Here is an 882,455-nt window from a genome sequence, read left to right as displayed (position 1 = left end):
TTTCTTATTTCTCTCTCAATTCCAAGATGAGAGAGAACATCTGACTCTTGACTTTCTGCGTCTGGCTTCTTTCACTCAGCATGATGTTCTAAAGTCCCATTTACCACCAAGCGACATAATTTCATTTTTTTTTTGGCTCAGTAAAACTCCATCAGACCTAGATACATTGTTATACCCCTTCTCACTCATTGCTTCCATCCCATTATGTTCCTATTGGATTGTTTCAAGAAATGTAACTTATCCTTCCATCAATAGAGAGGGGAAAAAAAACCCTAGAGCTTATTATGTCTCTTAGAAACATGCTCTATGGGGCTGGGATTGTGGCTCAGCAGTAGAGCGCTCACCTAGCACGGGCCGGACCCGGATTCGATCCTCAGCACCACATGAAAATAAAGGCATTGTGTTGTGTCCATCTACACACACACACACACACACACACACACACACACACACATATATATATATATATAATTTTTTTTTAAAAAAAAGAAACATACTCTATGCTTATTTTGGTCCAGAAGATCACACTGTGTAGAGCTACATTATTTCCCAATTCACATGTCATTTGGACCTTTTGTTTTGGGTGGTGGTGCCAGATGGGACCAAGGCCTGGTTACATGTGAGGTAAGTACCCTACCACTGAGCTACCATAGTCCTTGAAGGGCTGAGAGAGACACTTAATTATCTTAAAATTAAGGAACAAAGACTGTGAGAAAGGTTTCTTAAACTGATATTATTTAGTAGAAACAGTCCACCTGTAGACACAATTTCATATTTAGATAACTTCATCTTATACATGAGCTATTCATAACACATTTTCATATATAAGCTTTTCATTAACAGAAATCAATCTAACTCATAGGAAAACCCAGGAGAAGCAGCAAGTGAACACCTGCCTGCTTTTGAAGGTGAGTTTTTTTCTTTTTTGAGTGTCAGGAACTCTGCTCCTAAGATGCCCATCTGATTTTTAAACCTTTATCTTGCTATAATTCTTCATTTAGACATACATTGGATATTCTGTCACTATGTGATAAAGAGCTCACTTTTTCTAATTCAAGATGTATGATAACTAGTACTGCAATTATAATATAATGGCTTCAGAGATAAATCCTCTATTCTTATTATTTTTAATTTTTTTGTGGGGGAGAGGGACTGGGGATTGAACTCAGAAGTGCTGAGCCACAGCCCTCTTTTGTATTTTATTTAGAGACAGAGTCTCACTGAGTTGCTTAGGGCCTCACTAAATTGCTGAGGGTGACGTTGAACTCATGTTTTCCTGCCTCAGCCTCCTGAGTTGCTGGGATTACAGGGTGTGCGCCACCATGCTCAGCTATTTTAATTTTTTTAATACTTCCTTTTACTTATACATAATATTAGGGTTCATTTTAATATAACCTTATAAGCATCTTTAATAGCTAATATACTGGGTCTTCTTATTTGAGTAATATGCATAATTCATTTCTGTGGAGCTGTAAGCCACAAATCAGGAAGATTCTTTGGATAACTTAGGTTTAGGCATATGTCTAATATCTAATTTCCAATTTGGGTTCATATTTTTCTTTTGCATATCAAACTCATGGTGGTCCTTTTTCAACTGTAACTACTTTGGGGATCCTTATTTTCAGTTTTATATATTAAAAAAATGCTCAGTCATGTTGACTTCCTGGGTTGTTATTATTTCCATAGTCGTTTTCATTTAAATAAGCCAAGATGACTTGCAAGCATATTCCAGGGGCCCAGAGCATGAAAGAGATCTTTTTAAGAATAGAATCTGTTTGTTCAGGAAATGTCTGCAGAACTACAGACAGACCCTCCAGATGCATTTTACCCTCACTACCAAGTGTATTCTTTGTCAAATTACAGGGTATTCAAGTTTTTTCCTCCTTTAGTTATCATGAAGTGGCTCTTCCTCAGGACCAACAGTCATGTTGATTTTTTCCCCCACAAACCCACCAAACTGATTTGTGAGGAGTTGTACATTATTTTCCCACTCTGTTTTGCCTTACAGGATGAACAGTCCCTTTTGCTCTTGCACATAAAGATGTTCTGAACGGACAGATCTGTGTTCTCCACCCTAATCCTCATTCATTTCTGGTTCTTGAGACATTCTTTGCAGAGGTGAAAGTGGAAGACTAGTTTGCATGGTTTGACTCTCAAATGTCCTCTCTATGCTGGCGCATGGCTCTAAAGCAACTTTATCCTTAAGTAATCAAAGGGCAGGGGTAAAAAAAAATCAGACAATAGTTAAAATTAACTGTGAACTCTTCTTCATATACATTTAGCTACTCCCGAATCACTGGACTATAACTAAGAAGTGAAAAAAAAATTTACCTCAACCTGAAATAGGATAAAAACATGAACTAGTAAACTTAAACTCTGTCACTGTTTGTTTTAACTAATCTTAATTCATCATGTGTTAAACCCACCAAAAATGAATTAGAATATTCTTGACATTATAATGACTTTGTCACATAAAGAGATTTTACCTCCTTATACCTTAAATTGTGAGTTGTTAGAGTGCATTTAAATCTTTTTGCTAAAGATCAGTAACTGGAGAATAGGCAAACTTCAAATTAGTAAGAACCAAAGCCCATAAAAACCAATCAACAACAACAACAAATTTCTAAACTTTAATTCAAATTATATGACATTGGCAACATATAACATGAGATGATGATAGTGTTAGGCACCTATATGGACTATGTCCATTAAGTCCAGTTCTAATATATTCTAATATCCACTACAGACAGTGGATAAAACAATTTTATTGTCATTTACCAATTTCCTACATGAAATGAAGTGAGAAACATCGTTCATGACCTAACATGAAAGGCGTCATTCTGGAAGACATGATTCTTTAATAGGTGGTTGGGCTGATTTTTTATGACCCAGTTTTCTCAGAGAATCTGAAGTCAACTGAAGACCACAAGGCACAGTTAAATGTGTGTGTGTGTGTGTGTGTGTGTGTGTGTGTGTGTATGTGAAATTCTGAAAAATCACTTTGAGAATTGAGTTCTCAAAGCACTGGCATTAGGGCCTCATTTCTATGAATTGGTTGATAAGGCTTTGAAATCTACCTTTTGCAGAAACGTGTGCATGCACAAACAAACACATTACAATAACAAACACATAACAATTGAGGTATAATAATAGAATAATCAGAAAGCGTTACTGAAAGTGGTACTATCTTCACATAAAATAACATACATTCAAAATATCCACAGAGAAACTTGGAAAAACAACAATTAAGGTTTAATTGTAAAACCAGATACTCACTATGCGTTTTTACAGTTCAGATGTATGTTAGACAGATGTATACATAATTAAGCCTACAAGATAAGCTTAATTTATTTGAATGTATTTCTTTTTGCTAGTTTTGTACCTATCCATAGATAGGAGTAATAGTAGCATATTTTACTGACACAGAAGTGTAAGTGTGTGTGTGTGTGTATGTGTGTGTGTGTGTGTCTGTGTGCGTATTCTCCCATGTAAGAAGTGAATTAATGTGTATATCTATTTCAATTTAGTAGTTCATCTAAAGCAAGCTAGTATCTGTGTTTCTGGAAATCGTTATGTGAATACCACATGTAAACCTTGAAATCCCTTACAGGTTTTTTAAAAAAATTACATAAACATCACAAGTTATTCAAACAAGGTAAAAATAACATGGATAACCCAAGCCTTTTCCTTAAAATATAGCTATTTCTCTTTGTCCCTAGAAGACTTTCTGCCCTAATACAATTACAATTGCTTTATTTTATTCAGAATGTCATTTTTATCTTCTTGTTTCAATCTTTGCTATACTAGTTCAAGTTTTAACAATTGCTATAGTTTTGATCTGTCCAAAGTCCTATGTGTACGAGGCTTAGCCACCAGCTAATGACACCATCGGGAGGCGATAGAAACTTTAGTTGATGGGGCCTATTTGAAAGAGGTGGGTTATTGGGCTAATGCTTTGAAGGCTCAGTCTTGATCTTGGTTCCTTCCTTCCTCCCTCCCTGCCTCTCCTACCTGGGCACTGTAAGGTGAGTAGCTTTGATCTGCCACATTCTTCCACTGTGATGTACCAATTCACTAAAGGCATGGAAACAATGCATCTAGCAGGATGGACTCAAACCCATGAGGCAATGGGCAAAAATATATAGATTTTCTCAGGTTCACTGTCACAGTGACCAAAAGCTGACTTGAGAAAATTGGTGCTGAGTAGTGGGATTATTGCTGTGATCGTATCTGACCATGTGGCTCAGAAGCCTTTGGAATTGGTCTGTGGGAGGAGTTTGGAGGGGTCTGGACATATAGGCTAGTGGAGCCCTAGAATGTTGTACATGGAGTTTAAAATGGAGGATTCTAGTGTGAGCTTAGAAAACCACAATGCTGATATAAATGTAGACCATAGAGACTGTGTTCATGAGGATTCAGATGGGAATGAGAACTCTTGGAAGTTGGAACAAAGACCATCTCTTTATATTCTGGCAAAGAACTTGGCTAAATTTTGACCAAGTTGTTAAGCCTTTCTGTGAATCTGAGTTTAAAGGTGATGGAATAAATAATCTTGTAGAGGAAATGTCAAAGCACCACAGCATTCACGTGGTGGTGGCATAGATAGAACAAAGAGCAGAGTGGAAAGATCTAAATAACTTGCAGTTGGGTCACAAAGAGTTTAAAGTTGTGGCCAAGAAGGGTACAGATGCTGCAGATATTGGTGCCATTAAGAATAAACCAAGCACTTTGCTCTGGGACAAGAGGAAAAATGCCTTGTGTACATGTCAGGAATTGGCTAGATCCCATCCATCCATCCCAGGCCCAAATGAGTAAAAAGTGTAAACTCCTTAGTCTGCTTTGAGAAGAGAGCACTGGAGTGTCTTGCTTGTGAAGGGATACTTGGGGAATTATTTCCCTGAGATTTTTCCCCCCATGTTCACCTGTCCAGGAACACACAGGCTGCTACAGCCATAGTTCAAGGGGCCCTGGGTACTTACCCTGGCAGCAAACTTTAGCATCATCCACATGGTGCTCATTTTGTAGGTATGCAGAATATAACCTTCTGTAGGTATGCAGAATATAAGAGTTGTGGAGTCACAGAACCTTCCTTCTAGATTTCAAGGAAATTCTGAGGGACTTGGCAATGTGTGGCAGAGTCAGGATCCCTGTCAGCAACCCCCACAAGGGTGACATGTACATGTTTTGCATGTTTTTTCCTTACCCTCTCATGGAAAAACAGTTTTATAAATACAACAACAGTAGATGAACTATGAAGTTTGACATTATCTTTAATGGAAATCTGTACCTTTCCATACTCTTTGGCCATCCAGGACATTCCAGTTTCATGTCCACCACATGGTGACTTCCCATTCTTGAGAGCAAGGAGCCGCTTAAAGTGGTGAGGCAACAGGACATTGCCTGCAGTGTCTCCATCTTGCTTTATTCCTGTCCCCTTTCTTATTCTCAGGCTGTGGATTTCACTTTGCATTTCTTGATCTATCTCGTTTGAGCTGATTCCAGGAACTGACCTCTGACCAAAAGAATGGACTTGAAATGGGAGTATCCTCCTGCAGGAGCATCGAGTGTTCCCATTTCTGGTCAGTGTCAGCAAGAGAGGTAGGAAGGGGCCCCAGGGAAGATGTCTGATTCAAAGTCTTGTAAAATGTTGATTCTTAAGCAAACTTATCCTTTAGACCTAATAAAGAAAGACATATATTTGCAGATGAATAAATACAATGAATTAAAAAGTGTGTCCCCAGCCTGGTGCAGAAGCACGTGCCTGTAACCCCAGCTAGATGGGAGGCTGAGGCAGAAGGATGGGATTGCTTGAATCTGGGAGTTGGAGACAGCCCAGTGTGGGCCACTGGTTTAATCTGCTTTTGTTTTGCTGGGACCAAAATATCTGACAAGAACAACTTAGAGGAACAGAAAGTTTACTTGGGGCTCACGGTTTCAGAGGTTTCATTCCATTTCATTCCATAGACAGCCAACTCCATTTCTCTGGACCCAAGGTGAGGCAGGACATCATGGTGGAAGAGCCCAGTGTAAAGAAAGCTGCTCAGGTCATGGCATGGTCAGGAAGCTGAGAGAGAGGTGGGAAGGGACCATGGGAAGATGAGCCTTTCCAGGGTATGCCCTCAGTGATCCACCTCCTCCTCCAGCCACACCACACCCTCCTACAGTTACAGCCCCGTCAATCCATTCAAACAGGATGGACTGATCTGGTTATAGCTCTCATAATCTAATCATCTTACCTCTGAATAGTCCTGACTTAACAGGAGCTTTTGAGGAACACCTCATATCCAAACCCTGATAGCAACATAGTAAAACCCCCATGTCAAAAAAAAAAAAAAGAAGAAGAAAAAAGTTCACGGCCATTTATAAATACAAGCGTGTGTTAAAATGAATGGTAATGTCAAGGACAGAGTATGAATGCCACTGCAGTGTACACAGACACAATGTCTGGGAGTGCCACATATTACTGCATTCACATATCACTGGATTTTACCAACTACAAGAACATCTTATGGGTCATGCTTTGGGATTTGACAAAAGGGCCAAAGCTCAAGTTCTTTAAAAGTCCTGGATAAATGAACAATGTTGTCCAAAGTTTGCATTTAATAGGAACCAATTCCAAAGGAAGGCAAAGAAGTATGCATGCACCAAAACATGCTCTCTTAAGATTTAAATCATTTCATACTTTTTCTCATGATAAATTCCTGAGGTAGATGGAGGTGATGCATCTAGATCTGTACTTTTTGACCAGCAATGGTGATTAATTTCCAGTTAAAAAGGAAAAAAATAATACCAATTGCAGGGAATCTGCATGTTTATATGCTTTTATTGCAATAACATCCCTTTAGTACTGAGTAGGTGTTGCTTTGTGACAGGCCAAGTCTTTCTCTGGGATATATATATTATTTTCATTACTGGGATATATATTATTTTCATTACAGTACTCCCCTCTTATCCATGAGTGATACATTTAAAGACCCCCACTGGATGCCTGAAACCATGATTACAACAAAACCCTACATACTATATTTTTTTCCTATACATACAGTCATGTATCACTGAATGATAGAGATAATTCTTAAAAAGAATTTTGTGTAATTATTTTGTTATGTGAACATCCTTGAATGTACTTACACAAACCTAGATGGTATAGCCTACTCTGTGTGTGTGTGTGTGTGTGTGTGTGTGTGTGTGTGTGTGTATGCTATATTGTGGAGCAACCATCACCTATGTGGTCCATCATTGACTGAAACATTTTGTGGTTTGCGACTGTGCATACCTATAGTAAAGTTGAATTTATAAACTATGCTCCAAGCAGAGGGCAGCAGTTCAATTCACATTATGCATAGTTCTCAGTGGAGACAAGAGAAGCAGCTCCCTCCAATGCCTGTGCCCTGCACAGCCCACACACCTCCACCCCAGTAACCACTGAACCAAGACACTACTCCTTGACAGCACCAGACAGCCTTCCCCTTCAGCAGTTGCTTTTTTAAACTTCTTACTATTAATAAATACTTTCTGATTGGTGAAACCATAAAAACAAAAATAAACTAAAAGCACAAAATTTATCTTAAACTTTCAACTTCCTTGGGGTGGGGGGAAGCCCAAATTGATAGAGCTCTAAGTTCATTAGAGTGAATTCTTTGCAGTGTACAGGAATTTGCTAGGTCTGATATAACAAAGTACCATGAACATGAGCCTTGATTGGCCTGAAAGGCAGTGTAACAGGGCTGAGATTTGTTTCCCTCTTTACAAGATCCCCAGGGTCAAAGCTTCCTGTCCCAGCATTCAGCCTTCTCAGAACTGCTGATCAGGGTGCTGACACATGGGTTCACAGTGCCAGCATCCTAATCCAACATCAGCGTCCCCCCACACAAGGTTGGACCTAACTTGGCTGGGAATCTTTGTCCTGTTTGGCTTGACCTCTAAATTACCTTTTCTGTGCTATCTTGGGCCCAGATCTGAGGAGCTCCAGGGAGTTTCACCCACTCAGAAGCAATGAATGATGTCGGGTTCCCATTTGCTGCAGGGAGAGGGCATGAAGCACCTGCCTAATAAGCTGCTTACCTGGTATTAGGGGCAGAGCTTCCCAAACACTATCTTATTCACTCCTCATAGCCACAGCGGGGGTGGGGGTGGGGGGCGGGGGGGCTCTCAGTCCCAAAAAAAACTGAGGCTCAAACTATAAGTGAAACAATTTAAACTCAGGTCTGATCACCTTGAAGCAGAAACTTGTATCAGAACCTCTAGGGAACTTTATAAATTGGGTTTTTACATTGGGTGGCAGGGGTCTGGGAAGCTGAGTAGTTACAAAAGCTTTCCTGGTGATTCTAAGGGGATCTGTAGGTAGGGGTGGGGAGTACCAATCGTACTATGATATGCTCTCCTCCAGTTCCCAGAGAGCCTGTGTCCCTCCATAGGGTGGTGGGGCCAGAATGCCAGAGGCAAGTCCCTGGGGAACCTGAGCCAGACAGTGGCTGTGAAGTACCAAAAACTTCCCATAGGCTGGCGCTGGGTTCCATTCTCACATGTCCCTCTGAGTCAGTGTTCTGTCTCTATAATGAAATACCAAGATCACTTATAAAGAAAAAAGGGCCTTTTTTTGTTTTGGGCCTGTGGCAAGGTGGCACATTGTGACTGGAGGTTACAGATGCAGCACTCCCCACATGGCCAAGAAGGAAAAAAAAAAAAACAGACACAATGATGGGCTTGGGGTCCTACAATCCCCTTTCCAGGGCATGCTTCCGATGACCTAAAGTAGGCTCCATCTCTTAGGGATTCAATCACCTCCCAACAGTGCCATCCTAGTGACCAGGCCTGTGATGGGGTGTGGGGGGGTGTCAACCAAGATCCAAACTATAGCATAATCCCTCTTTTTATCTTCACCCCCTCCTGCTTCTGAGAGGATATGTATCTAGTTGGGGAAAGTGAGGCCTCTGAGAGAGATGACTAAGGTGAGTCATGAAAGGGAGCCAGAGCCTCCTCAGATCCTCCCCCTCCCAGAAGAGAAGCAATAGGAAGGCCCCCCTGGGGAATGGCAGGCTGGCACCTTTAGATTTTACCTCCACTCAGCCTTGGATCTCCTGTTGATTTCCCAGTGTGGTGGTGTCCACGTTTTCTCTTCCACTTAAGCAACTACCCTTGTGGTATTCCAAGCTTTGGGTCCTGAAACAATGCCCTGGGATCAGGCAGGGCTGAGTCACTCCCAGCCCCCTGCACTTTCCAAGGCCAACAGGCCTAGAGGTCCCCTTCTGCTGTCTGTTGGATGCTGTTGGTCAAGTCCCCTCATGTGCATATGAGGGAAGGCATGTACCTGAGTGCATGTATGTCCACGTATGGGAACACAGATATATGTAGGTACTGCAGGGGTAAACATGAGAGGCCATCTAAACCCTGTTCCAAAGAGAGGGCAGTGTCCACACCATAGCATCACGAGTCCTCTCAGGATCCCTAAGGGTGGGGGTGGGTAGAGGCTGGACCTGAGGGAGGCTAGGGGAAGCAAAGTCTCAGATGGGACCAGGAGATGGGTAAACAGAGAGCAGTGGACATCTAAACTACTCAGTGTCAGCAATGCCTGGATGGTGTGGTGGCTGGAAGATATGGGTGGGAAGGTATGTCAGAAGAGTGGGCCAAAAGGCAGCTGGAGGTGGAGAACAGTGGGCTTTATTGGAACTCACCTAAGACCCAATCCCACCAGCACAGAGGCGTCTCCTTTATAGGGTGAATGTGTTTTGAAAGATATGCGGAGTTACCCATTCCCATCAATGGTCCAATCCGTAGGGAGGGGGAATCACAAACTCCCTACAGAACCCCCACCATCTACTCGTGCGCCGCCAAGAATACTGTGAGCGCCAATCCTGCTCACCACTGGAGAGGGCAGAAGGCTCCTCTGCCCGCCTCTCCTAATGGGGCTCTTTCTCTCCTTTGTCCTCCAGTCTCTGAACAGGCCATGCTCTCACCGCGCAGCTCAGTACCTGTGAACTTGAAGAGGACGAGCCCCACTCCAGAGCCTGTAGGGGGCTCCCCAAGTCTGTTGGTCAGATCTCCCAGGCGCACAAGGAGTACCGGAGGCCAGAAAGAGAAATGCAGCGACGACTAAATGCCCGCAGGGTGAGGAAAAAATAGGAGGCTTGCAGAGGTGCTCTGTGCGCTTCTGGCAGAACCGCCACTGGTCCAGGCTAAGCGCAGAGCACAGCCTGGGTGGTACCCCTAGCCCCGCCCATCCCGTCCCTCCTTCTTCCGCCTCGCTCCTGCGGGTTTGCTGAAGTCCAGACCAAGTCACTGGAGAGGGGCCGCAGTCCAGTGCGCCCATCCCGTCCCATCCCGTTCCCCCTTTCTTTGGCCGCGGTCCAGTGCGCGCACAGCGTCTCCGGCACCCTGAGCGGCCTGCGACAGGTCTCCCGGGAGCGGAACTCCACGGTCGAGGCTCCTGTCCGCCTGCGAGGGAGGGCGGTCTCCAGCACCGTGGGGCTGCTGCTGCTGTTCTGCTATGGTGAGCCTCGGTGGCAGCAGGTACCCAGGATGATGAAGGCGCTCAGCAAGGCTTTTTTTCTGTTCCCAGGCGAGGGTGGTCCCTGCGGCCGCAGGGCTGAGCGGCTTTCAGGTAGAGCGGGACACACGTGCTGGGTGGCCTGTCGGGTGGCCATGTGGGTGCCCAGAGCCCAAGCAGCCCCCTGGAGCAGTGGATCTGGTTTCCACTTTGGCACAAGGTAGAGGAACTAGGTAGCCCCAGAAAGCGCGGGGCTTGCGAGGATGGGGCACGAAAGGGAAACTTCAGGATTCTGGTTTGCTTTTCGTGCCCCATGTTTGTCTGCAACCTGCTACCCTGACCTCTGAGGGGTGCGGAGGTTTTATTATTATTATTATTATTATTATTTTTATTACAGGTGGTGGCCTTTTTCTTGTGCCATGTTTGTGTATGTAAAAGTATGTAAAAGCCCTGATCGTGGGACCCAGGTCCAGAGCCCTCCTAAGGCTAACACCAGGTTCGAGCCCCACCTTTGTGGGACTGCCCACTGAGTTTTCAAAGTCATTCAATTGAAATTATATCCTATACACTCTTAATTTAATTGAAGAATACATGCTGTGCCCCAAATAGTAAATGGTTCTAGAAGCAGAGACTCTCAATAACCATATGGTAAAATTTTAATTTCAGAAGTATTTTGCATTGTAGTTTGAGCTACATCCGCAGCCTTTTTGTGTGTGTTATTTTGAGACAGGGTCTAAACTGCCCAGGCTGCCCTTGAGCTTTGTTCCGGATGCCTCAGCTTGTCTTCGCAGGCATTTCATTTCAGCCTGGGCAGCTGAGCCCAGCTGCACCATAAATCTTTGAAAAATGTTCAAAGTCCTTGTATCACATCCTAATATTTCACATTATTAAAAGTTATTTTTTGTGTGAGTTTAGTTTTTTAAATGTTCGTTTTTAAAGCTCCTGCAACACTATGAGCTATTGGACATTAGGAAATGTATTTGTGTGTTTCCTAGACAACTAGAATCATGTTTTATATGAAAGAATATTTTTCAAACGTGTATGAATATATTCTAAACTACACAGGGGTAAGTTTTTGTTTTAGGTTATTTGGGGCAAGAAAGTAGTCTGATGGATATCCTGGTATTTGTATAATAACCAATTAGAGGTCAGAGGAGTGATTTTTGGGGGTATCTCTACCATCTCTTCACCACAGAGAAGGTATAGGTTAGTAAAGGGCAGAATTGGGATTTGGATCTACTTCTGAAGGATACTAAAACCTCTATTCTTTGTTTGATCAAGTGGATATGGTGAATATCTTCATTATTTTATCAAATTTGATACTTGTTATCCCTAAAACTATTATTCATTTTCCAGAATGGCCCCAAATTATTATCCATTTTCCAGAATTCCCTAAAAGTAAATTAAGAGAGCTATGGAAAGCTGTTGAATAAACCAGGAAGAATGGTAAGCTCTTTGAAGTTACTCTTGTTGCTATTCATCTGAAATTACACATATTTTCATGTACTCTTTACTTTGTTTTCATTGTTGCAGATGCAAAATATGACATTGGAAAACCAGGAAATAGAACCTTTGCTTTGGTTTAAAAATGAGGTGTCCCCCAAAAGCTCATATGTGAGACAACTCAAGAATGTTCAGAGCTGTGACATATTCAGTGAATCAATTCACTGATGTGGAGTAACTCCATGATAAATGTAGACAAGTCAGATGTGGCTCTTTCACCATGATGCTCTGCCTCACATTTAGCCTAGAGCTATGGAGTCAGAAGTCTACGAATTAAACCTCTGAAACTATGAGCCAAAATAAACTTTTGCTCCTCTGTATTGGTCTCACTAGGTCTTTTGGTCACAGTGACGCAAAGCTGACTAAAACAACCTTGTATATGGTGTTCGTAATTCTGATAATCAGTAAAGGTGTGGTTGAAAATCTTCCTAAAACATCAAAGCCCAGGACTCTTCTCTTTATCCTTTCCATCACCCGATCCAAGGTAGGTGTCTTTTTTAAAAATTCTTTTTTTTTTTCACAAACTATTTCCTATTCCACATAATGATGACAAACATTCTAGAAATAAAGAGAGTTACAAAACCCTTATTTATGTAACAGAAATTTTAACTAATGAAAGAGGTTAAATAAAATGCTTATTTACTTATTTTCTTTGTCTTCTCAAAAAAGATCTAAAATAATATCAAAGAGTAAGATAAATTAGCTAAGAATATATATATATATATATATATATGATATATTATATATTATATAAGAGTATATAACAGGCGTATATAACAGGAGCAAGATATATACACGACTGAGATGTGTAAAAGTTGGTGGGAGTACATGATTCTTAGGAATGGTGTTGTGGAAGGAAAAATTTAGAAAGCAACCAAAAAGAACAGGTAGATAAATAGGAATCTGAGGAGGAGATGAATGGGAGAATTCATTTAACCCTTTAAGTCCCATGGTCCTAGATGTGGGACACCCTTAAAAAATTAAGCAACAAATATGCCACTTACGGTAACTTCAAAGTAAAGATTTTTTTAAAAAATAGCGTTTTACATTTTTGAGAAAATAAGTGAATGATTAGAGCATTTGAAAAAAATATATATTTCATATGTATATGAAGATATATATAAAGGATATATAAGCTCTTGAATATGATTTCCAAATTATTTGAATGCAGCTGTGTCAGTTTTGTTGACATATTCACAGAATGGAAAAGTTGGGACTTACTAGATTAAGAAGCTCAAGGTAAATATTAAGATTGAATAAGAGTCAAGATGAAAGACATAAAGACACAATAGAAATAATGACAATAGGAATTCTATTATAATGTATAATAGAAGTTAAGCAGGCTTGGCGGCTTACATCTATAATACCAGTTACTTGGGAGGCTGAGGCAGGAGGATCTCAAGTTCCAGGCTGGCTTGAGCAACTTAGTGAGTTCCTGTCTAAAAATATAATTTTAAAAAAGGGCTGGGTGATGTAGTTCAGTGGTAGAGTACTTACCTAAAATGTGGGAGATTCTGGGTTAATCCCTAGTACTGTAAAAAAGGAAAAAAAGAAGAGAGAGAGAGAGAGAGAGAGAGAGAGAGAGAGAGAGAGAGAGAGAGAGAGAGAGAGAGAGGATAGAAATTAAACAAAATATAATGCTTACTTTTAAATTTAGTTTTGATGTCTTATATTTAATCTAGAAAAAACAGTGTTCATAGATAATACAAAATGAAATCTGTTGGGCCTTCTCAGATTATTGTGAATTATTCATTTTTGACTCTTGTTTCTTATGGTTTCTAACTTAGTGCTTAGCATATTCTTAACTTACTTAACTAATTTATCTTACTGCTTGATATTTTAGATCTTTTTTGAGAAGACAGAGAAAATAAGTAAATAAGCATTTTATTTAATTTCTTTCATTAATTAAAATTTCTGTTACATAAATAAGGTTCATTTCTTTCTTTTTTTTTTTTTTTTTTTTTGGTCCCTTTATGGTGCTGGGAATCCAACCTAGGGACTCATGCATGCTAGGCAAGAAGTACTTTACCACTATTCTACACCTCCATCCCTAAACAAGATTCTTTGTTTTTTTTTTTTTTTTATCTTTTGGTGGTAGGGGTGGAATTCAGGGGTACTCTACTACTAAGCCATGTCCCCAAACTTTTTATTTTGAGACAGAGTCTCTTTAAGTTGCTGAGGCTGGCCTCCAACTTGCCATCCTTGTGCCTCAGCTTTCCAGAAAGCTTGGATTACATACCTGGCTAAGGTTCTTGATCTGCATCCATTAAATGAGAAAATGATTTTAACCTGCAGCAGTGTGTGTGTGTGTGTGTGTGTGTGTGTGTGTGTGTGTGTGGTGTTGGGGATTCAACCCAGGGTCTTGTGCATGCAAGGTAAACACTCTGCCAACTGCAGCATTCTTCGTTTTATTGGGGGGGAGGGTACCAGAGATTGAACTCAGGACACGACCACTGAGCTACATACCCAGCCCTATTTTGTATTTTTTTATTTAGAGACAGGTCTCAGTGAGTTGCTTAGTGCTTCTCTTTTGCTGAGGCTGGCTTTGAACTTTCAGTCCTCCTGCTTCAGTTTCCTGAGCTGCTGGGATTACAGGCATGAGCTACCATGCCTGGCTCCTGCACAATTTTTTTTTTTTTAGCTGTTGATGGAGCAGTGCTGAGAATGGAACCCAAGGCCTCACACATGCTAGGCAAGCACTCTACCACTGAGCCACAACTCCAGCCCCCTGCACATTTCTTAAATGGAAGAAATGTAGAAATTATTTTCACCTATAGCGATTCTGATTTACTTTTGACTAATACTGTCTTCATATAATGGACGTGTGCATGTACACATCAAATGAATGAGATCATAGTTTGTGATTTTTTTTCTTTAAAGTAAACTTATTATCATAGGATCATAAAGGAGGAAAGGATACAAAATTATCGGTGGAAGCTGACCTTTTTTTTTTTTTTTTTTTTTTTGGTGCCGGGAACCCCAGCCCATTTTATATTTTGTTTTGAGACAGGGTCTGACTGAGTTGCTTAGGGCCTCACTAAGTTGCTGAAGCTGGCTTTGAACTCACGATCCTGCTGCCTTGGCCTTACCAGCTGCTGGGATTATAGGTGTGCACCACTGTGCCTGGCGATTTTTTACTTTTGAAACTATCTCCAGCAATGGGGGCATTTCAGACTGCTCTCAGGAAACCTGTAAGTTTTCATAGCTGTTTTTGTTATTTATTTATTTATTTATTTATTTATTTATTTATTTATTTATTTATTTATTTATTTTTTTGTAGCACTAGGGGTTGAGCCCAGGGTCCAGTATGTGCTAGGCAAATGATTCACATCCCAAGGTCCAGTCTGTATAATTACAATAAACCTCATACATAAATTCTTTCATCTTGAAAACTCAGTCCTGTTGATTAGATTTGTTCATCCCTTTCTTCTCGTGTGAATATGGGCCCTGATTGATGCAATAATTTGAACAGCATTTAGAAGACTTTAAATTTTCAACTTGAATAATGGTAGTTTTATATTTTATGCTAGATCCTTTCTCTGATTTTTTTTTAAAGAGAGAGAGAGTTTTTAATATTTATTTTGTTTTAGTTTTCGGTGGACACAACATCTTTATTTTTTTTTCTATGTGGTGCTGAAGATCGAACCCAGCGCCCCTCGCAAGCCAGGTGAGCGTACTACTGCTTGAGCCACATCCCCATCCCCTCTCTGATTTTTTACTATCATCCCATAGAGTATAAATAGGAAAATAACTATTCCTATGCTGTTTATAGGGGAATAGGAAAACCATGTGGATTTTAAAAGTATTTTTTATGTCATACTTGTATTTAAAAATAACTAAATCTATAATCACGTAAGCATTTCTCTTCCACAATTGTTTTATTCTTTTCTTTCTTTTGGTTCTTGAGATTTAACCCAGAGGTATTTTGCCACTGGGCCACACACACCCCAAACCTTTCTTGTTTTTCATTTTGAGACAGGACCTCATTAAATTGCTGAAGCTGGTCTTGAACTTGTGATCCTATCTCAGCCTCACCAGTTTCTGGGATTATAGGTGTGTGCCATGTGCTTGGCTTTTTTTTTTTTTTAACTTTTAAGGTGGGATCTCACTGTGTAATACCCCGGGTAACACACTGGGTAATACCCAGGCTGGCCTAAAACTCATGGCCTTAAGTGATCTTTCAGCCTTAGTCTCCCAAGTACATGGCACCACATGTCTGGCTTAGAATTTAGAACTTTCCAGATTTATTTTTTCAAAAGGAGTCTTCTTATAAGCTTCCTGAATTGGTATTTTAGAATTAAATCTTTTCATTAAATTCAAATGACTATAATTCGACCAAAATAAATATTGGTATACATTAATCAAAGATTATGTATTTAGTATATTTGAAACAAATGTTGACATTGTTTTCATTTTCAGAGCTTTACAATTCTGTGTAGGTTAGTATTATTTCATTATACCAGTTTAGGATGTCTTAGCAATATTTGTCTTCTTAAACCAAGATGCTTTTCCTCAGTGGGATCATCACTCCTACTCCTAATGTGTTTATCCAGATCTGTCATCTTCTCTGGGTACCTCAAATTCGATATGTCCCAAATCAAAGACATTGACCTTGACCCCTTCCTTTTTGCCAACTGTTTTAATCTACTCTGTCACCCCATTTTCCCCATCTTTGTAAACAGAATTAAAACACTGAAGCTGGGGAAGCCCTAAGACTCCCACCGTCCCTTGGATCACCAATCTAGGCACTCCCCAGAGCCTGTATGTTCCACCTGTTTTATAAACCTTCATCTTAATGCAGAGATTCACTTTTGCATCCATCGTTTTGAAATACTCATTTTTCAGTCCCTCCCTCCTCCTGTTGGGTTCACCTGCTGCCAGAGCTGACGTTCTTCCAAAGTGTATTGGTGATACTGGAACTCAGCTGCTTACCCAGTGGACCTGCACTACATGAAGGGGAAATTTCACCCTCCAGCAGAATACATGTTCTGATCTTCCTGCTGCTTCATCTCTTCCCAGTGACTCTATCCCATGTGGCTTTGGGACTCGTTTGTTAGGATGTCATACCTCCTCCTTTGCTTGTACTGCCCTGGCTAGGACACCCTTCTCACCCTCCGTGGCCCTTTCTTTTAAGATCTGACCCTTCTGTTTGCAGCATTTCCTGAGCGTCCCAGGTGAATGGACTTCTTTCCTTGATGCTTTTTCCTGTGTCCATTTCAGTTGTAGAACTAGTGAATTGTACTTTTTTTTTTGTTCTTACTCATTTTCCTCTCTCTGTGTCTTGAGTACAGAACAGAGCATCTCTTCTATTTTCAGTTTCTCCCATGATAATGCCTGTGATTTGATAGACATGATAAAAATTTGTTGTTGTACTGAGTGAGTATTATGATTTGGATATGAGGTGTCCCCCCAAAAGTTCACATGTGAGACAATGCAAGAGGTTCAGGGGAGAAGCAACTGGGTTTTGAGAGACCTAACCCAATCACCGAATTAATTCCCTGGCAGGGTTAACTTTTGAGTGGTAAATGACGTGGTAGGCTGTGGCTGGAGGAGGAGTGTGTATTTCTCTCTGGCAAGTGGAAACCTCTCTGCTCTCCAATCATGATGTGAGCTGCTTTTCTCTGCCACACTCTTGCACCATGATGTTCAGCCTCACCCCATCCCTGAAAAACGGAGCTGACCTTCTATGGACGTAAGACCTCTTAAACCCTGAGCCCCAGCATAAACTTTTTCTCCTCTACAATTGTTCTGGGTCAGATCTTTTAGTCACAGCAGTGAAAAAGCTGACTTAAACAGAAATTGGTACCAAGAAGTAGGGTTGTTGTTGTGACTGAGCTGACCATGTGGTTCAGAAGCATTTGAAGCTGTTTGGAATGAGTATGAGGAATTTTGAGATGTGTAGCGAGAAAGCTGGAAATGCTTTATTTAGATTGTTTTTTTTTAAAGAGAGAGTGAGAGAGGAGAGAGTGACAATTTTTAATATTTATTTTTTAGTTCTCGGCGGACACAACATCTTTGTTGGTATGTGGTGCTGAGGATCGAACCCGGGCCGCACGCATGCCAGGTGAGCGCGCTACCACTTGAGCCACATCCCCAGCCCTATTTAGATTGTTGTAAGCAGAGATTAATGGCTGATTCTGGTGGGAGCTCAGAGGATCAGTGTGGCAATAGGACTATGGTCAGTGAAGACCGGGCTCAAGAGGGTTCAGAAAAGGAGGGCTATTGGAATTTGGAGTAGAATTAGTAGTCGTGTTACGTTCTGGCTGAGAAGTTGACTGCATTTCTGCCTGTGTCCTGGGACTTTCTGTGAGGCTGATTTTAAAAGTGATGGACTTTTTAAATCTGGTGGAAGAAAAGTCCTGGCACCATAGCATTCAGGGGGTGGCATGGATATTGCTGGTGGCTTTTAGCCAAATTTATTGTGATAATCAGGAGCAGAAAGATTTGCAGACTTGAAAGTCTGAAGTCAAACGAGGGCTAAGGAAGTTGCAGTTGTTGAAGACCTTATCACCACCACTGGGGAAATGCTAAAGACTCTGACTGGAGACAATAAGGAAGATGGCTTGAGGACATCTCAGGAGCTGGCAAGACCACACCCATCTCTAGCTCAAGAGAGTAAAGGTGAAAATTCTCTTGAGAAGAGACCAGTGGGTCACCCTTCTTGCCCAAGGGAGCAGGAGTCTAGGACATTTTTTTTCAACATGCTCAGCCACCTAGATACTCAGAGGCTGCTGCAGCCAGGGTCTCTGGAGGCTTGGCTACTGCTGGAGATGGCAGAAGACCTTGGAGTCAACCCTGTGGTGCTGGTTCTGCAGGGATGTATTATGCTGCACTTAGGGTTTCTGGGAGGCTTCCACCAAGATTTCAAAGGAAGGCCTGGGAGGCCAGGCAAAGTGCAGCACGGTCAGAGTCCCTGCAGGCACCCCCCGAGAAGGTAAAGTGTGGGGATGTGCGAAGGAAGCTGAAGCTTTCAGGGAAGACCCACAAGAGTAAGAAATGCCAGGAACATGGAACATCGTCCTAGGAAAGATGCAGGAATTTGAAGAGTCAAGCCAACAGGCCACAGGGGTGGATCTGCACAAGCCGTCTAGACAGAACATTATCGTGCCATGTGCTCCAGATGCCTGGCACAGAACTAACTGCAGGACCTGTTTGCCCAGCTGGATTTTGGTCTTGCTTTGGGGTCCTATTTCTCCTTTCTATGAGGCTGGCTTTGAACTCAAGATCCTCCTGCCTCAGTCTCCTGAGCTGCTGGGATTATAGGCGAGTGTCACCATGACTGGCTTGATTTCATTTCTTACCAGCTTGATAGACCTAAGATGCTGGACATTTAAAATTTAAAACAAACCACCTAAATGAGTCCCGTTCAAAATAGGAAGATGTGAAATGGGAAAACTATAAAGTAAATCCAAGCAATTTAAACAGTTTGTGTACATGAACATTTCACAAATCATTTGATACCTTTTTGTCAAGTAAGAATTCAATCTAACTCTTAAGGGACCCGGCTTTGTGCATTTACTTAGCTAATAAGGACTCTTTCTATATTGAGCACTGGTAAGTTGATAGCCTCGATATTTCTGGACATCTTTGTGTCCATCTTTATTTTATGTTGTCTTTATTTTGCACTGTTGCCTCCTACTGACTTATCTCTCTCCATTTCTTCACATCCACCCACCCTGCCTTCATCCTCCCTGCAGAATTTAGAGGGCTGTGTCTCCAATGCAAATATTTGACCACGAGCCACTTTTGCAAACATTGATTTCCAAGCACCTTCAAGTTGAGTAGGAGGCTTTTTATTTAAATAATAGTAACTCTGATTTCTTCCAGGAAGGAAGGGGGCCATAGCTGGTATCCTGGTATTCCCAAGAAGTGGAAGGAAGCATCCTGCCCCTTTTATACATTTTATATTTTCTTTGTTCTCCATCCCTATCCCCCACTTTATCTCTCCCCATCCTGGGAGTGGCCAAAAGGTGAGAAGCAGTTGGGCCTGTAGGCATTAATCAACACCTTTTCCAACTCCCTGCAGGGAGGAAAAACTCACTCCTGGGACAGGTTACCTTAGCCACTGGTTGGAGCTGGAGCAGGGTAAAGGGCTTGGAAAGGGGGAAAGGGCAGCATTTGGTTTTCTTTCCAACTAGCCCTCAACTTTCCAATTGACTTATTATTGATATTGACTGTCATTAATTCTTGCTTCGCTTTTGTAATCTGACTTCAGCCTAACTAATTCTCCATCTTCAGCTTTTCCCTCTGTATGCCTTTTTATTTTTTTTTTAATTTTTAATTTTTTTAGTTATACATGACAGTAGAACGTACTTGGACGTACCATACATACATGGTATATAGCATCACATCCTTGTGGCTGTACATTATTTGGATGGAGTTTCACTGGTCGCGTATTCATATATGAACATAGGAAAGTTATGTTTGATTGATTTACTCAGCTTTCATTCCCATTCCCCCCCCTCAGTTGCCCCCATTTTCCCCTGTCCAGGCTGGTAAACTCTGCCCCCCTGGCCCTCACCTATGGGGAATCAGCATCGGAGAGAAGATTTGGCCTTTGGTTTTGTGGGATTGGCTTATTTCACTTAGCGTGATAGCCTCCATTTCCATCTATTTACCATAATTTCATTTTTATTCAAATTTTTTTTAGTTATAGATGGACACAATATTTTTATTTTGTTTGTTTATCTTTATGTGGTGCTGAAGATCAAACACAGTGCCTCACATGTGAGAGGCAAGTGTTCTGCCACTGAGCCACAACCTCAGCCCCTTCTTTATTTCTTTATGGCCAACTAATATTCCATTGTGTATATACACCACATTTTCTTTATCCATTCATCTATTTCAGGGCACCTATGTTGGTGCCATAGCTTAGCTATTGTGAATTGTGCTGCTATGAACATTGATGTGGCTGTGTCACTGTAGTATGCTGATTTTAAGTCCTTTGGATATATACGAGGAGTGGGCTAATTGGTCAAAGAGTTGTGGTCCTTTTCCTCTGGTATTACCAAACTGCTCTGCTGCCCTCGCCAACCCCAATACTGTTAGACAAGTGCCTAGCCCTGTGTAATACTGCTTGTCCTCTCTGGCTACCACCTTTCCTGCTCTCTCACTCTATCCTGCCCTCTCTTTGAATAACCTCATCTTGGGGTCTCAGCTCAGACACTGCATCTAGAAAAGCCAGTCATGACACATCTTTTTTTTTATCCTCTTTAAACCCAGGTCATTAACACTTAGCAGGAGCTCAATAAGTATGGAAAGAAAAAATAAATAAATACTTTTTATACAAATTTGGCTTAAAAGAGTGTCCCTTCTGACACAGAAGCAAAAGAGGAAGAGACATGTAAAGGAATATTTTACAATTAAAGTGGTCAAGATACAGTGAAAAAAAATCAATTAAGTCCTAAGACAGCCACAAGGAAAGGGACAACAGTTTATGTAGGGAGACAAAGCCATCTTCCATGAGGACTTTGCATAGCCAACTGAGGCTCACAGGACTTGTGTCAGAACAGTGGGTGAAAAGGTAGCATACCTGATTGGATATTGTTGGAAGCTCTTGGCCAAAATTTATTGTGATAATCAGGAGCAGAATGCAGAGCAGAAAGATCAGAAAAATGTGGACTTGAAAGATCAAAGTCAAACCAGGGCTGAGGAAAATTGCAGTTGTTCAAGATATTACCATCAGTAAAAGAAATGCTAAAGATACCCAGAGATAATAAGAAAGATGGCTTGCAGGCATCTCAGGAATTGGCAAGACCATATCCATCTCAGACTCAAGGAAGTAAAAGTAAAAAAAATCTCTTGAGAAGAGACCAATGGGCACCCTTCTTGTTCAAGGGGGCCTAGGAAGTTTTTTCAACATGCTCAGCTACCCAAGCACTCGGAGGCTGCTGCAGCCGCGGCCTCTGGAACTTGGGCTACTGCTGGAGATGGTGTGAGACCTTGGTGTCATCCATATGGTGCTGGTTCTGCAAGAATGTAGGAAACTAGAGTTAGGGGGTCACGGAGGCTTCCACCAAGATTTCAAAGGAAGACTTGGGAGGCTAGAAAACAGCAGCAGGGTCAGAGTCCCTGCAGGGCACATCCTGAGAAGTTAAAGCGTGGAGAGGTGAAGAGGAAGCCAAAGCTGCGGTGGAGACCCCCCAAGAGTTAAGAAATGCCAGTAACATGGGACATCATCCTAGGAAAGCTGCAGGAATCGAGCAGAGACAACCTGTATAAAATGGGGTTATGTAAATATAAAATTTTGTCTAGAGATAAGATTGCTTCTACTCTAAATAATAGCAGTTCTGGAAATCTTTCTCATAATCCTTGTTCCTTAATCATCCCAAAGTCTTCCCAGTCTTCCAAGTAAGGGAGGTCAGGTGTGGAGCTCTAGCTTAGTGGTAGTATGCTTACCTAGCATGGACCAGACCCCAGTTTCCATCCAAGCATCACACACACAAAAATTATATATATGTATATATGTGTGTTTCTGTGTGTGTGTGTGTGTGTGTGTGTGTGTGTATGTGTGTGTGTGTGTGTGTGTCTAGGCTAGATAGAGTTTTACTCAGCCATCAAGAAGAACAAAATTATGTCACTTGGGGATAAATGGAACTCAAGGTCATCATGCTGAGTGAAAGAAGCCAGACTAGAAATTTAAGAGTCTGACGTTGGTGAGCTGCTTCCCTCCACCACACTCTTCCTCCATGATGTCCTGCCTCCCCTGGATCCCTGAGGAATGGAGCCTGCTGTCTATGGACTGAGACTTCTGAAACCGATTGAAGCCAAGGGCACTGAACCCCTGAGCCCCATCCCCAGCCCTTTTAAAAAATGTATTTAGGTGCTGCGTGCTTCTCACCAGAGACCTCGGGGTCTGGGGCTTGACCCAGAGGTGCAGCGAGCCCCTCAGAGCGGAAGTGCTGGGGATTTAATCCAAGGCCTCATGCATGCTAGGCAAGTGCTCTGCCACTGAACTACATTCCCAGTTCAGACAAACAGCTGTGACTCAGCATTAATCCATCCGGCTGAAACAACTGGTCAGCCTTTCTCATCCTAAGGAGGTAAATGCCTACCGAGCCTTCATAAGTAGTGGCCACAGGTTTGAAACGGGGCTTGGGAGAGACAGTAAGAACCCACCCGTTGCATTGGTTGCCCGGCAAAGGGAAACGAACTGTCGCCATTTGCAAGAGACACCACTATGGCAGAGAACTGACGTCATCAGACTGCGGCGGAGGAGATAACTTCATTGAAACCTGCGGCTACAGTGACTTCTTCCCTTCCCTCCTAATACCTTTCCTCCCAAGCATCTAATAAATTTATAGGAGTAAACAGTAACTCAGCAGTCAAACAGAACAAGAAGTAACATGAGCAGCTTCAAAAAGCAAGGAAGAAAAGGAGTACAAACAATGCCGGACAGCCTAAATATTCAGGAGGACCTAGAGTCATCAGAAAAATGGTCATATAAAGAACTCAAGGAACACCTTAGACAGATGGAATGGAACCTTAAAGAGGATACAAGACAGCAAATTCAAGCAGCGAAAGAACACATTGAGAATGAATTACATAAACAGATAAAAGAAGAAGTTAAGCATCTTTATCAGGAGATAGAGATTATAAAAAATAATCAAACAATAATTCTAGAAATGAAGGAAATGATAAACCAAATTAAAAACTCAATTGAGAGTATCACTAACAGAGTGGAGCAAGTAGAAGCCAGAACGTCAGATAATGAAGACAAAATATATCATCATGAAAAGAGTCTAGCCAACTCAGAAAGGCTGGTAAAAAATCACGAGAAAAACATCCAAGAGTTATGGGATAACATAAAAAAACCAAACTTACGAGTCATCGGGATAGAAGAAGGTACAGAGATTCAAACCAAGGGAATGAGTAACCTGCTGAATGAAATAATTACAGAAAACCCTCCAGAAATAAAAAAGGAAACAGATATACAAATTGAAGATGCATACAGGACACCGAGCACACAAAATCACAGTAGACCAACGCCAAGACACATTGTTATGAAGCTATCCAATATACAGAACAAAGAGAAAATATTAAAAGCTACAAGAGAAAGGAGACAGATTACATTCAGGGTTAAACCAATAAGGTTAACAATGGATTTTTCATAACAGACACTGAAAGCAAGAAGGTCATGGAACAATGTATTTCAAACACTGAAAGACAATGGATGCCAACCAAGAATTCTGTATCCAGCAGATGACAACGAAATAAAAATCTTTCATGATAAACAAAAGTTAAAAGAATTTGCAGCCAGAAAACCAGCATTGCAAAGCATTTTGAGCAAAACACTACACGAGGAAGAGATGAAAAACAATAACCAAAACGTTCAGTGGGAAGTGCCTCAGTAAAGACAGAGGGCGAGGGAAAAGATAATCATGGAGAAACAAACTAAATTTTTTTTTAAAAAGGATAAATAATCAAACATGGATGGAAGTACAAACCATATATCAATAGTAACTCTGAATGTTAACGGCCTAAACTCTCCAATAAAGCGACATAGGCTGGTATCATGGATTAAAAAAACAAATCCAACAATATGCTGCCTCCAGGAGACACATCTGGTTGGAAAAGACATACACAGGCTGAAGGTGAAAGGATGGGAAAAAATATACCACGCACACGGTCCTCGTAAGCAAGCAGGGTTGGCCATCCTCATATCGAATAAAATCGACTTCAAGACTAAGTTAATCAAAAGGGATAAAGAAGGTCATTATATACTGTTAAAAGGAACCATTCACCAACAAGACATAACAATTATCAATATTTATGCACCAAATAATGGTGCTGCGACATTCATAAAACAAATTCTCCTCAAGTTCAAGAATCAAATAGACCACAACACAATAATTATGGGTGACTTCAACACACCTCTCTCACCATTGGACAGATCCTCCAAACAAAAGTTGAATAAAGAAACTATAGAACTCAATATCACAATCAATAACCTAGACTGAACTGACATATATAGAATATATAAACCATCATCAAATGGATATACTTTTTTCTCAGCAGCACATGGATCCTTCTCAAAAATAGACCATATATTATGCCATAGGGCAACCCTCAGTAAATATAAAGGGGTGGAGATAATACCATGCATTATATCTGATCATAATGGAATGAAACTGGAAAGCAATGATAAAAGAAGGAAGGAAAAATCCTACATCACATGGAAAATGAACAATATGTTACTGAATGATCAATGGGTTACAGAAGACATAAAGGAGGAAATCAAAAAATTCTAAGAGATAAATGAAAATACAGACACAACATATCGGAATCTATGGGACACAATGAAAGCAGTTTTAAGAGGAAAATTCATCGCCTGGTGGTCATTCCTCAAAAAAAGAAAAAAACCAACAAATAAATGAGCTCACACTTCATCTCAAAGCCCTAGAAAAGGAAGAGCAAAACAACAGCAAATGTAGCGGAAGGCTAGAAATAATTAAAATCAGAGTGGAAATCAATGAAATTGAAACAAAAGAAACTATTGAAAAAATTAACAAAACTAAAAGTTGGTTCTTCGAAAAAATAAATAAGATCGACAGACCTTTAGCCATGCTAACGAAGAGAAGAAGAGAGAGAACTCAAATTACTAACATACGGGATGAAAAAGGCAATATCACAACAGATGCTACAGAAATACAGAAGACAATTAGAAATTATTTTGAAAACCTATATTCCAATAAAACAGAAGATAGTGAAGACATCGATAAATTTCTTAAGTCATATGATTTGCCCAGACTGAGTCAGGAGGATACACACAATTTGAACAGACCAATATCAATGGATGAAATAGAAGAAGCAATCAAAAGACTACCAACCAAGAAAAGCCCAGGACCGCATGGATATAGAGCGGAGTTTTACAAAACCTTTAAAGAAGAGTTAATACCAATACTTTTCAAGTTATTTCAGGAAATAGAAAAAGATAGAGCTCTTCCAAATTCATTCTATGAGGCCAACATCACCCTGATTCCGAAACCAAATACACTTCAAAGAAAGAAAACGACAGACCAATATCTCTAATGAACCTAGATGCAAAAATCCTCAATAAAATTCTGGCGAATCGAATACAAAAACACATCAAAAAATTGTGCACCATGATCAAGTAGGATTCATCCCTGGGATGCAAGGATGGTTCAATATACAGAAATCAATAAATGTTATTCACCACATCAATAGACTTAAAGATACGAACCATATGATCATCTCGATAGATGCAGAGAAAGCATTCGACAAAGTACAGCATCCCTTTATGTTCAAAACATTACAAAAACTAGGGATAACAGAAACTTACCTTGACATTGTAAAAGCTATCTATGCTAAGCCTCAGGCTAGCATCATTCTGAATGGACAAAAGTTAAAGGCATTTCCTCTAAAATATGGAACAAGACAGGGATGCCCTCTATCACCACTTCTATTCAATATAGTTCTCAAAACACTGGCCAGAGCAATTAGACAGATGAAAGAAATTAAAGGTATAAAAATAGGAAAAGAAGAACTTAAATTATCACTATTTGCAGATGACATGATTCTATACCTAGAAGACCCAAAAGGGTCTACAAAGAAACTACTAGAACTAATAAATGAATTCAGCAAAGTGGCAGGATATAAAATCAACACGCATAAATCAAAAGCATTTCTGTATATCAGTGACAAAACTTCTGAAACAGAAATGAGGAAAAACACTCCATTCACAATATCCTCAAAAAAAAAAATAAAATAAAATACTTGGGAATCAACCTAACAAAAGAGGTGAAAGATTTATACAATGAAAACTACAAAACCCTAAAGAGAGAAGTAGAAGATCTTAGAAGATGGAAAAATATACCCTGTTCATGGATAGGCAGAACTAACATCATCAAAATGGCGACATTAGCAAAAGTTCTCTATAGGTTTAATGCAATGCCAATCAAAATCCCAACGGCATTTCTTGTAGAAATAGATAAAGCAATCATGAAATTCATATGGAAAAATAAAAGACCCAGAATAGCAAAAGCAATTCTAAACAGGAAGTGTGAATCAGGCGGTATAGCGATACCAGATTTCAAACTATATTACAGAGCAATAGTGACAAAAACAGCATGGTACTGGTACCAAAACAGGCGGGTGGACCAAGGGTATAGAATAGAGGACACAGAGACTAATACACAAAGTTACAACTATCTTATATTTGATAAAGGGGCTAAAAGCATGCAATGGAGGAAGGATACCATCTTCAACAAATGGTGTTGGGAAAACTGGAAATCCATATGCAACAAAATGAAACTGAATCCCTTTCTATCGCCATGCACAAAAGTTAACTCAAAATGGATCAAGGAGCTTGATATCAAATCAGAGACTCTGCGTCTGATAGAAGAAAAAGTTGGCTCCGGTCTACATATTGTGGGGTCGGGCTCCAAATTCCTTAATAGGACACCCATAGCACAAGAGTTAATAACAAGAATCAACAAATGGGACTTCCTTAAACTGAAAAGTTTTTTCTCAGCAAGAGAAACAATAAGAGAGGTAAATAGGGAACCTACATCCTGGGAACAAATTTTTACTCCTCACACTTCAGATAGAGCCCTAATATCCAGAGTATACAAAGAACTCAAAAAATTAGACAATAAGATAACAAATAACCCAATCAACAAATGGGCCAAGGACCTGAACAGACACTTCTCAGGGGAGGATATACAATCAATCAACAAGTACATGAAAAAATGCTCACCATCTCTAGCAGTCAGAGAAATGCAAATCAAAACCACCCTAAGATACCATCTCACTCCAGTAAGATTGGCAGCCACTATGAAGTCAAACAACAAGTGCTGGCGAGGATGTGGAGAAAAGGGTACACTTGTACATTGCTGGTGGGACTGCAAATTGGTGCGGCCAATTTGGAAAGCAGTTTGGAGATTCCTGGGAAAGATGGGAATGGAACCACCATTTGACCCTGCTATTGCCCTTCTCGGACTATTCCCTGAAGACCTTAAAAGAGCATGCTACAGGGATACTGCCACATCGATGTTCATAGCAGCACAATTCACAATAGCTAGACTGTGGAACCAACCCAGATGCCCTTCAATAGATGAATGGATTAAAAAATGTGGCATCTATACACAATGGAGTACTATGCAGCAATAAAAAATGACAAAATCATAGAATTTGCAGGGAAATGGATGGCAGTAGAGCAGATTATGCTTAGTGAAGCTAGCCAATCCCTAAAAAACAAATACCAAATGTCTTCTTTGATATAATGAGAGCAACTATGAACAGAGCAGGGAGGAAGAGCAAGAAGAAAAGATTAACATTAAACAGAGACATGAGATGGGAGGGAAAGGGAGAGAAAAGGGAAATTGCATGGAAATGAAGGGAGACCCTCATTGCTATACAAAATTACATATAAGAGCTTGTGAGGGGAATGGGAAAATAAACAAGGAGAGAAATGAATTACAGTAGATGGGGTAGAGAGAGAAGATGGGAGGGGAGGGGAGGGGGGATAGTAGGGCATAGGAAAGGTAGCAGAATACAACAATTACTAATAGGGCATTATGTAAAATTGTGGATGTGTAACCGACGTGATTCTGCAATCTGCATTTGGGGTAAAATTGGGGGTTCATAACCCACTTCAATCTAATGTATGAAATATGATATGTCAAGAGCTTTGTAATGTTGTGAACAACCAATAAAAAAAAGGAAAAAAAATAAAAATAAAACAAGGTCATAGTTTTTAAGTAATCTAGGTATATTGTAAGAATTAAATTAGGTGAATATAAATGTTTACAAGTTACATAATTAACCTACCCTTGTGTTACAACAAGTAATTGAAACTTATATAAGTTATTTCTGAGTTAAAATACTGAGTTTTATTTGTTAAAAATGAGGATAAAATCACCTAATATTGAATTTTTAAAAATTTTATAAAAATATATTTTATTTTATTATTACAATACAGAATGAAATGGCACCTTATAAATTTCTGCTCTTTGTAGGATTGTAGCTGTGTCACTTAATTGCTAGTGTGAGTATAGGTTAATATGTCACTTCACTGCTGTTTGAACTATAACTTTTTAAGCATGGCTTTGTTTGAAATATAGCTTCTAGGAATGTAAGCTTGCAGATGTCTCGAGAAATTGCTCCATGTGGTAATGACTACTTCCAGATATCACTTGCAGATTTTTCTCTGCCTTTGTTCTGCTGCTGTAAACTGTTTATTGCAAGAACTTCCACTCATGGTTTTGGTCATGAATTCAAACCCACCAATGTTGTAATGGTTAAGAAAGGATGTCAATTTTTTCTATAAAAGCCCTGTGTAACCTCAGCTTGGGACCCAGAATTTCAGAGCTCATCTGGGTCTTCTGATGTAATAAACCTGAGTTTTCCTACCATCTCAGTTGTGCTTGTGCTCTTGCTGAATGTGATTTCCCCAGCATACATGTTCTCCTTAACGTTAAAAAAAATTGACCTAGGGAAGCATATATTTCTCTGATTCATATAATATGTATTCAATTGTTGGTATAAGTCAAATACTTTAAATATTGCCAATTTTATACGTTTTCATCATAGAGTTGATAAATCAAAATTTCTTAAGGCATATATAATTTCACATACTAATTATATAAAAATTACAGGTGTTATGGTAAAACATTTATTAAAGAGATTAACTCATGACTTATGGACAAAAATAATAAACAGTTTAGCTTTTCATAATGTGGATGAAAAAAAAAATATTAAACAGCCAGGCATGGTGGTCTCAGCAGTTGGCAAGGCACTAAGCAACTCAGTGAAACCCTGCCTATGAATAAAATAGAAAGTACAAAAATAAAATAATAAGGCTGGGGATGTGAGTTCAATCCCTGGTACAAAAAATAAATAAATAGAAATAATAATAAGAAAAGAGAAACAATGAGTAGGAGGGAAATTTAAGTGTATCTCTAAGTGTAAGGATGTTTCTGTAAGGAAAGTTTACAATTATAAAGTTGACTTTTGTATGAGAATGTAGAGATCAAAGTAGATGGAAGGAAACTTGCAATTTGAAAAGACAATGAATCACAGATGTCTCAGAAAGTTTTCATTGCATCCTACCCCATCTTATGACCAGAAATGTATCAGGGAAGAATTCTTTTCATGGTAAGTTCCAGAGGGACCTTCCATAAACCCCTTCACTTGGAATCACCTCTGGATGGATTTTTCTGCTCACTGATATAGCTGAAACTAGGGTTGAAGTAGATCCAGATGCATCATGTGCAAGTGTTGGATCATGCTGCTCAGGTAGAGTTGGGTTTGGAGGTGCACAGAATTCAAGAGTTACAAGGCATGGCAGCTTCTGTTTGAATTACAAAGGAAAGCATGGGAGTAAAGAACAAACACCTGTATCAGTGTCTGAACTCCTTCAGGAACCCCCACATGGGAAAATTCCTAAAGAGAATGTAGTGAAGTTACCAGAAAAACATTGCCTGGGTATCAATTTTCTGCACCATGTTTGAAAATCACTGATATTAGCATAAGGCCCTAGATTTCAGCCACTGAAACTAGCAAAGTTCCAGGACTTGAGTTCTCCAAGGCCTTGGGAGAGTACACCTCACCAGAATATACACCCGATGGTGGTCATGGGGATTTGGGATTTAATCTCTACCACTCTGAATTTCTTTCTTACTTGAGACTGGCTTCTTTCTTTCACTTCTTTATTTCTTCATTTTGGGATAGGAATGCTTGTCCTATATCATCATATTTTAGAAGTATGGAACTTTTTTTTTTATAAAATAGGCCCAAACATGAAAGAGTATATTCTTTAAATCTCAAAAGAGACTTTGAACTTATAATTTTGAGTGATATTGTAACCAGCTAAATTTTGAAACTTGAGAGAATAAGAGAATTCATTTAGAATTGTGAGAAAGACATGATCTCAGGGAATGAGAGGCATAATATACTGGATTGGATATGCTTTAAGTCTATCCCCCAAAATTTATTCATTGAGAGTTTGATCACCAGTTCAACAATGTAAATGTTGTTGGGAATTTTCAAGAGTCTTTTCTTATATTTTTATTTTTATTTCAATGAAAAAAATTAGAGTGAATTTTTGAATTTGTTCTTTCTTGATATACATGACAAGAGGGTATTTTGACATATTATACATACATGGATTATAACCTATTCTAATTAGGATCCCATTCTTCTATTGTACATGATGTGGAGTTTCACTGATGAAGGGTTCACATATGAACATAAGGAAGTTATGTCCAATACATTCTACTGTTTTTCCTATTTCTATTTCCCCATCCCCCCACCTGATGTGTGTTAGCATTCTCATATAGAAAGAAAAATTCAACCTTTGGCTTTGGGGGGATTTCTTTATTTCACTTAGCATGATGATCTCCAGATCCATCAATTTACTGGCAAATTTATAAATGTGTAGCCAGTAATTCACTGGAGATAAATTACAGGCCACTAATTAGGATATAATTTCATATTCTAATTATTTTAAACTTTTTTTGTACAGTCTCACATGAGCTTCTGAGAGAAACCACAGATCCAAAAAAGGACATTCTTCTCCTTACAAAAGCCCATTTCATTTTTAAGAGTCCCCATCACCTTAACAGTTTCAGCATTGCCCAAAAGTACAAGTACAAAGTCTGCTCTGAGACTAAAGGCAAATTTAACCTGAACCTTGTGTAATTCAAAAGAAAGTCATCCAGATCCAATATATAATGGCATAGAATAAAGATTTTCATTCCACCAGGGAGAAATAGGGTGTAAGATAAAACCAAGACTCAAATTCAGCTTGGCATACAAGACCTGTAGCTCTGCATCCAGGATGTGGTGAATATGCTATGCTGATATTCTCTTCAAAGAGATTCTGTAGCTCCATCCCTATATCTTTGCTGATTGCAGACCACATAGCATCTCTTTATTTGTTTCTTCTCAAAAATTTTCAATTTTCCTCAGCAGATGTCCCACAGTACTGGTATCTCTTAATCTCAGGTATATTCATTTCAGCTTCCTTTCCACATCTTCATGCCTCACCCTCTCAGGGCAATCCACAAGGATTCTGTCCCTGAAACTCTTTTCTCATCTACAGGCCTTCCTTTGAAATTTCTGCAGAAGCCTCCTTGACCCCCTAAATTCAGCATTATGCATTCCTGAGGAACTGAAGGACACGATTAACACCATGGTCTCCCATGATCTGAAGCAATAGACAAGCTTTCTTGTGCCCTGTTTGTAGCAGCATCTTAGTTTCTGCTTTACTCAGCATAGTGAAGCCACTTCCTAGACTCCACAATGCAAGAAAGGTATTACCATGGTCTTTTTTCAAAGTAATTTTTATTTTCATACTCCTGAGCCTAGAATGGATGTGGTATGCCCATTTATGAGCTACCTTCAAGCCATATTTTCTATTTTCTAATGTACCTAGGACTTTTTTAGTGACTTTAATGCTTTTTAAAAAATAAATATTCAATAGATCTAGATTTACGAGCAATTTTCTGGACAAACACCCAAGTTTTTCTAATAAAAAAAACTTCTTTTTTTTAATTAGAAAAATAAAAAAAAGTTCTTCTCTGTTTTCTGCTTGTAATAGTTACAGAAAACTAAAAGCCTTCAGGAATATTAATATCACTGCCTGGATTTTGTGCTGCCTTGAAATTTTCTCTGCCCGATTAGTCCATCATCTTTAAAGTCAACCTCACAGAAAGTCTCAGGGAATGGGCAAAAGGTAGAAAACTTATTTGACATAACCAATGGGAATGAACTCTAATTATAAATTTCTAATAGTCTGCCTATACAACTCTTGAGCCCATTCTTGTCTTTGCAGACTCCTATCAGCATTCTGAACTTCAGAATCCCCACAAGAATTACACACTAAACTCCACTTACAACATTCTAAAATGTTTATTTTCCAGTTTGGATCTTTAAACTAAGCCAATTCCCAAAAACCAAAGGCCAAAGCTTTGCTCTGATATGCAGATGCTAAATCACAATAAGGGGTGTGAAGGTAAGAGTAAAAATGTTTTGGGATTAGACAAAGAGGAATAAAGGGAAGGGAGGGAAAATGGGAATAGAAAAGATAGTAGAATAAATAAGACATTATTTTCCTATGTGCATATATGACTACAGGATCAATGTAATTTTTTCATCATGTAAGAATGGAAGAATGAGAAGTTATACTCCATGTATATATAATTTAACAAAATACATCTTACCATCATGTATGACTAAAAAGAACATATAAAAAAAGACAAATTTTCCCACTAACTGAAAAAATTCAAAAAGTATCACAGCTACTTAAGTTAATTAAACAAATGACTCCACTTCTCAGCAAAAAAAAAAAAAAAAATCTGTTCTAGTCAGTTTTTTTCATTGCTGTGACCAACACATGTAGCAAGAACAATAGAGAGGAGAAAAGGTTCGCTTGGCACTCATGGTTTCAGAGGTGTCAGTTCATAGAAAGTTGTCTATTGCTATGGGCCCAATATAAGGAAGAACACTAGGGTGGAAGAGTTTGGAGGAGGAAAGCTGTTCAGGACATGGCAATCAGAAAGCAGAGACAGAATTCTGCTAACTAAAGACAGACTACATACCTGAAGGCATTCTCCCAGTAACCTACCTTCTCTTACCATACCCCATCTGTGCATAGGTAGCGCTGGTATTCTTTTTTTTTTTTTTTAAGTCTTCCAATGGTTTATTAGAAAGAATGTAGACATTTTAAAAAATCCCCACTGTCATGAACATAAATTGAGGTTTTCAGCCAGATATAAGCTGAATCCCTGCCCCAAAAAAAAGAAATAAAAAAAATCCAATAGTGTATTAAATTTTTTTCACTCAGTTGCAATACTGACAGTGCAAACACAAATCGGGGGTCTAAATGTAAGACTCTCAAGCAACAATGTACAGCTTTCTTGGCCCTCCATGCTAAGACATGTAAAAGCTTAAGGGGCAAATAATGCCAAATGTATAGGCTTCAAAAACCATCTAAGTTAAGGGCATTCACTAGTTTTAGCTAAGATACATCTAGAACACTGACAAATAATCACTTACATACAATAATATGCAGTAATTTTTTTTGAAAAATAAACTTTAGTGTAACAATACTGTAAGGTACTCCAGAGGAAAGGCAGGTTATCAGTTTAAGGTGTCAGCCAATTTGTTTCAGCCACTCTTGAGTCCATATCCTAAAACCTAAAATTTAGTTATCTTTCCCTAAGCTTCTTATCATTCAGTAATTATGTTATGAAGTAAAGGAGACAGGTGAAATGTTCTTACTTATCACAACTGCTGTTATCAATTGCCTAGGACCTCCACAGCTTCATGGCAGTCTTAAAAATGCTCATGCATATGGATAGTGCCTTAGCTGACTTAAATTTGCCCCATACAATGGTACATTATCAACCCTTAGTGAAGCCTTTAAAAAGGCGGGGGGAACAGGTTGAAAAATGGGTTAAAGGAGGCAAATACAGCAGCTGCCTTTAGAGCTATAACTCAGGAATTTTCTCAATCATGAAATCTTGTGGAGAAATAATTTTCTTTCTCAAAATCCAGGCGACGACAATATTCCTTACTCCAGATCTGGCATTTTTTCATCATCACTGTCTTGTGAATCATCATCTGCTCCTTCTACTTCTGGTAAATCTACATCCTCATCACCACCCATGTTGTTCATCATCTCAGAGAAACAATCCAAATTAGACATGTCTTCATCTGAATCCTCTTCCCAATCTTTCCAATTACTGAAGTTCACACTAAAGCCAATGAAGCTTTGCCCTTTCTTTGGTTAACCTAGGCCATGGTTGGCCAGACTCTCCTTTTCGTGAACAACATAAAATTGATCTGTCCGTTCTTTTATGCTTGGAATCATTTAGAGCAACACAGTAAAAAAAAAAAAAAAAAAAAAAAAAAAAAAAAAAAAAAAGATCAATTTCATTTAAATGCTTAACATTATCACTTCCTCCAAGACAACTGAAAGTCAGTTTGGATTTTTCAAAATTTACGTTAACATCTTTACTGTCTTCAACACAAAATTCAATGAAGACCTAGTCCACTTTGCAGAAGCTGTATTGTGAGCAGGGCAGGGGGACAGGCGAACCGGTGGGCTGGCCTCTCTGGCGGTGGCTGCTCCGGTAGGCTCCTCTCTGATGGGGACTCCGGGGTTTTCTCCCCAATCGCAGCCTCTAGTAGCTCTCCATAGGTCACTTTGGCAGCAGGCTCCGGCTAGATCCCCTGAATTCACCACTTGGAGAGAGCGGCTCCTCCTCTCCTCTGAGGAGAGTGTAAGAAAAGGGGCCATGAAGACCAAGAAAGACCGTGTGCATGCCTGCGGTAGTGAGGCCGGTTGCCGGCTGGCGCACTGCTATTCTTTATCAGTGAATTAAGCTGTTGATTAGATGAGACCTCTCATAATCTACTCATTTTACCTTGAAAATTTTTTACTTGTCTCACACGGGAGCTTTTTGTGAAAATCAGTATCAAAAGTATTTTTTGACTAAGATCTTCATCTTTGGAAACTCTCACTTTAAAGAATCGAATGATGTCATTTTACAAATGAGCACAATGAGACTCAACTATCCCTTTCCCCCCAAAACAGTCTAGGATATCTGTGTCACAACTAAGTTATGCCCTAAAATAACAAATATAATTTATTTAAAAAAATTGCCATTTAATATTTTGTAATTAGATAAAACTAGTCCATATAAAAAAAACTATAAAACTTTGTGTTACTCTCTATACTGAGAAATACACTTATAAACAATTTCAAGAGAATAAAGAGAGTCTAGTTCATTTAAAGGTGGACAATATGCAATATAAAAACATTTAACCACTTTCCCACAAAAGAGAGTTAAAATCTCTCCTAACCTGTTTGATTCATGTTTTAGAAGTAATGTTATGTCAACTAATTAAAAAATGATATATAAAAACTTTATAAAATAGTATTTAAAAAAGAGAAGGATTAGTTTCAAAAATAAAACCCTTATGTAACACTTGTCAAGAAGTCACCTCACCTGAGTTATGACTAATTTCATGTTAAGATAACTATTCAAGTTCATTTAGAATTAAGGTCAGGATGTGCTTTTTTGTTGTAAGGATTACTGTAATCTTAAGCAAAAATACTATACATAATTAAGTAAAGGTTTGGAATTATAAAAAAATAAGTTCCTTGGTTTACAGCTATCTGAAAAACTAAATGTTTTTTTCTCTTGTTAATTTCATTTTGTATTTTCCTTTTAAACTTTACAACTATTCCCTGTTAATGTCTTACACAATTATAATTTCTAATATAACAACCTAAGTTAAGATAATAAGGCCATCAAGGACAAACAAGATATAAAACTGACTTTCAGTATTCATACAGACCCAATTTCATAATTTCATTGTTTAGCTTATTACTAAAGACAAAAGTTAAGTCATACAATTGATGGGAGCTTAGCCTTCTTTCACTGCTCTTTTCAGCTTAACAACAACCTTGATTATATCGATAAACACATTCCTAAAGGTGATTTTTGCTCATCTTCCTGGCCAAGGGAAAATACTCACTAAGTAGTTTCTTATTGTTTAAATATATTATACCGTGCTGGGGGCTGTTTTCTAAATTTTAAAACTAACAATACTCCAGCTAATGGCAGCTCTTCTTTTCAACAACTTTACAAAAACAAAAAAGGGTAGATAGAACCCCACAAAATCATTTAAATCATGCTCTGTTTTAATTTTTATTTATAAATCATGTTGTCAAAGTTCTCACTCCTTCTCAGCAACACATGGCTTCTACTAGAGTAGGCCCATCGGGCTTAGTCTGGTGGAGAAACTTACAAACACGACAATGGATCTATTTCCAGAACCACTTTTAGTACATCCAACTATGTGGGCTGCAGAATTCATTCCAGTATTTACTAATGATATTCATAAGATGGGATGTTTTTCAAATACCTGTACATTCAATTGGATTTAAGTATACTGCATATGGTGGGAATTTACCTACATATTGGTCCCACAATGAACATGCTTGTGGTTTAAAAGTAGCCTTAGGGGAAAAGACATCATATGTGGGATTCAGGGCACTTAAACACACTGGCCCTGAACTTAAGATCATATGTCTGGGCAGTTAATAAAATGGGACTCCCCTCCAGTGTTTCCCATGGAGCATCCACAAATACCTAACTGCCCTAATTGTTCTGAAATAGTACTTAGTACTTTTCCTGAATGGATGGAATGTGCAAATGTCTTTCCAGTACACCATAAAGTTCCTGGTAATAATGGATATATTTGGGATTGGTCTCCCAGAATTGATAAAAACAGCTCTGTCAAAATTCCATGACTCCTGGAGGATTTGTTGGTAATGTCCTGACTTTCACTGGTGGTAGCAGGCAAAAAGATTTTTGGCATTTAATAGCTGCCTCAGACTTTATCAATTACAAATGGTCCCATGCCTGATTTTATTGATAGGAGCTGTAAAGCAACCCCCTGCTATGGTCTGCAGACCTGTGTCCATCCTATTTATGTTTTAATTTTTGGAAAAGGAAAAAAGAAGAAAGATATCATGCAATGTGTAAAAGATGTAATGTGATGAAATGCATCCCTAGGTATAATATAAGAAAGGGAGAACTTGTATTATACCAACACTCTTTTGTTTTACCCGCAGCTAATATTTCAGATCCATGGTATTCTGATGCTGGAGTTCAACTCCTAAAACGGATGCCCAACTCCTAACCCTAACCCTAATCCTAACCCTAGATAACTAGACCCTGGTGTTCAGTAGGTTTTATTGTACCTCAAGTAGTTACTTTGATATCTATTTTGGTTTCTATTTTGACATCTGCTACAGCCTTGTCCAAAGACTTTCAAAAGGCTCATTTTCTTTATTTCTCAAAATACTTCCAAAGCCTACATATTGGTCCCACGATAAACATGCTTGTGGTTTAAAAGCAGACCTGTGTTCATCCTATTTATCCTATTTACAGTCAGGTAAACATTGATTATAAGATTGAGACTAAATTAAATGCTTTGGAAGCTACTGTCATAAGAAATGAGCTTGCTGCTCTCAAATTTAAGCAAACATTTTGATGCCATGTCAGCTACAAATTTGTTTGTGTTATACCAGTCAAATATAATGCTTTCCAATGGGGTTGGTAAAAGGTTAGAAATCATTTAATTGGCATTTGGCACAGAATAATGATGGTCTATTGCTGTGGAGGGACTTCATAGCATCCAGTATACTCAGGAAAGCAGGAATGATCTCATGGTGCAACCATGTAAAATATGAAAGAGCCTCATGGGAGGAATGGATATAGATGTAAGAACATATCTGTACTAGATAAGAATTAAGGCTGTAAATAAATAAAAAAAGGTGGCCTGGAGTAGGGGGTGGGGGGACCCAGTTGTTTATCACTAGACAATTAGATTCAGTTCCTCTCTCTCAGATCTTATACTTCCCTCACCCTGAAAATAAACAAATTTATTCAACAACATCAGTTTTTGCGTATGTGATTGGCAAATATAAACAGTGTTCATTATTGGTGAAGGCAGAGTGAAATGTACTTGCTCCTTGGAATACAATTTGGCAATATCTATCAGGTTTAAATACATACATGCTTAACCCAGAATATCAGTTTAACAGAAACATGCTGGTGGACATGGCCTCTCACCTTACTTGGCATTCCCTAAATATCTGAAGTCCACCCTAGGCCATCCATGAAGAACTCAAAACGATGTCTGGCACATGGGCTTCCAACCTGGGCAGCCTTCAATTCCTCATTTTTCCTTCATAAGTGATCTCTTTCTTGTTGAAAATGACACTTTAACCCTAAATGGGCAAATAATCTTGCTTCCTGCTTTCTGAAAATAGATGAGGAGAGGTGAATTCTGCATTATTCTCACTCATTCACAAGCATTTGTGGTATCTCAATAAAATACTGAATTTCAAAATTTATAAACAGAACACACAAGACTTCTGTTACAATGTGCCATATGTGCAATGCAGAATTTTTTTAAAATAACATTCTTAAATTTTATGTAAAAGTTATGACACTACAAAAGGTTAACAAGGCAGAGACAATTGTATAAAACTCATTATAAGTTGCCATTATGAGTCTTCAGTAATTCTCATCAGCATCGACCTGTGTAGCTTCTAATCCAGAAACTGGTGAGGGTGACATAGACTTAAGAAAAACAAACATTTAGAGAGAAAAGAAAGATAGGGTGGGAAACTGAACTCTGATTAAGAACAGTGACACAGCACTGTCACTATGTTTATCATATAGGTTTTAAAATAAAAAGTTCTTTTGTGAGAAAGTTTTTGCTAGCAGACATGTTTGAAGGTCAAAGTGCTGAAGAAGCATTATGGTTATCTTACTATGCCCAAAATTCTCTTGAATCTAGGAGTCAATGTTTCCATCTCAAGGTTAAAACTGATGTCTTGGGGACCTTTGCCCAGAGAGACCAAGTTGCCTTAGCAAATGGGAAATGTTAGCCCTGTACTTTTACACAGAGGAAATCTCAGCACAAGCATAACACAAACATGAGGTAATCAGACACCCTGATTCACATCTCCGCTCCCCACACTCATCATTTTCCTTTTATTTTGTGCTCTACAATTATCTTTATAGTATTTCAAAGTAAACAAAAGATACTTCATTAAGTGTATAAAAATTGCAGTACCTCTATCTCCCTGATGAATTAAAAAGAACAATGAAAATATCATAAGCCAAAAAAAGCACAAATAATATTCAAGTGTGACTATTTATATACCTTCCAGATATCTTTTTATCTATGTGATAGTATGACCTGGGCTCTAAAATTTCCTTCAATTTTGCATGAGATGACTTAATACTTTAATATTTAACCTAAAGTTCCAAAATTACCATAGATAAATCTGTTTGATCAGTACAGTGGAAAAGTGTTTTATGTATTCTTGGTTTATGTTTGAATTAAACTGTGTTCTGAGGTATGTATTTTGTTTATTCACATAGCTCATGGAGAAATAAAAATTGGACTTATTTTATATTTTCCAGTATACATGTGTTTTATTCAATCTAGGAGTCATGGAGCATTTGTGAATCAAAAAATGTTTCACATAAAAATTTAAGGAAAGAGGGAAAAGAGAAGAATATAAAAAATTGAGGTATTTATGTGTTAGAAGGGGGAGAAAGTAACAATAAAGCTAAATGACCTTGAGTAACCTTTGCAACAACTAATAAGTGAACATAAATTAAATATTTTCACTTTTTTATATATGCTTATAGTTTTACACATTGTTTGGAATCATACTGTAGGAGAATAAAAGAATCTCAGGTAGGAGAGGGGAGGGGAGGGGGGATAGTAGAGAATAGGATAGACAGCAGAATACATCAGACACTAGAATGGCAATATGTAAATCAATGGAAGTGTAACTGATGTGATACAGCAATCTGTATACGGGGTAAAAATGGGAGTTCATAACCCACTTGAATCAAAGTGTGAAATATGATATATTAAGAACTATGTAATGTTTTGAATGACCAACAATAAAAAAAAAGAAACCAAAAAAAAAAAAGAATCTCAGGAAAACAAAACTTTACAAGTGTGTCTTTTGAAGCCTTTTGCAGGTACTCTTGGCAGAGTGGGGCTTAAACTTTTAATTTCTTTCTGTTTAATCCCTTCTAGAATTGTTACTTGTATAAATCGCTGAATTGTAATCAAGCAGACATTTAAGTTCTCTTCTAGTCCATTTAGAGATGGACTAGAGACTCCTTCTTATTTAATAAGTCTTTTTAGGAGATCTCATTTGATTATAGTCTGTAATTGACCTGCTAAAATCAGCACGTGAAATTTTATTTTCTGTGAGGCTGAGCTGCTCTGCCTTCCCATGCTGGGATGTACAATTGCCAAAATGGCAATAAGTGCCTGCCCCAAATCGCAGAATAATGAGGTAAAAAAACAGAGTCACTACAGCAGTTGGTGCTAATTTGTAAGTGTACCAACAGTGCTGAAAGAATTTTACTTCATCATTCCCCAAGTCATTTAGTATGGGACACTTGCATCAATGTTCATGTGTGTATCAAAGAGAAACTGTCACATCAGGTTCTGGACACTATTTTCCTGAATTTTGCAAGACAGGAAGAAGAAATTTTGACATATTTGTGCCTTCAATTCACAATAGAATGAGCTCTGGTTGTGCCAGGTGCCCACATATAGGTGAGGCCTTGCTGCCTAAACATCTATAGATGGGGATGGAAGTGTCATTCCTGTAGGCATGAGCAGTTTTGATGTTTCCCCAGTTAATGAGACATAGCCCCTTAATGTTTTGCTGGTATTGGAGAATCACATTTTATTGTTAGGGGAAAAAATTCCAAGCAGACAATTATGAACTTGGCTGGATGATTTTGTTACCAATCTCAATGACCTACTTTCTTTGCAGAATTAAAATTGAATCTTTATCACTAGACTGAGGGTGTAGCTCAGTAATAGAGCACTTGCAAAGCATGTGTTATGCCATGAGTATGAACCCCAAAACAAAGCAAAAACAAAATAGTTTTTACATAAAACAAAGTTTATTTACAGTAAATAAATACACAATGAAAATCTCTTTGAAATAAGTGACCCCATAATTTGGGCATAATATGTAACTTTATTACATTGAGATAAACATTTTCAGGAAGGAAATATCTACATGTAGAGGTTCAGGTAAGTTAGTCCAGGATCACTAAAAATACATACTTTTTTATTGAGTATTTGGTTGGAGGCTTAATTTTGTGATGGGGGAGATTTATAGCATTGTCCTTGTTGACAAAATCAGTGGCTCCATTGGTTCCTCTTTGTCCCCAGGAAATGACACCTAGCCCCTCAGGTTATGCTGGCCATGGGGTTACCTTGTGTTGCTGAATGAACTGGGATCAATCCAGGAAATCATGAACTTAAATGTCTGCTTGATTACAATTCAGCGATTTATACAAGTAACAACTGGCATACAACATGTAGCTATGGAAATAAGTCTCCACTTTCTTCCTGGTTGGATATGTTGGCATTACACTGAAGTAGATTTCATTTTCTAGTAACTGGTACATTCTCTTCAGATTATGTGATATAGGCCAGTCACAGTTGTGTGTCACTAATAACATCTCAAATTATCGGATAAGGTTCTCAGGGGAAATCATGGTTTCAGATAGTAAAGGGTCAAGATCTTTCTTGCATTCTCAGGCTCCCAAGTTGCTAACAAGGCAACAAAATAAAACATGAAAGTTTTATCTCAGCACAAGTACACCAATACCATGACAATCAATGTTATAACAAAGATTGTGATGGTGTCTAATACGAAGGAACTTTTATAAACAATATATAAGGCATGAAAATGCTGGAGAAAGCAGTGACTCACAACCCAGGTGGGAGGAGGTGAGATAGTGTGACATTTCAATTATTATACTCAGAACACGGTGCAATTTAAAACTCATGAATTGTGGTTTCTGGAATGTCTATGGTTAATTTACAAAAAAAAAAGTGAAGAGAGAAACAACTTGGGAGTGGAAGTGCTGTCTTATATACAAGAGAACATCAAAAATTAGCTGAGATCTCTACAGAAACCATGGACATTGGAAGGCAGTGGGAGGACATGATTAAACTTTTTAAACAAAATCTATCAACCAATAATTTTATACTTGGAAAAATCTGCTTCATATTTCTATGTTGAGAAGTTTAGTGTAAGTAAAAAAAAAAAAACTCCTTAAGAAATGCTAATAGAGCCATCAAGCTTAAAGAAAACGATTAAACAGAGTATCTTAACCCATATACAGCTAGGCAGGTAAATATACAGTCTAATCTTACAGATATGTACAAAACAATTCTTATAATGTTGAATGACACTGTAAACGTCCATTTTCTATTGCTATAAGAAAATACCCAAGAGTGCTTACTTTATAATTTTAAAAAAGTAACTAAGAATTTTGGAGGCTGAAAGTCCAAAATCAATGGGTGCCATCAGTCTGATGTGACTACAAACTTTGTTATATATCATATCATAGTGTATAGAATCATGTTGGTAACATGGAAAGGAGAAAAAAAGCATATGGAAAGACATAAAACCAGAGGTCAGAGAGGGGCAAATATATAGTAGGGTACCTATAGCTATTGATAATGCATTATGCATTCAAAGGAAAGAAAGCATTCTCAATTTTCTCCTCATCAAATAAAAAATATTTGAGGTGACAGACATGCTAAAAATACTGCTTTAATTGTATAATACAAGCATGTGTATGTAAGTACATACATGTGGACATACTCAATTTGGAAGATCAGATGCAAGAGAAACTTAATGACACTACCTTAACATGAGATACAATTTAATTTAGTGATAATATGGAATCAAGAAAAAAAAGGTGAAATTGATAGGCATACAAGAGAAGAAAATACACTTACAAATCAGGGAAACATCATCACCTGAAGCCAACTAGCTGGTAACTGTCAAGGTAGATTTTCAGAGCCCTAACTGGGAAGTGCCAGCCACATCATCCTCTCGATGGTCGTGACTTTAAAATCTTCCCCAGTAAGGATACTTAAAAGTTAGAACTCAGAAAACTCTATTCTAAAAACCTGTGTAATCTAGTGATCCCCTCAAGTACACTTCACAGCATGATTAAAATGTTTCATCAAGGAAGTGCAAAGGTCATGGCAGGCACATGGACTGTGAAAATCTTTCATGTTTTCTTTTCTCTATTTTTATTTTTTTCTTGGAAACTATGGTTTTTAAAAAAATTTTAAAATAAGATGTTCATTAACTAAATAGAATGGGATACTTTTTAAACCAATAATGATAAAGATGATTTTTGCTTTTTCTTCACTCCTGGGAAAATGCCTCTAATAAATCAAGGCAATATAAAGCAATGTTCCTTCAAACTAAACATCTTATTATGGTTTCCGGAAGTTAAATACTAACTCTCTCTGAAATCACACACTCATCATATTTAGAATACATCTGTTTTGATTCTTTATTTGTTCTAATTAGTTACACATCATAGCAGAATCTGTTTCAATTCATTGTACACAAATAGAGCACAAATTTTCATTTCTTTGTTACATGATGTAGAGTCAAACCACATATGCAGTCATACATATACCTAGGGTAATGATGATCATCTCATTCCACCATCGTTCCTGCCTCCATACCCCTCCCCATTTCTCCCTCCCCTTTACCCAAAGTTCTCTCATTCTCACCAGCCCACCCTCAATACAGACCAGCATCCACTTATCACAGAGAACATTTGAGATTTGGTTTAATGGGATTGGCTTCTTTAATGCTTGGCTTCTTAAATGTAAATTATTTTTTAAAGTTTCCTGTGCAGGATGACAAGGGGTAGAGATTAACAAAAAAAGGTAGAACCATATCCTTTGGAGAGAAGCATAGCTGTGACAATTATGTAGCTGAAAATAATAATCAAGAACCACAACGATTTTTTCTGTTTCAAAGATTCTCAATATTTTTTGCATTACTTTTATTTCTCAATCAATTTACATTTAATTAATATTCCTGAGGGTTTTATTGACCAAAGGATTAACACATGGAGAAAATATAGGATAAATTTTAGTTATTTTACTTTTCAAACAAGACTCATACATAGTCTAGTGGATTATTTGAATAAGAATTTTGTTTTTGTGTGGTAGCATGTGTTCCTGTGCCTGTAAGACCTGAAAGTAACAACAACAATAATAATCCAGACCTATTAGAATTAAATTGTATAGAAGCTTTGTGAGCTCATGCCATGCCATGTATCTTATACTCTAAAAACATAATAAGCATTACAAATTATAAGTAGAATAAAAGATATCTAAATATTAAAAAATCCAGTGAAACAAATTATGTAGGAGTTTCAATTATTCTATGCATATCTATCTCTTGTGTTACAACCATTATTTCACATATTATTGGTTAGAGTTCCTTCCCTTGTGCCTGTCTAAGACCAAACAGGTAGTATCATATTGGGCTCTCTTTCTAAAGTTAATCCAGTCAATCTTCTGAGTTTGTTCTTATAGACTTCATGAAGAATTGCACGCTTTATTCAGTATTTTTGGTTACCAGACATTCCAATTGCCAAAATGAGCTAGTGCACTACAGGGTACATGGATACCAGTGAAAGCATCAGTGACCCTCCTTTCCACAGAATACGAATTAGTGACTCCTAGTTTCTGGGGTATTCATAATCCCTCTTATTAGGAGGATGTGTGACTCTCCAGACATGCAGTGGCCTCTATATCCTTCATTTTTCCATAATGACAAGCAGTAGAAATGCATAACAATCTGACTTATATAAATTGTATTCCCCAAATAAGTGAGTTTAAGTTTTCTAGAATAATTGGTGGAGATGTTCTGTCACTATTTAGTATGTTTTATGGTTATATAGAATCTTTGGTAAAATGGAATGCCAAGACAGTAACATGATTCAATACATGACACAGATTAGCAAGCTAACATTCACTTTTATTTAGTAACAAATTCCACAATAACATAATTATACTAAAAATTTATAAATACCAGGGTATGATGGCAGACGCCTATTACTGCAGTGATCAAGGAAGCTTCAGGAAAGATAGTCGAGGTTTCAAGAGCAGCCCCAGCAACTTACCAAGGCCCTAAGGAAATGTGCCTCAAAAAATTTTTTTTAAAAAATTGAAGACTGGGGACATCACTTAATGGCTAAGCTACCCTGAGTTCTGTCCACATTACAAAAAAAAAGAAAAAAATTAACATTATAAAATCTCAAAAAAATATACAGATTAAAAATTATTGGGATAGGTCTTCCTCTGATTTAATAGAGCATAAAAAAAGTTTACTCAAATTTCCAGAAATGAAGACACTTAATCATCTTTAATTTATGATTAAATTTTCTCAATCAGAAATGAATATCCATAGTATGAAAACTATGAGGATTTAATTATTTCTACCACATTAGCCAATGCTATGTAAATTTTAAACAAAACTTAAATGCAATTTCCCACTTTCTATACTTAAATGCTTTCTCGTACAAATTCTTAAGTCAATCAAAATATAAGGACTTGATAAGACTTTACTTTTAATATTTTTCAAGGTTTTGTATTTGTGGTAAATATTTTGGTGTTATCTATATATAGGCATATATTTTGGGAAAAATGTCTTTGAAATATAATACAGAATGAGGTTTTAGATGAAGAAAGTTTCAATTTGAATATAGGCTTATTTTTTTAATGTTTTTTAGAGTTTCTATGCACTATGAATTCCCTTGTGTTTGGTAAAGTTTTGGAAATGGAGAAAAATTTGTTTCATTCTTTCCACTTGTACCAACTCTCACCAGTATGAATTCACAGGGGCTGAGTAAGATGTGAACAACTGCTGGAGATTTTTCTCTTTATTATTTTTATTTATTTTTAATTAGTAAAGGTAAAATTTCTCTGCTGATTCTTCTGATATGGTATACAGTTGAATCATCCAAAATGTATTTGAACAATATTCTCATTTATAGAGCTTATCTCCCCTACAAATTCTCTGATATTTAATAAGCGATCTTTGAACTTTTGCTACATGTGTAGTGCTTCTCTGTAGTATGAAATTTCAGGAGTTTGATGTTTGAACAACTTCTAAAAGCTTTGCCATGTTCTTTAAATTTGTAGGGCTTTTCTCCAGTATGAATTCTCCAGAGATTAATAAAAACTGATTTTTTTTTTGCATTACACTCCTTATGACACATATATAGCACAATTTTTGTATCTCTATACAAAGTATGTTCTCAACAATTTATGCCAATATACATGTTCTTTTAACTGGCATTACAATTCTTAATACACATATATACCAAAATTTTCATATCTCCATTTGTATAAAAGGTGCGTTGACATCCAATTCAAGTCTTCATACATGTACTTTGTATAATGATGACAATTACATTCCACCATCCTTGCTAATCCCTTCCACCCCTCTTCCCTATCTAGAATTAATGTAATCCTCCCATGCTCTCCCTCACTACTGCACTATGAGCCACACCCCTTATATCAGAGAAAACATTCAGCATTTGGTTTTTCGGGGAGGGGGGAACTGGCTGACTTCACTAACATTATCTTCTCCAATACCATCCATTTACCTGAAAATTCCATGATTTTTTAAATGCTGAGTAATATTCCATTGTGTATCAATGCCACATCTTTTTATCCATTCATCCACTGAAGGACATCTAGGTTGGCTCCACAGTTTAGCTACTGTGAATTGTGCTGCTATAAACATTGAAGTGGCTGTGTCCCTTTAGTATGCTATTTTTAAGTCCTTTGGGTATAGTCCAAGAAGAGGAATAGCTAGATCAAATGGTGGTTACATTCCCACATCTCCAAGGAATCTCCATAGGGCTTTCCAAATTGGCTGCACCAATTTGCAGTCCCACCAGCAGGGTATGAGTGTACCTTTTTCTCTAAATTCTCACCAACACTTGTTGTTGTTTGTTTTCATGATAGGTGCAATTCTAACTGGAGTGAGATGATATCTTAGAATAGTTTTGATTTGCATTTCTCTGATTGCTAGAGATGATGAGCATATTTTCATAGATTTGTTGATTGATTGTATATCCTCTTCTGAGAAGTGTCTGTTTAGGTCCTTGGCCAACTTATTGATGGGTTTTTTCCTTGTTTTTGTTTTGGTGCTTAGCTTCTTGAATTCTTTATTATATCCTAGAGATTAGTGCTCTATCTGATGTGTGAGGGGTAAAAATTTGTTCCCAGAATGTAGGCTCTCTGTTCACCTCAGATTGTTTCTTTTGCTGAGAAAAACCTTATTAGTTTGAATCCATCCTATTCATTGATTCTTGGTTTTCATTCTTGTGCTATAGGAGTCTCATTAAAGAAGTTGGGGCCTAATCCCACGTGATGAAGATTAGGATCTACTTTTATTCTATTAGATGCAGAGTCTCTGGTTTAATTCCTAGGTCCTTGATCCATTTTGAGTTAAGTTCTGTGCATAGTGAGAGACAGGGGTTCAGTTTCATTTTGTTGCATATGGATTTCCAGTTTTCCCAGCACCATTTGTTAAAGATACTATCTTTTCTACAGTGCATTTTTTGGCACCTTTGTCTAATATAAGATAATTGTAATTTTGTGAGATATTCTCTATGTCCTCTATTCTGTACCATTGCTCTACCGGCCTGTTTTGGAGCCAGTACTATGCTATTTGTTACTATTGCTCAGTAGTATAATTTAAGGTCTGGTATAGCAATACCAACTGCTTCACTCTTCTTGCTTAGGATTGCTTTAGCTATTCTGGGTCTCTTATTTTTCCAGATGAATTTCAGGATTGCATTTTCTATTTCTACGAGGAATGCCATTGGGATTTTGATCAGAATTGTATTGAACCTGTATAGTGCTTTTGGTAGAATGGTCATTTTGATAATATTAATTCCGCCTATCCATGAGCAAGGTAGATCTTTCCATCTAAGGTCTTCTTCTATTTCTCTCTTTAGGGTTCTGTAGTTTCCATTGTATAGATCTTTCACCTCTTTTGTTGATTCCCAAGTATCTTATTTTATTTGAGGCTATTGTCAATGGGGTAGTTTTCCTCATGTCCTTCTCAGAGGATTTGTTTCTGATATACAGGAATGCCTTTGATTTATGGGTGTTGGTTTTATATCCTGCTATTTTTCTGAATTCATTTACTAGTTCTAGAAGTTTTCTGGTGGAGTTCTTTGGGTCTTCAAGGTATAAAATCGTATCATCAGTAAATAGTGCAAGTTTAAGTTATTCTTGTCCTTTAGTTATTCCTTTAATTTCTCTCGTCTAATTGCTCTGGTCAGTGTTTCAAGAACTATGTTGAATAGAAGTGGTGAGAGAGGGCATCCCTGTCTTGTTCCAGATTTTAGAGGGAATGCCTTCAATTTTTCTACATTTAGAATGATGTTGGCCTGAGGCTTAGCGTAGATAGCCTTTACAAATGTGTTTGAACCTAAAGAGGTGTTGTATTTTGTCAAATGTTTTTTTCCTGCATCTATAGAGATGATAATATGATTCTTATCCTTAAATCTATTGATGCGATGAATTACATTTCTTGATTCCCATATGTTGAACTAACCTTGCATCCCTGGAATGAATCCCACTTGATCATAGTGCACAATCTTTTTGATATGTTTTTGTATTCGATTTGACAGAATTTTATTGAGGATTTTTGCATCTATGTTCATTAGAGATATTGAAAGACTGAACTTTTGCTAATAGTTCATCCACATTGTTTTCATTCATAGATCTTCTGTCTAGTATAAACTCTCCTATGGTCAGTAAGCAAGAACCTTTCATTTAAAATGTTGCCATTTCAAACAATTTTTAAACATATTTTGTCTCTCTAGTATGAATTCTCTGGTGTTGAACAAGGCCTGATTTTTGATTAAAAGCTTTGTCACATTCTTTACATATGTAGGGCTTCTCTCCAGTATGAATCCTCCGGTGTTTGATAAAGCTTGAACGATGCCTAAAGGATTTACCACATTCTTTACATTTATAGGGATTATGTCCAGTATGAATTCTGTGGTGTTCCACAAGCACTGACCTTTCACTGAAAGATTTGTCACATTCTTTACATTTGTACGGCTTCTCTCCAGTATGAATTCTCTGGTGTCGAACAAGGTTTGATTTCTGATGAAATGTTTTGCCACACTGTTCACATTTGTAGGGTGTCTCTCCAGTATGCATTCTCTGGTGTTTGATAATGCTTGAGTGATGCCTAAAAGATTTGCCACATTCTCTACATTTGTAGGGTTTCTCTCCAGTATGAATTCTCCGATGTTTGATAATGCTTGAATGATGCCTAAAAGCTTTGCCACATTCTTTACATTTGTAGGGCTTCTCTCCAGTGTGGATTCTCTGGTGATTAGTAAATGCTGAAATATGCTTAAAAGCTTTGCCACATTCTTTACATTTGTAGGGCTTCTCTGCAGTATGAATTCTGTGATGTCTAGTAAGTGCTGATCTTTGGGCAAAAGCCATGCCACATTCTTTACATTTGTAGGGCTTCTCTCCAGTGTGGATTCTCTGGTGATTAGTAAATGCTGAATTTTGCTTAAAAGCTTTGCCACATTCTTTACATTTGTAGGGCTTCTCTCCAGTATGAATTTTCTGGTGTTGGAAAATGCATGAATATTGCCTAAAAGCCTTGCCACAGTCTTTACATTTGTAGGGATTTTCTCCAGTATGAATTCTACGGTGATCATTAAGTAGTGATTTTTGACTAAAAACTTTGGCACATTCTTCACATTTGTATGGTTTCTCACCATTATGAATTCTCTGGTGTTGAACCAGATTTGATTTCTGACTAAAACATTTGCCACATTGTTCACATTTGTAGGGCTTCTTTCCACTATGACTTCTCAGGTGTTTGATAATGCTGGAATGACGCCTAAAAGCTTTGCCACATTCTTTACATTTGTAGGGATTCTCTCCAGTATGAATTCTATGGTGTTCAACAAGCACTGATCTATAATTAAAACCTTTGCCACATTCTTTACATTTATATGGTTTCTCTCCAGTATGGATTATCTGGTGTTGAACAAGATTATATTTTTGATTAAATGATTTGCCACATTGTTCACATTTGTAGGGCTTCTCCCCAGTATGAATTCTCAGGTGTTTGAAAATGCTTGAATAGTGCCTGAAAGATTTGCCACATTCTTTACATGTGTAGGGCTTCTCTCCAGTATGAACTCTCAGGTGATATGTAAGTATTGATCTTTGAATAAAACATTTGCCACATTCTTTACATTTGTAGGGCTTCTCTCCAGTATGAACTTTCTGGTGTTTATTAAGATCTGATTTTCGATTAAAATCTTTGCTACATTCTTTACATTTGTAGGGCTTCTTTTCAGTATGAATTTTCTGGTGTTTAGTAAGGTCTGATTTTCGATTAAAAGCATTGTTACATTCTTTACATTTGTAGGGCTTCCCTCCAGTATGTTTTCTGTGATGTTCAGTCAGCAGTAATCTTTCATTAAAAACTTTGTCAATTTCTTTACATTTGTATGGTTTCTCTCCAGTATGAATTTTCTGGTGTTGAATAACAAGAGATCTTCGATTAAAAGCTTTGCCACATACTTCACATTTGTAAGTCTTCTCTCCAGAATGATCCCTTTGGTTTGGAGTAAGGGTTGAATTTTGTCGTAAGGCTTTGGAACTTTCTTTACATTTCTCAGAGCTCTCATTAACATCAATTTTCTGGGATACAACAACTGAGCTTTGATTAAAAGCTTGGCCACATTCTTTACATTTGCAGAATTTGTCACTGTTATGACATCTCAAGGATAGATAAATGGTTGAGAAATTGTTAAACTTGAGACTTGCTTTACAATTACAGGGCTTCTCTTGGGCATGGATGCTCTGATGCTTGACAGGGAGTGATTTCTGATTAAAAGTTTTGTCATATTCTTTAAACATGCAGGGTTTATCACTGCCGTAGTATATGTGGTATTTACTAAGAGTTGAGCAATCAGATACTTTGATACAACTTTTAAAGTTTTGGGGTTCTTTCCCAGTACAAATTTTCTTGTATTGAATGAGGACTGCAAGTGGATTAAGAGCTGTTTCATATGTCTCGTATTTGTAAGATTTGTCTTGCTTATGAATATTTGGATGGGTAACAAGTTTTAAGCACTGAAGAGAAAAACTACCATGCTTTTTATCTTTGCAAAATATCTTTGGAAAATGAGTATACAGATGTTTTCTGGCATTGTGACCAATGATAAACTTTCTATGAGGCTCTTCATATTCATAATTTTTATCAGCAATATACATATGCTGGTAATAACCTGGGGTAGAGACCTGGCTAAAGATGTTACTTGTTTCAATACATATGTAGAAAGTTTTCCAGAAATCTGTATCTGAATTTTCATTAAACAATAGTGGGTAAGTAGGGACAATCCCACAAGTGTTAAAATTGTATGCTTCAGCACATGAAGTAATTATCTGTTTATTGTCAACTAACGGACACTTTGTAAAGAAACTCTCAAAATAATCACGTTTAGAAGATAGTCCTTTAGTTTTAAATCTCTTGTCTATAGAAATGTTCCAAAGGAAGTTTAACTCAAAGCTACATTTGAAATTGGTCAAGTTAAAAATTGAAGCATGGACTAGATGTCTTCTCAGATTTTCCATATTTTCTTTCAGAGAAAATATATGCTTCCAAAATTGCTGTGGATTTATTCTTAAGGACATACAGAGTTCTTGAAAAGTAACAAGCATAAATAGCAGTATTTTCTGAGATATTAATTGTTCTTGATATCTGTTACCAGTAAAATTTTCATTATGAACAGTCACTGATAGTTGGTTTTGTCCCTTATAATATGATTTTTGAACTTCACTCTCACTTATAGTTTCCCATAATTTTCTTGGTGGTAAATAGTCAAGGTTGCAATTCCCATATCTTCCCTTTATTACTTTTTGTAATAAATATGTTATGCCCTGCTCTGGTGAAAATTCTTCAGTATGATGAGAAGTCATGGCTGAAATAAATATAAGTAAAATTGGTATTACTTAATAGACTGAGGTGAATATATTTTGCAAATGTACCATATGAAATTATAGCACTGTCGGGACATCAGCAGGAGAACAGTTTAATAAATACAATGCCATCATTAATCTAGAAATACATAAACTAAGTAAAAGTGTACAGACAAAATTACATTGTGAGAACTACCAAAACCATATTAGAGTACATGTTCTTGCTCACATCCCACATGGGTGTTTCTGTTGGAGAGATGGGTGGGCTGAGAAATAAAACCTATGAAACTAAAACCATAATATACACACAAAAGAGAAAAAATGTTTTACAAAGTTGGTGCAATGATGGGTTAAGCCAATCATAAGGGGGTGGCACCCAACAAAGATAGAGCCAGCACTTGCTGTATTTATAGCAGTATAGATCAAAGGGAATTCATAGGTATTAAGATTTCAGTGTGGGAGGATTCTTGTCTTTGTACTTTCTTTTTCACACAATATTAGGATATGGGTGAGGGTAGGCAGTTTGTTTCGCTCTTAATGGGTCATGCCCATCACTGATGCTGTTCTGAACTGTAACGGAGCTATGTAGGAAGCCACATAAGCCACACATTCTCAAAACAGCAGGATTTCTCCTGAGATTTCCAGACACAAGACTTTCCTACCTAATGGCTTCAATGTTGTTTTAGTTCCCACACAGCTCACAGGGGGTTTTCTGCATATCCCCCTTATTTATTTTTTAAATGCAAATGATGGGCAGTTATTTAAGGATCCTGGATCCTTGTTCTGAGGGCCCACCAACCTATTATCATGACACAAAAAAGAACTAGTAGCAAACATATGATTCCAATAATACATGATGCATAATATGTTGAAACATATTTCAAGGTTTAAAGCATAAGGAGATTGAATACAGTCTCACAGGCCATAGCATAAAACCTATTTGCAATTCTAGCCTACAAAGTCAGGCAGAGGGCCATTTATATAATGTAGAAAATCTCAGGCTGCAATTAAACACCAGAGATCTTTTAAAATACCAACTCCACTGGAAGTTAGAACATTACCAATAAAACTGCCAGGAGTCATGGCATCTTTACAGGGATGTCCTTTGCCAATTCTTGGAGACCAATCCAAAAATATAATCACTATTTCTAGAAACTTTATGTTGTACTGGCATGACATTTGCACATTTCATTCATTTAGGAAAGGTACAAAATTCTATTGCAGAACAATTGGAGCAGTAAGGTATTGGTAAATGTTCCATGGAAATGACTGGCTTGTTATGAGAACATACTATTTTAATAAGTGTCCTGACATATAATCTTAAGTCCCATGGGCCAGCATGATTGGCTGGTCTAGGTCCCCCATATACTCTTTCCCTCAAAAGATAGTTTTAAACAGCCAGCATGTTTATCATGAAACCCGCATATAGGTAACTGCTCATTGTAGCCAATATAATGAAATCCAGTTACATGGATGGGTGTAATGTGAATATCTGTAAAACATCCCATCATATCAGTATCATTAGTAAATATTGGGATGGATTCTCCAGTCCACACCACCATGTGTACTACAGGTGGATATGGAAAATAGGTCCAATGAGTTTCTACATGGACCCCACATCCCTTGACAGTTCAATAGAGTTATCATGACCACAAACATTGTGGTTGGAGATTTAATATCTCCTTTTTGTTGAACCATTTGCTCAGTCTTTTGGATAAGATTCTTCAGTTGCTTACACACTGGCAGTTTGAGTGTTTGCATGGCAGGGCCATCCATGCTCATCCTTTTCCTCCATATTACCTTCCTATTCCTGCTGGGGTGAGGATTGACATCTCTGGTTTAAATTTTAGTCATTTGAATGTTGGTTCTAGGTCCATGTTTGATGGCACGTTTCAGTACCCGAATAGGACAAAATGAACCTTCTGGGAAAACACAAACATGATCTCCACCCCCTATTATCACTGAATCTGGTCCTTTGCACTATCCTGTTTGTAATCTTTCCACCAAACGTGGATCAACAGACCTGTTACAGTGGAAGACTTGTCTCAGCAGCACTATGGCCTTCAGAATCACAATTTTAAAAATTTAGAACCAAAAAAAAAATCATGATTAAGGTTATTTAGTGGGGTCTTATCCCCCCTTTTTTGTGTAATTGTAGCTTAATAAATAAGTGAGCCCACTCTACAATGGCTTGATCTTGAGGATTATAAGGAATGCCTGTTTTATAATTAACATGAAATTGGTGACAAAACTTGAAGAAGAACTAGTTGAAGCTAAAGCATTATCAGTTTTAATCTGTGAATGACAGTGTAATGCTGCAAAAGCCCATAGGCAATGAGAAATAATATGCTGAATTTATCTTTGCAGAGGCAAAGATGAATTAAGAACAAGTATTCACAATAATATGAACATAATAATTTTTGCCAAACTGAAGCATGTGAGTTACATACATTTGACATAGCTGATTTGGCAATAAAGAATGGGGATTATCCCCTGTTGGTGAAGACAGAATATGTATAACACATTATGAATACTGGCAAACAACTTGATAAGCTTCTTCCCTACAGATTTTTTTAATGTAAACTAGAAGCATTCTGATGATGTAAAATGTGTGAGGCTTCTACAAAATCAAATAAAGATATTTGTTTACAAGCAGCAATAAGCATTTCAATATTATCATTAACTGATGCCAAAGGATCTGGAAGCTTCTATAGAATGTGCTCTGATATGGCCAATGAAGATTTTTGATGCATTTGAATTGTCTTTTGTAAAGTATGGAACAAATGAAATGATGCTTTTGGTGGTATATTTACAATACTAGCTGTTTCAAAATGTTTAGGAACTCCCACAATATATACACTATCACTATAAAACACTAACTGGCTCATTAGTAAAATGAAGTAAAGCATATGAGGGTTTGAAGTTCTGCTCACTGTTGAGTAGTTTATGTTGTCTGTATTATCTCAGTATGAGCACGGCTACAGAAATCTGCTTTTCCTGAACTTGAGCAATCAGTAAAAACTGCCATTGCTGTGGCTACTGGATGAGCACATACAATTTCTTCAAAAAATAGATGAAGTTACAAGACCAAACTGAACAACATTATCATGAGAATGATGACTTCCTACTTGACTAGGAAAATAAGCAAAAGCTATTTTAAAAATATTGGAAGATTGCCAGAGCCAACTATGCTATTGGATAGAAAAGGAGTTTACAATAATAGAAGGCTCAGATCCAACCAAATGTAAGACTCATGTTCTACCTTAATGAGTAATTGAAAATCACAAAACCATGTAATGCAGTCAAGGACTTTGAGGAGAGTGAGATAGCCAGATCTGGCTAAAATCCAATTTTTTTCCCATGTCTTAGTAGGTAATTACCTTCGTTCCCTTATTGCACATACACTTATCTGATTATTCTAAAGTGATATATACTCTATGCATTCTGTTTATCTCTGCCTGCTCAGAACAAAATTCCATCCAATTAGATTTCCACAACAAATATTCACATCTTAAAAGGAAAGCTTTCACCAGGGTAACCCAATCAGTAGAGGACAGGGCCTCAGTACAAACTGATTCTACCAACCTTTGAACAAAAGGTGAGTTTAGGCCATGCATGAAGCAAGCGGATTTTAACCCTTTTAATGTTTAAAAAGAACAGAAATATGAATTCTTATATTTTGGTTTGGATTACGTGGATCTAACTGCCCCCAAAATAGGGTATAATTTGAATCCCATTAAATTTCCCCCGCTGCTTTGGTGGCTCTAAGACCCTGTTGAAACAAGAAAAATTTTACACCATACCACACCCCACCCCCAGACTTCATTGCCTAATGGCTTCAACAATGTTTTAGTTCTAGCACAGTCCATGGATAGCTTCCCAAAAATGGTAAACAAGATGAGTCCATTACTAAGGAGTATAATATAATTTCCCTCTCTAGGGAGGGATACTGTGTTACTTGTCAAACATAGTCTTTCCTTATTTGTAATATAGCACTGTACAATTAGGAAAAAATCTACCTACTCTCTTCTCTCAGTGAAAAAAGGGAAATGTAAAATAAATGCAAACATATGTGACTTTCTTGGGGACTCTCTAAAAACTGGTTTCTATCTTTCACAATAAGGGTCCTGGAGAAAATAGATATTTAGATGACAAAATATATTCAACAGAGCTCTATGGACTCTTTAAAACTATATATGGACAAAATTTTTAATTGGAAAAATACATGTCTTGAGAAAATTCACAATAAAAACAAGTTTGAGAGACAATTAAAAACATGGCATAGCCTATATCTGTATTACACAGATGACACTCAACACATGACGATTAAGGTAAATGAGTTGCTTTGGATTTTTTAAATTTTTGTTATTTACTGACTTATTTCATTGACAAATTAAACTTTATGTATTGCTAGTTATACCATGGGATTTTTGAGTATATATATATCCAGTGAATGAAAACCTGTATTATTTCTTATAATAATCATTTTGTGCTTAGAAAACACTTGTTCATTCTATTAGCATTTATCAGGAATACAGCACAATACATTTGCTACACTCATGTGGTCCAACACAACTCTCAACCTTCTTATGCCCATTAAAATAAAATAGTGCAGATGTAGAACAACGCTACACCAAACACAGTGCCTGGGAATATCAATTTACTCATCTGAGTTGGTTCCAAACTCAGATGTCCTGCAACTGGATTTTTTTGATCTGCTTTATTTCACAATAAATGACAAGATTTTTTACAACTAATAAGAACAATTCCATATTTTTCTCAATCAATCATCAATGGGCACATAGGGTGAGTTCATAACTTTACTATTGTAAATGATGCTTGCAATAAACAGTGGAGATATCGCTTGAACATGTTGATTAAATCTCCTGCGGACACATAATTAAGATTTGCATTTCGAGTTCACATAAACGTCTACTTTTAACTTTTATTATATATGGTTTTTGAGATTAAGCCCAAGGATACTGTACCACTAAGTTATGAAACAAGCCCTTTTAAACTTGTTAGTCACTAAATTGTTGTAACTTGTCCCAAACTTGAAACACTTGTATGGCTTCTAAATTACCGGGGATTGACAGTATGCATCACTCTTGTCTATTTTTTGATAACATTCAAACTATTTACCAAAATGACTATAAAATCCATCGTTGGCTGATTTTCAAATGGACAAACCAATTAAAAATAATACACCACACACACACACACACACACACACACACACACAAATGAAAACAAGGCTTAACCAATGTAACAAACTAAAGCAGCAGGAATTAAACATTAGAAAACTGAGAGTTATGAATTACCTGAAGTATAGAAAATAAAAATTTAAAATAAGTTTAGTGAGCTAAACCAGAATACAAAAAAACTGAACAAAAATAAGAGAAAAATTATTGATACAAGCAGAAATTTTATATTTGAAAAATATAAAATTTTATATTTGAAGAATTTTATATTTTAAGATCAAGGGTTAATGTGCACAGCTATAATCCCAGCAACTTGGGAGACTGAGCCAGGAGCTTCATAAGATTGAGGTAAGCCCCAAGTTCATGAAATCATGTCAAAAAAAAGTTTTTTTATAAACATGAGGTATAAACCCAAAATCAAAATCTAAGAAGCCCAATTACCTCCAACTGGCGGGGGGGTGGGGAGGGGGGAACATGAAAAGACTCAAAGCAGGTTTTCATCAAAGACTAAAAACTCACAAAGAGCTGGGCAGGGTGGTAATAGATACATGCCTATGCAAAACCAATGATTTGGTAGATTGATGCAGGAGAATCACAAGTTCAAAGCCAGCCTCAGCAACTGATCAAGAACAACGAAGTGAGAACCTGACTAAACAATTTAAAAAAAAAAGGTTTGGATATGTTGCTCAGTGGTTAAGTACCCCAGGGTTCAATCGCTAGTACCTCCATAAAATTCAAAAAGACAAATACTTAAGGTCACAAAAAAAGATGGAAAGCCTAGAAACGTATTTCTATATGATTATTATGCAATTCCTTAGGAAGATTTACAATACAGAACGGATTTCTGGATCTATGTTCTTGGTTGGCATTTTTTTTTTCTTTTACCCTTTTGACAATATTTGATCTGTAAATAGCGAAGAGAAATAAACACTTTTAACATATATAAATGCCTCCAAAGAGCATCACCACTAGATCTGTCCTCTAAAATTACTAAAATAATCCATTATAATGAAAAATAAATCTGTACAGCAACACAAATTACATGAAATTTTAAAGTTCTCTTGGGGAAAAAACATCACTTTCAAAGACAAAACACTTAATCTGGCCATACACTTTGAAAGACAAAAGCATAAAAATTAATATAAACTTGTTAATGTATATGCAATATTAAAATAATTGTAAAATTATCAAAATTGTGAAAGTATATATGAAAAAAACAGAATTTTATAATAAATCAAATTTAATTTATTACTAGCTCAAAATACAGTGTAAATTTAATGAAATTTTTTAAAAATTATTTTTTAATGTTAACAGACCTTTATTTTATTCATTTATTTATATGCAGTGCTGAGAATTGAACCCAGTGCCTCACACATGTGAGGCAAGCACTCTACCATTGAGCCACAACCCCAGCCCCATAATGTAATCTTTATAAAATCTCATGTGAGTTACAAAATAAACAGCCATACAATATGCAAAGGGATATGGGAAAGAAATCAAAGCATGTCAGTCTGAAAATCAATGAACCACAAATTAACTGATTAAGAAAAGTGGAATAATCAATTATAAGAAATGTAGAAAACTCTGTCAGGTGTAATAAGTTCTTCACTTTTAGAAAATTGTTTGATTGTACCTGCAGCATTATAAAACACCAATCAAATCACAAAGCTTGACTAATAGAATTTAATCTAAAAAATACTATTGTATATAGTGTATACAATGCTTCAAGGGTAAAAACACAAATAAAATGCAAAAAAAATGAGAATACTGCATACAACATTAACCAAAAGAAAAGAGGAATAACAAAATTATAATATGAAAAACATAGTTTGAAATAACAGTTACATGGGATAAAACAGTTTTTAATATAGAAAACTGTGACAGGTGAACTAGAAAATTAAATTAAGATGAAAGTAGCTAGGTGCTATGGCACACACTTGTAAACCCAGCGGCTAAGGAAGCTGACACAGGATTGAAAGTTCAAACCAGTCTCACCAACTGAGAAAAGCCCCAAGCAAGTTAGGGAAATTATGTCTCAAAATAAAATATAAAAAGGACCAGAGATGTGGAGCAGTGGTTCAGCACCCTTGGCCTCAATCCCCATTACCAAAACACATTAATTAAACTTAAAAATGGAAACTTTTTCCCCCCTACATTACTACAATAACAATATGAACACTTGTAACTCACATCATACTTCCCTAATATAGAAAGCAAACATTGAAAAAATTAGACAAAAAAATAGGAAATAAATTGTAGTACAAAATAACATTGTAGCTTCTTATAAAGTCAAACAAATTGGGAATCACCAAACAGAAAAAAAAGAAAGACTCAGAAAAACTATTTTAAACAAATTACATTTACAAAAGTAATGTTTTCAATAGCAAATGAAATATTATACTGGATAGAATAACTCCAGTTATAAAAAGTTTAAAAATATGAAAATATTAACATTTCCTATATATTATGGAATAAAATTAAAATCAAAATTGAAAGTGAGTCTGGGATTGTAGCTCAGTGGTAGAGCACCCACCTTGCACCTGTGAGGCACTGGGTTCAATCCTCAGCACCACATAGAAATAAATAAAGATATTATGTCCAACTACAACTAAAAAGTATTTTTTAAAAAAGTGAAAGTGATGTTAGAAAATGCATAAATATTTCACAATTAGTTCATTTGGTCTTTTTCATGAATTGGAGGGCAAAATTAAAAGATTTCTACTCCTCAAAGTTATCTGAGAGTTCATGCAATATCTATTAAACTCCAAATGTTATTTTTCCCAAAAAGATAAAAAAGATATTCTACAAATTGTTATGAATAACTCAAAAATATTCAAAACACAAACAAATCCGAACAATGCTCTTTTCTCACTTACAAAGCTACAATATTCAATAGTTAATACTGGCAACAAGTTAGACCACTAGGCATATAGAATCCTAAGTGAGTATGGTAGTAAACCCAAAAGTTTATGGCAAATTAAGACATTTGCAATTGTTAAAATATTATTCAAAAGAGACATCATGTCAAAGCAAACCAAATACTCCTTGAAATGAGTAAATAAGAAAATTTAGAATATATAAACTACAGAATATTTTTCAAGTCCAAAAAGGGAGAAAATTTTGTAAAATCTATAATAAGGAAAAACATAAAGCAGATTTTCTAAAAAGAAATAAGTCACTAGAAGCTACTGAAGTGGGTCTGGGGTTGTGGCTCAGTAAAACAGTGTTCACCAAGCATGCGTGAGGCACAGGGTCCAATATTCAGCACCATATAAAAATAAAATAAAGATATTGTGTCAACTTAAAACTAAAAATAAATAAATAATTTCTAAAAAGAAAAATACTGAACTGTTCTACTAATATAAATAAGATAGCTAAACTTAAAAAAAATTCTTAAGAAAATGGTGAATGGTGTTTGAGATGAGGGAATATAAATAAACCTTGTTTTTATGAGATTTCATTTTTTTGAGATGTAAAATTTCTAAAGACATTATATAACAATTTGAACTAAGTATATTTGAGATGTTGAAAACAGCAAGTTTTATTTGTGGTTTTGATCACAATTAAAATTTCAAACACTATACAAAAGATAAAACATTTTCTTTTCTGTACAAAAAAAATGCCATTTTTTCCTAAAAAGTAAGAATTGAAAGCTAAGTTATTAAGGATAGTCTTTAATTTGCAATCCTCCTGCATCAGAATTCCTAGTAGATGGAATTACATGAATGTTTATTATCTATATATTTATGAATTTATTCTAATGTGTAGTGTAGCATAAAGCATTTTCAAGGTAGCTTTCAAAATTTTGCAGTTTTGTTCCAATTTCTTTTGCACATTGGTGCAACCACTCTAGAAAGTAGCATAGAGATTCTGAAAAAAAAAAAAAAAACTTGGAATGGAATTTAACCTGGTTATATCACTATGTGGTATATATACAAAGGAGTTAAAAATCAGCTATCACATTGACACAGACACACCAATATTTATAGCAACACAATTCAAAATAGCTAAGCTAAAGAGCCAACCTAGATGTCCAATGAAAGATGAATAGATGAAGAAACTGTAATATATATATAAACAATGAAATATAACTTGACCATAAAGAAGAATAACTTTGTGACATTTGCTTGTAAGTGGATGCATCTGGAGATCATCATCTAAATTAAAGAGCCAATTAAAAAAATAAAGATTGAATGTTGTCTGATATGTGAATGCTAACCCATAACAAGGGAGGGTGGGGAGGGGAAAAATAGAAGTTTATTGGATTAGACAAAGAATGAAGAAAGGAAGACAGAGGGCTGGGGATACAGCTAAGTTGGTAGAGTGCTTTTCTTGCATACACAAGGCCCTGGGTTCAATCCCCAACCCGCATGCGCGCACGCGCACACACACACACACACACAAGTAGGATAGAAATAAAGGAGAATGAATTTGATTACATTCCTATGTACATATATGGATACAACATGGTGAATTTCAACATTGTGTACATCCACAAGATTGGTTTCCCAATTAGAATAAGATGTATTCCATGCTTGTATAAAGGATCAAATAGTTTTACTTTTATGCATAACTAAAAATAACAAATAAAAAGAATTATTGTGGGGGAGGTTTCCAAGATGGCAGAATAGAGAGGTTGCCTTCCTGGTTGCTCTGTGGTGGGAAAACAAAAAAGCAGACACGCAGCTTTTCCAAGATAGGTTCAAAAAAAAAAAACAGTGAGGAGTGACTTGGAGAGTCAGGGGGTTGGACATTTTAAAAAATTTAAAAAAAAATCCCAGGCAACATAGCCTGTATGGGTTCTTGGGAGACCCAAAGCATATCTGGAAACAGCATTTAGATATCAACAACATTGTCCAACAAACCTGAAAGATGTAGTATCCAGTATCCTGCTGAGGAAGAGTAGCTACCATCCCTCCAAGAAGTGTGCAGAGGACATCATAAGGAAACATTCTGCAGCCACAGCAAAGAGGCTAGCAGCAGACAGAACCAATGCCTAGTAAATCCAAGTTTGGCCTGAAATACAGGCCCAATAAATAAACGCACACTGAATGACATATAGTGTTCTTACATGACCAGGAGAAAATCAAACATGGAGAGAGGTAGTCTCTTAACAGACTACTGGTCATGTTCAGCCTCCAGACACCTCTCTCTCCAATCTGGCTCCTTACAATACTAGTGAGAGAGCTGCTTCTGGTAAGGAATTTGGAAGAACAAGGGGGAAGAAATTGGAGACTGAATCCAAGACCAGGTACTATAGGGTCTGCATGTGAGGTATGGGACTAACAATTGGATCCCCACCACAAAAAGGGAATCCAAGTGAAATCCTTGGGGTATAGTCTTTCAGCCTGAACCAGTAAGTCTTGGACCCTGGAAGTGTGCTGATTTAAATTCTCCAAATCAATAGGGTTCAGTGAAGAGTCTGGAGCCTACTTCAACCTAAACACTGCCTCCAGGAATTCTGCCAATTACATTACCTCTTTCACTCCAGCAATCTAGAGATTGGAGCATTATGCTCAAGACAACCCTCCAGATCACTTCAAAAGGCAGAGATTCTGAAATAAAAATAATAATGAATAAAACAACAGTAGAAATCCTCAAAGTGAAGAAATCAATAAATAAAATAAAAACTCAATAGAAGAATCAGCAAAAGACTAGACCACTTGGAAGACAAAACCTCAGGCAATGAGACAAAATACATAATCTTGAAAATGAAGCTAACTATGCAGAGAAGGTATTAAGAAACCATGACCAGAACATCCAAAACATATGAGATGACATGAAAAGCGGAAGTTTTGAGATTAATTGAAATGAATGAAAGAGCAGAGATATAAACCAAAAGAATGCACAATTTTTTCAATAAAATAATATCAGGAAATTTCCCAACCCGGAAGAATGAAATGGAAAATCATATAGAAGAGGTTTACAGGACACTAAATGCATATAATTAGAATAGGCCCACACCAAGACATTATAATGAAAATTACTTACAGAATAAGGATAGAATTTTAAGGGCTGGGAGAAAAAATATCAGATTACATATGGAGTGGGGGGAAATTGGGATCTCAGCTGACTTCAAGCCAGACATTCAAAGATAGGAGGTCCTAGGATATTAATACCACATTCTTAGTGGAAAAAAATGGATTTCAATGAAGAATACTATATCCAGAAAAATTGAGCTTCAGATGATAAAATAAAAAACTTCCATGATAAACAAAAGTTAAAAAAAAATTCACAACTCAAAAGCCTGCACTACACAACATTCTCAACAAAATATTCCATGAAGATAAACTGAAAAACAAAGCAAAAATCAGCAATGGGAGGAATTATGCTACAGGAGTAATCAATCAAAGGAGAAATTATTTCAACTTAAAAAACAGAAATAAACCCAAGTGGCTGAGAATACATATCATATCTAAATCATAACCTTGAATGTAAGTGGACTAAAGTCATCAATTAAAAGACATACACTGGCAGAATGGATTAAAAATGAAGACCAAACAATATGCTATCTCCAAGAGATTCCCCTCATAAGCAAAGACATCCACAGAATAAAGACAAAGGGATGAAAAAGAATATATCACTCACATGGATTTCCTACACAGGCAGGAGTTTCTGTCTTCATAACAGATAAAGTTAACTTCAAGCCAAAATTAATCAGGAGAGACTAAGAAATACATCCCATACTGTATAAACAAATAATACATCAACAAGACATAACACTTGTTAATATTTATGGAGCATCTACACACACCAGACAAACCCTTCTCAATTTCAAGAATCAAATAGACCATAGCATAATAATACTGGGTAATTTTAGCAGACCTCTCTCACCAGAGGACATATCCTCCAAAGAATAATACACAAAACTAAAAAGTACAATCAACAATTTAGATTTAAAAGAAATATATTGAGTATTTCATTCATTAACAAGTGATTACACTTTCTTCTTAGCAGCACATGGTTGCATCTCTAAAATAGACTGTGTAGATTCTTTTTTTTAATTTTTAGATTATCCATTTTAATTATAAGTGGTGCTTAACATTTTAAGCCAGTGCTTCACGCATGCTAAGCAAGCAATCTACCACTGAACAACAACACCAACACCAAATAGAACATATATTAGGCCACAAAAGAATTCTACAAAATTTTTTTAAAAATAGAGAACATACCCGCATTCTAACAGATCATAATGGAAAAACAATTAGAAATCAATGATAAAGTAAAAGAAACAAACAAACAACAACAGCAATAACAAAAAGAAAAAAACAGAAGCTAATCTAACATTGAACAACCAATGCATAGCAGAAGAAATCAAGGGCAAAAAACAAGTTGATGACGATGTGGGGAAAATCGCACACTCATGCATTGCTGGTGGGACTGCAAATTGGTGCAGCCAATGTGGAATGCAGTATGGAGACTCCTTGGAAAACTGGGAATACAACCAACATTTGACCAATGTTTCCCACTCCTTGGTCTATAACTAAAGGACTTAAAAACAGCATACTACAGGGACACATCCATATCAATGTTTATAGCAGCAAGATTCACAATAGCTAAAGTGTGAAAATAACCTAGATGCCTCTCGGTTGATGAATGGATAAAGAAAATGTAGTATATGTACCCAATAAAATATTACTCAGCAATAAGAGAGAATAAAATCACAGCATTTGCAGGTAAATGAATGGAGTTGGAGAATATAATGCTAAGTGAAGTTAGCCAATCCTAAAAAACAAATGCCAAATGTTTGCTCTAATTTAAGGATGCTAATTCATAATGTTGTGGTGGAGGAGAGGATTAGATGAAGTCTAGATAGGGCAAAGAGGAGGGAAGGAAAGACAGGGGAGTAGGGGTAGGAAAAACAGTGAAATGAGATAGACATTATTACCCTGAGTACATGCACGAACACATGAATGATGTGACTCTCCTTTGTGTACAACCAGAGATATGAAATTTTGAGCTCTATACATGTTATAGAATTGTAATGCATTCTCCTGTCATATAATACATTAAAACAAAAAAATAACTTTCTTGACAGAAAGTTGTTTTGAAAAAATAAATAAAATAGATAAACATAGACACACTAATTAAGAGAAAGAGAACAAGTCAAATTACTAAAATTTGTGATGAAAAAGGAAATATCATGATGGACACTACTGAAACACAGATGATAATCAGAAACTAATTCAAAAATTTATATTACAATAAAATAGAAAATCTTGAAGAGGTCGGCAAATTTTTGGAGACATATGACAGAACCAAATTGAATCAGGAGGACACACACAATTTAAACACATCAATTTCAACTAAAAAGATAGAAGGAGCTATCAAAAAAAAAAAAAAAGCCAAGGACCAAATGGATTATCAGCCAAGTTCTACAAACCAAGTGGATTCTAAGCCAAATTCTAGCAGAAATTCAAAGAATTAACACCAACAGTCCTCAAATCATTACATGAAAACAAAACAAGAGAACCGTCCAAACTCATCTCAGGAAGCTCATCCTGATAACAAACAGCAGACAAAGACACATAAAGGAAAGAAAACTGCAGACCAATATTTTTGATGAACATAGATGAAAAACTTCTCAATAAAATCATGGCAAATCACAAACAAAAACATATTTAAAATAAGTGGAGTTCACTCCAGGGATGCAAGGCTGGTTCAACATAAGAAATCAATAAGCATAATTCATCACAACAATAGAATTAAAGACGAGAATAATAATTATCTCAATTGATGCATAAAAAGCATTTCACAAAATATAGCATCAACATATGTTCAAAAAAAAGCTATGAATAGTAGTTATATACTTCAACATTATAAATGCTACATATGCTATACCCAAGGACAACATCATTCTAAATGGTGAAAAAAAATGAATGAATTCTCTTAAGAACTGGAACAAGACAAGGATGCCCTCTTTCACCACTTTTATTTAACATCATCCTTGAAAACCCTTCCAGAGAACAAAGACAAAAGAAATAAATTAAATGGAAACTAACAGAAAAATAACTCAAACTATCACAATTTTCTAACACTACATTTCTATTTTCAGAGGACCCAAATATTATCACTGGAAAATTTAGAACTAATAAATGAATTCAGCAAAGCAGCAGGATATAGAATTAACACCCACAAATCAAACATGTTCTTGTACATCACTGATGAATCACATGAAAGAGAAACTAGAAAAACTACCACATTCACAAGAACCCTCAAATTAAAAAAAAAAGTTTGTGTATATATATATATATTTGGGAATCAATCTAACAAAAGAGGTGAAAGACCCCTACAATTAAAACTACACAATACTAAAGAAAGAAATTGAAGAAGACCATGAAAGATGGAAAGATCTCCCATTCTCCCATGCTCTTGGAAAGGCAGAATTCACACTGTCAAAATGGCCATACCATTAAAAGCATTATAAAGATTTAACAAAATTCCTATTAAAATGCCAATTACAGTTTTCATAGAAACAGAAAAAGCAATCATAAAATTTATTTGGAAAATTAAGAGGCTCAGAATAGCCAAAGCAGCCTTTAGAAAGATAAGTGAAGCAGGAGGCATCACAATACCAGAACTTAAATGATATTACAGAGATATAGTAACAAAAACAGAATGCTATTGCACCAAAACAAACATGTAGAAAAATGGTATAGAATAAAAGACACATAAACTCACAGAATTACAATTATCTTATATTAGAAAGAAAGCACTGAAAGCATTCATTGGAGAAAAGATAGCCTCTTCAACAACTCTGCTGGAAAAACTGGAAATCCATATGTAGCAAAATGAGATTAAACCCCTATCTCTCATCCTGCACAAAAATCAACTCAAAGTGGATCAAAGACTTAGGCAATAGAATTGAGATCCATCGCCTAATAGAAGAAAAAATAGCACCAAATCTTCACCATGTCAGTTTAGGAACTGATTTCCTTAACAAGACTCCTAAACTTCAAGAAGTAAAATCAAGAATCAATAAATAGGATGGCACCAAACTAATAAGCTTCTTTACAGAAAAAAAACAATGAGAACATGAATAGACAGACTACAAATTGGGAGCAATCTTTGCCACGTGTACTTCAGAATGAGCATTGTCTTCAGGAAATATAAAGAATCAAACACTTAACACCAAAAGAACAAATAACCCAATCAATAAATGGAACTAAGAAATTTCACAGAAGAATTGCAATTGATCAACAAATATTTGAAAAAAATGTTCAACATCTCTAGCAATTAGAGAAATGCAAATCAAAACTACACTTAGATTTCCTCTCACTTGTCAGAATAAAAACTACTAAGAGTACAAGCAACATGAATGTGGCAAACATGTGGGGAGTAGGACTGCAAATTGGTGCAACCATTCTGGAATGCTGTGTGGAGATTCCTTAAAATAAAACTTGTAATGAAAACACAATTTGACCCAGTTATCCCACTCCTCAGTTTATACCCAAAGAACTTAAAATCGGCATTCTATAGTGACATAGCCACATCGATGTATATAGGAGCTCAATTGACAACAGCTCAATTATGGAACCAACCTAGGTGCTCTTCAACAGATGAATGGATAAAAAAAAATGGTACATTTACACAGTGAAATATTACTCAGCCAAAAACAAGAGTGATATATGGCTTTGCTGGTAAAAGGATACAACTGGGAAACATTATGCTAAGTGAAATAAGCCAATCCCAAAGAACCAAAGGCCAAATATTTTATCTAGAATGCAAATGCTAATTAATTCACATTAAGGGGTTAGCTAGGTAAAAACAGAGATACTTTAGATTAGATGGAGGAGATTGAAGAAAGAGGAGAGGGTAAAGGTGTAGAAAGGATAGTAGAATGAATCAGTTTTATCCTAGGTGAATATATGATGACATGACTGCTGTAATTCTACATCAGGTACAAACAGAAGAATGAGAAGTTATACTCCATTTATGTATGATGTGTCAAAATGTGTTTTACTCTCATATAAAACTAATTAGAAAAAAATTTAAGTTTATAAAAGAACAAATAAATAAAACTAGGTTTTAGATGTAAAAAAATGTTCTTCAAGTAAAGAAAATTAAATATCAATACTTATTTAGAAATCCTGAAGAAAGTTATCCTCACCCAGGAAGACCAGGTTTCTATAGTTCTCTAACATCACATCTCTGTATAAATTCTTCTGAGCAGGTTCCAGGCATTCCCATTCCTCTTCAGAGAAATCAATGTTCACATCCCTGAATGTCACTAGTTCCTGAAATAAGATAAATAATAAATACGGAGACTAATTAATAAATAAGGAAAGTAAAGAACACACTGACCATGTTTTTGTTAATTGACCTATTCAGTTTTATTTCTATTTTATCAACTAGTGTGCATTACCTTTGGCCTTATGAAAATTTCCACAAATCTGCAATCCTAAACAACAAGCCCAATAAAAACACTCAAGGCCAATTCATACACAAAGCGCTTTCTTTAGATATTTTTTTATAAAGTCCGATAAACTAGCCAATGAAGGTTCAGAAAGGATTACAAAAGACTATATCTATAAAAAATATGATTTTTTAAAAAATCAGTAAGCAAACACAAAATGCCATTAGCTATTAGTTATTTATATGTATATGTGGCTTAAATTTAGCTTCTACCAAAGTGGAAACTATCGTGTCTACACACCCTGGGCTGTGCCTAAATTTTTCATATTATTTGCCTTGATCACAAATAGTACCTTCCCGTTTAAGAATTTATTGGCTTTTTAATAAATTGAATGGCTGAAGCCAAAATTAAAAGTATATTAGCCATCAGTAAATTCAATCTCTCTCTTTTTTAAAATTTTTTACAAAGTGTTAGCCTTTCAGAAAAACATAAGAACATAGGGTAAAATGATTTCTTAGGGTATTTTTCATCCAATTAAGCTGAAAATAGTCACTTCGAATTTTAATGCAGTAACAATCATACTGGAAAAAAAATGCCTAGGCCTTTAATTAATAAATACCATTTTCAGTGCAAACGATTTGCGGATGTGTTTGTATTTCTTTCAAATTTTTTAAAAATCTCATTTCAGAACCAACACATAAGGTACAAAATAATTTTTATAGAACCTCATTTCCATGATCAACTTTATTCTTGTTTTCTGAAACACTTAAAATATTATCTGACTATTCTTTTAGTTTAGAATTATAGTTTTTGTTTAGCTTACACACTGAAAATATGAGAAGGGTCTAAAAATATCGACAATTGGTGCACAAAAAGGAGGCAGTATATTAAGTTATTCATTCACACTATAAATAGAACTAAGGTTAGTAAACACCAAATTTTATGTAGATAAGTAACCTTCTTTCTGAAAGATGACAGATATCAATCTAGTTTTACAACAGTTTAATGAGGGGCATAGCACATGTATTATAAGCTTGATTTTTTCTACAAAAACGTTTTGGGGGCTGGGGATGTGGCTCAAGCGGTAGTGGGCTCGCCTGGCATGCATGCGGCCCAGGTTCCATCCTCAGCACCACATACAAAGATGTTGTGTCCACCGAAAACTAAAAATAAATAAATAAATAAATATTTAAAAATTCTCTCTCTCTCTTCTCTCTCTCTCTCTCTCTCTCAAAAAAAAACCGTTCTGGAAGCATTTGGGGGAAAATATAAATTTACTGAGAATATAATAACATATTTCTAAAGGGGGCAAGAATACTGATTATTTTCCTTAGAAGTGAAATATTTGTCATACAATGTATGACAGTCACTTTGTAGGATTGCATACATTTTAAAAATACTGATTAATCTACAGGGAATTCCACATAGGCACATTTAACAAAATTTTCTCCACCTGGTAAGGTTTTCATATAGGTGACTCCTACCATTTCAATCATTTTTTTTTTCTTTTTGCTTCTTTATTTTCTACTTCCTCTTCTATTCATCCTTCTCAATTCCCATACTTGCATTTGCTGCTCCCTTTTCTCTCAAAGAAGAATCAGTTATCTGATAGTCCTCAAGGAGTTTTTTCCCCCCATTTCTTTTGCAGTTTTCTTTACCACTGTTTTCATACCAATGTTGTCAGTATTATAGGCAGTTATACCAACATTGATGACAGAATCCATTGCATGGTGTGTAACCTCTCCTGCATTGTGCTCATATTTGTATCTGACAGTTTGTTTCAATAACACTGATATAAGAAACTTTTAGGTAGACCTAAGGGGAACATTCATTGAAGAGTGTGAGTTTAAAATATATTATGGGATTCATCAATGTTATTAAAATAACAAGCAGAAATGACAATCCTTTTTTACCATTTCACATTTACACATATTACTCTTAAGAGTTTTTCACATATTGATTCATAACAACCAAAATAATCTGATAGTAATAACAGTATTTATCTTTTATGACATTTTCTGAAATATACACTAAATGGTACAACCTGATATTTACCAAAATTTATTTGTCCTGTAATTCTGGGGGGTGGGGAGGATAAACATTAAGTTCAAAATAAATTAAAACAATTTTGAGAGCAAGAGTTATTATAAATAAGAAGAGTCATAGACACATGTTAAGAAGACATAATCAAGTCAATGAAATGATATTTTATGGGCACATACATAAAATTTTAACTTTCTATACATAAAAATGGATAAACTTTCATGTAAAATAATAAATTTGGTTTTTAAAAAGTTATAAATCTATGGGGATTGAGCCTTTTTTAAAAGACACTATAGAGATAATCACATTTAAACATAAAAAATAAACAAGAATTACATTTGTGAGTCTTGAACATTCTTCAATTTCCCTTGTTATTTATAATTTGTTTTGAGATCTATTTCATAATTTTCAGACATTTCAATCATATGATTGTTGTTTCCTTAACTGAAAATGCATGGAACTTTTGTGGTTTGTGTCTGGGAACTGGAAGCAAAATAAAAAGAAAGCCTACAGGTTGTGGTGGGCTTCATGACCTCCAATAACAAAGCAAACACCTCTGGTAAACAACAGGCAGAACATTCATTGTCCAGAGAGAAGCACAAAAAAAAAGTTATAAAGAAGAGATTCTGTATCAAATATGATGGTTTCCAAAGGTTATTTAGAAAACTCTTGACAATGTTCTTAATGAAAACAAGAAAATGTTTATCTTTAAAGAGAAAATCTGAGAGGATTTGGGCCAAGCAAATAAGGCTAAATCTGTGCAAGAGCAGATTGGTATGAAGTCTCAATTGACATAGAAGGACACATCACTGCCATGATACCAGTGGACAAGTCAAAATATAATAAAATGTAAAGCCCAATGTCAGTCTACTCATAAAAATACATTAATTTTATGCAATTTTTTAGCTTTACACATCTCTTATGCTCTAAAGTATATGTCAGTAGGCTTTCTTTAGCATTCTACAGAATGAATCTGTCCTAATTACTGCATCCTTTCAGGACTAGCTAAATTGTTAGGGACAATGGATGTGCATTTCTCAAGTACTTAAAGACAATGGAACATCTAAACATAAAGTAAACAAAGCATGTTTCATTTCTTCAGCAATGTTCAGTGAGCCCAAAACATCCCCAACACAAGTCTAGAATACCAAGATTTTTTATGTGCCTTTTTCAAAAAGAACACTTTTTCAAGCTTGCAGGTCATGCAGTCATGGCATGAATTTACAAAAGTGTAAGAATGGAAGGAAGGCTCTCAATATAGGGGATATATGTGGGTATATAGAATGTAGAGTTAAATTTGACTATTGTGAGAAGCAAAGGAAGTAAAGTAGGTAAATATGCTAAACACAGATGTGAAAGATAGAAAAGGAAGACTGCAAGTTCTAAACATGAAGTACTTTAGGAGGTAAATTTAATGCAGCCCCTGACCTGGGCCACACAACTGGAGACCAAGCATGTCTTCTTCCCTTGTCCTTCCCGAGGCTTCTTTCTCAGGAGTGACTGCCCACAATTCAAACCCACATCTTGAAAATAGGCCTCTAAAGAAACAAAACATGTGGGTCTTCAAAGACCTTATCTGTAGGTTCAAGATTAATTTAACTAGAAGTCATTTAGCTCACACCTCCCTGATTCCAAATTTTATTCATATACTTTTAAAGGAGAAAAGACCCCTTTAAATGAGTAAATACATAAAAATATTCACATTTAGTGAGTTTTGTTTTGTTTTCTATTAGGGGTTGAAATTACTGTCAATTTACAGATTTACCACCGAAAAATATCCACTGAAATATTATTTATTTTTCATTTGTTTGTTTGTTTAAAACAGGGACTCCATAACTTGTCAGGGCTGATTTTATATTTCAAAACATCAACAAACAAAAGCACCCATTTTCCCAGAAAATATATAATTTTTGTGCTATCTCCACAACAACAAATCATTAATATAAATCATATGTGAATAATTCTAGGATTTGCCAAACCATATCTCACATGATTTAATGTTAGCTTAAAATGTCCAGGTAATGATATATATGCTTGACTCTTACAAGGGTTCAAAGAAAAGGAACAGATTATTTAATATATCTGGAATTCACTGATTTAATTACAACACAATTTCAAAGAATTGAGTTTGTTTTTCTTCAGCCAAAATGGAAGAGAGATTTTTTTCTACTTACAGATAAACCATGGAATTTTATCTAAAATAAGCTACCAAATAGAGCACACATGAGAAACCACTAAAAACACTTTTGGGTAGAAGAAGGCCAAATAATATTCTTATATAATGTAAGGGCAACTTATTTTCTAAAACTCAAGTTATATCCAGTTGTTTTGGTTATATCGTTTACATTTGAAGCTATAGAAACAAAATATACTTTACAGTCAGAGAAAAGTTAAACATGAAACAAGTTTTTTTGTTGTTGTTTTTTTGGTCCTTTGTTTGTTTCTGTCTCTTTGTCTTTGTCTTCCTTTGTATTTCATTTTGTCTTAAGGTGACAAGCCAAGGGAAACAGTGCTGAATATAACACACATGCAGGACCCAAGGGTATAGTCAAGAAAATCCTGGCATCTAAGATATTCTCCCATCCCTTTTTTTACTCACTGAAATACATTGTGGAACTTTCATATGCACAACTGTGTGTGGGTTTTGTTGGAACTTTGGGATAATCTTCTTGCATTCACAACTCAGAGAAAATTAAGACAGGAGAATACATTCTATCTGCACTGAATTGAGGCTAAGGAAAGAATACATACGGAGCAGTTACATAAGTAGATTAATTGAATAATGGGAGATGCTTCTAAGCCACAGGACAACTAATTTTTCCTGTGTCTCCACTGCAACCCTCAGGATGTCTTCTAGGAAGAGTTTATAAGGAGGCTGATAGTCTATTGACAATCCAAGTGAATGGCCCCTCTGGGTACCAAGGCTATTCAGCAAACAGTTCTCAAATCCATGACCAGGTACAGTGGATCAGGGCATTCCACTTAGTAAAGTTTCTCTTTCAGTAAGCTTTTCAGTTCCTATGACCTAAACAACTAAAACTAATAACTTAGAGGTGAAAACATTTATTTTACGTCATAGTTTTAGAGAATGCAGTTCGTGGTAGGCTCATTCATACCAGGGCATAAACATCATGGAAGAAGTACATGGAGAAAAGGTGTTCAGCTTTAGGGAACCAGGCAGCAAAGAAAGACCAAATTACTGAGAGAAGGTAATCAGATTCAGGGCTACACTTGTGACCTACTTCCTCCAACCAGTTCTGTCTTTCCACAAGTCCAGTAAGGCTAATATACTGAAGATATAGAGCACTCGTGAAACAATGTAAAGTCTATCTTTTAACCTTCCTGCAACTGGGGACCATGATTACAACATGTGTGATTTGGGAGACATCCTAGATAAATGCATAACGGTTGTCAAAGATATTCTGATAAAGTGACCATGCGCAAGAAAGTCAAAAGTGGGAAAGGCAGAATCCAGTGAATGTTCTCTCCTTTCTTACAATGAGAAACATTATCCCCTTTAAAACAATTATTTTTGAAAGGATCATCCATTATTCGTGGGGAAATAACAATTAAAACACTATGCCAGTTTCAAATAGAGCAGGGAAAGGAAAAAAGATATTTGAGGACTTGTGGAAAGAGTTCAAAATTGAAGGCTTCAATATACAAGTGTACCCTTTTCCCCACATCCTCGCCAGCACTTATTGTTACTTGACTTCATAATGGCTGCCAATCTTACTGGAGTGAGATGGTATCTTAGGGTGGTTTTGATTTGCATTTCTCTGACTGCGAGAGATGGTGAGCATTTTTTCATATACTTATTGATTGACTGTAAGTCCTCCTCTGAGAAGTGTCTGTTCAGGTCCTTGGCCCATTTGTTGATAGGGTTGTTTGTTATCTTATTGTTTAATTTTTTGAGTTCTTTGTATATTCTGGATATTAGGGCTCTATCTGAAGTGTGAGGAGTAAAAATTTGTTCCCAGGATGTAGGTTCCCTGTTTACCTCTCTTATTGTTTCTCTTGCTGAGAAAAAACTTTTTAGTTTAAGTAAGTCCCATTTGTTTATTCTTGTATATAACTCTTGGGCTATGGGCGTCCTATTAAGGAATTTGGAGCCCGACCCCACAATATGTAGATCGGAGCCAACTTTTTCTTCTATCAGGTGCAGAGTCTCTGATTTGATATCTAGCTCCTTGATCCATTTTGAATTAACTTTTGTGCATGGCGAGAGAAAGGGGTTCAGCTTCATTTTGTTGCATATGGATTTCCAGTTTTCCCAGCACCATTTGTTGAAGATGCTATCCTTTCTCCATTGCATGCTTTTAGCGCCTTTATCAAATGTAAGAAAGTTGTAATTTTGTGGATTGGTCTCTGTGTCCTCTATTCTGTACCATTGGTCCACCTGCCTGTTTTGGTACCAGTACCATGCTGTTTTTGTTACTATTGCTCTGTAATATAGTTTGAAATCTGGTATCGCTATACCTCCAGATTCACACTTCCTGCTTAGAATTGCTTTTGCTATTCTGGGTCTTTTGTTTTTCCATATGAATTTCATGATAGCTTTGTCTATTTCTACAGAAATGCTGTTGGGATTTTGATTGGCATTGCGTTGAACCTGTAGAGAATTTTGGGTAATATTGCCATTTTGATGATGTTGGTTCTGCCTATCCATGAACAGGGTACATTTTTCCATCTTCTAAGATCTTCTTCTATCTCTCTCTTTAGGGTTCTGTAGTTTTCATTGTATAAATCTTTCACCTCTTTTGTTAGGTTGATTCCCAAGTTTTTTTTTTTTTTTTGAGGATATTGTGAATGGGGTGGTTTTCCTCATTTCCATTTCAGAAGTTCTGTTGCTAATATACAGGAATGCCTTTGATTTATGCGTGTTGATTTTATATCCTGCCACTTTGCTGAATTCATTTATTAGTTCTAGTAGTTTCTTTGTAGACCCTTTTGGGTCTTCTAGGTGTAGGATCATATCGTCCGCAAATAGTGATATTTTAAGTTCTTCCTTTCCTATTTTTATGCCTTTAATTTCTTTTGTCTGTCTAATTGCTCTGGCTAGTATTTCAAGGACTAAATTAAATAGAAGTGGTGAGAGAGGGCATCCCTGTCTTGTTCCAGATTTTAGCAGGAATGCCTTCAGTTTTTCTCCATTTAGAATGATGCTAGCCTGAGGCTTAGCATATATAGCTTTTACAATGGTGAGGTAAGTTCCTGTTATCCCCAGTTTTTCTAGTGTTTTGAACATAAAAGGATGCTGTACTTTGCCGAATGCTTTTTCTGCATCTATCGAGACGATCATATGGTTCTTATCTTTAAGTCTATTGATGTGGTGAATAACATTTATTGATTTCCATATATTGAACCAACCTTGCATCCCAGGGATGAATCCTACTTGATCATGGTGCACAAAAGTGCGGCCAATATGGAAAGCAATATGGAAATTCCTAGGAAAGCTGGGAATGGAACCACCATTTGACCCAGCTATCGCCCTTCTCGGTCTATTCCCTGAGGACCTTAAAAGAGCATACTATAGGGATACTGCCCCATCAATGATCATAGCAGCACAATTCACAATAGCTAGACTTTGGAATCAACCTAGATGCCCTTCAATAGATGAATGGATTAAAAAACTGTGGCATTTATACACAATGGAGTATTATGCAGCACTAAAAATGACAAAATCATGGATTTTGCAGGGAAATGGATGGCATTAGAGCAGATAATGCTAAGTGAAGCCAGCCAATACTTAAGAAACAAATGCCAAATGTCTTCTTTGATATAAAGAGAGCAACTAAGATCAGAACAGGGAAGAAGAGCATGAGGAAAAGATTAACATTAAACAGAGACGAGTTGGGTGGGAGAAAGGGAGAGAGAAGGGAAGCTGTATGGAAATGGAAGGAGACCCCCATTGTTACACAAAACTACATATAAGAGTTTGTGAGGGGAAAGGGGAAAAAAAACAAGTGAGAGAATTAAACAACAGCAGATGGGGTAGAGAGGGAAAATGAGAGGGAAGGGGAGGGGGGATAGTAGGGGATAGGAAAGGTAGCAGAATACAACAGTCATTAATATGGTATTATGTAAAAATGTGGATGTGTAACTGATGTGATTCTGCAACTTGTATTTGGGGTAAAAAATGGGAGTTCATAACCCACGTGAATCAAATGTATGGAAGATGATATATCATGAGCTTTGTAATGTTTTGAACAACCAATAAAAAAAACTGAAGGCTTCAATGTCAGCTCAGTGAGCAGTTAGAATGAGGGAATGGGGGTCTTCAAATTGAAATCCTGCTTCTCATATTGTGAAAGAATCAGAGAAAATGAATGAATCCTGAGGAGAAAGGAAGAACTAATGTCCTCAGTCAACAAAGCTACTCTTTGACTTTTTGTGTACTTAACACAAACTGTGGAGACACAGAAATATCCAGTAATAGCTCCTGGCAGACACTGTCCAGAAGTTTTAGCTGCTGGCTCATCTGCCACAGCATGTCCCAGAAGGGTCATAGGGTCATGAGGTCAAAGCAGTGGTCCTTGATCAGATGAATGTAAAAATAATTTTAGGCAGGACACAGTCTCTCCATGGCTGATTCACCCTTTCTTCAATGAGCTACCCTCATCATTTCAGTATTCCCAGCTAAACAGATTCTTAACTATCTGGCATTCTAGGTATTTCAGCATGCTTTCTAGAGTTCTGCATGACCTGCACTTCAGAAGAGGCCTCTACAGAGTTACATGGACCTCACAAGCAGAGAAGACTCCAGAGTTCCAGAGGCATGATAGACAAAGCGCTGTGAGGCTTTAGAAGGACGACCCCTCATTTATGACTCCTGACCCAGTTTAACAGTTCACACCAAGAATTCATTACTAGACAGAGTTCCAGGCCCCACACAGACATAGAATAACCGTAGATGCAATTCAAACCCTGCCTGAATGATGGCAGAATAATACATCCTTAGCTGAAGCTCTTTTAAACCTGTTTCTTCTTTTCAAGGGACCTTTGCGTTTTATCAGAGCTTTACCTTGGCTTTCAAGAACTGGGAGTTTTCTTACCATTCCTTTAGTGGGCTACTCCTTTATTTTCCTTTCGGACATGGAATCACCATTGTCTCTACGTCATATTACAGAGATAATATTCAAACAAGAAAAATCTGGACTCTGGACAGAACTGCACAAGAAAGAACTGGCTACCATACAAAGGAAGGAGGTAGTAGATGCTGGTGGCTGTACAATCAAGGCTTCTAACAATTGTTCTCTCAGTCTATTTTCATCAAAGAAAACCAAACATTTCACAAAAGGAAAACAATTATTAAACACATAAAAATGGGAGTTGCACAGAAGCACTATTGTTAAATTAAATAAAATAACTTATTAGCTCACTTAGATAAGGAGTCTGTTTGAAACACATTTCAAAAACAAAACCGAGGGGGCTGGGGATGTGGCTCAAGTGGTAGTGCGCTCTCCTGGCATGCCTGCGGCCCGGGTTTGATCCTCAGCACCACATACAGACAAAGATGTTGTGTCCGCCAAATACTAAAAAATAAATATTAAAAAAAAAAACCTACTCGCAGAAGAATATACATTTACACATTCCAGATTCTAATTGATGAAGAGTAGCTCCAGAAAAAGCCATTCTCTGGAGATGAGGCATGGGAATAATATGCTTTAATTTTTGGAGCTTAATATCCCCTCTGGTCCCTTAAGATTTTTTATTTTTTTGAGAAAATTAAGCAAGCCCAAAGAAGAAACTGATAAATTAAACTCCACTAAAATTTAAAAGTCCATGAAAATGTAAGAGGAGGTGAAAAGAGATAATGCTACCTGAGAGAAAATATGTACGTGAAAAGAGTATCAATAGAAATCAATTATTAGTGAAATATGTAAAAAAGGATAAAAGTTATAAACATACAAAATGATTAAGTAGAATAAGATCACATAGGAAAGTGCTCAATGCTGTAGGTTTACTCAATGCTGTAGGTTATCAATAAAAAGTAATATATATTCACATGAAAAGTAAGGGTAAATGTTCCTAAGGAATAAACACACATGCATGCATGGCACCGTGGCTGATATGTTTCACTAATATTTACCAGTCAATTTGTGTCAATCTATTTTATACAATACACTGTTTCATGTAAAGTGTAAAATATTTATGAAACACTATTTGGAGACAAATAAAAATAACACTGTCCATATAATCAAAAGAAAAAACATCAAACAATTCAAACTCCATAAGCAGTGCAATGGGTGAATAAGCTCTACAGAAGTTTACTGCAAAGAGTAACCCCCTATTATCACATATATGGTGCTCCCAATTTTATCTGTAACAACCAAGGCACTGATTTTGCATATTCCCAATTATTCTTTCATAAATAGTTTACTGGACAGCGTTTTACCCAGTGGCAAGAACAAGATAATTTTAACAAAATATGGCTTTAATTTCCCTCCCTCCTTCTCTCCCATTAAAATTGACCTGCTTCAGCCTAAGCCAAAATGTACTCTTTTTATGCCCTGTCTTAAGTATGTAGCTTTTCTTGAACTTGTGACTTTCTTGCCCTACTTCAAGTACTCAGTATTAATGGCATGTGCCACTATGCCTAGCTCAATCTAAATTCTCCAATTTTCATCAATGCCTCCAATTCTGAACTTCCTTGTGTTTTATTTGCTCCTTCCTTTGGGGCGGGGGGAAATAAGTCCACTTCATGCTTTGATCATAACCCCTGCTGTTCTATCACTGTGGCTTATTTTAAAACTAACTTTTTTCCCTTTTTCTCTATTTCCACTATGTCTTTATAGCCATAAAGAAAATGAGATTGACCTTCCTGTCACTAAACAAGCTCTCCATCCTTCAGAGCCTGTACCACAGAAATGAAGAAATCCATGTACTCCAAATTGGTATAAATGTCAAAAATCACTGTCATGTATAACCAAGTAACAAATAGAACGAAAAAATAAAGATCTAAGAAATGACACCCACTCTCTCAGGACTACAAGTAAATTATGTATTCTGAAAGGGCCACCTGGAGTGTACCCATTGAAATCGCCTGGTCCCCTTTTCCCCTAAAAGTTAAAAACACACATTCTAAAACAGAAATCCCCTGAATTTCTCCTTTGGTAGCAAACCAATAAAACCTCGATTTTCCTTTTTCTCTAAACTTTGTACTCATTACTGATGTATCCAAACAAGGACCAAAACATCTGTATCAAATTTGGTGTTTAGCAGGGGACCTGAGAGTGCACCTGCTTCAATCTTCATAAGCAGGCCTGGAACTCTGTGTAATTTTGCTTCCATTATAGAGGATGAAAAGTGGTTGGTTGATAAGCCTGTTGAAGCCTAGCCACTGGAAAATTAGGAGATGGGGTAAGATTGCCTCAAGTTGAACTGGAGGTGCTTTTCCTCTAAGTAAAGGGGAAAAAGTAAGATACCTTCCCAGAAACTACCAAGGCTCCTTTTGCTTCAGGGAATTTCTGTCTTCTCTACCTTTATGGTATGAATTGCTCCACCATTGGTTTACTTTGGGGAAAAGGAAAACGAATGCAGTAAAGTCATGACAACTAGCCACTTGATAATCTCCTTCACTTTGCGTAAGACCCTTGACTGCACACATCTGCTTTCCTTCAGATGTGCATCTTGTTCCTATTTGTGTAAACACCTTTGGCACCATTGGTGGAGAAGTCATGGTTAAGTTTAAGTATGAAACATAATTCCTGCCCCTCCTTGAGGGGAGTGTTAAGCTTTTTGAATTCTTTGTATATCCTAGAAATTAACAACATGTCCAGGTGGCAAATATTTTCTCCCATTCTGTAGATTATGTCTTCATGCTCTTTTTTTTTTTTTGGAACTCAGTATAAAACCCAGGACTTGACAAATGCAAGACAGATGCTTTGCCACTGAGCTAATCTCAGTGTTATCGTTTCTTTTGCTGTGAAGAAGATATTTAGTTTGATGCCACCTCATTTATTCATTTTTTAATATTTTTTAGTTATACATGGACACAATATCTTTATTTTGTTTGTTTATTTTTATGTGGTGCTGAGGATCGAACCCAGTGCCTCACATGTGTCAGGCAGGTGCTCTGAGTCACAACCCCAGCCCCTATTTATTCATATTTTTATTTTAGAGTCTTGTTCAGGAAGTCAGTTCCTGTGCCAAGGTGTTGAAGCACTGGACCTACTTTTTCTTCTAGTAGGTGCAAGTCTTCTAGTATAATTTCTAAGTCTTTGATCCACTAAGAGTTGATTTTTGTGCTGGGTGAGAAACAGGAATTAACTTGAATTCTATTACATATAGATTCCCACTTTTCCCAAGACCATTTGCTGAAGAGGCTATCTTTTCTCCAGTGTGCATTTTCAATACCTTTGTCTAATATGAGGTAACTTGTATGTATGTATGTATGCATGTATTTGTTTGTTTTTAGTTGTAGTTGGACACAATACCTTTTATTTATTTATTTGTATGTGGTGCTGAGGATCAAACCCAGGGCCTTGCATATGAGAGGCAAGTGTTCTACTGCTAAGCCACAACCCCAGTCCCAAGGTAACTTTTTATGTGAGTTTTTCTGTTTTCTATTCTGTTCCATTGGCATTTTTGCCTATTTTGGTGCCAATATCATGTTGTTTTGTTACTAGAGCTCAGTAGTATAATTTAGGGCCTAGTATTTTAATACATCCTGCTTCATACTTCTCCCTAAGAATTGTTAGCTATTCTAAGCCTCTTACTTTTCCAAATGAATTTTGCTGGCTGCTTTCCCTATTTATAAATGTCTTGTTTAACAGAAGTGGTAAAATGGGATATCCTTGTCAAGCCCCTCTTTTTAATGGCAATTATTTCAGTTTCTCCAGTTAGAATGATGCTGGCCTTTAATTTGTCATATATACCTTTTACAATGTTGAGGAAATTTCCTTCTATTCCTAGTTTTCCAGTATTCTATACAGGAGTGGAGGCTGTATTTTGGCAAATACATTCTCTGCAACTTGAGATAATTATGTGTTTTTTGTCTTTAAAACTATTTATGTGATGTGTCACATTTATTGATTTCCATATGTTGAACCAACCTTGCATCTCTGGGATAAAACCCACTTCGCCATTGTAAACTATTTTTGTAATTTGTTTTTATATGCAATTTGCCAGTATTTTATTAAGAACATTTTACATCTATGTGCATTGAGGATATTAGTGTGAAGTTTTCATTCTTTCATGTGTCTTTGTCCGGTTTTCATGTCCTTTTCTATTTTATGAAATAGTTCAAGGAGGATTGATGTTAGTCTTTAAAATGGAGAATCCATAGAGTCCTATACTTTTCATTTTTGGTAGGTTTTTGATGACTTATTAAATTTTATTATTAGAAATTTATGCTTAAATTTTCTATATCCCTCTGGTTCAATTTGATCAGATCATATATCACTAGGAATGTGTCAATATCGCCAAGATTTTTTGGTTCACGAAGCATAAATTTTCAAAGTACTCATTTATATTTCTGTAGTGTTTCTGGTGATATTTTCATTGTCTTTATGGGTTGTACAATTTGCATTTTTATTTAGCTGGACTAAAAATTTATGAATTTCATATTCTATCAAAGAACCAACTTTTTGATTCATTGATTTTTTTTACTTATTTTTGTTGCTGTTGTTGTTAATGTCAATTTCAATGTGTTGGGCACTGATTTTATTTCCCATCTAGTATTGGCACTCATAGTGATTTGCTCTTCTTTATCTAGAGTCTTGAAATGTAATGTTAGATTATTTGTTTGGTGTCTTTCTGTTCATTAAATGAGCTCAATACTATGAACTTACCTCCTAGAGCCACCTTCATAGTGTCCCAGAGGTTCTGATATGTTGTAATGCTGTTCTCATTTACTGCTAAGTGTTTTGTATTTCACTCCTTATTTCTTCTCCTTTCATTTCATCAGTATGAAATGGCCTTCTTTGTCTTTTCTGATTAACTTTGGTTTGAAGTCCATATTATCTTATATGAGGATAGGAATCCCCTGCTTGTTTATGAGGACCATGTGAATGATTTTTTTCCCAAAAATTTTTACCTTGATACTGCAGATGTCTTTCTTTTTGAGTAAGTCATTTGGAGACAACTAATTGTTGGGTCTTAATTTTTTATTCAAACTGTCTTTTTTTAATTATTATTTTTATCAGAGTTTAGACCATTTATATTCAGTGGTTTTGTTATTTTTTTTAAGTCATGCAGACTGTTTGTGCATTATTTATTGTATTAGAAATCATTCACCTACTCTCACAGATCAAATACTTCAAAATTAAATGGAACACTTATAAATATATAAGAGGTCAAGAAAGAAAGGACAAGATAAGTAAATTAAAAGGGCTTTGAACTAAGTACTAAAAACAGCTTAAAATATCAAAATATCTCGAATGTAAACGTACTGAGAAGAATAATTATAACTTAAATTATTAGTATCACAAAGAAGCTAGAAAAACAAATTATTTTTTAAATATGTAGTAGGAGAAAAAAATAAGAGTAGGTGCCAAGATATATAAAATTAAGAAAAAGAATACAGCTAAAATTTGACTAAAATAAACAAGTCTAATCAGGAAGAAAGAACAGAAAAACAGAACTTTACAGATGCAAAAATATGTTACAGTAATATTACAATTGTATGCCAACATATGTGACAGCTTACATAACGACTCTATATTAGAAGAATTCATGTGCTGCTAAGAAAGTATATTCAGTCACTGATGGATGAAATATGTATACATACATACATATATGTCTTAAATATAAATTATCAATTGTATGTTTTACTTCTATATCTTTTTTATTTAGTTATTGTTTGAAGATCTATCCAGTGGTGACATAGGCACATTAAAAGTGCCAAGTATTATTGAATTGTGGTTTATTTCTTTTTATTTCTTCTTAAGTTAGCATAAACTTATTTTATTTTTTAATTTGTTGTAATTAGTTATACATGACAGTAGAATGAATTTATACACTTTGATATATCTTACACAGATGGAATATAATTTCTCATTTTTCTGAGTGTACATGTTGCAGAATCCTATTGATCATGTAGTCACATATATACATGTAGTAATAATGCCTGTTTCATCCTACTATCTTTCCTATCCCCACATCCCCTCCCCTCCTTCCCCATCACTTCCTCTACCTAATCTAAGGTAACACTACTCTGCCCTAGTGCCCCCCACACACACACCCACACACCTTATTGTGAATTATCATCCACATATTAGAGAAAACATTTGGTGTTTGGTTTTGTGGGATTGGCTTATTTCACTTAGCATGACATTCTCCAACTCTCATCATTTACTGGCAAATGCCATAACTTCTCTCTTCTTTAAAGCTGAGTAATATTCCATTGAGTATCTATTTTATATTTTCTTTATCCACTCATCTATTGAGGGACACCTAGGTTGGTTCCATTGAGAAGGATTTGCTGGATGTACATAGATGCTCCATTGTTTGGGTATAAATATTTGATTGTTTTGTTGATGTTTGATCCCCTTAATACATATGAAATGGCTTTCCTTGTCCCTTCTCATTAATTTTGCACCTTCTCATATCCGATAAAGTTCACTTTATCTGATGAGGATAGAGACCTTTGTCCCTTCTCATTAATTTTGTCCCTTCTCAGATAAAGTGGACTTTATCTGATATGAGGATAGAAACCCCAGCTTATTTACATGATCCATGTGAATGAAATGATTTTTTCCATTTTTTTTTACCGTCAGTCTTCAGATGTCTTTGCCTATGAGTTCAGTCTCTTGGAGATAGCACATTGTTCAGTTTTCTATTTTAGTTCAATCACCCAGTCTGTCTTTCGATTGATGACTTTAGTCCACTTACATTCAAGGTTATTACTGAGATGTGCTTTGTATTCCCAGACATTTGGGTTTATTTCTAGTTTTTAAATTGAATTAGTTTCTCTTTTTTTCTAATTCATTTTATATGACAGCAGAATTCATTACAATTTATATTACATATATAAAGCACATTTTTTCCTATCTCTGGTTGTACAAAAAGTACAGTAGCACGATTCGTGTCTTCCTACATGTACTTAGGATAATAATGTCCATCTCATTCCACCGTCTTTCTTACCCCCATACCCCTCCCTTTCTCTCCCTCCCCTTTGCCCTATCTAGAGTTCATCTATTCCTCCCATGATCCCTTAGTTTCTCCTTTGATTTCCTATATTCTTTTTTGTAGTTCCTACCGTTGTTGGGTTTGATTTTTTTTCGTTTCATCTTCATAGAATATTTTGTTGGCAGTGTTCTGCAGTGCAGGCTTTCTAGTTGCAAATTTTTTAACTTTTGTTTATCATAGAAGGTTTTTATTTTATCTTCAAATCTGAAGCTTAAGTTTACTGGGTATAGGATTCTTGGTTGACACCCATTTTCATGATCTCCATCTCATTATTGAGGTAATATTTTATTTGCTGTATTAGCTTTCTAATGTTGTTTTATATGTGCTCTCTTAACTCATAGATAAGCTTAACCAAGAACTTTCTGAATTCCATCTCTGACATTTCCTCCACTGTGGTGTCCATAGGGTCTGTTGAGGTATTCTCTATTGTTGGGGATTTTTCCCCCCTTGATTTTTTTTAATATACTTGTGTGTCTATCCATATATCTGGATAGATCTGAAGCTGTAATTTCTATCTTATAAGTTTATTGTGCCTCTGTATTACTAGCACGTCACAAATTAGGGGAGAGGCCAATGATAACAACAATCTTTGCAAACAGTACATAACAGCAGACAGGTACTTGGTTTCTATTTTGATATCTACAGCATCAATTGATACAATAGGCAGAAAGAGAAGGATCAACAATTTCCATCACTGAACAATAAATAATCATAAGTTATGTCTGGCATAATATTTAAAAAATAGGTGTTTCTATTACTTTTTCCTTGTTAATTATTGCTCTGGCATTAGTGGTAGGGGCAGACATCATATACATCAAATAGTGTTGAGGTGTTAAAGATAGAATTCAGTATGAGGAAAGAAAAAAGGTAGGAGGATAGAAAACATTTTCAGTTTCAAAGGATAAATATGGCAGATGCAGTGGAAATATAGGTTATGTTGTTAGTGAGGAAGGGGAGAGAAAAACAATTATGAATATAAAGAAAAAGAAAATAGAATTGGACTTTGAAAGAAAAATAAAGTAGTACAAAAGGCCATACCAAAAAAAAAATCAAAATATGCTAATCAAAATCCCTAACCCTCACGGGCTGGGATCAAAACACAATGGTAGATTGCTTGCTTTGCACATATGAAACACTAGGTTTGATTCTTAGCACCACATAAAAATAAATAAAAATAAAAATTCATTGACACATAAACAAAATTAAAAAAGGGGGGGGAACCTAACCCTCCAAAAACAGAATGAGAAAAAAAAAACAAGCTTCAACAAAATGACTAAAAATGAGGAGAAGAAAACAAATATATATATTCCCCTCCCCACCCCCATCTCAGGGACACACACACACACAAAAAATTATATATAAGTATATATTTGTGGGAACAATAATCCCAGGGAAAAAAGGAGAACAATGATTCCCAGGAAGAGAAGGAAACAACAGGGTCTGGACTTTCACAAATTCTCATCCTATAATTGTTTTCCCTGACTACCCAGCCATTCTACTATGATTAATTCTAACTAAACCCTATAAAACTCAGACCCATACTGTATGTAACCTGATGCCATTTTCTTTCTTGAAACTGTGCCCCTCTGCTTTTTAATAAAGCATCACTGATCCATCAAGGTCTGTCACCATTTTACTTACTTTTGCTTTCAGTAATAGTATTCACAATTTAGGACATTTTATGAAGCATCCAGGAAATGGTAGAGCTCAAGTTTTACATGACTTTATTCGAGCTGTAATTCAGAATAAAAGGTACACTTAAAGTTAAAAGGAATTGTGAATGTTAAAACAATTAGTGAGAAGAGTAAGGGAAACATTTTTAAGAACAAAACAATATCAAATGGATCAAATGCATTACAACAAAATGTCAAATTTTTTTAAACTCATAAATCAATTTGGGTCAGATGTTTTTCAAAAAAAGACACCAGTGAGCCAGGCATAGTGGCACATTCCTGTAATCCCATCAGCTTGAAAGCCTTAGGCAGGAAGACTGCACAGTCAATGCCAACCTCAGCTATGTAATGAGGTCCTGTGCAACTTAGTGAAACCCTGTTTCAAAATGAAAAACAGAAAGTACTGGGGATGTGAATTAGTGCTAAGACCCACCTGGGTACAATCCCTGAGGATGAACAGTGCATCTTTCCTTTATATTACTTTGATACTGAAAAGGAGATGTCTTTTGCATCTTTTCGGGTGCTATGCACAAACACACTGCAGACAGTGAATTTTCTAATGAGCAAAAATTTTTAAAAGTACATGTGGACTATCATGAGCTAAAAGTATGTCATCCATAAGGTGAATACTATATGCATCAGGGAATTTTTCTCTTACAGGTATAACAGCTTGTGCCAAAAATTTTAACAAAGACTATTACACATAACACCTTCCAGTAATATCTCTTAAAATTTATTGCTGAAACACTAAGAGCAATTTTTGTTGTTGTTTCTTTGTTTGTTTACAATCATCTGGATGCAAGGGTATATCGAAAAAGTAATCTTTTAGATCTATCATCATTAGGTGATAATCAAAAGGAATGGTTGTAAGAGAAAAAAGTTCTGTTTGCAAGGCACCCATGGGGCTGATAATATGATTAACTGTCCTAAGATCTTAAAACAATCTCCACTTACTGGATTTCTTCTTAATCACAGAAGTTGGTGCATTCCAGAGACTAAAGGTTTGGTCTATATCGCTAGCCTGAAGTTGTTCCTGTACCAAAATATTAGCTATTTTTAGTTTCTCCACTGTTAAGGGCCACTGACAAACGCAAATTGGCTCTTCTATAAGCCAGTTAATATTTTCTGCTATGATTTGAGCCAGGAAAGGAAGTCAGTGCCCCTGCCAAGAATTTTGACTGGGTGAATTACCTTGTCTTTCCTGACAAGATTGGGCTATAGGTAAATATCCTTCTTGTTGATTCCTTTCAAATTCTCTAGGAGAAATAAATTTTTGCTTAACTTCCTGATGTGACACAATAGAGTTTGGAGTTATTAATAACAACACAGGATGATTAGAATATCTTAAGCCCATGAATTTATTGTCAAAGTGTCTAAGATATATGGTTTTAAAATTCCAGAATTAATCTCTTTATCCTCCCATTGAATGTATTGAGCTATCTGGGCAGGTTGTACAATTTGATCAATCCCTTCTAAGCTAGCAGGTGCAATGTGTAAAGGCCACGTTTTGTTCATTACCTTCTAGAAGTAACTAAGTTGTCTGCTCCCGTATCAAGTACAGTTCTGAAAATTTTAAGGTTGATTTTAAGATCTAATAGAGTGTACTCCTGTCTAACCAAAAGAGCCCAATACACCCCAGTATGGGGACCCAGAAGTCTGGATTTCACCCAGACCATTCACAGAGTAACAAGGCGAGAATATTACTTGTGCTATCCTATCCCATGGAGAAAGCTGAATAACACATTTTGTTTGAACTGTAATCATAATCTTTCCTTCAAAACTGGCATCAATAACATCTGACAATGTGGGGACAGGTTCAAAGAGTACTACATACATGGTGTATGTTAAAGGCATCTCAGTGGCAGGCCACTAACCTTATGCTAGGTGCGTGAGCAGCAGAAAACTTACCCTACAGGCACAGTCGTGGGCATAAGGCCATGTGTTACAGTCCCTGCACTTGTTCCACGCCACACTCCCCAACTGGTTGCTGCAAGGACAGTTAGCATTGGTGGCTGCCTGTAATCTGCTTACCTACTGCCTGAATACATATACATGGTAACTGTGTGAAAACAATTAGACCTGCTTCCTGCTTGGTCTCTGGAGGTCTTGATTTGAGACTGCTGCCACACTCTCCTCTACTCTGCTCTGTGGATCTCCTCACCAGATGAGAGAGAGCCCATGCACGTGAGGCCCAAGCAGGGACCTGAGGTAAGCCTATAAGACAGGATGTGGCCCCTCACAGAGGGGTGAGGAATGAGAAACGGGGAACTTACAGAGTTCCACCAAAGACTCCCAGCTGCAAGTGCTGCACATTCTCTTAGATACTAGAGGTTTAACCCTGAATAAGAGAGAAGCCCAGAAGTTCTGGGATATAAAAACCAACCCATGGATCAATGTTGCTGATGATTTTGATCCTACGATATGGGACAAGATAATGGCAAATGTGTGGCAAGCTGAAGTGAGACAGGGGTATACTTTACCTATTTTTTCCTATTATGACAGTCATTCAGCAAGGTTTAGGGGGCTCTGCAATAGACCCTTGTCATGTAATGATGGCCATGAGAGGAGATGAGACTATGAAAAAAGACAAGGGGGAAAAAGTGGGGGTTTGCTAGCTCAAAGCAAGCAACCACAGCAGGTGCAGGAGGGAAAGAGGCAGTGGTACCTCTAGCCTTCATGGTGCAGGAAGAGGTGACCACAAATGCTGCAAGTGCGCCTTCTACTGACAGGCAAAGAATACATCCTTCCCTGAGTCAAGGGCAACCGCCTCCTTATAAGGCAAGGCCAAAGCCAGCAATGGACTATGACAGTTTAGAAATGACCAGGCCATCAGACAGACTCAAGCCATGGTCTCCCAGAAACCCTTTCCAGGAGGCCAGAGATCCTACTGAAGATCTATGTAAGATAAAACAAGAAAAGTGGGGTAAGGGAACACAAGCTTTCCCAGTCAGCATGGCTCCCACACTACAGCACGCTGCCACTTAGTATCCCACACACATTGGGTTCTCTAAAAAAGCTAAAGAAGGCAGTGAAAGAGGATGAGCTCTGGGGACCGTTTGCAAAGCAGATGCTCAAATCACTCAATCTTGAACTTAATTGTCCTCAAGACTGGAAAGACCCACACAGAGCCTCTCTTGAGCCCACAACATTTTGGAAGTGGAAGAGATTTTTTTTCTATGATGAATGTGAAAAGGCCTACCAAATTATTTCAATCAGGTCCAACTCTGTGCCTTAAGGGCCTGGAGGAAGTTACCAGCTGGGGGAGGTACAGTTTCTATACAGGGCTTAAGGCAGAAAGCCACTGAGGGCTTGCCACAGTTTATTGACAGAGTAAAGAAGGTGGTAGAAGGAAAGGGGTCTCATAAAGGACCTAGGGAGGCCTTAGCCAAGGAACTGATCTGAGATTAAATAAGGAACATAGAGCAGCAGTGGTGCCAGTACAACACTGCACACTAGATGACTGGACTGTAGCCACCCAGGATACAGGGACACAAGAAGCTCAAGCCTCTCTGCTTGCCTCAGCCATGGCAGTTGCATAAAGGCAGGACTAAAGAGGCTTGCAGACAGCTAGTCAGAGACTTCAAAAAGTGTGCACCCTTTTCTCCCATTGGGCCTTTACACCCTGCTGGAGTGAATCCCCAAGAGTTAAAATCTAATGCTTTATGGCAAATGGATGTCACTCATTATGGTCCTTTTGGAAATTTCAAATATAATCATGTGGGGCTGGAGTTGTGGCTCAGTGGTAGAGCACTTGCCTAGCATGTGTGAGGTGCTGGGTTCGTTTCTCAGCACCACATACAAATATATGAATAAAAGAGAAGTCCATCAATGTCTAAAAAATTACATATTCATGTAATCATCAATACCTATTTAGGCTGTGTAATGGCCACAGCCTCCACAGGAGAAACCATAAAAAAGGTCATCTCCCATCTACTTAAATGTTTTGGAATTATGGATGTTCCCATGTCTATTAAAACTAACAATGGGCCAGCCTATACTAGCAAGACATTCCAAGGGGTTTGCTATCATTGGCATTTACAGCACTTAATTGGGATTCCCATAACCCTCAGGCTCAAGGCATACTACAAAAAGCACCTAAGGAATTAAAGACTATGCTACAAAACAGAGAGGCGAAACTATACCAAGTCCCCTCTCAATGCCTTGAACAAAACCTTATTTGCTTTAATTTTTCTTTCAATGTCACAATCTTCTATAGAAACAACAGCCCATAAATATCAGAGCCCCCTCTCAGGGCCCTCCCATCTACCTTTGGTCTCATGAAAGGATCCCACAAAAAATGCATGGGATGCTCTGGGGACCCTTCTAACCATGAGTTGAGGGTTTGCATATATTAAGAGGAGCCTCACAACACCTGGGTGCCTGCCAGAAAGTCAAGCCCTGGACCTGAAGAACCACCACCCAAAAAGATCAAGGACCTAACTCTGGAGAAGAAAACCCACACACCAGGGACTCAACAATGCAAATGGACCTCACAAAACCTGGGGTGATATTAAAGATCTTGTTGAACAAGCCACCAGATTGGCCCCTTTGACGGATGGCAATACCATCCCTGGGCCTGTGATGATTATCCTATTGTGTTCAACACTCACTGCTTACAGTGAAATCTCCCATCAGTTCCGTCATTAGGCCACCACTTTAACAGTTGCTAATTGTGAAGGGACATTACCCAAGCTCTTCTCAAATAATTCCAAACTTATTGATCTTGGGTTATAAATATCCATTCAGGAGGTAATCATACCCTGGAATACTATCATTTCCATACCAACTCTGCCTACGTTTCTACTTAGTGGATAAGAATACCTATAATCTAGGCAGTCCCCTCTGTTTTGCTCTTGCCGGTGAAACTATTGTAGATAACTATAATAAGCCATACATTGGGCTGTCTCTCACTGACCTTAGAATTATACTTAATGCTACCTATAGCCATACACTCCCCCATGGCAAATGCAAGAAACCCTTGCTTCCAACAGGCCCACAAACACTTTTTGGAAAGCCCCCCTCAGATTATAAGAGCATCCAATGGAATCAATGGGACTCTACCATACCTTATCTCCTTGATAAGCAGAATTTCTTTGGGAAAAAACAATATCTATGGTCCTGGGTGCACACAGCACCCTGGAACATAACTGATGTGCCCAATGACCATGGATTTGGCTTTGTGCCAAATTATACCCATAACTACCATACACACGCTTGTGTTATGCTAGCTTTGCCATACTAATAATCAATAATACTGATGGCATAAATATCACTCCTACAGAGATCCCTTGTGCAGTCAATACATCCTGCTGGCTCACAAATTGCCTAACCCCTGCTATGAAAGCTAAACGTATATTTATCTTCAGAGTGCCCCCAGCAATCTGGTGTCCAGTGAACCTGTCCAGAGAGTGGAGGAGTCCACAGGATACGAAGATGAAGAATGAATGAGATCCTATGCCAGACAAGGTATGCAATTGGCCTGATCATTGCTGGAATTATTGCCCTGGTAGCCACCAATGCCACCATAGCCACTGGGACTGCTTTGCTCATTCAGAGTATCCAGATGGTTCAGACTATAAACAATTTGTTTACTGCCATGGCAGAAGCCTTTGCTGTTCCAAATGACACCACTATTTTAGTCATCCAGAAAAAATAGACCTCCACCAGGAATAACTTGATATTCTGTTTATGTTGCAAAGGCTCACTTGTGACCCTATGTTGCAACTTGTGAATTTCATAGTATTTGTGTCACCCAATTTGCTGTACCTGAAAATCTAATCTTTCACTTCTCCAATTTTTGTCAATATATTAAGGGTGCTTGGGATGCTAACTATGTTATAACTAACCTTACCAAGGCAATTGTCAAAATCAATGAGACTAAGGTATCAATCTTGACAACCTCTTTCTTCTTCCAGGGATTGACTGAACATTGGAAAAACCTGATATCCAAGTTAACTAATCCTTATACTGCTATTATTCTGGCCCTACTATTTAAAATAGTGATATTTTTTTTTCTTCTATTGTGAGACACTTATGTAACCATGTAAACTCCACCGAACAAAAAACAGCGATGCTGGCTGAAGTCCTTGCAACACAGTCAGAGGAGAGAGATGTGGGGATAAGTGCATAGAGTACTGCATACACAACATGGGTTAAGGGCATCTGAGTGGCAAACTACTCCCCTCGTGCTAGGCGCACGACTGGCAGGCCACTTAACCCATAGGCACAGCCCTGGGCATGAGGCCATGTGTTAAAGCCCCTGTGCTTGCTCCATGGCCCACTCCTTGATGATTGCTGCAAGGAAAGTTAGCAGAAATTGCATTGGTGTCTGCCTGTAACCCACTTAGCTACTGCCTGAGTATATATACATGGTAACTGCGCAATAAAATCAGACCTGCTTTCTGCTTGGCCTCTGGAGGTCTTGATTAGTGACTCCACAGCCACACTCTCCTCTACCCTGTTCCATGGGCCTCCGCACTGTATGAGAGAGAGTCCACACATGGCAAGACTTGAATTCCTCTCTAAGTAAATTTGCTTCATCCCAATACTAATCCTATGTTATCTGGTGGCAGTGGCCCATGAATCCCTATAGGGACAAGTGGTGGGCCCATCTCAGGAGTTAAAATTAGTCCCATGGCTGGTCAGAGTCCTAAGTTTTCAGCCCCTGGGTGGAAACATCCTGAAAGAATAGTAGTGTTGGACCAGCTGGGCTAACCTTGATTGCCGCAGCAGCAAAATAACGGGGGGGGGGGGGGGGGGGTTGACGAGCAATTTGTGAAGACTGACAGCAGGAGTGAGAGCCGTTTATTGTAGGACAACAGAGGTATTTATACATGCCACACAGCTTATCTTAATTAACATAAACTAGATACAGCAGTCAACCAATAAGGAATCTCCACACTTAATGGCTCGCTGGCCTTACTTCACAAACCACTCCCTCTGGCAAAATGCCAGGCGCCATCCAGACTTGTTTACAGACTCTAACATTTGTTAGGTGCCATCCTGACTTGTTTACAGACTCTAACACTTGATGATGTCTGTCGGTGAGCCCTTGGCTCCTCTTCCTGTATAAACTGTAACGCCCCTACTGTTTGGCAAGGCGAGGCAAGCCCTACTTCCAGTTTCATGGAGGCAGTGAAGACATATGTGGAGTGGCAAATTGTTGTTTGTTATTTCCACCATGCCTGCTGGGGCCTCCCTGAACCAGGTGTTCACCTCTCCAATGGCATAGGTGTAAACCAGATGGATCTCCCCAGCTTCATGGCAATCCATAGTCCCTAGCCATGTGCCCAGTCTTACCACAGTTAAAACATTGCCTCTGAGAATAGCATCTCCTAGACTGAGGCTATAAAGCCTGTTTTAAAGCTGCAGCCATGGTCAAACCTTGCAAATGCATCAAACCCACAGCAGAAAAAAAGGCGAATAAATTCAAAACAGTTTCTTTTTACCGATGTGGTCAGATAATTTCTTGATAGACTTTATTGGCATTTTCAAAGGTTAACTGTTTGACCAGAACCTCAAAAGTATTTGAATCATCAATCATCCTATTTGCTGCCTGATAAAGGCATGTTACAAATTCAAATTCTGGGAATTTTTCCTCTGGTTCCTACCAGATCTGACTGAAATCTACATTATTTTTCATCTTTGGTAATTCTCTCCAGCCTCTTCTGGCATATGTACTTATTTGATCATAAACTGGGAAATCATAATTTAACTGTTGCTCTAAATCAGCAAATGGCCCTATTATGCCTAACATCTCTACTGGAACATCAATGCCATGCATGCAATTTCTTTCAGCTTGTTCAGTACAAAAACCCATCCAATTTGATCGCCACAATAAAAAATAAATAAATCATCTCCAGACAGACACACTTTTGCTAGTGTGACCCAGTCATGGGTAGTAATGCCTCACTACAAATTGGTTCAATTAGGCTCTGAACAGAAGGTGAATTTGAGACATGCCTGAAGCAAAAATATTTAAGCTCTATCTTAGTTTTAAAAGGAACCACAGCATGAACTCAAACACACTTGTTTTGTTTGTCTATCATCTCAAAAATTGGAAAAAGCTGGAAACCTGTAATGTCTTTTCCTTCCCCCAATGCAGTCCTAAGACCATGTTGAAGTGAGGAGAGTTTGGCTACAGCCATGTCCAGAAAGCTAAACCTCCTTCTCCTGGAGGGAAGCGACCATATCCGAATGGCAGAAGCAGGACAACCCCATGGCAGATTACTAAAACCCATTTCCAGCTCACATTCTCCACTGGACTGGAAACATTCCGAATCCCATAGCTCAGCCTCTCTAGAATTCCCCCATGTGGCTCCTTCCCTTCCATCTGGGATTTCACTTCCTGAATTTCCACTTGGGTTACCATCCTTTCTAGCACACACTCCATCAATGAGTTTCCCTAATGCACTTGTGGCTCACTCTCTAACCTTATCTGCTGTAATTGGAATAGCTTTAGGTCTTGCCCTGAGGCTCTCTGTCTGACATTTATCATCTATAGACCGGGTATGACTTGACTCCACCCTTAGTCCAGCCACACACAGAGAATTTCTCCTTGGAGCAGAGCAAGGCTGCTTGTCATGCTCAAGGCTCCTAATTGCATTCTGCAGCCCTTCCAGTAAGTCCACAGATGACCAGTGGTCATCCTTTCAGTCTGAGGAAGAACACATCTCTAAAGCAGTCCAAACTTTCTGAATATTATCCATTGTATTCTAGGTAATTTAGCTGAAAGGCAACCTCTCCCAAGTATGCAAATTAAGTGATTCTTCCTAAACAAACCATGGACAGACATTACTGACTATTTTTAGAAATTCTGTGAGCTGGGTTCTTTTGATCTGTTTTCCCCTATGACGGATTAATGTCTACAAGATCTTGAAATAATCTGTCTCTCTGAACACAATGAATTCCCCATGTTACTAATTAGTAACCCTTACTCTTCATTTACAATCTGTTCTCTTTTACAAACCAATTCATGGTAATCTGAATTTCTAAGTGTGCTTAACCAAGGCCAAACCCACTGAATTCACAATGAGTATCCCATCTTGGGCTCCAATCTGTAGCCCCCATCCATTGCAGGCTACTAAACCAAAGTCACTCGGGTGAGTATGGGGTGACAAAAAATGATGACGCAGACACAGAATACCTTTCTCTGGACTTCAGGAAGGCTTCCCCAGGTCCCAGCCTCAAGCTGCCACAAAGGGGGGGGGTAATAAATAAGAGGCTGACAAGGTATCTGGCATGTTCAGAGGCTTGGCTTTCATTTCTGGGAGAGTTATTCCATGAAACACTCTACACAAAAACAGGCAAAGGGTAGGGATAAAACAGAGGTAGGTGTGACCCAACCCCACTGGGTAACACATACTTCTGGAGCTACACCTTGATTATCCAAAGTGAGGAAAAGCCCAAATGTATTTCAGGATGCAATAGCTGTTCAGTACACCTTTACTCAGGATTAAAGGTGTGTACATAGCTTCTGTGCAGAGTGGCTCCCCCACCAAAAAAGGTATCCACAGAACAAGGATTAAATTGAGCCCACAAAGAAATAGTGTATCTGAGGCATTCCTTGTGCCATGGAGGGAGAGAGGAAAATATGGCATTAAAATATTTTTTTAAAAAAATCCCAGGTAAAAACAAAAATCAGTCAAACATTAACTACTGTACAACAGTCTGCTTCTTCCAGGTCACCAATAAGGCTGGAATTGTCTCTCCATCCCTTCTAGTAAAAATCCAAGAGGAAAATAAATAAATAGATAGATACATAGATAAAAATTCAACAGGTAAAACCCTCCCATTCTAGAAAACACCAAGTTTAAGTACAAATCAGCTTAGAAATGTAATCACTGATTTTTCCACAAAAATTGACAGTGGGGAAAATGGAACAGGGGTCCACTTCATGTTTTGAACATAACTCTTGCTGCTCTGTCACTGTGATTTATTTTTAAAATGACTTGGTTTTGTTCTGTCTTTTCTCCCACTCCCCTTTTATAACCATGGGAAGATTAACCTTCTTCTGCCCTTGCCTAATTACATCTCTCCTTCGGCCCCTGCACCATGGCAATAAAAAAATCAAGACTTCAGGGCTGGAGAGAAGGGAGGGGGAATAGGGAAAGGAAATAAATCCAAAACAATTTTTACTATGTACTTATATGAATACACCATTGTGAATCCCACCATCATGTACATCCATAAGAATGGGTTCCTACAAGAATAAGATATATTTCATGCTTGTACAATTATATCAAAATAAATTCCACCATCATTTATAACTGAAATGAAACAATTAAAATAATAACTTCAGGGCTGGTACCAGGAGATCTATGAAATCTCTGCCTCTCTATGCTACAAGTAAACAAAAACTCCTGAAAGGGCACAGCTAAAGCATAGTCTTAAAATTACTTCATTAAAGGCACATTATTCCCCAGAGCAGTTAGAAATCACAGACTCTGGGAGAGAAGACCCCTTTGTTTTTCCCTTGCTAAGAAAGAAGTAAAACTTTCTCCATTTTCTCAAAACCTTCTCTTTATATTTAGAATAGCATTGGGAACAAGGGCAGAAAGAAAGTCCTTCTCTGCTTAACGTTGGATGTGTACACTTTCCCAAGATTTCAATCCATCTTTGAAGATATTTGTAACCCAAATCTGAATTTCTCACATGACATTATAGAAATGGCCACACAATACTAAGAATTTATACCCTCAGAAAAGTCATCAAACTCCTCATTTCATCAAAATTAGAAACAAAAATTTTGGATCCTTTGGATCCCAAATTTGCCAGTGCTCAATATCTTTTCTCTCTCCCTACACACACACACACACACACACACACACACACACACACACATATTGGCCTTAGTTTATGACTTTTTTGGGTAAAATCCACCTGTATCTTGCCACTTAGGAAACACTTTTATATCTTTCAAATACTACTGATACAATATATTTCATGAAAAATTGGAGCTGAAATTAGTGAACATCTGCTGTTTAAGTTGAAAAGCCCAGAGAGGGACACCACTGATTGCAACAAAAACATATCTAACTCAGGTTATCCTATCAAAAGGGAAATTCTCTCAAAACATTTGGCTCATTTAAGGACTGGATGGCCTTCTCCACCAAGAATCACTGTGTTGTACCCTTGTATCTGCATGAAGTGAGTTTTGCCTTGGAATACCTGTAAGAATTAACTGAGATAATCTTTCTAGTTCTTTGGAATAGTTTCATCTTCTTTCACAACTCTGAACCCCCAGGTTACAAGGATGATCTTTGTCTTTTCCTTCAATACTAGAGTCAAAGTGACTGACCAACAATGGGTCTGCAAGGAATAGAAAAAAAAGTTGTGAGAAGATAATTTTAATGTCTAATCTAAGATCAATTTAGATGAAACCTATAATAGGACATTCCTGTGTTACTCAGTGCTAGCAAAAGAGGCTCCATTCCCCAACCTCAACATGCTCTGCAAGAGGAGATGGCTACACAGGGGCTGATATCCTCTAAGAACTCTAAGAAACATGGCAACTGTGGTTACCATGCAGGTGTTAAATGCAGGACCAGGTAAAAATATGGCAGTGACTGAGGACATATCACCCTATCATGTTTCCAAAAGGAAAACTCAACAAAAAGACATTGTGATATGATATCTGTACCTTAGGAGGATAAATGAAGAGGTACAAAGGTGTTTTACATTTAAGTGTTCAATAACTATTCTCTGCTTTTCTGATATGTGAATGATTATAAACAGCAACAAAAGATATTTTTCAAAATGCCATGAATAACCAAGTGAAAAATGAATTAAAATATTTTGTTAGTTGAAATGTAGCATGGGTAAGCATTAATAACATAGTGAAATAGATGCAGGAAGAAAGCATTTAGAAAGACTACATTTTCCATAAATATGGCAAACACAGTACAAAACAGGTGGGTGATCTCTAGGTAGAAAAGAGTGACAAGCCATGATACAAACCACAGCTACTCCAAATATGAATCCCTTACATAAATCAGGATTCTCCTGTAATGACCCTCCCTGTTTTCATGACCCGTTCTGAGTCAGTGTAAGGTACAGGCAAGGGACTACACAAAGAGGACTGCAAATCACACAATTGTAGCCAATCAGGCACAGGACAATACAAGCAAGGCCCTGGTTGCTAGTCCACTCTCACCATGTGGGCCAGAAAAGACAAAATATTGAGCTATATCTGTGTTGAAATGAAATTCAGTTGAGTACCTGACCTTAGAAAAGCCCAGGTCCCCACAGCTTGTTCTAGCTGTTTCCAACCGACCCTTGTCCCTTGTTGCAGAATACCTAAGCCCACAGAATTACCATTTTCTGGCTTCTACAACCTCTCTACAAATCAGCCATCACATGAACAGCAGATTGACAGAGACTATGACAAAACCACCCAGATATCAAGGAACCTGAAGATGAATTCAGAGCTTTGCTTAAGCCATAGACAAAAATATTTTAGATCATGAAGTCTATCTACCCTCTATTATCTATCTGTGCCTCTCATTGGAAAGTTCTCATCCTATAAAACTGGAGTGGAAAGGCTCCAGGCTCAGATTCTTCTAGTCCTGAGTGGCAAGAGAAGAAATTCAAAGTCTGGTTGCAGAGCAAAAGATTGAAAGGTTCTTAGCTACAACTCTTTTCACAAAGAGTGTTCCACCTTGAATAGCTGACTTTGTAAAGGATGTATTTGAATTTTACCTGGAATATAAATTTATATCAATTTACCAATAATAATATCAATAATGCATATTTACAAATAGTGAGAATTACTTTAAAATATAATAAATAATAATAGTGAGTATTATTTTAAATTTTCAGGTTTTATAACTTTCATGTTCTGGTTGTATGTATGTGTGTGTGTGGGTGTGTGTGTGTGTGTGTGTGTGAGAGAGAGAGAGAGAGAGAGAGAGAGACAGAGAGACAGAGAGACAGAGAGAGACTGATTATAGGCATGAACAACAACACTGAGAGAGACAGAGACAGAGAGAGAGAGAGAGAGAGAGAGAGAGAGAGAGAGAGAGAGAGAGATTAATTGATTGATTGATTATAGGCATGAACAACCACACCCAGATCATCCTCTTATAATTTGAAGAGGCAGCTTGATCTCTCCAAAGGAGAAAGGTCAGTACAACATCACTGTCCATCAAAACCAAATATGAGCTATGTATGTAACCTTGAAATTTTAGTGGTCACATAGTCCCTGAAAAACCTTGTAATAATTTATTTAACCCAACAAATCTGAAACATTTTCATTTTAATACATGACCAATTTAAAATTATTCATTAATTGTACATATTTTCAGCAAAAGCCCTTCACAACTCCCTCTGTGTTAAATTTCAACAACATTTCAATACTGGCAGGCACATTCAGGTGTGCCACACCTTCAGTGGCAAGATGCTGCCATATTGCAAATGCAGATCTGAGGTCTCTCATGCCCCTGAGTCCAGAATAGTGAATAACCTGATTTTTTTTTTCTTTTGATCAGAGGTGAGGAAACATGACTTTTCCTCCCAAGATCTCTTTTGGCCCAAGTGGGGAAGACATGGTGCCCTAAAAAAAGTAAGTCACCAAAGGTAGAATGCTGTTTCCCAACTGCTGTTCATCAGTGGCACCTCCCCTTGCAGACATCAAACAGTGAATAATGGGTGATGTGGTCTAAGAAGGAATGAATCCCATGTGGACTTCAGATCTGTCCTCACCTTAGACACCATTTTTTTTATATGAAAGGAATAGACTAAAGAAAAACTTCTTATTTTGCATTTTACCCTTAACCCTAGTCTTAGGCTTTGGTTGTTTCATCCTTTGGTGTGGAGTCCTATGAGAGTTTAAGCACTGTTAACATGTTTTCAAGTCTCTATGCATTTTTATGTACTCAAATAATCTAACAAGAGAGTAAATATTAAATCAGAAGAACAGGAACATGGTACCCATTACATGTCTGCTGCTTGTCGGTTAATTTGAAATTGGCATGCCATTATTACTGGCATCCTGATTGCAATGTGTGTTTCTTGCACAGCTACTAAGCATAACAAGCCACCACCACATTTTTAGACTATAATTAAGACAAGTTAGGCTCAGTTTACCTAGGCTATTCCTCTACTGTCTGCCAGGCTCCATCAGGAATATATTCTATTGCTTGATTTGTATTTTTGGGAGAGAGTTGGCGTCCCCTAGAGCACTATTTTACTCCACCCAATGGGATCTTATTGTTCATGGAGTTGTTGGAAGTTTGAAAGGAAAAACCAGAAGCTTTCAAAACATTTTAGACCTAAGCATAGAACTGGTACACAGTTCCCACCGGTAGATTACCACAGGAGGTCAAGTCCTGGTGGCCCAGATCCAACCACACTAGCTTGTGTGGGACCCGGGCTCACAGTACACCCGGGTCTACCCCTCCACCCAAAGGGCAGACAACCATAGGAGCCAGCCTCTGGCACAGGACCACCTCTTCTGACCAGCAGACAACCGTGGGAGCCCAGGCACAGCCCAGATCTGTCCACACCAACTTGCGAAGGACCCAGGTCCACGGTAAATCTGAGTCTGCCTGCCCTCTACCTGAGAGCCTAAGCCTAACCCACTTCCATCTTGGGACACTGCAGTCATCGCCATAGCCTTCACACCCAGTAGTCCCTAACTTTCTGATGGCAGACAGGGCCTAGAATCTAATGCATCTCAGAGCAGGCATCCCAAAGGGAATGTGAGGCCACTCTTTCAGCCCCATCTCTGAAAGACACTGCTTCCATCTTAGGGCACCTTAACTATTATCTCAAGTTAACTCAGCTATTGTAGCCACCACCTTTAGATGCAGTAGCATACATTGAGGGACACCAGCAGGGTCTGGAAGCCCAACATCAAGGTGAGGTACAGACAATCTGCATGGGTACTACAAGAATATAGGGAAGAAACTGAAATATCGCAGATCCACAATGAAAAAAAGGAAGACACATAGACACCATGAGAAAAACAAGGGAGGAAAGTGCCCCAAACAAACCAGGACTCTATTTTAACAGAACCCATGGACAGTGAAGTTGATGAAATATCAGAGAAGTAGTTCAGAAGGTTCATAATTAAAATGATCAGTGAATTAAAGAATGACCTACATGAGCAAATACAGGCAAAAATTGATCACTCCAACAAGGAGATAAGAGAGCAAAAGATTACTTCAAGAGAGAGATAGAGACTCTGGGGGAAAAAAAAAAACTACTCAGAAATCCCTGAAATGAAGGATACAATAAATCCAATTAAAAAAAACTCAAAAGAAAACATAACCAATAGACTAGATCACTTGGAAGAAAAAAATGTCAGATAATGAAGACAAAGTATACAATCTTGAAAATAAAGTTGACCACACAGTGAATATGGTAGGAAACAATGAACAGAACATCCAAGAATTATGGGACAGCATCAAAAGAACAAATCTAAGAGTTATTGGGATAGAGGAAGGCACAGTTTCAAACCAAAGGAATGCACAATCTCTTCAATGAGATAATATCAGAAAATTTCCCAAGCATGAAGAATGAATTGGAAAACCAAATACAAGAGGGTTACAGGACACCAAATGTACAAAATTACAACAGACTGAGGCACATGATAATGACAATGCCTAGCATACAGAATAAGGATAGAATCTTAAAAGCCGGAAAAGACAGGAATCAGATCACATATAGGGGGAGATCAATTTGTATCTCAGCAGACCCTCCAAGCCAAGAGATTGTGGAATAACATATACAAAGCTCTGAAAGAAAATAGATGCCAACCAAGAATCTAATCCAGCAAAACTAAGCTTTAGATTTGATGATGAAATAAAAACCTTCCTTGATAAACAAAAGTTTAAAGAATCTACAACAAGAAAGCCTGCACTACAGAACATCCTCAGCAAAATATTCCAAGAAGAGGAAATGAAAAACAACAAAGAAAATCAGCAAAGGGAGGTATTACAGTAAAGGAAAATGTAATCAGAGGAGAAACAAAGTGAAGTTAAATGCCAAAAATGTCTGGGAATACAAATCATGTCTCAATAATAATAAATAATAAATCAAAGGTATTTTTGTATATCGGTGACCCTCAGAAAGGAAAATGAGAAAAACTACCCCATTCTCAATAGCCTCAAAAAATAAATAGATAGATAGATAAAATACTTGGGAATCAATTTAATGAAAGAGATTAAAGATCTATATAATGTAACTTACAGAGACCTAAAGAAAGAAGTCAAAAAAGACCTTTGAAGATGGAAAGATCTACCTTGCTCTTGGACAGGCAGAATTAATATTATCAAAATGACCATACTGCCAAAAGCATTATACAGATTTAATGCAATTCCAATCAAAATCCCAATGACATTCCTCATAGAAACAAACAAAAAAAAAGCAGTCATGAAATTCATCTGGAAAAAATAAGAGACCCACAATAACTAAAGCAATCCTTAGAATAAAGAGTGAAGCAGATGGCATCACTATACCAGACCTTAAACTATACTACAGAGCAACAGTAACATGGTATTGGTACCAAAACAGACGGGCAGACCAATGGTACAGAATAGAGGAGACAAAACCCACAAAATTACAATGATCTTATCTTAGACAAAGGTGCCAAAAACATGCATTTGTTGAAGATAGCCTCTCAACAAATGTTGCTGGGGAAACTGGAAATTTATATGCAACAAAATAAAATTAAATCCCTACCTCCCACCATGTACAAAAACTCAACTCAAAATGGATCAGGGACCTAGGAATAAAACCAGAGACTCTGTGTCTAATAGAGGAAAAAGTACGCCCAATCTCCACCATGTGGGATTAGGCCTCAACTTCCTTCATAAGACTCCTTTTTTTTTTTTTAAAGAGGAGAGAGAGAGAGAGAGAGAGAGAGAGAGAGAATTTTTTTTAATATTTATTATTTTTTTAGTTCTCGGCGGACACAACATCTTTGTTGGTATGTGGTGCTGAGGATCGAACCCGGGCCGCACGCATGCCAGGCGAGCGCGCCACCGCTTGAGCCACATCCCCAGCCCCCATAAGACTCCTTTGGCACAAGAATTAAAATCAAGAATAAATAAATGGGATGGAAAAACAAACAAAAAATAAAAGTTTCTTTGCAGCAAAAGAAACAATCTGTGAGGTGAATAGAGAGCCTACATCTTGGGAGCAAAAATTTACCCCTCACACATCTGACAGAGCTCTAATCTCTAGGGTATATAAAGAGCTCAAAAAACTACATATCAAAAAATAAAATAAAATAAAATAACCCAATCAATAAATGGACCAAGGACTTGAACAGACGCATAACAGAAGATGATATACAATCAATCAACAAATATATAAAAAAATGTTCATCATCATTAGCAATTAGAGAAATGCAAATCAGCACTACTCATAGGAATGAGACAGAATGGCAGCTATTAGGAAGATGAACAACAGTAAGTGTTGGTGAGGATGTGGGGAAAAGGGTACACTCATATATTGCTGGTGGGACTGCAAGTTGGTGCAGCCAATATAGAAAGCAGTATGGAGATTTCTTGGAAAATTGGGAATGGAACCACCATTTGACTCGGCTATCCCTCCCCACAGTCTATGTCCAAAGGACTTAAAAATGCATACTACAGGGATACAGCCACATCAATGTTTATAGCAGCACAATTCACAATAGATAAACTGTGGAACCAACCTAGATGCCCTTCAATAGATGAATGGATTAAAAAAGTGTCATATATACACAATAGAATATTACTCAGCAATAAAAGAAAATAAAATCATGGAATTTGCAGGTAAATGGATGGAGCTAGAGAAGATAATGCTAAGTGAAGTTAGCCAATCCAAAAAAAAAAAAAAAAACACCCAAATGCCGAATGTTTTCTCTGATATATAGAGGCCGATTCATACAGGGGTAGGGAGAGGGAGCACGGGAGGAATAGACAAACTCTAGATAGGGCAGAAGGATGAAAAAGGAAGGGAGGGGGTATGGGGTTAGAAATGATGGTGGAATGTGATGGACATTATTATCCAAAGTACATATATGAAGACACAAATTGGTCAACATACTTTATATACAAACAGAGATATGAAAAATTGTGATCTATATGTGTAATGAGAATTGTAATGCATTCTGCTGTCACATACAAATAAAATAATAATAATAATAATAATAATAATAAATCCAAGGGAAAAAAAACTGGTACACTATCATGCTCACTGCATTCTATTGGCAAAGTATATAGACCATCCTACATCCAATGCATGGCAAGAACATTCTGTGTGCAAATGGAACTGAAAAAAAAAAAAAAAACACAGTGCCAAGGGCTGGGGAGAATGAAGAACTGGGGCTGTTTTTGCAGTCTTTTATTCTGCTTCCCCCCAACCCCAACACAGATAAAGTTTTTGTGACTTTTCAAATTAGGGAAATTTTCCAAGCACTTCATCTACTAAAAGTCTAGTCTGGGATGAAACTTATACTCACTACTGCCAGACTCTAAAACTCAAAGTGTTCTATACCAAACTAATCCTGCAGATGCTCTAGAAAAACAAGGAAATAAAGCAAAATGTCTGCAATAAAAGCAGGATTCCTTTTAGAATTATATATCCTGTGTACTTATTTTTAGAATGTTCATAAGAGAACACATTACCTGTTTTGGAAACCCTGGAATAATGTGAATAAATAGCTAAAGAAATAAAATTTAAACATTTTTTAAATTTCTTATCATGGGTTAAACTGGAAAGTGTTTACTGCACTTCATACATATGCAATGTTTTAATTCCTTTTTGGTAATTGTAAGCTATTTATCATTTTCAACCTAGACTAATGGAAAACACTGTACCTGAAACAACCTCTTACTGTGAAAGCAAGTACCCAAAACAGATCTGCTGGGGAAACATTTCCTCCAGCTACATTTTAACCCAATACCTGAGTATTGTGGAAGTCATCATTTCATTGTAACAGTGACGAGTACACTGGGAACCAAGCTTTTAATGTGTTAACCATTGTGGAAGACCTACACAAACCACAGCACTTGCATTACCTAATTTCTATCCTTTGCACACAGTCATCTTTGAGAGACTTTTTTTTTTTTTAGTCTTTGAACTCAATTCACACTTTCACACTTTCTGAGATTACAATATTGACATGGCACTGCGGTTTGTACTCTGCCTGTATGAGCATCAGTGTGGGAAAGGTTTTACTGGGAAATATTTCAATCCAAAAGAAAGTCAAACTGGGTATGATGCTGCATGTTGTAATCCCAGCAACTCAGGAGGCTGAGGCAGAAGGAATGTAGATTAGACATCAGTGTCAACAACTTAGTAAAGATCTTTCTCACAAAACAAAAACTAAAAGGGCTGAAGATGCAACTCAGTGGTAAAGAACATTTGGGCTCATACCTGTATTGAAAAATAAATAAATTTTTAAAAGGCCACTTACCAAATTGGGGCCAAAATGAAATGAAAAGATAACTTTTCTTCCCCCACCAGGGTTAGCACATATATAAATGCCTTAGAATATTAAAATCCATAAGAAGAGTAAACATGTCCTACTTTAAAGCAAAAAGCAAATTGTTGCTGTTATTCTAAGATACTTTACTTTGAGCAAATCAATCACATTTGCCATTTGCATTGATATATGATGTTCACACAAAACATACACACAGACTAAGTATTCATGTGAAGTTTCATAAATGTTCACACAGTAGATACTTTTGTATCACAAAGTAAAATCAGTCTTGATCAGAATACAACAAAAATCAGTTCCTTCTATAATAATCCAATAAGCAACCAAGATTTTAACAACTAGTATACATCAAATAATTACATTAATACAAATGTTTCATTACATAAAATTTTAAAAATATGTAAAATAAACTGAATAGTACAATATACTTGTCAACTAGATTCAACATCTGCTAATTATCTGCTATTTCTACTTTTTCTATGTCCCTACCTGCTTCCCATCCAAATCCCACTTTATTAAGTTTCGGGTGTGTTCAGATGGACACATATTGAATCTAACAAATATTAACTGTGCAGTTTTGAAAAGTACACCAATAAAATTTTATTGCTGTTAAGCATAGAATATTTACAATATTCCAAGAAAATTTTCTGTGGATCTTCTCAGTCAATATTTTCCTCCCCAGATGAAAGTTACAATCATGATTTTTTAAAAAAAGGGATTGATTTCGCCTAAAATCATTCAAAATACATGAGTTTTAGTACATCTGTTTCAGGACACAATATTTGGGACATTCAGCAACAAATCAATCCATTTGTGAGCCCCATGGAAAACTTCTTCACTGAAAAGAGTATGCATAATTTTCTTTGTCATTGCCAATTCACATGGTAAGTGTGATTGCATTGATAATTGTATTAGAAATAGTGTATATAGAGAGGAAGCCCTCTTCATTGTTGTTAATGAAGTAGAATTACTTTCTAATCATAACATTTTGCTTTAGGGATCATACCAATTGTTAGTTATTGAAAGACATGTACTTATCTGTTTCTCCATGGTTCCATGGTGAAAGAAAATTTTTAAACAATTCCAAACTGCTGAAGAACAACACTCATACAAGATACAATGAAAATGCATATGTAGAAAAATGAGATGAAAACATCTAAGATACTCAAAATGCAAATCATATGTTGGTTTGTGTGTCAGTATTAGATGGTACATGTTTCTAAAGGTTGAGTCTGGATTCCTATGCTGATCTTTTTACGATGGAGGCATGGTCAGTACCAGCTACATCTGCAGCCCACATATGGAGAAACATCCCTCTAGAATGTGGTGACTCTTCCTCAGGATGGTATGCTATGCCTTAGCAGTGCAGTTTTCCCTCTCAAGGGGCCTGCCTGAGAACTCATTGATGTTCACTTCTCCAACAGTGAAAAATCTAAAGAGCTTTTATTTATGTTTATTTTACCTACCAATATTCACCCTGTTGGGAATTAAAACTGAGAATTTTTTAAAAAACTGCATTCAGTTAAACATATTACATATTAACACACATAGTATTATTAGTAATGTGTGTGTGTGTTTATTTTACATGTAGGTGGACAAAATATTTTATTTTTATGTGGGGCTGAGGATAAATAAAACCTGGTGCCTGCCTCATGCATGCTAGGCAAGCCCTCCACCTCTGAGCCACAACCCCAGCACCAGTAAAATATATTTTGATCACAAAAAATATCAAGGGAAAGAGTGGCGTTGTTGGAAAGTTTTAAAAATCGTGCTGTTTGGCTAATTAAAATACAGCCAGATTCCCCTCTTTCTACATTTTATGTTCAACCTGTGTCATGTAACCTGTGGAAAAAATCAACATTATACTTTTGAGAGAATTAGAATTAAAAAGACAAATAGCATTTTTCTATTACAATAAAATAGCTTTGAACTTGTGGTCCCTTAGAAGCAACTCTTATTTTCCCACAACTTGGCTTGATAATGCTGCTATATATCATTGCTTTTACCATGTTCTACTGCTCACAGTGGCTTGTTTATATATACATGTTCTACTACTTAGAAATATTTTTTTGTTCTTATGTTTACCTTTCCCTACTCAAGCCTTTAGTTCCTTGGACCCTTTTTTAATTTAAGCTTATACTACATGACTTGGCAGGGTTTTTTCCTTACACTTTGTTGAGGTATAATTGATTTATAATAATTCAGACAGGTTTAGGTTGTGCCCTGAAGAACCTTCAGCACATCCATCGTAATAAATATATCCATTCCGCCCAGAATTTTTCTGCTTCCCCTTTATTACCCTCTTACTTGCATGAAACTGCTGCTGTGCCTTTTCTCACTGTAATCTTTTTTTGTTTGTATGTGTGTTGTCAATGGACCTTTATTTTATTATTAATTTACTTATATCCAATGCTGGGAATTGAACCCAGTGCCTCACACATGATAGGCAAGCACTATACCACTGAGCTATGACCCCAACCTTTTAATATGTTATATAATCATACATTCTATGTGTTCTTGTCCATCTTCTAGCAAGTTTTTGAGTTTCACATGTTGTGTGTATCTATGCCTACCATTTCAGTACTGAAAATTTCTTTTGTATATATTAAAATTTGTTTATCCATTCACTTATTCACCCTTGATATACATGGAAATTTACCTCTCATTAACACACTTAGTACAGACATTTCTCTGTGGTATTTGTGTAGAACCAAGTTTGTGTTTCCCTTGGTTGATGCCCAGGAGTGGAATATGTTGACCATGAGATTGGTGTACACTTTAAGAATATGCCAAGCACTTTCTTTGCAACTGTTGCACATTGTCAAAATTTTTAAATTTTATTTATTTATTGGTATGTGGTGCTGACAATGAAACCCAGTGCCTCACACATGCTAGACAAGCACTCTACCACTGAGCCAAACCACAGCACTCTCCAACATTTTTCTTTTCTGCTGTTTTAACTTTTATATTTAAATCTCTTTTAACTCTTCTATTCTTTTTTTTTCTTTTCTGCTGTTTTAACACATTTAAATCTGTTTTAACTCTTTTGTATTCTTTGCTCTTTTACTGCATTTTAGATTCAACTTTTCAGTGTCCAGAAAAAAAGGCGTACTGTGGGGGCTGTGGTTGTACCTCAGTGGTAGAGTGCTTGCCTAGCAAGTGTGAGGCGCTGGGTTAGAACCTCAGCACCACATAAAAATGAGTGAATAGAATAAAGGCATTGTGTCCATCTACAACAAAAAATATTTTTATTAAAAAACCTTGCAAGGCCTATGTTTGGAGTTACAATAAATTTATAAGGAAAAATATAAGAAAAAATTTAAATTTATAAAAATACTGAATCTTTTCATATATGACCATGATATATATATATATATATCTCAATTTATTTGCGTCTTTTCTTAATTTCTTTTAAGTATTGTGCATACTTTTCAGGATGTAAGCATTAAATACTATCTTAATAAATTCATTTTATTTTTTAGGTGGTGCTTAGGATTGAACTCAGTGACTCATACATACTAGGCAAGTGCTCTACCACTTAGCCACAGCCCTAGCTCTTAAATATTTCATATCAAAAGTTTTGTTATGGGCTGGGGATGTGGCTCAAGCGGTAGCGCGCTCGTCTGGCATGCGTGTGGCCCGAGTTCGATCCTCAGCACCACATACAAACAAAGATGTTGTGTCCGCCAATAACTAATAAATAAATAAATATTTTTTAAAAAAAGTTTTGTTTTTTTTTTTTTTGTTTTGATACCAGGGATTGAACTCAGGGGCACTTGACTGCTGAGCCACATTCCCAGCTCTCTTTTGTATTTAATTTAGAGACAGGGCCTCACTGAGTTGCTTAGTGCCTCCTCATTGCTGAGGCTGGCTTTAAACTCTCAATCCTCCTGTCTCAGTCTCCCAAGCTGTTGGGATTAGGGGCGTATGCCACCGCTCCCGACATCAAAAATCTTTTTTGATTTTTATTTTATTCTATTTATTTTTATTCTATTTATTTTTTAAATTCTATTTATTTATTTATTTATCTATTTATTTATTTATTTTTACCATTGAGTTAGTTTCCTAACTCAGCAAAGAATTGAACAGGACAGAAAGATAGTAAGAAAGCAGCAGGATTTTTGCAAGAGCAAAGGTAGATAAGTAACAGACTTCTCTGAAGAAAAGGTACCCTGGAACCACAACCTGGAATCCTAAAGGACAGTACTGACTGGTTCTTTTCATAGGTTTTGGGCCTTCCTCCTTTTTCAAACTTTTCTCCCTCTACTCTCTCCTTACTTTTGCTCATTGGAATCACGTGTGTACAGATCTATTTTAGTCTTTCTGCTGATTCCCCATTTGTGTCCATGGGCACATTTGTCAGCTAGGAATTTGGCCTTATTAGGGGACCCTCATTGTGCTCTTACTGTCTGGATCTGCCTCTGGCTTCCTTCTTTGCCATCCTGGCCTTACTGCCCACACTGTTCTGAATCTACCTCGGGTTGTTATCTGAAGGTTTCTTTGATGGGTTGTGAAACTTATTTATAAGTACTGAACCTTTTTTATGTCTATCATAAATGGTGCTATTTCAAAAGTTCAATTACTGCTGAAGGCAAATAGCCATGTCTGTAATTCCACCCACTCAAGAGGAAGAAGGCACAAGTGAAAGCCAGCCTGGAGAATTTAGTTGGACACATTCTCTAAGTAAATGAATAAATAAATGAATAATACTAACAGTAAAATAATTGAAGGGGGCTGGGGTTGTGATTGGCCCTGGAAGTGATCCTTAGAACTACACGCCCCCCCAAAAAATCACTGTCTGATATTTGTTGCTATGATATAGAGGAACTATTGATTTAAAATAATTTTTACAATGACTTTAATATTTTTGTGTAACTTTATTTGCAGAATTTATCCTTTTAAGTTTTAATCTTTCATCAGTAAAATAAATTTCTTCTTATTAGAATTTTAGGAAGTACAGATAAAATGAAAGACAAAAATCATCATGTTATAGTGTTTTTTTTAATGTTTGAAATGTGTTTTATGTGGACTTAAAGTTCCAATATTTCCAAGCATTCGATAATGACATTATTGGATTTGAACTGTAAAAAAAAAAAAAAAAAAAAAAAAAAAAAAAAGATGGTAAAGCCTAGGAGAAATACATAGAACAGAAAGCCATACAGTGATGATTTTCTTCTCTCCCAAGATGACTCCTAAACACTGGCCACAAATGGAGAGAAAGTGTCTCATCCAAACTGGGAGTGACAGTCTCTAGAAACACTAATCTCTTTTAAGACAACTTCTCCTGAGGTACTGACCGGTACTGGCCACTAATACTGCCAGCTCAAGGACTCAAATTCCTGAGTGCCCAGACTTGAACACACACTAAATCACCAACAACTTACATAAGCCCAGTCCCCTCCATTGTTTGGGGGCTCATTTTATTTATTTATTTTTAGAGACAGAGTCTTACTGAGTTTCTTCATGCCTCGCTTTTGCTGAGGCGAGCTTTGAACCCGTGAATCCTCCTGCTTCAGACTCCTAAACTGCTGGGATTACAAGGTTGTGCCACCACATTTGGCCAGAAATACATATTTCACTCAATTTCTCTTAATGGTATAACATCTTGCATAACTATAGGATGCTGGCACAAGCAGAAAGTTGGTCTCAGGTAGTGCAGCTTAAGCTTGCTCAGATTCACCAGTGTTACATATACTGGTATGTGTGAATGCTTCTGCAGCTTTATCATGTGTTCAGATTCATGTGCAGATTACCAGTCAAGATAGAGGGTTATATCATAAGCATTCCTCATTCTGTCCTTTCTAGATTTCTATAAAACTTTGTGTAAACTAGTATTATTTCCTCCTTAAATTGTTTCTAAAAGCTGTACACAGTGTTGCATGCCTGGAATTCCAGGTACTCAGGAAGAAGGGGGGCACCCATAATATTCTCGTTTGAACAACGTTGTGTTCACCAACTACACATTGTGAAAATTTTGTAGATCAGCTCTGTTCATCCAGCATCAATCTCCATGCAAGTTGCTGTGTCTGTCAGTACGTTTGTCCATGTTATTGCTCCGTGGTGTTCCATGGCGTGGACATGGAGCCCTTCATTGGACACCCCTGAAAGTACATTGGGGGTGTCTTTAGTTTTGTGGGTGCTTTTGAATCAAGCTGTGACATATGTGATTAGGGATATTTGTGGAACTGTTTCCATTTTTCCAGCATACATGCCAAGGAGAGCCACTTTTGGGACTATGTGTAATTGTTTAAGAAAGTGCCAAATCTATTTTTAAAGTTGCTCTATAACTTTACATTTCCACCAACAATATGTAATGTGACCCAGTTTCTCTGCCTTTTTGCCAAAATTTGTGTTTATTTTAGTGTCTTTATTTCAGTCACTCTGGTGGATGTGGATTGATTTCTCACTGAGGTTTTCATTTCTATGTTCAAAATGGCTAATGAATGTTTTCCATGTCTTTACTTTCCCTCCTTCTGTTTTCTTGAATGAATACAGTTGATCTTCCTGTAGATCTCGTATCCCATGATCAGATTACAGCAATTTGTATGTTGTAGGAGCTTTTTGATAGAATGTTTCTATATAGACAGTTGTGCTGGACACAGCTTTATATTTTCCTTCAGAGTCTGGTTTTATTTACTTTGCTTTATTGCAGTTTCTAAAACTTCTGGAATTTTCCTTTTATTTAAAGTGTGATGAGTTTTCATCGTGAGTGGTATCGAATTACATCCAGTGCTTTGTTTTGCATCTATTAAGATGATTATCCATTATTGTGATTATGTATCAACAAGCTAAACAAGAAATATTGAATTTCAAAGGCTGATACATCCTTACATTTTCAGGATAATTCTCACTTGGTCATGATGTAATGTCCATAGTTTATATGGCCATGATCAATTTATCAAAAATTTTAGAGGTTTTGCATGTCTTCTTGAGATATATTGGTCTATACTTTAATTTTGTGATACCTTTTTTCCCTTCAAAAAATTCAAATACCAGTGGTCTCATAGGATGAAGCCAGAAATGTTGCTGCATCTTCAAGTTTTTGCAACATTTTGTGTAAACTTATCATTATTTCTTTTTTAAATGTTTGGTAAAAATTAGCACATGGGTGCATGTCTATAATCTCAGGTACTCGGGAGGCTGAGGACAGGAGGATTGCAAATTCAAGTCCAAACTCAGCAATCCAGTCAGAACTTTTCTAAAAATGAAAACAGCTAGGGCTGAAATCCCAGCAGTTTGGGAGGCTGAGGCATGAGGAATGGGAGTTCAAAGCCAGGCTCCACAACTTAGCGACACTTTGTCTCTTAAAAAAAATACATAGAGAAAAAAAGGGCTGGGGATGTGGAACAGTGGTTATGTGCCACTGGGTTCAACCCCTGGTACTGGAGGGAAAATTTTTTAAAAAAGAAAAGAACAGCTAGTGGTGAAGCCCTTGCCCCCTACCATGTGTCATGCTCTGGGTTTAATTCTCAGCCCAATTAAAACAATAATTTTTTAGCTGTCACCAGTGAACCCTCTTGAGCCTAGGTTTAATGGGAATGTTTCAGCCAATTCCAATTATTTTAATAGCTGTAGGGCTCTTTGGGTTCTCTCTTTCTCATGAAAGCTTTAATAATTCTCGTTTTTTTTTAAGAAATGTAGACACATTTCTCTTTTATCAAAGTTGTTGAATTTGTAGGCCTAAAACTGTTCGTGATCTTTCCTTATTTCTGTATACTTAAAGTTCATAGGCTCTCCAGTGATATCCTGATTTTTACTTTCTAAATGTATTATATTGTGGTCAGAGAACATAGTTTGTATAATTAAAATCCTTTTGGTTTTTTTTTTGGTACTTGTTTTGTGGCTCAGACTAAGGTTGTGTCTTAAAAGTATTCTTTACAAGCCGGGCCTGATGGCACACACCTGTAATCCCAATGGCATGGGAGGCTGAGGCAAGAGGATCGAGAGTTCAAAGCAAGTATTCTTCCTGGTACCCTGGAAACCAATGAAAATTGGAAAATTGTCCTGCTGTTTGGGTGGAATGTTCTGAAAATTGAGAGGAATGTTGAAATCTCTAACAATAATTGTGTATTTTTCCTGTTTGTTTATACTGGCTTTTTCCTTCATATATTTGGCACTCTTTAGGAGCCTAATGTTGAGGATCACTATGTGCTCTTATGAATTGACACCTTTCTCCCTAAAGGACCTTTTTTTATTCCTGATATGATGGTATCTGCCTAGGAGTCTACTTTGCCTCATAAACAAGAAATTGAGAGTAGCATCCCTACTAATAGGACTGAGTGACATCATCATATACCTCCTGCCATGATACATGGGATAGGTACTTGACACCTAATCACTTAGTGACAAGGAGTGCTTTGTTCTTGAGCACCTTCTATATATTAGGGATGGATCCAGCACCCTCATATCTTCATGTCCCATCCTCCAGACCACTCTGCCAGTGGTGGAGGTGATGAAATTGATGATGAGATCCTCAAGTGGGGCATTCCTTGCCCAGTGGAGAACCCCAGATGGAGATCCCAGAGTCTGACTTCAAAGCTCTGTTGGTTCTGTTGGCCTGTTCACAGTGCTCTGCCTAAGGTGGTGAGCTGTGGGCTCATGGTGCCATTTCCTTGGGTGAAATAAATATTTTCTTCAGAAGGGGAAGTCTCACAACCGTGTCTTATGCTCACTTCTCAGCTGAATTTAATCTGTGTAAATATCATGGGGGCTCATCTTGGTCAGCAGTGCAGAGCAGAGGTCAATTAATTGCCTCAAATGGTGTCTGGCTGATCTTTGCCTTCAAGAGCCAGACAGTTGTGCCTTCCCCCACAAACATCATCTGCAGTGTCCTTGGAGTTTTCCCATGTTCCCTAGAAAAGCTGCTGTTTTCCCAGTTTCACTGTTTCTAAGGAGTGGCTGAATTGTATTTCTTCTAATCAAGCCAACTACACTCCTTGTCAATGCTTGAATCATAGCTTCTCCGTCACAGTAGGCTTACACAGGAGTTTATGTTACTGACAGCACCTATAACACCAGTGTTTGTGGTACACAGCACATTTCAAATACGTGGACTAGGTGGAATGTCCCCATGCATAGATGAGGAACTGTGGTTCAGTGGGATGTGTCACCAGTCTGGCATCACTCAGCTAGGAAGAGTAAGATCAGGATAGGGCCCAGGCCTTCTGACTACAAATCCATTACTTGGATCATGCTCAATCCTGCTTTACTTGGGATCCTGGAATAGTCATCCCTCCGATAATGTTCTGGACCAATCCTTCTGTAGAAACTGCTGCCTCCTGAGCTGCCTCTGGGTTTATTGTTTTATTTTTTATCACGAAAACTTTCAAACATACATGAAAGCATGGTGAGATATGTTTCCATGTACCTGCCCCTGCACACACTTCAGTAGTTATCACTACCTCTGGATTGTATGTTGACAGTTTCAACATGTAGCACTAAAAGATAAAGCTGTTTCATTATTTGCACTTTACTTACTCTTTTACCTTTCTGTTTAAGAGTTTGCTTGAATCAAATACAGATAAATGCCACACATTGTAGTTTTTGAGCAGTGTCTTTGTTTATTCCTCTTTTTTCCTTCTTATTTATTTATTTTGGTACCAGGAATTGAGCCTGGGGTGCTTAACCACTGAGCCATATTCACAGCATATTTTTGGTTTTTGAGACAGGGTCTTCCTAAGTTTTTCAGGGCTGTACTAAGTTGCTGAGGCTGGCTTTAAACTTGAAATCTTCCTGCCTCAGCCTCCCAGGTGCAGCTCCTGGGATTATAGGTGTGCTCATTTTTATTGTTATTATTTATTTATTTGGGGGATGGTGCTGGGGATTGAACCCAGCCAGGGCCTTGTGAATGCTAGGCAAGCACTCTACCAACTGAGCTGTATCCCCAGCCCCTTTATCAGTTATGATATATATATATATATATATATATATATATATATATATATATATACACACATACATACACACACACATATATAAAATATGCAAATACTTGGGGGGGTGTGTGTGTATGTATATGTATATATATATATATATATATATATATATATATACACATACATATATAGTATGTAGTTGTAGGACGTAATACCTTTATTTTATTTTTATTTGTTTTAATTTTATTTGGTGCCAGGGATCAAACCCAGTGCCTCACACATGCCAGGTGAGCACTCTACCACTGACCCACAGCCCCAGCCTTCATTTATTTTTAAATAAATAATTCAAATACAAATATTGTGTGTGTGTCTGTAATTTTCTGCTTACATGTGGTATTGAGGTGTATATGCATACATATATACACATATATATATATAATCTTGTCTTGTGATTTTTTCTGGAAATATCCCTGTTCTCTGATGGCAGAACGTGAACTAACAGTTCCACTGAGAAACTCTTTTCCACCCACAACCGTGCCTTGACCTCATGTCTTTTAGGAAATTTGTGGGGAGTCTGTATTGTTCTCTGATCTTGCAGACTTGGTTCTGAGAACCCAAGGACTTGTACCTGTCTGACCTGTAGTTTGATTGGCAGCTGGAGCGTGATGGTTAACACTGGAAATGGGACTTTGTCAAATGTACTTCATGGAAGCCTGAAGATACATTAGGCTTTCAATGGTAGGTTGTAAGTATATTTGTGTGTGTCTGAGGGAGAGAGAGAGGCAGACCAACCTTTCATTACACTGAAATATCAAGACATGAGACTTAAATAATGTGGATTTCAATTAAGCATTTTGCAGAATCAGATTACGAATGCCACAAAAGTCTTCCATGGTGAAGATGAGTTGCTTAACACTAACTCATGCGTTCAGTAGACCTCCTTGGGCATTGAGCTTTGGTGATTTCAGGTGTAATGAAGAGCTCATCCTTGGGTTCGGTGCACAGTCATAGACAGTACATAGGGCAGAATTTTTTTTTAAACAAAATTCACATTTTATTTAGATTGAAATAAACTATACAAAATTGATTTTCTTCACCAAAAATAACAGCAATATTTTCTGTATTATTTCTAGATAAACCACGAAACATTTATTTTGTAGGTTTTCCAGGTTTTGCTTATAAATCAAGACGAGGCAGTAGATATAGTCATGGAAAAAGAAAACAGACAAGTTGCCCATATCCACAGCCTCTGATTCTGTCTTGACCGTGAAGCAGAAGTGTTCACCATTTACCTGCTAAAATGAAGGTGTAGGCTTATGAAGACGTAGACTCAACAAGGGAATGTAAACAGCAACAACCAGATGTGGAACAACTACGGCAAGCTCTTCCACTCAAATTTTAACTGTCACTTGTTCTTTAAGTTCTTTTGATAAAGACAAAATCTATACTGAAATCTGTTTGGTGAGCTCACAACTCTGGTTAATTCCCTTAATTGTCCATTACAGGTTTTAACACACTTAAAACTCCTAATAGTCAAAGGTCAACAGTAGGCTTCATTGTAACATTTCATAAGATGTATTCTTTTCTTATACCTCCTCAAAATTTATTTCTTCAAAATTGATAATAATACCTGACAACTGGATCCATAGTAATAATACATTTTATAACCTAAAAGACTTTAACTAAAACAATTTCAGAGTGCTACTAGCAGAGGTCACGCAGAGGTGAAATGTAGTACTTCCAATGCAGTCTTCTGGAAGAACAGACAATTTTTCAAAGCACGAGAGCTCAAACAGGTGCCATGTACATAGGCAGATTACCAATGGCTAATGTATTCATGAGGCCTGTAGGCAAAGATATTCAGTGATAAGTGACCTACATATACCTGGTGTTAACTCTTGCGCTAAGGGTGTCCTATTGAGGAATTTGGAGCCTGACCCCACAAAGCCACAAAAAAGTAATTTTAGCTTTAGTATAAATTACTGCAAATTCTGAACCTGCTTGGAATGCCTGCCTGTGCCTTGAACTCACCCATGCCTAGCTCTCTGACCAGATAGCAGCCCTCTCTGAAACTTTAGTGACACCTCATAAATATTGGCCTTCCCTGACCAGATAATGACCCTCTCTGGCTCTAATAATCCTCATGAATTCTGATGTTGGGGCCAGCAAAAAATGTAAACTACCGTTTTTGTGATGTTTGTCAGAGTTCTGTTATCTGTAACCTCCCTTTGTGTAACTTTCCGGACTGTGAAGCTGGGCTGCAGGAAAGCTGCTGTTGGTGTCTTGTTTCCTGAGGTTTTGGGTGGGAGAAGCAGCCTGGCTGGTCAAAATAATAAGCTTGCTTTACTTTGATTTTAATTGGAGTCAGTGGTCTTTTCTTGCATCCTGGTCTAACACATTGTTAATGTGAATAATAGAAATATTTAAATTTCCCTTGTGCCTTACATCTGTTTTCATTGGACATTGTCGCTTTAAGAGGTTGCTTCCCAGTTCAATCTGCCTCCTAACAAGAGCAGAAAAGTTAAATGAAATTTCATAGTAATTGTCACTATATCATTTTCAACCATGAATAATATACAGGCATATGTAATCCATAAACGGAAATTACATTATATGCAAGGTTAAATGAAAATGTTATGCTGGTTGGAAGCTCTGGGGTGCAATTCCCAGACCTCGGGGGGAAAAAAAACCCCAAAAATCCAAGAAAAAAAAATAAAACAACAACAAACCAGGATGCAACCAAGAACCTGCCATTCTGGCCTTATTCATGCAAGGATTGGACATAATTCCCTGTCACTCAAAAAGAAGGCTTACTGGGCTCATACTGGGGGTGGGTGGGCAGGCACCCAAGCCCTGTCCAATCAGGAGCACTTCCTGACAACTGTCCAATCCTGTGTGCAGCCAGCGAGAAGGGGGCGGGCTTCCTCGATCTCGTGGGGTCCTTTTCTCCCGAGTCCGCCATTCCTACTGTTCAGCTGCAGGATCGTCTGTCACGTTTGGAGTCCCCGGTTGCGGTGCTGTGCGGGTTCTGAAGATTCCTGGGTCGTAGGCTTGGCTTCTGAGCACGAGGAAATGGTGAGTGTGGCGTGGCATCCGGATCCTGAGAGGGAGGCGGGCGGCGGGCGGCAGGGGGAGGGGAAGCAGAGACTGTTGGAACCGTGGATGTGGCGGAGCGGGAGCCGGCGGACGCGACTCCAGGGAATCTCGCTCTACTCTGCAGGCTTGAGCTTCCTCGGGGCGTACCTCCCCTCAGTCCCAGTACCCCCCCCCCCCCTCAGTCCCACTGGCCCTCCAGATGGCGAGCGTGCCCGTGGCAGAACCGCGAACAGCCTTCCCCACCCCCCAAGGGCACCCTCAGCCCCCGGTTCTAACCCTATCTGGCCGCCATGTGGCTGCAGCCAGTGTCTTCCCAGATGGTGGTGGCTGACTGGGGGCAGGATTATCTTCATCCAGTCTCCACCTGCGGGTTTCCCGCGGGAGAGGAGGTGTAGGATATAGGGAACTCGCTTCTTCCTGAGCTAGCTCGTTTGCATTTTTACTTCATTTTTTTTTCTTTACTTTAGTTTGTTACTGGACCATTGAGGAGAGGGATACTTTAAGAACTGATCTGGGTTTCTGGTACTTTTTTTTTAAATTTATTTTTTATTAGTAGTCGGAAACAATACCCTTATTTTGTTTGTTTATTTTTATGTGGTGCTGAGGGTCGAACCCAGGGCCTTGCACTTGCTGGAGGAGCACTCTACCGCTGAGTCACAATCTCCCCCCCCCCCTCTTTATTATTATTTGAGACAGAGTCTAGCTAAGTTTCTGAGACTGGCCTTGTTATGGATTGATTTCTCTAGACTTCTCTATCGCTATTTAATATATAGTTCTAACATACCTGCAAATGGATTCCTGTGTGGAGTTTGTTTATATTGTTATTCCTTGATGATTAACATAATAGTATAGTTTCATAATATGCATGGATGTCAAGTAAGGACTTCTCTCCAAAGCATATTTGGAGATCTTTATCATTAATTAGATGGTGAAACATTTCTAGGTCTCTGTAGCTCCAGTTTTGTTTAATGGTGTCTGTTTTTGTTCCAGAAACACTGTTTTCGGGTTTACAGTTTACAGAATTGCTTGCTATTCCATAAGACGCTGAGGGTTTTTTTTTTCCTTCTAGTTATGAGAATAATAATATTGTTATTTTGATCAAGATTATATCCCATCTGTAGGTGGCTTTAAGTAATCTGATGGCTTTTTTTCAGTGTATAGATGGCTTTAGTTTATTTAGTTTATTTAATGTAGATGGCTTTAGTTTATCTGTAGATGACTTTAATGTTCTCAGTGTTTTGTAATTTTTCTCATGGAAATTTTTACTTTCTTTTGTTAGACTTATTGCTAAGCATTTTTAAGTTATTTGCAATAAAACAAGTTTTTTGATTTATTTCTCAACAGATTCATTATTGTGGGCAAAAGTTATTGATTTTCATACTGATTTATTTATTCTGTAAGTTTGATGCATTTATCACCAGTAGGAATCTTCTGGTGGAAACATTAGTATTTTCTAAGTTTAACCTTATTTCATCTGTAGACATATAATTTGACTTCTTCCTTTCCTATTTGTATCCCTTTAATTTTTGCCTCTTGCTAAAAGCTTCAGCTAAATTTAAGTATTTACTGTATAGGAGTGGTGGGGGTGGGTGTCCTCTCTATTTTTCATCATTTAAAGGCACCGCATTCAGCTCTTCCCTATTAAGTAGGAAGCTGGCATTAGATGTGTTATGTAGCCTTTGATGTTGAAGCAATTTCCTTCTATTCACAGGTTCTTCAGATTATATATCTGGATGTGATATTGAATTTTGTCAAAGGCTTTTTTTTTTGCATTTATTGAGATGATCATGTGAATTTTATATTTGTATTTATGTGGTGTATTATATGTATATTGATTTGTGCTTGTTGCAGTCCTGCAATAAAAACAACTTTATCATGCTGTATGATTTTTGTAATGTGCTATTAAATATGATTTGGTTTGCTATCACATTGAGGGGGTATTCATCTAAGTTCATTAGTTATATTGGTTTGTCATTTTCTTCCCTCAAGAAGTGTTCTTATCTTGCTTTGGTTTTTGTTTGGTAGTACTGGGGATTAAACCCAGTACCATTCAATTCATACAATCCCAGTTCTTTTAATTTTATTTTGAGATTGTTAAGTTTTGGATGTGAGGTGTACCCCAAATGCTCACATGAGAGACAATGCAAGAAGATTCAGAGAGGAATTGGTTGGATTGTGAAAGCCTAACCCTATCAGTGAATTAATTCTTGCATGGGATTAACTGAGTTGTCACTGGAGGGAATAGTGCATTGGGATCAGGGCTTTGGGGTATATATTTATGTCTGGTAAGTGCTTTCTCATCACCATGTGAGCTGTTTTCCTCTGTCACACTCTTTCTTTCCATCATGATGCTCTGCTTCACTTTGAGCCCTGAGGAATGAAACTGGCCTTCTATGGACTAAAACCTCTAAGACTCCAGGCCCTGAAATAAACTCTTCATCCTGTATAAATGTGCTCATTCTTTTAGTCACAGTGGTTAAATAGCTACTAACTAAAACACAAGGTCTTTCTAAATTACTGAGGCTGGCTTTGAACTTGTGATCTTTCTGGCTCAGCCTCCCAAATTTTTCGGATTATAGGTATGCAACACAGTTTTATATTATAGGCATGCAACACAGCTGGTCTCCTGCCTGGTTTTTAAAATCATGATGATACTGGCTTCATAGAATGAATTGGGGAGTGTTCCTTATTTTTCTAGTTCGAGGAATAACTTGAGGAGCATTGTGTTAATTCCTCCTAATGTTCTGGTAAAAGTTAGTATTGAAGTCATCTTGTCCAGGAGATTCTGTGTTGAAAAGCTTGGTATTATTGCTTTATTTGCATTCCTTTTTTTTTTTTTTTTATTTGCAGGGTGGGGATGTACTGGGGATTGAACTCAGGGGCACTCTGCCACTGAGCCATATCCCTAGCCCTCTTTTGTATTTTATTAGAGACAGGGTCTCACTGAGTTTCTTAGCGCCTTGCTAAATTGCTGAGGCTGCCTTTGGACTCATGATCCTTCTGCCTCTGCCCCCCCTAGCTGCTGGGATTACAGGCATGTGCCATTGTGCCCAGCTGCATTGAATTTTATTGTTATTTTATGTTTTCAATATGCAGTTTGTTAAATTTTGGTAGGTCATGTATGCCTTGAAATTTAACCATTTCTTCCAGATTTTCCAATGTATTAGAATATGAGTTTTCTAAATAGTCCTTGATAATCCTTTCAATTGCATTGGCCTCTGTAGTGATATTGCTTCTTTCATCTCTAATTTTATGAATTTCTCTTTCCTATGATTTGTTTGTCTAAGGGTTTATTCATTTCATTAATGTTTTTTTTAAAGAACCAACTAGTTTCTTCATCAATCCTTTGTACTCTTTTTATTCTCTATTTCATCTCTTATCTTTATTCTTTCCTTATACTCAGTTGGAGAATAATTTGATTTTGTCTTTATAAGACTGACACATGTATTACTAGGTTATTTTGTTTGTGTCTTTCTGGTATTTTATGTAGGAACTCATAACTGCATTTTCTTTTTTTAGAACTTCCTTCATGGTGTCCCAGAAATTCTGATATATAGTATTTCTGTTGTTTGAATCTAAGATTTTAAAAATTTCTCTCCTTATTTATATTATGACATACACTCAAAAGTATTTTATTCAATTGCCATCTGATTGTATAGTATCTTTAATTTTTCTTGCTACTGATTTCAGGCAAAAATGACCTGACAAGATACAAAGCATTGGTTGCACATTTTTCTCTGTTAGGATTTCCTTTGTGGCCTTCAATATGACCTATTTTGGAGAGAGTTCCATGAGCAGGTTAAAATAAAGTGTGGTCACCTACTGTAAATCGAAATATTTTATAAGTACTTGTTAAGTCAATTTTGTATGTAGTATGCTTTAGCTGCAGGCCATATTTTTTCCTCAAAAATTAGGTCTGATTTTGTAATTGAAAGGTAAATTTTGTCATGTTTAATCAGTTTCATATGATCGTAGTGAACTTGGAATAAAAGCTGTGGCAAACCTGTGAGAGTTGGACTTTGAAAAAGTGGAGTTGGTAATAAAATTATAGACAGAAAGATGGCTATCTAAATTGGATTTTGTCATGAGCATATATCTGCATATTTGTAAGGACAATCTAAAAATAAGTTGTCAAATATTTTCTTTGTTCTCTACTTATTTGTCAGGGTTGTGTTTTCCTATTATTGCTTGTCAGTGTGGCTTATTCCTCATAGAGGTGACTTGTATAATTGCTTCTGTATGAATATGGGAATGTCAGATGACAGCATTTTTTGTTTGTTTATCCTGGCACAAGGTTTTGTGTAGTGTGTGGTAGATACAAATGAAGGCCTATGTTCCAGTGTAGATTAGAGTATTATCAACCCTAAGCTGGAGCCAATGCAAGAATGAGGAGACTGTAAAGTCCAGAGGACTGAATATTTGGTGAGATTGATGACATTGATCATTATAGAAACAAGGTTTGATTTTGGATTAGATATGCAAGTGATTATACAAGACATAAATGCAAAATAGTACAAAGTTGTGGCTGCACAATGGAATTCTTAACATGTGTCAAGAAAATAATGATAATGATGATAATAATAGAATATTACTTGAGATATGAGAAGATTATTTTAATAATAATAAATGGCTTAAGACAATAAAACAATAAATATGAGAAAGAGTGACAAGAGATGATCTTCCAAAAATAAAGATTAGAAACATACATTTGTGTCAGATTTATGACTCTGGGGTATAGAAATTTCCTTGCTTATGAGGTAACGTTAGTGTAATTCTTACCAATTCCAAAATAACAACAAATAAAAAAAGAATTTTTCTAATTACAACATTGTTATACATATTGTGTTTATTTTGCCAAAATTATACATGGTTCAATTTGATTTTCTCCCTTTTAATCCTTATTACCTTCTTTTCTCTTCCATCTTTCCTCTTAATATTCTCCTTAGTCTAATCTATTAATGTTTCTTTCTCTCATTTATTTCTTTTTCATTGGTACTTTATATATACAAAAATATGTAATTGACAGTGTTATATTCATATATGCAAATAACATTTTGTTCAATTCTGTCCACATTTTTCTCCATTCCTGTCCCTTCTTTTCTCAATCTCTAATCTCCCCTGTATGTTTATGATATCCAATCACATTTTCCTAGTTTTGCTCTAGCTGACACATATGAGATAAAACATTTTACCTTTGATTTTTTAAATCTGTTTTACTTAGCATAATATTCTCCATTTCCATCCATTTACTGGCAAATGCTAATATTTAAAATTTCTTTATGATCGTGTAAAACTGTGTGTGTGTGTGTGTGTGTGTGTGAGAGAGAGAGAGAGATGGATGAGAGAGAGAGATTTCTTGATGCATTCTTCTGTTGATGGGCATCTGAACTGCTTCAACAATTTGGCCATTGTGAATTGTGCTATTATGTATATAAATGTGAATATATGAAAATATAGTTTAAGTTACATTTAGTTATGTATATAGGGAAAATTGACAGATATCCAATATTCATGACTATTCAGACATGTTTTTCTCATACAAATGTAAATGAGTCATAAGAAGAAAATAACAACACTTCACTAATGATCATATATATAGCCATGGCATAGTAATGTAAATGTTTTTTTATTATGAAAAATAATTTTTATTCAGAAACTATCACTTGCATTTTTGAGTGTCTCTTCACAATACATGACTGTAGAATTCATTTTAGAATTGACACATTGTACAAAAACGGAGCACAAGTTTTCATTCCTCTGGCTATACATGGTGCAGAGTCACAAAAGTAGGGTAATCATACATGTGTATAGGGTAATAATGTTTGTCTAATTTTATCATCCTTCCCATACCCACACCATTTTTCCTCCCCTAACTCCCCTCTGCACAATCCAAAATTTATTCATCACCCCCCACCTCCCTTGATGGATAGTCATTGGCTTATCAGAGAAAACATTTGGCTTTTGTTTTTTGGGGGGTTTGGCTTATTTCACTTAAATCATATTATCTGTAAATGCCATAATTTCATTCTTCTTTAAGGCTGCGTAATATTCCAGTGTGTATGTGCACTGATTTTTTTTTTTTTTAACCATTCATCTATTGAGGGGCATCTAGGTTGTTTCCATAGTTTAGCTATTGTGAATTGAGTTTCTCTAAACATTGATGTGGCTGTTTCACTGTAGTATGGTGATTTAAAGTCCTTTGGGTGCAAGCCAAGGAGTGGGATAGCTAGGTCAAATGGTGGTTCCATTCCAAGTTTTTTTGAGAAATCTCCATACTGCTTTCCATAGTGGTTGACCAATTTGCAGTCCCACCTGCAATGTGTGAGTATGCCCTTTCCTCCCCATTCTCACCAACACTTAATGTTGCTTGTATTCTTCATAATTGCCATTCTGACTGGAGTAAGAGGAGATCTTAGAATAGTTTTATTTGCATTTCTCTAATTGCTACAGATGTTGAGCCTTTTTTTCTATGTTTGTTGATTGATAGTATTTCTTCTTCCATGAAGTGTCTATTTAGTTCCTTAGCCCATTTATTGATTGGATTATTATTATTATTATTTTTTTTTTTTGGTGTTAAGTTTTTTGAGTTCTTTATATATCCTGGAGATTAATGCCTGTGGTAAAGATTTTCTCCCATTCTGTATTCTCTCTTCACATTATTTATTGCTTCTTTTGCTGAAAAGCAGTTTTTAGTTTGAATGTATTCCATTTATTGATTGTTGGTTTTACTTTTTGCACTTTAGGGGTCTTGTTAAGGAAGTCAATTCCTAAGCTGACCTGGTGAAGATTTGAGCCGCATTTTTCTTCTATTAGGTGCATGCATGGTCTCTGTTCTAGTGTCTAGGTCTTTGATACACTTTGAATTGATCTTTGTGCAGAGTGGGACATAGAGGTAGAATTTCATTTTGCTACATATGGATTTCCAGTTTTCCTATCACCATTTGTTGAATAATATGAGATAAGGTGTTTATGTGCATTTCTCTCTGTGTCTTCTATTCTGTACCGTTGGTCTACATGTCTTATTTTGGTGCCAATACCATGTCATTTTTGTTACTACTGCCATGTAGTATAGTTAAGGTCTGGTATTGTGATGCCTTCTTCTTCACTCTTTTTGCTAAGTATTGTTGTAACTACTCTGGGCCTGTTAATTTTCAAAATGAATTTCGTGATTGCTTTTTCTTGTTCTATGAAGAATGTCACTGGGATTTTAATAGGAAACAATTTTGGTAGTATTGTTTGCCCTTTTTTATTGGCAGTGGATTTGACTGTTCTCTGCCTCCTGTACAAACTTGTGTCTTCTACTTTCTGGTAAAATATGCATAAAATTAAATTTACCTTTATAACTCTTTTTAAGGGTAAAATTCAGTACCATTTATTGTATTCACAGTGTTGGAAAACATCAGAACTATCTAGTTCCTGATATATATACACACACGCACACACACACGTGCGCACACACACGCGCACACACACGCACATACAACAACCAGTGCCTTCCAACACTCATTTCCATTTTCTTCTTCCCTCATGTCCTGGAATGACTAAGATACATTTTTTTTTTTCCAATGCATTTGCTTTGTCATAAAATTTAAAATAATTTGACCTATGCAGTATGTGGCCAGTTCCTCTAATTTATTTCCCTTAACATAATGCTTTCAAGGCTATTTTTGCTATATATTTTAGCATATTCTAATTAAAGTATTGATGAGTAAAATACTTTGTGGACATACCAAATTTTAGTTATCAGTTGTGGTTTTTATTGTGTTATTTGCAGTATTTTGGATAAATCCAGGTGCACTCTACTACTGTGCTGAACAACATTTCCAGACCTTTTTTTTTTCCCCCCATTTTGAGGCAGGGATTCCATAAACTTACTCAAACTTGTGATTTCCACTTTCTACCCTCTAGAGTTCCTGGGATTCTAGGTTGCACCACCATAAGTGACAGTTATCAGTGAATCTGTTATTAGGTATTTGGGTTGTTTTCACCTTTGGTTATTAATATCAATTTTTCTGTGTGTGTGTGTGTGTGTGTGTGTGTGTGTGTGTGTGTGTATGTGCATGCACACATGCACAGTGCCAGGGGATTGAATACAGGTCTTTGTGCATGTGAGGTAAGTACTCTACCACCTGAACTATGGCCCCAGCCCAGTACTTTTGGATATTTTGAATAATTCAACTATAAATGTTCATATACAAATTATTTTCTAACTATGTTTTGAGTTATTTTTGTACATGTCTGGGGTGAATTTTGATTTATTTTGTAATTTATTATTTATTGTAATTATTTATATATTTATTGCTTATAATACATGAAGGTGCTTTCCACACTACTTGTACCATTTTGCATCCTCCCAAAGGTGTATGGAATTTTCAATTTTCCATAGCTTTGATTTCCTTTTGTTTTGCTTATTCCCAGTTTTAGGCTTTGGTAAATTTTAATATTTTTTGTTTACAGCACAAAACAACGACATTTAGGCAGATAAAAATTCAAACAATTTTGTTACATATGGCTCTGAAGAGAAAAATGTATTGATACAAAGGAACATAGAGAGCATATGCAGTCCATGGTTATCACAGTCTAGATCCCTAAGACACAGTTTGTACGTTTCAGTTTATATCAGATCAACAAACGTTTATGGAACCACATTGATTTAATAGGTGAAAAAATTTGGGTGACTCTGGAATGTGCAAGTTGTCCCTAACAGTATGGTCTCTGGCATTTGTGTTTACATGGAGGATGCATATGGGCACTGCAGTGTGAAAACCTGAAACAGAAGTGTTGTGTCCATGGCTCTAATCATATTTTCAAACGGGGAAATAACTGGCCTTCAGCTCAGGTTAAGAATTTGTTGACACAACTTTTCAAAAACAAGAAAACTCTGTTAAAATTGTCTTTTTACTTCCATGATAATATAATACTATGCACAGGACTTTTATTTTAGTAGAGATTAAACATTTTTGTTGAATTTATTTTTGCAGCCAAAGGCTCCATTGCCAAATCTAAATTCATGAATATTTAATTTGGCTTTTGTGTAAATTTTTATAGTTTTGGCATTAAAATTAGTTCTGTGGTTTACTTTGAGATAATCATCGTACAACAATCTCATTTTTTGCCTGTAAATAAGCATTCATCTTAACCTTATTTGTAGAAGAGACTATTCTTTATTAAATTATCTTGACAACCCTGTCAGAAATAAATTGTCGTCAGGTATGTGGTTAATTTCTTTTTTATTTTATTTTTGTTTTTAAAGAGAGAATTTTTTTAATATTTCTTTTTCCTTTCCTTTCCTTTTTTTTTTTTTTATAGTTTTCGGCGGACACAACATCTTTGTTTGTATGTGGTGCTGAGGATTGAACCTGAGCCGCAGGCATGCCAGGCGAGCGCGCTACAGCTTGAGCCACATCCCCAGCCCCATGTGGTTAATTTCTAGACTTCAAAATTGTTGAGAGCCACAGCCAAGTTGGGATGGTGCCTAGCATTCTGCCAGAAGGAGTGGTTGAGAGGTGTCCATCGAGAGCCATTAAGATGATAATTAAGTTAAGCTGTGTATAATTGCTGTGACTGGATGATCCTGGATTGAAACAGGCTGTGTATTCAGTTGTCTATAGACCCCTGCTGTCCGGCAATAGGGCAGCTCCATTGGGCTGCTCTGGCAATAGGGCAGCAATAGGGTGGCTCCTGCTGCCTTAGGCACCCGCTACTTTTTGAGTTCTCCCTACTTTTGAGTTCTCGCCGAGTTCCAGTTCCCGTGGATTTCGCACAGAGCCTGGTGGAGAGGGAGAGAGTTCCTGGGAAGTGCTTGTGAGTGCGGGTGAGAGTTCGGGCATAAAGGAGTTCCTGTTTGAACTTACAAGTGGCTCATGACCTCCCGATTTGGTGCCCAGCCTGACTGCGGCATTTGGTGGCCTGTGCGGGGGACGCCTGAAGCTTGGGTTTAAGTGAAATTGCTCACCCCTGAGGGAGGGTGAGAGAATGGGTGTGTGTTTCAAAAAACAATGTGTCCTTGTTTTGATTTGTTTTGTTTTTGTTTCAAGCTGCCTGTCCCTAGAACTTTCTCAGGCAAACTGGGGAAAATGGTTGGCTCAGAGTTTGAAGTTGTCCGGCCCTGAGGAAGAGATAGAGAAAAACCATGGATACACATATCAAGAAAATAGAAAAACTGATACAACGAATTTTTGTTCCATTTTTGTTTCATTATGTTTCGGTTTTGTTTTATGTTATCTTGTTGGGTTGCGTTACCAATGTAGCAGAAGTATGGGGTCAGAAATTAGCAAAAAACAAACCGAAAGAATGTTAAGTAAATTGTTAGAGGAAGGAGGCACCCCAGTAAAACCAAGAACAGTCAGGGCTTACGTTGATACAATACAAAAATGTAGCCCATGGCTTTTTAAGGAGGAGTTGTTGAATATATCACAATGGGACCGTCATGGTGAAGACTTAAGAAAGAGGGAAAAGAAAAACCCAGGAACTCTGCCAGTTGGTACATTGGCATTGTGGATGATGATACGATTTTGTTTGCCTAGTCCAAAGCTTTCAGTTCAGATTATGGTAGAAGACATTTTAGATCAGGAAAAAGAGGAGGCCTCTCGAGATAATCAGAAAGGGGAAGAAAGTTTAGAGCAGAAAAAGCCATCAGGGGAAAAGATACAACAGGAGGCTGCTACTAACACCTTTCTATTACCAGAGGGCATAAGTATCCAACCAACAGCTCCACCTATGGAGACAAGATATGCTGGGGGACCCCAAACCCCCGTAGTTGATAGATGGGATCCTGAGACGGGACCTCAAAGATTACGATGCCCTGTATTTGAGACAACAGAAGGGCAGCGAATTCACCATGCTCTAGATTTCAACACAGTGAAGCAGCTGAAAGAGGCTGTAACAATCTATGGTCCTCAAACACCCTTCACTGTAAGTATGGTCGAATCCATTACCAACTTCGACATGACGCCAGCAGATTGGGCTAGTATGTGCAAAGCTGTGCTAAATGGAGGACAATATCTGTTATGGAAGGTTGCCAATCAGGAATTTTGCATGGAGACGGCTAAGCGAAATGCGGCAGCTGGTTATCCTCAGAGAAATCTAGATATGTTGTTAGGAAAGGGACCTTATGAGAGTCAGTTGCAACAAATTAGATATGATCCTGCCATATACTCACAAATCGCTTCAGCTGCAGTTAGGGCATGGAAAACTTTACAGGGGCATGGAGATTTACAATTATCTAAGATAATACAAGGAACTAATGAACCTTATGCTGAATTTGTAGATAGGCTTATACAAACAGCTACGAGAATCTTTGGGGATGTAGAACAAGTGATGCCATTAATAAAACAACTAGCTTACGAGCAAGCAAATAAATGGTGCAGGGAGGTCATTAGACCATGGAAACATGGAGATTTAAACACATATATTAAATTATGTAGAGACATTAATGAACAGGAGCAAGTCTTGGCAGCTGCAATACAACAGGCTTTAGGTGCCAGGCCAAAAACATGCTACAATTGTGGACAAACAGGACATTTTAGAAGGAGTTGCTCCATAGGAGGAGGGTTTTACAAAACTGGATATGATCAAAGGGGTAGAATACCAGGTATTTGCCCATGATGCCATAGAGGGAGACATTGAGCTAATGAATGCTGTTCTCAAACCACCATAGAGGGTATTTCTTTATCAAAAAACTGACAAGGACCAGGTGTTGACCCACGATATATCATGGAGAAAAGCATCGGGCTACATTGCCAAAAAACGGACAGGGGGGCCCAATGCTCTGGGGCCTACGACCACAAATATATGGGGCACTGGAGGAACCCAGCAACACCATCAGGGTAGTGCCCAGGACACATTATCCATTAGAGCGCTCATGAAAAAATCGATCCAAATATTTTTATTATTCACGTGATTTAAATGGTTTAATTTAAATTAAAGAGCTGTTGAGGATTGTTTTAATATGTGAACAAAAAAGGAGATTAACAGATCTGTTTACTTTCACCTTTCCTTTTCATTATATCTAATTCTATTCAGAATACTAAATTGTTTAGAAAATTGCTTTTTTTTTAGTGCCTGCTGGAATGTTACATAATTTTTTTTAGCCATGATTGCCAGAATTCCTATCTTCATCCCAGTGCTGGAGAAGACAAAGATAAAACCAAACTAGAGCTTCTGTAATAGCTATCACAACAAACTGTATAAACTGATGCATCAATGAATAATAACTCAACAAGTGATGCTCAATCAAGGAGTCGATTTACTTTGGGAGGAAATGGACATATTGATGGATTCCTCTGCTTTGAACTGCTTGCAGTACTTGCCTGGACTATGTATCACTTGTATGCATTGTGAACTATCTGTTGGTGCAGTGAATTGTGGTAGTGCTGCGGTATCTTTGCTGATGGTGTCATCGTTGGTACAATTTTCCCAAAAGGAACCATCATTTGGCTTGGTGTCGTGGCATTTTGCATCCTCCTCCCTTTTGCTTGTGATGGTCTAAAATTTGGGGGCCAACAGTGGTGAGGCAAAGAACCTCACCCTCCCCCCCACTGGCACCAAGGCCAAATTTGGGGGCCAACAGAGGTGAGGCAAAGAACCTCACCCCCCATTGGGGCAAAGGCCAAACTTGGGGGCCAACAGAGGTGAGGCAAAGAACCTCACCCCCTCACTGGTCCAAAGGCCGATCCACAAGTATGGCTGTATGCTGGACTAGTAGTCAATGACTGGTAAGATCCAATTGCAATGGTACCAACCTAAGACAGGAGGCTGACGCCTTGAGGTCAGCTCATCCTATGACGAGTAAGGACCATATGTAGTATTGGACAACCTAAGACAGGCATGGTCCCTAAGCCACATTGCGTGTTGTTTAATTAAACAGAATAGAGGAGATGTTGAGGGCCACAGCCAAGTCACTATGATGCACAGCATTTTGCTAGAAGGGAGTGGTTGAGAGGTGACACCAGTGAGCCATTGAGATGATGATGGTTATGTTAATCTGTGTATTCAATTGTATATATGACCTTTGCTGCCTCAGGCGCCCCCTACTTTGGAGTTCCCTTTGAGTTCTCCCTGTGGTTCCCAGAGTGAGAGCTCATGCAGCCCAGGGGAGTGAGGGAGAGTTCCCAGGGAGTGTGCCTGGAGTGCTGGTGGAGTTCAGGCAATAAAGTTTCCTGTTTGAACATACAAGTGCTTTGTGGCGGCTCGGTTATTTGTGCCCAGCCAGACTTTGGCACTGTGAAGCTGAGTAATGAGGTTTTTAATCTGTCTGTCTGTCTGTCTATCTATTTTTTTAAATTTATTTTGGTGGTGGGAATTGAACCCAGAGAGCACTGTACATGCTAGGAAAGCACTCTACCAACTTAGCTATATACTCAACCCCAGACAGAGTTTTTTTAATCATTTAAAAATTTTATTATGCATCTTTGAACACTTACAGAATTTGGGGAAAAAATAATGATTTGTTTTAAAGCAGGGAGAAAATTATCTACAATGTCACTGCATAAAATTTATAGTGAATTATTTGACCAACTTCTTTCCTTTTTTGCCCACAAAGATTTTGCAATTTCTCAGTTCATATCTTCTACATGTATCCCAATCTGTTGCAGAATAATTTTTTAAAATTATTTTTAGTTTTTTTTCTTCTTAAAAATATTATTTTAAATAATCATTTATATTTTTTTGGTTGTAATTGACACAAAACCTTTTATTTTATTTATTTATTTTTATGTGGTTCTGAGAATTAAACCCAGGGCTTCTCATGTGCTAGCCAGGTTCTCTACAATTGAGCCACTACCCCAGCCCTTACTTTGTTTTATTTAGTTATACATGACAGTAGAATGCATTTATGCACTTTGATATATCGTTCATAGATGGGATATTATTATATTTTTCTGAGTGCACATGTTGCAGAATAATATTGGTCGTGTAGTCACATATATACATAGAGTAATAATGTCTGATTCATTCTACTATCTTTCCTATTCCCACGTCCCCTCCACTCTCCTCCCACCACTTCCCACTACCTAATTTAAGGTAACAATACTCTTCCCTCATGCCCCCTGCCTTGTTGTGAATTAGCATTCATATATTACAGAAAACATTCAGCCTGTGGCTTTGTGGGATTGATTTTATTTCGCTTAGCATGATATTGTACAACTCCTACCATTTATTGGCAAAGCCATAATTTCACTTTTCCTTGAAGCTGAGTAGTAATCCACTGAATATACATACCACATTTTCTTTCTCAATTCTGCTATTGAGGGGCATCTAGATTGGTTTCATAGTCTAGCTATTGTGACTTGACCTGCTATAAATATTGATATGGCTGTGTCACTATTGTATGCTGATTTTAAATATTTTGGAGTGGGTCAGATGGTGGTTTCATTTCCAGTTTTCTGAGGAATCTCCATACTGCTTTTTATAGTAGTTTCACCAATTTGCAATTTCACCAGTAATGGGTGAGTGTACTTTGCTCACCCCATCCTCACCAACATTTATTGTTGCCTGTATTCTTGATGATTGCCATTCTGACAGTAATGATTTAGAATAGTTTTAATTTGCATTTCTCTGATTGCTAGAGATATTGAACACTTTTTCATATGTTTGTTGATCAGTTGTATTTCTTCGTCTGTGAAGTGTCAATCTTTACCACAGCAGCTCCAGTAAAGCATTAATCTCTAAGATATATATTAAGAACTCAAAAAACATAACACCAAAAATAAACAAATAAATAATCCAATCAATAAATGGGCTGAGGAACTGATCAGAATAAATCTTTATTGATGCCTAAACCAATCACTATAGCCAGGAAGGTGCACTGCTTTCTTCTTGCTAAGTCTAGATTACAAATGGCACTCCTGGGATACAATAGTACCCTATCTTCCAGTTGGATCAGTTGAAGACAATGGAAAGGGAATACCCAAAAGGAAATTGTCTATGAGCATGGTGGAACTCACCTCTAGTCCCAGAGGCTAATTAGAAAATCTGAATTCAAAATTTGAGGTCCTAAAAAGGGGAAGGATGAAATGAATCAACTGTGGTTCATGGTGTTGTTTTGTTTTGTGTGTTTGTTTTTGGTATTGATCTTTCCTTTGTCTGTTATTTGTTTGCTTGTTTGCTGCTGTTGTTGTAGGTCCCAAGGAATCCAACCCAGGACCTGTAGCATGCTAAGCAGTAAGTACAAGCTCTATCATGGTTGAACTGTTCCCCATCCCCTGGCCATCACCTTTTTTTTCCTATGGACCTCTAGTTCTGGCTGAGGAAGAAGGAATGGAGCAGTTTTGGAAGAGGGGGGAGAAGAAGGAGTGACAGAACTTGTTTGTGGTTTGTTGTTGTTGTTACTAGGACTCAACAAAGGGACACTTTGCCACAGAGCCACTTCCCCAGCTCTTTTTTATTATTTATTTATATATTTATTATTTACTTTGAAACAAGTTCTCACTGAGTTATGTGGAGCCTTACTCAATTGCTGAAGATGGCCTTGAACTTTCAGATCTTCCCATCTTTCTCAGCCATCAGTGTCCCTAGGATGATAGAAGAAATGGGCCACCATGCCTGATCTTTTGTTATCTTACACTCCATGCTAGAAGCAATGAATGGAGAGACACTATTTTCACCACTGGTTGAGATGTTTCAGTGTTGTGAAGACAGGAAAATAATCAAAGATGTGGATGTCAGTGATAGTGGTAATATATGGTGAGTGATTTTGTTGTCATTTGTTGTTGTTGTTGTTCTTGGCAATGTAGGGTAAGGGCCAGCAAACCAAGGGCCTTTCAGTTTGCTGGGCCAATGCTCTACCACTTAGCTACACCCCCAGCCTTTTTGACATGTGTTTTTTCACCATCAAAAAGTTCAGGAGGGGGACTGGGTTGTGGCATGTGTGAGGCACTGGATTTGATTTTCAGTATCACATTAAAAAATAAATAAAAGAAATTTATTGTGTTCACCTACAACTAAAAAAAAGTTAAGGAGGCATGAGGTTGTAGCTCAGTGGTAGAGATCTTGACTAGCATGTGTGACACACTGGGTTTGATCCTCAGTACCACATAAAAATAAAAATAAAAAATAAAGATATAAAGAATATAACATTAAATTTGTTTAAAAAAACTTAAGGAAATGAAGACAATTGGTATGGAAGGGAGGAAAGCTATAAACTGAAATGCTTTCTGCAGCTCACAAAGTCATAGGGCATGGGCTGGGGTTTGGGCTCAGAGGTAGAGTGTGCATCTAGCTTGTGTGAGGCATTGGGTTTGATCCTCAGCACCACACAAAGTAAAATAGACATTGTGTTCATCTTTATTTGGTATTCCCAGAAATTCACACGAGCGAACTTAAATTCAGCTGCCTACACAGGTTGGGGGCAGCAGAAGGGCTCTGCTACTGAGCGATATCCCTAGACCCGTGGACTGTTTTTTGGAAAAAGATTTATATTTTAGTTATAATTGGACACAATACCTTTATTTTATTTATTTACTTTTATGTGATGCTGAGGATCAAACCCAGGGCCTCGCACATGATAGGCAAGCATTCTACCACTGAGCCACAACCCCAGCCCAACCCATGGCCCTTTTAAAATTTAAAATTGCTCCAGTGATTGCAGCTTCAGAAAATCCATAGCCTGTTTGGGCATATTTTGAGAAAGCCTGCCATATGACTTTTTAAAAATATATTTATTTTTTAGTTGTAGTTGGGCACAATACCTGTATTTTATTTATTTTCATGTGGTTTTGAGGATTGAACTCAGGGCCTCACATATGCTAGGCAAGCACTCTACCCCTGAGCCACAACCCCAGCCACAAGGTGTAATGCATTTAATCCATTTTAACATTTTATGTGGAGTGTCCCTGTGATTATGGTGAAAGCATGGAAGTTTGTTTCATGAATATTTAGTATTAACTTTTTTGCCCTGGGACGGCTGGGAAGTACCCATGTGGAGGGGCTTATGGGGCACTCGCTCTCCCTCTTTTCTCACAGATGGGTCCAACTCCCCCCTTCCCCAGTGTTGTAGATCTCCGGAAGCAGTGCATGCCAAATTGGTTCTAAGGGCTGCACAGGTGGGGCTGGGACAAAGCCCAGCTGGGTAAGCACTGAGGTTGTGGGTGGTGCTGCCCCCACCCACAATGCCTCCAAAACGGCAGCATGCCTTCCAGGCCAGACAGCACCAAAGGCTTGCTCTCCTGCCCCCACAGTACCTCCCCCATTACCAAGCGGCTCCCCTTGTCCTATTTTCACCTCTCTGCCACTGAGGTTTATTATAAAATGGACATGTTTTCCCCCCTTTCTCCCGTGGTGAAGGTAGTCCAGAGAGTACTGGGAGCTGTGGTGGATGAGGGTGGTCTCCTGGGGGCTTGGGGAGTCCTCAGTTGCAGAGGGCTGGGTAGTGACCTTACACATGAGCTAGGCTCTTCCCGTGGACCGCCCCAGCTGCGGTGGCACTGCAGCTGTCCTTGGGGATCCTGAAGAGAATACTGAAGAGTGCCCTGTGGCTCTGGAGGCAGGGGTGTGGCAGCTGCCAGGAGTGACCCTAGATGGGGAACCCCAGGTGGGCGAAGGGACAGTATGGAGGAGGAGCTCCATCCCTGCCTTGCCCCCCCCAGCCCCCCCCCCCCCCCGCAGGATATCCTCCTCCCTGCTTCCCCCATCCCTCCACCCCAGGAGAATCCAGAAGTTGGGTTGAATTGCAGGGCCAGTCTATTTTGCAGGGTCCAATCTGAGCTGCAGTTTCCATCTGGGTCCTACATCCCCAGGTGCTGGCAGCTTAGAACTGGTGAAGACTCTTTAAAACAAAGCTTCGCCCTAGCAGTTGTGTTGAGGGGCGGGAGGGGGGGGTAAGGCAGGAGGAGTTCAAAGTTAGCCTCAGCTAAAATCGAGGGCCCTAAGCAACTCAGTAAGATTCTGTTTTTAAATAACATACAAAACAGGGCTGGGGATGTGACTCAGTGGTAGAGTGCCCCTAAATTCAATCCCTGGTACCCTCTGTCAGGTCGGTCGTGGTTACTTAGGAACAAAGAACCAAGCAGCCTGAGCATGGGAAACAAACACCTGTCAATCAGCAGAGTCTTCTGGCCAATCCTGGATTTCATCCAGTTCCAACAACCAACTTTACCGGGATAAGGAACTCTAAAAATACCTTTTCCTGTCCGAAGCCCTTCCCTTCCTGCCATAAGCCCCATAAACTTCCAGTCCCATGGAGCTTCCACGGGTTTTCTCCTGTGACCCTTCTCCTGTTCACTCTGTCTGTCTGATCAGGTTGTGCTCTGGAGCAACATCTCAAATAAAGCCTCATTCAGCGGCCTTTTAAAATCTGTCTCCTTTGCTCAACATCCATTGCTGGACCTCACACCCTCCCCTACCAAACAAAATAAAATAAAAACACAAAGCATTGAGAGGGCCTGCTGGGCATGTTAACTCCATGTGATTTCTGCCCAGTCCTCTGAACCTTAAAGTGAAGAAATTCAGTGAAGCGTGGTTAATCGGAGGGAGTAACTATGATTCTCTTAAGGCCCTCAAATGCCTCCTCTTCTAATTAGTGATGAATGAATAGATGAAAAAGATTCCCACTTTCTCTCTGTACTATCCAGCAAAACCACAGCCAAAGGAATGGGTTCTGCAGACTCAGTGAGGAAAGAACTGTAGAAACAAAGAACCAGAAAGAAGTCGAGCTTGTCCCCCCCATGCCCCCCAAAGGGCTCCATTTTTTTCTTCCTCAGCCAAAGCTGGAAGTCCAAAGAACAACAACAATAACAAAACAAACAAACAAAAATAACAACAACAAAAACATGACAGCCAGCAGTGGAAGAAACAGCACAGTCATGATAGAGTTTAAAGGAGCTTAGCATGCCAGATCCCCTGGGTTGGTTTCTTTGGGACCTACAACAAAGAAACTAAAGAAACACCAATCCACCCTGCCCCCAAGGAAAAGAAACTGAAGCACAGTAGATGCATTCCATTCTCCCCCCTTAATGGACTATCTAGTACCACAGATTTTGAACTTAGAGCTCTTCTGCTGAAAGGAAATGATAAAGCTTGGTTTAGTGGCAGAAGCCTGTCACTGGAGGAAAGATCACTTGAGAGGAATTTGTGACCCAACCACATAGAGACCCCAGTTTACAAACAAGGCAGCATGACAGCTTAAAGTTCAAAGGAAGATCAGATTGTTTTTAATGACTTGAAGGCTTATTCTGTCATCTATTACTCTTCATCTCTGATCAGTTCTTGGGAGACCCAAAGTATCAGGAGGTGGGGGTGTGGTTGTCACTTAATGGTAGAGTACTTGCCTAGCACGTGTGAGGCACTGGGTTTGATTCTCATCACCATGTAAAAATAAATAAGACAAAATTATTGTGTCCATGTGATAGTAGGAGCAAATGTGTGACTCCATTTTGTTTTACGACCTCATCCTGTAAAACAACCATGCCAAGTAGAAGAGACAAGACTGGGGCAAAATGTTCTTTTCCTTTTGCTATAGAAATCTTTAAGAACACCAAACTACCTAATGGGGTATTGTTTCTGTAACCAGGGTAATGGGGCTCTGTTTCTGTAACTGGGGTGACTAGGCTAACTGTGATTGGTTAGGCTTCCCTCCACTTGACTGGACTCTCCCACTTCTGCAACCTGGCTTGCTTGCATTGGCTAGACCCTCTGAGCATCCCTTTTTCGGTTTTCAGGCTTATAAGGAGTGCCCTTGCAATTGTTTGGTGCTGATCAGGGGAACGGCTTTATGTTCTGGTCAGCCGCCAGCAGTGTGCTTCAATAAAGGCTTGATTTGATTATATGTGAGTGATCTGGAAGTCAGTTTATGAAACCCTGGGAGGAAGCTTTAACTATAACATCCATCTCTAACTAAAAATAAATAAATGAATAAATAAATAATTTAAGGTTTGAGTAGGTGGGAGATGGACCCTTAGATTTGCATAAGAGGGGATGGGAAGGTAGCTCAGTGGTACAGCCTCCTAAAATAGACTAGACTTGCATGTCTGGTGGGTTCTGGTTTCAATTCATTCCATTACCAGGATGGATTTAAAAAAAAAGTTTTTTGTTTTTTTAAGCCTCCTAAGATTTTCAGTGTGGCTTGTGAGGACCACATAGCCCAGTTAGAGCTTTCTTTTTTTACTAGAGGAGTTGAAGATAAAAATTAAGTAAGGAAGAATAAGCCTAAACTCTCAGTAAAATAGAGAGGGAGAAAAAGGGTGAGAAGTGAGTGGAAGAAAAAGAGAAAGTGAGAAACCAGCCTCTACCTCAGAGCAAAGCCTGTCCAAGGAAGGGGGCATGACCCTTGTCCTTGGAAAGACCCACAGAGCACTCCTAGGCACATACCCACCCTGCTGAGTTGTTTATCTACAAATAACAGGAGAGATCTGCAGCACCAGGTGTCCCTGACTCAGTCAGGCTAGGTGAGGACCCATAGCAACCCCTAGCAACCACCAATCAGCATGAGACAGGGAAAATACCTGAGATGTCAAATGACCCCCCAGTTGTTTATGGTGGTTGATGACATTTTAGGAAACCATGTATTTCAGCACATACTCCCCTTGTGGCTTAAACCAATCAGTTCAAATGAATCCCCTCTTATACTCACCAATCACCCTTACCCAACTTTTCCCTGCCACTGAATGTGATAATCAATGTTAAGTGTTGTTCTTTGATTTTCCTGCAGTGTGTGATGATTTGCTAAGAGATGCTATGATATATGTGACATCCCTGCCTTCCCCAAAGAGTGTACAAAACTGCTGCAAACCCTGCTTCGGGGTCTCTCAGTATCACCAGTCGCTGTGTATGCATGGAGGACCAAGCTAGCTCGCAATAAACACCTCTTTGCTGCTTACATCGATCTTGGTCTCTGGTGGTCTCTTGGGGGTCCTGAATTCGAGCATAACAAGAGAAATTTCACAAACCACAAAAACCAGTCCACATCTTAGACTGCCTCCTCAAAGTTAAAAGTATAATGCAGCTGGATGCTAGTCATCTCAGCAGCTCAGAAGTGTTGGTAGGAGGAATGGAACCCAGGGACACTCAATCACTGACCCATATTTCCTGCCCTACTTTTTATTTTTTTTGGGGGGTGGGTGGTGTGGGGGAGTGGCTTACCAAGGATTGAACTCAGGGGCCTTGACCATGGAGCCACCTCCCCAGCCCTATTTTTGCATTTTATTAAGACAGGGAGCTGGGCACCTGTAACCCCAGCGACTCTGGAAGCTGAGACGGGAGGATCGCAATTTCAAAGCCAGCCTCAGCAAAAAACGAGGTGCTAAGCATCTCAGTGACACCCTGTCTCTAAGTAAAACACAGAATAGGGCCCACTGGGCCTGAGTTCAATCCTTGGTTAAATCATTCCCCAAAAGAAAGAAAACAGAAAAAGAAAATAAAGTAGAAACTCACATTCTTGTTAGATTGCTTTCCACCACTCTGCTATGTCCCTGCTATGATGCTGTATTTATAAACAGTGTGTATTGAAATTGTAAACACCGCCCATTTCTGCACTTTGCCCCTTCTCCACCTGAACATCCACTTTTTCCCTCTCTTCCTCCCTCTACCAATTTTCTGAAGGAATTACTCTGGGTTTCCTGGTTCAGGACACTGCTGTTCCCTTCTACATCCACCCCACCCTATCCTATCCCACCCCACATTCCAGCTGGATTGGATAGATCTGCCTGTCACCAATACAAAGAAAAACCAAGAAAAAAATCTCTCTGGGCCTGTTCCCCTGGGACCCAACCCACCCCAACCTGGAAAAATGTGACAGGATATGTGCCATATGTCCCAGTCCAGGCGGGGTTGAACAGGGCAGGTTAGGTGTCCAGGAGTAGTGGACTGGGAAGACCTTAGAGGGAGGGGCTTTGGTCTGGTGTGGGCATGAATACAGGGCATTGAGTACCTGCAGATGTTCTGGGATCCATTAAAGGATTGACCCAATTTTATCTGCAGACTTACTTGGCACCTAGAGAATCCAGTCTGTGTTTCAAATATCTGTTTATTTATTTAAACCTGGATTTTCATTTCCCCGAAGAAAAGAGTGGAAGAAAGAGAGGGATCTCATGGGAAGAATCTCTAGGATTCACTTCTATTTTGTGTTTTCCTTGAAGGTCCTCTAGAGATCCTCCAATGTGGGAGGTACAGATGTGTCCTACTGCATGTTTGGCAGCTGTGGAGGAAAAAAAAAATCCCGATCCCTCCAACCTGGTCACATATCGTGTGGTGCCACATTTTTTTTTTTTTGAAGAAGAAAGGAGAGCCGAATATTCTGGAACAGAACAATAAGAGCAGTTAAAAATCAGATAGGTGGAACAGTGTATTGAGTCTAGCACCCATGGCCCCAGATACTCACGAGAATGGCTGAGGCACGGGAAACACTTGGGCAACCTAGACAGACCTCACTTTTGAATAGGCAAGCAAAAAGAGAGTTTCCCATGGCAAAGAAAGAAAGGAGAGGAAAGCAAGAAATGTGCCCCATCCCATTAAGAAAGAAATAAAGATCCCAAATAGAAGGGAAGAGAATGGAGAAGAGAGGAACCACAGTTAGTTTAAGATGTGTATGGGTTCCATCAGGAAAGTACAAATGGAGCTACCTGGGCAGGTGTTGTGGCATACTTCTACAATTCTACCTGTAATCCCAGGATGAGGTAGGAGGATGGCAAGTTTAATGCCAGCATCAGCGATTTAGGGATTCCCTCTCAAAATAAATAAAAATGCAGAGGACTGGGGATGTGACCCAGTGGTCAGGCAACCCTGGAAACGAAATGAAAAAGAAAAGAAGGAAGGAAGGAAGGAAGGAAGGAAGGAAGGAAGAGGGAGAGAGGGAGGGACAGACAGGAAGGAAAAACAGGAAAGAGAGAGAAGGCCATATAAACACATAATCAGTCCCATACTACATAGTTCCCCACCATAAGTGAGGGTGTGGGGTGGGAGATAAGAGTACATTAAAAAAAAAAAAAAACACCTAAGCAAAAGTGAAGGGAGGAAGAGAGAAAGAGAAAGAGGAGAGACAGGCAAGGAGACAGAGGAGTTGAGTCCAGGGGAGAAGGGTAAGGAAATATCTCCATAAGATATAAGAAAGGGAGGAAGGAAGGAAGGGGATACAGAAGTAGTTCAAAAAGGAAAAACCAACAAACACACAAAAGAAATACCCAAGAGCGCCCCGTGTGGCTTTGAGGTTCCATCCCAAGTACTGCCCACCCTAAAAAGAAAGGTCCAGAGGCAGGAAAGTAATGATTTAATGTATCTGATTATAAATGAATAAAAGGAAAGACAGTGGAAAGGATCCGAAATAATTATCCTCTATGTAAAAATAAGAATGGGAAATACTTGTACGATCATTCTAAATCAAGTATAACTAAAAAGAACCTTTAAAAAATGAGTATAAAAAGACCTGGGAGAGGAGGGAGGGAAGAGAGAAAGAAAAAAAGACAGGAGGAGGAGAAGAAGACAGACAGATGGAAAAGGAGAAGAAAAAGGAAGTTCAAGCTGGGACAATTGGACAATTTTCCCGGGAGGAAAAATGTGCCCCAGAGCACGGAGGGAAGAGGGGCACCTGCTCTGGCCAGGGCCCCTCTCTTCTTCCAGCCTCATTGGCAGAGAAGGCGAGGGCCAAGACATGGAGAGCCCAGCTGCTCTCCTTCCCTCCCCAGACTTGGTCCCAGCCTGGGAATATGCCAGGCCCCTCCTGGTGGGGACAGGGGTGCACCCCTCAAACACCAGCCTGGGGGACCAAGGGCAGTGTTTAAAAACAATTGGAAGCTTTGGCAATGAGCACAGGCGGCAAAAGAGAGACAAAGTCAGACAGACAGACACACACCCTTGTGTGGAGGGATGACTTTCAATAGATACCAGTGTGGGAGGTGCTCTGCTACCTACTAAATCCTTACACAGAAACAAGTTTAGAGCCAGGTTCCCCACAAGCTTGCAAAGAATGACGCTCCAGAGAGCAGCCACATCGTGTTTCCAAGGAGGAAGGGCTCTCTGCAGCACCCTACACAGGTCCCCTATCATCAAGCATTCCCGGGTGCCTCCTTCCAGGCTACCAGCCCCACTCTGACAGGGCAGGCAGGCCATGGTGGCCACAGGAGCCGCAGGGGTGGGGGCGCACAAGTCAGTGGCCTGCAGGCAGCAGGAGCAGGGAAAAGGGACCAATGGTGACTAGGACACAGACTGGTGCTTTCTCTAACATGCACTTCTCCCAGCAAGTGGCGCCTGAGGCTGGCCCTGGAGAAAAGCCTCAGAGGAATGACCTTCTGGGAGGGTGCAACTCCAAGGCGATTGTGTTCTGCAAGTCAAGTCAATTCTTGCTAGCTGCATGTTTTGTGGATGCAGGAGCCAAGTGATCCACCTCAGAATCGTTCTTTGTGTGTGGGGAGAGGCTGAAGGTCCCCACCACATCCCTTCCTGGCATGGCACTGGATCTTCCTCCTCTTGAGCGGGGAGGGAGAGCTTGTTTCCTGGATGGCCAGCAGACAAGGCATACAGAACAGAACCCAGTGGTGATGGGAAGGTTTCACGAGGGTGCACGCCCGGCACCACAATCAGGCGGCCTGGAATGGCTCCACAGGCTCCCGGGTGTTCCCACCTCCCCATGGCGCGAATCCGAACAAGCGACTTGAACTGAAGGGATGGTCGGGAATCTAGTGGAGTTGAGGTCAGCCTGGGCCCTTCCCCTGCAGTACTACCCGTTCACTACAGGAAGACCCAGGCACAGTGGGCAGTGCTTCGGGCGGCCAGCGAGGTTCCACGTGGAACACCCGACAACCCTAACTGTGCCACGGGAATGGGGGCCTGTACCACCACCACCGAGTCACACCACACCCCCATCTCCCACTGACCCCCTCACGTATGCCACTGGACCGGGGTTTGCACCCAGACTCTATGGCACGGGGAGGGCACCATAGCGGGGACAGCAAAGCCAGAGACAGCAGGAATGGATTGCCCCACACTAGGAGACAAGCTGGAACTGCCTGGCGGCTGTGGCTGGAACAGGCAGCAAGCCACTCACGGTGGGCGAGGGGCAATGGATAAGCTACCTTGGCATGTGATGGAGCTGCACACACATGAGGTACTGGGCCCTTGCTCAGAGGCCTGGCCAGGCCCAGCTGGTCCCTCTAGGAAGGTGCAGGCGCAGGCTACAGTAGGTTAAAGAGCATGCTTAGGGCCCCAACCCCCGAGGGGGGGGGAGGCAGCGAACCCCTTCCAGGAAGTCTTGCCTATGTACAACACCATCTCAAAATTAAAAATAACAATGACTGGGGATGTCACGCAGTGGAATAATACCAAGTATATTTATTTATTTTTTGGGGCAGAGGGGGGGGGTACCAGGGATTGAACCCAGGGGTACTTAACCACTGAACCCCATACATCCCCAGGCTTTTCAATATTTTATTTAGCGACAGTGTCTTGTTAAGTTTCATAGGGCCTCCTTAAGTCTCTGAGGCTGGGTTTGAACTCCTGATCCTCCTGCCTCAGCCTCCCAAGCCGTTGGGATAATAGGCTGCATGACCAGGCCCAGTCCAGGTTTAATGTTCATTACAAACAAAAACAAAATTAAGAAAACCAAGTGCTTCTTAAAACCAGAATGACTTATCAAACAGTCTCCAGGGATGAGCTAGATAAATGAACTGAGGCACCATTGCTTCAGGCTTAAAGTAAGCTCACACTTTCACTTGTTACTCAAAATTTTATACTAGCAGAAGGAATCTAACTGTTCCCAGGCTCCAAGCTGACTGCCAGATCACCAAAGCCTTAAATGTTAGCACAGGGAAAGGAAACACCTTTTGAAACTATGCCCCAAACCAATGAAAACCCTAGACTCTAGGTGCCCGGCCCTCTCCCCACCCCCACCCCTGCCCCACAGCAAATACACATAAATAAACCAGTTCCCTTTATTCAAGGTCAGCCTGGCACGCTTTCAGTCGGAAATGCATCTTCTTGCTTATTGGGCAAAATTTCCAATAAAGCCTTCCCTGTGTTTGAATTTCTTTTGGTGTATTTCTCTCTCTCTCTCTCTCTCTCTCTCTCTCTCTCTCTCTCTCTCTCTCTCTCTCTCTCTCTCTTAATATATATGGACACAATACCTTTATTTTGTTTATTTATTTTTATGTGGAGCTGAGAATTGAACCCATAGCCTCACATGTGCGAGGCAAGTGTTTTTCCACTGAGCCCCAGCCCCAGCCCTGGATCTCGTATTTTTTCCACCATTTCTGTACCCAAAGACCTGGCACAGTTAAGGGAGGAGAATCCCATCCCTCACTCAAGGCAAAAGAGGACTTCTCATAGATAAAGATTCTCAATCCACCATAGATTCTCTCCTCTAGGAGAAAGGCAAGTGTGCTGACTTCCAGAGAGCCAGTCATGCTCATTGACCATGCCAGAACAGAATGGAAGGTGGAAGCATATATGCCACAATTGGAAAACTGATTAGTACACAGGACTGTGGTTAGAAATTCATGCTGAACCATCCATTTGGGATGGACATTCTGGCATTTTCAAAATGGAGTTCCCAAGCTGAAAGACATGGAATTTATCTTTATCTGAAAAATTTTCCCCAGACCCACAGATACACAGTTCATTCATTCAGGATTTTGTAGGACAGGACAGAAGCAAATTTGTCTTTGGGGAGCTCATGCTTTGCTTAGTGAGACAAAGTATAGACACAATAATATAATATTGTGGTCAGGACTTGAGAGTAAATAAATGGCAGAGTGATAGACATGGAGATTGGAGGGAATAGATAACAATATTTTTATTGAAGACTATGTCAACCTTTCCTAAGGTAACATTTAATAGAAGTTTATGAGAAAGAACTAAATAGAGAAAAAAAAATAAGCTAGATAGAAAAACACTTCCTTGGGGCAGATAGCATTAATAGCCCCAATTCTTAATTACAGTATATCCACACCAATACACAGAAATGGCAGCACCCTCCTAACTTGGTCAGGACAAGCCTCCCTTTTTCTGCTTCTAATGCTAGGTTTGGCCAACGGAATATAGCCAATGCAAATTAATTAAAATCATTTTCTGTTCAAAAAAATTAAACAAGAGCCAGGTGTGGTGGCGCAGGCCTATAATCCCAGCGGCTCGGGAGGCTGAGGCAGGAGGATAGTGAGTTTAAAGCCAGCCTCAACCCCTGAGTTCAATCCCTGGTACACAAACCAACTAAACAAACATTAGTGTTTAAAGTCAATGAGAACAGAAGACTTAATTGTGCTTATATGGTATGTCGTGCCCTGTTAATTGCCTGTGATGTGCAATAAGAACCTGCCCCAGGATGGTAAAGAAGACTCTTGGGCTGCACTGAGGCCAACCCCAGCCTGAACAGCTTGTCCTGGGAAGCCCAACAACACTGCAGGAGTGGTGTTCTGAGGCATCTGTCAGAAGGACTACTGTGTCATGGGAAGACTTGCAGTCTTGCTGTAATTCACATCAGTCCTACTGGAGAACAAAGGGAAGGTCAATGTGAATATGACACCAGAGAGGAGAGGCACAGTGGGTGCTGTTGGAACCTGAGGAAGACAATGGCTTATGACATATTTTCTACTTTGCATAAGCATGCCAAATCCTGGCAATTTTACACTGGAGAAAAAGAGGCTTAGGACGAAGGCTTTCATGGTTCAAGGGTAGCCAGGCCAGGTATGAGCATGCTCACTCTGCTGATTGTTCTTTCCACTACTGCCGCCGCACCCAGAGAGTCTACTGGGGAAATATATTAGAATCACCATCTCTCTGGCCCCGGGGTTGAATTTAAAGCTTGTATAAATGGCAGGTAGGACCAGGCCCTTCTGCCAGAGTCTACTGCATGTGGGTAAGAATCTGCCTTTTTCTATTGACCTTGGCCATTGGCCCACTCCTGTGGGGTCCCTGAAAATGCCAGTGGACACTGCCCACCAGATTTCAGTGCAGAATAAGCACTTGCATAGGTAATCACTGGCCACGAGGCTCCGTCCTTCCACCTTTCTCTTGCTCACATGGCACACTCTTCGTTAGCCCAAGGCTTCTGATCTGTTCTCATCCATGTTGGCATTTTTGGTTCTCAATAAGTAATAGTGGTCTTAGCTGTCACGTTCATGGAAGCAATTCCTGCTGTCACACTTCCACATGCACTGAGCATCCCCATACTGTATGCTGCCTCCTCACATCACCTCCACAAGGCAGGTTTCATCAGCACCTATTTCCTCTCACTGATAAAAAATGCAGCAAGTGTTGGGGCTCAGGGTAGAGCTTAGGAACCCCTGAACTCTCAGCCCAAGCCCTATAGCCATTTTCATCCTAAATACAAGGTTCTCAAAGATGAAAGTGATTAGCAGTGACAAGCTGGAACACAGTCACCCCCAGGACTTATAGTCTTGAGACCAGAACTGACAGACCCATGAGAGAAATAATATAGGACCCCATGACAGCACTGGAGAGGGAAAGTCATCTTAGAAAAAAGTAGGCTGAATGAGCTGCCTGTTCACCAGTGATGGCAGGTTGGATGGATGGGCAGAAAGGTATCAAAAGAAAAAGGATTTTAGGAAGAAAGGCAGGGTGGTCTGTCATTGGATGGTTACCCAGAACATCAAAAATTTTCTGCCCTGCTTCCATCCACCATTTATGAAGCCCTTCATTTGCCTGATATCAAGTTTTTTCCTAATGTATATGCTTTGCTGAAGGTCCTGTGTATTCTTCCTGTAATGAAGGTTGAGAATGAGCGCTATGAAAATGGACGAAAGCGTCTTAAAGCATACTTGAGGAACACTTTGACAGACCAAAGGTCAAGTAACTTGGCTTTGCTTAACATAAATTTTGATATAAAGTATGATCTGGATTTAATGGTAGACACATATATCAAACTATATACAACTAAGTCAGAGCTTCCTACAGATAATTCAGAAACTGTTGAAAATACCTAAAAGACTTTTAAAATGGGCTTTCACTTATATTTGATATTTGGAAGAAAAGCCTTAAGGTATATGTAGGTCACTTATCACTGAATATCTTTGCCTACAGGCCTCATGAATACATTAGCCATTGGTAATCTGCCTATGTACATGGCACCTGTTTGAGCTCTCGTGCTTTGAAAAATTGTCTGTTCTTCCAGAAGACTGCATTGGAAGTACTACATTTCACCTCTGCGTGACCTCTGCTAGTAGCACTCTGAAATTGTTTTAGTTAAAGTCTTTTAGGTTATAAAATGTATTATTACTATGGATCCAGTTGTCAGGTATTATTATCAATTTTGAAGAAATAAATTTTGAGGAGGTATAAGAAAAGAATACATCTTATGAAATGTTACAATGAAGCCTACTGTTGACCTTTGACTATTAGGAGTTTTAAGTGTGTTAAAACCTGTAATGGACAATTAAGGGAATTAACCAGAGTTGTGAGCTCACCAAACAGATTTCAGTATAGATTTTGTCTTTATCAAAAGAACTTAAAGAACAAGTGACAGTTAAAATTTGAGTGGAAGAGCTTGCCGTAGTTGTTCCACATCTGGTTGTTGCTGTTTACATTCCCTTGTTGAGTCTACGTCTTCATAAGCCTACACCTTCATTTTAGCAGGTAAATGGTGAACACTTCTGCTTCACGGTCAAGACAGAATCAGAGGCTGTGGATATGGGCAACTTGTCTGTTTTCTTTTTCCATGACTATATCTACTGCCTCGTCTTGATTTATAAGCAAAACCTGGAAAACCTACAAAATAAATGTTTCGTGGTTTATCTAGAAATAATACAGAAAATATTGCTGTTATTTTTGGTGAAGAAAATCAATTTTGTATAGTTTATTTCAATCTAAATAAAATGTGAATTTTGTTTAAAAAAAAATTCTGCCCTATGTACTGTCTATGACTGTGCACCGAACCCAAGGATGAGCTCTTCATTACACCTGAAATCACCAAAGCTCAATGCCCAAGGAGGTCTACTGAACGCATGAGTTAGTGTTAAGCAACTCATCTTCACCATGGAAGACTTTTGTGGCATTCGTAATCTGATTCTGCAAAATGCTTAATTGAAATCCACATTATTTAAGTCTCATGTCTTGATATTTCAGTGTAATGAAAGGTTGGTCTGCCTCTCTCTCTCCCTCAGACACACACAAATATACTTACAACCTACCATTGAAAGCCTAATGTATCTTCAGGCTTCCATGAAGTACATTTGACAAAGTCCCATTTCCAGTGTTAACCATCACGCTCCAGCTGCCAATCAAACTACAGGTCAGACAGGTACAAGTCCTTGGGTTCTCAGAACCAAGTCTGCAAGATCAGAGAACAATACAGACTCCCCACAAATTTCCTAAAAGACATGAGGTCAAGGCACGGTTGTGGGTGGAAAAGAGTTTCTCAGTGGAACTGTTAGTTCACGTTCTGCCATCAGAGAACAGGGATATTTCCAGAAAAAATCACAAGACAAGATTATATATATATGTGTATATATGTATGCATATACACCTCAATACCACATGTAAGCAGAAAATTACAGACACACACACACACAATATTTGTATTTGAATTATTTATTTAAAAATAAATGAAGGCTGGGGCTGTGGGTCAGTGGTAGAGTGCTCACCTGGCATGTGTGAGGCACTGGGTTTGATCCCTGGCACCAAATAAAATTAAAACAAATAAAAATAAAATAAAGGTATTACGTCCTACAACTACATACTATATATGTATGTGTATATATATATATATATATATATATATATATATATATACATATACATACACACACACACCCCCCAAGTATTTGCATATTTTATATATGTGTGTGTGTATGTATGTGTGTATATATATATATATATATATATATATATATATATATATATCATAACTGATAAAGGGGCTGGGGATACAGCTCAGTTGGTAGAGTGCTTGCCTAGCATTCACAAGGCCCTGGCTGGGTTCAATCCCCAGCACCATCCCCCAAATAAATAAATAATAACAATAAAAATGAGCACACCTATAATCCCAGGAGCTGCACCTGGGAGGCTGAGGCAGGAAGATTTCAAGTTTAAAGCCAGCCTCAGCAACTTAGTACAGCCCTGAAAAACTTAGGAAGACCCTGTCTCAAAAACCAAAAATATGCTGTGAATATGGCTCAGTGGTTAAGCACCCCAGGCTCAATTCCTGGTACCAAAATAAATAAATAAGAAGGAAAAAAGAGGAATAAACAAAGACACTGCTCAAAAACTACAATGTGTGGCATTTATCTGTATTTGATTCAAGCAAACTCTTAAACAGAAAGGTAAAAGAGTAAGTAAAGTGCAAATAATGAAACAGCTTTATCTTTTAGTGCTACATGTTGAAACTGTCAACATACAATCCAGAGGTAGTGATAACTACTGAAGTGTGTGCAGGGGCAGGTACATGGAAACATATCTCACCATGCTTTCATGTATGTTTGAAAGTTTTCGTGATAAAAAATAAAACAATAAACCCAGAGGCAGCTCAGGAGGCAGCAGTTTCTACAGAAGGATTGGTCCAGAACATTATCGGAGGGATGACTATTCCAGGATCCCAAGTAAAGCAGGATTGAGCATGATCCAAGTAATGGATTTGTAGTCAGAAGGCCTGGGCCCTATCCTGATCTTACTCTTCCTAGCTGAGTGATGCCAGACTGGTGACACATCCCACTGAACCACAGTTCCTCATCTATGCATGGGGACATTCCACCTAGTCCACGTATTTGAAATGTGCTGTGTACCACAAACACTGGTGTTATAGGTGCTGTCAGTAACATAAACTCCTGTGTAAGCCTACTGTGACGGAGAAGCTATGATTCAAGCATTGACAAGGAGTGTAGTTGGCTTGATTAGAAGAAATACAATTCAGCCACTCCTTAGAAACAGTGAAACTGGGAAAACAGCAGCTTTTCTAGGGAACATGGGAAAACTCCAAGGACACTGCAGATGATGTTTGTGGGGGAAGGCACAACTGTCTGGCTCTTGAAGGCAAAGATCAGCCAGACACCATTTGAGGCAATTAATTGACCTCTGCTCTGCACTGCTGACCAAGATGAGCCCCCATGATATTTACACAGATTAAATTCAGCTGAGAAGTGAGCATAAGACACGGTTGTGAGACTTCCCCTTCTGAAGAAAATATTTATTTCACCCAAGGAAATGGCACCATGAGCCCACAGCTCACCACCTTAGGCAGAGCACTGTGAACAGGCCAACAGAACCAACAGAGCTTTGAAGTCAGACTCTGGGATCTCCATCTGGGGTTCTCCACTGGGCAAGGAATGCCCCACTTGAGGATCTCATCATCAATTTCATCACCTCCACCACTGGCAGAGTGGTCTGGAGGATGGGACATGAAGATATGAGGGTGCTGGATCCATCCCTAATATATAGAAGGTGCTCAAGAACAAAGCACTCCTTGTCACTAAGTGATTAGGTGTCAAGTACCTATCCCATGTATCATGGCAGGAGGTATATGATGATGTCACTCAGTCCTATTAGTAGGGATGCTACTCTCAATTTCTTGTTTATGAGGCAAAGTAGACTCCTAGGCAGATACCATCATATCAGGAATAAAAAAAGGTCCTTTAGGGAGAAAGGTGTCAATTCATAAGAGCACATAGTGATCCTCAACATTAGGCTCCTAAAGAGTGCCAAATATATGAAGGAAAAAGCCAGTATAAACAAACAGGAAAAATACACAATTATTGTTAGAGATTTCAACATTCCTCTCAATTTTCAGAACATTCCACCCAAACAGCAGGACAATTTTCCAATTTTCATTGGTTTCCAGGGTACCAGGAAGAATACTTGCTTTGAACTCTCGATCCTCTTGCCTCAGCCTCCCATGCCATTGGGATTACAGGTGTGTGCCATCAGGCCCGGCTTGTAAAGAATACTTTTAAGACACAACCTTAGTCTGAGCCACAAAACAAGTACCAAAAAAAAAACCAAAAGGATTTTAATTATACAAACTATGTTCTCTGACCACAATATAATACATTTAGAAAGTAAAAATCAGGATATCACTGGAGAGCCTATGAACTTTAAGTATACAGAAATAAGGAAAGATCACGAACAGTTTTAGGCCTACAAATTCAACAACTTTGATAAAAGAGAAATGTGTCTACATTTCTTAAAAAAAAACGAGAATTATTAAAGCTTTCATGAGAAAGAGAGAACCCAAAGAGCCCTACAGCTATTAAAATAATTGGAATTGGCTGAAACATTCCCATTAAACCTAGGCTCAAGAGGGTTCACTGGTGACAGCTAAAAAATTATTGTTTTAATTGGGCTGAGAATTAAACCCAGAGCATGACACATGGTAGGGGGCAAGGGCTTCACCACTAGCTGTTCTTTTCTTTTTTAAAAAATTTTCCCTCCAGTACCAGGGGTTGAACCCAGTGGCACATAACCACTGTTCCACATCCCCAGCCCTTTTTTTCTCTATGTATTTTTTTTAAGAGACAAAGTGTCGCTAAGTTGTGGAGCCTGGCTTTGAACTCCCATTCCTCATGCCTCAGCCTCCCAAACTGCTGGGATTTCAGCCCTAGCTGTTTTCATTTTTAGAAAAGTTCTGACTGGATTGCTGAGTTTGGACTTGAATTTGCAATCCTCCTGTCCTCAGCCTCCCGAGTACCTGAGATTATAGACATGCACCCATGTGCTAATTTTTACCAAACATTTAAAAAAGAAATAATGATAAGTTTACACAAAATGTTGCAAAAACTTGAAGATGCAGCAACATTTCTGGCTTCATCCTATGAGACCACTGGTATTTGAATTTTTTGAAGGGAAAAAAGGTATCACAAAATTATAGACCAATATATCTCAAGAAGACATGCAAAACCTCTAAAATTTTTGATAAATTGATCATGGCCATATAAACTATGGACATTACATCATGACCAAGTGAGAATTATCCTGAAAATGTAAGGATGTATCAGCCTTTGAAATTCAATATTTCTTGTTTAGCTTGTTGATACATAATCACAATAATGGATAATCATCTTAATAGATGCAAAACAAAGCACTGGATGTAATTCGATACCACTCACGATGAAAACTCATCACACTTTAAATAAAAGGAAAATTCCAGAAGTTTTAGAAACTGCAATAAAGCAAAGTAAATAAAACCAGACTCTGAAGGAAAATATAAAGCTGTGTCCAGCACAACTGTCTATATAGAAACATTCTATCAAAAAGCTCCTACAACATACAAATTGCTGTAATCTGATCATGGGATACGAGATCTACAGGAAGATCAACTGTATTCATTCAAGAAAACAGAAGGAGGGAAAGTAAAGACATGGAAAACATTCATTAGCCATTTTGAACATAGAAATGAAAACCTCAGTGAGAAATCAATCCACATCCACCAGAGTGACTGAAATAAAGACACTAAAATAAACACAAATTTTGGCAAAAAGGCAGAGAAACTGGGTCACATTACATATTGTTGGTGGAAATGTAAAGTTATAGAGCAACTTTAAAAATAGATTTGGCACTTTCTTAAACAATTACACATAGTCCCAAAAGTGGCTCTCCTTGGCATGTATGCTGGAAAAATGGAAACAGTTCCACAAATATCCCTAATCACATATGTCACAGCTTGATTCAAAAGCACCCACAAAACTAAAGACACCCCCAATGTACTTTCAGGGGTGTCCAATGAAGGGCTCCATGTCCACGCCATGGAACACCACGGAGCAATAACATGGACAAACGTACTGACAGACACAGCAACTTGCATGGAGATTGATGCTGGATGAACAGAGCTGATCTACAAAATTTTCACAATGTGTAGTTGGTGAACACAACGTTGTTCAAACGAGAATATTATGGGTGCCCCCCTTCTTCCTGAGTACCTGGAATTCCAGGCATGCAACACTGTGTACAGCTTTTAGAAACAATTTAAGGAGGAAATAATACTAGTTTACACAAAGTTTTATAGAAATCTAGAAAGGACAGAATGAGGAATGCTTATGATATAACCCTCTATCTTGACTGGTAATCTGCACATGAATCTGAACACATGATAAAGCTGCAGAAGCATTCACACATACCAGTATATGTAACACTGGTGAATCTGAGCAAGCTTAAGCTGCACTACCTGAGACCAACTTTCTGCTTGTGCCAGCATCCTATAGTTATGCAAGATGTTATACCATTAAGAGAAATTGAGTGAAATATGTATTTCTGGCCAAATGTGGTGGCACAACCTTGTAATCCCAGCAGTTTAGGAGTCTGAAGCAGGAGGATTCACGGGTTCAAAGCTCGCCTCAGCAAAAGCGAGGCATGAAGAAACTCAGTAAGACTCTGTCTCTAAAAATAAATAAATAAAATGAGCCCCCAAACAATGGAGGGGACTGGGCTTATGTAAGTTGTTGGTGATTTAGTGTGTGTTCAAGTCTGGGCACTCAGGAATTTGAGTCCTTGAGCTGGCAGTATTAGTGGCCAGTACCGGTCAGTACCTCAGGAGAAGTTGTCTTAAAAGAGATTAGTGTTTCTAGAGACTGTCACTCCCAGTTTGGATGAGACACTTTCTCTCCATTTGTGGCCAGTGTTTAGGAGTCATCTTGGGAGAGAAGAAAATCATCACTGTATGGCTTTCTGTTCTATGTATTTCTCCTAGGCTTTACCATCTTTTTTTTTTTTTTTTTTTTTTTTTTTTTTTTACAGTTCAAATCCAATAATGTCATTATCGAATGCTTGGAAATATTGGAACTTTAAGTCCACATAAAACACATTTCAAACATTAAAAAAAAACACTATAACATGATGATTTTTGTCTTTCATTTTATCTGTACTTCCTAAAATTCTAATAAGAAGAAATTTATTTTACTGATGAAAGATTAAAACTTAAAAGGATAAATTCTGCAAATAAAGTTACACAAAAATATTAAAGTCATTGTAAAAATTATTTTAAATCAATAGTTCCTCTATATCATAGCAACAAATATCAGACAGTGATTTTTTGGGGGGGCGTGTAGTTCTAAGGATCACTTCCAGGGCCAATCACAACCCCAGCCCCCTTCAATTATTTTACTGTTAGTATTATTCATTTATTTATTCATTTACTTAGAGAATGTGTCCAACTAAATTCTCCAGGCTGGCTTTCACTTGTGCCTTCTTCCTCTTGAGTGGGTGGAATTACAGACATGGCTATTTGCCTTCAGCAGTAATTGAACTTTTGAAATAGCACCATTTATGATAGACATAAAAAAGGTTCAGTACTTATAAATAAGTTTCACAACCCATCAAAGAAACCTTCAGATAACAACCCGAGGTAGATTCAGAACAGTGTGGGCAGTAAGGCCAGGATGGCAAAGAAGGAAGCCAGAGGCAGATCCAGACAGTAAGAGCACAATGAGGGTCCCCTAATAAGGCCAAATTCCTAGCTGACAAATGTGCCCATGGACACAAATGGGGAATCAGCAGAAAGACTAAAATAGATCTGTACACACGTGATTCCAATGAGCAAAAGTAAGGAGAGAGTAGAGGGAGAAAAGTTTGAAAAAGGAGGAAGGCCCAAAACCTATGAAAAGAACCAGTCAGTACTGTCCTTTAGGATTCCAGGTTGTGGTTCCAGGGTACCTTTTCTTCAGAGAAGTCTGTTACTTATCTACCTTTGCTCTTGCAAAAATCCTGCTGCTTTCTTACTATCTTTCTGTCCTGTTCAATTCTTTGCTGAGTTAAGAAACTAACTCAATGGTAAAAATAAATAAATAAATAGATAAATAAATAAATAAATAGAATTTAAAAAATAAATAGAATAAAAATAAATAGAATAAAATAAAAATCAAAAAAGATTTTTGATGTCGGGAGCGGTGGCATACGCCCCTAATCCCAACAGCTTGGGAGACTGAGACAGGAGGATTGAGAGTTTAAAGCCAGCCTCAGCAATGAGGAGGCACTAAGCAACTCAGTGAGGCCCTGTCTCTAAATTAAATACAAAAGAGAGCTGGGAATGTGGCTCAGCAGTCAAGTGCCCCTGAGTTCAATCCCTGGTATCAAAACAAAAAAAAAAAAAACAAAACTTTTTTTAAAAAATATTTATTTATTTATTAGTTATTGGCGGACACAACATCTTTGTTTGTATGTGGTGCTGAGGATCGAACTCGGGCCACACGCATGCCAGACGAGCGCGCTACCGCTTGAGCCACATCCCCAGCCCATAACAAAACTTTTGATATGAAATATTTAAGAGCTAGGGCTGTGGCTAAGTGGTAGAGCACTTGCCTAGTTTGTATGAGTCACTGAGTTCAATCCTAAGCACCTCATAAAAAATAAAATGAAGTTATTAAGATAGTATTTAAGGCTTACATCCTGAAAACTATGCACAATACTTAAAAGAAATTAAGAGAAGACCCAAATAAATTGAGATATATATATATATATATATATATATCATGGTCATATATGAAAAGATTCACTATTTTTATAAATTTAAATTCTTCCTTATACTGAGTTATAAATTTATTGTAACTCCAAACATAGGCTTAGCAAGCATTTTTTTAAAAAAATATTTTTTGTTGTAGATGGACACAATGCCTTTATTCTATTCACTTATTTTTACGTGGTGCTGAGGTTCGAACCCAGCGCCTCACACTTGCTAGGCAAGCACTCTACCACTGAGGTACAACCGCAGCCCCCACAGTACGCCTTTTTTTCTGGACACTGAAAAGTTGAATCTAAAATGCAGTAAAAGAGCAAAGAATACAAAAGAGTTAAAACAGATTTAAATGTGTTAAAACAGCAGAAAAGAAAAAAAGAATAGAAGAGTTAAACAGATTTAAATATAAGAGTTAAAACAGCAGAAAAGAAAAAAGTTGGAGAGGGCTGTGGTTTGGCTCAGTGGTAGAGTGCTTGTCTAGCATGTGTGAGGCACTGGGTTTCATTGTCAGCACCACATACCAATAAATAAATAAAATTTAAAAATTTTGACAATGTGGAACAGTTGCAAAGAAAAGGCTTGGCAGATTATTAAAGTGTACACCAATCTCATGGTCAACATATTCCACTCCTGGGCATCAACCAAGGGAAACACAAACATGGTTCTACACAAATACCACAGAGAAATGTCTGCAGCAAGTGTGTTAATGAGAGCTAAATCTCCATGTATATCAAGGGTGAATAAGTGAATGGATAAACAAATTTTAATATATACAAAAGAAATTTTCAGTACTGAAATGGAAGGCATAGATACACACAACATGTGAAACTCAAGAATATGCTAGAAGGTGGACAAAAACACATAGAATGTATGATTATATAACATATTAAAAGTTTGGGGTCATAGCTCAGTGCTATAGTGCTTACCTATCAAGTGTGAGGCACTGGGTTCAATTCTCAGCATTGTATATAAGTAAATTAATGATAAAGGTCCATTGACAACACACACACATACACACACACAAAAAAAGATTATAGTGAGAAAAGGCACAGCAGCAGTTTCATGCAAATAAGAGGGTAATAAAGGGGGAGCAGAAAATTTCTGGGCGGAATGGATATATTTATTATGATGGATGTGCTGAAGTTTCTTCAGGGCACAACCTAAACCTGTCTGATTTATTATAAATCAATTATACCTCAACAAAGTGTAAGCAAAAAACCCTGCCAAGTCATGTAGTATAAGCTTAAATTAAAAAAGGTCCAAGGAACTAAAGGCTTGAGTAGGAAAAGGTAAACACAAGAACAAAATAAATATTTCTAAATAGTAAAACATATTTATATACAAACAAGCCACTGTGAGCAATAGAACATGGTAAAAAGCAATGATATACAGCAGCATTATCAAGCCAAGTTGTGGGAAAACAAGATTTGCTTCTAAGGGACCACAGGTTCAAAGCTATTTTATTGTAATAGAAAAGTGCTATTTGCCTTTTAAATTCTAATTCTCTCAAAAGTATAGTGTTGATTTTTCCACAGGTTACATGACACAGGTTGAACATAAAATGTAGAAAGAGGGGAATCTGGCTGTATTTTAATTAGCCAAACAGGAAGATTTTTAAAACTTTCCAACAACACCACTTCTTCCCTTGATATTTTTTGTGATCAAAATATATTTTACTGGTGCTGGGGTTGTGGCTCAGAGGTGGAGCGCTCGCCTAGCTTGCATGAGGCAGGCACCAGGTTTTATTTATCCTCAGCCCCACATAAAAATAAAATATTTTGTCCACCTACATGTAAAATAAACACACACACATATTACTAATAATTCTATGTGTGTTAATATGTAATATGTTTAACTGAATGCAGTGTTTTTTTTTTAATTCTCAGTTTTAATTCTCAACAGGGTAAATATTGGTAGATAAAATAAACATAAATAAAAGCTCTTTAGGTTTTTCACTGTTGGAGAAGGGCTATTAATCTACCACCAATTAGTTCTCAGGCAGGCCCCTTGAGAGGGACAACTGCACTGTTAAGGCATGGCCTACCATCCTGAGGGAGAGTCACCACATTCTAGAAGGATGTTTCTCCATATGTGGGCTGCAGATATAGCTGGTACTGACCATGCCTCCATCGTAAAAAGATCAGCATAGGAATCCAGACTCAACCTTTAGAAACATGTACCATCTAACACTGACACACAAACCAACATATGATTTGCATTGTGAGTATCTCAGATGTTTTCATCTCATTTTTCTACATATGCATTTTCATTGTACGTTGTATGAGTGTTGTTCTTCAGCAGTTTGGAATTGTTTAAAATTTTTCTTTCACCATGGAACCATGGAGAAACAGACAAGTACATGTCTTTCAATAACTAACAATTGGTATGATCCCTAAAGCAAAATGTTATGATTAGAAAGTAATTCTACTTCATTAACAACAATGAAGAGGGCTTCCTCTCTATATACACTATTTCTAAATCAATTATCAATGCAATTACACTTACAATGTGAATTGGCAATGACAAAGAAAATTATGCATACTCTTTTCAGTGAAGAACTTTTCCATGGGTCTCACAAATGGATTGATTTCATGAAGTTCACCTTTGCTATGTTCGGGAAATAAGGAAAAAACAGAGAGAGAAACACTTTATTAAAAATTACATGTTAACCAAAACGTCTATCATGATACAAAGGGGAAGAAAAAGACCCACTGAAGGACGGGGAAAGCAAACCTCTCAGGGTACTTTAGATATAGGAATTAGGTGAAAGACTCCACCTCCTTTCTCAAACAGGTTTATTCCTGATTTGGATCAGCTTCCTGTAATCAAAAATAACCAACATGGTTTCAGCACCCTATGAAAACACAAATAAGATCAGCAAATTTTTCTCTATTCTGCAGTAGAGACAATCAGGCATTGTAAGGGCTCATTTTCTGGGTAGAAAAATGGTTGTCAGTTACAGAAGGAGTCCGAGTTTTAGTTTACAATGAGGTGAATTAATCAATGAACACTGAGGCAAATGGGTCAGTTTAGGCAGTCAGGAAAAAAGCTGTAAAAAGTCTGAAACTCATTGTAGCTGAGAACAGCTCACAACTCTGTGTTCACTTCTTATCTTGTTCATCTGGGACTCACTGTTACCTATAGCTTCACTATTTGTTTTTCTCTTTCCAGGACTCATCAGTAATGGGGGAGAGTCAAAGTCCAGAGCTCAGTATTTCAGTATTTGCCTCCTCCCTTCAGCACCTATTGTGGTTGGGAAGAGATGAAAAGTTTCCTTTTTCCCTTAGGGCCCACTGTTAACTGGGAAAGGATGTGTTGGGAGAGGTCTAATTGTTTGGCTAGTTTCCCTCCCTCCCCTGAACCTAGGGGCTATCTTGTAGAAATGTTATTTTCCATAGCCCTACACTTCTTATTAGGCATTGTAAGGTTCATTTTCTTATCAGGCATTGTAAGGGCTAATTTTTAAAAAATGAGGACTGTCCCTTAAAAGGGCTCATACTAACAGAAACACTGAGCTTAGCCTTTGATATGTTGCTTACTAGTTGCAAATCCATTGGCAAATCACTTAATTTCCCAGTACTTCAATTTTTTCACCCATGATATGTAGGTAGCATTTTCTTCATCCCTTGTGAGAAGTATGAAAGAAAATGAACATGAAACTCTTTATTAAAATGGAAAACTCTACATCACTTATTTTGTGAGGTCAAAATGCTGCCACTGAAAGAGTATCCCATGGGAACCAGGATGACTCCTTGAGCTGCTGCCCCTATTGTTGCTGACATATTCCCTGTTCTGAGTGAGGAAAGGAGCTGAGGGTCATCCACTGTAGCCAGATCAACCTGAATTCAACCTGGGCTTTGCCACTCTTTAGATATGGCTGGGACAACCCACATAGCCTTTCTCAGTGTTTCACTTCTATTATGTTTCTTCAACTGTGACATTAAAAAATGGCCACAAGTCCTGGAAAATGAATTAATTACATGTATTAGATTCTGACTCTGCTCTTGTTCACACTGTGGTGTGGAGAATGACTTAGCTTCCAGTCTCTACTTCAAAGTAAACAGCAAAAACCAAAACATACAAACAAACAACAACAACAACAACAACAAAAACACCAGGATTCCATGCTGGACCCTAAAATCATTCTGCCATGGCATAAGCCACTCTGGTCTACTGGAGTCCACTCCCTCCTTCTGGTGCCTGCATATTAAAGGGTAATGGAAAATAATATTACTATAAGACAGCTCCCCCAAGAAAAACAGAGGGACAGTGTGGCTCAGGAGGAGGGAGGGGGAATTAGACAAATACTATCAATGGGCCCTGAGGGAAAAAGCAAACTTTCATCCCTTCCTGGGTTCATCCCTAGCATCTCCACCAAAAGCAAACATTTACCCATTCCCAACCACAATGGGTCCTTAAGAAAGAAGGAAAATTCTGAAACGCTGGGCCCTGGACCATTGCAGATGAGTCCTGGTAAAAGGTTAAGCATAGTGAAGCTCTAGGTAATAATGGGTCCCAGAGGAAAGAAGATAAGCAGTGATTACCGATTTGTGAGGTTTTTCCAGTGACAAGGAGTTTCAAACTTTTTACAACTGCCTGAATTAAAATTTTAACCTGCACAACTAGGTCCCTGACTGTGCAAACTGCATGTCCACAGTCTCCAATGATTAATTTGCCCTCATTGTAAAACTATAAAACCCAGACTCCTTCCGGAACCTGGGGGCAATTTCATATACAAATAAGCCCTCCATGCCTGATTGACTTCCCCACAGAATAAACGGAAACTTGCTGACACGAGGTTTGTTTCCCTTCTCCTGCCTCTGTTCATTTGTGGGCCATGCACTTACACATATGATGATATGAACTTGGATGTGCATTTGCTGATCAGTGATGGCTCACAATCTGCCAGGCCAGGAGCTCTGCCTCTTCTCCTGGCACCTCTTACCAAGTATCTAAAGAAGTTTCTAGAGAAGTCATTAGCCTTTCTCCCAGGCTTTGTACATACAATCAATCACCTGGTTCCTCTTCTCTAGCAATGGGCTCCCAAATGTATTAGTTCCTCTTTGGTCACAGTGAATAGGAGAATAGATAAGAAAAAGATCAGGCAACCAAGATAATAGGCCCCAACTCAGGTTTTGTTTTTTATTTTTTTTATTTTTTAGCTTTATTTTATTTATTTATTTCTAGGTGGTGCTTGTTATTCTCGAATTCGGGATCCCCAAAAGACCACCAGAGACCAAGATCGATGTAAGCAGCAAAGAGGTGTTTATTGCAAGCTAGCTCGGTCCTCGTCGCACACACAGCAACTGGTGACTCTGAGAGGCCCTAAGCCTAGGGTTTGCAGCAGTTTTATACACTCTTTGGGGAAGGCAGGGACTTCACATACATCATAGCATCTCTTAGCAAATCATCATACACTGCGGAAAAATCATAAAACAACTCTAAAACATGATTAGCACATTCACTGCTAGGAATAAGTTGGGTAAGGGTGATTGGTTAGTTCAAGAGGGGGATTTGTTTGAACTGATTGGTTTAAGCCATGAGGGGAGTACGTGCTGAACTACATGGTTTCCCAACATGTTATCAACCACCATAAACTACTGGGAGGATCATCTGGCATCCCAGGTATTTTCCCTGTCTCATGCTGATTGGTGGGTTGCTATGGGTCCCCTCCTAGCCTAACTGAGTCAAGGACACCTGGCTCTGCAGATCTCCTCAGTTATTTGTAGATAAACAACTCAGGTGGGTAGGTGCCTAGGAGTGCTCTGTGGGTCTTTCCAAGGACAAGGGTCATGCCCTCTTCCTTGGACAGGCTTTGCTCTGAGGTAGAGGCTGGTTTTCAGTGTGAGGATCAAACCCAGGGCCTCACATGTGCTAGGCGAGTGCTTTATGCAAAGGCTGCTCCAGAAGGTTAGCCTGTAGAAACATTCCAAATAAGTCTTTGTCCCAGAATGGTAGGGAAAATGGAAGTGATGGTGGACCCAAATGGAAGTTATAGGAATGTTTAAACTCAAGGGCTAAAAAGGACACAGCCAATTAGAAGGTTATGGGCTGAACCTATACCTTTGGTACTTTTCCAATATTTGTTTGCCATAGACTGTAACCAGCAGTCTTGGTGCTAGGCTAGTATATCTAAGTGGAAACCTGCTATCAAGTTCCCTTTAACCTTTTCAGAGTTGCCTTTCCTTCTCACTCAAATATATCTTACTGCTTTCACTCCCTCCTGCCATGGTTATCCATGGATTTCATTGTTCAAATTTATGAGACAAAAACTCGGAAAGACATTGGTGGTGAGCTGCTGGGGTCTGCCAATAAGAGCTGCAATGCTATTCACTTAAAGGAATCCCTGTATCTATCACAACCCTGTTCTCAAACTAGTCTATAAAGAGGGAAAAAAAAAAAAAAAGGTAGATGAGCCCATCACTCAGCCTCTCAGAACAAATATTTCTCCTTCACAGAATACACAGAAGCTCAGCCTATCCCTGCCACAATTACCTTCACAGCCTTGTGCCATGGGCAGGAACTTTGGAACCAGACTTCTGAAGAACCCCAGTGGCAAGGTGGTGCTTCATGGCTCACAGGAAGCTGGGGGTGGGGAAGTGGCTGGGGGAGGGGGGGGCGGCGAGTGTCATTGGAGAAGCAGAGATGGAGCACAACCCAACTGATGGTGGCTTAGTGACCACCACCCCTTATGCTTTCCCCAAATCGCCTGATAGGAAAATAGCTGCAACACTGTACCAACACTGTATAAACCACGTTTCCCAGCGGTCCTTGCTGTGGGAAGTTGTAGCTTTCACTCCTCAGGCTCCAGTGGGTCTCGGGAACATAGTTTCAGCATGCCCTACCCAACACAGGGGTGCTTGTCCAAAGGGTCTGGGGACAGTGACAAAGCTCAACCCCAATATGGCCTACAGGCAAAGGGTCACAGACAGCAAGGGTGGCCTGGAGTTTAACGTACTTTCTCGCTTCTGTCCAGAAAGAACTCTTTGGCACAAACTCGGCTACCACACAGCACGACTCTCGCTTTGGAGTCCAGCACAACCTCTCTGTCAACGTTGGAGTAAGAGCGCCTACGACTGCTCAAGCAGCTCACCTGTGCTGGCTACAGAAGGCGGCATCACTAAGCGCCAGGCAACGAAATGACCAGCGCTAGCCGCGCCCCCTGATGACGCCACCTGCGCGTGCTGAGGTCCCAGCTCACCGCGCCTGCGTCCGCACATCCTGGCTTCCCTCACTGCGCCTGGGTCCGTGCTTCTTGGCCTCCCGAGAGGTAGTGGGTACTCTCCACTCCTCCGGGAGCAAGGCGTAGGTGAGCCTGCTTGGTCAAGTGCAGCAGAAACGTGTTTTTGTCTTGTACCAGGAGCGTCGGGGTAAAAACCCAGCTGATCTCTGGATATCCAAGAATCGGAGGGTGGCCCGGAGGCCTCCACTGTCCTTTTCTCTGTCCCTGGTGGCTACTAGGTTTTGTAAAATAGAGGAAGCATGAGTGGGTGGAGGAAATTAGCCACCCTGGTGGAGGAAGCTCACAGTAAAAGGAATGTACTATTTTTTAGTGGCTAATGTAATAATGGGAATCGCTTGGTTTTGCTTCCTAGCTGGCAGTCATCACAGTCTTTGTTTAGGGTAAGTTCCATTGACATGAAAATGCCCGCCACTGAGGACTTATTGCCCTGTCAAACTCCCTCCTGAAGGTTTGGCATTCTAAAATGACCAATGAGGATGAAGTGGTCAATATTCTAATTTGACTTTGTAAAGTAACCAATGGGGGAAATTGGATACTGTTTTTATCATGTGTTATAAAGATAATCAGTGGGAACAAATGGTGTAAGGTCTTCAATCAGGTCCATATAGGTAAGCGAATGCCTCAGAGCCCAGCTTGTAAGATTCATTTGCAGACATGGGGGTTTTGAGCTTCTCTCTCTTGCTCGGCCCATTCCAGTCTACCCTACAGAACGTTTTTTTCACCTTCACCTCCAATAATTCTATACTTTGGGGCTGGGGCTGTAGCTCAGTAGAGCACTTGCCTAGCACCTGTGACGCACTGGGTTCGATTTCTCAACACTGCATATAAATAAATATCCATTGACATATTTAAAAAGCAATTCCATACTTTGCCTGTTATTTCTGTGTTTTTTGCTCAGTTTTTCCTTTAGGGGATCGAGGACTTGGACCCCAAGTCGCGCCCCAACTATAACGGTACCTGAGCACTGTGTTGGGAATATGCATCTTGTTGTAAACTGTGGGCCAAAAGGCGGAGGCAAGAACCAAAATTTAAAGGCAAAAATAATGAGGATTACATCTGCTATTTTAAAATAGTAAACCTTGGCCACCATGGTTAAAAACAAGAGTGACATCAATCTGAGGTTGCCATACATTGTTGGTCAGATCCTCATAGAAGCACTTTTTGTATAAAGTTGTGATGGTCTCTGTGCAAGTTGGATTATGGCAGTGTATTTTTTGATGGTCACTAACAAGTAACTATTGCCCCCTCTTCATCAGTATTCAGTTATAGCCAGTCTGAACTACAAGTCAGGGATGAGGAGGCAGGAATTAGGGGCTATGGTCCTCCCTCAGATTCATGGCCATCTTAACAGACTGCAGATGTAGGAGGAGAGGTATACCACTGAGGCTGGTTTAAAAATACTTTTGTTTTTGTTGTATTAAAAATCCCACCAACTGGCCACTGCACTGTTGCCAGCCCTGGTACTGAGCCCTGCTTTCCACCCCTTCACCTGGCATGCACAGGCAGTTGGGCTTGACACTGGCACCTGCCCAAGGTGGCAGCTGCAGCAGCACTGGACAGGTAGGAAGCACCTGAACCTGGTATCTGTGACTAAGCTCTAGTGTTGTGTATTCTGGGAAGGAATATAAGAACAATACCAATAAGCAGAATCAGTAGAAAGCCATGGGAAACTAAGTTGAAAGCATTTCTGCCAAGCTGGCTGCCATATGTCAGCTTGCCCAATTCCTGACATTTACCCATTGTCTTCTTGTTTTTGCTATTCCTCCTCTCCTTCAGAGAGACATGGGTGCAAACCTCCCCAACCCTACCTGTCTCAGACCCCAGGTGTTCCAGCTTCTCAGTGCTTTAAAGTATTTATGCCTCTCAGTATCTATTTTATTCAGCAAAGGGCAGTGGTTCTGCATTTTATGCTTTTCTTTACAACTGGCGCCTGTCCCCTGAGGTTCCTAAATGTGGTTAACCATCCCTGGCTTTCTAAACCCTCTGGGTGGAGGGGAGGGGTCGCAGCTCTGGCTATCACTGGTCTTTGGCAGGAAGGTTCTAGAATCCACACTTAACCCTGTGCTCTCTCTGTTGGATGTTTGCTCAACTCTTAGCATCCAGGCTCTGCCATCCCCATCAGTTTTCTGTGGAGTTTGGATGGCTGTCTGCAGTCAGGATGGCATGAGACTGCTTAGTTAGCTTGTGGGAGGAAGAACACCAGGAAAGACAGGAGAGCTAGTGGGTTTCAAGAGATGTCGTTTGTCCTCCAGCCTTCTCTCCAGTATTTTCTACATCTTAACCTCAAATTTCAGGTCTTCCTCTGGGTACTTTTTCTTGCCCTCAGCTCAGTGGAGAGGTACCAAGGAGTGTTTAGGTCAAGATTTCTGCAGTAACTTGAATCCCTTCACAGGTACATCCCTCCTCCTCCATCCCTGTCTACACACAGCTCAAGGAAACTTTCACCCAGTCACTGTGACCTCAGACCTCAGGCATGCTGCAGGGAAAAAAAATGCTTATTAGTATTAGAGTAGATATGTCACATGTGCTGAAGCTGCTGCACAGAAATGAGGTCACCTTTTTCCTGATGTCACTCCTACTTTTTGTGAGGGTCCAGCTCCCCCAGCTGTCTTGCACAGTAGCATGAGAAAAGGTAGAGAGCCTGAGTCCTGACTACCCTGCTCCAACTCTTCCACCAGCGAGTTGAGGTAAAGATTGGTAGTCGGTAAAATTTTACATTCAAAAATACTTTTCATGTATATGCTTCAAAATTTTTCTTAGTTTTTATTGTTCAGTCATGGGGATTGAACTCAGGGTCACATAACCACTGAGTTGTACACCTCAAGACTTTTTTTTTTTTTTTTTTGAGATTGGTATAACTAAGTTATCCAAGCTGACCTCAAAGTTGAGATCCTCCTCAGCCTCCCAAGTCACTGGTACTACAGGCATGCACACCATACCCGGATAGTGTTTTTAAAATCTTTTAATTTTGATTTCTATGAATTTTATTTGGGAGAATCCATCATTACCAGTTTTTGTATGTGATAGAAAGCTAAATTAACAGAGGAATATCCCTATCACTCTAAACCATGTCTAATTCATCCTTCTTCCTACACTCCTTATTTGGAGAAGGTGTTCAAAGGACCCTGCCTAGGCCCACTGCCCTTGGCCCTAGTCACATCTCACTTACATTTGCCAGTCCTCTAGTACTAATAACACTCTTCCTGGCCATTATCTGGGGCCTACAGATAATGGGTTCATGGGCTGGCTTCATGGGCACCACATCCAGTACATCCACCTGTGTCAGAATCTCCTTTCCTCACCATGCCAGCACATTCAGTATGCCCATCAGCATTATTCTGATTTTCACTATGGGGAACCCACCTATTGAGATATATGTGGACGGCAAGGAACCATTGCCTTCAGACACCAACCTCCACCCAATCCATGTGGGACAATATTGCACCATCACCAGCAGTCCATATGCCAGCACGGACCAGCAGCAAACCCAGGGCACCTTTGTTTCCATTTCTCCATCACACAGCACAGTCAGGATGGAGCCCCATAAATCCACAGGGCTCATTTTTTTTGAGTGGGGGGCATGGGTTGAACCTACCCAGTGAGCCATATCTCCAGTCTTATTTTGTATTTTATTTAGAGACAGGGTCTCACTGAGTGGCTTAGCACCTCAGTTTTGCTGAGGCTGGCTTTGAACTTGCAGTCCTCCAGCCTCAGCCTCCCAAGCCTCTGGGCTTACAGGTGTGTGTCATTGCACCTGGTCACAGGGCTCATCTTTTATGGAAGAGCACTCCTGATTTAATTTTGCCTGGGTGCCCTGGGCTCCATTCACCTAGATCTTGTGGGGTGATCTTTAGCTACCGTAAACCTTGAAATAGGTCCAAGTAGATGTTGAACTGCCTTCCACCTGACTGCTTTTAGCTTTCTTCTTAATTTTACACACATATGAAAGACCAATCTAGAAACAGAAAACATCCCCCACTCCCCCCAATAAATCCACAAACACAAAGAAAACCAAAATAATCCCAAATCTTACTTTATTTTTACTCTTTTATTGAAAAAAGGCAAACATTTAAGCATACCTGATGTGGTTAATGAAAATATATTTTTTACTCAAAATGCACTATTGGTTAAAGGTACGAGAAGCCATTTTATGTACATTCAAGTATATTATTTAATTAAAGTAACAGCATAATTTAGAATTGATATTTGTTTTTTTTTCTTTAAAATCAGTCGTTATACTAGGTATTCCAAGATTTTTCTTTAAATCAATATCCTATTTTTATGCATATAACAGTTTCACAATTAGAAATCTAAGTGCTAAATTTGAACAACAAAAAAATTCCTCGCTATACATTATAAAATATAGACATAGGCTATAAAAATATTGACATTAGTTATATTCTCATAATGCAATTTAGCTCTTTTAGTAATGACTATGCAAATAATCATCCCATAGGAAAACAATTTTACATCTACTACAATTACCTACTATCACAGAAGTAATTATTATTTTCTGCTTATTGAACTTCAATAATAACTCTTTTTTTAAAGAGAGAGAGAATTTTTAAAGAATATTTATTTATTTATTTATTTTAGTTTTCGGTGGACACAACATCTTTATTTTTTATGTGGTGCTGAGGATAAAACCCAGCGCCCCACGCATGCCAGGTGAGCACGCTACCGCTTGAGCCACATTCCCCAGCCCTTCAATAATAACTCTTGAGGTGCTAAAATAGTTCAAAGCCATTGGCAATACTCATCTGGCAACTATAATTACCAACATTAAGGAGGGCAGTTTCAGATGAACATGAAGCAAGAAATTATCCCCAGAAGTTTTGTAAGTTCCAAACTTTAAATGGGGAAGAACTGATGTCTGGTGATAGGTCCTCTTAAAGCCTCCACCATGCAACTTTTCACCTGGGCAAGGTCAGCAGCTCTAACATGCTCAGCAACAATAGAAAGAAAAAACACCATGATCCCAACAAGATTAGTTTTGCCTCTGAACAACGTCTCCTTTTAACCAAGGTCATGGGGGATGGGGGTGGGGTGGTTGTACTCCAGGAAGTTCAAAATTTCTATTTCACTGTGATTCAATTTGAGTTTTTGAAAATGGCTCTGCCATCTTGAAAGAGACTCAAGAGCTCTAGTGGTCCATTGGTCATCTCTGCCAAAGTTCTTCACCAAGTTTCCATCCAACTTCATCTTTTCTACCAGTACATGGATAAGGAAGGCCACAGGGCAGACAAGAGGGCAACTTACATCATTCAATAAGTGCTAAGGCCACCCATCACTGCATATGGGTTAGTGGTCCATGACTGGGCCTCACCAAGCCCTGGTTACATGGGAGGCCAAGATGCTAACTTGCCTATTTTCTATTTTTCTCTCACACCAGACAGCAAATCCATCTGAGAAAGTTTTAGCTGCCTATGAGACTCAGAAGTAAAAGCTCACTGTGGGTGAATCAGACCTGTGGTCTCCTGGCCAGAAAGAGAATCCACCCCCCCCCCTAGGTTTTTGTCTCAATTAACCCCAAAATCTTGAAATTCAGAACTGATGTTAGCTGACTTATGTTCAGGGGAATCCCCATCCAGGGTGACCCTAGAGATGGCTTCTTGAAGGATCAGCAGGCCTTCTGGTTGAAGAGGGCCCATCTATTGACTTCTTTATCCAGAACCTCCTCTTGGGAGCCAACTCCACTCTGGCTCAAAGGGAGTGCTGGTTGTTTCTTGTTTCATTCAGTTATCCATGTCCAGAACTGGTACTTGTGTAGTCCAGGGTTGGCTAAGCCCTAGCTCTATAGAGGTCATGGGTATCAGGGGTATTTCTACCTTGTTTGAAGATACCAGAGTACTCTTTGCCTTCATCCCTCTGGAACGATTTCAAAATACCTAGTGCTGGCTATCACCTGCTTGGACCTGGAGTGCGGTATCCGCTGATAGTGGCAGTGGGTGGCAGGGGCATGGCTCCCATCCTTGTCCTCTCATTGATGAAAATATTTAAGTACACTTTATTTACACTTTATCTATCTCTCCCTCTCTCTCTCTCTCTCTCTCTCTCTCTCTCTCTCTCTCTCTCTCTCTCACACACACACACACACACACACACACACACACAAAGTGTGGTATATGTAGAATATGCATCTTAAGGAAAGAAAATTTCCAGTCCCTAAATTTTAAAAATGTGGACTTTATGAGAAACTCCATTTATGAAAGAATGAAAAGAAACATCAAATTAAAATGTTGGGGGGAAAAAGCAGTAAAGTAAATGTGGTAGAAAAAGTGAAAAAGAAAAAGGAAAAAAAACAGTTATAAAGATTTTAAAGCTATAAAGCTTATTTTATACAACAAGAGAAATAATGAAAAAGTATCTGAGGAAATTATTAAAACACTGAGAAAAAATTTGGAGTTGAATAAAGAATGGTACACTTCCCATATTGAGTAGTATTATTTGCCAAGAAGGTGTGAATTTTTCCCAGTTTAAAACCTTTGGAGCGGGGCTGGGGATGTGGCTCAAGCGGTACCGCACTCACCTGGCATGCCCAGGGCGCTGGGTTTGATCCTCAGCACCACATAAAAATAAAATAAAGATGTTGTATCCACTGAAAACTAAAAAATAAATATTAAAAACTCTCTCTCTCTCTCTCTCTCTCTCTCTCTCTCTCTCTCTTTCTCTCTCTCTCTCTCTTTTCTCTCTTTAAAAAAAAAACCTTTGGAGCAAAGTTGAGTCATATTTTACAGCCAGAAAAAGGCCTAATTTCATGAAAATCTAAGAGTAGTAAGGCATTGCAAACATTTCTGGAAAGCAATGATTTTAAATGGTGGTGTTTCAGTTAGACTTTACTGCATAAGAAAATACTCCAAAGTTGACTGGCTTAACCCACAGTAACAATGTGTTACCTCTCATCAAACTGAAGCTTCCCTTGGGAAGCTCTTATGGTTCCAAGAAGCATCTTTCTTGCAGAAGTAGTATGTTTAGTCATGGGTGGTGAAGAAATTGATGGGCTACACCAGGCCATATTTGGCCCACTATTTGGGGGTAAGGATCCCCATCTTGGAATTGTGATGTGGGAGTGGTGATAAGAAAGAGTGTGTGAGATGTCAGCACACAGGGAACTGCAGTTGGAACTCACTGTTGGGGTACAGGCAGAGGCAGCCACAGATGGAAAAAAGTCAGATGGGCAGTGCACAATGGATTTGAAGCTGAGAGACAAAATGTCATTAACTACCACAATCCTCCTCCTTTGGCTACTCAACATCCATGTTCTTCTCTTGCTCATGTTTGAAATTCTGTACAACAAAGCAACTCTTCCTTGTAGCAAGATACAGCTACAGTTCAGACATGTGAAGAAGTCCCCACAGTGAGATGCACAATCCCAGGGGTCACTGCTATGCATTATGGGCTATTTGAATGACTCATCAAATTCAGTTACAGTTCCGTCAATGGTACAAAGGACTAAGTTGTAAGTTTCACTTTAAAACACCCTACAAGGAAATAGAAAGTGAGAAGAAGGAAGGAGCATACACAGACACATAATATTTATCAAAGAAAGGGAAAATAAGAAATGCTAGTATTTTCTTTTGCAAACTAAAGAAAAACTGCACTTACATATCCCCAGTCTTCCTGCACAAATGACAGCTTACTGAGAACACTGTTCTGCATCATCTTGTTTATCCATTAACAACCATTCCACTATATACTTGATGACTATGAGATCCAAATCCACCCTCTTCCTCTTGTTCTAAGATGATGCAGTTGACATGCCTCACGTCCAACTGGTGTGAAGTAAAGTTGGTTACTAGGTGGCATTGGTGGGTTAATAGCCAAGGAAGAGTTTCTTTTTCACTGTACAAGTGTCTCAGCTAGCTCATACCTGGGTATTATGGATTTTTCTTCTGCCAGTCCCAGTCAGATATTTCCTGCCCAGGATATCTGGCCCACTGCATCCTAGCTGGGGTTTTTCTGCTGGCCAGGAACAGCCCATGACTCCCTACCTGCCAGCTGCCACTTGTAGATACAGACCAGCTCTGGCCTAGGCAACTGAGCCAATGTGCCATCCAAGGAGCAGCAAGCGCACCTTCTCCAATGAGGCACGGGGGACCGTGGTGGATAGGACTTCCCTCTGTTCCTATGTCTACCTCTTTCTTCAACTTGTTCACCACCCTAGGGTAATCTGCTCTATCTCTTCTTAACATTTACACATCTAAATAGTTAAAGCCTCACATACTAAAGGTGCCTTTCCCATTACAGCATGCTTTGCATCTCCTGGACTCTTGACAGACACAGAACTGGTGCCATGAGTCGCCCCAGAAGATATATCTAGAGTGGTGAAATGGGTAGAATGGTTAAATGGAGTGCTCTGACTCCAGGCAGTACTGTGTTCCTTGCTGATGGGACACGGGCTGTTGGCAATCCATGGCATGCAGTGGCGTCACAGTGAATCAACTTGTCTTCTGTAGTTGATTGTGATAAAGTATCAGTGACAGCAAAGGAGTTTGGAACCAAGAAGTCCCTGAATTAGAAGGCTATGGCAGTCCTGAGGATCATAGGACTAGGTGTGCCATGGATTCTCTTGAGATCATTCGAATTTCACAAGACAACAGGACATGCTTCAACTCCCAGCCCTGTCTCTGCAAGGTAGACAGAACTGGGAGTTGAAGTTTGGCAGTCCTAGGCAAGGCTTTAAGTTTTTAACATACAGGACTGATATTGCTAAAATCAAGATTAAAAAAATTAATGTTCTAGATATCTGGATTTATAACAACAAATTTATTTTTTATTTTATCATTATGTTTTTAATACCAGGGATTTTCTTTTTACAAACTCAAGAAAAAACTGCACATATGTATCCCCAGCCCCTCTGGGGGCACTCAACCTCTGACCTATCTCCCCAGCCCTATTTTCTATTTTATTTAGAGACAAGTTCTCACCAATTAGTGAGAACTTAGTGCCTCACTTTTGCTGAAGCTGGCTTTGAACTTGCAATTCTCTTGCCTCAGCCTCCCAAGCCATTGAGATTAAAGGTGTGGCCACCATGCTTGGCTCAGTCAAATTTTTTTCTAGGAGCTATAATTTTACACATCATTCTTAGCACAGGCTCAGGTTTATGACTATAATATGATTGATTGCAAATCTCATGGTCAATGGACATTGTCAATCACACCTTGACTTGGGTGGCCTAGAAGTCTCACCAATGAAAGCCAGGGGGTTCCAGGAATCAGCATCTACCCAGAAGCACCTGATGTCTAAAATCTTATAATTGAGGCATGGGACCCAATATTTAGGGTCTAAAAACTGCTACAACTGGCCAAAGAATGTCTCATTTACCTGGAACTGGGACACCCCTGAAGCAAGGTGGAATACCCACGTTTGGGCTGGTGAAGGCTCACAAACAGGGAGCATCTTCTGGGGATCAGGGAGGCCAAAACAGGCCAAGGCCTTCCATAAATACAAGGCTTGGTGACAAAGCTCTTCTCTACTGCATGTGTGAGAGTCAGCCCTAAGTTGACTAGGGTCTGACCCCTCTCACTGGGAGGTAGAGTTTGTGGCCTGATTCAGGTCAAAGTCATGTGAAGAGTATTGAGAATGGAGCCAGAGCCTGGGCTCCAACCCCAGTTCCCACACCAGTCTGTTGAGCAACCTTGAGCAAGTTGCTCAACGTCTTTGAGCTTTGCCTTCTTTAAGATGATAAGAGCAATGTTGTTTACTTTACAGGGTCATGTAGACTCCAAAAAGTGCCTAGACCCATGGCTGGAACACCTTGAGTGCAGTGGAACGTGTCTTTGCTTCTCTTCATTGCTGTGACCATGGAGTGATGTTAAGAAATCAGGAGATGATTGTCCTGGGAGGTCCCAGTACCCCTCACATGGCCACATGGGGAAGGTATAGTGTTGGTCAGAAGCAGACGGATGGGAAGAGTGGTAAGAGCATTTATGGTGGTTTCTTCAGGAAAAAAAAAACTAGTGAGGCAGAGTAAGCAGGCCTAGGATGGGCCAGTTGAATGGCTTCAGACCCTGGGGTACATGGTCATCCCTGGTTGAGTAATCTTATCCCTGGGGTGCTTAAGGCAGGGAATTTGGCTCCAATTTGGGAATACAGTAAAAGTATTGGCATGTGGACAATGGAATGGCTGAATCACATTTAAAGAGCACACCCCAGGGGAAAGAATTCTGATGGCAGAAGGGAGGGTGGGTGACAAGAGTGGAGTTGGGCCAAGGCCTGATGACTGAGGCATGTTACCAGGCTGTCTAATCAAGGAACATCTGGCACATGTATGTAAGTGGGTGTTCGATCAGTCAAGTCCATGTTAGCCAGAAACATGGTCAGTATGAGGACACAGCTCAAGTGTCACCATTTCTGCCTATGCCTTCTTCAGTGACAGCCTCCTCAACCGATGTCTTCCTCACTACTGTCCTCTTCATTCCCTCCATGGCATTCCACTCCTATCCACCTATGCTCAGCAGCTCTTGTGGCTCCTGACCACCTTGATTCACCTCATTATGGTGGACACAAGCTTGTGTGACCTGGGCCTCATGACCTCCCTTGTCTCCTTTCCTGTCAGTAACCAGCCCTCTCAACCACTCCAGCTCCACCCCTGCAGTCCTGATTTCCTTCCACCCTAAGAGATCTTCAAAGCAGTTGTTTCTCTTTCCACCTATGCCATGTTGCTGTGTGTCTGTTCTCCACACTGCTAGTTCCAAGAAACAGAAAGTCTATTTTATTTTATTTATTCCTTTCTGGATGCTGCAGTTTTGGCCATTGCCAGGCATACAGTCATGGCTCAATGAACAGCAAATGAAAACAAAACAAAACAAAACTGTCACCCTTTGAGAAATCTGTGGCCTATGATATTCACCTACCCAGTGGATCAGGCAGTGGTGTCCACTGTCATGGATGGGCAGCCTAATTGGGGTGACCTAAAAAAATTAGGTAAAATGTAGGAGCTGGGGCTGTAGCTCAATGGTAAAGTGCTTGCCTCGCATGTGAGAGGCACTGGGTTCATTCCTCAGTACCACATGAAAATAAATAAAGATACTGTGTGCTCATCTACAAATAAATAAATATTTTAAAAAATAGGTAAAATGTAAATTAAGTCAGGTGATGATATGTGCCATGGAGAAAGGCAAGGTTAAAAAATGACTTTCAGGAGGCTTTTGGAGGTGTTTAGAGAACGAGCTACATATGTTGTTTATGTGTTAAGCTGAGACAACAGGGAATTGAAAGGTTCTGAAGCTGTGGTGGGCTGAAGGTTTGGCAAGAGGAGTTTTCAGTCTGGATTCTTAGCTTCCCCTAAGTGTGGATTTTGTTTCTTTGCTTTTAATGGTTTATCTCACCTAGCAAATTCACCTGAGACCAAGTCGTCAATATGTTCAATTCATCATATCCTACTTGAGATTAGAAATGGAAACAGAGGTGCATTAAACTCCTATACAGTCCTATAAGACTGTATAGTGTCCTATACAGTCCTAGAAGAAGGATCCGATTACACATGGCACAGAGGCCACACAAGCAGGTCTCTAGGGATAAATATGATCTGTGTCGCAGCTAAGGACAGAAGAGGGATTCCCCATTATTGCCTGTATTGAGGGTAAATGGGCATGAGGGTGTGAGACAGGAACCCTGCCATGACCTGTCCCATCCCACTACTCCCCAACTTGCACTATGCTTCCAGCAGTGGGCTGGTGAACTCCCTCACACAGAGCCTGGGCACTGAGTGCTCATTACTCATGCTGTCTTCATTCACTCACACATGCTTTACTCATGCATTTGGTTCCTGAGCAGTGTCAGATACTGGCCATATGTTGTCTGGAACCTGGATGGCCAGCTATCAAAAGTCATCTCCTCCGTGAGGTCCTCTAGACACTTGCACTATCCCCAAGACCACTCTGGCCCTCATCAGGAACCCTCCAGTGTGGGTTCACAATATGATGACCTCCGTACCCTGTGAGCTGTGTGAGGGCCCTGAGCCAGACACCAAAAGGATCTTAGAAAATGTGAATGTGGACAAATATCTGAATAAAAAGAAACCCCAAGCTCCTTTTGTGTGAATTTCTCCAAAGTCAGATTTCTTTCCTCTTGCTCTCTTTCACTGCTGATTTCCCTCCAGAACCCAGGTTTCTCAACACCATTACCAGAGCCTTAGCAGCTTGTGGACAACCTGATGTCATTCATACTACAGTTGGTATTTATGTTTCATTTTAAAATTTGATTTAACTTTTCAGACATCTCACAGCTGTACCCTCCTTAGTGATACTCTGTCACCTCACGGACAAGAATACTTTTGTGCTGCCTTAGTAAAAATAGGACAGTATAGAAGCACCTTTGGTAGGGCAGGGTGTGGGTATGCGGAGCAAGAGGAGTCTCAGAGATATTCAGGCCGAGCTCCCAGGGTCTGGCTCAGGCAGAAGCAGATCTAAGTGCTGGCAACTCTGACACATCCTGCTTCCCCTGCTTCCATGCAGGAGCAGATAACCCAGGCTGAAGACCACCTCTCTGCCTAAGCTGGGCCTTCCTCACTGATGCTGTTTCACTCCAGCTGATAGCCCCTCTTACCCTTCAGACTCTGTCCTTCTGGAGAAATTGTTTCTGCCCCTGACTGTTCCACTGTCTCTGTCCCACCCAACACAGTCATCCATCTGTATACTCAATTTGGTGTCAGACAATACTGAGTTCATAAGGGCCATGTTTAATATTTTAGTGTGTGAATTTTTTTAATCATAAAGGAAAAAAATCATTGGGCAATAGGAATTTACTGACTTGACTTTAAGCAAGATGACTTTGGTGCCACATGGTAAACAGAATGGAATACCTTGTGTGGGAGCCAGTGATCAAATCAAAGGCTCTAGGCAGGGTGAGGCAGAGAAGAGCTTGAGGATGTGGAGAGAAATAGATGGTTCCTGGAATCTGTGGAGGGTGAAATTCATAAGAGCTTGCAGAGAGAATGGGTTGGGTAGCCAAGGATATGGGACAAAAATCCTAAATTCCAGGTTGCCAAACGAATGGTGACAACATCTTTCAACACAGGGGACAAAGGAGAAGACGTGGATTCTTGTGTGTGTTGCTGTGCCTATGATCATGAATCTGGTCATCCTGGATGTAGTTTATATCCAGGCAGATGTGGCCTAGTAACCTGTTTCTCTTTGAGATTGGCACCATGCGCCAAAGCGGGCCATAGGATGCCTATCTGTTTCTTGGGTCTCTGCTGGAACGGGGAGTGTGAGTCGTCCAGTGAGCAAAGTAAAGCCCAGGGTAGTGGGCCCAGGGTGGAGATTGGAGAACAACAAGACTCTGAGAATGGCCTAGCCATCAATCACGATTTACTCAAAATAGGGAAGGATAATTTCTGGGAAAGAGAGGATGTGATGGATATTTGGACAAAAGAGGGAGGAAGGAACCAGAGTGAGGCTGGAGAGGCTAGTCTGCTTTATTATCCGAAGCAGTCACTTTCCAGGCTTGGGTACAGAGGGGAGGCAAAGGCTTGCCTGTATTCGAAGTGAGTATGGGTCCCCCAGACCTTTCTTCAGAGGGAGCCAGATGTCAGACCTTCATATGCATTCAGGGAGTTTAGTCTCTGTTGTCATGTCATCTGTGTCCTGGGCTCAATTTGCAGAATAATCAAATAATATTTAAGACTGGACTACAAAGGGATTAGCTTGAGAATTTGAAATTCTTTGTCCAAATGGTGGCTAGAGAATTAGGAAAGTCTTTCCCCAGGGCCTCTGATGGGCTCCAAGAGGTAGAGCAAAGCTTGAGTCCCAAGACCTAGATCTCATCAGTTGCAGTTTCTAGACAAAGGATTCTTCACCATTTCTCAGCACCCTCACTCTGCTTCCTTCAGGGACCTGGGCTTGCAAGCTTCCCTACCACAAGGCAATGGGGTAGGCCAGAAAAGACCTGGGGTATCTTATCGGTGTGGGATTAAGAGGGTACCCACATTGCCACCAGAGAGGTATGAAAACACCTAAGTTCAGCAGCATCTGAGTGACCCAGGAACTTCTTGGCTCTTGATATCTGGAATTTACTCTCTATATTTCTACTGCTTCTCCATTTTGTTCATGTCCACATTGGACTTTTATGGGTCATTGGTGGATTTCTTCCAGTCCTGAGAATTGAGAGCACCAAAGTTTGTTAATTTTGGATGTCTGCTCTGGAGGCAGTGGGTGAGAGCCAGATGCCATGTGGTTGTCTACAAAGTGGGAGGAGAGGGGAAGATCTTTGAATTCTTTGCAATCTTCTCTCTTGTCTTCTCTCTGCATTGGAGGTGAGTATGGATCCCCCCCCCCCAAAAGGCCCACACAAGGGGGGAAAGGAAATCCATCCAAACAGATGCATAAACAAAGAACAGGCTGAATTGTGAGTGGGCCAAGGGAAGTGCTTCAAGTCTTGTCACTGGGCATCAGCATGTGGGTAGAGGAAAACAGGCTCATCACTGTCCTGGGTTCTTGTCAAGAAAGGATGAGGCCAACCTGAGGGCAAAGCCTTCAGGGCTTTCATTCCCCACAATCTGAAGGTCAAAAGATGGCTCTTGAGTTTTAGGCCCTTGGTCATTCTGCCAGATATCAGAGGAGGAGAGAAGGGGCCTCTTGAGCATCGAGGGAGTGTCCTATACAGTCACCTCAAATAATTTGGGGCAGCAGACTGGACTTTTTCCTCTTCTGAATGGCCTCCAGACTCTGGATAACTTGAAGCTAGCTGTGGGTGTACCAAACCCAAGACCTATGTCCAGACCTTCCTGTTTCTACTTCTGAGCTCCTGAGGTCTCACACAGGGACATCTGCTGGTACAGCAAAACCAGAGAGAATTGGCACAAATTTATGGACATCACATGTTTAAGGTGTCTCAGTTTAAATCATTCCTGTACCCCTTTAGAATAACAGAGTTGTTAATTATAGAAGAACAATCACAGTATTTACTGCACATATCCTGCTGTATAAACACAATCATCTGATCCACAAGAAGGACCCCACCCTTGTAAGAACTACAGAGAAATTGGGATCCTCAAGCTCTGATACAATACAAAATGTATAAAAATACACTAATCACCATCAAAGAACTAGCAGAGAAATTATACTCCAAAATCCATTTGGAAATACATTGAAAAATTCACAAAAACCTGGTATCACAGAACATTTTTCCAAGGGAAGACTGTGCCCTCAAAAGGCCCACAGAAGGGGGAAAAGGAAATCCATCCAAACAGATACACAAAACCCAATACAGAACATTATGAAAAAAATAAGATAACATGTCACCTCCTAAAGCTCATAACTTTATAACAACTGACTCCAGCGATATGTAGGTGGATGAAATGTCAGATACATAAATAAACAAAATGCATGAATCTCTTAAGAAAGAATTCAAAATAATGATTAGAAAAGTGAGCAATGAATTCTAAGAGAGCACAGAAAAAACAACAAAATGAATTAAGGAAGTCCGTATAGGACGTGAATGACAGATTTAATGAAGACATAGAGATACTGAAAAAGAACAAAACAGAGGTCTTGGAATGACAGGCACAATAAATCCAATAAAATGTTCATATGAATGTCTCTCTAACAGGGTAGTCCATGATAAGAAGAAGACAGAACCTCAGAGGTGGAAGACAAAATTACTTGTCTTGAAATTTAGACAGTGTTAATAAAGAGAAAATAAGTGACCATGACCAGAATGTCCAAGAACTTTGGAACAACATGAGGAGGTCAAATTTAAGAATCACTGGAATTAGAAAGAGTTGTGAGAGGCAGAATAAAAGCATTGATAACCTGTAGAGCAGGGCCCAGTGTTGCATGCCTTAATCCTAGAAGCTTGGGAAGATGAGGCCAGAGGATCACAACTTCAAACCCAGCCTCAACAATTTAGGAGGACCCTGTCTCTAAATAAAATATAACAAAGGGGCGGGATTGTGACTCAGTGGTTAAGTGCCCCTGGGTTTAATCTCTGGTATCAAAAACAAAAGTGAAAACAAAAATGAATGCTATCAGAACTCTCAGTATGCAAGAGTAAAAAAAAAAAAAAAAAAAAACAAAAAAAAAAAAAAAAACCTATGTTCAGAATACAGAAAAAAAGGAGGTTTGGGGATATGTCTTAGTTGATAGAGTATTTTCCTTGCATGCACAATGCCCTGCATTTGATCCCCAAAACCACACACACACACACACACACACACACACACACACACACTACAGGATAAAATAAAAATTTAAAAGCCTGAAGAAAAAAATTACCAGGTCACATTTTGAGACAAGTTAATCAGAGTTACTGATGGTAACTCTGATGAAATCCTCATACCTTGAAAGAATATAGCCCCAAACATTGGTGAACCTTATCTCCTGAAAGGTGCTACTTGATTAAAGACTCAGATAGACTCCAGTACAATAATACTCAGTGATTTGAACATGTCTCTCTCACCAATGAGTAGGCCACTCTATCATAAACTTAGTAAAAAACTCTTCAGACCTAAAAGCTTATAATTCAAGTGAACTGAACATACTTCCAGCAGTTTCAGTTTCAGAACATCAGCTCAAGTTGTCAGCTTGGAGTGGGCCATGTGTGATCACCAGAGGAAGCAGAAGTCATACTCTGCTGAAGCTCAATGTGGACAGGAAGTTAGAGGTTTGTCACTGTGGTGATTTTCCCAGGCAGGGCTCATGATGTATTTACCAGGTGAGAGGGGTTAGAGATGTGTTGTGTTTATTCTCAATGGGGTCCTCCTTTTATGGTCCTGGATTGAGGAGGAGATTGCATCTGCTGAGATCAATAAGCTCCTGCTTCTGGTCTTCCTGATATAGTTTGGAATGTTCCCATGACCAGGTGCACCTTGATTTATTTAGATAAATTGACACATATAAGTGAGTTACTTATCAATTTGTGCTTTATGGTTGTACTGGGCAGGTGGTGGTTGTTTTCTTTTACAAACATGTTATGAAGCTATTCCACTTTGGATGTTGTACTCAAAATGTAGTGGCTCAAGGCCAATTACTGCTTTACAAAATATAGAAACTCAAGTTTAGGTGTAGCCTACTATTTACATCATAGTGTAACCCAGAGCAGGGCACAGCTTGCCCTCCACATGGCGCTAGCTGCTGCCCCACCTCAAGTCCCCAATAACAGGCACCTGAAACATGGTGCCAACGAGTGGCTGATGAGGACAGGGAGCTCAGATATCACTGGCCCTGTGGTCCATTCCTCTACTGCCTTCACCCAGCCCTCCCTCATTTCTTCCTCAATATAGGAACAACCCCCACACCCCAGAGAGAATTTCTGCAGCATCCTGGGCTCTATCTCCCATCAGTAGCCCTTTTCCTGTTCCTTGTATTACCCTTCCCCTTTGCAGAAATCTCCCAGGCTTCTCAATCCTTTGGCCTTTCAGAATTTTTATGAGGAATGCATTAGATCATACACACAGAGGTGTCCAAATACATTATTTTTATATAATTATTTTATTATCAATTAAAATGCATGACTATCTTTCTATTAATTTCATTTTATATTCCATTCATTTTTTTCTTATAACAGCTGATACAAAGTTTCATCCTTCCCTTTGAATTTGTTCAAACTAAAATATGTGGAATATGTAAAAAACATTTCAAGACCTGGTCAATATGTTATTTTTGAGAAGTAACTGTAACTTGAGTTTATTCCACCTTTACACAGTACTATTCTTTTCTATGTTATTTCCAACATCTCTCTCGAGTCTACTCCAAGGACAAACATTTTTCTGTAATGGGTTAGAAACTCTTTTAGTTTTTGGGAGCCAAGGGGAAATAGCATTCTTATATGGGCATTTATATAATGAGAGAAAAAAAATTTCAAGATTTTTTTTAATTGACTTCATTTTGTTTATTTATTTATTTTTACATGGTGCTTAGGATCGAATCCAGTGACACATAGATGCTAGGTAAGCACTCTACCACTGAGCCACAACCCCAGCCATTCTAAGAGATTTTAACTGATGGAATTAAAAATATAGTAACAATACTTGCACAAAGTAATTTTGTTTTATTCATTTTTTTTCTTGTGACCATCCTGGATATGGAGCCAAGGGCCTTTCATGCACTAGGCATGGGCTCCTCCTCTGAGTTACACCCTCAGCCACAGAGTGTAACATTTTTATGGGATATTGCTTAATTTGGTGCTCACAGCTAATGTTTCCTATTATCAAGTTGGTTGCACATGTGCATCTAAAAAACACAGTCTTAGCTGGTACACAGACATCGTTTGGGCCTTAATTTGCTGACTCCTGATCTTGACACCAGCTTCTCTCACTTTGACTTGTCTCTTCAGGGTAATGCAGGACAGAGTTATTTTAATTTTTATGAAAGATGATTTGATGAAGAAAAAAAGAGATCTTCAGGACTTTTCATGTAACTGAGAAACTACCAGGGACAGAGGGTAGGGATTCCTGTCATTCATCAGCTCTTTATGCACCAGTGCCCCACTGACATATGTCAAATCTGAGGCATATGTCAAACCTTGGGGAGCATCCAAGACTTGCCTGATTGACTTTTATCCATTTTCAGTGATGTTTATTGCACAATTATTTCAAATTGCAAAAAATAAGACATCAATAAGAAAAAGTCCTGAAAACAACACAAATATCCCTTCACTGGGGGAGAGCAGAAGAAACCACAATTTGAGTATGGCCTGGAACTCCACAGCACTCTCCCAACCCAGACCCATAGTTTCTTTTAAGTTGACATGTAATTTAATACACCATCATGTTTACCATTTTAAAGTATACAATTCAAAGCCAGGCACAGTGGTGCCTTTGTGTAATTCCAGCCACTCAGGAGGCTGGGGAAGGAGGACTACAAGCAAAGCCCTGGGTTCAATTCCCAGAAAAGCATTTTAAATTAAATTAAATTTAATACAAATAATGCAATTTATTATATTTTAGTATATTCATAAAATGGTACAACCATTACAACTGTAAAATTTTCAAATATTTTTATCACTCTCTACAAAGCTTCATAGCTTTAGTGATCACTTCTTAATTCCCCACATGCTCCAGTCCTGGAAGCATGAATATAAACCCTTTTTCTATAGCCTGTCCTACTCTGGAACCATATGTTGTAATTGGCTTTTTCAGTTCTCATGTTTTCAAGTTTTATTCATACTGCAGCATGTAGCAATTTTTGTTCTTTTTATTGGATATATATATATGTATATATATATATATATATGGAAATAAATGTGTATATATAAATATACACTTATATATAAAATATTAAACATATCCTTTTAATCATTTTCTTTTTTGCAATAACTAGGGATTTAACATGGGGTTACAATGACTGTGGTACATCCCCAGTTATTTTTAATTAATATTTTTATTTTGTGCCTGCTATTTTTTATTTAGCATATTTTTTAAAAAATCAAACCTGTTTTAGCATATATCAGAACTTATTTCTTATTATGGTCAAAAGGTATTCCATAGCATGGTTAGACCATGAAAATGGCATCTTGATATTAGGCTAACTACCAGGAAAGATAGCCAGGGTATAAGCACCAAAGGGCAGTGTCCTCAGAGACCAGCAATTGTGGTGTGGATAAGAAGTAAACTCAGATGTGTCATCATGCAAAGGTCAGGAAGATGAGGATACCACACAGGGGAAATTGGCATAAATGTGAAAATGTATCTACCTTATGTGAGGATCCAGAATATGAGCCATCCGAGAGGAGCTGGTCTGCAGGGACTTGTGCTCAGTAGTGTCTCACTACACACTAAGATTCAGTCCCTCTCTGAGGACTGATTTTTGTCTCCCCCAAAAAGGGACAATTTAGTCATCAATATAATTTCTCACCTATTAAATTGGCAAAGAGAAATGATATTTATAACTGGTTAAGAAAAAGTGAAATGGACTCCCCTAGTAGAATACAATTTGGCAATAGATATCAGGATTAAAAACATAGCCACTTAACCGAGGACATCAGTTCCAGTTATGTATCTCTCATAAAAGTTTGCTGGTGCACCTAGGATTTAGGCAAAAGACTACTGTAAGAAACAAAGTTTGCTACCAATTTTGCCTCTCCACTACTCTCACCTCACTTGGCAGTCTTACAGAGCTGAATATCAGCCTGGGCCAGCCATAGAGACCCACACCACAACACAAGAGGCCTGGCACATGGGCATCTCACTTGGGCAGATCTCAACCCTGCATTTATCCTTCACAAGAAACATCTGTTACTTAAAATGATGTCACATTACCCACCTAGCCAAAGTCTCTTTGCTTCTTTTCCTGGCAAAGGGACTTTCTGCCTATTTCATGGTGACCAGCCAGTGAAGGTGATCTGTAGTTCTCTCACCCATTCACAAGCCACTGTGGCATCTCCTATGGCCAATGCTGAATTTTTATTCCATTGTTACAACATGCAAGGTTTGCCTTTTTTTGGTTATGCAAAGTGGCATATGTGCTTATTTAAGGATTTAAATTTTTTAATTTCATAAAAAAGTTGTGAAACTATAAAATGTTAACATGGCAGCAAAAGTTACATATAACTCATCACAAGCTACCATTGCAAGTCTGTAAACTCATCATTTTGGCTGCCATTTTCAGCTGTGAACTACAATTATCACTGTGGTATTTCAAAGTAAATTCAAGATACAGATTCATTAAGTTTATTGGAATCGGAATACCTCTGTCTGATGAAAGAAAAAGAAAAACAAATGAAATAGCAAATTTAATATAAAGCACAGATAATATTCAAATATATACAAACCTTCCAGATTCTGTTAAATTTTTGTGTGTGGCGGGGGGATGTATGGGGCACTACAACACCCATTGGCTTTGCATTAAAAATCTTGAATATTTTATCTACTATTTAACCTAGCATCCCAAAATGACATTAGATATATATGTACTGGTCAGTGTGTCATGATAGAAGAAATGTCTCTGAAGAAGTGTCTAAGAAGTTCCAAGAGAGAAGGGGGAATTCAACTCAGGACCAGTGGGGTTCTTGGTATATATGATGGTAAAGAATTTCAGCATTAGTCAAAGACATAGACAGAGGCTTATTTAGGAAGTATATACACATTCAGGAGAAAATGGGATCTATCTTGAGAGTGAGATGTCCCTCCTTGGGTTTGGGAATCAATATTTATAGAAGGGCTGTTTTGGGGGGCTGGTGATGTGGCTCAAGCGGTAGCGCGCTCGCCTGGCATGCGTGCGGCCTGGGTTAGATCCTCAGAACCACATACAAACAAAGATGTTGTGTCCGCGGAGAACTAAGAAAAAATAAATAAATATTAAAATTCTCTCTCTCTCTCTCTGTCCCCCTCTCTCTCACTCTCTCTTTGAAAAAAAAAAAAAAAGGGCTGTTTTAGGTGGCAAAATGGATTTGGAGCCAGAGTGGAGCTGGCCTTTTGACAAATCTTAGCTCAAGTGTTTTACTTTTAAAGCTGATCTTTGCTTCTTTTTAAAATGTGACTTTACCAAGTTCTAATATGTTCTTTTCTGTGTCTATCTGAACATCAGTTGTTATAACATGACATTGCATAACATTACATGTGAATATATAAATCAAGCAGATAGGCTAGGGGAGCTCTGAACTTCCATTTCTGTGTGGAAAAATGTTTTCAAGGTTCACATTGTCAATCTTTAAACAAATTAGTCTCTCATTACCTTTATAAAAATACTTTAAACTCCTCTCCCAGTTACACAACATTAAAAGTCATAAGTAGATCTTCAATTATTTTTTTAACTTTTATACAAATTTGGAAGAAACTATTGTTTCAAATAACTTTAATTTGGAGAGCACTGTTTTGCTAAGTGTTTTCCTAAGCTTTGCATTTTAAAAAAACTTGTATACTTGGAGAACATGAATAAATCTAATATACAAAGGAGCCAGTGATAATTACCATCACAATTATACAGATGTCCTGTATATGTTAACTTAGATTTTACTTCTAAAATGAAATTTAGAATCTGTTAATGTAGGTGTTAATTTAACCAGATTTTTATAGTGCTCATTAAAAATACTTCAAAACAAGACTTGTATAAACCCTAATTATTTTAAGATTCTGTTTCTGTAAGTAAAGAACAAACAAAAAAACACCTTGTATACACAACAAATTATCTTAAGAAATAAGCAGATCAATATGTTAAGAAACCCTTTAACACATACAGGATTGGATTCTGGTTTGTATCAGTATATTATATGGTGACTTTAGAAAAACCCTTAAGTAACTAACATAATGTGATAATTATAGCTGACATAATCACACACATTTTTTTAAGATTTACCTTCCAAAAAAGCAAAACAACAACAACAACAAACCAGGATGCAACCAAGAACCTGCCATTCTGGCCTTATTCATGCAAGGATTGGACATAATGCCCTGTCACTCAAAAAGAAGGCTGTCCAATCCTGTGTGCAGCCAGCGAGAAGGGGGCGGGCTTCCTCGATCTCGTGGGGTCCTTTTCTCCCGTGTCCGCCATTCCTACTGTTCAGCTGCAGGATCGTCTGTCACGTTTGGAGTCCCCGGTTGCGGTGCTGTGCGGGTTCTGAAGATTCCTGGGTCGTAGGCTTGGCTTCTGAGCACGAGGAAATGGTGAGTGTGGCGTGGCATCCGGATCCTGAGAGGGAGGCGGGCGGCGGGCGGCAGGGGGAGGGGAAGCAGAGACTGTTGGAACCGTGGATGTGGCGGAACCGGAGCCGATGGACGCGACTCCAGGCAATCTTGCTCTGCTAGGCAGGCTTGAGCTTCGTCGGGGCCGTACCTCCCCTCAGTCCCAGTACCCCCCCCCCCCTCAGTCCCACTGGCCCTCCAGATGGCGAGCGTGCCCGTGGCAGAACCGCGAACAGCCTTCCCCACCCGCCAAGGGCACCCTCAGCCCCCGGTTCTAACCCTATCTGGCCGCCATGTGGCTGCAGCCAGTGTCTTCCCAGATGGTGGTGGCTGACTGGGGGCAGGATTATCTTCATCCAGTCTCCACCTGCGTGTTTCCCGCGGGAGAGGAGGTGTAGGATATAGGGAACTCGCTTCTTCCTGAGCTAGTTCGTTTGCATTTTTACTTAATTTTTTTTCTTTACTTTCCTTTTGTAAGTATAGGTATAGTTTCATAATATGCATGGATGTCAAGTAAGGCGAAGTACTTCTTTTGCTCTAATCATTGTTTCTTGGCTAAATTCATATTTATTTTAAGTTTGTGGATGAATGTCAGAACTTTATGCATCTTTATTTATTTAAAGTTTATTTATTTTTGCATTATGATTTTTTAAAAATTTGTTTTGATTAGTTACACATGACAGTACAATGATTTTGACATATCATACATTTGAATCAGATGGGGTATAAATCTTCGTAATGATTTTCCTAACATAATTGTACAAGCATTATGTTTGGATTTGCGTTTATTTCCCTGTTTGCTAAAGATGTTGAAAGTTTTTCACATAATTGTTGGCCATTTGGACTTTTTTTTGAGAGGTTTCTGTTTCCTTTATTTGCAAAAATAATGAATGGATAATTTGGTTTTCTTTTTATGTTGAGATTATTAAAATTCATCATATATTTAATATTAAACATTTGCCAGATTAAAAAATGACAAAGAATTTCTCTCATTCAGTGTGTTGTCTCTTAATGCTGTTAATTTTTTTTCTTTGCCAAGCAGAAGCATTTTTATTTTGATGCCATGTGTGTGTTCTTGATATTATTTCTTGAGATATAGGAGTAGTTTTGAGGAGGTTGCTCCTACTGCTAAATGTTTTGAGGTTATCCTTAGGTTTGTTTGTTTGTTTTTTTTTTTTTTAAGAGAGAAGGAGAATTTTTAAATATTTATTTATTTATTTATTTTTAGTTTTCTGTGGACACAACATCTTTATTTATATGTGGTGCTGAGGATCAAACCCAGGCCACAAGCATGCTAGGCAAGCTTGCTACCACTTGAACCACATCCCCAGCCCCACCCTTAGGTTTTCTTATAGAAGTTTTTAAATAGTTGGGCTCATTTTCAAGCCTTAAATACATTTTGGGTTGATATTTACATATTGTGTAAAAAAAGGACTTCTCTCCAAAGCATATTTGGGGGTCTTTATTATTAATTAGATGGTGAAACATTTCTAGGTCTCTGTAGCTCCTGTTTTGCTTAATTGTCTCTGTTTTTGTTCCAGAAACACACTGCTTTTGCTATTATGGCTCTGTGGCATAAATTGAAGTCAGATGTTTTGAGGTTTTCGGGTTTACAGTTTACAAATTGCTTGCTATTCTGGGTGTTTCATTATTCCATATGAGACTGAGGGTTTTGTTTTTTTCTTCTAGTTATGAGAATAATATCATTGTTATTTTGATCAAGATTATATCGAATCTGTTGGTGACTTTAAGTAATCTGATGGCTTTATTCAGTCTATAGATCACTTTATTTAGTTTATTTAATGTAGATGGCTTTAGTTTATATGTAGATGGTTTTAATGTTTTCAGTGTTTTGTAATTTTTCTCATGGAAATTTCTCCTTTCTTTTGTTAGACTTATTGATAAGCATTTTTAAGTTATTTGCAATAAAACAAGTTTTTTGACTTATTTCTCAACAGATTCATTATTGTAGGAAAAGTTATTGATTTTCATACATTTCTTTATTCTGTAACTTTGGTGCATTTTTTTATCACCAGTAGGAATCTTCTGGTGGAAACATTAGGATTTTCTAAGTTTAACCTTATGTCATCTGTAGACATATAATTTGAGTTCTTTCTTTCCTATTTGTAACCCTTTAATTTTTGCCTCTTTCCAAAAGCTCCAGCTAAATTTGAGTATTGTACAGGAGTGGTGGGGGTGGGTGTCCTTTCTATTTTTCATCATTTAAAGGCACTGCATTCAGCTCTTCCCTATTAAGTAGGAAGCTGGCATTAGATGTGTTATGTAGCCTTTGATGTTGAAACAAATTCCTTCTCTTCACAGTTTCTTCAGGTTGTATATCCGGATGTGATATTGAATTTATGTCAAAGGCTTTTTTTTTTTTTTTTTTTGCATCTATTGAGATGATCATGTGAATTTTATATTTGGTTGTATTTACGTGGTGTATTATATGTATATTGATTTGAGTTTGTTGCAGTTCTGCAATAAAAACAACTTTATCATGCGGTATGATCTTTGTAATGTGTATTAAATATGGTTTGGTTTGCTATCACATTGAGGGGGTTTTCATCTAAGTTCATTAGTTATATTGGTTTGACATTTTCTTCCCTCAAGAAGTGTTCTTATTTTGCTTTGGTTTTTGTTTAGTAGTACTGGGGATTAAACCCAGGACCATTCAACTCCGAGATACAATCCCAGTTCTTTTAATTTTATTTTGAGACTTGGTATTAAGGTTTTGATGTGAGGTGTTCCCCAAATGCTCATATGTGAGACAATGCAAGAAGGTTTAGAGAGGAACTGATTGGATTGTGAAAGCCTTAACCTTATCAGTGAATTAATTCTTGCATGGGATTAACTGAGTTGTCACTGGAGGGAATAGTGCATTGGGGTCAAGGATTGGGGTATATATTTGTGTCTGGTAAGTGGAGTTTTTCTCTCTGCTTTCTCATCACCATGTGAGCTGTTTTCCTCTGCCACACTCTTTCTTTCACCATGATGCTCTGCTTCACTTTGAGCCCTGAGGAATGAAACTGGCCTTCTTTGGACGAAAAACCTCTAAGACTCTTAACCCTCAAATAAACTCTTCATCCTGTATAAATGTGCTCATTCTTTTAGTCACAGTGGTTAAATAGCTACTAACTAAAACACAAGGTCTTTCTAAATTACTGAGGCTGGCTTTGAAATTGTGATCTTCCTGGCTCAGCCTCCCAAGTTTTTGGGATTATAGGTATGCAACACAGTTTGGGATTATAGGTATGCAACACAGCTGGTCTTCTGCCTGGTTTTTAAAATCATGATGATACTGGCTTCATAGAATGAATTGGGGAGTGTTCCTTATTTTTCTAGTTCAAGGAATAACTTGAGGAGCATTGTGTTAATTCCTCCTAATATTCTGGTAAAAGTTAGTATTGAAGTCATCTTGTCCAGGAGATTCTGTGTTGAAAGGCTTGGTATTATTGCTTTATCTGCATTACTTTTTTTTTTCAGGGTGGGGATGTACTGTTTGGACTCGGGGGCACTTGACCACTGAGCCATATCCCTAGCCCTATTTTGTATTTTATTAGAGACAGGGTCTCACTGAGTTGCTTAGTACCTTGCTAAATTGCTGAGGCTGGCTTTGAACTCATGATCCTCCTGCTTCTGCCTCCCTAGCTGCTGGGATTACAGGCATGTGCCATTGTGCCCAGCTGCATTGAATTTTATTGTTATTTTATGTTTTCAATATGCAGTTTGTTAAATTTTGGTAGGTCATGTATGCCTTGAAATTTAACCATTTCTTCCAGATTTTCCAAAAAAAAAATCGAAATATTTTATAAGTACTTGTTAAGTCAATTTTGTATGTAGTATGCTTTAGCTGCAGGCCATATTTTTTCCTCAAAAATTAGGTCTGATTTTGTAATTGAAAGGTAAATTTTGTCATGTTTAATCAGTTTCATATGATCGTAGTGAACTTGGAATAAAAGCTGTGGCAAACCTGTGAGAGTTGGACTTTGAAAAAGTGGAGTTGGTAATAAAATTATAGACAGAAAGATGGCTATCTAAATTGGATTTTGTCATGAGCATATATCTGCATATTTGTAAGGACAATCTAAAAATAAGTTGTCAGATATTTTCTTTGTTCTCTACTTATTTGTCAGGGTTGTGTTTTCCTATTATTGCTTGTCAGTGTGGCTTATTCCTCATAGAGGTGACTTGTATAATTGCTTCTGTATGAATATGGGAATGTCAGATGACAGCATTTTTTGTTTGTTTATCCTGGCACAAGGTTTTGTGTAGTGTGTGGTAGATACAAATGAAGGGCTTATGCTCTAGCTAGATTAGAGGTATTATCAACCCTAAGCTGGAGCCAGTGCAAGAGCGAGGAGACTGTAAAGTCCAGAGGACTGAATATTTGGTGAGATTGATGACATTGATCATTAGAGAAATAAGGTTTAATTTTGGATTAGATACGCAAGTGATTGTACAAGACATAAATGCAAAATAGTACAAAGTTTTGGCTGGACACATGGAATTCTTAACATGTTTCAAGAAAATAATGATGATAATGATGATAATAATAGAATATTAAGATATGAGAAAAGATTATTTTAATAATAAATGGCTTAAAACAATGAAACAATAAATATGAGAGTGACAAGAGATGATCTTCCAAAAATAAATAAAGATTAGAAGCATACATTTATGTCGCGATTATGACTCAGTGGTATAGAGGTTTCCTTCCTTGTGAGGTAACCTTGGTGTAATTCCTACCACTACCAAAATAACAACAACAGCAACAACTAAAAAAAGGAATTTTTCTAATTACAACATTATAGCTATACATATTAATTGTGTTTACTTTGCCAAAATCATACATGATACAATTTGATTTTCTCCCTTTTAATCCTCGTTATCTTCTTTTCCTTTCCATCTTTCCTCTTAATATTCTTAGTCTAATTTACTAATCTTCCTTTCCTTCATTTATTTTTTATTGGTATTTTATATATACATAAAATAAGTAATTTACATATATAACTTTTTATATGTAATTCATATATGCACATACCATTTTGTTCAATTCTGTCCACATTTTTCTCCATTCCTGTCCCTCCTTTTCTCAATCTCTTTCTAATCTCCCCTGTATATTTATGATATCCAGTCCCATTTTCCTAGTTTTGCTCTTGCTGACACATATGAGATAAAAAATTTGACCCTTGATTTTTTTTTAAATCTAATTTGTTTTACTTAGCATAATATTCTCCATTTCCATCCATTTACTGGCAAATGCCATAATTTAAAATTTCTTTATGGCCGTGTAAAACTGTGTGTGTGTGTGTGTGTGTGTGTGTGTGTGTGTGTGTGTGTGTGAGAGAGAGAGAGAGAGAGAGAGAGAGATAGAGAGAGATAGATAGAGAGATTTCCTAATGCATTCATCTGTTGATGGGCATCTGAACTGTTTCAATAATTTGGCTTTTGTGAATTGTGCTACTATGTATATAAATGTGAAAATATGAAAATATAGTTTAAGTTACATTTAGTTATGTATTTAGGGAACGATTGACAGATATCCAATATTCATGACTATTCAGACATGTTTTTCTGATACAAATATAAATGAGTCATAAGAAGAAACACTAATGATCAAATATATCTAGCCATGGCATATTAATATAAATTTTTTTTTAGTATGAAAAAGAATTTTCATTTAGAAAATATCACTTGCATTTTTGTGTGTCTCTTTTCACAATTTCTTCTTATTAGTTATACATGAAAGTAGAATTCATTTTAGAATTGACACATTGTACAAAAATGGAGCACAGGTTTTCATTCCTCTTGCTGTACATTGTGCAGAGTCACAAAAGTAGGGTAATCATACATGTGTATAGGGTAATATGTCTGTCTAATTCCATCATCCTTCCCATACCCACACCATTTTTCCTCCCCTAACTCCTCTCTGCAAAATTCAAAATTTCTTCATCTCCCCCTCCCCACCCTTGATGGATCATCATTGGCTTATCAGAGAAAACATTTGGCTTTTGTTTTTTTGGGGTTTGGCTTATTTCACTTAACATGATTTCTCCAACTTCATTCATATATCTGTAAATGCCATAATTTCATTCTTCTTTAAGGCTGAATAATATTCCAGTGTGTATGTGCACCTTTTTTCTTTTTCTTTTTACTATTCATCTGTTGAGGGTCATCTAGGTTGTTTCCATAGTTTACCTATTGTGAATTGAGTTTCTCTAAACATTGATGTGGCTGTTTCACTGTAGTATCGTGATTTAAAGTCCTTTGGGTAGCTGGGTCAAATGGTGGTTCCATTCCAAGTTTTCTGAGAAATCTCCATTCTGCTTTCCATAGTGGTTGGCCAATTTGCAGTCCCACCAGCAATGTATAAGTGTACCCTTTCCTCCCCATCCTTATTATTGCTTGTATTCTTCATAATTGCCATTCTGACTGGAGTACGAGGAGATGTTAAATAGTTTTTATTTGCATTTCTCTAATTGCTACAGATGTTGAACCTTTTCCCCTATGTTTGTTGATTGATGATATTTCTTCTATGAAGTGTCTGTTCAGTTCCTTAGCCCATTTATTGATTTTTTTTTTTTTTTTGGTGTTAAGTTTTTTGAGTTCTTTATATATCCTGGAGATTAATTTCTTTTGCTGGGAAGCAGTTTTTAGTTTGAATGTATTCCATTTATTGATTGTTGGTTTTAACTTCTTGCACTTTAGGGGTCTTGTTAAGGAAGTCAATTCCTAAGCTAACCTGGTGAAGAGTTGAACCTTGTTTTTCTTCTATTAGGTGCATGCATGGTCTCTGTTCTAGTGCCTAGGTCTTGGATACACTCTGAGTTGATCTTTGTGCAGAGTAGGACATAAAGGTAGAATTTCATTTTGCTACATATGGATTTCCAGTTTTCCTTTCACCATTTGTTGAGTAGCTGTGTTTGTCTAGTATGAGATAAGGTGTTTATGTGGGATTCTCTCTGTGTCTTCTATTCTGTACCATTGGTCTACATGTCTTATTTTGGTGCCAATACCATGTCATTTTTGTTACTATTGCTATGTAGTATAGTTAAGGTCTGGTATTGTGATGCCTTCTTCTTCACTCTTTTTGCTAAGTATTGTTGTAACTACTCTGGGCCTCTTAATTTTCAAAATGAATTTCATGATTGCTTTTTCTTGTTCTATGAAGAATGCCACTGGGATTTTAATAGGAAACAATTTTGGTAGTATTGTTTGCCCTTTTTTATTGGCAGTGGATTTGACTGTTCTCTGCCTCCTGTACAAACTTATGTCTTCTACTTTCTGGTAAAATATGCATAAAATTAAATTTACCTTTATAACTCTTTTTAAGGGTAAAATTCAGTACCATTTAGTGTATTCACAGTGTTGGAATACAATCAGAACTATCTAGTTCCTGACATACACACACGCACACACACACACACACACACAACAACAACAACAACCAGTGCCTTCCAACACCCATTTCCATTTTCTTCTTCCCTCATGGCCTGAAATGACTGACACACATTTTTTTTTCAATGCATTTGCTTTGTCATAAAATTTAAAATAATTTGACCTATGCAGTATGTGGCAAGTTCCTCTAATTTATTTCCCTTAACATGATACTTTCAAGGCTATTTTTGCTATATATTTTAGCATATTCTAAGTATTGATGAATAAAATTGTTTGTGGACATACTAAATTTTAGTTATTAGTTGTGGTTTTTATTGTGTCATTTGCAGTACTTTGGATAAATCCAGGTGCACTCTACTACTGTACTGAACAACATTTCCAGACCTTTTTTTTTTTTTTTTTTCTTTCTTTCCCATTTTGAGGCAGGGATTCCATAAACTTGCTCAAACTTGTGATTTCCACTTTCTACCCTCTAGAGTTCCTGGGATTCTAGGTTGCACCACCATAAGTGACAGTTATCAGTGAATTTGCTATTAGATATTTGGGTTGTTTGCACCTTTGGTTATTATTATTATATTTTGTGTGTGTGTGTGTGTGTGTGTGTGTGTGTGTGTGTTCGACTGCGTGTGGTGCTAGGGATTGAACACAGGCCCTTGTGCATGTGAATTAAGCACTCTAGCACCTGAACATGGCCCCAGCCCAGCACCTTTGGTTATTTTGAATAATTGAACTATAAATATTCATATACAAATTGTTTTCTAACTATGTTTTGAGTTATTTTTGCACATATCTGAGGTGAATTCTGATTTATTTTGCAATTCATTATTTATTATTTTATAATTATTTATATATTTATTACTTATAATACATGAAGGTGCTTTCCACACTACTTGTACCATTTTGCATCCTCCCAAAGGTGTATGGAATTTTCAATTTTCCATAGCTTTGATTTTGTTTTGTTTTGTTTTGCTTATTCCCAGTTTTAGGTTTTGGTAAATTTTAATATTTTTTGTTTATAGCACAAAACAACAACATTTAGGCAGATAAAAGATCAAACAATCTGTTACATATGGCTCTGAAGAGAAATGTTGTGATACAAAGGAACACAGAGGGCTTATGCAGTCCATGGTTATCAAAGACTAGTTCCCTAAGACACAGTTTGTACATTTCAGTTTATATGAGATCAAGAAAAGTTTATGGAACCACATTGATTGAATAAGTGAAAAAATTTGGGTGACTCTGGAATGTGCAAGTTGTCCCTAACAGTATGGTCTCTGGCATTTGTGTTTATATGGAGGATGCATATGGGCACTGCAGTGTGAAAGCCTGAAACAGAAGTGTTGTGTGCGTGGCTCTAATCATATTTTCAAAAAGGGGAAGTAACTGGCCTTCAGCTCAGGCTACAAATTTGTTGACACAACTTTTCAAAAACAAGAAAACAGTGTTAAAATTGTCTTTTTACTCCCCTGGTAATATAATATTATGCACAGGACTTTTATTTTAGTAGAGATTAAACATTTTTGTTGAATTTATTTTTGCAGCCAAAGGCTCCATTGCCAAATCTAAATTCATGAATATTTAATTTGGCTTTTGTATAAATTTTTATAGTTTTGGCATTAAAATTAGGTCTGTGGTTCACTTTGCGATAATTATTGTACAACAGTCTCACTTTTTGCTTGTAAATAAGCATCCATCTTAACCTTATTTGTGGAAGAAACTGTTCTTTATTAAATTATCTTGACAACCCTGTCAAAAATAAATTGTCCTCAGCTGGATGGCTAATTTCTAGACTTCAAGATTTTTCTCTTGCTCTATTTTTTAATTGTATTCTGTTAATCTCTTAACAAAGCTTCAAATAAATATCATGCTTAAGGTTATCAGATTCACTGTGATCACTAAGGGATATGATAAGTCCTGTTTTAAATGAATGATATTAGAAATTAATAAGAATTTTTAATGAGAATAATGCCAATAGAACCTTCACATTTTAAAGAACATAGTTTCTGCTACACGTGGCAAAAAGAAAAACTCATTGAATTTTTGTTTTTTCCATAAAGATGATATAGATTAAATTCCCCAGATATCGTTTAGAATGTCAGTACATTATCATGGTCTCACTGCAAACTGTTGCATTTATTTTTGTGTTTTTGGTAATCAAACAGGGTCTTTCACATACCAAACAAGTGCTGCACTATTTACCTACAACCATAGCCCCACAAATGTTCTTTTTTAAACTTTTTTTATAAGTGAAAAGCTTATAGAATATTCTATATTAATGCACATATTATTCATATTATAAATAATTATACTCATAATTATTGTAGCCTGTATTCACTGAGTATAAAAGTTGTGGGTGAAATAAATGAAAATAGTACATTGCCTAGCTCAATTTGAGTTTTTTTAAATATCCATTATATATTTTCTTTTTGTTTTTTTGAAAACCTATAATTATTTAAAGTAAAGATGATAACACTGTATTGTGAAAATTATAATGCACAAATACAAAACATTTCTTGAAAAAAATAAAAACAGTCCAAATTGTTCATATATTTCCCTTATTTTGATAGTGTAGTAGTTATGCAAATTGTAATATGTTAAGATGCATATTGTAATCCTTAGAACATCTAGTAAAAATCAAAATCTACCACATTTAAATCCTGAGTAAAGAAATTAAAAAGTTTACAACAGGTATTTGTTTGAGAATGTACGTAGGCCATGTAATCCTAATAGTGCAAAATGGGAAATAACTCAGATGTTTTTCAATACTGGTGTAGATGAATAAATTGCCATGCATTTACCCAATAAAACACTGCTGAGAAATACAAAGGAGGATATTACTGAAGCACACACTCTTGCTTAATGTCTCAAATATTGTGTCCTGAAACAGATGTACCAAAACTCATGTATTTTGAATGATTTTCTTGTAATATTGTAAATATTTTATGCTTAACAGCAATAAAATTTTTTTGGTGTACTTGTCAAAACTGCACAGTTAATATTTGTTAGATTAAATATGTGTCCATCTGAATATACCCAAAACTTAATAAAGTGGGGTTTGGATGGGAAGCAGGTAGGGACATAGAAAAAGTAAAAATACCAGATAATTAGCAGATGTTGAATCTAGATGCATATTGTACTATTCACTTTATTTTACATATTTTAAAAATTTTATATAATAAAACATTTGTATCAATGTAATTAGTTGATGTATACTAGTTCTAAAAATCTTGGTTGCTTATTGGATTATTATAGAAGGAACTGATTATTGGTGTATTCTGATCAAGACTGATTTTATTCCTTTGTTATGCAAAAGTGTTTACTGTGAACATTTATGAATCTTCACATGAATACTTAAGTCTGTGTGTATTTTTTGTGTGCACATCATATATCAATGCAAATGACAAATGTGATTGATTTGCCCAAAGTAAAGTATCTTAGAATGACAGCAACAATTTGTTTTTTTCTTTAAAGTAGGACTTGTTTACTCTTCTTATGGATTTTAATATTCTAAGGCATTTATATATGGCCTAACCCTGGTGGAGGAAGAAATGTAATCTATTCATTTCATTTTGGCCTCGATTTGGTAAGTGGCCTTGTTTTTATTTATTTAGTTTTCAATACAGGTATGAGCCCAAATATGCTTTTCCACTGAGTTGTATATTTAGCGCTTTTAGTTTTTGTTTTAATTGTGAGACAGATTTTCACTAAGTTGTTGACACTGGTGTCTAACCTGCATTTCTCCTGCCTCAGCCTCTTGAGTTCTGGGATTACAACATGCACCATCATACCTAGTTTTACTTTCTTTTGGATTGAAATATTTCCCAGTAAAACCTTTCCCACACTGATGCTCATCATGAGCAGAGTACAAACTGCAGTGCCATGTGAATATTGTAATCTCAGAAAGTGTGAACTGAGTTCAATGAAAAAAATAATGTCTCTCAAAGATGACTGTGTGCAAAGGATAGAAATTAGGTAAAGCAAGTGCTGTGGTTTGTATAGGTCTTCCACAAAGGTTAACACATTAAAAGCTTGGTTCCCAGTGTACTTGTCACTGTTAAAATCAAATGATGACTTCCACAATACTCAGGTGTTGGGTTATATTGTAGCTGGAGGAAATGTTTCCCCAGCAGATCTGTTTTGGGTACTTGCTTTCACTTTAAGAGGTTGTGTCAGGTACAGTGTTTTCTGTTAGTCTAGGTTAAAAATGATAAATAGCTTACAAATACCAAAAAGGAATTAAAATATTGCATATATATGAAGTGCAGTAAACACACTTTCCAGTTTAACCCATGAAAAGAAATTTTAAAAAAACTTTAAATTTTATTTCTTAAGCTTTTATTTATTCACATTATTCCAGGGTTTAATGCTGCAGTCTGGCTGGGAACAATTCATGAGCCACTTATCAAGCAGAAACGAACTTTATTTTTAGAACACACAATGTACCACACAAGCTCAGAGCCCAACTGCCACCACCCGCTTCCCACAAGCCTCTCAAACCCCCCCCCCTCCTCCTGCTCTTGAGGCTGATTGGCTGGGTCACGTGGGCGGAACCAAAAGAAGTCCCCCAATGAGCAGCTCCATGGTCTGAAAGGGCTGGAAACAGCCCAGTGAGCATCACCGAGGAGCCAATCAGCTGGCAGCTGGAAGTTTGCTGGCAGCTGGAAGTTTGTTGAGGCCCCTCGGCTGTGTCTCTCAACAGTGTCCAAAACAGATAATATGTTCTCTTGTAACATTCTAAAAATAAGTACACAGGATATATAATTCTAAAAGGAATCCTGGCTTTATTGCAGATATTTTGCTTCATTTCCTTGTTGTTCTAGAGCATCTGCAGGATTAGTGTGGTATAGAACAGGTCTTTGAATTTTAGAGTCTGGCAGTAGTGAGTATAAGTTTCATCCCAGACTAGACTTTTAGTAGATACAGTGTTTGGAAAATTTTCCTAATTTGAAAAGTCACAACAACTTTATCTGTGTTGGGATTGGGGGGAAGCAGAATGAAAGACTGCAAAAACAGCCCCAGTTCTTCATTCTCCCCAGCCCTTGGCACTGTGTTTTTTTTTTTTTTTTTTTCCCAGTTCCATTTGTAACCAGAATGTTCTTGCCAAGCATTGGATGTAGGATGGTCTATATACTTTGCCAATAGAATGCAGTGAGCATGACAGTGTACCAGTCCCCCTCCCACCAGATTTTTGATGATGATGATGATGATGATGATATTTGTATGTGACAGCAGAATGCATTACAATTCTCATTACACATATAGATCACAATTTTTTCATGTCTCTGTTTGTATATAAAGTATGTTGACACCAATTCATGTCTTCATACATATATGGAATATATATATATATATGTGTATTCAACATATATATATGTGGCTTGTTAGGCTTAGTAGCTGTGCAAGAAACACACATTGCAACCAGGATGCCAGTAATAATGGCATGCCGATTTCAAATTAACCGACAGGCAGCAGACATGTAATAGGTACCATGTTCCTGTTCTTCTGATTTAATATTTACTCTCTTGTTAGATCATTTGAGTACATAGAAATGCATAGAGACATGAAAACATGTTAACAGTGCTTAAAGTCTCCAGGACTCCACATCAAAGGATGAAACAACCATAGCCTAAGGTTAGAGTTAAGGGTAAAATGCAAAATAAGAAGTTTGTCTTTAGTCTATTCCCTTCATATAAAAAAAATGGTGTCTAAGGTGAGGACAGATCTGAAGTCCACATGGGATTCATTCTTTCTTAGACCACATCACCCATTGTTCACTGTCTGATGTCTGCAAGGGGAGGTGCCATTGATGAACAGCAGTTGGGAAACAGCATTCTACCTTTGGTGACTTACTTTTTTCAGGGCACCATCTCTTCCCCACTTGGGCCAAAAGAGATCTTGGAAGGAAAGTCATGTTTCCTCACCTCTGATCAAAAGAAAAAAAAAATTAGGTTATTCACTATTCTGGTCTCTGGCATGAGAGATCTCAGATCTGCATATGCAGTATGGCAGCATCTTGTCACTGAGGGTGTGGCACACCTGAACGTGGCTGGCCAGTTTTGAAATGTTGAAATTTAACACACACAGGGACTTGTGAAGGGTTAGTGCTGAAAAAAATGTACAATTAATTAATAATTTTAAATTGGCCGTGTATTAAAATGAAAATGTTTCAGATTTGTTGGATTAAATAAATTATTATAAGTTTTTTCAGGGACTATGTGACCACTAAAATTTCAAGGTTACATACATAGCTCATATTTGGTTTTCATGGACAGTGATGTTGTAGTGACCTTTCTCCTTTGGAGAGATCAAGCTGCCTCTTCAAATTATAAGAGGATGATCTGGGTGTAGTTGTTCATGCCTGTAATCAATGTCTCTGTCTGTCTCTTTCTCTCTCTCTCTCTCTCTCTCTCTCTCTCTCTCCCCCCCACACACACACACACACAAATATTCAACCAGAACATGAAAGTTATAAAACCTAAAAATTTAAAATTATACTCACTATTATTATTTATTATATGTTAAAGTAATTCTCACTATTTGTGAATATGCATTATTGATAAATTGATATAAATTTACATTCCAGGTAAAATTCAAATATACCCTTTTCAAAGTCAGCTATTCAAGGTAAAAAATTCTTTGTGAAAAAAGTTGTAGCTAAGAACCTTTCAATCTTTTGCTCTGCAACCAGACTTTGAATTTCTTCTCTTGCCACTCAGGGCTAGAGGAATCTGAGCCTGGAGCCTTTCCACTCCAGTTTTATAGGATGAGAACTTTCCAATGAGAGGCACAGATAGATAATAGAGGGTAGATAGACTTCATGATCTAAAATATTTTTGTCTATGGCTTAAGCAAAGCTCTGAATTCATCTTCAGGTTCCTTGATATCTGGGTGGTTTTGTCATAGTCTCTGTCAATCTGCTGTTCATGTGATGGCTGATTTGTAGAGAGGTTGCAGAAGCCAGAAAATGGTAAGTCTGTGGGCTTAGGTATTCTGCAACAAGGGACAAGGGTCGGTTGGAAACAGCTAGAACAAGCTGTGGGGACCTGGGCTTTTCTAAGGTCAGGTACTCAACTGAATTTCATTTCAACACAGATATAGCTCAATATTTTGTCTTTTCTGGCCCACATGGTGAGAGTGGACTAGCAACCAGGGCCCTGCTTGTATTGTCCTGTGCCTGATTGGTTCCGATTGTGTGATTTGCAGTCCTCTTTGTGTAGCCCTTTGCCTGTACCTTACACTGACTCAGAATGGGTCATGAAAATAGGGAGGGTCATTACAGGAGAATCCTGATTCATGTAAGGGATTCATATTTGTAGTAGCTATGGTTTGAAGCATGGCTTGTCACTCTTTTCTACCTAGAGATCACCCACCTGTTTTGTACTGTGTTTGCCGTATTATGGAAAATGTAGTCTTTCTAAATGCTTTCTTCCTGCATCTATTTCACTATGTTATTAATGCTTACCCATGCTACATTTCAACTAACAGAATATTTTAATTCAGTTTTCACTTGGTTATTCATGGCATTTTGAAAAAGATCTTTTGTTGCTGTTTATGATCATTCTCATAACAGGAAAGCAGAGAATAGTTATTGAACACTTATATGTAAAACACCTTTGTACCTCTTCATTTATCCTCCTGAGGCACAGATATCATATCACAATGTCTTTTTGTTGAGTTTTCCTTTTGGAAACATGATAGGGTGATATGTCCTCAGTCACTGCCATATTTTTACCTGGTCCTGCCTTTAAGACCTGCATGGTACCCACAGTGCCATGTTTCTTAGAGTTCTTAGAGGATATCTGCCCCTGTGTAGCCAACTCCCCATGCAGAGCATCTTGAGGTTGGGGAATGGAGCCTCTTGTGCTAGCAACTGGTTACCCTGGGTATCACAGGAATGTTATATTATAGGTTTCATCTAAGTTGATCCTAGATTAGACATTAAAATTATCTTTTCACAACTTTTTTTTTCTTTTCTATTCCTTGCAGACCCATTGTTGGTCAGTCACTTTGATTCTAGTATTGAAGGAAAAGACAAAGATCATCCTTGTAACCGGGTGTTCAGAATTGTGAAAGAAGATGAAACTATTCCAAAGAACTAGAAAGATTATCCCAGTTAATTCTTACAGGTGTTCCAAGGCAAAACTCACTTCATGCAGACACAAGGGCACAACTCAGAGCCTCTTAGTGGAGAAGGTCATCGAGTCCTTAAATGAGCCAAATGTCTTGAGAGAATTTCCCTTTTGATAGGATAACCTGATTTAGACATGTTTTTGTTGCAATCAGTGGTGTCCCTCTCTGCGCTTGTCAACTTAAACAGCAGATGTTTACTAATTTCAGCCTAGGTTTTTCATGAAATATATTGTATCAATAGTATTTGAAAGATATAAAAGTGTTTCTTAAGTGGCAAGATATAGCTGGATTTTATCTAAAAAAGTTATAAACTAAGGCCAATGTGTGTGTGTGTGTGTGTGTGTGTGTGTGTGTGTGTGGATGGGGGGGGAGGGGATATTGAGCACTGGAAAATTTTGGATCCAAAGGATCCAAAATTAGTGCTTCTAATTTTGATGAAATGAGGAATTTGATGACTTTCCTGAAGGTATAATTTCTTAGTGTTGTTGGCCATTTCTATAATGTCATGTGAGAAATTCAGATTTGGCTTACAAATATCTTCAAAGGTGGATTGAAATCTTGGGACAGTGTACACATCCAAGGTTAAGCAGAGAAGGACTTTCTTTCTGCCCTTGTCCCCAATGCTAATCTAAATATGAAGAGAAGGTTTTGAGAAAATGGAGAAAGTTTTACTTCTTTACTAGCAAGGGAAAAACAAAGGGGACTCCTGTCCCAGAGTCTGTGATTTCTAACTGCTCTGGGGAATAATGGGCCATTAATGAAGTAATTCTAAGACTATGCTCTAGCTGTGCCCTTTCAGGAATTTTTGTTTACTTGTATCATTGAGAGGCAGATATTTCATAGATCTTCTTGTACCAGCCCTGCAGTTATTATTTTAATTGTTTCATTTCAGTTATAAATGGTGGTGGGATTTATTTTGATATAATTGTACAAGCATGAAATATATCTTATTCTTGTAGGACCCCATACTTATGGATGTACATGATGGTGGGATTCACAATGGTGTATTCATATAAGTACATAGTAAAAATTGTTTTGGATTCATTCCTTTCCCTATCTCCCCTCCCTTCTCTCCAGCCCTGAAGTCTTGGTTTTTTTATTGCCATGGTGCAGGGGCTGAAGAGGAGATATAATTAGGCAAGTGCTGGAAGAAGGTTAATCTTCCCATGGTTATGAAAGGGGAGTGGGAGAAAAGACAGAACAAACCAAGTCATTTTAAAAATAGAGCACAGTGACAGAGCAGCAAGGGTTATGTTCAAAACATGAAGTGGACCCCTGTTCCATTTTTCCCACTGTCAATTTTTGTGAAAAAACGGGTGACTACATTTCTAAGCTGGTTTGTACTTAAACTTGGTGATGAAGTGTTTTCTAGAATAGAAGGGTTTTACCTGTTGAATTTTTATCTATCTGTCTATCTATCTATCTATCTATCATCTATCTATCTATCTATTTTCCTTTTGGATTTTTACTAGAAGGGATGGAGAGACAATTCCAGTTTTGTTGGTGACCTGGAAGAAGCAGACTGTTATACAGTAGTTAATGTTTGACTGATTTTTGTTTTTATTGGTTTTACCTGGGATTTAAAAAAAAATATTTTTAATGCTATATTTTCCTATCTCCCTCCATGGCACAAGGAATGCCTCTGATGTACTATTTCTTTGTGGGCTCAAATTTAATCCTTGTTCTGTGGATACCTTTTTTCATGGGGGAGCCACTCTGCACAGAAGCTATGTACACACCTTTAATCCTGAGTAAAGGTGTACTGAACAGCTATTGCATCCTGAAATACATTTGGGCTTTATCTCACTTTGGATAATCAAGGTGTAGCTCCAGAAGTATGTGTCACCCAGTGGGGTTGGGTCACGCCTACCTATGTTTTAACCCTACCCTTTGCCTTTTTTTGGATAGAGTGTTTCATGGAATAGCTCTCCCAGAAATGAAAGCCAATCCCCTGAACATTCCCTTCCCCTTGTCAGCCTCTTATATCCCTCCCCCCCTGCTTTGTGGGAGCTTGACGCTGGGAGCTGGGGAAGCCTTCCTGGAGTCCAGAGAAAGGTATTCTGTGTCTGTGGGTCTTTTCGTGTCACCCTAAATTCACCCGAGTGACGTTGGTTTAGTAGCCCACACTGGATGGGGGCTACAGATTGGAGCCTAACATGGGGTACTCATTGTGAATTCCATGGATTTGGCCTTGGTTAAGCACACTTAGAAATTCAGAGTAACATGAATTGGTTTGTGAAAGAGAACAGATTGTAAATGAAGAGTAATCAGTAATCAGTAACATGGGGAATTCATTGTCTTCAGAGAGACAGATTTATTTCATGATCTTGTAGACATTAATAAGTCATAGGGGAAAACAGATCAAAAGAACCCAGCTCACACAATTTCTAAAAATAGTGATGTCTTTCCATGGTTTGGTGAGGAAGAATTGCCTAATTTACATATTTGGGAGAGCCTTGGTAGAAAACTATTTAAAGATTGCCTTTCAGCTAAATTATCTATAGTGCAATTGATAATATTCAGAAAGTTTGGACTGCTTTAGAGATATGTCATTCCTCAGATTGAAAGGATGACCACTGGTCATCTGAGGACTTACTGGAAGGGCTGCAGAATGTAATTTCAGAGACTTGAACATGACAAGCAGCCTTGCTCTGCTCCAAGGAGAATTTCTCTGTGTGTGGCTGCACTAAGGGTGGAGTCAAGTCAAGCTGGTCTGGGTCTGTAGATCAAAACCTCAGGCAGAGCCTCAGGGAAGACCTAAGGCTTCCATTTACAGCAGATCTGGGGAGAGAGTGAGCTACTAGTGCATTACTGAAACTCTTTGATGTGGTGTGTGCTGGAGAGGATGGTAGTAACCCAAGTGGAGATTCAGGAAGGGAAATCCGAGATGGAAGGGATCGAACCGCATGGGGGAATTCTAGAGGCTGAGCTATGGGATTTGGAAGTTTCCCAGTCAAGTGGAGAATGTGAGCTGGAAATGGGTTTTGTAATCTGCCATGGGGTTGTCCTGCTTCTGCCATTCGGATATGGCCGCTTCCCTCCAGGAGAAAACTTAGGACTCTGACCAGCCATGGGACTAATTTTAACTCCTGAGATGGGCCCACCACTTGTCCCTATAGGGATTCATGGGCCACTGCCACCAGATAACATAGGATTAGTATTGGGACGAAGCGAATTTACTTAGAGAGGAATTCAAGTCTTGCCATGTGTGGACTCTCTCTCATACAGTGCGGAGGCCCATGGAACAGGGTAGAGGAGAGTGTGGCTGTGGAGTCACTAATCAAGAAGACCTCCAGAGGCCAAGCAGAAAGCAGGTCTGATTTTATTGCACAGTTACCATGTATATATACTCAGGCAGTAGCTAAGTGGGTTACAGGCAGACACCAATGCAATTTCTGCTAACTTTCCTTGCAGCAATCATCAAGGAGTGGGCCATGGAGCAAGCGCAGGGGCTTTAACACATGGCCTCATGCCCAGGGCTGTGCCTATGGGTTAAGTGGCCTGCCAGTCGTGCGCCTAGCACGAGGGGAGTAGTTTGCCACTCAGATGCCCTTAACCCATGTTGTGTATGCAGTACTCTATGCACTTATCCCCACATCTCTCTCCTCTGACTGTGCTGCAAGGACTTCAGCCAGCATCGCTGTTTTTTGTTCGGTGGAGTTTACATGGTTACATAAGTGTCTCACAATAGAAGAAAAAAAATTATCACTATTTTAAATAGTAGGGCCAGAATAATAGCAGTATAAGGATTAGTTAACTTGGATATCAGGTTTTTCCAATGTTCAGTCAATCCCTGGAAGAAGAAAGAGGTTGTCAAGATTGATACCTTAGTCTCATTGATTTTGACAATTGCCTTGGTAAGGTTAGTTATAACATAGTTAGCATCCCAAGCACCCTTAATATATTGACAAAAATTGGAGAAGTGAAAGATTAGATTTTCAGGTACAGCAAATTGGGTGACACAAATACTATGAAATTCACAAGTTGCAACATAGGGTCACAAGTGAGCCTTTGCAACATAAACAGAATATCAAGTTATTCCTGGTGGAGGTCTATTTTTTCTGGATGACTAAAATAGTGGTGTCATTTGGAACAGCAAAGGCTTCTGCCATGGCAGTAAACAAATTGTTTATAGTCTGAACCATCTGGATACTCTGAATGAGCAAAACAGTCCCAGTGGCTATGGTGGCATTGGTGGCTACCAGGGCAATAATTCCAGCAATGATCAGGCCAATTGCATACCTTGTCTGGCATAGGATCTCATTCATTCTTCATCTTCGTATCCCGTGGACTCCTCCACTCTCTGGACAGGTTCACTGGACACCAGATTGCTGGGGGCACTCTGAAGATAAATATACGTTTAGCTTTCATAGCAGGGGTTAGGCAATTTGTGAGCCAGCAGGATGTATTGACTGCACAAGGGATCTCTGTAGGAGTGATATTTATGCCATCAGTATCATTGATTATTAGCATGGCAAAGCTAGCATAACACAAGCGTGTGTATGGTAGTTATGGGTATAATTTGGCACAAAGCCAAATCCATGGTCATTGGGCACATCAGTTATGTTCCAGGGTGCTGTGTGCACCCAGGACCATAGATACTGTTTTTTCCCAAAGAAATTCTGCTTATCAAGGAGATAAGGTATGGTAGAGTCCCATTGATTCCATTGGATGCTCTTATAATCTGAGGGGGGCTTTCCAAAAAGTGTTTGTGGGCCTGTTGGAAGCAAGGGTTTCTTGCATTTGCCATGGGGGAGTGTATGGCTATAGGTAGCATTAAGTATAATTCTAAGGTCAGTGAGAGACAGCCCAATGTATGGCTTATTATAGTTATCTACAATAGTTTCACTGGCAAGAGCAAAACAGAGGGGACTGCCTGGATTATAGGTATTCTTATCCACTAAGTAGAAACGTAGGCAGAGTTGGTATGGAAATGATAGTATTCCAGGGTATGATTACCTCCTGAATGGATATTTATAACCCAAGATCAATAAGTTTGGAATTATTTGAGAAGAGCTTGGGTAATGTCCCTTCCCAATTAGCAACTGTTAAAGTGGTGGCCTAATGACGGAACTGATGGGAGATTTCACTGTAAGCAGTGAGTGTTGAACACAATAGGATAATCATCACAGGCCCAGGGATGGTATTGCCATCCGTCAAAGGGGCCAATCTGGTGGCTTGTTCAACAAGATCTTTAATATCACCCCAGGTTTTGTGAGGTCCATTTGCATTGTTGAGTCCCTGGTGTGTGGGTTTTCTTCTCCAGAGTTAGGTCCTTGATCTTTTTGGGTGGTGGTTCTTCAGGTCCAGGGCTTGACTTTCTGGCAGGCACCCAGGTGTTGTGAGGCTCCTCTTAATATATGCAAACCCTCAACCCATGGTTAGAAGGGTCCCCAGAGCATCCCATGCATTTTTTGTGGGATCCTTTCATGAGACCAAAGGTAGATGGGAGGGCCCTGAGAGGGGGCTCTGATATTTATGGGCTGTTGTTTCTATAGAAGATTGTGACATTGAAAGAAAAATTAAAGCAAATAAGGTTTTGTTCAAGGCATTGAGAGGGGACTTGGTATAGTTTCGCCTCTCTGTTTTGTAGCATAGTCTTTAATTCCTTAGGTGCTTTTTGTAGTATGCCTTGAGCCTGAGGGTTATGGGAATCCCAATTAAGTGCTGTAAATGCCAATGATAGCAAACCCCTTGGAATGTCTTGCTAGTATAGGCTGGCCCATTGTTAGTTTTAATAGACATGGGAACATCCATAATTCCAAAACATTTAAGTAGATGGGAGATGACCTTTTTTATGGTTTCTCCTGTGGAGGCTGTGGCCATTACACAGCCTAAATAGGTATTGATGATTACATGAATATGTAATTTTTTAGACATTGATGGACTTCTCTTTTATTCATATATTTGTATGTGGTGCTGATAAACGAACCCAGCACCTCACACATGCTAGGCAAGTGCTCTACCACTGAGCCACAACTCCAGCCCCACATGATTATATTTGAAATTTCCAAAAGGACCATAATGAGTGACATCCATTTGCCATAAAGCATTAGATTTTTACTCTTGGGGATTCATTCCAGCAGGGTGTAAAGGCCCAATGGGAGAAAAGGGTGCACACTTTTTGAAGTCTCTGACTAGCTGTCTGCAAGCCTCTTTAGTCCTGCCTTTATGCAACTGCCATGGCTGAGGCAAGCAGAGAGGCTTGAGCTTCTTGTGTCCCTGTATCCTGGGTGGCTACAGTCCAGTCATCTAGTGTGCAGTGTTGTACTGGCACCACTGCTGCTCTATGTTCCTTATTTAATCTCAGATCAGTTCCTTGGCTAAGGCCTCCCTAGGTCCTTTATGAGACCCCTTTCCTTCTACCACCTTCTTTACTCTGTCAATAAACTGTGGCAAGCCCTCAGTGGCTTTCTGCCTTAAGCCCTGTATAGAAACTGTACCTCCCCCAGCTGGTAACTTCCTCCAGGCCCTTAAGGCACAGAGTTGGACCTGATTGAAATAATTTGGTAGGCCTTTTCACATTCATCATAGAAAAAAAATCTCTTCCACTTCCAAAATGTTGTGGGCTCAAGAGAGGCTCTGTGTGGGTTTTTCCAGTCTTGAGGACAATTAAGTTCAAGATTGAGTGATTTGAGCATCTGCTTTGCAAACGGTCCCCAGAGCTCATCCTCTTTCACTGCCTTCTTTAGCTTTTTTAGAGAACCCAATGTGTGTGGGATACTAAGTGGCAGCGTGCTGTAGTGTGGGAGCCATGCTGACTGGGAAAGCTTGTGTTCCCTTACCCCACTTTTCTTGTTTTATCTTACATAGATCTTCAGTAGGATCTCTGGCCTCCTGGAAAGGGTTTCTGGGAGACCATGGCTTGAGTCTGTCTGATGGCCTGGTCATTTCTAAACTGTCATAGTCCATTGCTGGCTTTGGCCTTGCCTTATAAGGAGGCGGTTGCCCTTGACTCAGGGAAGGATGTATTCTTTGCCTGTCAGTAGAAGGCGCACTTGCAGCATTTGTGGTCACCTCTTCCTGCACCATGAAGGCTAGAGGTACCACTGCCTCTTTCCCTCCTGCACCTGCTGTGGTTGCTTGCTTTGAGCTAGCAAACCCCTACTTTTTCCCCCTTGTCTTTTTTCATAGTCTCATCTCCTCTCATGGCCATCATTACATGACAAGGGTCTATTGCAGAGCCCCCTAAACCTTGCTGAATGACTGTCATAATAGGAAAAAATAGGTAAAGTATACCCCTGTCTCACTTCAGCTTGCCACACATTTGCCATTATCTTGTCCCATATCGTAGGATCAAAATCACCAGCAACATTGATCCATGGGTTGGTTTTTATATCCCAGAACTTCTGGGCTTCTCTCTTATTCAGGGTTAAACCTCTAGTATCTAAGAGAATGTGCAGCACTTGCAGCTGGGAGTCTTTGGTGGAACTCTGTAAGTTCCCCGTTTCTCATTCCTCACCCCTCTGTGAGGGGCCACATCCTGTCTTATAGGCTTACCTCAGGTCCCTGCTTGGGCCTCACGTGCATGGGCTGTCTCTCATCTGGTGAGGAGATCCACAGAGCAGAGTAGAGGAGAGTGTGGCAGCAGTCTCAAATCAAGACCTCCAGAGACCAAGCAGGAAGCAGGTCTAATTGTTTTCACACAGTTACCATGTATATGTATTCAGGCAGTAGGTAAGCAGATTACAGGCAGCCACCAATGCTAACTGTCCTTGCAGCAACCAGTTGGGGAGTGTGGCGTGGAACAAGCGCAGGGACAATAACACATGGCCTTATGCCCACGACTGTGCCTGTAGGGTAAGTTTTCTGCTGCTCACACACCTAGCATAAGGTTAGTGGCCTGCCACTGAGATGCCTTTAACATACACCATGTATGTAGTACTCTTTGAACCTGTCCCCACATTGTCAGATGTTATTGATGCCAGTTTTGAAGGAAAGATTATGATTACAGTTCAAACAAAATGTGTTATTCAGCTTTCTCCATGGGATAGGATAGCACAAGTAATATTCTCGCCTTGTTACTCTGTGAATGGTCTGGGTGAAATCCGGACTTCTGGGTCCCCATACTGGGGTGTATTGGGCTCTTTTGGTTAGACAGGAGTACACTCTATTAGATCTTAAAATCAACCTTAAAATTTTCAGAACTGTACTTGATACGGGAGCAGACAAATTAGTTACTTCTAGAAGGTAATGAACAAAAAGTGGCCTTTACACATTGCACCTGCTAGCTTAGAAGGGATTGATCAAATTGTACAACCTGCCCAGATAGCTCAATACATTCAATGGGAGGATAAAGAGATTAATTCTGGAATTTTAAAACCATATATCTTAGACACTTTGACAGTAAATTCATGGGCTTAAGATATTCTAATCATCCTGTGTTGTTATTAATAACTCCAAACTCTATTGTGTCACATCAGGAAGTTAAGCAAAAATTTATTTCTCCTAGAGAATTTGAAAGGAATCAACAAGAAGGATATTTACCTATAGCCCAATCTTGTCAGGAAAGACAAGTTAATTCACCCAGTCAAAATTCTTGGCAGGGGCACTGACTTCCTTTCCTGGCCCAAATCATAGCAGAAAATATTAACTGGCTTATAGAAGAGCCAATTTGGGTTTGTCAGTGGCCCTTAACAGTGGAGAAACTAAAAATAGCTAATATTTTGGTCCAGGAACAACTTCAGGCTAGCGATATAGACCAAACCTTTAGTCTCTGGAATGCACCAACTTCTGTGATTAAGAAGAAATCCAGTAAGTGGAGATTGTTTTAAGATCTTAGGACAGTTAATCACATTATCAGCCCCATGGGTGCCTTGCAAACAGAACTTCTTTCTCTTACAACCATTCCTTTTGATTATCACCTAATGATGATAGATCTAAAAGATTACTTTTTCGATATACCCTTGCATCCAGATGATTGTAAACAAACAAAGAAACAACAACAAAAATTGCTCTTAGTGTTTCAGCAATAAATTTTAAGAGATATTACTGGAAGGTGTTATGTGTAATAGTCTTTGTTAAAATTTTTGGCACAAGCTGTTATACCTGTAAGAGAAAAATTCCCTGATGCATATAGTATTCACCTTATGGATGACATACTTTTAGCTCATGATAGTCCACATGTACTTTTAAAAATTTTTGCTCATTAGAAAATTCACTGTCTGCAGTGTGTTTGTGCATAGCACCCGAAAAGATGCAAAAGACATCTCCTTTTCAGTATCAAAGTAATATAAAAGAAAGATGCACTGTTCATCCTCAGGGATTGTACCCAGGTGGGTCTTAGCACTAATTCACATCCCCAGTACTTTCTGTTTTTCATTTTGAAACAGGGTTTCACTAAGTTGCACAGGACCTCATTACATAGCTGAGGTTGGCCTTGACTGTGCAGTCTTCCTGCCTAAGGCTTTCAAGCTGATGGGATTACAGGAATGTGCCACTATGCCTGGCTCACTGGTGTCTGTTTTTGAAAAACATCTGACCCAAATTGATGTATGAGTTTAAAAAAATTTGATATTTTGTTGTAATGCATTTGATCCATTTGATATTGTTTTGTTCTTAAAAATGTTTCCCTTACTCTTCTCACTAATTGTTTTAACATTCACAATTCCTTTTAACTTTAAGTGTACCTTTTATTCTGAATTACAGCTCGAATAAAGTCATGTAAAACTTGAGCTCTACCATTTCCTGGATGCTTCATAAAATGTCCTAAATTGTGAATACTATTACTGAAAGCAAAAGTAAGTAAAATGGTGACAGACCTTGATGGATCAGTGATGCTTTATTAAAAAGAAGAGGGGCACATTCAAGAAAGAAAATGGCATCAGGTTACATACAGTATGGGTCTGAGTTTTATAGGGTTTAGTTAGAATTAATCATAGTAGAATGGCTGGGTAGTCAGGGAAAACAATTATAGGATGAGAATTTGTGAAAGTCCAGACCCTGTTGTTTCCTTCTCTTCCTGGGAATCATTGTTCTCCTTTTTTCCCTGGGATTATTGTTCCCACAAATATATACTTATATATAATTTTTTTTTGTGTGTGTGTGTGTCCCTGAGATGGGGGTGGGGAGGGGAATATATATATTTGTTTTCTTCTCCTCATTTTTAGTCATTTTGTTGAAGCTTGTTTTTTTTTTCTTCTCGTTCTGTTTTTGGAGGGTTAGGTTCCCCCCCCCCCTTTTTAATTTTGTTTATGTGTCAATGAATTTTTATTTTTATTTATTTTCATGTGGTGCTAAGAATCAAACCTAGTGTTTCATATGTGCAAAGCAAGCAATCTACCATTGTGTTTTGATCCCAGCCCTTGAGGGTTAGGGATTTTGATTAGCATATTTTGATTTTTTTTTGGTATGGCCTTTTGTACTACTTTATTTTTCTTTCAAAGTCCAATTCTATTTTCTTTTTCTTTATATTCATAATTGTTTTTCTCTCCCCTTCCTCACTAACAACATAACCTATATTTCCACTGCATCTGCCATATTTATCCTTTGAAACTGAAAATGTTTTCTATCCTCCTACCTTTTTTCTTTCCTCATACTGAATTCTATCTTTAACACCTCAACACTATTTGATGTATATGATGTCTGCCCCTACCACTAATGCCAGAGCAATATTTAACAAGGAAGAAGTAATAGAAACACCTATTTTTTAAATATTATGCCAGACATAACTTATGATTATTTATTGTTCAGTGATGGAAATTGTTGATCCTTCTCTTTCTGCCTATTGTATCAATTGATGCTGTAGATATCAAAATAGAAACCAAGTACCTGTCTGCTGTTATGTACTGTTTGCAAAGATTGTTGTTATCATTGGCCTCTCCCCTAATTTGTGACGTGCTAGTAATACAGAGGCACAATAAACTTATAAGATAGAAATTACAGCTTCAGATCTATCCAGATATATGGATAGACACACAAGTATATTAAAAAAAATCAAGGGGGGAAAAATCCCCAACAATAGAGAATACCTCAACAGACCCTATGGACACCACAGTGGAGGAAATGTCAGAGATGGAATTCAGAAAGTTCTTGGTTAAGCTTATCTATGAGTTAAGAGAGCACATATAAAACAACATTAGAAAGCTAATACAGCAAATAAAATATTACCTCAATAATGAGATGGAGATCATGAAAATGGGTGTCAACCAAGAATCCTATACCCAGTAAACTTAAGCTTCAGATTTGAAGATAAAATAAAAACCTTCTATGATAAACAAAAGTTAAAAAATTTGCAACTAGAAAGCCTGCACTGCAGAACACTGCCAACAAAATATTCTATGAAGATGAAACGAAAAAAAATCAAACCCAACAACGGTAGGAACTACAAAAAAGAATATAGGAAATCAAAGGAGAAACTAAGGGATCATGGGAGGAATAGATGAACTCTAGATAGGGCAAAGGGGAGGGAGAGAAAGGGAGGGGTATGGGGGTAAGAAAGACGGTGGAATGAGATGGACATTATTATCCTAAGTACATGTAGGAAGACACGAATCGTGCTACTGTACTTTTTGTACAACCAGAGATAGGAAAAAATGTGCTTTATATATGTAATATAAATTGTAATGAATTCTGCTGTCATATAAAATGAATTAGAAAAAAAGAGAAACTAATTCAATTTAAAAACTAGAAATAAACCCAAATGTCTGGGAATACAAAGCACATCTCAGTAATAACCTTGAATGTAAGTGGACTAAAGTCATCAATCGAAAGACAGACTGGGTGATTGAACTAAAATAGAAAACTGAACAATGTGCTATCTCCAAGAGACTGAACTCATAGGCAAAGACATCTGAAGACTGACGGTAAAAAAAAAATGGAAAAAATCATTTCATTCACATGGATCATGTAAATAAGCTGGAGTTTCTATCCTCATATCAGATAAAGTCCACTTTATCTGAGAAGGGACAAAATTAATGAGAAGGGACAAAGGTCTCTATCCTCATCAGATAAAGTGAACTTTATCGGATATGAGAAGGTGCAAAATTAATGAGAAGGGACAAGGAAAGCCATTTCATATGTATTAAGGGGATCAAACATCAACAAAACAATCAAATATTTATACCCAAACAATGGAGCATCTATGTACATCCAGCAAATCCTTCTCAATGGAACCAACCTAGGTGTCCCTCAATAGATGAGTGGATAAAGAAAATATAAAATAGATACTCAATGGAATATTACTCAGCTTTAAAGAAGAGAGAAGTTATGGCATTTGCCAGTAAATGATGAGAGTTGGAGAATGTCATGCTAAGTGAAATAAGCCAATCCCACAAAACCAAACACCAAATGTTTTCTCTAATATGTGGATGATAATTCACAATAAGGTGTGTGGGTGTGTGTGTGGGGGGCACTAGGGCAGAGTAGTGTTACCTTAGATTAGGTAGAGGAAGTGATGGGGAAGGAGGGGAGGGGATGTGGGGATAGGAAAGATAGTAGGATGAAACAGGCATTATTACTACATGTATATATGTGACTACATGATCAATAGGATTCTGCAACATGTACACTCAGAAAAATGAGAAATTATATTCCATCTGTGTAAGATATATCAAAGTGTATAAATTCATTCTACTGTCATGTATAACTAATTACAACAAATTAAAAAATAAAATAAGTTTATGCTAACTTAAGAAGAAATAAAAAGAAATAAACCACAATTCAATAATACTTGGCACTTTTAATGTGCCTATGTCACCACTGGATAGATCTTCAAACAATAACTAAATAAAAAAGATATAGAAGTAAAACATACAATTGATAATTTATATTTAAGACATATATGTATGTATGTATACATATTTCATCCATCAGTGACTGAATATACTTTCTTAGCAGCACATGAATTCTTCTAATATAGAGTCGTTATGTAAGCTGTCACATATGTTGGCATACAGTTGTAATATTACTGTAACATATTTTTGCATCTGTAAAGTTCTGTTTTTCTGTTCTTTCTTCCTGATTAGACTTGTTTATTTTAGTCAAATTTTAGCTGTATTCTTTTTCTTAATTTTATATATCTTGGCACCTACTCTTATTTTTTTCTCCTACTACATATTTAAAAAATAATTTGTTTTTCTAGCTTCTTTGTGATACTAATAATTTAATTTATAATTATTCTTCTCAGTACCGTTACTTTCGAGATATTTTGATATTTTAAGCTGTTTTTAGTACTTAGTTCAAAGCCCTTTTAATTTACTTATCTTGTCCTTTCTTTCTTGACCTCTTATATATTTATAAGTGTTCCATTTAATTTTGAAGTATTTGATCTGTGAGAGTAGGTGAATGATTTCTAATACAATAAATAATGCACAAACAGTCTGCATGACTTAAAAAAATAACAAAACCACTGAATGTAAATGGTCTAAACTCTGATAAAAATAATAATTAAAAAAAGACAGTTTGAATAAAAAATTAAGACCCAACAATTAGTTGTCTCCAAATGACTTACTCAAAAAGAAAGACATCTGCAGTATCAAGGTAAAAATTTTGGGGAAAAAAATCATTCACATGGTCCTCATAAACAAGCAGGGGATTCCTATCCTCATATAAGATAACATGGACTTCAAACCAAAGTTAATCAGAAAAGACAAAGAAGGCCATTTCATACTGATGAAATGAAAGGAGAAGAAATAAGGAGTGAAATACAAAACACTTAGCAGTAAATGAGAACAGCATTACAACATATCAGAACCTCTGGGACACTATGAAGGTGGCTCTAGGAGGTAAGTTCATAGTATTGAGCTCATTTAATGAACAGAAAGACACCAAACAAATAATCTAACATTACATTTCAAGACTCTAGATAAAGAAGAGCAAATCACTATGAGTGCCAATACTAGATGGGAAATAAAATCAGAGCCCAACACATTGAAATTGACATTAACAACAACAGCAACAAAAATAAGTAAAAAAAATCAATGAATCAAAAAGTTGGTTCTTTGATAGAATATGAAATTCATAAATTTTTAGTCCAGCTAAATAAAAATGCAAATTGTACAACCCATAAAGACAATGAAAATATCACCAGAAACACTACAGAAATATAAATGAGTACTTTGAAAATTTATGCTTCGTGAACCAAAAAATCTTGGTGATATTGACACATTCCTAGTGATATATGATCTGATCAAATTGAACCAGAGGGATATAGAAAATTTAAGCATAAATTTCTAATAATAAAATTTAATAAGTCATCAAAAACCTACCAAAAATGAAAAGTATAGGACTCTATGGATTCTCCATTTTAAAGACTAACATCAATCCTCCTTGAACTATTTCATAAAATAGAAAAGGATATGAAAACCGGACAAAGACACATGAAAGAATGAAAACTTCACACTAATATCCTCAATGCACATAGATGTAAAATGTTCTTAATAAAATACTGGCAAATTGCATATAAAAACAAATTACAAAAATAGTTTACAATGGCGAAGTGGGTTTTATCCCAGAGATGCAAGGTTGGTTCAACATATGGAAATCAATAAATGTGACACATCACATAAATAGTTTTAAAGACAAAAAACACATAATTATCTCAAGTTGCAGAGAATGTATTTGCCAAAATACAGCCTCCACTCCTGTATAGAATACTGGAAAACTAGGAATAGAAGGAAATTTCCTCAACATTGTAAAAGGTATATATGACAAATTAAAGGCCCGCATCATTCTAACTGGAGAAACTGAAATAATTGCCATTAAAAAGAGGGGCTTGACAAGGATATCCCATTTTACCACTTCTGTTAAACAAGGCATTTATAAATAGGGAAAGCAGCCAGCAAAATTCATTTGGAAACGTAAGAGGCTTAGAATAGCTAACAATTCTTAGGGAGAAGTATGAAGCAGGATGTATTAAAATACTAGGCCCTAAATTATACTACTGAGCTCTAGTAACAAAACAACATGATGTTGGCACCAAAATAGGCAAAAATGCCAATGGAACAGAATAGAAAACAGAAAAACTCACATAAAAAGTTACCTCGGGACTGGGGTTGTGGCTTAGCAGTAGAACACTTGCCTCTCATATGCAAGGCCCTGGGTTTGATCCTCAGCACCACATACAAATAAATAAATAAAAGGTATTGTGTCCAACTACAACTAAAAACAAACAAATACATGCATACATACATACATACAAGTTACCTCATATTAGACAAAGGTATTGAAAATGCACACTGGAGAAAAGATAGCCTCTTCAGCAAATGGTCTTGGGAAAAGTGGGAATCTATATGTAATAGAATTCAAGTTAATTCCTGTTTCTCACCCAGCACAAAAATCAACTCTTAGTGGATCAAAGACTTAGAAATTATACTAGAAGACTTGCACCTACTAGAAGAAAAAGTAGGTCCAGTGCTTCAACACCTTGGCACAGGAACTGACTTCCTGAACAAGACTCTAAAATAAAAATATGAATAAATAGGGGCTGTGGTTGTGACTCAGAGCACCTGCCTGACACATGTGAGGCACTGGGTTCGATCCTCAGCACCACATAAAAATAAACAAACAAAATAAAGATATTGTGTCCATGTATAACTAAAAAATATTAAAAAATGAATAAATGAGGTGGCATCAAACTAAATATCTTCTTCACAGCAAAAGAAACGATAACACTGAGATTAGCTCAGTGGCAAAGCATCTGTCTTGCATTTGTCAAGTCCTGGGTTTTATACTGAGTTCCAAAAAAAAAAAAAAATAGAGCATGAAGACATAATCTACAGAATGGGAGAAAATATTTGCCACCTGGACATGTTGTTAATTTCTAGGATATACAAAGAATTCAAAAAGCTTAACACTCCCCTCAAGGAGGGGCAGGAATTATGTTTCATACTTAAACTTAACCATGACTTCTCCACCAATGGTGCCAAAGGTGTTTACACAAATAGGAACAAGATGCACATCTGAAGGAAAGCAGATGTGTGCAGTCAAGGGTCTTACGCAAAGTGAAGGAGATTATCAAGTGGCTAGTTGTCATGACTTTACTGCATTCGTTTTCCTTTTCCCCAAAGTAAACCAATGGTGGAGCAATTCATACCATAAAGGTAGAGAAGACAGAAATTCCCTGAAGCAAAAGGAGCCTTGGTAGTTTCTGGGAAGGTATCTTTCTTTTTCCCCTTTACTTAGAGGAAAAGCACCTCCAGTTCAACTTGAGGCAATCTTACCCCATCTCCTAATTTTCCAGTGGCTAGGCTTCAACAGGCTTATCAACCAACCACTTTTCATCCTCTATAATGGAAGCAAAATTACACAGAGTTCCAGGCCTGCTTATGAAGATTGAAGCAGGTGCACTCTCAGGTCCCCTGCTAAACACCAAATTTGATACAGATGTTTTGGTCCTTGTTTGGATACATCAGTAATGAGTACAAAGTTTAGAGAAAAAGGAAAATCGAGGTTTTATTGGTTTGCTACCAAAGGAGAAATTCAGGGGATTTCTGTTTTAGAATCTGTGTTTTTAACTTTTAGGGGAAAAGGGGACCAGGCGATTTCAATGGGTACACTCCAGGTGGCCCTTTCAGAATACATAATTTACTTGTAGTCCTGAGAGAGTGGGTGTCATTTCTTAGATCTTTATTTTTTCGTTCTATTTGTTACTTGGTTATACATGACAGTGATTTTTGACATTTATACCAATTTGGAGTACATGGATTTCTTCATTTCTGTGGTACAGGCTCTGAAGGATGGAGAGCTTGTTTAGTGACAGGAAGGTCAATCTCATTTTCTTTATGGCTATAAAGACATAGTGGAAATAGAGAAAAAGGGAAAAAAGTTAGTTTTAAAATAAGCCACAGTGATAGAACAGCAGGGGTTATGATCAAAGCATGAAGTGGACTTATTTCCCCCCGCCCCAAAGGAAGGAGCAAATAAAACACAAGGAAGTTCAGAATTGGAGGCATTGATGAAAATTGGAGAATTTAGATTGAGCTAGGCATAGTGGCACATGCCATTAATACTGAGTACTTGAAGTAGGGCAAGAAAGTCACAAGTTCAAGAAAAGCTACATACTTAAGACAGGGCATAAAAAGAGTACATTTTGGCTTAGGCTGAAGCAGGTCAATTTTAATGGGATAGAAGGAGGGAGGGAAATTAAAGCCATATTTTGTTAAAATTATCTTGTTCTTGCCACTGGGTAAAACGCTGTCCAGTAAACTATTTATGAAAGAATAATTGGGAATATGCAAAATCAGTGCCTTGGTTGTTACAGATAAAATTGGGAGCACCATATATGTGATAATAGGGGGTTACTCTTTGCAGTAAACTTCTGTAGAGCTTATTCACCCATTGCACTGCTTATGGAGTTTGAATTGTTTGATGTTTTTTCTTTTGATTATATGGACAGTGTTATTTTTATTTGTCTCCAAATAGTGTTTCATAAATATTTTACACTTTACATGAAACAGTGTATTGTATAAAATAGATTGACACAAATTGACTGGTAAATATTAGTGAAACATATCAGCCACGGTGCCATGCATACATGTGTGTTTATTCCTTAGGAACATTTACCCTTACTTTTCATGTGAATATATATTACTTTTCATTGATAACCTACAGCATTGAGTAAACCTACAGCATTGAGCACTTTCCTATGTGATCTTATTCTACTTAATCATTTTGTATGTTTATAACTTTTATCCTTTTTTACATATTTCACTAATAATTGATTTCTATTGATACTCTTTTCACGTACATATTTTCTCTCAGGTAGCATTATCTCTTTTCACCTCCTCTTACATTTTCATGGACTTTTAAATTTTAGTGGAGTTTAATTTATCAGTTTCTTCTTTGGGCTTGCTTAATTTTCTCAAAAAAATAAAAAATCTTAAGGGACCAGAGGGGATATTAAGCTCCAAAAATTAAAGCATATTATTCCCATGCCTCATCTCCAGAGAATGGCTTTTTCTGGAGCTACTCTTCATCAATTAGAATCTGGAATGTGTAAATGTATATTCTTCTGCGAGTAGGTTTTTTTTTTAATATTTGTTTTTTAGTATTTGGCGGACACAACATCTTTGTCTGTATGTGGTGCTGAGGATCGAACCCGGGCCGCAGGCATGCCAGGAGAGCGCACTACCACTTGAGCCACATCCCCAGCCCCCTAGGTTTTGTTTTTGAAATGTGTTTCAAACAGACTCCTTATCTAAGTGAGCTAATAAGTTATTTTATTTAATTTAACAATAGTGCTTCTGTGCAACTCCCATTTTTATGTGTTTAATAATTGTTTTCCTTTTGTGAAATCTTTGGTTTTCTTTGATGAAAATAGACTGAGAGAACAATTGTTAGAAGCCTTGATTGTACAGCCACCAGCCTCTACTACCTCCTTCCTTTGTATGGTAGCCAGTTCTTTCTTGTGCAGTTCTGTCCAGAGTCCAGATTTTTCTTGTTTGAATATTATCTCTGTAATATGACATAGAGACAATGGTGATTCCATGTCCGAAAGGAAAATAAAGGAGTAGCCCACTAAAGGAATGGTAAGAAAACTCCCAGTTCTTGAAAGCCAAGATATCATAAAGCTTTTTTATCATAAAGCTCTGATAAAACGCAAAGGTCCCTTGAAAAGAAGAAACAGGTTTAAAAGAGCTTCAGCTAAGGATGTATTATTCTGCCATCATTCAGGCAGGGTTTGAATTGCATCTACGGTTATTCTATGTCTGTGTGGGGCCTGGAACTCTGTCTAGTAATAAATTCTTGGTGTGAACTGTTAAACTGGGTCCGGAGTCATAAATGAGGGGTCGTCCTTCTAAAGACTCACAGCGCTTTGTCTATCATGCCTCTGGAACTCTGGAGTCTTCTCTGCTTGTGAGGTCCATGTAACTCTGCAGAGGCCTCTTCTGAAGAGCAGGTCATGCAGAACTCTAGAAAGCATGCTGAAATACCTAGAATGCCAGATAGTTAAGAATCTGTTTAGCTGGGAATACTGAAATGATGAGGGTAGCTCATTGAAGAAAGGGTGAATCAGCCATGGAGAGACTGTGTCCTGCCTAAAATTATTTTTACATTCATCTGATCAAGGACCACTGCTTTGACCTCATGACCCTATGACCCTTCTGGGACATGCTGTGGCAGATGAGCCAGCAGCTAAAACTTCTAGACAGTGTCTGCCAGGAGATATTACTGGATATTTCTATGTCTCCACAGTTTGTGTTAAGTACACAAAAAGTCAAAGAGTAGCTTTGTTGACTGAGGACATTAGTTCTTCCTTTCTCCTCAGGATTCATTCATTTTCTCTGATTCTTTCACAATATGAGAAGCAGGATTTCAATTTGAAGACCCCCATTCCCTCATTCTAACTGCTCACTGAGCTGACATTGAAGCCTTCAGTTTTTTTTATTGGTTGTTCAAAACATTACAAAGCTCATGACATATCATCTTCCATACATTTGATTCACGTGGGTTATGAACTCCCATTTTTTACCCCAAATACAAGTTGCAGAATCACATCAGTTACACATCCACATTTTTACATAATACCATATTAATGACTGTTGTATTCTGCTACCTTTCGTATCCCCTACTATCCCCCCTCCCCTTCCCTCTCATTTTCCCTCTCTACCCCATCTGCTGTTGTTTAATTCTCTCACTTGTTTTTTTTCCCCTTTCCCCTCACAAACTCTTATATGTAGTTTTGTGTAACAATGAGGGTCTCCTTCCATTTCCATACAGCTTCCCTTCTCTCTCCCTTTCTCCCACCCAACTCGTCTCTGTTTAATGTTAATCTTTTCCTCATGCTCTTCTTCCCTGTTCTGATCTTAGTTGCTCTCTTTATATCAAAGAAGACATTTGGCATTTGTTTCTTAAGTATTGGCTGGCTTCACTTAGCATTATCTGCTCTAATGCCATCCATTTCCCTGCAAAATCCATGATTTTGTCATTTTTAGTGCTGCGTAATACTCCATTGTGTATAAATGCCACAGTTTTTTAATCCATTCATCTATTGAAGGGCATCTAGGTTGATTCCAAAGTCTAGCTATTGTGAATTGTGCTGCTATGATCATTGATGGGGCAGTATCCCTATAGTATGCTCTTTTAAGGTCCTCAGGGAATAGACCGAGAAGGGCGATAGCTGGGTCAAATGGTGGTTCCATTCCCAGCTTTCCTAGGAATTTCCATATTGCTTTCCATATTGGCCGCACTTTTGTGCACCATGATCAAGTAGGATTCATCCCTGGGATGCAAGGTTGGTTCAATATATGGAAATCAATAAATGTTATTCACCACATCAATAGACTTAAAGATAAGAACCATATGATCGTCTCGATAGATGCAGAAAAAGCATTCGGCAAAGTACAGCATCCTTTTATGTTCAAAACACTAGAAAAACTGGGGATAACAGGAACTTACCTCACCATTGTAAAAGCTATATATGCTAAGCCTCAGGCTAGCATCATTCTAAATGGAGAAAAACTGAAGGCATTCCTGCTAAAATCTGGAACAAGACAGGGATGCCCTCTCTCACCACTTCTATTTAATTTAGTCCTTGAAATACTAGCCAGAGCAATTAGACAAAAGAAATTAAAGGCATAAAAATAGGAAAGGAAGAACTTAAAATATCACTATTTGCGGACGATATGATCCTACACCTAGAAGACCCAAAAGGGTCTACAAAGAAACTACTAGAACTAATAAATGAATTCAGCAAAGCGGCAGGATATAAAATGAACACGCATAAATCAAAGGCATTCCTGTATATTAGCAACAGAACTTCTGAAATGGAAATGAGGAAAACCACCCATTCACAATATCCTCAAAAAAAAAAAAAAAAAAAACTTGGGAATCAACCTAACAAAAGAGGTGAAAGATTTATACAATGAAAACTACAGAACCCTAAAGAGAGAGATAGAAGAAGATCTTAGAAGATGGAAAAATGTACCCTGTTCATGGATAAGCAGAACCAACATCATCAAAATGGCAATATTACCCAAAATTCTCTACAGGTTCAACGCAATGCCAATCAAAATCCCAACAGCATTTCTGTAGAAATAGACAAAGCTATCATGAAATTCATATGGAAAAACAAAAGACCCAGAATAGCAAAAGCAATTCTAAGCAGGAAGTGTGAATCTGGAGGTATAGCGATACCAGATTTCAAACTATATTACAGAGCAATAGTAACAAAAACAGCATGGTACTGGTACCAAAACAGGCAGGTGGACCAATGGTACAGAATAGAGGACACAGAGACCAATCCACAAAATTACAACTTTCTTACATTTGATAAAGGCGCTAAAAGCATGCAATGGAGAAAGGATAGCATCTTCAACAAATGGTGCTGGGAAAACTGGAAATCCATATGCAACAAAATGAAGCTGAACCCCTTTCTCTCGCCATGCACAAAAGTTAATTCAAAATGGATCAAGGAGCTAGATATCAAATCAGAGACTCTGCACCTGATAGAAGAAAAAGTTGGCTCCGATCTACATATTGTGGGGTCGGGCTCCAAATTCCTTAATAGGACGCCCATAGCCCAAGAGTTATATACAAGAATAAACAAATGGGACTTACTTAAACTAAAAAGTTTTTTCTCAGCAAGAGAAACAATAAGAGAGGTAAACAGGGAACCTACATCCTGGGAACAAATTTTTACTCCTCACACTTCAGATAGAGCCCTAATATCCAGAATATACAAAGAACTCAAAAAATTAAACAATAAGATAACAAACAACCCTATCAACAAATGGGCCAAGGACCTGAACAGACACTTCTCAGAGGAGGACTTACAGTCAATCAATAAGTATATGAAAAAATGCTCACCATCTCTCGCAGTCAGAGAAATGGAAATCAAAACCACCCATGGTCACTTTATCAGAATATCTTTGACAACCGTTATGCATTTATCTAGGATGTCTCCCAAATCACACATGTTGTAATCATGGTCCCCAGTTGCAGGAAGGTTAAAAGATAGACTTTACATTGTTTCACGAGTGCTCTATATCTTCAGTATATTAGCCTTACTGGACTTGTGGAAAGACAGAACTGGTTGGAGGAAGTAGGTCACAAGTGTAGCCCTGAATCTGATTACCTTCTCTCAGTAATTTGGTCTTTCCTTGCTGCCTGGTTCCCTAAAGCTGAACACCTTTTCTCCATGTACTTCTTCCATGATGTTTATGCCCTGGTAGGAATGAGCCTACCACGAACTGCATTCTCTAAAACTATGACGTAAAATAAATGTTTTCACCTCTAAGTTATTAGTTTTAGTTGTTTAGGTCATAGGAACTGAAAAGCTTACTGAAAGAGAAACTTTACTAAGTGGAATGCCCTGATCCACTGTACCTGGTCATGGATTTGAGAACTGTTTGCTGAATAGCCTTGGTACCCAGAGGGGCCATTCACTTGGATTGTCAATAGACTATCAGCCTCCTTATAAACTCTTCCTAGAAGACATCCTGAGGGTTGCAGTGGAGACACAGGAAAAATTAGTTGTCCTGTGGCTTAGAAGCATCTCCCATTATTCAATTAATCTACTTATGTAACTGCTCCGTATGTATTCTTTCCTTAGCCTCAATTCAGTGCAGATAGAATGTATTCTCCTGTCTTAATTTTCTCTGAGTTGTGAATGCAAGAAGATTATCCCAAAGTTCCAACAAAACCCACACACAGTTGTGCATATGAAAGTTCCACAATGTATTTCAGTGAGTAAAAAAAGGGATGGGAGAATATCTTAGATGCCAGGATTTTCTTGACTATACCCTTGGGTCCTGCATGTGTGTTATATTCAGCACTGTTTCCCTTGGCTTGTCACCTTAAGACAAAATGAAATACAAAGGAAGACAAAGACAAAGAGACAGAAACAAACAAAGGACCAAAAAAACAACAACAAAAAAACTTGTTTCATGTTTAACTTTTCTCTGACTGTAAAGTATATTTTGTTTCTATAGCTTCAAATGTAAACGATATAACCAAAACAACTGGATATAACTTGAGTTTTAGAAAATAAGTTGCCCTTACATTATATAAGAATATTATTTGGTCTTCTTCTACCCAAAAGTGTTTTTAGTGGGTTCTCATGTGTGCTCTATTTGGTAGCTTATTTTAGATAAAATTCCATGGTTTATCTGTAAGTAGAAAAAAATCTCTCTTCCATTTTGGCTGAAGAAAAACAAACTCAATTCTTTGAAATTGTGTTGTAATTAAATCAGTGAATTCCAGATATATTAAATAATCTGTTCCTTTTCTTTGAACCCTTGTAAGAGTCAAGCATATATATCATTACCTGGACATTTTAAGCTAACATTAAATCATGTGAGATATGGTTTGGCAAATCCTAGAATTATTCACATATGATTTATATTAATGATTTGTTGTTGTGGAGATAGCACAAAAATTATATATTTTCTGGGAAAACGGGTGCTTTTGTTTGTTGATGTTTTGAAATATAAAATCAGCCCTGACAAGTTATGGAGTCCCTGTTTTAAACAAACAAACAAATGAAAAATAAATAATATTTCAGTGGATATTTTTCGGTGGTAAATCTGTAAATTGACAGTAATTTCAACCCCTAATAGAAAACAAAACAAAACTCACTAAATGTGAATATTTTTATGTATTTACTCATTTAAAGGGGTCTTTTCTCCTTTAAAAGTATATGAATAAAATTTGGAATCAGGGAGGTGTGAGCTAAATGACTTCTAGTTAAATTAATCTTGAACCTACAGATAAGGTCTTTGAAGACCCACATGTTTTGTTTCTTTAGAGGCCTATTTTCAAGATGTGGGTTTGAATTGTGGGCAGTCACTCCTGAGAAAGAAGCCTCGGGAAGGACAAGGGAAGAAGACATGCTTGGTCTCCAGTTGTGTGGCCCAGGTCAGGGGCTGCATTAAATTTACCTCCTAAAGTACTTCATGTTTAGAACTTGCAGTCTTCCTTTTCTATCTTTCACATCTGTGTTTAGCATATTTACCTACTTTACTTCCTTTGCTTCTCACAATAGTCAAATTTAACTCTACATTCTATATACCCACATATATCCCCTATATTGAGAGCCTTCCTTCCATTCTTACACTTTTGTAAATTCATGCCATGACTGCATGACCTGCAAGCTTGAAAAAGTGTTCTTTTTGAAAAAGGCACATAAAAAATCTTGGTATTCTAGACTTGTGTTGGGGATGTTTTGGGCTCACTGAACATTGCTGAAGAAATGAAACATGCTTTGTTTACTTTATGTTTAGATGTTCCATTGTCTTTAAGTACTTGAGAAATGCACATCCATTGTCCCTAACAATTTAGCTAGTCCTGAAAGGATGCAGTAATTAGGACAGATTCATTCTGTAGAATGCTAAAGAAAGCCTACTGACATATACTTTAGAGCATAAGAGATGTGTAAAGCTAAAAAATTGCATAAAATTAATGTATTTTTATGAGTAGACTGACATTGGGCTTTACATTTTATTATATTTTGACTTGTCCACTGGTATCATGGCAGTGATGTGTCCTTCTATGTCAATTGAGACTTCATACCAATCTGCTCTTGCACAGATTTAGCCTTATTTGCTTGGCCCAAATCCTCTCAGATTTTCTCTTTAAAGATAAACATTTTCTTGTTTTCATTAAGAACATTGTCAAGAGTTTTCTAAATAACCTTTGGAAACCATCATATTTGATACAGAATCTCTTCTTTATAACTTTTTTTTTGTGCTTCTCTCTGGACAATGAATGTTCTGCCTGTTGTTTACCAGAGGTGTTTGCTTTGTTATTGGAGGTCATGAAGCCCACCACAACCTGTAGGCTTTCTTTTTATTTTGCTTCCAGTTCCCAGACACAAACCACAAAAGTTCCATGCATTTTCAGTTAAGGAAACAACAATCATATGATTGAAATGTCTGAAAATTATGAAATAGATCTCAAAACAAATTATAAATAACAAGGGAAATTGAAGAATGTTCAAGACTCACAAATGTAATTCTTGTTTATTTTTTATGTTTAAATGTGATTATCTCTATAGTGTCTTTTAAAAAAGGCTCAATCCCCATAGATTTATAACTTTTTAAAAACCAAATTTATTATTTTACATGAAAGTTTATCCATTTTTATGTATAGAAAGTTAAAATTTTATGTATGTGCCCATAAAATATCATTTCATTGACTTGATTATGTCTTCTTAACATGTGTCTATGACTCTTCTTATTTATAATAACTCTTGCTCTCAAAATTGTTTTAATTTATTTTGAACTTAATGTTTATCCTCCCCACCCCCCAGAATTACAGGACAAATAAATTTTGGTAAATATCAGGTTGTACCATTTAGTGTATATTTCAGAAAATGTCATAAAAGATAAATACTGTTATTACTATCAGATTATTTTGGTTGTTATGAATCAATATGTGAAAAACTCTTAAGAGTAATATGTGTAAATGTGAAATGGTAAAAAAGGATTGTCATTTCTGCTTGTTATTTTAATAACATTGATGAATCCCATAATATATTTTAAACTCACACTCTTCAATGAATGTTCCCCTTAGGTCTACCTAAAAGTTTCTTATATCAGTGTTATTGAAACAAACTGTCAGATACAAATATGAGCACAATGCAGGAGAGGTTACACACCATGCAATGGATTCTGTCATCAATGTTGGTATAACTGCCTATAATACTGACAACATTGGTATGAAAACAGTGGTAAAGAAAACTGCAAAAGAAATGGGGGGAAAAAACTCCTTGAGGACTATCAGATAACTGATTCTTCTTTGAGAGAAAAGGGAGCAGCAAATGCAAGTATGGGAATTGAGAAGGATGAATAGAAGAGGAAGTAGAAAATAAAGAAGCAAAAAGAAAAAAAAAATGATTGAAATGGTAGGAGTCACCTATATGAAAACCTTACCAGGTGGAGAAAATTTTGTTAAATGTGCCTATGTGGAATTCCCTGTAGATTAATCAGTATTTTTAAAATGTATGCAATCCTACAAAGTGACTGTCATACATTGTATGACAAATATTTCACTTCTAAGGAAAATAATCAGTATTCTTGCCCCCTTTAGAAATATGTTATTATATTCTCAGTAAATTTATATTTTCCCCCAAATGCTTCCAGAACGGTTTTTTTTTTGAGAGAGAGAGAGAGAGAGAGAAGAGAGAGAGAGAATTTTTAAATATTTATTTATTTATTTATTTTTAGTTTTCGGTGGACACAACATCTTTGTATGTGGTGCTGAGGATGGAACCTGGGCCGCATGCATGCCAGGCGAGCCCACTACCGCTTGAGCCACATCCCCAGCCCCCAAAACGTTTTTGTAGAAAAAATCAAGCTTATAATACATGTGCTATGCCCCTCATTAAACTGTTGTAAAACTAGATTGATATCTGTCATCTTTCAGAAAGAAGGTTACTTATCTACATAAAATTTGGTGTTTACTAACCTTAGTTCTATTTATAGTGTGAATGAATAACTTAATATACTGCCTCCTTTTTGTGCACCAATTGTCGATATTTTTAGACCCTTCTCATATTTTCAGTGTGTAAGCTAAACAAAAACTATAATTCTAAACTAAAAGAATAGTCAGATAATATTTTAAGTGTTTCAGAAAACAAGAATAAAGTTGATCATGGAAATGAGGTTCTATAAAAATTATTTTGTACCTTATGTGTTGGTTCTGAAATGAGATTTTTAAAAAATTTGAAAGAAATACAAACACATCCGCAAATCGTTTGCACTGAAAATGGTATTTATTAATTAAAGGCCTAGGCATTTTTTTTCCAGTATGATTGTTACTGCATTAAAATTCGAAGTGACTATTTTCAGCTTAATTGGATGAAAAATACCCTAAGAAATCATTTTACCCTATGTTCTTATGTTTTTCTGAAAGGCTAACACTTTGTAAAAAATTTTAAAAAAGAGAGAGATTGAATTTACTGATGGCTAATATACTTTTAATTTTGGCTTCAGCCATTCAATTTATTAAAAAGCCAATAAATTCTTAAACGGGAAGGTACTATTTGTGATCAAGGCAAATAATATGAAAAATTTAGGCACAGCCCAGGGTGTGTAGACACGATAGTTTCCACTTTGGTAGAAGCTAAATTTAAGCCACATATACATATAAATAACTAATAGCTAATGGCATTTTGTGTTTGCTTACTGATTTTTTAAAAAATCATATTTTTTATAGATATAGTCTTTTGTAATCCTTTCTGAACCTTCATTGGCTAGTTTATCGGACTTTATAAAAAAATATCTAAAGAAAGCGCTTTGTGTATGAATTGGCCTTGAGTGTTTTTATTGGGCTTGTTGTTTAGGATTGCAGATTTGTGGAAATTTTCATAAGGCCAAAGGTAATGCACACTAGTTGATAAAATAGAAATAAAACTGAATAGGTCAATTAACAAAAACATGGTCAGTGTGTTCTTTACTTTCCTTATTTATTAATTAGTCTCCGTATTTATTATTTATCTTATTTCAGGAACTAGTGACATTCAGGGATGTGAACATTGATTTCTCTGAAGAGGAATGGGAATGCCTGGAACCTGCTCAGAAGAATTTATACAGAGATGTGATGTTAGAGAACTATAGAAACCTGGTCTTCCTGGGTGAGGATAACTTTCTTCAGGATTTCTAAATAAGTATTGATATTTAATTTTCTTTACTTGAAGAACATTTTTTTACATCTAAAACCTAGTTTTATTTATTTGTTCTTTTATAAACTTAAATTTTTTTCTAATTAGTTTTATATGAGAGTAAAACACATTTTGACACATCATACATAAATGGAGTATAACTTCTCATTCTTCTGTTTGTACCTGATGTAGAATTACAGCAGTCATGTCATCATATATTCACCTAGGATAAAACTGATTCATTCTACTATCCTTTCTACACCTTTACCTCCTCTTTCTTCAATCTCCTCCATCTAATCTAAAGTATCTCTGTTTTTACCTAGCTAACCCCTTAATGTGAATTAATTAGCATTTGTATTCTAGATAAAATATTTGGCCTTTGGTTCTTTGGGATTGGCTTATTTCACTTAGCATAATGTTTCCCAGTTGTATCCTTTTACCAGCAAAGCCATATATCACTCTTGTTTTTGGCTGAGTAATATTTCACTGTGTAAATGTACCATTTTTTTTTATCCATTCATCTGTTGAAGAGCACCTAGGTTGGTTCCATAATTGAGCTGTTGTCAATTGAGCTCCTATATACATCGATGTGGCTATGTCACTATAGAATGCCGATTTTAAGTTCTTTGGGTATAAACTGAGGAGTGGGATAACTGGGTCAAATTGTGTTTTCATTACAAGTTTTATTTTAAGGAATCTCCACACAGCATTCCAGAATGGTTGCACCAATTTGCAGTCCTACTCCCCACATGTTTGCCACATTCATGTTGCTTGTACTCTTAGTAGTTTTTATTCTGACAAGTGAGAGGAAATCTAAGTGTAGTTTTGATTTGCATTTCTCTAATTGCTAGAGATGTTGAACATTTTTTTCAAATATTTGTTGATCAATTGCAATTCTTCTGTGAAATTTCTTAGTTCCATTTATTGATTGGGTTATTTGTTCTTTTGGTGTTAAGTGTTTGATTCTTTATATTTCCTGAAGACAATGCTCATTCTGAAGTACACGTGGCAAAGATTGCTCCCAATTTGTAGTCTGTCTATTCATGTTCTCATTGTTTTTTTTCTGTAAAGAAGCTTATTAGTTTGGTGCCATCCTATTTATTGATTCTTGATTTTACTTCTTGAAGTTTAGGAGTCTTGTTAAGGAAATCAGTTCCTAAACTGACATGGTGAAGATTTGGTGCTATTTTTTCTTCTATTAGGCGATGGATCTCAATTCTATTGCCTAAGTCTTTGATCCACTTTGAGTTGATTTTTGTGCAGGATGAGAGATAGGGGTTTAATCTCATTTTGCTACATATGGATTTCCAGTTTTTCCAGCAGAGTTGTTGAAGAGGCTATCTTTTCTCCAATGAATGCTTTCAGTGCTTTCTTTCTAATATAAGATAATTGTAATTCTGTGAGTTTATGTGTCTTTTATTCTATACCATTTTTCTACATGTTTGTTTTGGTGCAATAGCATTCTGTTTTTGTTACTATATCTCTGTAATATCATTTAAGTTCTGGTATTGTGATGCCTCCTGCTTCACTTATCTTTCTAAAGGCTGCTTTGGCTATTCTGAGCCTCTTAATTTTCCAAATAAATTTTATGATTGCTTTTTCTGTTTCTATGAAAACTGTAATTGGCATTTTAATAGGAATTTTGTTAAATCTTTATAATGCTTTTAATGGTATGGCCATTTTGACAGTGTGAATTCTGCCTTTCCAAGAGCATGGGAGAATGGGAGATCTTTCCATCTTTCATGGTCTTCTTCAATTTCTTTCTTTAGTATTGTGTAGTTTTAATTGTAGGGGTCTTTCACCTCTTTTGTTAGATTGATTCCCAAATATATATATATACACAAACTTTTTTTTTTAATTTGAGGGTTCTTGTGAATGTGGTAGTTTTTCTAGTTTCTCTTTCATGTGATTCATCAGTGATGTACAAGAACATGTTTGATTTGTGGGTGTTAATTCTATATCCTGCTGCTTTGCTGAATTCATTTATTAGTTCTAAATTTTCCAGTGATAATATTTGGGTCCTCTGAAAATAGAAATGTAGTGTTAGAAAATTGTGATAGTTTGAGTTATTTTTCTGTTAGTTTCCATTTAATTTATTTCTTTTGTCTTTGTTCTCTGGAAGGGTTTTCAAGGATGATGTTAAATAAAAGTGGTGAAAGAGGGCATCCTTGTCTTGTTCCAGTTCTTAAGAGAATTCATTCATTTTTTTTCACCATTTAGAATGATGTTGTCTTTGGGTATAGCATATGTAGCATTTATAATGTTGAAGTATATAACTACTATTCATAGCTTTTTTTTGAACATATGTTGATGCTATATTTTGTGAAATGCTTTTTATGCATCAATTGAGATAATTATTATTCTCGTCTTTAATTCTATTGTTGTGATGAATTATGCTTATTGATTTCTTATGTTGAACCAGCCTTGCATCCCTGGAGTGAACTCCATTTATTTTAAATATGTTTTTGTTTGTGATTTGCCATGATTTTATTGAGAAGTTTTTCATCTATGTTCATCAAAAATATTGGTCTGCAGTTTTCTTTCCTTTATGTGTCTTTGTCTGCTGTTTGTTATCAGGATGAGCTTCCTGAGATGAGTTTGGACGGTTCTCTTGTTTTGTTTTCATGTAATGATTTGAGGACTGTTGGTGTTAATTCTTTGAATTTCTGCTAGAATTTGGCTTAGAATCCACTTGGTTTGTAGAACTTGGCTGATAATCCATTTGGTCCTTGGCTTTTTTTTTTTTTTTTTTGATAGCTCCTTCTATCTTTTTAGTTGAAATTGATGTGTTTAAATTGTGTGTGTCCTCCTGATTCAATTTGGTTCTGTCATATGTCTCCAAAAATTTGCCGACCTCTTCAAGATTTTCTATTTTATTGTAATATAAATTTTTGAATTAGTTTCTGATTATCATCTGTGTTTCAGTAGTGTCCATCATGATATTTCCTTTTTCATCACAAATTTTAGTAATTTGACTTGTTCTCTTTCTCTTAATTAGTGTGTCTATGTTTATCTATTTTATTTATTTTTTCAAAACAACTTTCTGTCAAGAAAGTTATTTTTTTGTTTTAATGTATTATATGACAGGAGAATGCATTACAATTCTATAACATGTATAGAGCTCAAAATTTCATATCTCTGGTTGTACACAAAGGAGAGTCACATCATTCATGTGTTCGTGCATGTACTCAGGGTAATAATGTCTATCTCATTTCACTGTTTTTCCTACCCCTACTCCCCTGTCTTTCCTTCCCTCCTCTTTGCCCTATCTAGACTTCATCTAATCCTCGCCTCCACCACAACATTATGAATTAGCATCCTTAAATTAGAGCAAACATTTGGCATTTGTTTTTTAGGATTGGCTAACTTCACTTAGCATTATATTCTCCAACTCCATTCATTTACCTGCAAATGCTGTGATTTTATTCTCTCTTATTGCTGAGTAATATTTTATTGGGTACATATACTACATTTTCTTTATCCATTCATCAACCGAGAGGCATCTAGGTTATTTTCACACTTTAGCTATTGTGAATCTTGCTGCTATAAACATTGATATGGATGTGTCCCTGTAGTATGCTGTTTTTAAGTCCTTTAGTTATAGACCAAGGAGTGGGAAACATTGGTCAAATGTTGGTTGTATTCCCAGTTTTCCAAGGAGTCTCCATACTGCATTCCACATTGGCTGCACCAATTTGCAGTCCCACCAGCAATGCATGAGTGTGCGATTTTCCCCACATCGTCATCAACTTGTTTTTTGCCCTTGATTTCTTCTGCTATGCATTGGTTGTTCAATGTTAGATTAGCTTCTGTTTTTTTCTTTTTGTTATTGCTGTTGTTGTTTGTTTGTTTCTTTTACTTTATCATTGATTTCTAATTGTTTTTCCATTATGATCTGTTAGAATGCGGGTATGTTCTCTATTTTTAAAAAAATTTTGTAGAATTCTTTTGTGGCCTAATATATGTTCTATTTGGTGTTGGTGTTGTTGTTCAGTGGTAGATTGCTTGCTTAGCATGCGTGAAGCACTGGCTTAAAATGTTAAGCACCACTTATAATTAAAATGGATAATCTAAAAATTAAAAAAAAAGAATCTACACAGTCTATTTTAGAGATGCAACCATGTGCTGCTAAGAAGAAAGTGTAATCACTTGTTAATGAATGAAATACTCAATATATTTCTTTTAAATCTAAATTGTTGATTGTACTTTTTAGTTTTGTGTATTATTCTTTGGAGGATATGTCCTCTGGTGAGAGAGGTCTGCTAAAATTACCCAGTGTTATTATGCTATGGTCTATTTGATTCTTGAAATTGAGAAGGGTTTGTCTGGTGTGTGTAGATGCTCCATAAATATTAACAAGTGTTATGTCTTGTTGATGTATTATTTGTTTATACAGTATGGGATGTATTTCTTAGTCTCTCCTGATTAATTTTGGCTTGAAGTTAACTTTATCTGTTATGAAGACAGAAACTCCTGCCTGTGTAGGAAATCCATGTGAGTGATATATTCTTTTTCATCCCTTTGTCTTTATTCTGTGGATGTCTTTGCTTATGAGGGGAATCTCTTGGAGATAGCATATTGTTTGGTCTTCATTTTTAATCCATTCTGCCAGTGTATGTCTTTTAATTGATGACTTTAGTCCACTTACATTCAAGGTTATGATTTAGATATGATATGTATTCTCAGCCACTTGGGTTTATTTCTGTTTTTTAAGTTGAAATAATTTCTCCTTTGATTGATTACTCCTGTAGCATAATTCCTCCCATTGCTGATTTTTGCTTTGTTTTTCAGTTTATCTTCATGGAATATTTTGTTGAGAATGTTGTGTAGTGCAGGCTTTTGAGTTGTGAATTTTTTTTTAACTTTTGTTTATCATGGAAGTTTTTTATTTTATCATCTGAAGCTCAATTTTTCTGGATATAGTATTCTTCATTGAAATCCATTTTTTTCCACTAAGAATGTGGTATTAATATCCTAGGACCTCCTATCTTTGAATGTCTGGCTTGAAGTCAGCTGAGATCCCAATTTCTCCCCACTCCATATGTAATCTGATATTTTTTCTCCCAGCCCTTAAAATTCTATCCTTATTCTGTAAGTAATTTTCATTATAATGTCTTGGTGTGGGCCTATTCTAATTATATGCATTTAGTGTCCTGTAAACCTCTTCTATATGATTTTCCATTTCATTCTTCCGGGTTGGGAAATTTCCTGATATTATTTTATTGAAAAAATTGTGCATTCTTTTGGTTTATATCTCTGCTCTTTCATTCATTTCAATTAATCTCAAAACTTCCGCTTTTCATGTCATCTCATATGTTTTGGATGTTCTGGTCATGGTTTCTTAATACCTTCTCTGCATAGTTAGCTTCATTTTCAAGATTATGTATTTTGTCTCATTGCCTGAGGTTTTGTCTTCCAAGTGGTCTAGTCTTTTGCTGATTCTTCTATTGAGTTTTTATTTTATTTATTGATTTCTTCACTTTGAGGATTTCTACTGTTGTTTTATTCATTATTATTTTTATTTCAGAATCTCTGCCTTTTGAAGTGATCTGGAGGGTTGTCTTGAGCATAATGCTCCAATCTCTAGATTGCTGGAGTGAAAGAGGTAATGTAATTGGCAGAATTCCTGGAGGCAGTGTTTAGGTTGAAGTAGGCTCCAGACTCTTCACTGAACCCTATTGATTTGGAGATTTTAAATCAGCACACTTCCAGGGTCCAAGACTTACTGGTTCAGGCTGAAAGACTATACCCCAAGGATTTCACTTGGATTCCCTTTTTGTGGTGGGGATCCAATTGTTAGTCCCATACCTCACATGCAGACCCTATAGTACCTGGTCTTGGATTCAGTCTCCAATTTCTTCCCCCTTGTTCTTCCAAATTCCTTACCAGAAGCAGCTCTCTCACTAGTATTGTAAGGAGCCAGATTGGAGAGAGAGGTGTCTGGAGGCTGAACATGACCAGTAGTCTGTTAAGAGACTACCTCTCTCCATGTTTGATTTTCTCCTGGTCATGTAAGAACACTATATGTCATTCAGTGTGCGTTTATTTATTGGGCCTGTATTTCAGGCCAAACTTGGATTTACTAGGCATTGGTTCTGTCTGCTGCTAGCCTCTTTGCTGTGGCTGCAGAATGTTTCCTTATGATGTCCTCTGCACACTTCTTGGAGGGATGGTAGCTACTCTTCCTCAGCAGGATACTGGATACTACATCTTTCAGGTTTGTTGGACAATGTTGTTGATATCTAAATGCTGTTTCCAGATATGCTTTGGGTCTCCCAAGAACCCATACAGGCTATGTTGCCTGGGATTTTTTTTAAAATTTTTTAAAATGTCCAACCCCCTGACTCTCCAAGTCACTCCTCACTGTTTTTTTTTTGAACCTATCTTGGAAAAGCTGCGTGTCTGCTTTTTTGTTTTCCCACCACAGAGCAACCAGGAAGGCAACCTCTCTATTCTGCCATCTTGGAAACCTCCCCCACAATAATTCTTTTTATTTGTTATTTTTAGTTATGCATAAAAGTAAAACTATTTGATCCTTTATACAAGCATGGAATACATCTTATTCTAATTGGGAAACCAATCTTGTGGATGTACACAATGTTGAAATTCACCATGTTGTATCCATATATGTACATAGGAATGTAATCAAATTCATTCTCCTTTATTTCTATCCTACTTGTGTGTGTGTGTGTGTGTGCGCGTGCGCGCATGCTGGTTGGGGATTGAACCCAGGGCCTTGTGTATGCAAGAAAAGCACTCTACCAACTTAGCTGTATCCCCAGCCCTCTGTCTTCCTTTCTTCATTCTTTGTCTAATCCAATAAACTTCTATTTTTCCCCTCCCCACCCTCCCTTGTTATGGGTTAGCATTCACATATCAGACAACATTCAATCTTTATTTTTTTAATTGGCTCTTTAATTTAGATGATGATCTCCAGATGCATCCACTTACAAGCAAATGTCACAAAGTTATTCTTCTTTATGGTCAAGTTATATTTCATTGTTTATATATATATTACAGTTTCTTCATCTATTCATCTTTCATTGGACATCTAGGTTGGCTCTTTAGCTTAGCTATTTTGAATTGTGTTGCTATAAATATTGGTGTGTCTGTGTCAATGTGATAGCTGATTTTTAACTCCTTTGTATATATACCACATAGTGATATAACCAGGTTAAATTCCATTCCAAGTTTTTTTTTTTTTTCAGAATCTCTATGCTACTTTCTAGAGTGGTTGCACCAATGTGCAAAAGAAATTGGAACAAAACTGCAAAATTTTGAAAGCTACCTTGAAAATGCTTTATGCTACACTACACATTAGAATAAATTCATAAATATATAGATAATAAACATTCATGTAATTCCATCTACTAGGAATTCTGATGCAGGAGGATTGCAAATTAAAGACTATCCTTAATAACTTAGCTTTCAATTCTTACTTTTTAGGAAAAAATGGCATTTTTTTTTGTACAGAAAAGAAAATGTTTTATCTTTTGTATAGTGTTTGAAATTTTAATTGTGATCAAAACCACAAATAAAACTTGCTGTTTTCAACATCTCAAATATACTTAGTTCAAATTGTTATATAATGTCTTTAGAAATTTTACATCTCAAAAAAATGAAATCTCATAAAAACAAGGTTTATTTATATTCCCTCATCTCAAACACCATTCACCATTTTCTTAAGAATTTTTTTTAAGTTTAGCTATCTTATTTATATTAGTAGAACAGTTCAGTATTTTTCTTTTTAAAAATTATTTATTTATTTTTAGTTTTAAGTTGACACAATATCTTTATTTTATTTTTATATGGTGCTGAATATTGGACCCTGTGCCTCACGCATGCTTGGTGAACACTGTTTTACTGAGCCACAACCCCAGACCCACTTCAGTAGCTTCTAGTGACTTATTTCTTTTTAGAAAATCTGCTTTATGTTTTTCCTTATTATAGATTTTACAAAATTTTCTCCCTTTTTGGACTTGAAAAATATTCTGTAGTTTATATATTCTAAATTTTCTTATTTACTCATTTCAAGGAGTATTTGGTTTGCTTTGACATGATGTCTCTTTTGAATAATATTTTAACAATTGCAAATGTCTTAATTTGCCATAAACTTTTGGGTTTACTACCATACTCACTTAGGATTCTATATGCCTAGTGGTCTAACTTGTTGCCAGTATTAACTATTGAATATTGTAGCTTTGTAAGTGAGAAAAGAGCATTGTTCGGATTTGTTTGTGTTTTGAATATTTTTGAGTTATTCATAACAATTTGTAGAATATCTTTTTTATCTTTTTGGGAAAAATAACATTTGGAGTTTAATAGATATTGCATGAACTCTCAGATAACTTTGAGGAGTAGAAATCTTTTAATTTTGCCCTCCAATTCATGAAAAAGACCAAATGAACTAATTGTGAAATATTTATGCATTTTCTAACATCACTTTCACTTTTTTAAAAAATACTTTTTAGTTGTAGTTGGACATAATATCTTTATTTATTTCTATGTGGTGCTGAGGATTGAACCCAGTGCCTCACAGGTGCAAGGTGGGTGCTCTATCACTGAGCTACAATCCCAGACTCACTTTCAATTTTGATTTTAATTTTATTCCATAATATATAGGAAATGTTAATATTTTCATATTTTTAAACTTTTTATAACTGGAGTTATTCTATCCAGTATAATATTTCATTTGCTATTGAAAACATTACTTTTGTAAATGTAATTTGTTTAAAATAATTTTTCTGAGTCTTTCTTTTTTTTCTGTTTGGTGATTCCCAATTTGTTTGACTTTATAAGAAGCTACAGTGTTATTTTGTACTACAATTTATTTCCTATTTTTTTGTCTAATTTTTTCAATGTTTGCTTTCTATATTAGGGAAGTATGATGTGAGTTACAAGTGTTCATATTGTTATTGTAGTAATGTAGGGGGGAAAAAGTTTCCATTTTTAAGTTTAATTAATGTGTTTTGGTAATGGGGATTGAGGCCAAGGGTGCTGAACCACTGCTCCACATCTCTGGTCCTTTTTATATTTTATTTTGAGACATAATTTCCCTAACTTGCTTGGGGCTTTTCTCAGTTGGTGAGACTGGTTTGAACTTTCAATCCTGTGTCAGCTTCCTTAGCCGCTGGGTTTACAGGTGTGTGCCATAGCACCTAGCTACTTTCATCTTAATTTAATTTTCTAGTTCACCTGTCACAGTTTTCTATATTAAAAACTGTTTTATCCCATGTAACTGTTATTTCAAACTATGTTTTTCATATTATAATTTTGTTATTCCTCTTTTCTTTTGGTTAATGTTGTATGCAGTATTCTCATTTTTTTTGCATTTTATTTGTGTCTTTACCCTTGAAGCATTGTATACACTATATACAATAGTATTTTTTAGATTAAATTGTATTAGTCAAGCTTTGTGATTTGATTGGTGTTTTATAATGCTGCAGGTACAATCAAACAATTTTCTAAAAGTGAAGAACTTATTACACCTGACAGAGTTTTCTACATTTCTTATAATTGATTATTCCACTTTTCTTAATCAGTTAATTTGTGGTTCATTGATTTTCAGACTGACATGCTTTGATTTCTTTCCCATATCCCTTTGCATATTGTATGGCTGTTTATTTTGTAACTCACATGAGATTTTATAAAGATTACATTATGGGGCTGGGGTTGTGGCTCAGTGGTAGAGTACTTGCCTCACATGTTTGAGGCACTGGGTTCAATTCTCAGCACTGCATATAAATAAATGAATAAAATATAGTCTGTTAACACTAAAAAATGTTTAAAAAAAGATTACATTAAATACTTTAAATTTACACTGTATTTTGAGCTAGTAATAAATTTATTTTGATTTATTATAAAATTTTGTTTTATTCTAGTATACTTTCACAATTTTGATAATTTTACAGTTATTTTAATATTGCGTATACATTAACAAGTTCATATTCATTTTTATGCTTTTATCTTTCAAATTCTATTGCCAGATTAAGTGTTTTGTCTTTGGAAGTGATGTTTTTTCCCCAAGAGAACTTTAAAATTTCATGTAATTTGTGTTGCTGTGCAGATTTATTTTTCATTATAGTGGATTATTTTAGTATTTTTGGAGGCCAGAACTAGTGGTGATGCTCTTTGTAGGCATTTATATATGTTAAAAGTGTTTATTTTTCATTGCTTTTTACAGATCAAACATTGTCAAAGGGGTAAAAGAGAAAAAAATGCCAACCAAGAAAATATATCCAGAAATCCGTTCTGTATTGTAAATCTTCCTAAGGAATTGCATAATAATTATATAGAAATACCTTTCTAGGACTTACATGTTTTTTGTTTGTTTGTTTGTTTGTTTTTCTGACCTCAAGTATTTCTCTTTTTGAAGTTTATGGAGGTACTAGAGATTGAACCCTGGAGTACTTAACCACTGAACAACATATATAAACCTTTTTGTGCCCCCCCACCCCCCCACTAATTGGAGATAATTGGACTTCTTAGGTTTTGATTTTGGTTTTATACCTCATATTTATAAATTCTGATTTTTTAAAATGGTATTGTGGATGGAATTTTTTGGGTATTTTACAACTAAATTGTGTTCTCGGCTCCTGTCATTAAAGAAACAAAAGAAAACAAAAAAACAACTTTTTGGTTTTTTTTGTCGTGATGTCGTGAACTTGGGGTTGCCTCAAACTTAAGAAGCTCCTGGCTCAGTCTCCCACATTGCTGGGATTATAGCTGTGCACATTAATCCTTGATCTTGAAATATAAAATTGTTCAAATATAAAATTTTATATTTTTCAAATATAAAACTTCTGCTTGTATCAACATTTTTCTGTGATTTTTGTTCACTTTTCTGTATTCTGTTTTAGCTCATTAAACTTATTTTAAATTTTTATTTTGTATACTTCAGGTAATCCATAACTCTCAGTTTTTTTTTTTTTTTGTTCAATTCCTGCTGCTTTAGTTTGTTACATTGGTTAAGCCTTGTTTTCATTTTTTTTTGTGTGTGTATTGTGCATTATTTTTAATTGGTTTTTCCATTTGAAAATCAGCCAGTAATGGATTTTGTAGTCATTTTGGTAAATAGTTTGGATGTTATTAAAAAATAGACAAAGTGATGCATATTGTCAATCCCAGCTAATTTAGAAGCCATACTAGTGTTTCAAGTTTGGGACAAGTCACAACAATGTAGTGACAACATGTTTAAAAATAAACAACTTTAAAAGGACTTGTGTGATAACTCAGTGGTACAGTATCTTTGGGCTTAATCTCACGAATCATATATAATTAAATTTAAAAGTAGACGTTTTTGTGAACTCAAAATTCAAATCTTAATTATGTGTCCACAGGAGATTTGATCAAGATGTTCAAGTGATATCTCCACTGTTTATTGCATTCATCATTTACAATAGTAAAGTTATGTACTCAACCTATATGCGCATTAATGACTGAATGAGAAAGTATGGAATTGTTCTTATTAGTTGTAAAAAATCTTGTCATTTATTGTGAAATAAAGCAGATCTAGAAAATTCAGTTGCAGGAGCATCTGAGTTTGGAACCAACTCAGATGAGTAAATTGATGTTCCCAGGCACTGTGTTTGGTGTAGTGTTGTTCTACATCTGCAATATTTTATTTTAATGGGCATAAGAAGGGTGAGAGTTGTGTTGGACCACATGAGTGTAGGGAGTGTATTGTGCTGTATTCCTAATAAATGCTAATAGAATGAACAAGTGTTTTCTAAGTACAAAACTGATTATTATAAGAAATAATACAGGTTTTCATTCCCTTGGTGTATATATATATAAAATTTCATATTTATATATATTCAAAAATACCATGATATATCTAGTAATATATAAAGTTTAATTTGTCAATGAAATAAATCAGTACATAACAAAATTTTAAAAATCCAAAGCAAGTCATTTACCATTATCATCATGTGTTGGGTGTCATCTGTGTATAGAGACATAGGCTATGCCATGTTTTTAATTGTCTCTCAAACTTGTTTTTAGTGTGAATCTTCTCAAGACATGTATTTTTCCAGTGAAAAATTTTGTCCATATATAGTTTTAAACAATCCATAGAGCTCTGTTGAATGTTTTATTGTCATCTAAATATCTAGTTTCTCCAGGACCCTTGTCATGAAAGATAGAAACCAGGTTTTAGAGAGTCTTCAAAAAAGTCACATATGTTTGCATATATTTTGCATTTCTCTTTTTTTCACTGAGAGAAGAGAGTAGGTAGATTTTTTTCGTAGTTGTACAGTGGAAGGAAAGATCATGCTTGTGTTTTCCCAGAAGGTTCATTTTGTCCTATTTGGGTACTGAAACGTGCCATCAAACATGGACCTAGAGCCAACATTCAAATGACTAAAATTTAAACCAGAGATGTCAATCCTCACCCCGGCAGGAATAGGAAGCTAATATAGAGGAAAAGGATGAGTATGGTTGGCCCTGCCATGCAAACACTCAAACTGCCAGTGTGTAAGCAACTGAAGAATCTTATCCAAAAGACTGAGCAGATGGTTCAACAAAAAGGAGATATTAAATCTCCAACCACAATGTTTGTGGTCATGATAACTCTATTGAACTGTGAAGGTGTGTGGGGTCCATGTAGAAATTCATTGGACCTATTTTGCATATCCACTTATAGTACACATGGTGGTGTGGACTGAAGAATCCATTCCAATATTTACTATTGATCCTGATATGATGGGATGTTTTACAGATATTCACATTACACCCATCCATGTAACTGGATTTCATTATATTGGCTACAATGAGCAGTTACCTATATGCAGGTTCCATGATAAACATGCTGGCTGTTTAAAAGTATCTTTTGAGGGAAAGAGAGTATATGGGGGACCTAGACCAGCCAATCATGCTGGCCCATGGTACTTAAGATTATGTGTCGGGACAGTTATTAAAATAGTACATTCTCATAACAAGCCAGTCATTTCCAAGGAACATTTACCAATACCTTACTGCTCCAATTGTTCTACAATAGAACTTTGTACCTTTCTTAAATGAATGAAATGTGGAAATGTCATGCCAGTACAATATAAAGTTTCTAGAAATAGTGGTTATATTTTGGATTGGTCTCCAAGAATTGGTAAAGGAGAAACCTCTAAGGATGCCATGACTCCTGGGACTTTTATTGGTAATGATCTAACTTCCAGTGGAGTTGGTATTTTAAAAGATCTCTGGTGTTTAATTGCAGCCTGATGTTTTCTACATTATATAAATGGCCCTCTGCCTGACTTTGTAGGCTAGAACTGCAAATATGTTTTCTGCTATGGCCGCTGTATTCAATCTCCTTATGCTTTAAATCTCAAAATATGTTGAAACATTATGCATGGTATATTATTGGAATGATGTGTTTGCTACTAGTTCTTTTTTGTATCATGATAATAGGTTGTTGTGCCCTGAGAACAAGGATATAGGAACCTGAGATAACTGCCCATTGTTTGCATTTAAAAAATATATAAGGGGGATACACACAAAACCACCTGTGAGCTGTGTGTGAACTAAAACAATATTGAAGCCATTAGGTAGGAAAGTCTGGTGTCTGGAAATCCCAGCAGAAATCCTGCTGGTTTGAGAATGTGTGGCTTATGTGGCTTCTTACCTATCTCCATTACAGTTCAGAACAGCATCAGTGATGGGCATGACCCATTAAGAGCGAAACAAACTGCCTACCCTCACCCATAACCTATTATTTTGTGAAGAAGAAAGTACAGAGACAAGAATCCTCCCACACTGAAATCTTATACCTATGGATTCCCCTTGATCTATACTGCTATAACTACAGCAAATGCAGGCTCTATCTTTGTTGGATGCCACACCCTTCTGATTGGCTTAACATGTCATTGCACCAAGTTTGTAAAACATTTCTTCTCTTTTGTGTGTATTTCATGCTTTTAGTTTCATAGGTTTTATTTCGCAGCCCACCCATCCTTCCAACAGAAATGCCCATGTGGGATGTTTGCAAGAACATATACTCTAATATGGTTTTGGTGTTTCTCACAATGTAATATTGTCTGTACATTTTTATTTAGTTTATGTATTTTTGGAGTAATGATGTCATTGCATTTATTAAACTGTTCTCCTGCTGATGTCCTGACAGTGCTATAATTTCATATCGTACATTTGCAAAATTTTCTCAACCGTTTCTCAATCCCTGAGATGTCATAGCAGTGACAAATTTGGCAAATGTAAAGAATGTGGCCAAGCTTTTAATCAAAGCTCAGTTGTTCTATCCCAGAGAATTGATGTTAATGAGAGCTCCGAGAAATGTAAAGAAAGTTCCAAAGCCTTACGACAAAATTCAACCCTTACACAAAACTAAAGGTATCATTCTGGAGAGAAGACTTACAAATGTGAAGTATGTGGCAAAGCTTTTAATCGAAGAACTCTTGTTATTCAACACCAGAAAATTCATACTGGAGAGAAACCATACAAATGTAAAGAAATTGACAAAGTTTTTAATGAAAGATTACTGCTAACTGAACATCACAAAATACATACTGGAGGGAAGCCCTATAAATGTAAAGCATGTAACAGTGCTTTTAATCCAAAATCAGACCTTACTAAACACCAGAAAATTCATACTGAAAAGAATCCCTACAAATGTAAAGAATGTAGCAAAGGTTTTAATCGAAAATCAGACCTTAATAAACACCAGAAAGTTCATACTGGAGAGAAGCCCTACAAATGTAAAGAATGTGGCAAAGGTTTTATTCAAAGATCAATACTTACTTATCACCTGAGAGTTCATACTGGAGAGAAGCCCTACACATGTAAAGAATGTAGGTAGCAAAACTTTCAGCCACTCTTCAAGCTTTATCAAACACCGGAGGATTCCTACTGGAGAGAAGCCCTACAAATGTGAACAGTGTGGCAAAACATTTAATCTAAAACATAATCTTGTTCAACACCAGATAATCCATACTGGAGAGAAACCATACGAATGTAAATAATGTGGCAAAGGTTTTAATTATAGATCACTGCTTGTTGAACACTATAGAATTCATACTGGACAGAATCCCTACAAATGTAAAGAATGTTGCAAAGCTTTTAGCCATCATGCTGGCATTATCAAATACCTGAGAACTCATAGTGGAAAGAAGCCCTACAAATGTGAACAATGTGGCAAATGTTTTAGTCAGAAATCAAATCTGGTCCAACACCAGAGAATTCATATTGGCCAGAAACCCTACAAATGTGAAGAATGTTCCAAAGTTTTTAGTCAAAGATCACTACTTACCGATCACCATAGAATTCATACTGGAGAAAATCCCTACAAATGTAAAGACTGTGGCAAGGCTTTTAGGCAATATTCATGCATTTTCCAACACCAGAAAATTCATACTGGAGAGAAGCCCTAGAAATGTAAAGAATGTGGCAAAGCTTTTAAGCAAAATTCAGCATTAACTAAGCACCAGAGAATCCACACTGGAGAGAAGCCCTACAAATGTAAGGAATGTGCCAAGGCTTTTGTCCAAAGATTAGTACTTACTGGACACCATAGGGTTCATACTGCACAGCAGTCCTACAAATGGACAGAATGTGGCAAAGCTTTTAAGCATATTTTATCAATTACTATTCACCAGAGAATCCACACTGGAGAGAAGCCCTACAATTGTAAAGAATGTGGCAAGACTTTTACCCAAAGATCAGCATTTACTGGACACCACAGAGTTCATACTGCAGAGAAGCCCTACAAATGTACAGAATGTGGCAAAGCTTTTAGGTATCATGCAAGCATTTTCAAACACCAGAGAATGCATGCTGGAGAGACGCCCTACAAATGTGAACAATGTGGCAAAACATTTCATGAGAAATCAAACCTTGTTCAACACCAGAAAATTCATACTGGAGAGAAGCCATACAAATGTAAAGAATGTGGCAAATCTTTCAAAGATCAGTGCTTGTGGAACATCATAGAATTCATAATGGAGAGAATCCCTACAAATGTAAAGAATGTGGTAAAGCTTTTAGGCATTGTTCAAGCTTTATCATATATCAGAGAATTCATACTGGAGAGGAGCTGCACAAATGGCAACTTTTTAAATGAAAGGTTCTTGCTTACTGACCATAGGAGAGTTTATACTGGACAGAAGATGTATGAATGAAAAAAATTTGGATGAACTTTTAACAAAATATTAGACTTTAAATATCTCTAATGAACATAGATGCAAAAATTTTCAATAAAATTCTTTGAAATCGAATACAAAAACATCAAAAAGATTGTGCACCATGATCAAGTGGGATTCATTCCGGGAATGCAAGGTTGATTCAACATACGGGAATCAATAAGTGTAATTCATCACATCAATAGACTTAAAGATAAGAATCATATGAACATCTCTATAGATGCAGAAAAATATTTGACAAAATACAACACCCCTTTAGGTTCAAACACGTTTGTAAAGGCTATCTACGCTAAGCCTCAGGCCAACGTCATTCCAACGGAGAATATTTGAATGCATTCCCTCTAAAATCTGGAAGAAGACAGGGTTGCCCTCTCTCACTACTTCCATTCAACATAGTTCTTGAAACACTGATGATAGCAATTAGACAAAAGAAATTAAAGGAATAACTAAAGGAAATGAACTTAAACCAGCACTATTTGCTGATGACATGATTATATACATTGAAGACCCCAAAAACTCCACCAGAAAACTTCTAGAACTAGTAAGTGAATTCAGAAAAGTATCAGGATGTAAAATCAACACCCATAAATCAAAGGCATTCCTGTATATCAGAGACAAATCCTTTGAGAAGGACATGAGGGAAACTACCCCATTCACAATAGCCTCAAATAAAATGAGATACTTGGGAATAAAAAAAAAAAAGAGGTGTAAGATCTATACAATGAAAACTACAGAACCCTAAACAGAGAAATAGAAGAAGACCTTAGATCGAAAGTTCTTCCTTGCTCATGGATAGGCAGAATTAATGCTATCAAAATGACCATTCTAACAAAAGCACTATACAGGTTCAATACAATCTGATCAAAATCCTAATGGCATTCCTCATAGAAATAGAAAACACAATCCTGAAATTCAGAATAAGCAGGTGGTATTGCTATACCAGACCTTAAATTAAACTTCCGAGCAATAGTAACAAAAATAGCTTAGTACTGACTCCAAAACAGGCAGGTAGACCAATGGTACAGAATAGAGGACACAGAGACTAACCCACAAAATTACAATTACCTTATATTAGACAAAGGTGCCAAAAATGCACTGTACAAAAGATAGCATCTTGAACAAATGGTTCTGGGAAAACTTGAAATCCATATGCAACAAAATGAAATTGAATCCCTGTCTCTCACTTGCACAAAACTTAACTCATAATGGAACAAGGACCTAGGAATTAAACCAGAGAGTCTGCATCTAATAGAAGAAAAAGTAGATCCTAATCTTCATCACATGGGATTAGGCCCCATCTTTCTTAATGAGACTCCTATAGCAAAAGAATGAAAATTAAGAATCAATAAATGGGATGGATTCAAACTAAAAAGGTTTTTCTCAGCAAAGGAAACAATCTGTGAGGTGCCTACATTCTGGGAAAAAAATTTTACCCCTCACTTCAGATAGAGCATTAATCTCTAGGGTATAATAAAGAATTCAGAAAGATAAGCAACAAAACAAAACAAAAACAACAAAAACCCATCGATAAATTGGACAAGGACCTGAACAGACACTTCTCAGAAGAGGATATGCAATCAGTCAACAAATGTATGAAAAGATGCTCATCATCTCTAGCAATCAGAGAAATACAAATCAAACTAAAAAAAAAAAGTGAAATGTCATCTCACCTCAGTCAGAATCGCACCTATCATGAAGACAACAAAAAGTGTTGGTGAGGTTTAGGGGAAACGGTACACTCATACACTGTTGGTGGGACTGCAAATTGATGCAACCAATTTGGAAAGCAGTATGGAGATTCTTTGGAAATCTGGGAATGGAACCACCATTTGATCCAGCTATTCCTCTTCTTGGACTATACCCAAATGACTTAAAAATTGCGTACTACAGTGACACAGCCACTTCAATGTTTATAGCAGCAGAATTCACAACAGCTAAACTGTGGACCCAACCTAGATGTCCTTCAGTGGATGAATGGTTAAAAAAATGTGGCATTTATTTACAATGGAATATTACTCAGCATTAAAAAAGAATAAAATCATGGCATTTGCAGGTAAATGGATGGCATTGGAGAAGATTATGCTAAGTGAAGTCAGGCAGTCCCCTCCCCAGGAAAAACAAATGCGGAATGTTTTCTCTGATATAAGGGGGGTGGCTCATAGTGGAGTACTGAGGGAGAAAATGTGAGGATTAGATTAATTCTAGACAGGGAAGAGGGGTGGATGGGATTAGCAAGGATGGTGGGATGTGATTGTCATCATTATACAAAGTACATGTATGAAGACTTGAATTGGGTATCAACATACCTTTTTATACAAATGGAGATATGAAAAATTTTGGTATATGTATGTGTATTAAGAATTGTAATGCAAGTTAAAAGTACATGTATATTGGCGTAAATTGGCGAGAACATACGTTGTATAGAGATACGAAAAATTGTGCTATATATGTCATAAGGAGTATAATGCAAAAAAATCAGTTTTTATTAATCTCTGGAGAATTCATACTGGAGAAAAGCCCTACAAATGTAAAGAACATGGCAAAGCTTTTAGAAGTTGTTCAAACATTATCAAACTCCTGAAATGTCATACTGCAGAGAAGCACTACACATGTAGCAAAAATTGGAAGATCAATTATTAAACATCAAAAATTTGTAGGGGAGATAAGCTCTATAAATGAGAACATTGTTCAAATACATTTTGAATGGTTCAACCATATACCACATCAGAGGAATCAGCAGAGAAATTTTACCTTTACTAATTAAAAAATAAATAAAAATAATAAAGACAAAAATCTTTAACAGTTGTTCATATCTTACTCAGACCCTGAGAATTCATACTGGTGAGAGTTGGTGCAACTGGAAAGAATGAAAACAAATTTTTCTCCATTTCCAAAACTTTACTAAACACGAGGGACTTCATAGTGCATAGAAACTCTAAAAAAAAAAAAAAAAAATTTTTAAAAATATCCAACCCCATATTTAAATTGAAACTTTCTTCATCTAAAACCTCATTCTTTATCAAATTTGGAAGACTTTTTTTCCAAAATATATGCCTATATATAGATAACAGTAAAATATTCACCATAAATACTAAAACCTTGAAAAATGTTAAAAGTAAAGTCTTATCAAGGTCTTATATTTTGATTTCCTTAAGAATCCATAAGAGAAAGCATTTTAGCATAGAAAATGGGAAATTGCATTTAAGTTTTGCTGAAAATTTATAAATAGCATTAGCTAATGTGGTAAAAATAATGAGATCTTCACAGATTTCATACTATACTGCAGATATTTCATTTCTGATTGAGAATAAATTAATTATAAATTAAAGATGATTAAGTGACTTCACTTCTGGAAATTGGAGTAAACCTATTTTTTTATGCTCTATTACATCAGAGGAAGACCTATCCTTATAATTTTTAACCTGTAATTTTTTTTTGAGATTTTATAATGTCAATTTTTTTTTCTTTTTTGTAATGTGGACAGAACTCAGGGTAGCTTAGCCATTAAGTGATGTCCCCAGTCTTTAATTTTTTTTTTTTTTTGAGACACATTTCCTTATGGCCTTGGTAAGTTGCTGAGGCTGCTCTTGAAACCTCGACTATCTTTCCTGAAACCTCCTTGATCACTGCGTAATAGGCCTCTGCCATCATACCTTGCTAATTATAAATTTTTCGTATATCCATGTTATTGTGAAATTTGTTACTAAATAAAAGTGAATGTTAGCTTGCTTATCCCTGTCATGTATTGAATCATGTTACTATCAAGGCATTGCATTTTACCAAAGATTCTACATAGCAGTAAAGCATACTAAATAGTGATATATCATCTCTACTAATTATTCTCGAAAACTTAAACTCACTTATTTGGGGAGTACAATTTGTATAAGTCAGATTGTTATGCATTTCTACTCCTTGTAGTTATGGAGAAATTAAGGATATAGAGGCCACTGCATGTCTGGAGAGTCAAAATTCTCCTGGGATTATGAAAACCCCAGAAACTAGGAGTCACCAATTCGTATTCTGTGGAAAGGAAGGGTCCCTGATGCTTTCACTGGTATCCATATACTCTGTAGTGCACTAGCCCATTCTGGCAATACGAATGTCTGGTAACCAAAAATACTGAATAAAGTGTGCAGTTTTTCATGAAGTCTATAAGAATAAACTCAGAAGATTGACTAGATTGACTTTAGAACTAGAGCCCAATATGATACTATCTGTTTGGTCTTAGACAGGCACAAGGGAAGGAACTCTAACCAATAACATGCAAAATAATGGTTGTAACACAAGAGTCTCATATGCATAGAGTAATTGAAACTCCTACATAATTCATTTCACTAGATATTTTTTATATTTAGATACCTTTTATTCTACTTATAATTTGCAATGCTTATTTTGTTTTTTAGAGTGTAAGATACATGGCATGACATGAGCTCACAAAGCTATACAATTTAATCCTAATAGGTCTGGATTATTATTGTTGTTACTTTCAGGTCTTAGAGGCAAAGGAAAACATGCTACCACACAAAAACAAAATTCTTATTCAAATAATCCACTAGACTATGTATGAGTCATGTTCAAAAAGTAAAAACACTAAAATTTATCCTGTATTTTCTCCATGTGTTAATCCTTTGGTCAATAAAACCCTCAGGAATATTAATTAAATTTAAATTGATTGAGAAATAAAAATAATGCAAAAAATATTGAGAACCTTTGAAATAGAAATAGTGTTTATGGTTCTTGATTATTATTTTCAGCTACATAATTGTCACAGCTATGCTTCTCTACCTTTTTTGTTAATCTCTACTCCTTGTCATCCTGGACAGGAAACTTTAAAAACAAATTAATTTACATGTAAGAAGCCAAGCATTAAAGAAGCCAATCCCAAGAAACCAAAGGCTAAATATTCTCTGTGATAAGTGGATGCTGATCTGTATTGAGGGTTGGCTGGTGAGAATGAGAGAACTTTGGGTAAAGGGGAGGGAGAAATGCAGAGGAGTATGGAGACAGGAACGATGGTGGAATGAGATGATCATCATTACCCTAGGTATATGTATGAATGCATATTTGGTTTGACTCTACATTCTGTAACAGAGAAATGAAAATTTGTGCTCTATGTACAATGAATTGAAACAGATTTTGCTACGATGTGTAACTAATTAGAACAAATAAAGAATCAAAACAGATGTATTCTAAATATGATAAGTATGTGATTTCAGAGAGAGTTAGTATAACTTCCAGAAACCATAATAAGATGTTTAGTTTGAAGGAACATTGCTTTATATTGCATTGATTTATTAGAGGCATTTTCCCAGGAGTGAAGAAAAAGCAAAAAACATCTTTATCATTTTCAGTTTAAATATATCCCATTCTATTTAGTTAATGACCACCTTAATTTAAAAAAATTATAAATAGTTTCCAACAAAAAATAAAAATAGAGAAAAGAAAACATGAAAGATTTTCGTAGTCCATGTGCCTGCCATGACCTTTGCACATCCTTGATGAAACATCTTAATAATGCTGTGAAGTGTACTTGAGGGGATCACTAGATTACACAGGTTTTTAGAATAGATTTCTCTGAATTCTATCTTTTATTTAAGTATTCTTATTGGGAAGATTTCAAAGTCACGGCCATCGAGAGGATGATGTGGCTGGCACTTCCCAGTTAGGGCTCTGAAAATCTACCTTGACAGTTACAAGCTAGTTGACTTCAGGTGTTGATGTTTCCCTGATTTATAAGTGTATTTTCTTCTCTTGTATGCCTATCTATTTCACCCTTTTGTTTGATTCCATATTATCACTAAATTAAATTGTATCTCATGTTAAGGTTGTGTCTTTAAGTTTCTCTTGCATCTGATCTTCCAAATTGAGCATGTCCACATGTATGTACTTACATACACATGCTTGTATTATACAATTAAAGCAGTATTTTTAGCATGTTTGTCACCTCAAATATTTTGTATTTGTATGAGGAGAAAATTGAGAATGCTTTCTTTCCTTTGAATGCGTAATACATTATCAATAGCTATAGACACCCTACTATATATTTGCCCCTGTCTCACCTCTGGTTTCATGTCTTTCCATATGATTTTGTCTCCTTTCCATGTTACCAACATGATTTCATACAGTATGATATGATATGTAGCAAAGATTGCAGTCACATCAGACTGATGGCACCCATTGATTTTGGAGTTTCAGCCTCCAAAATTCTGAGTAAATTAACTTTTTTTTCATTATAAATTATGCACTCTTGGGTATTTCTTATAGCAATAGAAAATGGATATTTACAGTGTCATTCAACATCATAAGAATTGTTTTATACTTATTTGTAAGATTAGACTGTATATTTACCTGCCTGGCTGTATATGGGTTAAGATACTCTATTTAACCATTTTATTTAAGCTTGATGGCTCTATTAGCATTTCATAAGGAGTTTTTTTTACGTACCCTAAACTTGTCAATGTAGAAATATGAAGCAAATTTTTCCAAGTAAAAAATTATTGGTTGATAGATTTTGTTTAAAAAGTTTAATAATGTCTCTTTTGAGATTTAAGGAATACTCTTTCATGTTTGGGCCTATTTATAAAAAAAAGTTCCATACTTCTAAAATATGATGATACAGGACACACATTCCTATTTCAAAATGAAGAAATAAAGAAGTGAAACAAAGGAGCTAGTCTCAAGTAAGAAAGAAATTCAGAGTGGTAGAGATTAAATCCCAAATCCCCATGACCACTGTCGAGTGTATATTCTGGTGAGGTTTACTCTCCCAAGTCCTTGGAGAACTCAAGACTTGGAACTTTGCTAGTTTCAGTGGCTGAAATCTAGGGCCTTATGCTAATATCAGTGATTTTCAAACATGGTGCAGAAAATTGATACCCAGGCAATGTTTTTCTGGTAACTTCACTACATTCTCTTTAGGAATTTTCCCATGTGGGGTTGCTGAAGGAGTTCATACACTGGTACAAGTGTTTGTTCTCTACTCCCATGCTTTCCTTTGTAATTCAAACAGAAGCTGCCATGCCTTGTAACTCTTGAATTCTGTGCACCTCCAAACCCAACTCTACCTGAGCAGCATGATCCAGCACTTGCACATCATGCATCTGCAAGTGATATCTGGAAGTGGTCATTACCACATGGAGCAATTTCTCGAGATATCTGCAAGCTTACATTCCTAGAAGCCATATTTCAAACAAAGCCATGCTTAAAAAGTTATAGATCAAACAGCAGTGAAGTGACATATTAACCTATACTCACACTAGCAATTAAGTGATACAGCTACAATCCTACAAAGATCAGAAATTTATAAGGTGTCATTTCATTGTGTATTGTAATAATAAAATAAAATATATTTTCATAAAAAATTTAAAAAGTCAATATTAGGTGATTTTATCCTCATTTTTAACAATTAAAACTCAGTGTTTTAACTCACAAATAACTTATATAAGTTCCAATTACTTGTTGTAACACAAGGGTAATTAATTATGTAACTTGTAAACATTTATATTTACCTAATTTAATTCTTACAATATACCTAGATTACTTAAAAACTATGACCTTGTTTTAGTTAGATTTTTCACTACTGTGACTAAAGGACCCATCCAGTCCAATCATGGAAGAGGCAAGTTTATTTCAGGGTTCATGGTTTCAGTGGTCTTAGTCCATTGAAGGCTGGTTCAATTCCATGAGGCTTGAGGTGAGGCTAAACATCATGGTGGGAGAGTGTGGTAGCGCAAAGCAGCTTACATCATGATGATCAAAAAGCAGATAGATAGCCAAAGACATTCCCCAATTTCTACCTCTTCCAGTTGTACCATACCACTTCAGGTACCACTCAGTTAATCCTTATCAGAGGATTAAATCACTGGGCTAAGATTCTTAAAACCAAATCATTTCATTTCTAAACTTTCTTGTATTGTCTCACATGTGAACTTTTGGGGGACACATCACATCCAAACGAAAGCATTCCACTCCTGGCCCCCAAGAGCTCAAAACCATGTCATAATGCAAAATACATTTTATCCCTTTCCACAAGTCTCCACAATCTCAACAGTTCCATGATTGCTCAGAGTTCAAATCCAAAGTCTTCTCTGAGGCTCAAGAAAATCTTACATTGAGAGCTCCTACAAAAGTAATAGCAATCTACAAGTATCTAATATATAATGGTATAAACATTTTCATTCACAAAATTAGGGGCCGAGAAAGAAGGGATAAGACCAAAGCAAGACCAAAATCCAGTAGGGCAAGCAAGTCCTATAACTCCACATCCAGAACCTTGGGCTCATGACTTGTTAATGTCTCTTCAAAGGGCATATGCACCTCCAATCCTGTGGCCTTGTTAGTTGCAGCCCAAGTGGCCTTTTTGTTGGCTTGTGTCTGCTTAATTCTTGTAGCTTTCCTAGAACAATGTCTCACATTCCTGACATTTCTTAATCTCCTGGTTTTTTTTTTTTAAGAGAGAGTGAGAGAGGAGAGAGAGAGAGAGAGAGAGAGAGACACAGAATTTTTAATATTTATTTTTTAGTTCTCGGCGGACACAACATCTTTGTTGGTATGTGGCGCTGAGGATCGAACCCGGGCCGCACGCATGCCAGGCAAGCGCGCTACCGCTTGAGCCACATCCCCAGCCTCTCCTGGTTCTTGACTGCAACTTTACCATCCTCTTTATGTCTTTAATCTTTGACCTCTCAAGGGGATGCCCACAGTGACTCTGTACCCTGCTGCACTTTGTCTGGCCTTCTAGGTCTTCTTTTAAAATATTGGGTGAAGCATCCATGATCCCTAACTCCAGCATTCTGCATATCTGAAGAACAAGCACCATCTGGTTAAGGCCAAGGTTTGCCACCATCTTGAGCATTAGCAAAGGCTTCAGAGTCCCTGGCTGCAGCAGTCTCTGAGCATCTGGGTGGCTGAGCATATTGAAAAAACTTCCTAGGCTTAGTTTCACACAGGGCTTTCTAATTCAATTTTTCCAAATATTTCTTCTCTGCTTTCTGCTCTGATTATCACAATAAATTTGGCTAAAGATAACTAGCAATGTCCATGCCACCTCGTAATTGCTATGCTGCCTAGACATTTCTTGCACCAGAATAAGAAGTTCATTGCTTCTAAAATAAGCCTCAGAAAGTCTCTGGACATGGGGGGGGGAAAAAAAAAGAATGAACTTCTCACAAGGAACATAACACAAATGGCCTCTACTCCAAATTCTAGTGCAGCCCTCCTTTCCTGAACCCTCTTGAGCCCTCTCTTCACTGACTGTCGTCTTGTTGGCATTCTGGTCTTATGAGCTCCCACCAGAATTTGCCTTTAAGCTCCACTTACAAGAACCTAAAGCATTTCCAGCATGCATTGCTAAGCTTCTCAAAATTCCTCCCACCAATTCCACGAGCTCAAAAATCTTCTGAACCACATAGTCAGGTTAATCACAGCAATGACCCCACCTCTCAGTGCCAATTTCTTTTTTAGTCAGCTTTTCCCCTACTGTGCTAAAAGGCCCCACCAGAACAATTGTAGAGGAGAAACATTTATTTGAGAGCTCATAGTTTAAAAGGTCTTAGTCCATAAAAGGTCGGCTTTATTCCACAGGGCTTGAGGTGAGGCTGAACATTATGGCAGAAGAGTATGGCAGAGGGAATCAGCTCACATCATGGTGATCAGGAAGTAGGCAGATCCCATTAGCCAGATAAGATATATACCTAAAGCCATGCCCCAATTCCCACCTCCTCTAGCCACACCATACCACTTCAGTTACTGTTCATTTAATCCCTATCAGAGAATTAAATCACTAATCCTTAACCCAAGAATAAATCACTGGGTTAAGACTCTTAAAACCCAATCATTTTGCTCCTGAACCTTCTTTCATTGTTTCACATATGGCTTCTGTGGGACTCATCACATTCAAACCACCATAACAGACCTTAAAATAAGAAAGTCATCATTTCAAGTTACTTCCTTATTGAGTATTTTCATAGCATATGAGTGTTAAGACTTTGTCTTTGGAGCCCATTTTAATAATGCTATCATAATATGCCAGACATATATAATAACACATTGCTTTTAGTGGTGCTATAGAGTGCTTTCATGATAAGTTGTTATAAGTGCTTCATGTACCTTAATTCTCAAAGGAATCCTGTAGGATTGGTGCAACATTATCCACATTTCACAGAACTTTAAACTCTTACCCAGGCTCACATTGAGGCAAGTGATAGATTCAAAATTCCAACATAGTCTGTCTGGAAGTTCAGTGTTTTTCAAGATCCAGAGATCATTTTAAAATGAATTTGCTTTTTATTATATTCACACTTATACTCTTGATGCTTTACAGTTTTATGTTTCCATTGTTTGACTGAGGTGGCTACTTTTCAACTAACAATATTACCCTTTTCTTTTATTCTTTTTAAATTACTGAATAAAAATTTGTTATTTGAAGAAACACCTCATTTTAATCTTGTTGAACCTGTTCTTGACTTAAGGGCATTGAATTTTCAAATCTGAGACTTATTAGTTGACCAATTTCTTATGTCAATGCAATTACTATTATTTCAGTAATTAGTAACCTATAAAAGTAGATACACTTTTGTGATCAAGCAGCAGTATGAAGGAAAGCCCACAAACATTCTAGTCTTTTTTCATGGGAAGAACCTGTTGAGTTAGATTTTTCTCATGCATTATGATAGGTTGATGCCAAATGCTCCTTCCCTCTACACTCATCAGTGCCAGCACCATAGATTGAAACCTCATCAGAAGGTAAACATAGGGCTGCAGAGGAAGCCGCACACAGGAGACAGACAAATACACCATCTTGCCTGCACAATAGCCCTTGTTAGACAACTGAATCTAACTAGGGGATTCCTTTAATTCTCCCCAAGTTATGTGTCTACTTGCTTTCTGCAACTTTTCAAGAAAGTATGCCTGGTCATCTCCCAGGATTGTACAATGGTTCTATGTACATGGTGACCAATACAAATAATAATGGTGACCAGAGTAAATGCAGTTACCATAAAGCTACAGCCTGACTCTTAGTAATCAGGTCTCAATGCTGAATGGTTAAGGTACTCTGTTTTTACGACCTTAATGGTGGATGAGTGCCATGCATGGCACAGTTTATAAACCATTTCTCTCTATGTAATGAGAATGTTTATGTGTGGGAAGAGATGACAACATATGGTATAACTCATAAGTTTGTGATGACATGAGCCAAAGGCCATCAAAAACTGTTGGTTCTGAAAATATGACTCATACTTCTCCTTTTGTTATAAATGGATTTAATAATTTCTCACTGACCCCACTGATTATAGAAAATAATACCCTAGGTTACTGATCAAGCACATGACAACCATCACATAACAGATGGGCTAGACAGCAATTTGTCACATGTATTCACTGTCGAGCATAGGCGAGCACTGTAAGTTCTCCAGAGCCACTAAGGGTAGCTGAGAGAACAAACTGTTAGCAAGGGGGTAAGGCTATATAGTATCATTAAAGCAAGTTTCTAAAAATTGGTTTGGGATAATTAATTGTGCTTACTGTAAGAAAGATGAATCATTTTATACTACAGATTGATAAGTTTTAAAAACTACACTATGAAACTATTTAATACAAAATACTATAACATCAATTGCATACAGTTTAAGTACATTTGCATACATTATCATATAAACTAGTTATTTACAATGTAGTTTCATACAAACTACTATGTGTCCTATGTACTTTACACATGTTGTGTGCACATATATACACTATGTGTAGTAGCTAATAATGTATGATATATTATACCAATATATACAAAATTTTTGACTATCAAGACAAAAAGCATCAAAATATTAGAAAATTGAATATAAAAGCCTCTTTTTCCATGGTAAGAGATTTGGTCAGGAAAAACAATGTTTTCACATGTTAAAATCAATATAACACACATGTTCAGTTCCAGCATTTATTATTCACTTCTGAATAGATACAGTAAAAATAAAGGAATCCCCACTTTCCATACCTTAGTAGTGTTTTTCTCAAGACTGAATTATTTTTTTTTGTTTTAAAATGAATATGGTAAAACATTACCACACTCTTGACATTTGCATGACTTTTCTCACATTTGAATAATTCCATGTATTTTAAAAAAGTAAAATGGAAAATTGAAAGCATGATCAGATTTATTAAGGTTATCAGGTTTTTCTCTAATAAAAATCATTTAGTATTTTTGAATAAAATTGGAGAAGTTGAATTCTATTCCACACTGTTTACACAGAAACTTCTTGCATTAGATTTTTTTAATGTAAATAAACAGGTATAGGTTGAATAAAAAGTGTCCCCCAAAGGCTCAGGTTCTGGAAATTTGACCCACAGCCAGTGGTTCTGTTCAAGGAGACAGCAACTTCAGGAGGAAAAGTCAAAATTGATGAAATTTACAGATTCCTGTTTGAATTTAGATGAACTTTTTTCTGGTGTGAGAAAAAAATCTAAAGGGCTACAATCTTCCAACTGATAGGTAACACAAAGGATAATAGTGGAAATCACCCACTCCTCAGGTGTCTGTACATATGAACGTTTCTTTTGTTTTATTTGACTTTGTTGACCCTGCCTTCTCTACTAAGCAGAAAAGGTGGGTATTTGAGATATAACCTTGGAAGGTGTATTTTTAAATACACTGCTTACACTCATAATGCTTTCCTCTAGGATAAATTTATAGATTTGTTGTTGTTCTTGTTTTGTTGTTGGTACCCGAGTTTGAACCCAGGGGTGCTGAACCACTGATCCACATCTCCAACCCTATTTTCCCTATTTTATTTAGGGACAGGGTCTCACTAAATTGCTTAAGCTGTCTTTGAAATTGTGATCCTCCTTTCTGAGCCTCACAAACATCTGGGATTATAGGCATGCATCACTGCACTTGGCTTGGTTATGGTTTTGAGTGGAATTTTAATAAGCCACAGGTTTACCACATTCTTTCCATTCATAGTGGTTCTTTCAAATAAGAATTTTTTCATGTTTTGTAATGGAGCTAGAATAACTAAAAGCGTTTCCATATTGTTTACTTTATAGGGATTGTCTTTAGTATAAGATTTTTATGAATAGAAATAAAACTGTAATAAGTGAAGGCTTTACCGCATTGATTATATCCATAAAGATTATCTCCAGTGAGACCAAGAGATCATGTTTTTGAAAGTCCTTGAAAAGTTGAACTCTTCCCTATGTAGCATTCATTTTTAAATGAATTACCATTGTGCCTTACCTTGTCTATGATCATGTGAGAGAAGTTCTTGTGACTTCTATCCACATTCTTATCTTTCATATGGCTTCTTGCCAGAGTAAGTTACAATGTGCCTATTGAGTAATAGATGGCAAGAAGAGTTTTCCATAAATACTGTATTCACATGTATTTTTCTTTTTAAGTTTCAGGTTTAAACACTATATATATAGTGTGTGTGTGTGTGTGTGTGTGTGTGTGTGTGTGTGTGCTGGAGACTGAACCTAATGCCTTGTTAATGTGAGTTAAGCACTCTACCAACTGAGCTATATCCCCAGTCCAACACATTATCATTTTTATTTTAACAGTGCCTCAATCATGATTTCTGAGAAAATGACAGTTTTATTGTTTTGTTTTAAATGTTTTTGTATTAATAGAATTTTACTTACGTAATTACCAATATAAGGGGAAGTGTGTATCCCATTTCTAAATTGTTTGAAAGGAAATGCACTGATTAGTTGACTGCCTGCTTCCCAATAGTTACAAAAAAAGTGGTATCCATTAATACACTTTCTTAGTAGTGTGTGCGAATCTACTGTATTTATAACACTAAACATCTGTATTATATTGAAGCATATCTTTCTGATTATATATTAAAAAAACTTCTAGGAATAAATATTTCAAATTGTGCTTATTTGGTTTGTTTGCTCGTTTCCAATATTACCTTGTGTGCTTAGATTTTCTCAAGGAAAACTGCCTCTTGCAAGTACAAATTACTTTAGACTTTTCACAAGATATTGTTCAGATCATTAATGTTTGGATCCTCTGATTTCCTAAACTGAAAAACCAAGAGAATTATTATGAATTATTAAAAATTATAAAAAATATGGGATTTGATGCGCTAGACAATGACATCAAGCTGGATATATTTCCTAAAGTATTTGATTTTGTAAATAAATGTTATTCTAGACTGGGGATACAGATCAATTTGTCGAATGTTTGCCTCACATGCCCAAGGCCCTGGGTTCAATCCCTAGTGCTCACACACGCGTGCGTAAATGCATGCACTAACACACACACACACACATAAATGCTAATCTTACCTAGGTTTCTGAAGAATTCCTGCATCACATCCTGCATCACATCTCTGCATGGATTTCACTGGGCAGGATCCAGCAAAGTCTAATCCTCCAGAATGAAGTTAATAGACATTTCCTTTTTGGTCTCTGAATTTTAAAACATTACACAAATGTGTAGTAGACGCTGTGTGAGTTTGATATAAGTAGAATATATACTCAAAATGTCGAAGATATATATATATATATAAAATCTCTAAGTTTCTCTCTCTCTCTCTCATCTATATATATATACATATACATATATGTATGTGTGTGTGTATTCTATAATTTTGTCATCAAAACTTATAAGTAGAATATATACTCAAAATGTCCAAGATATATTATATATATATATATATATATACATATATAAATACATATATATATGTATATATATATAATCTCTAAGTCTCTCTCTCTCTCTTTCTCTGTCATATACATGTGTGTGTGTGTGTGTGTGTATATGTGTGTGTGTGTGTGTGTGTGTGTATTCTATAATTTGGTCATCAAAACTTATACTGTGTGCAGTTTTTCATACTCCAGCATCCCAATACTAGAACTAAACTACTCAGAAAAGCAACAGCAGAGCACACCATTCTTATTGGTAAGTACAGGGAGTAAGATGTACTCCTTGGTCATCCCTAACTTTTTTTTTTTGCTCAGAATTTTAGAACAGTCTCAACAACCAAAGCAATAAGAGACTCATGGTGCCTAAGTAGTTTTATGCATTTTCTGAACGGCTTTTCTTATGAACATCTATATTTTGTTCAACTCTTATGGCAGAACATAGAGCTGTCTTCCTTCCTCAGAAAGAAACCTTTGCACATGTATTTAATAAACACCCCTCACACAAAATTTTTTACTTAGATTGTCACAATATGTTAGTTGGAGGTTGAGCTCATGCTACATGAGTAGATCAAGAGAACAATTGGAAGTTTGCTAGTGGTTTACTCCAGACCAGATTAAACCAAATGGTAAGCAAGAATAATAATTAATAAACATATGATTTGATAATGCATATTATTTAATGTCAAACCAGAAGTTTGAATGGTATTCTTATCAAATTTCAAAAATCTACAAGACTTTATAGTAGTCAGCAGAAACTACTTTCCCAAGGCTAATGTTGAATGTATAAAAATTTTCTTAACAACAGACTATTAGATTATCTGATATGTATTTATGTGCCACACAATAATGCTTCACTTAAGGATATTTTGTTCAATAACAGGATACACATACATTAGCTCATCTGCTCTAAACAGATGGGTAAACTGTTATATATTCATGTATATGTCAGGTTATATAGTATCCTGAACTGAGTTCTCTGCATTCTTGCCAATCCACAATATTAAAGATGTTCCTTACATGTCTGTTATTTGTTATATTAACTTCCCTAAATGTACTGAGGGACAGAAAACTTCTAGCTGAAGTGTGGCAGAGAATAGATATATCAGATTGATTCTGTGTGTTTTTAAGAAATTGACAGAAATTATGAGCAAGGAATATTCCACTCACCAAGGAACTTAATTGTCTAACATGAAACTATTTTGGTGAGTATACACTAGCAAAAGTAGCTATGTATGTTGAATACACCCCCAGGAAAATGATACATTTCGATAGGAACAAGACCATCAAGGGTTCTGAGGCAAGAGAAGGACTTTGACATTGACAGTCATAAGTATGTCCTTTGGAATACTCTGTAATTATTTTTCTTACTCCATTTCAGGAACTTCACATGGAAGAAATACATCTGTGCATTTTCCATTTATCTAAGTCTGATTATAATTTATACCATATGTTTCTGGCCTTGCAGCTCAAGTTTTTCTAGTATAAGAATATTTTTTAAAATTTTATTGATTTTCTTTTTTTTAATACATGACAGCAGAATGCATTAGAATTCTTATTACACTTATAGAGCATAATTTTTCATCTTTGTATGTAAAGTATGTTCATACCAATTCATGCCTCTATACACGTACTTTTTTGCATTATAATTCTTATTTCACATATAAACCACAAATATTCATATATTTGTTTTTATATAAAGTATGTTGACACCCAATTCAAGTCTTCATACATGTACATTGGATAATGATGTCCATCACATTTTACCATCCTTGCTAATCTCCTGCCCCCTCCTTTTCCCTCCCACCCGTCTTCCCTATCTAGAATTCATCTAATAACAATAATTCTTGATGTCACAATGATTTAGCTAAAGGTGGAAACCCTGAATTTGGGGAGTGGTCAAATCATCCAGGGCACGAATATAATTTAATGGTTTTGTGTGTGTATTGAATCTCACAATTTTTTTTATCTATTCATCTGTTGAAGAACACCTCAATTAGGTGAGCTGTTGTATACATTGATGTGGTTCTGTCATTGTTAATGCTGATTTTAAGTTCTTTGAGTACATACCAAGAAGGGCAATAATTGGGTATAATGATGGTTCCATTCCAAGTATTTTTGACGAATCTCCATATAACTTTCCAAAGTTTGCATTGCACCAGCAATGTATGAGTGTAGCTTTTACCACACATCCTTGCCAAAATTTATTGTTGCTTGTATTCCTAAAAATTGCCATTCTGACTGGGGTGAGATGAAATCTCAGTGTATTTTTGATTTATATTTCTTTAATTGCTAAAGATATTGTACATATACTTATTTATTTGTTGATTAGTTGTATTTCTTCTTCTGTCAAGTGTCTTGTTCAGCTCCTTAGTCCTTTTAATGACTGGATTATATAGTTTCTTGGTGTTAAGTTTTTTGAGTTCTTTATATATCCTGGAGATTAGTGCTTTACCAGAGTTTCAGGTGGATATATTTTCTCCCATTCTGTCATCGTTCTGTTCATGTTCTTTTCTCCTTTGCTATGAAAAAAAATATTTTTAGTTTGATTCCATCTCATTTACTGATTCTTGATAATATTTCTTGTGCTTTAGGAGTCTTGATAAGAAGTTAGTTCCTAAGCTGACATGATGTAGATCTGGGACTACTTTTTTTTTCTTATTAGGCACTGTGTTCTAGTGCCTATGTCTTTGATCCACTTTGAGTTGATTTTTGTGCAGGGTGAGAGATAGAGGTTAAATTCATTTTGCTACATATGGATTTTCAGTTTTCCCAGTCCCATTTGTTGAAGAGGTTATCTTTTTTCGATTGTATGTTTCTGACACCTTTGTCCAGTATAAGGTAACTGTATTTATGTGGATTTTTTTCTGTGTCTTCTATTCTTAGTATGTATCTGTTTTGCTGCCAGTGCCATTCTGGTGTTTGTTACTATGGCCCTGTAGTATAATTTTAAGGAATGGTTTTGTGATGCCTTCTGCTTCACTTTTCTTTTAAAAAAAAATACTTATTTTTTTTAGGCTTTTAAGTGGTCACAATATCTTTATTTTATTTTTTTTATGTGGTGCTGAGGATAGAACCCAGTGCCTCATACATGCCAAGTGAGCACCACTTGAGCCACATCTCCAGCCCTTGCTTCACTTTTCTTGCTAAAGATTGTTTTCACTATTCTAGGTCTCTTATTTTCCAAATAAAAAAAAAAATTAATGAAGTAACTTTTATATAGCTTTATTTTATTCGTTTATTTTTAATGTGGTACTGTGGATTGAACAGAGGGCCTCACATGCACTAGGCAAGCACTCTACCATTAAGCCACATCTCCAGGCCCCAAATGAATTTTATAGTTGCTGTTTCTATGAAGAATGTCATTAAGATTTTAATAGGAAATTCATCAATTATGTTATAATGTTTTTAGTAGTATGGCCATTTTGACAAAGCCAATTCTGCCTATGCAAAAGCATGGGAAGTCTTCCCATCTTTGAAGTTCTTCTTCAATTTCTTTCTTTAGTTGTGTAGTTTCATTGTAAAGATATTTCACTTCTTTTGTTTAATTGTGCATCTTGGTTCTTACCTGAGGGCTAAGTTGTACTACACAGACCTAATAAGCTCTCATGAATGTCTCCATATAAATATTCATGATTCTTTCAAGACCCATGGTAACCCAAGATGAATCCTCTAAATTTATGCCAGTGCACAATTTAAAATAGATTTATTGCATGATGATTATCTGCAGACTGTGTTTCTTAAATATACTGATGGGGAAAAAAATGTTCTTCATGAAGAGCTGCCAAGCAGCACATAAATTCAACCAGGTAATTTTGTGTACTTTTTGGAAAATGAGAGTAATTCTGGGTAAGATACATTCAATCAGCCAGGAACTGGATGATTATAATAATATAAATCTCCTTAGGAGAATAAAAAAGTCAGAGTAGATAGTTACAATTAAAAATCCACATAGAAGCATGTATGTTGTGACACACAGAAACTCACTGTGTATAATGAGGCAGAAAGAATACCTTGACAAAAACAGTGTTATGATTTAGATGTGAGGTGTTCCCCCAAAATTCATGCATGACAAAATGCAAGAAAGTTTATATGTGAAATGATTGGGATATGAGATTCTTAACATAATCAGTGCATTAATATTCTAATAGGGATTAGCTGGGTAGTAATTGTAGGCATTTAAGATGTGGCTAGAGAAGGGGGTCATTGAGGGCATGATTTTGGAATTTATATTCTGTCTCTGGTAAGAAATGCTCTCTCCTCCCCTCTTCCTTGTGGTTATGTCCTGAGGCAATTTCTTGTACCACATCTGTTTATTATGATCTTCTGGCATACTGTGGGCAAAGGGTAATAAAACGAGCTGTCTATGGACTGAGGCTTAATCCCAAGCACCACACATAAAAAAAAAAAAAAAAAAAATTTAAGTTGGATGACCTAAAGATCCAGAAATGCCAGCACTAAATATGTATCCATGAACAATTAAATCAGCCAATTGAAGAGATACCTCTGCTTTTGTGTTTAGTGCAAACATTGTTCTTAGTATTTAAGACAGGGACTCAATATATGTGCCTATCAATGATTAAATGAGTATAAATATTGTACTTATATACTCTTATTATTTAGTTATATAAAATATTTTGTCTGTTAAAGTGTTATAAGATATATATGCAGGATTTTGCATTAAGTAAAATATGGCAGGCAGAGAGTCAGTTGCAGGAGCTTTTGATTCACATGTGGAAGTCAAAAATTTAATGAGTAAAATTTTACTCACCAGGTACTGTGTTTTGTGTAGGGCTGACAAAGTCTCCATATTTTTTGTTTTAGTGGGCATAAGAGGGTCAAGAGCTTTGTTTACCACATGGTGAGTGTAGTGTGTATTATGTTCTTCCTAAATACTAATAGAAGGAATGCAATACCTTTTAAGTGCAAAACTGATAATTATATAAAATAATGCATGTGTTGAATCATTTTAGTCATTTTACCTTGTATAAATAGTATAAGATAACATAATATATGTAGTAAATACATAAAGTTGTATTTTCATTAAAAGAAATCATCATATCACACAAATTTAAAACTATAAAAATCAATTTATTATTGTTGATTGCCATTTTTTGATTTCATTCAAGTATTATGGCTATAAGCTATGCAAGGTTTTTATAGTCTTTTAAATATGTTTTTAGGGAAAATTTTATAGACATATATGTGTATATTTCTTAATAAAATTTTTGTTCATATTTCTTTTTAAGAGTCCATAACCACTCTACCCTTGTTGAATATTTATGGTATTATTACCCAAAATCTATCAGTTATTTTTATGTCTCTATGTCATGGTAGATAAAAACCAGTTTTCAGACACTTTTTTAAAAAGCCACAGATGTTTATATAAGTTTTACATTTTCCTTATTATACTGGGAGTGAACATAACTGGTAGATATTTACTAAATACAGAATGCTACCTTATGGAGGACAAAAGTCTGTGGATGATAAAAGTAACATTCTTTCCCCCTCTCTATTGTATTACTCTACTTAGTGATGTACTACTCTTCGATACTGTGGTCTCTTCAAAAATTTGGGTAATATTCCCAAGGTAATTTTGTCTATACATTTTCATTGAACTGATATATTTCTGGATTAATGATAACTTTGGATTTACTAATCTGCTACACTCCTGATGTACTTATTTTACCTTAACTTCATGTTGTGTATATTTATCCCAGTCTAGTATGTAATTTTTAAAAATTTTTTTGTTTACTTCAGCCATGACTCGTCATCACACCGAAGAATATTCACCAGAAAAGGGCATAAAACATATATTTCACAAAGTGATAAGTGAGAAATACAGAAATTTTTATCTTTACTATTTACAAGAAAAGAAAATATGGAAAACTATAAGTGAGAGTAAACATCAGCAATTGTATGAAAAATCAGGCCTTGTTCACCTCCAAAGAATTTATACTGGAGAGAAGCATTATAAACATAAACAATGTGGCAAAGGTTTTAGTACAAAAAAAAGTCTTATTTACCACAGAAGAACCCATGCTGGAGAGATGTCCTACCAATGGGCAGAATGTGATGAAGTTTTTAAAGAAAAATCAATCTTTATTAAGCAAAGCAGAATTCATACTGAAAAGAAGACCTACAAATGTAAAGTATGTGGTAAAGCTTTTACTAAAATATCAACCCTTATTTGCCATAACAGAACTCACACTGGAGAGAAGCCCTACAAATGTAAAGAATGTGGAAAAGCTTTTAGTCAAAAAACACACCTTATTTGCCATAATAGAACTCACACTGGAGAGAAGCCCTACAAATGTAAAGAATGTGGAAAAGCTTTTAGTCAAAAAACACACCTTATTTGCCACAACAGAACTCACACTGGAGAGAAGCCCTACAAATGTAAAGAATGTGGAAAAGCTTTTAATAAAAAAGCAGGGCTTATTTGCCACAACAGAACTCATACTGGAGTGAAGCCCTACAAATGTAAAGAATGTGGAAAAGCTTTTAGTGAAAAAGCCAGCCTTATTTGTCACAACGGAACTCACACTGGAGAGAAGGCCTACAAATGTAAAGACTGTGGCAAAGCTTTTAGTCACAAAACAAGCCTTATTTGTCACAAAAGAACGCACACTGAAGAGAAGGCCTACAAATGCAAAGTATGTGACAAAGTTTTTACTCAAATATCAAATCTTATTTGCCACAGACGAACTCACACAGGAGAGAAGCCCTACAAATGCAATGAATGTGGCAAAGCTTTTACTCAAAAAACACACCTTATTCACCACAACAGAACTCACACTGGAGAGAAGCCCTACAAATGTAAAGAATGTGGAAAAGCTTTTAGTCAAAAAACTGGCCTTATTCGCCATTGGAGAACTCACACTGGAGAGAAGCCCTACAAATGTAAGGAATGTGGAAAATCTTTTAGTCAAAAAACAGGCCTCATTTACCACAATAGATCTCACACTGGAGAGAAGCTCTACAAATGTAAAGAGTGTGGCAAAGCTTTTAATAAAAAATCTGGCCTTATTTGCCACAATGGAAATCACACTAGAGAGAAGGCCTACAAATGTAAAGAATGTGGCAAAACTTTTAGTAAAAAAACAAGCCTTATTTGTCACAACAGAACTCACACTGAAGAGAAGGCCTACAAATGCAAAGTATGTGACAAAGTTTTTACTCAAATATCAAATCTTATTTGTCACAGCAGAACTCACACTGGAGAGAAGCCCTACAAATGTAATGAATGTGGCAAAGCTTTTACTCAAAAAATTCACCTTGTTTACCACAGCAGAACTCACACTGGAGAGAAGCCCTATAAATGTAAAGAATGTGGAAAAGCTTTTAGTCAAAAAACACACCTTATTCGCCACAGAAGAACTCACACTGAAGAGAAGCCCTACAAATGTAAAGAATGTGGAAAAAGCTTTTAGTCAAAAAGCAGGCCTTATTTGCCACAGTAGAGGTCACACTGGAGAGAAGCCGTACAAATGTAAAAAGTGTGGCAAAGCTTTTAATCAAAAATCTGGCCTTATTTGCCACAACAGAACTCAAACTAGAGAGAAGGCGTACAAATGTAAAGAATGTGGCAAAGCTTTTAGTCAAAAATAAGCCTTCCTTGCCACAGGAGAACTCATACTGGAGAGTAGCCCTTCAAATGTAAATAATGTGGCTATGCTTTTAATCAAAAATAAAACTTTATTTACCACAGCAGAAGACACTCTGGTGAGAAACCTTAAAAATATGAAGAAAGTGATAATGCTTTTAAAGAAAAATCAAACCTTATTAACCACAAAATTTATACAGAAAGAACCCCTACAAATGGAAACAATGTAGCAAAGCTTTTAATAAGAAATCAAAACTTTTTCACCGCTACTAGGCTATTTGTTCTGTCAAGAAGACTACAAATGTAGAGAATGTAGAAACATTTTTAATTATATATCACACATTGCTAGACATTCAAGAAAACACACTGGAGAGAAGCTCTACAAATAAGACCTTTGTACCATTTCTTTAAGGATGGGTCAACATTTAATCCTCTCCATAATCATCACAGCAGAGAGAAATTTTTGAAATGTGAAAATTGACAATGTGACAATGCCTCCATAATTGATTCACCAATACTCAGCATCTGAGGAAACATACTGGTTAGAGAGAATACAAATGGGAAAAAAAATGTTTCAAAGCCACATTTTTCTTAAACACTACAGATTTTTGGAGAATTCATTGTGTCCAGAAATCCTAAATAGTTAAATAATATTTCCAAAACTTATTCAAATTTTCAATTCATTGAACATTTTAAAACACACACCAGAGTGAACATTGAACATATTTTGTCCAAATGAATGCCTTATATAACAACAAAACATTTACAATAAACACCTTGACAAATGTGAGAGTATAGTAAAGCCATTACCTATACATTACACCTTGATGTATATGAGGATCAGTGAAAGAACTAATTTAAATATAGAAAATGAGTAGTTATCTTTAACTTTTTCTTAAATTTATTAAATATTATCCAGTTATTTGGTAGAAATAACAATCATAATTATTATACATGCATAGTACAGAAACCTCATCTTTGAAAGTTTATAAATTTTTTTCTAAATCAAAGATTCCTAACTATTCTCACTTTTGAATATTGGAGAAAACAATTATAAGAAATCTAGAAATAACAATCTAAAAAAATATTAAAAAATTCTCTCTCTCTCTCTCTCTCTCTCTCTCTCTCTCTCTCTCTCCCCCCTCCCTCCCTCCCTCCCTAAAAAAGTAAATCTTTTTTTTTAAAAAAAGCTATTTTTGATGTTTTATACTGAGTTTTAAAGTTTTAAACTTTACTTTTTTGTACTGAAGTTTAAATTTAGGGAGTTTTAAATACTGGGCCACATTCCTAAGCCCTCTCCTCACTTTTTCAAATTTTGAGACTGGTCTTGCTAAGTTGCTTGAAACAACACTCAGTTGGTGAGGCTGAATTTAACCTTCTGAAACTTCTCAGCTTCCCAATTTACTTGTATGCAAGCATGGACCATCATGTCAGTTTACAGTGCATTTTTCACGTATAGTTACCTTATGTATGGAGTATGTTATTATAACTGAATAGTTCCTTATATGTTAACAATCATATATTGAATCCTGTCATTAAATGACAGACATCTCAGTGTTCCACTTGACTAAATGTTCTATGTAAGAGTAAAACATACTATTGAGTAAATAATACTCTAGCATCTCTTAATACTTTTACACATTTTAATCAAACTTAATGGAGAATATAATTTGCTTAAATCAGATAATTATAAGTTTTTTTCTTTTAGTATTTATGGTGAAATTATAAGACTTATAAGAAGGTCATAGAGATATAAAAATAAGCCCTAGATTTTCATATATTGAATTAGAAATTTTAATATTTTAACTTCCACTGAAGATTAACTTTATACTTTAATTATCTCTCATCCCACTTTACAGTGAGAACCTGGGTTGTAAATGTTATTTATATATATATTGTAGTTAGACACAAGAACTTTTATTTTATTTATTTTTATGTGGTGCTGAGGATCAAACCCAGAGCCTTGCACATGCAAGGGGAGTGCTCTACCACTGAGCCATAACCCCAGTCCCTCTGAAGTTCAACTTTATTAGATTACCTCATGCCTGATCCTAGCAAGAAATAGATTCATCAAGATAAGTTTGTTCATAATTTTCGTGACATAATATTTATTTGGTCCAGACATGAAGACTTTATTTGATTAAACAAGCATTCTCTTTGATAAGATACCTATTTTCTATGAGAAATCCTGTGATATTTATTTAGCTAAAGAGCTTTTGTTAAACTAACAAATGTACCTTGAATGGCCTGCCAATTCTGATTAAAGTGGATATAGTTCCAATAAGGAGCAATGAACAACCTTTCTTAGGTGTTTACCAGTGTTAATTTCATTTTAAAATAGATCAAAATGAATAAGAATTGACCTTAAGTTCAAACATTGGTATTGTTATAAGAAGAGGAGGTGACATACTTAAAGTTTCAGAGAAGGCCAGAGAAAGCAAAGACAAAAATTGGAATGGTGCAACAACAAGCCAGGAAACATGAATAACTGCTGGAAGTAACCAGAAGGTAGGAGAGAGGCATGGGACAGATACACCCTCAGGAAATCCAGAAAAACTACTCTGGCCTAACACCTTTCTTCTCTACTTTTGTTCAATTGAAATGTGAAAAAATAAACTTCTGTTGTTTTGAGCCATCTTGTTTGTGGTCTTCTGTTATGTCAGTTCTAGGAAAACAATACAACATATATTACCCTATTGCTATGATTCAGTTTATAATTTGGTGCTTTTATGAATCAATGTGACTATGTTAAAAAATGTCCTAATATATTGCAAGGTATTATTTTAGAATGTGTCTGTGAGGGTGTTTGCAGAAGCGATTAACAATTGAATGTGTCGTCTTAATAAAATCCATGTGCTTAAATAAAAATGGAAACAGAGAAGTCAGTTAAAAGATAATGTACATTGTCAGAAAAGTGATGATGGGAAAGATTCATTTGTTTGTTAAGGGAGGGGAGAGAGTATGAGGATTGAAAGGATAGTAGAATCAATAAGACATTATTACCCTGTGTGTACATATGATTACATGACCAGTGCAATTCTTCATCATGTACGACTTAAAAAATGAGAAGTTATACTCCACTTGTGTATGATGTGTCAGAGAGCTTTCTACTGACATGTATATCTAATTTGAACAAATAGAAAACTAAATAAAATGATTAAATTGTTTGAACTCCTATTAAAGTCTGTCTGAAAATTTCATCTGAATCAGGTAGTATTGTTAAGGGAGCAATATCAAACCACAAGATAAAAGAATAGTTTCCCTGTTTTTACAACATGGCAGACCTATCTTAGGTGTAATAAATCATATTTTCCTCAATAACTGAAGAAAAGTGGTAGACGAAAACAGAAAAAGCCTTAAAGTCTCCTGAGAAAGCCTTAAGCCCTCCTGTGTCTGACTACTCTAATTGGCCTGGGCAAGCTTTAGGTGGATGGTTCCAAATATAATGGATCTATTTGGTGTTTGGCAATAGCTCATTTCATGTTTTCTAGATTTGGAAAAGTAATTCCTGAAGTGTTTGGCTAAAATAAAAATGGTAACAATGAAGAAGACTGTAATAGTTTTTGAAAGAAAAATCTAAACCTTTTAACGTTTGCTGCCCTTTTATTTTGAAAATCAGAACATGTACCCCAAATGAGTAAGAGATGTAAATAAGGTGGCTTTAAAATGATTTGCTGCATAAGCAGGAACTTAGATGTAGTGCGAGAATGAGGAAATCAATGTCTGTAGGACAATCCAAATCATGGACATATTGTAAGTGATATCACCATTTTGGCTTTTCAGTTGTAACTTATTGCTGCTAGACATCAACCTCAGGGATATGTATGTGCAGTCATGGTAGGCAATCACTCTACCATGACTCTAATAATAATTTGAAATATGTTCACACTCATTGTTTATAACAGATTTTGGACTATAGCCACCAAAATTCATTGCTCCCCAATCCCTAATATGAATAAAGTTATTGTTCTCCACATTTAACTTTTATTGATATCTCATTGCAATTTTAAGATATTGATGTTTTTTTTCCCCAATATCTCTGGTTTTCTAAGTGAGTAATTTCAAAATTGATAATAAAGTACTTTTCATCATTTCTAGTAAATATGTAATTTATCTTTTCCTTTCTTAAATATTTCTGTATTCTATTTAAGTAGAGTTGAATAGTGAATTTTAATTTAATTACATTTGAATATAAACAGGAGTAGCTGGCATGCTTCAGGTTTATGATTTTAATTGAAAAATAAGTGTTGTGCCATCTAAAAACAGTTCTGTCTCCTGTTTTGCAGAAGTGGTACTCATTCTTTCAACTTTCATTGCTGTTTTAATTAGAAATACTTACTAAAGTGTTCCTTCATCTATATTACTCTTTAAACTATTTATTAGACATGAATTCTCTGAAAGGGATATCTTTAACTTCTGGATTTGTACATCTAGAATGTATTTTTTCTTATTTGTTGATTCTTTTTACAAATGTTCTAATAGATTTTTTTTCACTTCCATTCATTTTTGCTATTTTCGTGCCATTTTTGAGATTTTAGTATTCATTTTTTATAATTAATAGAATGAAACCCTAAGACATTCATGTTAGGTTCCTGTAGTCCAGAATATTTTTAAAATCTTAGAATGTAATTATCTGGTTCGTAAAGTTAGCTAGGACCCAGCTATTAACCTATGTAATATGCTTGTATTTCTAATAGTAGCTGATAGTACACTTGCTGATATGATAATCCATTCATTCATATTTGTCACCTACTGAGTTACTTTTAGCAGTATGAAATTTATTTAAAGAATAGTCCTTCTTCTTGGTTCTCAAATGAAGTGCTATTATTCACTGATGTCATCTTTTCTGATTTTTTTTTATTAATTTACTTATTAGTATAGGACATTGAACTGAGGGGTACTTTTCTGCCAAACTCCATCCTGATGTTTTTTCATATTTCAATGTGACACAGAATCTCATTAGGTTGCTTAGGGTCCTCTTACCTTACTGCAATTGGCCCTGAATTTGCGATCCTTCTGATTCAGTCTTCCAAGTGAAGTCTCTTGGAGAAAATGCACATGTCAATTCTCTGGCCTTTTTGTTTGATAATTTTTTTTAACTGGGCTATGGTTATTATTCTTTCTTATTACTAGTATTATAGTTTCACTTGCCTTCTATTTTTCCCTTGATTTGATATTGAGAAGCTGGGCAAAATGGCTCTTGCTCATAATTCCAGCACTTTGGAAGTGGAAGGCAGCAGGAGTATCCCACATTTGAAGACAGCCTGGGTACTTTAGCTTCTCAAAATTAAAACTTTTCATTTAAAAAAGACTGTATGTACAGCTCGGTGGTGGAAAATCCCTAGATTATATTCCCAGTACTGTGAGTAAGGGTGATTGACATCCACAAATTTAATAATCACTTGTATTTTCAATTATATGTTTGATAGATTTATCCCCAATAATTAGGTTTACTAAGTCATTTTTCTTTCATTATTATTAGTATTTCAGAATACTTTTAAAACTGCAGTATTTTTGTTGTAAGAAAAATAAAGGGAGACACTGAGACAAGATGCAGAGGCAGGAAAAGAAAGAAAGAATGGCTGGCTCTTCAAGCAGCCTCATTTATTTATCCCAATAAATTACATTGGATCATTGGTTCAATGATTACATTGTTTTACTTTAATCCCAGGTGCTCAGAGTTCTGGGTGATAAAACACAGAACCTCTTCTTGAAGGGCATTACCATAGTAAATAGATATTGAACATGTTTTAGTTATCTTACTAGCTTCACAGAGAAACTGCTGAGCATTCCAAGCATGGGAAACAGAGTGTCAGTTACCCCCCATGAGTTTGACCTTTCTGTGGATTTATTTTCTCTGGACACTTAGCTTTCCAGGCAGAGAGCTGTGTGTTTCTCTCAGAAGTTTATAACTTCTTCCTCCACCTGGTATTCAATGGTTCTTCCTCTTTCTCAGTGTGCCTAATTATCCAAAGTAAAATCCAGAATGTTGGAGTTGCAATCTCCTCTTTTTTCTGACCCCCCCACTCCAAAAAAAAAAACAAAACAAAAAAAAACCAAAATTGGGCAGTTTCTTCTGATCATACAGTAGTGTTTCAACTTTGGGGAAAAGCTCATCTGCAGGAAAGACAACAGCTTTTCTTCCCCATTCAGTGAGGCTGTTCTTTGTTTTGCTCTCTATTCCCAGTTTTCATTAGTTTTACTACAACTAATTAGATAAATCTGGGGGCTGTGTGTATATTTAAGTGAGGTTGTGGAAAAGAGAGCCATTTTGTATAATTGTTTGTGCAGAGTCTAAACTCTTCAGCAGGTTGGACCTTCTTGTTTTTAAAGTGGAAATATTTCATTGCTCAATGAGTAATTGTAAAATTCAGTGCATGAAATTACATTTAGATGTGCTAATTTGAAAATTAGTGGTAATTTTGGGAATAACAGTTCTTTAAGGTGTGTAGGAAGAAAATCATGAGTGATTTTCAGGAATAAGTGTAGGGCCTGGGACATGACTTAATGATAGAGCATTACCTGTGTTAGATCCATATCACCAAAAAGAAAAGGAGAATGTATTTTTAAGGGAGAACAGACCATGCTTTGAAGGACATGATATCTAAGTGACATTATGGAGAATGTTGTGCCTTTGTTCTTTTTTAGTTCATTTTTCAATTTTTACAAAATGATCATAGGTTTAGAGCATTTTGAAATTGCATATATAAAACAAAAAAACTAAAAAAATATAAAGTAATAAATTTTAAAAAAATGAATCTAAAGTAAAACAAGGCTCCTTGAACATTTCTTCTTGATTTATCAGATAAGTTAATTATCAGTTTCCTCATACTTAAAAATAACACCAAGAATAAGTTTCAAGAGCTGTTACTTCATGCTGCATAAAAATCCTCTAATTTTTGGATATTGTTTTCTATTAAATATATGCAAAGTAATTTTTCATATTGAAATGGTGACTTAAGTAACAATAATAAAACAAATAAAGGTAAATTCAGAAAATAAAATTATTTCCTAAACATAATTGTATACAAAGTCTTTGTAGACAAGTGGTGTGATGCATAATAAAGTGTATTGTATAAAGAAAAATTGCATGCATGCAAGAAACCACTGAAGATTCCCCACACTAGTAGACATTGGGTTTAACATGGAGACTGTTAAATAAGGGGTTATGGGTCAAAGATAGCATCATAGCCTGTTTTTCAAATGAAGTGTTTGCGTTATTGTTGTTGTTGTTTTGAAGTGCTGAGATTGTATCCCAGGCTTCATAAATGCTAGACAAGTACTCTGCTGCTGAGTTACACCTCTATCTCCTGAAAACATAGTTTTACTGGAATGTCAACTGGCATACAGTTATTATGTATTGTAGATTTCAGGCTATGATCATAGAGAATTTCTGGTTGACAAAGCCTAAAGTATTTATGATCTGACCTTCTGAAGAAAAATTTTGCAAATTCCATTGATATAATCTTAATGCCACCAAATATATTGAGGTTAGTGGAATATGAATCCCTATGCACAATCTACCAGCAGCATTCAGGTTAATTTAAGAGTCAAATGTCACAGCATTTACCCACTAGGAATTAAAATGAAAATTTAATCATTAGTAATTTCCTTGTAACCAGGTAGAGTACCAATGTGGAAGGCTGTGTTCTTCTGCAATTTAGCAGTGGCTAGAAGTATTAAAACATAATGAAGTTAAGATATATTTTCAAACTAAATGCTTTAAATGTACTTTATGTGTGAAATAGTAAGTACAATAAAGATCTCACCTCATTCTCAAAAATTATTGCATACTACTTTTCAGATATAGAAATACAATTTTGGGGGGGGCTACTGCATATTGAACTTAGGGGCACTTGACCCCTGACACACATCCTCAGTCCTGTTTCATATTTTATTTACAGACAGAGTGTCCATGAGTTGCTTAGTGCCTCACTTTTGCTGAGGCTAGTTTTGAACTATCAATACTCTTGCCTTAGCCTCCTGAGTTGCTGGGATTACAGGCTTGTATTACGGCACTTTCTGGAAGATAGAATTATTAATAAGGAGTATTTAGAATATTTCTACTTTATAAGACAATTTTATAATAAATATTCTTAAAGTACATATGTGTATATATCAGTGTGTGTGTGTATATGTATATATATATATATATATACATATATATATATATATACACATATATACACACACACACACACATACACTATCCTATACACACACCAAAAAAAAAAAAAACAGTTTATACAAACTATTTTTAAATATGCATCGTGTGTGTGTATGTGTGTGTGTGTGTGGCCTGAACAGACCCCTGTGAATCCATTAAAAAAGTAATTCATTAGAAAGTAATCCAGAGCCTAATTCCATATTTTTTTATTTTTTAAATTATTTTATTTGTAAATAATTTTAGTTGTAGATGGACACGATACCTTTATTTTATTTGTTTATTTTTATGTGGTTCCAGGGATCGACCTCGGTGCCAGGGATCGACTTTGCCATGCTAGGCAAGTGCTCTGCCACTGAGCCACAACTCTGGCCCCAAATGTCTTTTTCTCAGTAGAGAATTCAGCTGTTTCTTTTAAACAAATAATAAAAATGCTTTTTTATAGATGTGTTTTCAGAAAAAAAAAGTTATTTAATAGAAGAACTGGAATGGGCAGAGCTCTTAGCACTGTGAAGAATGAATTACAATTCCATGGCTTGCTGTCAAACTGAGAATCAAACCCAGTGCTTCTAACATGATAGAGAAGTGCTCCACCACAGAGCTAGAACTTCAGCCCCAAATGTTCCCTTTTATATGTGAACGCTATCTGACTCACTTAGCTGAAGTTCTCCCGAGAAATGAAATTGACTTGTCATTAGGGTCTTCAACTGATAAAATGAGGCTCACCCACATGGTGGGTAATCCGCTTTAAAGTGTACTGACTTGAAGTTTGAGACCAGACTCGGCAATATAGTGAGGTCCTAAGGAATTTATCAAGACACTGTCTCAAAATAAAATGTAAAAATTGCTTGCAATGTAGCTAAGTGGCTAAGTGCCTGTGGGTTGAATCCCCGGTTAAAAAACAAACAAACAAAAAATGAAATTTATCAGTGGAAGAAAATAGTTAGTGTAGTGTAAAAATTAGCTACATACCTCTGGTAATTTTTTTTTTTGTGTGTGTGTGTGTGTGCCAGGAATTGGACCCAGGGGCACTTAACCACTGAGCCACATCCCCAGCCTTTTTCTTAAATTTCATTTAGAGACAAGGTCTAACTAAGTTCCTTAGAGCCTCACTAAGTTGCTGAGCCTGGCTTTGAACACATGATCCTCTTGCTTCAACCTCCCAAGCCACTGGGATTACAGGAGTGCATCACCAGGCCCATCTCTGGGAAATTTATTTTTGACAAGGTTCTCAGGTTAATTCAAGAGACAATAGTCTTTACCATATATAAGATAGAGATAAAATTGCATATTTTCATGCAAAAGAGTGATATTGGATTTTACATGAGATTATGTAAATAATTAACTCAGAATGATTCTGTACCTAAATATAACAGTTAAAAGTATAAAAATTAAAAATAAAAAAAATCCATAATCTAATGTTCTTGAATTTAGAAAGAGTAGTGGACACTTAGATATTCTTCAAAAGTACACACACACACACACACACACACACACACACACACACAGAGAGAGAGAGAAATAAATTTTACTTTAAACATTCTGTGCAGAAAAAAAAAGGAAAGTGAAAACAATTATAGCAGGTTTTGGTTTGTATGTTTTTGAAAGATAAATTTTACCTTAAAAATTCTTTGCAGAAAAAAAAGTGAAAACAATTATAGCAGGTTTTTGTTTGTATGTTTTTGAAAGATCTGTTTGAAACCACTTTTTATCACTCAATGAGGATTGTCAATTTTCTTAAGAGGCCTGTTGAGTCCACAGCCTAGCCTCCTCTCTTCTCTGGCTCTTAGAGTTTAGTGCCACTCTGTCCCCTCCAGAATCACCTCAGATCAAGGAACCCATCTACAGGGAAACTGTATACATCCCGAAACTGTATACATCCCAGAGCATGGAAAATTATTCAGACTGCTAAGTCAGCAATGAGCCCTACTCTCCAGCTAATCTCCTATAACTTACATTTCCCCTACAGATTTTATTTGTTTTGTCCTACCCCAGACTAAAGTCTTCTGCCACAAATCTTATGTGTTCCGTGTCATAAATTATAAAGGGAGTGACCTTTGTCTCTCCAAAGGTCATTATTTTGGGTCCTAAGAACAAATAATTGTCAAGTTTTGTTTTTCATAAAACCCTTAAATAAAGGAAAAAGAAAAAAAAATGTCAAGATTGTGGAAAGTTGGAAGCTCCAGACCTCTTGGACAACAATAGAAAATGATGCAATCACTGTGCAAATCCCTTAGTGGTTTCTAGAGAAAATAATGAATTACTAAATACACCACACACTCTCTCCTAAAGGTGTGCCATAAATAAATGAAGAACATGTGCTCAGATGAGTTCTCATTTGCACATTAGTATTTATAACAGAATGATTTATAAGAGTCAAAGGATAAAATGACATAAGATAAATGGAGAATAGAAAATTAGAATATCTGTAATGAAATATTATTTAGCAATATTATTTTGCAGTGTGGGAACTGAACTCAGGGCCTCAGGCCTGCTAGGAAACCACTTTACATCTGAGATACACCCTGGTCACACCCTGTAATTATGGAGTGGAGAAGTAGCTGGGAAACAGTACACTAAGGGAAAACAATCAGAGAAAAAAATGCCAGATATTTTACCTGTGAATTTGTATGCTATTTCCAGAACAAGCAAATAAATGAAAGAAAACTGAATTAGTCATCACCAGGGGCCAAGTGAAGAAGAAACAGGGAATAACTGCTGGTGGACACTGGTCAGAGGGACCTGTGCCCTGCATGTTCTGCATGTCAAATGTCTCACATAAGAGGTTTATTTTGGGTTCCAATAATTGAACCAAGAGGCACCTAACCATTGAGAAATATCCCCAGTTCTTTTCAATTTATTTATCTATCTATTTATTTATTTATTTAGAGACAGGATCTTGCTTAGTTATAGACACTTGTTGAGTTGATTGGGAATCTGGTGTTGCTTGATCTCTCTTAAGCCTTCTCAATGGGAATATTTTTATGGTGTCAAAGATTTCCAAAAGATGACATTGCTTCTCACAGATTTCCAAAGGATGGCGTTGCTTGTTGTAGCAAAAGCTGACCAATCAGGAAGCATTTTCTGAGCCTTCTCTTAGAATGTTTTTTATCTCAGACTTGGCCACATTGCCTCAGCCTGTTTATGCAATCAGGTTGGTTAACAAAATTTCATCTTTTTGTGTAGAGTGTGAGCTGCAGCTGCAGAGCCAGCCAGAATGCTGACAGCATCCCAGATGTCTGTTCTTCAGGGATGATGCTCCCTCCTCAGCTCAAATATCCTCCTCCAATTTTTCTGCCAACCCAAGCTTGCAGCAACCCTTCTGAGAACCTGTTGGCTCCAGAGAATCATTTGCTGGCACTCTGGGTCACAACAGCAGATATAACAGGACAGAGAATGGCAGCTGGATTCAACACCCACAATTCAACACCCACAATGAAGCAGAAAGGGTTAACTTGTTTACTCACTGATTTCCTGCTGAGCATGTGTGTAATTCAAATGTACTTTTTGCAAAGTTTATTGAGCTCTGGAGCAACTTGTAAGCATACTGGTCACTTGGTCTATTATGCTTCTAATGATTTAAAGAATTTCCTTTCACAGAAAATCACCAAGTAGCATTACCAAATGCCCAGAGCTGCAGGAAAGCTTGTTTCTCATTTGGAAAACTTCATTGAGGAGCTCAAAGAGAAAAGAGCAGCTCCCTCACTATAGATAGCAAATTGGGTTTTCTGGAAACAAACAAACAAAAAAAAAAAAGGAGTTTTTTTTTCCCCCCCCTGTTTGGAGAAGAGCACAGAGAGAGCCCCATGAAGCTAATTACTAAAGTGCAGCATTTTGAATTCTGGAAAATGAAGCCATTGAGTGTCCCTGCTGAGAGTGCATTTCTACTGAAAAACCTGCTTTTCTACATAGTAACTCCCAATGTAGGAGTAATTAAGAATATCATAAAGTTTAGAAAGACCTGCTGGAATTCCCCAGCTACACGCTTGAAATTGGATTAAGGTGAAGATCAACTTAAACATTAAAATCTGTTGAGAAAATCAAGAATTGTGTAGCGATGCACATATTTTGGGCTATTTGAGTGGGCCAAGCTGATGCCCTGAAGCTAGTCTTGCTCTATATATTTGGGAACAGTGGCCCACTTCACTTGTTGAATATAGGCCCAGTTGCTTAAAGGGATTTTTTTTTTGTTGTTGTTATTTAATATCTATTTTCTAGTTGTAGTTGGACACAATACCTTTATTTTATTTATTTATTTTCATATGGTGCTAAGGGTCAACCCAGGGCTTTGCACCATATATTTTTGTATGGTGCTAAGGGTCAACCCAGGGCCAAGCACTCAACTATTGAGCCAAAACCCCAGCCTCCCCACAATATGTTTTTTCTTTTCCACTTTTTCCTATCTCCCTCCCTAACCTGGGGGCAAAAACCAAGATTACTTTGATTTATCTGTCCAAGAGAAGAGTCTGTCACCAGAAAGAAATTGGAGGTGACTATCTCCCAAATTAATAAGTGAATATTAATACTCCAAATGGCCTCACCAGGGATCCCCTTTGAGTCACCACTTTAAAAGCCCTCTTTTCCTGTAGCTGGACAGAATCACAGCTTTTGAGACAGAAGTCACCTATGTTTCTCCTTTGCTAGCAAAGCAATAAACCTTTTTTTCTTTTTTCTCAAAAACCATGTCCTTGTTATTGGTGTATCTGGCAGGGTGATGAAACCAGTCTAATTCTCTCTTAAGATTGGGAGGCATCTCATCACAAAGGCATGAAAAGTTAATTTCTGCTTTACTAAAAATTACTGTGATTTCTAAACTTGCTTGGAATGCCTGACCATGCCTTGAACTCACTTATGCCTGGTTTTCCCTGACCAGATAACAACCCTCTCTGAATCCTTAGTGGTGCCTCATAAATTCTGATGTTGGAATCTAAATTTACTCCCTAAGTGCTGAACAATTTAGACAATTAACCTACTACCTGCCTTTGTATTATGCTTGTCAAAGTCCTGTTATCTGTAAGTTCTAAAGACAACCCCTTTTGCACAATTTTTGTGCTGTAAAACTGCGCTTCTAGAGAGCTGGGGTGCTGTCTTCTATTCCCAGGGGTTTCGGGAGAGACAGCCCCAGCCAGTCAGAATTTCCAAGCTTGCTTTTATTTGGATTTAAATTGGAGTCAGTGGTTATTTCTTTATGTCATGTTTTAACACAAGGGACAACTGGAATGTAGTCTTTAAATAGCTTCTTTAAAAGCCCTCTGTTTTCTTTTTTAAAAATTATTTGTATTTGTAGATGAACAAAATGCCTTTATTTTTATTTGTTTATTTCTGTGTGATACTGAGGATCAAATCCAGTTCCCATGAACGCTAGGCAAGCACTCTGCCTCTGAGCTACAGCCCCAGTCAGCCATCTGTTTTCTATGTCAAAGTACATTCAACTATTATTACTGCTGTTTACAGTGATGAATCCTTGCTTCCCTGAATGCTGAAGTATAACACCTGAGAAGCACTCTGAGGAAAGTTTAGAGTGGAAAGTGGAAGGCTTTATTAAAGAATAGCAGAAAAGACTTCCTCCCCTAGGAAGAAGGCGACCTGAAATACAGAATCCATGAAAAGAGGAGGTCTTCCTTATTTTATATCTAAGGTCTTCTTTTGTCCTCCCACATTTCTGTTCTTTATTTCCCTCTATCTTCCCCCCACCCCATGTGATGGGGGATGCAGGTGAGAAGGCCAAGAACTGAGAAATAGGTGAACTCATGGTGTGGGGTGAGTGATTTGGGTTGGAAGTGCCTAGGGTGGTTTGATTAACATCTCCCTGTTTTGCTGGGAACTACTACATTAACAGTTCTTTTGGACAGGCTGGGGCCTTGAGGACATTAAATTTTAATTCCCCAGGTGTAGTTCTGTTTTCTCTGGCTCAGATCTAACTCCATTTTCTTTATGGACTCCATTTTTTATATGGTCTCCATTTTCTTTATTGGACCCATATTAGACCTGATTTACCGAACCACACTATCTATCTATCTTTAAATTTAGGTTCACAATCAAAAAAACTAAGAAGAACAATTACAACATTATAAAAAAAAAGGAAAGAAAAAAAGCTTTCTGTATTCCCTCTTTGGCAGACTCACAGCCTCTGGGATAGGAGTCCCTTGTGATTCTCCTTTGCTAACAAAGCAATAAAATTTCTTTTTTTCTTATTTCTCAAAACCTTATTGTTGAATAGGTATTGAGTACAAGGACCACGCTCTTGGTAACACAATGACTAAACTTTCAATAACATTTGGTTAAGCTAAGCTGTTAGAAAAGGTTGCTAAATGGCATCAAATATATCTTAACCCTACTCCAGATTTATTTATTTATATTTCCTAAATGAAGTTCTGTCATCCATTTATGCACATGCTGTGACCATCTCTGTGAGATGCTTACCTAATATTTATTTCTCCTTTTTCACTAAACGCATTTATTTTAAGGGAGACAATATACAGACCAAATAACATCTAGACATATATTGGTATCTGAGGGGGAATGTTTACAGTGTTAAAGAACTGGGGCTGTTGCTGGGTCATTTTCCCTAACACCAATCCAATAACAAGAACATAGTTTTTAGGAAAAAGGGAAAGGGTTTATTGTTTTGGTAGCAAAGGAGAAACACAGGAGACTCCTGTCTCAAAAGCTGTGATTCTGCCTGTTTTCAGAAAGAGGGGATTTTAAAGTGGTTACTCAAAGTCTACCTTACCTATGTTCTCTGTCTGGAGTTTTAATTCACTTGCCAATTTGGGAGATAATCATTTCTGAGATTTTCTGGTGTCATGCCCATAGTCTGGATTACTTCATTCCTATGGGGGGTGTGTATTCAGGGACAAGTGACTCTGCCTAGGATGGGGAGGAAAGTAACCCTATTTCTCCTGAAATCAGGGAGGAGCAGAGAGAGAGGAAGAAAAATATGTCCATTAAAAACAACAACAAAGCAAGTTGCAGCAGCAGAGCCGGAAGGACTATATTCAAAGCATAAAGTGCAAGGTAGAATATGGTGAGGGAGTTGCAAAGAGAGAGTATGAGGCTGAATGAAGAAGCTAGAAAGCACCAGGGAGAAAAGCAAATTAAGAAATGTGGAATCTCAGTCTCCAGAGAGGTGAAGGTTTCTGCGTTACCTGCAAAAATAGCATTCTATAATTATATTTGAAGAAGGAAAGAGGAGAGATCTCAGGCAGAGAGAGAGAGGAGAGGATGTATTACTTGAAGGAATAGCATACAGCAACTGTGGTGCTTGGACAAGAAGAAAGGTAACAGGTGGCAAAAGGAGCCCAGGGACAAGCACTTCAGGAAGGAGGCCTAGGGATGTGGGTGTCTTGAGCATGGGGACAGGGGCCTATAGCAGGCAGGACAGAGGGAGAATGTGGATGAAGAAGAAAGAGGGAGAAATATATGGAGTTTGGGAACAATCAGGAGAATGGGGAGAAAGACTGACAAGAGGTGAATAAAGTTGCAAGGATGGGTAAGATCAGGTGGAGAGAAGGAATAGAGGGAAGAAAGGGAGAAAAGCAGGAGAGAAGAGGGAAGCAAAATGAGCAGGAACCCAGCTGGGATAAAGAAAGAGAATAGAGATAAGGAAGGAAATTGCAAAACTGCTGTCTATGAGCCTTATACATGTTTATATTATTGGTCTAACAATATAGCTCTCTTATCCAGAAGTGGATACACTCCTTTTGTCAAGGACTGAACTCATTGTGTTGAGTGTCACCCTCCTTCGTTTTCTTGAGTTGTGGTGGGGTTTTTTTTTGGTTTGTTTTGTTTTGTTTGCTTTACACTGAATGCACCAATGGCTACTTAGCAATGAGTAGTACTACTTCACCCCCTGCCACCTAAATATGCATGAATTTTTCCCCATCAGCAAAAGGTTTCTGTGTTACCTGCAAAAATAACATTCTATATTTATATTTGAAAAGCGAGTGACTCACCTGAGATGGAGATTTGACCAAGAGATTTTATTGAGGGGCTGCCCAAAGGAGAGGCAGAGAACAGAGAGGAGAGGAGGAGAGGAAGGAGAGGAGCGGAAGAGGGAAGAAAGCAGAGGGAGGAGAGAATGAAGAGGAAGAGGGCAGAGAGCAGAGAGAGAGCTTCCAAGCTTGTGCTTAAGAAGAGTTACCTAGGCAACTTAGGGGGTGGTAATTGGCAGGGTGCCTCAGGAACTGCAAGCGGACACTGTCCTGTGGGGATTGGTTGAGGAAACCTTTGAATTTGGTACATTTCTGCTTGGAACCCTTTGGAAAGGAGGAGGAGGGGTAAGGGATTCCATGATGTTCTCGGAAGAAGGGGGAGTCTCCCACACACCCAACAATATTAATATCTGGCAGTCATGAACTAGAGATAGCATCAGATGCCACAGGCAGAGAGTGTTCTACAATGCTGTCCCCCACTAGGTATGCAAATCTTATGAAGATCTTGGAACCCCCTAATAGGTCCTGTTAATTTGCCAGAGGGGTTCACAACCATCAGGGTAATATTGTACTTTTGTTTCTGGGGTTATTATGAAGAAAGTGGTACAGGTTACAGAGAAACAGGTGGATGGAAGAGCCATCCTAAAGATTATTTGAACCCAAGAAGGGGGTTTTTGGAGAGGATTCTGTCAGAGAACTGGTCATTACTGGTAAAACCCCACATGCATTTTGGTGAAGGGAGAGAAGGTATTGTGTGTTGAATGGCAGAGCAGTTAAAAGAGGGTGGCTTGTTCTTGAAATAGTAAAGGAAAGAAATCCTGTCCAACCCACCTTCCTCTCTCTCAGGGCCTGTGTTCTCACTCACTGCTGCCTGAATTAGATGTGCCTTTGCCCCTGGCTGTAGCAGGACCTGTGGTCAAGCCCCTGCCAACCCCTCTTCCACTCAGTGTGAATGAAGATAGTGTGGCATCCTTCCTCTCTGTACCGTGAGTATTCCCACAACAGAATTACTTTGGTCATTATCAAAAGATACTGGTATTTATCATTTATACACATGCAAAATAAAGCCTTCTTTTGCTTTCTATTCTTCTGTCTGTGAAAAATAAAATACTCTATTAATTATATTTCTCCCTATAATAGATATGTCCATTGAAAACAACAAAACAAGTTGCAGCAGCAGAGCAGCAAGGACATATTCAAAGCATAAAGTGCAAGGTAGAATATGGTGAGGGAGTTGCAAAGAGAGACTATGAGGGTGAAAGAAAAAGCTAGAAAGCACCAGGGAGAACAGCAAATTAAGAAATGTGGAATCTCAGTCTCCAGAGAGGTGAAACCCAGCTACGTAGGGAAGGAGTAGTTAAAAGAGGGTGGATTGGGCTGGGGATGTGGCTCAAGCGGTAGCGCACTCGCCTGGCATGCGTGCGGCCCGGGTTCGATCCTCAGCACCACATACAAAGATGTTGTGTCTGCCGAGAACTAAAAAATAAATATTAAAAAATCTCTCTCTCTCCCTCCCCCCCTCTGTCTCTTTCTCTCTCTCTTTCCCCCCACACACACTCTCTCTCTTTGAAAAAAAAAAAAGAGGGTGGGTTGTTCTTGTATTAGTAAACGAAAGAGATCCTGTCCAACCTGCCTTCCTCTCTCTCAAGGCCCACCCTGTTAGTCTGTTTACCTGCTGAAAACTTGTTTATACACTATCTTCTAATTCTGGAGTAATCTCTTCCAATCAAGCTTTTTCCCAAAGCCTAAGCTGATGGTTTAATTTTCATTGTCTTTGTGATCTCAGCATTTCTAAATCCATTTTAATATGTCTTGTCTTCATATCTCTTTTTCTGTCCATAGCATATTACCCAGTTGATGACTCCTTCTTTTTTCTTAGCTCTGAGGACATCCTACCTATCTAAAAAATCTCCTTGCTTTCATTTTGTCTCCTTCCTGATTAACTTGGCAATGTAGAACAGCCTTCCATTTGAGCCTTGTAACTCTTCTCACCCTGTCTATGCTCTCTGTCTCTCCCTATTATTTCTCTCTTGACTTTGACATCATTTAAGTCTCCATTTTTAAGAGACCTCTCCAATAAACCTTAGAGTCCCATGTCTAGTTATATTCTCAATACTATGCTGAGTGGCTGAGGATATAGCTCAGCTGGTAAAGTGCTTGCCTCAAATACACAAGACACCAGGTTTAATCCCAAGCCCCCCCCCCCCACACACACACACAAAGCCCACCATGCTTGGATGTTTAAGAGGCCTTTTTACACCCATGGTCCATGACCTCCTCAGCTTCCCAGACAAATTTTCCTGTGGTCTTCAGCATCTCAAGTAGGGTAATCCTGTACTTGGGGGCTTAGGTGAACACCTTCACACATCTTGAAAGTGTATAATAAATTATGACATTGGTAAGTTTTATATTTTAAAGAATAAAGAAGTAAAATCACATAATAATATTATATAAATTCTTATATAATTTACTAAATGTTATATAAATAGTATATAAATTACTAGATGGTCAAGGAAATTAGTCTACACCGATCGTTTTTTCAAATGTATTTTTTATTTATAGGTGGACATAATATGTTTTTTAAATTTTTTCAATTGGTTTTATTTTTAAAATTCATGACAGTGGAATGCATCATAATTCTTATTACACATATAGAAGAATTTTTCATACCTGTTTGTATATAAAGTATGTTCATGTCTTCATACATGTACTTTGGATAATGATGTCCATCACATTCCTCCATTATTGCTAACCCCCTCCCGCCTCCCTTGTTTATTTAATTTTTATGTGGTGCTAGGTATCAAACCCACTGCCTCACGCATGCTAGGTGAGCACTCTACCTTTGAGCCACAACCCCTGCTCAGTCTACACTGCTCTTTAGGCTTGGGAGTAAGGTGTGGAAAGACTTGGGTCCTGATAAATTTTCTACCCCAGGGTCTCTGCTCTCATCTCCTGTGACTTCTCTACTCACCTCTAGCCACACAGGCCTCTCTCCTTTTCCCAGTACAGCTTTGCTCCAGCCTCAGGACCTTCACTGGGTCTTGTTCCTCTTCACAGCCATCTGTGGCACCTGGGCTTCAGGTGGCCCATACATCAGGCTTTTGTTCTGTCATCATCTGCTCCATGGAGACTCCTGTGATCTCCCTAGCTCCTGTGAAAATTCCCACTACACCCTGCCCCACCTCTGCAACAACTCTTCACCACCCACTGTCTGGATTCTGTGAAAACAAGGTCCCAAGATGGGGGCAGAGCAAGGTGGGATGGCCCTGGCTCTCTGGGAGGTGCCCAACTGTGGCTTTCCATTAGCATTCTGAGGCTTTTTCAGTAAGTCTGTTTCTCCTTACTGGACATTACATTCATGGGGTGATGTACTCCACCTTAATATTATTTAAGGTCTCTGTGTAGCTTGAGTACCCTGCTCTGTATCATCCATCCTGAGGCTTGAGAATAGCGTCAGATCCCAGGGGAGGTGATGAGGGCTGTTCTTGTAGTTCATTCTGGTAAGAGCAAGGCTGTGCCCTGAAGGGGAGTCCATCACACCCAGCTTCCCACTGCTGCAACCTGTGTGTGGGCTTCATAAGGGGCCCCAGCAAACTTCCAGCTTCCAGCAAACTTCTAGCTGCCAGCTGATTGGCTCCTCTGCAGTGATGTTCATTGGGCTATTTCCCCGCCCTTTCAGACCACAGAGCTGCTCATTGGGGGACTTTTTTTGGCTCCACCCATGCGACCCAGCCAATCGGCCTCAAGTGCAGGAGGAGAGGGGGGGTTGACAGGCTTGTGGGAAGCCGGAGGTGGCAGTTGTGCTCTGAGGGAATTCCTGAAGAGCTTGTGTGGTGTGGTGTGTGTGTTCTAAAAATAAAGTTCATTTCTGCTTGGTAAGTGGCTCCTGAATTGTGCCCAGCCAGACTGCAGCATTTGGTGTCCTGCACGGGGAATGACTTAGGGTAAGTGATAAGGTAAACTGCTCGCTCCTGAGGGCAGGGTGAGAGGATGGGTAGCCATTTTAAGATTCTTCTTTTGTTTTGTTTCGTTTTTGTTTTAAGTTGCCTGTCCCTGGAGATGTGTAAGAAGGAAGAAAAATCGCTCACATCTGAGGAAAAACTATTTGCGTCTGAGGAACAGATAGGGAGAAAGGACAGATGGACTTTTCAGGAGGATAGAAAGGCTATTATAATGATTTTTTGTTGTTTCACTTTTGTTTCATTCTGTTTCAGTTTTGCTTGGCGTTATCTTGTTGGGTTGTATTATAGTTATAGTAGAAATATGGCATCAGAAATTAGTAAAAAACAAACCAAAAGAGTGTTAAGTAAATTGTTAGAGGAAGGAGGCATCCTAGGAAGAGCAGGCAGGGCGTATGTTGATACAATACAAAAATGTAGCCCATGGCTTTTAAAGGAGGTGTTGTTAAATATATCACAATGGAACCATCAAGGTGAAAATTTAAAAAGAATAGAAAAGAAAAGCCCAGGGACTTTGCCAGTTGGCACATTGCCATTGTGAACATTTGTATCTTGTTTGCTTAGTCCAAAGCCTTCAGTTCAGACAATGGTAGAGGAAGGAGAAGACATATCGATTCATGTAAAAGAGAAGGTCTCTTGAGCTAGTCAGACAGAGGAAAAAATTCAAGAGAAGGTCTCTTGAGCTAGTCAGACAGAGGAAGAAAATTTAGAGCAGAAAAAGCCATCAGGGGAAAAGGTACAATAGGAGACTGCTACTGACACCTTTCTATACCCAGAGGGTGTAAGTGTCCAACCAACAGCGCCACCTCCATATGCTGGGAGGCCCCCAACCCCCATAGTTGATAGATGGGATCCTGAGACAGGATCTCAAATATTAACATGCCCTGTATTTGAGCAGGCAGGAGGGCAGCAAATTCACCATGCTTTAGAATAGCCTCAGATCCCAGGAGAGGTAAGGAGGGCTGTGCTTTTTGTTCAAAACAGTGAATCAGCTAAAAGAGGCTGTAACAACCTATGGTCCTCAAGCACCCTTCATTGTAAGCATGGTCGAATCCATTACCAACTTGAACATGACGCCAGCAGATTGGGCTAGTATGTGTAAAGCTGTGCTAAATGGAGGACAATACCTGTTATGGAAGGTTGCCAATGAGGAATTTTGCAAGGAGACGGCTAGGCGAAATGCAGCAGCTGGTTATCCTCAGAGAAATCTAGATATGTTGTTAGGAAAGGGAGCTTATGAGGATCAGCAGCAACAAATTGCATATGATCCTGCCATATACTCACAAATTGCTGCAGATGCAGTTAGGGCATGGGAGACTTTACAAGGTCAATTATCTAAGGTAATACAAGGAGCTAATGAACCCTACGCTGAATTTGTAGTTAGGCTTATTCAAATAGCTACCAGAGTTTTTGGGAATACAGAACAAGCGATGCCATTAATAAACCAACTGGCTTATGAGCAAGTGAATCGTTGGTGCAGAGAAGTCATTAGACCATGGAAACATGAAGATTTAAACACATATATTAAATTATGTAGAGAGATTAATGAACAGGGCAAGTCTTGGCAGCTGCAGTTCAACAGATTTTAGATGCCAGGCCAAAAACATGTTATAATTGTGAACAAACAGATCATTTTAAAAGGAATTGCCCCATAGGAGGAGGGTTTAACAAAACTAGGTATCAAAGGAGTAGAATACCCACAGTGCCATAGAGGGAGACATTGGGCTAATGAATGCCATTCTCAAACCACCATAGAGGGTACTCCTTTATCAAAAAGTGAACAAGGACCAGGTGTCTATCCACAGTATCGTGGAGAAAGGCATCAGGCTCCATTTCCAAACAAATGGACAGGGGGGCCCAATGCTCCGGTGCCCAAGACCACAAATATACAGGGCACTGGAGGAACCCAGCAACCCCATCAGGGTAGTGCCTAGGTCACATTGTCCATTAGATCCCTCACTAGACAAACCAGAGGAAGCGCAGGATTGGACATTGGTGCCTCAGCCAGAACAGTACTAACTCCAGAGTTAGGAGTTCAAATCATTCCCACAGGGGTAAAAGGACCTCTTCCCAAAGGAACAGTAGGCTTATTATTGGGACGCAGTTCTTCTACTCTAAAAGGACTTATGATATGTCCTGGGGTAATTGATCCCATTTTTAAAGGTGAAATAAAAATTATAGCCAGTTCTCCAAAGGGTACATCAGTAATTTCACCAGGAGATAGCATAGCATAGTTACTAATAATACCCAGCCTACATGATAAATTTTCCAATCGTACTGTAGAAATATGTTCCAGGGGATTAGGCTCCACAGGTGTAGATTGGGCTATGCTTTCTTTAAATTTAGATTCTTGCCCTATGCTAAAACTAAATACTCAAGGATACAGGTGCAGACCTTAGCATCATCTCTCGTCAACAATGGGCAAAACATTGGCCATTACAACAAGCCATTCAAACGCTTTGAGGCCTAGGAGTGGGAACTCATCCCCATAGAAGTGCAATGGTATTAGATTGGAAGGATCCTGAAGGATGTGAAGGAATTATACAGCCATATGTATTGGATCATCTTCTCATAAATTTATGGGGCCGAGATGTCCAAATCAATTAGGACTAACATTAACAAATAACATCAATCCAAATGTGCCCACTATTATGGCTAGACAAGGTTTTAGGATAGTAAAAAGATTAGAAGAACAAGAACAAGGTATAGCAGCACCAATACAAATAGATCAAGGAACAGACCGACATGGATTGGATTTTCAGGAGGGGTCACTGAGACAATAAAAATTACTTGGAAATCAGAAAAACCAGTATGGGTTCCTCAGTGGCCCCTGACTAAAGAAAAGATACAAGCAGCCCATGACCTGGTCAAACAACAATTAGCAGAAGGACATATACAACCTTCTGTATCTCCCCATAATATTCCCACTTTTGTCATCAAAAAGAAATCTGGTAAATGGAGATTATTGCAAGATTTAAGAGCCATTAATAATGAGATGGTTATTATGGGACCTGCTCAATCAGGGATTCCTCAATTGTCTGCTTTGCCAAAAACCTGGTATGTTTTAGTTGTAGATATTAAAGATTGTTTTTTTCCAATTCTATTTCATCCTGAGGATAGTCCATGTTTTGCATTTACTATCCCTGCATTGAATCATGAAGGTCCTGATCAGAGATATGAATGGAAAGTACTCCTTCAAGGGATGGCTAACAGCCCAACTATGTGTCAAATTTACGTTAACAAAGTAATCCAGCCACTTAGAAATCAAAATCCTGAAGTACAAATAATTCACTATATGGATGATGTATTATTAGCCCACAAAGATAAAAACACATTGCTAGAATGTTATGCCACACTTACAAATTTATTAAAAAATTATTATCTAGAGATAGCAATAGGTAAACTACAATTAAATTTTCCAATTAATTATTTAGGAGTTCTATTATCCTCAACCATGGTCCGTCCACCAAAAATTCAAATAGGAGTAGATGAACTCAAATCACTTAACGACTTTCAAAAGTTATTAGGAGACATAAATTGGATAAGCCCTTATCTAGGTATACCAACAGGAGAGTGGGGACCTTTATTTGATATCCTTATAAGTCCATCAGATCCAAATTTACCACAAATGTTAATACCTGAAGCAAGAAAGACACTAAAAATCATTGAAACATATATGGAAAATATGCATTTGGATTGAATTGATATAAGTTTGCCTTTATTATTTATTGTACTACCAACAAAAATATTCCTACAGGGGTATTTTGGCAAGAAGGTCCATTATTATGGATACATTTATCTTATTCTCCTAACACTATTCTTACTAGATATCCTGAGGCTGTAGGACAATTAATACTCAAAGGAATAAAAGCAGCAAAGGGAGTGTTTGGAATTTCTCCCAATAAAATTATTACTCCATATACTATGGATCAAATTGCTGAGTTAGCTAATGAGCTAAATACTTGGGCAATAATCACGTGCAAATCTAATGTTTCATTTGATAACTACTTACCATCAAATCCTTTATTGTCTTTCTGGTCATCGAATCCTGTAATTTTTCCAAAAAATGGCAAGAAAAGCACCTATCATGAATGCTCCAAATATATTCACTGATGGGTCGAATAATGGTACAGCAGCAATAGTTACACCTGATCAAACTTTTACATTTTTAGTACCAAACAATCAGCTCAAAAGGTAGAGCTTAATGCAGTATTACAAGCTTTTGTGATGGTTAAAGATTCTATATTTAATTTATTTTCTGATAGTCAGTATATTGTTAATACTATAATATCCCTTGAAGATGCTGGTAGGATTTCCCCTTCCTCTACTGTTTTCTCTTTGCTTTCCACTATACAAAGTCTAATCTGGGACTGAAAAGATCCATTCTTTATAGGACATATCAGGGCACACACAGGATTGCCTGGAGCTCTTAATTTGGGCAATGATTTAGCAGATAAAACTACACATGACACATATATTTTCTCTACACTGGAAGAAGATACAAATTTTCATAAAAAGTTTCATGTCAATGCTAATAACTTACAAAAGCATTTTAAAATAACTAATGAACAAGCTAGACAAATAATAAAACAATGTCAAAATTGTGTGACCTTTTTACCACAAGTTAATCTTGGAGTCAATCCTAGAGGACTGATACCTAACCATATTTGGCAGATGGACATCACACACTTGCCAGAATTTGGGAAATTAAAATATTTGCATGTTACAGTTGATACTTCTTCCAGATATTTGATGGGCTCCCTTCATGCTGGGGAAAAAACTAAAGATATTACAGCTCATTGCTTACAAAATTTTGCCACTGTGGGCATTCCAAAACAGTTAAAAACAGATAATGCCCCTGGTTATACTTCTATCTCTTTTTAACAATTTTGCTCATCATTTGGCATTACTCATATAACAGGAATCCCATACAATCCACAGGGACAAGGCATAGTTGAAAGAGTTCATCAAACTATTAAAATGTACTTATTAAAGTAAAAACAGGGAATTGGGAAGAGGTATATACTATCCAAAGATAAACTTAAAATAACCCTTTTTACTGTAAACTTTTTAAATTTAAATTCATCAGGGCTTAGTGCTGTGGAAAGGCATATATGTCCAAAAAATGTACATAAGCCCAAGGTACTTTGGAAGGATATTCTAACAGGACAATAGAAAGGTCCTGACCCAGTAATTGTCTGGAGTTGGGGGTCTGTTTGTGTGTTTCCACAGGGAGAACAGCAGCTGATTTGGATTCCAGAGAGATTAACTAAGGTCCTGACCCAGTGATTGTCTGGAGTCGGGGGTCTGTTTGTGTGTTTCCACAGGGAGAACAGTAGCTGATTTGGATTCCAGAGAGATTAACTAAAGGGATTTCTACAGACCAAAAATAAGATGATTTTGCTCAAATCCATAATAACTGATATCCAGAGCTCCAGTTTGGCTATCCTTACATGTGCGACAGAACCAGGATGCTTTTTTCAATATCTATTTTATTATTGCCCTTTCACATATCATGAAGTTCTATTTTGTTTTTTGAGCTCATACAGACCTACGTTAATGTTTTCCTGATCAGTTCTATTTTTTGACTATAGAGTTTTTAAACATTGCCAAGGAGATTTCACCTGTATGTATTATATTATGTGTGCACACTTATGTTTTGTGTTGTATGTTTGTATGTACTTATGTCCATATATCATATATGATGAGCGCTCATGAAAAAATGGATCCAAATATTTTTTTTAATTTTAGTTATTTTATTGTTGGTTGTTCAAAACATTACATAGTTCTTGACATATCATATTTCACATTTTGATTCAAGTGGGTTATGAACTCCCATTTTTACCCCGCTCTTTCAGACCACGGAGCTGCTCATTAGGGGACTTTTTTGGCTCCGCCCACGCGACCCAGCCAATCGGCCTCAAGAGCAGGAGGAGTGGGGGGGTTGAGAGGTTTTGGGAAGCCGGGGTTGGCAGTTGGGGTCTGAGGGAATTCCTGAAGAGCTAGTGTGGTGTGGTGTGTGTGTTCTAAAAATAAAGTTCATTTCTGCTTGATAAGTGGCTCCTGAATTGTGCCCAGCCAGACTGCAGCAGTGGGCCTTCCTGCAGGAGTTTACTCTCCCTTTCTTACCTTGGTGCAGTGGGTTGGTGAGGACCATCTTACCATATGCTGAGGTCCCTGTTGTGGCAAGTTGTGGCTGTGGTACATGAAGGGGGTATGTTTTCACCATCCAGGAATAATTTTAATGACTCCTGTGACCTAAGGAAGCAGTCCTGAATAGGAAGTGGAAAAAATGTGGTTAGGAATGGCTATCACTGTGTCAAAGTGGTGTTCTCAGGTGATCCTGAGTCTACTTCATTTTGCAGTGCTGGGTGTGGGAGTGCCTGGCCTCCTGTGGCGAACCCTGAAGACTTTCTCCTGACAGATGTACCTGCACTCCCCTTGTAACTAAAAAAAAATAAAAACTCAAAACTCAAAAACCTTAACACCAAATAAATAAATAAATAAATAAAAATAACCAATCAATAAATGGGCTAAGGAACTGAAGAGACACTTCTTATTCTTAAAACACTTCTTATTCTTAAAACACTTCTTATACTTAAAACTAATACACAGGCTCAACAAATATATGAAAAAAATGTTCAACATCTCTATGATTTTCATCTTACTTCATTCAGAATGTCAGATATTAAGTATACAAGCAACAATAAGTGTGGTGACAATGTGGGGAAGATGGCACACTATTTGGAAAGCAGTATGGAAATTTCTTAGAAAACATGAAATGGAATCACCATTTGGCTCAGCTATCCCACACCTTGGTTCATACCCAAAGCATTTAAAATCTGCATTCTACAGTGAAGCAGCCACATGGATGTTTATAGCAGCACAATTCACATTAGCTAACTGTGGAACCAAACTAGATGCCCTTTATTAGATGAATGGATAAAGAAACTGTTATATAAACACAATGGAATATACTCAGAAGAGAAAAAAATCATGGCATTTACTGGCAAATGGATGAAGGATGAAGTTGGAGAACATTTTGCTAAGTGAAGTAAGCCAATCTCCAAAAGCCAAAGGCTGAATATTTTCTCTGCTAAGTGAGTGCTGATCCATAATGGGTGTAGGATGAAGGAGCATGGGAGAAACGGAGAAACTTTGGATAGGGCAAAGGGAAGAGAAGGGAACGAAGAGTGTATGGGGGTGAAAGATGGTGGAACAAGATGTATATGATTACCTAAGTACAGGTATGAAGACACTAGTGGTGTGACTCTACTTTGTGTACAATGATAGAAAATAAGAATTGTGCTCTGAGTACTATGAATTGAAATGCATTCTGCTATCATGTTTAACAAATTAGAATACATATTAATTTAAAAAAATGCAGACTATACTATGTACTATATAGTCAATATATAACCAAGCACATATATAATATATATAATACATAAACAAAACTTTTTCATACACCTGATTGGTTATGAGGCTCCCTTTCAAGGACCCAGCAAACTTCTTGTTCAGTTTCTATCAAGGAGAGATATCAGTCAAAAATATTCTCAACCCTTCTTTACAAATCAGCAAATAATACATTTCTATGTCATTTTCTAAATATAGCTAAACAAGAGCAACAGAGGCATAAAGCAGAGAATTATTTTATTGGGAACACAGTGTAAAATGAAGACAAAAACATAAGTATTTGCACCACCTTGAATTTCAAGAGAACTAGAATCTGGAATTCAGAAAAGGAAGATTCAACATTTTACATTTGCAAATGTGAGTAATGTGGATGCCTACAGTGAAAAGATTATTACAAGCTTTTAGGAGAAAATTCATTAGAGTGACAGATAATGGCTAAACAATTAGTATCAGCACAGTGTCTTCCAGGTGCTTTGTCAGCTGTGTAATACAGCACTACAGGTATTAATTGCCTCCATGAAGAGCATTAGTCATCTGTGTCCTCTAAAATTATTCTCATTGTAGAGATGAGAAAACATGGGTTTCTAGACACTAAATGGCAATTAAGCAGCACCCAGAGAACCACCCAGAGACAGAACTGAATAAAATCCCTTGAGAGCCCCTCAAAGGCTGATTTACTCCTGATACAGGGATGTCAGTCTGGAGAAATATTATTTTCTCTCCATTTTGAAGAGAGAGCATAGAGAAGACATTCCACGAAAAAAACCAAATGTGTTTTAATTCTTTCATGTTAAGGAACCCTTCAGGAAAAGAGCTCTCAAACCAGATTCCATAGAAGGCTACATGCTTGAAGATAATAGGGTGCCAAAAACACATCAGAGGTCTTGAGTGACTCAGTAAAGAAATTAATCTAAAGGGGTTATCAGAATTTGAAAACAAATTATGTAACTATTTCTAAAAATTAATGTCTTTTCGTTGCTATCTTCACAACATATCATTAAGCAATAAATTATGTATGAGTACTTCTAGAATTTGCCAAAATATATAAACATAAATATATATAAACATAAAATATACATATAAAACACACACACACACACACACACACACACACACACACACACATATATATATATAATAACTAAGTAAAAGATTTTTTTTGCTTGAAGTCAAACTCTGTCTGCGTATTTGGATCTATTTTCTTCTCCTTGTAGTCAGAAACCACACACAGAAACACACACATACACACACAAATGCAGGCAAGAGCCTTGAACTGCCCATTTATGATGGAAATATCTAAGTGTTTATCATAAAAAATCAACATCATTAGAAATTAGAGAAATATAACATAAGCCACCATCATCGACAAAATTAAGTAGTACTGATGAAGATACAAAACAAATGAATACTCATAAACTCAAGAGGAGTTTAAGTTATCTATTTGTGGAAACTATTTTTCTATTGAAGATACATGATACTAGCCATCACAGACTTACTAAAATTACAGCATGTGTGACCATGATAATATGTAAGAACACAACAGTATTCATCTAAACAATTAAAATCCAGGGGAATAATTCAAAAGAATGTACATCTTAGAATAGACAAATCATAATCTTTTTCTGGTCACTAGGTCAAATCACATTTCTAATCATACAATATCCAGATAAAAATTAGTTTAAACACTATGTATAATTTTTATATATGTGCCATTTTCATGTGGTATTTTACATGTGTACATGTTTAGAAAAAATATGTAGAACTTATGAAATAATATAAATAATCAGAAGCAAATAAAAGACTCAATTACAATCCCATGTGTAGATGATAAAACTCATCATTACAAAGATGACAATTTCTCCCAAATTAACCTAAAATATATTCCACCAAAATTTCCATGTACATATACGAATATATACAGTGAAGTCTTCATTTATGTGTATTCTATAAAGAAGTAATTTTAAAAATCTATAAATAAATGGCAGAGAAGTGAAGGTAGAAACTTGGGTACTGAAGTGGAGCAAATTATATTTCATATTTGTATGGTTAAAATAAACCTGGATATTAAGTATAACTATAATGCAATAATAAAAAAATCAACATGCTTTACTTTAAATGAAATAAGGAACCAAATGTTCTAATAAATCCACACAACATACACACACACACACACACACACACACAAACTATATATAACTTTAGCTAAAATACTTTTCAATTATAAGGGCAAAAGAAGTAACTATACTTACCTGGCATTTGTGTATATTGCAAAATTATACTATTACAATAATGATGAAAGCATCACAATATAAACAAAATCCACATATAAATCCATATGTATGTAAACATTATATATTTAATTGCAATAGAAAATTCTAGATAAATCAAACATAACAAGTTCAATCTCAGCAAGTTAGCTAGAACTATTCCTAAAATAAAAATATAAATACCAGGGATATAGCTCAGTAAAGTATCCCTTCGTTCAGCTTCCATTAACATAAATAAATAATAAACAAAAATAAAAATATAAAAAATTAAAATAAAAATAAAAGTAAGGAAACAAGATAGAAAAATGAAAATTAGCTAGCTCAGGAAAATGTGAAGTCCCTCTAAACCACAGCTCCTCCCCTTTCAGGAAATGAAGCCTGTGGATATTTGATTATGATAATATCCCACCTGTTAATCACCAGCATCTGGGAATACACTCTGCTCCAGGTACACACCTGCCAGATAGTATTTTAGGCAGGGGCTGAGGATGTTTTCTGAGGATAAGGCAGTGAGGAGTCTCTTCCACTGACATGCTCCCCACTTGGATGGCCAATAGAACTGGAGGCATACTGTCCCATTGGATGGCTTAGGTATGCAGTCTCCAGAGACTCTTCAAAGTCCCCATGTGCTATCTTCTGTTCCCACCAGAGCCACTTTTGCAGTTCCAAAAGTATTCCTCCCACAGTCTCCTTTCCCAGGACACTGCACACTCACCATTTCCTGGTGCTAAGGAACCAATCCTGCTCCCAAGGAAGGTTCAGCAACTGCACAGCAAAGCAATCCTGGACTCCCAAGAATGAGAGTGAAGTCCAGAGCTGAATGGCAGAAATGGTAGAGTCAGTAGAAAAACAGTGATTGAGGAAGCCTGCCTCTTTCTCTCTGGCATTACACAAGATTGGACTGTTCTCACTAAGTGTTGCTAATTTGACATTGCCCCTCAAATGTGAGACCAGTGAGCCTTCCTTTTAAATGACAGGGAATAGTATCCAATGCAGGCATGAATAAGGTTATGACAGGTTGTTTTTTGCATTTTTTTTTTCTTTTGAGGTCTGGGAATTGCACCCCAGAGCCTCAGGCTGTTCCTATTTTAAGCAAGATTTTCTTCCAGAAATAAGATCTAGTCCAAATAGCAGAGCATTTGCATTTAACCTTTCATACAAGGTAATTTCAATTTATAGATTATATATGCCTGCATGTTATTCAGGAATAAACATAACATAATGACAATTATTATAAAATTTCATTTAACATTTTTCTGCTCTCTGTTCCTGTTTATTTGTTTGTTTATTTATTTAGGTATCAGCGATTGAACTCAGAGGAACTTTGCACTGAGCCACATCCCTAGCACCCTCCCTTTTTTATTTTTTGTATTTTAGTTAAAGACAAGGTGTCACTGTGTTTCTTAGCACCTCGCTTTTGCTGAGGCTGGGTTTGAACTTGTGATACTTCTGTGTCAGCCTCCTGAGCTGCTGGAATTACAGGCATGTACAAACATGACTGGATGCTCTCTGTTCTTGTTAGGGGACAGATTGATCTTTGAACTAGGAAGAAATCCCCTAAAGCAAAAATTGGCACTGAAAACAACACATAATGTACAAGGGTAATTTAAATATTTCTAATAGTCACATTAACAACATAAAAAGAAACTTATATTAACAGCATAACCCAGCCTATCTAGAATAATTTTCTTGTGTTACTAATAAAATACTACACACTCAAGTTTGACTGTCTTCATTACAGTACCCACATTCTCTTAGTTCACAATACCCACATTTCAGTTTTGAGAGCTATGATAACCTGATGTTAGGGCCTTAAAGGGCTTGGTCTCTCTCTTTATATGCTAGAGTTGACAGATAATGCTTTTTTGTCAATATTTCTTTTCAAGCCCCAAAAGTATGAGAAACAATGCCCTGAGTGAGAGGAGGAAGCTCTAAATAGGAAGTGCCCCAAAACAGATTATTCTTTCCAACTTCATACTGGTTATATATTTTGTTTGTTTGCTTGCTTTTCTCCATTGCAAATAGCAGATAGGAAAAAAACGAAGAAAGAAAGAAAGATGAGGTCCCAGTAGATTAGGGACACATAGCCTGTAATCTCCCCCAGCCTTGACTCTATTGTTTAAATATACAAAATACAAACTTATTTGGCAATTTGGGCTTAGCCATAACACCCAGGCTGTAGTATCTCTTTCCTCCTATGAACAAACTCCCACAACTAATAAGCAAGTGGACTGGTATTAGGATTAGCTATGTCTTGATTCCAAAGCAAAAACACCTCTACCAGATCTCAGAACTCTTGCAACATTTCTTATTCACCTCAGACTTGGAAAGTAAAAATTATTCATGAAAGCATAATTTGTGGTATATGTATATAAATACAGTCCTATAAATTACGTAGTAAGACACATATAGAACATTCTCATTTATCTGTGTGATCTTGGGGCTCCAATTCCACTATAGAGGAAATCCTGGTCCAATTGTTAGAACAAATGAAACACACATGAAAAAGGCACATGAGCGGAAGAAAATCTGGGATCAGCAAGTTTTACTTTAGTCAGTATTTAGCAGTGGAGTCAATGGGTGGAGCACTGGTGAGGCTACTTTTTTTGGGCTGAGGCAAGGGTCTGCGTTCCTTTTTTATTTTTTGGAACATTCATCTATAAGCTTTTAAGTATTTTTTTATTTATTTTATTTTTTAAATATATGACAGTGGAATTCATTCCAATTCTTTTTCTTAAGAGAGAGAGAGAGAGAGAGAGAGAGAGAGAAATTTTTTAATATTTATTTCTTTAATTTTTGGCGGACATAACATCTTTGTTTGTATGTGGTGTTGAGGATTGAACCCGGGCCGCATGCATGCCAGGTGAGCACGCTACTGCTTGAGCCACATCCCCAGCCCCCAATTCTTATTAGACATATTACATATAGAATACAATTTTTTATATTTTTGTATATAGAGTATGTTCATGCCAATTAATGCCTTTATACATGTACCTTTTTTTCATTTCAATTCTTATTACACATATATACTACGATTTTTCATCTCTCTGTTTATATATAAAGTAAGTTGACACCCAAAGTCTTCATACGTTGGATAATGATGTTTATCACACTTCACAACCCTTTCTAATTTGTTGCCTCCTCTCTTTCCCTCCCATCCCTCTTTCCTATCTAGAATTCATCTAATCCTCTCATGCTCCCCTTCCCTACCCCCCTATGAGTCAGCCTCCTTAAATTTGAAAAAAAAAAAAAAACATTCAGCATTTGATTTTTTTTTTTTTATTTTGGATTGGCTAATTTCACTTAGCATTATCTTTTCCAACACCATCCATTTACCTGCCAATATCATGATTTTATTGTCTTTTAAGATGATTACAATTCCCTTGTGTATATATGCCAATTTTTTTTTATCCATTCATCCACTGAAGGGCATCTAGGTTGACTCCATACTTTAGCTATTGTGAATTGTGCTGCTATAAACATTGAAGTGGCTGTGTCCCTGTAGTATGCTATTTTTAATTCCTTTGGGTATAGGTTGAGGAGAGGCATAGCTGGGTCAAATAGTGGTTCCATTCCCACATCTCCAAGGAATCTCCATACTCCTTTCCATAGTGGCTGTACTAATTTGCAGTCCCACCAGTAATGTATGAGTGTGCCTTTTCCCCACATCCTCTCCAACAGTTATTGTTGTTTGTCTTCATAATAGCTTCCATTCTGACTGGAGTAAGATGATATCTTAGAGTAGTTTTGATTTGAATTTCTCTGATTGCTAGAGATGATGAGCATTTTTTTCATATGTTTGTTGATTGATTGTATATCCTCTTCTGAGAAGTGCCTGTTCAGGTCCTTGGCCCATTTGTTGATTGGGTTATTTGTTTTTTTTGGTGCTTAGCTTTTTGAGTTCTTTATATACTCTAGAGATTAGTGCTCTATCTGATATGTGAGGGGTAAAAGTTTGCTCCCAGGATGTAGGCTCTCTGTTCACCTCACAGATATTGTTTCTTTTGCTGAGAAGAAACTATTAGAGTCTCTGGTTTAATTCCTAGGTCCTTGATCCATTTTGAGTTAAGTTTTGTGCATGGTGAGAGATAGGGGTTTGATTTCATTTTGTTGCATATGGATTTCCAGTTTTCCCAGCACCATTTGCTGAAGATGCTATCTTTTCTCCAGTGCATGTTTTTGGCACCTTTACCTAATAGAGTTTTAATTTGGTGGGTTAGTCTCTGTGTCCTCTCTTCTGTACCACTGGTCTACCAGTGTGTTTTGGTGCCAATACTATGCTGTTTTTGTTACTACTTCTCTGTAGTATAATTTAAGGTCTGATATTGTGGTGCCACCTGGCTCACTCTTCTTGCTAAGGATTGCTTTAGCTATTCTGGGTCTGTTATTTTTCCAGATGAATTTCATGATTGCTTTTTCTATTTCTATAAGAAATGCCATTGAGATTTTGATCAGAATTGCATTAAATCTGTATGGTGCTTTTGGTAGTATGGTCATTTTGATAATATTAATTCTGCGTATCCAAGAGCAAGGTAGACCTTTCCATCTTCTAAGGTCTTCTTTGATTTCTCTCTTTAGGTTTCTGTAGTTTTCATTGTATAGATCTTTCACATCTTTTATTAAGTTGATTCCCATGTATCTTTTTTTTTTTTTTTTTGAGATTATTGTTGTGTCTATGTTCTCTGTGAATGGGGTAGTTTTCCTCATTTCCTTCTCAAAGACTTTGTCACTGATATACAAAAAAAGCCCTTGATTTATGAGTGTTGATTTTAAATGCTGCTACTTTGATGAATTTATTTAGTAGTTCTAAAAGTTTTCTGGTGGAGTTTTTTGGATCTTCTAGGTATAGAATCATATCATCGTCAAATAGTGCTAATTTAAGTTCTTTTTTTTTTTCCTATACATATTCCTTTTATTTTTTTCGACTGTCTAATTGCTCTGGCCAGTGTTTCAAGAACTATGTTGAATAGAAGTGGTGAAAGTGGGCAACCCTGTCTTGTTCCAGTTTTGAGGGAATGCCTTCAATTTTGCTCCATTTTGAATGGTGTTGACCTGAGGCTTATCATAGATAGCCTTTACGATGTTGAGATATGTTTTTGTTACCCTAGTTTTTCTAGAGTTTTGAACATAAACTATATGTTCAAAATATGTAGCTGTATTTTGTCAAATTTTTTTTTGCATCTATTGAGATAATCATATGATTCTTATCTTTAAGTCTATTGGTGTGATGAATTACATTTATTAATTTCCTTATGTTGAACCAACTTTACATCTCTGGTATGAATCCCTCTTGATCATGGTGCACAATCTTTTATATATGATTTTGTACTCAATTTGCCAAAACTTTATTAAGATTTTTTGAGTTTATGTTCCTTAGAAATATTGGTCTGAAGTTTTCTTTCTTTGATGTGTCTTTGCCTCGTTTTGGAATCAGGGTGATATTGGCCTCATAGAATGAGTTTGGAATTACTGTCTCTTTTTCCTGAAATAAATTGAAGAATATTGGTATTAGTTCTTCTTTAAAGGTCTTGTAGAACTCAGTTGTGTATTCATCCAGTCCTGGGCTTTTCTTGGTTGGTGAATGGGGTAGTTTTGATGGCTTTTTCTATTTCCTCATTTGATGTTGGTCTGTTTAAATTGTGTATATCTTCCTGACTCAATCTGGGTAAGTTGTATGACTTAAGAAATTCGTCTATGATTTGAATGTCTTCTATTTTATTGGAGTATAAGATTTCAAAATAATTTCTAATTATCCTCTGTATTTATGCAGTGTCTTTTGTAATATTACATTTTTCATCATGTATGCTGGTAATTTGAGTTCTCTCTCTCCTTCTCTTTTTTAGCATGGCTAAGAGTCTGTCAATTTTATTTATTTTTTCAAAGAACCAACTTTTTGCTTTGTCAATTTTTGCATTTTCTTGTTTCAATTTTATAAATTTCAGCTCTAATTTTAATTATTTCTTGCCTTCTACTGCTTTTGATGCTGATTCTCCCACACAGACCCCTAGGGCTTTGAGATGTAGTGTGAGGTCATTTATTTGCTGACTTTTTCTTCTTTTAAGGAATGAAATCCATGCAATGAATTTTCCTCTTAGTAGTGATTTAATAGTGTCCCGGAGATTTTGATATGTTGTGCCTATGTTCTCATTTACCTCTAAGAATTTTTTAATCTCCTCCTGGATGTCTTCTGTGACCCATTGTTCACTCAGTAGCATATGGTTTAGCCTCCAGGTGATGGAGAAAATTTTATTTTTTATTTTGTCATTGATTTCCAATTTCAGTTCATTATGATCTAATAAAATGCACGGTAGTATCTCTACTTCTTTGTATTTGCTAAGAGTTGCTTTGTGGCATTATATACAGGGTCTGGATTTTGTAGGCTTTCTTTTTTATTTTATTTATTTATTTATTTTAGTTTTAGGTGGACACAAGACCTTTATGTTATTTTTATGGTACTGAAGATCTAACCCAGTGCCTCACACATGCCAGGTGAGCATGCTACAACTTGAGCCACATCTCCAACCCCTCTGTAGGTTTTCTTTAGGTTGTGAAGGCAATTTCTGGGGTTTATTGTATTGGGGTCTTGCTGAGTCATTAGCATGGGACAGGAATGTGAAAAGGGTATTCCCTGGGGCTTATCATATTGGGGTCAACAGACTGATTAATGTGGGGGGTCAGGGATCAGTCAGGTAATTGTTCCTTTTGTGTTCCTTTGCTCTGGCTGAGTCCTGTAATTTTAAATGACAAAAACTTAGGGAAAATGTGCTTCAACTTATTTTTCCATATCTTTCACAGTTTTTTCAAAGGCAAATACCAGCTAGAGTTTGTCTCAACACCACTTTACATATCAAAATATTGGTTAATATTGAATATGTGAGAAATTTAATTAAGGTTTATTAATTAGAGAACAGGCTGATCTAAAGAGATTTAAAGTACCACCACATTGTCTATAGAGGCATGCAGCAGATTTTTTTTTTTTAAAAGAGAGAGGGTGTAGAGAAAAAGGAAATTAAGGTGGGACATATAAAATTACTGGCAGTACCATGAAAATTCAGAGAATTGGAATCTGGATTTCAGATGAGAAAGAGTTGACATATTGTATTTGGGCATGTGGTGACATGAGTGCCCATGATAAGGTCATAGGCTTCTGAGAGAAAATTATTTGATAAATGAAGCCTAAGTAACCCAGACTCTTGCTTTAGCCAACCACCATTTTCTGCCTCCCAAATAAGTCTTTCCAGGTTGTGATAGTAAAAGCAAATGTGACTCCATTTTCTTTTGTGACTCCATTCTGTAAAACAACCATGCCAAGTAGAAGGGTCATGACTGGGGCAATATGTTCTTTTCCTTTTGCTATAGAAACCTTTAAGAACATGGAACTCCCTAATGTGGCATTGTTTCTGTAACTAGAGTAATGGGGCTCTGTTTCTGTAATGGGGTTACTGGGCTAACTGTGATTGGTTAGGCTTCCCACCACTTGACTGCACACTTTCTCTTCTGTAACCTGGCTTGCTTGACTTGGCTAGACCCCAAACATCCCTTTTGTGGTTTTCAGGCTTATAAGCAGCACCTTGCAATTGTTCAGGGCTGATCAGGGGAACAGCTTTTTGTTCTGGTCAGTCACCACTGGTGTGCTTCAATAAAGGCTTGATTCAATTATATTTGAGTCATCTGGAAGGCAGTTTATGAAACCCCAGGATGAAGCTTTAACTATAACAAGGTGTTCCACTGATGGACTCTGATGCTGAATATTGAAGAAAGGAAAGCTTTTCAATGAGAGGTTTTCTTCCCATCTCTCATCTTTATCATGTTTGTGTCACTTGTGTTAATGCTAATCAATCCAAACACAGGAATGATGTTTCAGCCTCTTGAAAATTTGTCATTAAATTCCTGCACACTTTGTTGGAGGCTTACAGCAGGCCTGGCAGATGCCTGGAGAAGACTTGGACCTGAGTGGCAGCATTAGAACCTTATTTTTTTTTTCAACTGAGGTTAATCAACATCTTAAACCTACATTCTAGCTAGAGGCAGAAAATGGCAATCATTACAGAAGATATGAATCAAAGAGTTTAGACAGTGTAAAACCCAACTGGACATCTGGGATCCATAGCTCACTGGTGAGAAATATATGCAGTGGCCACATGATGACAGACTTGCACAAACCAAAGTCAACTTGGATGGTTGCCCTGATTTCAGGCCAGTCACCTGGGTCCCATGCACTAGGCACTCACCTGACTTCCTACAAAACCTGCAAAGGCAGTGTCCAGGTGTTCATTTTTAATTATAGCTGAATACTCTGTGTTTTTCAAGAGAAAAATAATTAAGTAAATGAATAAAACAGCATATTGAAGTGCTCACTCTGCAAACAGAGCTTATCTGTTTCAAAAGGGAGCTAAGTGTGCTGTCTTGCTCCCCAGGTTTCAATGATGAAAAAAGTCACATAATACAGAGAAGACTTATTGTTAAGATGGGCTCAAGTGTCTCTCTCTTTTCTTTTTTTTTTTTTAAGAGAGAGAGAAGGGAGAGAGAGAGAGAATTTTAATATTTATTTATTTTTTAGTTTTCGGCGGACACAACATGTTTGTTTGTATGTGGTGCTGAGGATCGAACCTGGGCCGCATGCATGCCAGGCGAGCATGCTACTGCTTAAGCCACATCCCCAGCCCTAAATTTTTTTTTTTTTTTTTTTTTGTGGTGGTGCTGGGGATCAAACCCAGGGCCTAGGCAAGTACTCTAACAACTGAGCTATATGTCTCTCTCTTTTCAAGAAAAAAATATTTGTCTTTCATTTTGAGTCCAGGAAAGCTGATTCTAGATTTTCCTTATTTTGCAAATAACTCTATAGACTTGACCATAAAGAAATCCATTAGGAGTCTCACTAATCCACTAAAATGTATCCTGCTTCTCTTTGACCTAGTTAAACATGGGAGGCCTTGAGACTTTCTTCTCCCTGGGATCCCTTCTTGGATGAATGGAGATGGGATGTGGAGTTCTTTCTTCTCCTCTGTGCAGCATCCTGAACCTCTACCTTTCTCTCAGTTTCTGACATCTTTTGCAGCCTTCACTGGGGTAGAGATTCAGATATATTGGAATGTACTTAAAGTCATTTCATCATCAGGCTACAATGACATCAATTTGGTTGCATGCCTCTTTTAAATAAATTTGACTTTTGTTTCTCGGTAACAGCATCCAAGTTATTTTGGGGATGAGTTTTTCTCCATTCATAAAATGGAAACAATCTTTTTTTTTGAACGATTACCTGGGAATCTTAAGGCACATATTCAGATTCCCATAACATAGTTATCTAAAATGAATGTTAGATGAGAAGAGGGAAGGGATCTAGGGGAAGGACAAAAATTGCGACCTGTTGGGGCAAGGAACTCCACTTTCCCCATGACATGTAGGCTAACAGAATTCAGGCCTGCCCCACAGGTTTTGGTGAGAGGGATAGGCCATTTTTCTAGCTAAGACAAGTTCTAGAAAGGCCATTTCTCTAGTGAAGCCAAGCTTAGATTAGTAACAAAGTGCCAAATATCCTCCCAGCCATAACATGCCATACATTTTTGGGAGTCACAACTTGATGTCAGTACAGTTTTGTCTTATTTTGGTTCAATTAATGCAGCCATCCCTTTCAGTCATATTGGGCCAGATGCTGTGCTGAAGGCTGTCAGACTGTAGCACGCATGGTCTGGTCTATCTTAGAATCTTCTGGACAGTACAAGTAACATCCCAACAAGAAGCAACAACAGCAAGAGGATTAGAACTCTAGTTTTACCCTAGTCTTAATAAGCAGTATGTCAACATATGGTCTTAAACTGTGCTAATGAAGGAAATCCCTGGTGGGGTCTTAGTGATGGTGGTGGCCAGCAGGGAGAGAGACAAAGGAAGAGATACAGAGAATTGTGGCAGTGGCTGGCAGCATGGTCTGGTGACTTTGAGTTCCAGTTCTAGAATCAAATGGTTCACTTGTGAATATTCACCCTGGATTGTAAACTGGCTGAGGTTAGGGTCAGGGCTCAATGCCCAAGCAAACACTGACACATTCATTCCCATATGCATTGAACATAAATGTTCAAGCCTAAACATTTAAGAAAAAATAACCTCAAGATGACGTGGATTCTGCAAAATTCAATGTCATTCTTCCATTATAGCCCCTTCAATGAGGCAGGGCAGTCTAGGCACACCTGGAAGAGCTTCCTAGGTTGAACTTTCAGTGATTGTTGTGTAGGGCATGCAGGGAAGAGTTGGCTGTCTGTAAAGAACATCCACCATATACATTCTGGGACATGCTGGGACTCACTATGTTGCTAGTTATAAGGAATAGTAGCCATAGGCATACTTAATCATGTCTGCTTGCAATTGATAGGGAGATATAAGGGGAATTGGCCACAGGCATGTTTAGCAATGACTGGTTGCAATTGATAAGGAGTATATCTCCATGGAAATGCACAAAGAACATATATTGTTGCAATTTCACAACCTCACTTGACATTTCCAATTGACATAGACTCTAACTGGGTGTACCAATCACCAACAAACATCACAAACTTGGAACTATATTTAAACCACTTGTCCCGGCACATCAATGAGTCTGCTACAAGGACATCAGTGAGACTGGCCACACTGCTGTCCATCCCCACATGGACTCCACCATTTTCTGACATGCAACCATTGGCCAAAAAATTCACAGGGCAATAACAATGTCTGCTCTTTGGCTAAGAGAACTTGCATGGCAACAGAGGTCTTTTGGGACTTGTGGATGCCCTAGGATTGTTTAATTTGCTTGTAGTGGTCAATTACTGTGCATTAAATGCTAGATCCAGCACACCCAACACATTTTTGCATTAATTCTTTATGTTTGATAATTTGTGTGGTACAATATACACTTGAATTTAAAGACAATCTACTTATGAGTAATTATTAATAGCATCAGCCCCTACAGTGTCCCAGGCAGCTCTGAGGCTCTGAGTGTGTACAAGGACTATTTCTGTGGCACAAGCTCTGCCCTTGAATTGTTTGGATCCCTGTATCCTTAGCCTCCTTGTGTCTCTCATGCCTACTAAGCTCTCCTCCTGGTGTAGTTGTGCTTGATCTGGGCAGGTGGAAATCAGCATGTTCTCCTAGCCATCCCCCACTAGCACTAAGAGAGGAGCCAGAAGTGTCCAGGCTGAAGCTCATTTGAGAAACAGGGCTGAGCAGCAGGAAGTAGAGTGGCCACCTGAGAGAGACAAAGGCTTATGCCACAGCCTGCCTCCTCTAAGACACAGTTATTCTATATTGCTTCCTGAGAAAGATAAATTTGAATCTATATGCAGTAACAGGTTTGAGCTTCATCTTCCACAAGATGGGAAGCACTGGAGTCTTTAGTATGGCTGCAGGTGGAAAAGGTAGGCTGTTTATATTTTCTTAGGTAACCCAAGCCTCTGATTTCTAACTCCATAGAATCACTAGAATCTATCAGGTCATGTGGTTCTTTTGCCAGGGATAGAATGTCATTGTGACAAATGACCATAGCACAGAGACTAGACAATTCTAGTCTTTTCATTCTCTATCCCTGGGTCTATGAGCTCAATGTAATTTAGGTTAGAAATATTCTGAGTTGAATAAATGATAAACTTTTACCAGGAGTCAGGGGACTTTGGTCCAATATCTCTCTGTCCAAGATGGCTGTGCAAGACAGAAAGACAAGAGCACTCAGCACTGGCTTTCTTCTCTGTGAACGGCTTTTCTCTCATGCTACCAAAGGTCCTTCTTGTTTAGGAATTGGTGACTCCTCTTTCTTCCCATGGTGATTGTACTCTGGCAGACATTTGAGCAGATGCTGGACAGAAGGACAGAGGGCAAATGTGTGACTCTGCTCAACTTAATACTGCCTGGCTTCCTGGAGACAATGTGCAAACCTAGTTTCTTCTTCCCAGAGCACATAACTGGTAATTATCACAGAAGAGGTAAATTCGGAATTTTGATATGACTAAATTGTCAGGCCAAAGAGTACTGGAAGGCACCATAGCCCCTGAATATCATATGTCTGCAAGGGTATGTGGTCAGAAACTAAGGATACAGTGGCCAAAACTAGGAGCCTGGTGATGAGGCCACATTTGGAGTACAACCTCCTGGACTCATCATTGGAAGGAGTTGAGACTTCCCTTATCTTGCTCAGAGTTTAAGGGAGAATGCAGGCATGACTGGAAAATTGCTTGTGTAAGATGAGATCAGAGTTTATTTGTGTTGTGGCGTGACCTGCTAGCTCTAATTCTCCAAGCTGAGCCTGAGAATGGTTCACAGATGGCCAGTATTTGGTTTATTATTTCTATGGGATTTGAAAAAAACTGGGGGGAGAGGGTACCAGGGATTGAACTCAGGGGCACTCAACTACTGAGCCACATCCCCAGAACTTTTTTGTATTTTTATATAGAAACAGGGTGTCACTGAGTTGCTTAACACCTCACCTTTACTGAGACTGTCTTTTTTTTAATTTTTTTATTTATTTTATTTATTTTTTTATTGGTTGTTCACAACATTACAAAGCTCTTGAGAAATCATATTTCATACATTAGAATCAAGTGGGTTATGAACTCCCATTTTTACCCCAAATACAGATTACAGTATGTAAAAATGTGATGTGTAACCGATGTGATTCTGCAATCTGAGACTGTCTTTGAACTCACAATCCTTCTGCCTCAGCTTCCTTTGCCTCTGGAATTACAGGCATGTGCCACCATGCCTGGCTAGAAATTAATTTTATTTGAGGCAATTAATACTTATTTGATTGATAATTGCTATAAATTGTTGAGGTTTTAAATACACTTTTGGAAGTGTAACAGGCAAATCAAGTTAAGAAAAATGACCAAACAAATAATAATACATGTGCCAAAATTACAAATGTGACATGGGAATAAATATGGAAATGCCTAGAAGACAGGAGTAGACAGGAATTCTTCCAAACTTTGCAACTTACTGATTAGTGCAGGGTCTCTGTGAGGGTTTATCTCTCTCAGGGTGCCTTCATCCTTCCTGCTCCCCCTTATTCCTCCTTTAGGTCTCTAAGAATCTCCTTGTACCTGAGGTAGACAAGCAGTGATCTGGAAGCTGAAAACTGATTCAAAACCCATCTTTGTAGGGTGGACTTGGCTTCATATTTTGGCTATACCACTTTCAAGGTCAGTGGTCTTGGGCAGGGAGTTTAACTTCCTCTCAGCCCTGGTCTCCGCATCTGTGAAGTCAAGATGTCCTCGTCCCTAATTTCTTGGACAGTGCTAGGAGCTGGATACAGTGGCCAGGACCAGGAGCCTGGTAATGAAGTCACATTTGGGATACAACCTTCTAGACTCCTCATTGGGAGGAGTTGGGACTTCTCTCATCTTGCTCTCAGTGTTCAAGGGAGACTGTAGGAATGCCTAAAAAAATTGCTTGTGCAAGAGGAGCACAGAGTTTATTTGTGTTGTGGTTTGACCTGGTGGCTCTAATTCTCCAAGCTGAGCCTGAGACTCTGCCTCAGATGAAGATGAAGATGCTTCAGATGGAGGCTTCCTAGGTTTCTGGTGAACACAGCTGTTCCCCTTCAAGTCAGAGTGGTGTCTGTCCAAAGGTTTTTATCTCTCTTCAGTATTAATATTATTGATATTTTGTCTTCTAGAATTAGCTCCTGAGATTTCTGGGTTCCCCACCCCCTCTTCATTTCACTCCATATGGGGTGAGATGGCACAAGTGACCAAGCCTAAGGAGTCAAATCACTGAAATCTCATAAATAAGAAGGCACTTAGCCTGCCAACTTGGCTTGGGCTAGTCCAGACAAATTGTTACAGAGGCCCCAAATTACTCAAAGAAAGTGAGCATGAAAACCTTACTTTCGTCTTAAAGATAAAAGGGTGGTCAAAAAATGGAATGGGCACTGAAAAATGAAGCCTTTGGATCACTGATACCAGCTGTGCCTGCATTCACAAATACCCTCAGGGTTTACTTGTAAAAGTACCCCCATACACACACAACCATTACCTACATTAGTTTGGGTTGCTTTTCTGTCAATTGAAACCAGGAGTATTGACTCACCTATTGTTTTCTCTTTTTCTGTAGTAATGGAGGGACAAGAAAATTGTAACAAGAAACAACAGAATAATGAATCTAAAAAAAAAAATCAAATCAAACAACCCAAACAATACATGGGAAAAAGAACTAAACAGACTTCTCAAAAGAAGAAATTCAAATGTGGCCAAATATATGAATAATTGTTCAACATCATGAGATTTTGTCTCACATCAGTCAGAATGGCAGCCATTAAGAATACAAATAATACATGTTGCCAAGAATGTGGAGAAAAAAGGGACACTTAGATACGTTTGGGGGAAAAGTAAATTAACACCACTATGGAAATGAATATGAAGGCTCCTTGAAAGCCTAGGCATGGAAACACTCTATGACTCAGCTACACCACTCTGCACTATTGATTCTTATGAACAGAAGTCATCATGCTACATTGGTACATATATACCCATGTTTATAGTAGCACAGTTCACAATAGTCAAACAATTAAAGCAGCCTAGGTGTCCATCAATGCATGCATGGATTAAAAAAAAATGTGATATATATACACATACACACACAATGGAGTTTTATTCACCTTTAAGAAAACTGAAATTATGTATTTGAGGAAAAAATGGATGAAACTATTTACCATCATATTAAGTGAACTAAGCCAAACACAGAAAGTTAAGTGTCATATGTGATATATGGAAACTAGAGAGAAAAAAGGAAAACAAAGCAGGGGGTAGTTCTTCTAATAATCAAAGGAAGTTCAGTAGAGGTAAGAGACAAAGGGGTGAGCAGTAGGGAGGAAGGGGGTGTTTTAATCACCTTTTTCATTGCTGTGAATGAAAGACCTGACCTGAAAAGCCATGCCCCTCAGTACACACCTCCTCAGGCCATACCCTATCCACCTTCAGTTACAGCTTAGTGAACCTCTAACAGGGGATTAATTTTCTGATTGGACTAAAACTCCTATAACCCAATCATTTCTCTTCTGAACATTCTTGCATTGTTTCATGCATGAGCTTTTGGGAGACACCAAGCCTACAATCTATAACAGTGGGAAAGTGCTGGGGAGTGATAGTAGCCAAATTGCATTGTTATATTGTGTGCAAGAACAAATATGTAAGCACAAATCTCAGCATTATGTGCAATTGAAACTGGTCTTGAAAATCAGAATTGTGTCCCCATGTTTTAATGATTGAATACCCAAGAAATGCTGAGAGAAGAAAACAAGTTTTATTTAAAGGATACAACACACACACACACACACACACACACACACACACAAAGAGGGAGAGAAAGAAAGAGAGAAAGAGACAGAGACAGAGAGATCAAGAGAAAGAGTGAGATACTGTTCTGTAGATAAGGAAGTCCAGAACTGATGCCTGAAAAAGTGGGGTCATTTTGTCCTTTTATATATTTTAGGTTTTCTTTCTTTTTATGTCCCCTCCTTCTTTCATTTTGCCTATGTGACCAAAGTGACCAAAAGAATAGGAAGAGAGCCACCCAGGGGTGAATACTTGTGTTGAAAATGTGATCCGTTCTCTCGTGAAGTTACTATCTACCCATTTCTTTTTTTTTTTTTTTTTTTGACAATCAGCTACTTGTTCTTTGCCCTGGTTTCACAACTATACTGCCTGGATAAAAAAATGTAAGAAAAAAACTATATGTCCATAAAAACCTGATAATAACCTAATACTGGTCACATGTTGGATCATGGCTTTAAACAGCTCTAGAGACTTGCTTCTTCCTTCATGGGCTCATCTTTGTGCAAAGAAGGTAAAAAATTATGTTTTGCTACTGGCCTGGTATAAAGATGAATATAATCCAAGGGAGATTGTATTTTTTTTTCCTTTGGGATTTTAAAATAAAACATTCCCATGGGATACAGGCACTATGCGTATGGTGTGCAATTGTTATATAAACTGTGAAAGTGCTTGCTTTTTTTCTTTATTATAAATAACTTTTTTTTCAGGAGGCATACATCTGTAACAATTTCTCTCTAGTTTCAGGAAAACACTTTTTATTAGATCTGCAAAGCATATTAAAAACCACATCAACAGAGGCAAATAAGTGAATAAAACAGATAATATAACTAGTTGTGGATTCTCATTGGTGGAGTGTCAGACCAATGATCATTTCTGATTGGCCAAATGTAGTTGCTCTTTGATTTGGTAAACAAGGTGGAGGGAGGATCTCAGAACATGGCTCATGTTTGATTGGCTGAAAGCACAGTTTGCTTATTGGACCAAGAACCCATTAACACCTTATTCTGGAGACTGCAGGCTGTCATTGACTACTTTATGAAAAATTATGCTGGTTGTATGGTGCAGAGACTTTCCATTTGTGTTTTTAAATTTCTAACATAGAAAATCTTACATGCATATCTTTGCATAAAACAAATAGAAATTTATATCTATCTTGAGAAGACATATAAAACCTGGCCTTGGGGAATGCGGAGGATGAGTATCTGGCATCACTGAACATTGGTATGTTGCAGTGGAGAACAAGGGCCCTTGATGCTCGGGAAAAGGTTCAACTTTTTCTCCTGATAAACCTATCTACTAGAGTGTGTGAAGGAAAAGACAGTCCTGGCATTTATCTCTATTCTAACACTTTCTATCTTTGGTTTTCCTGAAATAGCTTTTGACTAAAGTTGCAGAAATATTGACAGTGTATCTGGAACAATATCAATAAAGACCATGTAAATGTCTTAAATTAGTGTCACAGGCCTTGTGACTTCTGGGAAACTGGGGCAGTGCAGACTTTCCTTCAAACCCTGATTCTTGTGATCAAGTCAGAAAGATTTCAGCGATGTCACTTAGAATAGCAGGCATGAGTTTATTTAAGGTATAGAACAAGGGAAAGGGATACTCTTAAAGGAAAGAGTGGGAACTCTCTCAGAAATGAGAGAGTCTGTGTGAGTCTTCTGAACTCCAGTTTTATTTAAGGGTCCCAGAGAAATTTCCAGAGTCCCACTCATGACCACATATTGGCTTTTGACTGACAGCTGTATGATTTCAGACTGTCAAGTCCTCACTGCCATAACCACTCTAGGTCACTTTGGCCCTTGTAGACTGATTCTCATTAGATTCTTAATCATAAAATTTTACAGATTTTATGATTAGAAGGAATTATCTTTATGTTCCTGAGTTTCAAAATCTGGTTTATAGAAAGGATCATAGAAGTCTTGCCCTTCAAGATCACTTGGGTTTCCCTTATCAACATTATTTCAGGCCTGTATTTCTCCTACAGAAAACAGAGAGTTTCCTGAGGAATGTGACATGTCCTATGTACTGAGGCCAGGCAGAGATTCATGCAAGTTGCTTCTTGAAAAGAAAGCATGTGAGAATCAGCACAATGGGGCCCACTGCATAGAATTATTCCCTTAAATCCATGTTCTCACAACTCACATCTTTCTGTCTCTTTAAAGATAAAGCAGTATGTATGGCCTAAGTCACACTCTAGTTGGGAATCTTTTAAAGATAGGTCACAGACCAACATGAGTTTCACTGAAGAACTTCGTAGCAATGCAGATTCTCAGGCCAAGGTCAACAACTACAGTATCAGTCACAGGGATTCTAATTTTTATAATCCCTCCAGGTTCACAATTGGAACTGACAATCTGTTTTGGTCTTTCCTTCAAGGGCAGGATCTTTTTCACGAATTTGAAAAAAACTTTTAATGCTGGCCTTATTGATAGACACCCCAGGCAGACAGGCTTCCAAGGTTGTCTAGGTCCAGTCCAGGTAGACAGATGCTGAGACCAAAGTGCTACACACTGTGTTCTCTAGTGCCTAGGAGTCCAGAAAATCCTGTTGCAGTGTACCCTTTAAGACCCTCAACCAGCCTGAAAATGTTATGACATTTATTTCTATTCCAGAGGTGAAAGCATTGGCTAATCTGTTGTTTAAAAATCTCTTAAAGCCATGTCACTGTGCTGTGTCTACTATTGGAAGGGACACATTTTTCTTACATGGAAGATCCTGGGTCATGGTGTGCAGAACCCTTTACTTGCACCTCGCAATCACTATATGGCGAGAGAGCAGTTTCCTCCTGACACCCCAGTGGCACTCTACAGCCAAGTCATCAGCTTCTCTGAGTCTCATCAGAATCCCTAAAGTGTCAGAGTGCTGAGGATAATTTTACTGCAGTGTCCAGGAAGTGATATGCACCAGGGGCATTGATTAGAGAGAGAAATGACCATGGAACTATAGTAGAAAAATCTTTTAGAATTTTATAGGTCCTAGTCCCTGAGCATGGCAGGCTGGCCTTTTTCCCACAGTCCTGAGTCCTGGGGGTGGCATAGTTCTGGTCACAGGCCCCAATAATAGTAATCCATAGGAGGAGGGGTTAAGTTGTGACAGGCTATTTTTTTCTCGTGGTTAGTCTAACATGATTGTAAGGACAACTGGAAAAGAAAATGACCTGCCTTTTTGATGCTGTAAAGTGTTCATTGATGGGGGCATGGCTGATGTTGTGGCTCAGTCATAAGAGTCCTCACCTGCCACACATGAGGCACTGGGTTTGATTTTCGTACCACATAACAGTAAAATAAAAACTATTGTATCCATCTAAAACTTAAAAAAATACATATTAAAAAATTGCTCATTGGGAAGGTAACTGAGGAGGTGAGACAAGAACTAGCATTTGATTCTTGTGTCCAAGTCTAGCCCTACTCCAGACTGTTGTTGGCTTTTTTCTGCTCCTGTGCCTCTTCTGTAACCCAAGGTTGCAGCCATGACAGAAGAGAATGTGTGCAACAGGAATAGTGCTTGCACAATTCCTCCTTCCCAGGTGCTGCAGCCTTCCTCCACCCACCTCTGGCAGCTTTTCCTGTTCCTCAGCACTAACAGAGAATGGGTTAACAGAAAATAAAGGACGGGCTTCCCTAATGACCCAGGCCCAGGGGTTCAAGCTATGGATGTAATTGCCCTGGTTCTTTTGAGAATGCAAGTTTGGTCTTGTTGGAAGTATACCTTGGGTTTGTTTTAATTGAGTATTATAAGACTCACAGAAAGAAATTTGACTCTCACAGACTGGTACAGTTTTTTCAAACAGTTGTACCAGGGAATGTGGGAAGCACCAGCATTTGTCAGAAGGCAGAGAGCATGGAAGGTAAGGGAAAACATGGAAAAGAGACTTTATTTTATTTGTGCAGAAAGAAAAGATGAGTCAGCACAAGCAGGTTTGGTATTAGTATGAAATTATTAATAATTCTAATTGGCTTTAGGGGACAAGGGCAATCACATGTAATCTGGCACTTGGACCTGGTGTAATTAGGGCATTTGGATAGTGAACTAAGAGTGTGGGATCCCAATAGGGAAGAGACTGGTGATGTGGGACCTATATAAGTTAATTTGATAAAGGTGAACATGCTGGGAATATGATGACTCTCTAGGATTTAGCTCTCTCTAGAAAGGCATGCCCTGTATGCAGTGGTACATGTCTGTAATCCAAGGGACTAAAGGGACTGAGGCAGGAGGATCACAAGCTTGAGTCCATCATGCACCATTTAGAGAGACCATGCCTCAAAATATAATTTTAAAAAGGGCTAGAGATATAGTTGTGTTGTGGGTCAGTTATAGAATGCTCCTGGGTTCAATCAGAGTTCCCACTCCTAATGGGCAAACAAACACAATGCACACAAACACACACTCATGCACAAAACAGCTTAAGAAGTTATGCCCTTTAGGGTCAGAAAAGCTACAGTGTCAAAAAAAACAACAACAGTAGAAACAGTAAATGGCATAGTTATATTCTTTGCCATTTAACTTTCATTAGATTTCATTTTAGTCTCAATTTTATAAATTGGAAGGGTGTTTATTTTCTAAGTACAACCTAGTTAATTCTGACTGTGCTTCTCTGGATATAGCTGGGCCTTCTTCAGTACTGAGATGTCTCATTTTATTACAATCTATTTTATTGTCCTTCTCAAATATTGCATATATTTCCTATATGTACTTTTGTAAAACCTGTCTCAAGAAAATCTATCAGCTCCATTTTTCAAACAGCTAAGATGATCACTGCTACTTTTAGCAATAAAGATTTTTTTAAATCAATGTACACACTTTTCTAAGACATAGTGTCTGCATAATTAATGAACTACAATATATTGTAAATGTATTTTCATATCCAAAGAAAACCCAAAACAATTGTGGGACTCACTTTAATTTGCTATTCACCTTATTGCACTAGACTGGAACAAAATCCAGAGTGCTTTCAAGGTATGCTTATATACTAGCATCTAGTGGCCTCTTACAGAAACCCTTGACGCAGACAGCAACCACAAATTTACTGTATCATTTTCCACTGTTCCTATTGAAAGACAAACTTTATTTACAGTAAGAGTAGCTATGCACGAAGTTATAAACTAGTTACACTTTGTGACTGTGCATGATAACATGCTACATTATGATCTTTAGGTTCACACAGTCCCAGTTTTAAATTTATCGTGCTACATTTAATGAAAGTTGAACTATTAAGTAAAACAAAATTAAAAGATTAACAAACAAACAAATGAATAAATAATGTGGTACATCATTTATTAAAACTTAATGGCAAGTCTGTGCTTTGTTAGAAGAATAACAGTTTGGATTATTATAGTTATCTGACTCCAGGACTTTGCCCAGGTAGTTTGATTGTAATGGGAAGAAAAGAAGAATAAAAATTCCCAAGTGTATGTGATGAACACTAACTCTTTAAGTGTATATGAACACTTGAGTTTGGGCATAGCTTGTCAAAATTATAGGTAAGATTATTCATATGCTCACCCTGGGCCAGAAAGTTCAAACTAAACAAATTCAGAATAAGAATATGAGGGCTCGGGATATAGCTCAGTTGGTACAGTGCTTGCCTTGCATGCACAAGGCCTTGGGTTCAATCCCCAGGACAGGAAAAAATATGAATATTTAGTATTAATGCATTCTTCACAATCTCATATAGTAATGACTTGAGGAATTACTTTCCAACCAAAATCTAGATTTGATTTTCACTCATACATTTCATATATACCAAATCAAAACTGGAGATACAATTAAGAAAATTGAGTGTTTCATAATGTCTATTTTATTTGTATATTAAAAACAAATTGTTAAATTGTAAATAGTATAAACTACTATTTAAACTTAATCATTTTTTATAAAATTTGCTTCAGTGAAGGTCTGTCCTTGTAATGATGAATCCAGCCTAATTCCATCTCAAGATTGGGGACCATCTCATTACATAGTCATGAAATCAGAGTAATTTATAGTAAAACAGAAATTAACTTTTCATGACAAGTTGTTTGAAATTCTCACTCATGCCTGGCTTTTCCTGACCAGATAACAAACCTCTCTAAAACCTTAGTTGTGCCTCATAAATTCAGATTTTGGGATATGAATTTTCTCCCTACCTTAAAATATCATGCAATGTTGATCATTAACCTACTATCTGCCTTTGTATTGTGCTTGTCAAAATCCTGTCATCTGTAAGTTCTCAAGACACCCCCCCCCTTTACAACTTTTTGTGATATGAAATCTTGTTCCTAGAAAGCTGGGGTGCTGGTCTCTAGCCCATGTTACGGGAGACAGTCACTGATCAGCTCTCTTTGTGTACACAAATGCAAGCTTGCTTTAATTTGATTTAGAATTGGAATTAGTGGTCTTTTCTTTGCATCAGGGTTCAACAGTAGGTTGAAATGACTGATGAGATCCTAAAATATCAATGTGTAAAGCAAAAATTCATTAGAAATATAGGATTCAGTGGAGGCAGTTTTCTAGAGATCCTACCACACTATTTCATGTTTATGTTTCTAAAAATTTCCCTTCATTCAAGTTGTTTTTGTACTTTAAACCCTTTTACAAGCACTGTTGAAATGCAAGTAAGTTTCCCATGTTGACACATGAGTTTCATAGATTTTAATAAAAAGGGCTATAAGATAAACATACGGTGCTTAAGTATTTGGAGGTGTGTGGTTAAAAGGTATTGAAATAGAATAAAATGTTTCAAAAAGTTATAGCAACCAAATTTGATTGACTCTTTTCTCTTTTTTCTTGACATTATCACAGCAGTGAAGTCAGGCAAATATAGAAAAAGTAACAGTTCTTACCTAATGTGTCCATGTAATTCACGTGGGCCAGCCCAACCCAAAGAAATTGATGTTGGCTTCTAAAATTTCATCCCCATAGCTCACTGTCCACATATCCATTAGTTTTATTGTTTTTTAATCTTTGAGTTATTATGTCTAGAAAGATAAAAAACCCAAACAGTAATTCTTGATATATCATTTCTTAAAATTTACAGGAGCCTCTCTGTTTGTTATAACGGGACATTAGCCAATAATCATGGTCAAAGAATACCTCATGGTGTTTATATTCAGTGTCTAGCAGAGTAAGTTGTAACATGCTTGAATATCTAGGCCCAAGTAGGCTTTTAAAATATTTGAAGAACATTTTTACACTCATGCTTCTGTTTATGGCAGCTTTGTTTTTAATTTTTTTAACCTACATATTTTAGTTTTCTGTATGATGAGTAGTACATTTGGATTAAATTCCTAATTGAAATTTACTGTGGTTATAAAAATTCATGAATCATTTGCATCTTTGTTACTTTTGAAAGTCTTAATCAGTTGGCTAATTACCATGATTTATTAAGATGTTTACAAATATACTTTATGGTAGATGTTCTAAAATACTTTAACTTAATTAGAGAAAAGTATTGTACTTTTCAACTTCATTGTTGCAAGATTTGGTAACATTTACAAGTGTAAGATACTTTCAATTTCACTTCTTATGATTTCATTTACCTTTCCCCCCTATATTTTGGCAAAAAACAAACAAAAAAAAATAGAAAGAATAGAGTTGACACAATCATCTTTTATCTCTGGGAAGATCAATTGTAACCTACTTTTTTAAAGTACCAGAAAAACTGTTTTTTGACAATTTCTATCAAATTTCATTGTGCCATTGATATGGAAACCACAATGGCTTTTGATTTTATTGGCATATTAATTCTCATGAGGATCAAAGACTTAAATTCATAGCAGGCCAAGAGATGAGCAAATACTCAGGAAAAGCTGGAAGTTCCTAGCATTCAGAACCATTTGAGTAAATGATAAAAGATAAAGAAAATTCAAAGGTAACCTTATGTAGAAAGAGCCCTACACCTCATTTTCTTCATAGAACATCTAATGCTGAAACTTATAAGTAGAATTTAAAAATAAAAATAAAAATGATTTTGGAAAAACTATATGTCCATGCTAATATAGATTAAAAACCACATTTATGCTTTTCATAGTGTTCACTTACTTTAAATATCAGACAAAGTGCTTTGTGAACAATGGCTTCTTTCTCTTTTAACATTTTTACCCCATTTTTGTTAATCTGTAGTTTTGTTTATTTGTTTGTTTTTTGTTTTTGGAAACAGACTTGATTACCATAAAAAATCTTATTTCTTGATGAAATCTAGGTAGCATAAAAGAAAAACTAAAATTCTAATGTGTGGAAAACTATTTTTTGTCCATATTTAGTTTTTATTCAGATCTCTGAACTGGATATCATGTGCAAACTTTAATATCGATTGACCTAGAAACAGTCATTCCAATACTCCTTTCTCTAGATCAAAAAGCACCAACGTTGTCCATTCCTGATGTCAAGAAATGTGCTTTTAGCAAGTATTACAATGTTTTCTGTTCTCTACTAAAAATAATAGCTGGGCTGGGGATGTGGCTCAAGCAGTAGTGCGCTCGCCTGGCATGCGTGTGGCCTGGGTTCGACCTTCAGCACCACATAAAAACAAAGATGTTGTGTCCGCCGAAAAAACTAAAAAAAAATTTAAAAAATAATAATAAAAATAAATAAATAAAATAATAGCTGATGTTTACTGAAAACTCACCAGGTACCACTGTGTAAATATCTATGATATTACTTAGTTTAATTCTCAAACACTGTATCCATAAGCAAATGGAATCATAGAGATTAACATGACAAAAGTGAAATAGCGTAAAGCAGCAGTGCTAGAATGTGAGCAGGGAGAGGGTACAATGCTGAGTTTTACTTATGGTCTTAACTCCTACACACCTGCAAATACCTGGAAATTGTGATTCCTATAATGCAAATGGATGGAAGACACTTTCTGTAAAATCTCATAACCTTTTCTATCTTAAGTCTAGTCTTTTCAGCTACCTCAAGACACAAGAATTATTGAGATGATTATTTTTATTATGGGATTGGAAGAGAAAATTGTGAACAGTTATGGAGGTAAATGTAGAATGTCTAGCTCACAAGAATTACAAAAATAATTCCATTAATACTTTATATTAAAATGAACAGTCTCTAGGTCATAGTATACTTCTTCCAATTTTTACTCTCAGTCTCTAATAATATTATAATACAGAAATTGTAGAATATGTATGTTTACTGGCTTCATCGGTATTGCTATTATCATCTGCAATTGCACTAGAACCAAAAGAAATTAAATAAAAATTTATTATTATTACATTGCAATTTTACATAATAGTGGTTCTCATTGTTACATATTCTCATATGCATGTATTATAATTTACTTTAATTCATTTCCTTGTACTTTCCCTTGTCCTCATTACCTTCCATCCCCTGTTCCCCTTCTTCTACTCTTCCAGTCTTCCTTTAATTCATTTACATTTTTTATTGGAGAATTATAATTATACATAAATGTGGGATTCACAATGGTATATTCACAATTCATATAGTATAATTTTTATGTGGTATGCAACAGTTCTTTCCCTTTCCCCCCTTACCTCCATCTTGATCCCCTAATTTGCCCTACTTTTATTCTAACTTCTATATTTGAGGGGAATTTAACTGATAAAAAAAAACAATAACTTCCCAAAATCAATTACTTTTTTTTTCTACAGGTACTTCATTGCTTCCAAATTTTTAAGATGACAGGTACATTGGGACCTGTATCCTGGAAGAAATTCTTGTGAACTCTTGAAAAATAGTTGTTTTCCTTCCCTTATCATAGAGAGATATGTTGTAGTTACATTTTGGCGTAGATTCCCCAATTTATGCCACAAATATTTTATCAAAATTCTAGTACAAATTAATAATCAGAAGGTTGTTCAAAATCTCTCTTAACTTTAGAGAATTAATTGCTTATTAACTAAGATATGAGATTAGTGATGGCTTGAAGTGTGTGTGAGCTGAGTAGTCATTTCTGTTTATCCCACTTGGTTTTTCTATGGCTAGAAAACATTATCTTCTCTCTAGAACATTAATGTTCATAAAACAGATCTTGTTTTGTAAAATTAAAGCCCATTTGCTTTTAAACATTTTCTTTTCATTTTAGTATAGAAAAGGCTGACAATAAACTCAAAATAATTCTCAGCAAATACTATGACATTCCGCACAAAATGGAGCAAATATAACATTTTAGCGAATAAATGAATTATGGGATGGTGTACCAGAGACTGAACTTAGGAGCATTCAAACACTAAGCCATATCCCCAGCCCTATTTTGTATTTTTATTTAGAAACAGGGTCTCACTAAATTACTTAGTGCCTCACTTTTTCAGAGGCTGGGTTTGAACTTGTTATCCTCCTGCCTCAGTCAACCAGGCCACTTGGATTACAGGCATGCACCACTTACACCCAGCTAAACCCTCTCTATTGTACTTAATGACTTCACCTAGTTTAATTAAATAACTATGTGGCAGCCATTCAAATATTCATCACACTTAAGATTATTCTGTGAGCTCATTCTAATGACTGAAAGCAGTTTCCTAAGGAGCCCGAAAATGAGAAGATGAAATGAGAAACCTGAGGCTGCCACTTGCCTCTTGTGGCTGAGAACAGATGGACTAAGTATGGAACACTAAGTGCTGGTCTCAGATTATTTCAACAATGTTGAGAGCCACAGCCAGTCAGAATGGCCCCTGGCATTTTGCCAGAAGTAATGGTTGAGAGGGGAGCCATTAAGATGATGCTGGATTGTGTTATGTATTCTGTATGCTGGATTGGTTATGTATTCAATTGTATATATGACCTTTACTTTCCAGCAATAGGGCAGCTCTTGCTGCCTTGGGCGCCCGCTACTTTGGAGTTCCCATTGAGTTCTTGCAGGGTTCAGAGAGTGAGTGTGCCGTGCAGCCCGATGGGGTTCCGGGAGAGTTCCTGGGAAGTTCCGGTTGGTGTGTGGTGTTCCTGGAGGAGCCGCATGGGTGGTGTTTGGGAGAGTCCCCGGGGAGTGTGCATGGAGTGCTGTTGGAGTTCAGGCAATAAAGTTTCCTGTTTGAACATACAAGTGCTTTGTGGTGGCTTGGTGATTTGTGCCCAGCCAGACTGTGGCACAACAAATTAAATGACCAAGGACACCATCCAGTATTTCATCCATGTCTGAGAAAGGAAAAGACAACAATTTTTTTTTTTAAATTTCAAGGACTGCTTCTTCTTGGTTGTTGTTTTAGAAAATATTGTTTTTTATTAAGATGATTTGTGAATATGACTAAACATTTAGTATGAGAATGGACCTGTAAACAAGATCTAAAATATTGTGGTCAGAAATTTCACAAGGCAGCAGCATTTGATAATTATTATTCCATCAAACATTTATGTACTATTTTAAGGGTATAGAGTTTTCACAAATAATAAATAACATTTAATAATACTAATAATAGATGGCCTATGTTTCAAAATATCTTTAATAAACATATAAAATACTTATAACCTTTTATAAACTGATTACTGTTGATAATATTTAAGCCAATTGACATACAGTTTGTGACTTCATGAAAATATTCAAGAGGGCCAAAGAGTGACTTCAGAAGCACTATGTGGAAAACACATGATGTAACCTTATTTGAGATGGGAAACTTCAAAATAAAAAGTCATATACAGAAGTAGGTTGTTAATACATATTTTGCCAATATATGTAAAAATAGCAATTTTGAGTGGAAAGGAGTGTATTTAAAAGAAGTTTAGCAAAACAGATTACCAAAAAAAGAAATCCGTATGGATGCTTGCAATATTCAGAGCAATAGGAAAATTTAGCTAAGAAAAAAAGCATTCTATTTTGAACATTACCATATTTGCTAAGAAAAATATCCAAAAAAAGGATGCAGAAAAATGCCTTTCTTCTCAACAACTGAAAGTGAGTTACAAGTAAATAGTTTCTAAGGTCTTATAGAATTCAGGAGTTTGGATATTATAGTATATGTTGTTTGCTAATTGGCCTCCAGGCTGAGCAAAGGCCAGGCACCTGAGAAGAATATAGTCAAGTGGAAAGAGTTAGCTGTTGGAATTAAGCCCTGTGTTCAAACTCCATCTCTGCAAATCCCAGTATATGAAGAACCTCCTGAGCCTCAGTGTTTAATATGGAAAACAACTCTTAACTTGAGGGATTGTTAGGAAAATTAAATTAGACCTATCTGATTCTCTTATTACATACTTAAAGAATAGAACCTGTCTGATATTTTTTAAATAAATAAATGATGAATGTTGTATATTTTAAAAGGAATGATTTGTTCCTCTGCAAATAGTCTCCCTACTTAAAGCTACAATGTACCCAGTGCAAAGACTTGGATGGAGAGATTACTCTCTTTACTTTTTATAACATCTTATCCAATTTCAAAGTTGCACTGTAGATATTCCTTTCATTGAAGACATATTGTGGAACTGTTCTTCAATTGTATTTGAAAAAAATTTTGTGTGGGCATGGTAGAAATTGCCTGTAGCCCTGCTTATTCAGGAGACTGAAGCAGGAGGGTCACAAGCTAGCCAAGAAAATTTCATGGAACTCTCATCAACTTAATCATGTGCTGTCTCAAAATAAATTTTAAAAATCTACATAAAAAAGACTGTGAATATAGCTAGATGTTATTATGCACCTAAACCATTCAATAAACCTTGTGTTTTGATTTTTTACTCTATGAATATTTAGGAGAAAATATTTTCTCATGAAAAGTTAAGATGAGTGCTGGGGATATAACTCATTTGTTAGAGTGCTTGCCTTGAAAGCACAAAGCCCAGGGCTCAATCCCTAGCACCACAAAAACAAACAAAAATAAAAAGTTAAGAAAAGCTGGGTATGGTGGTACACACCTATAATCCCAGCAGCTTGGGAGCCTGGTGCACAAGAACTTTAAGTTCAAAACCAGCCTGAGCAACTTAATAAGGCCCTAAGCAACTTAGTGAGACTGTGTCTCTAAATAAAATATAAAAATGGTCTGGGAATATGGCTTAGTGATTAAGCACCCCTGCGTTCAATCCCAGGTACAAAAAAAATGGGGAGCGGGGGAGGGGGTGTGAAGAAAGCCAAAGTAAAAGTTTAAAAAAAGCAAGTAAACAAACAAAAAACTTACATGTTTACAACATCTAAGAAATTTAGAAAAATTCAGCAATGCAGACAGCAAACTCCATTGCCGCAGTCTAGCTGGGCACAAATCACGAGCCACTGAAGCAGGAACAAACTTTATTTTTGAACTGCAAGAAAACACTTCACACATGCTCCCAGGGAATTCTCCCGAACACCATTGGGTTTGTCCAGGATCCCGCAGCTGGAAATATCTCTCCTGGAAATCCCTCCTCCTGCACTTCCCCAACCAATGGGAACTCTCGGGGAATCCCTGGGAATCCCCATGAGAACTCCAAAGTACTGCGAGAACTCAAAAGTAGCAGCTGAGGCAGATAGTAATGCCTCGCCTGTCAACCAATACTGTTGGCAAAATGCCAGGGGCCATACAGACTTGGCCGTGGCTCTCAGCACTCCATATTGATTTATTGAGTAGACTTTGAAATAAAATGGACCTATTTACCAGTGCGGGTTTAACTGACTACAAAATTGGTAATTTAGTAGAAGTCACTTAACTTCTCTGAATATAAATTGTTTATATAATGAGAAAAATAATACACTGAATAGTTTTAATGCTTAGTGTCTTTAAACTAATCCCTAACATACCATAAGATCCTAAGTTTACTTGTAATAAGACCATTCATGTTAATTATAAAGTTTTGCCAAATTTGGATGTAGCCCTGCCTGTGACTTATTAATGCCATGGCATAATTTAGATGTGAGGGTATAGATAAGTAAAAATAAAGCATTTTCTATTCTCTGTTGACTAAATTCTCATTGTGCAAATGCATTTGTTAAAATACTGTTTCTTGATTTTTGATCAATAACAAAGAGGAGTAAAAGAAAATTAAGAGACCCTTTTCTTTTGGCTGGATATTATCTGCCTTGGTATTTATTGTGGAAAACAAATGAATCCTATTAGGTATTCCTAAAATACGTTCCAAATACATATTTATCCAAATGTTTCTGTACATATTGTGTACCCAGATATAGTTCTTGTTCTCTTATTGGAACAACGATAATAACCTTGTATTAATAATAACTTTATATTTCTCCTTGGCCACTCTCTAACTTGAGGAACATTGAATACCTTCAGTAAATATTATTATCTAACTTGAGTAAATGTTTCAAGATATGAATTATAACACGTTCCAATGAAAACACTGTAAAATAAAATCCAAGTTTCTTATGATAGCCATTGTGGTTTCAAGCTTTTTTTGATCCCTGATTCTTGATTTTTATCCTTCTGTGGATCCTTCTATGTTGTGCCATGTTTGGTTTGTCTGGCCAAGAGCATACATCAGAAATAGTGGTACATTGCTTCAAAAAGGTCTTTCACTTTGAAGAAGGTGACCTACTAAGTTATGAGCAGAACTGTGCAGAGGCTCACATGGAAGGAAGTAAAGTCTTGGCCCAATAGCCAGTAAGGAGCTGAGGCTGCCAGCACCCTTATTTGTAAGCTTAGAATACATCCACCTGTTGATTCTTGAGATGACTGCAAATTTCTTTTGGTATTTGAGCCAGAACCACCCTGCTAGACATTTCTAGATTCTGACTCAGAGAAAGTACATGAGATGGTTAGTTATAAAATGTTATGTTTGGGGACAATTTGATATACAATTCTTCTTCTCGGATCCTGAGTGGTAAATTGCTTGCAACAAATAATAATTTTCCCCCTGGATATCTCTAAACAATCTCTGTCTTTTATTTTACATGTTACCCTCTTTTCTCCAGAGAAAGTCAAATAATCTAATTTCCCCACATTCATGTAAAATATAATATCATGTTAAAATGTAACACCTAAAAGAATAGGGACCAGATAACATTCTTCACTGTATCTCCTATATTTACTCAGGATATGACAAAAAAAGACTGCCTAAATAAAAATGTGTTGATTACATGAAAATTTGAATCATTTTTTGGAAAAACAAACAAAGAAACATATAGCTCACTTTAGGTATTAACTCTAGTGATGGAGGCCCCACATTTTTACTGTGAGCATTGTGTACAAAGGATATCTTTGTTAGTGGAGATATAATCTAGTAAGTTTACTGCATACTCTCTTCTATTTAATGATAAATAGAAGATAGTGTGCAGTATACTTACTAGATTTTGGCCACAATAAGATGATCATTGTAGAGAAAGAGATGCCCTTTCACCCTCTGCAGGCCTCTTTTTGTGTTTTACCCATCCAGAAATCCAGTAGAGCCCTCCTGGAGCACACAAATGATGACAACAATTTACATGTATTGTCAAGAGCAGAAGGAATTTCCCCATAAAAGAAAAAACCCTCATATCGATTAGTCACATCAAGAATTATAGGACAAAGTTTTTATAAAATTATACCTTAGAATTGGTAAGAAAGTAAGTTTATACTATTTCTAATTCAACAGCATTGTGTCATGAATTGATCACCTGGCCAATTTGACACACAGTCATTTTTCATACTTCATCATAAACATTTTGAAATATAAAACTTGAATTAGTTTTGTAATAAATTTTATGACATGTTTGGTTTTCAAACAATGTGTTCTGAGGTAATTTGTTTTACAGTACTTCTCAGTATCTGAATGGTTAACTCCTTTGCATCCTACTCTACTACATATGCCCTCTGTCTTTTAGTATAAATCTTGGTATAACCCAAACTAGATTCTAAAATTAACATTTTATAGGCATCCAAGAATCTGGTCTTCAATTGATTAACTTCTTTTATTTTTGGCATTTTAGTGTGAACTGCAAAAAAAACAGTTCATTATTCCTTAAATACTACAACATGACTATCACTAACTACAGTTCAATTTTCTTCACTTGCTATAAAAACTTACATAAAGAAACCACAAATATACAGATTTAAAGTATACATTTACTAAGTTTTGGTAGATTTATTTATTTGTGTACTCTAAACTCCTATCAAAATATACATAATTATTATCAATCCCAAAAGTTCTCTTTTTCTCCTTGTCATTAATTATTTAAACTAACAAGAATGGTCTCCATGTGCTTTCTCCTGGATTAAATATTCACTACAGACATAAAATCATTGGGTAAAAAGTTCATGAATGAGAAATCCAAATTTATTTACCACTAATTATATTAAAAATATAAATCCAAGCAGTAAAAATTTAACCACTCACATCTCACCTACTCACATCTCACCTAGCATCTGATGTACAATTAAAAGAAAATGTGGTTAATAAATCCCAAGATGTTATTACCCTTCAGATATCTATAATACCTGGCATAGTAATTGCTATATCACCTGGAAAAATAATTCCCATAGACAACTTCTCTGACGCTCTTCTTTCTCATGAGTTCCCTCAAACTTCTCCTTTGTGGATAATCCTTTGGACAATTTCAGACTATGTGGGGTGTCATTTCTTTTCTATTATTTTTTAATTTTAATTTAATTAATTAATTAATTAATTTTTGGTACTAATGATTGAACCCAAGGGCATGCTTAACCACTAAGCCACATCCCCAGCTCTTTTATTCTATCTATCTATCTATCCATATTTTGATACAGGGTTTCTTTAGGTTGCTTACAACTTTCCTAAGTTGCTGAGTCTGGTATCAAAAATGTGATCCTTTTTCCTCATTCACCCAAGCTGCTAATATTAGAGGCATGTACCACCACACCCAGTGGAACATAATTTCTGATGAAACCCTGTCCCATGATTGTATCTTCCTGAATGATAAGCATCCAAATCCCCCAATTCTTTATACCAGTCAATTTCAACCCCATCACTCCAGAAGCAATCAGTATTTTAGTATTTTTCTTAACTGATGATTTGCCTGTGCTAGAATTTTATGTAAAAACATATCAGGGTTTATGTACTTTTATATAAGATACACTTTAGTTATCCTGTTTGGTTACTCATTCATGGTACATCAATAATGCACTAAAGGACTTTACTGAATACTACTCAGTGTATAAGTAAATTTGCCAGAGTGTATTTATTTTCCTATCTGTAGACTCCAAACTAGAGTTTTTAGTTATTATGAATAAAATATTACTAAATGCTACTTTTGTGACCTATGTTTTCATTTCTCTGGGGTAAAACCCCAGAGTGGAATTTTTGGGACTCAGATTTGGTGTCTATGTTTAATTTCAGAAATAAAAAGAAAAAATGCCAGTATATTGGTACCATTTTTTATTCTCAGAAATTCCACATGGGATTCTCAGATGCTGCACAATCCTGCCCACTTGAGATGTTTTTAACATTTTGTATTTTAGCAAATCTAATAGATGAGTAACAGTATATTATTAAGATATTAATATGAATATCTCTGATGACTGGTTTCTTTCTCCTTCTTACTGGTATTTTGTACATCTTTATTTGTGAACTGTTTTCAAATATTTTGTCAACCTCTAGAAAATGGGATATGTTTCTTTATCATTAAGTTTTAAAGGGGGAACTTCTGAGGATTGGGAACATGGCAGTGGGTGCGGAGAGATCAAGTCTCTGAGCTCTTCAGCTGTGCGGGCATAGGGAGTCGTAAACCGTCTAAATGCTGTTTGCTCAGGATCACTAGGCAATGATGAGCTAATGTGGATCTGGGGCGAACAGTCTGCGCCTCTCAGAACACACACCGAGCCCGAATCGGCTGAATTCAGGCTCCCATTCGCCTGCATCTTGCAGACAAACCGCTGTGACTCAGCGCTAAACGATCCCGCTGAAACAACTGGTCAGCTTTTCCTGATCCTGCGGAGGTTAATACCAACTTAGCCTCCATAGGCAGTGGCCACAAGATTGAGACGGGGCTTGGGAGAGCCATTCAGGACCCACCCGTTGCATCGGTCACCCAGCAAAAGGAACGAACTGTCATCATTCGCATGGGATACACCATGGCAGAGAACTTACATCACCAGAATGCGGCAGAGGAGATAACTTCATTGAAACCGGCGGTGGCAAGTGAGTAACCCCCTAGCCCTCCCTCCCCAGACAGCGGGGAAACCTCAAGGGCCCCTCCCAGCTCTCCTGTGAGCGCGATAGGCAGACCGAGGGAATCAGGAGCGGTGCAGGACCGCGGCATGGGACCCCAGGCTACTGCTCCCACCAGTGCTGACAACTGAGGTCTCATGCACCAGCTACCAGGGGCGTGGCTATGGGAGGCTAGCAAAATACGCTGAGGGTTCTCAGCCCCAAGCTCCACAAACTTAGGGTCTGAGGGAATGGCAAGCAGGGAGAGTGTGCCCAGTCTTTCAAGAAAATAGGGCTCCCGGGAGCACCAAACCTGGCGTGTAGACAGTATTGTGGTGAGCATCACCAGTGAGCAGGGCCTGGCTGGAGGAAAAGTGGGGAAGTGACTACACAAGATAAGGCCCTAGGCACTCAGGATTGGAGACCCGCCCAGTCAGGGAGGAGGAGGTGCTGCACAGTGATTGGTTCCTGCGTATTGAGAGGAGAAGCTTGGCCTGGGGGGCACAGCTCCACCTACTGGAAGAGAAGTTAATCAAATTCTAAGATTGCATTATTTAATTTTTTTATTATTATTATTTGGGTTTTTTTTAAATTTATTTTTTTTATTTTTTTTATTTTTTTCATTATTTTTTTTATTTTTAATTTTTATATTTTTGATTATTTAAAAAAATTTTTTTTCTTTTTTTCTTTTCAATTTTTTTCTTTTGTCTTTTCATTTCTTTTCAATTTCCTTATTCCCCTTTCCTTGAATTCTACCTGTTTACTCTCATTCTCTTTAGTGACTTCTTCCCTTCCCTTCTAATACCTTTCTTCCAAAGCATCACTATGCTGCTTATGTGTAATTTACTAAATATGTATAGGTCAATGTTCCGAGGCATTATATAGTGCTACCAAGTCCCTAGCTACCCCCAAATACTACAGACCATTCTCCTGTTAATATCCCTCATCAGTAGAGCAATACTCCAAGGTTGCCAAGAGATACCAACCTCAATACCATCACATCATTTGACCTAAATATAAGTCCCAAGACCAAACCGTAGACCTCTATATACCATCAGAATCAGTACACAGATTATGAAATGAATGAATCTGCATTAAAGTGCAACAAAACTCATCATCTCTAGTCATAGTCGCCCATCACAAAAGAGAGACCCCAGAGACACACAAAATGAAATAAATTTATAGACGTAAAAAGTAACTCAGCAGTCAAACAGAACAAGAAATAACATGAGCAGCATGAAAAAGCAAGGAAGAAAAGGAGTACAAACAATGCAGGACATCCTAAATACTCAGGAGGACCTAGAGGCATCAGAAAAATGGTCAAATAAAGAACTCAAGGAATACCTTAGACAGAAGGAATGGAATCTTAAATAGGATATGAGACAGCAAATTCAAACAATGAAAGAACACATTGTAAATGAATTACATAAACAGATAAAAGAAGCAAATAAGCATCTTTATAGGAGATAGAGATTATAAAAAAATCAAACAATAATTCTAGAAATGAAGGAAACTATAAACCAAATTAAAAACTCAAATGAGAGTGTCACTAAGAGAGTGGAGCAAGTAGAAGCCAGAATGTCAGGTAATGAAGACAAAATATATCAACTTGAAAAGAATCTAGCCAACTCAGAAAGGCTGGTAAAAAATCACAAGAAAAACATCCAAGAGATATGGGATAACATAAAAAAAAAAACTTAAGAGTCATCGGGATAGAGGAAGGTATAGAGGTTCAAACCAAGGGAATGAGCAACCTCCTGAATGAAATAATTATAGAAAACTTTCCAGAAATAAAAAAGGAAACAAATGTACAAATTATAGATGCATACGGAACACCGAGCATACAAAATTACAGTAGACCAACGCCAAGACACATTGTTATGAAGATATCCAATATACAGAACAAAGAGAAAATACTAAAAGCTACAAGAGAAAGGAGGCAGATTACATTCAGGGGTAAACCAATAAGGTTAACAACAGATTTTTCATCACAGACGCTGAAAGCAAGAAGATCCTGGAACAACGTATTTCAAACACTGAAAGACAATGGATGCCAACCAAGAATTCTGTATCCAGCAAAATTAAGCTTCAGGTACGACAACGAAATAAAAATCTTTCATGATAAACAAAATTTAAAAGAATTTGCAGCCAGAAAGCCAGCATTGCAAAGCATCTTGAGCAAAACTCTACACGAGGAAGAAATGGAAAACAATAACCAAAACCATCAGCGGGAAGTGCCTCGGTAAAGACAGAGGAAGGGGGGAAAGCTAACCATGGAGAAACAAACAATAACCAAAACCAAGAGTGGGAATTACCTCAGTAAGTGAGAGAGGGGTAAAAAAAAGCTAATCATGGAGAAACAAACCAAATTAAAAAAAACATAAATAATCAAACATGGCTGGAAGTACAAACCATATATCAATAGTAACCCTAAACGTTAATGGCTTAAATTCACCAATAAAGTGACATAGGCTGGTAACATGAATTAAAAAAAACAAATCCAACAATATGCTGCCTTCAGGAGACACATCTGATTGGAAAAGACATACAAAGGCTGAAGGAGAAAGGTTGGGAAAATTCACACCACACACACGGTCCTCGTAAGCAAGCAGGGGTGGCCATCCTCATATTGAATAAAATCGACTTCAAGACTAAGTTAATCAAAAGGGATAAGATAGGACATTACATACTGCTAAAAGGAACCATTCACCAACAAGGCATAACAATCATCAATATTTATGCAACAAATAATGATGCTGTGAAATTCATAAAAAAAAAAAACTCTCCTCAAGTTCAAGAATCAAATAGACCATAACACAATAATTATGGGTGACTTCAACACACCTCTCTCACCATTGGACAGATCCTCCAAACAAAAGTTGAATAAAGAAACTATAGAACTCAATATCACAATCGATAACCTAGACTTAAGTGACATATATAGAATATATCAACCATCATCAAGTGGATATACTTTTTTCTCAGAAGCACATTGATCCTTCTCAAAAATAGACCATATATTATGCCATAGGGCAACCCTCAGTAAATATAAAGGGGTGGAGATAATACCATGCATTTTATCTGATCATAATGGAATGAAACTGGAAATCAATGATAAAAGAAGGAAGGAAAAATCCTACATCACATGGAAAATGAACAATATGTTACTGAATGATCAATGGGTTACAGAAGACATGAAGGAGGAAATTAAAAAATTCTTAGAGATAAATGAAAATACAGACACAACATATCGGAATCTATGGGACACAATGAAAGCAGTTTTAAGAGGGAAATTCATCGCCTGGAGGTCATTCCTCAAAAAAAGAAAAAACCAACAAATAAATGAGCTCACACTTCATCTCAAAGCCCTAGAAAAGGAAGAGCAAAGCAACAGCAAATGTAGCAGAAGGCAAAAAATAATTAAAATTAGAGCAGAAATCAATGAAACTGAAACAAAAGAAACTATTGAAAAAATTGACAAAACTAAAAGTTGGTTCTTCGAAAAAATAAATAAGATCAACAGGCCCGTAGCCATGCTAACGAAGAGAAGAAGAGAGAGAACTCAAATTACTAACATTCGGGATGAAAAAGGCAAAATCACAACAGATGCTACAGAAATACAGAAGACAATTAGAAATTGTTTTGAAAACCTATATTCCAATAAAATAGAAGATAGTGAAGACATCGATGAATTTCTTTTTTTTATTGGTTGTTCAAAACATTACAAAGCTCTTGACATATCATATTTTATACATTAGATTCAAGTGGGTTATGAACTCCCATTTTTACCCCAAATACAGATTGCAGAATCACATCGGTTACACATCCACATTTTTACATAATGCCATATTAGTAACTGTTGTATTCTGCTACCTTTCCTATCCTCTACTATCCCCCCTCCCCTCCCCTCCCATCTTCTCTCTCTACCCCATCTACTGTAATTCATTTCTCACCTTGTTTTTTTCCCATTCACCTCACAACCTCTTATATGTAATTTTGAATAACAATGAGGGTCTCCTTCCATTTCCATGCAATTTCCCTTTTCTCTCCCTTTCCCTCCTACCTCATGTCTCTGTTTAATGTTAATCTTTTCCTCATGCTCTTCCACCCTGCTCTGTTCTTAGTTCTCTCATTATATCAAAGAAGACATTTGGCATTTGTTTTTTAGGGCTTGGCTAGCTTCACTTAGCATAATCTGCTCTAGTGCCATCCATTTCCCTGCAAATTCCATGATTTTGCCATTTTTTAGTGCTGCGTAATACTCCATGGTGTATAAATGCCACATTTTTTTTATCCATTCATCTATTGAAGGGCATCTGGGTTGGTTCCACAGTCTAGCTATTGTGAATTGTGCTGCTATGAACATCGATGTGGCAGTATCCCTGTAGAACGCTCTTTTAAGGTCTTCAGGGAATAGTCCGAGAAGGGCAATAGCTGGGTCAAATGGTGGTTCCATTCCCAGCTTTCCCAGGAATCTCCATACTGCTTTCCAAATTGGCCACACCAATTTGCAGTCCCATACAAAAATGCCTTTGATATATGCGTGTTGATTTTATATCCTGCCACTTTGCTGAACTCATATATTAGTTCTAGTAGTTTTTTTTATTGGTTGTTCAAAACATTCAAGTGGGTTATGAACTCCCATTTTTACCCCATATACAGATTGCAGAGTCACATCAGTTACACTTCCAGTGATTTACATATTGACATACTCATGTCTGTTGTATTCTGCTGCCTTTCCTATCCTCTACTATCCCCCCTCCCCTCCCCTCCCCTCCCCTCGTCTCTCTCTCTCCACCCCCTCTACTATAAATCGTTTCTTCCACTTATATAATTTTTCTCCTACTCCTCCTTTCCTCTTATATGTAATTGTGTATAACTCTGAGGCTCACCTTCCATTTCCAAGCAATTTCCCTTCTCTCTCCTGTCCCTCCCACCTCTCATCCCTTTTTTATGTTAGTCATCTTCTCATGCTCTTCTTCCCTACTCTGTTCTTAGTTACTCTCCTTATATCAAAGAAGACATTTGGCATTTGTTTTTTAGGGATTGGCTAGCTTCACTTAGCATAATCTGCTCTAATGCAATCCATTTCCCTCCAAATTCTATAATTTTGTCATTTTTTAATGCAGAGTAATACTCCATTGTGTATAAATGCCACATTTTTTTTATCCATTCGTCTATTGAAGGGCATCTAGGTTGCTTCCACAGTCTTGCTATTGTGAATTGTACTGCTATGAACATCGATGTAGCAGTGTCCCTGTAGCATGCTGTTTTTAGGTCTTTAGGGAATAGACCCAGAAGGGGAATAGCTGGGTCAAATGGTGGTTCCATTCCCAGCTTTCCAAGAAATCTCCATACTGCTTTCCAAATTGGTTGCACCAATTTGCAGTCCCACCAACAATGTACAAGAGTACCCTTTTCTCCACATCCTCGCCAGCACTTGTTGTTGTTTGACTTCATAATGGCTGCCAGTCTTACTGGAGTGAGATGATATCTTAGGGTGGTTTTCATTTGCATTTCTCTGACTGCTAGCGATGGTGAGCATTTTTTCATGTACTTGTTGATTGGTTGTATGTCCTCCTCTGAGAAGTGTCTGTTTAGGTCCTTGGCCCATTTGTTGATTGGGTTAGTTGTTATCTTATTGTCTAATTTTTTGAGTTCTTTATATACTCTGGATATTAGGGCTCTATCTGAAGTGTGAGGAGTAAAAATTTGTTCCCATGATGTAGGCTCCCTATTTACCTCTCTTATTGTTTCTTTTGCTGAGAAAAAAACTTTATAGTTTGAGCAAGTCCCATTTGTTGATTCTAGATATTAATTCTTGTGCTATGGGTGTCCTATTGAGGAATTTGGAGTCCGACCCCACAGTATGTAGGTCTTAGCCAACTTTTTCTTCTATCAGATGCCTTGTCTCTGGTTTGATATCAAGCTCCTTGATCCATTTTGAGTTAACTTTTGTGCATGGTGAAAGAAAGGGATTCAGTTTCATTTTTTTGCATATGGATTTCCAGTTTTCCCAACACCATTTGTTGAAGATGCTATCCTTCCTCCATTGCATGCTTTTAGCCCCTTTATCAAATATAAGAAAGTTGTAGTTTTGTGGGTTGGTTTCTGTGTCCTCTATTCTGTACCATTGGTCCACCCGCCTGTTTTGGTACCAATACCATGCTGTTTTTGTTACTATTGCTCTGTAGTATAGTTTGAAGTCTGGTATCGCTATACCACCTGATTCACACTTCCTGCTTTGCATTGTTTTTGCTATTCTGGGTCTTTTATTTTTTCATATGAATTTTATGATTGCTTTCTCTATTTCTACAAGAAATGCCATTGGGATTTTGATTGGCATTGCATTAAACCTATAGAGAACTTTTGGTAATATCGCCATTTTGATGATGTTAGTTCTGCCTATCCATGAACAGGGTATATTTTTCCATCTTCTAAGATCTTCTTCAATTTCTCTCTTTAGGGTTCTGTAGTTTTCATTGTATAAGTCTTTTACCTCTTTTGTTAGGTTGATTCCCAAGTATTTTATTATTTTTGAGGATATTGTGAATGGAGTGGTTGTCCTCATTTCCATTTCAGAGGGTTTGTCACTGATATACAGGAATGCCTTTGATTTATGCGTGTTGTTTTATATCCTGCCACTTTGCTGAATTCATTTATTAGCTCTAATAGTTTCTTTGTGGACCCTTTTGGGTCTGCTAGGTATAGAATCATGTCATCTGCAAATAGTGATAATTTAAGTTCTTCTTTTCCTATTTTTATGCCTTTAATTTCTTTCATCTGTCTAATTGCTCTGGCCAGTGTTTTGAGAACTATGTTGAACAGAAGTGGTGAGAGAGGGCATCCCTGTCTTGTTCCAGATTTTGGAGGGAATGCCTTCAATTTTTCTCCATTCAGAATGATGCTAGCCTGGGGCTTAGCATAGATTGCTTTTACAATGTTGAGGTATGTTCCTGTTATCCCTATTTTTTCGAGAGTTTTGAACAAAAAGGGATGCTGTGCTCTTTCTAATGCTTTTTCCGCATCTATCGAGATGATCATATGGTTCTTATTTTTAAGTCTATTGATGTGGTGGATAACATTTATTGATTTCTGTATATTGAACCAGCCTTGCATCCCAGGGATGAATCCTACTTGATCATGGTGTACAATTTTTTTGAGACGATTTTGTATCCGATTCGCCATAATTTTATTGAGGATTTTTGCATCTAGGTTCCTTAGAGATATTGGTCTGTAGTTTTCTTTCTTTGAAGTGTCTTTGTCTGGTTTAGGTATCAGGGTGATGTTGGCCTCGTAGAATGTCTTTGGAAGTTCTCCCTCTTTTTCTATTTCCTGAAATAGCTTGAAAAGTATTGGTGTTATTTCCTCTTTAAAGGTTTTGTAAAACTCTGCTGTATACCTGTCCGGTCCTGGGCTTTTCTTAGTTGGTAGTCTTTTGATGGTTTCTTCTATTTCCTCTATTGTTATTGGTCTGTTTAGGCTGTATATATCTTCCTGACTCAATCTGGGCAGATCATATGACTTAAGAAATTTATCGATGCCTTCATTATCTTCTATTTTATTGGAGTATAAGGATTCAAAGTAATTTCTGATTATCTTCTGTATTTCTGTCTTTTTAAAATCTGGGACAGTTCCTGAGTATTTCTAGGCTATTCATGACATCTATGATTTTGAATGGTGTATGTCAGTAGTAGTTCTGTAGATTTTCCTTCAGTTTAGGATCATATGATATTTTCTCATGAGTGAATTCAGGTTATGCCATTAGAGGAAGACCATCATGCATGCAATGATGGTTAATTATTACAATACAGCATATTCAGGCAGCACTGACAGACATGGTCACAAACTGTGATCAGCTTCTAGTAATGGTGGACATCCTCTAGGATCTAGAGTAAGCACATATCTGGGGCCTCAATCACACAGACACAAGAAACTGTGGAGGAATGTAGGGACACTTGGTTTCAACACTGTTTAGTCTTGACTATTTGGTTAAGTAGTATCTGCCAGGTTGACCCATGATAAACATAGTATTTATTTACCCTTTATATTTCTTTTTTTTTCATAAATATTTTGTGTGGATACACTTTGGGACTTTGTATATATCTGCTTGGTCCTTAAAATTTTACCCACTAAAATTAATATTTTATTGATGATTCCTCCTTGTCTCATATTACTATGGTGATGGCCAAATGATGTTTTTTTCCTTGATTCCACATAAACAAATATAGCAAAACCAAACAAAAGTGGGCAAGAAGAGAAAGCTTATCATTCTGGTATTCACATGCCCCAGAAATGGACAGCAGTTGCCATTTCAAGCTGATTTCACATCTTCTTGATGTGTTCCCATTCATCCTGGAGTACTTTTGACTTTCTTTGCACAACAAGATGTTTCAAGCACATCATTTATTTTCTTTTTCCAGTGCTGGAATTAGTCATTTTTTCTAGAGGCTCTGTTTTCTGTAGAGGAGAAATATCTGACCAGTATTTGTGGTGGTTGTCATTATTTCCTTTGGGGCTTTTGTGTTAAGGACATTTATCATATTTATAACATACAAATGTGTATTCTTTTTTTTTCTTTACTGAAAATCAAACCCAGTGTTTCACACATGCTAGGCAAGTGCTCTGCCACTGAGCCACAACCCCAGCCCACAATGTGTATATTTCATATAGAAAACATGCAAGAAGTATCTTTTGTATTTATCCTGATTTTGTAAGTATGTATTCATATATTAAAAGATTTTATACTGATATATTACATATACACATGTAAAGAATATTATAGGATTTTCTTTTGAATTAGAAATAGTCTAAATATTCTTAATGATTCTGATTTTACATCTGTAAAAAGATTTTATACTGATATATTACATATTCACATGTAAAGAATATCATAGAATTTTCTTTTGAATTACAAATAGTCTAAATATTCGTAATAATTCTGATCTTACATCTGTAAAATAATGTAGTATACAGTCAGTTTTTTAAATGAGGTGAGATTTATACAGTATGTATTATTTCAAATATAAAGCATATTTAAAGCACTTAGCTTGTTAACACATCTTAAGTCCATTTTGTTCTAATACTTCTAAAAACTTGCCAAATTGCAGAAAGAAGCTTCCTCCCATACTGGCACTCCACTTGGTACAGAAATTTTATTTATAATTATATTTTAATTTTCGTTACCAGTGGATAAATGCTTAAATATTTGACTCCCAAATTAATCTGAATGCTGCTGGTGGATTGGACATAGGGATCCTTGTTCCACCAACCTGTCAATATATTTGGTGATGTAAACTTGTATCAATAGAATTTGCAAAATTTTTTTTCAGAGGATCACATCATGAAGACTTTAGGCTTTAGGACCAGTTCTCTGTGTTCATGGCCTAACATCTGCAATATATAATAACTGAGTGCCTGATGGCATTTCAATAAAACTATGTTTTCATGGGAAGAGGGCATAGGTCAGTGGTAGAGTACTTGCATAGCATACATGAAGCCTGAGGTCAAATCCCAGCATGGCAAAAGAAAACAACAGAAATACTTTATTTGCCAAAACATGCTAAATGCTGTATTTAGTCTTGATTTGTTGGTCCAAAGTGCTGCTAATGCAGTGAAACTTCAGTGTTGACCTGAATGCATGTCATTTTCCTTTCTATACACATTTTCTGAATTTGCCCTCATATGTTTTGTTATTGAAATCACCATTTAAATATGAATAAGTACTTTGCATATCTTCCCTTGAAACTTATTCTGTTATCTTTTTAAAAATATTATTATTAGTTGTTGATGGATCTTTATTTATTTATTTACATGCAGTGCTGAGGATCAAACCCAGTGCCTCACACAAGCTAAACAAGTGCTCTACCACTGAGTTACAACCCCAGCCTTCTGTTATCTTTAAATATGAGAAAACTAATAATTAGTTTATCTAATGAATCAGGAAAAAATTTTCAATACTTTAAGTTTTTATGAATTTATTAACTAATATTTTTAGCATTTTTGGTGTTACATATGCAATTTTAAAAATGTTCAAAATGTTGCAATATCTTATGTAAAGATTGAAAAATACAGTTAAAGAAGAACAAAATCATATTATTCTCCATTATGCCACTTAGATACAATATCTTTCAATGGAGGGTCTGTTGACACTGACTTAAAATCAAATCAATTTTCTTTCTTTTTTTTTTTTCTCTTTTTGGTGATATTCCGGATCTAACCCAGGACATACTCTACCACTAAGCCATATCTCAAGTCTTCCATTCATTTGTGAAGCTCACTCTTGTGGTTTTCTCTTCCTGCATACCTCCAATAATTACTTTTCCCAAATTTACCATTGAATTTCAGTTTTAACACATCTAAACATAACTTCATACACTTAATCTTACAATTACTCATTCATCAATAAAACATTTTCATTTCTAATAACAAGAATTCCCAACTGGTTGAAGGGAGTTTAGACTTCATACAAACAGCTATACAAATGACTTCTCTTTTTCACAACCACACATAAATGTATTTATACAGCCCCAATACCAAGCCAAATAGTTGTAGTAAAACTAATAAGAATTGGAGATAGAGGGCAAAGTCTAGTACTGCCTCGCTGAATGGGGAAGGAAAGCTGTTGTCTTTCCCAAAGGTCAGCTTTTCCCCCAAGCTGACACACTGGTATGATCAGGAGAAACTGTCCAATTCTCAGTTTTCCCCATTTGGCGTCAGAGAAAAGAGGAGAGAATGTAGCTCCAACATTCTCGATTTTCAGGGAACTGTTTTCTATCTCCTGTGACACAGAACTGGTGGCATATTTTTATAAGTAGGCACACTGAGAAAGAGGAAAAACCATTGAACACCAAAGAACCTAAAGTGCAGGAGCTGGGGATGTGGCTCAAGCGGTAGTACGCTAGCCTGGCATGCATGCGGCCCGGGTTCAATCCTCAGCACCACATACAAACAAAGATGTTGTCTCCACCAAAAACTAAAAAATAAATATTAAAAAATTCTCTCTCTCTCAAAAAAAAAAAAAAAGATTCAAGCATCTAGCACCAACCATATTTGATTTGCAGCTGAATTTCCATCCACATGTATAGTGCAAAATTAAGTGAAACCTGAAAATTCAAACTTTCCTTTAAAAAAAAAAAAGAACCTACAGTGCAGACACCAGGTGGAGGAAGAGATTATGTACTTCTGACAGAAGCCCACAGCTCTCTGCCTGGAAAGCTAATGTCTAAAGAGAGTGTCCCCAGAAAGGGTGCAGGAGCCCGCTGGTGAAGGTCTTCCCCTGGGTGAAGCCACCAGGAGAAAGAAGATTTAATCTGAAATTCTCAACCAAAGGCAAACTAGTTCAAGAAGCACCCCTAAGAAAAGGCAGAAGACAGAGCCATGATATCCTGTAAAAACTGAGGGGCCTAGAAAATGAGATTTCTTAGTGTTTCTGTTAATAAATTTTTAAAAATATTAAGAAATACTAATAACAATGAAAAACAAATTCAATAAATTCAACATTCAGGGATAGATCAAAAATATGATTGAAAATACAAATGATCATTAAATTGGTGGTTCTCAATCTTCCTGACCCCCAATATTGGGGATGGAACCCATAGGCACTCCACCACTGACCTGTACACACTGTCCTTTTTAAATGACCAGTTTTAATTTTGAGACACTAAGTTCCCCAGGCTGGCTTCCAACTTAGGATGCTCTGCTTCCTTCCACCTCTACCAGGCTGGGATTACAGGCATGAGCCACTGTGCTCAGCTTCTCAACCTTAAATAAAGGAAAAAAAAAGAAGGCAAGTGAAACTTTAATATTAATAATGAGAAAGAATAATAATGGCAGTCCACTAAACATATTTTAACAAACCAAAAGAAGAATTGACATATACATTTGTCCTAGTGATTTTACCTGGAAGGATGAGTCAGAAAGATCACAAATTCACGGCCAGTTTTAGCAATTTAGCAAGGCCCTATGCAACAATGATACTCTGTGTCAGATTAGAATATAAAAATGATGGGGATGGAGTTTCATGGAAGAGTGCCACTGAGTTCAATGAATAAATTAATCAAAATCACAAGATAATATGGCAGGTGATTAATAGCAATTCACTTGAGAACCAAGAAGGACTATTTTTTAAATAAATTTCACACAAACACTTGATGACAAATATAATGGATAATTATATCAGAAAGGGGACTATAAGCTACCATTAGATGGGTAAGCAGACAGTATAAGTTAATAGCTGAGTTCTAGCTAAATTTAAGGACCAGATCGTTAGATTCTAAGGTGTTTACATATGTTCTGGAAGACAGAATTCTAACATGAAAGTCTAAAGTGTTTTATTTATTTGGAAAAACATGAATATCAAAAATTCAATGGCATAAAAGTTGTACAAATGAATGGAAGTGGAAAAAATCTAGAACATCTGTGAAGAGAATCTATAAAACAATAAAAATACATTCTAGAGACATAAATCCAGAAGTTAAAAGAGATCCCTCTCAGAGAATTCATGTCTAATCAATAGGCTTGGCTTCCTCTTCATACCAAAGCTAAGGGCAAGGACAGGAACAGTGAGACACAGTTAGCTTCCCAATGACAGCCATGCCAAGGCAATGCAAGGCAAAACACAGAAAGGCAAAGCTTGTTTCCCCCTCAATAGCCAAGCCATGGCAATGCAAGAAAAGAAATGTAAGGAGAGGAAGGAAAGCAAGCAAAGGCTCACAGGAAAGGGATGGCTTTCTTGATACAGAAGCAAGGTGAGGCCAGGCAAAGCCTGGTTTCCCTCATAAACAAGCTGTGAAAATGCCAGGCCAGACCAGGGAAGGCTTGGCTTTTCTTAGATAACTCAATCACAGCAAGGGACATCAAAGAAAGAAGAAAAAATAAGGCAAGGCAAGTCTGGGTTTTTTTTCCTTTGGCTTCCCCTGATGCACAAGCTATGATAAGGCTGGAAGGACAAGTCAAGGTCATGCTAGGCAAGACCAAGCAAGGTTTATCTTCTCAGCAGCCATGCCACAAAGAGGCAAGGCAAGACCAGGTAAGGCAAGGCCAGGCAAGAATTAGCTCTTCTCCAGTAATCAAATCATGGCAAGAAAGTCAAGGGAAAACCGAACAATGCAAGTGTCAATTTTTGTAAAAAAACAAAACATCAAACTGTGTCTCGCAGCTGATTCCTCAGCTGGGTCTGTCAGTGGGATCACCTAATATGGCTCATCAATATGGTCTCAGCTACCTTGCAGCATGTGGTCTTTGGGTAGCCAGACTTCTTTCATGGTGGCTTGGGGCATCTCAGGACATAAGGCAGAGATGTGTCCATTGTCTGATTTATTCCTGGAAGTCACAAAGCATCTTTACTACCTATGGTCATGGTCCTGCCCATATTCAATACAGGAAATACACTACCTAATTCTTAGTGGGCAGGTAGGGAGTGGCCAAACAGATTTCTCGTTCTGCTCAAAGTTGATTCTTCAGTCCAAGAAGCCCTGTGACTCCAATATTCATTAAATTTTGACATCTCCATCTGTCACTATAATGTGTTAGTACCTGTGTATTATGAAAGAACCAAGTTATGCATGGTCCACTGATGGTCTTAAAATATCTTGAAATAAGATGCAAAATTTATACTTCATGTATCTGTCAGAGGACTTTGTTACAGAAATTAAACATTTATTGAAGGGCATTAGGTAGTTAGCTTACAGAATTTCTGAAGGGGTCTGAGAATCAGGCTTGGAAACTAAATGTTTTCTCACCCTCCATCAGGGCTTTCCTCATGTTGCTATGAAGCCTGCAAAAGGTAGAGGACAAATTTGGGTACTTAAATAATGGAGTAATCTTATTCTCTTAGCCAAGAAGATCCATATCAAGATCAGTCCAAAATCGAGGGTACATAGGATATTATCTTGATGACAGAGTGTGTCAAGTCAAAGCACAAAAATATAGGAAGTTTGTGAAAAATTAGTGCCATATTTGTACCAATTTACCACATTTTCATTAATTTATTTACTCTTTCTTGATTGGCACAAACTGTGCCTTCCCAGTGCTACTGTAAACCATGAGGATAAACAAAGAAAAATTCTTGATCTTGTACTTAGCTGCGAGTGAAAAAAATCATGAAGTCAAAACATTTGTTTCCTAAGGCAATTAGGCAATTGGGATAAAATTTATACTGTAGCACAGAAAGTCATTAGTTGTGCCTTAATTTTTTAAAATTTTTAACTATTTTATTAATTTTTATGCAGTACTGTGGATGGAATGCAGCACCTCAAACGTGCCAGGTGAGTACTCACTACTGAGCCACAGCCCAGCCCTGTTCCTTAAATTTGACTTTATAACTTTTATTTAAAAATGACACAGAAATTCAGGAGTAATGTTGGTTGAAAAAGTTAAAATTGTTTGTTGAAAATGATTGTCTCCTCAGAGGCACAGCCAGAGAAATGTCCAATTACATGCAGGAATATTCCATACTGACTTCTGGTGACCACCCTTTCCAGGACTGTCCCCTTGTGGTTGCCTGAGCCACCTGTCTGTTCCACTATTCAACACCTCCTGGGTCCTCACCCCACCTTAAATGTGCAGAAGGATGTTTGGTTGGTGGATCCACATAGAACCTACAAGAGGGTCACTTTCCTGTTTTTGGAAACTGGAGAACCGCTGCTTGTGAAATGGAAGGCGATGGAGACAGGCTGTGTGCTATGAGAGTGTTGATGGAATACAAAATCATTTACTAGCCTGTATGGCTTTTACTGGAACATGTACCAGCCAAGCTGGGAAAGAGCCAGTGCTGGATGTGCTCAATGCCTGCACAGTGCCTTAACGATGGGTGTTGGCCCTAGGCCAACAGAGGGCGCCAACAGACACCAGCCCACTTGCACACAAACGTGCACACAAATCATGTAAATGTTATAGCAGTTCTACTAGTTTATTCAGAACAAGAAGGGAGAGAAATGGTGTCCCACCGTCCCAGATGTGGAACACCTATAAAAACCTAAATACAGTATATAACATATAATTATGTAATATGTAATGATTATAAGACTATAAGTACATTAAAATAATATTGATTAATAATAATATGATAATATATAAGCTCTGGATAATGAGTTTCAACCTATTTTAATGCAGTTGTATCAATTTCGTTGAAATGATCATAGAACTGAGTATTTGGGAATTTAATGGGATAAGCCTGAAAATCTAGCATTCATTTAAAAGGCATTCCAGGGAGGTGGAAGGCCAAGAGGGGTCAAGAGCAAATATTCCAGCATATAATAAAGGCCCTTGCACTAAAACTATGCAGAATAATGAAAATCAAGATAGGAGGTTAGTATAGGAGTTTTTTTCATTCATTAGTGTACTTTTCCCCCTTTACAAGTCATCTTTTCATTTAACTATTTGAAGGTGGTGTGTGCCATGACCAATAAACATGTATTACTGATTTTGTTACAAGAAACAATTCCAGGTACTCAAGAGAGTAGAGAAGAGGTTCAGATAAACAGGCCTTAGTTCCAAGTAAGTCTTTGCAGATTCTTTTGTTTCAGTTTTTGTTGCAGGGCCTTACCTTGAACCTACATGGAGGAATGCTTATCTTGCTCATTGTGCAGCAGGGAAGTGTTAACATAGAACCCTATGTTTTGGGAGAAAGTGATGTCTGAATACTGGCAAGTGCAATTTCCTTGCTCTTTTGACAAAGAGTTATTCCCCTGTTGGTACAAGGTCAGCCGACATGTAAATTTCTAGACTCTTGGTGTCTGAACTCCCATAAGATGGTGTGTTGTGTATCACCTCTGGCCTATCATGACTATTATATTTAAATTGGCATATACCCACTATAAAATCTCTTTGCTGCACAATACAGCAGGTGCTGTTCTCTGAAACCATTTCTTGAGGGTTTTTTCCCATGCCCTCAAGCTTCCATACTAGATGTTTGAAGGGAAGACCCCTCAGCTTTCTGGTGCTCAAACATTGCATAATCAGGTGACTTTGCTTGAGGGATTCTCTGGCCATAAAGAAACTCAAAGCTCAAAACAGGTAAGAGTCAGGACAATGGGTAATTTACCTGGTTCACATAAATGTGTTCATCTACTAATTGCACAACAGCTTTTAAAAGCCCAGGGTGTAAAAGTAAACCATGAGGAATTAGAGACCTTTTGGCAAGAGTTTGTAGCTACAAATCTATGGTTTTCTGTTAAAGGAATATTCCAACTGACTTCTGGTGACTGACTGTCTCTGCACAATGCTCCTTGGCAGGAGTTGCAAACACATAAACAAGCCTCAAATTCCTTTTATGTCATTTTGTTAGCTGTTATTGGCTCACTTCTAGGTGGAGGAGAGATCGCAGCAGTGGTTAACGTTTGTTTGGGAGAGACAGCTATGGCAGGAGAAGACCAGAAGGAAAATGTGGAAAGCAAACAAGAACAATAGATAGTGCTGGGGCCAGGAAGGTGAGCAAGAGGAAGGTAACACAGATGTAGAAGAACAGAGGTATCTGATGCAACATGTTGAAATTTAATCAGAAATGGGGAAAGAACAGGAACAAGATTGTAGAGAGAGCAAGGAGTCTTCTCTTTAGCTATATGTCTTTATATCCTTCTTTGTCACAGATGCTGCAACAGTGCTTTCTAGAGAAGTCAACTCCTTCTGCATATACTAAATCAAGCTGTCCCATGTCAGAAATGGCAATGTTAGGCTTAACATAAGACATGAAATCCAGTTCTATTTTTGTCAATATTATGTATTCCAGGCCTTGGAGCCTTTCTTAAAGGTACCAGACCTCATGATTATTCATTATATGGGTGACATTCTTTTAGACTATCCCTCTGCACAAGACCTAGATTCTACCTTCCAACAGGTCCAATTAGCAATTAAAGAAATTCACTTAAATATAGCTCCAGAAAATGTTCAGAAATGAACACATTTTCACTTTCTGTGAGTCATTTTAACTCCTGCAGAAATCTCAGTACAGGCTCCAAACATTTACATAAAATCTCCCATTACTTTTAATGGGTTACAAAAGGTTTTAGGAGACAGAAATTGGCTTAGGCCATTTCTCCAGGTTCTTTTAAGGGCTCTAACTCCCCTGTTTAAATGTTTGGAATGTGATTCATCACTTTGTCTTTAAGAAGATTTACTCCTGAAGCTTAAAAAGCCTTACAAAAGGTTAATAATCAGCTTTCTAATTTGCATCTTAGCCAATGGTATCCTAACAAAAACATTATTGCTATAGTTTTATACATCTCACCTACTCCCACTGGTCTTCTTTTTGAGGAATGAAGTAGCCCTTTAGAATGGATGCATCTTTCTACTGCTTTTTCTACCAATATGACCTCCTCCAAATTAGATGTGTTTTGTATAATGGTATTACAACTACATACAAGGACTCTTCAATTATTTGGGCAAGAACCTGATAAACTTGTCTTGCCATTAACCAAACAGGAAGTAAACCTCCACTTGAAAAAATATATCCTGTTTCAGGATTAAATTATTACATTTCCAGGAAAATTGGATAATCATTTGCCTCATTGCAAACCTATCCAAGCTTTACTTGATAAAACAGTTTATTTTTTAAAGATAATTTGTGATAAACAAATCTCTGAAGCTGTCTACCACGCAGCCTGCGCAGTGGTTTCATTAATGAGGTTCCAGGCATAAAGTTAGTTAGAAGAGATTGAAATAAAACACACAGACCAGTTACCTTATTTATATTGCTAGGTCCGAGACGGCTCACCTCTCTGGTTCCCACCTCTAGCCGCCCAGCAGGGCAGCGAGGATTACTCAGGGCTAGCAGGAGAGAGAGAGAGCGAACACACCTGGGAGTAGCCCTTTATTGGGGAACAAGAGATTCAGGGGAGAATTCCATCCAATGAAGGTTGAGGGGGGGCTGCACTCCAAGGTCAGGGTCAGTGATTGGGTCCCCGGGGTCAGTGGTCAGGCACACCCCCACACGGATGGGCTCTCTCATCAGGAAAGGGTCGGGAAAGCTTCGACAGAGCCAAAACGCCTCAGGCCCTTAACGGGAGTCACCCAATCACGTGTCAGAATGGCTTCCCACAAAGCTGACTTCATCTTTACTGATGCCAGTTATTCTGGTGGCCTATTAATTCTTATTTATAATCTTACCAAGGATGAATACAAAACCTGAATAACCTGCCTCACCTCAATTATTAGAATTACAGGCAATCACTTGGGCCATTAAAGCTAACTCACAGGCTATATGTATCTTTACTGATAGTGTCTATTGTGTCCAACTTATACCCAGGTTGCCTTTATTAAAACCAAAGAAAAATCAGCATTGGATATACTCCTTCATTCTCTTCAAAGAGTTCTTGAAAAATGTACTAACTGACTGTTTATCACTCATATCAGATCTCATATGTTAAACCCAGGATGCAAAGAAAGGACCACTGTCTCTAATTTTAAACAAATTAAAGCAAGCTTATATTATGTACACAAGAGAGCTAATCAGTGACTGCCTCACATAAGAGTAGGGCCAGAGGACAGTGCCTGGTCTAAGAGCAGGGAAGTTTTTAAAACATAAAAAGTTAAAACATAAATATCTTGGGAGCTTATAGCTGACAGGGTCCTGGCAAGCATAATATAAAGGCAGCAGATTGATGATCTACATGTCTTAACATCTCAAAGTAGGGAGTAAACTCAGATTCCAATATCAGACTTAATGAGGATCAGCTGAGATTTTTAGAGAGGGTTGTTATCTGATCAGGGAGAGCAAGGCAGAAGTAATTTCAAAGCACAGGCAGGAGGGGAGAAATGAATTACAGTAGATGGGGTAGAGAGAGAAGAGGGGAGGGGAGGGGCGGGGAGGGAGGATAGTAGAGGATAGGAAAGGCAGCAGAATACAACAGACACTAGTATGGCAATATATAAAGCAGTGGATGTGTAGATTCCCTTCAGTAGATGAATAGATAAAGAAATACACACACACACACACACAATGGAATGTTACTCAGCATTAAAAGAGAATAAAATCATGGCATTTGCAGGTAAATTGATGGAGATAAAGAAGATAATGCTAAGTGAAGTTAGCCAATCCCAAATAACCAAATGTTGAAGGTTTTGCTTTAAGGAGGCTGATTTATAGTGGGATAAGCAGAGGAAGCATGGGAGGAATATATGAACTCAAGATAGGGCAGAGGGATTGGAGGGCAATGAAAGAGGCATAGAGTTATAAATGATAGTGGAATGTTATGACCATTATCCAAAGTACATGTATGAATGCATGAATTGGTGTGAATATACTTTTTATACAACCAGAGATATGAATAATTGTGCTCTATATGTGAAAAAAGAATTGTAATGCATTTTGATGTCATATATAAATGAAAAAAATTAAAGTTCTATATCAAACTTAACTACTGCTTTTTGATGTGCATTTTATGGACATTTATTTGAATCAATTTCCTTGAAATGATTCTCTACAAAATTATACTAATTTTTCAAATTATATTCATGGACCTTGGGACAGGCAATTCCAAGAAACTCTCCTTAATTTGACTGCCCAAGTTGTAAAAACTAATTCTAGTCAAATTAAGATACCTGTGGTTTCCACTTTTTAAAATGTGAGCTACACACCTACTTGACCAATGACAAAATTTTATGGTTTAATCCCTACAGTCTGTTAAAATGACATATTAGGTATACTTCTGTTAAACTTGTTTGTTATCTAATGTCTTATTAACTGTATGCCTGCAGCTGAACATAAAGTTGTCTTAATAACTAAAGTTTTTCAAAACTTAGGGGGTGGAACCATTGCAGGGCCTGACCTTGAACCTACATGGGGGAATGCTTATCTTGCTCATTGTGCAGAAGGGAAGTTCTAATACAGAATGCTACATTTTGGAACAAAGTGCTGTGAGAATACTGGCAAGTGCAGTTTTCTTGCTCCTTTGACAAGGATTTATTTCCTCTGTAGGTGCAAGGTCAGCCTAACTGTCAGTTTCTAGACTCTTTTTGTCTGGACTCCCATAAGATAGTATGTTGTATATCACCTCTGGTCTATCATGACTGCTATATGTAAATTGGAACATATCCCCTATAAAAGCTATTTTTGCTGTGCAATAAAGCAGATGCTGTTCTCTGAAACAATCTCAGAGATGGTTTCAGCAATTTTTAAAATTTGTTTGTTTGTTTTCATATTATTTTATTTTTGTTTTTACTCTGTCAGACTCTCTGTATAAGTCTCTGTTTTCAAAGAATTCCTAATCTTTAGGGAGACTACCAAGAGATCAGCAAGATTGTTTCAAGTAGAAGTAGCTATTTCACTTTTGATGACAGACCAAAAAGCAAATTTTATCCTAGCCATGTACTAGTATGTGATGTTGAAAATAATGTTTAACTTTCTTTGTTATGGGAACTTGTCCTGGGCATTATGGGATACATAAAAGCATTCCAAGCCTTACCCACCAGAGATTCTAGTAACATACCCAGAGAGGTCACAATTGGAACTTTCTCCAGACTTTGCCAAATATCCCCAAGGGCTCAAAAATATTCCATTGTATGAATATACCACATCTATTTTGATGAGTCATTCTTTGGTTGATGGATATTTGAGGTGTTCCCACATTCTGACCATTATAAATAATGCTACAACAAATGTTTGTGTATATTCAGGCATAGTGGTTGGTGCATGCCTGTAATTTCAACAACTCATGGCTGTTATGGGGATCAAAAGTTTAAGGCCAGTCTGAGCAATTTAGCAAGATTCTGTCATAAAAGTAAAAAGTAAAAATGACTTTGGATGTACCATGATAAAACACCCCTGTGTTCAATTCCCATTGCCAAAAGCAAACAACCAACCAAAAAAAAAATTTGTATATAAGTTTTTTTTAAATTTTTATTTGTTCTTTTTAGTATGCATAATAGTAGAATGTATTGTGTCATATCATACTATGTGTAAATTTTTATGTGAATGTAAGCACAGTCTGCCTTCAGAATTAATGAGTTCCATATCCATGCATTCAAATAAACTAGAGAGAAAATACTCAAAGAAGAAAAATACATATATATTGAAAATGTGCAGAATTTTGTCATTCTCAAACAATACAATAAATGTTAATTTGCATAACATTATGTATTATAAAGCATCTACATTTAATTTCAAGCATACAGAAAGGTTTGCAAAGATTACATGCAGATATTATAACATTTTAAATAAAGGATGCGAGCATTTGCAAATGTTAGAGGGGTTCTGGAACCAACACTCCAAGATCTTCAATTTCTTTTGGGAAGTAAAAATTTATCCATGATCCTTATTAAATACTGTAAAGCTGAGTTTATGCAAGGAGAGACTATCAAAGTAGGTTTAGGAACCTCAGTAACTGAGGTCTTTCAGGGGAAGACACAGATTTGGTTCAACTATGAATACAATAAGAACAGGGGAGGGTTTGCAGACAAGGAGTAGAGTGAAGTCAGTGGATGGACAATCAGTAAGAGAAAACATCAGGGGCAAGGAAAATTCTTGCTGAAACAACTGAACAGAATTTTTGTTGAAGGCAGGCCAGAGTAATAAGATATCTAGTTAGATACCCAGGGTGGGAAATAACTTGATTTAGCAGGTTGAGCAGGGTTATTGCTCAAACTGGATGCTACAAATACAGAGAAGAGCATTCCCAAGTACAGCATCCTGCAGAGACTGGAGTAAAGCACTTGAAAAGGCAGGAAGTGACAATGTAGGTTAATGTCCCCACAGGACAACATCCAGAAGAGTCTTAAAGACAGCACCTGGGCCAGTAGGAGGAGACAGTGCAGGTTAACTTACCTAAGAGAGATGTTGTACTATAGTCTGGAGAACAGTATCTAGGGAGGCAGATGGTGAGAGCATGGATTAATGTTCCCAAGTGAGAATTTTCAATAAATTCTAAAGAACAACACATGGGCAAACAGGGTGTGAGAGCACAGGTGAACACTTCCAAGGGACAACTTCCAGGAGAGTCTAGAGGAGAACACATAGGCAAGCAGGAGGTGGCAGCACTGGTGAACATTCCTCAAGAACAATTTCCAGCAAATTCTGGAGGACAGCACCTGTCTGGTGATTCCAGTCCCCATTGTGAAGCAAATAAATTCAGATCAATTTTATTTGCTCTGACAAAATAGAGTGAAGACAAAGACTGAAGATTCCGTGAGCCAACAGAGAATTTTGACAACACATCAATGGTATTTTTGGGGCATAGGCAGCTCATGACATTTCACCCTTATAAATTTGCTTATAAATGTATACTGAAACATTCTACCATAGAGGGATCTGCAATAGCAGTTAAGTCTGCTCTCAAAAATAGGATAGAGTTTTGAATATTAGAAATGAAGGTATGGAGTATTCATTTCATTATTTCAATGGAGAGATGACATAGACACAGGCACAGATGAAAAGACAGAGAAACAGGGATGTGGAGAGACAGAAACAGAGACAGAGAGACATAAACTGGCAGAGAGAAACAGGTGGAGAGAGAAAAGGGGAGAGAGAGAGAGAGAGAGAAGAGTCCTCCCTGCTCACTGGGCCCTTCCTCACCTGCACCCCTCCAAGCACCACCCAGCCCTGCTCACTTGCATCCCCCCTCATCTGCAGCAGGTGGGAGCACCACATATCAGTCACCTCTGTAAATGTGTTTCAAATCATCACCTATGCACAGTTACCATGCATAGTTTGACTTTGGAGATGAATGCACAGTGCAAATATGTTTCACATAACCACCCATGCCCCTTGAGTGTGTACAATTTCTATTTGCCAATCATCCTTCCTTAAGGCTGATGGAGAAAAGCACCATCACACCATGTTGCATCTTTAACTAGTCAACCTTATTTTCAGTAGCTGACTTTTGATGAAGTGGGGATAGGGATGTAGAAGGGGGAAAGATGTGTTAAAGTCTCCATCTCATATTTGTTGAACATCTATCAGAAATGGCATGGCACCAAATATTTGCTGCCTGAAGTGGAGAACAGTCCCACAAGTGGCCCATCAGGAGAAACTGACATATCGCCACAGCTGGGATGCTGTGGTGAAGATTATTTCTCATTTAGTCCTATTCTGCAAACTTGCTTCATCCCCTCAGTGCCCCTCAGAGGATGTTCATGTGCACACACACACACACACCCACACACACACACAAACACACATGCATTCATGGGCACATGTAGTTGAACATGTATTCAGTCACATATATGCTTGTCCACACACACTCAAAAACACATGCACAAAAACACATGTCCTTGGGGTGACGCCAGAAGGACACAACCTCCACACCTCCTTTCATTGTCTGCTTAAGGAAAGCTCAGGGCGGCCAGAAAGCCAACCATGCCTGAACCAACCCCTGACCATGGGCCTCTGACCTCCTTTTTTGAAAGGCTAAGACTAGAATACGTGTGGCTCAGAAAGGTCTTGCTCAGAGCAGAGAGCAACTTTTTTCAAATACAACCATCCAGAAAGACAAGCTATCTGCAGTGTCTGCAGGGAGAGCCATAAACAAAAGTACCAGTACCACTGGCATGGACACACCCACACCAATGATCACTTTATTCTTTTTCACATCACTGACTTCCAAACTCACATGCTTGAACTCCCTCATTCTCTCTTTGAAAAGTTCCAAATTGGGCTGGGGATGTGGCTCAAGTGGTAGCACGCTCGCCTGGCATGCGTGCGGCCCGGGTTCGATCCTCAGCACCACATACAAACAAAGATGTTGTGTCCGCCGAGAACTAAAAAATAAATATTAAAAATTCTCTCTCTCTCTCTCTCACTCTCCTCTCTCACTCTCTCTTTAAAAAAAAAAGGAAAGAAAAGTTCCAAATCACCTCTGCACAGGTGGAAAGAGAGCACAGTTCCTTCTTCCACCATCAGTGGTTACTGAATAAAATCTTTTCCCACTCCTAGGACTTTTGTCTGGTTATTTATCTTTGACATCAACAAAAGTGAAAATTCAGAAGAGGAGAAAAATAAGAAAATTCAGGAGAGGATAAAAAGTGATTTGGGATCTTCTTTAAGATCATTTGACCAGGCAAAGCATTTGACCAGGCAAAGCACTGCTGTAGCCTAGGGACCAGCAACATCACAGGCATGAAATACCAGGTCCTGAGTGGCCATATGAACCTGAACAGAGCACTTGACTTTTCATATATGTGCCCTTAGGTCAAAAGCCAGAAATTGAAGCCTCTGGTAAATATTGTCTTTAAGACAGAGTGAAATCCAGGGACAGGCTCAGTTTCAAGGCTATGGGTTTCAAGAAAACAAATTAAATGCTAGCACATAAAGGACAGTCGAGGTGAAGAAAACCTGTGGTTCAGAAGCAAAATCTCGAAAAAGCTCTGGGAGCTGAAAAGGCCCACTCCCAACATCACCAGAGGAAACTGCAGATAATTCAGTCTATCCTATCTGACCAGCTCTCACCAGGGAGGCCTCTTGGAGTTGTAGACCCCTGAAGATTATGGGTAGTACAACCTATCTCTCTTGTGTAGTGCTCACACAGAGGCTCCAGGGAGCTACATGCCACATTCTCATAATCCCTGAGACTTCTGGGTAGTTCTGGACATTTTTTTTTCCTGGGCAGCCCTCACTCAGAGGCTCCTGGAAGCTGCAGGCCACATGCTTTCCATGCATCCCTGAGGATTGTGGGGAGCACAGCCACCAACTGCTCATGCAGCCATCACCACACTTCCTAGATGCCCCCCCCACTGTTTGAATATTACCCAGTGAGCTTCAGCAACAACTGTTTTTTTTTCAATAAAATTTTAGTCTCACAATTGAAAGAACTCTTTAATATGGTCACAATGTTATTATCACATTGAAAATAGGCAAGAGTAATTTCTTAATATTAAATGTCCAATCAACATGAAATTTCTCCAATCACTCCAGGTAATGTTCATAGTTCGAGCTGAACAAGTCAGGCTCCAACCAGAAGCACCCATTTTATTTGGTTAGCACAGCTTAAGTCCTCTTCCCTTTTCTTTTCTTCTCACCTACTTATTGATTCAAATAGGTAATTTATACTGTGGAATTTCCCAGTCTGTTTTTGTTTAGTTGATTTCTTCTTGCTGTGACTGAGATCAAACACAGGTGCTCACATGCAGCACACAATTTTACACTGCGCTGTAACCACCTTAGTTTCCTCTTCTACAGAAATGGCATATTTACACCTAAGTCAGGTAAGAGTTTAACTACATCAAGTTCTGAATACTGTTTAAATATATTAACACTTAGAAAATAAGCCCTTGAGGTTGGAAAGATAGTGGCGGGTAGGTAAATAGCACCCCGTGACCTGCGCTGCTGCGCCAGCAGTGAGTGAGTTCAGAGGAGCCGGATGCTGTCTTGTCAGGAATATTCAGTGATGTTGGGCTACAATGAAACCTAAGGGAAGAGTTTGAACATCTAAGGGGCAGCCAAATGGCTCAGACGTGAGTGAATCTGAGCCACCCCATGCTCGGAGGTACTGGTGTGCTGAACAGCAACCTGCTACAGCTAGAGGCAATTGAGCAGTGCAGATATCTGCCAGCAGCCCAGAACTTTGGATCCTGTGAGGATCTGCCAACCGTGCCTCCACAGGGCACCAGACCGAGATCTGGTTCTTAGGAGAGAAACGGTCCAGATCCACCCTCCTCACTGGATACCTGGGCGAGGAAACCATTGGCCACCATATTAGAGAACTGATGTCATCAGCATTTGGCAGATCGAATTGCAATGCAGCGAATTTGGTGATAGAACAGGTGTGTGACCCTCAGCCTGCCCCCCATACAGCTGAGAAAACTCAGGAAATCTCTCCCTAGATCTCTGTTGGTGTGAATATCAGAGTTGAGGGAAACAGAAAAGGCACCTGAGCTCCAATTCCCCCTCCCAAAAGCAGTGAAAACTGAAACCTTTCCCGCCAGCTCTCAGGGACATGGCCATCAGAGGGAATTCCACAGAATAGGCTGCCGGTTTACATCTCCTGCGCTCCACAACCATGAGGTCTGGGTGAACAACAAACAAAGAGAGCACCCAGTAATTCAAGAGAGCAGGGAATCCAGGAAACTGCAGGCCCAGAGTGTAGATAGAACAGTGAGAAGTGCCTCAGTAAGTAGGGCCTGGTGAGCAGGAGAAGCAAGGGGGCTAGAGACCAGGAGCAACCCTAAGTGACTGGGATTAGAGAAACATCCTGCTGGGGAGGGAGAGCCACCTCCCAAAGATTGTTTCCGACATCCTGAGGGCAGAGATTTAGTCCAGAAAGCACAATTCCACGTACTGGAAGAGAAGAAAATAGAACTCTAAGAGTGCATTTTGGTTTTTATTTTAATTTTTCTTTTTTTTCTTTTTCTTTTTTCTCTTTCTTTCTCTTTCTTGATTTCTTCCTTCCCTTTCCCCTACCTTTCCTCCCAAGCATTACTAATTTACTAAATAGGTGAATGTTCCGAGGCTGTCTATAGTGCTCCTAAGTCCTAGGCTACCCCTAAATACTCCTGTCTATTCTCCTGTTAATATGCCCCTTCATTAGAGCAATCCTCCAAAGAAGCTAAGATATACTAACCCTCATACCATCACATCTTCTGACCTAAACATTAAGTCCTAAGACCAAACCTCAGTTCTGTATATGCCATCAGAATCTGTATGCCTTTTATGAAACTAATGAATTTACTTTAATTTACAATTAAACCCAACATCTCTAGACATTATCTCCCATCACAAAGGAGAGTTCTTGGAGCTATACAAAACCAAACAAATTTATAGGAGAAAATAATAACACAGCAGCCAAAATAGAGCTGGAAAGAAATGCGAGCATCATAAAAACAAAAAAAAAAAAGGAAGAAAAGGAACATAAACAATGCAGGACAACTTAAATTTACAGGAGATGATAGATGCATCAGAGAAATGGTCAGATAAAGAATTCAAGGCATACTTGATTTAGATGGTATGGAATCTTAAAGAGAATATTAGACAGCAAATGCAAACAATGAAATATCACTTCGACAATGAATTACATAAACAAATTTAAGAAGCAAAAGAACAACTCTACAGGGAGATAGAGGTTATAAAAAATCAAACAGAAATCCTAGAAATGAAGGAAATTATAAACTAAATCATAAACTCAAATGAGACTATCACCAGTAGAGTAGACCAAGAAGTCAGAACATCAGACAATGAAGACAAAATATATCATCTTGAAAAGAGTCTAGTCAACTCAGAAAGGCTGGTAAGAAACCATGAGCAAAACATCCAGGAGATATGGGATATCATAGAAAAAACAAACTTAAGAATCATTGAGATAGAGGAAGGTATAGAGGTCCAAACCAAAGGAATGAGCAATCTGTTAAATGAAATAATTTTAGAAAACTTTCCAGACATGAAAAATGAAATGGAAAAATCCAAATCCTAGAAGCCTACAGGATGCCGAATGTACAAAACCACAAGAAACCCACTCAAAGACACATTATTATGAAGATGTCCAATATACAGAAAAAGGAGAGAATATTAAAAGCTACAACAGAAAGGAGGCAGATTACATTTAGGGGTAAACCAATTGGGTTAACAGCTGATTTTTCATCACAGATGCTGAAAATGAGAAGATCCCAGAACAATGTATTTCAAATGCTGAAAAACAATGGATGCCAACAAAGAATATTGTATGCAGCAAAATTAAGCTTCAGATTTGACAATGAAATAAAAATCTTCCATGATAAACAAAAGCTAAAAGAATTCACAGCCAGAAAACCAGCACTGCAAAGCATTTTGGGCAAAACACTACACGAAGAGGAAATGAAAAACAACAACCAAAACCAACAGTGGGAAGTAACTCAGTAAAGGGGAAAAACTAATCAAAGAGGAAAAACAATCCAAATTAAAAAAAATAAACAAACATGACTGGAAGTACTAAACCATATATCAATAGTAATTCTAAATGTTAATGGCTTAAAATCACCAATTATGTGACCTAGGCTAGCAACCTGAATTAAAAAAAAAACAGATCCAACAATATTCTGCCTTCAGGACACTCATCTGATAGGAAAAGACATACATAGGCTGACAGTGAAAGGTTGGGAAAAATCATACCACTCACATGGACCTTGGTAGCAAGCAGAGGTGGCCATACTCATATCAAATAAAATTGACTTCAAGCCTAAGTTAATCAAAAGGGATAAAGAAGGACACTATATACTGTTAAAGGGAACCATTCACCAACAAGACATAACAATCATCAATATATATGCCCCAAACAATAGTGCTGCTATGTTCATAAAACAAACTCTCCTCAAGTTCAAGAGACAAATAGATCACAACACAACAATTATGGGTGACTTTAACACATCTCTCTCACCACTGGACAGGTCTTCCAAACAAAAGTTGAATAAAGAAGCTATAGAACTCAATAACACAGTTAATAACCTAGACTTAACCAACATATATAGAGTATATCAACCATCATCAAGCAGATATACTTTTTTCTCAGCAGCACATGGATCCTTCTCAAAAATAGAGCATATATTATGCCATAGCAACTGTTAGCAATTATAAAGGAGTAGAGATAATACCATGTATCTTATCTGATCATAATGGAATGAAAATGGAAATCAACAATAAAAAAGGAAGAAAAAATTCTACATTGTTTTGATAATGAACAATATGTTAATGAATGATCAATAGGTTACAGAAGACATCAAGGAGGAAATTACAAAAATTCTTAGAGATAAATGAAAATATAGACACAACATATTGAAATCTATGGGACACAATAAAAGCAGTTCTAAGAGAAAATTTCATTGCTTGGAGTTCATTCTTCAAAAAAAGAAAAAAATAAATAAATGATCTCACACTTCATCTCAAGACCCTAGAAAAAGAAGAGCAAAACAACAGCAAATGCAGTAGAAAGCAAGAAATAATTAAAATCAGTGCTGAAATCAATGAAACTCAAATAAAAGAAACAATTGAAAAATTGACAAAATTAAAAGTTGGTTCTTTGAAAAAATAAATAAGATTGACAGACCCTTAGCCATGCTAATGAAGAGAAGAAGAGAGAGAACTCAAATTACCAGCATACAGGATGAAAAAGGCAATATCACAACAGACACTACAGAAATACAGAAGATAATTAGAAATTATTTTGAAAACTTATACTCCAATAAAATAGAAGATAGTGAAGGCATCGAAAAATTTCTTGAGTCATATGATCTGCCCAGAGTGATTCAGGAGGATACATACAACTTAAACAGACCAATATCAATTGAGGAAATAGAAGAAGCCATCAAAGACTACCAACCAAGAAAAGCCCAGGACCGGATAGTTATATACCAGAGTTTTACAAAATCTTTAAAGAACTAATATCAATACTTTTCAAACTATTTCAGGAAATAGAAAAAGAGGGAGTACTTCCAAATTCATTCTATGAGGCCAACATCACCCTGATTCCTAAACCAGACAAAGACACTTCAAAGATAGAAAACTATAGACTGATATCTCTAATGAACATAGATGCAAAAATCTTCAATAAAATTCTGGCAAATCAGATACAAAAACATATAAAAAATATCGTGCACCATGATCAAGTAGGATTCATCCTTGGGATGAAAGGCTGGTTCAATATAGGGAAATCAATAAATGTAATTCACCACATCAATAGACTTAAAGATAAGAATCATATGATCATCTCGATAGACGCAGAAAAAGCATTCAACAAAATACAGCATCCCTTTATGTTCAAAACACTAGAAAAACTAGGGATAACAGGAACTTACCTCAACATTGTAAAAGATAGCTATGCTAAGCCTCAGGCTAGCATTAATCTAAACGGAGAAAATTTGAAGGCATTTCCTCTAAAATCTGGAACAAGACACGGATGCCCTCTCTCACCACTTCTATTCAACATAGTTCTCGAAACACTGGCCAGAGCAATTAGACAGACAAAAGAAATTAAAGGCATAAAGATAGGAAAAGAAGAACTTAAATTAGCACTATTTGCAGTTGACATGATCCTATACCTAGCAGACCCAAAATGTTCTACCAAGAAACTCCTAGAAATAGTAAACGAATTCAGTAAAGTGGCAGGATATAAAATTAACAGGCATAAATCAAAGACATTCCTGTATATCAGTGACAAATCCTCTGAAATGAAAATGAGGACAACCACCCCATTCACAATATCCTCAAAAAAATAAAATAAAATACTTGGGAGTCAAACTAATAAAAGAGGAGAAAGACTTATACAACGAAAACTACAGAACCCTAAAAAGGGAAATAGAAGAAGACCTTAGAATGTGGAAAGATATACCTTATTTATGGATAGGCAGAATTAATATCATTAAAATGGCCATATTACCAAAAGTACTCTATAGGTTTAATGCAATGCCAATCAAAATCCCAATGGCATTCCTCACAGAAACAGAAAAGGCAATCATGAAATTCATCTGGAAAAATAAGAGACCCAGAATAGCTAAATCAATTCTAAGCAGTTAGAGTGAAACAGGTGGTATAGTGATACCAGATTTTAAACTATACTACAGAGCAATAGTAACAAAAACAGCATGGTACTGGTACCAAAACAGGCAGGCAGACCAATGGTTCAGAATAGAGGACACAGAGACCAATCCACAAAATTACAACTACTTTATATTAGACAAAGGTGCTAAAAGCATGCAATGGAGAAATGATAGCATCTTCAACAAATAGTGCTGGGAGAACTGGAAATCCATATGCAACAAAATGAAATTGAATCCCTTTCTCTCACCATGCACAAAAGTTAACTCAAAATGGATCAAGGAGCTAGGAATCAAACCAGAGACTCTGCATCTAATAGAAGAAAAATTTGGCCCTAATCTCCATCTCATGGGGTTGGGCTCCAAATTCCTTAATAGGACACCTATAGCACAAGAGTTAAAATCACGAATCAACAATTGGGACGTATTCAAACTAAAGTTTTTTTTCTCAGCAAGAGAAATATTATGTGAGGTAAATAGGGAGCCTACATCCTGGGGACAAATTTTTACCCCTCATACTTCAGATAGAGCTCTAATGTCCAGAGTATACAAAGAACTCAAAAAGTTAAACAACAAAAAAACAAATAACCCAATCAACAAATGGACCAAGGATCTGAACAGACACTACTCAGAGGAGGATATACAATCAATCAACAAGTACATGAAAAAATGGTCTCCATCTCTAGCAATCAGAGAAATGCAAATTAAAACCACTCTAATATACCATCTCACTCCAGTAAGATTGGCAGCCATTATGAAGTCAAACAATAACAAGTGCTGGTGAGGATGTGAGGAAAAGGGTACACTTGTACATTGCTGGTGAGACTGCAAATTGGTGCGGCCAATTTGGAAAGCAGTATGGAGATTCCTTGGAAAGCTGGGAATGGAACCACCATTTGACCCAGCTATTCCCCTTCTCGGACTATACCCAAACGTCCTAAAAAGAGCATACTACAGAGACATAGCTACATCAATGTTCATAGCAGCACAACTCACAATAGCTAGACTGTGGAACCAACCTAGATGCCCTTCAATAGACGAATCAATAAAAAAATGTGGCATTTATACACAATGTAATATTACTTAGCACTAAAAAATAACAAGATCATGGCATTTACAGGGAAATGAATGGCATTAGAGCAGATTATGCTAAGTGAGGTTAGCCAATCCCTAAAAAACAAATGCCAAATGTTTTCTCTGATATAAGGGGGGGGGGGAGTGACTCAATACAGAATAGGGAGGAAGAGCATGAGAAGACGATTACCATTACAGAGAAAAGAGAGGTGGGAGGGAATGGGAGGGAAAAGGGGAATTGCACGGAAGATGGAAGGAGACCCTTATCGTTATACAAAGTACATATATGATGGTGTGAGGGGGAAGGAGAAAAACAAGAGAGAGAGAAATGTGTCACAGTAGATTGGGTAGAGAGAGGTGATGGGAGGGGAGGGGAAGGGATGAGGGGATAGGGAGAGCAGCAGAATACAACAGACACTAGTATTGCTGTATGTATATACGTGGCTGTATAACAAAGGTGATCCTGCAATCTGTACATGTGGAAAAATGAGCATTCATACCCCATTTGAATCAAATGTATGATATGTCAAGATCATTGTATTGTCTTGAGCAACTAATAAAAATAAATAAATACCGCCCCCCCAGAAAAAAGTGTCTCTTTCCTTTACTGATGCAGGAACAATCCACCCTCTTTCAACTGTTCTGATATTCAACACACAATAGTCCTCTCTAACCAAAATGCATGTGTGGTTTTTTTCAGTTATGACCAGTTCTCTGACAGATTCCTCCCTGGTATCTCATGGTTCCCCAAACCCCCTTCATGAGTTCAATTCACCTTTAGCATGGCTCTTCCATCTGCCTGATTCCTGGTAACCTGTGTTTTTTTTTTTTTCTTCATAACAACCATACAAACAAAATACAATATTTTCCTGACAGTTGTGAACCAACCACTCTATCAAATTAACAGGGCCCAAGTAGGGGGTTCCACGTGCCTCATGGGACTGGCATACCAACTGGGGACAGCATTATAAGAGAATGCTCTCAGCCTGTGGCATCTGTTTATATCTCTAGGTTATGACTACCAGAGGTAAATGTGATTATAGAATGCTAATTTTTCAGGCGACACAGACTGCTTTTGTAGATGAGGAGTAATCCACACACTTTTACATGATTAGGGTGAAGAATTTTTTGCTGAGTAACCACTCTTGCATCCAGTGTGACAAAAGGAAAAACACTTTGATTGTCCGTTTTATCTCATATATTCCCTACATGACACCACGATTCTGGAAAAGGAAGGAGGGTGACACTCAACACAATGTGTTTAGTCACTGCCAAATGGAGTAAATGCACTACTGAATAAGAGAGCTATCTTTTTAACCGAATAACTTAAAAATATACAGTAGTTTTGCAATTTTCTTCCTTATCTCTATTCTGTTTCTTTACACCATCTGGGTTTCTGCTCATTTTTCTTCTCTCTCCTCTCCTGCTATTCTTCCCCTTTTTCCTCTTATCCATCTCTCCACTTGATCTTCCTCATTTCTGCAACTCCCTTCACTCCTTGTCAGTGTTTCTCCCCAGTCTCCTGATTGTCCTCAATCTCCATATATTTCTGCCTCTTTTTTCCCCATCCACACTCCTGTCTGCCCTGCCTGTTGTGGGCTCCTGGCCCCATGCTCTGGACACCTACATTCCTAAGCTCCATACCTGAAGTACTCATCCCTGGGCTCCTCTGGTTATCTGCTACCCCTCTTCTTGTCCCAACACCACAGTTGCTCTGTGCTATGCCTGCAGGTAACACATTCTCTCCTCCCTCTCTCTTCCTGAGATTTCTCCCCTTTTCTGCCCCTTCCCTATGTGGCTGTCCTTTACCTCCTGGAGATGAGATTCCACATTTCTTCATTTGCTTTACCTCCTGCTGCTTTCTGACTGCTTCTTTCATGCTCATAATCTCTCTCTGCAACTCCCTCACCAACCTCTACCTTTCCATCTCTGTAAGGGTCTCTCTTTTCAGGTTCCTATTTCACTTATTTGCAGTCCATATTTTTCTCCTGAGCCATTTACATACTCATCATCATGGGGAAGGGATGCACTGAGATGCCCATCTCCAAGGAAGGACTTTTTCTGCTGGAATGGAATCTGGGGAAAGAGAATCCTGAAAAATTTCATGTTACAGAAGGCCACTGACAGCTCTTTTAATTCTTCCTAAGCTCAGAAAATGTGTCACTGTTGGCCAAGTCCACCCTCTTAGTGTCAGGAGCTGACCTGTTTTCTCCAGGGAAGCTGGGGTAGACTCATAGCAAGTCATCCCAGATGACATCCCATGCTTCCAATGGTATCTCTCTTAACTTTATGCATAAAATCAAGAAATTTTTTTTAATCTAAATTCTTGGCTTAGGACTCAACTGTCAAAATGCCTGATGGCAGAGCTTTGCCCTTCCATTTATTTGTCTAAGGAAATTATAAAGAATCTAGGCTCCTTGTTGCTGCTGATTCTGCATCTTTGAAGCAGATCACATCCCAATGAGTACAAAATGGTCAACCAGCTTTCAGATTTTTTTTATTGTTCTTTCGGGCAAAAGAAAGAAAATGTGCAGGAAGAAAATCCACATGCAAGTTCACCCTGTTCCTTGTTATCAGAAGTAATAAACAACTGAGCAGAGGAATATCTACCTGTTACTCTGAGCAACATGTCTGAAATCTTTCTGACTAGATCTAAATAATTGTGATTTGAAGTGTGAATTCATGCAGCTGTAATGGGAAGCTCACTCCTTGATGTCAATCCAATAATGAAGACAAGGTTTTGAGAAAAAGGGGAAGAAACAAAAACACAGAGACTTCTTTCCCAGAGTCTGTGTTTCTGTCAATCATGGGGAATGGGGGGAGGGAGTGTTAAAGAGGTGATTCAGAGAATAAGATTAAGAAAGAGATATGAGGAAGGAGAAGATAAGGGTTCTTCCAAGAAGAATATCAAGAAGAAGAAGGAAAAAAAGATCAGGGAGGAGAAGATTGGGAAAAAGAAAAGAAAATGTTAACTTTCAAATCAACAAGGGATATAGTCAAAGCATCGAGTGAAGTCCTGTAACACTGCCTCATTTTCCCAGAAGTCCCTGTAACATTTGTCCATTTTATGCTTTGAATATAACCCTTGTTGCTCTACCACTGCAACTTATTTTTTTTTTTAACTGACAAGTTTCTTCCTCTTTCTCTCTCTTAATCTCAGGGGAAACAGGATCATGTTTACTCCCCATCCTAGGCAAAGTAACCCATCCCTGAGTACACACCCAAATATCGGAACGAAGTCTTTCAGGCTTTCAGCATGGCACAAGAAGGTCCCAGAAATGACTATCTTCCAAATTAACAAGTGAATGTCAACTCCAGTAAAAATAAAGAGGAATGTAGCCTTTGAGTCCCCTCTTTAAAGGCTTCTGCTCCTGTGGATGAACAGAATCACAGATTTTGGGACAGGAGTCCCCTGTGTTTCTCCTTTCCTAGCAAAGCAATAATCCTTTTTCCTTCTTCTACAAAATTGGGAACCAGGACTGAGCTTTCAGTAACAGCCCCAGTTCTGGAACACTGTAACGAATCCCCCTCCAATGTCTAGACATTCTTTGGTCTTTATATTATCTCCCTTAAAATAAGTGCTTCTAGTGAAAATAGAAAAATGAAAATTTGGTAAGCAGCCCAGAGAGCTGGCCACAGCATGTGCAAAAAGGCCGAGAAAACTTCATTAAAAAAAGTGAAATGTGGAGTACAGCTAAGGTATATTTGATGCCACTTATCAACCTTTTCTGACACTTCAGCTTCACCAAATGTTACTGAAATCTTGGTCATTGTGTTACCAAAACCTGCTCCTTGTACCAAATGCCAATCCAATAATGAGAACATGGTTTTGAGAAAAAGGACAAAGAAGTTTTATTGCTTTGCTAGCAAAGGAGAAACACAGGGGACTCCTATCCCAGAGCCTATGAATCTGCTTAAAAGGGGAAACAGAGGGCTTTTTTTCTAATTATTGTATTTGTTCTTTTTTGTTATACGATAGTAGAATGTACTTTGACATATAAAACAGAGGGCTTTAAAAGAAGCTAATCAAAGACTACATTCCAGGTGTGCCCTGGCAGGGGGTCCCAGGTGAGCCCTGATGGTGGGTTGAATTTCACTTATTAATTTTTGAGATAGTCACTTCCTAGTTCTAGGTGACATCTTCTTCTCTTGGACAGATAACTCAAACTATTTTTTTTGCCCCCAGGGAGAAGGAGAGGAAGAAGAGGAGGAAAAATACTCCTTTAAGCAACAGGGGCAATATTCAAAAGGTGAAGGGGACCATGGTTACACAAATTCACAGAGCAAGACTAGGCTCAGAGCACCAGCCTAGCCCACTCCAATAGCTCAAAATGTGTGCTTGACACATAATTATTCATTTCTTCAACAAATTGAATGTCCTTAATCCAATGTCATGCATGCAGCTGGGGATTCAAGCAGGTCTTTCTTAACTTTATGATATTCTTAATTACTGCTCCATTGGAAATAATTTCAAAGAAAAGCAGGTTTTTAAAATAGAAATGGTTTGTCTCTCAGCAGGAAAATTCAATGGTGTTATTTCCAAGAATTCCAGGTACGGCATTTGAGTAATTGGTTTCATGGTAAATTCTCTGTGTTCATCTACAAGAAGAATAAATCCTACTTTTGTTTCCAGATCACCAAATTGCCATATGTAGGGAGGAGAGCAACAACTTACTCCTTTAGCTGTTCGGTGAGGTTTTTCAGAAAGAGAGGGAAGCTTTCCTTGAGCCTTGGACATTTGGTCATGCTACCTGGAGTTTTCAGTGAAAGGAAATACTTTAACTATTAGTAATACAATAGATTAAGTGACCGGTTTAGCTACAAGTTGCTTCAGGGCTCAATAAACCTAGCAAAGAGTACATTTTAACTACAACCATGCTCAGAAGGAACTCAGTGAATAAACAACTTAATGCTTTTTGCTTCAGTATGGGTGTTGAATTCAGCTGCCATTCTTTGTACTGTTGCCTGCTTCTGTGACCCTGAATGCTGGCAAATAACTCTCTGAAGCCAACAGAGTACCAGAAGGATGACTGCAAGCTTGGGTTGGCAGGAGCCTTGGATCTGTCCTCCTCCCTCAGGCTGAGGAGGGAGTAACATCCCTGAATCACAGACATCTGAAATACTGTCAGTATTCAGACTGGCTCTCAGCTGCAGCTCACCTTCCCCAATGTGGGATGGTCCACAAGAAGATGGGACTTTGTTAACCAGCCGGATTCCAAAATAAACTTGAAGTACAGTACAGTCTTCTATACTCAGCCCCTCTTTTTCTCTGCCCTTTTCTCCTAGTGATGCTTTTTTCTCTTTCTACTCCCCCTCCTATCCTTACTTCTATGCAGGCCAAAAACTGAATTCAACCCTTTAGGAAGGACATGGCTTGTTTTTCAAAGAAAATAAAGCAAAACAACACCCATTCCAGCAGCATACTGGGTTTGATCAATATATGCACAGACTGTTCTTGCTCCTGGAAACACACAGCCCTCTAGTCTCAGGCACTTTGTTTCTCACTTCCAAGCCTGCCACATGCTGGACATCAGTTTCTTGGTGTCATGAGTCACGTCTAAGTGGTTTCTGTGTTCCCAGGCACTGGTACTCTGTCAAGACTTGCTAAACTCTGAATCTGGGTTTCTTATCCTCAGCACCACTGACACTTTGGGTCAGATGGTTCTTTGTGATAGGGTTTGCCCTACACACTTAGGAAGTTTAACAGGATCCCTGGCTTCCCCCCCATATATGTCACAAGCACCTGCATTGTTGTTGTGACAACCAAAAAATGTTCCCAGATATTGCCTGGTTTGAAAACCACTGAGCTAAATAATTGGAAAGAAAGAAAGAAAGAAAGAAAGAAAGAAGGAAGGAAGGAAGGAAGGAAGGAAGGAAGGAAGGAAAGAAAGAAAGAAAGAAAGAAAGAAAGAAAGAAAGAAAGAAAGAAAGAAAGAAAGATTGGCACCAGTGAGTAAGCATTTAACTGAAATTTCTTTTGAATTCTAATTTACAGTATTGTGCTCCAGTTCTGCTTAATATCATAATCCTTGTAGGAACAAGATGTCAAAGATGAGAAAAGATTCTGGGAAATAGAGCACTGTGCTTTTTCTTTTTAAATATTTTAGTAGTTGTTGATGGACCTTTGTTAACTTATATGTGGTACTGACAATCAAACGCAGTGCCTCACACATGCTAGGCAAGTACTCTACCACTGAGGCATAAAACCAGCCTCTACATCACAGTGTTTTAAATAGGATTTTGTCTCAGCAGAATGTGGCAGAAGGATCACATATTTAAGGCCAGCCTGGGCAACTTAGCAAGATCCTGTCTTAAAAGAACAAGGAATGCATCTCAGTGGTGAAATGTCCATGGTACAATCTATAGTACTGAAAAACAAAACAAAACAAAATAGACTTTGGGCAGTTAGTAAAATATCCCCAGTGTGGCTACTGTAGCCTTTGAGTTACAGGGAGGCTGGATTGTCACCACAGGCATTGCCACACAGTTGGAAGTCCTTCAGGTTGGGGTCCAAATCATAGCTCAGGTCCCAAGATCTTTCATGGTTTTATATCCTCATTTTCTCATTATCCTCATTCCCACTTGCGATGATTTGACTATGGTTTGAATGCCCCAACAAAAGTGTTTCATATGCTGGAAGCTTATTCTCCTGTGTGGCCATGTTGGGAAACGATGGTACCATTAAGAGGTGGGGCCTAGGAGAAGTGATAAACTCATGGAGGTAAGGCCTCCAAAGGATTAAATTTAGTCTCATGGAGTCAGTTCCAAAGAGAGTGGGTTGGTATAAAATGAGGTCACCCCATGTACTTGGCCTAATATGCATGCTGCTGATTCCCTTTCTGCTTCTCCACCACGTTGCAACATAGCCAGGGTGTGCTCTAGGTGAGAAATAGTTTGGTGGTCTATTTTCAGAATATAGTACTCAACCTTAATTAGATCCAATTGTGGCCATTTTCAATTGCCGCCTTTCCCCTTTGCAAGCCCTAATTCTAAAATTAGCCAATTGTGAAGATTGTACCAATGAGTACTCCATTCAGGGTGAAGGGCAGCACTGCATTAGATATGTATACCAGTGGACTGCCCACCCAGGTGTGCTTGCTAGCCAGTTTCTGGAAGACACCCTTCTGGCTGAAATAACGTTTTGCCTTGCTCTTCCAAGCATGTGCCTGATTTTTTGCAGCATTCTATTATTTGTAATACTCTCCAGGACAGAGGTACCATGTTGTTTGAACATTTTAGCTGCCAGAATTGTGAGCTAAATAAACCATTTTTCTTTATAAAGTACTCAATACAGATATGTTATTATAGAAGCACAGAATTCACTAATACACTACTGCCCTACATGTTCCTTTATATTCTAGAGAACACATCTGCTCTCTCCTTTCTCCTCTGTGGTTCACAATTGTTGTTGTTGGTTTTTTTTTTTTTTTTACTCTGGACCATTTGGTCTCTGTTGTCACAGCAAGTTGCCTTCTACTGTTTCATCTCTGGGCTCTGAGCTCATCTGTCCCCCCAAGCAGGGTAAAAGATTATTTCTCCCAAACACGATCAGCACTATCACTTCCAAACATTAGCAAATAAGTCACTGCTCCAATACTAAGCCAGGAACATGACAGGCATTTGGCATGACTGATGAAAGACTTTGTTCATGGGTCAAAGTCTGAGTCACTAATATTGTTCTCCAATCCATCTATGTAGCCTGAATGACTGACTTACTCCACACTCTCAGGTAGTAATACCAAGTGTGCTTAGGAGACTTTTTGTCAAACCACCTTTCCAACAAAGATTAGGAAAATATAATAAACCATATAATAACTGGATTTGTTTTTAACTGGTAATTTAAATAAATACACCATCAGAATCTTTGTTTCTAAAAATCTTACAGTAGAAATCTAAGCATGACAGAGATTTTCAAAAAATCATGCACAAACATGGGAGGTAAAAAAAAAAAAAAACTAGTGTAATTGGATCCTTAGCACCAAGGTTTGTGATGGTTTAAAATATAAATGCATGTTGAATGCCAGTTTATTTTGTAGGCTCAATCATATTTTTGTTTCTCAGGAATAATTTTGCATAGACAATTAGATACACAAGCAAAATTTTAACTGCAAGTTGATACTTATGCCACTGAGACACAGTGAATTGTCCATTACTCATCTGGCTGGCAGAGCCAAAGAACTGCTTCCCCATATTACAACTAAATCCTCCCATCTCATCTGCATTCTGAAAATATAAATAACTAGGTAAGGGAGGGGAAGTGTAAAAGTTGTAGACCTGCCTGTAATTTCCAAGTTTGCACTGGAGATCAGTGGTGGAGACACATCAATGGCACATACTATTCTAACATCACTATTGCTGGATTCTAAGTGATCAGGAATTACTGAGTTGTCTCAACAAACTCAACTCATGCTTCAGCTTAGGTGGATTTGCAATAATTGTGCATTTCATGTAAGATATGAACAGATTGGGGATGGGTATATATGCCAATGTCTTGGCTGGGCACAGAATCACAAGCCACCACACACCTTGTAGATTCAAACAGCAATTCTTTATTCCCGAACTCACACTGGCCTCTACACACATGTTCTGGGGAAATCCCAGTTCTGCTGCTGCCCAATTCACCTACTCCACGAGGCTTTTTTTTAATATCCCATTTGAATCTCACGAGAACTCAATGGGAACAAGCAGCAGGAACACCCTAATCCCGGCAGCAATAATCTTCAACCTCCAACTTCCCTAAAACCCCTATTGTCTTAAACCAGGAACGCCCTAAACCCAAGGACCGGGATACTTCCTCAAACCTGATCAGCTCTAAACCCGGATCCGCCTTGGTCCTTGAGCAAGGTCACCTTACATGCAATGTCAACAGCGAAATCCATTTAACATGGGGTACGCTAGCAAGGAAATTTTGATGCGTCATTCCTACTTGGCAATGGCCCTCAGCATATATAGCTCAGGTTAGATCACTTGTCTGAATGTGCAAAACCCTGGATTCAATCCCCAGCAGTGATTAGGGGACAAACAGATGCAAATGGTGTGTACATGAGATTAAGAGAATAAACATATAAAATGGGCACAGCATGCTGAACCTCCCATGTCCTCTAGTCCAAGAAAAAATTTACCTTCACCTTTTCCTAGCCTAGTGAATGTGATATGTCATATTCCTCAGCACACTACCTGTTTTCTGCAGGCCTACAATAATGTGGATAAGAGGAATAAAAGTTACCCTGCAAGGGAAGACTTTTGTGACCATTTTTATAAACCAAATCCTGAAACTCAAAGAAATCAGGATAATTTCTCCTAATCATAAAATCTGTAAGCATGCATGGTAAAGAATTTAATTAGAGCCAGTCAGTATGGGCCAAGGTTACCAAGTGTTGTCATGGTAGTGGAGACTTAGAAGTCAGATGTAATATTGCTGTCATCCATAAGTCAAAATGTGGACATGGGCAGGAGTCTGGAAACTTCCCTGGGATCCCTCAATACAACTGGAGTGCAGAAGAGGCACATTGTCACTCTCCTCTCCAAAAGGACCCATTTTCTCCCTTGAGTGTCTAATTTTCTTTTCAATAAACTCATTACTGTTACTCTGAGCAACATGTCTGAAATCTTTCTGACTTGATCCCAAGAATTATCACTTGAGAGGGGAGACCTTATTGAGAGCCACAGCAGAGTTGGGATGGCGCCTGGCATTTTGCCAGAAGGAGTGGTTGAGAGTCAGTGAGCCATTAAGATGATGATAATTAAGTTAAGCTGTGTATAATTGCTGTGAATGGATTATGCTGGATTGAAACAGGCTGTGTATTCAGTTGTATATAGACCCCTGCTGTCTGGCAATAGGGCGGCTCCTGCTGCCTCAGACGCCCGCTACTTTTGATTTCTCAAGGAGCCCCATTGAGGGCTGGGAGAGTTCCCGGGGAGTTTGCGGTGGAGTGCCGGTGAGAGTTCGGGCAATAAAGTAGTTCCTGTTTGAACCTACAAGTGCCTCGTGGCAGCTCGGTTATTTTGTGCCCAGCCAGACTTTGGCAAGACCTCTTTTTGTGTGTGTGATGCTGGTGATTGAACTCAGGTGCTTAACTGTAGTGACACACTCTTCTCCACAGAAAATCTTAATTAAGCTTCTTCAGAAATCTTCATTATATTTGATTTTAAGACTATCAGCAAAAGAATCTGTACAAAAGAGTTCAATGTATTTAAACTTCCTATTTCCTCTTTCTATATCTTACCTGGCCACTGGCCTGAAAGAGATCAGTATTCCAGGTGCTGAACACTTTTTTACTAGTTTTTTCACAAATATTTATTTCATATATATATATATATATATATATATATATATATATATATGCCAAATTGTAAAGGTTTTCCAAGGAAATTGTTTTTACAGATGCAGAGTGTGATAAGAAAACCAGATTCTTTTAACTAGATCCCTTGCCTTTGGTCTGAGCTTCACAGATATGTTTACATTTCAAAAATAAAAGAAGAGGTTACTAATTGGGATCTATGGTAATAGTTGGCCGAGGAGGAAAGAAAGAGGAGAAGAAGCTCTCCCCGTATTAGTGGCTGTCCATGAAAGGTTAACTTGCCCAGAAAAGTGAAAGTAAAAGTTGCTTTTGTGTGAACTTTTGCAGACTATAAACATCTGGGTCCCTCCCTTTACACACTGGGTATAAAGTTCTGAAACTGCCTGAACTCAGGGTTTTGGGGGATTAATTGATTACAGTGAAAGATGTGCCCTCTGAACCTGACTGCAGCAAAATACAAGTGTTTTCTTCTATCTTCGGTGTCCCCCCTTGTCTTTCTCCTACTACATAACCAATAAGTCGCATCTCCAGTGCTTTTTTTATATTTTATTCAGAGACAGGTTCTCTCTGAGTTCCTTAAGATTTTACAAAATTGCTAAGGCTGGCTTTGAACTCAGGGTTCTCCTGCCTCAGCCTCCTGAGCTATTCAGATTACTGACGTGCATAGTCTTACTCAGCTGAACTAAGAGTCAAGGACAGTTTTCATGATGTCTCCATTTCCCAGAATACTCCAGCTCTGGAACATGCTGATACAAAAACAATATTAATATTGTCAAAAAAATTATCATTTTAAACATCAGGTTTCATCATGCATTAAATAGTAAATGCTAATGCACAAATAATACACACTACATACAAAGACATATCCATGGAAAACTGTAAAGAAGCCAGGATTTTCTGATTTCTGACTTTAAAAATTGTCCTGAAGAACCAAAAGACAGAAAATTTCTCACAGTATGCAGGCATTAGACATAAAATTATAATAAGAAAGGAGAAACAAGCCTAGCTGTCTTTTGTACTAGTTCTCAATCTTCAGCCAGCTAACCCTCTAATCCTGTTATTTCAGTGAAAAGTAGAGGAAGGGGCATCCACCTGATGGGAATGGACAACACTGGAGTAGAAGCAGCTTGATGGTCTCTTCCTTTCTTTGAGAGAGAGAGAAGAGAGAGAGAGAGAGAGAGAGAGAGAGAGAGAGAGAGAGAGAGAGAGAGAAACACCATACCACTCTCCACAGTGCTTTGGCCTGGGCTTTCAGGCCTGAGAGACATACATTGTCACCCATGAAGGAAGCATTCTTCTGTTTTCCTAGAGATCTCTGTTGGTGTGTCTTTAAAATACATGCATGTCTTCTGAGATATTCTTATATTAATATAAATTTTGTGAGAAATAGAAAGACCAGTGTACCAATTACAAAATACACTAGTTAGCTTTAAATGTAAAATAACTTGGGGTGTAAAAAGGCAGCTAGAGAGGACAGCAAATGAAAAGATACAATCAGTTTTACCTGCATGTAAAGAGTCAAAGCCCCATGAAAAACAGGAGGTGAAAAGAAACCCTCCCCTAACCTGAAAAAATAGATATAAGTACTGCCAAAAAGCACTCAACCCAGGGGGACTTGTCCTCCACAAGAGAACAAAGAAAGGTGGAAACAACTAATGATACATTTCTTTAGTTTCTCCCTTTCTGCTTTTCTTTTTGGTAGAAGGGATGGAACCCAGGGATGCTTAACCACAGAACCATATCTCCAGCCTATTATTATTATTATTATTATTATTATTATTATTATTATTATTGTTATTATTTTTGTGGGTGGTGCTGGGAAATAGAACCTAGTTCCTTGTGCGTGCAAGGCAAGCACTCTACCAACTGAGCTATATCCTCAGCCCTAAATTTGTTTTGAGAAAGGGTCTTGCTTAGTTTTTTAGGTCTTGCTAAGTTGCTGAAGATGGCCTTTAATTGGGATTCCCCTTCCTGAGACTCCTTTAAATAACCAAATAGGAGACAGGAAAACCTACACAACATTGGGGAAGACTGTGCACCCCATAGTACTCAGACAATGAGCACCCAGGGGGAGGACTTTGAACACTTAAGGGTAAAATGCTGCAAATGGGGTAAGATGTTCAATCAGGTCCACATAAGAAAGAAATGGTCTCAGAGCCCAGCATATAAGGAGCTGATTTGGGATTTTTGGACCTTGAGTCTTTCTTACTCAGCCCACTCTTCTCTATCCTACTGAGTGCTGCTTTTACCTGCACTTTCAGTAAATTTGGACCTTTCCTGTTACTTCTCTGTGTATGACTCAATTCTGTGTTCAGGACACGAAGGAACTGGACCCTAACTGGCACCCTTATAACATTGTGATATCTCACCTGATGTCATATAGTATGATACTCTGATATGGGACAAGCTGAAACAGCAAATCAATTAATAACTTCTCTATATTTTGCACTACTTAACTTTTTATTTTGAAATGAAAGTCATAGAAAATTGGAAACATTGTGTAGAGTCAGGGTGTTTACAGAGATCAGAACTATATGATGGTGGCCCAAGTCAAACAGTAGCATCTTATCAGAACCAGGAAAGTCACTTTGATACAATTCTGTTAATGAGACTATAGGTCCCATTTGCTGCTCACCAATTTAATATGCTTTCTGTATGTGTAAATTCTTGTGCATGTGTTTTATCCCATGAACAGATTTCTGTAACAACCACAACCAAGACACAGAACATTCCTGACCACATCAGAATTGCAACACTTTTATGGTCATACTCCAAACCAAATTTAAAGCTGAGTGTGGTTTATAGCAGCGTAATTCAAATAGGCCAAAGGTGGAAGCAAACAAAATGCTCCTTGACCCAAAAATGGAGAAGCAAACTATAGTATCTCCATGCAAGATTATTAATCCTTAAAAAGAAAGAAAATTCTGTCATGTGCCATGATAGGAGGTAACCAGAAGTGTCCAATTCAGAGATGGTAGGTAGCATGGTAGTTGCCAGGGGTTGGAGTGGGGAAATGTTGAATGAGTATGAAATCTCAAATTTGCAAAAAAAAAAAAAAGTTTGTGAGATGAATAAAAGTGATCATTGCATAACACTATGAATCTATTCAATGACACAAAATGTATATTTGAAAATGGTTGAAATTGAGCTTCACACATGATTTGTTCAGATCATGCAGTAAAAGTCACAGTGTAGTCTGGGAGGTTCTTTGTGTAGGCTCTGAGTAGATTTTTTGCATCACTACCCAGAACTAGAGTTTTAGCTGAGGCAACTTTGCCCGGGTCCTGACTGGTATCTGTCCATGGAGTATCCCATCACAATTCTCTCCTCCAAGTCCACAGTACAGACAGATTATCACTCAGCAGCTCATTTCCATCAGCCCTGCAGAGAGTGTAGCCATTCAGAGAGGGTCTGTTGATATTCAAGTTGAAGAACATAGAACATTCTGAGAATGATTCACAGTGCCTGGATCCTGCTAAGAAGGCTTCATATGGGAACATGTTGTTGTAGAACTACAGGATCCTGATCTCTCTAGATAAAGATTCATGGCACAGTATCTTTGAGTGGAGAGACACTCTTGCATATATTACTGAATGATCCAACCTTCCTATCTATTCCTAGTCCTGTATTTTAGAGCTGCCTAACACAATGTGCTCACAACTACCATGTCTAAATTCTCTTGCAGTGTCTATTGAACATGACTTTATGATCCCAGGCCTGGAGCATAGATTTCAGTATGAATGTACCTGTATATATGATTAAAATAGTATTTGGGGGTATGACAATGGCAGGAAATGAGATAATGGACCAAAGAGACTCGGGATTTCAAAAAAAAATGCCCTCCAATATCCCCTACCTATCCCACTTTTGTGCCTTTTCCCCCACCTGTTCCAGTCTTCAGAGCTAAAGACTCACTTCACCCATTCTGTGCATGGAGTTGACATTTATCCACCATGGCAGGTATCATTTAGGGGAACAAGCTCAGTGAAGCCTCTTCCATCTCCTGCCATATGGGGCCAGACCCTGTGAGCTTTGAGGGTAGCTTCCTGCTTTATTGTCATCACTTTCTGAGTGAACGGACTTGTCTGTCTTACCTTTGAGGGCTTCAGGGACACATGGGAAAGAACTACATTTGTGACCATAAAGTACAGAATATTCACACCTATAATAATTGAAAAGATACAAGGAATAATTCTATCAGAGACTTTGAAGTTAGTGGAGTCCTGCCACCACATTGATATTGGTCTGTTCACACAAAACATACACTTAAGATCTTGGACTTAAACTTTTCATAACTATGAGGAAATAATTTTATACTATTTTATCCCATTTATTTATTTTTGTACTAGGATTTGAACTCAAGGGTGCCTAACCACTGAGCAAATCTCCAGCCTTTTAAAAAATATTTTATTTACAGACAGGATCTTACTGATTTGCTTAGTCTCTCACTAAGCTCCTGAATCTGGCTTTGAACATGTGAGCCTCCTGCCTCAGCCTCCCAGTTGCTGAGATTGTAGGCTTGTACAAAAGCACCCACCTATCCCAATAAAATTTAATCTTTTTTTAGCAGTAATAGAGAAACCAGATTTATTTTTTTTATTTTTTATTTTTTTAGATGTAGATGGACACAATGCCCTTATTTTATTTGATGTGTTGCTGGGGATCAAACCCAGAGTTTCAAGCATGCTAGGCAAGCACTTTACCACTGAGCCACAACCCTGGACTAGAAATAATAATAATCTATGGAAATAAATTTACATCATTAAAATCCAATCTATATTAAATGGTACCTGTCAAAGTAGTGATCAAGACTGGAAAAAAGAACTGAAGTTCCACTGAAGTTCAGTGTCAGCAGTAGCTTAAACAGGCAGCTTCTAAATTCTGATTGATGCACTAATGTATTTTATTCCTTCTTTAATATCAGCTATCTTGGGATGCAGGTTAAGTGTAGTTCCTTTAGAAAACTTTTTGCTAATGCTAGACACAGGAATGTTATTTTTTCTTTAAGTTATCTAATAACTTATGATTTAACAAGGTTTTTTCATTCTTGAAGTATACAGAGTTTTTTAAAAAGTGGCATGGCTGTAATGACTCTAGTAAATCAGAACATGAAAAGTCTACATCTACATCTACTGTACTTTTGGATCAGATTAGCATCAGACCAGACATTTAGAGAATATGAGAGCCCATGGGATCTGGGAGGAAAGACTTCAGGAAAAAGGTTCTCAAGAAAACAATAATTTATGTTTCACTGTAGCTTAGATTTAAAGTTAAAACATTTTTCTTTTCTAGAATCAGTTTTGGAAAATAGATCATGCAGCTTATATTCCAGAAGGAAGCCTTAGAGAGACAGATGCCAGGCAGAAACCTAAGGAGCTAGGAAAGCTGCCATTTTCAGCATGAGAGACAAAGAAAATTAAATGGAGCATCCTGCCCTAAGGTGATGGAGAGCACTCCTTCATCTTAGGTGTATATTAGAGTTTAATGGATTTGAGACTTGAGTGAGGTCCTGTGGTATTCTGTTAGTCCAGAGGTAAAGATAAGAGAATAAGAGGAATGCAAGTTTATTTACCCTAATAGTTTTAAAAATCTTATCATCACTGGCTTTTGGGTTCTACAGCAATGTTGCCTTTGCCAGTGATATTTCAATTATCAGTGGACAAGATTTTATCCTCCATAGGAACAAGGATGAAAGCCTCAATTCTTATCTCTTATAGCTGTGAAATCTGAGTTAAAATCAAGTGATCTTCAAGTTTTTACTAGAGAGTGCTTTAGCAAAAAAGAAAAATCAATTAGCTCAGGATTTTTTTCCTCTTGTTACTGAGAAGGTAAGGTGGGGGAATAGAATAGATGTTCAGGAAAGACTTAATGGAGAAAGTAACTAGAAAATTATTGGGATAGTCAGTGATAATTTTAGAGGCTACAATTAATTGGTATTTGGTGTGATGTCTGTTTTTCTGGTGTGTGTGTTTGTGTGTGTGTGTGTGTGTGTGTGTTGTAATAGAATTTGGAATGTGGTACGGGGTTGAAAGTGAGAGGGATAATTATGGATAAAGAAGAAAATATGAATGTAAGAGGCTTCTGAGCAGTGCATAGCTCTGAATGCAGTTATCTAACTCTCTTAGGATTCCAATATCAAAGGTACCATTTCAGACCTCTAAAATCCATCAGCTTCTCTTTGGCCAAAGAATATTGAATTTTTGAGATTTAATTTCACCCCCAGGGTCAAGAATTTTAAGACTAGGGAGAAGGCAACTCAAGGAAAAGTCTTTGGATGGGTAAGATTAAGAGGTACCTGTTAATGAACCTGGGTGAGTCAGGTGGGTCTGGAAGAACAGAAGTGAGAACCACAAGTCCCTTCATATCCCTCAGGTTCCCTAATGGAGAGAGGAAATAGAATGAGACTGAATACAGGCATCTCTGGATTCAGGAGGTTGGGATGAGAGAACAGACATAAACCAGAATTACTGACCTCATGCTAAGATTTAATGGAGATTTAACAGATATTTACAGTGGTCTAGGGTTTTGGGAGAAAAAGCTGCAACAAGGGTAGAGTCCCATAGGGTAACCTGTTTCAGGGTGCCTCTCCTGGATTTCAGTACCAAATATTAAGTTCTGGAAGGAAGAGAGAGAAAGAGAAATGCTCAAGAGAGGCACAGAGTCAGTTTGACCTTAAAGCAAAGAAGTTGATCAGAGCCTATAGCACAGTGGGGTGTCCTCCAAAGCAAAATGTGTTCTTTTAAGATCTCTTAGGGAAGTATAGATGCACTAAAGTAAAGTCAAAACAGTTTTGTGGATGTTTAAAAAAAAACTTTTTTTTTTTTCAGTCCTAAATTCCACTGGTCCTGAAATGGTAGCTTAAACAACGTGAGAGGTCCAAGAAAGTGCTTGCCAATAAAAATAACATTACAATAGGACATTAACTGCAATGTCTGCCCAACACAACAAGGAACTCTGTAAGCATGTGTCATATCATTTCCTGTTAGCCTCTCTGTATACACAAAGACCAGGGCAGGCTCTCTAGGGCTTTGCTGCATTAATATGACATTTTTGGCTCCGATTAACCTAACTTTTTAGCTATTTTTTTAAAAAAGTTGTTCTTTTAGTTTGTTATTAGATTTTTTCCTATTGGTATTTCACTGGCTTGTGCACAAAGCCTGCTGTAGAAAGTTCAGCCCAGGTTCTGTATGTTTCAAAGGAAACTGTCATCTACACTTAGCCTCTTCATGAGCGTAGCTCTGGGAAAGAGGCAGCTTCCTGCAGTATGAGCTGGCTGCGACCAGAGGCAAGTCCCCTAGAGCTGGGTGGAGTGAGCTCAGCTGAAGCATGGCAGAGAATATTGCTTTCTGATAGCCCAACTCCAAGACAAGAACAAATGAACTGAATTGTGAAAAGAATGCTGGATTTTGAGTCAGTAGATCTGGATTCAGTTTCTACTTACATCTTTAGCAGCTGGGCTACAGTGGGCAATTTGGCTGCTGACAGTCTCAGTGTTCTTATCTGATAAATGGGACAAGGCCACCTCCCTCCATGCAGTATCGAACAAGAGACCAAGAGAAATGGCCCTCCTCAAAAGGACTTCCAGAAACCTCTTCCCTGTCTGCCTACCCCTCACAGAGAGTTCCAGAGCAGCATCCAGCAAGCCATGGACCAAACTCTCTCACCATCCAGTTTTGTACTTGAAGTTTTATTGGAACAAGCCATGTCCATTCATTTCTTATATATAGATGCTATTTCTCAAAAGCAAAGTTGAAAAAAGTGACACAGATCTTATAACCCTCAAAACCTAAAATATGAGCATGCTGGCCCTTTGTGACCATTTGCCAACTTCTGTTCTAGAGGGAGAAATCAGAGCAGAGAGGCCACAGATCATGCCCCATCACACCTCTGTGTTTAGTTAGGATAAATGTTCTAACAAAGCCCAGGTGTTGAAGTCATGGTCCCAGCCTGTGGCACCCCTGGGAGGTGGCAGGAACTTTAAAATGTGAGGTCTAGTGGGAGGAACTTGGGCTATTGGGGTGTTTCCTTGTGGGAGGTACTTAGTCCTTGATCCCTTTCCTGTCTCTTGGTTTTGTTTTCTGGCTGCAATGAGGTGAGCAGCTAGCTCCTCTACCACACACGCTTGCCATGATGTTCTGCCACATGACAGGTCCAGAAGCAATGGGGCCAAGAAACTGTGCACTGAAACCTCTGAACTGCTGAGACAAAATGGATCTTTCTTTTTAAGTTCAACATCTGAGGTATTTTGTCATAGCAATGAATGATGAGCAACACACTGGCCTTTATCCCATCAAGTTTTGATGGTAATTGAACTCTAGATGGTTTGAGAACTAGGGAAGATGCCTGTGAGTTCCTCCCATCTTTACTGTATCACAGCCTCCTCAAGAGGCCTCAGCTGACACTTTGTCAACATCTCCTACTCAATAGGGGACACTAATTTATTTTCTGAGCTACTCTAACTCTGTAAAACTGTCTTTGGATTTGAAGTCCATAATGGGACCAGTTTTGCCTCTGAGAATACAGAATTTATTTTCTGTGAGATTATAGAAAATTATTATTCTTTCTTCAATTTCCTTCTTTAGCTCTTCCATAAGAAAGGCAGGATACTTGAGAAGAAACAACATGAAATAAAATAAGTCCTTTTCTCCTTAGTGCCTTCATTTTGACTGGAAATATACAAAGGAGTTGGCTGGAAACGGAGAATCACAGGCCCACCACAGACATACTGAATCAGAATTTGCATTTTAGCAAGATGATGGATGAGGATGTGTGTCAGGTGGTTCCTCTGGAAACATACAAGAGATTTATATATAGCCCTTGACTTTCTGAAAAAAGAATAAGAATAGGGTAAGGACCAGAGTGGGTCCTTCAGCTTATGATGCATCTTCACCAGGTGGAAAAAAGAACAAAGAAAAAGACTGGAAAGAAAGAGCCTGGCATGAGCAATTACCTCTAAGAATTTCACTGGTAGACCAAGGGATGGTTCAAATAAACTTGAATGGCATCTCTTGGTACCTGTAGGGATTGCTTTCAGGGTACCCCCACCCTCTCAAAAAAATCTGTCCCTTATATAAAATGGCATGGTATTTGAAAAGAACCTACACATTTCCTCCCACATACTTTAAATAATTTGTAGATTACTTAGGACACCTAATACAAAATAAATGCTATGTAAATAGTTGTTCTACAAAAGTGTTAAGGGAAGAAGAACAAGGAAAATTTGTATATTCAATACAGATTCAATTATTTTCTGAATATTTTCCATCTTGGGTTGGGTACTGAACTGAGAACCAACTATAATCATTTCCATGTGGCAACCCAAACATCTGTATAATTCTCTTATCCTTTTTGTTTTTGTACCAGGGATTAAACCCAGGGGTGCTTAACACTCAGTCATATCCCCAGTCCTTTTTATTTTTTTTATTTTAGTGAGACAGGGTCTCACGAAGTTGCTTAGGGCCTCATTAATTTGTGAGGCTGGTATGAACTTGTGATCCTCCAGCCTCAGCCTCCCAAATCCCTAGAATTACAGTAAAGAGACATTAGGCCAAGCTGATCTTTGTATTATTTTGCTTTATAAATCTCAAAACCTGCATATCATAAATACATACTTAGAAAATTCAAATTTAGTCAGGGGAAGGGAGAAGGGTTGGGAAAGAGGAAGTAAAGGGAAATGGTATTGACAAAATTATATTGTTGTGTCATGTGCATGTATGAATATGTAACAATGAATCCTACCATTATGTGTAATTATAATGCATCAATAACATATGGAATAAATAACTAAATTGGTATGCGTGTAAAACTAAAAAAATCAAACTTCAAATCCATTTTTATTTTTTTAAATTTTGTTTTGTTTCAAATAGAAAGTTTATTTGTTCAGAACATCAAATAGGATGCAAGCACTGTCATGACAAATATATAGAAATATGCAGAACAATATGAAACAGTATTTTAGTTTAAATGAAGGGAAATGTCTATAAATGTCATGACAACATACTTCCAAGAAGACTTCTTTATTAATTACACATTTTAATAAAATAAAGGGTAATGAATTAAGTGAAAGTTAGTGTGTAAATTTTTTCTAAAAATAAAACTCCATTTCTTTTTAATCCATGCCAGTTAAACACTACAACTAAAATTTCCAAGTCAGTGCAGAGAAGATGAAGTTAGTTACTGTTTTTCCTTGAACAGTACATAGGAAAATGGTTACTACAAATACAGCAGGCATACTGTTATTCTGAATAATCTAGCACATAGTATACTAAATTTCAGTCTCAAATCATGTTAAATTCTCATAATTAGTATGACACATTTTGGTCCATGATGTGGTTTAATGCCAAGAGAGATCACACTGTATTACAGAAACACATAGAATACTGTTGCTTTTTCCATATATACACAGCTCTGGAAATACATGCCCCTAAGTCCTCAGCAAGAGATGGTGAACAATTATTGTGCCCCAAAATAACTTGGGCTTTTATACACTTAGATAATGAGGCATGGCTTCAGGAGTAGGTGTTACTGGTGGGTTTGAATTACCCTCAACCTTTGTAATCCTACCCCTTGCCTAATTTGAATGGTTTCTCCCAATCAAACCTGGTTCGAAGTGTGCTTTTTCTCTTTCTTCTTGCCTACCTTGACTCCTTTGTGGTATCTGGGTCAGAGGGGCTATCTAAAACCCAAAAAGAAGGCATTTCTCTCTGTGTGTGTATATATATAACTTTATTTTTTAAGCATATATATTTCAACATACAAAGGCAAGTTTTCCCTGGAGAAATTTATAGGAAGTAGTGTGAGGGTGTCCCATGGTAAAATAAGGTGCTGGGTTAAACTGAAGAAAGGAATATTTTAAAGTGTCCTATAGTTCCATGATAGCAGCATGGTTCCCATAACCATAATAGTAATTGGGTGCACTGAAAATGGTAACCATTTTCCAATCATGGCAACAATTATATCCTTCCATTACAAGGTGATGAGCATGAGAAACCAGTGTGAAACCATTGACATGGTTAAATGTTTTAGAAATGTAGCTACCTCCTCGTGGTGAAATACCCTAGCTACCAAATCATCTGGATCTGACCATAACAGATCACATACAGGGCGCTTATGCAGAATTTCTTGTAAATAATCCAGGACTCTTATATGTCTAGCATATCTAATGGATGAAGAAAGGCAACCATGGAGGCAGAATATCAGTCCATATACTAAAGCTGTAAGTGGAAGACAATCAAATACACCTGTAAAATATTTCCAAACATTGGTATTTCCATACTTTAGTAGACATTCATCATAAAAATCATACATGTGGGTAATTTTTTGGTTTTTGTGATTTTCCCTCAATATTGTCATGTGTTCTGGATAATGCAACTTTGATGCTACAAGAAGAGTCACGGTCTACACAGAATTATAACCTTTGCCTCCTCCATAGTCACCCACGAGTAGATAGTTTGTATCTGGTGATTTTCCACAAATCCTAAAGAGTTCCATAAGGTCATAGAATTGGCCATGCACATCTACCACATTTGATTATTTTGCGCATTTGATTATTTTATTAAAATTTTCTTAGCCTTTCCAGCAGTATGGAATTTCTTAGAAAATCTGAAGTAAAACCACCATTTGGCCCAGCAATCCTACTCCTGGGTTTATACCCAAAGGACTTAAAATCAGATACTACAGCGAGGCAGACACATCACTGATTATAGCAGCACAATTCACAATAGCCAAACTGAGGAACCAACCTAGGTGTCCTTCAATAGATGAATGGATAAAGAAACTATGGTACATATACACAATAGGATATTATTCAGCATTAAAACAGAATAAAATTATGGCATTTGCAGGAAACTGAATGGCCTTGGCAAATATCATGCTAAGAAATCCAATCACCCCAAAACAAAAGTCAAATGTTCTGTCTCTTAAAAGTGGATGCTGACCCATAATGGGAGGGGAGCATGGGAAGAATGGAGAAACCTTGATGGGGCAAAGAGGAGAGAGGGAGGGGGATGAGGTTTAGTTCAGTGGAAGAGCTCTGGTCCTGGGTTCAATCCTCAACACCCAATAAAAATAAATAAATAAAATAAAGATATTGTGTAATCTACAACTAGAAAATTTAAAGAAAAAAAGACGGAGGGAAAGGGAAAATTCATGGGTGTAGAAAAGATGGTGGAATTAGATGTAATTACCCTAATTACATGTATAAAGACAGGAATGGTGTAACTCTACTTTTTGTACAACCAGAGAAATGAAAAATTGTGCTCCACATGTGTACTATGAACTGAAATGCATTCTGCTGCATATAAACTACTTCGAACAAAATAATTAATTAATTAATTCAAATAATTTTCTTGGCTTTTTCACACAGTGTCTGCACTTGGTTCTCCTTAAGCTCTCTGACACTCATACAGCGGCTGGAAGCACAGGACTAGTTCTCTGATGATGCCTAGTCATCATTGGTGTCCCCTCCTCCTCCCATTCCCCTCCATTCCTGGCCTGCTACACCCAAGCTGTCCTCTTAGCTGCAGGCTCCCAGCAGGACACAAGGGAAGGAGGAGGGCCGCTGCGAGTCTTGGGGCAACTCCCAAGGCGGACTCCAGGAGACCCTGACCCATGCCCTGCTGGCCATTCCCAGGGAGCCAATGGAACATGTGGGAAGTTAGCAGGGAGCATGGACTGGGCCTTGGCTCTCCTCCCTCTTGCCAGCTGCTCCAGGATCTCTCACCCCTTCCCCAATCCTTTTGTATTAATTGAATTTGAACCATCATTTTTTTCAAATGATTATTTCTATCTTTGCACTTTCAGTGCCACTTTTCTACCGAACTAACACTTAAATGAAACTCTCTTATGGCTCAAGTGTAGGATGCCTTCAAAGTTTCCCCCATAACTTCAGATGGATAGCACTGTCCCTTGTCAAAGTTTTTTGTTTGTTTGTTTCTTTGGGGGTTTTAACCAGGGATTAAACTTAGGGCCACCCTACCACTGAGACCCATCCCCAGCCTTATTTTGTATTTTGTTTAGAGACAGAGTCTCCATCGGTTGTTTAGTACCTCAGGTTTGCTGCGGCTGGCTTTGAACTCGAGATCCTCTTGCCTCAGTTTCAGGAGTTGCTGGGATTACAGGCTGCACCACTGTGCCCAGCTATCAATGTCTTTTGCTCTGTAGTTAGTTAAGAAAAATTTTCTCAGGATTGGTGTCCATATAAGCGTTCAAAAGATGTTTTAGTCACATCAGATTCTAGGTTTTAAAATGTCCTGTATGATACACACTTAGATTTCAACATCAAATGCAGAGTTCACAAGTTTGAAACCAGGTGGCTGAGAAACAAAGGTCTTAGAATGGCATAATGCAGCAATCCTGTTGTTTAAGCCATGGATGTGGCTGCTCACACTGAATAGACAGTTGGATGGCCATCCATGACCTTGAGCCTCTGAGCCACCATCCATGATCTTGAGCCCCTGAGTCTTCAGTGGGACTGCACAAGTGAGAATGCAGCACACAGCCCTAACCCCCATAAACACACTATTTCACTTATTAGATAAGGAAGCACTGTGTGTCTTTTGTACCAATGTGTGGCTCCATTTGCATGCATATGACATTTCTATTAGAAAATGCTGAGCCAGCACCTAATGAAACAGAGTTGCTCTTCTTTTAAAAGAAAGTTTTCAGCCCTGCACATTTTTCAAATCACTTATTTTGTAACATCCTGATTTGCTACATTTGAAAAACCAAGAATAAGAATGGTTTAAATTCAAAGCATGCAAACTAAAGAGTCCATCTTGCCAGCATTTTACAAAAATACAGTGGTGTCACCAAGGAAAAGGCAGGCCAGACCATAGCCACACCATGAAAGCTCAGGAAGTTAAATCTTTCCCTGGACCTTTCCTCAGCTCTCTTTTCAAGGTGCTTCTTCCCAAAGAATGATGGTTTTAACAGTTCATAAAGTATGAGAAGATCTTACTTCAGTACTTCTGGTTCCCCCAGGCTTCTGCAAGACTGAGTCTTCAGCTGGTCATAGTGGTGCACACCTGTCATTCCAGTGACTGGGGAGGCTGAAGCAGGAGGATCACAGGTTCAAAACCAGCCTCAGCAACTTAGCAAGGCTCTAAGTAATTTAGCAATATCCTGACTCAAAATGAAAATATTTGGGGATGTGGACCCTTAGTTTAATCCCCATTATAAGAAGAAGAAGAAGAACAAGGAGAAGGACAAGGAGAAAGAGGAGAAAAAGAAGAAAAATAAACTAGGGCTTGGGGTCACTCAGACTTAATTTTTGCTGTGTGTAAGTCTGAACAATTGCATCATTTAAAAATTTTTTAAAATGATAATTGCTATAGTTATTGAGTGCTTGCCAAAATGCTATAAAGTACTAAATGCTTTACTATGCTCTTTATATTTTATAGCAAACCCTGGTGAAAAAGGAGGAAAACAAGGCAGATGAGGTCAAAAATCTTGCTTTTGTTTCCCACAGTTAATAAGGATACAAATATCACAGTTCTGCCTCTCTTCATAACTACTGAGGTTTTTGTTGTTGTTGTTGTTTGTTGTTTTTGGTGGTGGTGGTGGTGATGGAAAATTTGATTCAGGGCTTTGTTCATGTGAGGCAAGTACTCTACCAACTGAGCTATATCCCTACCCCAGTTTCCTACTCTTCTAAGGGCTTCTTTATAAAGATCCCTCCTCAGTGTTACTTTGCATATTTTAAATCTCTATGAAGAGTTCAGAGAGCACCAAAAGGAAGCACCAGAGCAATGTAGGTGAAACCAATATAGAAAAGGCCACAATGATGCTGACATTTAGTTTCCAGAAAGTTCACCCCTAATTGCCAGTTGAAGACTATGGCCTCAGCTTAATTATGAATAAATTTCCCTTTCACTCTGAAAGTGTTCAGGCTGGGACAATCATCTCTCTGGTTATCCCAGGCTCAAAACTTTTTTTAAGGACATATATACAAAAAATGAATAATAAAATAACTTTCTAGAGAGAATTCTTTTCGAAATTGCCTGCTGTTACTCTGCAAATTATAATTAATCATAATGCATTTTATATTTCAAAGTAGCTAGAAGAGGGGATTTTGAATGTAAATGGCATAAATTAAGGATAAAATTTTAATATGATGGATATGCTAATTATCCTGGTTGATCACTACTAAAAATACACATGAATCAAAACCTCACATCGTAACTCATTAATGTGTATAATTATTATGTCAATTTAAAAATTATCATGTCAATTTAAAAAAATGGCATATTACAATCATCATTTAAGATTCTTAGGAATTGAGTGATTAAACTTTCTCTGGATTATAAACTGTTTATCTGTAGTTCAAATATCCAATATCTTGGCAGCACACCCACAAATTCAAAGTGGAAATTCATATCCAGAATTTTGTTTTAAGCCATATCATTCCCTGTTTTAAAGTATAAGTTTGTGTATGTGGTTCTGTTGTGTTTTATATTCTGACTTAAGTTTATTTATTTATCATTTTTTCAACACTTTGCACATCCTAGGAAAATGGCATACCTGTAATCAATACCCACAGCCTTAATATTTCTTTCTAATTTGTTCTTTGAGTACACCTAATAAAAAGGAAGAGACTTTAAAAAATCTTATTCTAATTGCATAGCTCATTTTAACTGATTAATGTGTGTGTTTGACAGAGTTAGTAAAAAAGTTCCATTTTATAGAATTTTCTCTAGTTATCTCTGCAGACTATAGCTAGTCAAAGAGCAATCTTGAACATGAGAGTGGAATTCCCTAAATCTTACCTGCTTAACTGTGGTGTTTGGGTTAATAATAATTAAGATGTTCTGACTCATCAGTGTAATGAAAGTTTCTTCTCCATGTGTAAAGGCATGAATTGGGGAGATGCTGTGCTGTTAATTCTCAGAGAACTACCCCTCCAGGACTCACGGGCAAGGGGTCACAGTGCCAGGCCAATTGTCATGAGGCACCAAGAAGGAGTAAAGAGACGTCTGGGTGTGAAGCTTAAAATGCAAACAGCTGAAGCCTCACTGACCAGAACTCTCCAGGGAATCCTGGTCTTTTGCTCTTTGAGGCCTGGAGCCCAACCAGTGCCCATGCAGTCCTAAGCATCAGCACAGTTCACATGGATGCAGTAACACCTCCTTTTCTGAGAGATTGCTCTATACTGCTCCTTCAAAGGAATGTCCATTTATCTACATTGGGGAAGCTGCAGACAGGCAAAATTGTGGGTGAGGCTTCAAGACATCAGCATGGCAAAGATTTATGGGGGAATATACTAAAAGCAAAAACAGACAAATAGTATTATATCACACTAAAAAGTTTCTGAACAGCAAAAGATACATTTAACAGAGTTAAGAGACAACCTACAGAATGGGAGACAGTGTTAGTCAACTAGTGATTCAAAAAAAGATTTAATATCCAAAATATCTATATATGAACACATATATCTATATTTCTACACACACACAGACACACACTTCAAAATGCTTTACAACCAACATAAATATGTAATCCAATTGACAAATGTGCAAATGATTTTAATAGACACTTATCAAAAGAAGAAATGCATGATCAATAAATTATGTGGAAAAATGCATATTACTGTCACTAGCCACCTAGTTCAGGAAAATCTGAATCAAAACTAAAATGAAATATCTAATCCCAGTTGGAATGAATATTATTTAAAAAAAGAAAAAGTAACAAATGCCGGTGAGGTGGTGTAAATAAAATAAGTGTCATATGCTTGTGGTCAGAATGAAATCAGACATTGTGTTGAAGAATATGGAAATTTCTCCAAAAACTAAAAATAGATCCATGGTATGATTTAGCAGTTCCACATCTGGTTATAAATCCAAAAGAAATAGAATTGGCTGTGGATATAGCTCAGCAATAAAGCACTTGCTTACCTCACTTAAGGCCCTGGGGTCCATCTCCAGTACAAAAAAAGGAAATAAAATCAGCATATCAAACATGTTCTTGGGATGGGGTTGTGGCTCAGTGGTAGACTGCTCACCTAGCATGCATGAGGCACTGGGTTCAATCCTCAGCACCACATAAAAACAAAAATAATGTGTCCACCTAAAACTAAAGATACATACATACATACATAAATAAATATTTTTCAAAAAGATGTTCTTACACACCCAATATTTACAGCATTATTCAAAACACCTAGGATATGGAATCCGTCTAGCCACCCATACATGAATGAGTAGAAGAAGCAAACATGGTAATAAATATTATTCACCTAGAAAGAAAAATGAAGTGCTGGGGATATAGCTCAATTGGTAGAGTGATTACCTTGCATGCACAAGTCCATGAGTTCAATCCCCAGCACCACACAAAAAGAAAAAGAAAAGAAAAGAAGAAGAAGAAGAAGAAAGAGAAATAAAATCCTGTCATTTGCAGCAAACTGGATGGAACTGGAGGACATATTAAGTGAAATAAGCCAACAGAAAGACAAATACCAGTCTATTTCTCCCCTAGGACATAAACACTGAAGCATTGGTACACAAAAATAGCACTGATGATTTGTGTGTCCTGATCTCATATCATCAAAAAGTTCTTTATTTTCCTTTCTGACAAAAAAATGTTATAAAGTGTTCTGCACACATCCTTTGCATCCCCACTGGAATTAATTCTCTTGGGAACAAATGTTATTTTTATTTTTTTTAGAGAGAGAGAGAAAGAGAGAGAGAGAATTTTAATATTTATTTTTAGTTTTGGTTTTTGGCAGACACAACATCTCTGTTTGTATGTGGTGCTGAGGATCGAACCCAGGCCGCATGCATGCTAGGCGAGCGCACTACCACTTGAGCCACATCCCCAGCCCCCAAATGTCATTTTTCAAAATGGAGATCCAGGGACTGTTAGAAAGATCCACCAGCTGCACCAGGGGTAAACCAAGAAGAAATGAGGCAAAGATAATATGTGATGAAGGATCAGAGATCCAGCTGCACCAGGGGTAAACCAAGAGGAAATGAGGCAAAGATATATGTGATGAAGGATCAGAGATCCAGCTGCACCAGGGGTAAACCAAGAGGAAATGAGGCAAAGATATATGTGATGAAGGATCAGAGACAAGACAATGGAAAAGCCCTCTGTCAAATGCACTTTCAGGATTAATGCCAAAGTATTCATTGCATGCCAATTGACTCCAGACAGGAATAATGGGGCTTATTATACAATTGCAGAAAGCCACACCTAACTATCTTTTCCCCAGTGAATCTGTCAGCAAATTTATTAAACTCCTCTTTTATATAAATCAGGCTGTGATGTGCCATGTGTTGTAGAAAAGGAAGTCAACCCTGAGCTTTTCTTAAGACAGAGATGTATTCTTATAACTGTTGAGCTTAGTTCCTATTTCATGTAAATTCATCGGCTGAACATCCAGGGCCATTTAAAAAAAGTAAATACTTCTCTCTTCTCCAAGCAGGGACAGGGTACAGTTATGGCCCTGGCCATATAGCTGTACTCAAAATGGCAAAAAACACATCACTGGTGTAATATAATCTTTCTGAAGTGTGGGGAAACCCTGTGGAAATCTTTGTTGACAAGTTGAAACACCAGACAGAAAATGGAGATGGGGTCAACACAGCAGTCTGGGGCCATATGTACTCAGCTTGTAGAGAACAAAAGGTGGAGGCAGAAATGAGTGAGAACCTGTATATCCTGCCTGGCCAGAGCCAGGAGGGTCCTGGAGTCCCCCAAGAAATAGAGCATTACCACAAGGGCTGACTTCCATGATTGGCTTGCAAAGCTTTCCCTCAAAGTGGAGCATCAAACAGATCAGTGAGAAGCCTGCTTAGGGCCCTTGCATTTTAGCACACAGTAGACTATTTCTAACCAGTGCCCAAACTATCTGAAGGAGAGAAACTGGACCAGACCCAACCTGCAGCACACTCTCCCATCCATAAGATGGAGAACTGAAAATTTCTCCAACTTCATCCATAAGCCAACTTGATGCTTCAGCATCAATTTAGGGAAGATTGCAGACTTAGTACAGAAAAAGAAAATAATCTGGAAGATTGTTAAAATTTATGCAGATGATAGGGTCTTTCCTGGCAAAGAGACATTGACTGATGCAGCAAATATGAAGTCTATTTCAGGACTTTTAAATTGCCTGGTTTCTTCTAATCCAACCTGTAAAGTATATTTATTAGATGACTAAAAGGGCACATAGTTGAAACTATTATTTAACAACTGTTTGATGTTCTACAATGTACAAAATGTGTTTTGTCCTTTTCTTTGATGTTCTTACAGCATTTGTAAAAGTTTTGTTCATTGTATCCTCTTTAAAAAAGTGAGGTCAAGGGGTTAATACCTGGGAGCTAATGAGAATGGTGTTTTGTGGCCACTGACTCCCAGCCCAGGGCTCCTTCCTACTCCAAAGAACTTGTTCCTGAGGTGACACCCATGGCTGATCCAATTGCAGGGTACTGGGGGCCAAACATGGCAATTGAAATCACTCAGCATAGGGTATTAAAGGAGAGAGAGGTGATGTAATCTACCAGGAATGGACAATATAATCAAGAGAGGGGTGAATGGCTGGTATTAAAATCAGGTAATATATAAACCTTTTCCCATTAAGTTGGCACAAATGCCAGCTACAGTATCCACTGAAAAACTTACGTGAAATTTGGTTGTCAGTGTGACAGTATGTAGAGGTGGCTGCATTGTGGTTTCATTATCTTGAGAGTGATTCCTTATAAAGCAATTCCTGTCCCTCCCACTTTCTCTTTTCCCTGCACTTCCTCTCCTTCTGCTGTGGCATGAAACAGCATGAAGGCCTCACCATTTGCTGACCCCTGGACCTTGGGCTTTCCATCCTCTTGTTCTATAAGCTAAGAAAACTTCTATTCTGTAGAAGTTTTCTTGTCTATCTCTGAAATTCAGTCATAGCAATGTAAAAGAGACTAAGGCAAGAGCTAAAGGGACTTACTCCCTCATGGTTTGTGTCACCACAAACCTTGTTGTGGAGAAAATATTCAGAGGTAAGCAGCACTCTGCTGAGATGAGCTCCCCAAACAGCAGAATGGGTGCCACAGGACAGAAACTGCTGTGACAAGAGACAAATCATCTTGAGCTTCCTTCTCCCTGGTTTCCACTTCTTCTCCCACAAAATTAATCCAACACTGATCTAGGTGCTATGAGGAAGGAATTTCACAGAAGTATTAAGGTCCCTGAACAGCTGACCTTAAGGAAGGAAATTGTCCAGTGAGAGACTGGCCTATTCCTCTGGACATTTGAGGGGACTGTGCTCTTCTCAGCAAAAAATATTCCAAGTATGAAGAGATTCAGAGCTTTGAAGATGGAGGGGGCCACATGTGGCAAGAAATATGGGTGTTCTTCAGGAGATAAGTGCACTCCCCAGCTGAAAATCAGCAAACACTAGATACAGAGCACAGAAGGTGACTCTTCCCAGATGCAGGGAGGCTGCCTGGCAAAGTGCCTGAGCAGACAGTCCCTTCATGCCACACCCAGACTTCTGAACTACAGCATCGTGCCCCCTTAGAATCCTCAGGAAATTGATTTCAGGACCCACCTAAGTCACCAAAATTCACAGATGCTCAAGTTGCTTATATAAAGTGACATAGTGTTTCCATAATATTTATATAGGTTCTCCCATATATATTTAAATCATTTCTGAACTCATTATAATAAATAATATGACATATATTACATACAAATAGTTTTATACTATATGGTTTATGGGATACTGACAAGAAAAAAAGTGGGTATATGTTTAGCAGAGAGGCAGTTTTTTTTTCAAATATTTGTGACACATGGTAGGTTGTTTGAATCCATTGATGGTCAACCCCTTATATGATGGGTGACATAAATGGGTCATTTGAAACCACCAGTGTGTGTCTATCTTCATACAGCCACAGTCAATGAATAAAACTGATCATACTTGGTGCTGCCTTTTTCCAGGCAGCTGCAAGTTCAGTGAACTTAATTGCTTCTCACAACCCTTTGAAGGCACACTCTGATCATCTCTGGCATACTGTGAGGGAGCAAGAGGGGCCACTGACCACCTTGCCAGTCCTTAGCCATTTTTTCTAATCATTAGTGGACATTAGGGGCTGGCCTCCCTGCTATAAGCCAAGGGCCACTTTACTCACAGTTCATCTTTCTGTTCAAAATCAGTCTGAGGGTTCCTTCCTCCCTCCTCTGCCATAAACACTCAGCCTATCCTTTAAGGTTCACCAAGAGGTAAAGAGGGAGGTATATTTTACTTATAAACTAGGACTGCCTTAAGAAATCACCACTATCTGAGCTGTTCAAGTAACTAAAATTTATTTTCCTACTCTTCTGAAAGCTTGGACTCCAAAGCCAAGAATTTATCAGGGAGGCATCTCACTGGCTTCTACATGGCCCCTTTTACTTCTCCCTGTGTCTTCATGTCTTCTGTACATGTCTGTGCCCAAACTCTCTCTTATTAGAAGGACACGAGTCATATTGGAATAGAGTTCAACTATTTAGCATTAATTTTTTAAAGCCCTCACCTTCAACACAGCTATCTTTTGAGATGATGAGTGTTCAGAAGTCAAAGTATGACTTTTTTTTAAACCAGGTAATAAACCCAGGGGCACTAACCACTGAGCAATTTTCCCAAAATACATACATATATATATATATATATATATATATATATATATATATATATGTGTGTGTGTGTGTGTGTGTGTGTGTGTGTGTGTGTGTGTTTGTGTGTGTGTGTGTATTATTGAGCCTGGTTTTAAACTTGATTCTCCTGCCTCAGCCTCTTGATCCACTTGAATTAAAGGCATGTGCTACTGCACCAGGCTCAACCTAAATATTTAAAGATTGAACCCAGGGGCACTTAAAAACTAACCTATATCCTCAGCCCTTTTTTTGTGTTTGTTTTTATTAAGAGACAGGATCTCACCAATGGTGAAAGTGTTTCGGCACTCACTGTCTGACAGGGTCACAGTGAGGGGGATGCTGCAGCAGGACCACACCATCTGGAAACCAACAGCATGGGGAATGTTAAGTGTTTTGCTTATGATACTCATGACATGTATAACAGGGCATATGTTGGTCTATAATAAAAGTAAATGTTGCCTGTGACTTTAGAAAAATTCCCAGAATGAGAATAAGGACACAATTAAGACTGCCCCAAGGTGTGTTTCAATATCTCTCAAGATACAAATGTAGTGTTATTCCTCAAGAAATTCAAAGGGAAAAGACTGCAAATCAAGGTTCCTGAGAAAAGCCTAAGCAACAAGAAATTTTTATCCCAAAATTAACAATTTACATTAAGCCTCCCATTCTAAAGCCACAACCTATGTAATAGCCTAGTTACAGAAAAACAATTGCTGTGCCAACAGTACAATGACCACGGTATGTAGCTTACTTACTTAAAAGAAGATTATGGTATCTCCCTCAAGGACAAGAGGCTAATAAAAACACACCCCCCCAACTAACAGACCCTTCTTTGCCTCACACAGAAATTTATGATGAAAATGGAAAATACATAGTTCATATTAATGGCAAATGGGTTGAGGTGTAGAGCCTGTCCTTTAGTTAAAGATTATAAAGATATAAGACTTGGTGTACTTTAACCAAGAATCAAAGAAACTCTTTATGAAAGCAGTATAGGTTATATGAAAAAAGGAAATTACCTTGAAGATTAGAAACAGAATATGTAAAATTAACAAAGATATGTTTTAGAGGCACTTCAAAGTATAGGCTTTCAGTATTTTAAGTGTGTTTTAGTGGGAATTTAGATTAGAAACAAGAAAGCTTACCAGTAGTCATAGGTATGCTTTAAAGTTAAAGGTTAATGAAATAATCATAGATATGCTTTAAAGTTAAAAGTTAATAATAGGTAGTAAGAAGATATATATTCTAGTGGCATAGTCTAGCACCTAGTGATTGAGGTAAAAATGTAAAAGGTTAATCATGATTGGCAAAGTTTAGAGAAAAATATTTTAAACAATGTACTCAATATCTTAAGTAATCAATATATGTTAGAAAAGATTGTAACTCTTGAAAATTATGTAAACCATAGAATTTTCAGGCCTTGAGGATATCCATTAACCGCCTCAAAAAACACCTGCAAAAAAATGTATGAAAATAAAGGACCCCCCAAGGTTCAGCAGACCCTTTTGAAGGCTGCTAAAAACTTGCAACCTGTTGCTCATTTCTTGTGTCCTGACACCACTAATCCTTCAGGATCCCCTGAATTCTTGCTGGGGCAGGACCCAATCACACTAAATTTATGAGGGCCTTGCTAAATTGCTGAGGTTGGTTTGAACTCAATATCCTCCTGTGTTAGCTTCCGAAGCTACTGGGATTACAGGCATGCTCCACCTTACCTCACATGCAACATATTAATTTTAAGAGCATACAATTCAGTGCTCACAACAGACTCCAAGTTCAAAGTTGAAGACATGACCAAACTTGCCTGAGCCCAGATAAAAATTATTCTCAATGCTCTCACCAGCACTTCATGGACTAATTCACATGAGAGTCAGGCTGCCTGAGTCAATTGCCAGTGTCTCCCCAAACAACCCCCCTCAGTTCTCAGAACCCCAGTACTGGCCATCATTTTATGCCCTGAATTCCCAGATATAACAACTGCCTTCACAGAGTACAAAGTAATACACCAAAATCAGTTCATTCCAGGATAAATTCAAAGAACACTATTTAGCAGTTCAAAGAAGGTCAAGGGTTAATATTAGGGGAATTTTTGGGTTAGTTGAAGTTAATTGAGTCTAATCACATAATAATTCTATTACTCATCATAATGTTCTACTACATTAGTGGACCCAAGCTCTAAAAAACAGAACTGCATTGGGTAGGGAATAGGCTGTCCAGCAGGGGGTTGATGGTGACAGGGGCAAGGAGGAGAACCTAGGTGTGAATTATGATCCAACAGAAATTCTTTGGTGCTATGGACCCCAGATGTTTGCATTAGGTCAGCCGTAGCTTCTACTAGATGCCCTGGTGCTTTCTGGGTTGTTGGTGCTTTCCTTACTTGAGAGTATGTCCCACATGTGTTGAGATGGAGCCTTGTTTCCAGTGGGTGGCCATGAGGGCATTTTGAAGGTGAACAAGCTCTTTATAAACCATGCAAAAAGCTGCTTCCTGGCCATCTGTAAAATTGGTAAGTCTGCCAGTCCAAAACACTGGTTTAACCTGATCCACAACGACATTGAACTCATGGACAATAACTAGTACTATGTTCTTGGCAGGATTAAACTCATGCAGATCTTAAAACTGGGTGATAGATGTTGAGGTGTCAACCAATCAGACTTGGGGTTATAAGTATGCTTTCAATGCCACAAGATTTAGTCACCTGGGACCTCATTGCCCTCCTGAATAATGTAATTAGAAGTGATACACAGAAGTCCCATTACTACTTTTTGAGACAGCCCAACTTTCTGGATAATGTGAGGGGGAGATAGACTAGGCAGAGCAACAATGTCCAATGTTTTGTTATGTGTGTGAATCTCTGAAATCAGGTAATATTTTCTCTTAACCTCATGACTATAATCTGGAGAACAGTGAAGAAAACTAGCATTTAAGGAGTGCTTGTGATTGGTCAGACTCTCTGTGGGCTATGTATTTCTCATGGTTACCTTCTGAAGAATCAAAAATGAGCAGGGACTGAAAGAAGTCAAGTCCCATGCCTAAGGCCACTCTTTCAGTCCAGGCTGTAGAAGTACCATCAGCATTTGGGGAACCTGTGGGTCTAGTTGACTTTGGCTTCCTCACAGAAGGCTTATAGACCATAGAACTGGATGGTGAATACCATGGGGTTCCTTCATTGGAGGCACCTTTCCTGTAGGTTGGTAGGGTTAATCTCAGGCCTGACAGATACTCAATAGACACTCTGACTCATACAATGGCTTGCTGTGAGGGCTTTGAAAATGAAGTGACTACAGAAACTCTGGTTTACACTTTTCACACATAAGACACGTGCTTATTTTAATCCCCAGAGCTGCAGAGCTGTTTCCACTCAAATTATCCATCTTAGGAGCACATAATCAAAGGGTTCTTTTCACTGTTTCCCTCCTGTACAGTTCTGCAAACAACACCAGGTTCTGAAGAGCAAGTAACAGGCCCAACTTTGAGGAATTCTGATTATGCCCTTCAAAGACCTAGGATTTTATCTCACTATTTTTAGGAGGGGCCATTAATCTGATGGGTAAGAAAAATTGGAAAGATGACTTCACAGGGGAAGAGGAGAACAAAAACAAGGGAGTACCCTGTAGGAAAGAGAGTAGAATATTGAAGCCATGACACTGACCTTAAGAAAGAAGAACCATGGCAGGTATAATGGCATTTACCCCCAGACTGTGGGTTTAGTGGGATGGGGGAGGGGTTGTGTTTAAGATTCTCAATAAGAAATAGAAGGCAGAAACCTCTAGAACTCACTCCACTACCATTCCACATCCTGTATTCGGCAGGAGCTACCTCCTCAGTATGCAATATTTCTCTAGAAATACACTTAACATGGGTGAGTGTCTGTGTGTTTTGCTCCACCCCTCAATGTTTTAAATCTATTAAAGATGAAAGCAGGAATCATAACAGGTTCACATCTAAATCCAGTGCCAAACAAAATTCAGAATCTAATAGATTCTCAACAAGGCCTTCTGAAGGATTGAATGACTATAAGAATGAGTGCATTTTGGAATAATGAAATGAATGAATAAAAGTGTGAAATCTAACCAAACACAGACTATCTAGTTTCTAACAGTTTCAAGGATAATATCCTGCAGGAAAATTTTGTCCCATTCCTAGAAATTTGCAAAGGAGAATTGGTTTGGATCAATAGAAATAACATGGAATTTTGCAATTTAGATTTGAGTTCAAAACTTGGCTCCACTTGCAAGGTGACTTTAGGCAATTTAGCCCTTTGTGCCTCAGTTTTATCTTCTGAAAATAGAAATATTATATAGTTAACCCTATAGAGTTATAGTCATTATCAAAATTAGGGTATTATACTCAATTTCTGGCACATAGTTGGTGCTCAGTAAGGTTGTGGCTATTACCAATATTTTCCAAGTCCTGAAACTAAATACTGTGGTCCAAGATTAGGAACCCATTTTCAAGGCAGGAAGCATTGATTTCACTAAGTTTACCATGTCATTCTCAGATATTGGAAAACTGGACTAAGTTGCCAAAACTATTGGACCACAACTGCAGTCATCCCAACATTGACATTAAAAATACATTCCTTCCCCTCATTAAACTGTTATAGTTAAAGCTTCATCCCGGTGTTTCATAAACTGACTTTCAGACCACTCACGTATAATCAAATCAAGCCATTATTGAAGCATACTAGTAGTGGCCACTGATCAGAACATAAAGCTATTCCCCTGATTAGCCCCAAACAATTGCAAGGGCGCTCCTTATAAGCCTGAAAACCACCAAAGGGATGTTCGGGGGTCTAGCCAATGCAAGCAAGCCAGGTTACATAAGCAGGAGAGTGCAGTCAAGCTACAGGAAGCCTAACCAATCACAGTTAGTCCAATTACCCCAGTTACAGAGATAGAGCCCCGTTACTCTAGTTAGAGAAACAATGCCCCATTAGATAGTTCCATGTTCTTAAAGGTTTCTATAGCAAAAAAAAAAAAAGAACATCTTGCCTCAGTCATGACCCTTCTACTTGGCATGGTTGTTTTACAGGATGAAGTCATAAAACAAAATGGAGTCACATTTGCTTCTACTATCACAAAATTAATAGTAATAAAAAATTTCTCAAGGAAGGTGGAATGATTACTCATGTAAGGCAATTTCTCTGCTTCTGAGTAAGTCACATTATGGTAAATATTAAGCTACAAAAAATGACACCACCAGGTATGCCAGGTGATGCTGTAGAAACAAGCAACTCCCAAATCTCCAAGGGCTGAAAAGCATGTTACATGCCATTTGATGGCCAGCAAGGGGACTTCACTGAGAGATTCTGGCTAACTGAACAATGTTCATCTTGAATGGCACCAAACACCAGTGGCATGGGGAAATGTTTTATTATTGGTGGTGAAATGACCATTGTGTTGGTGAGATGGTCCAGGCATAGTGACTGGCCTGACCTTATCAGTTAGCACCACCAATCATGAGGGAGCCTGGAAATGCAATGCCACTTTTTGACCAGAGAGAGAAGAAAGGTTAGCAAACACCACATGACAAAGAGACATCCAGGAAGCTCTATGAAAAGCATCCTGGGAAAACAGAGGCCACGAGAATGAAGGAAAGGTAAAGAAGCCACACCACAAGTTCTAGTGGCTCAGAATACAAGAGAAGTCACTTCAAATTTCCTCTTGTTCTCTTTAATGGTCAACTATATTAATATTATAACTGATCATTGATATCACTAGTCCTGCATCCACAGATATAACCATCCACAAACTGAATTTTTTCAGGGAAAATAAAATTGTACTGGATTCTGTAGTGAGATGGTATGTGTCTTCGGTTGTCATGGAAACACACGTATATGCATTCAACAAGTGTCAGGAAAGGTCAAATATTTGGCAAAAGCTGAGGCTGTCACAAATATCAGGCACAAAGAAAGCCATTCACATTATTTTCTTTGTCTCATCTTTAAGGGGCCAGAAAGACACAAAGGGCATTGGAGTTTTATTTGAAAAGAAGAAAAACTTCAGGATGCAGACCTGCCACCAAACCCACTTATTCTCCCATGCTGAAGTTATCTCAAGGTGAAAAAAATGACTGAAAGGGAGTAACAGAGAAGGCCATTTTAATCTTTAATTTATTTGCAGATATCTCCACTGACTATTGCTGATTTTTGCTGTCACTGAAATAACTCCATGATAATCCCACCATATTAAGATGGTGCCTCTCTTAACAGGGCTTTTATTTGGTAGTGTCTGGTCAATTACTGTCTCACAACAGGCATGTATTAACAGCCCCTGAAAGTCCCACTACCTCAGATTCTGTGAGCAGTAGCAGACCCTGAGAAAATGCCAACTAGGCAAAGAGACATCCATGCAAACAACACTGCAGGCATGGACTTGTCTGCCTCACTGCTCAGGAGTTTTCAGCCAGAAAAATGGTCATGTTCAGGAGACACTGGGCCTCTCTAGAGGCATTTTTGATTGTCAAAAAAGGAAGAGTGGTCCTAGAACATCTAGTAGGTAGGATACAGGATGGCTACACATCATCTTGATGGACAAGCCCCACAACCCAAACCAGTGTTTGGTCCCTTGTGTTGCTTATGTTGAGGCACAGGAATCCTGGGCTAGATCATACATGCTGCATAGGAAAGCACTGGGTATTCTCTAGTTTATTACTTTGTCCCCAATGTGCTTTAACCACATTGATTTCTCATAGTAAGTGAGTAAGGGAGGAAAGAAACAAAAAAAAAAGGGGGGAGAGGGAGACACACAGCATATTATCAGAAGAAAGCTAAAACCTGCAGGGAGGAGAATTACTAATTTGGGCATGATTGTGGTGCTACATTCTCTCTGTCAAGAGTTCTACCATCCTTCCCCAAATTCTCCAGCTCAAGGTCAGTTGTGGATGTCAAGCCAGATGCTGCTCCTTGAATATCAGGCAAGATTCCTCCCAAGAATCAACCCTCAATTCAGAAAGTATTCTTTTCTCCTTCTCTGTCCCAAGCATGCACAATTAGTCACTGAGCACTTGACACTTCATGCACATGTACACACACACACACACACACACACACACACACAAACTAACATGAGGCATCAAAATCCATGGCCCCATGACAAAGCTGGTGGCCTGGAAAGGTCTCATGCCAGCTGCAATGAAAACCTGTTGACTTCTGGTCCTTTGAATTCCATGTGTTTTGTGCCATGCTTCACTTCCCCTTTCATGAAGCCATCAGAGAGAATAAAAGTCCCAGTGAAATGCAATGCTATACAAAGCTAGGCCACTGCCCTTTCCAGGAACAGAGGAGAGGCTGTTTGTTGACTGACTGAATTCTCTGTTCTGCTGGCCAAACTTTATGTCACACTGGGAGATACTTCATTAAAACAAGAAGTCCCACTGTTCTGCTGTCACCTACAAGGCTGCTTAGTGTTCATGAAGCATGTGACCTGGAATACCATAAACACAGGCCCTGGCCTGAGGGATCAGAGAGAAGGCTGCTAGGAGAACCTACAGAGTCACTTTCTCACTTTCTGGGGTCAGAAAATGCCGAGGCTTTTTACTTTTGGGACTCTGTTTTTTTTTTTTTTGTTTGTTTGTTTGTTTTGTTTTGTTTTTTGACAATGGTACTTTGCTGACCCTGAAGTGCATGACTTCCTAGGCTGCGTGTGTGTGTGTGTGTGTGTGTGTGTGTGTGTGTTGGGTGGGGAGAGGTACTGGTGATTGAACATTCTATAGCTGATCCACACCTGAACAAGATCCCTAGCCCCTTTTTGAATTTTATTGTGTGACAGGGTCTCACTAAATTGCTGAGGCCGACCTTAAACTTGCAATCTTCCTGCCTCAGCCCTTGAGTCACTTGAATTACAGGCATGTATCTCTGAACCCAGGCATGCCCTCCTGGAAATAGCTAACTCCTACAGGTATTCAGCCATCTCCCCATCATGTTCACATTATGTAAATTAACCAATCTAGTTCCCACACTATCAATCCCCTCTCTATTGGGCTCCCACCCTCCCAGTCTATTCTCTGCCTGCTCTAATTACAGCAAGAAGGGGTACCAGAGAATTAGGGATGGCCCCTGTCCCCTAGAGCCCACTGAAATGATTAAAAAATATGAATGCTAACCCTTCTTATGCTGCCTCATCTTTTCTTTCTGTACAAATACAGTAAAGCCTCTTTCCCATGTTCTCCCTGACCTTTTACACCCTAGGCCTCCTAATCAACCCTGTGCTTCCCACGTGGTGCTGCACTACTGGTTATAGAAAACATAGCTCTTTATGAAAATCTGTTTCTGTGAGCCTCCTATACCTGATTAAAACAAACCCAAGACACTCTTACAACAACACAAAACCTGTAAAGCTTCTCAAAAGGGCCAGGGCAATTGGATCCATAGCCTGCACCCCTGGCCTAGGTCATGAGGATGAAACCAGCCCTCTGCTTTCTGTTAGATCCTCTGCATCTTAATATTGAGGAAAGGAAAGGGCTGTCAGGGGAGGTATGGGAGGAAGTCTGCTGAACTTGGGAAGTATAAAGTGTGCAAGCACTATTCCAGTTGTACACACTCTCTTCTGCCATGGCTGTAAATGTGAATCACAGAAGAGACCCAGGAGCAGACAAAAGCCCCCAATAGTCAAGAGTAGAGCTAGACTTGGACCCAAGATTCAAATACTAGTTCTTGTCCCATCTTTCCAGATATCTTTCCAATAGTCAAGAGTAGAGCTAGACTTGGACCCAAGATTCAAATACTAGTTCTTGTCCCACCTTTTCAGATATCTTCCCAATGAACACTTTAAAGCATCAAAAGCATGCTCACCCTTTAGTAGTCTTACCCGGCAACTTTGGGGATCTGCACACCAGATCCAGACATGATCCAGAATTTCATAAAAGAAATTCATGATCCTCTGAATAGTGATCGAGAGTCATGTGACATGGGTTTCAGAGTTTCTTAAATAACAGATTGGGTATTGCTTCCATCTCCAGAAGACAATTAAAAATCAAAAGATTTATAGGGTTTTGACTATTAGCTATAGGTGTTGTGGTTGAGGGTCTTAAAGGGGACATTGCAACAGGATTCCCTGAGTTCCTGAGCACTAGGAAATGTGGTATCCCAGGCTCTTGGATCTCAGGGTCTTTCCATCTGGACTGGAATTGGTTAATTCTGGATTCCTGTATGCTGTCGGTGTCAGTCACTGAGGTCATCATAGAAGGAATTTTTGTAAAGTTGTGAAAAAGATCTTATTCTTGGTGGAGAGACCAAACCAGGGCATAGGTGATCAGCCCCAAGCATGCACTTGAAGGTATCATTAAAATTAAGTTTTCTGAGACACTCTGAGCCTAATACTGAAGGTCTGGGGTGTGGCTTGTGAAACTGCATTGCTTTCCAGTCCTCTAGTGAAACTGGTGTTGGTCAGGAGCACACTCTTGGAACCCAGGCTCAGCAATAGTATGATTTAGGCTGGACTGCTTCTTCCTAAATGACAGGGGACAGATGTGAGTGGTGGGAGCATGAGGTTCAGGGAATAATTCTATAATGTGGGCCCACTTTGTGTTTCTTTTCCAAGAAACAATTTATGTGCAGCTCTGCCTGGCTTTAGTGAACAGGGTATGTCTCATACCTCACAAAACTATCTGTTATCTGAAGGAGAAAAGCAGGCCTGAAATAATGCTGCTAAGAGGAAACCAAGTTACACTGAAGAGGGAGATTTTGTGACTCTTTCCATGCGTCAGATTCTAAAACTCAGGGACAAAAAATAATTTTTTTCTAACCATAAAATCTGTAATAATTTATTGTTAAGAATCCAATGAGGGGCTGGGGATGTGTCTCAAGTGATAGTGAGCTCACCTGGCATGCGCAGGGCACTGGGTTTGATCCTCAGCACCACATAAAAATAAAAATAAAAGATATTGTGTCCACCAAAAACTAAAAAATAAATATTAAAAAGTTCTCTCTCTCTCTCTCTCTCTCTCTCTCTCTCTCTCTCTCTCTCTCCCTCTCTCTCTAAAAAAAAGAATCCATTGAGAACCAGTCATTATGGGTCAAAGTGACCTAGAGTTATAATGGCAGTGGGGACTTGACAGTCTGATGTCATCTAGGTGTCAGTTCAAATTCAAATGGTAGAACTGGAATCTGTGGAATCTTCTCTGGGATCCCCAATAAAAGTACAGTGTAGGAAAGGCACACTGTTTCTTTTTTCTATGTGAGGACCCATTATTTCCTTGAGACTGTCCCCTTTTCCTGTTTATTCCATCAATAAACTCCTGCCTATTACTCTGAGTGACACGTCTGAAGTCTTTCTGACTTGATTACAAGAATTGGATTTGAAGTGGGGAGTTTTATAGTTGTCTCAGTTTCCCAGAAAGCACAAGCCCTGTATCACTAAACATTTAAAATGTTCTTGTGATATACATTGAATTTGCTCCAGATACACTGTCCATATTTTCAGGGCCTTTCTCTCCAGCTCTTTCAGGACAAGCCAATATATAGAGCTAAGATAAGCCAAGATAGACCTAAACACTGCGACTGTCATTCTCCTCACACTCTAGTGGGTAGGTCCACTAGGAGATAAAGTTGTATCTGGTTCCTGAGCAGCAAAGGCCCTTGGTTCCTACTGCAGCCTCCAAATGGTCAAAGAGGTCAGGATGGTCATCATCTACAGTCGGTGAGGCCAGGTTTTAAATGTCTCCACAGGATAGATGTAAATTTCCATCACTTTTACACAAAAACTTTCATGTGATGTGTTTCATACTAGAGATTTACCAACACAAATTGAAAGCCTCTGTACTGGACAAATAGCAGGATTTCATAAGAGGACCATTTCCAGCCTGCAGTCTCCGGGATTTGGCTATATGCTTGGCCCGATAAGACCACCCTTAGATTAGCCAATTAGAAATGAACAGTGCTCTTCCCTCCTCCCTCCTATCCTGTTCAGCCAAAAACCACAAGTACACTAGCCAATAAAAGTGATCCCTACTTTGACAATCCATCAACTGGAATCCACAACCTGGCTCTACTTGTTTTATTCCTTCAAGAAATGTACCTCAGTTGATGTGGTTCATAACATGCATTGTAGATCTAGTAAAAAATGATTTGCCTGCATCTATAAACAAATTATTGGTTACAAATGCATGTCAACTGACAAAAATGTATATATAAGACAGCAAAAAACCAAGAAATTTCAGAGTTAATTTATCCATTGGACACGATAGGCAGAGTGTCTTTTGTTTTTTCATGGAAATGTTTTATTTTGGAATCCTAAGATAAATAAATAAATACAATCTGTCCTAGAGTACTTTCATCTTCATACCAACCCAGGAGCAAAATGTAACTCTCAAACTTCTTTTCATAGCAATGGGCCCATGAAGGCAAAATCAACTCTCTAGGCCTCTCAAAAGTCATGCTCCAAATTATGGCCACAATTTAGTCATTCTTAAGGCTTATATGGACTTAATTTTTTCCCCAAATTTTTTATTGATACATTAGAGTTGTACATAATGCTGGGATTTGTTGTTACATATTCATAGATATACACAATATACACAACATAGCAATATAATATGACCAGTATCATCCCCAGCATTCCTCCCTTCCTCCCCACCTTCCACCCTTTGGTCCCTTTTTTCTGCTGATCTCTTTGATTTTTAGGAGATCCACCTTCAGCTTTGCTTTCCTCTCTAACTTCATATATGACTTGCAAACATTAACCCTGTAAATTTGACTTATTTCCCTTAACTGATGGCCTCTAGTTCCATTAATTGTCCTGAAAATAACACAATTTCTTTTTTCTTTATGGCTGAATACAATTCCCTTGCATATCTCTACAATATTTTCTTTATCCATTCATCATTTTATGGACACCTATAGTTCAGTGATTTTGAATTATGCTGCTATAAACATGGGTATGGATATATCCCTGTAATATGATAACTTTCATCCTTCAGTATATATATTGAGGAGTTGTATAGTTGGATGATGTGGTGGTTCCATGCCTAGTGTTTTGACAAGTTTTCATATTGATTTCCATAGCAGTTGTACTAAATTACATTCACACCAACAGTGTAAAAGTGTTGCTTCTTTTTCTCCACATCCTCTCCAGCATATACTATTATTATTTATATTCTTGATCACTGCCATTCTTACTGGTGTAAAAAGAAATCTCAGTGCAGTTTTGTTTTTCATTTCCCTAATTGGTAATGATGTTGAACATTTTTTCATATATTTGTGGGCCATTTGTATTTCTTGTTTTGAGAAGGGTCTGTTTAATTCATTGTCCCATTATTAATTGGATTGTTTGCCATTTTTGGAGATTTAATATTCAGGTGTTGCTTGTTACCATTTCCTGTCACACCACAACTACAAAATAAAGGGAATTGAGAAAAATAAGAGGTCAGAGCACAGTACTCTTGGTTCCAAGTGACAAAATCAACTCAAACTAATCTAGGGAAACCTGGTGGTGGTGGTTTTTTGTGTGTGTGCTAACGGTACTGGGGGTTGAACTCAGGGGCACTCAACCACTGAGTCACATCCCCAGCCTTATTATGTATTTAATTTAGAGACAGGGTATCACTGAGTTGCTTAGCAAACTTCACCATTGCTGAGACTGGCTTTGAATGCACAATCTCCTGCCTCAGCCTCCTGAGCCACTAGCATTATAGGTGTGGGCCACTGCATCCAGCTGGGTAAGATATTTATGTTTTACAGATTATTTTTATAATAGCTAAAGACTGGTAGGAATACAAATATCCAAAAGGAGCAAAGTGGCTGGGTCAACCATGGTACAGCTGTTCTACAAGCTTTTATGCAGACTTAAGAATAATGATTTAAAACATGCAATGTTTTTGTTCCAAAAATGGTAACAAGCAACACCTGAATATTAAATACAGATAATGCTTAAATTTAAAAAAATAGTAAATTGCATGTGTGATGAGATTATGAATATGCTATGTGATGCTGCATTTCCTGAGCAAACTGTTTCAATCCATATACAACTATAGTGGCGCTAGTGAACTTCTGGGGCAGTGTGTAGAAATAGTAAGGATGGGGGTATGTGATGGTTATCATTATGCAAAATATATGTATGAAGATTTGAATTTGGTGTCAGCATACCTTATATACAAACAGAGATATGAAAAATTGTGGTATATATGTGTATTAAGAATTGTAATGCAAAAAAAGAGTACGTGTATAATGGAATAATTTTGCGTGAACATACTTTATATTCAGAATTATGAAAACTTATGCTGTAAATGAGTCATAATGAATGTAAGACATTCCACTATTTCATGTATGTAATAATGAATAAATAAATATCCAAATACACTCTCTGTCCCCATGAAGAGTCTCAGAGCTGCCTGGGACACCCAACTCTGGCCTGCATGCCCTACACAGCTGTCCCTGCAATGTCAGGTTAGGAATCTCATCCAGGTATGCCTAGCCTGTAGGAGTTCTGTATTTAGGATTGGGTCTCTGATAGTCTTCGTGATTGTGGCATGTTTCTGTGCAAAGGTACAGAATGTCTGGCTGCTGGGACGTTTCTGTGAAAAGGTGCAGAATGCCTGGTTATGGGGAAACTCCCGTGTAAAAGACATGGGAAGCCTGACCACTGTAGCAGTGCTCTTCATGAGGGTTTCAACCTTGATCTTAGGCACAAAGCTAAGAAGAATTTGTTTGACAGATAACTATAATGTTTCATCAAGCTCCAGTGCTCCTGGAGCTGCCTGCCTAGTAGTAACTTCAGACAATGGACTTTTTTTTTTTTTTTGAGAACTGCACATTGCATATTGTAACTGTGAAATGTAACTGCAACATAAGCAACTTTGCCAATACGTAAACAATAATGTGGTTATGGTACTAATAACCTAATGTAACCTATTCGTATAAATAAACATGTCCACTTGGACAAAAAGTCATTCTGCCACCTTCCCTGCCCCTGTACCTTGTCTGTGTTCCCTCTTTATTATTATTCTTTACTCTAGCCATTCCTGCTTCATGGGAGGTGCCACATGAGAGGAATAGCACTGAATTTTATAGAATGCATGCAGTCTTGAGGAATTTTTTTCCCTAAATTTTAAGGCTTATAATGGACATTCATATTGAACTGAATGTGTCAATGTTGCCTGGGTTGTTGAGACCTCACCCTGACCTCAGGGAATTTAAAATTTAGGGTAAATATTCACAAGTGAAGTCTTTACATCTTGTTTCTCCTCTAGTATTGTAAGGAAATTCAAAGTCACCAGACTCTTCCACAGGCAATGGTTACAGTAGGTCTCTGTGTCGCTTTCTTCTGTCTCTCTCCCTTCTGCCCACCCCTCATCAGCAGAATCCTATAAGAGGGGATCCTTCATCAGTGTTGCTTAAGGTCATAAGTTGACATGCTGCTTGTTAACACGAGGATGAAACTAGAGCCCTGGTCCACTTCCTTGTTTGGGCTGCTACCTGCACTGGCCAGAAAATCCTAGTAGAACATGGGCCATGTCTACTATGAAAGAGTCAGTGCCAACATTGAGCACAGTATCTGGTCCTCTATGCCCAAAGGGACAGCTGCATTAATTTAACCTCAATAATCCAAGAGTGTACTGACCTCAAGTTGGGACTCCCACAGACACATGGCACACCATAGCTGGGAGCATCTTGGGCACATTGGTACCAGTCAAAGCCTCGCTTAGCTAGGGAATTGGCCTTTAGGGAAATGCCCATCCCTCTTACCAAGATCTAAGGACACAGTCTGGTTCCCATTCACCTATACTTCATGGGGAAAGGTGTGGCTTTGGTCCCAATATGTTTCTTTCCTTTCCTGCTCCCCAGATCTCTTCTCTCACCTAATCCCATATCCATTTCTCTTATCATCATGGGCAGAACAATTGGGTACTGAGCATCCCTGGACTCATGGGCATGTGCCTTAAGCTTCCCAGTCATTCTTCAAGAGAAATATTGTTTCAACTTCATATATAGAGCAAAATGGATCCCAAAAATGCCATGAATACTGTTGTTAAAAGAGAAAAGTAAAAAACACAAAAAAGGCAACATATTTTGGAGTTAGAGAAATGTAAATTAAAACTACACTTAGATTACATCTCACCCCAATCATCATGGCAATTATCAAGAATACAAGTAACAGCAAATTTGGGGGAGAATGTGGGGAAAAGGAAACACACATGATTGGTTGGAATGCATATTGGTGCAACATCTGCAGAAAGCAGTATGGAAATTTATAAAAAAAAAAACTAGGAATAATATAAGCTTTTTAATCAACTATCACACTCCTCAGCATATGTCCAAAGGACTTAAAAATCAGCATACTACAGTGACACAGCCACATCAGTATTTATAGTAGCTCAATTCACAATAGCTAAGCTATGGAACCAACCTAGATGCTCATCAACAGATGAATGGATAAATAAATTGTTGTGTATATACACAATGGAATATTACTCAGCCATAAAGAATAATGGCTTTATTTTTTTCCAGTAAATTGATGGAGATGAAGACTATTGTGCTAAGTGTTTGGTGCTGGAGATTGAACCCAGGTCCTTGTGCTTGTGAGGAAAGCACTCTACCAGCTGAGCTATATCCCCATCTCTCTTGATGACATTTGGAGTCTAGACCACAATGAAGGAGGGAGGGAATAGGAGAAGTTCAGTAGATAAGCCAAAGAAGCATGAAAGGAAGGGAGCAGAGAAAGGAAAGACAGTAGAATGAATTTAACGTAATTTTCCTATGTATGCATGTGAAAATACACAAGTGATTTCCAACATTATGCCTGACCACAAAAATGGGATTCCTAAATAGAATAAGATATATCCTATGCTTGTATGATTTTATTAAAATGGATTCTACATCATGTATAATTAATAAGAACCAAAAAATAAAATATAAAAAATACTGAATAGGAAACTGAAACCAAATTGATGGCATCATAACCTAATGATGAAATGTCTTCAAGGTGCATTCCAGTATTTTCTGCATCTCTCCCCAGTGGTGTCTGCCAAAGGTGTTGGAGCCTGAGAGAAAGATAGAGGTCCAGGGCACTTCACAGAGGAACAGAAAGGACCCCACACCTGTAGCATTCACCTGCAGGTGAAGGAATCCAAGGAGGCAGGTAATCTCAAGGCCTCCCATGTGTAACTAGGACAGAGAGAAGCAGGATGCATTTTAGTGGATTAGTGAGTATATATTTATTGGAGTTATTTATAGAATTAAGAAAATGTGGAGTCAGCTTTCCTAGACTCACAATGAAAATCAAATGTTTTTTTCTTGAAGAGGCAGACTCTTGAGCCCCTCTTAACAATGTCTTCTCTGTATTATGTGACTTCTGATCCCACTGAGCAGTTAGTTATGCTGTTTTTTTTTTCTTGTAAAGTGCAGAGTGTCCAGCTGCAATTAAGGATGCACACCTGAGAAGGGCCTTTGAGACTTTTGCACCCACTGCCTGGAATTTAGGCAAAGGGCAGAAAGCAGGGAGAACACCCAGGTTGGCCTTGGTTTGGGCAAGGCTGCCATCATGTGGCCACCACAGATACTTCTCTCAAAAAATGGCTTGCCAGTGATTTTGCCTCCAGGTGGAATTTAGCCTCAAAATGTAGATTAAACTTAGTTCAAGGAAAATTAGGCTCTAATGTTACCATATACATTGCATCTTCTCCAGGACACCTGCCAAGCCTGCTGTGAGCCTCCACAAAAGTGGGCAGCAATACACTGACAACTTCCCAAGAGGCTGAAAGGTTATTTCTTTTTGTATAATATAGCACAGATAAAGAGATGACAAGTCAGCACCCTAAAGAATAGTGAAGAAAGAGGCCCAGGTAATGAAACTTTGAAGAATTAACCTCAATTTCTTAGCATTAGAACTCAACAGAACTTAGAACTCTGGTAACCAGGCACATACATTCCAGAGAGAGTGCCTTATTCAGTTCATTTAAAGGGAGATATGCAAAATAAAAAGGTGTTTTCATGATCTAGCCAAACCTTCCAAGGTTCTAGGCACAAAAGTGTACAGAGCACATTTACATGTTGGCTCAGCACTCACACCAGACCCTTATGGCCACTTATCAGGAGGCACCGACAGGTAAAAGGGAGCAGCCCAGAGAAGACCAATCCAGGCAAGTCCTCATCTGAGATCACATCTGGAAAGTATTTTGACCTTCCTGTTCTGTGTATGTGTGTGTGTTGGGGTGGAGGGGGAGTGGCAGTAATTGCAGGGGACCTAAAATGGCAGAATTAGGCTATTTCAGAAAATGGGTAATAGGGTGGATATTTAAATATTTGATTCTAGTTTTTCTACTCAAATATTTATCCAAAGACCTTATTCTCTAATCCAGTATATGGAGGCCTATACATATGTTTATCTATATCTGGTCTGTGCATAAAAATTTTCAATGGGAGTATCCTTTGTGGAAACAGCGATTTATTACATGTTAATTATTGTCCTACATTTAAGACAATCACTTTGCTGAGTTCCATGTATATCATCAAGGAGCTACTTGTTAATTCCATCTTGGGGAATTAGCAAGTGCACCACACAACCCACAATGGTATCTCTGGTCTGAGGTTAGATGATCTTACTGGAGAAGGGTCTCCACAGGAAGGAACTGGAGATGGCTGGAATATGCCAGAACAAATACCCAGATTGGACACTCCATTAATCTTTGAGAACTTTACCACTTGGATGACCTACATGTCCATTCCCAAAGAAATATAGACTGTATTATTCCCCTGACAACATAATACATGTAAATCTTCAGATTACATATTTGTAGAAATAACAGAGAAAATATTTTCACATTATTGTCAGTGTTTACTGGGCACTAAATATTTCTTTCTGTTTAGCTACCTGACCCAGGTAGCTCATGCAGCAGTCAACTCCACTGACCTTCTAGTCCTTTTATGAGACTTATATACCAATATTCTTATGAGGAAAGTATTGACACAAAGAGGCGTGAGAGTTACACAAACAAAGGAGGAAAAAGTTATCTGTTTTTCTTTCTTTTTTTTTAATGACTGTGCCATACCACACACAAAAAAATCTCTGTAGCTCCTTAAGGTAAGGAGCTTTATCCCTCACATGCCTTCAGAATATTCTAATAAGAAATGTCTTTTCTTGCATCAGGTCAGCCTTTCAATGCTTTTGGGATGTGATGTGATCCAATTGTAATTTCATTTAGCCAAAGTGCAGGAACAGTGTATGTGTATCATAATGGGCTGTATCAGTGTCACAGGGCTATCATAAGACAATGCCACAGATGGAATTAAACAAAAATTTATTTGTTCTATTTCTAGATTCTTATATCAAGGTGCTTGCTGGAATGATTTCCTTTGAGGCCCATTCTTTGATATGTAGATTGCCATCTTCTGTCTCCATGTTTCCATGACATTTTTATGGGCTTCTGTGTGTCTTTATTGCTGCTGTTTATAAGGAGAAAAAGTTCATTGGATTAGACTTTACACCAATTAACTGAGTTAACATTAATCATGCCTTTAAGAATCATATATTCAAACAGAGTCATAATCTGAGGCACTTTGTATCTAGAATATCAACACATGTGATTTGGGGAGGGGACACAATCAGCTGAAAACATAAACTAGTCTCCTGCTGAATACATACTCTTAGGAAAGGAAATAGTGAGTAAAGACACACACACATGTAACATTTTAATAGCTACCATCAGATTATATCACAGAAAGGTTGCTAAAGTTACATTATCACAAGGAATTTCTGGTTGTAGCTGCTTCTCTGCAGCCAGGATTCCCTAGGGGTTGTATTTAAGGAAATAAAATTGGTTAATATCTTGTACTTGTAGCAAATAAAATCACACTGTTCCATTTTTTTCCAGTTTTCCAAATGACAAGTTTGATTTACCTTTCAGTTCATTATCAGCTATTTAGATTTTTTCTTCACTGAGCCATACTCAGATTTTGGGCCCTGTGATGTGATTTCTTGCAACCTGTAGTCTCCAAGCATTTGCCCCTATGAGGAACCTGGTTTGACATGTAGGGGAAAATTAGGATCAGAACACTTTTGAGATCTGAGAAAACCGCTTTATTAGTATGACCACCATCCCAGAGAGATGATTCCCAAAGTCTGAGCCCTGAGCACTTTGGAACTTCTACTTTTATACAAAAGCAAGTTTGAGGTACATCAAGGCAACAGAGTTGGTGCAATGCCATTGGATGGTGCAGTCTACATTCCTTACATGGATGCAAACTTGTGAACAATGTAAGAGACTCTTAGCTCATAGAGCTTAGGTACTTTTACTGCATTAAAACTAAAGGGGGATTGTTCTGTCCCCATTGCTTTATTTCCTGCTTCTGGTACTGTGATTACCTTTTACAGGTACTTATTAGCCACTGAACTCCTCTATGGTTAAATGTCAGTAAAAAGAGCTGCTGCTAGAAAACATAAAAAAAAAAAAACCACAGCCTGAGTTAAACTGCTGAGTTTCCATTTTCCTCTACCACAGACACCTCTTTCTGACTTATCTCACATGAAAGAAGGATAACCAATAGTCTTTAAGTCAAAGGGACTTCCTGGGTTGTCTTCTCTAGGCTCTGTCTTTAAAATGGGGAAGGAATCATATTTCTCCAGATGGGCATCCTCTATATTAGGAACAACCCAGACTTTGAGGAGCTTTGAAGGAATTTTACACAGTTCTGTCCTGGACAGTTCTCAGTTGTGACACATGCTGTTGAGAAGCCATTTGGTATCTAGAAGCCTGTGTTTTCTCACCTCTACGATTGGATGCTTTTGGAGGACACGGGTGGATAATGGATTCATGAGTTCTCTTGATATATATAGATTCTGTGCTTCCACAGCTGACAGAACATCTTGAAGATACTCTGAAGTTACTGCTTTACCATTATATGGCATTCCACAACAATTTTCTTTTCAGAAGATTATAACCTTGACACCATGGACACTCATGTCATTCACATACCCAAATACACTATATCACCTCTTCCTTGTTTGAAATCCAAATGCAAATTACCTGATTATTCATGGTACTGTGAAAATTATTTATTTTTATTTGGCCTCCTTTTACTCTATGTCTTCAATAATACAATTTTCTGCTACTTCCCTTTTCAGCCCATGTCCATCTTTATTTTGAAAACACAGGACTTGGTGGTCCTTTATATCCTTCTAAATCAGCCTGTTTCTATAATTGATAAACCCTGATTAAACTGACCTCATTTTTGATATCAAATATATTTTTGATGTGTAAAAAGGGGACATGACGAATTAGATTTGTTTTTTGCCCTTGTGTAAACTGAACCAGGATTCCCTGGATCCTGAAATGAGAGGCCCAAGATGACTCAGATGTATGAGAATGTTCTGTTCATATTATACTAAGTAATTCACTGGACTGGAATATATATATCACAAATCCTGCTTTTCACTTTCCAAATTGGAAGAGAATAAAAAATGTTGTGTCTTGTGATCTGGTGAAGATGTTTTGGCTTTGCAATCAGACACAGCTCATCCTAAGTCCCAGCCCAGCTGTTTATTAGTTGTCCACTGAAAGAAACAGATATTACAACCTGGCTAATAGGTCTAAGGCCAAATTGTCAAATAAGGTGTTTGCCTTTAATGTATTTAAACAATAGAGTCAAGGCTGTGGACAGATTACAAGGTATGTGTCCCTAAACCCCTGGGAACCCATATTCTTCTTTTTTTTTTTTTTTGCTGATATTTGCAATGGGAAATGTTGGGGTTTGAGTGTGCAGAGTTTAGCTCCCTCAGGCCTGACATATTGCAAGAGCTGTGGCTGTGATTTAGGTCAGCTGAGGCAGACCTCAGTTAGGAGGAGGAAAAGTTCTCTTCCCCTTATCGCAAGTCACAAGTTCTGCATGGTTTGGCCAAGAGGAAGAAGCTTCCTGCATACTTGTCCCAGGAACAGTACATTCTAAAGAAACAAATGCATCCTCAGGGGATTAGATAATGTCTACAAAGAACTTTGGGAGGGTACTTATCAAATAAACAGGAACGATCTGAATTTAGCTCTGTGTACCCGCTGAGGCATGATATTTGGGCAATGTGGGTAAAGTGTTATTTGAAGAATTGCTTGCTTTGTTAGAAGAAGAATATAAAAGGAACTTGCAAATAAACCTCAGCATGCAGTTGCAACTGCTGCCTTTGCTCTGCATCCCCTGTGTCCTGGTTATTTCGCAACCCTTACCCAGGGACCCAAACGCTCTAGACGTTCACAGGGAAAGAGCCTCTGACCAGCACCAAGTGGGAAAGCCTTTCCTTGTTAAAGCTCCCTGCTCTCATTCAGGGCATTGTCTCTACTGCTAGTTGAGCCTGAGGAGAAATATTAGCAAGGAACTGTAGCCCTCTACTCTAGCACATAAAAGGTTAGACCAGGTCCCTTACCTCTTTGATGTAAGGGCTTCCACAGATCACAAATTTGGAACTTGGCTCTATGCTTCCATATGCTGGAGAGAAATGATTTGAAGGTATCATTCCAAAAATACATATACTTCATTACTATAGCCACGTAAAGGTAATATTATGGATATATTGGGTTATGTTATTAAAAAAAATTTCAACTTTTTTTTTTGTGTGTGGGTATTTGTGTGTTGCTGGAAATCGAACCCAGGGCTTTGTGTATACGTGGCAAGCACTCTACCAACTGAAATATATATATTATTTTCATTTTTAATGTGCATACTAGAAAATTTTAAATTACTCTTGCCTTATGTATCGTTTCATTGGACATTGTTGCTTTATTTATTTTTTATTAATTTGTTTTATTGACTTTGTTGCTTTAGAGGGTTGCTTCCCAGCTGTCTGTCTCCCAAGAAGACCAAAGAACAGAAAAATTAAATGAAAACCTTTACAGTAATTGTCATTTTTTTCATTTACAAATAATATACAGGCGTATATAACCCATAAACTGAAATTACCTTATATACAAGGTTAAATGCAAATGTTCTGTAGTTGGGCTAGATCCCACTTCTGAGATCTTAAAATAGCAGCAGCCTGAGGCTCTGGGGTGCAATTCCCAGGTCTAAAATGAAAAGAAAAGAAAAGAAAACCTGTCATTCTGGCTTCATTCTTGCCTGGAGTGGATATCATCCCCTGGCACTCAAAAAGAAGGCTCACCGACTCAGGCTGGGGAGCAGAAAACTGACTGAAGCCCCTTCCAATCAGGAGTCTTGCTGAGCATTGTCCAATCCAGAGCGCAGCCAGCAAGGAGGGGGCGGGCTTCTGCGCTTCCGTTACTGGCCTTTCCTCCGGAATCCTCCATTTCTGCCTTTCAGCTCCAGGTTTTGGTCCGGTACTTAGGATCCTGGGTTGTTCTGCGGCGCAGGTGCTGAAGGTCCCCAGGGAGCATGTCTAACTGCTGAGCACCAGGAAATGGTGAGTGTGCTGCGGCACCTGGAGCCTTGGCAGGGAGGCTGGGGAAGGAGCCTTCAGGCAGTACTGGTTGTGGAGGGAACCGGAGCTGGTAGAACCGGACTCCGGGCAGCTTCTGCCGTCCGCAGGCCGTAGCCCTCCTTGGGGGAATCGTCTCTCAGTCCCACTGGCTAGCCAGATGGGGAACGTGTCAGTGGCGGAGACCCCCCGCGGCCTCCCACCCGCTTCGGAAGTCCTCAGCCCCAGCTCAAGTCCTATGTGGCTGAGGAGCGCGGCAGCTCGTGCAGCCCAGCTTCTGCCCCGGGGCTGTGGTGCTTGACCCGTGTGTAGAGCGTCGGAATCCTATCTCCAAATGCTGTTTTCCTCTAGGAGGAGAGCTGTGGTGTACAGGGTCCTTGATTATTCCCAAGCTAGGTACTTTTCAATTTTTTTGTTTGTTTGTTTTGTTTTGGTACTGGAGGTTGAACAGAAGGGTGCTTTACCACTGAGCCAAATCTCTGGTATCTTTTATTTTTATTTTATTTTATTTTTTTTAATTTTGAGACAGATTGCAGCTAAGTTGCTGAGATTGGCCTTGTTATGGTTTGATGTATATCGACGTTCCTATTTGCAATCAAGTATATCATTTTTACACATGGATTCACCTATGGATTTTGTTTGTATTGTGATTCCATATATATATATATATTATAAGTTTTATGTGGACATAATACCTTATTTATTTATTTATTTCTTAATGTGCCGCTGAGGTTGGAACCCAGTGCTTCTCACATACTAGGCAAGTGCTCTACTACTGAGCTACAACTCCAGCTCTATATTGTGATTCCTTGATTATTATAATAGTAAAGTTTCATAATATATATGTGTCAGGTGATGATAACTACTTATTTTTTTCTTATAATTGAAAAGTTTCTTGTCTAAGTTTGCATATATTTAACTTTGTGGATGGATTTTGGAACTGTTTGTTTTGATTTTGTCTTTAATTAAAAGTAAAGCATGCTGTTTTTTTTTTAAATTTAATAGTTTTTAGAAGGACAGAATGCCTTTATTTTATTTGTTAATTTTTATGGGGTGCTGAGGATCGAACCCAGTGTCTGATGCATGCTAGGCAAGAACTCTACCACTGAGCTACAGCCCCAGCCCAGCATGCTTTTTTAAAAAAAGAAATTAGTGCATTATAGTTATACATAATATTTAGGTTCATTTTGGTATAATTATACAAGCATGAAATATAATTTGTTCCTCTTCAGTACCCAGTACTTCCCTTTTCCCTCTCCTGTCTTCCCCTGTTTTCAATTTATTTGTAGAGTTTTAAAAATTACTGCTTTATAGATGCACATAAATGTAAAATTGACATTGATATATTCATATATGTACATAGAAATTTTGATGGGAAAATATTGTAAGCTAATTTTGGAAAAATTATCTTTGTAGTGATGAGTTTTATCATCTACACATGGGGTGTGTAATTGAGTCTTTTATGTACTTCTGATTCAATTTTTTTCATAAGTTGTATATACTTTCTTTTTAAACCTGTTTACATGGGAATCACCACATGCATATGGAGCCTATGTAAAACCTAAACATGGTGTGTTATACTATTTTTTTAATGGATGCACTGTGACAAAAATGTGACTTGCCCCTAGTGACCTCTTTCCCCACAGTTTATTACTCATCACTTCCATTCTTTTGAACCATCACTCTGGGTTTCAAGTGTTTGAATGTGTACTGTTTTCCTACATGTTATCATGGTCAGATGTACTATAATTTCAGTATGTTTCTGTGGGGGAGTATTATGTATCTTTATTAGCAAAAGAGTTTCCACCAATAGATAATAATTCTAAAGAAGTTTAGGGGAATAAATTTGTTTCATATCTTCATCAATACTAATTTTGTCTAGGATGGGATTTCATTTTACATTTCTCTAATTTCTAAAAATGTTGAATTTTTTATGTTTACTGAATACTTAGATGTCTCCTGTATAAATTGGCAGTTTGTTTCTTGCCTGCATTTCCTTTGTGATTTCTGGTTTAAAAAGATAAGAAAATAGATTGAAAGAGGCAGCTGGAGTTTGATTTCAGGAAAAAGAATGAATTTACTTTTAATTATTAAAAATTTTTATTTCCATTTTTTCCTTCTTTTGTGTATGTATTGTAGGTTTCTTATTTTTGGAGGTTATTTCAGATGGAATTCTAGGGCTTTTCTTTGGAAATTCTAACAAGAAAAAGAAATAAGGCAAATCTCTCTTCCCTATGACTGCAGAAAAATGAATATATTTTCTCAAAAACACCTGGTAAGTAAATTTTTGAATGACACAGTCGCTAAAACATCCACTCTTCTTCCTTGAAGGTTTTTTTTTTTTTTTTTTTTTTTTGAATGTTTTTGACAGTGAATCATGTATCCTATTACCTTGATTTTGGAGTTTAATACAAATCATATGGGATAAGATTTGGCCAATCCTAGAAATATTCAGACATGATTTTATTTTTAGAAATAGTTACATTTTTTTTTCCCCAATATCTTACAAGCCCTTTAGATTATTTTCTTCCTTGTGTCTTACTCAGACTCTGTGATTTCAGTGTGCTTTTTTGTACCCTGTAATCTCTAAGCATTTGCCCCCATCAGGAGTCTGGGTTGATAGGTCTTGTTTCTCCAAATTTCCTTTAACATGAAGGAAGATAATACAGTTGTGTCACTCCTGGGACATTTTCTCTAGGCACTCTCTTCAAAATGGGGGAGGAAATAATATTTATCTGGACTAACTTCCCCTATATCAGGAGCAAACTAGTCTTTGTGGAGCTTTGAAGGCATTTCATATAGTTCTGTTTCTGGGTAGTTCTCTATGTGCTGCTGAGTTGCCATTAGATGTCCAGAAACTTGTGTTCTCTCATGTCTACAATGGGAATAATTTTAGAGGACACAGATGGATTATGCGCTTCATGGAGCCTACTAATACATGTGTATGCCCTGGCCCATAGATGACAAAGCACCTGGAAGACACTGCAGATACTAACAGTTTAACCATCATCTGCAGTCACATGGATTTTCTTTCAAAAGATTGTGGTAACCTTTTCATTATAGGCCCCCATGTTATCCACATGACCAAATATAAAATGTTTTGAGTCCTCCTCATCTGAATTCCAGATTCCATTTCTCAGGTGATTCAAGGTGGTGCAACTAATTGCATGTTTCTCCTTGCCCTCCATTTGCTCTATGTCCTCCATAAAAGATTTTTATGCTTAGAGGCATAAAATAATTTATATATATATATATATATATATATATATATATATATATATATATATATTACATAGTATATAAACATACATATTTAGTATATAAAATATATACTATGTATACATGTATGCATAGTACATATATACTATATATAGAATATGTGTGTATATACTATGAATTATATGTGTATATTATATATACTAGTATACATACATATATAATACATAATAATACACACAAACACATACACACACACAGAAATCCTGCTGTTTTGAATATGTTCACCTATGTTTAGAAAATGACAGAAACCTGGATCATTTTCTGATTTTAAAGGAGGACTGAGATTATGTCTGAACTGGAATTTCTCTGGGTCCTGCAATGGGAGCCCCATGACAAAATTAGCTATGAGAATGTTTGTCATAAAATATATTTGTGTATATAATAGCATAGATGTTATATAATGCTAGAAGTGAGGGATACAGTTCCATACCAATATTTCTTCTCAGATGCAAAAAACAGTAGAGACACTGTCCTGAGTGAGAGTAGGGATTTTAACAAGAAAGTTTCTAGAAGTAGACTTTTTCCACCAAATTCTGGCCATGGTCTTTTCCACTCCAGATATCAGGGCTGGGGATATAACTCAGTTGGTAGAGTGCTTGCCTTACATGCACAAGGCCCTGGGTTCAATCCCTAGCACCACACACACATACACAAAAAGACTTAAGATATCAGACAGGGCTGGGGTTGAGACTCAGTGGTAGAGTGTTTGCCTAGCACACACGAGGTATTGGGTTTGATCCTCAGCACCACATAAATGTAAAATAAAGATATTGTGTCAACCTAAAACTAAAAAATAAATATTAAAAAAAGATATCAGACAGTAAGCAAAAAAAATAAACACACCCACATATATATAAATAATATATTTAATATGTAGTATAAATATATTGTAAAAGATATAGATTGATAGATATATTACATTATATATGCACACACACATTACATTATATATATACACACACACATATACACACACATAGAAATCTTGTTTTTTTGAATATATAACACTAACCAAGTCCTAAAATTAAAAAAAAAAAAAGTTATATGAGTTATGTAATGTGGTGGAGGTATTTGGGCTTTCAAATTAAATACAATTCATTTCTATTTGTTATTTATTTTGGGGTACCACCGAATGAACCCAGCGGCACTCGGATATATCATCAACCCTTTTTTGTATTTTATTTAATGACAGGGTCTCAATTAAGTTGTTTAGGGCCTCATTACATTTCTAAGGCTTACTTTGAACTTGTATTTTTCCTGCCTCAGCCTTTGGAGAAAAAAAGTCTACTTCTAGAAACTTTCTTGTTAACTGAAGTTTCAAGCATATGCCATCACATCTGGTGATACTTGTTTATTAATTGAAGGGGCTTTGGTCATTGGAGGAAAAAAAAAATGTCAGAGACTGGCCATTAGGTCTAATGTAATTGGACACAATACTTTTTTTTTTTAAATTTATTTTTTTAATTTTATTTATTTTTATATGGTGCGGAGGATTGAACCCAGGGTCGCATGTGCTAGGCGAGTGCTCCACGACTGAGCCACAGCTCCAGCCCCAAGGAGTTTACCTTTAATGCATTTAAATAATAGACTCAAGGCTGTGGATAGATCTGAAGACATGGGCCCCACCTTCTGGAACTTCACCTTTTGCTTGCTACCTGATATCTGGAATGGAAGGGACCATGGCCAGCATTTGGTGAGAAAAAAATCTACTTTTGGAAATATTCTGGTTAAAGTTTTCTGCTCTCACCCAGGGCAGTGTCTCTTCTATTTTTTTTTTTTTTTTTTTTGGACTTGAGGAGAAATATTGTTGAGGAATTGAATCCCTCACCTGTAGGAGCAGTAAGGAGCTTCGTCTCCTTGAGGTCAGAAGAACTGTAGCTCTGAAATCTGAAATATGGTTCTGAGAACTGAGATATTCTGGAGGCTTGACATATCAGTTTTGAGGGTGTAGTCCCCAAAATACATATATTTCTTTAGTAATATTTTATTGGTTACATAACTGTAATATTCCCATAATGAATATATTGGGTTGTGTTATTAAAATCAATTTCTACTATTTATTTATTATTTTTAAAAGTTGTCGATGGACCTTTATTTTATTTGTTATTTATATGCAGTGCTGAGAATTGAACTCAGTGCTGGTAAGTGCTCTACCACTGAGCCACAACTCTAGTCCTACTATTTATTTTTTTATGTGAATATTAGAAAAAATTTTGATTAGGCTTGTGACTCACATATTCTTATCATTGGGAAGTGCTGCCTTATGGGATTGCTTCCCAGGTCAGTCTGTTTCCTCAGAAGAGGAGAGAGCAGGAAAGTTAAATGAAATTTTACAGTATTGTCATTTTATTATTTACATTTATAAATAATATACGGGCATATATACCCACAGATTGAAAAGGCCTTCTGTGAAAGGTTAAATGCAAATGCCCTCTTGACTGGGCTGGGTCCCACTACTACAAGGAAACCTTGCCTTAAGTCAGCTGCATCCTGAGGCTCTGGATTTCAATTCCCAATACCTAAAAAAAAAAAAAAAAAAAAAAAAAAAAAAAGAACTGCAGCCAAGAGGTCATTCTGACCTCATTCTTTTCAGCATTTGGTGTCACTTCCTGTAACTCAAACATAAGACTCACTATGCTCAGCCTGAGAGGGTGAAGATATAAGCCCTGTCCACTTAGGAGTCCTTAGGTCAAATCAAGCACATGGCCAATGACTAGGAGCAGGCTTTGACCACCTGGTGTGGCTTTTGTCTCTTGAGCCTGCCAGCATTGTTATTCATCTCTAGGCTTCCTTTTTATGTTCCTCTTTCATGTTTGCTCTGGTGTGCAGGTACTGAAAGATCTACTGAGAGAACACTGGGCACCCCAAAAACCATTAAGTGGTGAGTGTGCAGTGGCTTCCTGAGACAGGGGGCATGGCTACTTGAAATTGGCTGGATTACAGTGGGAACTGATGATTGTGGACTGGAATTCCTTTGGTAGTTTCTTGAATCTGCAGGCCTGGGTCCTCCCTGGGCCAGGTTAGCCCTGAGTCCTTACTGGCCAGTCAAGTGGGGCATGTATCAGCAATGAGGAACCTGAGAGTCCTGTCTTATTCCTGCAGAGAAATCCTATCTGAAGGTGCAGCATTCCAGCACCTTCCCAGAATGTGTATTGAATTGAATTGAGCAGTGGGATGATCATCAGTCACAGCTCCATATGTGTCTTCTTGCATGAGGGGGGCTGTGGTTCTGCAGGAGTCTCAGTTCTTCCTTCCTCTTGAGCTTTCTATTCTTTCTTTTTTTGTAAGGGTAGGGGTACTGTGGATTAAACCCAGAGGTCCTATATCGCTGAGCTATATCCTTTTTACTTTTCATTATTATTATTTTTATTTTGAGACAGATGCTGAGTCTGGCCTTGAACTTGTTCTTCAGTTTCCTGAGTTTCTGGAATTACAGGTGTGTGCCATCCTGCCTGGATTCCCCTGAATATTCTAAATTTATGGGAAGCAAAGTATCAAATCCAGAACCCCATCTCCCAGCCTAAACCTCTGTACATCTGTCAGTACATTCCTAAACTGCCACCTTCCTGTCCATATTCTCAATTACAGTGTTCCTTTCTCCACAGTACTGTCAATTATTTTTTTCCCCATGCTACATTTCAAATGGGTACAGTATTTTTTAATTGTTTTACCAAGAACTGGATGGACCTTTTTAAGGGATTTTTTTTTTTCCTGGCTGCGAACCTCGAAATTTTAGGTAGACTGTGGGCAAGTGAGCAAGACCTGTCTCAAAATATTTAAACAAGGGCTGGGGATATAGCTCATATTTAACATGCTTTTGTGTTAAATCCCCAGTACCACAGAAAAATAAAAAGCAAAAGATTTGTTTTCTGTTTATGAGCATTTCACATAAGAGAAAAGTAGAGAAGAATCACTTGACCTTTATAAAAATGTGCGTATGTGTATCTTATCTTTGTCTCTCCCAGGCCAGAAACCCTGACAGGATGTCTTTGGGCTGAGAGTTCCCTTGTGGAATTTATGTCTGTGATATTTTCATGGTCCTGTGTTTCAGATCTACCTGACATGAGGATCCCATACCTGGTACAACTGAAGTCTCTTGGAGTGACTAGTGAATGTCAGTTCTTGGGTCCTATCTTGTTAAACAGCAGTCTAAGTTTAGGAAGTACAGTTTATTAAGGAAGTAGCTGAGTGGCCTCCAGCTGAAAGGAGTCTCCTGAATTTCCTGTTGTGTCCTTAATCCAAAAGGCACTTCAGTTGTTTCCTTATCTTGGCTTCTATGAATACTGCTATAATGAATATGACAATATAGCCATTTTTTAACATACTAAGTCCAATTCCATTGGAAATAGTGTGTTAGCTTTTAAAGAACTCTCATGCTATTTTTTAAAAAAAATGACTGTTATTGAATTTATATTCCAGCCCAGTTTGAAAGTGTTTCTTTCTTCCGTATCCATATAATTGGAGTACTAGTTATCCTTCAACTCTTTTTGATAGTAGCCATTCTAATAGCTATGCTCAGGATGCAGAAGTTCTCATACTTGGCTGGTGACTAAATTCCTGATGCAAGTTTGTTAGACTCTAGGCTGCTATGTACTCACTGGAAGAAGGTGATGTAAACCTATTCTAGAAAGAAACAGAGATCTGTGATTTTTAGCCCTTTTTCTTTACTCCTGGTGGGGATTGTAGCCCATAGAAATACTCATACATCAATGTGAAGCCCCTCCTTTGTTATCTAGGGAGCTTTGCACATGCACAGTTGTCATTGCTCCAAAAATTTGGAGGTTTAGGATGTAGTGCATTGAATGGAAAAAGTTAAAGTTTTTAACTTTAACTCTCAGTGCAAGAGCAAATTCCTGTATGAACAATTGGTTAGGTCTGGAGTTAATATTGAAGTGAGATGGGAGAGAGGGCTCAGGCAGTGCTGAGCTCCCACTTGGGTTGCCAATGCTGGATAAAGGCTCAACTGTTAGCAATATCATTTTGCTGGCAAATTCATTCCAGGGATGAACTGGGACCCTTGACATTTCATTCCTCCTCTGCTCTGGTCCCAGGGAGTATAACCCATTCATTGATCTTGCATAGCCATGGAAAGACACCATTTTCCTTTCCTCTGGTCTTGATACTTGTATATATATAATCCTTTCCTCTCTATGCACCAGATAAACTAAGATTCAACCTATAAGAAATCTAGCATTAAATGTGCTATATTTATCATCCCAATCAGTCTTCCTCTACTCAGAGTGACAGAGGATTTAATGTCCAAATTGTATGGCACATTTCTTAAGGCAGGACTAGTGTCCACGTGTCCATCAACTTTTTCTACTCATCTGATGGTAGATATTTTCTCAGTTGTCCAATGTACACAAATCTCTCAATTTATTTATGCCTTTATTTGAGAGAGACTTAAAACAGGAGTAAGTGTTTTTTGGTGTATCCATGAATGGAGGGAGAGTCAGGAGCCTCCTTTTCTGCTATATTTTGAAAATCATCCCTCTTAACATTTGCTTTTTTGTGGGGCTGGGGTATAATTCTAGTACCAAACGTAATCTGCACCCAAATCCTACCAATGATCTGTGCCTCCAGTTCTAACATCTATATTTATGTTGGGTTGTATCATTCACTCATATCAAATACTTTTCGTCATATGGTTGCATTTGTACAGACTCTTTTATTGCACTTAACAGTAACAATGATTTTTACATACATATGAGTTTATGAAATTTTCTGCATTATAATTTCTTGGTCTTCAAATTATTGCAATATTAGAGTTTTATAATGTACATTAGTGTCAGGTAATGAGAGCTGCTGCTTTTTTCTCTTATGTTCAGAGTTCAGGGCTAATTTCATATATATTTAACCTTCCAGCAGAATTTTAGAACTTTTTGATTTGGTCTCTTATTCAATTTAAAGTAAAGCATGTTGAAATTTTTATGAGGTATTATAGAATAACCTGGGGGAAATGGTCATCTTTATAATGACAGGTTTTGTCATCTACACATGGGGTGTGTAACTAAGTCTTTTCTGTGCTTCTATGTATTTTTATTTTCTCAAATTCTAAAGATTTTCTTTTAAAATATGCTTACCTTATAAGTAACATATAACATATAACATGCCACTTATAACCTTATAAATGACATATAACATTCATGTGACACATATAAAAAATTACATGGTGCTTTATACTATTTTTTTCCACTAGATTTAATATGAAAAAATGTGTCTTCTTCTATAAACCATTATTTCCCACAGTTTATTATTTATCAATTTATAAATGTTCATTCTCTTCAATCAAGAAATACTGTTGTATTCTTATATATACATGTGCTATAGTTTTAGTCTATTTCTGGTGTGGATACATCACATATCTTCAATAGCAAAACAGTTTGCACACATGGATAGCAACAGCTCAAACTCCATCTTCCCTTCATGATTATTCATTTATTCCATATGTTCATCCATAATCTTTAATTTGGGATATATCATTTTATTTTATTTTACATTACCTAGTTTCTAATGATGTTGGGTTTTTATGATTATTTAACACTTAAATATCTCATATAAATTGGCTATTCATTTTCTTGCATGCATTTTCTTTGCAATCTTTTTTTCCCCACTGATAGTATTTTTTCCCACTGATAGTTTGATCATATGTGAGGAAAATTAGTTACTTTTGCTCTTTCACTTCATTTTGCACCCTTTAATGGTATTGGATCAACAGAATTTTAAATTTAATACTATGTATTTCATTAATTTAAAAATATTTTGTGTAACTTTGAAAATAAATAGCTATAATTTTTTGTTCTTTTTCCCTTTTGTGATTCTGGGGATTGAAACCAGGATGTCCTATTGCTTAGCTATATCTTCACCCTTTTTTAAATGTTATTTATTATTAATTAATTAATTAATTAATTTATTTATTTTTTACAAGGGATTGAACTTAGGGGCGCTTAACCATGGTGCCACACCACCAGCCCCATTTTTGTATTTAGAGACAGGGTCTTACTGAGTTGCTTAGCACTGTGCCGTTGCTGAGGCTGCCTTTGAACTCACAATCCTCCTGCCTCAGCCTCTCGATTAAAAGTTATTTGAGACAGTTTTGCTCAGTTGATACGATCAGTCTCAAAATTGTGCTCCTCCTGTCTCAGCCTCCAGAGTACTGGATATTTCAGGTGTGCACCACCACATACACCCTGACTCACCCTTTCTTACATCAACATTTGAATGCTTTTATGTTTTATATTTTAGTATTATTCATTATTTTTATATTCAGTATTTAGTATGTGAAAATGAGGTGTTATATGGTTTGAGTGAAGAGTACCATAGCATTTTTATTATCACACAGATGTCCCTTTATCCTGAAATCTTTCTTTGGAAAGAAAGCCATTTTTTCTTCTCTGCATTGCAATCTCTATCATTTATTTACTATTGTCTAAATAGCAAGGGACTTATTAAGTGTTTTTTCTTGAGTGAGTTCCACAGTTTTTGCATTTCATTGTGAGTATTACACTGATTGTTACAAACCATAACATCAGTTATGTGTGGTATTATGGTATTTTGGTCAGTAGTAGACTTCATTTTACAACAAAGCCTATAGCAAATAGCCAAGCCATGTAGTAGTCTGTGCCATCTAGATTTTTATCATTATACTCAGATGCTTGGAAAATGACGGAATTATCTTAGAGTGAATTTTCTATAATGTATTCCCATCAAGGGAGACATCATTGTATACATACATATATGTGTCATTATATAGTATATAATGGACATGATTTTCACTTGTCAAGTTTACCAGTGCTCTTTCAATTTTATTTGCTTTTTAAAAGCACCAGCATTGACATTGGTGATTCTTTTTTGTGGTATTTTCATTTTCAATATTTGCTAAATTTTCTCTTTTTCTTAGGATTTTTTTTTCTCTATTCTTATTTTTATAAAGTATACTTTTTTCCAAACTATTATGGCTTACTGATCTAAGACTGCATGTTTTCTTTTTAACCTCAGCTTTAGCTGCATCTCTCTTTTTTACATTTATAGAGGTTTGATAGACACACATTAACCTGTATACATCTTAGGAATCTATCTATCTATATCTTTTGGCTTATGTACATATCCAAGAAACCAACACCACAATCAAAAAATTATCATATTCATTACTACAAATTGTTACCTAGTTCCCTTTTACATCCTTTTTTTCTGCTCTTGCCCACAAACTTTTACATAATAAATTTGATCTTACTGAGCACAACAAGAAGAGGATATTGAAATTATATAGATTCTTGAATTATCACAAAGAAAACATACCATGTTCTATTGCTTACAAGAAAAAGAACATTAATGGTACTCCAATAACCCCTTCATGCCCTCTTCCTCTTACTACTCCTCCATGATCCCCAATGGTAAGTATTTTTTTTCCTATCTAATACTCTTAAAGCATTTTTTAAAAAATGAGCAAACTTATAATGAAACAGAAGTGTGACTCCCTCTTTACTCATTAATCCATAAAAGGGAGGAGAAGGAGCAACTGAGGGTCGTGGTGCCAACATTGACCCAACCCCAGCCTGCTTCTCTCTGATTGGAGGGGATGTGAGGCAAATCCAGAGATGAAGGAGAGGGCTGAGGCAGGATGTGAGGCTGGGGGCTGCTAAGAGGGGTTACCAGAGTGCAAGAGGGAGGAGGGAAGAAAAGAGAAATGAAGGGGAGGGTGCAAATGGGGACCAGTGGTAAGCTCAGATGAAGCAGAAAAGAAGGTGTAACAATGGCACAGTGAGAGGGGAGTGTTAGCATCTGGAGAGGTGAAAATATGAAGGCAGGGGTGAAAAAAGAGAGTCACATCCTTGGTGCAGTTCTCCAAGCTACAAGCAGGTGAAAGGTTCACACCCTAGTTTTTTCCTCCCACTCTCACTTCCCAAGTGACATCCCATCCCAAGTTCATTGGAAAGATTTTCCTTCTGTCACCCCAATTTCTGTCTTCTTCCAATTGGGGTTCACTTTATCTTCTCCCTCATCTTCTGCATCCTGTTTATTCACTCTGCATCCTTAGCAAGTTCTTCTTCCCCCTCAGCCCCCTCTCATCCTCCTCTTCCACATCTTTATTTTCCTCTTTCCAGCTTGCCTTATACTTCTCTTTCTTCTTTTTTATTTTTCAGAGCATTGACACTAAATGTGGTCTCACTGCCTCTTGGTCTTCTCTGAGATGGTACTGGGACAAAGTTGGGACAGGTGTGAAAACTGGGTCCCAGTGTCCAGACTGAAATGTCCTGCACTTCAGAGTGTGGTGGCAGCTGGAGGGACCTTTCCCAGTGATAAAGGCAGCAGTGATGGGGGCAGTTAGAGCATTGTCCCAGAATCTTGTTTCCCACTTCTCTTCTCTTTAGGGGTAGAATTAATGGTACATAGTGTATGCGTGAATAGATAGCACCACACCATGTTCCAGGTGGCTTTATCTTTTACCTTGCCATGGCAGGCATGGTAATTCCTATCAATTATCATCTCTGTGGCCATTAGTCACATATATATTTATTTGTCATTTGAATGTTTTCTCCTTTGTGAAATCTATTTTTGAAACTTCTCATCTGTGCTGTACTCTGTTAGCATGTCTTTCTTCCCCCTAAAAAATGAATAACACTTCATATATTCTGCACTATAAACACTTTACTAAAAATGTTAACTAAAACATCTTTGACTTTCAACTTTGGAGACACACTGACTTAAAATGACAAAAGTAGTTTTTTTTTTTTTTTTGGGTACTGGGGATTAAACTCAGGGGCCCTTGACCACCGAGCCCCATTCCCAGCCCTAATTTGTGTTTTATGTAGAGATAGGGTCTCACCGAGTTGCTTAGCCTCTAGCTGTTTCTGAAAGCTGGCCTCCAACTCATGATCCTCTTGCCTCAGTCTTATAAGCTGGTGTGTGCTCAGAAAACTAACAATATTCAAGATTTATCAGTTGTTTATGTACAAAAGAAAATAAATATTCAAATTGGAAATTAAAAACAATTCTAGTGACAATTATGACAAAAGCAAAATACTTAGGAATATTTTTTAGAAAGTTGTGAAAACTTGAACATTAAAATATAGAGTATATGGCTTGTTTTTAGAAGATCTAGTATCATTCCTAAGTCCCTTCCTTCTTTTTGAGGGTTTTAAATTTATAGAAAGAGAACAGAAATTGTGTTTTATTTCTCTGGTACTAAGGAGTGGTCTTAAGTATGCTTTACTCGTGAACTATATCACCATCACTTATTATTTTATTTTGAGGTAGGGTCTTGCTAAGTTACTGAGAAGGGACTCTAAATTGTGATCCTTCAGACTCAGCCTCCCAAGTAACTGGGATTATGTATGTGTGCCACAAACGTGGCAGGGATTTTGTTCTTGACTTTAAAATTATTACACATTGGCTCAGAATAAAATTTAGGTAGTTCTTTTGCCATTTTTATGGCAGAAGATGGAGGCCACAGAGAGAGGATATGGCTTTCCACATCTTTGGAACAGGAATACCAAGTATTAATTCACCCTCTTCCCCTTATTCAACATTTAAAGTTTCCACAGATACTACAGAGTTGTTTGAGAAAGATCAAGGGCTGTGAGGAAGGGGAACCAGTATTTCAAAGTATCCGGAAGAGTACTCTAAGAAACAGTGCTGAGCTACCGGGGTATGAAGAATAGAGTCCCTGAGATTTAATTGTAGAAGCCACAGAACATATATAAGAATGTAAACAATACAGTGATACATTTTTAAAAGATGATCATGGGTAGAACTTGGTCAGTTGTACTCACTCTCCTACCCCATCCACATACCCACAAACATCACACCCCTTTCACCTCACTTACATCACACCTTGCTTGAAGAGAAATGTGTGTGTTAGTGGTACTCTGCTGTTCACCATGGGCAGAACTCTTTGCCTAGCCTATGGTAGAAATCAGAATGGATCACAAAGTTCAGGACCATCTCTGTCTTTGCATCTCCCCCGCCCTCTCTCTCTCACACACACAAATAACTGAAGATTTTAATTATAAATATTTTGATGGATGACATGAACTTGGGAGTATTGGGCCAAATAATTGGAACTTTGAAAGTATACATGTGCAGAAAGAGTATGAATGACACATTTCCTATCACACTGATGTTTTATTTCATTATTTTCACAAAAGCAGTTTTTTTTCTGTGTAATGTAATATAATGTACTGAACACTGCAAAATTAGTTTAGTGTGTTACAGGTACAAAGAGGATTAATATTTTTATCTTGTTGTTTACTAATAAATTTAAAAGAGACATGTATTTTTTTCCCCATACTTTCGATTGCTTCTTTTCAGTTTGATAAAATTGGGCCAAAGGACAGTTTCTTATATTTTATTGCTGTTGCTTCTTTCCTTTGTTGTATAAATTTAAGTTGTATAACTGTGCTTAGAATTACATAGAAAGAGAAATATCAGTGAAATAGCAGAGCATCTTAATAATCAAAAAGTATATTATATATTCATACTGTGTATGTCGGTGGTACTGGGTGTATTACCCAGACATGAATAGAAATAAAATCCTTTAATGTTAAGGAAAATAGATGAAATTGGTTATGTGATGCTGAGTAAAAAATGACACAGAAAGAAATATATCACCTCTTTTTTTTTTTTTTTTTTTTTTTGTGGTGCCGGGGATTGAACCCAGGGTCTTGTGCCTGCGAGGCAAACACTCTACCAACTGAGCCATATCCCCAGCCCTCATCTCTTATATATAATAACTAAAATAAGATTTATGTGAAAATAGAATATTGATTACTATGGCTTGGGAGGGTGCTGGGGCATCAAGGATGGAATAAGGGCATATAAATATTATTAATACCTGCAAATGTAAGTATGAAGATATCACACTGAATCCCATTAATATGTACTTTTGATATGTTAATAAAGTCCATCATCTCAAATAATTACTTCATATCTAAAATTATGTTGTCTTTGGTATTTTCGGGATGTGAGGCAATACTGTTAACTATAGTCCTTTAATACATACCATTCTCTTTCTATGCACTCATCTTATCTTTTTGGTTGGGGGTTGGGTTCCACACACAGTACACAATGTATTTCTTTCTGTGTCTTTGATAATTTCACTTAACATGAAGTTCTCCAGCTTCATCCATGTTATTGTAAATGGCAATAAAAAAATAAATAAATAAAAATTTGGGGGTTTGAATCCAGGATTGCTTTTTCACTGAGGTATATCCTTGGTAGTTTTCATTTTTAAGACAGCACCTTGCTAAATTACTGAGCCTGGCCTTGAAAATCTGCCAGCATTTACACCTACAGCATCTTTCTTTTAAAACCTAGGTATGGTGGCTGCCTCAGCATCATAGTTACAACCTCTCCAACATAAATGATCCTTTCTTAAGATGGTTTTTAAAAATAAAAAATCTGTTTATATATTTGTATGTATTTATGCAAATATGTCTATACTTATATATAACAAGTGTGTACATGTGGATTTTATATATAAATTTAGTTTTTTATATCCAGTTTTTTTTTTTGATGGACATTTATGTTTTCATGAAATGGCTATTGTGGAGGATAGTGTTGCAGTTAACATGGGAGTGCAGGTATTCCTAAAAGTGGATTTTATTTTCTGTCATTATTGTAATGGTTACTTTGGGTGGCCAACCTGAATGGATTGAGGTATGCCTAGAAAATTGGTATACAATACCTCTAGGTGTTTCTGAGTATCTTTCCAGAAGGTTGGGTCATAAAGCAGTAGGGAAGAGCTGTCATGATTGTACACAGGACCATCCAATAGATTTGATTTGAAAAAATGCAGAAGGGAAAGCTGATACTGACTTGTGCTCCAGTCTCCTTGAATGAGTTCCTTTTCTCTGATGGTGTCACCTGTGGACATCTGCCATCAGATTCTTTAGTCTTTGAATATGGACATAAACCATTGCTTCGCCAGTGGTCTTTGAAGACTTCAGTCTTTTACCATAGCTGCTTCATTGAATTCCTTGACTTATGAGGCTTCCCGGTTCTTGGTCATGGCTGTTTTGAGTTTCCCTGTTTTCCCAGCCAACAGTTTTGGGGACTATTCATCCCATGATCATGTGAGTCGATCTAATAAGTCCCCTTCTATATGCATCTATGTATTCTATCAATTCTGTTTTTCTTAAGGACCCTGAATAATAAAGGCATATTCTTAGAAAACTATCTGAGTCATATGGTATTTCTACTTAGAATTCTTTAAAAAAAATATTGTTTTTTATTGTTCTTTTTTTGAATTTTTTTAAAAATCATTGACAGACTTTTATTAACTTATCTATATATGGTATTGAGAATTGAACCCAGCGCCTCACACAAGCTAGGCAAGTGCTCTACCATTGAGCCACAATCCCAGCCCCCTCGCCCTATCATGGTGTCTGTACTAGTTAATATTTCTAGCAAGAGTGTCCAAGTGTTTTCTGAAATAAAATTGTGTTTACAGTAATATCAAAACAATAAACTATTACTTGCCCATTGCAGCACATTCTATAGTTCCAGCTATTTGGGAGGTTAATATGGGAGAATCTCTTGAGCCCATGAGTTCAAGATCAGCGTACATAACATAGAGAGAGCTCCACCTAAAAATACAATAAAATGTTTAAGAGTAAATTTAACTAAACAAGTGAAAAAGTTACATGATGAAAATTATGAAACATTTAAAAAAAAATTAAAGATCTGGGACTGAGATTATGGCTCAGCGGTAGAGTGCTTGCCTAGCACAGGCGGGACCTGGGTTCGATCTCAGCACCACATAAAAATAAAGGCATTGTGTTGTGTCCATCTACAAAAAAGATTCATTCTCTCTCTCTCTCTCTCTCTCTCTCTCTCTCTTTAAAAAAATTAAAAGATCTGAACAAATGTGAAAAATCTAATATTCATGGATTGGGAAGTCAAATATTGTTAAGATGCCATCATTTCAATATTGATCTAAAATTCCAATGCAAAATTCTTTTTGGGAATTGACAGTCTGATTCTAAAATTCACATGAAATCATAAGGGCCCCAAAATAACCCTAAACAATCTTGAATGGGAAGAGAAAAAAAAATAACTTGGAGGACTCATGCTTCCAAACTTGCTATTAATCAAGATTGGCAGAAGGATAAAAATGTGGAATGATGGAATAGAGCTGAGAGTCTACAAATAAGCCTATTTGTAAACTAATTTGAATAAATAGTACTTGAACAAGTGGTGCTGGAATATTAGATATCTACATGCAAATAATTAATTTGGAACTTCATTTCAATCCATATTCACAAGCTGAAAATGGATCAAAGTCCTAAATGAAGGAACCAATACTATAAAACTCATAGGAAATATAAACTCAATTTCTGCCGCAGTCTGGCTGGGCGAAATAGCTGGGAGGTGACACGCAACTTGAAGGTTGATGCCGGAACTGCTTTATTGCAGGGAAACTCAGTGGGAACTGAGCGGGCACTCAAGGTAGGGAGAGAGCCGCTTTATTTTGAGACAGCAGAGGTATATATACCTAACTGATTACACAGAGCTTGATTCAATTAGTGTCATCTAGATACAGCAGTCAACCAATAAGGAATCTCCACCATCTTAATGGCTCGGTGGCGTTGGCTCACAAACCACTCCTCCTGCAAACTGCCAGGCGCCATCTTAACTTGGTTGTGGCCCTGAACAAATTTCAGAGGATATGGGAAAAGAGAGAGTCAGTGATTTCTGATCTCCCCATTACACTGAAAGCAGGCAATGAAGAAAGAGCTGATCTGAGAGGTGAGTGCCAAACCTAAAGGAGATATCATTGGCCTTGGAATATGGTAAGACATGGGTGAATTAAAAATTAATGAGGAAGAACACTGTATGCCCTGTGTTTGGTGGTTTGGGCTCTGGGGGCAGACAGATCTGAGTTTGAATTTCTATTCTTCCCTTTAATAGCATTGTGGTCTTGGATAAGTCACTTAACTTCTTTGAGACTCAGTTTCCTTGTTGGTACAGTGGGGATGATAATAATATAAACTATATAGGATAGAAATTAAATGGGGATATATAAAGGGCTTACTGCATTGACTGATGCACTCAATGATGCATTCCAGTATATGTTCAATATGATTATTTCTGGTTATAAAGGTTGTTCCTTTCTTAGGGCATCCCTCTTTCGCCCACATTCTTCTATCATATTTGTTGCCTCTCTTTGTTGATTTGATGCCTCATTAACTTTTTAAGTTTCTTGAGGTTTTATGTTCTGAGCACCTTGCAAGATGTCTTGCACTCATACTCTCCAAGAACTCAGAGTATATTTACTTATCAGTCAATAAATCAGGCAGCTAGCCACCAGAAAGTACAGTTTTGTGAAAGTTTGAAGACTGTCATGCTAAAATATGCATAAAATAAAGTTAGGTATAAAAGCAAAAAATATTGTGTCTAAAGCATGGGTGTAACCACCAAATTTGTGCTTTAATGTGGATATACATTAAAAATGAAGAAGAAAAATTAATATTTTTTTAAAGATAGAGGTGGTATGAGTGATTTTTAAATAGTGCAACTACTGTATAACTCTCTCAGAAATCTAAAAGTGTGGGTATCATCACAAAAGGCCACTGTTACTTCTCTTAGCCATGGATGACATACAAGTTTGTTGAGTCATTGGTGAACTCTTTGATTATTATATTCAACTCCCAGTATTGATATCAAAGTTTGAAGAGAAAAAGCTTGCCTGTGTCATTGTCATTGATAATTTTGTCATAAACTACCCAGGTATGGGCAAAACAGTTTTTTTTTAACATTCTCTTTATAAAAATTGAGAATAACATAAAAAGAGCCTTATAAAATTAATGTGAATACAGTTATTTCCACATTATAAATTAATACTTATTTCAGGTAATTCATTATCTTACAATTCATTAAGTCAGAGTATGTTAATATAAAATAGTATATAATAAGCTAGAAAATCTTCACAGGCCAAAAAGGAGAATGAGGGTCTGGGGTTGTGGCTCGGAGGTACAGCACTCACCTACCATGTGTGAGGCACTGGGCTTGATCCTCAGCACCACATAAAAATAAATAAAGGTATTGTGTCCATTTACAACTTAAAAAAAAAGAAAGCAGAATGAGGTGGGCTGGGGTTGTGGCTCAGTGGTAAAGCACTTGCCTAGCATTTGTGAGGCACTGGGTTTGACCCTCAGTAACAAATATAAAAATAAATAAAGGTATTCTGATCATTTACATCTAAAAAAAAATAAAGCACAACAAATTTTTCAAAATAATCGTTCTAAGCCAACAAAATAAATGAAACTCAACCAGAAAAGGAGAAATGAGGACTGGACCCTGTTCAGGGTGGAGAGAAACAACGTGTCGAGGATGTTCTGTGGTCTCCCACTAACTGAGTTTCCTCATTCCCAAAAGGAATAGTGTGTTGTCAGTCAACTTAATAACTACACACAGTATGAATTGTGGGGTTATGTCTTGTTCATCTCTGAATTCCCAGAGCTAGGTTCATAGTTGCATTAAAAATGTATTCATTAGCCAGGCATGGTGGCACATACCTATCATCCCATCAGCTCAGGAGGCTGATGAAGGAGAATCTCGAGTTCAAAGTAATTCAAAGCAACTTAATGATGCCCTCAGCAACTCAGCAAGATCCTGTCTCTAATAAAATATGAAAAAAGGCTGAAGATGTTGCTCAGTGTTAAGCACTGCTGAGTTCAATCCCGGTACCAAAAAAACAAAAAACAAAACAAAACAAAAAAAACAATGTTCACTGATCCTACTTGAGAGTCTTCTCTTCTCTGAGCAGAGAAGCATCCTTAGGCCTCACTATGGCCTGAATGAAGTTATACATAATTTTATATATAATCTACGGTGTATTTTAACATTTATGGATAACATTTGCTGTAACTCAGAACCCAGTACTTTCCTTTTCCATCTCTTCCTTCCCTCTGCATATGTGTTTTGTGTTTGTCATCATCATTTGTCCAGAGTTTCCAAGAAGACAGAAAGGATTGTTCCAGAGCCTCTAAAGTGAACAATATTCTGAAGTCACAATGGGCAGTGTATATTGATTTTAATCTTAATAGATTCTAAAAATTCTTTTGGTTTGAGCAGGCTATATGTAAGATTTTTAAAACGCAGCATCAGTGAAATTAAAACTTGTAAATAGGGCTGGGGATAGAGCTCAGTTGGTAGAGTGCTTGCCTCAAATGCGTAAGGCCTTGGTTCAATCCCCAGCACCACAAACAAACTTTTTTGTTTATAGTTATATAAGCATGGAATATAATTTGCTTCAATTTTGAGGCACAGATTTCCACCTTATCCCATAATAAAGGCTTTTAGGTTTTTTACATGATTTATGAGTGTGGCAAGAATAATTTTGTGTGTGCAAAACTATTGAGTGTACCCCATAAGAGGCAGATTATATCTTTTTGAGATAAAGGCAAGCTGAGTTTGTTGAAATATGCACTGAATGAAACATTTTAACCAAATTTGATACAGAAAAAATATATACTCATTTATAAAAGGGATCAGTATTGTTAATAATATTAGGTATTGTGTATGGAGTATCCTAATGGATAAGATAGAATGTTACAATTATGATCTTACATGCAATAGCATTTTCACTCCCAGGTTTGTGAATAGGTAAAATTGGGATGTCAAACAGAGGTAGGGTGGTAGTAATCACTCCTTTTTTAATTAGGTCTTACATAATAGGATTCAATTCTTGAAAGTATAATTTCAAATTATATTTAAGGCCATGTTATCTATTTCAGCTGAGAGTCTCTGAATTCCCATTTTAACTGCCAGTTTATAACCACGAAAATCTTTAATTATAATTGGTTACTCATTGTGTTAGTTCATTTATGCTTCTATGGGCTATTTTAGGGCAATGGGTACAATGGGTATAATGCTAATGCTATTATATTGAGGTTATAGGCAAAATGATGTATATACAATAAATAAATTATATTAGTAATTTTATTTATTAAATTTTATTAGCTCATTTGATGTATACATATTAGGGTTCATTTTGATATAGTTATATAAGCATGGAATATAATTTGCTTCAATTTGGTCCCTAGTACTTTCCCTTTTCCTTCATTTCTTGCTCTCCCTGTTTCTAGTAATGTCATTACTGTGTATTTTTAGTGGGACATGCCAATGTAGAAATTATTTGAGTTACATTTTGGTTATCTCAGTGAAGCTTTGTTGATAGCTACAGTTCAGCAGATAATAAAATTAATTTAGCATTACAATTCTTAATACACATATATATATATATATATATATAAAAGTACATGTATAATGGCATAAATTGTCGTGAACAAACTTTATATACAGAGATATGAAAAATTGTGCTCTATCTGTGTAATAAGGATTGTAATGAATTCCACTGTTGTCGTGTATTTAAAAAATAATAAAATCAATTAAAAACATAAAGTTAATTTAGAAGTTATACAGTACAATCACAAGATGCAATATGTGCCCTTTTATTTTTTTCACTACCTAATTATTTAAGACTTTTATTGGAGCATTATAAAAATATACAATAGTCAGATATATTAAGCACTATTTCTACATATGCTTAACAATATGTAGAAATACTTTAATCTTCTTTTTCAGCATTTTCTTTCCCTCTCCTTATCCATTTCCCTGATTCACTTCCTCTACTCTGCTGATCTTCCACTATTGTTATTGTTATTTTAATTAGTGGACTAATATGTAAGATTTAAAAAAAATTCTGGGCTTCCAATTGGATGAAATTATGGCTATTTCAAAAATATATGAAAAGCTGGAGATGTGGCTCAGTAGCAGAGTCTTCGTCTATTATACATAAAGTCCTGGGTTTAATTCCCAGTACTGGTGTGGGGGGGATACACACACACACACACACACACACACACACACACACATATTTCTATAAATTTCTCTCTCTATATTTCTCTCTATATATTTCTATACATTTTACTTTCTACTTCCTTATACATCAGGGTTTTGGGGGGTCCATTTTCTCTTCTCTTTAACTTTGGCCACCAAACATAGTTTTGAGTTTTTATTTTGTCTTATAATTCATGGGCCACTTCTGTAGTGGAAGAGTTCATTGGCTTTTTGCCTTGAGGAGGTGAGCCCATATCTTGGGATCTGTTCCTTCAAGAGGACTCTGGTTATTTCTGAAGTCTTTTTCATTCTGGTGAATAAGCTTGATGTACACAGAGAAGGTGTCTGTCAGTACAAGAAAATATCTACAGATTTATATGACACAGGGCATTTGAGTAAAATCCAGTCATCTAACATCAAAAAGCTATATTTTTACATATTAAATCTTTTTTATGGTAGACTGCCTTTTAATATTTGGATTGTTTTGAGTGTAAATAGCAGTTCTGAATCACTTGCTGAGTAGTGCATTTGAGGCCTGGCCCTCACAAGGGGAGCTTGGTGAAATATACCAATGTACCTTTCACATGGTGAACACTCTCATGGAAGTGTTTCATCAAGACCACACAAATGTTTCGGGCAGAAGAATGAGTCTATGCGATTTCTATCTGCACTTGGCAGTGTTATCCCAGAAGTCAAAACTCCATGATTTGCCTCTTTTATCGTCCTCAGTATGAAAAGGTTTATAATTGCTTTGATTCAAGCTGAGAGAGCCAAGGCCCTGATAAACAGTTTTGTTTTCTTTCTGGTTCTTTTGGTTGCCCTATCGGCAGCATAATTTTTCTTGACCACATAGGTATCAGTCATCTGCTTACTGGGACTGTGCATGATTGCTGCCTGCTTTGGTGTGGACACAGCCTATATTAATACCACTATTTTCAAGGGTATGCTTATCATGCTTTCTATTCCAAAAAGCAATTTACCTGCACCTTATCTGGCGTACTGTCTGATAGGATATGTCACATTTCTTAACAAACTGTTAGCTACTGGAGAAGTGCAGTTTCAAAAAATATCCAAAAATGTTCAAAAAGAGGAATCCAAGTTACCCTGAAGGTGAGACTTTTGTGATACTGTCACAGACCAAATTCCAAAACTCGGAGTAAGGGTATTCCATACTAACCATAAAATTCACAAGAGTTTATGGTTAAGAAACCAATTAGAAATGGTGAGCATGAGCCTAATTAACCTAAAGTAGTCATGGCAGTGGATACTTGAGAGTTTGACTTTATCCTGCTGTCAATCCAAGTCAAGAAGTGTACCTGGGCAGGACTGTTTGGAATTTTTTCTTAGATCCCCAATAAAACTATAGTGCAAGATAGCCGTGCTGTTCTTCTCAGAGAGGATCCACTCTCTCCCTTCAGATTGTCCCCTTTTCCCTCTTTCACAAAAATTCTAATGAACTCATTCCCTGCCACTCTGAGCAGTAAGTTTGAAAACTTTATTTTTTGATTGAAAAATATCTGCATTTTAAGTGGGAGAGGTGGTCTCCACATTACCTCAGTTCCCCAGAGGGCTTTAAGCCCTCACTAAAAGTTCTGTGCCAGTTGAAGGGCTTCCAGAGACCTCCTGAATGCCTTCACTCCATACTTCATACTGCACTCCAGAAGGAAAAGACCCAGAGAAGAATATTCACTAGAAACTCCAGCAGACTTTAGACATGGTATCTGTTCACACCTTGTATCAGGCAGTTATGAAACCCAGAACTAGGCAAATATGGGAGGTTATAATGAGGACACAACACAGTACAGTTTTCAAGGAGGAATTTCAAATCAGACATTATGATAAGGTGTCTGTGCCTGGGAAGACAAAAGGAGGAGAGAGAGATATATTGTTGTTATTTTTCAAATTGTCAAGTTACACTTGTCTGTTTTCCTCTCATGTGAAATACAAAGAGAAAACAAACATTTTAAACTGTCATTTAGTTCTTGGAGAAAAATTAGAAATACTGGTTCCATTTGAAAGGTAGCATGGAAAAAAATAGTTGATAAGGCAAAGAGGGAAATGCTGGCATTAAAAATGAACAAAGCAGAGAGCAGTGGTGCACTCCTATAATCCCAGTGTCTTGGGAGTCTGAGGCAAGAGGATCATGAGTTCAAAGCCAGCCTCAGCAAGGGCAAGGTGCTAAGCAACTTAGTGAGAGTCTTTCTTTAAATAAAATATAAAATAGGACTGGGGATGTGGCTCAGGGGTCAAGTGAACTAATAAGATTTGGAATGACTTGTTATCCAGTAACCAATAACTAATCCACTCACTATAGGCTGGATGCCAGAATTCAATCACATGTTTCCACAGAAGTCATATGGAAAACAGCTGGTGTCTTATTTATAGTGATTTAATTTTTCTTTAAATTTAAAGTTGACTCTCTTGATGGGCTGTATTATTTATAGAAAAAATATGTGTAAACATAAATGCCTGTGATTTGTTCTAATATTCTCACAGTATCCCATAACAAAGAAGAAAACAGACATCACAGCCCTGCCATTAGCCTCAAGGCAAAATTGCAAATAAGTTCTTCTTTATGTTTTTATACTCTATAGAGTCTGGGCTACTGACAGATCTAAAGATCTGGCACATTCCATTTCTTTTTCATTTTGAATGTTAATACTAGTAACTTTAAAATCTTACTTGTGCCTTATTTTTTGTGTGGGGCTGGAGATATTGCGGCCTCAATGAATTACTTTTGAGTTAAAACCTCAAGTTTTTTCTCATAACACCAGGGAACAAAAATGTTAAATAAAATATTAAAGTAATTGTTATATCTTTTTTTTTTAAATAAAAGTGTACACATGGGCTGGGGTTCTGGTTCAGTGGTAGAGTGCTTGCCTAGCACATGTGAGGCACTTTGTTCGATTCTCAGCACCACATAAAAAAAAAATAAAATAAAGATTTGTATATATATATATATATATATATATATATATATATATACATACATACATACATACATACAAACATACACACGCACAAACATATCACAAACTGATTTAACCTTATCTACAGTGCTAAATGTAAATGCACTTCTGTCTGGGCTAGATCCGAGTGTTGGGAGGAAACTGTCATAAAATAACTCCATTCTGAGAGACTTGCTGTAATTTACAGCAACTAAAACAACAACAAATTCCAGGGCTGTGGAGCTTGCCTTTAATATCAGTTACTTGAAAAGCCATCTCAGAAGAATTTGAGACCCTGTCCCATGAATTAATTTATCTATCTATCTATGTATCTATCTATCCATTCATCTATGTATCTGTGGTCCTGGGGCTCTATAGTGAGTGTCTATAGGTCTGATCCCCAGTCTTTTGTCAACAAAAAGGGAGCAAGCAGCCAAGAACCTGTCTTTCTGACCTTGTTTATTTCTGGGTTGGATGCAATCTACTGACGCTCAAAGAGTAGGCCCACTAGGCTCAGTTTGGGGGAGGCAGTGCCTGAAGCCATTTCCAATCAGTCTCTTAGATGAGAACGCTCCATTCCACACACAGCCAATGATGAGGGCAGGCTTTTATAATCTTCTGTTCCTTTTTGTGTCTGGAACCTGCCATTCTTTAAATCTGTTTCTAGGCTTCCAGTCCTTCATCAAGAGCCCCAGATTTTTGTGCTACTTAGGAGCTGAAAAAACTATAGGGAGAACACTCAGCATCCTGAAAGCCAGGAAGTGGTAAGTGTATGTTCTTGAGACTGTGTTAGGGAGACTGTTTGAAGCCAGTGTGACTGGCAGTGGCAGGAACTATAATTGGTGGCCAGGGACTCCTCATATGTCTCTCCAGAGTCTGCTGACCAGAGGACCCCTCTATGGCAGCTCAGGCTTCAGTCCTTTCTGAATAGTCTAGTGGAATTTAGATCAGCAAATGAGACCCTGGACATTCTGTTCCATCATTGTATGGTTTTTTCACCCCCTTCCTGAAGCCCTTTGTGGGCATCCATGTGTCATTAGCTCACCATGTCCCCTGATTGTGTGGTGAAGACTGGGTAATTTTCAGGAGAGAATCCCAGCTCCATTAGTTATGTTCCTGCATGAAAGAAGCTGTGTTTTTTAGGAACCCCTGTTCTAGCTCTTGTTCAGGTTTTTTGTTTATTTGTTTTGCTTGGTTTTGTACCAGCAATTCAATCCAGGTGTGTTTATTTACTAATCTACATCCCTAGCTCGCTCATTCATGTATGTGTATGTGTGTGTGTGTGTGTGTGTGTGTGTGTGTGTGTATATATATATATATATATATATATATATATATAAAATAATTTTTTTTTTTTTTTTTAGAGCCAGGGTCTACCTGAGTTGCTTTGGACCTCACTAAGTTGCTGAGGCTAGCTTTGAACTTGCCATCCTCATGCCTCCTGAGAGTTTTAAATGTAGGATAAGCAGTATCTCAAATTTGATTTGATACCTGAGATCCAGAAATCCAGCTTAGCTCTCCATAGTTCTGAGTGTAAATCCTTATATTTCCAGCTCTCTGTTTATATTCCCAAAGTCAGGGTCCCCTGCTCATTTTGAATGAAGATAAAATAGGATAGTAAAATGGCCAGACAGCAGTATAATGGACAGCTTTCAACCACACCTGGAGGCTAATGGATTTATATGTTAATAAGCTTATATTTATATGTTAATAAGGCTTATTTCAAATGTAAAAAACCTTGAGGTTAAATTTTGGGAACACCTTCAACCAAATTCTTTTTCCTAAGGTGAACCCAGATGAAAGTTACAGGAAGGAGGTTGGGATACCGAAAAGATGGAAGTGAACCCAGATGGTACCCAGGATGCCTTCTTAATACTTATTTTTTTTAAAATATTTTTTAGTTGTCAATAGATCTTTTATTTATTCATATGCAGTGCTGAGGATTCAACCCAAGGCCTCACATATGCCAGGCAAGCACTTCACAACTTCAGCCCTCAATACTTATTTTAAATAGATTTTGCTTTATGCTCTACAAACCATATATAAACTCAGAAGCTGGCACACCAAAATGTGTTTTTTTGCTATCATGTCCTCCTCCACATGGTCAGAGTTCTAGCTCCTCTTGCTTAAATAAATTCTATTATGTTCACTCTTACCTTCCCTGAGTGTCCTTTAATTTTATTCTTCAAAATTTGTGAGACAAGAGAAAATTAGCAAAGTGGGGAATTTGATTTTATCTCAAAACTCCAGTTTCAACATTATCAATTACTATTTCCTCATGTTTCATTTCAAACAGATACATAATTGCAATTTTTTTTTCTCCAAGAACTGGAGTACAGTTTTAAAAGACTTTGGTTTATTTTTATGAGTCTTATTTTTGTGAGTCTTTCACATGAGAAGAAAGCAGGGAATAATTAGGTGACATTTACAAAAAGGACTGTCTTCTAAATAAAGTAGTATAATGTCTCCCAATTAAAGATTTTTTTAAATGTAATTGGTCCTTAATTGAGTTTTTTTTTTTGTTACTGTTGTTTTGTTTTTTTGTGTTTTTTTCCCATATATAAGACCACTTTATTCAAATGACCCATAGAAACATTCCAGTCATTCTAGCAAACTTCTTTGTCCTGATGTGGCAGAAAAAAAAAAAAAAGAGAGACTGGACATGAATTAGTTAATGGAAGTTCAATCACAAGGGCTAAAGTACATAGTGAATCTGAATGTCAAAAGCCACTGAATAACCTGGTACAGTCTTAATACTTGTTTTACATAGATTTTAACCAGTAGTCTTAACATTTTTCCAATATCTGTTTGGATTAAGTCAATAACCCAGAAATCAGTAAGCAGAAAACCTAGTTTTATATCCAACTCTGGTTTCAGTTATCACAATGTCTGAGTTAAGATTCTTCATTGAAGAATTTGCTGTGTGTTGTGTTCTCATTCCAACCTCCATATTACCCAGTCCTCACTTTTAGAACAGTATGTGGACTCTCTCTCTCATCTAGAGAGGAGGTCCATAGAACAGGGTAGAGGGGAGTTTGGCTGCGGAATTGCTACTCAAGACCTCCAAAGAACAGTCTGGAAGCAGGTCTGACTTTATTGTGAAGTTTATATATATATATACATACATATGTGTATATATATATATATATATGTGTGTGTGTGTGTGTGTGTGTGTGTGTGTGTGTGTGTATTCAGACAGTAGCTAGTGACAAATTGAGGAGTGGGCCATGGAGCAAGCACCAGGACTACAATATATGGCCTCACGTCCAGGACTGTGCCTACAGGGTAAGCAGTTTGCCGCTCACACCCCTAGCATGAGGGGAGTGGCCTGCCACTCAGGTGCCCTTAACATATGCCATGTATGCAGACTCCATGCACTTGTCCCCACAGAACAGTCTGACACAAAATGCCCACAGATATCAAAGTTTCTTGGAATATTTAGAAAATATCAGTATCTGAGCCTTGCCTCTTAGGGAACAGTTTGAACTCTTAGTGTGTAGCATCTAAGGGGAACAGTTGTTTGCTCTGCAAGGTGGAAGGAATCTTCTGATATAACTTTTGTCTAAAATGTAGTTTAACTGGGATTATAGCTCAGTGGCAGAGCACTTGCCTCTTAAATGTGAGGCACTAGGCTCAGTTTGGGGGAGGCAGTGCATAAAAATAAATAAATAAAATAAAGATATTGTGTTCTTCTGTAATTAAGAAAGTATTTTTTAAAATGCAGTTCATTGCGGTGGAGGGTACCAGGAATTGAACTCAGGGGTACTTGATCACTTAGCCACATCCCCAGCCTTATTTTGTATTTTATTTAGAGACAGGATCTCACTTAGTTGCTTAGAAGCTCACCATTGCCGAGGCTGGCTTTGAATTCCTCCTCCTGCCTCAGCTTCCTCAGCCCCTGAGATTCCAGGCGTCTGCCACCACTGCCACCTGGCAGTTTATTTTATTTTTTTTTTTCTTTTATTAGATACTGTGAATAAAGCTACAATGAAAATGGAAGTGCAGTAATTTTTTTGACAAAAGTTTTCCAATTCATTTAGATATATAGCCAGAAATAATATTACTGGATTTTATGACTTTTTTCTTATCCAGAATTATTATTTATCTATTTTTATTTACTTAGGTACTAGAGATGAACCCATGTGCACTTTACCACTGTGCTACACCCCAGCCACATACATACCCTTTTTATGAGACAGGGAAGGTCTCACTGATTTCCTTAGGACCTTGCCAATTTGCTGAGACTTGTCTTGAAGTTTTAAGATTCTACTGTCTCCTCCTAAGCCACTGGGAGCACAGGCATGTACAGACTTATTATTAGGGGATTATATGTCATTTTTATTTTGAGTTTGAAAACCCTTAACACTTTTTTTCCAAAATATATTTATTAATTTTATAATGTTACCAACAGACATTCCTATTATCTTTCAAATATTAATTGCTTTAGTTGGATTGATACTGGGAAATGAACTCAGTGGTATTCACCACTGAGCCACATCCCCAGTTTTTTATATGTTTTATTTTCAGATAGGATCTCACTAAGTTGTTTAGAGACTTGCTAAGGTTTTGAGTCTGTCTTTTAAAAACACAGTTCTAAGCCTCTGGGATTACAGGCATGTGCCCCCTGACCTTGGTCTCAATTTTTTATAATAGGCATTCTAAAACCACTGCACAGTCTGCAGGAAATCTATTTGACTAATGCATTAAATCTGAGAGGCAAGTTTATATGAAGGAGCCAGTGTAGGAATGTTATGTAAACATCTGTTGGCATAAACAGGGATCTGTGGTTTCTAATCCTTTTTCTGAAACACTGTTGGGTATCATAGTTCATAAAAGTTTTGGAAAAGCAATGCAAATTTATTTGTTTGCAATCTCGTGAGATCTGCACATGCTAAGTCACCTTTGTTTCCAGAGCTTGGAACTTCAGGAGATAGTAACTTGAACAAAAATATGTTATAGTTGAGACGCTCAGTGCAGAAACTCCTTCTAGGAGCAATTGGTAGTTCTGGCCTTATTACTGGGGTGAGCAGATGTGGGGCGGTACTCAGGAATTGGTAACATCTCACTCAGTATATTAGTGGTTTACTGTATTTCTGTCTATTACACCCATACTACAAGCTAGTGAGAAGCTCATTTGCCAGCAACAGCAGCTGGGAAAATATGCTGGCAAATGTCTTCTTCAAATAACCTGAAAGCCTTGATATTTGACTATTTCTCTGCCTTGATCCCAGCTGATGGAACACTTGCAAAGACTTTCACGGTCCCTAAAAATCACCACATTTCTGTGGTGTAGATACTTGTGTATCACTTCTCCCACATTTTTGTTTACTGTGGGTGATGTTAGGCCATAGGGATTTGGTTCCAAATGTGGTACTTTGCTCGAGACAGGACTAATGACATTGTACCCCAATTTTTTCTGCTGATGGAAGGTAACTATTTTCTAAATTGTCAAATGTATCTAAGTCTCTGTACTTATTTATAAGTTTGTCAAAGAAACACTCATGAGTAGCTTTATATTAACTATATTTATAGATGGAGAGGTAGTCCAGAATTTTAGATTTCTGCATTATCTTCAACATCATCTCCCCTTTTATTGTGTTGCTAAGGTTGGAAACAAGTACATTGCATATTCTGCACACACACTCTAACAGTGAACTGTGCCACTGGTTCCAAATTCTAAGTTTAGATTGGATAGTTTCCCCACTATATTTTTCATATGGTTGCTTTTGTGTAGGCTTTTTTATTCCTCAAATGTCAAAAATTGACATACATATGGATTCAGATTTGGTTCATGTTATGATGCATTGGTTTGTAGTATTGCCATATAGTTTCAAAATACATATAAATGTTGCATAAAAATAACTACTGTGTTTGGCCTTCTAAATTAGAGGTTTGAGGGTATTTTACATATATTGCTTCCCAAGTTAAAAAATTGTAGAAAAAATTATTTTAGCATGCTAAAATTTTCATGCAGGAATATTATACATTAAACTGAGGTAAATGGTTGTCTTTGAAACTTTATGAATTTTATTCATATATGTTGTGTATAATGAAGTATTTTATGTTCTCTGTTAATTTTTATTTTGTGATAAGTTCTACATATTTTTTGGAAAGCCTCTATGCCTGTTATGTGTTACACAGATATCAATTCTATATAATACTCATCTGATATTTTGTTCTGTTAAACTAGATGTAATGAAACTAAAAACATGTCTGGTCCCTAGAATCCGTTTTTTTTTCAAAATTGAGTATTTATTTCATTTTGAATGTACCTCCACTTTCCTCCTATCACCCAAATTTCTATTACATGGACCAACTTAACTGTAGCAGTTATATGACAGCATAAGGCTACAGTTATGTTGGTCCATGTAGTAGAAATTTGGCTCAAAAGTACAGTAATTTCTATAACCTATGCTACTGGTTGAGGAGTATCTCATATATAGTCTCTCTAAGTCTCTCTATGTATTTATGACTTTGTCAAAGAAACACTGATAACATGAATAGCTTTTTATTAACTATATTTATAGATTCAGGGAGAGTCCATAATTTTAGTATTCTGTATTATTTTCAACATCATTCCCCCTTAATATTGGCCTTTTATTGTGTTGCTAAAGTTGGAACCGAGTACCTTACATTCTTCTCTCTCTCTCTCTCTCTCTCTCTCTCTCTCTCTCTCTCTCTATCTATATATATATATATATATGATATTCCTAAACCAGTAGCATAGCCCATATATATATATATATATATATATATATATATATATATACACACACACACACACACACACACACACACACACATATGTATATGTATGTAAGTATATATATGTATATATGTATTTGACATTGCTGAACCTTTTATTGTATTCATTTATTTATATTTTATATGAGAATCAAACCCAGTGCCTCACACATGCTTGGCAAGTGCTCTACCACTGAGCCAAAACCCCAACTCATATCATACATATTAAATAAACAATTTTCACAAATATATAATAGAAATTTACGTTTCATCTTTATTCATGAGAATTTGTTTCATGTCATCATCAATACTATGTAAATTTTGTATCTGATGTTGTTTTCTATTTCTCTAAGATGTTGAGAGTTTTGATTTTTGAATATTTCTTCTACCAAAACTGGTTATTCAAGTCTCTTGCCTCCTTTTCACTTGGTGCCTTTATTATTTTCTTTTATTAAAAGTGTTTAATTAAATGTGAGGTTATTAATTGTTCCAACTCATCACTTCTCTTTGTACTTTTTAATAGTATAATTAATGAGTATTTTTTTTTATTTTAGTGTTGCCCAATTTATAATTTTTAACATATTTGTGTAACTTTTTCAAAGTAAATAACTACTGTGCTTGTGATTCTTGAGATTTAAACTGAGGGTGCCATTTCACTGATCTACATTTCCATCCATTTTGTTAATCTTATGTAGAAACAAGTTTCAAGGTTGACCTTGAAATTTCAATACCCCTGTATTAATCTCTCAAAAATGGCATTAGATGCATATACTATGACATTTTTACTATGAATCCCTTTTTTTGGTGCTGAGGATTTATCTCAGTGAAATGTTACCACTGAGCAATATCCCCAGCCCTTTTTTATACAAATTTTTTTTTTTAGAGAAAGTGTGTCTGAGTTGCTTAGCAACGCATCTTGCTTAGACTGCTATTGAACTCAAAATCCTCCTGCCTCAGCCTTCAGAGCTATTGGGATAAAAGGCATGTACAAATGCACCTAGCATAAATTCCTTGTTATGTAACTTTTGACAGATAGATATCAGGGTTTGAACCTAGGGGTGATATACCCTTAAGACACAGCCATATCCCCAGACCATTTCATGTTTTTTGTTGTTGTTGTTTGTTTGTTTGTTTGTTTTTTTGATACAGAAATTTCCTCAAGGTGCTTAGGGCCTTGTAAAGTTGTTGAGGTTGTCTTTAAAATCCTGAGCCTTCAGTCTCTGCCTCCCAAGTCTTTTGAATTACATTTCCAGCTGTATTCTGTCTTTACATTGAAGAATATATTATTTCTAAAAATAATTAATATCTGATGTTAAGAAAATATATAGCTGGATATGGTGGTGCACACTTGTAATCCCATAGGCTTGGGGGGCTGAAACTTGAGGATCCAGAGTTCAAAGCCAGCCTCAGCAATGGTAAAGTATTGAGCAACTCACAAAGACCCTGTCTCTAAATAAAATACGAAATAGGTCTGGGGATGTGGCTTAGGTTATGAGTGCTCCTGAGTTCAATCCCTAGTCAAAAAAAAAAAAAAAAAAAGCATATAATAATATTTTCCACAAATATTCCGTTGTCCCAGCACTATTCTTTGGAAAGAGTGTCATTCTTTCCAATTTATAAATTGGGCAGCATTAAAATAAAAATTGTATTCCTAAATGATACTATTAAAAGGTACAAAGAGAAGTGACAAGGTGGGACAACTAATAACCTCACATATAATTAAGCACTTTTAATAAAAAGAAAATAATAGAGGTACCAAGTGAAAAGGAAGAAACTTGAATAACCAGTTTTGGTAGAAGAAATATTCAAAAATCAAATTATTCTATTTCCACACAGTGTGCAAGCTGTATAGTTTGTCTAAATGGCAGGTGTTTTTTTTTTAAATATATAAATGTTCTGTTACTTATACAGGTCTATTTATTCATATTATTATGAGGTATATACTTATTTCTATAATTTCATAGTATACAGCAATGCGAGGTAAAATTATCTGTTGGTCAGTGATGAACTTCAAGTAAGTATAATATGCAGCCTAAGCTTTTTTGTAATAAAAAAATTATCAGTATTCACTATGGCATTTAAAAAAATTAGAGTATACATTTCTTGCAATGTATACCCATCATTAAATGAGGCACATTTTGTAGAGATACATATGTATTACCGTTATGTGCAATTAAAATTTGATTGCTACATCTCAAATTTACCATATCTGTTTCAATTTAATTTGTCTTCAGAAGCACCAACCTATGACACTGTGTATATGTACATTTTGTATGTCTTGAAAATTTTCACTTTAACTTAGGATGCTCTGTTCTTTACTCTCTTTTTTTTTTTACAGAATTGCCTTTTCCAAATTATTGAAATTTATGAGTTCTAGATGCTTTAGTTTAACTAGTAAAGTGTGTAAATTTACTTTTAACCTCAGCTTTAGATGGATTATTCTTTTATAGCTTTATTATTATGTAATGGACTTATAATATTCTGCATATGTAACACCCAACCCTGACCACTCTGGACTATTAATGTCTGAGTGGAGGGGATCTCAAACTGATCCATGCACAAGACAGGAAATGGATGGAGCAGGATGCAAGACTAGTGGATAGTGACTATGTAGGTGCCACTATTGATGAAAAAATATTGGTGGAATACATGGAGGCAAGGAGGAAAAGAGCAATGAAGGAAAAAGGAAAAACATGAGCAGTAGAGGAGTTCAGATGCAATGAATCTAAAATGGCAGCATGAGGGTAGAGTAGCAGTGTCTTTGGATGTAGAAATAAGATTTAGGGAGAAAGAAAAATGTAACTGTGGCACAGTTCCCAATTGAGACAGCCAGGTGAATGGGTTCTTTGTTTATCTCTTCACACCTAGGAATAGAATTTATACTTCATATGGTATGCCTCAATAGGTAGTAAAACACCATTTACACTTTTGCATGGCTACAAGCTGTCTTTGACAATTTCAGTTTGTTATTCATTCATTCCATTTTTTTCATTCACTTTTGCTTTAGGTGTCATTGATTTTACATTCCTGCTTTATTAAGTCTTAATCCTGGTTTATGAAGATTTGATGTAAACATATCATTTCAAACAGCTCAAGAATCTATCAATTTGGCATAACCCCAATCAACCACTAAAGTGGACCTCTAGGTCAAATATAACCAGTGTTGAAACTTCTGTGTCTTACGGGACACCTTAAATTAGGCATCTCCCTTTTCTATGTTAGACAGCAGACTAACTTTCCAAACATCAGTTAATAAACCTCGATGAGTTTTCCATAGACTCACTACTGATTTTAAATTGTTTACATTCTTGACACTGAGAGTGACAGTGATTACCTTTTTTATCTTTTACTCTCTCTCTCTCTCTCTCTCTCTCTCTCTCTCTCTCTCTCTCTCTCTCGTATTACAGATTGAACCCGGGAATGCTTTGCCACTAAGATACATCTTCACCACATTAAAAAAATATTTTATACCAGTACCATGCTGTTTTTGTCACTATTGCTCTGTAGTATAGTTTGAAGTCTGGTATCGCTATACCGCCTGATTCACACTTCCTGCTTAGAATTGCTTTTGCTATTCTGGGTCTTTTATTTTTCCATATGAATTTCATGATTGCTTTATCTATTTCTACAAGAAATGCCGTTGGGATTTTGATTGGTATTGCATTAAACCTATAGAGAACTTTTGGTAGTATCGCCATTTTGATAATGTTAGTTCTGCCTATCCATGAACAGGGTATATTTTTCCATCTTCTAAGATCTTCTTCTACTTCTCTCTTTAGGGTTCTGTAGTTTTCATTGTATAAATCTTTCACCTCTTTTGTTAGGTTGATTCCCAAGTATTTTATATTTTTTGAGGATATTGTGAATGGAGTGTTTTTCCTCATTTCCATTTCAGAAGTTTTGTCGCTGATATACAGAAATGCCTTTGATTTATGCGTGTTGATTTTATATCCTGCCACTTTGCTGAATTCATTTATTAGTTCTAGTAGTTTCTTTGTAGGTCCTTTTGGGTCTTCTAGGTATAGAATCATGTCATCCGCAAATAGTGATAATTTAAGTTCTTCTTTTCCTATTTTTATGCCTTTAATTTCTTTTGTCTGTCTAATTGCTCTGGCTAGTATTTCAAGGACTAAATTAAATAGAAGTGGTGAGAGAGGGCATCCCTGTCTTGTTCCAGATTTTAGAGGGAATGCCTTCAACTTTTGTCCATTCAGAATGATGCTAGCCTGAGGCTTAGCATACCAAAACAGGTGGGTGGACCAGTGGTATAGAATTAGAGGACACAGAGACTAATCCACAAAATTACAACTATCTTATATTTGATAAAGGGGCTAAAAGCATGCAATGGAGGAAGGATAGCATCTTCAACAAATGGTGTTGGGAAAACTGGAGATCCATATGCAACAAAATGAAACTGAATCCCTTTCTCTCGCCATGCACAAAAGTTAACTCAAAATGGATCAAGGAGCTTGATATCAAATCAGAGACTCTGCGTCTGATAGAAGAAAAAGTTGGCTCCAATCTACATATTGTGGGGTCGGGCTCCAAATTCCTTAATAGGACACCCATAGCACAAGAGTTAATAATAAGAATCAACAAATGGGACTTACTTAAACTAAAAAGTTTTTTCTCAGCAAGAGAAACAATAAGAGAGGTAAATAGGGAGCCTACATCCTGGGAACAAATTTTTACTCCTCACACTTCAGATAGAGCCCTAATATCCAGAGTATACAAAGAACTCAAAAAATTAGACAATAAGATAACAAATAACCCAATCAACAAATGGGCCAAGGTCCTGAACAGATACTTCTCAGAGGAGGATATACAATCAATCAACAAGTACATGAAAAAATGCTCTCCATCTCTAGCAGTCAGAGAAATGCAAATCAAAACCACCCTAAGATACCATCTCACTCCAGTAAGATTGGCAGCCACTATGAAGTCAAACAACAACAAGTGCTGGCGAGGATGTGGAGAAAAGGGTACACTTGTACATTGTTGGTGGGACTGCAAATTGGTGCGGCCAATTTGGAAAGCAGTTTGGAGATCCCTGGGAAAGCTGGGAATGGAACCACCATTTGACCCTGCTATTGTCCTTCTCGGAGTATTCCCTGAAGACCTTAAAAGAGCATGCTACAGGGATACTGCCACATCGATGTTCATAACAGCACAATTCACAATTGCTAGACTGTGGAACCAACCCAGATGCCCTTCAATAGATGAATGGATAAGAAAAATGTGGCATCTATACACAATGGAGTACTACGCAGCAATAAAAAATGACAAAATCATAGAATTTGCAGGGAAATGGATGGCACTAGAGCAGATTATGCTTAGTGAAGCTAGCCAATCCCTAAAAAACAAATACCAAATGTCTTCTTTGATATAATGAGAGCAACTATGAACAGAGTAGGGAGGAAGAGCAGGAAGAAAAGATTAACTTTAAACGGAGACATGAGATGGGAGGGAAAGAGAGAGAAAAGGGAAATTGCATGGAAATGAAGGGAGACCCTCATTGCTATACAAAATTACATATAAGAGGTTGTGAGGGGAATGGGAAAATTAACAAGGAGAGAAATGAATTACAGTAGATGGGGTAGAGAGAGAAGATGTGAGGGAAGGGGAGGGGGGATAGTAGGCGACAGGAAAGGTAGCAGAATACAACAATTACTAATAGGGCATTATGTAAAATTGTGGATGTGTAACCGACGTGATTCTGCAATCTGCATTTGGGGTAAAATTGGGAGTTCATAACCCACTTCAATCTAATGTATGAAATATGATATGTCAAGAGATTTGTAATGTTGTGAACAACCAATAAAAAAATAAAATTAAATTAAATATTTTATAAATTTAGAAACAGGGTTTTACTGAGTTTCTTAGAGCCTCACTAAGCTGCTGAGGCTGGTTGGCTTTGAACTAGTGACCCTCCACCCACAGCCTCCCAAGACTCTAGGATTACAGGCATGTACCACTGTACCCAGCTTTTTATATTCTTTTTAAAGCAGTCACAGATGTAAAAATTAAAATCACATTTACATTACTCTTTCCTAATGTAGTAATGCATTACCAACTAAAATATTTTTTTAAAACCAATTTAATGAATGACTGCTGTTTTTGTTTGTTTGTTTGTTTGTTTTTTTCCTCAAGGGTTTATTTAGTCTGCTCTTTATGCCTTGATGAGGTGTCTTTTTCCTTGTTTTCAGAATATCAGTGTCTTCTGTTATCAAATGGGTCTATGCTAAGTGTGTTGAAAATTATGGTTCTAAACATATCCATTCCTCACATTTCTAAGACTATTGGAGGCAGGGAAAGAATGATATTCATAACCAACAAATCACTTTCAGTGCAAGAATAGTACTAGTGTCCAACTTGGAATCTAATCCAGATGCTTCAATGGTAAAGTGGTGTCAGAACCACCAACCTAGGTTTTGGGGACCCTCTAAAGCACCATCTATGGCTCTGAATCTTTTACTCTCCTTTAAATAAATTCTTGCTGCTTGTTTATACAATAAAGCATTAGGTATGAATTTTTCTGTGTTTTTCTGTGTTTTGAAGCATAACTAAGAATCCACTGGTAAATCTTATTCATAATTGTGTTATAGTTTTCTTCTTAATATTTACAGCTTTAGCTCTCATATTATTGTGTAATATTCATTTCATGTTAAGTATTGTACATAAATTCATATAAAATTAATATCACTTCTTTATAGATGAATTTGCAATTATACCAATCTTACTTTCGGAAGAGACTACTTATTATTATTGTGGAAGAGTCTACTTATTATTCTTGTGCAAGAATCTACTTATTCTTCATTTAATTTCTCTGACAAACTTGTCAAAATTAAATTGACCAAAAGTGTGAGGTTTACTTTTATACTTTCACTTTTCTTCCATTGTTCTATTGGTAGATTTCATTCTCATATACACTAACTGAATATTCAAATAATCATCATGCTTAAGGTGATAGGATATGTCAATGTCACTGACATACTCTATGTCACAATAGAAAGTTTTTTACTTAATTTTATGAGACAAACAAAAACAACCAGTTAGAATAATACAAACATGAAATTTTTAATGGAAAAAAAGGGAGGGTTTTGTTTTTTAAACCTGATTGAACCCAGGGACACTTCTCCACTGATCCACATTCTTAACCCTTTTTAATGTTTCTTTAGAAACAGAATGCCTTGGGGTTGCTTAGGACCTCACAGAGTTGCTGAGGTTGTCTTTGAACTTCCTAAACCAATGGAATTATAAATTTATGCCACCATGATCTGTTAGCTAATGTATTTTTTGTGTGTGTTTGAGGTGCTGGGTATTGAACCCAAGGCCTTGAGCATGAAAGGCAAGCACTCTATCAACTGAATTATATCTCTATCCCTAATTAATGTATTTTTAAGGATGAAGATATTGTTCATTCAAGTTACTGAAAATTATTCTCACTTATTAATAGAGATGTTAGCTATCAGAAGAGTTTATTTTCATTCTAAAATTATCATTTAATAGTTTATGGTTTCTTTTTAACTTCAACTTAAACACATAACACATTTTCAGATTTATTGATATAATTACTATGCATATTTAAGGTGCATAATTTTATCTTTTGACATATGAACACATCCATAAACTAGCTCAATAATCAATTAATATACCCATTGCCCCAAAGTATTTTCTAGTGCCATTTTAATGTCTCTATCTTCTGCTCTTTTATACCACCTTTTATTTAATGAATTTGATCTTATTTACCAATGTTAATACTGGACCAGAATTAAAACTATACAGATCAATGAATTATTACAAAGGGAATATACTATATAACTACTAATTTTATCAAGAGATAGAACATTAATGATGCTACAGAAGAGTGCACTAGCCTCCTGTCTCCCTAGTGGTAACTACAACTGTTCTGTTTAAAGTATTATTTCTTTTAAAATAAAACAAATAAAAAACAGAAGTGGGTTTGTTTGTTTGTTTGTTTATTTATACAAAAAAGGGGGATGGTAAAATAAAGTAGCTCATTATTTGGGAAACCAAACCTGACCCTAGTCTTGCCTGATGCTTTGCTGGTGAAGCAAATTTGAGGCATCAGAATGAAGATAGCTCACAATAAAAATGGATAGCTCAGAAAGTCAGGGTTGATGTAATAAGAGTGCACTTATGAGAGGTTACCTGAGAAAAAAGGTAAAGAAAGAAAAAAGAGTGGATATGTGTTACTGGTGACAAGCTGGAGAGCTCAGATAGAACAGATCAGAAAGTAGAACAACAACAGGTTTAAGTTGCATGAGCAGTGCCTAGAGAGAAAGAAATTACAATGCTTGGGAGAAAAAAACAAAAAGTGTGGCACCTCTGGTAGAGCTCTAAGAGTAGAGAGCCAAATGTGTGGCATACTTGTTTGATTGTACCATTAACTTTTGGTTCTTAGGGATTTCTAAATATGAGACCAGTGGTGTCAGTGTTATGCTGTCACAATATTTCCTGTCTTCTCTCACTTGGGATCCATCTTTATCTCATCTCTGCATCTTATATTTCCTTAGCAGTTTTTTCTTCCTCCTGAGATCCATTATCCTTCTCCTTCACCAGGTTTTCTTCTACTTTGTCCATTCTGCCTATTCTTCCACTGTGTCCTTCAGATTTTTGATTTTCAAGTATGCCACTTTTTTTCTTTACTTTTCACTGACATTGTTATGGGACTGGGCATAGGCTTGTGGGAATCTTAGGTACCAGAACCTTGATGTTGGAGGCCTGTATTTTGGAAGGTGGTGGCAAATGCAGTCTAGTTTGGTGGTAAAAGCAGCAGTGGCAGCTACCTGTTGGAGCATTCTAAGAATATTATGGTATATGTCTATTCTATCAAGGATTAGAATTGATGGCTTATACGGTATAAGTAAGTAGATAGTACCAAACCGATTTTCAAAGTGGCTAAAGAATTTTGCATAGCCTACAGAACAGTTTGACAATCCATTCACTAAACATGTTTGTAATTTTTAATCTTTTTAAAAATTGAGACATTTTGCCTTTTTATATGTTGTTTTTCTTCCTGATGAGCATGCAACAGTGTACCGCCTTTAGTATTAACTTATCTAGGTTGTATTGATTTACACTCCTATTTATATAATTATGTGGCAGTTAAATATTTACTCATGTGAAGTGGATTTAGAAACAACATTGACTGTGCTTTACTCTTTTGGTATGTCCTTTTTCCTCAATAATATAACACCTCATTGATTCTGCCTTGTAAACCTTTTGCTACGTATGTAGTTTCCCACTTCATGATCTACCTTTGATCACTGGATGTACATTGATCTAAAATTTTAAAAAGTGGCCTTCAAAGATATCAGTACAAAAAACGTACAGAGAAATATCTTAGAAATTGAATAAATGAGATAACTGACATTTGTCGATTCCCCATTCACGGTATTCAGATAACCACAACCATATGTATTGTAAGAGGATGATCGAGGATATGCACAAAGGTTGAATAAAGTATTAGTTGGAAAAATCCAAAGCTCCATGGGCTTGGGATAGTTTTCATGGTTTGAGGCAAAACCGATAAGACCTGCTCTCTGGACATGGCTCTCAGCTGGGTTTGACTCTGTCTAATGAGCTTGCTTACATTTGGTTGTCCACAAATTTTGTCTCTTCAGGATTTTGGAGACAGTGCATGATGCCACTCTTTATCCATCTCACATTTGTGAATCTTTAACCTTTATTCATCTGGCCCAGGGTCCCTTCTATTTCTTTATTCTTCTTGTGAATGAAATTTCCTTTTCTGTGATTCTGTCAAATACAGTGTGTAAGGATAAGCTCATTGGAGGATTGGCCATCTTTTGTGCTATGGTTCCCAGATTCTGTGGTGTTTGGAACTTACAATCTGTTGCAATATCACCATGTTCTATAAAAAGTTAATTTGTCTATCATTATGCTTTTGAAAGCTATATCACCATTAGAAGAGAAACAGTTGTGATCACAAGCCAAGGAATACCAGCAGCCACCAGAAGATAGAATAATTCTTTTTAAGAGCCTCTAGAGGAAGTGTGGTTTTGCTAATACTTTGATATTAATCCTTTGTCATGATAACGAAAACATCTATAATTATGTAAGAATGCGTTTCTATTGTTTTAAGCTGTTATTTAGTAGCAATAAGAATCCAAGTTTTTTTTTTTTTATTGTTGTTGTTTTGTAAGTTGAATTGACCATATGACTGAACTGAATCATGCTAAGGTGGTACGTTTTTATGAAATCTTTTTTTTCTAAAACTAAGTGGAATACATTTTATTATTTGAAGTGAGCAAAAGAGTAGGACTGACCTGATTGAAATTTCTCAGACTTTTATTTATTTATTTATTTTAGATTGGCAGATTTCTTTTTGGCTTCATGTTCTACTTGATCAAGAACATAAAATTTGCTGGCTTATGTTTCTTTCACCTCTTGTTAGGAGTGAAAGTGTTTGTATGTTTTGGTGGTTTTTCTTTTTGTTTCTAAATTGTAGGTCCTGCTATTTGAGATTTCCTCCAATGTTTTTAACCTGGTCAAAGTAAGGGGTACTGGAGCTTTCTTATATCTCTTGCTGTATTAATTTTTTTCTTTTCCCAAATGATAAATAACAGTTTGAAAAGTGGATATTTTCAAGGTCACAAAAAATGAACTGTGTAAAAGTAGGAAAAATGGGAAGGAATGAAAAAGCCACCCAAGTTTGTGTTCTTGGTCTTGTGGCCAATTGAATAAGGTGGTGAGTTTCTACTTGAATGATCTCTAAGGTGAGCTGTCATTTGTGTAGATAAAAACTTGAAATAAGTCTTAATTTGTCTATGTCCAGATAGAACTGTTTTTCATTTCTAATTTGTATTGTCACCATGGGTATTCATGGGTCTCTGCACTTTTTACTGTGTAGTGTTCAGTGACATTGAAACCACAGTAAAATTTTCCTGTAACTTTAAAAAGATGTAACCAAAATATTCAGTAGAACATAATACAGTCAGTATAATAAATAATATATCCTGCTGTTTAAATGGTTTCTAAGCCTGTAAATAATGATATTTAAAATTTATTCTAAGGAATATGTGGCATATAGGATAGAAAATCTTCCCCAAATACCCATCTAATACTGTAGCAAAAACATCACTAATACATTTTTATAGTTATTTCTCAGTATTATTTATTAAATTTGTTCCTGGCATATCATTGTCAGTTTTACTTCCCTGCTTAAGTTTTATAATATGTTAGCATTTTTTTTTCTTTTTTGATACCAAGGATTGAACCAAGGGATGCTTAACCACTATGCCACATCCCCAGCCCTTTTTATATTTTTATTAAAGATAGGGTTTGCTGAGTTTCTTAGTGCTTCACAAAGTTACTGAGGCTGGGTTTATACTCATGATTCTCCTCCCTTCTTAGTCACTGGGATCTTACACATGTGCCACCATGCCTGACATATATTAGCAATCTTATGATTAATACTTTTTCCTCTTAGATTTTTTTAAATATATATTTTAGTTGCAGATGGACAAAATACCTTTATTTTGTTTATTTCCATGTGGTGCCGGGGATCAAACCCAGTGCCTCATGCATGCTAGGCAAGTGTTCTACCACTGAGCCACAACCCTAGCCCTTCTCTTAGGATTTTTTTTTATAACCTATGATTAATTTGAACACAAATTTTAGAGTGTATTTTGGGACTTACAATGTATAGATAAATGTAGACATTAAACTAGTTGCACAAAGGATACAAGAAAATAAACAGTCTGTGGTAAGGTTTTTTTTTATTTTTTGTATTTAGAAAACTCATATAATATTGACTCTAATCAAATTGAAATGTTAAGATGCAAATTATAATTCTCATAGCAACAACTAAAAATAGAGTAGAGTGTCATTGAAAGACTAGTAAAGAATGAACTGAGTAGGATAGTTATTTGTTTAAGAAGTTTCATAGGCCCTGTAGTCCTAATGGTCCAAAATAAGAAATAATTCAAATGTTCTTGAGTGTTGAAATGGACAATTTGTAGTGCATCCATAAAATATAATAGTAGTAATCAATACAAAGGAACACATTATTGAAACACACACCCTGATTGATTCTTACAGATACAGTATAATTTAGCAGCTGGATTTAAAATTATACTACATGGTTTCAGGCAGAATGAAGGTATGGTAAAATATCCACTATAGTGACTTGCTTCTGGGGAACAAAAAGTTTTGTGGGAAAGAATATAGTTTTCTTGAGGTGATGTAAATATTCTGTGCTAAAAAGCAGTGAAGGTTTTTATTAATGTGTTTGTCAAAACTGTACAGTTGATATCTGTGACATTCAAGATATGTACATATGATTTCACCAAAGAATGAATATACAAGGAGTGGGACTGGTCTAGGTTGGGGAATGATTAGAATCATAGAAGAAATAAGCTTCTTTGCTTATTTAGTAAGCAGATGTTGAATCTAGATAACTGTTATAACATTCACTTTATTTATATACATTTTATATTTATGTGAGAAAACATTTCTGTGCTGGTTCTTAAGATCCTATTTGATTTTGGATATCATAGATGGAGAAAGTGATTTATTCTGTCTTTTCAAAATATGTTTAATTTTAGATAATTTCTGAACATTTACATAAATGCTTTGTATGTTTTTTATATGTATATCATATTTCAGTGAAAATTTTGAACGTTATATTTGTGAAATAATTAGGTATATCAGAATAACAGCAACAATTTGTGATTTGGTTCAAATCTCAAGTTGTATATATTTATTCTTTTTTTATATATATATTTATTCTTATTTGGTGCCAAGGATCGAACCCAGTGCCTCACACATGTTAGGCAAGCACTCTACCACTGAGCCAGAACCCCAGCCCTCACTTTAGATTTTAATATTTTAATATTCTCAGGCATTTATCCATGTTGTAACACTTGGATGAAAGTCTTTTTATTTCAGTCACAATTTGGTAAGCATTCTATTATTTATTTATTTGTTTGTTTGTTTGTTTATTCTTCTCCATACTGGAAATGGAATCAAGTGGTGCTTTAACCACCGAGTTATAGCTTTATTTACTTATTTATTCATTTTATTTTGAGACAGGGTCTCATTAAGTTACCAAGCCTGTCTTGAACTTTCAATTCTCCTGTATCAGCCTTCTCAGTTTCCAGAATTACTGGCATGCACCATAACACATCTCTTAAAACACTTTCTGTAATTATTTTCCTCAATAAAATTCTTTTCTGCAATTATATTGTTCATGAAATGCATTAAGGACTGCATCCTGTGCATGGTGTATTTCCCCCCCCCCCACCCCCCCACACACATATCTTTTGGTACCAGTGATTGAACTCAATGCACTTAACCTTTGAGTAACATCCGCAGCCTTATTTTTTTTTTTTTTATTTTATTTAGGTACAGGGTCTCACCAGGTTGCTTAGTGCTTCACTGTTGCTGAGGCTGGCTTTCAAATCATGATCCTCCCTAGCCACTGGGATTACAGGCATATGCCTCTGTGCTCAGCCTCAATAAGTTTTAACTGGGTTTAATGAGAAAAAAAATGACTATCAAAGATCAGTTTATGCAAAGGATATCAGTTAGACAATGAAGATCATTTGGTTTGGATAATTGACCCCTAATGGTTCATGTATTACAGCTTGGTCCACAGGGTGTTGGATGTGGTGGAAATTTACAGGTAAGGCATAGTGAGTGTTGTTTAGTTCATTGTAGAGTAAGGACTTGAAGGAAATTGTGGATCCCTTGTGGTATTTAAGTTTAGTCTTTCCATGTTCTCCTGCCATAATGTGCTGCCTCACCTCAGGCATAAATCTTAAATACCAATTACTTATCAAGAAAAATCTCCAGAACTTTCATTCAAAATAAGATTTTTCTTTTTATTAGTTGAATATCACAGATACATTTTAAAGTTAGAAAACCCTGACTAACAAATTGGGTGGGTCTGAAAGCCAAAGTCATGACCAAGTATCTTACATGTATTTGCAACACATTCAATAAAAGATGCTCGTTCAAAGAATTGGATTTTAGTTTTGCTACACATGCTAATTCTTCCAAATTAAAATAAAACAAACAAACAAACAAACAAAAAAAAACTCCACTGAATCCTAAGTCCCTCTCTCCAGGAATATAGATTAAATTATTTTAATGAAATTTGGATTAGGGGAATTTGAAGAGCCTTTCAGGTGACTGTACACTTCAACCAGACTGGGAACCATTGGTTCACAGTTGAAAATGTACTAACTCTGTGTGGCTTCCATGTGTGTTGTGTGGATTTGCGCATTTTAGCCTTTTGAGGTGGTGGTTCTTAAAAAAGGGGTTTTCCATGTTGGTTAATAAATAAAAGGATGATTTTCTTACATACCCAGCTGTTAAAACAAACGGCTGAAGGAGGAAATTTCTTCTCAGTAGATCTGTCTTGATCTCTTGTTTTCATACTAAGAAATTATTCCATGCAAAGAATTTCTAGGTTTAGCATAGTTTAAAAATTATAAGTAGACTGCAAATAAAAAAAAGAATGAAAGAAGTTGCAGATATATTATGTGTGTTATGTACATTTTAACTATTATTTCATAATGAGAAATAAACAAATGAATCATTTACCTTCATTTCCTAAACATAGCCCAAATCTATTTACCTAAACTTTTCCCTATTTTAAAAGAGTCTTCAGTGTTCTCTTGAAAGTTTTTTAATAGTAAAAAGTAGTAAAGGATGTGAAGCTAAAAAGAATTGTGCTTCTATTACAAAGTTGTCGTTCTTCAGTTCCACAAATTCCTAGAAAAGTTGCATGATTATTGTGGCCTAGCAAAATCTTTGAGTTTTTGAGTCAGGCTATAGTGATTCTGAATCTCAAACCTGGCTAGCTTCTTAGAACATATGGTCTTATAAAATTTATGAATTTAGAATAGTTACATAAATGTCATCTGAAAGAAAAGGAAAGGACTGGGGATGTGGCTCAAGCCGTAGCGCGCTCGCCTGGCATACGTGTGGCCAAGGTTCCATTCTCAGCATCACATACAAATAAAGATATTGTGTCTTCCAAAAACTAAAAAAGAAATATTAAAAATTCTGTCTCTCTCTCTCAAAAAAAAAAAAAAAAGGAAAAAGGATATGAACTGCAAAAATAGCTCCAGTTTTTCATCCTCCCCTGTATCCAGGCCATTGATAATGTTCTTTTGTGTTTGTTCTTATTGACAAGTATATGTTTGCCAAGACTTGAATCTAGAATGGCTTATATATTACAGTATGTAAATGTACTGGTATAATGCCTATGCCTAAAATGTCTTGAATTCTCCCTGATTTTTTATTGTAAAGCCTAACATCTCAAAGTGAAGAAGCTCAGATTAGGCTTAAGAAGGAGAAGATGCCACGTGAATGAGAATGAAAATGCCACAGTGGACCACAGGGCTACCATATTAAGTAGCAGAGTATATGCCTAAAGGAGCCTAGATGAAATCAGAAGTATAGCCCAGCTAAACCCAAGTCTAAATTGGGCTTACCCACTTACTGATCATTTTAATCCTGAATCATTCTGTGTGGGATAAATTCTAATATTTGATAGCTCATCAACAAATATACCCGATGGAAAAAGGGTGCCAGAATTTAATACACGCTGATTTCAAATTAACTGAGGAGAAATAGGAATGAAGAAATACTAATTTTATTTTTCCTGATTTAATGTTGAAAGTCCTATTAAATGATTTTTAATTATGTAGACATGCGTATATACATGAAAATATGTTACTAGTATTTAAACTTACATCATACTCTATACCAAAACAAAACAAAACAAAACAAACAGCAATAACAACAACAACAAAAACAGACAACCATAGCACACATCTAGGGTGGAAGGCCCAATGGCAAAGTAAGAAATTTTAATCTCTTCTTTCACATCTAAATTTTAGTGTCAAAACAGACAGATGAGGGTCCTTTCCCTTGAGTTCACGTAACACATTGTTTATAGTTTAATATCTTGAAGGAGTTGAATCTTACCAGGCAGCAGTTGGGATACTTTGCCTGCCATTGGGGACTCTCATCTCATACAAATTATTTATTTAAAATTTGGTTCAAAGAAGGGGATTTGAGAAGGAAAACATGTTTCCTCACCTCTGATAGGAATGGAGATTTCATTTCATTTCATGAGGTCATGGGAACCAGAATGCTCAGCTACACACTTGCAATGTGGCAGTCATTTTCCACATGTGTTTAATCAGTTCAATCAATCTGATTTTCCTGCTTTTTTTTAAACATGTATCCGTTTCCTTTCTTAGTTAAAATAACTGACCACCCTGCTCTGAAATTTCTTTTAATTTCACACTTTATTTTAACCTTTGTATTACTTTTTTGATAAATTATAGGTCAGATAAACTTGGGCAAACCCAAGGAACTACCATATACTGGAGGTTTGAAAAAAATGTCCTCAAAAATTAAAACCATTCCTGGTTTCATAGATTTTTTTTTTTCTTACCAGGGATTGAACCAGGGATGCTTAAATATTAAATCATATCCTCAGCCCTTTTTTATATTTTATCTAGAGACAGGATCTCGCTGAGTTACTTAATGCTTCACTAAGTTGCCAAGGATGGCTTTGAACTTGCCATCTTCATGCCTCATCCTCCCATGTTGGAATTACAGGCATGTGCTTCATAGATTATTTTGAGTTTTATGCATGAAGGTATGAAAAACTCTCGTATTGTTATTTGTATATTTTAATGGAGAAAGAATTCTTATTGCAACATGCTATAATAATAAAATGCATAAATTCTTTAAACATTTGAATTTGAATTTATGAGCAATATTTTTTCTTTAGTCTTCTACTTCAGTAATATTCATCAGCTTTCTTTGGACCATTGGCATTTGCATCACTAGAGAGCTTGATGCACATTCAAACCTAGACTGCACCCCAGAAATACAGAATCACAGTCTATTCTTTAATAAATTCTTCAATTCATGGTTGTACACATTAAAATAGAGAAGCACTCTTCTAACTCAGTATAAAATTCTCTTCTGAGAATTATGCATAATTTATCTTATAAAATATAAACATAACAATTAAGATATATATTCTGATGTTTTCCTTAATTTTGCATTTTATTTCATGGAAGTATAGTATATAGACTGATGTTTTTGTTCCTTGTTTATTTTGTATTTATTTCATTCTCTTTTGAATGCATTTTCTTTCCTCAAAGATAGGTAATACATTAGAGTACACCACTCTGTTGAATTATTGAGGTCACTCTCCTATGTTAGAGCCAGTTCTTCTAACTCTCATTACAACTTATGTCAAATTAAAATCATCAATTTATTACAACTTGTGACAAGTTAAAACTGTCAATTTATTACAACTTTTGTCAAATTAAAACTCTGCCAACCATGATCATAAGGTTGATGTTATATGTATTTATTCATTTTTATTTCAGGAACCATTAACATTTAGGGATGTGGCCATTGATTTCTCTGAAGAGGAATGGAAATACCTGAATCCTGCTCAGCAGAATTTATATAGAGATGTGATGTTAGAGATTTATAGAAGTCTGGTCTTTCTGGGTGAGCATAAATTTCCTTCTAAATCCCTAATTCATTATCAATAGTTATTTTTCTTCCTTTATAGAATATATCTTGGCAGCTTCCATTCCACATGATAAAATTTCAGATCCATCTTTTTAGAATAAAGATCGGGCATTGGTGTAGAAAAGAAAATGTTAAAGATTTTTCTTTTATGTTTAATCTATATTTTCTTTACAGTTTTGATAGTTCAAAGCAGTCCTCACAATCTAGAGACTGAAAATGCTTCCAAAGTATATTAGTGCTTCTCCCAGGAAAAACATTATAAATAAATAATTTTCTGGAATCTCCTGTTTTCTTTTTATTCCTAATGAGGACAACATTAAGAACCATCAGTAATTACAATGAGATTACCAAAATGTGTCATATTCCATTTTCCAATAAAGCCATCTTGCTGTATTTAAGACTGCCTTGGTAACTATTCTGTCCCAAGAAATAACTGTAGAATTTGAAAGAAAATTGACACTAACGATATATCCAAGTTGGTAGAAATCAATGAAAAAAATAATAAACTGTCAAAGAGGAAGCCACAGTTTAAAATGTTAATTGAGAAGCTAAAATTCAACAGAAATGTGTTATACAAACCTCGGTTTATTTATTTATTTATTTTGCATCAGTTAAGAGCATATCATGCCCTGTATTTACCATGCTTCCTAATTCTAGAAGCTCCTTCTTCTTCTCCAATAATCTCACTACATTAAAATTAACAAAGTACTCCCTAATGCCTTTGAGGATTTGCATTATCTGACAGAAGTTTATTGATCTTCCCGGGGTGGGGGGGGTGCACGGGGGTGTCACTAGAAAATCTGTGCATATGTCTGAATAATTCTAAGTTAATCCATTGTAATACATAATATTGTAGAACAGTTTCTCTAAAGTTTACTCAATTTTTTTTATCAGAGCTTTTTATACAGGCTTATATTGCATTTTCTTTGAAATATTTTTGCCATTTTATTAATAGCAATGATTCACAATGCCTGTTCCTTGTGGCTATATAAGTATAGCTGAGAATTGTAATTTAAAGAGAATTTTTTTAAGTAATAGTTATTAAAAATTTTGTGGATTAAATTTTCTATTATTCTTGTGTCTCTTTCTGAGTTCCACTCTAAAGTAGCTTCAGTGTTGTTCAGTACATTTTCTCACATTGGTGATTTTTTTTTTCATTTTTATATCCATATGTTATAACTGAATAGAAATATTCATGACTTCTTGCTTTAGGACAATATTAAGTAAAATTAAAATACACATAATCCATATGCCTATTTTCAGTTAAGTTATATATGCTTTTACATACTAGTGTAAATATTATCCCTGTTTTATTTATGATTTATATATAGTGCTTTGATTGTTTACTTTGTTTATTTGACTATTCATATAACTTATCTAAATTTTATTATATAAATACATATAGATGTGTATGGATACTGCAGATTGAAATCAGGGTTGCTATAATACTGAGATACATCTCCAGTTTTATAGTTTTATTTTGAAACAGATTTTTGCTAAGTTGCTGAAGCTGGTTTTATATTTCCATTTTCATTTCCCTGCCTCAGCCTTCCCAGCAGCTAGAATTACTAGCATATTCATCATCTCTACATAAATGAATTTGTTCTTTTATGAAGGAGTAAAACATTAGCATTTCAAAGGTAGCTTACAAAGATTTCCACAATTCTGTTTATCTTTTATATATTTTTCAAATTTTAATTTTCATAAAAACCATTAACTAACTTACTTATACTTAAACCTACAGCCTTACATTCAAATTGTTTTGTAACATATTTCTAGAAAGTTTATTTTTACACAAAAATAAAATTTGTTTAACCCCAAAACAAGTGCTCACGTGTCTGTCACCCTTCCATCTCAGACACCATTCCTTCTTGCTTGCCCTAAAATTGAGGGCTAATTACTTTCAGTTTTGTTACATATGTCTTACTTGTCTAACTTCATGTTGAAATAAAACTGTTGAATATTGAAGCTTTCATTATTTTTATATCAGGATACATTTTCTTTATTTTGAATGTTTAGTTATTTATGTACCCTGGATACTCCATACAACTTTTTAAGTAACTTATTTTTTCCTGCTAAAATAATATTGAGTGTTTGATAGTTGTTTTGTGTTTTCTTAGCTTATTAAATCACTTTGTGTGGTATAGGGCCTTTTTTCTTCTACCATGGATACTTAACAACTGAGCCACATGCACAATCCTTTTTAATTTTTATTTTTGAGACAGAGTCTTGCTAAGTTTCTAAATCTGGCTTTGAAGTCACATTGACGAATTTTTGGTTACAAATTTCCTTTGGAATCCCAACTAATTATAATAGAAAAAATTCCAGTATTTAATAACTATTAACATTTTTTTTTGTTCTTTTTACCTGGTCCCTTTGGGATAATATTTCCATAAACTATTGAAAAGATTCTCTCTCCCTTTTTTTTTTTTTTTTTGGTGGTATAGTGAATTCAACTTGGGGACACTCAAACACTGAGGCACATTGATTGCCAGCCCTAATTTGTACTTTATTTAGAAACAAGGTCTCACTGAGTTCTTTAGCACCTCACTGTGGTTGAAGTTGGCTTTGGACTCACAGTCCTCCTATCTCACCCACGTAAGCCACTGGGATTACAGGCATGCACCACCACACCCAGCAAGATTGACTCTTAATGTAATTGACTCTTAATGTAATAATACTTTTTTAAATTTTCTATTCCCTGTTTACTATTCCAATACTATTTTGTTCCTTTGCATTAATTGGGGATGGATGTCCCCTAGTATTACTTGGTTGCTTTCAATCATGTTGAATTCTTTTAGTGTTTGCCTTCTATATTTGGAAAATATGATTTGTGCTACACGTGTACTTACTACTATTGTATTCTAGAAATTGACCACATTTATCATTATATTCTACTTTGCCTCTAATTATTTCATATATTATCATCTGCATAATTTTGAATGTAATATTCTTTTCATCCTTTTGTTTTTAGTATATTTGTGACCTTATATCTAAAGGAAAACTCCTGTAGACTTAGATCTGACATAAGTATATATATTTAGGTTTAATCTTATTGGTTACATTATGTGTTCTGATTAAATTTTTATAATAATTTATTTGTACTTAAATTACTGATGAGGAAGAACTTACTACTTTAAGCTTTCGAAGTTTGGGTTATTTCTTATAGTTTTTCTTACTTTTAAAAAACCACTTTAATTTGTGGTTCATATATTTTTTTAGAGTAATGTTTTGATACCTCCCTATTTTTCTTTATATCTTCTATGACAAATTTTGTTATAAATTTGAAGTCACATAAAAGTTCTTCAAAGATGGTAGAATGAGTTGAGCATAATGTTTTCATGTTCATGTATGAATTATGACCAGTGTAACTCTACATCATGTACAACCAAAAGATTGGTAAATTATTCTCCATGTTTGTATGATATGTCAAGATACATTACACTGTCATATTAACAAAAATGAACAAATAAGAAATAAAACTACTTAGTTTGCACTTTATTCTAAACTGAACTAACTTTGGTTTCTTATAAAAATCAGTGACTTTACATGTCTTATCATGATTTGTTATTGATATCATAGCTGTTTTTTTATAATCTATACCAATTAACAGAGATTTATGATAATTTTTATGCTTTAGTCTTTCAAATTCTGTAGCAGAATTAAATGTTTTATGCACTACCATGACAGTAAAATGGAATTTACATTTGTGTATACTTTGCTTTTCTCCCTTTCAAATTTTTATGATTTATACTGTTGTGTAACTTTATTTTATTGAAAGAATTTCCTTTAGTGTTTCTCTTAGAACAAGTCTAAAAGTGAGGAAATTTTTGAGCATTTACATATCTTGATAACATGTATGTTTCTTAGCTTCAAAAAATACTATTTTTGTATACAGAATTCTAGATTAGTGTCTTTTGCCTTTAAACACACATGACTAAATGCTCCAATTCCTTTCTGGAAGATGTCTGCTAAGAATTCAACTATTAAACAAATAGAAGTATCTTTACAGATGACTCATTTATTTTTCTGGGTTCTATCAAAAATTTTTCTTGAAGAGTTTTAAAAAGTTGAGTATAAATGCTTTATCTTGAATCTTTTAATTAAGATTGTTAAATTTGATATTTTTTCTCCCACATTTCTAATTTATCAGACATTGTTTCTTAAAGAATATTTCTAATACACAATTTTCCATTTTTCTAATGCTAATTTTTTAAACTAAATTTCAGTCACTTTTCTTCATTGTTAATTAGTTCAATAATTATCAATCAGTTGGTTACTTGGCATTCTTTAGATAATTAACAACTCTCAATTTCCCAAGTGTCAATTTATAGTGTTATATAGTGTCTCTGCTTGAGTCAATTTTCTCTTTGTGTGTGTGTGTGTGTGTGTGTGTGTGTGTGTGTGTGTTGTTAGTTTCATTGATGTTTTTCCACTTAAAAATCCCTTTAAAAATACATGATTATAGTCATTTTGCAAAAGGTTTGAAAGTTACTAAATAAACAAAAATTGGTTAGATGCAATGATACATAACTGTAATTTTAGATAATTTGGAGGCTAAGGTAATAGAATTGCAACTTTAAAATGAGCTTCCTTATCTTTCTGACATCCTGTCTCAAAACATATAAAAATGTATGTATAGAAAGTCTATGGATGTAGTTCAGTGATAAAACACCCCTGTGTTTTATTTTAAGTTACATTTCCCCCAAACATAAGAGAGAAGAAATAAAGGATCAAGTCATTTTCTGCAATATTTGTGTCACATGTGGAATCTGAAAAAGTTGGACTGAGAGGCTGTAATTTGAAAGTCTTGTCACAACATAGTCAAAGTTTGAGTGTTGTGTTCTTGTGAAATCTCAAGATCATTTTGGAAGCGCTCACAAGTTTGTCACCATTTCAGTGTGGATTTTGTATATTTCTTTAGTAACAATGGGCTTAGATTATACTGCTTATGGATATTTTCCTGACCTCGGTAAAATTTTATATATTTGAAGAGTATATTCACCACAGTCTAATAAGTGGAATAATTTGTTATTTTAATTTCTTTCAGGAATGTCTCCTCATCAAATGCTAGAAATTTCAGCAGAGCAAGGAATAAACTATTTATGGCAAACCATGAAAAATGGAAGGTATGGAAACTATGACAATAAAAATTTACTTTTAAAGAAGGAATGGAAAATTGTGGGACAGAGGGAAGTTCAGTAATTTATCTTAATGAACGTAACAAATGCATGATGATTATTTAAAATGAAGTCAGTTTATGTTATTATATAACATCTCAGAAGACTCCTCAAAGTGACAGTATGTGTCAAACCACGTATATAAGCAACATTTCAGGCCATTATGAAACTCTCTTCAAAACACCTTCAGAAAAATAATCATTCAGCAATTCTCTCAGCTTTAAAAATATGATTAGAAATATTTATTTTAATAAAAAATCAAAACAATGATTAAATACTGATTAATTAGTTATTTTTTAAAATGAATACTAATCTGTACTTGAGTGCACATTATACTAATGTCTGCAAATTATTAATATAATACTGCAGTACTCCAATCTGAAAATTGTATGGTGTGATAAAACAGTAATTTTCTACACAGTATAGGTGAATTGTTTCTTTTTTAAACACACCTATAGTATTTCCACTTTCAGACATGGAAAACACTCAGATTATGGAAAAAATGGAAGAATAACAGCGAGTGTCACTAGTACGTTTCAGTTGACAAGAACTATTCAGTAATCAAATATTTTTTTAGGTGGAAGTTTGATAATCATTGCTTTTTAAATGAGACAAGAATTAAAAAAAAAAAAAAGAGGAGGAGGAGAAGCAACTAGGTCTTTCTAGAAAACACCAAATAAGTGCACTCCTTATCTGTCATGGATGACAGTTCAAGCAAAGAGTAGGCTCAAGGAATTCTTTGCACAATGCTCCCAGAATATCCAGAGTTCTTGTGACCTACAGGTCTGCATGAAGCCCCAAAAGCAGACTTGAGGGCCTTATTAAAATACCGGGAAGGCTTCTGAGATAAGTCTTGGCGCAAGTGAAGAGGTAGAAAACACTTCTGGGTAAGGGGTAGCAGGATGGATGTTGGGGCAGATTAGGGGAGGTGAAAGACTAAAGCTTGTAAATCAGAAAATTCTGCAGACAATTAAAACCACCACACTTAGCAGGTAAGGTGACCTTTGAAGGAGGCATGGCTCACCATCAACCATCTCCCCTGTAGGGAACAGTGTTCCAGTCTCTCTTTGGCCTATAATGAGTTTTTCTACACTTTCAGAAGCACATTTTTTTTAAGACACTCCATTCTTGGACTCTCCCTGACTTTTGATAATTTGATTCAAGGGCATCTATAAATTCATTTATAAATTAATTCCACTGGAGATGATCTTGATGTGCATTCAGTGCTATTTAAGGGCTCATAAGTTAGCAAAATCCTCCATCTGATTGCTTCACTTTCCATAGCAACAACACCTTCAATAGAACTCCAAGTTGGAATCCGAAAAGATTTGCATATTTTGTGTTTTTTTTTGTTGTTGTTGTTGTTGTTTGGTTGGTTGGTTGTTTGTTTTGTAGGATGGGGTTTGCTCTTATACATAGGAAGGAAAACATTTGAAGCGTCAAATCCAGAAACTTCCTGGATCATATCCATGTCTCCAGTAAGCTTAATACTGTTGTTATGAGATTCTTCTGAACCCATAGCCCTAATTATCTGGCCATCCCAAGGAATGTGCCTTCAACAAATGCAAAGTGTCTTCTTTCTCATTTTGGTTAGCTAGTTAAACGTAGGGATTTTTAGCAAGAGTCATAGTGATAGTGATTTTTGCTAGAAAGTTAAGAATGTAACACAGAAAGGCAACTGAGAGAAATGCACTGTGGTTACTAAAGGTTTTGGCCAAGACACCAGCTGGCTTGTCCACCAGGAGGGGCCAGAACTTGACATGAGCCAAGGTGTGCAGCACATGTACTCATTCTGATAAAGGAAAAAGCCTGATTCAGATGGACATGTGGATTGGCAACCACTGGGGCTAATTAGGGAGGAGGTGGTCTTTATAAGGGTGGACTTGAGACATAATAGTATACTCCTGGGCACAGCTCAAGGGGTTAACATTGTGTCAGCGTGACACAGCAAATGGAGTGTTTCACCTCCCACCCAGATCTTAGGCATTTTATCCTCCAGGGTTAGAAAACTACTGCTTCCTGTGATCTAGTCACCAGAATTTTGAAACTGACTGAATCCTTAGGCACTCAACAGTTACTAGTGTACTCTCTGACAAAAGGCAGAAGAGAGTGCCATCACTGCAAACAACTGAAGTCCAAAAGCAACAACTGTCATTGGGATGGCCTCATAGCCTGCTGGGGAAAAAAATGTATATGAAGACACTGGTATCTGACCACTGCCCTCAGTTCCTATCACATTTCTCTTCAAGTAGAAGACTTTATCCTGTCTTACTCCAACTGCAAAAAAAAAAAAAAGGAAGCTCTGTTCATACAATCCTCCCCATATATTCACCTTGTCTTTGGAAAAAAGCATTGCCTGGTGCTTCTTTCCAATAGAACCTCTCTCCAGGTTGCAGACTAGGACAGGAAAGCGTGGTTACCATATAGCAAAACTGCTTAGTCCTTAGGAAAGTAACAAAGATACTTGCAATACATTCTTTAATTATGGGAACCAATTTTTTGTTTGTTTGTTTGTTTGTTTTTGTTATAGCAGCATATAAACTGTTTCTGTGACTATTGTGCATCACAGACCTGGCTATGTTCCAGGAGGTTGAAGGCAGGAGGCACTCAACAGTTACTAGTGTAGTATCTGACAAAAGGCAGAAGTGAGTGCCATCAATGCAAACAACTGAAGTCCAAAAGCAACAGCTGTCATTGGGATGGCTTTAACCTGATTACTCAGAAATAATAATCCACAGTGGTAAGAAAGACTCTGAAAATTATTGATGTTTTTGTTCTTAAAGCCAATGTAATATGGGATTGTTCTTTCCAGGGGCCAAACCCAACAGTGTGTGTGTGTGTGTGTGTGTGTGTGTGTGTTTTCATGCATGAAAGAAAACAGTATTTTAATTTTCCTGATTGGGTCACAACAGTATTTCAAAGAGAAGAGGGAGGATGGTGAATTGAATACATTTCATTTAGAAAGGAACATGGCAGGAGCATCTGCTGGCATCACAGTGTGAATAGAAAATAAGAGCATCAAAATCCTCCATCAGATACTCTTCTGAAGGCCAATAATGAATTTAATTGACATCACAGGGACACAATGCACCACACAGACAAGCTAGCTCTCTGGATGGTGGAGGGTAGGATATTTTCTCCTCAGAGTAAGTTTACAACAGTGTTTTTGTGGTTTAACCCAGGCAAAACGCAGCCAAGCCCTTCATGACATTGCTCATACTCCAGACTCAGTGAGTTGCTGAAACTCCAGTGGATCTCTTCTAGTTCAGATGAATTTCTAAGGTGGAAATCAGCTAAAGTGTCTGCAATTTTTTTTTCCTCAAAGAGTATGCTACATCTTGTCAAGAGTTTTCTGCTTCTAAAGTCTTCTTTCAGTTCTGATCACAGGTTTTTATTTAATGCAAGACTGTTAGTTTTTGATATAGAGGGACTGTTAAAACTGCTTTTCTGGGGATGGGGTTCTGGCTCATAGATAGAGTACTCACCTAGCATGTGTGAGGCACTGGGTTCCATCTTCAGCACCACATAAAAATAAAATAAATATATTGTATCCACCTACAACTAAAAAAATAAAAGTTTTTTTAAAAAATTCTGCTTTTACTTGACACAGATTAGAAGGTCTGCACTGCCAGAAATGTTAGGTTCAGATGGTTTACAGCTTTGAACACTGGACTAAAGAATTACTATGAGTGGTATAATGCTAGTTTTTTTTAATTGTTTTTGGCTTTTCAGGGCCCAGAGTCTATCACCTTGTGTCACTTCATTTATTTTATTATCATGACTGTATGGTTCAGGTTTCTGCTTATCTTGATTCTCATATTTGAGTTCATTGTCTATACTGAAATAATATTCATTCGACACACTCTTTAGTCTGCTGTAGACAATAACAAAAGAAAAGCATTCAGGAATGTCCAGGTACAGGTTGTCCTAGAGTTCCAGGCAGTGCAGTTCTTGCAATGTGTAGCTGTAGCTCTTCTGTATATTGGGCAAGGTTGACCATCAGTGCCGTGAACAGGGGGGTACATCTGCCCGACTCAGCAGTGGATCAATCCTCTGCTTCATGGAGTTGGCTGTGGCCCTTCATGGGGCCATGACCATGGCCCAAAGCATATGCATGCTCAACAAGGCCCCCACCAGCCTGAAGCAGGTGCTAGTGGGTGAGGTGTGTGTGGCAGTGCTGTGGGGACGTGAAACTTCCCCTGAACCCAAGAAGGCAGCTGAAAATATGTTAGTCACTTTTGAGGATATATGTGTACCTTTAAATATTCTCCACAGAGTTTCTTAGAATTATATACTTTCTCTAAATAAATGACAATATTTGCTATTGAGTCTGGTTTATGTTTCATTTAGTTACTGGAATATTTTGAAATATAGCATTGAGTAAATATTCACTTAAACATTTCTATAAACAAGAGGATAAAAAATAACACATTTCTGACTGTGATCAATCTCATTCTTATTTTACAAAAAGACCTGTGAGTAGTTTTTCCGTGTGCCAAAACATGGAATTTTAATGAATGTGGGAAGGTTTGTACGTACCTACTATTGCTTAAGATAAATTCAGATATAGATAATTAGAGAGATCTCTACATTTATGATAAATCATTCAAGATCTGTTGACAGGTCTGTACCCTAAGTAATTAGCACTATATTTATTTTTTTTGTAAATCAGTATAATTCTGTGAAACTCATCAAAATTTAATGCTTTTTTTAAGTCCTAGAAAACATCAGTGTGACCATTTTAAAAAGAAGGTTTATGAACACAATAAAAGTGAGAAAGTTTTTCATAAAGGCTCAAAATGTATCCATCCAAGCTTTCATATGCAAGAAAAGAATTATCAATGTAAGGAATGTGAAAGAGCTTTAAATAAACTTGAAAGCATTACTGAACACCAGATAATTCATACTGGAGAGAAGCCCTACAAGTTTAAAAAGTATTTCAAAGCATTTAAGGATTCCTCAACCCTTTATCATAACAGTGATATACCCTACATAAGTAAAGAATGTGACAAAAGTTTTACTCAAACCTCAATCATTACTAAACACCATAGGATTTTCTGTGGAGAGAGACCAAAGAAATGTAAGGAATGTGGCAAAGTCTTCAAGTGTCATTCAAAACTTATTAAAAACTGCAGTATTCATACTGGAGAGAAGCCCTACAAATGTAAAGAATGTGGCAAAGCTTTTAATAGAAGACCACACCTTATTCAACAACAGAGAATTCATACCAAGGAGAGACCATATAAATGTAAAGAATGTGGCAAAGCTTTTAATTTTAGGCAACACATTACTCACCAGAGAATTCATGCTAGAGAGAAGCCATACAAATGTAAAGAATGTGGCAAAGATTTAAATCAAAGATCAAACTTTTTAGCTCACCAGAAATTTCATACTGGAGAGAAACGATACAAATGTAAAGGATGTGGTAAAGCTTTTAATATTAAACAAAGCCTTATTGTTCACCAGAGAATTCATACTGGAGAGAAGCCCTACAAATGTAAAGAATGTGGCAAAGCTTTTAATCAAAGAACACACCTTTGTCGTCACCAAAGAATTCATACTGGAGAGAAGCCATACAAATGTGAACAATGTGGTAAAGCTTTTAATAGAAAATCATACCTTATGCATCACCAAAAAATTCATACTGGAGAGAAGCCATATGGATGTAAAGAGTGTGGCAAAGCTTTTAATCAACCATCACACCTTACTCGTCACCAGAGAATTCATACTGGAGAGAGGCCATACAAATGTACAGAATGTGGCAGAGCTTTTGCTCTCAAGAAAACCCTTATTGATCACCAGAGAATTCATACTGGAGAGAAGCCATACAAATGTAAAGAATGTGGCCAAGCTTTTAATCGAACATCACAACTTACTCAACACCAGAGAAATCACACTGGAGAGAAGCCATATAAATGTAAGGAATGTGGCAAAGCTTTTAATCGAGGATCACATCTTAATCAACACCAGAGAATTCATACTGGAGAGAAGCCACACAAATGTAAAGAATGTGGCAAAGCATTTAATCAAAGATCACGTCTTATACAACACCAGAGAATTCATACTGGAGAAGACATAAGAATGTAAAGATTCTTACATTCCTACATTCTTACTTGGCAAAGCCTTATAGGTCACCAGAGAATTTATACTGGAGGGAACCCATACAAATATAAAAAAAATGTGGCAAAACTTTTAGTCAAATTTCCAGGCTCAATGTTGACCAGAAAATTTATACTGGGGAAGAGCCATACAATGTGAAGAATGTGGTAGAGTTTCTAAGTATGTTTCAAGTGTTATGAAGCACCAGAGAATTCATCCTTGAGAATTTTTGGAAATCTATAAAATGAAAAGTCATTTAATGTGCAATCACACCTTATTGATCACCAAAGATTTTATACTAGAAAGACAACTTACTGTACTAAAAAGAAATGTGGCAAAGTTTTTAATCAAATCTCACCATTTGAAAATTATCAGACATTATACTAGTGATTACACCCTACAAATGTAAACAATGTGACAAAGCTTTTAATGAAGGTTCACATCTTAAAAAAATCTCCACAGATTGAGTATTAAAGAGAAGCCCTATAAATACCAATGATACATCAAAGCTTTAGTCAAAGTTTTTTAAAAAGCATACTCTATCAAAACCTAATGCACACAATGTGTGCATCTGTAACTTGCATGCCTTGCATATCAGCAAAATATACATTATTGAGGAAAATTTTGATCTATGAGAAGTATAGCAAGGTGTTATGTTGGATATCATTCTGAATATAATAATTTTCAGGGAGATTATATATTAATTGAGAATGTGATATTACTTTTATTAAAAGTAAAAAAATTTAAAATTAAATTAAAATTAATTTAATTAAAATTAAAATTTAATCAGCATAACTAGTTAATGTGATAAAAATAAAGAAATTCTTAGATAACACTATGGTACAGACTGTCAGGAGCTGACCTGGATGCAGATCCCTTCAATTCCTGATGCACCAGGTTCTGAACAATTACTGTCTTCAGTCTGGCATGGTAGTCCCAAGTCTCAGTAACTTTGGAGTTCCCCCAGCGAGGATAAAAGGTGTGCCTCCAGGAGTAGGTGTTACCCACTGAGGTTGAGTTACACTCACCTGTTCCTTTGTAATCCTACCCCTTTGTTCTTTTGGGGGTAGAATGTTCCATGGAACTTGCCCCTTGTGTATCTCCTATATAAGAATAAATAATTCCAGTGGCTCTCTCTTTCCATGGACCTTTAAGGTTGGAGAGCCATCATGGCTCAGCCATAATTCTTAGAAGTTATTACTATGTGCTTGTGTGATTTTTTTTTGTCATTTTCTTAAGTTGTTGGAATAGTCAAATTTTGTGAAGCCAGAATTGGGTCTCCAGTTAGGGTAGATGGCAATAAATGGAGGCCCCATTGGGATTTCAGCATAAATTTTAGAAATTAAGTGGGTTTGGTATTTTTCTCCAGAAGTTAAGCCCACTTAGGATTTCAGGGTATTATCAGTTAAGTTGGAGAAAATAGTGAATTAGAAGAAAAACAATGTAACATTAAACTTATAATATCTGGATTTTTTTTTGTCCTTTAGAAACAGCAAAAATTTTATTTTCTGCAACTCTGGGGAAAATAAATAGACATACAAAATGAGAAATTAGAAGTACCACAGAAATTAAGATGATAAGGAATATATTGCTAAGTTTTGCCCTCTTCCATAGGAAAAGTTATTTATTTATATATATATATATATATATATATATATATATATATATATATTAATTTTTATCTCTTGAAATATTAGGTAAAGACTTTCTGGGTTATATGTCAGGAATCCACACTTGGAGAATGAGAAAACAAAAGAAAAGCTGTTTTTTGTTGTTGTTGGTTTTTGTTTGTTTGTTTAATGGTAAGATTGTTACGGGGGGGGGGGGATGTGTGGGTTTTTCTACTTTTAAAGAGGCATTTTTTTTCCAGCTGTTTTGGGGCAGGTGCAGGGCTTTGACCGCTGCCCCCTGTGGAGCCGCAAGATAATTCTGCCACTTGAAAACGCTAGTTTGGGCACACGTTGCCTTAGAATTTGGTAATGGTGGCATCATCTGCTGAGGGGCCCATTTTTTTATGTTAAACGAGTTTTTGAGATGCTCCTAGGAGAGTGAGCACTAAGTAAACAAAATGCAGGAAGATGGTCCTTTGAGAGAAGACTATTCGCTTACCCTGGCTCCGCAGTTCACAGAGTGGGAAATGACAAAATTTTGGCATGGCCATCCAAGCACAGGCCCACTAGCACCAGCATAAACTGTTGGCACTTCCCTGGCTGTATCCCAAGCAGGAACAGACCAGGTAAGACCTGGATATCTGGGGAAATTTGGGGAGCAAACATAAGGGTGAGGTCACAGGGCAAACCCAAGCTGGAGTCAGCAGCTGCAGCCATGACCATCAGCCCCGCTTCTCCTGCCTCATGCCAACTGGCCCGTCAGCCAGGGGAACACAAGATCACCGCTTCAACCTCCCGGACCCTGGGGGAATGGCAAAGTGCCACAAGATGTGGGTTGCTGAGGGACTACAGGTGGGGGAAGGCAGACTGATTGAAGGAACTATGACCCCTTGGGGAAGTTTCCAGGGCACTTACCCTGAGCAGGACCCTATGGTGGGCAACAAGCCCAGCCCCCACGGGGTGAATGTGGATTCAAAGCCCGCCCCAATAGGGAGAACCCATGTCTTGCACTGCCACAGTGTCAGGTGCAGCCAAAGCTGCTGGCAATGGCCATGCCCACTGGCCATATGCTGTTTTCTCACCATGACAACCACTGGCAAAAGCAGACAGTACACGCCAAGATACCATGATGTTTGGCCAGGACTGCTGGTAATCGCACATGCGGATACACAAGGTTTCAAACAGAGCCTTGTGGTATATTCTGGTTACATGCTTTTACACAAAGTATTCTGTAGCCACATGGAGAGAGAAATTTGGCAGATAAGTCCCACCTCTAGCAGTCTTCCCATTGTTCATTTCATTGTCACCCAAACAGGGTTTTTTGGTCCTGGCTTGCAACCATTAACCTATACTTTCTGTTTCACACAGGGCTGCTCCCGAAGCTACACAGAGCCTACATTTTATTTAAGAATGCCCATCTGTAAATACTAACAAAAGATATCCTTTTCAGGCAAAATTTAGTTTCACGTTCCTGCCTGCCTGTATGTGTTCTCAAACTAAAAAAAAAAAAAATTATCCCTCGCCAGGTTCTCTTAGAAACTATTTATAGCTGTTTTATTAAGAAAAGTTTCAGAGGTAACATAGTAATTATAAGAGGTTATAAGGATTATTGTTCTCCAAATTAAAGTTGTACATTAGTTTTTAACAATAAAAGTTTTAAACTTTGTTGTAATTTATCTTATATAAATTCTCTGACTGGACCTATAATTCATGAAACATTGTAAGACATGTATGTTGCCCCCTTAAATGGGAAACAACCTTAATCATATTGTTTAAAAGACAATTTAGTGACACCTACTTAAAGGATAATATTCTGAGATATAGAGATATTTTAAGACATTCTCTCAGAAAGAGTTGGGGGGTTCTACTTAAATTGTTAGGATGAATCAGCTAGTTAACTAATTTTTATATCTAGCCTCAACTACTATCATCAAAGAAGGGCTTAAAAATTGGAAAGATCGAAGGAACCTCTAAAACTTAATATAGACCAAAACAAATTCAGAGAGATTTTTTTAAAAGGTCAAAATAAATGTACTGTAGGGTTTCAGAATGTATGGCATATGTCTAACCTTACCTAGAGAAATATTATGCTATTACTTAGCTAAACTATGAAATACAAGGCCATCTTAAAAACAGTTTTAAAGGAGATTTATCTTAACCATGTCCCACTAACACAGAATAGGGACAAGCCTGACAATTTGGAGCAGTTCCCCAGGACAGATTGGTATCTAACAGATAAACAAAATGCCTAAAATATAATTTTAGGGGCTGGGGCTGTAGCTCAATGGTAGAGTGCCTGCCTCACACATGTGAGGCACTGGGTTCAATCTTCGGCACCACATAAAAATAAATATATTGTGTCCAACTACAACTAAAAAAAAATTAAAGAATTTTAAAAAATCATAATTTTAGTAAATCTTTAGAAAAATTCTACTATTTTTCATAGACTTATAAAAGACAATACAGTACCTTAAACTTATAGGGGGCCATCCATTTGAAAAGGTGTTTATCTCCAGTTAGCCCTAGACATTCCAAGGAATTTACAAAGGTTAGCATAATTCTAGCCAAGTTTAGATGTTATAGCATAGTTAAATGCAGCCCAAATAAAGAAACAGAAAGGCAAACATACAGACAGAAAGAGATTAAAATGCTAGTCATAGCTCCAAGAGAAATAAATTTTCTGGGTACAATGTTTGCTCCTAAGTTACAGATATTGAAACCCCCTTAACATTAAAACAGTGTCTTACTTCAAGCACCTGGCAACAGTTTATTACTGAAAAAGAAAGGAAAAAAAACTCTGAAAATAGTTATGCCTAAAATATTAGACAAACAGCCATAAATAAATCAGCTCAATAGTCAATAGCATATTTCAATAAAAAACTAACATAATAGACCTTTTCTAAACTTTAATAATATCTGACAATGTCCTACGTACATTGATATTTTAAAATTACTAACACCATAGTTATACATAATTATTAGAACTAATTTTACTACATTAAATAAAGTTATTAAGGTGCTCATACAACTAACTGTTTTTTTTTTAATGCACAAAGTTTGTTTGTAATAGATCCCTAAAAATGTTATTGCTAGCTCAATGTCATTAATTCTAAATTGGATCACTGTCTTAAACCACACTGTTGACTTGTTTTTACCCATTAACATTTGAGATACTAATTCCCCCTACTTAAGTCAACACTAAGTTGATAACCATAATGCCAGTTTTTCATGGATTCATAGATAAAAGACTGTTCATTTCTCTATTTCATTATTTATTAATGGTAACAAAATATCTTCTCTAGGGTTATTTAATATATGTACCTCCTATTTTGGATAGATGTCTACATATTTCTCATGCCCCTAGTAAAGACCACCTACTACTACATTAAGATCTCTGCCTCTTGCTTCTTTCCAAATTAAGATAAATATTTAGGTTAATCTAGAGCTAATTTCAGCATGCAAATTTTTATATACAACTTATTGTATTCTTTATTTTTGGTAATTCTGTTAAAGTCAAAATCAAGTCATACATTTAGTAAAGGGTAAGTTTCTATTTACCTTGTTCCCATTAAATAACTTTGTCAAGTTTCACAACCAGCTAGAGATAATAAATCTTTTCTTATTATTTAAATACTTGTACTACATTAAACATTGCCTTTATAACTTAAAACTAATGATACTATGGCTTATGCCAAGCCTCTACTCAATTTTATTAAATAAAAAGATGGTAAAAGAGAACTCCATAGCACATAATAGATGTTACAAAATATTTTTTAAAATTTTTTCTTAATTGTGATACTGGGAGTCTTACTGCTACTGAACGTGATTAGTAAGTTAAATCAAATTTCAAAAGAGTTTAAACTGGTCGTTGTGGAAAGGTTGAAAAACCTCACACAGGAAGATAAATTTTCAGCTGCAGAGTTTATAGCCATGCAGCTTCATGGGCTTGTCAGGTAAGTAAAAATTATGAACAAACATCCATGAACCCATTTCTCAAGTCCACCCTCAAAAGAAACACACACACACACACACACACACACACACACACACATGTTGTAGTTGGACACAATACTTTTATTTATCTTTATGTGGTGCTAAGAATTGAACCCAGTGCCTTGCACATGCTAAGCAAGTGCTCTACCGCTGACCCACAAACACAACCCCTCAGGTCCACCTTTGATGTTCCTTGCAGTGAAGACTGGAAAGTCTACCCATGCAACTAGATGAATTATACTCACTGTAATGGTCAGTTGTAGCTATATGTTGATCCTATGGTAAACAGGCTGTCTGGCAGTATCTTTTGAGAAAAAGACAGTATATGAGAATCCTAAACAAGCCAATTATGCTCATCCTCACAAATTCAGACTATATATATGGATAATTGTCAAAATAGATAGTTGAAATAGAAATTTTCTATATAGGCCAGTTATTTACATAAAATATTCAACAATGTATTATTGCCCTAATCATTCTACAATAGAAATTGGCACATTTTCTAAATGGATGGGTTTGGCCTATGTATTGTCAACATTAGGTGTCTAGAAATGGTCTCCTACAATTACATGAAGATGACATAACTCTTAGAAACCTGAGTTTTCAGTGAGATAGCACTCAAAAGGATGTTCTGATGTTTGACTTCTGCCTTCAGAATGTTTACATTACGACAGAACTAAAAGACTCCTTAAATTAGAGAATTGAACAGATGGTTAAATATTCTGTAACCTATAAAAGGTACAACTTGCCTAATTTTATCACTTTTATAGTAGGATAAAAAGGACATTGATCCTCATCAATGTCTCTTTGTCCTGTTGCCAGGTAGGATGCTGAAGTTAAAATTCAGGCCTTGAAACAGGTGCATGCCAATTAACCAGACCTAGGCAAGTTCTTGATCTCATGATCAATGAAGTGACTACTTAAAATATTATTCATTGTTCCTATAATACAGCTTCTGTGGCTATGTTTTAAAACTTGCAACATGTAAATTTTCTTAATAATTTGACTGAAATTACTTCCAAGAACCTTCATAGATAAGTGCTAATGGAAGGATTGAAACTAAGTTAAATGCTGTAGAAGCCACTGTAATGAATAATGCAAATGAGCCCTCTGCTCTATGGTTTGTGGAAAGGCTTAAATGCTATGCCAAATAAAAATGTCTGTGTTACTGTGGCCAAACAGAATGCTTCCAAATAAAATGGGGAAAAGATTTAAGACTCTTCTGATGAGTTTTTGGCAGAGTAATCATAATAACCTGGATCTTCCAAAACTAATTAAATGACCTTAATCCTAAATATGCTGAAACATTCTATATAGTATATTATTGAAATAATATGTTTTCTACTAATTTTATTTATGTCTCAAGAGTAGGTCATGATCTTCTCAGAACAAGAATCCAGTGACTAAAACATAAATTACCAGTTGCCTTTTTTTTTTTTAATTTTAAGATAAGGGAAATATGTCAGGAGCTGCCCTGGATACAAGATCCCTTTCAGTCCTGATGCACCAGGTTCTGAACATATTGTCTTTAGTCTGGCACAGTAGTGCCAGGTCACAGTAATTTGGGCATTACCCTAGCTTGGAAAACAAGATGTGGCTCCAGAATTAGGTGTTATCTGCTGGGGTTGAGTTACACTCATCTGTTCCTTTATAAACTTACCCCTTTGCCCTTTTGGGGATGGAATGTTTCATGGAACCTTCCCTTGTATGTCTCCTATATAAGAATAAAGAATTTCAGTGCCTCTCTTCCCATGGACCTTTAAGGTCAGAGAGCCATCACAGATTTTGAGATGGTACTTTTGTGTGTTTGTATGCTTTCTTTGTTGGTTTCTTAATTTTTTAATAGTCAGATTTTGTGAAGCCAGCATTAGGTCACCAGCTAGGATAGATGGTGATAACAGACATTTCAGACCTAAGAAAATATTTTTTACAAATCCAAAATTACATCTTGTTATTTTTTTTGTCAAGTTGCACTTTTCTTTTTTCTTGTGAAAGGATCACATAGAGAAAGCAAAATCTTTAGAAACTGCCATCCAGTTCTTGGAGAAAAGTTAGAAATACTGCAACCATTTAAAGTGTAACATGGGGAAAAATAGTTGATAAAGCAAAGAGGTGATTCTGGTATTCAAAATATGAATAGAGCCAGGTGCAGTGGCCCATACCTGAAACCACATTGTCTTGGGAGGCTGAGGCTGGAGGATCATGTGTTCAAAGCCAGCCTCAGCAAGGGTGAGGGGTTAAGCAACTCAGTGAGACCCTGCTTCTAAATGAAATATAAATAAGGCTGGGAATGTGGCTCAGGGGTTGAGTGCCCATGAGTTCAATTTCTGGTACACCCCTCAAAAAAAAAAAAAAAGTGAATATAAACAGAAACCTGGAGATGTAGGAATTCATTCTGAGACTGAAGGGCTGCCATATTAATATATTTATAGATCCAATTATCAACCAAAAATATCAAAAAGTTGTACGAAGAAACTAGACATGTGGTACATTCAAAGGCTGAATAAACAATAAACCAACAGAATCCATCTCTCAGGAATGGCACTCCCCAATCATAAAATATTCCTGCTGCAGCCCTGAAACATGACAGCAACCACATGGCTTGTACTTTAAAGATGGGGGTGTGGTTTGTATGTGTTTTTATGACAGAATTAAGGCACATAAGGATTTTTTAAAAATGTTCCAGGGCAATAGTGGCCCAAACATTTTTTTTAGTGTCTTTACTTTTGAAAGAAAGTGATGGGCTTTGTTCAAAGATAATTCTCTTCATTTTCCATGTATGCAAACATCCCATAGGAGAATGAATTTGCTGTTTTTGGTGTGGACTGTTGGTTCAAGGTGGTTTATGCTAATGAAGAGCCTTGGATAATCAACTTTAAGAAAACATTTTAGTGCAGAGGGAATTGAGACTTCAGCAAGGGAAGAGCAACACCCAACACATCAAAGGTTTTGGAGATCCAAGGAAAATACTGTGCCTGAAGTCTTCAACCTACATGGAGAGAGGCCCTTAAAGTTAATTGTACAGACTTCAAAAGAGAAGTGATGGATGGGCCATTGAGGGGTTTCATTAATCATTCCATGCGTCATCCATGATAAATATTGATTGCCAACATCCTGGATAATTATTTTCTGAAATACATCATCATGACTTCAAGCTAAAGCCAACTCTAAACTTGTCCTCCCCCCCTTTTTTTAACCATGGATTGAACTCAGGGGTACTTAGCCACTGAACAACACACCAAACTCTATTTTGTATTTTATTTAAACACAGTGTCTCACTGAGTTTCTTAGGACCTCACTGAGTTGCTGAGCCTGTGTTCAAATTCATGATCCTTCTGCCTCAGCCTCCTGAGTGTGGGGATTACAGGTGTGTACCACTGTGCCCAGGAAATTTGTTGCACTCTAATGACCATGTCACAGTCATTGTGCCCTGTAATATATCACTGCCTCATCTCCAGATTGTGCCTGTAGGATTGGTAAAAGGTCTAGGTTCTGTGTGTGTTCATATTGACATTGGGACAGCTGTGCCCCAAATTTTATTGTTTAAAAACACAGAATAAGAATGTAGATCAAAGTGAAATAAAATATGATGTGAGGAAGCTGAAATCAGAATCATGGAGGGAGTATGGAATTGGGACCTCCTCCTCAAGAGGCAAGAGTCTACTCATCTCACTTGAATGTAGCAGAAAGGCTTGTGTATTAGCCTGTTGTCTTCTTCTATGACAAAACCCAAGAGACTGGGTACTTTACAGAAAGTAGAACATTATTTCATAGTTTTCAGCCCTTACAAGTGTGCCACCCACATGGGCTCAATTCTTAAGTGGCCCTGTGCTGTCATAAGGGGGTGACTGGCATTGTTGTAGAAATGTGTGTGAGAGAAATCACATGGTGAGTTTGGAAGGTAAAGAGTAGACTAGGGGAAGTTCTGTCTTTTATAACACCCCTTTCAGAATTAGCCAGGGTCCCAAAAGAATTATCTTGATCACTTCAATTGGCAAACACCTCAAAGGCCTGTCACTTCCAAGAGGCCTCGCCTCATAAGGGCCCCATCACCTCTTAACACTGCAACACTGGACATCAGGCTTCCAATAGAAAAACCTTGAGAGACACACCACATCCAGTGGGAAGGTAATGCATTTCTATAGCAGGGTCAACACTTTCAAAATTTTATCAAAATGGACATAAAGGCATAGGCAGCAGTGAACTCAACCCAGAAAAGAAAGAACTAGAAATTGCTTTGCAGAAAACCTAAACACCAACCTCAGCATAGACTAAATTTGCTTCATATAAGTATTTCTGATAAACACAGCATACTGGTACTCAGGAGAATGAGAAGTCACTAGACAAATGCAGGGGGAGGAATAAGGTTGTAGGTTTAGACTGCAAACAGGGGACAACATACCCAGGCAGAAACCATGGAGAAACTTTCTTGTGACAGAAAGTCTTGTGACAGCTTAATCCCAGCTCTGGGATTTGAGTGGTTCTTCAAACATTCCTACTATTAGAGATTTCTCTCCCTATGCATTTTTTTTATTCCTGCCCTCAGGTCACATATGACTCCCTGGGCATATGGAGCTGCCTAGGGTACTGCTCAAACATGCACATTTTGGGAACAGTCAAGTTGGCACATAAACTTGGGAAGACTTGACTTTCCTGGAGACATCAATTTCGTAGAAATTGGTTCCACATGAAATCCATATAAAAATCTACCTACCCATGGCTATAGGTAAAAACATACCAAATAATAAATACTCAGGGTGAACAACTCAGAAATTCTTATATATGATATATTAACTATGTTAAAGGTACTGTATTCCAGTTAGGAGTTTTGTTGCATGATTAGATCATAACTGTTCTTGACATGGGGGAATATATGTATCTATGTGAGATAAGAGATAAATGAGTTTGTTCAATTCTAGTGACAATTTCACTCAATCTATGGTATTGTTTTGTCTACCTTAAAATGCACAGTAAAATTTGTTTTCAAAAATTTGGTCAAGTACTTGAGTAGATATATTTTCAAAAAAGACAAAGTGCTCAGTAGATACATTAAATATGCTCATAGTGACTAATCAGTAAAATGCTAAAAAATAGGAGATATTACCTCACCATTTTGGGAGGATTAATGTTAAAAATACCAGAGATAACAAGTATTGGCAGTAATATGGAGCAAAGAGAACCTTGGGCAGATTATTTGGGAGATTATGTAAATCGGCACACCCACCATGGAAAAAACTGCATAAAGGTGCCTTGGAAAATTGAGAGTAAAACTTACATGTGATACAGCAATCCCCCTCCCTGGAATGCATCTGAAAGAAAATAATTTATCTCACAGAGACATCTGCATCTCCATGTTTCTTGCAGTACTGTTCACAACAAGCAAGACAGAAGCAAGGAAAGACATAGTGTCCACCAGTGGATGACTGTGTGTAGGTGATGTGGAATGTCCACTAACATTCAATGGAATGTTATTGAGCCTTCTAAATAGGTAAATATTGTCCCTGTGCTGATGTAAGTGAACACTGAGGACAGTATTGTGACATAAATCAGACAAGATTACAGTTTGATCTCTCTCATGTGACATCTAATAAGTCAACTTCATAGAAATAGAGTGGAATGGTGGTTGTAAAGAGGTGGCTAGTGAGGGACACAGGGAGGTTGTTTAAAGTGCACAAAATTCCATTCTAACATCGATAAATTTGGGGGATTTGCTGTATAATGTGGAGAATGAAGTTAATACATTTTTGTATACTTGATATTTGCTGTGAGATCTTAAATATCCTCACCACACATACATCTTAAGTGATAGATATGTTAATTAAGAGGCTCTGGTAAGCAGTTTACAATGTCTACTTATGTAAGATCCATGTGTTGTACACCATGTATGTGTACAAATGTATTAGTCAGTCACACCTCAGCAGAGCAGGACTGAGTCTGCACATACCCTATTTTTCAGACATGCTTGGCTCTTCATTCTGAGCTGCAGCCTTCACACTGAACTTCCACTCATCCCTCACAGCCATGAAGACATTCCACATCCCAACTCCCACATGCACAACTGTGTCCTGACATTTAATGTTCATTCTTCTGTGGTGCCTATCCAGGGACCTCAGGACAGTCCTTCTTCCTCCCATTTCCCCAAGACCCATCATCAGTGTTCTTCCTTCTTTTTTATTTGCTTTCAATTCCATTACCTCAGTCCATCCCCATGGCTCCTGGGTCCTACACAACCAAATGTCCAAGATCAACTCTCAGGCATTCTCAACACACAGTTCAAACTCCAAACTGATTGCCATCAACCCCAGCATCCTCCACCTTTCTTCTGGTTACATGCCTCTTTATATCACTTCTTTCCTGTGTGCCTGGTCTTAAATCAAGACACTTTTCCTTTTTTCCACTGGTATCATTTTCTGTCCCTTAGTTATACCACATGGTTGTAAAAGCTCATACTTAGTCTTAAAATCTAGAAGTGTAATCTTTTAATTTGCTTTTCCTGGTGTTTCTCTTGCACTTTGGGCCATCTTGGCCTCCTTAGCTCTCTACCTACTTTGTTCCCTCCCCGCCCCCCCAATACTCTTTGTGTCATTAGTCTCCTTCAAGAAACATTGTGTCTCTCTAGATTCACCTCTGTCATATTCTGGGCCTGTTTTGGACAAGTACCTAATCCAGGACCTGCTACCCCAGCTTTATTCACAACTTCTCACCACACGTATGTATGAATGTCTCTGAGGCATTGAATCTTCTACAAATTTTACAGTCCGGTGAGCTTCAACATTTTTCATGTTCACTTTTCATCCTCAGACCACCTTAATTCCTGTGAAACCATGTACCCCATATATCTTGTACCTGCTGGGCCCTATGTCTTTATGTTCCTTGGCTTTTTGCCCATGTGTGCCTACACACCTAGTCATGCCAATGAACTTTTTCTGGATACTTAATGAACTTTGTCTGTGTCCTCTACATCACAGGATTTGCACAATCAAATTTCCCAACCCCCCTATTCCCCATGTTCTTATTTAGTACCACTTCAATCTAATACCAGTTTACTGTTACTGCACAAAACATACCTGCATTCATACCACAGGTTTTCACCTGTATGATAAATCTCACAGCATTTATTAAGGGACATATTGTAAATAGTGTCCTTGCAGACTTGGAGGGATTTATAATAATTGAAAGGGTTTTTGTACTGTGTTCACCCATCATACTTGCTGCAGAATTAATGTCAGTAGCCCTGGCACATCTTAGAGTTACAGATATGTTGGCTCAAGCAGGTCAAACCATCTTATCCTGTTGCTGTCATTGGTGAGTGAGAATTTTTCTACATTTTTTATGGATATTGTTTTGTTTCTCCCTCATGTCACTAAGAGGTCAATATTGGTAGAGTATATTTATTCACAAAATTTTGATATGAATTGACAACCAATTATGCAAATGAGTCCAATTAACTAACTCATATTTGTGCAGATGAATTCAGTGACTTTCAAAGTGAACAACTAGCATCACCTAAATTTCTCTAAACAACAAATTCTATGAAATATATGAATTCAGATGACTGAAGAAATCCTAGTATTTCAACTTTCAAATGCCATACATGTGCCAGTTTGCATGAATGTCTCCTGTTATAAATATCATTCACTAACCTTGCTTCCTTGAAACAAATTTACTTAGGTATTAATTAACTCACATTTTTATCTTTTTAAATCAGTGAATATTTGCTTCTGCCATACAATCTTTCACCATGCATTTGTGTTTTATGTTCCAAAGCTGAGGATATAACCTGGGAATGTGGCACAATTACTTTGATAGCACTTGTTTTCCTAACACAAAAACAAATGAGTCAGGGTGTAGCTCTACAGGTGTGGAACCAGTCCTGCCTCATTGCACATAACTCACCATGGGACATGTGCCTCAGAGCTATAGTTCCAACTCAATGCATTTGCAGTTATTAAAATATTTAAATGTTCCTTTAGATAATTGATATTGCATATTGTATTAGGGTTCTCTAGAGGAACAGAATCAACAGGAAGTACAATTATAAAAGGAGAATTTATAAGATTGGCTTATATTACTGGAAGCTGGATAGTCAACAATGGCCATCTGCAGGTCAGACAGCTGGAAGGAAGAATCAGTAGGTGCAAAGTCCAAGAGGCTGAAGCCTGGGCCTGAACAAGAGAGATTAGCAGTGCTACTCTAGTTTGAAACCAAAGGTTTCTGGAGAATAACCTTTGGAAAAGTAAAGAAGCAAGAGTCTGATATCCTCAGATGATGGTAGCAGCAATCAAGAACCCATTCAAGAAAAAGTCAACCATGCATCTGCTGCTGCTTCCTTGTTCTTCCAACTTTTATTCCATCCATGTCATCATCTTATTTGGTGTAGCACATTCTTAGGGAGGGTCTCCATTTCAGTTGGCTATCCCACATGCCAACCATTTCTAGACTCATAGACACACCCATAATCCTCTAAATTCTAGATATCTCTTAATCTGATGAAGCTGACAATTCAAATTAACCATTACACATGTAGAATAAATATTTATAATCAATGGGAACATTTTTTTCAATAAGAAATTCCAAAATACTACTAGTTCAGAAGATAGTAGGAATATAGAAAAACAAATACAAAAAAAAAAAAAACAAAACAGAATTTGATTGATAGAAGAACTCCACTTACTAGCTTTAGGGAAACATGGTGGTTCATGGCACCCTCTCTTTAACTACTGACAATTTCAAAACCCCTCTCTGCACCTAATCAGAGTAAGACTTTGAGACTTAACCTCTGTGTACCCAAATTCTCCTTGTAATCATGAAAGTAATCTCACCCCCTGCTTCATGTTAAGAAGATTCAAAAATCATCATGTGCTGCATTTAGAGCAGGGATTTTTACACACTTTGTGGTTTAATTCTTCATTCAAGCATCATGAAACCTGCTAGTGAGAATGAAACCTTAAGTTCAATTTTGAAGTTCCCACTTGAGAGAGGGCAATGTTGGATTTTGGTTGACAGGACACACGTAGCCCAGGACTTCCATTCCCCTGCAGGACCCTCTGGCTAGAACAGCAGGGAACTGGCAGGATGGCAACCAGTGATGAGGCTCCAGGAATCATTTTCCTGTCACAGACTGTGGTTGGAGTTCTGGGCAATTCCTGTCTTCTCTATTTGTTATTTTCTTCACTGGGTGCAGGTTAAGGCCCACTTGATTGTGGTCAATTTGTTAATTCTCCTGCATAAAGAAAGTCCCCTGACAGGGGCCATTTTCAGTTTGGAAGTTTTCCTTGGTGATTTTGGATGTAAGCTGTGTTAACAGGGTGGGCAGTGATGAGTCCATTGTTATCATATGCCTTCTGAGTGTCTTCCAGGCCACCATCTCCAGCCCAGTGAATTTAGGTGGGCAAAGCTTTAAAGTGAAAGCTCTCAGGTACATTGGTACCTCTGTATACCTGAGCTGGATCCTGTAACTCCTTGTAAGTATGCCTTTCTTACTTACATGACTAGGAAAGGGAGCTCCAAAAATGTCAAGATCTTAGTAGATTTTCTGGTGCTCTAATGACAAAGCCCTAGAATCATTGCTTAAAGCAACTCTGTCACTCCCTGATGCTGTGTGTGTGTGTGTGGAAGCGGGGGTGCTCATGCTCTAGGCCAGCAGCTTCATGGTGCTCATTCTGCACAGGCACAAGCAGAGAATGCAGCATGTTTTCCCAGGTCCTCCCCTGAGTACAGAGCCAACAAAACAATTCTTGTCCTAGTGAGCACTTTTGTATTTTTATACACTTTCCTGTATCTTTAATAATCCCAAATTGTTCCTGATAATTTTGGCTGCAATAATCTCTGGGTGCTTCCCAGCTTTCAACCCCTTTTTGCTAATAATCAAAGACACGAGCACATTCAGGGTATTTTGCATGTATAAAAAAACCTTAAATTTCTAATTTATGAGGAGAATGTAAAATATGTACTCTATAAGGTTTTGTACAATTCATAGTTTTTTATTCATTCTTACCTACAGAAATTTAAGCACAGTTAATATCAGTCATATCATTTGTGAGTGTTGGTTTAGACACATACCCTTGTATGTTATAAATGTGTGTGTATGGTTTTATATGTGTGTTTGTGAACATGAGCATGCACACATGCATATATCTTGATTGTTACGATCTGTCAATAATAATTCTGAAAAATTATATGTAAATTTTATATTTAATTAGAACTATTTCAAACTGATTTCACATAATTTCATATAGATTAAAAATGTTAAAATTTTAGATTAAATCATATTAAAAATGTGGAAAGAATTTTTCATTTGTCTACTTTCATGTTTGTGTCTTAGCTCTGTGTCTTTGAAGAATTTTCCAAGTTAATGTACTCCAATGATATTTGCCTTTAGCGGGTAAATTTAGTTATTTTTAATATAGTATAAGGAAAGTAAAAAGAGAATTAGAGACAAGATGCAGCAGAAAGTTGGTTGCTCATCCAAGCAGCTGCATTAATTTATACCAATAGGTTACATTAGGTAATTACTGCCATAACTACATTATAGTTTATGGTATGAGTAAAGTGGCTTATTCTGCAGTTACATTCTACAGTTACAATATGCAATGTTAGGAGCTTTGTGCAGCTCTCAAGAAAGTCAATTGTCTGAAGTTACTGTTAGGTGGGCAGATCCAGGATCAGCAGAGCTTAGTGAAACATTGTGGTTATCTAGCAAGCAACTTCCTTTATTCATAGGAGCTATGTGCCTGAGATCAAGGTCAAGGCTGATAAGACTATAGAACACAGCAGGGCATTGCCATTACAGCTAGATGGTTCACATGTATTAGTTATCTTACTAGTTTCCTAGTAAAAACTGCAGGACATTCTAAGGGTAGGAAAATAGTGTTTGCTACTCCCGAGGAGTTTGCTCACCAGAGGAATGTTCCTCTATAATATTTCCATGCTCAGAATCCCTACAATATAGAAATGGACAGAATGGGATGCAATTGTCCACTAAAAACCCCTGCTCTGTTTCATATATTTCATGTCCACCTTGATAATATACATTAGGTGTAATTTTTTATTGTTTCAAATGATTTTTAAATCACCAATAAACCATCAAAGCAGCTTTATGTACAAATCAGTCATAAATTACTAAGTAAAATTTTATAAATTATATACACTTTTGCCTTCAGCTTCTTCTACATCAAAATACAATCTTGTCCATCTCAAAGATTCCTCTTTGTGCCTCTACCATAATCATATTCAACAGGGACCAGTATGTGACATCAGATACCATAGATCACTTTCATTTTTTGTACTTTCTATAAATGAAAATGATCAGCTTCAACTCTTTTATATTTGACTTAGAAAATTGTATTTTCATTGTAGTTTGTATTTTCACATTTGGTTGGTAATAGAATTCAACTGCAGGAATATTAATTACTTCATGCCTTCCTCTCTGTACACATAAGTGAAGTCCTCCCCCCCGCACCCCCCCCCAAAAAAAAAACTTCCATGTGCTGGAAGCTTTGCAAGGTTTTGGAGGAGGTGGAAACTTTGATGTGTGGATGCAAGTACAAGGTGGCTGGGTCATTGGGAGGTCATGCTTAAAGGGATAAATGGTAATGTCTGGAGTATATCAGTTCCCATGAAATTGGGCTGTCTTACAGAGAGTTCTGGTGTCTCTGCTCTCTCGCTCCCTGTCCTGTCCTGTGGTCTATTCTGTATGTGCTCCCACTATTGTGATTTCACCTACTCTTAGTTCCTCAAAGAGTTGAGCAGATGCTGGCACCATACTGTTGAATTTCCAGAACTGTAGGTCACTAAATTTCTTTGTCAAGTACTCAGTCTTGGGTATTTGGTTATTGCAACAGAAAAAGATAACATGACATGGTCATTTTTCAGTTTGAAGTATCATGATGAGGACTCACCTGTAGTTTCACAGTGTGTTTTTATGATAATTGTAAGAGTTTCTGCTGCTATATGTGTAAAGTGATTGATTCATTGATTATAGGTTTACATCTCCTTGGCTTTAGAATATATTGACTGAGTTTATCAAATGTTTGTATGAGTTTCAACTAAGTAGAAGCTCTTATTTTAATAGAAATACTTTTATATGTCCCTATTTAATGTTAATAACATAGGTTCTGTTAAACATAGATGCATATAGTAAGACATATGCATAGGGAGGTGTTTCCCTTCATTTTCTTCAAAGACATCAATTAATAACTTAAAAATTTACATCAGAAAATCATTCAGAATCATCTTTTTATATGTGTTGGTAGTTATTTAAGTCTTTTTAAAAAGTAAACAACAAATTTCAATGTTTTCTGAAAATGTACAGTAGATACTTTTTTCTATCTCTCATTTATCATCATGTATTCTATATTTTAAAACATCTGGGAAAATATTTTAAGAAGTTTTGCCCTAAGACATAGTAGCTATTTGAAAGACAAGTATGCCTACCCTGATTTGAAGATTGCTAATTAATGTGCACATTGTATTCAAATATCTTGTGATACCCTATAAATATGTACAATTTTTAGTATCATTTAATAATAAATATCTTTGGCTGGCCAGAGTGGTACATGCCTATAATCCCAGTGCCTTGGGAGGCTGAGCTAGAAGGATGCAAGTTTAAGACTAGTCTCAGCAAATAAGTGAAGCCCTAAGCAACTTCTCTAGAGCCTGTCTCCAAATAAAAAGGCCTGCAGATGTGGATTAGTAGTGAACAGCTCCTGGGTCAATCCTTGCTACCAGTAATAACAATAGTAAATTAATCAATTAAAACTTTCCTTTTGTTTCATAGTGTCATTGACTGCTCACATACTTACTGTCTTCAATTCCAGAAGTAATGTAAAAAGAACCTCTGCCTTATATCTCTGTGTCCTCTGCTGCATCTCTGTCTTTTGCTTTAAGGGCCCATGTAAATAGAGTAGGACAATCAGACACCAGTGTGTACGCACGCCAATGTATACGAGAAAAATCTCCCTCTCTTATGATTTGCCAGTCAGTAGTCTTAGCATCATATTTAAACCCCAGTTAACCCAATGTAACCTCAGGAGTGACTGCAAGAGCATTCTCCAAGTCATCTTGGATCAGCCCTGTTCACAGTCCCACATTATCCCTTGTAGTTCTCAGGACAACTGCAAAATATACTGAGAAAGTAACACCATAAGCTAGGATGTAACTAAGTGGAACAACATAACTTCTATTCCAGTTTTCCTGGAATCAGGATTCCCTTTAATGATTTAGAGAGTATTGTGTTTCTAGAGCATAAAACCCAAGGTGGACATCTTCCTGGGGTCCTTCAGCTTTGGTATAAGTGGAGCATACTTGGATGAAACTGAATCCTCTGTGTGGAGCCTTCATGACTGCCAGGGACAAGCTTGGAATGAATCCAAAGCTTCTGCATGCCCTTGCTCCCTGTCCGTAAGTAATAAACCTGTCTCATGTACCCAGGTGTGTGGATGTTCTGTTTCATCAGAGTAAAAGATGTTGATTTCCAGGCCAAAGTGAATTTGCTTTGCAATAATATCTGGGGTTGGGAATTCTCTATGGCATGTTTTTGAATTTTAAAAAACCATAGAAATTGTAAATATACCTACAAAAATTTACCCTTAATGAGTATTAGGAAAAATAATAAGAGGACACAGAAACAAGATGTAGAGGCAGGAAGAAAAATGGCTACTTTTCCAAGTGGCAATGTTTATTTACACCGATAGGTTACATTAGGTAATTAGGACCATAATTACATTTTTATTGCATAGAGTACCAGTAATGTTGTTTATTCTGCAGTTATATCCCACAATTAGAATATGCAAAGTCAGGAGCTTTGTGCAGCTCTTAAGAAATTCATTGTCTAAAGTAACTTTTAAGCGGCAGATCCAGGAATAAGGGAGTTTATTGAAACATTGTAGTTATCCCAGCAAGCAAGTTCCTTTATTCCCAGGAATTATATGCCTAAAATCAAGGTTGAGACTGAGAAGACTCTAACACAGAGCTTCTTCATAAAGGACATTGCTACAGCAGAGAGGCATCCCATGGATTTACACAAAAGTTTTCCAGCAGCCAGGCATTTTGTGACTTTGCAGAGAAACTTCCTAGCAGCCAGGCTTTCTGTGCCTTTGCACAGAAACTTTCTACCCAGCAAGCATGCCACAATCATGAAGTTTATCAGAGACCCCAATCCCAGACACAGAACCCTCATAGATGAGCCCTGTGTTGATTTACTAAAAGGAAGAGCAGGGGTGGTGGATTAGACTTACACTTGTAGCTTGTCTTTTTGTTTTATTTTTATAATAATATTATATAGATAGATAGATATTGAAGCTGATAAAGCTTAAATATTGCATGCCATTTTAGTTTTTCTTCTTTATTGAAATATCATTAATCTGTGTTTAAGGAATGCAATTATATATATATATATATATATATATACACACACATACACACACATACGTGTATACATACATATATACACATATATGTGTATGTTTACATATATATATATATATATATATATAAATAATCACAGAAAAAAGTAGTTATCATTTTCACTTCACAGAGATTCCTTTTGGAATCGTCATGTCTTTTTTAACTCTGCATTTTTTCTCCCCCTCTCCTATTTTGTCATCACTCTTTTTATATCTAGAACATTCCAGACCACGTGCATATACAGTGAAATTTAGAACATCATTGTGCATGCACGGAGAAAGCGCCATTTTAGGAGAGACTGAAAAGACTTTAATTTTAAACCTTGGGTTCATCCCTATCTGTTAGAAGACATACCATAACTATAAAAAAATTGGAAATAGAAAAATCTAAATTCCAGACCTAACACATTCAAATGTCTTATTTCCTATCATTTCAGTTTCTCTGTCTCATCTTGTCTTTATCTTTGTGCATGTGTATGCTTTTATATAAAATAAATTTAACCTTAATAAAATCTGTCATCTATATAGTTGGTGTATTTTTAAGGAAATGTTAAAATATGATGCTGAGACTGCTAAAATTGTCCTTTTAGAAACTTTTCATATTTTCATCATTATTTCCTTTGAAAATCCTTTCTGAATTTACATATCCATGATGTGGGTGAGGATTGATGTTTTCCTGTTTCAAGTACACTTCAGGTTCAAGTAATTCAGGCTAAGTACACTTCAGGTTCCAGTGAAAGTGTCTAGTTGCACTTTCTTTCCCTCTCTCTCATTTCTCCCCCAAGTCTATACCCCCATCCTCAGGGACCACTTTCCCATGAAACACTGAATACACTCTACATCTGTGCTCATGCTTGGAAATCTCTGGCAATCCCACAAAGCAGCACCTAAATCATTCTTGGAGACAAACTCTACCATGAGCCCCTGTGCTTAGAGGAATCTTTGTTGTTGTGATTTACCATGGTGAATGATAGCAGAGCCTGCAGACCTCGGGCAATATCTTGTTCTCAAGACTGCTGTCAGAATCCTGGACGTGTATCTCTTCTCTGCCATCATCTCTTCCTCATAACTCACAACAGGGTGTTCTTTCCATATGATTCCCAGGCACCTGTGTATACCAGCTCCTGGTCACATTTTCTAAGGGACTTATCCAAGCACTGGAAGCATTGCTAGCTCCATTCTCACCCAGCCTTGTCCTGCTACTGGCCCTGTCCTCATCTGACTCTTCTTGGCCAGGTATCCTCCATGAAGATCCTCCCACCACAGTAACCCTGAACTCTGGAGAAGGCAGTCTGGGCCTGTGTGAGACCTTTTTTTTTTTAAAAAAAAAAAAAACTTGGTTCAGTCATTGAGTCCTCTTAATGTCCTTTGGGATCCCCTATATGCAGTGTGTACATCACACAGGACATTTTAGGGGCCAGTATGTAAAGAAGCCCAAATCTTCTTCCCACATCATTGGCTCAGGCTCACTGTATTATCCAATACAAAGGAGGCCAAGGGGAAAACAGTTGATAAGCAAATGCTAACAACCTATCCAACAGGTCTGTGACCCCTGAGGCTTCACCCAAATAGAGGATATATATGGAGAGGAGAGAGAAATCAGAGGCAAAAAAAAGATGGTATAATTCATCCCAGCTCTGCCATGGACTAACATGGCAGTTTGCACTCATATGCTGAATTTCCCGAAGCTTTTGTATATCAGGTTACATGAAGCTAAAATGAATAGATCAGTAATTGTGATGAGGACTGATTGAAGAAATGCATGGATGTGTGAGCTGTAAATGAATAAATACCAGCTTACAGAAACTTTAAACCATGTAAGGACTCTGATAGTGTGACGCAGGACATGTGACAAATCTGATTACTCCTGCTTGTGGGAGAAGTGTTCTTCAAGAGGTATCCAGTCTCCTATGGATACCACGCCCAAAGCCAGAAGGATGTGCTCAGCATATGGTCCCCGTGTTCCAGCTCTGCAGCTTGAAGAGCACAGTGAGCAAGACCATCACAAAAGAGGGAGAATCCCAGTCCAGCTTTGCCCAGATATAAACAGCTTTCCACATCCTCAAAACAAGGGGAAACTGGCAAGGTGCGGAGCTGGCATTGGCTGGACAGAGACCTTGGACATTTTCATGGAAAGGGAGTAAATGTTTGTTTGTGCTTGTGAATGTTTCCTATTGATTCTAACTGTGGATTCTAGGAGGCCTCCAGTTCAGCTCAAAATCAATCCTGGGGGCAAACAGAGCTGAATGTGATCCCTAGAGGCAGACCTTGAAGTACTGAGGATGACTGAGGGGACTCAGAGAGAAGGAGTTCACACTTAGAGAATACTTCACATTGATTTATTCTCATTCTCTGTGACATGCATGTAGTAGAATAAATTTATTTTAAAATTATAATAATTAGCATACCATAGGAATGCGTGTAAAATAGAAGTAGAAGGATATAATAAAAAATGTTAAAATGTTTTGTTTTGTTTTGTTTTTTAAGATAGTAGAATTTTAATCAATGGCCATGGTGGCTTTTTATCTGTTTTGAATTCTCTATGATGAAATAAAATATTATACTGTATATTTGACAATTATTTTTCCCTTTGTATTTTAGATTTAAAAAATTATAATTCATATCAGAAAGAATTGGAAATGTACTTGAATTCTTCATATTATTTAATTTTACTAATATTTTAAACTCAGAATTTTATAAAGTAAATAGGATAACTTTACCAAAGCATGTAATTATAGTTTGAGGACATTTCTTAGATTAATAAGTAAGAATAATTTCCAGTAACTTGGGAGGAGAACTTCTTCCTGCTTAAAAATAGTTTTCCTAATTCTTCCTTCAAAATCACAAAAACACTATTTCCATAAAGTTATTACTTGATAGATGAATGGGAAATAATAACTCTGTTGAACTTTAATAAATTTTATACAAATGTTGTCCTAGTTATGGCAGTTTGGCATCTTCTCTAATACTATCTTGAATGATAAAAAAAAGCAATGTTGGCTAATTAGGATTTTGAATAACAGACAGAGAAGTTAGGAAGTGGGAAGGAGGATTTCATTCCCTTATTCCTACAGAGAGGGCAGTTGAACCTCTGGCTTCCACTGATAGAAATCTAGAGTTAAGTTGCTGAATGATGTGAGGACAGACACATACACTTGTTGAATCAGTGCTACTATGACAAGTTTGATTTTTTTATGTGTGCCATAGCATTTACAGCCTTGAGAGAATGATAGTAAATTTTCAAAATTAATCTCAAAAAATTCCCTTTGTGATACTTTATTTTGGTGTCTAACATACTGAAAACTTGCCTATTTTGTTCATAAATTAACAGAGCGAATTGCCTTGCTATATTTTCTGCAATCTACCTTAGAGACTCTTTGTAGATTGAAATTCTTATTTGAAGATAGCTGTTAATTCCCAAGAGTTTAATCAAGCCCAGGTACTACTAACTGACTGACTGTCATCAGAGGAGAAAGATTGCTGCTTATTAACAAATTGTTTGATTTCTACAATCCATTGTTTACATTCATAAAATTTATTTTTCATTTTTTCTCATTCTATTAAAGCTTTGAGTCAATGTTTAAAATGTATGCATTTCAGTATTATAACATATATCACATTACTTATTATATATGCTTTATAATAGAGATACTATGTAACATATGCAATGTATAAAATTCATTGATATTATTAGATTATATTATACTATATGTAATATATATTACACATTTTGCTAATATTACATGTGTACATATCATGTAATATTCAATTCCACTTTTTATTTATATACCCTCAAAAAACTTTACTACGAGAAAATATAGGAATTTCATGTATGCATGCATTTATATATGTGATATATATATATACATATTTATGATTTACAAATAAATATAGCAAATTATTTTAATTGTACATTTGAATAATTTTTTTAAAGAGAGAGAGAATTTTTTTAATATTTATTTTTTAGTCTTCAGCGAACCTTTATTTGTATGTGGTGCTGAGGATCGAACCCAGGCCGCACGAATGCCAGGCGAGCGTGCTACTGCTTGAGCCACATCTCCAGCCCATTTAAATAATTTTTTACTTACCATTATTTGAACAGGAAGATTCATGAAGCTGTGGGTGTAGTTAAGAGCAGTTGCCTAGCCTGTGCAAGGCCCTGAAGTTCTCTTTTAGCACAACAAAAATAAATAAATAATAAGGTTCAGAGATGAGTGACATAATTCATCATTATTTGATGTTAACCACAGTAAAATATTTATAAGAAACTCATATTAATTTCAAAGAAGGCCATAATGATAGCAGTGATATTTAATCATATACTTGAAGAATCTACTCAAAACAATCTTAAGGAAAAAAATCTTAGGGAAAATTTAGTGTTTTATATATATCCATAAGCAATAGAAACATTATATTTATAAATGTTTAAAAATTTTACTTTTAGTTGTTCTTGCTGATTATTGTTTATTTACAAAACAATGAAATTTGAACTACAGTTATAACATATGGTGACATTAGCATATCTTATCACCTTAAGCACAGTAGTTATTTTAACCCTCAGTGTTTTAAAGAATTGCCTGGCCAGGGGTGGTGATGCACACCTTTAATCCCAGAGACTCAGGAGGCTGGACAGGAAAATTGCAAGTTCAAGACCAGCCTCAGCAATACAATGAGGCTCTAAGGAACTTATCAAGAACTTCTTTCAAAATAAAACATTAAAAAGAGCTGGGAATTTGGCCCCAATGGTTAAGTGCCTCTGGGTTAAATCCCTGATTAAAACAAAACAAAACAAAACAAAATCTAGAAATGTATCAGTGGAAGAAAATGGGCAGTGGAAAAATAAGCTGCCCAACTCTGTTATTTTTTTTATACCGGTGATTGAACCCAGAGGAACTTACACACTGAGTCACATCCCTAGACCCTTTTAATATTTTGTTAAGAGACAGGGACTCCCTGAGTTTCTTAGGGCCTCACTAAGTTTCTGAGACTGGCTTTGAACACATAATCCTTCTGCTTCAGCCTCCCAAGCCAGTAGCATTACAGGCATGCATCACAAAGTACAGCTCTGGCAAATTTATTTTTCACAAGGTTCTCAAGTTAATTCAAGTGAGAATAGCATCTTCCACAAATAAGATAGGAATAAAATTGCATATTTAATGCAAAAGAGTGATAATGTATTTTACATGGGATTATATAAATAATTAACTCAGAATCATTCTGGACTTAAATATAACAGCTAAAATTATTTTTAAAAAATAAAAAATAAAAATAGTACCAAATCAAATGTTCTTGAATTAGACTGACCAGTGGAGTCTTAGATATGCTTCAAAAATACATACACACAAATAAATAAATAAATTTGACTTTAAAAATTTTCTGTGAAATTTTATACTAAACAATAGAATGCATAGATTTTAAATTAGTGATATGAATCAAAATAGCTGCAGATTAAATGATATTAATATAGTTGTTCCTGTAGTACCATCACTGAGATTTCAGAGAATGAATAAGTTATGTGATCTCCTTGCTTCAGGTTCCCAATTTGTCAAATTGCTATAATTCTCTTCTCTGAGAGATACTGTAGATTGTTCCTACTCATAGTTCATTGTATAAAATATAAACTGCAATTAAAATTTTATAGGAAAATTTGACACTTAATATTCCATAGGATTCAACTGCTATTTTCTCTTAATCGATTCAGTAGAAAATTGGAATAGCATTACAATTTTATTTGGAGTCCAAAATGACTAGATATTACTTAGAAAATATAATTGAAGCAGGTCTGTTCTTTTAAGGCTTTTCTGTTTTTCAAATGTTTTCTTTTTAATTGAAATATAAGAATTGAACATGCTTATGGCATACAGTTTGATATGTTGGCATAAGTATACATTGTATAATGATTAAATCAGGGAAATACACAATTTTTTTTACAGAGAAGCAACTGTGTTTTTACAGAGAAGCAACTGATGAAAGGGACAGCCAGATGCATAAGAAGTAAGTCACAGGGGCTGGGGATGTGGCTCAAGTGGTAGCGCACTTGCGTGGCATGCGTGCGGCCCGGGTTCGATCCTCAGCACCACATACCAACAAAGATGTTGTGTCCGCCGAGAACTAAAAAATAAATATTAAAAATTCTCTCTCTCTCTCTCACTCTCCTCTCTCACTCTCTCTTTAAAAATAAAATAAGAAGTCAGTCACATGGCACTCACTGCTAGATGAAACAAACTCTAGAATGAAGAACCTGAATATAAACAAGACCCAGCATGAGTCATTTACACACTAGCTATGAGTATTACAAAAACATGCCAATAACAAAGATCAAACTTATATCGGCTTAATATTGATTTCCTTCTATTTCCAATTCTGCTCTCTTAAAATCCACTATCTGTGCTGGAAAGATGGTGCAATCCTGTAATCCCAGCAGTTTGCAGGGCCTGATCTGGGAGAACAGCAAGTTTAAATCTAGCCTCAGCATTATATTGAGGTCCTAAACAACTCAGCAAGACCTTGTCTTTGTGCCAGATTCTCCTGATTCTCTAGGCTCAGGTTAGATCTCTCAGTTTGCATCTGCTCAATTTATGTGCTGGTTTTTGCCTTTAATTCATGAATCGAAGCACCCAGTCTAAGTTTGTGCCACTTTTATATTGAGGTATTTGAGTCTAAGCTTCCTGTGTGTGACTGACTAACCGTGCCTGTCTGAATACCAGTTTGTTTGGCCAAATAGCCTCTGAATCTACCCAAGACAATCTGCAACTCCAGTCCTGGGGTTTTCCATGCCAAATATCCCAGAACTTACAGCAATTTTTAGGTCTTCTGTGTGTGTGTTTGTGTGTGTGTGTGTGTATATATATATATATATATATATAATTGTACCCTCTAAAATGGTTACAAAAAAAGCACACACACACACACACACACACACACACACACACACATTTTCCTCCCATCCCACTCCAAATTCCCACCAGGAGTTCAGCTTCTAAAAAGCTCCTTGGCTTTGTCTGGTGTACTTCAACTTTCCAAGGTGTGAACATCTAGAGTGTTTGGGTCCCTGGGTAAGGGTCGCAAAATAACCAGGACACAGGGGATGCAGAGCAAAGGCAGCAGTTGCAACTGCATGCTGAGGTTTATTTGCAAGTTCCTTTTATATTCTTCTTCTAACAAAGCAAGCAATTCTTCAAATAACACTTTACCCACATTGCCCAAATATCATGCCTCAGCGGGTACACAGAGCTAAATTCAGATCGTTCCTGTTTATTTGATAAGTACCCTCCCAAAGTTCTTTGTAGACATTATCTAATCCCCTGAGGATGCATTTGTTTCTTTAGAATGTACTGTTCCTGGGACAAGTATGCAGGAAGCTTCTTCCTCTTGGCCAAACCATGCAGAACTTGTGACTTGCGATAAGGGGAAGAGAACTTTTCCTCCTCCTTACTGAGGTCTGCCTCAGCTGACCTAAATCACAGCCACAGCTCTTGCAATATGTCAGGCCTGAGGGAGCTAAACTCTGCACACTCAAACCCCAACACCAAGGTCCAGAACTTTCTCTCGTATATTGAGTATTAGTGGACTGTTTTTCCCCCCACCCTTCACTCACCTCCCAAAGAAGTAATTTTTTTCTGATTGTGTCCCAAGTCACGAAACTGTGCAAACCACCACTTCCCACAAATCCACCATCTTTTTTTCTCTTACTCATTCTCAGTATTCAGATACATTAGCTCTATTATTCTAATGTAGTCAGAAAAAATAGAATAAAACAAAGCATCTAAGAAATGGGAACTTAAGCAGATTAAGAGGTGACAGGCTTTGGTTTTGTATGCTAACACAGCAGCTCTGATTACTGACATTTACCCATAGAGGCATTCGGTGGTTAACAGGTAGCTGCAAAAGAAAACCACAGTAGAAGAGGCAAAAGACAAAGCTATGCGGACATTCCTTCTTTAGGCTTAGTGCAGTAAAAGACCCTAAGCGTCTTGAGCAAAGAGTCCCAAGGCTGTTAACAAGTTTGTGCCAGAAAGAAAAGTAGACTGCACCTTGCAATAGAATTGCACCAAATCTGTTTCCTTGATGTACCCAAAACATGCTTATGTATACGCATGATCCTAAGGGCTCAGACTTTGGGAACCATCTCTTTGGCCCATGGAACCACTAATAAAACATTGCTTTCAGATCTTGGTGTCCATACCTTAATTCCCTGCTACACTGCAACAGGAATCTGAGTCTGTTTTAGTTCCATTAACTCACTGTCAACTTTATTCCCAACAATGTCATTCCCAACAATTTGATCTGAATAATATATATGAGTACCATCATACTGAGATCTTTATGCCATCCACAGGGCAATGGAACAGTTGACAACAGCATTACAAGACACCCAGGAGAATGTCTAACACAAACATAGGAATATTGGAGACCAATTAAGACCAACACTTCATCTTCTAAGGAAGGTGTGGATAAGGTAATATACAAAAGGCAACTTGAAGACATATCACAGCTAAGATAAGAGGAAAATGGGGCTTTAAGATACATCTAGGAAATCAGCCAATAAGAAAAAAATACATTTCATACTAAATTGTGGGAACAACTGCATGGACTACTAAATATATGGCATACATTAAGGGTGTCTGAGTGGCAAACCAATCCCTTATGCTAGGCATGTGAGCAACAAACAGCTTACACCACAGGCATAGCCCTGGGCATGAGGCTGCATGTTGCAGTACCTGCACTTGCTCTATGGCCACTCCTTGATTGGTCATTGAAAGGACAGTTGGCCAGAAATTGTATTGGTGGCTGCCTATAATCTGCTTAGCTACTTCCTGAATATATATACATGGTAACTGCACAATAAAGTCAAACCTGCTTCCTGCTTGGTCTCCAGAGGTCTTGGTTAGTGACTCTGCAGCCATACTCTCCTCTATCCTATTCCGTAGTCCTCTTCACTGGATGAGAGAGAGTCCATGCACTAAATCCAAGAAGACATCTAAACATATTGAAATATCAAAACAAAAATTATACTAAAAAAGTGTGATGGTCTTTGATGTATGATTTTACATCATAGCCTCTTTAATTATAATTCCTGAAAATCCCCTGAATTTACTCTGTGTATAAATTTCAGAATGTTTCCTTAGAAGACTGATCTATTTAATGACTAACACTTTCTTTTCCACCCCCATTTGCCACAGAACTTGATGTTGAACACACCAGACCTAGTGCATGCGTTCTCTCTCTCTCTCTCTCTCTCTCTCTCTCTCTCTCTCTCTCTCTCTCTCCCCCCTCTCCCTCCACCCCCCCTCTTGTTACAAAGCAGAAATTGTGTGACATGGGTCTAGTGTCCCTTTCTCTTCCAACACCAAGGGAGGCTCAGCCCCCACAGTGGGACACTCACACCCTGCTGAGTCCAAACTCCTGGAGGCAGGGCCCTGCTGCCCTCACCACAACAACTCCTCCTAAAGAATGGCACCATATTTTCCATGGTTGCCATAATGTCATCAGGTTTCTATGGCAAGTGTGATGCACAGGTTAGTCCTCTACCCCAGAAAAGCCTCTAGATAGGCCTCTTCTTTGTTCCTTTTCCTTTCTCTGAAAGCAAAAGGCATTCGCTTTTCAGGACACCACCTGTGAAAGTGTATCAACTACAGGAGCTAGGCTCACACTCAAGAAATGAGAGAACTCTGCCCACACCCTCTAATGAGTCCAAACTGCTGACATGGTCCCAGGACACCCTGGCCCAGGACACCATACTTGAAGGTCCCCCATCTCCTCCCTTAACCAACAGTGAAGCAAAGAACCCCAAACCTGGAAGGAAGCAGTGGCTCAGTGACCAATGGCACTGGTACAACTGGGAGTGATTATAACCACCAGAAAGTACAGTGGGTTTCTCAAGAGGACCTTTCTTTCTTTTACTGACCTCCAATCCTCTGAGTGCAAATGTGAAAATAAAAAGTGACACAGGTCTTTAGGATCGCTGGATTTCAATAATCACAGGATATCACACTGCCTTGGGCCAGGAGGGTCTCACAACTCTCTTCTTCTCAAGTCAATAGAGCACCTAGTATGAGAGTGGGATTGAGGTGAGTGGGGTCTGGGGTCCATTCATCACTTCATCCAAGGGAGGCTCAGCTTCTACTGCAGGACACCCATACCTTCCTCTGAATCTAAACTCCTGGAGGTGGGGCCCTGCTTGCTCTCCAAGCACAATGAGCCAGTTTCCTGTAGAAAGTCAGTTTCTTTGTCAATTACTATGTGCAGGCTGCTTCATCTAACTGGTAATATTTCTTCTTGTCTCTTTGTCTTCTTCTTTCTCACTTTGTTTTCCTGTGATCTCTTCACTATTTTTGCAGTAACCTGTCCAGCAGATTTCACATCAACCTTAGCTTTTTCCTATGAGCTTGTGGTTCTGGTGTAAAGCCTTCACACCCTTCCTTGATGTTACTCAGGACTGGAGTGTTGAGGGTCTCCTGAGCACGCCTTCACTTCAAATGAGGAGCAGAAGCTTCAGCAGCCACCATGACCTACAACCTCAGAAACTGCCTTCTTCAGACACTTTACATGAGCTCAGTAACCAGATGAAATGCCAACAATAGAGCACTGAGACCCAGAGCTGGAGGGAGTCACTGGCTTAGTGACCAATGGCACTGGTACAACTAGGCAGTAACCATAACAACCAGAGGGTAGCATGAGATTCACAACAGGGCCTTTTTCATTCTCTTCTACTCACCTCTCATCCTCTAATAAAAAAACTGAAAAAATATAAGAAGTGACCTAAATTCAAAAAGGCAGTTATGATCCCACAATTACCACACAGGACATCAGCCTGAAGAGAGGAGGTTTCCACATCCCTCTCTCTCTCTCCAGTCAGCTGGGCACCATGTTCCAAAGTGGGAATGAGATGAATTGGGTCTGGGGTTTCTTCATGTCCCCACAACATCAGGAAGAAAGCCCCATCACTAGGCACCCACACCCACTATTGAGAAACATTTGGAGTTGAGGCTTGCTTTTGTACTGATTTTTAAAAATTAGTATAAAGGTTCTTCATAAAAGTCAAAACAAAACTACTGCTTGATCCAGTAGTAATAATTCTGGGTATACAGCTAAAGAGATTGGAATCGGTGTGTCAAACAAATGGCTACACACCTGACATCGTTTTTGCTATTCACAGTAGCTTATAAAAACCAAACAAACAGTGGAAATGCCTTTTGGATGAAAGGAAAATCTCGGCAGGGCCTCCAGCTACTCCCCTGAGAGGCTCCCGCCCCACACTTCCAACTGCTCTCTAGGAGGACAAGACCCAGGAATGGCACTCACTAGACACTCCAAGAGGCTTGAGACATAAACTTTGGACACCTGTGTCAGGCAGTTATGAAATCCAGAGGCAGGAAAAGATGGGAGAATGAACTGAGGTTATGTCACATAGTGAAGTCTGCAGGGGAATCTCAAAGTCATTGTAGTGAGTTTTCTGTGCCTATAGAAGAAAAACAGAAGGCACACACTTTTTTCCCCAAATGGTCAAGTAATCTCTGGTTTCCTCTCATGCAAAATGCTCAAAACAGAAAATGAAATATTTAAAAAGTGCCACCCAGTACTTGGAAGAAAACATTGAAAAATACTGCATCTATTTGTAATGCAGTATGGGAAACAAAGAGTAGATATTGTGGAGAGGGGAATTTTGCATAGACAATATGGACAGGAAGCTGGAAATTGAGGAATTTATTCATAGACAATGTAGAGCTAGACTACAGGACTGACTTCTTCTGGACCTGAACACTGCTTCTTATACATATAGAAAGCTCAGAAGAAAGGAGGAATTGGGGTCCCTAAAGACAACAGCTATTCTCATGCAAAAACCCCACACACAGAGCTGGGATCCTCTTTGGATGAACAGCCCAATTTTCACCACACAACCTGTAGAGATGCCTCAGCATCTCTATGGGCATGTTGATCCCAGACAGGACTTTAGGCGGGGACTGAAACAATCATGCAGTAATTGGACAGGGTGTGCAGAGTCCCAAATGCAGACCCACACCCAGTTATCAGGCAGAGTGGCCTGGGAGCTGAGCTGCCCAGAGGAGTGTTCAGGTTGGCGAACTCTGAAGATGAAGTGTGCAGTCCCTGTCCATCATCTCCAGTTTCCACCGTTGTGGGTCCTTCCAGTTCCAAATAGCCTCCTAAGTCTCAAAATGCCAACCAACACTCGGCATTTCCTATTTGTCAGGGTGCTAACATTCTTTCTGTGAATTTTCTAGCACCTACGTGGCAGAGCAACCCAAAAGACCTGAGCATAGGCGAGTCTAGACATGAGTCAGAAGAACAGCAGGCTCCAGAGACAAAAGTCACAGCAGACGGCAAAGCACACCCCCTCCTCACTAGGTATGTGCTGAAATGGACAGATCTCACCCATGTGACTCTTACTTAACAGGGCTTCAGCCAGGCCCCCTGAATCTCAGCCTAATGAGCCAAAGTATTAAGGACAGTAGAGTATATACAACCAAAGAGTGAATGAGGACTGAGTGACAGTGGTTCTTGATCCCTGATTTTTCTTTTTGTTTATTGTTTCTTTTTTTCCCTTTTTTCAATACTTGGGATTGAATCCTGGGAAGTCTGTCCCTGATAAACAGCCCCAGTTCTTTTCATTTTTTAAAATTATGAGACAGATTTTTTCTAGTTTTCCCAGGCTGGCCACCAACTTGAAATCCTTATGCAGCTGCCTCTGGAGTCTCTGGATTGTCAGTCATACCCCACTGTCTTTTTATTTTTATATTTATTTTTATTTTCTGAGGTTCTGAAAAATGAACACAAAGCTTTAGGCTTTTGACAGTTAAGGCATGTCTTACTCGGACTAGTGAGATCTGGCCCATCCAGGAGGATATTTGCATTAACCTTGTATCATATAAACCTTGGTTATGTAAATTTCTTTATTACATGTGTATATATTATTCATGAATATAAATGACACAATGACCATTATTTTAAAATTAATTTAAATTTTCTGCTTTCTGGTCTTATCAGGATGGATTTTGAGCTTTGAACAGGGAAACAACCGCCTAAGGCAGCAACTTTCAATACTGATAAAATGTGTCACAAGTATAATTTAAAATTTTCAAACATTCACAATAAATATTAAAAAGAACCATGAAATCAATTGCAATAACTTAACCCAAACATCCAAAATATTATTTATTACATTACCAATATAAACTCCCTAATGAAGTATGTATATTTTTGGAGGTATATCTTGAAAACTCACTTTGTTCTAAGCCTCCAACACAACTCAGGTCACAGCAGATACTCCAGCTTGAAGAGCTCTGACTATCCTGACTTTCAGGAGAAGGCAGACCTAAAGCCCTCCTTTTCGTGCTGACAGGAGATGGTGGGGGCACTTCTTCTCTACTAGTTCTACCCAGGTCAAAAGACCAGGAGAGATGCTGCCTACCTAGAGTGAGCAGGAACTCCAACCTGGAGGTGTCCAGAAGTCAACTAGTGTTTCTCACCCATGCTGGGCACAGAGCCATCCCCGAATGAAGGTGGGTGTCCATGGAGGCAGGGACCACATGTACTTAATTCTCTCAACAGTTTAAATTATATTTTAAACAGATTAAAATAAATCTTATTTTGTAATTTGGACTTGGACGTAACGGCCCAGCTGTGATGTCTGTTTCCTCCTGTGGTGAGGGTTACTGTGAAAGCTATAGTACCAATCATATGCTTATATGTCTGCATGTATTTCTGTGTAATTCATCACCATCTAATAAGAGGTCTGCATTTAAATTTAATTAGGAGAGAAAAAAATCAGCACCTGTCAGGCACCTCTTGTTTGCGCTATAACTTCCAAGCTAAAAGTGATTGAATCTTGGCATCCTGCCTAAAATGAATGATTTATTATTGATCATTGCATAAAAATACTCAAATTTATTTGCTCATGATTAAGTTGGTGATAAATTCAGACTGGCTCAGCTGAGGTCCTAATTCTGTGTGTGATTAACTCATGGCTGCTAAGGTAGCTGATTCAGAGAGTGAGCTGGCTGTCAACTGAGCAGTTGGATTCTCTTCCCATGATATCTCATCCTCCAAAAAGCTTACGTGGATTGTTCCTATGACAGGGTTATGAAAGTAAAAGCAAAATCTTTCAGGGAATTTTGTTCCTAGGGACCCAACTAACACACTGTCATAATCACAGCTTTATATGGACCATGGCAAGTAAGAAAAGTGCAGATTCAAGGTTTGGGAAAGAGATTCTGCATGTTGACAGGTGTAGGAGTAAAAGCACACCATCAAGATTGTCAGCAAAGGTGAGAGTGAAGAATTACCTACATTGTGACACTTGTTATCATTCTGCATTATCTTATAAATGAGGCTTATGTAGCTATTTAATGTAAAGGAATGTTTCAAAGTTCCATGAGTATTAAACACTTGTGCTGAATTAGAATCCACTCTGCCTAAATGCAAAGTCAAAATGCCTCCACTAAACCATAGGATTCATCTTTTCTTCTCTTAGGTCTTGAGTGGTGACACTTATTCAGAAAATCAGCATTACATCAACATATAGTGCTCTTCTCCAGTGGGAAGAATATCCTCAAGTGAATGCTTCTGGAGCTTCTAGGAAGTTCTTGGAAAATTTTGGAGAACTGATGGAGGAATAAATTTAGGAAACCCAGAAACAACAACATGTTATTTGTTCATCACAGGAGGAACTTGAAAACAGGTGTAATGCATCCACAGGCATGGTGATAAAAAAGCACACTACAGAAACTGCAAAGAGAAGATGCATCTTTGTCACAGCAATGCTAAAAATGGAGATTTTGAAGCACTTAATAAGAAAATATTAGGATATCATATAGTGAGACCTGACCCACCAAAACTTACATGTGGAAACATCACTTAAAAACATATCTACAAAGGCATGTGAAGCTCAATGCACCTGGCTTCAGCTCAGAGGGATCATAACTATCACCAACTAGAATGTTGCAGAACTGTGGCCTGGACACGTTATTGAAACACACTCTCAAACTTGAGTACAAAAAGATGATCTAAATATGTTAATAGAGAAGTATCTCTAAATATGACCTTTGGTGAAAAAATCACACAGATTAAAAACATGTATACACACACACATTCACACATACACACACATATACACACACATGTACATATGTGATTATCTATATATAAATTTCAATGAAATAAATACTGACAGAAACCAGTAGTATGTAGTAATTAAAAATAAAGATGCGTAAAAAGACAAGACAATTTTCAGAGAGAAATAAATTTATAACCATTAGGCATTAAGTAATATAGGAGTGAGGTAATTCATTCCAGTCACCATGATAGTCAGTGGTGGAGATGGAAACCAAGTGCCCCTTGTGTACTTCCAGACTTCACATTTATTCCCAAATATACTGATCCTTGAGACCCTTTAACCTTTCTGGAGCAGGAAAACAATTGTCCCTGGCATTTAAGTGACCTGTTACCTTGGCCCTGAGGGTGGCTTGTGGCATGGGGTTTCCAACAGGTACTGCAGGACACCTTACCTTGTCCTACAGTTGCAAGACACAGTGGCATCTACAAGTCAACCTAGAAGTACATCCCAGGTTTCTCCACCAATGCCTGACCAGCAGCTATAGTCCTGTATGCATGCAATGTCTGTGACTTACCAGGGACCACAACCACTCACCCAAGGCACTCACCAGATTCCTGCCTTGCCCTCTTCTCTCATCCCAGTATGCTGCTTCATGGACTGGAGCAATCCTTCCTCAGAGACCATATTCTACTCATTTGCTGCAACCTGGAGCAGCTGGATCAACAGTGGGACACATTGTATTATTATTATTAGAGGTATATTTTTACTATAACTATAAAGCTTAGTGCATTTTAACACACACACACACACACACACACACACACACACACATATTTTTAAATTTATTCTGTGCTGCCATAAAGTTAAATTAGTTCTCTTTTGTCACTTTCTCACATAAGTTTAAAGGTATTTTTTTAACAAAATTATTTACTTTGTGGTACTAGGCCTTGAACCCAGGGTTTCACATGTACTAAGCAAGTGCTGTACCTTCAGGGAAATTTATAGACCTTTAAAAATATATATAATATGATATATATATATATATATTTTTTTTTCCTTATTTGTGTATCTGAGTTTTTAATGGCCTCAAATATTTTTCTTTTTTTCTCTTTTAGTACTTTTATCACCTGAAGCCAGTTTTTAGTTTTTTTATTTTTTTCTGATAATTCTTGGTTTGAGTCATCTAGGTAGCTGTAGGAAATGTATGTATGCAACATGGAAGTTGGATAGAATTACCATAATAAAACAGACAGGGTGATGTAAACCACAGAAATTTGTTTCTTACATATTTAGAAGGTGGGAGTCTGAGGTCAAAGTGTTAGCAGTTTTAGTTTGCCCCCGAGGCCTCTCTTCCTGGCTCCCAGACATCTTGTTCCATTCTGACATGATATTTCTTCTGTCCATATGCATTCCTGGTGTCTCTATTTCTTATAAGAACCCAGGAATTTGGATCATGGGTCCATCCTTATGATCTCATGTGACTTCATTTACATTCCTAAAGACATCATCTCCAAATTTCTACACGTTGCTGGTAAGGACTTCAAGAGATTAATTTTGGAGAGACACAACTATGTCCATAAAAGGAGAAAGAGTTTTTGTGTGTGTTATCTAGGCAGTCATCTTTGAGAAGAACTTAGTTCTTGAAATTAGGAAGTTCCTCAAAGTATACATGTGCAACCACATGTATGTGCACACAAATGCATGAATACACACACAAAATCAAGAATGGAATTGTCTGAGTGTAGTATACAGGCAAAATCAATAATCAGTCAGGTCAGGAATCCATACATGAAAACCAGAAAACATTAAAAATTATGATAGAAAAAAGAGGGATTTTATAGTTTCTAAATTGTCATCATGAAACAAAAGAATGCACTTCCATAAGATTTTGTGTGATATCTAATATTTTTATTTTTTTTAAAGATAAACCATCAAAAACGAGAAGCCAAAACAAAACTCATAGCAATACAGACCTGTCAACATGAGTTTTGTTTTGCTAAAATTTTTGCAAATTTTATATTAATGTATCTCTAAACTGTACTCAGGACTGTGTGACATAAAGGAAAGACAGATTTCCAGAAAACATAAATCTATCAACAGTGCATTAGCTATTTTATTTAATGTTTATATTTTTATTGTTATCTACTAAATTAGCTCTATAGAGAATCATGGTGTTTTCTTCCCACTCTCATATCCATCTTTTGTAATTTCTAATACTTTTTCTAATTTTTGTTGGTGCTAATTTTTAAGTACTTGCATAACTTTATATATTTAATTAACATGTGTGTAACTCTTACATAATTTTAAAATTTTTAAAAAATGATAATTGCACAATTAATGTTAACATCTTCAAAGCCTCTAATGTACATGAATAATAGTGTTCCTTGTTAAAAGGACACTGATGCTAGAATTTAATTCTTTCTAATGTGTCAATACTACTAATTAAAAATAACAATTTTAATTTCACTGAGAATGCAGGCATTACAATTGTACATTTTCTTGAGAGACTTCTGATTTTACATCTTAAGTAGTTTCACAAACCCTCACACTGGCAAAATTTATGAAAAATATTTTGAAACAAAAACAACCCTTTAAAGTCCCTGAAGAGGCTTGGAGCACAGCTCAGTGTCAAAGGGTTTGCATAGCATGCTGAAGGCCATGGCCTCAATCCCCAGAAGAACAGAATAAATAAATAAACAAACAAAAAATAAACAGAAGAGTAATTTCCTGGAAATAGTTCAAAAACTTATGGCAAATGAAGAAATGTTAAATGAAGGAGATTTACTATAATTCAGTAAGAACATTGAAATTAAGTGATATTAAAATTTAGGCCTGCTTTATCTCTTGATTTGCTAACTCATTGTGATGGGAAGAGTCCACACTGGGGCCTCCAAAGGCACTGGGCACCCTCTCCTGCCACCTGCCTGTGGGAGAACTAATTTCCCTGCCCTGACAAGATGATATCTCATGACCCTGAGTTCCTGTTGCTAGAACTATGTGTCCATGCATAGGAGAAGTAAGACCCAGACCCCACTACTGCCATGGAGATTGGCATACCTGGGCATGATGCTGTTGAGAACACCTTGACCCCATAACCCACTAAAAAAAAAAAAATACACACACACACACATAATAATTTCTTAAAATTGGGATGGTTGTTGATAGGGAGAAGAAAACTAAAGGCAGTTTATTTTAAAATGATAAAATTATTTTAAAATATATAGGTGATGGTTGCACAAATCTGTGAGTATATTAAAACTATTGTACTATAGAGCTTTAATCATTGAGTTTCAGGGTGAGCAAATTATATCTTGATGAAGCAGTTTATCTAATTAGTTAAAGCATGATTAATACTGATTATGAGTTAATCATGTCCACACTAATTTACTTCAAGTTTCAAATCTAATATTTTATATATTTTTTTGCTGACAAACACAAATCTACACAAAATGTGACTCTCCTCGTGCACTATACATTCTATATTTATATGCAGAGATGAATATAAATGGAAGGGAAAATGTTTGAAGCATGTAAACCACATCAATATTTAGGTTTAAAGCAGGGAGATGGTCTTGAGAGGATTGTGGAGAAAGGTGACATTAGTGTTAAATGCATGCCTTTTTAAAACTCTATTAATTAATTACATAAATAAAAACAGAGTAATCCCCAGATATCACAGGTACCCAACTATGCACTTTCAGTACTAATGAAAAGTAGAAGATAATCCTTAAGTCCTAAACCTTATGAAATCCTAAATTCTACTTGCTTGTCATAACCACTTTTATCTTCACCACAGGGATTACATTATTTATTCATTCACCTTCAGTACAAATAAAATTTGGGGTCTCCTGTCACTGAAAAGGTTCTGAAAATTATGATCAGTCACTGCACAAAAAGTATAACTAAGACCCAGAGGAAAAAAAAATAGGTTGCTTAAGGCGACCCAATAGTAACTATCATCTCTCAACTTCCTTTTCTCAGGGTCCTCATCATGGAATGAGCATCTCCATCTCAGTTAACACTTTCTTCTGGTAGAGGGCTGTGCACTTTGATCCCAGTGATGATCATCATGAGAACAACTTCTTCATGGAAAAGACATGAGGACACCTACACTGTTGTGCCAATGTGGTTAATTTATTCCTGCAGTACAACACCCTGAGACCTGTGCATTTTGAATACAATATTTTCTCTGTCCTGAGATAGAGGTACCTATGTAAGTTCAAGGCAGAGATGCCTTGATTTCCAAATAATTATACTGAGGAAGCCTTTACATGATTAGAGAAGATGCAAGATACTAAAAAATGCAGATCACACCTCAGGCAGAGAGAGAACCAGGAATAGATAATACACCAAAACTCAGTTCCCTGTTCCCACCACTGCTCAAACACACTTCAATGTTCATCTCATATGTATCTCGTATTTGGAGAGGAGCAGTGATAGAAAGCAGAAGTTCAGTGAATACATTATGTTGAACTCTTTGCCTAGGTATAAGAATGCCGGGAGTGGAAGATGAAGTTCAGGTAGAGCTCTCAGGAAAAAGAAAACTAGTAAAGAATCCTTTGGATGGATGGATGGATGGATAGATGGATAGATGGACTGATGGTCACATAGAAATAGAGTAAAAAATGTGTAAATTTTGATAAGTAATTAAGAGAAAATGGGATTTTAAAATTTGTATCATATTGGTATGTTGTATGTATGGTATTGGAAATTGAACCCAGGAGTTTTCTAAACTGTTCTGTTCCCCCCAGCCTTTTTATTTTTCATTTTGAGATGGGTCTATGTTGCCAAGACTGGCTTCAAACTTGCAATCTTCTTTCCTCAGACTACCAAATTGCTGGGGTTACATTCATGCACCAGTGCACATGCATGAACAAAGATTTTGAAATGTGCCCAACCCTTAGACCCAGATATTTTATCCCAATGTGGTCACCAAGAATAATTTTTCAACTGTGGCATATGATCCAGTGATGTGTGCAAATTATTTTAGGTAGATGACATCAAGCATCTTTTCAAAGGGCTACAAGTGAGTTGCAATATTTTCTTATTCTTTAAGTATCTTAAAGATAATAGAGTCACTGTAAATTTTCAGTGCTTTAGTAAGCACATCTGATAATTAGAGGTGGTTTAAACTCTAATATAATGACCAGAACTAACAAGTAAAGCTATTAGCAATTATTACTGTAAAATGCTCTATTCACTCTCAAATATCTACATTCATAAATTATTTCCTTTATGCTGTCAATGCAGAATGTTTTTAAAAAAAGAAGTCTAATTAGATGTAATGCTCAGGTGTGTAGAGACTAGGTGATGTAACAAAGCTTGGTCTCTAGGCAGTGCTGCTTACAACATAGAAAATAGACAAAATTGTTCATCCTTTTTTCTTGCACAGAACTGCAGAACCTGTAATCTGACTTCTGTGGTGTCACTAGCAGAACACCATGGCAGAAGCTCTTCCAGTTCCCTCTGTAGTGCTTATCTGCCCAATCCAGTATGTTTGCCCTTGAGACTCTGGGCCCTGTGGTCATTCTGTCTCTTTTCTGCAGGCTTAGGGTTTGCATTCTTTTTCTTTGACAATTGCTGCCAGTGTGAAAGGGTGGCCTGAAGGATTTAGGGGGCTCTGGGAAGCAGGACAGTTGTCTCACTACTTGATGGGGCAGAAATATTGATGGCTATCAGGTATGTGGAACCTGACTTAAAGGTGTCAGACCTGAAATTAGGCTGCCTATGGGAGGGCAGCATTGGTGCTGGACTCCATCTGAAGTCTGTATCTGTGTCCCAATAGTGCTAAAAATGGAAAATGTAATATCACAAAAAAGATAGTGTAGGAGAGTACACTTTTAAATAAAATTACAAAGAATGCACTAGAAATCCCTGCTGAGATTATTATCTGGGCTTATCTATGTAAGAACATGAAGCTACATGGAACTTGTGTTAATACAAAAGGATTTCTAATAGATTCAAATGGGAAATGCATTCCATGATTATTGATTATATGCAGTAACATAGAGCTATCACAAATTTAATTGCAAGAAATTATTATAAAAATTTAATTGGGATAAATCCAAACATGTTATAGTGAAAACAAATTACAAAAGAAAATGAATGAAAAACAACTAATAATTTTAAAAAAATCAATATTAATAGAAACCTGATGTGCATAAAGCCACCCCTGTCACAAGAATGGTCAGTGGTATAGAGATAAAAATTCAGTTCCAGTTATCAACTGGACAGGCCACATCTATCCCAAACTTTACTGATTGGTAACATCTCTGATAATAAGTTATTTCCAATAACTTGGAAGAACAGTGTCTTCATTCTTTTTTTTTTATTGTTGGTCGTTCAAAACATTACATAGTTCTTAATATATCATATTTCACAGTTTGATTCAAGTGGGTTATGAACTCCCATTTTTACCCCGTATACAGATTGCTGTATCACATCAGTTACACTTCCATTGATTTACATATTGCCATTCTAGTGTCTGATGTATTCTGCTGTCTATCCTATTCTCTACTATCCCCCCTCCCCTCCCCTTCCCTCCCCTCCCCATTTCTCTCTCTACCCCCTCTACTGTAAATCATTTCTTCCACTTGTATTATTCTTCTCTTACCCCTCATTTCCTCTTATATGTAATTTTGTAAAACCCTGAGGATCACCTTCCATTTCCACGCGATTTCCCTTCTCACTCCCTTTCCCTCCCACCTCTCATCCCTGTTTAATGTTAATCTTCTTCTCAAGCTCTTCGTCCCTACCCTGTCCTTGGTTACTCCCCTTATATCAAAGCAGTCATTTGGCATTTGTTTTTTAAGGATTGGCTAGCTTCACTTAGCATAATCTGCTCTAATGCCATCCATTTCCCTCCAAATTCTATGATTTTGTCACTTTTAATGCAGAGTAATACTCCATTGTGTATAAATGCCACATTTTTTTATCCATTCATCTATTGAAGGGCATCTAGGTTGGTTCCACAATCTTGCTATCGTGAATTGTGCTGCTATGAACATCGATGTAGCAGTGTCCCTGTAGCATGCTCTTTTTAGGTCTTCAGGGAATAGACCGAGAAGGGGAATAGCTGGGTCAAATGGTGGTTCCATTCCCAGCTTTCCAAGAAATATCCATACTGCTTTCTAAATTGGCTGCACCAATTTTCAGTCCCACCAACAATGAACAAGTGTACCCTTTTCCCCCGCATCCTCTCCAGCACTTGTTGTTGTTGGACTTCATAATGGCTGCCAATCTTACTGGAGTGAGATGGTATCTTAGGGTGGTTTTGATTTGCATTTCTCTGAACATTTTTTCATGTACTTATTAATTGATTGTATGTCCTCCTCTGAGAAGTGTCTGTTCAGGTCCTTGGCCCATTTGTTGATTGGGTTATTTGTTATCTTATTGTCTAATTTTTTGAGTTCTTTGTATACTCTGAATATTAGGGCTCTATCTGAAGTGTGTGGAGTAAAGATTTGTTCCCAGGATGTAGGCTCCCTGTTTACCTCTCTTATTGTTTCTTTTGCTGAGAAAAAACTTTTTAGTTTGAGTAAGTCCCATTTGTTTATTCTAGTTGTTAACTCTTGCGCTATGGGTGTCCTATTGAGGAATTTGGAGCCCGACCCCACAGTATGTAGATCGTAGCCAACTTTTTCTTCTATAAGATGCCGTGTCTCTGATTTAATATCAAGCTCCTTGATCCATTTTGAGTTAACTTTTGTGCATGGCGAGAGAAAGGGATTCAGTTTCATTTTGATGCAAATGGATTTCCAGTTTTCCCAGCACCATTTGTTGAAGATGCTATCCTTCCTCCATTGCATGCTTTTAGCCCCTTTATCAAATATAAGATAGTTGTAGTTTTGTGGATTGGTTACTGTGTCCTCTATTCTGTACCATTGGTCCACCCGCCTGTTTTGGTACCAGTACCATGCTGTTTTTGTTACTATTGCTCTGTAGTATAGTTTGAAGTCTGGTATCGCTATACCGCCTGATTCACACTTCCTGCTTAGCATTGTTTTTGCTATTCTGGGTCTTTTATTATTCCATATGAATTTCATGATTGTTTTATCTATTTCTACAAGAAATGCTGTTGGGATTTTGATTGGCATTGCATTGAACTTATAGAGAACTTTTGGTAATATCGCCATTTTGATGATGTTAGTTCTGCCTATCCATGAACAGGGTATATTTTTCCATCTTCTAAGGTCTTCTTCTATATCTCTCTTTAGGGTTCTGTAGTTTTCATTGTATAAATCTTTCACCTCTTTTGTTAGGTTGATTCCCAAGTATTTTATTTTTTGGGGGGATATTGTGAATGGAGTAGTTGTCCTCATTTCCGTTTCAGAGGATTTGTCGCTGATATACAGGAATGCATTTGATTTATGCGTGTTGATTTTATATCCTGCCACTTTGCTGAATTCATTTATTAGCTCTAATAGTTTCTTTGTAGACCCTTTTGGGTCTGTTAGGTATAGAATCATATCATCTGCAAATAGTGATAATTTAAGTTCTTCTTTTCCTATTTTTATTCCTTTAATTTCTTTCGTCTGTCTAATTGCTCTGGCCAGTGTTTCGAGGACTATGTTGAACAGAAGTGGTAAGAGAGGGCATCCCTGTCTTGTACCAGATCTTAGAGGGAATGCCTTCAATTTTTCTCCATTCAGAATGATGCTGGCCTGTGGCTTATCATAGATTGCTTTTACAATGTTGAGGTATGATTCTGTTATCCCTAATTTTTCTAGAGTTTTGAACATAAAGGGATGCTGTACTTTGTCAAATGCTTTTTGTGCATCTATCGAGATGATCATATGGTTCTTATTTTTAAGTCTATTGATGTGGTGAATAACATTTATTGATTTCCGTATATTGAACCAGCCTTGCATCCCAGGGATGAATCCTACTTGATCATGGTGTATAATTTTTTTGATATGTTTTTGAATCCGATTCGCCAGAATTTTATTGAGGATTTTTGCATCTAGGTGCATTAGAGATATTGGTCTGTAGTTTTCTTTCTTTGAAGTGTCTTTGGTTTAGGCATCAGGGTGATGTTGGCCTCATAGAATGTATTTGGAAGTTCTCCCTCTTTTTCTATTTCCTGAAATAGCTTGAAAAGTATTGGTGTTAGTTCCTCTTTAAAGGTTTTGTAAAACTCTGCTGTATACCCATCCGGTCCTGGGCTTTTCTTAGTTGGTAGTCTTTTGATGGTTTCTTCTATTTCCTCTATTGTTATTGGTCTGTTTAGGTTGTCTATATCCTCCTGACTCAATCTGGGCAGATCATATGACTTAAGAAATTTATCTATGCCTTCACTATCTTCTATTTTATTGGAGTATAAGGATTCAAAATAATTTCTGATTATCTTCTGTATTTCTGAAGTGTCTGTTGTGATATTGCCTTTTTCATCCCATATGCTAGTAATTTGGGTTCTCTCTCTTCTTCTCTTCATTAGCATAGCTAAGGTTCTGTCGATTTTGTTTATTTTTTCAAAGAACCAACTTTTAGTTTTGTCAATTTTTTCAATTGTTTCTTTTGTTTCGAATTCATTAATTTCAGCTCTGATTTTAATTATTTCTTGCCTTCTACTTCTTTTGCTGTTGTTTTGCTCTTCTTTTTCTAGGATTTTGAGATGAAGTATGAGATCATTTATTTGTTGGTTTTTTTCTTTTTTTAAGGAATGAACTCCAAGCAATGAATTTTCCTCTTAGAACTGCTTTCAATGTGTCCCATAGATTCCGATATGTTGTGTCTGTGTTTTCATTTAACTCTAAGAAGTTTTTAATTTCCTCCTTGATGTCTTCTAAAACCCATTGATCATTCAGTAACCTATTGTTCATTCTCCAAGTGATGCATGATTTTTCCTTCCTTCTTTTATCGTTGATTTTTAGTTTCATTCCATTATGATCAGATAAGATGCATGGTATTATCTCTACTCCTTTATATTGTCTAAGAGTTGCCCTGTGACATAATATATGATATATTTTTGAGAAGGATCCATGTGCTGCTGAGAAAAAAGTGTAACTGCTTGATGTTGGGTGGTATATTCTATATATGTCAATTAAGTCTAGGTTATTAATTGTGTTATTGAGTTCTATAGTTTCCTTATTTAACTTTTGTTTGGAAGATCTGTCCAGTGGTGAGAGAGGTGTGTTGAAGTCTCCCATGATTATTGTATGGTGGTCTATTAGACTCTTGAACTTGAGAAGAGTTTGCATGATGAACATAGCTGCACCATTGTTTGGGGCATATATATTTATGATTATTATGTCTTGTTGGTATATTGTTCCCTTGAGCAGTATGTAGTGTCCCTCTTTATCCCTTTTGATTAACTTTGGCTTGAAATCTATTTTATTAGATATGAGTATGGACACTCCTGCTTGTTTCCGCAGTCCATATGAGTGATATGATTTTTCCCAACCTTTCACCTTCAGTCTATGTATATCTTTTCCTATCAAATGCGTCTCCTGTAGGCAGCATATTGTTGGGTCTTGTTTTGTGATCCATTCAACTAGCCTGTGTCTCTTAATTGGTGAGTTTAAGCCATTAACATTTAGGGTTATTATTGAGATATGGTTTGTTCTTCCATCCATATTTGTTTATTAATGTTACTAAACCTGATTAGTTTTCCTCTTTGATTGCTTCCCCCCTTTACTGTCCTACCTCCCACTGTTGGTTTTCATTGTTATTTTCCATTTCCTCTTCCTGTAATGTTTTGCCAAGGATTTTTTGAAGAGATGGTTTTCTAGCTGCAAATTCTTTTAACTTTTGTTTATCGTGGAAGGTTTTAATTTCATCTTCCATCCTGAAGCTTAATTTCACCGGATACACGATTCTTGGTTGGAACCCATTTTCTTTCAGTGTTTGAAATATGTTATTCCAGGATCTTCTAGCTTTCAGAGTCTGTGTTGAAAGATCAGCTGTTATCCTGATTGGTTTACCCCTAAATGTAATCTGCTTCCTTTCTCTTGTAGCTTTTAAAATTCTCTCCTTATTCTGTATGTTGGGCATCTTCATTATAATGTGTCTAGGTGTGGCTCTCTTATGATTTTGCACATTCGGCGTCCTGTAGGCTTCTAGGATTTGGGAGTCTGTCTCATTCTTCAAGTCTGGGAAGTTTTCTCGTATTATTTCATTGAATACATTGTTTATTCCTTTGGTTTGGAGCTCTGTGCCTTCCTGTATCCCAATGACTCTTAAGTTTGGTCTTTTAATGTTATCCCATATTTCTTGGATGTTCTGCTCATGGTTTCTTAGCAGTCTTGCTGAGCTGTCTATGTTCTTTTCAAGTTGAAATACTTTGTCTTCATTGTCTGATGTTCTATCTTCTAACTGATCTACTCTGCTGATAGTATTCTCAATTGAGTTTTTAAGTTGGTTTATTGCTTCCTGCATTTCTAGGATTTCTATTTGTTTGTTTTTTATTACCTCTATCTCCCTGTGTAATTGATCTTTTGCTTCCTGGATTTGTTTATGTAGTTCCTTGTCAAAGTGATCTTTCATTGTCTGATTTTGCTGTCTCATGTCTTCCTTGAGACTCCAGATCATCTGAAGCATGTATATCCTGAACTCTTTATCTGACATTCCATCTGTTGCAGCTATTACCTCTTCTAAAGTTGAGTTGACCTGCATTGCTTGTGGTCTTTTCTATCCTTGTCTTTTCATACTGCTCGCGTTTCTTTCTGCTTGGTGAAACTGTTGTGTTTTTGAAAATTTCCCCCTATTTATTTATATTGCTCTTGTATAGTTGGAAAATCTCCCTTGCAGGTCGGGTAGTGGCTGTGCTCCTCCTCTAATTAGGGTGATCTGTCTACCACGCTGGTCGGTCGCAGGTCTGCCCACCCTGCGGGCGCGGGTGGCGGCTCTGCTCTGCCCCCACTCCAATTGTGGTGACGTAACTACCACGCCCTCGGGTCGTTGGTTCTGATCCGGGTGTGGGCGGCGGCTCTGCTCGGCCCCTACTCCAATTGGTGTGACGTGTCTACCACGCTGGCACGCCTCTAGGCCTGTTCCGCCGGTGGGTCGCAGGTCTGCCTACCTTGCGGGCTCGGTCGGCAATTCTGCTCAGCCCCCACTCCAAATGGAGCTACCTGACTGCCTCTCCAACAGCTCGCTGGGCCTTTTCCGGACACGGGCGGCGGCTCTGCTCCACCCCCACTCCAACCAGTGTGACGTGACTGCCTCGGTGCTACGTGTCCACCACGCTGGCAGGCTACCGGGCCTGTCCTGCAAGTGGGTCACAGGTCCGCCTACCTTGCAGGCTCAGACGGCGGTTCTACACAGCCCCTACTCCAAATGGGGTGACCTGGCTACCGCGCCGTCGGGTCGCTGGTCCTGTTCCAGGCGTAGGCGGCTACTCTCTTCGGCCCCAGCTGCAGTTGGGGTGTTGTGATACCACGCCGGCGGGTCACTTGGCCTGTTCTGGGCGCAGGCGGCAGCTCCACTCTGCCCCTCTGGCCCCCACTGCACCCAGCAGGACCTGGACCGAGAAGCAGTTACCGTGGGGTCCCCGTCCCTTGGCCAAAGCCGCTCCGGGAGCCAGAACCCGGCCTCTCTGAGCCCGGTGCACGCTCCACTAGGAGCAGGCTCCAAGGAGCGATCTCTGCGGGTTCCCCAGCCCTAGGCCAAAGCAGCTCCGGGAGCCAGAGCCCGGCCGCTCCAAGCTCTCCTGCTGGGAGCAGGCTCAAAGATGCAGTCCCCGCGTGTTCCCCAGCCCTGGGCCAAAACTGTTCCCGGGGTCAGAACCCAGCCGCTTCGAGCTCGATGCACGCTCCACTAGGAGCTGGCTTCAATACGCAGTCTCCGCGGGTTCCCCAGCCCTGGGCCAAAGCAGCTGTGGGAACCAGAACCCTGCCGCTCACGCTTTGCTAGGAGCGAGCCCCAAGGAGTATTCCCCACAGGTTCTCTAGCCCTGAGCCTGAGCGATCTGTCTGCGAGACGCAGGCAAATGCCAGCCTGAAATCACCTGTTCCATAGCTGAATGAGCTGAGATCAGTAGAAAACAGGGATGATTCCATCAGCTCTCCAAGATGGCGGCCGCTGTCCTCCTAAGATAATTTTCTTAAAATAGTCCAAGAAGAGTCATGAATCCTTGCATCATGTACAAAAGGAGAGGCAAGGTGGATTTTTTTTCCTTAACTATAAATTTGAGGACGCCTTCATGTGAGACTTTTTCTTTGTTCAAGTCTTTAGTTAGTCTCTTAAGACATTTTAATGTTAGTGGAGTTCCCAGAGGGATAATATAATTGATGCAATACTCTTCCAAAGCTGTTCTAAATACTGCAGTCACCGGAGTACAGTAATATATCTTCTCAATGTCAGAAAGCACAGAGTGGTTATTGAATTCTGGCCTGCTCCTCTTTCCAATGGCTTCTTTGAAGAAGGATCTTAATGGGGAGGCTGACTCCGGAGCCATGGGAGCAGGCCTGATGAGCAGGCTGGAAGTGCTGAAGGGGCCTTTAAAGTGTCTGTCTGTCACTGGGGGAAATAAAAACGCTAAGGAGAATTAATGTGATAAGCGAGCGCTGTCGGTGAGCCATCTCAGCAACACGGACTTTGAATTTCAGCAAAACCACATAATGTGATGGAAAGACCACAGGCTTCAGAGTCAGCCAGGCAAAGCTGGATTTAAGCCCCAGTTCTGCTTTTCTCTGTCTGGGTGAGACCTGAAGCATGTCATTTGACGTCTCTAAGACTGAGAAACTTGCTCCCAAAAGCCAGGTAATAATAATTCTATCACAAGTTTGCATGCATGGAAGGGACCACACCAGAGGCTCTTAATACATCTCAGATCTCATCTGCCTCTTAAAGGAAGGTTTATAATCTGTCTCTTATTGTACAGATGTGATCCTTTTTTAAAAACTAGAAATGATCTCAGGGATTAGGCTGACGCTTGACTCCTAGGCAAATTACAAACCACTTTCAGTAATATTGTCTCATTTGGCGAACTCTAGATAGGGCAGGGGGAGGGAAAGAGAAGAGGCAGGGGGTTAGCAAGGATGGTGGAACGTGATAGATGTTATTATCCTAAGCACATGTATGAAGACACCAATTGGTGTGAACCTACTTTATATACCACCAGAGATATGAAAAATTGTGTTCTATATGTGTAATAAGAATTGTAATGCATTCCACTGCTGTCATTTATTTTAAAAAATCAATAAAAAAAAGAAAAGAAAAAAAAAAGTTGTCTCATTTGGATCTGACCTTGTAAGGTCAGAAGTATAATGATCAGATTTAACAGAGGAGGAAAATGAGGCTTAGAGAAGTTCATGTCATAGAATGTTGACACTGGGACTCACCCTGGGTCTTTTTGGCTTTTTTTTTTTTATAGAATTAGCTTGGTTCCCTGATATTAACTTATTTCTCTGATGGCTTTTTTCCTAACTGGGGTTCCTCATCTGAACCATAGAAAATAATTTGAATGACCATTATACTGTTATCTTACCTGTCCCAGGGATGCAACTCCTGTGCTCTAGAGTCACTGGGAAAAGTCTGCTCACCACAAACAACAGATACCTTCAAATTGGGCTTAGTTCTCTTGCTAAATCTTGGTTAAGAAAAGTTATAAACTCAAGACCTGGGGCTTCACTACCTGCTACCAACAAAACAGGGGGATCTCTTCACTCTTGTTCCCTGTTTTCCTTCTCGCTCCTCCACGGCTCCATCTCAGTTCCCACCCACCAACCCCAGCCTGGAAGGACAAGTGAGATGAGCCAAGCTGTGCTCTTGGAGAATGCCCTTGGTTCTCCATCCAAATCAAGTACCTTGAGGACGTGTCCTCCTCTCTGACACTCAAGGGCTTCGGGTTCTTCAACTGTCTGACAAGCCTGCACAGATTTATGACCAGATGGCAGAGTGAACACTCATGAACCACACAAAGCATCCTGGGGTGCCTGTGAGAATGTGGTGAATCTTAATCAAAGGGAAAGACTTTTTAGTTGAGTGGTGAAGGAAGGATATGGGCTTATCCATAAAGGGTAAGGGGCTGGGGTAGAAGATAAATAGGCTCAACCACCCAGGGTGGATGCTTGCCTATGACCCAGGGTGAAGGCCCAGGCTCTGGGGAAAAGAGTCTAAGGATCAAGAAAGCACCAACAGCATGATGAGTGACAATGGGTCACCTTCTTCTGTGTTCTGGATATAATTTGTCTCTCAAAGTTTCACATGATGGAAACTTGGCCTCAAAGTAATGGTACTTACCACAACAGTGGGGCTATGCCAAGTGCTTGGTCTCTTCGGCACTGTCGATTGCCATTCTCACACGTGCTCCTGCTATGATGCATCCACTATAAAATGATGCCATCTAAAGGGTCTCTCCAGAGGCTGAACAGTTGGAGCTACCCAATATCAAACTTTTTATCTCCAAAACTGTGAGTTAAATAAGGTTGTTTTTTTTTTTAAATTAAGTATCTGTCCTCAGGTATTTTGTTATAGAAATGCAAAATAACCTCATAATACAGCCAATAGCCTGTACCAACCTCCAAAGTGTTATGTTAAAGGAAGAGAGTCAGACACAAAACATTACATAATAAATGTGAGTTCATTTATATTTAATACAGAAAAGGCAAGAAGAGCAAGACAAAGAACACGTTTTCAGTTACCAAGCTAGTGGGGAGAATTGGAAGGAGGGAATTTGGGGGTAATTGAAATATACTTTATCTTGATTTTGTTAGTAGCTATCTGATTTTGTGCATTTTGTCTACTCATTGGCTTATATATTTCAAAACAGTAAATTTTGCTGTGTTTAATACCTATTTTTGTGTAAACACTCATTTTTAAAAACCCCATGTGAATGGTACTTCTCTGGAGGGAGAGGAATGAGACTTGGGTGTAAGAAAAGGGAACAAAAAAATACATAAAATAAATAAAGAAAAAGCCATAAGATGTGTACCTTTGTCTTGATTTTTACTTTAATAGAGGGTCTACGGTGTTTTCATAGCAGACATGTTGTTGATCTCCAGTTCTTTGGTTGTAATTTCGCATGTTTATTCTCTTGTGTTTGATCCAAGTTTTTATTCACAAGCATCAATGAAGCATCAGTGTTCTCTGTCTCATTCACTTTTGATCTCCTTTCCCTCATTCTTTTCTCGCTTTCCTCCCCCCGCACCCTTTTTTCTCTGCATTTTTGAAGAATTTTTTTCTCAGTCTTCCAAATTATAGCCTGGAATTTACACAGTGTCGATTTTGTCCTTTACAGCTGCCAAAGCAAATTGAAAATCTGTGATAGCATTTTAATTTCCTTCTAGAATCTTCTTATTTTATCCAGCCCCCATTTATTTATGACTAACTCTAAAACTTACATCTGAAAAGGCAATTAAGAGGGTTGGGCAGGATCCTGGTAGGTGATCCATTTTTCCCAATTTGGCATGGTATACAGTACTGGACTATTTTCTTATCTCAAATTTTATCTTGGGCTTCATAGCCCAGTTTTCCCTGAAGTGTACTGAGAATACCAAGTCGACATAACTCCTCTTTATATGTAAAACATCTTGTTTTCAAATACAGGCTCTCTCTTTGCCTCTGCAGTGCTACATTATGTGTGGTTATCACTATTTTTTTATTGTTTCACTGAGAATGTTCTCAATATCTATTTGGCCTTGAAGGGACGTGAATGGATGACCTTTACTTCTCATTTGCCCTTGAACACAGGTGAGTGACTGACTCCGTTTGCCCCACTATTCACCTTTTTTCCTCATGTCAGGTGAGCTGCTGTTATGATGTTATGTTAAATGATGTTCTGTTAAATTATTTCAGGTTGATTGATACGACAGCCCCAGGGGAGAATCAAGAGCTGAAGCTACGAGCATCTCGTCATTGGGTTTCCTCCGTGTGCGGTTAAACTCTTGTCCTGGGACTACCTCTTTGCTTCTAGCTTCCCAATTGATCTTCTTTCTTGATTGGGGCATAGCCAGATACGGAACTCTCATGAATAGAGGAAAATGCTATTCTTCTCTGGTCAAGCTGCTGAAACTATGGAAATTACCATAAAATCGTCTGAAATCAAAGTCTCCTGTAGGTCTAGGTGGCTATCAGGTTTATCTGTTATAGTATCAGGATAGCAGAGCGCACTGAAACACTGGCTTTCACAGCTGAATTGTTGTTATTCTACTAGACCCAGATAAGACAAAAAGCAGCCAGTATGTGATTATTATAATTGCTTTAAGAAATTTGGTACTTGTCCCACACCACTCCAGTGGGAACCGAGTCCTGCTCCCTTTCTTGAGTGAAAGCAGCGTAACAAAGGGATAAAGAGCCCCACAGGGTGCTGGGGAGGGTGTGGAGCACAATTCATTCTCCAAGCTCTCCAAGCATCCTGTAGACCCACAGAACCATTTCCCTATAAGAAAGAGGATTTAGGGGGAGTTGAGTTTGCAGAACCACAAAATTCCACATAGATCCATAGATGCTCTAGGAAGAAAGAGTGTTTAAATTGAACCATTTCTACATCAGCTATGAAGACTGTCCCATTGTTCTTTGAGAGAAGCCAGCTCTGCTCCTGGACATATTAGAAAGATCACTGGGCTAGACGGGAGACCTGCTGCTTCTGAGATGTGTTGGGGGTACGTTGAGCCATTGAGATGCTTCCTACTGAATGGTGGTAAACTGAAATCACATCCTCTTTGTGGGGATGGAAATGTAAGTACTAGGTTAATTAGGGAAGGTGGTCACTTCAGTTCAGCCTACCGCCTCAAGATAATTAAGCAAAGCTTGGTCTAGTTTAGGTTCAGAAATATTGAGACCAGGGGTGTCATGGCTGTGGCTCATGACACAGTTCTCAGTGTGTATCTTCTCCCTGTACTGTAACTCTGGGGGACACAACTACCCAGTAAGTCATAGGTTTTAGAGGTTAAAGACAGAGAGTGTCACATGCCATTCAAGTAGGAGAGTGCTACTCTTCAAAAGGATGGTCCAGTGAAAATCCTTGACTCTTTCCGGAAAGGAAGACTTCAAACATGTCTTCACTTCACCCCACACCATTCCCCCAAAAACTATCTTGTCATAGGACGAATACAAATTAGGACCCAAAAGACTAATATCTAGGGAAATGTGCTTTTGACTTGTTCTATGAGATTACCCCTCACAGGCTACTGAGAGTTGCCCCTCAGAGGAGGAGAGTTTAGAAAGTTGGATGTGGTTTCTGTGGACAGTATTAACTTGGCGCTAGATGCCTTATTACACATCCGAGCATTGGAAGATCATTTTATGACTAACATTTGGGTTAAATCTATAAACACTGTTTATCTTGACATTATTTCCCTAAAAGAAAAAAAAAAGAAAGCAAATAACAGCCCTGTTTCCCCTCCTGTCATTTTGGCCTGACCAAAGGGGAGGAGGCTGGTGGAAGGGGGGAGGAAGGTAATGCTGACAGGATGTTGAGATGCTATCTTTCCTTGTATCTTCCAATTTTTGCTGGAGGAAGGAAAAAATGTTGACATGACACAGAAGGTCTAGCCCCAGGGAGTCCAACAAGTGAAAATTGATGGATGTTCACCACCAAATCCCTTTCTGTAAGGGATGTTATCATGTTACATTTCTGAAAATATAGAATTCACTCTGGATAATATTTTCACATATGCTGATAAATGCAGATGCCAAGAAAAGCATGCTTTAAGAAAGAATCCAAGAGATGCGGAGGGTTAGGGCTCTTTTTGAATGCAATTTACACGTTCATGATCTTTCTTGTTTTTCTCAATGATGTTATAAGGTTTACCTGTTTCTCTTACCACTTCCTCTCACTTTAGCCTTGTCCAGAAATGGAGGACTGCAGATGAGTAAAGCCTGATTCTTAGTTTTCTAAAATAGATGATGGGGAAGATAATAAACTTGCTCCATTTGGGGTGGAAAAGTGCGCGCGCACGCACACACATACACACACACACACACAGACCCACACACACTGCAAACTACAATAAAAAAATTTTTAAAACATGAAACAAAATCATGAATAATTCCTCTAAGTAAAATGTCATGCTATTTTATAGTTTTCAGTTTACCTTGATGCAGTCATTTTGAATTCTTCCTTTCAAATTTCATTGAATTTGGTGAAGTCCTGATTCTCATTTTTTAGGTCTCCAAAGTAATTAACAGAAAGGGTATTTATGTTTTACCCCATTTTTTTGCCTAAGGAAGTAGTTTCCAATATAATCAGTCATAGACAAAGCTGAAATGACCATTTTTATCCCTGGACCTTTGCTTTTATTTTGACCTTGGTGGGGTGGGGGGAGTAAGAATCTTGAACATTTGTTGTTAACATTTTTACAACTTTTGTCAAATTACTTTCTAAAAGAGTTTTGCCAAGAGGAACTATGGATACTATCACCTAGACCTTAATTTCAAATAGCAGGATATCTTCAGGCAGGCAGTAAACCTGTTGTAAAATTTTCACAGATGCAATGAGCAGGTGAGCGATTCAGGAGGTCGAATGGTGGAAGAGGGAAACAGTCCCCCTGGTCACAAAGCAATGAGAAGCATTCGAATACAGGAAATCCACTGTTTTCATAGTAAAACAGGCCCAGTATTAGGAAGACCTCTCTGCTATTTGTGATAAATGCCCAAATAAAATTTGGGTTATCTTTCCATTAAAACTTGGTATATTTCTGGTACATTTAAAGTAAACTTTTTATTATTAAATATTGTATAATGCTACATATTACTTTTTTTGATACTGGGTATTGAGCTTAAGGGTGCTTAACCACTGAGCAACATCCCCAGCCCTTTTTATTTTCTTTAAATTTTTATACAAGTTCTCACTATGTTGGTTAGGGCCTTGCTAAGTTGCTGAGGCTGGCTTTGAATTGTGATCCTCTTGCCTCGGCCTTCCTGGCTGCTGGAAATCATTTTTTTTCACATATATCAAAGTTAAAGACAGGCATAACCATTCACTCAGCAATCTCACTCTTAAGTATGTACCTTAAAGAAATGTGTACACATGTTCGAGGAGGTTCTAACACAGATATTGTTATCAGCATCGGTCCAAGAAGCAAAAACAGGAAATAATGCAAATGTTCTTCCCTAGCAGAATGGACTGATGTGTCATGGGATAATATACGATGGGATATCCTATGACAATAAAAGTAAATCAACTACAGATACATACGACACCACAAAACTATCTTGAAAACAGCATTGGACAAAAGAAGCCAGACCCCTAGCATTATATGCAACTGGAATCCATTTATATAAAGTTTAGAACAAAGAGTATATTGTTCTTGGAGGCACAGAAAAGTGATGGAACAGTGAAGATAAACAGAATTATGACACGGGCATGCCCAGGGTGGGTCTTTGAGGCATCCTGGTTAGAAAGGTGTCTTCTGAGCTGATGGTAATGTGTGTGGAGGTCAGTGAAGTGTGAAGGTCACACTGTCTGTGGGAGAGGCAATTATTCGTTCTACAATAATTTCAGAACTCTAGGTTTCAAGTCTCTAGGTTGATACCTATTTATTTCTATACATATGTCAACTCACACACACACAAAAATCTGTTAAAAAGAAATAGTGGTTAGGAGAAAAAACATTACCATGTAGCTACTGCTCCAACCCAACCCAACTCTGAGGGCAGCAATCAAATGCAGCCAAAGCATTTGCTTCCAGTCACCCCCCATCCACACTCCACTCCCAGAGCACACCAGAATGGCCGAGGGATCACCCGCACAGCACAAGCTTGCCTTTCAGTATTTAAATGAGCCACATTGAATAAACAATGGGTTGAAGGGACAATATGTGTCTAATTCAGCTGCTGCTCCTCTGATGTCTTTCAGGTCCCTCCCATGATCGGGGTTGAAGCTTTGGACGTGTTAGGTGGACTGTGAGCAGCTCTCCCCAGGGGGTCCTCCTTTTGTGAGGTGGTAAACAAATTGCCAGGCTGTGATGTTATTAGCAGCAGTAAGCAATGACAGGATCCAGAATGGAAGCCATTTCTGAATGGTCCCTGAAGCATGCTGGTCAGCCTTGCCGTCCTCTGTGGGGGAAGCCTCATTTCCACACACACTTGGCTGTGTGCTGCACGCTGCTGCTCTCCGCTGTCTTCTTGCCAAGTGTTCCAAGACATCGAGCTGCTCCCTTGAACGATTCCCCAGATGGGCACTTGGTATGTGCTCTATATGCTCCTTCACTGACCTCCACATACATCACAAAACATTTTTGTTTTATTTGGATGGCAACATTGCCTAAATATTTGTCCTTATTTTTCTAAGATGCATGGAAACTGGATCAGGCTGAATCTGAAGCAAACCAGGCTTGTCTAACTCATCCAGGCCCCTTATTAACATCATCCTATTTACTCTGATCTGGAGCTCATTTGGGGTCCTTCCCATGGTGACCAGGAGAGGCTCAAGACATCAACTGCTGCTAGCTAGGTCACACATCTCCATGAGGTCCTTGTACTAATGCAAGAGATTTTCTCACACTCTGAGGTGATCCCCAAGCTGGCATGACATTTCTGTCTTATAGACTGATTGCTCTTTTAAATTAGAATGAGTTCCATAAAGCAAACACATTTGTGTCAGATGAAATTCATTCAGGATCACATTTACTGAGCACCCACCATGAACCAGGTCCTGAAATCAATGCGGACGCTCAGAGGGGAATTAAATATCAAAACTGACATGGAAGCAAACACATCTCAATCTAATGATAGAAATAGGATGATGGGGGTTTTATGGGGCACAAACGAATAAATTATTAACAATTAATACTGAGAAAGGAAGGACAGGAAGAGTGTTGCAGGAGTCTGCTATTTCTAAGAAGGAAAGTAGATTGATTATAGTACTGACAAAATAATTTGGAAAAAGCAAGACTAAACTAACCTATCCTTGGGCACAGGGAGGGACCTAATTTTGAAATAGGTCTAATAATATTTCTAGATAAGAAATAAAGACCAGAAAATATCTAGTTTCTCATTTCCATTATTGCATCAAGGTGATTGAAAACAAAACAAAACAACAAACACCAACAAAAACCCTCTAACATTCCTTAAAATGGAAATACAGGGTAGTAAATGTTCCACCACAATTTTTCATCTTTGTATTCTGAACATATAGCAAATCTCACTAAATGCCTCTTGATGGAGGGAATGGATTAATGATTTATTACACAAGTTGAAAATACCTGTGTGAACAAATGCAGAAAGTGTGTGGGTCAGGTGGCATGTGTGTGACATGTGCAAATGAACATACTGGTGAAGAGAGGTGGCTCTAATTGGCCCAGCAGTTGGAAGCACAATGCTAGAACCTCTTGGCCTCAGCACTGATTCTGTGTAACCTGGAGAGAACAGTCAACCAGTCCTGGCCACCTGTGGTGGGAGAAAAAAGAAGATCTGGTGGGAGAAAAGAATCACATTAATGGGTTTCCGTTCACCTTCTTTCATGATGACCTCCTGCATGAAGAACAATCCCAGGGCCCAAGAGAGGGAAACACTCAAGGAGCAAATCAAAGCCAGCAGCTCAGGTTCTAAGTCATCCTCAAATGCCTGCTTCTCTGTGTTCCTTTGGCCCCTGCCCAGGGTCCCCTGTGTTTCTCCAGAGTCCTTCTGGATATGCTATAAATGGCTTGGTGGCCACCTTGGAGGTAATTTTAGGAGTTTTGCCCATCTATCCATTTATCCATCCAGAAGAGATGTGCTCTCTTCTTGGTGTAGCATTTGACTGTAGATCTTAGGATTGCCTCCCATGACTGCAGACTTGCTCTCTGTGGCTGCCATGTTTGAGTTCAGCCCAAACTCTCCCACTGGGCTGGGTCTCTCCCAACTGGATTAGATTCATTCATCTTCCTGGACAACCTAAATTCTATTGCATCCCTGACCATCCAACATGTTCCTCAAAGTGTTATGGGACATTATGGGTCACAATTAAGGACACAGACTGTAATGATAGAAGATGAGATTGCTCTAGGAATTTCCCAAGCACCCAACAAGGGCATCATCAGGTGTTTGGTCTGGATCTCAGAAGGGTGACACCTGGTCAGGGACATGTTGTGGAGAAGAAAGTTACATTGAGGCTAGAAGAAATCAACTAGAAGCACAATCATGTGAGGTGCCAGATGAGCTGAAAAGATGCTGGGAAATGGACAGAAATACCTGCCCACTCATGAGTTTGGGGAAAGGGGCTTTGAACACTTCCTTCTGTCAGGCTCATGCTGTCTTCTGTAACACAAAAGAGATTCTGTCCCTGTTGTGAATAGTTGGCTTCTTGACCATATTCTTATACTGACTAATGGTGTCTTGATGGGCAGGTTATTCTGCCCTTTATACCATATCTGGACCTTTATAACATGATTGGGGCTTTTTATATAATGGTCCTCCCAGTTATTTCTCTCTATTAAATTTCAATATGTTCTCAAGGATGTGATTTGGAAGGAAAAAAAATTTAAACAAGAATATGAAATGAAAGCTAGTTCAGAAGCAAACACAGATCCTCAGTACTTTCATTCAGGACAAAGAAATGCAGACATAAATTCCAATAGTGTTTTTATTATTCAGTGACTTCCCATAATATCATTAAAAAAATAAAATGCAAATGTCTTAGCAATAGGCCCTCTGATGAAGGAACTGCCCTCCTCAGTGTTTCAGCTTCTTAATAACATATTTTCTCAAAGATTGCATATTTTCCAATAATTATTTCTTTATTCCTTTCACAAAAAAGACAAAAAAAATTGGAAACACAATTGTCATAGTTCTTGAAAATGAAATAGGCAACACTTCATCCTTTTGCTGATCAGGTGGGCATTTTTATAATAAGTCCACATTGTGAAGACACAATGCATGGACTCCTGTGCCTCCCTCTCTCACCTCTCTGCAGAGAGTTGCCAATTCCAATCTCTCAAGCTATTTTCAGAACCACATTTCCACCTGGGTATTGTACATTGCCTCTTTGATGTCCTGCAAACTTAGCAAGGGACAATCATTCAACTCCTAAACACTGCCCCATTCTCCTCCCTTCAGTTTTCATTATCAGTCACTAATTTTACCTGTGCCTTGAAAGATCTTTACATTTTGGAAAACATGTTCATATGCATTCTTGATGTTCACTTCAAATTATGCCTACTTTTCAGATGTCACAGAGCATGGAGTTAAATGTCACATGACTAAGAAAATGAGTACAGATTGCTTCCAGAACATCACAACTGCTTTATCTGCCTCCCTTGTCTACTACAGATCTGTGGCTGGCTTCCCATTGCCCATAGAATAAAGTTTTGTCTCCTTAGCCTGGCATTCAGAACCCCATCAGGCCCAGAACATCTTTATCTTATTATCTCCCTATAAATTTAAGCAACTTCTCTTTGGATGATTTCAGACATCTGAAGGGAAAACAGAGTCACAAAAAGGCATAAGCAGTCAAAAGGTCTGAGTCCTAGGATGGCCCTGGAGGAGCACAGAGAGCTCTGGAAGCCAAGAGGAGAAAACAAGGGAAGATTTTCATCTGAGCAGAGCCTCAGACAAGGATTGGGGTTATCCAGGCTGGGAAATGGAGAGTGGAATTGAAGGAAGGGGGAACCGCATGTGACCCACACAAAGGAAAGGGTGATTGGCATCCGCTAGCATTTGGCTTTCAGAGGATAAAGGATGCATGCAGAGGGAGGGTAGGAAATCAAGCTGCAGAGATCAGCTGGATCCAGAACTTGAGATGCCTTCTGTGAGCACTGAATAAGTTGATTTTTTTTTTATCCTTAAATGCCATGTGTACAGGATTGAACCCTCACAGCATCACAGAGAATGAACTGGAGGGAGGCAGAGAGGCTGTGGGAGGACCCCATAATCATCAAGGGGATAGAGGGCAAGGTGGGGCGGTTGAGAGGGGAGGCTGTGGGACTCTTCCACCCCTTGACGGCACTCATCCCAGATTGCCTTGTATTCAGCTCCATTTAACAGGTGACTGATCTTTCAGGAAGGGAATGTCTTAATTTATCCATTCAATAAACTTGATTGAACATCTATGATGGGCCAGTGACCATTCTTAGTCCTGAGAGCCTTCTGCTCATGGCCATGTTTGTTCAAAGGGATGGAGGCAGGGAGTCAAATAATGCAAAAGTTAAAAATGAAGCAAGCTGATTTTAAACATTGAGAGGTGGGTGCTCTGGAAAAAAAAAAAAACACAGCAGGGATATAGGATGGAGAGACTGAGAGGTGGGAAGGGGAATTCTTTAGAAGAAGCCATGCTGGATGAGGTCTAAATGTCCAAGCCAGCCCTGCAAAGATGTGGGAGAAGAGGAGTCCAAGGAGAAGGAAGAATGAGGGCCGAATTCCTGGCTGGTGCAAGAATGGACCTGGGAGATGAGGGCAGAGAGAAATGTCCAACGCAGTTGGGGCAGAGGGAGTTTCAGGGGACAGTGACAGATTAGGAGGGAATGAGCTGGGCTATCTCAGGGGCTTTCTTGTCCATGGTAAGACATTTGGACTCTTTTGAAGTCTCTCTTTCTCTCTCTCTCTCTCTCTCTCTCTCTCTCTCTCTCTCTCTCTCTCTTTCCAGATTACACGTAACTATGGGATTTAATACACCATATTTGTTGATGCACTAAAGTATTTTAAGAAGTCACTGGGCTGGGTGCAGTGGTGCAAGCCTATGATTCCAGCGGCTCAGGAGACTGAAGCAGGAGGATCGTGAGTTCAAAGCCAGCCTCAGCAACAGCAAGGCGCTAAACAACTCAATGAGACTCTGTCTCTAAATAAAATACAAAATAGGTCTGAGGACTTGGCTCAATTCCTGAATGCCCCTGAGTTCCATTCCCAGTACTCCCCCCTGCCAATTAAAAAAAAGAAGTCATTGGAAGGTATGAAGCAAGTGAGTGCTGTGATGTTTTAATTTTTACAAAGTTTACTTAGCCTGTTATGCAGAAAATGGATTGAAAGATGATAAAAATGGAGTTAGATGTTCAAATCTGCTGAAAACCCCCTTTTAAGGGGTAATTGACCAGGATTGGAGCAGTAGAGAGAAGGAAAGAAACTACAGCTCTGTTTGAACTTATTTATGGTGTGTGTGTGTGTGTGTGTGTGTGTATGTGTGTATGTGTTTGTGTGTGTGTGTATGTGTGTATGTGTGTATGTGTTTGTGTGTGTGTGTATGTGTGTATGTGTGTATGTGTTTGTGTGTGTGTGTGTATGTGTGTATGTGTTTGTGTGTGTGTGTGTGTGTGTGTGTGTGTGTGAGAGAGAGAGAGAGAGAGAGAGAGAGAGAGAGATACTATTGCCAGTAATCAAGGGAATTGCGGTAATCTCAAGTCTTGGCTTGTAAGTAGCTCTAAATACGTGTTGGATGCATTGAAAGCATGTGTTTCTCTTTATTTAAAAATGATCATCTCTTGAATAATGACTTAATAACTACACACTCTATGTATCATGCAGGCTTAATGAAAGTGTTCTGAAACGTTTTTCAACAAAATTGCATTTAGAAGTAAATATTTACTTGGGTACAAGTCGTTTGTGAAATTAAGTCATCTTTATGAGGCATACTCCATTATTTTAGTAACTAGCAAGCAACATAATATTTATGGAATTATACCATGTGAAGCCTTTCTAACTAATTATTTTACTTAGAAAACATAAACACAGACTTTTTCTTTAAAGGGCAGTTACAGGCAAAACAAGTTTCTTAGCACCTAGACAGTGTCTAGTGAGGCTATGTGCAGTGCCCGATAGGGGACCTTTCTCCAAAAAAATAGGAAGCCGTGACTTTGTCAGAGTCCTTTCTCGGTGACAAAGCAAATTCCGGGGTCCCGGAAGAAAATGACTTGTCCATGGTATTTTAGAAAGTTTCCTACTTGCAAAAGCCAAACTATTCATACCTGAAGAATCAGAAGTACACTTCTGAAAGCCACAGACCAGAGGTGAGCTTGGGCTCAGGACTTCGCTGGCCCTGGGGGTCTCTGAAATGCATTTCTGTTCCCACAGTGGGAGTCACTGTCAGCTCTCCCAAGGAGCCAGCACTTTCTTTTCATATCCCTCCCAGTCCCTCTGCAAGCCCCCAGTTAGTCCTTCCTCCTCACCTCTCACCTGGCTGATTACAGGTCTGCTCATTGGCCTCCCCACTCTTGATCTCCATAGGGCATCCTAATTGATATGCAAAAACGCAAATCTGGTGTTGCCTCATCTCTTGCTTAAAAACATCGTCGTTTGCTGTCTTCCCATTAGAAGAAAACTGGAACAGCTTATTCTGCTCAAAAATGTATTCCAGTGGTTCTCAGCCCTGGTTGCACTTTGGAATCATCTAGAGAGCTTTTAAAAGATTCTTTGGTTCAGCGCCTACTTCAAGACCAGCTCTTCTGATCTCTACCCAGGGGAGCAGGCACCGGTACTTTTTCATACCCTCTCCCGTTGTCATCCTTGGGTGAAGCCAGGGTTGAAGCCAGGGTCTCCACCCAACCTCAAATTACTCTCCCTCTTGAAAAAAGTCCACTTTTCCTGTGCCTGAGTCCTGGGGTCTTGCACTGCAAGGTTTTCAGATATGCTCTTCCCTCTGCCTGGGATGCCCCACTCAGAGTTTAAGTCTCTCTCTAGGGGCTCCTTCCACAGGCAGGCCTTCTGTCCACTGTTCCCCACCTCCTTTCTGTTTTAATCTCTTAGCGCTTAGTTATTTTATTTCATTGGGTCATTGAGCATAATGTGCAATTGCATATTTTGTTGCATGGCTATTTATTTAATATCTGTTTTTCCCAATAACCAATAGACTCCTTGAAGGCTATGGTTGGCTGACTCCACTCTCTTAGCACATACTCCAAGGCCTAGCCTACAGCGGGCACTCTGTGAACAGCAGAGTTTAGGAGGAGAGCAATTGAGCCAATAGCAATTAACTCTGCCACCTATGAGCCAGTTGGTAAGTCATCCTTCAGTATTACAGAGGGTTTGGTTCCAGGATCCATGGATGCTCACATGATATGCACAGTATTTGCATATGACCTATACAATCCTTCTGTATCCTTTAAATCCGCTCTAGATTATTTGTATTGCCTAATGCAATGCTCTGTAAATAGTTGTACCACTTAGTGGATAATGAAAAATACATCTGTACATGATCAATAGAGATTTCTTAAATTTTTTTTTCTTGATCTGCTGTTATTTCAATCAGTGGATGCAGAACTCTAGACGTGGAGGGCCAATTCTACTGGAAAAAAAATCACTGATCTGATAGAATCTCAGTTTAATATGTGGATAATAATCACTATCTTGATCACTTTGGAGTCATTGGAAACTCAAGTAGGATGAAGGATCAGAACCCTCCCTGCATACTTGAAGCGTTACGTAAATAAGAGTAAAATGTCTAATTTTTTCTATCATCAGCTCAGCCCATCTGTAAATAGTGTCTTCTGTAGTAGATCAGGAAAATAACTTGGGAAGCTCAAATCATTTGCTTTAGTTCCCAAAGGTGCCAAGTTGCAAGCAGAGAGTAGTGAGATTCTTGGACTGCCTGTCTTTTCTCCCTTCTTTTCTCCCATTCCCTCTCCTCCCTCCTCCCTTCGTGGCTCCCCATTGTCTCAACCCCCACCTCTGACTCTCCATATAATTACTTTTTAACACCAATAATCTTTACCGGACTTCATCCTCAAAACTATCATGCGCTGAGGGACCATCTCATACAACCCCCTGCTGTAGGAAATCAGCTAGCAGTGCCCAGCCTGCTGCTGAGAGCCAAAGGACTCCCCCAGATGACCAGGGAAACCAGACTCCGGGGGAATCTGGCCCCTGAACAGCCTCAAATCATTCAGTCAGCTTCTTCTCCAAGTAGAACAAGGAATGATAAGGCAACAGAGAGCTGCATTCATAAATATAACCAAAGCTCCTGACCTGCTTCTGATGTGGAGAGAGAGGAAACACAAAAACAGCGTTCGTTCCATACCCACTTTCTGAGCATTTACTGCAGAAAGAGATGGCCTTTACACCAGCCCTTCAGAAAGCTATGCTATTGCTTTCTTATCTGTTTTGAATGACAGCTCTGTGCATCCCATTTTATAAAGGAAAGAACTGCAGTCAGAAATGCTCGGTAAACATGTCCAGGTCACAGAGGTGTGATGAGACATTCTGAAGGCAAATCTTGATTTTTTTTATTATACGAAACTACTGGAACTATAATAACTAGCATGGGGAATAACAAGAGTGGGGAAGGCATTTATAAATGTTCCTCCTGCCTGCAATGCTCCTGCTGCCACTATGCCATCCTCCTGTGACCACTCCCTCTTAACAGAGTCCCTTCTTCCTCAGAGCTCCCTTCTCCAGCAGCGCCTCCAGCTCCTGGGGCTGCATCCATCAGTGACTCCCACTCTCTTCCTCACCCCTTCCCATAATGGCTGTCATAAGGAGAGGCCCCTCACTCCCTGGAGTCTGCGGATTCCTGCTGTGCACAGCCCAAGTCTCCCCCTCCTCTTCCTCTTACCCTAGCTCCTCAGAACATTTCTCTGAATTTCACACAATCAGCTGGAAGTCAACCAAAGGGTGGAGGCTGCTCAGCCTCAGCCTCACCCTCTCAGCTTAAGTCCCTTCCCAAAGCCCTGACTGGCCCCGGGGGACCTATTCCAACCAGAGCTGACAAATAAAATAAAGAAGACTTAGTTAAATTTGAATTTCAGATGCACAGTGAATATGTATCTTGGTTTAAATATGTCCCCTAGATTGCTTGGGATATACATATGCAAAATTTTATTTGTAGTTTAACTGAAATTCAAATTTGGTTGGGCACCCTGTGCTGGTTTTTGCTAAATATGGCAACCCTCAAACTAACTCTCCTCTCTCCCAGACCACAAGCAGTAGGAAGAGACAGTAGTAAGGGGGTTGTGTCCTAGGTCTTCTGTGAACTCTTTGAGAGGACTGTGTCCTTCTTGGTGACTCCATTTGAGCAGTGAGGGGCTGAAGCTCTTAGCTTTAAGGACTTCACGGACACTCTTTTTTGGGCATAAGAGAGAAATCTGCTATTTCCCATGTTCTTACCCCCTTGCTCAGCCTGAAGGAGGCTGCAGTTATTTCCTTCTGGAATATGCACTCACTGGATTGGACCTCTTGAGAGCAGGGCTTGTTTTCATTCACAGGCACCATGGCATCGTGGGGAAAACAATAAAACGTTGACATCTCCAGTTGAAGAGTTGGCAGCACCATTTACAAGTTACTTAGCCTGAGGAAGCCTCAGTTTCTGCTTCTGATTACAATGGAAAGGTTGAGTTAAGCTCCTTTGCTGGAACAGAATAAGCACTTAATAAGCAGTAGCTATTATCGCTGAGCGTGGATGTCTAGAGCCTGGTCTGGGTTTCTGGCCCAGGACTGGCACTCTGAATGATCAGATGGAAAAAGAAAATTGACAGGATGATAGGAGAGCTACACTGCTACACTGACCAGATTAACTGGCCATCAGCACCAAGGGAAGCCTAGAGCCTCTCTTCTTAAACAGAAGATCCAATAGAGCTATATTTACGTGGCTTCATGAGGAGGCTGCTGCCTTGGAGTGCATATGGTCACGGTCAGATCACATGGATGCAGTGGTCTGGGGTCCTCATCCAGGCCAGGCCAATCAGTTCAGAGTAACGGATCTTCCAGCAAACAACTTCTTGCAGCAGCCAGAGGCTGGCTGCAGGACACACACTCCAGGCTCAGGATGCTGGACCACCTCCCAGGCAGGTGGAGGCACCCAGTGCATTCTTGGCAACAGCACACCATAGGTAGATAAGGCAGTGGGAAGCATGATTTATTCTTTGGGCAAACTGGGGGCTGATGAGTAGGTATGTTGACCCAACTTTTTGATGAAGTGCCAGCTGAAGGAGATGACTGGAGTCCTAAATCTGGGGAAGACATAAGAGAAAGCATTTCCTGGGAGAATTGTGGAGCAAGTTGAGAAAAATGGGGAGGACTTGTCCCCAAGAGGGCAAGGACCCAGGAATGCTGGGGTATCTATGCTGCCTGAAAGGGCATCACAGAGGCAGCCTGAGGGCTTGGGAGCTGTAATCATTTGGTGGAACTAGTCTATTTGGACAGAGGTCAGGTCGCTGGGAAGCACCATCTCACTATTAATACCAATGTTAATAGATGGCATTTATTGAGCACTTACTGGATGCCAGGCATGGTGCTTAGGGCTTCTGAGATGGGTTGCATAATATAATCATGAGAACTGCTCTCTGAGGTATGTACTATTTAGCTAGCATGCCGGGGTGTTTACAAGAAGTTCAGACGTGTTTAGTTTGAACCCGACTAACCTGATCTGCCTGAGTGGCCTCTGACCCTCTCGTGAGGCAGGAAAGCAATACATATTTTTAAAATTAGAAATACTCTTTTATTTTTATAAAAAACTATATATGCTCATTATAGAAAATTAGAAACTAATAAAAATGATAATAATAAATAAGTCAAGAGAAACATTGTATTCCCACAAGAATTCCACCACAAGGAAATCACCACCATTCACAGCTTAGTATATGTCTTTCCAGATCACTTTATTTTCTTGCAGCATTGGGGTCAAATTAACGTTGTGGTGGTAGACCCAGTAATGGTTTTCAAAGACAGCAAGGGTCTAATCCCTGGAATCTGTGATTGTTACCTATATGACAAAGGGACTTAAGAGATGTGGCAAAATAAAGAATGTGGAGATGCGGAGGTTATCCTGGATTATCTCAGTGGGCCTTAAGTATAATCTCTGGCATCCTCATAGGAGGGAGGTAGAGGAATCTGACTCAAAAGGCTGAATGTCATGTGGTGATGGAAGCAGAGAGATTTGAAGAGACAAAAGATACAAAAAAAGACTTATGACTTTGAGATGGAAACCTTGCCTAGAGGATGGAGCTGGGACTTGGAAGGTGGCAGGTGTGTCTCCTTTTAATGCATTCCAGGTGATCAAGTCCTCTTGCCTGGTGGCCTGGACTAAGAGAATGGCTACAACTTGAGGCTTTGGGGTATCTAGAACTCACCCCCAGGCCACCTAGTGCTGATCTCTGAAGGGGCATCAGCTTCTCTCTAACAGGACCCAGTACCAGAGGTAAGGCAGCAGGTAGCCATCTCAGCCCTGTGGTGTGGCCTAGGAATGCAGGTGGAGAGGCAGCCTGGGCCTGCCAAGTGGGCCACTGTAAGGATCCATGAACACCAGGGTGGGAAGAGGAAGTGGGCCTCACTCGGCCAAGCCACATGCCACTGCTGAGAGCCTGCGCTCCGGATTTGGCATTATCCAGAGAGATTGGCAGGCAGACTGACATATACTACAGAGGAGCCCCTGGGGCATCCTGAGCCAGGGCTTTCCTGGCCAGTCATTCTGAGTTTTTGCCAGTGGCTCCATTCAATCCTGGATTCTGTGAAGGGTTCTATAGAGCATAAAGTAGCATCAATGGGCCCAAGTTAACATCTTCTCCTCTTGGCACCACCTGTTTCACCTGTTTCTATTTTTTTTTTTTGGTGGTGCTTGGGATTGAACCCATGGCCTTGTATGTGCAAGGCAAGTACTGTACCAACTGAGTTATATCCCCAGCTCACAATCTTTGGTGATTTTTCTCCCAAGTGTCACATTTAGGAAGGAGAATAAGACATGGGCACACACAGACATTGGTTCCTGAGGGAGCTGGGGAGGAATGGCCCCATCTACTTGAGACAATAGGGATCACTCCCTAAAGATATGATGTGAACATCAATGGAATCTGTTATGAAATGAATTGTGTCTTCCGAAAAGATATAGTGAAGTCCTAACCCTTGGCATCTGTGAATATGGCCTTATTTGGAAATAGGGTCTTTGCAGATATAATCAAGTCAAGAAGAGGTTATTAGAGTGGGTCCTTAATATTGTCCCTATAGCAAGAAGAGAATGCTCCATGAAGACTCAGAGACACACAGACACGCAATGGAAGAGTCCTTGAGACAACAGGACAGAGATTGGAGAGATTGCAAGTCCAGGAACACCAAGAATTGCCACTATCGCCAGAAATCAGGAAACAGAAGACAGGGATCCTAGCTTTCAGGGGAAGCATGGTCTTGGTGATACCTAGATGTCAGACTTCTTACTTCCAGAACAGGGAGGGAATATATTTCTGTGGTTTAACCACCAAGTTTGCGGTACTATCATACCCAGGCTTAAACTAAGATTGAAAGTAGAAACGTGGGAAGACCTGTGTGAGATGGAGGCTGGAAGGTTTGGATCACGTTGGAGGGAAAAGTGAATTTGGCTAAAGGCACAGCCAGCCATGGTGAATGAGGCTTGAGAGGCAGACTGGGCCAGACGGTGATGGGGTCCATTCCCAAGCCAAACACAATATCCTCAGCTTTGGACTTCCTTTTCCTTGGAGGCAAAAGCATGAGTCTCACATAAATTACTACAAAGACAACATCAGAGCTGACTTCCCTCCTAGCCATACGTTGCACAGACACTGGGAAGATTTTCTTTTTAGAAAGTCCTGCTTCCCTGTTTGTTCTGAAAAGTGGATAACCCCCTGCTCTCCGCCTACACTTGGAATGAATCGAAAGGCAGAATTCAGGAGTCAGCAAGATGCTATTGAAAGATAACTTTGAAGGTGATAAAACCTTGCCAGTGTGCATGGGTTCGTGTGAGTGCCAAATGCATCTGACCTGGGACAGTTAAATTGCAAGAGAGTTAGTTTGCAGAGCAGATTGTCTAAGGAGGAAACACTACCACACTCCAGTTTGGAGTTGGAGGAAAGAATGCAAACAAATCCCCAGGTTTTAGATTCTAGATGGTGATGCCCACCAGGTGCCTGGGAACCACAGCTTTCTCCACCATTGTGCCTCAGAAGGGAGGAGTCAGGGCAGGCAGGAGGCCAAAGTGCTCGAGGAAATCCAGAGACATGGAGACAAAGCTTTCTACTCCTTAAAACCATAATACCATATCTGCACGTGTGCCTACGTGACAACATCCTGAGTGAGAGATGGCTTGAGCTCAAGAGGTGAGAAGAGGAGAGAAACAGCCTTCAAGAGCCACATAAAGATGGCGGAGGTAAGAGTGAGCCCCAGGATGATAGTGGAAAGATGTGGGATATTTTTAGCTTTGCCATCAACTTGAGGTTCTTGTAAACTCCTTCTTTTGGGCTTGGGTTTGTCAACTGGACCAAAATAATGAAAAATATGCATGTATCATGTATATCATACATTGCCATATTTCTTTACATAACATATGATATATACCATCATATAGATGTATATGTCTCATATATATGAATCCTCTAAGCCCATAACTAAGATGATGTTCTTGGCGAGAGGGGTCCAGCTGAAATGTCTCTGGAAGGGAAGACGCTTCTCTAGTTGATCATTGGGAGAGCCAAACCCCACTGATGGAAGTCTGTTTGCCACTCAGGCTTCTAAACATCTCACTGAGCATCTACTTCTCATCCTGCATTTGGTATCATCTTGATGTGGCCTGATGAGCGATGCCTGGGTGAATATAGAAAATGATTGAACTCCTGCAGATGTTAGGAATGGGCCGTTTTAATCCAAAATTGATGCTGTCCTTAGAGACAGGAAGCAGAGTAGGGATCCCTCTGGCCCCCAGTTCCTCTCTGTCTTGGTGGCGGAAGCAGGAAGCAGGGCCCAGGGCTTCTTGAGCTTCTGTCTGAAACTGAAGGAGCTCTGGAGAATTCCCAGAGCCCCATCCTCAGCCAAAGCCTGTTCTCGTTGTGTGCCCCCCACTCCACATCCTATACCATATGAGCACTCCGAGGGCTGGACCTCTGGCTCCTCCAGAATCCATTACCCTGTTGCCTGGAGGACACCTCTACCTGGATGTCCCTGAGGAGCCTTGAACTTAACAGTTTGAAAACTAAAGTTCCTATCTTTTTCTTTTCCAATTCCCAAACCTATTGTCCTTTCTCAGTCAATGTGACAACATCTGCCTGGTCACCCAAGAGAGAGAAGCAGGGAGTCATTCCCAACATCCTTCCTCTATCTCTTTCCCCCAGCCTCTGCAAATCGGCCACTGGTAACTGTGACTGGTGTCCCTGGCTCTGGACTCACCTTTACCATCTCCCTGAGAGCAGGGGCCAACAGTTTTCCTGTGAAGCAGCAGCTGGAGAATGCCGGCAGCTTTTCAGAGACAATCTCCATCACCACTACCTAACTCTCCTGCAGCACAGACAGCACACAGGTGAGTGAGCGGGGCTGGGTTCCAATAAGACTTGCACTTGCAAGAACAGGTTCAGGCCAGAGATGTCCCATAGGCCATGGTTTGCTGGCTCCTGATCTACCTTGGGGTCAAAGCGAATTTCTTAAAAGACAAATCCAATCCTATCTGATTTTTGGCTTTAAGGCTTCCTGTTCCCATCCCCATCTACCTCCACCCTGTGGGATCTGGTCTGTGGACCCTTGTCATCTGCATCTCTATCCTGATGCAGTTCCCAGTTCACCCAGTTCTACTTGTCAATTCCATACCTCGGTGCACCTGCCCTTACAGCCTGAAAGGCTGTATGTCTGCCCACCACCAAGCTTCTGGGTATGTTTCTTGTCCTCCAAGACTCCACCCTGAGCCCTCCTCTCTTGACTTCATTCATCTCATTATCCATGCATTCATTTAGCATTTATGTATAAGCCACTCAGTGAGAGATTTCTATGTGCCAGGAAGAGTTCATAGAAAACATAATGAGGTAAGGGGGGGGGCATGAGGACCGCTTGACCTGAACCTCACTAGATAGATAGAGCCTTGAGGTATTACCTTCACGTGAGGTCATCCTCAGCATTAAGGGAAGTCATTTATCATACAATTTTCAGGTGATGTCCCATTACTAGTGTCCAAGTTACACTAACTGTAATTCAGTCCTGTGACTAATAGGATAACATAACATTCTACTCTTGATGCATTAATTTGTTATATGCAAACATTTAAAACACAGCATAACTTTTGTAATCTCTTGCTTTGGTTCATTTTTAAACTATACTAGAAGTTTAAAGTAAATGAATATGAGCCCCTCTGCACTTCTAAGTGTCTATGGAATCATTGGGGAGGGGATGGGAGGTGTTTTGAGCTATTTTGTGTGTGTGTGTGTGTGTGTGTGTGTGTGTGTGTGTGTGTGTGTGTGGTTTCTTGACAGTCTTCTGAGCAAAACCCTGACACATAAGCTTGCAATCATCAAGGTAAAGCAGTGTAGGGCTTGCTATGAAACGGGAGCTTCCATCCACTTTCATTCCACACAGGTTGCCATGCCTTGACAGCTCCTGAGGAAATTCTGAAGAGACCCCAGCTCATAGCTGAAGCTTGGTTTTTGCAAGGTAGATATACAATGGTGACAGAGAAGGACAAGGCATCCCCACTCCTAGAGCTTCCATTACAGTGTGACTAGTGAATAAACAGTGTAGCATGAGCTTTGACAAGGAAAGACATTGTAAAAGGCAATGTGACATAGAGGGACAGAGAGGTTGGGAAGATAGGGCCAGGCTGTGGGCATTTCCACTGGAGATAGAGCGGCCACAGGGTTTTCCTGAGTCGTTCAATCTGCGATCTCACAACACTCATTCAGCTTTCTAATGAAGCCTGTCAAATGCCAGTTGTTATGCATTTGTTTACTCATCTGTCTCTCCTGGGCACTGTGAGCCCCTCATCAGCAGAAACCCTAAGTGAATGCTCCGGGGATCCTGAGCCTGGGGAGAATAGCTTCTGCATGGAATCCAATGAGATACTCCCTCCAACTGCAGCTTGTGTCTCCACCACCAACCGCAGTAAGCAACTTGGGGAAACTGAGGCAGCGGCAGAGGGAACCTCAAAGTTCAGCACACTGGCAAGCCCACTCCAAAGGCAGAAGGCTGAAGGAGTCAGTTGATACATGTGCATTACATTTACCTTAGAAATTAAGGGCATCCATCTACCAGTCAATCACCAGTGGGTTTCCCCAGTCATCTAAACATCTGAAAAACAGTCCGGGAGACATTAAATATGCACACGATGTGGCTGAGTCTAGATATTTGTGGTGATGCCACTGGATAAAAATAGCCCCTCAATGGCCTGATCCCATAAGGAGGACAAAGCCCCTTCAGTGCGGTTGGGGGAAGGGGGTAACCTTTTAATCCTTCTTTTTAAAAAAATTTAAGCCTATTCTTTGTCTTCCAAGCATGAAGGGGATACTGGCTTGCTACAGAACATTTGGAAAAGTACAGAAAATTGCAAAGACCCTCCTAAAAATGCTTTGGCGTACTTCCTTCCAGCCTCTCAATGCTGCTCCTGCTGACAGCAGAGTGGGGAGTAAGTGCAGAGGGGAAACACAGTCTTTTTACTGGTTATTTTGTATACAATGAGGTATCAAAGTAGGGCCTGGCCTTTTTGCATATGCTTTTAATTTTATCTGATTATGAAAGAAATATGTTTTAATTTTGGAACTGATAAGAAAGAAGTGTCTGTCACCTATATCCCATCTCCAAGAGATAAAGACTGTTCATGCTGTACATGAATTTCAAAAACCTATTTTCTAGGCAAATCAATATAGGTGAGATCTTGCTGGGAAGTCAGGGTTGCATCCTGAAAAATTATTTTCATGTAATTTCACATCAGAAATATTCCACCCCCCAATCTCAAAACCTTTTTTGTAAGTGGATGATAACAACAACCCAATCCAATTCTCTGGATGGATAATTTTTAAAATAATTTTTAAGTGGTTTGGCATTTCTAAATTTTTACGACTCTGCCTCTAAACATGGTGGACATTTTCAATACAAGTTTTTGTGTGAGTTTCAAACTGTCCCCATAAGAAAAGGAGAATCTATTTCTATAACAATATATGTCTGTATGTTCAGTATATGATCTTCAAAATATAGGTTGTTAGGGTCTGTAAACAAGTCAAGATGGCGCCTGGCATTTTGCCAGAGGGAGTGGTTTGTGAAGTAATGCCAGTGAGCCATTAAGTGTGGAGATTCCTTATTGGTTAACTGCTGTATCTAGTTTATGTTAATTAAGATAAGCTGTGTGGAATGTATAAATACCGCTCCTGTCCTACAATAAACGGCTCCCACTCCTGCTGTATCAATGTACACAAGTTGCTTGTCACCCCCCCCCCCCCCCCAGTTATTTTGCTGCAGCCGGACTGCTGCAATAGGTCATCGGGGAGTGTAAGTTGGTACAATGGGTTTGGAAGGCTGCTGGCGTCTGCTCAATTAGCACGAGCTTACCCTTCAACTAGCAATCTCCCTCATAGGTCTATACTCAAGAAATTATTGTCCATGTCCTCAGAAAGAGGGTATGAGAATGTACATAGGGCTGGGGGTGCAGATCAGTGTAGAGGGCTTGTCTAGCTTGCACCAGGCCCTGGGTTCAATTCCCTGTACATACACGTGCACACAAGATAAGGACAATCATGTTTTTAAACTGGAACAACCTGATTTGTCAATAATTTATCAATAGAAAACTAAATAAATAAGTTGAGGCCTATTCACAGAATAATATACCACATTGAGTTCTGAGTGTTAGGGTTCCCTAACCAAATTCATGTATTGAAACTTAATCACCAATGTGATTGTGTTGGGAGGTAGGGCCTTTGGGATTAGTGCCCTCGTAAAAGAGGTCCCAGAGTTCTCTGTCACCCCTTCTACCATGTGAGGACACAGTGAAAAGGGCCATTTATGAGCCTGGAGGCAGAACCTTTCCAGACTCCAAATCTGCTGGCACCCTCATCTTGAACTTCCAGCCTCCAACCTGGGGGCAATAAACTTCTGTTGTTAGAAGTCACTTGGTTTATGGTATTTAGTTATAGGAACCCAACAGATAAGACACTACATAATTAAGAACAATGAAATATGGCTACATGCAACAAAATGCACAGATATCTCAGAAATTGTTATGCAAAAGAGCACGACACAAGAGGATGAAGACTGTGCGATTCCATTTTTACAAAATTTATAAGCAGGGAAAATTGATCAGGGTAGAAATCAGAACACTGTTCCCTTTTGGATGGAAGTAGGGCAGGAGGGGTTGCTAGAAGCAATTCTGTATTTTTGATCTGTGTAGTGATTGTCTCTGTGTTCAAATGTGCAAATCTGTGACGCTATATGTTTAAAATTAATGTAGTTAACATACTTTACTATATACAGGTTTTACAAAAAAAAGAAAAAAAAGTTCTACCAGTGCCAGTATATTATCTCACCAAAGGAGAACTTCAGTCACTTGTTCACGCGGTGGGCACCCTCTGGGGAGATGTTTGTGGAAAGCAACGTGTTGTAAAGATCATCCTGTTTCCTGCAGCACCTTACCCTCAGAGAGTCTATGGCTTGACAAAGAGAATGAAGTGGGCACAGTTTTCCTTTGCGCCCCGCCCCCTTCTTTTGCTCTATGCCTTAGAGAGTATGGCTGTTTGTGGTCAGGCAGAGTCAGCAGGGATGGCCTGGGGCTCTTTCACTGGAGGAGTAGGGATGCCAAGATCAGGGACCTGGTTGTCTTCTTCATTCACTGGAGGATACATGCTGAGCCAGTAACTGGTGCCAGGCCTGGGCCATGTGCACTGATGTACAATACAGGAGCAGAGGGACCCCACACGGATCAGGATGGTTCTTAGCAGAAGACCAGGAAAGGACAAGTGTAGACAAGGAGGTTGGGAGATTGGAACCTGGATGCACTGATGATGGAAGTAAAATGGTACAGCGTGTTGAGCAAGCAGTAGGATAGCTCCTCAACAATTAGAATCACTGTAGGATCCACCAACCCCACTTCACAGCACGTGCATACACACACACACGCACACACAATGAAAGCAGGGACATGAAGAGATATTTATACACCCATGTTCATTGCATTATTCACAATAGCCTAAATGTAGGACCAGCCTAAATGTACACCGACGGATGGATAAATAAAGAAAATGTGGTATACACACACACACACACACACACACACACACACATATACTGGAATATTATGCAAACTTGCAAAGGAAGGAATTAGGGAATTCCGATACATGCTAAAAAATGAAAACATTTTGCTAAGGGAATTAAGCCAGTCACAAAAAGACAAAGGATATGATTCTATTTATATGAGGTATCCAGAGTGGTCAAGTTCAGAGACAGAAAGAAGAATGGTGGCTGCCAGGGGTTCATGGGAGGAGAGAATGGGGAGGTGAAGTTGGATTTAGGGGATGGGAAATGGAGAAGAGCCTCAAGGTCCACCAAGAAGGACCCAAACCCTGCATTTCAACCCCACTGTCCCCTAAACTGCTGTGTGTCCATTTCTACTCTGGGTCTCAGTCTTCTTACCTGTAAATGGAAAGGAGTGAACTAAAGGACCTCAAAGTTCCTTTTCTGGTGGCCCCTAGTTCATCAGGACTATTTGTTTCCAAATCTTCTTTTAAAAGATGAAAAACTAGAAATAGTTCCTAGGTGACCTATTCCCTCAGCCTGGTCCTGGGTCTGCCTTTCATCCCTAACATGGACCTGCTCCCTAGAAGTGCTTGATTTCCACAGGTCTAGAGCAGCTACCATCATTGCAGGTCCACAGAGGCCACTTCCGAGAGCCCAGGGTCCCCAGTTTTTGCCCAATCTGTGTGGAGCGTCCTGCACATTGCCCGTGGCTCCAACAGCTTGTGTGCTCACCACAGATCCTGGCTTCAGCCTGTATTCCAACACCACCATGGTGAGCTGGCTTATGGTACTGTATGGAGAGTGTTTTCTACTTGCCAAAACCAGGATAGTTATAATTACAGCAACAGAATTAGAGGTGTTGGGTAGCCTCTCGTTATAGTTTCCATTTCCATTTCCCTAATGCATGTGTCTTTTCCATAGAGGCAGAAACTGAGTCACAGTAAAACTAAGTGCCTTTCTCAAGATCACAGAGCTGCTTAGTTGTAAATACAGGGTTCAAACCCAGTTCCCCTTCCCTCCAGTGTCCATGCCTTTAACTGCTCACAGGACCACTGCTATGGATCAGAATGCCTGCGGTGCTAGTCTTACAGCCCAGGAACTGTTTCTAACAAGTAGTCATCCTTCAGTGGAATGTGGCATTATCCGTGCCTGTGTCAAAGCGTTTGTTTAATGGACACTAAAGATGGTTCCTACTTTCAAACATCTCTCAAACTTGGGATCAGTGCTTCTCAAACTTAGAGGGAAGAATGAATTTTTATTCCTTTAATTTCCAGTATGTTACACACTGATATTTTTGTAAACCATAATAAACAATAGATTACCAGAAAAATAAAAGGAAAAAATATGGACTAAAATTCCAAGTATTTTGTTATTTTGAGGCATTACAATAGCTATGTCAATAGCTATAAATGTTTGCTTTCTCCCAATTTTTGTACTTAAAATGGATCAGTAACAGTGCACAATAAGCACCACCCACAAATCATGTTGAGGAGCAATGCCCTAAAGAAGAAGAGACATGCTTTGGATTTCGAAGAACAAACGTGAGTTGGCATTGTTAATTTGGAGTGCCCGGCCCTCGCTGTTTCCATCTCTTTTCCTGGGGAATTAGAAGCTAAAGCACATGGCGTATTCCAAGGTCGTTAAATTTGGCTGCCAAAAGTGTAGTAGAATTATAAAAGGCATTGGAGCCAGGCAGATCTGGGATTAGATTCCAAAAGCTGTGTCCTAGCTAGGAGACCTTGAGAAGTTCAAATCTTCTCAATGACTTATCACCATCATCATCCCCCAAGACAAGGTTAAAAAGTCCTATTTTACAGGGATGCTGTTAAGATTGAGGGTCACTAGGTATGTAGATTACTTCGCTGGACACTCAACTGCTGCAAGTCCCTTCTCTTTACCTTTTCTAGTTTCAAAAGCTATCAGAGGAATTCCAGACCACGGCAATCTAAAATTGCATCCTCTCTTGATTATTCTTGGATTGGAAGCAGACTTGATTCATCTGTAGCCTCACCAGCAACATGTCCTGGTGGGGACAGAGGGGACACTGGGTCAGTGGACACGCCCTGCAACTCTGCCTCTTCCCAGCATGCTCTGGGCTGCTGCTTCAGGAGGGCCATTCAGACTCAGCAAAGCAAAAAAAAAAAAAAAAGCTATGAACATGCCATTTTATTGGAAAAAGCTGGACTTTGGAAGAGCCAAACAAGGGTTTTTTACAAAAAAAAATTCAGTGTTTCCCATTATCTCAGCTTTACTTCAAAGAATCAAGCCTTCTACTGAAGTCTCCAGCACCATCTTTGCAAAATCTATGAAATCCTGATGTCCTGATATTAAGCCTCAGGAAATAAGCCCTGTTCCCCTCCCTCCCCCTGTTCCTTTTGGCAGGACTTTTTGGACATAGTGCCCGGCAGATATTTGGATTTGGGATCTGGAATGAAATTCTAAATTCATAAACGCCAGCTGTGTGACCTTGGAGGAATCATATGTAAAATGGGTTTAATGCTGTAATTCCAGGGCTTGAAAGCAAGGACCAGGATTATGGATGTGAGACAGCTATACAATCCCCTTGCCTGCCCCACTTCCTTTGCTTAAGTAGTGGAGGGCAAGTGGGTTTGAGGAACAACCAAATGTCATGGGTTCCATGGCTCAGGGAACAGAGCTTCAGGACTTTCTGCTCCCCATCCAGATTCCCAGGATTACCTCAGGGCAGGTGGGTTATAAACTTTTATTGTTAAGAGGGCATGCATCCGAGTCGTTTCAATTGTAGTTTTCAGTTCTGAAATGGGAGCCCAACTAGTGAGTTTTGTGTGACTGAACAAGGAAATAATTTGTTCATCATTCTTTAAAGGGGCTCTGAGCTTATACCAATAGCAAGCCTGTGTTTATCTGGAATCTTTTTCAAAAAAAATATTATAGCCCAGAACAGGCCTGGAAAAGAGGGATGGTGAGTGATGGGGACCACATGGTGGAAGGAATGCAACTGATTTTATGCTCAGTCCATGTAGGAAGTGTTGTCCCTGTTTCTTCAAGGGAGAGTTGGTCTGGCTTTTAAATGTGCACTTGGGAGAGGCAACATATCAGCCTAGCTCCTGCAGGGTGGGCACCCAAGTGAAAACATTCAGTATGTTCAGCTTTGGACCAGTGCTTCACGGAGCTCAGCAAAGTGCCTTGACCCTGGTGTCGCCCTCTTAACAATCCATACCTTGCACATGCTGGTAATTTCACTACCTGCTCTGCCATTTTGTCCTTGCCTTGATCCCCAGTTGAGCTTCTTACTCCTTGATGAGAGGCGTAACCACCTGGCCAAGCTGCCTTAGGCTACCCTGCACCATATTCCTCCTGCTTTGACCTTGATGGTTGGGGCCTTTGACTTCCAGAGCTCTCCTCCCAAACAGCTGTCCACCTTGATTTCCCTTCATCTGCATGAGCTGCTACTGTTGAATGTGTATTGAGCTGATGGGGTTTCAAGGAGAGCACTGCTCTGAAAATTTAATCAGTGGATCTATTTGGAAGCCTGATGGCGGTTGTGGCCATGAGAGGACATACGTGGAAAGGAACAGTCCCTTACCCACTTACTCTAGGATGAACCCTAGACATCTCAAGTTCTCCTCGATGCTGATGGCTGATCTTGAACTTCCTAAGGAGAAGGGGAGCTGAAAACACCTTCTCTTAGTCAAAAGGGAACTAACTTTCCATTTCCTGTACTAAAAGAAGAAAAAAGAAGGTATGTCACTCAGAGGCCATATACTCCCCCAAATCCTTGATATTTACATCTTGAATTAATCATGATAATGGCAAAACTGGTAGAACATGTACCACTGGAAAGATGCAAAATAGTTTGTGTGGCATGCAGGGCTTTATAACCCCTGTTAAGGATCTGTAGGCAAATTTGCTCCCAATAATTCATGCCAGTTTTTTCCACCTTGGAACCTGGGGCAACCAAACACCAACTGAAACTAAAATCCTCCTGTAGAAAAGTGCACTTCATGCTTGGATGACTGCATGATTCCCCGGGGAAGAGAGTGGATTCGGGACTTCAACATTTTACCTGCAGCAGAACAAAAGACGGGAAACTGTTCATTTTTAAATAACTGTACCTATTCCTATACTTTTATACAGTTCCCCTTTGGAGGAACATGGCTGATTGAGTGTAAAATAAATTTCGTGTGGCTATAGGTTATGCAAATGTAAGACCTGGGACATAGAATGCAGGGGCAATGTTAAGATAAAGACATGATAAATTTCTCTGCATAAGAAATTAAAGGGAGGCTCATTGAAAAGAGAGAGTGTTTGGGTGTTAACAATATTTTACATGCTCTGGAGGTAAAGAATCCAGAAACCTTGAGTGTGGGGCTCTCAGGGGCAGAGGAGGGACTCAGGCACACTGGAGTGGACCTAGTGTCATGGCGGCTGGTGGCTGTGGGTGATGGCAAGGCAGCCCTGGAATGAGGCGTCATGCCTCATGACCATGACCATGGTCATCATGGCTCAGACATGGCTGCACACCAGTGCTGGGCAATTCCCCAGCACATTTTTACCCCAACTTAGATTATGCCAGGAGAGGAAATTTACATAAAGAAGCCATTTAATTTACCTTGAATTTAGTGACATTTATTAAAATAGAGTTTTAGCTTCACCCTTCAATGAGTCAAGTGACTATGAAATTCAGACCCACGATCATGGTATCTGCTGATTCACCTAAGCTTTGTGGTATTGGTGATCCTTTTGTTCCCAAGCTGATGACATGCCAGAATGGCTGTGTGCCTCTGTGTCTCCTGTGCTTCCCCTTTTCAATCCCTTCATTCCTGTTTACTGTTCTCGTCTTCTCAAGCTCCACAAGGGCAGAAACTCTGGAAGCCACTTTCCCGGTTGTATTCACAGTTCTTGGCAGTATGCAGCAGGTGCTAAATAATGGCATGTTGCGTAAATTCCTGAAAGAAGAAGGAGAGAGTGGCCAGGAAGGGAGGACCAGTCAGAACAGGAGCAAAGAAATGGTCAGTCAATGGGCTCTGGGAATAGGAGACCAATGGTTGGGTCAGCACAAAATTGTGGACAGAGTAGCCAGCAGCATGGCCCTAGATCATGAAGAAAAGTCCACGCAGGCCAGAGAAGGCACAAGAAAATGGATACAATTCCATGCCAAGTCCCCAAAGAACTGGGCAAATGGCCAATTTCTCCCAGGTGGCTGCCAGCCTAGTTTGAAGGGCTGTAGGCAGGCAAGAGATGGGGCAGGTGTTTTGGTACAAGTGTGTGGAGGTTTTCCAAGCCTCACTGGAACTCAGAGGTGATGCCAACCCTAGGAACAGAGCTGTCCTCCCAAGCAGCTTCACTCTTTTCTCATCTCTCCTTTAAAACATTCTGCCAGGGGAGAAGCAGGAGTTCAGGAAAAACCCCAAACCCTCTGCTGCAAATCCTAAAGCCGCCTGGATTACACTGCTCTCTTTTGACACCGTCCATGGCTTCTCTTGCCTTTGAGATTTATTTCAGAAGGTGGGGCTGGTTTAAAGTTTCTCACGCAGTAGCTAAAAGGTGGACGGGATGCCTTTGCAATAGAACGAACCTTCCCGACTGAGTCAGAGCCTCCTTGTACCAGATTCTGTTAGAGAAGAGGAAAGAGAATAGAAGCCCTGAGCATGAGATCTTTGTGGATGGAAGACAACAGCAGATCACTGCTTGTCAGAGTCCTGAGCAGGAGTGTGCTAGTGATGAGAGTTGAGGGCACCTCACTTGGCAGCAGCCTGTCTTCTCCCTTCTCCTGCCCAGCCTGTCTGTGGCTAGAGTTTTGTATTGCTATCTCAGTAGAAGTTCATAAATCTGGAAATAATCCCCTGAGCAGTGACAGTCTCCAAATTAGCATTGAACAGATGGTTACTATTCTTTGAACCTGTTCTATTCTATTCTATTCTATTCTACTCTACTCTACTCTACTCTACTCTACTCTACTCTACTCTACTCTATTCTATTCTACTCTACTCTACTTTATTCTATCCTTTCTTTTTCTTTCTACCTTTAATCCAGAGTTCAGTCAATGTGTGGCTCATTCAGGTTGAGTGTTAGGGGTGGTATGGAGGAGGTGTGCAGAGGAGATTCATTCACCTGGAGTGTGGGGTCAGGGGTAGGCCGGAGGGAGACTGGTGGGAATGTCCAATGTGAAGATCAGATAAAAATGGCTGCCTTCTGCTGCAGGACTTTAGGGACAGGGGTATCAGGCTGCACTCCTTTTAAATGTTTGCTGAACAAAATCAATTGAGCTGGACTTTGAAGGGTGAATAAAGTTACCCACCAATCAGGGAAAGAGATGTGGAAAGTGACAGTTTCTCAAAGAAGCAGCAGAGAAAGTTAATTCTGTGACTATACTATTTCAAGAATGTGAACCAAATGGAAAGAACAAACAAGAATGTGAGCAAAACCGTGAGAGGACTTTGCCTTCCAGATTTCTGAATAGGCTTTACTCACGCCTTGGGGCTTGGAGAAGTCAGATGTGTACCACGACACCAAGCGGGTGGTCTTCCTGCACAGACATGGCACCCACCCACCAGCAGGAGGAGAGGGCTGAGCATGGCTCCTGGGGATGCTAATACATCATGCTGAGTCACACATATTTGCTCTGAAGCTACATTTTTTTTTTAAACACAGTTTTGAGGAAGACACCTCCCCACCCCCACTGCCTTGACAAGTCCAGACATTTTGGCTTAGCAGGGCGTCCCTGCTGATCTCTCTGAGAGCTCTGGTTCCTGCACACCTCATACACCACATTTGTGCTTCAGTTCTGTGTCACAGGGATGCTGGTGACTGGCACCTAAATGCACCATCATCCTCTCTACCTCCACTGTGTGTACATACTGTTCCTTCTACCTGGCTTTCTTTTCTCCTCTAATAAACTATTTAACCTCCTCCCCCTTCCTTCAAACACCAGATCCAATGGCCCTTCCTTTCTATAGCTTTCCCTGAAACACCACAGTCCATTACCACCAACCCAAAATGGGATTAAGTATTGCATCCCTTTTGTTTTATTACTTTGAATATAGTCCTACAGAAACAGTAAAATAATATGCATGGATGTTCTCTTCTAAATGTGGCTTTCAAGAACATTCTCTCATTCAATGAGTACCTACCGTGTGTCAGGGACTTGGGACAGAAACTATGTATCTCTCATCAGTATCATTCATTACGACCTCAATATTGCCAGAAGCTCTATGAATGGATAGGATAGATGAGTGAATGAAAGAATGAAAATCATTAAAGTTCCCACCCAAACTTGATTTGACAGTAACATAAAAAAAATCAGGTATTCTGGGGCTGGGGTTGTGGCTCAATGGTAGTGCGCTCACCTTGCACATGTGAGGTCCTAGGTTCAATCCTCAGCATCACATAAAAATAAATAAATAAAATAAAAGTCTAAAAAAAAATCAGGTAACTGCTGGGTGTGGTGGTACACACCTGTAATACCAGTGGCTTCGGAGGCTGAAGCAGCAGAATCATGAGTTCAAAGCCAGCCTCACCAACTTAGTGAGGTTCTAAGCAACTCTGCAAGACCCTGTCTCTAAATAAAATATATAAAAAAAAGGTCTGAGTATGTGGCTCAGTGGTTAAGCACCCCTGGGTTCAATCCCTGGTACCAAAACAAAAAAAACAAAAAATAAAAACAATTGGGTATTCTGACACCCTTCTCTGGAGTTATTTGGGTGTGTATAATTTGATGTAAGATGGAATATCTATGCAGTTGTACAGAGAGGAGCTCTTTAATGGTCACCCATCTTTTCTATTCTGAAACCATGTATTCCTGTGGTTCCAGAGATTGAAATAAAGCAATTGTATCATGAATCACTTAACAGGCCACGCATGAGCTACTTGGCACAGACCCCCGCAGCGGGAAGGCTGGCCACAGAGACCTGTCTTGCTGCCCGTCTATGTCCTGCTGGAAACCTCAACCAAGGCTTCGGCAATTTGGGGTTTTTCTAAAAGTACTCTGCACCAATTTCAAAGACAAGTTTCAAAATGGGTTTGAGGAATAAATAGGCCGTTCTATAATCACACACTCTTCTTCTTTGGGAGACACATAGTAAGCTCCCCTTTGATTTGATGATTGGTACTTGGTCCACATGTTTCCCAGCCGTTGGCTATAATTAGAATATTTCCATAAATGGTGATGATGAATCCGTATGACTGATTTCTTCTAATCAGCACACCTGAACATGGATATCAAAGTGAAGGGCAGATCCCTTGAGGCAGTCTCTGAACTTGATTGATTGGGAGTCAGAATGCTGGGTATCCATTCTCAGCTTCCCCACTTACTAAAGAGTGACGCTGGGCAAATTACCTATAGCATGTGTAAAAAAGGAGAGAGTGTTTCCTCCACAGGAATATCCTAAGGTTCAACCGAGGCAGTAGATACAAAGCTCTTGGCACACAGGAGGTAGGGAGTCCATGTGAGTGCCTTGGGTCTCCTAGGACATCATGTGCTCCTTCTCATAATTCTGACTTTAGAACACCCTTGAAAATGACCACCGGGGTCATATGTGACATGATAACATGGGAGTTCTTTTTAATTGAAGATCTGGGGTCCTTCCATCAGCCTCTGGGATTTCCCGGGAGCCATGGTGATCCACCCAGTGTTTTCCTGTTGCGAGTGCTCTTGGGACTCCCATCTTCAAGGAGAAGAGGTGTCTGCCTGGCCAGGGGCAGTATCTAACTGTTGAAGGCCCTGAGAATCTCGGCCTAAGTACTGATCTGGTCCAATTCAGATGAGCTTCCATCATCATGAGGGTTTTTAAGGTGCATAATGAATAGCATTAGGTTTCTCTGCTGAGTTTTGAATCATCCAGCCTGATGCCATGGCTTATACCTGTCATCCTAATGGCTTGGAAGGCTGAGGCAGGAGGATCATAAGTTGGATGTCAGCTTCAGCAATTTATCGAGGATCTTGGCAACTTAGTAAGATCTTGTCTCAAAATATAAATAAATAAATAAATAAATAAATAAATAAATAAATAAATAAACAAACAAACAAACAGAGAAAAGGGACACTCAAATATTGCTGGTGGGACTGCAAATTGATGCAACCACTCTGGAAAGCAGTATAGAGATTCCTTAGGAAACTTGGAATGGAACCACCCTTTGACTCAGTTATCCCACTCATTGGTTTATACTCCAAGGACTTAAAATCTACATAGTATAGAGATGCAGCCACATCAATGTTTATAGCGGCTCAATTCACAATAACTAAACTATGGAACCAATCTAGGTGCCCTTCAACAGATGAATGGATAAAGAAAATGTGGTTTGTATGCACGATGGAATATTTCTCATCCTTAAAGAAGAAAGTAATTGTGGCATTTGCAGGTAAATGAATGGAGCTGGAGAATATCATGTTAAAAGAAATGAGCCAATCTCAAAAAAAAAAAAAAGGCCAAATGTCTTCTCTAATACATAGATACTGATCCATAATTGGGCGGGGGGTGGGCAGCTAGGGAAGAATGGAGGAAATTTGGATTGGGCAGACAGGAGTGAGGGGAGGGGAGGGGATATAGGGAGTGGAGGTACAATGAGATGGACATTATCACCCTGCATACACGTATGTATGCATCAACCGTGTGAATTTGCATCATCTACAGCCAGAGAAATGAGAAATTGTGCTGTTTGTGTACAACGAATTGAAATGCATTCTGCCACCATGTAAAACTAATTAGAACAAATAAAAAATTAAAAAAAGAAAGAAACAGAGACAGAAAAGACTTTGGATTTTGGTTTTATCATGTCATGTGAAGATAATAAAAATAATCAGTTTATTTAAACAAAAAAGGATGGGTATGGAGCTCGGTGGTAAAGCATAAAGTATGCCTGGGTTCAATCTCTAGTACTAAAACAACAACAACAGCACAAACAAACAAACAAAAAAACGAATTAATCAGAGACAGAAGTCTCAGTGGCTGGAGCACCCACATCCTGCTTTTGGCACTGATACAGCTAGTTTAAGGGGTTTGCTTTGTGTGAGAGCCAACAGGGTCTGTTTTACTCCCTGGCTGGACTTTATAACAATCCTGCTCATGGCAGATCCACCTACCCAAGTGACTGTCACTTTCCCAAGGTCCCCAGTGGAGATACAAAAGGAAAGAGGTCTAACATGATAATTTGATGATATTTGAGAGAATTAACCCCATTTGAGACCAATAACTTAGCCTCCCACAAGGTGACAGGTCCCATCACCATTAGGTGGAGTGAGGGGCCAGGCAAAGGCCACTAGTGCACATGGAGGCCCCTGTCCCATTCCAAACTGTCCTTGACTTGATGCTTTTGCAGAAGGGCCACTCTCCATCCACTATTCCCCCAGCTCCCAATGCACAGGTGGTCCAGCAGGACTCAGGAACTGAGGGGCTGATTTTCCATCAAGGTCACAAGGAGCTGGAATGTCGCCTCTTCTCCTGTGGTGCCGGCCAGGAGCACTGGGTGAGGAGGGGAGAGAACGCCCTTCCCACTCTGCAGAGCTCAGCCCAGGGCTCTGCCCCCTCCAGCACAGCTTCTGTGAAGGCTGCCCTTGGCACATGACTTCTGTCGCTATTTAAAACAGAAAGAGAAAGTCACGAGTCCCTGAGCTGATTAAATACTGAGCACAGTAATCTCTTCAGTTTTTCAAAATTGTTATTTTCTGGGAAGAGGAGTCTGTGATTAGCAAATAACACTAACTCTTTATATGGTGGTGTGAAAACAAAACCCTGCAGTTTACAGTATTGGAGTGTCAGCAGGTGATTGATTATGCTCCTTATGTTTTCCCTCACCTCCATGTCAAGCAGGTGGCAGGTTCTAATTAATATCACACTTCATGACATTTTTTCAATGAAACAAATAGAAGTCTCTAGTAGATCATAAGTTTTTTTCTTTCTTTTTTCTTTTCTTTTTTTTTTCTTTTTTTTTTTTTTTTTGGTTTGGGGTATGGGCGCTTTGCCTTTTGCAAGAAAAAAAAAGATTATGTTTAATGTACTTGATGGACAGAAGAGGTAAAAAAATGTGAGCAGAGTGAGTGAGGTGTCCCAAAGATAAGGGACACATTTTGGGGCCAATGAGATTTCCAAGCACCTTCTTTGCTTTGCTTTGCTCTCTGGGAAAATAATGGAGGTTGTCAGGGTTAGCTTCCTGGTGTGTAGAAGGTTGGCTTCTGGGCCCTGGAGTGACAATGAGTCCATGCCTCACCAACATCATGGAAACAGCTGGAATTTAGAGAGCTGCTTCAGGCTTAGACAGTGAAGATGTTCCTGGTGACCATGATGGATTGGAGACAGCCCTTTTCTTGGGGTGGGGGGTAGTACTCTGAAAGCCTCCTAGATTTTAAAGTGGCCTTGTGGCCCACCGCTAGGGGTTCTTGATACCCTGTTAGGATAAGAGCTCATATTTATATTTAATTTTATGCATAGAGAAGTTAGAAATGTATAATTTCTTGGACGTAAGAGCTACAAATTGATTTTCAAACTTTTGTATGTAAGTTGGGTTTTTAAAGACAACGATTTATAGAAAGGTTCTTAATGAGATGGTTGTAAATCAATATATAGTTTTAACCAAAAAAGTGAGTTTTTGATTTTTAGCCCTTTCTTTGAAAGAATTTCTTTTCTCTCTCTCTCTCTCTCTCTCTCTCTCTTTTTGGTACCAGAAATTGAACTCAGAAGCACTCAAACACTGGGCCACATCCCCAGCCATTTTTTTTTGTAGTTTATTTAGAGACAGGGTCTCACTGAGTTTCTTAGTGCCTTGCAGTTGCTGAGGTTGGCTTTGAACTCCCAATTCTCCTGATTCAGCCTCCCAAACTGCTGGGATTACAGGTGTACGCTACCACACCTGGTTTTGGAAGAAATTTTATGGAACATATCTACCCATTCAGGTGAAAGAGGAGGTGTCTTGAGTGAAGTTAATGGAACTCAAGGCTCTGCTATGACCTCTCCCTCATATTGACTGAGCCCTAGTGTCATCTGTGAAGTCCCAGGGCTCTGATGATTGGCTTGGAGTCATGCATGAAGTCACAGGCTTGATTCTGTAGGTAGGTAGCTCAGTATCAAGTAGCTATCAGCATCCAGATCAAGCTAAAATTTCCTAGAACTTTACTTGAGTGTCTCCCTAATGTGACCGCTCCGCCCTCCCAGCCTCTTCACTTGTTTCTTGCTTTAATCTTTTCATCGAAGGGACTATTCTCCTGCCCTCTTAGTGCCTGGCACAGCATGAGTGCTGAATAAATAGCAATTGCAAGATGCAATGCATATTGTCCAAGGAAAGCCATCTTGCATCCCAGATGATGCAGGGAAAGAGAATAAAATCTGGGGTATTTTAGAGGAAGGGAGCATAGTAAACTTGTCTTTATTTATTTTTCCTTACTTCAGAATGTTCACTACAGCTCTCCCCACAGTGGGGTTTAATACATGGGAACTGCTGCATCTTTCACTCCTCCAACCTCACTGGACATGTGTGAAACACATGCACACACCCTTTGTTAGAAACCAGTTGAGACAGGAAGAAGTGAGGGACTTGGAGTCCAAGTTACTGTTCTTTTGCTGGACATGCTGATCAGAAAATAGGCTTCCTCTTTCTTGTCCCCAGATCCAGACTTTGGAATGAGCCTCTGTAGTGCAATAAGCTGGCTCACTTACCCAGTCAGCTTAGCATACGGAGAGGAAGAACAGAGGTGTGGTTCTCTAGAGCTACCTCAGGGCTCTGATGAAGATGTACATCCACTTGGAAGAAGATGGAAAACAACTCCACTCACACCAAAAAAGAGAGAAAAGCTGATATTTCTCAGAGAAGTGTTTTTTATTCCCTGGGCTGGGGGTGGGCATGAACGGTGTATGAACACACTTAGGGGGACTCCTTCCTAATATTTGTACATAGGTGGCTCTTCTCAGTTTATAGAGCAAGGTAGAAAATTTAGGAAGGAAAAAGTCTCTGTTTTATTTATTTATTTATTTTAAATCACTGACAAGAACAATTTTAGAGGAGGAAAAGTTTATTTGGGGTTCACGGTTTCAGAGGTTTCAGTCCACAGATGGCCAAATGCATGGCTTTGGGTCCAAGGTGAGGCAGAACAGCATGAAGGAAAGGTATGGAGGAGGAAAGCAGGTCAGGACATGGCACCCGCGAACAGAGAGACAGCTCCACTCACTAGGGACAGAATATACACCCCAAAGGCATGTCCCCCTACCTCCTCCATCCTTACCCTACCTGCCTACAGCTACCACCCAGCGAATCCATTCAGGTGCATAAATGCACTGATTGGGTTAAGGCTCTCATGACCTCATCATTTTGCCTCTAAACTTTCTTACATTATCTTACACATAAGCATTTGGGGGACACCTCTTATCTAAACCCCAACAGTATGTAAGAATCATGGGCTACTACATTAAACCCAGCTGCATTTCTGAAAGGTCCTGCGTGGATCTTCATGTCAGTCAGACATTTTGAATTGTGGTTTTTATGTTTATTGACTGGGATAAGCCCTCAGCTCATTTCTGGCAGGACGACCACACTTGGTGGGTACTGCATGATGGCTGAATTCTGAAAAAATGGAAAGAAACTAACCTCAAAGTTATGAGGAATGTGTTTACAAACGTACAATAAAATTGTGCACTGAATGCCCTTAAAGAATTTGGCATCCGCACTAGCACACACAATTAAACCCTAGCACATACCAAACGTGATATGTATAAAAGTACAAATGAGGAACTGTCAGCATATCAGCAGGGACATAACACAGCAACGCAAGTCAAGAGACATAGGGCCCGACAGCCTATTAGGTCTAAAAAAGCAAGAACACCATTAAATAGCAAGATGTAAAATTAACCATCTAATTGGAGTCCTCCCACACAAGGGACTTTACGTGGACTGTGTCCAAAGGGAATTTCTACTGAAAACTGAAAGCTGAGACCAAGCTGGAGATGACATGCATTCACATAAGTCATCTATGTTTGCAGACCCACAAGGGATGAATTCAACAGTGCGTATCTTGAGATGGCTCATAGGAAGAAAAGTGGTGGGCCGGCCACCTTTCTTGGCTGCAAGCAGTAGTGTCCAACTGATTTATAGAAATAAAGAGAATTTTTATAATTCATAGAAACTTGAAGAAGCAGGCTTGGAGCATAGATTGAATTTAAAGAGCATCTAGAAGCAGCAAGAAGTCCTCAGATCAGGACTGCACAGAGACACTGCTCAACACTACTGCAGCATGTCGCCTGGCTTGCAGTGCTGGTAGACACTGCCTTACATCTATGTCCCCCTGACCCTGCTGGATACAGACATGGGCACCATGGCTGTGACATGCTGCCACTATCAGTTCTGACTTTGCACCTTTTTGACATCTTGCTTATGATTCTAATTTCCTGGTAAGAATTTGTCTTTGACTCAGTTGAGATTATGCTTCTGTGCCGCGGCTCCCTGGAAAGGGGAGACTACCCTTTATTCACCATCAAGAAAACAGGCTTTGGGAAATGCTTCTTTCACCCACCACACCAACCCCCAGCCCTCAGAGCGGAGCTAGAATACATTTCCCTATGAAACAAATGGATGCACCAATTATGTGTCTTGACGGGCTTTCAAATACCAAAAATAAAGGGAATTTTTAAAGCATTAAGGAGACAAAACAAACAAAAATATGTCTGAAGTCTCAAAGAAAATGATATTTGTTTAGTTTTATAATCACTGTTTAAAAATAGAACTCAAGCCATATCTTCTTGTATTTATTATAAACGATCTAGCCTATACCTCCCCTCTTACTCTTTTTTGCTCCCCATTCTCTATCTATTTGCCTGTGCAATTTCCAACATCTATGCATTATACAAAGAGCAAAGTGTTGGTCCATGAACATCACTAGGGAAAAGAAAAAGCAAAGAAAAAAGAAAAATCAACATGGAGGAATGTTGCAGTTGACATTTCTTTTTTTCATCATCTGAATCAGTTCACGTATTAACAGGGAGATTGCGCTATTTATGTTTGCTAAATGAAATACCTGAGATAGCAATAATAGAAACTATTTCCTAAGTGTTTACTATGTGTCAGATGCTTTGAATATGTTATCTTGCTCCATCATCATGGCAACTTGATGGAAATGGAGTTTATTATCACTCTATGTTGAAAGGAAACTAAGATAATGCTTATAAGTGGCTTTGGTCAAGGTTGTAAAACTAAGTAAGTAATGGGCCAATCTGGAATCCTACTCACCAGCCTTTTTAACCCGGGAAGTCCTTCTACCAGGCCCCGCCTCCTCTGAGTCCTGGCACATTTGAATAGACCTGAGTCAATGTTATTCTGATGGGTGTTGACTTCCTGTACAGGCACATTCCTTCAAAGATAAAAACATGGCTCTCACGGCATTCTTGCCAGGGAAAAAGGGAACCTCAGCTCCAAACTGAAACTGAAGCTTGATTTCAGGAAGTGGGAATTGGCAGAAAATAGGAAAAAGGGGTCCTGAATTGCAAGAGACAAGCATTGGCAGAACAAGACCCCCCAGAGGAGCAGTGCCCTGGGAGGATGTTTGGTCAGTGAGATTGCTTTTGGCCAAAGTCACTGTCATAGCAGATGGAAACCAATGGTCACTCCAGGATAATATGACACAATGTGCCTTGTTTTTTTTTTTTTTTTTTTTTGATGATTCCTTCTGCCTGGTGATATTTCCCAGGCTTCTTTCTTTCTTTTCTTCTTTAATTTTTTTCCTCAAGCATTAACTTCAGAAGAGAAAATGAAAAAATTGATAGGCATTTTGCAGATCATGACCATTTTGCCTTTGCATTACATTTTTAAACATCCTGAAACTGCTTTGCAATTAAACTGGAAAAAGCAAAAAAAAATTCATGAAAGTCAATATGCATTCTCTTCCCAAAACACCAAACACATGAAACATGCCATAGGACCATAATACTTTACATACTCCACTAAAAACTCTCTTTTCTCCCTGGAGAGAATGAACAAATAGCCCAAGTATTAAAGAGGATGGAAAAAAGAACAAACCGTAAGACAAGAACAATGTGATTTTTCTCAGACACCTTCTACCTATGAAGATTTATTTCTTGAATATTCAATAGGGTAGCAATGCCAGAAACCAATAAATTAAGAAAGGATTGTTTTGCAATTTTAAACTTAGCATGTTTCATACAGAGATATGGTATATCTAGCTTTTTTCCCACCCCTGAACCCTGTGTCATAGACATTTTCTTGTGGACATGTAATATTTTAAATTGTAATTTCATTTGCAATAGCAAATTCAATTGAGCAGCTGTGGCATAATTTATTGAACTGATTTCCTATTGGGAGCTTTAAAAGTAGTTTCTAGTTTTTCATTATTATGGAAGGTGACAAATTGTGTTTTGCATTATACTCCAACCTTACCCTTTTAAGGAACTATTTCCTTAAAATAAATTTCCCACAGTTTAATCACATAGGGTCTAATGAAATTAACTATTTTGCTTTTCTTCATAGATTTACAAAATTGTTTTCCAAAAGTTGTTATCAATCTGCACTGCCACCAGCACTGTTTTCCTAAGCCATTTTTTTTAAATTACAAACTTAGCAACATATTGTGTTTTATTTCTTTTAAATAAAAATTCTTCAGGGAGGAGGATTTCTCCAGTTAAGTGAAAGTATGGCTGCAACCGACCGCTCAGCTCTTGTGTGAACTCCTGGGGACCGATGATGAAATCATAGCGATAAAATTGGAGATGTCAGGGGCCTGTTTAGTTTGATCTGTCCCTACGTGTCAGGTGTTGGACTGTTCCCTACATGGCAGTGCTTTGGGGACACAAATGAGTGGAATATGTTTGTCCAATATGTCAGTCCGAGTTCCCAGAAGACTTGGCCACAGAACGCCAACAAAGCTGGAATTCAAAGGCCTGGCTTCCTGCCTGCCATCCCCTGCAAGGCTTGGGAGCCCACGAGAGGAGGGCATCTCCTGGGCACAGTCATTCTGGGTTTCAGAACTTTGCTTGGACACCTGGAATTCAAATTCCCCCACTGTGGAACCGGAATAAGCAAATGTACCCCGGGGCTGCCTTCTACTGTTTCATTCTCTGCATGGGTCATTTGTCATGCTGAAATATATTCTGCTAGAATGATGTGCCATGTCCAAATTGCCAGGGTGGCAGAAACCATCTGGCATGACCCCCAGGGATTTGGGAAGCAATCACGCCTCAGTTTCCTCACCCCCAGCATTGTGGTATGATCCCTTGCCTTCACACATTGTTCTAGTGATGAAACATTTTTTGTAAAAGCTGATTCAGGACAGTCTTGCTAAATTAATCTATCAGTGGGATCATACTTATTATCGATAATTGCTACTAGTATGACAATAATTGCAACACATGCATTGAGAAATTGTAGGCATTAATTTCATAGTTTTCATGTAGATCAGTTATCATGGTAACATTAATTTAATGTTGAGTCTGTACTAGATTTTTTCCAAGTGTTTGGCATGTATGAATTAATTACAAAAATTTCCTAAAACATATTTTTCCATCATCCTTCTTTTTACAGAAAGGTAAACTGAGAGCAGTTTCATAAAGACGTGTATTAAGTGGCACAGGCTAAGTTATGCTGCAATAACAAACAACCCCAGGTCTCACTGACTTAAATTAACTCCTTAAGTTGTACTTCCCTCTCATGTTACCTGTATATTGTGGGTTAATGTCAGTTCTTTATTCTGGGACCCACATTGAAATAGTTGCACTTATCTCTGTCATAATTGTATCCTGGTGGACATAGAAATATTGAGAAGATAGAACATGCAAAACTTTTGAAGCTATAGATGTAGAAGGGACACATGCTATTTCTTCTCGATTACACTGCCCAAAGAAAATGACATGGCTGAGTCTGTCATGAACAAAGAACATATAATAAGATTTTCCTTTAGGGAAGACCCAGTGTATACATTGAACAAATATAACCTACCATGACAATAACTTACTCAAGGTCTCACATCAAGAAAATTCTGGAGGCAGCATTTGAACTCAGTGTGACTCCAAAGTCAATCCACTGGGCTTATCTGTTTCACTTGACTAAATGACAAGATGCTGGAGAACATCCCAAGGTGAACCTTAGAGCTCAAAACTGTGTCCTCATCATTGGATTGGCATCCAGGACCCAGCTTTCAGCAACACTTCTTTGGCACCACTCACCCCTCAGTGGTTGGTAAGATGTACATGGTACCCAACAAATACTTGCTGAGTTAACTCAATAGAAGCCATGGAGGCCACAGGACCTGGCCCCACTATGATTTGCTTTTGCCCAGAACTGTTGACTCAATAAATACAAAAATGTAATATCACAAATGGTCATAACTGATCTAAAGGAAATGATAAGAGAGTGAAAGAAAAGGTATTTGTGATGTATTTAAGAGATTAAAAAAGATAAACCAGCAAAGTTTAGTGAATAATTGGAAAACCTGAAGATCTGGGAAAAGGAGGAGTCTCAAGTGACAGGGTGCTTGGTTTGAGTGTGAGTGGATGGTTCACAGCCCACAGGACAAATCCAATATATTCTGTGTTGTTGTGAGTAAAGTTTTATTGGAACACAGCCACACACATTCAATTACACTCTGCCTATTGTTGCTTTCCCACCATAATGACAGAGTTGGGTATTTGTGACAAAGACCATATGGCCCACAAAGACAAAAAATAATTGTGATGACTACTTGTCTCTTTATAGAAAACTCTTGGCTGAATTTTGCTGTACAGAATATAGATTTGGGAAGGGGGTAGTGATATTGGGGGGCAGATAGCCTCAGATCATGTTAATGCCGAGTTTGTGGTGCCTGAAGAATATGTCGGTGAAGATGTTCAGCAGATACAAGCCTGGGACTCTGGCGTGGAATCATGGCTGAATGTAAAGAATTTAGTAGATTGTGGTCAAGTTGTGGCTTTGTCTTTTGTGTCGAAACAGCATGGTGTCTAAGCATCTGAAATAAAGATATCATGTGTGCTCTGTGCAGCACTCGTTGAAGTCTCCCTAAAGAAGTGATTTGCCCTGTGCAAGCTCACGGGAAGGACGAGTGTGTGGGATGCAGTAGGGCTTCTTCCAGACTGTGGGCAGGGGACCCACTGAGTGCAAGGCCCAGGCAGACTCCTCCCACTACCTCCACCTGTTTGGTTGAGCATGCCCAACCCTTCCAGGTTCTCATGGGAGGCCTCTTGCCAACTAGACCAGAAGCATCCCTTCTAGTTACGCTCTGCAGTCTTGCCAGCTCAATCACAGAACACCTCATATTAGTTGATGAAAGGGAGGAGAAACCATTGCCAGACCTTTTTATTTGTTATTTTTAGACAGGGTCTGGCTAAGTTGTTTAGGTCCTCGCTAAATTGCCGAGGGCAGCCTTGAACTTGCCATCCTCCTGCCTCAGCCTCCTTAATCGCTGGGAGAACAGGCACGTGCCACCATGCCCCACGATTGGTTACAGTTCTAAAATGATACATTCCTGAAGACACAGAGCTCCCTTCTGACCTTCAGAGTTAATCCTAACAAAGAAGTCCATGTCCTTCTGGGCTGCTCAATGAATCTGCACATAGTACAGAGAGCTCAGTCCAATCAGTGCCAGCACAGTGTGTTCCAACAGTTTTTAGACTTGTTCCGATGTGCCTTTGAATCTTCTTACTTCCACAGTGACTCACTTCCGTTTCCTCTTTTGCCAGCTAGGGGAAATAGCCATCCCTTTTTCTTAGTCTTGGCAAAAGTTGTGAGGACAAATACTGAGAGAAGGAGAGTGTATAACTGTGTGGCTCGTGAGCTCTAGAGAGAAGACCCTGCAGCTTCTAAAATGGTGATTGGCAGAAAGTGGGCCCTCAAGATGTTGAAGAAGTGTGTTCTCAAAGAAGAACTTATGTTATCAGCCAGGCCTGGTGATGCACGCCTGTAATCCCGGCATCTCGGGAGGCCAAGGCAGGAAGATCGCAAGTTCAAAGTCAGCCTCAACAACTTAACAAGGCACTGAGCATCTTAGTGAGACCCTGTCCCTGTCTCAAAATTAAAATATTAATTCATTAACTTAAAAGGGCCGGGATATGGCTCATTGGTTAAGTGCCTGGGTTCCATTCCTGGCACCAAAAAAGAAGGAGGAGGAAGAGGAAGAGGAGGAGGAGGAAGAGGAAGAGGAGGAGGAAGAGGAGGAAGAGGAGGAGGAAGAGGAGGAGGAGGAGGAGGAGGAGAATTCACCAGAAATGTCATATAGACTTTCTGATGTAGTAACCCATACAATCGACATTGACTGTCTTAAAGAAGCAAGATTGTTGGCAGCTATGTTAAGATTTTCCCCCATTACCAATGGAGATAATGCACTTCATGAATGAAGATAATTTTACTTACTGGGGAAGGGAGAAAAAAAATAAGATCTACCTATTAGCTCTTCTAGATATGGATACTAATAATATAGGAAGTGCTGCCTACTCCTCTGAGCCTACTCCAATGCACATTCTTGAGCTCTGTTTCTGAGAAGGTAGCTCCAAATCATGCATGCTTGTGTTGTTCTAGTTCCAGCAGAGGTCACTGAGCTCAGTTCTGCAAACTACAGTGGAAACGGGAAGAACAAAATAGGGGAAAACACCTAAAATGATGATCAGATTTTTGTGTGTGTGTGCTCAGATCTCATTTTTAATTTTTTTTTAACCACATTAAGAAGTTCTTGGATTTTATTTTTAGTGTTGAATTTCCATGCTTCCTTTTTGTGTGTTTCATATGCCAGCCAGTGTGTGGCTGGTGTGTATGTGAATGCCAGAATGTGTACATGTGCTTGTGTCTCTGTGCACGACTGAGATCAACTTGTGGGTCTGGGTACAAGTGTGTGGATTGTGAGTGTATTTTTTGTGTGGGAGTGCTGGCTGGATGGAAGGGAATCTTAGATGCCACAAGAGCCACATGCCTAATAGGAAGGATCTTTGTTAAGTTTTTCAGCACATGCATTTGCAGAATTAAAGGGTGTAAGCATGAGGGTAACCACAGAGGCCTGCACAGACTATTCTGGGTCTCCTCAGAGACCTTTAATTTACTATTGTATTTAAGGACAATGCGTGGCCTTGCACAGATAGATCTGCAGATGCTCATCTGCTCAGTGGCCTTGGAAGACAGAGCATCACCTGGTTGGGATCAACTCAAAGGTTGACCCGCACCCCACCAAAGCAGAGTTGAATAGCACATTGTGCTACAGGGTTTGTGTTTGTCTATTTGTTTTCCTCCTGGCTCACTCTTGGCCTAGGCTCAAGATAAACTTTGCTGCCTTTCAGCCTGCTGTGCTTAATTTTCTGTGGTACCTAAAATGCTGGATTTGTAGCCTTTCTCGTTTGGCTGTGGTTTGGCTTCTGCTGTCCAATTCAGTGTTCAAGTTTCCTCTGTGTGCAGGACTCAGAAATGTTTCACTTGAGAGTTTAAGTTTCATGATTTCAATTATTCACATCGTCTAAACTTGGCTTTGAAATCAACCATATCAGGCATGACAATTCACCCAAGAGTCTGGAATGGAATAAAGAAAGCAGAGATGAGGAGACTTCTGGTGCCAAACCCACCCCAGCGAGGTGCCCATATGTTTACAGATGGGGCTGGGAGGGAGGAGAGGACTTGGAAAGAGGAGAGAACTCACTTGAGGAAGCACCTACAGCAAGATAAACAGTGGATCTGAGATAACGCTTCACATCATCCAAAGAATGTTTTAGCAAGTAGGGGTTTCAAAACTGATTTTCCTCTTTGCACTTTTACTTTGACATGTTTGTGTTCTACAGAGTGTGGGTGCTGTAGTTGCAGAGGGCTAATAAGAAATGGTTTCTGTAACACCAGCTTGCTTAGGAAATTTGCCCTTTCTGTTATCTCTGCTGCTCTGTCTCTTTGGGTGTTGTCTCTGTCCCATAAACAAATACCACCCTGGTTTTATGAACTGGAGTTAAAAACTGCCAGCTCTTTTTTTTTTTGGTTACCAAGTAATTTATTGTCCAATTCTTTCCTGCCTGCTGTGTGTGGGTCCTTCTGTAAGGGAACGTCACTCTGATGCCAGGGAGTCCATTATGTCAGGTATAGAAAGCTCCTGTAAGCACAGTGGCCTCAAAGTAGGATATTTAGAAGCGAAGAAGTTTCTTCTGTCTCTTAATGGACAAAACACTTTCATTTTTCTCTCTCTCCAGCAAGCATTCTTTAGAACTCTCATTTAATAAAATCATGTGTTACATAGGCACCGAGGATGAGATCTTTTGTGTGATGCCTGTAAACATTACTTGTCTGATTTTAATGGTAATATGTATAGGAATATTGGAAAGAAACACAACAGTAAGTAGAACTCGGGCATCACCTATCCCACCCAAAATAACTCTACTAACATTTTGGTGTGTTTCCTTTTTTTTTTTAATTTCTCATTTCTTTTTTTCCTTCTACCAATTAAAAAAGAAAATATGCAACTTGGTGTCCCAGACAAGCATAACTTTTGGAATACAACCACAGAGCAAAAAATTTTTGCATGTTTTCCACTATCTCTTTGAAATTAATTAAGAGGGAGCTTAGGATGTAGCACAGGGGTAAAGCACCTCTGGGCTAAATCTCCAATACCAAATAAAATAAAATAAAATAAAATAAATTAATCATGAGGTTCAGTTCTTGATCTGCCCTTAATGAAGGTACCGGGCAGCCCCTGGACTTCTCTGGTGCCTTCTAAGTCATGAGAAATCCGATGGTCCCTTTGGTAACAAATTGCAAACACAATTCAAAAATTACACTTCCCAGTCCCTTTATATAATTCAAACATTGATTTTGATTTAAAAATGGTCTTCTCCACTTCTTCCACTAGCAGGGCTGCCTCGGGAAACCCAAAGAGGATCAATGGGGTGGGTTGCCACCTATTCTGTTGTTGCTCTCCCCCCCACCTTTTGTCTAACTCTCACCCCCCTCCCCCCGTGGTGTTGGGAAGGAGCTAGAGGCTTCTTGAGTGGCAGGCACTGCAGGCTTCCTACTGTGGAAAACCAGTGCTCTCCTGGGTCTTTGGCATGTTGCAGGATGCTCTTGAGCACTTATCTGCAGCTGCCTTGATGCTGGCCACACACTGTCCTCTCCAGCTCTTGTCTCGTCACCCAATGTTACCTTTGGTTTCTCTCCAGTGAGGCCTGTCCACCCTCAATGTCCTCCCTCTGGACAGGGCTCAAACCCCCTGCTAGGTCTCTCTCACTCTTCCACTCCTCCAGGCGGGCTTGACTCCCAACAAACCACTTTGTGTTTGGGGCTCATTAGCAGAAGAACGACCCGAGCTGATCCTCGCCGTGGAGATTGAGATTTCCTTGTGTGGGTGGTCGCAGTGAAAGTTCTCAGTAGGTGTGAGAATAGGGTCAGGCACCACCACTCCCAACACACAAATGCGCTCTCTCTCTCTCTCTCTTTCTCTCTCTCTCTCTCTTTCTCTCTAACACTTTTTGGACACACATGAAGGAGACTCACATCATAGCAACTGTTCTCTCCAAATAAATCCCCTCTGACCTTCTCCCTCCCTCTTTATTCATTTCCCAAACTGGATCTTTCCATATTCCTGAGGTGGACAGGGATCAAAAGAGCCATGTAAATTTTTTACACCTATGACCTTCAGAAATGTGCATCTTGATCTTGCACCTCTCTCTCTCTCTCTCTCTCGGGACTGCCCCATCTGTCCAGTTTTGGTGATGGTTGAAACTTGTGGTTTAGCATCCATGCCACTTTCTATGATGCTTGATTTTGAATAGCGCATATCATGATAATGATCCTGCATTACCATTTATTTCTGAAAATGTGGGTTTTGTAGGTGTTTTGAAGCTCAGTGTATTCATTTCCCATTGCCAGGGTTACCTGGTGGGTGAACTACCACAAACTTGGCAGGTTAAAAGTACATGAATTATCATCTTCCAGTTCTTGCAGGGCAGAAGGACCAAGTCAGAGTCAGCGGGCTAACACTGCAGTGCTGGTGAGTACCTGCTCCTCCTGAAGGCTCCACGGCACCATCTGCTTCTTTGTCATGGCCAGTGGCCCACATTCCTTGGCTTGTGGCCCCACATTCCTCCAGCCTGTGTCTCAGTGGCCACATCATTTCCTCCCCTTCTGATTCTATCATCAGAGTGCCTGCTCTGACGCTCACCCTCCTGTTCCCCCTTAAAAGGAGCTTTGTGATGATATAGGGCCCACCCTGACAATCCAGAATAATCTCCCCATCTGGAGAACTGTAATTGATCATGTCTGTGAAGTCCTCATTGTGAAGGGACATAGGGACAGGTTCTGGGGATTAGGATCGGCATGTCTAGGAGGGTGGGGTGTGTTATTCATCTTATCATAACTATGTTCTGGATATTTTATAGTTTAACTAATTTTACTTTCAATTCTTTATTGAATTATGATACACAGTGTGTCACTGAATTCTCTTGTGAATGAAGTTGTATGCAACTCTCTAATGATTTCTTCAACTTGCAATTCTAGAAGTTGAGTTACTGAGTAAGAATATTTTTGAGGCATTTATTTTTATTTGTTTATTTGCATTATAATTCTTAATACACCATTATACAATAATTTATCATATCTCTGATTATATATAAGGTATGTTGACACCAAATTCACATCTTCATACATGTATTTTGTATAGTAACGAGGATCTCCTTTCACCCTCCATGCTACTCCCCTTCTCCCTCCCTTTCTCTCCCACCCCTATTCCCTATCTAGAAGTAATCTTCCTCCCATGCTCTCCCTCCCAACCCCATTTTGAGTCACCCCCCTTATCTCAGAGAAGACATTCGGCATTTGTTTTATGGGAGGATTGGCTAACTTCACTTAGCATAATCTTCTCTAATGCCATCCATTTCCCTGCAAATGCCATGATCTTATTCTTTTTTATTGCTGAGTAATATTCCATTGTGTATAAATGCCACATTTTTTTTATCCATTCATCCACTGAAGGACATCTAGGTTGGCTCCACAGTTTAGCTATTGTGAATTGTGCTGCTATAAACATTGATGTGGCTGTGTCCCTGTAATATGTTGTTTTTAGGTCCTTTGGGTATAGTCTGAAAAGAGGAATAGCTGGGTCAAATGGTGGTTCCATTCCCAGTTTTCCAAGGAATCTCCATACTGCTTTCCAAATTGGCTGCACCAATTTGCAGTCCCACCAGCAGTGTATGAGTGAACCTCCCCGCCCCAGCACTTGTTGTTGTTTGTCTTCATAATAGCTGCCACTCTTACTGGAGTGAGATGGTATCTTAGAGTAGTTTTAATTTGCATTTCTCTGATTGCTAGAGATGATGAGCATTTTTTCGTATATTTGTTGATTGATTGTATATCCTCTTCTGAGAAGTGTCTATTCAGGTCCTTGGCCCATTTATTGATTGGATTATTTGTTTTTTTGGTGCTTATCTGGTTCAGCTCTTTATATACCCTAGAGATTAGAACTCTATCTGATGTGTTAGGAGGCCTTTTAATTCATATTGCTTAATTCCCTTCCAGAAAGGCTTTATAAATTATAAGCTATGCAGAGACCATTTTCCCCAGAATTGACTGTTCTTCTATTTTTTTCTCAATTCTTTGGCCAAATTCTTACCTAAAAATTGTACCCTAATGATCTTGCTTACTGGCAGGCTAAACATACCAAATATTCGCTAGCCAAATGATTTTTTTTCTCTTGAAATGGGTGCTCATTAGTTTTAGTAGTTTTTATAGAGAGTCATGTTTAGAAGTGAGAGCTTCATAGACATGTCATTCATAGATCTATTCATATAGCATAGATATCTATAGATATATATTCGTGCATAGATATATTCATATATCTATATCCATTTTTGTCAATATCACACTTTTATTGAATTTTGCTACTTCCATTATTATCATCATGAAGTTTTATGGCATTTTATGATTGTTCTAGAACTTTCTGTTTTGTTTTACTGATATAATTATCCAGTCTTGTGATGGATATATAGATTATACCTATATGACCTTGTGCAAATAATGTGACCACTATTTTCCTCATTATTCTTCCTTTATACACATAAATAACCCAACTCTACAATGTGAGGTTTAAATGAGATAAGGAAAAAGAGCAAAAGTTGTACTTTGATGCTTATTCACAATGGGCTGCTGTGTAGTTAGTGTTGTGATTAAAATAATTGGTGTTAGAGAGTCTTTTGAAAAGATTTACAGGTAAAATTTTTATTTTCTTAAAGTATTACATCCTTGTTCATATTTATTAGATCTGATTTTCTGATTTCATATTTCTCTTACACTTGTGTATCTTTATGTGTCAAATGACCTAATTTTTTGCATTTATTTTATATTTAGAAGTTATTCTCTACTTTGAAGATAATCTAAAATGTTTACCATGATTTTTATTTTTAATGGTTGTTTTGTTTTTGCATAGACCTATAAGGCACATGCAATTTTTATTCTATAGATATCGGAGATGACAATCAGGTAAATGTTTATTTCTTCCATATTTTTAGCCACTTTGGACAATATTACTTGATGTATATTATATGTTTCAGATTAAAGTTTGCTACTTCCATTATTATCATTATGAAGTTTTATGACATTTTGTGATTGTTCTAGAACTTTCTGTTTTGTTCTACTGACATAATTATCCAGTCTTGTGACATTTTATAATACCATTCTAATGGTTGTAATATTATATATATCTTTTAGTTGGTGAACTCCCTCTCATTTCTCTTGTTTTAAAAATAGTTTTAGCCATTTTATTTATTTATGCACTCTTTTCTGAATAACTTTACAACCATTTTCTTAATGTAAAAACCTCACTGTTCTCATGATAAGCTTATAGCATCCTTGTTCTTCCATTTCAGCTGGGAACTTAAAGCCTATCTTGAGTGTGTAAAATTTTGTTTTGAGACTCTGTGGTCTTGTTTAAATAGATCACACAATTTGATTAAAGGTAACTGGTGTACATTTAGTTTTATTAATTTTTCAATACTTTTTAAATCAGTGGTATATCTTAACATGAGGATAGTCAGTCTTTTCCCATATGTCTTCTAATTGCATATTGCTATTATGCAGAAAAGTTATTGTTATTTTAAATTTCATTTGGCTAATTGTCTACACTCTCCTATTAGTCCCAATAGCTTTTACAGCTATTTTTCTTTAGCTTGTGCTATGGAGTCCGCCATCAAAAAATAACATTTTTATAGTTTCCCCCATAGTTCTTGCTTTTTTAAAATTTTTTCTGATTCTTGCTTTCTAAATTGGCTAAAATTCCTAGAAAAATAACTAATATCGACGACATTGCTGGATGTCTTTGTCCTTTTCCTTTTATTCTAATTCCATAGAATTGGACTGTTCACTTAGCTTTCTACATGCCCAGGGCATAACCAAAAGCAGGATAAAAACAAGCAAGCAAACAAAAAAACTTGCTCTCTCTGCCTCCATTTTGCATCTTTTTCCTTTGCTCTGAGTCACCTTGGATTCCAGGAACAGGTCTGATGGATAAGCATCTTCTGATGAGCCGAAACTCCCCCCTAGGCAATGTCGACTTTCTTATCGCTGACAAGGCCCTGCCTGACAAGTCCTGAGATAGTGATCAACCAGACCACGGTGTGACCAAAACTGTTCAACCCTGTGTACTTTGGGTTCCCCAGATCCATATAACCGGAAGCACAAATCAGTAACCAAGACAGGGTTGAAAATGCTGGTTCTCTTTGTTTCAATAAAATGAGATGGATAAATGTTCCTTTCCCGCTTTTCACCATTACTTCTGCATTTGAATTTTGGGGCAGGACTTGTTGGAATCACCAGACCTGGGCTTCTGGCCTAAGGATTCTAATAACAATATTTTTGGCATTTCACCATGAAAAAGGGCAAAAAAAGTTGTTTTCCTCTTAGAGGTGCTCTAAGATTGTTTTCTGTACCTCTTGCGAATCTCTTCACTAGAATTATTAGGAAAAAAAATGCATTTAATCACCTATTAAGGAAAGTAGGAATGAATGTTCATTCCAGCACTTACTGGGTAGACAATTTGCTCAAATTCCTACAGTTTTCATGTATTTATCTTTAAAATGTAGATGATAATATTCCTCTATGGGGAAGTTAAGATGATATGGACAAAATATCAAGGACATTGCCTGGCCCACATAGGTAATGGATACAGAAGACGTCCCACATACATGGGCTTTCTTTTGCAAAATGTAGATTGAAAACATGCAAAATCAATTTTAATAAGAAAAGCTAGACCTCGCAGAATGATCTCTATGGTTTTGTTTATATGCAAACTAGATGGCTAGTAAAATCATGAGAACAATCTATAACTCTAATCAGTCACAAAAGCCCCATCTCGAAGATTCTGCTGCAAAGCAGTCACCAGGGCTTCCCGGGCCCACTGGAGTTGCTGCAGGGGGAAGAGGAGAAGCCACAGGAAGCCTGAACAGCAGTCGCGGTTTCCTCCTTGGCCTCTCCCAGGGAAGTGCAGCGGTGTGTGTTGTTGGAGTTGTACGCCGCTGTTCTACCATGTGGAATCATAGTTCACATTTTTCTTCCAGGCACATTGAAAACGTTTGGCTCGCATTCTCCTTGAGCTGTTTTATAAGGGCAATAACCAAAGCCAGGGTGTGCTCTTGTCAGGAGGCAAAGCACACAGTGGAGGCTGCCAAAGAGTTTCCTGCTGGGGGGGTGGGGTGGGGAGGTGGCACCCATCCTTGGCTGCAGGATGCGTGGCTGGAGCTCATGGCACTTGCACAGAGCGAGTGCTGGGGACTTTCTGTTCTCAGGGCTCATGCTTTGGATTCCACCCTTCAGTCCTGCTGTATGATCAGCGGAGTCTGTTGTGTTTGCGCTTGTTTGGGACCAGCTCAGAACACATGTCACAACAGCAGTTCAAGGGCTTCGCTCTAAGGCTTAGAGCTGGGGGGAAATGCTCTTTTAAGATTAGCATGCTGTTCTTCCCTTCTGTTAATGCAGGCTCGAGTTCCCACGAATCAGCTGCTGGGGAAGCAGGCTTTCCCTCCATTTGCTCTCTCTGCAAATTAACTTCTGGAATGAGCAGACCATGCAGAGCCAAATGCAGGGTTCTAACACTGTTGCCCCACCCTCTTAGAAGTCCACCTCAGCTTGGGCAGATCTCCTTTCATGTAGTCTTTTATTGGCAGGGACTGCCATGGGGAGAATCCCCAGGAGATTGCTGAGGCTGTTTTCTGAGGATTTCCTTTGATTGGAAGCTTTTGGCTGTGCCTTCTGTAGCTGGCTCTGTCACAAAGCAGAGGGCTCAGTGCATCCTCCAAGTGACAGCTGCCATGCCAACACCCAGGAGGTTCTGGCTGTGAAAGTGCCTTGGAGACTCTGAAGACCTACACATGCGGGCAAGGTCCACTCTCCAAAAAAAAGAGGTATTTGGGACCCATGAGGGGAGAGAATTTGGGCTCACATCTGAGAGATCCAAGTTGAAACGTCAGCTCTTCCGTTTGCTCAATGTGTGACCTTGACCTCAGTGTTCTTACCCATGCAATGGCAACAAAAAGAGTCATCACCAAACTTGTGGCAGAGAATCAAGGAGATCAGACATGCAGTGTTCCTTTTCTTTTTTCTAATTTCCAAAGCTAACCAGGTAGTTTTAAAACAGGCTGAATGACTGCTACACACTTTTTATCTTTGTGATTTATTCGGCATCCATTCAGTATTCAATAAATTTAAAAAAAACTTAAATAAATAAATACACTTCAGTGCCTTTAACATTGTAGGTAGTGTGTTAGGTGCTGAGAATAAAGAAATACATCTTCAAGACATGTCCCCATCTCTTGCCTACCTGAAAGATAAAAACATTCAGTGATAAGAAAACATAAAGGTGATGGAAGGATCAAGAAAAAGGGTTGTGACCACCCAAGATATTTATATTGTTTGTGGAGTGACAAAAAGCCTCCCAGAAGATGAGAGATTTAACCAAGAGGATGATTATATATAATATATAGAGGGCAGCTCATAATATTTCCACAACTTAATGACAGCAACCCTGTTGTGGGATACATCTGAAACATACCCCAAAGGTAAAGATACTGAAAGCTAGTTTGCCAGCCTGTGGCATTATTGATATGGAACCATGAGGAGCTGGGCCTACAGGAAAGATGTTGAGGCCCTGGGGGTGTACACTAGAAGGAGATGTTGGGACCTCAGCCTCTTTCTCTTCCTGTGCTTCACAGCTGGCTGTCATAAGGTGAAATGGCTTTGTTCCACCCCATGTTCCCTGCCATGCTGTTCTGCCTCATCACAGGCTCAGAAACACCAGGCCAAGAGATCATGAACTAAAACCTCTGAAACCATGAGCCCAATACATTTTATTCCTTTTAAGTTGATTATCTCAGTTTTTTTTTTTTTTTTTGTCACAGGGACAGATATAAATCCTTTGAGGGGGAATCAGAAATGGCCTTCCCATTGAGGTAGAGAATCAATGAGCTTCAATGAGAAAGGTGGGAAAATATCAAGACTGGTCAAAGAATCTAGGCGGTCACAGTCTAACACTGAATTCAGCAAATCCTACTCAGTAGGACTGTCTTTATCATCCCAAAGCTAAGATTGGCTCAGCCAATCATGGACTGCCTGGAAGCCAAGAACAGGAATCTGATCTAAGCCTCACCAGATAAAAGATGTTAGTGCCATGAGGATGAATCTATCTAGATGATCAACATTCCATTTCTTGTTCTTGGATGCACAGGGGAGGCTTATCTCATGGTCTCCTCAGAGTCATGTGCCCAGGACCTGGCCAATTAAATATGAACAGAGTATTGTATCCATTTATAGGTTTAATCGTGGGAGGTTTCTTATGATCGTTCATGTACCATGTCTACCATGTCTTTGTTAAGGACATGCTTTGGAAAAAGCCTTGATTGGCAGCTTAGAGAAGAGAGTTGGCTCTGCACCCAACTGCAAGCCCAACCTACACTGGGTCATCACGGGAGCAGCACCATGTCTGGTGGACTTAAGGGTTCCAGTCATCAATTCACTGTGTAGACAGTAGGACAGCTGTGTCCACAGAGCTGAGTCTCAGTCTAGAGGAGAATAGCTGCAGAAGTCCTCCTGGAACTATTCTAGGGGCCTATGAGATTTCTGGAAGTAGATCCAGCTGTCCTGTCCAGAAAGAGTTTTCTGGAATAGTCAGGGCAAGGATTCCTGTTCTCATTGCTTCCACTTGAACTTTTGTTTGAGCAAAGTGTCCAAGGCTAAATAAAGACTTGAAAACCACTGCATATTACCAAGGAATAGATTTCTCAGAAAGTGTGTGTGTGTGTGTGTGTGTGTGTGTGTGTTTTCATTCTAAACTTGCAGAATTCTCATTTTTTCTTTCATATCTTTCCTCCACCTTACCTGAGCACACCTGTTTTCTTATGAGACTGTGAGCTTCTTGAGAGACCCATCAACATTTGACTCTTAGTATTTAGCAGAATCCTGGGCAGATAGTGGTCAGTGCAGTTCATTTCCACAATGCCATCTGCATGATCATTTCAAAGTACAAATACAATGTTCCTTATCTCAAGCCATTTAGTACTCTTTAGGAGCTACCACTACTCCCACCATGGACCCAAATTTCTTGGAAAATTGTCCTTATTCTTCTTCATCTCATCCATGACCCCTTGGATAGCCTCGTTTCCTGTACACATTTCAGTAATATCAAGTTACTTGTTGTTCTTGGACAAGGCATACTCTTTGATGACCCAACCACCATATATGGTTTCCCTCTGCCTCAAACGCATCCACTGCCTTCCCAAGGGAAGCTCTTTTAATTCATGTCACATCCCTACGATCTCTCACCTCCTCGTTCAGGCCAATTAAGGCACTCCCACCTCCACAGTTGATTCTTTCCTGTTGGCTACAGCTCCAATTTAGCAACTCCAACAGGTAGAATAAGAGCTGAAAAACAAAGCATTTTCTGTTCAAGAGAGAAGAGAGTCAGAGATAGGTAGAAATAACAGTAAATTCTGCATAGCACGGAATGAACTATTTATTGGATTTGTTTATACATAGAAATAAGCAATCCTTTGAGACTCACAAGTACTAAGAATAGCAGGTATTTCTCACAGGGTTGGTCAATATATTGTGACCAATAAGAATAAGAACCATTTAAATGTCAATTAAGAATGAATGCTTCAAAAATGTCCCAATACTAAAATGTGGGTGGAAAAATAATAAATGCTTGATTATTTGGTGTATTGACTTAATCTCCTCAATTGGTTTACATACAGTGGAATGGAAAACTTAATATTTCTTCAAACCCTTCCCCTATCTGCCAGTAGCCTCAGTTATCTGTATGTGAAATTAATGCATGGCAGGGTCTTCTACCTGTATGCTTCCTCTTCTAGAGAGATAAACAAACAAACAGTAACAACAAAACACTAGGCATTGGGCTCCAGAATAATGCAGGAACTACAGGGCAAGGTGAACTTCACCCTTCATTTTTCCTGGTCTCTTTCTCTGCAGGGATTCAAGCCAGTGTGGATCCAGTGACCTTTTCATGAAAACCAATGGGGCATTTCCAGTGCATGGTGTCTGTTTAGAGATCTTCCTGCAATGGATACCCAGTTTATTGCCTCATGCTGAGTAGCTCAGAGGCACATGTGGATAAAAGGTTACTCTTGAACTTAAACTTGATATGGGTCTAGAGAATGCAACTTCAATAAAACCTATATTTAGGGACCATAGAGAGCTACTAATGTGGCAAGAGATCAAGTTTTCTGCTACGGCTATTTGAATTTAGGATGAGACTCTGTTCATCAATGTTAATCATCCCACACACAAGTGAGAATAGAGGAGAGCTCTGAGTTTGGAGCTTGTGCAATCTGCAAGGGATTGGATAGTTGCAAATAAGAAGTCCTCATGTCTTCTTACTCTTAGGGCAAATGCTAGCTTCTTGAGAAGACAGAACACAAGCTTAGCTCTTCTCAGACTTTGGAAGATGCAAATGTCAGTTTCATACTCCACCTGGTTCAGTCACCTGGTTTTCCTTGTCACCAGCACAAAAACAATTTTATGAGGAGTTACAACTTGTCCCTCCCCTGCCCAAAACCCCTGAGTTAGTGGTTCTTGGACTTATCTTCAGCGCACATCAGAGAGTTCCCAGGCTCTCAGAAGCAATGGACTCTCCAAAATAAGATTTCTCTGTTAGGGAAAAATGCACCCCAATAGAGCTTGGGTGTGCATAGTTTAATAAAGCCCTCTGTGTAATTCTCACGAGCTCCCCGTTCTGGGTGAGTTTCTTGAGGACAAGGGGCTTTTCTGTTCCCTCCATTACTGCTCATCTTGTCCTCAGCATCTAGCTTAGAGCCTGGGGCGCAGTAGGGATTCGAATAGCTGTTGGGTTAATTCAAACACACCCACTGGCAGACAATCATTCACTTCTGTAACTAGAGTTATGTGTCACTTAATGATGGAGGAGTGTTCTGAGAAATGGGTTAGGTTGTTTCACCATTGGGTGAACAGTACTGAGGGTATTTTCACAAACCTAGACGGTACAGCCGATCACACACCAAGGCTGTATGGGATAGCCTATCACTCCTAGGCTACAATTTATATAGCACGTCTCTGCACTGACTTCTGCAGAATTAAGTGTCTGTGTACCTTTTTAGTATATCTATGCATAGGAAAGTTATGGTGAAAATATGGTCTAAACGGTAAGATGTGGTACACCAGTCCAGGTCACTTCCCACGCATGGAGCTCGCACGACTGGAGTTGGTTTGGGCATCAATGGAGTGAATGGTAAAGGCCTCACACATTGCCATGTCCTACTGTAGACTATAAACTTGTGCACTTAGGCTGCACTTTTTATTTAACAAAGATTTATCTTTCATCAATCATAAATTAACCCTAGCTTACTGTAAATTTTTACTTTAAAAACGTCTTTTTTTTTAACTTTTGACCCTTGTAATAACATTTAGCTTAAAACATAAATATTGGATAGCCATACAAGAATGGTTTCTTACATCCTATTATATAAGGTATTTTCTATTATTTTTAACATTTTTAATCCTTTTTTTTCCACTTTTAACATTTTTTTATTAAAAACAGACACAAACACACAGCTTCGGCTAGGCCCACACAGTGTTGGGATCATCAATATCTCTGTCTTCCGCATCCACATCTTGTCCCACTGGAAGGTCTTCAGGGGAAGACCTTGCCATTCAGAAGAGGAATTGATGCTGATTCCAAACAAACGGAGTGGTCATCTCCTGTGACAACAGTACCTTCTTCTAGAAATGCTCCTGAGATCTTCCCTAGGCTATTTTACAGTTAAAACTTTTGGACGTAGAAGTGCACTCTAAAGCAACAATAAAAAGCATCATCTAGTACATATATAACCCACTAACAATAATTTATTATCATTACCAAATATTATGTACTATACATACTTGTATTTTCTATAATTTTTATACAACTAGCAGAGTGGTAGATTTATTACATCATAACTACAAACACTGTAATGCTTTGTGCTATGACATCATGACCTTGCAAGGGCTGTAGAGTTACTAGTCAACAGGAAGTTCTTAGCTCTGTTATAATCTCCTGAGGCAACCATCATATATGTGACCATCATTGACACAAATGTGGTTATGCAGTGCATGACTTTGTAAGATAAATTCCAAACTATTTGTGTCTTAATTGTCCTAATGATCTAATGGTCCTAATCTGCCTGACCTGTATCTTCTTTTTGTCATTACTTCTAGTCTATTCTGTGCTCCAGGTTTTAGCATTGTCAAACCACTGTTCATTTAATTTTATGCATCTACAATATTGCTCCATTTGTTTGGGATATGCATCAATTCCTTTTCTGAATGGCAAACTCCTATTCATCCTTCAAAACATAGGTTGCCTCATCAGCTATAGTCCGAACAGAGCAGTTAATCTGCTTTTCCTGTGGTTTTTCTATAGCACTTGAGGACTGAAATCTCAGGTGATAGTTTAGTAATTTCTCCTAGCTAATAGCAGAGTGCTCAGCTCATAGTAAATGCACTGTTAAGTGTTGGTTGAATTGACTTGCATTGTCTGAATGAGGGAGATGGCATGCTATGTATAAATTATATGCAAATAGCAGGATATGATTGCTATGCTAGGAAGTGGTAATTATGCCTAACTCACTGAGTGGATGATATTTAAGGAAATGGGCTCCTAGAATAGCTTTTAGATCATCCAATCTGCCTCAAGCAACCACCCTGTGTTTGGTGACAGAGACACAACTGTGTAGAAGCCACTGTTTCGTATCACAAGGAGTTGCTATTCTAGAAGGGAAAATAAATACATAAACAGAAAATTACAGTGGAGTATGCATATAATTTGTGCCAAGACTGCTTGTGTGGTCCACAATCCCTGTTTCTTCTTGGGTACAAAGAAAGACTACATTTCCCAGCCTCCTCTGCTTACGATTATGAGCTTATAGACAGCCCCAGCCAAAGAAACACTGGGGAAAAGTGACATCATTTTCAAGTTTGCCTCCGATATCATCCAATGATATTCTTGGCTGTCTCTCTTTTCTGGCTGGTCATTTGACTCAGAATCTAGTGAGAGACTGTAAAGCCCAAAGAAATGGCAGAGTCATAAACAGAAGGAATCTTGGTCCCCAGGTTGCTGTGTGGAAGGAAGGCTACCTGCCCCAAATCCAACAGTTACACGATAGTTACATGAGTTAAACTGAGCCACGGTCACTTTAGTCCTTTGTTTGAAAAGAATAGTAGCTAAAATACCATTCATATTGTCAACATGCATGTATTAAAAGCTTATTAAGAGCCAGGCTCAGGAGGTGAGGATGAGAAAGGAATATCAGCCATAGTATGGGAAGAATGAGAGGAATGTCTCCTTCCTTTAGGGTGTCACTTGGAGTTTAATGTATCACATACAGGTGTAGGCCTGGTGTACCTGGAAGAGAACAGAGAAGAATAACGGGCAAAGGATCCAGGTACATGAATAGACTTGGGTCTCTGGGCTCTGCTGTCTCACCACCAAGCCTTACATCTTTCCATGTAGGATTTCTTCAAAAACAAACAAAAAAAAACTATTCTGAAGGGATAAAGAGTTTGACTATTAATCCTTTCCGTAGTACATAATCCATTCAGGGGACATTAACAGGACCAGGATAAGAGCAGAATATCCACTTGAGTCACACCTCTTATTAAGGAAGACTCTTAGGATCCCAGCATGGTCCAGATGACCAAGCTACACAGAAAAGGAAAATGGTCAAAGCCACATTTTATGGACAGTGAAACAAACACAAAGAGAGGAAATGAGGTGGCCAAGTTCTCACAGAGTGTTTGGGAACAGAGCCCGGAGGCTCATTTTCCCAGCCCACTGTCTTCTGCACCAAGCTCATTGGGGAAGAGATCTTTTGTCTCTTTCCAGGCTGAGAAGGGTGTTAAGGTTTAATTACCCCTAAATTAGGAAAGGAAAGCAACATTTACCTCACTCCTCTTACATGCCAACCATGCCGCCACGCATTTTGCATACATTCTTCATAACAACATGGTAGATTACATGTGCTCAGTTTACAAAGGAGGTACCTGAGATTCTGGGATGCTGGCTGAGGCTTTCTAGCTTCAAGATCACTTAGGATTGGCTCATTCCTTCAACCTTACATTCAGCCAATCTTTGTCCTGAAATTAGTTTTTGCTTTATCAGTGTCTTATCGTGGTCCCCCTGGTGACAGGACAAAAGACAATGGGAACCTTTCTATTTCACGTCCATTCTACCTCATGGCATCCCACAGTATAATCTCTGGCTCTTCACGGTTTATAAATTGTGCCCAGTGTTAGGTACAGAAGTTGACATTTAATTTTCTGGCTAATTGGATCCTGAAATTATATTGAGAAAAATACAATCTTTTACTGGGGTAAAATTCACCTTGACATATAATTACTCTAAATTTAAATTGCTGTAATCAAATATAATAATTTTAATTATTTGAAATTATTTTAAATAACTGGTGCAAGAAGACCATTTCCTCTGCAACTTATTAATAGATTTTTACCAACATTATCATTTCACTGACCAACCAAATGAGAAAAAGATCCACTGGCATACCTTGCATGCATAAGTATGCATGTGAGCTGTCTGTCCCCCACCATCTATCAAATTAAACTCTAAGTCTTAGAAGCCCTCATGTGAGACATAGGACATGATTTTGAAAATTATTTTTTTGCATGATCACGATTTGTCAGTAGTGGATTTGAATTGTTCATCTGACTGCTATATCTGACAAATAAGAAAGCTAGTCAGAGCTGGATGAATGTTGAGGAAATATGATAGCCCGATTAGTTCCAGAATCTGTGGGTATGAGGCCCTGGATAGTGAGAGAGTAAATATGTACAAGACCATGTTTACGAACAAAAGTAGCAAGTCAAATAAAAGGAAAAGTTCTTCTGTGCTGGGTGGCCAAGGTGAGGTCAATATCAATATTGGCATTGAGGCTGCCAAATCCATGTTTTGCATGACGATAATTTAATCAAGATGTGTGGGTGACAAAGGGCTTATCAAACAAAGAATGTTTTAGTACACAGGTTGGTTTGTTTGACAAAAGTGACACCCATCTTCTTTCACAAAGCTACTATAAAATTCATATCCGGCCTTGCAAAATTTTATGTTGATAGCAGAGACTGTGAAGTGTAACTTTATTGTACATTGGACATGCTTATTTCTCTTCATGAAAAATAATGTTTCTTTTCTCAGGAAACAGGGATATTTATTTTATCCTATAGAAGCAAAATGTATAATAAAAATCATAATTATAATTGTACTCTGAGAGTTCTAACACATATTTGTTGAATCCAAAGATATTTTTTATAATCTAAGGACAGTACTAACCTGAAGATATTCTTATAAACTAAGGACAGTACCAATATTGTCCCATTTTACTAGTTAGAAAACTACGATGTAATGAATTTGAAATATACATAAACTTTTTCTATGACTCTTTAGGCAACTGTAATAGGCAACAATCAGGTAAAACCATCCCATATTAAACATGGAATTCTGAGAAACCAATTTGGTAGGACATTTTAGGTATAAATTTACCTTATTATTCATTCATTCATTCATTCAATTTATGCCAAATTTCCTACAGGAGATTTGCCTCCCCAAATTCTTCAGAAAAGAGGGAAAAATGAATAATTTTAACAAAATTCTAATCATAATTTCTTCAGATAAGGATCATATGGAGGAAAGTCTTATTAGCTAAAGCATTAAAAAAAAGAAAATGGGATAAAACTTACTGTCATTATCTGAATAAGAAATGTACTTTTTTATTGTATAGATAAGGGTAAATTTTTCCAAAACAGTAAACTATAAGAAAAATTCATCTACTACTTTACTTAAGTACACACACACACACACACACACACACACACACACAGAACACACATATATACTAGGTATTGTTGTCAACAGAATCTTCAAACCATCTGTGATATGAATGAGAGCAGCAATGGAGTGCCTTCATGAATTATTCCCAGAATTTCAAGGGTAGTGACCGGCTTCAGGAAATTAGAGGTCATTTGTAGTTCATTCCCAGGTCCAATAGATGGTGAAATCTCTTGATTAAAAGAAATCATGTTTCCTAAATAAATTTTGCATCCATGAAGATTGGCTCCTTGTAGAAGTTTCCAAAAGTAATTAGGTACAACTCATAAAGCATAAAATGGGTTGGTAATCAGATTTGACACTCCACGTGGACACATCTCTAGGTGACCTGATTTTGTGAAATCTTGATCACAGAGAAGATGGGTTTTAACAGTGCCACAGCTGCTTGCTTGGAACTTTCACCTCCTTAAAAAGTGATGGGCTACATTTTTGTATTTTATCAATGTATGCCCTGACTGTTCTTGGTTTTACTGGGGTGCCTCCTTCCTCTAACAACTTACTTAACATTCTTTCAGTTTGTTATTTGCTAATTTCTGACCACATATTTCTGCTACAAGGATAACACATACCAACAAGATAACACAAAACAAAACCAAAACAGAATGAAATGGAACAAAAATTTGTTGTATCAGTTTTTTATTTTCTTCATATGTGTATCCATGGTTTATCTCTATCTCTTCCTCAGGGATGAACAACTTCAAACCCTGAGCCAACCATTTTCCCCAGTCTGCCTGAGAAAGTTCTAGGGACAGGCAGCTTGAAACAAAAACAAACAAATCAAAAGAAGAACACATAGTTTTTTGAAATGGTCACCCATTCTCTCACCCTCCCTCAGGTGCAAGCAATTTCACTTACCCCCAAGCTTCAGGAGTCCTCAACATGGGCCACCAAATGCCGCAATCTGGCTGGGCACAAAATAACTGAGCCACCACGAGGCACTTGTAGGTTCAAACAAGAACTCCTTTATTGCCCGAACTCTTACCCACACTCCACGCACGCTTCCCGGGAACTCACTCACCCTGCTCTGGGCTCTGCGCGAACTCTCCAGGAACCCCCTCCCGGAGAACTCAATGGGAACTCCAAAGTAGCGGACCGAGCCAGCCTATTGTGGGACCCACCCTATTGCTGGAACCGCCCTATTTCTGGACAGCAGGGGTCTATATACAACTCAATACACAGTCTGTTTCAATCCAGCATCATCCAGTCACAGCAGTTATACACAGGTTCACTTAATTATCATCATCTTAATGGCTCGCTGGTGTTACCTCTCAACCACTCCTTCTGGCAATGCCAGGTACCATCCTGACTCAGCTGTGGCTCTCAACAAACCACAGCAGGCCAAGATGGAGGATCCTACCTTGGCAAGACCTATAGCTCCAGGAGTGAAGCTTCTTCCATGTTCGTTGTGGAAGGGAAGAAGGAGCCTTCAATACTGGTGGCTGGCTTCCAAGATGAATCAGGGAGGCCCAACAATTCAGAGGCCAAATACTGCGGGAACTGGAATAGTGTCTGGACCATCTAAGAGTCCCTGCAGAGTAGGCCCTGCATCAATGGGAAGGCCTCCAGCAAATTTCACAAGTTGCTTCTCTGGGACCTTAGGTGTGTCTCTGAAGCAAGTTAGGATGGCAGTGAGGTTGTGGGTACATTGATCAGCACCATGAAGTGTACCTTCTCAAAGTCACAAGGAGAAGGAGAAAAAGGAAAGAGCAATATCTCAGATCATTGTTAAGTGCTAGTCTGACTTACTCAAATATTGAGGTTTGGGGTTGAGAGAACAGGAATTCATTCTGGCCAAGGAAGTAGAAGCTGTGAACGGATGGGGTCTTTGTATTTTTGGAAGAATAGAATTATCTGGTGATTGGTCTTTGGCTAACACCATGCACTCCATTTTCCAGGAACAGGCCTTATAATAATAACCCTGGTAGAAGATCACCTTATGTATATGTATATTGCATATCATGGTTTCAGCTGTGCTGTTGGTGACATCCTCATTCTGCTCATGGGCCATTATCTATCTGTCCCTGATTTGGCAGCCCTGTTTGGAGATTTGGTAGTTCCTGCGATCCTGTTTGTGGTCAAGACATGATGTTGTTGATCCTGGTGCATCAGTAGCAGACTGTCTACTTGTGTTTATATTGGAGAACCAGACTTTGGCCATGGACTTGAAGTTACTTGAGGAAGGAAGCTGTGATATACTGCAGAATTTGACCAAAAGCAAAGATGGTAAAATTGATATTGATATTGTACTTGGGGTAGACATGTCAAAACCCAAGAATCTACTAACAGATTTGAAAACCATGACTGAAGTGAAGAAAGTGAGGAGTTTTGGGATTGTTCTGAATGAGTTCCAGCAGCTCTCCACTCACTCACTACACTCTGTACTGCCCTCCAGGGACTTATGAACTGTTTCCATAGCCTCAGTTGATACATGTGCAATGTTCCTTTCCTCTGACACTTAAATCATCCGATGTTTCTTAGGGCACATACTTTTGTTTCTAATTCAGTTCCTCATTGAGAAAGAATTCTTAGAAGTTTCAGGGCATATTTATTTATTCCAAAGTACATTTTATCCTGTAGCTAGTGCTTTATCCTCTTACATCTTTGTAACAAGTCATGTGGCTCATCTCTTTGTGATTGTCTTTCTATTTTTTTGTAATCCCCTGTTTATTCTTCTTCATTTTTTTTCTCTCTAGCTTTTGCATATTTTCATTCTGCATCTGGATTATTTCACTGATCATGTCATTTCTAGTTTTGTTTGTCACTTTGCTGTACATAGCAGTCTTGGTTGGCAAGTGTTTCCTTTCAAAGCTTGGAACATTTCACTCCAACTCTCCTTGATTTTAAAGTCTGAGGTGAGAAGTTTGAAGTGAGGCTTTATAAACATAATTAAATTTGTACAAACAAATATAAATTTATATAAATGTAAATAAATGTGACCTCATGTTTTTATTGTATATGTTTTACTATTTTTTTTTTCTTATTTCCATTGTTAGTCACTTGATTATAATATGTCTTGCAGAGCTGCTTTCTTTCTTAATCTTTTTTCTTTGGGATTCTGTATGGATCATGTATGTTTATGTGTATCTTATTTTTAATGTTTTAAATTTTTTTTCTAGTGTTATTTCATCAAAAAAGGTTAATGTCATTAGCCTAAATCTCTATGTTCTTACCTTTTGCCAAGATTTTCTATTTAATCTTGGGCCCAAAGCAATGGTGTTTGCCAATATGTACTGAAACTTTTGAAAATGTAAGCACAAATAAACTTTCCTCCTTTAAATTGTTTTCTGGTATATTAGTCATATTAATAAAAAACTATTAACAGGAAAGGAGATAATTTTTATCAAGATTTTGAGCTTTTGCTTTATTTCAGTTTATTCTATGTTTTAATGCTATTTTGAAGTGGAAGTTAATGTATCTCAATTTTATTTATTAAGGTTTACATTTTCATTTATACCAGTTTTGCTTCAATGTAAGTTTCTCTTCAAAGTAAAATTGTACAAAATTGATTGAGACTATAAATTTGTTCTATCAGATCCTCCAGGAATGTTCTTATTTAATATGCATAAGCTTATCTCAAATAATTTGGAGAGTTCTTCATGCCTGGGAGCTTTATTTATTGCTTTATTTATTTATTTATTTATTTTTATTGGTTATTCAAAACATTACAAAGATTTCAGAATCACATCGATTACACATCCACATTTTTACCTAATGCCATAATAGTAACTGTTGTATTCTGCTACCTTTCCTATCCTCTACTATCCCCCCTCCCCTCCCCTCCCATCTTCTCTCTCTACCCCATCTACTGTAATTCATTTCTCTCCTTATTTTTTCCCATTCCCCTCACAACCTCTTATATGTAATTTTGTATAACAATGAGGGTCTCCTTCCATTTCCATGCAATTTCCCTTTTCTCTCCCTTTCCCTCCCACATCATGCCTCTGTTTAATGTTAATCTTTTCCTCCTGCTCTTCCTCCCTGCTCTGTTATTAGTTGCTCTCATTATATCAAAGAGGACATTTGGCATTTGTTTCTTAGGGATTGGCTAGCTTCACTTAGCATAATCTGCTCTAATGCCATCCATTTCCCTGCAAATTCCATGATTTTGTCATTTCTTAGTGCTGCGTAGTACTCCATTGCGTATAAATGCCACATTTTTTTATCCATTCATCTATTGAGGGGCATCGGGGTTGGTTCCACAGTCTAGCTATTGTGAATTGTGCTGCTATGAACATCGATGTGGCAGTATCCCTGTAGTATGCTCTTTTAAGGTCTTCAGGGAATAGTTTGAGAAGGGCAATAGCTGGGTCAAATGGTGGTTCCATTCCCAGCTTTCCCAGGAATCTCCATACTGCTTTGCAAATTGGTGCGGCCAATTTGGCCGCACCAATTTGCAGTCCCATCAGCAATGTACAAGTGTACCCTTTTCCCCACATCCTCGCCAGCACTTGTTGTTGTTTGACTTCATAATGGCTGCCAATCTTACTGGAGTGAGATGGTATCTTAGGGTGGTTTTGATTTGCATTTCTCTGACTGCTAGAGTTGGTGAGCATTTTTTCATGTACTTGTTGATTGATTGTATGTCCTCCTCTGAGAAGTGTCTGTTCAGGTCCTTGGCCCATTTGTTGATTGGGTTATTTGTTTTCTTATTGTTTAATTTTTTGAGTTCTTTGTATACTCTGGATATTAGGGCTCTATCTGAAGTGTGAGGAGTAAAAATTTGTTCCCATGATGTAGGCTCCCTGTTTACCTCTCTTATTGTTTCTCTTGCTGAGAAAAAAACTTTTTAGTTTAAGTAAGTCCCATTTGTTGATTCTTGTTATTAACTCTTGTGCTATGGGTGTCCTATTAAGGAATTTGGAGCCCGACACCACAATATGTAGATCAGAGCCAACCTTTTCTTCTATCACACACATAGTCTCTGATTTGATATCAAGCTCCTTGATCCATTTTGAGTTGACTTTTGTGCATGGCGAGAGGAAGGGATTCAGTTTCATTTTGTTGCATATGGATTTTCAGTTTTCCCAGCACCATTTGTTGCAGATTGGGAGCTTAATTTAAAGAGTAGAAAAATTTAAATTAAAAGCTACAAGTTATAAATGCATTTTTGAACCAACTTATATTTTCTTCAGCTGTGTTGTAACTTATTAACCACTTGTGGGAAATTTCACTAAGATGTTTCAATTATTATCTTGCAGCTATAGGATTAACATTTAGTGATATTTTTCTCAAGACAAATCATAAGTCCACTTATATTTTGACAGCAATAGTCACTACACAATTTTTAAATAACAGATGTTTTCTCCTCTAAATCTACTTTCTGACAGGGTGCAGTAAGTAAATGTTGTATGGATTTCTATGGAAAACTAAATAGCTGTACCAACAGAATATATAAACTTTTGATGATGTATCTGAATCATAGATATCAAAGTACATTTCTATTGAAGAGTAATAAAATAATAGAAGATTTTGAATCACGCCTTCTTCATACTTATAAACCATTAATTTAAAAAATGATTGTAGTAGAGTGACATGATTTTAATGAAACCCATATAATTATATGAGCATCTCAATTATACTTGAATGACATTAATGTCCCCCATTAATACTTCATCATATTACACAGAAAATTAAGTAATGAACTTTCCTGTGGTTGGCAGTATGATTGATATTGTTGCAGAAACAGAGGATCTGTCCTTGAACCATAAGTGCTCTTCAGCAGGGAGTAAATTCTCATATAATTAGATATATAACTATCAGCTACCATAACTTCTAATATTATGATATGTAAGTAACTCGTTTTATATTGCCTTTATAAGTCATATGAATAAGGTTACTTTTTGGTTTTCTATTTTTTATTCTTATTTGTTATTCAGAAAGCCATTCTTTAGGAACTACTTTGCATTCAGCACTATTTTGGATACTGGAAAATATATAACAGCATTTTGACTTTGGTATTTTATTTTTTACTTTCAAGATTGGAAACATTGTCTATCCCTTTCATTTCAGGTCATGAATGTATCTTTAGGGATTTCAAAGTGGGGTTAAAATAAATATAGGACCCAACCTTTGGGAGGCCATCGTCACACGTGATTTGAGTTACCTCCCTGGCTGGGTGAGAGGCGCTTAGACACAGCTGTGTCAGAGCTTTCCCCACCCTTCTCCAGGTCTGAGGGCTTGTCCACACAGAGGCATGTCTGGCCACTGCTCTGAATACCCAATCTTTTTCCTGACCTTTGGATGCTGCCCCCCTTAACCTTCTTCATTGGATGGGATTTTCCCTGGAATTTTTTGTTCCCCAATAAAAATCCACTCTCAGGGGTATTCTCTCTCTCTTGGTAGCCTCTTCAATTAAACCTCGCTAACGAATTAGGTAACTGGAGACAGGAGCTAGGAGAAGCCGTCCTGGAGCTGGTAATAAAGGTAATTAGAGTCTTGTCTCTTTAATTTAAAACTCCCTAGAATTTACTCATGAATTGAACCTTCTTTAATGAGGCCAGAGCTGGTTCCTTGGCAGACCAACCAAAAAGAACTTAACCACAAGCCATTATATAAAGGGCATGAATCATACTGTCTTTAATTAAGTATGTCTAAGTCTAAAAGGCCAGGGGCTCATCCTGTTTATAAATAAGTTGAGTTCTTTTGTGAGTCTTGAATGTTGTTATATATCTATATCTATCTACCTATATATGCATATATTTGGTACAGTAATATACATATATGCAGAAATACATATACATACTTGTATATGTATGGAATATGGCTTCTAAGAGACAGAGGGACATAAAATGATTATAGATATTTGTAGATTTTTAAGTTGAAACATAAGCAGTTCCAATGAGCTTTTTTTCTTCTTTCCACATTTTTTAATTTATTCATTATAATTGTACATAACAAGATTTTTTGTTAGATATTCATACATGCACACAATCTAACAATATAATTTGGCCAATATTGCTCCCCAGCACTTCTCCCCTACCTGCCTACCTCCCACCCCTTGGTCTTTTTAAAAAATAATCTCCCTTTGATTTTCCTGAGATCATCCCCCCCACACACTTTTTTTTCTTTTTCCTCTCTAGCTTGCACACATGAGAGAAAACATATGACCCTTGATCTTCTGAGTTTGATGTATTTTGCTTAATATTATGGTTTCCATCCATTTTCCTGCAAATGACATTATTTTATTTTTATTTATGACTGAATAAACTTCTGTATTACCTCACTTCTCTTTGGATTCCTGGTGTTAGGCACATAGGGAAGCTAGTGCTAGTCCACCATACTGATGATAGTAATAGGACAGCCATCCTTCCTCCTTCACCTCCAATTTTGATGTTCCTCCTCTGTACTTGCTGTGATCTTTGTGGGTGATCTTTCATCCTTGTTGTGGAATACTATGACTTGCTGTAAGGATGAAGGATACTAAGCCAGGGAAGTAAACAGACAGCTGTGGGGGGAATTCCAGTTATTTGATTTTATTTTCTCTGAGCACCTAGAGGCATTTTTATTTGCTCTATTTAGTTATACATGACAGTGAATGCATTTTTAACACATCATACATACAAAGGAGTATAACTTCTCATTCTTCTGGTTATACATAATATAGGCTCACACTGGTCATTTAGTCATATATGCACAGAGGATAATTATGTCAGATCCATTCTGCTATCCTTCCTAACCCCATTCCTCTTGCCCTCCCTTCACTCCCCTCTGCCTGATCCAAAGTACCTCTGTTCTTCCCTAGGCACCCACACCCTTACTGTGAATTTGCATCCAAAAATCAGAGAAAACATTCGGACTTTGGTTCTTTGAGTTTACCTTATTTTGATTAGCATGGTATTCTCCAGCTACATTCATTTACAACCAAATGCCATACTTTTATTCTTCTTTAAAGCTGAGTAATATCCGGTTGTTTGTACACACCACATTTTCTTTATTCATTTATCTGTTGAAAGGCACCTAGATTGCTTTCATAATTTACCTATAACATTAATGTGGCTTCATCACTGTTGTATGCTGACTTTAAGTCTTTTGGGTATAAACTGAGAAGTGGGATAACTGGGTCAATTCCAAGTTTTCTGAGGAATCTCCATATTGCTTTCCATAGTGGTTGCACCAGTTTTTCTCGCCACCAGCAAGGTCTGAGTGTACCTTTCTCCTACATCCTCACCAACATTTATTGTTGCTTTTATCCTTGATAATTGCCATTCTGACTAGAGTGAGATAAAATATCAGTGTAAATTTGGTTTACATTTCTGAACTTTTTTTTTCATATATTTGTTGATTGTATTTCTTTTATGCAGTGTCTGTCGAGATCCTTAGCCCACTTATTGATTGGGTGGTTGTTGACATTATTATTGGTGTAAAGTTTTTTGAGTTTTTCATGTATTCTGGAGATTCCTGTATCTGAGGTGCATGTGTCAAGATCTTCTCCCATTCAATAGGCTTTCTCTTCATGTTACTTTTTCTTTTGCTGAGAAGAAGTTAAAAGGATACATCTTTGATTCCATCCCATTTATTGATTCTTGATTTTACTTTTTGTGCTTTAGGAGTCTTGTTAAGAAGTAAGGTTTCTAAGCTGATGTGGTAGAGATTTGGGCCTACTTTTTCTTCAGTTAGTTGCAGGGTCTCTAGGGTTCTATTGTATAAGTCCTTGATTCACTTTGAATTTGTGCAAGGTGAGAGGTAGTGGTTTAGTTTCATTTTGCTACATGTGGATTTCTGGTTTTCCCAGCACCGTTTGTTGAAGATGCTGTCTTTTCTCCAAGTGTATGTTTTTGGCACCCTTTTCTAGTATTAGATATGTTTTCATGTGGACTTTTCTTTTGTTCTTTACCATTGTTCTGTGTGTCTGTTTTGGTGCCAATATTACACTATTTTTGTTACATGACTTGGTAGTTTAGTTTAAGGTCGGGTATTGTGATGCCTCCTGCATCACATTTCTTGTAAATGACTGCTTTGGCTACTCTGGGTCTCTAGTTTTTCCAATTGAATTTTATGGTTGATTTTCTAGTTCTACAAAGGAAGTCATTGGGATTAAAATAGGAATTGTATTGAATCTGTATAGCACTTTGAGTAATGTGGCCATTTTGACAATATTAATTCTGCCTATCAATGGCATAGAAGATCTTTTCATCTTCTAAGGTCTTCTTAAATTTCTCTCTTTATTGCTCTGTAGTTTTCATTGTAAAAGTATTTCACGTATTTTGTTCAATTTATTCCCAAGTATTTTATTGTTTTCTATGGCTATTTTGTTTTCTATTGTGAATGTGTTTTGTAATTTCTGTTTTAGTTGATTTGCCATTGGTATATAGATATATAGTTGATTTATTGGTGTTAATTACCCAATATATTTTGATGTATTGTATCTCTGTTCTAATTTATTTCTGAAAAAATTATTATTTCTTCCCTGATCTCATCTGAATCCAGATTTGTATACTTTAATCTCCAGGCATTAAATGGTTTCTGTTTTCTTATCTTGTCATTAACTTCTTCTTTTATTATCTGATTGGATGCAAGAAATTATCTCAATTTCTTGTATTTACCTTGTACCCCAAAGTATTGACTTTTTTTGGGGTACCAGTGATTGAACTCAGAGGAACTTGACAATTGAGCCACATCTCCAGCCTTATTTAAAGATGGGGTCTCACTGAGTTGCCGTTGCCGAGGGTGGCTTTGAAATCACAGTCCTTCTGTCTTAGCTTCCCAAGCTGCTGGGATTATAGGTGTGCTCCACCGTGCTAGGCAATATGAACTACTTTAAAGAATGTTCATTGTTTCTTGGAGAAGCAAATAAATTCATTATTGATGGATCATATAGTCCAAAGATGTTTATGAGGTCCATCTGATTTATTTAGTTCTGAAGAGGCCAGGATGGCAGGGTTTCCTTCTTGGGTGGGTGTGGTACAGAAAGGTCTCCCCAAACCTCAGCAGTGTGAAGAGCCTGGAGTGTGGTCCTCACGAGGCATTTTATCTGCATCCACAAACTCTGTCATCCATCTGGGGCTCCCTCCAATTGTCACCTCCTCAAACCCCCACCAATACCAGACTACTTTATAATGTCTGTGAGGGGATCTCATACCCCGCCTGCCATGGAGGCCCACCTGGGGGCCTGCCATGTCTCGGGGTGGGGTTCTCACCCACTGCCTGCTATTGGGTCCAACCCACGTTTGGGGGGCTCTCGCCTGCCTCTTGCTGTTGAGGCCCACCAGTGTCTGTGGGGGGATCTCGCCCATGGCTGGCCTTGAGGCCCACCCGGGTCTGGGACGTGGTCTCACCCACTGCCGACATGGAGGCCCACCGGGTCTCTGGGAGCTCCACCCTGTTCTTGGTGGTGTTCTACCTTGCCCACCATCAAAGCCCACCCAGGTTTCTGGGGGTGGGTCTCACTGTTGAGGCCCACCTGGGGCTGGGGCTGGGGTGGTCTCACCCACCGCCCACCATCAAGCCTCCAGGGGTCTCACCTGCCACCCACCGTCAAGGCTCCTTTGGTAGCTGGGGACCTGCTTTCACACTGTGGGTCCAGCTAGGTTGGTCGAGCTACACCATCCATCCTCTTGCTTTCCCCAACTCGGAATCCAAGCCCAGACACTCAAGGCCACGCCAATCCACAATGCCCTGCCCCCAGCGCCTAGCAGCTCACACTGCCAGGCCAACTCAGAGGAGACTGGAAGAGGCTGCATTGTAATGGAGAGGGACGAACCTTTACAATGGACTACCTGGACTTTACAATGGACTGCCTGGGCTACCCCCAACTGCTGCTTCTGCGTCCTTGCTGCCCTCCTCTCCACCTCTGCACTGTGTACAGGCAGGACACTGGGGTCTCCCACCTTAGCCAATAGGTAGGCCTGCATCACAGTACTCCCGGTGGTCAGCACCGTCAGCTCCCCCTGGAGCCCCAGGTTGGAACTGGGCAGAGAGCTGCAGGTGGGGTGTGTGGAGGGGGATTAGGCCCTGAATGCAGAGGTGTTGGAGATTTAGGAGCTGGCTGAGGTAGTGCAGCTTATCCGGCATTTCCACCTCCTACTGGACAGAAGAGCCAGACACTGACCACAGTTCAGGAGGCGGACCTTCCAAGAGCCAATCACCGACAGCCAGGCAGATTGTGGCGCGTGAGGGTGCGCGCATGCCTACGCACTTTTGTTTATTAGTGTCGCTTGGCAACGATTGTTTTAACAGTTGGTTGTCAGATAGCTAATCTCAGAGCTGCCTCGGTAGGCTGCTTGATAGAGGTTGTTAGCGATGCCTCCAGGAATGGCCAGAGCCTGTAGAAAGCTTGTTTATTTTAACCTGGGGATCAAGGTTATTGGATATAAACCCCTTGGGAAGATCCACCAGGCTGCCAAAAATTGTGAACTGGAAAGAATTGAACATTATCTGGGACGTGGATATCATATTGATGATACCGACCGAAAAAATAGGTAATAGAGGCTGAAGGGCAAGGGGCCAATGGGGAAAGCTGGGCTGATGGAAATGAAGCCTGCACTTTTCAGACACTGCCAATGGGGCAGAGCAGAAGGGAAACCAGTTCTCCTTTCACCAGGATGTTTGACTTAAATACCCCGTGGAATCCTCAATATCCAGAACCTGCAAACTAGGTTTGGAAACAAAACTTCAGCTGGTTTCCCAGCCACTTACAATATCCCTATAGGGTGACTGATTTTTTAAAAAATGAATATACATAGTAGCTGGTAATGTACACATTTTCAAAAGCATTGCAGAAAAGTGAATTATGAGAAAAGAGTTTCTCATAATGGAGCAACAGGAGGGCTAAAGAAAAGTTTTCAGATACAATCTACTACCTGTTGGGGCCTGAGGGCCTCACAAGAACTCTGAATTGGGAAGATGGCTCCATGTTCCTTCTTCTTGTTTTATTTTTAAAATTATTTCACACTAGTATATTTAGGGGTGTGTCTTCCACCCCTAAAAATAAGATTTTACTTATTTCTATCATGCTTCCTCACTAGTTCATCAAATTCTGAAGGATAACTTGGTGTCATCTTGATCATCTAACCATTTTCATAACAACAAGCCCTGAATTTTCTGCAGTACTTCATTAACTTCAGTTACCTTTCCAGAGAGGACAATAGAGTTTATTGGCAGCTTTTACACTTTCCAAAACACCAAACACAACATGCTTTTTCAATTTTGTCACCACTTCAGACAGACTACACTAAAAAAGCATCTACTAAAAGCTTCTTGCACAAAATTACAAAATTGCTGATTCCACTGTTTTAATGCCCTTTCCTGTAGTTATCCATTTCTGTGTATTTGTTCAACCAGAGAGCAGGGCATTGATTGAGAGCATCCAGGCGGTGCAGGCTCTCGGTCACCAGGGCCAAGGGAGCAGCACACAAAGAGTGCCTAGGCTGCATAGAGCTGCCCGCTGCTGCCGTACTGCACCTTGCCCTACCCTGTTCTGAAGGGAACAGGTAGGCCTTGTTGGTCATTTGTGCTGATAAATACTTTTGACCCAGAGTGTGAGCTCTTTCTGTGGTTATCAATTTCACAAAAAAAAAAAAACAAATAAAAATATCAGTACATTTTTTTTTAGTTCCACATGCAGCCCTTTCTTAGCGATAACACTAAGAAACTGTTTACAACAAAAAGGCTTGCCATTCTTTGTATCAAAATACATTATTAACTTTCACAAATTACTTGTTTTCCAAGGGTCAAAAGATAAGTGACTGGAACAGGATAAATAGAATATCCAAATATCTGGAAGAACAGTAAAATGGAACTGGTAGTAGTGGCATGCACAGTTTTAAATGTTGCACAGAAGTTACCATCAAATCATCTATTTGAGGAGAATTAAACAGCTTAACCTTAATCAACAGCCCAACGCCACTGTTCTTCATCCTCAAAAACATTATAGCTGAGGAATGTATTTCATGTGTTAGACTTAAATCATTTCTGTTACAAAGGAAACTAAATATTTTTTTCATGTTCATATGTCACTGTCACCTGAGCATCTGTAAAAGTGTACTTTGTCTGATTTAAATTGGAATTCCAGGGTTGGAAATGTAGCTCAGTGTTAGAGCACTTTTTGCATGGCAAGGTCAATGGTAAGGGTACAATTCCCAGCACAACAACAACAACATCATCATCTTCATCAGCAGCAGTATAATAGATTTAAAAAAGGGAGGTAGACAAAATAGAAAGTCTTTTTTTTTTCAATTCATTCTCTCTTAGAACAGTGTTTGCCAACAAAAAGAAACATTTGTATTTTCTTCTAGTACATTTCTGTATAGACATTCTATAGTACATTTCATCTATTGTAGACATTACTACACATATATTTCTTATATATGCATATTTTATTTCACACATGCAGGGAGGGCAACGTAGACTCTGCATCACAGTTTAAAAAAATAATTAATTATAGGTTAATAATTTTGTTTTGGTTTCATTCTGATGAAAATATAAGAGAGCAAATATAAAAGATCATTACTACAGCAAAAGTATTGCTCTACTTTATAAAAATTTTACTTAAAAATACGGAAGTTCTCAACTATTCTTATCTATTCTTTAATCTATTCATTTGTACTCATAAACTGAATACCGCTTTTTATGCTCATAAATTGTACAGCTATTTATTTTGTAGTTGACATATTCTACTATCTCACAGAACTCTTACATAAAAACTCCCTTTTAAGTGACCAGTTAACTAAAACTGAAGTGATAGGATTCAATTTCAAATGAAATTCTTTCTTTTTTTCAATCAAGCATTTATGGAGGTAGAAAATTATAAACTTCCTTTTGAAAAGTTAAGATCGTATTAAATGCTGAACATTGGAAATATCTGATTTGCATATATCCTATATATTTAAATGCTGAATGAATTTAACCATACTAATTTATTTGGGTCCTTTTTCCTTTGGTTTTAAGTTACTTGGAAATAAATAAGATAAGCAAGGATTAGTTTTCTTTCAGTTTGGTCTTTTGCTGTTATTATTCAGCCTATTTTATCTATAGTATTTTCAAGAATTAAACTTAATTTAAATGCCATCCTTGTGACTAAAACAGCCATAAATCTATTGTCTCACATTTCATTTAAGGTAAGACACCATGAATTATGATGGTCCTTTATTTTGTATATGAAGAAAAAAATTAAATGCTGCCAATTATAGTTGTAATGCAACCTGAATTATTAGTGGCATTTTAATCTCAGTATTGTTAAAATGATAGGGAGAAAAAGCATCTAAGTCTCATTGAAATATATAGTTTTTAAAAGATGTCTGTCAAAATTACTATAATGCTACTAATTTATTAATTTAAATACTCTGTTGATTGGTTCCTATTGTAATTAATTATTGAGCTGTTGCTTGTGCTAGAAACTCTTTAGATATTTTACATGGGTTCTCCACTAAGCAACCCAGTATTATCCTGAGAAGTAATTATTGTTTTTAATCCTTACCTTATTAGTGAGGAAACTGAGGGAGAGGAAGATTATGGAATAAATAGTATTTCACAGAGCTTAAAGTAGAACTCAAATCAAAGATGAAATTGCAAGGCCATGTTCTTTCTAGGCAAGTGGACTGCTCTGCTCTGGGGATGTGGTTCTATGGTAGAGACCTTCCTTACCCAGAATGCCTCAGGCCTGGGTTACATCCCCAGCACCACAGAAACAAAGCAAAAATAAGTAAAATCTATGAAATAAGGCATGGTGGCACAAGCCCATAATTCCAGTGACTTATGATATTGATGCATGGGCATTGGAAGTTCAAGGCCAGGGAGGGCAATTCAGTGAGACCCTGCATCCCAATTTTAAAAAATAATTAAAAAGTGCTTAGGATATGACTCAGTAGTTGAGTTCCCTGGGGTTCAATCCACAGCAGTATCAGAAACAAGAAATTTTAAAAAAGTGTCAATGGCATAGGTTGATCATTTATTAATTTAATAAGTAATAACAGCTTGTAAATACTGTACCTTCTTCAGAAGAAAATAGAGGAATCATATGCTATTTAATGTTTATAATTGCATGAATAGTTGTATATTTCAAAAGGTGCCTTATGAATTTTTAATAAAGCCTCTTACTTGCATAGAACCCCTCTACATTATGCCTGTGCCTATGGAAATCCAGCAGTGGTGGCTCTTCTCGTGAAGAGGAAATGCAGTGTCAACCTGTATGACAGTGATGGCAACACACCGTTGATGAAGGTAGATGTAGCCAATGGTTTTGCAGTAAATGATTTTGATTTAAATGCTTAGAAGAAAACTTGATTAATGCCACTTAGTTATAACTGATTAGTAAAATGTGAAATATTTTTCTTGAATTCCCCAAATTTACAATCTCTTTCTTGGTTAAAACCGACAGGCCGTACAATATGAGGAAGAGGAATGTGCAATTATTCTTCTAGAAAACGGTGCCAATCCAAATGTTCACAACAACAAGGGTGAAACTCCTCTCCACTGTGCTATGTTTTATAGGAACACATCAATAGCAACAAAATTGCTTTCATTCAACGCAGATATTGAAGCCAAGAATACGGTATACATTAATCACCTTATTTCCAAAATACTTGAAATATGTTTCTTTAAAATTAACAGTGATGTGTGTTAACAAATACTGATCATAAGCAGAATTTTCTCAATTAGAATAGTAGCAAATGATGGAAGTTCTTCTCGTATTCCTCCTCCTTCTTTTGTAGCTCATGTGTATATTTAGTTTGCCTCCTTGAATTGTGTCCACATTTAGAATCCAAGAGACTCATGCAGAAATCTAAACTTCAAGCTTCTGTGAAGGAATCTGATGTGGTACCCCTTGAGCCATAGTACTGCACAGTGTGGTGTGCAGGGTTTGCCTCTCACATGCTGGGCATACATGTTCTTCAGTTGGCATACTGGCAACTGCAGCATTCACTCAGATCACCTACTTTGCCTCTATGAATGAGGTTACAACTAATCTTTTATAATATATTTTGATAAAGATTTCATGGTGGTTTCTACTGATGTACAAGAATATGTCCCACATAATATATTATGAATATCTTTGAAATGGGATTAAATTTTTGAATTTAGAATTTGGCACTTAAATAGTTTTCTTTCTGTACACTATAAAAATCATGTTCCCATTGGAATTTTTGTAAGCCTGATTAGGTTACTCATTGCTAGAAGTGGATAAATTATTGCTAGAAGTAGATAATTCATGGATTTTGCAAGCTGTACTATGTACATGAGTTATCAATTTTGTTCCTTAAAAATACAAGTGATTTAGTGTCTTTCATGATGCTAAAAATAACCTGTATAAATCAGCATAAATCTTGTTGATACACAAAATTTCTGAATTAAATTTTGCCAAAAATTATAAATAACTTTAAGTAGCAAATAGAGTGGAACCAGAGTAAAAAAGAATTTTGAAAAGTAGCTTAGCATTATGTTACTAGGATTATCATTACAAGTAAGAATACATTTTCAATATTATTTTAATTAGAGTTTATAATTATACATAGTAGTTGGGTTCATCCCAGCCGCAAAATCATACAGGCAAGGAATTCCAGTTGAGTTCATGATCCCCTCTTTTCCCTCCTGTCCTACCCCTCCTCCTCCATCCTTCTGCTTCTATTCTCCTGGACTTCCTCTCACTTGTCTATTTATTTATATTTGATTGTTTATTTGCACTTATACATAAAGGTATATTTATATATGCATGTAACATGATTTTTGAAGAGTTCATTCTTTATTGCCTTCCCTTTCCCATTTCCACTGTTTCTCTCAGTCTCCTTTTTCTACACTAATGATCTTCCCTACATCTTTTGATATCCTACTTTTTAATATCTTTATTTATTTTTATTTTATTTTTTAAGAGAGAGAGAGAGAGAGAGAGAGAGAGAGAGAGAGAGAGAATTTTTTAATATTTATTTTTTAGTTTTTGGCAGACACAACATCTTTTGATTGTATGTGGTGCTAAGGATCAAACCCAGGCCTCATGCATGCCAGGTGAGCACGCTACCACTTGAGCCACATCCCCAGCACTTTTTTTGTTTTAGATATTTATTTTTTAGATGTAGATGGACACAACACAATGCCTTTATTTTTATGTGATGCTGAGGATGGAATCCGGATCCTGCCCATGCTAGGCGAGTGCACTACCGCTGAGCCATAATCCCAGCCCCCATCTTTTGATATTCTGTTTTTCCCTTCTTTTTCTTTAATTTCAGCTTCCACATATGAAACATTTGACCTTTGAGTTTCTTAGCTTAACTGATTTCACTTAGCATGGTATTCTTTGTTTCCAAACATTTACCAGCAAATGGCATAATTTATTCTGTATGGCTAAGTAATACTCCATTGTATGCATGTGTACTACAATTTCTTTATTCTTTTATATATTGACACACACCTGGGTTGATTTCATAATTTACCTATTGTGAATTGTGCTACTGTAAACACACGTGGCTGTATTACTATACTAGGCAAATTTTATTTTAGTAATTTTGGGAAAATACTGAGGCATGGGATAGCTGGTTCATGTTGTGGTTCCCTTCTTAGATTCTGGGGAATCTCCAAACTGTTTTCCAGAGTGATTGTACTAGTCTGCATTCCCACCAGCAGTGTACAAATGTGCCTTCCCCTTACATTCTTACCAGCATGTATTATGTTTGTGTTCTTTATTACTACCATTATGGCTGGAGTAAGATAAAGTCTTAGTGTGGTTTTGATTTGCATTAACCTAATTGATAGAGGTGTAGAAGAGTCTTATATATATAACATTTGTGTTTCTTTTGAGAAATTTCTATTTAGTTCTTTTGCCCAGTTATTGACTGGGTGCTTTTTGTTTGTTTGTTTCTTTTTAATATTTATTTTTTAGTTTTAGTTGGACACAATAGCTTTATTATTTTATGTGGTGCTGAGGATCAAACCAGGGCCTTGCATGTGCTAGGTGAGTGTTCTACCACTGAGCCACAACCTCAGCTCAGTGTTTTTTTTTTTTTTTGAGTTGGTTATTTCTGTTTGTTAATTCCCCATCAGTTGGGGCTGAGGATGTGGCTCAAGCGGTAGCGCGCTCGCCTGGCATGCGTGCGGCCCGGGTTCGATCCTCAGCACCACATACGAATGAAGATGTTGTGTCCGCCGAGAACTAAAAAATAATAAATATTAAAAAATTCTCTCTCTCTCTCTCCTCTTTCACTCTCTCTTTAAAAAAAAAAATTCCCCATCAGTGGATTAGCTGGCAAAAATTTTCTCCAATTGTGTAGGAAGAATATATTTTCATATTAAGCTTTCTAACAGGTAAGAATAATGTCTTTCATCTTATAATAAAAGAAGATACAGGGACCAATTATGAAAAAGAAACATAGTTTATTCAAAGTCTATTGCTTTTAAGCAGGAATGCCTGACATTGATATCTGGGATTCTGATTCCATAAATAGAAGAGAATCAAGAGGACTTGTATAACATGGAGGACACTTCCATGTCATTGGAAAGCTCTCAGGACTATATCCCTGAAACTTGAATTCTTCACATGTGAATATGTACTATAAAAAAATCAATGTCAAATAGGTATTAAGAAATGGGAAAGCTATTTATGTAATACTGGACATAACAGTGCACAGTTTCTGTAAAACAAGGAATATTTCAGATGAGGGTTGGTATTTCTGGAAAAGTAGATATTCTTTAGAAAATGATTGATTCACCCTATTAGTGAGTTGAAAATTTGGCTTGTTAATTAAATATAACACTTACATCGTTTACTAATATGTGTTAGGGAATGGGGCTACCGAGATACAGTTCATGTCCTCTAGACACTCTTGATTGAGGTGGGTGCAGGTTACTTAATCCCAAGATGCCATGATGAATGCTGTGACAGAGGCAAAGATCTGTGGAAACAGTAAATGTTTGAAGCAGTTTTAGAAATGACTGGAGTTCATGTGTCCACTCTAGAGGCATTTCAAAATGAAAGAGCAGCATATATGGAAGCAGAATGGGAAGAGAATGGAGTGGCTACTCTTAATTTACATTATTATTATATGCTTATATTCATACAGTATTTTGTAAGGTTAAGTTCAGTTGAGAAGTAGTAATTTTGTGAATAAACTATTTTTGTTGTTTTTTTCAGAGTGGACAAACACCCCTTTTATTCGCCATAAAGAAAAACAAACAGACGATGGTAGAATTTTTTATTAAGAATAAAGCAAACATACATGCAGTTGATGATAAGGGAAGGTATAGTACTTTATTAGTTTTTGAAAAATCTTAATATTGTAGTAAAAAATTACTCAATTTAAAAATATTAAGTTAATGAGAATGACATAATCATTGGAATAGAGTGAAATATATGAACATGTATGAAATATATGAACAAAAGATAACTATAATTAGGGAGAAAAGCAGTTATTCAAATTGAGCAACAAAAATGAGGGTGTGTAGTATGATTCACATGCCCAGATAATTATTGGCTTATCATTGTTATTTGATTTTATTGATTATGTGATTTTGTGTTAGCTAGACTTTTCATATTAGTTATGTAAAATATGGACTTTTAGTTTGCTTTTTTATTAAGTATTGAACTTTTAAACTTTGTTATTTTTATCTTTGGCTGGTATAGTTTTCTTTTGGAAATGCTGTGCTGAGCATAAATAGACATTGAAAATAATTTTGTCCTTTGGATAATTGTTTGCTTTAAATATTGATTTTAGATTTTTTTCTAAGTAAGAGTTAATTGCTATTGACAGATTTTGTCCATTTCTAATGAAAAAGAGAATAACATACACTTAAAGGCTGGTTGCAAGATTATACATGTAGCATTTATATCAGTGCCTGAAAATGCTTCTCAGAGTGAATGACTGAAGCAACAATGACTATTATCATCACCAGTGCTACTGTTATTATGGTATGCCTGAAAATACCTTTTTTACTTCTTGACCTTTGGCTCACTGTGAGCTACAATATATTACATTGCCCTAGGGAGAAAACTGAGCTTTATTCATTGAAATCTGTGCCAGTTGAAGATGAATGACCTTATCATAGTTACTGTCCATTGAAGGATTTTTAAGTTTGTAACTCTCCCCTTTTGGGACAAGATATTTCTTTTTTGTGTTTTTGTTTTCCTTTTAGACTTACAGATGATTTTCAAAGATAAAGATTTGATCTTTCAAGATGTTTGTGTATGTAAACAAACAATCTTTCAAAATATTTGTGTATGTATGAAATGATCTTTTAAGATATTTGTATCTGTTAGTGTATGTAAAGCTATATATCAAATTTGTAAAATGTAATAAATTGTCTGTTTAAATAAATTTATTAAAATACCTAAGGTTGAAGTTATCTTTCTTATTTTAGAACAGCCCTCATGTTTGCTGTGGAGCATAAATCAACACGAATAGTTGAGCTGCTTCTTCAACTAGGTGTTAATGTGTCTGCTTCAGATAACTATGGACAGATTGCCTTGTCTTATGCCATTGCTAGTGGTAATACTGTGTAAGTATTTACATTAAAATACTAATCAGCATTAGATTTAGATCCACAATAGTTATATCTGTTGCATCTCACATGAGGTAAGATTTCATAATATAACTATGTATGGAACAGTAGTTAGTTAGGACAGTTCATCAGTCAGAAACCTTTCAAAAGTCTAGCCAAGAAGTAGTGATGAAAGTTTGATTTGGTGAAGAGGAAGGAAGGGAGGCAGGGGTCATGGGGGCAGGAAAGATGGAATGAGATAGACATTATTACCTTGGTACATATATGACTGCACATATGGTGCAATGTTACATCATGTACAATCAGAATGAAAAGTGCTGCAATTGTATAACAGGAATCAAAATGCTTTCTGATGTCATATATACATAATTAAATTAATTTATAAAAGCAATGATGCATACATGAATCACCTCTGAAGTTTGTTCTCTCCTCTTTCCTCCCCTCTCCTTACCTTTTCTTCTCATGCATACTAGGGAATTTTTCTACCACTGAGATATACCACTAACCAATATTTTAGAACCTTCTAAACCTTTATCTTTAGGGTTTCCAGCATTATCCATTTCATTTCAAGTATAACCCCTACTCATGGGTACAAACAGTATCACACCTATGATTTTTCTAATTAGCTATTTGAGTCTTGAAATGCTCAATTTAGCAGAAGTTAGCTATTCTACCATCCTCCTTCAATTTATCAAGGACCTAATGATATCTTAGAAACTTAAGAAAGATATTTCTGTAGTCAGTTGGAGGGGGATAAAGGGATTTAAAATTGTTCCTTTGTCTCTGTCAGTTCTGTTACTGCAGTGTTTCTGCCGGAACTGACCCTGCAGACTGGTAGTGAATAGCTTTTATTACAACCTGTTCTGACTGATCCCAATCCCTGAGTCTTCATGGTAACACACACTTAGACTCAAAAGTTACAACACTCTTTTTAGTTCACATGCACTCATGCTTTTTGACTCAATGACATCTTTCCCAAGCAGCAGCACTCTATATTATCTTAGTAAATCTTCATAACAACTTGGTGAACTAAAGTGATACAACCCTTAATTTTTAGAAGGCCTTACGCCTAAGAGAAAGGACTTGTGCAAGAACAAGAAGCTATTGTTCACAGAGACAGGGCATTTTCTGCGTTCAAGCTACACTAGTTAATATATTTACCTGTCTTGTCTCAATGCACGATCATTTCATCTTATTTTTTTTCTTCTTTAATTACGAGCTATGGGTGCAGTGGCTCATGCATTTACCCCAAATACTTGGGAGCCTGAGGTGGGACAACTGCTTGAGCCCAGGAATTCAAGATCAGACTGGCTATCATCATGAAATGCCATCTGAAAAACAGAACAGAACAAACATTGTACAAATAATTTTCAAGTTAATTAAATGTCTATAGGGCTTACAAATTTGGAGAGCATATAAAAAAGTTCTGATACTAGATCTAAAACATTAAGTATTGAATTATATTTTGTCAATGTTTTCTTGTGTGTATTAAAATACCAATTTTATTACTTTTTCAAACCTAGCAACAGGAATCTAATTCTTCGACATATGAAAGCACAATCTAGAACATTTTTCAGTACAGGTAAGACTTACAAAAGTGAGTTACTCTTGGTGTTCATGCCCTGTTAAATAAAAGTAAGAGAGTTTGATCACAAAAGAACAGTGGAAAAAAGTAAATGTTCAAATTCCACTCATATTTTTTCTTAGTATCTTTCTTGATCCTATAGAATCCAGGATAATTTAGTAATTAATTGTAGGAACTTTATCATCTAAATGATACTGTCTGAAGAAATTTTACATTAATTTTGAACCTGAAATTTTATGCCTTGCAGAAATAAGAAAAAGATATTTTTAAATTAGTACTTGTGTTTTGTATATGGTGAAATGATAGCAAATTTGACTTGTTATAAAAACAGGTGTTCTTGTCAACTATTAATATCAACTCCTATTGTGTGCACAAATTAGTGAATTTCACAGTGATATTTCTATATACACAAATACAATACTTGAATCCTGACCGCTCTCCTTACTTTCATTTTTCCCCTTCTTTCTTTTTCATCCCCAGTTACCTTCCCTCTTCCTTAATAATCCCTCCATCATTTTCTAGTCATTCTTATTTTCTTCCCAGATTCCACATGTTAGGGAGAGCATGTGATAATTGGATTTTTGTTTCTGATTTTTTCATCTTAACGTGATGACCACCCTTTCCATTCATTTTATAGTTTTTATCCTTATTTCTTCTTTCAACCTTTTTATTCAGCGTTTGAAATATATCATTTCCTAATATCCTGGGCCTTAAAATTTCTACTCAGAAATCTGAAATTTTTCTGATGTGTTTATAATTGCTTTGGCCCTACTTATAAATTTCAGTTTACCTTTGGTAATTTTATAGACTATGATTTGGAGAGGTTCTTTTCTAGTCATGTCCACTTGGTGTTCTAAAAGCATATTATACCTGGATGTCCATAAGTTTCACAAGATTTAAGAAATAACTTCTTTTATTCACCGAGAAAGCTTGCATTGCCTGTAGAATGTACCTCTCCTCCATTGTGATTCATAAGAATAGTCTATGAATTGTGTCTATTGGATTTGTGAGTTGTTTATAATTCTTTTAATTGTTGTTGGTATTGTCTGAATGTGATATTTCATCATCAACTTCAAGCTCTGATATTTTTTCTTTCACTTTATCTAGTCTATGGATCTGACTTCAAGTGGATATTTTTATTTGAGACATTGGGCTTTTTATTTTCAAGATTTCTAATTGATTCTTATTCAGAATCTTTATTGAACTGTTCTTTCATGTCCTGCATTGTTTTCATTAATTTATTCAGTTTTTCTTTGCTTTATCATTGAATTAATTCATTATTTTAACATTTTTTTGACATTTTTTCATCATTTTGTCTCTTGCAGTATCTTTGGAAATAGTTTCTAGAGTTATGAACTATAAAACAATCATACATATCTTTTTATTTTTCTTATATTTCTATATTGAAATTTTTACATGTTCAGGTATATATATCTTTTCCACATTTATGTGAGAGTCTGCTTAGGAAATAGCCTTCTCTGCATGATGCATCTTGTGCTATTGGTTTATTGCATAATGTTAAATTATTTTCCAAATGGTGTCTGTATTGTAGTTTCCTATGTCTTACCTGTGATTTATAATTGTGATAGTTTACACTGTCAAGTTCTTAGGTAATAATTTTCTGCATCAGTATTGTGAGAGTGAAGTCATGTTGGTGGAATATTGATATAGGCAGTAGAGTATCTGAAATGCACTTTCTGTGGTGGTTCCTCCAAACTTGTCAATAATGTGCTCTAAAAGGATATGGGAGAGACCTAGCCTGAGGACCTGCATAATTCCGTAAGAGTTGCTTCATTTATTTCTAGTCTTGCTTCAGAATGAGTGTCCAGACCCTACTGAATTTTGGTCATCTCTATCCATTACTAAATGGGAATGTTAGGTGGAAACATTTTATCTCTGTTATTATTTTATTTTTTTAGCACCAGGTTTTATTTGTTCTTTTTAGATATATATGACAGTAGAATGTATTTTGTACATACATGGGCTATAACTTATTCTATTTAGGATCAGAGAGAACATTTGGCCTTTTTTGTTTGTTTGTTTTGGTATTGGCTTATTTCAGTTAGTATAATAGTCTCAAGTTCCATCCATTTACCAGCAAATGCCATAAATTTCATTCTTCTTTATGGATGAGAAATACTCCATTGTGTATATGTACCATATTTTCTTTAACCTTTCATCTTTTGAAGGGCATGCAGGTTGTTTCTATAGCTGAACTATTTTGAATTGAGCTGCTGTAAGACATTGATGTGGCTTTGTCACTGTAGTATGTTGATTTTAAGTCTTTTCGATATACATGTAGGCCCAACTGTCTATCTTGGCACTTAAGTTGGTTCTATAGCTTAACTATTGTGATGTTGTTATAAACATTTATGTGGCTGTGTTGTGACACTGTAGTATGCTGATTTTAAGTCCTTTGGTTATGTCATGTCACTGTAGTATGTTGATTTTAAGTCCTTTGGTTATATATGTAGGCCCAACTCTCCATCATGTCAGCTTAGGAACTGACTTCCTCAACAAGACTTCTAAATTGCAAAAAATAAAATCAAGAAACAACTGGGTTGATAACTGTTTGAATGGCGGTTCCATTCCAAATTTTCTGAGGAATCTCTGTACTGTTTTCCAGAGTGCTTGTACCAATTTGCAGTCTCACTAGCAATGCATGAGTATAACTTTTTTCTCACATCATCTCCAGCATTTATTGTTACTTGTATTCTTTTTTTTTTTTTTTCCGGGCAAATACACTTTATTCAGTCCTGGCATCAGACTGGCGGAAGTCCTGCTGTGGGTGCCAGTTCCCCAGACGAGGGACCCCTCCCTCAGCTACAAGACTAGTTCTCCAAGACCACAGACAGAGACATCTCTTCACTCACATGACGTTTTGTTTTTTTTTCATTGTCTTCTTTGTTGTTGTTGTTGTTTTCTTAAAGAGAGAGAGAGAGAGAGAGAAAGAGAGAAAGAAAGAGCGCAAGAAAGGCCCAGAGCTGGAGCACCAAGCTTAAAGGAGGCAGCTGGTGGCTTTGTCAGCGAAGGGAACCGCGTGGGGCAGAGACCTGTGGAGACCCTGGGCAGGGGTCCCGGAGGACTCTGGGACCGTTTGTTCCTGAGATTTGTGTGTGTGAATGAGAGTGTGTGAGCACCTGGAGGGTGAACCCACGGGTGAGATACAGGTAGTGAGGGCGGAGGGGGTGTGGGGAGGCTGGAGGGGCGTGTGCAAAGTGGGGGAGGGGTTCAGGTCTGTAAGAGGGATGGGAGGTGTATTGGAGGGGGGCTGGCTGCTGGTGGCTGTGCGGGAGGGGACAAGATGGGGAGGGGCTTGGATGTCAGGGGAAGGATGGGGGGTTGGGTTGCCTTGGGGAGTGTCTGCGGGGTAGGGGTATGTCTGGATGGGGGGGATGGGCACGTCTAGGAGGGGGGAGGCTGCGCGGGAGATAGGGTGCCAGCCTCGGCCTCCGAGGGGCCCCAATACCTGATTCCTGTATGTAAACAGCTGGTTTGGGGGCGTGCGCGCCCCGCAGACGGTGGGCTCAGTAGGTGAAAACCAGGTCGGGGATGCTAGACGGGCGCCAGTCCCCTGCGATCATCTCGGTAACCTCGGGGGTGCAATAGTCGGGGAATTCGAAGTGTGATGTGCCCGAGGCAGGTCCGGGTCTCGGTCCAGGGCGCTGCAGTCCAGGCCGGCGGGGCCCGGGGGCAACCTGGACAGAAAGCCCAGCGGCTCCTCCCCCGACGCCACCGTCTCATCTTCGCCTTCCTCCACCGCTGCCGCCGCCTCCTCCTCTTCCTCTGGCTCCTCGTCCTCAGACGGTGTTGGGAGGTGGTGGTGGCGGCCGTCCCCTCGCCCGACGGCTCTTGGGCGCGTTCAGCTTGTCCTCGGGCAGCCCGCCCCGCCGGGACCATCCTCCACAGCTCCCGCCCAGGGGTCTGGACCAGGCGCACTTCCAGCAGTTCCTCGTCGTCGTCCTCGTCGTCGTCCTCGTCGTCGTCCTCCGACGCCGCCGCGCCGCTCCCCAAAGGCCCTCCCGCCGCTCGGCGGCCCCCGCAGCCCGGCAGCTGCGGCCCCGGCTTGAGCCGACTGCCGCCGCCGCCGCCGCTGCGCCTTGGCGGCGCCCCCTTGCTCTTTTTGCGCGGCCGGTACTTGTAGTCCGGGTAATCCGCCATGTGCTTGAGGCGCAGCCGCTCCGCCTCCCGCACAAACGGGATCTTCTCGGAGTCCTGCAGCAGCTGCTAGCGGCGGCCCAGGCGCTTGGAGGTCTCGGCGTTGTGCCTGTCGGGCCACTGGTCCACGATCTTCCGCCGCTCGTGCTGCGACCACACCATGAATGCGTTCATCGGCCTCTTGATGTGGCCGCTCGGGGTCTTGCACCAGCCAGGCTCGCGCGCCCCTTCCTGGGCCGGCCGGGCCCCGGGGTCGGCGGCCCGCCGTCCCTCTTGGCCCGCGCGCCCCGCTGCTGCACCATCGCGCCTGGTGAGTATAAACTCAGTCTTTATAATTTTAATAGTACAATTCTTTTAAAATCATCATAATCATTATCATTATAGTCATTATCATCATTTATTTTACTGTTGGGCATTGAAGCCAGAGCTCATACATTCTATGTAATACATTACATTACCACTTAGCTCTTTCCTCTGTCCTACCAGTAGATTCTCTCCGAGGAAATGCCACAAAATTCATATTTTTGTTTGTTTGTTTGTTGTTGTTTGGAAAGACAATGTTGGGCTCATTCTGAAAGCATGAGTGACTTAATAGCCTATTTAAATATTTTATCATGCCAACTATTACTACATAACAACTTTCTGCTACCTTTTCTGCTCCCTAGTGCTTCTTTCTACATTTCCCCATGACAATGTGGTATGGATAAGAGTGTATAAACTCTGAAAGGTGTCATCTTTCAACAGTTTTATTCCTAGGGGAGGTAAAGTTCTGTTTGTAATACACATAAGATAGAAAAAGTAGCTGGAAGTAAGAGATCAGCATATTTGCTGTCTCCTACACTGGAATGTCTTTGTAAAACTGTTTACTGCATTCCTCTAATTTCTATAGATGTTTTCATATACTTGTTGACCATTTTTATTTCTTCTGTGAAGTTCCTGTTCAATTTATTTGCCCATTTGTTAATTGAGTGGTGGTGGGTGGTGGTGGTATTAGTTTTAATTTATATTTTTTAGTTCTTTATCTATCCTGGAAGTTAATGCTTTTTCTGAGGGGCAGGGGGAAGGGTATATTTCCTATTCTGTTGGTTCTCTTTTCACATCCTTGGTTTTTTTCTTTGCAATGAAGAAGCTTCTTAGTTTGATGCCATACCTTTTATTGATAATTGATTTTACTTCTTGCTGAGGGGCCTGCCTTTCCAACATCAACTGATGGGAGCTTGAGGGCACAGAGAAACCCCCTCCAGAAACAGTTTCAGAGAATGGTGTCTGGCTGTATTGTGCAGCAAAAAAATAGCTTTTATAGTGGGTATGTGCCAATTTACATATAACAGTCATGATAGGCCAGAGATGATACACAACATATCATATTATGGGAGTCCTGAAACCAAGAGTCTAGGAGCTGCCATGTAAGCTAACCTTGTACTAACAGGGAAATAACTTCTTGTCAAAGGAACAGGGAAATGGTGCTTGCCAGTGTTCTGACAACACTCTGTCTCAAAACATAGAGCTGTAGTTAGCATTTCCCTGCTGCACAATCATTAGCAAGATAAGCATTCCTCCACATAGATCCAAGGTCAGGCCCACCAACAACTCCTTGTGCTTTAGGGATCTTATTAAGAAATCAGATTCTAAGCAGATATGGTGGAGTTTGGGGCCTACATTTTCTTCTAGCAGGTGCAGGGATTCTGGTCTAATACTTAGGTCATTGATCCACTTTGAGTTGAGTTTTGTGCATGGTGAGAGAATGAGAGTTTAATTTAATTCTGCTACGTAAGGATTACCAATTTTCTGAGCACCATTTGTTGAAGAAGCTATCTTTTCTCCAATGTATAGTATTGGTGCCTTTGTGTATAGTATGAGGTAACTGTATTTATATGGATTTGTTTCTATATCATCTGTTCCATTGGTGGTCTTACTTATTTTGTTGCCAATACCATACTGATTTTCTTTTTATAGCTCTGTAGTGTAATTTGAGGTCTGATATTGTGATGCCTCCTGCTTCATTTTTCTTGCTAGGGGTTGTTTTGGATATTCTGTGTCTTTTGTTTATCCAAGTGAATTTCATGATTGCTAATTCTGTTTGTGTGAAGAAAATCTTTGGACTATTGAAGGGAATTGCATTAATCTTTTTACACTTTCAGTATGATGGCCATTTTGACAATTAATTCTGGATATCCAAGAACAGAGAAGTCTTTCCATCTCCTATGGTCTTCCACAATTTATTTCTTTAGTATTCTGTAATTTTCAATGTAGAGATCTTTTACCTCTTTTGTTAGGTTGATTCACAAGTTTTTTTAATGAGATAGTTTTCCTAATTTATTTTTTAGCTTATTCATTATTGGAGTATAGAAACACAATTTATTTATGAGTATTATTTTTGTATCCTTCAATTTGGTGAATTAATTTGAGTTCTAGGAGTTTTCTGATGGACTTCTTTTGGGGTCTTCTAAATATATAATTATGTCCTCTTCAAGTGGACCTAGTTTTAGCCCTTTTTTCCCCTATTCACATCCCTTTAATTACCTTTCTTTGCCAAATTGCTCTGGCTAGAGATTAACAGACTTGATTTGTTCAGCTCTCTATTCATTCAGTAGTGAATTTTATCTTCTGGGATTTTATTACACTATGATTTGATAGATTGCAGGGTATTATCTCTACATTTTGTACTTGCTACAAGTTGGTTTGTGTACTAATAGAAGTAGTGAAAGTGGGCTCCCCTTTCTCATTCCAGTTTTTAGAAAGAATGCTGTAGTAGTACTCCTTTAGTATTAGGTTGGCCTTGGGTTTGTCATATATAGCTTTTACAGTGTTGGTATGATTCTTTCATTTCTGTTATTTCTGGTGTTTAAAGCATGAATGGATGTAGTATTTTTTCAAAAAGAGATGCTGCAATTATTTGGATAATTATGTGTTCTTATCTCTGTGTCTATTTGTGTGATGAATTAAATTTACTGATTTCCATTTGTTGAATCAATGTTGCATTCCTGGGATGAAACCCACTTGGTCATGGTGCACTATTTTTTTTTCTTTTTTTTTATTGGTTGTTCACAACATTACAAAGCTCTTGACATATCATATTTCATACATTAGATTGAAGTGGGTTATGAACCCCCAATTTTACCCCAAATGCAGACTGAAGAATCACGTCGGTTACACATCCACAATTTTACATAATGCCCTATTAGTAATTGTTGTATTCTGCTACCTTTCCTATCCCCTACTGCACCATCTTTTTAATATATTTTTGTATGAGATTTAGCAGTATTTTATTGAAGATTTTTGCATCTATGTTCATCAAGGATATTAATCTGAATTTTTCTTTTTTTGATGTTTCTTTGTCTAGATTTGTATCAGTGTGAGATAAGCTTCATTGAATGAGTTTGAAGAGTTCCCTCTTTTTCAATTTCATGAAATAATTTGAGGAGGATTGGTATCAGTTTTTCTTTAGAGGTTTGGTAGAAATTGGCTGAGCATCTATCTGGTCCTGAGCTTTTCTTTGTTGGTAGGCTCTTAGTGACTTCTTTATTCTCATTATTTGTAATTGATCTGTTTAAATTTTCTAGATCCTTCTGGTTTGATTTGGGTAGCTCATATCTCCAGAAATTACTGATGTCTTTAAGATTTTCTAGCTTATTGGGGTATATATATATTTTAAATAGCTTCTATATATGCTCTGTTTCAGTCGTGTCTGTGGTGATATTTGCACTGATATTTTGGTACTTTGCATTTTTTTCTCTTAGTTACCTTGGCTAAAGTTTGTCAGTTTTGTTTATTTTTTTAAAAAAAACACAACATTTTGATTCATTTTTTTTCAATTTTTACATGTTTATTTTATCAATTTCATTTTTAAATTTTATTCTTTCCTGTCTTTTGCTGATTTCAGTGTTTTTCTCTAGGGCCTTGAGAGGTAATGTTATTTACTCAATAACTTTCTATTCTTTTAATTTATGGGCTCAATGATATAAACATTTATCTTAAAACTGCCTTGGCAGTGTCCCAAAGATTTTTATATATTATATCACAATTCTCATTTTCGTTCATATTTTCTTTATTTTAACCTTGATTTGTTCATCTATCCATTCATCATTCAGTAGTGAATTTAGTCTACTAGTGTTAGCTTTTTTAATCTTGTTGATTTCTAGTTTTATTCCATTATGATCTGATAGAGTGCAAGATATCTCTATTTTTAGTATTTGCAAAATGTTGCTTTATGTACTAAAATATGTTCTATTTTTGGAAAATGTTCCCTGTGTAGCTAAGAAGAAAATGTATTCAGTCATTGATGAGTAAACTGTTCTATATATTTCTGTTAGATCTAAATTATTAATTGTAACTTTAGTTCTGTACCTTCTATGTTTAATTTTTGTTTGTTTGATCTGTCTAGTGATGAGAGAGGCATGTTAAAGTTCCCAAAATTATTGTGTTGTGATCTGTTTGATTCTCAATATTGAGAAGAATTTACATAGATGTTTCATAGTTTGGAGCATATATATTCTGTTGTTATTTCTTTCTTTTATATTACTCCCTTAAGCAATATGAAATGGCCTTTTTTATCTGTTCTAAGTAACTTATGCTTAAAATCCATTATTTTAAGAATAGAAACACCTGCTTGTTTATGAGATCCATGTGATTGATGTGGTTTTCTTTCCCTTTCACAGTGTATATCTTTGGATATCTTGTGAATATCTTTGCCTATGAGGTTAGTCTCTTAGAGACAGCATAGTGTTGGGTTTTGTTTTTTAATTCAATCTGCCAGCGTATACCTTTTGATGAGTTGAGTCCATTAACATTCAGTGTTATTATTGAGATATGATTTGTATTTCCTTTTATTTTGATTTATTTCTAATTATCAAGTTGAATTAGATTCTACTTTGATTAACTATTATTTTAGTTGTAGTTTTACTCTGTTTTTATTTGAATATTTTATATTTTCTTCATGAAATATTTTATCGAGTATGTTTTATAATGCCAGATTTCTAGTTGTGATTTTTTAAAAAATTTTTATGGATGCTTTTAACTCATATTTAAATCTGACATAATTTGGTATTCTTGGTGTGGTATCCATTTTCTTCCAGAGCTTGGTATATAATATTCAAACACCACCTAGCTTTTACTATCTGGGTTGATAAGTCAGCTGAGATCTGGATTGGTTTTCCTTGCCTTTCAATGTGACCAATCATTTTTCTCTAGCAGGTTTTAAAATTCTATATTTACTCTGTTTGTTAGACATTTTCATAATAATGTGGCTAGAATTGGGCCTGTTGCAATTTTATATATTTTGAGTTCTATATACCTCCTGTGTTTGCTTTTCTATTTCATTCTTAAGATTTTGGAAATTTTCTCTTATTTCATTGAATAAATTGTTCATTTTTTTGGTTTGAAACTCAATGCCTTCATCTACCCCAATTAATCTTAAATTTAGCCTTTTCATATTATCGCATATTTTTTGAAAATTTTGTTCATGGTCTGGTAACATCTTTTCTCCATGATGAACTTTATTTTCAAGATTATGTACTACTACTTTATTACCTGAACATCTGTCCTTCAAGTCACCTCTTTTATTGGTGATGCTTTGTATTGAATTTTTAATTTGGTTTATTGATTTATGCATTTGGAGAATTTCTGATTGATTTTTTTAGAACTTCTATTTCCTTATTGAGGTGATTTTTCACTTCTTGTGTCTTCTCTGATTTTACTCCTTACATTATCTTTTATCTCATAGGTCAGTTGAAGTATAAACTTTCAAAATTCCTTCTCTGATGTTCTCTTCACTGTGGTTTTTGTGGAATATGCTGTTGAGTCATTCTGGTTTGTTTGGAATGATTTGTTCCCTTGCTTGTTCATATTGTTTGTGTGTCCACTCATTTATCTAAATGAATCTGCCTCCACAGAACTTCTAGTCCGTGCATTTCTAGTGATCTTGAAGATATCCTGTGGCTCACATATTTGGGGGAGGGGGAGTCAAATAATTGCAACCAACTGTATGTACAATATATAAAACTAAATTGAGTACTTAATTTTTGTTTTCACACAAAGTTGTTACAATAAACAGAACTGTATTGATTTCTGTCAGCAAAGACAGTAAGTAACCATGAATTATATCTTTCATAAAATCAAAGAATAGATGTTTCTTATGGCTTCAACTGTATTAATTGTTGTTTCAGCATTAGTGGTGGTGTCTGTGGAGTTTTATAAACAAATTAGTGTTAGGAGAAATTAAAAATAGACTTCCTTATGAGGAAAGGTGCAGTGAGGATAGAAAACGATTTGTAGTTTCCAGGTGTGAATAGGGCAGATGCATAGTTGATATAGGATGTGTTGTTTATGAGGAAGAAGGAGAAAAAAGAAGTAAAAATATAGAGTAAAGAGAGAACAATGGAATTTGACTGTTTATAAGAGAAAAAAGAGAAATAGAAACAAAGGGAAATAAAAGTTTTGAAACAGAATATAAAGTCAATCCAAAATATGCTAATTGACCAGAGGGTCAAGCCTAACCTCAAAAAACAGAATAAGGAAAAATAATCATGTTTAAGAATGCTACAAATGAGAAATCAGAAAAAAATATGTACATGTACAACTGTATAAATGTCTACCATGTATTCATCAATACACGATGGAAAACTAAAAAGGAAAAAAAACCCATAAGATTGTCACTGAGAGTATGTGCTTGCTGTCTTGGGTGTCTTTCCATCTCTCAGTTTTCATTCTCCATGGGATGGTATGAAGAGCTGTGAGAGGTGCTGTCAGCTCTACCCCAAGGGTATAGGTTATGCTGGGTTCTACAAGATGTTCTCATGGGAGGCAATGAGGTCTAGTCTTTGCCCCAGGTGTTTCATTGCATGAAGAGTTACTGGGCATAAATAAATCAATTCACCCCTAGGACTATACCCCACTCTTCTCCCCAAAGCTACACTCATGTCACAGAAAAGCCAGTTCTTCACCAGTTCTGTTTTTCAGAGATACTATTCTTTCTGACCTCCTGAGGTCTGCTCCCAAGCACCAAGCTCCATCACTCCTGCTCGTTCAGATTTTGAAGCCACTGCCACTGGTCTTAGGCATTGGTCTATCAAGAGAAGAGAGTAGGAAGGCTTTCTTTGGCCTATCTGACTTGCATTACCCCCAGGAAAACTTCTTTCCATACCAGATATTCTCCTGATTTGCTAGGCTCAGTTTAGATCTTGTGACTGGTGTCTGCCAGATTTATGTATTGGACTGAGCCCCAACTCATGGTTCTAAGTTCCCAGTCTGAGTTGGTGCCACAGCAATGCAGATGTTCAAACATGTCTCCAACTTCAGCTCCCCAAACATAGCAGGTAGACCAGGGGTGACTTTTATGTCACAGTTTATTGATTAGAATAGCTTCTGAGTCTGCCCAGGTTAGGCTTGACCCTCTGGTCCAAGGTTCTGCATTCCAAGACTGTCTGTAGCACTTTTCTTCTTCTTCTTCTTCTTCTTCTTCTTCTTCTTCTTCTTCTTCTTCTTATTATTATTATTATTATTATTATTATTATTATCTTTTTTAGTTTTAGGTGGACACAGTGTTTTTATTTTATTTTTATGTGGTGCTGAGGATTGAACCCAGTGCTTCATGCATGCTAGGCAAACACTCTACCACTGAACCACAACCCTAGCCCCTTGTCTGCAGCATTTTTCAGACTTTCCTGTCCTCATGTACTGATTTCCCCAACTCCCATAGAACCTAAGCTCTATTTCTGTTTTTCATCTTTGTCTAATGCACCCTAAATTCCCCAGTTTTCAAGGCTCTCTGGCCAATATTGAGTACCAGTGGCATGCTTTTATCACCCACCTCACAGAGAAGCAGTTTTCTCACTCTCTGAGTCCCATGTGGTGGAGCTGTGAGAAAAGCCACTTCCTGCTAATCAACCATCATGTCTCCCCTTGTTTGATACTGATATCTTTATGCTATTTTATGTGACAATGATAAGGTTTTCTTTCCTCTTGAAGCTTTTAGTAAGGATTATGGTTATGGTAATTATTTACTTTTAATTATCAAATTTTTGCAATTTTCTTGTATCTTCCTTGCATTTGATAAGTACATAGTAGGAGACATAAGAGTTGTTAATCATTGCTTGCCTGTCAGAAATATAATTAATGTTAATTTTAAAACTTCTCTAAGTATGGGCCTAAAGGAATATTTTATAATAAAACATGAGTCATCAACGTTTAATATTTTACATTTCTGTTTTTGATTAAATGTATATTTTACTGTTTTCTTTAATAGTAAAAGAAAGTTCTAAAGATGACCCATTAAGAAGGTATGAATTTATAGATTTTAAATGAAAAATATCTACTAACTAAGTGGAGAGTGAAGATATAAGGATTTGTTGAGTACTCTAGTCTGGGACAGACACCACATTCAGTTAACACTTTTTTCCTAAAGTTTTCTTACAAACACTTTGAAAGTGTCTGTGCTATTATAACCTGTTAATTACTAATAAAGCAGCAGTCATTCATAGAGATGACTATTTGTCCCATATTTGCCTATTTAATAAGTGTTGGGCCTGTGGTTAGACTGTAGCCTTACCTGGCTGACAACTCCATTGTGTTGTCACAATGTACAGATTGATACCAAGATGTATCATCCATTCTATATCATCAGTTTAGAAAGTTAAAGGCAATTATGTGTTAATTCTGATTTATATTTTACCTGAGAAGCTGGGTTATAGTCAAAGATTTTGTCCTGACTTTGACAGTTTACTGGTAACCAGTTTTTTTTGGTTTGTTTGTTTTTTTTAATACACCAAATCTTTTATGTAAAATCTCACAGATCTATGGCCACATGGTTTTCTAATAAACAAGATCAGACAAGTGCTATAGAAAAATTATTTTTCTGGAAGTGAAGAATAACATTGTTTAGACAATGTTGTATTAATTATATTAATCCTTAGAGGACATTTTGATTTCTCTACTTCCTGATTTTCCAATAAGTTTCCTTTAATTACTATCCCATCCATTTTATGAAGACTTTTACTTTGATACTTTTTTTCTATTACTATAATCTCTGATTTAATTTTTATTTGTATTTTCTGTTTTTTCCTCTTTGTGTTTTTATTTTGTCAATTGAATATTATTTCTTTTTCTGCTGACAGATTCAAAAGTTCAGAGAATTTCAGAATTTTAAAGAATTTTAGCAACCATCTAGTCTTTCAGCATGTATTTGACATGCTGGCCAAATGATAATTTTGAGAATGAACCTGAAACTTAAAAATATTAAAGGGGCTTTTCTGGGTACAAATGATGACAGCAATGATATTTGAACTCCAGTTCCTTAGTTCTAAGCTCAGTACATTTACTGGTTATTATTTTTTCTTTAGAGAGAGAGAGAGAGAGAGAGAGAGAGAGAGAGAGAGAGAATTTTTTTAGTACTTATTTTTCAGTTTTTGGTATACCACCACATCTTTAATTTTATTTTTATGTGGTGCTGAGGATCGAATCCAGCGCCCTGCACATGCCAGGGAGCGCCTACCACTTGAACCACATCCCCAGCCCCTGGTTATAATTTTTAAGGTGAATTTTTTTTTCATAATAGAATGAGGACTGACTATAGGACCCCAAATAAAGAGGACAAGACTAGAACTATTAAGTGACCACAGTAATAGAGGATCAAATTTAATTAATGAAGAAAGGGACTATTTTGAAGAGTAACAATACTGTGTTGCATAGGAATAAGGGTTTTAGAAAACAGTCTAAAATCTTGGGGTTTATGATCTGTTTGATGCACACAAAACAGGAATTAATATTAAAAGCTCTCTATAAAGGCATTTTAATACAATATTTAGAGGATGTTTGATAGCTTGTATTTTTTCTGTTTGCATCCTTGTTATGCAAGAGTGAATTAGAGACTAGTGAATTTGTTAGAATACATGGATAAAATTTGTTGGAATATATGGATCTGTGGCCCAAAGTGGGTATCCATTAACCTTCACTTTCTTTCCAACTTGCTGGTGTTCTTACAATGTACATGTACTATTGGGTGCAGGAATGATTGACAGGCAAAGTCATTATAAAGCTTCAGTTGAGTAGTTGGTAAGGTATTTAGACAGGCCATTGAGACTCCATTTAGTTTTCCCTTGTGTCAGGAATCTGCATATTCATGGGATATAAATTTCAAGTTTGGAGACTGCCACTGAGTTCTGCAGATGAGGTACTGGGAAATGGATTCCCAGAGGAAGGAAGACACTTACATAATGGTTAGGGAAACAGAGGTATGAACACCAAGACTCTGCTTTTATGGCAGTCTTTCCCCTTGAGCATCTGAGTGCCTGTAAAGGTTTTAAAGTGCTTGCTAGTTTATTTGGACCTGAATAAAGTTGGACCTATATAGGAAAAATTAATTTTATAATTTATTTCAATTTTTCTGACAAAAGTATTCTAAATAACATATATATTCACTTTTTAGCTTTCAATTTTTTAAAGTTTCAGAGAACTCTGTGCACTGTTTGTGGGTAAAGGGAATAAATTCGGTATTTCTATTGGTGATTTCTATGCTGAAGAACAAAGACTGCCATTTTCAAGCCATCTTCCTTAGTATTTGACTCATGGATATCCAAGAGAGGGAATTATGCATCTTGTTACCTTGTCTTGGGTTATCAGAGATTTGTTTCAGTTCAGGTGGAAAAAAAATGTCAGCCATTACTTGGGTTTAAGTTCAGCCTTCAAGACAGGCAGTTTGCAAGTATAAATTATCCTCAGGTTCTGCTGCTGTATTGACTATCACTCTGAATTGGAACTCAGAGTACTTTCACTGAATATTTTATAGATTCACAGCAGTAGAGGCAGAAGGAAGTGAATATGAGCTTTTTTTGTAAATGGAGGTCATATTTTAATTATTTCAATCAAGAACCACCATTTAATAAATTATACCTAAACTTTAAACAGACTTTATTTTTAAAATAAAATAACTCACCCATTGTTGTTGTACATTTTTGCTCTAAAGATCTACCCAAAAAACTCATCCAGGTGATTCCTGCTTTGAAATGATTGAGAACAACGATGAAGCTCATATTAAGGTAAAGGGATATTTTGTAAAATTCATGTTCTTGCTCTGAATTTTGTGTTTTTAAGATGTCAGTGCTGAAAATTCTGCTATATTTTTTTCTGACATTTTATATGAAAATTTGCTTAGTTTAACAAGACTTATAATACTTTAATAATTTAATGCCTAAATTAATTTTTCTAGAATCATGAAATTTCCCTGGTGCTTTTAGTTTGGAATGTATAATATACATTGCACATAGCTTTTCTTTATTCATTTGAACCCTTGGTTGATGTTTTACTATCATAACATTTTCATAGATTTTTATTCTCTATTTCTCTCCTTGGCTCTGTATTTATACTAAAATAATATTGGGAATTGTGGCAACCAAAAGTCTAGAATCTGTATCTTAATACTTGTATTAAAAAGTGTTTACATATCCATATTTTCTGAGTTTTTCCACTAAAAGTGACAGTAATTTTTTAAAAAACTACTGTAAATAACAGAAAGATTAGTAGAACAGAAGGAAGTACTAGGTCCTGAATTAGAACAAATTATATTCTATACTTTTATAATTATATGCTAGTATATAACTTCTATTGTGATGTATAACTGAAAAGAACCAATACAAATTCTAAAAAAAATGAGGTAATGAACTTTTCTAAAAATTTACTCTTCATCTAATTGAAGAATAGATGGTGTGTGCAAAGTAATAATCAGTTCTGGAAGCAGAGACTCTCAATAATTGTAGTAATACTTTAGTTTCAGAATTGTTGTTTTTCCATTATAATTTCTTAAAATATCTAAATTCTATGACACATTCTGAAATTTCAAATTTTAGTTTCTATATTTACTTAAATATTCATTGTAAAACACTACTATTTTTATGAACTATTCCAGGTTAGAAATAAAAAATCCTGGAGCAGTAAAATAAAATTTAAGTGTAAATGACATCTTTTGTTTTTGAAATGACTTTAATTTTATTTCAGTTATTAAGAGCTAAATATTATGTGAATAAGAAGTGTGTAATATTTATTTGGGGGGAAATTAATATAGAGCTATCATAGTGTGTTCCATTTAGAATGCTATTATGGTATTATTCATAACTTAACTGAGCTCATTTGGCCTGGAGAAATGCACCATTTCTAAAAGCTGGTGTTATACACAGTATTGAACATGAGTAAATGTGGAGAAAATAAATGTCTACTTGCTGAAATGTCCTAAGTATTGTAATATGTATGAGACAACTAGTAATTAAGTCTACTGAATTCAAAAATATGCTTTAAGTTTGTATTCTCTTTTAATATATGGTATGTGAAAGTTTGAGTAAGTTATCTCAAATTGGTGCTATAAAGGAAGAATCCTTCTTGCTTATCTTTCATTATACAAATACACATGTGAAAATGTAAATTTGGTGTCAACATACCTTATATACTAACCGGGAGATGATAAACTGTAGTATAAAGGTGTATTAAGAATTGTAATGCAGAAAAAAAAGGACTTCTTCCACTGTCTTGTTACCTATGTCAAGCAAACCTGGTGATATGATTTGCAGCACCACCTGGTTTATTAAAAAATATTTTATTGTTTTATATCTTATTGTTTTGTTAACTCAATTATATGAAGTTACTGGAATAAAAAGAAGATATGCCCCTTTCTAAAACAAATGACTTACTCTAATACTATTTTCCTTGAAGAAAACATCTCTTCATTGTCTATTCATTGTGCCATCTCTGTCACTGTGGTTTGGTCATTGAGTTAATGTTTTTGTTTAACAACACTGTGTGGTTTTTATTCATTGATATCACCCCCACATGATTTTTTTTTGTCATTCCTCTTTTTCTTGGAAGGAGAAAAATTTGTATAATCATTTATCTTGAGCTATTTGACACATAGGATGGACAAAACTTATACTGTTTATGTATCCAATCAGTCTTCTTTAATAGATACTCTTAAAGCTCATATCTTACAGCTTTCCCCACAAGAGGTAATCCATGCCAATATAAGTCATAAAAACACATTAAAATATCACATATAATTTCTCATATTGTTAGTCTTTTTCAAAAGTACTCTAAGTAAAGATGGCTACAATTTTTATCCTACATCATTCAGCTTAAGAAAATAGTATAATGGATTTCAGTATTTGTGTAAAAATCAATTGAAGATAAGAGGAGTTACATTTTGGAAATCTCTATGTCATGGCTCATAATCCTTTCCCCATTAGAAGGTATAGCTTAGTGAGAAAATTATAGTTTGAGTATGCATCAAAATGCTTATTCTATTGTATCTACAGTCATGGAGAACATTAATTAATTTTTTAACTTTGGTTCTTATTATATCTTAATCTTTTTTCCCTAGAACATCCCAGAAGAAGGAGGAGAATTAACTGAAGCTTCCAGACAATCCATGAAGGATGGTAAGCTATTTGAAGACTGCCTGATGTTGTGCAGCTTATTGACTTGAAGTTACAGAATTTTTGTATATCATTTATTTTGTTTTTATTGTTAGAAGTAAAATATGACACAGGGAACCAAAAGAGTGGAAACTTACCTGACAACAGTAACCCTGCCAGTCAAAAGAAGGATGTAGTTGAAACACTTGTGCAGGCAATCAGAATAAAGAATGATTGTCCTTTCTTTTCATCACCTGATTCAAAGGTAATTTTTTTTAAATCTCTTTCATTCTTTCTTTCTGTTTTTTTGCATATCATCTTCCATGATGAAAAAAAAAATGCTAGAAAGAAATAAGGCTACAAAATTACAATAGAAAACAAGGATAGCAACAGGTGAATTAACATTGACAGAATGTGGCAGGAATAAACAATTCTTTGGTGTGCCCTTATGGAAAGAAAGAAATAGAAAAGAAGCCAAAAGAACAGCTTTATAAATATGAAGCTGAGAAAAGGGGATGCATATGAAGAGCAAGATAAGTATCCAGATTGAATAAGAGAGTCAAGATGGCTGATACTTAAAATAAGAAATATTGAAATTAATAAGAGTAGCAATTCAATATTAGTCCAAACATAGGAATATTAGGGGAAGTACATGCTGGATATTTGAACAATGTGTCATATTTGTCTATTTTTTACTCTTGACATTCTTGAATGACTAGGAGGCAGGGTGTGGGATTACCATCACAATAATTTTGTGATTATAATGAATAGAAAAATAAACAAATGAATGAGGCATATTTTAGACACTTAAAAATCAATAGTTTCTTTACTTCTGTTCTTATTAAACCTTCAAGTAATTTATATTTAGTATCAATTAATATAAACTTAATTTATTGATGGTTAGTGCTTGTTGAATTATATCAGAATGAACTCTACTGTCACATATAACTAAAAAGAAATCAATAATATATATATATAACTGCTATTCAAAGAATATATAAATCTAAACAGAACAAGTAATAGTGGTAATGAACATGATAAATGAAAAATAAATAAAGTTCTGAAAATTTTAAAAAGATGGTTAATTTAAAAAAAAATTGTACACAGTAATTACACAAAATTTTTATGGTGGCATGTTTGTACATACATATAGATCAATTATACTCCCCCAATGCTAACTTTAACATTTCTTCCTCCATACTCCCAATTTTATGTATGCTAATGGATAAAATTTATTATTCATCTATTTTCATGTTGAACATTTCTACCTCTAGTTTTCTATATGAGAGCAATATATAATACTTGTTTTCTGAGTCTGGTTTATATTACTTAACATTATGCTTCCCTATGTCATTCATTTTCCTAAAATGGATTTAGTTTTGTTGTTTTCTATGTGTAAAAATCTTCCTTGTGTATATATAATACATTTTCTTTATCCATTTTTTTTTTGTTAACAAACATCTAGCCTGATTCTTTAACTTGCCTATTTTGAATGGTGTCATGGTAAAGATGGGCATATGTATATCTCTAAAGTAAGCTGACTTTAATATTTTCCTGTAAGTACTGAGTAGTATAGTTGTATCATAAAGTAGTTTTATGTTCAGTTTTTTGAGTAGCCTTCATACGGATTTCCATAGGGCCATAGTAATTTATATTTCTACCAATAGCGTATAAGAGATTTTCTCCTCAATTTTTCCCACTATTATTTGTTTTCTTGATGATTACTTTTTTGAATGGTGGAAAATGGAGGCTTGATGTTGTTTTGATTTACATTTCCCTGATTGCTAAAGATGTTATGCATTTTTTAACCAAAGTGTTGGCCATTTATATCTCTTATTTTGAGAACCAGCTGTGAATTTGCTCATTGATTGAGAAGATTTTTGTGTTTCTGGTGTTAAGATGTTTGTGTTAATATTTTCAGGATATTAACCTTCTGTCAGAAGAGTAGCTGGCAAAGCTTTTCTCCAATTCTGGAGGCTACCTCTTCATACTGTTAATATGTTTCACTTACTATGCAGGAATTTTTCAGTTTGAAGCACTCCCTCTTATCCATTGTTGCTATTATTTTCTGAGCTGTAGGAATCTCTATTCAGGAAGTCATTGCCTACATACTGAAGTGTTTTCAATATATTTTCTTCTGGCAGTTGTAAACCTTCTAGTCTGGTACATATGTTTTTAGTCCTTTTTGAATAAACTCTTGTACAGTGTTAGAAAATAGTCATCTAGTTTTCTTTTACGTATGGATATCTAGTTTTCCCAACACTATTTCTAAAATGTCTTTTGTCTTTTCTCCAAAATATATTTTTGGCAACTTTGCCTAGAATCACATGAATGTACTTCTGTGGGTTTGGCTCTCTCACTTCTCTTCTATTCCATTGGTCTATGGGTCTTCCTTCTCACCAAGACCATGGTTTTTATTACTGTGGCTCTGTTTTATATTTTGAAATTGGGCATTGTGGTGTACCCATCATTGCTCTTATGATCAGCATCACTTTGTTTAAGTCATTTGTTTTGTTTTTCTTCCATATAAATTTAGGAGTAGTTTTATTTGTTTTGTATTTACCCCCCATTTCTGTGAACAATATCATTTGAATTTGAATGGGAATGCATGGAATCTATAATTCAATTATGGTATATGGCCATTTTCACAATATTAATTCTGCCTTTCCATGAACATAGGAGATCTTTCTACTTTCTGTTGTCTTCTTTAGTTTCTTTTTCAGTAATTTGTAATTTTTCTTGAAGAGGTCATTCACTTCCTTAACTAGGGTTATTCCTATCTATTTTTAAAGCTATTTGAATGACCTATTACCCTTGCTTTATTCTCTCCAGGTTTGCTATTGGTATATAAACAATTTATTGCTATATATATTTACTTTGTATCATTTTACTCTGATGAACTTATTCATTGGAAGTAGAATTCTTATGATATAACATTTGTGGTCTTCTAAGAATAGGACTATATAATTTGCATATAGAAATAATTTAACAATTTTAAGTTTTCTATTTGAATCCCTTTTATTTCTTTCTCTTGTCTAAAATTTTAAGTACTATGATTAGTGAGGTTGGTGGCAATGAACATCCTTGTATTTTTCTGATTTCAGAGAAAATGTTCCTCTTCATTATACTATTGGCTTTGGGTTTGATACACTTGATATTTATTATCTTGTTATAAACTTCTCTTATTTCTAGTTCCTCAGAGCTTTATTATAAAGGGCCATTGAATTTGTCAAAGGCTTTTCCTGCAGCTGATGAAATGATCATTTGGTTTTGCCCTTGATTCTATATGTGGTGTATTAGTTTCATTGATTTGCATTTATTGAATAATCCTGGAGCAAAATCAGCTTGTATTTTTTTTTTTTGTATATGACACTAGAGACTCAAACCAGGAGCACAGTATCACTGAGACACACCCCCAGCCCCTTTTATTGTTCACTTTGATAAGGTCTCACTAATTTGCCCAGGCTGGCTTTGAAATTACAGTGGGCCTGAAATAACATCCTACCTTTCTGAGAATATAGACATATACCACCATGCCTGACATTGTATGTTATTTTGTAATGTGCTGCTGAATGTGGTTTGCAAAGATTTTTATGAGAATTTTTATATTATGTTCCTCAAGGATATTGGTCTTAGTTTTTTTCCTTGTTCTGTCCATATTCACTTTTCCAATCAGGGTAATACTTTACAGAATTGCTTTGAAAGCATCTTTCCTTTGCTCTTACATGTAATGGGAGGGATTAATATCAGTTCTTCATTAAATATCTGATAAAATTTAGCAATGCATTCACCTCTGGCCTTGGAGGCTTCTATTATTGCTTCAAATTAATTGCTTGGTATTGAGCTATTTGTTTTTCTCTATCCTTTTGATTCAAATTTTTTAGGACATATTTCATCAATATCTTCTAGATTTTTTCATGTATTGCAATTTGAGTCTTTAATATAATCTAGATTTTCCTATGCATTGAAATACTAGTTTTCCACTCTCTAGAGATCCTCTGGATTTCAGTGGTATCTGTTGTTATATTTCTGTTTTTGTTTCTAGATTTATTCATTTGTATCTTCCTTCTCTCTTTTTTTTATTTTTTATTTACCTTTGCTAAGGGTTTATCAATCTTATTTACCTTTTCAACAACCAACTGTTTGTTTCATTAGTACTATGTTGGATTTTTTTAAATTTAACTTTCTACTTTATAAATTTGGCTGTGACATTTATTAATTCTTTTTTCATATTGGTTTTAGAATTAATTTACTGATGTTTTTCTTAGACCTTGTGATGCATCATGAGGTTTTAAATTTGAAATATCTCAGATTTCTAAATGGAGGTAGCCATTGCTATAAACTTCCCTCATACAACTGCTTTTGGTACATTAGGGGAGAGACATGGGGAGGGAAAGAAAAAGTACTGCGTAGTAAGATTTATCAAAATATATTATGTGCATTTCTGTATTTGTTATACTGAATCCCATTATTTTGTATACATATACACACACAATGTCTCAATAAAAGAAAAGAAAAAAACCAAAGAACAAAAAAAAAGAACTGTTTTTACTGTATCCCATGTTGTGTTTTGATTCTCACATGGGTCTGATGTTTATTTAAAACTTCCCCACCCCACCCCCGATTTCATCAGTGACCCTTTGATTATGCAATTGTATTATTCATTCTTCAAGTGTTCATGCAGTTTCTATAGTTTTACTCACTGTTTACTTCTTTTTCTTAATTAGATCATTATTTCATATATAATATTGGGTTTAATTTTGAAATAATCATACAAGATTGGTATACACTTTTCCAGTTTGATCCCCAGTACTCTCGCTTCTTGCCTACCTTTGTTATCTTTCTTCTCTACTGATTTTTTGTATTTATTTGTAGTTGTTTTAATTAGTGCATCATTAATATACATAAAGGCACTTTGAGTTATCCAGGTACATTACCATTTATCAATGACTTGGTGCTTCTCTCTTGAATTTGTAAAAACCATTCTTAGCTCTGAATTTTGGAATTTTAACCAAAATATAATGTGGACAGTTTCTTTTTCGGCCAAATCTATTTGGCCTTCTAAATGCTTTCTGTGCCTGATGTACATATTATTTTCACAAATAAGGGTATGTTTCTGGTGCTAGTTCACTGAATAATTTTTCTATGCCTTCGGTTTGTATATACAGTCCTTCCTTCAAGACCTTAGTCTCAGTTGGTCTTTTAAAGTTGTCGTAAAATGCTTGTATATTCTTTTTAAAGTCTTTCCTTTTTATTACTGTATTAAAGTTCTACATCATCCAACTTGTCTTCAAGACTTAACATTCTTCCATCTATCTGATGTAGTATATTGGCAGTACTTCTAATTTGGAATTTTATTTGAAATAACAAATGTATTATTTCCAAATGTTCTCCTTTTTTAAAAAATACTTTATTGGCTATTCAAAACATTACAAAGCTCTTGACATATCATATTTCATACATTAGATTCAAGTGGGTTATGAACTCCCATTTTTACCCCAAATACAGATTGCAGAATCACATTAGTTACACATCCAATTTTTACATAATGCCATATTAGTAACTATTGTATTCTGCTACCTTTCCTATCCTCTACTATCCCCCCTCCCCTCCCCTCCCATCTTCTCTCTCTACCCCATCTACTGTAATTCATTTCTCTCCATGTTTTTTTCCCATTCCCCTCACAACCTCTTATATGTAATTTTGTATAACAGTGAGGGTCTCCTTCCATTTCCATGCAATTTCCCTTTTCTCTCCCTTTCCCTACTACATCATGCCTCTGTTTAATGTTAATCTTTTCCTCCTGCTCTTCCTCCCTGCTCTGTTCTTAGTTGCTCTAATTATATCAAAGAAGACATTTGGCATTTGTTTCTTAGGGATTGGCTAGCTTCACTTAGCATAATCTGCTCTAATACCATCCATTTCCCTGCAAATTCCATGATTTTGTCATTTTTAGTGCAGAGTAATACTCCATTGTGTATAAATGCCATATTTTTTTTTATCCATTAATCTATTGAAGGGCATCGGGGTTGGTTCCACAGTCTAGCTATTGTGAATTGTGCTGCTATGAACATCGATGTGGCAGTATCCCTGTAGCATGCTCTTTTAAGGTCTTCAGGGAATAGTCCAAGAAGGGCAATAGCTGGGTCAAATGGTGGTTCCATTCCCAGCTTTCCCAGGAATCTCCATACTGCTTTCCATATTGGCCGCACCAATTTGCAGTCCCACCAGCAATGTACAAGAGTACCGTTTTCCCCACATCCTCGCCAGCACTTGTTGTTTGACTTCATAATGGCTGCCAATCTTACTGGAATGAGATGGTATCTTAGGGTGGTTTTGATTTGCATTTCTCTGACTGCTAGAGATGGTGAGCATTTTTTCATGTACTTGTTGATTGATTGTATGTCCTCCTCTGAGAAGTGTCTGTTCAGGTCTTTGGCCCATTTGTTTATTGGGTTATTTGTTTTCTTATTGTTTAATTTTTTGAGTTCTTTGTATACTTTGGATATTAGGGCTCTATCTGAAGTGTGAGGAGTAAAAATTTGTTCCCATGATGTAGGCTCCCTGTTTACCTCTCTTATTGTTTCTCTTGCTGAGAAAAAACTTTTTAGTTTAAGTAAGTCCCATTTGTTGATTCTTGTTATTAACTCTTGTGCTATGGGTGTCCTATTAAGGAATTTGGAGCCCAAACCCACAATATGTAGATCGGAGCCAACTTTTTCTTCTATCAGACACAGAGTCTCTGATTTGATATCAAGCTCCTTGATTCATTTTGAGTTAACTTTTGTGCATGGCGAGAGAGGGGGATTCAGGTTCATTTTGTTGTATATGGATTTCCAGTTTTCCCAACACCATTTGTTGAACATGCTATCCTTCCTCCATTGCATGCTTTTATCCCCTTTAGCAAATATAATATAGTTGTAACTTTGTGGATTAGTCTGTGTGTCCTCTATTCTGTACCATTGTTCCACCCACCTGTTTTGATACCAATACCATGCTGTTTTTGATACTATTGCTCTGTAGTATAGTTTGAAATCTGGAATCGCTATGCCACCTGATTCACACTTCCTGCTTAGATTTTCTTTTGCTATTCTGTGTTTTTTATTTTTCCATATGAATTTCATGATTGCTTTATCTATGTCTACAAGAAATGCCATTGGGATTTTGATTGGCATTGCATTAAACCTATAGAGAATTTTTGGTAATATCGCCATTTTGATGATGTTAGTTCTGCCTATCCATGAACAGGGTATATTTTTCCATATTCTAAGATCTTCTATTTCTCTCTTTAGGGTTCTGTAGTTTTCATTGTATAAAACTTTCACCTCTTTTGTTAGGTTGATTCCCAAGTATTTTTTTTTTTTGAGGATATTGTGAATGGGGTGTTTTTCCTCATTTCCGTTTCAGAAGTTTTGTCGCTGATATACAGAAATGCCTTTGATTAATGCGTGTTGATTTTATATCCTGCCACTTTGCTGAATTTATTTATTAGTTCTAGTAGTTTCTTTGTAGACCCTTTTGGGTCTTGTAGGTATAGAATCATGTCTTCTGCAAATAGTGATAATATAAGTTCTTCTTTTCCTATTTTTATACCTTTAATTTCTTTCATCTGTCTAATTGCTCTGGCCAGTGTTTCGAGAACTTTATTGAATAGAAGTGGTGATAGAGGGCATCCCTGTCTTGTTCCATGTTTTAGAGGGAATGCCTTCAACTTTTGTCCATTCAGAATGATGCTAGCCTGAGGCTTAGCATACATAGCTTTTACAATGTCAAGGTAAGTTCCTGTTATCCCTAGTTTTTCTAATGTTTTGAACATAAAGGGACGCTGTACTTTATCGAATGCTTTCTCTGTGTCTATCGAGATGATCATATGGTTCTTATCTTTGAGTCTATTGATGTGGTGAATAACATTTATTGATTTCTGCATATTGAACCATCCTTGCATCCCAGGGATGAATCCTACTTGATCATGGTGCACAATTTTTTTGATGTGTTTTTGTATCCAATTCGCCAGAATTTTATTGAGTATTTTTGCATCTAGGTTCATTAGAGATATTGGTCTGTAGTTTTCTTTCTTTGAAGTGTATTTGTCTCATTTCAGGATCAGGGTGATGTTGGCCTCATAGAATGAATTTGGAAGAGCTCTCTCTTTTTCTATTTCCTGAAATAACTTGAAAAGTATTGGTATTAACTCTTCTTTAAAGGTTTTGTAAAACTCCGCTCTATATCCCTGCGGTCCTGGGCTTTTCTTGGTTGGTAGTCTTTTGATTGCTTCTTCTATTTCATCCATTGATATTGGTCTGTTCAAATTGTGTGTATCCTCCTGACTCAGTCTGGGTAAATCATATGACTTAAGAAATTTATCGATGTCTTCACTATCTTCTATTTTATTGGAATATAGGTTTTCAAAATAATTTCTTATTGTCTTCTGTATTTCTGTAGCATCTGTTGTGATATTGCCTTTTTCATCCATATGTTAGTAATTTGAGTTCTCTCTCTTCTTCTCTTCGTTAGCATGGCTAAGGGTCTGTCAATCTTATTTATTTTTTTTAAAGAACCAACTTTTAGGTTTGTCAATTTTTTCAGTAGTTTCTTTTGTTTCAATTTTGTTGATTTCCACTCTGATTTTAATTATTTCTTGCCTTCTGCTACCTTTGCTATTGTTTTGCTCTTCCATTTCTAGGGCTTTGAGATGAAGTGTGAGCTCATTTATTTGTTGTTTTTTTTTCTTTTTTTGAGGCATGACCTCCAGGTGATGAATTTCCCTCTTAAAACTGCTTTCATTGTGTCCCTTAGGTTCCGATATGTTGTGTCTGTATTTTCATTTATCTCTAAGAATTTTTTGATTTCCTCCTTTATGTCTTCTGTAACCCATTGATCATTCAGTAACATATTGTTCATTTTCCATATGATGTAGGATTTTGCCTTCTTTTATCATTGATTTCCAGTTTCATTCCATTATGATCAGATAAGATGCATGGTATTATCTCCACCCCTTTATATTTAGTGAGGGTTGCCCTATGGCCTAATATATGGTCTATTTTTGAGAAGGATCCATGTGCTACTGAGAAAAAAGTATATCCACTTGATGATGGTTGATATATTCTATATATGTCAGTTAAGTCTAGGCTATTGATTGTGATATTGAGTTCTATAGTTTTCGTATTCAACTTTTGTTTGGAGGATCTGTCAAATGGTGATAGAGGTGTGTTAAAGTCACCCATAATTATTGTGTTGTGGTCTATTTGATTTTTGAACTTGAGGAGAGTTTGTTTTATGGATGTCGCAGCACCATTATTTGGTGCATAAATATTGATAATTGTTATGTCTTGTTGGTGAATGGTTCCTTTTAACAGTATATAATGTCCTTCCTTATCCCTTTTGATTAACTTAGTCTTGAAGTCAATTTTATTCGATATGAGGATGGCCACCCCTGCTTGCTTACAAGGACCGTGTGTGTGGTATATTTTTTCCCAACCTTTCACCTTCAGCCTATGTATGTCTTTTCCAATCAGATGTGTCTCCTGGAGGCAGCATATTGTTGGATTTGTTTTTTTAATCCATGTTACCAGCCTATGTCGCTTTATTGGAGAGTTTAAACCATTAACGTTTAGAGTTACTATTGATATATGATTTGTACTTCCAGCCATGTTTGATTATTTATCTTTTCTTTTAATTTAGTTTGTTTCTCCATGATTAGCTTTCCCCCCGCCCTCTGTCTTTACTGAGGTACTTCCCACAGTTGGTTTTGGTTATTGTTTTTCATTTCTTCCTCGTGTAGTGTTTTGCTCAAGATGCTTTGCAGTGCTGGTTTTCTGGCTGCAAATTCTTTAAACGTTTATTTATCATGAAAGATTTTTATTTTGTTGTCATACCTGAAGCTTAATTTTGCTGGATACAAAATTCTTGGTTGGCATCCATTGTCTTTCAGTGTTTGAAATACGTTGTTCCAGGATCTTCTCACTTTCAGCGTCTGTGATAAAAATCTGTTGTTAACCTTATTGGTTTACCCCTGAATGTAATCTTCCTCCTTTCTCTTGTAGCTTTTAATATTTTCTCTTTGTTCTGTATATTGGATATCTTCATAACAATGTGTCTTGGCATTGGTCTACTGTGATTTTGTATGCTCGGTGTCCTGTATGCATTGACAGTTTGTATATCCGTTTCCTTTTTTATTTCTGGAAAGTTTTCTGTAATTATTTCATTCAGAAGGTTGCTCATTCCCTTAGTTTGAACCTCTATACCTTCCTCTATCCTGATGACTCTTAAGTTTGTTTTTTTTATGTTATCCCATATCTCTTGGATGTTTTTCTCGTGATTTTTTACCAGCCTTTCTGAGTTGGCTAGACTCTTTTCAAGATGATATATTTTGTCTTCATTATCTGACATCCTGGCTTCTACTTGCTGCACTCTGTTAGTGATACTCTCATTTGAGTTTTTAATTTGGTTTATAGTTTCCTTCATTTCTAGAATTATTGTTTGAATTTTTTTATAATCTCTATCTCCTGACAATGATGCTTATTTGCTTCTTTTATCTGTTTATGTAATTCATTTTCAATGTGTTCTTTCACTGTTTGAATTTGCTGTCTCATATCCTCTTTAAGATTCCATTCCATCGGTCTAAGGTATTCCTTGAGTTCTTTATTTGGCCATTTTTCTGATGCCTCTAGGTCCTCCTGAATATTTAGGCTGTCCTTCATTGTTTGTACTCCTTTTCTTCCTTGCTTTTTTATACTGCTCATGTTACTTCTTGTTCTGTTTGACTGCTGAGTTACTGTTTACTCCTATAAATTTATTTGATGCTTGGGAGGAAAGGTATTAGAAGGGAAGGGAAGAAGTCACTGTCACCTCCGGTTTCAATGAAGTTATCTCCTCCGCCGCATTCTGGTGACGTCAGTTCTCTGTCATGGTGGTATCCCACGCAAATGGCGACAGTTCGTTCCCTTTGCCGGGTGACCAATGCAACGGGTGGGCCCTGACTGGCTCTCCCAAGCCCCGACTCAATCCTGTCGCCAGTGCCTATGAAGGATTGGTTGGTATTAACCTCCACAGGTTCACAACGGCTGACCAGTTGTTTCAGTGGGATCGTTTAGTGTTGAGTCACAGCGGTTTGTCTGCGAGACGCAGGCAATCGGGAGCTTGAATTCTCTCCTTTTTTTTTTCCAGAAACTCTTATTGTAGAGATGTTCTATCAAAACCTGGATTGCCTTCATTAATTCATGTTTTAATCCTTTAGTTCCTTGAACTATTTTCATAATAAATTGTTTGAATTCTTTGCTCAGCATATCCTACACATCAATGTATGTGGATTAAATTATTGGGAAATTAATCACTTTGTGTAGTGTCTTACTGTCTTTCTCTCTCATGTTTCCTGTTTAACATGCAGAGTTTTGTGCAGATGTTCAAATAGGTTTCTATTCCCCTCTTAGATGTGGATCATTTTGTTGAGTAGATTTCTCTTCAGATATTCCCTGAACAGAATGTATGATCTATTTTCAAAGTCCCAACTCATTGAGAGAAGTGCTATGACCACTAACACAAAGCACTTTAAGAGAAAAGAATAGCCATCATTAATATCAAAAAGTTAGGAGCTAAGCACATGTTGATTTATGACCAAAGCAAAAACTTTTAAAAATTGTCTCTACAACTCCAGAAACCAATGCAGAAGTGGTAATAATAAATAATGCCCAAAATTTATGTGTTAGTGATTCTAAAATTAATACTAAAATATATAGAAAAATGTGGTGAGATGGAAAAATGGAGAATAAGGAAAAAATGAAGAAGAAAAATAGTGCAAATACCAATGAAAAATAAGAAAACAAGTACAAAGAAAGTTAAAAGATCATGTAAGTTAGAAAATGAAAAACAAATGATAAGAAAAGCCACTTAAAGATGCAATGCCAAGAAAAATATATGATTTCCTTATCTGATGTAAATCAAATATAGACACTTTCTTTCCCAACTTCTAGTTTAAAAATTAACCATTTTGGGGGTGTTTCTGGGGAGCAGCTACAGTTGTACTAGTTTCTTCTCAATTCTAGCCCAAACAGGCCAATACTGATTGTGGAGTCTTGGATGTGGAAAATTTTCACCCATGCCTACCAGGAAGTGCTATAGGACCATTTTCACAAGAAGAGGTAAATCATTCACAATATTGGTTTTTGTGGACCTGAGGATTGGACTCTGGGTATAGTAGGAGCTATCAACAAAACTCTCACACATAAACCCTGTGAGTCTGACTGTGCTGAAAGCCCCAATTCCCAACTTCTTTTAGTGAGCTCAGGGTCATTGCAAGACTCCAAGTCTCTGTGGTGTTTGGTTTCACTTTCTCTAAGCATGGCAGAGGTGGACTGCATGCAGGATCTGTGCTTGGTTATGGGAGATGCAGGAAACAAGCTTTTCACAAGACCTTTTCAAGCACTCCCCAAAATATTCTGCCCCAGAAAATCACACACAACTCATCTTCTTTCCTGTTACTAATCTCTAAACACCAGTTTTAACATGGAGATGTCCCCACTGCCCTTCATTCCATAAGGTGGCAAAACAGCACATCATACTTCCTTCCGCTCAGATTTTTCAACACATCTCTGTTAATCTGGACCAAAAGCGTGGGTATCCACAATTCAAATAAAAAGAGTTAGTCCCTGTGTCTTGGAGATTAAACATGCAAGAGATTCTGATATCTCAAAAACAGAGTTGCAGCAATGGGACATTTCTAAAGGGGGAACCCCCTTGGTGAATCACAAGGAAGTGACTATAATTGCTTCAGTTGAAGAAGTGGTGATTCTTCCTTCACATGCCTCTGAGCATAGTGAGATGGCCTGACTCAGGAGATCAGCTCTCCTCTCTGGAGATTGTAGCAGGAACTTTTCTACCAGAATCAATCCTGACACACACTGTCACATAGTTCCTACAGGCACATTTAATTGAAACTCACCTCAGTTTCTATCCCTTGGCTGACCATGTAGCCATGACTATACAGCTTTCCAGAGCTCCCTACAGATCTGTGTCTCAATTAGTATATCTGATAGAGACTGACTTGTGTTTTGGATGCTTCCTGACCTACCAAATTCATGTCATTGTTGGGTACTGGAAATATAAGAACATAAATGCAGAGTTTCTAATCTCCCATCAAGAAAGTCTAGAAAAGGGACCCCCAAGTGAAGAAGTTTCTTGAGTAGGCACTCATAATTCTGCTAAGAATCTGCAGTGCACCTGTCCTCCATTGACATCTCAGGCAGAATCCAACTGGCTGAAACTCATTACTGGAATTTAAAATATGATTTTCTTGAGATTATAGATTGTGTGCACCTACCAGAGAAGAGCTTCCACCTAGACAGTTTTCCCCTGACAACTGTTGCAGATAAAATCTTTTATGAACTCTTTTATTACTCTAAAAATATATATTTCTGGATTTTATCTGTTCATTGGCTCTCTGTAGTTTCACTTCACTGCTTGCCCCTTACCAATGTTTGTATAGTCACACATCAGTTGATTTGTCTCAAATTCAGGGTGCAATCAGTTACCACTGTATGCATCTATATACACGCTTTTTACCATAGTATAATATTTTATAGTTTTATTCTTGAGTGGAAACTGATGCATACTCTACCGTCATATATTAAAAAAAAGAAAACCTTTGTAAAACAAGTTTATCATTAAACTAGTTTTTCTATCAGTAAAAGATTCGTCAAAAGAAATTTAGATTTCTGTAAGCCCCTGCTTACCTGAATAAGAGAGTGGGAGCACGGCTGCTTTTCTACTTGATGTGACATAATTCAGTCTCTATAACAAAGCCTCTTAGTTCAGCACTAAAAGCTTATAATTAGAATGTTTTAAATGTTTAATGATGTGTAATATATACAACTTACATAAATTATACATATTATATATTATATATGTTATATATGGTGGAGGGTCCTCTTATTTTTAGAGGTAAAATATGAGTAATGGTAAGTATAATGAAGTTACTTCCTGATAGAAATATGCACATCAGTTAGTTTTCTTTTATTATTCTTTTTTTGTTGTTGTTTATGGACCTTTGTTTGACTCATTTATATGCAGTGCTGAGAAATGAACCCAGTGCCTCAAACATTCATGGCAAGCCCTCTGCCACTGAGCCACAACCCCAGCCCCCATGTTGGTAGTTTTCTATTGTCTTTCTATCCTGGGTTAATAGAGTTAGTAGACAAATGAATATAATATTTGGCTGATTTGCAGAGGATACATGACACTCTGATATAAAATATTTCAATTTCCAATGTGCACTTCTCTAGTTAAGTCCAAATTTATTTCAAATCTGTAAAATTAGGTGTCTCTTTAGAATAGTGATTAGGAAATCTTCATACAACTCATTAGTGATATTCATTTTACAGAGTATCTCTCAGATTCTTCCTCAGAGTAATGTTGGTCATTTATCTGGTGAAGCACATCAAAGAGCACAAGATGGTGTAAGTGGACATACAGAAGGTAAGAACCACTCATTATAAAATCATTGGATATAATGCTTATTTAAAACATGAGCACTAGTATGATTTAATAGTGGAAGAAATGAAAATAATAAATAGTAAGGAGATTGAATTAGTGTATCTTATCAAGTTGCAAGCACAGGGTAAGTTGGAGTGTCCCTAGAGGAGCTGAATTATTAGGTCCATTTCCAGACCTGCTTAGATTAGAGGAAAGTTGAGAAATAAGTAAGGGGGTAGGGGAGAAGTGGGAATGAAGAATGAGAAAAGACTAAAGACAACAACAAAAAAAAAAAAAAAGGAAAGGAAAAAGAAGCAGGTGAACATTGATCATGGCCTGATAAAATGTTCCCTGGAAAGATTATGACTTCTAATACACCTACAATTTGGGGGACAAGATAGGGAGAATTTTAAATAGGCAAATTAAATGGACAGGCACATGGTACACGCCTATATTCCCAGAAGCTCTGGAGGCTACAAATGGAGAATTTTGAATCCAATGCCAGCTGAGTAACTTAATGAGGCCCTCAAAAAAAATTCAGCAAGAGCCTGTCTCTAAATAAAATATAAAAAGGAATGGGATGTAGCCCAGTAGTTAGGTACCCCTGGGTTCAATCCCCAGTACCAATAACAAAATAACAAAGCAAAAAGAAACATCAAATAGGCAAGTTAAGTTAGAGAAATTTGTAGAAGATTAAGCATGTACAAGAATTCTCAAATTTTAGTGAATCATATGTTGGGGCCAATGTACAAAATGTATGTTCTGACTTAGCAGGTCTTTGGTTCTACATTCCGAATACATTCAAAGATGTTTCCAATGCTCCTTGATCCACAAAACACATTCTGGAAATGGAAAGGGAACAAACTGCCCTTTAGAAAATCTAAATAAAAAGCCATTGTGTCTTAGTTCAGGGCATAACCAGATCAAGTTTTAAGATTTTTTTTAGCTGTAAATGGACACAATACCTTTATTTTATGTGGTGCTGAGGATCAAACCCAGTACTTTATATGTGCTAGACAAGCACTCTACCACTAAACCAAAACCCAGCCCCTCGAAATTGTATAAGACAGAGTTTCTGAATTGGGCAGAAAAAGTTGTGGAAAAATAACAAATTTAAAAAGAAAATCAACACCACAGATATAGAGACTGCTTTGGAAAAGCAAAGAGAAGGGGAATGGGGAGGGAACAAAATTAGGTAATTTTGAAGGTAATAAGAAGACTCAGAGAATGCATTTCAGCTGGTTTCAGTATATTTGCCTGCAAACCAAAGTGAGAATTACAGGTCTAGAGATAATTTTAAGTGGGGAAAATTCTTAGAACTGGGGCAACCAGCCACTATTTATTTCTTTGCTCCATAACTACCAAGAATAGGGAAGTATTGATATCAGTAGTTGAGAAGAGAAAATTAGTATTTAAGAAACACTGGATATTTTAAAAGATAGTTGATTTTTTTCTTTACTGAAACCATGGCTTTGGGCATGCTAGGAATACACTCAATTACTCTGCCACATCTCTAGATGGCTAAAATTGTGATAGGACAGATATTTCATGAAAATCCTTGAAAGTCTAAGAGGATATACCAAACCAGACTTTGTAGGTTAATTTATTGTATATCAATGCTGTTATTCTTGGTATATATGCCAATGAATTTAAAATATAAAAGGTTATTTATATCTGATAATTCTTTGGCATTTCAGTTCACTTTCTCCCTTTGGATTACCATATTTTAATATTTTATGCTTATTAAACATTATTTATTAGATACAGTCTCTATGTCTTCTCAAATGAGTGGATCCAGAAACTTTCAGTGGGTCAGACCAGAGGATATAGTAAAAGAAGATACACCACTGTCCTGCATGGGTATGGAAAAATAGATAATTTTAATAAGTACATATCTAAGCTGATCAGTTTAGAGAACTTTTCTCATTGGAAGTGAATTATACTTTGCACTTGACTGTTATCACAACTTTGGACTTATTATATTGTAGGACAAATGGAGGAACAGGATACATACCTGTAATAATATTGATTAAATGATTGTGATAGGCTATATTAAACACACCTGCATACAAATTATTTTCTTCATTTTATATATTTATGCCCCAAAGTTTCTCCTTTGCTCCTCTGATTAAATATCTCCATTCCCTCAATCACTTTTACTTGGTAGGTGTTCATTCCCTATTATATTTATGGTAAGTGGAAATATAATCACACATTTGAAAACTTAACTAAATGTTTAATTAAACTAATATTGGATATTTTCCTTCAGTATATTTCAGTCATGTTGCTGTACTCAACAACAACAACAACAACAAAACACAGCAAACACAGAAACCCAAAAGCTAAAATATTCTTTATCAAAGCTAACCCATGGAACACAGCTCCATGTTGATTCAGCAGGAATGTGTGGGTTGTTTCGTCACTCTTGTGTGTACTCAGTGATTTAACCCCATAACATTGCAACATTGGCAAGTACTCTGCCAGAGTTGCATCCAAAAGCATGAATGTATGGGTGGTTTTGTCACCCTTCCTCTATTTGGCATTTCTGCTGCCTTCTTATTTATTTTTGCTCATGCATATCCTCTCCACACTCATCCTGCCCCCAGCATTTGGAGCTATCTAGCTACAATGAAAGTGTGCCATGAACCTCTGTATAAGGTGAAAGGCCAGCTTTTAAAATTACCCAGAAATCTTTCATGAGTTCAGCCTAACACTTTATCCCTTCCCTTGCCTTCACTATGCTCTGGCATTGCTCCTCACCAGTTCCTATATTTTCAAATACTGACTCATTTAATGCTTGACTCTATGTCTAGCTACAGCCTTTTAAGCTCTCCCCACTTTCTGCCTCTGGCTGGTAACCTTACTCCTTTAGTCTCTGCTGAGTCCTAGCTCCAGAAATGCCACCATCCCTGGCACCTTTTTACTCTATTCTCACAGGGAACATAATAATTGTGGGTTCAAATAAACTGTTGATGCTAAGGGGATGTAAAAGTGATCTCCTTAAGTCCAGGAGCCAAAGGGCTAGACAGGGGAAGGAGTAATTTACAAGTCAGCTGGTAGATATTCAGTTGAACAGTGGCTGAAATGCTGAGGAACCCCAATGGGGGGGGCAACACTTTATGACAAGGAGATTGATAATCATGCAGGACTAAATAGACTGAGTATTATAGAAGAACACATTTTTTTCAGAATAATGAAGAAAAACATTGCATATACAAGATATTCATTGATAACAGTATAGAACGTATCAGTCATTGTGAAAATACTACTGATGAATAGTTGTTTTTAAATAGTTACTGTTATGAGGAAGAGAATGGCAAATTGTGTGAATCCCCACATTTCTATAGTCTTTTTCAAATTTACTTCTGACAACTTTTTATTCATCTTGAGTGGATATACTTTTGAGATATTTTTGTCTTAAACCTAGTTCTCCCCAAGTAGACTGTTGAAGTTTTTATCACTAAAAACATTCTCTGAAATAGTCAGTATCTGCTGGGTACAGTGGGTCACTTCTAAACACAGGTACTTGGGAGACTGAGACAGGAGCATGGCAAGTCTCAGGCCAGAACAAACACTTTAGAGAGACCCAGTCTCAATATATATACATATGCTTTTGGATACAACTCTGGCAGAGCACTTTCCAATGTTGCAATATTTTGGGGTTAAATCACTGATCACACACTAGTATACCCCACTAATAAATAATTTAAAAAGGTAATAATCACCTAAAATTCAAGCTTATTATTACTTTTTATTTTTGACAGACTAACATTCTCTCTAAATATTCTAAGTAGTTTAAGTAAATTTACATACATTTTTCAGCTGAACCTCTTTGTTTCTCATCATCTGAAGAAGAGGAGGAAGGTCTCAATGGCACCAAAAATAAGCAGCCAAAGGTATGTATACATTTACTTTTAAATTCTGCATTTCCTCATGTATTACTTGTTTTAAGAAAGTAATAAGGGCAAATTGAGTTATCTTTTATAACAGTGTTTTGAAATATAAAGATGATGATTTAGTATTCAAGTCTAAAAGAATTTAACTGGTTATGAATCTGAAAATAGCATTAGAATTCATGATAACACATATATAAACATTATCCTTGTGATTGAGGCAGAAATTTTTCTGGATATTGTTTGTGCTTCCATTTTTAACTCCCTTAAATGATGGAGAAGTTAAAATTAAGTGGTTTTGTGAATATCCATTTTAATTAATGAGCATCTAGAGTGGCAATGGACATTGAGTGCATCTATGGTAAAAGATGGTCCTTCCCAATGGCTCAATTTTAGTTACATATGAACATGCTTTCATGCCAAAGTGAAAGATTTTTGTACAGCCTAGACATCAGTGTCTCTGTCAATGAAAATAGTAGCCTCAAAGAAGATACACAATGGCCTGTTAAGGAAATTGAAACTTCCCAGAATGAGATCTCTTTTTTTGTTAGTTTGTTTTTGTTCTTGTTGTTTCCTTTCCATACCATAAGACATTCAAAATCATTAAACATATTTATCCAACCTTTTTAATGAGTGGTGGTAGCAAAAAGCCTTTGAATGCTGTTATTGGAGAATTAAGGAATTTGATGTGTTTTTGCATTTTTTTCTCATGTTGTCTGTGTTAGTAAGCCCGAGGTTTTGCATGCATTGGGATAGATTTCTCTTCCGAGGATATGTGTGTGTACTTTAGTGCAAACATTTCTCTTTGGAATGCACCCTGTGCAGGGGTGATATCTCAGCGTGAAGTACCCAACTTTAAATGACCAAGGTGCTAGTTTCTCCCACCAGGATGTTTCTAAGAGTAGATAATAACCTCCAGTAAGAATGACAATTTAAAGCAAAACATATATTACCTATTAAAGAAAATGCTTGTAAGCGATCTCTATAAGTTCACAACCTGGGGAGGTGTGGTGAGAAATAACAGTATACACCTGGCTGAAAAGAAAACAGGCAGTAGTGGTCATAAAATTATTTGGGTGTAATTCAATAAGAAAGGAGAATGAAACTGATGTGATTAAATATAGCTGTAGGGGGAAATAAGGAGAAAAAGTAATAAAACTGAGAAAGAATTGGGTTTGAAGTGGCAAGAAGAGGTGATATAGGGGAAACATATAAGAAAGGAGACAAAAATTTTAGAAATGAGAAGGAACATGAGGAAAGACATAATGAGGAATCCTCCATACTCAAAAACTCACGCAAAAGCCTAGAGCAGCAATAAAAACATAAAATTTCTCCTTGCTAATGAAATTGAAATTGAGGAATTTCTGTCTAGAATCTCCAATTATAGAAACCAAAACCATGGTGTGATTGCTTGAAGGCAGATGTAGTCCAACTTTTCTGGTTTCTCCAGCTGAAACACACCTAATCTGGTAGTGACATGATAGTGGAGAACACAAGCTGAGCTTCTCTCAGTTATGCCCAGCTCCTTGCATGGGATGCTTAGGGAAGGTTTTCAGTGCAGATAAAAACTCACCCTCAGTACTTTTTTTCCACTCAGGGGTGGGGGGTACATCTGTCTGACAATCCTTTCACCATGGAATCTGTAGACTGGTCTGTGATGCATACCCCAATTGGGGACTCCTGCAGTCAGTGATCTCAGGGGTGTGCAAGATTCCAAGTGTCTGAGAGGTTTTCTGGCACTCTCTTTGAGCATGGTATATGAAGTCTATTGGCAGAATCTGTGCTTTTTTTCTGGAAAAAAATGCAAGAAACTATCTTCTCACCAGACCTTGCCCCTAGCTCTCCTGGATCTTTCAGTATCTTGAACTACTACACAGCTTTTCTCCCTCACAACCACTATTCTCAACGCACCTATTTGCAATGTGCAGTGCCCCTGTTGGCCTCTACAGTATAGATTGTCCAGTTGACAGAACACACCTCTTGATGATGAGAGTTTTTGCCACATTCCATTTGGTCTCTGTCATAAACCCACAGCATCAAGTCAAATGGCTGCCATCCTGTGAGGAGAACTTGCAGCTGCACCTTCAAAGTACAAGTCAGGACATGCTTTCTGTATTTTCACACAGACACTTCCAAAACGGGGTCGACCAGAGGGGCCCATTTCAATCATCCTTCTCTTCTAAGGGAAGATCTTAGAATGACTTCTGTGGCAGAAATGGAAGCAAATACTCCAAAGCCACTGATCATGGTGGGTTGACTTCACCTGGGATATCTGCTCACATATATGGTGATGCATGGTATGAGTTTTCTACCAGACACTTCCCTGGCATGATGTCACAGAACTGCAAACACAACATGAGAATGAAAGTACCTTGGGTTTTTCTCATCCTTCCATAGACCACAAGGCCTGCTGTGGCTGCCCAGAGCTCTTAGTGTCTCTGTCGTTTATTTTCTCTCTCAGACCCATCCAGAATAGTGTTGTGTTATGCCTCCAGAGCACTGTAAAATATTGAAAAAATTTTTTTAAATGCTGGGGTTTTTGATCTTCTATGAGAAATGACTAGAAAAATGACCCTGAGTAAAGGTGGCTTCTGTCCAGTACCCAGACACTGCTAGCAGGAATTTGCAGTCCATTCATTTATCTGGGCAGATTGTATAACTTGTTGTATAAATTACATAGCTACAAACAGTGATGTTGATGTATCTTGCTCATAAATTGATTTTTAGTTCCTCATGATAAATGCCAAGGTGTATTATGGCTTGGTGTTGAGGTAATTATACTCCTAGTTTTCCTGAGGAAACTCCACACTGTTTTTCAGAGTGGAAGTTCTTATTTTCAGGGTTACAAACAATATATGTGAGTGTTTACTTTTTTTCTCTATTAATTAATGGGGTTGGTAGAATTGTTCTCCTCATCTCACTAGTTCAATACCCCGTTCAATTTTCCCCTAACAATGCAGCAGGATATTTCTCCTATTGTCCAGACATGTGACGGAATCAGGGTCACTCCAGGTGAATTGGGCTGGCACTAAATAACCACACAGACACAGAAAATATCTTTTTATTGGGGTCAGTATGACTTCTCAGCCTCAGCTCCCACAAGGGAGTCAAAGAAAGGCAACAGAGGTAGGCAAAGAGAGACATAATACCTGAAATCCACCTATTGGGGAGAAGACATTCATAGAATATCCACCCAAATAAAGAAAGGGGTCAGGTTTTGGAGGGTGAAGTCTTTCTTGGTGATGTCTTGGTCAGCAGTTTGGCTGACATTTTGGAAATTCACACCCATCTCAGGTGCAGTGTGGGGATCACAGACAGAGTGAATGAAAAGGCGCACATACATTGCAGAGCCCAATAAGGCAGCAAATTCAGACCAGTTTTCCTCATATACCCAAATGTTTGCATAGCTCACACACACAGCCCATGGATGGTTCACAACACCCTATGAATTCATTTACTATTCTAAAAGCCAAAATTCTGGGTTTTATGTGGTCTGAGGCTCTCTCCAGTGATTTTCCCACAGCTGCTCTTTTTCATCCCGAAAGCACACACCAGCCAATATAATTCGAGCTCTGAAAAATAGTCAGGAAGTACTGTATATTTTTGTGCTGTCATCTTTCTTCACTGGTGTACTTTTTAGTTCACTCTTAGAGGAACATATTATTTATTCTACCCAGATTCTGTGTGCTGCTTTATAACAGTAAGATTAAAAAAAAAAACACGTTTCTTCATCCTACTTTGTCATTTTATTGAACTGGATTTCCTCTCAGTGAAACATTTACTAAAAATGCTCTTCAGAGAGTATGATGACCAAAATGAGGAAAGTCCAACATCAATTTATCTGCTCAACATCACATAATTCCAACTCTTTATCACATGAAGTCTCATATTTTAACACTAAAAAAATCTGTAAGTTCATTGTTTAAAATGTGTAATGCAACACAATATTAATTATATTTCTCAAGAGTGCTTAAGTATTTAATGCATTCTCATTGCTTGTGGGGTTGTGAGATATGGTTGGTTACACACTTAGAGTACATACATTTCTGTTATTGTATTATCAAGGAATTCCATTTCTATGACATCCATCCTGCTTTATTTTTTATTTTTTTATTAGTTGTTCAAGACAATACAATGATCTTGACATATCATACATTTGATTCAAATAGGGTATGAATTGTTATTTTTCCACGTGTACAGATTGCAGGATCACATTGGTTATACATCCATGTGTATACATACAGCAATCCTAGGGTCAGTTGTACTCTGCTTCCCTCCCTCTCACCCCTCCCCTCCCCTCCCCTCCCACCTCTATTGTCTACCCACACTACTGTGACACTTATATCTCTCTCTTTTTTTCCCTTCCCTTCCCCTCACACCATCGTATATGTATTTTGTGAACCTATGAGGGTCTCCTTCTGTCTTCCGTGCATTTCCCCTTCTCCCTCCTTTTCCCTCCCTCTTCTTTTCCTTAGTTCATGGTAATCTTCTCCTCATGCTCTTCCTCCCTACTTTGTTTTGAGTCACGTCCCTAATATCAGCGAAGACATTCGGCATGTGTTTTTTAGGGATTGGCTAACTTCGCTTAGCATAATGTGCTCTAGTGCCATCCATTTTCCTGCAAATGCCATGATTTTGTTATTTTTTACTGCTGAGTAATATTCCATTGGGTATAAATGCCACAATTTCTTTATCCATTCATCTGTTGAAGGGCATCTGGGTTGGTTCCACAGTCTAGATATTGTGAATTGTGCTGCTATGAACATTGATGTAGTTGTGTCCCTGCAGTATGCTCTGTTTAGGTCTTTTTGGTATAGTCTGAGAAGGGGAATAGCTGGGTCAAATGGTGGTTCCATTCCTAGCTTTCCAAGGAATCTCCATACTGCTCTCCAAATTGGCTGCACCAGTTGCAGTCCCACCAGTAATGTACGAGTGTACCCTTTTATCCACATCATCACCAGCACTTGTTATTGTTTGACTTTATAATGGCTGCCTTTCTTACTGGAGTGAGATGGTATCTTAGAGTGGTTTTAATTTGCATTTCTCTGATAGCTAGAGATGGTGAGCATTTTTTTGTGTACTTGTTGATTGATTATATATCTTCCTCTGTGAAGTGTCTGTTTAGATCTTTGGCCCATTTGTTGGTTGGTTTATTTTTGTTGTTGTTGTTGTTGTTTAACTTTTTGAGTTCTTTGTATACTCTGGAGATTAGCGCTCTATCTGAAGTGTGAGGGGTAAAAATTTGTTCCCAGGATGTAGGCTCCCTATTTATCTCACTTATTATTTCTCTTGCTGAGAAAAAGCTTTTTAGTTTGAATATGTCCCATTTGTTGATTTTTTATTTTAACTCTTGTGCTCTTGGTGTCCTATTAAGGAATTTGGAGCCCGCACCCACGAGATGGAGATTAGGGCCAACTTTTGCTTCTATTAGATGCAGAGTCTCTGATTTGATTCCTAGTTGTTTTATCCACTGTGAGTTAATTTTTATGCCTGGTGAGAGAAAGGGATTCAATATCATTTTGTTGCATATGGATTTCCAATTTTCCCAGCACCATTTGTTGAAGATGCTATCCTTTCTTCATTGCATGCTTTTTGCACCTTTGTCTAATATAAGGTAGTTGTAATTTTGTGGATTGGTCTCTGTGTCCTCTATTCTGTACCATTGGTCTATCCCCCTGTTTTGGTACTGGTACCATGCTGTTTTTGTTACTATTGCTCTATAGTATAGTTTGAAATCTGGTATGGCTATACCACCTGTTTCACTCTTCCTGCTTAGGATTGCTTTAGCTATTCTGGGTCTCTTATTTCTCCAGATGAATTTCATGATAGCTTTTTCTATTTCTGTGAGGAATGCCACTGGGATTTTGATTGGCATTGCATTAAACCTATAGGTTACTTTTGGTAGTATGGCCATTTTAATGATATTAATTCTGCCTATCCATGAACAACGTATATCTTTCCATCTTCTAAGATATTCTTCTATTTCCCTCTTTAGTGTTCTGTAGTTTTTGTTGTAAAGGACTTTCACCACTTTCATTAGGTTGACTCCCAAATATTTTATTTATTTTGAGGATATTGTGAATGGGGTGGTTGTCCTTATTTCCCTTTCAGAGGATTTTCCACTGATATATAAGAATGCCTTAGACTTATAAGCGTTGATTTTATATCCCACCACTCTGCTGAATTCATTTACTAGTTCTAGAAGTTTTTTGGTAGAACCTTTTGGGTCCGTTAGGTATACGATCATGTCAACTGAAATAGTGCTAATTTCAATTCTTCTTTTCTATTTTAATGCCTTTAATTTCTATCATCTGCCTTATTGCAATGGCCAGGGTTTTGAGAACTATGTTGAATAGGAGTGGTGAGCGGGGGCATCCCTGTCTTGTTCCAGATTTTAGAGGGAATGCCTTCAATTTTTCTCCATTCAGAATGATGCTAGCCTGAGGCTTAGCATAAATAGCTTTTACAATGTTGAGGTAAGTTCCTATTATCCCTAGTTTTTCTAATATTTTGAACATAAAATGATGTTGTATTTTGTCAAAAGCTTTTTCTGCATCTATCAAGATGATCATATGGTTTTTATCTTTAAGTCTATTGATGTGGTGGATTACATTTATTGATTTCCGTATATTGAACCAGCCTTGCATCCCAGGGATTAAATCCTACTTGATCATGGTGCACAATCTTTTTGATATATTTTTGTATCCAATTTGCCAGAATTTTATTGAGGATTTTTGCATCTAGGTTCATTAGAGATATTGGTCTGTAGTGTCTTTCTTTGAAGTGTATTTGTCTGATTTCAGGATCAGGGTCATGTTGGCCTCATAGAATGAATTTGGAAGTACTCCCTCTTTTTCTATTTTGTGAAATAGCTTGATAAGTATTGGTATAAGTTCTTCTCTAAAGGTTTTGTAAAACTCTGCTGAATACCCATCTGGTCCTGGGCTTTTCTTGGTTGGTAGTCTTTTGATGGCTTCTTCTATATCCTCAATTTATATTGGTCTGTTTAAGTTGTGTGTATCCTCCTGACTCCATCTGGGCAGATCATATAACTTAAGAAATTTATCAATGCCCTCACTATCTTCTATTTTATTGGAGTATAAGGTTTCAAAATAATTTCTCAAATACTAGAAGCCTACAGGACACCACACATACAGAATCATAATAGACCAACTCCAAGACACATTGTTATGAAGATATCCAACATACAGAACAAGGAGAGAATATTAAAAGCTACAAAGGAAAGGAGGCAGATTACATTTAGGGGTAAGCCAATTAGGTAAATGGCGGATTTCTCAACACAGACACTGAAAGTGAGAAGATCCTGGAACAACGTTTTTCAAAAGCTGAAAGATAATGGGTGCAAACCAAGAGTTTTATATCCGCAAAACTAAGCTTCAGGTTTGACAATGAAATAAAAATTTTCCATGATAAACAAAAGTTGAAAGAATTCTCAGCCAGAAAACCAGCACTGCAAAGCATTTTAGGCAAAACACTACATGAAGAGGAAATAAAAAACAACAACAAAACACAAACAGTGGGCAGTACCTCACTAAAGGGGGGGAATGAAAAACTAAACAAAGAGGAAAAACAAACCAAATCTTAATAAATAAACAAACAAACAAACAAACATGACTGGAAGTACAAGCCATATATCAATAGTAACCCTCAATGTCAATGGCTTAAACTCACCAATTAAATGACATAGGCTAGCAACCTGGATTAAAAAAGCAAATCCAACAATATGCTGCCTTCAGGAGACTCATCTAATAGCAAAAGACACACACAGGCTGAAGGTGAAAGGCTGGGAAAATTCATACCATGCACATGGGCCTCAGAAGCAAGCAGGGGTGGCTATACTCATATCAAATAAAATCGACATCAAGCCAAAATTAATCAAAAGGGATAAAGAAAGACACTATATACTGTTAAAGGGAACCACTCACCAACAAGACATAACAATTATCAATTTATATGCCCCAAACAATGGTGCTGCTACGTTCATAAAACAAACCATCCATCCTGCTTTTACCAAATCAGGAACCATTGGAAGATAAGAGTTCAGCTTCATCTGGAGCAGAATGCTAAGTTGCCCTGTGGAAAGTATGACTTTTCAGTCTGTTCTTGTCTACATTTTAGTTAGCTGCTTTCAAGATCAAAATTTGGATGATGTCTAAAAGAGTGATCATGAAGTCTTCATGCAGCTCATCAGGGTCCTTTATTTTGCAGATATTCTCTGAAGGTCATCCACAGATGTGTGTTTCTCAGTCATCTGGAGAGAAACATTGTAGAGCAAAAGAGAAAGCAGACAGACATGTGCATGGTAAGAACTACACACTCTTCACAGTTCTTGAATAGAATATTGATTTCTAACATGAGTGCTGATATATTCTAATAATTGGGGAAATGATCCTAGTAAATAGGTAATAATTAAAAAGTGAGAAAGATAATGAGTTGTCTCTCTTAAGACCAAAAGTCCAGCAGCAGGTTACAGTGGGATTGTCCCTTTTAGTTTCTATACAAGACATATATAGATCACAGGGGAGTTGGAAATTGTGAAGTAGAGAGGAGAAGTGGGAATAAACATTGAGAAAGGCAGAGAGAGTGAGTACAGGAAATAAATGAAGGAAAAGAAGCTGTGCAGGCAGAGAAATTTTAGTCACGTACCAGAATAAAAAGACCAGCCAATTCAAAATGTGGTAAGAAAATGGGAGTTTCAATTATGGACGTGACTGAAGGTATGAGTGAATTTTGTGTGTTTTGATTTTGGCTTTTTCAGGTAGAAACTGAATCCCTATCTATTACTTCATTTTGGATAGACACAGGTTGCATAACATTCTCAGAACATTTTTTATGTTGGAAAGAATACTGTTCTTCATATTCTACCTGCTTTCTATTCATTTCTCAGTGTATTCTCATTTTCCGCAAGGAATCTTTTCTGTAGATCAGATTCCTTTATTAGATCACAAACTCTTATATCATCTGTCTAAAATTATAATAATCTTTTTATGTGTCTCTCTTCTCCCTTAAACTTTAAGATAAAGAACAAAAGGGGTCTTATTTCATCTGCTTTATCTGCAGAGTGAAGCATAATGTATCACATGTTTAGACACTCATTGGTTTTGTGTATGAATAATGCCTGTGAAATATATAGCACTAATATATGTAAATTACTCATATGTTTTCTCATATATTTTATTTCTGTCTTCTTTTATTTCTGACAGATTCTGTTAGCCCATCAAAAACCCAGAAAGCAGTTCTATCACTTCAAAGAATAATAAAACTTAAAAAAAGTCACTGCACACAGTGTTCGCTACATGTAAAAAAAAATGCACAACTGGAAAATGAGATTCATGAGCTAAAAAAGAGGGTATCAGAGTTTAAGCAAGAAAATACAGAATTGAAACAACAACTTCACAATTTGAGGTATTACATCCTACATTGAAAGAAAGGGTGGAATGTTTTCTTTTATTCTAGTAGAAATAATAAGATTTTTTTTAACTGTTGACTTACCTGTTAGCATTTTGCAATAGATAAAACTTGAATAAAATATAAAATTCTTACAAATGATATAATATTCATTACTAAATGTGATTACTTCTAAAGACTAAGTGCATATTTTTCCCACCACAATTTTAATGTCTCTATGGAAACCCAATTGCTTATTTTTGTTAAATCTATTTATTTAACAAACAGAGTTTGGGATTGCTATTTGTTTATATTTTAACTTTTTTATTACAATTAACAGTTGAAGAAATATCATTTAGAAAAAAAAAATATTTTCTACTCAGATGCCATGGTATGTGTCTATAATTTCAGCAGCTTGGGAGGCAGAGACAGGAGGATCAAAAAGTTCAAATCAACCCTCACCAACTTAGCAAGGTCTTAGCAATTTAGTGAGACCCTGTCTCCAAATAAAAAAAAATGAAAAACGCCTTGGGATGTAGCTAAGTGGTTTAGTTCCTGTGGTTTCAATCCTGAGTAGCAAAGATGGGGGTGAGAACAAAAGAAAATGAAAGAAAAATAATTTTCTGTATTTTTGTTTACTTTTGAAAAAAATTCAATGTAGAGTTATTTAGTTTTAGTGGGGAACTTTAAAAAGATATTTGATCAGGATTTCTAAATTGTTCTCAAGAAAGTTTGTATTCCACCAATGAGGCATTTTTCACTGCCCTGAAACATGTTTTTATACATTTATAGTTTTTCTTCTGATGCTTGGGATCAAACCCAGGGTTTGTGTGACTAATGTAATGTGCTAGTGCTGAGCTAGACCCTCGGCTACATTTTTAGCATTAACATTCATTAAAATATAAAATGAAAACTGATCATAAGTTATTTATTTAAATTCATTTTTATTCATAAGTCAAATTTGTTCAGATTTCTATATTGAAAAGACATATATATTTTTTAGTTATACATGACAGTAGACTATATGTTGAAATAAAGTTCGTTTTCATGGCTAATATTCCATTGTGTGTGTGTTATATATAGATATATATATATATATATATATATATATATATATATATATATATGCACATTTTATATATATATAAAAAAAAATATATATATATATATATATATATATATATATATGCACATATATATATCCATCCGTGAAGGGCATTATTGGATTAAATATTAGCTTCTTTTTTTGTTCAAATGGGGTTTTAAGTTGTTTGTAAAATACATAATGATCAACAAGTTGAAAGTGTTACCATAAAAGAAACATAAAAAGTGTAATAACAGGTATTAGATTTCTTATGGCAGTTTTGGGTTATAGTATAGTATATATAACAAAAGATACATGTTGAAAGAAGAATTTTTGAATATGTTGTTACACTGTAAGCCAATTGTAGATATAGCTGACACATTTTATGAAGACAAAATCTTATTACTACTGAATTCATAAGTTTGTATATAAACAAACAACAAGTCTTTAAAACTTATTTGACTTGAAATTATCTTTTTAACTTGGGAGGATCTATGATAGTGCCAAAAAATCACTTTTAACTTGTCACTTTACAAAATAATTTCAAAATTCCTTTTCTGTAGTATCTAAATGATTTACTAGTAATAGAAACTTACCAAATAACAAAAAATCGTTTATTATTGCTTTTCCATTATGAATGTTTTAGACAATATTAAAGGAGAAATTAAAAATATGAACCTAGAAAAGCTACAGAGAACATAGAATTTTTATTAGGATACTAAATCAGCATACAAAGAACCAGAATATAAAAAGACATTTTTGTTTTCTTGCAAAAATCAATCTAAAGGTAATCATATTTAACTTCAGATGTACCTTAAAAGAAGAAGAGGCGAAGAGAAAAAATGATGATATGTTGTATGAAAAAAATAAGTACCCATTAAAAGAAAAAGAAACAGAATATAACAAAGAGGATAAAGTGAGAAACGAACCTGAAATCTCTGCTTGTAAAATAGATACAGAATTGGAGAGTACAAGAAATCATTTTAATCAGGTAAATGAACCTTCAGTAAAGTTTCAAATTTTTACTTTATTTCATCAGCATTATTTATAAAATCCCTTTAATTTACTGTATGTGGCCATGTTTCACTTAACCATGGCAATGTGGTCTGAGGAATGTGCTGTTTGGCAATTTCACCAACATGCAGTCATCATGTGTACTTTCATACACTTCAGACATCTACCACAATGCCAGGAAATAAAGACTTTCAGGACCTCCATTTATATGCAGTGTGTTGTCTCCAAAAGCATTGGTATTTGCTGTGTGAACTACTATTTTGATTTAAAACACAATGTTATCTGACTTTAAAATTAAATGATGACATCTATGGCAAAACTAGTTACTGCAAATCTTAGCATCCCGAAGATGTTCAGCAGTTGTTTCCTGAATGAAGAAGTTGAGTTTGATCACTGAAATGAATACCAATTAGGGCTTTTTATGTTAAGATACAGACTAAATAACTATGAACTAGTTAAAACATTTTTTTATAATTGTTTTTTTTTTAGTTTTAAAATACTTAAAAAAACTGGTATCCCAACACCCACATTAAACTCAGCGTTTTGTGACATTTGCTATAGGATATTTTGAAAGTCATAAACATATCAGATATATTGATATCTTCTACTTGTAACCTAATTCTTATTTGCTCTCCCCAATAGAGCCAGTATTTTGAATGTAGTACTTTAAACTCTCACAGATTTTATAAAGATGATACCATTACTTTTTTACAAATCACTAAAGTTACATATCATTTTGGTAGGTTTAATATCTTGGAAACGACACACCACACTCTGTAGTTTTTACTGTTGTCTTCTATTAGGCTGACATGTATAATTCTAGTTTATTTACTAGAAATGTCAAGGAATTATATTGTAAAATTACTATAATTTATTTACTCATTAAGATCTTGAGAGAAATGTGTTTGTTTTCAAATACTTACTAGTAATAGATAATTTTACAATGACCATTCCAAATGCACATCTCCTTTAAAAATGTGTCTCACAATGACATCTCTGCCTGTATTTTAGAAATGTTTTTACTCAGCCAAATTTATCTGTCATTTGTGCAGTTGAAATATAAGACATTTACTCTTAAAGACTAAATCTACCTTTTAGATTTCTTTTTTAATCTTGAAGATACCACTCTAAATTAAGCTTTTAGACTTTCTATCACCTGCTGATATGCAGACAAAATCTTGCTGAAATACATTTGTAGATTTTAGCAAGACAAAATGAAACCTATGATTTCTGTGAGACCGGAATGGAATGCTAGAATTTACAATATGAAATTTCAGCAAAACAAAAGAAATAGACATATGCAAAAAGGAAATGTTTTCTGAATTATTTTCCTGTTTTCAAATGAGTGAGTGTGTGTGTGTTTGTGTGTGTGTGTGTAACATAGTTAAACTTATTTTTCTTAAAATTAAATGTTCTTTTATTTGCCACTATTCATCATGGGAAAGTATAGAAGGTTTTAAATTCATATATTTATAACCAAAATGTACATATTTTGGAGGTGAAGGTGGCATTTTTTTGTCCCATTGAATTAAGTAATGTTCTTAATTCAACTCTATTTCTCTGCAACAGTCCCATGATGACTTTCAGAGTAACCTTATGAAGAGAAAAGACTTTTAATATTTTCCACAGGAATAGATGATTTTTTTAATGCTTTCAAAACCCTTGCTTCTAATAGTAGATCTTCTAGTTTGGGGAAGTGACTTCACTCCCTTTGTGTGTTGATGTATATTATTACTCCCACTGTTAAGTAAGGAGGAAAAGTGGGGCCAGTGAATACTCTGGTTTTGTATATTATTTTCTCACATTTGAGAAGAGAAACAAACACTTTGCTCCAAGTAATCTCCTTTGGAAACAATGGAATACCATAATATATTCTTAGAAATAAATTACTAGTATTTGTTCCCAATAAATAAGGTCCATTTATTTTCCCTATTTTATATTTACTCATGTTTCATATTTCACTCAGATGAAACAAATGCTACTGAGTAGCAATCTCAGGGTTTTCTGAGTAGAGCCTTATACATTTTGCCTTATTTGTCATTTGTATTTTGAAACACAATCCTTCTTTGGTGTTTATCCATTCACAGGACAGAAATAACTGGCTTTGTGGATGAGCACTAGAAGCAGAGGCAAAAGACTTGGAGAAAATCCTGCAACTTGCCTATGTTTTTAGCCTTGTGCTCCTTTTCAGAATAGTGATACATTGTTCATTGATATACATACATGTGTTTAGTGCTATTCCTACATCTATCATTTATCAATAGATGCAATTCTCATTCCTGGATACAAAATGTTAGAAAACAGAATATGTTAGGAATACTTTCAGGAAAAGACCTTGGGGAATTTTTGTATGTCTCAGTAGATGTAGAGCTAAGGCTTTTACTACTAGCTGGTTGAATACATGAGGTGTCAGATTGCAAACTTATTCTTCTTAAAGTTCAATGTTCTTTTATTTGCCACTGAAGCCATTACAACAGATAGTTATAGAATAAAATATTTGGAATTTTTAACTGTTTAAAGTGTAGATAATATAATGCTAAAAGTGGATCAACATGAGAAATAGTGAATTATTATTTTTATAGGTATACTTTACAGTAGAGGTGTTTTGATATATTATACATACATAACATATAACTTCTTCTATTTAGGATTCCATTCCTGAGGTAAAAAGTGATGTGAAGTTTTGCTGGTCATGTATTCATATGTGAACATAGAAATGTGATGTCAGATTCATTCTACTATCTTTCTCATCCCCTCTCATCTCTTTTGTCTAATCCAACAAACTTCTATTCTTTTCTCCCCCACATTTATATGTGTTAGCATCCACATATTAAGGAGAATATCCAGACTTTGGATTTGGGGGACTGGCTTATTTTCACTTGGGCATGCTATTCTCCAGTTCCATCCATTTACCAGCAAATGCCATAATTTCATTCTTCATAGCTGATTCCATTGTGTATATATGACACATTTTCTTTATCCATTCATCTGTTGAAAGAGGAACCTAGGTTGGTTCCACAGCTCAGCTTTTGTGAATAGCTTCTATAAGTATTTATGTGGCTGTGTTACTATAGTATTGTTTGAGAATACACTGAGGAGCAGAATAATTGGGTCAAAATGTTATTCCATTCCAGGTTTTCTGAGGAATCTCTATACTGCTTCCCTGAGTGATTGTTTGGTGCAATATATGAGTGAATCTTTCCCCCACATTCTCATTATCATTTATTGTGACTTGCATTCTTTATATTTATCATTTCTGACTGGAGTGAGATGGAGTCTCAGTGTAGTTTTAATTTGCATTTCTCTGATTGCTAGAGATGTTGAACATTTTTTTCATATGTTTGTTAAATATTTGCACATCTTCTTCTTTGAAGCACCTGCTCAGTTCTTTTGTCCATTTATTGATTGTGTTATTTGTTTTTTGTGGGGTTTCTTTTTGTGTGTGTGTTAATTTTTTGAATTGTTTATATATTCTGGAGATTAATGCTCTATCCGAGGTGTCAGTGACAAAGATTTTTTTCCCATTCTGTAGGCTTTCTGTTCACATTCTTTATGGTTTTCTTTGCTGTAAATATACCATCCCATTTATTGATTCTTGATTTTACTTCCTGTGCTTTAAGAGTCTTTTTGAGGAATTTCGTTCCTACACTGACATGATGGAGCCTTGTGCCTGTCTTTTCCTGTAATAGGCCTAGGGTCTCTTGTCTAATGTCTAGGTCCTTGATCCACTTTGTGTTGAGTTGTGTGTGGGGTGAGAAATAGGTGTTATATTCCTCCTACTACATATGAGTTTTCAGTTTTCCCAGCACCATTTGTCGAAGAACCTATCCTTTCTCCAATGTATGTTTTATAGTGTGTTTATCTAGTATTGGATAACTGTATATATGTGGGTTTTTCCCTGGTTCTGTTCTGAAAAATGATCTCTTTACATTGGAAAACTAATTAATCGCTTACTCTAGTCTTTCATTCTGCTGTAATGCAGATTTTTTCAATCCTTAATTCCTTTTTTTAATAATCATGAATTGAACCAGAGTGCTCAACCACTGAGATGCATCCTCAGCCATTTATTTATTTATTTATTTATTTATTTATTTATTTATTTATGTATGTATGTATGAATGAGTCAGTGTCTCACTGGATTGCTGAAGGCTGGCTTTGAACTTGCAATCCTCCTGCCTCAGTCTCCTGAGACATTGGGATTATAGGCATGTGCCTCTACACCTGGCAATTCTGACATTCTTTAAATTGCAATTTTCTTTTACTCTCTTAGATCTATTTTTTGAATTAACTTTTGAACTCTTTGGAATTTGTATTTGTATAAGCTCAGAAGTTTACATCTAATTTTTCTTCAGTGGGGTATCTATTTATTGAAACCTTTTCACCATATAAATGTACAGGTTATTCTTTAATTTCAGTGAGAATTATGAAATGTCACTTTATTGAGTGGTAGCTGAATGTATCCTTGGTCTTATTTAGGTTTCTACTAGTGATGGGACAGTGAACAAGCTATCGCATAAATATTACAAGGGAAAGGATGAAATCTCTATGAGGAAACTGGAAATGGACACAATAAAATATCAGAACCAGGAAAATAAGTGCTTTGTGAATACTGAAATTTTAATAGAAAAGAATGGCAGACTTCCATGGGCACACAAATTGAATGAGGAAACACTTCCAGAAATATTCCAATGCAATGAACCGTTGGATATTTGGAAAGCTGAGAATGTGGTGCAAAATTTCACACTAGAGAGTGAAAAACAAAGCACAGAGAGACCAGAAACAGAATCCAAATCACACCCTGCCAGACCTGGTGCTGCTCCACACTATCATGGTGAAAGTCCAACACCAAAAAGACATCTAGAACTTGCTTTCCAGAGAGCAAGAGATAAAGACTTTGGTTCACAGGAAAAAAAGAATATTGATGTATATAACCTACAAGTTAGTAGTGAGATTCCTTCCCAACAGGATCTAAAGTCTGAAATAAAAATAACTGACCTAGAAAACGAGCTGTGTGAGACAAGAGTAATGACTTTGGCTACAGAACAGGTAAACAGACATCTAAAACAAAGACAGTTCCAACTTATGGGGATGGAACACAGGTCTCAATATGAACAAAGAAAAAGGAATGAACATCTCAGAAAGCAGGAAGCTTCCAGAGAGAAGATTTCTAAACTACAAAGTGACACTACATTGCATGAAGACCAATCGCATGACTATCAGAACAAAGGTGACATTAAAAAAGATGGGGTTATTAATATCCAAACTCAATTTTATAATGTTATAAAAAAACTTCAAGCTCAGAATGACAAACATCATCTCGTGCTGGAAAACAAATACTTGGAATTAATCAATGAAAATAATCATTTAAAAGAACAATTGGATCAATATGGAAAGGAGAAAGCAGAAGAAGTAAGTATCAAGAATGATAAATGTATAAAGAGTTTTTGAAGAAATACTCAAAGTGATATCTGCTTATGGCTAAATGTTGAATCTTGATGAAAATAAAAATGTAGATATTATAAATGTGTTTTCTGTATCAACCCAGAAGTACAACCTGGTTTCCAGCAAATATAACTTAGACCTCATTCCCAGCACAACCAATCACTGTTTGAAGTGCTAAGTCTTCTAATTTCCCTCTCTAATTCTTACACTCTGTGTACATATTTTAAAATAACTGTAGGTAGTCATGTGCCAACTAAACATAAAAGACAGATAAAATGGATTTTAATATTTTAAAAGGAGGACATTTTTAAAACTTGGATCTGACAGATCCCTTAATTTAAGAAATTTTGTTTCTTATAAAGATTTAAGAGGTTGAGTTACAGATTTTTAGTAGAAGTATATGCTGATATTAGTAATATGGTCTAAATAATGCTGAAACAATATCTAATTTTGGTGCTGTTAACTCAACCCAAACCTTCGCACATGCTAAACACATACTCTACCAATGAGATACATCCCATCACTGAATAACAATTTTAATATCTTCTTGTTGCCATACTTTAAGATCACAATGAAACAGATAAATTGAAATACTCATACCTAGCTTCAATTAAGCTAGTTACTTTGACAGTGCATTTCAGATTTCCCAGTTGAACTGAAATGTAGAGGCTGTATTTTGTAATATATTTTCTTTACTATATTTTTATTTTTAGTCACTTCAATTCAACTTAAATCTGAAAATAGCTGACCTGATATTTTATATTTTCATTCATGACTTGTCCACCTCTTTAAAAGCATCAATTTGTCATTATCGTAAATTGGGACTAATGTGAAGAATGCAAAACCACAGTTGATTTAATCTGTGATGTGTTGCATGTATCCATGATAACTTGCTAATATTTTTCTTCATTTTATGGCCCAATTGTTATTCTGAAAGTTATATAGTGTCTTTCAGTACAAAGAAAATTGTAGTCAACTAAAGTTCATTAATTTGGCACTGAATCTCCATGTCCATTCTAAAGAGGGTGGCAGGATTTATATACAGCAGGAGTGGTGTGAGGACCAGTGAGATTTCCAGGAGATGTGGACAGGCAGTGAGGTGGAGGCCAGGTTACCTAGGGTCTTCTTCATGAAAGTATACTGGAATTACTTTAGCAAAAGTTCATGAAAGTATACTGGAATTTCTTTAGCAAAAGTTCATGAAAGTATATTGGAATTATTTTAGCAAAGCTTTAAAGATGCGAGGATTTGGGGTATTAATTTGATCATCTAATCTGAGAGGGATAATAACCTCTTTAGAATTCACCACCACCAATGAGACCTGTGTAACCATTTCTGATTGAGAATTTAGTTGGTTGTTAAACATTGCAACTCTATCAAGAGCAGTATGTAGAGATACAGGGCTGACCCTGTCATCTAAGGAATGTGATAGTGATTAGGCCAAATGAATATTGATGACATGTTTTTATTACCCTGCCTGCTGGTGATCTTCATGAATTGTGCAGATTTTATTATCTCTCTGTCTTACTCATGCTGTGCTTTTTGTCTTGTCTGTTTTTATTAATTTGATCTCTTTTATTCCAAGCTCACAAAAAAATAAGTTTTTATTTTTTATGCATTTTCTCTGTCTTTTTTGTCACCGACAGTATTTGCCTGGTGATTATCTTGTTGATATTCACACCTATTCTAGAATGAATGGAAAATATTATTGCCTAATAGTTGTTTTTAAAAAATTACTATTTGATATCATAGCAATACTTTTTGTTAATAGATTGATCTGTTAAGACTTTTATTCTAACTATACTTTAGTGATTAAATGTAAAATTAAATTCACTTAACCTGATAGTGAATTCATCTGTAGAATGCTCATACTTGTGTCAGTATGGGAAAAATCTTCTATATAGATTTCCCCAACGTTCATTATGTAGCCAGAATAGATTTATAGATCTGTAATCCTTGACCAACTGAAAAGCTAATACCTTGTATTATAGAAACAATCTACTCATCATAATGCTGGTATAGATTATTTTTTTTCCAATTGAATTTATGTAAAGTTTGTTCTTTAAGTTTTTATTAAATATTTTCAGTATCTTATTTTCATACTGTGTTATTTCATACTTATTTTATTCATGCAGATGGATGATCTTACTACAAAGATGGACAATGCATCTTCAAAACATTTACAATTGAAAGCAAACTATCAATATTTTATGCAGAACTTGTTTTTTTTGAAAAGTATACATGATACATTTGAAAAAATAGAAAGGAATCAAAAAAAGTTGGAAGAAAATGTAGCAAACGTTTCAAGGCACACCCAGAGCACTAGAGTAGAACGAGGCCAAGGAGTACAGTGGAAATCTGGCACTGAACAACAAGCAACATGGAATTTAGAGGAGAAGCAAAAACAAGTACTTCTGGTTTTACAGACTATGTTATTTATCTGTAATGTGCTTTAATTTATTTCACTGTAAATTGTATTTTGGATACATACATTATGTGTGTATTCTATATCTCTTGAGGAAAGTTGTGTAGATTTCTAAGAGGAAGAAGACATTTGATGCCCCCCTTCAAATACCTCAGTTTACATCATTCTTATAGCTAATTCAATATGAATAATGATTTTTATCAGATAACTTTGACATTGTATAATAGTGAGCATAAATAAGACTATGAGGAGAAAAGAAAAAGTGTGATGCAGAAATATAACATACTTTTGAATTGTTAGTTTAAATTTTTCAAGTTTTATACTTTGAATTGATTCTATTATTCTTTATCAGATGATCTGAGTACTAACATGAGAATGATTCATGACTAAGAGCACAGTTCAATGGTAGATAGCTTGTCTAGCCTGTGCAAGGTCCTGGGTTCCATCTGCAATAGAAAGGAGGAGGAGGAGAGGGGAGGAGGTGAGCAAGGGAGGAGAAGGGGAAGAAGGAGAAGAAGAACTCAATTATCATTAGTTCAAGTTTAATGTAGTTTATGGGCAGGGGAGGAGGAATGGAAGGAGGAAAGAAAGAACTTAATTATTATTAGTTCAGGTTTAATGTAGTTGATAGTGATGACAGAAGTTTAAAGTCTAGCATCTTTCTTCTTCACATTTAAAATTGTGGGGTGAATTTTTGACTCAGAACTAAATGAAATAAAAACATAATAATTATTTAGTTCTAATTGTTTTTAAAATGCATTCTTTTTATTTTCTTTAGACACAAGCAGCAGCTGTGGAAATTTCAAAGCAGTTAAGACAGACTAATTTTGCTTCAATAAGAAGTCAAATGGAACTCAAAATTAGCCATATGGAATCTGAACTAAAAGTTCTAAGAAATGCAACTGAAAGAATATAGCACATCTATATAGAAGAATCAAAATTCCGTAAGTATGACAAAACCTAGACTTAAAGAGAGCACTTTAATTTCCTTAATTTGTCTCTACTGCATAACTTCAAGACAGATTCATGAGATCAGTAGCATGCAAAAGCTAACTAGACAATATAATGTGTAGAAGTAATGTTAGGAAATTAATGTACTTTTGATATATTAGTTTAGGAAATTTATCCTTCACTCACATTTTACATCTGGATGCAAATTATCAAGCTTTCTTTTCTTAGTGTTCTCCTATATGTAATCTTGTCTATTAGACTTCTAGTTAAGTATTTTTGAAGTTTTTTAATCCAGATAGGTATATTGTGTCCAAATTGTTTCTAAGCATTTCATAACATGGAAACATGTACAAGTTTAATAGTTTTTGAAAGATTATTACTTAAACCCTACATGGTCGGTGTTGCTGAAACTACCTTCTCGGCACATTCTGACACCTGACAGATTAACTGCCTTTTATTTTGATCTTTGATATTATCCTTAGATGGTACCTAGAGACAAAATGTTATGTATAGTTTTCTCTCTCTACATTGTCATGCTTGTGATAAAGGGAAAGATCATCACAGGAATGAAGGGAAGTATAACTTGCAAAGTGGTTAAAAATATTCTGTTGATCAGTGTTGGGGCCTGTGAATGACAGAATGAATGGACAGGAGTCTCCTGAAGCCTTGGTAACAAATTCATGAGTCATCTTTCTTGGAAGCAGCTATAATTCATCTTGATCACCAACCTAGCTATCTTGTTCTGCACCAGTGGTTGTTGCTCTGAATTAAGCATTTGCTCTCAGTGCCAAATGCTTAATTTATCTAGATGATTTATCTAGGTAGAATATACATGTGGAGGTAGTAAATGCTTGAAAAGATCTTCAAAGAATGTTCTTTAAGTCCTTGAACTGGTTCACTAAGTATGGATCTTTCTAGCTTTACTAAAATTTTCTAGTTGCATATTTTTATGGAAACCATGATGATTTAATATACTTCAACATAGTAAAATGGCTTTGGTAGTCAAGTAAACTAAGGTATATATCATCTGCTATAGTTATCTTTAAAATACCAATATTTCTAATGGCATCCTCCAAAAAGAGTTTTTCAAGAAGGCACATTGTTACCTGAAAAGTCACACATCTCTGATTGTTTTCTTTCACCTACAATACTTTAATTGCAAGTTTGAAGCCCCCTAGAAATATGTGCACTTCTTTAGAGAAATTACAAACTCATGATTGCATGCACTCTCTCTATTTTGATTCTTTTCAGTGTTGTGCCCACTTATGGAGAATTACCACTTACTATTTTTTTCTTAATAATTTATTTATTTGTAGATGGACACAATATCTTTATTTTGTTTATTTATTTTATGTGGTGCTAAGGATTGAATTCAGTGCCTCACATGTGTACTCTATCACTGAGCCACAATCCCTCTACTTAATCTTAGGGCAAGTTTTAAAATTATTTCATTTGATGAAAATATTTTATATATATATACTTAATATTTATACACAACATTGAGGTTAATTTTTATATAATTAAACAAGAATGAAATATAATGTACTCTAATTCAGTGACCAGTACTTCTGCTTTATCTCCCCTGCTTCCTCCCTGTGATCTCTTTCTTCTGCTCTACTAATCTGTTATACTTATTTCTAGTTTTTTTAAATTATAAAATATGGATATACATGAAGGTGAAATTCACTGTGATATGTTCATATGCATACACATAAAAATTTGATCAGATTCATTCCACTATTCCACACTGAGTGCTGTCCCCAACTCCCTGGGTTGGGTTGGGTTCGGGTTAGAGTTAAGATTAGGGTTTCATTGTGTAACAGGAGCTCTTCAGTACAACCATGTGATTTCCTTTGTATTAAGACTTCATTTGGTTGAGTCAAATATTATTCCAAGTGTGATAAGCCATATTTTTTAAGAGATGGCAAGAAAAACAATATTCAAGTATTTTGAACCAATTTGAAGATATTTCTATAATATTTGACCATTTTTTGATCAGGGGTAATATTACAACAATGAAATATCTGCTTGAAAATGAACAAATAAAAGGTAGCATCTTGCTTTCATTGCATATCATTGTTGTTAGAATGCCCATTTCACTGCACCTTGGTTTAGATCATTTTTGCTTTTTTATACCAGGGACTGAGCTCAAGGGAAATTGACCACTAAGCCACATCCCGAGACCTATTTTGTGTTTTATTTAGAGACAGGGTCTCACTGAGTTACTTAGAGCCTCACGGTTGCTGAGGCTGGCATTGAACTCGTGATCCTCCTGTCTCAGCCTCTTGAGCCACTGAGATTACAGGCACGTACCACCACACCCTGCTTCCATGGTGTTTTGATGATCTTCTTTAACTCACAGTAAAGCCGTGCACATCCATGTTAAATGTGGCCTCAACCTTATTCTTTTATTTGACATTTTGACCTAAAAAAATCACAGGAGAACAAATCTAAACTTTTCAAAACAATGCTGCAGTCAAATAATTGTGACAGAAAGAATAGTTTTTAATACATAAATTACAATGTATATTTTTTTCAGTTTCTTACATGAATATCTTTCTGAAAAAAATAAAAATCAGGCTTGAAGTGCTTCAGAATCATAAAATTGGATGACTGTGTACAAAAAGATAATGAAAGTTGTTATGCATGATGAAAGTATAAGTTGTTCTTATTAGTTCTTAACAGAAAAATGAGATAATTTACCATTTACAAACAATGTGTGTGAATGTAGACACAATGCAAAGGGATTTGAGGGGCAATTCTTTTCCCATTGTATTTCTTTGAGAAAGTGATGTTGTTTTTTTTTTTTACTTATTCATAAGCTAGTTTATTTAAAAGTTAATGTAATAGTTCTAGATTTCCTTGTGGAACATTAATTTGTACTATCATGCTACCCTTAGTCAGAGAGTTTCAAAAGCACTCTTCTATTAAGACACAAAGGTATGTCTTCTTAATCACTGAAAATTTTTTCAAAGATGAAGGGAGAAGAGGAGAGGAAAAAAATACTAGAGAGAAAGAGTAATCAAATTATTTTATGTGTATCTGTGAATATTTCATAATTCCTCTATTATGTATAATTAAATGCACCAGTAAAAATTTTGTTTAAATTAATTTCCCTGAAAAAAAAGACAGGAATGGGAATTCTGTTGATCAAAATCATTTTTTTCACATCAAAAGTGTAAAGGCATTGGACATCACCTTATTGTTATCACTACAACATACTTACTGTGTTCAGTAACCTATTTTAGACCCTGTTTGGGAAATTAGTAAGAGAACAGCTTTTATATAAAGGACACTCTACATGATAATACTTATGCAAGAGTTGCAAGTATTTTCACACATTTCTCATCAAGTGCACACCTATAATGAGCCAAATGCTTCAAAAATGCTGGTCATAACTTCTGAGAAGAAATTAATTACAATTAAAGAGCTATGTTTTTTTTTTCAAGTCTGAAAATCAACAAATGAAAAATCTTAAGTTTGAAACTGCCTTTTTCCCCCACTTCTACCTCACTATGAAACTGTCAGCCTGTACACTGACAGTCTTCTGTGGGAAAAAATGGCTTCACCCATTTTTGTGGCTTATGGCCAAAAGCCCAGATGACCTAGTCAAGCATTTAAAATACCCTGTCATGACTCTGACATTAGTTTACATTTTGCCCTCAAAATAAAAGTCTGAAATTTCTTAGCCCAAAATTAAAATACCCAAATCAACTGGATTCTTGTCAGGTTATTTAGCTTTTTCTCTTCTCATTAGCTGTACTGTCTCTTTGCTCTGGATTCTAGTGACATTGCACCACTGATGATTCCACAAGTGTTCTTTCTCATCTCATTGTCTGCATGCTTCTCTTCCCTTCCTGTCACAATTTCTCCTTTTCCTTCAGGTGTTAACTCACATATTACTTCCACTGAAGAACCTCAAACACTGACACAAATTTGGGACAGAAGTCCCTTCTAAGTGTTCCAGTAGTATCCTGTTTTATCTCTGTCATAATGACAATGAATCTGTATGGAAATTGCCTGCTTGCCTGCTTTTCAAGTTATGGTATATGACTGTTGAGGGGTGTCCATTATCATCTCCATGTTGTCATCCTAGTGCTTGGAGAATACCCTAGCATATGGATGTCAAATTTTGCATAAGGGGTGAAGAAACCAAAGCTCTAATACTCAGTGATAATGATAGCTGTGTATGAAAATATGGGCATGTTGCATTTCATAGTAATTTTGTATTGTGGACATACATGTCTATTTTTTTATTCTTATAAACAATGAAAAGTTCTCAACTTTTCTTCACTGATTCATACTTATAAAATCTTTGAGAAAAAATATAATTCTTTTTCTCTCCCCTTGCTACAGAATTTGAATCTTGACCATGGGAGCTTCTTAAGAATTACTAATAAGCCAAGACAAGATCTATTTTTGGAAACATCATAAGTATATACAAAGATTTTAAGAAAAAAAATATGAAAGCTAATATTGTGTTTTTCAGACTGTTGATATAATGTTTGAAGTGTTTGATGAAATGTGTGATGTAAAAACTTAATTGAAATGTATGTGTGTATTATATATATATATGATGAAATTCTCAAAATATGAAAATTATTTACATCTGTAAGAAAATTTAAAGTGCAAGTGCAAACCAGTTTTTATTGAGATATGTTTTCAAACTGTCTAAATGCTAGCATCTAAGCTTCATTCAACAACCAAATGGTCAACACTAATTTGGTGGATCTAAATATCACATTAATGATGGATTATTTGTATTATAAAAAATGTATCACTGAATATGGGTCCAGAGAATTAGGCAACATTAGTTTGGTATGCCAGTTACTGTATTCACTAATGGATTAATGTATTAGAATTATTATATTGCCATCAAACATATAATCTTTAAATTTTTATAATTTTAATTTGAAGCACTGACTTAAGATTTCTTCCTAGTAAGAAAAAGTATTTGCTTAATGTTTTTTGCCTTTTCTCTTTGTTTATACAATCTTGGGAAATAATAGTAAAGTTGCAGGTTCTAATATAAAGTACTTTTGTCCACTGAAGCATTTTAAATTGAATTGCTAACATATGCCATCATTCATGATATTTTTAGAATTTCCTACAAGTCAGAACATGCTAGATAACTGCAATACAACCTTAATTCATTGTGAATGAATTTTTAAAATATTAACACATAACAGCATACTTGTTAATCATATCCATTTCATTATGAAGTTTATATTGTTATCTAGCATGTTCTGACTTGTAGGAAATACTAAACATATCATGAAAGATGGCATATGTTAGCAATTCACTTTAAAATGCTTCAGTGGACAAAAGTATTTTATATTAGAACCTGCAACTTTACTATTATTTCCCAAGATTGTATAAACAAAGAGAAAAGGCAAAAAACATTAAGCAAATACTTCTATTATTTTTAAATTAATATTTTCCAAGATTTTATAAAGAGAAAAAAGCAAAAAAAAAAAAACATTAAGCAAATGATGTTTCTCAAATCAATACTAATACATTCTATCATAATGCCTTCAACCACTTAAATCCTAAGATTATTTTCATGTTTTTCTAGTAGCCTGATATATTGTCCTTTATAAGAAAACATTTCATTCAGAGCCATGGAATTAAATTAATTGTTGTATTTTACAGGTGCATTCAGATTTAAATATTTCTTGGTCTTTTCTTAACTTTCATGACCTTGAATCTTTCCAGGGAGAAAGCATGTAGAATTGCTTAAGATGGATTTTCTCATTTCTTTATGATTGGAACTCGATTACATGTTTTTTGGCAAGAGTATCACAGAATCAATTCTGTAATTTTTCTTTGAATCACATCATATGACTTATAATATCCTCATTACTGCTGATGTTAATATTGGTCATTAATGTGGTATTTGCAGGATTTTACTTTCCGATTAATATTTTTGTGGGGAGATAGTTTGAGACTATAAATATCCTAATCAATCATCCACCACTAAATTTATTCATTTAATTATACCTATAAAGATTTATGGTTTATTTTATTGAGTATGCTGTTACTTGTTAATATTTTTAAGATTTATTTTTCTTTCAGAAATGTTCAATTTTGACAATCTCAGATTTATAGAAGATTTATAACAGTAGTGCAAAGAATTCCTAGGAAATATTCCTCAAATGTTATTATTTTGTTAACTTGTTTCGTCTCTTCTTCTCCATTTCTAGATAATAGGTACATAACAGTTTTTATCTCTGAACCATTTGCAAGATGCACATGTCTTTTTATTCCTAAATACTGACATTTTATTAAAATGAGAAATTACCTTGTATAAGTATTGTGCAATAATCAAAATAAGGAAATTATATTATGAATATCTACTCTACAAATCTATTCCAAATTGCCAGTTATTTCAACAATTGTCTTTGAACCAAAATAAATCCAATTTTGGGAAATTTTAATATCAATTATTTACTGTTTCCAGTGGTCTTGTTTCTTTTGTCTTTTTTTTTAAAAATCTGGGACAGTTCCTGAGTATTTCTGGGCTATTCATGACATCTATGATTTTGAATGGTGTATGTCAGTAATAGTTCTGTAGATTTTCCTTCAGTTTAGGATCATGTGATGTTTTCTCATGAGTGAATTCAGGTTATGCCACTAGTGGAAGACCATCATGCATGCAATGCTTACTTCTTATAATACAGCATATTTAGGCAGCACTGACAGACATGGTCACAAACTGTGATTAGCATCTAGTAACGGTGGGCATCCTCTAGGATCTAGAGTTAGCCTCTACTTTTAAGAGTAAGCAAATATCTGGAGCCTCAATTACACAGACACAAGAAACTGTGGATGTATGTAGGGATACTTGGTTTCAACACTGTTTAGTGTTGACTAATTATTTGGTTAAGGTAGTATCTATCACATTGGCCCATGATAAACATAGTATTTATTTACCCTTTATATTCCTTTTTTTCATAAATATTTTGTATATATCTGCTTGGTCCTTAAACTTTTACCCACTAAAATTAATATTTTATTGATGATTCCTCCTTGTCTCAAATTATTACTATGGTGATGGCCAAATGATTTTTTTTCATTGATTCCACATAAACAAATATAAAACCAAACAAAAGTGGGCAAGAAGAAAAAGCTTATTATTCTGTTATTCACATCCCCCAGAAATGGACAGCAGCTGCCATTTTAAGCTGATTTCACATATTTTTGATGTGTTCCTATTCATCCTGGAGTACTTTTGACTTTCTTGCACAACAAGATGTTTCAAGCACATCATTTATTTTCTTGTTCCAGAGCTGGGATTAGACATTTTTTCTAGAGGCTCTGTTTTCTGTTAGAGGAGAAATATCTGACCAGTATTTGTGGTGGTTGTCATTATTTCCTTTGGGGCTTTTGTGTTAAGGACATTTATCATATTTATAACATACAAATGTGTATTCTTTTTTTTTCTTTACTGAGAATCAAACCCAGAGTTTCACATATGCTAGGCAAGTGCTCTGCCACTGAGCCACAACCCCAGCTCACAATGTGTATATTTTATATAGAAAACATGCAAGAAGGATCTTTTGTATTTATCCTAATTTTTTATGTATGTATTCATATATAAAAAGATTTAATACTGATATATTACATATACACATGTAAAGAATATTATAGGATTTTCTTTTGAATTAGAAATAGTCTAAATATTCTTAATAATTCTGCTTTTACATCTGTAAATAATGTGGTATGCAGTCATTTTTTAAAATGAGGTGAGATTTATACAGTATGTATTATTTCAAATATAAAGCATATTTAAAGCACTTAGCTTGTTAACACATCTTAAGTTCATTTTGTTCTAATAGTTCTAACAACTTGCCAAATTGCAGAAAGAAGCTGCCTGCCACACTGGCACTCCACTTGGTTACAGAAATTTTACTCATAATTAGATTTTAATTTTCATTACCAGTGGATAAATGCTCAAATATTTGACTCTCAAATTAACCTGAATTCTTCTTGTGGATTGGACATAGGGATCCATGTTCCACTAACCTGTCAATATATTTGGTGATATAAAATTATATCAATGGAATTTGCAAATTTTTTTTCAGAGGACCACATCATGAAGACTTTAGGCTTTATGACCAGAAGTTCTCTGTGGTCATAGCCTAAAATCTGCAATATATAATAATTGAATGCCTGATGGCATTCCAATAAAACTATATTTTCATGGGAAGAGGGCATAGATCAGTGGTAGAGCACTTGCATAGCATATATGAAGCCTGAGGTCAAATCCCAGCATGGCAAAAGAAAACAACAGAAACAATTTATTTGCCAAAACAGGTTAAATGCTGTATTTAGTCTTGATTTGTTGGTACAATGTGCTGCTAATGCAGTGAAACTTCAGTGGTGACCTGAATGCATGTCATTTTCCTTTGTATACACAACACACTTTATATGCACTACATCATTTTTCAGTTTATGAAATAAGAGTATTTTCTGATTGTCCAGCAATAAACCAGAATTTTGAAAAGGAATATTTTTTTGAATTTGCCCTCATATGTTTTGTTATTAAATTCACCATTTTAATATGAATAAATACTTTGCATATCTTCCCTTAAAACTTATTCTGTTATCTTTTTTAAAATATTATTATTAGTTGTTGATGGATTTTATTTTTTTATTTATTTACATGCAGTGCTGAGGATCAAACCCAGTGCCTCACACATGCTAAACAAGTGCTGTACCACTGAGGAACAACCCCAGCCCTCTGTTATCTTTAAATATGAGAAAACTAATAATTAGCGTATCTAATAAATCAGGAAGAAATTTTCAAGACTTTAAGTTTTTATGAGTTTATTACTTAATACTTTTAGCATTTTTGATGTTACATACGCAATTTTAAAAATGTTCAAAATGTTGCATATGATCATTATGTAAAGATTGAAAAATACAGTTAAAGAAGAACAAAATCATATTATTCCCCATTATGCCACTTAGATACAATGTCTTTCAATGGAGGATGTGTTGACACCAACTTAAAATCAAATCAATTTTCTTTTTTTTTTTTCTCTTTTTGGTGATATTCCGGATCAAACCCAGGACATGCTCTACCACTAAGCCATATCTCAAGTCTTCCATTCATTTGTGAAGCTCACTCTTGTGGTTTTCTCTTCCTGCATACCTCCAAGAATTACTTTTCCCAAATTTACCATTGAATTTCACTTTTAATACATCTAAACATAACTTCATGCACTTAATTTTTACAATTACTCATTCATCAATGAAACATTTCCATTTCTAATAACAAGAATTCCCAACCGGCTGAAGGAAGTTTAGACTCCACACAAACAGCTATACAAATGACTTCTCTTTCCCACAACCACACATAAATGTATTTAAACAGCCCCAATACCAAGCCAAATAGTTGTAGTAAAACTAATAAGAACTGGAGATAGAGGGCAAAGCCAAGTACTGCCTCGCTGAATGGGGAAGGAAAGCTGTTGCCTTTTCCCTCCACGTTGACACATTTGTATGATCAGGAGAAACTGCCCATTTCTCAGTTTTCCCAATTTGGGGTCAGAGAAAAGAGGAGAATGTAGCTCCAACATTCTGGATTTTCAGGGAACTCTTTTCTGTCTCCTGTGACACAGAACTGGTGGCATGTTATTTATAAGTAGGCACACTGAGAAAGAGGAAAAAAACATTGAACACCAAAGAACCTACAGTGCAGACACCAGGTGGACGAAGAGATTATGTACTTCTGACAGAAGCCCATAGCTCTTTGCCTGGAAATCTAATGTCTGAAGAGAGTGTGTCCCCAGAAAGGGTGCAGGAGCCCACTGGTGAAGGTCTTCCCCTGGGTGAAGCCACCAGGAGAAAGAAGACTTAATCTGAAATTCTCAACCAAAGGCAAACTAGTTCAAGGAGCACTCCTAAGAAAAGGAAGAAGACAGAGCCATGCTATCCTGTAAAAACTGAGGGGCCTAGAAAAGGAGATTTCTTAAGTGTTTCTGTCAATAATGAATGACAAAAACACTTCAGTGATTGAAAATGCAAATGATCATTAAATTTGTTGTTCTCAATCTTCCTGACCGTCAATATTGGGGATGGAACCCATGGGTACTCCACCACTGAGCTGTAAACACTGTCCTTTTTAAATTACCAGTTTTAATTTCGAGACTCTAAGTGCCCAGGCTGGCTTCCAACTTAGGATGCTCTGCTTCCTTACACCCCTACTAGGCTGGGATTACAGGCATGAGCTACTGTGCTCAGCTTCCCAACCTTAAATAAAGGAAAAAAAGAAGGCAAGTGAAACTTTAATATTAGTAATGAGAAAGAGTAATAATGACAGTCCAGTAAAGATATTGTAACAAAAACAAGAATTGACATATACATTTGTCCCAGTGATTTTACTTGGAAGGAAGAATCAGAAAGGTCACAAATTCACAGCCAGTTTCAGCAATTTAGCAAGGCCCTATGCAACAATGAGACTCTGTGTCAGATTAGAATATAAAAAAGATGGGGATGGAGCTTGATGGAAGAGTGTCACTGAGTTCAATGAATAAATTCATCAAAATCACAAGAGAATATGGCAGGTAATTAATAGCAATTCACTTGAGAATCAAGAAGAACTATTTTTTTTAAATTTCACACAAAAACTTGATGACAAATATGAATGGATGAATTATATCAGAAAGGGGACTATAAGCTACCATTAGATGGACAAGCAGACAGTATAAGTTAATAGCTGAGTTCTAGCTAAATTGAAAGACCAGATCATTAGATTCTAAGGTGTTTAAATATGTTCTGGACTACAGGATTCTAACATGAAAGTCTCAAGTGTTTTATTTATTTGGAAAAACATGAATATCAAAAATTCAATGGCATAAAAGTTGTACAAATGAATGGAAGTGGAAAAAATCTAATTAGAACATCTGTGAAGAGAATCTATAAAACAACAAAAAAATACATTCTAGAGACATAAATGCAGATCCTTCTCAGAAAATTTATGTCTAATCAACAGGCTTGGCTTCCTCTTCATAGCAAAGCTAAGGGCAAGGACAGGAACAGTGAGACAAAAACAGCTTCCCAATGACAGCCATGCCAAGGCAATGCAAGGCAAAAACATAGCAAGGCAAGGCTTGTTTCCCCCTCAATAGCCAAGCCATGGCAATGCAAGAGAAGAAATATAAGGAGAGGAAGGAAAGCAAGCAAAGGCTCACAGGAAAGGGATGGCTTTCTTGACACAGAAGGCAAGGTGAGGCCAGGCAAAGCCTGGCTTCCCTCATAACCAAGCTGTGAAAATGCCAGGCCAGAACAGGGAAGGCTTGGCTTTTCTTAGATAGCTCAATCACAGCAAGGGACATCAAAGAAAGAAAAAAAAAAAGGCAAGGCAAATTTGGCTTTTTTTTTCTGCTTTGGCTGCAAGGCAAATCTGGCTTTTTCCCCCCCACTTTGGCTTCCCCTGATGCACAAGCTATGATAAGGCTGGAAGGACAAGTCAAGGTCATGTTAGACAAGGCCAAGCAAGGCTTATCTTCTCAGCAGCCATGCCACAAAGAGGCAAGGCAAGGCCAGGTAAGGCAAGGCCAGGCAAGAGTTAGCTTTCCTCCAGTAGTCAAATCATGGCAAGAAAGTCAAGGGAAAACCAAAAAATTCAAGTGTCAATTTTTGTAAAAAACCAAAACAACAGACTGTGTCTCGCAGCTGATTCTTCAGCTAGGTCTGTCAGTGAGATCACCTAATATGGCTCATCATTATGGTCTCATCTACCTTGCAGCATGTGGTCTTTGGGTAGCCAGACTTCTTTCATGGTGGCTTGGGGCATCTCAGGACATAAGGCAGAGATGTGTCCATTGTCTGATTTATTCCTGGAAGTCACAAAGCATCTTTACCACCTGTGCAATTGGTCATGGTCCTACCTATGTTCAGTACAGGAAATACACTACCTAATTCTTAATGGGCAGGTAGGGAGTAGCCAAACAGACTGCTCATTCTGCTCAAAGTTGATTCTTCAGTCTAAGAAGCCCTATGACTCCAATATTCATTAAATTTTGACATCTCCATCTGTCACTATAATGTGATAGTACCTGTGTATAACAAAAGAACCAAATTATGCATGGTCCACTGATAGTCTTAAAATATCTTGAAATAAGATGCAAAATACTTCATGTATCTGTCAGAAGACTTTGTTACAGAAATTAAACATTTATTGAAGGGCATTAGGTAGCTTACAGATTTTCTAAAGGGGTCTGAGAATCAGGCTTGGAAACTCAATATTTTCTCACCCTCCATCAGGGCTTTCCTCATGTTGCTATGAAGGCTTCAAAAGTTAGAGGAAAAATTTGGGTACTTAAATAATGGAGTAATCTTACTCTCTTAGCCAAGAAGTCCCATATCAAGGTCAGTCCAAAATTGAGGGTACATAAGATATTATCTTGATGACAGAATGTGTTAAGTCAAAGCACAAAAACATAGGAAGTTTGTGAAAACTTAGTGCCATATTTGTAACCAAACTACCACATTTTCATTAATTTATTCAATCTTTCTTGATTGGCATATACTGTGCCTTCCCAGTGCTACTGTAAACCATGAGGATAAGCAAAGAAAAAATCTTGATCTTGTACTTAGCTGCGAGTGAAAAAATTCATGAAGTCAAAACATCTGTTTCCTAAGGCAATTGGGCAATTGGGATAAAATTTATATTGTGGCACAGAAAGTCATTAGTTGTGCCTTAATTTTTAAAAATTTTTAACTATTTTTATGCAGTACTGTGGATGGAACGCAGCACCTCAAATGTGCCAGGTGAGTGCTCACCACTGAGCCAAAGCCCAGCCTTGTTCCTTAAATTTGACTTTCTAACTTCCATTTAAAAATGACACAGAAATTCAGGAGTAATGTCATCGAAAAAGTTAAAATTGTTTTTTCAAAATGATTGGCTCCCCAGAAGCACAGCCAGGGAAATGTCCAATTACATGTAGCAATATTATATACTCACTTCTGGCGACCACCCTTTCCAGGACTGTCCCGTTGTGGTTGGCTGAGCCACCTATCTCTTCCACTATTCCACACCTCCTGGGTCCTCGCCCCACTTTAAAGGTGCAGAAGGGTGTTTGGTTGGTGGACTGACACAGAACCTACAAGAGGGTCACTTTCCTCTTTTTGGAATCTGGAGAACCCCTTCTTGCGGAATAGAAGGCAATGGAGACAGGCTGTGTGCTATCAGAGTGTTGATGGAATGCAAAATCATTCACTAGCCTTTATGGCTTTGGTGGGAGGACTACTGGAACATGTATCAGCCAAACTGGGAACAAGCAAGTGCTGGATGTGTTTGTTCAACGCCTGCACAGTGCTTTAACGATGGGTTTTGGCCCTAGGCCAGCAGAGGGCGCCAACAGACACCAGCCCACTTGCACACAAACATGCACACAAGTCATGTAAATGTTATAGCAGTTCTACAAGTTTATTTAGAACAAAGAAGGAAGAGAAACAGTGTCCCAATGTCCCAGATATGGAACACCTATAAAAACCTAAATACAGTATATAACATATAATTATGTGATGTGTAATGATTATAAGACTATAAGTCCATTAAAATAAATATATAAGCTCTGGATGATGAGTTTCAATCTATTTTAATGCAGTTGCATCAATTTCGTTGAAATAATCATAGAATTGAGTTTTTGGGAATTTAAAGGGTTAAGCCTGAAAATCAAGCATTCATTTAAAAGGTGTTCCAGGGAAGTGGAAGCCAAGAGGGGTCAAGAGCAAATATTCCAGCATATAATAAAGGCCCTTGCACTAAAACTATGCAGAATAATGACGGTCAAGATAGGAGGTTAGTATAGTTTTTTTTTTCATTAGTGTACTTTTCCCCCTTTACAAGTCATCTTTTTCTTTTAACTATTTGAAGGTGGTGTGTGCTATGACCAATAAACATGTATTACTGAGGTTGTTACAAGAAACAATTCCAGGTACTCAAGAGAGTAGAGAAGAGGTTCAGATAAACAGGCCTTAGTTCCAAGTAAGTCTTTACAGATTTTTTTGTTTGTTTGTTTCAGTTTTTGTTGCAAGGCCTTACCTTGAAGCTACATGGAGGAACGCTTATCTTGCTCATTGTGCAGCAGGGAAGTGTTAACATAGAATCCTATGTTTTTGGGGAAAATGCTGTCTGAACAGTGGCAAGTGGAATTTCCTTGCTCTTTTGACAAAGAGTTATTCCCCTGTTGGTGCAAGGTCAGCCGACATTCAGTTTCTAGACTCTTAGTGTCTGAACTCCCATAAGATGGTATGTTGTGTATCACCTCTGGCCTATCATGACTATTTTATTTAAATTGGCACATACCCACTATAAATCTCTCTTTGCTGTACAATAAAGCATTTCTTGAGGGTTTTTTCCATGCCCTCATGCTTCCACAGTAGACGTTTGAAGGGAAGGCACCTCAGCTTTCTGGTGCTCAAACATTGCATAATCAGGTGACTTTGCTTGAGGGATTCTCTGGCCATAAAGAAACTCAAAGCTCAAAACAGGTAAGGGTCAGGGCAATGGGTAATTTACCTGGTTCACATAAATGTGTTTATCTACTAATTGCACAACAGCTTTTAAAAGCCCAGGGTGTAAAAGTAAACCATGAGGAATTAGAGACCTTTAGGCAAGTGTTTGTAGCTACAAATTTATGGTTTCCTGTTGAAGGAATATTCCATACTGACTTTTGGCAACCGACTGTCTCTGCACAATGCTCCTTGGCAGGAGTTGCAAACACGTAAACAAGCCTCAAATTCCTTTTATGTCATTTTGTTAGCTGTTAGTGGCTCACTCCTAGTTGGAGAAGAGATCGCATCAGTGGCTCACTGTTGTTTGGGAAAGACAGCTACGGCAAGAGAAGATCAGAAGGAAAATGTGGAAACCAAACAAGAACCATAGATAGTGCTGGTGCCAGGGGGTGAGCAAGAGAAGGGTAACATAGATGTAGATGAAAAGGGGTAACTGATGCGAGATGTTGAGATTTAATCAGAAATGGGGAAAGAACAGGAGCAAGAATGTGGAGAGAGCTATATGTCTTTACATCATTCTTTGTCACAGATGTTGCAACAGTGCTTTCTAGAGGAGTCAACTCCTCCTGCATATACTAAATCAAGCTGTCCCATGTCAGAAATGGCAATGTTAGGCTTAACATAAGACATGAAAACCATTTCTATTTTTGTCAATATTATGTGTTCCAGGCCTTGGAGCCTTTCTTAAAGGTACCAGACCTCATGATTATTCATTATATGGGTGACATTCCTTTAGAGTACCCATCTGCACAAGACCTAGATTCTACCTTCCAACAAGTTCAATTAGCAATTAAAGAAATTGACTTAAATAAAGCTCCAGAAAATGTTCAGAAGTGAACACATTTTCACTTTGTGTGAGTCATTTTAACTCCTGCAGAGGTCTCAGTACAGGCTCCAAACATTTACATAAAATCTCCCATTACTTTAAATGAGTTACAAAAGGTTTTAGGAGACAGAAATTGGCTTAGGCCATTTCTTCAGGTTCTTTAAGGGCTCTAACTCCCCTGTTCAAATGTTTGGAATGTGATTCATCCCCTTTGTCTTTAAGAAGATTAACTCCTGAAGCTTAAAAAGCCTTATAAAAGGTTAATAATCAGCTTTCTAATTTGCATCTTAGCCAATGGGATCCCAACAAAAACATTATTGCTATAGTTCTAGACACCTCACCTACTCTCAGTGGTCTTTTTTGAGGAATGAAGTAGCCCTTTAGAATAAGTGCATCTTTCTACTGCTTTTTCTACCAAAATTACCTCCAAATTAAATGTGTTTTGTCTAATGGTATTGCAACTACATACCAGGACTCTTCAATTATTTGGGCTAGAACCTGATAAACTTGTCTTGCCATTAACCAAACAGGAAGTAAACCTCCACTTGAAAAAAAAATATCATGTTTCAGGATTAAATTATTAATTTTCCAGGAAAATTGGATAATCATTTACCTCATTGCAAATCTATCCAAGCTTTACTTGGTAAAACAGTTTATTTTTTTAAGATAATTTGTGATAAACAAATCCCTGAAGCTGACTTCATCTTTACTGATGCCAGTTATTCTGGTGGCCTATTAATTCTTATTTATAATCTTACCAGGGATGAATACAAAACCTGAACTACCAGCCTCACCTCAATTATTAGAATTACAGGCAATCACTTGGGCCATTAAAGCTACCTCACAAGCTATATGTATCCTTACTGATAGTGGCTATTGTGCCCAACTTATAGCCAGGTTGTCTTTATTTTAAGCCAAAGAAAAATCAGCTTTGGATATACTCCTTCATTCTGTTAAAAGAGTTCTTGAAAAATGTACTAACTCACTGTTCATCACTCATATCAGAGCTCATATGTTAAACCCAGGATGCAAAGAAAGGACCACTGACTCTAATTTTAAACCAAATTAAAGCAAGCTTATATTATGTACACAAGAGAGCTGATCAGTGACTGCATCACATAAGAGTGGGGCCAGAGGACAGTGTCTGGTCTAAGAGCAGGGAAGTTTTTAAAACATAAAATTTAAAACATAAATATCTTGGGAGCTTATAGCTGACAGGGTCCTGGTAAGCATAATACAAAGGCAGCAGGTTAATGATCTACATGTCTTAACATCTCAAAGTAGGGAGTAAACTCAGATTCCAATATCAGACTTAATGAGGATCAGCTGAGATTTTTAGAGAGGGTTGTTATCTGGTCAGGGAGAGCAAGGCAGAAGTAATTTCAAAGAACAGGCAGGAGTTCAAAGCAAGTTTAAAATATCAAAGTGTGGTCAGGACAAATAGAAATCTTAGTATTTTACATTAAAACAGAAATGAACTTTTCGTGACTTTGTGACAGATGGCCCCTAATCTTAAAATGGAATTAGGCTGGATTCATAACATACAGTTTTTTCTTGCCTTCTCTCAAAGTTTGATAATTTAACAGATCAAGCCATGTGAAGTACATTTGTCACTGATTGGGAATCTGCAAAAGAGTTACATGCTCAATTCCATCAATCAGCCCACATCCTTAAAACAGTTGTTTCCTACACTCGGTATCTAACAAACTAAACAGTGAGAACTTGTAAAAGTTGTGCCTTTTTTTCTTGCCTTTAGGGCCCTTACAACCTCGAGGAGTCAATCCATGGGGTTTAAAGGCATTATCTTTATGGCAAATAAATGTTACACACATAACCTTGTTTGGTGAAATAAACTATTTGCATGTCACAATTGGCAAATTTTCTGGACTACTTACAGCTACTCCTATAGCTGGGAAAAAACTAATGTCATTCAACATATGCTCAAATGCATTGTGACAAAATGTATCCTACACAATGTAACAACAGACAATAGTTCAGTTTATACTTCCAAAAGGTTTGCTGTATTCTGTGCACAGGAAACATTAAACATTCTCCTGCAATTTCTTATAACCCCCAAAGACAAGCCATTGTTGAGAGAGCCTATCAAAATCTTATGGCTCAAATCACAAAACTCAAAGGAGAAATCCCTTGCTAACTGAAGCAACACCTCATATGTTAACCAATATGGCTTTATTTACCTTACATTTTTTTGAAATTTGATGATGCCTACCATACCTCATAACAGAAAAATTGGGGGCCATTAAAAAGCCTCTCACAGCAACCACAAGTGGTCTGAAAAGATCATCAGAAACAACAATGGCAACCATCAACCCTTTATTAACCTAGGCCAAGGTTTTGCTTGTGTCTTCTCAGAAAATGGAGGCCAACCAGTCTGGATCTCAGCAAGACTTGTGCAACACTTGATGGCTGAACAGATTGGGAGAAACATCAAGATAACTCCCAGCCTTCTATATTCTTAATTTTTTTTCTTTAACTACTTTAGCCATTGATATAGCGCACAGACTGTTTATTTGTGCACCTTCACAGCTTACTCTTCTTTCCTTATAGGTGTGGAAAGGGTTGGGCATTTTCCTCAATTTTTCATCAATAATTCTCAGCTGTTTGCAGATATTGCTCATCCAGTAGGCTTCTCCAAAGTACCCTGGAACTTCTCCATTCCCTTGCCAGACAGACCTCTTTGTTTTTATTTATTTTTTGCTTATAACAACATAACACAATAAATAAGTACCACTTTTGAGACTCAAAAACAAATCAATCAAAAATCACATGCTGCCATCTTGGTTCTACAAAAACAAAACATCTTTCAAGAAGAAAAAACACTGACAGGCCTGGTGCCCTCAGGCTCACCGCAGGCCCAGTCCACCCCTCCCCCAGTGGGGCAGACACCCTCCAGAGCCTAGCCTCAGGCGCAGGACCACCCCTTCTGAGCAGGAGACTACTGCAGAAGCCAAGATCCAGCCCAGATCACCCACACCAGCCTGCTCGAGACCCAGGCTGTCAGTAGACCCTCTCCACCCTCCCCCCAGTGAAGCAGTCACCTGCCAGAACCTAGCCTCTGGCACAGGACTGGCCCTTCCAGCCAACAGGCTACTGAGGGAGGTCAGGCCCAGTGACCCAGTTCCACTCACACTAACTTGTGCAGAATCCAGATCCAGGATGCAGTAACATTTATTGAGAAACACCAGCAGGGTCTGGAAGCCCATTATCAAGGTGAGATAAGACAATCTGCACAGGTACTACAAGAATATAGAGAAGAAACTGTAATATTTCAGATCCACATTGCAAGAAAAAAAGACACATAAACAACATGAAAAAAACAAGGGATGAAAGTGCCCCAAACAAACCAGGACACTATAATCACAGAACCCAAAAACAGTGAAGTTGATGAAATGTCAGAGAAGGAGTTCAGAGGTTCATAATCTAAATGATCTGTGAATTGATGAATGACCTAAAAGAGCAAATACAGGAAAAAATTCATTTACAGCTAGAAAGCCTAAACTACAAAACATCCTCAGCCAAATATTTCAAGAAGAGGAAGTAAAAAACAATGATGAAATTCAGCAGATGAAGGGATTACACTAATGGAAAATCTAATCAGAGGAGAAACCAAGTCAGGTTAAATAACAAAAATAAACAAAAATGTCTGGAAACAGAAATCATGTCTCATTAACAACCCTGAATGTTAATGGCCTAAACTCACCAATCAAAAGACACAGACTAGAAGATTCTATCAAAAGAAAAGAAAAGAAAAGAAAGATCCAAACATATGGTGCCTCCAAGAGACTCATCTCATAGAAAAAGATATTAACAGACTTAAGGTGAAGAGTTGGGAAAAATCATACCACTCACATGGACTGCAAAAGCAAGCAGGGGTTTCCATCCTCAAATCAAATAAAGTAGACTCCAAATAAAAGTCAATCAAAAAGTATAAAGAAGGACAATACTGCTCAAGGGACCCATACACCAACAAAGCAATTATAAATATATATGCCCCAAACAATGGAGCATCTACATTAATCAAACAAACTCTTCTCAAGTTCAGAGTCCACAAAACAATAATATTGGGTGACTTTAACATACCTCTTTCATCACTAGACAGATCTTCAAACATAAACTGAAGAAAAATGCTATAGAACTCAATAATATAATCAATAACTTAGATTTAACTGACATATATAGAATATTTCATCCTTCAGTGAGAGGATATACTTTCTTCTCATCAGCACATGGATCCTTCTCTAAAATAGACCATATACTATGCCACAAAGCAACGCTTAGCAAATATAAAAAAAAAAAGTAGAGATACTACCCTGCATCCTATCAGATCATAATGGAATGAAATTAGAGATCAATGATAAAATAACAAATGAAATATATTTTAATATCAGGAGACTAAATAATAGAGTACTGAATAAACAATGGGTTGAACAAGACAAAAATGAGATTAAAAAAGTTTTAGAGGTGAATGAGAACACAAATACAACATATTGAAATCTCTGGGACAATATGAAAGCAGTTCTAGGAGGAAAGTTCATTGCATGGAGTTTATTCATTAAAATAAGAAAAAGTCAACAAATAAATTATTTAACATTACATCTCAAAGCCCTAGAAAAAGAAGAACATCAACACCAAAAGCAACAGAAGGCAGGAAATAATTAAAATCAGAGCTAAAATCAATGAAATTGAAACAAAAGAAACAATTGAAAAAAAATTGACAGAACAAAAAGTTGGTTCTTTGAAAAAAATCAATAAAATTGACAGACCTTTAGCCAAGCTATTGAAGAGAAGGAGAGAGAATACTCAAATCACTAACATATGTGATGAAAAAAGAAATATTACAACAGAAACTACAGAAATACAGAAGATAATTAGAAATTATTTTGAAAACTTGTACTCCAATAAAATAGAGAATATCAAAAGCATCAGCAAATTTTTAGAGTCATATAATTTGCCCAAACTGAATCAGGATGATGTACACAATTTAAACAGATCAATTTCAAGTGATGAAATAGAAGATGCCATCAAAACTCTACCAACCAGGAAAAGCCCTGGACCGAATGGATACCCATCCAAGTTCTACAAGGCCTTTAAAGAAGAACTAATACTAATACTCTTGAATTTATTTCAGGAAATAGAAAAAGAGGCAGCACTTCCAAACTCATTCTATGAGTCCAATATCACCCTGATTCCAAAACCAGGAAAATACACTTAAAAAAAAACTTCAGACCAATATCTCTAATAATCATAGATCCAAAAATTCTCAATAAAATTCTGGAAAATCAGATACAAAAAAAAAAACCTATCAAAAAGATTGTGCACCACGATCAAATGGGATTCATCCAAGGGAGGCAAGTTTGGTTCAACATAGGGAAATCAATACATGTAATTTATCAAATTAATAGAATTAAAGATAAAAATTATATGATCATCTCAATAGATACAGAAAGGGCATTTGATAAAATACAGCACCTCTTTGTGTTCAAAACACTAGAAAAAATAGAGATAATAGGAACATATCTCAGCATCATCAAAGGCTATCTATGCTAAGCCCCAGGGCAACATTCTAAATGGAGAAAAATTGAAGGCATTCGCTCTAAAAACTGGAACAAGACAAGGATGCCCTCTTTCACCACTTCTATTTAATATAGTTCTTGAAACACTGGCCAGAGCAAACAGACAGATGAAAGAAGTTATAGGAATACACATAGGAAAAGGAAAAATCAAATTGGCACTATTTGCTGATATGATTCTATACCTAGAAGCCCCTAAAAGTTTCACCAGAAAAATTCTAGAGCTAGTAAATGAATTCAGCAAAGTAGCAGAATATAAAATAAACACCCATAAACCAAAGGCAGCTCTGCAAGTCAGTAATAAATCCATAGAAAGGGAAATAAGGAAAACTATCCCATTTACAATAGCTTCAAAAAAAATATATGGGAATCAACTTAATGAAAGAGGTGAAAGATCTATATAATGAAAATTATAAAACCCTAAAGATAGAAGTCAAAGAAGACCTTAGAAGATAAAAAGATCTACCTTGCTCTTGGATAGGCAGAATTAATATTATCAAAACGACCATACTTCCAAAAGCAATATAGAGATTTAAAGCAATTCTGATTAAAACCTCAATGACATTCCTCATAGAAATAGAAAAAGCAATCATGAAATTTATCTAAAAAAATAAGAGACCCCGAATAGCTAAAGCAATTTTTAACAGGAGGAGTGAAGCGGGTAGCATCACTATACTAGAATTTAAACTAAATTACAGAGCAATAGTAACAAAAATAGCATGGTATTGGCACCAAAACAGGCCAGTAGACCAATGGTACAGAATAGAGGACACAGACACTAACCCACACAATTACAATTATCTTATATTAAACAAAGTTGCCAAAAGCATGCATTGGAGAAAAGATAGCCTCTTCAACAAATGAGGCTAGGTAAACTGGAAATCCATATGCAACAAAATAAAATTAAACCTCTATCTCTAACCATAAACAAAACTCAACTCAAAATGGATCAAGGTCTTAGAAATAAAACCAGAGACCATGTGTTTAATAGAAGGAAAAGTAGGCCCTAATCTCCATCATGTGGGATTAGGCCCCAACTTCCTTAATAAGACTCTTATGGCACAAGAATTAAAATCAAGAATCAATAAATAGGATAGATTTGAACTAAAAAGTTTCTTCTCAGCAAAATAAATAATCTGTGAGGTGAATAGAGAGCCTACATCTTGGGGGCAAATCTTTACCCCTCACACATCAGATAGAGCACTAATCTCTAGGGTATATAAAGAACTCAAAAAACCAACCAACAAAAACCAAATAACCCTATTAATAAATGGGCCACAGATCTGAACAGACACTTCTCAGAAGATGATATACAATCAGTCAAAAATATATTAAAAAAGTTCATCATCGCTAGCAATTAGAGAAATGCAAATCAAAACCATTCTCAGATTTTATCTCACTCCAGTGAGAATGGCATCTATCATGCATACAAACAACAATGAGTGTTGGCAAAGACGTTGGGGGAAAGGTACACTCATACACTGCTGGTGGGACTGCAAATTGGTGCAACCAATATGCAAAGCAGTATGGAGATCTTGGAAAATTGGGAATGGAACCACCATTTGACCCAGCTATCCCACTCCTCAGTTTATACCCAAAGGATTTAAAAACAGCATACTACAAGGACACAGCCACATCAATGTTTACAGCAGCACAATTCACAATAGCTAAATTATGGAACCAACCTAGATGCCATTCAGTAGATTAATGGATAGGTAAACTTTTGTATATATACACAATGGAGTATTACTCAGCATTAAAAGAGAATAAAATCATGCCATTGGCAGGTAAATGGATGGAGTTAAAGAAGATAATCCTAAGTGAAGTTAGCCAATCCCAAATAACCAAATGGTGAATTTTTTTTATATAAGGAGGCTGATTCATAGTGGGATAAGCAGAGGAAGCATGGGAGGAATATATGAACTCTAGATGGGGCAGAGGGGTTGGAGGGCAGTGAAGGAGGCATGAATTTATAAATGATGGTGGAATGTTATGATCATTATTATCCAAAGTACATGTATGAAGGCATGAATTGGTGTGAATATACTTTTTATACAGAGATATGAATAATTGTGTTTTATATGTGTAATAAGAATTGTAATGCATTTTGCTGTCATATATAAATGAAAAAAATTAAAGTTCTACATCAAATTTAACTACTGCTTTTTGATATGCATCTTATGGACATTTATTTGAATCAATTTTCTTAAAATGATTCTCTACAAAATTATACTAATGTGTCGAATTATATTCATGGACCTTGGGACAGTCAATTCCAAGAAACTCTCCTTAATTTGGCTGCCCAAGTTGTAAAAACTAATTCTAGTTAAATTAAGATGCCTGTGGTTTCCACTTTCTTTTAATGTGAGCTGCACACCAACTTGACCAATGACAAAAGTTAATTTTATGGTTTAATCCCTACAGTCTGTTAACGTATGGCATATTAGATATATAGGCATATTAGGTATATAGGTACATATTGTTAAACGTGTTTGTTATCTAATGTCTTATTAACTGTATGCCTGAAGCTGAACATAAAGTTGTCTTAATAACTAAGGTTTTTCAAAACTTAGAGGGTGGAACTGTTGCAGGGCCTGACCTTGAACCTACATGGGGGAATGCTTATCTTGCTCATTGTGCAGAAGGGAAGCTGTAATATAGAATGCTATGTTTTGGTACAAAATGCTGTCAGAATACTGGCAAGTGCAATTTTCTTGCTCCTTTGACAAGGATTTATTTCCTCTGTAGATGCAAGATCAGCCTAACTGTCAGTTTCTAGACTCTTTTTGTCTGGACTCCCATAAGATAGTATGTTGTTTATGACCTCTGGTCTATCGTGACTGCTGTATGTAAATTGGAACATTTCTCTATAAAGCTATTTTTGCTGTGCAATAAAGCAGATGCTGTTCTCTGAAACCATCTCTGGAGAGGTTTCTCTATGTCCTCAAGCTCCCACAGTCAATGCCAGAAGGGCAGGCCCCTCAGCAATTTTTTTTCATTTGTTTGTTTGTTTTGATATTATTTTATTTTTGTTTTTACTGTCAGACTCTCTGTATAAGTCTCGGGTTTCAAAGAATCTTTGGGGAGACTACCAAGAGATCAGCAACATTGTTTCAAATAGAAGTAGCTCTTTCATTTTTGATGATAGACCAAAAAGCAAGTTTTATCCTAGCCATGTACTAATATGTGATGTTGAAAATAATGTTTAACTTTCTTTGTTATGGGAGCTTGTCCTGGGCATTATGGGATACTTAGAAGCATTCCAAGCCTTATCCACCAGAGATTCTAGTACCATACCCAGAGAAGTAAAAATTGGAACTTTCTCCAGACTTTGCCAGATATCCCCAAGGGCTCAAAAATATTCCATTGTATAAGAATACCATATATATTTTGATGAGTCATTCATTGGTTGATGGATATTTGAGGTGTTTCCACATTCTGATCATTATAAATAATGCTACCATATATGTTTGCATATATCCAGGCACAGTGGTGCATTCCTGTAATTTCAACAACTCATGGCTATTTTGGGGATCAAAAGTTTAAGGCCAGTCTTAGCAATTTAGCAAGAATCTGTCATAAAAGTAAAAAGTAAAAAGGACTCTGGATGTAGCATGATAAAACACCCCTGTGTTCAATTCCCATTGCCAAAAGCAAATAAACAACTAAAAAATAAAAGTTTGTAAATAAGTTTCTTTTTCAAATTTTTATTTGTTCTTTTTAGTATGCATAATAGTAGAATGTATTTTGCAATATAATACTATGTGTAAATTTTACTGTGAATGTAAGCACAGTCTGCCTTCAGAATCAATGAGTTCCACATCCACGCATTCAAATAAACTGGAGAGAAAATAAAGAAGAAAAATTCATATATATTGAAAATGTACAGACTTTTTGTCATTCTCAAACAATACGATACATGGAATTTGCATAATATTATGTATTATAAATCATTTACATTTAATTTCAAGCATACAGAAAGGTTTGAAAAGATTACATGCAGATATTATGACATTTTAAATAAAGGATGAGAGCATTTGCAAATGTTAGAGGGCTTTTGGAACCAACCCTCCAAAATCCTCAATTTCTTTTGGGAATTAACTCTAAAAATTTTTCCATGACCATTATTAAATACTGTAAAGTTGAGTTTATGCAAGGAGAAGCTATCAAAGTAGGTTTAGGAACCTTAGTAACTGAGATCTTTCAGGGGAAGACAGAGATTTGGTTCAACTATGAATACAATAAGAACAGGGGAGGGTTTAAAGTCAAGGAGTAGAGTGAGAGTCACTGGATGGACAATTAGTAAGAGAAAACATCGGGGCAAGGAAAATTCTTGCTGAACCAACTGAACAGAATTTTTGCTAAAGGCAGGCCAGAGTAATGATATCTAGTCAGATATCCAGGTTGAGAAATAACTTGATTTAGCATGTTGAGCAGGGTTATTGCTCAAACTGGATGCTACAAATACAGAGAAGAGCATTCCCAAGTACAGCATCCTGCAGAGACGGGAGGAAAGCACTTGAAAAGGCAGGAAGTGACAATGTAGGTTAATGTCCCCACAGGACAACATCCAGAAGAGTCTGAAAGACAGCACCTGGGCCAGCAGGAGGTGATGGTGCAGGTTAACTTACCCAAGTGGGAGGTTGTACTATAGTCTGGAGAACAGCATCTAGGAAGGCAGATGGTGACAGCATGGATTAATGTTCCCAAGTGAGAATTTTCGATAAATTCTAAAGAACAACACCTGGGCAGAAAGGGAGTGAGAGCACAGGTCAACACTCCCAAGGGACAACTTCCAGGAGAGTCTGGAGGAGAACACATAGGCAAGCAGGAGGTGGCAGCATTGGTGAACATTCCTAAGGAATAATTTCCAGCAAATTCTGGAGGACAGCACCTGGATGGTGACTCCAGTCTCCAGTGTGAAGCAAATGATTTCAGATCAATTTTATTTGCTCTGACAAAAGAGTGAAGACAGAAACTGAAGATTCCGTGAGCCAACAGAGAATTTTGACAACACATCAAGGGTATTTTGGGGCATAGGCATCTCATGATATTTCACCCTTACAAGTTTGTTTATAAATGTATAATGAAACATTCTACCATAGAGGGATCTGCAATAGCAGTTAAGTCTGCTCCCCAAAATAGGCTGGAGTTTTGAATATTAGAAATGAAGATATGGAGAATTCATTTCATTATTTCAATGGAGAGGTGACAGAGACACAGGCACAGATGAAAAGACAGAGAAACAGGGATGGGGAGACACAGAAACAGAGACAGAGAGACATAAACTGGCAGAGAGAAACAGGTGGAGAGAGGAAAAGGGACAGAGAGAGAGAGAGAGAGAGAAAGAGAGAGACAGGGGCAGAGTCCTCCCTGCTCACTGGACCCCTCCTCACCTGCACCCCTCCAAGCACCACCCAGCCCTGCACTGGCATTCCCCCTCATCTGCAGCAGGTGGTAGCACCACACATCAGTCACCTCTGTAAATGTGTTTCAAATTATCACCTGTGCACAGTTACCATGCACAGTTTGACTTTGGAGATGAATGCACTGTGCAAATAGGTTTCACATCACCACCCATGCCCCTTGAGTGTGCACAATTTCTATTTGCCAATCATCCTTCCTTAAGGCTGATGGAGAAAAGCACCATCACACCATGTTGCATGTTTAACTAGCCAACCCTATTTTCAGTCAGCTGCCGTTTGATGTAGTGGGGATAGGGATGTAGAAGGGGGAAAGATGTGTTAAAGTCTCCATCTCGTATTTATTGGACATCTATCAGAAATGGCACACCATCAAATATTTGCTGCCCGAACTGGAGAACAATCCCATAAGTGGCCCATCAGCAGCTGGGATGCTGTGGTGCAGATTCTTTATCATTTAGTCCTATTCTGCAAACTTGCTTCATCCCCTCAGTACCCCTCAGGGGATGTACATGTGCACAAACATAGACATGCATTCATGGGCACATGTAGTTGAACATGTACACAGTCATACACATGCTTGTCCACACACACTCAAAAACACATGCACAAGAACATATTCACATGGTCATACACACGTTCACACAGAAACTCATGAACCAGACACAAGAATAGCTGCACAGAGTCACATACACATGGTCACACACATCCATAAACATAGGCACATGAACACATGCACACACCATCATACACAACTCTTGAACATATGCACAATCCATGCACACAGTCATGCACGTGCACACTCACAAACACACTCATGAACACATACACATGAACATTGGGACACAACCATATACATTCACACACACTAATGGACTCATGTATATGAAAATGTGCAAAGTTACACAAACACAATTAATGAGCAAGTGCACTTGAACACATACATGCACAGTCAGACAGAAACTCATTAAAAATGCAGAACTCAGGTCATGATATTTCAGTCTAAATCTTTGCACTAAGAGGGGCCACCAATCACATCTTGCCCAGATTTGAAGCTGTTCTTGGGGTGACCCTATCAGTACCCCACCTCCCCAATTCCATATCTCCTTAAAACCCCACAAAGCTCAACTCGCATAGCTTTGAAACTTTGTCCTTGGGGTGAGCCCAGAAGGACACCACCTCCACACCTCCTTTTATTGTCTGCCTAAGGAAAGCTCAGGGCTGCCCTAAAACCAACCATGCCATAACCAACCCCTGACCATGGGCCTCTGACCTCCCTTCTTGAAGATCTTATTAAAAGGGCTAAGACTGGAACACGTGTGGTTCAGGAAGGCCTTGCTCAGAGCAGAGAGCAACTTTTCTCAAACACAACCATCCAGAAAGACAAGCCATCTGCAGTCTCTGCAGGGAGAGCCATAAACAACACTACCAGCACCACTGGCATGGGCACACCCACACCAATGATCACTTTACTCTTTTGCCCATCGCTGACTTCCAAACTCACATGCTTTTTTTTATCTTTTTTTATTGGTTGTTCACAACATTACAAAGCTCTTGACATATCATATTTCATACATTAGATTGAAGTGGGTTATGAACCTCCAATTTTACCCCAAATGCAGATTGCAGAATCACGTCGGTTACACATCCACAATTTTACATAATGCCCTATTACCAAACTCACATGCTTGAACTCCCTCATTCTCTCTTTGAAAAGTTCCAAATCACCTCTGCACAGGTGGAAAGAGACCACAGCTCTTTCTTCTACCATCAATGGTTACTGAATAAAATCTTTTCCCACTCCTTGGACTTTTGTCTGGCTTTTTATCTTTGACATCAACAAAAGTGAAAATTCAGGAAATAAAAAAAATAAATTTAGGAGAGGATAAAAAGTGAGTTGGGATCTTCTTTAAGATCCTAACATTTGACCAGGCAAAGCACTGCTATAGCCTGGGGGCCAGCAACATCACAGGCATGAAATACCTGGTCCTGGGTGGCCATATGCACCTGCACAGAGCACCTGTCTGGTCATACATGTGCCCTTAGGTCAAAAGCCAGAAACAGAAGCCACCAAGAAGCCTCTGGTAAATACTGTCTTTAAGACAGAGTGAAAGCCAGGGACTGGCTCAGTTTCAAGGTCATGGGTTTTAAGGAAAGAAATTAAATGCTAGCACATAAAGGACAGTCGAGGTGAAGAAAACCTGTAGTTCAGAAACAAATTCTCTGAAAATCTCTGGGAGCTGAAAACGCCCACTCCCACCATCACCAGAGGAAACTGCAGATAATTCAGTCTAACCTATCTGACCAGCTCCTACCAGGGAGGCCTCTGGGAGTTGTAGACCCCTGAAGATTTTGGGTAGTGTAACCTATCTCTCCTGTGAAATGCTCACACAGAGGCTCCAGGGAGCTACATGCCACATGCTCATAAACTTACAGTGTATTCCCTAGGCATGGTGATAAAATATTCTATGGAAACTTTAGAAAGATAAGTCTGTATCTGTGTCCCAATAGTGCTAAAAATGGAAAATGTAATATCACATAAAAGATAGTGTAGGAGAGTACACTTTTAAATAAAATTACAAAGAATGCACTAGAAATCCCTGCTGAGATTATTATCTGGGCTTATCTATGTAAGAACACGAAGCTACATGGAACTTGTGTTAATACAAAAGGATTTCTAATAGATTCAAATGGGAAATGCATTCCATGATTATTGATTATATGCAGTAACATAGAGCTATCACAAATTTAATTGCAAGAAATTATTATAAAAATTTAATTGGGATAAATCCAAACATGTTATAGTGAAAACAAATTACAAATGAAAATGAATGAAAAACAACTAATAATTTTTAAAAAATCAATATTAATAGAAACCTGATGTGCATAAAGCCACCCCTGTCACAAGAATGGTCAGTGGTATAGAGATAAAAATTCAGTTCCAGTTATCAACTGGACAGGCCACATCTATCCCAAACTTTACTGATTGGTAACATCTCTGATAATAAGTTATTTCCAATAACTTGAAAGAACAGTGTCTTCATTCTTAAAAGTATTTTAAATAACCAAGCATGGTGGCACAAACCTGTCATCACAGTGGCCTAGGAGACTGTGGTAGGAATATAATAAGTTCAAAGACAGACTCAGCAACTTAGTGAGACCCTAAACAGTGAAGAGAGGTCCAGTTTTTAAATGAAATATAAAAAGGTGCAGAGTTGTGGCTCAGTGGTGCAGTGATGCTGGGATCAATTCCAGGTTCCAAAAAAAATTGTTTCTCTTAAAGATTTTTGGCTTGAATTATTCGTACTGGTTGATTTTTCTCATATCACACATAATTAATTAAATATTTCTATTGTGCCATAGGGTATCTTAGTGACATGAACATATCCTATTGCCTTAAACATGATAATTATTTGAATATTCAGTTAGTATAATGAGAATAAGATATACCAATAGAACAATGTTAGAAAATTAAAAGTCTAGAAGTAAACTCCACAACTCTTGTCATTTGACTTTTGACACTTTTGTCAGAGAAATTGAATGGAGAATGAGTAGTGTCTCCCACAAGTTATGTTGGTATAATTGCATATTCATGTGTCAAAAATTGATACTGGAATTTACATGAGATTATGCACAATAGTTTACATGAGGTGAATCTACCATTGCCTATGATAAATAGTTTTACCATGAGCAATGGTGTTCAAATAATAGTTTTTGTCCCAGTATCTACTTTATTTTTATATTCATAAAAGTACTCTTGACAGATGAGATGGCAATTTATGACAAAATATACTTACATTCTATTAGGCATAATGCAGATTACAGAGACTTTTGACTTCTTAAGAGTTCCCCCAACATTTATATGTATCTATAAATGTATGGACTGATACAGATAATGTAAGTGATGTTCACCTCTCAGGGCTCCTTTTCACACATCAATCAGAAATATTAAGTTCTTAGGTTATTTTGGAGCCATTTAAATAATAATCTGGGATGTATTTCTCATTCAAAAGTTTCAAAGCAATTATTTAAATTATCCCACTTCCTCTATTCATTCAACACAGAGAGCATATGCACCAATCCATGATTAATTGTTGAATAGCTGTGTGGTGGCTCATACAAAGAATTGATCCATCATTGGATGAGCTGACCTCAAGGTGTCAGCCTCCTGTCTTGGGTTGGTACTATTGCAATTGGATCTTACCCATCATTGACTACTGGTCCAGCATACAGCCACACCTGTGGATAGGCCTTTGTACCAGTGTGTGGGGGGGTGAGGTTCTTTGCCTCACCTCTGTTGGCCCCCAAATTTTAGCTGAATGACCTTCACAAGCAGAAGGGAGGAGGATACAAAATGCCATTACACCAAGCCAATTGATGGCTCCTTTTGGAAAAATTGTACCACCGATGACACAATCAGCAAAAATATGCCAGCACTACCACAAGTTGCTGAACCAACAGATAGTTCACAATGCATACAAGTGATACATAGTACAGGCAAGTTCTGCAAGAAGTTCAGTGATAGCTATTGCAGAAGCTGTAGTTTGGTTTTATCTCTGTCTTCACCGGCACTGGGATGAAGATAGGAATTCTGGCAATGATGGCTAAAAAAAAAATTATGTAACATTCCAGCAGGCACTAAAATAAAACAATTTCCTGAACATTATCCTGAACAGAATTATTAATTATAATGAAAAGGAAAAGTGAAGTAAACAAACAGATCTGTTAACCTCCTTTTTTGTTCACATATTAGAACAATCCTAAACACCTGTTTACCCAATTTAAATTAAACCATTTAAATCACGTGAATAAGAAATATTTGGATTGGTTTTTTTCATGAGCACTCATCATATAAGATATATGGACATACACACATACAAACATACAACACAAAACACAAGTGTGCACACATAATATAATACATAAAACATATAACATAATAGTAAAGGCCTTGTAACTTTTTACAGGTGAAATCTCCATCACAATGTTTAAAAACTCCATAGTCAAAAAAATAGAACCGATTAGCAAAATATTAACCTAGGTCTGTATGAGCTCAAAAAACAAAATAGAACTTCATGATGTGGGAAAGGGCAATAATAAAATAGATATTGAAAAAAATGATTCTGGTTTCATTAGCCTCCAGGTGTGGGAAAACCACTGTCACAGAGGTAAGGGTAGCCAAACTGGAGTTCTGGATATCAGCTGTTATGGATTTGAGCCAAATCATCTTCTTTTTGTTCTGTAAAAATCGCTTTAGTTAATCTCTCTGGAATCCAAATTGGCTGCTGTTCTCCTTGTGGAAACACACAAACAGAACCCCGACTCCAGACAATCACAGTGTCAGGACATTAGTTAATCTATCTGGAATCAAAATTGTCTGCTGTTCTCACTGTGGAAACACACAAACAGACCCCCAACTGCAGACAATCACTGGGTCAGGACCTTTCCTTGTCCTGTAAGAATATCCTTCCAAAGTACCTTGGGTTTATGTACATTTTTTGGACACATATGCCTTTCCACAGCACTAAGCCCTGATGAATCCAAATTTAAAAAGTTTAGAGTAAAAAAGGTTATTTTAAGTTTATCTTTGGGGGATATATATATTCCTTCCAATTCCCTCTTTTTGCTTTAATAAGTACATTATAATAGTTTGATGAGCTCTTTCAACTATGCCTTGTCCCTGTGGATTGTATAGGATTCCTGTTATATGAGTAACTCCAAATGATAAGAAAAATTGTTTAAAAGAGGTAGAAGTATAGGCAGGACCATTATCTGTTTTTAACTGTTTTGGAACGCCTACAGTGGCAAAATTTTGTAAGCAATGAGCTATAATATCTTTAATTTTTTCTCTGGTATGAAGGGAACCCATCAAAAATCTGGAAGAAGTATCAACTGTAACATGCAAATATTTTAATTTTCCAAATTCTGGCAAGTGTGTGACATCCATCTGCCAAATATGGTTAGGTATCAGTCTTCTAGGATTGACTCCAAGATTAACTTGTGGTAAAAAGGTCACACAGTTTTGACATTGTTTTATTATTTGTCTAGCTTGTTCCTTAGATGTTTTAAAATGCTTTTGTAAAGTATTAGCATTGAAATGGAACTTTTTATGAAAATTTGTAGCTTCTTCTAGTGTAGAAAAATATGTATGTCATGTGTAGTTTTATCTGCTAAATCATTGCCCAAACTAAGGGCTCCAGGCAATCCTGTATGTGCCCTGATATGTCCTATAAAGAATGGATCTTTTCTGTCCCAGATTAGACTTTGTATAGTAGAAAAAAAAGAGAAAACAGTAGAGGAAGGGGAAATCCTACCAGCATCTTCAAGGGATACTATAGCATTAACTATATACTGACTATCAGGAAATAAATTAAGTACAGAATCTTTAAACATCACAAAAGCTTGTAATACTGCATTAAGCTCTACCTTTGGAGCTGATTCTTTGGGCACTAAAAATGTAAAAGTTTGATCAGGGGTAACTACTGCTGCTGTACCAATATTTGACCCATAAGTGAACATATTTGGAGCATTCATAATAGGTGTTTTTCTTGTCATTTTTCAAAAAAACTACAGGATGCAAAGACCAAAAAGACAACAAAGGATTAGATGGTGAGTGGTTATCAAATGAAACATTAGGTTTGCACATGATTATTGCCCAAGTATTTAACTCATTATGTAACTGATCAATATGATCCACAGTATATGGAGTAATAATTTTATTGGGAGAAATTACAAACACTCCCTTTGTTGCTTTTATTCCTTTCAGTATTAATTGTCCTACAGCCTCAGGATACCTAGTAAGAATAGTGTTAGGAGAATAAGATAAATGTATCCATAATAATGGACCTTCTTGCCAAAATACTCCTGTAGGAATATTTTCTGTTGGTAGTACAATAAATAATAAAGGCAAACATATCAATTCTATCCAAATGCATATTTTCCATATATGTTTCAATGATTTTTAATGTCTTTCTTGCTTCAGGCGTTAACATATGGGGTGAATTTGGATCTGATGGAACTTTTAGGAGAACAAATAAAGGTCCCAACTCTCCTCTTGGTATGCCTAGATAAGGCCTTGTCAAATGTATGTCTCCTAATAACTTTTGAAAGCCATTAAGTGATTTGAGTTCATCTACTTGTATTTGAATTTTTGGTGGATGGACCATGGTTGAAGATAATAGAACTCCTAAATAATTAATTGGAAAATTTAATTGTACTTTATTTATTGCTATCTCAAGATTGTAGTTTTTTAATTAGTTTGTAAGTGTGGCATAACATTCTACCAATGTCTTTTTATCTTTGTGTACTTATAATACATCATCCATATAGTGAAATATTTGTAATTCAGGATTTTGATTTCTAAGTGGCTGGACTGCTTTGTTAACATAAATTTGACACACAGTTGGGCTGTTAGCCATCCCTTGAGGGAGTACTTTCCATTTGTACCTCTGATCAGGACCTTCATGATTTAATGCGGGGATAGTAAATGCAAAACGTGGACTATCCTCAGGATAAAATGGAATTAAAAAAAAACAATCTTTAATATCTATAACTAAAACTTACCAGGTTTTTGCTAAAGCAGACAATTGGGGAATCCCCAACTGAGCAGGTCCCATAATAACCATCTCATTATTAATGGCTCTTAAATCTTGCAATAATCTCCATTTACCAACTTTATTTTTGATGACAAAAATGGGAGTATTATGGGGAGATACAGAAGGTTGTATATGTCCTTCTGCTAAATGTTGTTTGACCAGGTCATGGGCTGCTTGTGTCTTTTCTTTAGTCAGGGGCCACTGAGGAACCCATAGTGGTCTTTCTGATTTCCAAGTAATTTTTATTGTCTCAGTGACCCCTCCTGAAAATCCAATCCATGTCTGTCTGTTCCTTGATCTATTTGTATTGGTGCTGCTATTCCTTGTTCTTGTTCTCCTAATCTTTTTCCTTTCCTAAAACCTTGTCTAGCCATAATAATGGATGCATTTAAATTGATGTTATTTGTTAATGTTAGTCCTAATTGATGTAGGACATCTCTTCCCCATAAATTTACAGGAAGATGATCCAATACATATGGCAGTATAGTTCCCTTACATCCTTCAGGATCCATCCAATCTAATACCATTGCACTTCTATGGGGATTAGTCGCCACTCCTAGGCCTGTAAGCATTTGAGGGGCTTGTTGTAATGGCCCATGTTTTGGCCATTCTTGACAAGAGATGATGCCAAAATCTAGACCTGTATCCAGTAGCCCATTAAATTCATGTCCTTGAATATTTAGTTTTAGCATGGGGCGAGAATCTAAATTTAAAAAAAAGCATCGCCCAATGTACACCTGTGGAGCCTAATCCCCTGTAACCTCTTTCGAAAGTACGACTGGAAAATTTATCATGTAGGCTGGTATTATTAATAACTGTGCTATTCTATCTCCTGGTGAAATTACTGATATACTCCTTGGAGAACTGGCTATAATTTTTATTTCACCATCGTAATTGGGATCAATACCCCAGGACTTATCAAAAGTCCTTTTAGAGTAGAAGAACTGTGTTCCAATAATAAGCCTACTTTTCCTTGGGGAAGAGGCCCCTTTATCCCAGTGGGAATGATTTGAACTCCCATCTCTGGAGTTAGTACTGTTCTGGCAGAGGCACAGATGTCCAATCCTGTGCTTCCTCTGGTTTGTCTAGTGAGAGATCTAATGGATATTGTGTCCTGGGCACTACTCTGATGGTGTTGCTGGGTTCCTTTAGTGCCCCATATATTATTGGTCATGGGCCCAGGAGCATGGGGCCCCTTTGTCCGTTTTTTGGCAATGGAGCCCGATGGTTTTCTTCATGGTATCGTGGGTAAACACCTGACTCTTGTCTGTTTTTTGATAACAGAGTACCCTCTATGGTGGTTTGAGAATGGCATTCATTAGCCCAATGTCTCCCTGTATGGCATCGTGGGCTAATACCTGGTATTCTACTCCTTTGATACCTAGTATTGTTAAGCCCTCCTCCTATTGGGCAATTCCTTTTAAAAATGTCCTTTTTGTTTACAACTGTAGCATGTTTTGGGCCTGGCATCTAAAACCTGTTGTACTCCAGCTGCCAAGACTTTCCCCTGTTCATTAATGTCTCTACATAATTTAATATATGTGCTTAAATCTTCATGTTTCCATGGTCTAATGACCTCTCTGCACCAATGATTTGCTTGCTCATAAGCTAGCTGTTTTATTAATGGCATTGCTTGTTCTGTATTCCCAAAAACTCTGGTAGCTGTTTGAATAAGCCTATCTACAAATTCAGCATAAGGTTCATTAGCTCCTTGTATTACCTTAGATAATTGACCTTGTAAACCTCCATGTCCTTGTAAAGTCTTTCATGCCCTAACTGCAACTACAGCAATTTGTAAGTATATGGTAGGATCATATCCAATTTGTTGCTGCTGACCCTCATTAGGTCCCTTTCCTAACAACATATCTAGATTTCTCTGGGGATTACCGGCTGCTGCATATTCCTAGCCATCTCCTTGCAAAATTCCTCATCAGCAACCTTCCATAACAGCTATTGTCCTCCATTTAGCACAGCTTTGCACATACTAGTCCAATCTGCTGGCGTGATGTTCAAGTTGGTAATGGATTCAACCATACTTACAGTGAAGGGTGCTTGAGGAACATAGGTTGTTACAGCCTCTTTTAGCTGCTTCACTGTTTTGAAATCTGAAGCACGGTGAATTCACTACCCCTTCCTGCCTGCTCAAATACAGGGCATGTTAATATTTGAGGTCCTGTCTCAGCATCCCATCTATCAGCTACGGGGGTTGGGGGACTCCCAGCCTATGTAGGTGGAGCTGTTGGTTGGACACTTATGCCCTCTGGTGATAGAGAGGTGTTAGTAGCAGTCTCCTGTTGTAACTTTTCCCCTGATGGCCTTTTCTGCTCTAAACTTTCTTCCCCTTTCTGACTATCTTGAGAGGCCTCCTCTTTTACTTGATCTAAAATGTCTTCTCCTTGACTAAGTAAACAAGATTGTACCAAAGGCCATAACAGTAATGTGTCAACTGGCAGAGTTCCTGGGCTTTCCTTTTCTATCCTTTTTAAATCTTCAACGTATGCCCTAATTGTTCTTGATATTACTGGGGTACCTCCTTCCTCTAACAATTTACTTAACATTTTTTTGGTTTGTTTTTTACTAATTTTTAATTCCATATTTCTTTGACAAAGATACCCCTCACTAAGATAATGCAAAACAAAACCGAGACACAATGAAACAAAAATGGAACAAAAATTTATTATATCAGCCTTTCTATCCTCCTGAAATGTCCATATGTTCTTTCTCTCTATCTGTTCCTCAGACACGAATAGTTTTTCCTCAGATGTGAGTGGTTTTTCTTCCGTCTCACCCATCTCCATGGACAGGCAACTTAAAACAGAAGTGAAACAAAATGAAAGAAGAATCTTAAAATGGCTACCCATCCTATCACCCGGTCCTCAGGGGCGAGCAGTTTACCTTATCTTTTACCCTCAGTCATTCCCCGTGCAGGCCACCAAATGCCACAGTCTGGCTGGGCACAATTCATGAGCCTCTTGTCAAGCAGGAATGAACTTTATTTTTAGAACACACACGCTGCACCACACAAGCTCTTCAGGAATTCCCTCAGAGTCCAACTCCCATCACCACCCTCCAGGGAGCCTCTCAACCCCCACTCCTTCCGCTCTTGAGGCCGATTGGCTGGGTTGTGTGGGCAGAGCCAAAAGAGTCCCCCAATGAGCATCTCCATGGTCTGAAAGGATGGGGAAACAGCCCAATGAGCAGCACCACAGAGGAGCAAATCAGCTGGCAGCTGGAAGTTTGCTGGGGCTGCTGTGAGCCAATCAGCTGGGAGTTTGCTGGGGCTGCTGTGAGCCAATCAGATGGAAGTTTGCTGGGGACCCTTTGGCTGTGGCTCTCAACAATGAGGTTTTCCTCCCTTCTTCCAGAGAGCACTGGCATTTCTCTAGACTCAAGATACTCAGATATAAAATGAATACTGGATTTTTTTTCTTGCAATTCTGAGGATAAAGCCCAGGACTCCACACATGCTGGGGAAGTTCTCTACCACTGAGCTATTTGGTATCTTATATGCCTCCTATATTTGATTTTTCTATTTCATTCTTTAGGTTTGAAAATTTTTCATTTTTTAAATTCAAATGATTGTACATTCATTTGGTTTATATATCTGAGCCTTCAATCTTCCCAACAAATCTGATGTTATCCCAAGTCTTTTCATATTTCTTATAAGTTCTGTTCACGTCCCTGTACATGTTCTCCATGGCCAACTTCAATTTCAAGATTACATATTTTGTCTTCTTTGGCTGAAACTGGTATCTTCCAAGAGGTCTAGTCTGCTGGTGATTCTTTTCCAATGAATTTTCAATTTTGTTTATGGATCCATTTGTTTTGAGGATTTTGGACTGATTCTTCTTCAGGATGTCTATCTTCTTATTAAAGTGATGTTTCACTTCTTATTTTCTCTGATTTCATTTCTTATAAGTTACCTTGTAGATCAGTTTTACCATGAACTTTCTGAATTCCATCTCTGACATTTTCTCCACCATGAGATCAATGAAGTCTGTTGTTGAGGTATTCTCTCTTGTTTCAGATAGTTTGTTCTCTCCCATTTTCATGTTGTTTTTGTGTCTATTGTTTTTGATATATCTGAAGACATAGAATTTCTACCTTATGAGCTTATAGTGTCCCTCTATGTGCCAGTAACTAACAGATTGGGAGAGGCTATAATAGCAACAATGTATATAAATTCTATATAGCAGTGGATTAGAAACACAGTCTCTATTTTATATCTCCAGTGTTAATTGTTGCAATATACAGAAACAGGATTAACAATTTCTAACAATAAATAGTAAATAATAATAATAATAAATATTAAAATCATAACAAATTATTTTGGGCATAAAATCAAACAATATTATTGGCTATGACTTCTGCTGTATTAATTATTGCTGTGGCATTGCTGGTAGAGGCAGGCAATATGTACATCCATTAGTATTAAATGGTATTAAGCATCGAGTCGAGTATAAGGAAAGAAGGAGAGACAGGAGAGTAAAAGAATGTTTGCCATTTCAAATGGGTGAATACAGCAGACACATGGCAACTTAGGATATATTGTTAATTAAGAACAGGGTGAAAAATAGTAGTAAGAATATAGAGGAAAGAGATGATGAAATTTGGCTGTCAGCGATGGGAATAAAAGAGAGGGAGACAAGGGAGATAGAGTAGTGGCAAAGACTTGTTAGGAATTTCCAGCAAAATTGGGGTGCACTGAAACCTGGAGGAAGAATTCCCAACACCCAAGGATCAGTTACTGTAGCTCAATCGCGATCGAACCGTGCGCCTGGAGATTCAGGCTGATTGATCAGTGGGCTGACTTGCAGCTGGAGCCTGTGCACCAAAGTGCCAGCAATGCAGAGAAATGATGCTACTGATTCTGTGGGGTACTGCCAACTGTGCCCTCACAGTGCTCCAGGCTGAGTTCTGGGTTTGAGACGGGGGAGAGAAACAGTCCAGATCTGACCTCCACACTGGACAACCCACCAAGGAAGCCAGCGGCCACCATCTTGGAGAGCTGATGTCACCATCGCCAGTTTCCGACAGATCCAACATCATCGTAGCAAGTTCAGCGATAGAACAGGTGTGTGACATTTAGCCCTTCTCCCATACAGTGAGGAAATCACATAAAAAAATATCTCCCTGGCTTTCTAGGGGCATAATTATCAGAGTGAGCATGAATAGAGGCATGGGGAAACGTAAAGGCACCTGACCTCCAACTCCACCCTCCCACCAGCGGCAAAAACGAAACCTGTCTTGCCAGCTGTCCGAGGAGTGGTTATCGAAGGGAATGAAAAGAATAGAAGGCTGGTTCCCAATATCCGCACTCCACATCCAGGAAACTGCAGGCCCAGAGTGTAGTTTGAACTGCGGAGAGGTATCACACTGGGGAAGGCCTGTCTGGCAGGAGAAGCAAGGAGACTACAGACCAGGAATAAACCTAAGTTAACAGGTTTGGAGAGACACCAAGTGGGGGAAGAGGAAGCGGCCTCATACGGATTGCTTCCTACAGCTAGAGGGCAAAATCTTTGTCTGGAAGGCACAGCACCACCTACTGGAAGCGAAGAAAATAGAAACCTTATAGTGCCTTTTTTTTAATTGTAATTTTTATTTTACTGTATTTTATTATTTTTTATCATTTCTTCTTTTTGTTTTCTTTTTTTTTCTCTTTCTATTTTCTCTCCCTCTCTTTCTTGGTTTGCTTCCTTACCTTTTCCCCATCTTTCCTCCCAAGCATGACCACTCTGACTATGTGTAATTTATTAAATTTAGATAGATGAATACTACAAGACGGTCCATAGTCCGCCTAAGCCCTTAACTACCCCCAAGTTCTTCTGTCTATTCTCTTGTTAAAATCCGCCTGCATTTGAGCAACCCCCAAAAGAAGCTAAGATATACTAACCTCTATTACCATCAAATCACCCAACCTTAACATAAAATCCTAAGTTCAAACCTCAATTCTCTATATGCCATCAAAATATGTAGGACTTTAATGAAACTAATGAATTTACCTTAAATCACAATTAAATCCAACATCTCTAAACATTGACTCCCAACACAAAGGAGAGATCTTGGAGCTATACAAAACCAAAACAAATTTATAGGAGAAAACAGAAACATAGCAGTCAAAGAGAGTAGGAAAGTAACTCGAGCACCATGAAAAAACAAGGGAAAAAAAAAGATTACAAAAAATGCTTACAGGAGAACCTAGAAGCATTATAAAAATGGACAGAGAAAGAACTCAAGGCATACCTGACTCAGATGGAATGGAATCTTAAAGAAGCCATTAGACAGCAAGTCCAAACAATGAAAGAATACTTTGAAAATGAATTACATAAGCAGATTGAAATAGCAAAAAATGAACTCTACCAGGAGATAGAGATTTTTTAAAAATCAAACAGTAATACTAGAAATGCAAGAAACCATAAACCAAATCAAAAACTCAAATGAGAATATTACAAATAGACTAGGTCAAATGGAAGTCAGAACATCAGATAATGAAGACAAAGTTTATTAACTCGAAGAGACTATAGCCAATGCAGAAAGGCTGGTAAGAAACAACGAGCAAAATATCCAATAGATATGGGATGTCATAAAAAAACCAAACTTAAGAGTCATTGGGATAGAAGAAGGTATAGAGGTCCAAACCAAAGGAATGAGCAATGTATTGAATGAAATAATCTTAGAAAACTTTCCAGAAATGAAAGATGGAATGGACTGCCAAATTCTGGAAGCCTACAGGACACCAAACATACAAAACCGTAATAGACCAACTCCAAGACACATTATTATGAAGATATCCAACATACAGAACAAGGAGAGAATATTAAAAGCTACAAGAGAAAGGAGGCAGATTACATTCAGGGGTAAACCAATTAGTTTAACAGCTGATTTTTCATCAGAGACGTTGAAAGAGAGAAGATCCTGGAAGAACTTATTTCAAACACTGTAAAATAATGGATTCCAACCAAGAATATTGTATCCAGCAAAATTAAGCTTAGGTTTGACAATGAAATTAAAATATTTCATGATAAACAAAAGTTAAAAGAATTCAGAGCCAGAAAACCAGCACTGCAAAGCATTTTGAGCAAAACACTACAAGAAGAGGAAATGAATAACAGCACCCAAAATTAACAGTGGGAGGTAACTCAGTAAAGGGGAGGGGGAATAACCAAAGAGGAAAACCAAGCCAAATTAAAATAAAAAAAATAAATAAACATGACTGGAAGTACAAACCATATATCAATAGTAACCCTAAACGTTAATGGCTTAAACTCACCAATCAAGCGACACAGGCTAGCAACTTGAATTAAAAAAACAGACCCATCAATATGCTGCCTTCAGGAGACTCATCTGACAGGAAAAGACATATACAGGCTGAAGGTGAAAGGTTGGGAAAAATCATACCACTCATATGGTCCTTGGAAGCAAGCAGGAGTGGCCATATTCATATCAAATACAATCAAAACCTAAGTTAATCAAAAGGGATAAGGAAGGACACTATATACTGTTAAAAGGAACCATTCACCAACATGACATAACAATTATCAATATGTATGGACCAAATAATGGTGCTACAATGTTCATAAAACAAACTCTCCTCCAGTTCAAGTATCAAATAGACCACAACACAATAATTATGGGTGACTTCAACACATTGCTCACACCATTGGACAGATCCTCCAAACAAAAGCTGAATAATGAAACTATAGAACTCAATAACACAATCAATAACCTAGACTTAACTGATATATATAGAATATATCAACCATCATCAAGTGGGTATACATTCTTCTCAGCAGCACATGGATCCTTCTCAAAGATAAACCATATATTATGCCATAGGACAACTCTTAGTAAATATAAAGGTGTGGAGATTATACCATGCATCTTATCTGATCATAATGGAATGAAACTGGAAATCAATGATAAAAGAAGGAAGGAAAAATCCTGTATCACCTGGAAAATGAACAATATGTTACTGAATGATCAATGGGTTACAGAAGACATAAAGGAGGAAATCAAAAAATTCTTAGAGATAAATGAAAATACACACACAACATATCAGAATCTATGGGACATAATGAAAGCAGTTTTAAGAGGGAAATTCATTGCCTGGAGTTCATTCCTCAAAAAAAGAAAAAACCAACAAATAAATGAGCTCACACTTCATCTCAAAACCCTATAAAAGGAAGAGTCAAACAACAGCAAAGGTAGCAGAAGGCAAGAAATAATTAAAAATAGAGTGGAAATCAATGAAATTGAAACAAAAGAAACCATGGAAAAATTGACAAAACTGGAAGTTGGTTCTTTGAAAAAATAAATAAGATCGACAGACCTTTAGCCATGCTAACGAAGAGAAGAAGAGGGAGAACTCAAATTACTAACATACGGGATGAAAAAGGCAATATCACAACAGACACTACAGAAATACAGAAGATATTTAGAAATTATTTTGAAACACTATATTCCAATAAAATAGAAGATAGTGCAGATATTGATAAATTTCTTAAGTCCTATGATTTGTCCTGATTGAGTCAGGAAGATACACACAATTTAAACAGACCAATAACAAAGGAGGAAATAGAAGAAGCCATCAAAAGACTTCCAACCAAAAAAAAACACAGGACCAGATGGGTATACAGTGGAGTTTTACAAAACCTTTAAAGAAGAGTTAATACAAATACTTTTCAAGTTATTTTAGGAAATGGAAAAAGAAAGAGCTCTTCCAAATTCTTTCTATGAGGCCAACATCACCCTGATCCTGAAACCAGACAAAGACACTTCAAAGAAAGAAAACTACAGACAAATATCTCTAATGAACCTAGATGCAAAAATCCTCAGTAAAATTCTGGCAAATTGGATACAAAAGCGTATCAAAAAAATTGTACACCATGATCAAGTAGGATTCATCCCTGGGATGCAAGGCTGGTTCAATATAGGGAAATCGATAAACGTTATTCACCACATCAATAGACTTAAAGATAAGAACCATGTGATCATCTCAATAGATGCAGAAAAAGCATTCAACAAAGTACAGCATCCATTTATGTTCAAAACACTAGAAAATCTAGGGATAACAGGAACTTACCTCAACATTGTAAAAGCTATCTATGCTAAGCCTCAGGCTAGCATCATTCTAAATGGAGAAAAACTAAATGCATTCCCTCTAAAATCTGGAACAAGACAGGGATGCCCTCTCTCACCACTTCTATTCAATATAGTTCTCGAAATACTGGCCAGAGCAATTAGACAGACAAAAGAAATTAAAGGCATAAAAACAGGAAAAGAAGAACTTAAATTATCACTATTTGCGGATGATATGATCTTATACCTAGAAGACCCAAAAGGGTCTACAAAGAAACTACTAGAGCTACTAAATGAATTCAGCAAAGTGGCAGGATATAAAATCAACATGCATAAATCAAAGGCATTCCTGTATATCAGCGACATATCTTTTGAAATGTAAATAAGGAAAACCACCCCATTCACAATATCCTCAAAAAAAAAAAATAAAATACTTGGGAATCAACCTAACAAAAGACATGAAAGATTTATACAATGAAAACTACAGAACCCTAAAGAGAGAAGTAGAAGAAGATCTTAGAAGATGGAAAAATATACCCTGTTCATGGATAGGCAGAACTAACATCATCAAAATGGCGATATTACCAAAAGTTCTCTATAGGTTCAATGCAATGCCGATCAAAATCCCAATGGCATTTCTTGTAGAAATAGATAAAGCAATCATAAAATTCATATGGAAAAATAAAAGACCCAGAATATCAAAAGTAATTCTAAGCAGGATGTGTGAATCAGGAGATATAGCAATACCAGATTTCAATCTGTACTACGGAGCAATAGTAACAAAAACAGCATGGTACTGGTACCAAAACAGGCAGGTGGACCAATGGTACAGAATAGAGGACACAGAGACCAATCCACTAAATTACAACTATCTTATATTTGATAAAGGGGCTAAAGGCATGCAATGGAGGAAGGATAGCATCTTCAACAAATGGTGTTGGGAAAACTGGAAATCCATATGCAACAAAATGAAACTGAATCCCTTTCTCTCACCATGCACAAAAGTTAACTTAAAATGGATCAAGGAGCTTGATATCAAATCAGAGACTCTGCGTCTGATAGAAGAATAAGTTGGCTCCGATCTACATATTGTGGGGACGGGCTCCAAATTCCTTAATAGGACACCCATAGCACAAGAGTTAAAAACAAGAATCAACAAGTGGGACTTACTCAAACTGAGAAGTTTTTTCTCAGCAAGAGAAACAATAAGAGAGGTAAATAGGGAGCCTACATCCTGGGAACAAATCTTTACTCCTCACACTTCAGATAGAGCTCTAATCTCTAGGGTATACAAAGATCTCAAAAAGCTAATCACAACAAAAACAAATAACCCAATCAACAAATGAGCCAAGGACCTGAACAGACACTTCTCAGAGGAGGACATACAATCAATCAACAAGTACATGAAAAAATGCTCACCATCTCTAGCAGTCAGAGAAATGCAAATCAAAACCACCCTAAGATACTGTCTCACTCCAGTAAGATTGGCAGCCATTATGAAGTCAAACAACAACAAGTGCTGGCGAGGATGTGGGGAAAAGGGTACTCTTGTACATTGCTGGTGGGACTGCAAATTGGTGCGGCCAATTTGGAAAGCAGTATGGAGATTCCTGGGAAAGCTGGGAATGGAACCACCATTTAACCCAGCTATTGCCCTTCTCAGACTATTCCCTGAAGACCTTAAAAGAGCGTAGTATAGGGATACTGCTACATCGATGTTCATAGCAGCACAGTTCACAATAGCTACACTGTGGAACCATCCTAGATGCCCTTTAATAGATGAATGGATTAAAAAAAGTGGCATTTATACACAATGGATTATTACTCAGCACTAAAAAATGACAAAATCATGGAATTTGCAGGGAAATGGATGGCATTAGAGCAGATTATGCTAAGTGAAGCTAGCCAATCCCTAAAAAACAAATGCCAAATGTCTTCTGATATAAGGAGAGCAACTAAGAACAGAGCAGGGAGGAAGAGCATGAGAAAAAGTTTAACATTAAACAGGGATGAGAGGTGGGAGGGAAATGGAGAGAGAAGGGAAATTGCATGGAAATGGAAGGAGACCCTCATTGTTATACAAAATTATATATAAGTGGATGTGAGGGGAAATGGGGAAAACAAAACAAGGGAGAGAAATGCAGTACAGTAGATAGGGTAAAGAGAGAAGATGGGAGGGAAGGGGAGGGGTTATAGTAGAGGATAGGAAAGGTAGCAGAATACAACTGTCACTAGTATGGCAATGTGTAAAAATGTGGATGTGTAACCGATGTGATTCCCAATCTGTATACAGGGTAAAAATGGGAGTTCATAACCCACTTGAATCAAATGTATGAAATATGATATGTCAAGAGCTTTGTAATGTTTTGAACAACCAATAATAAAAAAAAGAAAAGAAAGTATGAGATAAGTGTGAAGTATGGGCCACGAACAACATGTGTTGCTCATCATGTTGAAGGTTGGGGTTTAAGATGCTCCAACTTCCCTTCTTAGGAGATTGGCATGGGTGGGCTGGGCTGTGGGGCTGGATGGTGAAGCTGCTGATTGGGGAGGTGGGCCTGGCAGGAAAGTGACATGTGGGACAAGTTTGTCTGTGGCCAGGTAGTGGATTGCTGGGCCAGGCAGTGTAATGCCATCTTGGGTGCTCTTAGCTGGCCTAGACCAGGTAAACCATGTCCAAAGCAGAGAGATGTGTGGGCTGGGTGGCATAGTGGCTGGCTGGGTCAGGCAAGCCTGGTTTTGAAGTAGTGGGCCAGGCAGGCTTTTATGTGACTGGGTTGCAAACCAGCTGGTTAGGTCCAGTAAGCCTGACTGTCCTGGGTTTGTTAATCATGGATGGTTGATGGGCCTCGCTGGCCAGTAATGCAGCAGTGGGTAAGTAGAGATGGGCAGGCTGGACAGCAAAGTGGTGGCCTGGCACGCTGGTCTATGGGCCACTGGTGAAGCACTAAGTCTTGTAGGAAGAGCAGTGGTCTAGGTAGGGGGCCTGGGTTTGGGGGGACTTGGGGTAAGGGTCAAGGGGCTTGGTTGTGTGCAGGACTGATTCTGGACCTGGTGTTCACCATAGATCCAGGGAACTGGTGGGTGATGGGCCAGTTGGGTACAGGAACAGACAAGTGCTAGGGGGCCTGTCAGGTATCAGAAACTGTACAGGTGTCAGACCTGTTGTACTCTAAGGGCTCCAAGAATTGGACTGGTGCCTGACCCAGAGGGAATTGGCCTGAATGGGTCATGGAAACCCAGAGAGTGCTGGATTGGCAGTCGTTGGGACCCTTGCTAAGGCATGTTGATATCCAAGTGACCTCACATCCACTCTTCTAACTTCTTGAACTTCTGTAGCTGTCCTTGTTAGGACTCACAGGGTTGGGGAGAGTTCAATTGTCTTTTCTTCTCTGACTTGTGTTTTCATGGGCAAAATGCTCTCAGTTTCTGATTTTCCATGGGCTTGTTAGACTCAGTTAAATCTTAGCTAGGCTTAGATAGGTTTATGTGGACCTTGTGCTGAACTCACAGAACAGGGTTTCCAGTTCCAATTGGTTCCACCATGTGTAGTTACAATATGGCTTCTAGATCAGCTCATCATGAACAATTAGTGACTTCTTTTTAGATCCATTTAATAAGTCAAAGAGTCTTTGATTCAGCTAGAGTAAACTGTGCTTCCACTCTCAGGATTTTTCACTTGAAGTCTTGGGGAGAAGCAGTATTCTCCCTGTGCTTGAGTTCTGGGTAGCTGGGCTAGGAGAAATGATGCCTCACTGTAATCTGTAGTCTTGCCCTCCCATGAATCTTATTTATCTTTTTAACGCACCAACTTTTTTGTTTCTTTCTTTTTATGCCCTGTGAGATTTGAACATTTATTTTCAATTCACTATTGGGCCATTAAACATACAAAATTTTTTCCAATAAGTATTATCTTTATTGTTCCTATTTCATCATTATTGAAACAATGAGAATTGGAGCATTTTTTAAATTTTTAATCCATTTTAAAAAATAAATGACAGCAGAATGCATTACAATTCTTATTTCACATATTCAGCACAGTTCTTCGTATCTCTGGCTGTATATAAAATTCTGTTGACACCAATTCATGTCTTAATACATGTACTTTGGATAATGATGTCCATCACATTCCAGCTAACCCCTTGCCCACTCCATTTCTCTCCCTCCTCTCTGCCCTATCTAGAGTTCATCTATTCCTCTCATGCTCCCCCTCCCTACCTCACTATAATTTAGCCTTCTTGTATCAGAGAAAACATTTGGCATTTATTTTGGGGGGGATTGACTAACTTCACTTAGCATTATCTTCTCCAATGCCATCTATTTACCTGCAAATGCGTGATTTTATTCTCTTTTATAATCAAGCACCAACTTTTTTATGTGTTGATTTCTTCTTATTTTTATACAGCTCTTAAAACACCCCCAGGTTGTCATGCAGGCTAGGCAAGTGCTCTACCACAGAGCTCCATCCCCAGCCCCTGCTGCTCATTAGTTGCAGTGTTTCTTCTGGGAAAAATACGTTGCAGCTCACAAACCTACATTTTGCTGACTTAATTTGGTGACATTAAAATCTTGGTATCACATAGCTGGTTGAGAAAAACCACAAATAGCTGGCTTCTGTGTCTGACTGATTTCTCTCTCAGATGCTATAAAAAGACAGAACATTCCTGATCATTTTTTGTGGGTTACCACTAACTATATCTTCCCTTTTGTTGTCAGTCTGTCCTATTAGCAATCACACAAAAATTATGCCACATCCCTGGTTGAAGAACAAGAGGAAAGACCTGAATGAGGGATCCAATGTGTCATGGCCTGAGTGAGCCCCACCATATGGATACCTGCACTATTGATGACATTCTTTATTAAGCCAATAAACTCAATTTCTGTATTTAGTTTAGCTAGATATTTAAATTGTCTTGAGCATATATTTTTCCTTTCCAAAAGCTTCTTTGAATAGAAAGAACTATGTGTTACTTTTATGATTCCTTCCTAATCAATTTAATAAAATATAGAACGTCGAGATTTGTTCATCCTATCTAATGTCACCACTTTTATAGAATGTTCAGATTTGAAGCCTGAGGCTCTTCTACTTCCAGAGAGCCCTTTGGTCATGTCATAGTGGCCCATGAAGAATACTTTTTCTTTCTTTTTGCCCTGGGGTTTCTCATTCCTCACTCACAGAATGAGAAGATTCCTGATTATTAGAAGAGATGTATGTTCTATCTCAAGAATCTGTGGTCATCCAGTAGGAGGGGCTATAATTTTATAATGCATTTAGTGACACAAGAAATTTCTGGAGAATAAAAATTAATTGGCTTATTATGAATGTTTTTGCTTCTTTTGCTCATGGCCAACATGGATACTTTAGTTTCTTTCTTTCTTTTTTTTTTTTTTTTTTTTTAGTTCTCGGCGGACACAACATCTTTGTTGGTATGTGGTGCTGAGGATCGAACCCGGGCCCCACGCATGCCAGGCGAGCGCACTACCGCTTGAGCCACATCCCCAGCCCATTAGTTTCTTTCTTAACCTGAAACAGAAGTGCAAAACTAAAGCTGAGCTTGGGAATCCTAGGACACATAATACCCCAAACCACATGATCACTGTGAGAGTGGAACAGAGACGATAGTCTCACATTTTAGGGAGAAGACCCTCAGAACCACAGGGAACCCCTGGGAGGTGCCTTTAACAACTCACCCCAGAGTAGATGCATTACAATATATGAAATGTGTTTGCACTAATTTGTTAACATAGCTAATATAGGTTTTAAAAAAAGGAGAGAATGGGTGTAATCTATGTGATTGGCAGCCTTCAGATCCTCTCACAGATGTGTCCAGGGAATTGAGAGAAATGTTTTGAGTTCAACTCTCACCAGTTTGCTACTATTCATTGGAAACTAAAGTAAGAGTCAGGTGACATGTTCCACTAAGGAAGCCACAGTTCTGCATTCTCCGGTGGTGTCTTGCCACTTTCTTATGGATTCTAAAATTAAAGACCTACAGAGAGGTGAGTTAAAGATGTCCTTTCCTTAAAATGGTGCAGGATCATCTCAGGTCCCCTGAGTCCCCATGCAACCTGTCCAGATAAGTGCCATTTTTCCTCAAATGTAGTACTGATGTTTGAGTAGGCTTCTGTGATTTTGATGAAGAATAAAAATAGCTAAATTGTATGTTAGGTAGGTCCTTTGATAGCCCTAAATTTTGTATTCAGATATACCCATATTCAAGAGCTCAGAGGAATGCAAAAGGAAATTTTCTTCTCAATAGATGGTTAATTTTTGTAGTAAAAACTAGTTATTTCAAGTAAATCATTTTAAATCCCCATCTATTTCTCAAACCATAGTGAGTTTAATTTACTGCTCTACCAGTTCTCCAAGTACATATCATTAAGTTGCCTTGTTATTTTCTATTTTAACTTTACTTGTTCATATTAATATTCACCAAGGAAGAGATAAGTTCTAATGCAATAATTTTATTTTATGTATTTGATTTTCCTTCTCTTATCTCCATAAATCAATTCAAAATATTTTAGCATTTACATTTATTACCTGAGATAATGAAAAATAATTATATACAGTGAAATGCTTCTCAATTAATCAGAATGAAATATTGGGGGGGTTTGTATCATATACTTATAAAGAGAGTTTAACCTCATATTCCTAAAAAATATCTAATAGTGTTTTCTTATGCAGATGTATTTCATCTTATGTTTGATCACACAAAAGTAAACCAATGGTGCTCTGGCTACCAGGAGGTTTCAAGCTGTAGCAGTGACCAAGGACTGTGAATGTTTAATTATATAACCAAATGGTAAGAGTAGCTATTTTCCCCTTCCCGGATTCCATAGGTCCAATTGTGTCATCTCTCCAATACACCAAAGTGAAAGGGGACATTAGCGGAGAAGTGATGGTGAACTTGTTCTGTATGAAAACAAAATCCAAGTATGCCCTTTCATGTATCTAATGCACATCACTAAATAGGGACACAAATCACAGTATTTATACTACATATGTGACTGTGTCCCTGTTGCACCTGAGAAAGCAGATATATCCTCCTTCCTTCCTCCAGCCTGTGTCTTTCCACACAGGCCATAGGCGCCAAAGGTGCTGTTGGGGTATGCTTTCCTCAAACTAGGCAGGGTGCACCAACTTTGGTATTTTTTGCTATCTGGCCAATTGGTCGATAGCATACATCTCAGGATTGTCCATAATTTGGACATGACAGAATGCAAAATATTTAAGTGATGACTTGCTTGTTCAGGGCAGGAAATGGAGTCTTAATTGTGTTACATTTCCCTTGAAACGACGTCACACTGTCAACTCTAAGGACACTGGGGATAATTTTAAAAAAGACTTGCATTCACATTTTTTTCTCCCTTTATGTTTTATCCTCTAATCTGCCAATTTAGACTTTCCTTGTTCTTCCCTGCTGTGACCTCCCTAACTGTGGCCTGTTTCTGAACTTGTTTTTCACGTTACTTTCTTTTGATTAGTGTCATCATATTCAGAACCTCCAGTCTGAGGACAGCTTGTGTTATTCAGGGTTTAAATCATGATCTGGAGCTTGGAACACCAGGGTATCCAGGTGCCGCTTCAGCATCCTTCTACCAACAGCTCTGAGGAGAGGTTTTGGTATCATCCTGATAATGGACAGTGCCCTTCTCTTCAGTGCCCTGATCTCCTAGGCTGAGTAGTACTGGCAGGTGTGAGTGGGGTGAGACACAGATGGGAGAGGACAGGCCAACAGGATTCCTTTCAATGTGTTTTTATGAAATGTCCACATTTTCAGGATGTTTTCTAATAAAACTAGTAAATTAGCATGGAAGTAGAAATGTTACATTCTTTATAATTCAACTACATATGAAAAATGGAAATGCACTCTAGGTCTCACTAGTACACACATGTGCAAACTGCACAGCACAGAGAAAGCCAACTGCTTCCTTGTATGCCATGTGCTGGTGCTTCAGAGGAGATAATGCATGTGGGGGACCCACGAGAGCATCCAACTCTGCCACTTTTCATGATCAGCACTTTGGGAAAAGTGATAAGGTTTTCCAGCTGTAACTAGAAAATTTTTCCTGTAAAAAAAGAAGTAGTATTCTACTTGTTTCCTTTCTCCTAATTAAAAGTTCCAAAGCTCTGCTGAAAACACAATTCTGTGTGTTTGCATGTTCATGACACCCCCTTGCTCCATCTCTCCCTCCCTTGGCAGTGCTGAAAACCAGAATCCTGTGCCCTCAGTCAACAGATAATTCAGATAGACTGTTTCTCCAGTTTTTCATTGCTGTGCATTTTATTTTCATAATCTAAATCAAAGAGAAACCTGTATTTCAGAACACATTAGAAGAGAATCATAGTATTTCAGTTTCTGCAATTTGTAAAGGGCATCTTCAAATGGTATATCCAGTTTATGTTATTGTAAAGGACTTCTGGGATCAAAGTGTCAGTGTATATATTATAACTTACTTCAAGTATGGACACAGGAGTAGATGTAATCTATTCATAACTACACAAAATACAAAGAAACCATGTAGCACTGTGGCTATTAATAACAATCTGTGACTCTTAGAATGTGAAGACTCCTAGACCCTATATTAGCATTTTTTTCGTTTGTTTTCTTTAGCATACCAAGAAAGCAAATCGTCTTTTGCTGAAGGTGTGAATGGGGAAAAACAATTCTTACTCACTTAATCATGTAGAAAACATTAAATTTTTATAATGTCACTAATTAATTTCCATTTTAGACAATGACACTTCCTCAAAGATTTCAAAGGAATTATTTAACTAGGCTTGAATCACTTAAATTGTCTTGACTCCTTGTCATTTCTGTGAACCCATAGTAACTGATGTTATAACACTACCATTTTCTAGGTAGATGTAAAAATAATATATAGTCTTATCCACTTGTTTTTCAGATGATAAAATGGGGGGGATATGTTGTAGATGTTACATACTTCATATATATACAGCAGAATTAAAACTGAAATGAAGAAAAGACTTTCATTTTATAAGGAGATATTCCACAAGGGTGTTATCATCCAATTATCTAGTACAATTTTTCCTCTCTATTCTTAGGAGAAATATTATTGCTTACTTAAAGAAGATATGAAAGCTAGCTCACTTATGTAAACTCCTTTCTCAGGATGAGTTTGGATTCCTTTCTCCTAATTAAAACACTAAAATGTATGCTCCCCAAAGTACTTAAATTTTATTGATGTGGTGGTGTATGCCTGTAATACCAGTGGCTTGGGAAGCTGATAAAGGAAGACTGCAGATTCAAGAACAACTTCATCAACTTAGTGAGGACCTAAGAAACTTAGTGAGACACTGTTTCAAAATAAAATAAAAAGGGCTGGGGGTGTAGTTCAGTGGTCAAGTGCCTTTGGGTTCCATCTCTGGTTAAAAAAAATACTAAAATTATGATTACTTTCCACTCCTTTTCCATGTGCCTAAGAATGGACAAAATAAAAAATTGAAAGAAGATTCTGCTAATAATTGAAGGTTCTGCCTTATTAGGTATGTTTTTCTGGCATAATAAAATATGTGTAAAATAGTATAAGTGGTTAAGGAACCTCTGTTCGATATCAGTACCAAAAACTACATATTAATAAAATCAAGAAGTCTGATTTCAGAGCCAACATTTTGATATGTTGTACGTAAATTGGTGATGAACAATCTAGAATAGAGAACACTGAAAGTAAGAAAGTGTACAAAACCACCCCATTGATGCTCTTTCCTTAAGAGTTCTATTTACAGTCCTGCAATCTGGCTCAATTGAACTCATGTCAAATGCTACATATTGAGTGTTTTATCAGGTTGTTGCACATACTAAGACAAATTAATAGTGGTTCAATTTATGAAAACAGTAGAGATCAACAGAAGATGCTATACTTGAGTATTGAGTTTTAAAAGGGTGTATTAAAGAGTACACACATATTTTGAAGTGGGCATTATTGTTTTGTTCCTTTTATTCTAAGAAATTGACTATATACTTCTTCTCACCAGAAAAATAAAATGACCCAAAACAACAAACTTTGCATTTTTATTGCTGTAAGAAATGCCTTTTCTTCCCAAATTGTCATTGGTATTACAGCCAATGTCTTCCTGCTTCTCTTCCACGTCCTCACATTCCTTCTTCAGCATAGGCCTAAGCCCACTGATGTGACCATTGATCACCTGGTTGTAATTCATTTGTTGATGCTAATAATCAGGGCATACCTGGATATAGCCATTTTGGGGGTTCAGGACATTTGGAATGACATCACATGTAAAGTAGTCATCTACTTGTAGGTTGATGAGGAACCTCTCAGTACCACCTGCCTTGCTGAGTGTCTTTCAGGCCATCACCCTCAGCCCCAGAAGCTCTTTTCTGGCAAAGTTCAAATACACGTATCCACACTACAGTCTGTAGTACTTACTCATTCTCTGGGTGTTCAACATGTTCATTCATGTTTATAATATAGTCTGCATACAAAGCCCCACCAATGAGACATCAGGTTTTGCTTTTGCCTTTGAATCCTGCACTATTTCTTCCACGGGTCACTAATTCAAGACCTTATTTACCCTGGTGGGAATACTCTGGGATATTTTCCTTCTAGGGCTCAAAGCCCTCTCCAGTGAGTACATGGTGGCTCTACTGTGCAGGAACAAGAGGCAGTGCCAGCACCTTCACAGCACCAGCCTATTTCCAAGAGTATCCCCAGTACTGAGGGCCACCAGGACCACCCTGATGCTCATGGTATTCTTTGTGCTCATGTACTTTGTGGATGGTGTTATCTCCTCCTGTTCTGAAGAGATGCAGAAGAATTACCTGGCTCACATTAGGTTCCAGATGCTGGTGGGCAATAGCTATGCCACTGTCAGTACTTTGATGCTAATCAGTACTGATAAATGGATAATCAAGTTCTTCCAATCCACATTGGGAAAAGAGAAGAAATATTTATTCAGTGCTAGGTAACCCCTTATTTTGTCATCCCATATTATTTATTTCTAAATTGATGTGGTTGGAGGTGTAATTTGAACATTTGTTCTTTGTGAAGATGCTAAATCAACCCGGGTGCAGTTATCATCCCAACAGCATAGGAAGCTGATGTGGGAGGATCAAAAGTTCAAGGCTAGCCTCAGCACCTAATGGAGACTATAAGAAACTTAGCAAGACCCTGTTTGAAAATAAAATATAAAAATGCCTGAGTTGTGGCTCAGTATTTAAGTGCCTCTTTGTTAAGTTCCTAGTACAAAAAAAAAAAGATGCTTAATCACAAATGAGCTGTTTTGTTACTGTACATACTTAAGCCAAATATCTTACACTGTCCAAAGTTTTCTCTCTTGGCTGTAAAAATGCTTTCTTGTAGAATAATTCTGCTTTGTCCAAGTGAGAGAACAAACTTGCATATGTACAATTCTATATGCCTGATATAATTACTGTTATGATTCATTTCTTTTATTAGAGTAACAACTATCAATAAGGATAATGAAATTCCCTCCATGTTAACTGCAGGAGATTTTCTAACAATAATTATACCTTTATTCTTCTGGTATTTTTTTTTAGAGAGAGTGAGAGAGGAGAGAGAGAGAGAGAGAGAGAGAGAGAGAGAGAGAGAGAGAGAGAGAATTTTTAATATTTATTTTTTACTTCTCGGCGGACACAACATGTTTTTTGTTGGTATGTGGTGCTGAGGATCGAACCCGGGCCGCACGCATGCCAGGCGAGCGCGCTACCGCTTGAGCCACATCCCCAGCCCTTCTGGTATTTTTTTCAACTGCATTTTTGTATTTTAAATTTTGTCAATATTATTTTATTTTCATCTGAATGATAAACTCATAGTGAGGGCAGAAAAGGCAGCAGTAGCTAATCAGGAGTCAGGGGGGAAAAGAGAGCTCAGTTTTATTGGAAACAGACAGATATAATCCAAATTCCAATTCTCCTTCTATTTGCCCTGTGGCCTTGAACTAGTGGCCTAACTCTTTCAGCTTCAGTTGTAAAATAGAGACAGTATCTCTTTGGGGTTATGATATGGATGCAAATGAACAACAGTCTTCATTTTGGCGGCATGTATCCTGACATTGGGAGGGTGTAGAGATTAGACTGGCCCCTGCACAAGAGTGGGATTCAAGTTTATAAAACATGCCACAATTATAAAAGAAGAAGAATAGTTACTATCGGTGTACATGCATATTTTATGTATATATTAACTATTATTTACCATAGTAATATTGTGAGGATTGCAGTACTACTATCCCCACTGGAGGAAACTAAGTCTCAGATAAATTAAGTAAGTAAATTACAGAAGAAATATCTGAAGAGTCAGGATGTGGACCTTGAAAGTCAGGATGTAGGTCATGCTCTTAGCCAATGATCACTATTGCTGCTAGAACAATAACATTAATTAATTAATTAGTCAATCCTTATTTATTTATTTGGTACTGGGGATTGAACTCAGGAGCACTCAGCCTGAGCCAAATCCCTAGCCCTTTTTATATTTTATTTAGAGACAAGGTCTCCCTGAGTTACTTTGGGCCTTGCTAAGTTGCTGACACTGGTTTTGAACTCTCAATACTCCTGCCTCAGTCTTCCATGCCACTGAGATTAAAAGCACTGGCCACCATGCCCAACAATGACCTTTATTTTAAAATGACACACAGGATTCACAGCAAATGCTCCTGAGAACCAGAGGCTAAAATGCCAACCCAGTCCTGCATCCTTCCATTGCAAAAGTACAGCTGGATGGCAGGTGGCTATGTGTTTTGACCTGTGGTATTGTGGTCCTAACTAAAGAAGTCAGGCTGCCGGATTGAACCCAAGATCAATGTGAAAGCTGCTTAGTGGCAGGATTTGTAAACCCCAGGAGGACAGCCCAAGGCACCATCTTCCTTCTGGAATAGCATGTGAAGATTTCAGCTGCATTTCTGGGGTTACTGTGGGGGCCTCCCATGGTTACTTGTCCAAGAACCCAGGAGGCTGTCATTTCTCCTGACTATTGAAATGTCTACTCTAACCAGAGGAAGAATGTTATCATGGGGTGTCTCCATCATTGTAAGTTTAAAAACTCTATGCATCAGAAAATATTCAAATATTGTTTTCTGTTTCTTAGCCTCTGTTAAAGAGGCTGGTCTTGAACTCCTGAGTTCAAGTGGTCCTACTGCTAAGCCACTTGAGTAGCTGAACACAGCTGAACAGTGATGTGCCCAACTCAAATATTACAGCAGATTCAAACTAGTGCTGAGTCTACAACATTTCCTGTCCCTCCAGAAGTCTATTTTAACCTCATCTCCACAGGCTGTTACATCATCATGATATGAGAGAAGCTGCCACTCTTTGTTAGGAAAGAGTGTGTAAATGTCAACATCTGGATCTTGTGTGGCCTGGACCATCTTTTACCAAAGGGATAGCTAAAGATTATTAAAGAAAAACAGCCACACTGTCTCCCAGGTAGAGTGAGAAATACAGGGGTGCCATCAGAAATCAAACAGATGCTCAGAAGTAGCTGAGCAAGGTAAACTTGGCTTCTGTAGAACAAGTCCTGGTAGGAAAATTTGCATGCATTCCTTGTGCATTCTTGGGCAGACACTCCACCTGTGTTTATCCTAGCAGAGCCCTGCCTTTGCTCTGATAGGAGGAGCTTGGCTTACAGTCTATGGGATTAGCTAATTTTTAAATTTGGGCGGGCAAAGGGAAGAGCTCTCTTTTATATATCTATGATTGGATGCAGGTTGAAAAGTTCAAAATGCCCATGATTGGAAGGAGGTCGGGGGCGGGGCGGCGCCGGCCCTGATTGTAGTGCCACAGCTGGTCCTGCCGGTTGGAGGGGACTGACTTTGCCAGGACAAGGCTGCGACCAGCGCGGATCTCGTAGGAGGGGTAGTGTGCAATAACAATCAAGCTTTACAATGACAACCTATTTGGAATTCATCCAAAAAAATGAAGAACGAGATGGAGTTCGATTTAGTTGGAATGTTTGGCCATCAAGTCGACTGGAAGCTACAAGAATGGTTGCTCCAGTTGCAGCCCTCTTTACACCACTGAAGGAAAGGCCTGATTTACCACCCATTCAATATGAACCTGTTCTGTGTAGTAGGACTACTTGCCGTGCAGTTTTGAATCCTTTATGTCAAGTGGATTATCGAGCAAAACTCTGGGCTTGCAACTTTTGTTATCAAATGAATCAGTTTCCACCTACTTATGCTGGGATATCTGAACTGAATCAGCCTGCTGAACTTTTACCTCAGTTTTCTAGCATTGAATATGTAGTTCTGCGTGGTCCACAGATGCCTTTGATATTCCTCTATGTGGTTGATACTTGCATGGAAGATGAAGATTTACAAGCCTTGAAAGAATCCATGCAGATGTCATTAAGTCTCTTACCACCTACAGCTTTGGTTGGACTTATTACTTTTGGGAGGATGGTGCAGGTTCATGAACTTGGATGTGAAGGCATTTCAAAAAGCTATGTCTTCAGGGGAACAAAAGATCTATCTGCCAAACAACTGCAGGAGATGCTGGGACTCTCTAAAGTACCAGTCACCCAAGCAACACGAGGTCCTCAGGTACAGCAGCCACCTCCTTCCAATAGATTTTTACAGCCAGTACAGAAAATAGACATGAATCTCACAGATCTCCTGGGAGAACTTCAGCGAGACCCTTGGCCTGTGCCACAGGGAAAGAGACCTTTGCGTTCCTCGGGAGTGGCACTTTCCATAGCTGTAGGACTACTTGAGTGTACTTTCCCCAACACTGGTGCTTGTATCATGATGTTCATTGGTGGTCCTGCTACTCAGGGACCTGGAATGGTGGTTGGAGACGAATTGAAGACACCTATAAGATCATGGCATGACATTGAAAAAGACAATGCCAAATATGTTAAAAAGGGAACCAAGCATTTTGAAGTATTGGCTAATCGAGCTGCTACAACTGGTCATGTTATTGACATCTACGCATGTGCATTAGATCAGACAGGTCTCCTGGAGATGAAATGCTGTCCCAACCTTACTGGTGGATACATGGTCATGGGTGATTCTTTCAACACTTCTTTATTCAAACAAACTTTTCAAAGAGTCTTTACCGAAGATATGCATGGACAGTTTAAAATGGGCTTTGGTGGTACATTAGAAATAAAGACTTCAAGGGAAATAAAGATTTCAGGAGCAATTGGACCCTGTGTGTCTCTCAATTCCAAAGGACCCTGTGTATCTGAAAATGAGATAGGAACGGGTGGCACTTGTCAATGGAAGATATGTGGACTCAGTCCCACTACAACCTTAGCTATATATTTTGAGGTTGTTAATCAGCATAATGATCCAATTCCTCAAGGAGGACGTGGTGCAATCCAGTTTGTGACCCAGTATCAGCATTCAAGTGGGCAGAGGCGCATCCGGATGACCACCATTGCCAGGAATTGGGCAGATGCTCAAACTCAAATCCAAAACATCGCTGCATCTTTTGACCAGGAGGCAGCTGCCATTCTTATGGCCCAGCTAGCAATATATACAGCAGAAACAGAGGAAGGACCAGATGTGCTCAGATGGCTGGACAGACAGCTCATTCGACTGTGTAAGAAATTTGGAGAGTATCACAAAGATGATCCAAGTTCCTTTAGATTTTCGGAAACTTTCTCTCTTTATCCACAGTTTATGTTTCATTTAAGACGATCTCCTTTCTTGCAAGTTTTTAACAATAGTCCTGATGAAAGTTCGTATTATCATCATCATTTTATGCGTCAAGATCTGACCCAGTCTCTAATCATAATTCAGCCTATTCTGTATGCATATTCTTTTAGTGGACCACCAGAGCCGGTTCTTCTTGATAGCAGCAGCATTCTTGCAGATCGTATTCTTCTCATGGACACATTCTTCCAGATTTTGATTTATCATGGTGAGACTATAGCACAGTGGCGGAAGTCAGGATACCAAGACATGCCAGAATACGAAAATTTCCGTCACCTTCTGCAAGCCCCAGTAGATGATGCACAGGAGATCCTTCACTCCAGATTTCCAATGCCAAGATATATTGACACCGAACATGGGGGCAGCCAGGCTCGTTTCCTGCTTTCAAAAGTCAACCCTTCACAGACTCATAATAATATGTATGCCTGGGGGCAGGAGTCTGGAGCACCCATCCTCACAGATGATGTTAGTTTACAAGTGTTTATGGATCACTTGAAGAAACTTGCTGTGTCAAGTGCTGCTTGACATATGAAACATGTTAAAGACACTTAAGAAGATGAAATATTTCAGTTTCATTTTTTTCCCTTTTTCAGTTTGTCTGTGGAAACCAACAGATCTCTCTAGACTTTTTTTTGTATCAGTATGGTTTGAGAAAACATAAAAATGTTCACGTTTGTAGATAAAGCTGGAATATAATGAGAGCATTGAGAACAAATTTGTTTTGCTTGCCACAGTATTATAACTGGTTTTAGAATTTCAAAGTCTTTATAACTTAATTATGTTAAAGAGTAAAAATAGAGTCTGCCTTGTACAACAGATATAACTTATTTGTATATTGCAGACAAATCCAAAGTGGCACTGAATATCCTCACTGACCTTTTAAAAACTTATTTAATTTTAGCCAGAAAGGAACAAATCAATAGTTATGATAAATGTGAACATTTTTTCTTATTTGTTGATTTTTTTTAGTGATTTTCAGCACTTATGCATACACTTTTTCCTGTAGTTTTTCTGGTAAGGCAGATTTATTTTATGATTTGTTTAGAAATTATCTGACTTTATAATGGCAATTTTCATGAAGATAATTTAATGTTTTTGATTATTTGGAAAAATTATTTAGAGATGAAAAATTTTGGTGGGGGTAACATTCCCACAAATGACAATAAATGTGAAATTCCTACAAAGTACCTAACTTATGTGACTAACCACAATAATTTCTTTTTAAAAAGGATACAGAAAATAAAGCATTTGGTTAGAGTGCATAAAGAAAGCCTTTGCAGTAAAATGACTATTGTAACTACTAAACCAAATTTGGTTTTCACTACTCATTTTGTTGTTTTCCCTTCTTTTTCTGTGGTAAATTTTACATTATATCCTTCAGTATTTTAACACTATTTTGGGAGTTTACATTTCTTATTTCTGCTTCCTTTGTGTGAACTTTATTAAGTTGTGGTTCTTATTGAAACAGTATTATATAATGTTTAATTATGTCACATGATGATACTTAGTTCTGTTTTGATTTATTCATCAGTAACATTCGCTTTTACCTTTTAAAGTTTACTTATAGCAGATGTTTACATTGCTAAAGCCAGATATGTTTTGACAATGAAATTTACATATCAAGTACTTCAAATGAAAGGTGGTGCGCTGATATATGCTTAGAAAGCTAGTTCTGATGATTGTTACTTGTATGAACACAATCATATGATGGTAAAACAGAAAACTTATAATTGTTATATTCAGTTTGCTTAAGTAAGTTCCATTTTATTTGAATTGAACTGTGCTAGACCAAAATGCCAATAAAATATACTTTTCTCTGTGAAAAAAAAAAATAAAAACAAAATGCCCATGATTGGATCTTACATCCCAATTAAGGCTAAATACTGTATTCTGAAAATGGGCTACCAGACTTTCTGTTTTTCACGAGTTCTCCCATTTACTTTTGATACTTTTTGGTCTTATTTTCAGTTTTATTCTTGCACCCTTTGTTATCGCTAGGAATCCTAGATATATTGAAGTGGAAATTGCCCATGGATAAGAGTTCTTTCCTGGGTTGGGGATATAGATTAGTTGGTAGAGTGCTTGCCTCACATGCACAAAGCCCTCAGTTCAATCCCCAGAAACACACACATGTATACACACACACACAGTTTTTTTTTCCTTTTTAGCAATTTGTATAGTTATTCTGGTGATTAGGAACGTTGGTAACGTTCATCCATCTCAATTGAAGCTTGTCTTCTTTACAGATCTTGATTAAATCCATGCTGCCTGGCTGAATTGATGAATTGTAAACTCTAGAGGTGGAGTCTGAGCAGAAGTTCATAATAACCATAACAGCAAACAAACAAATAATAATAAAAAAAAACATACACAGATCTAGTCTGTCTATGCAGGAGGTCAAAAAATTTGCTAGTCTCAAATTGACTTAGAAAAGATTGTGACTCCGAGAGAACTTTCTTTGATATTTATCAGCCATACCCATATGAAAACCCTTCCTTCACAACCTACCAGTTTCACTTACTTTTGGAAGGACTGACACAAATGTATACCTCAAGTAACAATAAAATAACTATTATCTTATCCTTTAAATGTCATGTATGGCTGTGGTTTGGTTATACTCTCCTGCCAGGTGTCTTAAGACCAAGTTGGTCAAAATGGACCATTTTCCTATCTACTGTTACAGTCACCTGAAATTGGTCACATATCACTCTTCAGAACTTTTGAGAACTCTCTTGGCACCTTTAGCTTTTTCTCTACCAGTTGTGCCATTTGACAGGTTGGGTCAGAGTCTTGCTGAACAAATGTTGCTTCTCTTGGTTGTATCCAGAATGTTTCCCTGTCGAATGACCCTCCTCTTTGTAGAATGTGCTCTGGTTGGATTCCTGTTTTCTGTGGTACTTTCAATCTCTCTGAATGGACTTTTGGTTGCCTTAGCAGTGTTGTAGGGACTGGAGAGGGGTACCAAATTTCCCTGGATTCTGGCTAACCTCAGAGAGCAAGGGACCGAATATTGGATTATTTTTCCTTGACCCTTTTACTTCCTTAACTTTGGTCTCCAGGATTTGATTTTAAACATCAAGCAATTCAGTTTCACCAGTCTTGAAGTAGCAGTACTGAGTTTTAATTTCAATGTTTATAATTTTATAATGACCCTTTCAATTTAATTGGGATCATTGTTAGTACTGGAAGTGTTTTATATTTTATATTCTATCTGTCATATTGGTGATGGCTTATTGTCCCAACTCAGGTTGTTCTTTTAGATGCAGTGTTTCTGCAAAACACCAAACAGGCAACAGTTACAAAGTTTTACAAGGAAAATGCACAGTTAAATTAAAAAGAGTAAAACCATGTTCAGTTTGTATAGTAGCTATGAATAAGAAAACGTGTTTTATCCAAATCCTTTACTTAGTTACATATTATATTCCAGTTTTTTTAGATCACAGTAATTTTTACATCAAAAATATATCTTTTAAACATAGCATTAATTGTGCTTAATTCTGATCTTCTTTGGAAACATACTAACTTGGTGTAAAGTGAGAGGTAGAGAATTATCTCATGTGAAGTGAGACTCATAAAAAATTTAGGTAAAATACTTTATTTCTGAAGCTGATCTTTGCCTTTGTCTAAAATATCTTAAATGGCAGCTACAAGCCATTTTCCACTTGAAGGAGCCTGCCTGACTCCAAAATTTGAGAAACTAATCGCTGCTGATTTTGCAAGATTTGGTATACTCTCTTGTGACAAGCCCATCAATGATGACCAGATAAAGACGATTTTCCAGTGAACTTGAGGTTGAGACCAATGTATGGCCATTTTACACTAAATAACTACTGTGTGTGTGTGTGTGTGTGTGTGTGTGTGTGTGTGTGTACACATGCATATTTTAGGGTTTGCTGGCATTAGAATCAACAGGAGAAGGTTTTGTTAACAACCACAGGGTTCTCCACTCCGCCTTTCCAGAAGCAGCAGGGTGTTACTTGAGCACCTGTATTTCTAACAAGTGTCCAGGTGATGATGATGGCCTTCCTTCCTTAGAGCCCATGGGAAGCAGAAGTGAGGTCAAGTGGGTCTTTGACTATCTTGCTCTGGAATCCCAGGTAAGTGCTTTGCTCTGTCTTCCAGACTCCCAGCTGGTAGGATGAGAAGTTTGAACATGTCTAATGCCTCATCCCGGGGGTGCAAAGATTAGATCTGGGGCCCGGTTTGCTATAAGGAATCTAGACCCTGGTGCTTCCTGTGTGAAACCTTGCATGCACCCAGGAAGCATACAGGGGGACCACAGTGGCAGGCTCCACTTCCCTGCTTTGGGGGTGCAAATTAGCAGAAGAAAGCAGGCTTCTAACTTCATCTCCCATCTCTATTCGGTGACCTAGAATAAGGAACTCCTCTCCAAGTTTATTCACTTTATTCAAGCGGTCACTGAGAAGTCAGTGAGAAGCATTGTCGTCCACCTGTCAGGTTTAGCAAGCGGAGCCATGCTGAGCCAAAGGGCTGGACTGAGTCATCCTACAGAGGCCAAATTTTAGGAGCAGCGGGCAGGACAGGGCCAGTGGGGGGAGCCCAGCAGAGCTAGGGGACCTCAGCGAAGGGGTGGCGCCGGGTGGCGGCAGGGCTGAGTGGAGGCCCACCCCTAGAAACAGCGGCCCAGGCGGGGCAGGACTAGCGGAATCCCGTGGGGGACGAGCCCTGCCCAGGACTCCTAAGGCACTTTCAGAGTGGGAATGAGGAGCCACTAGTTGAGCAGAAGGCAAGATGGGTGAGTCCTCAGGAGGCCAAGGATCCCGGAGAGGCCCACAATTCTGGAAATCCTATCAGAAGTCCCTATGGACCCAGAGGGGAGCAGGACTCTTGGGCTCCCGCGGCCCCAAAATGTAAGCCCAGAGCCTGCGCCCCTGGGCCTCAGTTTCCCACTTACACAGGCAGTCGTGGAGGGAGGCTGAGGACCCGCTGCGCAGCCTCCTTAGTCCCGCTGACTCTCCTCTCCGTGTGTTCAGGTGGGGTCTCTGGAAGGATCCTGGGGATGTCGCCTTGGAGATTTGCTTTTCAGGGAGCGGCCATGGACCCAGCGTATAACGAAGATGCCTCCTGGTGCCTGCGCTGTAGACAGTGTGACCTGGAGCTCCAGAAAAGGTGGTAGTGTGGCCCGCTCGTCCTTGTCCAGCTCCCAGGATCCCTCTCACTGACGCCCAGGCAGGGACTTCCTGACCAGAGAGAAGCGCAGGTGGGAGCCGCTTTGACCTCGCCAGGGGCGACGTTGGGGACTCGCTGCTGTTGTGAAGCAGGACACGGAGCGACACCGCCTCTCAGGCTGGCGTGAGGACAGCCCAGCTCCAGGGGTCTCTAAGAGAGGGTTTAGCGGTGGTTGGGCAGAGACCAGGTGCGACAGTGTTGTCCGGAAGACTGACAGGTGGCAACTTCTCTCCCTTTACAAAACAGTAAAAACTACCATGTACCAGGCTCCGCTCTAGACAGTGACGACACAGGTAAAAACACCAGCCACAAGTCCCCGCATCTCCTCTGGAAGGGAGCTGCTCTTCCTGGTCTAGCCCAAGAATTCTGGCACTAAGCAGGCATTATACACTAGATGGCGCCAGAACTGTGCAGGCATTAAACAGGCCCCTTTAGGCATCTGAAGTATTGATACCATCCATGGTGAAGTTTCCACTTCTGAATTATTCGAAAACACACCTCTCATCATGTCACTTAGCTGCCTACCCCTTTTCCTACCCGTGAGATAAAGACTTTTCAGGAGCTGGCCGTTGCTATCTTATCCAATTGCATCCCTATAAATCCCCCAAACCTTCAAAAATACCTGTCAACTCATCCCACTCATCCCACTTAATACTCCCTGTACTTAATGTGATGTTTTCCCTTTGTTAGAAGTGCTGAGCGCCTTATTAGACATGATATGGTGCCAAAACTGGACTTAAAACTTTCACTGAAGCCCACAGCCTTGGGCTACCTGTTCATTGGCTTGGTTACTGGGAAGCCCTTTAGTATTTGTCCTAGGAGCAGCAACTGCTTTTAGGGTAACTCAGTGAATTTTATTCATGAAACTAATTTTACCACTATTTAAGGAAGATTTATTATTATACTCTCTACCCAGGGTGTTTTAGGCCCATCGTCTTCTTGGAAAACAAAATACACAATTAGATTCACAAGTGAGATAAAGGTATGAATTCAGCCATGGCCTCTTCCTACAACTGTCATTACTGGGATACTTCAGGACTCTTTGCCAATATTGGGGTCATTTCTTTGTCTTTACTGAACTCTGATTTTTATAAGCCATGAAATGAAATTCCAACAGAAGTATCACCTCCCATCCCCACCCCCTCCTCATCCATTTATTTTCTACCAAAGCTAATACCACATAAAAATCAATTATTCTGCTCTGGTTTCTCATCAGTGTTTTGTTTGATTCAATGTGTGAGCCTGTGTACACCTCCCTGTCTTAGAAGAGATCATAAAAGAAAATTACATCCAAAATCAAAAACAGTTTTGTGTGACCTGGTTTCTAGTATCATGGCACAAGGGGATGTGCCACACTTCATAGATGAGTTATCTACAAAGACAACAAAGAGTGAAAAGAATATTGGAATGATCATGGTCATGTTTATTTTTCCTGAGCTTTTCCATTGATGAGTTTCCATTTTTTCATAATTTATTTTGACAGAGGGGTCTCAATAAGTTTCTGAGGTAGGACTTGAACTTGTGATCCTTTTGCCTCAACCCTCAGCCACTGGAATTTCAGGTGTGGGCCACAGTACCTGGTTTTCTGACCTTTTTTGTTTTTTAACTGGGGATTGAACTCAGGGTCACTCAACCACTGAGCCACATTCCCAGCTCTATTTTGAATTTTATTTAGAGACAGGGTCTCACTGAGTTGCTTAGAACCTCTCAATTTCTAAGGCTGGCTTTGATCTTGCATCCTTCTGCCCAGCATTCCAAGCCTCTGGGCTTACAGGCATGCATCACCATGTCCAGCTTGCCTCACCCTTTAAAATATGAATTTGTGGCCATGTGATGTAATATGTCCATGTAAGTCACTTGTATATATCAACTTCTGTTTTTCCAGGTTAATTTAAGATTGTCATTGGACAAACACCTATGAGTCTTGTTTTTTTTTTTTTTTCCAGAATCCCAAGGCCCAAAGGAAATCTCTGGAACCTGAGGGGACCCATTCAGGAGTGTCTCCTGCAGGGTTTTGTCTTTCACATTTCCACCTCAGTTTCTTTATTGGTGCTTGTGTTCTCAGCTTCATGATGTTGTGAGAATTCAACCAGAGAGTATGGAAAAGTCTTTAAAGGGTGTGCTGCTAGGGCAGGAGAGACAGGTCTCCCATTAGACAACATGACACATTTGGGTTCTGTAACAAAGGTTCCCCTTTCTCCTGGTTGTCTCCAACCTGCATTTGAGATCATGGCTTGTGAGTTGAGCTTGATGGTGTTTCATCTCTGCTTGTTTGCTTGCCACAGGGTTGTGGCAGCTGTGTGGGTCAAGGTCAAACTTGTAGAGGTGTCTGCCTAGATGCCTGTCCACCCTTCCCCCATACACATCCTGTTTCTTTACAAAACCGAAGGCATCATCACCTTGAGAGCAAACGATATTTTAGCCCTCTGTCTCTTTGCACATGAGAGCACCTCCAGCTTGCTTGTGCCTTCCCTTGCTCTTGGTGCTCTTGGTAACGTTGTGCAGAGTCGTTCACCCCTACTCTGAGCAAGTCTCTTCAACTGGAGCACTTTCTCTTTGTGTCCCCCCTCTTAGCTCAGCTGAGTCTTTGCTGTTTTACCCATTTTGCAATGACCTGCCATGTTCTGCCTCTTCTGCTAGATTTAGACACATGCAGAGAAGATAAGACCCAGAATGAGTTCCACCTTGGATCCTGGATAAATTTCATCTGCAGCATGTAAGCTTTTGTTGTGACAGTTTCTTATAAAGAGTGATCACTCTCTGAAGAGGTGGTCAGAATGTGGAGTTGCTGAAGGCCATAGAACATAAGTCTTCTGCCTCCTGGTGCCTGGTGTGCATGACTGATGGGTACTGGTAAGTGTCTGTTGCCTGATGTACTGACTGCTTCAGCAGAAAGAAGAAAGAATTTCAGCGATTGTCTATTAATGTTATTGTCTATGCCTGAAACATATATTTCTTTACCTTGGGTATAAAAAAATCACTGCAGATTGGACTGAAAGTCACTGTGTCTGATCCACCTATTCCAAGGAACTTCAGAGAGGAGTCTGTTCTTTTCACTGGTTTCTGCTCTGCTTTGCTTCTGTTTCTATTCTGTTCTGCTCATGGTTTATAGTGGTTTACTATTGGAGTACATGTTGAATGCAGGGAAGAAAAGCTGCCACATATCTTTTGCTTAATATAACAATGTTTGTCTCTCACCACCTGAACAGTCTAATGTGGTTGGTATGGCTGTGAACAGCTGCCCTATAACTGTGAACAGCTGCCCTAGAAGGTGTCATAGGTTATAAACCCCCAAAACATGTGCTGTCAAATCCTCATCCCCTTTGGAGTCTGTGGCAATAAGATTAAGTGGGACATTTACATGCAGATCGTCACTGGAATTTTAATATGAATTTCATTGAATCTGTATAGCACTTTTGGTAATATGGCCATTTTGACAATATTAATTCTGCCTATTCTAGAACAGGGGAGGTCTTTCCCTCTTCTAAGGTATTCTATAACTTCTTTCCTTAGTGTTCTTTGGTTTTCATTATAGAGGACTTCTACCCCCTTTGTTAGATAGATTCCCAATCATTTTATTTTTATGACATTAACCATGAATGAATGGATCTGGAGATTGTCATTCTAAGTGAAATAAGCCAATCACATAAATAAAAGTTGGATTGTTCTCTCTGATACGTAAATGCTAACACACAACAAGGAGGTGGGGAAGAAAAATAAGTTCAGTGGATAGACAATGCAGAATGAAGGGAAGGGCATGGGGAAAGGAATAGGAAAGACAGTGAAATGAATCTGACATTCCTTTCCTATTCACATATGTGAATACACAACAGTAAACCTCCACATTATGTACTAACTCAAGACTCAGATCCTCATAAGTATAAGACATGTCATGTTTGTATAAATATGTCAAACAGACTCTACTTTCATGTATAACTCAAAGAAAAATAAATATGAAGTGTGCATAAGGCATAAACATTCAAGCAATCATATACTTACAGACCCCAAAATAAAAGAAAAAAAGGAAAAGAAAGACACTGAACAAATAATGGACTAAGTTTTTTCTTCAAGCTTGATGAAAGTATATTTACCAAAATCTGTAATGAATCCTATATCAAAATGTTGGCCAAATACACACAGATGAAAATGTCACTTTGCAAAATTTCCAAAAAGAAGGAGAAAATCTTAAAAGCAGTGTACACCCTGTCAAAGAAATAGTACAGCAAGGGCCCTTGAGAACAATCAGAGCACATTGCTGTCAGAGACACTGGAACCCAGAAGAGTAGAGTTGAAAGTGACATTTTCCAGATTTGAAACCTGGAAGCATTAATCTGTAATACATACACAAGTAGGATATATACAATAGAAGTTGCTCAGGATTTAGATCAATGAAAAGTGATGGGAACATGGAACTATGGATAGAAATGAAGAATTGAAAAAATGATAAATGCCTAGGAAAACACAAGACATCATGTTTTAACTGGGTGACAAATAATGGCAGCAGATGTGTTTCTATATAACCCTTTGGTTCATGATCCCATCTCTTATTTGACTTCACATAAAAAAACACAAGTACAATAATAAAATAAGGAAGAATTTCATGATGGCAATGGCAGGCATCAAACCAGTCACAGGGTTGTTCTGATTGTGGATCCATGTGTGACTGTGAAGACCGCCACCCATGAAGCTAGTCTTGGTTTGTCCATCTTCTCTTTCTTCCTTTAATTTTCTCTATCTTCCTTGAAATAACCATGTACTCTACTGTATTAAAAAGAGATTTAGTGCACAGTATAGTATTATTATAAATAAGTATACTGTTACACAGCAAATCTCATGTAAAACTGAAACTTTATATCCATTTGAGAGCAATGATTATTTTCTGCTAGCCCTCACCCCCTTGCAACCAATTTTCACTCTGTGTCCATGAATTTCCCTGTTTAGAACCATAAGCATCTGTATTTCTGCAATTGGCTAACTTTGCTTATTATAATGTCCTCCAGATTTATCTAGGTTGTGGCACATGATAGGATTTCCCTATTTTAAAAGACTCGGTAAGGGGCTGAGATTGTGGCTCAGTGGTAGAGTGCTAGCCTGATATGTATGAGGCACCACATATAAGTAATTTTCAGCACCACATATAAGTAAATGAATAAAATAAAGGTCTATCAACAACTAAAAATATTTTTAAAAAAGACTCAGTAAGATGCCACAGTTTTTCTAATCATCCATCTGTGGCATCAGATACCTTCACATCTTGGTTTCTGTTAGTAAGGATGCCATGAAAATTGAAGTACCAACATCTCTTACTGATGCTGACTTTCACTCACTTGCATAAATTTCCACAGGGCATGGCTCTAGCACATGGTAGCTCTACCTCTTGTCCTTGAGCAATACCCATATTGGTTTCAGTACTGTGGAAAATAAACAATTTTATACTTCCAACAGTGCATATGTCCAACAGTAATTGTTATATTTCTTTTCACACCATAGCCATCCTGACTACTGTGACAGGATAGCTCATGGTGGTTTTGATTTATATTTTCTTGAGAATTAATTGATGTTGAACATCTTTTCATTGCTTTTTGGCCACATATGTGTCTTTTCTTATATGGAATAGCTTATTCAAGTCTTGAGCTATTTTTAATGAGTTTATTATTTTGTTTCATTATATTCTAGGAGATTTTAATAAATGTTGAAAATTAACCTCTTTCCAGATATGTGATTTAAAAATGTATTCTCTATCCTATAGTTGTCTATTGAAGGTTGATTGTTTACCTTTCTGTACAAAAGCTTTTTAATTTCATATCATTTCATTTGTATGTCAATGACTTTTTATCTGACTTTTTGGTGTAATATCCAAGAAATCATTTTCTAGTCCAATATCATGAAGGTTTCCACCTGTTTTATTTTAGCAGGTTTACAAATTCAGGTTTCACATGTAAATCTTCAATCCATCTTGATTTGATATTTGTGTATGTCATACAGCCATAAACAAATGAACACTTATCGTGTCTATTTTCATTCTTTTGCATTCAATAACAAGAGGCTAAATTTGGCTGTGCTTTTAAATATCTCTTAATGATGTTTTATGTAGCCTGTTTTTTAAAGGGACTTTTTCTGTTCCATGTTTACATGTTTACCATTATGCCAATGGACATAGTAGTTTGTTCCTTTCCTTCTTCTCCTCTTCCCTCCTTCCCTTTTTCTGTGTTTTTGAAGTGTTGGTGATTAAACCCAGAGCCTTGTGCATGTGAGGCAAGCTCTCTACCAACTGAGCTACATCCACAACTTGATATTTTAATATTGATTCTTCACTTACATCAACATGAAACTTCTTTCCTCTTATCACATTTGCTTTAATTTCTTTCACCATTATAGTTTTCAGGGTACATTCTTTCCCTTCACTACTCAAGTTTATTCCTCAGTATTTTGCTCTTAGAAATGGTATTATTGTGGGGATTGTTTCCTGAATTTTTTTTTCATATATTTTATGGCAATTGTAAAGAATTATTGAGGTGTTGCCTTTGTGTTCTGCTGAATTCATGCAATAATACTAAAAGGATTTTTTAAAATCTAGTGTTTTTACAGATATCAACATGTCACCCACAATGACAATGTTTCTTCTTCCCTCTAATTTGTATGCGTTATTCTTTTCTTGCCTTATCACTTTAGCAAGAACTTCCAGGGCTGTGTTCACCAGAAGTGGTGAGAGTGGGCATACTTTCCTCATTTCTAATCATGCATAAAATTATTTCAATATTCACAACTGAATATGTGGTTTAATGTAGGTTTTTAATATATGACCTTACTTCTGTTTCAATACATTTCTTCTCTACCTATTTTATTGAGAGCTTTTATCATGTACGGAGTTTCCATTTTATTAAATGGTCCTTTTTGTGTCTTGGAATGGTTTTATATTTTCAGTACTTCATTTACTTGGTGTTGGGTGTCACTATATTGTAGCTGCATGTGCTAAACCATCTGTACCTAGTGGATAAATCTCAGGCCTTAATGATATTTGAAGCTTTCTATTTGTTGGATTCAATCTACTCACATGTTTCTCAAGTATTTTCTATCTATGCTCTTCGGAGGTATTGGGCTGTAGTGTTTTTTTTTTTTTGTTGTTGTTGTTATTGTTTTGTTTTGTTTTTTCTTGATGTGTGTTTCCTGGTGTCAGTGTATGAGTATGTTAACCTTAAAAATTGAGTTTAGAAATGTTTCTTCTTCCATTGTTTGGAGAAGACTAAGATGCTTTGATGTTAATTGTTTAAAAATTTGGTAGCATTCTATCATGAAGTCATGTGGCTGTGAACTCTTATTTTTTGAGAGGGGGACTATTTTGTGTTATTGGTTCAGTCTTCTCAATTATTATTGTTTTGTTCAAGTTTCTAATTTTTCAATGCTCTGAGGTTGTATGTATATAGGGTTATATTTGTTTCAATCTGGTTATGATTTTGTTGGTGTGTAATTGCTCACAGCACTCTTCTATGTTTCTTATTTTACCCATGGTAGCAGTTGTAATGCTTGCTCTTTCATTCTGATTTTATCATCCCTTTTGTTCTCTGAGGCATTCTACATGAAAGATTGTCAGTTCTGTTTGCCTTATCAAAGAACAACATCATGGCTTGATTGATTTTTAGTACTGTTGTAAGTGCTTTTTATTTATTTCTACTCTGATCTTCATTATTGCCCTTGTTCCGGTGATTTGGGTTTGGTTTGATGTGTTTCTTTTCAGTTTTGTTTAAATTTTTATACTCATAGCCTTTCCTTCCTTTACTTCTTTTTTTAAAAACATTTATTCTTTAGTTGTAGTTAGACACAATATCTTAATTTTATTTATTTATTTTTATGTGGTGCTGAATATCAAACCCAGGGCATCACACATGCTGGGCCTCACACATGCTAGACAAATGCTCTACTGCTGAGTCACAACCCCAGCCCCTCCTTTATTTCTTACACATTTATCTGAAGATAGTTTATTTGAGAGTATTTTGTATTTGATTTTTTTCTAATTTAAATAAAATATATTAAAATGCATAGTTTTGTAACACAGATATCATGATTAGATACATTTCCATGTCTGACATAATGTTTAAATTTGGTGTTTTGATCTCATACACATTTCATCCAGGAAGCCATAACATCAGAGCTATCCACTGCAATGCTTAAAGTCTTTCAAAGACTGAGCAGCACAGAGTGGTACTTAACAGCATCCATATGAAGAACATCTTTCTTGGAAGAGACTGAGAATAAGATATGAACTTTTCAAAACTAATCTTCACATCATTGAGACAAATTAGCCTAATGTTTTAAATCTCACAAAATTCTACTGTGACATGTTTAGAATTTTATCAATTACTTTTTAATTTTAGAAAGAATATTTTCCACAACTGGATTAAGATAATAATGTTCCCTGCTGCCCACTGCCTTGAGTTTCTGTAATGCCATTCTGTTTTATGTGTCTATCAATTTGCCTACTCTAACTTTCACTCTATTTAAGTACATTTATACAGTATTTGTTTTTTTGTGAGTGGCTTATTTCACTTAGTAGAGTAATTTGAAGGCTCAGTTATGTGGCACAATGTGCAAAAATTTCCCTCCATTTTAAGATGCAATTATATTCCAGTGTCTGAAGAAGCCACCATGTATTGTCTATATATTCTTATGGTTGTGGGCATTGAGTTGTTTCTACCTTTGAATATTTAAATATTTGAATATTTAATTTAATTTAATTCAATTCAAATACTTAAATATTTGAATATTTAAAACATGGTTTTATGAGCAATGGTGTGGAAATGACAGTTTGACTCCCTGCATGTATTGTGTGTGTGTGTGTGTGTGTGTGTGTGTGTGCTGGATCATGTGATATTATATGGTAGCAAATGTTTACATATCTAATTTGGAAAAATACAGATAAATAAGACAATACAATTATTTAAAAGCATTGCAAATATTGTATCTGAAAATTGTTTGAGATAAACCAGATCATGACAATGAATCCACATCAGAGGACCCCTTTGAGGACTCAATGGGAAAAATTGAGTCCTCAGAGAGGGGTACATCTCAGAGAGGCATGTGGTTTGATTTTGTTTTATGTATTTGCCATGCACACATACCCAACTAGATGGGTTTAACACAAGAAGCAGGACTTTGTATTACATTTATATCCAAGAGCATATACAGTTTGCCGTGATACATCTTTCCAAAGCCAGAACATTCTCTCATATTAACAGAACTTATCCATCACTGGCTAATGAAATATTTACTGTCTTCCCCCAGATATATCTCAAAATACTAATTACACGTTTTTCAGTAGCAATGAACACCAAAGGATTGAATGAGGTATAGCTATGGGCCATAAGAATCTGGGTACAGTAAAATATCGGATGGTCATTCAGCATAATTCTCGCATAGTTGATAAATCTGTTCAAAACAGACCACAAAGCAACTTAAGAGCAGCAGGATTGTCTGGGTGACCCTCAGTTCTGGAGATGATATTGCAGACAAGCTGGTGCTGTGCAGATGCTGGGACTACCTGTTATGCTGCACCAGAGAGCCACCATGTATCCATTTGCAGTGGCCTTATTCCTATAAAAGAGGCTTCCCTGAAGGTCAACACAGTGGCAATGGTGTGCCAGAGGAAGAAGCTCATGGTCAAAAGAGAGCAGGATTCTATGATATACATAAAGTTATCTAAAGTCAAATTGGGAGTAGTATTAATGGAGATTAAGAGGTGACTAATAAAGAAAGAATAAATGACACAGGAAAAAAGGGAACACAGGTTGTGACATGAGGATTTATGTTTAAATTTTGCTATGTAGGAGCTGCTGGGGCTAAGGGTGATGGCCCGGAGTATACTCAGAAGGCAGGAGGTACAAATGGAGAAGCACCTTGTCAACCTGTACAGATAGATAACAAATCATGTGTCACATCACCCAACCACCCCACCCCTAAGGAAAAATATGTGCAGCTATAAAGCCCTTGATGAGCAGTATTACTAGGTGGATTAGGGCCAAGACACTAATGGGTAAATCATTGGGCTTAGGTCATTGGGCTTGGTCATTGGGCTTGGTCACTTCCCAGTAATATACAATATAAATAAATAAACAAACAAACAAACAAACAAATAAGCTTAGCTAGGCCCTAAGCAACTCAGGAAGACTGTGTCTCTAAATAAAATATTAAAAGGGAGTGGGGATGTGGTTCAGTGAAAATCCAGAAGAACAATGTTGGCCATGATCCCAATGCCAATTTCAGTATACATGGTGTTTCTTATTTGAGTGTTACTGTACAATTTGTTATTCTTGCTCATCTTATGGAGGAAAGAAAAATGTTGTGAACACCTTAGGAAAAAAATTTTTCTTTTTTTTACAAATATGACTTCCTTCATCAATCTCAATGTACACCACTGCCATGAGGGAAAAAAGAGGATTCATCCAAATGTAACTTTATTCCACAAGAAAAATCAGTCCTTGTGCTGGGTAAAGTGGTGTCTCAAATCCCTGTGACTTGAGAGGCTGAGGCCGGAGAATCACATGGGTAAAGCCAGTCTGGGCAATAAAACTATCTTTGAGTCATTGTTTCAAAATACACAGGAAAAAAAATACTGGGTATAACTTGGTGCTGGTGCCTTTACCCACCAAGTAATCCCCAATACCAAAAAAACAAAAAACAAAACAAAAAAAAAAACAAAAAAAACAAAAAAACCTCACACCACCCAGCACCCATCCCCATGCTCTCCCTTGTCCCCAAATCTCTCAGTCTTGGCTAGATTGTATGTGCCATTGTGGCCTCCTCAATGGCATATATAATGGTACTTCAGTTTTCTTGTACATTAAGAATGACTAGCTGGGTGTGGTGATGCACTCGTGTAATCCCAGTAGATTGGCACGCTGAGGCAGGAGGATTGCAAGTTTGAGGCCAGCCTCAGCAACTTAGCAAGACCCTAAGCAACTTAGTGAGACCCTGTCTCAAAATGAAAAAAATATAAAGACGGGGATGTGGCTCAGTGTTAAGTACCCCTAGATTCAATACTGATACCAAAAAAAAGAATTGCCATTTATCTAAGAATATATGAGGTTTTTTGGGGTAAGACAGAATCTTACTTGATTTTCATGTTGCTGATCTTGTTTGTCAGTTTCATAATAGTACCTCTCTAGTTTGGGGTGAATTAGAGTGCAGTTGATTGAAGGAAATTGGAAGTTAGGCCCTCCCAAGCAGTGTCCACAGATTAGACATACATAGATTTCCTTCATGTCAGCCCCATTGTTAATTTACTGCCAGACCAAATATTTACAATATAGAAAATGTTTGTGCTAAGTCGTAAGTTAGACTGGTTGAATTTACTTGTATTAGCTGCCATTTATAATAGCATGCACTTCAGCACTTTGATGCTGAGGTCCAGTCATCTCAGCTATCAACATAGTTATGTTATGTGTATCCTGGAGATGTTTTATGTGGAAAAAATAAAGTGTGTGTACCAACCTTGGAAGTGTTTGTGTCACATGATGAACTCCCTAGAAAAGTTGGCTTCTATTTTTATTATCATAGAGTTTTTCATGCATAGGACTTGGGAGAATCAATTTAGTTCCTTTACAACAGATTAACTCTGTTGCTGCCTGAAAACACAAGATAGAAATTACTGTTAGTCATGGTGGCACAGGCCTGTACTCCTAGTAGCTTGGGAGGCTGAGGCAGGAGCCTCAAAAAATTAAATTAAATTGATAAAAGCAAAACTTGTATTTCACAGATATCATATCAGTGAAGGTAGTTTTACAATGATTTTTAAATGATAGGTATTCAGGGTTCAAGTTGTGGCTCAGTAGTAGAGCACTTGCCTAGCATGTGTGAGGCCCTGGGCTCAGTTCTCACCACATAAAAATAAATGAATAAAATAAGGTCCATCAACATCTAAAAACATATTTTTTAAAAAAATGATAGCTATTCAATGATAATATGTATATATTTAAGATTATTTTTGACCCAGAATCTTTGGAGGCTGAGGCAAGTTCAAGATTGGTGTCAGCAACTTAATGAGGTCCTAAGCAATTTATCAAGACCCAGTCTATAAATAAATAAATAAACAAACAAACAAAGAAATAAATAAGCTTAGCTAGGCCCTAAGCAACTCAGGAAGACTGTGTCTCTAAATAAAATATTGAAAGGGAGTGGGGATGTGGTTCAGTGAAAATCCAGAAATTTCCAACCTAGTAGAATATTTGCATAATCTCTTTTAGAATACCTGATTATGTTTTTGCCTGCCCATGGAATCCTCTGATGTGGCTGTTCATGTCACTTTTTTTAATCTTCAAGATGGAATAAGTAGGTTCTGTTAAAATATTCCAGAAATATTACCAAAAGCAAAGTTTTTTTTTCTTTGCTTTACAATCAAAGCAGTAAATAGAACAGCCATTAAAATAGACTTGGTATTGTTTCATTTTAAGCTTTTAATTAAAGGACAAAGTATCTAGCTCAATTCTAAAAGATGGGTTCAAAGATGTTATCTGTATTTCAAATTAAAGGTGATATTTCTTCAGACTCAGGAGGTCCAATCCTGAGATTTATGCTGGAAAAATTTGGTGAATAATCTGCTGGGACAATATTTCTTGTACAGAATGTATATTTAATTAAATATCATCTATGTGAGATACATTGTATTGTAAATTTTTTTTCAGTCTCATGATAAAAAATTATCATCTGGGAGATGGGACTGTAGCTCAGTGGAAGAGCACTTGGTTAGCATGCATGATGCACTGGGTTTAATTCCAGGCACCACATAAAAATAAACAAATAAAGGTAAAAGAAGAATAAAAGAATTATCATCTGAAAATCAAGCATATGAGAGTAATTCATTTTATGGCTAATGGTTCTATAATGTAAGATTCTAAGGGGAATCACTCACAAACATGGGGTACCATTGAAGAAATTTAGACCTTTGGCACATTTTTAGTTAATACATTAAGTGCAGATTTTCTGAAACAAAATTCTATAATATTATTAGAAAAAGGTAGCTGTAGGAGGATTAATGGGGCTTTTATTCAAAATAGTAATAGGCTCCTGGTTAAATAAATTTTCTGCAATATTCATATTGATTTGTAAAGTTCTTTATAAAAAAATAAAGCCTTGTTTTCCTATTCTCAGTCTCAATAAAGAGAAGTCAGAAGGAAAAGATGATCAAAAAGAAAAAGTTCAGGTTTTAAAAGGTAATGATCAAGTAATGTGACAGTTTTCTCCTTTCATTCCTCCAAATCATTTGAGTTGGTACCATAGTAGCCCAAGGAACACATAGTAAAATACCACAGTTACATTCACTTCTAAGTTTTATGGTTCACAAAAATAATAACATGAGAGCTATATATACTGATAATGGCATAAGCCTGTTGTTGTTTGTTTTTTCAATGCAAGATAAAATATCCAGAGGTAAAGTTTTCAAAAATATTCTTTTTTATACTTTTATTTTTTTTCATACTTTAGGTAACAGGAATTGATACCAAGGGCACTTAATCACTAAGCAACATCCCCTATCCTTTTTACTTTTTTTTTTTTAATTTTTTTTTATTTACAGACCGGGTCTTTCTAAGTTGCTTAGGACCTCATTAAGTTGCTGACACTGGCCTCAAACTTGCCTCAGGCTCCTGAGATTCTGGGCCAAAATATAATCTTAAATATATACATATTATCATTGAATAACTATCATTTAAAATAGTTGTAACCACCTTCACTGGTATGATTTCTATGGAATACAAATTTTGCCTTTATTCAAGTCAATTCAATTTATTTATTTATTTATTTTTGGATGGGGTGCTAGGGATTGAACCCAGAACCTTGTGCATGCTAGGCAAACTCTCTACCAACTGAGCTATATTCCCAGTCCTTTATTCAATTTAAATTATTTTAAAACTTGAGCTATCATCAAATTCTATTGTGTACATGTATGAACATGTAACAATGAATTTGGTGGTTATGTTCAATTATAATGCACCAATAAAAATTAAAATAAAAAAATAAAGCAAAAAATTCAGCTAATAAATAATAATAAAAATGTGAGCTGTAGAAATACTTGACATAACAGAGCTCTTCAAGGAGTACCTTATAATTGCCTATTAATCAGGGCATTGAATGGTATTAGTTGCCATGTTATGAGAGAAACCGAAGGCCTGTCAACCTATTAGGACAGTCAGGAGTGTACAGATACCATTAATTGCATTAATATTCAGAAAATCATAGCTGCAATGGAGCTTTAAAACTCATTGGAAATTATCCCCCCACAAAGTGAAATTCCACCATAGCAATAGGAAAAATTAGCCTACTTACTTGGTTGCAGATCAAGGAAATTGGCATGATTTTATGTCATCTTAATCACCCACTTTACTTCCCAAGTAGAACCAGGGTAGAGCACAGTACTTATTTCTCTATTCATCACACTCTAACTTCTGAATCACCTTCATTCGTATCAATTAGATATACTTGTTAAACATATGACTTCAATTTATCTCAATGTTATAAATAAGCATTTTAAAGAAATGTGTATAATTAATTCTGGGTTATATAGTCATTTTAACAGAAAGCATTCTGGTGAATATGTTTCCTTTATAAAACAGGAAATCCTCTAGAACGTTCCCTTTTACCTGTGTCTCATTGGGCTCTCTCTTGGCTGGCACAAAACAGTCCTGGAGACCAGAGGATAAGATAGAAACTTTCTGCCATGAGCAGAATACTGTAGATTATCCTCCCTAAATACCAGTCTTAGGAATATGTTTGCTGAGATGTATTTACATAAACTACTTATACAATTCAAAAAATAGTCTTATTTCACACAATTAAAAAAACACAGGTGGCCTTCAGAGAGGATAGGCATTATATATATAAGGCTTTATTGAGGAAAAATAATAATTTTCTTGAATAGGTCAGATTGAGAAGAGGAAGGGGGAGAAAGGAAAGACTAAGAGAGAAGATTAGGAAAACCATCACACTTAGATTAGAGAAGGTAAGAAAAATCAGAGGTTTCACATGTTTGAGTTGATAGTGAGAGCTGGGGTCCCCTCAGAGGAAGGATAACCCAGCCAAGACCCTTTTATTATATGAATCAAGGGATAATCATATTAGTCATTGATTTTTTTCCTGAAGATTCAGCAATTTTGGAGAATCTTATGAAACATGACATCATCAAATAGGCCTCCAAACTAGTAAGGAATGTTCAGGATGCTGCACCTGAACTGGTGGCCTGGAGGGTATTGGAGCATGGAGAGAAAGGAGAAAACATCTCTGCACACTTCAATGTGAGCTTGGACATGTAGCTGGACAGATATAGATTCCAGCATGAGAGAAAGAAGGGACAAAAATCTCTTTTTTTTTTTCTGAAACCTTAAGTAATCATGCCTTCTTTTAAAGTGGAGATGGTGTGTAAATAACATGATTCATGTCCATTACTTAGCAATCTATATCCAATCTTTCTCTCTCTCTCTCTCTCTCTCTCTCTCTCTCTCTCACACACACACACACACACACACACGAGAGAGAGAGAGAGAGAGAGAGAGAGAGAGAGAGCAGACTTTGATGTGTCATTATCACATAGCTCCATTTTACCATAGCTCATGTTATTCATCATTATCAGCACTATCATCTCCTTCTAGAAATTGATCTAAAAATTGATAAAGGAATCTAGGGGGTGAGGGAGGCTCTGCTTCAGGCAAGTGGTTTGGAGACAATTAATAAATTTGGCAGCATGATCCATCTTGTGGCCTTAGTCTAGGGACTAGGAAGAAATAGCCAGTGCACAAGGAGAGGCAAAGCACTCAACAGCCAGCTGTCCATGTTGTATACAGGGATTCTCTGAAATAAATGACACTCAGCATATGGTAATCTAAAACCTAGGGAATATTTGATCAAACGAATGGAAGTTGTATTTCTGAAAAAAGGATTAAAATTATATAAAATTCTTAGTAAATTAAAAAATAAATGTAAGTATAGCTTGTGTTTCAGAATATTGACATTACCAATATTTTAAAATAAATCTTCACAAATTTCATAAGAGAGAAGTAAAGAAATGGGGGATGGTCATAACAATTTTAAAACCTGAATAAATTACAGAGTAAAGAAGTCACTTATATCAAGAGTAGTTCTATTTAAGTTATGATAATGAAAGAGACACAACTATGTGTATTCCACACAAAAGTAAAATTAAAACATGTAACTTGCCTGCTAAAAGGTGTTAGAGAATTAATGTTTAAAACCTCCAGATAACATTTTACATATAGTTACATATTAATGCAACTAGTCAGTAAATGCAATTTAGTTTCTGGAAAGCTAGACTTTATTGATGTCTTCTTTGCAAAAATTTGGGTAGTTTTCAGCAATCTCTAAATTAAGTCATAAATAGACTAGGAAGGAAATATTCTTATTGTGCCATAAAGAACACACAAGTGTAACTGATGTGATACAGCAATCTGTATACGGGGTAAAAATGGGAGTTCATAACCCACTTGAATCAAACTGTGAAATATGATATATTAAGAACTATGTAATGTTTTGAATGACCAACAATAAAAAAAAAGAATGAAGACACTGTTCATCCAAGTTATTGGAAATAACTTATTATCAGAGATGTTACCAATCAGTAAAGTTTGGGATACATGTGGCCTGTCCAGTTGATAACTGGAACTGAATTTTTATCTCTATACCACTGACCATTCTTGTGACAGGGGTGGCTTTATGCACATCAGGTTTCTATTAATATTGATTTTTTAAAAATTATTAGTTGTTTTTCATTCATTTTCATTTGTAATTTGTTTTCACTATAACATGTTTGGATTTATCCCAATTAAATTTTTATAATAATTTCTTGCAATTAAATTTGTGATAGCTCTATGTTACTGCATATAATCAGTAATCATGGAATGCATTTCCCATTTGAATCTATTAGAAATCCTTTTGTATTAACACAAGTTCCATGTAGCTTCGTGTTCTTACACAGATAAGCCCAGATAATAATCTCAGCAGGGATTTCTAGTGCATTCTTTGTAATTTTATTTAAAAGTGTACTCTCCTACACTATCTTTTATGTGATATTACATTTTCCATTTTTAGCACTATTGGGACACAGATACAGACTTATCTTTCTAAAGTTTCCATAGAATATTTTATCACCATGCCTAGGGAATACACTGTAAGTTTATGAGCATGTGGGCATGTAGCTCCCTGGAACCTCTGTGTGAGCATTGCACAGGAGAGATAAGTTACACTACTCAAAATCTTCAGGGGTCTACAACTCCCAGAGGCCTCCCTGGTAGGATCTGGTCAGATAGGTTAGACTGAATTATCTGCAGTTTCCACTGGTGATGGTGGGAGTGGGCGTTTTCAGCTCCCAGAGATTTTCAGAGAATTTGTTTCTGAACTACAGGTTTTCTTCACCTCGACTGTCCTTTATGTGCTAGCATTTAATTTCTTTCCTTAAAACCCATGACCTTGAAACTGAGCCAGTCCCTGGCTTTCACTCTGTCTTAAAGACAGTATTTACCAGAGGCTTCTTGGTGGCTTCTGTTTCTGGCTTTTGACCTAAGGGCACATGTATGACCAGACAGGTGCTCTGTGCAGGTGCATATGGCCACCCAGGACCAGGTATTTCATGCCTGTGATGTTGCTGGCCCCCAGGCTATAGCAGTGCTTTGCCTGGTCAAATGTTAGGATCTTAAAGAAGATCCCAACTCACTTTTTATCCTCTCCTAAATTTATTTTTTTTCTTTCCTGAATTTTCACTTTTGTTGATGTCAAAGATAAAAAGCCAGACAAAAGTCCAAGGAGTGGGAAAAGATTTTATTCAGTAACCATTGATGGTAGAAGAAAGAGCTGTGGTCTCTTTCCACCTGTGCAGAGGTGATTTGGAACTTTTCAAAGAGAGAATGAGGGAGTTCAAGCATGTGAGTTTGGTAATAGGGCATTATGTAAAATTGTGGATGTGTAACCGACGTGATTCTGCAATCTGCATTTGGGGTAAAATTGGAGGTTCATAACCCACTTCAATCTAATATATGAAATATGATATGTCAAGAGCTTTATAATGTTGTGAACACCCAATAAAAAAAAGATAAGAAAAAAGCATGTGAGTTTGGAAGTCAGCGATGGGCAAAAGAGTAAAGTGATCATTGGTGTGGGTGTGCCCATGCCAGTGGTGCTGGTAGTGTTGTTTATGGCTCTCCCTGCAGAGACTGCAGATGGCTTGTCTTTCTGGATGGTTGTGTTTGAGAAAAGTTGCTCTCTGCTCTGAGCAAGGCCTTCCTGAACCACACGTGTTCCAGTCTTAGCCCTTTTAATAAGATCTTCAAGAAGGGAGGTCAGAGGCCCATGGTCAGGGGTTGGTTATGGCATGGTTGGTTTTAGGGCAGCCCTGAGCTTTCCTTAGGCAGACAATAAAAGGAGGTGTGGAGGTGGTGTCCTTCTGGGCTCACCCCAAGGACAAAGTTTCAAAGCTATGCGAGTTGAGCTTTGTGGGGTTTTAAGGAGATATGGAATTGGGGAGGTGGGGTACTGATAGGGTCACCCCAAGAACAGCTTCAAATCTGGGCAAGATGTGATTGGTGGCCCCTCTTAGTGCAAAGATTTAGACTGAAATATCATGACCTGAGTTCTGCATTTTAATGAGTTTCTGTCTGACTGTGCATGTATGTGTTCAAGTGCACTTGCTCATTAACTTGTGTTTGTGTAACTTTGCACATTTTCATATGCATGAGTCCATTAGTGTGTGTGAATGTATATGGTTGTGTCCCAATGTTCATGTGTATGTGTTCATGAGTGTGTTTGTGAGTGTGCACGTGCATGACTGTGTGCATGGATTGTGCATATGTTCAAGAGTTGTGTATGATGGTGTGTGCATGTGTTCATGTGCCTATGTTTATGGATGTGTGTGACCATGTGTATGTGACTCTGTGCAGCTATTCTTGTGTCTGGTTCATGAGTTTCTGTGTGAACGTGTGTATGACCATGTGAATATGTTCTTGTGCATGTGTTTTTGAGTGTGTGTGGACAAGCATGTGTATGACTGTGTACATGTTCAACTACATGTGCCCATGAATGCATGTCTATGTTTGTGCACATGTACATCCCCTGAGGGGTACTGAGGGGATGAAGCAAGTTTGCAGAATAGGACTAAATGATAAAGAATCTGCACCACAGCATCCCAGCTGCTGATGGGCCACTTATGGGATTGTTCTCCAGTTCGGGCAGCAAATATTTGATGGTGTGCCATTTCTGATAGATGTCCAATAAATACGAGATGGAGACTTTAACACATCTTTCCCCCTTCTACATCCCTATCCCCACTACATCAAACGGCAGCTGACTGAAAATAGGGTTGGCTAGTTAAACATGCAACATGGTGTGATGGTGCTTTTCTCCATCAGCCTTAAGGAAGGATGATTGGCAAATAGAAATTGTGCACACTCAAGGGGCATGGGTGGTGATGTGAAACCTATTTGCACAGTGCATTCATCTCCAAAGTCAAACTGTGCATGGTAACTGTGCACAGGTGATAATTTGAAACACATTTACAGAGGTGACTGATGTGTGGTGCTACCACCTGCTGCAGATGAGGGGGAATGCCAGTGCAGGGCTGGGTGGTGCTTGGAGGGGTGCAGGTGAGGAGGGGTCCAGTGAGCAGGGAGGACTCTGCCCCTGTCTCTCTCTTTCTCTCTCTCTCTCTCTCTCTGTCCCTTTTCCTCTCTCCACCTGTTTCTCTCTGCCAGTTTATGTCTCTCTGTCTCTGTTTCTGTGTCTCCCCATCCCTGTTTCTCTGTCTTTTCATCTGTGCCTGTGTCTCTGTCACCTCTCCATTGAAATAATGAAATGAATTCTCCATATCTTCATTTCTAATATTCAAAACTCCAGCCTATTTTGGGGAGCAGACTTAACTGCTATTGCAGATCCCTCTATGGTAGAATGTTTCATTATACATTTATAAACAAACTTGTAAGGGTGAAATATCATGAGATGCCTATGCCCCAAAATACCCTTGATGTGTTGTCAAAATTCTCTGTTGGCTCACGGAATCTTCAGTTTCTGTCTTCACTCTTTTGTCAGAGCAAATAAAATTGATCTGAAATCATTTGCTTCACACTGGAGACTGGAGTCACCATCCAGGTGCTGTCCTCCAGAATTTGCTGGAAATTATTCCTTAGGAATGTTCACCAATGCTGCCACCTCCTGCTTGCCTATGTGTTCTCCTCCAGACTCTCCTGGAAGTTGTCCCTTGGGAGTGTTGACCTGTGCTCTCACTCCCTTTCTGCCCAGGTGTTGTTCTTTAGAATTTATCGAAAATTCTCACTTGGGAACATTAATCCATGCTGTCACCATCTGCCTTCCTAGATGCTGTTCTCCAGACTATAGTACAACCTCCCACTTGGGTAAGTTAACCTGCACCATCACCTCCTGCTGGCCCAGGTGCTGTCTTTCAGACTCTTCTGGATGTTGTCCTGTGGGGACATTAACCTACATTGTCACTTCCTGCCTTTTCAAGTGCTTTCCTCCCGTCTCTGCAGGATGCTGTACTTGGGAATGCTCTTCTCTGTATTTGTAGCATCCAGTTTGAGCAATAACCCTGCTCAACATGCTAAATCAAGTTATTTCTCAACCTGGATATCTGACTAGATATCATTACTCTGGCCTGCCTTTAGCAAAAATTCTGTTCAGTTGGTTCAGCAAGAATTTTCCTTGCCCCGATGTTTTCTCTTACTAATTGTCCATCCAGTGACTCTCACTCTACTCCTTGACTTTAAACCCTCCCCTGTTCTTATTGTATTCATAGTTGAACCAAATCTCTGTCTTCCCCTGAAAGATCTCAGTTACTAAGGTTCCTAAACCTACTTTGATAGCTTCTCCTTGCATAAACTCAACTTTACAGTATTTAATAATGGTCATGGAAAAATTTTTAGAGTTAATTCCCAAAAGAAATTGAGGATTTTGGAGGGTTGGTTCCAAAAGCCCTCTAACATTTGCAAATGCTCTCATCCTTTATTTAAAATGTCATAATATCTGCATGTAATCTTTTCAAACCTTTCTGTATGCTTGAAATTAAATGTAAATGATTTATAATACATAATATTATGCAAATCCATGTATCGTATTGTTTGAGAATGACAAAAAGTCTGTACATTTTCAATATATATGAATTTTTCTTCTTTATTTTCTCTCCAGTTTATTTGAATGCGTGGATGTGGAACTCATTGATTCTGAAGGCAGACTGTGCTTACATTCACAGTAAAATTTACACATAGTATTATATTGCAAAATACATTCTACTATTATGCATACTAAAAAGAACAAATAAAAATTTGAAAAAGAAACTTATTTACAAACTTTTATTTTTTAGTTGTTTATTTGCTTTTGGCAATGGGAATTGAACACAGGGGTGTTTTATCATGCTACATCCAGAGTCCTTTTTACTTTTTACTTTTATGACAGATTCTTGCTAAATTGCTAAGACTGGCCTTAAACTTTTGATCCCCAAAATAGCCATGAGTTGTTGAAATTACAGGAATGCACCACTGTGCCTGGATATATGCAAACATATATGGTAGCATTATTTATAATGATCAGAATGTGGAAACACCTCAAATATCCATCAACCAATGAATGACTCATCAAAATATATATGGTATTCTTATACAATGGAATATTTTTGAGCCCTTGGGGATATCTGGCAAAGTCTGGAGAAAGTTCCAATTTTTACTTCTCTGGGTATGGTACTAGAATCTCTGGTGGATAAGGCTTGGAATGCTTCTAAGTATCCCATAATGCCCAGGACAAGCTCCCATAACAAAGAAAGTTAAACATTATTTTCAACATCACATATTAGTACATGGCTAGGATAAAACTTGCTTTTTGGTCTATCATCAAAAATGAAAGAGCTACTTCTATTTGAAACAATGTTGCTGATCTCTTGGTAGTCTCCCCAAAGATTCTTTGAAACCCGAGACTTATACAGAGAGTCTGACAGTAAAAACAAAAATAAAATAATATCAAAACAAACAAACAAATGAAAAAAAAATTGCTGAGGGGCCTGCCCTTCTGGCATTGACTGTGGGAGCTTGAGGACATAGAGAAACCTCTCCAGAGATGGTTTCAGAGAACAGCATCTGCTTTATTGCACAGCAAAAATAGCTTTATAGAGAAATGTTCCAATTTACATACAGCAGTCACGATAGACCAGAGGTCATAAACAACATACTATCTTATGGGAGTCCAGACAAAAAGAGTCTAGAAACTGACAGTTAGGCTGATCTTGCACCTACAGAGGAAATAAATCCTTGTCAAAGGAGCAAGAAAATTGCACTTGCCAGTATTCTGACAGCATTTTGTACCAAAACATAGCATTCTATATTACAGCTTCCCTTCTGCACAATGAGCAAGATAAGCATTCCCCCATGTAGGTTCAAGGTCAGGCCCTGCAACAGTTCCACCCTCTAAGTTTTGAAAAACCTTAGTTATTAAGACAACTTTATGTTCAGCTTCAGGCATACAGTTAATAAGACATTAGATAACAAACACGTTTAACAATATGTACCTATATACCTAATATGCCTATATATCTAATATGCCATACGTTAACAGACTGTAGGGATTAAACCATAAAATTAACTTTTGTCATTGGTCAAGTTGATGTGCAGCTCACATTAAAAGAAAGTGGAAACCACAGGCATCTTAATTTAACTAGAATTAGTTTTTACAACTTGGGCAGCCAAATTAAGGAGAGTTTCTTGGAATTGACTGTCCCAAGGTCCATGAATATAATTCGACATATTAGTATAATTTTGTAGAGAATCATTTTAAGAAAATTGATTCAAATAAATGTCCATAAGATGCATATCAAAAAGCAGTAGTTAAATTTGATGTAGAACTTTAATTTTTTTCATTTATATATGACAGCAAAATGCATTACAATTCTTATTACACATATAAAACACAATTATTCATATCTCTGTATAAAAAGTATATTCACACCAATTCATGCCTTCATACATGTACTTTGGATAATAATGATCATAACATTCCACCATCATTTATAAATTCATGCCTCCTTCACTGCCCTCCAACCCCTCTGCCCCATCTAGAGTTCATATATTCCTCCCATGCTTCCTCTGCTTATCCCACTATGAATCAGCCTCCTTATATAAAAAAAAATTCACCATTTGGTTATTTGGGATTGGCTAACTTCACTTAGGATTATCTTCTTTAACTCCATCCATTTACCTGCCAATGGCATGATTTTATTCTCTTTTAATGCTGAGTAATACTCCATTGTGTATATATACAAAAGTTTACCTATCCATTAATCTACTGAATGGCATCTAGGTTGGTTCCATAATTTAGCTATTGTGAATTGTGCTGCTGTAAACATTGATGTGGCTGTGTCCTTGTAGTATGCTGTTTTTAAATCCTTTGGGTATAAACTGAGGAGTGGGATAGCTGGGTCAAATGGTGGTTCCATTCCCAATTTTCCAAGATCTCCATACTGCTTTGCATATTGGTTGCACCAATTTGCAGTCCCACCAGCAGTGTATGAGTGTACCTTTCCCCCAACGTCTTTGCCAACACTCATTGTTGTTTGTATGCATGATAGATGCCATTCTCACTGGAGTGAGATAAAATCTGAGAATGGTTTTGATTTGCATTTCTCTAATTGCTAGCGATGATGAACTTTTTTAATATATTTTTGACTGATTGTATATCATCTTCTGAGAAGTGTCTGTTCAGATCTGTGGCCCATTTATTAATAGGGTTATTTGGTTTTTGTTGGTTGGTTTTTTGAGTTCTTTATATACCCTAGAGATTAGTGCTCTATCTGATGTGTGAGGGGTAAAGATTTGCCCCCAAGATGTAGGCTCTCTATTCACCTCACAGATTATTTATTTTGCTGAGAAGAAACTTTTTAGTTCAAATCTATCCTATTTATTGATTCTTGATTTTAATTCTTGTGCCATAAGAGTCTTATTAAGGAAGTTGGGGCCTAATCCCACATGATGGAGATTAGGGCCTACTTTTCCTTCTATTAAACACATGGTCTCTGGTTTTATTTCTAAGACCTTGATCCATTTTGAGTTGAGTTTTGTTTATGGTTAGAGATAGAGGTTTAATTTTATTTTGTTGCATATGGATTTCCAGTTTACCTAGCCTCATTTGTTGAAGAGGCTATCTTTTCTCCAATGCATGCTTTTGGCAACTTTGTTTAATATAAGATAATTGTAATTGTGTGGGTTAGTGTCTGTGTCCTCTATTCTGTACCATTGGTCTACTGGCCTGTTTTGGTGCCAATACCATGCTATTTTTGTTACTATTGCTCTGTAATTTAGTTTAAATTCTAGTATAGTGATGCTACCCGCTTCACTCCTCCTGTTAAAAATTGCTTTAGCTATTCGGGGTCTCTTATTTTTTTAGATAAATTTCATGATTGCTTTTTCTATTTCTATGAGGAATGTCATTGAGGTTTTAATCAGAATTGCTTTAAATCTCTATATTGCTTTTGGAAGTATGGTCGTTTTGATAATATTAATTCTGCCTATCCAAGAGCAAGGTAGATCTTTTTATCTTCTAAGGTCTTCTTTGACTTCTATCTTTAGGGTTTTATAATTTTCATTATATAGATCTTTCACCTCTTTCATTAAGTTGATTCCCATATATTTTTTTTTGAAGCTATTGTAAATGGGATAGTTTTCCTTATTTCCCTTTCTATGGATTTATTACTGACTTGCAGAGCTGCCTTTGGTTTATGGGTGTTTATTTTATATTCTGCTACTTTGCTGAATTCATTTACTAGCTCTAGAATTTTTCTGGTGAAACTTTTAGGGGCTTCTAGGTATAGAATCATATCAGCAAATAGTGCCAATTTGATTTTTCCTTTTCCTATGTGTATTCCTATAACTTCTTTCATCTGTCTGTTTGCTCTGGCCAGTGTTTCAAGAACTATATTAAATAGAAGTGGTGAAAGAGGGCATCCTTGTCTTGTTCCAGTTTTTAGAGCGAATGCCTTCAATTTTTCTCCATTTAGAATGTTGGCCTGGGGCTTAGCATAGATAGCCTTTGATGATGCTGAGATATGTTCCTATTATCTCTATTTTTTCTAGTGTTTTGAACACAAAGAGGTGCTGTATTTTATCAAATGCCCTTTCTGTATCTATTGAGATGATCATATAATTTTTATCTTTAATTCTATTAATTTGATAAATTACATGTATTGATTTCCCTATGTTGAACCAAACTTGCCTCCCTTGGATGAATCCCATTTGATCGTGGTGCACAATCTTTTTGATAGGTTTTTTTTTGTATCTGATTTTCCAGAATTTTATTGAGAATTTTTGGATCTATGATTATTAGAGATATTGGTCTGAAGTTTTTTTTTTTTTAAGTGTATTTTCCTGGTTTTGGAATCAGGGTGATATTGGACTCATAGAATGAGTTTGGAAGTGCTGCCTCTTTTTCTATTTCCTGAAATAAATTCAAGAGTATTAGTATTAGTTCTTCTTTAAAGGCCTTGTAGAACTTGGATGGGTATCCATTCGGTCCAGGGCTTTTCCTGGTTGGTAGAGTTTTGATGGCATCTTCTATTTCATCACTTGAAATTGATCTGTTTAAATTGTGTACATCATCCTGATTCAGTTTGGGCAAATTATATGACTCTAAAAATTTGCTGATGCTTTTGATATTCTCTATTTTATTGGAGTACAAGTTTTCAAAATAATTTCTAATTATCTTCTGTATTTCTGTAGTTTCTGTTGTAATATTTCTTTTTTCATCACATATGTTAGTGATTTGAGTATTCTCTCTCCTTCTCTTCAATAGCTTGGCTAAAGGTCTGTCAATTTTATTGATTTTTTTCAAAGAACCAACTTTTTGTTCTGTCAATTTTTTTTCAATTGTTTCTTTTGTTTCAATTTCATTGATTTTAGCTCTGATTTTAATTATTTCCTGCCTTCTGTTGCTTTTGGTGTTGATGTTCTTCTTTTTCTAGGGCTTTGAGATGTAATGTTAAATAATTTATTTGTTGACTTTTTCTTATTTTAATGAATAAACTCCATGCAATGAACTTTCCTCCTAGAACTGCTTTCATATTGTCCCAGAGATTTCAATATGTTGTATTTGTGTTCTCATTCACCTCTAAAACTTTTTTAATCTCATTTTTGTCTTGTTCAACCCATTGTTTATTCAGTACTCTATTATTTAGTCTCCTGATATTAAAATATATTTCATTTGTTATTTTATCATTGATCTCTAATTTCATTCCATTATGATCTGATAGGATGCAGGGTAGTATCTCTACTTTTTTTTTTTATATTTGCTAAGCGTTGCTTTGTGGCATAGTATATGGTCTATTTTAGAGAAGGATCCATGTGCTGATGAGAAGAAAGTATATCCTCTCACTGAAGGATGAAATATTCTATATATGTCAGTTAAATCTAAGTTATTGATTATATTATTGAGTTCTATAGCATTTTTCTTCAGTTTATGTTTGAAGATCTGTCTAGTGATGAAAGAGGTATGTTAAAGTCACCCAATATTATTGTTTTGTGGACTCTGAACTTGAGAAGAGTTTGTTTGATTAATGTAGATGCTCCATTGTTTGGGGCATATATATTTATAATTGCTTTGTTGGTGTATGGGTCCCTTGAGCAGTATTGTCCTTCTTTATACTTTTTGATTGACTTTTATTTGGAGTCTACTTTATTTGATTTGAGGATGGAAACCCCTGCTTGCTTTTGCAGTCCATGTGAGTGGTATGATTTTTCCCAACTCTTCACCTTAAGTCTGTTAATATCTTTTTCTATGAGATGAATCTCTTGGAGGCACCATATGTTTGGATCTTTCTTTTCTTTTTTTTTTTTTGATAGAATCTTCTAGTCTGTGTCTTTTGATTGGTGAGTTTAGGCCATTAACATTCAGGGTTGTTAATGAGACATAATTTCTGTTTCCAGACATTTTTGTTTATTTTTGTTATTTAACCTGACTTGGTTTCTCCTCTGATTAGATTTTCCATTAGTGTAATCCCTTCATCTGCTGAATTTCATCATTGTTTTTTACTTCCTCTTCTTGAAATATTTGGCTGAGGATGTTTTGTAGTTTAGGCTTTCTAGCTGTAAATGAATTTTTTCCTGTATTTGCTCTTTTAGGTCATTCATCAATTCACAGATCATTTAGATTATGAACCTCTGAACTCCTTCTCTGACATTTCATCAACTTCACTGTTTTTGGGTTCTGTGATTATAGTGTCCTGGTTTGTTTGGGGCACTTTCATCCCTTGTTTTTTTCATGTTGTTTATGTGTCTTTTTTTCTTGCAATGTGGATCTGAAATATTACAGTTTCTTCTCTATATTCTTGTAGTACCTGTGCAGATTGTCTTATCTCACCTTGATAATGGGCTTCCAGACCCTGCTGGTGTTTCTCAATAAATGTTACTGCATCCTGGATCTGGATTCTGCACAAGTTAGTGTGAGTGGAACTGGGTCACTGGGCCTGACCTCCCTCAGTAGCCTGTTGGCTGGAAGGGCCAGTCCTGTGCCAGAGGCTAGGTTCTGGCAGGTGACTGCTTCACTGGGGGGAGGGTGGAGAGGGTCTACTGACAGCCTGGGTCTCGAGCAGGCTGGTGTGGGTGATCTGGGCTGGATCTTGGCTTCTGCAGTAGTCTCCTGCTCAGAAGGGGTGGTCCTGCGCCTGAGGCTAGGCTCTGGAGGGTGTCTGCCCCACTGGGGGAGGGGTGGACTGGGCCTGCGGTGAGCCTGAGGGCACCAGGCCTGTCAGTGTTTTTTCTTCTTGAAAGATGTTTTGTTTTTGTAGAACCAAGATGGCAGCATGTGATTTTTGATTGATTTGTTTTTGAGTCTCAAAAGTGGTACTTATTTATTGTGTTATGTTGTTATAAGCAAAAAATAAATAAAAACAAAGAGGTCTGTCTGGCAAGGGAATGGAGAAGTTCCAGGGTACTTTGGAGAAGCCTACTGGATGAGCAATATCTGCAAACAGCTGAGAATTATTGATGAAAAATTGAGGAAAATGCCCAACCCTTTCCACACCTATAAGGAAAGAAGAGTAAGCTGTGAAGGTGCACAAATAAACAGTCTGTGCGCTATATCAATGGCTAAAGTAGTTAAAGAAAAAAAATTAAGAATATAGAAGGCTGGGAGTTATCTTGATGTTTCTCCCAATCTGTTCAGCCATCAAGTGTTGCACAAGTCTTGCTGAGATCCAGACTGGTTGGCCTCCATTTTCTGAGAAGACACAAGCAAAACCTTGGCCTAGGTTAATAAAGGGTTGATGGTTGCCATTGTTGTTTCTGATGATCTTTTCAGACCACTTGTGGTTGCTGTGAGAGGCTTTTTAATGGCCCCCAATTTTTCTGTTATGAGGTATGGTAGGCATCATCAAATTTCAAAAAAATGTAAGGTAAATAAAGCCATATTGGTTAACATATGAGGTGTTGCTTCAGTTAGCAAGGGATTTCTCCTTTGAGTTTTGTGATTTGAGCCATAAGATTTTGATAGGCTCTCTCAACAATGGCTTGTCTTTGGGGGTTATAAGAAATTGCAGGAGAATGTTTAATGTTTCCTGTGCACAGAATACAGCAAACCTTTTGGAAGTATAAACTGAACTATTGTCTGTTGTTACATTGTGTAGGATACATTTTGTCACAATGCATTTGAGCATATGTTGAATGACATTAGTTTTTTCCCAGCTATAGGAGTAGCTGTAAGTAGTCCAGAAAATTTGCCAATTGTGACATGCAAATAGTTTATTTCACCAAACAAGGTTATGTGTGTAACATTTATTTGCCATAAAGATAATGCCTTTAAACCCCATGGATTGACTCCTCGAGGTTGTAAGGGCCCTAAAGGCAAGAAAAAAAGGCACAACTTTTACAAGTTCTCACTGTTTAGTTTGTTAGATACCGAGTGTAGGAAACAACTGTTTTAAGGATGTGGGCTGATTGATGGAATTGAGCATGTAACTCTTTTGCAGATTCCCAATCAGTGACAAATGTACTTCACATGGCTTGATCTGTTAAATTATCAAACTTTGAGAGAAGGCAAGAAAAAACTGTATGTTATGAATCCAGCCTAATTCCATTTTAAGATTAGGGGCCATCTGTCACAAAGTCACGAAAAGTTCATTTCTGTTTTAATGTAAAATACTAAGATTTCTATTTGTCCTGACCACACTTTGATATTTTAAACTTGCTTTGAACTCCTGCCTGTTCTTTGAAATTACTTCTGCCTTGCTCTCCCTGACCAGATAACAACCCTCTCTAAAAATCTCAGCTGATCCTCATTAAGTCTGATATTGGAATCTGAGTTTACTCCCTACTTTGAGATGTTAAGACATGTAGATCATTAACCTGCTGCCTTTGTATTATGCTTACCAGGACCCTGTCAGCTATAAGCTCCCAAGATATTTATGTTTTAAATTTTATGTTTTAAAAACTTCCCTGCTCTTAGACCAGACACTGTCCTCTGGCCCCACTCTTATGTGATGCAGTCACTGATCAGCTCTCTTGTGTACATAATATAAGCTTGCTTTAATTTGGTTTAAAATTAGAGTCAGTGGTCCTTTCTTTGCATCCTGGGTTTAACATATGAGCTCTGATATGAGTGATGAACAGTGAGTTAGTACATTTTTCAAGAACTCTTTTAACAGAATGAAGGAGTATATCCAAAGCTGATTTTTCTTTGGCTTAAAATAAAGACAACCTGGCTATAAGTTGGGCACAATAGCCACTATCAGTAAGGATACATATAGCTTGTGAGGTAGCTTTAATGGCCCAAGTGATTGCCTGTAATTCTAATAATTGAGGTGAGGCTGGTAGTTCAGGTTTTGTATTCATCCCTGGTAAGATTATAAATAAGAATTAATAGGCCACCAGAATAACTGGCATCAGTAAAGATGAAGTCAGCTTCAGGGATTTGTTTATCACAAATTATCTTAAAAAAATAAACTGTTTTACCAAGTAAAGCTTGGATAGATTTGCAATGAGGTAAATGATTATCCAATTTTCCTGGAAAATTAATAATTTAATCCTGAAACATGATATTTTTTTTTCAAGTGGAGGTTTACTTCCTGTTTGGTTAATGGCAAGACAAGTTTATCAGGTTCTAGCCCAAATAATTGAAGAGTCCTGGTATGTAGTTGCAATACCATTAGACAAAACACATTTAATTTGGAGGTAATTTTGGTAGAAAAAGCAGTAGAAAGATGCACTTATTCTAAAGGGCTACTTCATTCCTCAAAAAAGACCACTGAGAGTAGGTGAGGTGTCTAGAACTATAGCAATAATGTTTTTGTTGGGATCCCATTGGCTAAGATGCAAATTAGAAAGCTGATTATTAACCTTTTATAAGGCTTTTTAAGCTTCAGGAGTTAATCTTCTTAAAGACAAAGGGGATGAATCACATTCCAAACATTTGAACAGGGGAGTTAGAGCCCTTAAAGAACCTGAAGAAATGGCCTAAGCCAATTTCTGTCTCCTAAAACCTTTTGTAACTCATTTAAAGTAATGGGAGATTTTATGTAAATGTTTGGAGCCTGTACTGAGACCTCTGCAGGAGTTAAAATGACTCACACAAAGTGAAAATGTGTTCACTTCTGAACATTTTCTGGAGCTTTATTTAAGTCAATTTCTTTAATTGCTAATTGAACTTGTTGGAAGGTAGAATCTAGGTCTTGTGCAGATGGGTACTCTAAAGGAATGTCACCCATATAATGAATAATCATGAGGTCTGGTACCTTTAAGAAAGGCTCCAAGGCCTGGAACACATAATATTGACAAAAATAGAAATGGTTTTCATGTCTTATGTTAAGCCTAACATTGCCATTTCTGACATGGGACAGCTTGATTTAGTATATGCAGGAGGAGTTGACTCCTCTAGAAAGCACTGTTGCAACATCTGTGACAAAGAATGATGTAAAGACATATAGCTCTCTCCACATTCTTGCTCCTGTTCTTTCCCCATTTCTGATTAAATCTCAACATCTCGCATCAGTTACCCCTTTTCATCTACATCTATGTTACCCTTCTCTTGCTCACCCCCTGGCACCAGCACTATCTATGGTTCTTGTTTGGTTTCCACATTTTCCTTCTGATCTTCTCTTGCCGTAGCTGTCTTTCCCAAACAACAGTGAGCCACTGATGCGATCTCTTCTCCAACTAGGAGTGAGCCACTAACAGCTAACAAAATGACATAAAAGGAATTTGAGGCTTGTTTACGTGTTTGCAACTCCTGCCAAGGAGCATTGTGCAGAGACAGTCGGTTGCCAAAAGTCAGTATGGAATATTCCTTCAACAGGAAACCATAAATTTGTAGCTACAAACACTTGCCTAAAGGTCTCTAATTCCTCATGGTTTACTTTTACACCCTGGGCTTTTAAAAGCTGTTGTGCAATTAGTAGATAAACACATTTATGTGAACCAGGTAAATTACCCATTGCCCTGACCCTTACCTGTTTTGAGCTTTGAGTTTCTTTATGGCCAGAGAATCCCTCAAGCAAAGTCACCTGATTATGCAATGTTTGAGCACCAGAAAGCTGAGGGGCCTTCCCTTCAAACGTCTACTGTGGAAGCATGAGGGCATGGAAAAAACCCTCAAGAAATGCTTTATTGTACAGCAAAGAGAGATTTATAGTGGGTATGTGCCAATTTAAATAAAATAGTCATGATAGGCCAGAGGTGATACACAACATACCATCTTATGGGAGTTCAGACACTAAGAGTCTAGAAACTGAATGTCGGCTGACCTTGCACCAACAGGGGAATAACTCTTTGTCAAAAGAGCAAGGAAATTCCACTTGCCACTGTTCAGACAGCATTTTCCCCAAAAACATAGGATTCTATGTTAACACTTCCCTGCTGCACAATGAGCAAGATAAGCGTTCCTCCATGTAGCTTCAAGGTAAGGCCTTGCAACAAAAACTGAAACAAACAAACAAAAAAATCTGTAAAGACTTACTTGGAACTAAGGCCTGTTTATCTGAACCTCTTCTCTACTCTCTTGAGTACCTGGAATTGTTTCTTGTAACAACCTCAGTAATACATGTTTATTGGTCATAGCACACACCACCTTCAAATAGTTAAAAGAAAAAGATGACTTGTAAAGGGGGAAAAGTACACTAATGAAAAAAAAAACTATACTAACCTCCTATCTTGACCGTCATTATTCTGCATAGTTTTAGTGCAAGGGCCTTTATTATATGCTGGAATATTTGCTCTTGACCCCTCTTGGCTTCCACTTCCCTGGAACACCTTTTAAATGAATGCTTGATTTTCAGGCTTAACCCTTTAAATTCCCAAAAACTCAATTCTATGATTATTTCAACGAAATTGATGCAACTGCATTAAAATAGATTGAAACTCATCATCCAGAGCTTATATATTTATTTTAATGGACTTATAGTCTTATAATCATTACACATCACATAATTATATGTTATATACTGTATTTAGGTTTTTATAGGTGTTCCATATCTGGGACATTGGGACACTGTTTCTCTTCCTTCTTTGTTCTAAATAAACTTGTAGAACTGCTATAACATTTACATGACTTGTGTGCATGTTTGTGTGCAAGTGGGCTGGTGTCTGTTGGCGCCCTCTGCTGGCCTAGGGCCAAAACCCATCGTTAAAGCACTGTGCAGGCGTTGAACAAACACATCCAGCACTTGCTTGTTCCCAGTTTGGCTGATACATGTTCCAGTAGTCCTCCCACCAAAGCCATAAAGGCTAGTAAATGATTTTGCATTCCATCAACACTCTGATAGCACACAGCCTGTCTCCATTGCCTTCTATTCCGCAAGAAGGGGTTCTCCAGATTCCAAAAAGAGGAAAGTGACCCTCTTGTAGGTTCTGTGTCAGTCCACCAACCAAACACCCTTCTGCACCTTTAAAGTGGGGCGAGGACCCAGGAGGTGTGGAATAGTGGAAGAGATAGGTGGCTCAGCCAACCACAACGGGACAGTCCTGGAAAGGGTGGTCGCCAGAAGTGAGTATATAATATTGCTACATGTAATTGGACATTTCCCTGGCTGTGCTTCTAGGGAGCCAATCATTTTGAAAAAACAATTTTAACTTTTTCGATGACATTACTCCTGAATTTCTGTGTCATTTTTAAATGGAAGTTAGAAAGTCAAATTTAAGGAACAAGGCTGGGCTTTGGCTCAGTGGTGAGCACTCACCTGGCACATTTGAGGTGCTGCGTTCCATCCACAGTACTGCATAAAAATAGTTAAAAATTTTTAAAAATTAAGGCACAACTAATGACTTTCTGTGCCACAATATAAATTTTATCCCAATTGCCCAATTGCCTTAGGAAACAGATGTTTTGACTTCATGAATTTTTTCACTCGCAGCTAAGTACAAGATCAAGATTTTTTCTTTGCTTATCCTCATGGTTTACAGTAGCACTGGGAAGGCACAGTATATGCCAATCAAGAAAGATTGAATAAATTAATGAAAATGTGGTAGTTTGGTTACAAATATGGCACTAAGTTTTCACAAACTTCCTATGTTTTTGTGCTTTGACTTAACACATTCTGTCATCAAGATAATATCTTATGTACCCTCAATTTTGGACTGACCTTGATATGGGACTTCTTGGCTAAGAGAGTAAGATTACTCCATTATTTAAGTACCCAAATTTTTCCTCTAACTTTTGAAGCCTTCATAGCAACATGAGGAAAGCCCTGATGGAGGGTGAGAAAATATTGAGTTTCCAAGCCTGATTCTCAGACCCCTTTATAAAATCTGTAAGCTACCTAATGCCCTTCAATAAATGTTTAATTTCTGTAACAAAGTCTTCTGACAGATACATGAAGTATTTTGCATCTTATTTCAAGATATTTTAAGACTATCAGTGGACCATGCATAATTTGGTTCTTTTGTTATACACAGGTACTATCACATTATAGTGACAGATGGAGATGTCAAAATTTAATGAATATTGGAGTCATAGGGCTTCTTAGACTGAAGAATCAACTTTGAGCAGAATGAGCAGTCTGTTTGGCTACTCCCTACCTGCCCATTAAGAATTAGGTAGTGTATTTCCTGTACTGAACATAGGTAGGACCATGACCAATTGCACAGGTGGTAAAGATGCTTTGTGACTTCCAGGAATAAATCAGACAATGGACACATCTCTGCCTTATGTCCTGAGATGCCCCAAGCCACCATGAAAGAAGTCTGGCTACCCAAAGACCACATGCTGCAAGGTAGATGAGACCATAATGATGAGCCATATTAGGTGATCTCACTGACAGACCTAGCTGAAGAATCAGCTGCGAGACACAGTCTGTTGTTTTGGTTTTTTACAAAAATTGACACTTGAATTTTTTGGTTTTCCCTTGACTTTCTTGCCATGATTTGACTACTGGAGGAAAGCTAACTCTTGCCTGGCCTTGCCTTACCTGGCCTTGCCTTGCCTCTTTGTGGCATGGCTGCTGAGAAGATAAGCCTTGCTTGGCCTTGTCTAACATGACCTTGACTTGTCCTTCCAGCCTTATCATAGCTTGTGCATCAGGGGAAGCCAAAGTGGGGGGGAAAAAGCCAGATTTGCCTTGCAGCCAAAGCAGAAAAAAAAAGCCAAATTTGCCTTGCCTTTTTTTTTTTCTTTCTTTGATGTCCCTTGCTGTGATTGAGCTATCTAAGAAAAGCCAAGCCTTCCCTGTTCTGGCCTGGCATTTTCACAGCTTGGTTATGAGGGAAGCCAGGCTTTGCCTGGCCTCACCTTGCCTTCTGTGTCAAGAAAGCCATCCCTTTCCTGTGAGCCTTTGCTTGCTTTCCTTCCTCTCCTTATATTTCTTCTCTTGCATTGCCATGGCTTGGCTATTGAGGGGGAAACAAGCCTTGCCTTGCTATGTTTTTGCCTTGCATTGCCTTGGCATGGCTGTCATTGGGAAGCTGTTTTTGTCTCACTGTTCCTGTCCTTGCCCTTAGCTTTGCTATGAAGAGGAAGCCAAGCCTGTTGATTAGACATAAATTTTCTGAGAAGGATCTGCATTTATGTCTCTAGAATGTATTTTTTTGTTGTTTTATAGATTCTCTTCACAGATGTTCTAATTAGATTTTTTCCACTTCCATTCATTTGTACAACTTTTATGCCATTGAATTTTTGATATTCATGTTTTTCCAAATAAATAAAACACTTGAGACTTTCATGTTAGAATCCTGTAGTCCAGAACATATTTAAACACCTTAGAATCTAATGATCTGGTCTTTCAATTTAGCTAGAACTCAGCTATTAACTTATACTGTCTGCTTGTCCATCTAATGGTAGCTTATAGTCCCCTTTCTGATATAATTCATCCATTCATATTTGTCATCAAGTTTTTGTGTGAAATTTTAAAAAAAATAGTTCTTCTTGATTCTCAAGTGAATTGCTATTAATTACCTGCCATATTCTCTTGTGATTTTGATGAATTTATTCATTGAACTCAGTGACACTCTTCCATCAAGCTCCATCCCCATCTTTTTTATATTCTAATCTGACACAGAGTCTCATTGTTGCATAGGGCCTTGCTAAATTGCTGAAACTGGCTGTGAATTTGTGACCTTTCTGATTCTTCCTTCCAAGTAAAATCACTGGGACAAATGTATATGTCAATTCTTGCTTTTGTTACAATATCTTTACTGGACTGTCATTATTACTCTTTCTCATTACTAATATTAAAGTTTCACTTGCCTTCTTTTTTTCCTTTATTTAAGGTTGGGAAGCTGAGCACAGTAGCTCATGCCTGTAATCCCAGCCTAGTAGGGGTGTAAGGAAGCAGAGCATCCTAAGTTGGAAGCCAGCCTGGGCACTTAGAGTCTCGAAATTAAAACTGGTAATTTAAAAAGGACAGTGTGTACAGCTCAGTGGTGGAGTACCCATGGGTTCCATCCCCAATATTGACGGTCAGGAAGATTGAGAACAACAAATTTAATGATCATTTGCATTTTCAATCACTGAAGTGTTTTTGTCATTCATTATTGACAGAAACACTTAAGAAATCTCCTTTTCTAGGCCCCTCAGTTTTTACAGGATAGCATGGCTCTGTCTTCTTCCTTTTCTTAGGAGTGCTCCTTGAACTAGTTTGCCTTTGGTTGAGAATTTCAGATTAAATCTTCTTTCTCCTGGTGGCTTCACCCAGGGGAAGACCTTCACCAGTGGGCTCCTGCACCCTTTCTGGGGACACACTCTCTTCAGATATTAGATTTCCAGGCAAAGAGCTATGGGCTTCTGTCAGAAGTACATAATCTCTTCCTCCACCTGGTGTCTGCACTGTAGGTTCTTTGGTGTTCAATGTTTTTTTCCTCTTTCTCAGTGTGCCTACTTATAAATAACATGCCACCAGTTCTGTGTCACAGGAGACAGAAAAGAGTTCCCTGAAAATCCAGAATGTTGGAGCTACATTCTCCTCTTTTCTCTGACCCCAAATTGGGAAAACTGAGAAATGGGCAGTTTCTCCTGATCATACAAATGTGTCAACGTGGAGGGAAAAGGCAACAGCTTTCCTTCCCCATTCAGCGAGGCAGTACTTGGCTTTGCCCTCTATCTCCAGTTCTTATTAGTTTTACTACAACTATTTGGCTTGGTATTGGGGCTGTTTAAATACATTTATGTGTGGTTGTGGGAAAGAGAAGTCATTTGTATAGCTGTTTGTGTGGAGTCTAAACTTCCTTCAGCCGGTTGGGAATTCTTGTTATTAGAAATGGAAATGTTTCATTGATGAATGAGTAATTGTAAAAATTAAGTGCATGAAGTTATGTTTAGATGTATTAAAAGTGAAATTCAATGGTAAATTTGGGAAAAGTAATTCTTGGAGGTATGCAGGAAGAGAAAACCACAAGAGTGAGCTTCACAAATGAATGGAAGACTTGAGATATGGCTTAGTGGTAGAGCATGTCCTGGGTTTGATCCGGAATATCACCAAAAAGAGAGAAAAAAAAAAGAAAATTGATTTGATTTTAAGTTGGTGTCAACACATCCTCCATTGAAAGACATTGTATCTAAGTGGCATAATGGGGAATAATATGATTTTGTTCTTCTTTAACTGTATTTTTCAATCTTTACATAATGATCATATGCAACATTTTGAACATTTTTAAAATTGCGTATGTAACATCAAAAATGCTAAAAGTATTAAGTAATAAACTCATAAAAACTTAAAGTCTTGAAAATTTCTTCCTGATTTATTAGATACGCTAATTATTAGTTTTCTCATATTTAAAGATAACAGAGGGCTGGGGTTGTTCCTCAGTGGTACAGCACTTGTTTAGCATGTGTGAGGCACTGGGTTTGATCCTCAGCACTGCATGTAAATAAATAAAAAAATAAAATCCATCAACAACTAATAATAATATTTTAAAAAAGATAACAGAATAAGTTTTAAGGGAAGATATGCAAAGTATTTATTCATATTAAAATGGTGAATTTAATAACAAAACATATGAGGGCAAATTCAAAAAAATATTGCTTTTCAAAATTCTGGTTTATTGCTGGACAATCAGAAAATACTCTTATTTCATAAACTGAAAAATGATGTAGTGCATATAAAGTGTGTTGTGTATACAAAGGAAAATGACATGCATTCAGGTCACCACTGAAGTTTCACTGCATTAGCAGCACATTGTACCAACAAATCAAGACTAAATACAGCATTTAACCTGTTTTGGCAAATAAATTGTTTCTGTTGTTTTCTTTTGCCATGCTGGGATTTGACCTCAGGCTTCATATATGCTATGCAAGTGCTCTACCACTGATCTATGCCCTCTTCCCATGAAAATATAGTTTTATTGGAATGCCATCAGGCATTCAATTATTATATATTGCAGATTTTAGGCTATGACCACAGAGAACTTCTGGTCATAAAGCCTAAAGTCTTCATGATGTGGTCCTCTGAAAAAAAATTTGCAAATTCCATTGATATAATTTTATATCACCAAATATATTGACAGGTTAGTGGAACATGGATCCCTATGTCCAATCCACAAGAAGAATTCAGGTTAATTTGAGAGTCAAATATTTGAGCATTTATCCACTGGTAATGAAAATTAAAATCTAATTATGAGTAAAATTTCTGTAACCAAGTGGAGTGCCAGTGTGGCAGGCAGCTTCTTTCTGCAATTTGGCAAGTTGTTAGAACTATTAGAACAAAATGAACTTAAGATGTGTTAACAAGCTAAGTGCTTTAAATATGCTTTATATTTGAAATAATACATACTGTATAAATCTCACCTCATTTTAAAAAATGACTGCATACCACATTATTTACAGATGTAAAAGCAGAATTATTAAGAATATTTAGACTATTTCTAATTCAAAAGAAAATCCTATAATATTCTTTACATGTGTATATGTAATATATCAGTATTAAATCTTTTTATATATGAATACATACATAAAAAATTAGGATAAATACAAAAGATCCTTCTTGCATGTTTTCTATATAAAATATACACATTGTGAGCTGGGGTTGTGGCTCAGTGGCAGAGCACTTGCCTAGCATATGTGAAACTCTGGGTTTGATTCTCAGTAAAGAAAAAAAAAGAATACACATTTGTATGTTATAAATATGATAAATGTCCTTAACACAAAAGCCCCAAAGGAAATAATGACAACCACCACAAATACTGGTCAGATATTTCTCCTCTAACAGAAAACAGAGCCTCTAGAAAAAATGTCTAATCCCAGCTCTGGAACAAGAAAATAAATGATGTGCTTGAAACATCTTGTTGTGCAAGAAAGTCAAAAGTACTCCAGGATGAATAGGAACACATCAAAAATATGTGAAATCAGCTTAAAATGGCAGCTGCTGTCCATTTCTGGGGGATGTGAATAACAGAATAATAAGCTTTTTCTTCTTGCCCACTTTTGTTTGGTTTTATATTTGTTTATGTGGAATCAATGAAAAAAAATCATTTGGCCATCACCATAGTAATAATTTGAGACAAGGAGGAATCATCAATAAAATATTAATTTTAGTGGGTAAAAGTTTAAGGACCAAGCAGATATATACAAAATATTTATGAAAAAAAGGAATATAAAGGGTAAATAAATACTATGTTTATCATGGGCCAATGTGATAGATACTACCTTAACCAAATAATTAGTCAACACTAAACAGTGTTGAAACCAAGTATCCCTACATACATCCACAGTTTCTTGTGTCTGTGTAATTGAGGCTCCAGATATTTGCTTACTCTTAAAAGTAGAGGCTAACTCTAGATCCTAGAGGATGCCCACCGTTACTAGATGCTAATCACAGTTTGTGACCATGTCTGTCAGTGCTGCCTAAATATGCTGTATTATAAGAAGTAATCATTGCATGCATGATGGTCTTCCACTAGTGGCATAACCTGAATTCACTCATGAGAAAACATCACATGATCCTAAACTGAAGGAAAATCTACAGAACTATTACTGACATACACCATTCAAAATCATAGATGTCATGAATAGCCCAGAAATACTCAGGAACTGTCCCAGATTTTTTAAAAAAAAGACAAAAGAAACAAGACCACTGGAAACAGTAAATAATTGATATTAAAATTTCCCAAAATTGGATTTATTTTGGTTCAAAGACAATTGTTGAAATAACTGGCAATTTGGAATAGATTTGTAGAGTAGATATTCATAATATAATTTCCTTATTTTGATTATTGCACAATACTTATACAAGGTAATTTCTCATTTTAATAAAATGTCAGTATTTAGGAATAAAAAGACATGTGCATCTTGCAAATGGTTCAGAGATAAAAACTGTTATGTACCTATTATCTAGAAATGGAGAAGAAGAGACGAAACAAGTTAACAAAATAATAACATTTGAGGAATATTTCCTAGGAATTCTTTGCACTACTGTTATAAATCTTCTATAAATCTGAGATTGTCAAAATTGAACATTTCTGAAAGAAAAATAAATCTTAAAAATATTAACAAGTAACAGCATACTCAATAAAATAAACCATAAATCTTTATAGGTATAATTAAATGAATAAATTTAGTGGTGGATGATTGATTAGGATATTTATAGTCTCAAACTATCTCCCCACAAAAATATTAATCGGAAAGTAAAATCCTGCAAATACCACATTAATGACCAATATTAACATCAGCAGTAATGAGGATATTATAAGTCATATGATGTGATTCAAAGAAAAATTACAGAATTGATTCTGTGATACTCTTGCCAAAAAACATGTAATCGAGTTCCAATCATAAAGAAATGAGAAAATCCATCTTAAGCAATTCTACATGCTTTCTCCCTGGAAAGATTCAAGGTCATGAAAGTTAAGAAAAGACCAAGAAATATTTAAATCTGAATGCACCTGTAAAATACAACAATTAATTTAATTCCATGGCTCTGAATGAAATGTTTTCTTATAAAGGACAATATATCAGGCTACTAGAAAAACATGAAAATAATCTTAGGATTTAAGTGGTTGAAGGCATTATGATAGAATGTATTAGTATTGATTTGAGAAACATCATTTGCTTAATGTTTTTTTTTTGCTTTTTTCTCTTTATAAAATCTTGGAAAATATTAATTTAAAAATAATAGAAGTATTTGCTTAATGTTTTTTGCCTTTTCTCTTTGTTTATACAATCTTGGGAAATAATAGTAAAGTTGCAGGTTCTAATATAAAATACTTTTGTCCACTGAAGCATTTTAAAGTGAATTGCTAACATATGCCATCTTTCATGATATGTTTAGTATTTCCTACAAGTCAGAACATGCTAGATAACAATATAAACTTCATAATGAAATGGATATGATTAACAAGTATGCTGTTATGTGTTAATATTTTAAAAATTCATTCACAATGAATTAAGGTTGTATTGCAGTTATCTAGCATGTTCTGACTTGTAGGAAATTCTAAAAATATCATGAATGATGGCATATGTTAGCAATTCAATTTAAAATGCTTCAGTGGACAAAAGTACTTTATATTAGAACCTGCAACTTTACTATTATTTCCCAAGATTGTATAAACAAAGAGAAAAGGCAAAAAACATTAAGCAAATACTTTTTCTTACTAGGAAGAAATCTTAAGTCAGCGCTTCAAATTAAAATTATAAAAATTTAAAGATTATATGTTTGATGGCAATATAATAATTCTAATACATTAATCCATTAGTGAATACAGTAACTGGCATACCAAACTAATGTTGCCTAATTCTCTGGACCCATATTCAGTGATACATTTTTTATAATACAAATAATCCATCATTAATGTGATATTTAGATCCACCAAATTAGTGTTGACCATTTGGTTGTTGAATGAAGCTTAGATGCTAGCATTTAGACAGTTTGAAAACATATCTCAATAAAAACTGGTTTGCACTTGCACTTTAAATTTTCTTACAGATGTAAATAATTTTCATATTTTGAGAATTTCATCATATATATATATAATACACACATACATTTCAATTAAGTTTTTACATCACACATTTCATCAAACACTTCAAACATTATATCAACAGTCTGAAAAACACAATATTAGCTTTCATATTTTTTTTCTTAAAATCTTTGTATATACTTATGATGTTTCCAAAAATAGATCTTGTCTTGGCTTATTAGTAATTCTTAAGAAGCTCCCATGGTCAAGATTCAAATTCTGTAGCAAGGGGAGAGAAAAAGAATTATATTTTTTCTCAAAGATTTTATAAGTATGAATCAGTGAAGAAAAGTTGAGAACTTTTCATTGTTTATAAGAATAAAAAAATAGACATGTATGTCCACAATACAAAATTACTATGAAATGCAACATGCCCATATTTTCATACACAGCTATCATTATCACTGAGTATTAGAGCTTTGGTTTCTTCACCCCTTATGCAAAATTTGACATCCATATGCTAGGGTATTCTCCAAGCACTAGGATGACAACATGGAGATGATAATGGACACCCCTCAACAGTCATATACCATAACTTGAAAAGCAGGCAAGCAGGCAATTTCCATACAGATTCATTGTCATTATGACAGAGATAAAACAGGATACTACTGGAACACTTAGAAGGGACTTCTGTCCCAAATTTGTGTCAGTGTTTGAGGTTCTTCAGTGGAAGTAATATGTGAGTTAACACCTGAAGGAAAAGGAGAAATTGTGACAGGAAGGGAAGAGAAGCATGCAGACAATGAGATGAGAAAGAACACTTGTGGAATCATCAGTGGTGCAATGTCACTAGAATCCAGAGCAAAGAGACAGTACAGCTAATGAGAAGAGAAAAAGCTAAATAACCTGACAAGAATCCAGTTGATTTGGGTATTTTAATTTTGGGCTAAGAAATTTCAGACTTTTATTTTGAGGGCAAAATGTAAACTAATGTCAGAGTCATGACAGGGTATTTTAAATGCTTGACTAGGTCATCTGGGCTTTTGGCCATAAGCCACAAAAATGGGTGAAGCCATTTTTTCCCACAGAAGACTGTCAGTGTACAGGCTGACAGTTTCATAGTGAGGTAGAAGTGGGGGAAAAAGGCAGTTTCAAACTTAAGATTTTTCATTTGTTGATTTTCAGACTTGAAAAAAAACCATAGCTCTTTAATTGTAATTAATTTCTTCTCAGAAGTTATGACCAGCATTTTTGAAGCATTTGGCTCATTATAGGTGTGCACTTGATGAGAAATGTGTGAAAATACTTGCAACTCTTGCATAAGTATTATCATGTAGAGTGTCCTTTATATAAAAGCTGTTCTCTTACTAATTTCCCAAACAGGGTCTAAAATAGGTTACTGAACACAGTAAGTATGTTGTAGTGATAACAATAAGGTGATGTCCAATGCCTTTACACTTTTGATGTGAAAAAAATGATTTTGATCAACAGAATTCCCATTCCTGTCTTTTTTTTCAGGGAAATTAATTTAAACAAAATTTTTACTGGTGCATTTAATTATACATAATAGAGGAATTATGAAATATTCACAGATACACATAAAATAATTTGATTACTCTTTCTCTCTAGTATTTTTTTCCTCTCCTCTTCTCCCTTCATCTTTGAAAAAATTTTCAGTGATTAAGAAGACATACCTTTGTGTCTTAATAGAAGAGTGCTTTTGAAACTCTCTGACTAAGGGTAGCATGATAGTACAAATTAATGTTCCACAAGGAAATCTAGAACTATTAAATTAACTTTTAAATAAACTAGCTTATGAATAAGTAAAAAAAAAAAAACAACATCACTTTCTCAAAGAAATACAATGGGAAAAGAATTGCCCCTCAAATCCCTTTGCATTGTGTCTACATTCACACACATTGTTTGTAAATGGTAAATTATCTCATTTTTCTGTTAAGAACTAATAAGAACAACTTATACTTTCATCATGCATAACAACTTTCATTATCTTTTTGTACACAGTCATCCAATTTTATGATTCTGAAGCACTTCAAGCCTGATTTTTATTTTTTTCAGAAAGATATTCATGTAAGAAACTGAAAAAAATATACATTGTAATTTATGTATTAAAAACTATTCTTTCTGTCACAATTATTTGACTGCAGCATTGTTTTGAAAAGTTTAGATTTGTTCTCCTGTGATTTTTTTAGGTCAAAATGTCAAATAAAAGAATAAGGTTGAGGCCACATTTAACATGGATGTGCACGGCTTTACTGTGAGTTAAAGAAGATCATCAAAACACCATGGAAGCAGGGTGTGGTGGTACGTGCCTGTAATCTCAGTGGCTCAAGAGGCTGAGACAGGAGGATCACGAGTTCAATGCCAGCCTCAGCAACCGTGAGGCTCTAAGTAACTCAGTGAGACCCTGTCTCTAAATAAAACACAAAATAGGTCTCGGGATGTGGCTTAGTGGTCAATTTCCCTTGAGCTCAGTCCCTGGTATAAAAAAGCAAAAATGATCTAAACCAAGGTGCAGTGAAATGGGCATTCTAACAACAATGATATGCAATGAAAGCAAGATGCTACCTTTTATTTGTTCATTTTCAAGCAGATATTTCATTGTTGTAATATTACCCCTGATCAAAAAATGGTCAAATATTATAGAAATATCTTCAAATTGGTTCAAAATACTTGAATATTGTTTTTCTTGCCATCTCTTAAAAAATATGGCTTATCACACTTGGAATAATATTTGACTCAACCAAATGAAGTCTTAATACAAAGGAAATCACATGGTTGTACTGAAGAGCTCCTGTTACACAATGAAACCCTAATCTTAACTCTAACCCGAACCCAACCCAACCCAGGGAGTTGGGGACAGCACTCAGTGTGGAATAGTGGAATGAATCTGATCAAATTTTTATGTGTATGCATATGAACATATCACAGTGAATTTCACCTTCATGTATATCCATATTTTATAATTTAAAAAAACTAGAAATAAGTATAACATAGATTAGTAGAGCAGAAGAAAGAGAGCACAGGGAGGAAGCAGGGGAGATAAAGCAGAAGTACTGGTCACTGAATTAGAGTACATTATATTTCATTCTTGTTTAATTATATAAAAATTAACCTCAATGTTGTGTATAAATATTAAGTATATATATATAAAATATTTTCATCAAATGAAATAATTTTAAAACTTGCCCTAAGATTAAGTAGAGGGATTGTGGCTCAGTGATAGAGTACACATGTGAGGCACTGAATTCAATCCTTAGCACCACATAAAATAAATAAACAAAATAAAGATATTGTGTCCATCTACAAATAAATAAATTATTAAGAAAAAAATAGTAAGTGGTAATTCTCCATAAGTGGGCACAACACTGAAAAGAATCAAAATAGAGAGAGTGCATGCAATCATGAGTTTGTAATTTCTCTAAAGAAGTGCACATATTTCTAGGGGGCTTCAAACTTGCAATTAAAGTATTGTAGGTGAAAGAAAACAATCAGAGATGTGTGACTTTTCAGGTAACAATGTGCCTTCTTGAAAAACTCTTTTTGGAGGATGCCATTAGAAATATTGGTATTTTAAAGATAACTATAGCAGATGATATATACCTTAGTTTACTTGACTACCAAAGCCATTTTACTATGTTGAAGTATATTAAATCATCATGGTTTCCATAAAAATATGCAACTAGAAAATTTTAGTAAAGCTAGAAAGATCCATACTTAGTGAACCAGTTCAAGGACTTAAAGAACATTCTTTGAAGATCTTTTCAAGCATTTACTACCTCCACATGTATATTCTACCTAGATAAATCATCTAGATAAATTAAGCATTTGGCACTGAGAGCAAATGCTTAATTCAGAGCAACAACCACTGGTGCAGAACAAGATAGCTAGGTTGGTGATCAAGATGAATTATAGCTGCTTCCAAGAAAGATGACTCATGAATTTGTTACCAAGGCTTCAGGAGACTCCTGTCCATTCATTCTGTCATTCACAGGCCCCAACACTGATCAACAGAATATTTTTAACCACTTTGCAAGTTATACTTCCCTTCATTCCTGTGATGATCTTTCCCTTTATCACAAGCATGACAATGTAGAGAGAGAAAACTATACATAACATTTTGTCTCTAGGTACCATCTAAGGATAATATCAAAGATCAAAATAAAAGGCAGTTAATCTGTCAGGTGTCAGAATGTGCCGAGAAGGTAGTTTCAGCAACACCGACCATGTAGGGTTTAAGTAATAATCTTTCAAAAACTATTAAACTTGTACATGTTTCCATGTTATGAAATGCTTAGAAACAATTTGGACACAATATACCTATCTGGATTAAAAAACTTCAAAAATACTTAACTAGAAGTCTAATAGACAAGATTACATATAGGAGAACACTAAGAAAAGAAAGCTTGATAATTTGCATCCAGATGTAAAATGTGAGTGAAGGATAAATTTCCTAAACTAATATATCAAAAGTACATTAATTTCCTAACATTACTTCTACACATTATATTGTCTAGTTAGCTTTTGCATGCTACTGATCTCATGAATCTGTCTTGAAGTTATGCAGTAGAGACAAATTAAGGAAATTAAAGTGCTCTCTTTAAGTCTAGGTTTTGTCATACTTACGGAATTTTGATTCTTCTATATAGATGTGCTATATTCTTTCAGTTGCATTTCTTAGAACTTTTAGTTCAGATTCCATATGGCTAATTTTGAGTTCCATTTGACTTCTTATTGAAGCAAAATTAGTCTGTCTTAACTGCTTTGAAATTTCCACAGCTGCTGCTTGTGTCTAAAGAAAATAAAAAGAATGCATTTTAAAAACAATTAGAACTAAATAATTATTATGTTTTTATTTCATTTAGTTCTGAGTCAAAAATTCACCCCACAATTTTAAATGTGAAGAAGAAAGATGCTAGACTTTAAACTTCTGTCATCACTATCAACTACATTAAACCTGAACTAATAATAATTAAGTTCTTTCTTTCCTCCTTCCATTCCTCCTCCCCTGCCCATAAACTACATTAAACTTGAACTAATGATAATTGAGTTCTTCCTCTCCTTCTTCCCCTTCTCCTCCCTTGCTCACCTCCTCCCCTCTCCTCCTCCTCCTTTCTATTGCAGATGGAACCCAGGACCTTGCACAGGCTAGACAAGCTATCTACCATTGAACTGTGCTCTTAGTCATGAATCATTCTCATGTTAGTACTCAGATCATCTGATAAAGAATAATAGAATCAATTCAAAGTATAAAACTTGAAAAATTTAAACTAACAATTCAAAAGTATGTTATATTTCTGCATCACACTTTTTCTTTTCTCCTCATAGTCTTATTTATGCTCACTATTATACAATGTCAAAGTTATCTGATAAAAATCATTATTCATATTGAATTAGCTATAAGAATGATGTAAACTGAGGTATTTGAAGGGGGGCATCAAATGTCTTCTTCCTCTTAGAAATCTACACAACTTTCCTCAAGAGATATAGAATACACACATAATGTATGTATCCAAAATACAATTTACAGTGAAATAAATTAAAGCACATTACAGATAAATAACATAGTCTGTAAAACCAGAAGTACTTGTTTTTGCTTCTCCTCTAAATTCCATGTTGCTTGTTGTTCAGTGCCAGATTTCCACTGTACTCCTTGGCCTCGTTCTACTCTAGTGCTCTGGGTGTGCCTTGAAACGTTTGCTACATTTTCTTCCAACTTTTTTTGATTCCTTTCTATTTTTTCAAATGTATCATGTATACTTTTCAAAAAAAACAAGTTCTGCATAAAATATTGATAGTTTGCTTTCAATTGTAAATGTTTTGAAGATGCATTGTCCATCTTTGTAGTAAGATCATCCATCTGCATGAATAAAATAAGTATGAAATAACACAGTATGAAAATAAGATACTGAAAATATTTAATAAAAACTTAAAGAACAAACTTTACATAAATTCAATTGGAAAAAAAATAATCTATACCAGCATTATGATGAGTAGATTGTTTCTATAATACAAGGTATTAGCTTTTCAGTTGGTCAAGGATTACAGATCTATAAATCTATTCTGGCTACATAATGAACGTTGGGGAAATCTATATAGAAGATTTTTCCCATACTGACACAAGTATGAGCATTCTACAGATGAATTCACTATCAGGTTAAGTGAATTTAATTTTACATTTAATCACTAAAGTATAGTTAGAATAAAAGTCTTAACAGATCAATCTATTAACAAAAAGTATTGCTATGATATCAAATAGTAATTTTTTAAAAACAACTATTAGGCAATAATATTTTCCATTCATTCTAGAATAGGTGTGAATATCAACAAGATAATCACCAGGCAAATACTGTCGGTGACAAAAAAGACAGAGAAAATGCATAAAAAATAAAAACTTATTTTTTTGTGAGCTTGGAATAAAAGAGATCAAATTAATAAAAACAGACAAGACAAAAAGCACAGCATGAGTAAGACAGAGAGATAATAAAATCTGCACAATTCATGAAGATCACCAGCAGGCAGGGTAATAAAAACATGTCATCAATATTCATTTGGCCTAATCACTATCACATTCCTTAGATGACAGGGTCAGCCCTGTATCTCTACATACTGCTCTTGATAGAGTTGCAATGTTTAACAACCAACTAAATTCTCAATCAGAAATGGTTACACAGGTCTCATTGGTGGTGGTGAATTCTAAAGAGGTTATTATCCCTCTCAGATTAGATGATCAAATTAATACCCCAAATCCTCGCATCTTTAAAGCTTTGCTAAAATAATTCCAATATACTTTCATGAACTTTTGCTAAAGAAATTCCAGTATACTTTCATGAACTTTTGCTAAAGTAATTCCAGTATACTTTCATGAAGAAGACCCTAGGTAACCTGGCCTCCACCTCACTGCCTGTCCACATCTCCTGGAAATCTCACTGGTCCTCACACCACTCCTGCTGTATATAAATCCTGCCACCCTCTTTAGAATGGACATGGAGATTCAGTGCCAAATTAATGAACTTTAGTTGACTACAATTTTCTTTGTACTGAAAGACACTATATAACTTTCAGAATAACAATTGGGCCATAAAATGAAGAAAAATATTAGCAAGTTATCATGGATACATGCAACACATCACAGATTAAATCAACTGTGGTTTTGCATTCTTCACATTAGTCCCAATTTACGATAATGACAAATTGATGCTTTTAAAGAGGTGGACAAGTCATGAATGAAAATATAAAATATCAGGTCAGCTATTTTCAGATTTAAGTTGAATTGAAGTGACTAAAAATAAAAATATAGTAAAGAAAATATATTACAAAATACAGCCTCTACATTTCAGTTCAACTGGGAAATCTGAAATGCACTGTCAAAGTAACTAGCTTAATTGAAGCTAGGTATGAGTATTTCAATTTATCTGTTTCATTGTGATCTTAAAGTATGGCAACAAGAAGATATTAAAATTGTTATTCAGTGATGGGATGTATCTCATTGGTAGAGTATGTGTTTAGCATGTGCAAAGGTTTGGGTTGAGTTAACAGCACCAAAATTAGATATTGTTTCAGCATTATTTAGACCATATTACTAATATCAGCATATACTTCTACTAAAAATCTGTAACTCAACCTCTTAAATCTTTATAAGAAACAAAATTTCTTAAATTAAGGGATCTGTCAGATCCAAGTTTTAAAAATGTCCTCCTTTTAAAATATTAAAATCCATTTTATCTGTCTTTTATGTTTAGTTGGCACATGACTACCTACAGTTATTTTAAAATATGTACACAGAGTGTAAGAATTAGAGAGGGAAATTAGAAGACTTAGCACTTCAAACAGTGATTGGTTGTGCTGGGAATGAGGTCTAAGTTATATTTGCTGGAAACCAGGTTGTACTTCTGGGTTGATACAGAAAACACATTTATAATATCTACATTTTTATTTTCATCAAGATTCAACATTTAGCCATAAGCAGATATCACTTTGAGTATTTCTTCAAAAACTCTTTATACATTTATCATTCTTGATACTTACTTCTTCTGCTTTCTCCTTTCCATATTGATCCAATTGTTCTTTTAAATGATTATTTTCATTGATTAATTCCAAGTATTTGTTTTCCAGCACGAGATGATGTTTGTCATTCTGAGCTTGAAGTTTTTTTATAACATTATAAAATTGAGTTTGGATATTAATAACCCCATCTTTTTTAATGTCACCTTTGTTCTGATAGTCATGCGATTGGTCTTCATGCAATGTAGTGTCACTTTGTAGTTTAGAAATCTTCTCTCTGGAAGCTTCCTGCTTTCTGAGATGTTCATTCCTTTTTCTTTGTTCATATTGAGACCTGTGTTCCATCCCCATAAGTTGGAACTGTCTTTGTTTTAGATGTCTGTTTACCTGTTCTGTAGCCAAAGTCATTACTCTTGTCTCACACAGCTCGTTTTCTAGGTCAGTTATTTTTATTTCAGACTTTAGATCCTGTTGGGAAGGAATCTCACTACTAACTTGTAGGTTATATACATCAATATTCTTTTTTTCCTGTGAACCAAAGTCTTTATCTCTTGCTCTCTGGAAAGCAAGTTCTAGATGTCTTTTTGGTGTTGGACTTTCACCATGATAGTGTGGAGCAGCACCAGGTCTGGCAGGGTGTGATTTGGATTCTGTTTCTGGTCTCTCTGTGCTTCGTTTTTCACTCTCTAGTGTGAAATTTTGCACCACATTCTCAGCTTTCCAAATATCCAACGGTTCATTGCATTGGAATATTTCTGGAAGTGTTTCCTCATTCAATTTGTGTGCCCATGGAAGTCTGCCATTCTTTTCTATTAAAATTTCAGTATTCACAAAGCACTTATTTTCCTGGTTCTGATATTTTATTGTGTCCATTTCCAGTTTCCTCATAGAGATTTCATCCTTTCCCTTGTAATATTTATGCGATAGCTTGTTCACTGTCCCATCACTAGTAGAAACCTAAATAAGACCAAGGATACATTCAGCTACCACTCAATAAAGTGACATTTCATAATTCTCACTGAAATTAAAGAATAACCTGTACATTTATATGGTGAAAAGGTTTCAATAAATAGATACCCCACTGAAGAAAAATTAGATGTAAACTTCTGAGCTTATACAAATACAAATTCCAAAGAGTTCAAAAGTTAATTCAAAAAATAGATCTAAGAGAGTAAAAGAAAATTGCAATTTAAAGAATGTCAGAATTGCCAGGTGTAGAGGCACATGCCTATAATCCCAATGTCTCAGGAGACTGAGGCAGGAGGATTGCAAGTTCAAAGCCAGCCTTCAGCAATCCAGTGAGACACTGACTCATTCATACATACATAAATAAATAAATAAATAAATAAATAAATAAATAAATAAATGGCTGAGGATGCATCTCAGTGGTTGAGCACTCTGGTTCAATTCATGATTATTAAAAAAAGGAATTAAGGATTGAAAAAATCTGCATTACAGCAGAATGAAAGACTAGAGTAAGCGATTAATTAGTTTTCCAATGTAAAGAGATCATTTTTCAGAACAGAACCAGGGAAAAACCCACATATATACAGTTATCCAATACTAGATAAACACACTATAAAACATACATTGGAGAAAGGATAGGTTCTTCGACAAATGGTGCTGGGAAAACTGAAAACTCATATGTAGTAGGAGGAATATAACACCTATTTCTCACCCCACACACAACTCAACACAAAGTGGATCAAGGACCTAGACATTAGACAAGAGACCCTAGGCCTATTACAGGAAAAGACAGGCACAAGGCTCCATCATGTCAGTGTAGGAACGAAATTCCTCAAAAAGACTCTTAAAGCACAGGAAGTAAAATCAAGAATCAATAAATGGGATGGTATATTTACAGCAAAGAAAACCATAAAGAATGTGAACAGAAAGCCTACAGAATGGGAAAAAAATCTTTGTCACTGACACCTCGGATAGAGCATTAATCTCCAGAATATATAAACAATTCAAAAAATTAACACACACACAAAAAGAAACCCCACAAAAAACAAACAACACAATCAATAAATGGACAAAAGAACTGAGCAGGTGCTTCAAAGAAGAAGATGTGCAAATATTTAACAAACATATGAAAAAAATGTTCAACATCTCTAGCAATCAGAGAAATGCAAATTAAAACTACACTGAGACTCCATCTCACTCCAGTCAGAAATGATAAATATAAAGAATGCAAGTCACAATAAATGATAATGAGAATGTGGGGGAAAGATTCACTCATACATTGCACCAAACAATCACTCAGGGAAGCAGTATAGAGATTCCTCAGAAAACCTGGAATGGAATAACATTTTGACCCAATTATTCTGCTCCTCAGTGTATTCTCAAACAATACTATAGTAACACAGCCACATAAATACTTATAGAAGCTATTCACAAAAGCTGAGCTGTGGAACCAACCTAGGTTCCTCTTTCAACAGATGAATGGATAAAGAAAATGTGTCATATATACACAATGGAATCAGCTATGAAGAATGAAATTATGGCATTTGCTGGTAAATGGATGGAACTGGAGAATAGCATGCCCAAGTGAAAATAAGCCAGTCCCCCAAATCCAAAGTCTGGATATTCTCCTTAATATGTGGATGCTAACACATATAAATGTGGGGGAGAAAAGAATAGAAGTTTGTTGGATTAGACAAAAGAGATGAGAGGGGATGAGAAAGATAGTAGAATGAATCTGACATCACATTTCTATGTTCACATATGAATACATGACCAGCAAAACTTCACATCATTTTTTACCTCAGGAATGGAATCCTAAATAGAAGAAGTTATATGTTATGTATGTATAATATGTCAAAACACCTCTACTGTAAAGTATACCTATAAAAATAATAATTCACTATTTCTCATGTTGATCCACTTTTAGCATTATATTATCTACACTTTAAACAGTTAAAAATTCCAAATATTTTATTCTATAACTATCTGTTGTAATGGCTTCAGTGGCAAATAAAAGAACATTGAACTTTAAGAAGAATAAGTTTGCAATCTGACACCTCATGTATTCAACCAGCTAGTAGTAAAAGCCTTAGCTCTGCATCTACTGAGACATACAAAAATTCCCCAAGGTCTTTTCCTGAAAGTATTCCTAACATATTCTGTTTTCTAACATTTTGTATCCAGGAATGAGAATTGCATCTATTGATAAATGATAGATGTAGGAATAGCACTAAACACATGTATGTATATCAATGAACAATGTATCACTATTCTGAAAAGGAGCACAAGGCTAAAAACATAGGCAAGTTGCAGGATTTTCTCCAAGTCTTTTGCCTCTGCTTCTAGTGCTCATCCACAAAGCCAGTTATTTCTGTCCTGTGAATGGATAAACACCAAAGAAGGATTGTGTTTCAAAATACAAATGACAAGTAAGGCAAAATGTATAAGGCTCTACTCAGAAAACCCTGAGATTGCTACTCAGTAGCATTTGTTTCATCTGAGTGAAATATGAAACATGAGTAAATATAAAATAGGGAAAATAAATGGACCTTATTTATTGGGAACAAATACTAGTAATTTATTTCTAAGAATATATTATGGTATTCCATTGTTTCCAAAGGAGATTACTTGGAGCAAAGTGTTTGTTTCTCTTCTCAAATGTGAGAAAATAATATACAAAACCAGAGTATTCACTGGCCCCACTTTTCCTCCTTACTTAACAGTGGGAGTAATAATATACATCAACACACAAAGGGAGTGAAGTCACTTCCCCAAACTAGAAGATCTACTATTAGAAGCAAGGGTTTTGAAAGCATTAAAAAAATCATCTATTCCTGTGGAAAATATTAAAAGTCTTTTCTCTTCATAAGGTTACTCTGAAAGTCATCATGGGACTGTTGCAGAGAAATAGAGTTGAATTAAGAACATTACTTAATTCAATGGGGAAAAAAAATGCCACCTTCACCTCCAAAATATGTACATTTTGGTTATAAATATATGAATTTAAAACCTTCTATACTTTCCCATGATGAATAGTGGCAAATAAAAGAACATTTAATTTTAAGAAAAATAAGTTTAACTATGTTACACACACACACACAAACACACACACACTCACTCATTTGAAAACAGGAAAATAATTCAGAAAACATTTCCTTTTTGCATATGTCTATTTCTTTTGTTTTGCTGAAATTTCATATTGTAAATTCTAGCATTCCATTCCGGTCTCACAGAAATCATAGGTTTCATTTTGTCTTGCTAAAATCTACAAATGTATTTCAGCAAGATTTTGTCTGCATATCAGCAGGTGATAGAAAGTCTAAAAGCTTAATTTAGAGTGGTATCTTCAAGATTAAAAAAGAAATCTAAAAGGTAGATTTAGTCTTTAAGAGTAAATGTCTTATATTTCAACTGCACAAATGACAGATAAATTTGGCTGAGTAAAAACATTTCTAAAATACAGGCAGAGATGTCATTGTGAGACACATTTTTAAAGGAGATGTGCATTTGGAATGGTCATTGTAAAATTATCTATTACTAGTAAGTATTTGAAAACAAACACATTTCTCTCAAGATCTTAATGAGTAAATAAATTATAGTAATTTTACAATATAATTCCTTGACATTTCTAGTAAATAAACTAGAAATATACATGTCAGCCTAATAGAAGACAACAGTAAAAACTACAGAGTGTGGTGTGTCGTTTCCAAGATATTAAACCTACCAAAATGATATGTAACTTTAGTGATTTGTAAAAAAGTAATGGTATCATCTTTATAAAATCTGTGAGAGTTTAAAGTACTACATTCAAAATACTGGCTCTATTGGGGAGAGCAAATAAGAATTAGGTTACAAGTAGAAGATATCAATATATCTGATATGTTTATGACTTTCAAAATATCCTATAGCAAATGTCACAAAACGCTGAGTTTAATGTGGGTGCTGGGATACCAGTTTTTTTAAGTATTTTAAAACTAAAAAAAAAACAATTATAAAAAAATGTTTTAACTAGTTCATAGTTATTTAGTCTGTATCTTAACATAAAAAGCCCTAATTGGTATTCATTTCAGTGATCAAACTCAACTTCTTCATTCAGGAAACAACTGCTGAACATCTTCGGGATGCTAAGATTTGCAGTAACTAGTTTTGCCATAGATGTCATCATTTAATTTTAAAGTCAGATAACATTGTGTTTTAAATCAAAATAGTAGTTCACACAGCAAATACCAATGCTTTTGGAGACAACACACTGCATATAAATGGAGGTCCTGAAAGTCTTTATTTCCTGGCATTGTGGTAGATGTCTGAAGTGTATGAAAGTACACATGATGACTGCATGTTGGTGAAATTGCCAAACAGCACATTCCTCAGACCACATTGCCATGGTTAAGTGAAACATGGCCACATACAGTAAATTAAAGGGATTTTATAAATAATGCTGATGAAATAAAGTAAAAATTTGAAACTTTACTGAAGGTTCATTTACCTGATTAAAATGATTTCTTGTACTCTCCAATTCTGTATCTATTTTACAAGCAGAGATTTCAGGTTCGTTTCTCACTTTATCCTCTTTGTTATATTCTGTTTCTTTTTCTTTTAATGGGTACTTATTTTTTTCATACAACATATCATCATTTTTTCTCTTCGCCTCTTCTTCTTTTAAGGTACATCTGAAGTTAAATATGATTACCTTTAGATTGATTTTTGCAAGAAAACAAAAATGTCTTTTTATATTCTGGTTCTTTGTATGCTGATTTAGTATCCTAATAAAAATTCTATGTTCTCTGTAGCTTTTCTAGGTTCATATTTTTAATTTCTCCTTTAATATTGTCTAAAACATTCATAATGGAAAAGCAATAATAAACGATTTTTTGTTATTTGGTAAGTTTCTATTACTAGTAAATCATTTAGATACTACAGAAAAGGAATTTTGAAATTATTTTGTAAAGTGACAAGTTAAAAGTGATTTTTTGGCACTATCATAGATCCTCCCAAGTTAAAAAGATAATTTCAAGTCAAATAAGTTTTAAAGACTTGTTGTTTGTTTATATACAAACTTATGAATTCAGTAGTAATAAGATTTTGTCTTCATAAAATGTGTCAGCTATATCTACAATTGGCTTACAGTGTAACAACATATTCAAAAATTCTTCTTTCAACATGTATCTTTTGTTATATATACTATACTATAACCCAAAACTGCCATAAGAAATCTAATACCTGTTATTACACTTTTTATGTTTCTTTTATGGTAACACTTTCAACTTGTTGATCATTATGTATTTTACAAACAACTTAAAACCCCATTTGAACAAAAAAAGAAGGTAATATTTAATCCAATAATGCCCTTCACGGATGGATATATATATGTGCATATATATATATATATATATATATATATATATATATATATATATATTTATATATATATAAAATGTGCATATATATATATATATATATATATATATATATATATATATATATCACACACAATGGAATATTAGCCATGAAAACGAACTTTATTTCAACATATAGTCTACTGTCATGTATAACTAAAAATATATATATGTCTTTTCAATATAGAAATCTGAACAAATTTGACTTATGAATAAAAATGAATTTAAATAAATAACTTATGATCAGTTTTCATTTTATATTTTAATGAATGTTAATGCTAAAAATGTAGCCGAGGGTCTAGCTCAGCACTAGCACATTACATTAGTCACACAAACCCTGGGTTTGATCCCAAGCATCAGAAGAAAAACTATAAATGTATAAAAACATGTTTCAGGGCAGTGAAAAATGCCTCATTGGTGGAATACAAACTTTCTTGAGAACAATTTAGAAATCCTGATCAAATATCTTTTTAAAGTTCCCCACTAAAACTAAATAACTCTACATTGAATTTTTTTCAAAAGTAAACAAAAATACAGAAAATTATTTTTCTTTCATTTTCTTTTGTTCTCACCCCCATCTTTGCTACTCAGGATTGAAACCACAGGAACTAAACCACTTAGCTACATCCCAAGGCGTTTTTCATTTTTTTTTATTTGGAGACAGGGTCTCACTAAATTGCTAAGACCTTGCTAAGTTGGTGAGGGTTGATTTGAACTTTTTGATCCTCCTGTCTCTGCCTCCCAAGCTGCTGAAATTATAGACACATACCATGGCATCTGAGTAGAAAATATTTTTTTTTTCTAAATGATATTTCTTCAACTGTTAATTGTAATAAAAAAGTTAAAATATAAACAAATAGCAATCCCAAACTCTGTTTGTTAAATAAATAGATTTAACAAAAATAAGCAATTGGGTTTCCATAGAGACATTAAAATTGTGGTGGGAAAAATATGCACTTAGTCTTTAGAAGTAATCACATTTAGTAATGAATATTATATCATTTGTAAGAATTTTATATTTTATTCAAGTTTTATCTATTGCAAAATGCTAACAGGTAAGTCAACAGTTAAAAAAAATCTTATTATTTCTACTAGAATAAAAGAAAACATTCCACCCTTTCTTTCAATGTAGGATGTAATACCTCAAATTGTGAAGTTGTTGTTTCAATTCTGTATTTTCTTGCTTAAACTCTGATACCCTCTTTTTTAGCTCATGAATCTCATTTTCCAGTTGTGCATTTTTTTTTACATGTAGCGAACACTGTGTGCAGTGACTTTTTTTAAGTTTTATTATTCTTTGAAGTGATAGAACTGCTTTCTGGGTTTTTGATGGGCTAACAGAATCTGTCAGAAATAAAAGAAGACAGAAATAAAATATATGAGAAAACATATGAGTAATTTACATATATTAGTGCTATATATTTCACAGGCATTATTCATACACAAAACCAATGAGTGTCTAAACATGTGATACATTATGCTTCACTCTGCAGATAAAGCAGATGAAATAAGACCCCTTTTGTTCTTTATCTTAAAGTTTAAGGGAGAAGAGAGACACATAAAAAGATTATTATAATTTTAGACAGATGATATAAGAGTTTGTGATCTAATAAAGGAATCTGATCTACAGAAAAGATTCCTTGAGGAAAATGAGAATACACTGAGAAATGAATAGAAAGCAGGTAGAATATGAAGAACAGTATTCTTTCCAACATAAAAAATGTTCTGAGAATGTTATGCAACCTGTGTCTATCCAAAATGAAGTAATAGATAGGGATTCAGTTTCTACCTGAAAAAGCCAAAATCAAAACACACAAAATTCACTCATACCTTCAGTCACGTCCATAATTGAAACTCCCATTTTCTTACCACATTTTGAATTGGCTGGTCTTTTTATTCTGGTACGTGACTAAAATTTCTCTGCCTGCACAACTTCTTTTCCTTCATTTATTTCCTGTACTCACTCTCTCTGCCTTTCTCAATGTTTATTCCCACTTCTCCTCTCTACTTCAAATTTCCAATCCCCTGTGATCTATATATGTCTTGTATAGAAACTAAAAGGGACAATCCCACAGTAACCTGCTGCTGGACTTTTGGTCTTAAGAGAGACAACTCATTATCTTTCTCACTTTTTAATTATTACCTATTTACTAGGATCATTTCTCCAATTATTAGAATATATCAGCACTCATGTTAGAAATCAATATTCTATTCAAGAACTGTGAAGAGTGTGTAGTTCTTACCATGCACATGTCTGTCTGCTTTCTCTTTTGCTCTACAATGTTTCTCTCCAGATGACTGAGAAACACACATCTGTGGATGACCTTCAGAGAATATCTGCAAAATAAAGGACCCTGATGAGCTGCATGAAGACTTCATGATCACTCTTTTAGACATCATCCAAATTTTGATCTTGAAAGCAGCTAACTAAAATGTAGACAAGAACAGACTGAAAAGTCATACTTTCCACAGGGCAACTTAGCATTCTGCTCCAGATGAAGCTGAACTCTTATCTTCCAATGGTTCCTGATTTGGTAAAAGCAGGATGGATGGTTTGTTTTATGAACGTAGCAGCACCATTGTTTGGGGCATATAAATTGATAATTGTTATGTCTTGTTGGTGAGTGGTTCCCTTTAACAGTATATAGTGTCTTTCTTTATCCCTTTTGATTAATTTTGGCTTGATGTCGATTTTATTTGATATGAGTATAGCCACCCCTGCTTGCTTCTGAGGCCCATGTGCATGGTATGAATTTTCCCAGCCTTTCACCTTCAGCCTGTGTGTGTCTTTTGCTATTAGATGAGTCTCCTGAAGGCAGCATATTGTTGGATTTGCTTTTTTAATCCAGGTTGCTAGCCTATGTCATTTAATTGGTGAGTTTAAGCCATTGACATTGAGGGTTACTATTGATATATGGCTTGTACTTCCAGTCATGTTTGTTTGTTTGTTTGTTTATTTATTAAGATTTGGTTTGTTTTTCCTCTTTGTTTAGTTTTTCATTCCCCCCCTTTAGTGAGGTACTGCCCACTGTTTGTGTTTTGTTGTTGTTTTTTATTTCCTCTTCATGTAGTGTTTTGCCTAAAATGCTTTGCAGTGCTGGTTTTCTGGCTGAGAATTCTTTCAACTTTTGTTTATCATGGAAAATTTTTATTTCATTGTCAAACCTGAAGCTTAGTTTTGCGGATATAAAACTCTTGGTTTGCACCCATTATCTTTCAGCTTTTGAAAAACGTTGTTCCAGGATCTTCTCACTTTCAGTGTCTGTGTTGAGAAATCCGCCATTTACCTAATTGGCTTACCCCTAAATGTAATCTGCCTCCTTTCCTTTGTAGCTTTTAATATTCTCTCCTTGTTCTGTATGTTGGATATCTTCATAACAATGTGTCTTGGAGTTGGTCTATTATGATTCTGTATGTGTGGTGTCCTGTAGGCTTCTAGTATTTGAGAAATTATTTTGAAACCTTATACTCCAATAAAATAGAAGATAGTGAGGGCATTGATAAATTTCTTAAGTTATATGATCTGCCCAGATGGAGTCAGGAGGATACACACAACTTAAACAGACCAATATAAATTGAGGATATAGAAGAAGCCATCAAAAGACTACCAACCAAGAAAAGCCCAGGACCAGATGGGTATTCAGCAGAGTTTTACAAAACCTTTAGAGAAGAACTTATACCAATACTTATCAAGCTATTTCACAAAATAGAAAAAGAGGGAGTACTTCCAAATTCATTCTATGAGGCCAACATGACCCTGATCCTGAAATCAGACAAATACACTTCAAAGAAAGACACTACAGACCAATATCTCTAATGAACCTAGATGCAAAAATCCTCAATAAAATTCTGGCAAATTGGATACAAAAATATATCAAAAAGATTGTGCACCATGATCAAGTAGGATTTAATCCCTGGGATGCAAGGCTGGTTCAATATACGGAAATCAATAAATGTAATCCACCACATCAATAGACTTAAAGATAAAAACCATATGATCATCTTGATAGATGCAGAAAAAGCTTTTGACAAAATACAACATCATTTTATGTTCAAAATATTAGAAAAACTAGGGATAATAGGAACTTACCTCAACATTGTAAAAGCTATTTATGCTAAGCCTCAGGCTAGCATCATTCTGAATGGAGAAAAATTGAAGGCATTCCCTCTAAAATCTGGAACAAGACAGGGATGCCCCCGCTCACCACTCCTATTCAACATAGTTCTCAAAACCCTGGCCATTGCAATAAGGCAGATGATAGAAATTAAAGGCATTAAAATAGAAAAGAAGAATTGAAATTAGCACTATTTCAGTTGACATGATCGTATACCTAACGGACCCAAAAGGTTCTACCAAAAAACTTCTAGAACTAGTAAATGAATTCAGCAGAGTGGTGGGATATAAAATCAACGCTTATAAGTCTAAGGCATTCTTATATATCAGTGGAAAATCCTCTGAAAGGGAAATAAGGACAACCACCCCATTCACAATATCCTCAAAATAAATAAAATATTTGGGAGTCAACCTAATGAAAGTGGTGAAAGTCCTTTACAACAAAAACTACAGAACACTAAAGAGGGAAATAGAAGAATATCTTAGAAGATGGAAAGATATACGTTGTTCATGGATAGGCAGAATTAATATCATTAAAATGGCCATACTACCAAAAGTAACCTATAGGTTTAATGCAATGCCAATCAAAATCCCAGTGGCATTCCTCACAGAAATAGAAAAAGCTATCATGAAATTCATCTGGAGAAATAAGAGACCCAGAATAGCTAAAGCAATCCTAAGCAGGAAGAGTGAAACAGGTGGTATAGCCATACCAGATTTCAAACTATACTATAGAGCAATAGTAACAAAAACAGCATGGTACCAGTACCAAAACAGGGGGATAGACCAATGGTACAGAATAGAGGACACAGAGACCAATCCACAAAATTACAACTACCTTATATTAGACAAAGGTGCAAAAAGCATGCAATGAAGAAAGGATAGCATCTTCAACAAATGGTGCTGGGAAAATTGGAAATCCATATGCAACAAAATGATATTGAATCCCTTTCTCTCACCAGGCATAAAAATTAACTCACAGTGGATAAAACAACTAGGAATCAAATCAGAGACTCTGCATCTAATAGAAGCAAAAGTTGGCCCTAATCTCCATCTCGTGGGTGCGGGCTCCAAATTCCTTAATAGGACACCAAGAGCACAAGAGTTAAAATAAAAAATCAACAAATGGGACATATTCAAACTAAAAAGCTTTTTCTCAGCAAGAGAAATAATAAGTGAGATAAATAGGGAGCCTACATCCTGGGAACAAATTTTTACCCCTCACACTTCAGATAGAGCGCTAATCTCCAGAGTATACAAAGAACTCAAAAAGTTAAACAACAACAACAACAAAAATAAGCCAACCAACAAATGGGCCAAAGATCTAAACAGACACTTCACAGAGGAAGATATATAATCAATCAACAAGTACACAAAAAAATGCTCACCATCTCTAGCTATCAGAGAAATGCAAATTAAAACCACTCTAAGATACCATCTCACTCCAGTAAGAAAGGCAGCCATTATAAAGTCAAACAATAACAAGTGCTGGTGAGGATGTGGAGAAAAGGGTACACTCGTACATTACTGGTGGGACTGCAACTGGTGCAGCCAATTTGGAGAGCAGTATGGAGATTCCTTGGAAAGCTAGGAATGGAACCACCATTTGACCCAGCTATTCCCCTTCTCAGACTATACCAAAAAGACCTAAACAGAGCATACTGCAGGGACACAACTACATCAATGTTCATAGCAGCACAATTCACAATATCTAGACTGTGGAACCAACCCAGATGCCCTTCAACAGATGAATGGATAAAGAAATTGTGGCATTTATACCCAATGGAATATTACTCAGCAGTAAAAAATAACAAAATCATGGCATTTGCAGGAAAATGGATGGCACTAGAGCACATTATGCTAAGCGAAGTTAGCCAATCCCTAAAAAACACATGCCGAATGTCTTCGCTGATATTAGGGACGTGACTCAAAACAAAGTAGGGAGGAAGAGCATGAGGAGAAGATTACCATGAACTAAGGAAAAGAAGAGGGAGGGAAAAGGAGGGAGAAGGGGAAATGCACGGAAGACAGAAGGAGACCCTCATAGGTTCACAAAATACATATACGATGGTGTGAGGGGAAGGGAAGGGAAAAAAAGAGAGAGATATAAGTGTCACAGTAGTGTGGGTAGACAATAGAGGTGGGAGGGGAGGGGAGGGGAGGGGTGAGAGGGAGGGAAGCAGAGTACAACTGACCCTAGGATTGCTGTATGTATACACATGGATGTATAACCAATGTGATCCTGCAATCTGTACACGTGGAAAAATAACAATTCATACCCTATTTGAATCAAATGTATGATATGTCAAGATCATTGTATTGTCTTGAACAACTAATAAAAAAATAAAAAATAAAGCAGGATGGATGTCATAGAAATGGAATTCCTTGATAATACAATAACAGAAATGTATGTACTCTAAGTGTGTAACCAACCATATCTCACAACCCCACAAGCAATGAGAATGCATTAAATACTTAAGCACTCTTGAGAAATATAATTAATATTGTGTTGCATTACACATTTTAAACAATGAACTTACAGATTTTTTTAGTGTTAAAATATGAGACTTCATGTGATAAAGAGTTGGAATTATGTGATGTTGAGCAGATAAATTGATGTTGGACTTTCCTCATTTTGGTCATCATACTCTCTGAAGAGCATTTTTAGTAAATGTTTCACTAAGAGGAAATCCAGTTCAATAAAATGACAAAGTAGGATGAAGAAACGTGTTTTTTTTTTTAATCTTACTGTTATAAAGCAGCACACAGAATCTGGGTAGAATAAATAATATGTTCCTCTAAGAGTGAACTAAAAAGTACACCAGTGAAGAAAGATGACAGCACAAAAATATACAGTACTTCCTGACTATTTTTCAGAGCTCGAATTATATTGGCTGGTGTGTGCTTTCGGGATGAAAAAGAGCAGCTGTGGGAAAATCACTGGAGAGAGCCTCAGACCACATAAAACCCAGAATTTTGGCTTTTAGAATAGTAAATGAATTCATAGGGTGTTGTGAACCATCCATGGGCTGTGTGTGTGAGCTATGCAAACATTTGGGTATATGAGGAAAACTGGTCTGAATTTGCTGCCTTATTGGGCTCTGCAATGTATGTGCGCCTTTTCATTCACTCTGTCTGTGATCCCCACACTGCACCTGAGATGGGTGTGAATTTCCAAAATGTCAGCCAAACTGCTGACCAAGACATCACCAAGAAAGACTTCACCCTCCAAAACCTGACCCCTTTCTTTATTTGGGTGGATATTCTATGAATGTCTTCTCCCCAATAGGTGGATTTCAGGTATTATGTCTCTCTTTGCCTACCTCTGTTGCCTTTCTTTGACTCCCTTGTGGGAGCTGAGGCTGAGAAGTCATACTGACCCCAATAAAAAGATATTTTCTGTGTCTGTGTGGTTATTTAGTGCCAGCCCAATTCACCTGGAGTGACCCTGATTCCGTCACATGTCTGGACAATAGGAGAAATATCCTGCTGCATTGTTAGGGGAAAATTGAACGGGGTATTGAACTAGTGAGATGAGGAGAACAATTCTACCAACCCCATTAATTAATAGAGAAAAAAAGTAAACACTCACATATATTGTTTGTAACCCTGAAAATAAGAACTTCCACTCTGAAAAACAGTGTGGAGTTTCCTCAGGAAAACTAGGAGTATAATTACCTCAACACCAAGCCATAATACACCTTGGCATTTATCATGAGGAACTAAAAATCAATTTATGAGCAAGATACATCAACATCACTGTTTGTAGCTATGTAATTTATACAACAAGTTATACAATCTGCCCAGATAAATGAATGGACTGCAAATTCCTGCTAGCAGTGTCTGGGTACTGGACAGAAGCCACCTTTACTCAGGGTCATTTTTCTAGTCATTTCTCATAGAAGATCAAAAACCCCAGCATTTAAAAAAATTTTTTCAATATTTTACAGTGCTCTGGAGGCATAACACAACACTATTCTGGATGGGTCTGAGAGAGAAAATAAACGACAGAGACACTAAGAGCTCTGGGCAGCCACAGCAGGCCTTGTGGTCTATGGAAGGATGAGAAAAACCCAAGGTACTTTCATTCTCATGTTGTGTTTGCAGTTCTGTGACATCATGCCAGGGAAGTGTCTGGTAGAAAACTCATACCATGCATCACCATATATGTGAGCAGATATCCCAGGTGAAGTCAACCCACCATGATCAGTGGCTTTGGAGTATTTGCTTCCATTTCTGCCACAGAAGTCATTCTAAGATCTTCCCTTAGAAGAGAAGGATGATTGAAATGGGCCCCTCTGGTCGACCCCCTTTTGGAAGTGTCTGTGTGAAAAATCAGAAAGCATGGCCTGACTTGTACTTTGAAGGTGCAGCTGCAAGTTCTCCTCACAGGATGGCAGCCATTTGACTTGATGCTGTGGGTTTATGACAGAGACCAAATGGAATGTGGCAAAAACTCTCATCATCAAGAGGTGTGTTCTGTCAACTGGACAATCTATACTGTAGAGGCCAACAGGGGCACTGCACATTGCAAATAGGTGCGTTGAGAATAGTGGTTGTGAGGGAGAAAAGCTGTGTAGTAGTTCAAGATACTGAAAGATCCAGGAGAGCTAGGGGCAAGGTCTGGTGAGAAGATAGTTTCTTGCATTTTTTTCCAGAAAAAAAGCACAGATTCTGCCAATAGACTTCATATACCATGCTCAAAGAGAGTGCCAGAAAACCTCTCAGACACTTGGAATCTTGCACACCCCTGAGATCACTGACTGCAGGAGTCCCCAATTGGGGTATGCATCACAGACCAGTCTACAGATTCCATGGTGAAAGGATTGTCAGACAGATGTACCCCCCACCCCTGAGTGGAAAAAAAGTACTGAGGGTGAGTTTTTATCTGCACTGAAAACCTTCCCTAAGCATCCCATGCAAGGAGCTGGGCATAACTGAGAGAAGCTCAGCTTGTGTTCTCCACTATCATGTCACTACCAGATTAGGTGTGTTTCAGCTGGAGAAACCAGAAAAGTTGGACTACATCTGCCTTCAAGCAATCACACCATGGTTTTGGTTTCTATAATTGGAGATTCTAGACAGAAATTCCTCAATTTCAATTTCATTAGCAAGGAGAAATTTTATGTTTTTATTGCTGCTCTAGGCTTTTGTGTGAGTTTTTGTGTATGGAGGATTCCTCATTATGTCTTTCCTCATGTTCCTTCTCATTTCTAAAATTTTTGTCTCCTTTCTTATATGTTTCCCCTATATCACCTCTTCTTGCCACTTCAAACCCAATTCTTTCTCAGTTTTATTACTTTTTCTCCTTATTTCCCCCTACAGCTATATTTAATCACATCAGTTTCATTCTCCTTTCTTATTGAATTACACCCAAATAATTTTATGACCACTACTGCCTGTTTTCTTTTCAGCCAGGTGTATACTGTTATTTCTCACCACACCTCCCCAGGTTGTGAACTTATAGAGATCGCTTACAAGCATTTTCTTTAATAGGTAATATATGTTTTGCTTTAAATTGTCATTCTTACTGGAGGTTATTATCTACTCTTAGAAACATCCTGGTGGGAGAAACTAGCACCTTGGTCATTTAAAGTTGGGTACTTCACGCTGAGATATCACCCCTGCACAGGGTGCATTCCAAAGAGAAATGTTTGCACTAAAGTACACACACATATCCTCGGAAGAGAAATCTATCCCAATGCATGCAAAACCTCGGCCTTACTAACACAGACAACATGAGAAAAAAATGCAAAAACACATCAAATTCCTTAATTCTCCAATAACAGCATTCAAAGGCTTTTTGCTACCACTCATTAAAAAGGTTGGATAAATATGTTTAATAATTTTGAATGTCTTATGGTATGGAAAGGAAACAACAAGAACAAAAACAAACTAACAAAAAAAGAGATCTCATTCTGGGAAGTTTCAATTTCCTTAACAGGCCATTGTGTATCTTCTTTGAGGCTACTATTTTCATTGACAGAGACACTGATGTCTAGGCTGTACAAAAATCTTTCACTTTGGCATGAAAGCATGTTCATATGTAACTAAAATTGAGCCATTGGGAAGGACCATCTTTTACCATAGATGCACTCAATGTCCATTGCCACTCTAGATGCTCATTAATTAAAATGGATATTCACAAAACCACTTAATTTTAACTTCTCCATCATTTAAGGGAGTTAAAAATGGAAGCACAAACAATATCCAGAAAAATTTCTGCCTCAATCACAAGGATAATGTTTATATATGTGTTATCATGAATTCTAATGCTATTTTCAGATTCATAACCAGTTAAATTCTTTTAGACTTGAATACTAAATCATCATCTTTATATTTCAAAACACTGTTATAAAAGATAACTCAATTTGCCCTTATTACTTTCTTAAAACAAGTAATACATGAGGAAATGCAGAATTTAAAAGTAAATGTATACATACCTTTGGCTGCTTATTTTTGGTGCCATTGAGACCTTCCTCCTCTTCTTCAGATGATGAGAAACAAAGAGGTTCAGCTGAAAAATGTATGTAAATTTACTTAAACTACTTAGAATATTTAGAGAGAATGTTAGTCTGTCAAAAATAAAAAGTAATAATAAGCTTGAATTTTAGGTGATTATTACCTTTTTAAATTGTTTATTAGTGGGGTATACTAGTGTGTGATCAGTGATTTAACCCCAAAATATTGCAACATTGGAAAGTGCTCTGCCAGAGTTGTATCCAAAAGCATATGTATATATATTGAGACTGGGTCTCTCTAAAGTGTTTGTTCTGGCCTGAGACTTGCCATGCTCCTGTCTCAGTCTCCCAAGTACCTGTGTTTAGAAGTGACCCACTGTACCCAGCAGATACTGACTATTTCAGAGAATGTTTTTAGTGATAAAAACTTCAACAGTCTACTTGGGGAGAACTAGGTTTAAGACAAAAATATCTCAAAAGTATATCCACTCAAGATGAATAAAAAGTTGTCAGAAGTAAATTTGAAAAAGACTATAGAAATGTGGGGATTCACACAATTTGCCATTCTCTTCCTCATAACAGTAACTATTTAAAAACAACTATTCATCAGTAGTATTTTCACAATGACTGATACGTTCTATACTGTTATCAATGAATATCTTGTATATGCAATGTTTTTCTTCATTATTCTGAAAAAAATGTGTTCTTCTATAATACTCAGTCTATTTAGTCCTGCATGATTATCAATCTCCTTGTCATAAAGTGTTGCCCCCCCCATTGGGGTTCCTCAGCATTTCAGCCACTGTTCAACTGAATATCTACCAGCTGACTTGTAAATTACTCCTTCCCCTGTCTAGCCCTTTGGCTCCTGGACTTAAGGAGATCACTTTTACATCCCCTTAGCATCAACAGTTTATTTGAACCCACAATTATTATGTTCCCTGTGAGAATAGAGTAAAAAGGTGCCAGGGATGGTGGCATTTCTGGAGCTAGGACTCAGCAGAGACTAAAGGAGTAAGGTTACCAGCCAGAGGCAGAAAGTGGGGAGAGCTTAAAAGGCTGTAGCTAGACATAGAGTCAAGCATTAAATGAGTCAGTATTTGAAAATATAGGAACTGGTGAGGAGCAATGCCAGAGCATAGTGAAGGCAAGGGAAGGGATAAAGTGTTAGGCTGAACTCATGAAAGATTTCTGGGTAATTTTAAAAGCTGGCCTTTCACCTTATACAGAGGTTCATGGCACACTTTCATTGTAGCTAGATAGCTCCAAATGCTGGGGGCAGGATGAGTGTGGAGAGGATATGCATGAGCAAAAATAAATAAGAAGGCAGCAGAAATGCCAAATAGAGGAAGGGTGACAAAACCACCCATACATTCATGCTTTTGGATGCAACTCTGGCAGAGTACTTGCCAATGTTGCAATGTTATGGGGTTAAATCACTGAGTACACACAAGAGTGACGAAACAACCCACACATTCCTGCTGAATCAACATGGAGCTGTGTTCCATGGGTTAGCTTTGATAAAGAATATTTTAGCTTTTGGGTTTCTGTGTTTGCTGTGTTTTGTTGTTGTTGTTGTTGTTGAGTACAGCAACATGACTGAAATATACTGAAGGAAAATATCCAATATTAGTTTAATTAAACATTTAGTTAAGTTTTCAAATGTGTGATTATATTTCCACTTACCATAAATATAATAGGGAATGAACACCTACCAAGTAAAAGTGATTGAGGGAATGGAGATATTTAATCAGAGGAGCAAAGGAGAAACTTTGGGGCATAAATATATAAAATGAAGAAAATAATTTGTATGCAGGTGTGTTTAATATAGCCTATCACAATCATTTAATCAATATTATTACAGGTATGTATCCTGTTCCTCCATTTGTCCTACAATATAATAAGTCCAAAGTTGTGATAACAGTCAAGTGCAAAGTATAATTCACTTCCAATGAGAAAAGTTCTCTAAACTGATCAGCTTAGATATGTACTTATTAAAATTATCTATTTTTCCATACCCATGCAGGACAGTGGTGTATCTTCTTTTACTATATCCTCTGGTCTGACCCACTGAAAGTTTCTGGATCCACTCATTTGAGAAGACATAGAGACTGTATCTAATAAATAATGTTTAATAAGCATAAAATATTAAAATATGGTAATCCAAAGGGAGAAAGTGAACTGAAATGCCAAAGAATTATCAGATATAAATAACCTTTTATATTTTAAATTCATTGGCATATATACCAAGAATAACAGCATTGATATACAATAAATTAACCTACAAAGTCTGGTTTGGTATATCCTCTTAGACTTTCAAGGATTTTCATGAAATATCTGTCCTATCACAATTTTAGCCATCTAGAGATGTGGCAGAGTAATTGAGTGTATTCCTAGCATGCCCAAAGCCATGGTTTCAGTAAAGAAAAAAATCAACTATCTTTTAAAATATCCAGTGTTTCTTAAATACTAATTTTCTCTTCTCAACTACTGATATCAATACTTCCCTATTCTTGGTAGTTATGGAGCAAAGAAATAAATAGTGGCTGGTTGCCCCAGTTCTAAGAATTTTCCCCACTTAAAATTATCTCTAGACCTGTAATTCTCACTTTGGTTTGCAGGCAAATATACTGAAACCAGCTGAAATGCATTCTCTGAGTCTTCTTATTACCTTCAAAATTACCTAATTTTGTTCCCTCCCCATTCCCCTTCTCTTTGCTTTTCCAAAGCAGTCTCTATATCTGTGGTGTTGATTTTCTTTTTAAATTTGTTATTTTTCCACAACTTTTTCTGCCCAATTCAGAAACTCTGTCTTATACAATTTCGAGGGGCTGGGTTTTGGTTTAGTGGTAGAGTGCTTGTCTAGCACATATAAAGTACTGGGTTTGATCCTCAGCACCACATAAAATAAAGGTATTGTGTCCATTTACAGCTAAAAAAAATCTTAAAACTTGATCTGGTTATGCCCTGAACTAAGACACAATGGCTTTTTATTTAGATTTTCTAAAGGGCAGTTTGTTCCCTTTCCATTTCCAGAATGTGTTTTGTGGATCAAGGAGCATTGGAAACATCTTTGAATGTATTCGGAATGTAGAACCAAAGACCTGCTAAGTCAGAACATACATTTTGTACATTGGCCCCAACATATGATTCACTAAAATTTGAGAATTCTTGTACATGCTTAATCTTCTACAAATTTCTCTAACTTAACTTGCCTATTTGATGTTTCTTTTTGCTTTGTTATTTTGTTATTGGTACTGGGGATTGAACCCAGGGGTACCTAACTACTGGGCTACATCCCATTCCTTTTTATATTTTATTTAGAGACAGGCTCTTGCTGAATTTTTTTTGAGGGCCTCATTAAGTTACTCAGCTGGCATTGGATTCAAAATTCTCCATTTGTAGCCTCCAGAGCTTCTGGGAATATAGGCGTGTACCATGTGCCTGTCCATTTAATTTGCCTATTTAAAATTCTCCCTATCTTGTCCCCCAAATTGTAGGTGTATTAGAAGTCATAATCTTTCCAGGGAACATTTTATCAGGCCATGATCAATGTTCACCTGCTTCTTTTTCCTTTCCTTTTTTTTTTTTTTTGTTGTTGTCTTTAGTCTTTTCTCATTCTTCATTCCCACTTCTCCCCTACCCCCTTACTTATTTCTCAACTTTCCTCTAATCTAAGCAGGTCTGGAAATGGACCTAATAATTCAGCTCCTCTAGGGACACTCCAACTTACCCTGTGCTTGCAACTTGATAAGATACACTAATTCAATCTCCTTACTATTTATTATTTTCATTTCTTCCACTATTAAATCATACTAGTGCTCATGTTTTAAATAAGCATTATATCCAATGATTTTATAATGAGTGGTTCTTACCTTCTGTATGTCCACTTACACCATCTTGTGCTCTTTGATGTGCTTCACCAGATAAATGACCAACATTACTCTGAGGAAGAATCTGAGAGATACTCTGTAAAATGAATATCACTAATGAGTTGTATGAAGATTTCCTAATCACTATTCTAAAGAGACACCTAATTTTACAGATTTGAAATAAATTTGGACTTAACTAGAGAAGTGCACATTGGAAATTGAAATATTTTATATCAGAGTGTCATGTATCCTCTGCAAATCAGCCAAATATTATATTCATTTGTCTACTAACTCTATTAACCCAGGATAGAAAGACAATAGAAAACTACCAACATGGGGGCTGGGGTTGTGGCTCAGTGGCAGAGGGCTTGCCATGAATGTTTCAGGCACTGGGTTCATTTCTCAGCACTGCATATAAATGAGTCAAACAAAGGTCCATAAACAACAACAAAAAAAAGAATAATAAAAGAAAACTAACTGATGTGCATATTTCTATCAGGAAGTAACTTCATTATACCTACCATTACTCATATTTTACCTCTAAAAATAAGAGGACCCTCCACCATATATAACATATATAATATATAATATGTATAATTTATGTAAGTTGTATATATTACACATCATTAAACATTTAAAACATTCTAATTATAAGCTTTTAGTGCTGAACTAAGAGGCTTTGTTATAGAGACTGAATTATGTCACATCAAGTAGAAAAGAAGCCGTGCTCCCACTCTCTTATTCAGGTAAGCAGGGGCTTACAGAAATCTAAATTTCTTTTGACGAATCTTTTACTGATAGAAAAACTAGTTTAATGATAAACTTGTTTTACAAAGGTTTTCTTTTTTTTAATATATGACGGTAGAGTATGCATCAGTTTCCACTCAAGAATAAAACTATAAAATATTATACTATGGTAAAAAGCGTGTATATAGATGCATACAGTGGTAACTGATTGCACCCTGAATTTGAGACAAATCAACTGATGTGTGACTATACAAACATTGGTAAGGGGCAAGCAGTGAAGTGAAACTACAGAGAGCCAATGAACAGATAAAATCCAGAAATATATATTTTTAGAGTAATAAAAGAGTTCATAAAAGATTTTATCTGCAACAGTTGTCAGGGGAAAACTGTCTAGGTGGAAGCTCTTCTCTGGTAGGTGCACACAATCTATAATCTCAAGAAAATCATATTTTAAATTCCAGTAATGAGTTTCAGCCAGTTGGATTCTGCCTGAGATGTCAATGGAGGACAGGTGCACTGCAGATTCTTAGCAGAATTATGAGTGCCTACTCAAGAAACTTCTTCACTTGGGGGTCCCTTTTCTAGACTTTCTTGATGGGAGATTAGAAACTCTGCATTTATGTTCTTATATTTCCAGTACCCAACAATGACATGAATTTGGTAGGTCAGGAAGCATCCAAAACACAAGTCAGTCTCTATCAGATATACTAATTGAGACACAGATCTGTAGGGAGCTCTGGAAAGCTGTATAGTCATGGCTACATGGTCAGCCAAGGGATAGAAACTGAGGTGAGTTTCAATTAAATGTGCCTGTAGGAACTATGTGACAGTGTGTGTCAGGATTGATTCTGGTAGAAAAGTTCCTGCTACAATCTCCAGAGAGGAGAGCTGATCTCCTGAGTCAGGCCATCTCACTATGCTCAGAGGCATGTGAAGGAAGAATCACCACTTCTTCAACTGAAGCAATTATAGTCACTTCCTTGTGATTCACCAAGGGGGTTCCCCCTTTAGAAATGTCCCATTGCTGCAACTCTGTTTTTGAGATATCAGAATCTCTTGCATGTTTAATCTCCAAGACACAGGGACTAACTCTTTTTATTTGAATTGTGGATACCCACGCTTTTGGTCCAGATTAACAGAGATGTGTTGAAAAATCTGAGCGGAAGGAAGTATGATGTGCTGTTTTGCCACCTTATGGAATGAAGGGCAGTGGGGACATCTCCATGTTAAAACTGGTGTTTAGAGATTAGTAACAGGAAAGAAGATGAGTTGTGTGTGATTTTCTGGGGCAGAATATTTTGGGGAGTGCTTGAAAAGGTCTTGTGAAAAGCTTGTTTCCTGCATCTCCCATAACCAAGCACAGATCCTGCATGCAGTCCACCTCTGCCATGCTTAGAGAAAGTGAAACCAAACACCACAGAGACTTGGAGTCTTGCAATGACCCTGAGCTCACTAAAAGAAGTTGGGAATTGGGGCTTTCAGCACAGTCAGACTCACAGGGTTTATGTGTGAGAGTTTTGTTGATAGCTCCTACTATACCCAGAGTCCAATCCTCAGGTCCACAAAAACCAATATTGTGAATGATTTACCTCTTCTTGTGAAAATGGTCCTATAGCACTTCCTGGTAGGCATGGGTGAAAATTTTCCACATCCAAGACTCCACAATCAGTATTGGCCTGTTTGGGCTAGAATTGAGAAGAAACTAGTACAACTGTAGCTGCTCCCCAGAAACACCCCCAAAATGGTTAATTTTTAAACTAGAAGTTGGGAAAGAAAGTGTCTATATTTGATTTACATCAGATAAGGAAATCATATATTTTTCTTGGCATTGCATCTTTAAGTGGCTTTTCTTATCATTTGTTTTTCATTTTCTAACTTACATGATCTTTTAACTTTCATTGTACTTGTTTTCTTATTTTTCATTGGTATTTGCACTATTTTTCTTCTTCATTTTTTCCTTATTCTCCATTTTTCCATCTCACCACATTTTTCTATATATTTTAGTATTAATTTTAGAATCACTAACACATAAATTTTGGGCATTATTTATTATTACCACTTCTGCATTGGTTTCTGGAGTTGTAGAGACAATTTTTAAAAGTTTTTGCTTTGGTCATAAATCAACATGTGCTTAGCTCCTAACTTTTTGATATTAATGATGGCTATTCTTTTCTCTTAAAGTGCTTTGTGTTAGTGGTCATAGCACTTCTCTCAATGAGTTGGGACTTTGAAAATAGATCATACATTCTGTTCAGGGAATATCTGAAGAGAAATCTACTCAACAAAATGATCCACATCTAAGAGGGGAATATAAACCTATTTGAACATCTGCACAAAACTCTGCATGTTAAACAGGAAACATGAGAGAGAAAGACAGTAAGACACTACACAAAGTGATTAATTTCCCAATAATTTAATCCACATACATTGATGTGTAGGATATGCTGAGCAAAGAATTCAAACAATTTATTTTGAAAATAGTTCAAGGAACTAAAGGATTAAAACATGAATTAATGAAGGCAATCCAGGTTTTGATAGAACATCTCTACAATAAGAGTTTCTGGAAAAAAAAAGGAGAGAATTCAAGCTCCCGATTGCCTGCGTCTCGCAGACAAACCGCTGTGACTCAACACTAAACGATCCCACTGAAACAACTGGTCAGCCGTTGTGAACCTGTGGAGGTTAATACCAACCAATCCTTCATAGGCACTGGCGACAGGATTGAGTCGGGGCTTGGGAGAGCCAGTCAGGGCCCACCCGTTGCATTGGTCACCCGGCAAAGGGAACGAACTGTCGCCATTTGCGTGGGATACCACCATGACAGAGAACTGACGACACCAGAATGCGGCGGAGGAGATAACTTCATTGAAACCGGAGGTGACAGTGACTTCTTCCCTTCCCTTCTAATACCTTTCCTCCCAAGCATCAAATAAATTTATAGGAGTAAACAGTAACTCAGCAGTCAAACAGAACAAGAAGTAACATGAGCAGTATAAAAAAGCAAGGAAGAAAAGGAGTACAAACAATGAAGGACAGCCTAAATATTCAGGAGGACCTAGAGGCATCAGAAAAATGGCCAAATAAAGAACTCAAGGAATACCTTAGACCGATGGAATGGAATCTTAAAGAGGATATGAGACAGCAAATTCAAACAGTGAAAGAACACATTGAAAATGAATTACATAAACAGATAAAAGAAGCAAATAAGCATCATTGTCAGGAGATAGAGATTATAAAAAAATTCAAACAATAATTCTAGAAATGAAGGAAACTATAAACCAAATTAAAAACTCAAATGAGAGTATCACTAACAGAGTGCAGCAAGTAGAAGCCAGGATGTCAGATAATGAAGACAAAATATATCATCTTGAAAAGAGTCTAGCCAACTCAGAAAGGCTGGTAAAAAATCACGAGAAAAACATCCAAGAGATATGGGATAACATAAAAAAAACAAACTTAAGAGTCATCAGGATAGAGGAAGGTATAGAGGTTCAAACTAAGGGAATGAGCAACCTTCTGAATGAAATAATTACAGAAAACTTTCCAGAAATAAAAAAGGAAACGGATATACAAACTGTCAATGCATACAGGACACCGAGCATACAAAATCACAGTAGACCAATGCCAAGACACATTGTTATGAAGATATCCAATATACAGAACAAAGAGAAAATATTAAAAGCTACAAGAGAAAGGAGGAAGATTACATTCAGGGGTAAACCAATAAGGTTAACAACAGATTTTTATCACAGACGCTGAAAGTGAGAAGATCCTGGAACAACGTATTTCAAACACTGAAAGACAATGGATGCCAACCAAGAATTTTGTATCCAGCAAAATTAAGCTTCAGGTATGACAACAAAATAAAAATCTTTCATGATAAATAAACGTTTAAAGAATTTGCAGCCAGAAAACCAGCACTGCAAAGCATCTTGAGCAAAACACTACACGAGGAAGAAATGAAAAACAATAACCAAAACCAACTGTGGGAAGTACCTCAGTAAAGACAGAGGGCAGGGGAAAGCTAATCATGGAGAAACAAACTAAATTAAAAGAAAAGATAAATAATCAAACATGGCTGGAAGTACAAATCATATATCAATAGTAACTCTAAACGTTAATGGTTTAAACTCTCCAATAAAGCGACATAGGCTGGTAACATGGATTAAAAAAACAAATCCAACAATATGCTGCCTCCAGGAGACACATCTGATTGGAAAAGACATACATAGGCTGAAGGTGAAAGGTTGGGAAAAAATATACCACGCACACGGTCCTTGTAAGCAAGCAGGGGTGGCCATCCTCATATCGAATAAAATTGACTTCAAGACTAAGTTAATCAAAAGGGATAAGGAAGGACATTATATACTGTTAAAAGGAACCATTCACCAACAAGACATAACAATTATCAATATTTATGCACCAAATAATGGTGCTGCGACATCCATAAAACAAACTCTCCTCAAGTTCAAAAATCAAATAGACCACAACACAATAATTATGGGTGACTTTAACACACCTCTATCACCATTTGACAGATCCTCCAAACAAAAGTTGAATACGAAAACTATAGAACTCAATATCACAATCAATAGCCTAGACTTAACTGACATATATAGAATATATCAACCATCATCAAGTGGATATACTTTTTTCTCAGTAGCACATGGATCCTTCTCAAAAATAGACCATATATTAGGCCATAGGGCAACCCTCACTAAATATAAAGGGGTGGAGATAATACCATGCATCTTATCTGATCATAATGGAATGAAACTGGAAATCAATGATAAAAGAAGGCAAAATCCTACATCATATGGAAAATGAACAATATGTTACTGAATGATCAATGGGTTACAGAAGACATAAAGGAGGAAATCAAAAAATTCTTAGAGATAAATGAAAATACAGACACAACATATCGGAACCTAAGGGACACAATGAAAGCAGTTTTAAGAGGGAAATTCATCACCTGGAGGTCATGCCTCAAAAAAAGAAAAAAAAACAACAAATAAATGAGCTCACACTTCATCTCAAAGCCCTAGAAATGGAAGAGCAAAACAATAGCAAAGGTAGCAGAAGGCAAGAAATAATTAAAATCAGAGTGGAAATCAACAAAATTGAAACAAAAGAAACTACTGAAAAAATTGACAAACCTAAAAGTTGGTTCTTTAAAAAAAATAAATAAGATTGACAGACCCTTAGCCATGCTAACGAAGAGAAGAAGAGAGAGAACTCAAATTACTAACATATGGGATGAAAAAGGCAATATCACAACAGATGCTACAGAAATACAGAAGACAATAAGAAATTATTTTGAAAACCTATATTCCAATAAAATAGAAGATAGTGAAGACATAGATAAATTTCTTAAGTCATATGATTTACCCAGACTGAGTCAGGAGGATACACACAATTTGAACAGACCAATATCAATGGATGAAATAGAAGAAGCAATCAAAAGACTACCAACCAAGAAAAGCCCAGGACCGCAGGGATATAGAGCGGAGTTTTACAAAACCTTTAAAGAAGAGTTAATACCAATACTTTTCAAGTTATTTCAGGAAATAGAAAAAGAGAGAGCTCTTCCAAATTCATTCTATGAGGCCAACATCACCCTGATCCTGAAATGAGACAAATACACTTCAAAGAAAGAAAACTACAGACCAATATCTCTAATGAACCTAGATGCAAAAATACTCAATAAAATTCTGGCGAATTGGATACAAAAACACATCAAAAAAATTGTGCACCATGATCAAGTAGGATTCATCCCTGGGATGCAAGGATGGTTCAATATGCAGAAATCAATAAATGTTATTCACCACATCAATAGACTCAAAGATAAGAACCATATGATCATCTCGATAGACACAGAGAAAGCATTCGATAAAGTACAGCGTCCCTTTATGTTCAAAACATTAGAAAAACTAGGGATAACAGGAACTTACCTCAATATGGTAAAAGCTATCTATGCTAAGCCTCAGGCTAGCATCATTCTGAATGGAGAAAAATTGAAGGCATTCCCTCTAAAATCTGGAACAAGACAAGGATGCCCTCTATCACCACTTCTATTTAATATACTTCTCAAAACACTGGCCAGAGCAATTAGACAGATGAAAGAAATTAAAGGTATAAAAATAGGAAAAGAAGAACTTATATTATCACTATTTGCAGAAGACATGATTCTATACCTACAAGACCCAAAAGGGTCTACAAAGAAACTACTAGAACTAATAAATAAATTCAGCAAAGTGGCAGGATATAAAATCAACACGCATTAATCAAAGGCATTTCTGTATATCAGCGACAAAACTTCTGAAACGGAAATGAGGAAAAACACCCCATTCACAATATCCTCAAAAAAAAAAAAAATACTTGGGAATCAACCTAACAAAAGAGGTGAAAGTTTTATACAATGAAAACTACAGAACCCTAAAGAGAGAAATAGAAGATCTTAGAATATGGAAAAATATACCCTGTTCATGGATAGGCAGAAATAACATCATCAAAATGGCGCTATTACCAAAAATTCTCTATAGGTTTAATGCAATGCCAATCAAAATCCCAATGGCATTTCTTGTAGACATAGATAAAGCAATCATGAAATTCATATGGAAAAATAAAAAACACAGAATAGCAAAAGAAAATCTAAGCAGGAAGTGTGAATCAGGTGGCATAGCGATTCCAGATTTCAAACTATACTACAGAGCAATAGTATCAAAAACAGCATGGTATTGGTATCAAAACAGGTGGGTGGAACAATGGTACAGAATAGAGGACACACAGACTAATCCACAAAGTTACAACTATATTATATTTGCTAAAGGGGATAAAAGCATGCAATGGAGGAAGGATAGCATGTTCAACAAATGGTGTTGGGAAAACTGGAAATCCATATACAACAAAATGAACCTGAATCCCCCTCTCTCGCCATGCACAAAAGTTAACTCAAAATGAATCAAGGAGCTTGATATCAAATCAGAGACTCTGTGTCTGATAGAAGAAAAAGTTGGCTCCGATCTACATATTGTGGGTTTGGGCTCCAAATTCCTTAATAGGACACCCATAGCACAAGAGTTAATAACAAGAATCAACAAATGGGACTTACTTAAACTAAAAAGTTTTTTCTCAGCAAGAGAAACAATAAGAGAGGTAAACAGGGAGCCTACATCATGGGAACAAATTTTTACTCCTCACACTTCAGATAGAGCCCTAATATCCAAAGTATACAAAGAACTCAAAAAATTAAACAATAAGAAAACAAATAACCCAATAAACAAATGGGCCAAAGACCTGAACAGACACTTCTCAGAGGAGGACATACAATCAATCAACAAGTACATGAAAAAATGCTCACCATCTCTAGCAGTCAGAGAAATGCAAATCAAAACCACCCTAAGATACCATCTCATTCCAGTAAGATTGGCAGCCATTATGAAGTCAAACAACAAGTGCTGGCGAGGATGTGGGGAAAACGGTACTCTTGTACATTGCTGGTGGGACTGCAAATTGGTGCGGCCAATACGGAAAGCAGTATGGAGATTCCTGGGAAAGCTGGGAATGGAACCACCATTTGACCCAGCTATTGCCCTTCTTGGACTATTCCCTGAAGACCTTAAAAGAGCATGCTACAGGGATACTGCCACATCGATGTTCATAGCAGCACAATTCACAATAGCTAGACTGTGGAACCAACCCCGATGCCCTTCAATAGATTAATGGATAAAAAAAAATATGGCATTTATACACAATGGAGTATTACTCTGCACTAAAAATGACAAAATCATGGAATTTGCAGGGAAATGGATGGTATTAGAGCAGATTATGCTAAGTGAAGCTAGCCAATCCCTAAGAAACAAATGCCAAATGTCTTCTTTGATATAATTAGAGCAACTAAGAACAGAGCAGGGAGGAAGAGCAGGAGGAAAAGATTAACATTAAACAGAGGCATGATGTAGGAGGGAAAGGGAGAGAAAAGGGAAATTGCATGGAAATGGAAGGAGACCCTCACTGTTATACAAAATTACATATAAGAGGTTGTGAGGGGAATGGGAAAAAAACATGGAGAGAAATGAATTACAGTAGATGGGGTAGAGAGAGAAGATGGGAGGGGAGGGGAGGGGGGATAGTAGAGGATAGGAAAGGTAGCAGAATACAATAGTTACTAATATGGCATTATGTAAAAATTGGATGTGTAACTAATGTGATTCTGCAATCTGTATTTGGGGTAAAAATGGGAGTTCATAACCCACTTGAATCTAATGTATGAAATATGATATGTCAAGAGCTTTGTAATGTTTTGAACAGCCAATAAAGTATTTTTTAAAAAAGGAGAACATTTGGAAATAATACATTTGTTATTTCAAATAAAATTCCAAATTAGAAGTACTGCCAATATACTACATCAGATAGATTGAAGAATGTTAAGTCTTGAAGACAAGTTGGATGATGCAGAACTTTAATACAGTAATAAAAAGGAAAGACTTTAAAAAGAATATACAAGCATTTTACGACAACTTTAAAAGACCAACTGAGACTAAGGTCTTGAAGGAAGGACTGTATATACAAACCGAAGGCATAGAAAAATTATTCAGTGAACTAGCACCAGAAACATACCCTTATTTGTGAAAATAATATGTACATCAGGCACAGAAAGCATTTAGAAGGCCAAATAGATTTGGCCGAAAAAGAAACTGTCCACATTATATTTTGGTTAAAATTCCAAAATTCAGAGCTAAGAATGGTTTTTACAAATTCAAGAGAGAAGCACCAAGTCATTGATAAATGGTAATGTACCTGGATAACTCAAAGTGCCTTTATGTATATTAATGATGCACTAATTAAAACAACTACAAATAAATACAAAAAATCAGTAGAGAAGAAAGATAACAAAGGTAGGCAAGAAGCGAGAGTACTGGGGATCAAACTGGAAAAGTGTATACCAATCTTGTATGATTATTTCAAAATTAAACCCAATATTATATATGAAATAATGATCTAATTAAGAAAAATAAGTAAACAGTGAGTAAAACTATAGAAACTGCATGAACACTTGAAGAATGAATAATACAATTGCATAATCAAAGGGTCACTGATGAAATCGGGGGTGGGGTGGGGAAGTTTTAAATAAACATCAGACCCATGTGAGAATCAAAACACAACATGGGATACAGTAAAAACAGTTCTTTTTTTTTGTTCTTTGGTTTTTTTCTTTTCTTTTATTGAGACATTGTGTGTGTATATGTATACAAAATAATGGGATTCAGTATAACAAATACAGAAATGCACATAATATATTTTGATAAATCTTACTACGCAGTACTTTTTCTTTCCCTCCCCATGTCTCTCCCCTAATGTACCAAAAGCAGTTGTATGAGGGAAGTTTATAGCAATGGCTACCTCCATTTAGAAATCTGAGATATTTCAAATTTAAAACCTCATGATGCATCACAAGGTCTAAGAAAAACATCAGTAAATTAATTCTAAAACCAATATGAAAAAAGAATTAATAAATGTCACAGCCAAATTTATAAAGTAGAAAGTTAAATTTAAAAAAATCCAACATAGTACTAATGAAACAAACAGTTGGTTGTTGAAAAGGTAAATAAGATTGATAAACCCTCAGCAAAGGTAAATAAAAAATAAAAAAAAGAGAGAAGGAAGATACAAATGAATAAATCTAGAAACAAAAACAGAAATATAACAACAGATACCACTGAAATCCAGAGGATCTCTAGAGAGTGGAAAACTAGTATTTCAATGCATAGGAAAATCTAGATTATATTAAAGACTCAAATTGCAATACATGAAAAAATCTAGAAGATATTGATGAAATATGTCCTAAAAAATTTGAATCAAAAGGATAGAGAAAAACAAATAGCTCAATACCAAGCAATTAATTTGAAGCAATAACAGAAGCCTCCAAGGCCAGAGGTGAATGCATTGCTAAATTTTATCAGATATTTAATGAAGAACTGATATTAATCCCTCCCATTACATGTAAGAGCAAAGGAAAGATGCTTTCAAAGCAATTCTGTAAAGTATTACCCTGATTGGAAAAGTGAATATGGACAGAACAAGGAAAAAAACTAAGACCAATATCCTTGAGGAACATAATATAAAAATTCTCATAAAAATCTTTGCAAACCACATTCAGCAGCACATTACAAAATAACATACAATGTCAGGCATGGTGGTATATGTCTATATTCTCAGAAAGGTAGGATGTTATTTCAGGCCCACTGTAATTTCAAAGCCAGCCTGGGCAAATTAGTGAGACCTTATCAAAGTGAACAATAAAAGGGGCTGGGGGTGTGTCTCAGTGATACTGTGCTCCTGGTTTGAGTCTCTAGTGTCATATACAAAAAAAAAAAATACAAGCTGATTTTGCTCCAGGATTATTCAATAAATGCAAATCAATGAAACTAATACACCACATATAGAATCAAGGGCAAAACCAAATGATCATTTCATCAGCTGCAGGAAAGCCTTTGACAAATTCAATGGCCCTTTATAATAAAGCTCTGAGGAACTAGAAATAAGAGAAGTTTATAACAAGATAATAAATATCAAGTGTATCAAACCCAAAGCCAATAGTATAATGAAGAGGAACATTTTCTCTGAAATCAGAAAAATACAAGGATGTTCATTGCCACCAACCTCACTAATCATAGTACTTAAAATTTTAGACAAGAGAAAGAAATAAAAGGGATTCAAATAGAAAACTTAAAATTGTTAAATTATTTCTATATGCAAATTATATAGTCCTATTCTTAGAAGACCACAAATGTTATATCATAAGAATTCTACTTCCAATGAATAAGTTCATCAGAGTAAAATGATACAAAGTAAATATATATAGCAATAAATTGTTTATATACCAATAGCAAACCTGGAGAGAATAAAGCAAGGGTAATAGGTCATTCAAATAGCTTTAAAAATAGATAGGAATAACCCTAGTTAAGGAAGTGAATGACCTCTTCAAGAAAAATTACAAATTACTGAAAAAGAAACTAAAGAAGACAACAGAAAGTAGAAAGATCTCCTATGTTCATGGAAAGGCAGAATTAATATTGTGAAAATGGCCATATACCATAATTGAATTATAGATTCCATGCATTCCCATTCAAATTCAAATGATATTGTTCACAGAAATGGGGGGTAAATACAAAACAAATAAAACTACTCCTAAATTTATATGGAAGAAAAACAAAAAAAAGGACTTAAACAAAGTGATGCTGATCATAAGAGCAATGATGGGTACACCACAATGCCCAATTTCAAAATATAAAACAGAGCCACAGTAATAAAAACCATGGTCTTGGTGAGAAGGAAGACCCATAGACCAATGGAATAGAAGAGAAGTGAGAGAGCCAAACCCACAGAAGTACATTCATGTGATTCTAGGCAAAGTTGCCAAAAATATATTTTGGAGAAAAGACAAAAGACATTTTAGAAATAGTGTTGGGAAAACTAGATATCCATACGTAAAAGAAAACTAGATGACTATTTTCTAACACTGTACAAGAGTTTATTCAAAAAGGACTAAAAACATATGTACCAGACTAGAAGGTTTACAACTGCCAGAAGAAAATATATTGAAAACACTTCAGTATGTAGGCAATGACTTCCTGAATAGAGATTCCTACAGCTCAGAAAATAATAGCAACAATGGATAAGAGGGAGTGCTTCAAACTGAAAAATTCCTGCATAGTAAGTGAAACATATTAACAGTATGAAGAGGTAGCCTCCAGAATTGGAGAAAAGCTTTGCCAGCTACTCTTCTGACAGAAGGTTAATATCCTGAAAATATTAACACAAACATCTTAACACCAGAAACACAAAAATCTTCTCAATCAATGAGCAAATTCACAGCTGGTTCTCAAAATAAGAGATATAAATGGCCAACACTTTGGTTAAAAAATGCATAACATCTTTAGCAATCAGGGAAATGTAAATCAAAACAACATCAAGCCTCCATTTTCCACCATTCAAAAAAGTAATCATCAAGAAAACAAATAATAGTGGGAAAAATTGAGGAGAAAATCTCTTATACGCTATTGGTAGAAATATAAATTACTATGGCCCTATGGAAATCCGTATGAAGGCTACTCAAAAAACTGAACATAAAACTACTTTATGATACAACTATACTACTCAGTACTTACAGGAAAATATTAAAGTCAGCTTACTTTAGAGATATACATATGCCCATCTTTACCATGACACCATTCAAAATAGGCAAGTTAAAGAATCAGGCTAGATGTTTGTTAACAAAAAAAAATGGATAAAGAAAATGTATTATATATACACAAGGAAGATTTTTACACATAGAAAACAACAAAACTAAATCCATTTTAGGAAAATGAATGACATAGGGAAGCATAATGTTAAGTAATATAAACCAGACTCAGAAAACAAGTATTATATATTGCTCTCATATAGAAAACTAGAGGTAGAAATGTTCAACATGAAAATAGATGAATAATAAATTTTATCCATTAGCATACATAAAATTGGGAGTATGGAGGAAGAAATGTTAAAGTTAGCATTGGGGGAGTATAATTGATCTATATGTATGTACAAACATGCCACCATAAAAATTTTGTGTAATTACTGTGTACAATTTTTTTTTAAATTAACCATCTTTTTAAAATTTTCAGAACTTTATTTATTTTTCATTTATCATGTTCATTACCACTATTACTTGTTCTGTTTAGATTTATATATTCTTTGAATAGCAGTTATATATATATTTTATTGATTTCTTTTTAGTTATATGTGACAGTAGAGTTCATTCTGATATAATTCAACAAGCACTAACCATCAATAAATTAAGTTTATATTAATTGATACTAAATATAAATTACTTGAAGGTTTAATAAGAACAGAAGTAAAGAAACTATTGATTTTTAAGTGTCTAAAATATGCCTCATTCATTTGTTTATTTTTCTATTCATTATAATCACAAAATTATTGTGATGGTAATCCCACACCCTGCCTCCTAGTCATTCAAGAATGTCAAGAGTAAAAAATAGACAAATATGACACATTGTTCAAATATCCAGCATGTACTTCCCCTAATATTCCTATGTTTGGACTAATATTGAATTGCTACTCTTATTAATTTCAATATTTCTTATTTTAAGTATCAGCCATCTTGACTCTCTTATTCAATCTGGATACTTATCTTGCTCTTCATATGCATCCCCTTTTCTCAGCTTCATATTTATAAAGCTGTTCTTTTGGCTTCTTTTCTATTTCTTTCTTTCCATAAGGGCACACCAAAGAATTGTTTATTCCTGCCACATTCTGTCAATGTTAATTCACCTGTTGCTATCCTTGTTTTCTATTGTAATTTTGTAGCCTTATTTCTTTCTAGCATTTTTTTTTCATCATGGAAGATGATATGCAAAAAAAAAGAAAGAAAGAATGAAAGAGATTTAAAAAAAATTACCTTTGAATCAGGTGATGAAAAGAAAGGACAATCATTCTTTATTCTGATTGCCTGCACAAGTGTTTCAACTACATCCTTCTTTTGACTGGCAGGGTTACTGTTGTCAGGTAAGTTTCCACTCTTTTGGTTCCCTGTGTCATATTTTACTTCTAACAATAAAAACAAAATAAATGATATACAAAAATTCTGTAACTTCAAGTCAATAAGCTGCACAACATCAGGCAGTCTTCAAATAGCTTACCATCCTTCATGGATTGTCTGGAAGCTTCAGTTAATTCTCCTCCTTCTTCTGGGATGTTCTAGGGAAAAAAGATTAAGATATAATAAGAACCAAAGTTAAAAAATTAATTAATGTTCTCCATGACTGTAGATACAATAGAATAAGCATTTTGATGCATACTCAAACTATAATTTTCTCACTAAGCTATACCTTCTAATGGGGAAAGGATTATGAGCCATGACATAGAGATTTCCAAAATGTAACTCCTCTTATCTTCAATTGATTTTTACACAAATACTGAAATCCATTATACTATTTTCTTAAGCTGAATGATGTAGGATAAAAATTGTAGCCATCTTTACTTAGAGTACTTTTGAAAAAGACTAACAATATGAGAAATTATATGTGATATTTTAATGTGTTTTTATGACTTATATTGGCATGGATTACCTCTTGTGGGGAAAGCTGTAAGATATGAGCTTTAAGAGTATCTATTAAAGAAGATTGATTGGATACATAAACAGTATAAGTTTTGTCCATCCTATGTGTCAAATAGCTCAAGATAAATGATTATACAAATTTTTCTCCTTCCAAGAAAAAGAGGAATGACAAAAAAAAATCATGTGGGGGTGATATCAATGAATAAAAACCACACAGTGTTGTTAAACAAAAACATTAACTCAATGACCAAACCACAGTGACAGAGATGGCACAATGAATAGACAATGAAGAGATGTTTTCTTCAAGGAAAATAGTATTAGAGTAAGTCATTTGTTTTAGAAAGGGGCATATCTTCTTTTTATTCCAGTAACTTCATATAATTGAGTTAACAAAACAATAAGATATAAAACAATAAAATATTTTTTAATAAACCAGGTGGTGCTGCAAATCATATCACCAGGTTTGCTTGACATAGGTAACAAGACAGTGGAAGAAGTCCTTTTTTTTCTGCATTACAATTCTTAATACACCTTTATACTACAGTTTATCATCTCCCGGTTAGTATATAAGGTATGTTGACACCAAATTTACATCTTCACATGTGTATTTGTATAATGAAAGATAAGCAAGAAGGATTCTTCCTTTATAGCACCAATTTGAGATAACTTACTCAAACTTTCACATACCATATATTAAAAGAGAATACAAACTTAAAGCATATTTTTGAATTCAGTAGACTTAATTACTAGTTGTCTCATACATATTACAATACTTAGGACATTTCAGCAAGTAGACATTTATTTTCTCCACATTTACTCATGTTCAATACTGTGTATAACACCAGCTTTTAGAAATGGTGCATTTCTCCAGGCCAAATGAGCTCAGTTAAGTTATGAATAATACCATAATAGCATTCTAAATGGAACACACTATGATAGCTCTATATTAATTTCCCCCCAAATAAATATTACACACTTCTTATTCACATAATATTTAGCTCTTAATAACTGAAATAAAATTAAAGTCATTTCAAAAACAAAAGATGTCATTTACACTTAAATTTTATTTTACTGCTCCAGGATTTTTTATTTCTAACCTGGAATAGTTCATAAAAATAGTAGTGTTTTACAATGAATATTTAAGTAAATATAGAAACTAAAATTTGAAATTTCAGAATGTGTCATAGAATTTAGATATTTTAAGAAATTATAATGGAAAAACAACAATTCTGAAACTAAAGTATTACTACAATTATTGAGAGTCTCTGCTTCCAGAACTGATTATTACTTTGCACACACCATCTATTCTTCAATTAGATGAAGAGTAAATTTTTAGAAAAGTTCATTACCTCATTTTTTTTAGAATTTGTATTGGTTCTTTTCAGTTATACATCACAATAGAAGTTATATACTAGCATATAATTATAAAAGTATAGAATATAATTTGTTCTAATTCAGGACCTAGTACTTCCTTCTGTTCTACTAATCTTTCTGTTATTTACAGTAGTTTTTTAAAAAATTACTGTCACTTTTAGTGGAAAAACTCAGAAAATATGGATATGTAAACACTTTTTAATACAAGTATTAAGATACAGATTCTAGACTTTTGGTTGCCACAATTCCCAATATTATTTTAGTATAAATACAGAGCCAAGGAGAGAAATAGAGAATAAAAATCTATGAAAATGTTATGATAGTAAAACATCAACCAAGGGTTCAAATGAATAAAGAAAAGCTATGTGCAATGTATATTATACATTCCAAACTAAAAGCACCAGGGAAATTTCATGATTCTAGAAAAATTAATTTAGGCATTAAATTATTAAAGTATTATAAGTCTTGTTAAACTAAGCAAATTTTCATATAAAATGTCAGAAAAAAATATAGCAGAATTTTCAGCACTGACATCTTAAAAACACAAAATTCAGAGCAAGAACATGAATTTTACAAAATATCCCTTTACCTTAATATGAGCTTCATCGTTGTTCTCAATCATTTCAAAGCAGGAATCACCTGGATGAGTTTTTTGGGTAGATCTTTAGAGCAAAAATGTACAACAACAATGGGTGAGTTATTTTATTTTAAAAATAAAGTCTGTTTAAAGTTTAGGTATAATTTATTAAATGGTGGTTCTTGATTGAAATAATTAAAATATGACCTCCATTTACAAAAAAAGCTCATATTCACTTCCTTCTGCCTCTACTGCTGTGAATCTATAAAATATTCAGTGAAAGTACTCTGAGTTCCAATTCAGAGTGATAGTCAATACAGCAGCAGAACCTGAGGATAATTTATACTTGCAAACTGCCTGTCTTGAAGGCTGAACTTAAACCCAAGTAATGGCTGACATTTTTTTTCCACCTGAACTGAAACAAATCTCTGATAACCCAAGACAAGGTAACAAGATGCATAATTCCCTCTCTTGGATATCCATGAGTCAAATACTAAGGAAGATGGCTTGAAAATGGCAGTCTTTGTTCTTCAGCATAGAAATCACCAATAGAAATACCGAATTTATTCCCTTTACCCACAAACAGTGCACAGAGTTCTCTGAAACTTTAAAAAATTGAAAGCTAAAAAGTGAATATATATGTTATTTAGAATACTTTTGTCAGAAAAATTGAAATAAATTATAAAATTAATTTTTCCTATATAGGTCCAACTTTATTCAGGTCCAAATAAACTAGCAAGCACTTTAAAACCTTTACAGGCACTCAGATGCTCAAGGGGAAAGACTGCCATAAAAGCAGAGTCTTGGTGTTCATACCTCTGTTTCCCTAACCATTATGTAAGTGTCTTCCTTCCTCTGGGAATCCATTTCCCAGTACCTCATCTGCAGAACTCAGTGGCAGTCTCCAAACTTGAAATTTATATCCCATGAATATGCAGATTCCTGACACAAGGGAAAACTAAATGGAGTCTCAATGGCCTGTCTAAATACCTTACCAACTACTCAACTGAAGCTTTATAATGACTTTGCCTGTCAATCATTCCTGCACCCAATAGTACATGTACATTGTAAGAACACCAGCAAGTTGGAAAGAAAGTGAAGGTTAATGGATACCCACTTTGGGCCACAGATCCATATATTCCAACAAATTTTATCCATGTATTCTAACAAATTCACTAGTCTCTAATTCACTCTTGCATAACAAGGATGCAAACAGAAAAAATACAAGCTATCAAACATCCTCTAAATATTGTATTAAAATGCCTTTATAGAGAGCTTTTAATATTAATTCCTGTTTTGTGTGCATCAAACAGATCATAAACCCCAAGATTTTAGACTGTTTTCTAAAACCCTTATTCCTATGCAACACAGTATTGTTACTCTTCAAAATAGTCCCTTTCTTCATTAATTAAATTTGATCCTCTATTACTGTGGTCACTTAATAGTTCTAGTCTTGTCCTCTTTATTTGGGGTCCTATAGTCAGTCCTCATTCTATTATGAAAAAAAAATTCACCTTAAAAATTATAACCAGGGGCTGGGGATGTGGTTCAAGTGGTAGGCGCTCCCTGGCATGTGCAGGGCACTGGATTCGATCCTCAGCACCACATAAAAATAAAATTAAAGATGTGGTGGTATACCAAAAACTGAAAAATAAGTACTAAAAAAATTCTCTCTCTCTCTCTCTCTCAAGAAAAAATAATAACCAGTAAATGTACTGAGCTTAGAACTAAGGAACTGGAGTTCAAATATCATTGCTGTCATCATTTGTACCCAGAAAAGCCCCTTTAATATTTTTAAGTTTCAGGTTCATTCTCAAAATTATCATTTGGCCAGCATGTCAAATACATGCTGAAAGACTAGATGGTTGCTAAAATTCTTTAAAATTCTGAAATTCTCTGAACTTTTGAATCTGTCAGCAGAAAAAGAAATAATATTCAATTGACAAAATAAAAACACAAAGAGGAAAAAACAGAAAATACAAATAAAAATTAAATCAGAGATTATAGTAATAGAAAAAAAGTATCAAAGTAAAATCTTCATAAAATGGATGGGATAGTAATTAAAGGAAACTTATTGGAAAATCAGGAAGTAGAGAAATCAAAATGTCCTCTAAGGATTAATATAATTAATACAACATTGTCTAAACAATGTTATTCTTCACTTCCAGAAAAATAATTTTTCTATAGCACTTGTCTGATCTTGTTTATTAGAAAACCATGTGGCCATAGATCTGTGAGATTTTACATAAAAGATTTGGTGTATTAAAAAAAACAAACAAACCAAAAAAAACTGGTTACCAGTAAACTGTCAAAGTCAGGACAAAATCTTTGACTATAACCCAGCTTCTCAGGTAAAATATAAATCAGAATTAACACATAATTGCCTTTAACTTTCTAAACTGATGATATAGAATGGATGATACATCTTGGTATCAATCTGTACATTGTGACAACACAATGGAGTTGTCAGCCAGGTAAGGCTACAGTCTAACCACAGGCCCAACACTTATTAAATAGGCAAATATGGGACAAATAGTCATCTCTATGAATGACTGCTGCTTTATTAGTAATTAACAGGTTATAATAGCACAGACACTTTCAAAGTGTTTGTAAGAAAACTTTAGGAAAAAAGTGTTAACTGAATGTGGTGTCTGTCCCAGACTAGAGTACTCAACAAATCCTTATATCTTCACTCTCCACTTAGTTAGTAGATATTTTTCATTTAAAATCTATAAATTCATACCTTCTTAATGGGTCATCTTTAGAACTTTCTTTTACTATTAAAGAAAACAGTAAAATATACATTTAATCAAAAACAGAAATGTAAAATATTAAACGTTGATGACTCATGTTTTATTATAAAATATTCCTTTAGGCCCATACTTAGAGAAGTTTTAAAATTAACATTAATTATATTTCTGACAGGCAAGCAATGATTAACAACTCCTATGTCTCCTACTATGTACTTATCAAATGCAAGGAAGATACAAGAAAATTGCAAAAATTTGATAATTAAAAGTAAATAATTACCATAACCATAATCCTTACTAAAAGCTTCAAGAGGAAAGAAAACCTTATCATTGTCACATAAAATAGCATAAAGATATCAGTATCAAACAAGGGGAGACATGATGGTTGATTAGCAGGAAGTGGCTTTTCTCACAGCTCCACCACATGGGACTCAGAGAGTGAGAAAACTGCTTCTCTGTGAGGTGGGTGATAAAAGCATGCCACTGGTACTCAATATTGGCCAGAGAGCCTTGAAAACTGGGGAATTTAGGGTGCATTAGACAAAGATGAAAAACAGAAATAGAGCTTAGGTTCTATGGGAGTTGGGGAAATCAGTACATGAGGACAGGAAAGTCTGAAAAATGCTGCAGACAAGGGGCTAGGGTTGTGGTTCAGTGGTAGAGTGTTTGCCTAGCATGCATGAAGCACTGGGTTCAATCCTCAGCACCACATAAAAATAAAATAAAAACACTGTGTCCACCTAAAACTAAAAAAGATAATAATAATAATAATAATAATAATAATAATAAGAAGAAGAAGAAGAAGAAGAAGAAGAAGAAGAAGAAAAGTGCTACAGACAGTCTTGGAATGCAGAACCTTGGACCAGAGGGTCAAGCCTAACCTGGGCAGACTCAGAAGCTATTCTAATCAATAAACTGTGACATAAAAGTCACCCCTGGTCTACCTGCTATGTTTGGGGAGCTGAAGTTGGAGACATGTTTGAACATCTGCATTGCTGTGGCACCAACTCAGACTGGGAACTTAGAACCATGAGTTGGGGCTCAGTCCAATACATAAATCTGGCAGACACCAGTCACAAGATCTAAACTGAGCCTAGCAAATCAGGAGAATATCTGGTATGGAAAGAAGTTTTCCTGGGGGTAATGCAAGTCAGATAGGCCAAAGAAAGCCTTCCTACTCTCTTCTCTTGATAGACCAATGCCTAAGACCAGTGGCAGTGGCTTCAAAATCTGAACGAGCAGGAGTGATGGAGCTTGGTGCTTGGGAGCAGACCTCAGGAGGTCAGAAAGAATAGTATCTCTGAAAAACAGAACTGGTGAAGAACTGGCTTTTCTGTGACATGAGTGTAGCTTTGGGGAGAAGAGTGGGGTATAGTCCTAGGGGTGAATTGATTTATTTATGCCCAGTAACTCTTCATGCAATGAAACACCTGGGGCAAAGACTAGACCTCATTGCCTCCCATGAGAACATCTTGTAGAACCCAGCATAACCTATACCCTTGGGGTAGAGCTGACAGCACCTCTCACAGCTCTTCATACCATCCCATGGAGAATGAAAACTGAGAGATGGAAAGACACCCAAGACAGCAAGCACATACTCTCAGTGACAATCTTATGGGTTTTTTTTCCTTTTTAGTTTTCCATCGTGTATTGATGAATACATGGTAGACATTTATACAGTTGTACATGTACATATTTTTTTCTGATTTCTCATTTGTAGCATTCTTAAACATGATTATTTTTCCTTATTCTGTTTTTTGAGGTTAGGCTTGACCCTCTGGTCAATTAGCATATTTTGGATTGACTTTATATTCTGTTTCAAAACTTTTATTTCCCTTTGTTTCTATTTCTCTTTTTTCTCTTATAAACAGTCAAATTCCATTGTTCTCTCTTTACTCTATATTTTTACTTCTTTTTTCTCCTTCTTCCTCATAAACAACACATCCTATATCAACTATGCATCTGCCCTATTCACACCTGGAAACTACAAATCGTTTTCTATCCTCACTGCACCTTTCCTCATAAGGAAGTCTATTTTTAATTTCTCCTAACACTAATTTGTTTATAAAACTCCACAGACACCACCACTAATGCTGAAACAACAATTAATACAGTTGAAGCCATAAGAAACATCTATTCTTTGATTTTATGAAAGATATAATTCATGGTTACTTACTGTCTTTGCTGACAGAAATCAATACAGTTCTGTTTATTGTAACAACTTTGTGTGAAAACAAAAATTAAGTACTCAATTTAGTTTTATATATTGTACATACAGTTGGTTGCAATTATTTGACTCCCCCTCCCCCAAATATGTGAGCCACAGGATATCTTCAAGATCACTAGAAATGCACGGACTAGAAGTTCTGTGGAGGCAGATTCATTTAGATAAATGAGTGGACACACAAACAATATGAACAAGCAAGGGAACAAATCATTCCAAACAAACCAGAATGACTCAACAGCATATTCCACAAAAACCACAGTGAAGAGAACATCAGAGAAGGAATTTTGAAAGTTTATACTTCAACTGACCTATGAGATAAAAGATAATGTAAGGAGTAAAATCAGAGAAGACACAAGAAGTGAAAAATCACCTCAATAAGGAAATAGAAGTTCTAAAAAAATCAATCAGAAATTCTCCAAATGCATAAATCAATAAACCAAATTAAAAATTCAATACAAAGCATCACCAATAAAAGAGGTGACTTGAAGGACAGATGTTCAGGTAATAAAGTAGTAGTACATAATCTTGAAAATAAAGTTCATCATGGAGAAAAGATGTTACCAGACCATGAACAAAATTTTCAAAAAATATGCGATAATATGAAAAGGCTAAATTTAAGATTAATTGGGGTAGATGAAGGCATTGAGTTTCAAACCAAAAAAATGAACAATTTATTCAATGAAATAAGAGAAAATTTCCAAAATCTTAAGAATGAAATAGAAAAGCAAACACAGGAGGTATATAGAACTCAAAATATATAAAATTGCAACAGGCCCAATTCTAGCCACATTATTATGAAAATGTCTAACAAACAGAGTAAATATAGAATTTTAAAACCTGCTAGAGAAAAATGATTGGTCACATTAAAAGGCAAGGAAAACCAATCCAGATCTCAGCTGACTTATCAACCCAGATAGTAAAAGCTAGGTGGTGTTTGAATATTATATACCAAGCTCTGGAAGAAAATGGATACCACACCAAGAATACCAAATTATGTCAGATTTAAATATGAGTTAAAAGCATCCATAAAAAATTTTTAAAAAATCACAACTAGAAATCTGGCATTATAAAACATACTCGATAAAATATTTCATGAAGAAAATATAAAATATTCAAATAAAAACAGAGTAAAACTACAACTAAAATAATAGTTAATCAAAGTAGAATCTAATTCAACTTGATAATTAGAAATAAATCAAAATAAAAGGAAATACAAGTCATATCTCAATAATAACACTGAATGTTAATGGACTCAACTCATCAAAAGGTATACGCTGGCAGATTGAATTAAAAAACAAAACCCAACACTATGCTGTCTCTAAGAGACTAACCTCATAGGCAAAGATATTCACAAGATATCCAAAGATATCCACTGTGAAAGGGAAAGAAAACCACATCAATCACATGGATCTCATAAACAAGCAGGTGTTTCTATTCTTAAAATAATGGATTTTAAGCATAAGTTACTTAGAACAGATAAAAAAGGCCATTTCATATTGCTTAAGGGAGTAATATAAAAGAAAGAAATAACAACAGTAAATATATATGCTCCAAACTATGAAACATCTATGTAAATTCTTCTCAATATCGAGAATCAAACAGATCACAACACAATAATTTTGGGAACTTTAACATGCCTCTCTCATCACTAGACAGATCAAACAAACAAAAATTAAACATAGAAGGTACAGAACTAAAGTTACAATTAATAATTTAGATCTAACAGAAATATATAGAACAGTTTACTCATCAATGACTGAATACATTTTCTTCTTAGCTACACAGGGAACATTTTCCAAAAATAGAACATATTTTAGTACATAAAGCAACATTTTGCAAATACTAAAAATAGAGATATCTTGCACTCTATCAGATCATAATGGAATAAAACTAGAAATCAACAAGATTAAAAAAGCTAACACTAGTAGACTAAATTCACTACTGAATGATGAATGGATAGATGAACAAATCAAGGTTAAAATAAAGAAAATATGAACGAAAATGAGAATTGTGATATAATATATAAAAATCTTTGGGACACTGCCAAGGCAGTTTTAAGATAAATGTTTATATCATTGAGCCCATAAATTAAAAGAATAGAAAGTTATTGAGTAAATAACATTACCTCTCAAGGCCCTAGAGAAAAACACTGAAATCAGCAAAAGACAGGAAAGAATAAAATTTAAAAATGAAATTGATAAAATAAACATGTAAAAATTGAAAAAAAATGAATCAAAATGTTGTGTTTTTTTAAAAAAAATAAACAAAACTGACAAACTTTAGCCAAGGTAACTAAGAGAAAAAAATGCAAAGTACCAAAATATCAGTGCAAATATCACCACAGACACGACTGAAACAGAGCATATATAGAAGCTATTTAAAATATATATATACCCCAATAAGCTAGAAAATCTTAAAGACATCAGTAATTTCTGGAGATATGAGCTACCCAAATCAAACCAGAAGGATCTAGAAAATTTAAACAGATCAATTACAAATAATGAGAATAAAGAAGTCACTAAGAGCCTACCAACAAAGAAAAGCTCAGGACCAGATAAGTGCTCAGCCAATTTCTACCAAACCTCTAAAGAAAAAGTGATACCAATCCTCCTCAAATTATTTCATGAAATTGAAAAAGAGGGAACTCTTCAAACTCATTCAGTGAAGCTTATCTCACACTGATACAAATCTAGACAAAGAAACATCAAAAAAAGAAAAATTCAGATTAATATCCTTGATGAACATAGATGCAAAAATCTTCAATAAAATACTGCTAAATCTCATACAAAAATATATTAAAAAGATGGTGCAGTAGGGGATAGGAAAGGTAGCAGAATACAACAATTACTAATAGGGCATTATGTAAAATTGTGGATGTGTAACCGACGTGATTCTTCAGTCTGCATTTGGGGTAAAATTGGGGGTTCATAACCCACTTCAATCTAATGTATGAAATATGATATGTCAAGAGCTTTGTAATGTTGTGAACAACCAATAAAAAAAAAGAAAAAAAAATAGTGCACCATGACCAAGTGGGTTTCATCCCAGGAATGCAACATTGATTCAACAAATGGAAATCAGTAAATTTAATTCATCACACAAATAGACACAGAGATAAGAACACATAATTATCCAAATAATTGCAGCATCTCTTTTTGAAAAAATACTACATCCATTCATGCTTTAAACACCAGAAATAACAGAAATGAAAGAATCATACCAACACTGTAAAAGCTATATATGACAAACCCAAGGCCAACCTAATACTAAAGGAGTACTACTACAGCATTCTTTCTAAAAACTGGAATGAGAAAGGGGAGCCCACTTTCACTACTTCTATTAGTACATAAACCAACTTGTAGCAAGTACAAAATGTAGAGATAATACCCTGCAATCTATCAAATCATAGTGTAATAAAATCCCAGAAGATAAAATTCACTACTGAATGAATAGAGAGCTGGACAAATCAAGTCTGTTAATCTCTAGCCAGAGCAATTTGGCAAAGAAAGGTAATTAAAGGGATGTGAATAGGGGAAAAAAGGGCTAAAACTAGGTCCACTTGAAGAGGACATAATTATATATTTAGAAGACCCCAAAAGAAGTCCATCAGAAAACTCCTAGAACTCAAATTAATTCACCAAATTGAAGGATACAAAAATAATACTCATAAATAAATTGTGTTTCTATACTCCAATAATGAATAAGCTAAAAAATAAATTAGGAAAACTATCTCATTAAAAAAACTTGTGAATCAACCTAACAAAAGAGGTAAAAGATCTCTACATTGAAAATTACAGAATACTAAAGAAATAAATTGTGGAAGACCATAGGAGATGGAAAGACTTCTCTGTTCTTGGATATCCAGAATTAATTGTCAAAATGGCCATCATACTGAAAGTGTAAAAAGATTAATGCAATTCCCTTCAATAGTCCAAAGATTTTCTTCACACAAACAGAATTAGCAATCATGAAATTCACTTGGATAAACAAAAGACACAGAATATCCAAAACAACCCCTAGCAAGAAAAATGAAGCAGGAGGCATCACAATATCAGACCTCAAATTACACTACAGAGCTATAAAAAGAAAATCAGTATGGTATTGGCAACAAAATAAGTAAGACCACCAATGGAACAGATGATATAGAAACAAATCCATATAAATACAGTTACCTCATACTATACACAAAGGCACCAATACTATACATTGGAGAAAAGATAGCTTCTTCAACAAACGGTGCTCAGAAAATTGGTAATCCTTACGTAGCAGAATTAAATTAAACTCTCATTCTCTCACCATGCACAAAACTCAACTCAAAGTGGATCAATGACCTAAGTATTAGACCAGAATCCCTGCACCTGCTAGAAGAAAATGTAGGCCCCAAACTCCACCATATCTGCTTAGAATCTGATTTCTTAATAAGATCCCTAAAGCACAAGGAGTTGTTGGTGGGCCTGACCTTGGATCTATGTGGAGGAATGCTTATCTTGCTAATGATTGTGCAGCAGGGAAATGCTAACTACAGCTCTATGTTTTGAGACAGAGTGTTGTCAGAACACTGGCAAGCACCATTTCCCTGTTCCTTTGACAAGAAGTTATTTCCCTGTTAGTACAAGGTTAGCTTACATGGCAGCTCCTAGACTCTTGGTTTCAGGACTCCCATAATATGATATGTTGTGTATCATCTCTGGCCTATCATGACTGTTATATGTAAATTGGCACATACCCACTATAAAAGCTATTTTTTTGCTGCACAATACAGCCAGACACCATTCTCTGAAACTGTTTCTGGAGGGGGTTTCTCTGTGCCCTCAAGCTCCCATCAGTTGATGTTGGAAAGGCAGGCCCCTCAGCAAGAAGTAAAATCAATTATCAATAAAAGGTATGGCATCAAACTAAGAAGCTTCTTCATTGCAAAGAAAAAAACCAAGGATGTGAAAAGAGAACCAACAGAATAGGAAATATACCCTTCCCCCTGCCCCTCAGAAAAAGCATTAACTTCCAGGATAGATAAAGAACTAAAAAATATAAATTAAAACTAATACCACCACCACCCACCACCACTCAATTAACAAATGGGCAAATAAATTGAACAGGAACTTCACAGAAGAAATAAAAATGGTCAACAAGTATATGAAAACATCTATAGAAATTAGAGGAATGCAGTAAACAGTTTTACAAAGACATTCCAGTGTAGGAGACAGCAAATATGCTGATCTCTTACTTCCAGCTACTTTTTCTATCTTATGTGTATTACAAACAGAACTTTACCTCCCCTAGGAATAAAACTGTTGAAAGATGACACCTTTCAGAGTTTATACACTCTTATCCATACCACATTGTCATGGGGAAATGTAGAAAGAAGCACTAGGGAGCAGAAAAGGTAGCAGAAAGTTGTTATGTAGTAATAGTTGGCATGATAAAATATTTAAATAGGCTATTAAGTCACTCATGCTTTCAGAATGAGCCCAACATTGTCTTTCCAAACAACAACAAACAAACAAACAAAAATATGAATTTTGTGGCATTTCCTCGGAGAGAATCTACTGGTAGGACAGAGGAAAGAGCTAAGTGGTAATGTAATGTATTACATAGAATGTATGAGCTCTGGCTTCAATGCCCAACAGTAAAATAAATGATGATAATGACTATAATGATAATGATTATGATGATTTTAAAAGAATTGTACTATTAAAATTATAAAGACTGAGTTTATACTCACCAGGCGCGATGGTGCAGCAGCGGGGCGCGCGGGCCAAGAGGGACGGCGGGACGCCGACCCCGGGGCCCGGCCGGCCCAGGAAGGGGCGCGCGAGCCTGGCTGGTGCAAGACCCCGAGCGGCCACATCAAGAGGCCGATGAACGCATTCATGGTGTGGTCGCAGCACGAGCGGCGGAAGATCATGGACCAGTGGCCCGACCTGCACAACGCCGAGACCTCCAAGCGCCTGGGCCGCCGCTAGCAGCTGCTGCAGGACTCCGAGAAGATCCCGTTTGTGCGGGAGGCGGAGCGGCTGCGCCTCAAGCACATGGCGGATTACCCGGACTACAAGTACCGGCCGCGCAAAAAGAGCAAGGGGGCGCCGCCAAGGCGCGGCGGCGGCGGCGGCGGCAGTCGGCTCAAGCCGGGGCCGCAGCTGCCGGGCTGCGGGGAGGGCCTTTGGGGAGCGGCGCGGCGGCGTCAGAGGACGACGACGAGGACGACGACGAGGAACTGCTGGAAGTGCGCCTGGTCCAGACCCCTGGGCGGGAGCTGTGGAGGATGGTCCCGGCGGGGCGGGCTGCCCGAGGACAAGCTGAACGCGCCCAAGAGCCGTCGGGCGAGGGGACGGCCGCCACCACCACCTCCCAACACCGTCTGAGGACGAGGAGCCAGAGGAAGAGGAGGAGGCGGCGGCAGCGGTGGAGGAAGGCGAAGATGAGACGGTGGCGTCGGGGGAGGAGCCGCTGGGCTTTCTGTCCAGGTTGCCCCCGGGCCCCGCCGGCCTGGACTGCAGCGCCCTGGACCGCGACCCGGACCTGCCGCCCGCCTCGGGCACGTCACACTTCGAATTCCCAGACTATTGCACCCCCGAGGTTACCGAGATGATCGCAGGGGACTGGCGCCCGTCTAGCATCGCCGACCTGGTTTTCACCTACTGAGCCCACCGTCTGCGGGGCGCGAACGCCCCCAAACCAGCTGTTTACATACAGGAATCAGGTATTGGGGCCCCTCGGAGGCCGAGGCTGGCACCCTATCTCCCGCGCAGCCTCCCCCCTCCTAGACGTGCCCATCCCCCCCATCCAGACATACCCCTACCCCGCAGACACTCCCCAAGGCAACCCAACCCCCCATCCTTCCCCTGACATCCAAGCCCCTCCCCATCTTGTCCCCTCCCGCACAGCCACCAGCAGCCAGCCCCCCTCCAATACACCTCCCATCCCTCTTACAGACCTGAACCCCTCCCCCACTTTGCACACGCCCCTCCAGCCTCCCCACACCCCCTCCGCCCTCACTACCTGTATCTCACCCGTGGGTTCACCCTCCGGGTGCTCACACACTCTCATTCACACACACAAATCTCAGGAACAAACGGTCCCAGAGTCCTCCGGGACCCCTGCCCAGGGTCTCCACAGGTCTCTGCCCCACGCGGTTCCCTTCGCTGACAAAGCCACCAGCTGCCTCCTTTAAGCTTGGTGCTCCAGCTCTGGGCCTTTCTTGCGCTCTTTCTTTCTCTCTTTCTCTCTCTCTCTCTCTCTCTCTCTCTTTTTAAGAAAACAACAACAACAACAAAGAAGACAATGAAAAAAAAACAAAACGTCATGTGAGTGAAGAGATGTCTCTGTCTGTGGTCTTGGAGAACTAGTCTTGTAGCTGAGGGAGGGGTCCCTCGTCTGGGGCACTGGCACCCACAGCAGGACTTCCGCCAGTCTGATGCCAGGACTGAATAAAGTGTATTTGCCCGGAAAAAAAAAAAAAAGAATACAAGTAACAATAAATGCTGGAGATGATGTGAGAAAAAAGTTATACTCATGCATTGCTAGTGAGACTGCAAATTGGTACAAGCACTCTGGAAAACAGTACAGAGATTCCTCAGAAAATTTGGAATGGAACCGCCATTCAAACAGTTATCAACCCAGTTGTTTCTTGATTTTATTTTTTGCAATTTAGAAGTCTTGTTGAGGAAGTCAGTTCCTAAGCTGACATGATGGAGAGTTGGGCCTACATATATAACCAAAGGACTTAAAATCAACATACTACAGTGACATGACATAACCAAAGGACTTAAAATCAGCATACTACAGTGTCACAACACAGCCACATAAATGTTTATAACAACATCACAATAGTTAAGCTATAGAACCAACTTAAGTGCCAAGATAGACAGTTGGGCCTACATGTATATCGAAAAGACTTAAAATCAACATACTACAGTGACAAAGCCACATCAATGTCTTACAGCAGCTCAATTCAAAATAGTTCAGCTATAGAAACAACCTGCATGCCCTTCAAAAGATGAAAGGTTAAAGAAAATATGGTACATATACACAATGGAGTATTTCTCATCCATAAAGAAGAATGAAATTTATGGCATTTGCTGGTAAATGGATGGAACTTGAGACTATTATACTAACTGAAATAAGCCAATACCAAAACAAACAAACAAAAAAGGCCAAATGTTCTCTCTGATCCTAAATAGAATAAGTTATAGCCCATGTATGTACAAAATACATTCTACTGTCATATATATCTAAAAAGAACAAATAAAACCTGGTGCTAAAAAAATAAAATAATAACAGAGATAAAATGTTTCCACCTAACATTCCCATTTAGTAATGGATAGAGATGACCAAAATTCAGTAGGGTCTGGACACTCATTCTGAAGCAAGACTAGAAATAAATGAAGCAACTCTTACGGAATTATGCAGGTCCTCAGGCTAGGTCTCTCCCATATCCTTTTAGAGCACATTATTGACAAGTTTGGAGGAACCACCACAGAAAGTGCATTTCAGATACTCTACTGCCTATATCAATATTCCACCAACATGACTTCACTCTCACAATACTGATGCAGAAAATTATTACCTAAGAACTTGACAGTGTAAACTATCACAATTATAAATCACAGGAAAGACATAGGAAACTACAATACAGACACCATTTGGAAAATAATTTAACATTATGCAATAAACCAATAGCACAAGATGCATCATGCAGAGAAGGCTATTTCCTAAGCAGACTCTCACATAAATGTGGAAAAGATATATATACCTGAACATGTAAAAATTTCAATATAGAAATATAAGAAAAATAAAAAGATATGTATGATTGTTTTATAGTTCATAACTCTAGAAACTATTTCCAAAGATACTGCAAGAGACAAAATGATGAAAAAATGTCAAAAAAATGTTAAAATAATGAATTAATTCAATGATAAAGCAAAGAAAAACTGAATAAATTAATGAAAACAATGCAGGACATGAAAGAACAGTTCAATAAAGATTCTGAATAAGAATCAATTAGAAATCTTGAAAATAAAAAGCCCAATGTCTCAAATAAAAATATCCACTTGAAGTCAGATCCATAGACTAGATAAAGTGAAAGAAAAAATATCAGAGCTTGAAGTTGATGATGAAATATCACATTCAGACAATACCAACAACAATTAAAAGAATTATAAACAACTCACAAATCCAATAGACACAATTCATAGACTATTCTTATGAATCACAATGGAGGAGAGGTACATTCTACAGGCAATGCAAGCTTTCTCGGTGAATAAAAGAAGTTATTTCTTAAATCTTGTGAAACTTATGGACATCCAGGTATAATATGCTTTTAGAACACCAAGTGGACATGACTAGAAAAGAACCTCTCCAAATCATAGTCTATAAAATTACCAAAGGTAAACTGAAATTTATAAGTAGGGCCAAAGCAATTATAAACACATCAGAAAAATTTCAGATTTCTGAGTAGAAATTTTAAGGCCCAGGATATTAGGAAATGATATATTTCAAACGCTGAATAAAAAGGTTGAAAGAAGAAATAAGGATAAAAACTATAAAATGAATGGAAAGGGTGGTCATCACGTTAAGATGAAAAAATCAGAAACAAAAATCCAATTATCACATGCTCTCCCTAACATGTGGAATCTGGGAAGAAAATAAGAATGACTAGAAAATGATGGAGGGATTATTAAGGAAGAGGGAAGGTAACTGGGGATGAAAAAGAAAGAAGGGGAAAAATGAAAGTAAGGAGAGCGGTCAGGATTCAAGTATTGTATTTGTGTATATAGAAATATCACTGTGAAATTCACTAATTTGTGCACACAATAGGAGTTGATATTAATAGTTGACAAGAACACCTGTTTTTATAACAAGTCAAATTTGCTATCATTTCACCATATACAAAACACAAGTACTAATTTAAAAATATCTTTTTCTTATTTCTGCAAGGCATAAAATTTCAGGTTCAAAATTAATGTAAAATTTCTTCAGACAGTATCATTTAGATGATAAAGTTCCTACAATTAATTACTAAATTATCCTGGATTCTATAGGATCAAGAAAGATACTAAGAAAAAATATGAGTGGAATTTGAACATTTACTTTTTTCCACTGTTCTTTTGTGATCAAACTCTCTTACTTTTATTTAACAGGGCATGAACACCAAGAGTAACTCACTTTTGTAAGTCTTACCTGTACTGAAAAATGTTCTAGATTGTGCTTTCATATGTCGAAGAATTAGATTCCTGTTGCTAGGTTTGAAAAAGTAATAAAATTGGTATTTTAATACACACAAGAAAACATTGACAAAATATAATTCAATACTTAATGTTTTAGATCTAGTATCAGAACTTTTTTATATGCTCTCCAAATTTGTAAGCCCTATAGACATTTAATTAACTTGAAAATTATTTGTACAATGTTTGTTCTGTTCTGTTTTTCAGATGGCATTTCATGATGATAGCCAGTCTGATCTTGAATTCCTGGGCTCAAGCAGTTGTCCCACCTCAGGCTCCCAAGTATTTGGGGTAAATGCATGAGCCACTGCACCCATAGCTCGTAATTAAAGAAGAAAAAAAATAAGATGAAATGATCGTGCATTGAGACAAGACAGGTAAATATATTAACTAGTGTAGCTTGAACGCAGAAAATGCCCTGTCTCTGTGAACAATAGCTTCTTGTTCTTGCACAAGTCCTTTCTCTTAGGCGTAAGGCCTTCTAAAAATTAAGGGTTGTATCACTTTAGTTCACCAAGTTGTTATGAAGATTTACTAAGATAATATAGAGTGCTGCTGCTTGGGAAAGATGTCATTGAGTCAAAAAGCATGAGTGCATGTGAACTAAAAAGAGTGTTGTAACTTTTGAGTCTAAGTGTGTGTTACCATGAAGACTCAGGGATTGGGATCAGTCAGAACAGGTTGTAATAAAAGCTATTCACTACCAGTCTGCAGGGTCAGTTCCGGCAGAAACACTGCAGTAACAGAACTGACAGAGACAAAGGAACAATTTTAAATCCCTTTATCCCCCTCCAACTGACTACAGAAATATCTTTCTTAAGTTTCTAAGATATCATTAGGTCCTTGATAAATTGAAGGAGGATGGTAGAATAGCTAACTTCTGCTAAATTGAGCATTTCAAGACTCAAATAGCTAATTAGAAAAATCATAGGTGTGATACTGTTTGTACCCATGAGTAGGGGTTATACTTGAAATGAAATGGATAATGCTGGAAACCCTAAAGATAAAGGTTTAGAAGGTTCTAAAATATTGGTTAGTGGTATATCTCAGTGGTAGAAAAATTCCCTAGTATGCATGAGAAGAAAAGGTAAGGAGAGGGGAGGAAAGAGGAGAGAACAAACTTCAGAGGTGATTCATGTATGCATCATTGCTTTTATAAATTAATTTAATTATGTATATATGACATCAGAAAGCATTTTGATTCCTGTTATACAATTGCAGCACTTTTCATTCTGATTGTACATGATGTAACATTGCACCATATGTGCAGTCATATATGTACCAAGGTAATAATGTCTATCTCATTCCATCTTTCCTGCCCCCATGACCCCTGCCTCCCTTCCTTCCTCTTCACCAAATCAAACTTTCATCACTACTTCTTGGCTAGACTTTTGAAAGGTTTCTGACTGATGAACTGTCCTAACTAACTACTGTTCCATACATAGTTATATTATGAAATCTTACCTCATGTGAGATGCAACAGATATAACTATTGTGGATCTAAATCTAATGCTGATTAGTATTTTAATGTAAATACTTACACAGTATTACCACTAGCAATGGCATAAGACAAGGCAATCTGTCCATAGTTATCTGAAGCAGACACATTAACACCTAGTTGAAGAAGCAGCTCAACTATTCGTGTTGATTTATGCTCCACAGCAAACATGAGGGCTGTTCTAAAATAAGAAAGATAACTTCAACCTTAGGTATTTTAATAAATTTATTTAAACAGACAATTTATTACATTTTACAAATTTGATATATAGCTTTACATACACTAACAGATACAAATATCTTAAAAGATCATTTCATACATACACAAATATTTTGAAAGATTGTTTGTTTACATACACAAACATCTTGAAAGATCAAATCTTTATCTTTGAAAATCATCTGTAAGTCTAAAAGGAAAACAAAAACACAAAAAAGAAATATCTTGTCCCAAAAGGGGAGAGTTACAAACTTAAAAATCCTTCAATGGACAGTAACTATGATAAGGTCATTCATCTTCAACTGGCACAGATTTCAATGAATAAAGCTCAGTTTTCTCCCTAGGGCAATGTAATATATTGTAGCTCACAGTGAGCCAAAGGTCAAGAAGTAAAAAAGGTATTTTCAGGCATACCATAATAACAGTAGCACTGGTGATGATAATAGTCATTGTTGCTTCAGTCATTCACTCTGAGAAGCATTTTCAGGCACTGATATAAATGCTACATGTATAATCTTGCAACCAGCCTTTAAGTGTATGTTATTCTCTTTTTCATTAGAAATGGACAAAATCTGTCAATAGCAATTAACTCTTACTTAGAAAAAAATCTAAAATCAATATTTAAAGCAAACAATTATCCAAAGGACAAAATTATTTTCAATGTCTATTTATGCTCAGCACAGCATTTCCAAAAGAAAACTATACCAGCCAAAGATAAAAATAACAAAGTTTAAAAGTTCAATACTTAATAAAAAAGCAAACTAAAAGTCCATATTTTACATAACTAATATGAAAAGTCTAGCTAACACAAAATCACATAATCAATAAAATCAAATAACAATGATAAGCCAATAATTATCTGGGCATGTGAATCATACTACACACCCTCATTTTTGTTGCTCAATTTGAATAACTGCTTTTCTCCCTAATTATAGTTATCTTTTGTTCATATATTTCATACATGTTCATATATTTCACTCTATTCCAATGATTATGTCATTCTCATTAACTTAATATTTTTAAATTGAGTAATTTTTTACTACAATATTAAGATTTTTCAAAAACTAATAAAGTACTATACCTTCCCTTATCATCAACTGCATGTATGTTTGCTTTATTCTTAATAAAAAATTCTACCATCGTCTGTTTGTTTTTCTTTATGGCGAATAAAAGGGGTGTTTGTCCACTCTGAAAAAAACAACAAAAATAGTTTATTCACAAAATTACTACTTCTCAACTGAACTTAACCTTACAAAATACTGTATGAATATAAGCATATAATAATAATGTAAATTAAGAGTAGCCACTCCATTCTCTTCCCATTCTGCTTCCATATATGCTGCTCTTTCATTTTGAAATGCCTCTAGAGTGGACACATGAACTCCAGTCATTTCTAAAACTGCTTCAAACATTTACTGTTTCCACAGATCTTTGCCTCTGTCACAGCATTCATCATGGCATCTTGGGATTAAGTAACCTGCACCCACCTCAATCAAGAGTGTCTAGAGGACATGAACTGTATCTCGGTAGCCCCATTCCCTAACACATATTAGTAAACGATGTAAGTGTTATATTTAATTAACAAGCCAAATTTTCAACTCACTAATAGGGTGAATCAATCATTTTCTAAAGAATATCTACTTTTCCAGAAATACCAACCCTCATCTGAAATATTCCTTGTTTTACAGAAACTGTGCACTGTTATGTCCAGTATTACATAAATAGCTTTCCCATTTCTTAATACCTATTTGACATTGATTTTTTTATAGTACATATTCACATGTGAAGAATTCAAGTTTCAGGGATATAGTCCTGAGAGCTTTCCAATGACATGGAAGTGTCCTCCATGTTATACAAGTCCTCTTGATTCTCTTCTATTTATGGAATCAGAATCCCAGATATCAATGTCAGGCATTCCTGCTTAAAAGCAATAGACTTTGAATAAACTATGTTTCTTTTTCATAATTGGTCCCTGTATCTTCTTTTATTATAAGATGAAAGACATTATTCTTACCTGTTAGAAAGCTTAATATGAAAATATATTCTTCCTACACAATTGGAGAAAATTTTTGCCAGCTAATCCACTGATGGGGAATTTTTTTTTTAAAGAGAGAGTGAAAGAGGAGAGAGAGAGAGAGAATTTTTTAATATTTATTATTTTTTAGTTCTCGGCGGACACAACATCTTCATTCGTATGTGGTGCTGAGGATCGAACCCGGGCCGCACGCATGCCAGGCGAGCGCGCTACCGCTTGAGCCACATCCTCAGCCCCAACTGATGGGGAATTAACAAACAGAAATAACCAACTCAAAAAAAAAAAAAAAAAAAAAACACTGAGCTGAGGTTGTGGCTCAGTGGTAGAACACTCACCTAGCACATGCAAGGCCCTGGTTTGATCCTCAGCACCACATAAAATAATAAAGCTATTGTGTCCAACTAAAACTAAAAAATAAATATTAAAAAGAAACAAACAAACAAAAAGCACCCAGTCAATAACTGGGCAAAAGAACTAAATAGAAATTTCTCAAAAGAAACACAAATGTTATATATATAAGACTCTTCTACACCTCTATCAATTAGGTTAATGCAAATCAAAACCACACTAAGACTTTATCTTACTCCAGCCATAATGGTAGTAATAAAGAACACAAACATAATACATGCTGGTAAGAATGTAAGGGGAAGGCACATTTGTACACTGCTGGTGGGAATGCAGACTAGTACAATCACTCTGGAAAACAGTTTGGAGATTCCCCAGAATCTAAGAAGGGAACCACAACATGAACCAGCTATCCCATGCCTCAGTATTTTCCCAAAATTACTAAAATAAAATTTGCCTAGTATAGTAATACAGCCACGTGTGTTTACAGTAGCACAATTCACAATAGGTAAATTATGAAATCAACCCAGGTGTGTGTCAATATATAAAAGAATAAAGAAATTGTAGTACACATGCATACAATGGAGTATTACTTAGCCATACAGAATAAATTATGCCATTTGCTGGTAAATGTTTGGAAACAAAGAATACCATGCTAAGTGAAATCAGTTAAGCTAAGAAACTCAAAGGTCAAATGTTTCATATGTGGAAGCTGAAATTAAAGAAAAAGAAGGGAAAAACAGAATATCAAAAGATGGGGGCTGGGATTATGGCTCAGCGGTAGTGCACTCGCCTAGCATGGGCAGGATCCGGATTCCATCCTCAGCATCACATAAAAATAAAGGCATTGTGTTGTGTCCATCTACATCTAAAAAATAAATATCTAAAACAAAAAAAGTGCTGGGGATGTGGCTCAAGTGGTAGCGTGCTCACCTGGCATGCATGAGGCCTGGGTTTGATCCTTAGCACCACATACAATCAAAAGATGTTGTGTCTGCCAAAAACTAAAAAATAAATATTAAAAAATTCTCTCTCTCTCTCTCTCTCTCTCTCTCTCTCTTAAAAAATAAAATAAAAATAAATAAAGATATTAAAAAGTAGGATATCAAAAGATGTAGGGAAGATCATTAGTGTAGAAAAAGGAGACTGAGAGAAACAGTGGAAATGGGAAAGGGAAGGCAATAAAGAATGAACTCTTCAAAAATCATGTTACACGCATATATAAATATACCTTTATGTATAAGTGCAAATAAACAATCAAATATAAATAAATAGACAAGTGAGAGGAAGTCCAGGAGAATAGAAGCAGAAGGATGGAGGAGGAGGGGTAGGACAGGAGGGAAAAGAGGGGATCATGAACTCAACTGGAATTCCTTGCCTGTATGATTTTGCGGCTGGGATGAACCCAACTACTATGTATAATTATAAACTCTAATTAAAATAATATTGAAAATGTATTCTTACTTGTAATGATAATCCTAGTAACATAATGCTAAGCTACTTTTCAAAATTCTTTTTTACTCTGGTTCCACTCTATTTGCTACTTAAAGTTATTTATAATTTTTGGCAAAATTTAATTCAGAAATTTTGTGTATCAACAAGATTTATGCTGATTTATACAGGTTATTTTTAGCATCATGAAAGACACTAAATCACTTGTATTTTTAAGGAACAAAATTGATAACTCATGTACATAGTACAGCTTGCAAAATCCATGAATTATCTACTTCTAGCAATAATTTATCCACTTCTAGCAATGAGTAACCTAATCAGGCTTACAAAAATTCCAATGGGAACATGATTTTTATAGTGTACAGAAAGAAAACTATTTAAGTGCCAAATTCTAAATTCAAAAATTTAATCCCATTTCAAAGATATTCATAATATATTATGTGGGACATATTCTTGTACATCAGTAGAAACCACCATGAAATCTTTATCAAAATATATTATAAAAGATTAGTTGTAACCTCATTCATAGAGGCAAAGTAGGTGATCTGAGTGAATGCTGCAGTTGCCAGTATGCCAACTGAAGAACATGTATGCCCAGCATGTGAGAGGCAAACCCTGCACACCACACTGTGCAGTACTATGGCTCAAGGGGTACCACATCAGATTCCTTCACAGAAGCTTGAAGTTTAGATTTCTGCATGAGTCTCTTGGATTCTAAATGTGGACACAATTCAAGGAGGCAAACTAAATATACACATGAGCTACAAAAGAAGGAGGAGGAATACGAGAAGAACTTCCATCATTTGCTACTATTCTAATTGAGAAAATTCTGCTTATGATCAGTATTTGTTAACACACATCACTGTTAATTTTAAAGAAACATATTTCAAGTATTTTGGAAATAAGGTGATTAATGTATACCGTATTCTTGGCTTCAATATCTGCGTTGAATGAAAGCAATTTTGTTGCTATTGATGTGTTCCTATAAAACATAGCACAGTGGAGAGGAGTTTCACCCTTGTTGTTGTGAACATTTGGATTGGCACCGTTTTCTAGAAGAATAATTGCACATTCCTCTTCCTCATATTGTACGGCCTGTCGGTTTTAACCAAGAAAGAGATTGTAAATTTGGGGAATTCAAGAAAAATATTTCACATTTTACTAATCAGTTATAACTAAGTGGCATTAATCAAGTTTTCTTCTAAGCATTTAAATCAAAATCATTTACTGCAAAACCATTGGCTACATCTACCTTCATCAACGGTGTGTTGCCATCACTGTCATACAGGTTGACACTGCATTTCCTCTTCACGAGAAGAGCCACCACTGCTGGATTTCCATAGGCACAGGCATAATGTAGAGGGGTTCTATGCAAGTAAGAGGCTTTATTAAAAATTCATAAGGCACCTTTTGAAATATACAACTATTCATGCAATTATAAACATTAAATAGCATATGATTCCTCTATTTTCTTCTGAAGAAGGTACAGTATTTACAAGCTGTTATTACTTATTAAATTAATAAATGATCAACCTATGCCATTGACACTTTTTTAAAATTTCTTGTTTCTGATACTGCTGTGGATTGAACCCCAGGGAACTCAACTACTGAGTCATATCCTAAGCACTTTTTAATTATTTTTTAAAATTGGGATGCAGGGTCTCACTGAATTGCCCTCCCTGGCCTTGAACTTCCAATGCCCATGCATCAATATCATAAGTCACTGGAATTATGGGCTTGTGCCACCATGCCTTATTTCATAGATTTTACTTATTTTTGCTTTGTTTCTGTGGTGCTGGGGATGTAACCCAGGCCTGAGGCATTCTGGGTAAGGAAGGTCTCTACCATAGAACCACATCCCCAGAGCAGAGCAGTCCACTTGCCTAGAAAGAACATGGCCTTGCAATTTCATCTTTGATTTGAGTTCTACTTTAAGCTCTGTGAAATACTATTTATTCCATAATCTTCCTCTCCCTCAGTTTCCTCACTAATAAGGTAAGGATTAAAAACAATAATTACTTCTCAGGATACTACTGGGTTGCTTAGTGGAGAACCCATGTAAAATATCTAAAGAGTTTCTAGCACAAGCAACAGCTCAATAATTAATTACAATAGGAACCAATCAACAGAGTATTTAAATTAATAAATTAGTAGCATTATAGTAATTTTGACAGACATCTTTTAAAAACTATATATTTCAATGAGACTTAGATGCTTTTTCTCCCTATCATTTTAACAATACTGAGATTAAAATGCCACTAATAATTCAGGTTGCATTACAACTATAATTGGCAGCATTTAATTTTTTTCTTCATATACAAAATAAAGGACCATCATAATTCATGGTGTCTTACCTTAAATGAAATGTGAGACAATAGATTTATGGCTGTTTTAGTCACAAGGATGGCATTTAAATTAAGTTTAATTCTTGAAAATACTATAGATAAAATAGGCTGAATAATAACAGCAAAAGACCAAACTGAAAGAAAACTAATCCTTGCTTATCTTATTTATTTCCAAGTAACTTAAAACCAAAGGAAAAAGGACCCAAATAAATTAGTATGGTTAAATTCATTCAGCATTTAAATATATAGGATATATGCAAATCAGATATTTCCAATGTTCAGCATTTAATACGATCTTAACTTTTCAAAAGGAAGTTTATAATTTTCTACCTCCATAAATGCTTGATTGAAAAAAAGAAAGAATTTCATTTGAAATTGAATCCTATCACTTCAGTTTTAGTTAACTGGTCACTTAAAAGGGAGTTTTTATGTAAGAGTTCTGTGAGATAGTAGAATATGTCAACTACAAAATAAATAGCTGTACAATTTATGAGCATAAAAAGCGGTATTCAGTTTATGAGTACAAATGAATAGATTAAAGAATAGATAAGAATAGTTGAGAACTTCCGTATTTTTAAGTAAAATTTTTATAAAGTAGAGCAATACTTTTGCTGTAGTAATGATCTTTTATATTTGCTCTCTTATATTTTCATCAGAATGAAACCAAAACAAAATTATTAACCTATAATTAATTATTTTTTTAAACTGTGATGCAGAGTCTACGTTGCCCTCCCTGCATGTGTGAAATAAAATATGCATATATAAGAAATATATGTGTAGTAATGTCTACAATAGATGAAATGTACTATAGAATGTCTATACAGAAATGTACTAGAAGAAAATACAAATGTTTCTTTTTGTTGGCAAACACTGTTCTAAGAGAGAATGAATTGAAAAAAAAAGACTTTCTATTTTGTCTACCTCCCTTTTTTAAATCTATTATACTGCTGCTGATGAAGATGATGATGTTGTTGTTGTTGTGCTGGGAATTGTACCCTTACCATTGACCTTGCCATGCAAAAAGTGCTCTAACACTGAGCTACATTTCCAACCCTGGAATTCCAATTTAAATCAGACAAAGTACACTTTTACAGATGCTCAGGTGACAGTGACATATGAACATGAAAAAAATATTTAGTTTCCTTTGTAACAGAAATGATTTAAGTCTAACACATGAAATACATTCCTCAGCTATAATGTTTTTGAGGATGAAGAACAGTGGCGTTGGGCTGTTGATTAAGGTTAAGCTGTTTAATTCTCCTCAAATAGATGATTTGATGGTAACTTCTGTGCAACATTTAAAACTGTGCATGCCACTACTACCAGTTCCATTTTACTGTTCTTCCAGATATTTGGATATTCTATTTATCCTGTTCCAGTCACTTATCTTTTGACCCTTGGAAAACAAGTAATTTGTGAAAGTTAATAATGTATTTTGATACAAAGAATGGCAAGCCTTTTTGTTGTAAACAGTTTCTTAGTGTTATCGCTAAGAAAGGGCTGCATGTGGAACTAAAAAAAAATGTACTGATATTTTTATTTGTTTTTTTTTTTTTTTTGTGAAATTGATAACCACAGAAAGAGCTCACACTCTGGGTCAAAAGTATTTATCAGCACAAATGACCAACAAGGCCTACCTGTTCCCTTCAGAACAGGGTAGGGCAAGGTGCAGTACGGCAGCAGCGGGCAGCTCTATGCAGCCTAGGCACTCTTTGTGTGCTGCTCCCTTGGCCCTGGTGACCGAGAGCCTGCACCGCCTGGATGCTCTCAATCAATGCCCTGCTCTCTGGTTGAACAAATACACAGAAATGGATAACTACAGGAAAGGGCATTAAAACAGTGGAATCAGCAATTTTGTAATTTTGTGCAAGAAGCTTTTAGTAGATGCTTTTTTAGTGTAGTCTGTCTGAAGTGGTGACAAAATTGAAAAAGCATGTTGTGTTTGGTGTTTTGGAAAGTGTAAAAGCTGCCAATAAACTCTATTGTCCTCTCTGGAAAGGTAACTGAAGTTAATGAAGTACTGCAGAAAATTCAGGGCTTGTTGTTATGAAAATGGTTAGATGATCAAGATGACACCAAGTTATCCTTCAGAATTTGATGAACTAGTGAGGAAGCATGATAGAAATAAGTAAAATCTTATTTTTAGGGGTGGAAGACACACCCCTAAATATACTAGTGTGAAATAATTTTAAAAATAAAACAAGAAGAAGGAACATGGAGCCATCTTCCCAATTCAGAGTTCTTGTGAGGCCCTCAGGCCCCAACAGGTAGTAGATTGTATCTGAAAACTTTTCTTTAGCCCTCCTGTTGCTCCATTATGAGAAACTCTTTTCTCATAATTCACTTTTCTGCAATGCTTTTGAAAATGTGTACATTACCAGCTACTATGTATATTCATTTTTTAAAAAATCAGTCACCCTATAGGGATATTGTAAGTGGCTGGGAAACCAGCTGAAGTTTTGTTTCCAAACCTAGTTTGCAGGTTCTGGATATTGAGGATTCCACGGGGTATTTAAGTCAAACATCCTGGTGAAAGGAGAACTGGTTTCCCTTCTGCTCTGCCCCATTGGCAGTGTCTGAAAAGTGCAGGCTTCATTTCCATCAGCCCAGCTTTCCCCATTGGCCCCTTGCCCTTCAGCCTCTATTACCTATTTTTTCGGTCGGTATCATCAATATGATATCCACGTCCCAGATAATGTTCAATTCTTTCCAGTTCACAATTTTTGGCAGCCTGGTGGATCTTCCCAAGGGGTTTATATCCAATAACCTTGATCCCCAGGTTAAAATAAACAAGCTTTCTACAGGCTCTGGCCATTCCTGGAGGCATCGCTAACAACCTCTATCAAGCAGCCTACCGAGGCAGCTCTGAGATTAGCTATCTGACAACCAACTGTTAAAACAATCGTTGCCAAGCGACACTAATAAACAAAAGTGCGTAGGCATGCGCGCACCCTCACGCGCCACAATCTGCCTGGCTGTCGGTGATTGGCTCTTGGAAGGTCCGCCTCCTGAACTGTGGTCAGTGTCTGGCTCTTCTGTCCAGTAGGAGGTGGAAATGCCGGATAAGCTGCACTACCTCAGCCAGCTCCTAAATCTCCAACACCTCTGCATTCAGGGCCTAATCCCCCTCCACACACCCCACCTGCAGCTCTCTGCCCAGTTCCAACCTGGGGCTCCAGGGGGAGCTGACGGTGCTGACCACCGGGAGTACTGTGATGCAGGCCTACCTATTGGCTAAGGTGGGAGACCCCAGTGTCCTGCCTGTACACAGTGCAGAGGTGGAGAGGAGGGCAGCAAGGACGCAGAAGCAGCAGTTGGGGGTAGCCCAGGCAGTCCATTGTAAAGTCCAGGTAGTCCATTGTAAAGGTTCGTCCCTCTCCATTACAATGCAGCCTCTTCCAGTCTCCTCTGAGTTGGCCTGGCAGTGTGAGCTGCTAGGCGCTGGGGGCAGGGCATTGTGGATTGGCGTGGCCTTGAGTGTCTGGGCTTGGATTCCGAGTTGGGGAAAGCAAGAGGATGGATGGTGTAGCTCGACCAACCTAGCTGGACCCACAGTGTGAAAGCAGGTCCCCAGCTACCAAAGGAGCCTTGACGGTGGGTGGCAGGTGAGACCCCTGGAGGCTTGATGGTGGGCGGTGGGTGAGACCACCCCAGCCCCAGCCCCAGGTGGGCCTCAACAGTGAGACCCACCCCCAGAAACCTGGGTGGGCTTTGATGGTGGGCAAGGTAGAACACCACCAAGAACAGGGTGGAGCTCCCAGAGACCCGGTGGGCCTCCATGTCGGCAGTGGGTGAGACCACGTCCCAGACCCGGGTGGGCCTCAAGGCCAGCCATGGGCGAGATCCCCCCACAGACACTGGTGGGCCTCAACAGCAAGAGGCAGGCGAGAGCCCCCCAAACGTGGGTTGGACCCAATAGCAGGCAGTGGGTGAGAACCCCACCCCGAGACATGGCAGGCCCCCAGGTGGGCCTCCATGGCAGGCGGGGTATGAGATCCCCTCACAGACATTATAAAGTAGTCTGGTATTGGTGGGGGTTTGAGGAGGTGACAATTGGAGGGAGCCCCAGATGGATGACAGAGTTTGTGGATGCAGATAAAATGCCTCGTGAGGACCACACTCCAGGCTCTTCACACTGCTGAGGTTTGGGGAGACCTTTCTGTACCACACCCACCCAAGAAGGAAACCCTGCCATCCTGGCCTCTTCAGAACTAAATAAATCAGATGGACCTCATAAACATCTTTGGACTATATGATCCATCAATAATGAATTTATTTGCTTCTCCAAGAAACAATGAACATTCTTTAAAGTAGTTCATATTGCCTAGCACGGTGGAGCACACCTATAATCCCAGCAGCTTGGGAAGCTAAGACAGAAGGACTGTGATTTCAAAGCCACCCTCGGCAACGGCAACTCAGTGAGACCCCATCTTTAAATAAGGCTGGAGATGTGGCTCAATTGTCAAGTTCCTCTGAGTTCAATCACTGGTACCCCCAAAAAAGTCAATACTTTGGGGTACAAGGTAAATACAAGAAATTGAGATAATTTCTTGCATCCAATCAGATAATAAAAGAAGAATTAATGACAAGATAAGAAAACAGAAACCATTTAATGCCTGGAGATTAAAGTATACAAATCTGGATTCAGATGAGATCAGGGAAGAAATAATAATTTTTTCAGAAATAAATTAGAACAGAGATACAATACATCAAAATATATTGGGTAATTAACACCAATAAATCAACTATATATCTATATACCAATGGCAAATCAACTAAAACAGAAATTACAAAACACATTCACAATAGAAAACAAAATAGCCATAGAAAACAATAAAATACTTGGGAATAAATTGAACAAAATACGTGAAATACTTTTACAATGAAAACTACAGAGCAATAAAGAGAGAAATTTAAGAAGACCTTAGAAGATGAAAAGATCTTCTATGCCATTGATAGGCAGAATTAATATTGTCAAAATGGCCACATTACTCAAAGTGCTATACAGATTCAATACAATTCCTATTTTAATCCCAATGACTTCCTTTGTAGAACTAGAAAATCAACCATAAAATTCAATTGGAAAAACTAGAGACCCAGAGTAGCCAAAGCAGTCATTTACAAGAAATGTGATGCAGGAGGCATCACAATACCCGACCTTAAACTAAACTACCAAGTCATGTAACAAAAATAGTGTAATATTGGCACCAAAACAGACACACAGAACAATGGTAAAGAACAAAAGAAAAGTCCACATGAAAACATATCTAATACTAGAAAAGGGTGCCAAAAACATACACTTGGAGAAAAGACAGCATCTTCAACAAATGGTGCTGGGAAAACCAGAAATCCACATGTAGCAAAATGAAACTAAACCACTACCTCTCACCTTGCACAAATTCAAAGTGAATCAAGGACTTATACAATAGAACCCTAGAGAGCCTGCAACTAACTGAAGAAAAAGTAGGCCCAAATCTCTACCACATCAGCTTAGAAACCTTACTTCTTAACAAGACTCCTAAAGCACAAAAAGTAAAATCAAGAATCAATAAATGGGATGGAATCAAAGATGTATCCTTTTAACTTCTTCTCAGCAAAAGAAAAAGTAACATGAAGAGAAAGCCTATTGAATGGGAGAAGATCTTGACACATGCACCTCAGATACAGGAATCTCCAGAATACATGAAAAACTCAAAAAACTTTACACCAATAATAATGTCAACAACCACCCAATCAATAAGTGGGCTAAGGATCTCGACAGACACTGCATAAAAGAAATACAATCAACAAATATATGAAAAAAAAAGTTCAGAAATGTAAACCAAATTTACACTGATATTTTATCTCACTCTAGTCAGAATGGCAATTATCAAGGATAAAAGCAACAATAAATGTTGGTGAGGATGTAGGAGAAAGGTACACTCAGACCTTGCTGGTGGCGAGGAAAACTGGTGCAACCACTATGGAAAGCAATATGGAGATTCCTCAGAAAACTTGGAATTGACCCAGTTATCCCACTTCTCAGTTTATACCCAAAAGACTTAAAGTCAGCATACAACAGTGATGAAGCCACATTAATGTTATAGGTAAATTATGAAAGCAATCTAGGTGCCTTTCAACAGATAAATGAATAAAGAAAATGTGGTGTGTATAAACAACCGGATATTACTCAGCTTTAAAGAAGAATAAAAGTATGGCATTTGGTTGTAAATGAATGTAGCTGGAGAATACCATGCTAATCAAAATAAGGTAAACTCAAAGAACCAAAGTCCGAATGTTTTCTCTGATTTTTGGATGCAAATTCACAGTAAGGGTGTGGGTGCCTAGGGAAGAACAGAGGTACTTTGGATCAGGCAGAGGGGAGTGAAGGGAGGGCAAGAGGAATGGGGTTAGGAAGGATAGCAGAATGGATCTGACATAATTATCCTCTGTGCATATATGACTAAATGACCAGTGTGAGCCTATATTATGTATAACCAGAAGAATGAGAAGTTATACTCCTTTGTATGTATGATGTGTTAAAAATGCATTCACTGTCATGTATAACTAAATAGAGCAAATAAAAATGCCTCTAGGTGCTCAGAGAAAATAAAATCAAATAACTGGAATTCCCCCCACAGCTGTCTGTTTACTTCCCTGGCTTAGTATCCTTCATCCTTACAGCAAGTCATAGTATTCCACAACAAGGATGAAAGATCACCCACAAAGATCACAGCAAGTACAGAGGAGGAACATCAAAATTGGAGGTGAAGGAGGAAGGATGGCTGTCCTATTACTATCATCAGTATGGTGGACTAGCACTAGCTTCCCTATGTGCCTAACACCAGGAATCCAAAGAGAAGTGAGGTAATACAGAAGTTTATTCAGTCATAAATAAAAATAAAATAATGTCATTTGCAGGAAAATGGATGGAAACCATAATATTAAGCAAAATACATCAAACTCAGAAGATCAAGGGTCATATGTTTTCTCTCATGTGTGCAAGCTAGAGAGGAAAAAGAAAAAAAAGTGTGTGGGGGGGATGATCTCAGGAAAATCAAAGGGAGATTATTTTTTAAAAAGACCAAGGGGTGGGAGGTAGGCAGGTAGGGGAGAAGTGCTGGGGAGCAATATTGGCCAAATTATATTGTTAGATTGTGTGCATGTATGAATATCTAACAAAAAATCTTGTTATGTACAATTATAATGAATAAATTAAAAAATGTGGAAAGAAGAAAAAAAGCTCATTGGAACTGCTTATGTTTCAACTTAAAAATCTACAAATATCTATAATCATTTTATGTCCCTCTGTCTCTTAGAAGCCATATTCCATACATATACAAGTATGTATATGTATTTCTGCATATATGTATATTACTGTACCAAATATATGCATATATAGGTAGATAGATATAGATATATAACAACATTCAAGACTCACAAAAGAACTCAACTTATTTATAAACAGGATGAGCCCCTGGCCTTTTAGACTTAGACATACTTAATTAAAGACAGTATGATTCATGCCCTTTATATAATGGCTTGTGGTTAAGTTCTTTTTGGTTGGTCTGCCAAGGAACCAGCTCTGGCCTCATTAAAGAAGGTTCAATTCATGAGTAAATTCTAGGGAGTTTTAAATTAAAGAGACAAGACTCTAATTACCTTTATTACCAGCTCCAGGACGGCTTCTCCTAGCTCCTGTCTCCAGTTACCTAATTCGTTAGCGAGGTTTAATTGAAGAGGCTACCAAGAGAGAGAGAATACCCCTGAGAGTGGATTTTTATTGGGGAACAAAAAATTCCAGGGAAAATCCCATCCAATGAAGAAGGTTAAGGGGGGCAGCATCCAAAGGTCAGGAAAAAGATTGGGTATTCAGAGCAGTGGCCAGACATGCCTCTGTGTGGACAAGCCCTCAGACCTGGAGAAGGGTGGGGAAAGCTCTGACACAGCTGTGTCTAAGCGCCTCTCACCCAGCCAGGGAGGTAACTCAAATCACGTGTGACGATGGCCTCCCAAAGGTTGGGTCCTATATTTATTTTAACCCCACTTTGAAATCCCTAAAGATACATTCATGACCTGAAATGAAAGGGATAGACAATGTTTCCAATCTTGAAAGTAAAAAATAAAATACCAAAGTCAAAATGCTATTATATATTTTCCAGTATCCAAAATAGTGCTGAATGCAAAGTAGTTCCTAAAGAATGGCTTTCTGAATAACAAATAAGAATAAAAAATAGAAAACCAAAAAGTAACCTTATTCATATGACTTATAAAGGCAATATAAAACGAGTTACTTACATATCATAATATTAGAAGTTATGGTAGCTGATAGTTATATATCTAATTATATGAGAATTTACTCCCTGCTGAAGAGCACTTATGGTTCAAGGACAGATCCTCTGTTTCTGCAACAATATCAATCATACTGCCAACCACAGGAAAGTTCATTACTTAATTTTCTGTGTAATATGATGAAGTATTAATGGGGGACATTAATGTCATTCAAGTATAATTGAGATGCTCATATAATTATATGGGTTTCATTAAAATCATGTCACTCTACTACAATCATTTTTTAAATTAATGGTTTATAAGTATGAAGAAGGCGTGATTCAAAATCTTCTATTATTTTATTACTCTTCAATAGAAATGTACTTTGATATCTATGATTCAGATACATCATCAAAAGTTTATATATTCTGTTGGTACAGCTATTTAGTTTTCCATAGAAATCCATACAACATTTACTTACTGCACCCTGTCAGAAAGTAGATTTAGAGGAGAAAACATCTGTTATTTAAAAATTGTGTAGTGACTATTGCTGTCAAAATATAAGTGGACTTATGATTTGTCTTGAGAAAAATATCACTAAATGTTAATCCTATAGCTGCAAGATAATAATTGAAACATCTTAGTGAAATTTCCCACAAGTGGTTAATAAGTTACAACACAGCTGAAGAAAATATAAGTTGGTTCAAAAGTGCATTTATAACTTGTAGCTTTTAATTTAAATTTTTCTACTCTTTAAATTAAGCTCCCAATCTGCAACAAATGGTGCTGGGAAAACTGAAAATCCATATGCAACAAAATGAAACTGAATCCCTTCCTCTCGCCATGCACAAAAGTCAACTCAAAATGGATCAAGGAGCTTGATATCAAATCAGAGACTATGTGTGTGATAGAAGAAAAGGTTGGCTCTGATCTACATATTGTGGTGTCGGGCTCCAAATTCCTTAATAGGACACCCATAGCACAAGAGTTAATAACAAGAATCAACAAATGGGACTTACTTAAACTAAAAAGTTTTTTCTCAGCAAGAGAAACAATAAGAGAGGTAAACAGGGAGCCTACATCATGGGAACAAATTTTTACTCCTCACACTTCAGATAGAGCCCTAATATCCAGAGTATACAAAGAACTCAAAAAATTAAACAATAAGAAAACAAATAACCCAATCAACAAATGGGCCAAGGACCTGAACAGACACTTCTCAGAGGAGGACATACAATCAATCAACAAGTACATGAAAAAATGCTCACCAACTCTAGCAGTCAGAGAAATGCAAATCAAAACCACCCTAAGATACCATCTCACTCCAGTAAGATTGGCAGCCATTATGAAGTCAAACAACAACAAGTGCTGGCGAGGATGTGGGGAAAAGGGTACACTTGTACATTGCTGATGGGACTGCAAATTGGTGCGGCCAAATTGGCCGCACCAATTTGCAAAGCAGTATGGAGATTCCTGGGAAAGCTGGGAATGGAACCACCATTTGACCCAGCTATTGCCCTTCTCAGACTATTCCCTGAAGACCTTAAAAGAGCATACTACAGGGATACTGCCACATCGATGTTCATAGCAGCACAATTCACAATAGCTAGACTGTGGAACCAACCCCGATGCCCCTCAATAGATGAATGGATAAAAAAATGTGGCATTTATACGCAATGGAGTACTACGCAGCACTAAGAAATGACAAAATCATGGAATTTGCAGGGAAATGGATGGCATTAGAGCAGATTATGCTAAGTGAAGCTAGCCAATCCCTAAGAAACAAATGCCAAATGTCCTCTTTGATATAATGAGAGCAACTAATAACAGAGCAGGGAGGAAGAGCAGGAGGAAAAGATTAACATTAAACAGAGGCATGATGTGGGAGGGAAAGGGAGAGAAAAGGGAAATTGCATGGAAATGGAAGGAGACCCTCATTGTTATACAAAATTACATATAAGAGGTTGTGAGGGGAATGGGAAAAAATAAGGAGAGAAATGAATTACAGTAGATGGGGTAGAGAGAGAAGATGGGAGGGGAGGGGAGGGGGGATAGTAGAGGATAGGAAAGGTAGCAGAATACAACAGTTACTATTATGGCATTATGTAAAAATGTGGATGTGTAATTGATGTGATTCTGAAATCTTTGTAATGTTTTGAATAACCAATAAAAATAAATAAATAAATAAATAAAGCAATAAATAAAGCTCCCAGGCATGAAGAACTCTCCAAATTATTTGAGATAAGCTTATGCATATTAAATAAGAACATTCCTGGAGGATCTGATAGAACAAATTTATAGTCTCAATCAATTTTGTACAATTTTACTTTGAAGAGAAACTTACATTGAAGCAAAACTGGTATAAATGAAAATGTAAACCTTAATAAATAAAATTGAGATACATTAACTTCCACTTCAAAATAGCATTAAAACATAGAATAAACTGAAATAAAGCAAAAGCTCAAAATCTTGATAAAAATTATCTCCTTTCCTGTTAATAGTTTTTTATTAATATGACTAATATACCAGAAAACAATTTAAAGGAGGAAAGTTTATTTGTGCTTACATTTTCAAAAGTTGCAGTACATATTGGCAAACACCATTGCTTTGGGCCCAAGATTAAATAGAAAATCTTGGCAAAAGGTAAGAACATAGAGATTTAGGCTAATGACATTAACCTTTTTTGATGAAATAACACTAGAAAAAAAATTTAAAACATTAAAAATAAGATACACATAAACATACATGATCCATACAGAATCCCAAAGAAAAAAGATTAAGAAAGAAAGCAGCTCTGCAAGACATATTATAATCAAGTGACTAACAATGGAAATAAGAAAAAAAAATAGTAAAACATATACAATAAAAACATGAGGTCACATTTATTTACATTTATATAAATTTATATTTGTTTGTACAAATTTAATTATGTTTATAAAGCCTCACTTCAAACTTCTCACCTCAGACTTTAAAATCAAGGAGAGTTGGAGTGAAATGTTCCAAGCTTTGAAAGGAAACACTTGCCAACCAAGACTGCTATGTACAGCAAAGTGACGAACAAAACTAGAAATGACATGATCAGTGAAATAATCCAGATGCAGAATGAAAATATGCAAAAGCTAGAGAGAAAAAAAATGAAGAAGAATAAACAGGGGATTACAAAAAAATAGAAAGACAATCACAAAGAGATGAGCCACATGACTTGTTACAAAGATGTAAGAGGATAAAGCACTAGCTACAGGATAAAATGTACTTTGGAATAAATAAATATGCCCTGAAACTTCTAAGAATTCTTTCTCAATGAGGAACTGAATTAGAAACAAAAGTATGTGCCCTAAGAAACATCGGATGATTTAAGTGTCAGAGGAAAGGAACATTGCACATGTATCAACTGAGGCTATGGAAACAGTTCATAAGTCCCTGGAGGGCAGTACAGAGTGTAGTGAGTGAGTGGAGAGCTGCTGGAACTCATTCAGAACAATCCCAAAACTCCTCACTTTCTTCACTTCAGTCATGGTTTTCAAATCTGTTAGTAGATTCTTGGGTTTTGACATGTCTACCCCAAGTACAATATCAATATCAATTTTACCATCTTTGCTTTTGGTCAAATTCTGCAGTATATCACAGCTTCCTTCCTCAAGTAACTTCAAGTCCATGGCCAAAGTCTGGTTCTCCAATATAAACACAAGTAGACAGTCTGCTACTGATGCACCAGGATCAACAACATCATGTCTTGACCACAAACAGGATCGCAGGAACTACCAAATCTCCAAACAGGGCTGCCAAATCAGGGACAGATAGATAATGGCCCATGAGCAGAATGAGGATGTCACCAACAGCACAGCTGATACCATGATATGCAATATACATATACATAAGGTGATCTTCTACCAGGGTTATTATTATAAGGCCTGTTCCTGGAAAATGGAGTGCATGGTGTTAGCCAAAGACCAATCACCAGATAATTCTATTCTTCCAAAAATACAAAGACCCCATCCGTTCACAGCTTCTACTTCCTTGGCCAGAATGAATTCCTGTTCTCTCAACCCCAAACCTCAATATTTGAGTAAGTCAGACTAGCACTTAACAATGATCTGAGATATTGCTCTTTCCTTTTTCTCCTTCTCCTTGTGACTTTGAGAAGGTACACTTCATGGTGCTGATCAATGTACCCACAACCTCACTGCCATCCTAACTTGCCTCAGAGACACACCTAAGGTCCCAGAGAAGCAACTTGTGAAATTTGCTGGAGGCCTTCCCATTGATGCAGGGCCTACTCTGCAGGGACTCTTAGATGGTCCAGACACTATTCCAGCTCCCGCAGTATTTGGCCTCTGAATTGTTGGGCCTCCCTGATTCATCTTGGAAGCCAGCCACCAGTATTGAAGGCTCCTTCTTCCCTTCCACAACGAACATGGAAGAAGCTTCACTCCTGGAGCTATAGGTCTTGCCAAGGTAGGATCCTCCATCTTGGCCTGCTGTGGTTTGTTGAGAGCCACAGCTGAGTCAGGATGGTACCTGGCATTGCCAGAAGGAGTGGTTGAGAGGTAACACCAGCGAGCCATTAAGATGATGATAATTAAGTGAACCTGTGTATAACTGCTGTGACTGGATGATGCTGGATTGAAACAGACTGTGTATTGAGTTGTATATAGACCCCTGCTGTCCAGAAATAGGGCGGTTCCAGCAATAGGGTGGGTCCCACAATAGGCTGGCTCCTGCTGCCTCGGTCCGCTACTTTGGAGTTCCCATTGAGTTCTCGGGGAGGGGGTTCCTGGAGAGTTTGTGCAGAGCCCAGAGCAGGGTGAGTGAGTTCCCGGGAAGCGTGCGTGGAGTGCGGGTAAGAGTTCAGGCAATAAAGGAGTTCTTGTTTGAACCTACAAGTGCCTCGTGGTGGCTCAGTTATTTTGTGCCCAGCCAGATTGCGGCATTTGGTGGCCCATGCCGAGGACTCCTGAAGCTTGGGGGTAAGTGAAATTGCTTGCACCTGAGGGAGGGTGAGAGAATGGGTGACCATTTCAAAAAACGATGTGTTCTTCTTTTGATTTGTTTGTTTTTGTTTCAAGCTGCCAGTCTTCTCAGGCAGACTGGGGAAAATGGTTGGCTCAGGGTTTGAAGTTGTTCATCCCTGAGGAAGAGATAGAGATAAACCATGGATACACATATGAAAAAAATTAAAAAACTGATAGAACAAATTTTTGTTCCGTTTCATTCTGTTTTGGTTTTGTTTTGTGTTATCTTGTTGGTATGTGTTATCCTTGTAGCAGAAATATGGGGTCAGAAATTAGCAAAAAACAAACTGAAAGAATGATAAATAAGTTGTTAGAGGAAGGAGGCACCCCAGTAAAACCAAGAACAGTCAGGGCATACATTGATAAAATACAAAAATGTAGCCCATCACTTTTTAAGGAGGAGTTGTTGAATATATCACAATGGGACCATCATGGTGAATACTTAAGAAAGAAGGAAAAGAAAAACCCAGGAAGTTTGCCACTTGGCACATTGCCATTGTGGATGATGATACGATTTTGTTTGCCTACTCCAAAGCTTTCAGTTCAGATTATGGTAGAAGATATATTTGAACAGAAAAAGAGGAGGCCTCTCGAGATAGTCAGAAAGGGGAAGAAAGTTTATAGCAGAAAAAGCCATCAGGGGAAAAGTTACAACAGGAGGCTGCTACTAACACCTTTCTATCACCAGAGGGCATAAGTGTCCAACCAACAGCTCCATCTATGGAGACACCATATGCTGGGGGGCCCCCAACCCCCATAGTTGATAGATGGGATCTTGAGACAGGACCTCAAAGATTAGCATGCCCTATATTTGAGCAGGCAGGAGGGCAGCGAATTCACCATGCTTTAGATTTCAAAACAGTGAAGCAACTAAAAGAGGCTGTAACAACCTATGGCCCTCAAGCACCCTTCACTATAAGCATGGTTGAATCCATTACCAACTTGAACATGATGCCAGCAGATTGGGCTACCATGTGTAAAGCTGTGCTACATGAAGGACAATACCTGTTATGGAAGGTTGACAATCAAGAGTTTTGCACAGAGGCGGCTAGACAAAATGCAGCAGCCGGATATCCTCAGAGAAATTTAGATATGTTACTAGGAGACGGACCTTATGAAGGTCAGCTGCAACAAGTTGGATATGATCCTGCCATATACTCACAAATCACTTCAGCTGTAATTAGGGCATGGAAAATTTAAAGGGGCATGGAAATTTACAAGGTCAATTATCTAAGGTCATACAAGGAGCTAATGAACCTTACGCTTATTCAAACAGCTACCAGATTTTGGGGGGATACAGAATAAGCAATGCCATTAATTAAACAGCTAGCCTATAAACATGCAAAATGATGGTGCAAGGAGGCCATTAGACCATGGAAACATGAAGACTTAAACACATATATTAAATTATGTAGAGAAATTAATGAACAGGGGCAAGTATTGGCAGCTGCAGTACAACAGGCTTTAGATGCCAGGCCCAAAACATGCTACAAATGTGAACAAACAGGACACTTTAAACTCAGTTGCCCCATAGAAGGAGGGTTTAACAAAACTAGGTATCAAAGGGGTAGAATATAGGGTATCTGCCCACAATGCCATAGAGGGAGACATTAGGCTAATAAATGCTGTTCTCAAACCACCATAGAGGGTACTCTGTTATCAAAAAACAGACAAGGATCAGGTGTTTACCAACGATACCAAAGAGAAAAGCATCGGGCTCCATTGCCAAAAAATGGAAAGGGGGGGCCCAATGCTCCAGGGCCCATGACCACAAACATATGGGGCACTGGAGGAACCCAGCAACACCATCATGCTAGTGCCCAAGACACATTATCCATTAGATCCCTCATCAGACAAACCAGAGGAAGTGCAGGGTTGGACATCTGTGCCTCTGCCAGAACAGTACTAACTCCAGAGATGGGAGATCAAATCATTCCCACAGGGGTCAAAGGACCTCTTCCCCAAGGAACAGTAGGCTTATTATTGGGACACATTTCTTCTACTCTAAAAGGACTTATGGTAAGTCCTGGGGTAATTGATCCCGATTATGAAGGTGCAATAAAAATTATAGCCAGTTCTCCAAGGGGTATATCAGTAATTTCACCAGGAGATAGAATAGCACAGTTATTAATAATACCCAGCCTACATGATAAATTTTCCAGCCATATTATAGAAAGAGGTTCCAGGGGATTAGGCTCCACAGGTGCAGATTGGGCTATGCTTTCTTTAAATTTAGATTCTCGCACCATGCTAAAACTAAATATTCAAGGACATGAATTTAATGGGCTACTGGATACAGGTGTAGACCTTAGCATCATCTCTCATCAAGAATGGCCAAAACATTGGCCATTACAACAAACCATTCAAATGCTTTGAGGCCTAGGAGTGGTGACTAATCCCCATAGAAGTGCAATGGTATTAGATTCGAAGGATCCGGAAGGATGTGAAGAAACTATAGAGACATATGTATTGGATCATCTTCCTATAAGTTTATGGGGATGAGATGTCCCAGATCAATTTGGTTTGACATTAACAAATAACATCAATCCAAATGTGCCCACTATTATGGCTAGACAAAGTTTTAGGAAAGGAAAAGGATTAGGAGAAAAAGGACAAAGTATAGTGGCACCAATACAAATAGATCAAGAAATAGACATGGATTGGGTTTTCAGGAGGGGTCATTGAGACACTAAAAATTACTTGGCAATCAGAAAGGCCAGTATGGGTTCCTCAGTGGCCCCTGACTAAAGAAAAGATACAAGCAGCCCATGACCTGGTCAAACAACAATTAGTGGAGGGACATATACAACCTTCATATCTCCCTATAATACTCCCATTTTTGTCATCAGAAAGAAATCTAGTAAGTGAAAATTATTGTAAGATTTAAGAGCCATTAATAATGAGATGGTTATTATGGGACCTGCTCAATCAGGAATTCCAAAATTGTCTGCTTTGCCAAAAACCTGGTATCTTTTAGTTATAGATATTAAAGATTGTTTTTTTTTCAATTCCAATTCATCCTGAGAATAGTCCCTGTTTTGCATTTACTGTCCCTGCGTTGAATCATGAAGATTCTGATCAGAGATATGAATGGAAAGTACTCCCTCAAGGGATGGCTAACAGCCCAACTATGTGTCAAATTTATGTTAACAAAGCAATCCAGCCACTTAGAAATCAAAATCCTGAACTACAAATATTTCACTATATGGACGATGTATTATTAGCAAACAAAGATAAAAACACATTGCTGGAATGTTATGACACACTTACCAACTTATTAAAAAATTATAATCTAGAGATAGCAATAGATAAAGTACAATTAAATTTTCCAATTAATCATTTAGGAGTTCTATTATCCTCAACCATAGTCTGTACACCAAAAATTCAAATATGAGTTGATGAACTCAAATCACTTAATGACTTTCAAAAGTTATTAGGAGACATAAATTGGATAAGGCCTTATCTAGGCATACCAAGAAGAGAGTTGGGACCTTTATTTGATATCCTAAAAGGTCCATCAGATCCAAATTCACCCCACATATGAATGCCTGAAGCAAGAAAGACATTAAAAATCATTGAAACATATATGGAAAATATGCATTTGGATAGAATTGATATAAGTTTGCCTTTATTATTTATTGTACTACCAACAAAAAATATTCCTACTGGAGTATTTTGGCAAGAAGGTCCATTATTATGGATACATTTATCTTATTCTCCTAACACTATTCTTACTAGGTATCCTGAGGCTGTAGGACAATTAATAGTCAAAGGAATAAAATCAGCAAAGGGAGTGTTTGGAATTTCTCCCAATATAATTATTACTCCATATACAATGGATCAAATTGATAAGTTAGCTATTGAGTTAAATACTTGGGCAATAATCTTGTGCAAACCTAATGTTTCATTTGAGAACAACTTACCATCTAATCCTTTATTGACTTTTTGGACATTGCATCCTGTAATTTTTCCAAAAATGACAAGGAAAACACCTATCATGAATGCTCCAAATATATTCACTGATGAGTCAAATAATGGTACAGCAGCAGTAGTTACCCCTGATTAAACTTTTACATTTTTAGTACCCAAACAATCAGCTCAAAAGGTAGAGCTTAATGCAGTATTACAAGCTTTTGTGATGTTTAAAGATTCTGTATTTAATTTATTTTCTGATAATCAGTATATAGTTAATGCTATAGTATCCCTTTAAGATGCTGGTAGGATTTCCTCTTCCTCTACTGTTTTCTCTTTGTTTTCCACTATACAAAGTCTAATCTGGGACAGAAAAGATCCATTCTTTATGTGACATATCAGGGCACATACAGGATTGCCTGGAGTCCTTAGTTTGGGCAATTTTTTAGCAGATAAAATTACACATGACATACATATTTTTTCTATGCTAGAAGAAGATACAAATTTTCATAAATCCTTCCATGTCAATGCAAATATTTTTTAAAAAGCATTTTAAAATAACTAAGGAACACGCTAGACAAATAGTAAAACAATGTCAAAATTGTGTGACCTTTTTACCACAAGTTAATCTTGGAGTCAATCCTAGAGGACTGATACCTAACCATATTTGCAGATGGACGTCACACACTTACCAGAATTTGGAAAATTAAAATATTTGCATGTTACAGATGATACTTCTTTGGGGTTTTTGATGGGTTCCCTTCATGCCGGAGAAAAACTAAAGATATTATAGCTCATTGCTTACACAATTTTGCCACCCTTGGCATTCCAAAACAGTTAAAAACAGATAATGGCCCTGGCTATACTTCTACCTCTTTTAAACAATTTTGCTCATCATTTGGCATTATTTATATAACAGGAGTCCCATACAATCCACAGGGACAAGGCATAGTTGAAAGAGCTCATCAAACTATTAAAATGTACTTATTAAAGCAAAAAGAGGGAATTGGGAAGGAATATATATATCCCCCAAAGATAAACTTAAAATAACCCTTTTTACTCTAAACTTTTAAAATTTGGATTCATCAGGGCTTAGTGCTGTGGAAAGGCACATGTGTCCAAAAAATGTACATAAGCCCAAGGTACTTTGGAAGGATATTCTAACAGGACAATGGAAAGGTCCTGACCCAGTAATTGTCTGGAGTCAGGGGTCTGTTTGTGTGTTTCCACAGGGAGAACAACAGCCGATTTGGATTCCAGAGAGATTAACTAAAGCAATTTCTATAGACCAAAAAGAAAATGATTTGGCTCAAATCCATAACAGCTGAAATCGAGAACTCCAGTTTGGCTATCCTTACATCTGTGACAGTGGTTCTCCCACACCTGGAGGCTATTGAAACCAGGATTTTTTTTCAATATTTATTTTATTATTGCCCTGTCCCACATCATGAAGTTCTATTTTATTTTTTGAGCTCATACAGACCTAGGTTAATGTTTTTCTTATAAGTTCTATTTTTTGACTGTGGAGTTTTTAAACATTGCAATGGAGATTTCACCTGTGAAAAGCTACAAGGCCTTTACTATTATGTTATGTGTTGTATGTATTGTATTGTGTGTGCTCACTTGTGTTTTGTGTTGTATGTCTGTATGTGCGTATGTTTTTATATCATATATGAGGAGCACTCATGAAAAAATGGATCCGAATATTTTTTTTCTTATTCACATGATTTAAATGGTTTAATTTAAATTGGGTAAACAGCTGTTGAGGATTGTTTTAAAATGTGAGCAAAAAAGGAGGTTGACAGATCTGTTTCTTTAGTTTCACCTTTCCTTTTCATTATATCTAGTTCTATTCAGGATAATAAATTGTTTAGAAAATTGCATTCTTTTAGTGCCTGCTGGAATGTTACATAATTTTTGTTTTAGCTATCATTGCCAAAATTCCTATTTTCATCCCAGTGCTGGTGAAGACGAAGCTAAAACCAAACTACAGCTTCTGTAATAGCTATCACAACAAACTGTATGAACTGATGCATCAATGAATAATGTCACTCAACAAGTGATCCTCAATCAAGAAGTCAATTTACTTTGGGAGGAAATGGACATATTAATGGATTTCTCTGCTTTGAACTGCTTGCAGAACTTGCCTGGACTATGTATCACTTATATGCACTGTGAACTATCTGTTGGTGCAGCGAATTGTGGTAGTGCTGGGGTATCTTTGCTGATGGTGTCATCAGTGGTATTTTTCCAAAAGGAGCCATCAATTGGCTTGGTGTCATTGCATTTTTGTAACCTCCTCCCTTCTGCTTGTGATGGTCGTTCAGCTAAAATTTGGGGGCCAACAGAGGTGAGGCAAAGAACCTCACCCCCACACACACTAGTGCAAAGGCCTATCCACAAGTTTGGCTTTATGCTGGGCCGGTAGTCAATTACGGGTAAGATCCAATTGCAATGGTACCAACGTAAGACAGGAGGCTGAAGCCTTGAAGTCAGCTCATCAATGACGGGTAAGAACTATATGTAGTATTGGACAACCTAAGACAGGCACGGTCCCTAAGCCACATGCTTGTTGTTTAATTAAACAGAAGGGGGGAGATGTTGAGAGAAACAGCCAAGTCGGGATGGTACCTGGCATTGCCAGAAGGAGTGGTTGAGAGGTGACGCCAGCTGTCCGGCAATAGGGTGGTTCCAGCAATAGGGTGGCTCTGGCAATAGGGTGGCTCCTGCTGCCTTGGGCGCCGGCTACTTTGGAGTTCCCGTTGAGTTTTTTTTTTGGAGGGGGGTCCTGGAGTGTTCGCGTGGAGCACGGTGGAGGGTGAATGAGGTCCCGGGAAGCGCGCATGGAGTGCAAGTGAGAGGTCAGGCAATAAAGGAGTTCCTGTTTGAACCTACAAGTGCCTAGTGGCGGTTCGATTATCTTGTGCCCAGCCAGACTGCAGCATTCGTTGTCTAGGGGTAGGGGAAACAAAGTGCAACATGCTAGCATTTAAACCAGGACACCTACATATTAAAATTTTCAGTGGCAAGGTAGTTCTTAAGATGGGTGAGCCTTTAAACATATTGAATGTGACAGACAGCAAAGTTACCAAGTACTCAGGTTGCAAAACTTGATGACAAATGTCATTGGAAAGACATTGTTTACAGGCAAAGGTAAAACAAACTGCAAAGTACCAGAAAAGATACAAAAAGTGTTTGGGGCAATGTGAGCTTGTTTTAAATTATAGGAGTCATTGGTATACAAAAGAATAAACCACTACCAATCAGCTAGGACTTATCAACTACAGTGAAGAATTCACAAGTTTGTAGTAGACTCCTTACAGAGAAAAAACAGTGTCAGATGATGTTCAGAACCTGGATTTTACATTCACTATTTCAATATGCTTCATAAGAAAAGAAAGTTCCCCTGTAACCGACACCCACACACATTTACCATATAACACCTCCCCCACCCTGCAGTGGCTCCACCCCACCTCCAGGTGCAGGCCCTACATCCTTGGCATGTGTGTCCCAGGCTTAGCATTCTCAAACCTCTGCAAAGGTCACTCAGCCAATTCCAAGACTGCTACTCCTCAGCCAGTAGCCCCTTCTCTGCCTCCCACTGTTTCCTCTCCCAACAATCCTAACCCATACTAGCCTCACCCCCACCTGAACCCTATCCTGACAGGGACCTGAGCTCTACCTCTTCCCCTTTCTTGGACCTCCCACTACCTCCCACTCTCCAGCTGCTCACTAATGCCTAGACATATGTCCCAGGGCTTCCAGGCAGCCAAAGTTCTGTAGTGTGGTAGAAGACAGATGGTCCTCCCAGTAACAACTTTTCAGTAACACATTTTCCTGTCATGTAGGCCACAACTAACTGCCCTGTTTGTGCCATTTCCCTGGAGTCAGGCACAACCCAGATCTGGAGGGTTCTCTTCCATCTGCAGGCATTGGTGATGGTGTCTGCCAAGTGAAGGTTGAACCAGAGCCCATACAGCCTTGCTAGTCAAATTCAAACCAGTGCCTCCTTGCAGAAGGGCCTCCAAGCGTCTCCCATCCACTGATTCATGGCCAGTGTCAGAAACTCAAGTACCTGCAGATCACCCTTTGTCTGAGTGTGGGACCTGGTATTTCTACAGATCATTTCCTTGGCATTGGAGCACCATCATTCCCATTCTACTTGGTGTCCCCTCCCATCAACATAACCTGTCATACACAGAAAAGAAATTAGAGTGCAAGATTATCAAGAAATACTCTTCACTAGAAACAAGTCACTGACCTGAGGCTCAAAAACCTTCTTCTACTCAGCATGCAAGACCTGAAAACTAACAGGCCAAGGATCGTAGGCAATGGTGCCTCTATTTTCAAACACTTCTAATACCAACCACAATGTTTTCCTAACAGGGATACATTTATCAAAGCTGAGTGTGAACAGAATAAGCTAAAATAACTTGTGTTAATATTTAACTACCACGAATATGGCACATCTAATTTTTAGTGGTGAAAATATAAACATCATTTACAACAGAATGTGAAAAAATAAGAACTTCACTCACACACATTTTTTTAAGTTTACATACAGAAGGAAATTGGAAGCAAGAAAGATAAGAAAAGTCATGGCAATGTCCTCGCCACTATTACAGTAGTAACAAACCAAGGCTAAACTATAACAATTCCAGATTCTGCCATCTAGGTAAGATACACACAAATCTCAATATATAACTGAATTTTTCTCAACTCAATGCTTTTCTGTTCAGAAATACCTTGAAGGATCAATCATACTGCAGAATCCTTTTTCCTTCTCACTTGAGAATGTCATGGTCCCCCTCAGGTTCAAAGTAGTGGTGCTATAATAAATCTTTAAAATACTTTTGAACACTTAATTACACACTTGTGAATTCTATTTGAACTCAAAGTCATCTCATCATGCACTTCAAAAAGGATCTCCTGTGGTCTTTCTAAATGTTTGTATAGACACCGGGGACCATGCTGACAAACACCACTGGACAGCTACTCTGCTTATTGGGAAACACCAAATAAAAGAAAAGTCAAGGAAGAATTACACAAAATGTTTCCAGTAACATTAAGTTGTGCATGGACATGGAAATCTTTAGCATACAAAAGAGTGGATCACTACCATTCCATTGAGCTGGGGTGAATGACCAGTGAAAAAGAAAATAACCACTCCTGAGAACAATTCACCTGATCTACAGACCATACTAAAACCTTGCAAGTTCTTCTTCAGAGGAAACATTTCCACTGGCAGCTCAAGTTCTGAAACTTGACTTCAAATGAAAAAACTTCAGGACACTTATTAATAAAAGAAATCTCTCCTCTATTCCAGTTCAAGTGTGCTTCCCCTGTCCACTCCAGTCCCCATACTCAGGCCCTAAAGCCCCAAGTACACCCACCTCTACCCAGTTCCCAAGCTTGGCATGCTATCACCTCTGTGAGGCTGCTGCCCCTAACAAACTCCCAGACTCCACCTCCTCTGCCTTGCACAGAACCCCTGCACCAGGCTCCAAGACACTCCCTTCCCCTGTCATCTTTTCACCCCAACCTTCCTCAGCAACACTGTGCTGGTCCCCTAGAGCCTCTCCTGACAGGGACTAAAATGCCTCCCCATCCCCCTAGACATACTGCAGCCTTCCCTACCTGCTGATGGGTGCCCTTCCAGGACATGGTTGGGCTGGCAGTGATGTCATTCAGGAATGTACTGAGGACTCCAGGCACCACAGTCCAGTCTCTGGGGAATGCAATCCTGCTTACATGAAGCAGGAAGTTTTTAATTCTTATTGAATTGAGATTAAATGTCATTTGTATTTACCTTGGGCTCCCTATCCAAGAACTGCTAACAGATCTCCTCGTATTTTTCCATGAGCTGTTCTTGTCATTTACTTTGTACCTCTTCTATCTATAATAAAGTACATACTAAAAAAGGTTCATTTTTAGGAACATTCGAAAGCTTTTTTGATTTTTTTAAATTGAAGCTCTTTTAATCTATATTGTCTATTTCATCATATGCTGTCCTGCTCAAAAATTACCCTTCATATATAGTACTCTAGAGATAAGTTTTGAAACAGGGTGATAGGTACACAGGAAAGGGTGGGATGGTATTCCATGTACTTATATTTTTGTGTTTGTACACTTTAATAACAACACATTAAAAATAAAGACTGCTTCTATGTAAAAGTGTCCACCCTTATCCAGGTACAGTGCTATACACTTGTAACCACATCAGAAGGCTGAGACAGGATATCTCAACTTTGAGGCCAGTTTCAACAACTTACTGAGATTCTGGCACGAAAAATTTTTTTAAAAAGTAAACACATATAAGTACAGTTGTATGGTAAAGTGCCTCTGGATTCATTAGCCAAAAACAAAGAAAACAGTGGGAAGGATGTCTCCACTGGGAGCGGTCCTGGGTAGTTACTTCAGCTTCCTTCCCCGGGCACCCCCACAGAATCACACCCTCTCTTCTACCCAGGTTTCTAACTTCTGGAGAAAAGCTGCAGCTGATTAAGATGTGAACTGCTTTATAATGTTTCTTCAGATTTACAAAACCCAGAAAATCTGGTGATGATCAGATCAAATCAGAATGTGTCATGCCTCTTCTTAGTCTTTCATTATGTATCAACACAAAACAAGTAAATTTCTGTGACACTTATCATGCAAAAGGAAATATGTCTGTTTAAAGAAAGTACAGGTACTAGCCCCAGAAAGTCAAGCTCTACTGTGATGGCTCATTCACAAAGGGAGAAAAGAAGATACCCTGGATGACAAAAGTCCTGCTTAGAGAAACCTTCCCTGCTGTTGCCTCACAATACCATCTTTCTCTCCCTATAAAAACATTTTGTGTCCCTGAGATCCCCAAGAGCACAATAAGGATGACAGCTCCCTCCCTCTTCCAGTGTGTTGGACCCTCAGTAAACCTGATTTCTTTTCCACTAATTCACATCTTCTGACAACTGGTTTTCCAGTGATGAGGCCCCTGGACCTGGGTCTGGCAACACCCGGAGGCTGCCAGTCTTTTCTATCACTTATGATGACAAAAAATTCCCTTTTGGGGGATGAGGTTGTGACTCAGTGACAGAGCATTTGCCTAGAGCACTTTCCCAGCATGTGCAAGGCCCTGAGTTCGATCTTCTGCACCACATAATTAATAAATAAATAAATAAATAAATAAATAAATAAATAAAGATGTTGCATCTAACTACAAGTAAAAAAAAAAAAACATTTTAAAACTTCCTTTTACATCATGTCTATTGGCTCATGTTTCATCAAATGATTCTTTTCTATTTTCAGAGTAACCATTTTATACACAGAGTAGTTTGTGAAAAAACACTGATTATAGAGTGCTTACACCCTGTAGCATCTCTGCAGGTTGCTCATGATCAAAAGTACAACAAGGCATGGTATTGGCATCCATATGTTCTCAACAGCTCACAAAATGTTCACATACCCTTTACAAAGTGTAAACAATCCTGAGCCCACATACTTCTTGATACACCACTTCCAGGGTGCAGGTGCAGAAAATATTTATCTTCTCCCTAAAGCAACAGATCATTACACCCACTAAAATCTGGAACCTCGCACTTCAAAATGAACTCCCAAGATTCTTATTACTCCTAGGAGGGTACTACTTGCCTGCTATTGGACAAAGGTCAGGTGCCTCCCAGGACTCAAGCTCTGTTTTCACCAAATGCTCTGAATGAAGGATGCTCAACAACACAGATAGTGGTGCTTCAACCATCTCCCAAGCTCTTATATTTTTATCCAAACGCACTGAATTGCCTCAACTTTTTTTTTGAACTACCCCATAATTAAGAGTTTACTGTTAAATTCCTTACAAAGGTGATCATTTGGAAAGTTAATCAGAGGAGAAATTCACAAAGGGGCCCTGTCTAGTTATAAACCTGTTACTCTGAAGCAGAATAGAATCATTCCCAGATATAAGGTAGGGTAGAGAAGTTCCTTTTTACTTACTGTTCCATATGCTTCTGGTCTTTGCATTTTGCTTCTCTTATCTATTCCTGCATCTGTTTATTCATTTTCTTCTTTAATTCTTTATTCTCTCTGAAGTCAAAATGGAAATACAAGGTGGGGGGAGCAGGTAAAACAAATGGCAGTTTGTGTTAATACATTTATATACGTGTATCAGTTGTAATGAGAATACAGGCTTACTTCTCACACTTGAGCTTCTTTCACTGATTGTTCTTACACCCTTCAGGAACATGTGTCAACTTCTGAATGAACCCATTTGTTATTTTATATGATCAAAAGCAGAGTCTCTCCCACTACCTCAGCCACCCCAACATCTGTGGCTAGAAAAATCTGCAATAAATGCTAAACAATAGTTAAATTGTCAGACACCTAACACTGGTAAATAGGACACAATGTTAAACCATCATATAATCTGGGCCTACAGGTTTCAATAAGAATTTCTTATTATCCCTATTCTGAATTCATTAGATTGTTGGGCCTGTTACTGCAGCCTGGCTCACAGCAAACACAACTAACAGTGCAGAACTAGGTTCCTATCTACTCTATGACCTACTGAAACTGGGATTTGGTTAAAGGGCATACATTTTGTGAACCTGTATTCATGATTTTAAATAGGATTATCACTGCCTTTATCTCTTGGAGGCCTTATGACTCTTAAAAATGAGCATGATACATAGTAAGTTATATTTTTGGTTTCCATGCATCATTTATCATTGAATTGCTTCAAGAGTTGCATGAGTTGCCCATTTAGAAATCGTCTTCACAGCAAAGGAAACAATAAAAAATATGAAGAGAACCTAAATGGGAGAAAATCTTTGACACCTGCATATCAGGTTTAGAATTCATCTCTAGAATATATAAAGAAATCATAAAACTTCACACTGTAAAAACAAGTATTCCAAACACCAAATGGGCAAAGGAACTGAATAGGCACATCACAAAAGAAATACAAAGAGCCAACAAATATATGAAATGAATGTTCAGCATCACTACCAATTAGAGAAATGCAAATTAAATCTCATTCCAGTCAGAATGGCAATTATCAAGAATACAAGTAACAACACATGTTGGCAAGGATGTAGGGAAAATGTTCACTCATACGTTGCTGGTGGAACTGCAAACTGAAAGCAGTATGGAGATTCCTCAGAAAACCAATACTGAAAGCAGTATGGAGATTCCTCAGAAAACTTGTAATGTAACCACTAGTTGACCAAGTTATCCCACTTTTCAGTATAAACCCAAAGGGCATAAAATCAGCATACTAGAACCAATCAACCAAAGGCCAAGTAGTCTTTATAATATGTGGATACTGACACCAATTTAAAAATATATAAATAAATAGAAGATAAACCAACAGAAGCCAAACTCATGTTCTCTTTTTCACTCTTCCTTTATTTATTTTTACTTGTATTCCTTCTGTTCCTCCTCATAAACAACACACCCTATGTTGCCACTGCATCAGCCCTATTCAACTTTTGGAATTGCAAAATTTTGTCTACCCTTATCTCTTGTTCTTTCCTTTTAATTAAATCTATTTTTAACTTTTCTTACCACTGGTTAGTTTTTAAAATGTCAGACCCCACCATTAATTCTATACAAGCAGTTAAAACACTGGAAGTCATAGGTAATACCAATTGTTTGAGTTTATGATGAACATAATTCACGAATTAACTACTATCTTTACTGAAAAAAACTGCTGACCCCACCATTTCTGTTTATGGTGTCAATCAACATTGTAGATGTTATAATAGGAACTAAGCACTTAATTTAATCCTATATGTTATATGCATAGGTTTTTGCAGTTATTTGACTCCCCCTAATCTGTGAGGCACTGGAAACCTACAGGATAACTAAAAGTTTGTAGAGTAGAAGCCACACTGCTTCAGATCCATTTGAATAGATGGGTAGACACATAAACAATATGAAAAAACAAGAGAAGAAAACATCCAAAACAAAATAGTGGAGTCTATTCAACAATAGACTCCACTGACACTGCACTGCAGGAAATGCCAAGGAAGGAATTTTAAAAGTTCATAGATAAGATGATCTAAGAGGTAAAAGATGGTGTAAGGAGTGAAATCAGAGAGAAAATACAAGAAGTAAAATATCACATCAAAAAGGAGATAGAAATTTTGAAGAAGAATCAATTGGAAATTCTTGAAATGGAAGAATCAAGAAACCAAATTAAAAATTCAATAGAAAGCATTACCAATAGACTGGATCATTTGAAAGACAGATGTTGAGGGAACAAAGGCAATATAATCTTGGCAAAGAAACTTGATCATGGAAAAAAACTGATAAGAGAACATGAACACAATTTTCAAGAAATATGGGTAGTATTAAAATGCCACATCTAAAATTTATAGGGACTCTGAGGTACAAATTAAAGGAATGCACAATTACTTTAAATAATACATTTAGAGAAAAATTACCAAATCTTAATAATTAAGTGGAAAATAAAATGCAGAAGGCATTCAGGACTCCAAATATATAAAATTACAACAAAACCATTCCAAGGCACATTATTATGAAGATGCCTTACCTAGAGGCTGAGGCTGTAACTCAGTGATAGAGTGATTGCCTCCCACATGTGAGGAACTGGGTACAATCCTCAGCACAACATAAAAATAAATAGAGAGAGAATTTTTTTTAATATTTATTTTTTTAGTTTTTGGTGGACACAACATCTTTGTTGGTATGTGGTGCTGAGGATCGAACCCGGGCCGCACGCATGCCAGGCAAGCGCGCTACCGCTTGAGCCACATCCCCAGCCCAACTTTTTGTTTTAAATTGTGATTTCAATGTAAGATTACTGCATAAAGGGGATGAAGCAATGTCAAAATTTCCTGAAAGAAGGGATACCAATATCATTTCATAATTGCCATGATCTTCATCATTATTCTTACCAAAGAGAAGAGATCACTGGCCAAAAATGTTCATACTTCAGAAGAGTCAGAGAATGAGGAGTGGTAATGGCATGCAGCTGCAAAATAATATTTTTTAAAAATCCCAAATGTTTGTGACTTGAAACAAAAGTATACAGTTATTTTTTCTTACAAATATTCTCATTTTTACCCATTCAGAAATATGCATCCATGTGCCTCTTCCCTATAATTATTTATTCCCAGATTTCTAAATGTGCTCTTTCTGAGTTTCTAACCATGTAGTGAAACCACTGGTCACAACTCACAAGTCAGAATGTGATCATACCTCTGCCAAACTGGAAATTTAGGCAGGATTTCTATGTTACAGTATTAAGGAAGAATTCCTTTCCCAGGAAAAATTGTTATTGTTGTTGAGGCTGTGGTCAGATTACAGGCATGAGCCTCTATGCCCAGTTTCTCAATCTTAAATAAAGGGAATAAGAAAGGCAAATAAAAATGTAATATTAGTAATGAGTAAGAATAACAACCATAGTCCAGTAAAGATATATTAGCTAACAAAAAAGCCAGGAAAATTGATACATGCATTTTGTCCCAGTGATTTGACTTGGAAGACTGAATGAAAGGATTACAAAATAAGGGCCAGTTGCAGCAATTTAAAAAGGCCTTAAGCAACTTAATGAGATTCTTTGTCAAATTAAAATATGAAAAAGATGGGGAAGGAACTTGGTGGAAATAAACCTCCTATACAAAAAATAAATTAATAAAAATCACAAGACTGGGCTGGGTTTTGCCTCAGAGATAGAGCACTCGCCTAGTATGCCTGAGGCACTAGGTTTGATCCTCAATACCACATAAAATAAAGATATTGGGTTCACCTATAAATAAAAATAAATATATTTAATAAAAACTGAAAAGAATACAACAGATGATTAATAGCACTGCATTTGAGAACCAAAAAGGACTACTTTTGAAATAAATTTCACGCAGATAAAAAAAAACTCAGTGAGTGACAAACATGAATGAATGAATGATCATATTTGAAAGGGGACTATCAGCTATCATTAAAAAGGCAATCATACTGCATAGGTTAAGAGCTGATTTCTAGTCATCTTTCAAGACCAGATCATTAGATTTTTAAGGCATTTACAAATTTTCTTGACTATGGGAACCTAACAGAAGTCTTGGTGTTTCATTTTATTAATTTGGAAATACATGAATATTAAAACCTCAAAAATGGCACAAAAATAGCACAAATTAATGCAAGTGAAAACATCTAATTAGGACATCTGTAAAGAGAATCTTTTAAAAAAACAAAAAATACATTCTAGAGACATAAATCTGGAAGTTAAAGACATCTTCTCAGAGAATATGTCTAATCAATAGTTTAAAAAGAAATGCAGATGAAAGAACATATTGGTAAGTATTTTGAATTAAAAGAACAGTGAAAGTGGAAACAAATAAGCACCATTTCTGTAAAGTAGTAGACAGCACCATTTTTAGATGGCACAACACTTTTTTTTAATTAAAATCTTGAACCTGAGGCATGCCAGCTGTTGTTGTTTATATTTAAATGCAAGTAAATAAAAATTCACTATTCAAAAACTACTTAAACAAATAATAGATATATTTAAGAAAGGAAAGGAGATAAGTGACATATGTACTACAAAAGATGAAAAATACTTTATTATTAATCTCAAAAATGTTCACTTGGAAAACCTGAGATATTGTTAAAAAATTTCTCAATCTTAAAATTATAATGAGACATGAATAAAGAATAAATTTATAGGACAATGGCTTTATTCATATTAGAAATTGGAGTCCAATGAATTTCTGTGGTTATACTATGAAATATGTTATAGACAATAAATAAATGGGTGTGGACACATTCTAAATCAAGTTATTACTAGAGTAGTTGTAAGGTGATTGCCTAACATGAATGCACATGAAAATCCCTTAGGTTGGTGTCTAGCAGCAATAAAATAAAACAAAAAAGCCAAAAAAATATTTTATTTACAAATATATCCATGTGTTGGATTGTCTTACAGAAACTGATTTTCTGATCCTTGCACTACATCTTATTTCCTGCTAATGCAACAAATCATTTTAAAGCCACCTTAAATACCTCTTTTACTGCTTTGTAAATATATCTCAATATGTATCATACCATATTTTTCTGATGACTTTATGTAAAATTTTCAAAAACTCAGAATATAAAATGACAGTATTGTTAATTTTTTTTCTTTTTTATCCCTGTTCTTGAATTCAGGTTTTTTATATGACAAATTTGTATATTTGCACAATATAAAATATCCTAAACACTCTGATTTGTATCTACCAAGAAATATTCTTCTTTAAATATTTATTCTTCCTGGGGCCCTTTTTTTTTTAAAGAGAGAGTGAGAGAGGAGAGAGAGAGAGAGAGAGAGAGAGAGAATTTTTAATATGTTTTAATATGTTTTACCTCTGAGCAACAACCCATCCCCTAACTCTATATATTTATTTACTTAGTTTTGTTTGAGACAAGGTATTCTTAAGTCACTGGGGGGTTCAAAGTTGCTGATGCTGTATTTAATCTTGTGATCCTCCTGACTCAGCCTATATATTTGTCACTAGATATGTGTGTACCTCTGAGGGAAAATGCGCTATTCTGTGTGCCTGAACTCTTGTCTCAATATTATGCAAAAGTCGATAGAGTTAAAGATATACAATTTTCATACATGCCATGTCAACAATTAGTGCCTTCTCTTACACAGGATACATGGTATCTAAATCCTGAACCTATCCAAATGTCAATGGAATATTTGGAATTTCTACCACATTCTTTATTACATTAGATGAAAAATAGTCTGTGTCATTTACAACCTGGTTTGCATCTGTTGGTTTTCACTGAGAGTTATGCAATTGGGTGTTGAGATAACACTTGCATACCAGGCTATAACAGATGAGATCATTCCATCTCTAAAATACCGAATGGAAAGGAAACCATTTGTGCTATATTAGAAATCTCTTCTCTCCAGGTGAAAATATCTGATCCTCTTCTGACTTGTGGAAAATGGGGGAGAAGAAGGGGGTTAATTTTCCTCTTTTTTAATTTCCTCCTTATACATTCTGTAGCTTTTAATGTGTGAGGACACTGTCCTAGATCACAGAGGAAAGCTCTGCTTTCCTCTTATATAATTTAAAGATTTCTTATGCTTGCATTTCTATGAAATCTTTGCCCAAAACAAATCACTGTCAAAGTAAACTAACATTTTTTTTCTAAAAACTCAGGCTCTGGGCTACTTTGCAGGCTCTTTCTGGCCCACTTTTGCAGTGCAAGGCTGGTCTGCATGCAGCATTTCTGGTAGTCATCACTCTTCCCTTATTGCATCCGGCTTCGTGAGGTGGTCCTGAAACCTGTTGCGTATTAGATCCTCTGGGGAGCATTGAGAAATCCTTGGGTCCTCTTCACCCCAGGCAGTTCTGAATTAGTCTATGGTAGCCAAAAAGCCACTACTCTTTAATATTCACCAGGTGTTTGAAGTATGTAGCCAGATTTGTGATATACTGCTGTGGGAAGCTGGCAGTACAGATTCAAGTTGCATTTAGGGAAAGAAGCATTGTTACAAAAGAAAACTTCATAGACAAACTGTTAATATTTTAAGCAACCAAGAGAAATAAAAAAGTGATTTATGGTCAAATTTAGATAAAATATACTCAAATGTCAAAACTAATGTAACCTCAAGTGGAAAACACTGTAGGGCCTGAGCTTTCTGATATCCAGTCAGAAACTTGAAGAATGGGGATGAGGTGCCCTGAATTAAGCAACATCTAGGTGGACCAAAGGACTTGGGAGACTTGGAGAGAAATTAGGCCAGCATTAGCTATTTGGGGAACAAATTCAGTAGGAAGGATGAGTAATGTTGGCAGTGGCTTTCTTGTCACTCAGTGCATGGGGAAAAGATGATAATGATATAACCTCACAAACTATGTCAGGAGAGATATTATGATGTCATTCTGTCTGTAGAAGCTGAAAATAAGATTTTGCATAAGATTATTCCTGGAGGAATTTTTCTTCTCAAGTTCTTGCTGGAAAATGAATTCTAGGAGAGCAGACACACATTTTGTTGTTAACCACTGTGGCTCCTACACATGCCACCATGGCTATTGCAAAACAGTAGCTTCTCAGATATTTTACAGTTGGTGTTGTTCTGGTGTAAGCCATGCTCTGTCTACAAGTATCAATACATGACTTGGTGTCCACTGGTTGCTAAGGGGCAGGTGCTAACCTCCTTTCCTTTCTACAATATGAGGTGAGGGGCAGGTAGGTCTATGTATGTTGGGCCACTTTATTTCCATGCTACATAAAGGGTCTTGAATGCAAAATGGCCGGACTATCTCTACCAGGTTAATTTTTATATTTAAGCCTAGCACACTGTTACAATCTTTCTTACTTTCCTCTGTCTACTAGCACCTTCTGTGACCCAAGGCAGCTAAAGACATTTCCTGAAAGTGAACTGCCTGGGGCTACCTGATTTTCAAAAAGAAGGCAGAAAACCTTGAAAGGGTTAGATCTTTTTTCCCTATTGCCTTTGTATTCATTTTTATTTTAGCCAAACACTTGGAGAATTGCTTTTCCAAATTTAGAAAACATAGAATAAGCTATTGACAAACATGAAATAGCACATCATTTTATTAAGTCTTATAATTAAATCACTAATCCCTTCTGGAAACACCCTTTCATACACTTCCCCAAATCATGGCTTGCCTGCTATCTGGGTATTTTTTAACCTAGTCACATTGACTCATAAAAGCAACCACCAAATTGGAAACTGAATCATTGCAGTATTGTAACAAAAGATGTATTGTTTTCCTAGAACTCACGTAATAGATGACCACAAACCAGGTGTATTTTTTCAAATGCTTTTTCTGCATCTATTGAAATGATTGTATGATTCTTGGTTTTAAGTCAACTAATATAATGTGTTATGCTTATTGATTTCTGTATGTTGAACTAACCCTGCATCCCTGGGATGAATCCCACTTAATCGTGTTGAACTATCTTTTTAACATTTCTGTATGCAATTTTCCAGAATTTTATTGAGACTTTTTGCATATATGTTCTCTAGGGATATTGTTCTGAAGTTTTCTTTATTTGATGGGTCTTTGGTTTTGGTATCAGGGTGATATTAGCCCCATAAAATGAATCTGGAAGGGTTCCCTCTTTTTCTATTTTATGGAATAAGTTGAGGAGTGTTAGTGTTAATTCTTCTTTGAAAGTTTTGTGGAACTCAGCTGCGAATCCATCTGGTCCTGGGCTATTCTTGGTTGGTAGCCTTTTGATGCTGTTTTCTATTTCATTACTTAAAATTGATCTATTTAAAACATGTATGACCTCCTCATTTAGTTTGTATGACCTCCTCATTTAGTTTGAATAGATCATATATCTCTAGAAATTTGTTGATGTCTTTGATATTTTCTATTTTAGAAGAATATAAATTTTTAAAATAGTTTCTAATTATATTCTGTACTTCAGACTTCTGTGATATTCCCTTCTTCATCTTGTATTTTATTAATTTGAGTTTTCTCTCTTTTCTCTTTATTAGCATTGGCAGGGGTTTGTTTATTTTATTCATTATTTCAAAAAACCAACTTTTTGGTTGGTCAACTTTTTCAAATGTTTCTTTTGTTTCAATTTTATTAATTTTAACTCTGATTTTAATTATTTCCTGTCTTAAACCTTTATCTCAGACCCTGCACAAAAAAAATCAACTCAAAGTGGGTCAAAGATGTAGGCACTAGAACAGAGCACCTTTTATAAAATAATAGATAAAAAATAGGCCCAAATCTTTATGATGTCACCCTATGATCTGATTTCCTTAACAAGACTCTTAAAATGCAAAAAGTAAAACCAAGAATTAATAAATGAGATAGATTCAAATTAAATAGCTTTTTCTCAGCAAAAGAAACAGTAAAGTGAGGAAAGAGTCTACAGATTTGGAGAAAATCTTTACCACATTCACCTCTGACATTAATCTCTTGGATAGATAAAGAACTCAAAAAACTTAACAGAAGGAACTGAACGGACACTTCAAAAAAATACCTTTGATCAACAAATATATGAAAAAGTGTTCAATATCTTTAGCAATTAGAGAAATTCAAATCAAAACTACTTTAAGATTTCATCTCAATCCAGTCAGAATGGCAATCATCAAGAAAACAGGCAACAATAAATGTTGGCGAGGATATGGTGGAAAAAGTACACTCATACACCATGCCATTTTCATTATTATAGCTCTGTAGTATTGCTTAACATCTTGGATTATGATGCCTTCTGCTTCACTTTTCTTGCTAAGCATTGTTGGTGGGACTGCAAATTGGTGCAACCACTACAGAAAGCACTATGGAGATTCCTCAGAAAATTGGGAATGGAACCATCATTTGACCCAGCTATCTAACTTCTTGATTTACACCCAAAGGACTTAAAATTGGCATACTACAGTGACACAGCCACATCAATGTTTATAGCAGCTCAAGTCACAATAACAAGACTATGCAACCAAACTAGGTGTTCCTCAATAGATGAATGAATAAAAAAAGTTAAATATATACTCTCAATGGCATATTACTCAGCTTTAAAGAATAAAATTATGACATTTGCCAGTTAATGGTTGGAGTTGGAGAATATCATGCTAAGTAAAATAAGCCAATCTCACAAAACCAAAAGCCAAATGTTTTCTTTAATATGTGAATGCTAATTCACAATAAGGTGGGGGGACACTAGGGAAGAATAGCATTACCTGAGATTAGGTACAAGGAAATGATGGGAGGGAAGGAGAGGGGATGTAGGGATAGGAATGATAGTAGAATTAAAAAGACATTATCACTGTATGTATATATGTGACTGCATGACTAAAATGATCCTACCACATGTACACTCAGAATAATGAGAAATTAAACCCCATCTATATATATCAAAGTGCATAAATACATCCTGCTGTCATGAATAACTAATTAAAGCAAATTTTAAAAATAAAAAAAATAGTTAAGGTTATGAAAAATATGTTACAACAAGATGATAAGGATTTAGATTCATCAGATTGCCTAGCCTTGAGGTTACCTAATTTTACTATGATAAAACAACTATTCATAGGTGAGTGTTTACTAATACTGATATTGTTATGTTGTGCTTGTTGTTGTCAATGCCTTCCCTGTTTTTTTTTACTCAATCAATATTAAAGAGAAAACAAATGCTATCTACCAAACAGACCATAATAAACAAAGAGGGGTGGTGGCTGTAAGGGTTTGACTGTAGAGATATACAGAACAGCAGGTTTCTCTGGTGAGAAAACTCCCAGAAAAAAAAAATAGGCATCTTTTTTCCACAGCTGGAATATTGTGCAGTTTTCCCCAGAAATATTAAGATAACTAATACATGTTTAGCCAGAACACAATCTAATCATAAGCAAAAACATCCTATATTGTACCTGAATGTACCTTGCTTAATAATATAACAAATAATAATGTACTAATGGTGCTAGTGCCCTAATGTAACCTAATGCTATAAATAGAGATGCCAGTTTAGATGAGGAGCCATTTGTCTCGGCTTCTGTCTCCTTCTCTTGCTGCTGTCTCCTTTCATTCTGTTACACATTACCATTATCCATATGCAGAACTTTATCATTCCAAACTAAAATAATAACAGTTTGGAATGCTACACTGAACACTGAATTCCAATTATTCACTTTGCCCAGTTTTAGATATCTAAGATTCTAGTTTGTCTATACAGAACTTTGTCTATTCCATATATGTCATTTAATTTGAAAAGACAGTTTGTCCTTAGGTCACTACCTTCTTTTGCTTAGCATACTGTTTAGAAGAATCAACCCTGTTTGAATATGATTCAGAACTTAGTTTCTTATTGGGATCAAAAATATTCAAATTTATGGCTAGATCATGAAATGACATTTTGTCACCAGGATACCTGCCAGGAGATGCATAACTGTGGGTACAAGCATTGTTCCTATGTCTTTGGGTTTTGTTTTACTTTGTTGTGTGCATAGTATATATAAAAATCAAAAGAGTCCTAATCCACATCTAGTGTTTCTAGATGCTTAAGTGGTTGCCAGTGTATGAATTTGTAAAGAAATTTTTTTTCTGTTTTATGTTGAAATTCCTAGGAATAATTGTCTTCTGAAAATTTGAGCATTGTACCCCACTGGATTGGTGAAGAGCCAAAAAACTCATATTTTGAAGACATATCAAAGAATTTTTATTACATATATGCAGTTTCTTTAACATTGCCATGTACATAGTGGTCAAATTGAGACCTTAATTGAAAGGTCTATTTGTCTAGATGATTAGAATTTACTTGGTCTGGGGTTGTAGCTCAGTGGTAGTGTACTTGCCTAGCATGTGTGAGACCCTGGGTTTGATCCACAGCACCACATTAAAAAAAAACAACAACAAATAAATAGAATTTACTGGTGAACATTAAATGTAGAGGAATTCAAATATCACTTAAGAGGCTGGAGCTGTGGTTCAGCAGTGAAATGCTCACCTAGCATGTGCAAGGCTCTGGGTTCGATCCTCAGCACCACATAAAAATAAATAAGTAAAGTAAAGGTATTGTGTCAAACTACAACTAAATAAATAAATATTTTAAATAAAAATATCATTTAAATAAGGCTAAATGGTCTCTGTGATATGCTGATGCTAATACACAATAATGTGGGAGAGATAAGAAGAGAAGTTCACCAGAAGAGACAAAGTTGAGAGTGAGGATGAAACTAAAAAAGACAATAGATTGAATAAGACATAACTTTCCTATGTTGATATAAAAATATACAACCAGTGTAACTTCATATTGTGTATAATCACAAGAATGGGAAGTTATACACCATGTATGTATAGTATGATAAAGAACATTCTACTGTCATGTATATCTAAAAAGAACAAATAAAAAACTACAAAAACAAATACTAAATCTAAAAAAATACAACTTTATGTAATCTATAGGAGACTCTAAGAGAACAAGTAGAATGAAAGAAAAAGAATAGAAAAAATGTGTCCAAAAGAAAGCTGGAGTGGCCAAATTATAATATAAAACACAGTTTAAAAAAAGATTCATGAGACAAAATATATTTTAAAATAAAAACTTGGAAAAGAGGCAAAGTAGAATATTATATAAAGATAAAAAGGAACTTTCACTATAATAATGCAATAAAAATAGATATAATTCATATCAAACTTTCCAGATATAAAAATGTAAGAATGAGAGATTTAAATACAGAAATAAAAAGCAACACTTTAATACTAGGGGCACTAATCCCCACTTACTTTAATGGAAAAGTCAAACAAAATGGAAATAACACATCAGACAGCTTTGAAAAATATTTTAAACTAATTTGACTTATATATTAAATGCTCTCAAAAGCAATGGAATATTAAACTGGGTTAAACAACTGGTAATAAATAAAACAAAGGTTAATAGGTATGAAAATATTAACATTACTTTGTAAACATCATAGAATAAATTTAGAAATCAAAAGTGGAAAACATGTTCAAAACTCCACACATATGTGGCAATTGATTGAACATTCTTGAACATGGTCTTGTTCCAGAATTGAAAGATAAAATTAGGGCTGGGGTTGTCGCTCAGTGGTAGAGTGCTCACCTGGCATGTGCGTGGCCCTGGGTTCGATCCTCAGCAACACATATAAATAAAAGAAAGGTATTGTGTCAACTACAACTAAAAAATATATATTTAAAAAAGAGAAAAAAGTTAAAGACCTTTGTACTCTTCAGTGTTATTTGGAGTCTCCATGTAAATACTTATCAAACTACCAATGTTATTTTTTTTTCAGAAACAGAATTACCTATTGTAGAAATTTTACAGCAACACAAAATTTTATGAATACCTCAAAATTTTCAAATTACAAACAAACTTGAGTGAATGTTCTTTTATGACTTAAAAACATTGAAAGCTACAACATTCAATTGGGCAATACTGATATCAAGTTAGAAAAAGAGACATATTAAATTATGAGTGTAATAAACCATCACATATTCAGCAAATTAAGACATTTACACAACAATGTTTGTTACATTATTATTCAACAGACCTACAATGGGAAAAAAAATTCCCTTGAAATGAGTGAATGAGAAAATTTTTAATATAAAAAAAAGTATGGCAGAATTCTACTTATATCAGATACCTGAATAAAACAAAACAAAAACAAACCTAACAAACAAGCATAACCAAAAAACACTTTCTTAATAGAAATTATATTGGCATTAGTGATGGTAGAAGAAAGAAATGAGCTTTTTTTTTACATGGGAATATTTTATTAATTTTTGAGACATAAACTATCTACAGATATGTTACATAACAATTTGGATTAACTTTCCGGAACAGTATACATGATTGTTTGAGAGAGCAAGTTTTGTTTTATGGTTTTGATCACAATCAAAATTTCAAACAAAGCAGAAAAGATAAAAAGAATTGCAAAAAGAATTGCAAAATATTTTAAAGCTATCATTAAAATGCTATGATCTTTTTCTTATAAATAAGAATGAACTTATAAATATATAGATAAAGGACATGCATGTTATGAAGTTACTAGAAATTCTGAGGCAGAAATACTGTAATTTCAAGGCCATTATAAAAACCTAATAAGAACCATTCTCCAAATATAAATATAAAGAAGCTGGGGATGTAGCTCATTTTTAGAGCACACCTGAATTTTATCCCTATTACATTAACATACAGAAAATATGCATTACTATATACATAGGCAGGATAAAAAAGGCAATCCAGATAAAATATAAAAGTCATTTTAAAAGGTTTAATATTATACAAGCAAATTAAAGTACATATTATTTTATTGGCAATAGAAACAAGTATCATGCACATCTTTATTGCAACTTACATTCTCCTAATTTGGGAAGTAATGGAAATTACAACCTGATATAAAATATGGACAAAATAAAACAGTATTAATTGATATGAGGAAACCTACTCTACAGCATGAAACCTACATGATAAAATGAGAGGGAAAAAAGTAGGAAAACTTAACCAACAATTTTTATATAACCAAAATATATTATTTTACAAACCCTTTAATATAACTATAATTTGCAACTGTAACTATAGACCCCAAAAGAGCATTCATTGTGAATTCTGACTTTCATTTTACAGAAAATCTACTCCAAGTATTTATAAAGAGCTCTGATAAGGGAATTTTAATGAATAAATAAAATAATATTAGAGAAACTCATTTGTGAGATTAATTTTTTTACAATGGTTGATCTAGATTTTCCCCAAAATGTGCAAAGATTTCCTAGAGACCGCAAAATAATGGAAGATCTGTTAAATCATGTTGACCCTTACAAGCAATGGTGAGTTTTGGTGCTTAATTCAAATGAATTGGACATCATTATAGAAAAACAGAGGACTTTAATGAATCTGAAACCATGACAAAATTAGGGAAATATATGTTCGATAATAGCAAAAAAGAAAAACAAACCTACGCTTCTGAAAAATCTTTTTGGCTAGATAACTTCTCCATCAAAATTTTTAAGTTTGTCTTCATCTTTGACCTTTGGGAATCTCAGTTGTGTCCCATGCCATGTATAGACAACAATATTTTACATCACTGAATTACTCTAAGTACTACTCATCCAAAGTGAAGGATATAAACATACCAAGAAGAGATTAAAGACTAAAATAATGTAATTCACATTTTATCTGTGCAAAAAAACAAATGCCCTTTTTCTGGAAAGCACAAATATGAAACTCATTCCTACAAACAAATTCCCAAAAGACATTCTGCATGAAAAAGAAAATTAAATAATAATAATGAATTAAGAATTCTGAAGGAATATTATGCTTACCTAGGAAAGCCAAGTTTTTGCAGTTCTCTATCATCACATCTCTGTATAAGTTT

General features: G+C 37.3%; 4 protein-coding genes and 4 pseudogenes across 17 annotated transcripts; 5 read left to right on the top strand and 3 right to left on the bottom strand.

The window, feature by feature from the left end:
- Positions 1–34,306: 34,306 nt before the first annotated feature.
- On the bottom strand, positions 34,307–35,255 carry LOC308643350 (prostaglandin E synthase 3-like; annotated as a pseudogene). The gene is made up of 2 exons: positions 35,055–35,255; positions 34,307–35,001 (listed from the first exon to the last, which is right to left on the bottom strand). The product of its transcript is annotated as a prostaglandin E synthase 3-like (transcript).
- Positions 35,256–119,044: 83,789 nt separating this feature from the next.
- On the top strand, positions 119,045–857,478 carry LOC308643747 (uncharacterized protein). 2 transcript variants are annotated; one of them, XR_014020799.1, is made up of 3 exons: positions 119,045–119,202; positions 128,533–130,918; positions 857,427–857,478. XR_014020799.1 is itself a non-coding variant. In XM_081283889.1 (2 exons), the coding sequence occupies exon 2, from the start codon at positions 129,199–129,201 to the stop codon at positions 130,828–130,830; it is 1,632 nt and encodes a 543-aa protein (XP_081140015.1). In that variant the 5' UTR covers positions 119,046–119,202; positions 128,533–129,198; the 3' UTR covers positions 130,831–132,399. The 2 variants fall into 2 exon arrangements, 1 of the variants encoding a protein (XP_081140015.1); XM_081283889.1 differs by lacking the exon at positions 857,427–857,478 and having other exon boundaries at positions 119,046–119,202; positions 128,533–132,399.
- Positions 186,046–268,315, top strand: LOC308643349 (uncharacterized protein; the record flags this gene model as incomplete). The annotated part of the gene is made up of 3 exons (XM_081283239.1): positions 186,046–186,315; positions 229,252–229,378; positions 265,954–268,315. 3 exons carry the CDS (start codon positions 186,046–186,048, stop codon positions 267,624–267,626), a joined length of 2,070 nt encoding a protein of 689 aa, XP_081139365.1. The 3' UTR covers positions 267,627–268,315.
- Positions 383,342–384,105, bottom strand: LOC308643348 (serine/threonine-protein phosphatase 2A catalytic subunit beta isoform-like; annotated as a pseudogene). Its single transcript has one exon. The product of its transcript is annotated as a serine/threonine-protein phosphatase 2A catalytic subunit beta isoform-like (transcript).
- Positions 416,391–516,299, top strand: LOC308644232 (zinc finger protein 701-like). 9 transcript variants are annotated; one of them, XM_081285100.1, is made up of 7 exons: positions 416,391–416,540; positions 422,664–422,712; positions 423,211–423,270; positions 442,293–442,389; positions 465,781–465,907; positions 470,982–471,060; positions 475,827–478,758. In XM_081285100.1, the coding sequence occupies exons 5-7, from the start codon at positions 465,874–465,876 to the stop codon at positions 477,196–477,198; spliced, it is 1,485 nt and encodes a 494-aa protein (XP_081141226.1). In that variant the 5' UTR covers positions 416,391–416,540; positions 422,664–422,712; positions 423,211–423,270; positions 442,293–442,389; positions 465,781–465,873; the 3' UTR covers positions 477,199–478,758. The 9 variants fall into 9 exon arrangements, with proteins under 9 accessions (XP_081141226.1, XP_081141224.1, XP_081141227.1 ...); XM_081285098.1 differs by having other exon boundaries at positions 422,664–422,715; positions 423,215–423,270; XM_081285101.1 differs by having other exon boundaries at positions 422,664–422,715.
- LOC308643748 (transcription factor SOX-12-like) lies at positions 615,589–616,755 on the bottom strand (annotated as a pseudogene). The gene has a single exon. The product of its transcript is annotated as a transcription factor SOX-12-like (transcript).
- LOC308646037 (protein transport protein Sec23A-like) lies at positions 725,303–729,009 on the top strand. Its single transcript, XM_081288558.1, has one exon. The coding sequence runs from the start codon at positions 725,446–725,448 to the stop codon at positions 727,741–727,743; it is 2,298 nt and encodes a 765-aa protein (XP_081144684.1). The 5' UTR covers positions 725,303–725,445; the 3' UTR covers positions 727,744–729,009.
- LOC308643749 (transcription factor SOX-12-like) lies at positions 830,100–831,223 on the top strand (annotated as a pseudogene). Its single transcript has 2 exons — positions 830,100–831,135; positions 831,188–831,223. The product of its transcript is annotated as a transcription factor SOX-12-like (transcript).
- Positions 857,479–882,455: the final 24,977 nt, after the last annotated feature.

This window comes from Spermophilus citellus (assembly GCF_964194105.1).
Source record: "Spermophilus citellus genome assembly, chromosome: 3".
Classification (NCBI taxonomy): Eukaryota; Metazoa; Chordata; class Mammalia; order Rodentia; family Sciuridae; genus Spermophilus; species Spermophilus citellus.
Note: the sequence above shows the minus strand (reverse complement) of the source record. Positions and strands in the feature narration are given on the sequence as shown.

Bases quoted from the DNA above. Each gene is read 5' to 3' on its own strand.
- LOC308643747 (XM_081283889.1), top strand. From the start codon at position 129,199: ATGGGTGTGTGTTTCAAAAAACAATGTGTCCTTGTTTTGATTTGTTTT.
- LOC308644232 (XM_081285094.1), top strand. The intron at 465,908-470,981 runs GTGAGCATAAAT...AATTTCTTTCAG, and splicing joins TAGAAGTCTGGTCTTTCTGG to GAATGTCTCCTCATCAAATG. The intron at 471,061-475,826 runs GTATGGAAACTA...GCTTTTTTTAAG, and splicing joins CAAACCATGAAAAATGGAAG to TCCTAGAAAACATCAGTGTG.
- LOC308646037 (XM_081288558.1), top strand. From the start codon at position 725,446: ATGACAACCTATTTGGAATTCATCCAAAAAAATGAAGAACGAGATGGA.